Here is a 970597-nt window from a genome sequence, read left to right on the forward strand (position 1 = left end):
CATAACATGTAATTCATGGTCCTCCCCAAAGACCTCCATAACAATCTTGAGCTCCACAATCTCTACCTACCTGAGAACCGCCGTTTAAAGGATTCAGATCCCTGGAGAAAGAGGATCTGGACTCCTTGGCAGCTTTACTCCTGAATTATGAATACTTAAGATAATCTGGGGTAATGGCCATTATCATGGTGGAAAACTACTTTGCACCATTGAGGTCAAGGTCTAAGAAAATAAAAATTTTATGGTAGTATTTTTGGGTATAATTGTCTTAATAAAATATTTTCTGACTAAGTGAATCTACAGAAGAGGTAGTGTTTTCCAACACAGACTCTTTTGCGTGTTACATGGAATTATTTTTGTAAGATATTTGTCATTCTTAAACGGTAACAGTGTGTTTTATTAAGAATGTTCCATTGTGCTTTAATAATTAAAGGAATAAAGTGGTGCCATTTTAGTGCTCTTGCGCTAATGTTCCAGAGACACTCAGAGTGAAGTGGGTGTGAATGTCCAGCCATCAGAGGGCAGAAGAAGGCAATCAGATCAAGTTTTAGAGGCAAAGTACAAAGACAGGAGCTTAATATGAAGAGACTCCTTTGCTGATTTGAAAACTCAAGTCAAGGAACATGTATAAAGGATCCATGAACAAAGACAATGGGCGTGGGGGGAGGATTGAATGTGGGAGAGGGGAGAGGGCAGGGAAGGGAAGAGCAGCAATGGGGGAAAAGGGGGACAAATGTAATTGAACAACAATACATTTTTTTAAGTCAACCTTTACTAAGTAGAAGTCAATCTGAACAGGCTATGCTACACTGCATGGTTCCAACTACATGACATTCTGGGAAAGGTAAAATGATGGAGAAAGTAAAAAGGTCAGTGGTTATTAGGATTGTATAGAAGAGGGAGAAATGAATAGCAGAGCACAGAGGGCTTTTTAGGGCAGTGAAAATACTCTGTATGACACTATAATGGTAGATACATGTCATTCTATATGTGCCGAAACCATAGAATGTACAACATCAATAGTACGCCCCAAGGTAAACTAAGGACTTTGGGTGATTAAGATGTGTCAGTGTAGGTTCACTGTGTAACAAATGTGCCACTGTCATAGGAGACATTGGTAGTAGGAGGGCTGTGCATGTGCATGTGTTGGGGGAAGGTATTAGGCCATGAATGAGAACTCTTTAATTTCTGCTCGATTTTGCTATGAACATAAAACTGATCTAAAATATGAAGTCTATTTTTAAAAAATTTAAACCTATTAAAGAAGAGTAAAACTTCACCTTTTTTTGATTGACTAATGTGTACATATTGTAAGCTCCCCTCTTCACTATTTTTAGCATTCACAGAAATGTGAAGCCTAATTTTGTTCAATATTTCCCAGTTTGCTAAAGAGGAACAACTAAATATTACTACCATGAAATGAAGTTACAAAATGTTACCATGTGTTAAAATAGAAAAACTAGAGGGCATATGTGGTAAATACAGAAATGAAAAGAGGAAAACACTAACTTAAAAGAAGTGAGTAATTTGGCAATTAAAAGAAAACAATTACTCCATAGATACAGTTTCTCTATTTCTGGACTATACTTACTGTAACTTTGAAGTAATCCTGATTCATAATCTTTTTCATACCAAGTCCATTGTGTTAGCAACAGTTAGTCATTTCATTAATCTTGAGAATTTTCTCTACTGAGCATCCTTTATTTCCTAAGCTCCCTTCCTAAGTTTGCCTTCATGTTTTCATCAATAAAGTCAGGAAAAGGTAAAAGGATGCCTAGTTCCTCAGACACACAGTAGGCCTCAGATTTCCCAAAATAGCTCTGCAGGGTTCTTAGAACCAACAGGAGACCCAAACAACTTGGTCAGCTTAAAAAAGTGGCAGAGAACTGGGGTAGTAGGGACTTAGATCCCCGGGGGGTCCAAGAGAAGCTGGACCATTGGCTTCAGAAAGGGTGGCCTCTCTTGCCCTCCAGGAAATGAGGACGCTTTGGATCTCCCTTCTGATCTGACCCGCATGTGATCTAACTGCCCTGTCCTTCAGTTTCCTCATTTGTAGAACTGGGAGAAAACCAATGCATACCTCACAGGGCTGTGTAAAGGCAAAGGCATGCAGGTGCTCGCACCACACACTCAGCCCACTCTCATTGCTCATTACAGCTTCCCCACTAAAATGACTCACTTGCCAATTTCTTCATGATTTAAATTTTCAAGAGATTGAGTCTTATGGGCTCAGTAAAGGCTGTGGATTGTTTTGCCCTGGTGGGGGATGGCAACAGGTATGTGTTCATATGTGTGCCTATGTGTGAGCACATGCCTATGTGCCTGTACACACACACGTGGAGAGATGTGCCAGCATATCTGATGCCCGACATGGACTCTGTGGCAAAGGGCCTACCCAAAGAAGGAGGCCACATGTAAAATCTTCCCGTTAGAGAGAAGATAGCCATGGTGCTTCTGTTGCTGAGCACCACGCCACTCATTTTTCTTCATTCAGGCCTATGGGTGGGAAACAGAGGACAAGAGAGATAGGGGAGTCATTTTTATTCTTTTTGAAAAAAGCTCCATGTATATTGGTGAAGGACAGCTTTCCCGTCAGTATGAACTCAGAGTTAATACAGGAAAGAGGCCTGTGTGAGTGGTAGACATAAGGCCAAGAGGTTTGAGATGAGTTAACTAGGCATTGTCGACTCAAACTCCTACATTGGACCAGAGACCAAACAGAGGTGAAGATGGGTGATGAAGTCACTGAATTTTATTTATTAACATATTGTATCCATACATTTTACTTAATGAAGTCATGCTTTAAGTAATAAAATAAGTTTAAATTTACTTTCTTATCCTAAACTACTTAGGACAAGGTAGAAGTGTTTAGAAATTAAATCTTAAGACACTATAAACTATTGTCTATAGGAGGTCAACATATTGTTCTATAATATTTATGTTTAGGATTTTCAAAGAATGTTTTCTACACCGGTAGTCTCTATAACAAAGGCTTCTTCTTTTATATGTGTAATTTTTTAGAGCCATGCTAGATTCTTGCACTTAGTGATTCTTCCTTGTGAAAGAATCCAGCCATTTGAAAATCTGAGGCACCACTGCTCACTCTTTAGCAATGTGTTTAAAATGTGAGCAGAAAAACCCAAAAGAAAATAAACACATTTGGAATCTGGCTAGCCTTGCAGACCCAAACCCACAAGGTGACTGCAGACCTCACTGAACATTTCAAATCTTGCTGTGAGTCACATGTTGTTTTTTTTAATGTGCCATGACTATGATTCTCTATTGATTAAAAAAATTAAACGTGCCTCTTTTCAGAAAATGAGCAGTCGTTGGGCCCCGTGGGGGTGGGAGGAGTAGTTAGTTGATAAGCTGAAGCAAAAGAAGAGCAAGGTGCTAGGAAGGAGAACAGAGGCTGGGAGAGTTGGCCTTGCACAGGATGTCCAGGCCCACAGACTATCATCATCTTGAGTCCAAGCCAAGGAAGTTAATCAGCAATGAAGAAAGAAGCCTAAGATGAAGCAAAGTGATACCAGAAAATGTAGACAGAGCTAGACAGTAAGAAATTAGGGTGGGCACGTTTCCTAGGAAGGTAGTAGGCAAGGGGTGTCTGATAGGGCTCCCAACTAGGCCCCAGCCTCAGGACCAGAGTCCTGGAAAAGGGACCTGGCCATAGTCCTACAAGGAGAAGATTACAGACAGAAAACAAGGGTAAGAACTTAGGAAGGAAGGAAGGACCAGATCAGAAGCCCAGGAACAGAGCAGGGAATGGAGGGCAAAGGGTGGGATGCCTGATGTAGTAAGAGGGGGCTTGTTATTAAGTCTCTGAACTTGTTTCTTTCCTATAGACTTCTACCTGATGGAGCCAAGGAACAGCCGAACTGATATGTATTAGCAATCCATGAAGAAAAGAAAAGATTTATCTGTAGTAACCTACAAAAATTTAGCCAACACGAATATAGTCCATGAAAGGCAGGCTGAAATGTGACCATTCTGCATCTGTTGGTCCTGACATCATCCTAGCTGAAGGTTATCCAAGAAGCTACACAACTCAATAAGCCCTTGACTTGTTCAACCTAAATTCGGGATAATCATTTTGAGAGAAGACTGTGGGGAACAATCTGCCTGTCTGCTAGCAGCAATAATGTGAGGTGGGCATTAGAGCCTTAAGAATCTGGAGCTATGGCTACAGACAACTATTTTTATGGAACAGGACAGAGCATTAAAACCTTCCATCATTTTTGCATAGCTCTGAGCATTTTTAGGAAAAGTTTTCTTTTCCTTCTAGTTCGTAGAGTATACAGCATATTCAGAATGGTTTTTAAAAAGGGTTAATGATGGAGACAGTTCAGTCTTCAGTATTTTCTCCTTTAACAAGCTTGGGATACCAATCTGCACTTGCCTGATGTCATTCTTCAGAGATGAAGGTTTGCAAAATCGTCTTGAGCAGCTGGACTTCAAATATAAAATCTCTGTAGTAGAAGATCCTCCAAGGATCCCTTGAAGCACATCCATAATGCCATTGGAAAACTGCCACTGGAGGGCATTAGCATCATTCAATGTTCTAAGTGATGACTTCTGAACCCTGCATTCATTTCGCATAGGTCACCCATTATCATTACCAGATATTTATTCATCTGTTTCTAGGTGTAGGAAACAGTGAGACGTCTGCAGATTCAAGATAATCCTCAAAGGGACTCACACATATATAAACAGATAAATAACCACTACAGTAGGTTCAAATCAGAGTTGCACATTCTAGAAAGATCCACGGCAAGAAGGCTCTCAGTAAGTATTTTGCAAAAGCAACAAAGACCGTCCTAAGAAGTAAAACTCACAGTACCTTAGGGGTTTGCACGCTTTGCTGCCACGAGTCTCACCTCATCTTTTTCTTTTTAATTCTCACCTGAAGATATGTTTGTTGATTTGAGAGAGAGGGGAAGGGAGGGGAAAGAAAGAGAAACATCTGTGTGAAAGAGAAACATTGATCTGTTGCCTGCCACACGTGCCCTGACCAGGGATTGAACCTGTACTATGGGGTGACACTCCATCAACTAGGCTACCCAGACAGAGCAAGTCTCATCTTGGCAAACCACAGCAGCGAGCCAAGTTTTTCATTATTAAAAAATATTTGTTGGGCAATTAGTATGAACCCAATTTATACCTCTTAGCGCCTATGTCTCCTCTTTCTTCTCAAATTTATTTTTATAGACCACAAGCTATAATCTATTTTGTATAAAATAACATGTAAACAAAAATAGAATACATTCGATCATTCATTCATTCAAGACCATTAAGCAGACTTGGCTCTTACCCTTGGCTCCACTCAACTCAGTTTAGTAGATGAGCTTAAAGACTGAAGTAACTGGGAGTAAAGTAATTAGGGGATGATTTTCACATTAGAAATAGTCCCAAAGCTTTCTTTTCAGCATTTCCCTAGAGGACTTAAATATTTGAGTGTCGTTTTACAGACCACTAACTCCTGCAGCTGGAGGAGAAGAAAGGGGTGGATGTAGTTGGTCAAGAAAATGCAGATTACAACTTGAAGTGTTAGAAGCCAGTGCCAACAGTAGATCAATAATTCCAATCATTCTTATTTATATCCTACTCATAGAGGCTAGAAAGTCCTCAAAGCATTTTCTCAACATTTTCTATTTTGATCTTAACATAAATTAGGCATAATGATAAGCTCAAAAATTGAGGGTTTAGATGGATGAATCGATTGAAACACAGAAGATTTTTAGGGCTCCTACTCTGTATGAGACTATAATGGTGGATGTGTCAGTGGCAGCAAAAATGACACCAGATGTTAGACCAGTGGAGGTAGGCTGGTAGAGTCACACTGGACTTCCATTTGGCAACCTCCATACTTGAGTTCTGGCTAAGAAAGAATTAAGTGCCAAGACTCAGAATATAAGAGAAAATTTGTTTAGAAAGTCACAGAGGAAAGTGAAGTAAGCTGTAGAAGAAATAGACGCAGGAAAAAAGTTACAGAGGCAAAAGAAGGGTCCTTGGAGGTTAGAAGAAAGAGGGAGGCAGGAAAATGTGCCTGGGGGAGTGAGTAGGGGTAGCTGTGGGTGTGCTCCAGACAGAGAGTGGCACTAGGTCTTCTGTCTTGAGGATATTTATCTGAAGCTCTCAGAGGAAGATTCCAATACAATATTCATTAACTTTCCAGGTGTGTCGTTTCAGGGTCATGGTTTTCACTGATTGATCATCACTGGGGCAGGAGTCCATTAGTCAAAGCAGTTGGTCCTGATGTCAGCCATAGCATCGTTTGTCTGGTTTTGCTGCTTTTCTGTGCCTGGAGCTGAAACACAACTGAAGCAGAGATGAATTTGGTGTGAGTCAGAACCTCCTTGTTCTGGGGCCTTAATGTTCAGGGCTATTGTCCAGCCCCAGGTTGCTAAGGGGATCTAACCTGATGACCAGCCACAAGTCAGGAGAGGAAAGGTGAGGGGAAGGTCCGAACTGTATGATCAGGGATTTGAAAAGTCAGGGATTCTAGATTCCATGACCAGCAATATGTTAGGGGAGCAAAGGTTGCCTTACGGGTGAGGACATTTTTTTTCAGTTTTGCCTGTTGCTGGCACCTGGGGCTCTCTGCCCTTGTGTACCTAGCCTCCTTCTGTACCTAGCCTATCATCCTTGCTCTGCTCATACTTATCTAACTGCCTACCACATTGCCCTCTCAAAAATCCTTTTTTCTGAATTCTTTAAGGGAAAATGAGCTCAAGGTCTTTTCTGTAGCTGCTTCCTGCTAAAGAGGGATGTTTTCCTTCAGAGCCAAGAGATCCTTGCTCTATGTCAGAGCGATGATGAGGGTTGGCATGGAAGGAGATTTTGATGGTGTCTAGGGTGGTACTCCCTGAGTTTGAGTAGGGCTTATAAACTGATGGAGGCAAACTGTATTATACATTTCAATATTACAAGGGCAAAAGCTAGAACAATAAGTATGACAAATGGTCCAATGGAAGGAAAAAAGTTTTAGTTCTCAATAATTCCAAGTGAAAGGATGGGAGAAAAGTGAAACATTAATTTAGAGGGTTGTAGCCAAATGTTTGAGAAAACTAGAAAAATTCAGCATCCAGTTCAGTTTATAGGCAAAAAACAAAACTTAAGACAATTGAACCAGAGTTGAAATCCACAACTGTGTATTATAGAGTCTATTGAAATACCCATCTTCCCTAACAATCACCCTCATTTTTATCAAAGAGCAAAATTAAGACCAACCTACTTACTGCATTAAGTCCAGTTTCAATTTGGCCTGATTATTCATATAAACACAACAAGAATAGCAATTGGTCATATAGACTTTCTTAAACCTGATTTGCTGAAATCTCATCGAGAATCTCCAGACTGAGCTTCAATTAGCTTCTTAGGACAAAGAAGCCAAGCTACACAGTTACCACCTGGCTTTGCCTGCAATAACTATAGGTTTGGGTGAATTGCTCAAGTTCTCAAGGTCCCCAAAATGTCTTGAGGTTCTTCTTGCTGTCTCCCAGGAAAGCAACCTTTGTTTCTTACCTAGAAAAACTTCCATGAACTATGTGAATAAGCAAAGCACCAGGCCATTTCTCCAAGGGGCTTTTATCATCTTTCAAAGTCAATCTTTATTCCTTAAAGCTTTCTCGTGACATCCAGACTCCACACATGTCTCTCTCAAGCATGACATTGCAGTCAAAGTCATGATTTATTCTGATTAATAAAACTACAATTGGAAATTGGTTTTATGTATTCTATTATAAAGAAAGCAGATTCTTATTGGATTCATATATGCAAACATATTGCCATGAAAATAATACTGATTTAAATTTTCCAAATTCTGGAGGGATCAGATAGTGAGAAAAATATATATAACTTACCAAATTGCTCTAAAAATAAGTTTCCTTATATCTGGAAAGAGAAAAATCCTTGGTTTTCTTTTTAAAAGAGTGGAAAAGAAGCCCTGGCTGGTGTAGCTCAGTGAATTGAGTGTTGGCCTGCGAACCAGAGTATCATGGTTCGATTCCCAGTCAGGGCACATGCCTGTGTTGCAGGCCAGTTCCCAGCGGGGACACGCAAGGGGCAACCATACATTGATATTTCTCTCCTTCCCTTCCCCTCTAAAGATAAGTAAATAAAATCTTTTTTAAAAAGAGTGGAAAAGAACAAAACTCCAACTCTGTATTAACTTATGTTTGATCTTTAAATTCATTTACTTAATTAAATTTATTATTCAGTTTAGTCATGTAATTTTCTCTCAAGATTTCTTTTCACAAGCCTTCTGCAACTTTCCTAGTCCCTTTTAGTTTACTTCTTCCTAACTCATTCAGAAACAATCAACTTTAGAACAACTTACTTTCTTCCCGTTCCTTCAGTATTTCCACACCATATACCTTCTGTTGCCAAAACCATATAGTTTATTTAAAAGTTAGTTAGAATTCTTTATCTGGTTTTAAAAGTATATATTATCTTTGTAGAAAGTTTGGAAAATAAAGTACATACAATTTTAAATCACCTATATACCCACCCCAATAAATAGTTATTATTATTTTGATGTAATTTCTTCCAGTCTATTTCTTATACACACAGTAAAAATTACTATACATAAAGTTTTGTGTCCTTTTTTCACTTAATATTGTATCATAAGTCACTAGTTATTACAGACACTTTGTAAATATAATTTTAAATGTCTTGTTTTTTAAAACTTTTTATTGTTTATGCTATTACAGTTATCCCAATTTTTCTCCCTTTACCTCTCTCCACCCAGCCCACTCTTATTCCCACAGTCAGCCCCTATACCATTGTCCATGTCCATGGGTCATCCATATGCGTTCTTTGACTAATCCCTTCACCTTCTTTCAACCAGTCCCCACCTTCTTCCTCCCCTAGGTGTGGTACTTTGGTATAGACTGAAAGTGTCCCCCAAATTTATTTGTTGAAATCATAACCCCTAATGTGATTGAAAATGGAGGAGGGGTGTTTGGGAGGTGATTAGGCCACAATAGTGTTGCCCTTATGAATGGGATTAGTGCCCTGTATAAAAGCAATCGCAGAGCTCCCTCGACTGCTTATACCATATGAAAATATAAGGAGAACTCTGTAAGTTGGAAGAGAGCCTGTGCTTGACCATACTTGGCACCCTGATCTTGGGCTTTCAGCCTCTAGTACTGTAAGAAATAAATTTCAATAGTTTATTAAAAAGTCTTAACTTTTAGAAATCTCATTTTTAGTGATAATTAAAAAGTAAGCAATTAGAATTCTTTAGATTGGCAAATACATATTATAAATTCTAGAAACATAGACTCTCCAATGGCAAACATACACTTCTAGGAGGCATACTTCTAATAAAATATAAGACACTCATTAATAGCTTCAAATGTGTTTTTTAGCCTTTCTGTACTAAAAAACAAAAGTAGGTGAACTTAACACTTGTCTAGCAATCAATGTTTCAGTATTTTGTGTTATGTTAAAAAACTAGATGCTTAATACTGTCTGTCAAAACATTAATTTAGAAAAGAATAGCTGAAATAAGTTAAAGCGATCTGCTCAGATAGCTAAAGTTTCTTTTTCTTTCAATGAGAATACCTTCCAGAAACTTGCATTTTAAAAGATGGTCTAGATGAGAGTTCTCGAAGAAGACCAGGTATTTCCATCTCAAAGGTATTCGAAGGGAGAGAAATATATGCTACTCTTAAAAGGATTTTGGTTTCATTAAGTCAGTTATTTATAAGACTTTTGAGATGAATAGTGAAGATTTGGGAAAGCTAGAAGGAATTGGTGGGCTTTGAATTGTTTCTGAAGCCACACCTCTGGCTCTGTAAAGATCTCATTGGTAAAACAAGGGCAGTTGTTTTTACTACCTCAAGGACTGGGTGGCCACTCAAAAATGTTGGGAAAGGACTGACAAATTCATTCACCATTTGGAATTTTTTTCCATTTGGGTATATTTTTTCTTCCAGGTTCTGTAGCAATTACAGAGATATTTAGTTTATAAGTAGTACATAGCTTAAAGTCATCCTTGAGAGCCATAGAGGCTTGGATTATATGGAACCTCCATCATTTTCTTGGGACTGAAAAAAAAAAAAGGTCAATCTGCAGGATAGTATTGAAATTAATGGTGTTATTAAGTATTAAGTGGCCAAACCTCTCCATTGCCCACTTTATATTAGGGCCAGACCATGCTGCATACAAAGATTAGCCTTTTTTTTTTAGGGATTCAGAGTCAAATCTCTCCTAGTTGGCAAGTATGTACCTGCAAAGGAATATCTTAAGGCACTGTGGACTGGTTCTGCATCTATAGAGAGACGGAAAAGTACTGAGCTGAGAGTTGGAGGCGTCCCTTTTAGCCTAGTCTCTGGGCTGTTTTGGGCTGTCCTGTGGTCTAAGAGCTACAGTTGAGCAGGTACCCTATCACCTGGAAACCTCTGGGGGTGTAGAATGCATACCCCGTGCCTGGAAGGTAGACTTACCACCAGTCACTGTGATAGCCAGCACAGGGAGAAATGGATTCATTCCACTCAGGTAGGTGGACTTCATTCTGCAGGGATTCCTTGTCATTTGGGTGCCACCTGGAATGTAGAATGCTACCCTATACTCCGAGGGCAGATTTAAACAATGGTCACAGTGATGGCTGGGCACAGCTTAGCTGGATTTGCTTCACTCATACAGGCAGACTCTACTTTACATGAAGCCCATCCCAAGCAAGGCTTCCCTGCTTGCTGGCCTCCAGCCTTAGATAGACTTAGTGGGTCATCGGGTCTGTTTGTAAAAGGTTTGCTTAATATCTCTGTCACCTCAGATGGAAAACTCTTGTCTCTGGTCCTTGAGTTAGTGACCTGTTGCCCTGCCTTTCATGTCCCAAGATCCCTGGTCCTCTAGGAGGCCTGGGAGAGAGAGAGAGAGCAGCCACCACTTGGAGGGAAGGGAGAGTCCCTATTAAGCCACTCCTGAGGCTGTCGTGAAAATTAATAATGAAGAAAAGATTGTTCGCAAATGTTTAGCCAGTCTCAAGAGTAGTTTCCTCTAGTTTATTTATTTTATTTTATTTTTTTAAAGATTTTATTTATTTATCTTTAGAGAGGAAGGGAAGGAGAGAAATATCAGTGTATGGTTGCTTTTTGTGAGTCCCCTGCTGGGAACTGGCCTGCAACCCAGGCATGTGCCCTGACTGGGAATCGAACCATGATCCTTTGATTCGCAGGCCCACACTCAATCCACCGAGCTATACCAGCCAAGAACCTCTAGTTTATTTAGTTTAAACACATTCTACCCTTCTGGAAAAAGGATAAGTGGGCATCATTAATTTCAAGAAAACCTTACCCTATCAGGTGGACTTGAGCAGATTAATTAGCAAAAATATGTATATTGTCCCACAATATTCCCTAGTTGGAAGGGAACAGGTTCTGATTTCAAAACAAATATTGGACAACAATAAAACAAAGAAAAGAAATAAAAACAAACGTTGGTTGATTATATATCCCTATCATTGGTGCAGAAGCTTTACTCTGAGGGAGAAGGTGACCGAGTTGGGTGTGCTTAAGAACAGATAAAGTAGCCCCAGTATCTGTAAGAGCCTTAGTGGCTTCTCCAGTCATGATGATCTCAACAGCCCCTAAACTATTAGTAAGAAGAAAAGGAAACACCCTCTCACAGTCCTTGGAGCAACTCTATGCTTGTTTCTGTTCCTTTTCTCTTTCTAAATTCCATTTTGGTTTTCTACAACCCTACTTAAGATGACCTGGCTTCCTACAATAAAAGCAGACTCCACTACAGGAGTTTCCCAGCAGACCCTACTTAGTTATTCTGTTTCAAGAAACCAGTAGGTATATTAATTAGAATAGGTCAGAATAACCAGGATCAGGTGTTCTAACAGTTTAATTCATTTTTTTTTGTTGAAACCACCAAGGTTCTGGAGAAATTCAGGGAAATCTTTATGTAGATTCTTTAATTCTGTTCTAGTCCAAGGAATGTATACAATCGCTGTTTCCCCTCTGCCTGAGACCAGCTTTTCTGGTTTTTCTATTTTGAGTGTAATTTACCTGTGCTCCTCCTAGAAGCTTCTAATTTCCAATCAAGATAAGTTTCCCATTCATGCAGTTTAAGAGCTCGATTTTTCTAATTTTACATGCAAAAATTGAATTAGGCATCAAAATAGCTACATTTTGGCCATGTTAGGTTGATATCACTTCTAGTTAATTCTTCCCTTTTCTGTAAATACTTGCAAGTAAAGTCTTCCTATTAACTGTGTATCTGCAGGAACATTAATGGAGGTTGGGGTTTGGGAGTTTTCAGTCTTGGAAGCATGATTTCCCACATTAACCTTAGTTTCATCTTGAGATCTGTAGCCTGAACAGGTTTCTAGGGATATTGTGTAGTGGGTTGGAGTGTGTGGCTTGCTTGTGAGTTGAGCTCCAAGGGGCTGTCACCTCTCAAGTTGTCTCAAACCCTCTTATGTGTCTTGATTTCTCTCCCTGGCTGTCTAATACAGCAATGAGGACTCTAAGTAGTAGGTAACCACCCTTTATGTGTGCTTCCCAAGATGAATCAATTATTTAATTACAGTTGGAATTCCCTATGGGACTTCTGCATGTCATGGGGGATACTTCTGACACCTCAACAGAGACTTTTAGTCACTTATGAATACCTGAGATTCAAGCTGGAGAAAGGAAGTGCCCCTTATCTTCAGAACTGAATGAGTTCAGGCTCTCATGTATCCAGCAAAAGGTTTTGTTCAGCTCCTCAGAAAGCAATTCCAATCTAACAGCCAAAGTGAAAAACCAGCCACCCATTTTTTTCCCTCCTCTTGTCCTGAATTATCTCAAGCCTTAATCTTTAGCTCCACCTCAAGGATTAAAAAGAAAAAAAAGTAGTTCTAAGAAAGTCAAGGCCCCTTGCCTTAAAGTAGGGAGGTGCAGAATTCTGAAGAAAACTTATCCAAGTCCACCCAAAGCAAAGAGAGGAACTGGTGGGGCACAAATGGACCCCTGTTGGTACCTAGCATGTGGTCCAAGTCTTCGAAGTGGCCATAGGTGGTCTTCTCCAGATATCTGCCATACTGTGCCATGATAAGACCATCCAAATCACAGTACCGTACGTTGACAGTGGCAAAAATGGCACCAGGTATTTGACTGGTACAGTCAGACTACATCTCAATTCAGTAGCCTTGATACTGGAGTTCTGGCTAAGAAAAAATTCAGAGCCAAGACTCAAAGTACAAGAAAAAGTTTGTTTAGAAAGTAACAGAGGTAGAAGAAGTGAGTTGTAGAAGAAATGAGCTGAGAAAACAAGTTACAGGAGCAAAAGAGGGGCCCTTGGAGCCTAGAAGGGAGACAAGGAAAACACGCCTTGGGGAGGGTATGAGAGTAGGCCTAAGTGAGCTCCACAGAGAGAGCCACGCTGGTCCTCTGTCTTGAAGGCACTTATCTAGACATCTCAGTGGAAGATCCCAATGAATATTCATCAGCTTTGCAGGTGTGTCCTTTCAGGGCCGTGGTCTCAACTGATTGGCTAGCACCAGGGCAGGGGATCATTAGTCCTGATGTCAGCCATGGCATCACTTGTCTGCTTTTGCTGCTTTCTGGGGCCTGGAGCTGCAACACAACTGAGGCCCAGATATGTTATCCCTAAAGGTTATTTTTTAAGGGAGTAGTCACACAACGGGTAGCATGGGAGTCACATTAAGCCACTCTTTGCCCCCTTGTCCCCTTGTTCCTCATCCAAGGGTGCCTATCACAGTCAGCACTAGTGATTTGGGAGAGGAGGAAAGGTCAGGAGAGTGTCCAAACTGCATGAGCATTGACATGAAAGGTCAGAAGGTCTAAACCACATGACCTGTGACATCCTAGGGGAGGAATGAGGTCTTGGGGGTGAGGTCCTTATTTTCCAAGTTTTTCCCATTGCTAGGCACCTGGAGCTTTCCACCCTGGTGACCTTCTGCACCCGGCCCATCGTCCTTGTTCTGCTCATGTCTGTCCAATTGCCTACCACAAATGCACATCATATGTGTTTATCCCACCCATAGAATGTACAATACCACCATTGAGCCCTAATGTAAACTACGGACTTTGGGTAATTAAGATGTATCAATGTAGATTAATCGATTATACTAAAATGTACCACTCTGGTGAGGGATTTTGATAAATGGGAGAGGTTATGCATGTATGGGGTCTGGGGGTATATGAGAAGTCTCCGTGCCTTCCACTCATTCTGGCTGTGAACCTCATACTGCTCTAAAAAGTAAAGTCTACAGAAAACTGAGGCTTTAAAATTCGACAGGAAACAGCATTTTCAAAAGTTAATTTATATAAAATATTTGAATAGCAGCTTTCAAAAGAAAGTTAATGAGGAGAGGTACTCCTGCAATAGAATCAAAATGGAGTTTCTACTTTTTTCTCTCCAGCTGACCATGAAGGGCAGGGAAAGAGAGTGGGATAGTAATGGTATCGCAGCTACTGAACACAGTGTAGAAATGTTGTGTGTGAGTGTGTGCACAAATGTGTGATGTATAGAAAAGAGTATGTCTATTATATACACATAAATCCTATGTGTATGTAACGGTCAACAGTGAGCTGTTCATCCTAGCCCACAAATGGAACAATAAGAGATGGTGGTAGAGGCAGCTAGGAGAGGCTCACATATCTATGTAATTAATGAACATTTGTAGTGGTAAATGCAAAGAAGATCCTTCTCTGACTCCAGGGTTTTGCAATCCAGGGTTATTTCAAAAGACTGGCAACACTCTATAATTCAGGGCAAAGTAAGATGAGTACCCCAAAAGAAGTACTGAGTGGAAAAGGATAATGTGAACTAGTTATTTGTGATCTTAACAATGTTCCAAGTTCTTGGACTACCTAAGCAACTGTCCCATTGCCCAAGCTAGGTCCCTTGGAGCAGACCTTTGGTACTTCCAGAAGCGGGGGTCCTTTGGCAGTGGGGAGCTCCCTTCTGCCAAGTTCCCCTTCCAAGTAGAGGGGCCGCTCGAGGGCTCTGAGGCTTGGCACCGGCGGCGTGACGGCCCCAGTGGGAGGGTCACTGCCGAGACACCAGGCCATCTCATTGTTTAGCGCGGCGAGTTTCCTCCTTTGGCAGGAGGGAGCCGGAGCCGAGCGGGAAGGGGACGGCCGGGGCAGGACCCTGCGATGTCTATTGCGGCCGCTCCTTCCCCTCTCCGGGAGCTCGGGTTTCCCGGGGTGTGTGCGGATTCTTAATAAAAAGGGAAAAGCACGATCCAAGTTAATTTTCCAGCACCGAGAGGAAATGCTGTTTCCTGCATCGTACAAAACTGGTGCCAACGAGACTGACACAGGAGCCCATTGTCCCACTAACAATGTGGTGATGGGGAACGGGCGGACGCCTGAGAAAACAGACCTCGGGCCGCCGTGAGCGTTTGATCTTCCCCGTAAGTGTGAGTGTGCGCGCGCGTGTGTGCTCGGGGTGTACGAGTCAGGCTGGCAGAGACTGGGCGCCGCCCCCTTCCGTCCTGCTCCGGGCGCGCCCCTGAGGCTGACTAGAGAGACCTCACCCTCTGAAACTTCCAAAGGCAAAAAGGAAGAGGAAGGACAAGGAAGAAGGAGCAACAGAAGGGCCCTTGGGGAAATGTAAAGAAAGGAAAGGAGAGGAAAAGCGAAAAGAACTCACCCCGAAGTTGTCCAGTGGGCTAATTCCCAGTCCCCCACTGCCAGGGTCCTGCTCAGTGTGGAAAGCCTCCCGCTGGTGCGCCGTGCCAGCCCCGCTCCCCTGTGACCCCGGGCGAGGGTGGCTTCCCGCGGTGCCGGTGCGTGGGGCTCCGGCTGGACTCGTGGGAGCGCACCCCGCGCGTCGGGGCCGAGGCCAGGGGCCAGCCTCTTCGGTAGGATCTCCCGCGGGTGACTCAGTGCGGCGAGCGTCGTGTGCCCGGTCCGCGCCTGACCTTGGTGGCGCTGGGTCAAGGTGGGACAGGTTGGGGGGCACTGCTACTCGGGGTCACCCCCTCCCACCCGCCAGGAAGACCGTGGGAGCTGGTGGCTCTCGAAGGTGACTTCCCAGAGCAGGCTAATGTCACCTGGACCCTCGGGGTCAGAGCTTCGCCTGAGAACACGCCGCTCAGGCTCCAGGGGACTCGGGTTCACCCCTGAGCCCAGAGTGACCTCCCGCCCTTCGCTTGCTCACGTAGTCGGTTTTGGGAACGTGAAGTGCCGGCGAGGAGGCTGCTCGGGCCACCACAGGGTCTGGGCGATAAACAATCTCACAGGATACACAACACCCTGAGCTGTCACAAGTCCCTCGCGGGAAATGATAAATAACAGGCCAGGAGCCCCGGTGCAGCCTGCTGGGCTGAACAAAAACTCGGGGACAAGTAAGTAAACAACAGAACCCCAAAGCGCTTCCAGAGCCCCTGCTTCAGGGAAAGTCAAAGGCAGTGCTTTCTTTTGCTGGTGAGGGATCGGGGAGAGTGAGGCTGGGGACATTCTACCAGGGAAAATGAGAAAATGAAAAAAAAAAAAGCCTGACACGCAATTCAAACTTTGTCCTTTACACCGATTGGCAACTGTCACATTCTGGGTAAGAAGTCTGCTTCCGGGGCAATGCAGGAAACCTTTCTGGAGCAGGGGTTGAGATGAGGGGTTTTCTGGAAGGGGAGGCTGAGAAAGAATTTCCTGAGGAAACAACTCCTTCCCAAAGGTTTGCTCCTTGGGATCCTAGCTGTCAGCAACCGAACCCTCCTTCCCATTGGTGATTGCATATTGATTTCCTAACATAAAAGAGTAAAAAATCTCACCATCACCTACGTGAACACTTTGCCAGATCAGAGGGGAGCAACATTCCAAGTGGAGAACTTCAATACACAATAAAGTGCCTGTTGAGAATGTACACCTAAGGGTTGTGGGTTTCTCTCACCTGGACTTAGAGAACCAGAGCCTCGAAGCCTCGAAGTCTTTGGCCTTCTGTGAGGGAGACTGGCCCCAGCATCTGGGAGTCAGTGCTGAGGACCTTTCTAGGCCTCTACTCTTCTCTCCTCCCCCTGCAAAACTCAGCTAGAAACTAGACTGCCAGTCTCCATGGCTTAAAAGTACCTCTTAAGGTTCAGCCACAAGCCTGTATTTCCAGCAGCCTCTTAGACACTGCCCAAAGTGCCCTGCATGAGATTTATTACTTTTGAACAAGGCTTAGACCCTAAAATACAATTTTCTGCTAAAGGTGTTCATCCATTACTTAGGCACTTATTATTTACCTGTTCATATAAGCTAGGCCACTCCAGGAACTCACTGTCTACTTCATTCTATTTGACCTTTTCAGTTATCTTTACGTGCATGTGAATAAGTTCAAGTAATGTTTTGAGATTAGAGAACGTAGGACAAGGACAGTGGGGATGTGGTCAGAGTGTGGGCTGGCCACTTACTAAATACAGTTCAGAGCAGACTGATGTCCTCATTCCTCTCAATACTCTGACACCTAGCTCTGCAGTGGTGCATAGACATAGCATATATATATTTCTAGATGGTCTTCAAGCTTTCTCATGACAGCCACATGGGGAAAATGGAGACATCCTGGTCCGATGCTGGTGCAGGTAGATGGGTTCATGACTGGTTAGATGATAGAATCCACAGGGTTCTGATGTCTACACTAATTAAATCCTATGGGAAGCTTTCATTGAAGTAAACTGAACAGTCCTCTATGTGAATGGTGAGCTGCTCTAGAGTCTGTCCTCATCTGAGTCATCTTTATGTTATTCCCAGCTCCTGGTCAAGTGCATAGAACATAGAACATTGCCGAACAAAGATATTGTAGACCTGTTTATCAACTTCACTGGTGACACAAAGTTGAGATAGTGAACATAATTGATTATAAAACCGGGGTCAGCCAAAGTCTAGCAAGTTGGAACGGCAGTTAAATCTGTAACGAGAACATTTAAGGTCTTCCTCTTGAGTCACCCAACATTTGTGCAAATACAGATTGGGGAAGATATGGGTAGCCAGCCTCACAGGTCATAGCTGATGGTAAATTCAATGTGAGGCACCAGAGACCTCTATCCAAAACGTGAATGTGACCTTAGGAAAGATTAAAAGTAGAGGCCCTGGATGAGAACCCGCTCCATGTTTGCTAGACATAACTAGGTCTGGGTTCAGTCTGAGCTCCCCATTTTGGCAAATATTCGATATAGCCATATCCTTTGAGAGGAGAGGGATGGGATGGAGAAACCTGTTGATCATGTTTAAGGGTGGTCAAAGGAACTAGAGATGTTTGATCTGGAAGAGAGAAGAAACTTTACAGGATATGAGAACTGTTTTCAAGTGTCTGCAGAGATGTCAGAGAAAAAATAGGATTTGGAGTTATGCTAGCTTCCATAACCCAAATGAAGACCAGTGAGCCAAAGCAGCCTGAGGCAAGTGACTGTCCACAGCTGACACAATTCCTGGTGACTGTATCATTTAGTAACAGACAGACTCCTGATTAACACAGTGCCCCAGCAGGAAGTGAGATCCCCAACAGAGGCCTGATTGCAGCAGAATCTGGGTGACCCCTTGCCAGAAACAGAGTAAAACAGGATTCAAGCATCCCTTGGTGAAGAAACCCTTTGTACATCCCTTCTGACACTGAGCATGTACTATTCTGTTAGTGTCTACTTCCATCTGGCTAAGGGCTAACTCTGCCTTGTCATAATTTCTTAAACCCAATAAGATCACGAAGGCACTTTTATATGATTGTTTTATAAGGAAAATTATGCACTGTGGAGGGAACCAGGCAGTGTACATTTCTGATCCTAGCTTATTGCATGGGAAGTTTAGAGATATGGCCACACATTGCTGAAAATATAGCAATCATGATTATTGCAAGTTTGAAATAATTAAGATGCTGATGTTTGCAAAATGCTTTGTCTGGTTGGCAAGGATGCAGAACACCAGGGACTGGCATATACGGCTGGGAGGAATGCACAGGGTACAGCCATTTGAGAAGACAGTTGGGTAGTTTCTTATTAATGTAAACATACACTTTCCATGTGACTCAGCAGTCCTCCTCTTAGGTATTAACTCAGGAGAAATGAAAACATACCACACAAAGATCCATATGCAGATGTTTGTAACAGCTTTATTCATAATGCTGAAAATTGGGAACAAAGCAAATGTTGATCAGCTAGTGACTAGATAAATAAATAGTGGTCTGTCTATACCACTATTTAGTAATATGGAATGGAATACTACTTAGTAATATAAAGAAATCAATTACTGATACATGCAACAATGTGGATGAATCTCCAAAGCCAGACAAAATGCTACATTCTGTGTGACTTCATTTATTTGACATTTGGCAAAGGCAGAATGATAGGGACAGTAATCAGGTTAGTGGTTGCCAGGGGAGAGATGAGGGGAAGACCTGAGTACAGAGAGGCATAAGAGAACTTTTGGGGGTGATAGAAATAGTCTATTTCTTGATTGTGATTGTGGTCATTGGCTACACATTCGCAACGTCATAGAACTGCATGCTTGGAAGGGTGAATTTTACTGTATGAGAGTTATACCTTAATATGAGGGACTTAGAAAAAGCTCTGTCCTCAGTTTTAATGGTTGTCTTCTGGTGACTTGCATAATGCTAGTTTTTAATAAATATTTTTTGAGTGCATGAAGGCACCTGCATGGAAGTTTTGCTTTTCAATGATATCAAGTTGGATGGACATGAAACTGGGAAAGAGTAAGTACTCTGGTTGTCTGGAAGGTGCTCTGCTCTTCATCTGAGGAACCAGCCCTTCCATGATCTTGCATCCCAGAGGCAGTGTGAAAGGGTGTGCTCATTGGCAGAAGGAAGCCATGCTCCTGGGACCCCTAGAGTTGGATTTCTGAGGAAGTCTTATTCATCTGGAAGTGAGCACTTTATTCAAGAAACACCCTCATTAAGCAACTCCCATTCTCCCCTGCCACAAGTTCCAGATAACCATGAATCTACCTTCTGTTTCTATGAATTTGACTATTCTATTATAGATACTGTATATAAGTGTGATCATACAATATTTGTCCCTTTGTGCCTGGCTTGTATCACTGAGCATAATGTCCTCAAGATTCATCCACATGAGCTATCTAGAATAGTCAGATTCGTAGAGACAGAAAGTAAAAATGTCCTCAAGATATATCCATGTTCTCTACATCTGAAACTAATAAAATATTGAGTGTCAACAGTAATTGAAAAATAAAAATTAAAAATAAATAGGTAAAGAAATCTCAAAGAGATCCACTTATGTTATAATGTGTCAAAATTCCTTTCTCTTCTAAGGCTTAATAATAATTAATTTTGTGTATATATCACATTTTCCTCATCCACTCATCCACTGATGGGCACTTGAGTTTTTTCCACCTTTAGATTATTGTGAATAATGCTGCTATGAACATGGATGTATAAATATCACTCTGAGAGCCTGCTACCAATTCTATTGGAAATCTCTATCTATGTCATATCATCTTATCTTATCTTATCTATTCATCCATTCATACTTATAAATGGAATTACTAGGTCATACGGTCATACTATCACTAATTTTCTGAGGAAACTCCATCTGGTTTTCCACAATGACTGCAACATTTTACAATGTCACCAACAATACATAAGGGACTCCAATTTCTACATCCTCAACATGTTATTTATTTATTTATTCATTCATTTATAGTAGCCATCCTAATGGGTGTGAATTGGTATCTTATTGTGCTTTTGATTTGCATTTTCCTAATGATTAGTGATGTTGACCATATTTTCATGTGCTTATTGGCCATTTGTATATTTCTTTTGGAAAATGTCTACTTAAGTCCTTTGTTCGTTTAAAAAACAGGTTCTTTTTCATTATGATTTGTCTTGGTTTGAGTCTTTTGGGGTTCATCTTGTTTGGGATTCTCTGCACTTCCTGGACTTGTATGTTTATTTCCTTTACCAAGTTAGGGACATTTTCTGTCATTGTTTTTTCAAAAAGGTTTCTAATTTCTTGCTCTCTCTCTTCTCCTTCTGGCACCCCCATGATGCAAATGTTGGTATGCTTAAAGTTGTCCCAGAGGTTTCTTACACTATCCTCATTTTTTTAGATTCTTTTTTCCTTGCTGTTGTGATTTGTTGTTTTTTGCTTCCTTATATTCCAAATCACAGATTTGATTCTCAGCTTTATCAACTCTGCAGTTGATTCCCTGTAAATTGTTCTTTATTTCAATTAGTGTATCCTTCATTTCTGACTGGATTTTTTTTTTATGCTATTGACTTCCTTACAAAATTCCTTGAGCATCTTTATAACTAGTGATTTGAACTCTGCATCTAGTAGATTGCTTGTGTCCATTTTGTTTATTTCCTTTTCTGGAGTTTTGTTCTGTTCTTTCATTTTTAACTGGAAGTTAAGTAATTTTCAATTATTTAATAATTAAAGTTAAATTAAGAGCCATCATAATTAAAATGCAAAAGGTTAAAGACAAAGTATCTTAATCAACAAGAGAAAAGTAGTTAGTTACGTACAAGGGAACTCCCATAAGACTGTGAGCTGATTTCTGAACAGAACCTCTGTAGACCTGAGGGATTGGCAAGAAATATTCAAAGTGATAAAAAGCAAGGATCTACAACCCAGGAAAATTGTAATTTAGAATTGAAGGACAAATAAAGACCTTCTCAGACAATAAAAAGCTAAAGAAGTTCATCACCACCAAACCAGTATTATATAAAATGCTAAAAGGTCTTCTTTAAGAAGAAGAAGATAAAAATATAAACAATAAAATGGCAACAAATACATATTTATGAACAATTGTATCTAAAAACAAAATAAACAAACAAGCAGAACAGAAACAGAATCATAGATACAAAGAACATTTTGATGATTGCCAGATGAGAGAGGGGTCAGGGGGATGGGTGAAAAAGGTGAAGGGTTTAAGTACTGATTGGCAGTTACAGAACAGTCATGGGGATGTAAAGTGCAGCCTAGGGAGTAGAGTAACCAAAAAACATATATAACCCATGGACATGGACAATAGTGTGGGGTTTGCCTGAGGGAATGAGGCGATGGATAGAGGAGGGCAAAGGAGGAAAAACTGGGACAATTATAATAGCATAGACAATAAAATATAATTTAAAAATAAAATAAAAAATTAGGTTCTTTGGGGGCTTTTGGTGTTGTGGTTGAGCCATAGAAGTTATTTATATATTCTGGATATTAAATACTTATCAGACTATGACTTGTAAATATTTTCTTTTATTCTGTGGATTGCATTGTGGGATTTTTCTAAGCAACAGCATCCTCTGTGTGCAAGCAGCCTCAGCACATCAAATTCAACATGGCCAAATTTTACCTGGCCCTTCTTCCTCCAAACTTGCTCTCCTTGTCCTATCCTTGTTGCCAAAGCCAGAAACCTGGCAGTCAGCCTCTCCTTTAACTCTAATGTTTACTCAGTCACATAACTCTATTAATGTTCTTTGTTTAATAGCTATCAAATTAATTGACCTTTTTTTTCATTATGGTTTGACCCAGTCTTAGTTTAGCAAGTCATATTCAGAGAAGTTTAAGGTCCTCGCTACACACATGTGCACACTCATACACACACTCAAACATAATGAAATGTGTGTGTAGGGTGCTACACAACCTTGTGAATAAGCTGGAAGCTCCCTCTCTGGATTGGCTGAAGACACCACAGAATGGTTGGATGGCTGGGGAGAGGAGGACAATTTTGCCTCCCAGGGTATGTTTGGGAATGTAGAGATGGAGGTGTGGGTGCACTCCTGGCATCTAATGGGTGAGACCAGGGATTCTGGTAAGCATTCTACAGTGCATAGGATGGCCCCCACAACAAAGAATTACCCAGCCCTGAATGTGAATGGTACCAAGGCTGAGAAATCCTGCCCTAAGATGATCCTGAGTTTTTGGTTCCACACCCAGATCCATTTTGCCTAGAGGATGCATCAGATTGTGCAGACAAGAGCCACCTAATGTCTATGAGGTTACCTGTACCCCCACTGCTGAGGTGCCCTCAGCCAAGGACCAATGGATAGAGGGAGACAAAAGTCCAGAGTCTCTGCTTTAAAGAGAGACCGATGTGTTGTGCCATTCATGCTGCAGATGTCACTTTCAGGCTGAGGTTAGACTGCAGCAGAAAACTCATCTTTTCTTGGCTGCTCTCCTCCCCTTCCCTGCTCCCCTCACCTCCCTCCAGATTCCTTCTCTCAGCCCTCTCCCAATATCCCATTTGTACAAGAGTCCCATCTCAGCTCTGCCTCTGGAAATCCTAACCTAAGACACAGGGAATGACTGACATGTGTCAGTGGGAGAAGGGAGAACATGAGCAGACCAACCAAACACCTCCAAGGGCCTGGCAGCTGAAGGCCCCGGGTGGACTATATAGAGTTTCTCTGCCAACTACCACTGGCCCCAGGGTGCTCAGCCCAACACTGGCCAATGAAAGTCATCTCTCAAACAGTTGATAAATACATAACAAATACCAACCAGACAGTAAATTTAAGACATTTATTTACTTAGACATTAAGTAAATTTGAGATATTTTATTTAAAGAAAGATGATTTGCTGACTGTTTGTCTAACCTGACTGTGTTCCTCCTCTGGACCCTCTGCCTGTGGGGATGGAATCTCAGATAAGCCGTGGAAGGCAAGGTGAGGTAAGCAGAAGGTGGGAAGGAAGGTGCCCCTGGACAGGGGGTAGAGATTGTGCAAAGGCTCAGAGGCAAAAACCAAAAAAACTCCCTTAGCACCCTGCCAAACAGAAAAGTAGAGAGTTTCTCAGGGGCCAAGAGGAAGCCAGTGTAGCTGGTGCTGTGGAGCCAGAGAAACAAGAGGGCTGGATAAAGCTGAGAGAAAGGTAAAGTCAAGCCACATAGGATCTCGTAGAAAAGGCAAGCGGATCTTATCTGAGATGTGCTGGCAAGGAAGGCTTTAGGCAGTGTGATAAAACAAAACGTTGTCTGTTTTTTAAAAGAGTACCTGACTCTGGAGTCTTTTAAGTCAATAGGGAAACTCCCTTAAGTCCAAAAGAAAAATTATTGACAGTTACAAGGGTAAGAGAATTACTATTCTATGTATCCTTGAAATTGTTAAAAGTCATCTTAATTTCTAGGATAGTACAGGAAGGGTTAAGGATTAAGAATTTGTTTTAAAAAGTAAATTGACGAAGACCATAGGTATATGAAAGCTTCATAAGATTTTAATTTTCTTCTTATACCAGAACAAAGGATGCACATGAGTTGAGTGCTTTCTATGTGATTAGATGATTCCAGGCAACTCTTACATTCAGTTTTATTTTGATAGCATATATACAAAAAGCTTTGGTAACCACTTGCAAAGATATTGTTAAACCTTGACTTTTAAAATTCTGCTTGCATGTATCACTGCTTTTATAATGAGAGGTACTACTTCAAAACCTAAATTAAGAGAACGGAAATAATTTCTTTAAACTAAATGGAAAAAATGATGCCTATGCAAATTCTATCAATTTAAAAGATGAATAATTTCTATTGAACTGATTCATCAAAAGATGAATAATTTCCATCAAACTAATTTCCATCATATTTTTCTGTTACACTTTCTTACTTGAAATCACATGTAAAAGCATTCATTTCTATGCAATTAAAATATCATTTTATTGGTAGTTTATTTTATACACATTCTTGCAATTGGCCATCCTAATAATGTATAATTATTTTTCTGTGTATCCTTAAAGTTAAAAGGCATTTTAATGTCCAAGTTTTTTTTTTCTTAAATGTTGAGTCTGGCTGTTTGGTAGAGAATATGCTAAGCAGGGACAGTGGTGGAAATGAGACAGTCCATAGGAGGTCACTGGGCAAAAACAGGTGTGAGGTGAGGGTGGCTTTGAAGATAGTGAGGTACTGGCCCTAGAGAGAGGCAGGGGCATCGAGAGGTATGCGTATCCAGGAGGTAGAAAAGATAGGCCTTGGAAGTAGGGGGTGAAGATGAGGAGGAATCCTGGATGGTGGCTAGGTTTCCATCTTAAGCAAATGGCTGAACCAGTTACTGAGATGGGGAAACTGGGAAGAGGAACTGGTTTTCTGGGTGGTGAAGGAATCAAGAGTTCCACATAGGACATGTTACTGTGAAAGCAAAGAATGCCTCCAAGTGGGGTTTTCAGGTAGGCAGTTAGATGGAGAATCAGGAGGCTGGAAAGGTTGGAGGTGGCTTTGAGGATTCCTTTGCATGTAAAGTCCTGAGACAGGATGAGATCACCTGGAGAGAAAATATAGAGAAGCCTACAACTGCACCCCAGGAAGCCAACATTTAGAAGTTGTGTGTGTGTGTGTGTGTGTGTGTGTGTGTGCATGGGAGGGAGGCAGAGAGAAGCCTGCAATGGATTCTTAAAAATAATAGAAAGAGAAGCAGGAGAAACAGCAGGAAAAGTGTAGTATCTAGGGAATTGGGGCAAGAATGTTTTAAGAATGAGAAGTGGGTGAGTTGAATACAAAGGTCAAGTAAGATAAAAACAGAAATGGTGTTATTGGGATTTGCAGTATGGACATGCTAAGTGGTTTTGACAAGGACAGAAGCTAGATTGGAGTGGATCTAGGGAATGAAAGCACCTGAGGAAGCCCACACTGTGGACAACTCTTGAGAAGTTTTGCTTAAACAGGGGCAAACAGGAATGATAGGGAAACACATTTTAGCCACAGGAGGATGTGGGATAAAGCAGTGATATGCTAGTAAATGTGTCACAGTAGCCTCTCTTTGGAAAACCAAAACCCTCCTTTCTAGTGGTATACATTCTCCAAGCATGGCCAATTTCAAGTTACCAATGTCATATCACATTGCTTGCAAAATACCTGAAAAATTTACAAGCTCTTAGGAGCCAGTGTGACCAGCTCCAGCATGTCAGTGCATCAGGGGAAAAGTTCTTTCCCAGAAGGGTAGATACTAGAACATGTTGGCAAGCTGTTGGAAACAGTCCCAAAGAGAAAGAGAGAGCACGGTTTCAGGTATAAACACAGGAGATGACACCAGGGGAAACTAGGTGAAAGGTGCAAGGCGCTATAGGTTTGTCAGTATGGGGGTGGGAAGAGGAGGAAGACCCTTCCCAGACTCCTATTCTCTCAGCGAAATAGGAGACAAGGCCATCAGCAGAGAATGAGTAGTCAGGGGGCTATGGTGCCGGTGGAGTTGAAGGACTGTGTGGAGGAAGTATTTGAACAGCAGCAGAAAGATAGGAAGGGTGGTGGGTGAAAGAAATGTCAGGATTAGAGACTGGGGAAAATGATGACCTAAGCCAGGGTGTGACCTGTCTGTGGTTGGTTGTTCTAGAGACTACGGAACAGCCAAGGGCCCCAGAGGTCAGCGTGGTGGATGTGTCATCTCCATGTACATTGAAGTGGCCAAAAAATGTGGCAGGAATTGGAGTGGAAAGTAAATCAGGCAGCTGAGAGCTAAAGCTTCCAGTGTGTGAAGGGTGTGTGTGTGTGTGGTCGGGGAAGGTTCTGGAATACAGTGCATGACAGCTATCAAGAGTGGATGACATGTGAGTGGAGTGAGTCTCAAAAAGCAGGGGTTTGTGCAACAGAGAGGGAGAGGGAAAACCACAGTCTGCCTGTGGCAATGGTGACCCAGGATAACACAGCTTTGCCTCCGGTCCTGAGGTCTAAGGCAAGAACGAGAGAGAAACAGCTCCGACTTCTCCCACCTCAGTGCAACTTTCTCAGGGTGAGCCAGGTGCTCCTGAAGAAATGGAGGGGGAGATGGAGGGGTTTGCTGATTGCAAAGTGCAGGTTCTTCAGATGGTAGTAGAGGGTTGGAGAGGAGGTTGGACTGGGGGTTGTGTCTGATTGAAGATGAATGAAGCAGTATGGGAAGAGCAGAGAAGGCTGGATTTCTGACAGTGACTGTGATCAGAATGGGTTTGAGCATGTAACCTGGTTTGGGTACAACACATTCTATACTGCTATGCCTCCAAAATTATCAATAAGATGCCAGACTTAAGATCCTATGAGACATTACTTGAAATTTTACCAAATATCATTTGCCATCCTGTTATCCCTGAGCCCTTTATGCCTCCAGTTAGGACCTCCTGGGTTCTTACTCAGATTTCTGGCCTACAATTTAGATTGCAGGCCTAAGACATTCTTGCCTTAGAGAGTTTCTCTCTCTGAAATGTAATTTCAATATCTTTTGTGTCCTGTTTTGTTTTCTTCTCCTAAAACTGGTCATTTGTGATCTGTAAAACTTTTTCTTTAATAGGATTCAGTTTCTCTTAGGTGCTAGGTAAACTCAAAGCAAATACCTTCAAGGGCATTTTCTTTGATTATTCAAGCTTCTCTCCTGACCAAAAGGGAGGTCAGAAAACATTGAGTGTAGACTAACTAGTCTCCATGACTCATGTACTGACAGTAGTATTAGCAGTAGTAGTGCTTCCTTCTGTCGTCTTTTGTTCCAGTGGGAATACAGTGATCACAAATATTTTTCTGCAGAACTCAGAAGATTCTTAATAGTCAGCCAAATACAATAATGCAGTCTGTTTGATGCATTAATATTGGCAATATAAAAGCTGCCCAACCCCATTTCAGAGAGAAAAAACCACCAATTATGCAGATGACAGAATTTCAAATGCTTAATTTTATACCTTGGAATTTTTCATCTTTAGAACTTAGCCTCTGTGAACAAGAGAAATGCTATCTTGATTTCTGTTTTTCAGGATGGTGGCTTTCAGTGTAGTAATAGTAGAAATGAGAAATTTAGTAAGGTTACAGGAAATGCTGATAGAAAATATGAGTCACAGTCAATTTGGTTAGTTCTATGTTCCTTAGAGCCAGTCACTGATGAAATTCTTCATGTGCTTATAATCGGAAAAAATCAGTCCCCCAGTTATTCTGTAAAAGGCGTCAAATAGTTGGAGCTTAATAATCATTTAAATAAAGTGTCCATTGACATGGCTGCTGCCTGAGCCCACTTACTATATTCAGAGAAGTGGACAAAGATTCCCTCACTTTGATACTGTTTGAGATCCTCAATCTAAGCTTGTTTTGACACTCCATCTTTCTTTCCATTTATGTGGAGTATCTCCTATAAGCAAGGCACCATCAAGCTTTTAGGGGAAGCATTAATTCTCATAAATAAATAGTTATAATGCAAAGCACATGTGATAAGAGACATAAGAAGCCCAAAATCCTCTGGGTATTTAAAGAAAGGAGAATTATTTCTTGGCCAGGAATCTCTGAGGGAGTGGGATGTGAGTGGTGTGTCCAAAGAATAGTGAGTTTGGGACAGAAAGAAGAGGTAATGGGAACAGCAGCCAAGGCAGGAGAGTTAGTGAGAGCAAAGTTGGATTGTATGCCTGAGAAATGCCAGGTAGACTGATCTGGGGAGAACACAGGATGCAAAAAGAATAGAAAATCAGTTTTCTGACAGACTTGTATAGATCCTAAGAACTAAGCTAAGAAATATGGCCTCTATGGAAAAGGCTGTGGGAGCTATTGAAAGTTGAGGGCACATGTAGGATGGTTTGGAGAAGGGGACACTACACCTGTCCCATGTTCAAGGCATTTTAATGTTGTTATTCCATTATCATCATCATTATTATTACCTTTCATAACTACTTATTAGATGGCTACCATGTGCCAGGCACTTGTTGAGCCTTGAGTATACACAGTGGTTGAGATGGAATGTAATGGAGGGTATGTTCTCACAGTGGTCAAATAACAAGCAAGAGTAATGAGGAAGTTTTCATATTTTACTAACTTGTATTAAGAAAATAAGAGTATATTTCCCATTCCAGGATTAGGGGTGGTTCAATTATTCAGAACAGTGCTGCCACTGAAAACAACTATAAATGCTGGGTACAATACATACATGTTTAGAGAACTTTCTTAAAAGCTTAGATATGATAGTAAAGAATTTAACTAGGTTGATATTTGCAGGAAAGTGAAGCCCAGAATTGTGTGCTCAGAAGCTGCTTTTTCCCAGAGGACAACTCCAATCCAGGAAAACTTGAATTTGGGATTTGGTGTATTAGAAGGGTAAGAGGGAAAACCCTAGCTCCTTCCCTCAAGTTGGGGACATCAATTTCATCACATCGAGTTGAAATTAAAAAGGGGTTGTGCTGTCAGTGTAAGGCTCAACCAGAGCAAACTTTTCCAGCCCTGAGATTTGAGATCTTATCTCTGCCAAAACCCTGGAGAATTTAGTCACTTTTCAAACACAGTTAACTTTTTCTAGAAAGTTCTTTCGAATCGTGAAGATCTCTAGGACTATCTGAAATGAATGACCACGGTTTTAGTTATTCAAATTCTTGTGTCTATTCAGAGTGCTTTGTGGATAGGCAAAAAAAAAAAAAACATTGGAAATTTTTGGTTTCTGGTCCAGCATGTAAGCTTAGAAGCCTATATGTCATCCCAACAAGTTAAAACAAAACAAAACAAAACAAAACAAAACACTGAAAAATCAACAACTCATCTTGAATCTGTAAGAGATATGAGGTCACAGAGCAAACAGCTGACCCCTAAACTGGAGAAACACACAGGCAGACAAGGAGAATGACAATTCATGAAGCAGAACCCCTGCCCCACCAGCAGACACTTGCTCAGGAACTGGTGTTGGAGGAGGACAATCTGACCTGTGGTTTCTGAAGGTTCAATGGGCACAAGTCTGAGAGACAGAAACTACAGGCTACCCCACCATTGGGGGCACTTCCATACTTTGGGGAGTTTTAGCTTCTGTAGCTCTACCGGATTCTCAAGGTAAATAGCAGTGACCATTCCCTGGTGCTTCTGGCAGAGAGAGGGGGGAGGTGGATGGTTTGGCAATGCATCAGAGCACTCCATTCCTAACAAGGCTGCACTCAGGGGAAATGAGTTACCCAGAGCCTAATCTGCTGGGGTTTTATGAAAGCCTAACTGATCTGGGAGAATACAAATGCCCAACTCCAGCCCGCTTATAGCCATCCTCTCCCATCTAAAGGGGCAGGGAAATGGAGAAGCATGGGTGAAGTTCACAGTCTAGAACCCAGGCTCACTAAAAGTGTTACAAAACAGAAAGAGTTCATCCACATGGTGCTGGCACAGCCAAACACTAAACATTGAGGACTGCAGTGGAGAAAGATTGGCTATTTTATTGATGAATGGCACCATCCAGGAAAACAGGAAGCTAGTGCTCAACAGCTCAAACTCTGATGGCCTGTAGGTTTCAGATTATACAGGGCGAATTCACAAGACAGTCTATGGGTTAGGGGCTAACTGTTGTGCTCGGAGCTGATTAGATGGATGTGAGATAAGGGTAAGGAATCATTTCCTTAGGTCTTTAGGACAGCACTGAGATCTGTTCTACTGTCCCTCTGTCTGGTGTCATGAGAAAGTAGGCCATGAGGCCTTCCACCTAGGGTTCAGGAACTGAAACATAACTGAGATCAAGATGTTCTCTGTAGCTTGCCAGAGGCCCAGGCCATGTGACCATTAGTCAGGTCTAGACTACTGTCTTCTGTTGCCTGAGGGTTGCTGATTCTCTGGGAGAAAATCTAGGTCTCTGATTTCTAGAGCCAGGATTGAAAACTAAATCTCATCAAAGTCATAAGGACCCTCGATTTCAAAAGCAATTTGAAAACTATATATTTCTTCAGTATTAAGAGAACAAAGGACACTACATCTCCTGTGCCCTCATTAAAGTTTGCACCAGTTATGGGATTAGGAAGTGGAGAGATGAACACTTGGTATTTATATGCTATGATAGCCAAAGCCAGAAAGGGAAACCTGCGGTCACACCCCACTGTATGGAATAAATGTCTTTGTCTTTGGTGTTAAATAATACAGTTCTCTAAGACAAAGGGCATGGTTCTGACCTGGAGGTAGCTCCTTCCTTCTCAGCATGATTACCTACCAGGTAATGGGCCAGCACAGTGTGGTGGCACCAAAAAATCACTGTTCTCCCACCTCCTAAGTTTTCTAGCTGGGCCAATAATCAAATTAACATGAGACAGGTTAACAAGAGAAAATGCCCAAAATTTATTACAGAGGTACATTTTGGGGGTGCCATAAGCTATAGGACCTGAGCAACTGAGGCTTGTATACCATTTTGGACAAAGGTGAAGGAGGGCAGTGATCTGGAATTTCAAAGAGAAAATAAGCAATTTCCAGGTAGAAGAGAAAGAGCAAAATGTGATAAACAAATTCTTACTGGGCCACTCAGAAACAGTGGGACACAGGGATGTCCTACAAACAGGCTCTGCTAGATTTCTCCCACCTGTCACACTTAGTTTATGCTGTGATGTTGAGCTCCTGCTTCCTTCCTTTAAGGAAGTTTTTCTATCTGAATTCCTTTAGTCAGGTAAGGAGGGGAGGGTCAAAGTTTCTTTCTGAGTCTTTTGTGTCTTAATAACCAGCTTAATGTCAATATCCCAAAAGGCATATTTTGGGGTGGCAAAGCATTGGTCCCTCTCAAGCACATCATGAGAAGTGGCTATCCTGGAGAAGTGGCCTTCATTCTGATTACTGAGGATGAATGTCATCACACATTCACTCATGGATGACCATTATCACAGCTTCAGAACACCATAGCCAAGGGTCCCATCACATATGTTCCCATTAGGAAGCTGTTAATCACTTAAAGCAGAAGATAAAACAAAGTTTGTAGGCCTGTTTTAGGAGGATCTATTTTGTGCTTTTACTTACTGGCATCTGATAGAACTACACATCACAAATATTTACACTATTTTCTTAAGTTAGCATTTCCAATTTGTGAATAAATAAAAGGATTTAAAAAATAAAAACCAAACCCTGGCTAAAGTACCTGTTGACATACAGTGAAGATATGGTGAATGAGGAATAAATTTTTGTTTCTGCAAAAAATAAAAATAAAAATACATAAGTTGAAAAAACCTGGCTCTTAAATAATAGGTCAAATCCTTGACACTTGTCAGATATTTTACATTTACTAAGCCTTACAAAAAAAATCAAACCCTGCAAGGTAAATATTATCATGCCTACAGATACTGAGCCTCAGTGAGAAGCTGGGCTCCGTGTGATCCTAGCAGAAGACTCTGCCCTCCTCACAGTACCCTCAGCATCCTGTGCCAAAACTGGGTTAAGGTCCGTGTGATCCTGGACTGTGAGCTCCATGAGTTCAGGAGCCGTATCAGACTCGTTCACATCTGTGTATGGAGAACCAAGCAAGAAGGTATTTATCAGGTGTTCAGTAAACACTGGTTGAGTAAAATAAATAATGAAAGAATAAGTGAAAAAAAGGAAACTGGCACAACATTCACAAGTCAATGTATGTGATTCACCACATAAACAAGATGAAAGGTAAAAACCACATGATCGAATCAATACATGCAGAAAAAGCATTTGATAAAATGCAGTACCTAGTTATGATAAAAACTCTCAGCAAAGTGGGAATAGAGGGAACATACCTAAACACAATAAAGGCCATATACAACAAACCCACCGCAGCATCATACTCAATGGTCAAAAACTATAGGCATTCTTCTTAAGATGGGGAACAAGACAGGGATGCCCACTTTCACCTCTCTTATTCAACATAGTACTGGAAGTCCTAGTCACAGCAATCAGATAAGAAGAAGAAAAAAGCCATTCAAATTGGAAAAGAAGAAGTAAAACTATTTTTATTTGCAGATGACATGATACTATATGTAGAGAACCCTAAAGCTCTTCCAAGAAACTACTGGAACTGATAAATGAATTAAGCAAAGTAGCAGAATACAAAATTAATATCCAGAAATCAGTTGTTTTTATATGCCAATACTGAATTATTAGAAAGAGAAATTAAGAAAACAATTCCACTCACAATTGCTTCAAAAAGAATAAAATTTCTGGGAATAAATCTAACGAAGGATGTAAAAGACCTATACTGGGAAAATTATAAGAAACTGAAGAAAGAAACTAAAGAAATTACAAATAAGTGGAAACACATACCAAACACATACACATTCCTTCCAGGAATGTTCATGGACAGGATGAATTAACATCATTAAAATGTCCATGCTACCCAAAGCAATCTATGGATTCAATGCAACTCTTATCAGGATACCAATGACGTATTTGATAGAACTAGCACAAATATTACAAAAATTTATATGGAACCACTAAAGGTCCTGCATAGCAACAGCATTCCTGAGAAAGAAGATCAAAGTTGGAAGAATCATGCTACCTAATATCAAACTATATTATAAGGCCATAGTAATAAAACAGCATGATACTAGCATAAAAACAGACACATAGATCAATGAAAGAATAGAGAGCCCAGACTTAAACTCACACCTTTATAGCCAATTACTATTTGACAGAGGAAGCTGGAACAAGATAAAGATAGTTTATTTAATAAGCGGTGTAGGGAAAATTGAACAGATACATAGAGAAAAATAAAACTAGACCACCTTTTTACACTGCACACAAGAATAAATTAAAAATGGATTAAAGACTTAAATGTTAGACCTGAAACCATAAAAATCCTAGAAGAAAACATGGGCAGTAAAATCTCAGACATTGCTTGTAGCAATATTTTTCATGATATATTCCCACAAGCAAGCAAAGTGAAAGAAAAATTAAGCAAATGGGATTACATCAAACTAAAAAGGTTTTGCACAGCAAAGAAAACCATCAACAAAATAAAAATACAACCCATGGGATGGGAGAACATATTCGCCAATGTATCTAGTAAGGGTAAATGTCCAGAATTTATAAGAACTTATAAAACTAAAGACCAAAGAACCAAATAATCCAATTGAAAAATGGGCAAAGGACCTGAATAGGTGCTTCTCCAAAGAAGACATACAGATGGCCAATACATATGAAAAGATGTTAATCATCCAAGAAATGCAAATAAAAACCACAATGAAATATTATCCCACACTGGTCAGAATGGCTGTCATCAATAAATCAACAAACAACAAGTGCTGGCAAGGATGGGGAGAAAGTAGAACCCTTTCATACTGTTGGAGGGAATGTAGGTTCAAGCAGCCAATGTAGAAGGCAGTATGGAGACACCTCAAAAAATTAAAAATGGATCTGCCTTTTGACCCAGGGATCTTGCTTCTAGGAATTATTCCAAAGAAATTCAAAACACTAATTTGAAAGAACATAAGCACACCTATGTTCATTGCATCACTATTTATAATTGCCAAAATATGGAAGCAACCCAAGTGTCCATCAGTACACCAGTGGATAAAACAACTATGGGATAGTTACACAGTGGAATACTACTTGGCCATAAAAAATTAGAAAATCTTACCATTGGCAATAGCATGGATGGACCTGGAGAATATTATGCTAAGTGAAATCAGCCAGTCAGAGAAAGACAAATACCATACGATTTCACTCATCTGGAATCTAATGAACAAATCGAACTAACAAGCAAAATAGAGACAGATGCATAGACAGAGAGCAGAGTGACAGCTATGGGGGAAGGTTAGGGGTTGGAGAAATGGAGCAAAAAGGAAAAAGAACTCATGGACATGGACAACGAGTGGGTGGGTGGGGGGAATGGTAATGGAAAAAGTACAATAAAAAGGAGTTAAAGGAAACAAATTTGTTTGCGGCATAAATAAAGGACTTTTGGTAAAGTCCTTATTTTGTGGAAAATGTCCTGGTATGATCCCTACTATTCTTAAACTAGCATCTATAGGAAGTTGTAAATAGTTGATAAAGGAGGCAAATCTAAAATTCAGAAGAGCAGCAGGTTACACCAACTCACAACTTCATAGAACAAAATTTGCTTTGCTATTGAAACCCTCCTGGAGGCCATCCTCTTTGTCTTTTAGTTCCAGGCACTTTAAGTGTAGACATGGCTAAAACCAAGAACCACATCATACCCTAAATGGCACAGAAGCAGCATCAAGAAACCTGATCACAAAGATAGGAACTTCTTTAGGAGATGGACCCTGCATTCCTAAGGAACATGTGTTTGCCAAGAAGCAGAGCAAGGACCAGAAGAAGACACAGGCCAGCAATGACAAGGCTGTGAGTACATGTGTGAGATGATCAAGGCCTTGTGAAAACCCAAGGAGGTCAAGCCCGAGATCCCACAGGCCAACAGCTGCAAGGTCAATTGACTTGTGTGCCTTGTCTACCTCAAGCTTTGGAACAGGATCATGCCCACATCCTCACAGGTCTCAAATTCTGATGCCAAATTCCATGGCCATAGCTCAAAACAAGGCTCAGGTTGAAGTCTGGTTCCAGCTCCAGCTTCAGCTCAGTGTCCCAGAGGTGCCTAAGTCCCAACAAAGGCTCTATAGTGAGACCTCTGTCTGCCAAGGAGAAGATGAAAGTATCCACCTGATGCCTGGGTTGCCTGGGCCTGGTATCCTCTTGTGCTACATGTACAAAATAACCTAAGGCAGGATCTGTCCAAAAAAAAAAGGTTGAAGACCTCCTGCTGGGAGGTAGTGAGGGTATGTTCTGTTTTAATCAGTGTCACACCCTTTCACATCTGGTAAAGTTCCATGCTTTAAATAAACCTTGTTCATGTGTTTAGATTGTTGTTACTGAAGTTGTTTTCATCCAAGAGAAAGAGAATGCCAAACTTTCCTGGTCTGTGCCCTCCCTCCTACCTTCTACCACCTTATCCCATCTGACAAGGGAAAGAGGCTTTCATTCAATTCCTATTTCTAGGGAGAATGAGTTTCCAAACTCATATGTGATGTAAACTACATTAGAAAATCTTTGAAGTGGCCCATAACTGATGTTAGTCTATTTTCCCTTAGCCTAACAGCCAATTTTGCATCTGGCTTGGGAAGGGATCACCATGTCTTCAGTTGACACCAGAAGTAGTCGCTTTGTGTTTGGGTTCATAATGAAGAGTCACACTCAAGAAAGGGGCTCTCATCTGTAGAGGGTCACAACAAATGAGAACCAACAGTGCCTCGTCTCTCACTTCTCATTCATCCCAGAGGGTCACTCTTGAGAGGCAGAAGCACCAGGACTCCATGTGTTCTCCCTTCTTCCCTCCCTCTCTGCCAGGGGCCAGTCACTGTCCTGGGTCCAGGGTTCACAAAGAAAAGGCACTGTCCTTATCCTTGAAGACGCCACAACCTAGTGAGGTTCACAGTCATGAACCAAAAATTATGACACAAGATGAAATGTAAAGAGAGATGTCAAAATGGTATGGGAACCTGGAGGTGGCCCCCACTAGCTGAGTGGGGTAGAGAAGGCTGTCCTGAGGAGCTGACCACTGACCTTTCTCAGGGCTTGAATGTGGGTTCACTAAAGGAGGAGGAAAGCTTAGCCTAAGAGGGAGGCCTAAAGGGCACAGCATGTCCCAGGCATAGCAAGAGGTTGAGTGGGATAGGCAAGGGAAGGAGCAAGGCAGAAGATGAAGTGGAAAGTAAGTTGGGGCCAAACTTTACTTTGTTCTTTTCTGTGAGAAAAATAGCGCAAGACTTAAACAGTTTACTCCACTTTTGTATACCAGATAAGTGAATAATTTAGTCTCCTGTACCTTCCTTTACACAAGAGATTCTCATGAGGAAAGGAAAAAGACCTAATGAAAGGTTATTTTCCCAAACCTGTGTCCTCTTGAAGTCACCTCTGGGTAGTGTGACTGGACAACCGAAGTAGGTCCTATGGTATTGCCATCTTTTTGCCTGATCAGTCCTCCTTTTCGGTGACTTTGTTTGGGAATAAGAAACACAGCAGTGGTCTTGATCTTCGAAAATACAGGAAGCCTCTCTTTCTATTCCTTCTACCTTGGTTAGATGCCCTTAACACTCAGACCCCAGCAGTTGCCCCTGTGAAAAGTGAGAATCTCATGATCAATACAGTTCAAGATGTGGAAACTTGGTCTGTGCTAATATGTGAGCTCCAACCAGTAGTGACTTGGCCAGATACCAGGAGGAAAGAAATTTGTATTCTAAGTTAAGGCTAACTGTTCCCATATTATTTCACACTTCCTACTACATGAGCAGTTAGCCTGCTGGAGGCAAGATATACCATGAGTTAAAGTTAGTGTTAAAACACAGCAGGCTTGTTCCACTTACCAGAAGGTGAAAGTCAATGTTTGACAGAGAGAAGGAAGCAATCAACCAGCAAGCTACTCTCTACTCTTAAGAATGATACCCACACTCTTAAGAAGACCGTTACCTGCAAAATTAACTCTTTTCTCTTCTTAATACTCACAGTGCAGCCTTGTGAAAGGTCAGTTGACCCAAATAACTTTCTTTTAGAAGCTAATTGGTAAATTCCCAGGAAAAATCTTTGAGAATGTTAAATCTTTGAGAAATGTACAGAAAGAGTAAGGGAAGATTGAGCCAAACCACCACTCCCTCCTAATAGTTTTTAAACAAGATTCAGAAAGCAATGAAAGTTAAGTGTTCAAAACATCTGGTTCTTATTTAAAATATAATTAGAAATGTATCTTAAAATATAAGGAATTTTAAAAGCCAAGAGGAAGTACATTTCTGGGTGACCACATGTTTCGGAATGATGACATAATCATGGCATGGAGAGTAATACCAAAGAGTCTTCAGCAATATTTTGAGAAATTTTCTCCTTCTGTTGTTTTATTATTTTTTGAAAAGTTATTTACATATAAAATAAGAGGGGAGAGAATGAGACTTTGTCAAATGTAAATAGGAATCAATGGGTTCTTTTTAAAAAAAGATTTTTTATTTATTTTTAGAGAAAGGGAAAGGGAGGGAGAAAGAGAGGTAGAGAAACATCAGTGTGTGGTTGCCTCTCATGTGGCCTCCACTAGAGCCTTGCCCACAACACAGGCATGAGCCCTGACTAGAAATTGAACCAGCTCCCCTTTGGTGCATAGCCTGCACTCAACCCATTGAGCTACACCAGCCAGAGTGGGAATCAATGGGTTCTTAAACCCAAATGACATAAAGAGAAAAGGTGGTTGATGAAATAAGGTTTCAGAAGCTAATCAATGATAAAACGAAGGTTTTGCTACTTTTTATTTCAATGTTCTGCCCTTCCAAACTCCTGTTTATTTTTATTTCCTTCATTTTACACTCTGGAAATAATAATAACAAAAAAGAAACATGTATTTCATTGTTGTTACATGCTGTTGACTCCTGGTGACTATGAGTAAGTGACATTCGTGAGGTCCCATTCACAGCCCTACTCAGCGACTGTAAATTCTTGCCTGTGGCTTCTTCTTTTATGAAGTCAATCCATGTCCTATTTAGTCTTCCTATTGTCATGCTGCATTGTTTTTCCCAGAATTGTTATCTTTTCCAAAGAACCGGGCCTTCTCATGATGTGCCAAAAGTAGGATAACTTTGATTTTGTCATTTTTGCCTCCAGTGACTTTTCAGGCTTAATTTGCTCTAGGCATCACTGGTCCCTCTTTCTGGTGGCCCAGGGTATCCATAGAGTTCTTCTCCAACATGTATTTCCAATATATTTGATTAGATAACCCAAAAAGAAAATAAATGACCATGTCGGGCTCCTTGTTCCAGCTCGCTCTTGTGTGTCTCCTTGGCCACCTTTTAAAGTTCTGACATCCAAAACTACTGTGTTAGAATCCCCAGGAGTCAGACATCAGGCATCAATTTGTTTTGTCTTGTCTTTTATAAACTCCCAAGGTAACACAAATGTGCAGCCGAGGCTGAGAACTACAGCATCATCAGTGAGAACCTCCCTGGAGACATTCATGCCAACAACCAAGTGCTTCCCAGGCTCTTGTGTTCACAGACCACGGACATTTCAAAAAGCACTTGTGGGAGCAATGTATACATTAGTTTGTCAAGGTGGTAAAGGAAATGACCATTTATGATTGTGATCATTTTCAGAAATAAAGGACATTTTAATATCAAAACAACAGAAGAGATGTTGCAAAACATTTAAAAATCTGATTACAGATGTATATATGTATACCTGTGAATATGTATGTATATGTGTGCATTTTTATGTTTGTACACATATACACATATATTTAATCATATTTACTTTTCCTTTTTACTAAGAAAAGTTCTTGAACTGCCTAGTTTTGCGAACAACTTAGATTGTATCTGCAATGATCCTTCCAAGAATCTGCTACTAATTGAGACTTTACTATATGCCAAGTGCTTATCTAACTGGTCTACATATATTAAATCATTTAATTCTCATAAATCTAAAAAATAGGTACTGCTATTATATTTACTTTTAGGTAAAGAATCAAATCATAGGAAAGCTAAACAATTTGTTCCAGAGCACACAGTAATTAATGGAGCTTGACTTTGAATGCAGGCTCTCTGATTTCAGAACCTTACATTCTTTCTACTTTACTGTACTCATAGCTGTGTATTCATGCATTATGTTAGTCAGCAAACCCTTATTAAGCTACTTCTGTGTGCTGGGCATTGTGATGAAACCAAGGAAAACAGAGCCTAAAGGAAGGAAAAACGTAGGCCCTTGGTACACATTTATTTCTCACTCTTCATGTTTCCACAGAAAGGAAGACTTTTCACTCCACTTCCCAGGAAGGAAATACAGGAGGAGCCTGTCTAGCTTCTCTCTGTCCTCTACTCACTCCTGAGAGTGCCTTGAAAATTTATCAAGTGATCAATGATTTGGAAGGAGAAACCTGGTAGGCAAGCAGGGAGCTTCCAGGGACAGGGTCTTTTCTTGGGGAAGGGGTGGTTGGCAAGAGTCAAAGATTGCCAGTGACCATGGGAAAAGTCTGCCTAATTCGCTGCTATCCCAGAAACCCTATTGGTCACTCAGCTACCAAGAAGGCTAGCCGAAAGTCTAGTACCTGCCACAGCAGAGCTTGTCACTGGCAGCATCACCTGGGACTGAAAAAGGATTTGTCTGCCTGTGAAAAATGGTCATTAAGTAACAGTTAGTTCATGCTGGGGGGACCTGCACTAAAAACACAGGACTTGACGAAAGTTGGGCATCTGTGCTAACAATACAACACCCTGTACAAGGGCTGCCAAATGCCAAGTGTCTTGTGTACAATATGCAAGCACCCAAGAGGCTCAGGAGCTCAGAGCAGGGGTTCCCAACCCAGATCCGGGGCTGGGGTTATAGGAAAGAAGTTCTGGATGATCATAAACATTTTAGACTCTAGAGAGTGCGGTGGGAGCAGTAAGACATGCCAGGCAGGGGCAAAAGCGAATGTAGAGGCAGGAGAGGCTGTGGCGTGCCATTCAGAATGACTGTAGACAGAGTCTGCAGCAGAGGGGTCAGAAGTGAGGCTGGAGGGACAGGTAGGGATGGAGTCATGAAGGACTTGAATGCCGTGCTGAGGCTTTATATTTTGCCCTGAAGGACACAAGGAGCTCTTGAAGGGGTTTAAACAAGGAATGACATGATCGCTTTTACATTTCAGCAAGCTTTATTCAGCAATCTTGTGAAAAACGGGGTTGGGTAGGGTGTAAAGGATGAGGCCGCCTGCTGGGAGGAGGCTGGGATAGCGGTCTTAAAGGAAGAGGAGGTCTTAAAATGAGAGAAATTAAAGAGACATCAGTGGATTGATCAGCTTTCAAAGCCAGGGGAAAACACGTGTGATTTCTGACGTAGGCCTGAGTACATGTTGGTGATATTCCCAAAATGGGGAATATAAGGAGACCAGGGGGACAATGACAGTTCAACTGCCATCAGGGGTATTTTGAAGTGCCTACGATGGGAGCTCTTGTCATGCTTTGTTGAACTGGACACTGATTCTGCCAGCTTGCTAGGAGCCTCTCCTAGAGTTGACAATGACACCCGTGAGAATGAGTGACCATCCTACATTAGGCTCCCAAATCCATTTTGCTTCTCCTGCCCGGAGCACTGACAGAGTATAAGCTGAGGATCTAAGGCCTGGTTCTGGTTCCCTTCCCCTGGGGATCAAAAGGCCCCTCCTGCACACTCATTTTCCTTCTCAAGTGGCACTCCCTAGTAACTGGTTCCACTAATTTACTGAGCATTCTTTCCTCTCCTCCACCTGAAAAAGTTCATGATCAAATCACATAGCCTCCAGGCAAACATGGTCTTCCCCCTTCCTCAAGCAAAGCACCTCGTTCTAGCCAAGAAGCTGCCAGCCTGCTGTCTTAAATCATGCTCCCAGCTAGTTTATCTTCTGTGAGTCAGTTCTGTCTGAGGCTGACAGATTTAGATTAAATGTCTCAGTGGATCTAGTCTATCCTGAGGTCTTCCCTGGCAGAAGGCACACTCTGGTTTTTTTTGTTGTTGTTGTTTTAAGAAATCTAAGGCTATTAAGGCTACCCTGAGGCAAGCAGAGAGCTTGGGGTCACGTGAGTGCCAGCTCAGAGCTAGACCAACTCTAAGCCTCTCCCCACTAGCCCTGGCTCAGACCCAAGTTTGACCAAGAGAGGCTCTTCTGTACTGTCCATCTCCCCTCTCGATCCTCCAAGACTGGACCAGGCTTGTGAGAAAATGGTGGGATTCTCGGCCAGTCTGAGGCTCACAGAAGCAGCTCCTTTTAATTGACAATCAAAGAAGCTAAGTTTTGGACTGAATTAGATCTCAAATTTTCTTCTGGACCCTGCACGTAGGAGGACTTACCAACAATGTGGTTGATTGAGGTCATCTGGGGCCAGTAGGGAGGAGGTTGGCAGCCCCAGGACTGTCTCCTAAGAGTCTGGCTGGCCAGCTGCTTCAGCTTTAACATCAAACATCTCTATTCCATTCCTATCCAAGAGGCTTCATTGTTTTAATCCTCACTTAAGGTTATATTTCATTGATTTCAGAGAGAGAGAAAGGGAGAGAGAGAAACATTGATGTGAGAAACATTGATCAGCTGCCTTCTGTACACTCCCTTCCTGGGGATCAAACCTGCAACCTAGGTATGTGCCCTGAACGGAATCAAACTGCCAACCTTTTAATGTACAAGATGATGCTCCAACCAACTGAGATACCTGGCCAGGGCCAAAAGGCTTCATTTTGATGTGAGCTGCCATTCAAACATGGCTCAGTTGGAGACCTAGCTCGGTTCATGAGACCGTCTTGCTACACGAAGGCTGTCATCACAAAGGACCCAAGCAAATGCAAGTGGTGCTACTGCCAAAATGCAAAATATCACCCTCTCAAACTGCTTCTCTGCTGCAGCAAGACGGCTCAGCCAAGCAAACAGCCCTAGTGTAACAACTTTGGACCGCAACCCATCTTTTCTTCTTCCCCTCTCCAGTTCCACGATGTTGTGCAAAGAGTTCTGGATCCAGAGGCAGTGAATCTGGAGCCTAGTTGTTTGTCTGCCCCTGTAGCAGGACAACTTCTTTGGCTTCATTTTTTTTCCTCTAAAAATATCACATTAAAAAGGGATTAAAGGAGACTAAAGGAGAAAACACACGTGGAAACTCTTACATTCAATATAAAGCAGTAACATTTGAAGTTTGTAAGGGTTTCTTCAAAACTCTGCCGATCATTCATATACTAATTTAAATGTTTTTTGTTTGTCTGTCATTGTTTCTTTTGTTTTTGATTAGCATTCACTATATGTTTATTCAGCAAGCAATTATCAACTCCATCATGGTGTGAAGATGTCATTTTCTTAAATGGGCTTGTCTGTGTTTTCCTCTCTCTAGTATTTTCTGTGGCTCCTAATCCTATCAGACAACAGTAAGCGGCTCTCTTTTCAGTGCCATCAGGGTCAAGAGGTTAGAGCAGACGTGCACGCTTCAGTGTTTGGATTTCAAAATGGACTGGGAGTCTCATAGCAAAGATAAGATAGAAAAAGTGAGAGTTTCAGAAAACAAAATCTTGAAAGACTTAGGGCATCGAATTTGTGCTATAAATGACATCGTTTATAAAGGATAAATGAGCAGATGAGAATGGGGATTTGCACTCCAAAGGAGTCATCCAGGCAACATGGGGTAGGCAGGAAGAAGACATCAGGGGTGGCAGGGAATGAAAGAGCCCCTAGGTAGGTCAGGGGATTAGAGAGGCAAGCAGTGATTCTCTCTCAGGGGAGCCTGATTTGGCAGGAAGGCTGTCTCATCCTGGTGGAGTAGAGTATCAGTAAGGTAAAAACAGCAGACAGGCCAGTCTTCATTGAGAAGGTCTAAAAAAACCCAACCCTACCGTGTTACCTCTGTTCCCAGTGTAGAGCATTCAGATATTAGCATTCTGTCCTCCGTGGAAAGAGACAAGGGTATAACCAAGAAAGAATCAGTACTGTGGCAGAAGAGGCTAGTTTGATTGATATGGACACACTAACAGAGACTGGAAGAAATGTGGTATCTCAGCCAATGCCCAAGCTGGGAGAAGACAACAAACAGGGAACTGGTGGAAGAGGAAGCATCTTCCTCTTGGCAGACACCACCATGGGTAGATGGTGACAACCAGTGATCTGATCTCTTGAAGGTGTCATGCTATGTTTGCCCCTGGAACTTAGACCTGTCACTAGGTACATACATGGACAGGGCAGGAAAACTCTGAGTCAATCTAAAGAGTCTTTCCTGACTGCATTTACTCCGAACGGACTGTTTTTACTACCAGTAGAATGGCTCAAGAAATTAAATTAATGGAGTTTATTTTTTTAAAGTTGTATAGCTTTTTTTGTCTCTGGGTTTTGTGGATTGAGATTTTGCAACCACAGAAACATTGTTTTATCACGGATTGATGGTTGAAAGCTCTTTCACACATCATTTAGTTCAGGGTTGATGCCCCCTGGCACATACAGGGAGAGCAACACCAGGGTCGGTTCTGGTTGGTTGATGATTTTACCAAACTGATTATTAAACATTTTGAAGTCCCCCTGAAATTGAAAGCCTCCTAATGTGCATGGCTATTGTGTGCCTCACTTATGCTATAAATATCTTCATTTATTTATTCATTCAATAAATATTTAAATTCCTTCCACATACCAGGAGCTATGTTAGCAATTAATGGTGAAAGGAAAGGGAAAAAAACCCCACAGTTTCTTCTATCATGGGCTTTACAACCTAGTGGGAAAAACAGACAGAATTTAATAATCACAGAAACAAATGTTAAATTACAACTGTGATGTCTGGTACCTGGGAGATGTACCTGGTGCTATAACCCCAGCCTAGGAGGTCACTTAAGGAGGTTAAGCCTGGGCTAAGACTGAAGAAAGACAAGGTGTTACCCAGGTAAGATAGAGGAAGCAGGGCATTTCAGGTGAAAAAAACCCACATTCAAAGGTCCTAGGGTCTGAAGCAGCCTGGTACATTTGAAGGACTGGAAGGGGCCAGAATTGCTGTCCTGTTGAGAATAACGGGGAGTGTGGCCGATGATGAGGCTAAAGCTGGTAGGCCATGGTAAGGGTTGGAATCGTATCCTCTGAGCAAAAAGGATTTTAAGCAGAACAGTAGGTTATGAGGGGACTGTGCTACCCCTGGAGTTGATTTTTAGTATATGCTCACAGATCATTTTGGGAGGGTTTACGGCTTTGAAATAGAATAGACTTAAAGGAAATTTCTGTCTCTGATTACTTTCATTACCTACTCCTCACTTGGGAATGCCCACCTTTCCTTCCTTTTGCTTCACATGGAAAGTTGTGGGTTCATAATGAGTCATCTATACAATGTGGATTGAGCTAGTGACTACATCAAGTTCTTTTCTTTGGCAGGAATTTCCAGGTGTTTGCTACATGCAAGTAAGTCTAGTTTGGGTACATACTGGCTCAGTGGAAATGTCAGTGGACATTTCTTGCTTCTGCCTGCCCATCATCCAGTTTCCTCTTCGGATAACAATTACTTGGCTGCCCTTTATCAAACCACACTTTAACCTTCTCATCCCATGTAGGAATGGGTGGGGTCCATTCTACTGCTCCTGCCCAAAACCCCAGGGTGGAGTGTGATCACTCAGCCCAATGAACATATTCCATGCCATCATGACTGGTTCAGGGGTAGCACCAGAGTCAACCTGGTCCACTAAGCCTCATTCCTAGCTATCTCCTGAAACAACAGGGAGGAGGAGAAGTCCTTTTCCCTGGGATTGACCTGCTGATGAATGTGGTCCTGAGGCTGCCCCAGGCCACTGTGCAGAGAGGGACTGGGTGAGAGTGAAGCCAAGGCATAAGGAACTTGTGCTGAGAGAAACCATGAGAGAGAGAGAGAGAGAGACAGCAAAAGGCCAAGGCTCAATAGCATTGCTTTGAGGCTGAACTTTGTTCCCAGGAGCCAGCTACTTAGCAGTGCTGCAGTGAATGCGAGCTGGCCCAGAGCCTGGATGACAGCCTGACTCAGGCCTTGCTCACAGAGCGTCATCCTTGACCTTCACGACTGCGTCTTCTCTATCCAGCAGCTGAGTCTTTGTTGACACTCTCTCCAGGATGTACCTTGCTTTGATGCCAAATCCAAACTAGGGCCTATCTCATATCTGCTAACACTAAGGAAGCAAAGTCCTCTCTGCTTTGTTTCTCACCTTGGTTTGACCTGCACTCCTTTGTGCCCTCAACTTGCGTTCTCTCTTTTTCCATCAAGCTATAGGGCACGTCAGGAGCCCTCAGCCCTGGTCTCCCTCTTAAGTTCTTAAGCCACAATCTTTATTGCTTGTGGTTCTTTCCCCTTCTCATGAAAGGTTTCTGGCCAACTCCCACAGGCTGATGTTTCCCCCTCTTTGCCCTCTCTCTTCTCCATCTGCTTCTCCTCTTCACTGATGAATTATCTTAAATTCCTCCATATTCTGAGTTCCATCTTTATCCACATTTTAGGCCTTGAGTCTCTCTTGCTGTCATTAATAAATCTCTCAAGTATTGTCATTGTCTTCAAAAGCATGGCTCCGAAAATGTGCATGCCCTCACCTCTGGCTGACAACAGAACAAACCGTCTGTGCCACCGGAGAGGAAGTTAGGCATTTTGGGAGCTGGGAGAGAAGACAGACACAATATATTTTATGCTCTCACATGGTAGGCAACAAAATTGGAGACCAGAGACATTGTTATTTGTTCAAAATACACAACGGTTACTTAGTGACTGATTAATTGTCTAGAAAGAGATGAGAAAGATTAGCTAGTTGCTCATGTTGTTTGGCATTCTTGAAATATTGAAACCCACTGTCCTGTTTATGAAACAATAACCAAAAAGAGAAGGGCTTGCCTCCATCAATTAACTATGCTGTTTCAAGCTAGCTTAAGGAAACACAGTGACTCATTTAAATTTGGAAAAGAGGAGCCTTAGAGTGGTGGAAACCTTTCATACTTGACACTGAGTAGAGAGAGTGATACGGAGGAACAGAAACCCTTCTTTATTGCTGAATGCATCTTAGAGATGCATGTCTGCTACAAGCACACTTATAACTTCCTTGATCTCACCGAAACCCCATTCAATGACCACTTGATGTCCCCAAGATGACCGATGACTATAAGAGGACAAAACCTTAAACATGCCCTACAGCAGACGGTGACACAACCACTGGTATGACTGATTCAGCAGGTCCCGTTGCCACATCACAAAGCCAGAATTTGGGTCCAGCTTTCCAAAGCATCCCTGTTCCCCCAGATCCTCACCCAACCCACACACATAGTCTCAAACTCCTTGTTCTGAATCCAGATAAAAGATCTAGACAGGAAAAAAGAGATTCAGCTGTGATGGGGGAAAAGTACAGAATATGAGAAGAGAGGATGGAGGAACACAAATAGAAATAGGAAGAAAAAGAAAACAAGGGTTGCCATTTGAGCTCTACATAGATACTGCTGCCAATGATTTTAATTCAGCTTCTACCTTTTACTATGGGGAGGTCATTCCCCTCTTTGTGAAAAAGGATGACACTAAAAACTAATAATAAAAATGATTGTTTTGATGAATAACTGCTCTGCACTGTGTGGGTATATGACTATGGAGAGAATTTAAAGAATGTAGATAATGTTTGGACTGTAAATTTCAATAATTATGAAGTAAAGATTCTTAGTGTCTTAAGAGACAGTATCAGCAAAAAAGAAATTCTCCCTGGGGTAAAGAGGTATTTCAATTCCTCATAGGCGTGTGTGTGCACAGCACACACAAAATACACATTATATTATATAGTGTATTAAAGTGATTTACCCGTTCAGATAATTTGAAAGCAGATGGCGGTAACACAAAAAATCTGAGCTGAGGATGAGGAGAAATATGGAACCATTTTTTCTTTAGCTATTTAGCACAGCCTCTGGCACAGTGAAATTCCTTGCTTTCTAAAAATAGTAATGGTGATGTGATCTTTTCCTCCATGGGGGTTGCTCCTCTTCTTACCTACCTGCACGTTCCCATTTTCATCCTCCAGCTAGGTTGCATTCTCCTTTTGCTTACCTTGGCACACCTTGCAGTCCTTGCTGCAGGATCTTGAGTAAAGGAAAGGCCCAATAAATACTGCTCAGCTCATCGGCTGCCATCTGGGCCAAGCAATTTCCTTCAGAACCAAGAGGGTGACTTGACTCAGCAGCTTCTACCTTGAAAATAAAAGGCAAGCCAAGGTCATTGAGATGTTTGGCTCATAGCCTTCAAGCCAGATGCAACCCAACACAAAATCTTAAATTTACTTAAACCCTTTTTTTGGCTTATCAGTTTTTGTTAGTGTTTGTGTATTTAATGTGTGGCCCCAGGCAACTCTTCTTCTAGTGTGGCCCAGAGATGCCAAAAGCTTGGACACCCCTGAATGGATCTGACAGGGCAGACTAAGGTGGGGAAAATGTGCTGAGCCAGGCCTGAGACAGTTCGACCCTGTGATGGTCAGACAGCCACAGGGGCCTGCCCTGCTTCCATCTCGAAGGCCTGGTTTCCTCCTCCTTTGAAAACAGAGGGGATCCTGCATGGGGGGTTTGAGATTCTGACATGATTTTTCAATTGGATTAGTCACCTCAGATTTCTGTATTTCTTGCTTTTCTCTCTGTCTCACTTTCTGTGTCTCTGTCTTCATCTCAGTCTTTCTCTTTCAAAGACACAAAAACATTGAGCTTGTTGTGTATTGAGCTTGAGCTTGGGCATATAAAAAGATGGAAAAATGTGAGTGTTCCTATCCAATATCCCCCACATAAGCAGTTATTCTATTCCAAAGAGGAACGATTCTTGTTTTTTAAGCAGAGTCATTCCCACTTGAAATGTTTCTTCTCCCCATTCCTGGCTTATATCTCTATGGCATTTCTTAATTCTGGGACCCCAGAGATTATAACCCATCCCTTTATCCTCTATTAAAATATGAATATAATTCATTCAGAGAGCTCATTAAGAAAATGGAAGCAGCCATTTAGACTTTAGTGTGATGAGTTTATCAGTTATTCTGCCATTCCTAGATTTCACTGAAAAGAGGCAGATGAAAAGAATGAGACCTGAGAAAAGGGAGGATAGAAAGAGATGTGTCGTTTGGGGAGAGAAGTTGGGGGGGTAATGAAGGAAAAATGTGAAGCCAAAGATACCAAAAAGAAAATTTTCTTTTTTGTTGTTTTCCCAATGTCCTCCCTGCTCATCTCTCTCTCTCTCTCTCTCTCTCTCTTTCTCATAATACTTCTTTTCTTTGTGTGAACATGTATGGTATTCCTATGTATACCCCTAGGCATTTTGAAATTACTTTGACATTTGACATTGAAAGAATAGAAAGCCTACTGCACTTTCAGTCAAACATCTTTCATTCATTAACTCAATGAATATGGTTTAACACTGCATTTGGCATTGGGGATATAAACATGAACAAGATAGGTAAATTGTTTTTATCTGTATAGTGAGAATATTTGTGCCCATTGTCTAATTAGACTATGTTTGGGGGGAAAAAAGAAACGTACCTGTTTGGCTTAAGTTAGTGGGAAGCGGCTTGTGTGTGTGTGTGTTTTTGCAGGTGTGAGACATTGAAGGTACAAGGAAATCAGTAAGTCTTTAGGAATTTTGCTATATTTATTTCCAATTATATTGAAAATGTGACTTACCTTGAATGAATACCTTAATTGCTTATGCTGTAATTCAAGCCATTATATTCTTATTTTCTATGGTGATAAAGTTATAAATAGAGAATAGGTTCCTAGAAAGACATTTTATACCATCAAATCACCCAAATTTAGTAACAAAAGGCAAGGAAAATAGAGTACAAATACGTGATTTTATATTTATTTACTGAGTATATAAAACCAAACACTTAAAAGCAACCTTGTTAATGTTTCTTTGGAGGTTTTTCTGCAAAGGATGTACTTACTAAGAATTCTTTAAGATGAGCCTGTTAAAATCTAGGCTAAAGATGGCTTCTACCATCAGCAGAGACTTCTGCCAAGATGGAGGCGTAGGTAGAAACATTGTGCCTTCTCCCACAACCAAGTTTGAATATAACAAAGGTTTGGAGAACAAAGACGCAGCCAAAGAACAGAAAATCAAACTATACGGAAGTCCGACGACAACCAACTGTTCAACAAGGACCGGTAAGAGGGGCGGAGCCAGCAGCAGAGCAGGGAACAGGCAAGAAAGATCCCCTGACCCCAGGTGCCCGGGCAGCCCCGCGTCGGGCGGACCCAGTGAGGGCATGGGGCGGCAGGCTGGCTGCAGTCACACATTCGAGCGCAGTGGGACTGACCACGCAGGGCCCCGGCAGTGGTGGCGGGAGGCAGCAGAGGGGGCCACCATTGCTTTCCTTTGACCCCGCCCCCACATACAGCATCACAAGCTAGCAACTGAGTGGCTTGGCCCTGGTGAACACCTAGGGCTCTGCTCCTCATACGTAACAGGCACAAACAATACAAAACATGGCTCAAGAAGAACTCAAAGCCCAGAGCCAATAACTCTAAGTGACCAGGAAATAGCGAATCTCTCAGATGCACAATTCAAAGCACTGGTGATCAGGATGCTCACAGAACTGGTTGATTATAGCCACAAATTAGAGAAACATATGAAGGCTAAACTAATTGAAATGAAGGGAAATGCACAGGAAACCAACAGTGATGGAAAGGAAACTGGGACTCAAATCAAGGGAGTGGACCAGAAGGAAGAAAGAAACAACCAAAGAGAAAAAAGTGAAGTTACAAGAATTCAAAAAAATGAGGAGAAGGTTAGGAACCTCCAGGACATCTTCAATTAGCAATAATCGCACCTCGGATAAACCTCATTGGCTACGATACTGCCACTGTGCAAAGCTCCTCCAGGACAACTTTAAACGTTCAAACAACTGAATTATAGGGGTAGCAGAAGGGGAAAAGAAACAGCTATGAGTGGAAAACTTATTTGAACAAATAATAAAGGAGAACTTCCCCAATCTGGCAAAGGAAATAGACTTCCAGGAAATCCAGGAAGCTCAGAGAGTCCCAAACAAGTTGGATTCAAGAAGGAACACACCAAGGCACAGCAGAATTACATTACCCAAGATTAAAATGAAGGAGAGAATCCTAGAAGCAGCAAGAGATAAGGGGACAGTCACCTACAAGGAGTTCCCATCAGACTGTCAGCTGATTTCTCAAAAGAGACCTCATAGGCAAGAAGGAGCTGGAAAGAAGTATTTCAAGTCATGAAATACAAAGACCTACAACCAAGATTGCTCTATCCAGCAAAGCTCTCATTTAGAATGGAAGGGCAGATAAAGTGCTTCTCAGATAAGGTCAAATTCAAGGAGTTCATCATCACCAAGCCCTTATTATATGAAATGTTAAAGGGACTTATCTAAGAAAAAGAAGATGAAAAATATGAACAGTGAAAGGACAGCAAACTCACAGTTACTAACCACACCTAAAACAAAAGCAAATCAAGAGGACAGCTAGATCAGGAGCGGAACCATAGAAACGAAGAACACATGGAGGGTTAGCAACAGGGGAGTGGGAGGAGGAGAAGGGGGGAGAAGGTACAGAAAATAAGTAGCATAGATAGTAGGTAAAAATAGACAGGGGGAGGGCAAGAATAGTAGGGGAAATATAGAATCTAAAGAACTTGAGACACGTGGTCATAAACTAAAGGGGGGGAATGGTGGGAGAGGGGGTGTGCAGGGTGGAGGGGAATAGAACAATTGTAATGGTATAATCAATAAAATATATTTTCTAAAAAAGGCTTCTTTCATCAGCATAGTCATTCTCAACTGCTGGATGGCCCTCGACATTGTATAAAACTTCGCAGGCATCCCTCTCAAGCATCTTGTTCCTGATTGAAGGCGGATGGGTGCCTTTGATATTGCTTGAACAGTGACAGCTGAGGAATGGTTCTTTCCTTGTGCAGTAGACAGTTGGAAGGTTATTCTACCATGAGTTGAGGAATGTTTGTTCCAGCATGTGCAGAAAGAATCTTCAATGCCCCACCAGGACGGGTGCATGATTTGTGGGACCTGGTACAAAATGAAAACAAGAAGCCCCTTCCTAAAAATTATGAAGAATTTCAGGAAGGTGACAGCAGAGCATTAAACCAAGTGTAGGCTCCTCTGAGTGCAGGGCTCTGGGTGAATGTCATTTGCCAGCCGATGAAGCCATCCCTCCCTGTACACCCCTGGATAGAATAACAGCTTTGAGAGGTTTCGTCTCCATTCTCTTCCTCATCTTGCCCCGAGCCCTCCAGAATTTCTGCCGTTTTTCTGGGCTCTGCTTCAGTTATCTTTAGTTCCCTTTCTCCCTTTTAGCATTTTGACATTTAATCTCTGGATGCAAATACAAAGTCTATTCTAAGATTAGTTCTAGTCCCAGATATATATGGGTCTTTCAACATTGCCCTGTTATCTCCAGGTCCTACTATTCTTGGTGCCAAAAATGAATTTAATTGCATGTCTTAATTGTCCTGCAAGTGAGTACAAGGGAGATGGGATGCAATAGGATAGTCTGGGCCTACTCAGAGGGCCAAGAAAAAGTCAAAGAATGAAATGATGCTCCCAACCATCACCTCTGCTTCACCTCTTTGCTATTGTCCTTTTGATATTTGTTGTTGCATTGCTCAATTCTCTATATTTCTAATCTCAGGTCATTTCTCCTCAACTTGTTCTTCTAATATGCTTGGAGCAGAATCCAATTCTGCCTGGACCCCTTGCTGAGGTGACCTTGGGCCCACAATGAGATAGGAAACCCCAAAACAAAGATGCAGCAATGGGGCCAGGAGCATATGTTTAACCACAGCATCATGTGTACCAGGATCATGAACTTCCTCTAATACAAGTTCCAAAGAAAGAGGAAGTGTTTGACAGGTTTGTCAGATTGCCTTTGGGGAAGCTGCTTTTTAGACAATACTTGTCCAGAGCATAAAGAGGTGACTCATAAAAGAGTCTTTATTCATTGACCCTTTCTTCAGAGGCCTCAATGAAATGACTCACATCTAGTTACTAGATTTTATTGGCAATGTTTGATGAAATCCTTTCCTCTGGGAACAGGAAACACTTGGTGTTACTTAGATGAACTGCCACCGAGGGTACGGTGGCACACGTGCCATTGATGGGCCGACTTTATCAGGATGCTCAGCAAGGGCTGGCACAGTGATGTATGTGGAGGCAGGCACATCAGTTTTTGAAACATATTGCTTATCGATAATGTTTTAATAATTCAGATTCACAAAATGTAAGGCTGGACAAAATATTTTCTGCAAGACTGACTTGAGTAAGAGGTATTATGGGGAGCCTTAATAGAACTCAGTTTTGGGAACTGTACTCATTGAGTTTTCCTAGGGAGGTTACTAAGATACCTGCAGTCAGTGAGTTGTAAGAGAGGAAGAGTTACCTGGGGACACTGCCCACAGCAGAAGTGACTGTGAATTTGCTGGTGTCACTTCAGACACAGGGGTAAACAGGACAGGCAACAACCAAGCCAATGAGGCTTTATACCAAAGACCAGTAGATGTCACAGAGTGTATGCCCTAGTACCTGCCAAAGTTCAGGGGACCTCTCTCTCCCTGCTGCCATAGGACAAATAAGCCAACATATCCCTCCCCCAAGCATCAAGTGCTAACTTGGAGAAAGGAGGAAGACTAGCTAAGAGGCTGAGTAATTACATAGGAGAAATAAAATATCACCTGAAGAAAGAATTTAAACTATCAGACTTCTGGCCAAGATGGAGGTGTAGGTGGAAACACTGTGCCTCCTCGCACAACCAAGTATAAAGACAACAAACTTTTAGTAACAAAAACGCAACAAAAACACAGAAAATTCCTGGCTGGTGTAGCTCAGTGGATTGAGCGCGGGCCTGTGAACCAGATGATCATGGTTTGATTCCCAGTCAGGACACATGCCTGGGTTGCAGGCCAGTTCCCAGCAGGGGCCAGTTCCCAGCAGGGGATGCACGAGAAGCAACCATACATTGATGTTTCTCTTCCTCTCTCCTTCCCTTCCCCTCTAAAGATAAATAAATAAAATATTAAAAAAAAACATGACTTGCAGTAAAAGAAAAAAATTTAAAAAAAAACACAGAAAATTGAACTGTACAGAAGTCCAACAACAACAAACCAGTCAGACAGACCAATAAGAGGGATGGAGTCAGCGGCTGGGGGAGGGGGGTTGTGCAGGAAAAAGCGGCCAGACTGACAGGTCCACAGGCAGCAGTTGGCAGATTCCCAGGTGTGGGGTGGCAACAGGCGGACCTGGTGAGGGTGCAAGGCAGCTGGCTGACTGCGGTCACACATTCAGCTGGCTGACCATGGTCACACATTTGCACACAGATAAAGCAGGCAAAAAGACAAGGAGTGAGACAAACCGCATGAACCAGGGCCCCAGCGCCGGGAATTAAAGCTAAAAGCACCAGTTGGAAAAACTTTCAGCGGTTGAGGTGCCGGGAGAGACTCCCAGGCTCACAGAGAGTTTGCTGGAGAGACCCACAGAGTCCTGGAGGGTGCACAGGCCCACACGCCCGGGAGCTGGCACCAGAAGTGCCCAATTTGCTTTTGGGAAGCAGCAGAGGGAACCAAAATCTGAGAGAGAGAGCATAGAACAAGTGCCATTGCCCCTCACTGATCCCGCTCCCACATACAGTGTCACAACCCAGTGACTGGGTCACCCCGCCATGGTGAACACCTAGGGCTCTCCCCCTCATATATAACAGGTGCAAACAGACCAAGACATTACAGCTCAAGAGGAACAGCTCAAAGCCCCAGAACCAATACTTCTGAGTGACCAGGAGATAGCCAACCTATCAGATGCACAATTCAAAAAACTGGTGATCAGGATGCTCACAGAACTGGTTGATTATAGCCACAAATTAAAGGAAAAAATGAAGGCTAAACTAATTGAAATGAAGGGAAATGCACAGGAAACCAACAGTGATGGAAAGGAAATTGGGACTCAAATCAATGGAGTGGACCAGAGGAAGAAAAAAATGACCAAACAGAAAAGAATGAAGAAACGAGAATTCAAAAAAAAAAATGAGGAGAGCCTTAGGAACCTCCAGGACATCTTTAAATGTTCAAACAACTGAATTATAGGGGTAGCAGAAGGGGAAAAGAAACAGCTATGAGTGGAAAACTTATTTGAACAAATAATAAAGGAGAACTTCCCCAATCTGGCAAAGGAAATAGACTTCCAGGAAATCCAGGAAGCTCAGAGAGTCCCAAACAAGTTGGATTCAAGAAGGAACACACCAAGGCACAGCAGAATTACATTACCCAAGATTAAAATGAAGGAGAGAATCCTAGAAGCAGCAAGAGATAAGGGGACAGTCACCTACAAGGAGTTCCCATCAGACTGTCAGCTGATTTCTCAAAAGAGACCTCATAGGCAAGAAGGAGCTGGAAAGAAGTATTTCAAGTCATGAAATACAAAGACCTACAACCAAGATTGCTCTATCCAGCAAAGCTCTCATTTAGAATGGAAGGGCAGATAAAGTGCTTCTCAGATAAGGTCAAATTCAAGGAGTTCATCATCACCAAGCCCTTATTATATGAAATGTTAAAGGAACTTATCTAAGAAAAAGAAGATAAAAATATGAACAGTGAAAGGACAGCAAACTCACAGTTACTAACCACACCTAAAACAAAAGCAAATCAAGAGGACAGCTAGATCAGGAGCAGAACCATAGAAACGAAGAACACATGGAGGGTTAGCAACAGGGGAGTGGGAGGAGGAGAAGGGGGGAGAAGGTACAGAAAATAAGTAGCATAGATAGTACGTAAAAATAGATAGGGGGACGGCAAGAATAGTAGGGGAAATATAGAATCTAAAGAACTTGAGACACATGGACATAAACTAAAGCAGGGGGAGTGGTGGGGGAGGGGGTGTGCAAGGTGGAAGGGAATGAGGGGGGGAAGTGGGACAATTGTAATGGCATAATCAATAAAATATATTTTTAAAAAAGAATTTAAACTATCAGTTGGGCTAAGGTTTAACTCAGATCAGTCATTTAATTAAAATTTTCCCAATAGCCATCCAATGGGAGCATGATAAATAATAACGTTACTTATAAACCAAAGTCATTACATTTTTTTTACACATTACATTGTGCCTGCATAAAATGAGCTAGCAACTGTGCTACCCAGTTGATTATTTAACACCTATTATATGCCAGACACTATCCTTGGCGTGGGTGGACAAAACAAGTTCAACTGGTCTACAGCACTTTTGGTTAAGCACTTTGATGGGGACACCTCGGTGATATAGGAGCCCAGGAGAGAGGCATTTCATTCAGCATTAGGACTCAGAGAAGGCTGTGGGGGTGTTGAGACTTTAGTTGAATTTAAAAAAAAAACAAGCAGTTCTTAACTAGAATTTAGGTCTAGGAAGGAAAACTCATTACCAGTTTCTAAAATCCCTCACTCCGTAATCCTGCAGGGGCTGGAGGGCCTCAGTTCCATGAGGCCATGGGCTGGTCCACTGTTTTAAGCCAGCAAGAAGGGGAGCAGGGGGAGCCAGCGTGCTTCCCCCAACGTGCTGCCCACAGGATGGGGCAATCTGGCCTCCCTCATGGGTTCCCTGCGCGTGGCGCAGCACAATGTGGTTTTTGGTTTGGATGCGTGGGTATGATTATCATCTGTGGTCCCCAGGCCAGCCGGTGTGTCAGCACTTACCATGTCATAAAATTAATCCCCCTTTTTGTGTATGATTACTCAGCAAAGGTATTTTGTTTACTCTGGTAGGTTTTTATGTGGCCTCAAACCAGTGTCTTTTTCTTTTTTATAGTTTCAGTTTCAAGAAGCAAGAAAATTGGAGAGAGGTCAAGAGGCCACCTGTTAAAGAGCAGAGATAAACAGCAGGATATGCAGAGAGAGAGGTCCCTGGAGCTGGGAAGCTGAGCAAAAGTGGGGAAGGAGCTTGCTCTGTGGGGAGGGAGGGACGAGCAGGAGCTGACAAACAGCCTTCAAGCAGAGAGACTGCCTTGAAAATGAAAAGACATTGTTAGACCTGAGAGCAGAGCCAGTGACATATCTCCAAGAGAGTTGAAAGTCCTGTCTCTTTCCTGAGCTGATGTGAGCTGGGTTTCTCCAGCAGCCCGCAGGGACCGGCCCATGAGGAAGATGGGACGCTGCAGGCAGGGCTGCACTTAGAGCTTAAAACAAAGAGGTTGATCCAGTCTTTGAAGTCCCGCCTAGCAGATTTCATGTCCAAGTGACCCTGTGTCATGGTTTCATTTCTATAAGAACAAATATCCTTGTCTTTAAGATGAGAATAATCGAAAACCTCGCCCACCGTTCGCACAGGGCCATGAAGCGGCACAGAAGGGTGTGTGATGGAGTAAGGACTTGTGAGTACCAGCTTCTTGGTCTTTCCTCTTCTCCATAGTATCGAGTAACATGGATTCAAGTCTGTTCTCTATTCCTAGGTCTCCAGCAAACATACTGACTGCAGCTCTAACTGCCAAGTACCTGGAACACACAGCCTCTCCTTGCCTGGCAGCTGTCACGACAGCTACCTGACAGCCTCTAAATCTAAACATTCAGAAATGTTTACATGTATCCTTTCCCCCCTTATGTCCTGACTCTCGCTTAACCATGGGCTTTCCCTCAATGGTTCAGATATTCTGTTAGTATTTGTTTGCGAATTTCTATCCCTAGGCTTGAATCGTCTCCAAAGTTCTAGTGGCTCAGATCCATACAACCTGCAAGCTGTCCCCTTGGAGGGCTCCTCATTGAACATGTTTGCTTATTCACTCAACAAACATTTGTGGAACATCCAACATGCCAAATCCTGTGCCCAGACCCCGGGCTTTTAGCTAAATTAGAAACAGTTCAATCCTCAAGGAGCTCCCCATCCAGGGGGAGAGACAGATTATGCAGTGATATGATATGGAATGTGCTAAATTATAGCTGCCAGGAGATAAGCAGGCCAATCTCTGCCTGAGAACAAGGGGAAAAGCCATCCAGGAAATGAGGGAAGTCGCTGAGTGTCCAGCCTCATTGGAGGCTCTGCCTGCCTGAGCTGTGAGTCCACCAGGGACAGACAGACATGAAGCCACTGCAGCCTGTCACAGCCTGGGAGGCCACCTGAGGGAGGCGATGTTCACTGGGCAGAGCTGGCAAGAGCTGTGGTCTCCTCCGAGATCTAGTCTTCGTGAAACTGTAAAACTCTCTGAGTAATCCAGAGCACCTCCAGGCCTCATACACTCACCTGGGAACAGAAGGCAGATTTGAGGAAGGGTTTATAAACTGACATGTCCCAGGAGTGGTTGGCGTGCCCGCACGAGGACACAGTGGGACCCAGCACTTCTGGTTGAGCAAACAGAGTCTCAGGATTCAGTGGTGGGGGAGCTGTCCTGTCCTGCCACTGGGCCACATGCAGGGACTCTGGGCCCCAGACAGACTGAAGAAACTAAATTACTGAGAAGAATTAGCAAAAGAATGAAGAGACTAGACATGTAAAAAAGTAGATATAATACCATGACAGTTCTCTAAAAACAATGCCTTTTTCTGAGTCTTCTCAGGAATCACCATAGTCACTGGGTAACACAGGTTAGTGAGGAAACATGCTTCAGGGTTGGACATACGAAGTCCCAGCTCTGACTTGCAATGATGGGTAACTTAGACCTCAATGTCCTCATCTGTAAACAGTGGGGGACACGGGAGGGAGGAGGTGGGGAGGAAGATTTACTTAGAATTCATGTGTGAAAAGTGAAGCAGCTGGTAACTACTAAATGTCCGATACACAGTCCTTGTCATGATTATTATGACTGAGTGCTGAGCCTCCTCTTCTCACTATGCATCGTGTCACCAGGCAAGTCCTTCCTCCCCCTGTCCTTCCCTGTCAGGCCTTTCTCAGTGGCCTCACAACTGAAGTCTGGCTGTGGAAGTTGTGGGCCTCCGCCTCTCTCCAGTAGCTCTCTGCATGGATGACCTGTCCCCTTGTCTGCAGAGCTGGCCTTCCTCACACCATCTGATGGCACCTGTCTCCCCTGACCCAGGCGCCTACCCCTTGTCCTATACACGTTTCTTGTGACACTTACCACATTCTGCCTGCCATGGTGGTGTCTGAACACCTGTCCTAGACTCATTGAGCCAGGAGCCCTGAGTGCAGATGCCAGGCCATTTTCACTGGGTCACGTTCAGCCACTGGCAGGTCACCCTGTGTGTAAGTGTTCATTATGGATGTAACTACAACAAATACTCAAACACCTACTGACTATGTTAACAATGAATAAAAGTCCATTTCCCTACACAGTTCCTTCTGTTTAACTTACTGAGAGGTAGGTGAAAAGGTTATCTAAGCTAGCTTCCCATGAACCGTACCCTCAAACCCCCAAAATAACATGTACTTGACACCTAAGTGCATGTGTTACTCAAAGCTGGCTACCAAAGCCATGTATTGTGGTCTTTAGTGTTCTGGAATTCACAATATAAAATGGGAGCTGATGCCACATCCCAGGGACATCAAAAGCCAAATCCCAATACTACAAACTCTAAAAGACTATCAAACAGACCATGACAAAAATCACTCCCAATAAGGAAGTCTGCCGGGCTTTGTCAGGGTTTGTCGAGTTGTGATCACATCTGTTATGGTCTGATTTTGCTTGTGTCATTACTAGCAAACTTCATACATATTAAGGATGTTGTTGGCAGGGAAGATAGATAGGATCTTTGGAAATTCTGTAAGATGAAAAATATAGTAGAGATTAAGAAAAAATGTACAAAGAAAATGAGGAGAGGACAGGCCCCGAACGGGGACTTAGAGGAGGGTTTGGTGGGATGGTGCTTTACTCTGCACATGAGGTCCTTCTTCCTCAATGTCTTTCTTCACCCAGTCTGTGACAGGTCCCAAAGATGACAGGGTAACCTGAGAAATCTGGGAAGCATGCAGACAGCTCCGGGATGCAGTGGCGGCCGGCCCTCTTATGAGGTCATTCCTATTCTAATGAACTTGAAAAAGGCAGGACCTGCTTACCCAAAGGAGTAACATCAGATAAGGGTTTTCCTTTCCTGCCAGTTTCTAAGAATCTCAGTCTCTACTAAATGAGATTCCTCTGAATTTCAAGGAATGACTGGAACATAGTAGTTTCTCAACAAAATATTTTTGAGCCGATGAGAATCATGTATGATTGCTTACAGCTTCAGTTCCAATTATTGCCACATTAAGTTGTGTTTTATAAAATGAAGAGTAAGTTATGCGCTGTGACGGGAGGGTTGGCTCTGTGGGCCTCAGTGGCTTCGTGATGGAGGACTTCCAGCTGGTCACCGTGTGCCTCTTCTGGACACCCTGCTAGATGACCGCTGACGTGAAATGGGAGCACACAGAACATCGCTCATTCCACCTGGCAGGAAAATGCAGACAACTGTCCTCGAACAACAATAAAAAATTTAAATAAATTTTAAAAAAGGCAACCATGCCACAGGGCACAAATGACTGACAATAAAATAGCAAATGCCAGCGAGCTGTTAGGATTGGGGTTTTGCTGGGGCACTGATGGAAACATGTTTATACCTAGTAACCAGGGGCTGATGGACTGCATTCTGTAGGCAGTGCAAGGAAAAGGAGGGAATGGAATGGGACCAGTGAGTAGTGTCTGCTTCTTGAACAGATAGTGGGTGATTAAAGTGGATGATTACAGTGACAAGGTCTAGCTTTTCTGAAGCTCTGTATAAGCTTTGTGGATACCCACACATGTGAACCCTACCACAAGCCTAAAGAGTTGGATGCACGACGTATATTAACCAAGTAGTGAGGGAGGGGGATTGATGTAAGAATATCGGGCACATATTAAACTTCAGCATTTGTCTAAATACACACTCTTATTAAAAGGTCTGTATGAAGCATTTATGTTACTCCACGTCAGTAGACCTCCTTGACTATTCTTGTTACCCAATTTATGACAGGACACAAATTTAGGCTGCCTCTGAGGTTTCTTCATGTAGGTGGAAATGTCACAGTCCCTCACTGCACTGGGTTCCATGTGGCTGATGTCACCAGGTTTTCTGACCATAGAAAAGCCTCTGCCAAGCAGGTGGGGACTCCTGGGGACTCTTGGGGAGCAAGAGCCAATTCAAATCTGGCCCAGGAGAGTAGCCACTGCTGGGCCCATAGCTGTTTATTTTTGTACATTCCTCCTGTCCACCACCTCATAACTCATCTTTCTCCCCCTTCTCTGATGCTTTTGACACAAAGCAGAACCGGCAGAGAAGCATAGAAGGTGACAAATGAAACAGGCTCAGGAGAGGAGGGAAGCACTGGTACAGCAGGAAGGTCACAGCCACAGCGGCTCTATTTTGTCCGGAGGTGGGGTCGGGAGAGAGGCCGAGTAACAGTCCCCCAAACAGGCAGAGAGAGTGTTGTCCACATGCGAGCAACTGAGAGAGGTAGGTTTACCTTCCAAGAGGAGTTATATTAGAGAGGAAAAGGCCAACCAAGCTTCCCAAAGTCTCTGACAAAAAGTGGGCAAAGGGTGGGCCAGAGACCATGATGCTGCACTCACTGAGAGGCAGCCTCACCTGTGAGAGCACACTGCTTGTGTCTTCCTTTGAAAACCGCTTCATCAAAAATGGTCATTTCAAGGCGAGAGGTAATACGACATATTCCCTTTCCTCCTTACACACATTCACACTCTCATACACACACACTCTCTCTCTCTCTCTCTCTCACACACACACACACACACTGAATATTCCTCCCTGGGAACCTCTCTTCACAGGAAGTTAAATGAAATAGTTTAACATTTAAAAAATTTTAATGCTTGTTATTTCACCATTGTAGCTTCATTCCTTAGGATTTTTAAAGTTCCTGCCTGAAATTTAAACACTCTTAGGTCAGAGATAGAGGGCACTCCATAAGCCCATCAGTCAGTACACAGTGATCGGTTATTCTCGAGGTTGTCCTGGGAATCTTTAGTTGCGAATTATCTTGACATCTGGCCACTCTGGCCAGGACTCGTGTTGTCCAGGGCCCAGGCCTGCTGTGCCGGGGCTTAGATTTCACTGAGGTGAACCTTCTCTGCTGGGTTGCTTAGGTGCCAGGACATGAAGTCCAAAAACAAAGCTAAAAGGCAAACAGCATATTGGGGAAATATGTGCAATTAACTCTGTCACAAAGGTTAATTGCCTTGTGACAGGGTTAATTGCCTTAATATAAAGAGACTGCAAGTCAATAAAAGCCGAATACTACAGTAGAAAATCAGCAACAATGATGGGACGACAAACAAAAAGGTGCAACAAAAAAAATAGATAATTCATAAGGGAAGAAATACAACATGACTCAAAAGCAAAGAAAAACCGTTTAAACTCACAAGTAATTAAAGAAATGTAAAATAAAACAATGATGAGATACTATCTCACTTACTAAATCAGCAAACATTTTGTTTCATTTCCCTAATGATAAAATTCAATACTGGCGGAAGTTACAGAAAAGGGACCTCTTTTATACTGTTGTGGGGAGTGTCAATTGGCACAGCCTTCCTGGAGGGAAATTTGGGGTATTTGTCAGTGGCCCTTTAACACAGCATTTTTTCAGTCTGTGCATCACAGGGAACTGGTTAAATACATGATGGCACATCCACATGTCTCTATTAGAAATTATGTTGTAGAAGAAACATTCTGTGTTATTGATGAAAAAGTAGATTACAAAATAACATGTTTAATACAAATATAAGTTTTGATTAAAAAACATACAAAGGCCTGAAGAACCAAATTCATTGTACTATAAAGTTACTAAGTTTAAAATTTATTTTGTGTCCATAACTGTGGCTACTTAAAAAAACTAACATAAAGAATTCTCTGCCCCGGCTGGTGTGGCTCAGTGGATTGAGTGCTGATCTGCGAACCACAAGGTCACTGGTTCACTTCCCAGTCAGGGCACATGCCTGGGTTGTGGGCCAGGTTCTCAGTCCAGGGCATGTGAAAGGCAACTAACTGATGTTTCCCTACCTCTCTTTCTCCCTCCCTTCCCCTCTCTCTAAAAATAGATAAATAAAATCTTTTTAAAAAATAATTTTTCTAGCAGTAATTTAGTTTGTTCTATGTATATGTATTAGGTTGGCCGAACATCCAAGATTTTTTTTTCTGTAAAATAAAAGACATCTTTTTCATTTTTACCAATAACTTTATTGATTTGGATATTTGACTGTGTCAGCTATCTCCTGCATGTTATAACATTGACTGTTCTCAATGAATGTCTCATTTGACCTCTATCAACTTCATCTGGTCCACCCAACAGTGGAGCATTATCCAGTGAGAGATCTCCAGCACAAAACTTCTCAAACCACTTTTGTCATGTTCAGTCAGTCACAGCACCTTCTCCACACACTGCTTACATCTTTCCTTTCTTCTCTTCAGTTGTGTTTTTACCTTTCTTGAAAAAATAAAGCATAACATGCCAAAAATGTCACATATTTTCTTCTAACTTCAATATTAAAATGGCTACACAAAAACTCACCAATTTCGATGAGTTTTTAAAAAAATGTCCACTGACATAGCAGCTGACACAATACAATCTAACAAAATTATTTCAAATGAAGTTAAAGGCAATGCTAGTAGAGCCATCTTACAGAAAAATCTAAACCAACTTTTTGGCCGATATAATATTAAACTCCTCTTATGAACCAGGCACTGTTCTAGGTCAGAATACATAGGTGACCAAGACAAATTGTATTCTTTATATACCTTTTGATAAGGAACCTAGACAGAAATGAGTAAAACATACATAAGTAAGAGAGTGATGATCTCATTAAGAGCAGAAAATAGATTCCAGTGATAGAGACTGTCAACAAGTCAGGGGACAACAAGATGTGGTGACTGATCTGATGAAATTATATTTCAGTTGAGACCAGAATGGGTGGGAGGATTGAGCCTTCACCCCATGTAAGAGGGAGAGTAAATGCAAAGGGCCTGAGGTGGGAACAATATTGGAAAGCATAAGAAACAGAAATAAGTCCACTGTGGTGATAATCTGTCTGTGAAAGTAAGTAAAAGGGAGAAAAGAAACAAGGTCAGAGAACTAGGCTTGGCCAAATTACAGAGACTCTTGGGCCAGGTAAGAAGGTTGAATTTTATTATAGGGCAATGGGCAGCTATTGGAGGACTTCACTGATGATTTGATAAAATGGATTTTTAAGGATAAAAAATCAAATCTAAATTTTTAGCAATATGCCACTAATAATTTAACCTCACATGTGTGATTCTATTTAATAAAACAGTTCTTTGGAGTAGGTGTTATTTATTCTCATCATAGATCTGCTACAGAGGCTCAGAGAAGCCCAGTAGCTTGGCCACTGTCATCCAGCTGGTGGGCGGCATGGCTGAAACAAGAACCTGAGGCTCCAGGTAAATTACTGGGAATGAAAAAAAAAATAGTCTACAATGCTCAGTGCTAGTGGGTATAGTGTCTAAAACTGGTATATTGCCTTACCATGTGAGTCAACCAGATGAAGACATGGACTCTCCCATCATCACTTCCTCCTAACACAGGCTTTTAAGGAAGTAACTAAGGATCCAGGCCTGTGTTGCCCCATGAGATTGCATCAGGACTGGAGAATCTGAGACCTTGGTTGCAATTCTTGGCACCTTTACTTCAGATGTCCTTTTGAAAGATTGGCCTAAGTGTGCTGCAGATGCAGCTTCTCTTTTGAAGGGCCACCCAGCCCTTCTCCCTGGGTACACTGCTGTAGGAGGACTGCACACTCATTCCCAAACACAGCGACAGCCTGGAGCTCAGTCATCAGCCCCAGCAACATCCTCCTTCACGTCACCATGGGCAGAGGCACTTGTTTCCGATTACACCTGCTCTTTCACCATCCAGTCTTTGCTTCATTGAGCTCAGCCCTCTCTGCTGAGCTTTTTCCAGCTGCTGCTGAAGCCTCCCTGTGTCTCTCTGCTCCTTAACAGTGTCACAAGCCGGTGCTTGTCTCAGTGTGGGGCACTGGAATCTTAGTCCTCTCCAGGTCCACCCTTGGCTTTCCGTGGCTCGTCCCTTGGACAGCAGGCTGGGGAAGCAGCCCGTTCACTCAGCGGTCTCCATTTTATCTTTGGGCTCCCCAAATGCAGCTCTTGGTTGGCTGGACCTTCCCTTACCAGTCTGCACTCACATTTCCTTCACACAGTTGGATATTCTTCTGTAGTGTCCGCCATACACATCGCTCTCAGGGATCTGACCTCAGCCTTCTTAAATACGCCCGGGAGTGATATGAGGTCCCTAGAGGAGTCAAATTCATAGAGATAGTAGGTAGAATGCTGATTCCAGGGGCTGGCTATAGGCAAAAGGAGCGTTGTTATTTAATGGGGACAGAGTTTCAGTTTTGCAAGATAAAAATTCTGGAGATCTGTGGCACAACAATGTGACTATACTTAGCACTGCGGAACCCCATGTTTAAAAATATCTAAGATAGTAACTTTTATACTGTGTACTTTTTTTTACTAAAATAAAAAAAAATAAGCAGATAAGTGGTGAGCCTGATCTGCCTATGGTCTGCCACCCGCTTCTCCACCAGACTACCCACTCAAAGACAGAGCTCTGCTTCTGGTGTAGGGACCAGACCTTTGGTGATGAGACTCCTTGGCCTCTCCTTTGGTGGCCTGGGCAAACTGAGAACCCACTGCTCTGCAGTGTCCACAAAGACGCAGTCCATCTCCCCAACTCACTCAATGGGTGCCCCACCCCCATCAACCCTCAGCAATCCTTCTTGTCAAAGTCCCAAGACTTCCACTTTGCCAAATCTAAGGGTCACCTTTTTTTGTCTTTTTTTCAACCTCTGTCTTTGACACAATTGACCTTTTACTTAAAATACACTTTTACTTGACTTGGGGTGGTGAACACGCAGTACAGTGTTCAGATAATATGTTGTGGAACTGTGTCCCTGAAACCAATATAATTTTTTTAACCAGTGTCACCCCAATAAATTCAATAAAAAATACACTCTTCATTTGGTTTTAAGACCACTTAATATCCTGTTTTCCTCCTAATTCACCAAACAGTTAGATCCTTCTGCTTGGCTCTGACTCTTCTCAATGGTTAAATGTCAGTGTACCCTTGGGCTCTGTCCTTGGCTCTCTCTTTTCTCAGCATTTTCTCCCTAGATCATCTTATCTACCCCTTCGATTTACACACGAGTCTATTGGGACAACTCTCCAATTTGTACCTTTAGCCTGGACCTTTCACCACGCTCTAATTTACGCCTCTGGCTGCCCCCTGAACCTCTCCAATGGGGTGTCTACTACAAGTTTTCAATTCATTAGGGGTATATGAACATGAATTCATTTCATGGTTTCCCATGGCTGCCCAATTATGCTGTCTGGATAGTCAAGAATCTTGGGTTCAGTCCAACTGCACAATGTTCGGAAAATTAAAACAGTCTCATTCTAGATTTCGAAATCTCAATACTGTTTGCATTTAAATATGATCTCAATGGCCAATTCTCTGTCAGGGGCAGGAAATGGTTAAGATAGGCCTAAAACATCTTAAAATTCCAGAAGCAAGGAATCAAAGAACCTGAGAGCCGTGCCAAAAGAATTCAGGAGCCACCGGAAAGAGTGTCTATCTAAGCATAGAAACATTTGAAGAGCAATAGAAAAATAATAACTTCAGTGGATTAAACATTAAAATCACCAAATATATAAGTTCAAATGAGACAAAATAATTGTCAGCTAACTTTCTGAAAATGCTAGAGAAATGACACATTATTTTAAAAGCTTGTAAATAAATAATAAATTTTCCATATTTAAAATAAGCCTCAGAATAACTAGTAGTTGATGAAGAGGAATTTCTCTTTATAGAAGTATTCTAGCTATAAATGAAGGACTAAACTGAAATATTGGAACCTCTGGTGAAATAATTGTTCTTGGCAATGATCACCGATGGTAAAAGGTGAAAGATTTCTGCATTGTGAAGAGAAACCGGAGTGTGATCACCAATGGTGACCAAAAGACAGACGCCTACAGAAGAAAATGGGAGAAAAGTTTTATGACATTGGATTTGGCAGGGATTTCTTGGATAAGACAAACGTAAAATTAGCAAAGGTAAAAATACACAAATTAGATTACATCAAAGTAAAAGACTTCTGTGCTTCAAAGGACAATAAACTGACTGAAAAGCCAACCTATGGAATGGGAGAAAATATTTGCAAATTATATATCTGACAAGGTTTGAAATCATATATCTGATAAGATATTGAAAGGTAATACACAAATGGCCTATAAGCACATGAAAATGTGCTCAACATTACTCATCATCAGAGAAATGCAAATCAAAACCACAATAAGTTGTCACCAAACACCTATGGCGATGGCTGTTATAAACATGCCCTGGCTGCTGTGGCTCAGTGAATTGAATGCTGGCCTGTGAACCGAAAGGTCACCTGTTTGATTCTCCGTCAGGGCACATGTTTGGGTTGCTGGTCAGGTCTCCAATTGAGTTCATGTCCAGGTGTCTTAAGTTCATTAGCTTTTACATTTCCCATACTATTCTTGCCCTCTTCCTATTTTCTACCTACCATCTACGCTACTTATTCTCTGTACCTCTTCCTCTTCTCTCCTCCTCCTACTCCCCTGTTGCTAACCCTCCATGTGATCTCCATTTCTGTGGTTCTGTTCCTCTTCTAGTTGTTTGCTTTTGCTTTTGTTTTAGGTGTGGTTGTTAGCATTATTTAAATGCTGGAAGTGACAATTCGTGAACATGTAATGTAATATTATTTAGCCTAGAAAAGGAAGACAATTCTGGCACGCATTACAACATGAATGAACCTGGAAGACCTTATGCTACATGAAATAAGGCGATCACAAAAAGACAAATAGTGTATAATTTCACTTACATGAGGGACCTAGAGGAGTCAGATTCAGAGACAGAAAGTAGAGTGGAGGCTCCTGGGCACTGAGGGAAGGGGCAACGGGGGGTCGTTGTTCAGTGGTCTTAGAATTTCAAGATGAAAACATTTGGGAGATTGTCTACACAATGCTGTGAATGCATTTAACATTGCTAAGCTGTACACTTAAAAATAGTTAAAAATGGTCAATTTTCATGTATATATGTATACATATACCTCCATATATGGGTGTATATGTGTCTGCATGTGTGTATCTTCACAATTAAAGACAGAAAGAGAGAGAAAGAGGAGAGAGAATTCCTTCTGAGGAGGAAAGTACCATCACCAATAAAATAGTTTTGCCAAAAATTAAACCAGTTTAAATCTGATCAAGCCTCCGGATCTCACTACCAACTTAGAGAAAATGCAGGGATGGAGGAACATGTTAAACAATGTCACATGGAAGCAATCAGCAAAACCCAGACTGTGGGAAACTCTACAGGAAAAACAACCCAGTTTCTTCAACAAATAAACTACAAGAAAAAAAAGGTAGTTGTAAGAGAAAATCATATTAAAAGTCTTAATTGCCATAAAACCCAATAAAAATGTATGCAGTTATTTGGATCCTGATTCCAATAAACCACAAAAGCCCCCACAAAGCATGAGACAATCAGGGGATATTTGATACCATGCAGAAAACTAATGGTTATTTTTTTAAGTCTTTATCTTCTGGAGATACATACTAAAATATTTATGGGTAAAATAGTACAGCATCTGACACTGGCTTGAAAACAATTTGGGATGGGAAAGTTGGACAGTGCAGGTGTGAAGTGAGCGAGATTGGTTGTGAGCCCATAATATTGAAGCTGGTTGGTGGGAGTCACTGCACTCCTCTTCCTGCTTTTGGCTAGATACTTTCCACAATGAAAAGTTTTCTTTTAAAAATATGATCCTTATATCTCACTCAAAACCATCCTCTTCTTTCCCTGGCAATTTAATATACAGTATGGTGCATGGTCTGCAAACACTTCTCCCTCTTCTGCACCTGGCCTCCTGAGTTGGGGAAGAAGGAGAAGCAGAGTGGGCAGCATGTCCTTGCTGGGATACCCAGGGTTAGAGGCAATTTCTTCTCTCTGGATTACTGTAACCTTTTCATATAGTCTGACCATTTCTGTGCAGAACTCACATGCCAAACACATCTGTGGGGTTTCCTGATGAGATTTCAGATGTACTTCCCAGTCCCCATCACAGCTCCTAGGGTTGCTCGTGCCTGGAAGACAACAACTTGGGTAGGGGACCTGAAGATAGCTTGAGTACATCCATCTACTGTGCTGCCTATAAAACCCTCAGGAAATTCATGTGTCTTTTCTGTATCAAATGGAGGAATCGGAAGCTATCCCAGTGTCACACCCTTTCTTGGCTGCCTCTCTCACCACCGCTTGTCCACATCAGGGCAGTTCTAGACAATGTCTGGGCAACTTAGAGATAAAAGGCAGAACTGGGGCTAAGGTTGAGGTTGGGTTGAGCACATCTACCATTCACAGTTGGATTATTTTGGAATCTCTCACTTTGTTTATTGAATAAATGAGTAAATAATAAAAAACTCCATATAAAATATTCAGAACTTATAAAATAAGAGATAATAAAATAAAATATTGAGAACCATATGAAATAATAGAACTTAATGGGAGGACATACTGATCCTGCCATTAAGTTCTACTAGCCCAAGAACTCCAAATAGGAAGTCTGGATTTCATGTGATATATATAAGTGGCAACTGGAGTAAGCTTGTTTGTTTTCTTGAAATGACTGTGTTTCATGAAAGACTCTGTAACCATTAGGTAAATATGTCAACCTCTTTTGGGTTTATTTTACAGACAGAGCTGTAATCATGCCTAGGGGCATAAAGTTAATGTTAAACCATCAGTGCAATACCTGAATAAATTTCCCATGCTGTAAGTGTTTTCCTAGCACAACATAAATACACTGCATGGAAGAGTCAAGAAACACACATAGCATAGCCCAACTAAGAAGATAATAGTAGAAGCCCTGGCTGGTGTAGCTCAGTGGATTGAGCGCGGGCCTGCGAACCAGAGGATCGGGGTTCGATTCCCAGTCAGGGCACATGCCTGGGTTGCAGGCTGGTTCCCTGCAGGCCAACTCCCAGCAGGGGACGCAGGAAAAGGCAACCATACATTGATGTTTCTCTCCCTCTCTCCTTCCCATCTAAAGATAAATAAATAAATAAAATCTTAAAAAAAAAAGAAGATAATAGTAGATACCACTGATTAGTGCAAGTACAATGCTAAATACTTAGTATTTGGCACATCATATAATCCCCCCAGGAATCCCATATGGTATGCATTCTTATCACCATTGAGAGATGAGGCAACCAAAACTCAGAGATATTACTTTAGTAAATGATGGGGCCAGGATTCAACTGTAGTTTCATTTGACTCCAAAAGTTGAGTTATTAATCTCCATGTGCTATTTGTAATATAACACAAAAAATTTACCTGGTTAGGATATATATAAATTATGAGAACACAACACAAGCTATTGAGTAAACTCAGATTAAAAGAAAGAGAGAAAGAAGAGAAAAGGAAGGAAGGAAGTTAGTTAGTTTAACAAGTGTTATAAATAGCAGCAAACTTTTTGGCATCCATTTTAGTTTCTTAACATCCACCAGAAGCACCAGGAAAACCTGGTATATTCCCTAAGAGAGTAAAAATAAATCCACTCTTGCCCTAAGAGTAGCTGGTGGGTTATTTAATATTTAAGCAGGTGTAGCTGAAATAAAATGAAACTCATGATAGCACCTAAGAAGAAAGGAAAAAGAAAAGTAAGAAATGAAGAAAGAAGAGTATGCCGGGGCCAAAGAGGAATACAGACACATATACCAAGAGCACCCGTAAAACAAAAAGGTCCATGGCCACACCTGAGGACTCTGAAGTAGAAATTGCTGAACTCTCACAGAAAAATAAAACAGAAATAGGAAAGGGTAATCTAGCTTACATGAAATATCTAGTTTACATGAAGTTAGAATGGGGAAAGAGGAAGAGAATTAACTCAAAAGATGAAGCACACCTAGTTTCCAGACCAAAAGTAGAAAAAAAAAGGCTCAGAAAAACATTCGAAAGGAGCTTCAGAAGTTTCCAAAGTAAACAAAGATGTGACTACTTTAAGGTTAGAATTAGATAAGTAAGATAATGTTTCATTTATTACATAGCTACAAATGCTTAACTGGATTTTAAAATATTTTTAACATTCATTTTATAAAAAAGAGAGGAAGGGGGAGAGAGAGAGAGAGAGAGAGAGAGATTCATTTTTCCACTTATTCATGCATTTATTCATTGACTCCTGCATGTGCCTTGACTGGGATGGAACCCACAACCCTAGTGTACTCTGATGATGCTCTAACCAACTGAGCTACCCAACCAGGGCCTTAAGTGGATTTTTAATTTTTTCAGATTTCCAAGTCTCTATTGAAGAGGAAATAAGGTAATAGAGCTATAAAAGGTTGATCTGTTTTAAAAGCAAAAGTTAGTGTAGGGCCCTGGCTGGTGTAGCTCAGTGGATTGAGCAGGGAACTGCGAACCAGAGTATCGTGGTTCGATTCCCAGTCAGGGCACATGCCTGGGTTGCAGGCCAGTTCCCAGCAGGGGACGCATGAGAGGCAACCATACATTGATATTTCTCTCCCTCTCTCCTTTCCTTCCCCTCTAAAAATAAATAAATAAAATCTTAAAAAAAAAAAAAAAAGCCCTGGCTGGTGTGGCTCGGTGGATTGAGCCCAGGCCTGCAGACCAGGGGGTCGCTGGTTCGATTCCCGGTCGGGGCGCATGCCTGGGTTGCAGGCCAGGTCCCCAGTTGGGGGGCACGTGAGAGGCAACCACGCAGTGATGTTTCTCTCCCTTTCTTTCTCCTTTCCTCCCAATCTCTCTAAATAAATAAAATCTTAAAAAAAAAAGTTAGCGTAGGAAAAACCAAAAAAAAAAAGAGAATGGGAGAAGAGGTTATAAAATCAGAAGGACTATCAAAGTAAGCGTATGGTACAAATGTTATTGTTAAATGACGTACCCTGTGTCTGAGACTGTGTTTTTAACACAATAGCTATGATAGCATTTGAAAGGAAGAGTTAAGGTGGATTACAACTTGTAGGTAAAGAAAATGAAACTATATGGTTTCGGATATTTGCAAACCTGACATTATAAAAGAAGGTAGAGAATGTAGATTGAAGTAAAGCAACACAAGCCCATATTGCCTAAATCTTGAATGACTCAATACTCTTTACTGAGAATACATCATGTACCAATCAGGAAAACAAAATTTAGGGGAATCCCCAAGGGAATCTCCACAAGCAACTTTTTTAAAAATTATTTTTTCTTTTAAATATATTTTATTGATTTTTGCTATTACAATTGTCATGTTCCATACTCCTCTTTATTCCCCTCCACCCTACACACTCCCTCCCACCCACATTCCCTCACCTTAGTTCATGTCCATGGGTCATACATATAAGTTCTTTGGCTTCTCCATTTCCTATACTATTCTTAGCTTCCCCTTGTTTATTTTCTACTTACTATTTATGCTACTTATTCTCTGTACCTTTCCCCCAATCTCCCCCTTCCCTCTCACCACAATAAACCTCTAGGTGATCTCCATTTCCATGATTCTGTTTCTGTTCTAGTTGTTTACTTAGTTTGTTTTTGTTTCTGTTTTTTTTTAGGTTCAGTTGTTGATAGTTGTGAGTTTATTGTCATTTTACTGTTCGTAGTTTGACATCTTCTTTTTCTTAGATAAGTCCCTTTAACATTTCATGTAATAAGGGTTTGGTGAAGATTAACTCCTTTAACTTGACCTTATCTGGGAAGCACTTTATCTGCCCTTCCATTCAAAATGATAGCTTTGCTGGATAGAGGAATCTTGGATGTAAGTCCTTGACTTTCATGATTTCGAATACTTCTTTCCAGACCCTCCTTGCTTGTAAGGCTTCTTTTGAGAAATCAGCTGATAGTCTTATGGGAACTTCTGTGTAGGTAACTCTTTCCTTTTCTTTTGCTGCTTTGAAGATTCTTTCCTTCTCTTTAAACTTGGGTAATGTAATTACGATGTGCCTTGGTGTGTTCCTCCTTGGGTCCAACTTCTTTGGGACACTCTGAGCTTCCTGGACTTCCTGGAAGTCTATTTCCTTTGCCAGATTGGGGAAGCTCTCCTTCATTATTTTTTCAGATAAGTTTTCTATTTCTTGCTCTTTCTCTCCTCCTGGCACCCCTATGATTTGGAAGTTGGAATGTTTAAAGATGTCTTGGAGGTTCCTAAGGCTCTCCTCATTTTTTTAAACTCTTGTTTCCTAATTCTGTTCTGGTTGAATGTTTATTTCTTCCTTCCACTCCAATTTGTTGATTTGAGTCCCAGTTTTCTTCCTGTCACTTTTGGTTCCCTGTGCATTTTTCTTAATTTCACCTTTCATAGCCTTCACTTTTCCCTCTATTGTTCGACCATAGTGTACCAATTCTGTGAGCAACTTGATTACCAGTGTTTTGAACTGTGTGTCTGATAGGTTGGCTATCTCTTCATCACTTAGTTGTATTTTTTATGGAGCTTTGATCTGTTCTTTCATATGGGCCATGTTTTTTGTCTTGGTGCATCTGTTACATATAAGGGGTGGAGCCTTAGGTGTTCACCGGGGCAGGGCAACCCACATCCCTGGGTTTGGGCGCTGTATGTGGAGGAGGGGTCTGAGAGGGAACAGTGCAACTTGCTCTGCCCTCTACCAGCTTTCAGTCACTTCCTCTGCTACCCACAAGCAGATTGGGTCCTTCTGGTGCTGATACCCAGGTGGTTGGTTTTGTGTACTTTCTAAGACCCTGTGGGTCTCTCCAACAAACTCTCCTGTGAGGCTGGGAGTTTCTCCTGCTACCTCAACCCTCACAAGTTTTTCCAGTCAGAGGTTTTGAGCCTTTATTTCCCCACACTGGAACCCTGGGTTGCATGGTCTGTCTTGCTTCTCCCTTGTTTCTCCAGTTTATCCACACACAAATGTGGGACTGCTGGCTCTGCCACTGCCTTGCCTGGAGTCTGTCTGCCCCGCTGCCCATCTCCACCCCTCCCACCAGTCTGAATGAATGTTTCTGCTTTAACTCCTTGGTTGTCAAACTTGCATGCAGTTTGATTTTCTGTCAGTTCAGTTGTTTTTTCATTTTAACTTTGTTGTTGTTCTTCTTTTGGTTGTGCAAGGAGACACAGTATGTCTACCTATGCCTCCATCTTGGCTGAAATTCCCACAAGCAACTTTTATATCTATTATTTGTTTGAAGAAAAATTAGAAGTCTCCATAAACATTCAGTTCAGCCAAATTCCTTAGCTCCCTATATTTTAAAGTGTTTAAAACTATATCTCTTTTGCATAAAAATAGAGTAAAGAATTATTACTTTCATTTGCTAGAGGAAACTTACATTTCATAATGCTATATATTTTTGGCACAAGATGTAACATTTGGTGACACTTATTTTTTTATTTTAAATATCTTTATATAAAAGGCAAATTATATTTCACCACTAGGGAAAACGTTTAGATTCAGTATCTAAGACAAATAAATTTCATTTTTCTCTAGAAACAAAATTTTACAGAGATTAATGCAGACCCTTTATCTCTTTCCTAAATAAAGCTAATTGTATGAGGTAATTGTATTAGTTACCTATTGCTGCATTACAAATTATCCTAAAGCTTAGTGGCTTAAAGCAACAGTAGCATTTATTATCTCAAACTTACTGTGGGCCAGGAATTTAGGAATGGCTCAGGATCTCTCATAAAGTCATAGTCAAGGTGTTGGTTGGTGCTGAAGTGTCACCTGAAGGCTTGAGGTGGGCTGGATGGTCTGCCTCGAGGATGACTCACACATGTGCCTGGAAGTCAGTACTGGCTTTTGATAGGAGGCCTCAATTCCTCATCACATGGACCTTTTTACATGGCTTATTGAGTGTCCTCACAACACAGTAGTTGACATTTCCAGAGTGAGTGATCAAATAAGCAAGGCAGATGCTCTCATACAAGACCTTGCTTCCAAAGTCACACTGTCATTTTCAGTGTCTATTGGTTACATAGGTCACCATTTTCAATGTGGAAAAGGAGCTTACAGGGATATAAAAACTGTATAACAGAATCATTGAGCCCTGACCAGTGTGGCTTAGTTGGTTGGGTGTCATCCCACAAAGTAAAAAGTCACCAGTTTGATTCCCAGTCAGGGCACATGCTTGGGGTGCCGATCTTGTTCTGGTGGGGATGCATGGGAGAGGCAGCCAGCAATGTTTCTCTCTCGAACCCATGTTTCTTTCCTCCTCATTCTTCCTTCCCCTCTCTCTGAAAGTAGATAAATAAAATCTTTAGGAAAAATCATTGAGGACCATTTTCAAAACTGGCTACAATATAAACAAAGCATGGTAAGAAGCTGCACTTCCCAATAAAAGGTTGTTCATATGGTTGAACTATGAAGCACAATGTAGCATATATTCTATAAAGCGTGGTATGGCCCTGGCTGGTGTGGCTCAGTGGTTGAATGCTGGCTGGCAAACCAAAGGGTTGGTTTGATTCCCCGTCTAGGGCACATGACTGGGCTGCAGGCCAGGTCTCCAGTAGAGGGCATGTGAGAGGCAACCACACATTGGTGTTTCTCTCCCTCTCTTTCTCTCTCCCTTCCCCTCTCTAAAAAAATAAATAAATAAAATCTTTTTAAAAAAGCATGGTATGGTACGTTGACAACAGAAGTAGCCCCCGATGAATCACATCTCCTTGAACACATGTCCTTATGTAGTTCAGTCTCACACTGACTCTGGGTTTGGACACACAACTTGTTTTGGCCCATGGGATATTGGCCATGTGATGCATGCAATGGTTTGAAAAGCAGATGAACATTGGGACTTATCATTTCATGTTGCTGTAGATTTTTCTTTCACTATGTGAATAAGTCCCTGGAGAGTAAAGGAACACGAAGAGAGACCCAGTCAGACTAGCCATCATAGTCAAGGGCCAGTGACACAAATGAACACTGCTAACAGCACTTGGAACATAGACTAGATGTCCCAGCTGAGCACAGCCCACATTACTGACCCATAAATTAGTGAGCAAATAAATAGTTGCTGTTTTAAGCCACTAAGTTTTGACATAGTTTATTAGGCAGTGATATATATCTGATATATTTGAATACAATGGCGTTTCAATTTTGGCTTGGTAGAAATCACAGAAGAAGTCACGGAGGCACAGAAGAAATATTGCTTCAGATATGTGCTAACAGTAAGTCACATGTGGGCATTGAGCACTTGGAATGAGGTTAATCCAAACTGAGATTTGCTGTAAATGTAAAACACACAATGGATTTTAAAGGCTTCATATTTTTAAAAAGATGAATGTAAAGTATTATACTATTTTAAAAAATTAACTACACGTTGAAATGATAATATTTTGGGTGTAGACAGTTAAATGAAGTATATTATTAAATTCAGTTTTAACCTGTTTACTTTTTTAAAGAAATGTGGTTTCTAGAAAACTTAAAATTATATGTATGGCTCATGTTTATGGCTGACATTATATTTCTATTGGATTGTGTCCTTCCTGGTTACTGGGAAAACTCTCAACCACTGCCATTGTTCTGTGCCAAGTTCTGTCCCCAAGAATCAAGGGAAACTGGAGCTCCTGCCCTCAAGGCTCCTTTCTACCTCCCACCTCCACCACTACCCTCCCCCACCCTCACACACACACTGCACAGCCCTATCCCTGGCCAACATCCTTCTGCTTTCCTATCAAAACATGCTATCAAGAAAAGGTCTAAAAATATTTCACACTGCATGTAAAATTTAATGAACATCATTTTCATGTTACACTAAAAACCAGTTTTTTAAACATTTAAAAACACAAAGGTGAAATCATCAGAAGTAGGTCAAATGACTCGTTAACTGTTTTCCCTCACCTTTGACCTCTCTACCCCCAAACCGCCCAGATAGAGATTGAGAGGGAAGTGGGACTGGGAGAAACCTTGGAGATGATGGAAGTAGCTTCATCTGGCATGAACTACATTCCACCTGCATGAACTATGGCTCTCTTGTCACTGGATTGGTTTCATGCTGGGGGCTGACCCTGCCCAAGCGTGGTCTGAATCCTCCAGGCTCTAGATTCTCACAGGAAGGAATTCAAGAACCAGTCCAAGTGAGAGCAAAAGCACGTTTTATTCAGGTAGAAGAAAAGACTAGGGTGTGGGTTCCTGGAAACAGTCAGGGATTGAGTTGCCAGCTGCCCTCCTGGTTGAAAGTCTCACAGGGCACCACCAAGAAAGAAGCGAAAGCACAAATGGGCAAACTCGCAAGTGAGTTGCAGCTGGTTCAGTCAGTTTTTGAGATTTTTATGTTTCCAAGGCTGGGTTGTTTTTGAACTTCGTGGTGCCAAATTCTGACTCTGTCCTCTGGCTCCTGATATGGTCCATTCTGGAAGTGTCATGACATTCGTCCCCCTCCGGTCCCCCTTCTACTGGTGGTGTCAGTTTTCATTTTAATGATGGTCTAATGAGCGTTGGGGTGTTCTCTGGTAAATTTTTCCTCCATCTTGGATTGATCTGGTGTTAGCCAGTCCTTATTGTTTACTTTTGTGATCACTCCAGGAGTTTCCTACCATAAACTGTTTTCTTTTGATCATGTGTGGAGGTGGGGGCTCTGGTGAGAGGACCCAGCTGCTTATGGGCCAGAGATGTCCACTGTTCCTACTTTCTCATTCTGCTTGTTGGGAGCTTTCCCTTACTTCTTTCTGTCCCGCCTCACTCTCAGTTGACAATAAAAAGACCTATCACTGTGGCCACAGTAGAATCTTCACTATAACCCTTTCCACACACCTGCACACCGGCTTAGTCCACTGCTTTGGGCTGCATAAGAACTTTACAAGCCCTGCAATGTGCACAGAAAGGGATCCTTTCAAGGTCTTTTAGTCCACACATAATAGCTGGTCATCTTTCCCAAAAGCAATCCATTCTTACCATCATGTAGGAAAGAATCGGTACCCAAATTTGTTCCTATTATCCATGTGGTTTTTCTCCACAAAAATACTACATAGAACCATCTTGGCAGGGTAGGGAGAAGGGGATGTCTACACACATTAGACATTTAATAGACATTAGACATTTAATTGCCTATAAACTGAAATGTGTATAGACACTGCAGTGCACCTTCTTTCTTACCTAAATGATGCTGCTCACCCATCATCAGCAGGGTATATATATTAAATAAATTTTCTAACATGAGTATTGGATTTTCATTGCCATTCTTTCTCCTTTGTGATCCACACATACATTTTTAAATTAAATTTTATTTTTTAATATTACATTTGTTGGGGTGACATTGGTTAATAAGATTTCTATAAGTGCACATTTTTATAATGCATGATCTGTATATTGCATTGTTTGCTCACCACCCAAAGTCAAATCACCTCCCATCACCATTTTTCTCCTCTTTACCCTTTACTACCCCCCAGCCCCCTTCCCTCTGGTAACCACCATATTTTTGTTTGTGTCTGTGAGTCTCAGTTTTACATCTCACATATGGGTGAAATCATATGGTCCTTAGCTTTTTCTGTCTGACTTATTTTGTCTGACTTATTTCTGTCTGACATATTTTCAATGTCCATCCATGTTGTTACTAATGGCAATATTTCATCTTTTCTTGTGGCTGAGTAATATTCCATTGTATGTATGTACCACATCTTCCTTATCCGAGGATAAAGGACACTTAGGATGTTTTCAACATAGGCATTTAAATAGAGCTCCAAAGTTCTTCTACTCTAAACAAGTACAATGGATAATCACAATACTTGCCATACATGCTGAGGGAGGCCACGAAGAACACAGACATGCAGACAGTCATGGGTTTGCTATCGGTTCCAGAACCAGTGGTTTGAGTTTAGGTGAACTACTTAGCTTCTCTGAACCTCCAGAAAATGAGGACGGTGCTACTTTCTTTATTGGATTCAGGTGAGAATTTCTAAGATGCTATGTATACAGCACCAAAAACAGCTCAGAGTACATGATAAAGGGTCTTCATAAATTCTGCTTCACTCAGCTTGCCTTCCCTTTCTTTTACTTCATATGTGTATTATGGGAGCTAAAGGTATTACTTCAGTTCTGCTATTTTGTGGACCCAAAGGCCCTGAACCAAATATCTTTGCTCTGAAAGCAGAACACTGTTTTTTGTAGCAGTAATCAAGGATGAAAAGGTCTCTTCATCTCAATGTTTGCAGCGGAAGAGGGAACTCACTGACTCAGACTAACAGCCTTAACTGGGCAAACCAGCCCGAGACAAATAACTAATGTGCTCATCAGTGAAATGAATAAAAGAATGGTGCAAGAATTTTTGGTGTGGTATGAATGGCAAGCCCAGACAATATGGGTTTTGAGGGGGTCTGATTTAAAAATTATTTGAATATTTGTAGGAGAGGGTTTTGAACTAGCCATGAAAGGGTGTTTTAGGTACAGGGTGTGGCTCAAGAGAGAGTCCAAAGGACAGACAGAGAGGATGTTGCTGGAGAGGAGAGGAGACAACCAACCACAGCCAACATTTTTGAAAGAAAGTAAATCTCTGACCTACAAATATAGATGGGACCAGTGGGTGATGCTTCTAGAAAGTTGGTGGCAAAGTGAATCTATCAGATATGCACACATACCCTGGCCAGTGTGGCTCAGTTGGTGGGAGGGTCATCCCACGGACCGAAAAGTTGAAGGTTTTATTGCCAGTCAGGGCACATATCCAGGATGTGGATTCAATCCCTGGTTGGGGTGCGTGTGAGAAGACAGCAAATCCATGTTTCTCTTTCACATTGATGTTTCTCTCTCTCTCTCTCTCTTTCTCCCTTCCTTCCTCTCTCTCCAGAAAGTGATGAAAAAGAAATATCCTCAGGGGAGGATTTAAAAAAAAGAAAAAGAAAAGAAATACCCACAAATGTTCTTCTAATATGAGTATTGGTTTAGTTTAGGGCCCAAAGTTAGAAAGAGGTACAGGGTACTTGAAGCCATTCTGAAGAGAACTATCGCCACCCTCTTGGAGAAAACCCAGAGGCATTACGATGAGTCAACTTGGAGCCTCTCTGGCATTCCCACTCAGTGGTGAAGTAGAAGAAAGCTTTTTAGTCCACCGAATGTAGTAAGAAAAATGAGGATTCACATAATTATGAGACAAAAGAACAATTTGAACAGAGGGCTAAAAAATTTAATTCCAAGGAGTTCTTTCTGAAGAGGCAAAACCTCCTTTGTCTTCATGCTACATTTGTTCATGATGCCTCACTTTATGACATTACTAGATCCAAATCCATAACATAGAATAGAATCTTAGCATAAGCAATACCCAAGGGTTTAGCATTTAGTAAATTTCAGATTCCCTTTCCTCAGGATTCAGAAAATCCATTCACTGCCCCCCCCCTCGACTGGTGTGTCCTCCAGCATTTTCCATAGACTTTGTAGCACTTCTGTTTCTCTCTTGCACTCAGACACAACTCCATCTTTTTTCAAACTAACAGCGTCCTTCCATGTAGGCTCATGAACAGAGATCGAGTTGCTGGAGAGGAGCCGTGTCCCCTAATGTAGAATGTAGAGCAAGATGGTTAGAAGTGGAGGGTTCTGTGCAGGAGTTAAGAGTACACTTGCACACACATTGCTTAAAACAGATGATCTGGTAGAAACTGCTGTGTGTTCACCACATTCTGTATCCTTTTCCTCCCAGCAAATAGTATGCCTAATTTCTCAGTTTCTCTTGCAGGCATTTAGGCTGTGACTGAGTTTAGGGGAATGAACAGTGAACAGGAGAGATATGCGCCACTTTCAGGCCTGGCTCTTAAAATTTCCCACAAGCTCATCCCTCTTTTCTGTCTTCCAGAAGATCTGGGGAAGAGTTAGGAGGCTCTGGTGGGCACAGAGCCACTAGGTAGGAAAAGCCTGGATCCTGAGTAACAGCCTGGAGTACCTCCTCCCCCCATTAACTCACATTGGGCTGTATGAGAGAGAGAGGAAGTAACCCTTACTTTGTTGGGCCACTGAGATTTGGAGTTTATTTATTACAGCATGTGGTCTGTCTTGACTAATACACCTGGACATCAGAGAATGGCTCCTGTCTGGGTTGCAGACACGCTGGTGTGTATGTCAAGATTGGTGACCTATGGCAGAGCTTGGTCATGGAGCCTAAGCTGTTGGGCCAGAAATAATGTTTATTTAAAAAAATAAATAAATGTTTCAAGAAATTGGGGTAGAATTAAGTAAAACTTTGTAAGGTAATATCTAAAAATTTATTCTACACCAAGACAATTTGATATAGCAAGAATACTCTTCAACAAATAGCGCTGAGGCATCTGGAAATCCACATGCAGAAGAATGAAGCTTGACTTCTTCCTTATATCATATGCAGAATTAACTAAATACATCAAAGTTCTGAACATAAGAGCAAAAACTACAAAACTCAGAAGAAAACGTACAAGTAAGCCTTCATGAACTTGGGTTAGGCAAAGCTTTCTTAGATATAACACCAAAATGAAACAAAAGAAAAAATAGATAACTAAATTTCATCAAATTTACAAAACTTTTGTGATTCAAAGTATACCATCAAGAAAGTGAAAAGACAGCTGGCACAATGGGAGACAATGTTTGCAAATCTTGTATTCCATATGGGACTTGTATCTAGAAATCTCACAACTCAATAATAAAAAGATAAATCACTCCATTTAAACAAGCAAAGAACCTAAGTAGAAATTTCCCCCCAAAGGATATACAAATGCCCGATAAGCCACAAAAAGATGTTCAAAATCATTAGTCATTCAGGTAATGCAAACCAAAACCAAAACAAGATACCATTTTACATGGACTAGAATCACTAAAATAAAATATGGACAATAATATGTTAGTAAGTATGTGGAGAGATTGGCATCTCAGACACTGCTGGTGGGAATGTAAAATGGTGCAACCATGTTGGAAGACACTTTGGCAGTTCCTCAAATTGTTAAGGACACAGTTATCATATGACCCAGCAATTTCAGGCATGCATACACCCAAGAGAAATAAAAAACTAACGTCCACACAAATTATTGTATATGAGTGCTCATAGCAGTATTATTTATGATAGCCAAAATGTGTAAACAACCCAAATATCCATCAATTGAAGAAAGAGTAAATGCATGTCATATAGCCACACAATGGAAACTTACTCAGCAGTGAAGAAGAATGAAGTGCTGAGAGCACGGAGGTGTCCAGCACAGAGAAGCCTTGAAAACATGTTACGTGGAAGCAGCCAGTTACAAAAGGCCACCTATTGGATGGTGCCATTTATATGGAATGTCCAGTTAGACAAATCCATAGAGACAGAAAGTAAATTAGAGGTTGCCTGGGGCTTAAAGGAGAAAGTGAAGATTGGGGGAAATGGGGGCTGACTTCTAATGGGTACAGGGTTTCTTTTGGGGGGTGATGACAATGTTTTAAAGTTGATTTTTGTGATGGTGACCCTACACTGTGGATATACTGTCATTGGACAGTACACTTTAAACGGATGAATTGTATGGTTTACAAATGATATCTTCATAATCCCACTAAAAATCTATTCTGAATTATATTCTATTTGATGATATAATTGTATATCTCCAACTACAGAGTGATATTATGCCCAGCACAGAACAGTTGGGCTGCAGGTGATAGACCCAGTGTTGTGGTACACAAACATTACTCAAGACACCTGTCTCATCCTCAGAGACCACTAAGCTAGGCAATCCACAGTACTCCAAGGCCTATAGCGACTGAAGCCAGTCTATTCCTAAGAAACTTCAGAGGGTCCCTTGCAGTCATGTGCCTAGTAAATGTTTAAGAATCAACTCTCTGGTGGGGAAAAAAGCCCTGCTTTGCAGCACTTGCTACTTTCCCTGGCATGAACATTTCTGCATTGGACAATTTCAAGCTATCATGACATCACTGAATGTAGAGATGAAGAAGAGACATGTAATATTATATCACGATACAGCATTTCCACCATACACATATAACAGGTGTAAATAACTACAAAAACATAGGTAGCAAAATGTAGTTAAATGAGGCAGTTACGAGTTTTGAGCATTTAACACCTTTGGGTTTTTATTTAAAGATTTTATTTATTTATTTTCGACAGAGGGGAAGGGAAGGAGAAAGAGAGGGAAAGAAACATCAGTGTGTGGTTGCCTCTTACTCTCCTGCCCACTGGGGACCTGACCTGGCCCACAACCCAGGCATGTGCCCTGACTGGGAATTGAACTAGCAACTCTTGAGTTTGCAGGCTGGCACTCAATCCACTGAGCCACACCAGCTAGGGCACACCTTTGCTTTTAATATAACCTACTGAACTGTAAGTTTGTATAGTTAATTTTTAATAATGAATTTATTTATCAGCTGATTTACAAAATTCCTGAAAATTTAACAATTGGCCCTGGCGAGCTGATATAAACTGACTCCAGCAACGACTAGTCCCTTAGTTTATGTCCGTCTGTGGCTGGTCAGAGGAAGGGAAGAGACAAATGAACAAAGCTTCTCTCTCCTCTTATCACTGCCATTCCTACCCTTCCCCCACACTAACCAAACAGAGCACCCTGCCTCCACAATACAAAATCAGGCATTACTAGAAGACTATAAAGTTTAGGAATTTTCTTTTTCTCCCTATTTCCATAAGATGTCTGGCTTTCTGATACTAGTCATCATATTCTCCTGCATCCCTTAATATCTGCCCAATCCCCAGCGCATACCCAAGGGGAAGTATCAAAGGAAGAAGAATGGGTTGGGCAGGGACGGCAGCTGGATTAATTCCTTCTCTACATACACTCTTCAGGGAGGTGATGTTCAGGTCCCTTCAGCTCACAATGAGTGAACTGGGAAGAAATTTGGCTTGAGTTTACAAGCCACTGTGGAGTCAAGGGAAACGTATGAAAGAGTGGAAGTCACATGCAACAAGTCTACAGACATTTTCAGGCTCTTAGCCCTGACAGCTTGAGGTAATATAATTAGAACAGAATTCAGGCTTGTTTGGTTTGTCTCTTTTGTGTGTTTGTTAAAACAAATAACCCCTTTAAAAATAGAGTGTGTGCTGTTCTCAGGCCCTCCAGGAAGGCAGGGGTGAGGGTGCTCTGTTCCCTTCTTTTCCTAGCGAGGGTTCATCCTGGACCCTAGCAGGATTAATCAGCCCCTCCCCTGAGCTTCCACAGTTCTTTATGTATTTATCTACTTCTCTACCCCAAATCAGCAAACATTTATTGGGCACCCAGTGTATGCTAGGCGACTGGAGACAGAGTCATGAGATGACCAACTCAGCCCCTGCCCTTGGGCCTCAGAAGTCTGCTGGGAGAACTCATCTCCTGTACCACAGCTCCACACACTCATGTCTGTAAGTGTGTGCAGCTGTCACACAAGCCAGATTTCCAGACACTGATGCTCAATGGAGTTTGTCAAATGAAGGAAACCAGTCTGTAGAGGCAGAGTAATCCATGGGCTCAGGTCTCCTCAGCTCTCTAAAAGCTACACTAAAGAAACTTGAAATCCCCACCTCTCAGAACTGGGACACTTGTCTCCCAGCTTCAGTCTTCACCAAGACTTCCTAACATATCCTTCCACCACAACTTGACTTCCCAGCCACACGTGGGTGCACAAGTGCCTAACTCAGTAGCTTAAGAGCAAATTAAATTTCTGGGTCAGAGATGCCCTGAAGAGAAAGCAAAATGGTTGCTCAAAAGATACTTCAGATTCCTGGAAGTTGCGGTAGTATGACTGCTGTGAGGAAGTCTATTTTTAACCAGCCATTACCTAACAATTTAAGATTTCTTTAAATTGAAAATAAAAGAGGAACCGAGAAGCAGACAGGAACTTTCCAAACTCTGCTACCACATCTGCATATCGTCTATATCACCATAAATACACGGGACACACAAACACTGCAGAGAAATGCATGAATGTTTTGTGCACATGCATGTGCTCACATGTGTGCACTGCCACCACCTGGGAGGATAACCAGTATCTTTTGATTTTAATGAGTGAGCTCTTGAAAAGAGAAAAGGACTGCCTCAGTTACACAGAGCAGTACTTCTATAGGCATTATTAGTGTAAACCCACTGGGCTTTTCTCAATTACGTGTACTCTCCTGTAATATTTGAAATGATCTCCCGGATGTCTAATTTTACACAAATCAAAGGGGCCTCCCTATTTAGGGATATAGTTTATTTAATGTAGTGAAGGCTTCCTTTCATCTATAGAGAAATAATGTGGAAAAGTCAACTGTTTATGTCCTTTCCCATTTGGGAAACAGGAAAAACAATTAGAAAACATACATAAAATTCCTTTTGCATAACTCATAGCACAATGCAGTGTACTGCATCTACCACTGTCCAGTGTATGGTAGAAACTTCTTCACCTAAGAACTGTAACCTCCATGGTCACTCAAAGGCCATGGCTTTACATGCTGTAGCCTGGGGTCCATAGGATCACAGAATGAGCTGGAAGGGCTCTGAAAGATCTCTCTCATTTCATAGGCAGGGAAACTAAGGCCTGCAAAGGTTGTGACACTCATATGAGGTCCAGCAACATCTTTTATTAGATTAAACAGCTGGTTTACCTTTCCTGATCTACAGTCCATCTGTTCTCTCTTTGTTCTAAGGGGCTGGCCAGTATGAGCTACATCTCAAAATGTGGTCTCCAGATCAGCAGCATCAGCAGCCCCTGGGAACTTGTTAAAAATGGAAATTCTCCTGGGTTCTCCTTCCCAGGAGATCCACCTGGGCCTACTGAACAGAAAGGTGAGACTAGTGTCCAGCTCTCTGTGTTTTACCCAGCCTCCACGTAATGCTTGTGTTGTTCAAAGTAGTGAGACGCTGGGTAATGTCAGATGCATTCCTTAGCCATTGAAGTATGCTGCAGGAAATCCCACGCAGTGGCTTGAGGGTATTTTTTTTCTCAGATTCACATGACATTATCTCAGACCAGCTGCATCCATGCGCCAAAGGTCACCGTGCCTCTTAAGGCAGTCTCTGGGTCACATAATTCATGCCTTTCTGAGCCAGCAATCACTCCCACCCCTCACCCTACAGGTCTAGGGATAGTAACAGTCCCTTCTACTGGCTCCAAAATACTTTTCTGTCTCTTGTGGTTCTCCTGTACCACATTCACTTCTTTGTGAATGGTCCCTTTACTCAGCCCTCCTCTAACTAGCCTAATTTAGGTGTGCCTCCTGGGATACTCACCTGATACACAACCAGATGGAGACCTGCTTGTCTAGGTGATGGGTAAGGAGCATAACATGGCTCTCTGGGACTTTCTAACATGGGATTAGAATCGTCCTGCCCTCCAATCCCATTAACAGGAATGACTTTGAGATAGTTCCAAATACCATATTTCTAGCAAATGAGCATAAACTTTATTTATGCCAAACACAATCGTGAAGTTTATTGTGTAATTTTCAAAACAAAATTTGCTTTTCCCCATTGATCTCCTATTTTGAATTTCTTCTTTTAATTATCTCCCTTCTCATTGTCATATAGCAAAAGATTTGGCTTAGGCTGGCTAGGAACTGGTCTGCGGTTATTGGCAGAGGCATCTCCCAAGCCCTTTGCTCAGACTCCTCTTTTCAAGCCACCTGCCTCTTCTTGTTTTTGTGGTAAAACACTCCTTATATAAAACTGACCATCTGACAAGCTTTTAAGGGTATACTTCCATAGCATTGAGTATATTCACACTGTTGTGCAACATCATCACCATCCATCCACAGAACTCTTTTTATCTTGCAAAACTGGAATTCTTTCCCTGTTAAACATGAACTCTCCACCCCGGTTCCCTAGTCCCTGGCAATTACCATTATATTTTATGTGTCCATGCATCCCCTAGTCTAATTATCTCATATAACACAGTATTTGTGGTTTTGTGACTGGCTAATTTCACTTAGCATAGTGTACTCAAGGTTCATTCATTTTGTAGCATGTGTCAGGATTTACTTCCCTTTTTAGGCTGAATAAAATTTCATTGTATGGATAGACTACATTCTGTTTATCTATTCATTCACCAGTGCACACATGGGTTGCTTCTACCTTTTAACTACGGTGATAATGTTACTGTAAACAAGAACGTACAAATATCTGTTTAAGTCCTTGGTTTCAATTCTTTGGGGTATATATCCAGAAGTGAAATTGCTGGATCACATGATAGTTATATATTTTTATTTTTTGTGAGAAATCTCCATACTATTTTCCAAAATGACTGCACCAACTTACATTCCCACCAACAGTGCACTCATGTTCCAGTTTCTCCACATCCTTACCAATACTTTTTGTTTTTGTTTTTAAATAATAGTAGCCAGCCTAATGGGGTGAGGTAGTATCTTATTGCGGTCTTTGTGCTATTTTATCCCCTAGAATGCCCTCCCTATATGCCTATGAAATATCTTGCCCAGTTGAAATTATTCTCTTCCTCAGTATTATGTGAACACTCTGTACTTTTATTTTAGCATCTATCATCCCTCCCCAACCCTGTTATACTCTTGGATGTTTTACCTGCCTGTCTCCTCCATTTAGATGAAAGTTGCTTAAGAGCCAATGCCTTGGATTGTTCATTATGGTGTCTCTCATTGTTTTTAGCTTAAGACATTGCACTGTAGGCTCTAAAATCTTGAATGACTTGAAATGCTAGAGGTCATCTAGTTATTGGCAAAACCAAAACCAGACCCAGGTTTCCTAACTCTTTCTGCCACTAAGGGACACTGGAACTACGTAAAACACATGCCTACATAACAACAAAAACAGTGTGCTGTGTATAGATGTGAGATTTGGCTTCTTGACATTAACTACTGCCTCTCGATTTATTACTTAACATGGTCACAATAAAAACCCAGCATTGTGCTCACAGAGTTCACGCTTTGGTTCATGAGGACCAGTGAGTGGATTTTGGGCAATGAGCTTGTTGTGAACAAGGCAGCATCCCCAAAAGGAGTCACACACACAACTTTGTGTCTTTTCAGGGTGCCTCCCAATAAGTCAATAGAGACACATACAAGATACAAATGGAGAGGGGGAGCTTACACAATAGCAGTGAGCAGAGTTGGGTGTCTAGTGCAAAGTCCCAGTCACTGGTGGTGTTCACAGGTGGAGGGGCAGGTGTTGGTCTTAAGGCAGGTGGCTGCAGTGTCACATGTGTCCCATGGAGTGGAATTCCATCAGGGCTCCAAGTGAGACCTGGGGTACAGCCAGGCTTGAACGCTGGGTGGTCAGAGTTCTGAGTTCTTACAGCCCACAAGGAGTGGTCTTCCTATGCATGTCAGTGTCCACATGGAGTACTTCCACATGCCCAGACTTGTGGTTTTGGATATTCTGGGCCCCATCCCAAGGGTGTTCCCATTATACACCATCCCCTCAATCTTGATAGAGCATTTGATATACTATTATGGTTGACAGTGACTCCACATTGGATTGTCAAAGGTGTCCAAAAAGCCCCCTCCGATTTTCTCTATACAGAGCTCTACTGTGGCACTATGTGTGGCACTAACCATTCTGCCTCTAGACCCGTTGGGAGCAGTCTTGTCATTCCCCCATTCTGGCTTGTCCTGATGTGTCTGTTCTCAGGAGAAAGCAGATTTGTTTCGATCGACTCTCTCTCCTCGAAAGGGTTGATGCTCATGAATCCCTCTTTCCTGAGAAAGATGCCCGTTTTCTCACAGAAAATCCAGAAAGTGAGTTAAAGGGCGGGAAGGATATCTAATCTGGTGTGGAACTCTTTGATGATGCTTTAAGACACTGGCTTGAGCGTCTGTCATGCCTTTGCTCATCGTCCTCTAATCTGGAGGATGGATTCATCCAGCATTTTGCCTTCCTGTCAGGTTTTTACACTTCACCACAGGAGTCTCGTAGGGATTATGACTCAGGCTCCTGATCAAGCAGCCAAAGTCCTGCTGACAAGACTGCCCTAAGTCTCAGTGACCACTGAGATCTTTTAGAAAGTAGCCCTTTTTATTACTTCAGGAAAGAGGCTTCCCTTTGGGTACCATAGCACCAAGTGAGATGTAGTGAGATCACAGGATAAAGTCCACATCCTGCCTTGTTTCTTTTATTTCTTCCTTAGAAAACCTCACGGGGGAAGTAGCTAGAGATAGGAAAGCCCACATCAGTCCTTTAAAGGTCTTCTTGTTACCAGGCAGGGGCCTGGCCCTGAGCAGGTCTGCCTAGGGCCAGCTGTAGTGTGTGGGTTCTTGACTTTGTATAGGAAAGATCTCACAGTCTAGTCCAGGTGATTTTGAGGGTACGTTTATTAAAGCTGGGGACAGTGAAACAAGGAAGGACTTAGCATAGAAGAAACAACAGGAGAGCCTAGGCTGGGCTGCCTCAGCTCACTGGGAAATCAGAGAAAAGGGGCTTTGGGACAGGTCAGGGGATCAGCCTGGGACAAGCTGTCAGCTGCGCATTGCCTTTGAGTGCAGGAGATGCTTGCCTGAGAAGAAAGAAGTGGGAGGGGAGAGAGAATGAGGAGGGCTGCTTCCCTGAGGGAGAGCGCATGTTTCCTGGGTCCTTTGTCTTTTGGCTCTTCTCTCTTGCAGGCAGGAATCTTAACAGAGGCCTCAGGGGTGGGGGGATTTCAGCAGAATATTCATAAGTTCTCTGGGTGTGCCCTTTCAGGATCCTGGTCTTCACTGACTGGTCATTAGAAGGGCAGAGGGTCTTTAGTCATTGCAATTGGTTCAGGCCGTTGCTGCTTTTCTGGGCCTGGAGCTGAAATACAACTGAGGCCTAGATGTTATCTCCAGGGAGGAAAGGCCAGAGGTGGAGAGGTTACCCTGGGGATGAGGTCCTTGTTTTCTCAATTTTGCCCCTAGCCAGGCACTCAGGGCCTTCCCCCACTGGCGACCCTCTGCACTTAGCTGTAAGTTGCTCAGCATTGTGTTCAGCTCCCTGTCTCAGTTTCCCTATTCCACCTGCCAAGGAATTTTTCTAGCTTCTCACTATCCTGTCTCATTCTCAGGGAACTTGCCACTCTGAGCAGGGCTTGAAGTAGTCACTGTAAGAAGTTCCATTAAAACTTTGAACAGGATTATGCTTGTGTTAGGGGTCACATGGAGAAACCTAATGAACTTCCACTCAACCATTTCCTTCCTAATTAACACTGTAGGACCTGGACTGTGAGCCATATGTTAGCAACCAAAACATCTCCACTGTGTCCTTTACATCGTAAGTGAATGAATCATAAGCTGTTGTTTTCGGAGGCATACCTTGATACCTAAGGTGAGTGCTGCTGTCTTCCCTGTCACCAGAATGCCTGTCTGTACTTGTCGCAGTGGGAGCACCACACATCTCGTCTATGTCTTGGCAAGATAGAGCATGACAGGGTTTTTCCAGGACTGTCTGCCCTTTTTCATGAAAAACTCTCTATGTTCCCTTGTTACGCACAACTACCTCTCATCCCCAGGCTCCCTCCTAGTGAGTACGCTGCCTCGGTCAATTTCAAGCCTCATAGCTCGTGGATTTCTTGTCAAAGACTTCCTTCTCACTGTCGTTCATTCTAGCACTCATTTCTGTAGGCTTGACATCAAATCCAGGAGCAAAACATGCAATAGTTACGGTCATTTGGTTTGAAAATACACTGATCTGGGGTCAAATATAACTCAAATCCCTTCATTCAGTTATTATACTGTAATAATAAGATCATTCCACCATGACAAGATAGAACCTGGGACAGAAAGGCTTTCATGAGACGAGATTTAAGTGCAAAGGCTTCAGAATCCTACTGCTTGGATCAACCACTTGTCTCTACCACTAATTATGTGATCTTAGGTAAGTTACTTGACCTCTCAGAATGTCAGTTTGCTCATCTGTAAAATAAAGATATCATCAAATTTCGTAACAACTGTGGCAAGCCAAGCCATGCAAAACATTTAGTGCAGTGTCAAACACATAGTACAATAGGTAAAGGATACTGGATTTATCTGGTATGAAGTCACTGGTGACTTAAAGAGTTCACTTTTAATAATGTGATATGGTTAAAAGACATTATTTCCGGAGCCCTGTCCCATAGTCAGCTATGGTTACTGACCATCAAGCAGGACCCTTCAGATTTATTCTCAGTCCCTCAACCCTTTGCTCTTTTGTGGTACTCAGCCAGTTCCCAAAGGCTCAGTGTCTTCCTTCCTGTCTATCCCATTCAGGACCTGATGGGTAAAACCAGATAAATGGGGAAGTTGTTCCAAGATGTGAGTTCATTCAGTACGTTTAGGGCATGTGCCAGCCCCAGTGCTAAAAACTGGGTGGCACGCCCTTGAGCCAGGCAGACTTGATCTCTAACCTCATGGAGCTTCTAGCTTGGACTAGAGGGTGGCAGAGTCAACTCTGCGCCAGCCATGGTGACTTCTGATTCTTCAATGTCCTGAATATGTTGAGCACATTCTTGCCTCAGGGCCTTTGTACTGACAGTTCCTGCCACTTGGAATATGATGTCCCCAAACTTCTTTATGCCTTATTCCCCCAATTCCTTTGAGCAGGTGACAAATTTTTCTTCCTACTGTCAGAATGCTTTTCTAGACCACTTTATAAATCTAACGTAGCCTCCATTCTCTTATTCCTCTCTTCTGCCTTCCCTGACTCATTTTTCTTTATAGCACTTATGAATGTACATTATATAGCTGTGTCTCTGTTTATTAATTGCTCATCTCTTTCCTTGAAATGTAAGCTCCAGAGGGCAAGGGATTTTGCCTAATTTATTCACTTCTGTGTCACCAGTACCTAAGGCAGTGTCAAAGACCTCATGAATGCTCAACATTGATGAGTAAATGAAAACAGATATTTAAACATTTAATTACTGGCTAATGAGGTAAGCGAGAAATTAAATATTATTAAAAACTCTGTGAAGGGTGCTTAATTCAGATGTGGGATCAAAGCAGGGCCAGGAAGGAAGACAGAAGAAACCTATGTGCTAAGACCTGGGACAAAAGAGTGTGATGCACCCAAGAGTCTGAAAGTGCCTCAGGTTGGTTGGGACATGTTACAAAGGAACAGGAGGTGAAGCTAGAGGGACCAGCTCATGAAGGGCTAGTCCGGCAAGCCTCCCAGACCTGGTGTCCTCCCTACTCTCTGGAGCAAGTCAAGCAGTGACTTGGAGTGCTAGGATTAGAGTAGAAGCCACAGGTTGAGGCCGGAGTGGAGTGAAACAGGAAAAATCAGCAGAATAATTAGTAGTTTAATCTTGTATTAAACTCAGTTAAGAAAGTCCATTTATTTATTTCTTCTTTAATATTTTTAATTTGTTATTTGAATCTAGCAGATATGTTCCAATGACCTACTGTGTGCTAGGCACTATGTAGTCACAGGGCGATTCGCCCTGGAACTAAGTAAGAATCAAGATGGAGGGCACCTACTTGCAGCAAAATAACATGAGTCCTATGAGAAGCTGACTTAATCAAAGATGACAAGTTGACCCCCCACCCCCCCAGAAAAACAGAACTGTCCTCTGGAGGGTGGGTCCCTTGTAGTACAGCTTCCCCTGCTAGGTAACTGTTCTAGGAACCCATCTGCATCAGTGTACCAGCTGGTGGTGTTGTGAGAGGCCACGTTCACCTTTAGTGAACTTGTGAAGACTCCTCCAGTATGTTTGCCCATTTCATGATGGGTGACTTATTAGCATACCGGCCTGCACTGCATTGAGTGTTCAGCAGTTTCTTGACCAAAAATGCCATGACCCCTGTGTCCCACCCTCCTTATTCACTGGATCTTGCCCAGAGTGACTTTCTGTTGTTTCCCCAGATTTAAAAAGTCTTCAAAGGAAAATATTTTGCTGATGTGGAAGAGGTGAAACAAAAATAGGCAGAAGTACTAAGAGGCACCAAAACTGATGAGTTAAAAAACTGCTTTGAGCAGAGGAAAAAGCATGTGTATAGGTGTATTGCATCAAATGGAGAGTACTTTGAGGGTACGTCAAAGTTTAAACATGTAAAATTTATTTACAATTTTTGTAAATAAATTCTGGAATTTTGGGGGTTCCCCCTGTTATAGTGAGAGTTCTTAAAGGGCCACGAAGATGGTCAAAGTTGTGCTTTCTGAGTTTGTTTCTGCTGCTGATGGCACTTACCTAGAAATGGTTCAGCGATGACCTACCAGAGACCCCTGCCTAGTGTATTACTTTGGGGACATCTACTTCATTCTAAAACCTCACCTCCTTTCTCACTAATCACTGCCCATTTCTGTTTCCTGGTGCCTTCCCTCTGTCTTCACCTGCACCTGGCAGCTCTGGGTGGCCTTGCCTGTCCCAGACTACTTTTCAACATCACCTCTCTGTTCCTTCTTCAGTTCACTTAGACAGTAGGTATAAATGTACCGTCTCTATAGCTTGTGCCATGTAGAATAGAACATTCTTCAAAATGAGGGGGGTCCCCTCCTGCTGGAGTCAGATTCATACAGTCAGCACATATCTACTGAGGGCCTACCATCTCTGACACGGCTCAAAACTCATCCTACAGTTCCCATAGGCCTCATGTCATTCATTCTGGAGTTGTCAGTCAGGGTCCCCTCGTAAATGGTCTCCTCGTTGGCCTGGCGCTGCTCTGGGGAAGGCACCTCTCAGGCTGCACCTGTGTCTGAACATGCTTCCTCCCTCACGTGGCACAAATGTCCCTCCTGCCACAGAAACAACCTTTGAAATCTTCCTTCCTTCCTAGGAATCTCTGTTGTAAGAAAGATTCTTTACCTCCTGTTCCACCCTGTCTAAGTATGTTCCTCCCACAACCTGTTTCCACCCATTCACTGACCTGGTGGCTGACACGGAGCGAGTTGTTCGCTGTTTGCCCCGGGGTTCCTCCGCATACCTGTGGTGAGATTTATCACAAGCTTCCAGAGGTCAAAAACTATCTGTTTATTTGCATGGTTATTGTTACAAGATTAATCTGTTACTAAAGCATATGAGAAGAGACATACCAACACAGCCAGCACAGCACCTGTCCCAGAGAAGAGGCAATAGAAAGTTGTGATCAGTATCAAAGAATAGGTGTTTTAAACTCTGTATTTACTATTTTGGGGAAGTACTACTTGTCCAGAGGGCATAGGGCAAATCCTACCCCACAGCCACAGGCAGCCACGGTGGCCTGGGGTGCATTCATCTTCCACAGGATTGGTGAAGAGCTCATTAAGTGAGGTTTTCACTCTGGAGAACAAATTACTATAATCTAGCATCACAGTTACATGTGGACAGGACTATCTTTCTTTCCCTCTGGAGTCCAGCCAATCCATGTCATCCACCTACATCCCCATTGACTAATTCCAGTCTGAAGTTTATTCCAAGTAACAAAAGAGGTTGAAAAGGGGCAATGTTATAAGGAACTGTGCCTGGCCCACAGGAGGCAGGGCCCTTGGCTGCCGTGCTCTGAGCCTGAAACCAGTTTCTCGATAATGCAGTTGTTCACTATGATTGCTCACTAATGGAAAAGCCTACAGAATGATAATGTTTGATATGATTATATTTTAGAGCATTTTTACAAGAAAATAAATACATCAATACTAGTACATCAGCAGAAATGTATACATATAAAGGTGTTAAAAATAATTACCAAATTATTTTCCTTCCATTTTCTATTTTCTAAATATTCTTTAATGTACTTTCATAATAAAAATATATATGTAACAATTTCTTAAATATGCTTTACAATATACAATATTTTATTTGATTTAAACTTACTTACCTAGCCTTCACTCCACATGTATATTTAAATATTCATTATACTGCATTAAAAGAGGAAAGGTAATAAACTCTTCCATGAACACAAACACACTGAGCACATGAAATTCATTCCATTGGCTCTATGTTTATTTCTTGAGAGCACATGAAGTGTCATATAAAGTGATGCCTCTCTGCCTTGCCTGAATATTGGATCACATGGGAATCTTTAGAAACATATCGATACTTAGGTATGCGCACCAAGATTCTGATATAGTAGTTGGGCCTGCTTTGTGATTTTTACAAGACTTCCAAGTAATTCTAATGTGCATCCAAGGTTGAAAACCATCAATTTTCAACAAGAATGAACACCGTTGAGCATTTATCAAAAGAAAGCATCTAAGACAGTGTCTTTATAAACTGATTAATCTTGTTCAAATCAAGAGGAAAATATAGTATTTTGGCAGTTCAATAATGAAAACTATGCTAGAGTTCAAGTTGTGTATTAGAAATAATGATCCCCAAAACTTGGGCACAGCTGGCATTTTACATATGCCACTGGTAATCTTCATAAAACCTCTGAAAGGCAAATATCGTGATGCCCATTTTAAAGGTGAAAAACTTCTTTCAGAAGTTATTTGCCCCAAACCACACAGCAGCAGTGGAGGGGGCTGGAGCCTTAAACACAGCTCTGCTGCTGAGGCCCTTCATTGTCTACTGCGTTACTTCCAGTTAGGAATAAGATCAACACATGGAGTGTGGTCCAGCTTTTGTCAAACAGTCCTCCAAGTGCATGCCTAGAAAAAGGTCTGAGGGGATGTTCGTCAAACTTGAATTATATTTGTAAGTTATGATTCATACAAGTCGACATGAGGGTGGTGGCCTGGCCAAGGGAACAGTGTTCCCACGCTGCCTCTGACTTCACTTCCCCAAACCTTTGTTTCCTTTCCTGCCAACCAGGGGCAGTAATAGTACTGGCCTCAAGGGTTTTGTGAGGATTCCCACTAAAGGCATATTACCTATAATCATTATCATCATAATAATCTCTCGCTGTTCTTTGCACTGAAATATCTTTTTATAATGATTTTACTAATTTATTTTAAGAAAGAGAGGAAGGGAGGGAAAAGGAGGAGAGAAATATGCCTCTTGTACGTGCCCCAACCAGGGCCCCGAACCCACAACCCAGGCATGTGCCCTGAACCCAGGGGAATCGAACTGGCAACCTTTTGCTTTGTGGTATGATGCCCAGTTAATTGAGCTGTGGTGGTCAGGTCTGAAATATCTTTAAATTTATTCCCTATTTAAGCCTGGCAACCAACATATGGTAACTCCCATTTTTGCAGATGGGGAACCAGGTTCAAATGATAGATACTTGAATGGCTGTTCAACACCACTTGGAAGGTTCCAGATTCCAAATCTCTCCTTGCACCAGCCCTGCTCCGACTCTGTGCTCCCCGGGGGCTCGTGATGTCCCATGAAGTAACAGCAGACAAAAATTAGGTCATTTTTAAAGCTTGTTTTTTTTAAAGCATTACAGCACTTAAAAAAATCAAAATTAGTCAAAACAAAAACAATGACCATATGTGTCCAGAGATATCTGTGGAGAAACTGAAGGTAAACAAGCAGCCTTTCCTGTGTATCCAACAGCAGTTTGCCTCAGTTCACTCTTTAAAAGCTGCAGGGTGCCCAGCCCCAGGTTTTATCAAATCTGGTTTCTAAAAGCCTCCTCTGTCCATCCTCTTGGTTCCACCACAGCTCATTGCAGGGGACCCACAGCCCGTCTTGTGGTTTCTCAATGTCAGGGCAGGCCACGGTCAAAAACAGCTACATGTTTTTGTTTTTAGCATGAAAAAGAGAACAAATAAGCTTTGCAGACTGCTTTGTCCTCGATGGAGTGGATGAGGGGAAAAGTCGCAAACTGCAGGGACATGTTTTAAGTCAACAGGGGCTGACATAATTATATGGGCACAATTATAAAGGGGAAAGGACCTGCTTTTAACGCGTGTTGAAACCCTTCAGCTTCTCAAATAAAGGATGCAACATTGAACCGAACTGGTGCCTCTGACATGTCAGCAAATAAAGAACGCCCACTTCCCTGGAGGAAGTCGGCGGCACGTTACAGGGAAAGGACAGGCTGACCTCTCCGCAGGAAGCAGGGGATCCTCGGGCTCCGGGCAGCCCTTTCATTTGGACACGTAGCTGGGGACGTGGGGCTGAGTCGGAGTCAATTAGCAGTCCCGTCTGGGAGAAAGTTCCCGAGCAGGATACCCGAGTGGAAGGAGAGGCTCCCCAGAGCGCACGTACAGGCTGACCTCTCCTGCTGGGCCTCTGTCGACAGATGGGATGTGACTCCAGATTAAAAATGGTGCTGGTATTTAAGAGGGAAAAACAGGCCCGTTTCAGAAAACACACCTGCTTTCCCTCTCACACATACACAGGGGAAGGGGACATTCAGTGAAAAAGATCTCTGTCCCAACAGGAGCAAGATTAGAAAATGCTAGAACATTAGCAACCAGCTACATTTGGGTACTTTAGTCATTTGGGGACAACCATGAAATGGTTGAATGGCAGTCTTCCTTTAAAGGGAGGAAATAGATGAAAACTTCATGCACACAAGAGGTTTTTTTTTTTTTTTTTTTTTTTTACCAGAGAGCCTGTGAGTATGTGTGTGAGAACGGGAGTGACCACAGCGAAAGTACTCATCACAGAAAGAGGTCAAGACCTATCGAGGTCCAGGGATTAGAAAGAATGAAGCCAGAATAGAATCAGGGGAAATGAAAGGGTGGCCTAGGGAGGGAGAAGAGCACCAACTAACATTTGGGGAGCAGCTCCTGCGGACCAGGCTGCTTATCGGACCCTCCAACGATGTTATCTCTCTTTTCTCCACACACTTGAGGTCACTTCTAGGATTTCCTCTATGGACGAGGAATTCCGAGGCTCAGAAAGATGAAGTAACGTGATCAGCTTGCACAGCCCTAAAGGAGGTTGAGATGAGATTTCAACTCAGTTCTGCCTGATGCCAAAGCCCCTTGTACTGTCCCCTCTACCGAATTGTCACTCAGATCATGGGACACCTTTTAAAAAATAGTTGAAGAAAGTTGAGAGCAATATGAACACATTGAATCAGTCTGATTGACCCTCTCAAGGGTCCTCACATCCTCAGAGGGACTGATTTGTCCTGGGCCATTCGTGTTCTACGTGACATAGTGCCTGAATAGGATATTTTAATATTTTGGCATATTGTCTTTCTGGGTGTGGTACACTATTGTTATAGGCAGAATACCAAGACAACATTGTATGGGGTTGCTGCTTACCTGGAAACTCTGGGAACCAGGATTTTAACTGCAAGAGTCAGAAAGGGTCCACCCTATGCAGGTATCTTGCTACAATAATAGCCGGTGGCTGTCAGTAACTTCGGGCTCCATGAAGGTAACAAAGGAAAGTACTGAGGGTGACCGAAGCCATGCTCTGGAATCAGACTGATCCGGTTACTTCCAGCTGACTTATAATTTTATGCAACAACCCGTACATGATACAGAAAGGCATTTTGGCCTAAACTCCCAAATATTTCTTCTTTCTTTTTTTTTTAATGTCTTATTTATTTATCTTTAGAGGGGAAGGGAAGGAGAGAGGAAGAGAAACATCAATGTATGGTTGCTTCTCGTGCATCCCCTGCTGGGAACTCGCCCTTGCCAGGAACTGGCCTGCAACCCAGGCATGTGCCCTGACTGGGAATCGAACCGCGATCGTCTGGTTTGCAGGCCCGTGCTCAATCCACTGAGCTACACCAGCCAGGGCTAAACTCCCGAATACTTCTGACTAAGGAGTAAGAAAAGCTCTTAGCCAGGGGTGGCTAAGAGAATGTTTTATTCTGATTTGAATTCCTCTGAATCTTAGATTTCCAAGTTCCGGTGGTTCTCCTAAGCATAGTCCATGTTGACCTTGTCATATATCTGCAGTAAGGTCGATGCCTCTACATTGGTACTTGTTCAAATTTCACTTTACACACCACATATCTAGTAATAATATTTCTCAGATGGCTTGCTTTCTCCCATGGGCTTCCCCAAGGACTGCTGCTCGTAGCTTCTACTTTGCAAAGGGCTCCTCTCTGGTTTTGAGGCTATGCAAATCTGAAAGCCCAGCCTTCTGTCCAGTGTCTTTTGAATTCTGTCTGGTTTGTGTGACCAGAGGGATTAGATTCAGCTTCCTTTGACAGGAAGAGGGACCTCTTTATTTGGGACCCTCCTCCAATTAAAACCAGGGATGCTGTGATACTTCCTGTACAGTCCAATTACAGATCATTTAGGGGCAGGAGCTCAGGAGTGACTGTTAACCACTTCAGCCTCCGTTCTGTACAGGCTGCACTGTGACACGTTGTCAAGGGCCCAAATAAGCCTACACCCTCGAAAGAAAACCATTCAGGTTTTGATGGTGGAAGAACTAAATTTAGTGCGCTGAATGAAAATGTGAACTTTTTAAATGCAAGACGATATGTCAGGAGCTTCAGTGTGCCTTCATTTAGTCCTCAGAGTATCTCGATAAGGTGGGTGCTTTGTGCCCGTATTAAAGAGGAGGAAACTGAGACTCCAAGAAACTAGTTGCTTTGTACTAGTTGGGGTTACACAGCCACTAGAACCAGATGTAGGATTTTATTTTTGGTGGTCATGGTAAAAACACACGATATAACATTTACCGTCTTAACCATTTTGGGGTGTACAGTTTAGGACTATCAACCATATTCACATATTGCGAAACAGACCTCTAGAATTTTTTTATCTTTCAAAACTGAAACTCTATGCCTGTTGAACAACAACTTCCTATTCCCTCCGCCCAGGCTCGGACAAGCACCCTTTTCTCTCTTTACCAACCTGACTACTCTAGGTAGCTCACAGAAGTGGAATCATACAGTATTAGTCCTTCTGTGACTGGCTTATTTCACTGAGCATATTGCCCTCAAGTTTCATCCACGTCATAGCACGTGTCACAATGTCCTTCCTTTTTAAGGCTCAGTAACACTCCACTGTACACATTTTTCTTACAGATCTAGGATTTCAAATCAAGTTTGTGACGCTCCAAATCCCATGCTCTTTTCCTGTGAGTAAACCATCTTACTTCGTCAGTGCTTTCAATGAAAGAGAATGACAAACTTCACATTACACATAAATGGACGTTAAATGCCATAGTTGTGTCCTGGGATGGAGTGACAGAGGCCTGACAGACACTTTGCTGACTTACCGTCTCTGAGTGGAGTGCTCTGTCTTTCTCCTCAGACGGAGCCTAGTTCCCCACTCCTCCACTCACCTACATACCCGTCACTGCCTCCCACCACTCCCCCAGTATACACCCTGGCTTTTCCTCTTCTGTAAGTCACGTACCAAGGGCTTCAGGACATCTCCAGCTGAATATAAATAGCCCTGAGACTTCAAACTCCACACCCTTCCTCAACCAGCCTCCCCTGTTGCCCAACTTCTCTGTCCCTGTGGGCTGGGCCAGTGTCCTACAGAGTCTCAGGTCTGAAGCCTCAGTAATCTTTGCTGCCTCTCTGGCTTTCATCACTCACCATCAGCTGCCAAGGACAGCAGCTTCCTCCTCTACAGCCTGTCTCACATCTGCCCATATCCTCCCCTTAACGAGATTCCAATCCAAGGCCCCTGGCCAGTCCTGATGGCGCAAATGCAGTGTTGCTCTTCATCCCACCCCTGCCTCACTCCCCACCTCCGCCCCCTCCCCCAACCACCCCCTGCCTCAAAACTCCCCTGAAGAGTGGTCTTGAACCATCTGTAACAACTGCTCCTTCTGGACCAGTCACTCAGCCTCACTGGGCTCCCTTAGAATCATCAAAACCAGACTCAGCGCTGTCCTGCTAAAATCCTTCCCTAGCTGTGAACCCAGGTCCTGCATCTTCACCCACAAGATCCTTGGGCAGCTTTGTTCTATCCAGAGTACTTTATGTCCCCACCCCCACTCCTAATCCACGTATGTCACAGTCCCTTTGAACCTTAGGACATCACCTAAACCACCTCCGGACCTGGGGCTCCCTTGGCTTCACTACTGAAGCCAACCCCATTATCTTCTCTCTTCCCCGCTTTGGACGGCAGTTTGCAGTCACTCCCAATGACTTCGAGCCCATTTTTTCTGTCATTTCCAAATTTCTCAGATTGTAATATAATTAATCTGTTTATAAATATTTTGTAATATATTGATTCATTTTCTCTTCTATATACGTTTCCTTGAGAATAAATGAGCCCTGCCCTGGCTGGTGTGGCTTAGTTGGTTGGGTATCACCCTTTAAACCGAAAGTTCACAGGGTCAATTCCCAATCAGGGCACATACCAAAGTTTTGTGTTTGATCCCCAGTTCGGGTGTGTGCAGGAGGCAACTGATCGTTCTCTCTCACAGTGATATTTCTCTCCCTGTCTTTCCCCCTCCCTTCTCCTCTCTCCAGAATCAGTAAAAGGTATTTAAAATTTTTTTAAAGAGACAATGAACTAGGCCTGTTCTTTCTATTCCCAAATGGTTCCCGCACCCTCACAGCATATACTATGCCATAAATAAATCATGCTTTATAGAAATCATGGGAGAGAGGATTCGAGATAACACGAGAGCTATTTTCCGGCTAAGATGAGTTTAATGAGGTCAGTGATACCCAAGGAGAATTGGAGGGAATGGGGCTAGGGTCCCAGTGCTGATGAGCTCCTCAGAAGAGTGCAGTGTCTTTTAGCAAAACAAACCCCGAAAAAGATCACTGTGTTTGGAGGATGCTATGTTTGATAGCTACATTTAGGTTTGGAACTCAAGCCAAAAAGTTCCTGCATAAAGCCCCGAGACCGTCTGGTAGAGCCGCACACTTCAGCATGATGTCAAGAGAACACCCCCAAAGCTCCCCAGCGCCAGCTCCCCCAGCTCAGGGTGCACAGAAGGCCCACAGGAAAGGGTTGCCATGTGCAGGACACAACCAGAGGAAGGTGCCCCTATCAGCAGGACCAAGAGCAATACTCTGAACTGAGGGTCCCGTCCCAGCTCATTGGAGGCCAAAGAAAACCAGAGAACAGACACAACTTGCCCTTGCCCCCTCCCCTGTAACAGACATAACAAAACATAAATAAGCCTCCCGTAATCCAGATCCTATCCTGAGAGAAGGAGAGGAGAGGAGAGGAAAGGGAGGATCCTGAATAGACTGAGGGGGGTCACCCCAAAGCATCAGAGTTTAAACTGGAAATGACTGAGTTACTTTAATTGGCAAGATTCGTGCTCCTACCACTGACAGGAAATGGGCTCTGAGCTGAGCTGGCTCCACTGCCAAGTCTGTGGACTTCCTCTCCTCTGTACAAATTATGCACCTAGCAAACAGCCTGCAGAATGGCTTGGGAATTGGGCCATCTGAGGCTGGCAGCAGCTTCAGAGGTACTTAGGTGGAGCCTGTCCCTTTAGTGACAAGGACCCAGGACCCAAGGAGGAGCTGGGATGTGGTCAGCTGCTGGGGACCCAGCACCAGCACCTGCTTCCCCACTGCTGAGCCAGTGCTTTCCACCACCCTCACTACCCACTTAGCCCTGTCGTCCTAACACCCCAGACACCAGCTGAGAGTAACGAGGAAAGGTGGGTCAGGTTTAATATGATAGCACAGGTTTCAATGAAAGGGTTCAGTAATTCCAAATATATTGCTGTGTATAGAGCAGGAATGTGAGATGATATGGGGATGTGAAGGGTGGAAAGAAACTTTTGTTTTACATCAAAATGAAGTGGCAGAGTGGGGTTTGAGGAGGGGGACAGCAGGGGCAGCTGCCTGTCCTTGCCAGATCCTGGCCTGGGCAACAGGGTGGAGTTGGGGCACCTGGAGGTGGGGTGAGGTGGCAGGGCTCTCACTGGACAGGCCTGCTCTGCAGCTGGAGGGTGAAACTTTAATCATTCCTCATTCAAAGAACACTTGCTGTACCTTTTATAGGAGGGGCGCTTTAAAAAAACATATAGCCATTTTCGCAGTTATCGGACGCCGTTTCGTGGTTACAGAGGAGCAGCAAACTCTCCTTGCCCTTGACCTGTGTGGGGAAAGTGCTGTTACACCTCCCTCTCAGCTTCAAAGCCAAGAATCAGACGTCTGAGTGTTGAACTAAGGAGTCACAGATCATCATTCTGCAATGATTAAGAATTCATCTTCCATATGTTAATGCCTCATTTCCCCCACAGAATTAAGTGGTTAGAGAAAGCAAATACCTCTTTATACCATGTCTAGATAAGCATAAACAGTGTCTCAGAGGGAAAAGTATCTCAGTGATTATAGCCAAGTGTCTCTATCAGTCTCATTGGATGGACCAAGTTAAAACTTATTATGTTAACCATACCTGTCAGTTACATCTCATGTATTACTTTTCTCATATTATAAGGCAACAAGTTTCGAGTTTGGGAACACAGTCACATTGGTCCTTGTTGGCATTTTAGGGGTGGCAATGGGGGAGGAGAGAGAAAAGGAAGGGTGGTGAAGACCCCTGAGGTCTTAGGCTATGGGGTGAGCCTCTGCTTGTTCTTATGTTCACAATAAACAAGACACCCAGAAATGAATCCTGAATCATCAGGCTCTGGGAGCTAAGTTTGTACTCAGTCTATGCACTCATGCATGAGGCTGAGGACGAGAGAGTCAAGGGGGAGGTTTACTATATTTTCTGCATACGATTCCCCCAGGTGATGTGAGCTTTATGCGCATAAGGATACCTGGCATCATTTCCTGGCGTTCCATCATCTATGAACTAGGGAGCCGGCTCTCACCAGACACTGAATCACTTAATGCTATGATCCTGAACTTCCCAGACTCCAGAACTATGAGAAATAAATTTCTGTTGTTTATAAGTCATCCAGTCCAAAGGGACAAAAGGTCTTCGTGCATGGTAGATAAAAATGAAAGTGAGTGGCTAAATCCTCAAGTATATACACTTGCTTTGTTTTATTTATAATCCTAACATAACACTTACCATGTGAGGGGTGCTCTTTGAAATGCCTGACTCAGGCTAATTTGCTCCTTCCTCGTAAGAGCCCTAGGCTGGTCAGTTGCTCAGGGAGATGGCGATGGGCGGGAGACCCTCTGACGTTGGTGTCGGTCTGCACTTGGCCATGCTGCTTCTCTGCGGACCAGCAATGCAAGGCCACATCTGGCCTGTGCTCCTCTCTCCTGACAGCCGTGTCATTATTTGTTTCCTCTCGACCATCCTGTACCCTTTGTAATGGCAAAGTCTAGATCTGCTGTCCTCACCATGGCCTCCAAGACCCGACACGATACCTGGCACAGTGCAGGCCCTCGAAGGCAGATGGTTGAACTCAAGGGTCTGCCCTACTCACCTATTGTCAGAACCGAGCTGACAATAGGAATAGTTTTATAATCGGTCTTCTTTGACTGACATTGATACATTCTATGTCTGAGGCACTTCTAAAGTCTCAAATGATCTAAAAACTGGTTTTGTAAAATCACATGTTGAGAGATCAGCTGTTAAAAATGCACAATGTCCTAAGCAGTATATTAAACCTTTGATACACTTTTTTTTCATGTACTTGTAAGAAGTCTGTGACGTGGGTACTGGTTTGGATTCTTTCTTGCTTTATTTTCCCCATTAAGATTAACACTGGGTTAATCTTAATCCTTGGTTCAAGGCACACTGTCATTGTTCTAGGCACAGCTCTCGTTCGTTTTTTATTCATTTATTCATATTTTAAATAACAAATAAACTTGCCAATGAACTTACTGCTCAGCCAAAAACTAGAACATTAACAATGACTTACATCCGGTCTCTGTGCTCTTTCCATCCCACGCACTTGCTCCCCTCACATACAATCTCTATGCAGAATTTTGCATTTCCTGTTTCTTTCTTATTGTATGCCCCAATACTTTATGGCTTAGTTTTAGTCATTTTTGAACTTTATAAGAAGGGTGGCACTTTTGTTAGATTCATCCATATGTTTGTACAAGTGGCCACAGTCTCTTCATTTTCTCTGCTTTGAAATTTTCCATAGATTCTTCTGTGGATTGGCATTTTGATTGCTTTCCATTTTTTATTATTATGGAGGGCCATTTCTCTTGGGTATGATCCTGAATTTACAGAGGAAAAAACTGAGGCACAGAGAAGTTACCGGTAAGTAACCCGCCCAAGGTCTCCCACCCAAAAGGTCGCTGAACGGGACTTGAACTTACATCTCTCTAGCTATGAAGCATGCTCTCATTCATCAGTACACTGTGCAGGCTCTATCAATCTTCCCCTGAGGGAAAAAGCACATTGTCCTTTCTCATTTTACTGGTACAAAGTTACTCCACCCTCTCTTTGTTATAGGAGAAGAAAAACTTGTAAGTTGAGTTAATTTGCCTTTCAAATAAAATCACTTATCCTTTTGGATGCAGTAGCTATCCATTCCCCTCGACTCCAAAAAGTGACATCGCTGAGTACGATATCTGTCTTTGAGACTACATGCCCAGACAAAATTTGACTTTATACCTATAATCTGTTTAGCTCTTGGTTTGGGGCCTAACAAACCAAGTAGAATTAAGCGTATATGTGTGTGTGTTGTTAAATCAAAAGTTCTAAAGAAGAAAATGATGGAAAAATAAAGTAATATGTTAGTTTCTACAGCTTGCTATAAAGTTCAAGAAGGTAGATATCTAAATTTACCTATTTATGTTAAAAATAGTTTTTATATGTCAAATAGCTCAGTAAACTAAAGTAAGCTCTGATCATATAAACTGTTAAAATAGAAATGATTTCACTTGCCCTGGCTGGTGTAGCTCAGTGGATTGAGCACGGGCCTGTGAAGCAAACAGAAATGATTTCACTTATCTGTGAAGGAGTTGCCCCCACAAATGCTAGTTATTTGGAATTTAGGAAAAAAATAGAACACAATGTTTACATGTATAAAGTTTGATCTTTGAAAAACAGAAATTGCTGTTTGGGGGCCCACTAAATAAGTAAACTTTGAATTTTTGTAGATTCTAGATTGGGACCAGATTGCAGTTGGATTCTGCAAGCTCATGTCCTTTCGGCCCCGATGGGCTTCAGAAACCTGCCCTCCCCGCACCCCCGCCATGCTCTCATCCCTGTTTTCCTTAGAACAGGCCATTCTGGGGGCAACCCACTTCTTCAACAGCTATTTTGGGGGCATGTGTACTTGGGGGCATTAACATTCAGATGTTTTTATGGTCATTTAAAATATAAAACAAAATATTAAAACTTATATAACAACTTTTCAGAAAGTTTAGGAAATAGAGGGGAAAATGTCCAACACATTCTCTCTCACCCACATTCAATTCTTCCCTTTGCTGTGTATTTCCTTCTCATGCTGACCTACATGTAGACACATCATTCATTGTGGCAAACAGGGATGTGTCTACATTTCCCTGTTAATACACATCTTAGCATGGATTTTCCCAGAAGCAGACACTGAGACAAGGACTTATGCAAAGCTATCAATTTGGGAAGTGCAGGCAGCCTTTAGAGTCATGGGGAAGCACTACAAGGAAGGGAAAGCAGTAAATTAAAAACATGCTTATTAAATGATAGAAGCTTAATCCCCATGGTGTAAAACACACACCTCAAAACAATGATCCTACTGTAGGGGAGCTGCCATGGCCATGGTTCGACCACTACCAAGGGGAAGGAGATCTAATTCCTCAGCTGTGTGCATATCCACAGGTGCAGGTGGTCAGGAAAGAGCCTCAGATTCAGAGATGCAGCTGGAATTCGTCTGGAACAGCTCGGAGACCTGAGTTGCATGGGCGGACCTGGAGTGCCTTCTACACTGCTTTGTTCACCTTACATTTATTACAACACCAACACTTCCTTGTTGCTAAACAGTATTTATCCTTATGAGAGCAATTTCCACAGAATATTTCATAATGGAACCATAATTTAACTAACCCTCAGATATTGGATATCTATGTTGCTTTAAAATGGAATGAGTAAAGTGGCAATGAATAGCTAAATCATTTCTGTCTGAATGTTAAAAGCAGGAGCAGGACACCAGGGAATGGAAACATATATTCTTAAAGATACTGGAAGTTCTCCACTTACACTATCCAAGCAGAGCACCTCAGGTGAGGACAATCCTGAGGATCACGACCAAGCAGCACATGCGGCAAGGGCTCCGAGTCGGTTGTCATTTAGGGCCACTTTAATTGCTGCCACGTGGTCATGAGGTAGCTGTCATTTTGTTCTCCTGAATTTCTAAGGTCCAGAGATTCTGTACATCAAAACCAGGGCTGTGGTAGTGAGGAAGCACCAAACTATCAAATCCTTTTGTACCAAAAAGGAGTATTGAGACCAGAGACCTAGTATTTGCTGTGGTCAGCCACCTCACACACCTCATGCATCTCTGTGCTTCACCTGTAAATCAAGGTGTGTGGCAGACGCAGCCTGCCGCTCCCCCACCAGTCACAACTGCCCTCCCCAGGCTTCTTTGCTAACACAAATCCGACATTATGAAGACACCGGGTGAAGAATCCCTGTTCTCAGGAAGATCAGTCCTGAGAGAACCCCAGGGGAGCATCATAATTGATTTGAGTCACTTGCAGTCTTTCCTGTCTCCTCAGCTACACATGCACTTCCTCTGCTTCCTTCGAAGTTAGGGAAGGCCAAGGGAAAATAATACACTACGCAGTACAATGCTTTCCATGGCTGCTCTTTAAGAACTTATGAACGTTTCAACACATTTAATTCTCAGAAAAACCTTAGGAACTAAGTGTTCTGTTATCATACCACTTTGTTGAGGAAGAAACCCTACCATAGAAAAGTTAGGTGAATCTTCTAAGGTCACGTGGCTGGTGAGTGTTGGAGCAAGGACTCTCACCCACGCCTGTGTGTCACCGAGGTCTATGCCCCTTTGTCATGCAGAATATCCAGGCCTGGTTTTATGTAACCAGAAGTATATCCAAGCATTATGCCCAAAGGTTGTTGGCCTTGGGAGACACTGTCTTTCCTTGTATGGCCTTACTCATCAGCACTGGCTCCCATAGGAGCTGCCGCCTTGCTTTGACTAATCAAAACTTGCAGCTTCTCGTCAGGGCCTCATAATTAACTATCAACATGAATCAAAATTATATTATGGAAAGGCAATGGGTAAGAATGCTTAATTTACTTTTTTCTACCCTTGTAAGGTTATGTTGTGTAGGTTAAACAGCTTGCAAGATTGCCTGCCCTCTACTTCCACTCTGGCGTGCACACACACACACACACACACACACACCCATCCACACACACACTCTCTGGGCAACCATTTAAATGGTGCTACCAGACTGGCTCTCCTTCCCGATGCTCACTTCTCAACTTCTGATTTGAAGAACCTTTTCCTCAAACCTCATCCCAACCTCCTCGCAACACTTTAAGTCACTGGCTTGTATTTTGCCTTTAGTTTTTCTGTTAACTCACTTTTTGGCCTAAGACACTGTGATCTCTTAAGCTAGAAGAATAGGCTCTTTTCATAAAGAGTCCTTCTTTTCTGTTTTAGCAACTGACTATCACCCCTCTCAATTCCTCAGGGCCTTTAGGTTGCTATCCTTAACCCCCAAAGTAGGAACTTGACGTGGAACTTCAAAGCTTCTAGGCAGTAACTTCCAACTCTTCGTTTTCAACCCGATAATACTCTTCCACCAGTATGGCTCACCTCCATTCTGGGACCGGGTAACTGGAACTATAGAACTGGGAAAAATAACTCGAGGTTTTGGCTGGAGAACAGCTCTCAGTTCTCACAGAGAAATCATACAGAATGATAGACTTTTCAGAACACTGGTTGTAGGAAAAGTCTTGTTCTGGTTTTCAAACAGGACAAGGCTATAGTATTACAGAAACGGCAACCCTTTAGCTGAGTCCACGCTAAACCTGACCTTGAACATTCAGAGAAGAAACCTAAGAAGAACCCCTAACAGTCATCACGAATTCACTCAGAACAAATCAGGCCAGGCTGACCTTGTTTTTATTTGCTGAGAGCTGGTAAATTAGGGCAGCAAGTCTTAGCTCCACTCTCAATCCCCTGGTTTGTCACAACCGTAGAGGGGGTGAGTAGAGTTATAACTTGCCCTCCAGGAATTATACATACATCAAGACTATGTTAATCCATTTCAATCTCTTAAAATATAAAAGAGAAAGCTTCCAACTGAGTGACAGTTGCATGAAAAAACTGAGAGGGCTGTTGTGTAGAAGAAGGATTAGATTTCCCAGGGCAGAGCCAGGACGAGTGTGTACCTCACAGGGAGACACTCCGGCGCTCCACGTGGAGAGGTACATACCACCTCTCACTTAGAACAGAGCTGCTTAACCCTGAGGCAGGCACAGACCTCTGATAGAGAAAAAATACTCCTGCAACTCCCCAGAATTTACAAACAATTTTCTATAACATTTCCTAGTTATAAGCTTACAGCTAGGTATAAAGTCCTTATGCTTAAAGTTATACAAATTTATAAACTACACTTATAAATATACAAATTAAATGCAAGCGAAGTTACAATGTAAATAATATTTAAATGACCTCATTTTAATAAAGATGATGTTGTTTTCCTAAAACAAACCACCATTCAGAGCATAACAAGGTATTGATGTGTTTTGTCTCGGTCAGGCATAGGCCACTGCATAAGCTATGACAACTCGAACCAAACTCTTTCCTTTTTCTGAACCACACAGAAACCTTCCTGTGTGAGGGAGACCATGAAGTCATGTTCCTTTACTGAAACTGACATTCACTAAGATGTTCTTGCCTATTTAGTCCAACTCTGCTCTCTCAGCATTATCCCACACAATTAAAGAACTAACATAAACAAAAGCAAGCACTGAAAAATATCTTCTGGTAGTCTTCACATAAAAAGTGGTCACTACATTTGTCAAAATTCAGAGACATTATATGACATAAAGAGTGAATGCCAATATAAAGTATGGACTTTAATGAATAATATTATATTGATATTGGCCCATCAATTATAGCAAATGCAATGCACTAAGGTAAAATGTCAGTAATAGGGAAAATTGGAGGTAGAGGGGTCATGGGATATAAGGACACTCTGTACTTTTCAACTCAATTTCTTGGTAAGCCTAAAACTGCTCAAAAATAAGTCTACTAATGTTCAAAAAGTGGTCACTATTACATGCTTACATTATTAGTTCTTTTTAGATTGTCATCCAAATGAAAATAAAAATTTATCAATCTTGTACAGAAGTCTTAGACCTCCAAGAAGATGTCTGTGTATTTCAGGTTCCCCACCATAGTTTAAGAAATGCTCACCCTGGCTGGTGTGGCTTAGTGCATTGAGTGCTGGCCTGTGAACCAGAGAGTCTCCAACTTGATTCTCCAACTTGATTCAGTCAGGGCACATGCCTGGGTTACAGGCCAGGTCCCCAGTTAGGGGGTGAGCGCGAGAGGCAACACTGATGTTTGTCTTTCTCTCTTCTGGCCTCCCCCTTTCCCTAAAAATAAATACATAAAATCTCTTTAAAATGAGCAAGAAATGCTGAAATCAGGGGCTCAGGAATGCAATGGGGTATTCTGAAAAGCTCTAAGAGCTTCTTTCCTCAAAGTGTTCCAGAAAATGTCTGGTAAGTCATCTTTCAAAGATGTTTTACTTGGGATTTTTGCTTTTGGAGAGAGGTCAGTACACATAATCTCTAATTCCAAGATTATATAATTCCAGTTTTTATGAAGATTTAACCCTAACTTACTTTGTTTTTAGCTCTATTTTTCACAGACAGTGCAGTGGTCTGATGCCAGAACCATAACGTGCTTAAACTTGTAGCTTTCTAAAGTCTTTTTCTTATTCCCACAACCCTGTCCAAATAGCGACAGTTTCATTTAGGCCGACCAATTGTCAATTTTTTGGTCCTGGGAAAGAATAACGAATAAACCCCGCTTTATTCCAGAGGACCCTTGTGGCATTTCTTGGTGATGGCCAGTCACACTCCACTCCAAGCTGGGTGCCATAGTTACTGCTCCCTTTTACATCTTTGGGTAATCCACTTTCTAACTGTTCTCTTAGCAACACCCTAGAAAACATTTCTTTTTCATTACTCCCGGTGGAAAATATTTTCTTCTAGGAATCTGGGGCTAGGACAGATCTGTAAAAGACCCTTTGTAATTGTAAAATTAAAAAAAAACTTTTTGTATTTTATTGACTTCATATGCATACACCATTGCTTATTTTTAGCAAACGACGCTGGCAAATTAGGAGTTGTAACATTATTGGCATTGAGTACCTAAAATTCTTCTGCAAAGTGTCAGTTGGGTCTTAATATTTAACACTTTTATTGGGGTAGAATTCCTAAATCAAGATAGAATAGTTTGCCATTTAAATGTAAGGAAGCTGAGTCCTAGTCATAAACACGGGTGTCTGGCGGGGGTGAGAGGGGCGCAGTCTTGTAGATACCCACGTTCTCCAGTTCCAGCCTCTCACCCAGGCAGTGTTCTCTCCCCTACCTATCTTGCAACTTCCAGAAAAGAGGATTGGCTAAGAGGCATAGCTTTTCGACTCCACCTACCGTCTGCTTCAAGAACTGCATTAACATTTCGGACATCGTAGCCCCAAATCAATGACTCCTTCCAAGAGGAAATGTATTGAAATAGAAAGAAAGACTATCCTTTCTTTTTATAATGGAAGAATTAACATTCCAAGATTCTGGGGAATAGCCTGAAAAACGAGTCACCAAGGGAAACCTGTTTCTATTTCTATTTTGATTATTTCCAAAAGGGAGGCCCAGTTTTTAAAAGATCACAACCAAAGTCAAAAGGCTCAAGTGAGATGATGTTTTTCATGCGATAAGATCTACTAATCATTCTCAAGTTGAATTAAAGCAGTACTTTGATAACATGTCTCTCTTTTTTTAAAGATTTTATTTATTTATCTTTAGAGGGGAAGGGAAGGAGAGAAGGAGAGAAATATCAGTGTATGGTTGCTTCTCATGAGTCCCCTGCTGGGAACTGGCCTGCAACCCAGGCATGTGCCCTGACTGGGAATCGAACCGCGATCCTGTGGTTTGCAGGCCCAAGCTCAATCCACTGAGCTACACCAGCCAGGGTGATAACATGTCTCTTGGGAGATGTAAAATATTTGTTTTTATAATTGCTATCCCGGTGTGTTCCCTGTTTCAAAGCTGTTATGAGGTTTACACGTATGGTTTGTTTGTTTGCTTGTTTGTTTGTTTGGAACACAGTCTGAAAAAATACAGAACACACCCCCTGATGTGCTGAAATTCTTCTTTCTTTATTTCAGTAGTAATTTATTTTTTCCCATACTTTCCCCAGTTTCAGGAAAGGGTGGGTTAGAGTCAGGGGCTTCCTGAAAGTTTCAGAACAAGAATTCAAATGAAGCTATGTGTTTAGAGGGGCCCCCTGAGAATTGTGTTTGGGAACATACCGACCCCATGTGGTATTATCTTTGTCACATATTACAGTTTTCTGTGAAATTTATTTTTAATCTTTAACAAAGCAAGCCCATGTTTATCTTAAGTTATGAAAAAGTATAATCGTTTAAAACAAAACTTTCAAAAATAATTAAATATACAATGAATGCTGAAACATAAAAGTCAGACAGAATGTTACTTAACAAGAAAGAGCTTCCTAAAGATCAAGGGGTTGTTGTTTGTTTGATTTGCCGAAGACAAATAAGAAGTACTTTCACTCTGAGGGATCCTGATGGTGATTTAAGGGGGCCCCACCCCCACCCCTGCCTACCCTTCTTATTCACAGAGCTGGGAAATTGACCAGCTGACACTAAAAAGATACACAGTGTGTTCAGAAGAATGAAATGCTGAGATTTGTTTGAAGACAGCATGAGTCAAGCAAAGGGCACTTTGGAGCATGCCTTTCAATCTTACTTAAAATTATGGAGGAAAGACAATACCTTGGGTTTTGCTCTATTTGGTGTTTAGGCAGAAAGCACACAGTGCAGCACCGAGGAGTGAATTGTGTGGGCTGCTGTATTTCTCAGCGAATGCGTATGCTTCCGCATTCCAACCACCTCTGACTGCTTTTAGGGAATGAAAGCCCTAAAGTCCTGTGACTGCCTACAGATTCTGTGTTCTCTTTAAGTCAGTGACAGACAGAGGGCAGAATAAAACCAGATGGAAGTAGAGTCTCAGTTCAGTTTGTGGTGGCCTGTAAGAGATGGGTTTGTATAATGGTGGTCTCTCTCGTTGTTATCAGCTGGAACAACTCTGGATGGGGGAATATCTGGTTATTTCCAACCAGCAGCTGTCAGATGGGCTAGATCGAGTCCTTCAGGAGTACTGTTCAAAGAGAAACAACAGTTCTTTCTATTTAGCTTGTACAGGTCCCCCCAAGCAGCTTCAAAATGTGTGTGTGTGTTTTATGAAAGCTTCTGACAGCTCGTGCTGTGAGGGGTGAGAGGAGGAGGAAGGCCATGAAGCAAAGCCTGTCCCTGTAAACACAGGCACAGTGTTGGGGCTGAAGAGGGTTTTGTGGGGCCAGTTGTTTAACATTCTACATGGGACTGACCTTAGCTGCAGTGTGTGTAAATGATGTCCATAACTTCAGGAAATCTTACAGAAAACAAACAACAACAACAACAAGAAAACCTTTCATGGTTGGGAGAGCAGGAACGCAAATATTCCAAACACCAGATACTCCCCAAATTATGGCTTTGGAACAAATTGAGTCAGAAAATTACTTTGTTTTGCTTTAATGGGAGGAAGTATGGCAGAGTAGTGAAATGAGGCAACTCAATTGCTGTTATTGTTTTAAAAGTCATTTCATAGTATTGGTATCAATAACTGCTTGTGATTGTTGACATTATATAAATACATATCCATCAGCACAGAAGGAAAGGTAATTCACAGATAGGATTGGAGGTGATAAAAGTAGTTTTTAAAGTATTGAAGACTGGGTAGGGGACTACGTTTACAAGGGAGGACTCAGGAAATAGGACTACTTATTTTGGTTAGGCTAATTCTTTTATATCAGACTTCTAAGAGAATTGTTTTGGTTTGCAGAAAGACTTGAATTTGGATTATATCGATTCAATATGTTTTATACCTAGATTTTTATACCTTTTCTCATGGGCTGCATAGGTGACCTTTTCAAAATCCTTCTTTCCACCCACCGCATGATTAATATTAATATTTGGACTGAGTCTACAACGGTTTCCCCAATGTTACTTTTATTGTTCCCTGTTGGTGCAGTGCATGGGGAACCTTTGACCCGAGTGCGGCCGATCCTAATGAGCATTAGGCCATGACGAGGTGGTCCTGCCGTATCTCTGCTGGAAAATCACATCCTGATCTGTCCAATTTCTAGTGAGTGGAAATCCCATAATTCTACCACCAAAATAGAATTTTAGATACTTTTAATAAAAACATTATTTAGAGAAAATTATATCTAGATCTTCCCTGACAAGTTTTATGATTCAGTGCTTTGCTTCTATAAACTAAAGTTAGAAACCCAGAGTGACTCATTTTTCTTTTGTGTGCGCATCTAAGTGTACAAGGAAGTCAGCTTCTGGTGTTGCTTTCTTTAAAGGAAAAAAAAAAAGGACATGCTCCTTCTCAAGTATCCTTTTTAGGTCAGCAGTTGTGAAGAGCAAGACTGACTGGTACCCCAGCGGAAAGGGCCGATGCTCTGATTTGTCACGACTCCCTGTGAGTGGAGCTCTTCACGGCTGGAGAAAGGAAAACACTGGTTGCACTAATACGGAATGTGCTTCCTGTGTAAAGTAACCTTTAACTCTGTGGAGATCCCCCATGTCAATGACCAGGAACATAGTGGAAACAGAAGGAAATCCAACCGCCTCGCTGGCAGCCACTCTCCTTGCCAGCTGGTCAAGCTGCAGCCCCCATTGATGACAGAAATGGCTGTTAAAGGCGTGCTCAGCTGGGCTCCCGTTCCTCTTGTTTCTAAGGTATGACAATTTTAATTGTTTAAAATGTGATGCCATTTGGACCCAGGAAGAAGGCTGAGCTCCATCAATCAGAGATCGTGCGGTAGATGGACCGGGGAGTCCTCTTACTCACGCATCTGTCACAGGGACTGGGAAGTGTGGTCAACTGCAGGACCAGCTCTCAGCCCCCAGGTCAGACTATAGGCTTCTGTGTTTCCGCGTCTTCATTATAGAAACACTGTTGAGTCTACAGTGACCGTCCTGGCCATGAGAATCTCTCTTCCTATGCAAAGCTTAAAATGGGATTCCCTACACTGAATGAGGGGGGAAAACCCTGCAGTGTTCAGAGAGAGAAACACTTCTCAAGCATTTCTGGTCTTTTCCAAGCCCCTGCAATAGCCTCGCTTTTTAAGTTCTGTGGAAAGTGTGTCTGTTGTGATGGAGAGAGAAAGAGGTTGCGACATGCTTTCAGGGCTTCCCTGGCAAGCGGACACCCTTGTTCTCCTGCAGGACACCATCCCATCCTGTCTCAGCAATTACACCTTAGAAATGCACTTGCTGTCCCCGGAATACAGCTCTCCACAGGCGGGTGAATGGCATACCTGCCTCCACGCCGGTCTGGGACCTGCTCCTTCTTAAAAGACATGTCTACTTCTTAAGACCACTGAGTTGGTTGGGGGAAGAGCAACAACTTTAATCTCTTTCTCATTCTGGATTCTCTCTCCCTCCCTCCTATTTCTTCTTCTCCCTCCTCCTCACTTACATCTGCCACTCCCGCAAGCTGGATCATCCACTTTATCTTGACTCACCCCTGAGAAGCCTCCTTCTAAGAATGAATGATCTGTTTCAGTGAATGCAGACCGAACCTAATGACACAGGGCCCTGTGTTCACATCTGAGAGTACATTCTGGGTCCCCACACCCCAGCTAAGTCTGACACACATGGCATAGTGGGACGGACACTACCTGGTACCCTAGTAGGTATTTGATAGCTATTTATCAACTTTTGTTTGATATTTGATGTTTGCTGGTGAATTGAACACGGGTTAGGAACCACGGGAGCCAGGCTTTGTCAGCATGCTACTACTTTGTCAGCAACCTTTGACAGTCTCTTGGCCTCTCTGGGTTTACGATTTCCTGGCTTTCTAAAAAGGAATTTCACTTTCATGATCCTTGAAAGAGGGTATCCATGCCCCTAGACAGAAAGCATTCAGGATCATATCAGAGGATGTACAAAGCCAGAAGAGAAATCTCTTCCTGGAATCTCAGTTTCACTTGAAGTTAAGTAACCTGAGAGTTTTGTTTTCTGTGGTTACATAAAATCATACAAAGATGGAGTTGGTACTGCTGATATGTAGGGTGCATGAGTTTTATATCTGCAGTCCAGTTTTGAATTGTGACCACAGATTGCCCCTCTACCCTCACTTCCTGTTCATGTTCACTTTCCTCTGCTTTTCGGTTTCGGAGAACTCTAAGAAGTATTGTTAGGTGGGAGGTACTCTCCCTTTCGGCTTCTGTTTCTTTCCTATTCTTAAAGTGCTACTTATGAGAGAGCTCCCCCATGCCCGGGCTCCAATTACCTCCTGTATGCTGATGTCTCACTCATTTATATACCTGCTCTGAGCAGCAAAATCCTGCTTATCCAGCTGCTCATTTGGGATTCCCTTTTGGATATCTCTGAGTTGCAAACCCTACATGTCTAAAGCAGGACTCACACTTTCCTTCCCAAACCTAGTATCTTTCCAACACTCCATATCTGGGTAAATGCTGCTATATCCATTAAGTTGCACAAGTGATAACCTTGAGTCATCCTGGACATTTCCTTCACCATATTTCCTATACCAAATCCATCTCTAGAACTTGGGAGTTTTGACTTCTAAGTACCTCTCAAATCCACCTTCTAACAGCAGAAATACAGAATGTATAAAACAGCAGAAATACAGAATGTATAAGATAAGGCAGTAGCAATGGAATCCAAATATATTACGTTTTTGGTATTTTACATTATTTTGTTTTTTGAATCTCAAAGTTTGTGATGTACATTATAGAAAAACCAGAACATATAGAAGAAATATATTTAAAATGAGAATCTTCTCACTGATGGAACAAAGCTAAATAGCTTCAATGTTTTGTGACTGTGTGTTCAGCAAATCCCTGACACAATGATCCAAGTACTGTAAGACAGAAGTGACCTACAATTCTTTATGAAAAAGAATAAACTCTTAAACACATTAGATACCATTCAAAATAGGTGAATGCTATTTATTTTGAAACTCACAAAACCTTACCAAGATAATTTTGTTGCTGACATACACCATTCATTTTTATTTCTATACATTACTCCTTGTATAAATATACCACAATTTATTTATCCATTCAAATATTTAATGTCCAATTAGGTTGCTTCCAATTTTTGGCTATTAAGAACAGTAATAGCCCTGGCTGGTGTAGCTCAGTGGATTGATTGAGCACGGGCCTGCAAACCACACGATCACGGTTTGATTCCCAGTCGGGGCACATGCCTGGGTTGCAGGCCAGTTCCCAGCAGGGGACTTATGAGAGGCAACCATACATTGATATTTCTCTCCCTCTCTCCTTCCCTATCTCTCTAAAGATAAATAAATAAAATCTTTAAAAAAACAGTAATAACTTGAGCATGATTTTATGTATCTTTGAACACAAATATATATATTTTATGTATCTTTGAACTCAACATTTCTGTTGAGTATTTGGAGTGAAATAGATGATCAATCAACTTAAAGCAGAAGTTGCTAAAGAATTTTCCAAAGTAGTTGAACCAATTTACTCTCCCACCAGCAAGATACAAGAACTCTACTTGTTCTTTACATTTTTTTTTACTGTTGTTCAATTACAGTTGTCCCCACTCCGCCCTACCCACTGCCACCTCCCACATTCAATCCTAGCTCCTCTCTGCTGTCTTTGTCCATAGGTCCTTTATACATGTTCCTTGGAAATCCAAATACATTAAAATAACAATAAGGGTAAAAAGACTATATTCTTTATCAGATTATACAAAGAGCAAAGTCTTGCCACATGTTGTTTATAAGAGACACATGTAAAACAAGTAAGTTCACAGAAGAGTTGAAAAAAGGTAAAACCATTTAATAAATATTAACCAAAAGAAAGTATGTATAAATATATTATCAGAGAAATGAAAATAGTGGGTTGGCCAAAATGTCCATCTAGTTTTTTCCATAAAATAAAAGACGCATTTTTCATTTTCACCAATAACTTTATTGATTTGGATATTTTGAGTATGTCAGCTACCTCCTGCTACTGGCTTCTAGTGGGCAGAGGCCAGGGTGCTGCGACACATCTTCCAGTGCATCACAGCCCCAGAGCAAAGAGTTACATGGCCAGAATGTTAGCAGTACCAAGAAACTTCACAAACCACTTTTGATACATTTGATCAGTCACAGCACCTTCTCCACACACTGCACAACTCTTGCATTTCAGTTGTGTTTTTACCTTTCTTGAAATAATAAAGCAAAATATGCTACACATGTTGCCTATTTTCTTCCATCTATAATATTAAAATGGCTGTAAAGAAATTTACCAAATTTGATAGTTTTTTTAATGCACACTGATATAATAGCTATTACAATACAATCTAACAAAATTGTTTCAAATGAAGTTAAAGACAACTAAGTGGTACTAGAGCCATCTTATGGGGAAAACAAAATGAACTTTTTGAATAGCCCAATACTTTAAGGCAAAAGCATTACTAGAGATGGCTCATTACCTATGGAGGAAAGTCCAATTCATTAGAATATATAAACAATTCTAAACTTGCATACTTCTAATAAGAGCTTCAAAAATACCAAGCAAAAATTATATAAGAAACAAGAAAAAGAAACTGACAAATACACCACTACTGGAATAGACTTTAACAAATCTTTGTCAGAAATTGACAAGATAAAAGAGATGCAAAGATGGTGGCCAGATAGGTGAGAGAAGAGTCCACTTCCCCCTGATCAGAGGTGGCACACCTAGCCAATCTTCTGAGGAACAGGGTGAACAGCCAACAGTAATCACAGCATATATGAAGATTAGAAGGACATTAAAAATTGTCCTTAAAAATTGTAGAGGACATAGAAAAATCAGACAGTAAGGAAAGTGCTTCAGGACAATAAGGTCCCTGGGACCAGTGTGGGGACAGTGCGGGGACCAGGGCGGCTGCAGCGCCAGGCCAGGTGCCCGCCAGGTCTGCTGCAGGATTCTTGGGAGAGAGCCAGGTCAACAACTCCCTCCTGTGCCAAACAAGCTTTGAGCAGCACCAGGAGGGACCTTGATGCTTGAAGTCACAGAGGGGAGTAAGGACGAAGTGGCAAACACACAGGGACGGTGTACACCCCTGAGACTGCAGATGCTGGCTGGGAAGAGTTGGGCAGTGCCAGACCTCCACCCGGATAGTCCCTGGTCTGGTTGGAGAGTGGGGCTGTGTGAGAAGCCAGGAGCTTGTTTGAAGCGGCAGGCTTGAATAGGAGGAATTTTTCAAAAAGAAAAGGCCAAAAAGAGGCACTCAGTGGTTGTTTGGGGAATTCTCCGCAGCCCCATCAGCAGCCCCCACCTCCTGTGCCCCTACCCCTGCCTGGCTCTGACCTCAGGCCCACAACCCTGGGATAGCACACACCCCATCCCATGGCCTGGTGGCTGCCTGTCCAGCCCCCCAAGCAGAGGCCAAATGCTCAAGCCCACAGCTCCCTGATGGAGCGCACCTGACCCCAGCATCCAGAGGCACCTCCCACCGGACACCTATGCCCAGGGCCCTGCAGGACCAACTTGCTCTCTAAGAGGAAGGTGGAGATGCACCTGTAGACAAGAGCTACAGGCCTCAGGGAGTCAGCAATCCCCAGAAAGACTTAACTCAGTGGGGTTAATTAGTGGGGTGGCGGGGAGAGTAGAGGGCTGAACTAGCCTGAAGGGGCACTGAAAGTCCCTAGCATCTAAGACAGCAAAGAGCGAAATAGTGTGTGTTGCCCCTAATCAGTGCACCTGAAGGACAGTGCAGCTGGTGGACTGAAGGTGTAGGCTGGGTGCAGAAGGGCACTGGGGGCCTGGTAGTGGACGGAGGAACTGGGCTGGAGGCTGCGCAACCGTGAAGAGTGCAAGTGCTGCTCAGGAAGGGAGAAAAGCGAAACCAATGCCTCTCAGCCTGCGGCACCCAGGAAGACCAGCAGAACTGGCTTGGCTGTTTTTTAAAGACAGCAGGTGGCGTTTCTTAAACCTCCTTCTTCATTTCTTTCCTTCTTTTCTTTATTCCTTCTTCCTTCCTTCCTTTTTTTTTTTTTTTAAATTCCCACAAGTGAGACAATAAAACCTGGAGCTGTGAAAAGACCAGAGTTAGACCCTAAGAGGGATCATCCCAACAACTGAGACAGTGAGAGAAATTTCATTTTGCTACTCCAGAGAACTTGGAAGTTATTGTATATTTGTATTATTAATATTTTCATTATTCATCTTTTATTTTATTAGTATTTTTGTATTTCTCTTCTGTTTAGTCTTCTTCACTTGGCTTGTTAAATTGCATGGTTTGACTGGTTTCCCTTGTTTTCTCTTTCAATAGTGTATTTTTAATTTTCCATCTTTGTTTTCATTTGTGTTCCAATAGCACACTACTCTAGGTCATGTGCTTCCTGTTCTTGTTATTCAGATCACATAGATTCTGTCATATGATTGTTGCTTCATTACTGTTGTAAATAATTGCTATTACACACAGTTGTAAATACTATATAGCACCCTTCCCAAATCTTAGCTCACTTCACTGTTTCCTAAACTTTATTACTGTGGTGGTTAACTCTATTCTCTTACACACTACACCTATTTTCTAACCTTTACTCCCACTTTACCTTGTAATCTGAACTCCCACAAACTCACTGTTTTCTAAATCCAACTTACCACTCACAACCTGCCCCTAAAGGAGTCTTATCTTTTTTCCACCCTTTTCTAAAAAGTGGCTAGTTGGGTGAAATATCAGTTAACACTATACATACCCAAAGGATCTTCTATCTCTTCTCTGTGGGTTGGTACTTTAAATACCATAGAATACACTACTGCTGTCTTAAGCCATTTTTCCTTCCCCCTCCAACTGATCATAAAAAAGAGAAGATGGGAGCTGTGAACGGCAGTATACCTGGTGAAAGAGGAAACCCACCAACAAAGGAACCACCAACAGATAACAATGGAAGAAGGTGAAGGAGGGAGTGGAAGACACACTAATCTCAACCCAGGACAAACCTGAAAATACAACTAAATAGGCGAGAAATTACCTAGAACAAACAACTGAACAGGAGTGAGAGAGAAGCCTCAAAACCTCATATACAGATAATCAGGTTCAACACTACCTGTCCACACCTGCACAATAGAATACAAGATGTGGTGGACAGAATGACCCTCAGTTAACAAGCTGGAGGGAAGGACTCACCAAAGAAAGACCCAACAACAATCAAAACCCAAAGACAAACAGAGAGCCAACATAAATGACAGTCCAAGACCAGCGAGCTCAGGAGATCAAGGAGACTGTACCACTGAATCTCACAGATCTTCTACCATAGAAGTTCACAGCAGAAGCCCAGGGAGTTGGAACAGATCAATTTAAGCAGAGCCTAACAAGAAGAGTCTCATAAACAATGGGAAGACAAAGAAACAATCCCCAAATGAAAGGAAAAGAGGAAGCTAAATGAAATAGAGGCAAGTCAACTATCAGATACTGAGTTCAAAGCAGTAGTTATCAGGAAGCTCAATGAGCTCACAGAGAATTACCAAAACTACAGGGAAACTACAATGAACTCACTGCGAGTTATATCAACATGAAAAAGAAAATAGAAACTATCGACAAGGGCCAAGAGGAAGTGAAAAATACAATCTCTGAACTGAAGAACACAGTAGAAGGGATCAAAAACAGGATCAATGAAGTAGAAGATCAGATCAGCGAGTTGGAGGACAAGGTGGAAAAAAAACCACCCATAAAGAGCCAGAAAAAGAAAAGAGGCTCAGAAAGAATGAAGAGGGGTTAAGGGAAATGCAGGACAACACGAAACGTAATAATATCCATATAATAGGGATACCAGAAGAAAAAGAAAAAAAGCAAGGGACAGAAAACCTGTTTGAAAAAGTAATGAGGAAAACTTCCATAATTTGATGACAGAAAAAGTCACATAAGTACAGGAAACACAGAGAGTCCCAATCAAGAAAACCCCAAAGAGGTCCACTTCAAGACACATCATAATTAAAATGGCAAAATTCCAAGATGAAGAGAGACTCTTAAAGACAGCAAGGGAGAAAAAGGAAGTAACATACAAGGGAGCCCCAATAGGACTAGCAGCTGACTTCTCAATGGAAATGCTCCAAGCCAGAAGAGAATGGCAAGAAATATTCCAAGTAATGAGAACCAGAGGTCTGCAACCAAAGCTAGTCTACCCTGCAAGGCTCTCAATTAAGATGGAAGGCCAAATAAGGAGCTTCCCAGACAAAAGAAGTCTAAAATACACCTCCACCAAATCAGCTCTGCAAGAGATGCTAAACACACTCACTGATCTAAGGAAAAAAAGAAGAGTGAGAGAGAGAGGAACACAGGTATGAAAAAATGGCAATGAATAAGTACCTATCAATAATAACCTTAAACATAAATGGATTAAATGCTCCCATCAACAGGGATAAAAATAGCTGAACTGATAAAAATGAACCACACCTATGCTGCCTACAAGAGAACCACCTCAGGACAAAAGACCTACACAGACTGAAAGTGAAGGGCTGGAAACAAATTTTTCAAGCAAAGGGACAGGAAAAAAAAAAAAAGCCAGGGTAGCAATACTCACAATTGGAAAAAATAGACTTCAAAAAAAAAGAAAGGTCATAAAGAGAGACCCAGAAGGTCACTTCATAATACTCAAGGGAAGAATCCACCAAGAAGACATAAACATTGTAGATATATATGCACCCGACATAGAAGCACCCAAATACATAAGGAAATTCTTGCAGGACTTCAAGAAAGATATTGACAGCAACACAATTATAGTAGGGGATTTCAACACCCCATTGTCAAAAATATATATTTAAGATCTTATAAAATTCTATAAGAATTAGTATAATAAAAGCTTATTACAACCAAGTAGATTTATTCCAGGAATACAGGGCTGGTTCATTACTGAAAATCTGTCAATATATATCCATTACACCAGCAAATTAATAGAGAAAATCATAGTTATAGAAATAGATGATGAAAAGGCATTTGAAAATTCTGAATAAAATCAAGAAAAATACAAGGATATCCACTATCACCACTGTTTATCTAACATTAATTTGGAGGATGTAGGAAGTGCAGTAAAAAATATGTAAACTTGGGAAAGAAGAGATTATCTTTTTGCTGATAATATAATTACATATTTAAAAACTCAAAGATAAGCTTTTAAAAAGAACCTAGTAGAATTAGTGTGGCTGAACACATTACAGTACATGCACACATACATGTATATGTATGTGCACACTTTTCTCTGTGTAGAGCTCTCTTAATTCACTTCTATCTAAGTGACTCGGGATTTATACATGCTCTCAATTATACCTGTAAAATCTACAGTCTATTACTGATACGGGAAGATAAATGCTTACTTTCCTGATAACCACGTATTCCACTTTCACTAGTTGAGTTGTCCGCTCACTAGGATCAAGTGCTTGCTCCTACACATTTTTATGAGTTACATTGTTATTATAACCAAGTGATTCAAATAAATATTACCAAACCAATAAACAATAATATAAAAAGAACAGTTTTTTATGAAAACTAAGCATTCTTCTTTATGTTCAATAAAGGCAAGTTACACAGAATCCTGTTGGTTTGGGTGTGGCAATTATGAAAGATGAGGTGGGAGCTGTAGAATCTGTATTTCTATTTTTCTACAAGTATTTTTCAGTTCTTGACGCACGAAGAAATCCAAGCGAGAAATTGTAAAGGATGCATTACGAAAGTGATCTATGCAAGGAAGAGCCAGGACACTCAGTGGCACAAAGTCGTGGCACTCTGAGCCAGGACTTTGTCCTACATACCAGTATGGATGTGTAAACAGGGTCTGGCACAAATAACGCCCCCATTTAATTACAAAATCATAAGTATGTAATTCTGTAACAGAACAGTATCACATTCAAGCATACCATATGTCATTTTAGGTGAAGTATTCAAATAAAAACTATAAATTATTACACTCATATTACCCTACCAACCACAATCAAGCAGGCATTACTTTAGCCAGACCCTGTACCTACACATATATTTTTTTATTTTTTAAAAGGATTTTATTTATTTATTCTAGAGAGGGCAAGGGAGGGAGAAAGAGAGGGAAACACTGACCAGTTGCCTCTGGTACGTGTCCTGATGGGGGATCACTATCAACCCAGATACATGCCTTGATTGGGAACTGAACTGGTAACCTTTCATTTTGCAGGACAACACCCAACTGAGCCATGTTGCATCCACCCACCGTGAAACAAATGTCGGAGACTTTCAGGGTTTCGAAGATGTTTCTTTATTGGCCAAGTTTAACCTGTGCAGGGGTGAGCTCTCCAAGTGTCTGGAGACACAGTGCCCGCAGGGGCTGCAAATGAGAGTCGCGCCTAGCGCTTACAGCTAAGTCCTTCTATAGAGGCAAGCAAGCAAGCGTTGCACAGAAGCAGATGTGGCGGTTAGCTATTGGCTTACAGAGCCCACACGTGGGAACAGGGCGGGGTCTGTCTCAACTGAAAGGAAAATTCTGAAACTAAACAGATGGTAATCAACTTACAGGATGTTTGCTAGGGACGCAGGCTCCTTGGGGCTGAGACTATTTTTCTTGGTCCCAACAAGCCACACTGGTCATTTTAAAATATGTGTGCTGTATTCATTAGGATAGGCAAGGTTATGTTACAGTAATAAAACAACAACCTTAAATCTCAGTGACTTAAAACCACAAAGACTCTTCACCTGGGTGGCAACCAGGACAAATGTCTTCCACACAACGGCTAGTCATTCTAGCAACTCTGGCCTTTGGGTACTTCCATAATCACCACTGCAGGGAATATACAGTGGAGAATCATGTTCTAGCTCTTCCATGCATGAATGAAATACATCATTTCCACTGGCCAGGATTATTCACGTCTAATTTCAAGAAACAAGAAAGTATAATCTTCTTGCATCCTTGGAAGTAGAGAGGAACTGGATATTATTAAAGTGATAAATGTGTATCACACATGCATCATTTTCCAGGGTTTCTCAATCTTGGCAGCTTAAAAATAAAACACTGCAAGACTATATTACTGATCAAAATATTTGCTGCCCTTCTTGTTAGAATATTACTCATCTCTACCTCATAGACGCCAGGCTTGGCATGTTGACACAAAGCACTGTTCCTGTGGGAAGAAACACATCCCTGACACTCCAGGACCAGATATGGACACGCATCTTGCTTTGACTAACAAAATGTGAGGGGGAGGGTAATATGGAACACTTCTTTGTAAAAGCTTTATGAACCAAAAGATGCTGTACCATGTTTCCTTTCCTCTACTGCAGGGCTGCAATGAGCCTGATAGCAGTGACTCTGTTAGCCAGGGTCCCAGAGTGAAGATGTGAAGCAAAGCTGCTGCCAGCTGGTGATGTGTATGTAGTATGAACAGGAAATGAGAGAATACTGAGAATTTTAGGTTGTCGCCTCAGCATTACTTACTCTAGGATGATTAATATGCATGTACCACCTTTAATGCATCAGTAAGAATGCTTATAAGAATAGCCAGATGAAAATGGAAACATATATAACCCACTTGGATTAGTGATAAAAGTATACTAAAAATGTAGCATACAAAATACTTAAGTTTTAAGGCATCTGAAGAAAATTATAAAATGTTATTGAAGGATACAAAAAATATTTATTCTCCCAAAATCAATGTATAAATTTAATGTAATTCAAATAATAATCCCAATAGTTTCTTTTTAACTTGATAAAAGCATTTTAATGTTTATGTGGAATGACAGAATTGACCTACAATGTTGCCGCCAAGGTTAAATGAGCTAAAATACGTTAAGTGCTTAGGACGGTATTTGGCGCATACATGCAAGTTTGATAAGTTTGTTATTCAGAAAAATAATTAGATCATTATAATGGAGAATCTCAAAATGTTTCTTAGTATAAATGGGATTTTAATAAAGCCATCTAAAGGAAAATACAATTAGATTATCTTAATCCTTATTAAATATAAATTCCATATGAATTAAAAATAAGTGTGTAGAAAACAATAAAAATATTTTAGAACAAAATTTAAGATGAAAATTCATATGCCAGGGCCAGAAAAACATTTTCAACAAAACAGTAACCTGAGGAGTTATAAAAGAAAAGAGATATTTATTAAAAATACATGGGTCAAAAAAAGATACCACAAACAAAAATATTATAACAGATTATGGGCAATATTTGCAATGAGCAAGACAAAGGTTAACATCTATAGTTTATGATGTTTGCTATCAAATTTATAGGAAGATGAAAAACTACATAGGAAAAGAATAGCAAAAACTGCATGAGCAAAAAATGTGTGAACAGACATTTACAGAAAAGCAAATCTAAATGGTACATCAATATGAAAAAAGCTTAATCTTAGCCATCAGGAAGATGCAAACTAAAGTAACAGTGGGCTAACGCTTCTCACCTATCAGATCAACATTTCTGTCAACAATTACACATTGTGAATCACTTTTTACATTTGTTTTAAAAAAGAATATCTCAAAACAATTCTTTCATATGTACATTGGTAAAGAAAGAACTTATTTTGTATCACAATTGCAATTAATGATAAACATACTATGCTACTTTGAAATTTCAGATTCTCACGGAACATATTTTGACACAACTGACTTCTGTTGCTCTTTTTATCTCCTACACTGTATGTCCGTCTCAGCTCCAAAGTTTTCTGGAACTACTTATGGTCACTGGGCAGTGTTTTTTTTTTGTTTGTTTGTTTGACTTCATTACCACTCTGACCACGGACCACAAGGAAGCCCTGGTGCCTTACCCATCCCTGAGCACTTACCCACGCACGCTGTGGCAGCCGTGGCCGAACTATGGCTCCATGTATGTAACCTTACACTTACATACCTGTATGGCTGTCCACACCTGACTGTACCTAGTTTTTCCTACTTAACTCCACCCCCACTCCTACCCTTTTCTGGAATCTCTCAGCAGGGGACTAGGGTAGAGGCCATGTTGATATTTACTATAGGGAATAAATGATACCCAGTGCTAATCAGGCCCTGGGGCCAATTTTACCCAGCCACCACCACCAGACCTTTGAACATGTAGCCATTGCCTGTTGAGTCTACTCGACCTGGAGATGTGCAGAATGCATCAGGGAGCTGCCTGAGAATGGAGGCAGCCGGGCAGGCTGGCTGAAAGGCTGTGGCAACGTTCCTAATGTAAGAGCTACAAAAACATACAATTGTCTCCAAAAAGATGGTGAATGGGATTTACACATGAAAACAAGATCTGCAGCAGTGTGTTACGGGTGCTGATACGGTTATGTACATGTACGCACTGGGGCATAAAGGTCTGTTCTCCTTGGAAGGAGGGCGGGGGGCAAACAGGCTGTGCAACCAGTCAGGAAAGGCTTCAGAGAGGAAGTGACGCTTCACCTGAGTCGGTACAATTAATATTCCAAAAGAGGGGGAAACAGGAATACAAGTACAAGGACATGAAGCCAGTGACATTATCAAGTAATTCCAAGAAATATAATATGACTAGAGTAGAGGAATAAAGAATGAGGTTGGCAGTCAGATCACAGAAGACCTGCTTGCTATTCTAAAGAGACTGCAGTTAATAATCCTATGGGGCAAGCAACAAGAAGTATTAAAGGGCTTTAATAGGTTTCAATTTTAAGGGACAAAACATCCTTGGCAGCAGTAAGGAAGATGGTTTGGAATAAGGCAAGGAGCCGTTCTTGTGGTTCAAGAATCAGGTGATTAATTCCAGCAACTGCCACACAGATTTTTCAGTCAGGTGATTACTTCACTGAGGTGTATTGAAAATAACACTTTTCTTTCCCAATCATGTAAGATACTTTACTAGAATGATAATCAACCTAGGCATTCTCCCCCTTTAAACTCTGTTGTGAAATTTAGTCGTACACTCTGATTGAATAAATGGAATGGGGTTGAATAATTGTCTTTGGCATCAATCCCAGATACTAACAGTGAGAACACAAAACATGGAACACAGTATCTATCTATAAATCTAATTGTATGGTTAAGATTATGGACCATTTAAAAAGTTATGACTTCCCTGGAGAATTATTTTAAAAATTGAAAATTATTCAAAACCACCATTTGGCATCCAACCACACTGACAGAATGAGAAATGATGAGTAAATGGCCTACATGAAATTCGCCATTCTTGAAGAAGTGAAGGATGTTTTCTAAGGCTTCAGAATGCCATCTTCTGTTAAATATTATGGTCATGAAAAAAACCAGTAGACAACTTCCCAGCTTGTTTAGAAAATACAGTCAATCTTCTTTTTTAAAAGATAAATAGAGCCCTGGCTGGTGTAGCTCAGTGGATTGAGCGCGGGCCTGCGAACTACACAATCGCGGTTCGATTCCCAGTCAGGGCACATGCCTGGGTTGCAGGCCAGTTCCCAGCAGGGAACACACCAGAGGCAACCGTACATTGATGTTTCTCTCCCTCTCTCCTCCCCTTCCCCTCTGAGATAAATAAATAAAATCTTTTTAAAAAAGATAAATAGATATATTGTTACATAAAATAATGTCTGTGAGCTAACAGATTCAGTGCTGATCTCTGCTTTCTATTCCCTTCTTTCTGCCTTTTGGTGTTTACTAATTTTCTACAAGAGTGTACATGGCTTCTAGGAGAAACAAAAAGGCCAACAGAGCAACTGCACAACCAGATGATTTAAGCTGTCTTTTTCAGTTTTTAGATTCTGAAGCAGCCTTCCAATGGTCTATAGAAATTAATGGAGCCTGGTTTTGAGTGTGCTTGGAATAATGGCAATTTTCTCTCCTCAAGCCTTCTGGGAATAAACTTTTCAACTTTCCAAAATAAAAAAACCTTCCCCTCTCCTCTATTCAAGCTAGTAGAAGGGAATACTGATACTAGCACCCGAAAACAGAAGGGGACTGAAGACATCAGGCATACATGTGTATTGTATAGGGCACTCTACAATATTTTTGGCAGCTACACCATCTGAATAAAATTTTTCTTTAGCTAACATCAAAATGACTCAATGCTCCTACAGGTGGGTTGACAAATGAAGGTTATGGTAAAAGAATCAGGACTGTAATTTAAAATTCATTGCATGTAAGCTACAAATTGTGTCTTCTACAGGCAAATGCACAAAGACTGTCTATGCTGAAAAGATATACCACTTTTTAAAAACAGACAGACATGAAGTGGAGCAATGGAGCATGGACACTGAACGCTAATCTTCGCTGTGTCTGATGTCATGAGGACGCACAACAGGAAAACGAAACACCTGGATCAAGCGTCCACTCGTGACTCTGAAAACCCAGACCTGCTCAATCAGAGGACACTCTTTTAAATGCAGCTTCATCTGAAATCATCGTCAGCAAAGAATTTCAAGAGAAATACGAAACATTCATCTCTTAGGGTTGCAGAAAGGGGTCTGTCAAATAAACCTGATGTAAAGTATTTCTCCATCCCTTAACACTTATAATGGGACTTGCAAAGAAAGGTGAATAAGTGTAATCTGTCTTAAATTAATCACACTGAACCTTTTCCAGCATTACAAGAATTTAGACTGTTTAAAGAACAGTTGGATGTATTATTTTAAAATTTTAGACTCTTGAGATTGTCTGAAACAGTTACTTTCTTGCTAGGAAAGACTTGTACCACCCCCTCACGAACTCCTTTCCCCAACCTTGCAGGTGAGCACAATTTCTGAAACTTATACTGCCATACAATATTCTGATTACTAGGCACCTTGAGAATACATTTTACAAATTTTCACACTAATTACATCATTTTCCCCTTTCACGTCTCTCAGACAATGGGGCTGTCATGCTTCTCTTGCCCTAAACTCTGGAGGAAAACCATTGCTATCAACCCTCTCCATATCCTCCCGTCCTGCTTTCAGAGCTCAAAAGAATCCACCTGGCCAAGAACTGTCCTCAAACTGGGAGGAAAACCGACCATGCAGGCCTGGCCAGAATTTGTAGCTGGCAGGGGGAAGGGAGGGCTGAGCAGATCTCATACACTCACATACCCCTGATGTTAGTGGGTGTCAGAATTGTAGGTACTGGAGTGGGATGCCAGTTGTTGTCTAGGCATGGAGGAAAGGGTCACTGGAACCAGACAAGGAATTAGGACCTTGGCTTACAGTGTTGAGCTTCAAGGGTACTTCTGAAACTCCAGACACAAGAGGGTACTTCTGAAACTTCTCCAATACTTTTACCTTGGATTGCCCAGATTACCTCCAGCCTACTTTTCAACCATATTAGTTGGACTTGCCTCTTGGGCACAACTATCCACTCATCCATTCTTTCCCACACTTCTCTACTCACACATTCCTCTGCTACTGTTACCCGCTCTATCTGCTCAGCCCCTGAACCTGACACTCAGTTGTCCTCCCTTCACAAACCCCTGCCACTGTGGCCCTAGGACACGCAAGTAAACTTCCCTAGTCTAATTCAATGAGCCTTCTCAGGATTTCTTACTTTGCCACAAGTTCTTTACACATCTCAGCTGTAACAAACCTAGCTCTCATAAATATCACTTTTCTTGAAAGCTTGAGCAGTGGTGTTGATTTTTTTCCCACTTTCCCTGACTCACAGGGCAAGACAATGTCAGCACAGCCTCTTGCTACTCACTATTACTGCTTGATTATCACTCAACCACTGCCTCTTGGAAATGCATGCATCTGCTTTATACCATCCTTTCTTCACTTTTGGAGGGATGAGGCCTCAACTAAAGCCGTGAGAATTTTTCAGCTCAGCAAGCTTTTACATCTCCTATTGATCAACCTCGGTCACTGCCTGGCTGTGCTCATTCACCTGTTCTCACCCGTTTCACCACCAGCCTGCACCTAGATGGGCGTTTCTTCTGTGTTCAGCTGCATGCATCCAAGAGATAACTGTGTCAGAGGCTTAAGAGTAAAGTGAAGGAAGACAACAAAAAGGTTTTTTTTTTAAGTGTACTTTTCCCCTACAATACACACAACAGGCCTGTTTTTAAAAACAAAAGCCCTGGCTGGTGTGGCTCAGTGGATTGAGAGCCAGCCTACAAACCTAAAGGTTGCTGGTTCAATTCTTGGTCAGAGCACATGCCTGGGTTGCAGGCCAGGTGCCAGGTTGGAGGCCTGTGAGAAGCAACCAATGGTTGTTTCTCAAGTTGATGTTTCTCTCTCCCTCCCTCTTTCTCCAATAAAAAAAATCTTCTAAAAATATAAAATGTGGATAATAGTAATACCTACCTCATGAGTAACTGTAATTAAAGAGTAACTGCAACAATGTATCAGTGTATGTGAAGAACTAAGAACAGGGCTTGACACATAGAAAATATTAACTGTTCTTAATAATATTCTATTCTCCAAACTATATAACAGATACAGCTTATGCAAACTAACCATTCTAACACCAAATTTAATTTAATATTTTAGCATACTAAACACTGTCTTGTAATAGTTAGTACAAGTAACCCCTAATTAGTTAATTAGTAACCCCTTAAAAAATATGGGTGTTTGTACTGCTCATAAGGTGAATTTTCTCCTTGCTGCACTAAAACTGCCTTCACGTTGGTCACCAAAGGCCCACTTTCAAGCCTTCACGATCTTTTTAAACTACTTTTTAACCTCTCTTTTGAACTACTTGTCAACCTCTCAGCACTTTGTTCCCCTTTGGATTCTAACAGAGCACTTGGATTTGCTTTTCAGTCTCTCTGACCACTTCTTCTTCATTTCCATGGCAGGCTACCCTTCTTCTGGCTGCCTCTTGATTTCCAGTATTTCTCAGGTTCATGCCTGAGTTTCACTGCTTCTCAAAGTCTTTCCAATATGCTGTGCTACCTTAATTTACACCTTCATCATCTCTGGCTTTTACTATCGCAACACTCTGAATGGTATCCTGGCTCCTAGTTTCTCCTGATTCCAGTGTATCCCTCCTGCTGTCACCAGAATAATTTTTTTCTGAAGTCAAGTGTTTTTGGAAATACTTCCATTATCTCCTGTTTTCTACAAGAAAAAGCCCCAAACCTCAGTACACCACACAAGGGCCCTTCATTGTTCAGATTACAACATGCCTTTTTGCACATCTCTGCCTTTCCACATTTCCTTTTCCTCAAATGCCATTTTTCCTGTTCCTAACCACTTCCTGGCCCAGCTCCTTTCTCCATTAAGTATGTACTACACTGCATTTTAAATATCTGTTTCCATGTCTATTCTCCTGGGGGAAAAAAACACAGCACCTCAAGGAGAGGGAAATGCCTCTTTCTTATCCATAATTCCAGATTCTAGCACCAAGCAAATGCTCACCAAATATTTAATGACTGAATTGTAAGCAATCAACAAACATTTAAATAATTTCTTAGAAAGCTGCAGTTTTAAAATTTCTCCTTAGATGGAACTGATTGAAAGGAAAAAGATGCAACTGGAATACTCAAACTCAAACCTCAAGGTAAACATGACTATTCTGAAGAGCCACAAGACAGCAGTGCACAATACTTAAAATCAGTGTTAACCCCAGAACTTCAAGGCAGCAGGACCATGGCAATGGATATACATAAATATGAAACTCTTACCACCTCCCTCCTTAAAATCCTTCAATGACTTTTTAAAGATAAAGCGTCATCTTTGATCTGCTGCACAAGGTCCCCCACAATAAACTTGCCTCCATCTCCTCACAGCGTCATCTCACTCTACTCTCTCCCTTACTTCAGCCACGCATACCTTCTTTCCCATTTCGGTTTTTGCACAAGCAAATCTGCATGTAATATTCCTTCATATATTCTGATACTTCAAACCAGTTCACTCTTAACCTTTGGTTATCAGCCCAAGGATTCCTTCCTTAAGTTTGCTCCATTATATGGCTGCTGGGCATGATTCCACCTTATCACATTGTATTTGCTAGGCAATTCCGTACAGTAGTATGACAACGGATTACGGGTCCTCGGGCACTTTTTTTAAAACCTCTTTAAGGTCCTGCTTTCCTTACCTGTAAAACTGAAGTTACAGTACTAACTACTTCATAAGATTATTGAAAGGATTAAAGGGAATAGTTCTTGTAAAGCACTTACTACTGTGTTACAGTGGGAGTCCAATGTGTGTGCCAATTATTATACTTAATATCACCTTTCCCACCCCCAACAGACCTCTGCTTCTCTAGCCCAGGAACCATTATCAGCCTGGTTCGTTTGTTTCCTTAGCCTCAGCACTGGGTGAAACATAGCACGCATTCAATGTATGATTTTGAAAAAATAAACCACTTAAAAAGCCTTGTGTTCTAATTTTGCCTCATTGGGTGAACAATTGCAGGCCAATCACGCACCCCATCTGGGCCTCGTTTACCTTCATAAAATATATACTAACTACCCAAAAGAGCTCTTGCATTAAACAAAGGCGATGCATTCAGCGGAGCATATCGCACATCTTCATGCATTTACTACCAGAGCCGAGGTCCGCGTCTTCCCTCTCCGGGACACAGGTCGTTCCGACTCACCCTCCTCCCAGCCCCACATCCTTGCGGCGCCCTTGCCACCCCCCCACCCCGCCCCCCCAGGACTACAGGCGTGGGAGCTCCTGCCCCGCGCCGCTCCCTACCGAGGCCCCGCGCCCTCTTTCCTTCCTCGCCGGACGGACGCACTTCCGGCGGATGTGGGGGGGGGACCTCGGAAACGGAAATGAGTGGCGGGCTGACCGTGAGGGTGCTAAGAGGCAGTTTACAGAGCAAGCTGAAAATGGTGAGTGATCCCTTGGCGACCCGAGTTCTCAGCGTGCTGGGGACCGTGGCCGGGCGGGACTGGGCCGCCACCTCCCAGCCGGTCTCCGGTGGCGGCGGCGATAGCGGGAGGATGAAGCCGGCCTCAGGCGCCAGGATGTGTCGAGTCATGAGGTTGGGAGCTCGCCGCTGTCTCCCGGGCGGGGCTGTGGTGCAGGTCCCGAAGGCAGCGCTTGGGATTCCTCCTTTTCCATGTAGTTCTGTTATTTCGGTTTGTGCCCTCCAGTCCCCACAACAGACCCCGACCTCTCCCTTATAGTTGGCGCGGAACTGGGAAGGACGTAGCGAAAGTGCGGCCTTCTGTGGTGAGGCGTTGTTGATTGTCCTTCCCCTGAAGGGAGAACGTTTGGGAGCCGGTCCCCCAATTCGCCCACCCCTGACCCTCGAAACTCACTTCATAACAAACCCTCCACAGGTCTCATAGTTATAATTTAGTTTTACTCTACGAACGTTTCTAGAAGCTTGTGTTATGCCAGGTGTTGGAGGGGAAAACACCAGACTTCTGCTTCTTCCCGTTTGTCGGCGTCGTTAGTGCATCATCTTCGCCCTTCCCCCCTCTCTCGTTATATCTTTTTAACTTAAAAGTTGTGACTTTTGGGAAAGACTCCTAAATCACTAGCCTCTGATGCCAGTACTGCTGCTAGGCCGTTTGGAAGTTCATTTCGGTCATTGTAAAGAGGGTGTATGAAGAGGGTGTTACACTCTCAAGTGTAACTCGTCATAATTTTAATAGATTTGTTTACCTTTGGTACTTTATTAGAAATATCAAGTACGAATCCTGGTATTTTACAGAAGGTAATTGGGAACGTGATTACAGTAAAACATATCAGAATTCCCTGTTCCTTTGTGCATAGAAGAGACTTTCCTTCTGTACTTTACAATGAAGCAATCTAGGAGGAGGAGGTTAACGCAGAAAAGTAACAGGGAAGATACCTGGAAGAGGAGTAAACAGAGCCAGAGAGGCTGTATATATTGATTACAGCCACATAGTGGGTTAGTGACGGTCCACACTGGATTCCTTTTCCTGATTGGACATGATTTGTGTGCGGGGGTGAGGGGGAGGTTGAAACCTGTTGCGAAGGTTCTTGAGTTCCAGGCCAAAGACCTTGGACTTCATTCTATAGCCAAAGCACTGATGAATCAGTGAAAGGTTTTTTGTGGTGGATATTTAAGTGTTTGTTGGGGAGATTGTATATTTTTAGGAAAACTTGGATATGCAGAATTGGAAAATGGAAGGGTGTATAGGCAGTAGGACCCAGTAGAGTACTGTGGAAATTATCCAGGTGGGTGAGGCTGGACTAGGGTGGTAGGTTGAAGAAATCCTGGACAAGATAAAGTACCTGATGGAATAAAATACCCAAATGATTTTAGAAATCAGTAAAAAGGCTGGTTTCTCAGACTAGTTTCTCCTAGAACAGTAAAACATACCAAACTACCTGTACTGTTTTACATCTTTCTGCAGAATTGCAGGGATATTGAACTTGAGCAGCTAGTGATTTCAAGTAAGCATCTTGTCTTTTATCTGTTGTAACATTTATTACATTTTATTTGCTTGTCTACTGTACCTTCATCAGACTAAGCTCTGGAAGGTAGACAAGTATCTTTTGCATCTACCAGAGTATCTGCCACATAGTAGATGAGTAATAAATATTCGATGGTTAAATGTTTTACTGTGTAATGCATGGGGTGACAATATACTCGTACCAAATGCACTGTTTGATTTTGTTTGACACTATCCTGATTAGACACAATTATTTTTTATAAGTAGTACCCTCTTACAAAAACCACTTTATGAAATTCTGTTCTCCCTCCCTTTTTTCAGCTTTTATGACCACTCTCTTCTAGCTATTCTGTCAACTCTTAATCCCATTTCCTTGTGCCTCAGCATTGTCCTGAAGGAATGATATTCTCCAAGATTCTTCTCTTAGTTTTTTTTCATTCGGTGCTAATTGTTCCAACCTATGGGAGGGATCTTTCCAATGAAAGTAAATCTGAACATACAATAGTCCTTTAGAGGTTCTTTGTCAATTTCAGAATAAAAGTGAGTTTCTTTGCATGTTTAAGCCTTTTCATTTTGCTAGCCTTTACTTAGCTTGATCATGCCTTACTCGGTTGATCATTTATATTTTTATACCGTTACTTCTGTTACGTTTTTTTCCTGGAATGCCTTTTAATCTAACAATATTCAGAAATGACTCAGAAATCCTTCCTACCTCAAATTTGATGTTATTAACTGTACCATTTGTGTCCCTCTAGCATAATGCTAAGTAAGGCTTACTGTGATGTTCTAGACTGGGCTCTTTGAGAGCAGAGATGTTAAATTTTCTTCTCTTGCGATTAAACCATGATTTCTACATAGATGTTTAACATGGTTGCTTAAAAAATTTTTTTGTATTTAATAGTGTTCTTTATTTGTGTTGTAGAATACCAGAGGACTTGGATCTCAGCTAAAGGACAGTATTCCAGTTACAGAACTTTCAGCAAGCGGACCTTTTGAAAGTCATGATCTTCTTCGAAAAGGGTATATGGGGGAGTTGTGACTTTGACGTTGTTATAATAAACTGTTTCTGGGAATTGTTTTTCACAACATTCTTTAAATATTTTGCTGGGTCCTAAATATATATGTATTTAATTTGGGAGTTAGCAAGTGATATACCTTGGCTTGGGAGAGGAGATGAGCAGAGGCTTAGATGTTTTCTATAGCCCAGACAGTGCTTTATCAGAGTAGGAGGTTCCCATGATAGAGCATCTTCCTAGGAGATGTTACACAGTACCATGATTTGGCTGGATTCTTCACTTTGCTATTGTTAACTTGGAGAGCCATTTTATTAACTCAGTAACAACTGGACTGATTCACTTTGTGGGAGGAGATGCCGGAACATAGCAACTAAGAGCATGGACTCTGGACTCATGCTGCCTGGATTTTGACCCTGACTGTGCTGTTTGCTAGATAGATGCCTTTGGGCAAGTTACTGAATTGCTCTACTTTTTTATTATCCTCATTTGTAAAAGAAGGCTATTAATTGTGTGTGTGTGTGTGTGTGTTATTTTGAGAAATAAATGAGTAATACATGAGAAATACTTAGAACAGTACCTGACATTAGTAAGCAAGCACTCGCATAATAGTATCCTAGCTGCTATTATCTTTCTTTTCTAGCTTTAGCACACAGTTACAGTCCTTCCCTCAATATCCTGCATGTTTCTGTGTGTTTCGGTTTCAATTTCTGGTGCTAGTTCTTTTTCTTGGCAGGTTGCTTTTCTGCTTAATCAAATAAGAATAATGCCGCCCCCACCATGTTCTGAATTCTGTATTTTGAATTTTATATCTAATTTTAAGGTATTCAGGTTGTACTATAATAGAATGGCATTCTATTACAGACATAATGCCTCATTATTGTCTTTCCATTTAAAGATGCACACATATAGCTTTGGAATTGGAGATACAATTTGATCTATTGTATAATTGAATTCATAAGATAGCCAGTCACCAAGTCCTAATGATTTGTTATTTATTTATTTTCTCATGAAATGTACCCTTCTCGCTGGTTAGTTTAAGATTGCCATGAACAGGACCATTTTAAAGTCCCATTTTTAGGGTAATGTTTTATACAAAGAAATTACTCAGTAAATTATTATTGTGTGATTTCTAAGGTTTCTGTCAGCTCTCAAATCCTGTTTTGGACAATAAGATACTCATCTTTATAAATCTAGTGTAATAAAGGTGAGTGGCCTGGTTCTAGTTGTGTGTCACCTGACATAGCACTTTGTATGTAGTACTTGTGTTCAGTGAATGTCAAACATTGTTCAACATTTGTCTATTAGAGATGCATTAACTATTGAATACACATTAGACCTGAGCAGAAGAGGCTTAGATATTTTATATAATACAAAAGCGTGTCACCAGAATAATAGTAATAAACATATTTTATTAAATTTCTTCTAGATATCAGGCATTACTTAACACCATTTTTTAGAGATCTCTCTAGTGAATTGAAGTCTTGACCACCAGTATCTGTAATAGATGAATTTTAAAACAGCATATAGTAAATTTATCTTTTTAAAATGTGGCTTCTTTTTCCTTTTGGTGGGTAGTTACATGAATTTTAGTACATGTATCATTTCCCATCAGGATATAGAAGTTTCATCATCCCCAAAAAACTCCCTCGTGCTATTCCATTATAGTTATACTTTTGATAGATGTAATTTTGAGCTTTAAGTATTGTGATATGTAATCTCTGTTTTAAATGTTTATTTTCAGTTTTACTTGTGTGAAAAATGAACTTTTGCCCAGTCATCCTCTTGAATTATCAGAAAAAAATGTAAGTGTCTTAACATTGTATCTTAACAGTATATTTTTGTCCTTTAGTAGAAAAATACTATTGATAAGACATTTGTGGTTTCATTTATTAAGATAATTCTGGCCCTGACTCGTGTGACTCAGTGGGTCCAGTGTTATTCTGCACACCAAAGGACCAAAGGGTCACTGATTCGATTCCTCATGGGGGCGTGTGCCAGGGTTGTAGGCCAGGTCCTCAGCTAGGGTGGGGGAGGGGGTGTGAGAGGCAGCTGATCGATGTTCCTTTTATGCATGGATGTTTCTCTCCCTCTCCTTCTCCTTCCCTTCCCCTCTCTCTAAACAATAAATAAATAATCTTTAAAAAGTAACAAAAAAGATATTTTTGGTGTAGAATATTTAACCATAAAGAATATAAGGTTTTATTTTCAATATCCTTGTAGAGTAGGCTTTGAATTATATTGCTTCACTAAAGTTCCCTCTCTACACATTCTCCTTGTCTTTTTAAGGGATATTTCTAAAGGTCAGTCCACCTCTCCATTCCTCTCATAATATTTTTTCATTTTATGATCCCTTTTTCTTTTATATTTTTCTCCTGCCATTTTTTTGTTGAATTCTTTTAATCCCTATTTCTAGCTTTGGCCTCCTTCTCAAGCCTTGCTTCTCCAAGTTACAGAGGGGCACACTTCTAGGCACAGTGGGTACACAAATGAATAGGACATAATCCCCAACCTTAAGGGGCTGAAAATTTCATGAGAGGACAAGCAGTGGATAGGGGCTTCATAATATGCTTAGAGGGCCGAAGATGGACCAACTACCTGTGCTTCAGGACTACAGAAAGCTTTATAGAGGAGGGGCATTTGAATAGTTTTAGACCAATGTTCTCCAGATAAGTAGATGGGGAAAGGTCATTACCAAATAGTGTATAGCCTGTGCATATATTCTTTAGACAATATAGATTTTTAAATACACTTCTCAGAGCTAGAAGAAAGATTTATTACTTGGGGAAGATGAGGTACTGTTACCCAGAGATTTAACCTATTCCATTTTTTTTTCTTCCTTCTTTAGCAAGGGGAAAGATCTTTGTATAAGAAAAAATAGAACAAATAATGGGATGGTGAAATTAAAGTTCAGATGAAATAAGAAAATATAAGGGCTCCTAGTTATTTGAGTGCATTCTGGTTTCATGCTCAGAAGTTGACTTAGGGAGGTTAAATATTTTTCAAATATAAGGTTAACCATAGAAGGCATGTACATTAGGTTTATGGAAGATAAAACTGATAAGGATAGCTCATTTTAATGAATAAGTGAACTGCATCACAAATGATAAAATAGATCAAAGGATTAGGCCAGAAATTAAAAAAACAAAACAAAACAGGAAAATGTGAATCTTGGACCTTGTTAACAATAAGGTGGTGTTCACATCAAGGATGATTATACTCTTGATCTTCCTAAGTATTAATTTAGTCATTTGATGTGGAATTTTGGTTTAGTTCTGAGCGATACATGTTAAGAGAAAATGTGACAAATCTGAGTAAGACTGGCCAAAATGGTGAAGAGTCTAAAAATTTCGTAGATCTTTTGACACTCAGCTTACATCTACTGCCTCTGTGTTGTCTTAATCACTTACCCAGCTCATGGTAGTCTCTCCCCTGCAATTCTGTGGTACTCGTTATCTATTATAAGTCCTTTAGCATCGGCTGTGTAATTAAGCTACAGTATTTGGAGGTTTAAATTCTTAGGGCTATCTACTTAATAGATAAGGAAACTTGGGCAAGTGGCTTAATCTCTCTATAAACCTTGGTTTCCTCATCAGTAAAGCGGAGTTAGAAATAGCTTGTCCCTCAGCACATGCAGGCTTACAGTAGCTTTCCAGGATTGGAACTGCAGTGACGATAGTGAAGAAGATGACTGTCATTTATTCCAGTGGTTCTCAAATTGTAGATGATTCCCCTCCTTACCCCTGGGGACATTTGGTAATGTCTGGTTGTCAGAAGTGGTTTCTGGGGGAAGGGAAGGTTCTTTGGTACTGGCATCTGTTTGGTAGAGGCCCAGCACGCTGCTAAACGTCTTGCAATGCACAGGACATTTTACACCCACTGCAATGAAGAATTATCTGGACCAAGATGCCAATAGTGTCAAGGGTTGAGAAGCCCTGACCTGTGTGTGATGTCTTCCCAACTACATATATAACGTATATACAGTCTGTCTCCAGGATAGACTCTTCTGTTTTGTTGCCACAGGCAACAAAATTCTAATTTTGCATATGTTGCTAATAATTAGGCATATGTTGATTGGTAATTGCAGTTTGATATCACATTACAAGGTGGGTGTATTTATCAAAGTCTATAAATTGAAATCTACATGAAATTCTCTTTAGTTATCATGAGGATAACTCAATATTAAAGGAAACCCTTCAATTAGAACTTCAGGTCATTTACTCATGATAAAATATTGCAGATTTTCTCTGCAATATTTTGCACCAAATTTGGACCATTTGTCAGAATTTTGCTGTTAAGCTAAAGTAATTAGAAACCATATTGCTAGATATCTTACTTTCATGCTTCTTATGTATGTATGGCCCCCAGATCATGCCCCAAGTGGGTACTAATCTCTCAGTAGATTTTTGATCAGTTACCCTTTGTTATTGATGACTTAAAAAAACTTACGGAGAGTGTAGTATAATAAAAAATCACAGAAGTCACTTTACCTCATGAGCTCAGATAGATAATATGTAGCAGTCTGTTTGCTACACTATTCTTAGGAGCCACTTTGGGAAACTGTATGTTTTAGAATCCATGAGTCAAGTTGATTCATTTTGCCTGAAATATATTACATTGTGATAAAGGTTTTTTAGAAAAGTAGTAAAAATATGATTTCAGAAAAAATACAGCTTGTTCAGAGTTTCGGGGCTTAAACATTGTAGTTTAATTAAGAAGGAGGTAAAATGCATCTGATTATTTCTGAAATCTTGAGATACACACTGTTGTACTTAGAAAATTCACTGTTTTTATTGCTGTATGTAACTGTTTTGGGATCTCATTTGTCCCTTTTCTTTGCTCTACCAGTTTTGCTATGATTATAATCGGAAGTGCTGAAATGTGACTGTGCTTTGTGAATGTACATTTGCAATGTGGAAATGTCCCCTAATTTATTAGTTCCATAAATCCAAACTTTAGGTGATGATTTTACACTGGTGAAGTGTATCTACACGCTGGATAAAATATACATATACACATCCAAAAATTTGTTGAAGAAATTTGTTCAAGTACTTTGTTTTTATTTCAGTTATGGATGTTAAAATTCTTCATCTAAGTATTATGTAACGTGCATCAGTGCTAACTGTTTTGAATACAGAATGTTGAGTAAAGCACTTAAAATTACATTATTGTCTTGTAGTTCCGGCTCAACCAAGATAAAATGAATTTTTCCACACTGAGAAACATCCAGGGATTGTGTGCTCCACTAAAATTGCAGATGGAATTCAAGGCAGTGCAACAGGTGAGTGTGGTAGGCAGTCATATGTGCATCCCACATGTGTGTTGCTACCAATTGGAATGATTGTTCTATTTAATAATAGCTGTGCAAACCTGACCTTCTCCCCTACAACCTATTTTACTTCCCCCTTTTTAGGATATGACCTCGATTCCTATTTTACTGGGTTGGCCAAAAAGTCTGTTTAGTTTTTTCTGTAAAATAAAAGACACATTTTTTTTCAATTTTGCCAATAACTTTATTGATTAGGACATTTTGAGTGTGTTGACTGTCTCCCACTATTGACTTCTAATGCGTTGAGGCCGGGGGTGCTGCTAAACATCTCCCAATGTATAAGACATTCCCAGAGCGAAGAATTATTTGCCCAAACTGTCGGTGATACCAAGAAACTTTGTTTAACCACTTGTGACACATTCAGTCAGTCACAGAGCCTTCTCCACATACTGCACAAATCTTTTTTTTTTGTGCATTTCAGTTGTACTTTTATCTTTCTTGAAGTAATAAAGCATAATATGCAAAAAATGTTTTGTATTTTCTTCCATCTTCAATATTAAATAGCTGCACAAAAAATCGTGAATTTTTATAATTTTTTCAAATGCATGCTTACATGACTGTCACAATACAATCTAACAAAATTATTTCAGATGAAGTTAAAGATGACTAAGCACTACTACAGCCATAGTGTAGAAAAAACCAAACTTTTTGGCCAACTCATTATAAAGGGAAAAAAGAAGCCATTGAATGGAATATTTCTTCAAGTTATGGGCTCGGTGTCTGAAAACTTACCAATATCCACTTTTATGTTTCTTCTTTTGGAGGATTTCATTGAATTTCAGATGCTTGTGGGTCTGTCCAAGTGTAACTGTGAGGTAGGCAGTTTGTAGATACTGCTTGGGAATAAGATCTTCAGAGATGTCCTTCCAAGAATGGAAGAACTGTCCCCCACCCCTGTATTGGATTTGGCACATTGCAATACTTCAGAGACCCCTTTTTATGGATGCTTTCTGTAGCCGGTGTCTTTCCCCCTCTCTCCCTACTCACTGAGACTCAGCAGCACTTGTTTATATTGGAACCTCTGCAAAGCAAAAATTAACTTAACCTCAAATCCCTTTATAGCAACTTCTTTCTCACTAAGTGTGCTTTTACATGTCTCAACTGGAAAAAGTCGCCGTCATTTGCTACATATGCTTCTTTACCTCCTATTCATTCAACCCATGGTTTTCTGGCTACTGTCATGCCACCAAAACTGCTCCTGAGCAGTGGACATCATAGTGCCCTCATTTTGCTCATTTCCCTGTGGTACGTAACACTCAGGATGCCTGCTTTCTTCCCTTGGCTTTAGGGCACTGCACTTTCTGATGGTCCTCTCCTGTCTGAAGCCTCATTCTCAGCTGTGTAGGTTTCTTTCCTTTCTTCTTTTTTCTTTTTTGTTTTGGTTCTCTGAAATATCAGATACCAGTTTTGATAGTAAATACCCATTTCTGATCTCCATCCTCTTTCTATTTCTATGACTTTAGTTATCATTGACCTATAAACCCATAGGCTTCTCCAGTGTGGAGTCCTGCAGGCACTTCATGTTTCACCCAAGTACAGAGTAACTCATTGTCTCACACATACTCCAGTCATGTATGAACAGAGTTTTTCCTAAGACAGAAATTGGAACGTTAGCTTTGGTATCTCATCTAGCAGCTCACCCCCACCCACACCCTCCAGCATCCAGTCAGTAACCTCTTTTTACCGTTGTGACTACTTGGGTTCTGACCCCAACTCTGCATCATCCGCAGTACTGCAGCACCCACCCCTGCTGCCCGCCACTCCACAGTACACACTCTAGCCAGAGTAATCTTTGTAAAGCAGATTGGATCATGTCATTCCCCTCACTTTGCCCCCAAAGTAAATCCCACGTCCTTAACAGGGCCCTGGTCATGAATTGCCCTCTTGATCTTCACCGTGCTCCACTGCTTCCTCAGCCACTTGTCGTGTCCTAATTTTCTTCTCACTCCTTTTGACTTTGGCACGTGTTCTTCCCACTGCCGTGAATTCTTTCTCTCACCTGGCTAAAATTGAGTCTTTTTAAATAAATTCTATTAATGCCATCACTCGGTCATTCTGGAAGCTGTTTTAGAACTTCTTTCCAAGGATAAAGCCCAAAAAGGGCATGCGTGGCTTTATGTCAGAATGACCTGAATGTGAATCTCCGCCTCACTACTGGTCTTAATTTAAATATGTTAGAGATCTTTCTGAGCTGTAGAGTGTTTGATTTTAATGTGCAGTGGAGGTAGCAGAATGGTGTGGGGCTATTAGGATTATTCTGTAGTTAAATGAAATACATACTTTTGTACAAAATTGTTAGCTTCCCTTTTTATGCTCCTGTTACTCAGATTCCAGTTACACATTGTTTATGTTTTGGACCTAAGCTTTTAATCCCATGTAGTTCAAAAATCTTCGTGTAGAATTCTGGCCCTTTTTTCCTGATTTCTGTATTATTGTAGTTCTTGCTCATCAGGATGTGTAACCACTGCCTGCTCATCCCTGCTTTTGAGGTTTTCTCGGGGCTGTATCTCTGGTAAAACTGTATCTGCCATACCCCTTACTATCTAGTTTAATTTTCAGGCTCCTTTCTGTTTCTGTATACCAGCCCCCACCCTGGCCCACTTTTGTTTTTCTGGTTTTGATAACCTAGAGAAATTTTTTTCATGCTACAAAGATTTAAGTAACTCTGTAGGCCATTAGTAATTAAAAATACTTTTAGTCTACATACATTTCCTTGTTGGGGGTGGTGGTCTTAACTGCTTCCTTAGATTCTAAAGTTATGATAACTTTAAAATACTAGGATCATTTACTCACTGACCACCTATTACTCTTGGTAGTTTTTGGCAATATCCGAAATCGTCTGCATTGATTCATATTATAACTGCCATACAAATAACCAAGGACAGAAAAATTACATTAACGTTTGTTGAGAACCAAGCATGTGCCAGTAACTATACTGTATACGTACTTTATACCACACTATACTACAAGGTTGAGAGGGAGGTTGTGTAATCCTGTTTCCCAGCTGAGGAAACTGAGGGTCAGACAGATGAGGTAACTTAATGCAAAGCCCTAGGATTGTTGAGTAGTAGAATCAAAACTGGAGTTCAGGTCTCTCTGACCCCATCCTGTGCTTTCTCCACTATATGTAGCTACCAGTCTGTGGTATGCTTACTTAATACTTGAAAAAAAGTAGGTAACACTTGTGCAAAATGGTATTATGTTTTTTAAAGACCCTGCAGATGAGTTTGATCTTTATTTCTAGTTATCACTACTGTTTGAAAATGTCGTAACTTACCTTGGTACTATGAGCAGTATAAAACAACATACAAAATGAAGTATTCAGTTTACTAAGTAGAATAATGGTCTCACTGAGTTGGAATTTCTTCAGGGATTTGATCGTCTCACATTTATTAGAAATTAGACATAGTGTCTGGGATTTTGCGTTTTATCAGATGGCATATGCTTGGTTTTTCTGGGTGGGGAAGCAAAGCCCCCCAAAATGTATATACCCAATAGGATTATTAAGTGTTAATAAAAGCACAATTTCAGTGTCTTTACATATTTTAAGTAAAGTTTTGAGGAATTTTTACAAACTTGGTTTGGGTCTAAAATATAAAGGTCTTTTTTCTCCCCACTGGTTAAATTGACACTTAGTTTTGTGAATTTTACAAATAAAGAATGAAGAATACGCTACTAGATTGTACATCTTTTTCCCTTTTTTTCCCCCTAATCTTGCCCTTTCATACTTTTTCCAAAGGTTCAGCGTCTTCCATTTCTTCCAAGCTCAAACCTTTCACTGGATATTTTGAGGGGTAATGATGAAACTATTGGGTTTGAAGATATTCTTAATGGTGAGTATCATTCAGCCCCCTTCTCTGGAACCCCAGTAGCGTAACAGGCAACAGCAGCAAACAAAACCGGCAGCATCCTCATCCTCATGAGGCTGATTGCTGATCGGTCTCACTTGTTGTAAGATAAAATTTAATGGTAATAACTGTTTTTAACTGGTTTTTAAAGTTTAAAATTTTTTTGTGATGTTCTGAGGTTGTAGTCATATCATTCATTTCATGTCCTGAGGATAAAGTCTGATATGTGAGTCTAATACAGTATACTTACGGTAATTTAAACAATGATTGTTGTTTCAGTGTTCACAACATTTGTGGGATATGACTAGTTTTTAAAACAACTAAAAAAATAAGATAAAAGTTTTCTTTAAAAAATATCTGCCCCCCCCAAATAATTTTCATGCTTCTATAGATGGTGAGTAGGAAGAGCCTGTCATTCTTAACAATATTCCCTGAATAATTGTATTACGTACAAGATAACATGACTTTTAAGTAAGAACAATACATGCATCCTCTATTAATAGTAATAGCATCCTCTATTTTTTATGGTCCTGAGGAAGATAAACAAATATAATTTTGTTCACTATTGCCTCTGCCCATTATGCCTCAGCAATTCAGGAGAAACACAGAACCCAACAGGACTAAATTATATTAGTCTTGCTTGGCTGCTGATGTCCGGTAAGGAAATGCTGTGGCCACAACAGAAGTCTAGTGAGCCTCCTCTTTGAGAATCTTCCTGGGGGAGCTTTTGAATGCAGGAAAACCTGGAATTCCTTAGCTTTGACATTGAACTTTGACATTGAACTTACTCAATTAAAATTAGTAAGGTGGTAGTGCCAGCCTATGTATTCTTATCTTTTAATTAGTTTTAAAAATGCATTCATTTAAAAGTCAGCTGTGGTTTTGTGTAAAAAAAGGGAGTGGAACTTAGCATTTATTCAGTCAGATACTGTGTGTCAGGCTCTTGGCTAGCTCTGAATACACAGTGGTGAGAAAATAAGCATCTGCTTTCTGATGGTGTTGATAAACATTAGATAAAATACGAAAATTTTATCTTCTATTCCTAGATTACCTTCTAGGAATAAAAAAGGTTAGCGATAGAGTTTGTTGCTGGGTAGAAGAGGCAGGACCTCTGGGACTTTGACACATAAGTTGATTCTTAAAAGATACTTGAGTTAGTTGACCTAAGGTAGAGAGAAGAATCTGTCAGGCAGAAGAACCTGTGTATTCAGGGTCACCTACCTGAGAACAGCGGAAGTACTCTGAAGGGTTTCAGATGCTTATCCTACTTACAAGCTAATGAGTTAGCCTGTCATGGTTTCGTGCATACTGACAAAAGACAAGACTCCTAGAGATGAAGGACAGTTTATTACAGCAATAGCAGTAGCCAGTTTCTCAGCTTTTCTGTTGGTTTCCAGAGCCCCAGGTCCCACAGGCAGCAAGAAGAGGGTCAGTTGATGCCTGCATATATCCCGTATTTTGTTACAGGAAGAACCCCATCCCTGGTCAAGGAACCTGAATCTCTATAATAGGCAATCAGCCTGCCTGGTCTGTGCTGTAGGGGAGACACAAGCTTTGTCTTCTGATGCTGGCCTTGAAAAAGAGTCTAGAACAAAGGCAGTTAGTGCAGTTGTGTTCAGGACTTACGAATTGTGAGAGACCCATAGAGAATTGTCTCCCAACACAGGAATGTGTTAAGAAGGTCCATGTGGCTGGAGTGTTTTGAGAAAAGTGGAGAGTGGACTAAGGTGAGGTTGGAAAGTGAGGAGGAGCCAGGGCTTTGTAGAAGTTTATTCAGAATGCAATGGAAAGTCATTGATCGGTTTTAGCGATGTAATATAATTTCACTTTTGAAAAGTTTACTATCTTGTGGACATCTTTTTCTATTCATTCCTCTGTAGAAGCTTTGTACAGCTTTGTAGAAGTTTATTCAGAATGCAATGGAAAGCCATTGAACAATTTTAGTGATGTAATATAATTTCACTTTTGAAAAGTTCACTATCTTGTGGACATCTTTTTCTATTCATTCCTTGCATTACTGTAAGGTAGATATGAGCTGGAAAGATCCACTGATTTACGTAGCTGATTTTTGTCAGGACGGACCACTGTGTGGCACTTGGGGTTATCTCCCCTTTGTGGGAACTGTGACTGCATAACATATTGGCAGTTCGTGCCTTCACCCAAGGGCCTTGCCTTTGCTGTTCACCCTGCTCAGAATATTCCCCCCTCGTTTTCAGATCCCAGTTTAAATGGCACTGTTTGGGAGAGGCCTTCCTTTACTCCCCAGTCTATAGTAGTCCTCATTTACTTTGTCAGCTCACTTTAATTCTTTGCATAATGATTATCTGGTACTTTTGTTCTTTCTTATTTCTTGTTTCAACTTAAATGCAAACATTATGAGATCTTGAGACTTTGTCTTCTCAGCTCTTGTGTCCCTGTTGCCTCGTGTAGTGCCTTCCATCTCTAGTAAGTGTCGAAAGCTCTCGCATTCTCTCTCATCATCTTTGACCAATGAGGAATTTTTAAGTCTGTAATGAACGAGTTGTTTGTGCATCTGAACTCTGAAGACTTTTAAACTGTGATGGAAACCTGTATATTTCTCCAGTTTATGTTTTTAATGTGTTGGAGGGGATGGGGGGTTCTGCTCACTTGTCTGTAAAGTGCTTGGGCAAGAACAGTCTGAACATTTTACAAGGAAGGGAAGGGTGTGTGAGGAGGGCACTAGTAAAATAAAAAATAAACTCTCATTGCTGAAAGGGGCCTTCTATTCAGTGCAGTCCCTCACTTTAAGAAGAGTACCTGAGACTGAGCCAGAGGCTCAGGACTTCCCCGGAGTCTCACAGTGGCTTCTTGACAGAGCAGGTGCTGGAACCTTGGGCCAGTGCCTTGCTTACATGGTTTGCTGTTTTCTGGGGCAAGTGATTTATTTAGCAAGTACATAGTTTATTAAAGTCCAAAGCTTAAAACAGAGTTTGAAAGAAATTGTTATCTGAATGAATATACTCTTTGTTTAAAAATTTAAAAGACAGCCCAAACTCAGGTCCTCCATGATTACCCCCAGTCCCATTTTTTCCCTCATTACCTGCTGCCGTTACTGTGTGTTCTCCTGTGTGCCTTCCTACAAACGTGTACAGTCAGAAAATGTCATTGTTTAGCGTTTATTTCTTTAACACATTGGTATCATACTGTGTATCTTAACAGTGTGCATGATATATCAGTATATTTATTGATAGATGCTTGCATTTTTCTTACTTATTAGCACAAAACAGGGCTGTGGCAAACATCTTTGCCTGTTCTGACTACTCGTGTGTAGACGTTTCAGTGTAGATTTTGAATGTCTGTTATATACATAGCAGTTTATTAGTAACTGGCAGTGTGGGTTGTTGCTGAGACTACTTTACTGTGTGGAAGTGGGCAGAGTCCAGACTGCTGAACTGATACAGTAGCCTCCAGTCTCTTAGGAGACTCAGTGAGGAACATCCAAATTGATCAGTTACTCTTGGTAATTGTTATTTTAATGTGAATAGATGTATATTTTTACAAACTGATTTCACAGCTTAGTTCTTGTTTTATTTTTTTATTCTGTTTCTATTCCTATGTTCTGTAGGAGGCAAAAGAAAAGAAAATACGCTTTATTTGTTTCTAGGAAGCTCACCCTTGGTATTAATTTTAAAAGCTCTTTTAGGTATGTTATCACAGTTAAAGTTTTTGTCTGATTCATCGATAAAAACAAGAGAGTGAAGATTGTTAAGTGCGGGGGCAACTTCTCTTGCCAGTCCCCCTGGCTGGGTGCCACAGCTGAAAGTGAATGTGGCCGAGACATGATGTGAACTGCTTGGGGAAGAGAAGTGAGGTGTGGCCAGTTTCTCAGGGAAGACAAGGGCCAGCAGCAGCCAGTTTCTCTGAGAAGAAAAAGGCCCTGAGCCCCCTGCTCCATAGCCTTTTATTGGGTTCTAATACATAGGAATACAGGGCGGCAAGGATTAAACAGTAGATAACATTTCAAAGAAATCTGAGGGCTTCAGAGTCTGTCAGTAACAGAGTTTTAGGGTTTCTTTCTTGAACCCTTAACATATGAATGAAAGCACTCTTAGCAGAGCAGATTTCACAGGTTTATCAGGAAGTCTTTGTGATGCCAGATTTTTCCCCAGGACACGCTCTAGCAAGGCAAAGAGCTGCACCCCTCCCTATCAGGTATTCAGGTTTAAGGGGATTAGAGCCAGGACGTGCTTCTCCCAGAGAACATGGGGACTCGGGCTATGTCAAAGCCAGGGGGCGAGAGTTCATTGCTCTTTGTTGTAGCCCCCTGAGTCCTTCCATGGTGGCCTCCCAAGTGATTGAGTCTGGCTTAGGTTGCCCCCCGCTGTGAGGGGTCTTACCGTCATTGACTTCCTACCAAGCTTTAGGGGCAGGGAGAGGAAACTGAGGCAGCATTTGCTGCCAGAGACAAGCTTTGTCTCCTGCGCCTGGCATTCCAGAGGTTGTCGCTTGCCCTTAGCCACAAAGGGTACAGATACAATTCCTAAAACCAGGCAGAGTGGTCTGCAACAGTTAAGGTTTTCTTGTTCTAGAATTCTAATTTAAGCCTGTGTGTATGTTTGTGTATTCAACAGAACACAAAACAAGAGAGATGAAACGTTTTTGTTGTTTAGATTAAGATAGCGCCTCATCTCTTAATTAGAGCTTGTTCCTAGAGTCATATGAGGAGCCAGAAAGATTTTTGGCCACTTTGCAGTCAGTCCCCCCACCCTTGGCCCTGGCAACCACTGGTCTGTTTTCTGTCACTTGAGATTAGTTTTGCTTATTTGAGATTTTCTTGTGAGTGGAATCATTGATTTCATCTTTTTGTTTTTGAGAATCTTTAATGTGTTTCTCTGTTTGTTTTCAGACCCATCACAAAGTGAACTAATGGGAGAACCACACTTGATGGTGGAATATAAACTTGGTTTGCTGTAATGCAGTGTGCTGATCATGGAAATGGAGGGGCTACATCGTGTTTATATCGTCTTTTTACTACAGTTGTATGTGTACAATATTAAAAGTGCTGATGCATGAGAATTGTTGCCTAAAATGTGTCTGATCATTTGAAATTATTTGGGTCATTGGTTCATGGCCATGTGACAGTTGAAAGCACTAGAGATGATTTTAAAACTCCTGATTTATATTAAAACAATAGCATTCTGAGTCTTTAAAAAATTGTTGCCAATGAATATTATACTGACAACAAGTTCCAGTTCAACCTATATTCTAGGTACTCCGTGAGTTGAATTTTAAATAACCATTATTAGTATTTGAGTCTGCAGTCTTCACAGTGGCCTCTTTCAGAGTAAATATCTGTAATTGATTTCAGGGGTAACACTTCAAATTAAGTACAAAATCATATATTTATATTTTACCTTGTTTCAATATAGTCCCTTAGTACTCATAAGAATAACATTTGCTTTATTGAGGCTACTTTAGAATTATAGCTATTTTTGATTCTTTCAGGTTGCAGAGTATAAATTCAGTGGTTTTGATTTTAGTCTTTCCAGTAAAAAATTAAGCAATCAACAGATATCAATTAAAGTATTATACTGCATAGATTTATATATCACAAATGCGTAAATTAAAAGTAGAACACTTATGTACACACACACACATTGTTTCCATGAAAAGATTACATTGTAATTTCCTCGAAAATCTCCACTATGGTTCTTTCTTATAAGGTGTGTGTGCAAAAATTAAAGATTTTTAGATTTAATTTGTGAATGAGTTATCTTTCATTAATCCAAAAACATTCTGGCTCTGACCAGTGTGGCTTGGTTGGAGTGTCATTCTTATCCCAAAAGGTGATGGAGTCCATTCCCAGTTGGGGCACATATGTGAGGGAACCAGTTGATCTTTCTCTTTCTCTCACTCCCTGCCTCCTTCCTCTGTCTAAAAAATATCAGTAAAACATTAAACATTTTTTGAATTTAATTATTAATTTTTAATATATTTTTGATAAGTGTTAATATCCAAAGTATATAAATAACTAGTACAACCCAACACAAAAACAAATGACCCAATTGAAAAATGGGCAGAGGATCTGAATAGCCATTTCTCCACAGAAGACATACAAATGGCCAGTAGGCACATGAAACGATGTTCAACATCACTAGTTATTAGGGAAATGTAAATCAAAACCACAGTGAGGTATTGCCTACCTCAGATTCTTGTGCATTCTTATGTCCCCAGAAACATCTTCATCGAATAAGTCATTGATTTTGCAACTGAGACAGTACTGCCCCTCCCCTCTAGGGATGGGGGACATTTGACAATGTTTTGAAGATATTTTTGGTTGTTGCTGTGGGGAGGGAAGACTGCAACTGGCATGTATGGTAGGTGGGAGCGTATAGGTCAAGCAGGAGTGTTCAATCCTTTGGCGACTCTGGGCCACTCTGGAAGAAGAGTTGTCTTGGGCCACATTTTAAATACATTGTGACATAATCACAGGAAAAAATCTCATGTTTTAAGTAAATTTACAGTTTCGTGTTGGGCTGCATTCACCGCCATCCTGAGCTGCGTGTGGCCTGCAGGCTGCAAGTCAGACACCCCTGATTGTGAAGAATTGGAAGTACTAAAGGAAGATGATGTAAGATGTTCCAAATTGATATTGAAACAGTAGCTTTCTATGTCTTAAAAAATGCCTTAAAAAGTGTTTCTATGTCTTGCACCCAAGAATCATTTGGTTCAAAAGTCAGTAGTGTCAAGGTTGAGATAAACCGCTGACACATTTGAACTGTTCATGACTGTTGAGATCAAGTTTAAAACCACATTTGCCAACACAATATTTGTTAACCCATTTTACACTTAAATTATGAGAAAATATTGGAGTGATGAAGGTACTGATTGTTTCTAGACACTTGCTTTTAACGTTGGAAATGTCCCTTAGTTCTAGGAATAGTAGATACCCTTCCTGACCAGTAGAGAGTGCTATGAAATTAATGACAGTTTAAATGGGAAAGCTGGTACTTTTAAATAAATTAGTAACCATGATTAGCTTTTACTTGCTGAAGGTCTTTTTGCTTCCTGTCACTCTACCTTTTCACCTTCCTACTCTTAACCAGTGATCCTCATTCTGGAAGCACATAAAGCACCTGGGAGTCTTGTGAAGAAATTTTGGTGTCATGGCCCAAGAGGATAAATGGTAATGGAAAAAAATAAAGTAAAAAAATTTGAGCCCTGACTGGTGTAGCTCAGTGGATTGAGCACGAGCCTGTGAATCAAAGGATCATGGTTCAATTCCCAGTCAGGGCACATGCCTGGGTTGTGGGCCAGTTCCCAGCAGGGAATGCACAAGAGGCAACCATACATTGATCTTTCTCTCCCTGTCTTCCCTTCCCCTCTAAAGATAGAGAAATAAAATCTGAAAAAAAAAATTGAAACAATTAAAAAATTCCAACAGGACCACTCTTATGTAGGTCCCAGGAAGTGTACTTTTGAAAAGCTCTCCAGGGTTGAGAACCTTTGATTTTTATACACTTGCTTTCTTTTCACCTTTATTTTAGTGTCATTCTTTAGCATCAGTTAATTCTTCTGGTTTACCCTAGTACCGAAAAGTTACTGATGGTTCTTAATGTTGGCAGTCTACAGCGTTTGTTTTGGGTTATTGGGAACCAGGTGAATTTCTGCTTTGACTTTGGCAAAGCTTACTTTTGGAGAGATGATTGATTTTAAATCAAGACTTAATTACCCTTTTAACTTTTTTTGTATTACATAGAAATCTTGCAAAATATAAACCATATTTTCATCTACTTTTTATTTTGAAAATTTTTAAATCTACAGGAGTTGGGGAATTATTCAGTCTCCTTTGAAAGAGTCAGGTACAAGACTCGCAGTTACTTGCCTGGGCGCCAGATCTTCAGTTAGGCATATTTCCCCTTTGGATTCAGTGCTTTTATTGAAGAATTGGTTTAGTATTTTCCTTGTCTCTGTTTTGCTTGTAAAATACTAATCGTTAGATTCAAGAGGAACTATGTGGGTGGCTGAGATGATAAAATTTACAACAAAAGTAATATAACTAATGAGGGCGCAACCTAATTCTATATTAGTTAAGCCTTTTAATGTATATGAGAATAAAAACTTGTGGGGTTTATTGTCTGGAGATGTTTGGGGTGTGGCAAAATTTGGCATACCATGTGGCTCTTCCACTAAATATATTACGCGTGCCCTCTATGCAAAATGTAGGCTTATCATTTTTCATTAGTTTTGCCCTTTGCAGTAGGTGCTGTCCTCTTTCAGGAGTGCACCTAGGTATGATGCAGTGTTCCTGCATTTGTTACTCCTTTGCAGACATCCGGGAATGTGAAAGGTGATCTGAACAAGTAGATTACTTTGAAAAGTGGAAAGACCTTGTAGTGTATAATCTTACACTGAAATCTACAATTGATTAAAGTTTTTTCAAACGTGAAATTAAGTATAAATTTTCACTTGCTCTTTCATTAAAGCAAAATGTCATGACCCTTCCTTGCATGTATTTAGTTTATGATTTCAAAGTTGAAATTCAGGTTCCTTCTCATACAACAAACTCTTAATTAAGAATCTGTACTTTTAATTTGTCCTACAGATCCTTAAATCATATTAAAGAGTGAGAATAGCCCTGACCAGTGTGGCCCTGTTGTTGGGGTTTTGCCCCCAAACTGAAAGGTTGCTGGTTCAATTCCCAGTCAACGCACGTGCCTGGGTTTCAAGTTTGATCCCCATTTGGGGCACATGTGAGAGGCAACCGATGAATGTTTCTCTTACTCTCTTTATCCCTTCCTTTTCTCTAAAAATAAAATATTTTTTAGAAAAGAATGACAACATGCTGTTAACTTTTTTTCCTATTAAAATTTCAGCAGGGTTTTTTTTTTCCAGTTGAAAAAAATAGAAAGGTCTTTAAAAATGTTTTTTTCTTTTGAAGATAAAAAATAAAGTTTTGAAAATTTAGAAGTTGCTTCCAGATCTTGCATTCATGTCTGGAGTGAGTAGATGTGTCTTTTCAGTTGTACTGTGTTTAGTGTCCTGACCTCGTGGAGGCAGGAAAAGCTATGTTTTTCATCTCCGTGAGGACACAGAGGTCACGCAGAGGGTATGTATGGCTTCGGGTCATTGAAGGACTAGGTGAAATTCTGCTTTATCTTCAGCTAGGCTTCCTTTTGGACAGATAGATTGATTTTCACTGAAGACTTCACCCACCCTTTTTGGTTTTTGTATTATGTAGAAATCTCATAAAACATAAACTAGACTATGTTTTCACCAACTTTTATTTTGAAAAATTTCAAAACCTGAAAGAACAATACAAAGAACACCCAAAATAACCTTCATGTAGGCTCACCAATTACCAACACCTTGTCTAATTTCCTCCTGAGTTGATTCAGATTCATATTTTTTTGCGAGAAGTCTACAGAGGCGCTGCCATGAACTTCTTACTGCAGCACAGCAGGAGCCACAGGTGCGTCCCATTTGGTGTTGCTGAGTGTGGTCACTTGGTTAATGGGTGGTGGATGCAGGAGCTCTCCATTGTCAAGTACAATTTCCCTCTTGTGATTAGTATGTGATCTGAAGTAACTTGAGACCTTGTGTACGTCCTATTCCCCCAAAACCTTTCACCCAGAGGTTTTCACATCCGTAAAAAAATTGTCACCTTAATCATTTATAACATGGTCTTTGGGAGCAGGAGAGGGCTGAAAAAATGTGATATTTTATTATTTCTTCTACATTTATTGGCTGATGAGTTTTTATAAAGCTAGGTTTCCCCCCATTTCTTTTTTTAAGGTATCCTATGGATTCATAAATTCTTAATGTTTTATAATGCATTTCTGCCATTGCTCTTTTTGATACCCTAAACCTAGTTGTTTGAATAAATACATAGACCTTCAATTTGGAAATAAAATTATGCCCTAGATGGTGTGGCTCAGTGGACTGAGTGCTGGCCTGTAAACCAAAGGGTTGCAGGTTCAATTCCCAGTCAGGGCACATGCTGAGGTTGCAGGCCAGGTCACCAGTAGGGGGCATGCAAGAGGCAACCACACATTGATGTTTCCCTCTTTTTCTTCCTTCCCCTCTCTCTAAAAATAAATAAATAATATATTTCATAAAAAGACAAAATTACATTGGAGTTAAAGTGCTGAATTTAACTTTTGGCACTAATGGTATTAATAATAAAAATTAATGCTATTTCACAGAATATTGAATATACTTATGACACTTTAGTTATCACAGATACCATAGTCATAGTTACCAGAGATGTTATCATCAAAGCAATCCTAGGTTAGCTGTAGGGGAAGCAGCACTGGCCTAATACTACCCATGTTTTGCCCAATGGTGAGAGAAAGTTAGAGATCAGGACAAGGAAGGGCAAGGGCAGCCATAGCCTTGCTCCATTTCTCCACGTGGGCAATAAGCAGGCACTCTATCATGAAAATTCAACAGAAAACAAAGGGAACTGGCACAAAGAAGAAGAAGAAGAAGAAGAAGAAGAAGAAGAAGAAGAACTGGCACAAACAAAGAAGAAGTGGCACATTGTTGTGTTTAAACTTTTAACTATGGAAAATCTCAAACATCTAAAAGTAGAGAAAATCAGTATAATCTCATGTTCCCACCATCTAGCTCCCAGAATTTACTCATGGCCAATCTTATTTCATCTACACTTTTTACCCATTTTCTCTTCAATATTATTTTGAAAGGAATTCCAGACATTATTTCTATGTGTAAATATTTCAGTGTACAAATCTAACATAACCACAGTAATATTATCATAACTATCTTAATAATTCCTCATAATTAAATGTCCAGTCAGTATTCAGATTTCTGATGGTCCAATAAGTGTCATGTTTTTCAGCTTTTTTGTTTGAATCAATGCTTGCAGTCAGGATCTCTCAATGATAACAGTGGTTGGCGTGGACAATTGGTGTTATAGGCACCATGTACCCGGAGAATTGGGGGAATCCAAGGTCAGTGAGATCTGACTGAGGCAGACTAGGCAGTGAAACCAGGAGGGAAAGCTGGTTGTGTTTGGAGGCAGCCCTACAACGGCTCACCCACCTGGTCATGTGAAGTCACATGCCCGATTCATAGCAAAGATCTGAGCAACCAGAATACGAAGGAGTTGGAGTGGTGGGGTGGCTGCTTCTGCCTTAAGGCAAGTAAATAACAAGTTCAAATCCTCAAACTTGCCAACAGAAGCCTAAAGAATGTCATTTCTTACAAATAATAGTACTCTGTAAAAACGAATCTGAGTCTCCAGAACTAGTGCTGCTGTTGAAGTCCCTGCCCTACCAGATCCAATGTGTGAAAATTGGGCCCTGGCTGGTGTGGCTCAGTGGGCTGAGTGCCGGCCTGTGCACCAAAAGGTTGCCAGTTCCATTCTCAGTCGGAGCACATGCCTTGGTTGCAGGTCAGGTCCCCAGTTGGGGGTGTACGAGAGGCGGCTAATTGATGTATTTCACACACATCAATGTTTCTCTCCCTCTTTCATTCTCTTCCCCTCTCTCACAAAAAATAAGTAAAATCCTTAAAAAATTAAAAATGTTAGACACCGGCTCTATTGTTTAAAAAAAGAAAAAGAAAATTGGAATGCTTATTAGGACCCTGAGAATTGAGTTAAGTGGGAATATGATTGCAAAAGGATGCAATTTCTTCACTCAGAGGAGGCTGTTTTTCCTAAAGACTTTTTCACCAGAGGCGGTCAAGTTTACCAGAGAAAGCCAGTTCCCCTCTGGCCAATGCTCTCTTTATTTCCAAACCTAACTAGTGTGAAGAGCCCAGCATTCCTTCCTTGAAGACCAAACCCAAAGAAACCTAACATGTAGAAAGAATTTGGGGACTTTGCCAATTTCTATCTCCAAGAACTTCTGGAACATGTAAAGGAACAGATTTTGAGTGCTCTTTTAGGATATTAATATGATGCCCTTACACAAGCTAATTCTAGATTCATTGAACTCAAGAAGCTGAATGTGGCTTTAATAGTTTGCAAAAGTGGATTCAAAAAAGGCCTACAGTAAGTGAAGTCAAGATGCCACAAGTCTTTAGTACAGTATAAAGCAGTGGTTCTCAGACTTTCTTGTGAATCAGAATCACGGGAGGGATTTAAAAGACAGATTGCAGGCCCCATCCCCAGCATTAGTGATGCAGGAGGTTAGAGTCAAACCTGAAAATCTGCATTGCTAACAAGTCCTCACTGATGGTGATTCTGCTAATCCAGGGGTCACACGCAGAACCGCTGGTGTAAACAGAGGAAACAAAGTACCTTCAAACACAGGAGTTTTGGATGGGAAGCTTTGCCTTTGTAAATTCCTATTAACTGACCACCTATGTCTTTCCCAAGACAAGCTCGATAACTATACCTTTATTAAGGGTCTTAAACATGGATTAGTGCTGGCTTCAAAGCATCAGTATAGTCTTAAATTTAAGGCTATTTAGGTATAATTTACATATAATCAGTTGATATCCTGCCATATTTTCAGTTTTAGAGAAAAAATATCTAGTGTTTTTACCATGAAGTTAGCTGTATGGGTTTTTTGTTGTTGTTGTTTTCATGTTTTTATAGATGCCTTTTATCAAGTTGATCCTACTTTCTGGATAATTTTTATCATGAGTTAATGGTGAATTTTGTTAGATATATATTTTTCACTTGCTGATATAATCATGTGGGCTTTTCCCCTTGGTCTGTGGTTGCTTTGTGCTATGATGGCTGTTAAGTAGTTGTGCCAGACTGTGCAACCTGACTCACAAAGCCTGAAATAGTTACTCTCTGGCCCCTCATTTAAGTACTGAGTCTCAACCCCGGCCACCTTCTGGAATCACCTGGAGAACATGTGGGAAAAAAATGTCTGCATCCCCCTCCCAGAAATTCTTACCCAGCTGGCCTAGACTGGGACCTTAGCAGCCAAGGCTGAAGACCAGTGGCTTTGTTTGTTTGTTTTACTTTCCACCCCACTGCAATTATTCTTGTGTGCACTTAGGGCTGACAAGCACTCATCTAGGGCAATAGTTTTCATATCTGGATATGTATTTGTCATCTGGGGAGGTTTTTAAACTATCTTCCAAGACCTCACTCCAGACTGACTGAATTAGAACCTCTAGGGACTTTTTTAAGTTCCTCAGGTGGTTCTGGTATGCAGGCATTTTTAAAGAGGACTGAGCCTAGAGCACCCTATTCTTATTAGCAAGAGTTTTGGATATGGATTGAGTAACCAGATGATTATTTAGTGAGTATAACAGATGAGAAAAGGGATTTCTTGAGGCAGTGCAATGCAGGTTCTAGTGATCCTTTGAATAGTGGGAGCTGTATACAAATATATCCTCTCTAGCAGTGACAAGATTAATTTCTATTAGATATGCTATATCTAACCCTCCATGTACAATGTTGCATAAAAAGAAACATGTTTTTCCTTTTTGTTTACCTTTTTATGGACTTAAGAACAAGTCATTCCATTAATATTCTTTCTTCTGATAATCACATAAACACATTAAATTATAGATTAGGTGATAACACCCCCCATTCCCATTCTGTCTTGACTGTATACCCCCATCAACTGGTGTATTTTTCTGGTCTCTTCAGTACCACCTTGACTAATCATCTCTCTGGATAGCCTCAGCCTCTTTGAAGATGGGTAAGCTCACACAGGCTCTAGTTCTACCCTGGGGCCACCTAAGTCCAGTCCCCTGATAAACTCTTTTACATCTCAGATAGTTGTCCTTCACCTGAGAGTCATCTGTCAATCCTTCAATGTATTCACAGTATTGGCTGTGCTCTCTTCAGTTCAGAAATGTGCAAAATCACGCAAGGCTGAGGTGGAAGGGAGTTCATTGCAGACCATCTTGCCTAACCTCAAAAGGGCAATATTGTAGGCAGTTTCATTGGGTACAGATCATGCTGGTGGGGTTTTCTTAGGGGAGCACCTCATACTCTGCCTGACACAATCCTTGATGTTTGATTTATAACCTGTCAGGTGTCTGCCTCGCTATGAAAACCCTCAGCAGGGCCAGGTCCCCCCCTGTGCAGTGCTACTGTTTAGTGGTCAAGTCACATCTCTCAGACTTCTCTACTTGTCTGTAAAGTGAGGGAAATGCAGATCTGTGCTACAGGGTTATTAAGAGGATAAAATTAGTTGATACAGAATGCATTTTGTTAACAGGAAAGTACTTGTCCTTTTGTTTTGGGAAGCGCATTGCATAGGAAGGAAAACCAAAATAGATAAATCTGAATATCACTCAGTTCCCACATGGGCTCCCAAACCTAAAAGGAATGGTCTTGGAAATAAGAACTCCTAGTATTTTAAATGAGTGCTGTTTGCTAGTTTAGCAATCACTGATTTCCCTATAGGAAAAAAGCCATAAGCCATGCTATCTAACAGAAGACTCTATCTGCTTTTAAGAGATTGCTAAGAAGTTAATTGGCTATTGAAGGACCTGTGAAAATACTATCAACCAATTTAAAAAGCACATGGGTTACCATATTTTTCAATTTATTTGCAAAGCTGGCTTAACAAATATAGCATATCAATGGTTACTCTCCTGATGCATTAAATACATAGCTTTAAATTCTTTTTGCAAGTAAAAACAAAATTTTTTATTTGGCTCAACAAGCATTTATTGAGGATGTAATGAGGGGTCAGATTGTCTCTCTCCTTGAGGTGTCCTTTGTCCAGTAGGGGAAACAAACATTACAAAGCCATAGAAAATGCGAGGATAGAAGGAGACGCAGAGCTGCGGGGACAGTGATGTGGGCAGGGTAGGAGTAGAGACAAATGTCAATGCTACACAGAGGAAGCAATAGTATGGTTGAGACTTAGAAGTTTCAGTGTTGCCAGGGAGGAAGGGAAAATGGATAGTGTGAAAGAGATGAAAGAATGTGGTGTTTGTAGGGACCAGGGTACATCCCAGGACGGGTGTAAGGCAGCGAGAAATGGACCCCCTTTGACAGAATACAGAATGAATACTGGTGCTGTAATCTTACTTACTTCCCCATTGGCTGTTTACTCAGTTTTCACATATCTCTAGAAACAGTTTTATTTATAATCTGATTTTTTTTCTTGTTTACCCCTTTGTTACATGTAGAAATATCATCATGCTGGTCACTGATGAAACACATCAGGAAAAGTGAAAATACCTACTCTTTAATGTGCTTCTGTTTTAAGGCTTTTGCATCTATTAAAATCTTTCAGTGTCCATAGCATTGAAAAGATACCGTGGGTTCTATAAAACAAAGCATTACCTAAGAGGTAAAATGATAAATATTTGAAACTTTTGTTATTTTCTGTTGGTGAGTGATTTATTATAATTTTTTATAGTTGCCCTTCAAAATCCTGGAGGGAGGTGAGAACCCCATTTTGCAGGAGAAACTGAGGTAAGGCACTTTCCTTAGTCTCTGTGTGAGAGACTGGAGTATGCCAGGCAGGTTATTGTATTTCACTGTATCAGGTGTCTTAACCCCTCCTGACACTATTAAGTTTCAGGTTTTTTTAATAAATCTGAAAGGGTGAAGCATTTCGAGGCTTGTTCTCTGTAATAGAAACACATTACACGGTATTCACAGTGCTTGAACTGTATGGTCCTGCAGGAGCTGGGGCCGGACTCCTTCTACCACTGTTCAGTCTAGAAGGAGGACATGCAACATTGATTGTTCCTGAAGTATTGATTGTGGAGCTAAGCTGTATGTCTCAGAAGTCGGAGCACACGGTGTATGCATTGTTTTATAAGCACAATCATGTGCCTGAAGTGTCTTCACTGGATTCTTCTTGGATAAGAAGTATGCTGCTTCTCTTGTCCCAGCTGCTGCACTTGACAACACTGTATGAGCAAATAAGACATGTTAAAATTGTGACTAAGACAACACATAAATAATCAGTCTGTATTCCACCTTTTTGTAAACATGGCTTGTGATAAAGTGAAGTGTATTCATAGGATGGAGCCGTACTACAAAAGCCATACTTACAGAGTAGGTGGGAGCTGTGAACACCAGTACACCTGCTGGAAGAGAAAACTCACCAACAAAGGAACCGCAACCAAGATAACAATGGAAGAGGGTAAAGGAGGGAGTAGAAGACACACTGACCTCAATCCAGTACCAATCTGGAAATACAACTAAATGGTGGAGAAACTACCCAGAACAAACAACTGAACAAGAGCAAGAGAGAAGTTTCAAAATCTTGTACACATGGAAGAACCAGCTTCAACACAACCTGCCCACACCTGCACAACAGAATACAAGAGGTGGTGGACAGAATGACCCTCAGTTAACAAGCTGGAAGGAAATACCCACCAGAGAAAGACCCAACGACAATCAAAACCCAAAGACATAGAGAGCCAACATAAATGACAGCCCAAGACCAGTGAGCTCAGGAGATCAAGGACCTGCACCACTGAATCTCACAGGTCTTTTACCATAGAAGTTCACAGCAGAAATCCAGGGAGTCAGAACACATCAATTTAAGAAGCAAAGGCTAACAAGAAGAGTCTCACAAACAATAGGAAGACAAAGAAACAATGCCCAAATGAAAGGAAAGGGGGAAGCCTCAGAAAGAATGCTAAATGAAATGAAGAGGCAACTCAACTATCAGATATTGAGTTCAAAATAATGGTTATCAGGAAGCTCAATGAGCTCACAATGAACTACCAGAAACTACAGGGAACTCACTACAATGAACTCACTGAAAATAATATCAACATGAAAAAGAAAATAGAAACTATCAGCAAGGGCCAAGAGAAAATGAAGAATACACCTCTGAACTGAAGAACACAGTAGAAGGGATCAAAAGCAGGATCAATGAGGCAGAAGATCGGGTCAGTGAATTGGAGAACAAAATAGAAAAAAACTCCCAGAAAGAGCAAGAAAAGGAAAAGAGGCTCAGAAAGAACAAAGAGGGATTAAGAGAAATGCAAGACAATATGAAACGTGATAATATCCAAATAATAGGAATACCAGAAGGAGAAGAAAAGCAAGGGATAAAAAACCTGTTTGAAAAGTAATGATGGAAAACTTTCCTAAACTGATGAGAGAAAAAGTCACACAAATTCAGGAAACACAGAGAGTCCCAATCAAGAAGAACCCAAAGAGGCCCACTTTGAGACACATTATAATTAAAATAGCAAAATTCCAAGACAAAGAGAGAATCTAAAAGGCAGCAAGGGAGAAAAAGGAAGTAACATACAAGGAAGCCCCAGTAAGGCTAGCAATATTCCAAGTAATGAGAACCAGAGGCCTGCAACCAAGGCTACTTTACCCAGCAAGGCTCTCTATTGAGATGGAAGGCCAAATAAGGAGCTTCCCAGGCAAAAGAAGTCTAAAAGAATGCACCTCCACCAAATCAGCTCTGCAAGAGATGCTAAAGGGACTACTTTAAGAAAAGGAAGCAAGGGTGAGAGAAGAATACAGGTATGAAAAATGGCAATAAATAAGTACCTATCAATAATAACCTTAAACATAAATGGATTAAATGCTCTAATCAAAAGGCATAGAAGAGCTGAATGGATAAGAAAGCATGACTTACACATACAAGATACAAGAGTCTCTTGCTGTCTACAAGACACCCACCTTAGGACAAAAGACCTACACAGACTGAAAAGTGAAGGGCTAGAAACAAATTTTCCAAGCAAACAAAGAGAAAATAAGGCCAGGATAACAATACTCATATCAGACAAAATAGACTTCAAAAAAGGGGCCATAAAGAGAGACCCAGAAGGTCACGGCATAATACTTAAGAGAAGAATCCATCAGAAAGACATAAACATTGTAAATGTATATGCATGCAACATAGGAGTACCCAAATACATAAAGAAAATCTTAGAGGACTTCAAGAAAGATATTGACAATAACGCAATTGTAGTAGGGGATTTCTTACTCCACTGTCAAAAATGAATAGATCTTCCAAACAAAATATCAACAAAGATATTGAGATATTGAACAATGTCCAGGATCAAATGAACTTAACTCATATATATATAGAGAGAGCCATTCATCCCAAAGAAGAAAAATACATATTCTTTTTAAATGCACATGGAACACTTTAAAAAATAGACCACATGATGGGACACGAAAAAAGCCTCAGCAAATTAAAAAAAAATTGAAATCATACCAAGCATTTTCCCTGATCACAGGAACTGAAACTACAAACCAACCTCAAGGAAAAAACTCAAAACACTCAAACTCATGGACATTGAATAGCATGCTACTAAACAATGAATGGGTCAAGAATGAGATCAAGGAAGAAATCAAAAAGTTTCTGGAAACAAATGAAAATGAACTCACAACAACTCAAAACTTATGGGACATAGAAAAGGCAGTCCTGAGAGGGAAGTTCATAGTGATACAGGCCTACCAAAAAAAAAAAAAATAGAAACATTTCAAATAAACAACCTACACCTACAAGAACTCAAAGAACAAAAACAAAGACAGCAAAGATACAATTGACAAGCCTTTAAACAGGCTCATCAAAGAGAGAGAGAGAGAGAGAGGACTCAAATAAACACAATCAGAAATGAAAGAGGAGAGATTACAACTGATACCACAGAAATACAAAGGATTGTAAGAAATTGCTACAAAGAACTATGTCAAGAAATTTGAAAACCTAGGTGAAATGGACAAATTTCTAGAAAAATATAATCTTCCAAAACTCAATGAAGAAGCAGAAAGCCTGAACAGACCAATAACAGCAGATGAAATTGAAGCCATAATCAAAAAACTCCCAGCACACAAAGGGCCTGGACCAGATGGTTTCACAAGAGAATTCTACAAAGCATTGAAGGAAGAGCTAACCCCTATCCTTCACAGATTATTCCAAAAAAGCCAAGAAGATGGAAGACTCCCAAACTCTTTTTATGAAGCCAGTATCATCCTAATCCCCAAACCAGATAAAGATACAACAAAGAACAAAAACTTCAGGCCAATATTGCTGATGAACACATATGCTAAAATCCTCAACAAAGTATTGGCAAACTGCATCCAACAATACATTAAAAAGATCATACACCATGACCAAGTGGGATTCAGCCCAGGGATGCGAGGATGGTACAATATTCACAAATCAATAAATGTAATACCCCACATAAACAAAAGCAAAGACAAACAATCACATGACAATATCAATAGATGTGGAAAAAGCATTTGGTAAGGTAAAGCACCCATTTATGATAAAAACACTCAGCAAAGTGGGAACAGAGGGAGCATTCCTCAACATAATAAAGGCCATATATGAGAGACCTACAGCCAACACCATACTCAATGGGAAAAAAACTAAACTCTTTCCCACTAAGATCAGGAACAAGACAAGGTTGTCCACTTCTATTCAACATAGTATTGGAAGTCCTAGCCATAGCAATTAGACAAGAAAAGGAAATAAAAGGCATCCTTTTGGAAAAGCATCTTTTTGGAAAATATTGGAAAGGAGGAAACAAAACTGTCATTGTATACAGATGACATGATAGTGTACATGGAATATCCTATAGACTCCACCTAAAAGCTGCTCAACCTACTAAATGAATTTGGCAAAACAGTGGGATACAAAGTCAATATGCAGAAATCAAAGGCATTCTTGTATACCAACAATGAAACAGCAGAGGTAGAAATCAAGAAAAAAATCCCATTCAATATAGCAAAAAGAAAAATAAAATACCTAGGAATAAACCTAACCAAGGAGGTAAAAGATCTGTATGTAGAAAACTACACATCACTGAAGAAAAAAATTAAAGAAGACACAAATAAATGGAAACATATGCCATGTTCATGGATCAAAAGAATTAACATCACCAAAATGTCCATACTACCCAAAGCAATTTACAGATTCAATGCAATACCTATTGAAGTACCAATGGCATGTTTCATAGGTATAGAACAAACACTTCAAAAATTTATATGGAACCATAAACAACCCGAATAGCTGCTGCAATGTTGAGAAAGAAGAACAAAGTGGGAGGGATCACAATACCTGATCAAACTGTATTACAAGGCCACTGTAATCAAAACAGCCTGGTACTGGTATAAGAAGAGACACATAGACCAATGGAACAGAATGGAGATCCCAGAAATAAACCCAAGTCTATATGGTCAATTAATATTTGACAAAGCGGGCAGCAGCATAAAATGGAGTAAAAATAACCTCTTCAACAAATGGTGTTGGGAGAACTGGACAGCTACATGCAAAAAAATGAAACCTGAGCACCAATTTATACCATACAGAAAAATAAATTCAAGGTGGATAAAAGATTTAAATATAAGTTGTGAAACCATTAAAGCCCTAGAGGAGAAAATAGGCAGGAATATTCCATGCAGCAATATTTTCACTGAGATGTCTCCTAGAACAAGGAAAGAATAAACAAATGGGATCTCATCAAAATAAAATGCTTCTGCACAGCTAAAGAAAACAGCATTAAAATAAAAAGAGAACCAATCGTATGGAAAAACATATCTGCCAATAATACCTCAGACAAAGGTATGATCTCCCAAATATATAAAGAACTCACATGACTCCACTCTAAGAAGACAAGAAACTGAATTAAAAAATGGGCAAAGGACTTGAACAGACACTTCTCCAAGGAGGACATACAGAGGGTCCAGAGACATATGAAAAGATGCTCACTATCACTAGCTACCAGAGAGATGCAAATTAAAACCACAGTGAGATACCACCTCACACCGATCAGAATGACCATCATCATAAACAAAGCAACAAACCACAAATGTTGGAGAGGTTGTGGAGAAAAGGGAACCCTAGTGCACTCTTGATGGGAACGCAGACTGGTGCAACCACTATGAAAAACAGTATGGAATTTCCTCAAAAAACTAAAAAATGGTACTGCCTTTTGACCCAGCAATTCCACTGCTAGGATTATATCCTAAGAACTCTGAAACACCAGTCCAAAAGAACCTACGCACCCCAATGTTCATAGCAGTACAATTTGCAATAGCAAAGTGCTGGAAGCAACCTAGGTGCCCATCAGTAAATGAATGATCAAAAAACTATGGTACATTTAGCCCTGGCTGGCATAGCTCAGTGGATTGAGTGCGGACCTGCGAACCAGACGATTGTGGTTCGATTCCCAGTCAGGGCACATGCCTGGGTTGCAGGCCAGTTCCCAGCAGGGGACGCACAAGAGGCAACTGTACATTAATATTTCTCTCCCTCTCTCCTTCCCTTTCCCTCTAAAGATAAATAAAATCTTAAAACAAACAAACAAACAAAACTATGGTACATTTACACAATGGAATTCTAAGCAGCAGAAAGAAGGAAGGAGCTCCTACTTACTACAACAGCATGGATGGAAGGAACTGGACAGCATTATGCTCAGTGAAATAAGCCAGGTGGTGAGGGGCAAATACCATATGGTCTCACCTTTAACAGGAACTTAATCAATAAAACAAACAAGCAAGCAAAATACAACCAAAGACACTGAAATTGAGAACAGGCTGACAGTGACCAGAGGGGAGGGGATTATAGCGGGAAAGGGTGAAGGGTTTGCAGGAACAATTATAAAGGATACATGGACAATAACAAAGGCATGTGGAAACAGGGGAGGGAGGTGGAAGTGGCTGTGGTGGTAGGGTGGGGTCAGGGGAAAAGGCAGAAATCTGTACTTGAACAACAATAACAAATAGATTATTCATAGTAGGAACATACTGCTATTTTAGTCCAAAGGGCTCATTAACCATAGCATTCTGGAAAGAATGTAAAAACTGCATGAGTCCTTTTTCTCCCAGATCCCTAGAATATCCACTTGGCCCACTGTCTACTATGTATGGCCCACAAAGAATATTTGTGACTAAAGCTGTGGCTGAAGTTCACGCTTACCAGCTGTAATGGAAACTAGGACAAGAAGCCATCTGGAAATAATTAACATAGCATGTAATTTCAATTTTGAAAATATTGAACATGTCAGAGTTAAAAGATCTCAGAAGACCAACAACATTTACAATAGTAGAAAATTAGAAAGACAACTACCTTTTATCCAGTAGCACTAATTTTTCCAGTTATTAAAGTAATGTGTTCATAACAGAATATTTTTAAATATCTGAAGACTAAAATTAAAAGTATTCATTATTCTATTCCCCATGTAGGCAATTCTTATTAAAGTCATTTTTCATGATACGGACACACCATTTTATTTAACCATTATTGGACATTTTTGTCATTTAAAACATTTTTTATCATAAGAAACTTCTTTATATATAAATATTGATATTACTGATCATTTCCTTAGGGTAGGTTTCTAAAAGGAATCACTGGGTCAAATACTATGAACATTTTAAAAGCCTTTCATACATATTTATGAACTGCTTTCTGAAAATGAGAGTGCTGAATAACGTCACCACCAGCTGTGTACAAAGTTGATTGTCTGATTGTGTACTCACTAGCAGAGCACGTACCAATTCGATAGGTGAATACTCTCGTTTTAAAAAAATGATGCCTAGTAAAAATTATTTTCCATAAAAATTACAGAGGAACTATAAATAGTATTGCACTCTGTCTTATACAGACTGAAGTATCAGAGCTCTATTGGGATAATATGTACAGAGAACCCACTATAAATGAGACATGAGCTGACCCTCTAAGGCAGGGGTGTCAAACTCATTCTCACCAGGGCCACATCAGCCTTGTGGTTGCCTTCAAAGGGCTGAAATAATTTTAGGATGGTATAAATGTAACTACTCCTTAACTGTTAAGGAGTTGAAATTACATTTGGCCCTTTGAAGGCAACCGTGAGGCTGATGTGGCTCCCAGTGAAAATGGGTTTGACATCCATGCTCTAAGGAGTTCACAGTCCTGGGAGAGTGCCTACAGCCTGTATAGGTAGGTCCTGTCCTCCTGACTCACAGCCACCTCTCACAGTGCTGAGGAGAAGGCAGCCTGAAGACCATGCCCACCTTCTTCTCCTGAGGCATCAGGGCTGTGCTATCACATGGGGAATGGGCCACAGCCAGTGGAGACAGGGAATGAGCTCTCAGCTCAAGGCACTGGCCCCAAGAATGTGTCAAATATACTGCTTGGGCACTTCAGCAACCACTTACCTAATAACTTATGCTTTTTGTTAATTGAAAGGCAAAGGGTGAAATAACCATTTCTCTTATGTTTATGCTTCTGCTCTATCTTTTCATTCTATATACTGTTCATCAAAAGCATTTTGTACTTTGTATTTATTTGGATACTGACAATTAAAAAGGGAGTCACTAAACAAGACAACTCTAGAAAGAGAATTCCTAATGGTCATTGCCTGCTATTTGCTCTTTTCATTCATCTAAGAATCCATATTAAAGTATATCGTCTTACAGTAGTCTTTGGGCCAGCAAAGGATATTATACTCTAGGAAACCATAGTTTGGATATATATGTGTATATATATATATTTTAAGATGCTAATTTCTTAAAAGATTTTATTTATTTATCTTTAGAGAGGAAGGGAAGGAGAGAAGGAGAGAAATATCAATGTATGGTTGCCTGTCGTGAGTCCCCTGCTGGGAACTGGCCTGCAACCCAGGCATGTGCCCTGACTGGGACTCGAACCGTGATCATGTGGTTCGCAGGCCCGAGCTCAATCCACTGAGCTACACCAGCCAGGGCTTAAGATGCTAATTTTATTTTATTTTTTTAAAAGTCCTCACCTGAGGATATTTATTGATTTTAGAGAGAGAGGAAGTAGGGAAGTGAGAGACAGAGAAAGGGAAAGATGTGAGGGAGAAACATTGGGAGGAGGGATCAAGATGGAAGCAGAGGCAGAAAGGCATCCCTCCCTCGCACAACCAAAAGGGGAAAACAACTAATTTAAAAACAAAGAACAATGAGAACTGCCAGAGAAATATTTGCATAGAAATCCAACAACCAAGGAATTGAAGAAACATTCAACCAGAGGTAGGAAGGGCAGAGATGGGCAGCAAGGTGGAGAGGACGAGGTGAGGAGGCAGGTGGAGGACCATGTTGGCAATCCCACATTCGCTCAAAGATGGTCTGGGGGAAAGCAGGGAAGCTAGATGGACCCTGGAACCCTGAGTTTCAGTGCGAGCAACTAAGGACTCTAAACCACATTTTGAGGAAAACATCTGTGGGGATTTTGGAGACAGGAGAAACTCCCAGCCTCACAGGAGAGTACGTTGGAAACACCCACAGGGTCCTAAAACGAGCACAAATTCACCTGCCCAAAAATTAGCACCTAAAGGGCACAAACCTCTTGTGGGAAGCAAGGGAAGTGACAGAAAGTGGGATGAGAAAAGAGCAAGCAAGATTGTTCCCTCTCTGACCCCTCCCCCACATACAGCACCACAAAGCAGCAATGAGGGTTGCTCTGCCCTGGCAAACACCTAAGACTCTACCTATTACATGTAACAGGTGCGCTGACACAAAGAAATACAGCCCAAATGAAAGAAGAGATCAAAGCTCCAGAAAAAGAGCTAAGTGACAAGGAGCTAGCCAACCTATCAGATGCAAAGTTCAAAACACTGGTAATCAGGATGCTCACAGAATTGGTTGAGCTCAGTTGCAAAATGAAGAAAGAAACAAAGGCTACACAAAGTGAATTAAAGAAAAACATACAGGGAACCCACAACTATCAACAACTAAACCTAAAAAATAAAAACTAAGGAAAGAACTAGAACAGGAACAGAATCGTGGAAATGGAGATCACATGGAGGGTTATCATTGGGGAGGAGGAGGGGGAAGATGGGAGGAAAGGTACAGAGAATAAGAAGCAGAATAGGTAGGCCACAAAATAGTCAGGGGGAGGTTAAGAACAGTATAGGAAATGGAGAAGCCAGAGAACTTATGTGTACAACCCATGGACATGAACTGGTAAGGGTGGGGAGTATAGGGAGGAAGAGAGTAAAGGGTAGGAAAAAAATTGGGACAACTGTAATAGCATAATCAATAAAATATACTTAAAAATGAAACATCAATTGGTTGCCTCCTGTATAAACCCCAACTGGGAATTGAACCCACAACCCTTTGCTGTACCAGGTGATGCTCCAACCAGGGGAGCTTTTGGTGCTAATCTAATCAATTGTTCATATTTTAAAAGACTGGAGCAACTTCTCAGAATCTCTCTCTGACCCACTCTTTCTCCTCGTTCTCATCAGCCATGTCACTGCCTCTTTTTTCCTAAGTCTCCAAAATTATTGAAAGATGTCTTCATGTCCAAATTTCTTGAGAAAAGTACATTCTGAAGCCACACTTCAACAAATCTATGCAATTTTATTGGTGAGATTAGGAAATTCATTTAATTAATTGTCCTTTCACAAAATGATTAAAACTAAGTACATACCATAGACTGATCACTGGAATTAGTAACAGACCAGCAGACAGCAGAAAGGCAAAGCCTGGGTACCACGCAACAGTTGCTGAATAAATTCCATTAAAGGTAGAAACTGCAGTGACTCCACCAAGTGTTTCTAAGAAAGCAATACTCGCAAACAGGGTCCCTATTTGGGGTTGGGGTACAGGGGGAAAAAAAGAAAAGGCTGAGTTACACAGCAACAAACAAGAATGAACTGTTATTCATCAAAAAGAACAAACATGGGGGCGCAGCTTGGTGAGTGAAAACTATTCCTTCAAAATTTCTGAGAAGTCAGTTATCCATTTTGTGGGTGAAGAAACTGACGTGAAGAGTTGTCCTTCGACTTGACATGAGAGATGCTGAAAACACAATACTGTTGGCCTTAAACAGCATGGGGAGGGATTAAGGGCACTGACCTCCTTTCCCCCTACGGTCGAAAATTACACTTGTTCTTCGGTGCCCTTGGACCACTGGGTCCAGGGCCCCTGGAGATACCCGCATCTGCAGATGCTCAAGTCCCTTACACACAGTGCCCTAGGATAATGCGTAGTGGTTCCAATGACAATAGGATAAAGCTAAAAATGGTCACAATTCACAATAGGGAATTCCAAAATGTAAATTAAACATTTTAAAATGTCAGTACATTAAACAATATGAAGTGACTTTTTAAAAGCCTTTATAAATTAAATAAAAATATGAGCAAGAATAAACTATGCATCCTGACAAGTCTATTTTAACTCTAAGTCAGATAGATTTTTTTCTTTTTCCCATGAACAGCATGAAATACAAATCACAAACCATAAAATTCACCCTTTCAAACTGTACAGTTCCATGGCTCTTAGTATGTTCACAGAGCCAGGCAACCATCACTACTAATTTTAGGACATTTTTATCACCCCAAAAAGAAACTCTGTACCCATCACTCCCTTTCTCCCCAGCCTCCGGAAAACACTAATCTAATTTCTGCCTCTATTGATTTGCCTTGTTTGAACATTTCATATAAATGGAATCATATTTGTATGATAATATGTGGCTTTTGTGACTGGCTTCTTTCATTTAGTGTAATGACTTCAAGGTTCATGTTGTAGCATGTGTCAGTACTTTACCTTTTATTGACAAATAATATTCCATTGCAAAGGCATACCACATTTTGTTTATTCATTCATCAGTTCAGAAACATTTGCATTGGTTTCACTTTTTGGCTATTATAAATAATGCTGCCGTGAACATCTATGCACACAATTTTGTGTTGGACATGTGTTTTCATTTCTCATGGTACATACCTAGGAATGGAACTGCTGAGTCATAAGGTAACTATTTAACTTTCTGAGGAGCTACCAAACTGTCTTGGAAAATGGCTATATCACTTTACACTCCCATCAGCTGTGTATGAGGGTTCCAATTTCTCCACATCCTCACCAATGCTATCCTTTTCATTTTAGCCATCCAGTGGTTTTGATTCACATTTTCTTGATGCCTAATGATGCTGAGCATTTTTTTCATGTGTTTATTGGCCATTTGTATATCTTCTTTGGAGAAGTATCTATTCAAATACTTTGCCCACTTTTCAGTTGTCTTTTTGCTGTTGAATTTTATGAATTCTTATATATACTGGATATAAGTTCCTTATCAAAACATGATTTGCAAATACATTCTCCCATTCTGTGGGTTGTCTTTTCACTTTCTTGATGGTGAATAAAAGTTTTTGATTAAAGTCTAATTTAACTATTTTTTTCTTTTATTGTTGTGCTTTTAGTGTCATAACCACTGCATGATTCAAGAAAGCAAGTAGATTTTTATTTTATTTTATTTTATTTTTTAATTTCTTTTTCTAGATTTTATTTATTTATCTTTAGAGGGGAAAGGAAGGAGAGAGAGAGAGAGAAATATCAATGTATGGTTGCCTCTGGTGTGTCCCCTGCCGGGAACTGACCTGCAGCCCAGGCATGTGCCCTGACTGGGAATCGAACCACGATCGTGTGGTTTGCAGGCCCAGGCTCAATCCACTGAGCTACGACAGCCAGGGCGCAAGTAGATTTTTACAAACTATACTTACAAATTTTTAAATTCCTAAGTGGTTTTCCATTTACCATCATATAATCTGTAAATAGCTGTGTAAATATATGACTCTATCTTATGAGTGGAAAAGAATTGAGAAATATATTTTTTAATTTATTGAATTACACAGTGTTGCCCAGTGTTGACTAAACTGCCATAAATAGAAAAGCCTGACTGTGAATTATTCATAAACAATTAATGTGAACATTTGCACCAGCCTAAGACATGAAACAAAGGAAAACTCCAAAGTTCAATAGTATTCAGGTGTTACAAAGGACAACTCCATATACCTGATACTTAACTAGTCACTAGTTCTACTAGAAATTTAACTTTCATTTTCCTTTTGTACTGATTATTTGCTGTCCTCCCCCTTCAACTGTGTTCTCTCCCTGCCCTGCTTAAAAGTTATAATTCTGACTAACAAACTGTTAACTAAGATACGTTCTGTTTTTTTTACTCTGGAAAACACACCTTTGTAATGCTTTGGAAGGTCAGACATGAATTTAGAATTCTCGGACTTGTGAGAACCCCCTGTAGGAACCTGACCGTGCTGGCCTTCCGTCTCCAGGCTGCAGCGCACCACGTGTCCCACCTCTCACTCCATCCTGCTCAGAAAGGGCCCTTCACACATGGTTGGGGATACCCTGCTCTGCAATTCCAAGGCTAGGCCAGGTCTCCTATAAAAAGTCACTGCTTGGCTACCCCTTTGGCCTCGAGGTGAGCACACTGGGCTCATAGTCCTCCTTCAGAAGAAAGGAAGAAGGAAGGAAGAAGGAAGAAGGGAGTCCAGGTACGCTCTGGGTACCTGGACTCCCATAATTCCCACCCAAACCAAAGGAAGAAGATCATGCAGGCATCACTGGACATGATCCCAGAGCTGTTTGGGTGGGAATTATGGGAGTCCAGGTACCCAGAGCGTAGTCTAAAAGGGGAGAAGTATTGTGGGCTCCCAGAGGGCATATCTGCCTGGCCTTGAGGTCTCCTCTCCTGTTGGGGCAGGGCCTGGCCAGAGCAGGCCTCCTAAAACATGTGGCCCTGGGCAGGGGCTCCCTTGTCTGAAGAGAAGCCTCTTCCTAACACAGAACTGACCACTTAATTCAAAAGGAGTCTGTGCAGATAAAGCGCTGTGGATTCTCTGAAGAAGCAAACACTGATTTGAGCAGTATAGGTTGCAGATTCATTATAGTCCTTATGCAAATTCAACTTACCTTGTTCAGAAGAACGAACCACTTTTGACATCATGGACCGCAGAACAGAGAGCGGCACAATGGTGAAGAGGAAGGGCAGCCTGACTGTAGGAGACAGTTGGGAATCAGAAAACTAACAGACAACTTTAAATGTAAAAGACTTTCTCTCTAAATATTTTTTTTCTATAAGCATCCTAAGTGATGGTGTCTAAAATTGAATGAAAGGTAGGATTCTATAGAATGAGTTAAGATAGACTCAAGACAGGTCAGTTTAAGGCCAGCTTACTCTTATATTCTTAATTCCAGCACTAAGAACACGCGTTAGTGGAAGTTTTTGGTCCAGATGTGCCAACTGGGATTGATGGGCTATTTCCCTAATTATTGTAGTAACCTCTCGTGTAGTTTTTTTCTGTGTGTTTTTTATTTTTGACTTTTCAGACTTTTTAACACTTTCAGATTTTTAACACTTTTAGTGTTAGCATTCTTTCAGTGACCAATTTGCCATAAAGAAGGTTTCTCTTAAATGTATTCAATGAGTATGAATTTTTTCCAAATTTGTACTATATACTTTATATAACTGTTTTCAATTTTTTACAGGAGTTAGGCTTAGAAGCATTTTAAGAAACACTCAGTCTGGTGAAAGCTATTGTGAAGAACTGATTCACAAGAAGGATGTTCCTCAAAACAATTTTTTGGAAAATATGTACATTCGGAAAACTGTGGTTATTCCAAATGTGGTTATTATGTAAAATATTTTTTTAAAGCAGATTGGTTCTCAGCTTCTGGCAAACTAGCTGTTAACAAATTACCTTTAATTGAATTAGAATGCATTCAACAGAAAATTTTATATTAACGTTTCTCACCCAAAAGACTAAATTCATTTTACATAAACCTCATGCACAGTTACTTTTAAGACTACATGTGTCACTCACCTAAAAGCATCATCAGCGTTGTTCTGGCAAAAGCAGTCAAAGCCATTCCCACCATGGTGGTTAAAATTCCAATGAGGGCCATATAGACGTCTTCCATACAGTAAGAAAAAAACCATATTCCCAGGAAACTACTCAAAAAGGAGACACTACTCAAAGCTGACCCATAACCTATAAGAACTTCATCCCAGCAGAGCGGTGAATCCAATTCATAGAGGATAAAAATGGGGGAAGCTCCAATTATCACAAAAAAATAAGTGAACATTGTGAAAAGTAACAAACAGAGCAAAGACCGTCGCTCACCGGAAGCACTTTTAAAAAGCATGTAAGTTTGGTAAAATAGGTTTTTAAAGCCTTCACGACATGATATGGAAACAATCTGAGATGAAGACTCCTCCACTGAATCACCAAGAAAAAATAAAATATAAATCAAGTTAACAGTGAGAACTATAGTAACAATGAAAAAGGACCACTGAAAACCTAATTCTCTAATAAAATAGCCAGAAGACAGTCCTGTTAATCCAGTAACAATCCCGAGTAGGAAGTCAACGATAGCTATTCGAATTGTTTTTTGCTTCTCTTCTTTACATTGATCAACTATGTAAGCACAACAGGCACCAAAAAATGTGGTAGAATTGCCAAAAAGGGCCCCAATGAAGGTGGATGCAATCAAAAGCTGGAAGGGAAAGGCAAAATAGGAAAGCAAACAGAGCCAGATGCTGGTGGCAAGAGCACCGGCTGAAGTCAAAATCAAAGGGAACTTTCGTCCGTGGTGGTCACTGAGGGACAGAAGCATGAACGTGGACACTAAGCCAGGAATTAATCCACTTAAGTCCATTTGCAGATTAAAAAAAGACACTTTTTTCTGAACTTCCTGCAAAGAAATAAAAAGAAGACCATGTGTTTACAGAGGTGTGTACAAAGCACATAGAGACAGCATGATGTGTACTACATGTCGCCGGAAGGTCAGGGATGGGAAATCTGGTGTATGGGTTCACACAGCTTAAACTTTCATCCAGTTCACAAAGCAAATGTCAAATGGCGATACCATCATCAATGCTCAGTCATAGAATTCAAGTTCCGAGGTGGGCACTTTAACCCGTAAAAGTAAAAATCTGTGTATCAATGTGTGTCTGTTTCACACAGGAGACCCACAGACTTCAAGGCCTTGGGGACTGGCCAGGCACTGACTTCTCTTTCTTGTACGGACAGTTAGCACTGCGAGACCAGATCGCTCTTCCAACACCAGAGCAACATCCTTTCCCATGGCATGTCTTTCTCTCTAGGCTGAAGGGGAGTGAATATCATGTGTGTCGCATTTGATAGATGTTCTTTAGGAAGCACTCTGATGTCCTTTTTGCACGTATTTCCACAAATAGATTAGGGAGAAACATTCCTTTATTTACAAAAAATGAAGATAAACCCAAATAGGAGATTTGCACTGACTAAAAATGGGAAAGTGAGGTAAACTGAGGAATGAGATAAACTCAGCTCCCCTTAGGACCTAACCAGCTATGCACACACACAGACTGGTAGCGTAACCACTGTTACACTAGTGATTTGACAGAAAAAAATGGGGTGATATTAGAAGCATTTCCTGCTTGCCACTTCTCTGTATTTTCCAAATTTTTAAAAAATATTTTATTTATTTATCTTTAGAGGGGAAGGGAAGGAAAGAAGGAGAGAAATATCAATGTATGTTTGCCTCTGCCAAGGACACACAATATATTGTGTGTCCCCTGCCGGGAACTGGCCTGCAACCCAGGCATGTGCCCTGACTGGGAATCGAACCACGATCCTCTGGTTTGCAGGCCCGTGCTCAATCCACTGAGCCACACCAGCCAGGGCTGTATTTTCCAAATTTTATATAAGGAGTATGTGCCATTTTTATAATGGGGGTTACTAAGCTCATTAAAAAAAGATCCATTCATGTAATATTTAGAAAGCATCCTAAACAACTGATGAGCCACAAAATTATCAATTACTGAATTAATGCTTTCTTTTTTTTTAATAGTGAGCCCATTTCTATTTTTATACGATCATGCAATTCAAACAATTCCATGTGGCCAGAAAATGTTCTCATTACTCAGCCTGAAAACTTAGCCATCTTGGTTCTGGCCTTTCCCTTTGCCTCACCTGTGCCCCACCCACACAGTGCATTCTGCCACCCCATGTTCCTCAGGCCCCTTTCTTTCTTTACAGTCCCACGGAGTGACAGCGGAGTGACAACTCTCATTCATCTTCCCCTGGACCACCCTGGCATCTGATGGTCTCTTTATCCAATTCCATAAGCAGGGCCAGTCCTCTCACCTCGCAGACCATAGACACGCTATCCTCACACCTCTCACCTGCCTAGAAGCTTCAGTATCTCCCCACTGCCTGCTAGAGAGTGTTGACACTCCTTAGTCTGGTGAGAAGGCCACCAAGAAGTGGTCCAACCTCACTTTCCAGCATTGTCCCTGCTTGCTCCCAAATACTAAGTTCCAGGCACAGTCCAACCCGGATTTTCCTGAACAGTCCAGATGGATGTAGTCTCCCTTTCTTCTGGACCTTTCCACACAACGACTGCCCTTCCCCAGCTGTACTTCTTGGCACAATGATTAAGATTGGTGGCAGAGGAATGTGATTCAAATCCAGCCGGTCAGAATGATCTTCACAGCAATTCTCACGATCTTTACAAACGCACTTCAGTTCCTGTTGTTACTCCTTTGCTCAGAATCCCCTAGTGGCTGTCCTCACAGTGGAATACATCCCATTCCTTGTGGTGGTGGCGGTGGCGGGAGCACGGGCAGCCCCAAACGGTGACTTCTTTGATTTCATCTTCACTTCCTCCTTCCTCTCGCCCCCTCAAACATGCCATGCGTATTTGCTTTTGCATTGGCTGTCCCCTCCCCCTGACTGTCTCACAGCTCATTTCCTCAATTCAAATGTCACCTCCTTAGAGGGCCTACTAGGACACATCTCTTAATTCAAAGCAATTCCACTAACCCCATCCAGTGCTCTATTCCCTCTGGGGCCAGGACATGTTTTAACCGATCTGCTCATTGTGTGCCTCCTCCACTATAACCCACGCTCCAGGAGGGCTGGAACCTTAATTTCCTTACCACAGTACTGCTGCCTTCTAGAACAGTGCTTGTCACAGAGTAGACACTCAATATTGACTGAATGAATAATCAAGAAAAATATGACTGGAACTTGCTGGCACAGCTAGCAGACACAAGTGACCCTGACCAAATTATTTCTATAAAAGCTTCTGTCTCGGACAAGGGAGGATCACAACAATCCCTACCTTGCAGGCTGTTTGTTTGTAAGAGTTAAATTAAAGTACATATAATGTGCTGGCACAAGGTCCTAGTACGTGGTCAGTGCTCACTCAGTTTTAGCCATTTTATATCTGTAAGATCAGACTTCTTGAGCACGTCTTTGTATCTGCCACAGATATAGTAGCCATCAGATACATATTTGTTGAATAAATCAATGAAACAGTTATATTTTAATCAACTTGTCAAAAGACATTCTGTTTGGGGTTCCCCCTTCCATTTCCCCACTCCACCTGAGTCCTGACTTCTCCTTTCTCTTTGCTGTCATCCCTACCCAAGCTTTCACAGGCGACACTCCTCGTCTCTAGCCTATGTTTTAAAATACAGTTTTTAATAAATTTAAAGCATGCTTCAAACATGAGTCAGAGTTAAGACATAAGTTGTGTGTGTACCTTTTAAACCTTGGAGAAGTACAATAATATAATATATAAGGCTAAATGGGAGAAATCAGAGTTTTAAAAAGTGCTATTTTCTCCCTGACACTGGACAGAATGACAATGTACTGAGATAGGGAAAAAGTAAGGAAAGTAATGGCAATTTTAAAGGAGTCACAATTTCATAGGCCAAAATGTTTGCACTAATTCCAACTAAATGGAAGATATGCCTTTTCTGCTGATAACAAGGGATTATATTAGTTATTAAAAGTTTATATACAAATTGTTGAGTAAGAACAACTTTGTGATCTGTTGGGAACCCTAGGTTGTCCCCTCCAATAGCAAAATCCATGTCTTGAAAGTTGTCTGAATGGACCCCCATGATGAATTGAACTTCAAAATGAACCATTTAGCAAGCAAAGGAGGGAGTGGAAAGGGGATTAGAAATTCCTTCCTCCACAAAAGTCAACAAACAGGCCTAGAATTTTCTACCTCTTTACCCTTAGCCCAGGGTTTCCTTCCCACAGCCTCCCAATTTCGTTCAGAGGTCCTTTAGAGATTGATCTCTTTGCCAGGGGGAAGTGTTGGTGGACCTCATTGTCACAGGGCTCAGAAAAGTTGAAGATTTGAAAAATAGGTTAGATCAATATTTATTTACGGGAATATATATGTATATGTGTGTCTTTATATATTAGATCTCATCCCTAAATGGGTGGAAAATAGGACTTCCATCCAGATTTTTAAATGTTAAATATAAATGAAAGAGCTCAGTTTACTCTTACAGCTCTTTCTTGAAGTTCACGATGTTTTCATTCCAGTACATGTACATGTATATATACTTGTTATATAGGAATGATAAAGAAATAAGCTATAACAGCAAGAAGCTCAACACATTATTGGATTATGCACCCTTTTTACACACTGTTGACCTTTTAGGGGAATGGCAAGAAAAATTTGAGCTGGAGCAATCATTCATTCATCTGTTCATTCAGCCAGGAACCGACCCTGTCTGTAACAGGAACAGGCCACACGCTGCTACACTTCTTTCAGTGAGCAAGTGGCCAGAATCCACCCAGCAGAGCCGGGTGTTGAGACAGAAGCTCAGGAAAGAGGGACATTTGTGTTTTGGATTTGAAAAGAAGAGAGTATTGTCTGAGAAGCTGCACAGGCACAGTATCCAGAAAAGGGGCCAACAAGAAGGGCTGATGGTGGCTGCCGAGAAGCAAAACTGTCCCTCCATCCTAAGGAGCAAAAGGGAAGAGGCTGCCATGGCCTGCCCTCACTGACAGTGGGGGTGGGGCTGGTCTCCAGTTCCCAAGTCTGAGAAGATGCACCTGTGGCCTCAGAGCACCAACGTTAAGGGGAGGGATTTAGGGCAGTACGTTCTCTTGGATATTAATCCAAGTGAGAAACAATAAATGAAATGATAGTCAATTAACTTTAAAATCTGGCAAAAATGCGCAAAATGAGACCACTGCTCCAGGCAGCAGGGGCTTTCAGCAGCTGGGTCAGGACACAGGTGAAGCCAACACTCAACTCATCACCTGCACAAGTCACAGAGGCCACCAAGGGGGCTGGACCCAGGCTTGTCTTCCCTCACTCTGACAAGGGAAGGGCAGCCAACTTTTCCAATGTTCCAGTTCTCTCCTCCTCCTTCCCTCCACTGCTCCCAGGGGTGTGGTGAGCCTAATAAACCTTCTCACTCCCAGGAAATGACATACAGATCATAGGAGAATAACCATGAGGTAATACCTTGGCCTTTCTATTTTTATGACCTCACTCTAGGCTAGAGCCTTGGTGTCTACATGACTGTCCAGAAATGATCAGTGCCACAAAAATCTCTCCCATGGAAATGAGAAAGTGAGAAATGAGTTAACAGTGGGGGCTGTGCCAAACAGCCAGGACTCACCCCCAAAAGGTGTGCCTGACATCTGGGGGAACCCCTCAGGAAGGGCTAGAGCAGGGATGTCAAACTCATTTTCACCAAGGGCCACATCAGCCTGGTGGCTGCCTTCAAAGGTTCAAATGTAATTTTAGGACTGTACAAATGTAACTACTCCTTAACTAGGGGCGAGGAGCTTGGCACTGCCGCCAGGTAGAAACAAGGTGTTGGGCTGGATAAAACCAGGCAGAGGGCTGCATTCCAGCCCATAGGCCTTGTGTTTGCCACCTGTGGGCTGGGGCCTCCCTGCCAGGGCACTTTGCTGTTTCTCCAGTGCTCAGACCCCTCCCCCAGTCACACCTGGGCTCCCTTCCTCTGAGAAGACAACCTCAGTGCCGGCAGGCAGGATGGATTCATGTAAACTCTTCTCATCAGTTGACTGGGGAGGCAGCACCGCCCTTGGCCATCACAAAATATCTTCAAGAGGAAGAGTTTAAAGTTTGTAAATGTGGCCTTTTTTTTTCTGAGGCATTGTTGGGGGTGGGAAGCCAAATCTGGATGCCATGTCCTTTGCATGTGGACACTGGTAGACTTGGTTAAAAATTGCCTGAAGGGGCAGGACAGTGGTGATGGACCTCTGGTTTTAAATTAATAAAAATTGGCGGAGGAGAGGAAGAAGAAAAGACTTTGTAATATCTGGCTAAATATTTTCAGTGTCCTCAGAGCAAAATGACTGCTTTCCACTCCAGATGTCCCCCTACACAGGAGTCAAAGCTGACTTGATAAAACCAAGCAATGAATGGCCAGGGCTGTCCCACCTCCCACCCCATGACAGAGGCTGGCCCCACAGTCTTTGGTGATGACACCAGGCGGGAGCTGGGAGGAAGGGAACAAAAGAAAGGCAGAAGCACCACGCTTTGCCCCAGCACTGTCCACAGAACATTCATTGGTCCTGGCCTTGGTACACAATCAGCCTTTTGGGGGGTTGGGAGGGGGATGGAGGAAGGAGAGAGTCACAGAAGAGATGAGACTGCTCTGAAAGTTTCTGAGAGAAAGAGGAAGAGTCAGAAAAGGGATGTTTTTAAGGGGCAGAGGCAGATGAAAGGTGTCCGGAAACTTCAAACAGGAGGAGAACCAAAGACAGGCACTTTGGTTTAGGGTTTAGGAGTTTCACCAAGACCCTTGAAGGGTCAATGTAAGGTGCGTGTCATGTTCTCTTTCATTTAAAACCCTGTTACACTTTCCTTTTTCTTATGTTTTCTGTGTATTTTAATTTCTTACCTCCTGGAATTCAAAAATAGGGCTGCTTTTGTTTTTCTCACACTCAGAAATATTGCTCTCAGGCGCAATACTGTAGTTGCCTGTTTCTTCCCATATCCTCCTGTACACGTACTGTGTCGTCAGGGGGGAGATCAAGGTCATGGCAAACGTGCTCAGGCAAATGGCAGGTTCCACGAGGAAAATCTTCATAGTGCCTGGGTAGGTAGCTGAGTTCCACAAAAAAAAGAAAAAAGAAACAATGACTTGCATTCTTCTTCTGGAGGCTTGAATTTCAGTGACGGGAAAGTTAGAGGAATTTTGTGGCGTAAACAAGCGAACTAGGGGACAGAAAGCAGTAAGCACTAAAAATGAGTTAGCGTCTGCGCTGGAATAGGGCGCTCGGTAAACCTGAGGCTGTCAGACTTCAACTTAAAGAGCAGGACTTGGGAGGGCTTACACCGCCTTTAAGACAACGCCATAAAATACTAAGTTGTTACCCATTTTGGTGACTCAGTGATCACACCATTGTTCCTGTGTGGGTCGCCGCCAGCGGGATTTCCTAAGCAGAACAGCGAGGTTGCCCGGGGACGCGGAGGCTGCGCCACTGTTTGTTACTGTCTTCTGGCTGCTCATTAACATCGGACGGAAGGGGGCCTTTTAGAAAGCAGCTCCCAACGTTCAAGGGGCCGGTTTGGTTTTGTTTTGACTCACCCCACTGTTAGTCTTCCTGCACCTGGGGTCCCTCGGGTGTGCTCTGCGCTCCTCCCCGCCTCCCGAGCAGCCGGCGTCCCGAGGCGCGGGCCGCCAGAACCGGAGAGCAACCTCCGTGGAACTGGATCCGAGGCACCTGCCGGCCCTTATCTGACGACAAAGCGAGGAAAGGGCGCTTCCTCGTCCACAGCGACCAGGGCGACGGTTCCCTGGTCCGCTCCCCGGCAGACCTTCGGCGGCACAGCCCCGGGAACTCCAGGAGGCGAGAGTGTAGCAGACCCTGCGCAGGGAGCCCACGGTGCGGCCAGGTAGGGCCTCGCGCTGATTCAGCCCCGCCGCCCGCCGAGGGGCGGGGCCGCCGGGGTGCGGGTGGGGCCGCCGCAGCTGTCACCGTAGCCCCGGTTCCTCTGCGATTGGCCCCCGTGATTGGTCCACCCAGACGTCGCTCTGCGCAGCGCCAGAGCCCAGAGGCCTAGGCCTGGGGCTGGCAGCGCTGCGGGCGCTAGCCCCGGCGCCGCGGTCTTCGAACGAGTGCGGGTCCGTGATGTGTTTCACAGAAGCACACGGTCGATCTGTTGCAAAAGTAGCGTATTCGCCCTGCTGGTCCTGGTTGCATTCCGGGGGGCCGGGCAAAGGCCCTAAGAAGAAAGGCGGAGGAGGGGGATGGGGTAGGGTACACCGGGGGCAGGAGATACAGTGCTCCTGGCAGAGTTAGCCTTCGCCTGGAATGTGCTCACTGGCTCTTCCTGGTGTGTAAACCTGGGCGAATTATTTCATCTCTGTGAATCTCCATTTTTCTCTCCATCCAGGGGTGGTCATATACCCTTTCCAGCCCTGGAGCACTAGAGGGACTGCACGTGGGTTCCGGTAAGCCCACCTGAACATACCCCGACTGTGACCAAGCCGGGTTTATTATGTCTTGCAGCTCGTAGTGAGGAGGAATGCATTCATGGGAAACCATGGAGTATCGCGGTAGAGTTTACAATTTACTATGGAATTGGGGTTTATGTTCTGTGGTTTTGAGAAGGGCTAAAAAAAAGCAAAGCCTGCACTGGATCGGATGGTATTAGGAGGTGGGGAAAGTTCATGTCTGGGTGTCTTAAAAAGTCGTATTTAGAAGGAGTGAAGACTAGATGGAGGCAAAGCCACTATTGTTCAGAAGCAGCCTTCATAGTCATTTTTGGTCATTTTTGTGGTTTAGGTAATGTTCATAATCTGTCTCTGTTAGAACAAGATTATGGAGTGGTCTTGTTTTTGATAAGATACAGAATGAGTGAAATGCCTTAGATTTGAATCCTAATTACTACTCATCAACTTGTAACATTGGAATTGCAGCTGAACTTACTTCTCAACTTCTTCAGACCAGCATTGTAAAGCCTTTACTATGAGTCTGAAACCATGGAGTGTGGATGTTGGAAAGAAGATATGAAATTATGAAGAAGATGCAGCTTCCTAGGAAAACAGGTAATATTTTTAAATTGCAGCACATATTCAGAGTAGGCTGGGACAACGAGACCATCTGACTCTGCCCAGGAAGAGCTTGCCTGGAAGGGAGAGGTAGAGGTCTGACTACCCCTGAGAACACAGGAAGAACTAAAATAATCAATGCAAAAATGCCTCTGAGGATTGTAAGGCACTGTGTAATGGAGACTACTATCATGAGAACAAACCAGGTTTGTGCTAGCCAAAGCCACTTCCCAAGTGTCTCCCCTGGTTTAGACCCTCCTGTTCACTCTCTTCACTGTTGGGAGTGCAGTGACCACTTGAGGTGTTTGGCCACTGAAAAATTAAGAATGTCAGCATCAGACCCTGAATCTCAATACCTTAAAATAGTAAGTCTTTTTTATCTCTTGAGCTGCCTGTCCATCTCCGGATACTGGAAGGCTTTACTCCCAACCACTTTCACTCGTGGACACAGATTAATGGAACCATCATCTGAATAGTACGCTGGCATGGGGGTAGAGAGAGAAGAATGTGATGGATCTGACACCAGCTTTTCAAGGCTTCCCCTAGAAATGATAGGTCCACTCCTGCTCACATTCAATTTACCACAGCAAGTCACAGGACCTTGTGGAGAAGCTCACTCCTATCAGGTGCTCAGAAGGAGAAGGAAGTATCAGTAAATAGCTTTAAGGACCTCTTTGTCCCCAACCAGGACTTCTCATGAAAGTCCATAGAAAGAAAAGGGCTCTGGAAGATGTTCTTTCTTATGGGCAGTAAGAATTAGTATCTGATAGTAGGGTAAGTGGAGGCAGTCCGGCTTTTAACCCAGGTAGCTAAGGGGAACACCCAGTGTTCCCACAGCCTTGGAGGGGCCTGATAACTAGGGTTCTCACAGCCTTAAGACTGGGTCCAATAAATTGTTTCCATAACATGAAGTGGGCTCACATGCACAGAATTATGTTATGTTATATTATGTTCTGGCAGTTTTCCAGCTTTGTTCCCCTCTCGTACTTAAACAGGTAGGGACTCCCTGCTGGGGGCGATGATGACGAGAGACATGCTGGGGAGCAGGAGACACAACATGAGACGTGCAGACACAGCTTGCAGCATGTGTGGCTTGCCCACCCATGAATAAAGGCATGCCAGACATCCCAACGACTCCATGAATATTTTTCCATCTGCACAAACAGCATGGACCTACCTCGCCTTGAAGGGTGGCAACACACTGATATACTTCCAGGCTTCTCAGTTCCTGCTCTTCCACAAATGCAAAAAGCCAGGCCTTCTTAATTTATTTCAATGCATAGCTCCACGTGATAATCATCTTTCCTTCCCACCCCAAATCATACGAGTCGGTCTGGAAACAGTTCAGCCATTGTTAATATAACAAGAATGGTTTGTGCAACATCAATGTAACCTGGCAGCCAGGAAGAGTGGACTGGAATACACATGTGTGAACCATAAAGACTTTGCTGTACTAGTAGGTGGGGGAGGTAGACAATGGTGAGTGAGCATGTGTACTGTGTGGCCATTGCATTCAAAATGACTGAGCAAGTGGAGCAACAAATCTGCATCCAGTTTTGCACTAAGCTGGAACATTCCTCCACGGAAACTATTCAGATGATTCAGAAGGCTGAAGCAATGGGTAACTGGTGACTGGCCATTTCATCATGATAATGTTCCCACTCATGCCTCACATCTTGTGCAGAGCTTTTGGTGAAACATTGGATCACCAAGGGTGTGTTAGCCCTCTACACCTGTGATTTCTGGCTTTTCCCAAAATTAAAATCACCTTTGAAAGGGAAGAGCTTTCAGACCATTGATGAGATTCAGGAAAAAAATGACAGGACAGCTGATGGTGAGTGGGAGAACTGTGTGAGGTCCCAGTAGGCACCCAGGGTGCCTACTTTGAAGGGGATTGAGGCGTCATTGTCCTATGCACAATGTTTCTTGTAGCTTGTGTCTTCTTTAATAAATGTCTCTATTTTTCATATACATGGCTGGATACTTTCTGAAGAAGCCTTAACCAACTGTCAGTTGTAATCCATCACTTACTAGGCACTGTAGATGAAGTAAAAATTAACACCCTATACGAACCAGAGGATCGCGGTTCGATTCCCAGTCAGGGCACATGCCTGGGTTGCAGGCCAGTTCCCGGCAGGGGACACACGATACATTGTGTGTCCTTCACAGAGGCAACCATACACTGATATTTCTCTCCCTCTCTCCTTCCCTTCCCCTCTAAAGATAAACAAAATATTTTAAAAAATAAAATAAAATAAAATAAAATAAAATTAGCACCCTATAGTTAATTATCAAAGAAGTGTCTATTTATATGGTAAGAAAAGATGGGACTAAATGAAGAGTAAAGATGATTCTAAAACCATCTATGGAAGTCACCACAGACCAGTAACTACAACTGTCTATTGTTGCTCCTTGAAGGCTACCACACCAGCCTTCTTCCCTCGAAGACTCTGAAGTCAAAAATAAAATCTAGGCATGAGAGTTGGAGTGGCCATTCACTGGGCACAGTCTTCCCAGCAGTTTTTCTGAAACATAGGTCCACAGGGTGTTTTCTGCAGGGCAAATCCTCCAAGAGGATTGTGACATTTTATGTTTTCAGTTCAGTGACCTAGAAGTATTAATGTAAGCATATTCTGAACTGTTTTTTAATCAAGCATTGACACTTGATTTCGGTGCCTGTTTTATAACACTGTTCATGATCCCATTGACTCCAAGTAGAAATACTTTAATGTCAGAAAGAGAAAACAAGTGGACTAACTAAGTAAACAGTATGCCCCAGCCAAGTGAGACCAAGTGATGTGTAACATTGTTCAAAGTAAGTTTTCCTGCCTGGCTGGTATGACTCAATGGATTGAGCATGGGCTGTGAACCAAAGGGTCACTGGCTCAATTCTCAGTCAGGGCACGTGCTGGGGTTGCAGACCAGGTCCCCAGTGGGGGACACGTAAGAGGCAACCACACATTGATGTTTCTCTTCCTCTCTTCTCTTCCACTCTCTCTAAAAATAAGTAAATGAATTCTTTAAAAATAAGTTTTTTCTGGTATTCCCATAAAAAGAGTGGGAGAATCGAGCCATTACCTGGCATGTGGGTGGACATGCTGAACTCAGAAGAACCCCAGCTCCACTGGACAATGTCACAGGCAAATGGCAAAGCCAACACAGAGTATGGTAGCGACTAGATTTTGATTGTATCAAAAAGAAAGTGACTTTTTTGGCTTTTGATGAAATCAACAAAGTAAGATGCGATGAAAAGACCTCAGGTGCACCAATTGTAGTTGTCAATACTGTGCTGATGAGAGTGTAATGATACAACTCCAAGTACAAATTGTTGAAAGGAAATGTCATCTGCTCTCATGACCTTGGTCAATAATATGTGAAACAGACCTGAAGAGCTCTTATCTTGCTGAGAAATTCATAACTGGATTTCACCCTTGTGTTTCTTGTCCTCTGTTGCCTTGGACACTGTTGAACAACCTCCAGGTTCTTGAAATGTTCTCTCTCTCTGGGTCCTACAACATGACTCTGTCTTTCTATCACCCCTAGAGCTCCTTCTCGGTTTCCTTGGAGGGCTTCTCAAATGGTCCTGTTCCTCGGGTCCTTCCTCAGCTCCCTTCTGCCCAATCACATCGTACTTGTAATTCAACCACCACAAATAGCCCAGTTGTTTCCAAATCTCAAGCTCACCTGCTCCTCTTGAGTTTGATGCTCATAACTTCCACCTGACTATTTTTAAAAACCACTGCATGCTTTCAAATGTCCAAAACAGATATCTTCCTTATAAATCTGTTTTCCCCCAGACATCCCTGTTTCAGTCAATGATATCACCCTTCCAAGTGGCAAAGCCAGAGATGGGAATCATACTTGACTTTTTGATCACCAGATGCTGTAGCTTTTACGTCATACATATAACCGACATTATGCCTCCTTGAGATGTGTGGCCTTAAGGCAGGTGGGTCCCTGGATCTGGAGCAGCTGGTCTTAGCAGCTGGTCTGAACAGCCTGTTTTGGGCTTGGCTAAGGCAAAGGGCTCCGTGTCTCTACAGCAAACTGGGCAATGGAATGTGAAAGTTGCTGTAGAGGAGGTGGCCAACTCTGCAAAAGGACCAAAGATTTCCCTGGTAAGTCAGAAATCCTGACTCCTCCTCTTTGGGGTTCAAGTTAGAATAAGCCTTATGATGTGCTGGGATGGTCCTAACTAAGCTGAGTGGTCAGAAGTGGACACTGGTGGACCTCAGGAAGAAATTCACCAGGATAGTGGTGATGGTGATGGAGTGAAAGCTTGGGGCTCGTAAGCCAGGCCCAAGACCAGGGTGGATCGTTGTTGGGACCTCTCTGCCTGGTTTCAGGAGTTGTAACTGCCTCCCATGGCTAAGGCTGAGTGAGCGACCTCTGGAATGCGAGCCACTAAGGAGACAAAGCTTGTCTCTGGCAGCAATGCTGCTTCTGTTTCATCCCCTGTTCCCAGTGCTATCATGTCTTGGTAGTTTCACTTTCATCCATGGGACGGGGGTACTTGCGAGCACAGTTGCCCCTGCAGATCGTGTCTTAGGGAAGGCCAGTTAGGAACAAAGCCATGATGTTGCACTTTGCCCTGACCAACCACCTTGAGGTTCCTTAATAGAAATAGTGAATTAAGTGTAAATGGAAATATCTGTTAGTAGATTTGTAATTGGGAACCCATTCTCCTGTGGTGTGGAGTGACCCGTGCTAACCAGGATTCACTGACCTCCCTCCAGTCTGCGCAGCTGTCAATAGCGGGCGGGCCCTCACCCCTTTGACCCGAGATCAGAACTTCCTCTTTTCCATACCATTCTCTCCAGAGTATATTTTGGACCTCCACGCAGTCAAATCAGACTTCTCAACCACCTTTCTGCACAACAGAAGTACACAGTACTGATGCTCGGACGAGGTGAGCACCTAAGGGATCTACTTTTCAAGGAAAGGAGAGCCCAGAGGGTGATGAATGGGCATCTCACCATCAGAATGAAAGCTCAGATTTGATTTATTTGTGTAATGCCTTCCATATGACTTTATTTGCTATCACAGCAAGAGAAGCAGGCTGTATGTGAACAGGATCTGACACTTGGTGTCTGGATCTGACACTTGGTGGGGCTTCAGTAATGGCGGGGTTTGGACCTAAGTCTTGCTGGACCAGTCACATCCCGCAGTGTTAGAGAAATTACAAAGAGCCTGGCCACTGCTTCAAATTGATACTTCTTTTTGAGACCATAGAGAGCAACTTTCTTCTCTTAAAAGGAGCCAGTCCCACTTTTAATGGGGCTGAATGTGGGAGCAGGGAGAGGCATAAAGTCAGACGAGTTAGTTAAATTCACGTGCATGTGGCTCCACAAACACGGGCCGGGTTTAGAGGGCCTGCCCTCTTTCCAGCTTTAGCTTCTTACCCCACCCTCCATTGTCTCTCTGTTCTGTGGATTTGCCCCTGAGCAACAAAGCATGACTGTCTTTCCATAGACAAAGGGTCGCATTATTCTATTCCCTGAAACACTCCAATGGCTTCCCCACTGAATTCTGAACAAAATGCGGTTTTCTTGCCATAGCCTCATGGGCCCCAATGATCTGGCTACCACCATCTCTGCACCCCTGAATTTCCTCCCACTATCACGCTCACCACACTTCGTTATTTTTTATTTCTTTTTAATTAAAAAAATTTTATTTTAGGGAGAGAGAGAAGCAACAATTGGTTTTTCCACCCATTCATGTATTCATTGGTTGATTCTTGTATGTGCCCTGACTGGGGATCAAACCTGCAACTTTGGTATATCAGGTCAATGCTTTAACTAACTGAGCTACCTGGCCAGGGCACACCACACTTCTTTAGGTGATGGCTTCCTTTAGGTGTAAACTTAAATGTCACCTTAGAGAAGCACCCTTTGAGTATCCTACCAAACTTGGAAAGTGGGTTCTCTTCTACTACTCTCCAGCTCAACTGCTTCTCATTTGACTTCTGTTCACACTTCACATTCTATATAGAGATTTTACATGTTTGTTTAGTTTTTTTAGTCACCTGTTCCCTGGGCTAGAATCGTAAGCCCCATGCACACAGGACCATGGCTAACTCGTTCGAGATTATGTCCACATCCACGACAGTGGCTGGAACACTGTTAACCTTTGTTGAAGGAATAAAATGAGATGCTTTTGTTCAGTGCTCCCAAAATATGGAATTGTAGACTAAATTTGTCCTTGGGAACCACAGGGAATAAATATCTGACATATTTATTTTTCTAAGAGACTGAGTTTATGAGACCTGCATTGTCATGCTGAATCACTTAAAATGTTCAGCAAATTATAGTTACAAAATATTCAAATATAATATGTAATAATAAGCAAAATTAAAAGTTGTTTTTATTAAAATAGAGTTAATTAGGTTTTCTTTTAATAGAAACATGAAGAAAAACTATATAAGTTGTAGCATTTCTTTCAAAATGAAACTGCAATCAATACTTGAATTTCCAAGCTCTGGACTCCATAAACAGTTTTTTAGGTGGTAGATTATAATATTTTATACACCATCATTTATTGTTTATGTTTCTATTCTTTAAAAATGGTGAGACCTGTGGCACTTAATAAAATGGGAAACCTTGCTGTATTGACAGAAAGCATCCTCGGCCCTGAGAAGCTTCATTTATAAACAAACTTTCTAGGAATACATTTGAGAAGGTAGGGGAAATATTTCACATAGTTGAGAACGTGAATTTTTTTAAGCATTTCAAGTTTAGGTGACATTTTACCAATTTCCTAAAAGATGAATTACTTAACTTCCTGCCCATTAAAGTTTGAGGTCAGGGTTCCTGAGATTTATGTTTCCTCTTAAATAGCAAGAGAGAAATGGGACGCTTAGAGCCAGGCAAACACATAGGTCAGAGAAGGTGGTTCATTCACCTACTTTCATCATCTACTATCAGAGTCCAATTCCTTTTAATTTTTTCCAGGTGTATTACCACTGCTCTTTACTGAACCTAGAAAAAAGAAAGTTCGGTGATCAAAGCAGGTGTACAGCACAGCCCTGCAAATATATATATTTCTAAAAGAAGAGGGCATTTCTATGAAGATACAGGGTATCCCCCTCAAGTCTTAGTGCAATTTTAGCTTATGCATTTGTAAAAGTACAAATGCCATAAACCCATGAAACATCATTTGAAGTCCAAACTTCTCTTAAGCTTATCCAGTCCTTCACATTTCAAATATTAAGCTTTCAATTTTAATTTCTTTATTCTTTTAAACAATGCCCATGTATTTTTAAAAAGATTTTATTTATTTATCTTTAGAGGGGAAGGGAAGGAGAGAGGGAGAGAAATATCAATGTATGGTTGCCCCTTGTGCGTCCCCTGCTGGGAACCGGGAACTGGCCAGCAACCCAGGCATGTGCCCTGACTGGGAATCGAACCGCGATCGTGTGGTTCATAGGCCCGCACTCAATCCACTGAGCGACACCAGCCAGGGCTCAATTTTAATTTCTTGCCTCAGCACCCACTCGAAGATGGTGGAGAATGACTGAAACAAAAAGTTAAAATTTAAAATTTAATTTTTTGTTTCAGACCATGTCTGCCATCTTTAAAGTGCTGAACAAAAACCCAAGATCAACAGCCCAGCATCCAAAGTCTACAAAGCTAAAGAAGTTCAAGAGACATTTCACTAAACTTTCGCACAACATTCTGCAAGTCCACAGCATCTGCAGTGGCATCCCAGGGGCCCAAACACAGGGCGTTGAAGCTTACAGCTGCCCCAAGACTCACAGAACACCCTCGATTCCATTACCTGCTTGTTATCCCAGACCACCATGCTGGCTGGAATTATGAAAATAACTTTCGATACATTTATTTAACAAAAAATTATCAGAAAATGAGAAGCATCATTATAGTTCTTAAGATATGCAGCGTAGACCCCGTAGAAGTAGATAATCAATGGCTGACACTTTCTCTTATCTTCCCAAACATGCTAATATGCCAAGTAGTGCTTGCAAAGAAGTTGAAGGCAAGTGTTTTTAGCAGCTTTTTGGTTTAAACAACTGCCAGTGACAACTAGCAGAGTCAATGGTGCAGCAGGAAGAATCCTTCAATGCCTAGCCATGCCGCAGTCCGCTCCTAAGTGACTTTCTGAGTTGTTCAGGGCCCCACATTTTGATGGTCGTACTGCAGTGAGTCTAAAGGAATATGCAGTGATGTTGGGAAGGGGGCTTCAGAAAAACAGGAAAGACATAAAAGTCATATAGTGTTTCCAAAGTCTTAAACTTTAAACTTCAATGAAAAAACCTCACATAGTTGACAGCTATCAGCCTGTATCTGTGTGTGAGTTGGGAGTTTTGTTGTGGCACCGTGTTTTGCAATTCTAATGTTAAAAAGGACAAGGAGTGGGTTGCATGGACAAGGTCCCATTCTTTCCTATAAGCATAGTCCTTGCCATCTGTGAGTCTGCTGAATTCAGTGTCTGTCTTTTAGATGAAAGTATTAACTTTGCTGGCTTTGATAACTTTGCAGGAGGGGTGATGTTTCTCCAGTTCTTGTGGATGAGGGGCTCATGATGTTATAAGCTCTCATGTGTCCCTCAAGACAGGATGGCAGTAGAGTGCTGAGAGACCCCTCACAGCAGCTCTGCAAAGGTCTTTGTATGTCTTCATGTAGTCTAGAAATGGCCACTAGATTCTGTGCTTTGTCTTTGCTAGGAGGAGCAAATAGAAAACTCAGGTTGTTGTCCAACCAAGTTTCAAAGGTTGAAGTACTCTTTGACATAAACACTGGCAGGAATGTTAATATTAAGCTGAAAAAGTTGTAACAGTGGAAAATTGTAATAGTGACAAATTGTAACCTACCCCACCATTCTCTTGATGTTGTTTCTGCAAGTGCTGACTTTAACTAGTATGTAGCTTGTAGATGAACAGCATATTTGTATAAGAATCCTAGGAACTGACTTCAAAAGGTATGGACCCAGACCTTTAAGCATCCCAGTTCCAGGAGATTTGCTGATCTTCATCCATGGAGCCAGGGTGATATGAAACTGGGATGTTGTGAAGCTGAGGTAACCTGAAGCCAGAATGACTAAACCAGGATGAGGCACACAGGACCAACACTTGCCTTGTCGGAATGGACTGTGCTCATTTCCACTTAGAGAACTTCGCAAACTGCCCCCACCCGTGATCTTTGCTCCTCTCTCCCTCCTTATAAAAACCTCTGCCTCTGCTAGGAGGTGGAGAAGGCCTTTGAGACACGAGTCCTCCATCTTCCAGATGGCCGGCATCTGCAAATAAACCGCATTCCTTTACATCAGCACCTGCCTCTTGAGTATTGGCTTTCATGGCAGCAGGCAGCCAGACCTGTGTTGGGTTACAGTCGGCCCCCAAAATGCCTTTCCATCCCATTCCATCCGCTGGTAGCCCACTTTCCACACTGCCTGGCTGCCCCGAAGCCTGGAAGCAAAAGAATGGCTTCCACAGCTATTCTTTCCTAGTTAGAGGGACAAATGTCCATCTGAGTGTAAGTTAAAAGCATTTTTAAGTAAACCAAAGTCACTATCACATAGTCAGCTCTGAGCTGAGGGCACTAAAAACAGTGCAAGTAAATCTGTGAATGAATTTGTCGTCAGGATCATGCTTAATGTATTCCTCTGGAAGCTTTACCGCTGTGAGTGGCTGTTATCTCTCATCAACAACACCCAAGGGTCTCTTTGCTTCTCTGTTGTGTATGTGGTGATGTGTTGCTGAGGGCACACCTTTCCCTGTGGTGCTAAGATCAGGCTGGCTGGCTGTGAAGTGTCACTGAGTGTGAGCCGTGCTCCTCAGTGAGTGGCCCTTGGGATACATGGTCTACACGGGAGTGCTTCCTCTTTTCTCACACATTCATCTGAGATTTCTCTGGGAAAAATGTGCTTTTCTAGGATGGTCAGCAGGTCTGATTTCAAAGCTAAGTCTTAGGACATCTCCCAGTCACTTGGGGGTTGCCCATGGCGACCCTCACCAGCTCTGAACTCAAACTGGGCAGTTCCAGGGAGGTGGGTGCTGGCACAGCTGCCACCATGTTCCCGGCCGTCACCTCCTAGACCTCGGACTCGGGGCTGACTGAGAAAGGAAAAGTTTTAATTCATAATGCCAGTCTAAAATGTGTAACCCTCACACTAATTCTACTTCTATCTGAAATTTTATTCTGTATCAGAAAAAAAGAGGGAAAAATGCCCAATCCACTAATAATCAAATGAACTCACATTAGGTTACTAGTAAAGTATCAGTTTCCACATTCAAAATGAGCCAAGATTTTGTTTTTAAGATAAAATTCATTTGGCCAGCCTAGGTGAAATGAACAAACTGCCATAGACTGATAGTAAAAAGTCGATTGGTAACAAAGTGTTCAGAATCCTAATTCAACATGCATAAAGTCATTAACAGTTTGAGGATAATTCATCTACTCAGCAAGTCACACTGATAAATAATAATAAATTGATATGGAAATTTAGCTACTTGGATTTGCATAAGGTTGTTTATAATTTGAATATATAACACTAAATATGTAGCACTCTGTAGCTATGTAATCGTATGTATAAAGCAACAGAGGATGTCTAGGAAGGCAGTTGTACTTTATTTTTGCAGGATATTTAATTACATGAGAAAGTTTTCATGCTATAACATAAGTGGAAAAAACAGAAATACAAAGTATATAGTATATCCCAACTATGTTAAACATATGTATACATATTAATGCATAGAAGAAGGCCACAAAGTAACATACAACTGTTAATAGCAATTCTGTCTGAGTGGTGGCATTTCTAACAATTTTTTTTAAAGATTTTATTTATTTTATCTTTAGAGGGGAAGGAGAGAGGGAGAGAAACATCAATGTATGGTTGCCTTTCATGTGTCCCCTGCTGGGAGTTGGCCTGCAGGGAACTGGCCTGCAACCCAGGCATGTGCCCTGACTGGGAATCGAACCGTGATGGTGTGGTTCGCAGGCCTGCGCTCAATCCACTGAGCTACGCCAGCCAGGGCTCTAACAATTTTTATTCATGTATTAAATACCATAAAGGCATTTTCTGTATTCTCCACACTTTCAAAAGTAAACATGCATTTATTTATAATCACAAAAAAGTATTTAGAAAGAAATGAGAGAGGAAAGTGATAGAACAATCATACACAAAATTATTCACATTTTTACAAAGTATTGGGGGAAAAACCCTCAGAACGCTCAAGGGTTGATTTTTTCCCCAGTGGTTCCATAAGCCTTAAATTTGAGCCAGCAACCACATGACAAATCAGCATTCTTGAATGTCTCAGGTAGCGCAAGGTAACTAGGAAGGAAACAGGCAATCGAGAGCCCTTTTTCTAGAAATATTTCTTGAGAATGGAGAAATGGCTGTTCTGAAATGAAAGAAGAACCTGGGTGAAATTTGGGGCTGCTGGAACCAACCTACTTAAAACCAGACTCATAAAACAGTGGAGACTCACAGACCATAGAGATCCTCTAGTCCAATCCCTGTACTTTAACCACGAGAAAACTGAAACCAAATGAAATGAGTGTTTCTTCTCGGAATGTGTTTGTCATGTAATAGTCCTGTGGTCATGGACACGTGGAAGGACCTTCCTCGGAATCCAGGCCCTGCCATGGCCCAGCTTTACTTCTCCATTTTCCTAAGGGGGAGTTTAAGAAGGCACTTGAGAAGCTTAAAGGATTTTTAAGGAGGAGCTCCGTCCAATCCATGCATATGTCCCAGGAGAGTAAAATGTACCCTCCTACACTCTCCCACCATTACTCAGCTTTTACTACTGCGTCCTCCAGACCACTGTGCTCCCAGGGTCACAAACACGGTGGGGTTGTGCCACCTCATGTCTGACACTGAAGGGGACCCATGCCTCTGGGTATCTTTTGTCAGCATTCACAAGGACCTTGACCGACTAGGCTGTGGTTTACTGTATATTCATCCCCCCGTCTCTCTCATAATACATAGATTTGTAATATGTACAAAACCTGCAGGTAATCTGAACACAATTCGAAAGTACTAGAACATTATTAAGCAGAACTCTCTATTAATGAGATTAAATTTTTTTTTCCTTCCCACTGTCTTCCCTATCTAGCGTTCTACTTCTTGCCCAGCCAGACTGGCCCCATCCATGCCTCCTCCCTCTGGCACACCCCCTCCACAGGTGTCCACTTACTCTGGTTTCTTGTGAATAATTAAGTCAACAGAATGTACTGAGGGACTTCCTGTTTCAGCTCCAATGAGTAAAGAGCTTGGAAGTCATAACTCCCATCCTCAGAGCCAAATAAGCTGACCAAGCTGAAAATTAGCACCTTACCTCGCACCCATCAGAGACCACAGACACAGGGCACAGCCATACCCACTGATCTGGACACAGGCAAATCCAAGATCTCCTGATCTGCAAAGAAGGAACTGAGCCACGTGCTGGCAGGAACAGTGAGATGGTACTTTGGATCAATTGCTGTAGGCCAGGTGTGGACTGGCAAGAGCGTGAGAAACTCCTGGGTTCCACTGCCTTGGGAGAGCTCTACAATTTTTGGTTTTGTCTGCAGAAACCTCGCAAGGTTCTCAAGATGAAGAGCCAAGAAGGATCCTCCTTTGGCTCAGGCAGAGGGAGGGAGATGTTTACTATTTTCAAATCCTCATAGAGCCTTCTCATAACAAAGGTCTCCTCTCTGAGGAAAATGACTTATCCCACCTGCTCCAGCTCTGCCCAGCCTTCCTGTCTCACTGAGGGAGGGGAAAAAAGCTAATAAATACTTGTGGAGGTCACAGCTCACAGACACAGGTGCACCAAAAAATTATATATATTTTAAGATTGTATTTATTGATTTTTAGTCAGAGGAGAAGAAAGGAGAGAGGGAGAGAAACCTCAGTGTGTGGTTGCCTCTTGCATGCCCCCTACTGGGGACTTGGCTCACAACCCAGGCGTGTGCCCTGATTGGGAATCAATCCAAAGACCCTTTGGTTTGCAGGTGGGTGCTCAATCTACTAAGCCACACCAGCCAGGGCTAAAAGACTGATACTTAATTTTAAGTTTGTGTAAGAATGCTTCCAGTCCTCTATACCTGACCACTGCCTACAGAGCTGTGAGGCACAGGCTTTGCAGCCTCTGGTAGCTGCAGCTACCACAAAGATAAATACAGCCTAAAATCCTCACCAGATTAACATAAATGTTACACTAAATACCTGTTGTCCTCAGCTCCTATTACCTGATATGTCATGTCCAGCTCTCAAAAAAAAACCCCCCAAAACCCCAAAAAACCCAAAACTGCAAAGCACACTAAACGGCTGGCAAAAACACAATCAGAAGGACATCAGGACCAGATGCAGATATGACAGAGATTTTGAAATTATTGGGCAGGCAATTTAAAATTGCTATCGTTACTATTTTAAGAGCTCTTTTGGTAAAGCAGATCATTTGCAAGAATAGATGGGTAATGTAAGTGGTGAGATGAAAATGCTAAGAAGGCATCAAAAGAAAATGCTAGACATCAGAAATACTGTAACAGAGATGAAGAATTCCTGTAACAGGCCCCACAGCAGACTGGACAAAGCTAAGGAGAGAACCAGTGCCACTGAAGACAGATCAAAATGCACTGAGTGCTGCTGTGTGACAGACATGGTGTGGGGCGCTAGTGAATGAGACAGGCTGGCCTCTGAGCTCCCAGAACGGCCTCACTCCATCCATTCAGCTTAAGTCTGCCTTTGTCCTTTCCCTCACATGGTTTCTGTCCACAGCCATCCCAGTCCCGGCCTCGATCTTTTTGAAATCTCTCAATTACTATAACACATTTACATTGGATCTTCTTACATTTCAATCATGCCCTATGCCCATGGATTCTTTGCATTGCTGTAAAAAACAAACAAACACATAGAAAAAAAAGCCTCTCAAATATAAAAGTGGCTGCTTTTTTTCTGCTTCAGTGGATGCATGTTCACATGTTGCCATTGAGATAAGTTTCAAATTCCTAAGCAAGACATGCAGCATTGACGTCTACCTACTTGCATACCTGCAACTTTTGCAACTTCTTACCTGGAATTTTATGTGCAGACATGCTGAATCCTGGTTCAGAAACTTAATGTTCTGCTTTAAGTCCCCTCCTCTTAATGAAATGTCCCTCCTCTTCCCTTCCCAGCCTTGCCCAGACCTCCAATTCATCCTCCAAGACACACTTAGAGATCAGTGACCATGATAAACTTTCTCTTCTCTCCCAACATGTCTCTGTTTATTAGAGCAATTGCCATTTTGTATCATAATCACCTGTGTTCTTGACCATTCTGCCATGGACCAGGCTGTGTGTTCTCTGAGTGTAGGGGCCGTGTCTTCACACACAATGCTATGACTTTAACATACCTTTCTGGAGGACAACGCTTAATTCATAACTCTCTACATCTCTCCATATGTGTTTTACTTCTATCTTGTGGTACACCTCACCTGCAGATAACATGGGGCATATTGTCTGTGAAGCATGAAAAGACATAATGAAAATCTCTTAAAGATAATTGTTTTTACCATCAACTTGTTTAGAACCAACATTTCTAGACACCATGTATGATAAAATCCTTCTCCCCTCAGGAATCTCTGTGCTGGTTCTATAGACCTTGAGAAGGAATATACCTGCCAAGAAGCTCCCTTGGTTAATTGGGCCCAAGTTTCTAGCCAAAATCTAGCAGCCATTGCTGACGTAGGCCCCTTGTGCACACTGCGTTTCAAGGAAAAGCCACTGACTGATCTGCCAAGCCTTCCACACTATGCTTCTTATAAAGAAGCTCCTGGTATTGTTTTAACCCACGAGTTGAGACCTGCATTGTCCAATTGAAACTGCACAGGTAGCTTTATCCTCATTTGCATCTTACTGACCACTCAGAAGGGATCCTTAATGACTAATTAGAACACAAAATTCTGACCAATCAGAACAGTTATATTTGGACCAATCAGACCATGCAAATTTGTATTCCTCATTTGCATAAAGATGGATCCATCAGGGACCAGGATGGGCAGTTTTCTGTATATAAGCAGGCCTCCCCTTTACTTGGTTTTCTCTGAAGCTGGTGTTTCCCTGGTTTGCAAGCTGTTTCTCGGAATAAAGTTTCTCCTTTTTCTGCACCCTGAATAGGGGATATTTGTTGGCATTAGATTGGTGGCAGTAAACTTCTGTTGACAGTTCTAAATAATTGCTGTGTGGTAAAAAATACATCCACAAGTTCTCTGATGTTCCTTCTTCAACAGGTGGATCCCCATCCCTCTCTCCTGAATGTGGGCTGGACTTACTTGTTTCGTTTGGTAAGGGTGAATATTAGTTCATACATGATATATTTACACAGTTGCATTCTATCTTTAAGTGGGAAATTCTTCTTTTTGTTAGTTGTTTTAGAGCTAAAGGAACCAAACAAACAAGGTAAGAGTAAAAATAAAAATAAAATTATTTTTAGTCATTACTGAAAATAATGTTTTTATAGTTAAGGAGCATGAAAACTATAATGCCACTGCTTTTATGGCATTTAAACTTGGGATTCAGAATTCTGTGAGGCAATATAAGATTTCCACTGTGTAAAGAAGACTAAATTTTCTTCACTATGGCTCTTTGTGATCTCGTCACTGGATGGGGACTGGCCCACAGCTCGTCTGCCTCAGACCAGCCTGCAGAATGTGGGTTCTTGACTTGGTGCAGGAGAGTTTTCACAACACCCGTCCAGGTGACTTGAGGGTGTGTTTATGAAAGCTGGGGACAATGAAACAAAGGAAGGGCTTAGAGTAGAAGAAGCAACAGGAGAGAGCCTACCCGGTGCTCTGCTTTGGCTCTCTAGAAACATTATAGGAAGGAAGTGAACCAGGGTGGGGCTGCTGGTAGCTCACCGGGAAGTCAGAGAAAAGGGGGCCTTGGAGACAGGGTCACAGGTAAGTCCAGGAGGACCTGCTGAGGCTTGCTCCTCACCTGGTTGTAAGACTCATGGGGACCCTGAGAGTTTCAGAGGGAGTTTTATAAAAAGTTCATGTCTAAGAAGGGGCTTGGGTATGTTACAGAGGTGTCCAAACTCCTGGTGTCTCCAGGACACATTGGAAGAAGGAGAGTTGTCTTGGGCCACACATTAAATACACTGCAACATGTAATCACACACAAAAAAATCTCTTAATGTTTTAAGTAAATTTACAATTTGTGTTGGGCTGGATTCAAGCCATCTTGGGCCTCGGGTTGGGCACCCCTGCAAGTCAGTGTTTGTCTATCTCTCTTCTGTGGGTGAGAATCTTAAGGGAGGGTTTTAGCAGAATATCCATTAGCTTTGTGGGTGTGTTTTTAATATGGTGATGTATCAGAATGAGTGAATTGGGGACTTTTGGATTTTTTTTTAGTTCATTTGTTTGCTTTATTCTTTTATCTTGGGTCTGTCTGGCTTTAACGGGGCTTTTGTTATTTGTTCCCCTGACATCATCTGTCCTTGGGTTTGGCTGGCACAAATGGCATTAATTGGGTCTCTGTCCTTTAGCTCCCGGACCAGGGTGATTGAAGCTACATACTCTCTGGTTGGGGAGGAGAGGTGTAAACCGTTTGCTCTGAACTGTCCTTGGTTAGGGGAGATAAGGTCTTGCAATTCACTAGCTGGCTAAGTTGTTTACATTGTTTGGGCTTGTTTGATTTTCTTGTCTCAGTTTCCCCATTCCTCTGGCCCAGGACTTTTCCTGGGTTTTTACTATCCATTCACATACTAGCACATAGGAGAAGAAGCAAGAAGGCCCGGTGAGTGGAGGGGAGAGAGGAGGAGAAACTTCCACTGGAGAGAGGGGTGAGCTGGCTGAGGAGGAAGCCGGAGGACAAGTCAGCTAAGGCCCTGCAGCGGCCACCACTGCCAGCAGCTGGGTAAGGAGGGCTTCAGCCCTGAAGGGGGTCTGGGCAGGACCCCAAACAGCCCCCACAGAGCTGGATTTGCAGGGCTTGAGTCATTTCATTTGGATAAGAAATTAAAAGGGAATCCTAGAAGGTTAACATATTGAGGTTGTTCAAGTAATCCCCAAGGCTTTTAGCTGACTAACTGCTACAGAATGCAAGACATAAATCTTACATGCATAATCTTACATAAATCTTACATACAAATCTTACATAAATCTTACATCTTCTTCTCATTGTGCTCTCAGCTGGTCTTTTCTCTGAATGGCAACATCCTTGGTGTCTCTTCCTCTTGTTTTCGGGGCCCTAATCATATTGGATTAGGATTCCACCCTTATGACCGCATTCAACCTTAATCCCTCCCTAAAAAGCCCTATTCCCAAATTCATTCACATTGGGAGTTAGGGCTTTAACACATGGTTTGGGGGGGGGATACAGTTCAGTTTATAATTGTATCTTATTACCTTGTATCATTTCAGCCATAAAATTTTAGAGTTGGATGGGTTATTAGAAATGTTTAAATTAAATTTTCCCTCAAAGTCAGAATCCCCAGCAAGTAGCTATTAGTTCACTGGAGAACTGAACTTTCCTAGTTGGCAAATCTGGTATACAGGATTAGTAATATATACCAGGTACAAGTAAAGGGAGTGGTGCGGGGGAGGTGGTGTATTTAGACAAGTATATTGGATTCCAAAGGAAAGTCTACCTCTAATAAAAGAAGTCTATAGGATGAAGCAATGGTAATAAAAGTAGAGACAACACAACATTAAATGCAGGGCCAAGAATGGTGAGCGTAGCCCTGAACAAAGATCCCAGGGACTGTCAAGTCCATATGCAACACTCTGGCTTCCCTAGGGATGCACCTACTATGAGATAGGCTGTGAGATAATTCAGTAGCTGAGATGTGGATAAGGAACAGAGTGTGCCGGCAGAGTTGCAGGGTGTGGAAAAGATTATATTCTGAGGAGGATGCCCGTAGACTTTCTCTTCCTAGGGTGAAAGGGCTGCTATTACTGATTACACCAAGACGGCAGGAGCACACCAAGACACTCGGATGTATGGTCACTCTAATATTGCAGGGCTATTGCCAGGGAAAGCTCGGTGGATAAGCAGGGGTGGGAGTGGGCGTTGAGAATGTATAATCATCCCTGACCTGTGGGAAGCGGTGTTACACATGAAATTCCACAACCTCTTTCTGGTCAAGCTGGGCCAATGTCAGTCTGTAGTATTCTGGCCACCAGGGAAAGACCACCACTACCCGTTCCTCTCCTTTACCTTTCACCCATTAATTTTGATTCTCTTCTCCCAGCTTTTAGGTTTTAACCTGCAATAGTCAAAGTTGGTACTTGACAATACGCTCTTGTGCGGAACTGAAATGCATCATCAAGTTCAGTGTATTGGCAGCAGATCATGCAAAGTGGCATTTCCTTGTCAGACGTAACATGGAATATGAAAAACATAGCTGGTAGAGAATGACGTTAAAGAGGAATAATCAGCTCAAGGACGACAAGAGGCAGGCAATTGTTCTCCATGTGCCTAACTATCCTCCTTAGTGGGAGCGAATGTCAAATGACTGGAAGCCAAAAGTCATAGGTAGAAAATGCTATCAGTAAAGGACACATTTTGAAAACTTGGGAGAAGAAGGCTGCTGCAGATGCACTGTAATCCTGGCCCAGGACGTGTGCGGAGAAGCTTGCTTGGAGGATTCACTTTTACAAGGGACTATGTGGAAACACACTTCCCATTTTTGCCTCTGGAAGTTGTGTGGTTGTGAAACCTGGAGCTGCTGCAGCCATCTTGTGACCATGAAGAGAGCTAGTGGAGGACGGATAAACTGCTGAAGGTCGGGGAAGAGTTCAGATCTCTGAATGCATTGTTGAGTTGCTGAACTGTTCAAAGTGGGGCAACCTTGCCTCTGGACATTTTGATTATTTCTTGAAATACAGCAGCATAGTTGGTTTACAGTTTACATCTGATAGGTTTTTAAAAGTTTGTGAAGTCTAGTTCTGCTGTTTCTTGTTTGCATTAGCTTTTTCTCATGGAGCCTCATTTCCTGACTTGCCATTTATCTTTGTACAGAGACCATTGTCCCAGAAAAATGGTGGGGCTTGACAGAGACCTGGGTTAGAGGAGCTTCCTCTGCAGAGGATTTGCCAGGTGCTTGGGGACTCTAATGATCAGGGGGCCACTAAAACCCAATACCTGGCTGGTGATTCCAGAAGGGAACCTGGCCTGTAAATCTGCTCAAGATAATGAGGGTGGGGCTGCAGTCAAGACACCTTCAGGACAGTTTCTTCTTTCTGCTTTTTCCCCAGCTGTACTCAGTCAAGCACCCAGCAACCTCCCCTGAGGACCCCTAATGTCATGGGGGAGGGCAGGTTTATTTCTGGTTCACTCTTACCTTGACAAGGGGACCCTTTGGAGTATAAGCCTACAGGAGGGACTCGAATAAGCCCCTGCCTGGGCACTGACTTCTCCCTTTTTCTCAGGAGGCTGATGACCCAAGCCCAAGAACCCTGAGCTGGTTGCAGCAGAGGCCTTGGAGTGAAGAGGCTGGATGTTGGCTGATCCCCAACATCTCAGGATTCAGACTCTCCCTCAGCTTTGGGCAGTTGCTACCAGCTTATCAGTTCTTTGATTTTTAAGGTGGTACTCTTGGTGTTTCACATAGAAAATGCTCTTTTAATGGGGAGGGTTGCTCTCCCTCTGGAGTCATTGTCATGTGAAAAAAGACATTCCTTTCTATTTCACTGGAGTCAGGGTTTTCTGCTTCCCTCAGCCACTGGGTCTGCTCTTGCTGATAGCAGTAGTCTGCCTGGCCAGGCTCTGGGTGGAGCCACAGGGTGGGGACACGGGAGACAGTGTGGGTGAGGCTGCTTTCTGGGGTGATCAAACTAGTGCCTGGTGCATGCGTCCCCACACCCAGGCGAAAATCTGCAGGAGAAAGTCTTGCACTGAACTCATGCAAGGCTAGCAAAGCGAAAAACTTTTACCCCATTCTGGTCCATGGTAGGGGGTGGGGACAGGGGAAGGCCACCACATGTGACCTTAAAGGTGAAAATGGAGGGAGAGGAAGGTGCTGTGGTGGAAAAGTCCTGTCCGTCTAGCCAGGGAAAAAGATGGGATTGGGTGGAAGCCTGGGCCTTCTGAGAGCACTGAGAAGTTTTAACACCTGGGCCAGTCCACACAGGTAACATACATGAGGTCTGTCCAGAAAGTATTCAGCCATGTAAAATGAAAAATAGAGACATTTATTGAAGAGAATGCAAGCTACAAGAAACATTGTACACAGGACAATGACACCTCAGTCCCCTTCAAAGCAGGCACCTTGGGACATCACACAGTTCTCCCAATTGCCATCAGCTGCCCCATCATATTTTCTTGAATCTCATTGACTATCTGAAATCTCTTCCCTTTCCATGGTAATTTTACTTTTGGGAAAAGCCAGAAGTCACAGGGCACCAAATCTGGGTGGTAGAGGGCCCGAGTCACCTGGATGATTTGATGGTTCACAAAAAAACTTCACAAGATGTGATCCATGAGTGGGTGTGCTATTGTGATGAGGCTGCTGGTCATCACTTGTCCATGGCTGCAGCCTCTGGAACGTCTGAATAGTGTCCATGGAGGAATGTTCAAGCTCAGTGCAAAACTGGATGCAGATTCATTGCTCTCCTCGCTCAGTCATTTTGGATAGGGTGGCCACACAGTACACATGCTCACTCAGTGGTGTCTACCGCCCCCACTGACTAGTGCAGTGAAGTCTTCATTGTTCACACACGCACATTCCAGCCTACCCTCTTTGGCTGCCTGATGACATACATGTCAAGCAAACTGTTCTTGTTATATTAACAAGGGTTGGACTTTTTCCAGACAGACTTCATAAACCAAGGGGAAGGAGGAGATGCACTCTTTTGCCCATCTCACAAACATGTTGGCCGGTGCATCTGCAGGACTTTATAGCCTTGAAAGTCCCTTGACCAGTGGCGGTGCCCAGCCCCACAGGTGGGTCCCCAGGAAGAAGCCTAAAGCCCACTGCAACCAGGAACAAGCCAAGCTGTCTGAGTTATCATGTGGCAGCCGCCTGGGGTTCCCAAAGGATGGTATTTTAAATGGGAGGAGGAAGTCTAGACACAGCTTTGGACTGGCCTGGCAGAGCGTGGAAGGGTTTTCCTCTGGGTTTTTGGAGGCAATGGGCTTTGAGGCAGGAGTCTGCCACCCACCCAGATTGCATAGCTTTTGAATAAAGACCTCTTTCCCTTCTCACTAACCTTTGCTTCTGCAATTTTCCTATGGGTGGCTGCAGGCAGCCAGACCCCCACTTTTGTTCAGTAACATTGCCATCCTATAACACTCTGGAGCGTTTCTGTCAGCATACCTGCACGTTGGCCAAAGTGTCTGATATAAGGACTTGGGAAGTGTGGGAAACACTACCAAGACATGATCTGCTTGGGGAGGAGAGGTGGCCAGTTTCTCTGAAGAGAAAAAGGCCTTGAGCTCCCTCCTCCAGGGCCTTTTATTAGGTTGTAATACACAGGAATACAGGGTGGTAAGGATTAAACAGCAGATAACATTTCAGGACTTCCACCAAGATGGAGGCATAGGTGGAAACACTGTGCCTTCTCCCACAACCAAGTCTGAATACAACAAAGGTTTGGAGAACAAAGACACAGCCAAAGACCAGAAAATTGAATTATATGGAAGTCCAACAACAACGAACCATTCAACGGGGGCGGTAAGAGGGGCGGAGCCAGCAGCGGAGCCGGGTCGAGCAGGATAGATCCCCCGACCTAGGCGCACAAGTGGCCAGGACCCAGTCAGGGTAAGGGGCAGACTGACCGCGGTTGCACATTCGCGCACAGTGAGACAGACCATGCAGGCCCCAGAGGGCGAGGGCTGACAGCAGTGGCATACCTTTTGACTACATTACTAGGCATTTTCATGTCTCATGGAAGATAAGCATGGCCAAGGGGAACTCATGACCTTTGTTGGAGCCATCGATTAAAACCAAGTTTCAGACTTCCGCCAAGATGGAGGCATAGGTGGAAACACTGTGCCTTCTCCCACAACCAAGTTTGAATACAACAAAGGCTTGGAGAACAAAGACACAGCTAAAGAACAGAAAATTGAATTATACGGAAGTCCGACAACGACGAACCCGTTCAACCAGGACGGTAAGAGGGGCGGAGCAGGGTCGGGCAGGAAAGATCTCCTGACCTAGGCGTGCAGGTAGCCCGGACCCAGTCGGGGTGCAGGGCAGACTGACTGCGGTCGCACATTCGTGCACAGTGAGACGGAGCACGCAGGCCCCAGGGGGTGAACCCAGTGGTGGAGGGCTGACAGCGGTGGCACATTCATGTGCAGTGGGATGAAACTCGCGGGCCCCAGTGATGGTGGCAGCTGCCGCACCTGTGGTGGTGGCAGCGGGAGGTGGCAGAAGGGATGCCATTGCTCCTCTTTGACCCCACCCCCACATACAGCGTCACAACCCAGGACTGAGTTGCCCTGCTCTGGTGAACACCTAGAGATCCGATCCTGATACATAACAGGCATGAACAACCCAAAAGATGGCACAAGAAGAACTCAAAGTCCCAGAGCCTATAACTCTAAGCAACCAAGAAATTGCCAGCCTCTCAGAAGCACAATTCAAGACACTGTTTATCAGGATGCTCACAGAACTGGTTGATTATAATCACAAATTAGAGGAACATATGAAGGCTAAACTAATTGAAATGAAGGGAGATGTCCAGGAAACCAATAGTGATGGAAAGGAAACTGGGACTCAAATCAATGGAATGGACCAGAAGGAAGAACAAAACATCCAACCAGAAAGGAATGAAGAAATGAGAATTCAAAAAAATGAGGAGAGGCTTAGGAATCTCCAGGACATCTTTAAACATTCCAACTTCTGGATTATAGGGGTACCAGAAGGGGAAGAGAAAGAGCAACAAGTGGAAAACTTATTTGAACAAATAATAAAGGAGAACTTCCCCAGTGTGGCAAAGGATATAGACTTCCAGGAAATCCAGGAAGCTCAGAGAGTCCCAAAGAACTTGGACCCAAGAAGGAACACACCAAGGCACATCAGAATTACATTAGCCAAGATTAAAATGAAGGAGAGAATCCTAGAAGCAGCAAGAGATAAGGGGACAGTTGCCTACAAAGGAGTACCCATCAGAATGTCAGCGGATTTCTCAAAAGAGACCTTACAGGCAAGAAGGGGCTGGAAAGAAGTATTCCAAGTCATAAAATCCAAAGACCTACAGCCAAGATTGCTTTATCCAGCAAAACTTTCATTTAGAATGGAAGGACAGATAAAGTGCTTCTCAGATAAGGTCAAGCTCAAGGAGTTCATCATCACCAAGCCCTTATGATATGAAATGCTAAATGGACTTATCTAAGAAAAAGAAGACGAAAAATATGAACAGTGAAAGGACAGCAAACTCACAGTTATTAACAACCACACCTAAAACAAAAGCAAACCAAGAGGACAGCTATATCAGGAGTGGAACCATAGAAATGAAGAACACATGGAGGGTTAGCAACAGGGGGGGTGGGAGGAGGAGAATGGGGGGAGAAAGCACAGAAAATAGCATAGACGGTAGGTAGAAAACTGATGGGGGGAGTGCAAGAATAGTGGGAGAAATATAGAATCTAAAGAACTTGAGACATGTGGTTATGAACTAAGGGGGGAGAATGGTGGTGGAGGGAGTGTGCGGGTGGAGGGGAATGAAGGGGGGGAATAGAACAACTGTAATGGTATAATCAATAAAATATATTTAAAAAAAGAAAAATAAAAAAAAACAGCAGATAACATTTCAAAGAGATCTGAGGGCTTCAGAGTCTGTCAGGAACAGAGTTTTAGGGTTTCCTGCTTGAACCCTTAACACATGAGTGAAAACACTCTTAGCAGAGCAGATTTCACAGGTTTATCAGGAAGTCTTTGTGGTACCAGATTGTTCCCCAGGACATGCTCTAGCAAGGCAAGGAGCTGCACCTCTCCCCAACAGGTATTCAGGCTTCAGGGGATTAGAGCCAGGAAACACTTCTCCCAGAGAACATGGGGACTCCAGCTATGTCAAAGCCGGTGTGGGGGTGGGGGCGAGAGTCCATTGCTCTTTCTTTTCTTTGTTGCAGCTCCGCACCCTGAGTCCTTCCATGATGGCCTCCCAAGTGACTGAGTCTGGCTTAGGTTGCCCCTCGCTGTGAGGAGTCTTACCTGTCTCTAATTTCCGACTGTGCTTTAGGGGCAGGGGGAGGAAACTGAGGCAGCATTTGCTACCAGAGACAAGCTTTTGTCTCCTGTGGCTCATATTCTGGAGGTCGCTCACTCATCCTTAGCCATGGGGGGGGGGGGGTAGTTACAATTCCTGAAACCAGGCAGAGCCGTCCCAACAGTGAAGTGCTGATTCAGTCAGGATTTCTAGGTTATTCCGGGCAAATATCTCCAAAAGGCAATGAAAAATGTTTATAAATGAGCTGTGCAAATTACAACAAGAAAGAAAATTAACATGCACTTAGGTGAGGTAGCTTCTTGGAACATCACCTTTATTATCTCAGGACTGAAATGCTGGCTGGTCCCTTCCACTAAACAATGAGATCTATGACTGAAGAAGACACGTAATGAGATAGAAGAGAGAGAAGAAGGGGAAAGAGGAGGAAATAAGGAGAGGGGAAGGGAGAAGATTTGTTCTATCCTGTTTCCCCTGGAGCACATTCACAGAAGTAGTCCCCCCTGTTTTCTGCTGTGCTGGGTGAGTGGGAGCACGATGCACAGGGATTGCCGGGTCTCATTGGTGTCCCTCACCGGGGCAGTGTCACAGCTTTTGAATAACACTGCCAAGTTTATTGACAGCGCAGTTTACATATGGCTTTCTTTCAGGTTGGGACCTTCAACTAAAAATTGTGTTTAGAGCCACTGTAGTTGTGGTGACAACGTAATCATTTTTAGTTAGCCAGGATATCCTGGAGAAGCACTGGGAGGCCAGGAGTCTGGGGTCCAGCTTGGTTTTCAAGTTGTCTCTGGACAATGGGAGACTCATAACATCTTGGAGCCTCTTTGACCCCAGCTTTGGAATCAAGTCAAGCATCTGGCAGATCATCTTTCAGATTCTTCACATTCTGAAATGCTGCTCTCTGTATGCAAATTTATTCAAGATTTTACAGTCTGATTGGATGGCAAATTATTGAGGTGATTCCTGTAATTGTGTCCTCATGCCTGCACTGTTCTCCTCAGAAGCTTCCCAGTTCTTCATCTGGCTCAGGGCACTGTCATGGGCCTTGCTGTAGAGGTGCCACACTGCATGGCCAATGGCCCGCAGCACCTGGCCCTGGCTGCTGGGCTGTGGACTCAAACTCTGCCTGAGAAAGAAATGTGTCAGGCAAAAGGATCCCTTGCCCAGCAGGTCGCCCCCCCCCCCACCGGTGACTACTCCCATTCAAACACTGGCCAAGGGGGTGTGTGTTATTGGTCTGCTGGGGCTGACATAACAAAGTACCACAGGCTGGGTGGCAGACAGTTACTGTCTCAGAGTCTGGGGGCTGGAAGTCCAAGATTAAGATGCTGGAAGGGTTCATTTCTCCTGAAATTAACCCACCTCTGGCTCGTAGATGGAATGCCTTCTCACTGTGTCCTCAGATGGCCTTTTCTCTAAGCACCCATCCTTGGTGTCTCTTCCTCTTTTTATAAGGATGCCAATCACATTGGATTGGAGCCTACCCGTTGGACCTCATTTAACATTAATGACCTCTTAGAGGTCCTATCTCCAGATACAGTCCCATATATATTCTGAGGTACTGAAGGTTAGGGCTTCAACACAGGAATTTGAGGAGAGCTCACCTCAACCCTCCTGCCTCAAGTCAGACCAACTCTAAAGGGCTACACTGGCTCCAGAGCTCCCTGGAGACCAGCCAAGGCCTTTGTTGCTATCGATTCTCCCTCTGCCTAGTCCTGCTGCCTTCACTGCCCACCCCCCACTCAGATGTCCACCCCAGAGCACTCCTCAGTAGGGAAGGAACTTCCCTTCCCTGGAAGGGAAGTCTGGAACTTCCCTTCCAGACTCTGCCTCAGTCACAGGCAGAGCCTGCTTCCAGGGGAGCCAGACTTAAGACACATGCCCTCCACCTGTCCTTTATTTCTCTTTTGGGGAAGACAACTTGGGCAGCATATCAAGAAGGCTATCCTTACAAATACAGCTTCCTTGAAATGCATGGTTCCTCATGATAAAGGAGGCTCATAGAGGTGAATAGACTCTGATGCCCCTTACATAGGGCTTTCCTTTTCTGACTCATTGTCACCTGATAGCTCTCCTTAAGTAGTGAAAGGGCACAGAGGCCCAAATAAAAGTGAAAGTTACATACTCTGTTGTTTTTAGGCCACATGTAGCTCCCTGTCCAAGCTCCCAGTGGCCCCAAACAGTTTCACATTTTCTCTGCCTACCCTTCTTATCCAAACTAAGAGATTGCAGGTCATAGAACTCACAGAAATGACAATTACAATGTAGGAGATTTAATTGAGACTTACTCTTTATTGAGCATCTGTTTCGTGCAGGGCGCACCACCATAAGAAACAGAAAAAAACGTTGTTCTAAAAGCATTACAAAACAGGTGGAGAGGTGAGGGATATTCAGCCTGAAACTTGTCATTGTTCATGGGAGATGTGCCCAGAAAGGCAGCCACTTGACTTCAGGGAGGATCTGGTGACAGAGGCCCTGCCTGCTTCTCGAAATCAAAGTGAAACCTAGAGTCTGTGACTGAGAATGACCCTCTCACAGGGATCTCTCTATGTCTCTTGAACTGGCTAAAGACCTATGGTAATCTGTCCTGGTGTGCAAGATGTCACACTGGGGAAGGTGTGGAAGACTGGATCTCCCTCCAGCTACCTTGGACCTAGCTTCCCACACTGATCTTGGTGCAGCCAGTGGGTTGGGAACCTCTTACGAATTATCTGAAAAGCCTTTGAGCTCTTTATAAACAGATTTGGAGTAAACAATAAAGAGTATTTGCAACATTATTACAAAAAAGGCAACATACCTCTCAGTTGTTCTGTTCATCCCGACAAGTGCCATTGTTCACAGAATCCACAGCCTCAACAAAATGTTAGTATATATTTATGTCTGTCCTGCTTCCTCTAGGAGTCCTATATATTTCCCTAGGAAAAAACCACATTGAGCCAAATATGTAAGCTACATAATGAGCACAGGAAACTCAAAAGCATAGAAGAAAGCCTTCGCAGAATCAGCGAGGGGGAAAGTGGGAGGATTTCGCTGCTGAGTCCATTCCGTGCCTCTGCCGCCTCTCAGTGGAGCCGCTGCAGAGCAGCGTGGGCCTGTCTCCACTCTTCTCTGAGCGCCCCCTGCCATGAAAAATCACGGAGAATTAACTGTCCTGCAGAACTTGGCACTAGGTCTAACAAAGGACCACAGGGACCACAGGGAGCCTTCCGGGACAGCTGTGAATCCAGAACTCTGGAGTTCTCACTGGGCAAGACCAGCCTGCGTGCATCATATCACTTTCTCTGGGATTGGTCAAGGTTCAAGACTTTGGGGAATGGGGAGCTTCTAGAAGTCCACTGGGGGTTTCATATGAGGGCCAGGAGAGATTTGGGCTGAGCTGGGCTCCTATGCTCTCAAGTCAGTTTAAAACTTACAGAGATTCCACAGAGACTGTAAAGTGACCTCTCTCCAGGGTTTCCTAAGGCAACTCCAATCCTGGCCTGGGACTCAAGGTCTGATCTAGATTTGTCCTGCAAACCCCAGACCTGCTGATTGGTCAAGTTCTGGCAGGTTCAGGACACTCCTCGGGCACACGAAACTGATCAAGATCCTTTCAATTTAATGCACTTGTCTAGAACATGCCCTAGGGAGTGTCTGGTTGGATCTTTGCTTAGGGTGCACTTGCTGCAGACCTTGATCTATTTGATTCTCATCTGGAGATAAAGTCAAAATGCATTCGGTTCTGTTTTATGACCGCATTTGCCCGTATGTCCTCTGATATTAGGACTTTTATTTATTTCCTTTTATTTTTGGAAAGTGGGACCCTCTTAACCTCTAGGAGACAGTGGACTCTATTTTGCACTTTGCAGTAAATTCTATGAGGACTGAGTGCAGTCCATGCACCCAATGATGCGTAATGAAAACACATTCACTCATATGTCAGAATTTTCTTCCAAAGATCACTGCCAGCCATCATCTGTTTTATTTCATAGATATGAATGGATAAATGTATAGTTACATAAATGAAGCCATATTAACATGCATGTGAAAAGAAATAGTTATTAAATATGGGTGTTTAGATATGGGAAAACTGTAGCATTAATATTGTGTATGTGGGTATATATGAACATTGGTGGGTAAATATCACTGATCATTAATAACCACTGTTTTTCTATTAAAAAGGATACATTTTCATTTTAAAGATATTATTGAAGTACAGTAAATTATTTTAGGTGTGAAGTAAAACTTGCACTTATCAGACAAAAAATATTACATGTCTCTGTTGGCAGTCTTTCACCCTCTTATATTTTAAACACAAAGAAAAATTCCAAGTGGTCATATAGAATGACAAAATTGAAGTAACACAAGTTCTGTTTCTTCATCTTGAGCATCACTGTGCTATTTGTGGTTTATTTTGAATCTGCTCTGGAAACACACTAGCATGCTGTGTCATAGGGTTGGAGACAAGAAATGGGCCCAAAGTGAACTTGAGAACAGTTGCTATCAACTTATTCCCCAAATGTCTGTTGTATGTGAGTTCATGTAGGTCAGGATAATTGTGGATTGTTCTAATTAACTTCCACATGGAATACAATGATTGTGGAAGGAGAGTAATTCCAGTGTGTGCATTTGACACTTATGTACATATTAGTAAAGCTCACTGATAACTACTGCAACTGTTGAGAACCTAGACCCCTAGAAGATTTTTTAGGAAAGTGCACTTTATTTAGACTGGCTGGTGCATGCTGATATAAAAAGCAGATTGACTTTTAGTTGGTTTTATTAACAGTTTTGTCCTACCAATGATGCAGCCTTTATTGCTTATACCTGGCTGTCACTCCCTCATCCCCTTCATAGGAAAGAAAATGGGCCCTGGCTGGTGTAGCTCAGTGGATTGAGTGCAGGCCTGCAAACTAAAGGATCGTGGTTCAATTCCCAGTCAGGGCACACACTTGGGTTGCAGACCAGTTCCCAGCAGGGGATATGTGAGAGGCAACCACACATTGATATTTCTCTCCCTCTCTCCTTCCCTTCCCCTCTAAAGATAAATAAATAAAAATCTTTTTAAAAAAGAAAGAAAAGGGAATCTGAACTAAGAAAATTGGACTTAATGTTGGTCCATGACCTTGAGAAATTGACCAAAATTGTTGTGGCTCACTTTGCTTATCTATAAAAGGAAAAGAACAGCTCCTCTCTACTGACCTCAAATCATTGTTATAAATGGCCCACAAATGTGGGACCAGTGGTGTCCACACAAGTATTAATTTGCACAACTGGCCCCTGAGCTTGTGCTTTGCCTGGCTCTGCCTCGGGCTGCCCCTGTGCCCACCCTTCTCGTCCTCTCACTGTCTCTGGCCCTGCTCCCTTGTTTGCGTTTTAAACACAGTGCAGGCATATTTCCAGGTTCTGGCTTTGACTCTTGGCTTCTCTCATTCTCCCTATCTCTGCCTTTTGGCCTTCTCTCTCTTTCCCCTGAGCTCATCTACTTTCTGCTTTCACTAATTAGCTCAACAACAGTTGCCAAAAATCCACCCTCTCCAATGCCAGGCTAGCATTTCCCACAGCCTGCTGCCTTCCATTCGCTCAGAAGTGACTAATTCTAAACTGAACCCTTTATCTTTCTCCTTCCCCTCTCCAATAGCATCCTCCTCTGTATTTCCCATTTTTGTAACCTCTCCTACATTCTTCAGTAACCTGTACTTGAAGCTCAGAGGCATCTTGACTCTTTCCTTCTCCTTCCTCATATCCAACAGAAATGGTCTGGAGGGGCATGGGGGCTTCAGAGTCAGCTGACTTTTGGATGCTGGCTCTAGCTTGCACTAGCTCCCTGGCCTCGAGCCAGTTTCTTCACCATCTGTGGATCCTAGATTCCTTAGGTGGGTTTTGACCTGTGTTCTTCTATCCCCTACCTGAAACACAAACTCACAGAACTAATAATAACAAACTCACATAACTAAGAATGTTGAATTTTTAAATTATAATTTTTATTTGCGGTAAAATACACATAACAAAGTTTTTACCTTCTTAACCATTTTTAAGTGTACAGTTCTGTCTTAATAAATACATTCAAATTATTATGCAAGAATCACCACCATCAATCTCAAGAACTTTCTCATCTTCAAAACTAGAACTCTGTGCCCATGAAATGAAACTCCCCATTGCCCACCCCTTAATTACTGGCAACCATTATTTTCTACTTTCTGTCTCTGCGAATGTGACAACTCTAAGTACCTCATATAGGTGGAAACTTGTATTTGTCCTTTTGTGACTGGCTTATTTCACTGAGCATAATGTCCTCAAGGTTTATCCATATTGTAGCCTGTGTTACAATTTCCTTCCTTTCCAAGGTGGAATAATATTCCATCATGCGTATAGACCACACTTCATCCATTCATTCATCAGTAGACAGGTGGGCTGCTTCCACCCTTAGCTATCATGAACAATGATGCTGTGAACAGGGGTACACAAATATCCCTTTGAAACCCATCTTTCAGTTCTTTGGGGATATACCTAGAAGTGGGGTTCCTGGATCACACAGTAATTTTACGTTGCACTTTTTGAAGAACAACCACAGTTTTCCACAGCCGCTGTACCATTTTGCAGTCCCCCCAACAGTGCACAAGGTTCTGATTTTCCACATCCTCGCTGACACTTGTTATTTTCTGGGTTTTGTTGTTGTTGTTGTTATGAGTTTCTTTAAAGATGAGGACTTAACTAGGTTTTAGTCAGTGTTTCTCTAAACTTATTCTGAAGATCACCTCCACAGGGTCATTTGGATTTCTTGTGAAATTGCAGACACCTAACCCCACTGCAGACCAAAGGGACTTCTGAGTGTGAGCTTTTAAGGAAGCTCCTGTGCAAACTGTCACCTACCACAGGACTGTCTGTTGCAATGGAGATTTCAGGCTTGCTGATGAGCCAAGGGGAGGGAGATATGAGAGGGGAGAGGACCTTCCCTGCCCCTTTTAAGGTACAGCACGGAGGAGAACCCAAGCCACACCCATCACAATCATCTTGTTCTGTGGATCCAAGTGACGACATGAATTAAAGACCTAAACTTGTTCACATTGTTTTTTCAAGTTTCAGTCTTTCAATTAGAGTCTAATAAAAATCAATTCAAGGTCTGGAAACATGATATTTTTAGCTAAGGAAATGCTCTTGATCAAAAACCAGATATTCACTGGTGATCCTCCAGAATGAAATACCCTATTATCAGCTTCCTACAGATCCCCTCAGAGCCGTTCTCAGGCACTAGGGAAGCAATCTTCACAAGGGCTACTTCCCTGCCTATAACGCCTGCTGCGCTATGAGTCATGCCTTTTGTTTTATGCCTGGAATTTGGGGATGTTTACGAAAAGTTGCTGTAAATACTAGTCATAATTCCTCTTTTCACAAGGTTCTTTATTTCAGAAAAAAATGAGTATCCATCACGTACAAATGTCATATCACTTCCAGCTCCATTGTCACCTGGAAATATTTCCCCTACCGTTTTACTAGAGACTATTTAAAGGCCTTGGAGAACAGTGTGTCACAGGAACCATCCAGTTAACAGTTTCTGGGTTGCCACCAATAATGTTAAATTACACATTTTCATCAACTGCACTAACTTCATGTTTTGTTGGCAGAAAGTGGAGCTTTTCAGTAAGAAGTAAATGCTCACAAAAAGCCAAATATCTTTTTCAGTGCAGGCAGGCTCCTTGAGTTTGAGCATAGTATTGATTTACTTGCTTCATTTAAATCTCCAAAGCAGGTACTTACATCTTGATGGCGATTTCCTGAGCACAATAAAGCCTCACTGTCAAATTAAGCTGCTCAGATGTTGAGCATTGATATTTTAAGGTCAAGTGTGACAGTTGATAACTTTTTAAAAAAAGAATAGGTCACCTGAGCTTTCTCTCCAGTGCCATCTGTTGGAATTCTACTTAAGCCTCCAGACACAGATAATAGATGAGACGACCACCAACATATAGAAAGCAGGACACAGGACACAGTCCAGACTGCCCCGCTGGCCTTAAGCAAAACAAACATAGCAAAACAAAAAAAGTCAACATTCCATGGACCCCCTACACCTAGAAATGCTTGTTATGTAAGTTCACATATCTCTTCCTCTGTGCTGGGCCACTGTGGAAGGGGGTTGGGAAGAAAGAAATAAAACACCCAGATGTGTGTGACTGAGCACTAGTCTGGGAGAAATGAGTTTACTGTTTATAGAAGCAAGTATTTAAACTGTCTTTTAAATTTTTAAATTGAATTTGTTGCGGTGACATTGGTTAATAAAATTACATACGTTTCAAAACTTATCTTTTTAAGAAAAAATAAATTCTACTTTTATTTTCTACAGGGGCATACCGAAATTCAGTTGTCTGTAGTAGGCGCGGTTCTGTTCCTGCAAACGCCGGCTATGTTTTAAAGACTCTGAGGCAGGGAGGGAAATTTGGCCTCTCCTTCCTTCGGTTCAGTAGAGAACAGTAGGGAAGGCTTCCTTTACTGGTTGGTGGCCAAGAGAACAGAGTTTCTCAGACTCTGATGTGCACACACGTCACCTGAAGACTTCACTGAAATGTAGGTTGTGGTTTAACAGCTCTGGGATGGCCCTGAGATTCCGAGATTCCAGCACTTGGCTGTGCTCTCTCTGGTTCTTCTCTCCTGGCAGCTGGGGAGCAGGTTGCATTTGCACCCCGTTTACAGTTCCACCTGAGGGGCTTTGCATTCTTTCACTGATGCAGAGCAGCAGGTCTGGAACAGTAGGAAGAAGCCCAAGCTAGTGACAACGGCCCTGTCCACTGTCAACCTCTTTGGCTCTATTATTTTTTTAATAGAATTTACTGGGCTGACATTGGCTTGTAAAACCATACGGGTTTCACGTGTACAACTCAATGAAACATTATCTGCACTCTGCATGGCACACCCATCATGTCAAGCAAAGTCTCTTTCTGTCTCCATTGTCCCCCATCTTTTTCTCCCTCTACCTACCCCCACCCCTTTGCCCTCTGGCTGTCACCACACTGATCTTAGTGTCTATGTGTTATGTGTGTGTGTGTATATATATATATATATATATATATATATATATATATATATATTGGCAAATCTATTCAAAACATATATATATATATTGGCAAATCTATTCATCTTCTTTCATCCAGTCTCCTCACCCTCCCTCTCCTTTGAGATTTGTCAGTCTGTTCCATGTATCCATGCCTCTGTTTCTATTTTATCAATTTATTTTTTTCATTAGATTCCATATATAAGTGAGATCATAAGGTATTTGTCTTTTTCTGGCTGGCTTATTTCACTTAACACAATAATCTCCTGGTCCATCTATGCTGTTGCAAAGGGTTAGATTTTCTTTCTCTCTTTCTTTCTTTCTTTCTTTCTTTCTTTCTTTCTTTCTTTCTTTCTTTCTTTCCTTCCTTCCTTCCTTCCTTCCTCTCTCTCTTTCTCTCTTCCCCTCTCTCTCCCCTCTCTTTCTCTTTCTTTTTTTGCAGCCAAGTATGTATTCCACTGTGTAAATGCAGCATAGCTTTTTATCTATTCATCTACTCATGGGCACTTGGGCTGTTACCAGATCTTGGCTACTGTAAATAATGTTCCTATGAATATATGGGTACATGTATTCTTTTGAATTAGTATCTTGTGATTCTTAGTGTAACAGGGTACAGCCAAGAGGGGGGGCCCAAATAGGGATTTGGAATGGGGTCCATAACTCAAGGTGTCCAGGAAATATAAGAAAAATATATACGATGTCCTCACCACTCCCCACCACAGGTTTGAATTGGAGGAAGGGACACATGGAGCAGGACCATGCAGGGCCATTTTGTATAGCAACAGCTTTGCCCCTCACCTCTGGCATGGTCATTTAACATATCTATAACCTTTAACTGGCTGCAGAGATATGTTAAATAGCTGTGGGCATGCTCTGAGCCAGGGGGATGGAAGTGACTTCCACCCAAGATGTAACTGGGAGGCATCTCCGCCTGGTTACAGCACCTGTGTGAAAGCTTAGAGAAGATTGGCTCCATGCCATGGGGCCACACCTGCCCAGACTTGTGATGGCAGCCCAATAAACCTGAAAGAGAACAGGAATGCTGGCAGGTGTAACCGACTGTAGGAGTAGTGGGAAAGGAGGGTGCAGAGGAAGGTTGGCTCAGGGGCTTAAGCCAGATGTGGCAGCCATGTGGCAGGGGAGAACCATGCAGCTTTGGCAGAGTGGGGACCCTGCGGCTTTGGCGAGAGTGAGCACCACGTGGCTTTGGGGTTCTCCCTTTTGCCACCTGGCTTAGGAAGCAGGAGAGACTTTGCCTGGAAGAAAAGGGGTGAAAGGACTCTTGCTGGTGGGCCGTGAGAAGGTGCCACATGGCTCTGGATTAAGTGGAGATCGTGGCAGCCACACAGCTGATGGTGCTGGGAGCCCGAATCACGGATTCTACTTCTTTTCCTGAGATACAGTACCCAGACTAGGGCAGAGGGAGAAGGAAGGACTGTGTGCGTTTGTGGGTATCCTAAAGGACTTGAATATTTTAATGAAGACATTAAGTCACTTCTCTAAGTCTGTACAGCTTAAAACATTTTCTTTTTCTTTTCACAAACCTCTGGCATTGAGAGAAGTCTTTCCTCTGGCAGCGGGCATAGTGAACCTAGTGGGGGGTCCTTTCGGTGGTAGTGTATCATACACCCCCCTTGGGTCTGTTCTGTAACATAAAGATACTTATCAAAATGGGTCCTTGTTTTGAGATTTAAGTCTACTTATACTTTAATGGGGTTATAGGGTACAAATGAGATTGGTATAAATGGTGGATGATTTAATAGTTTCACCAGAGAAAAGAGACAGCCAAGCCTTGTAGACACCTTCCTTTTGGGAGAAGTCCTGGGAGAAGGTGCCTTGAACATTTCCTTTCCATGATGAACTCTCAAATTTCTTCCCATATTTCTGATCTTGCCTGTAGTTTTATTTCACACAAAGCATTAGTTAACTTTTATCAGAAATGAAAGGTCATTTTACCCCAGTGACCCAGTGAGAATACCAAGAATTTTTAGAAATTCAGTGAGTCAAAGATCAAGGCCAAAGTCATCAAGTCCTGGGTGGAGAGGGTGCAGCCACATCCTGAAGTTGGCCAGGGCTGTTTGTACCTTTTATGTGAGTGCTGTCATTAAGAATCAGGTTTTTATTAAGGGTTACAAGGCTGCGAGCAAAAGAGTTTCAAATTCTTCCTCTTCCTAAAATCTATACATGCTACTCAGGGCCACATGCCCCTGTCAACCTCAGGACTCAGTTGCTAGTTCTTAAACTAATAACTGAACAGTTGGTTTCGGTTGTTCTTGTCTCTACTGTGCATTCCCTGGCTACCACCAGCTTCACCCAACCTGCCCGCTGTGTACCCAGCCATCTACTGAAACATGACTTATCATCACTCTTGAATAAGAATTCACACAGGTCTTTAACTTCAGATCCACAGAGTTACAGGGGAACTTTTTGTTTATCACAACGTTCTGATTTTGACATCAAATTTCCCTTATTCAACATCATAGTCATTAGAGCTATACCTAAATAAACAGTCCCGTTGTCCTTCTTTCTAGGATCATGCTAAGTTTGTGTTTTGTTGACTCTTTTAAAGTATATCATGTGACTTGTGGTAGTCAATGAAATGTGAGTGGAAGTCCTATGTTATATTCAGAAGGCACAATTAACAGCTGTGCACAGTCTTTTCCCATTTTTCCAGGATCAGAAATGTTCCCAGCAGCCTGGACCCCTAAATGTTTGCAATGAGATGAGTACCCCCATCGGCACTGTAATCCATAGTGCACATGCAGTATGAGCTACAAACAAACCTTTGTTATGCTAAGTTCTTGAGATATGTGTGTGTGCCTGCGTGTGTGTTGAGGAGGTGTATATTGCAGCAGCCTAACCTATTCTGTCCTGACTGGTGCACTGACATTCAGCTGGTGGTGTCATTCATCATTGGTAAGTACCGAGCTGTTAGGAGACAACCATTTGGTATAGTCTTCATTTTGTATCATAAGATGAGGAAGGAGGGGAGAGTTTTTTCAAGTTTAGAGAAACAGTTATAACCACGAAGAAGAATCACTTCCTCATCTTCTCAAACAGTTGTCTCATAGTTCAGTCAAGAGCTGAAATTAGCCCTGTGTGGCTCAGTGGGTTGGGCATTGTTCTGCAAACCAATAGGTCTCTGGTTTGATTTCCAATCAGGGCATATGAATGAGTTGTGGGCCAGGTCCTAGGTCGGGAGCATGTGACAGACAACTGACTGATGTTTCTATCCCTGTCTTTCTCTCTCCTTTCCCCTCTCTCTGAAAATGAATACATAAAATCTTTTAAAATAAGAGCTGAAATTATTTATTTATTTTGTAATGGCTCCATATATATTTATTCATTAAAAACATGAAAGTTTAAACATCTACAATACATTTCTGTTCATTTTTCCAACACATCTCTGAAGGACACAGCCATGCTGGATATACATATATCCAATCTTCAGTGGAAGCTGGTAAAGGGAGGCACATTTAGCAAAACCAGGGAGGATCAACTCAGGTACATCAAGTTCATTTTGTGTGTGTGGGGGAGGAATTAGGTATTCCAGCATCTTGGTTAGTTTATCATCTCTGTTCTAGTTAGTAATTAACTCTGGAGCCCTGCGGGCCCTGAAGCTCCGATTCCGCTTTGCTTTTTTCTTTCCACGGCCTTTTGTTTTTTTGTCTTCATGACCAAAACCCTCCCAGAATCTTCCACTCACCATGTCTAACTACTGCTGACATGAATTAGTGTTTGATAATGAAAAACCGAGTCATCTTGTGGGCATTCCTTGCCATGTTTTTCTTCAATCTTTCCTGGGTTTAAAATTAATGTGAATAAAGAAAATATTCATCTTCCCTGTTGTTTTAAATTGTTAACTTATTTGTGTAGGGGACAGTTCAGAAAACAAAGATGTAAGATTGAACCTTTTTTTGGAGGTGGGGCTACATGAGCTTTAATTTGCGAAAGCATTAAGGTTTTGGATTCTGAGCTCAGACTGCCGGGCTCTGAGTTCCACAGCGGCGCTGCCTAGCTAGGTGGTGTTGGACAGCTTCCTCGGCCTCTCTGGGACCTCCTTTCCTCATCTGTAAGTGGGGTTGTGACAGTGCATCTTTCACCGGCGACTGTTGTGGACATTAAATGAGTTAACACATGTAAAACACTTAGGAGAGTGCTTGGGGACAGCAGGCTCTTAGAAAGTGTTAGCAGCCTAAAAAGGCCAGAAAGCAGGTGACCAGCCCAGCTGCGAGTACAGGCCAGTGGTGGCTGACTGCCTCTGTGGCCTTAGGCAAGTTAATGACCCCTCTTTGCTTCAGTTTCCTTGACTGCCAAATGGGGACAATAATAGTACCTACCTCACAGGAGTTTTGTGAGGCCAAAATGAAAAATGATGGGACATGTAAGAGGCTCAATAAATGTTCTTTTACTTCTACTCTCATTATTTTAGAAATTCTTAGTGTTTAAAAAAATCTACCACCCCCTCGCCAAACATCTAGGCATTGCTCTTCTTTTGGTGACATTTGTCTAACAGCTTGAAATACAGAATTTCTGGTGTTTTGTTTTTCTTTGATGGGGTAGTGTGTTAGCTCCAGCGGGTGCTGTGTTTGTATGGGCTGTCAGCAGGGAAATGCCCGGGAAGGATTTTTTTCAACCATCTAATGTTGTTTCCCAGAAATTCTAGAAAAAAACAATGTTTTGGGGGGACAAAATAAATCTGGGGCTTCACCAGGCCTGAACATCCTTGGAATCTACCTGTCAGATGCCAGCATTTTCTTGTGCACCTGACCCTATGCCAGAGATGGCATGGCGCTGCCAGCTGAGATGAGAATTGTTAGGTCAGTACCTTAATTTTGGTGTAAGGTATATTTTATACAGGAAGTTTAAAAGAATTGCCTTATCTTATATATTTAGACCACAGTGACTTGTTTTTCTATCTTATGAATATGTTTAGGCCTGCTTCTTTATGTTACAGTTCTCAAAAGAGCATTACAAGTCTGTTTTTGTGAAATCTCCACACACTTCAGAATTAGGCAGACATTATTAGCTGTTACATCGCCCTTCCAAGAAACACATTGGTCTCAGTTCCCGCATGGAAAAGATCTCTCGAAATATCTGTAGGCATGGAAATAGATTCATTGTGAAAACAGCAGCTCCTTTGATCTTTTAAATATTACAAATATAGAATCAAACTTCTTGGTTCAAGGCAAGTACTAATGTTACTCCTCTCCAAATTCGGGCACTAAGTGTTCTCAGGAAGAATGTTGGCACACAGACATTAAGCAGCCGGTGCTCTTGGTGGGACCCTGGGCTGCGCTGTTGTCTGCAGCATTTCCACGTTCCAGAAGTGCTAATCCACCGCCTGTTTGCATGGACACGGGGGCGGCACAGCCATGGGCTGGCCAGAGATCGGCACGGAGACCGGGCAGGGCCCCTTTGAACCAACAATGTCTTTTTCGGTTCAAAGAGGGTTTTGAAACTTTTGTCAAATACAAGAATCACTGAGATTTTGCTGGGTTCTCCATATTGCATCGCCTCTGTCATGAGCCTGGCAGGCTTCCTCGGAGAGAAGGAAGTTCTAGGGAAGCTGAGTTCATTCGGATCAGAATAGAACAGGTGTGCTGGAGATTCCAGGGGAAAGAAGCAGCTGGGGAAGGGGTATCTAACTAAGGAGCATACAGGTGAAATATGAAAAAAAGAAGGACGTTTGAGCCATCTGGATCCAGGCAGGCTCCACGTGATGAGAAGTCTGCTTTGGCTGGACCTGGTAGGTAGTGACCTTAAAATGGAAGCATAGTGCTTCACAGCTGCAGCCAGCATTTAACTAAACAGTTTATTATTTGGGAAGATGAAAAAATTCGAAGAGTAAAGGAAGCCACAACTCTGCCATGGCATGGGAGGTGTATTCCCCTTTGCTGAGCCCTACACCCACTGAATGCTTGAGATTTGACCACAAGTCCACCCAGAGGACATCTGTGGCCCACACGGAATCAGACCATTTTGGCCATGCTGCTTTGATAGAGCTGTGAACAAAATAGAACGAAACGTGAGAAGGGCTTAATGGCAAGGTCTCAGTTCCACAGTCTCAGGACTAATAACTGGTTGTCCTGGCCCATGCCCACATCTCCTGCAAGGTGTGCAGTGCCCAGGTAGGCTTTTCCCAGGACAGCCAGGTGGCCTCGCAGCACACGTACTGCAGTAATGCACTCAGCCACCTGCCTCCTACCCTGCCCACTGCCTCTGGGGCCCACCCACACTCCCGCCCTCCCCATGTGCCTCTTCTTTCCCCAGGCTCTGTCTTCAAAGTCGCCCCCCTTCCTTTATGCTGGTACCATCAAGGGGGCAAGCTCAATCTCTCCAGCTCTGACTAAGTGATCCTCTACACTGTGGCAGGGAGAGGTTATTTATTTTCCTCAGGAAATATCAGCATCTAGGTGGGAACCGGCTGGCTTCCTGGAAGAATACTTCTAGAAGGACAGCCTCCTCTCGGAAATGAAACAAACTTTTTTATCTAGGTACTTCCCGTTTCCTCAGTTTAAAGGGCCCTGTCCCCTGGTTAAAGGACTTCAAAGGCCCCAGCCTGCCAAGTTTTGGTTTATGAGCTTTTTTTAAAAAGTCTTTATGAGTTTACTGTAATTGGGCATTGAATTATCCTACAGAATGTTCTTGGGTATGTAAAGAAACATGAGTACTTATTTCTATTCAGTTAGTTTCTGTTAATGCTCTTGTGTGTTTCCAATCAGAACATGTCTTCGATTACGCCTGTCATCTGGGGCTTCAGAGGAGGACATGTGCCTTGTGGAAATGTCACTGTGAGATGAAAGGCACACAGTGGGTACACGGTCATTTCTAAATGTAAATATTCAGATTTATTTATCACAACTGGCGAAGATGTAGACCCATTATATCTTTGCTTGCAAAAAATTATGACAATTTATCTTTCTTCATGGCAAAGATTCCATTCTGCATGTAGTTATTCTCCTGGAGAGGCACAAATGATCATGATATGAGAGTGTCAGGATTAGGGAGTCATTTCTTAGGTATGTTGCTTTTTAAAAAAATACTCCTTTTTAGGAAGGTAACGGTTCTCGGAAGGAGGATGTAAAAGTGCTCATTGGCAACCATTTAAACCTCCTAATTAATTAGTCTATTAGAGATTGAAAAGATCTTAAGGAAAGGAGACACAGGAAGGTCCACTACATGAAGCTGGGAGAATTGCCACCTCTCAGAGCCTCATTTTCCCTGTGGAAAGTGGGAATGAAAACTGTTCCCCAAAGTGTTCGAAGATCAAAATCCAAAGGAGATGATAAGTGGAAAAGTGTCTTATGAACTATTATTACTATGGGGTTAAGGGAAGGAGGTTGCAGGAGAGGACAAGGAAGATGGGCAGACACAGCGACGCCCTGGAGGGCAGAGCAGCCGGGGTGTCGAGAGGGGTGGAGAAAAAAGTGAGGGGCCCTGCAAAAGGGGGCATACTTCACATCTTGCAAGGGGTGGCTCTGAGAGTCACGTCACTCAGAGGTGGTGGGGGGTGCCTCCTGGTGAGAACGGTATGGGGGGTTATGTCAGAAGAGCTGGCACTGCCAGCTATGACCTTGCAGCTTCTTGGGATGTTTCTCAAGCTCTCTGTCCCCTGGTTTCTGGCCAGTAAGTGGGAGATGATGATAAAGTTGCTGTCGGTATTGATGGGAATAGTGGAAGGAATGAGGTGTAAACTGTAAAGGGCTATGTGCACACGATCGCAGAACAGCAAGGCTTCACCAGCTCACTCTCTGAAGTGAGGCAGCAGCACCAGCTGCTGTGGTTGCTGCCACGTTCCTCATCACCACGTACACCCAGGACAGAAAATGCCTGCATCACACGAGAATGCCCTTGATGAAGCAGTAAAAATTAAGTTGACTAAGTATCAGCCCTTGAGCAAGTTACCTAACCTCTCTGCACCTCACCTTCCTCATCTGTAAAATGGGAGACTATGGTAGTATCTACCTCAGAAGACTGTGACATCACATCAGAAATGCATGCAAGTCACGTGGCACAGTCAGTGTCTGCTATGCAACAGTCACATCCCCTTAGCTGTTATCCATGAGCATCTCTGGCGAGGCCTCTGTGAGGTGTAAGGGCCAATGGACACGTCTGTAATGTAGAGCTTCCTCCCTGTATCCCCTCTCTATGTGTTTAAAGGCCTCCAAAACACCACTAGTTCAAGTTTTGTGTATGTCTACCTGGGGGTGGGATGTCGTGAGTTTCTTCTTATTGTGCCTGTGTCTTCAGTATTCATCCAGCTCTCTTTGTCACCAACAGTGGCTATGAAAATCCTATCAGCCTAACTCTTCCTTCCTTACTGTCACTCGTCATTCTTTTTAAACCAAGACGGGTTTTAGGCCCATGTTACATTCACCATGCGTTACACAGCATGGACAGATATGCAAAGCCACTTCCATAAGGATCACTTCCAGTCACCTGCCATTCTCCCTGCTGCTGGGGTGCAGAGGGGACAGGAATGACTGTGGCCACCACAGCTGCAAATCCTCCCTAGGGCTCAGTATCTCTGGGGCAGAGTGAGCTGGACCATCCACTGTGTCCCAAGGTCCTCTCTACCCTGGGCCCAGCTGCTCCATTTTGAGGCAAATTTGGCAGAAAATGGGGTTTAGCTGTGAGTGAGGATCAGGTCTTAAACATTGTCTTACAGACCCTTTTCCTTCTTTTTTCTGAGTTCATGTTTACAAAGGACTAGACTAACTAAAACACCTGTTTCCTCAGTTTGTCATCACAAGGTAACTGGATTTGACGAGTGGATTAGTTAGGGAACTGTGTATCACTCGCTCATCCAACACAGATTTCTTGAGAAAAATCGGTATTACAGACAGTTCCTGCTTCTGGAGATCCTGCTGGGAACAGGGCGGACAAGGCCCCTTCTCTGATGGAAGAAAACACACAAGGAAACAAATAAACCAGAAAATAGACCGGAGGCCAGGTGTGCCAGGCAGAGATTTTGGTTAACAGCAACAGACACTGGCTTTGTTTTAATGAAAGGCAAGAGAAGGGTTTTCCCTGGGGAGACACAGGGGCATCACAGCACTAAAGGAAAGGCTGAGGAGCCCAGGTTTGGAAGCTCTCAAACCAGAATACCTTTGAGGGTCTCGGAAAATAGAAGTGACAGACAGACAGTGTCCCTGAGAAGCCCTCCCACTCAAATCAATCAGCTGCTGCAGGTGGGACCTCCATCTGGGTCAGGATGAATGAGAGAGGGCCGCTGGTTCATCAAGCTTCCGTCACATGCATGGTCCCCTCTTGGCCGGGGGGAAAGCAGGCTGTCTGGATTGACAGGGCCTTTAAGCTTCTCTCCAATAGACAGAGTGGGAACTCCCCTGAGCAGAATTGGGGTGCTGTTGGAAAAATAGAAAAAACAGACACTGAGCAGACAAAAAGAACGAATGTCCCTGGTTTTAAAGCAATTGACATAGGAGAGGCCTAGGGGTTTGGGCTCATGCAGGTGGTGTGGGCTGGGGAGACCCGCCCAGATTCTAAGGCAGCCACAGCCCCACACTTCCCTACAGTGGTGGGGACTGGTCTGACGGTTGACATTTACTGTGTTTTGCTGTATACAGTGCGTACTTTCCCCCAAAGTTTTGAGGGAAAATTAAGGATGTGCATTATACATGGGTAGTGCTAATTCTGTATCTGTATAAATGTTTTTAATTCTTTTATTGATGCTTATGCATTAAAAGCATAACTCTAGAAAGCAATAACAATATTCATAGGCAAGATAGCACCCTGGAATATGATAATAGATTTTGTTTCTAAATATAAATGCATAAGAAATTGAAATAAAAGATTTTTTTCCTAAAAGTTTGGGCCAAAAGTGTGGGCATGCATTACACATGAAAGCGCATTATACACAGCAAAATATAGTAGTTATCTTGAGAAGGACACTGACGATTTCAAATTTAGCAAGAGCAACCAGGATGGTGAAGGGTCTAGAAAGCCTAACCTGTGAAGAATAGTTACAGAAGCTGCTGTGAACAGTCTAGAGCCCCTAAAAGAGGAGAGACTTGTCTCACTGTTATGCTGTCTTCAAAATGAGCTGAAGAGCCTATTCTATTCCCATTTTAAACATAATGTATAGTACTCTTAGTCTACCAAAGGAAAACTTTAGAATAGATATCTCAAACTTTGATAATTTGCTATTTTTGCATTTTTATTTATCTCCCTGTAAAACGAATTTGAGCCAAATAACTTTTGAGGTCTCTTCCTCTTTTTTTAAAGATTTCATTTATTTATTTTCAGAGAAAGGGGAAGGGAGGGAAAAATAGAGCGAGAGAAACCTTGATGTGTGAGAGATACATGGATTGGTTGGCTCTCACATGCCCCAACTGGGGACCTGGCCTGCAACCCAGGCATCTGCCCTGACTGGGAATTGAACCCATGACCTTTTGGTTCGCACCAGCACTCAATCTACTGAGCTACATCAGCTAGGGCTGAAGTCTCTTAATTTTTAAAATTCTATGTTCTGTAAATCTCATCATATTTACCAATCTCTTATGAGATAGTTTGTTGTGTTAAAACAAACAAACAAAAAAACACCAGACTGCAAATGGAGACACTTGCCTCAAATCCCACCAAGACTTACTACCTGATCTAATTTTCATAGGAGTGGAATTTTAAGGCAATCAGTCTGGAGTTTCCAGGTCGGCACTAGAGAGGAAACCTGCCTGATAAAGCCCCTTTCCCTCACCTAAGGGAGGGTGACCTTGCTGGAATAATCTACACATTCACCTTGCTGGTTTTGCCCTATTTCTTTCTGCCCAGAAAAGCTTTCCATTTTGTTTTTTCTTAATATATTTTTTACATATTCATTTTAGAGAGAGCAAGGAAAGGAGAGAGAGCATGAAAGAGAGAGAGACATCAATTTGTTTTCCCACTTATTGTGCCTATGTCTTCAGTCAGTAGTCACCTAATTTGTCCATTGACTGATTCTTGTATGTGCCCTGACAGGGAATCCAACCCAGAACCTTGGCATGTTGAGACAATGCTCTAACCAATTGAGCTGCCTGGCCAGGCCAAACAAAGTCTTTCATCTTGTACAGATCTTCAGAACACCTTTCGATTGACTAGATGGGATACTGCTTGATTCAGGAATCCTTCACCTAGATCTTTAAATTTACTTGGCTGAATTTTTGATGCTTTGATAGTTGTAAATAATATTATTACTAACATGGTAACTTTTTGCCAAAATCTATTATATCTTTCCCAAGAGTGTTAATTGCATAATCTTCCTTTATTTTTTATTTTTGTTTTTTAAATTAGTTCATTGTTCAATTACAGTGATCTGCATTTTCTCCCTCCCCCTCCCCCAACCCCTTCCAAACCCACCTCCCTCCCTTGCCTCCACCCTCCTCCTTGGTTTTGTCCATGTGTCCTTTATAGTAGCTCTTGAAAAACCTTCTCCCCACTGTCCCCTCCCTCATCCCCTCTGGCTATTGTTAGATTGTTCTTAATTTCATAATCTTCCTTTAAGTAGAGAAGAGTCAGATAAAAATTCTTCCATTTTAAAGATTAGGAAATGAGCCCTGGCTGGTGTAGCTCAGTGAATTGAGCGCAGGTCTGTGAACCACACGATTGCAGTTCGATTCCCAGTCAGGGCACTTTCCTGGGTTGCAGGCCAGTTTCCAGCAGGGGACTCACGAGAGGTGACCATACATTGGTATTTCTCTCCTCCTCTCCTTCTCTTCCCATATAAAGATAAATAAATAAAATCTTAAAAAAAAAAGATTAGGAAATGAGAAACATAATCGTTCACAGAGAGAGGGAAAATACGTCCCATTTCATCTAGTCACACTGAAGTGTACTATTCTTGTCTGTTTTGTAATAAGTATATATCAGACACTATTAGATATCAAGCTTGATAGGACTATTGTCAAACAGATAATTTTATATTTATCCAAATGTTATCTATGGCATAAGGTCTATTTGGTTACTTACTTGTGCCAAGTTTTTAAAAATAGTTATGATAAAAGGTGAGCATAAGAACTCAACAATGAAAACTAAGATTTTCCTTTCCAGAGTAAGAGGCAATCGGTCTCTTTTGCAATTTGCAATTTAATTAGGAAAACACAATTAAAGGAATCAAGAGTGTCTATTCTCCTGCTGAATATTAAAATTCACCACAAAGGAGACCCTCATGTGAAATGCAGTTGTGGCTAATTCACTACAGTCTGTGGGCTGGAATAAGCGCCTTGCTCAGGGCCAGACAATGTTCTCCTCGGGGGCCAGAGATCAAAGATCTTTCACAAAGCAAAGGCTAAGAACCACATAACTTGGAATATGCCCATCTACTGCCATATTTCACAGCATGTAATGTATTTCCCTATATTTTTTCTTGACATTTGATATATAATGGCTTAGATGTATCACATGCTTGGGCTTACCAATAAATGATTGGTATATGGACACTGAGCTGAATCCAAGGCAAAGCTGCCTGATCTCTGCAAACAAGCTGAGTAAGTTCCCAAGGCGCTAGGCCACTGCGTGGAGGTAGAGGCAGAGCAGTAGGTCTAACCCCTGACCAAGGGATAAGAAGAAAGGCCCAGCTTCCCAGCCACGTGTTCAGAACAGCTTGACCAAGGAAAAGGATGCAAGGAGAAAGGTCAAATGTTGGGTGCCGGTCTTCTAGATCTGGCTCTGTCAATGAAAGCTTTGTGACTTTAAGTAAGATTTCTACTTCTCTGAGCCTTCCTTATTTCTCCTGTAAGAGAAACAAAGTAGTCACATGTGAAAGAAAGAAAGAAAGAAAGAAAGAAAGAAAGAAAGAAAGAAAGAAAGAAAGAAAGAAAGAGTATTAGGCAATGGGAAGATATATAAAGGCACAGCACAAAGTCAGCTTTCTTCTTTTAGAGCAAACCGCAGGCAGGTAAAGGGAACTTCTTTCCCACCCCATCGGCTGACCAAACCGGCGTGCCATGCGGACCTTGCCCTGGTTGTTTCTCGGTCTTCATTTCTGTCTCCCCAGCAGGCACTACACCAGTGACAGTGGGCTGTCAAGGCATTTACGTTCATCCCAACTCTCCAGTGTGTGCCCCTGCCAGGCGCTGGTCTAGGGGCTGCAGATACTGTCATGGACCAGAAAACCCACACAAATCCTGCTCCCATGGACCTTCTAGTCAGGGCACACCCACCAAGGCAGGCAAATCAATATATAATACTTACATCAGCTGTTGGTGAGAAGCTCTTTGAAGAAAACAGCTGGTTGAATGCTCAGGTCCCACTGGAGATGGCTGCCGTTTTAGCTGGGTAGGGCTTCCCTGGTAAGGTGGCATGCAGCAGAGTCTGAATGAAAGAAAGGCAGGTGCCCCCACAGTCCCCTGGTAAGAGCAGAGAGCGGACAGTCAGGGCAAAGGTCATGAGGGTAGGGTAAGCTTCAGGTGTTCAAAGAACATCAAGACTGATGTGGCTGGGGTGAGGAGGGAGAGGGGACTGGGCAGCGCTGGTGATTTCTGTTCTGACAGAAGGAGAACCATGGGGAGTGGTTACCTCTTAGCCTCCAGAGCCTGGAAAGCATACAGACGACAGCACAGTCTGGATTTAGAGGTACCTAGGTTGTTAGCGCTGGCTGGACTCGGAGAGACAAGCCGTGCTCTGGGCATGTGTGTGACCTGTGCAGGCTCACAGTTCCCATGCTCAGAAGTGGGGCCCCATTTGGCTGTAAGGCTCTGTGGCAGCCACCTTGAAATTCTGAGCAATTTTATTTTTGCATTTGTGGTAAGTAAAATTCAATGGGCCCGTGGAGCCTGTGCCAGGGGCTTGGAACCTGGGTTCAGACCCAGCCCTTACACTGGATTTTGGGTCACCAGCTCCTGCTCCTGCTCAGAACTGCTGCTACCCTCACCTGGGTGGCCTGGACATGGGGGGCAGGAGGGCCAGTGGAGGCTTGGCTATGCCCCCCACACACCCAAGAACAGGGTGGGTCCCCGATGGTCTGTACCTACCCTGTCAGTATCCCTGTGCCTGAGGGAACTGACATTAAATAGCAAATAAAACATCATAGGTCAAGGGAGATGGCAGAAGAAAGAGAAGATTTTTCTTGCTTCTTGATCAATGGACCCGTATTTTGATTTTGCAGTGGCTCCTGGCGCTTCTTGTGGCCCCGGATGGAGTGTCAACCCCTAGGCTGCAGCTGCTTCTGTGGAGCCTCACTTTAAACCTCTGGGCACTTCTCGTGGATGCTGCTGCCCTCTGCTGGGAAGCGTGGGCTCCAGCTCTACATTAAGGCTTGCAGGAAAATGCTCCCAAATAGAGTATCAATACCCAGCATCAGTCAATGGTTTCATCCTTGATGTTGGTGCAGGTCTGAATAGCAAATTCCACCGTGAACTGCATTGTACACAGGTGAGTTTTGTTTCAAAACAAAACCTTAGTATCCAAATGTAAGGCATACATTTTGAACAGCTGCTGATACTGGTTGATTTGTCATCATAAATATTGCTTACTATGTATGAAATATGCTTTATAATGAAAAAATATTTGAGTTAATGGTAACTTTGTCAAGGATTTAAAGAATGTAATTAGTTTTCAAGTTCCATGTACCTGGTGATTTTTCCTTTCATTGAACATAAGGAGAACGNGGGAAGCATGGGCTCCAGCTCTACATTAAGGCTTGCAGGAAAATGCTCCCAAATAGAGTATCAATACCCAGCATCAGTCAATGGTTTCATCCTTGATGTTGGTGCAGGTCTGAATAGCAAATTCCACCGTGAACTGCATTGTACACAGGTGAGTTTTGTTTCAAAACAAAACCTTAGTATCCAAATGTAAGGCATACATTTTGAACAGCTGCTGATACTGGTTGATTTGTCATCATAAATATTGCTATGTATGAAATATGCTTTATAATGAAAAAATATTTGAGTTAATGGTAACTTTGTCCAGGATTTAAAGAATGTAATTAGTTTTCAAATTCCATGTACCTGGTGATTTTTCCTTTCATTGAACATAAGGAGAATGGCCTAGGCAATATTTCTTTAGTGACTGTAAGATACTGAGAGTTTAATATTTAACCATTTAACCACTGTCTCTGAGAGAGCCTCTTTTTGGCAAGGATGGTACCAAAACCATAGGGAAAAAAGCTATTAAAATTGGTGGACCTTGCCCTGGCTAGTGTGGCTCAGTGGATTGTGAACCAAAGGGTCACCAGTTTGATTCCCAGTCAGGGCCCATGCCTGGGCTGCAGGCCAGTTCCCCAGTAGGGGGTGGGCAAGAGGCAACCAAACATTGACATTTTTTTCCCTCTCTTTCTCCTCCTTCCCCTCTCTCTAAAAATAAATTAATAAAATCTTTAAAAATAAAAATAATACAAATTTAAAAAAGAATCGGCGGACTTGTTTGTCTTTACCTATTCCACCTATGTAAGCTGAGCTCCCTCTGTGTGTGAAGACGGTGGTGTGCCTAACCCAATGGAAGTTCCTGTCTAGACTTGGCTGTGTGCTAAGCACAGGGGCAGGTACTTCATCTTCCTTCACAGCTTTGCAAGAGAGATAATATTTGCCCCAGGAAACTGGGCAGCAATGAAGTTAAGTAGCTTTCCTAAGGTTGGTCTAGTTAACGGATAGTTTGCGCTCCATGCCAGATCTGCCTCAGCTCCAAAGCCCTATGTCCTGGCACTATGCTGTGTGGCCGGTTGCCTGAGTACTGAACTGGCTGTAATCCTGGTTAGTGCTGTAGAGAACTAAAGTTGTAAAGGCTCAACAGGTTTTGTAATGCAGTGACATGTTACAATTTACAGATGGCAAAATTGCAGCCCTGAGGACGGAAGTGACCTGCCCTAAGCTGAGTATTAAAGGGAAGAACTGCACACAGACCCCAAGTCTCCTTACCCCTAGCTCAGGGCTTTTTCCCATAGGTCACACTCACAGAATAAATCCATTTTAGACACTGGGGATAAATTTTTTTTGTTCCCTCTTTCTTATCTCCTATATGGTGATTGGGCCCTTTAATAACTGCCTAGGGAACGTGATGTAAAAAATAAATGACCTGGTACAATAGTTTAAATGAATTACATACTGAGAAAGGAAAGAGAAAGGAAGCTGACCATATAGGCTGCTCACTGTCACTTTCATATCACCCAGGGCAAACTTCCAATCAGTTGTTCAATCAGCCAACAGTCATTGAGCCTCTTCTGTGAGCCAGGTACCAAGAGAGGGGCCAGACAATCAGAAATAAGTAACTGCCAATAGGGGACTCACAGGCACGCAAAACGAACAAAGAGGTAAACAAAAGTACATTGCAGTGCAAGCCCTATGAGCACACGGTTGTGGGTCTGCAGAAAGAAGAATGGCAAATTCCACGTGGGACAGCCGGGGAGGGCCCACTGAGGGACCGCTGGGGCCTGCAGCATGGAGTGCCGTTCACACCGTTTTCCGGTCCTTCTTACGATGAAATACGCATCCTTATGTACCAACCTGTGCACACAAGAGAGTCCCAAGGTAATCTAGAAACCGGAAATAGTAAAATTCTTTGGAAGCACTTAAGTCATTTTGGATAATAAAGAACTGAGATGTGGATTACTAGAAGATTGCAGTGAATTTAAATTATCTAGAGGTATGAAGCAACAAATAAAAGCCTTATTTTAGCTCAGTTAAACACAAAGTAATTGGAATAGTTAAATGAGTATGCTAATTTAATCAAAAATTTAAAGCAAAAACAAACGTTAGCTAAAAGAGGGATAATAATGTATGACCTTAAACAAATTCCAACTGAAACATTTTTCCACTTACAAACAGAATTGACTTTAGGGTCCCAGACATATTACACTGAATTCGGGGAAAAAATTAATACCTGGGCTGATTAACGTTCCTCTGTGATTCCAGGCAGATTATAGAATTACATATTTTTAAAGTTTTAGAAAAACAGAAAATGGAATTGATTGTTTATTTAACCTCAGAACTAGGAAAGACTGTTTAAGTTTAAAAGTAGTACAAGATTAAAAGTAAAAATATTACAAATTTAACTAAAGATGAGAGTTTCCTTACGTAAAATTAAGACACACCATCAACATTACAAGACAAACTCTAGTACAGGGGGGAATAGTTATAGCAAATAAGCTAGTAATTATATAAAAGTAATTATACTTATGTATAAAATTACATAACTTAATAATCAGAAAAACTGATAAAAATTCTCTAACACTCTGATAAAGAGATGCGTTGGCCAGATATCAGTACAACAATATCGCATAACTAATCGCCTAAAACTCAGTGGTTTCCAACAGCAGCATTTATTCTCACACATCAACAGTATTTATGGTCAACTTGGATTTGACTGACTTAGGTAGAACTGGGCTGGGTGATTGCCTCAGGTTGCCAGTTCACTGGGCTTGGCTCCAGGACTTGGTTTGGGTACAGGTCTATTCCGGGTGTACCTTGGCCCTCTAAGATCAGGGATCACCCGGGGCTGGTTCTCAGCGTGATGGAAAAGTTGAAGAGCTAAGCCAATCTGAGCAAACACAGTTGAAGCCTTTTACTGATGTTGTGTCTGTTAACATTCTGTTGGCCAAAGCACGTCCCATGGTCAAGCCAACATCACTGGGGCAAGGGATGATCTTCCACTCACAGTGGAAGATAAAGTGGAATTAACCTCAGTGATCACAATGGGAAAAGGAAATTAACTGGCAACCCACAAAATTGGAAAACCCCAAGTAACAGACGTATAGAAAGATGACCAACCTCTTTAGTAATGCAATAAATGGAAATTAAAAATGAATTGAGGTAGCACTTATTACTAATAACAAGGAAAGTATTAAAGAAATCAGATTACTCAATAGTAAAAAGCATCCCAAGCAGAACAGCATGAGATGCAGATGGCTTTACATATATATGAGTTCAACTACATTTTCTAGAAACAGATCATTTCATCTTCTGTAAATTCTTCCAGAAGGCTGAAAGAGTGGAATATTTCTCATGCACTTTGGGACATCAAAACAAGAAAACAGCCCTGGTATAAATTACAGTTCAATCTCACTCTTAAGCATACCTGTAAAAATCCAAAATAAATATTACTAAATAGAATCTAACAGTGTATAAAAAAGATAGTGTAATAGATACCCCAGACAGCATGGCTTCAATAAGAGAGACATTGTTAGTTTGGCTTGTCCCAGCAGAATGGACAGCTCCACCTTAACAAATTATGTAGAGACCTAGGTTCCTTCTCCCTTGTCCTGAGCTCATTCCCTAGAGCACTGTACTCACGGAGTGCTCAAGCTGGCAACTCCCACGTCAGTGTTGTGATCAATGTGAGGAAAAGTCCAGGGAGAGCACGTTTAAGTAGGAGCTGCCTAGACAAGGCACCATCACTCCTGGGAGCTGTGTGCCCAGGAAGAGAAGGATGGCATTTTTACAGATAAACAGGAACCTGCCACACGGAATAACTCTGACGAAAGAAGTGCGAGATCTACATACAGAATATCATAAGGTTATTGGAAGACATTAAAAAACACCCAAGAAAATGGAATGATACTCATGTTTTCTGAGAGGACTACTCAATGTCGACTCAATCAAGTTGTTTATTCTCCGCAAATTCCAAATAAAAACCAAATAGAACTTTTATTGAAATTGGCAGGTTGTTTTTAAAATGTACATGGAAGAGAAAAAGGTAAAAATTTGTCAAAAAAATAAGGCAGATGGACTTGCTCTGCCTGATGTAATGACCTACCATGAATGTGTTTTGATGTATGGTATATTGGCATAGGGTAAGACAAATTTACTAGTAGAACAAAAACATTCAGAAAGAAGTCCATATCCTTAGGAAATTTTGATATATAACAGAAGTGGCATTGCAGATAATTGGGGGAAGAAGGAACTATTTAATATATAGTTCTGGAACAGCTGAATACTCACATGGATAAAATTGAAATAGGATTCCCATCTCCTACAAAACACAAAAATCAATTCCAGTTGATCAAGTATGTAAAATGTAAATGGCAGAACTTTAATAGTTTTAGAGCCAAATATAAGAGAATATCTTTCTAACCTTGGGATTTCTTTTTTCTAAAAAGACTTTATTTATTTTTACAGATACTGGAAGGGAGGCAGAAAGAGAGGGAAAGAAGCATTTATGTGAGAGACAAACATTGATCAGTTGCCTCTTGCACGCGCACCAACAGCGGACCAAATCCACAAATCAGGCATGAGCATCGACCGGGAATCAAACCGGCAACCTTTCCCTTTGCAGGATGATGCCCAACCAACTGAGCCGCACCAGTCAGGGCTAACCTTGGAATTTCTTGAACAAGACTCAGAAATTCATGAAAGAAAAAATTGATCGCTTTGACTACTTTAAACTTAAGACTTCTTCAAAAATTACCATAAAGCAAGAAAATCGAGTCCTTCATTGGGAGAGTATGTTTGTAATATGCATAATCAACAAATGCTTAGTACTCAGAGTATAGAACAAACTTCTACAAATCTATCAGAGATGACTAAGTGCAATTGAAAATGGGCAAAATATGTGAAATGGTATTTTGCAGATGGTGGAAGAGATGCTTTGTTTCACTAGTAATCAGGGAAATACTAAGTGGGGCAAGGGAATTATATATTATATTATAGCCACAATTATATATTATTTTATAGCCACCGGCTTTCCAACAATGAAAAGTCTGACCCTATCAAGCACCGGAGAGAACGAGGCTAAATGGGACACCTTGTATGCTGCTGGTGGAGATGTGCATTGATATAGCTAATGTTTCCATTGGTGCACTGGAAATGTGTTTGTCGCTTATCTTGAATGTTTTTTGATACACAAGGTGATTTTTACGAGATGTCCACATAGATTCATAATAACAAAAGCTGAAAACAATCCAATAGGAAAATGATGGAATATTGTAGAGCAATAAAAACGGATGCACTTCAGTTATGTGCCTAGTGCAGGCGAATCTTAGAAACGTAAGGTTGAGTGAACAGCAAGTTGTGGAACTCTGTTACATATTATTGTTATAAAGCTAAAACCCAACACACTAACACAGTTTTGTTACATATACACATATGTGATAGTATCATTTTACAAGAAAGACAAGAGAATGACTGACGTACAACTCAGGACCCAGGTTGCAGTGAGAGCAGCGTGGGCGGGGGGAGGCAGGGCAGAGGAGCAGCTCGTCATCGGACTCATGTTACCAGCTGGGTTATGGGTTTAGGCATTTTATTTTATTTAATAACATACGGGTTACAAATATACTTTCATGTTTTCAGTGTTACATGTAAAAATATGATAAAGAAAAATGAGAGAAATTGGATATTGTTTCTGTGCATCAAATATGCAAACCATTTAAAAACTGAGAGAAAGAAGAAACAGCTTTTCTTGTGTGTCAATGATAGGAGCGTACACTGGTGCAGTCTTTTTAGCTGCAGATCCTAGGGGATTCTCATTCTCCAAAAAAAACTCCTTACAAAATCTTTTGTGATTAGGTTTTTAGACACTATAGCATAAAGTAACAATTAGGGAATTTGAGACGTTAGGAAAACTGGTCTGAATAAAACAGATTTCCTGAGAAAGGTTGTTTATATGCTATAGATTATGTTAAAATTGATGTTTACAATTTTCAATTGGCTTTGCCATAATAACTGAAGTTTATTTCACCATAAGCATATAAAGCAAGCAAAGGGAAGCAAAGAACCTACCTTTCGAAATATACTATTTTAATTATAGCCCTAAATTAATGTCACATTCTCAAAAGACTCATTCTGCATTAGAAACTCAAACAGCAGTAACCGGACTGCAGCCGTGCCAAACAGAACTACCTGGGGAAGTTGTCTCAGGTTTAGGGACAGAAATTATGATTTTTGCACTATTTGTACCATTTGAGCAGCCTCAGACTGGAGGGGAAAAATGGACTTTCAGGGAAAATACAAAAGTTGAGGCAAAACTCAGTCTATCCAGTTTGCACCAGGATCTTTTAGGACATTAACTACAGTATTCTAAGCTGTAATCAAATTTCAGAGGGGGGAAAAGGCCTTTAAACTCTCAGACACTAAATCCCAGGGTAAATCCCAGGCAGGTTCCAAAAACACAGCCCACAGAGCAATTTACACAGGCTGCAGTGGGTGGAGCTAGTGTCCATAGTACCCATTAACAGCAGCCATGGTCAGCGGCCCCGTGCTACCCTAGAGAAAGATGGACAGTGAAGGTCCAGCCCCAGGCCACAGGGCCCCAGGACTGAGAAGTCTGCCTCTAGGTCTCTTCCAGCTCCACTTTCCCTGCTCTGCTGAAAGGTGCTCCATCCCCTCTCCCTGCTGCCCGCAGGGCGGCAGTGGAAGTAGCACTTGGGAGGCCCAGGGCCTCTAGAGTGGGACGGGTACTTACAGAAAGCATGTCCGTAGGCCTCGTGTGGTCCACAGCCTGGGAACCGGGGGTGTGTTCTGAATGGGGAGGTGTGGCTCTCTGTTGCTGGGTGGGGAAATGTTCGCACACTCCACTCAAGCCTTGCTCAGGACAAGGACAAAAAGCCTAGCCAGACTGTTTTGTTTTCTGAGGAGCTGCTTGCTACGCTGTCTTCTATGGCAGCTCCCCTGTTTTACATTCCCACCAATGGTGTGGGAGGGTTCCAGTTTTTCCCCAACCTTGCCCCTGGTTATATTTTATGTAACAAAGCATACCACTGAGACATATTTGCTTCCATTTAAAGAATACCATCACAGCTGGTTTATTCTTTTCTCTCTCCTTCTCTCAAGCGTTTCTTTTATGTTAATTTTTTCTTACGGAAACCCCAGGACTCAGTATAACTTTGGTTTTGGGGGTGGGGTGCAGAGAGCAGCCAGGCCTTCCAGCATAAGCCTTAATGTTCACAATCATCACGAATTATACCAGCACGGCATTTCGTAGCTTATAAAGTCATTTTATATCCATTACCTTTTTGATTTCTGTCCTATAAGGTAGGAATGCACGAAATGGGGCTCATAGCAGGTAAGTTACCTGCTTAGGCTATACAGTGAATGTGAGGCTGGAAACACCTGATTTGGGACACATCCCAAGCTTTTCCCATCACATCGGAGACTTCTTCTGTTCACTTCCTCTACCGGCACACGCCAGTGCAATTCTTCTTTCAGATATATGGGGGGGACTGGGTATTCTAGGATAGAAATAACTCTCGGTTCAAATGCTCGAAACTTCTGTAAAATATACAGTTACAAGTATACTTTAAAGTACAAGTACTGGACACAGCTGTGGACCTCTGCAATTACCTCCTGGTCTCACTCTGTGCTCCAGCTGCTGCTGAGGCACATCTCACACCAGCTTCCCTTCAGGATCAGCAGACAGCACCTCTCCTGGACCCTGCCCTGTGTATCCAGTTTTCCTCCCCGAGGAAACATCTGACACCATGGCACGTGGTACCATTAGGAACCTCTCATGCACAGTCTGGACAACTGGGTGAGTTAACATCATGGGACTATCTGTGACCAATAGGAAGGGGAAGCTGGTGGATAAAGAAACTTTCCCTTTCGCCTCCCAAGAGGCTGTTTCTGAGCTGCGTTGCATAGAGGAACTAATGGCATTCACTCTTCGCAGTACCAACTCAGCATTGCATCAATTCTTAATTTTCCCTCCTCTCACGTCCTACAACTCCCCTCCGTATAACTGCTTCGGCGGTCACTCACCCAATAATCTACTTGAACACAAGGTTTTTAAAATTTGTTTGTTTTTGTTTTTCCTCCCAGGCTTTGCTTTCAGGGGCTCCGTGCTGAGACAGTTCTAGAAGTGAGTACATCCTCAGGGTAGGATGTTGGCCCATCACTTTTCAGCCAGACCAATGAGGACTTCATTGCTGGCAGAAGCAGAGAATGATACTCCTGAACTGCAGCAGCATCCAAATCCCTAGGCTTCTCACATGCATTGAGATAGCTGGTAGGTTTAGTTAGCACTTAATAGTTTGGGACAAACAAAATCATATGGACTGTGGAAGAGCTACATGGGAGACTGAAGGCACAGCCTCGATTTATTTCCCATGTCAAAGTCAGGGCCCTGATACAAACCAAATAGGTTCTTGAGAGCCAGGACAGAAATGATTGGATTAACGAGATTAAGCATTTTGAGCCCCAGGCTTCCTTGAACCATCTGGGCTGGTAGAGGCGGCCTCCTCCCTCTTGCTAGAGGACCGAGACTTTGCTGGCTTGATTGTAAAAATTTTACCTTAGGCAAGTAACTACCTCATAATATTATGCTCTACTCCTCAAAGTCTGTCCACATCATCCCTCCAATGCCAGCAGGCTGGTATTCAAAGTCTGCTCTCAGCTCAGCCTGAGTAGAAAGTTGGCATGCATGTGTGCGCACACACACATTTATTTGGTAGTTTCTCAGTGGTGCCAGTGTGATCAATGGCTAGAGCACACTGGTCCAGGAATCATATGGCAGAAAGTGGAGCAGACTCTCTTCCCAACACTCCCAGTGACCCACTCAACATTTGTGCTTCCTGGAAACGCTTGAACTCTGCTGGATTGGAGGCGCTGGTTTACTGTAATCGTTCCATTCAACTTGAAGCTACCACTATAGTCTGGTCACGTTGAGCTTCCCCATGGTGCTAGACCAACAGGGAAGGGAAGGAGTCGTTATTGTAATAGGAGGTATTGATCCTGGTTATCACGAGGATCTAGACTTATTGTTGCACCATGGGGAGACAAAGCATCTGCCTGGAATGCAGGGGGTTCACTGGGCACCTTGGGGAGCTTCGAAGCCCAGCAATAACAACAAATGGGCAGTTGTAGCCATTATGGTGCAACAAAGACAAGGCAACTCAGGGTCAGGCCGCTTGGGGAGAAAGATCAGGGTTACCTCGTGCTGCAAGCAATCTGGCTTGGTCAAAGTCCCAGCAGAGGTAAAGACCATCTGGAATGGTAAGTAGAGGAATAAGATATTGCTGTTCAATGACTTTCTAGGAAATAGGTGCAACAGGAGAGACCACAGCTTGTTCCATTAACCCACCTGTAGCAAACTTCATGGAGATCTCTGCTGGCCACAGCCACAAAGGGAACTCAGTGATGGATTGGAACTAATGAAAAGAATACGAGAGATGAGTGATGCAAACAGACATATTCAGATGCAGTTTATAAAATGTAGAAAGACTGAGCCTAAGTCCTCTGGAACAGCAGCTAACTCTATGAGTTATTTAAAAAATCAAGTATTCATATATATTGCAAATGATGGCCACAAAATGTCTAGTTAGGTGCCTTGAGACCTCACTCTGTTCTCCCAATTGCTGTCAGCTGCCTCGTTGTATTTTTTGGAGTCTCGTCAATTGTCTGAAAATTTTTCCCTTTCAAAAGTGATTTTAGTTTTGGGAAAAGCTAGAAGTCACAGAGCACCAAATCTGGGCTGTAGGGGGGCTAAGTCACTTGAGTGATTTGATGTTTCACCAAAAAACTCGGTATAAGACGTGTGTGTGAGCAGTTGCATTGTGATGAACCTGCCAATCACCAGTTGGCCATAGCTGCAGCCTTCTGAATCATCCGGATAGTTTCCATGGAGGAATGTTCAAACTTAACACAAAATTTGATGCCGAGTCGTTGCTCTGCTCAGTCATTTTAATGCAATGGCCACACAGTACACATGCTCACTCACTGGCGTCGACTGCTCCCACTGACTGGTACAGCGAAGTTGTCATTGTTCATGCATGTGCATTCCAGTCCACTCTCTTTGGCTGTCAGGTTACATTCCTGTCTCACAAACCATTCTTGTTATTTAACAATGGCTGGGCTTTTTCTGGACAGAACTTGTATAAGCAGCAGCTGACTGGATGCATAGAGAAATAAACAAATCCAACATCGCTCTGGGTGATTTAAAAAAAAATTATTGTTCAAGTACAGTTTTCTGTCTTAGATTCCCAGCCCTGCCCACCCCGCCCCCCCACTCTGGGGGATTTTAATATTCCTTTCTCAGTAATTGATAGCTCATGGAGACACATATTAGAAAATACATATAATATTTGGACCAGAAAATTAAAACTCTTGACCTAATAAACACATATAGAACCCAACCCTTACAAATGAGAAGCCATACCAGTACAGTCCTCTCAGGAACATTGGGGCATCTGTGAAGAAAGAGGCCACAGAGCCAGTCTGTACCAACTTTAAAGTCTGAGTTAAATAGGCCACATTTTCTTGCCACACTGTCAATAAATTAGAAATGAATAGTAAAAACATATCTCCAAAAGCTCATGCATTTAGAAATTAAAAACACACTTGTAAATAACTCATGGGTCAAAAAGTAATTATAATGGAAATGTATAACTCAATGATATTGAAAGCACCACATAAAAATGTATGGAAAATTTATTTAAAAAAAGAAAGATGAAAAATTAATGAGCTAAGCTTTCAACTTGAGAATCACTTGGGTGATTCTTGAGAAGTTTGAACCAGTACAATAGAATAAACCCAAGCAACACAGAAGAGAGGAAATAATAATAATTAGAGCAGAAATTAGTAAAACTGTAAATAAAATACAGTAGGCTCAACAACATCAAAAGATTTTTAAAAAGACAAAATAGAGGCAAACCTTAGGAAGGATGACTTAAGAAAAAACATTAATTTAAAAATGGCACACCTAAACATCATTAGGAACAATATGAATGTAACTAAAGAAGTAGGAAATATTTAGAATTAATAAGAAAATGATATAGTCCTGGCCAGGTAGTTCAGTTGCTTACAGTGCCATCCTGATATGCCAAGGTTTGATCCCCAGTCAGGGCCCATGCAATAATCAACCCATGAATGCACAAATAAGTAGAACAACAAATTCATGTTTCTCTTTCCCTCTCCCCCTCTTCTTACCCCCCCCCTTTCCTCCTCTCCCTTCCTCTCTCTTTCTTCAATCAATGAATCAGCCAGTAAATGGATAAGGAAGATACTGTAACTGCCTTTATGCCAGTTGTGGAGGATCCAGAGACAGGTGACCCAGACTCCCCTCCAAGGAGGGACTTGTTGCTTCAGCCGGGGGAGTACTGTGAACCTTACCTACAGAAAGCCCCTCCCCCGAGAGTCTACCTTCCCCAGTTCACATCCAGTGCCTGGTGTGGGTGGGGACGTAATGCTCTAGCCATTTCGTCCACCTTGGAGCAGCTCTGAGCATGTCATATATGCAGTGGTGTGCTTGTAAATGTTTAATGCCTGGTTCCTTGGTGGGGGAAACCTACTGATTTGCAGTGTTTGCCAATTTCTGTGGTGTAAATACACTCCCAGTGGATGACTTCAAAAGCTTCAAAGTGATACCATGAGTGTGGAGTTGGAGAGAGATGCCCAACTGGGCACTATTATACAGGGCGGGGCAAAAGTAGGTTTACAGTTGCGAGTATGCAAAAAACAGTTTATTCTTTTTTTAAATAATTTTTTAATTTAGTTCTTGTTCAAGTACAGCTTTCTGTCTTATATTCCCAACCCAGCCCGCCCCCTGCCCCATGCTCCCCACCTCCCTCCCATTTCCGCCCCCACCCTTAGTTATTGTCCATGTGTCCTTTATACTTAAAACAGTTTCTTCTTATATGGTTATTTCTTAATTATTGTTTTATCTTCCATATAAACCACTGTAATCCTGCTCTTGCCCCATCCTATAGTATTGCCACCACACAGATATGCTAGTTATAAATAAAACTCAAGAGCAGATATTAATGTAGCAAAGTAATGGACATGATTTGTTAACTTTGTTTTCATTATAATATATATAAAAGTATAAGTTTATATAATCTTCACTTGTGACTGTACTTAAAACTGGCTCACAAGATGCCTAAAAACTGAACAACTGGCACTTCCAAGCTGGCCCTGCAGGCCCCAGCACACCACTCTGCACGTGCTCCTGAGCCACCCGGGCTGGCTGGAGCTTTGTTGGGCTTGAATCACAGCCCTCCTTCCCTCCAATCCTGCTCTCCTTCTCTTCCCATAGGCATTGACCCCTCGTAACTTCCTGCTATGTGGTAAACCAGATGGTCTAATTGTGTGTGTTCCCCCAAATTCAGGTGTTGAAACCTAACCCCCAGCGCGGTGGTAGGTATCAGGAGCTTGGGCCTTTGGGAGATGGTTAGGTCCTGAGGGTAGAGCCCTCACGAATGGGATTATGCCCAAGAGAGCCCTTACCCTTCCTGTCCTGTGGGTTACAATGAGAGGACAGTTGTGTAAGAAGCTGGTATGTAGGGTAGTACAGGAGGAAGGAGGTTGGCATGTGGGTGAGGGGAGCCTTCTGGCTGCCGTGCTGTGCTGACACCTGTGAGAGGAGAGGGAAGGGAGGAAGCTGGGGTAGGAAGAGCCTCAGACTGCAGGCCAGTGCTAAGAGAGCCTCGGCAGGGTGATGGGGAGTTCTGGAACAAATGCTGCCCATTAGAGGAGTCAGGCAGAGATGGCCCAACTCTGGTACTCCCATCATGCTTAGCCACAGGCTGGGAACAGCTGAGGGGGGCATGTGACCTTGGTGTGAGCACCACGGTAGATCCAAAGGTATGACAGCTGGAGACCATCAGTTCTGTTTTCAGGAGCTGAGTGGCATGCCTCAGGGGCTGCCACAGAGACATGTGTCTCTACATGTTAAACAGAAGCATTGGACCATCTTTGCACCATTTGCTGTGGAAATGTCCTACTGCTTCCAGATTTAAGGAACAGGTAGAGGGATCAAGGAGAAGGTTGGTAGTGAGAATTAAAAGGTGCTGTGAGGAATAGGAGGGAGTGCCCAGAAACATCATGCAAAGAAATGGGTGCTTCTGGAGAACTCCTTGGGGAGCTTAGTGTATATTGCCTGGGGTTGGGGACATACATGAGAACCTTCACGGAGAGAGGCTGGACAGAGCTGCTATGACCAGAAAACGAAGAGGGTGGACTGCTGTGACAGTGACCTGCATGGATAGGGTGGAAGGTAGCAGGGTCTGCCTGCCAGGGCATAGTGACTCTGCAGAGGGTCTCTGTGAGGTGGGCCACCAGAAGAGAAGCTGACCTCCAAGTGAAGACCAGTGCCTGGTACAGGGACATTTCCCACACTGCCACCCTGACTTCACAGAGCTAGCTGGGAGAATAGAGCAAGTAAGAAAAAGCAGACATTTTTACTCCCTGTGCAGGCTGAGCTTGGGTCAGGCTGGGTGGGAGCTGACCAGTGTGGGAGCTGGGTAGGGGAGACTTAACTGGAATGGGACTGACATTTTGATTGGGACTGGACTGGACTTTTTAATACCAGAGAATCAGACTGTTGATTAACACCGGAAAGTGACAGGAAAAGCTATGAAATCTGCCCTAGATTTTTCCAGTGGAGAAGGGAGATCTGATAGAATAATTTTAAAAGACAGTGGTTGCGGAAAAAAAGGTGCTGTTTCATGATTTCCCTTGACCAAGTAGTTCAGCTTGTTAAAAAAATAAACTAGTATAAAATATTGCTTAACATGGTAGTTTGGAAAAAGACATCCTCCACTTAACAGCAACAGCACCCAGCAGTGTAAAGGACCAGCTTCCCCGGACCCCAGCCCTCTGCTCCCTTTCATTTTTATAATGACATATGTGTTTCACTGTCTAGGAACCAGAGGCAGCAGAAGCTTTCTGAACTCGCTGGCTTTGTCGTACCTCCCAGGAGCACTGCTTAGAGGAGCTGGAAGGGTCCTTGAGGAGTCATTAATATATTTATTAATCAGAGCAGTCAAGGTTCTCCAGAACCCCTCGAACAGTGTCAGGCACACTTGGTGCTTTAATGAACACAGACACAAACCTGATTCTAGGAAGAAATGCCTGCCTTTTCCACAAGCATTTCCAGATATCCATTCAGGGCTCCATGTGAATCCGGAATCTTCCTGCCCTCCAAATTTCTTCCCTCGGATGAACCCCAATTCTTCCTGCTGCTCCTAATTCACAGTTGCTCCCTCTTCTGCCTTAAGAGGGAAACAGCAGATACACTAGCTTCTGCCTTCTCTGTCTTCCTCCTTCCTTTCCCTGGGGTTGTGGGGACGGTGGGGAACTGCCGTGGCGCAGCCGGGCCAGCCCCGCGTGGTGCCCAGGGCCCCACCCTGAGCTGGAGTGGACAGCGCGGACCGCTGCCCGGTGGACCACAGAGGGCGCCGCGGATCCCCACGGCGGCCGCGGGGCCGGGAGGAGGCGCCAGGGCCCAGGGGTGTGGGTCTCCCGGCGGCCGCGAGGGGCGCGCACCACTGCCACCCGTGCCGCCGTCCTGCGGGCTCGCTGCCCGGGGCTGTCACCGTGGGCCGCACCTCACGGGTTGCTCCGGCTGTGCAGCGCGCTCCTCGATCCGGCGTCGGGCGTCGGCGCAGCCCCGCGTCTTTGCTTTGTCCCGGAAAGGCCTCGGGAAGGCGGTGCAGCAGCGGCGGGCAGCGCCCAGGCGTCCCAGCCCGCACCCCCTCCCCACCCCCACCCCACGCACATCCCGCCTCGGCACTGGAGCGGGGTGGCGGCCTGGGCGGGGCCTGAGCCAGGAGTGGGGGCGTGGAGAGCGGGCGCGGGGCAGGCGTGAGCTGGGCAAGGCTGTGGCGAGGCAGCCCTACGTGCGGGGGCGTCCCTTGTGCTTCCACCTGCGCCACCTCTGCTCACTTCTCTTGGCAACTTTATCGCTCCCCTTTGCGGACATCTCGTCTGGTCAGTGGAGTCCAGACCTGTCGTTAAACAGAAGACTGGAGCTGGACGAGGAGGCGGAGGAGGGAGCGCGTCCGAGCCCGGTGCGCGGTGAGAAATCTCATTGAGGCACTGGTGGCTTCTTGGACATTTTTCGTGGCTCTTCTCCACCCAGGTGAGTGCATCCTTCCTCTGCACAGTCCTTCAGGGCCAGGCTGGGCTCTGGTCCAGCCTCCTAGAATCTGAGGGAAGACAGGTGCCGGAGTTGGGGAGTGACGGCAGCCGAGTCTGGCAGCTCGGCGTTTATTTGGCTTTGTGGTCACCGTGGTACTTATTCTGGCCTGCCACTTCTCCTGCCCGGCTGGGGTTTGGAGCTCATTTGGCACCTTGCGTGCTGTCAGGTTAAACATCCTCCGTCTTGGAAAGGATGGGTAGGTTCGTTAAACCCAGTCACTGCCTGCCCCCAGCTTTGGATAAATTGTTCGGTATCTTTGGTTTAATTTAGTCCAAATGTGTTACATCCTTTGAGCTTTATAACGGTAAAGGAGCGAAGTGTGTTGCTTCATCCATTTTTTTTTTCCATTCGGAGGCTATGCACAGAAGGAATTTCAGGGACACAAGTGATGTTACTACCAGTCTATTTTAAATACAAACACGGAAAGAAGTGCTCTTGGCAGAATACCAGAGGCGCCTTGTACTCTCTGTTATGCAAGGGCTTAAAAAATTATTCACTCGTTGGTAAAGTTATAGATATGATCATCAGACATTTGAGAGGTTGCGGATAAGTGAGAACCCTCATTTCTGTTCTAAACCAAAACTTTATTTGAGGATAAGCAGGGTCTTAAGCCTGAGATATCCTTTAAGACAACATAGGGCCTTGCTTTGAACTAATGAGGTGGCATTATGTAACATTCAACAATAAAATAGGTTTTGTAGAGGTTATTAAGAAAGTTGGTGAAAATTCTTTGATTCTAATAGTAATAAAAAGGACCCCACAGATATCCTTTATGCCTTTCAAATTGTGGAGTGATTTTATTTTTATATCTGACGGAAACTTACTAATCGTGAGCTGCCAGGAAGATCTGCAAAAGACCCCTTCTCTCATAATTACGGTTATTATTGTTTTCCAGGTAAGAAGGAAGAGTAGAAAGCATCAGATATACTCATATCTAGGCACCCCCTTTTGTGTCCCACCCCACTATTTTGTTCTAATTGCTTTTGGGTGATGCTGTGGTGTTTGTAATGTTAAAAGCTCTGTTGGTGATTCTAATGTGCAGCCAGGGGTGAGACCCATTGGATAGCACTGTGTTTTAAAATTTGTCACATTGTAGCCCCAGATGTGGTTATGGTGGTTTTAGATAAGTAAAAAATAAGTGGTTAGAAATACAGGGAGAGAAAACTGGTATTGGCAAGGAGATATGCTGAAGAATTATAGCATGTTCACTTTTGTATTTTGTCCAAGTATCTTTCTTGATTCCTTTAAGCTTGGAAAGGATAGTAGATGTTTATCAGGGACCTGTAATTTCATGTAGAACACAGAGGGGCATCCTAAGTGGGACATTTCATTGTGCAGAGGTGACAGGAAAGTTGAGTGGCAGTGTCCAGAGATTCCTTTATGCTTACAGGAAAAGATAAGCAAGTCTTATTAAGAGCAAAACATTTGGATTGTTTTTGAGGTGGGAAATAAACCTGGCTGTTGCATCAGTGTTTTCCACGTACCCCAGTCTGGGAGTTGGTCTTGTGGATGGTTTATGAAGGCTTATGTAAGAACTCACGACAATGCTTTTTGTACTCCATTAAGCTCTCTGCTTTGGCTATTACATAATTGACACAGTATTAGACCATGAAAGCTCAGATAGGGGAGGGGGGCACAACCGCAGCCCAGCCTACGCACTTTATAATGAATTGCTGTGGTCCAATTAGAGGAAACAGCAGGGATGGAGGTTTGTGAAAGAGAGATAAGAATAGTCTCTGGAGGATTGATGTAACACAAGACTGTTATGCTTAGCGGGTTTCTACAGATTTTAGTGCTGCTGTATAAACCTCTCTAGTCTTTTCTGTCTCCCAGCAGAGGTGAATTGACTGGAAAGCTAATGAATCTTAAGCTTCAAGGCTCCTCACCCAGACGACTTCCAAGCCCCACAGAGGGCACTAGCTGTGTGTTCATGTGGTCACGCCTAAGTTTGTATTTGTAGTTTTGGATTCTTTTAACATGAGGACACTCTCCCGACCCTGCCCACGTCTCATTATATAAATATAAGCCTCCTAGAACCTTCCGTCAGGACTGTTGTCACACTACATTCAAATGTTAACTAATAAAACTGCTTTTTTAAAGATTTTAATGTCTGTAGTCTTCTGGAAAGACAAAAATAAATCAGGCCCATATTGTATCTGGCCTGCTGAGAAAATGCAGACTGCTATCGCCTAGGGCTGTGTGGAGCTACTGAGAACAGGTAGTTATCTGGAGAACCAACTCTGCAGACACAGGACTTTTTTGATCTGAGTGGAAACCGGACGCAGAGAGCTGAGCCAGGAATGGGGAAGGGAGGAAAAAGTTGTTCCATATGTCAGAGGAGGGCCTCCACAGGGAGAGGAGAAGAAAAGTACCCAAAGATGCTTCATTAATAAAAAGTTAACAGGAACAGTTAGCATCAGCTCCATAGGAGGTCTTTTTGTAAGCTCCTTAGTATCTGTCTCTAACATGAATTTTAAACAGTGAACACACTTGGGTCTGGAAAATGTCCCGCAGGAAACCAGTGCAGGTTGGGAATGTCTAGGATGAGCAATGGACTTCTTCTCATTAGCAGCTTTTATTGAGTAAACAGGAGCTGAATGATGTTTGCCACGGGAACGTCTGAGGGAGCTGTTGAAGAATGGAGGATTTTCCTTTTTTCTCTCAGATGATTTCTACTTACATTTGAATTGGGATGTCTTCCGATCATATCATTTTGGCCCCTTTCCCACCAACCCTTATACCCCGTCCATCCATCTATCCATCCATCCTGATCAAAGTTTAGTCAGGTTCCTCTGAGCCTTCTTCTTGGCTGGACCTCAACCTTAGCCTATAACAGCCCCCTCTGCCCTGACACTAAGAGACTTGAAAAAACTCCAGCATGGCTTCTAGTAGCCTATGGCCTTGTTCCTAAAATGACCAATCCCTCTTGAGTTCCTGTTTGGAAAATCTCAAAGTTGCCGAGATTTACCCTTTGTTATAGCCAACTCCTGATGATAGGACCCCCCTTCTTTTATTAAGCACTTATTAGAAAAACTTTGAATTGCAATCCTTTCTCTGCCCTTTGAAATGTGCATGTCTCCTACAACCCGGGAATGTCTTTCTGAAGGACCTGACAGTCATTTCTTTAAAATGCAGTTGTTAGGAAGGAAAGGTCCTGTCTCCTAGTCTTTGTGGGAGACTAGGAGCCTAACTTGGACAAGTTCCAGTCAGCAGACACAAATGGCCTAATCACACTGGCACTGACTAGCCACCCTACCTGTCTTTTGTAATTTTCCGTGTCCTTGACTCTGCTTGATCATTGCTTGTTCCCTCCTTATTCCATCATCCTTCCTTTAGGATGCCTGTTTGCTTCTACATGGATTGATGTTGAGCTCAGTTCTATACTTTAGTTTCTTTCCCCTATTGCAGTAAATACGGAATACCATCTGTCTTACTGCCTTTAGGTAGTATCCAGTTTTGTTTTTATTGTTATTATTTTAATTCTCACTCAAGGATCTGAGAGGAAGGAGAGAGAGAGAGAAAAAAGAAAGAGTCATAAATGTCAGCATGAGAGAGAAACATCTATCAGTTGCCTTCTGTGTGTGCCCTGAACAGGGATGAAGCTCACAACCTAGGTACGTGCCTTGACCAGGAATCCAACCTGAAACATTTTGGTGCACAGGATAATGCTCCAGCCAACCGACCAAGATGCCCAGCTAAGACCAGCTTTATTTTTAACAGCCAACAAATACTTTTGAGTGTGTGTGCCAGGTGTTATTCTAGGCATTGGATATTATAGAATAGTGAATAAAACAGACAAAAACTGTGCCTGAGGAACTTACAGTGTAATGGATAAACTGAAGTATTTAATATACCAGGTAGAGAGACAGGTAAATCACAGGGGACAGGGTGAAGGAGTGTAGGGTGGGGACCTGCAGTGTCAAATGCTCAGGGAAGGCCTCCCTGAGAGGGAATGCTGAGCAGAGCCTTGGAGCAGACGATGAGGGAGCCTATGGATTCCTGGGGAAGAGTTTTTCGCTCGCTGGGAAACAGCCTGTGCAGGGCATTTCAGACCAGATGAGAATTTGCTGGCACTTAAGAGGAGAGCAGGGAGGCCTGGTGCTTCAGGCAGTTGTGGGGGATTCGAATGCTAATGGCCGGTGCTCCCCACAACAATCCACCCCTGTAATTCTGTTGGGTGTTTTCCTGGGTCTGCCCTTGGATCCTGCTTTCCAGTGCATTGAATGGTGGTGGTGTTACCCTTGGGGACTTAGGAGGCCTTATGTTGCTATTTAGGACTAGGTACAACCTAGGGCCTCTTTGGGCATCTGGAATTCAGTCTAGACCATTACATAAACTAGGAGTAGGGAGGTCGTTGTGTGTCTTCAGTGATGATTCCTCTTGGCTTGCAGGAAAGGGGCCACCAGGAAAGTTCCATTTCAGCTTGGACTCCCTGATGTCCCCTAGGAACAAAGAGAAACTGGCGAATAAAGGATGTTGACAGCAGAACCATACTACTCTTTCTGGGGGAAAGTCAAAATGTTGAGAACTTAGAGCAACTACTTGGGTGAAACTGAGGCAGAGTGAACCCCATGGCCTGAAAGCATCTGGAGTTAGTTAGGGTTTGGGGAGGGGAAATTGCTCATTGGCTCCTGAAGGTCCAGATAACTGCCCTACATCTAACAAGCAGACATCACACGTGTGGACCTGGCAGCAGACTGTCATGGATCTCTCAGGGGAAAGGTGAGAAGCCGGTGGGAGCCGCAGCCAGGACCTGTCTGTTGGTAGAAAGGCCCAGCTTTCTGGGCTGTTTGGGGCTGGGAGTGCTGGATAGGATGGATAGCTGTTTATTTTTCAAGCCATCAGCTTATAACCATGTTTATCTCTCACACAGTTGATGAAGAAATCTCCCATAACGACAAAGGTTCTTTGCTTGTTTGCTGGCAGGCAGGGGCAGAATAGCAGCCGAGTGAGTGCACACGGAGGTGGAGTTAGGAAGGGGGCGTATTAGTAGATTGGCATTCTGGCCTCTTCTCTGTGCCTGTCATTGCTTTGTGTGGTCTGTCACTTTGCAGGCTTCTCTCACATGCCCTACCATGTGTAGGAAGTGGGGGAAGTAAGGTTATTCTTGAGTATGTTATACTCTTTAGCTTTTGTGAATGGGCCCTCTTCTAATTGGTTATACACACACACCCATATGTATGTATGTATATGTATAACCTATATATATGTAAAATACATATTAGTTATTTTATATTGTCTTAGTCCTTGGTTATTGTTATATAATCAATTAGTTATCTATATTATATATGTTGGTTATGTTGTATAGTCTTGGTTTGTTCAAGCTGCTATAAGAAAATATGACAAACTTGGTGGTTTACAAGCAACAGAAATTTATCCCTACAGTTCTGGAGTCCGGGAAGTCCAGGGTCACAGCACCAGCAGATTTGGTGTTTGGTGAGGGCCTGCTTTCTGGTTCATAGATGATGTCTTTTTGCTGTATCTTCATTGGTAGAAGAGGCAAGCAAGTTGTTTGGGGCCTCATATAAAAGTAGTCATTCCGCTCCTGAGAGGTCTGACCTCCCAAAGGCCCCACCTCCTAATACCATCACCTTGGGCATTAGGTTTTCAATATATGAATTCAGGTGGGGTGCAAGCAGTCAGACTGCAGCACAATCCATACACAATCCATAAGTAATATGTAGAAAGCTATTGATTTTAAGATATGTTAATAATTGTGTAACCAGGTACTTTTCAAGCTCTTATCAATTCTCTCTTTTTTTTTTTTGGTTATTTCCCTTCTATTTTCTAGCTATACAATCATATCATCTGAAGAAAATAATTATTTAGGTTTCTTTTCTTATTTCCATTTTGTTTTATTACCAGTATGTAGACTATGTAGAAGGCGGCGTCGTTAACTTAGTCAGTTGAGGGACTTTTAAAAATATGCTTGATTATTGTCTTTCGAGCAGATGTACTTCCCTTGTGAGAGACTGGAGAAGGTAAACCATACGACCCCTTGAGACTTCTCCTTGTTAGTTTTTCCACCCTTTGTTCACCTACAGACCCAATTGAACCAGTAGGTTTGGTTCCCTTAGAAAAACAAAACTGTGTACACAGTCATTAAAGGTAAGTTAGGATTGTATGTGATTAGGGTTAAGTTAGAATTAATGACAGGTGGATGTTGACTTTGGGAACTTTGACTCACCTGCAGAAATGAAAAGCTAACATAGTGCTTTAGCTTGTACATAGTCTATGACAAGGCAAGTAATTTGCCTGGAAATAGGCTAACATTGATATAGTGGTTTTTAAATGCTTTTCAAAGTGTAGTGGAAAAGAGTGTGGGATAGAGAGCCTTGGATTACCAGAAGAGGCAATAGAACAGCAGAAGCAAATAAGGAACACTCAATAGGGAAGTTAAATTTCCACACTTCACCAGACTATTATTGCAAACCACTAATCTAAAAACTTAATATGAACACTATCTCTCTTAAATGACAGTATAGGTGAAGTAATCTCAAATCATCTAGAATTGTTTTTCTACTAAGCTGTTTGAAATGACTCAAAATAACTTTCAAGACAGGCAGGTTTTTCTCTACACACAATTGCCTTCTTGGGTTGGAACTTTGGCCACACATTATGCCAAGCATTTTTGTCTCTAATTCTTTTATTTCTGTCGGTTTATTTTCAAGGGAAGCCAATTAGATCATGCAAGAAAATAATTTTGGTCAAAACTGTTATCTCTAAGCGTTTTCTATTAGTGTTGCATAGTATCTTAGAAAGATACTATGTATGGCATACATGCCAAATATTACACTTAATTTTCTAAAAACTCTAGTATATATTTCTTTAAAAAAACATGTTATGTTAGTTTATCTGGCAACTAGTAATGAGTTTTATATTGAATGAGCTAGTTTGCTCCAACCAGCAGTTTTAAGAGATTAGTTTAACATGACTACTTAGTCCTGTATTCCCAATCTTCACACTGATTTCTTTTCCTCACCTGAGGACATTTTTTTTCTCATTGCTTTCAGAAAGAGGTGGGGAGAGAAAGAAACATCAATATGAGAGAGAAACATCAGTTGGTTCCCTCCTGTATATGCCCAGACCGGGGATCGTATGTGCGCAAATCTGTAACCCAGGTTGTGCCATGACTGAGAATCAATCCTGCCACCCTTCAGTTATGGGATGATGCTCCAACCAACTGAGTCACACTGGCCAGGGCCACACTGATATTTTTCTGCTAGATTTTAAGATGATCATTTTGATAACAACCCAAAATACTGTAGTGGAGTATAAACAGGAATTAGAACTAAAATGTCAATTCGGAGAGTTAAAAAAATCAGGGATGTGATCTGAAATCACCCTTCTCCAGGGGTAAGACTAGAGAGAGACTTGTCAGGCACTTTTCTCAGGCACAAAATTGAAGGGGATACCAAAAAATTGAACAAAAAATAATAAATATTATAATGAGGTTTAATAAAATAAAAATTAGTGCAAACATCTATGATGAAGAAACTATCAAATTTTTAACAGACAGCATCAGTATTGGATTTTCCCTCTTGTGTCAGACCTCTGTATGGAATGGTATGACACATATTGCCTGTGTCTTAATTTGAAATTTTGATGTTTTGTTCATCATAGATTTTTTAATTTATTTTTATTTTTAAAATACCATTTATCTTGGAACCACATCTGGAATGCTGAGTGAGGACATTCTGTAAATCCTATTCACCAAAACAGTTTTATTCACTGAATAAAACAAAAATTGTCCAACAATTTTAGTAATCTAGGAATTAACTACTTATTAATAATCCAAGGAGTGCTTGGAATGAAGAAAAAATATCAAACCTTGGTAAGAACAGTGAACTTGGTGGCTTTCAAACTTATTCCCATTGCCCTTTCCTAGCACCACAGGAGCTCTGTAAACTCCAAACTACTGGAGGGGACAGGCAGGTTCAGAGCTCTTTACATACCCTATTCTCAGGAAACTGTTACTGTATGACCTGTCTGAGAGCTCTCTGTAAAGCTCCATTCTCAGAGCTTGTTTTTATTTTCCCTCATGAATTCTAGTCATTTAGAATTCATTTGAGTAAATAGCCTTAAGGCATTTGCTAAAAACAATCAGTGGCAATTATTTAACATCACAGTTGCCCCGAGGTACACGTGAGTTGGGATTAACAAGGGGTTGACCAAAAAAACTTGAATAATTGGGCCCTGGCTGGTGTGGTTCAGTGGATTGAGCCAAGGCACATGCCTGGCTTGTGGGCCAAGTTGCGTGTGAGAGGCAGCCATGCATTGATGTTTCTCATCCTTAAAAAAAACTTGAATAATTGGGAAAGGACACATTCATAGGGGTCTTTGAAAAGCTTTGACATATTCCCTAGCACCTAGGAGGGCCATGACCAGGAAAGACTTGAGAAGGCCCTACTCTGTCACCTCTGGCTGACACTGAAACTTTACACAAGCAGGGAGGAAAGGCTAAGGCAGTGTTGTAAGCTGTCTACAGAACATAGAAAACTTGTGTCAATATACGCAGAGAGCCCCTTAGCAAAAGCTATGGGTCAAATTGTTTCAAGGCATTTAAGGAAATTTCTGTCCCATCATTAGCTGACAACCAAAGCAAATTGAGCAAAGACTTAAGAGGCTGTACTTGATAAAGAAATGAACTTGACAGAATTAGTTTAGGAGATGAACAAACAGCCTTAGGAATAGCAAAAAGAAAGAGCAACAACAATAAACCTTTGGTGGCCAGTGGTGAAATCTGATTTCTCGAGTTGTCATATTGTTTAACATCCAGTTTTCAACACAATTAGAACACACATAAAAAGTACAACCCATTAATAGAGAAAAAACCAATAAACCATGTTCTTGAGAAAGTCCAGATATTGGACTTATTAGACAAATATTTTAGTCAGCAATTATGAGTATGTTCAGAATAAAAGAAAATTGTGTCTAAAGAATTAAAGGAAAGTATGAGAATGGTGTCTCACTAAATAGAGAATATCAATAAGGAGATAGAAATTATTAAAAAAAGAGCAAAATAGAAATTCTGGAGTAGAAAATACAATAACTTAAATGAAAAAATAACTAGAGGGGCTCAATGGCAGATTTGAATTGGCAAAAGAAAGAATCAGAGACCTTTAAAATAGGTTAATTGAAATGATACAATTTAGGAACAGAAAGCCAAAAGAATAAAGAAAAGTGAACAGAACCTCATAATACTCATCATAAGTACCAAAATATGCATAATGGAATTCCCAAAAGGAGAAGAGAAGAAAACAGACAGAAAGAGTACTTGAAGAACTAAGGCAAAAACTCTGTGAAATTTTTTTAAAAATGTTGATCTGAACATCAAAGAAGCTTCATGCATTCCAAGAAGGATAAACACAGAAATGTATACCTGGCCACATGTACACACAGCAGTCAGTTTGTTGAAAGCCAAAACAAAGATAGTAGTAAGGGAGAAATGAATCATTATGTTCAGGAGATTTCTAATAAGATTAACATCTGACTTCTCTTCAGTGATCATGAAGGCCAGAAGGTAGTAGGATGACACACTCACAGTGCTGCAGGGATGACCATTCAATCAAGAGTTCTACATCAAAAGCAGTACTTCAAAAAGCAAAAGCTGTACTTCAAAAGCAGAAGAAAAAATTAAAATGTATTAACTAATGAAACAAGAGCAATTGTTGAAAATTCTTAAAAACCAGAGAATTTGTCACTATCAGACCTACCCTGCAAAAAATATTAAAGGGAATCTTTAAGTTTGTAAAAAAGGACACTGGACAATAACTCAAGTCCACAGAAGAAATAAAGAGCACCTATGAAGGTAACTACATTGGTAAACATAAAATCCATTGTAAACAACTAAGAAAATAACTAAAAAATATATTAAAAGAAACAACAAGGGAAATAAAATGGTATTCAAAATTATCTGCTTGCTATAGCTGGGTGGCTTAGTTGGTTAGAGTGTCATCCCATGCACTTAAAAGGTTGCTGGTTTGATTCCCAGGTTAGTGCACATATGGGAGGCAACTGATTAATATTTCTTTCTCACATTGATGTTTCTCTCTCTCTCTTCCTCTCCCCTTTGCCCTACCTATTCCTCTTTAAACATATCCTTGGGTGAGGGTTAAACAAAATATCTATTTAAGGCCCTGGCTGGGTAGCTTAGTTGGTTAGAGAATCATTATGATATGTCAGGTTGCAGTATTGATCCCCAGTCAGGGCACATACAAGAATCAACCAATGGATGCATAAATAAGTGGAACAGCAAATCAATATTTCTCTTTCCTTCTTTCTCTCTAAAATCAATAAATTTAAAAAAAGTAACACAAAAGAAGGTGGTAATGGATGAATAAGGGAACAAAAAAAAAACATGACATATAGAAAACATAGTCAAATGGCAGATATAAATCCTACCAGTAATTAAACTAAATATAAATAGACTAAACGCTCCAATAAAAAGTCAGAGATTGGTAGAATGAATTCATAAACTGATCTGGTTATATGCTCTCTGCAACCAACTCACTTTATATTCAATATCTTATAGAATAAGTTATATTATACAAACAATAACCAAAAGAGAGTTGGAAATGGCAATGGTAATATTGGACAAAACAGATTTTATGGAAACAATTATTATAAGAAATAAAGGAAGTCATTATATATTGATAAAAGGGTCAATCCCCACAAAAACAGAACAGTTACAAACATGTATCTATCAACAGATCTTCAAAACATGAAATAAAGTGACAAAATTTGAAGGGAGCAATAAACAAGTTAACAATAATAGTTGGAGAGTTCAATATCCTGTTTTCAGTAATGGATTGAAACTAGTCAGAAGTTCAAGTAGGCCAGTAGGCAGAAGATCAGTAAGGAGATAAAGTACCTGAACAACACTATAAACCAACCATATACAACTAACAGACATTTACAGAACACTCCACCCAATATAGCAGAATATGCATGGTTCCCAAGTGCACATAGAAAATTGTTCAGAATAAAATATATCTAGCCATTGAACCAATATTAGGCCACAGAAAAAGTCTCAGTGAATTTAAAAGCATTGAACTCATATAAACTATGTTTTGTGACCACAATGGACTGCTTTAGAAATGAATAGCAGTGGAAATTTCAGAAATTCACAAAATGTGGAAATTAAACAATATACTCGTAGTAACTGGTGGGTCAAAGAAAAAATCACAAGGATACTTAGAAAATACTTTGAAGTGAATGAAAACAAAAACATACTAAAACTTATGGAGTGCCAGTAAATCAGTGCTTAAAGGGAAATTTATAGCTGTGAATGCCTATATTGACAAAAAAAGAAAGATCACAAATCAGTAACCAAACTTTTTACTATAAGAAAGCAGAAAAGGAAGAAGGCAACCAACTTCCAGCCAAGATGGATGCATAGGTGAAACTGTGCCTCCTCACACAACCAAGTTTAAAGACAACAAAGTTTTAGTAACAAAAACACAACCAAAATACAGAAAATTGAACTGTACAGAAGTCCGACAACAATGAACCATTCAGCCAGACCAGTAAGAGGGGCAGAGTCAGCGGCTGGCGGAGCAGGGTCGGCAAGCAAAAGCAGCTGGACTGACCCAGGCTAGCAGGTGGTGGTTGGCAGATCCCAGGTTGGGGTGGCAACGGGCAGACCAAGAGAGGATGCAAGGTGGCTGGCTGACTGCGGTCACACATTCACACTCAGATAAACCAGGTGAAGGATCGAGCAGTGAGACAGACTGTGCAGGCTAGGGCCCCAGTGACAGGAATTAAAGCCTAAAAGCACCAACTGGAAAAATTTTGGGGTTCAGGTGCTAGGAGAGCCTCCCAGGCTCACAGAGAGTTTGTTGGAGAGACCCACAGGGTACTGGAGGGTGCACAGGCCCACACGCCTGGAAGCCAGCACCAGGGAGCCCGGTTTGCTTGCAGGAAAGCAGCAGAGGGGACCGAATCCTAGAGAAAGCATGGAACATGTGCCATTGCCCCTCTCTGACCCCGACCCCACATACAGTGTCACAACCCAGTGACTGAGTTGCCCCACCCTGGTGAACACCTAGGGCTCTGCTCCCCCTATGTAACAGACACGAACAGACCAAAACATTATGGCACAAAAAGAACAGCTCAAAGCCCCAGAGCCAGTACTTCTAAGTGACCAAGAGATAGCCAACCCATCAGATGCACAGTTCAAAACACTGGTGATCAGGATGCTCACAGAACTGGTTGATTTTAGTCACAAATTAGAGGAACAAATGAAGGCTAAACTAATTGAAATGAAGGGAAATGCACAGGAAACCAATAGTGATGGAAAGGAAACTGGGACTCAAATCAAGGGAGTGGACCAGAAGGAAGAAAAAAATGACCAAACAGAAAAATACAAAGTAACAAGAATTCAAAAAAATGAGGAGAGGCTTAGGAACCTCCAGGACATCTTTAAATGTTCCGACATCCGAATTATAGGGGTCCCAGAAGGGGAAAAGAAACAGCCGTGAGTGGAAAACATATTTGAACAAATAATAAAGGAGAACTTCCCCAGTCTGGCAAAGGAAATAGACTTCCAGGAAATCCAGGAAGCTCAGAGAGTCCCAAAGAAGTTGGACCCAAGAAGGAACACACCAAGGCACATCATAATTACATTAGCCAAGACCAAAATGAAGGAGAGAATCCTAGAAGCAGCAAGGGATAAGGGGACAGTCACCTACAAAGGAGTACCCATCAGACTGTCAGCGGATTTCTCAAAAGAGACCTTACAGGCAAGAAGGGGCTGGAAAGAAGTATTCCAAGTCATGAAATCCAAAGACCTACATCCAAGATTGCTCTATCCAGCAAAGCTTTCATTTAGAATGGAAGGGCAGATAAAGTGCTTCTCAGATAAGGTCAAATTCAAGGAGTTCTTCATAACCAACCCCTTATTATATGAAATGTTAAAGGGACTTATCTAAGAAAAAGAAGACAAAAAATATGAACAGTGAAAGGACAGCAAACTCACAATTATTAACAACCACACCTAAAACAAAAGCAAACCAAGAGGACAGCTAGATCAGGAGTGGAATCATAGAAATGAAGATCACAAGGAGGGTTAGCAACAGGGGAGTGGGAGGAGGAGAAGGGGAGAGAAGGTACAGAAAACAAGTGGCATAGAAGGTAGGTAGAAAATAGATGGGGGAGGGCAAGAATAGTAGGGGAAATATAGAATCTAAAGAACTTGAGACACGTGGTCATAAACTGAAGGGGGAAATGGTGGGGGAGGGGGTGTGCAGGGTGGAGGGGAATGAAGGGGGGAAATGGGACAACTGTAATGTTATAATCAATAAAATATATTAAAAAGAAAAAGAAAAACAGAAAAGAGCAAACCAAATCCAAAAGAATAGAAGAAGAATAAAGGAAGTAAAAGAAGCTAGGGCAGAAGTAAATGAAATAGAGAATAGAAATATAGTAGAGAAAAACCAATGACACAAGAAATTAGTCCTTTGAAAAGATCAACAAAATTGGCAACCCTTTAGCTTACTGACCAATAGAAAAAGAGAGAGGGCTCAACCACCGGTAATCAGGAATGAAAGAGGGAGTATCACTACCCACCTTAGATAAATAAAAAGGATCATAAGAAAGTATTATGAATAAGCTTTTGTCAACAAATTAGATAACCTAGATGAGATGGACAAATTTCTAGGAAGACAAAGACTGTGTGGATGACTGGTGATGAAACAGGAAATCTGAAGTGACCTATTACAAGTAGAGAGACTGAATTAGTAATCAAAAAGAGTTTCCTGCAAAGACAAGTCCAGGCACAGGAGTCTTCACTGGTAAATTCTACCAAACATTTAGAGAAAAATTAATTGCAATTTAGCACAATCTCTTCCAGAAAATGGAAAAGGAGGGAACATTTCCCAGCTCATTCTTTGAGGCTAGTATTAGTTTTATACCAACCAGACAAAGACATCACAAAAAAGTACAGACCAATATTTCTTATGAATATAGATTCAAAAATCTTCAACAAAATACTGACAAACCCAAACTAGCAAGATATAGAAAATATACCATGACAAATATACCATGACAAAGTGGTATTTACCTGAGGAATGCAAAGCGGGCTTAATATGTGAAAATCAATGTAATATACCATATTAATAGACTAAAGTATAAAAACCATGCACTCATCTCAATAGACACAGGAGAAGCACTTGAGAGGTTCCAAAAGAACTTCATGATAAAACACTCACAAAACTAGAAATAGAAGGAAACTTTCTCTACAAAAACCCTGCAACTAACACCATACTTAATGGGAAAAGACTAACTGCTTTCCCTCTAAGGCAAGGAACAAGATGAGAATGCCTGATCTTGTCACATTTATTCAATGTTTTATTGGAGGTTTTAGCCAAGGCAAATTAGTCAATTAAAAGAAATAACAGGCATCCAGATAGGAAAGGAAGAGGTAAAACTATCTTTATTTGCAGAAGACATCATCTTATATAGAAAGTCCTATAGACGACACACACAGACATGCATGTGGGTGGAACTAATAAACAAGTTCAGCAAAGTTACAGTGTACAAGGTCAATAAACAAAAATCAGTTCTATGTACTTGTAGTGAAAAATTCGAAAATGAAATAAAGAAAATTCCATTTACAATAGCATCAAGAAGAAAAAATACTTGGGAATAAATTTAACAAAAGACATGCAAGACTGGTACGTCAAAAACTACAAAGCATTGAAAGAAATTAAAGATAGCCTAAATCAATGGAAAGACATCGCCTATTCATGGGTTGAGGGCTTAATATTGTTGAGATTGCAATGCTTCCCAGATTGGTCTACAGATTCAATGCAATCCCTGTCAACATTCCAGCCACATTTTTGCAGAAACTAATAAGCTGATCCTCAAGTTTGTGTGGAAATACCAGGGACTGAGAATAGTCAAAGCAATCCTGAACAAACAACAAAATTGGACTTGCACCTCCTGATTTTAAATTACAAAGCTACAGTGGTAAAGATAGTGTGGTACTGGCATAAATATAGCCTATAAGTCTGCAGCATAAAATTGGGACTCCAGAAATTAACACTTATTTTTGTGATCATTGATTTTCAACAAGACAATTTAATAGAGAAAGAATAGTTTTTTTAAAACAAATGGTACTGGAATAACTGGATATCCACATGCAAAAGAATAAAATTGGACTCCACCTCACACTATATATGAAACTGAACTCCAAATGGGAGTTGGCTTAAATGTAAACATTGGCTTAAATGTAAAAGCTAAAACAAGAAGGCTTTTAGAAGAAAACACAAGTAAATATAGCTGGGATTAGGCAATAGTTTCTTCAAGATGGTATCAAAAGCATAAGTGATATATAGTTACATAAAAATGTACATATATATTTATAAATGTATATATGTAGTTTCATGAAAATTTAAAACTTTTTTTAGAGAAAAGCCAATCCATAGAAGGGGAGAAATTTTTCACAAATCATATATCTAATCAGGAACTTGCATCCAAAATATCTTCAGAATGGTTACAACTCAATCATATAAAGACAGATAACCCAAGTTAAAAATTGGGCAAAGCACAAAAAAATTTTAAAAATAAAAATAAAAATTGGGCAAAGCATTTGAGTTGACATTTCTCCAAAGAAGATATACTAATGACCAATATAAGCATTCAAAAAGGTGGTCAACATCCTTAGCTATTAGGGAGACGGAAGTCAAAACCACAATGAGGTGTCCCTACACAGCTGCTGGATGGCTGGCATAAAAAATACAATAACAAGTGTTGGTGAAGACAGGGAGACATTGGAACACTGACACTTTGTCGGTGGGACTGGGAAATGGTACAGCCACTTCACAACAACAATTGTTTGTTCTTCAAATTACAAACAGTGGCTCCTCCGGGTAGCAACCTTCAAAGTCCCTGGAGTTAAATTCCAACAGTCTGAACACGTTTATCTTGACTTCAGGGGTGTATCCAAGTATAAACATATCAATGTGCACAAGTCCACAGGTGTTGCCTACAGAATTTACATGATTCATCATGAAGCATAAAGGGATCAAATGATGTTTCCTGGGAAAATGAGTGCAAAAAGACTGGGAATGACCTTTTCATCTTCATTTGTTCATAAACTTTGGTGACTTGATACAGCATGATGAACTTTATTTTTTAAAATATATTTCATTGATTATGCCATTACAGTTGTTCTATTCCCCCTTCATTCCCCTCCACCCTGCACACCCCTCCCCCACCATTCCCCCTTCAGTTTATGACCATGTGTCTCTATATTTCCCCTACTATTCTTGCCCTCCCCCTATCTATTTTCTACCTACCATCTATGCCACTTGTTTTCTGTACCTTCTTCTCCCTCTCCTCCTCCCACTCCCCTGTTGCTAACCCTCCTTGTGATCTTCATTTCTATGATTCCACTCCTGATCTAGCTGTCCTCTTGGTTTGCTTTTGTTTTAGGTGTGGTTGTTAATAATTGTGAGTTTGCTGTCCTTTCACTGTTCATATTTTTTGTCTTCTTTTTCTTAGATAAGTCCCTTTAACATTTCATATAATAAGGGGTTGGTTATGAAGAACTCCTTGAATTTGACCTTATCTGAGAAGCACTTTATCTGCCCTTCCATTCTAAATGAAAGCTTTGCTGGATAGAGCAATCTTGGATGTAGGTCTTTGGATTTCATACTTGGAGTACTTCTTTCCAGCCCCTTCTTGCCTGTAAGGTCTCTTTGAGAAATCAGCTGACAGTCTGATGGGAACTCCTTTGTAGGCGACTGTCCCCTTGTATCTTGCTGCTTCTAGAATTCTCTCCTTCATTTTAATCTTGGCTAATGTAATTCTGATGTGCCTTGGTGTGTTCCTTCTTGGGTCCAACTTCTTTGGGACTCTCTGAGCTTCCTGGATTTCCTGGAAGTCTATTTCCTTTGCCAGACTGGGGAAGTTCTCCTTTATTATTTGTTCAAATAAGTTTTCCACTTGTTGCTCTTTCTCTTCCCCTTCTGGTACCCCTATAATTCAGACGTTGGAACGTTTAAAGATGTCCTGGAGGTTCCTAAGCCTCTCCTCATTTTTTTGAATTCTTGTTACTTCGTATTTTTCTGTTTGGTCATTTTGTTCTTCCTTCTGGTCCACTCCCTTGATTTGAGTCCCAGTTTCCTTTCCATCACTATTAGTTTCCTGTGCATTTCCCTTCATTTCAATTAGTTTAGCCTTCATTTGTTCCTCTAATTTGTGACTAAAATCAACCAGTTCTGTGAGCATCCTGATCACCAGTGTTTTGAACTGTGCATCTGATGGGTTGGCTATCTCTTGGTCACTTAGAAGTACTGGCTCTGGGGCTTTGAGCTGTTCTTTTTGTGCCATAATGTTTTGGTCTGTTCGTGTCTGTTACATAGGGGGATCAGAGCCCTAGGTGTTCACCAGGATGGGGCAACTCAGTCACTGGGTTGTGACACTGTATGTGGGGGTGGGGTCAAAGAGGAACAATGGTGGCCCCCTCTGCTGCTTCCTGCTTCTGGGGCCTGGGCAGTGTGTCTCATTGCTCACTCCTTCACTGGTTTATCTTCGAGGGAATGTGTGACTGTGGTTTAGCCTGCTGCCTTGCGCCCTCACTGGGTCCGCCCATTGCTACCCCACACCTAGGATCTGTCCACAGCTGCCTGAGCGCCTGGGTTGGGGGACCTTTCCTGCAGGACCCTGCTCCACTGTTGGTTCCGCCCCTCTTACTGGTCTGGCTGAATGGTTCGTTGTTGTTGGACTTCCGTATAGTTCAATTTTCTGTATTTTGGCTGTGTTTTTGTTTACTAAACCTTTGTTGTCTTTAAACTTGGTTGTGGGAGAAGGCACAGTGTTTCCACGTACGCCTCCATCTTAGCATGATGAACTTTAAAGCTTCGTAGAGTTTGTATTCCAGAATGGCATCAGGAAAATGAACATTGTGTACAAGCTCCTCCCTTGTGATAATCGCTAATCCCACTGAATTTGGTCCACTGTATTTTTTCAATAATTCCACGCATTTACATAATTTTCCGAACACATTTGAACTTGTATACTTCTCTGGACCAAAGCTGTATTGCTGGATCCAATTACAGCCTTGTGAAAAGAGCAGTTTTTCAGGAAGCTTGACAATGTCTTTTTCTTTCCTCCAGCTTGGAAAAGAGAGCTGCTCTCAGCACATCATGGTCACCTCTCTTTTCTTGTGCAACACGTTTGCTCTGATGCCACCAAAGCAAGCCTGAGGCAGCCTTCCTCTTAGGGGTTCAAGCAGGTGTCACCCCACTCCATTCTCTTGCACAATAACCGAGGAAATCAACTACGGCTTCCATGCCAAGTTTCTTTTTGAATTTTCTCTGTAGATATCAAATCTACCATTTCAGCTGGTGCCCTAAATAGAAATGCAGCCTTCTGAGGTAGCAGGTGTGGCCACCAGAAAGGGAACTGCCAACATCACAGAGGGCTGGCCTGTGATTAGCCTGTGACTAGTGAGCAGGAGTGAACTGAGTCATTTCTGCACACCACCTGGAGCCTCAGCCATGGGTGTTGCAGCCACATGTGCCCAGGGAGGGTCCCTTTTGGGCAGTTGCGTCCTCAGGTACATACCCAACAGAATTACAAACATATCCACATAAAAACTTGGGCTCCAATGTGTACATAAGAACTCCAAAGTGTAAAAAATTAAAATATCTGTCAATTTTGGCAAATAAATCCAATTGAACATTATTCACTCACAAAAAGGAATGAAGTACTGAATGAATGAACATGGCTGCCAGAGAAGTATCTGCTAATGGGGCCAAGTTTCTTTGCGGGGGCGGGGGGCGGTAATGAACATATTTTAGAATTTGATAATGGGGCAATGGTTGCACAACCTTGTGAATACATTAAAACTACTGAATTGTACCCTTAAAATGGTGACTTTTATGGTGTGTGAATTATGTATCAGTTGTTATTTTAAAATGTGTCATCTTGATTACTAAGTTTTTTAGTTCTGCCTCACCGTAGAAAAGGCAGGAAGGTTGGTACTTAGGTGTGAAGTACCAGCAGCTGACAGTAGGGAAGAACTCCAGTGAGTTGCCAGGACTCGGAAAGCAATAGTCTGAGTGTTGAATGGAGCGCAGATTCTGTACATTCAGAAGGGCCATGCTGCATAACATTGCCTGCAGGCTTTGATATCTGCGATTCTGTAATCATCAGGAAAAGTTAACATCCTCTTAGCAGGTTTGTTAATAAAGGCTATACCTTATGAAGCCACCTCATCCAATAGAAATATAATGTAAGCCCCATTGTAATTTAAAATTTTTAATATCCACATTAAAAGGCAAAAAGAAACAGAGGGAATTAATGTTAATATATTTTATTTAAGTTAGTAGGGCCAAAGTATCATTTAATGTGTTGAATTATTTTACCTTCTTTTTTCATACTGAATCTTCAAAATCAGGTGTGTCTTTCACACACAGTGCATTTCAGTTCGGATGAACCACATCTAGTGTTCAGTCACCACCTGAGGCTATGTGGCTACTGTAGAGATAGTTATGGAGTAATTTTTATAAAGTCGGGTTCAAGGCTGCTAGAGACACAGCACAGTGTACCGGTTTTGATTTGAATACAGATTCAGATTTTAACATTAACTCTAGCACTGCATTTATTCTTGAAAACCTTGCTGATATCTAATCTCAAAAATTGTGTCATCTGTTTTTATGATCAGACATGTGAATATTAGAGAAAAGTATAGTGTCATTTTATTGTTCTAATTACTTCAGGACCCATCGAAGGAAGTGGTTAGTTCTACTTGGATAAGGGTCAGTGGTGGGCAGTGGCCTCATGAAGGGGCAGGCGGTTTGAGCTCCGTCTTGGAACATGAGGTTGTTGAAGGGCAGAGGCAACATCAAAGAGGCTTGAAATAGTGCTGCCCAGGGACAGGGCGTCCAACTGTTTGGCATCTCTGGGCCACACTGGAAGATAAAGAGTTGTCATGCGCCACACATTAAGTACACTGTGACACGTAATCACAAAAAAATTCCCATAATGTTTGAAGTAAATTTACAGTTTTGTGTTGGGCTGCATTCACAGGCATCCTGGGCCGTAAGTGGCCTGTGGGCTGCGGGCTGTGAATTGGACACCTTGGCTTATAAGTTTGGTTTGCCTGGAGCATGGATGAGGGTGGCTGAAGGAGTAGTGTGGTTGAATTAGAGTTGGGGGCCATGTTTTTGCAGGGTACCTACAAAGGTTATATTCCATTTTAGGCAGTGAGCACCCACCAAAGAACTTTAAGGAGGAAGTCATGTTGGGGCAACTTCTATCTCGAGTCCCCCTGGGTGCCACGGATGAAAGTGAATCATGCTGAGACATGATGTGGTCTGCTTAGGGAGGAGGGGAGGCCATTTTTCCTGCTGGGAAAAGGCCATGGACTGGTGGCCAGTTTCTCAGGGGAAAAAGGCCAGCAGTAGCCAGGTTCTCTGAGGAGAAAAAGGCCTCGAGCTCCCTCCTCCAGGGCCTTTTATTGGGTTGTAATACACAGGAGTACAGGGTGGCAAGAATCAAACAATACATAACATTTCAAAGAAATCTGAGGGCTTAGTATGAGTCCAAGTCTCTCAGGAACAGAGTTTTAGGGTTTCCTGCTCAAACCCTTAATACATGGATGAATGCACTCTTAGAGCAGATTTCACAGGTTTATCAGGAAGTCTTTGTGATGCCAGATTTTTTCCCCAGGACACGCTCTAGCAAGGCAAGGAGCTGCACCTCTCCCCAACAGGTATTCAGGCTTAAGGGGATTAGAAAGGAAGCACTTCTCCCAGAGAACATGGGGACTCAGGCTATGTCAAAGCTGGGGGGTGGGGTGGGGGGGTGAGAGTCCATTGCTCCCTCTTTGTTGCAGCCCCTGAGTCCTTCCATGAAGCCCTCCCAAGTGAGTCTGGCTTAGGTTGCCCTCTGCTGTGAGGGATCTTACTCTTCGTTGACTTCCGACCAAGCTTTGGGGGCAGGGAGAGGAAACTGAGGCAGCATTTGCTACCAGAGACGAGCTTTGTCTCCTGCGGCTGGCATTCCAGAGGTCGTCCCTTGCCCTTAGCCACAAAGGGTTGAGATACAATTCCTAAAACCAGGCAGAGCGGTCTACAACTGAATCACAAGGTAGGATTTGTTCTTTTTTACTTTAACAGGTTGGGAAAGCCACTTGACCTCTCAGACATACCCTTAGACATACCCTTCAGTCTCTTCCTCTGCAAAACCAGTGTGTTGAAATCTACTCTGTGAGTTGCTCTGAAGATTAAGTGAACTCGCCTAGTGACCCAGCTCAAACTCCCCGTGAACAGAGAGATTGCTTCTCCAGTAGTTTTCTTGTTTTGCCCTAGCACTGGCTCTTCAGTGTGGCTATGTTCCAGTAGTACCCAGGGAAAGCTTTCAAAAATATAATTGTTTTAGATTCAAGAGTTAGGGCGGTGCCCCAAATCTCTGTGTTTAACAAGCTCCCTCAGTGGTTACTGTGGAGGCACCTGTTTTAGGTTTGCCCACATAGGATAGTGCGGAGTTCACTTTCTCAGCTCTTCCATTATGGGACTCTGGGACATTAGGTGACACCTCTTCTTCCTGCCTCTATGTTAGCTTCTGTGTCCTTTTGCCTGGCTGATGTTTTTTAGGCCCTGCTTCAATCACAGTGACAACTGTCAGTGGCCTAGGGCTCCTCTGTGTGAGATTAACCAGGTGGTTCTACCATAGCCTATAGCTCTTCACAGGGTGTCTCTTTTCATTGGTACCTGGCAGCTTCCACACATGTGCGTATAATCTTCACATACCTTAGCTAGCACTCCTTAACTTTGCTTACTTACTGTAGTTTAGTTGATTTATTAACAGGAAGTCACTTTTTAACTCTTTCACAAAGAACGATGCAATCCCAACTGGTCAGTTAATTTCACGGTGGTTATTTTGCAGTAGCTCTTTCTTGTGGTGATACTTATAATAGTAATAACAATAATTTCCTTTTTCTGTTATTACTGTTACTATTAATGCTGTCAACTGAAAATTAATATTAATGATGGGTTTTGCCATCAAAAAGGATTTATTGGGGAAAGAGAAAGGGTTACAACCCAGTGCATGCAGACATGGCAAGCCATGCCCCACTGGCCCAAATTGGGCGGTATTTTACCAAGAGAAGAGAAAGTTAAGGGAAACGGAAGTTAGAACCACAGAGCTTTATTATGAGCATAGCGTTCTTCCTATGCTCCCATAGAGTTCTCAAGTCTCTCATGATGTATACAACTTCCTTAAGCCCTAGCCCCTCCCATAGACCTTCCAGACTGACTCTGTTTTTCTTAAATTTCCAGTTAGTCTTTATTAGTGCTGTCATTCAGCTATTGCAATCATAAATGCATTTACCTTCAATCTTAGAGTGGTCCACAATAGCTCTTTTAAGGGGAAAGTCACTATAGGAACAATGAAGAGTGCCTCTGCATGTCCAATTTCCCTCTTTGATTTTTCTTCTCGTGGTCTTATGTTGTTTTAGAATTCTGATTTGGTGCAGACAAAACTATATGTTTCACCTAGCATATCAGCTTGGACTTTGCCACCACCCACCATGGTCAAAAATCTGATTTTGACCTGATGTCTATCTTAAGGTAGTTAGGGTTTTCAGGAACGACTATAAAGGACATGTGGACAAAACCAAGAGGGAGAGTGGAAGCAAGGGAGGGAGCTGGGTTTGGCTGGGGTGGGGGAAGTGGAAGGGAGAAAATGCACACAGCTGTAATTGAACAACAATAAAGTAATTTTAGAAAAGGCAGTTAATTTTAAAAATAGGGAATGAGAAATAGAAGCATGGCACTTAAGAGAGATCAAAAAGTTTGTTTTGTGCCCTGGCCAGGTGACTTAGTCTCAGTTGTCATCTGGTACAGCAAAGGATTGTAAGTTCAATTCCCGGTTAGGGCACACAACCAGGTTTTGGGTTCCATCCCCAGTTGGGGTGTGTGTGGGGTCAGTTGATGCTTCTCTCTCACATCAATGTCTCTCTTTCTCTCTCTCTTCCCACTTTCACTTTCTCTCTAAAACATCAATTAATATTGATTGGGTGAAGATTAAAAATTATTTTAAAAAGTTTATTTTATGACTGGCTGCTCATTCATGTCAGAACCCAGCAAAACAATTTCTGGTAGGCTTCCCACTTAATGGGCCTCCTGGTAGCAGGGGAAATTATTTAAGTCCTTCCTAGTCCATCTCAGAAGAAGGCTTACTTTGTAAACATGTGCATTTTTATACCTAGGGTACTTACATGGCCTCTGTTCTGTTGGTTTTTAGTTCCAGTGGTGTTGCCCATGCACATGGATTGTGTTCACAGCAGTGGTGGGATGGTGTGGGAGGGGTGGCTGTGGTAGGTCCTATGGTAGGTGGGTTACTATTAGGCAGAAGTAACTGTTCCCTTTATTCTCCCTGGACTGGGACCTGTTCAGTTTTCCCTAGATGGTGTGTTGCTCCCCACCACATGAGTCCTGGCAGCCCTTCTGCTTTTCCCCCTAGCATCTTTTTCCTTCCTCTGCACCCTGCCCCTGCATTGTGCTCCTCACTTGCTTTGATGTGCATTCCCTTTTGCTTTCTTTTCTTGAAGATCTGCATTCTTACTCTCACTGGTATGCCTTCCAGCCCTCAGCTTTTCTCTGCCACATTGAGCTCTTGGAAGAGACTCTTAATGTTGCAAGGAGGAAGCTGAGCGGGAGTTGACAGTAAATAGAGTCTGGGGAGCAAGACAGAATTGGAAAGAGACTCTCAACCCCTTCCAAAGGCTGGAGGCAATTCATTTAATATCTTTTCAGGTGCTACGAAGGTATGTTGGGTTGAAATGGAAACAGTTAAGTTACCCAAATAAGCGGTGCTGCTCAGAAAAATGATTTCTGCCGAGTAATTGGTAGTTTTGAAGATTTGTTTTGTGATCACTGGGTTTTAAAATCATGCCTGTTTTCTTGTTTGGAAAAAATGATGAAATTGTCATTTTTGTAGCTAAAAAATGGTTGTATATCAGCAATTTTATATGATACAACTTAATAATAGTCATTCTGTGGTGTCTGTTGCAGCATCATTTGGGAGGAAGATTCATATCTTTTCTACCATCTGACAACTAATTTTCTTGGTGGATAATTTAGAAAGGGAAGAAATTTTTGCTGATTTATTTTGAAATGCAATTATTAAGGATTTAATTAATATTAATATTGTCAATATTGTAGCATTTATGGGTCATCTGGCTTTTAATTTCTTCTGAATTAGAAGAAAGTAAGAAGCTCAACAGTATAAATTTGGTGCAATTTAGGGAAATTAAGTTCTGCAAAATGGACGTGATTAATCATGTATCAAAGGTATTCTTCCCTTGGCAAAAGCAAAGTCTGAAGTCGGTAAGGTACTTCATTTAGCTCTGGCTGCTGTGGCTCAGTGGATTGAGCACCAGTTTGCGAACCAAAAGGTCACTGGTTCAATTTCCCAATCAGGGCACATGCCTGGGTTGTGGGCCAGGTCTTCAGTAGGGGGTGTGCAAACCATACATTGATGTTTCTCTCCCTGTCTTTCTCTAAAAATAAAATAAAATAAAATCTTTTTTAAAAAGGTACTTCATTTATATGGTGTATTTAAGAATCAGTTTTCACTTCATTAATGGCTTTAGGGATTAAGATAAAGTCATGTAATCCATTGAGAATTAATCTGAAAATAAGATTGAAGTATCTCTAAAATTCTAGACACAGCCAGGTGGTGAATTTATGACACAACCCCAATTTTGAAGGATTTATTTGTGGTACAATTACTGCTTAGATTTAAGAACTCTGAGCTAACTTTATTTTTCAGTGAGAAGTAGTATCATAACAAAGTTACTGTTTATGCTTTCCTGAATCTTCCTCCTTTCTTCTAAATTTTCCTGTATCTTTTTGTTTTCTTTAAGGTTTTCATATTTGGATTGTCAATGAGGGTGCATCTTCCCCAATGGCAGTGAAATTTGTTTTCTGGGGGTCAAGGTGAGTGTATGTGCCTTTCTATTTATTATTCCATTTGATATGGGTCCATGACTGCCTCTTAAATGTTGTATAAAACTTTCTGGTACTCCAAGTAAGTAACTTTTGGTAATTTTTTGTAAATATTAAAAACAAAACAAGCAAACTGAAATCAATTCTCATTAGAAAGCCTAATTTAATTTTGCTTTTTTGAAATGTGAGAAATATAATCAGACATTGACTGGAGTTCAAGTTCAAACATTTTTTGTTAAGAATTTTGAATTGGTGGACTGTGTCTCTAATGGATGTTTCTTTCCTAGTGCTAATTAATTTCCTATCGTAACAAAAGGTTATTGTGTTCCCGTTGACATGTGTGCAGTAACACCAATAGACAGAAGCAGGACAAGGGGATCAGCAGCATTTAGGGGCTTGCTTGGAGTGGAGGATGTGCTTGATAACTGAACTTACTGAATAGAAGACCAAATTTTTTTGTGGGGGAGGAGTTAATACAATACAAACAGAGTTTATCAAACTAAAAGTAGAAGCTTTAGTGAACAGCCAAGACCCAGAAAATTGAAAGCATTTTCGAGAAGCATTTTCGAGAAGCTTTTCCGAGGGTTGCCTTGAGCCTCTTGGGCATTTTGTGCAAATTAGACAAAGTCACCCCTTCCACGGACATTCTCCTTCCATTGGACGGAAAATTGTTGGACTACACTGACTTTTAGAATAAGACACTTTATTGCTACATGCAGGGAAATTGCAATTTAAATAAATTACCCATCTTTAAATCATCAAAGTTGTAATAAAAATACAATTTTAAAGATAGCAGAGATGCTAATGGTGTGATTGGTGCCCTTGTGTGTTCACACCCTGAGCAACAGCTGGGCTGGCTTTGTTTTGTTGGGAGTCAACTCAGGACAGACTCTAAGGAAGGGAGTCTTTTTCTTAAGTTCTGGTCATTGAGGTCAGAGGGTAGAAATGCTAGTTTGGGGTCTGGCTTTGATTGGATGAAAGGAACTGAACATCGTAGGTTGGAGGCTAGAAGGGATAGACCGAGCTTTTTAGGTTTGTAAAGCAAGGAAAGGAGAATGGAAAATTTGTTTTAAGTGAAATCTGTGACCACGCTCCTGCAAGTTAATGGCACAGAGTGTGTGCTTTCAGATTCCCAAGACTACTGAAGTGGCTCTATTCTGTACATTACCACTTCTGTGATGTTCTTTTCTCAAAGACTATTTAAACTTGAGGGTTTTTTTTAAATTCCAGTAAGTTGTTTTCAAAATATTAGTGTATTTGTAATGGATGGCTCTTCCCTTCTTGGGAGTTGTTATAATTAATTTTCTGATGAGACAACAACTATTATGTTGCTGTTAATGGGTGGATATTGATTGACAAATACAGGGCAAGAGAGGTGCAGCATTATTAGGGGGCCCCAGGTAGGGCTGCAGTGGAGGATGTGACCTGACTGATGTGTAACTGATGTGTAGTCACACAAAGGAACAGATATGGGGAGAAATGCTGTGCTGGGGTTAGGGGCGGTGGCGGGCATGGTAGTTGTAGCATTGGTGGAGGTGCTGATTATTTTCGGGGTGGGCTGGATGGTGGGGGCAACTGGGGTGGCCATGGTGAAGGGGTGGCAGCCGCTGCCATGAAGCCAAGGACTCATGTTAAGGGACACGGGAGATGGAAAGATGCCAGGCCATAGACACAAAATGTATGGCCTGGGAAAAAGCATTGCTGCTTTAGTGCTGATGACAGAACTGATTAGAGGGAAATGAAAGGGGCGTGTCTTTGTGGCGCACTAAGGTTTTCTTATTGTTTCATATATCTGCCTCTGCATCCCAGGAGGACCTCACCCAGCCTTAGCAGTAACAATAACAAGATCACAGAGAGGCACTGCATATAATTCCACTGAATGCTAATGTTTATATCCCATATTCCTGCTCGAGGCTCCATATTTCCCTTACCTGCGTGTGTGTGTGCATGCATGTGACATGGGTGGGGGGAGTGATAATCTAAGTACAGAAGTCGAGGAACATGTGATCAGTTAAGAGAACAATTTACATGGTTGTGGGGAACAGGCCCTGGTGTTATTACATCTGAAATCTCTCTCCCCAACCACATCACACATATATGATCTATGTTTTGAAGAAAGAAATGAAGTGGACCTTTTTTTAAATAAATGAGTTAAAGGGGCAGAAGAAAAAAGGAAAAGAGGGTTAGGGAGGCTTATATGACTGTCTCTCCCCTGGATAACTGCTTAACTGTGTGTTTCACTTTGTGTATTATTTCTGACTTTTTTGTTTGCCTTTGGAATACCAAGGAGTGAGTGAGAATATGAACACATCTGGGTCTAATATTTGGCACCTGTGACACTGAGCTAATGATTTTGTGTTCCATTTTTCCTTACTTTTCAGTAGAGTCAGGTATTTGCTACTAGAAAATATTTGGGAAACCACAGCTTAATAAACATCAAAATGAAACAGTGATACTTCACAACAGTCAGGCATTTTCATCAATTGTCATAATTTTGGGATTGAAATATTTTTCACTATATGGCTCAAATAATTGTTCTCATTATTTTTAATGAGATCCTTTATGCTGATTATGTAAATATGTGCCTACTTTGCAGCAAGAGAGAATTAGATATACAGAGTAGCTTTTAAAAGGGGGAGTGAGTGGGCAATCATCTGGTGGAAGTTCTTAGGTACACCGTGCCATGTGCTCAATGCCTACCCAATGGATGGAATGGCTTGCAGCATGTCAGTGTGAATAATGCCTACCAAGTAGTGAGTGCTCCCTTCAGTGCTGTGCTGAGCCCACCACACTCACTCACTGTCTCATTGCTCCCTAAACACCCTGAGAGGTGGGTGCTGCCACTACCTTCATCTTCCGTCTTGCGAGTGGGGAAGGGCAGGGCAGGAGCTTGCAGCCAGCTGTGCCCTTGACTGCTCGGCTTTACGGCCCCTTTGGACAGGGGACTTGACCCATCCACCCCTTAACAATCTTTTTTCGATTCTCAAATTCCCTAAATTTCAGACTAGCCTATCTCATCCTCAATGATAGGAAGCCTGATGGCTTCACTGACAAAACTGCTTTAAAATTGAGCAGGTAATTCTATCATTAGAGGGCACCAACTGAACAAGGCTGGAGGAATCCTAGAAATAAATTTGTATCCCATGATGAGATGTGTGGGAATCGTTGGTTACCACTGGTTTTTCAGAGACCTTTGATATTTTTTTAAAGAGTGTGTGTTTTTTTTCCACCAGAGAAGGATCTATGATTCCAAAATATCAAGATGTCGAACAGGACTGAAATATCCTCAGATTTTGAGTCCATGAAGAGTTCAGCAGTGCATATGTCTTATTTTCTGCTTTAAAAATTATCCTTAGTGGTAGATTGGAAGCACAGTGTCTTAGAGTACATTTTTTTGGGGAGGGTGAGGCTGATCTTCTCCCTGATCCATCTTGGGCAAAAAACACAGGAGAAAGGGAAGCCAAATGTATTTTATTTTTTTAACTCTGTAGATCCAGAGCTCAGAATTTTAGGAAATTGGTTGCTGGGGGTGGAGGGAGGCAGAGTCAGGAAATGTCACAGGGACAGTCCAGTCAAGATGATAGAAATCACAGAGGCTTCTTTGTTATCTGTTTTTAAATGGTGCACAAGGCGGCACAATTTTCCGCGCTTTGCTCCCTCATCCGGTCAGCTGCACACTGTGACCTTGCCTTTCTAGCTAGGAATTAAACCTGGGTTCTGTTTGATGTGAGGCCAGATTTTATTAAACTAGGTCATCAGGGCACACACACAGGGGCCTGGATCACACTGGCACTGTGTCATCTTTGCTGATTAAATGGGCAAACATGCCAGTAGGCAGACAGAATGGCTTCACTCCTGCCTTTAGAAGCAGATAGCAGGGAGTGGTGCAGTGTTTGAACATGCTTGCAGTGAATGCTGATTTACAGTGGGGATCCTGGAAAAGTTCCTGTCATCCTCTTCTGTCAGATGAGTTCATTGTCTTTAAAATTATCACAGAAATTATAGCAGAATAAAAAATGAATGGGTTATTCAAATGTTTTATGAGTTATTGCTTTGACTTGCATATTCTTAGTACAATGTGGATTTCCCCCCCTCTCCTTTTAGAAGCACTGAGGACCTGAGCTGACATCAGCCATTTGGCAGTGATTTCCTGGGGCAGAAGCTTGGGACTTTGTGTGGGGAGATTGGTTGGAGATTCATTTCCAATGCTTCTTTTGAAGGTTTATTTTGGCTCTGTCCCATGATAGGAGAATGAATTAAATGGCTTTTTAAAAATGGCTTTTTAAAAGATTTGCCTTGGCCTAAGAGGATTTCATCATATTTTTATGGTTATTATTCATTGTATGTAGCATCCTGTTTTGTAAAAAATGTGCTGTGTGCATATTTCATGCTCAGCTGCTGAAATGGGGGTAGTCCCCTGAGATGCCTGGGCAGGCAGAATAGCCTTTTCAGCAGTGGCTGCTGCTTGTGTGGGTTGGAGAGCTGCCTGGCAGGTGGCAGAGAGAAGTGAAGAGTCTGCACCAGGTTCTCATCTTGGTTCTGTTGATACAGCTCATGGCCAGAACATGAGCTTTACAAGGACTGGTGTTCTGTCTGTTTATTCTCTGCTATCTTCCTGGAGTCTCAACCAGCAAGTGTGTGACATGTGTTGAGTGATTGGTGGATGCTTTTAGAACAATCGAGGCAAGATTCAGGTCACCCTTTTTCCCCACACAGACACATATTGAGAGATCAAGACAAAACTGACTTTCGTGGAGAAACTGGAAAGAAAATACCCTTAATTCAAGGACAGAACTTACCAATGGAAGCGCTGGCTCTGCAGTAGTATCCTTGTTATGTTGGGGGCTTCTTTATGCTTTGTTACACCGACAGCTGTTATCCTTGTCATTCAGGATGAGACAGGCCATTGTCATGCCATGACGAGGGGGGATATGGAATTTGGTGGCACTCTGGGTCGTGTCTCAGCTCTGCAGAGGCAGAGCTGCAAAAAGGCAGAGCTGAGACACGACCCAGAGTGCCACCATTTTGCATTGTGTGGCCTGACTGGCATTGCAGTTCCCTTACCTCCAATGGGGTGGCCCTGTCCAGTGTTCTGTAAGGACCCAATGAGATAACCAGGGAGGGCACCCAATGACGTGTCACAGCACCTGCATGAGGAGCGCTTCCTTTCCCTTCAAATAAGGTGCATTTACAAGTGTCCTTTCAGAAGCTGATATTTCTAGACTTGTTAATGTATTACTTTTTTGTGACATAGATGCAAGTTACATAACTGAACTGATCACAACTAGTTAGTTAATGAACCAACATTCTTAAATATAGAGGCACATGAGAAGCCATGGGGAATCAGCCTTTGTGGTCTGCCAGTCTAGGACAGCTTTCCCTTCAGAGCTTAATTTAAAGCAATAGTAGTCCTCTAATAGCTAAAGTGCATGAAAAAATCAGATTGGAAACACTTGGCTAATTATGAATTCTAAGATGCATTTTAGTTCACTCGAGTGTTTTAACCTCAACCAACATGGACGATACACTGCCGAGTCCATCAAGCCTGTGTGTGTCCATTAAATATTTGAGTTGTTTGTTGTCTTAGAAGAAGAAGTTAAATTGTCTGGGTAGGTTAATCTCCACAGACTATTATAAGTGTGCAAATAATATGCCACTTTCAGTGAATTTTTAATAGACTGCTCGTCAGAACTCAGGTTTTCTTCGCTTCTTGCAGAATCAGTTCTTGTTATGGATTCTGAGAACAAAGAGTCTCTGATTTGTGAAGGATATGCACACTTAACAAAAGAGGACCGGGACTCATTGTCCTCTTGAAGAGCTGACATAACAAAAATAGTCTCTGAAGCTCCTAGCTCTGTAGCACTTTATCAGTACCCTGTGTGGAATACCTTCTCCTATGTTACACTGTAGTTTTTTTTTTTAACAGGTGTAATTTTCTTACTGGACACTATCCTTCTTCAGATGTATGATCCATGCCTCATTCCTTTCCAATGTTATTTGACAAAATGCCTTACATATAATGGGGCTCAATCAATATTTGGTGAATGAAAACACTGAGGAAGCACAGAGGGCTGAATTCATTGAGGTTCTCATCATTTAAGATGTGGATGGTATGGAGGGGTTCATGTCCTTCTCAGGTCCTGGTCGAGCACTGCACTATGCTGTGTTTGGGATGGCAAGAGAAGGCTGCCAGGAAATCATCTAGGGTAACTTTCTTTGAAAAGTGGGAATTATTGAAATAGGCATGAAGAGTTTGGAGTTTCTGTAAATGAAGTCAATGTAACCTGAATTTTTTGGTGGCACCTTGGTTCCCCTTGTCAGATCTAGTGCAAAGGAAGAGGTGAGGATGAGGGTGGACTCCACAGTTTTGCCCCCCAGAGGGAAATGCCAGGGGCACAGGAGCTCTGACAGAGAAGGATGGTAATGGCCCAAAAGAGAAGGAAGGAGGATCTGCAGCCATGGAGCAGTAGAGATGTGTGCAGTGGGATATCAGACCTAGAGTAGATTCTAGAAGACATTGAGGATAGCTTTGGAGACTCTTGAGACTTCTTTTGATTCTGTTGCTCTCTTCCTTCTTTATTGTCGGCACTGTCTCATCTTATCGTTGCTTTGGCAAACCACAAGGAGCTGATAAGGAGTCGGTAGGGTGGTTTTGCAGGGCAGGCCTCCTTTCCTTCCCTACATGGTCTAATTCCTCCATCCCCACTGTCCGAGGAAACCAGGCAGCAGCCCTGGAGATGTATGCCATTTTGGCATTCTGCTTCTAATGCCAGCTGGGACTCATCTGGCTCCAGCATCCGGGCATCCATCATATGAAAGCTCGGCATCCCAGGGGGAGCAGGAGGATGTCTGGTAGCTAGGCCTGCTCACATGACAGAGCCTGACAGTCACTTGGGCCTCTGCCGCACTTACCCCTTGCGGTTTCTGACCACTCTATACATTTACCTACAGGATGCTGCCCAGGTTCCTTAGCACACACACAGGGCCCTTCACACACTCCATGTTTTACCTGCATTTCTGGTGCCATACTCCTTTTTTTTAGTGCAGGTATGTAAGTATTTATGGAACGCCTGCTTTGTGATACTTACTATGTTAGGTGCTTAGAACACAAAAGTAATAACATTTGGGTTTTTTAAAAAAGAATTTACAGTCTAATGGGGTAGCAGAATATGTGAACAGCGGTTTATAGGAATGTGACAGGGAAGCGTGGAGGGGGTACTCACAGGCCCTTCTTCTCTGTCCTTCCCAGGCCACTCACCTTCAGTATACTTGGGGGTCAATCAGTATTGGGGGTTTGATGTTGCTGTTTTATATCTGTGGTGTTGTATGATAACAATTTCTGTATTGGAAAAATAACTTCAGCTACTCTAAGAACTATAATAGTAAAAAAAAATAAATTATACTTTGTTAATGTCCTGTAGTATGACAGGACAAGAGACTAATATTTTGGAAATTTTTTTCAACAACAGGGGGCTGTGATTCTTGAGTTTAAAGGGAAATTAAATTACAAGAGTCTTCTAATAAGCTTTCCTATTACCATTTTACAATATTCTTGCCCTTCCTTCCCCATCAATACCTCTATTGAGGAAAGAATATTTTTGGCCTGAATGGTCTAGATCTCAATGTGGGTGAGTCTTCTATTTCTCCCAGAGGCCGTCTGTCAATGTCTGGAGACATTTCTGATGGTCACAACTGGGAAGATGCTGTTAACACCACTTAATAGATGCAGAGAATACTGTCTATTATTGTACAGACATGTACAGGATAGCCCCCCACAAACAGTTTTCTGACCTAAAATGTCAGGTGTGCCAAGGTTGAGAAATCCTGGTCTGTATGAATAGCCTACATTGCTCATATTCACTAGAGCATTTTATAAGATCCAAAATCACTTGTGGCCATAAATATTTTAAAAGATTATTTTGAACAGAAGGGGGTTGGAGGGTTAGGTGGGAGGTGAGGTGATTAGTAGAGGTTTTTCACTGTTGACCTCTTTTATTTTATTTTGGCTTTGCAGCATGCTTTTTAAAAATAACAAGATTGTTTAAAATTAATGAATCCATTGATAAATGGTTTTATTTGATTATTGCTCAGGATATTTGAGAGAACATGACCAATGTATCTTTGGTGTCTTGCACAGACCCATAACAGAGCACATGATTAGTGTACATTTGTTGGATAAATGCAGAATTACATATGATCCTGGAGATGGTAGAATTTATTTGTTTCCAAATAGTCCTTTTGTATTTTCACGGTTAGCTAAGTGGAAAGTATGCTGCCAGAATGTATGAAAGTCACTTCAAAGATTCAAAGAGAGTGTTAGGTCAGGATAAGAAAGACACCTGGCTCTCCAAAAGGGAGAAAGCAGAAGGTCATGGACTTGAACGCCAGCTTGTTGGGAAAGCTGAACAGGCAAAAACACAGCAGAAGTTCACAAAAGCCCACATGGTCGAGAGCCACAGAAGAATATGGTACAAGCGAACAGCTGTACCAAAAAGCAAACTCAACACTAACCCATTGTAGGAACCAAGCAGGCTAACACAGAGTCCTTGGAGGAGAGAAACAGCATAACTTGGAGTGCAGGCTGATAGAATGAGAGCAAGCTCGGCTTGCCCTGTCTCCTGGATGCCATCTGGGTTGTTTCTGCCGGAAAAGCTCTGCCCAGGCCCTTCACTGTTTGCCCCTGTGAACCCTTTGCTGCAGCCAGATGTCCTGTTTACTCTCCCAACGTCCTCACACTGCCTCTGCCCCTTCACTCTCCATGTTCTCTCCAGAAGTCCCTTTCTCTCTCCTCTACACTTGAGTATTCTTTCACAAGATTCAGCTGAAGTTCTATGCCCTTGGTGAAACCCTTCCTAAGTTTTTCAGCATCAGAAATATTTAGCTCTCTGAGTCCTCCCTCCCCATGTTCCTCCAAACTTAGGGAACAACTTGCAGTCGTGGTTTATCACTGGGGCTTCAAGGGGACAGCCATCAGCACATGGCATCTGCAATGTGAATCCCAGAGTGAGGAGGGGAGAGGTGAGGACAGCACCAGCAGGACTCGACTCCATACAAATCTGTGGAGTTTAAAAAAAAATTCACTGGGAAAAAATCATCTTTTTATGGTTGAAGCAGATAGTAAGGACAGGAAAGCATCTCCCTACTGTCCAGCCAGTGCTTGTTGGACAAATGCCCACCAGGCCAGCAGGCTTTGGCCTGAGTCTGCACACAGCATCCTGCATGCTGGCCTCAGATCTGCTGGCTTAAGATCTGAGTGACACCCCCTACCTGGATGAAGAAGGGATGTGAAGAAGTGCTTTTAACTTTTCTGAAAACTAAAGGCAGACAGAAATGTGAACACTGTTCTATCACTAGTCAGAGGTAAGGTCCCCTCTCTGTACAGTTTGGGACATAGCCAGTCCTTGTTTCCGCAGGGTCCAGGTGCAACATGGAAGGTGTGTGTGTTTCTTGCTATGCCTGGTCCTGGCTGCAAGCTCAGGAGAGAGGACATACTTTGCTCATGGGCCAGAGCCAGCCTCAGGGGCTGAGCATCCCTGTCATTGTCAACAGAAACACTCTCCTCAGATTCATCTTGGAACTTTATAATATTGTGTGAGATTCCTAGCAGCAGTGGATTTGATCAGCTGTGTTTAGAAGAGCAATATTAAAAACATAAATTACCCAGAAGCTATGCTTAATAGAAAGTGTCAAGCAATAGAAAGGAGAAATGAAATTTAATTTTGGTTAGAGAACTTTCATTCTCTGTGTAGCATTTCTTAAAAATGTTTTTAAGCCACCTAGGAGGTCAGTCTTTCAACAATTGATTCATTTTACAGCAAAAACTCAGATACAGTAAAATTAAAACCTCATGCTGGGTGTTAAAATTTTACTATCATACCCATCCTTATCACAAGTACAGCGGTACCTCAGTACTTATCGTTAATTTGTTCCAGAACTTGTGACGAGTGCCAGAACCGATGGGTGCTGAATGATGAAACATTTTCTCTTGTGGGGTGTGTCATGACTCATGCAAATTCTAGCAAGTGGGATCAGTCCCGAGCAAGTGCCGAGTGCTGAAACATTTTCTTCTGGTCAAAATGCACTGAATACAGGTTTTGACAACTGCTAAAGCAGACGAGTACCGAGGTATGACTGAACTTGTTTTCTATGCATATGAAACCATTGGGTAGGGAAATTTTCCTCGATTTTTGTATTCAGAATATTCAATTGCCTGTTTACTATGATTCTGTTTATTTCCAGATAAAAATTTCCCTTTTCTGTGTACGTGTGCAGCTGAGTGTAGCTCATAGTTGCCAAAGAGGAGAGGGATGTCGCTGTTAAATGAGAATGATCCCTTATTTGCAAGTTAAAATATATTCTGAAAAGGGTGAATGCCTATTCTTTTCTGAAGCCTGTTTATTTTGTGAGGGCTGTGTGGTGTCTCTGAGGGTTGTTTCTGTGTTGTCTTTTTTTCTGGGTCTTAGCAGTGAGGTTTATTTCTGTTTCAGCCAAAGCCTTGACTTATGTTGGTACAGGAAGTAGAAAAAGATGAGGCAGTTTATCTATGAGATATAGGAAACCTGTAACATTTGCACAATTTAAATGTAGAGCTTGTGGATTCTGAAAGATTCTAAATTGTGTTTTTAAACACTACGTGTAAGCACGTGCATTTGGACAATGACATTGATGGAATTCATCTTAAGTGAACATGTGTACTTGAAGCCTTGGGGCTGCTGATCTACAGAGATAGGAAATCAGTATACTTGTTTCAAAAATGTGGTTTTTATATGTATATGTTTATACATATTCAGAAAATATTTATTGAGCAACTGTTATGTATTGGGTACTATGCAGATGTCATAGATACAAAGGTGAATATGATATGATCCTTGGCCTCCAGAAGCTTAGAGTTGAGGAGGAGGTCTAGACAAGTGAACAAGCAGTTATGGTGCAGGCGTCAGGGGCCTGAAGCATATATGATTCTGAAGGCCCTTCTTTTTTAAAAAATAAAATTTTGTTTTATTTTTTAAAAAGATTTTATTAATTTATTTTAATACAGATGGGAAGGAAGGTAGAGAAGGAAAGAAACATCAATGTGTGGTTGCCTCTCTGATGCCCCCTACTGGTGAACTGGTCCATAACTGAGGCATGTGCCCTGACTGGGAATCAAACCAGCAACCCTTTGGCTCACAAGCCAGTGCTCATTCCACTGAGCCATGCCAGTCAGGGACTTTTTCAATTAAATTTTATTGATTATGCTATTACAGTTCTCCCATTTTTCCCCCTTTGCCACCCTTCACCCAGGACCTCCCACTTCCTCAGGCATCCCCCCACCATTGTTCATGTCCATGGGTCATGCATATAAGTTCTTTGGTTATGCCATTTCCTATACTGTACTTTACATCCCCATGGCTATTCTGTAACTATTTGTACTTCTTAATCCCCTCACCTCTTCTTCCATTCCTTTACAACCCCCTCCCATCTGGCAACCATCAAAACACGCTCTGTATCCACGATTCTTTCTCTGTTCATTTTGTTTGCTTAGTTTTTTAGATTCAGTTGTTGATAGATGTGTATTTGAGCCATTTTATTGTTCATGGTTTTGATCGTATTCTTTTTCTTAAGTAAATCTCTTTAACATTTCATATAATAATGGTTTGGTGATGATGAACTCCTTTAGTTTTTTATTATCTGGGAAGCTCTTTATGTGCCCTTTGATTCTAGATGACAGCTTTGTTGGATAGAGCAATCTTGGATATAGGTCCCTGCTTTTCGTGACTTTGAGTATTTCTTGCCAATTCTTTGTAGCCTGCAAAATTTCTTTTGAGAAATCAGCTGACAGTCTTATGGGAACTCCTTTGTAGTAACTAACTTCTTTTCTCTTGCTGCTTTTAAGATTCTTTCTTTCTTTAACCATTGGCATTTTAATTATGACATGTTTTAGAGTAGGACTCTTTGCATCCATCTTGTTTGGGACTCTCTGTACTTCCTGGATTGCATGTCCATTTCCTTCACCAAATTAGGGAAATTTTCTTTCATTATTTTTTTCAAATAGATTTTCAATTTTTGCTCTTTCTCTTCTCCTTCTGGAACCCCTATGATGCAAGTGCTGGTATGCTTGAAGTTGTCCCACAGGCTGTTTACACTGTCCTCATTTTGGGGGGTTCTTTTTCCTTCTTGTTCTGTGTGGTTGCTTTTTGCTTCCTTATGTCCCTAATCATATGATTCTTAGCTTCAACCACTCTACTGTTTCCCTGTGAATTGTTTTTTATTTCAACTAATGAATCCTTCATTTCTGACTGGATCTTTTTTATGCTATTGAGGTTCTAAGTTCCATGAGAATCTTTATAACCAGTGTTTTGAACTCTGCATTGGTGGATTGTTTATCTCCATTTTGTTTACTTCCTTTTCTGGAGATTTGATCTGTGCTTTCATTTGGGCCCTGTTTATTTGTCTCCTCATTTCGGCAGCCTCCCTGTGTTTGTTTCTATGTATTAGGTAGAGCTACTATGGCTCCCTGTCTTGGTAGTGTGGCCTAATGTAGCAGAGGTCATGTAGGGTCCAGTGGCACAGCCTCCCCCGTCACCCAAGCTGGGTACCCGAGGTGTGCCCTCCATGTGGTTGAGTACACCTCCCCTTGTAGTTGAGCCTTGATTGCTGGTGGCAGGTCAATGGGAGGGATTTACCCAGGCCAGTCTGTGGCAAAGACTGGGTGTGGCCACTGATCACCAATCTGCACCCTTCGTGGAGAAGCACCTTTTCAGGGGCAGGGTGGTGGTGCTCCGATATGGTCTGCAGCTGTTCACTGGGTGCGCTGGCCCTGGGGTTTCCTGGGTGGTGCAGGCCAACGTCAGCCCCCACCTGCGTTCTACTTGGGGCCACTCTTCCTGAGCTACAATGCAGTGTGCAGATGGCTGCTGCTTGTGCTGGGCTTGGAGATTGCCCTCAAAGCCAAGCTGTCCATCTAGGCTGACTGCTGCTTGTGCTGGGCTTGGAGATTGCCCTGAAAGCCAAGCTGTCCATCTAGGCTGACTGCTGCAAGTGCTTGGCCGAGGGCCAATTAACAAAAGGTATGGGGGTTGGAGGCTTACTGAGGCTGGCTGTCACTTGTTTTATAAAATTAAGGAAGTTGTGAAACATGATCCAAGACCAGCCATTCATATGAAAAAGTCATAGTTAACAGCCTGGATGGGCCTGTAAGTTGGGTAGGATGGAGTCTCAGGGGATCTCCAGGGTGGAGCAAACAGTGTTAGCCAGGTCGGTGGAGTCTAAGATATGGCACTGGCCTACTGGCTCAGTAGCTATGTTGGGGGAGGGTTCAGAAAAGGGATGTTGGGGGAGGGCTCAGAAAAGGGACATTGACCTCTGCCTACCTTTCTGTCTGGGAGAAAGCTGTCTCCTAGCGCTTGCTTTAATGCCAGACCCTTCAGTTTCTCCCTGTATGCCACTGGTGCCTTTCAAATTGCTACCCTGGTGCTGAAGCTCAGAGGGAGTGAGTCTCAGCAAGTCCATGTGTGGGATCTTTAAGGTGAACTGCTTGAGACTCAAGACGTTTTTTCCACTGACTCCATCCTCACTGGTTTTTGCAGCCAGAAGTTATAGGGATTTATCATCCCAGCACTGGAACCCTGGGCTGGGGGCCCTGATGTGGGACTGGGACTCCTTGCTCCCGAGATATCCCTCCCAAATTTTTATCCACCACACATGGATGTGGAACTAGCCTGTCTGAGTTTCTGCCCCTCTTACCAGTCTGGAATGATGTGGTTTCTTTAATTCTGTAGTTGTTGGATTTCCATTCAACTTGATTTCTGATGGTTCTGAGTGATGGTTGTTTTAATTTTAATTGTAAATTTGATGTGGCTGTGCGAGGAGGTGAACTGTGTTTACCTATGCCTCCATCTTGACTGGAAGTTCTCCCGAAGACCTATTTTAAAATTGTACAAAATTACACTAAGACTTAGGTGGAGAAATAGATGTTTATTTAGAAGGGGTTTGTGTAGGTGAGGAACCCTGAATTTTTAGCTCTCACACCAGGCTATGGGGCAGTATCCAGAGTTGTGGAAAGCCACTGAGAGGAACCAGTGCCCATCTTTGAGCCTCGAGAACCCGTTCCCAGAAGAGGCCACCCTATGGGTGTATGTCATTTCTGCTCCTGCTCCCCTAAGTGTGTTCTCCACACAGCATCCAGAATGAGCATTTGAAACCTGATTCAGATAACTTTAGTCCCCCTCCACAGTTTTCTGCTTGCTTTCTATCACATTCAGAATAAAACCCATGCCTCTTTTCTCATGCCTTCTTGCTCCTGGTGCAGTGCACCGGCCACTGGCATTGCTGTTGTTGAAGTGCACCAGTCATTTCCCATCTCAGGTTCACTTGCCCCATCCCCTCTGCTGGCAGGATGCCTTCCTCACAGATAATATAGCACATGGCTTGCTCCTCTGCTGCCTTCCCATGTCCTCCAAAGGCCTCACAAGGGCTTTGCTTGACTATGCCAGGCAAAGAGAGCATTCTCTGCTCTCTTTATTTCAACTTCTTTTCTTCAGAGCATCATAACTACATTGCATATTCGTTTGTTTGTCTCCCAAACTGGAATGTCAGCTCTGGGAGGATGCCTTGTTCTCTGCATGCAGGAGACCCTCATTTAATATTTGTTAGATGAAAGCGTGACTGGAGGTAATGGAGAGACGTGGTGTGGGGACAGCATCAGTTGGGAGGTTTGTTTTCCATGGCTCAGACAAAGGAAATTTAATGGTCTTCTAGGGCTGGCCCTAAATATTTTGAAAGGCTACAAATATATCTGTTTCTGAGCAACATAAATGTATAGAATATCCAAATTCTCTGAAAAAAATTTCCCTGCCATATAACTGTGGACAGACAGTTATAATCTGCAGTTCGAGGTCTGTCCAGAAAGTATCCAGCCAAACAATGTGAAAAATAGAGACATTTCATTGAAGAAGATAGAAGATACAAGAATCAGTGTCCACAGGACAATGATGCCTCAGTCCCGTTCAACATAGACACCTTGGGACCTCACACAGTTCTCCCAATCTTCATGACTTGCCCCATCATATTTTCTTGAGTCTCATTGGTGGTCCGAAATTTCTTCCCTTTCAAAGGTGATTTTAGTTTTGGGAAAAGCTAGAAGTCACAGAGCACCAAATCTGGGCTGTAGCGGGGCTGAGTCACTTGGGTGATTTGGTGTTTCACCAAAAAACTCTGCAGAAAACATGATGCCCGAGTGGGTACGTTGCCATGATGAAGCTGCCAATCTCTATTTGCCCATAGCTGAGGCCGTTTTTGTCATATTGAATATCTCAACCAATGAAGAACATTGAGGTAGTACTCCTTATTAATTGTTTGGCCTGGAGGGGTGTATTTGTAATAGACACACCTTCCCAATCTTGGTCTTGCTGAGACTTTGTCGCACCTTCTTCAGGCATGGAGAACCAGGACACTTTCAGAGGGATGGCTGGGCCTTTGTTTCTGAATCATAGCCATAGACTCATGATTCATCTCTGGTTATGACCTTCTTGAGGAAATCTGGCACATTGGGTTTGAGTCAAGTCATTAGCAACTACAGCACAATGTTCCTTATGCTCTGGTAGCAGAAGCTGTGGAATGAATATTGCCATGATACATTTTATGCCAAGATCCTGTGTCAAAATGTTGGACACAGTAGTTTTTGTAATCCCTGGATCAGCTTCTAGGTTTTGCACTGTCAGTTGCCAGTCTTTGTTGATTGCAGCCCGTACATGTTCAACATTCTCAGGTGTTCTGCTTGTTGCAGGCCTTCCAGAACATAGATCACTTTCAACCGATTCTCAACCATCTTTAAAGCTTTGTGCCACACTTTAATTTGTGCTGCATTCATTGCATCATACCTGAAAGCCTCCTACATCAGCTGGATAGTTTCTGCAGATGAATGCTCAAGCTTAACACAAAATTTGATGCAGATTCATTGCTCTATTTGCTCAGTCATTTTGAATGCAATGGCCACACGATACACATTCTCACCCAATGGCATCTACTGCCCCCTCTGACTAATACAGTGAAGTCGTCAGTGTTCATGCATGTGCATTCCAGTCCACTCTCCTTGGCTGCCAGATTACATCGATGTCGCACAATCTGTTCTTGTTATATTAACAGCAGCTGGACTTTTTCCAGACAAACCTTGTATGTCTAATATTGTGCTGTCATTAACACCCATATTAAGTGTTTTATTGTTTCAAATTCTTCATTTGGACTTGGCTGGAAAACATCTTAAGTTTGAGAAACAGGAATAGGGAAAAGTTCAAAGTGTGTGGTAAGGGAGTATATATTTAGAGGTTAGAAATCTCATCTATAATTTTTTTCTTCTGTTAATTGTACATTTGTTAAACTATTTGAAAATGTATTTGATCATGGAAGCAGCATATTGACTGTTAAAGTGACTTCTGAAGAATTTTCTTTGTTCTTGCAGCCTTATCTCTAGGATGTGTTTTCCAAGGTTGGTGCCATGGGGAGGAAGGCTCATTTAATTCCTCTAGGGATGCAGGATGAGACAGAAAATAAAACTTTATTTTATTTTGTTATAAGGACACAAGCAGCTTCACTTGTTCACTTGACATTCTGATCTGATGTGTCCTGAGAAAGCAGCGAGAGGTCCCATCTGGATGGGAAAGGGTGATACCTGCACATCTCTCTCCCTTTTGCAGGATGTGTGGGTAGGGTTAAGACAAAGTACAAATTACATGATCTAGTTTTAACTAAATTAACATCCACAGAATAGATTTATGGCTTAAAAACCAGAAAGTGATCATCATACTGATGAGTGAAAGTACAAATAAGCATCATGAAAATGGGAGATTTGATATTATTCCTGTTACTCATTATACAAGAACTTTAGCTACATAAAAGCAATGATGACCCATACCTGTTGGACAAGAAGGTGGCCAAAAATTCAAAATCATCAAGAAGATTATTTGAAATGAGGATTTGTAGCTGTTATTGCAACAATGTACCTTGTCCTAACTGGATAGTGTGTTTTCTGTTTGTTACTGGTCAGAATACAGCTGTATACAATTTATAAATAAGCAAGTGTACATGTGTCAGGGGATGCATACTCAAAGTGTCTTACTGTTAAGGAGTGTCCGCTGAGGAAAGTTTAGTACCCACCGCTTGAAGGTCTTGCTATTAAAAATGTGGCCCCCAAATGTGATAACCTGTTAGAAATGCAGAATTTCAGGCTTCCACATTATACCCCCAGAATCAGAATCTGCCTCCCAACAAAATTCCTAGTGATTTGTAGGCATATTACAGTTTGGAAATGCTGCTTTAGGGCATATTTGATAACATACCACTTCTGTGCTTTTGAAATAAGGAAGTGATTCCCCACACAAGCAATTACAGAATTAAATGAGCTTTTATTATTACTTATTGTTGTTCAGGTACAGTTGTCTCCATTTTTCTTCCACCATTCTCTTCACCTTAGCTATCCCTGCCTCCGCCCNAAGTTTAGTACTCACCGCTTGAAGGTCTTGCTATTAAAAATGTGGTCCCCAAATGTGATAACCTGTTAGAAATGCAGAATTTCAGGCTACCACATTATACCCCAGAATCAGAATCTGCCTCCCAACAAAATTCCTAGTGATTTGTAGGCATATTACAGTTTGGAAATGCTGCTTTAGGGCATATTTGATAACATACCACTTCTGTGCTTTTGAAATAAGGAAGTGATTCCCCACACAGCAATTGCAGAATTAAATGAGCTTTTATTATTACTTATTATTGTTCAAGTACAGTTGTCTCCATTTTTCTTCCACCATTCTCTTCACCCTAGCTATCCCTGCCTCCACCCTTGATCCTACCCACCTTTGGTTTTGTCCATCTGTTCTTTATGGATGTTCCTGAAAACCCATCCCCATTCCACCTTCCCTCATTATCCCCTCCCAACCCCCCCTCTGGTTGCTGTCAGTTTGTTCTTAATTTCTATGTATCTGGTTATATTTTGCTTACTAGTTTGTTTTGTTCATTAGGTTCCACTTATAGGTGAGATCATATGGTATTTGTCTTTCACTGCCTAGCTTATTTCACTCAGCATAGTGCTCTCCAGTTCCATCCATGCTATTGCAAAGGGTAAGAGCTCCTTCTTTCTTTCTGTTGCATAGTATCCCATCGTATAAATGTACCATAGTTTTTTGATCAATTCATTTGCCTGTGGCCACTTAGATTGCTTCCAGCACTTAGCTATTGTGAATTGTGCTGCTTTGAACATTGGGGTACATAGGTTCTTTTGAATTGGTTTCAGGGTTCTTAGGGTCTAATCCCAGCTGTGGATTGAGGTATAATAGACATACAGCATCATCTTAGTTTTGGGTACACAACATAATGATTGGATAGTAGTGTGTATTGTGAAATGGTCACCACAGTACATTTACAGTGCATCGATCAGCACACATTTACAGATTTTTTTTCTTGTGATGAGAACTTTTAAGATCTAGTTTCTTAGCAACTTTCAAATATACAATATGGTATCACTAACTGTAGTCACCACATGGTACCTTTCATCACCAGGACTCATGTATTTTATAACTGGAAGTTTGTACTTTTGACCCCCTTCACCAAATTTGCCCATCTCTCCACCCCAAGTCTGGCAACTGTTCCCTTTATCTATGAGTTTGGTATTTTTTTGTTCTACATATAAGCAAGATCAAAATGGTATTTTTTATTTCTTTATCTGACTTATTTCAATTAGCATAATGCACTCAAGATTCATCCATGTTATAGCAAGTGGCAAGATTTCCTTCTTTTTTATGGCTGAATAGCATTCCTTTATGTGTATGTATCATATCTTTATCCATTCATCCATCAAAGGACAGTTAGGTTGCTTTCATTTGGGTACAGATACAGAAGTCCCACTTATCTGTGGTTTCCCTTTCTATGGTTTCAGTTCTCTATGGTCAACCATGGTCCAAAAATATTAAATGGAAAATTTCAGAAGTAAACAATTCATAACTTTAAATTTCAAGCTGTTCTGAGTAACATGATGAAATTTTGCTTAGTCCTGCTCTGTCCCACCCAGGACACAAATCATCTCTCCTTCTGGGTCTCCCCACTATAGATGTTCCCACCTGTTAGTTACTTAATAGTTGTCTGGATTATCAGATCAACTGTTGGGTTATCACAGTGTTTGTGTTCAATTTTACCCTTATTTTACTTAATAATTACCCCAAAGGGCAATAGTAGTGGTGTTGGCAATTCAGATATACCGCAGAGAAGTTGTCAAGTGCTTCCTTTAAGTGAAAAAGTATGTATGTATAGGAAGAACATAACATACAGAGGGTTCAGTACTATTTCCATTTTGGGGCATCTATTGGGGGTCTTGGAACATCTCCCATGTGAGGAAGGAGGAGATACTCTATTTTTATGAGAGAAGGATTTTATTTCCTTTGGATAAATGCCCAGAATTGGAATTGCTGGATCATATGGTAGTTATATTTTTTAATTTTTGAGGAACCTGCACACTGTTTTCCACAGTGGCCACACCTCTTTACAATCCTACCAAAAATGCATGAGGGTTTCCTTTTCTCCACATCCTTGCTAACACTTGTTATTTGTTGTTTTTATGATAATAGCTATGTTAACAGGTGTGAGTTGATATCTCATTGTGATTTGACTTGAATTTCTCTGATAATTAGTGATATTGAGCCCCACAAGTCTTGTTTTGAATCTTGTTCTGTCACTTACCAACTTGACCTAGGCAGCCCACTGAACCTCCAAGACCTTGTTTCCACATCAGTGAAACAGATGACATCTGTCTCCTAGGTGTTTTTAGAGTGCCAAGTATGTAAAGTACAAAGAGGGAGAGCCCAGTAATAGTTGGTTCAGTTCCTCCACCCTCCCCCTCCCATGTCAGTCTGTAAACCCATGGTGGGGGTAACTTATCTATATCTCCCTGCACAGAGGTCTTAAACTTTTTGCTTATGTAACTCCTAAAAGAATTTTGAAAAATCATATACACCCTCACATTTTCTTAAAATTTAGCATTGAAGTTTCATCATAGTTTAAAAGGTTGCAAAGTGATCCCTAGGTTATTTTAAATATTGATATTTTAAAATAAAACTGGTTACATCACTCTTCATTTGGCCAATGGAATAAAAATCTCAGGTGATTTGATAGCCTCTCAGTGGGGGTTGGTGAGTGGGAGGAGACAGAGTTCACCCCCATTCCCCTTGGACTTTGTTGGCATCTCAGGCAACAGCTGAACCCTCTGGTGGGTGCAGCTCTCACTGGATGGGCTCATGGCTGTCTTCTGGGGATGCTGGTCCTGTGATCTGGGCACACCACCTCTCCTTTTGTTCCTTCAGTGAATCTGGTGGAGGGGTGTGGGCATGGCTTCCAGTAGTTTGCTCTTGTCTGTCCTGTTTCATGGTTCTCAGCCAGTTTTTTTGGCTTTTCTTTCATGTGTGTGTTAGTTTCCTTCACTGCTTCCCCCTGTGGCAAATATTTAACATGGATTGTGTTTTCCAGGTGAGATTCTGACTGAAATTCAGTTTTTATTGAAATGCCAATATTTGGAATTGTCTCATTTTCACTGGAAGCTTTTAAAGCTCAAACCAGTGCACCATAGAAAGACTCAGGACATGTGAGGGCTGTGCTTTCCTTTAAAATATGGAAGAAGTGCACATACGAGGAAGAAAGACATTGCTAGGCAGAACAGTTTGGGGAAAAGTGCAAATGAGAGATAAGGGTGTATAAACTGATTCCTTTAAAGTGAGTACCTTACACAGAAGTCTTTGTGTACCCAAGTTTGGAGACTGCTGCCTTGAAAAGTCAGGCAGGCACATTGCATGAAGCTGGCTCATGAAACATATAAGTGTGTGACTGTCTTTGTACCCTAATCCCCGATGTCTAGGAAATCTGCTACAGCTGCTAGAAGGGGCTCAAACTCGGGCCAGGTAAGGGAATGCATGCTGGGTCTGCGCCTTCTGAGGCTGTGGCTCATGGCTGGCTGGACAGGGCCTCTCCAAGGCAGGCACCTAGCTGAGCCCCAGGAGGAGCAGGCAGCGTGTAGGAGGTGCAGGAGTATTGGCCGCCAGCTGGGCATGGGCTGCAGTTCTCACTCTGCCAGCAGCCGCAGTAGTGGCAGTGGTGCTGATGTTTGCACTTGTGTGCATCTGCTGGTTTGGAATTCTGCCACTCATCTGGGGAAATCTCTTTGACAAATTTGTTTACAGAATATCAACTTGTGCATTTATTGGCTAGCCAACTAAGCTGAAAATAGTCTGAGGATTTATAAGAGGCCGACTTTCATTGGTCATAGAACAGAATTCTTCCTCAAAAGAGGACTATATAGCATCTTTGTTTGCTTTTTGCTGGGATTTTAAGTTGCAAATATATCCTCAACTTTAATTCATGTTCAAGTGGAATGACAATAGAGTTTTAAATACCATCCCTCCAAACCCCAAACCAAAATGGGCACTTATGTAGAGATCCTGTCATTTACAGAATGCCCACTGGGCTGGGATGAGTATTGTGCCCAGTGCTCATGTTTGCCAGTATATGAACTTCTCAGGTGTTCATTTTGTTCATGGGTTGAATGGAACCAGGCATTCTGACTCCAGAACACAACTGCTTAGCCACTAAATCAAAAACAGCAAGCAGTGGAGTGCATTCACCACTAACTCTCTAAGGTGCTGATGTTTCTTGAGAAGTCTGGCTTACTTGTGAGGGGAGAACTTTGGTGTTGACTGTGTTGAGGCAAGGTTAAATGTAATTTATAGCAATGAATGCTGTTTCACAGAGCATCCCCTGGGTATAGAACTGGAGGTTTCTTTTAGGGGATGTTGTGCCAACTGAGCATATTTGGGGAGATAATAACTCTGAAAGATAGAGGCAAGCCTTCTTAAACTTAGAAATTTGAACTTTCAGCTAATAGTTCTTTTAAAAAATATTTTATTTATTTTTAGAGAGATGGGAAGGGAGGAAGAGAGAGAGAGAGAGAGAAACATCAATGTGAGGGAGAAACATCGATCGGTTGCCTCTCACACGTGTCCTGACTGGGGACCAAACCCACAACCCAAACAGGTGCCCTGACTGGGAATTGAACTGGTGACCTTTAACTCTGTGGGACAATTCCCAACAAACTGAACCATATCAGCCAGGGCCCAACTAATAATTCTTTATAAAAAATTTAAAGATTAAAATAATAAAGGCTGTGAGACTTCTGAGAGGACTAAAGATCAGAGATCAGGTTTTAGGAAGATGTCACATGGAAAATGCAGGAGCCACCCAGACAAGAACAAAATTGGCTCCTGAAAGAGAAGGTAAAGATATCAAACTCATGGAGTGGGGTAACCAGGATGAAAGTGGGCTTTAAATTAATACCAGGGAATAGCCTGCCTTTGGGGGAAAAGGGGACATAGTAATTGTTTGGGAAGCCAAACTACAGAACTTCTCTTTTCAAATTTTTAAATAAATAAAGAATGGATGAAAATACATTAGATGTACCACATTTCCTTTATCGAAGCAGCTGTTGATGGACACTTAAATTGTTTCCATATCTTGGCTGTTGTAAAGAGGGTACTATGGTAAGTGAAATAAGTTAGACAGAGAAAGACAATTACCATCGACAGAGGGGAGAGGATTGAGGGGGTTGGTAAAAAAGTGAGGAGATTAAAAAGTACAAATTGGTAGTTACTAAATAACCATGGGGATGTAAAGTACAGAATAGGGAATACAGTCAGTGATATTGTGATAACTATGTATGGTACTGGTGGGTACTGGGCTTATCTGGGGGACCACTTCGTAAATTATGCACATGTCTAATCATGTGTGTGTGTGTGTATGTATGTCTTTCCACCTGAGGACATGTTTATTGATTTTTAGAGAGAGGGGACGGAAGGGAGAGAAGCATCAATATGAGAGAAACATAGACCAGTTACTTGTCATATGTGCTCTGGCCAGGGACTGAACCCACAACCTAAGCATGCGCCCTGACCAAGAACAGAACCCACAACCTTTTGGTTTATGGGATGATACTCCAACGAATTGAGCCCCCCTAGCCAGGACTAAGCATATGTATAATATATGAAATTAATATAATATTGAATGCCAACTATGATTGAACATGAAAAAAAATGCAAAAGCTATCCCTGGCTGGGATAGCTCAGTGGATTGAACATGGGCCTGTGAACCAAAGGGTCACCAGTTTGATTCCCAGTCAGGGCATATGCCTGGGTTGCAGGCCAGGTCCCCAGTTGGGCGAGCACAAGAGGCAACCACACATTGATGTTCCTCTCCCTTTTTTTCTCCCTCCCTTCCCCTCTCTCTAAAAATAAATACATAAAATCTTTTAAAAAGTTAAATAAAATGCATTAGATATGCTACCTGAAAGCAATGAGCAAGGAACTTGTTAACAGTTTTGATGAAGAATGTGTGAGTGAGTATTTAGGAAATGAGAATATAAAGAAATCAAGGTTACAGGAGATGCCTACTCCATTTCAGGTTTGCCCCAGAGCTGTGCACCTTGTAGTTCCACTCTAGTATTTTCAGTGTTGGTAATTACCACCCATGCTTTCCATAACTACCTTTGAGGGCAGGGTGGGTGTGGCAAGTCCACACAGAGGGTGTGCATTGCTGGATGAGGAGGTGGCAAAGGTAGAGTTGAAGCTAGATCTTCAGATTCCATCTCTAATGCTCATTCCCCTAACTGAGCTCCATTCAGGTGAGGGAGGTGGTGGGAAGTAATCAGGAAGAAAAGGGCTCTAAACTTATAGCAAGAGATAGCAAGTACAAGGGACCAGGTTGCCTTTTAGAGAAGAGGCGAAGATAATGACAGGTGATTTTTTAACAGATGTCTTTCATAGAGCCTTTGTCAGGCCCAGGTGCCTCCACCTTATAGAAGGAGAAGCTAAGACCCAGGGGTGCTGGCCCCCTGGATGGACTTGACCCTGCATTGCCCTGATTTGGTTGTTATGTTGCGAGAGTTGGGCTTGGCCTGTGAGGACTGAGCCCTGGTCGTGGCATTGACCCCAGTTAGGTGTCTGCAGACAGTCCCCGTGATTGTCTGTTATGACTGGATTCTTCAGAGTCATAATGCACAGAAGGACTTCAGGGACTGCTTGGGGACTCCTCCCTCCAGTATAGTCATTCCTGTGGAAAAAACATGTCTATAGTACAGCTGTAAGCCAGACGTATCAGAGTGATGCTTTGCTTTCTAGGACTGGAAATTCTTTGTAACATGCTGCCTTTCTCTGGCCCCATGAGTGTGGAAGATTGCCAGGTTTCTAAACTATCGAAATCGAAGGGTTTTTTTTTGTGAGTCAGTGGCTCTCAAAGTAACGTCAGTACAAGTAGCTATTATTAAACCTAACTACTGAGGTAAACCTTTATTTTCATAAAATGTAAGGAATTTTTATTTTATTTAGATTTTATTTTTATTTATTTATTTTTAGAGAGACAGGAAGGGAGAGAGAAAGAATTGTCAATTGTCTCTCCCACGGCCTGTACTGGGGACCTGGCCCACAACCCAGGCGTGTGCCCTGACTGGGAATTGAGTGGGCGATCTTTTAGTTCGCAGGTTGGCAGCAAGTGCACTGAGCCATACCAGCAGGGCTAACAGGTAGTGAATTTTTGAAGGCATGGGGTAAATCATTCTGAAATTCAGCGGTCTCCAGGCTTTTTGGTACCATGGACCTGTGGAAGATGAAGGGTGAGGGTGAGATGGGGGTAGGGGAGGTTCAGGAGGCAGAGCCCAGGTGAACTTTGTTTGTGGCCTGATTCCTAACAGGCCTGGGGATCTGTACCTGTACCTGGGTCCCAAGCCCAGGGTTGGGTCGCCTTCTGTAATTGATGTTGAGAAACACTATTTATTTAAGGAGGTTCATGGCAAAACAGAGAAAAGATGTAGCACAGGAAATATGTATGTTGCTTCTAGAAAAATGCTGTGGGAAGATCAGGATCCACGGAACCTACCCTCTGACACAGTGGGTGTAGGGGCGCAAGCCTTTCTGGGAACATGTTTCCCCTGGGGCTCCAGAAGAATTGGGTTTTATTTCAGAATTAATCTTGCTGATCAGTAAACTTCTGTCTACTTTTGTTGCCAAACCCTGAGCCTGGGAGGCGGAGTTAGTGGAGGGATTTAAATTGCATTCAGTAGTGATCACTTGGGCCAAGCGGCAGAGATCTTTGACAAGGGCATTTTGAGCCTGCCTCACTGCTCTTTGCTGTACTGTTTTGCCACCTGTAAGGAAAGCTTCTGTTCAGGCAGGGCTGACCCTTGCACAACACAGGTGTGAACTGCTAGGCCCACTTATACAAGGGCTTCTTTTCAATAAATGCTCTAAATGTATTTTTTCTTTCTTATGATTTCCTTAGTAATGTTTTCTCTGTCCCACTTTGTTGTAAGAATACAGTGTATAATACAAGTGGCATACAAAATTATTTGTGAATCAACTATTCAAGTTTTGGTAAGGCTTCCAGTCAACAGTAGGCTATTAGTTAAGTGTTTGGGGAGTCAGAAGTTATATGCAGATTTTCTACTGTTTGAGAGAGGGGGACGGGAGTAAGCGTCAGCACCCCTAACCCCCATGTTGTTCAAGGGTCAACTGTATAATCGAAATATTTCTGGATTTCATTAAAGGTCTTTCCACCTGGTACAAACATACTTTTGTTCTTCTTTCCAGGTAACTCTTCATTTTCTGTGAAAACAAGCAAACACCTCGTTTGTTAGAGGAGAAGTGAGGCAGCATTCTTCTTAGTTACTCCTTTGCTGGCTCTTTGAAGGAAACAGGAAATTTGGATTTCCTTCTGCTGAAAGGATAGAGTCTGAAGAGATGTGAGCAGAGAACACCTGGTGATTCCTGTCCCCTCGTTTGTGTGAGAGGCTAGAGCAAGAGATTTGGAACCAGGATCTAGGCCTTGACATTTTCAGACACCCCAAGTGGAACCAGTGGAGAAATGCGGTGTCGTTATAAGAGCGGGAGAATCTGACTGGGGAAGGCTGTCTTGCTTTAGGCGGAGGAGAGGCGAGTGGTAGACTGCATCTCGGTAAAACACTGCCACGTGCTGCCTACTTCAGCTTAAACTGGCGTGGGTGCTGTGCTTGCCCCTCTGGCTCCGTGTCGATGAGTGGAGTCTCACTGCTCCCTCCTTGCCCATTCTGCCCTGTGTGCTAGATTCTGGAGAAATCAGGATGAGCCATTCTTTTATTGCTTTATGAGAATCACTGAACATACATGTGCAGTCTCATTCTGTGCACACTCAGTCTTTGCAGATGGTGTGGTCATATGTGGGGAGGGGTGTGACAGTGATCTGGTGTGTGCACCTCACATTTTGTGTTGTGCCGTTTGTAGCTTGGCCTGATAACAGGAGTCCTCCTGCCTGCGGCAGGTGGATGGCTTCATGCTTGTTCTGTCAGTAACAAATGATGTTCTTATCGGGTAATCAGCCTCTTAGGAAATCTTCCCAGTCTCACAGAACCAGCTGACAGAGCTGGTCCAGCCTTTGTCACTCAGGGTCAGAGCCAGTTAGGGGTGGTGCCTTGCTGAGTGTTGGCCTCTGCAGGGGGTAGTTTCCCCGGTTCCATGGCACAAACAGAGAAAGTGGTTTCGTGGGCTTAGAATGGTATATGAAACCATCCTAAGTGGAGTGCATCTATGCTTTTAAAATGTGCGTGTAAGATTATGTAGATGAATTGCCTGTTTTGTAAGTGTTTGCCAGACTTGTGTTAGAGAATTAATTGCAGGTAGCCTTCACATTCACAGAAGGCTGTACAAAATATCGTTCTATGTGTTGTTGGGAGGCTATGAGACCCGACAGTCCTAATGTGGACATAGTCACTTACTATCTTTGCGCAGGCATCTGGCTTTTCTGAGCCTGTTTATGCTACTCTAAAATGGTGACAACAGCCAGCCCGAGGGTTGNCCCAGTCTCACAGAACCAGCTGACAGAGCTGGTCCAGCCTTTGTCACTCAGGGTCAGAGCCAGTTAGGGGTGGTGCCTTGCTGAGTGTTGGCCTCTGCAGGGGGTAGTTTCCCCGGTTCCATGGCACAAACAGAGAAAGTGGTTTCGTGGGCTTAGAATGGTATATGAAACCATCCTAAGTGGAGTGCATCTATGCTTTTAAAATGTGCGTGTAAGATTATGTAGATGAATTGCCTGTTTTGTAAGTGTTTGCCAGACTTGTGTTAGAGAATTAATTGCAAGTAGCCTTCACATTCACAGAAGGCTGTACAAAATATCGTTCTATGTGTTGTTGGGAGGCTATGAGACCCGACAGTCCTAATGTGGACATTGTCACTTACTATCTTTGCGCAGGCATCTGGCTTTTCTGAGCCTGTTTATGCTACTCTAAAATGGTGACAACAGCCAGCCCGAGGGTTGCTTTGAAATTAAATAGGATGAGTGTGTGTGTGTGTTAATACATTTTAAAATGCCTGGCACATAGTGAGCAATCAGTAGGCAATAGTTGCTAGTCTATTAAAATAAAATCTTTGCGAATAGTCTTCACAACTCAGGAGTCTTGGACCTTTCTTCGGTGCTGTGTTCGCTGAGCCTGGAACAGTGCCTGGTGCCTCTAGGGAGCTCAGTGAGTGCAGGAAAAGTCAGGAAGTCAGTGCTCTCTGTGGTCAGTGACCTGAGCAAGGCATGTGTGCAAGGGAGTGGCTGAAGAGGTCTGAACAGCCGTGTGACCCCTGGAAACACTGTGGTGGAAAGAAGTGCCTGATTCCATGACCGTGTTCCCAGAGATTACCAGACAACTCCCCACAGGGAGAGTATGTTCTCCCCTTAGGTTTCTGCTGCCCACCTCTTTCCCATACACAGCTGGCTCCCAAAAGTATGTGGAAAAGAAAAACGCTTTTCATTTTCACTCTTAACCTAGAACACAGAAGCTAACATTTTGCAGATAACTTCATCAGAAATAGACCCTGGGTCACTGAGCTGGGAACAGACAGAGCTGAGGTTGCAATGCAGGCAGTTGGAAGCCAGACTCCAGTCTACCCCTCCATGTGACTGCCTCTCCACAAGGTCTCCTTACCAGGAGGCACTTGAGTCAGTCTGAAGATGACTCCCACTGATAGACAAGGCTGAAGAAGACAGAGTTGAGAAGTTTAGAATGTTCACTCTTACAAAAATTAGCATGTCAAAAATCCTTCTTGCCTGTGATAACTCTGGTCTCCAGGGAAACAGGGCTATAATGCAATGCCAGAGGCAGCAGACAAAACCCACATGCAGACTTGTTGCTAAATTTAATGGGCTACTAACTGAGAAATAGGAATAAAAATGTTATATAGAAACTGACTTCAGCTAAACGTGTTACAAGTAATGAAGAAATATGTACTAATAGTTACTTCCTATGAGAGTTGTGGTGCTAACCTGTTGTTTCATAATTTCAGACTAGTATATACTTAAGGAATTATCATCACTAAGGGTGATTAAACAGAAGAAAGTAGAGAAGTTGCAAACATATACAAGTCATTCACATGCAGTCTTGTCTTCTGTTCCCAAACATTCCAGAACTGCATAGGAGAGAGCTTTGACAATAAACCCTCCTCTCTATCTGCAAGAGTTAAATCAGAGCCCCAAGCTCATCAAATTCAACATCTTTCCTGCTTTTCCCCTTCCCCCAGCTCTGCTGTCATCTGTGAAGCAACTGACGTCCTCGACTTGGAAGAGCTGGTCTCCGGGCTGTGTTGTCCCACAAACTCATAGATGATTCCTTATCCAAATTCACTCCTTTTTGGATTCACAAGATTCAGGCCCTACAACCCTCCCACTCAGTTGCAGCCTGTTGGTCTGGGCGATTCACCTTGCCACTGGAAAACTGGGGAGATTGACACAAATCATGATGTAGCCCAGCGGTCCCCTCCCCGAGTTATGCAGAAACACACACTGTCATTTAGGCAGTTTTGTGCCAAGCCTGGCAAGCATCTAACATAGCCCAAGGTTCAGGGACTTGAACCTCAGGCAGGAGAGGTTAGATTAACTGGAGGCCGCTTCCGCTACTGAGCTGTGGGCACTTTGTAAGCCTCGCACGTCTGTGTCTGCATGTCCGTGGAGTAGGCCTTCCAGGGAGGAAGAGAGAACTCATTACAGCAGGTGCCACAGACAGTTTTCGGTTCTGCTGAGAACAAATGTGTTTTGATATGAAGTGGGCTTCCAGCCTCTCACCCCGAGACAGTTTCCTCTGCGGTGTTCAGAAGTTACAAGTTGGAAATCATTGATAACACCCCAACGGCTCAGGTTTTTGTCTCCTGCCACAGTGCCCACTTCTGAGAAGCTATGAAGGTGAATCTATTTAGGTGAAATTCGAACTCTCCTCACTTTGCCCTAGTGTACATTCACAGATGTGGGAAGCTCTCCTATAAACAGATGCCAATTATGGGTTCACAGCTGTTAACCACTTAGTAACCATAACAAGTATAAGGGTCCACACAGCTTAAAAGGCAAGTGGGGTTGTCTTCTAGACTTTTGTGGGGAAGGCGAGGCTGAGTGGATTTTAGGTTCTCACATTAGTCCATGTAGATGAAAGTGAGAGAGTGCTCTGCCTCAAGAGTGTGTCGTGACAAGTGCTTGGCACCTGTAGTGAACAAACTTCCCAGGTTTCCTGGCTCCCTACAGGCCGTTCAGGTTGGTGAGGGGAGGAGCATTTGCTGTAACTTAGCAGGTTCTGCTGCTGCCCTTGTCATTGCTATGGGTACCACTCAGCATCTGGGTGGTTCAGGTGTCTGAGACACTTCCTTCACTTATTCAGTATATATTTATTGAGTTCCTATTATTTGTCACTGATGACCTTGTGTTTCTTTCCCAAGATCCTAGACCAGGCTGTGAGCAGGCCAACCTAATTAGTTAGAGAGGGGTTTGATTAACCTTTGGAACTGTATTCAGTTCTCATGTGGCCCATTTTAAAGCCACTGTGCTGTGTTTCCATCTCTACCCTTGACTCCAGCTGGCTGTCTTGTTAATGAATACTGTTGGTTACCAAGAAGCCCAGGTTGGAGTGTGGGTGGCTTCATTCAGTTAATCGTCATCTCTGGAAAGCACATTTGAAGTTTCTGCTGCTTTTTAGTTTTTTGCAGAAGGGTAACCATCTGATTTGGTATTCTACTTCAGAATAATATAATGGAATAAAGGCTTAATGTTCTGTTCGGTTCATTTCTATCAGAATGAGTAAAAGCCTCTGAATGAGTAAAAGCCAAACTGCCGGATGGAGTGTTCTGTGAAAACATTGGAAGAAGTAAGCGAGCCTTTTTTTGTGTCCTCAGAACTTAACAGAGTGGCGGGAGTGCCAACCATCAACACAGCAGAGGCTTCAGTACAGAAAAAGACCCTGGGGAGGGGTGGGTGGAGAGGAGGTATTCATTTCTCTTTAAAACAGCTTCTAAAAATAAAACCCTGTTTCCTGCGATGCTGTGTGTAGGAGGATAGGAATTGGAGGGAAGAGAACATTCTAGGGGCTCAGTGAAATATTTTGAGTCAAGAAAACCTGAGAGCTCTGGGCATCATTTTAGCTTATTGTCTGTTTGAGGTGGCAGTGTTGATAATGACCGATGTGAGCTGCCTCTGTCCACTTCTTGGGGTGAGATGGATAAAGGCGGTACAGGTCGAAGAGGACAGTTCCAGGATGGAGACATGTCAGGATGAGCATGCCATGTCCTGTGAATTCTTCGAAGGAGTTTGTGGTGATGGGAGAGGGCAGTGAGCAGGTATTGTGGGGCATTCAACTCATGTTTTGGGATCTGCAGGATGAAATTCTGAATCCAGTTTCTTAGAAGAAAGCTTGGACTCTTCTATGATTCATAATCCAGCTTTTGGTTTACCTACGAAGAGTTAGAGAATTATGTTCTCAGTTTTATGTGAAAAGCATAATAAAAAGCTGTGGAGCAAAAACCAAACAAACAACAAAAACAAAAAATCCCTAGTTCTCTCTGGCCCCAACCAACATTTGAAAAGGCTTTTCTGGTGGGTTTTTTTTTTCATCATTTAATTTTAAGTGGCTTGAAGTTTCAAACAAGTCATAATTGGTAAAACATAAGTTAATACTCATTAAATTAATAAAGATCATGTATTTTAAAACCCTACAATGGTATCTCAACAATGATCAAGCTAAAAGTTTTAAAAGGTGTGGGGTGGAAATTGTGCTTGATCAAGCAGTTGTAGGGTTCTAAACTCACTCAACAAAAATACCCCACTCAGATTCTTCACTTTTAAGGTGCCAGCCACTCACTTCGGGGCACCTCACTGTGGGGTCATTTTCCCTTCAGTCTTCTCCTGGTGAAATTGGGAGACTCCCAGGGAGGGAGAAGCATCAATTACTGATGAGCAAGTATGAACTGTCACTGTAAGTCTGTGATTATCAGTTTATTTTCATTGTATTGTTCTTTTATTTCTATAGTTTTGTTTTTTTTGGCAGTTCTGATTGTTTTTGCTTTTAAATTGGTTGTTGTCCTCTTTAAAAAATATTTTATTGATTATGCCATTACAGTTGTCCCATTCCCCTGCTTCACTCCCCTCCACCCTGCATACCCCTCCCCCACGATTCCCCCCTTTTTTCATGTCCATGTGTCACAAGTTCTTTAGATTCTGTATTTCCCATAGTATTCTTGTCCTTCCCCCCCTGTCTATTTTCTACCTACTGTCTATGCTACTTATTCTCTGTACCTTCTCCCTCCTTCTCCTCCCACTCCCCTGTTGCTAACCCTCCATGTGATCTCCATTTCTATGGTGCTGCTCCTGATCTAGCTGTTCTCTTAGTTTGCTTTTGTTTTAGGTGTGGTTGTTAATAACTGTGAGTTGGTTGTCCTTTCACTGTTCATATTCTTTGTCTTCTTTTTCTTAGATAAGTCCCTTTAACATTTCATATAATAAGGGCTTGGCGATGATGAACTTCTTGAATTTGACCTTATCTGAGAAGCACTTTATCTGCCCTTCCATTCTAAATGAAAGCTTTGCTGGATAGAGCAATCTTGGCTGTAGGTCTTTGGATTTCATGACTTGGAATACTTCTTTCCAACCCCTTCTTGCCTGTAAGGTCTCTTTTGAGAAATCAGCTGACAGTTTGATGGGCACTCCTTTGTAGGTGACTATCTCCTTATCTCTTGCTGCTTCTAGGATTCTTTCCTTCATTTTAATCTTGGCTAATGTAATTCTGATGTGCCTTGTGTTCCTTCTTGGGTCCAACTTCTTTGGGACTCTCTGAGCTTCCTGGACTTCCTGGAAGTCTATTTCCTTTGCCAGACTGGGGAAGTTCTCCTTTATTATTTGTTCAAAGTTTTCCACTTGTTGCTCTTTCTCTTCCCCTTCTGGTACCCCTATAATTTGGATGTTGGAACATTTAAAGATGTCCTGGAGGTTCCTAAGCCTCTCCTTATTTTTTTGAATTCTTGTTTCTTCCTTTTCTTCTGTTTGGTTGTTTCTTTCTTTTTTCTGATCCACTCCCTTGATTTGAGTCCCAGTTTCCTTTCCATCACTATTGGTTTCCTGTGCATTTTCCTTCATTTCAATCAGTTTAGCCTCCATATGTTCCTCTAATTTGTGACTAAAATCAACCAATTCTGTGAACTATGCATCTGATAGGTTGGCTGTCTCTTGGTCGCTTAGAGTTATTGGCTCTGGGGCTTTGAGTTCTTGAGCCATATTTTGGTCTGTTCATGCCTGTTACATATGAGGGGTGGAGCCTTAAGTGTTCACCAGGGCGGGGCGACCCAGTCGCTGGGTTGTGAAGCTGTATGTGGGGCGGGGTTGGAGAGGGGAAAAAATGGCGCTTTGGTCCTCTCTGCCCTCTCTCAGATTTCTGTCCTCTCTGCAGCATCCCACAAGCAAATTGGACCCCTCTGGTGCTGGTTCCTGGGTGTGTGGGCCCGTGTACTCTCCAGGACCGTGTGCGTCTCTCCAATGAACTCTCTGTGAACCTGGGAGCCTTTCCCGGCCCCTCGACTCTGAAAGTCTTTCCAGTTGGCACTTTCAGGCTCTAATACCCATCACTGGGGCCCTAGCCTGAGCGGTCTGTCTCACTGTTTGCTCCTTCGCTTGGTTTATCTGCGCCTGAATGTGTGACTGCAGTCAGACAGTCGCCTGTCACCACCCTGCACCTGGGATCCACCAACCGCCTCCGCCTCCACTCCTGGGTCGGTGGGACAGAAGGATCTTTCCAGCCTGACCCCACTCCGCTGCTGCCTCTGCCCCCCTTACCAGTCTGGCTGAGTGGTTCGTTGTTGTTGGACTTCCGTACAGTTCAGTTTTCACTGTTTTGGCTGCGTTTTTGTTTCTAAAACTTCGCTGTCTTTAAATTTAGTTGTGGGAGGGGGCACAGTGTTTCCACCTATGCCTCCATCTTGGCTGGAAGTCCCTCTATAGTTTGTTTTTGCCTCCATGTATTTAGTTGACAGCTGCCAGTAATTGAATGTTTGGTTAGTATAGACACAGCAACTCTTGACGATTATGAAACCATACTTGTCCTCTTGACTCAAAGTTTGAAATAAAATGCAAAATTCTTTCAGGTGAATACAGATGTTCAGAGCCTCGAGGCTTTGTTGCTTGGGGTGTTGTATTTAGGAAGGAGATGTAGTGCTTAGGTAGTTTTATCTACTTGCAGCAAGTAAAGGAGGCAAGATCCATAAACTCTGTCTCAGGAAGGGAGGCTTAGCCACTGCTTATATACACTGTTTGGTTAACTACATGTTGATTTCTTGTTTGCAGTTGGCTACATTTACTCTCTTGAGTTCCTGTCAAGTTCATCCTGTTTGCAGCTGAGTCTGCAAAATACTGTGCTGCATTTTAACATTTAGCAAGGATAACATTTAGTAAGATGGCAGAGACCTTGAGTCCCTTACCCTATATAACACAACTGCAAAAGTACATGTGTGTGTGTGTGTGTGCCCATGCTACATGTGTCTGTTTAGAAGCTCCACCTCTCTGTGAAGCAGTTGTTAACTCATGGAGCGTATTTTCATGTGCATGAGAATTACAGGTACAGATTCCAGGGTTCGTCCCCTGAGACTGGTTGAGTAACTCTGGGTTAGGGTTCAGGAATCTGTTTCTAATCAGTACTATTAAAGACTGGGCTGCAGGTGAAACATAGGCCCATGAGTTAAAAAGAAAACAAAACAAAACATTGCTTTAGAGGTGTGAACATGAAGCTAATGGAGCCCTGTTTGTTTTCATTCTGGTTTTAGTTCTTCCCCCAGCCCTCTCGGTTAGACCTTCAGTCATGTGTCATAGTCACAGTGATGAAACACCCACGAAGTATGAAATCTTCATTGTTAAGTTGGCAAACTGCAGTTCTCAGCCACTTGCTCTTCCAAGTGACTTTATGATTCCCATTCAGGAATGAGAGGCTGAGTTTAGTTATGCAAACTATTTTAGCACCAAGTATCCACCATGGCTGCACATTTTAAATGGAGAGAAAATACGACTTGTGTAACATGCAGGGTTTTGGTTGATGGTGATGTGTGGGATGGATTATGCTATTTCTAGGATATTCCACTCAAATTAGCCCATTGATCGGGCTGGCACAGAAAGAGCAGTGTCGTTGGGAACAGCAGGTTCTCCCCTCAGTGATATTAGGGAGGATGTTTGCACCGGCGTGACTGTCTCCTGGATGCTCAGCTGCGGCTACATTTCAGTTGCTTTCTCTCTGATTTCCTTGATGAAATAACTAAACTGGTTTCTTGGGAAAAACAAACAAACAAACTGTAAACAAACTGAGGCTATTGGAAAACTCTCCTTAGAGTTTGAATTCCTACTTATCTTCATCTCAAAAAGTGAATGTAATATGTTTAGGGTTTCTTACTTGTCTTTAAAAGGCCAAGTGTAAACATGCAAGGAGGGGCGTCCATGGATGGTGTGTTTAATTTTTCATGAGGAGTGCATTTCAGTGCTTCCCGGGCAAGGTGGTTCTTCTGCTAATTAGTGAGATGTTTGCTGTCTGCACTGCGTTTGTGTCTGCCCCCAAGACAGTGGCTTTGCTGTACTGTTTACTGCACCATCTCCTTGTTTTGACCCTGTTTGTGCTCAAACGTTAATTTAATCAGAGCTCACCTGAAGCCATATCTGTTTCTTCTGATGAAATTCAGGTGGTTGGGGCATCTCTTCCTGAGCCTCCAGTACTTGGTGAGCACGGATGGTTGTAGCTGTGTGCGGGGAAGGGCGTGGCAGGAGCAAAGAGCTGCCTGTGCCTGTGTGTGTGCTGCCTTCTGCGTTCCGGCCCGTGGTGTTTCATGGGTTTTATTCTTGATCCTTGTGGCATCTGTACTTCTTGATGCTGAAAAGTATGGGTAGAAATAGTCTGTGTTAAAGTCCCCAAATGACTGATTCTTGGTTCGTTAGGTTTCAAAATTTAATTTTAAATAGTTTGAAGTGAATACGTGCTCAGCTTTATTATAAACTCATAATTATCTTATGTAAAGATGATTTTAGATAAGATTCAGTGAATGCTCACAAGGAATGAGTTTTAGAGGAAGCATAAATATTTTCTCTTTCACTTGTCATAGTTTTAATTTAGCTTTTATTTTTGGTTGACAACTAGACAGTTTTCTCTGTTAGGTAGGAGCTGATACTAGGATCGATCAAAGGGTTATTGGTTATCCCTCTGTATAACCAGTACACCTGCATGTTAACATTGCTCCATCCTCCTAAAACACATTAATGATTGAAGATTTATTGAAGTTGTGAGATTAATTTTATGATGCAGGTAAAGATTTTAAGGATAGTAATAGATCATGAAGGAATCAAAATGCATCTTACACCTGCTGCTGAAGCTAAAGTCAAAGTCACACAAATAATCTCTAAGTCCCTGCAATCTCACACAAACACAGAGTTAGGCCTGTTGTACTTCACTGGACAGCAGAGGAGGGTGGAACAATGGTGGAAGAATGTGGTCTGTGTGCTCCTCCTGGGCAAGACAAGCTGCCAAGGCATTGCTTCTTATATTAAGCAACTATAATTGGCTTATGGCTCTAACTCTCTTTGGTTTGTAACCAAAGCCCTCTTTCTTTTCTTCCTACTTCCCCCCTCATATTTGATTTAATATGAATTTTAAAATTTAAGAAAAAATAAGAGAAAACTGGAGAAAGACTCTGTTGACCAACACTGTAGACCGAAAGCTCTGGACTTGCTAACAGTTCTGGGGGATGCTGGACAAGGAGAAATTGATTCCAGATCTCACTGCTGACTTTGTCTTTTCTGACAAACATCAGTTTGTATTGCTTACAAAATACCCAGTGGGAAGAAGAATTAAAGCTTTTCACCCCAAAAGTGCACATTGTATTTAAATGCTGTTGTCACTCCTCATCAGTGTGTATGGGTTTCCTTCAACAATAAGATGAATACTGGGCCTCCCTGTGTCAGGCAGAGAGTGTGTCACCTTTTGTGAACCTACTGGGACCCCAGCAGTATGACTCTGCTCAGCTGTTGTGACGATGTAGGCAGCTTTTGCACCTGCGCCCTGTGCTTACTGTTTTGTCATAGGGATGGTTGCAGCTTCTTTCTTTTTTCCCTGAAGGACTGGTCCAAGGACCCAGGGGAGTGACTGCAAGTGCTGGGCCTTTTGTGCACATCTGTCACTGCCAAGACACGGATTGTTTGCTCAGACTCCTGGGCCCCTGTGGTTTGAAGTCCTTGGGCAGCTAGTTATGATCCTTAAAAGACCAATGCAAATAATTAGACAACTGCATGATTTTTGCACCTGATTCTAGGAAATTCAAAACACATTCTGTTCATATTACTAATTTTTATTTGCCTAAGAAGGGATGAAGGGATCACAAGAGTGCTTTAAGAGAAAAATACCAGGCAACGGATGTTAGAACAGAAGTTTCTCCCACACTGACAACTAGTGTGTTTGGGGTGGGCTATAATGATGTGTGGTTTACTACCTTACAATAGCGCTGTCCTGTGGGACAAGTCGTCTGTGTCTAGTCTTGGAACCTACAACTCTGGTAGATTAACTCTCACCCAGAGTCATCAGAGGTACAGCACCGGTGGTGTTCTGTTCATTTAGGTTTCTCTCTCTTCTTTCAGTTTGGACCTGTGGGGGGGGCGGCGAGTGTGTGACTCATCACAGGTTACACTGCTGGTTCTGGGGTCCATCTCCCCAGGTGTTCCTTCAGTTCAGTTTGCTACTGCTCGCATTTCTCCCACTGGACTTTCATCCATCAGCGGGACTCAGGTCTTATAAAGAGAAAGTTTGGTGTAGATCAGTCCATTCTTAGCAGTTTGCATTTCAGGGATTGGCTAGTTCTGAGGAAAAAAAAATAGTCCAAATTTTAATTTTGCCAACCAAGTAAGTTAAAAAGAAATCCTCAGTCATCACTCACCACTATACTGTCATTCTCTTCTTGCTTTTGTTACATATAGAGAGTTAATAAAAGAAGGACATTTTAACTTCAGAGAAGTAGGAAAGCTGTATGACTCTCTCAGACTATCAGTCCTTTGGAGATGGAATAAATTCAGCTATATATAAATGAGTTCATTATATGCTATTAAACATTCCACTATGAGCTGATGGATCACTTTATTTCAGACCGGAGTTGGGGGGCATCAGGCCGGGTGATCTCCAGGATGTTTCCCAGCACCCCCTCTCCATGATGTGTGTGGGGGGTGATTTGGTTTCCCATTAGCTCTTGTGTGCAAGCAGAAAGGGGAAGGCTGGTGAACAGAGTGGTATCCAGGAAAATTGGCAGAAACTTCTCTTTCAAAGCCGCCCAGCTGTAATGTTTATACAAGGTTGACTTGATTACCTGCAAATCACCTGCAGATTCTTCTCAAAAGGAAGGAACATTTAGAGCTATTGAGCGCTTTAGAATCTTGACTCTGGCTTCAGCTTTTGCCCTAGTTGGACCCAACTGTCTTAATTTCCTCTGGGTTTCTAAGTTCTCAAGGCTAAGTAACTAAAGCCAACTTCCAGTGAGTTTAACTGGATAGCTCATTGTTCAAATGACTTCACATTGGCACTGACCATAGAGCCCTTTCAAAGCTATTAAATTCTATTTCATATTAACTGGTTATCAAACTAATTTCACAGTGGCTAGACATTCACTGGTCCACTTATAATTTATTTTCATTGTGAAGACTTTTTCGTTTCAATCGCATTCATAGAGTTTTGTTAAAAGTAAGTAGTACAACCAAAAAACCAAGGATACAGATCCCTGTATTTTGTGTCTTGTTTTCTGTGCAATATGAAGTGATTTTGGTTATTATCAAATATTTGAATTACTTTAAAATGTTCACTCCTGGACTAATGCAGACTCTGATTTCTTTATACACAGTAGTAATAAGATATGCAGAATATTATTATATTGAATTTCTACTTCCTTAAAAAACTTAGATCTTAAGGAGGAATCCAAATGAAATATCTCTTATTGTTTGAATAACAAAACAATAACAATCTTGATATTATTCCCATTATCTGAATGGCTGGACAAATGGCCTCTACTGGAGAAGCAGACAGAGGGCAGAATGTGGTAAGGAGGACCCTCTAGAGCAGAAATCCACATCACAGCCTATCTCATCTCTTCTGAAGTGAAATTCTTTGCTGGGCCATTCACCATCTCCTCACATTGATTCCCGTGGTTATCAGTGTCCATGCCTCTCGTAACTATGAAGCTTGATACTTAGTTTGTATTTAGCAAATTTGTTTAGATTTGCAATTGGTCAAGAATGGTGGGTAGCAAGACATAGGAGTTTGTAGGAGCAGCTCACAAGACATATAGTAAGGTGATAAGACATTGGAGATTATTAAGAAGGGAAAGCAGCATGTGACCTGATTCCTGCTTTAAAAAGATGACTGTGGTTCTGCGTGGAGAGTAGACAGCAGAGAGTCCAGTTAGGAGACTTCTGCACAAGGAGTCTCTGTAGGAGGTGAGTGGTGGGGAGGTTGGTGATAGTGGGTAGCTGAGGGAGAGAGTGGGTGAATTTAGAATACATTTCCAAAGATGTGTTGAATATTTAGGGGGAGGTGTGAAGGAAAGAGAGGAATTGAGGAGCTCTCTTAGGCTTTTGTCCTCAGCAATTGGGTGGATGTGATGTGTTTTACTTAGTTGGGGAGACACAGAGAACAGTAGATTTGGGGGAGAAAAACAAAAGTTTTGTTTTGGATATAGTAAGTTTAAGATCCATCAAGGGGAGTTATGCAGGGCATAAACAATATTAGAAGGGATAGTGGGTGTGAATTTTCCCAATCTGATGAAAGGCATAGATTCAGAAAATTCCACAAACCCCAAATGCACTATAACTTCAATAGGGTAGCACTAAAACTGACAGCTGACTTTAAAATTAAAAGACAAAGAGGTGATATGTTTAAAAAACTAAAGGAAAATAACTGTCAACCTAAAATTCTGTATCTAATGAAAATAACCTTCAAAGACAAAGGCAAAACAAAGACATTTTTAGATAAATGAAAACTGAAAAAATATATTGCCAGCATACCAAAATGGAAGTCTGGTGGTACAGTGAGGAATAATATATTTAAATAACACATCTTTGAGGTTCTTGAACATGCTATGAGGAAACATTTGTTCCCTCCAAACAATCTTTTTTAAAAAATTAAAAATTTTACTTATTTCTTACATTTTTTAATTGTTCAAATACAGTTGTCTCCATTTCCCCCCACCGCTCCTCCCCACCTTAACTATCCCCACCTCTCACCCTTGATCTTAAATCCCTTTGGTGTTGTCCGTGTGTCCTTTATACATATTCCTGAAAAACCCTCCCGCTTTCCCCCTTTACCCTATTCCATCTCCCCTCCAATTTCTGTCAATTTGTTCTTAATTCCACTGTCTCCTCCAAAGAATCTTTAGGCACATCCTGTTTTCTCTGTCTTGTGTTATTCTCATCTCTCTTTGTTGGGTTGACCCACTTTGGTCATCTAGATAGAAGCACAAAAGTGCCACTTCTATGGAAGCCTTTGTGATACAGAATCCAGTTTGGAATAAGGCCAAGTCCTCCTGTGAAGGCTGTTATATGTATCTAAATATTATTAGAGTCCTTTACAACATTGAATAGGAAATTTGTTATCATCATAATGTAAAAATATTTGTGAACTGATGATATATAAAATTAGTTCTCACTTAAAAAAAACCTCTTGCTTTGACATTAGCTTCTAAATCCACTCACCCTTTCAGTGTTTTGTATTATTTAATCTCTAGTTGATTGTTGGATGTTTACAACGATGTATTGCTAATTGGTTTCAAAGAAAAATCACTCATATTGCCAGCTATGCAGAATTTCATGACTTTGGTGACAGCAATGCTGACCTACTAGAACTGTGTACAGTAGTGACTGATAAGGAGCCAGTGGAATTATACGTGTTCATAGTTGGAAGACAATATAATGGACAATGAGGAACCTTCAACAAACAATAATTTGGAAATTGAAGAGTTACTCTAACAAAATTCATTATTTTTTATAAAAAACACCCTATTTATTTCTGTCCTGTAAAAGTTCAGAGTAAAAATAAGGTTTTGTGTTTTGCTGTTGTGTGATATTTTGTGGGGATTGTTATCCATCTCTCTAATCAACACCTGATTCACACTTTTAAGAATGATTTTTAAAAATATTCTTAAATATTAGATTAAATAAATTTATTTTTAAAACCATTTTCAAGATAAGGCATCCAGTTTATTGTATGTTAGAAATCACACAAAACTTAAAAGCAGGGACATTTATTATCTCTCATGGTTTCTGTTAGGAATTCATGGTTTCTATTAAAAATGTAGGAGGCTTGGCTGGCCAGTTCTGTTTTGGGGTATCTCTGCTGGTGTTGGTCATATAGTAGCGGAGGCTGCAGTCATTAATAGGTGTGACTAGGCTGGAATGGCTCATTGATGTGGCTGGCTCTTGGCCTGGAGTCCCGTTTTCTCCTCGTGTGGGGTCTTCCTTGAGCATTCTCATGACATGGTTGCGAGCTTCCTCAAGAGCAAGTGATTGAAGAGGCCAAAATAGAGGCTTCAGAGCCTGGTATCACTTACCACCAGCAGTCACATACCATCACTTTTACCAACTACTAGTTGCACAGGACGCACTAAGGTTCACTGAGGGGTGAATGTGAGGACAAAAATCCCAGGAGTCATGGATCATTGAAGGCAATCTTGGGGTTTGGTTGCCACATAAATTATTATTTTTCTTTCATAATTTATTATGAAAATTTTATTTCATTATAAGTGGATTCATTCTAAGGGGTCTTGGATTGGTATCAGTTGTCCTAAGATGAGTAAAACCTCCCAAAATATTGTTTTGTTCTAACCATGAAGTTATTTGTTGTCTCTGCTCAACAATGTTATTTATTTATTTATTATTTTAAAAAAATTTTAATTGTTCAAGTGCAGTTTTCTGGCCTTTACTCCCATCCCAGCCCACTCAGCCAGCTCTCTCTGCTCCCTCCCATTTCCACCCCGCTAATTTTTGCCTATGTGTCTTTTATACTTGTTCCTGTAAACCCTTCCCCCTTTCTCCTGAAATTCCCTCCCCTCTCCCCTCTGGACATTGTCAGCCTGTTCTCTATTTCAGTGTCTTTGTTATATTTTGCTTGTTTGATTGTTTTGTTGTTTAGGTTCCTGTTAAAGGTGAGATCATGTGGTATTTGTCTTTCACCACCTGGCTTATTTCGCTTAGCATAATGCTTTCCAGTTCCATCCATGCTGTTGCAAAGGGTAGGAGCTCCTGCTTTCTTTCTGCTGCATAGAATTCCATTGAGTAAATGTACCCTAGTTTTTTGATCCATTCATTCACTGATGGGCACCTAGGTTGCTTCCAGTACTTGGCTGTTATAAATTGTGCTGCTATGCACATTTGGGTGCATTGGTTCTTTTGGATTGGTGTTTCAGAGTTCTTAGGCTACAATCCTAGCAGTGGAATTGCTGGATCAAAAGGCAAATCCATTTCTAGTTTTCTGAGGAAATTCCATACTATTTTCCTTAGTGGTTGTACCAGTCTGCAATCCCACCAACAGTGCACTAGGGTTCCCTTTTCTCCACAACCTCTCCAACACTTGTTGTTTGTGGCTTTGTTTATGATGGCTATCTGACCAGTGTGAAGTGGTATGTCATTGTGGTTTTAATTTGCATCTCTCTGATAGCTAGTGATATTGAGCATCTTTTCATGTGTCTCTGGATCCTGTGTATATCATCCTTGGAGAAGTGTCTGTTCAAGTCCTTTGACCATTTTTCAGTTGGGTTGCTTGTCGTCTTACAGTGGAGTCTTGTAAGTTCTTTGTATATTTTGGAGATTAAAACCTTGTCTGAGGTATCATTGGCAACTATATTTTCCCATACAGTTAGTTATCTTTTTATCTTAATACTGTTTTCTTTAGCTGTGCAGCTTTTTATTTTGATTAAATACCATTTGTTTATTCTTTCCTTTATGTCCCTTGCTCTAGGGGACATATCAGTAAAAATGTTGCTGTGTGAAATATCTGAGATTTTCCTGCCAATATTTTCCTCGAGGACTTTAATGGTGTCATGACTTATATTTAAGTCTTTTATCCACCTTGAATTTATTTTGATATATGGTGTAAGTTGGTGCTCAAGTTTCATTTTTTTTTCACATAGCTGTCCAGTTCTCCCAACACCATTTGTTAAAGAGGCTATTTTTACTCCATTTTATTCTGCTGCCCCCTCTGTAGAATATTAATTGACTGTAGAGACTTGGGTTCACTTCTGGGCTCTCTGTTCTGGTCCATTGGTCCATGTGCCTGTTTTTATGCCAGCACCAGGGTGTTTTGATTACAGTGGCTTGTAATACAGTTTGATATCAGGTATTGTGATCCCTCCTACTTTGCTCTTCTTTCTCAAAATTGCAGCAGCTATTCAGGATTGTTTATGGTTCCATATAGAATTTTGAAGTGTTTGTTCTATGTCTGTGAAATATGCCATTGGTACTTTAATAGGTATTGCATTGAATCTGTACATTGCTTTGGGTAGTATGGACATTTGATGGTGTTAATATGTTCCATGAATGTATTATATGTTTCCATGAATGTGGTATATGTTTCCATTTGTTTGTGTCTTCCTTGATTTCTTTCTTTGGTGTTCTGTAGTTTTCTGCATACAGGTCTTTTACCTCTTTGGTTAAATTTATTCCTAGATATTTTATTTTTGTTTTTGCTATATTGAATGGGATTTTTTTCTTGATTTTTGCTTCTGCTGTTTCATTGTTGTTTCACAAAAATGCCTTTGATTTCTGGATATTGACTTTGTATCTTGCTGTTTTGCCAAATTCATTTATTAGGTTGAGCAGTTTTTGGGTAGAGTCTATAGGATTTTCCATGTATACTATCATGTCATCTGCAAACAGTGACAGTTTGGTTTCCTCCTTTCCAATTTGGATGCCTTTTATTTCCTTTTCTTGTCTGATTGCTGTGGCTAGGATTTCCCATTCTATATTCAATAGAAGTGGTAAAAGTGGACAGCCTTGTCTTGTTCCTGATTTTAGTGGTAAAGTTTTTAGCTTTTTGCCCATTGAGTATGATGTTGGCTGTAGGTCTCTCCTTTATGGCCTGTATTATGTTGAGGAATGCTTTCTCTATTCTCACTTTGCTGAGTGTTTTTAACATAAATGGGTGCTGTACCTTGTCAAATGCTTTTTCTGCATCTGTTGATATAGTCATGTGACTTTTGTCTTTGCTTTTGTTTATGTGGTATATTACATTTATTGATTTTTGAATATTGAACCATCCTTGCATCCCTGGGGTGAATCCCACTTGGTCAGGGTGTATGATCTTTTTGATGTATTTTTGGATGCAGTTTGCCAACATTTCGTTGAGGATGTTAGCATCTATGTTCATCAGCAATACTGGCTTGACGTTTTCTTTCTTTGTTGTGTCTTTATCTGATTTTGGGATTAGGATGATGTTGCCTTCATAAAAAGAGTTTAGGAGTCTTCCATCATTTTGAGTTTTTTTTAATATTCTGTGAAAGATAGGGGTTAGTTTTTCCTTAAATGTTTTTTAGAATTCTCCTGTGAAACCATCTGGTCCAGGCCCTTTGTGTGTAGGGAGTTTTTTTGATTATGGCTTCAATTTCATCTGCTGTTATTGGTCTATTCAGGCTTTCTGCTGCTTCTTCATTGAGTTTTGGAAGATTTTTCTAGAAATGTGTCCATTTCACCTAGGTTTTCAAATTTCTTGGCATACAGTTCTTCATAGTAATTTCTTACAATCCCTTCTATTTCTGTGGTATCAGTTGTAATCTCTCCTCTTTCATTTCTGATTGTGTTTATTTGTGTCCTCTCTCTTCTTTTCTTGATGAGCCTACTTAAAGGCTTGTTGATTTTGTTTATCTTTTGAAAAAACCAACTCCTGGATTCATTGATCCTTAGAATGGTGTTTTTAGTCTCTGTGTCATTTAAGTCTGCTCTGATCTTGGTTATTTCCTTCCTTCTACTAGCTCTGGACTGTCTTTTTTGTTGTTCCTCAAGTTCTTGTAGGCATAGGGTTAGGTTGTTTGTTTGAAATGTTTCTATCTTTTTTAGGCAGGCCTGTATTGCTATGAACTTCCCTCTCAGGACTGCTTTTGCTGTGTCCCATAAATTTTGAGTTGTTGTGAGTTCATTTTCATTTACTTCCAGAAACTTTTTGATTTTGTCTCTAATTTTGTATTTGACCTATTCATTGTGCAATAGCATGCTATTTTGTCTCCATGATTTTGAGTGTTTGGGGTTTTATCCCTTGGGGTTGGTTTCTAGTTTCTGTCCCTTGTGGTCAGAGAAAGTGCTTGGTATGATTTCAATTTTCTTGAATTTATTGAGGCTCATTTTGTGTGTTATCATGTGGTCTATCTTTGAAAATCCTCCATGTACATTTGAAAAGAATGTGTATTTAGCTTCTTTGGGATGAAGGGCTCTTTATATATCAGTTAAGTCCATTTCATCTAGGGCGTTGTTCAATGCCACAATATCTTTGTTGATATTTTGTTTGGAAGATCTATCCATTTTTGACAGTGGGTTGTTAAAATAACCTACTATAATTGTGATGCTGTCAATATCTTTCTTGAAGTCCTCTAAGATATTCTTTATGTATTTGGGTGCTCCTATTGGGTGCATATATATTTATAATGTTTATGTCTTCTTGGTGGATTCTTCCCTTCAGTATTATGAAGTGACCTTCTGACTCTCTCTTTATGGCCCTTTTTTAAAGTCTATTTTGTCTGACATGAGTATTGCTACCCTGGCTTTTTTTTCCCTATCTTTTTGCTTGGAAAATTTGTTTCCAACCCTTCACTTTCAGTCTGTGTAGGTCTTTTGTCCTGAGGTGGGTCTCTTGTAGGCAGCATGTGTGTGGGTCATGCTTTCTTATCAACTCAGCTATTCTATGTCTTTTGATTGGAGCATTTAATCCATTTACATTTAAGGTTATTATTGATAGGTTGTTATTCATTGTCATTTTCATATCTGTGTTCCTCTCTCTCTCTGTCTCTTTTCCTCCTTTTCCTTAAAGCAGTTTCTTTGGCATGTCTTGCAGAGCTGGTTTGGTGGAGGTGTATTCTTTTAGACTTCTTTTTTCTTGGAAGCTCCTTATTTGGCCTTCTATGTTGATTGAGTGCCTTGCTGGGTAAAGTAGCCTTGGTTACAGGCCTCTTGGAATATTTCTTTCCATTCTCTTCTTGCTTGGAGTGTTTCCACTGAGAAATCAGTTGCTAACCTTATTAGGGCTCTCTTGTATGTTACTTTCTGTTTCTCCCTTGCTGCCTTTAAGATTCTCGCTTTGTCTTGGACTTTTGCCATTTTAATGATGATGTTTCTTGAAGTGGGCCTCTTTGGGTTCCTCTTGATTGGGAATCTCTCTGTTTCCTGGGTTTGTGTGACTTTTTCTATCATCAAATTAGGGAAAATTTCCATCATTACTTTTTCAAATAGGGTTTCTCTCCCTTGCTCTTCTTCTTCTCCTTCTGGTATCCTTATCATTCAGATATTATTACATTTCATTTTGTTTTTTATTTCTCTTAATCCTTCTTCATTCTTTCTGAGTCTCTTTTCAGTTTTTTTCTCTTTCTCAGTGTTTTTTTTTCTATTTTGTCCTCCAACTCTCTGATCTCATTTTCTGCTTCATCAATCCTGCTTTTGATTTCTTTCACTGTGTTCTTCAGTTCACATATTGTATTCTTCATTTCCTCTTGGCCCATGTTGATAGTTTCTATTTCCTTTTTCATGTTGATATGGTTTCCAGTGAGTTCATTGTAGTTTCTCTGTAGTTTCTGGTAAGCTCATGGAGCTTCCTAATAACCATTGCTTTGAACTCAATATCTGGTAGTTGATTTCCCTGTATTTCATTTATCATTCTCTTTTAGGTTTCCTCCTTTCCTTTCATTTTGGGGTTGTTTCTTTGTCTTCTCATTGTTTGTGAGACTCTTCTTGTTAGCCTCAGTTTCTTAAATTGATTTCTTCTGACTCCCTGGGTTTATGGTGAGCTTCTGTGGTAGAATACCTGTGAGATTCAGTGGTGTATTCTTCTTCAGGTATCCTGGTGTTCACCTGTTCCACCTCCTTTTTTTGTGATTAGTTGGAGGAGTAAGGCAAAATGGTTTAGGACAGCAAAAGAATATTCTATACTATGTACAGTAGCAGCCAGTAAAGAAGAGGTAGGAGACCCTTTGGCTATGTATAGTGTTAACTGTGGTATACCAGCCAACTAGCCACTTTTTAGAAAGGAAGGAAAGAAGATAAGACTCTTGTCCGGGAGGGAAGAATTGTGAGTTGGATCTAGAAAGCAATGAGGATGTGGGAGGTCAGATTCTGAGGTAAGGTGAGAGTAAAGGATAGTGAATAGGTGTAGTGTATGAGCAAATAGAGTTAACCACTATAGTAATAGAGTTTAGGAAACAATGAAGTAGGCTAAGATCTGGGAGGGGTGTTGTGTAGTATTTACCATAGTATTGAACAGCTATTATTTACAATAATATTAGAGCAACAATCATATGACAGAATCTATGAGATGTAGATACCAAGAATAGGGAGTATCGGGTCTTCAGTAGTGTGCTCATGCAACACAGGTGAAGTGAAGGACAGTAAATTAGCAGTACACTATGAATGAGAGAATAGGGGAAACCTGTCAAATGATACAATATAAAGTAATTATATTGTAATATAATTCAAATAAAAAGTGTAAGAGTAATATAAAAATAATAATACAAATATGCAGTATCTTGCAGGTTCTCTGTAATAGCAAAGTGAAATTTGTCTCTTTGTCTCAGTTCTTGGGATGCTCCCTCTTTGGGTCCAACTCTGGTCTTGTCACAGTTTCAGGGTTTTTTGTCTAATTTTTGAGTATTTAAAAAAAAGCAGAGTAAGGAAGGTAGAAGAGATAAAATTTGAAAGAAAGGAAGAAAGAATAAAATGAGAAAGAAGAGAAGCAAAAGGAATTGAGAGATGAAAATTATAAAAATTAAAAAATTGAAAATTACTTAAAAAAATTAAGCAAACAAAAACCAAAAACACAAACAAACAAACAAAAACCCCTCTTGCTGGTTTCAAACTGGCCAAACTGTTTTCCTGTTCTTGCTGGCTGCGGCGGGCTGAGGGGCAGGTCCACAGGTGCTGTCTCCTGGTCTCCAGAGGCACACGTGCTGACTCTGGTTCCCCGGTGTGGTTCCTGGGTGTTCCACATAGCTTTCTCTCCCAGGGTTGCGGGTGTGCATGCCCTACCAGGCTGCCTATGGTAGCACGGGCTCAGGCGCACACTCCATCTAGGGCCTAGCATGGGTGCTCACAGCCCCCTGTGTGCTACTCAGACCTTACTGCTCTCTCTGCAACTCCAAGCAACCAGGTCACTCCTGGTGCTGCTCAAACCCCGCTTGGCCTGGGAAGGAGCACCCACCCAACTCTCTCCCAAGAGCCCTGTGGCCAGCCCAGTGGGCCCCGGGCCTGGGGCTGCAGCCTCCCTTGTCCCTGCGATGATCCCTGGGCCCTTATTGTCCTGTAGCAGTTTCCTTATCATTCCTTATCATTTAGTTTTTCAATGTCCGCTACAATTCTTGATCCCCTATTTTCATATATGCTGTGGTACTGTTGGCTGTCTGCTCTGTTCCTCTGTAGAGCAACCAGGTTTCTCTCCCGTGTGCAGGGGGAAGTGGAATATGCTCCCTCTTACCTATCCTCCATCTTCTCTCTCTCAACAATGTTTTGAAGGAAAGATCCAATGGAACTACACACAATAGTATAGTACCTGGCACATTAATAGGTGCTCAGTAAAAATTTATTACATGGATGAATAAATGAATCCAGGAGAGGTTATTTGCTCTTGGTTAGAAAAACTCCAAGCTAAGATTAAATTGGTTTATTTTTTGTTTTCTTTTCCTGGGTGTGCCTTTATGTTGCTGCTGCAATAAACCTATGTGTTGTGTTCTGTATTCATGTTAATGTTTAATTTTTTAAGGATTTACTTAGTTTGTGCTATTGTGGAAGACAAAAAGCCATAAGTAAAAATAGCCATCTCTCAGTATCATTGGGGAATTGGTTCCAGGGCCTCCCCCTGCCCCATGGATAACAAAATCTGTAGATGCTCAAATCTCTTCTATAACACGGCGTAGTATTGGTGTAGAATGTACCCAATCCTCTCATATACTTTTAATTCTCTCTAGCTTAATTATAATACCTAATACAATGTAAATGCTGTGTAAATAGTAATATTGTATCATTTACGGAATAATGACAAGGGAAAAAAGTGTGTACACATTTAGTACATACGCAACCATTGTGGGCCTAACTACATAGTGCATGTCAGCGAGAACTTAACTTTTTTTTTTTAATACTATTAATCAGTGGATGCAGAACCTGAAGATGCTGAAGGCTGACTATGCTACTGGGTGGGTCTGGACTTAGCTTTTTCCCAGGGAGAAAATTATTCAGCTAAATTCTATAATCGATCACTTGGTGTCATTCATGAATATTGATGACTATCTCAACAACTTGGGATTAGTAAGAATGATAAAACTGTACTTTTAAGAGAAAAAATGGGTTTTCTTCATTGATGTTAAGAATGTATCAGTTAGAATTATTCTTATTAGAGGATTTATAGCAATTAAGTGATTATTTTGAAGGTTTGTGATTTTTAATGTTCTAGTATTTGTTTTATTCATTGCTTGTTTCGCCTACTACAACCTCTTTAAAATGTTTTTTAATTTAAAAATTGATGAGATTTGGATGGTTGGCAGAATGATGGGAAGGACTAAATACCTACAGCTGCCTACACGTCATTATTCTGAGATGTTGTTATTAAAATGGTTTAGCTAGCAGCTGGAATGTGACTCTCAGAGGAGGGTTTGGCCCTTCTAATCTATCCAATCTCTGCCTTCCTTTAAAATTAAGAAGCCTAATTTTCGACAATGAATTATGTCTGTGATGCACCCCCCACCCCCGAATTACAAATGCTGAGCAAAGAGACTATGTTTGTTTGTCCTTGAAGAGTTGCCTTTGGACGCTGGCACAGAACATCCAGCTCCTGAGATTTACTAGCGCACATAGATGCCGAAGCTGAGAGGTGGGCTAGGATTCAGCATGACATCACCTAGGGGTTCCAGCTCCATTTCCATGTGGGCCTCTTGGCTCTACACTCCCCCATGCCCTCAAGACATTCTAAAGATGGGCATGGCACTTCTAAGCATCTCATCTCAGCATATGGTCTAGAGAAAGAGAGCTACTTTTTGGAGGTCACAGAAGATGGAGGAAGATCTGCTCCAAAGGTCCCAAGGAAAAGCAGTGTGTGTGAGTCTTTGGCCCAGGATGATTCCCAGCCCCATTCCTGAACCCATCTGTGGTGATGAGAGTAGGATTTCCTTTGAAGCAGTCGGGCCCACCCATGGGGCTAGGGGTAGGGCCAGCTTCTGAGGGAATGCACTGGAGGAGAGGTGAACACATGAAAAAATCAGGATTTTATTAGGAAGGATGAAATATATGCTGGCTGGACAATCAAAGGAGTATCCTCTACACTCCCTGTTGTGCCCCCAGTAGCTAGAACAATGCCTGGCATGTAATAGGCTGTAAATAAATATTTATTAAATTAATTTGCTCTTTTATTTCTGGTTTTATTTCCCAAATTCTGATTGTTTTTGTTTGCTGGGAGGTATATGTTTATACATTGCTTATTATTATTTTAATTTTAAGTGCTATTTTATTTTTTAATTTATTTCTATTTCTATTAGAGAGAGAGAAGGAGAAAGGGATGGGGAGAGGGAGAGAAACATTGATGCGAGAGAGAAACATCAATCAGTTGCCTCTTGTACACATCCTGACCAGGGACCAAACCTGCAACCCAGGCATGTGCCCTGACCAGGAGTTGAACTGGCAACCTTTTGCTTTGTGAGATGATACCCAACCAACTGAGCCACACCAACCAGGGCTTAAGTGCTGTTTTAAAAAATACTTATTTAAATAGCCTGTGGCTATTTCACAATTAATATAATTATTAAAAACAATTTATAATTAAAACAATGTGGTAGATATGTGTATAGTCAACTTTGCTAGTGTATCTCTTTCTGAAAGATCATTTTTAGTGAAACTAGGAAAGCAAATTCAATCCATTATTTATAACTTGTAAGCCAGTAGAAGTATAAAAGGGCTTGTCATGTTGTAATAATGACATATTGTAGAAAACCATAAAATCTTCCATTACTCACTGACACTCGTTCAGTTAAGAGAAGCAAATTTAGTGTGAGATTACTATAAATCCTATAACTAATGTAGTGGTGGTGATGCTTTGATAAATGAAGCCTCTCAGAAGATATTCAGAAGTTTCCCACTGATCTGTAGTAATATGGGTGTAGCATAATTTATCTCTTGATGTTATAAACTGCAATTAAATTCTTGTATTGCTGGGGCCATTGTTGGCTTATTTAGCATGAATATAGCATCCAGATATGGATTCTGATTCTGTGCCACGGTGCTTGTTGTCCTGTAGGCAGCCCAGGTCTCAGAGCTGCTGATTTCTCTGTTTCATCACATCCCGAAATGTGCAATGTGGCACTTGATTACTTGAGTAATGGCTGGTGGACTAGGGTGCACACTTTGTGGCTCTAAAAGATTTTAATTGATGTATTTGAGGATAAAAACCTGTTTTCTGGTTGGCCTTTAGGCTAATAGCCCAGAACACTTTCCAACATTGAGCTTTGTGGCTTAAAAAATATTGGTTTTTAGAACCAGTGGAGAATAAAGTGTAATGACTGTTTAAGGCCTTCTTTTCTTTCCCCCACTGTCATGTTCCTCTGTGTTGTTAATCCCAACTAGGAATTCCAACTTTTAGACCCTGAGTTTAGTACTCCTGGCCCATTATTTTATGCACTAGTGATCAGAAAACGTTGATGTTCAAAACTTGACCTGGGGCTTCCCTTGTTTGAAAACATTCCTGAAACATCATGGCTGCAAATTTGAGAAAGTGAGCATCTCCTCAACAGGGTATATTTGGTGTGCATTGAGAGACAGTGTTAAATGGTCTTCATTGAATCATAGAGCCCTTGATGATCTAGTGAGGTTGAAAATTGATGGAAGTAAGAAGAGTGAGGCGAGAGACTCCTTTTAGTATTGAGTGTCCAGTTGACATTGACACTAGGCTTGTATGCCAGCGCCATTGGCCTGATTATGTGGTTTTCAGGGTCAGTGCTCAGCAATGCCTGAGAGGGGTACAGAGAAGCTAGAGGTGGATGAGTTGATTCAGGTCAGAGAGACAAGGGGCAAGAGGTTGAAGGTATTTGTACTAATAATATTTGAAGTGATGGATCGTGGGGTTGAGGCAAAGAACTGAAGTCAGGAAGCATTCGATATATTGAAAGAAGACAGCTACTGAAAGACTTCATTCACTGCTTCATTAAACATTTAGACATGTTTTCTGAAACTTTATTTCACCACTATTTGATCTTTTTTTTGTGCAACACTTTTTGGTTAATAATATGATTTAAGGAAGAAATTTAAGTTTATTGTGCTGAACTCACACCAACTCTGAAAAATAAGAAAAAAGAATTTACTGTAAAATTGAAATGTCATTTTCCTCCTGTCTGCTCATTATTGCTTCCTATTTGCATATTACTTAGGCTAATGAGAGACAATAGAATATATTTTAAGATGAGAATAAATCTAGCAAGGTTGATTACTGAATTTTTGTAAAACGTGGCAGTAAATGAATAAAGTAAAGCTTTAATAAACTTGATTGTTCTATTTTGAACTTTGTGAAATGGAAGAGCAAAATCCAGAAATCAGGTAAAAGCTCTGATGTATTCATGCTAAAAATTTAGATGATAACACTGTATTTATTCAAAAGGGAAAGGCTAGGAGAAAAGGAAAGTTAAGTATCCAAAATCTATTTTGTAATAGGAAAAATAATTTTAATGTAACATATGCATATTTTGGAAAATAAAATGAAAAGTAAAACTAGTTTCCATTATACTACTCAACAATAATCCAGATATTGTTTTTTTCTGTGTAGAGATTCTTTTGTTACAGTTGGGGTTATTTTTAGTATGTTTCAAACATTTATGTTACTTGAAAAGATTAAGTGGGTAGTTGAAGGAGAGAAAGTGACAGTTTCACTCATGGTTAATAGTACAGTGTGGTCAATTGTTGAGAGAAATCTTACAAAAGGTGCAACTCTGCAATAGACTATAGTTTCATACTTGTTTTTGTAATTAAATATTTTTAATAGAGCTATGGCTGTAAAATTTAGTTCTTATGGAAATGGAGACCTAGAATAACCAAGATAATTTTGAAAAATAATATAGTTGAAGGATTTACACTACCAAATTGGCATCAGCCTAAGGATAGACATAAAGATCAATGAGAGAATAAAAAGGCCAGTGATAAAACCACATATTTATGATAATTTATTTGATAAAGGTACCAAAGTATTCCAATGGGGAAAGGAAGATCTTTTCAACAAATGTTACTGGCACAACTGCCCATGCAAGTGTAAAATGGGGAACTTGTTTGCACTTCTAGGAAACCAAATAGGAAAATGACCTCAAGTGAGTCATGGACCTAAATGGAAGAGTTAAAGCTAAAACTCTTAGTAGTTTTTTGTTTTATATGTGTGACTTTGAGTTAGGAAAGATTTCTTAGATATTACATCCAAAGCATGACCCTAAAAGAAAACATTAATAAATTAGACTTTACTAAAATTAAAAGCTTCTGCTTTTCACTTATGAAAATGAAAATACAAGCTACAAATAAAAAACTTTTGTTCTACAGAAGATCCTTTTAAAAGGATGAAAAGATAAGCTACAGATTGGGAGAAAATATTTCCAAACCATGTATCTTAGAATGGGCAATATCCAGAATACATAAAGAGCCTTCAAATGCAACAGTAAAAAAAAATAATTCACATTGAAAATAGGCAAAGGACAAAGTCATGGACAGACTTCACAGATATTCCCATGCAGAGGAGATGCAGATAACAGATTAACACATGAAAAGGTGTTTAAGTCATTAACCATCGGGAAAATACACACTAAAACCATTATGAGTCATCACTACCCACCTAGTGGAATGGCTAAAATAAAAATAGTGACAATAGCAAATGCTGCTGAAAATGCAGAAAAACTGGACCACTGACATATTGCCAGTGGGAATGTCAAGTGGTAAAGCCACTCCAGAATTCACTTCAGCAGTTTCCTTGCCTAAACTAAACCTGTCTTTACCATGTGCTCCGGCTACTGCACCATTGTGCATTTATCTCAGAGAGATGAAAACTTATGTTCATACATAAACCTGTACACAAATGCTCATAGCAGTTTTATTCAGAATTGCAAAAAATTGAAAACTACTCAGATGTCTTTTACTGGGTGAATGGTCAAACAGCTGTGGAATAGCCATACCATGGAATACTATGCAGTAATATAAAGGAACAAATGATGCCTGCAGCAACTTAGATGGATCTCCAGGGAGTTATGTTAAGTGAAAAAAGTCAGTATCAGAAGATGGAATAAGGTTCTTAAAATAACCAAAGTATGGAGATGGAGAACAGATTAATGATTGGCAGGGGTCAAACTGGGGAAGGTGTGGCTATGCAGGATAGCATGAAAGAGTCCTCTGGTGATGGAGCACTTTTGTATCTTGAGTGTGGTGAATGTTACATGAACTGAAAATGTTATAAAATTGTGTCAAACTGATGTTCATAATACTAATCATTTGGAAAAGCAAATCAAAACCACCCATTAGGACTTCATACCCACTAGGATGGCTATTATTTTAAAAAAATAGAAAATCACAAGTATTGGTGAGCATGTGTAAGAATTGGAACCTTGTACATTACTGGTGGGAATGCAAATTGGTAAAGCATTTATGAAAAATAGCATAAAGATTTCTCAAAAAATTAAAAATAGAATTACCATAGGATCAAGCCATCTTGCTCACTTCTGGGTATATAGCCAAAAGAATTGACATCAGAGACTCACATATTTGTACACCCACATTTCTGAAAGCATTATTCACAGTAGGCCAAGGTGGAAACAATCCAGATTTTCATTGATGAGTGGACAGATAAACAAAATGTGTGTATACATACAATAGAATATTATTTAGCCTTAAAAAGGCAGGAAATTCTGACACATGCTACAACATGGAGGAGCCTTGAGAACATTGTGCTAACTGAAATACACTAGATGCAAAAGGACAAATATTGTATGATTCTACCTACATGAGATACCTAGAAGAGTGAAATTCATAGAGAAGAGTGGAAAGGGAGTAACAACAGAATGGGGTGTTAAGGTTTCATGAGGACAGAGTTTCAGTTTTGCAAGATGAGAAGACTTCTATGGCTGGATGGTGATGACGGTTGTACAACAGTGTGAAGGTACTTAATGCCAAGGAAACGTACACTTAAAATTGGTTAAGATGGTGAAAAGTATGTTGTGTGTAGTATTTTACCACAATAAAAATGCATAGAGCTATACACACATACACCTATGCAGAAATTAGTGTATTTAAAACTAGTTAAATCTGGATAAAATTTGCAGATTTCACAAGTGTCAATTTTCGGGTTTGATATTTTACTGTAGTTAAGTTAAGCAGGATGTTATATGGGGGCAAACTAGATGAAGAATCCATGGGACTTCCCTCTATTTTTTATTGTTACTTCCTGTGAATCTATAATTATTGCAAGATAAAAAATTGTATTTTAAAGACAAGCCACAGATATTCTTGGTGTATGGGAAATAGACAAAACTATTTGTAATTATTGGAAGTGTTTGCCATTTTGCTGGATTTTTCATATATATATAGGAATTAAAATTCTAAGGTTTAGTAGATTTTTCCATTTGCACCCTTTTTTTGCCTACTCCAAATAACTACACTGAAATTTATTATCCATGATAGAGTTCGACTTCAGGAAATTATATTTTTCAAATGAATGAATGAATGAATGAACAAACCTGTATAGTAGGCTTTATCCTAACAGATTTGATTTGGGTGTTTAAGAAAAGAATCATTCCTATTTTGCTTTGCAGAAATCTTATTTTTTAAATATATCATCTGGTAAACATTAGTGAGAAAATTTGGCAAGAATACAGACTTTTGTGTTCAACTAGATTGAAAAATGTTGAACACATTTCAGTTGTTCTTGGCAACTGCATTATGCTAGGAGGCCAACAGAAAGGCATTAGTAGTGTTTACTCTGTGGATAAAGGGGGAGAAAAGGAGATGACATTGATTATTAGCCTTTTTTGAAGGCTGGACTCCAATTACTGTGCTAGTTACATTTATCCTGACTTTTGTTGCCTTATTTTATGCCTTATGTAGAGGGCGTTAAGTGTTCTCCAGAAGAGGAAATTGAAGCCCAGAAACATTTGGGCCTTTTCCCAAGGCTAGAGTGCTGAAGAGTCCCTGAAGGAGGATCCAGGCTTGTTTGGGGAAGGGAGTGAAGTGTGCAACTGGGGGCAGGTTTTGGGTCAAATTTAGGAGTGCACAGGTCTTTATCCCCTTTATTCATCTTTGGCTTTGGATGACCTTGGTTTATAAGCAGAAGTGTGTATAGCATACACATGTGGATTGATCTTAAAGAATATTAAATACTGTGTTTCAGAGAGTAGATAGATATCTGATGATTAATCTACATTCAGTAAGTATTTACTGAGCCCTTAATTGGCCCCAGGCAATATTTTGGACACTGGGGATATGGCAGGGAACAAACCAGACCAAATCAAAGAAAATAAGTAAAATATATGTATGTTAGATAGTGGCAAGGATTTGAAGGGAAGATAGAATGTGGTGAGACAGGCTGATATTTTGAATAAGGTCATTAGGGACAGCTTTCCAGGCCCACCTGAACGTGGTGAGGAGTCAGACATGCAGATCTGTTGGGGAAGGACTTTACAGCCACAGGGAATGGCAATTCTAACAGCCCTGGGATGAAAATGGAACACAGAGAGGCTGATGTGTCCACAGCATAGTGACTGGGTCGGGTGTGGCGTGGTTGGGAAGAGCCTTGGAGGCCATTGTTAGGACTTCGGCTTCACTGTAGGAGATGGGAGGAGGCTGGAGGGTTTTAAGCAGAGGTGTTACCATCCAACTTAATGTTGAAAGGATCACTGCTGGGATTTCGTAGAGAAGAGAGGCTGTAGGAATCCCAAGAAGCAAGCAGGGATACCAGTTAGAAGGTGGTTGTAGTAAAGCAGGCAGATCACAGAAGCTTGGGTTGGATTGGTGGTGGTGGATGTGGTGAGAAGTTGGATTTTGATGATGTTTTTCGGATTGGGCCCATAGGACTTGCTGATGGATTAGGTATGCAGTATGAGAGATGAAGGGACTGAGAAGAGCTTGAAGTTCTTTGGCTAAAGGAGATTGTGGATGCCATTCGGCTGAGATGGGGCAGAGGATTGGAAGGGCAGATCAGGAGCTCAGATTTGGATATGTATGAGAGTTCCGAAGGCAGGTGAGTGTTGCCCATGTGTAAATCATTACTGCAGCAACTTTGAGTAGAAGTAAGTATATGATATGGTTTTACTGCTCTCAAGGAACTTGCTGATAAATTAAAGGGGTTAAAGTGCACACAAATTTAAAAAGTATGTGAAGGTTTATAAGTGATATGGACCAAAGCTGCTTGAAAACTTCAGATGAGTGGTCACCATGGTGAGGAATTAGCATTTTCCCTGGCTTTGACGTGTGTGTAGGTTTGGTAGGTTAGAAGGCTGGGGAGGTACAGAAGTCAGAACTCCACTGTCAGGGGCTAAACTGTGATGGCCAACATATGGGTTTGATAGGGAGACTGGATGGGTGTAAGGTTGAGAACAGCCCTGGGGTCCTGCTGGGGAGTTTGGCTTTAATTCTCTAGGCAATAAGCCACTGAAGGGGGTTGATTTATGTAGTTGATCTGATTAAAATACTGTGTTAGGAAGTTTAATCACCCCCATAAAGATTCCTGGAAGTAGGCCTCTTTGGTATTTTAACTGTGCTTCTTCTCTGGGCGGCTTCCTCATTATTGACTACAGTTTTCCTGATACACTCATTCCTTTTGGCCCCCCTGGATGCTACGAATTTCTTATTTGCCTCCGGCCTCTCTGACAACAGCTCCCTTCCCGACATGCTGAGGCAGTATTTATTGAGAGTGCATTGTGGCAGACCTTGTGCTGGAGCTGGAGGACAAAGCAGGTGGCCCAGTGGGGAGCAGGCATTAAATAAATTACCCACATCACTGCATAATTTCAATTTTCCTAAAGTAGAACTACAAAACACAGAGGAAGGGAGTTCAGGGTGGACCCCCTGAAGAACAGGCTTTTAAGCAGAGGTCTGAAGCCTGAATAATGCTGGGAGAAAGGAAGGGGGAGGAGCATTCTTGCCCTAAGACCATATGTTAAGCCTTGCTATGGGACTCCGCTCAGGAAGGAAAACAAAGGTGGTGCACCTGCTGAGTCTGTGCTGGGTGGGGCCTCTCATCTCACACCACTCCCCTGTGTGGAATCTCATGTTTTTGGCCTCAGCTATCATCAGGCAGTAATTTCAACCTCTCCCCTCACTTCTGACATCTAAACTTCCTCCTCCTCAGGCTTCCCCACCTGCATGTCCTAAAGGCACCATGGACTTAGCATATCCTAAACTTGATGAGGTATGATGTATATTCTCCCTTTGCCATTTCTCAAGGGAAGGTGTTTAACTTGGGCTTCCACTTTCTTCATGCCTTTCTCCTTGTTCCAGACACTGTTTCTACTTTTCTTGCCTGTCAAAACGCAGCTCAAATGTTGCTCTTTTGCAAAACCTTTTCTTACCCACTTATCACTCCTACCTGGCTTTCTGGCAGAAGGAATTAATCCTGTGACCCTGTCAAACACCGTCCATTGTGCTATTGACATTATTGATTTGTACTGCTGACCACTGTATGTCTGTGTTATTAATGGATTGAGTCCTTCTAGACCTTTCTTCCCTGGTACCTTGCATGGCACTTGAGGCTGGAAGTTTTAGTAGACAACTGTTTTATGAGTAGATTAAAAACGACTGTCGAAACATTGATGAAACTGCTTTAAATAAGACAGTAAAAGTAGAGAGAAAGGAAAAGTCATGTGTAATACAGAATGAGAATATATCAAATGAAGAGAAGTCATCTATCTGATTTTCCCCTTGGAGTCTTAACCAGGGCTGCTGGCCATTCAAGAGAAAATTGGTGCCTTGAGATATTACAATCAACCTTTGTGTTTCATCATTTACATTTAAAATTGCATTGTTGATGTCTAGGGCAAAGGGTAAGGGACAAAACACATCGTTTGGGAAGACTAATTAAGGAAAAAGAAATAAAATTGTATGCTAACTCACTCACTCCCCAAGCAAAAATGTAACTGATAGTGCAGACTGATAACCAAGAATCTGTCGGAAGTAACTGGTGTTTACCAAGGGTGATTCATAGAATCCATGTCTCTTCATTTCTCTTTAATTCTTTGTGATGATGGCGGTGACAAGGTCATTGTTCCCTTGTTCTCGACTCCTCCCAGGGGGGATGGCTCTTCAGAAACTTCCTGTTCTGTGTGGCAGGCTTCAGAACACAAAGAACAGAAAGAATGTCTCATGTTGGTGACATTTCATTCAAGGTTTTTTTAAAAAACTCCTTATTTTTTAAGGCAGCCAGCAGTTAGGGGTTCACTTGACTTGCAAGGATGATTGAATTAAGACACACATTGCCTACCCAGAGTGCTTCAGCTCCTCCGCACAGTAGCATTTTCTCCTGTTGCACCAGGCGTGCAGGTACATGCTCATTATTTCTGACTTTCTAATTATAGCAAAGTCATCATAGATTTGGGTGAGTTGTCTAGTTATTAGATAATTACTCTGTTGCAGGGCATCTGAAGTTGCAATGAATTTGACGTGTGCCCCGAGCAGGGGCATCTTCTGTGTTTGAGGCTTCTGAGTTTTCCCTCAGTGTATGTGTTTATTACAAACGATTTGATTAAACACAGAGCAGTGATTTACGTGGCATGCTGAGGTTTGCATTTCAAAAGAAAGGGTAAGCGATTTTTTCTCTTGGAGAGAGGGTAGCTGTTGCTGAGGAGATGTGGGGAAAACATTACACTCTAAGGTGCTCTAGCTTGTGGTTCTAAGTATTCCCATAATGAACAACCAGCAGCAGTAAAGTTGAGCCCCAAGCAGTAGGACTTGGCTTGGCCTCACTAAAGCCCTTCCTTTTGTGTATGTTTGTGTTTTCTGCTCTTACATGGGGTTTGAGTGAGAGAAGGCATGTACAGTCCATTGGGTGGGAATGGGAGAGGGTGGGGGAGGGGATGCAGGATGCCCCACTGTTCTCCAATGATACTCAGGGTCTTGGCTATATTTGTCCATAGCTGCACTCCAGTGCCTGTTTTGGAGAACTTAGCAGGAAAGTTTCTATTCATTGTAGCAGCTTTCTATGGCGCTATAAAGCATAGTATTGTCCCTGAAACATCCGCTATTTGGGTCATGTAGCTTCATTTGTAATGATTTGTACTCTATAAGCACAGAATGGCCTCAATTATAGGAGCTCTTGGTGGTTATAGCATAATCCTAGAAGATGGCTTGGAAGGAACCTTATTAAAACATCTAGACAGGCATATTTCAAACATAGTGATTTGCGTGCTGTATTCAGGATTTTTGGCATATCTGCGAACTACTTGCACTCTTAATTATTTAATACTTTTTCTCTAGATTAGATCCAGTGTTAGGCTTAGATTCATCCTAAACATAGTATCTGGATTTTGTAATGTTGTAGCTTGGACTCTGGAGCCAGACCATCTGGGTTCAAATCCTAGCTCCACCTCGAACCAGTGTCGTCATAACCTGGAGTGAGTTTCTCCTTCGCTCTGTGTCTCTTTTCTCCCAAGTCAAAATGAGAATAATTGTAGTGCCTGTCTCATAGGTTTTCATGAGGATTAAGTGAAAAGAAAGAATGTAAAATGGTTATAGTGGTAAGTGCTTACAAAATGCTAGCTATTGTTATTAGTTATATATTTTTCTAATAAACGTGAAACCATTTAACCATTTAAAAGCTCACTTCTGTGCCAGCTAACATTAGATGACATTCTCTTTATGGGTCTCTATCTTGCTTTCAGGAGCCTTGATCTAGTCATTTAGTCTATACCTTCTTTGTGTTTAGTCCTTTCCTAAATTACCATGGACTCAGGTTGCCATGGATCCCATTCCTGAGGCCGCTCTGACAGTTAAAACAGCCTGCCTTCATGGGGGCCCCATTGCTTCCTCCCATCCGCTCAAGTTTCCCCTTGGACAGCATGGGGACCAACTCTAATTCCTCTTCTCCATTGAAGTCCCTTACGTAATTGGAGAAAGCTGCCATGTCTTACGGTTCAGCTTTTCCTCTGAACCAGCCCCAGCCTGTTTGATGGTAGCTCTTTTCATGGAAAGAAGCCGTGGGAGAAGAGGTTTGTCCTAAGGCCCCTGAGATACACTTTGCTGTTACTAATTAGTGGTTAGAAACCCTGTGAGCACCTGGAACCTGGAAGCATCCAACGTCTTTTCAGATGTAAAAGTTGCAGGTGGAAGGTGAATACAGCTAACATTTTTATTAAGAACCAGAAGTTTTTTATTTGAAGAAGTCTTGGAAAACTAGGACCTGTGGTTCCTTCCATGAGAGGGAACTGGATGGCAAGTGAACTTGCTTTTTGCTGTATCCTCTTTTATCTTTCCATTTTTATGCTGTACAATGTTACCTATTAAAAAGACTTTACATGTACATACTAGAAAAGTGGAATCAGTCTACTGGAACTGGGACATATCTTTAAAAATAATATGAAGGAGTTTCACCAATGGTCAATTCCTAAATGAATGAAAAGATAGCAAAATGGGTGTAGTGCTCTGAAAGAATACAAAATAAATAAAAACTACAACAAAACCTCATCTCTATCCTGTACCCTCCATCCTCTCTTTTCCTTACCAGTCCATTTGGTAAGGCTAATTCCTACTTCCCCTTTAAGATCAGCTCTGCTGTTATTTCGCCCTGGGAAGCCTTCCTTCTGTGCCCTAACCATTTTCACCAGGCTGTGGCCAGGGTGTCCTTCCTGTTTCCTGAATATTCTATGCAGGCTTCCAGAACCATATGATTCTATTTACCATAGCCATGGTTTTTGTGCTGAGATATACTATTGTATTAGTTTTAGGTGTACAACATGATCTGATATTTGTATCGGTTGGGAAATCATCACTACAGTAATTCAAGTTAATAGTCATCATGATACATAGTTACAAATTTGTGTCTATAATGAGAACTTTTAAAATCTATTCTTTTAACAACTTTTAAATATACAATTCAGTATTATTAACTGTACTCACTGTGCTGTACATTACACCCCCAGGACTTACTTATAGTTGGAAGTTTGTACCTTTTAACTCCCTTCACCCATTTCACCCACTTCACCCACCTCCAACCCCAACCTCTGGCAACCACCAATCTGTTTTCTGTAGCTATGAACCCCTTTGTTGCTTTAGGTTCTACATATAAGTGAAATCATATAGTATTTGTCTATCTCTGACTTATTTCACTTAGCATAATGCCTTCTGGGTCCATTCATGTTGTCATAAACAGCAAGATTGCCTTCTTTTTTTAAAAGATTTTATTTATTTATCTTTAGAGGGTAAGGAGAGAGGGAGAGAAACATCAATGTATGGTTGCCTTTCATGCGTCCCCTGCTGGAGGCTCACCTGCAGGGAACCAGCCTGCAACCCAGGCATGTGCCCTGACTGGGAATCGAACTGCGATCCTCTGGTTCGCAGGCCTGTGCTCAATCCACTGAGCTACACCAGCCAGGGCGATTGCCTTCTTTTTTTAATGGATGGATAATAATTCATTGTATAATTTCATTATGAGTGTATATGTATGTACATACAAACATATGCACATTTATACATATTACACATCTTATTTTCTTTATCCATTAATTCATTGATGGCCACTGAGGTTACTTCCATACCTTGTCTATTGTAACTACAGTTGCAGTGAATTTGGGGGTGCATATATCTTTTTGAGTTAGTGTTTTCTTTTTGAGGGGATAAATACCCAGAAGTGGAACTGCTGGACAATATTGTAATTTTATTTTTAATTTTTGAAGGACCTCCATACTGTTTTCTATAGAGTCTTCACCAGTTTACATCCCCACAACAATGCAGGAGGGTTTCCTTTTCTCCACATCCTCGCCAGCACTTGTTTTTTGTCTTTTTCATGATAGCCATTCTTAGTGGTGTGAGGTGATATCCCATTGTGGACTTGATTGGCATTTCCCTGATAATTAGTGATATTGAGCACCTTTTCATTATCAGTTGACCATCTTTACATGTTTGGAAAAATGTCTGAACATTTTAACTAGTCAGTTTATCTGACCATTTTTAAATTGGATAGGTGGTTTTATTGTTACTGAGTTGTATGAGTTCTTTATACACTTTGACTATTAACCCCTTAACAGATATATGATTTGCAAGTATATTCTCTTATTCTGTAGGTTGCTTTTTCACTTCATTGGTGATTTTTAAAATTTTTTTAAGTTTTGTTGTGCAGCTTTTTAGTGTGATGTAGTGGATTTTAGTGTGATGTGATGACCTAGCACTTGTTTATTTTTGCTGTTGGTGTCAAATCCAGAAAAAAGAAAATTATCACCAATGCTGACATCAAGGAGATTACTCTCTATGTTTTCTCCCAGGAATTTTATGGTTTCAGGTCTTACATTCAAGTCTTTAATCCACTTTGAATTAATCTGTTTGCAAGGTGTAGCTATGGTCCAGGTTCATTCTTTTTCCTGTGGCTGCCCAGTTTAATCTATGGAGGAAACACCCTATTTTATAATCTTGGCTCCTTTGTTGGTAGTTAATTGACCATATACATGTGGTTTTATTTGAGGGCTCTCTATTCTGTTCTGTTGATCTTTGTGTCTGTCTTTATAGCCAACCATACTGTTTTGATTACTATAGCTTTGTAATATAGTTTGAAACAGGGAGTGAGATGTTTCTAGCTTTGTTATTTTATAGTAGAGATTTATTTTTATTTTTTAATATATTTTATTGATTATGCCATTACACTTGTTTTATTTCCCCCTTCAATCCCCTCCACCCTGCACACCCCCTCCCCCACCATTCCTTCCGTTTAGTTTGTGACCACATGTCTCAAGTTCTTTTTTTTTCCCATTTTTTATTTAATTATTTTTCAAGTACAGTTTTCTGTCTATTACTCCCATCCCATCCCACCCTCATGCTCCCCCCTCCCTCCCATTTCCACCATCTCAGTTGTTGTCCATGTATCCTTTATATAGGTTCCTCTAAATCCCTCCCCTATTTCCCCTGAAATTCCCTCCCCTCTCCTCTCTGGTCACTGTCAGCCTGTTCTCTATTTCAGTGTCTTTGGTTAAATTATGCTTGTTTGTTTGTTTTGTTCTTTAGCTTCCTGATAAAGGTGAGATTATATGGTATTTGTCCTTCAACACCTGGCTTATTTCACTCAGCATAATGCTTTCCAGTTCCATCCATGATATTGCAAAAGGTAGGAGCTCCTTCTTTCTTTCTGCATCATAAAACTCTATTTTGTATATGTACCATAGTTTTTTGATCCATTCATTTACTGACGGGCACCTAGGTTGCTTCCAACACTTGGCTATTGTAAATTGTGCTGCTATGAACATTGGGGTGCATAGGTTCTTTGGGATTGGTGTTTTAGGGTTCTTAGGATACAATCCTAGCAGTGGAATTGCTGGGTCAAAAGGCAAGTCCAATTTTAATTTTCTGAGAAAATTCCATACTGTTCTCGATAATGGTTGTACCAGTCTGCAATCCCACCAACAGTGGACCAGAGTCCCCTTTTCCCCACACCCTCTCCAAGATTTGTTGTTTATTGCTTTGTTTATGATAGCCATTCTCACCGGTGTAAAGTGGTATCTCATTGTGGTTTTAATTTGCATCTCTCTGATAGCAAGCGATATTGAGCATCTCTTCATATGTCTCTGGATCCTCTGTATGTCCTCCTTGCAGAAGTGTCTGTTCAAGTCCTTTCCCCATTTTTTAATTGGGTTAGTTGTCTTCTTAGAGTGAAGTCGTGTGAGTTCTTTGTATATTTTGGAGATTAAACCTTTGTCTGAGGTATCATTGGCAAATATGTTTTCCCATACAGTTGGTTGTCTTTTTATTTTAATGCTGTTTTCTTTAGCTGCGCAGAAGCTTTTTATTTTGATGAGATCCCATTTGTTTATTCTTTCCTTTATAGTCCTTGCTCTAGGGGACATATCAGTAAAAATGTTGCTGCGTGAAATATCTGAGATTTTCCTGCCAATGTTCTCCTCTAGGACTTTAATGGTGTCATGGCTTATATTTAAGTCTTTTATCCACCTTGAATTTATTTTGGTGTATGATGTAAGTTGGTGCTCGAGTTTCATTTTTTTGCATGTAGCTGTCCAGTTCTCCCAACACCATTTGTTGAAGAGGCTATCTTTACCCCATTTTATGATACTGCCCCCTTTGTCGAATATTAATTGACTGTAGAGAGTTGGGTTTATTTCTGGGTTCTCTATTCTGTTCCATTGGTCTATGTGCCTGTTTTTATGCCAGTACCAGGCTGTTTTGATTACAGTAGCTTTGTAATACAGTTTGATATCGGGTATTGTGATCCCTCCTACTTTGTTCTTCTTTCTCAGAATCGTAGCTGCTATTTGGAGTCTTTTATGGTTCCATATAAATTTTTGAAGTGTTTGTTCTGTGTCTGTGAAATATGCCATTGGTACTTTGATAGGTATTGCATTGAATCTGTAAATTGCTTTGGGTAGTATGGACATTTTGATGATGTTAATTCTTCCAGTCCATGAACACTGTATATGTTTCCATTTGCTTATGTCTTCCTTGATTTCTTTCTTCAGTGTTGTGTAGTTTTCTGCATACAGGTCTTTTACCTCCTTGGTTAGGTTTATTTCCAGATATTTTATTTTTGTTTTTGCTATATCAAATGGGATTTTTTTCTTGATTTCTGCTTCTGCTGATTCATTGTTAGTATACAAAAACGCCTTTGATTTCTGGATATTGACTTTGTATCCCACTATTTTGCCAAATTCACTTATTAGTCCGAGCAGTTTTTTTGGTAGAGGCTATAGGATTTTCCATGTACACTATCATGTCATCTGCAAACAATGACAGTTTTGTTTCCTCCTTTCCGATTTGGATGCCTTTTATTTCCTTTTCTTGTCTGATTGCTGAGGCTAAAACTTCTAATACTATATTAAATAGAAGTGGTGAAAGTGGGCAACCTTGTCTTGTTCCTAATCTTAGTGAAAAAGCTTTTAGTTTTTGCCCATTGAGTATGATGTTGGCTGTAGGTCTTTCACATATGGCCTTTATTATATTGAGGAGTGCTCCCTCTATTCCCACTTTGCTGAGTACCTTTATAATAAATGTGTGTTGTACCTTATCAAAAGCTTTTTCCGCATCTATGGATATGACCATATGATTTTTGTCTTTGCTTTTGTTTATATGGTGTATTACATTTACTGATTTGCGGATATTGAACCATCCTTGCATCTCTGGGCTGAATCCCACTTGGTCGTGGTGTATGATCTTTTTGATGTATTGTTGGATGCAATTTGCCAATATTTTGTTGAGGATTTTAGCATCTGTGTTCATCAGTGATATTGGCCTAAAGTTTTCTTTCTTTGTTGTGTCTCTATCTGGCTTTGGAATTAGGGTGATGCTGGCTTCATAAAAAGAGTTGGGGAGTTTTCCCTCCTTTTGGATTTTTTGGAATAGTCTGTGAAGAATAGGGGTTAACTCTTCCTTAAATGCTTTGTAGAATTCTCCTGTGAAACCATCTGGTCCAGGGCTTTTGTGTGATGGGGGTTCTTTGGTCACTGCTTCAATTTCATCTGCTGTTATTGGTCTGTTCAGGTTTTCTGCTTCTTTTTCATTCAGTTTTGGAAGATTGCATTTTTTCTAGAAATGTGTCCATTTCACCTAGGTTTTCAAATTTCTTGGCACACAGTTCTTCATAGTAATTTCTTACAATCCCTTCTATTTCTGTGGTGTCAGTTGTAACCTCTCCTTTTTATTTTCTGATTGTGTTTATTTGGGTCCTCTTCTTGATGAGCCTACTTAAAGGCTTGTCTATTTTGTTCATCTTTTGAAAAAATCAACTCCTGGTTTCATTGATCCTTAGAATTGTGCTTTTAGTCTTAAGTCATTTAATTCTGCTGTGATCTTGGTTATTTCCTTCCTTCTACTTACTCTGGGCTGTCTTTGTTGTTGTTCCTGGAGTTCTTGCAGGTGTCGAGTTAGGTTGTTTGTTTGAAATGTTTCTATTTTCTTTAGGTAAGCTTGTATTGCTATGAACTTCCCTCTCAAGAATGCCTTCACCATGTCCCATAAGTTTTGGGTTGTTGTGAGTTCATTTTCATTTGTTTCCAGAAACTTTTTGATTCCTTCCCTAATTTCAGTCTTGACTCATTCGTGGTTTAATAGCATACCATTCAGTCTCCATGCTCTTGGGTGTTTTAGGGTTTTTCCTTTGGGCTTGGTTTCCAATTTCAGTCCCTTGTGGTCAGAGAAAATGCTTGGTATGATTTCAATTTTGTTGAATTTGTTGAGGCTCGTTTTGTGTCCTATCATGTGGTCTATCTTTTAAAATGTTCCATGTGCATTTGGAAAGAATGTGTATTTAGCTTCTTTGGGATGATGGGCTCTCTATATATATCAATTAGGTCCATTCCATCTAGAGTGTCATTTAATGCTGCTATATCTTTGTTGATATTTTGTTTGGAAGATCTGTCCATTTTTGATAGTGGGGTGATAAAATCCCCTACTATAATTGTGTTGCTGTCAATATCTTTCTTGAAGTCTTCTAGGATTTTTCTTATATATTTCTTATATATTTATGTTGGGTGCATATATATTTATGATGTTAATGTGTTCTTGGTGGATTCTTCCCTTGAGTATTATGAAGTGACCTTCTGGGTCTCTCTTTATGGCCCTTTTTTTGAAGTCTATTTTTTCTGATATGAGAATTGCTACCTTGGCAATTTTTTTGTTGTCTGTTTGCTTGGAAAATTTGTTTCTAGCCTTTCATTTTTATTCTGTGATGGTCTTTTGTCCTGTGGTGGGTCTCCTGTAGGCAGCATATGTGTGGGTCTTGCTTTCTTATCCATTCAGCTATTCTATGTCTTTTTGACTGGAGCATTTAATCCATTTACATTTAAAGTCATTATTGATAGGTACTTATTCATTGCCATTTTTGTACCACAGTTCCTCTCTGTCTCTCTCTTTTCCTTCCTTTCCTTAAAGCAGTCCTTTTAGTATTTCTTGTAGAGCTGGTTTGGTGAAGGCATATTCTTTTAAACTTCTTTTGTCTTGGAAGCTCTTTATTTGGCCTTCTATCTTGATTGAGAGCCTTGCTGGGTACAGTAGCCTTGGTTGTAGGCCTCTGGTTCTCATTACTTGAAATATTTCTTGCCATTGTCTTCTTGCTTGGAGTGTTTTCTTTGAGAATTCAATAGCTAACCTTATTGGGGCTCCCTTGTATGTTACTTCCTTTTTCTCCCTTGCTGCCTTTAGGATTCTCTCTTTGTCTTGGAATTTTGCCATTTTAATGATGATGTGTCTTTAAGTGGGCCTCTTTGGGTTCCTCTTGAATGGGACTCTCTGTGATTCCTGGATTCGTGTAACTTTTTCTCTCATCAAATTAGGAAAATTTTCTATCATTACTCTTTCAAATAGGTTTTCTATCCCTTGTTCGTCGTCTTCTCCTTCTGGTATTCCTATTATTCGGATATTATTACGTTTCATATTATCTTGCATTTCTCTTAGTCCCTCCTCATTCTTTTTGAGCCTCTTTTCCCTTTCTTGCTCTTTCTGGGAGATTCTTTCTACTGTGTCCTCCAACTCACTGATCCGATCTTCTGCCTCATCGATCCTGCTTTTCATTCCTTCTACTGTGTTCTGCAGTTCCGAAATTGTATTCTTCATTTCCTCTTGGCCTTTGCTGAAAGTTTCTATTTCCTTTTTCATGTTGATATAGTTTGCAGAGAGCCCATTGTAGCTCCCCTCTAGTTTCTCATAGCTCATTGTGAGCTCTTTGAATTTCCTGATAACTAGTGCTTTGAATTCAGTATCTGATAGCTGACTTGCATCTCTTTCATCTAACATTATTTCTGAGACTTCCACCTTTTCTTTCATTTGGGCATTGTTTCTTTGTCTTCCCATTGCTTATGAGACTCTTCTTGTTAGCTTCAGTTTCTTAAATTGATCTGTTCTGACTCCCTAGGTTTATGGTGTGAACTTCTGTGGTAGAATACCTGTGAAATTCAGTGGTGCAGTCTCCTTCAGGTATCTTGATGTTCTCCACTTCCACCTACTCCTTTCTCTGTGTGTGTGTGTGATCAGCTGGAGGGGGAGGCAAAATGGTTTATGACAGCAGGAGAGTACTTTACGATATTTACAGTCACAGCCAGTAGAGAACAGATAGAAGATCTTTAGGCTCTATATAGTGTTAACTGTAATCTTCAACCCAATTTGCCACTTTTAAGAAAGGATAGACCAAAGATAAGTCCCTTTTTGGGGAGGGAAGGCTTGTGAGTTGTATCTAGAAAGCAGTGAGGTTACGGGTGGTCAGATTTTGAGGTAAGGTGAGAGTAAAGAATAGTAAATAGATGTAGCGTGTTAGCAAGTAGAGTTGATCACTACAGTTATAGAATTCAGGAACCTGTAAAGTGGGCTAAGACCCGAGAGATGTGTTGTGAAGTATTTACAGTGATATAGAAAGCAACAAACAAACAAAGAAACACACAAAAAAGTGCAAGAGAAGTGAGGAAAAAGCAATAAGTTTGGGGTGAAAGGAAGAAGGACTAAAACAGGAAAAAAGAAAGGGGAGGAACAGAGTACTGAAAGATACAGCAGCAATAAAATTAAAAAAATATACGATTAGTGAAAAAAGTTTTTTAAAAAAGTTAAAAAAAAAACAAAAACAAAAAACCTCCTTCCTTGTTGGTTTCAAACTGTCCAATCCGGTTTTTCTGTTTTCGGCAGGACCCCTCTGTGGGCTGGGTTGTAGGCCCAGGCGCATACCCGCCCACCAGCCAGGCTACCAGACTGGGGTAGGGGCGCCCGCCCACCCAACAGACTGCCTGGGTCCCATGGGATCTGGTACTGGCCCTTCCCAGTCCTGTGGCTGGGTGACAAGCAAGTCAAGCTGCCTTCACAGGAGAACACCTCAGTCCACTTTCCTGTAAAAACTTCTCCAGAAAGCGTGCCTCTCAGCCCAGCCCAATCCCCAACCTGACTGGTTAGGACAATGCTCCTCTCAAATTTCCTGGGCTGGTGGGCTGGTGACCACAGAGATCGCAACTGAACATGGACTCCTGTCCTTGCCACCCTCCCTGCACACCTAGGCAGACAGGTCTCTGCCACCCAGCCCCGCCTAGATGGTGAGGGAGGGAGCCAGCTCTTCCAAGGACCATGCAGCCGGTCCAATGCTCCCAGCACTCCACTGGGTGCTGGGCTCCCTATGAGTCCTCTGTAGCACTGGCCACAGACTGAAGCCCCTACACCCCTAACGCAGCGGCAGCGGTGGCTCTGAGGCGTTTCAGGCTGGCCGAGGGCAGCCAGCCCTGCCACTGCCGCTTTTGTCTTTACTCACAGGTGCTGGGGTCCCAATGAGTCCTCTGTGGCAGACGCCCCTGTTGCTGGGCGCAGGCGGAAGCCTCTGGGCCCTGACCGCTGCAGCAGCCGTGGCTCCGAGATCTTTAGGCGCCGGCCAATGGCTGCCACCGGCCAATGGCTGCCACCGGCCAATGGCTGCCGCTGGCCTGGCTGCCTCCGTCCTTACTGGAGTCCCTGAGACCCCAGTGACCTGTAGCTGTCTGGTTTGTCACTATCTCTGGTCTCTTATTTTCTTAAATGCTGGGGAATTGTTGGTTGGAGAATTGATTGCTCTGTTCTTCAGTAAATCTGCCAGGATTTTCTCCCAGGGGTACGAGAACTGGAGTCACTCCATACTACTCCACCGCCATTTTCCTCCTATTTCAAGTTCTTTAGATTCTATATTTCCCCTACTATTCTTGCCCTCCCCCCTATCTATTTTCTACCTACCATTTTTGCTACTTATTTTCTACTTACCTTCTTCCCCGTTTTCCTCCTCCCACTCCCTTGTTGCTAACCCTCCATGTGTTCTTCATTTCCGTGGTCCCGCTCCCGATCTAGCTGTCCTCTTAGTTTGCTTTTGTTTTAGGTGTGGTTGTTAATAACTGTGAGTTTGCTGTCCTTTCACTGTTCATATTTTTTATCTTCTTTTTCTTAGATAAGTCCCTTTAACATTTCATATAATAAGGGCTTGGTGATGATGAACTCCTTGAATTTGACCTTATCTGAGAAGCACTTTATCTGTCCTTCCATTCTAAATGAAAGCTTTGCTGGATAGAGCAATCTTGGATGTAGGTCTTTGGGTTTCATGACTTGGAATACTTCTTTCCAGCCCCTTCTTGCCTGTAAGGTCTCTTTGAGAAATCTGCTGACAGTCTGATGGGAACTCCTTTGTAGGTGACTGTCCCCTTATCTCTTGCTGCTTCTAGAATTCTCTCCACTTTAATCTTTGCTAATGTAATTATGATGTGCCTTCGTGTATTCTTTCTTGGGTCCAACTTCTTTGAGACTCTGAGCTTCCTGGGCTTCCTGGACGTCTATTGCCTTTGCCAGACTGGGGAAGTTCTCCTTTATTATTTGTTCAAATAAGTTTTCCACTCATAGCTATTCCTTTTCTCCTTCTGGTACCGCTATAATTTGGATGTTGGAACGTTTGAAGATGTCCTGGGCGTTCCTAAGCCTCTCCTCATTGTTTTTTGAATTCTTGTTTCTTCATTCTTGTTTCTATTTGGTCATTTTTTCTTTCTGCTGGTCCACTCCTTTGATTTGAGTCCCTGTATCCTTTCCATCACTATTGGTTTCCTGTGCATTTCCCTTCATTTCAATCAGTTTAGTCTTCATTTGTTCCTCTAGTTTTTGACTAAAATAAACCAGTTCTGTGAGCATCCTGATCATCAGTATTTTGAACTGTGCATCTGAAAGGTTGGCTATTTCTTGGTCAGTTAGAGTTATCAGCTCTGGGGCTTTGAGTTCTTTAGCCATGTTTTGGTCTCTTGGTGCCTGTTATGTATGAGGAACAGAGCCCTAGGTGTTCACCGGGGTGGGGCAACTCAGTCGCTGACTTGTGATGCTGTATGTGAGAGCAGAGTTCAAGAGGGGCAATGGCAGTCCCCTCTGCTGCTTCCTGCTGCCGGGGCCTGTGCGGTCTGTCTCACTGCTTGCTCCTTCGCTGGTTTATCTGCGTGCCAATGTGTGACTGTGGTCAGCCTGCTGCCTTGCGCTCTCACTGGGTCTGCCCATTGCTGTTGCTTCACCACACCTGGGATCTGGCCACAGCTGCCTACGTGCCTGGGTCGGGAGATTTTTCCTGCCCGACCCTACTCTGCTGCTGGCTCTTCCCCTCTTACCGGTGTGGCTGAATGGTTTGTTGTTATCAGACTTCCGTATAGTTCAATTTTCTGTGTTTTGGCTGTGTTTTTGTTTACTAAAATTTTGTTGTCTTTAAACTTGGTTGTGGGAGAAGGCACAGTGTTTCCACCTACACCTCCATCTTGGCGGAAGTCCATCACTGTGTTTTTATTTTTCAAGGTTTTTTTGGCTATTTGGATCTTTTGTGGTTCCATATAAATTTTATGTTTTTGAAAAAAAAACTTTTGTGGAAAATGCCATTGGAATTTTGATAGGGATTTGCATTGGATCTGTACATTGCTTTGGATAGTATGGGCATTTAACAATATGATTTATTTCAATTCTTGAGCAAAGAATATCTTTCTAGTTATTTGTGTCTTCTTCAATTTCTTTTATCAGTATCTCATAGTTTTTGGTGTACAGATCTTGCCTCCTTGGTTAGATTTATTCCTAGTTATTTCATTCTTTTGATGCAGTTGTAAATGAGAATATTTCGTAATTTCTCTTTTTGCTAGTGTGTTATTTCTGTATAGAAATAGAACAGATTTTTGTACATTGATTTTGTATTGTGCAACATTACTGAGTTGGTTTATTAGTTCTAACAGTTTTTTGATAAAGTCTTTAGGATCTTCCACATATAATATATCATTTGCCCAAAGTGGTAGTTTTACTTTTTCTTTTCGAATTTTAGTTATTTTTCTTCCCTAATTGCTATGGATAAGATTTCCAATACTATCTTGAATCAAAGTGGTGAGAGTGGGCATCCTTGTCTTGTTGACCTTACAGGAAAAACTTTCAGCTTTTTAACATGACTATAATGTTTAACTCTGGGTTTATCATATATGGTCTTTATTATGTTGAGATATGTTTCCTCTATACCCAGTTTGGTAGGAAATGTTATCATTAATCAATGTCGAATTTTGTCAAATGTTATTGAAATTGTCATATGATTTTTATTCTTTTGTTAATATACTATTTGACATTGGTTTATGGGTTTAGAACCATCCTTACATCTCTTGAGTAGATCCCACTTGACTGTGATGTGTGATCCTTTTAATGTACTGTTGAGTTTGGTTTGGTAATATTTTGTTGAGGATTTTTGCATCTATGTTAATCGGGGATAATGTCCTGTAATTTTCTTTTCTTGTGGCATCTTTGTCTTGTTTTGGTATCAAGGTAATCCTAGCTGCATAAGATGAATTTGGAAGTCCAGTCACTTTTGGTGTTTTTTTTTTTTTTTAAATAGTTCTGGAAGAGTTTGAGGACTGATACTAATTCTCTTTAAATGTCTGGTATATTAATCAGTGAAGCCATATGGTCCTGGATTTTCTTTGTTGTGAGGTTTTGGATTCATAAATTCACCTTCCTTTCTAGTACTCAGTCTGCTCAGAATTTTTATTTCTTTATGGTTCAGCCTTGGTAGTTGTATATTTCTTGGGATTTATCTGTTTCTTTCAAGTTGTCCAATTTATTGGTATATAATTGTTCATAGCAGTTTTATATGATTCTTTGTATTTATGTAGTATTAGTTGTAACATTTCTTTTTTTCATTTTACAAGTGTATTTTATTGATTGTGTTATTACAATTGTCTCATTTTTTCTCCTCTTAATCTCCCTCTGCCAAGTATACCGATTCCTTCCAGCGTCCCCTCCTTAGTTCATGTCCATGGGTTGTACATGTAAGTTTTTCACTTCTCAATTCTCTATACTTTTCTTAACCTCCCCCTGTCTATTTTGAACCTACCAATATGCTTCTTCTTATTCCTCGCACCTTTTCCTCCCTCTCCCTCACCTTGTAACCCTCCATGTGATCTCCATTTTTGTGATTCTGTTCTTGTTCTAGTTGTTTGCTTAGTTTGTTTTTGTAGATAATTGTGAGTTTGTTGTAATTTTACTGTTCATAGTTTTGATCTTTTTTCTTAGATGAGTTACTTTAACATTCCATATAAAAAGAGCTTGGTAATGATGAACCCCTTTAACTTTACCTTGTCTGGGAAGCACTTTATCTGTCCTTCCATTCTAAATGACAGCTTTGCTGAATAGAGTCATCTTGGATGTAGGCCCTTGCTTTCATGACTGAATATTTCTTTCTAGCCCCATCTTGACTGCAAGGTTTCTTTTGAGAAATCAACTGAGAGTCTCATGTGATCTCTGTGGTAGGTAACTCTCTGCTTTTTTCTTGCTGCTTTTAAGATTCTCTCATTATCTTTTATCTTGGGTAATTTAATTGTAATGTGTCTTCATGTGTTCCTCTTTGGGTCCAACTTCTTTGGGACTCTGAGCTTCCTGTACTTGTTTATTTTCCTTCTCCAGATCGGGGAAGTTCTTCATTTTCTCTTTTATTTTTGAAGTTTCTCCTTCACTTTTGAAAACTAATTTTTTCAAATAAGTTTTTAATTCCTTGCTCTTCCTCTTCTCCTTCTAGCACCCCTATGATTTGGATGTTGACATGTTTAAAGCTGTTCCAGAGGTTCCTAAGCCTTTCCTCATTTTTTTTTGAATTCTTGTTTCTTCATTCTGTTCTGGTTGAATGTTTATTTCTTCTTTCTGGTCCAAACACTGATTCAAGTCCCAGTTTCCTTCCCTTCACTGGTTGGTTCCTGTATATGTTTCTGTATTTCACTTTGCATAGCTTCCACTTCCTCCTGTATTTTGCAGCCATACTCAATCATTTCTGTGAGCATCCTGGGTACCAGTGTTTTGAACTCTGCATCTGATAGGTTGACTATTTCCTCATTGCTTAGTTCTTTTGATCTGTTCTTTCATTTGGGCCACATTTCTTTGTCGTGGTGCCCCAGTCTGGATTAATGTTTTTTCTTTAAAACCTTGGTTGGTGGTCTTCCATACAGTTCAATTTTTCTGGCAGCTCTGGTTGTTTGTTGTTTTTAAATTGGTTGTTGTGCTTTTCTTGGTCATGTGAGAAAGTGAAGTGTATCTACCTATGCCTCCATCTTGGCCAGAAGCTCCTGATCAATTCACCTTTCTTTCATTCCTGATTTAGTATATTTTAGTTCTCTCTTTTCTTGGTGAGTGTAGCTAAAGGTTTTTCAGGTTTTTTATCTTTTCAAAAAACAGCTTGTGGTGTCCTTTATGTTTTCTGTTGGTTTTAGTATGTATCTTACTTATTTTGTTTCTGATCTTTGTTAATTCCTTCTTTCTACTAACTTTGGGTTTTGTTTGTTCTTTTTATAATTTCTTGTGGGGTAAAGTTAGGTTGTTTATTTGAGCTAAGGAAACAATAAGAATGGTAATCTCTTCCTGAGACCCAAAGTCAAAACCATTGTTCAGTTAATCTGTTTGTGTTTAGAAGAGTCCTGGAACTGCTAGGTGTGGACTGAATTATGAGTTGATTATGTACATTTCTATGAACTTCAGTAGGGTAGTATTTTTTGTGTTTTGATAATAAGCAATTTTGAAAGTCCTTCTGAAATATAGAAGTAGGTGTGCCACACGAAGCACAGGGCTTCCTGAGATGCTGTGCTTTGCTGGTTCCCTGGAGGAGCTCATGCTTCAGAAATGTCATAGAGACTGTATGAGTTTTGAGATATCCTCTCAATGGGTGTTTAATTTTTTTAAATGAGTTTTAAAGCTACAGCTGCCTAAACAAAAAGACAGAGTTTCGATTTGAATAGAACATGATTATAATAATTTATATCCTTGAGTTGTAAGGCTTAGCTTCTGCCATGTGCAAATTTTTATGAGTCAAAGAAATATATTATAAAGCTAGGATCTAGAAAGACATCATTTTGCTTTAACTAACAACTTGAGATTTTGCATTTATAGCAAATAAGTCACTTTGTTTTGTAGTGTTGGGCAAAGACACATAGATAAGATGTTTTTGAGAGCTTTGAGGGTTGGATTTTTTTGGCTCTTTAGGGCCTGCCAGGCCACCCCTGCCTCTTTAATGCCTCTCTTCATCATGCTCCCCTGAAGGACTGACTGATATCCCCCAAAATTTATATATTAAAGCTATACCCCCAATATGATGATATTCAGAAAGGGACATTTGGGAGGTGATCTGGATTGGATGCTTTCATGAAGGTGGGGCCTTCTTGGTTGTATTCATGCCCTTGTAAGAAGAGGCATCAGAGAACTTGCTTGTGCTTTCTTTCTGCAATGTGAAGACACAGTGACAGGGAGGCTGTCTGAGAGTCAGGATGAGAAATCAGAAACCAAATCAGTAGCACCCCATCTTGGACTTCCCATTCTCCAGAACCATGAGAAAATACACTTCTGTTGTCTAAGCCACCTGCTCTATGGTATTTTTTTGTGGCAGCCTGAGCCAATTAATACAGCCCCACCACAAGCAAAACCTGTGAAAATACCACTGAGGGCTCCAGAACATGTGTTTACTGCATAGAAATGCTGCACCATCCCTTTTCGAGGTTGGGTTACACAGTGGGTTTTTGACATGTAAATGTCTGATAGAGACAGGTGGAGGTGAAAACTGAAGTCCATTTGTGGGACAACTTCAGTAAAAACAGAGGGTATACTTGGCATCAGAATCAATAAAATCCCTGGAGCCTGGGACATTTTATGCTGTGAGTGGGGAAACTTGTAGCCATTTGGGTATTTGAATAGCTTAATGTTTAAATATAAATGGTCTTGGATGTACAGTAAAAATAACAAATTGGTTAATTTATGATTGATATCAATTTTGGATGCCACAGTCCTATAGCAATAAAAGAAGGACTTAACATAGAAGAGTTGAAAAGAGAGAAAAAGCCAAGAACAAAGTGAAAGCATTTGAAAGAGCTCAAAGTCTGTCAGGTTTTGCTCTCCTAAAAATTGTTCATTCACGGTGGTTAAAGGCCAGGCTCTTGCACACCTAGTTATGTTTAGAAAATTAGAGGTTGAAGGGTAAGATCATGTCTATATGTGGGAATGGTCCCATCTGTGCTGTGTACCTCTCAGATCTGAAATATAGTGGGACTGTCCCAGCATGTGGTTTCATGGGTCTCTGCTGTTGCAGCCTTGTCAGAAGAGACCTGCATATTATATCAGCCTTTTACTGGGCTAACCAGTGGTTTTCAACTGGTGTGCTGTGGCAAGAATTTTTAAAATAAGTAAATACCTGACTCTTTTCCTTTACATGTCAAATGAAAAAATGACAACAGCCAACACAATAGCCATCTGGTGTGAATAAATCAAAGTTATACCTATTTTTTGTCAGATTGGCAACAAATATACAATAGTTTTTGGTGTGCTGCAGAAGTGTAGTAATTAGTTTATGTGTGCCATGAGATGAAAAAGGTTGAAAATCGCTGCACTAGGCTGATCCAGTAGTAGGCAGTTTTGGGAGGTTTACCTTGAGTTATTTTTTTCTTTTTTCTTTAGTTTGTGCAATAATGAATTGTGCTTCTGTTGGAGTTTTAGGACTTAGATTTTGAGGAATTTTGTAATTAAAATAAATTTATAACTAGATATCTTAATTTTGGAGCCACATAAGTCCCAATATTAACTCAGGCAGTTAGAGAGTTACATTCCTTCTTTTCAATTAAGCAATATGGATAGTGTCTATCTACCTAAATAGTTAAACAGTACGGAAATTTAGTATTTAATTCAGCAAAAGCTCATGCCCTTATAAATTCTGGTTCACCTTCTCTGGGACCATGAAGTTGAGTGTGTTAAATTCTTAAAAAATCAAAACAACTGTGCACACATCTGTGCACCAAGACTTATGGAGACATTAGATCTGTACTGTCCAAGACACTAGCCAGCAGCTCATGTGGAAATTTACATTTTAATTAATTAAAGTTAAATACAATAAAAAAATTCAGTGACTTAATTGCATCACCATGGCCAGGGGCTACTCCATGAGACTCCACAGATACAGAATATGTCTAACCATTGCAGTAAGTTCTAGCAGACAGTGCCATGTGAGACCATGTTCTCTGCCCTCATTGGATTTTAATCCATTTGAGATCCAGTACCAAAATATGTGGAACAGGAGATGACAAAATAAAATGTTGTTAGTATTTTATCAGCAGTCTCTGTATAACATGTGATTAATTATTGGAGTATTTTTATAGATCATAAATGATCCAAGATATTAGGCTGAGGACGTTAGGGAAGAATTGTGAATTTTACTGGCTGTTAAACTAACTGTTGAGATTCTGATAGGCAGTGATGAAGTGGGAGGCAATTGATAGGAATGGACTAAGAATTTTGCTGGGGAGGGAGAGGATAGTAAAGATCCATTTGAGGCAGGCATGGCGTTATACTTTTCAGGACCCAGGGAAAATGGAAAATGTGGAGTCTTTTGTTGAAAATGATCAAGAATATGCAGACCCTGACAGCAGAGGATGAAGTCAATCATGGGGCCCTTGCATTGGTTGTGTGCCCATGAAGCTGGCCTGCTTTGAGGGATGGTGAATAAGTCAAACTGATGGAACTCTTATGAGCTCTAAAGGTCAAGAGTGATGTGTATTGCTAGAAACACTGTCAAAGTTAAAAGCATTTATTTGTCTCAACTTTGTCACCTCAGGGCACGGCACATTCATCATAGGTTGTTGTCTGGAGCTGGAGCTCCTCATCTTCCCATCTGGAGCAGACACTGAAGACAGTCTTATTTTTCTGGACACAAAGAAAATCATAGCGTGTATCCATCTTCTTCATCCCCAGTGATTGCAAACATCTTCTCAAGGAAAATGAATGATGGGGTTTAGAAAGTATCAACTGAGAGCCATTGGTGTGTTAGTTGACAGATGTACTAAAACTTCCCCTTTTGGTTTAATTTAAAGCCTAAAATGGTTTTATCATGCCAAATAAAAAAAACCCAAAATATAAATTACCATGGAGGTATTATATTTTTATTTTAGATGTACTACAAAATGTCCTATATAAAAGACTTGAAATTCTGGGCACTTGAGTTCTGCTTTCACGCAGCTACAATGTGTGGCATCTTCTTTGGTTAAATGCCAACAATCTGCACAGGCTTTTCTTCTGTGAGGTAATGATTAGTTAGAATATTTGCCTGCTACATCGGTAATTAAGGAGAATAATAATGAAATAAAAAACTTGATGAAGGTACATATCTTTTATTCAGGAAATCAAATTCCCTTTATTTCTACCTTTTCTTTATTCCCTCCCTCAATCACCCTGACCCAGCAAGGATGATATCTGTTTTATAGTGTTGGCCAAAAAGTCCTTTTAGTTGTTTCCATAAAATAAGAGACACGTTTTTTTGTTTTCACAAATAACTTTAGTGATCTGGATATTTTGAGTATGTTAGCTCTCTCATGCATGGTTTAATGTTGATTGTTTTTGATTAATGTCTTGATTCGATTGCTGTCAACTTCAGCTGGTCTGCCTGACTGTGGAGCGTTGTCTAGGGAGAAATTGCTAGCATGAAACTTCACAAACTACTTTTGACACATTTGATCAGCCACAGCACCTTCTCCATACACTGCAAAAATCTTTTTTTGTGTGTTTCAGTTGCATTTTTACCTTTCCTGAAACAATAAAACATAATATGCCAAAATGTTGAGTATTTTCTTCCATCTTCAATACTAAAATGGCTGCACAAAAAGTCACCAATTTTGGTAAGTTTTTTAAAATGCATGCTTATATGACAGCTTGTATGTCACAATGCAATCTAACAAAATTATTTTCAATGAAGTTAAAGACATCTAAGTGTTACTAGAGCCATCTTACAGAAAAAAAAAGAACTTTATGACCAAGTCAGTATGTCTCTAGGAAATAAATACTTCCCTCCCTTGTCATTATTTAGTTTTTTATTTTGAGGTAATTACAGATTCACATTCACTTGTAAGAAATAATGAAGTTCTTGCGTACCCTTTATCCAGTCTTCCTCAATAATAACATCTTGCAAAGCTATAGCACAGTATTTCAACCAGGATATTGGTATCAATATAATCCACTAGTCTGTGTTGCCTGTATTTCTTTGTGTATGTTTAGTTCTGTGTAGTTTTATCAAATGCCTAGGTTCATGTATCACCACCACAGTCAAAATTCTGAAGTTTCATCACCACAAGGATCCCTCAATTATCCTCTTGTTTACCACCCCATTGCCCACCGCACCAGCTGCTGGCAACCACTGACTTCTTCTCCATTTCCATAATTTTGTTATTTCAAGACAGAAATAAATGTAATCATATATAGTATGTAACCATACATTTAGGATTAGTTTTTTTCATTTACAATAATTTCTTGAATAGTCCAAATTATTGGGTGTATCAGCATATATGTATTTTACTGCCGACTAGCAGTCCATGGTACAGATGTACCACAGTTTGTTTAAAAGATGTCTAGGAAGCTTCTGTTTTGGAGCATTACAAATCAGGCTGCTATGAACATTCATTGTTTTAGTTTGTTCATCTCCCAAAGCAAAGTACCGCAGACTTGGTGGTTTAAATGAAAGATTATTTTTTGACAATTCTGGAGGCTAGAAGTCTGAGATCAAGGTGTTATCGCAGTTGTGTTTTTCCAAGGTCTCTGCATGGTTTGTAGATGGCCTTTTCCCTATACTATCACATTGGCATGTTATCAGTGTCCAAATTTCTCTTATAAAGTCATCAGTCATATTGGAATTGGGCTCAACTCAATGACCACATTTAACCTTAATTTAAAGAAACTATTACTAAAGACTGTCAAATACTGAAAAGTTTGGGGCTAGGACTTCAACATATAAATTTAGAGGTAGGGAGATTTCAATTCATCTCATTTTAAGGGTGAGTATCCATTTTCATTTCATCGAGATAAATACCCAAGAATATAATTGTTGGGTTGTATGGTAATTGCATGCTTAGTTTCTTTTTCAAACTGCCAAGTTGTTCTAGAGGGGCTGTACCAGTTTACATTACCACCAGCACTGTGTGAGTGATCCAATTGCTCCAAATTCTTGGCAGCATTTGGTATTGTCACTAGTTTTTATTTTAACCACTCTGATAAGTGTGTGGTGATACTTCCTTGTGGTTTTAATTTGTATTTCCCAGCTGATGAATGATGTTGAACATATTTTTATGTGCTTATTTGTTGTCATCTGTATACCCACTCTTGAGAAAAGTCCATTCATGTCTTTTTCTCACTTAAAACCTAGAGTTTGTTTTTTTTCTTAGTTTTGACTTCTGAGTTTCTTTACATATTCTTTTTTTAAAGATTTTATTTATTTATCTTTAAAGGGGAAGGGAAGGAGAGAGGGAGAGAAACATCAATGGTTGGTTGCCTCTCATATGTCCCCCACTGAGAACTGCCCTACAGCCCAGGAATATACCCTGACTGGGAATCGAACCACGATCTTTTTTCAAGCCTGGGCTCAATCCACTGAGCTATGCCAGTCAGGCTCTTTACATATTCTAAATATTAATTAATTTTCAAATATGTGGTTTGCAAATCATGGAAGTGTAGCTTGTCTTTTCATCCTTTTAACAGAGCCTTTCACAAAACAAATGTTTTTAATTTTGATGAAGTTGAATTTATTAATTTTTTCTTATATATAATTATGCATTTGGTGTAGGTCTAAGAAATTTTTGCTTAGCCCCAGATCCCAAAGATTTTATCTTATATATTTTAAAAATACAACTTTTATATTTTTATGTTTTACATTTGAATACATGATCTATTTTGAGTCCATTTTTGTTGTAAGATGTGAAGTTTAGGTTGATGTTCATTTTTCTGTGTGTGGATGTCCAGTAGGTCTACCAATACTTGTTCAAAGGGCTGGCCTTCCTCCATCAAATTGCTTTTACATCTTTGTCAAGTATCTGTTGGGCATATTTTTGTAAGTCTGCTTCTGGATTCTCTACTTTGTTTCATTGACCAGTGTGTCTATTTGTGTACCAATATCATATCTTCTAGTAATAGTAGGAGTCTTTCGCAAAGCAAATGTTTTCAATTTTGGTGAAGTGTTTACAAAGGCTACAGTAATACCTCCTGTACATATACACATACACACACACACGCGCGCGTGCACACACACATATAAAATGTTTATGTGTATATAAATCAGGAAGTTTATAATAATCAGGTATTGATACTATAATACCTCCTATTAAATATATATGTGTGTGTATGTGTGTATATGTGTATATATATATATATATATATATATATATATATATATATATATATTTCAAGGTTATTTTAGCTATGGTGGAGCCTGTGTCTTTTCATATACATTTTAAAATAAGATATTTTTATGTGTGCAAGGAAAAACTCAGCTGGGATTTTGGTGGTAATTGCATTAGATAAGTTTCAGGAAATTGACATCTTTACTGTGGTGAGTCTTCCAATCTTTGAAAATGATATCTATTTACTAAGATCTTCTTTGATTTTTTCATCAGCATTTTATAATTTTCGGGGTGAAGATCATATACATTTTGTTAAGTGCATACCTAAATATTTAATTTTCTCTGGAGAGATTATAAATGGTTTTTAAACTTGGTTACTCTGTGTTCTTTGTTAGGATATAGAAATGCACTTGATATTTGTATATTGATCTTGTGTTTGCAATTTTGTTGGATTCATTTTTTTAAAAAGATTTTATTTATTTACTTTTAATGAGAGGGTAAGAAAGAGAGAAAGAGAGGGAGAGAAATGGCAGTGTGCAAGAGATTGATCAGTTGCCTCTTGCACACCTCCAACAGGGAACCTGGCCTACAACCCAGGCATATGCCCTGACTGAAAATAGAACCAGTGACCCTTGGGCTCACAGGCTGGCACTCAATCCACTGAGCCTCACCAGGCAGAGCAATTATTATTTCTAATAAATTTATTTTTGTAGTTTTCTTGTGAATTTCTATGTAGTAAATCATGTCATATGCAAATCAGGAAAGTATTAGTTTTTCCTTTCTATCTAAATTTATTTATTTTTCTTCCCATCTTACACTATCCAGAACTTTCAGTACTGTGTTGAATAAAAGTGGTGAGACTACTTGTTTTTGATCTTAGGGGGAAAGCATCCAGACTTTCATTATTAAGCATGATGTTTGCTGTAGATTTTTTTTTCTTTCAATTTTTTTATTTAATTATTTTTCAAGTACAGTTTTCAGTCTATTACTCCCATCCCATCCCACCCCCCATCCTCCCCCCTCCCTCCCATTTCCACCCTTCTCAGTTGTTGTCCATGTATCCTTTATATAGGTTCCTCTAAATCCCTCCCTTATTTCCCCTGAAATTCCCTCCCCTCTCCCCTCTGGTCACTGTCAGCCTGTTCTCTATTTCAGTGTCTTTGGTTATATTTTGCTTGCTTGTTTGCTTTGTTGTTTAGCTTCCTGTTAGAGGTGAGATCATATGGTATTTGTCCTTCAACACCTGGCTTATTTCACTCAGCATAATGCTTTCCAGTTCCATCCATGTTGTTGCAAAAGGTAGGAGCTCCTTCTTTCTTTCTGCAGCATAAAATTCCATTGTGTATATGTACCATAGTTTTTTGATCCATTCATTTACTGACGGGCACCTAGGTTGCTTCCAACTCTTGGCTATTGTAAATTGTGCTGCTATGAACATTGGGGTGCATAGGTTCTTTGGGATTGGTGTTTTAGGGTTCTTAGGATACAATCCCAGCAGTGGAATTGCTGGGTCAAAAGGCAAGTCCAATTTTAGTTTTCTGAGAAAATTCCATACTGTTTTCCATAATGGTTGTACCAGTCTACAATCCCACCAACAGTGGACCAGAGTCCCCTTTCCTCCACACCCTCTCCAACATTTGTTGTTTATTGCTTTGTTTATGATAGCCATTCTCACCGGTGTAAAGTGGTATCTCATTGTAGTTTTAATTTGCATCTCTCTGATAGCTAGTGATATTGAGCATCTTTTCATGTGTCTCTGGATCCTCTGTATGTCCTCCTTGCAGAAGTGTCTGTTCAAGTCCTTTCCCCATTTTTTAATTGGGTTAGTTGTCTTCTTAGAGTGAAGTCGTGTGAGTTCTTTGTATATTTTGGAGATTAAACCTTTGTCTGAGGTATCATTGGCAAATATGTTTTCCCATACAGTTGGTTGTCTTTTTATTTTAATGCTGTTTTCTTTAGCTGCGCAGAAGCTTTTTATTTTGATGAGATCCCATTTGTTTATTCTTTCCTTTATAGTCCTTGCTCTAGGGGACATATCAGTAAAAATGTTGCTGCGTGAAATATCTGAGATTTTCCTGCCAATGTTCTCCTCTAGGACTTTAATGGTGTCATGGCTTATATTTAAGTCTTTTATCCACCTTGAATTTATTTTGGTGTATGATGTAAGTTGGTGCTCGAGTTTCATTTTTTTGCATGTAGCTGTCCAGTTCTCCCAACACCATTTGTTGAAGAGGCTATCTTTACCCCATTTTATGATACTGCCCCCTTTGTCGAATATTAATTGACTGTAGAGATTTGGGTTTATTTCTGGGTTCTCTATTCTGTTCCATTGGTCTATGTGCCTGTTTTTATGCCAGTACCAGGCTGTTTTGATTACAGTGGCCTTGTAATACAGTTTGATATCAGGTATTGTGATCCCTCCTACTTTGTTCTTCTTTCTTAACATTGCAGCTGCTATTCGGGGTCTTTTATGGTTCCATATAAATTTTTGAAGTGTTTGTTCTATGTCTGTGAAATATGCCATTGGTACTTTAATAGGTATTGCATTGAATCTGTAAATTGCTTTGGGTAGTATGGACATTTTGATGATGTTAATTCTTCCAATCCATGAACACGGTATACGTCTCCATTTGTTTGTGTCTTCCTTGATTTCTGTCTTCAGTGTTGTGTAATTTTCTGCATACAGGTCTTTAACCTCCTTGGTTAGATTTATTCCCAGATATTTTATTTTTCTTTTTGCTATATCGAATGGGATTTTTTTCTTGATTTCTGCTTCTGCTGATTCATTGTTAGTATACAGAAATGCCTTTGATTTCTGGATATTGACTTTGTATCCCGCTGTTTTGCCAAATTCATTTATTAGTTCCAGCAGTTTTTTGGTAGAGTCTATAGGATTTTCCATGTACACTATCATGTCATCTGCAAACAGTGACAGTTTTGTTTCCTCCTTTCCGATTTGGATGCCTTTTATTTCCTTTTCTTGTCTGATTGCTGTGGCTAGAACTTCCAATACTATATTAAATAGAAGTGGTGAAAGTGGACAACCTTGTCTTGTTCCTGATCTTAGTGGAAAAGCTTTCAGTTTTTGCCCATTCAGTATGATGTTGGCTGTAGGTCTTTCATATATGGCCTTTATTATATTGAGGAATGCTCCCTCTATTCCCACTTTGCTGAGTACCTTTATCATAAATGGGTGTTGTACCTTATCAAAAGCTTTTTCCGCGTCTATTGATATGACCATGTGGTTTTTGTCCTTGCTTTTGTTTATGTGGTGTATTACATTTACTGATTTGCGGATATTGAACCATCCTTGCATCCCTGGGATGAATCCCACTTGGTCATGGTGTATGATCTTTTTGATGTATTGTTGGATGCGATTTGCCAATATTTTGTTGAGGATTTTAGCATCTATGTTCATCAGTGATATTGGCCTAAAGTTTTCTTTCTTTGTTGTGTCTCTATCTGGTTTTGGAATTAGGATAATGCTCGCTTCATAAAAAGAGTTTGGGAGTTTCCCATCATTTTGGATTTTTTGGAATAGTCTGTGAAGAATAGGGGTTAGCTCTTCCTTAAACGCTTTGTAGAATTCTCCTGTGAAACCATCTGGTCCGGGGCTTTTGTGTGATGGGAGTTTTTTGATTACTGCTTCAATTTCATTTGCTGTTATTGGTCTGTTCAGGCTTTCTACTTCTTCTTCATTGAGTTTTGGAAGATTATATTTTTCTAGAAATTTGTCCATTTCACCTAGGTTTTCAAATTTCTTGGCATACAGTTCTTCATAGTAATTCCTTACAATCCCTTCTATTTCTGTGGTATCAGTTGTAATCTCTCCTCTTTCATTTCTGATTGTGTTTATTTGTGTCCTCTCTCTTCTTTTCTTAATGAGCCTACTTAAAGGCTTGTCTATTTTGTTTATCTTTTCAAAAAACCAACTCTTGGATTCATTGATCCTTATAATTGTGCTTTTGGTCTCTATGTCATTTAATTCTGCTCTGATCTTGGTTATTTCCTTCCTTGTACTTGCTCTGGGCTGTCTTTGTTGTTGTTCTTCGAGTTCTTGCAGGCGTCGGGTTAGGTTGTTTGTTTGAAATGTTTCTATTTTCTTTAGGTAAGCCTGTATTGCTATGAACTTCCCTCTCAGGACTGCCTTGGCCGTGTCCCATAAGTTTTGGGTTGTTGTGAGTTCATTTTCATTTGTTTCCAGAAACTTTTTGATTTCTTCCCTAATTTCAATCTTGACCCATTCGTTGTTTAATAGCATACCATTCAGTCTCCATGATTTTGGATGTTTGGGGTTTTTTCCTGTGGGGTTGGTTTCTAATTTCAGTCCCTTGTGGTCAGAGAAAATGCTTGGTATGATTTCAATTTTCTTGAATTTGTTGAGGTTCATTTTGTGTCCTACCATGTGGTCTATCTTTGAAAATGTTCCATGTGCATTTGAAAAGAATGTGTATTTAGCTTCTTTGGGATGAAGCGCTCTATATATATCAGTCAAGTCCATTTCTTCTAGAGTTTCATTTAATGCTGCTATATCTTTGTTGATATTTTGTTTGGAAGATCTGTCCATTTTTGACAGTGGGGTGTTAAAATCCCCTACTATAATTGTGTTGCTGTCAATATCTTTCTTGAAGTCTTCTAGGATTTTTCTTATATATTTGGGTGCTCCTATGTTGGGTGCATATATATTTATGATGTTAATGTCTTCGTGCTGGATTCTTCCCTTGAGCAATATGAAGTGACCTTCTGGGTCTCTCTTTATGGCCCTTTTTTTGAAGTCTATTTTGTCTGATATTAGAATTGCTACCCCGGCTTTTTTTTCTTGTCCATTTGCTTGGAAAATTTGTTTCCAGCCTTTCACTTTTAGTCTGTGATGGTCTTTTGTCCTGAGGTGGGTCTCCTGTAGGCAGCATATGTGTGGGTCATGCTTTCTTATCCATTCAGCTATTCTATGTCTTTTGATTGGAGCATTTAATCCATTTACATTCAAGGTTATTATTGATAGGGACTTATTCATTGCCATTTTTGTACCACAGTTCCTCTCTGTCTCTCTCTTTTCCTTCCTTTCCTTAAAGCAGCCCTTTTAGTATTTCTTGTAGAGCTGGTTTGGTGGAGGCATATTCTTTTAGACTTCTTTTGTCTTGGAAGCTCTTTATTTGGCCTTCTATCTTGATTGAGAGCCTTGCTGGGTAAAGTAGCCTTGGTTGTAGGCCTCTGGTTCTCATTACTTGAAATATTTCTTGCCATTCTCTTCTTGCTTGGAGTGTTTCCATTGAGAAGTCAGTAGCTAACCTTATTGGGGCTCCCTTGTATGTTACTTCCTTTTTCTCCCTTGCTGCCTTTAGGATTCTCTCTTTGTCTTGAAATTTTGCCATTTTAATGATGATGTGTCTTGAAGTGGGCCTCTTTGGGTTCCTCTTGAATGGGACTCTCTGTGATTCCTGGATTCGTGTAACTTTTTCTCTCATCAAATTAGGAAAATTTTCCATCATTACTCTTTCAAATAGGTTTTCTATCCCTTGTTCTTCTTCTTCTCCTTCTGGTATTCCTATTATTCGGATATTATTACGTTTCATATTATCTTGCATTTCTCTTAGTCCATCTTCATTCTTTTTGAGCCTCTTTTCCCTTTCTTGCTCTTTCTGGGAGATTCTTTCTACTGTGTCCTCCAACTCACTGATCCGATCTTCTGCCTCATCGATCCTGCTTTTCATTCCTTCTACTGTGTTCTTCAGTTCCGAAATTGTATTCTTCATTTCCTCTTGTCCTTTGGTGATAGTTTCTATTTCCTTTTTCATGTTGATATAGTTTGCGGAGAGCTCATGGTAGCTCCCCTCTAGTTTCTGGTAGCTCATTGTGAGCTCTTTGAATTTCCTGATAACTAGTGCTTTGAATTCAATATCTGATAGCTGACTTGCCTCTCTTTCATCTAACATTATTTCTGAGACTTCCACCTTTTCTTTCATTTGGGCATTGTTTCTTTGTCTTCCCATTGCTTATGAGACTCTTCTTGTTAGCTTCAGCTTCTTAAATTGATCTGTTCTGACTCCCTAGGTTTATGGTGTGAACTTCTGTGGTAGAATTCCTGTGAAATTCAGTGGTACAGTCTCCTGCAGGTATCTTGATGTTCTCTGCTTCCACCTACTCCTTTCTTTGTGTGTGTGTGATCAGCTGGAGGGGGAGGCAAAATGGTTTATGACAGCAGGAGAGTACTTTATGATATTTACAGTCACAGCTGGCAGAGAAGAGATAAAAGATCTTTAGGCTCTATATAGTGTTAACTGTAATCTTCAACCCAATTTGCCACCTCTAGGAAAGGATAGACCAAAGATAAGTCTCTTGTTGGGGAGGGAAGGCTTGTGAGTTGTATCTAGAAAGCAGTGAGGTTGCGGGTGGTCAGATTTTGAGGTAAGGTGAGAGTAAAGAATAGTAAATAGACGTAGCGTGTGAGCAAGTAGAATTAATCACTACAGTAATAGAATTCAGGAACCTGTAAAGTGGGCTAAGACTGGAGAGATGCGTTGTGAAGTATTTACAGTGCTATAGAAAGCAACAAACAAACAAACAAACACACAAAAAGGCAAGAGAAGTGAGGAAAAAGCAATAAGTTTGGGGTGAAATGAAGAGGGACTAAAACAGGAAAAAAGAAAGGAGAGGAACAGAGTACTGAAAAATACAGCAACAATAAAATGAAAAAATATATACGATTACTGAAAAAAGTTTAAAAATACAAGTAAAAAAACAAAAACAAAAAAACAAAAAAAAAAACCCAACAACAAAAACTCTTCCTTGTTGGTTTCAAACTGTCCAATCCAGTTTTTCTGGTTTCGGTGGGACCCTTCTGTGGACTGGATTGTAGGCCCAGGCGCATACCTGCCCACCAGCCAGGCTACCAGACTGGGGTGCAGGCACCCGCCCACCTGACAGGCTGCCTTGGTCCCACGGGATCTGGTACTGTCCTGTGGCTGGATGAGAAGCGAGTCATGCTGCCTTCACATAACACCTCAGTCCACTTTTCTGTAAAAACTTCTCCAGAAAGCGTGCCTCTCAGCCCAGCCCAATCCCCAACCTGACTGGTTAGGACAATGCTCCTCTCAAATTTCCTGGGCTGGCAGGCTGGTGGGCTGGCGACCACAGAGATTGCAACTGAACACGGCCCCCTGTCCTTGCCACCCTCCCTGCACACCTAGACAGACAGGTCTCTGCCACCAGCCCCTCCTAGATGGTGAGGGAGGGAGCCAGCTCTTCCAGGGACCCGGCAGCCGGCCCAATGCTCCACTGGGTGCTGGGCTCCCTATGAGTCCTCCGTGGCACTGGCCACAGACGGAAGCCTCTACACCCCTAACACAGTGGCAGCGGTGGCTCTGAGGCGTTTTGGGCTGGCCCAGGGCAGCCGGTCCTGCCACTGCCGCTTTTGTCTTTACTCACAGTTGCTGGGGTCCCGATGAATCCTCTGTGGCAGACGCCCCGACGCTGGCCGTAGACAGAAGCCTCTGGGCCCTGGAAGCTGAGGCGGCAGCAGCTCCGAGGTCTTTACGCTCAGGCCAATGGCTGCTGGTCCCGCCACTGCTGCTTTTGACTTTACTCTGGGGTGCCTGGCTCCCGAGGGCAGCCGGCCCTGCCGCTGCCGCTTTTGTCTTTACTCACAGGTGCCGGGGTCCCGATGAGTCCTCTCTGTCAGACGCCCCTGTCGCTGGGCGCAGGGGGAAGCCTCTGGGCCCCGACCGCTGAGGCAGCCAAGGCCCCAAGGTCTTTATGCGCTGGCCAATGGCTGCCGTCCTGCTGCCGCCGCCACCGCTGCTGCTGCCCTTGACTTTTCTCAGGGTTGCCAGGCTCCCGATGAGTTCTCCGTGGTAGACGCCCTTGTCGCTGGGCACAGACAGAAGGAAGCCTCTGGGCTTCAACCGCTGCGGCAGCCGCGGCTCCGAGGTCTTTATGCGCCGGCTAATGGCTGCCGCCGGTCTGGCCGCCTCCGTCCTTACTTGCGTCCCTGAGACCCCAAGGACCTCTAGCTGTCTGGTTCGTCACTATCTCTGGTCTCTTATTTTCATAAATGCTGGGGAATTGTTGGTTGGGGAATTGATTGCGCTGTTCTTCTGTAAATCTGCCAGGATTTTCCCCCAAGTGTAGGAGAACTGCAGTCGCTCCGTCCTACTCCGCTGCCATTTTCTCCGATCTCTTGCTGTAGATTTTTTGTAGGTACACTTTATTAAATTGAGGAAGTTCCTCTGTTCTCCTAACTTGCTGAGAGTTTTTCATGAATGGGTGTTGGATTTTGTCAAATGCTTTTTTTTTTGTTTGCATCAACTGATACAGTTTTTCTTCTTTTGCTGTATATATGGTGGATTGCATTAATTGATTATTAAGATATTAAACCAACTTTGTATACCTGGAATACCATACTTCTTCAGGGTATGTAATTCTTTTTATATGTTGTTGGATTCAATTTGCTGGGATATTGTTGAAGATTTTTTTGACTAAATTCATGAGAGTTGTTTGCCTATAATATTTGTTCCTACTGTCTTTGTTTGGTTTTGATATCAGAGGGATACAGGCCATTTAAAATGAGTTGGGAAGTGGCCCCTCATTTCTGCTTTCTGGAAGAGATTGTGTAAAATTCCTGCTAAGTTTTCTTTAAATATTTGGTAAAATTCTTCAGTGAAACCATCTGGGCCAGGCAATTCCTTCTTGGGAGGTTTTTATAGTATGAAATTAACTTTTAATTAATTTTCAGTAGTTATAAGGGGATGCAAATGATCTCTTTTATATTGGGTGAATTGTGGTCATTTTTGAGGAGCAGGTCCACTTATTCAAAGATTCTTTCTCTTATGACTTTATGCCTTCTTTTCTATTTGAAGAACATTCTTTAGTCACTTTTTAAGGGTAGGTTGTTTTAAAAAATAAATTGTTTTAGTTTTTCTCTCATTTGAGAATTTATTTATACTCATTCCTGAAGAGTAGTTTTCCTGGATAAAGAATTTGCAATTGACAGTTGTTTTCTCTTGGATCTTGGCCCTTGAAAACACTTCCTTCTGGCCTCCATGGTTTCAGATGAGTAATTTGAAATGGTCTTTCCCTGTAGGTAATCTGTTGTTTCTCTCTGTAAATTTTTAAGAGTTTTCTTTTTTTTTTTTTTTTTTTACTTTTCTTTGTATTTAATTTTGAGAAGTTTATGACATGTTTTGATGTGAATTTCTTTAAACTTGCCCTGTTTGGATTCATTCATCTTCTCAGTTGTGTAGATTTATGACATTCACCAAATTTGGAGTGTTTTCCGTTGTTATTTCTTGACATATTTTTCAGACCGTTCTCTTTCTCCTTTTTTTTTTTTCCTTTTTCCAGCTGAGGCACGTGCCCTGAGTGGGAATCAAACTGCGATCCTTTGGTTCTCAGGCCGCGCTCAATTCACTGAGCTACACCAACCAGGGCTCAATTGGTTACTTTTGCATGCCCCCTACTGGGGACCTGGCCTGACACCCAAGTATGTGTTCTGTCAGAATAGAACCAGCAAACTTTTAGTTCACAGGCTGACACTCAATCTACTAAGCCAAACAAGCCAGGGCTCCACCAATTATTTTTTTAAAATATATTTTATTGATTATGCTATTACAGTTGTCCCATTTCCCCCCCTTCATTCCCCTCCACCCTGCATACCCCTCCACACCATCCCCCCTTTAGTTTATGTCCATGTGTCATAAGTTCTTTAGATTCTATATTTCCCATACTATTCTTGCCCTGCCCCCTATTTTCTACCTACCATTTTTGCTACTTATTCTCTGTACCTTCTCCTCCCTTCTCCTCCTCCTCCCACTCCCTTGTTGCTAACCCTCCATGTGATCTCCATTTCTATGGTTCCACTCCTGATCTAGCTGTCCTCTTAGTTTGCTTTTGTTTTAGGTGTGGTTGTTAATAACTGTGAGTTTTCTGTCCTTTCACTGTTCATATTTTTTATCTTCTTTTTCTTAGAGAAGTCCCTTTAACATTTCATGTAATAAGGGCTTGGCAATGATGAACTTCTTGAATTTGACCTTATCTGAGAAGCACTTTATCTGTTCTTCCATTCTAAATGAAAGCTTTGCTGGGTAGAGCAATCTTGAATGTAGGTCTTTGGATTTCATGACTTGGAATACTTCTTTCCAGCCCCTTCTTGCCTGTAAGGTCTCTTTTGAGAAATCCACTGACAGTCTGATGGGAACTCCTTTGTAGGTGACTGTCCCCTTATCTCTTTTTTTAAAAAAATTATTTATTTATTTATTTTTAGAAGGGAAGGGAAGGAGAAAGAGTGGGAGATAAACATCAATATGTGGTTGCCTCCCATCTGTCCCCCACTGGGGACATGGCCTGCAACCCAGGCATGTGCCCTGACTGGGAATCGAACCAAGACCCTTTGGTTAACAGCCCGCTCTCAATCCACTGAGCTACACCAGCCAGGGCTTGTCCCCTTATCTGTTGCTGCTTCTAGAATTCTCTCCTTCATTTTAATCTTGGCTAATGTAATTATGATGTGTCTCAGTGTGTTCCTTCTTGGGTCCAACTTCTTTGGCACTCTCTGAGCTTCCTGGATTTCCTGGAAGTCTATTTCCTTTGCAAGATTGGGGAAGTTCTTCTTTATTATTTGTTCAAATAAGTTTTCCACTTGCTCTTCCTCTTCCCCTTCTGGTACCCCTATAATTCGGATGTTGGAACATTTAAAGATGTCCTGAAGGTTCCTAAGCCTCTCCTCGTTTTTTTGAATTCTTGTTTCTTCATTCGTTTCTGTGTGCTCATTTTTTTCTTCCTTCTGGTCCGCTCCCTTGATTTGAGTCCCAGTTTCCTTTCCATCACTGTTGGTTTCCTGTGCATTTGCCTTCGTTTCACTTAGTTTAGCCTTCATTTGTTCATATAATTTGTGACTAAAATCAACCAGTTCAGTGAGCTTCCTGATCACCAGTGTTTTGAACTGTGCATCTTGTACCAGTCTGCAATCCCACCAACAATGGATTAGGGTCCCTTTTTCTCCACGAACTCTCTAGCACTTGTTGTTTGTTATTTTGTTTATGGTGGCCATTCTGACTGGTGTGAAGTGATATCTCATTGTGGTTTTAATTTGCATCTCTCTGATAGGTAGTGATATTGAGCATCTTTTAATGTGTCTATGGATCCTGTGTATGTCCTTCTTGGAGAAGTGTCTGTTCAAGTCCTTTGCCCATTTTTTAATTTGGTTGCTTGTCTTCTTAGAGTGGAGTCTTATAAGTTCTTTATATATTTTGGAGATTAAAACCTTGTCTGAGGTATCATTGGCAACTATATTTTCCCATAGAGTTGGTTCTCTTTTTATTTTAATACTGTTTTCTTCAGCCATGTGCAAGCTGTATATTTTGATGAGATCTGATTTGTTTATTCTTTCCTTTATGACCCTTGCACTAGGGGATATATCAGTAGAAATGTTGCTGCATGAAATATCTGAGATTTTCCTGCCTATGTTCTCCTCGAGGACTTTAATGGTGTCATGGCTTATATTTAAGTCTTTTATGCACCTAGAATTTATTTTTGTGCATGGTGCAAGTTGGTGCTCAAGTTTCATTTTTTTTTTCACATAGCTGTCCAGTTCTCCCAACACCATAAGGTGAAGAGGCTATTTTTACTCCATTTTATGTTGCTGCTCCCTTTGTTAAATATTAATTGACCATAGAGACTTGGGTTTATTTCTGGGCTCTCTGTTTTGTTCCATTGGCCTATGTGTCTGTTTTTATGCCAGTAGCAGGCTGTTTTGATTACAGCGGTCTTGTAATACTGGTTGGTGTCACGTATTGTGATCCCTCCTACTTTGTTCTTCTTTCTCAATATTGCAGCAGCTACTTGAGGTCATTTACGGTTCAATATAAATCTTTGAAGTGTTTTTCTATGTCTGTGATATATGCCATTGGAATTGCATTGAATCTGTAAGTTGCTTTGGGTAGTATGGACATTTGATGATGTTAATTCTTCTGATCCATGAATGTGGTATATGTTTCCATTTGTTTGTGTCTTCCTTGATTTCTTTCTTTGGTGTTGTGTAGTTTTCTGCACACAGGTCTTTTACCTCCTTGGTTAGGTTTATTCCTAGGTATTTTATTTTATTTTTTGCTATATTGAATGGGATTTTTTTCTTGATTTCTGCCTGTGCTGTTTCATTGTTGTTATACAAAAATGCCTTTAATTTCTGGATATTGACTTTGTATCTTGCTATTTTGCCAAATTCATTTATTAAGTTGAGCAGTTTTTTGGTGGCATCTATAGGATTTTCTATGTATACTATCATGTCATCTGCAAACAATGACAGTTTCGTTTCCTCCTTTCCAATTTGGATGCCTTTTATTTTATTCTCTTCTCTGATTGCTGTGGCTAAAACTTCCAATATTATATCGAATATAAGTGGTGAAAGTGGACAACCTTGTCTTGTTCCTGATCTTAGTGGAAAAGCTTGTAGCTTTTTGCCCACTGAGTATGATGTTGGCTGTAGGTCTCTCATGTATGGCCTTTATTATATTGAGGAATTCTTCCTCTATTCCCACTTTGCTGAGTGTTTTTATTATGAATGGTTGCTTTACCTTGTCAAATGCTTTTTCCGCATCTATTGATATGATCATGTGATTTTTGTCTTTGCTTTTGTTTATGTGGTGTATTGCATTTATTGATTTGTGGATATTGAACCATCCTTGAATCCCTGGTATGAATCCCACTTGGTCGTGGTGTATGATCTTTTTAATGTATTGTTGGATGCGATTTGCCAATATTTTGTTGAGGATTTTAGCATCTATATTCATCAGCAATACTGGCCTGAAATTTTCTTTGTTCTGTCTTTATCTGATTTTGGGATTAGGATGATGTTGGCTTCATAAAAAGAGTTTAGGAGTCTTCCATCATTTTGGACTTTTGGAATATTCTGTGAAGGACAGGGGTTAGCTTTTCCTTAAATGCTTTGTAGAATTCTCCTGTGAAACCATCTGGTCCAGGGCTTTTGTGTGCTGGGAGTTTTTTTTATTACTGCTTCGATTTCATCTGTTTTTATTGGTCTGTTCAGGCTTTCTGCTTCTTCTTCTTTGAGTTTTGGAAGATTATATTTTTCTAGAAATGTGTCAGTTTCACCTAGGTTTTCAAATTTCTTGGCACACAGTACTTCATAGTAATTTCTTACAATCCCTTCAATTTCTGTGGTTTCAATTGTAATCTCTCCTCTTTCATTTCTGATTGTATTTATTCGGGTCCTCTCTCTCTCTCTCTCTTTTGATGATCCTGTTTAAAAGCTTGTTGATTTTGTTTATCTTTTTGAAGAACCTGTTCCTGGATTCATTGATCCTTAAAATTGTGCTTTTAGTCTTTATGTCATTTAGTTCTGCTCTGATCTTGTTTATTTACTTCCTTCTACTTGCTCTGGGCTGTCTTCATTGTTGTTCCTTAAGTTCTTGTAGGTGTATGGTTAGGTTGTTTGTTTGAAATGCTTCTACCTTTTTTAGGGAGGCCTGTATTGCTATGAACTTCCCTCTCAGGAGTGCCTTCACTGTGTCCCATAAGTTTGGGGTTGTGAGTTCATTTTCATTTGTTTCCAGAAATTTTTAAATTTCTTCTATAATTTCATTCTCGATCCATTCATTGTTTAATAACATCCTACTCAATCTCCATGATTTTGAGTGTTTGGGCTTTTTTTTTCTTGGGGTTGGTTTCTAGTTTCAGTCCATTGTGGCCAGAAAAAGTGGTTGGTATGATTTCAGTGTTCTTGAATTTGTTTTTTTTTTAAAGATTTTATTCATTTATCTTTAGAGGGGAACGGAAGGTGAGAGGAAGAGAAATATCAATGTATGGTTGCCTTTCATGAGTCCCCTGCTGGGAACTGTCCTGCAACCCAGGCATGTGCCTTGACTGTGAATTGAACCATGATCATGTGGTTCGCAGGCCCACGCTCAATCCACTGAGCTACACCAGTCAGGAATTTTCTTAAATTTGTTGAGGCTTGTTTTGTCTCCTATCATGTGATATATGTTTGAAAATGTTCCATGTACATTTGAAAAGAATGTGTATTTAGCTTCTTTGAGATGGAGGGCTCTCTATATATCAATTAAGTCCATTTCATCTAGGGCATTGTTGAATGCCACAATATCTTTGTTGATATTTTGTTTGGAAGATCTGTCTATTTTTGACAGTGGGGTATTAAAAATCCCCTACTATAATTGTGTTTCTGTCAGTATCTTTCTTGAAGTCCTCTAACATTTTCTTTATGTATTCGGATGCTCCTACATTGAGTGTGTATATATTTATAATATTTATGTCTTCTTGGTGGATTCTTCCCTTGAGTATTATGAAGTGACCTTCTGACTCTCTCTTTATGGCCCTTTTTTGAAGTCTTTTTTTAAAAAATGTGAGCTAATTCTTTTTTTTTTAAGATTATTTATTTATTTATTTACCTTTAGAGGGGAAGGAGGGAGGGAGAGAAACATCAATGTATGGTTGCCTTTTGTGCGTCCCCTGCTGGAAGTTGGCCTGCAGGGAACTGGCATGCAACCCAGGCATGTGCCCTGACTGGGAATCGGACCGTGGTGCTCTGGTTCACAGGCCTGTGCTCAATCCACTGAGGTACACCAGCCAGGGCCTTTTTTGAAGTCTATTTTGTCTGATATAAGTATTGATACCCTGGCATTTTTTCCTGTCCCTTTGCTTGGAAAATTTGTTTCCAGCCCTTCACTTTCAGTCTGTGTGGGTCTTTTGTCCTGAGGTGGGTCTTTTGTAGGCAGCATATGTGTGGGTCATACTTTCTTATCCATTCAGCTATTCTATGTCTTTTGATTGGAGCATTTAATTCATTTACATTTAAGGTTACTGTTGATAGGTACTTGTTCGTTGCCATTTTTGTACCTGTGTTCCTATCTTTCTCTCTCTTTTCATTCCTTTCCATAGAGCAGTCCCTTTAGCACCTTTTGCAGAGCTTGTTTGGTGGGGGTGTATTCTTTTAGACTTCATTTTTCTTGGAAAGTCTTTATTTGTCATTCTGTCTTTATTGAGAGCCTTGCTGGATAAAATAGCCTTGGTTGCAGGCCTCTGGTTTTCATTAGTTGGAATATTACTTGCCATTCTCTTCTTGCTTGGAGTGTTTCCATTGAGAAGTCAGCAACCAACCTTGTTGGGGCTCCCTTGTATGTTACTTTCTGTTTCTTTCTTGCTGCTTTTAACATTCTTTGTCTTGGAATTTTGCCATTTTTATTATGATGTTTCTTGAATTGGGACTGTTTGGATTCCTCTTTATTGGGACTGTCTGTGTTTCCTGGATTTGTGTGACTTTTTCTGTCATCAAATTAGGGAAGTTTTCCTCATTACTTTTTCAGCCAGGTTTTTTATCCCTTGCTCTTTTTCTTCTCCTTCTGGTATCCTTATTATAAGGATATTATTACAATGTTTCCTTGTAATAATAGTGAAAATAATATTTAATTTTTCATTGAAACATTATTACAATGTTTTATATTGTCTTGCATTTCTCTTAATCCCTCTCCATTCTTTCTGAGTTTCTTTTCCTTTTCTTGCTCTCTCTGGGTGCTTTTTTCTACTTCGTCCTTCAACTCACTGATCTGATCTTCTGCTTCATTGATCCTGCTTTTGATTTTTTCCACTGTGTTCTTCAATTCAGAAATTGTATTCTTTATTTCTTCTTGGCCCTTGTTGATAGTTTCTATTTTCTTTTTCATAATGATATTATTTTCAATGAGTTCATTGTAGTTTCCCTGTAGTTTCTGGTAGCTCATTGTGAGCTCATTGAAATTCCTGGTAACTACTGCTTTGAACTCAATATCTGATACCTGACTTGCCTCTATTTCATCTAACATTCTTTGTGAGGCTTCCTCCTTTCTTTTCATTTGGGGATTGTTTCTTTGTCTTCCTATTGTTCGTGAAACTCTTCTTGTTAGCCTCAGCTTCTTAAATTAATCTGCTCTGGTTCTCTGGGTTTATGGTGTGAACATCTGTGGTAGAATACCTGTGGGATCAGTGGTGTAGTCTCTTTCATCTCTCAAGCTCATTAGTCTTGGGATTTCGTTTAAGTTAGCTCTGTGTTTGTCTTTGGGTTTTGAGTGTTTTGGGGTGAGGGTCACTCTGTTCACCACCTCTTGTATTTTGTTGTGCTGGTGAGGGCAAGTTGTGTTGAAGTTGGTTCTTCCATGTGTACAAGGTTTTGAGAATTCTCTTATGCTCTTCTTCAGTTGTTTGAACTGGGTAGTTTCTCCACTATTTAGTTGTGTTTTTAGATGGGTCCTGGATTGAGGTTTGTGTGGTTTCCACTTCCTCCTTCACCTTCTTCTGTTGTTATATGTTGGTGGTTCCTTTGTTGTTGGGTTTCCTCTTCCAGTGGGTATCCTGGTGTTCACTGCTTCCACCTACTCCTTTTTGTGATCAGTTGGAGGGGAAGGCAAAATGGTTTAAGACAGCAGGAGAGTATTCTATGATATTTACAGTAGCAGCCGGTAGAGAAGAGATAAAAGATCCTTTGGCTATGTATAGTGTTAATTGTGATCTTCTACCCAAGTTGCCACTTTTAAGAAAGGATAGAAAGAAGATAAGACTCTTGTTTGGGAGGGAAAGATTGTGGGTTGGATCTTGAAAGCAGTGAGGTTATGGGAGGTCAGGTTCTGAGGTAAAGTCAGAGTAAAGGATAGTAAATAGGTGTAGGGTGTGAGAGAATAGAGTTAGCCACTACAGTAATAAAATTCAGGAAACCATGAAGTGGGCTAAGATCTGGGAGGAGTGTTGTGAAGTATTTACAATAGTATGGAACAGCTATTTTTTACAATAATATTAGAGCAAAAATCATATGACAATGTATGTGATCTGGATAAGAAGAATAGGGGGTATAGGACTTTGAGTAGTATGCTATAGGAACACAATTGATGTGAAGGACAGTAAATTAGCAATACACTGTGAAAGAGAGAACAGGGGAAATCTGTCAAATGATACAATATAACCACCCAAGCAAAGAACACTAAACAGGAAGAAGAGGAATACAAAAGTAATATTAAAATAAAAGATGCAAAAATAGTGAAAAAATATTACAAATAGGCAGTAACTTGCAGTTTCTCTGTAATAGCAAAGTGAAATTTGTCTCACTGTTTCAACTGTTGGGATGCCCCCTCTTTGGATCCAACTCTGGTCCTTTCACAGTTCCAGATTTTTTTGTCTCATTTGTGGGTATTTTTTAAAAAAGCAGGAGAAGGGAGGAAGAAAATATAAAATTGGAAAGAAAGGAAGAAAGAAGGAAAGAAAGGAAAAAGCTATTGAATGATAAAACAGTGATAGAAATTAAAAAAACCCAAAAGATTACTTAAACAAACAAACAAAAAACACCTCTTTTTGGTGTCAAACTGGCCAAATTGGTTCTTCTGGTTTTGCTGGCTGCAGCCAGCCAATCTTGCACGCACTGTGCCTAGAGCTAGTCTGGCGCCTCTTTCCTCAGGGTTACCACAGTGGGCTGGAGTGGGGGCGCATGCGTGTGTGCTCGGCAAGGCTGTCTTGGTCCCTTCCCAGTGCTATGGGGGTACACAGGCCTTTCCTGAGGCCTTTCACATAACCTCTCACGTAACCTAAGGATCTCTGCCCAGCTGGGAGGGGAGTAGGTCGAGCAGCTGTTGCTGGAGAATTCACCAAACAGCTTTTTTATTTTTGAGAAATTCCTTGTACTCAAGCCTGCCCCTCTGTACAGCCCAATTCTTCAGCCAGACCGGTGGCTATCAGGGTCAGTGCGTGTCACTATTTGAGTCTCAACTCTCCCAAGCTGGTGAACACAGACTCCTATGGGTGATCACAGCCCCTGTGTGTTTGCCTCTTTGTCCTTATTCCTCTCTCTGTGACTTCAAGCAACCAGGTCTCTCCCGGTGCTGCTTAAACCTTGTTTGGCTGGGGAGGGAGGGAGCAGTTGACCACTCTCTCCCAAGGACTCTGTGGCAGGCCCGCTGCTCCCAAGGAGTCTGTGCTAGACCAGCTCCTGGCCCCCTGACCAGGGGCCAGGCCTGGGGCTACAGCTGCCCAGGTCTTCACGCTGGTCCCTGGGACCTTATTGTCCTGAAGCACTCTCCTTACTGTCTGGTTTTTCAGTGTCCCCTACAATTTTTGGTCTCTTATTTTCATATGTACTGGGGTACTGTTGGCTGTTGGCTCTGTTCCTCTGTAGATTGGCCAGGTTTTTCTCCCATGTGTAGGGGGAAGTGGAATCTGCTCCCTCCTACTCCATCACCATCTTTTTTCCCTCCCCCTTTTTGAAGCTCTTGTTTGCAAATGTCTTCTCCCATTTAGTTGGTTGTCTTTTTATTTTGTTGGCAGTTTTGTTTAGTTTTGTTTTGTTTTTCTGTGTAGAAGCTTTTTAGTTTGATATAATCTCATTCATTTATTTTTGCCTTTACTCCCCCTGTCTTTGGGGTCAAATTCGTAAAATCTCTAAGCCAAAAAAGGTCCAACAGTTTAGTACCTATGCATTTTCTATGTAATTTGTTGTTTCAAGTCTTATATTTAGATCTTTGATCCATTTTGAGTTAACTTTTGTATATGGGGACAAATAGTTTAGTTTTATTCTTTTGTATATGGCTTTACAATTTTTAGATTGGGTGAATTTTGTTGTTTTGTTCTCAAGTTCACTGATTCTCTCTTCTGTTACTCCTGCTTTACTACTGAGCTCATCTATTGAGTTTTATATTTTTGTTGTATTTTTTAGTTCTCTTTTTATTCATTTTATGAAAAGGTATAAGTGGTGGTTAAAACATTATTATGGATGCTTTAAAATCCTTGTCAGATATTTCCAACATCTTAGTTAGTTCAGTGTTGGTGCCACTTGATTACTGTATTTTGCAGTGTGTAATGCAGAAATTTTTGCCCAAAGTTTTGAGGGAAAAATAAGGATGCACACTATACATGGGTAGTACTAATTCTTTATCTATGTAAATATTTTTAATTCTCTTATTTAAGTTTATGCATTGAAAGTATAACTCTAGAAAGCAATAATGATATCTACATGCAAAATGATACCCTGGAATGAGATCATTGGTTTTGTTAAACTTATGACAAAGTTGCAATGAGAGCAGTTTCAGCCAGTGATTCAGCGGAATGAAAAGAAGAGCGACATATTGTTATCCATAGAGTAAGTTAGGTGATACTAATTTTTATCAACTTGATAAATTACCATAGGGTGAACAGTGTAACATTTCTCTTCACATACTTTAAATGAGAGAAATTATTGGAAAATCCCTTGGAAAATGTCAAAACAGTTTTCTTGCATGGCAAACACTGAGCTAAAAGTTATTAAATACACTAAAAAGCATGGCAACAGAGCTTCCAAGAGACCCTTTGGACCTCCTCCCACAGAGAATGTAATCAGATTGTGAGGCAGCAGGAAGAAAGGCTTCTTCAATGCCAAGACAAAAGAAGGCAACGTGAGGGAAACCTCCAGAGTGGCTGGAGGGGGAGCAGGAGGCAAAGACTGGGATTCTGGAGCAGCATCAACCTGAGAGTTCTGTTTTGAACAAGATGATACAGGAAGAAGGTAAAAGGATCACATGAGAAAAAACATTAATGATTTCTCGGGGACACCTAAATGATATTTTAGCTTTATGAAAAGAGAAAGTTTAAGCATGAGGCCAACAAAACTTGCCCCCAAACTTCCAGCAACCTATGACAATCAAGTTTTGGAATGTTATTCTTATGTTATCGATCTTTGAAAGACTTACAACTTGGAGCCGTCCCACATTGCCAATTTGGAAGAGGCCCCGCCCACATTTGATGTGCCATGCAGCAGACCTGTGGATGTCAAGGGAGCAAAGAATGAGCCTGTTAAAACTAGTGGCATGAAGAAACATTTCACTGTTGTTCTAGCCTGTTGTGAAGATGGGACAAACCTGTTACCTATGATCATATTTAAAAGAAAAATGTTTCTGAAAGAAAAGATTCCAAGTGGAGTTATTGTGCACATGCATGAAAAAGAATGGATGAATGAAAAAGGCATGAAAAACTGGCTTAACAAAGTGTGGTCACAAAGTCCTAGAGGATTACTTCAAAAAATAGCTTTGTTTGTTTTTGATCACTTCAAAGCTCATGTTACACAAAGTGCAAAAGCAATCACAGCAGACTTGAAAACCCAACTTGCTGTGATACCTGGTGGGCTAACCAGCCAACTGCAACCTCTTGATCTGTTGGTAAACAGGTCCTTTTAGCCCCTAATGAAGAAAGAGTGGACATTGTGTTTGTAGTCAGCTGGTAAGGATTTAACACCTACAGGCAGAATTAAGAAAGCATCCATCACCTAGGTTTGTGATTGGATCCTGAGATTGTGGAACCATGTCAAGAAAAAGAGGGGGCATCAGCAATGCTATGGATGGAGCAGAGGACAATGAAATTTACTGGAATGTGGAAAGTGACTCTTTAGAAGACATCAGTAAAGTAGACATTGAAGAAGACGATACTTCGGATATTGACAGTGATGAAGAGTTCTTGGCCTTCTATGATGCGTAAATATCATTAATTTGTTACCAGTACATAAAATTTCTTATGCCTTGTATCTGTTCTTGTGTTTTGTAATTATTTGTTACATAATTTTTGTACCATAATATGTTAAAAAATAAATGCTAAAATTCCTTTATAATACAAAAAACAAATATCTAAATTGAAATAAAAATTAAAACAAAATATTTATTCCATTGAAGTTTGGGCCAAAAATCTGAATGTGTATTCTACATGGCAAAATATGGTATATGTTTGTTTTTTTCTCATTCAAGTTGTGCTTTTCCTGGTTCTTGGTTTGATTAATGATTTTTATTGTATTCTAAACATTTTGGCTATGTTAGGTGTTTCTGAATCCTATATAAATGTTTTATTTTGGAAGGCAGTTACATTATTTAGGATAGTACACAGATGCTAGCCTACTTTTGTGGTCTGTGGTTGCAAAAAGTAATTTAATTTTCAAGCCTGCTTAATGGATGTGGTGCCGTTGGGTCTCCCACTGGTCCCTCCTGGAGCTGTCCAAGGGGGTAGCTTACCCAGATCAGACCTTGCACTTGTACATGGGGAAAGAGCATCTGTGGTTCCTGGGGACAGTGAAGTTTTCTGTGCATGGCTATTTGTGTTGAGATCCACCTTACTGGGGCTGCCCAGGTGCTCAGTGCCTCTTGATCATGGAGGGGAGTCCTCCACCCATGAGAGCAAAGTGACTTCCCATACCAAGTCAATTGTTGTAGTGGGATCCCAGGTCTGTGGGAATGTAGAACACTTCCTAGGCTTCCCAGTCACTTTTTGTGTCATAATGCTTCTTGGTGAAGCCCCTTTCCCCCTCCCCCTTTTTTCTCAGTAAAAGTTATTATTTTTGCTTAGTGGAGGGAGGAGCAGTCCCCCCCGCCCCATGACAGCAGGGCCATGGCCAGCGTGACCACCTTGGTGGCCCAAGCAGCCAACACGCACCTCACTCTCAGCACATGTTGAAAAGTGTCTGTTATGGAGTGAATACCCTGCTTTTGACTCATTTCCTCCTACACACAGCTCTCCCTCCCTCACCCTCTTAGTACCATAGTTCTGTGATCGCTCTGTGAAGGTACCATGGACACTGCTCCACACATTTGCTCACCTGGACTTGGGACATTTCCACCCATTTTTATGCATTGAAATCCTTATTTCAGGCCAAGCTCAAATGTCAAGTTTCAGGACTTCTCAGATATTTCCCACTGAAATTCATTTCCTCTCTGTCTAGAACTAATTAATTAGTGCTTTGTTTATCTGTCTGTCTCTTCCAGTTTAAAGAACTTAAATGCAAGGTCTTTAAAAAAATACCTCTTTGTATCTTTCTGGTGCTGAGCATGGTATTTTGCAGATAGTAATACATAAACAATATTTATTAAATCCAATCTCACAGGCTGCTGCAAAATTCACAAATTATACTTCTATTTATGTCAACCAAAAACTAATGTTATGTTATACGTGCTGTACATTTAAGTAGAAGAAAATGTCATAACACTCTAACACCTAGTTATATCTCACAAGGATCATAAAACTTTGACTATCTGGTACCTACCTGCCCCTAATATCCTAGTAAAACAAAAATCCAATAAACTAACACAGATCAGAGTCCCATTTGCACCCAACTGAAAAAACACGTGAATGAACAATAAACAGCACACACAAAACTGAAAGGGCTTTAGTGGTCTTCAGAAATCATATTCTGGAACGCATTATTACTTCAGCAGCTAAACACTTTCACTGATCTACATCAGATTCCTTACACTGAATTCCAAATTTATTGCAGATCATACCGTATAGACTAAATTTCAAATGCTGAAAAGATGGCTGGCAATTTTAATTAAAGAGGTTAAGTCTGAATGCATAATCAAGTACAGAAGTTGAATCTACAACTAAGAGTATGTGTAAAAAATAACTTAGAAAAAGAGACCAGAGTTAGACAATAAGATGGCTGGCCATTTGCTTCTACACCATCCATGACTAAGTTTATGTGATTAAAGCGTGAAGGGGAATTTACCTAATTAAAATTAAGTACAAGTTATCTTATTTGATTAGCTCTGTCTCCTTCACACTCATGAGCCCCGTAACTGAATGCCTAGTGATGGCTCTTATACCCAGCTGTCATTTTAATGGAAATATACATCAGTAAGTTCAGCAAATTTCTGTATACCACCAATTATTAACCCATGTCAATCTCATTTACCAACCAGAAAAGCCATTATGAACTTGTCAGCACTTTAATTTCCTTAAATGAATGTAATTGATTTTTAATTTCTCACTTGGTATTAACATCATCTTCTGTTAATAACAAAGTACAACAAAATGAACTGTCATAAATGCCAACTATTTTTAAAACCATACCTTTTAGAAAGAGATTAGATGGGGATTTTGGGTGTTCAATAGCTGGTCTCCAGTGTGACTGTTATGAAGAACATAATAGTGAGAAGCTGTGGAGACTTAACACCCTAGGGAGGGAGGGCGGAGAGGAGCATCAGATGTGGTGGAAGACAGCAAAGTGGCATCAAATTAAATATGAGTCTGCAGTATTTTTATATTCATCTAGAGTAACAATGCCAAGGTGGTTTTTATCTTTAAGTGTTTAATTCCCACAGTCCTGCCTACTTTCTTTTGGGTTTATGAAAATAGTAACAGCTCATCACAAGAAAAGGTAGCACCTATTATGCATTTGCTTTAATCAAGATAGCAAAGTGCTTTGCATATGTTGTTCCAATTAGTTCTCTATATAGTAGCACCATATTTCCCAGGGGTATCTATAAGGAAACTGAGGAACTGAGATGAAGCAACTTGCCCAAGGTCTGAGGTTCTTAAACAGGTGGAACAAGGGTTCAAAGCAGAGCCATGGACTCAGCCCCAGGGCCTCACAGTCTGAGAGATTATTCTTCTGCTATGAATAACCTCAGTGTGTGGAGAACAAGAGCACAAGCCCCACCCAAGAAGGGATGTGAGCTTCAGGGAGTCACTTCCAATGGCTAGAATTTTGGAAACAGTACAAGACACTTAGTAAAAGTTTAAATAACTTAAAAGTAGTTAATGATTAGTATTTTTTATAAGAGACAAGCAAATATTACTTTGAACATATTGATTGTGTTCTCATACATGTGTGTATTAGTAGCAAACTCATATTCAATAAAACTGTTAGTCTTACATGAAACATTGAAATATTTTATTTATGTATTTTTAGAGAGAGAGGAAGGAAAGGAGAGAGGGAAAGAAACATCAATGTGTGGTTGCCTCTTGTGTGTCCCCTACTGGGAGTGTGGGGAACACTGGCCTGCAACCTAGGCATGTGCCCTGACTGGAAATCAAATCGGCAATTATTTGGTTCACAGGCCTGTGCTCAATCCACTGAGCTACACCATCCAGATTACATGAAACATTAAATACAGGAACTTAACCAGTAATTCATTAATTATTTGATCATCAGATAAGAGTCCAGAATCAATATATTTCAACGTTTCTTTCAAGAACTTTCAATCCCATTGACTCTTGCAAAGCTAGGTATGGTCAACAGCCCCTGGTAAGAAAAATTAAGCATAATATTCAATTTTTGAGTAAAATACAAAAAGGACTCAAAATTGCCATGGTTGTCCCAGACCATTCTGTGAACCAAAATCAATCATGGCATCTCTCATCTCACTGTCCTCTCAGCATTAGAAAACATATTTAAGGCAAGAAGCGGAAACGATGTTTCCATCGCCATGCAGTGTATAACAGAATCAGTCTTACTGATGGAACACATCATGACTGAAATGACAAACTCGATGCCGATGTATCTTTCCAACAGGAGTCAATGCATTATCCCTTTTTACAGGAAAAACAGCCGTCAGGTAAAGATCCATCTGCTTGTCTGCTAAATCCCACTAATTTTTAAGTAATTTCCACAATTTTCCTATTCCTTTTCAGGGCAAAAGTACAAGAATTATCTTGAGATAAACCAAAGAAAGTCCCCTGACTGAGGGGTACCATGCCCTACTTCAAATAACTGAGCTGGAGACCAGAGAGCCACCCCCTCCCCTGCCACCAGGACAAGCGCCAACTGCCAACATGGGGCTGGAGGAGAAGGGGCAGGGCCATTGTAGCCTGTTATCTCCAGAGGGGCAGCAGCAGCTCCTTCTTCTTAATACCCTATGCATGTGGACTTAAACTTTGGTCTTTATATTAATAGAATGGCATGACTCCCCGCCAGCCAAACAAATTCAGCCAGCCTACTGAGGTTTTCGCCTTGGTCAGATACAGCACAGCTCCCTGGTTCTGTGCCCAAGAGTGAGAGGGTACTGCTTGGTTACAGGAGCATTCTCAAAGCTTTGCAAGCAAAGGGCGGGAAAAACAAATCCAGAGGGGAAATGAAAGCTGAACAAAAAATGTGAGTCTGAACAAGTTGGCATAGATTCATTTCTCCCCGACTCTCCCCACCAAATACAATTACAAACCCTGGAAATGGAGCAAGTGTCAACCAAAAATAATTCCTGAAGGTGTACGCAGAAGAAAGTAGAGTGCTAGGGAGACTTGGGCTGAAAGAATAGCAGAGCAGCAGGGTGTTTTAGTAGAAGACACCCACCTTAGGCCTGGCGTCTCCTTACTCTCAACCTAGCACCAGAAGGCAGTCCAGGCATTTTTGTTACTCCCGAATCAAAAGGAAGTCCTGTTGACAGCACTAGGTAAGCCAAGCAAGGGGAACTGATCAGGAGCCTTGCCGACAATAAGTGGCCACAGACATCTGGCCACTAAGGGAGGTGTCACCAAGGGCCTTCCCCAGAAGCTGGGTGATCCCCTGGATTGGCGTGGGGACATTGAGTATTGTGAGGTGGGTGGAGCCCTGCTTGCCTTGCTCTTCACTTGGGGCTGGGAATGAGAGCTGGCCATGATCTTCCCTAGCACTTCTGTTTCATTGCTGGGCAGATTTAGAATTTGGGGTCCCTCTGTTTTGGTTTGAGCTGAAGGTAGAGTGGAAGTGTGTAGAAGAACTCACTATTGTACAGGGAAATGTTTGGCAATTTTACTAAGAGGAACATGTCACATATCTAAGATTTTTTTTTATCCTCACCTGGAGATTTTTTTCATTGCTTTGAGAGAGAGAGAGAGAGAGAGAGAGAGAGAGAGAGAGAAAGAAACCTCAGTGTGAGAGGGAAATGTCGATTTGTTACCTTCTTGCATCCACCCTGACTGGGGATCAAAGCTGCAACCTGGGTATGTGCCCTGACCAGGAACCAAACCTGTGACCTTTCAGTCTATAGGATCACACTCCAACAAACCTAGCCACACTGTCCAGGGCTCTAAGACTTTTAAAGAGCCCTCTGGCACTAATAGATTTTAATGAGACTAGTGATTCTGGCTTAGTTCTATTACTGGATTTTGAAGACCTGCCTTGTTCCCCTAGTAGAATTTCACCTGGAACATCGACTATAGTAGTAAAGTAGAATGTGGAACATTTTAAATTGGTTGGACACAGGTGATGGTGGTTAGTACCAGCTCTAATACACCTGAGGGGTGGTCCTCCTGTTAGTAACCATAAGAAGTAACCATATGATTATTAACCATAACCAAGTCTATGGATTGGAGGGTGGGGTGTGGCTGATGGACCTTATCTGTGTAAAACTACACAGATAATTGCAGTAACTGCTGCTCGTGGAGTTGACAGTCATTGCCTTTTTATAGTTGTTTGTTTTAGAATTCAGGCAGTCAAGTATGCAGACCTGGAATCGGTTCCCCTGGGTCCTGGCTTTCACTGTCTGCTCTGCGACTTCAGACTGGGTACTCGGGGTAGACTGAATCACTGAACCCACCTGTTCACCCTCTGTTATAGTATTGTCCTTCCACACCTGCCATGGCCACATGCTTGTGGGGGTGTATTCCTCAGGGTCTTGACTTTCAGCGTGGCCCCGTGGCTTGCCTGGGCTAGGGAAATACTGGTGAGTGGGATGAAGGAGGAGGCACGACTGTGCTTGTGTGCTCAGGCGATTCATGCTGAGAACTGGCCCTAGAGCAAGAAACAGAACAGATCTAAACCCACCTCATCCTGGAGCCTGTGGTATATCACTGGGGTCTCAACTGACATGCACAGGCAGATGGGAAAACATAAACATTTGTGGTCAGAATCCCCTGACATTGGGGGTTTTGTTCTGTAGCATCACCGTGGCCGTAGAGAATGAACATGCTGTGCTTCTGAAAATGGGAATATTATCTTCCCTTTCACACTGTTCTTTTGCACTTCAACTAAAACAGTGCTCCACTCATAGTAAGCAGGCAATAAAAATGGCAACATGTTTAATAATTAAAATATGGAACATACACACAGAATAGGACATAGTTCTGCGGAGTGGGGAATTAACCCAGTGAAGAAGAAGGGGAGGCTCTAACATCATGTCATGTATTACTGTAAACTTGTTAAGGCTGTGGGTGCTTTATGTTTATTCACTCAATGTGTGTATTAGGGCTCTCCAGAGAGACAGAGCCAACATCACACACACACACATACATACACACACACACACAGAGGGTGGGCGGAAGGTAAGTTTACAGATATGAGTGTGTGAAACACAGGGTTTATTCTTGTATTATGAGTTATTGTATTATTTTCCATGCAAACAACCATAAACCTGCTCTTGCCCAACCCTGTGTGTGCATGTGTGTGCATGTGTGTGCATGCATACACACACAATATATATGGCCTCTCTCTCCAAAGAGAGATTGATTGATTGAATTATTTTATAGAATTGCCTGAGGATAGTGCAGACTGGCAAGTCCCAAATCTGTACAGTAGGCTGGCGGGCTGGAAACTCAGGTAAGGTCTTGAGGCAGAATATTTTCCTTGTCCAGGAACCTCAGTCTTTGCCCTTAAGGCCTTCACCTGATTGAATGAGGCCCACTCACATTAGGGGAGGTATTTTCTTTACTTAAGGTCAGCTGATTATAAATGTTAATGCCATCTAAGAAATTCCTTTACAGCAGTGTCCAGACTGACATTTGAGCAAACATTGCAGGGTGTCGAAGCCTCACCAAGGCAGTGTGTGAAGTCAGCCATCACAGCGTGTATGAATGGAGTTTCTGCTTGCATGAGGCTGACAGTGCAGTGACTGTCTCCCTGTTTGGTCTTTGCAGTAATTCTGTGAAGACGTGCCTGGTTTATCACCATTTAGCAAGCCTGAGGAAACTGAGGTTCTGGGAAATAGGCCTTTCCATTAAGGCTACACATTTGTCTTATCCAGGGACCCTACTCTTTTCCTTCCCTGTGCTGCTTCTCTAGGGGGACATTTCCTGGGTGACAGTGACCGCCATTCTATGAGCTGCAGCTTATGTGGACTCTTGGGCAGAAACCGACTCACGATTCCTTGACTTCAAGCCTGGATGGCTGTTAAGCAATTGGACTTACGAAATGGGAATTTACTGATATAAAATTTAAATGCAACAAATGATTAAGGCTTTTATATGTGCACGTTTTATATTGGCAGATGATATGACCCAGGAGTAGAGTTAGGGCTAGACATCTGTCTTCTTCTAAATCTGTGATTAGGAAAATGAAGTGACTCTATGCCACATGCCTGTGAACCACAGATTCACCGTGTGCTGTGGCATGAGTCCACCCAGTGCTGTACCTGATAGACACATCGATTGTTGAAGTTCATTTCATGTGTTCCCACCATCTCATCCTGTTTTCTTATGTTCCCTCCCTCTCGTGTACTCATTAATTGGTTTTACATATCAGTGTTCTTGTTTCTTTCCCCACTTTACCCTTCTGGAGAGAAGGGCCCTTTTTGATTCATGCACCATTATGCAGTGTATAAGGATAGACAGATACTGTCTAATGCTTACCATAGCTGGCCTTCTTTGTGGTGAATGGTTTGTGTTTTGCTCTTTTTAAAATGTTCTTTTGTATCTGGTTATAACTGACATATAATAAAGGCACAGACCTTAAATGTATGGCATGATGAATTTTTATGCGTCTATAAATCTGTGTGACTGCCATCCACATTAAGATACAGAATATTCCAGCACTCCAGCCAGCTCCTCCATGTCCTGTCCATCCTTTCTGTACTCCAGGGTGACCACTATTCTGTCACCATAGATGGTCTTGCCTGGGCCAGAACTTCGTGTGAATGGAATCATAGACTATGTTCTCTTGTGCATCTGGCTTTTTTTGCTGCATCGTATGTTGGCAGCATATGGCACTGGTAGTTTTTTTCTTTATTGCTCTAAAGAGTAGTCCACACCTTTTCCCTCCAACTCTTCAAGGACATTTGGATTGTTTCCAATTTTCTGGCAATTATACATAATACTGTTATGAATGTTTTTGTGCATATATTCTTGGTGAACATAAGAACTAATTTCTCTTTGGATATACTCAGGAATACAATTGCCGAGTCCTGGGTGTACATACATTTAGTTTTAGGAGATGCTGCCCAACAGGTTTTTTGAGTGGTTGTTCTAATTCATGCTCCTGTCAGCAGTTCCAGTGGCTCTACACCCTCACAAACACTTGTTTTTCATTTGGTCTTAAGTGATTGCAGACAAATTCTTTGGAAGATATTTACGGAGTTGTATAAGTGACTCTACTGACAGCAATAATTATCACATGCTGTTCCCTTGTGATCAGCTTCTCCCTGGCATGCCCTTTCCTTTAATTTTCACAGATTATTCTCTGATGACCTTCCCTTGGAACGTTGCAAATGTTTGGATACTGAGTCTGAGTTAATGGCTTTATAATTGTATTTGCTTTCCTTCTGGGCCATGCCTCAAGACCAGACATGATTTTTGAGGCCAGATTTTGTATTAGGGAAATAAAAAGAACTTCTCAGACTTGGCATGACTTCTCACTGTGTCCTTTACAGTCCCTCTGGGAGACCTGGTTGGATGCTGCGAGAGTCGCACGATTCTGTGACATTAGCGGGAAAGTGGGTGCAGTGCATGGGTGCTCTGACACTTTGATCAGCTCCAGCCCTTCCGTCAAGCCTGGAACTCGACTTGATTTGTAAATTTCTCCCTTACAATTATTATGTGGGTTTCTCTTGGCTGTATGTTTTACTTGGAGATAAAAATGATTTCTCTGACTTATGTCCTGACCTTGTTTTTGCCTACGATTTTATTTCTTATCTCCAGGGGCCTTTGGGGATGGCTGTGGCTCACAGCCAACACAATGCTAGTGTGGCCTTTACCCTTCTTCATGTGCCTGTGCCTTGTGCTGAGCTCATTTGCAGGAGGTCTGGTGTACCGAGCATGGCCTGTAGGGAGAGTGTGAGCACCATCCTCAGGACCTAAAGGACCTACTCAGTCCTGGCCTCTCCTTCCACTCTCAGCACAGAAAACCTGTTCTGTCCTGCAGTGTTGATGTGGGGGTATGTGGGTGGTAAACTAGCCTCTTCCTCAGGGAGCATTCTCCTGTGGCTTTGGAAACCCCAAGGCCAAGAATTGACTCACCTGTCTCTGCTTTATTCTGAGATATTGATCCTGAGGAGATGTCATGGAATGCTTGGCCCTCTGAATGGGGACTCTGTGCCAATGAAAGTGTGGAGGGGAAAGAAGAGGGCCTGGGGACTAATATTTCCAAATGTTATGTCATGTCACCTTCTTGGTTATTCCAGTTTGTTCCTTTGTGCTATTTGAATATGATGTACTTTCTATATGGGAGGCACTTTATCTCTGAAGGGAAACTGTTAGGGTAGGTCAGGGAATTGGCATAAACTTCTAGTTGAAAGAGAATTGAGGGAAGCAGATTCTTGTGGCTTTGGAAAGTGGGGCCCAGGAGGAGGAAGGCGATCTAAGACACCCGGATGGACTCCTTAGCTCTTCTCTCTGACATCATCATGGCACCCAGCCAGCTTTCCCATCTGTGTTGGGGTCAGTGAAGGTGGACTGCTTTGTGTTTTGGGGGCACAGCCCAGAGTGAGACTGGGCATGAGGGGCACTTGCCTTCTTCATGGCTGCAGGGCTGTGATTTCTGATTGAAGGGCAGTGGAAATGCCTGTGGCCTGGGATGCCAGTACTTGGGTCTGCTGACCTCTGGAACTGAAGTCAGGGACTTGGAATATGTTTTGTGGAGAAGGTGACACCACGTCCTGATATGCCTGGGGTCTTAGTCACCTGACTCCTTTTAAAGGAGAGCAACTTCTGTAGAGTCTAACTGCTGATCCCCACCTTCGTGTTTATCTAGCTGTCCTGTATGCCCAGGAATAAGTACATCTCCCAAATCTGACTGCTTATGCATACAGACAACTGAGAATATAAACATTAAAATTTAATTTACTGTTAAATATGACTGACTTCATTAAAATGTATTTGTGTTTTTTAAAAAAATTAATAAAAGAAAGATAACTGTATCCTTCTGATTTGTGATGTTAGTACAATATGAGTGTTTCCTTGCCCTCTTTAAAATCAGTAGTTGGTATATCACAAAGTAGGTTAGAATCTTTAGTGCACATAGTCTGAAAAAAACAAAAAAATTAAATTTTATATGAAAAATAACTTGACCTTATTTCTCTTTTTTTGTAGCATATACACAATGCAAGAAGAAAAATTGGGACAACTGTAGCAGCATAAACAATGAAACAAAAAGTAATTTCTGCCCTGGCTGGCACAGCTCAGTGGATTGAGCACGGGCTGCGAACCAAAGGGTCACAGGTTCGATTCCTAGTCAGGGCACATGCCTGGGTTGCGGCCCAGGTCCCCAGTGGGGGCCATGTGAGAGGCAACCACACATTGATGTTTCTCTCTCTCTCTTTCTCCCTCCCTTCCCCTCTCTAAAAATAAATAAATAAAATCTTAAAGAAAAAAATATATAAAATCTTAAAGAAATAAAAATCTTAATAAATAAAATCTTAAAAAATATATATTTAAGATTTTATTTATTAAGACATATATATGTATGATATATAAATATCTTATATATATATATCATATATATATATGATATATATATATAAGATTTTATTTATTTATTTTTAAAGGGGAAAGGAAGGAGAGAGAGAGAAATATCAATGTATGGTTGCCTCTGGTGTTTCCCCTGCCGGGAACTGGCCTGCAACCCAGGCATGTGCCCTGACTGGGAATCAAACCATGATCGTGTGGTTCGCAGGCCCGTGCTCAATCCACTGAGCTACACCAGCCAGGGCATATTTTTTAAAAAAGTAATTTCTTTCCTCCTTTCCAATTTGAATGCCTTTTATTTACTTTTCTCACCTAATCGCTGAGGCTAAAACTTCCAATACTATATTAAATAGAAGTGGTGAAAGTGGACAACCTTGTCTTGTTCCTGATCATAGTGGGGAAGCTGGGGCCCAGAAGGCCTCAAGAAGGGCAAGTGTTTTGCAGTATCTTTCTCATTAGATACTGAACAAGCATTGGGTTAAATGCTTTGAGCAAATAAAACTTTCAATTTAAGACATGGAAAAGCATCTGAAATAATTTTATTTACTTTAAAATTGGAATCCATGAAAATGATCCTTGTTTAAAAAATTGTGCTTTTTTAAGTGAACTCTGCCCTTATTTCAGTAGTGCAGGTATATAGTAATAAGGGACAAACTGTAAGATCAGTTTTTCTGCACTTGTAATTATTTCGGTCTGTTTCACATTTCTAGACATTTCAGGAATTAACCAGAGTAATCTGGAAGAGCCCCATAGTCTCTTTCAAGGCTATGGCAAAGGACTTCTGTGCCTATTTGAACCAGTTCCAGTAAAAGAACATGTGATTCCATGCTGCTCACTTTCCAGCTCTTGTTCAGAAAATTTCAGTCTGCTGTCATTTATATTACCACTTCTTTTTTTAAGTGTGTTTTATTGACTATGCTATTAGAGTTGTCTGAATTTTTTCTCCCCTATATCCCCCTCTGCCCTGCACCCCCCAACACTCCAGCATCACCCCCCTTAGTTCCTGTCCATGGGTTGTGCATATAAGTTCTTCTTTATAAGTTCTGGTTCCTGTACCATTTTTATCTCTCACCATCTATTTCGTGCCCACTAGTTATGCTTCTTTTTTCCTGTACCTTTTTCTCCATATTCCTTCCTCCTCCTTTTCACTGAAATCCTTCCATGTGATGTCCATTTCTCTGATTCTGTTCCTGCTCTAGTTGCTTGCTTAGTTTTGGTTTCATTGTTTTTCTTTTCTTGTAGGTTCATTTGTTGATAGTTGTGAATTTGTTGTCATTTTACTGTTCATATTTTTTATCTTCTTTTTTTAGGTAAGTCCCTGTAACATTTTATATAATAATAGCTTGGTGATGATGAACTCCTTTAACTTGACTTTATCTGGGAAGCACTTTATCTGCCTTTCCATTCTAAATGAAAGCTTTGCTGGATAGAGTAATCTTGAATGTAGGCCCTTGCCTTTCATGACTTGGAACACTTTTTCCCAGCCCCTTCTTGTCTGCAAGGTTTCTTTTGAGAAAGCATCTGATAGTCTTATGGGAACTCCTTTGTAGGTAACTGTCTCCATTTCTCTTGCTGCTTTTAAGATTCTCTCTTTATCTTTAAGCTCTGGCACTTTAATTATGATGTGTCTTTTTGTGGCCCTCTTTTGGTTCATTTCTTGGGGACTCTCTGAGCTTCCTGGACTTCCTGAAAGTCTATTTCCTTCACCACATTGGGGACATTTTTCTTCATAATTTGTTCAAATAAGTTTTCAATTTCTTGCTCTTCCTCTTCTCCTTCTGGCACCCCAAATAATTAAGATATCGGAACATTTAAAGTTGTCCCAGAGGTTCCTCAGCCTCTCTTCATTTTTTTTGAATTCTTGTTTCTTCACTCTGTTCTGGTTGGCTATTTATTTCTTCCTTTCATTCCAAATTGTTGCTTTGAGTCCTGGTTTCCTTCCTGTCACTGTTGGTTCCCTGAATATTTTGCTTTATTTCACTTTGGGTATCCTTCATTTGTTCTTTCATTTTGCGACCAATCTCAATCAGTTCTGTGAGCATTTTAATTACCAGGGCTTTAAACTGCCCATCAGATAGGTTGACTATCTCCTCATCACTTAGTTCTTTTTTTGGAGTTTTGATCTGTTCTTTCATTTGGGAAATATTTCTTTGTTTCAGTGCATCTGTTATGTTGTAAAGGGTTAGCCTTAGGTATTCATCAGGGCAGGGCAACCCACTTTACTATGTTGTGGTGCTGTATGTAGGGGAGAAGTCAGAGAGGGAACAGTGCTGCTTGCTCACTTGTTTGGCTGTTGCCCCACTTTCTGTCACTTCCCTCACTTCCAAGAAGTGGATTGTGCCCTTTCAGGTGCTGATTCCCAGGTGGGTGGGCTTGTGTATGTTCTAGGATCCTATGGGCATCTCTAAAGGATCTCCTGGGAGACTGGGAGTTTCTCCTGCCACCACTGTCCTTACAGATTTTTACAGCCAGTGGCTTTGAGGCTTTGTCTTTGAGTTGGAACCCTGGGTTGTGCAGTTTTTCTGACTCCTCAGTTGTTTCTCCTGGCTTATCTGCAACACGAATGTGGGATATCTTGTCTGCCAGCCGCCGCCTTGACTGCCTTCGTTTGCCAGCCCCTGCCTTGCCACAAGTTCTCTCCGCCTGCCTTCCCATCTCTGCCTGCCTTCCCATCTCCTCCCCTCCTACTGGTCTAGATGAATGTTTCTTTTGTAACTCATTGGTTGTTGGACTTCCATAAAGTTCAATTCTCTGGCAGTTCTGATTGTTTTTTGTTTTTAAATTGGTTGTTATCCTTCTTTTGATTGTGCAAGGAAGTGAAGCATTTCTACCTACACCTCCATCTTGGCTCAAACTTTACATACCGCTTCTTACCAAATTTCTCCTTCTCAGAGGGGCTGCATTGCTGTGTGCTTCTCATGACTGACTGCTCCTCATTGTGCTGAAGTGTTCACTTTGATACTCTTGTACTGAGTAATTATGGAATGTACTTATGGACATGAAGTGGGTCTCAAGATAAATGAACATATCCCAGAGCCCAGGAATATGGAACTGTTCCTTTCACATTTTTAAAAAGATTTTATTTTGATTTATTTTTAGAGAGAGGAGAAGGGAGGGAGAAAGACAGGGAGAGAAACATCAATGAGTGGTTGCCTCTCACTTAGCCCCCACTGGGGACCTGGCCTGCAACCCAGGCATGTGCCCTGACTGGGAATCGAACTGGTGACTTTTTAGTTCGCAGCCCATGTTCAATCCACTGAGCTACACCAGCCAGCACTCCTTTCACATCTTGTATAAATATTGACTTTCGTGGTTTAGATAACATTTAAAGTCGATGTAACAACACTGATGGAACTGTGTAGCAGGTGAGGAGTAAATAAAAAACAAGGTAAAATTTCTCATAGAAGGAAATCCTTATTTTCTTACCAGGAGCTTCTGGTCTGAGTAAGATGATTTAGTCTTGTGACAAATGATAAATGAAATAGGCCTAATGAATGCACACCATGTGTGCCCCTCAGTGTGGCAAAACTGCTGTGCATGTGACTGTGATAGTCAGTATACCCCAGTTATGACATTTCTTGGGTGAGAATCTCTCTGACACTGCAGCCTATTATTTGACCCTTAGCCCAAGTTAAAGCTTTCTCTTTCTTTTGAAATAGACAAAAGAAACAGTTCTACCCTACCAAATAATGCACCAGCAGGAATAACTGATCTAACTACTATGATTTCTGTCTTTTTAATTTTTGCTTTTTGTACCTCACTGACATTTCATTTCATCACTGCATTCTGACATAATGATGAGTCTTTAAAAAGTCCATGCTCACTTGGACTATTTACCTGACGGAAGTAGCTGGGTGTCTGTCCTGTGCCCCTCATCTACTATGCCACAACATTGGGTTGAGCTGGAATGATGGGTAAGGATTCAGTTAACTCAAATTTTCCAGAAGAATTTGTGGAGTAAGATAATATCTAAAAGTCACTACATCAAGGAATTACTTACCTACATTTTTCACTTAATAGCTGTGGCAAGTTCTTACCAAGATTTAGCATTCTTTCCTGAGCCAAAATAAGAAAAAAAAAAACCAGACAAAACAAACCAGAACACATGGGTGAGTTGTGAGCCTGGGAAGTTATATCCCCCACAAGTGCCCAGCTGAGGCTGATGCTGCTCATCTGGGAACCTACTGCATCTTGAGAACCTGCAAACTGCACAGCAGTGTCACTCCGCCAGCCAGGCTGAGGAATTCCTCCCAGAAAGGAAGTTTTGTAATGAGGTTGGAGGGAACTTAAAATGTCTGGTGCTCGAGAAGCAATAGTGGTAGCTGCTGCTGCTGTTGTTTCTGCAATGATTTTGACATTATTTTTACTAAATATAAATCACTTCAGAAAATTTGCAAGTAACTGCTCTGTCCCTCGGATAGGGGACTAAGTGTGCTCAATAAAATATAAAGTAAGATATTTCTACCCTCTAGGCGCTTATAATTTAGTGAAAGATAGAAAAACATTGGCAGAGCACAGAACCTGTAATCAGGATGATAGGAACACAGGAAATATCCTGATCCATTAGGTTAGGTGGAGCCCACGACTGCGGTTCTAACAGGCTCTGGGTAACGCTGTGCATCAAGGATCCTTTTGGATCCTTGGTACTGATACTTTTGGGCAGGTGTGACTAATCTGGTCCTTTTTACCTGAGATATTGATACAGCCAAAGGAGTGGACTTCTTTCAAGACGGAGAAAAATTTATATGTGTAGGTTGTGAGCAATTATTTGGGGAAAGACAATTAATGGGAGGTTATAGGATGGTAAGGGAAAGAAATACACTGTGGCTCTTCACAGTTAATTTTCAGTTTATGAGGATATTGAATTACCCCTGCCACTTATATATATATCTCTGAATAGCAATAATGACAATCTTTTTTACTTAACTAAATATCTTTCTTTATTGTGATTGAGTTCAGTCTCATTACCATAGCTTATATAAGGTTTTATATTACTTTATGAACATCCTAATTGGAGCCTTGAGTTTGTTAATTAACATTCCCTTGGAGTTTTATGTTTGGGTTTGAAGGAATGTGTCTGAAAGCAGGGGTGTTTTCAAGTGCCTGGCACTCATGGGTGCTTAGTGATTCTTACACTGCCTGGGACTGCAGTGAAGACCAAGGCTGCACCATCACTTTGGAATGCATGAGCCAGTGTTGATTTTATAGAAGGAAGCTGCTTGAGAAAAAATTGTAAATGAAATTTTATCATTTTATTATTCTAAAAAGATTTTATTTATCTTTAGAGGGGAAGGGAAGGAGAGAGGGAGATAAATATCAATGTATGGTTGCCTCTCCTGTGTCCCCTGCTGGGAACTGGCCTGCAACCCAGGCATGTGCCCGGACTGGGAATCGAACCGTGATCGTGTGGTTCACAGGCCTGTGCTCAATCCACTGAGCTACACCAGCCANTTGGAATGCATGAGCCAGTGTTGATTTTATAGAAGGAAGCTGCTTGAGAAAAAATTGTAAATGAAATTTTATCATTTTATTATTTTAAAAAGATTTTATTTATCTTTAGAGGGGAAGGGAAGGAGAGAGGGAGAGAAATATCAATGTATGGTTGCCTCTCCTGTGTCCCCTGCCCGGAACTGGCCTGCAACCCAGGCATGTGCCCGGACTGGGAATCGAACCGTGATCGTGTGGTTCACAGGCCTGTGCTCAATCCACTGAGCTACACCAGCCAGGGCTATTTTATGATTTTTTTTGATGAAGTACTAAAAAAGTTAACTTTACACAACATGTTTGTAAGAAAAAGAGTCTTCAAAGCAGCTACCAAAGTTACATGGGATCTTTTGGGTTTTACAAAAAAATTGTGTGTGACTGTTACTGAAAACAAATTATGAGTGAACTCTCTCTCTCTCTCTCTTTTTTTTTATTGTGGACCCAATGCAGCCTCCTGGTGAAAGGTCCTTTTTAGTAAATGCTTCATGTGTAAGGAAACCAGCATCATAACTCCCCTTGGACTTTGCTAGAGCTGCTTATTAATTCACATTTAAAACATTATATTTAAAGGGCACATGAAGTCAATTTTTTGCTTAATTGTACTTTTTATATCTTTCATCAGAGAAAGGAAACTAATCAATAATTGTATATGTACCACTCTTTCTTCCAGAAAGTAATAGAGGAGACTTTTAGAAACAGAACCGTTAACAGTACTGGCCATGTGGTCAAATTTTTACCCAGGACTTAAAGATGGCTTTGTGATATTAATTTGTTCAGGATAATGGGAGAAAGGAATAAATTATCATTCTCGGCAATTGGAAATTCCAGTGGGTTGGCTGAGAATATAATTAATTATGCCTTAAGGGAAATTTTCTTTAGACATTCAAACATAATTCATCAGCCATCTATTTCTTCTTCAGAGATGACAGTTCATTTTCACAACTAGCATATTTATACAGGCAACTTATTGGCAATGATGTTAACTGTTCTTCACTATGAAAATAATTTTACCATTACTCTGACCTCCAGAATCAAGCTACTTCAGTGCAGGAACTTGGCACCCAAGTGCCCACTGAAAGAGGTGTTTACTGACTTATGCGGCATCTGTATTCCTCCAAGCAAACAATATATTACGTCATGGTCGAGAGGAGTGTTTTCAAATAATCCTGAAACACCTAAATAACTTGAAATAATCTCTCTGTTTTAGGAAGATAAAAGTCAGGCCAAGAAACAGAAGTTGCAGGGAGGCAGCTTTTGGTTCTGTGTAGGAAGGAACGTGATAACTCCTTAAGGTGCAGTGAATTGGCATTGCCTACAGTTAGAAGTGTCCATGCACACAGCAGAGATTCTGTGTGTGGGATTCCTCTATTAGGAAGGATGTTAGTCTGATGGCTTCTGAGATTTTTTCCCTCATTTTAATATTGCTTACTTCCTATAATCTCATAAAATTGTTGCTTCTAATCTGTTGGACTGTCAGAGAAGGCATTATAACTTTGCTGGCAATTTACTTTGGAGCACCATGGTGGACCATGTGACATATAGCTCTCATTGTGCTAGTGTCAGCCATTGCTGGTTTCACAGATGTGGGGGGAAGGAAGGGAACCTGCTTTTCCTGGGCCCACATGTGGCTCTCTGTACTATAACAGATGTCTACTCTCCACTGCCCAAGCAGGAACTTTTGTGTCATAAGCTCAGTACATGTTGGGGGCCTCCTCCCCACAATCCTGCTGGTTTCCCAACTTATAAATCATAGGAGTTGCTTCATTTTCTTTTACCTTATAGAGTATAGCCTATTTTATAGGGTATGAAAGTGAACAATAATAGGTAGTAGGATATATATGTTCAAACTTAAAAAAATGAGAATACGCCTTATTTTTCAATCTCGGCTGCATAGGAGGGACTCTTGCTCATTTCATGGGAAGGCTGACCTTCCCCAGGATGGAATATTGACATCTCTTCCCCAGCTGAGTGCAGCCAGGCTTTGACTTTAGCAGCTGGAATCAGTTTTCCTGTCGCTTATGATCTGGATCTATTTTACTGGGCAAATAGGTTGTTCTGAATGGGAACTACTCTCCTGCACTGGGGCGCCAGATTTTATTATGCTTTTGAGTTTTGTCACTTTTCCCAGCCTTTCTGTTTTCAGCCTGACTTACCACTACCTCATTCACCTTGTTACATTTTTGTGTTTTGGAAATTTTTTACTGTTATAAAATGCACCCAACATAAAGTTTACCATCATAATCATTTTTGTGTCAGTTCAGTACTGTGTAAAGTACATTCACATTGTTGCATAACCAGTCCTAAAACTCTTCATCTTGCAAAACTGAAACTCTGTCTCCATTAAACACCAGCTCTCCATTTCCTCCCGCCTGACCCCTGGCAATCACCATTTGACGTCCCATCTCTATAAACTTGACTCCTCTTGATATCTCATACAAGTGAAATCATATGGCATTTATCTTTGGGTAACTAGCTTATTTCAAGGTTCATCCATGTTGTAGCATAGTGGGCAAATAGGTTGTTCTGAATGGGAACTACTCTCTGTCAAACTTTCTTCTTCTTTTTTTTTTTGAGATTGAGGAAATTTCCTTGTATGTGAACACCATGTTTTCTTTATCCACTCATCCATTGATGGACACTTGAGCTTCCCCTTTTGGCTATCGTGAATAATGCTGCTATGATCGTGGGTGGGCAAATAATTCCTCATGACCTTGCTTCCAGTTTTTGTAGATACACACCCAGCAGTGGAATAGATGGGTCATATGGTAACTGTATTTTTAATTTCTCAAGGAACAACTGTACTATTTTCTGCACAGCTGCACCATTTTTGATCTCCACCAACAGTACATAAGGATTCCAGTCTCTCTGCATCATCGGGTATGAATTGATATCTTACTGTGGTTTTGATTTGCATTTCTCTAATGATTAGTGGTATGCAGCATCTTTTATATGCTTCTTGACCATTTATATATTTTTTGAGAAATGCCTCCAAAGTCCTTTGTCCACGTTCAATTGGATTATTTATTTGTGTTTTTTTTTTTTTTGTTATTTACTTCTAGGAGTTTATATATATATATATTCTGGATATTAACCCCTTAATGGATATATCATTTGCAAATATTTACTCCCATTTCTTAGGTTGCCTTTTCACTCTGTTACTTGTGTCCTTTGAATCACAGAGGTTTTTAATTTTAACGTGATCTAATTTATTTGTTTTACTTTTTGTTGTCTCCCTTTTGGTGTTATATCCAAGAAATGTTTACTAAAGTCCAAAGTCATGAAATTTTTCCCCTGTTCTTTTCCCTGAGTTTTATAGTTTTAGTTCTTATGGTTATGGCTTTACTTCATTTCAAATTAATATTTGTATATCTTTTAAGATAAGGGTCCAACTTCATTTTTTTTGTATATGGATATGCAATTTTCCCAGCACTCTTTGTTGAAGAGACAGATCTTCCCCCCATTGAGTGGTCTTTGTACCCTTGTCAAAAGTCATTTAAACATTTATGTGAGGGTTTATTGGTGGTTTTCTATTCTTTTCCATCTGTTCATATGGTCTTTACACTGTTTTGATTACTGTAGCTTTGTAAAAAGTTTTGAAATCAGGGCATTTGAGACCTACAGCTTTGTTAATTTTTTTAAAGATTGTTTTAGCTGTGTGGCATCCCTTGATATTTAATATAAATTTTAGAATGGATTTTTATGTTTCTGTAAAAAGTGCCACTGGAGTTAATAAAAAAGATTTCATTTATTTATTTTCAGGGAAGGGGAAGGGAGAGAGAAAGGGAGAGAAACATCAAAGTGAGAGAGAAACATCAATTGGTTGCCTCTTGTATGTGCCCCAAGACAACCAAACCTGCCACTCAGGCATGTGCCCTGACCAGGAATTGAACTGGGGATGTTTTACTTTGTGGGCTGACACTCAACCAACTGAGCCGCACAGGTCAGGGCAGAATTTTTTTGAATCCACACCCAATAATATGTTCATTGATTTGGGAGAGATAGAGATATAGAGATTTGAAAGAGAAACATTCATTGGTTGTCCCCATCCCCTGCATGGGCCCTGACTAGGGATGGAAACTGCAACCCAGGTAGGTACCCCGATCAGGGATTGAACCCATGACTCTTTGGTGTACGCAATAATGCTCCAACTAACTGAGCTACCTGGCCAAGGCAGAAATGCCATTGGAATTTTGATAGGGATTGACTAAATCTGTAGTTTTTTTTAGTAGTATTGGCTAAGAAGCCAATATTGTTAAGAAACAATATTAAGTCTTCCAATCCATGGACATGGGATGTCTTTCCATTTATTTGTGTCTTCTTTAATTTCTTTTAATAACATTTGGTAGTTTTCACTGTACAAGTCTTTCACCTGCTTTATTATTTTATCCTTGTTGATGCTATTATGAATGGATATAATATTTTTATGATTGTTTATTGTTAGTGTATAGAAATAAAACAGATTTTTGTGTGTTGATTTTGTATTCTGCAACTTTACAACTTTGTTTAACAGTGTGTGTGTAATCTTTAAGGTTTTCTACAAATAAGGTTTTCTACACATAAGGTTTTCTACATATTACCTGAAAACAGTGATAATTTTACTACCTCCCTTGTGATTTGGATGCCCTTTATATCCTTCTCTGCCTAAGTGTTTTATCCAGTAATTCTAGTACTATGTTGAATACACTTGGCGAAAATAAGCATCCTGTATCATTCCTGATCTTAGAGGATAGCTTTCCGTCTTAAACCACTGAGTGTGATGCTAGCTGTTGAGTTTTTCATATATGGTCTTCATTATGTTGGGGTAGTTTCCTTTTATTCCTAGTTTTGCGCTGTTGAGTGCATGTTCTTAATTTTTATAAAATTAAAGCCTTTGTGTTTTCCCAAGCACCATGATTAGGAAACCAAGATGGAGATAATATCTTCAGGCTCATGAGAGTTGATAGAACACCCCCCTACTGGCCAGGGTGGAGTGGTGTTTATTTTATTTATTTATTTATTTTTGTGTGTTTATTTTTTGTATACATTTAAAAAATTTATTTAATTATTTTTCAAGTACAGTTTTCTGTCTATTACTCCCATCCCATCCCCCGCCCCGTGCTCCCCTCTCCCTCCCATTTCCACCCTTCTTAGTTGTTGTCCATGTATCCTTTGTATTTGTTCCTCTAAATCCCTTCTCTATTTCCCCTGAAATTCCCTCCCCTCTCCTCTCTGGACATTGTCAGCCTATTCTGTATTTCAGTGTCTTTGGTTATATTTTGCTTGCTTGTTTGTTTTGTTGTTTGGCTTCCTGTTAAAGGTGAGATCATATGGTATTTGTCTTTCAATACCTGGCTTATTTCACTCAGCATAATGTTTTCCATTTCCATCCATGCTGTTGCAAAGGGTAGGAGCTCCTTCTTTCTTTCTGCTGCATAAAATTCTATTGTGTATATGTACCATAATTTTTTGATCCATCCATTTACTGACTAGCACCTAGGTTGCTTCTAACTCTTGGCTATTATAAATTGTGCTGCTATGAACATTGGGGTGCATAGGTTCTTTTGGATTGGTGTTTCAGGGTTCTTAGGATATAATCCTAGCAGTGGAACTGCTGGGCAAAAGGCAGGTCCATTTTTAGTTTTCTTAGAAAATTCCATACTGGTTTTCATAGTGTTGTAGCAGTCTGCAATCCCACCAATAATGGATTAGGGTCCCCTTTTCTCCACACCCTCTCCAACACTTGTTTGTTGCTTTGTTTATGATGGCCATTCTGACTGGTGTGAAGTGGTACCTGGTTGTGGTTTTAATTTGCATGTCTCTGATAGCTAGTGATATTGAGCATCTTTTCATGTGTCTCTGGATCCTGTGTATGCCGTCGTCCTTGGAGAAGTGTCTGTTCAAGTCCCTTGCCCATTTTTCAGTTGGGTTGCTTGTCTTCTTAGAGTGGAGTTTTGTAAGTTCTTTGTATATTTTGGAGATTAAACCCTTGTCTGAGGTATCATTGGCAAATGTGTTTTCCCATACAGTTAGTTATCTTTTTATTTTAATACTGTTTTCTTTAGCTGCGCAGAAGCTTTTTATTTTGATGAGATCCCATTTGTTTATTCTTTCCTTTATATCCCTTGCTCTAGGGGACATATCAGTAAAAATGTTGCTGAGTGAAATATCTGACATTTTCCTGCTAATGTTCTCCTCTAGGCCTTAAATCATGTCACAGCTTATATTTAAGTGTTTTATCCACCTTGAATTTATTTTGGTGTATGATGTAAGTTGGTGCTCGAGTTTCATTTTTTTGCATGTAGCTGGCCAGTTGTCCCAACAGCATTTGTTGAAGAGGCTATTTTTACTCTATTTTATTTTGCTGCCCCCTTTGTTGAATATTAATTGACTGTAGAGAGTTGGGTTTATTTCTGGGTTCTCTGTTCTGTTCCATTGGTCTATGTACCTGTTTTTATGCCAGCACCAGGCTGTTTTGATTATGGTGGCCTTGCTATACAGTTTGGTATCAGGTATTGTGATCCCTCCTACTTTGTTCTTCTTTCTCAACATTGCAGCTGCTATTTGGGGTTGTTTATGGTTCCATATAAATTTTTAAAGTGTTTGTTCTATATCTGTGAAATATGCCATTGGTACTTTAATAGGTATTTCATTGAATCTGTAAATTGCTTTGGGTAGTATGGATATTTTGATGATGTTAATTCTTCTGATCTATGAACATGGTATATGTTTCCATTTGTTTGTGTCTTTCTTCATTTCTTTCTTTGGTGTTGTGTAGTTTTCTGCACACAGGTCTTTTACCTCCTTGGTTAGGTTTATTCCTAGGTATTTTATTTTTGTTTTTGCTATATATCAAATGGGATTTTTTTTTATTTCTGCTTCTGCTATTTCATTGTTGGTGTACAAAAATGCCTTTGATTTCTGGATATTGATTTTGTATCCCGCTGTTTTGCCAAATTCATTTATTAGGTTGAGCAGTTTTGGGGTAGAGTCAATAGGAGTCAATAGAGCCAAATCCATTTATTAGTTTGAGCAGTTTGGGGGTAGAGTCTATAGGCTTTTCCATTTACACAATCATGTCATCTGCAAACAGTGACAGTTTTGTTTCCTCCTTTTTAATTTGGATGCCATTTATTTTCTTTTCTTGTCTGATCACTGTGACTAAAACCTCCAACATTATATTGAATAGAATTATGAAAGTGAACTTGTCTTGTTGCTGATCTTAGTGGAAAAGCTTTTAACTTTTTGCCCATTGAGAATGATGTTGGCTGTAGGTCTCTCACATATGGCCTTTATTATGTTGATGAATGCTCCCTCTATTCCCATGTTGCTGAGTGTTTTTTATCATGAATGGGTGTTGTACCTTATGAAAAGCTTTTTCCATATCTATAGATAGATCATGTGATTTTCATCTTTGCTTTTGTTTATATGATGTATTACATTTACTGATGCGAATATTGAACCATCCTTGCATCCCTGGGATGAATCCCACTTGGCCATGGTGTATGATCTTTTTGGAGNTCATTTTTTTGCATGTAGCTGGCCAGTTGTCCCAACAGCATTTGTTGAAGAGGCTATTTTTACTCTATTTTATTTTGTTGCCCCCTTTGTTGAATATTAATTGGCCGTAGAGACTTGGATTTATTTCTGGGCTCTCTGTTCTGTTCCATTGGTCTATGTGCCTGTTTTTATGCCAGCACCAGGCTGTTTTGATTATGGTGGCCTTGTTATACAGTTTGGTATCAGGTATTGTGATCCCTCCTACTTTGTTCTTCTTTCTCAACATTGCAGCTGCTATTTGGGGTTGTTTATGGTTCCATATAAATTTTTAAAGTGTTTGTTCTATATCTGTGAAATATGCCATTGGTACTTTAATAGGTATTGCATTGAATCTGTAAATTGCTTCGGGTAGTATGGATATTTTGATGATGTTAATTATTCTGATCTATGAACATGGTATATGTTTCCATTTGTTTGTGTCTTTCTTAATTTCTTTCTTAAGTGTTGTGTAGTTTTCTGCATACAGATCTTTTACCTCCTTGGTTAGGTTTATTCCTAGGTATTTTATTTTTGTTTTTGCTATATCAAATGGGATTTTTTTTGATTTCTGCTTCTGCTATTTCATTGTTGGTGTACAAAAATGCCTTTGATTTCTGGATATTGACTTTGTATCCCGCTGTTTTGCCAAATTCATTTATTAGGTTGAGCAGTTTTGGGGTAGAGTCAATAGGAGTCAGTAGAGCCAAATCCATTTATTAGTTTGAGCAGTTTGGGGGTAGAGTCTATAGGCTTTTCAATTTACACAATCATGTCATCTGCAAACAGTGACAGTTTTGTTTCCTCCTTTTTAATTTGGATGCCGTTTATTTTATTTTCTTGTCTGATCACTGTGACTAAAACCTCCAACATTATATTGAATAGAATTATGAAAGTGAACAACCTTGTCTTGTTGCTGATCTTAGTGGAAAAGCTTTTAACTTTTTGCCCATTGAGAATGATGTTGGCTGTAGGTCTCTCACATATGGCCTTTATTATGTTGATGAATGCTCCCTCTATTCCCACGTTGCTGAGTGTTTTTTATCATGAATGGGTTTTGTACCTTATCAAAAGCTTTTTCCTTATCTATAGGTAGATCATGTGATTTTCGTCTTTGCTTTTGTTTATATGATGTATTACATTTACTGATGCGAATATTGAACCATCCTTGCATCCCTGGGATGAATCCCACTTGGCCATGGTGTATGATCTTTTTGGAGTGGTGTTTATTGAGAACCAGGGCCTAACCACAGTGTGTGTATGTGCAGCATCCCCATGTGGGGTCTACCAGTTGTTAATGCTAGGATGAAAATTTGAAAAAAAAAACCTCATGAAACATTTCATATTCCTTGATACTGTTATATGCTTATTTTTTGTTTTGTAAAAAAGAAAATTTCTGTATCTGATATTTTTAGTTATAGAAGTAATATGTATTTGCTTTAATAACTGAAGAAACTGTGTAGAAAGGTAATATATGGGCAAAGGTATTTATCTAATGCTCTTTCCCAACCAACTCATCCTTCCTGGGATAATCAGTTGTAGTGGCTTCGTGTTTAGCTTTCCAAATCTTTCTCCTTTCTTCAACAAATATATAAGATTGTTTATAAATATAGGGAGACTTTGTCTTTATCTAAACAGAATAATTTTACACATTATTATGCAATTTGCTTTTTTCAGTTTAGCAATAGTTTATGTATATCCCTGCAAATTACTAGTATATATCTAACCCCTGCTTCTCCTAATTTTTTAATATATGTCCTTTGTTGTTGTTGTTTTTTTCCCCCTCACTGTTTTCATTTACTCTTCTTCCTCAGTCTAGGTAACTCACGTTAGTTACCTGGCGACTGTCCCTTGTACTTTCTTCTATGCCCAGGAGAATGTATAAGCATATAAATATATAAGGATTTGGGGATAATTGTTTATTAACTGGTACTGTAGTATAAACACTTTTCTGTTCCATGATTTTCTTGTTTAACAAAACCTCACAAAGGAAGCACTTCAACTAGGATAGCTCTAATTCATTCCTTCATGGCTCCATAATAGTCCATAGTATGGGCCCATCATTGCTTACTCAACTGTTATCTTATTAATACACATTCTTTTTGTTTCCTTTTTGGCATTAAAAATAATGGTGCAATAAACATATTTGTACATCTGTTCTTTTGAACTTTTTTATTTTAAGAAAATGTTATAGTAGTTGGTATCTCATCAAAGTATATTTTTGAAGTATATGTTAAAAGTAGATGTTAAAAGACTGCTTCCCAAATTTCTGTAATAGTTTATACTACCATCAGCAATTTATTAAAGTTTTCTTCTTTGCCGCAGCCCGCTGCAGCAAGGGTGGTCGCGAGGTGAGGCGAGGGACTTAAAAGAATGAAAAGAATGGAGAGGACCAAATGCTCTGCTGGCAAATGGCAACTTTATTCAAGGAACAGCTGTCTTAAATACAAACTGTTAACGCCTGAAGCAAGACTGCAAGGAACTAGAAACAATGTTGTTTTTCAGAGTTTGTGCACTCCCTTAAGTTATCAAAAGGGCAAGAAGTTCTCATAACCGTCTTGGAACATGACACTCATGCCAAAATCTTGTTATATCCTTCAAGGCTGGGAACTAGAAGGTTAGGAAAGTGTCAAGGTACCCGCCGGCTCCAGGGACCAGAAACCAAGTTCATCCACCATTTTCACAGTGGAGAACTCTGTCCTTGATCCCCTTGTGGCCTGGCGGGCCCCCACACTTCTTGACATTTCTGTTGGCAATAAGTGTTAATCTTCTAGATCATTTTTGCTAGTCTGGAAGAAAAGAGTGAGTTTGAATAGTTTTTTATATATTTGGTTTCTTGGATCTTGACTTTTTTTGCAAACTGCATATTCATATCTTTTTGCACATTTTCCTATTGGATTATTTTTATTTTTATATAAATTTATAAGAGGTATCTCTATATATTGATATTAACATTTTATTTAACATTTTTATTGCAAATATTTTCCAAGTATATTGTTTTTATCAAGAGCTTGCTTGTGATAGCTTTTGCTCTACAGAAGTTTTAAATTATGACACAGCAAAATATATCTTTTGTTTTAGGTTTCTTTTTTTTTTTTATAAGAAGGTCTCCACACATCTTTAGGTAGTGTGCATAGTGCCCTAGGTTTTCTCTCAAAAGTCTATTATTTTATTTTAGGGATCTAGCGTTTACTTTACCTGTAATTTTATTCCAAACAGACTGCTGAAAGTGCCAGTGCCATTTATTAAAGGCAAAAAAAAAAATACTGAAGAGAGAATTGAGACATCCCTCATCAGATATTAAAGCATGATATGAAGGCTACTATAATAAAATCAGTATCACAAACAAATATACAGTGGAACAGAATGGAGACTCCAGACATATCCCAGTATCAGTAACATTTTAATATATGAGAAAATAATATTTAAATTCTATTGATAGACAGTGATATTTTTAAGTTTACCAATTTTCTTAAGATTTTGGCAGTGGGGGGAAGTTAGAATTTCAGAGTGTATTCATTTTTACTAACAATGTGGATAAATTTTTATGTCATTTGCCATTATGTTCCAGTGAAATATAGAATTTTTACTCAAGAAACTCTCAGTGGCTTGTCTTAAGTGTACTCAGTGAATGTGACAGAGAAAGTAAGCTGGTTTTCTGGCTTCACACCATGAGAATTGACATGTCTGAGTGGAGGTCCCAGTGTGTCATCTTTTTTTTTGTGGGGGCATAATCCTTACCAGAGGATACATTTATTGATTGTTAGAAAGAGAGGAAGGGTGCGCAGGAGAGAAACATCGATGTGAGAGAGAAACATCAATTGGTTGCCTCCTGTATGCACTGCAACTGGGGACCAAACCTGCATCGTGGTTATGTGCCCTGACCAGAGGTGGAACCTGCAACCTTCTGGTATACAGGACAATGCTCAAACCAACTGAACCACCCAGCCAAGGTCCTAGTGTGTCACTTCTTAATTTCAAAACACTTTCAGATGACACAGATGGCTCAAGTTTTCTGTCCTAAAAGCAAAACAACACTGTTGCTCTCTGTCAGTTTCTCCATCTGTTATCCCATGCCCTCAGAACCTTGGGAGGACATTCTAAATGAACACACCTGGACTGTGTTAGGAGGGAGGATAAATTCATTTATTCATTAACATTCTCATAATGTGGGGATGTGGCCAGTGCTGAGATGAGAAATTCTGGAGGGTATGGTAGTGGGACTGTCCTTGAAGACCGCAGGTCTCATCTGAGTGGGGCCCTGAAATCTGCCTATGATTTGGAGCAGGTTGATACTTGCAGCATACATAGCGAGGCCAGCCTTCCAAGAGTGTGAGCAGCATAAGCAGATGTGTGTGGTGATCACTTGGTGGAGCGGATGTGTGAGGAGCAGATGTATGAGGAGAGGGACGGAGTGATCAGAGTTTGGGGTTCTAGCTTGGGCACTTGCATATGGGCTGAGTTTGTTTCTGAAAGGTCACTCAAGAGTGGTTATTGGAGTTCATTGGTGTATCTAGAAGACTCTTCATTACCTTGACTTCATTGTCCAGTGCTCTGCGGACTGGCATAAGGCACTTAGTATACAAAAGCATTTTTGAGTCAGCCGATGGGTCCTGGTTTTACAGGTAAGAAAGCAGACTTGAGGGACTGACTTTTCCAGTGTGCTATTTACTTGTGGAGCCATGATTCAGGTTCTGGGGTGCTTGGTCCAAATGCTGTGCCCTCTGTTCCCTGCTACGCCATCTGTTACTACACATACTCTACCCACATGCCAGCCACCTGCTGGCATTGAATAATTTTTGTGAAGTTACCTGTAATGTAGGTCACATCATGGATAAGGCACCCCATGAATAATTAAATTGACTTAAAAAAGTAAAATATAGATACAAATTCAAGGCAGGTTTATAAGTTTCTAGAGAAGGCTTTTGTGTCACATGGCATTTAACGAAAGCCTTTATCTTGTTACTAGCATTGCACTACCCCAGCCAGAGCCACCAGATAGGAATGCACTGGCCCACTTAGGCTATCTTTAATTGCTCACTATAAATAGCTTAGTGATGCTGCCATAAAAAGCCTGATATAAGTGAGGAGCTCAGAGTGACCCATATAGATGATGTTTTCCTAGGTGACTGTGTCCAGGGAAATTGATGCTCATGTGTTGAGGTGGTTTTCACTGCTGAGGTGATGGTGTAATTTCCAAGCCAATTACTTCTTACCCCCACCTCTCTTCACATCCCATTGTCTCCATTGTTCTTTTCTGCCCTCCTCTGTCGGGGAGGTCATAGCTGACACTGTCACCCTCACCTCCCAGCCATTGTTCCACTGCCCACTTAACCTGGCCCCAAAAGAGAATGGCTTTAAGAGGACACATGTGGGTCTTGATGGCATGCTTCCTTTCTATGCTGGCTCTCATGGGAAGCTGGATACCTTGTTTCTCTACACATCAATGAATTTTCTTAATTCAATCATTAGATCTCACCAGCCTTGGCCCACTGCCCCCTACCTCAGCCTGGGCAGAAATTTCCTATGGGTCATTCCACATCAGTTTGGTGTGGCTGCAGCAGCCCAGCTGCTCTGGTTCTCTCTCTCTCCTCCCCTGACCCTCATGCTGTGTGCTGGTTTCCCTCTGGGGTGTGGAGCATCACACCGAGACTTGTAGGTTTTGCATCCAGTCTCTCTCTAAAGGAAAGGAAATCCAGTATAATGGGAGATTTGAAAGGTTGGGAGGATTGCATTTAACGAGGTGGTACTGGTGGGTAGGAAACATACAGAACAGAGACTCAAACTCTAGGGGAGTGTGTATGGCTAGGAAACCTAACCATCCCCCATCAACAAACCAGACACCACAACTCAGAATATGAAAGGGAGAGGGCAGAGGGAGCAAGGGAGTGTGGGAAGCAGTCGTGTGGAGACTGCGTGGATGAGCTGGTGGGAAGAAAGTGTGTTAGGGCAGAGGGGAAGAAGGCCACCCTCTAGAAGATGTGATATCTTATAATCTGGGGCTTTGAGTCTGCCCTGCATCTGTGCCGAGAGACGTATCACACCACATAGAGAGCTCTGAATTTGGAGAAGTGAGTGGATTCTAACCAGATCCAAAGTGAACTCAGTATTTGGGTCCACAGTTAGGGGTAGTATCTGGTATCCTTTCTCTTCATAGAGAGATGGACTTTTCCTTCCACATAAAAATCAATAACAGTAATGATATTTGCCATTCATTGAGTATTCTTACTTCTTTTGCACTATGTTCTTCTCTCTCCAAAATTTACCAAAACTCAATAACCAGGGGTTCTTCCTTATATGAGATGAGGATATATTCAGGTAACTTGCGGAATCCCCAAAGATAAATTTAGAACTCTCTGACTTTAAACTCACACTCTTGCTTAGGGACCAAGAATTCTCTCTTGAGACCAGAGATGAGCACGAGGCCTGCAGTTCGATGTCAGGACCTGATTCCGAATGTCATGAAATTCAGGAACACAGTGTTCTTTATTTTGTGATGTGCACATGGTATAAGGCATGAGACTAAGCCCTAATAGCTGCCTTTAACCAATGGTTAACCTGGGCATCTTGAAAAAATATGCTTGGAGGCCAGCACATTTCCCAAAACTAGCAGGTGCTACAGACTTTTGTGTGAGATTTGTCAGGTTTGGTTATGCTCTGACAGTGATAACATGAGAAAAAATTTCCTAAGGGCTTATGAGGGATCCACATTTGACATGGTTCTCTTAATTAGCCTGGTAGCCCAAGTGTCCTGGTTGTCTGTGATCTCAGGCCTGCTCCCCAGACACTGGGTGTGAAGAAATACCAGGCGGACATTTTCCCGGTGGTCTGTGGTTGGCATGGGTCTCCTGTTGCCCACAGACTGAATGTCATGGAATTGCAGAACACAGTGTTCTATTGTATATTTTATGACATGTGTGTGGTAGAAGGCATGAGACTAAGCCTAGGCCTGCCTTTAACCAATTATTATTAGCCTAGGCATCTTGGAAAAAATATGCCTCTGGGACATCCTTCTTGATTTGATCTCCACGAAGGTGAAATGAATCTACAAATGCAGTGGCACATCATGGGGTTGGAGATCACTTATATCCAACTTAACTAACTGGAATATGGTGAGGAAAGTGTAAGTAAGCCAAATGGATATTGGAGTAGCCCACACAGATGTTGGAAAATTTGTGTATGAAGTGGAGAGTCTTTGTTTACAACTGTTTAAAAATATCTCTAAAAGATTTGGCTGTCTGGTTTCTCAGCCTGCTCTCTGTTAGAAGTAGCAGATTAAAAGGTGTGGGGACTCTCTGGAGGCAATCACATTGACAAGTGCGAGGAATAGAAAAAGGAACAGGCGGTCATGGGAGCATGCAGAATTGGGTCGGCAGGTGCCATTTAATGTGAGGGCGGAATTCTAACCACATAGAAACTTGAAGCTTATAGAATAAATAAATACATAGCCTTGGATGTTCATGTTATTGAACTTTGCCAAAAAGCTGAAATTAATTTTAGTGGCCTATGTTTCATAAGGATAAGGAAATGAATAGTTTACCTGAAAGCTATTTCTATGTTTCAGATTTAACCAAAAACATTTTTTAAACCTGTGTTTTAAAAGACAAGTTGCAATTTTAAAAAGACTTCTGCCTCTCGGAAGATGACACAGGCACTTCTCCCCCTATTCATTCTTCCAAACAACTAAAATCTCTGTACTTTATATATAAAACCCTCATGAGAAGGGTCTCAGAGGTGGAGGGAAGGCAGGCCAGCTAGGGAACTTGAGGATGACACAGAGATGAATTCCTCAGGTTTTCCTCTGGTGTCGTATGTCTTGGAGCAGAAAAAGCCAGCAACCCAGAATAGCCAACAAGTGAATTAAAAAGCCTCAAGAAAAATCCACTTTCTTCAGCTAAAGAGCCAAGAAGGAGCAGGTCAGCAAGACAGAAAACTAGGCAGTACCCACTGCACTCCAGTCAAACACCATGGACAAATCCATAGCTCTACTCTTATCCATGCCAACAAAGATCAAGTGGGGAGCCTGGACTTCACCCAGACACCTCTGCCTGCTGGTGACAGAGAAGACTGAGTGAGGATCCCAGACTTCTACCCCACCTGGCCATAACATGTCCCTGTCTCCTCCCCACTGGGCCGGGGTCACAGAATGCCTAGGGGGAGGGTCAGGACTTTCACCACCCCTGTGGTAATGAGGCCATACACCACCCTCCCATAGTTCATTGGAGGCCACGTAGGGAACCTGGGCTATAGACCAGCCTATCAGTAAATTAAATGAAGCCATGTTCCCACCCTCATCCTTCTCCGTCAAGAAGTGTCAGAGGTTTAAATAAGAGTCAGGTGCTTAGAACATCATAGCATAATACCCAAAATGTCCAGGTTTCAATAAAAAGCATTGGTCTTACCAAGGAACAAGAAGATCTCAGATAAAAAGTAAAAAAAAAAAAAAAAGATCCTCAATAGATGCCAGATTTTAAATTTAGAGATACAGCAAATTTAAAAATTGAGGCGGCAGAGACATTAGAATGATCCAAAGATTTTAGAGCAGCCTTCATAAATATTCTCCAACAACAAATGAAAAGATGTTCATTGTCATTGGGGAAATACAGCAGGACCACACTTCACACCCACTAGGATGGCTGGCCTTAAAATGGCAGGCAATAGCATGTTGGCAGGGATGTGCAGAAATTGAGTCCTCAGACGCTATTTGTGAGAATGTGAAGTGGTGCAGCCACTTTGGAAAACAGTTTGGCAGTTCCTCAAAAAGTTAAACATAGACCTCATGACCTAATACTACTCCTAAGCATGTACCCCAGGGGATTGATAATGGATGTAAGTCTGCACAGAAAGTTGTACATGGATGTTTATAGAATTACTCATAATAGTAAAAAAGTAGCAACAGTATGAATGAATAAACAAAATATATGTCTGTATAATGAAATATTATTCAGCTAAAAAAGGAATGAAGCACTGAGTCATGCTACAACATGAATGAACTTTGAAAACACATTAAGTGAAATAAATCAGTCATGAAAGACCGTATAGTTTTTTATTCCATATACATTGAAATCTATAGAATAGGCAGGCAGCTCTATAGAGAGAGGAAGTAGATTACTAGCTGACAGGAATTGTTGAGAGAGAGAAATGAATGATTGCTAATGGATGTGCAGTTTTATTTTGGAGTGATACAGATGTTCTGAATTAGGCAGTGACAATGGTTGCAGAACTTTGTGACTATATTAAAATCACTGATTTATACACTTTTACAGGTGTGAATTTTATGGCACATAAATTATATCTCAATGAACACATGATGTTCCAAAGAGCAGTTACAAACACACTTAAATCAAATTAAAGAAAGAAACTGTCTCAAAGAAGTGGAAGATAAGAACTAAATGGAGATTTTTATTTTATTTTTTATTTTTTAAAAGATTTTATTTATTTATCTTTAGAGGGGAAGGGAAGGAGAGAGGGAGAGAAATATCAATGTATGGTTGCCTCTCATGTGTCCCCTGCTGGGAACTGGCCTGCAACCCAGGTATGTGCCCTGACTGGGAATTGAACCACGATCCTTTGGTTCGCAGGCCTGCACTCAATCCACTGAGCTACACCAGCCAGGGCGAGATTTTTATTTTTATTTTTTTCAGCATGATTTGATATTTTTTAAAAAATGTTATTGTATTTTCCCATTACCATTTAGTCCCTTTATACACCCATCCCTGCCCTGAAATCACCACACCATTGTCCCTATGCATGAATTTTTTTTTAGAAATGAAAAACGTAACTGAAGCAAAAAACTGAATGGGTAGGCTCAACAAAAGAATGGAAGAGACAAAAGAAAAAAATAACTGAATTAGTGAACAGGAATTATTAAGATAGAATAATAGAATTTATTTAATCTGAACAACAGAGAGAAAACAAAGAAATTAGTAGATTGTTCTTGGTGTACATTTCTCTGATGATAAGTAATCTTGAGGATCTTTTCATGTACCTCTTGCCCTTTTGTATGTCTTCTTTGGAGAAATATTTCTCGAGCCTGCCAGTCTTGTCTTGGTCCCTCCTGTTGCCACAATGCCTAGGTAGTGCCTGGCACCTAGGGAATACCTAAAGAGTTTGTGATAGACGTCAAGGGACAGTAATAGCAGGCATGCCTACAGAGTTACAATTGTTGTTGGAGACAAACAGTTCTGATGGCACTTTCCTCTCACTGCTGTGGGGGCCTCAAGTGAACAGGGCCTGTATGCCAGTCTATCTGAGCCTCAGTCATATGCTGGAAGCTTTTCTGTGTTTTCACTACCTGGTTTGGGGTTAAAAGAATTGAAATTTCTAAGGTCCCCAACCACTTATTAATGGCTGGCCGATCTTGATTATACATTTCTGAACAGAATGACTACATCCTGAGCTTAAGCCCACTTCACATTGGCAGGGCCCCATGCTGTACGTGTGTAGCTGATAGTTCTATATGTTCTCTCAGTTTTGATGTGGCACCCATTTTAGAAACATAAAGGTTGTGTGTGATGGCCCCTTTTAGCTGATGAGCAGCACAGTGATTGCTGTCACCCTATGGCACATGTGTGTCACTTTTCAGTTTAGTCACAAAGTGGGAAGAGTCTCTTGCGATGACCCCATCATCATGATGAAGATCAGCAAATGGTTGTGATTTACTGTCTGCACTCCTCTAGCCCTTCTTGTCAGTGTTTCATTTTATTAGAGTTTACAGAGTTTTCTCTGTAAACCCAGTATTCTTTAGAGCCTCCAGAGTTAGCAGGGGCCCCTTCAGTGCGCAGGCCAACTTCAGTGTGGCAGTTCAGTCATTGGTTCAAGTTCTATCATTTGTACTCAGTGGGTTTTCTGGCACATTTTTTTCACTCCTGTCCATCTGTTGATAGACTGAAAACCCAGAAAAGAGTTGATGTTGCAGCTTGAGTCTGAAAGCTGACTGGAGGCAGAATTCCCTCGGAATTCCTTCAGTCTTTTCTCTTAAGGCCATCAACTGATTGGATGAGGCTCACCCACACTGTGGAGTGTAATCTGCTTTACTCAGGATGTACTGATTTAAATATTAATCACATCTACAAAGTACTTTCATAGCAACATAAGGTAGGCAGCATAGCCCAGCCACACTGACACATATAATTAACTAACTAGACAGTGCTTGAAATTGCAATTGTTGCCAAGAGAATTCTAGTATGTTTGCTAAAAGCAAAATGTTTATATTTACTCTAGCATTGTTAACCAAATAGTAATAAGAAAGAACTACATTAATAATCATAAGCAAGAGTCTTTAATGAAATAGTTATTTTAATGATGCCCTAAAACTATTACTTAGTAAATTGAAGAGATGACCTCATTCTTTTTTGTGTCAGCACCAAAAATAGCAATATATATATATATATATATTCTATTATTATATATATTTATATCTAGGAATTATATACATAATTCCTAGAAAACCCTATAGCTGCTTAAAAGAATGAATTTAACGATGACAACATTTTATTTTATTTATTTATTTTGCCAGTATGGTTTATTTAAAAATTATTTAATTATTTTTCAAGTACAGTTTTCTGTCTATTACTCCCATCCCATCCCACCCCGCCATGCTCCCCCTCTCATTTCCACCCTTCTTAGTTGTTGTCCATGTATCCTTTATATTTGTTCCTCTAAATCCCTCCCCTATTTCCCCTGAAATTCCCTCCCCTCTTCCCTCTGGTCACTGTCCTCCTGTTCTCTATTTCAGTGTCTTTGGTTATATTTTGCTTGCTTGTTTGTTTTGTTCTTTAGCTTCCTGTTAAAGGTGAGATCATATGGTATTTGTTCTTCAACACCTGGCTTATTTCACTCAGCATAATGCTTTCCAGTTCCATCCATGCTGTTGCAAAAGGTAGGAGCACCTTCTTTCTTTCTGCTGCATAAAATTCCATTGTGTATATGTACCATAGTTTTTTGATCCATTCATTTACTGATGGGCACCTAGGTTGCTTCCAACTCTTGGCTATTGTAAATTGTGCTGCTATGAACATTGGGGTGCATAGGTTCTTTGGGATTGGTGTTTTAGGGTTCTTAGGATACAATCCCAGCAGTGGAATTGCTGGGTCAAAAGGCAAGTCCAATTTTAGTTTTCTGAGAAAATTCCATACTGTTTTCCATAATGGTTGTACCAGTCTGCAATCCCACCAACAGTGGACCAGAGTCCCCTTTTCCCCACACCCTCTCCAACATTTGTTGTTTATTGCTTTGTTTATGATAGCCATTCTCACCGGTGTAAAGTGGTATCTCATTGTAGTTTTAATTTGCATCTCTCTGATAGCTAGTGATATTGAGCATCTTTTCATGTGTCTCTGGATCCTCTGTATGTCCTCCTTGCAGAAGTGTCTGTTCAAGTCCTTTCCCCATTTTTTAATTGGGTTAGTTGTCTTCTTAGAGTGAAGTCGTGTGAGTTCTTTGTATATTTTGGAGATTAAACCTTTGTCTGAGGTATCATTGGCAAATATGTTTTCCCATACAGTTGGTTGTCTTTTTATTTTAATGCTGTTTTCTTTAGCTGCGCAGAAGCTTTTTATTTTGATGAGATCCCATTTGTTTATTCTTTCCTTTATAGTCCTTGCTCTAGGGGACATATCAGTAAAAATGTTGCTGCATGGAATATCTGAGATTTTCCTGCCAATGTTCTCCTCTAGGACTTTAATGGTGTCATGGCTTATATTTAAGTCTTTTATCCACCTTGAATTTATTTTGGTGTATGGTGTAAGTTGGTGCTCGAGTTTCATTTTTTTGCATGTTGCTGTCTAGTTCTCCCAACACCATTTGTTGAGGAGGCTATCTTTACTCCATTTTATGTTACTGCCCCCTTTGTCGAATATTAATTGACTGTAGAGAGTTGGGTTTATTTCTGGGTTCTCTGTTCTGTTCCATTGGTTATGTGCCTGTTTTTATGCCAGCACCAGTCTGTTGTGATTACAGTGGCCTTGTAACACAGTTTGATCAGGTATTGTGATCCCTCATACTTTGTTCTTCTTTCTCAACATTGCAGCTGCTATTCAGGGTTGTTTATGGTTCCATATAAATGTTTGAAGTGTTTGTTCTATGTCTGTGAAATATGCCATTGGTACTTTAATAGGTATTGCATTGAATCTGTAAATTGCTTTGGGTAGTATGGACATTTTGATGGTGTTAATTCTTCCAATCCATGAACACAGTATATGTTTCCATTTGTTTGTGTCTTCCTTGATTTCTTTCTTCAGTGTTGTGTAGTTTTCTGCACACAGGTCTTTTGCCTCCTTGGTTAGATTTATTTCCAGATATTTTATTTTTGTTTTTGCTATATTGAATGGGATTTTTTTTCTTGATTTCTGCTTCTGCTGATTCATTGTTAGTATACAAAAATGCCTTTGATTTCCAGATATTGACTTTGTAACCTGCTGTTTTGCCAAATTCATTTATTAGTTCGAGCAGTTTTTGGATAGAGTCTATAGGATTGTCCATGTACACTATCATGTCATCTGTAAACAATGACAGTTTTGTTTCCTCCTTTCTGATTTGAATGCCCTTTATTTCCTTTTCTTGCCTGATGACTGAGGCTAAAACTTCCAATACTATATTAAATAGAAGTGGTGAAAGTGGGCAACCTTTTCTTGTTCCTAATCTTAGTGGAAAAGATTTTAGTTTTTGCCCATTGAGTATGATGTTGGCTGTAGGTCTCTCATAGATGGCCTTTATTATATTGAGGGATGCTCCCTCTATTCCCACTTTGCTGAGTGCCTTTATTATAAATGGGTGTTGTACTTTATCAAAAGCTTTTTCCACATCTATTGATATGATCATGTGGTTTTTGGTTTGCTTTTGTTTATGTGATGTATTACATCTACTGACTTGCGGATATTGAACCATCCTTGCATCCCTGGGATGAATCCCACTTGGTCATGGTGTAAGATCTTTTTGATGTATTGATGGATGCGATTTGCCAATATTTTGTTGAGGATTTTAGCGTCTATGTTCATCAGCACTACTGGCCTGAAATTTTCTTTCTTTGTTGTGTCTCTATCTGGTTTTGGAATTAGGATGATGCTGGCTTCATAAAAAGTGTTTGGGAGTTTCCCATCATTTTGGATCTTTTGGAATAGTCTGTGAAGAATAGGGGTTAGCTCTTCCTTAAATGCTTTGTAGAATTCTCCTGTGAAACAGTCTGGTCCAGGGCTTTTGTGATGATCACAACATTTTATTTTAAGGATTTGCTCAAAGACAGTCACTTTATATGCCCATCTTTGATTTGGAAATTATAAGGTTTTTAAAAAGTTCCTAGTAATTGGATTTTGGTGTCTTAATGAACTCTTTTCAAAATACTTATATTTAATTTCAAAACTTTGAAAGTTAATATTGTACACATTTAAATATTAGTTACTTGCACATTTTTAAAAAATATAATTAGAGTTACAGTATTTTTTAAAATTAAACTAAAAATAATGTGTTAGCGAGGATGGGGAGCAAAGGAAACCCTTGTACCCTGTTGGTGGGGATATAAAGTGGTACAGGCACTGTGGAAAACAGTATGGAGGTTCTTCAAAAAGTTAACAGTGGAACTATCACATAATCTTGCCATCTACTCCTGGGTATTTATCTGAAGACAATTTTAAAAAACTAATTGGTATTGTCTTCTTTTCAGTAAGGAACTTTCCAGGAAGGTTTAATGTGACAAAATATAATTATGGTTTATTGAGTAAACCACAATGTATATTCTACTTCCCTTTTATATTCACAGTCTGTAAGAAGGAAAGGAAAAACTCTAGTATATTAAGAAACTGTTGATTCACCCAATGAAGACATGCTGGGAGGAGTAGAGCATCACTATCTATGTCATTCTTATCATCATCATCATCATCATCATTATGAAAAAGTCTCTCTTGTGTCTTGAGTGACAGTCTGTATGTTCTTCATGAAAAGCACTGCTATGCATTGGCTCATGACATTAGACATTGGTGTGAATAAAGGTAGGATCTTGAGTTGGAGCCCAGTGGCTATTCCCATTTCCCTTTTCCAAGCTACCCACTTTACTCACATTTGCTCTTGCCACCTGATGACAGGATCTGTGAAAAACCTTCATCATCACTAGAAAAGTAGCCCAGCAGAGGTTCCAAGAATTATGATATATGGACATGTGGAGAGAACAGTTTGTTCCAAAAGAAGCATAGTTCTGTGCATTATACACATCATATTAAAAAACACACATGAGCATGAAAACTTTGAAGATGAGAGAACTGTACTTCACTGTTTTTAATAACATTTATTGTCTTTTTATTATCTAAAGAATGGCTTATCATCTGCACAAATGGAAAATGCTGTAAATAAAAATGATCTGTGACGACCATTCAATTACTTCCCAGCTATGTTTTAATACCTTCAAGTCTCCTCAGAGCTCTTTGCTGCATAGTTATATACCAAGTATTACAGCCCTGGCTGGTGTAGCTCAACTGGTTGGTGCTGAAAGGTTGTGGGTTTGATCCCTAGTCAGGGCACATACCTAGGTTGTAGGTTCTGTCCCCAGTCCAGGTGCGTACGGGAGGCAACCATTCAAATCAACACTTGTTTCTCAAATCCATGTTTCTCTTTCTCCTGTCCTCTCTCTCTAAAAAGCAATGAAAAATGTTCTTGGGTGACAATTTATAAAAGAGTATTTGCAGCAGCAATTCTTATTTTTTTAAAGCTAATATTGCATCTTGAATGTCTCTCTACAAGAATGGTATTTAAAAATTAATGCTTAGTGTTTGCATATTTTTTATCATTTAGATGAACCAAAGGGTATTTTATATCATGAGGTTGGGGCAGAATACAAATGGGAGCCTCATAGCATATGCTTATATGTTTAAAAGTTAGAAAATGAGGCACAACCAACTAAATAAAATATTATCTATTCTCTCACCTTGACCAATACATTGTTGCACTGGTAAAATAAAAATGTGTAGTATGACTTTTATGTGACTGAATATCAGAAAAATATCAAATTTGAAATTATTTATTTTATATCATTATTATTACATACAGAATAATGGATCAGTGATATAATTAAATCTCAATTTACTAAAGAATATGAAATTCTTGGAATTTCAACTTACCAGTTCAGAACTTGGACTTGATGTGGATGCTTTTCTTGAATGTTTTGACCAGTAACTGGATCCTCATTAAATAAAGAACTTATAATGTTCTGTTCTTGAATTTTATGTCAGTTATGCTCTCCAGAAGATTACTCTCAGTTTTAACATTTAAAAATTTTAAGTAGATTGCTTCTTTGAAGATTTTCAATTTTTTCTTTTTTGGGTTTTACTTTTACTGTATATGAGATTTTTAGCCTCTTTAAATTTATACTCCTCCACACAGTTTGAACTTTTCTTTGTTCCTACTTCTCAAACTTAAGATGTCTTCCAACCAAAACAACATGGAGGATTTGAAACAACAAAACATGTAGTATGGATGTTGATGGCAGTACAATACATACATACGTTAATTAGACATACGAGATCTGTCCAGAAAAGTCCGGCAACTGTTAATTTAACTAGGATGGTTTGTATGACGTTGATGTAACCTGGCAGCCAAGGAGAGTGGACTGGAATACACATGTGTGAACAATGATGACTTCACTGTACTAGTCTGTGGGGGCGGTAGACATCAGTGAGTGAGCATGTGTACTATGTGGCCATCACATTCGAAATGACTGAGCAAGTGGAGCAACAAATCTGCATTCAGTTTTGCATTAAGCTTGAACATTCCTCTGCAGAAACTATTCAGGTGATTCATAAGGCTTTCAGGGATGATGCAATGAGTGCAGTGCAAATAAAAGCACAGCACAAACATTTCAAAAATGGTCGAGAATCTGTTGCAAGTGATCCATGTTCTGGAAGGCCTGGCACAAGCAGAACACCTGAGAGTGTTGAACGGGTATGGGCTGCAATCAACAAAGATTGGTAACTGATGGTCTGAGAACTAGAAGCTGTTGGGGATTCCAAAAACTACTGTGTATGAGATTTTGATGCAGAATCTTGGCATGAAATGTGTCATGGCAAAATTCATTCTGTGGCTTCTGCTACCAGAACAGAAGGAACATCATGCTACAGTTGCTAATGACTTGACTCAAACTGCTAGCAGTCTTGAGCCAGATTTCTCAAGAAGGGCATAACCAGAGATGAATCATGAGCCTCTGGCTATGATCCCTGAAACAAAGACCCAGTCATCCCTCTGGAAGTTGTCTGGTTGTCCACTCCTGAAGAAGGCACAACAAAGTCACAGCAAGTCAAAAAACTGTGTTTTTTGATTGGGAAGGTGTAATCTATCACAAATATGCCCTCCAGAACAAACAATTAATAAAGAGCACTACCCTGATATTCTTCATTGGTTGGGAGACGCAATGTGACAAAAATGGCTGCAGCTATGGGCAATTTGTGATTGGCAGCTTCATCACAACAACATGATGCCCCAGTTTGTGCATCATATCTCATGAAGAGGTTTTTTTGTGAAACATCAAATCACCCAAGTGACTCAGCCCCACTATAGCCCAGATTTGATGTCCAATGACTTCTGATTTTTCTGAAAACTTAAATCACCTTTGAAAGGGAAGAGATTTTGGGCTGTCAGTGAGATTCAGGAAAGTACAATGGGAGAGCTGATGGAGATTGGGAGAACTGTGTGAGGTCCCAAGGTACCTAAGTTGAAGGGAACTGAGGTGTTATTGTCATATGTAAAATGTTTCTTGTATCTTGTATCTTCTTCAATAAATGTCTCTATTTTTCATATTACATGGCTGGATACCTACTGTACAGTCCTTGTATATATGAAAGAAATTAAATTAGTATCTCGAAGAGGTATCTGCCCCCGTGTGTTTGTTAAAGTATTATTCACTGTAGTCAAGACGTGGAACAGTGTAAGTTTCATCAGTGGATGAATGGGTCAAGAAAGTGTGATATCTCTACATCTCTGTTTCTGTTTCTTTCTCTAATAACAGAATGTTATTCAGCCATGAGGAAGAAGGGAATCCTGTCATTTGTAACAACATGGATGGGTCTTGATGACATTGTGCTAAGTGAAATAAGTCAGGCACAGAAACACAAATACCATTTGATCCCACTGATATGTGGAGTCTCAAAAAGGTAAACTCAGCCTTGATTGGTGTGGCTCTGTTCATTGGGCATTATCTCGCAAAGAGAAAGTTCACCAGTTTGATTCCTAGTTGGGGCACATGCCTAGGTTGTGGGTTTGGTCCCTGGTTGAGATGCGTACAAGAGGCAACCCATCAATATTTCCCTCTCACACTGATGTTTCTTTCCCTCTTTTTCTCCCTCCCTTCCATTCTTTCTAAAAATAAATAAATAAAATCTTTTAAAAAGCTAAACTCATAGAAATGGAGAGTAGAGTGGTAGTGACCAGGAGCTAGGGTGTAAGAGCAGTACTTGGTATTTATTTAGTTGTTAAATCCTGTGTTCTAACCCAGACTTGTGCATAAACACACACACACACACACACAGAAACAATGCCAGAAAGTAGAAATTCGTGTTGAGTATAGAATTTTTTAAATGCTATGGGAAACATTACTTCAACCATTTAAAATATTTTAAAGATATTTGTATTTAGAGTATAACTTTAAAAATAGGAACATTATACTGATTCATTATCAGTAGTATTTTACCTTTAATAATGGTGAATTGAGGTAAGACACTTGGTCAAGGGCCACTGAAAAACACCAAAATGATCTAATTCTTGAGGAATTTAAATCCTGTGATTTTGGCCTGGAACTCCATGCACCGTCTCTGGTTTACCAGGGACTTAGGAAAGTTCCAAAAGAGTCCCCAGGTTTTCCTTTTAAGAAATAAAATGAGTGACTATCCTCTCAAGCTGAAAAAGAAATTATAATAAAAAGTTCAAATTAATGGTAGAAAGAAGTGTTGAATCCATTAGGACTTTAGCCAAAAGATATATAAAAAACTGAGTCAGCCACAATGCACAAATGTGGAAATAACAATCTCCTTTGTTTATTTGTGTATGAAAGGGGGTACAATATTACAGTTATTGCTGTTACCAGTAGTAATAGCATCCCCTTCTGTTTTCATAAAGCCTTCTATTTACATAGAATTTCCTGCATGGTTGGGCTTACTTAGTTCTCATTTAAACATGCAAGAAAGATGGACAAAGTGACTGAGGTCCTAAACAGTGAGGGGGTTTGGCCAAAGTTAGGATGCTTTCATGTGGCTGAAACGGAACTCACATTTTGGTGTTTTTATTCCATTTGTCATGTTCCTTCTTTGATGCCAAAGCTTTCTCTGTAAGTAGTAATTGATGAAATTTATGTCTTGCATATAAATAGCTGTGCTGGACAGTTCATGGATGCCATGTGTTAATAGCCAAGAGTAAAGTTCAACATATGCATCATGACATTAATATTAATGAGGACTTCCACATTTCACAAGATACAGACAGGATTGAGGCTGTGGATGTTAAAAGTAGACATACATACTGACTATTAAAAGGAAAAAATATTTGCTTAAGTCAAACCCATTTTGAATAGTGCTCAGCAACTTAGATCTGTGCAAACAAAGCTGTCTCCAGAGGGGGTGAGAGTGTTGTGTGCAGGCAGAGGTGTGCAGGGACAGTCGCTGAACCTGGGGCTACCGCAGCCCCAGGTACGGTAATGAATGGCTTCTCTGATCTACTGACTCTTCTATGCTCCCAGAACCCCTCACCACAGAAAATAGTCAGCAATATTAATCTACAAAGTAATTATTTTTGCCAAGTCCTTCTATATTATTTTAGCAGGTGGCCTTGTGAGGAGTCAGCTAAAATCATGCCTATTCAGCACCAGGCAGCATTTCAACCACCAAAGCTTCAGAATAAGCAGTAGGCATTTGGGAGTAGAACATTTTAATGTTCAAAAATCCCAAATAAGCTTGTTTTTTTCCAAAGAGTTCAGTTGGTAAATAATTTAAAAAGCACAAGCACTTAGGTTAGTTTGCCTTCTGGGCCACAGTGCAGTAAGACCTCCGCCCTCAAGTCCAAGCCACCTGCTGACACCCACATCCTGAGAGCGAGCAGCAGGGTGTTAGAGAATGAGGACCTTTGCTGCCTGTCTCATGGGAGAAATGTGTACTCTGAGAAGGTAATTCTTTAAAAATTATTTAAAATTTAATTTTGTAAATTAAAAAAATATAAAATAATTAATCTTGCATGCAAATCCACATTTGAGATGCTGCCTTCTTCCTGCATTTGCTGAAGGTTTTTTTTTTTAAGAAAACATTTCAGATATAGTTATAGATTCAAACTCCTATCTTAATTCCTTCCTTGTGTCCCTCTCCCAAGAAAACTGCCCTTCAGAAGTGGGTGTGAATCTTTCCTGCATGGTTTCATCCTTTCTCTGCACATGTATGCATGCAAGAAATATCTAGTTCTGGTTCTTGTGTTTAAAGTTGAGATACACTCTGCACATGCAACTTGCTTTTTTAAAAGAAGAAAACCTAATTTTAAGCTTTAGAAAATACATGAATTTACTTTAATCATTTTAACCATTTTATGATGTGAACATGATATAAATAGGAAATTTTATTTTTCCTGTCCTCTTTGATGGACATGAGACTACTTAAAATTTTTCACTCTTAGTAAAAGTGATGCTACAAGATTCCTGATGGATAACTCCATGGACCCATGGGGAGACATCCTGGAGGCCACAATTTTTACATCTCTGTTGTACATTAGCGGGTCATGATACTGATTTGCTGTATTGCAACCACATTAAAAATAATAGTAATGGTTAATTATAAATTATATTATATAAATATTATAAAAATGTATTGCACATTATAAGGGTAGGTTTTGTTAATGTTTTCTTTTAGATAGACGTGTACGGATGTGGGTGCACTGGGTTATAATGTGAAATGTGTTTATTGCTGAGGGATGTACTAAAATAAGGTTGAAAGCCACCACTCTAAGACATGTCCCGTTGCTGGGTCACTGGGTGTTTGCTCTTGAAAGTTACTATATCTTGTCTGCAGTGTTCTTTCCTATTTTACCACATTCTAGCCCTGGGCCTTTACGACCAGAGTTTCTCATTGTAATCTTAGTTTGCTTTTCCTGATTCCTAGAGAGACAAAGGACAAGTCATTTTGAAGTGTTGGAAATGAATGGGAAGGTTTATATTTTTTAAACATTTTTTAATTTTTAAATATTTTATTGTTCTATTACAGTTGTCCCATTTGTTCTGCCTTTGCCCTTCTCCTAGTCCAGGCAAATGAAAAGTAAAACTAGGGTCTTTACTAGTTTCATAGGGAAGAAGGAAGGTGAGAAGTATCTAGTATTTACATATCTTGTAGTAAGGACTTTAGCCTCAGGAGGGACTGGAATTTTGCTCTGTTGTCTCTCCTGTGATGGGAGTAATATTGGTAAGTGGAACCAGTGGTCACACTCTGGCAGAGGGGGAAGATAGCAGCCTGCAGTTTTATATAAGTGAGAACGATATGCTGAGCGTAATGTATTTGTACATTTAACACCTAGGGCATTTTTGTGTGTGTGTGCAGAGATTCATTTTCCCAGTTTTCTGGAGTTAACTGCCCCCTTTGTCTTTTATTTCCTCCTTTAACACCTGTGAAGATGCAGAGAACTGATGGGACTGGTTAAGTGCTGCAGACAATGGGGGTCAAAATTGAGAGGTGAGGGGCAATGCTGAATCCTGGAGAGTGTGTGGCTGACTTAAAGGGACAGTTGTGACTCTGCTCTGGGCTCCGGGGATTTTTGTTTTGTGGAAATGTGAATCCCAAGTTGGTAGATACTTTCATGTGTTTTCCAAAAGAAAGTGGAAATACTTTTTTCTTTTTTTAAAATTGTTGTTCAAGTACTGTTGTCTTCATTTTTCCCTCACCACTTCCCCTAACTGCAGCCATCCCCACCTCCCACCCTTGATCCTACCTGCCTTTGGCTTTATCCATGTGTCCTTTATATATGTTCCTTGATAAACCTTCCTCCTAAAACCTCCAATGCCCCTTCCTGCCTTCCCTCTGGTTACTGTTAGTTTGTTCTTAAATTTAATATCTCTGGTTATATTTTGCATACTAGTTTGTTTTGTTGATTAGGTTCCACTTATAGGTGAGATCATATAGTACATCTTTAAAAAATTAGTTTGATTTTGTGAAATCTCTTGATCTTATTTTTAAAACACAGGCCCACATTTTAGAAAACACAGTTTTGCTGAAACAAAACATATCCTAATTTAGTCTGTGGGACATTTGTAATTTTTGCATTAGGAGAATAGAATTGTTGTGATGGCTTAAATTTTAAAATCACAAGGCTAAGGCTGATTCCTTGTGACCTAATTTGCCATTTTACTTGTTTCTTCCTAAGCATATAAATGGGTGTTGGAGAGGCTGTGAAACAGTGAATTACATTCATTTTCTCTGTTTCTTAGCAGCTAACATAGTGCTTGTATAATATAGTGGGTTCATAGTAAATGTTTGTTGAATAAATGGATACATGCACGATGAAAACAAACAGCTCCTATATTCCTTTAGAACTGACAGCATTAAAGTTAGAAATGTAGTTCCTATTTGTTCAGTTTGTGTTTTCCTAGTACTAATAGTAGAAGGAAAATTCTGCTGCACAAGACTCCCCACATCCAGACAGTTTTACTATTCACCAAAAGCTATAGCTAATTCATGATTTATAAAGACCACTCAGTGCATTAATAGTTTAGATAGTCAGGAGAATGAATAATAAATGGAGCACATTAATAGATTAGGTAGTCAGGAGAATGAATAATAAATGGCAGAGCTGTGCATACAAAGAAAGTATGTATAGCTCTTTGAAAATCATATAACAGGGACTGGCCCATCTGGAACTCTTGCTCTCCTAGGGCGAATGAGAGGACTGACTGATAATTTTCCAGTCATAAAAGAAGAAATTGCAGTTCCGTGTATGGCATATGCTCAAGCCCAGGAAATTGCAGTGCTGAGGAAATTCTGCACTTGACTCAGTATTGGGTTGGGGGCAGCAGAATGTTACTGAGGTTGTCGGTGTTGAAGGGATTAGAATTTTAGCCCCAGCCCTTCCCAACCCTCATGGTCAGTGATCAGAGCTGTCATAATGTTTGTGTGAAGTGTTTTGATTCTAAGAAATAACTCAAAGCCCTCCTTGGTTCTCATTCCTCCCTGGTCCCTAGCCCCTGGCCTGAGGCCCTGACCCTGCTCAGATGAGCAGTCTCTGGCCACTCCCTGTTGACCGGCCTCCCTCCTGGACTGAGCCACAAGAGCTCACGCATGGCCAGGAGGGCCCTTGCTGTGGCCCACAGTCCTTTGTGTCCTCTCCTGGTTTCTCCTCCAACACAGCACAATGGCTTCTCCAGGCAGTTTTCTTGGTGGGGGTTCCCAGCCCTGTGTCCAGGGTCATGGCCTCCATCTCTTCCAGCTGCCTTTACACTGTAGGGAAACTTCAGAAGACCATAGTGACAGCTCGATCAATCCATCTAGTGATCTTTCCCTAATTCTCTTTTTAATGCATAATTTTTAAAATTTATTTATTTATCTTTAGAGGGGAAGGGAAGGAGAGAAGGAGAAAAACATCAATGTGTGGTTGCCTCTCATGCGTTCCTTGCTGGGAACTGGCCTGCAACCTAGGCATGTGCCCTGACTGGAAATCGAAGCGCGATTGTGTGGTTCGCAGGCCTGAGCTCAGTCCACTGAGCCACACCAGCCAGGGTTTAATACATAATTTTAAAAATTTAATTAGGGGGAGCCTTTTTTGTTGTTGACACTATCACAGATGTCTCCTATTTCCCTGCCCTGTACCCACATCCATCCAGCCTCCACCCACCCTTCCCCTGGCCTTCACCACACTATTGTCTGTGTCCATGGCCTATGTGTGTATATTCTTTGGCTAATCTCTCCACCTTATTTTATACAGTTCCCCCCACCCCCAACCCTCTGAGATCTGTCAGTCCTCAATTCTTATGTTGCTTCCTGACACCATAACAACATCTGCTGAATACTTTCCATTTGCTGGGTACTGTTCCATGTATTTGATACATATTATCTCATTTAATCTTTACCACAACCATATGGAGAAAATACTGTTTTCTTCCATTTTTGTGATGAGAAAACTAAAGCACATCTCGATCACCTTCTTCATTTTGAAACTCACCTTTTCTCTTCTTTCCATATCAGTACATTTCAATGAACATTTCAGTGCCTACTGGATGTTATCATGAAGGTGCAGGATCCTTCCCTCCTGTGGCATACAGTAGGCGGGAAGAGAGCCGGGTAATGGTTTCACTGTGTTGCTACATAAGGGAAGACTGAAGCAGGCACAGGTGGCTGCGGAAGCTCACTATTTCTTCTGAGGGTTCAGAGCCATCTTCCTGGGGAGGTGGTGGTAAATCTGCCTTAAAGGCTTATGAGATAAGATGGGAGGGTATTCCACCACAAGGGCACAGTGTGGACAAAGAGAGGTACCAAGCATCCTGTTGTTCTCAGAGTACCACAGCAGTCTGATAGTACTAAGATAACATGACTGCAATCTGTAGGATATTGGAGAAGGCCTTTGTAATATACTGATGAGCTTGGCCTTCATTGACTACATTTGCAGTTATTGAAGAATTTTGGCTTCCGTTAGGTCTGGACAGAATTCTAATTCAGTAGATTGTCATGGATTTTGAAGGATGAACAATTGGGGGAGAGTAAGAATCAATGGGGATCAATTATATGGCTGTTATGATAGTCCAGGTTAGGGACAATAAGGCATAAATAAAGTCAGTGGAAGTGTTTACAGGGTAGGATCATACACAAGAGAGTGGATAGGATAAATATTCAGAAGTTAAAATCAGCCAGGCATTTTAATAATGGCAAAAGATTGGAAGTAACCTGAATGACTATAGATGAAGGAATGATTAAATTGTGTTACATATATACAGAGGCATGTGATCAGCTGTTACAAAGAAAAAGCAGCTTTATGTGGACTGGCATGACTACATTTCAAGGCTGGAAGGAGAAAGGTGTAGAAAGTATTTGCATGCTGTACTAATCCTGATTGTAAAAAAAGTGTGTACATAGACTATTCTAGAAGGAGATGTGGTTGCTTCTGTGAGGGCAGTTAGTTGGGGGTCTGAGTGCCAGATGGGTCTTTCCACCTTTTGAACATTGTGCCATGGGTAAAGATTACCCATTCTTGACAAAGTTCTGGTTATGAATTGAATCTGAGGGGTGAGGGAGAAAAGGTTCATGACTGCAGGTGAAGAAGCAGTTTTATCAGATGGTGTTGTGGGTGGGAGAGAGGAGAGGGGATAATGAGTAAGTTGTATATATTTTTCTCATAGTAGGTTTAAAAAGTTTATGATAGAGACCTGGCCAACATGGCTCAGATAGTTGGCACATCACCCTGAAACCAAAAGGTCACGGGTTTGACTCCTGGCCAGGGCTAGTGCCTGGATTGTGGGTTTGGTCCCCAGGTCCAGGCACCAGTGACCCCTAGACTGGCTGTGTACGGGAGGTAACCCATTGATGCTTTCCTCTTACTTCAATGTTTCTCTTTCCCTTCCTCTCTCTGTAAAAAACAATGGAAAAATGTTCTTGGGTGAGGATAGAAAAAAAGAAAAGAAAGAAATTTATGATTGAGAAATCTCATTAATGTCTCTTTTTTATTTAAAATTGCCCAAAGTGTTTCTTTAAGATTTTATTTATTTATTTTTAGAGGGGAAAGGAAGAAGAGAGGGTGAGAAATATCAGTGTGTGGTTGCCTCTTGTGCATCCCCTGCTGGGAACTGGCCTGCAACCCAGGCATGTGCCCTGACTGGGAATTGAACCACGATCATGTGGTTCGCAGGCCTGTGCCCAATCCACTGAGCTACACCAGCCAAGACCCAAAGTGTTTTGAAATATTTCAGTCCAGTTGGCCTTTATTTATCCAATTTTGAAGAGAGTAGGGATTTTAGGTTAATGAGATTCCTTTCTCTGCAGGACGGAAGACAGCTACTAGACCTGCTCTTTTAGCTGCAGTAACAGAACCAGCACACCCCACCCTGGGCTCCTCTTAAACTCCAGAATGCAGGAGGCTGCTTTGCCCTCCTCCTCTCTGCTCTGCTTATCCTTCCATAGGGTCTGGGAAGGCTGTTGTGAAGCCTCTGAAAACTCATAGCTGCTCTGTAAGTTCACAAGTGGAGGAGGGTAGAAGCTGTGGAAAGCTGTTCTAGCTTAGAAGGGTTGGTCCCAGGGGCAGAACTAAGAGACGTCATGGAGGTCCTGGGTTCAAAATATTTCCTTGTTGATGGCTTAGAATTTTTCGTTTGTGTCACTTACACTTCTGGAATTCTACCAGTAATATGGTCCTTTGTATTGGTCAACTTTAACCAATACAGATACCTCTGGATGGATTATGAATTGATTAGGCATTGATAATTGGTATTAAACACTTTCAGTGGAGTAGGATTAAGGTGGATTGGGTCAGAGGATCTCTAAGTACTGGTTCTGTGACTCAGGTTCCTGACATTGGGATTAAGAAGTTCCAGAGGTGGGTCATTGGGAGCACGGAGCACCTTGGAAAAAGTGAACAGACCTGGTCAGTGGGCTGTGGTGGCCGGTGCAGAGTAGCTGCGGGAGTTCAGACCTGGGAGACAGGCTTAAAGTGTCTGTCTTTTTCCTTAAAGAGGAAAGCAAAGAAACCACGCATTTCTAAAAACTTGTCCAAGGCTAACAATCTTCTTAGGAGAAAAAAGGAACTTTTTCTTAATGACCAAAACTCAAGCAGTTATTATAATCAGCCATTAATGCGTTATATTGACTCCGGGACATTAAACTGTAAACGGGAACAGTATTATATTTTTAAATTAAAATTTAAAGCCATACACTATTATCATTTAAACACTATTTTATTTTAAAATTTGTTAAATATTGTTATACTTTTTATGCAAGAATGTTTTCTTAGTTCCTAACAACTCACTTATGCCTAAATATTTAGAAAATAACCCATTTGGTTAGAAGGAAACTATCTTTACTTATTCTCTCTTAAGTATTTACTTGGTAGAACCGAATTTTTTGAGTAACAGACATTTATACACTGTTAGCTTCACATTAGTCATCATAATGTTATTTTGCTGTATTATCAGGTGGAAATGAAAGCCTTTATTATATCAAAATGATAAATAAATGCTCATTTCCCTTCCCTGGAATGCAGGCAGAGAAAAAGATAATTAAGCAAAATAGTACTATATGAATTTATTTTTTGAGCTTGTGGAGGTCAGGATTTATTTATTGTATAATGGGAAATTCAAACATTCTACATTTAGAAAGTTATCATTTTTGTTTGTGTACTATATTCAGTTTGAAAATACTAATTTACAAACCAGCCCTCTCTCAGTATCTCACTTAGGTGCTGGTTATAGTACATTTACTCTCTCTTTTTACTCCACCACAGCCCCCTTCTTGAAAGAGAGTCAGAGCCAGGCAGTGGTCAAGAAGGGGCCCTCTGTGTCATAGCCTTGCAGAGTGTGGTGACATTGTCCATGAGAAAGAATCTCTCTACCAAATCCAAGAGCTGTATTTTCTCTCCCATATCTCTTGTCACGTGTGCTCTTCCTTTCTTTAAGCCTTCTTATTGTACCTGGCATTCACTAAGGTTTTTTAAGAACATAGAAAGTTTAGTGAAATAACCAAATGTCTTAGCTAGTTACTGGTGAAAACTTTAAAGATCCTATATCAACTGGATCAAAAAACTATGGTACATTTACACAATGGAATTCTATGCTGCAGAAAGGAAGAAGGAGCTCCTACCCTTTGCAACATCATGGATGGAACTGGAAAGCATTATGCTGAGCGAAATAAGCCAGGCAGTGAAAGACAAATACCATATGATATCACCTTTAACAGGAATCTAAACAACAAAACAAACAAGCAAGCAAAATGTAACCAAAGACACTGAAATACAGAACATGCTGACAGGGTCCAGAGGGTAGAGGGNGCGAGGGACTTAAAAAATGGAGAGGACCATAAGCTCTGCTGGCAAAATGGCGAATTTATTCAAGGAACAGCTGTCTTAAATACAAACTGTTAATGCCTAAAGCAAGACTGCAGGGAACTAGAAACAATGTTGTTTTTCAAAGTTCGAGCACTCCCTTAAGCTATCAAAAGGGCAAGAAGTTCTCATAACCATCTGGGAACATGACACCTGCGCCAGGGTCTTGTTGTGTCTTTCAAGGCTGGGAACTAGAAGGTTAGGAAAGTGTCAAGGTACCCGCCGGCTCCAGGGACCAGAAACCAAGTTCATCCACCATTCTCACAGTGGAGAACTCTGTCCTTGGTCCCCTTATGACCTGGCGGGCCCCCACACTCTTCTTTTCTTTAAGCCTTCTTATTGTACCTGGCATTCACTAAGGTTTTTTAAGAACATAGAAAGTTTAGTGAAATAATCAAATGTCTTAGCTAGCTACTGGTGAAAACTTTAAAGATCTTACATCAACTGGATCAAAAAACTATGGTACATTTACACAATGGAATTCTATGCTGCAGAAAGGAAGAAGGAGCTCCTACCCTTTGCAACATCATGGATGGAACTGGAAAGCTTTATGCCGAGCAAAATAAGCCAGGCAGTGAAAGACAAATACCATATGATATCACCTTTAACAGGAATCTAAACAACAAAACAAACAAGGAAGCAAAATGTAACCAAAGACACTGAAATACAGAGCATGCTGACAGGGTCCAGAGGGTAGAGAGGAGAGAAGCACAGAGTAAAAGGGGATGGACTCACATGAATAAGTATGAAGGACACATAGACAATAACTAAGATGGGGGGTGAAGATGGGAGGGGGGTGGGGAGCACTGGGTGGGGCAGGGCTGGGAATACAAGAAAGAAAACTGTACTTGAACAAAAGTTAAATAAAAAAAAATTTAAAGCATAAAAAAATAAATAAAAAAATAAAGATCTTACATCAGAAGGACTTTCCTGGTTCTACAAGACAGTTCAGGTGAGAGTGAACTGGATCAAGCCCTCACCCCTCTTGCAGACACAGTTTTGATTAATAACAAAATAGAATATCTGAGGAAGTAGACTCAGCAATATAAATTATAACTATTAGATTTAGCAACAAAATGAAGAATTTAAATAACATTATTTGCAAGAAGATGGGGTGGGGGACAGACATAAATTTACACTGCTGTTTCCTCCTTAAGATGCTTGTGTGAATTCTTTTGGCATTCTTGTTCACATAGTAGGCATGTTTCTCTATTTTGAAACTCATTTGAGAGTTATCTTCTTATCTTTTAGAAATGATTGTGATATAAAAGTCATGTTTATAGCCTGTTTTAACACTGGGACTCAGATTGTATGACAGGAATGTGTGTCCTGTGGAGTGTAATTGCTCATGATCATATTCTTCTGTTGTAAGACAGCAGCACTCCCTTTGACCCCAGTGACTTTATGGGCTCTGTTCCTGGCTCTCTAGCCTGTTACTGCCCCTCTCATGATGGGCCATGTGAACCCCACACCATCTGCCCAGACATTTTCCAGGGACACTAGCAATGGCCCTTAGGCTCTGACAGCTAAGATCACTGGAGGACAGCCATCCAGAGTGGCACTGTTCCTGGGGTCTATGACTTCATTTTACTCTGCTTAATATGACCTTTCCAAAATGACCACTTTTCCTCAGACTGTGGAAAGCAACTCCCTCATCCATCCATGAGTCATTGACATGGTGGCAAATCCCTTCTTCCCCTACTCCCCAGACCTTCTGTAGACCCTGGACTCAGACATTGACAGGAGGTCCTGTGGGCATTTAGATGACTCCAGATCCCAAGAATGGAAGGCTAGAAGAAATCCTAATTGAGAGAGACTTTTTTTGAGGTAGGTAACACAACTATAGTTGAGGACTTAAATAAAATCTTTCGTTAAGTACTCTGAATTGAGAAGTGAGACTTCCATGGCCAAGTTGGCATATATATAGACAAATGATATAGATATATAGACACACACATATATATATATATATAGCTTATTTATTTATGTGTATATTTATAAATTCAATTTCTGCCTAATTAGAGCTGCTCTTTCCCTTTAAAAATCATTGTTATGAATAAGACTTATAGAAAATTAACATTATCTTTTCATCCTGAAAACCATTATGTGGGCCCTTTCTATTTTAAAGAGTAAATTATGAAAATCAAAGAATACACTGGATTTCTTAAAGGTATATATTTTTTTCTAAGCTGAAAACAGTCCTTTCTATTTTTTAATGAGATTTAGTTCTCTTGAGGACAAGGTTCTAGTAAAAAGTTGGAAGTTAATAGAAAAGTTAATGGTAAAACCTGGAGTCACCATCAATTTAAGGGTTTTTTTTTAATGTCTTTCTTAGGGTTCATCCTTTTATGTCCAATGTGGCTTCAAGATTCATAATGGAAAAGGAATCTGGAGAGTAGGAGGCTTGGACAAGGCTCTGAATTTAGTCCCTCAAAAAACATTCAGTTTCCCAAGATATCCTGTACCTAAGTTTGTGGACCTTAAATTAGGGAGCTTATTCAGGTGGGTCCAAGGTAATCACATAAATCCTTAAATGCCAAGAACTTTCTCTGGTGGAGTCAGAAGTGTGGCAGCAGGAGAAGTCAGAGAGGTTTAAAGCACAAGAAGTACTGAGGGGCCACAGAATGGAGAGGAGTCTGGCAGCCTCTGGGAGCAGAGGTCACTCCTGCTGATAGCCAATGAGAAAAGGAGACCACAGTCCTGCAATTGCAAGGAATTGAATTTGGCCAGTAATCAAGCCTGTGAACTTGGAAGCTGATTCTTCTTCAGGGCTTGCAGCAAGGAACTTGGCCCTTCAAAGTCCATGGGATTGTCCAGACAGAGGACTAAGCAGGGCTGCACTGCACTGGAACTGCAGCCAGTACACAACACAGTGCTGCAGAACTGTGGGATAATAAATGTGTGCGTTCTTAAGTTACTGTTTGTGGGTTTTTGTACTGTAGCCATAGAAAATTAATACACTTATCTTTTGCATGCAAACATACTTAAAAATTTGTTTAGATCTTATCAAATATTAGGGAGTCTTATTTATCACTTCATAGAACATTCATGATTATTGATTATTTTCAATAATACACACATTAAATTAAGAACATGTTTTAAATTTGGAGCAACATTTTTGGGGAGCTTTAAAATACATCTACTTTTCAAGAGACATTGTTTCCTCAAAAGAACTGAACATGATGTCTAGAAGAGAATTAGAGAGGAAGGCATGCCTTCTTTTGTGCTGACACGTTCCAATTTAAAGCACGTTATCAGGAGGAACTTTCTCATACCTAGTCAAACCACTTGATGGATTCCCAAAAGGAAGTCACTTGCTAGATATTTGAGGGCTTTTGGGTATATTCAGTGTTTGAAAGGTAAATTTATTGATTTTTTTTGTGAATACTGGAAATAAGGTGGTTGTAATGAAGAGTCCATGCCATGAAGCTTAGCAGTTCTTTTCCCAAGAAATGTTTCTCCTGATTTCTTTTTAAAAATTTAATTCTTTTTAAACCAGTCATACATTTACACTGTTGAAAAACTTAAAATGTCATTAGAAGCCTTCTTGTCCCTCCCATAACCGTCCCACCCACTCACCCCATAGATAGACACCTTAGTTTCCTTGTACCCCCAGCATCCATGGGAGGGTTTCTTTATGCAAATACAAAAATGCAAATTTATATTTCTCCCTACCCCTTCTTACACTAAAGGTAGTACATTCATGCATTCTTCCTTGTTTTCCTCCCTTAAGTTGAGGACATCCTTAAGGGAGGTAAACATACTCTAGGACGTGCTTTAGGACACCCTTATTGCTGCTGGTTGTTTATTATGGAAACAGAACCACATGTTAGGTTAGGGCATCTTACCCTGGGGTCCCCAACCCCCAGGCCATGGGCTTTTTTACAAAAAGGGGCCATTTTTTTACAAAAATTAATTTTTGTAAAAAATTTTTACAAAAGCTAATTTTTTCTTTTACAATCATTGCTGTAACATTATACTGTCACATGCAGATATCTTATATATATGTAAGATAAAAATCTCAGAAATGGGATTGTCGGGTCTAAGGTAAAAGTGTTTGTAATTTTGACATTTGAAATTTGATAGACCATAGGAATTTTTAAAAAAATTGGTCTCCCGCTAGGAATGTCTGAGAAACTATTTGCCTTTGGCTAAGTAGTTTCTAGTTCAAACCAGGACACTTTTGAGAAACAAAAGTGACTCTATTAATAATCATACTGGGGCAACAGACATGAGCCAGGACTTTGCTGGCATTCTGGGACATATCTTGACTTACTCACATTTGCCAACAGAATGTGCTGTCAAACTTTTACATTTTTCTCAAGGGACCTTCAGTGGAATTAAGATTCAAAAATAATCATTTAATGAGGCTGGCCTTTAAAAGCAAAGTTACCAATGATGGTTGCACAACAATGTGAACATTATTAATACCACTGAACTTTGTAAACCTGGGTAAAATGGTAAATTTGATTTTATGTGTATTTTACCATAGTCAAAAAAAGAAAAAAAAACAAACTATTGATACATGGAACCACATAGATGAGTCTCAAATTATGCAGAATGAAAGAAGACAGTCTGAAACAGCCACATAGGATGGGGTTCTATCCATAAGATATTCTGGAAAAGGTGAAAACATAGAGACAGAAACTAGATGACTGGTTTCCAGGGGCCGGGGCCGAACACAGGGCTGACTGGGAAGGAGCAGGGGGATCTTGGAGGGTGAGAGGCTGTTCTCTATCCCAACTGTGGTAGTAGTTACATGTGTGCTAGATGTGCTTGTCAAAACTGATAGAACTGTACACTCAAGGGGTGCATTTTCCTGTACGTAAATGAACCTTAATTAAAAATAAAGGAAATACAGGAAAAAGTAAATCCATGCAGCGTTGTTTCCTCTGAGCTTTGGCAATGACCATACCTGATCTGACACTTCTTCCTGGGCACGTGCGTGTGACCTGTGTGGCCCTTGCCAGTGGGCCTCCTGCCCATGACTGCTTGTGTTACTTGCAGTTTCCTAGGCTGCCTCAAGAAACTGGTACTGTGAGGTTTGTCTGGCCTGCTTTAGGCTCTCGCAGATGCCAGCATCAGTATGTGAGGCTAGTCTGACTCACCGGTGTATCACCGCAAGGCTTGAGTAAGGACTCATAGCTCTGGTTCTTTGTCCTGTCTGGAGAACTGAGAAAGCCATCTACTTCCTGGGCCTCCAGCATAGTTAGGCAGTCTCCCTCCATGGCTGTGAAGGGGGCACCACTGCTTCCTAGTGCTTGGCCCTTCTCTGCACATCCTGAGGACTCGATCTCCTTTCTTCTTGGCATAGGGAAAGAAGGCTTAGGCAGTGAATCTATCTTGGCTGTGATGGAGGGTGCCAGTTGATGGCCAAGGTGAATATCTACTGCATCTGGACTAAGTAATTGGAACATTTAGATGGGCAAGAACAAAGGTCCCACAGGTAAGTCAAGTCCAGGGTCATGAAGGCAGGGAAGACAGATGGAGAAAGGTAGATCTCATGGGCCCAGGCTAGAGAGCAGATGCTAAAGTCAGAAGCAGCCAGGAGTAAACATTAGGAATCCTCAACATGCTAACCATTAGGGAAACATGAGTCACATCACAATGAGGTATCACTCCATGCCCATTAGAATGCTGATTATAAAACAAGCAAAGAAACAAAGTAAGTGTTGACAAGGATACAGAGAAATTGGAACCTTATGCATTGTTGGTGGGAATATCGAATGGTTCAATTGCTATGGAAAACAGAATAAAAATTTTCCCCAAAATTAAAAATAGAACTACCATATAATCCAGTAATCCCACTTCTGGGTATATACCTCAAAGAGCTGGAAATAGGGACTCATATAGATATTTTCACATCCATGTTCATAGCATCATTATTCAGAATAGTTAAAGATGGGAGTAATCCAAGTGTACACTGGCGCATGAATGAATAAGCAAAATGTAGTCTATACATACACTGAAACATTTTTCAGCCTTGAAAAGGAAGGAAATCCTGTCACATACTGCAATATGGATAAACCTCGAGAATATTACATTTAAGTAAAATAAGCCAGCCACAAAAAAAACAGCAGTGTATGATTCCACTTACATGAGGTACCTAGAAAAGTCATTCATAGACACTGAAAATGGGTACCAGGGGCAAGAGTTCAGGGGAGGGGAATGGACAGTTTCAGTCTGGGGAGATGAGAAGTTCTGGAGATGGATGGTGGTGATGGCTGCCCAACAGTGTGAGCGTACTTGATGCTGCAGAGCTATCCACTTAAAATTGTTAAAAGGATTTTATGTCATGCACATTTTATCATTTAAAAGTAGCAATCTTAAAAACAACCCTCTAAGGGCAGTAAGCTGAAGCAAGCAGGCTTCGCCAGCAAAGCCTGGACAGGGTAACCCACCATCTCCCTCAGGTGGTGTGAGGAGGGCACCACTGAAGCAGCCAGGGTAGGGCCCACTGGTGTGCACATCATCTTTCCCTTCTTGTTTGTGCAGTCATGGTAACCAAAGGTGAATGTGCTGTAGCTTTGTGTGCTTTCCTGGGAGTGGCAGTCATGCAGGTTTGCTTCCTTCCATTGATTAGACTGTGTGTGGGAGATGTGGGGCCTGGGAATGGACCCAGCAAACTGTGTCTGCTGGTAGACTGTTCTCCATTCTCTGGAGTGCCGCAGCTGGCACCTGGTCCTCCTCAAACCCTCTCCATCCTGCCTCCCTCACAGGGAGGGTCTCAGGCACTACAGTTAGCTCTGGGGCATTTCCTGCTCCTGCATGGGTCCTGGTGCTGGGGGCTGCAGTGATGAGTCCTGACACCGAGGCACTGAGTCTGGTCTGAGAGTAGGACTGCTGGTGAGGAGTCCAGGGCACAGCCCACAAACATCCAGCGCAGGGTGTCCCTCTCAATTTTCTCTGCATTGAGACAGAGAAAATGCCTTCCTCCTCCTGCTGGGGAGGAGGTGGCAAGTGGGTTGGGCCTCTCTTGGCTACACGGGTCATCTAGTGGATCTTCCTTGAACTCCTCGTGCTGTGTTTAACAAAGTCCCTGTTTTAGAGTTCACTTCCTTGATAGCATGATATTCCTTTACCAAGAACCTAGGCAGAGGCCGTGGGCTAGACAGCACTTTGAGTTTTAGACTTCACAAAGACCCAGGGGCCCCTCCTGTCTCACACGGAATGAGTGAGAGTCTCCACTCTCTTGTCCTTTGGGATGTGTTTTCTGAAGAGATCCTGTGATCTCTCACACATAGGCTCCTGGCAGGTCCACCACTCCAGCCCTCCCCAGATGCCCAACTTTCCTCATTATTGTGTGGCTGTCACTGGGCTTCAAATAACTCCTCTGCCACATATATTGTTACTCCCATCCAGTGGCCATCTTCTGTGACTATATTGTCCTATACAGTAGCCAAAAATCATATGTGACTATTAAGAACTTTAAGCGTGGCTCATACACATTGAGGTTTGCTATAAATGTAAAAAGCATGCCACATTTTGAAGACTAAGTATGAAAAATTTGTAGAAAATCTCATTTGTTATTTTAAATTGATATGGTGTAATAACATTTTAGATATATTGTGTGAAATAAAATACATTATTAAAATTATTTTTACTTGTCGGATTTTACCTTTTGAAAATGTAGCTACTAGAAAATCTCCAGGTACAGGTATAACTCATGTAATTCTGTCGGTCAGCATTTTTCTAGAGCAGGTTGTTAGAAATGCAGACACTAGCCCAAGCCCAAGAACCACGAATCTTAAACCCAAGGGTGGGCCCAGTAACCTGTGTTTTAACAAGCCTGCAGGTGATTCTGGTGCCTGCTGAAGTTTGACCACTGAAGGTTCTGAAACCTCCGACTCAGTCAGTTCCTGTCACAAGTTATCTTATGCTAAGCATTTACAATGAGAGGAAGCAAGTAAGTAGGGAAGAGCCTCCTGGGACCCGTGAGTGATGCTACGGTAGCAGTGTAACAACTACCACGACTAAAAGACTGCTTTCTCGGTGCTGCTTGACATGTTGGTTTGGAATCACTGCTCATTGCATGGTGGGCTCCCTAAAATGTCAGCAGGTGTTGGACTCTGGATTTGCTCTGGGTTCTTACCCTCTCTCTCCACTCTATTGCCTGCCCACCCTCTGACTCACTTCTCCATGTCAAGTCCCCTGTTCAGTGGACCTGAAGGCAGGGTTGGGCTTTCCTTTTCACCAACCCATGGAACAAAGTCTTGCACTCACCTGGGCTCTTTCTGCTCCTGGACATGCTTGAGTTAATGACAACTACCAAGTAATCATGTGCACTTTGCTGCATTCTGAATGGCATCTTCCTTCTGGTCAGATGGACAAGAGGGAAAGACCTTCCAAAGAGTATGTCAGGGAAGGGTGCCAGATTGGCAGTGGTGTTTGAAATGTCTTGTATTTAGAAGCTCTTGGGAGAAAATGAGACTCCAAATGTGTTCCTCCCTCCCTCCCTTCATTTTTTTGAGGGAAATTTTGTTTTTTTTTTCTAACATCAATAGATGAGTCTTTATCAAAGTTCTGCATCTGTTTTTGGTGAGACCACATGTATTTGAGCAAATCATTTGCCTTCACAGTGCAAAGTGGTGCTCACTTCACAGAGCTGCCAACTCCCGGTCCATGAAGCAGATGCAGCGGTTTCCGGTGCGGTGTGGGGTTTGCAGCTTACTTTCTGTGACTGCATGTGGCGCCCTATCTGACTGCTTGATGGACAGGGTGCCATGGTAGGAACCCCTGTTCTGGCTTTGACATCTTATGAGCTTTATTTGGGTTCTTTTTGAATCTTGATGACCTTATTTGTATAGTAGGGATAACGTTGGTCCTTAATACTTTCTATAAAACCCTTGGGGCCACAAATGCGCAGGAATTTACATTTTTCACATTTCTGGATCATGTCTATACCTTATAGCATTCCTGAAAGGTCTGGGGCAGCATCCTGCAATCAAATACATTAATATTTCTGAGATAAAAAAATGTGGACTTTCTCACTAAGTGGGGTTAAAAAAAGACTATATTTAACTTTATATCAGTTTAGGTAACTTTTTGTGTTACATGAATTATAAAAACAACCTTTCAGCTTTAAGACTTCTTGGTATCAGAATTGTGGATAAGGGTTTGTGGACTTTGGTAGTGACCATGTTGTCTAAAATAATGGAATAAACTCAGATTAGAAAATATGCAGCTTTGGTTTATTTTGGAATGGCTGAGGAGTGCCCTGCAGTGGGAGAAGATTCCAGAGAGCTGATGCCTGTGTGCACCTTTCATAGTTGATATTGATGCCAATAACCTCAGAGTACCATGCTTTAGTGTCAGAATGACATATGGACATTCCTGGGTGTTGGCGCCTACTGTCGTTGTTTTGATTTTTTAAGCAGAAAACAAAAACCCAATCCAGTACATCCTTGAGTCTGGTTATATGTGTATGATATGCAAAGTTTTATTTCTATGAAAGTATAACCAAAATTAGTTGCAATACTACACAGTGATGTCACAGGCTTTCTGTGGGAATTGAATGCAAAGCAGAGAGCACAGAGTATGATCCTTAATAACTCAGTAAATGTTAACTTCGTATTATATTGTTATAATTACAGATGCTAATAATAGGAAGCACTGCCAATTCTTATGCCAGATAAAAGGCTTTTATCAAAATGTGCCTCTTATGTTTTAAAATACTTTTAGCAGTGGAAAAAATATTCTGTTTTTTAAAGCTTATCATTGATTTTTCCACCCTCAGTTCATCTCAGTGGCCATGGTAAAGTCACTTACCCTCTGTGATAATTAATTTTTTGTGTCAACTTGACTGGGCCGTGGTGCCCAAATACTTGGCCAAGCATTATTTTGGATGTTTCTGTGAGGGCATTTTTGGTTGACATTAACAATGAAATGGGTGGACTTTGAGTGAAGCAAATTGCCCTCTCTTATGTGGGTAGGCCTCATCCAATCAGTTGAAGCCTGGATAGAGTAAAAGATTACCCCCCCATTTATTTAATATTAAATAAAATTTATAATTTAATTCTTTAGTCACACTGACCAAATTTCAACTGCGTAGCAGCCACATGCAGCTAGGGGCTTCCATATTGGGCAGTGCAGATACAAAACGTTCCATCATCACACAAAGTCCTGCTGGACAACAATGCTCTAGTCTAGAGCTTTGCCCACACTCTCTCAGGTAGTGTAGTGTTTTGGAGTGGGGAATACTGTCCCTATCTTCTAGATGAAAATATTGGAGCTTAGGCTAAATAACTGGCCTCAGATCACAGCTCACTAAGTGCCAGAGATGGGAACTCAAGACCAGTCTCTCGGCCTCTCCTAGAGACCCTGAGTCACCCTCTCTGTTTGGTCTTGTTTGCCTGCAGGTGTTGGTGACATGACATCCAGGGAGCCTTGCCTCATTGTGGGCCAAGGGTGGAACCCTGGGCAATGATGAAGAGAAGAGGACAGAGTGAGGAGGGGGACACAGGGAGTCCCAGCAGTATCTGAGACTAATCCATGCAGCCCAAGGAGTTCGGGCCGGTTGCATGGCGTCCCCGGGATTTGGTGGGCTGAGGTTGTTGGTCTTCGTCAGGAACACTCATTGCAGTGGGAGGGAAAACAGATGGATATCAGGGCTTTGGTGAGTGAATGGGAGACGAGGAAGGGAAGGGAGAGAGGTAGAGGGGGTGGCCTGTCTGTGGGAGCCAGGCTGGGAGGAACTTGCAGGGAGCAGTAGGGGTGCTGGCAGCCCTGACACATGTGCCTGAAGGGGCAGAGGCCATGCTATCTGGCTGCCTGTTGCTGGCACGCTATGTTAACTACCTGTTGCCAGATTCCAGACATCTGGATTTTTATGTGACATGTCCCCAATTATAAATGCTTTTAGTGTAGTGTAAGTACTCTTTCCAGGTATTCCATTGCAGAAAAATTATGTCACTTAAAAATGGTAAATGTTATGCTCTACATATTTAAACCTCCATCCACCAACACACACATATATGTGCACACACATATGCCTAGGCCACTTTGGCACACAGGCTGTGAGTTTGTGATTTTGTGACAGGCTGTGGGGTTAGATCTCTGTCTTGGACATGAGAGTCCTAAAGGCCAGGCCTTGTCCCAAAACATGAAGTTAGAATGTCCCAGGGGGACCCAGCCATCAATATTGTTTGGAATGCACAGTTGATTCCAACACATGACCAATGTTGAGAGACTCTGACCTAAAGGATGAAACACTTGGAGGATAAAGACCCTGCAGACACCGGAAGGGAGAACATAGGGACCAGGTGCAGGGGAGCCTCTACCTCCGGGGGACAAAGGGAGGAGATGTGCAGGTCATGTTTCAGATCAGGGGCAACTGCAGCTCACTTTCTCTTGGGGTGACAGTGTGAGGGTGAGAATGGGGCAAACTGGGGAGCTAGTACTAGTCTAAAAAAGGGCTACTGGGCCATTGATGCCAGGTTGCCTCATTTCCCAAGTTAAGTCAGGAGTCTGCATAATGGAAGAAGAATGTCCTGACTTGCACTCATTGATAATGAGATACATCATTATATCGTGAGGCTCAAATAAAACACCTAGTCAGGACAGAACTGGCCCGTGCATCTGTGTCCTCTGCCCCCACCCTTTGTCTTAGGATCGTGTGGGCGGAGAACACCAGACCCTTCTGCCTGGGAGGTATTATGAACTCACTGGGAGGTGTCTGGTGGTTTGAGGCTTCACTGAAGGATTCATTCACTTGGCATGTGTTGACTAACCACTGTGTGCCAGGTGTCAGAGGCACTCTGGGCATGGGGAATTCCTGGCAGGGTGGACGTCAGAAGCCTAGGACTTTGAAAGGAGCTGGCACATGTGTGGAATGTGATAGAGAGGGTCCATCTTGGAGAATGAGGGGTGGCGTGATCCTGACCAGTGAAACCTGGCTGGCGAAGGGCTTTAAGGTTACTCCTGAGTGCTGTGTGGGCAAAGAGGAGCCCTTAGCAGAGAAGTGACATGATCACATTTGTATGTTTTAAAAGGCAATTCTGGCTGCTGGTGGGCAGAGGAGCAGGTGGGCTGGTGCCTGTTTAATTTAAGGGGCTTGATTTTGAAAAATTAGTTTTTGGTTGATTTAAGACCTGAACTGTGCTAACTTGTGCAGTGAGGTTCTGTGCTGTTGTTGGTCACATGAGAGAAGATGCACATAATACTGTGGAGCCACATGTGTGAGTTACAGTTGCCTGTGCTCTCTGGCGAGAGCTGGACACATGCTTCACTTTATTAACAAGCTTTTTTGTCTCTGTTTTTGTTGAGGTGGTGTAGCAGTTATGAAACCCAGGTATGCCTCTTCATTTTCTGTAGTTTCGTTTGATTGTAACTCAGCCCTTTTCCTGTTGTGGGTTGGCAGGAGATTCAACCTTAGCTATTTTTTTTACAGCTCTTCCTTCTTTCTCCTTTGTGCAAAGGTTCTGGGGTTGGAGGCAGCATCTGGACAGGAGGGACATCCCCCCAAGACGCCACAGGGTCTCTTTAGGTTAGCCATCCACACTCTCTTCTGTACCAAGAACCTGTTCAACCAGGAGTCCTGCCCAACCCCTAGCCCCAGGCTCTGCTTGACCTCCTAAATGGCCATGAATCTGCCCACTCCTCATTTTATCTGCCACCACTGCCCTCTCCCCACTATGCTCTTTCAATAGCTTCCCTCCTCTCTGCCCTGTTCCATTGTGTCATTGCAGGCTGCAGACAGACTACCTTCCCAAAGGGCAGATCTGTATGCATGGCTCTGCAGAATACCCACCAACAGCTTCCCATGGCCCGTAGGATGGTCAGGCTGCTCACCATGGAGACCAGGTCTTTGCCCTCACTTCCTTTCATAGTCTTCACTTGGGGTACATGGAATGGCTTCCAATTCTAGAAAACTGCACTTTCTCACTTCTGAGCTTTGCCTGTGCTTTTTCTTCCTTCTTGGGATACCAGTCCTAAAGACCTTGGCTTTTATGCTGAGTGACATGGAGAGCCACTGGAGGGGTTTAAAGACAGGGGTGATGTGAGCTAACTTGCATTTTAAGTCTCCCCCTGGCTGTAGGGTTGAGAATAGATGGTAGGGTGGGATCTGGGGGATCATGCAAGCCATCCACGGATCCCACTGAGAGAGAGGGTGGCTTGGTCTGGTGGCAGCTGTGGTGGTAGGGAGAGGTTGTCAGGTGCTGGATTTGTATTTGAAAGGATACCTGACAGAGCTTGAAGACAGAGATGACTGTATGTTACTTGCCCTGAGTAACTGGAAAGATGGACTTGCTGTTGGCTGGAATGCAGGTGGACTGTGGGCGGAACTATTTTGGACAGAGGTGGAGGGACTGGGTGGGGAGACCAAGTGGCTCAGTTTTGTGCCTGTTAAATTTGAGATCTGCCCAATATCTCTATGGGTAGGGTAGGCAGAATAATGTTCCCAAAGATGTCCATTTCCTAATCCCAAGAACCTGTAAATAGGTTACCTCACATGGCAAAAGGGACTTTGCAGATGTGATGAAGTTAAGGCTCTGGGCATGGGGAGATTGTTCCGCATTATCTATGTGGGGCCAATGCACTCACTCACGAGGGTCCCTGCAAGAGGGAGGTGGCACATCAAAGTCAAAGGAGGCTGTGATGGCTGCAGTGGTGGTCAGCGTGATGTGCTTTGGAGATGAAGGACAGGTGCCTTGGTACATTTTCTGAAATCTATTTTCCACCTTCTCACTGGAAAAGGCAGGTTAATATACTCTCCTGTAGTGTCCCCAGAAGGAAAGCAGTTTTGCTGACACTTTGATTTCAGCCCATAAAGACCAGTTTGGACTTCTGACCTCCAGAATTGCAAGACAATAAACTTGTGTTGTTTTAGGACATTAAGTTGTGGTATTGATACTTTGTTCCACAAGCAAAATGAAACGAATACAGTAGAGACGTGGAGTTGCTCTGAAGACTTGTACTGCCCTTACTGTCACAAGCCCCTCCTCAAACTGACAGTGCTCTTGGCGTCCTCGACTGTCCCTAACAGTGCAAACCCCAGACCAGTTTCTAGAGGGTAGGGTCTGTAGATAGACTCTTTAACAGGCACTGTCTAAGTTTCCTGCCCTTTGTTGGAGTCCCATGTCCACACCACAGCTGATAGGCTGTGCACCCATTTACTTGCACACTTGGTTTCAGATAACAAAGCTAGAAAAGTTGTATTTTGAAGCAGAAACAGTGATAGCAGTAAAGTTTAATGTTTAACTAAGATCAGGGAAAGATATAGGAAAATGAAAGTAAAAGGGAGATACCAGGACTCCAGTACAGTCATGTTTGAACAAATAGTTTAGCAAAGAGATCTGTAAATGCTACTAATTAATCCTTAAGACCACGACTATAGTATAGTACTATACTATACTATATAGTATAGTATAGTAATGCAATGACTAATGTTTATTTCAAATGATCTACAACTCAACAGGGAAATACTGTATTAAATTATTTTTGATGAACTGCTTAAGAAAATTGGAATTTATTATATGATATATTTTGCAAGCTATCTGTTAACATAATTCAGACTTTTATTACAGAGGCTCTCAAGCATGCTTCATGGGCTAGAAAATTAATTTATGTGGAACACTTAGTTCCCCAGGGAGACCAGGCGATATGTGCCACTGAATTTTAGCTGTGGATAAATCCGTAAACTATATGTGAGTCAATGAGCTATTTAAAGATCAGGCTTTAATGTGCGTAGACCCTGTTGTGAGCCTTTCCCTATAAAATTGTAAATAATTAAAAATAGCTGAGGAACAGGAATGCAGTAGAAGTTTACTCCCCAAACTCAAAGCAACAGCTATGCTATGACAATTGAGAGTTTTTATCCTTTAAATTTCTTTAATTTAGCAAACAGCTACACTTTGCTTACTGGGTGTGTGGTACTTTTCTAAACCCTTCATATATATCAACAAGCTTAAGTCTCATAGCCATGATTCTGTGAGTTAGGTACTATCATTGTTCCCATTTTACAAAGGACAGAACTGAGGTGCATAGAGGTCAAGTAACTAACTCAAGTTCACCCAGCTGATCAGACCCAAATTCAGGGAGTCTGGCTCTGCAGTCTACACTTCTATCAGGTCTCTGCTCTGACCTCACAATCTTTCCAACTCCGCTTTTGGATGGCTTCTCATTCACTCTGCCCTCTCCAATGGAGTTCATGTGGAAGGTGCTAATGGCATTCTCTTTAACAGTTTTTGTCCTATTATACTATATTTTGCCTGATCTGGGTCAACTGTTATTCTTCCCTATTGTTTCTGATGTCCAGTTCATTTTTTTACTGTTGTTCTGTTTCAGTTGTCCCGATTTTCCCCCATTGCCCTTCCCTGTCATGCCCACCCTCAGCTCCCACAGCCAATCCCCACCCTGTTATCCATGTCTATGGGTCATTTATACCTGTTCATTGACTAGTCCCTTACCCTTCTTCCCCCCTTATTCCTATCCCCTCTAGCCGCTATCAGGCTGTTCCTCATTTCCATACCTCTAGTTCTATTTTGGTAATTTGTTTTGTTCATTAGGTTCCTGTTAAAGGTGAGATCATATGGTATTTGTCTTTTGTCACCTGGCTTATTTCACTTAGCATAGTATTCTCCAGTTACATCCATGCTGTCACAAAAGGCAGGAGCTCTTTTTTTCTTTCTGCTGTGTAGTATTCCATTATGTAAATGTATCTCAGTTTTTTTTATCCACTCTCTTACTGATGGGCCCTGATGCTGTTTCTAGCCCTTGGCTATTGTAAATTGAGCTGCTATGAACATTGGGGTGCATAGGTTCTTTTGAATTGCCATTTCAGGATTAGGGTATAATCCTAGCGGTGCAGTTGGTGGGTCAAAAGCCAGCTCTGTTTTTAGTTTTTTGAGGAAATTCCATGCTGTTTTCCACAGTTGCTGTACCAGTCTGCATTCCCACCAACATGTAGTAGGATTCACTTTCCTCCGCAACCTCTCCAACACTTGTTTGTTGCTTTGTTTATGATGGCCATTCTGACCACTGTGGTTTTAAATTGCATCTTTCCAATGGCTAGTGATATTGAACACCCTCTCCTATGCCTAGAGATCCTCTGTATGTCCTCCTTGAAGAAGTGTCTGTTCAGGTCCTTTGCCCATTTTTTTAATTGGATTGCTTGTCTTCCTGGTGTGGAGTCTTGTGAGTGTTTTATATATTTTGGAGATTAAACCCTCATCTGAGGTATCATTGGCAAATATGTTTTCCCATACAGTTGGTTCCCCTTCCATTTTGTTGATGTTTTCTTTAGCTTTGCAGAAGCTTTTTAGTTTGATATAGTCTCATTTGTTTATTCTTTCCTTTATATCCCTTGCCCTAGAGGATGTATCAGTGAAAATATTGCTTCATGGAATATCTGAGATTTTCCTGCCTATATTTTCCTATAGGACTTTTATGGTGTCATGACTTATATTTAAATCTTTTATCCATTTTAAGTTTATTTTGGTGTATGGTGTAAGTTGGTGGTCTAGTTTCATTTTTTGCATGTACTTGTTCATATCTCCCAACACCATTTATTGAAGAGGCTGTTTTTACTCCATTTTATGTCCCTGCCCTCGTTGTCAAATATTAACTGAACATATTGACATGGGTTCATTTCTGGGCTCTCTATTCTATTCCATTGGTCTATGTGTCTGTTTTTATGCCAGTACCAGTTTGCTTTGATTACAGTGGCCTTGTAATATAGTTTGATACAAGGTATTGTGATCCCTCCTACTCTGTACTTCTTTCTCAAACTTGCTGTGGCCATTTGGGATCATTTATGTTTCCATATAAATTTTTGAAATATTTGTTCCATATCTGTGAAATATGTCATTGGTATTTTAATAGGAATTGCTTTGAATCGAATCTATAGATTGCTTTGGGTAGTATGGACATTCTAATGATGTTAATTTTTCCAGTCTATGAACATGGTATACACTTTCATTTATTTGTGTCTTCCTTAATTTCTTTCTTCAGTGTTGTGTAGTTTTCTGAGTACAAATCTTTTACGTCCTTGTTTAAGTTTATTCCTAAGTATTTTATTTTTCTTGTTGCTATGGTAAATGGGTAATAAATTTTTCCTAATTTTTGATTCTAATATTTCATTGTTGGTTTATAAAAGTGCCTTTGATTTTTAAATATTGACTTTGTATCCTGCTGTTTTGCTAAATTTACTTATTAGTTCAAGTAGTTTTTTTGGGGAGTCTATAGGATTTTCCATGTACACTATCATGTCATCTGCAAAAAATGAGTTTTCCTTCCTCCTTTCCACTTTGGATGCCTTTTATTTCTTTTTCTTGTCTAAGTGGCTAGAACTTCCAATACTATGTTGAATGAAAGTGGTGAAAGCAGACACCTTTGTCTTGTTCCTGATCTTAGGAAAAAAGTTTTTAGTTTTTGCCTGTCGTGCATGATGTTGCTTGTAAATTTCTCATATATGGTCTTTATTATATTAACGTATGCTGCCTGTATGACCACTTTGCTGGGAATTTTAATAACATATGGGTGCTGTACTTTATAAAATGCTTTTTCAGCATCTATTGATATGATCATGCAATTTTTATCTTTCTTTTTATTTATGTGTTGTATTATGTTTATTGATTTGTGAAATTTATACCATCTTTGCATGCCTGAGATGAATCCCACTTGATTGTGGTGTATGATATTTTTAATGTATTGCTGGATCTGGTTTAGCAACATTTTGTTGAGGATTTCAGCTTCTATATTCATCAGTGATATTGGCCTATAGTTTTCTCTCTTTGTTGTATCATTATCTGCTTTTGGGATTAGGGTGATGCTGGCTTCATAAAAAGAGTTTGGAAGTATTACTTGTTCTTGATTTTTTTTTTTTGGAATAGTTTGAGAAGGTAAGGGTTAGCTCTTTCCTAAATGTTTAGTAAAATCCTTCTGAAAAGCCATCCTGTCCAGGGCTTTTGTGTGCCAGGAGATTTTTGATTACTGCCTCAATTTCACTAGTTGTTTTTAGTCTATTCAGGCTTTCTGCCACTTCTTGATTCAGTTTTGGAAGATGATATGTTTCTAGAAATTTGTCCATTTTTCCCAGGTTGTCAAATTTCTTGGCATATGGGTTGTTCATAGTAATTTCTTATTTATTATTTTTATTTCTGTGGTATCAGCTGTAAGTTTTCCTCTTTCATTTATGATTTTATTTGCCTGGGTTCTTTCTGATTTTTTCTTTTAAAAAATATGTTTTATTGATTATGCTATTACAGTTGTCCCATTTCCCTCGCTTTATTCCTCTGCACCCTGCCCATATCCTCTCATCCACCCCTCCTTTAGTTTATGTCCATGGGACATACATATAAGTTCTTTGGCTTCTACTTTTTTTATACTATTCTTAACCTCACCCTGTCTATTTTCTACCTACCATTTATGCTATTTATTCTCTGTACCTTTTCCCTTTCCTTCCCCCTCCCACTCCCCTGTTGATAACCCTCCATGTGATCTCCATTTCTGTAGTTCTGTTCCTGTTCTAGTTGTTTGCTTAGCTTGCTTTTGTTTTTGTTGTAGATGTGGTTGTTAATAATTGTGAGTTTGCTGTCATTTTGTTGTTCATATTTTTTATCTTCTTTTTCTTAGGTAAATCACTTTAACATTTCATATAATAAGGGCTGGCTGATGATGAACTCCTTTAACTTGACCTTATTTGGGAAGCACTTTATCTGCCCTTCCATTCTAAATGAAAGCTTTGCTGGATAGAGTAATCTTGGAGGTCCCTGCCTTTCATTATTTGGAATACTTCTTTCCAGCCCCTTCTTGCCTGTGAGGTCTCTTTTGAGAAATCAGCTGACAGTCTGATGGGAACTCCTTTGTAGGTAATTATCTCTTTTTCTCTGGCTGCTTCTAAGATTCTCTACTTATTTTTAATCTTGGGTAATATAATTATGATGTGCCTTGGTGTGTGCTTCCTTGGGTCCAACTTCTTTGGGACTTTCTGAGCTTCCTGGACTTCCTGAAAGTATATTTCCTTTGCCACATTGGGAAAGTGCTCCTTCATTATTTGTTCAAATAAGTTTTCAATTTGTTGCTCTTCCTCTTCTCCTTCTGGTACCCTTATAATCTCGATGTTGGAACACTTAAAGTTGTCTTGGAGGTTTCTAAGCCTCTCCTCATTTTTTTGAATTCTTGCTTCTTCATTCTTGTCTGGCTAAATGTTTTTTTCTTTCTTCTGGTCTACCCCATTGATTTGAGCCCCAGTTTCCTTCCCATAACTATTAGTTCCCTGTAAATTTTCCTTTATTTCACGTAGCATATCTTTCATTTTTTCATGTATTTGTGACCAAATTCAACCAATTCTGTGAGCATCCTGATTACCAGTATTTTTAACTGTGTATCTGATAGGTTGGCTCTCTCTTCCTTGCTTAGTTCTATTTTTTCTGGAGCTTTGATCTCTTCTTTCATTTGCGCCATTTTTTTTTTTCTCATCATGCCTGCTACATAGTTGAGAGTGGAGCCTTACATATTCACCAGGGTGGAGTATCCCTCAATGCTGCCTTGTGATGCTGTATGTGGAGGTGGGGTCGGGGTCTGAGAGGAAACAATGGCACTTGCTCCACTCTCTGCTGGCCCTCAGTCGCCTCCCCTGCTACCCACAAGAAAAGTGGGCCCTTCTGGTGCTGATTTGCAGTGGGTGGGTTTGTGTATATTCTATTTTTTAAATATATTTTATTGATTATGCCATTACAGTTGTCCTATTCCCCCCTTCATTCCCCTCCACCCTGCACACCCCTCCCCCACCATCCCCCCTTTAGTTTATAACCACATGTCTCAAGTTCTTTGGATTCTATATTTCGCATACTATTCTTGCCCTCCCCTGTCTATTTTTTACCTGCCATGTATGCTACTTATTCTCTGTAGTTTCTCCCCCTTTTCCTCCTCCCACTGCCCCATTGCTAACCCTCCATGTGATCTCCATTTCTATGGTTCCACTCCTGATCTAGCTATCCTCTTAGTTTGCTTTTGTTTTGGGTGTGGTTGTTAATAACTGTGAGTTTGCTGTCCTTTCACTGCTCATATTTTTTATCTTCTTTTTCTTAGATAAGTCCCTTTAACATTTCATATAATAAGGGCTTGGTGATGATGAACTCCTTGAGCTTGACCTTATCTGAGAAGCACTTTATCTGTCTTTCCATTCTAAATGAAAGCTTTGCTGTATAGAGCAACCTTGGATGGAGGTCTTTGGATTTCATAACTTGGAATACTTCTTTCCAGCCCCTTCTTGCCTGTAAGGTCTCTTTTGAGAAATCAGCTGACAATTTGATGGTAACTCCTTTGTAGGTGACTGTCCCCTTATCTCTTGCTGCTTCTAAGATTCTCTCCTTCATTTTAAACTTGGCTAGTGTAATTATGATGTGCCTTGGTGTGTTCCTTCTTGGGTCCAACTTCTTTGGGACTCTCTGAGCTTCCTGGATTTCCTGGAAGTCTATTTCCTTTGCCAGACTGAGGAAGTTCTCCTTTATTATTTGTTCAACTATGTTTTCCACTTGTTCCTCTTCCTCTTCCCCTTCTGGTACCCCTATAATTTGTATGTTGGAACATTTAAAGATGTCCTGGGCGTTCCTAAGCTTCTCCTCATTTTTTTGAATTCTTGTTTCTTCATTCTTTTTTGTTTGCTCATTTTTTTCTTCCTTCTGGTCCACTCCATTGATTTGAGTCCCAGTTTCCTTTCCATCACTATTGTTTTCCTATGCATTTCCCTTCATATCAATTAGTTTAGCCTTCATTTGTTTCTCTAATTTGTGACTGAAATCAACCAGCTCTGTGAGCATCCTGATCACCAGTATTTTGAACTGTGCATCTGAAAGGTTGGCTATCTCTTGGTAGCTTAGATTTATTGGCTCTGGGGCTTTGAGCTGTTCTTGAGCCATAATGTTTNTTTGTTCAACTATGTTTTCCACTTGTTCCTCTTCCTCTTCCCCTTCTGGTACCCCTATAATTTGTATGTTGGAACATTTAAAGATGTCCTGGGCATTCCTAAGCTTCTCCTCATTTTTTTGAATTCTTGTTTCTTCATTCTTTTTTGTTTGCTTATTTTTTTCTTCCTTCTGGTCCACTCCATTGATTTGAGTCCCAGTTTCCTTTCCATCACTATTGTTTTCCTGTGCATTTCCCTTCATATCAATTAGTTTAGCCTTCATTTGTTTCTCTAATTTGTGACTGAAATCAACCAGCTCCGTGAGCATCCTGATCACCAGTATTTTGAACTGTGCATCTGAAAGGTTGGCTATCTCTTGGTAGCTTAGATTTATTGGCTCTGGGGCTTTGAGCTGTTCTTGAGCCATAATGTTTTGGTCTGTTCATACCTGTTATGTATGAGGGGCAGAGCCTTAGGTGTTCACCAGGGTGGGGCAACTCAGTCACTGAGTTGTGACACTGTCTGTGGGGGCAGGGTCAGAGAGGGGCAATGGCATTTGTTCTGCTGTCTCTCAGATTTCTGTTCCCTCTGCCACTTCCCACAAGCAAATTGGGCCCTTCTGGTGCTGGTTCCCAAGTGTGGGGGCTTGTGCACCCTCCAGGACCTGTGGGTCTCTCCAACAAACTCTCTGTGAGCCTGGGAGCTTCTTGTGGCACCTCACCCCAAAAGTCTTTTCAATTGGTGCTTTCAGGCTCTAATTCCTGTCGCTGGGGTCCTGGTGTGAGCAGTCTGTCTCACTGCTTGCTCCTTCACTTGTTTATCTGCACAGAAATGTGACCGCGGTCAGCCAGCCACCTTGCGACCTCACTGGGTCTGCCTGTTGCCACCCCATGCCTGGGAACCGCCAACCACTGCCTGTGCTCCTGAGCTCCTGGGTCGGTCTGGCAGATCTTTTCTGCCTGACCCCCCTCCACCGCCAACTCTGCCGCACTTACTGGTCTAGATGAACAGTTTGTTGTTGTCGGACTTCCGTACAGTTCAATTTTCTGCACTTTGGCTGTGTTTTTGTTACTAAAATTTTGTTGTCTTTAAACTTGGTTGTGTGAGGAGGCACAGTATTTCCACCTATGCCTCCATATTGGCCGGAAGTCAGGTTTGTGTATATTCTAGGACCCTGTGGGTCTCTCCAACAAATTCCCCTGTGAGGCTGGGAGTTTCTCCTGCTGCCACCTTGATGCCCACGAGTATTTTCAGTGAGTGGTTTGAGGCCTTATTTCCCCATGCTGAAGCTTTGGGCCAGTGGTCTGTCTTGCTCCTCAGCAGTTTCTCTTGGTGTATCTCAGAGTGAATGTGGGACTGCTGGCTCTACTAGCTGCTGTCTTGCTGGTTGGCCAGCTGCAGCCTTTTGCATCCCGGTCCTACAGCTACCAGCCACCACCTTGCCTTGAGTCCTCTCTGCCCACATCTCTGCCCTTCCTACCAGTCTGGATGAATGTTTCTTCTTTAACTCCTTTGTTGTCAGACTTCCATACGGTTCGATATTCTGTTAGTTATGGTTGTTTTTAAATTGTTGTTGTTCTTCTTTTGGTTGTGTGAGGAGGCACAGTGTGTCTACCTACACTTCCATCTTGGCTAGAAGTTTTTTTTGTTTGTTAATGAGTCTAGTTAAAGGTTTAGCAATTTTGTCTATCTTTTCAAAGAACTTGCTCCTGCATTTTTTGATTCTTTGAGTTGTTCTTTTAGTCTGTATCTCATTTAATTATGCTTTGCTCTTGATTATTTCCTTCTACTTGCTATGGGCTTTCTTTGATGTTGTCTGGTCCTCTAGGTCTTTTAGATGAAGGGTTTGGTTGTTTATTTGAAATGCTTCTATATTTTTTAGGTAGGCCTGTATTGCTATGAACTTCTCTCTTAGGACTTTCTTTTCTGTGTCCTGTAGGTTTGGGGCTGTTATTTGTTCATTTTCATTTGTGCCCAGAAGCTTTTGGATTTCTCCCTTGATCTCATTGTTAATCCATTCATTTATTAATTGCATGTTATTCAGTCTTCATGAATTTGAATGTTTTTGAGTTTTTCCCTTGAGGTTGGTTCTCGTTTTAAGCCATTGTGATCTGAGAAGATGCTTGATATGATTTCATATTTCTTGAGTTTGTTGAGGTTTGTTTTGTGTCCTACTGTGTCATCTATCTTTGAAAATGCTCTGTGTGCATTTGAAAATAATGTATATTTTGCTTCTTTGGGTGAAAGTTTCTGTATACATCAATTAATTAAGTCCATTTGATCTAGAGTGTTGTTCAATGCCACAATATTCTTGTTGAATCTTTGCTTGGAAGATCTATCCATTGTTGACAATGGGGTGTTAAAATCCCCTACTATGAGTATGTTGCTGTCAATATCCTTCTTAAAGTCCTCCAAGATTTTCCTTATATATTTGGGTGCTCCTATGTGAGGTGCATATATGTTTACAAGTGTTATATCTTTTTAATGGATAAGTCCCTTAAGTATTATGTAGTGTCTTTTTTGTCTCTTTTTATGACTTTTGTTTTGAAATCGATTTTGTCTGATAATAAATATTGATACCCACCTTTTATTTTATGCACCTTTGCCTGGAATACTGTTTTCCATCCCTTCACTTTCAGTCTGTATAGATCTTTTGTTTTCATGTGGGTCTCTTGTACGAATATGTGCAGGTCATGTTTTTTTGTCCATTCACGTACCCTATGTCTTTTGATTGGTGCATTTAATCCATCTATGTTTAATGTTATTATTGATAGGTACTTATTTTTTCCCTTTGTACTTGTGTTCCTTTTGCTCTCTCTCTCTTTTACTTCATCTTCTTAAAGCAGTCCTTTTAGTATCTCTTTCAATGTCAGTTTGGTGAAGATGTACTCTTTTAGTCTTTTTTTTTTGTCTGAGAAACTTCTTATTTTGCCTTCCATTTTAAATGAGAGCCTGGTTGGTTAGAATAGTTTTGGTTACAGCCCTTTGCTTTTCATTACTTGGAATCTTTCTTGCCATTCCCTCTGGCTTGTAGTGATTCTGTTGAGTAATTGGCTGATAGTCTTATTGGAGCTCCCTTGTATGTTACTAGCTGTTTCTCTCTTGCTGTCTTTAGAATTCTCTCTTTGTCTTTAAATTTTGCTATTTTAATTATGACGTTTCTTGCAGTGGGCTTCTTTAGGCTCTCTTTGATTGAGATCCTCTATGTGTCCTGAACTTGCATGTTTTTTTCCTCTCATCACATTAAGGAAGTGTTCTGTCATGACTTTTTCAGGTTTGTCTGTCCCTTGCTCCTCCTCTTCTGCTTCTGGCATCCCTATGATATGGATATTATTATGTTTCATGTTGTCCTGCAGTTCCCTTAAACATTCTTCATTTTTTTAGTCTTTTTTCCTTTTCTTGCTCTTTCTTGGAGTTTATTTCTACTTTGTCCTCCAGCTTGGTGATTCGACCCTCTGCTTCATCTAGCCTGCTTTTAATTTCTTCTATGTTCTTCATTCAGATACTGTATTCTTCATTTCCTTCTGGTTCTTATTGATAGTTCCTAAGTCTTTTTTCATGCTGGTGTAGTTCTCAGTAAGTTCCTTCTAGCTCCCCTGGAGTTCTTTGTAGTTCTCACTGAGCTCTTTGTGTATCCTTATAAACATTATTTTAAATTCAATTGTCTAATAGTTTGCTTGCCTCTGTTTCATTTAGTGCTCCTTCTGGGGATTCCTCCTTTCCTTTGTGTTTTTTTCTTTGTCTTTCCATTTTAAGGGAGACTTTTCTTGTTAGTTTTTGCTTCTTAGATTGCTCTGCTGTGACTCTCTGTCTTTGTGTTGTAAGCTTCTGTTGTAGAAGATTCAGTTGTGCAGTCTTCTTGACCTTTTGATCTTGATGCTCTTGAGATGCCCTTTATGCCACTTACATGGACTCTCTGGTTGTAATTGGGTTTTGGTTGTTGGATAATTCTTTGGTGGGTCCTTCCTTCCATATGACTGACTGAGTGTCACTCCACTCACCACATCTTGTATGCTGTTTTACAGGTGCTGCCAGAAAAAGCCGAACAGCCCAGGAAACAAATCCACACCCACAAAAATAACCCCCAATCCGCTATTAACAGCCAATGATCCAATATTAATAAAGGTATAAGAAGATTAAGACTATTATAAGAAACGAAAAATGAATATGAGATGATTAATTGAAAAAAAAGACATTTTCAGAGGATAGAGGGATGACCAATAGTAACAGTAGGTAATAGAGACAAAGCAAACAGGGAAAGAAAGTAAAATTTATATCATAAATAGGGGAGAGAAGAAGGCAGAATGCAGTAAGAGAAGGGAAGCATATAATATTAGGTTTAAACAGAAAATTTAAAATATATAGGGAGAGAGAGAAAAATATAGGTACCAAGTTGGAGAAAAAAATCCACCACAATACTATCAACAACAAATGAATGAAATTAATATAGGTGGGATGGGAATCAAAGAGCGAAAAAGAAAGAAAGAAATGCTTATGGGATGTCTAGAGGGAAGAGAAGTGATTTTTGAGAGGACAGAGGGAGAAGGACTGCTAAGAGTGAGGAATGAATACCAGGCTAAGACTGGGAAAAAAATTAAAATTTAAAACAACAACAACAGAAAGGTCAGGAAGAAGGCAAAATGGAGTATTGGGGGGAACAATAACATTTGAGATTTGAAATAGCAAAATAGTGAAGATCTAGAGATAAATTTGAAGAAATAGAACAACCACCATATCCAAAACTAATGAGCAAAGATTGATAAAGGTGGAGAGAGAATTGGGTACTTTAAGAAAGGGAAAGTGAATGTGAAATGACCAATGACAAGAAAAATGGTTTTGAGAGGCTAGAAGGGGAGGAGAGATAGTAAGAATGCAGAAAGGAAACAAATCATAACAGGAGAAAATAAAGTTTAAAATGAAAATGAGAAGAGGAAAGTAGGTAAAATGGAGTAAGAGAAGGGAGGAGCAAAATATGAGATTGAAATAAACTATAATATAAAAACTAGTGACTTAATAGTCACAAATTTGAAGGATAAGAAATGTATGTTAAAAAGCTATGGAGGAGAGAAAATAATGCAAACCATGAAGACCGCAGTGGAATTCATCTTGGTAGAATCTTGTGTTCAGTTCTGTCTTCTCGTTCTGGATCTTCCCCTGATGATATCAGGTGGTATCCCAGTCTGCCACTAGGCAGCCTGTTCAAGGCTACCAGTGATCCACAGTTTGTGGCTGCCTCTTTCAGTTGTTAATATAGTCACTCTGTAATCATCAGTATGGCTTAAGCACCACAGGGTGGGGCAGAATAATACTTGTGGGTGGAGCTATTGCTTCTCCTCAGGCTGATGACTCTTGGAAAGGAGTGCTCTGCCTGAGCAAGATGGCTCCTGCAGTATTGGGGATGACTCAGCACTGGGATCCTGGCACAGCTGTTCCCTCAGTTCTCTCCCTAAAGCCACCATCCCCAATCTCTCCTCGAGCATCTCTAGTCCATTCTGCCCTCCCTCTGCCAGAGCCCTGGGTAAGTGGTTGCAAGTGATACTGTGTACACTGGCCCTTTAAGAAGCCTCTGTGTCTACAGCTATCTTTTACTGGTAAGCAGAAACTCTGTTGCTTTTCACAGTTGGATATTTTCTAGGTTCCTTTCCACCTCTGGTACTATAGGTTGGGGATCCCACTTGGAGTTTAGACCCCATACTTCTCAGGGGGAGCCCCCCAGCCACTGAAATTTCCCTCTGGCATTTCAGCTGGTGCCCATTGGAACCCAGACAGTCCTCTTGCTTTTCTTCTGCATCCTTTACCAGTCACGTTGTGGTGAAGTGGTTTCTTTTGTCTGTCCAGGTTATAAGGTTTTTCTCCAGCTATTGTTCATTTGATTATTCCAGATAATTTCTCTACTATTTAGTTGTAATTCCTGATTGGTCCTGGGAGGATGTTAGTGTAGTTTCCACTTTTTCCTTCACCATCTTCTAAAGCATCCCAATCCATTTTTTGCATAGGACTGCCTAACCTGATGTCATTCTCCTTGTTTAACATTGTGCAAGGCTTCCCATTTCTCACAGAGCAGAGACCAAACTCCTTCCTTATTATGACATTTGTATCATTTATTATTCTTAATTATGAGCAAGAAAAACTTACTCTGATGACTTTGTGCAGATGCCTAAGCAATGGACAAGAGCTGAGAGCACTGGCAGCAGGAACAGGGAGGGAGGGGGCTCCCATTGGCCCCTAGTGGCCCTAGGCACAGCCTTTTGTACTGGCTACAGCTGATTCTCACAGGGGCTGTGCCGAATCTCATGTCACCATTATCTCATCTCCCCATCATCTCACTCTGTATCAGGTGCTAGAGATTTAAAGTTGCAACTGAGACTATCCACTTGACCAAGCCCAGCTCACTCCCCTAGGTGAAGGGAAGACAGGAGTTTCCTGCTTTTTGCTTCTTTACCAGAATGGAGAATACCTACCTTTCCCTAAGACAGCATTGAAAATTACCCAAGTTAGGAAGTAGGTTTGTTTCCTGGTAGCCAAAATCAGTGACAGGCATCCCTGAAACAGTGGTACCCTAGTACCAAACTGTGGTATCAGTGGTACCAAATTTTTTGTCTTCATACCAGGTAGGATATGCATGCATTCACAAACATGTGTGCATGTGTACGCACACATACCCTCCTTTAACTAAAAAAGATTTCAGGAAACACTACTCTTCCATGGAAATGTGGTAAGCTGATCTTTTCTAGTCTCATTTTAAAAACCACAGGTCATGAATTACTCAATTGATTTCTGTTTGGAAGCCTCACCCTGAGTAGTCTCTATGCAGCACATCCCCAGCACTTCCAGTGGGTGGTTTTTATGCATGAAATGCTTATTTATAGATATTTTTGTATTAGGCAATTTTTTTCAATTCTGGTCTTTCTATCAATGTTTGCAAAGTAGGTCCTTGAGGAATAGCACTTATTATCTTGACAATAAAGTAGGCAAAGGAGGAAGAAGGAGGAGAAGGAGGAAGAGGAGGAAGAGGAGGAAGAGGAGGAAATATGAAACTGTTATGTAATGAAAAACAACTTTGTAATTTCCAAATAGTATATCCAATTGTATCACTAGAAAGTACCTAATATAATAGTTCAATGTGTTTGTTTATATAGCTTTCCAGGAAAATTTAAATCAATAATAGTTACAAGAAAGCAACAGGTATCTTTTTTAACAGGCACATTTCTTCCAACAACAATGAACTTGCCCTGGGTGTGCTGAAGGACACAGAGGTGAGCTGGGATGGGATCCTAGTCTCAAGTAGATGAAAGTCTAGTAGAGAAGAAAAGATAGGAAGTAGAAAATAGTTGAACCAGGTACAAGTTGACAAAGGATCCTGAGAAAGGAATACAGAAGTGCACAATAATTCAGAGCATGTGGTTGGTGCCCAGTTCTTGATGAGCAGGTTCTGTGGAATGAGGAAAACCTCAAAGAGTGAAGAGGGATTTTTCATCACCTGGGGTCCACCCTGGTGCAGCTGGCAAGGCCATGGGCATGGGCACAGACTTGCAGGCTAAAGGGCACTGCTGCAGGGAGGATTTCCATCTCAATTCCTCTGTCCCCAGCATTGTGCCACCTCTGGCAAAAAATAGGTGCCCCATACATATGTGGTGAATGATATACCCTAGCTTTGACAGTGGTGCTCCTGAGGGCTGTGCTGAACCAATATACTGGGAGAAGGACCCCTCACAGCCCTCCAGGGGGCATGAAAGGGTGTCAGAGATCTGAGGGCAGTGGTGCCAGGCCCAGTAGCCAGAATGGGTTCAAGTTCACAAACATGGCTCGTGGCAGTGCTTTCTCAGAACCCAGTCCAGTCACAGGTTTTGTCTATGGTCCCTTAAAATGTTATTGAGTGCTTATTATGCAAAGGTCTGGCTGCCCTAAAGAGCATACAAATAACTATAACCAGTAGGCCAGAATGGATAAGTGAGGGAGTGAGGCATAGGCAGAGAAAGTGGAAGCCAGTGGCCTCTGGCCACATTCAAATAGAAAACTTGACTTTGGTAGCAGTGAACCAGGTATGTTATGGTCTATGTTACAGATCTCTAGTGTATTCTAACCCTGCTTCTTCCTAAGCAAAATTCGCCTAGTACTGTTAATCAGTACCCAGTACACATTGGAGTACTTTTGTGTACTCTTGAGGCTCTGTGAAGACCAGAATCTGCTCTCTAGGAATAATCACCATGGAAATAATGTTCAAAAGGAATAGCATTATGTCATGTGCTCTTTCAAAATGAAACTATTTTTGTGTTCTGGCAGATGGCCCATAGTAACTATTCTAATCTGATTATAGGCGGTTGAAGATGAAGTTCTGCCTGAAGGATGCTTTCACCAGTCTCTTTCTACACAAGGAGTCAGACTTTGGAGAAAAGGCTTATATTTATTCTGTGTTGGTGGGCTGTGCAAATTCTAGAATGGAGAGAAGGGTGACAACATAGCCGACAGGTAGTTTGGACTGGAAGCAGCTCCGGAGCTGAGGTTGCCTACAGAGTGAAGAGCAAGGTAAAAGTGGAGGATGCTCAAGGCTCCTTCAAAGAGTCGCTGTCCAGGGTGCTGAAGGGAACAGGGAACAGCCAACAACAACTCATTCTCACAGCTGTGGCCATCACCCAGACATGGCCCAGTTGCCCATGTCTCAATGAGTCTGTGCCTATTTTTTAATTTAGTACGGTAATATTATCATTTATTTAATGCCCACCCTTGATACGTATCACATACATCTAGTCCTCGCAACCACTCTACAAGCTGCTGCTTTCAGCTGTATTAAAATGCAGAGAGCGAACAGGATGTGATCAGGCACTAACTAGATAGCCAGGGCTGACTGAACCGGGATTCAGAGCAGAGGATGCCACACTCCCTTCACTTATGTCAGGGGATCTGCTTTATATTTATGTTGGTCACATAACATTCTGAGGGACCTCACAGTGGGCAGACACTTCTCACTCCAAGCAGTGACTCAGGGGACTGTGTCTTCTAGGTGCATGCTTCTGAAAGAACCCACTGGATAATTCAGAAACATCTCAGGAAACTGGAAAAACCTTAAAATTTGCTCTATGTGTATTAAAATCGATGACACCTTTCTCAAATTTTGACTTGGTTTTCATTAAACAAGCTCAGCATTACTTCAGAATGCCCTTCCTGTTCAGCTCAGGGCAGGAGTGTCTTCTTGAGTCACCTGTTCAGGCCACCAGTGAATCTTGTATCTGCTCTTTTCTGAAGGAGCCAGAAACAGCAGTGTGTTCTTTCTGTGGACTCGGCTTAAGAGGCTCCATCATTTCAGTAAGAACAGCCAGTTTGTCAAGTCTCCAGGCCTGCAGTCCAGTGATCACCTCAGGTCTCTTAAGTTTTAAATTTAAACTGACAAGTCACTTTCTAGACCTTTTTAATGAGTGTGTACCTTTAGATTTTCATTAAAATGATCTAAATCTTCACAATTTGCTTCAGCTTTTAAAAAGTGTTCTAGAAGAAAACAGTGGCTTTAACATGTTGACTTTTTAAATTGAATTTATTGGGGGTGACATTGGTTAGCAAAAACCTTACAGGTTACAAGTGTACAAATCAATAAAACATCATCTGCACACTGCATCATGCCCCCCTTGCCCCAAGTAAAGCCCCTTTCCATTCCTATTTTTCTTCCCTTTGCCCCACTCCACCTGCCCCTCTCTTCCTGCTATCTGGCCATCACCACACTATTGTCTGCATCTGTGTGTTATGATTACATAGTTTTTGGTGAATCCCTTCAACTCCTTTCATTCAGTGCCCCTCCCCCTCCCCTCTGACAGCTGACAGTCTGTTCCATATATCTATGCTTCTGTTTCTATTTTGTTCATCAGTGTATTTTGGTCATTAGAGTTGACTTAATATAGTGATGAAAGTTGTGATAAGACACTGCAGTCCTCTGCCCACCTTTCTTGTCCCCAGTCCCACTCCTCAGAGGAAGTATATTTCAGATCATTCTACCATTCCTTTTGTTGTCTAGCTCCCGCATTCTAATAACGTGCTCTGCTCCTGATTCTTTTTGGAACATCCTCACAGCAGTGGGGAGCTCAATTCTCTCAGCACGTGCTCCTGCATTTCCCTTTCCCAGACACCCCAAAATGTTGGTAAATCAGGAGTGACTAGTTACATTATTATATTGCATGTCATTTACTGATGATCCCATAGTGGACAATGATCATTTCTTTTTGAATGCAACATCTTTCCCCAGTTTTTCCCGAGTCAGTGATTGCCACATGGGACATTGCCAGTTTTGCTGTGATGTCCATCCCTTTGCCACTTGGCTCACCCTGTTCCCCTCCCCTGAGGGGCAGCCTGTAGGAACTGCTTCTGGGGAAGGGCTCTTTGTTCTTAGACAAACAAGGAAGGAACCACCTCCCCTATCACTTGGAGAAAAGAGTTCCAAGAACCTTTGGAGCACTCATTAAACAAATATCCAAACACAACAGGGCCATTCATTGCATTTTCTCACTGGATCTGCCTTGCACCACTTTCGGTTCTTTTACTCAGTCTGAGGTGATGCATCTCTGGGCCCGAGCACTCTTGTTTCCTTGGGGGTTTTCTTTTGATACCCCTGTCCAGGATCCCCTATTTTATTACTTCACATGTCATTTGCAGAAGCATATTCTTTCAAGATTTGGGAAATATATACATTTGAAATATATGTATATATATATGTTTGAGTGCTTGAAATGAATTCATTCTGTAATCACACTTGATTTTATAGTTTAGTAAAATGTAGAATTCTAGATGAAATCATGTTTTGGAATTTATCATTGCTTTCCTGACTTTGAATATTTGTTACTACTGTTGAGAAATTTGTTGTAAGTGATTCCTTTCATTTGTTGTAAGTGATCTCTTTTTCCTCTCTGGAGCTTCTCTTTATTCCTGGGGCACTGCAATTATATGATGCTGTGGCAAGTTGTATTTTCTGGGCCCTTGGTGGTCCTTCTATTCTGGACATTGATGTTTGTCAGTGCTAAGAATTTTCTTGTTTTGTTTCTTTGGTAATTTTCTCCTCTTGTTCTCTTTGCTCTTCCACTCCTGCATTTCTATTAGAATTTAGAACTCCTGCATTGACACACTGATTATCCTATCTTTGTTAATTTTTCTTTTTTGGGGGATTCTAGTTTGGGGTTCTGATGAGAGGTTTCTTAGATTTTTATCCTTAAAGCTTTCTTTGCTTTTTGTATTTTGTCATTATTTTTTTGTTTCTTCAAACTCTATTTATTCCCTGACTGTTCTTTCTATAGTACCATATTCTTGCTTCATAGACATTCTTCTATTTATGAGGGAATTAATTAGAATTTTTAAAGTGTTTTCTATTCTTCAGCTGGTTAATGGATAAACAAACTGGCGCAGAAATAAATGGGATGTTACTCAGCAATAAAAAAGGATTGACTTATTAATATCTGCAATAGTATGGATGAATCCGGGATGCAATATGCATTCTATGTTAATATTAATAATTTATTTGGCATTAATAAAATAATAATATCACAATGGTATTGTCTAGTTTCATCCAGTGAAAGAAGTCAAAGAAGCCAGATTTGAAAGGCCATATTCATATGATTGTATTTATATACCATTTTGGAAAAGGCCAGCCACAGGAATGGAGAGTAGATCAGTATCTGTTGGTGGTTGGAGGAGGGGCTAATTACAAAGGGCTGATGTGAGAGTAGTTTTTTGGGTGGAACAACTGTTTTGTGTATTGAGTGTGTTGGTGATTATTCTATGCATTTGTCAAAACTCATAGACCTCTACCCCCAATAGAGTGAATTTTATTGTATGTAAAAGAGAATATATATAGAACTTCCAGCCAAGATGGAGGTGTAGGTAGATACACTTTGCCTCCTCACACAACCAAAAAGACAACAGCAAATTTAAAAACAAAAAATAAATGAAGCTGCTAGAAAATTGAACTGTATGGAAGTCCAACAATCAAGGAGTTAAAGAAGAAACATTCATTCAGACTGATAGGAAGGGCAGAGTCAGGCAGCTGGGTCAGAGAGGACATGTGGTAAAACAGCAGCTGGCAGACCAGGCAGTCCCACATTTGCATGTGGGTAAACTGGGAGGAACAACTGGGGAGGGGGACAGACCTCCCAACCCAGGGTTCCAGTATGGGAAAAGAAAGCCTCAAAACCTTTGGCTGTAAACACCTGTGGGGGTTGTAGTGGTGGGAGAAACTTCCAGCCTTAGAGGAAAATTTGTTGGAGAGACTCACAGGGTTTTAGAATGTACACAAACCCATCCACCTGTAAGTCATCACCAGAAGGGCCCAATTTGTTTGTGAGTAATAGGGGAAGTGACTGACAGCCCGAGAGAGCCAAGTAAGGGGTATTGTTTCCTCTCAGACCCCTCCCCCACATACAGCACCACAAAACAGCGATGTGGGATGCCTTGCCCTGGTGAATACCTAGGGCTCTGTCCCTTACAAGGTAACAGCTGCATGGAGACAAATAAACATGGTGCTAATGAAAGAACACATCAAAACTCCAAAAATAGAACTAAGCAATGAAGAGATAGCCAGTCTATCTGATACAGAGTTCAAAACACTGGTAATCAAGATGCCGACAGAAATGGTTGAGTATGGTCACAAAATAGAGGAAGCTGTGAAAGATTGCAAAGTGAAATAAAGAAAAAATATACAGGGAGCCAACAGTGAAAGGAAGAAAACCAGGACTCAAGTCAGTGATTTGGAAAGGAGGAAGAAATAAACATTCAAATGGACAGAATGAAGAAAAAAGAATTCAAAAAAAAATAAGGAGAGGCTTTAGGAACCTCCAGGACAACTTTAACATTCCAACATCTGAATCATCGGGGTGCCAGAAGGAGAAGAGGAAGAGCAATAATATGAAAACTTATTTGAACAAATAATGAAGGAGAACTTTCCTAATCTGGCAAAGGAAATAGACTTCCAGAAAGTCCAGGAAGCTCAGAGAGTCCCAAACAAGTTGGACCCAAGGAAGCACACACCAAGGCACATCATAATTACATTAGCCGAGCTTAAAGGTAAAGAGAGACTCTTAAAAGCAGCAGGACGAAAAGAGACAGTTACTTACCAAGGAGTTCCCACAAGACTATTAGCTGATTTCTCAAAATAGACCTTGCAGGCAAGAAGGGACTGGAAAGAAGTATTCCAAGTCATGAAAGGCAAGGACCTACATCCAAGATTACTCTATCCAGCAAAACTGTCATTTAGGATGGAAGGTCCAATAAAGTGCTTCCCCGATAAGGTAAAGTTAAAGGAGTTCATCATCACCAAACCCCTATTATATGAAATATTAGAGGGACTTATTTAAGAAAAAGAAGATGATCAAAACTGTGAACAGTAAAATGTTAACAAACTCACAACTATCAACAACCAAACCTAAAAAACAAAAACATATGAAGCAAACAACTAGAAGAGGAATGGAATCACAGAAATGGAGATCACATGGAGGGTTATTAGTGGGGAGAAGGTGAGGGGAGAATGAGGAAAAGGTACAGGGAATAAGAAGCATAATTGGTGGGTACATAGTAGACAGGAGGAGGTTAAGAATAGTATAGGAAATGGAGAAGCCAAAGAACTTGTATGTATGACCCATGGACATGAACTAAGGAGGGAGATGCTGATGGGAGCAGGGGTGCAGGGCAGAGGGGAATAAAGGAAAGAAAAAATGGGTCAACTGTAATAACATAATCAATAACATGTACTTAAAGAAAATATATTAAACAAGCTATCTCCCATTTTCTTTATTTTTCAATGCCTTATTTTCATTTGAAGGTCTGTTTACACTTTTGGTAATTTTTAGCTATTCATATTTAAGAGTAAGATCGGAATCTGGAACTGTGAGGTATGTGTTATACGCCTTTGCTATTTTGAGGTGTTAAGAGTATGGGTGATGAAAAGCTATTAAATGTTTACAAACATGCACTCACACACACACACTTATACACTCGCATGAACACACATGTCCAGGCTCACATATGCACATGCACACCCATGCATACCCACCACACGTGTACGTGCATTCATACATATTCACACATGCACACTCATGCACTCACACTTGCACATGCACATTCACATATGCACATGCACTTACATACATGGACATAGACACATCCTCATACACTTAAACACACTCATGTGCTCATGCACACACATCTGCACTTATGTAGACAAACCCACATGCACACACTCTGTACATACACTCACATATGGAAGGACAAGCAAACAAGTAGTAAATCCCTGCTGACCGTTTTTCTCTTTCCAAAATACATGATCTTTTCCTGCTTCAGTACCCTTGAGTTTTCCTATTTTCCCCTTCCCTTTCTCCTCTAGCTTTCTAGCTTTTGGTGAGAGAATTTGCATAACTTCTCAGTATTCTTTTATTCTTTTCACACCAATTAGGGGACATGTGGTAGAGGGCATGGGCTACCACTTTCCTCCCCTTTTGCATGACAGGGTCTCAGGCTGTTCTTGGGCCTCTTTGGGCCACCACCATGGTCACCACTGTCAGGACCCTATGCTCAGCCTGTCTGCCTGGTGAGGAAGCTCTGCCCACTGCTGGGGAGAGTATTTTCTCTGGTTTACTCCTGTTGACACCAGAAAGTACTCCCACCAAGAACTGTGTCACCTGGACTTTTTGTTTGTTCCTCTCCTGAGAGCTGTTCTCACACAGTGGTTAGAAAGAACACCTAACAGTACACCTGGAAGAAATTTCTTTGGTTGGAGGAGGGTAGTCAGTGTGTGAAAGTGCTGGTTCCAGAAATCAGGTGGAGGACAGTCTGGGCTGCAGACTTGGACAGCTACTGCTTCAGGTACTGCACCCAGGAACAATGGAACAGAACCCTCCAGGAGACTGTCAGGATAACACATTATGGAGGACATTTGAGTCATTGGTCCCATGCCCATACCTAAAACATGGACACATAACACATAGAAGGATGTGATTGTGAGTCACTAAATAAAATCCACTAACTAGCTTTTTGGCTATTTGTTTAAAAGATAAGAACAACAATTTAAATAAGTAAATTAAAAAAAAAGCATAAGATGGTATTTTTTGAGAGTCTGATTAAAATGGATGTTTGAGTATCTTATGTTATTTTCAGTGAATTTTTAAACTGATTTTAGATATTTAAAACATACTCATTAAAATATTTACATATTCAGGTTTGTGCTTTCTTGGAATGTTTAATTTTTGTTGCTTACAGAAGTTGTATATTTTAGTATTTAGGATGTGTGAATCCTATCACCTATCTCAGAAGTGCTGGCAAGCCAGTTTTTCACTCTGGGATTATAGGTTGAGTTTTATTCAAATACACATCAATGGGATTATAGGTTGAGTTTTATAATAGGTTGAATTTTATAATTTGTATAATCCCAGATTATACAAATATGGGATTATAAATTGAGTTTTATTCAAATACACATCAATGCATTGCTTTTTAAGAAAGCATTCTTGAATTTTGTTGGGAATGTATTTTTTTTTCAGGTTTTGGTGAAATGTTGGAGGATTCCTACAAGTTAACTATAGCAAGTTTATCTGAGGTGATTTGAAAAACCAATAATCATCCCCAGTGTATATCATTTACTTTTATTGCATATTTCTAGGCCAAGTAGTTTCCTAACTAAGTAATGTATTTTTCCCTTCTCTAGTTATCATTATTTCTTTATTTCTTCCTTAAAGACAAAAACATTCCAAGCATGGTTATCCAAAATACCCTTTTCACTACACTATGTTAACAACTAATGAAAATATAGAGACTCTTCACAAAAGGCCTGGGACCATGAAAACATATGCCTTTCTACTTAGTTGGAGGTTTTGTCAGTCACCTGTACACTTTATGCACCTGCTTTCTGGTTGTTACAGACTTCTGTGCTTGGACTGTTATGTTAAATATTTAGCGTCATCTTTCTAGGTACCTAGTTCATTTGACAGAATAAAGGTTTTGTGCTTCTGATGGAAGAAAAAATTCATCTTCCAAAAATGTTTTTGAAAGAGCCAATTTAGAGTTACTTGGGCAGGCTTTTGAGCTGGAGGTGATTCTGACTTTATCCCTGATGGTATTCGAAGGATTTCTTTATTACTTTCAGAGAGCAGACAGTCCTGCAGATAAACAGGAGTCCAGTGCCACCTCATCCCCTTTCCTTGGTCTCATGCACACAGAAAATGGTGCATGAGAAGGTACGGTTCAAAGTAAACCCACTTTGGGAAGCAAGGGTGAGCTACCCCTCAGCTTTCACTAAGCCAGGAGGAACTCATCTTCCCCAGGAACCAAACTCTTTCCCCAACCTGTTCTAGCAGATTTGCAGATCCTCTTCCCCATCCACATTATAGAAGCTGACTAGACCATGGGACTAGTGGTAGGAATGGCAGGCAGGGGTGGGTTTGTTGGGAATATTTACATAAGGCATTTGTACTTAGAAATGAGGAAGGCAATATATTAATGAAATGTTACAATATTATATTAACACTTGGGCAGGTGAATGAGTAAGAGGAGAGGCTCTTAATCTAAGAGTGGGCCTTCCATTGCCTTCAGGAGCCAGGCAGGTGGCACAGACTGTGAACAGCCAGGTGTGAGTTAAGAGGCCAGATAGCCACTGGAGGAGAAAGGTCATGTTTTGCAAACATGCATGTGAATTCAGCGTTTTAAAAGTGCTGCTCTCTCTTCCAATGAGACTATAACAAAACCTTGTCTGATTCAGTCCTCAGGATGTCAGTTGAAATGCCTATCCTGAAATATGTTTCCTTTTCTGTAAGTAAAAAAAGTGCTCTTATCTAGATTTGAAGTCCTTATCTTTTTCGTCTCCTGTTAATAAATACCAGTGCATAAAATGTTATTGGGAGAGCAAGGATCTTATCTGGTATTCTGTAGAGAGAATATTAGTCTTCAATATATCAGCTTTTCCCACCTGTCTCATGAATTTATTCAGAGAATTTGTTACCAACTCTGGAGGATCAAAGTTAGTGTCCTTGCTTTTTTTCGAACCTGCCATTTTTTAAAAATCATTATCATTATTATGCTGTGGATATGCTTTTTTATTTAGTTATTTTTAAAGTACAGTTTTCTGTCTATTACTCCCATCCAAGCCCACTCCTCTGTGCTCCCCACCTCCCTCCCATTTCTACCCCCCTTAGTTGTTGACCATGTGTGCATTATACTATGTACCATAATTTTTTGATCCATTCATTTACTGATAGGCACCTAGGTTGCTTCCAACTCTTGGCTATTGTAAATTGTGCTGCTATGAACATTGGGGTGCATAGGTTCTTTTGGATTGGTGTTTTAGGGTTCTTAGGATATAATCCCAGCAGTGGAATTGCTGGGTCAAAATGAACCTGCCAGTTTTTTAAACTACATGCTGACATTTTCTTTGTTGTCCAGAACAGATAACTCTCAGTTTTTCTAGGAAGCTCATAGGGTTTGTAAAGATAAATGAAATCCATGGATAATCCCCATGCCTCATTTTAGCTATTATTGTGCCCTATTTCCTCAGGAAATGCTTCTTAGAGCAAGCAGTGCTAGACAGACTTGAGTTTCATACTGGCTTCTTTTCATTAGCATTTCCCCACTAAAGGGATCGTAAGGACGTGGGTAGCTAGCTGGGAAAGCATCACCTAAAAATTCAATCCCTGCTGGCTTTGAATGATGCCAACAAGGGTGTATCTGAGTATTAGGGAGCCAGCTGGAGTCTGTGTAAAAGTCTCTACATAAGCACACACACACACACACACACACACATGTGCACATCCATAAATTACCAGAAGGAGTAAAGATCTCATTTTCCCCAGCCCTTCAGATGGAATTACTGTCTCCTTCTTCATGTGGTACTTAATACTTCTATTAACAGCATATTTTATACCACCCTGCCTTGTTCTTGTTATCAGGGTTACTAGCTTTATGTATAGCATATCCCTTTACCCTTGGGAGATTTTAATTTCTCCAAGGGGTAGGATCTTTTATTTCCTATTATTCTTTTTACTGTGCTTTTAAAATCAGTTGATGCTCAGTAAGTTGAATCCATTTCAGAGTCCTGTTGAGTTCTGTCACCACATCACCTTGTTTCTCTTACCTTCCCAATTCAGGAGGCTTGTTCTGGGGAGGCTGCAGTGTGTGAAGGGTGATGAGCACCAGACAAGGCCAGGAGGAGTCTAGCCCTGCCCTGCTTTGACAGGTCTTAGGAGTGGGACTTTGAGTCACAAAGCCTCTCTAAGTTGTGGTTTCACATATAAAAGAAGAGGTTGAACTGATTAATATCTCACCTCCTTTTTACCTATAACATCAGTGATTCTGTGATTAACATATGTTCAACAAGACATCATCCAGAGAGCTAAATAAATGAGGAAAGTTCAATTATGCCACCATATTAATTAACTTAAACAATATCTATTGAGTGCCTGCAATGTATTGAACTCTCTTGTCACTGGGGATCTGTGGTAGCCAGGGCTGATATGGTCCATATCTTCCTGGAGCTGATATTTCAAGGGAGACAAACTGGGAAAGGTTTTTCAGGAGACAGGTGGCTGTGACTGGGGAGAGAGGATGGCCATCAGGGCAGCCTGCTGGACGAGGGCACATTGAAGCTGAAGCCTGAAGTGTAAGAAGGGTCCAGCCCTATGAGGAGCCAGGTCAGAGTGTGCAGGGCAGTGGTGACATAGGTGTGGAACCAGCACATAGCTCCGGGAGAGGCTGCTGGGTGAGAGCAGAGGGGGAGGGAGAGAGGTTTCACAGCCATGCAGGTCAAAGCAAGGAAGCCTTGGGAGGGTTCATGGTAGGGAAATGACCCTATCTGATTAATGTGTCCAGATATTACTCTGGCTACCATGTAAAGGGAGAATGGCCATCTACAGAAGTGAGAGTGGGAGCCAGTAGAGCTGGTAGGTGATTTGTATGTGGCTTACATGGGAGATGGTGGTGGCTATAGAGATGGACAAAAGTGGATGGGCTAGGAACGGACTTCAGAAGTTCATCTATTCAGCTTCAGAAGTTCACCCTTAATGGATTGGGTGTGAGTTAAAGGAAAAAGGATCTAGGAAGCTTCCAAGGTTTCTGGCTTTGGTGATAAGGTAGATGATGGCACCCACACACCAGGTAGAGGAAACTTGGGAGAGCTGGGGCCTGATGGTATAACGTGAACAGTATGCAAGAGATCTTTTATCCTGCCGTGACTCTCTGGAACAAGCCTTTCAAATTCTAACATCTTGTTTTCTCTTGACAAAACCTGAATTCTGGAAGTAGCTTGTTTTTGATGTTTGCCATTAAAAATAATCATTAAAAAAATCTCAGGTCTGGGATATGCAGTATAAAAGAAGAATCACTAATAACCACACATTGTATAAAATGACATATAACCTCACTAGAAGTAAAATAAAAAACATCATAAAATAAAAAATGTTAACCCCATCAACTAAAAATGATTTGGGGGAAGCTCAAATGGTGGCTCCAGAGCATGGACTGTGGGTTCAAATCCTAGCTCTTCCACCTACTATTAGAGGTTATTGAACTTTTTTCTGCCTTAGTTTCCTCATTGTTAAGATGGAACAGTAATAGTACTTAGCCATCAGAATGTTCTATGGATTAATGCAATAAAACACTGGAAAACTCCCAGTAATGGTAAGTACTATTCAGGTGTTGAAAAAAAAACTTCCTAGTATTGATTGAACTTCATCCAATAAAAAAATACTATGTGCCAGCTACTATTTAGGCTTGAGAACAGAGTGATGAACAGAGGGAGAGGTTCTTGCATTCCTGGAGGAGATAGGAGTGAGGGAGGTGGATAATAAATAGGTCAGTAAGCACAAACATCAGCTAACCTTAGGTGGTGAGAAGTGTGCACTCAGCAGGGTGACCATATGTCTATTTGATACCTGGTGACATGGCATTCTGTCTAGTTTAGCATTTTTGAACTCTCAGAAGTTTTCCAGTTTCATAAAAAAACTTGTTATAGTAGCTTTATTTATATTTGCTCAAACCTGGAAAGAACCCAAGTGTCCCTCACCTGGAGCCTGGATACAGAATCTGTGGTATGTAGCATGGAGTCCTGTTTAGCCATAGACAGGAGCTGACTACTGATAGATGGATTTCATATGCACTCTGCATGGAGTCCTGTTTAGCCATAGACAGGAGCTGACTACTGATAGATGGATTTCATATGCACTCTGCTAGGGCAGCAACTTTCAACCCCTCCCTCCCTCCCTCTCTCCCTCCCTCCCTCCCTCCCTCCCTCCCTCCCTCCCTCCCTCCCTTCCTTCCTTCCTTCCTTCCTTCCTTCCTTTTTGGCTGGGTACAGTGAACTTTATTGATGGTACATGACAAGGCAGGGCTCCCTAAGCCCTTCCCCTCCTCAGGAGGTCTACGATGGAAACTGGAGGTCAGGAGACTCTCAGTGTGTTGGGGGATCAATTTGGGGCAAGGACTACCCAGCAGCTGAGGGTCCCTCTTCCTGTCACTGGGGCTGGTGATCCAGGGGGTTCTTACTCCTTGGTGGCCATGTGAACCACAAGGTCCACCACCCTGTTGCTATAGCCAAATGTCATACCAGGAAATGATCTTGATAAAGCGGTCACTGAGGAAAATGCCAGCTGCCCCATCAAAGGTGGAGGAGTGGGTGTTGCTGTTCAAGTTGCAGGAGACAACCTGGTCCACAGGATAGCCCAGGATGCCCTTCAGGGGCCTCTCTGATGCCTGCTTCACTACATTCTTGATGTCATTACATTTGACAGCTTTCTCCAGGTGGCAGGTCAGATCCACAACCAAAACATTGGGGGTGGGGACGTGGAAGGTCATGCCAGTTACCTCTCTATTCAGCTCAGGGATGACCTGGCCCTCAGCTTTGGCAGCACCAGAAGCAGGGATGATGTTCTGAGCTGCTCCTCAGCCATCTACCACAGCTTTCCAGAGAGCCCATCCATGATCTTCAGGGTAGCAGTGATGATGGCCTGGACTGTTGTCCTGAGTCCCTCCATGATGCCAAAGTTGTCATGGATAACCTTGGTGTGGGGGGCAAGGAGTTAATGGTGCAGGAGGCATTGCTGACAGTCTTCATGGAACAGTCATACCTGTCATGTTTCACACCCATCACAAACATGGGGGCATTTGTAGAAGGGGCAGAGATGATGACCCTCTTGGCTTCACTCTTCAAGTGAGACCCAGCCTTCTCCATGGTGGTGAGGACACCAGTGGACTCCACAGCATATTCAGCACCAGCATCGTCCCATTTGATGATGGTGAGATCTTGCTCCTGGAAGATGGAGATGGACTTTCCATTGATGACAAACTTCCCATTCTCAGCCTTGACTGTGCCTTTGAACTCGCCATAAGTAGTATCATGAAAGGATCATGAAAGGATCATGAAAGGATCATTAATGGTGACAATGCCAGAGTAAAAAGCAACCCTGGTGACCAGGCATCCAATATGGCCAAATCCATTCACTCTAACCTTTACTATCATGTCTCAGAGTTGAGGCTGGCACCGCACAGGAAGACGCAGCTGTCTGTTGAACAGGAGGAGCAGAGAGCCAATTTTTAACCTTTTTCATCTCATTGAACACATAAAGTAATTACTCAAATTCTGTGGCACACCGAGAAATATATTTTTGCCAATCTGACAAAAAATAGGTGTAATTTTGATCATTCATACCAATGACTCTTGTTGTGTTGGCTTTTTATTATTCTTATTTGACAACCTGAGGGAAAAGAGGTCAGTGCCCCTGACTAAATGGTCAAGTGTTGCATGTTGTAAAAGTTTCCTCAGCACACTGGTTGAAAATCACTATGCTAGGGGAAAGAAGCTGGACACCAAAGCTGTAAGATGTACACTTACACTTAAATGACATTCTGGAAAAGGCCAAATTGTAGACACAGCAATCAGATCTTTGGTTGTCAGGGGTTGGGAATTGGGGAAGGGCTGAGTACAGAAGGACCTGGGGAATTTCTGGAGCTCATGGAACTGCTGTGTCTTGTTCGTGATGGTAGTGGTCAGAAGACTGTATGTGTTTGCCTAAACTCATAAAACTGTACAGCAAAAAAATCGTGAATTTTGCCACATATAAATTATACCTTAATAAAAAGTTGGAGAAAATTCAATTCAAGAAAAATATGTCCCCATTTGAATGGTGAATGACCTGGTCCTTCTAGTTTGCAAGAGTTTTGGGAGGAAGGAGGTGGAGCAGGAAATAGGGGAGCAGAAAGATAAAATGAAGAGCAACACTTTTGTTCTTGAATGCAATACATTTTTATTCAACAGATGATTATGCAACATCCATCAGATGCCAGGCCCTGACAGATTGTCCAGGCAGAGGAGATGCACCTGTAAACAACAACAAAATACCCCTCAGGGAGCTTAGCGTTCTGTGTAAAACTGCAGATGTGCATACCTGTTTCAACAGTGAGTCTAGCTTTAGGAACATAGCTTAAGGAAATATGGAGTGCAATAAAGATATGCACTCAGCAGTTCTCTGGAAGTAAGGGGACTGATGGGTAAATTATGGTAAAAGTGACCACTAAAATTATAAATTATTTATTACATGTATTTATGGGGGGAGGTATCAATGACATGCAAACTGAGAACTTGGTGTTATTGAAAAGCCACCCCCTGATTGTAAAAAAAATGTGAGAGGTTATACATCAAAGTCTATTTCTTGGGGTGGGAATAGGAGACTTTGATATTTTTACTTTTTTTAAACAGTGAGGATCTATTTCTTTTATATTGTCAAGTTGAAAAAAATCGAAGAAGGAAACAAAACAAAATCAATATTAGGTACAAAAGGCAAGGAATTAATAACCTGTATTTTCGGTGTGGAATTTCATCCTGGAAGGAAGGATTTGTTCTCTAGAGGAGAAAACAAATGTTTTCTGTTGACAAATGTGAATGAGGCTTCTTTTGGAGAAACATACAACACTTTTTTTATTGGTGATCTTTTAAATATTAAGTAATGTAGTATTTTGCTTAAATGTCAGATTGATCTATCCTGTGAAAAATTAAATTACCCTTTTTTCTCTGGCGCTCTATAATGGGGAAATAGCAGTATATCATTTATGTCCATATTCTTCTTCACTCTTCAAAGTAAAATAGCCTCTGCTATGCCCCCCAGACTTCTTTCTGAACCCAGCCCTGGTTTATATAATAGAATAAAATGGGACATACTCATGTCTGTGCATGGATGAGGAAGGTAAAGCAAGACCCAGAGAGCTGTTACGTTTTTACATGATCTGGTGTGCTTTCACAGAATTCAGCACCATAGATAGCTACAGTTCCCCCCAGACATGTATACACCATGCCCCAACTACAAGTCAGTTTTTACTCATATTCTGGTGAAGCTGAACTCATGAAGTTCATTTAGTCTGAAGTGCACTACATTTTAGGTTACCTATAATTGCACTTTCTGAGATTAAACATATACAACATTATGAAATAGGACTAATAATCTGGCTATTCCTTAGTAATTACAATGGTAGAAAACAGGAATGATTGCCATGAAACTTTAAAGTATGTGAATGCATTGATTTGTATGTAAATATTTGCAAGTAATTTAATATAAAATTATCCTATTAAATGTAGTGGAACATTACAGACCCAAAATATATGCCCAGAAAAAAAAGCATCGACTAAAATTTGAAAGTTGAGATTTTGACCTTTTTTGCAATATACGTATTATTAAATGTTGGGTTCATATTCTATGCATTTTTGTACCCAAAGTTCTTCTAAAGGATAATTTGTTGCATGGTAGGAACTGCCATTGGAGCTTCTTTGATAAATAAATTTTATTAAGTTGGATGGGATTGCATTTTTATTAAAGGGCACAGAGCTGGAATATTTATATGGAAACCCCCAAATACTAAAGCATTACATAGTGGTCCCGGCAGAAGACTGTATGAAAGTATTTTTTCAATTTTTAAAACCTGTGCCCCCTTTCAATAACATAAAAATTTATCCCCTAAACTGTCTTTAGTTTGTTTGTTTTTTAAATAAATTAAATAAATGTCATGACAAATGCAAATGAAACAAAGATGATCAGACTGTATTTTTCCATGTCATTTTCCCTGGACATTCTGGGGCAGCTGTCCTGGGATAAGGGGAGAGGGTACCTCACCAGTTATGCATTTGGGAAGGGTGGCTTAATAATCTGCATTTGAGAAGACTGAAAAAGAAATGCAGCTTGTGCTGTATTGAAATGGCATCTACATTTTCCATTTTGAACTCTGGTTGGAAGGAGATGTCTTCATCCTGAGTGTCCACTATGTGCAGATTGCTGTCCCAGATGCCATGTGGGAAACAGAAATATCTGATCTATTACCCTCCAGTCAAGTGAGCACATGGTTTAATAAGGAAATAAGACACATGTAGCTAAAATAAAAGTAGGACACATGTATCTGTAATAAAAAGAAACTCTTAACCATAATAAAATATGTGCATCACTATAATTAAAAACAATATGACAGTGCCAAAGGAAAGATTTGGGTATTCTGGATATGAAGAGATAATATACAGCTCCTTCTACACCAGGGCAGGTAGGGTGGAGAATATTTAGGAAAGTCTTCATGGAGGAGCTGGCCTTTGAGCTCAGAAGGTAGAGCTCCCTATTGGATAGCAAGACGTGTTTTAAGTAGAAGAGTCAAGAGGATTAAGTCTGGAAACATATATGGGCCCAGTGTTCACTGGACCTTGAATGTCAAGCTGAGAAGTTGGGTTTTCAGCTGTCACTCAGCCTGGGTCACTCACAGGCTCAGTCTGGGTCACTCACAGGCATGTTAGTGGATGGCGTGAGGGTGGTGGACCTGTTGAGTTCCTCTTTATCCAAGAATGCCTTTCTTGCTGTACTGGACAGAACAGACATGGTAACAGGAAAGTGAAGTGCAAGATAGATGGAGAGATTGTGTCTGAGCCTATAGATGCGATCAGTCTGTGTAATGGTTCAGAAATGTTTATGCATTCAACCAAAAAGTTCTAGATGAGGTGGTGAAACCATCACCAGAGATTGTGAGCTGGGGAGAGCTAAAGACATGCATGATGGTTAAAGGTGGGCAAAGACAATTTTGTTTATTAGTAAGGAAAGGGGACAGCACTCCAACTACATGCCAGTGAGCCTGATGTGGAGTGCACACTGGATTTTAAAAAGCATTTGTGATTGGTGAGTTATGAGTCCTGAAAAAAAATAAACATTCTATTCAGAGAAGGGTGGGTAGTATGTAGCACATGTCATAGTAGATCAGCCTTGTTTTCTTTTCCTTCTTCATTTTTCTTTTCTCTTGGATGAGAGGTGATATAATTTTTTCAGTGACATGTTTGACAAAGTTTTTTCCCAATTTATCAATTATTTTTATATTTAAAAATTTTATTCTTAACCCCCCAACACCTTCCCCTTTGATAATTATCAGCTTGTTCTCTAAATCTAAGGGTCTTTCTGTTTTGTTTGTTTGTTTATTTATTTTCAGATTCCACATATGAAAAGATCATATGGTATTTGTCTTTCTTTGTCTGACTTATTTCACTTCACATAGTACCCTCTAGGTCCATCCATGTTGTTGCAAATGGCAAGATTTCATTCTTTTTTATTGTTGAAGAATATTCCATTGTTATCTATCTATATTATAAGAGAAACCTTGAATAGTAGCCAAGATATGGAAGCAACCTAGATGTCATCAATAGATGAATGAATAATATATATGTACATAATATTCTACATCTTCAGTATTCATTCATCTATGAATGGACATCTAGGTTGCTTCCATATCTCAGCTGTTACTCAAAGTTACTTTTTTTTATGACATTCCTGTGGACAAGATGGGACATGTGCAGTGGTTGCAGGGCCCAGTGCATGGAGGAGTGCCTGTGTGAACTTGCCCAAAGGATGCTAAGCAAATGAGGAGCATGATGGAGTTAATTCTCCCTGTCACCAGATTCGGCCACTTTTTCCCCTGTCCTTTGCTGCTAACTTTTGTATCCATAACATGAGTGATAATATGGAGGGTGAACTTACCTCTGTGAGGATAGTTTGAAAACAGAATGGACTGCATATATTTCAAATGCAAAGTGAATAAGATAGAAAAATGGGCCTGGACCAGCAAAAGGAAGTTCAAGGAGTATATTTGTTATAGTCCTACCCATGGGTGCTAAAATCCCATTATGAATTTCTATGGTTGAGTTAGTGTACTTTAGGAATAACTCATGTAGTACTTGGCATTTTATTTGATGACAGGGAATTAACAGGGTGATTTTTATGCCCATGTAGAGGTCACTGTCTTAGGTCATGTGGTGTATGTAGTTTTGCTCATGACTTCTGAGAAGAATTCATTTGTTTCTTTCTCCCAGCCTTGGTAATTCCAACCAAAGAGGGCTTTTAGTCTCACACTTCTAATTCTGCCCCCAGAGAGTTAGAGATGCCCCTTCCTGTAAATGGCCCATGTCTGTGGAATTGCTTACTATCCCTGACTTTCTGGGACACCTGTTTTCCAACCCAGGTTGCACAGTGATTTTTAAACTGCTGCTTATTGATTTGCCTTTTTGTGTTTGTGCCTAAAGGATATGTGTATCTTCAAGAAGAACATTTTTAAATTGAATAAAGAAAGAATCTGAATACAGAAAGGGGGTTCCTTGAGAATCTGCTCTGTGGTTGAGGAACCAAGGCTGGAATCAGAATAACAGCACCTTGGTTAGGTTTGATATTGGGGTCAGGCCTGGGCCTGGGGTACCACTGGCTTGCTGAAGTCAAGCCTGGAAGGAGACATAGAAGGAGAAGAAAATAGGGCAGCAGGGATGAAGGGCCTCCGGAGGATGAGGGTCGTGAGTGCAACATGGGAGGAACAGAAGAGCAGTGTGGCAGCAAAACACGTGCACACGTGTGCAGCTGTGTGTATGCGGACAGGGTTATGTGAACTTGGGAATAACCTAGATCAGGATGTTAACATGTCTTGGGAAGAGGGGAAGAAGGGTCAAATAAAAAGAAATTGAAGGGTCAAATAAAAAGAAATTGAATTTAAATTTACATTTCCTGTTGTGTGTGAGCTTTCTCCCCTTCTTTGATTTCTGACAAGAAACTGGCTTATAGGAAATGATCTCATTTATGTGAAAAGTACATTCTTATGTTTATATGCAAAAGAAAAGAAATGAAAAGAGAGCAGCTATCAGCTGAGCACTTAGGGATGCCTGTGGCAAGTTGTCAAGTAAAAAGTTAAGTTGGGTAGGAGGAGGAGGGATGGAGAGGAGCATGGAGGTAGCTACAAGGTATTGGTGACTTTTCTGTCCTTTGTATTTTTGTTCATTTTATTGTTTTACAGCATATATATGTATACATATTATAACATATGTAGTATCCATACATATTATTACATATGAATATATGAAACAACATATTAAACAGTGATGAAGAGAAGACAGGGGGTGACTTATTTTAGTAGAAACATCAGAAGAGCCTCTCAGGTGAAGTGTGTGTGTGTTTGCAGAAATGAGGAGGAATGTGTGGAAGGCTATTGACTTTCAATCCCCATTTGGGCAGTTAGGGGTGAGGCAGAACGTCGTTACTGTTAACTTTCTCATCCAGGGCTGAGTAGAATGTGTTGATAGTGTGATTAAACAACGTTAGTGTTGAATCAAATGGTTTACAGATGATCTGTGAATCCACTTTGATGGAAATTTAAGTACTGTGTTTGATATTAAACTCTATAAGCACAGCCCTGGTTGGTGTAGCTCAGTGGATTGAACGCAGGCCTGTGAACCAAAGGATTAAAAAAAAAAAAAAAAGGATTGTGGTTCGATTCCCAGTCAGGGCACATGCTTGGGTTGCAGGCCAGTTCCCAGCAGGGGATGCATGAGAGGCAACACACACTGATGTATCTCTCCTTCCCTTCCCCTCTAAAGTTAAATAAATAAAATTTTTAAAAAAACAACAAAAACAAACTACTCTAAAAATTAAAAAATAAGCTTTATAAGCACATAACTAACATTGATCTTCATAACTTATTCAATCATTTGTTCATTCATATTAAGGGCCTGATGCATATGCTAAGTATTAACAATATTTTATTCAGTGTCTTGCACATCTGAAGTTTCTGTTCAAAGTAAAACTATAGGATATTATGAAAGTTTATTATAGAACACCCGAATCTATTCTAATGGATATGGAAGGCTTTCTGGAGAAAGTGGTATTTTTTTTTTTTTTACTACAAACTGAAGAATACAGAGGATTTACTTGGGTGAGGCTGGGGAAGAGTCCACATTTCATTTGGATGGGAGAGTCTGTTCAAAGGTTCTGCAGTATGGAGGAAGGAAGATGGTACTGTAAAAAGTGACAACACTGTGGCTGTACCCTAGAGTGAGAAGGTGACTAGTGAAGAGGAGACCAGAAATGGGTGTAGGACTGGATCATGCAGACCTTGCAGGTTCGAATAGAATCCTCCAACTTTTTATTTCAAAACATGCCAAACCAATCAAAAGCTGCGGGCACAGTAGGGTGAATCACCTACATCTTCAAGTTAATTTTGCTATAGCTGTGCACTCTCTCTTTCGCACAAATATGTGCGCACACACATATTTTTCTCTTTCCTGAACCATTTGAGAGTAAGTTACAGATACCATGTCATGTTAAGAAGCATATCATGTTCAAAAACATGTCTCTTCCAAAACTAAAAATTATCTCTGAGATGATCCTAATGCCATTATACATCCAAGAATGTTAACACTGATAAAACCCCTTTACCTAATATACAGTCCATATTTTAATCTCTAATTGTCCCAATAATATCAACTTAAAAAAAAACGCAAGGTCCAGTCGAGGATCATACACTACATTTAGATAGCTGTTGGCATTTTGGGCCAAGGTTGGGCCAGGTATATTATAAAACATACATATGTTTTGAATTTGTCTCGTTATTTCCTCATGATGAAGTCCAGGCTGAATATTTATACCAAGAATACCACTGGGTGCTATGAGGCACAGAGAACTACCTAACAGTGGAACACTGATGTCAGTTTTCATTATTGATGATGTTAAATTTGATCATTTAATGAAGGAGGTGGTCACCAGTTTTCTCCATTGTAAAAGGAACATTTTTTTTGTAAAAAATAATCTGAGGTTGTATAAGTATTCTGCTTCTCAATATCCAGTGTTTTTAGTGGCTGTTGGTGTCCCCCACCCAAGATAATTAATTATGCCTCTGGTCAAAATGGCGATTTTTCTAACTATATGATTTTTCCTGTATGAATTGGCAGTCTTCTGTGAAGAAGAGCCTCTTGACTCCTCTGCTCTTTTTAGTCAGTATCAGTTTGGACTCATGAGTTTTTTAAATTTGAATTTAGGATTTTATATGTTAACCATTAATTTTTAACATTAATCATTTTGAAGTTTCAAATTCCCCATACTTGGCCAGCAGGAGCCCTTATCTGAAAGGTTTTATATCCTTAATCCAAAAGAAACTTATGGATTAAGTCACTGAAATAATAGTATGAAAGTGATGAATAAATTTGTGTTGACCATGCCCTTTTCTTCTGAGAATCTCTATTTGTTGATCTAACATGATTTTATTTCTATTTCTCTCTAGGTCTGGTGGATTGATTGGCTCTTTTTCAGCAGGCTCTTATCAGAGAAATCATCCTGATATATAACAAGGTTTGGTTTTAAAACTGCCCTGGAAATGATTACAAGCAGGATCCCAGTGTGACATAATCAGGGAGCTACACGCTGCGTAAGAATTTTCTGTTTATCCCCTAGCAGCTTGGAGGAAACCCCTTTCCGTCCAGGAGGATTGCGCGGCAAGAAGCCCCCACTGACAGTGGGAGATGAGTGCCCCATTGGCTCCTAAGAAATCCTGTTACACTCAACTGCAGGACAACAGAAAGGGGGCAAAAAATAATAATGAGAGTCTCCTACCTCTGGGCGATACAAATGCCAATCAAATCATGGTGGAAGTCAGTCCTTCTCGTGATGAGTCTCAGACATGTGACCTGACAGATGGGACTGGAAATGCAAATTCACATGCGCCAGAAAATAGTACCCATCTCCATAAGGAATTCCACCAACTTCAGGGCATTGGGAAGGTTTTGCACACTGGCCCCAGCAGCCTGAGAGATTTTAAATTCTCTTCGACTGTTCGTGGGGAATTAAGTGAAGAGCACACTGTGCAGAGAGGCACAGCTCTCCTGCAGACCTCATGGAGTATCCAGGGACCAGGTCTGGCAGGCTGGAGGAATGCTATGGGTGAGGCCAGTCCATATATTTTGACTCCAAGGGACACTGAAATTCTCCGGCACTCTCCCAAGGATAAATTGGCAAAGACCCTTGACAATGAGGAACTGAGAAGACATGCTTTGGAAAGGGCGAGCAGCTCTGCTGTTGCAGTGGACACACTCACGAAGGAGCGTGCTGGGAGCCTGACTCCACAGCCTCCACAGACTGCCCCACTGGACCCCCCTGAAGCCCTGGGTCATGTGCCCAAGGGTGGTGAGGGGCCACAGAAGACAGTGACAGCCCACCTCCCAGAGACAGCTTTTCCTCCAGAGGACATCATCTCAGAGGGAAAGATTGTGTGTCATCCTGAACCATCTACCTCAGAAACCAAGGAGACCACCTGCTTAGCGCTGCCGCTGGAGTGGGGACATGCACCAGAAGTTAGCGATGAGGGTATCCCGTGTTCTGCCCATCTACAGTGTGCTCTGACTTCAACATCCAAGGAAGTCCCAAGTAAGCCAGAAGCACATTTAGGTCAGGAAAAGCGAGAGCCCAGGCTGGAGCTGGAATTTGTCCCACCCTGGGCCACACAGGAATTAAGGTCAGCCCAGAATGAGTGTCTGAGATGTCCCACAGAAGACAGTATATTACTCCAAGAGATAAGGGAACCAGTTGGGGAGGCACAGCAAGAAGCCACCACCAGGACAGTGAGCAGTCTGCCCCAGAGTAGTGTCCACCCACTCGGCGGGGCAGGAGACAGGAGTGTACAGGACACAAGTGCCGTCCACATGGGTGAGCAGGGTTCTCTTCAGAGCACCCCCAGACCTGGTCCTGCTTCCTTGAGAGCGGCTGCTAGTCAGCTCCCTGGCAGAATTTCACCAAGCACAACTAGGAAACTGGGTGAAACTTCATCCAGCAGCATTTCACCAGGTGATGATCATGTAGTTTTCATTCCTAATGCCCCACCTGACAGCAGGCCCCCAGATGTTAGTGAGGAGAAAGGGGTGCTGAGCAGTGGGGGCAGGGACATGGCTATAGTTTTCACTTTAGATTCTTCTGTTAGAGAGAGCAAAACTGAGGTCCCTGAGCACCTTAACCCTCAAAGCAGCAGCTCAGAAGCAGGGGAAAGCAAAAAAGTCACTACATGTGTTGCTGAAAATAGGAACCTTCTAGAAAATTCAGTTAAGACTGAAAGTTCCCCAGCAAGAACAGATTGTCTTCTCAGTATCCCAACCCCTGTACAACCAGAGACAACTCTGAATGTGACCCACAAGCCAGCACCACCCAGTACCAGTTTTCAAGACCTGAATATGTTGGGTGCAGATGTGGGGTCACCCTCGGCTGCCCCACCTCCCACTGACAGCTTGTGGTTGTTGAACAGCTCCCCAAAAGTGCCTGATAAGAACACTTGCCCCAGTGTGATCTCCAAGTCTGTCTCCACACATTCTGAGGATTCATCTTCTGCACAGAAGGGACTGGAAAACCACCAGGTTGAAAAAACAGAAGAAAGGACAGAACCTAAGCCCATCATTTTGCCCAAACCCAAGCATGTGAGGCCCAAGATCATCACCTACATCAGGAGGAGTCCACAGGCCCTCAGCCAGGTGGACACTTCACTGGTCCCAGTGGGGCTTCCTTACACTCCGCCTACATGTAACACGCCTCTTCCCAAAGAGGAGAAGGTGGCAGGAGGTGACCTGAAGCCAGCTGCCAGCCTCTATGAGAAGTTCAGGCCAGACTTGCAGAAGCCACGGGTCTTCAGTCCTGGGCTGATGGTATCTGGAATCAAACCCCCAGGACACCACTTCAGTCAAATCAGTGAAAAGTTTTTGCATGAGGTAAGAGAATGTCAATCTGATGCTATCTATGTTGAACACCCTAAACTTTTCAATTAATTTATTTTCAATTAATTGTGATGTCATGTATTTTCAATTAATTGTGAAAACAGAATATTCTCCCTTGCTGATTTTGATGGATATACTTGTACAAAAATGAATGTTTTTTAATGGAGGAGAATGTAGGCAAATGGACATTTTCACGGGAAAAGTTTGATGATCATAATGAGTTGGATCTACCATCTGAGGACACTCATTTAAATTCCATGTGATATAATACACATGAAGTTGAATAAGCATGCAATTACATTGGTTTTCATGTTTAAGTAAGTGAGCATAATTCTTCTATCAGCCAGGTCAGTGGAAAAAGAAATCAGAAATAAATACACTGTTCAATTTAGTCAAACTTCATCCTCTGTATATTTTCTTTATGGCAGGATCTCATATTTACACATCTGAAGAACATAGTGAGTAGCACTAATGTGTCAAGCTTGGGCTCTTCAAGTCGAAATAATAATTACAACTAGCATTAGTTAAGCACCTATTATGCCTTGGGCCCATGTAATATATTTAGTCTTTGTCAGTCTTCAACAATCTTTACTGTAATTCCCTGGAAGTTAGGACTGCAATTTTTATTGTCGTATAGATGAAGAAGCAGATGTGGAGAGACCTCAGTAACTCACCTATGGCCACAGAACAAAGATGGCCCTGAAGTGCTCTCCTAGTCCTCGCTGTTTCCTCATGATTCTCCCCTTTCAGTACCTGGGTGCTATGGCGAGCTATCATCCCAGAGCTCGTGAAGAAGACTGGTCTCCTGAGCAGTCTCCTGGCAGGCAGAGCAATGAATTAAAAGAAAAGCTGGCTCAGGTGTCTCCTATCCCTCACACTTCTCAGGTCTGCCCAGGCCGCTCAGACACAGGCTGGAGTGCTGCGGTCCAGCCGCAGCCCATCTAAGGGTCCTCAGGTGAGAGTAGGCATCGGTGCTGGGTAACAGGCAACTACACAGCTCAAAGGCAGGTGAAGCACTGTTCCGTTTATTGCAAGTACAAGCTGATTTTTTATATTTTCATTTTTGGCATAGATTAACATTTACAGGTGTACAGCATGATCAGTTAAGCAGAAAAAATCAATACAAAGGTAACCAGGAAAATACGAAAGTTCCCATAGTTTCAGTTATGTTAAACAAAAGTTATTTTGACCAGGAAAACCATTAATCAGACAATTTGAAATAGTTCTATGTATACAGTTTAAATGTCTTATTGTTTATTAAAGTTCTCAGAAATTGTCATTGGCAACAGGTACGCTTAGACCGAGCAGAGGTTAGGAAATACACTATAAGCCTTTGTAATATCTAACTTAGCTATCTATCTTGCTGTCTAAAATGTTTTTTGTATACTGAGGACTCTGACTCCTTGGTAGTTGTTTCTAAGTGCTTAGTTTGTAATAGCTAACCAGCTTCTTCTGTTTTTATGCCTGTCTAATTCTAATTGATATATATTTCTATTCAAGGTAAAGGAAGGGCTGTTATTCTAACAACTCTCTGACAACCAGGGGCTATTTTCTTAAAGGGGTTTTTGCTACTCTATGAGGCAGTTCTGTGGGAATACATATTTTTCCCTGAACTGTTCTTTCTTGGGTGGCTTTCTCAGGAACAAATAAGTAAAGTACGATGCCTTAATTCAGCCAGGGTGATATTGCTTAGGACTTGAGCCAACTGTTGTTTTTTCTCTGAGAGTGGTCATTAATTCTAGGAGATTCCAAATTATCAGAAGTATAAAGGTTAGAATACTAAGAAACAGTAAGAATAAAAGCAACACCATATATCCATTAATGCCACGTCCATCCTGCTGGAAAACGCTTCTGTGAAGCCGTTATCTCCAAGTCGTGACTGTGTCAACCGACATGGCTAGAAAATGCTTCTGTGAAGCCTTTGTCCCCAAGCCGTGACTGTGTCAGCCGACCTGGTTAGCACTGGACGCGACATCCCCAAGCCGTGACTGTGTCAGCCGACCTGGTTAGCATTGGACATGGCATCCCCAGGCCGTGACTGTGTCAGCCGACCTGGTTAGCATTGGACATGGCATCCCCAGGCCGTGACTGTGTCAGCCGACCTGGTTAGCACTGGACGCGACATCCCCAGGCCGTGACTGTGTCAGCCGACCTGGTTAGCATCGGACGTGGCACTGGAGCCTGCAGGATGGCTCATGACCTCTGGGCTGCCGCTGCTTCCTCCGCTCTTCCTCTCCCCCACTGCTGTTTCAGCCCTTTGCATCTCCCTCTACTTGGAGTGCTCTCCTCCAAGATATCTGAATGACTGTCTCCCTCACTTTCTTTAGGTCTCTTTTCAAATGTCGCTTCGTTGGAAAAGCCATCTTTTCTGTGAGACCTCTTTCTCTAGTTCCTTTCTTCTTAGTACTTATCTCCCATGACATATGCAGTTTTTTTCCCCTCTGCATTAACTAGAATGTGAAATCCATGAAAGTAGTGACTTTTTCTGTCTTTTGTTCTCCACTGTGACCCCAGAGTTCATAACAGTGCTTGGTGTAAACGTGTGCTCAAAAAATGTTGAATGGTAACTGGATTATAAACTCAAAGAAGCTGAATCAAGAGAGGTCAACCAATGCTTCCTAGAGATAGAATGATTGAGTCCAAAGTTGGACTCTGGCTTGATTGACCGCATCGACATTTTTACAGACTGTATTGATCACAGCAGAAGGTGTCATCTCTGGCACAGAGCAAGCAGTCAATCCATTCTCAGCAGCAAATCTTGACTGAGGCCAGCACTGACCAGTTTACTCCACCAATTGACCACTTGGCCTTCCGTGGTGCTAGCTGTCGGCATGGAATCACCCTGCTGGCTCCTGTCTTCTGACTACACTTGCTGGAGAAGCTTCCCCCTCATACCTCTAGAGAGAGGGTACTGACCCAAGAGGGGTCTGGTATCTTTGTAGGGACTCACCTCCCCATGCTGGGCTGTGTGGTGTCCTGTCCTAAGTGCAGCAAGAGCGTGCCCTGGCCAGAGGAATTTAGAGTTTGTCCAAAGGCAGTGCCATCTGACTAACATGGACAATTTGCCACTCTGGTTTATAGGTCAGTCTCTTAGCTTTGTTAATGTGAGTCTTTCTCAGATTTCCAAAAATGCATCTCCCTGGGCCTCTGAGGCTCAGGGTCAGGTGGTCAGGCTCTGACCCTGGGCTCTTGTCTAAGGTCCCTGGGAGGCAGCCACATGACCCCCCCTGTGCTGCGGGTACCAGAGCTGGTTAAATGAATGAATGTTTTTCTTCTCAAAGTATCACTGCTGAAGTAACCAAGTCATGCAAGATAGAGCCTCCAAATCTGGCACAGCAGAGTATCTCAGGTTGTACAAGCACACCCTGGAAGGTAGCGATACTGAGAGCTCAGCATTAGGTGGGCTTCTTTGTAGCCCCTGGGGACTTCTCTGGTCGCCAAGGTGGTGTGCACATGTTGGGGTGACCTTGCCCTTTTCTATATGTTGTTAACAAACTAACTTGATAGCTCTTTCTCCCACCAATGAAAAGATAATACTAGATTATTCTCTGCCAAAAAAAAAAACACATGAAAAAAACTTTATTTGAAGATGCTGGCAAAACCTTATTGACTGCAATTCTTTGTCTCCAAACCTTGCTATTTTTTTTCCTTTGTGTATTTGTTTTCTGTATTGCTTTAGCTTTTTCCATAAAATATAGAGTATTTTCTATATTATACATACACTTTCTTCCCCCAAAATATTTTCTATACTTAATCCTGTAGAAACCACCCCATATGTCAAGGAGATGGGGTAGTAGGGACATTTATGTGGGCTTAACAGTTCAGAAGGGTTTCAAGAGACCCTGTTGGCATGGGGACAGCAGCACTGCACTGTACCAGCCACTCTATCTAAGGACCATTTTCTGCCATGACCAGAGCCTATGAGGCCCAGGCCCTACTCTCAGGCTGCAAGATAGAGCAGAGGTGTTATGCTGTGTTGTGCTGGGCTGATTTCTGTGAGAATCTGAAGTGGGGAGTAGGCTGGCCCGTGGCCCCTGCTCCTGTCTCTGTGACCTGCTGCAGCTCAGCAAGTCCCGTCCTGAGGTCAGGCTTGGTGTGGACCATAGGAGTGCTGCCTCCCTGCCGTTGTGCCCAGCTTCTCACAGGTTGGCTTCCTCTTGTCTCCAGGAAAGGAACATATTTCTGACCAGTTGCCACAGAAATAGTTTTCAATTGTAAAAGGTATATATCATTTTAATAAAAAAGGAATATCTTACAATAAAAACCCAAAGCAGCCCCAGACTCTACCATTGGTACTGTCAGCTCTCTGCCTGTTCAACAGCATGAGTAGAGATGGGGGGGTCAAGGATGGGTGCTCCTTGGAGGGAGGACCAGAGCACAGAGGTTAGAGCTTCCAGAAGTGGCCTGGCAGATAATCTTGGGCCCAGTCATGCCAGGACGAAAAAATCTGCCAACTTGTTTTGCTACTTCCCACTTTCAGCTCTCCTGAGGTCTCAGGGACACTGCTCCCTTATGAGAAGTCTTTACATTTGGTGTAAAGAAGTGAGCAGCAGTGAGAGGAGAGAGGTTAGGTAGCGTGCCTGCCACATGCAGATGTGTGATTTGGACTGTTCATCCTTCTTGTTCCTTAGTACCACCACACCTCTGAAGAATTCTGTTCACAGGGTTCTCCAGAGAAACACAGCATGCACAAAAGTGTGCGTATGTATGCAGGCATACAGGTATCTGTCTGTTTGTCTTTCTACCAGAACTTTTTAAAAAATATATTTTATTGATTATACCATTACAGTTGTTCTATTCCCCCCCTTCAATCCCCTCCACCTGCACCCTCCCTCCCCCACCATTCTCCCCCCCCCCCTTAGTTTATAACCACGTGTCTCAAGTTCTTTGGATTCTATATTTCCCCCACTATTCTCGCCTTCCCCCCTATCTATTTTCTGCCTACCATCTATGCTATTTTCTGTGCCTTCTCCCCGCTTCTCCCCCTCCCACCCCCCTGTTTCTAACCCTCCATGTGTTCTTCATTTCTATGGTTCCACTCCTGATCTAGCTGTCCTCTTGGTTTGCTTTTGTTTTAGGTGTGGTTGTTAATAACTGTGTGTTTGCTGTCCTTTCACTGTTAATATTTTTCATCTTCTTTTTCTTATATAAGTCCCTTTAGCATTTCATATAATAAGGGCTTGGTGATGATGAACTCCTTGAACTTGACCTTATCTGAGAAGCACTTTATCTGTCCTTCCATTCTAAATGAAAGCTTTGCTGGATAAAGCAATCTTGGCTGTAGGTCTTTGGATTTCATGACTTGGAATACTTCTTTCCAGCCCCTTCTTGCCTGTAAGGTCTCTTTTGAGAAATCCACTGACAGTCTGATGGGTACTCCTTTGTAGGTGACTGTCCCCTTATCCCTTGCTGCTTCTAGGATTCTCTCCTTCATTTTGGTCTTGGCTAATGTAATTATGATGTGCCTTGGTGTGTTCCTTCTTGGGTCCAACTTCTTTGGGACTCTCTGAGCTTCCTGGATTTCCTGGAAGTCTATTTCCTTTGCCAGACTGGGGAAGTTCTCCTTTATTATTTGTTCAAATACGTTTTCCACTCGTGGCTGTTTCTTTCCCCCTTCTGGTACCCCTATAATTCGGATGTTGGAACGTTTAAAGATGTCCTGGAGGTTCCTAAGCCTCTCCTCATTTTTTTGAATTCTCATTTCTTCATTCCTTTCTGGTGGGATGTTTTGTTCTTCCTTCTGGTCCATTCCATTGATTTGAGTCCCAGTTTCCTTTCCATCACTATTGGTTTCCTGTGCATCTCCCTTCATTTCAATTAGTTTACCCTTCATATGTTCCTCTAATTTGTAACTTTGTTCCTCTAATTTGTGACTATAATCTACTAGTTCTGTGAGCATCCTGATAAATAGTGTCCTGAATTGTGTTTCTGAGAGGCTGGCAATTTCTCGGTCGCTTACAGTTATTGGCTCTGGGACTTTGAGTTCTTCTTGCGCCATCTTTCGTGTTGTTTGTGCTTGTTCCATAGCAGGATCAGAGCTCTAAAGTGTTCACTAGAACAGGGCAACTCAGTCGCTGGGTTGTGACGTTGTATGTGGGGGCGGGGTCAAAGAGGAACAATGGCTCTCACTGGTATTGCACGGCAACTAAGTCGCTGGGTTGTGATGCTGTATGTGGGGGCGGGGTCAAAGAGGGACTATGGCGTCCTGTCTGCCGCCTGCCGCCAGGGCCCTCACTGGTGCCGCAGTTGCTGCCGTCACCGGGCCCACGCGTTTCGTCCCACTGCACGCAAGTGTGCCACCGCCGTCAGCCCTCACCCCCTGGGGCCTGCGTGGTGTGTCTCACTGTGCGCGAATATACGCCCGCGGTCTGCCCCGCACCCCAACTAGTTCCCGTCTGCCTGCGCGCCTGGGTCGGGGGCCCTGTCCTGCCTGACCCTGCTCGCTGCTGGCTCCGCCCCTCTTACCGTCCCCGTTGAGCGGTTAGATGTAGTCGGATTTCCGTATAATTCAATTTTCTGTCCTTTGGTTGTGTCTTTGTTTCTCCAAACCTTTGTTGTATTCAAACTTGGTTGTGGGAGAAGGCACAGTGTTTCCACTTATGCCTCCATCTTGGCGGAAGTCCTCAATTGTACCTCTACCAGAACTTTAAGGGACTGGCTCAGACAACTGTAGAGATGGGCAAATTTACAATCTGTAGGTTGGAGCACCAGGCTGGAGATGTAGGGAAGAGATGGTGCCGCTGTTCAAGTCCAAGAGCTGTCTGCTGGCAGAGTCTCTAAGGGAGGTTCAACATTTTTTGAAGGCCTGCAGCTGCTTGTATGAGGCCCACACACATTATGGAAGAGTATCTTTATTCAAGAAAGACCTCTTGATTTAAATATTGATCTCGTCTAAAAAAATACCTTCACAATATTGTCTAGAATAATCTCTGACCAAGTATCTGGGTCTGGTGGCCCAGCCAAGGTGACACAATTAGCCACCACAACCCCCTTCCCCGTAGCCATGCCTATGGCTTCTAACTGAAGCCTCCACATTCACCACACCTCTTCCCAGCCCAGGATCCCACAAAAACAGGACAAGGCACATAGAAAGAGGGACAGTCCAGTAAGAACTGATCTGCCTGTGTGTTCTGGTTGATGTTAAGGGTTTGTTTGAAATGATGAGTGCCCTTTAATTTGCTTTCAAAATTATTTCTCTAAAAATGCTCCATTAAAGAAGGAGGAAACCCACCATGTGTGGCAGATCTCTGTGTGTCCGCAGCTGTGCAGAGTCCTGCTGTGTTCTGTCAATAAAGATGCGAGAAAAGAGTGTAAATCTGTTTGTGGGTTCCCCTGTTGTATTAAAAATGCACAGATTAGGCCTCGGAGTAGTACTTTTCACCTTTGTAAAGAATTTGTTATTTTACCAGAGGCAAATTACCCAGAAAAATGACAGGCATTGAAATTACTGAAATTGTGATGATTGTTTTCCAGTGATGACTTGGTGGGTTTGGACCACTGAAAAGTATCCAGTTTTGAAGAATGAGTAATTACCGAGCTTGGCATATTGCAAGCCTAAAATCTTGACAGATGTAGGTTAGAAAAGATTACAATTTCCTCATGTGAACACCTGCTAAAAACGATGTTCAATGGCACCAAAAACTTACAAACAGAAGTAAAAATAGTGGAAATATGAGTACAATATAAAAGACAAAGATTGATAGTTAGAAACTAAGTAGAGAATGGTAAAATTGTTTATTAGAGAACAAATGTGGAATGTTCTTTTATGGGAATGTGATTCGTTGTGGCCTGAATTGAGTCTGTGTACAACAGCAGTCATGCCTAATTTATAATGTGATTATGATAAAGCTTTAGAGGCCTAATCTTTTGTTTTAATAACCTCAGTTTAAGGACTTTGTATCTATTTAAAGATTAAAAAGGTATCAAATTTAAGGGTTTTTCTCTCCCAACATCTTGGATCAAAGTGTCATAGCCTTTATAAGAAATATTGTCAAATGCTGTGATTCCTAAATATGTATGACACATAAAATATATGGTGATTTAGAGCAGAATTAATTAATAGATGTGTTTTTAATGCATAGCCTCTGGTACTATTTTTTTAAACTGAGAGGAAATACCTTATTGAATTGTCTTATTTATTCATTTTTAATATGAAGACGGTCTAATAAATTTAAAAGGGCTTTGGCAATCCAGAACTTCATGTATGAAAGGTAGCCAGTTGTATTCTCATCTAAATTGTTAGCTATGGGGAAAAGTAGCAGGAACATTACATTACTAAACATAGAACAGAATGGAAACATGGTTTTTCTGATATATTATATACACTTGGACTTCAGCCATGTGTAGGTACTCTTCTAGGTACTGTGAATTCAGAAGCCAGTGAGGCTCTGCACAGCGCTCCCATTCTGGTGACACTTTCTCAGATGTTCCTGGCAGCACCATCCTACTGGGGAAGACAGGTAGAGGAGGTGTGTCAGTCTCTCATTTTTAATAATGTAAATAGATTACAGGGGCCTGAAAACATATTTTTTCCATTAACTTCTCTGTTCTTTCAGGTAGCCTCTTCTCCCTCATTAACAGTGTGTCTTTTATTTCCTAAGTGGTCTAGAAGAAAAGACTTAACATAAATTGATAAAGTTCATTTACTTATTTTATTTTTTTTAATTTAGTTATTTTTCAAGTACAGTTTTCTGTCTTTTACTCCCATCGCAGCCTGTGCTCCCCACCTCCCTCCCATTTCCAACCCTCCTAGTTGTTGTCCATGTGTCCTTCATACTAGTTCCTCTAAATCCCTCCCCTTTTCCCCTAAAATTCCCTCCCCTCTCCCCTCTGGTCACTGTACCCCTGTTCTCTATTTCAGTGTCTTTCTTTTTATTTTGCTTGCTTATTTGTTTTCTTGTTTAGCTTTCTGTTAAAGGTGAGATCATGTGATATTTGTCTTTCAACACCTGGCTTATTTCACTCAACATAATGCTTTCCAGTTTCATCCATTCTATTGCAAAGGGTAGGAGCTCCTTCTTTCTTTCTGATACATAGAATTCCATTGTGCATATGTACCATAATTGTTTTATCCATTCATTTACTGACAGGCACCTAGGTTGCTTCCAACTCTTGGCTATTGTAAATTGTGCTGCTATGAACATTGGGGTGCATAGATTATTTGGGATTGGTGTTTTAGGGTTCTTAGGATATAATCCCAGCAGTGGAATTGTGGGGTCAAAAGGCAGGTTCATTTTTAGTTTTCTGAGAAAATTCCATACTGTTTTCCATAATGGTTGTAGCAGTCTGCAATCCCACCAACAGTGGACTAGGGCCCCCTTTTCCCCACAGCCTCTCCAACATTTGTTGTTTGTTGCTTTGTTTATGATAGCCATTCTGACTGGTGTAAAGTAGTATCTCATTGTGGTTTTAATTTGCATCTCTCTGATAGTGATACTGAGCATCTTTTCATGTGTCTCTGGATCCTCTATATGTCCTCCTTGGAGAAGTGTCTGTGCAAGTCCTTTGCCCATTTTTTAATTGGGTTAGTTGTCTTCTTAGAGTGAAGTCATGTGAGTTCTTTGTATATTTTGGAGATTAAACATTTGTCTGAGGGATCATTGGCAAATATGTTTTCCCATATACAGTTGGTGGTCTTTTTATTCTAATACTGTTTTCTTTTGCTGCATAGAAGCTTTTTATTTTTATAAGATCCCATTTGTTTATTCTTTCCTTTATGTCCCTTGCTCTAGGGGACATATCAGTAAAAATGTTGCTGTGCGAAATATCTGATATTTTCCTGCCAATGTTCTCCTCTAGGACTTTAATGGTGTCACGGCTTATATTTAAGTCTTTTATTCACCTTGAATTTATTTTGATGTATGGTGTAAGTTGGTGCTCAAGTTTCAATTTTTTGCAGGTAGCTGTCCAGTTCTCCCAACACCATTTGTTGAAAGGATATCTTTACTCCATTTTATGATACTGCCCCCTTTCTCAAATATTAATTGACTATAGAGAGTTGGGTTTATTTCTGGGTTCTCTGTTGTGTTCCATTGGTCTATGTGCCTGTTTTTATGCCAGTACCAGGCTGTTTTGATTACAGTGGTCTTGTAATACAGTTTGATATCAAGTATTGTGATCCCTCCTACTTTGTTCTTCTTTCTCAAAATTGCGGCTGCTATTTGGGGTCATTTATGGTTCCATATAAATGTTTGAAGTGTTTGTTCTATGTCTGTGAAATATGCCATTGGTTCTTTAATAGGTATTGAATTGAATCTGTAAATTGCTTTGGGTAGTATGGACATTTTGATGATGTTAATTTTTCCAGTCCATGAACACGGTATATGTTTCCATTTGTTTGTGTCTTCCTTGATTTCTTTCTTCAGCGTTTTGTAGTTTTCTGCATACAAGTATTTTACCTCCTTGGTTAGGCTTATTCCCAGATATTTTATTTTTGGTTTCGCTACATCAAATGGGATTTTTTCTTGATTTCTGCTCCTGCTGATTCATTATTAGTATACAAAAATGCCTTTGATTTGTGGATATTGACTTTGTATTTTGCTGTTTTGGCAAATCCATTTATTAGTTTGAGCAGTTTTTTGGTGGAGTCTATAGGATTTTCTATGTACACTATCATGTCATCTGCAAACAATGACAGTTTTGTTTTTTCCTTTCCAATTTGTATGCCTTTTATTTCCTTTTCTTGTCTGATTGCTGTAGCTAAAACTTCCAATACTATATTGAATAGAAGTGGTAAAGTGGACAACCTTCTCTTGTTCCTGACCTTAGTGGAGGAGATTTTAGTTTTTGCCCATTGAGTATGATGTTGGCTGTGGTTTCTCATTTATGGCCTTTATTATATTGGGGAATGCTCCCTCTATTCCCACTTTGCTGAGTGTTTTTATCAAAAATGGGCGTTGTACCTATCAAAAGCTTTTTCCATGTCTATTGATATGGTCATCATGTGGTTTTTGTGTTTGCTTTTGTTTATGTGACGTATTACATTTACTGATTTGTGAATATTGAACCATCCTTGCATCCCTGGGATGAATCCCACTTGGTCATAGTGTATGATATTTTTTATGTATTGTTGGATGCGATTTGCCAATATTTTGTTGAGGGTTTTAGCATCTATGTTCCTCAGCAATATTGGCCTGAAATTTTCTTTCTTTGTTGTGTATCTATCTGGTTTTGGAGTTAGGATAATACTGGCTTCATAAAAAGAATTTGGGAGTTTTTCATCATTTTGGATTTTTTAGAATGGTCTGTGAAGAATAGGGGTTAGCTCTTCCTTAAATGCTTTGTATAATTCTTCTGTGAAACCATCTGGTCCAGGGATTTTGTGTCTTTGGTCACTGCTTCAATTTCATCTGCTGTTATTGGTTTGTTCAGATTTTCTGCTTCTTTTTCATTGAGTTTTGGAAGATTATATTTTTCTAGAAATTTGTCCATTTCACCTATGTTTTCAAATTTCTTGGCACACAGTTCTTTATAGTAATTTCTTACAATCCCTTCTATTTCTGTGTGACAGTTGTAATCTCTCCTTTTTCTTTTCTGATTGTGTTTATTTGTGTCCTCTCTCTTCTTTTCTTGATGAGCCTACTTAAAGGCTTGCTGATTTTGTTTATCTTTTGAAAAAACCAACTCCTGGATTCATTGATCCTTAGAATTGTGCTTTTAGTCTTTATGCCATTTAATTCTCCTCTGATCTTGGTTATTTCCTTCCTTCTACTTGCTCTGGGCTGTCTTTGTTGTTGTTCCTGGAGTTCTTGGAGGCGTAGGGTTAGTTTGTTTGTTTGAAATGTTTCTATCTTCTTTAGGTAAGCCTGTATTGCTATGAACTTCCCTCTCAGGAATGCCTTCACCGTGTCCCATAAGTTTTGGGTTGTTGTGAGGTCATCTTCATTTGTTTCCAGAAACTTTTTTATTTCTTCCCTAATTTCAGTCTTGACCCATTCGTTGTTTAATAGCATACCATTCAGTCTCCATTATTATGGGTGTTTTGGGTTTTTTCCTTTGGGCTTGGTTTCCTATTTCAGTCCCTTGTGGTCAGAGAAAATGCTTCGTATGATTTCAATTTTGTTGAATTTGTTGAGGCTCGTTTTGTGTCTTCTCATGTGGTCTATCTTTGAAAATGTTCCATGTGCATTTGAAAAGAATGTGTATTTATCTTCTTTGGGATGAAGGGCTCTATATATATCAGTGAAGTTCATTTCATCTAGGGTGTAACAACACCCTAATGCTGCAGTATCTTCGTTGATATTTTGTTTGGAAGATCTCTCTGTTTTTGACAGTATTGTATTAATTGTGTAATTGTGGTGCTGTCAATATCTTTCTTGAGGTCCTCTAGGATTTTCTTTATATATTTGGGTGCTCTTATGTTGGGTGCATATATATTTATGATGTTAATGTCTTCGTGCTGGATTCTTCCCTTGAGCAATATGAAGTGACCTTCTGGGTCTCTATTTATGGACCATTTTTTGAAGTCTATTTTGTGTGATATGAGAATTGCTACCCTGGCTTTTTTTCCTTTTCTGTTTGCTTGGAAAATTTGTTTCTAGCCTTTCACTTTTAGTCTGTGATGGTCTTTTGTCCTGAGGTGGGCCTCTTGTAGGCAGCATATGTGTGGGTCATGCTTCCTTGTCCATTCAGCTATTCTATATCTTTTGATTGGAGCATTTAATCTATTTGCATTTAAGGTTATTATTGATAGGTACTTATTCATTGCCCTTTTTGTACTTGTGTTCCTCTCCCTCTCTCTCTTTTTTTCCTTTGCTTAAAGCAGTCCTTTTAGTATTTCTTGTAGAGCTGGTTTGGTGGAGGCATATTCTTTTGCACTTCTTTTGTCTTGGAAGCTCTTTATTTTGTCTTCTATTTTGATGGAGAGCCTTGGTGGGTAAAGTAGCCTTGGTTGTAGGCCTCTGGTTCTCATTACTTGGAATATTTCTTGCTATTCTCTTCTTGCTTGGAGTGTTTCCATTGGAAAGTCAATAGCTAACCTTATTGGGAGTCCCTTGTATGTTACTTCCTTTTTCTCCCTTGCTGCCTTTAAGATTCTCTCTTTGTCTTGGAATTTTGCCATTTTAATGATGATGTGTCTTTAAGTGGGCCTCTTTGGGTTCCTCTTGATTGGGACTCTCTGTGATTCCTGGATTTGTGTGACTTTTTCTCTCATCAAATTAGGGAAATTTTCCATCATTACTCTTTCAAATAGGTATTCCATCCCTTGTTCTTTTTCTTCTCCTTCTTGTATTCCTATTATTCAGATATTATTAAGTTTCATATTGTCTTGCATTTCTCTTAATCCCTCTTCATTATTTCTGAGCCTCTTTTCCTTTTCTTGCTCTTTCTGGGAGATTCTTTCTACTGTGTCCTCCAACTCACTGATCCGATCTTCTGCTTCATTGATCCTGCTTTTCATTTCTTCTACTGTCTTCTTCAGTTCAGAAATTGTATTCCTCTCTTCCTCTTGACCTTTGCTGATAGTTTCTATTTCCTTTTTCATGTTGATATAGTTTTCAGTGAGTTCATTGTAGCTCCCCTGTAGTTTCTGGTAGCTTATTGTGAGCTCTTTGAATTTCCTGATATCCAGTGCTTTGAATTCAATATCTGATAGTTGGCTTGCTTCTATTTCATCTAACATTATTTCTGAGGCTTCCTCCTTTTCTTTCATTTGGGGATTGTTTCTCTGTCTTCACATTGTTTGTGAGACTCTTCTTGTTAGCTTCGGCTTCTTAAATTGATCTGTTCTGACTCCCTGGGTTAATGGTGTAAACTTCTGTGGTGGAATACCTGTGAAATTCAGTGGTGCAGTCTCCTGCAGGTATCTTGATGTTCTCTGCTTCCAGCTACTCCTTTTTTGTGTGTATATGTAATCAGTTGCATGGGGAGGCAAAAATGGTTTATGAAACAAGATGAATATTTTATGATATTTCCAGTCACAGCCAGAAGAGAAGAGATAGAAGATCTTTAGGCTATATATAGTGCTAACGATAATATTCAACCCAACTTGCCACTTTTAAGAAATGATAGACAGAAGATAAGTGTCTTGTTGGGGAGGGAAGGCTTGTGATTTGGATCTAGAAAGCAGTGAGGTTGCAGTTGGTCAGATTTTGAGGTAAGGTGAGAGTAAAGAATAGTAAATAGGTGTGGTGTGTGAGCAAATTGAGTTAATCACTGCAGTAATAGAATTCAGGAACCTGTAAAGTGGGCTAAGATCCGGGAGATGTGTTGTGAAGTATTTACAGTTGTATAGAACAGCTATTATTTATAATAGTATTAGAGCAACAATCATAGGACAGACTCTATATGATTTCTCTGAATAGGGGTTATAGGGTTTTGGTTAGTTTGCTAAAGGAAAACAAGTGGCGTGAAGTATAGAAAATTAGTAATACACTGTGGAGGAAAGAACAGGGGAAACCTGTTCAAATAATACAGTATAACCAGCCAAGACTAAGAAGCCTATACAGAAAGAGGAGGAATACAAAGATACTATTAAAATATAAGGAAGTGAGAGTAATGAAAAAAATAATACAAATATGCAGCAACGGGGCCACCTGGCTGCGGGCGCTGGCTCCCACCACTGCTCTTGTCTTTACTCAGGTCCCTGAGACCCCACTGACCTGCTGCTGTCTGGTCCTTCAGCGTCTGTCACAATCTCTGGTCTCCTAATTTCATAAATGCTGGGGAACTGTTGGTTTATTGTGCCATTCCTCAATAGATCTGCCAGGATTTTCTCCCATGTGTATGGGAGCTGGAATTTGCTCCATCCTACTCCGTCACTGACTTCCCGGCCTCTCTCATTTACTTATTATATAACTATGTTACATAAAAATGTGCCCTTTCTCCTTAGGAATAGTGAAACTTTCGTAATTCTATGAACAGTTGCAAATTCTTTCCTTGCTTCATTGACATTATTTATTTATAGGTTGGCTATTTACACAAATCCCAGTGATTTTATAGCAATAAATTAAACAATTTTACTGAGTGAGTCTATTTTACTCCTGGTGAAATTTAGATTTGTGTAGTAGTAGAACTGGAGAGCACCTGGGGGTCACCTGGGTGCAGTCAACTCAGAAATGAAGACACAAGGGCCCCAAGAAGGTAAGTGATCAGGGATGGAGCAACTCTGAGTGGCCAGAGGGGTCCTTGATGGGCCCTCATCCTGGGATGTGAGTTTCACTGACTGAGCTTCTGCTCATTTATCATAGGTTACTGAATGCCCTGGAAAAGAAGAATTTTGTCCTCCTCCCTATGCGCATTACGAAGTTCCTCCCACTTTCTACCGCTCGGCCATGCTCCTCAAGCCCCAGTTGGGATTGGGTGCAATGTCGCGTTTACCATCTGCAAAGAGCAGGATCCTGATCACAAGTCAGAGGTCCTCAGCAAGTGCCATCCACACGCCAGGACCCATAGCAACAGCTGCCGGTCTCTACAGTTCTGATCCTGCAGGTAATCTGTCCAACAATGGCTGCTTTTTCCTGCTGCACGTTTAACTCTTAACCATATAAAATGTGGTAACTGTCTGAAATATGAATGCTTCTCACCCCTTCAGAACCTTTTTCTTTTATTCCATGTGACATTTACCAAGACTCATCTATCTGCAATGGTCACTATTCATGTCACTTTTAAAACTTGCTGGTGGAAGTGGGGTTCTTGAAATGGTATGAGGAAAACCATTTTCAGGGGCTCACAAGGGAGGGTATGGTATGGTGGTAAAATTTATTTGGGAAGCAAAGTCAAAAGGATGCCCCTTCCATGCCCCATCTCTGTTGATCCTGCTGTGGAAAATCAGGGCCAGAAATGGGGTCAATATCCAGAGATCCTGTGCCATGCCAAGGCTAGTTCAGTCCAGTCTTTCTCATCATTGGCTAGCTTAGCCTGCATTCCTGGCTGCAGTTCATTGCTATGCTGAGGTATTCAGGCTTCTTCCTGGACCTCCCGTATAGAGTCCATGAGGCCACTGGCCATGCAGCTGCTAAGGCCACATAGCTTGGATTCATTGGTGCATGGGGTAAGTGCTGGTCACAAGCAAGAGAGAAAGAGAGAGAGAGAGAAAGAGAGAGCGCTCTTTCTTCCCCTGGGATTGTATTAGGTTGGGTTTGGAATGAATCAGGTGCATTTTCAAAATAGCCAATTTTCTGAGTTTTTGTGGGCTTTATAGTAGTTTCACCTCCCTAGTTAGACTGACAGGCCTCTATGATCCAGCACCTCCCCCGTATCCCCCCCAATAATATGGTATTGGATGGGGGAAGGGAGGGGTATTAATCCCCTTGGTGGAGAAATGATGGAATCCCATGGAGTGTGATGCTGTAGCTTCCTGGTGAAGCAAACAGGCTTATGCGTCCCAGTTTGTTAAGCTCAATGTCTAATTCCCTTTGCTCTCTTTATTAATATCTAGTTAATTACCTCTAGTAACAAAGCAATGGCACATGTAACCATCTCCTTACTTCTTGTGTTCTCCCCTTTGTCTAGTAGATACTCAAAATCAGGATTCAGAGACATTTATCTTAAAGGTCCAGATAGTCACTATTTCAGGCTTTCTGGGCCATGATGGCCTATGTTGTAACCATTTAGTGTGGAAGGAGCCACAGGCAAGATGTGAGTGGATGGTGCAGCTGTGTGGCAATGTTGCTGCATGTACAGAGACAGTGGGCTGGATGTGTCCTGCAGGCTGCAGTTATCAGAGAGCTACTCCTACAGTGATGTAGGAGTAGCCAATTTTCTGAGTAGCCAATTTTCACTGGCTACAGTGATGGAGCACTGACCAAATTACTCTTTTTTTTCATCTGTTCACAAATCCTAGACACAAAATGACCTTGCCACCTCTCCTAGCCCTAGCACTGTGCTATGCAGTGGCTGGCCAGCCTCACCTCCTGATGTTTTCTGCACCTCTTCATTTGTTTTGCTGTGTGTTTCCTCTAAGTTTGGAGCATTTATTTGTAGAAATAGTACTTACCTATTAAAATTTTGAATATAGAAAAGCAGTAAGAAGAGGTAATAGTACTTATATTTTAGGACCCAGCCAGAGTTAATATTATAGATTTTTCCTTACAATGTGTTTTTTAATGCATTTTTCAGTAGCTGAAATAACACTAATGTGAATTTTATTTTTTATGAATATCATATTGTAGGCATTTTTATGTCAGTAATGTTTTATAAATATTTAATGGCAACATAATATTATTTGTTCATTTATTCAACAAATTTTGGTATTTATTTTGTGCCAGGAGTTGTAAATTGAGGACTGCAGCAGTGAACAAAACAGAGACTCCTGCCTTCATGGAGCTTATAGTCTAATGCAGGAGTCCCCCACCTTTGGGCATGGACCAATACTGGTCCAGGCCTGTTAGGAATTGGGCCGCACAGCAGGAGGTGAGCTTGAATGTAATGCACTTGAAGCATCCTGAAACCATCCCCTCAACCCTGGTTCCTGGTGCCAAAAAAGTTAAGGACTGCTGGTCTCATAGATGAAATTGAAAATTAAAATAAGCACAGAAATATCACTGCTGTGTATACCTGGAACTAATGTAATAATGTATGTCAACTGTAACTGAAAAATAAAAACAGTGATTTAATGGAAAAATTAAAAAACCTATGGAAAGTGGGAAACACCAATATTTAAGGAGTGGGCAAAGGAAGAGAGCAAGCAAAAAAGTCTGGAAAGAAATAATCAAGGGAGTAGGAAGAACACTAGAAAAGGAGAAAACAAGAATTTCAAGATGTTGAATAGTATCAGATGTAATAGAAGCTGAAGTAAAGGAAGAGAAGGACCCATAGAATTTCATAATTAGGTCATTGTTGACTTTAGACAATACAGTTTTAGAGGAGCACAAAATAATCACAAAAATAAGCACCACTTATTCAGCACCCACTTACATTCCATGCAAGGTGTTTGGTAATTAAAATATACTATGCCTTTAAACCTCTCAACCACACTGCCAAGTAAGTATTCTATTATCTAAATGTTATGAAAGAAACATAGACTCAGAGAGGCTGAATGGCTTATAGCTGCATGGGTGAATAAAAGTGAAGAAGTGAAGGTTTGAGTCATAATAAAATCTACTTAAAAAGGACAAAAATAAGTACACGATTATAAATTGTGATAAATGTTACCAAAGCAAGGGGCATGGTGCTTGAGGAATTGTAACCTGAAGAGTTATGTGGATGGGACAGGTGCTTCAGGGGCAGTGTCTCTGAAGTGGGAAAGAGGGGTGATTGTGAGAATAATAGCAGAATTGATGTAACCAATGTCCAACTATTGGTGGTTGGGTTCCACTTCCTCTGTACTACTTTTCAAAGATTTATTATTTTTAGGGAAAGGAGAAGGTAGGAAGAGAGGGAGAGAAACATTGACGTGAGAGAGAAAGATCAATCAGTTGCCTCTCAAGCGTGTTCCAACTGGGGACTGAACCCACAACCCACGCATGTGCTCTGATGGGGAATCAAACTGGCTACTTGTCACTTTGCAGGACAGTGCCCACACCAGTCAGGGCCCTCTGTACTATTGTTAATAATATTGAAATTTGAATCTTCATGTATGCTTATTTGCCTTTTTTTCATATTGTTTTCTTAGGATAGATAATTTCAAATGTAATTATTGTATAAAGCATATCCAAATTTTTACAGGCTAATTTTTTCTTATTTAAAAATCTTTATTGCATTTTTGTCATTACCATTTAGTCCCCTTATACCCACCTCCCCTGAGGGAGGTCCACACTGTTGTTCATGTCTATGAGTTCTTTTTCCTTTTTGCTCAATCTCTCCACCCCCTCCCCCTCCCCACCCCTTTAGCTGTCATCCTGTTCTTCATCTGTGAGTCTGTCCCCATTATCCTTGTTAGTTCAGTTTGTTTATTAGATTCCATATATGAATAAAATCATATATTATTTGTTTTTCTGTGACTGGCTAATTTCACTGAGCCTAATGTTCTCCAGGTCTACCCATACTGTCACAAAAGGTAAAATTTTCTCCTTTTTTTTTTTTGGCTGAGTGGTATTCCATTGGTTAAATATCCCATAGTTGTTTTATCCATTTACTTATGGGCACTTGGGCAGCTTCCATATCTTGGTGGTTATAAATAATGCTTCAATGAATACAGGGGTGCTTACATTCTTTTACATTATTATTTTGTGTTCTTTTGGATATATTCCCAAAAGTGGGATTGCAGGCTCAAAAAACTGGTTGATTTTTAATTTATTGAGGTAATACCATACTGCTTTCCACAGTGGTTTTACAAGTCTATATTCCTACCAACAGTATGAAAGTGTTCTTTCCCTTTCTCCTCATCCTTGCCAGCACTTATTCTTTGTTTTTTTTTTAACATTTTTATTGTTGTTCAAGTATAGCTGTCTCCATTTCCACCCCAACACTCCCCTGCACCCCATCCATCCCTATTTCCCACCCTTGATCCTACCCCACTTTGGTTTTATCCATGTGTCCTTTATAGATGTTCCTAAAATCCCTTCCCTTTTTCTCTCATCATCCCCTCCCACCTCCCTTGTGGTTACTGTCAGTTTGTTCTTAATTTCAATGTCTCTGGTTATATTTACACGACGAAATACTATGCAGCAGAGAGAAAGAAGGAGCTCCTACCCTTTGCAACAGTTTGGATGGATCTGGAGAGCATCATGCTAAGTGAAGTAAGTAAGCCAGGTGGTGAAAGATACCATGTGATCTCACCTATAAGTGGAGCCTAATCAACAAAACAAACAAGCAAGCAAAATCTTTGCACTTTTTCTTGTATTTATTTATTTACTTACTTATTTTTTAGATAGGCCTGTATTGCTCTGAATTTCCCTCTTAGGATTGCTTTCCCAGCATCATGCATATTTTGGATTATTGTGTTCTCATTTTCATTTGTTTCAACATATCTTTTGATTTCTTCCTTGATCTCATTGTTGACCCATTCATTGTTTGATAACATGTAATTTAGTTTCCATGTCATTGTGTGTTTTTCAGTGTTCATCATATGATTGATTTCTCATTTTATAGCATTATGGTCAGAGAAGATGCTTGAATATGGTTTCAATTCTGTGAAATTTAATGAGGCTTGTTTTGTGTCCTGCTTAGATTGTAGTCTATGTTAGACAACTTGCCATGTGCACTCAAAAAGTATGTATCTTTTGCTGCTTTGAGGTGAAAATCTCTTAAGGTATCAATTACATAAATTTGATCCAGTGTGTTGTTTACAGCCACTGTCTTCTTGTTGATTTTCTGTCTGAAAGATATATCCATTGAAGTCAATAGAGGTGTTAAAATTCATAACTATGACTGTATTTCTGTCAATCTCTCCCTTTATGTCCATCAAGATTTACTTCACATATTTAGGTTCTACTACGTTGGGTGTGTAAAAGATTACTAGGGTTATATCTTCTTGTTGGATTGGTCCCTTTATCATTGTGCAGAGCCCTTCCTTGTCTCTTACTGTAGCCTTGGATTTAAAGTCTATTTTGTGGGATATAAGTACTGCAGCCCCAACTTTTTTCCCCTTTCCATTTGCATGAAATATCTCTTTTCATCTCTTTACTTTTAGCCTCTGTGTATCTTCCAATCTGAGATGGGTCTCTTGGAGGCAGCATATATATAGGTCTTGTTTTCTTTTTTTAATTTTTATATAATTTTTGTTTAAGTACAGTTTTCTTATGCATTCAGCTACCCTGTGCCTTTCGGTCAAAGCATTTAAGCCATTTACATTTAAGGCAACTATTGATACATATGTATTTAGTGCCATTTTACTGTTAGACTGTTTTGTTCTGTTTGTTTTCTTTCCCTTCCTCCCCTTCCTCCTCCATCCTCCTCCTCCTCCTCTTCCTCCTCCTCCTTCTTCTTCCCCCTTTAACATTTGTTGCAGTATTGGTTTGGTGTTAGCAAACTCCTTTAGCTTTTTCTTGTCTGGGAAGCTCCTTATTTCTCCTTTGATTCTGGGTGCTAGCCTTGCTGAGTAAAGTAGTCTTGGCTGTAAGCCCTTGCTATTCATCACCTTGAATATTTCATGCCACTCGCTTCTGGCCTTGAAATGTTTCTGTTGATTAATCAGATGCCAGTGTAATTGGTACTCCCTGGTATGTATATACCTGTTTTTGTTTCTTGTGGCTTTTAGGATTCTCTCCTTGTCTTTAAGCTTTGTCGTTTTAATTAGATGTCTCTTCATGTAGGCCTCTTTGTTTGGGACTATCTGAGCTTCTTGGTCTTATGTGTCTGCCTTTTTCCTTCAGCAGATTAGTGAAGTTTTCAATCATTATTTCTTCAGATAGGTTCTAGATCACTTGCTTGCTCTCTTCCCCTTCTGCTATGCCCATGATGCAGATGTTGTTATGCTTCATGTTTTCTAAAATGTTTCTTAAGTCCTGTTCATTTTTTTTCTTTTTGCTCCTCTGCCTGGGTGTTTTTTCCTACCGTGGCTTCCAAATCACTGATTTGATCTTCTGCTTCATCTAACCCACTGTTTACCACTCCCAGTGTATTTTTTATTTCAGATACTGCATTTTTAATTTCTGAATGGTTCTTTTTTATGGCCTCTCTCTTTTTTTCTTGCTGTTGAGTATCCTTATAATCATTACTCTATCTGATAAGTTGCTTGCCTCTATTCCATCTATTTCTTCTTTGAAGAATTCTCTCGTTCTATCATTTGAGGTCTATCTTTTTTTCTTCTCATTTTGGCTGTTGCTTTGTATTTTACACCTTAGCTGTTAAACTAATCAAGCTGTGATCTGCTGCCCGGCCTAAATTCTACAGGGTGCAGCAGAATAATTCCTGCAGGTGGGGCTATTGTGTCCCCTCAGGCTGATGCCACTTGGAAGGAGTACTCTGCCTGAGAAGGATGGGTCCTGCAATACGAGGAATGACTCAACACAGGGATCCTGATGGCTGCCTCCTCAGTTCTCTCCCCAGAGCCACCAACCTCAGGCTCTCTTCAAGTATCTCTAGTCCACTCTGCCCTCCCTCTGCCAGAGTCCAGGGTAAGCACTTCAAATGAAATTTTGTGCATTGGCCCTTTAAGAGGCTCTCGGCATCTCCAGCCATCTTTCCCTGGCAGACAGAAACCCGCATGTTTTTCATAGCTGGATGTTATCTGAGTTCCTTTCTGGCCTTGGAGCTGTAGGCTGGGAGCCCAGCTTGTCGTTTAGACCTCACATTTCTCAGTGAGTAACCCCTGGCTGCTGAAATATCCCTCTGGAACTTCAGCTGCCACCCATGAGAGCCCAGCAGCTCTCTTGCCTCTCCTCTGCACTCCATACCTATCATGTTGTGGTGAAGTGGTTTCTTTTGTCTGTCTGTGATTACAAGGCTTCTCTCCAGGTAGTGTTCAATTGGTTTTCAAGGATGATATTTCTACAATTTAGTGTAATTCCTGTTTGGTCCTGGAAGGGGGTTACTGTAACTTCCACTTAACTCCTCCACCATCTTGGATCCCTCTGTTTTCTTCATCAGGCTGACTAATTATTTTAGAAAACTTGTAACACTTATTTTCATACTAGTGATTCTTCAACGTGCTTCTTCTTGCTGTACTCTTGCCAGTGTTAAATATTAGTTTTATTACTACTACTGTCATTAGCATTTCTTTTATTATTAGTGGAAGAGAAATTTGTTCATCTGTTTGCCATTATAGTACTGTGTGAATTGTCATTTACCACGGTAATTATTGATGGTCTTAATGATTAGGGTTTTTTTTTTGACAAGCACTTCTATAACAAAAGACAATTTTTTCATGAACCCCACAATAAATGTATATCGTGATGGACCAACCTGTCATCATCAGAGCTGCTACAAGTCAGTTATGTGTTCAGTCACTCATTTAACAATTTTGATGAGAGACTTTGACATGTCAGCAGTGTTCTATATGGGAGGGACACAAAGCAGTGACAACAGACAAAAATTCTTGCTCCCAAGGAGCTTAGATTGTAGAATGGGGTGGGTGACCTTTTTAAAAGTAAATTAACAAATTACATTGCCTATTGGGATAAATAAATAATATTGAAGAAAATGGAACATTAGAGAAGGGGGAAACAAGGTTTGGGGACATGAAGGAGGAGGATTATAATTTTAAATAGGGTAGTTGGAAAAGGCCTCCCTGACAAAATGACTCTAAAGGAGTGAAGGAGGGAACCATGTGGATATTCTGGTGGAGAGTTCCAGGCAGAGGGAGGAGCCAGTGTAAAGGCCCTGAGGCCCTAGGAAGGCTAGGGAGGCTAGAGCAGAGTGAGTTTCAGGAGAACGATAAGGCATGTGAACAGAGAGGCGACTGGCACTGGGGGAGTTGCATAAGGCCTAAGAGCCATTGTAAAGATTTGACTCTGAGTACAGAGTTTGGAACCAGGTGATGTGATCTGACTTTTGTGTAAACAGGATCTCTCTGAGTCCATGGGGACAGCACACTTTAAGGAGATGAAGACTGAAGCAGGGAGAAGAGATGTTTCAGTGACTCTGGCAGTGATGAGAGATAGTGAGAAGGTCAAGGACACAGGGGGTCCTGACCCACTGGACATGGGCTGGGAAAGAAAAAGAACAGTGGACAGTGAGTAGTGCTTTGGGCCTGAGCAACTAGGAGAATGGAGCTGCCATCCAGACAGGGGAGAAGTTGGTGTACAAGGAAAGGTAGGAGCTAATTTAGGGCAAGTTAATGTTGAAAGTGTCCACTCGTCCTGTGGAATAAAGCCCTGGACCTAGGTGACTAGAGTTGAGAGCACAGGATCCAGGTGGAGATAGGAAAGTGTTGGTCATCAGCAGATTGGCTGTATTCAAAGTGATAATGTCCCTCCACTGGGTGGCCATTGCTATCCAGCACCATTTCACTCTCACCTTCAGCAGTAAGTTACAAATTTGATGTAAAACTGAATTATGCACCTTTAAAATAGCACGATATAACAAATGTTAATAGTTTTATTTATATACAAAATTTGGAAAATCTTAAAATTACTAAAAATAAACTTAGTTGAGATTCATCTTGCAAAAGTCAAGCTTCAAATAAAGCAAGGTCTTTTAGACTATACCCCTTGCATACACCCAGGGAGGTGGCAGCTTCTTCTGAAGTTGGCTTATTCATGCTCTCACATTTGTGATGAGGCTGACACTTCATCAAAGTTAAATTCCACTATCACTAGTACACAGTAGGGACTCCCCCAGCCCTAACCTTCAGGACCCCATCCCTTTTTCTTGGGCTTCTGGGTGTCTTCATTTAGAGAAAGGTGTATGTTTACATGGGTAGTTAATGGGGACCCAGGAAAGCCTTGTGACGATGATGGGTGTCACTCATTCAGGACACAAGATGTTCTTGATGGTGCTGGGCAGGATTGCCTGGCATAGACTCTGGGGTGGACAATGAAAAGTTCTCACTCCAGACATTGGGAAACTCTCGAAGGTGACAATGACTTAGTTCTGAGTGGCTCCTGGACGCTGGCACCATGCCAGTGCCTTTTGACTTGGCTTATTCCCTCAACTTATCCCAGGAATCAGGCCTCTTTCAGAAAGAGTGTCCAGTCATCCTGTGGAATCACAGGGTTGTGATGCTAGAGGCCCCCAAGCTTCCAGGACCTGCTCTGGCAATATTCCTCACTCATTCACTTATTTTCTTTCTGCAGAGAACCTTTCATTTTTTCTTGGGGTTTTCCTCAGAGATATTCTATTTCTCCTCAAAAACCATCAGCTTATTATTTTACAAAGGTCCATTAAATGACACCTAAAGAGGATGCCTCTAGCCGCAGGTGGGGACAGGTCAGTGGAGCCTGAAGGACAGGAGCCTCACGCTGGGGAATTTGCTTGGAGCTTTGGAATAGAGTCAAGGGCAGGAGTCTGGAGTATCCATGGCCCTGTTTTTCACCAAACAGTAGATGGAGGCAGGGCTGAATGGCAAACAGACATCTTTATAGTAATCGTTCTGTAAGATTGAGTGTCAACAGACTCTTAAGATACAAGCAGCCCTATAGCTGCCAATTTTATTTGTCTGGAGATAAACAGGTTAAAGCAAGAGCCTATGTTCAACACATAACCTCAGGCCTTGAGGCACCTCACTGTGGAGCAGAGAATGCCTGCTTGCTTTGAACCTAGCTCTGGCCCTTTTCTCCTATGACCTCCTGCAAATAGCTAGACAGGGAGAACTCACCTTATGAGAATATGAGTGAGAATCAAAATCCGAACCTCCCACGCTCCTTCTTCTCCTAACCAACATACACTAGGCCCTGGCTGTAGGAGCTGGGTCCCTAGGAAACAAATTTATTTTCTTCTGTGTTTATCTCCCTTCATTATCATTATTACAGTTATACTTTTTATTTTTCATATTATCATAAAATTTTATGGTACTATTTCTACCTGTTCTGGTCTAGGATCATGTGCAGAGACCGGGTCTCTCCCTTAAGCAGCCCTGGGCTCCAAAGGGACTAGTTTCAGCACAGTCATTTTCAAAAGCTCATTTCAGCTACTGAGAGCATATTAAGGATTCCAGTCTATACCTGCTTCTTATAAAGCAAGTGATCCAGTCTAAAAATAGAGTAGTCTAACTACTCTAAAAATCTCACTCCCTCTTCTCTCCTAGACTCTCATATCCTACAGCTTTTTTAGAGCCCCCTGACTTTCCCCCCAATTCTCCAATACCTTCCAGTAATGCTCCCCATCTCCCCTGATGCCCACCCAGTCACCACCATTAGACTCTTCTCAATGCTCACTGCCTCCCAACAGTCTCATCAACAGGCTAATCAAGATAGCTTGACTAGCCATGGTGGTGGGTAGGAGAATAGGCCTGGGAGGAAGTACAGAGAATTCTGTTTTGGAAGTTCTGGTGGCGCCATCACAGAGTCAATTAGATATATGAGCCAGGGACTCTAGGAGAGGTCAGAGCTGGAGATTGAAATTGGGGGTTCATCAGATGCTACTAAAGCTAAGGGAGTCAAGTGCATATTTGAAAGTAGCTAGGAGAGTGGATCTTGAAAGTTTTTATCCCAAGAAAAAAACACTTTGTAAATATGTGTGATGATAGATATTAAACTTAGTGTGGCAGTCATTTTGCAATATGCACAAACATTGAACCATTACATTGTATACATAAAACTAATGTGTTATATCAATTATACCTCAATTAAAAAAGAAAAACAAGTCCAGGGAGTTCATGTAAGGAGCAGAAGGCCTCCCAGGTTGGGTGCCTGTGTTCCAGTATTCATGCTCTAGCAGAGAAAATGGGAAGCAGCAGCTAGTGTAGAGAGTAGGGGCAGGGAATCTGGAGTCTAAAAAAAGCAGAGAGAGAGAAGAAAGGACCTCAGAGAAGCAAGGAGTGGTCAGTTATTTTGAATGATTCTGAGGAGCTAGGTAGGTTGAGGACAGACAGGATCAGTGAATGTGACAGCAGGGAAGTCATTGGTAATTTCAATCGAGTGATGGGAACAGAAGCCTGATTAGCCAGATAGACAAAAGGAAGCTGACATTCAAGTGTCACCAGCTCAAGCTTACAGGATGTCAAAGGCAAACAGCAGGGAAGCTAGAGGAGATTTGCAGTTATTTCATGATCTGGGCAATAAGAGTGATTTTGTTATGTTAAGGGTTTCTAGAAAATACTTGTGATAATTTGGAATGAGTGCACCAATATGCAGAATTTTCCTGACAACTGCATATGTAACAAATATGACCCAAATAGACACATCACTGTTAGCTCCCCTCAAATATGTTATGGATCTCAAAAACTGATTGGCTTTTCAGGTAGTAATTGGTAGTTTTACCTTATTGCTATCAATATGTAGAATATTATCTGGGGTTATTGTTCCAGGTATGGAACAATATTGCTCAGCTTTTAGGAAATCAAAACAGCTGAAAAGGGAAGGCATGGATAAGGATGGAATGGCTTCCTGCCACAGAATTTCATAAAGTAAATAGTAGTTCAGGGAGCTGTTGTCCCCCATACAAAAGATGTTCTTTGCAAGGCTGTGGGAAGAAAAGTGATTGTCATTCTTAGTGAGAGTGATGACTTGTTTTAAGGCCGAGTTTGTTTACAAAATCATTTTGACAACCACAGAATAGTGGTGCTAGAGATGATAACTGTAACTGCAGAGAGATTATTACAAAAATATCTTCTTTAACCTGCAAACAAAAGTATTAGGTAGGTTTTATTTTCTCCTCTTTTTCTGTTTCACAGGTAGGAAAATGTTTTACAGATAAGGCTCAGGGTGATTAACATTCACAGGGTCACAAATCTGGTAATTCTGCATAATAGTGCCCATGGCGAGTCCATATGGTTAAGGATTCACATTATTCCTCAGGGTGACAGCATCAGCCTTCAGCTGCAAATGGAGGCCCAATTCACTCCTTCTCAGGGCAAATGAGCAGGATCCAGTTTGGGGACATTTGCACATCAAGGTTAATACAACTGTATCTACCTTCATAAACACAGTGATGACATAGAACCTTTCCATTATCCCCCAAATTTTCCTTGTTCCCTTGCCCAGGCAATTTTTACCGCAAGCAAACATTGATCTGCTTTCTGTCATTGCAGGTTATATTTCCTAGATTTTCATATAAATGGAATCACATAGTATGTGCTCCTTTTGTATCTGGCTCTGTTACTCAGCATAATGTTTTTGAGATCCACCATGGTGATGGTGTACCATATTTCCCTCATTGCTGTGTATTATATGATGGATGTACTACAATTTGATTATCCATTCACCTATTGATGGATATTTGGGTAGCTTTCAGTTTTCTTCTATAATAAGGGAATTTACTATGCACATTCATATGTCCACAGGTCTTCTTGTGGACATATAGTTTCATTTGTTTTAGGCAGACACCTAGAAGTGGAATTTCTGGGTGTTGAGGTTAATTTAGATTAAATTTTAAATGAAACTGCCAAACTATTTTCCAAATTGTTTTTGCTGTCTTCCAGTCTATGAAACTTCCTGTTGTTTCATATTCTCACCAATACCGGGTATTTTTAGTCTTTTAAATATCAATCATCCAGGATATTAAAAGTGGGATGCAGTTATATGAAACTATAACTAGTTTTAATTTGCATTTCACTGATGACTAACAATGTTGGACATTCTTTATGTATTTACTTCCAACCATGTGTCTTTTTTGGTGAAGCACCTTTTCAAATCCTTTGACCATTTAAAAAAAATATTATGCTGAATGAAATGAGCCAGGCGGTAAAAGACAAATACCGTATGATCTCACTTGTGAGAGGAACCTAATAAACAAAAATAAACTTATTGGAAAAATAGAACCCGAGGCATGGAAACAAGGAACAGACTGACAGTGACCTGAGGGGAGAGGGGAGAGGGATAAGGGGGCAAAAGAAAGGGAAAGGACTAGTGAAAGAACACGTATGAGTGACCCATGAGTGATCCATAAGAACATGGACAACTGTGTGGGGATTGACTGTAGGAGTGGGGGGGGGGCAGGCTGGGCAGAGGAAGGCAAAGGGGAAAAAATCGGGACACCTGTAATAGAATAATAATAAAAAACTTTGAAAAAATCTGGTTTCTTATTTGGTTATAAATGATCTTTATATATTCTGAGTACAAGTTTTCTTTTAGGTATGTCTTTTGAAATTATTTTCTTCAGGTGTTTGTCTTATTTTTTACTTTCTTAACAGTGTTTTTTTTTTAATGTAGGCTTTTAATTTTGAAAAATTTCAGTTTATGAGATTTTCTTTTATGGTTTATAATTTTTGTTTCTTATTTAAGAATACAGAAAACTGTACTTGAACAACAATTAAAATAAAATTTTAAAAAGAAATGTTTCCTGAGGTGTCAAAGATTTCTTTCTATATTTTATGGAAGTTACATATTTCTATATTTTATAGAAGTTCTTACGTTTAGACCTGCATGTAATCCATTTTGAGTTACTTTTGTATGTGGTATGAGGTCTAAATTAAGGTTCATTTTCTGCATATTAAGTCCTATTGTTCCAATTCCCACTCTTGAAAGTACTACTCTATTTTCATTGAAAATGAACTGACCATACAAATGTGAATCTGTTTCTGGATTCTACATTCTGTTCCATTGGTCTACCTGTCTCTCCTCATGTCAATACCACTTTCTCTGTAATACAGTAGATTTGTATTAAGTCTTCAGATCAGGTATAAATCTCACAGCTTATTCTTCTCAAAATTGTTTGATTATTCTAGGTTGTCTGAATTTCCACACGTATTTTAGAATCAGCTTGTCAATTTCATATATGTGTGTGTATGTACACACACATATTTCATTGCTGTAGTTTTGAGATTATGTTGGACCTACAGATAAATTTGGAAAGAACTGAGATTTTAACAATGTTAAGATAGTGGTGTGGGGACAGTCAGAATGGCTATCATAAACAAAGAAACAAACAACAAGTGCTGGAGAGGTTGTGGGGAAAAGGGAACCCTAGTTCACTGTTGGTGGGATTGCAGACTGGTACAACCACTATGGAAAACAGTATGGAATTTTCTAAGAAAACTAAAAATGAGCGTGCCTTTTGACCCAGCAATCCCACTCTTAGGAGTATATCCTAAGAATCCTGAAACACCAATCCAAAAGAGCCTATGCACCCCAATGTTCATAGCAGCACAATTCACAATAGCCAAGAGTTGGAAGCAACCTAGATGCCCATTGGTCAATGACTGGATCAAAAAACTATGGTGCATTTACACAATGGAATTCTATGCCACAGAAAGGAAGAAGGAACTACTACCCTTTGCAACATCATGGATGGAACTGGAAAGCATTATGCTGAGCGAAATAAGCCAGGCAGTGAAAGACAAATATCATATGATCTCACCGTTAACAGGAATCAAAACAAACCAAACAAGCAAGCAAAATACGACCAATGACATTCAAATATGGAACAGGCTGACAGGGTCCAGAGGGGAGAGGGGAGATTATAGATTATTCCCCTATGATTATAGGGGAAAAGGGGATGGACTCACATGAACAAGTATAAAGGACACATGGACAATAACTAAGGGTGGGGGGTGGAAAGGGGAGGGAGGCGGGGAGCATGGGGCGGGGGGCGGGCAGGGTTGGGAATATAAGACAGAAACCTGTACTTGAACGAGAATTAAATTAAAAAAAAAGATAGTGGTGTGGGGAAAATGGAGACAACTGTACTTGAACAATAATAAAAAATATTACAAAAATAAAATTATATATTTCCTTGTTTAAAAAATATTTCCAATATATATACATAGCCTATCTCTCAATTTATTTGGATCTTCTTTCATTTTTAGCTGGATTTTCTAGTTTAATGTAGAGATTTTTACATTAAAATTTGTATGTATTCATAGCAGCATTATTCACAATAACCAAGGAGTAGAAGCAGCCCAAGTGTCCACTGATGTATGAATGGATAAACAAACATGGAACACACACACACACACACAATGGAGGAAGTTTTGGCACATGCTGCAACATGGATGAAACTTGAAACCATTATGCTAAGTAAAATAAACCAATGACAAAAATACTATGGTTCCACTTATATGAGGTATGTAGAGCAGTCAAATTCATAGAAACAAGAAGTAAAATGGAGGTTGCCAGGGGCGAAGAGGAGGGGGATAGGGGGAGTTGTTTAGTGAGTATAGAGCTTTAGTTTTGCAAGATGAAAAAGTTCTGGAGCTTGGTTGGACAATGTGAATATACTTAACACTATGAATTGTACACTTAAAATCTCTCAAAGGGTAAATTTTATGCCATGTATATTTTATTAAAGTCAAAAATTCCCTACATATTTTATGTCATTTTATGATAGTGCTAATTTTTTAAAATTTAATTTGTAGCTATATCATAGTGATTTGCATTATTTATTTTTATCATTCAGTTAAGAAGATTTTCTAATTTCTCTTGTGGCTTTTTTGTTTTATAGGTTATTTAGTTTGTGTTGCTAATAACCCCAAATTTGGGGGGTTTTCAGGATACCCTTGTGTGGACTTTATTTTAATTCCTTTGTGGTCAAGAAACATCTTTCATTAGTCTTGAGTCCTTATAAGCTTTTTGAGGCTAATTTGACCAAAATAACTGACCAAAAATTTGCATATATTTGGTGTATCGCTCTGTAAATGTTTATTGGCTCTAATTGGTTCATAGTGTCACTGAAGTCCTCTATATATTTACTATATTTTTAAATTTGTTCTATCAGTTAGAAAGAAATGCTGAAATCAATAAGTACAATTGATTTAAAATATTTTTTCAGTTATACCATTTTTTGCTTCATATTTAAAAACTCTTATGAGGTGTATAACTCATTTAGGATTTTGATTCATTGAATTCACCCCTTTGCATTATGAAGTATACATCTTTACCCCTGATAATGTTCTTTGTTCCAAAGTCCATTTTGTTTGATATTAATATGGACACTCTACTTTTCTTTTGATTATATTTACCTGGTAAATCTTTTCTCACTATTTCACTTTCAATATACTTATATTTTAATATTCAGAGTCAGCTTTTAGAAACCCAACATATCATTTTTTCAGCTTGCATTCAATTTTGTTATGAATTCCGCTTTTTGAAATCAGTTTTATTTCTATGACCTGGGAAGTGCCTGCAGGCAGTGAGACTGGGTGGCTAGAGGGCTCACCTCATTCATTTTCCTTCTCTGAGGGATCACATTCCTGTGCTGGTTGTTGTACAATTTCTGAAAACATCGGTTGCCTATATTTTGTTTTCTTTTCTAGTGGTTTATGGCAGTTTTCATATCAATTAAATCTTCATGGGTGACATTTCTTTTACATATCCATCAAAGATTATTAACATCAGATGGTGTTTGTTGTATCTAATAAAAACTTTCTTTCCTCTTGTGTTTATTCTTCTAGTTCTAGACTATTTATGTAGTGCCTGTTTTTGGGGGGGTTGTTATTTTCTAAGAATACTGTAAAAATTTGCTTGTATAGGGTTGCAATTTGTGTTTAACTGGCATCACATACTCAGAGGTCAGGATTCTCTGTCACTCTTACTTTGATTGTTTTCCTGTCTTCATGTTTCATAGTCACTCAGGGCTCTTCACACCATCGCACCAGCACATGGAACTGGAGACAGGAACAACCCTTAATGCTCTACTCTGTACTTCAGTGTTTATGCATTTTCAGCCTCCAGTGGTTTCCCTTATTCTGAATTCTAAGACCTGATTTGATGTGTAAATTGTGCGTGTTGAGGTTTTTTTTTCAATTCTAAGGTAGGAAAACTATTAGTTCTCTAACAGGTGAGTAAGACTGTAACTTAGACCTTGGGGAGTATTCCTGATGATTTCACACCTATGTTAGCTTTATGAATACCATTAAATGCATTATGGCTTTGGAGCAGCCTACAAGAACTGGATATGCAGTAAATGCATGCTACCCCACCAATTAGACTCTCCCAGGGTTTCTGTGTCATAAATTAATGCTGTCACTAAGACTCTTAAAGTCTTACAGATCTTGATGTGACTATGTCTGCTGAAGAATAAATGAACCTAAGCACTTCCTTACCTCTTATATAATTTCTGTGTTTTTGTATACAGTATTTTCTGACTCCACAGTCATGCCTAAAACTGTGAAGTTTTACTATCATTAGGCCTGAGTATTATACTCAGGGGCTGATTAAATGCTCAGAGCAGAGTAGGACTATTACCTTGCTTTGGGTGAACATAAAATCTGTATTAGTGAAACATAAGATCATGTATAGAAACAATTTGCTGTTAGATCCCTCAGTTTTGAGAAGTAAAAAGGCAGTACCTTTTTGTACTGCATTTTTAGCAGATCTATATATTTTTACGTTATTTCTTCAGGAAAACATCTCTCATCACCTAAAACATCGCATAAAAAGTGCTAATTTCTACATGTTAGAATGCAATTTGTACTCATGGAGATAAATGCACCCAGTTGCTGAAGGCATGGCATTTTTCTGTCAGCCAATGCTATCTGAAAGAAATGTAATATTTTTTGAGAGGAGTAGTTAAAGTGTTAGAAGAGAAACTTTTTAAAGACTAGATAAAAATATTCCAGTGTATAAACAACCAAGAATTTTAATCAGATAAGAGAAGTTTGGACAATTTTTCTCAACTTACATCCAGTTTTGTTTTGAATTCTGCTTATTAAAATAAATTTTATTTTAGAGTTCAACATACCATGGGAACTTTCCTCTTTGGTAATTTTTTCAAATATATTTTATTGATTATGCCATTACAGTTGTCCCATTTCCCCCTCTTCATTCCCCTCCACCCTGCACACCCCCCCTGACTATTCATGTCCATGTGTCATAGTTCTTTAGCTTCTACATTTCCCAGACTACTCTTGCCCTCCCCCTGTCTATTTTCTTCCCACCATCTATGCTACTTATTCTCCTCCACCCCTCCTCTTCCCACTCCCCTGGTGCTAACCCTCCATGTGATCTCCATTTCTGTGGCTCCACTCCTGATATAGCTGTCCTCTTAGTTTGCTTTTGTTTTAGGTGTGGTTGTTAATAACTGTGAGTTTGCTATCCTTTCACTGTTCATATTTTTTATCTTCTTTTTCTTAGAGAAGTCCCTTTAACATTTCATATAATAAGGGCTTAATAATGATTAACTCCTTGAATTTGATCTTATCTGAGAAGCACTTTATCTGCCCTTCCATTCTAAATGAAAGCTTTGCTGCATAGAGCAATCTTAGATGTAGGTCCTTACCTTTCATGACTTGGAATACTTCTTTCCAGCCCCTTCTTGCCTGTAAGTTCTCTTGAGAAATCAGCAGATAGTCGGATGGGAACTTCTTTGTAGGTGACTGTCCCCTTATCTCTTGCTGCTTCTAGAATTCTCTCCTTCATTTTAAAATCTTAGCTAATGTAATTATGATGTGCCTTGGTGTGTTCCTCTTTAGGTCCACTTTCTTTGGGACTCTGAGCTTCCTGGACTTCCTAGAAGTCTATTTTCTTTGCCATATTGGGGAAGTTCTTCTTTATTATTTGTTCAAATAAGTTTTCCACTCGTGGCTATTCCTGTTCCCCTTCTGGTACCCCTATAATTCGGATGTTGCAACGTCCTGGAAGTTCCTAAGCCTCTCCTCATTGTTTTGAATTCTTGTTTCTTCATTAGTTTCTGTTTGGTCATTTTTTTCTTCCTTCTGGTCCACTCCATTGATTTGAGTCCCAGTTTCCTTTCCATCACTATTGTTTCCTTGTGCATTTTGCTTTATTTCACTCAATGAAGCCTTCATTTGTTCATCTAATTTGTGACTAAAATCAACCAGTTCTGTGAGCATCTGATAACCAGTATTTTGAACTGTGCATCTGACAGGTTGGCTGTCTCTTGGTTGCTTAGTAGTATTGGCTCTGGGGCTTTGATATGTTCTTCTGTTTGAGCCATTTTTGGTCAGGTCACAACTGTTACATATGAGTGGCGGAGCCTTAGGTGTTCACCAGGGCAGGGCAACCCAGTCACTGAGTTGTGATGCTGTATGTGGGTGTGGGGTCAGAGAGGGAACAGTGGCACTTGTTCTGTTCTCTCTCATATTTCAGTACCCTCTGCCACTCCCCACAAGCAAATTGGGCCCTTCTGGTGCTGGTTCCCAGCTTGGTGGGCTTGTGTATGTTCTAGGGTGGTGTGGGTCTCTCCAACAAACTCTCTTGTGAGTTTGGGAGTCTCTCCCGGCACGTTTTCAATTGGTGCTTTTAGGCTTTATTTCTCATTGCTGGGGTCCTGGGTTGTGGGGTCTGTCTCACTGCCCATTTTTGCCTAGTCTCTCTTTGTGTGAATGTGTAACCATGGTCAGCCAACCACCTTGTGAGCTCTGCTTGTTTCCTCCTTGCACCCAGGGTCTGCTAGCCACGTGACGCCTGCACTCCTGGGTTTGACAGCCACCGCCTTTTCCTGCCACGACCCTTCTCTGCTGGCCACCAACTCTGCCCCTCTCACTGGTCTGGTTGAATGGTTGTTGGACTTCCATACAGTTTAGTTTTCTGTCTGTTCTGGTTGTGTTTTTGTTTCTATATCTTGTTGTCCTCAATTTTGGTTGTGTGAGGAGGCATGATATTTCCACCTACACCTCCATCTTGGCCAGAAGTTCCCTGGTAATTTTTTTTTAGACAAAAGAATGAATCCTGCAAGATTTTAAAATGTAGACAATTAAATTAATGAAATATGTCTTGAAGAGCAAGTAAAGTCTATTGGAATAATTTAAAACACAAGCGCAGTTAGTATTTGTTGAAAGTCTGACTGATCATGATAATGTCAGAAATTTAGCAAAATGTCAGCATGTGCTCAATATTTCTAAAGTTAGGATTCTAAGGTGGCAGCGTTATTTTTCCCTCAAGGATTTTGCCTTTTTAGTGCCAAGGCATGTAATAATTCTTAATCCTCTGATCTGTATTTGAAGGCTTGTGTATGTGGGAAAATTTTTGGATAATTTCAGATAGCACTAAGACCTTCACCTCTTCCAATTCTAGCCAAGCTCATGATAGAAAGAATGAGGCCTGGTGCAGCATTCATTCATTCAGCAAACACATTCCAGCACTGGCTCTGTGAAAAGCACTTTGAAGCGTTGCAGGAAGGTATTAACACAGGGAGAAGAAGGTTAGGCATCAAGTGACTGGGTAACATGACAGCTGTGCCTGGAAGAATTCATGGGATTGACAGAGTGACACAGTTGAGTGAGGTCCATGCAGGAAGAATGTGGCAGAAATGTGGAAGTATGGGACTTCTTTAGCAAAGAGGGACCCGGTCAAAGAGAGTCATTGGAAGCAACGTCAGATGAGTAGGTTAAGGCCAGATTTGTGAGCCTGATAATATTTAAGTTGAGAGACTATGTTGTCCACTTCAGGAGAAGCAGGTGGGAGGCTATGTAGTTTGCTGGGAAGTCCCTGTGCTCTGAATCAGGCGGACCAAGTTCTCATCCCATATTCCTGAGTTTTTAGTTACTCAGTCCACACCTCTCTGAGCCTCAGTTTCTTCTCTAAAATGAGAATAATAACAGAGCCTAAAGCAATAGATTGTTAAAATGATTGAATGGAGATTCTTAGAATAGCACCTGACATTCCAAATGTGGTCAACCTATCAGAACACTTCCCCTGGCCTCCAAGGCCAGGTCTCCTCCTGCCTCATCCCTCAAGCCTCTTTGTGTCCTTTCCTTTCTTCTCACTTCATGTCACCCACAGTGGCCCCCATTCAGTTCCTCAGGCATGCCTACCTCTTCCTGACCTAAGGGCCTCTGTACGCACCATGCCTTCTAAAACATACTTTCCCCAGCACTCCTCAAGACTGACTCTGTCTCCTTTAGGTTTTAACATAAATGCCACTGCCCCAAACAGAAAGGCTACCCTGACTCTTCCCTCTACAGTTCCAACAAGATACTTCCTAGCACATTATCCTGTTTGTTTCCTTCACTATCTTTATCAGAGTCTATAGTTATCTTATTTTACTTTTATATATTTATTATAATATGTCAAATTATGTTATAATATATAGTATATAAGAACATAAGGATTTATTATGCCAATATATATCAAATAAATGTTAGTAATAGTAGTTGTTTTTTCATACATATGGAAAGTTGATAAGGTCCTGAGATGTTTTGGACTAGGGTGGGCAAATTAAATGCCAGAGTGCAAATATTTTAGCTTTGTAGGCCAAACAGTCTGTGTTGCAACTACTCAGCTCTACTGTTATAATGCAGAAGCAACCACAGAGAATAGTCAGCAAATGAAGCCATTGTTCCAACAAAACTCTTTTTAGAAAAGCAAGTGGCAAGCTTCTGGGCCATAGTTGCTGACTGACCTACTGCTGCTTTAGAGAATCACCAGTCTTTGAGATGGTCAGATCCATTTCTTTATTTCTTTATTCAGTATTCATTAAGCTATTCATCAAAGACTTTCTGAGGACCATTATGGGCCAGGTGTTGGTCTGTGTGTCTTTGTGGGGACACAGAGATAAATCAGTACTTATAGCAGGCAGAGAGAAGTATGTGATAGATGCATGAGGAGGGGTATTCAACTCAGCTGAGGCAGACAGGGGCTCTAAAAAGTTTCTCTAAATGATTTTTATTGAATTTATTGGGGTGATATTGGTTAATAAAATCACATAGGTTTCAGGTATACAATTTTAATACATCATCTGTATATTGTATTGTGTGTTCACCATCCAAAGTCAGGTCTCTTTCCATCACCATGTATCCCCTCTTTACCCTCTTCTACCCTCCCCCAACCTCCTTCCCTCTAATAATCCTCATACTGTTATCTGTATCAGTGAGATTTTTTTTGCTTAATCCCTTTAAGCTTTTGACCCAGCCACTCAACCCCTTGATCTCTGACAGCTCTCAGTCTGTTTTCTGTATCTATGAGTTTATTTCTATTTTGTTTGTTCATTTTGTTCATTAGATTCCACATTTAGGTGAAATTATATATCTTTCTTTCTCTGACTGTCTTCTTTCACTTAACATAGCTCTTTAGGTCCATCCTTGCTGTTGCAGAAGGTAAGATTTTCTTCTTTTTTATGGTGAGTAGTATTCACTGTGTAAATGTGCCACTGTTTTTTTATCCAGTCATCTACTGATGGGCGCTGGGGCTGCTTCCAAATTTTGGCTTTTGTAAACAACACTGCTACAAACATAGGGATGCATATATTCTTTTGAATTAGTATTTCAGGTACATTTTGCATGTGTTCCTAGAAGAGGGATCGCTGGGTCATAAAACAGGTCCACTTTTAATTTTTTGAAGAAACTTCATACTGTTTACAGTGGCTGCGCCAGTCTGCATTCCTCCTAGCAGTGCATGAGGATTCCCTTTATTCCACATCCTTGCCAACACTTGTTGTTTGTTGCTTTGTTGATGATAACAGTTCTGAAAAGTGTGAGATGATATCTCATTGTGGTTTTAATTTGCATTTCTCTGATCATTAGTGATGTTGAGCATCTTTTCATATGTCTATGGAACATCTGTATGTCCTCTTTGGAGAAATGTCAATCAGGTCCTTTGCCCATTTTTTAAATTGGATTGTTTGTCCTTTTGGTGTTGAGGTTTATAAATTCTTTATACATTTTGGATATTAACTCCTTAACAGATATATCATCAGCAAATATATTCTCCTGCTCAGTGGATTGTGTTTTCATTTGGTTGGTGGTTTCCTTTGCTGAGCAAAAACTTTTTTGTTTGATGTAGTCACATTTTTTATTTTTTATTTTGTTTCCCTTGCCCAGGGCTAAATATCAGAAATAATATTCTTATGGGAAATGTCCAAGATTTTATTGCCTATGTTTTCTTCTAAGATTTTTATGGTTTTTAGTCTAACATTTAAGTCTTTAATCCATTTTAAGTTTATTTCTGTGTGTGATATAAGAAGGTGATCTAGTTTTATCTATTTCTTCTTGCATGTATCTGTCCAATTTTCCCAACACCACTTATTGAATAGACTATCTTTTCCCCCATTGTATGTTCTTGCCTCTTTTGTCAAATATTAATTGATCGTAAGACATGTATTTATTTCTGGGCTCTCTATTCTGTTCCATTGATTTATATGTCTACTTTTATGGCAGCAGCACGCTCTTTTGATTACTAAGGCCTTGTAGTATAGTTTGACATAGGCAGTGTGATTCCTCCAACTTTGTTCTTCTTTCTCAAGATCACTGTGGCTATTTGGGGTCTTTTGTGGTTCTATATAAAATTTTGGGATATTTGTTCTAGTTCTGTGACCTATGCCATTGGCAAATTGATAGGAATTGCATTGAATCTATAGATTGCTGGGGGTAGTATGGATATTTTAAAGATGTTATTTATTTCTATTGGTGATCACAGTATATGCTTCTACTTATTTGTATTTTTTTGAATATCTTTCTTTAGAATCATAATTTTCTGAGTACAGGTCTTTGACATTCTTGATTAAATTTATTCCAAGGTATTTTACTTTTTTAAAGCAATTGTAAATGAGATAGTTTTCTTAGTTTCCCTTTCTGATAGTTCATTATTGGTATATAAAAGTGTAGCTGATTTCTGCATTTTTATTTTGTATCCTACTTTACTGAATTCATTTACTAGTTCTAGTAGTTTTTCTGGTGGAATCTTTAGGGTTTTTTGCATACAGTGTCATGTCATCTGTAAATAATGACTGTTTTTACTTCCTTCTTTCTGATTTGGAAGGATTTTATTTCTTCTTGTCTGAGTGCAGTGGTTAGAATTTCCAGTACTATGTTGAATAAGAGAAGTGAAAGTGGACATTCCTGTCTTGTTCCTATTCTGAGGGAAACTATTGTAGTTTTTGCCCATTGAATATGATGTTGGCTGTGGGTTTCTCATGTATGGCCCTCATTACACTGAGGTATGTTCCTTTTATTCTCAGTTTGCTGAGTATTTATCATAAATGGGTGTTGAATATTATCAAATGTTTTTTCTGTGTCTATTGATATCATCATATATTTTAATCTTCATTTCATTTATGTGATACATCACATTTATCAATTTGTGGGTGTTGTACCAGCCTTGCATTCCTAGAATAAATCCCACATGAGCATGGTATATGATCTTTTTAATCTATTGCTGGATCTGGTTTACTAATATTTTGTTGAGGTTTCTAGCATCTATGTTTATTAGGAGTATTGGCCTATAATTTTCTTTTTTAATTTTTTATTGTTCAAGTACAGTTGTCTGAGTATAATTTTCTTTCCTTTTAGTGCCTTCATTTGGTTTTGAAATTAAGGTAATGCTAACTTCATAAAATAAGATAGGTAGACTTCCTTCCTCATGAATTTTTTGGAATAGCTTGAGAAGGATAGGTGTTATTTCTTAGAATGTTTGGTAAAACTCACTTGTGAAGACATCCAGTACAAGACTTTTTTTTTTAAGATTTTATTTATTTATATATTTTTTAGAAAGGGGAAGGGAAGGAGAAAGAGAGGGAGAGAAATATCAATGTGTGGTTGCCTCTCGCATGGCCCAAACTGGGGACCTGGCCTGCAACTCAGGCATGTCCCCTGACTGGGAATCAAACTGGTAACCCTTTGGTTCACAGGCTCATGCTCAATCCACAGAGCTATAACAGCTAGAGCGGACTTTTGTTGATTGGGAGTTTTTAGTTACTGCTTCAATTTCATTACTTGTAACTTGTCTATTCAGTTTTTCTGATTCTTCCTAATTCAGGTTTAGAAGATTGTATGTTTCTAAGAATTTATCTATTCATTTAAATTGTCCAGTTTATTGGCATATAGTTGTTCATAGTGTTTCTTATAATCCTTTGTGTTTCTGTGGTGTCATTTGTTACTTCTTTTTCATTTCTGATTTTATTTATTTGTGTCCTCTCTTTTTTTCTTGATAAGTCGGGTTAAAGGTTTGTCAATCTTAGTTATCTTTTTAAAGATACAGTTCTTGGTTTCATTGATGCATTTTCAACACTCTATTTCATTTATTTCTGGTCTTTATTTTTTCCTTCTACTCAATTTGGGCTTTGTTTGTTGTTCTTTTTTAATTTTCTTTAAGTCTAAAGTTAGATTGCTTATTTGACATTTTTCTTATTTCTTGAGATAGGCCTGTAATGTTATGAACTGCCCTTTTAGGATTGCTCTTACTGCATCCCCTAGATTTGTGGTTGTTATGTTCTTATTTTTTTAATATTTTATTTATTTATCTTTAGAGGGGAAGGGAAGGGGAGAGGGAGAGAAATATCAATGTATGGTTGCCTCTGGTGTGTCCCCTGCTGGGAACTGGCCTGCAACCCAGGCATGTGCCCTGACTGGGAATGGAACCGTGATACTCTGGTTCGCAGGCCCACGCTCAATCCACTGAGCTACACCAGCCAGGGTATGTTCTTATTTTTAATTGTTTCAAGGTATCTTTTGATTTTTTCCTTGAGTTCATTGTTAACCCATTCATTGTTTAGTAATGTGTTACTATGTAGCTTCCAGGTCTTTTTGTGTTTTTCAGTTTTTCTTGTGTAATTGATTTCTAGTTTCATAACATTGTGGTCAGAGAAGATGCTTGGTATTATTTCAGTCTTCTTAAATTTACTGGGACTTCTTTTGTGGCCTAGCATGTGGTCTATCCTAGATAATCTTTCATGTGTAATTGAAAAGTTTGTATATTCTACTGATTTATGGTGAAATGTTCAGAAGATATCAAATAAATACATCTTGTCTAATTTTTTTAAGGGTGATGTTTTCTTATTGATATTCAGTTGGGAAGATCTATCTATTGATGTCAGTGGGGTGTTAAAATCCCTGAATGTGCCTGTATTTTTGTCATTCTCTCCCTTTATGTCCGTCAAGATTTAATTCGCATAAGGTTTAATTCACATTTAGGTTCTACTGTATTGGGTGTGTAAAAGATTACTATGGTTATATCCTCTTGTTGGGTTGTTCCCTTTATCACGATGTCGTGTCCTTCTTTGTCTCTTACTATAGCCTTAGATTTAAAGTCTATTTTGTGGGATATAAGTACTGTCACTTCAACTTTTTTCCTTTTCCATTAGCATGAAATATCTCTTTTTATCCCTTTACTTTTAGTTTGCTCGTTTCTTTCGATCTGAGATGTGTCTCTTGGAGGCAGCATATATATGGGTCTTGTTTTCTTATCAATTCAGCTACTTTCTGTTTTTTGGTCAAAGTACTTAAGCCAGTTACATTATTGATACATACGTTTTTGGTTTATTTTATTGTTAGACTGTTTTCTTCTTCTTTCTCTTTCTCTTCTTCTTTTTGAAGCAAGCCCTTTAACTTTTGTTACATAACTTGTTTGGTGTTAACAAACTCCTTTAGCTTTTTCTTATCTGGGAAGCTCCTTCTTTCTCCTTCAAATAAAAATGATAGCCTTGCTGGGTAAAGTAGCCTTGGTTGTAGATCCTTGCTTTCCATCACCTTGAATATTTCACGTCACTTCCATTTGGCCTTGAAATGTTTCTGTTGAGTAATCAGGTGCCAGTGTAATTGGTGCTCCCTGGGATGTATATACCTGTTTTTTTCTTGTGACTTTAGAATTCTCCTTGTCTTTAAGCTTTGTCATTTTAATTAGGATGTCTCTTCATGTAGGCCTCTTTAGGTCCAACTTGTTTGGGACTATGCAGGCTTCCTTGACTTGTGCGTCTTTTTTCTTCAGCAGATTAGTGAAATTTTCAGTCATTATTTCTTCAAATAGATTCTCAATCCCTTGCTCCTCTCTTCTCCTTCTGATAGTCCCACGATGCAGATGTTGTTATGCTTCATGATGTCCAAAATGTTTCTTAAGCCCTGTTCATTTTTTAATTCTTTTTTTTTTTTTGCTTCTCTGCCTGAGTGTTTTTTTCCTACTGTGGCTTCCAAATCACTGATTTGATCCTCTGTTTCATCTAACCTACTGTTTATTCCTTCCAGTGTATTATTTATTTCAGTTATTGCATTCTTTATTTCTGACTGGCCCTTTTTATGGTTTCTATGCCTTTTTTTCATGCCAATGAGTATCCTTATAATCATAACTCTGAACTCTCTAAGTGATAAATTTGTTGCCCCCATTTCATCTAGTTCTTCTGGAGAATTCTCTAGTTCTTTCATTTAGGGTCTGTTTCTTTGCCTTCTCATTTTGGCTGCTGCTTTGTATTTTCACCTGAGCTGTTAAACTAATTAGCTGTTAAGCAGATCAGCTGTTAAACTAATAAGGCTGTAATCAGCAGCCTGGCTTAAGCTCCATAGGTTGGGGCAGAGTAATTCCTGCAGGTGGGCTATTGTTTCCCCTCCTGCTGATGCCACTTGGAAGGAGTGTTCTGCCTGAGACAATGGCTCCTGCAGTATGGGGAATGACTCAGCACGGGGATCCTGGTGGCTGTTCCTTGAGTTCCCTCCCTAGAACCAACAACCCTAGGCTCTCCTCAAGTATCTCTAATCCACTCTGCCCTCCCTCTGCCAGAGCCCAAGGTAAGTTGCTGTGTACAAAATTTGGTGTGTTGGCTTTAATGGGGCTCTTCTTGTCTCCAGCTGTCTCTCCCTGACAGACAGAAACCCACATGTTTTTCATAGCTGGATGTTATCTGGGCTCCTTCTGACTCCGTTGATCTAGGCTGGGGATCCCAGCTTGGGGTTTAGACCTCACATTTTTCAGGGGGAGCCCCTGGCTGCTAAATTTTTTTCCAGTACTTCAGCTGCCACCCATAAAAGACCAGCCAGCCCTCTCACACCTCCTCCACACTAACTACCAGTCTTGTTGTGGTGAAGTGGTTCCTTCTGTCTGTCCTTGGTATAGGCTTCTCTCCACCTAGTGGTCAGTTGATTATTCTGGATGATTTCTCTACAATTTAATTGTGATTCCAGATTGGTCCTGGGAGGAGGTTGGTGTGTGGCTTCCACTTACTTCTCTGTCATCTTGGATCCCTCCTCAAAATGTCTGTCTGTATGTATTTTTTAAAAAACCCTCAAAACTAGTGAATTTTTGTAGCCATTTTAATACTGAAGCTGGAAGAAAATATGCAACATTTTCAGTATATTATGCTTTATTTCAAGAAAGGTAGAAAAACAACAGAAACACCAAAAAAGATTTTTTCAGTGTATGAGAATGTGCTGTGAGTGATCAAACATGTCAAAAGTAGTTTGCAAGGTTGCATTCTGGAGATTTTTTGCTGAACGATGCTCCATGGTCACATAGACCACTTGAAGTTGATAGTGTTCAAATCAAGAACACTCAATATTGTGCTACATGGGAGATAGTCAACATACTCAAAATATTGAAGTCAATAAAGTTATTGATGAAAACAAAAAATATGTCTTATTTTATGGGAAAAAACCATACAGACTTTTTGGCCAATCCAATATTTAGCCGTTGTTCTAGAGGTTTAACCTGTTCTTTCATTTGAGACATGTTTCTTTGTCTCTCCATTTGACTACCTCTTTTTGTTTGTTTGTTTCTATGTATTAGATAGATCTGCTGTGTCTCCCAGTCTTGGTAGGGCAGTCTTATCTTGTAGGTGTTCTATAAGGATCCAGTGGCACAGTCTCCTTGATTACCTGAGCTGGGTGGTCCAGGAATGTCTCTTCTGTGGGTTTTGTGCACCCTCCTGTCATAACTGAGTCTTGGTTTATATTGGCCTGTTCGTGTGTGGGCTCAGCCCTCAGGTTGGATGACTGTAAGGATCAACCCATACTTCAGTGTACAAGCTGCTCTGCAGGTGCTGACCACCTGAAAAGGAATTTGCCTCAGCAGGGCATGGTGCCTGCTGAGATCTCTTTTTGGTTATGCTACCTGTGAACCTAATTTGATCCTGCTCTGATGTCATCTAAAGCTGGCCACTGGGTTTGTCAGTTTGGGGGCATCTTGGGAAGGACACAAGTACAGTGGTTCAGGTCAGTGTCAGATGCTTCCCATCGCTGTCCCTGGGAAACCTGTTTGGAGCTACAAAGTGATCCACAGTTTGTGTCCACCTCTGCTGGGCCTGAGTGTGTGTGTGGGAAGGACCAAGCTGTGCACCAAGGCCAGCTTTCACCAGCATCAAGTCCAGGGGCAGATCAGCAAAAAAACCCAAGATACCTCTAGATTTGCTTCCACCTGTTTCTGCCTACTGACTGCCTGTTAGTCTCAGTTACTGAAAGAACCTCTGCTGGTTATCAAGTTGCATGTAGAAGGTTCTCAGTAAGTCACTAGGGTAGGGTGAGTGGTTTTCACTAGATTAATACAGGTTCCATGTTGGTCCCAGGGTTTGGTCTGAGGCCATTCAGCAAAAGTTCTAGTGTATACCAAGTCAAGTGCCTCCTGCTGGGTGCCCTCAGCACTTTATGGTGAGTCAAAGTCTCAGGAACTCATCAGGGTGAGGCCAGTGAGTTTATTAGGCCCAAACAGACAAAGATTTGGCCATGTAAATAGAGGGCTCTGCACGGGTCTGGCATGCAAGGGCCAATGGTTCCCATCGTGGAGCCATATGACTTAGTCTGTCCCGGATTCTACCTGGAGTCCCAGCTAAGCAGGGTGGGGCCTCCTAGAGTCACATTGGTGGGACTAGTGGATATCTGGTGAGAAGGAGAGGCAGTCAGTTTGGGGGGAAGGAGGGAGGAGTGGCCCTCACCCTACAGCCACAAAACTTTGTCACCAACACCCTCCAAGTTGCCTTGCACCTCTAAACCTCTGCCTCTTTACACCCTTTCCTGAGCAGCTGACTCCTCAGCAGGGTGTGAGCTCCACAGGGTTAGGTGACAGGGAATCTAGAAGGTGGGGCTGTTGCTTTCCCACAGACTGATACTGTAGGGAAGGTAGTACTTCATCCAAGAAAGATGGTATCTGCAATGTGGGAGAGGGACTCTGCACAGGGATTCTCCTAACTGTCGCTTTAGCAATCTCCCTACAAACACCAGTCTCTCCTCATGCTACTTGAGTCCACTCCACCCTCCCTCCACTGGAGTCCAGGGTGAGTGTCTGTAAATAAGATTTTTTTGTTGGATCTTTAAGAGGATGCCTATGCCTCTACCAGACTCCTGTCTTTCACTGGCAGACAGAAACCCTGTTGCTTTTCACAGCCAGATATTATATGGGTACCTTTTCTTAACCCTGATTCTCTAGGCTAGGGAATGTGGGGGCAATGTGGGGCCAGACCCTGTGTTCCTCAGGGGATATCTTTACAGCAGAGGTATTTGTCCAGATTCTTAGCTGCTGCCCAGGGAGTGGGGCCAGCCCTTTTCACATCTCTGGCTTACCTACCAGTCTGGCTGTGGCTTCTATAAATTATTGGTTTTAACACTTCTGTTCAGCTAGTCTTTAGTTGGTTATTCAGGTTAATTCTTCTATATTTTAGTTTTAATTCTAGTTTGGTCCTGGGAGGAGGTGAGTGTAGCTTCCACCTATTCCACTGCCATCTTGGATCTTGGAAAGATTAGAGAGTGGACTGGCAAGTGCATGCATGAACAATGATGACTTCACTGTACTAGTCAGTGGGGGCAGTAGATGCATGTTGAATGAGCATGTGTACTGTGTGGCTGTCACATTTAAAATGACTGAGTGAGCAGAACAACAAATCTGCATCTAATTTTGCATTAAGCTTGAACATTCCTCCACAGAAACTATTTGGATGATTCAGAAGTCCACAAGTACGGGCAACTGGTGATTGACAGCTTCATTATGACAATGTGCCCACTCATACATCATGTCACATGCAGTTTTTTTTATGAAACAACAAATCACCCAAGTGACTCAGTTCCCTATAGCTCAGATTTGGTGCCCTAAAACTCCTGGCTTTTCCCAAAACTAAAATCACCTTTAAAATGGATGAGACTATCAATGAGATTTAGGAAACTATGGAAGGGCAGCCAATGGGGATTAGGAGAACTGTATGAGGTCCTAAGGTGCCTACTTCGAAGGGAAATGAGGTGTCATTGTTTTATGTACAATGTTTCTTGTATCTTCCTCAATAATGTGTCTCTATTTTTCATATTACATGGCTGGATACCTTCTGAACAGACCTCATCTACCTGCCAGAGAGAGAGGTCATCAGTTCAGGTTATTTGGATCTCTTATAGGGACCAATGACTCAGTAGGAAGCACTGGGGGTTATTTTGTGGTGATCACTGGGAGGGTGTTTTATAGGATTGGATGGTGGTGGACAGTTTTTGACACATAGTGAGTTTGGGATTGCTAGGGGACATTTAGGTACAAATTTTCAAAAGGCAGGATTTGAGGCTGCAGAGAATTCTGAGCCAAAGATTAAATGTCATTACCCCCTCGATGGGAGGTGAACCCATCTAGGATGGATGAGCAGTTTCAGGAATAGAAGGGGATGGAGGAAGGAAAAGGTCAGTGGGGGAACTTTATACCCACATTTAAGGAGTAACTGAAGAAAGGGCCGTGTAAGAGGCAGCACTGTAAAGTGGCAAGAGGGGGGGGGCAGGAAAATGTAGTGTTCTGAGTATAATAGGGAGTTTCCAAATTAGAATATGGTCAAAACTGCCTCACAGAGGAAAGGACAAGTAAAAAATGCAGAGACCATTAAGATTGGAAATTAGGAAGCAGTTGGTGACCTAGTTTTGAAAGAACAATTTTAGTAAAGTGTGGGGGTGGAAGTCACATATTAGTAGATTGAGAAGTGAATGAAAAGTATGGAAGTGGAAGCAATGAGAATAGATTGCTGTTTCTAAAAATGTACAGATGGAGAAAGCAGCCATTGGTGCCAGCTGGAGGGGAGGCAGGGTTGAGTTCTGCTTTGTTTTTGGGAATGTGGTGGGAGAGATTGGAACTAGTTGGAAATGTGAGAGGCAGAGTATCCTGTGAAGAGAAGTTGGGTGGTGGTAACTGTTAGAACAAGATCCCCAGGAGGGTGGTAAAGAATGACATTGAGATCACACGTGGAAGAGTGAATCTGGAATAGAATTTGAATACTGATTCTTCTAAGACCCAAGAGGAGAGGATTAGATGGGAAACAGGGTGGTAAAAGTGTTGATTCCTAGGTAAAAAATGAGAACAGTTTATTGACAGTACTTAAATGTCATTTCACTATTTCCATTACTATTGTGCTCAGTTTTATGAGATCCATAGCATCTACCAAGAAAGATTTAAAGCAGATGAAAAACATCCCTGTAAGACAAACAATAAGGTGAATTATTGAAATGGTAACTGCAGTTCCTAGATGACACTGTATGACCTTTGGACCTATCTTGGAGGCTGCAGAAGCACTGTTTAATTTGTTCTACATACTGTTGAAATGGACATTGACAATGCCTGTATTTTCACTGTACATTTAGCAAACAAAGCTGTTCTATCTTTGACTTCCTTTCATTGCAACTGAGCATGCCTAGTAATGCCCTGGAGAAATTTATTAAAAATTTCAAGCTTCCTCAACTCAGACCAAGAGAGCCATCTTCAGTGGCTCTGGAGTGGAGCACAGGCAGAACAGCTATTCTTTTCTTTATTTGAACAAAGACTGTGTATCAATAAATGTTTATTGAGTACCTACAATGGATAAAATTGTTTTAGGGACCAAGGACACAACCATGAACAAGATAGAGGAGACCCCAAAGGCAATTATTTTTTTTTTTGAAAAATTTTATTTATTTATTTATCTTTAGAGGGGAAGGAGAGAAACATCAATGCATGGTTGCCTTTCATGCGTCCCCTGCTGGGAGTTGGCCAGCAGGGAACCGGCCTGCAACCCAGGCATGTGCCCTGACTGGGAATCGAACTGCGATCCTCTGGTTCTCAGGCCTGCGCTCAATCCACTGAGCTACACCAGCCAGGGCTGCAATTATGATACATTGTGATTGGATGCCGTAATGGCAAAAGCTTCTGAGCTCAGGAGAACATAGGAAGGGAACCTCACTCCAAGTTGGGGTCCAGGAAAGTTTCTCAGATGTAGTATGGTATGAAGGGCTAAAACTTTAAGCTGTGGGGTGAGGGATGAGGAAATGATGGGAGTGGAAGAAAGAATATTCCAGGCAGAGGCAAAGGTACAGTTGAAGATTTGCGTGACTGGAATGCAGAGTATCAGGAAAGGATGAGAAAAAAGACAGCAGATTGTGATGATATGGTGAGGTGTGTTAAAGAATCAGAAGATCGTGCCATTAAAGGGTATTAAGCAAGGGATTGATATGATCATATTTCATTTTAAAAAATATCAGTTGGATTAAAGTTCAGAGAATGGACTGAGGGACAAGAGTGAGGTGGGGGTGGTTAGAAGGATTGGAGATAGAGACCTTTTAGGAGGCTGTTGCCATAAACCAGAAATGATAGCCCATCTGAAGTGGTGGTAGTTCTGTGAGTGTGTGTTGTGGCAGGTAGATTGGGGAGAAGTAGATGGGTTTTAAAAGGTGGATTTGACCAGCTCCAGAATAGATCCGAAGGGAAAATGATTAAAGAATAAAAAGCAAGAAACAGTAATGTCAGCCCTAGCTCAACCCTACAGGAAAAAATCCACTGCTAATTCCAATGAGATTCAGCTGAAGAGTATGACCCTTGTAATTTTCTGATTCACTTGTTTGCTTTTAAATGATAGTAAAGATGAGAATGAGTAATCTAGATATTTTTGTCCTGTTAACTGTTCACTTTGGTTGTTGTGGAATTTCAAGACATCCGTCTGATTTACCGTCGTGTGTGAGTAGCCAGGACAAAGCTTGTCTTCCTGGATTTCTATAGTAGGGAAAGGGGCTGCATCCTTATCTTTATGCATTCTTCTCCTTCCTTAATCCAAAACCGTATAAAAACATAACTTCAAAGCATAGGTTCAGAAATCAGAGTGGTTTGGGCAGTAGAGTCTGAAACTGGAGTGAGGAAAGAAATCATGCAATAAATATTTTGTTTACCTGTGTGTTGGACTTTCTATTTCAAGATGCCTTCTGTGAGCCTTCTCAACTACACGTTGTTTTTTTCCAAACTCCCTTCATTTTCCTCCTGGAGTGGATCCATACGTTCTGGTACTTTGGTTTCCTTGTTCATTTTGCTGGTATAGCCCCAGTAATTTCCCAAAAGAGAGTTTGAGTAATGCAAACTAGCAGCTTTGGCATTTTTGAAACTGTCTTTAGTCTGCATTTACTAGATTAAATATAATCTATTTTCTAGGTTGAAAGTGAGTTTCTGTCAAAACATAAAGATTTCCAGTGTTGCTCAAAAAAAACCCAATGCCAGTTTGATATATACATATTTTTTATGACACCAGATTTCTTTCCTCTCTGAAAGATTTAGAATCTTCTCTTGTCCTTGGTGTTTTAGAAAGTCCCAGGTGTGGGTTTGGCCAGTTATTTCAGTTGGTTGTGAGTTCGATCCCAGGTCAAGACACATAGGAGAAGCAATCAATGAATGCATAAGTGGAACAACAAATCAGTCTCTCTCTCTCTCTCTCTCTCTCTCTCTCTCTATATATATATATATATATATATATATATATATGTGTGTGTGTGTGTGTGTGTGTGTATAATGCATGCACATGCCCCTCTCTCTCCCCTCCTCCCTCCCTCCTTTTCTCAAAAAAAATCAATAAATAACAATTCCCAGGTGTGTGTGTATGTGTGTTTTTTGCATGCATGTGTGTGTCAGGAAAGAAAGAAAAAGGAAGAGAGATGACAGAGCAAGAAAGTGGGTCGGAGACAGAAATAGACACTCAGGGAGAAGGGAAGGGGTTGATTGATTTTGCTAAGCACTTGTGAAACTCGACTTAAAGACTTGTGTCTCCTTCCAGTTTTGGGCAATAACTCATCTTATCTTCTTTTTTAAAAAGATTTTATTTATTTATCTTTAGAGAGGAAGGGAAGGAGAGAGGGAGAGAAACATCAATATATGGTTGCCTCTCGTGTGTCCCCTGCTGGAAACTGGCCTGCAACCCAGGCATGTGCCCTGACTGGGATTTGAACTGCAATACTCTGGTTCCCAGGCCCACACTCAATCCACTGAGCTACACCAGCCAGGGCTCATCTTACTTCTTACTTGTCAATTTCTACTTCTCTGTTTTCTCCTTCTTCCTGGAATTTCTGCTGTTTGGTTGTAGGACTTCCCAAAGTGAGTTATTTTCTAACAATTCTGTTGAATTGCTGTTTTGCTATTCTTAATTTCAAGAATGCTTTTATGGTTTCTGACTGCTTTTTTAATAGCATATTGTTCTTTATTTTATTGTTGCAATTTCTCCCTAAATTTCTCTGAGGATACTAAGAAGTAGATTTTTTAAATATCTATTTTGATACTTGAATTCTGTCTATATCCTCAGGGGCAGTTTTTTTCTTTGTGCTTTAAAATTTTTTGTTGTTTATTTTATGCTGGAATATTTTCTCAAATTCTTTGTGATCATTCACTTTTATTATTGAGCTGGATGAACTTGGAGTGCATATGCTGAAATTCTCTATTAAATTAAATTTATTGGGGTGACATTGATTTCAAGTGTACAATTCTGTGATACATAGTCTGTATATTACATTGTGTACCCACCACCCAAAGTCAAATCTTCTGTCACCATATATTTGGCCCCCTTTACCTTTACTATCTCCCCACCCCCTTCCCTCGGATGACCAGCATACTGTTATCAATATCTATGAGTTTATGCTTTTCTTTTTTGTTCATTTTGTTGCTTTCAGTTTTGTAGCCCACATATGAGTAAAATCATATGGTTCTTAACTTTTTTGTCTGACTTATTTCACTTAGCATGATATTCTCAAGGTCCCTCTCTGTTGTTGCAATGGCAGAGTATTTCATTCAAAGTCTTTTTTTTATTTATAAAAAATTAAGATTTTATTTATTTTTAGAGAGGGGAAGGGAGGGAGAAAGAGAAACATCAATGTGTGGTTGCCTCTTGCATGCCCCCTACTGGGGAACTGGCCTGCAATCCAGGCATGTGCCCTGACTAGGAATCGAACCAGTCAGGGCACATGCCTGAGCCCACACTCAATCCACTGAGCCACACCAGCCAGGGCTCAGTCAAAGTCTTTAAAAGTCTATTTCCTCTCCCCTAGTGCTTGGCAGGAGGTGGGAGGTAAATATCTTGGTACTGGACATTTCATTTCTCAGCCCACTTTCCCTTCTCCTTCCCTCAGGTCTGCACCCTGGCTGTCCAGGCCAAGAGGTCAGCAGGCTCCTTGCTGTCCCGCACTATTGCTCTCACACCTGCTGTGGGCCGTACTCCTTCTCTGGCCATCACTGGGGGGCCGCCATCTGTGTTCTGTGTTCCAGAAACTGCTGGAATAGCTGGCTCAGTGTGTACCTGTCTCTGTTCTCTCTGTTGTTCCAGGTTCAAATATGCAAAATGTTTAACAGAGAGAATTCAGAAAATGTTTAATAATAATAATAATAATAATTATTATTAATTGTATCTCTTAACATTGAATTATTTTCATTTTAAGGCCTCTTTGATTAGAAATGTGTTTTGTCTTCTGCCTGGAGCTGCAGTCTCCTTACATAGAGTTAGTGTTGCTTGTCAGCACTTCTCGCAGTTGTTTGGTATTGTAAAAGCATCAGAAAAGACACATTATATTATCATATAATTTTCTTGTTGCTTCCTTAGTAAATAGAGCAAGTCTGTTACTATTCCTTCTATTTTGACATGCTAAAACCATTCATCAGAAAACAGATGATTTAACTGCACTGGCTTATAAAAATATTCCTTTTGATTATTTTTGAGCCTCTGATGATTTCCCTGAGAGTTGCTAATGTGAATAGGATCTTGGTCTTTATTAATCCATGTTGATAACACAGCCGATTAGCAGCATTAGTAGATATGATCAGTTTAAAATAACTGACCACTCTTAATACTGTCAGATGTGCTAGGTCAAGGTCACCTAGACTTGACATATTTTTTAAACAACTTTTATTTATAAGTAGATCTGTCAAGCAAAAAATGTATGAAACAGGCGGTGCTTACATTATTGTACTTTCTGTTCATTTCTTTCTGTTTGTAGTGTTCCTCCCTCCCTTCCCCTCTCCCATTCACCTCCCTTCCACAGGCTTTGATTCACTGATACACTGACCTACCGAATATTTACACTAGGTCAAATCTCCCTAGTGGTTGTTTTATTCTGATACTGTGGAAAACACGTCACTGCTTGCTTATTAGTGAATCTCTGGATTAAATGCAGTCACTTTAGGTGATAAAGAAGATCTAAACAGAAATGCAATGAAGATCCTCAGATCTGGGTTATTCTAATAATCTGGTTCTGATCTCACTTCTTTAGTTTCTTATAAGAAAGTAAAACTCAAGATTTGGGCCTCAGTTAAAGACACTGTATAAATAGGTTTATTTGGTTTTGCATATTATGTGTTGCTCTTTTAGCACAGGGTTCTGTATTTGCCTTGAACCAATCTCTTTATAACTCAAAACAAAACAAAACAAAGTGACCTTCACTAGTGTCCCTTTCTAGAACGGATATTAAATAATGCCAGTGAGTTGCCACTCTTGGTAAGTTTTTCTTCTGCTCGTCATTCCTAGGTTATGACATCTGTAGTGAGGTTAGCAATCACTTTGTTTGGTATCCTTTTGCCCTCTGCCTCTGGCTAGTGAGTTTTTATCAAAAGCATGGGGTCTAAGCCTCCCCTCCATCCGTTCACACTGTGTTCTGTTCAGGCATCGTGGGTCCACTCTGTTCTTTTTCCTTTGGCACCTTTCTGGGGTTTGCTTTGCTGATAGTGGGATAGCAGGTCGTGACCCACACAGGCTGTTCAGCTGCTGTGTGGGACAGTCTTTCATGGGCTCTCTGACCAAAGCTTCTGGTTATTCTCTGTGGAGTGAGAAGGGTTTTCTCATAGTTCCTACAAGTGGATGTATTTTCAGGTGTGCGTGATTTTAGTGGGCATGGTTTAACTGCACTGGTTTCCTCTGAGATTTTTCAGGTGTGTAGGCCTTTTCTTGTTCTAGTAACAAAGAGGATTACTCTTTACTTCAGCCCCACCCCACCCCAGTCAGTCAGCAAGACCTGCTGACTTTGTGACTTGAATCCATTGGCTCCACTCCATCTCTGCTCTCAGTCATGGACTTCTCTCCTTCCCTGCTGGAGCTCAGCTGATTTACCTGCCTCCAGTTTCACCCTTGTTAGACTTGTCCTTCACGCAGCAATCCACATGTAGTCTCCTGCCCTTAACATTTGTTGGTGGCTCTACATGGCTGTCAGGAGAGAAGACCAAGCACCTTAATGTTGGTAAAGTTCTTTCAGCTCACCTGCCTACCTTTAGACCTGGTTCCTCCTGCCTTCCTCCAGCAGCTCCTTCCCTGAAACACGCTCCTCCCTTCTCTATTCCCAACTCTTCTTTTTTTGTTTCTTCTCTGTGACTCAGATCTGTGTACTCCTTCCAACAGCCCGTTCCTTGGTCAGCCTGGCCACTTGAGCTTCCACAGCTCTGGTTCTTGCCTCTGTCATGTCACTGAGTACACTTAATTGTGATTTTATGCATGTGCATCTGATACTGGTGTTAGCAGGAACTGGGTCCCATTTATTTTTATTTGGCAAGAGGTAGAAAGACATCCAGCATATGTTCGTTTGGTGTTTCTTGAACTTAGCTGAACTGAGTCAAACAGAGGATCTGTTGTTCACATCTCCTCTTCCTCCTTCTCCTTCATTTTTACTGTCCTGGTGGTACTTTTCACTCTCTGACCCTCATGCTAGTCTCAAGTGGCTGTGCTACTTGCTGACACTACAGTGGTCTCTGTTTTAATCATATCTTTTTTTGTCCAGAAGGGCCGATCTAGTCACCCATCTTCTGTCTAATTTTTTGTATCTTCTGTCTTGTCTTTGTATTCTTTCTTTCTGTGAGCTAGTTAACTAGCTAGATAACTACTGTGCTTTCTCTCTATGTCTCTCAAATGATAGCTTTACTGTGATACAATTCATATACCTTACAACTCATCCATTTGAAGTTCATTGGGTTTTAAGCCTGTTCACAGAGTTGTGCAACCATCACCACAGTTGATTTTAGAACATTTTCATGACTTTCAAAAGAAAGAAACCCTGTACTCATTATCAGGTACTCCTCATTTTTCCCAAAGCTCAGCTTCTGCCAACCACTAATCTGCTATTTGTCTTTATAGATTTGCCTAGTCTGGACATTTCATATAATGGAGTCATGTAATATGTGGTCTTTTGCATCTAGCTCTTCTCACTTGCCTTAATGTTTTTAAAGGCCATCCAATTTGTAGCACGTGTCTGTACTTCACTCCTGTATTAGTCAGCTTAGGCCATCATAGTAGAATACCATGTACTGGAGGCTTGAACAACAGAAATTTATTTTCTCCAAGTTTTGCAGGCTGGAAGTCCAAGGACAAGATGCCAGTAGGATTGGTGTCTGGTGAGGCTTTTCTCCTTGGTTTGCAGACAGTCACCTTCTCACTGCCTCCTCACATGGTCTTTTCTTTGCGTGTGGGGAGAGAGAGAGATCTCTGGTTTCTCTTCTTCTTCTTACAAGGACACCAGTCCTATTAGATTAATGTCTTCCCCTTATGACCTCATTTAGCCTTAATTATTTCCTTAAAGTTCTATCTCCAAATGCAGTCATATTGAGGGTGAGGAATTCAACATATGCATTTTGGGGAGCACAGTTTATTCCATAACAATTCCTTTTTTATTTCTGAATAATATATGATTGTATGGGTATATCATTATTTATACTTTCATTAGTTCATGGATATTTGTGTTACTTAGTCACTTTTTTGGATATTATTAATTAGGTCACTATGAACATTTGTGTATGAGTATTTTTGTGTAGATACTTGTTTTTTTTTCTTTTGAATATATCCCTAAGAGTTGGATTGCTGGGTCACATGGTAGATAATTCTATATTTACTTTATTTTAAAAAATATGTTATTTATCTTTAGAGAGAGGGGAAGAGAGGGAGAGAGACATCAATCAGTTGTCTCTTGAATGTGCCCTGAATGGGACTCAAATCAGTGACCCTTTGCTCTGTAGGATGATGCCCAACCAACTGAGCCACACTGCTCAGGGTGATAATTCTATATTTAATCTTTTAAAGAACTGCCTGGCTCTTTTCCAAAGTAGTCATACCATTTCATATCCCCACCATTAGTACTTGAGTATTCTAATTTCTTTATAACCTCTCCAACATTTATTATCTGCTTTTTGATTCTAGCCATCCTCTTGATGTGAAAATGGTGTTTCATTGTGGCTTTGATTTACTTTTCTTAATGAATAATAATGTTGGACATGTGTTCATGTAGTTACTGGAAAATTCATGTGCTTGTTGGATATTTCCATGTGTTCTTTGGAGAAGTATATATTTATATCCTTTTCGCATGTTTAAACTGAGTTGCCTTTTTATTGCTGAGTTTCAACAGTTTATTGTATATTTTTAATACAAATTTTTAATCATATATATGATTTACAATTTTTTCTCTTACCATTTTGTGGCTGCCTTTTTACTTTCTTCATTGAGACCTTTGAAATAAGGTTTTCATTTTGATAGTGTTTAATTTATTGAATTTTTTCCTTCTGTAGTCTATGCCTTTGCTATCATATCTAAGAACCTTACCCTAACTCAAGCTCATGAACATTAGCATCTGTGTTTCCTCAAGGGTTTTATAATTTTATTTCTTAAATGTAGGTTTGTCATCCATTTTGAGTTAAGTATCACATATGATGTGAGGTAGGGGTCCAAATACATTTTTTTGTATGTGGCTATTCATTTATCCCAGAACTGGAGCTTCACTTTTAAATGTTAATAATTTGGTTTTGCTGACATGTTGAAATCATCACCAGTGTTTAGAGAACTTACCCTATCCTTTTGTTGGCAGCTCATTTCACATTATTACTCTAGGCATATCTCATTTTCATCACTCTTCGTGCTGAGGGACTTTTCCACTCACATCCAGATTTACAGTAATTTTATTATATATTGCTGAAGTGGCTGGTTAAGCCTGGGAGCTATAACTCTTTCTGGTTTGGTCCAGAGGGGTTTCCCAAGATATGGGACTTTTACAGCTTAAGCTAGGATAGTCACTGTGTAAAGCGGAGACATCACTGTCCTGATGGACAGAAAGCCCACTGAATTGAGCCTTGTCCCCAGTCACATGAAAGCTGGTGGCCAGAGAACCCATTCTCCAGGTAGCTCACTCTCACCACTAATGAGTTGCTACTAGCTGTTGGCTGGAAGCTTCAGTTTCCTCAATGTGGGTCTGTCTCTCTTTACACAAAACTGTTATAACATGGTGGTTGGCTTTCCCCAAAATGAACAATCCAAGAGACCATGGAGGAAGCTGCAATGTCTTTTATAATATAACCTAAAAAGTTTCACAACCTCAGTGTTCTACTAGTTACAGAAGTCATCCCTGTCTCACGGTGGGAGGGAACTATGCAAGGGTATGAATACTAGGAGCTGAAGATCATTGCCAGGGGAGGGTGTCCTGGAGGCTGGTTACCACGGTCTGCTCTCTGGCTTGCAGTGATCTGTGCCCCTCCCACATGCAGTAAACACCTGACTGATGACCCCCAAAGTCTAATCCTTTACAACATCAGCTCAACATCCAGAATGCTATAAGCTGAATCACAGCCAGAAATGAATGAAAATACTTAGGTATGGTTGAGTACAGCTTTTGAGGACCGTTCTTCTTGAACTAAAAACCTGTGATCTAAAGAGAAAAATTTCCCCCTGTAGCCACCCAATGACAGTGGTGGGACAAACATAGGATAACTTCAATAGACTCTTCCAAGTAAAAAGGGGGTGTAATGCGGGGCACACAGTGACAGGAGTCACTGGACCATAGCAGTTCTAAAGTGCAGCACAGCACATGCTGGTGGCTCTTGGACTAGGACTAAATTGTTGTGCTGTCTGGTAATGGTTTTTTGTGTGGCTATTGGCCTCATCCTCTGGGTCTTGGCTCTCTCTTTGCCTTCCTTTTCAATAAAAGGTTTGCATTTTAGAGGTTTTCTCAGCGTGCTTCCTGCATGTGGAAGTTTGGATGTCTAAAGACATCCTTTCATTTAGTATTCTCTTGACTATTTCAGTGTAAGCTGGCAGTGTTTCTGTTAATATTATTCTCTTAAATTTTTAATAAGTCTTTTGTGAATATTACTGTGTTTACTTCATTTGACAAAAGGCACACTCAAAATTCACTCGAAAACAAGCCTTTTTCTATACTGTGCTTCTTTTAAGACCAGTGAGGGACAATAATCTTAAGCTTCTTTGAGGCCTTATTATTTAACAGTTACTTAAGGTACTTCCTTGGATCTTTCTGAAGTATCATCAAAATATTTCACAGTTACATCTTTGGCTTCTTCATAGATCATGGTTTTGTGACAGTAGCCTAGAGACGATCTTTGCCCAGAAGCCATTTCTCAGTTTGGCCTTGTTTACCACCTAAAGAGGCTGGGAATTCTCAGTAAGTCCTGGCTCCTTTATGTTTAACAGCTCTTTTGTGTTGACATCTTCAATTTATCCCTCCACTCCTCTGTTTTACAAAGAGTAAGAAGCTGGTTAGCACGTTTAGCGCTCTACCTGGAAATCTCATTAGCTAGATTACTAAATTCATTGGATATGATGTCTACATTTCTTAATACAATGAATTACTTGCTAAACTTTCTGCAGCTGATTAACAGGGATTCAATTTTGTTTTTCTCACTTTCCTTAAGGCTCACTGACAGCTTCTTTAGGCTTAATGCTGAGAGTTTCTTGGAAGCTCTTTAGGCTTTCCCTAAATGTGCTCTTCGAATTCCTTACCGCTTCCACTCTCTGCCTGGTTCCAAGGCCACTCCTGAGTAATTATATTCTTGTTATGGTAGCACGCCTTTTCCAGGTACCAATATCTGTATCAGTTATAGCCGTTGAATAACAAATCAGCCCAAAACTTATTGGCTTAATATTACAATAATCATTTATCACCTAATGTTTTCTGTGGGTGATAAAGAATTTGGGAACAGCTTGGCTGGAGGTTCCTGGCTTAAAGCCTCTTATGAGGTTGCAGTCATATTTGGTCAGGTCTGCAGTCATCTGAGGACTTGAGTGAGGCTGGAGGACCCACTGCCAAGGTGAAGTCATCACTCACATGAGTTGATGAGTTGGTGATGAGTTGGCTGATGAGTTGGTGCTGGCTGTTGGCGTGAGTCCCTAATTTCTCACCAGGCTTCCTAAATGTCCTGATAGCAAGCCTGGCTTCTTCCTGAGAGAGCAATCCAAGAGCCCACAGAAGCGTCTGCAATATATCTTTTTTTGACCTAAACTCAGGAATCACAGTCAATCACTTTCACATTATTTTATGATCATACAAGTTAGCTCTAATTCACAGGGAAGGATCACAGGAGAGCCATCCTGGTAGTCGGCTAGCATGTATTTTGACTTACATCCTTTTTTTCTCTTGGTGGGAAGATGTTTTTGCGTTTGTAACCACAGCAGCATTAATGACAGCAACAATACAATGCCCATCATTTACTGGGTGTTTACTAAGCACTTTAGATACAATTTCCCTTCTGCCACTAAAATGTGTACATGGTTTTATGCTAATTTTTCAGGTGAGAATTTAGGTTCAGAGGGAATGAGTCTGGCATGAGATTACACTTTTGATGGTTAATGCATCGAATCCAGATCTTTGGTTCAATCCTGAAAGGTGCCACTCTCCTTGCTTTGTTTCACTGTGTCCTTATTTTCTCACATGGGAGAGTCATTGCCTTTTAACTAAGGAATTGCAGTTAACTGTTTCCCAGCATGAAGGAAACCCAGTAAAAACAGCTTCTGTGTGTTCATATTCCTGAGCAGGGTGAGAGGGGAATGGTTCGAACAAAGCACACCCCCTCCCTGCAAAATATCACTGAAAAAAGAAACTATGTTTAAAAGCAACTAGGAAGAGCTATAATAACATTTAAAAATGTGGTTTAAATAATGTATGTGTAAATACACCAGAAAAAAAACCCATTTTAAATATAAAGTTGTTAGAATAGAAACTCAGACTTAGTCTACTTGATAATTTTGTGTTCATTTCATTGTTTTCTTAGATAACAGCAGGTCTCATCCCTGTCCTGGCCTTGCTCTCCCCTTTTTCTTTGGCAGGTGCCTTTACTCCAGCAGTTTGGAAACCCCATTTGGGGACCACTCCATCCTTGTTTCTGAATTTCCCACAACACATGGTGAAGGGCCTTACCAATGGCAGGTTCTGTGAATGTATGTTGAATTGGATTAATATACACTTACTTTCTTAAAGTCTTTATTTTTACTGCTTGGGATGTCAATAATGTTGGGCAATGATGGATGGATCTTTTGTCATATAATATTGAACCTTAAAAGTGCTATAATCTAATTCTAATTGACTGAGACATTTCTAGCATTATAGAGTTATATTTAAAGGGCAGTCCTACAAAAAGGAAAAACAAGGACAGATAAAATTCTTCAGGTTTTATTGAAATGTGAAGATCTGTATTCTTCAAAAGATTTATCTTTCAAAAGAAAAATAGTATTTCTTAGAGCAACATTCAATAGCAGCAAAAATCTCTTTTGTTGTTCAAATAGGAAATTTTATCTTTTTTGTGTGTATGTGAAATCTTGCCGGAATATAAAGCCTTGATAAAAATGAAAGAAGCAAGTTTACTTCAGCTCCTTTGTGTGGGATTTGAATATTTGATCCTATAGGGTTTCTGAAATGTTTATTAACCTTTGAAGTTATTTTAATTACTTTCACCATCATAGTTGCATATGCGTGGAAGTGTCTTTGATGTGCTGTATAAACCATTTTCTTCACCTGCCCGTTAGAAGGGAGTTTTGTGGAGGGCTCACAGTGACAGACCAGCTCTCTCTCTGACACGGGCACCTTGAAAGTAAAGATACTGATGCAGACTGGGAGATCAGCCATTGCTCTAGCTTCGTGTAAGCCTGTGACTGAACTGGAGACAAGAATTGTCTATTTTGTTAAACTTTTGTTTTCATATAACAGCTTCATTGAAACATAATTCATATGCTACGTGTCTTTCACCTTTTCGGAGGAGATAGTTCAGTGGGTTTTATAGCATATTCACAGAATTGTGCAACCATCACTACAGTCAGTTTTAGAATGTTTTCATGACTCCATGAAGAAAGAAACCCTGGACTCATTGTTGGGCACTCCTTATTTCCCCCAAACCCCAGCCCCTGGCAACCACTAAACTGCATTCTCTCTATAAGTTTGCCTATTTAGTACATTTCATATAATGGAATCATACAATATGTGGCCTTTTGTATCTCTCTTCTTTCACATGCCTTAATGTTTTCAAGGTTCAGTCACATTGTACCATGTGCCTGTACTTCATTCCTGGTTGCTGCTGGAAAATATCCCAGTGGCATAGCATTCCACATTGTGTTTCTCCACTCACCAGTTGATATGCATTCATGCTGTTTCCACCTTTTCTCTTGTTACGAATAATGCCACTGGGAGTAGAGAAATGTTTTCACTTCGTATCTAGAAGTAAAATTGTTCTGTCATATGGCACCTCTACATTGAGTCTTTTGAGGAAATGCTAGACTGTTTTCTACAGTGGCTGCATTCCCACCAGCAGTATGTGAAGGCCCCAGTCCCTCCATATCCTCTCTCCCACTTGTTAATGTCTACCTTTTTAGTTATAGCTACTCTAGCTAGTGTTAAGTAGCATCTCGTTGTGATTTTTTCCTTATTTATTCATTTATTTTAAAAATTATTTTATTGTTCAAGTACAGTTGTGACTTTGAGTTGATTTTTTTTGACTGAAGATGTTATGCATCTTGTCATATGTTTATTGGCAATCTGCATATTTTCTTTGGAGAAATGTCTTTTCAAATCTGTTGCCCATTTAAAAATTCAGTTATTTTCTTTCCATTACTAGGTTATACAGTTATTTATATATTTTGGGTACTAAAAGTCATTAAACATATAATTTGAAAATATTTTCCCATTCTCAGGTTATTTTTTCCCACTTTCTTGTTGGTGTCATTTGAAGCATTAAAGCTTTCAATTTTGATGAAATTCAATTTATCTCATTATTTTTTGCTGCTTATTCTTTTTGTGTCACATATAAGAATTCATTGCCTAATCTGAGGTTGTGAACATTTATACTATGTTTTATTCAAAGGGCTTTATAGTTTTAGCACCTACACTGAGGCCTTGAATCCATTTTGAGTTGCTTTTACGTGATGTGAGAGAGTAGTCTAAGGTCCTCTTTGCTCATATGCCCAGCACCATTTGTGGGAGAGACTGCTCTGTCCCCCACTGAATGGTCTGGGCAGCCTTGCTGAATTTCAATTGACTGTAAATGTTGGGTTTATTTCTGGAGTATCAGTTCTATCAATTTAAGCTACATATCTATCCTTATGTCAGTACTACATTGTTTTGATTACTGTAGCTTTAAACTAAGTTTTAAAATTGGGAAGTTTGAACCCTCCAACTGAGTTCTTGTTTTTCAACATTATTTTGACTATTCTGTGTCCTGGGAAATTAATATCAGCTTGTCAATTTCTGCAAAGAAGCCAGCTAGGATTTCGATAAGGATTGCATTGCATCTGTCAGCCAATTTGGAGAGCATTGCCGTCTTATCAATATCAAGTGATTACCTAGCTACCTTCAGTGACAGTATAGAAACCCCTGACTTGCCTCACCTTCCTACTGGAGGTTGATGATGTAACACATCTCAAAGAGTATGAAAAGCCTCATTACTTACATAATTGAGGTCCTCAGGGAGCGAGCAGGGCCGGCCTTTCAAGCAGGTGCAAAAATGGCTAGAGAGAGTACAAGGAGAGGAGAGTCATCTGGAGTGGTACTGGATTAGGGTGTGGGGCAGGGTGAGCGTTCCAGACTCCACTAGGTGCTTGCATGTTAACTTTCCCATGGGCTCAGAAGCGGGGAGCACCAGACTTTCTCAAGAGCTTTCCTAGAACTGGGAAGAGGGAGGTCCCTGAGATTTGACTAGTGACTAAAATGTACTGTATTTCATTTAATTGAATCTGAATTTGTTTAGTAAGCCATTATGGTGCTCTATGAGGCCTGCAGCCTGAGGCTAGTAAAAGGAAGGTGAAAGTTCCACCGAATACCTTCTTTGAGAGCCCAGGACTGTGTGTTCTGAGAGGCCAAATGATCGTCTTGTTCATTGTCAGGAACAGTAATAACTGAAAAAGTAGATACGAACTGGCTAGGTGAGACTGTGTGTTGTGGCTGTAGTCAGGGAGGAAACATGGGTGACTTTGATTTATATTTTGGGTATCTGTGACACAAAAGATTCCCAGAATTTTGTTTCGTTTTAATTTGTTTTTGTTTTGTTCTGTTTTGTTTTAGCTCAAAAGGGGCAACCTTGACCAGGGACTGGACCAGACAGCCAGGCAATGGCTCAGAGAGAAAAAATGTGCACATCATATTTTGACCAGAGCATCAATGTTCAATGAGTTTCTGAAGTTTGCCTAATTGTGCTGACCCTTGGGTTCCATTTTTTATCAGGGCCATCTTGGCTAAGGGATGAAAAGCAACAGCTCTCCAACAGGCTCTGCCCATGTGATGGTGATGGTTAGATCTGTAAACCTTCCACTGCTGTTCATCAGTAGATCCCAACAGGCTTCCCAGATAGCCAAGGGGTCTGGAGAGAGGTGATCTTCAGCACTATGACATCAGATGAAGGACCAGAGACATAAAGGCCACCCACTCCTGCACATAGGATATGCCAGGAGGCCCTGACTTTGCTTCCTCCTAGAGCAAGAAGACCTCACTAGCTGCTCTGGAGGGTCACAGGTTCAGGGCAGATGAGAGTTTCTCCTTTCAGGAGAGAGCAGCATGTGGTCAGTGATTTCCACTCTGAGGTTGTATGTGCAGGGCCAAGGAGGGCAGTTCTTGCATCAGAAGCCCATGGACAGCAGACAGCCATTGTGGGAAGGTCTAGAAACTCCAGGAGGCACACAAGAAGGTTGCTCAGGCCTCTATAGTAAAGAAGTCTGTGAGGGCTCTAATGGAAGTATATGTTTGTTGTAACTTGAACAGATTTTAGATACTTTTAAAAATAATTTTATTATTTATTTTTAGAGAAGGGGAAGGCAGGGAGAAAGAGAGGTGAGAGACGTGAGATAGAAACGTATATTGGTTGCCTCTCATACGCCCCCAACTGGGTACCTGGCCTGAAATCCCGGCATGTACCCCTGACTGGGAATTCAACCAGCGACCTTTTGCTGTGTGGGATAACATCCACCCCATGCTCCACACCAGTCAAGACCAGATTTTATTTTATTTTATTTTTTAAAGATTTTATTTATTTATCTTTAGAGGGGAAGGGAAGGAGAGAAGTATCAATGTATGGTTGCCACTTGTGAGTCCCCTGCTGGGAACTGGCCTGCAACCCAGGCATGTGCTCTGACTGGGAATTGAACCACGATCGTGTGGTTCGCAGGCCCACACTCAATCCACTGAGCTACACCAGCCAGGGCAAGGCCAGATTTTAGAGCCTTTTTTTTTTTTTTTTGGAGAGGCCCAAAAGAAGGTGGGCTGAATTGCAAGTAATGACATAAATGGACTTCGGTAACATTTGCAAATGGAGAATACTTTTGCCTCCAGAACTCACAAAGAACCTAAAGATCCTGGGATTCTTTTAATATTATGAGTGCTGATAGGATCATTAGCTGTTTCTTGACAGTGTCAGGTGGAGTCCCCACAGTTTACCAAATCATTTTTAGGAATTTAACTAAGGTGGCAGACTCTTGTACTTTGTATTTTTATGTCCTGGATGAGTGTGTCAAATGAATGTTCTCAGGTGAGGCTGTCATCAATGTCCTGGTAAACCTGAGCTCCTGGAGAAAGTTGGGTCCAGCTAAGATCCAGCCTGCAAAGACTGTGTGTGATGGCAAGGCTGTGCGGTGCCCACAGCCACCACCATGTAAAGGTGGATTGTGTCCCTTTGGAAGTGAAAGAACTGTGGTTGAGAGGCTGTTAAAATAAGAACTGAATGGGACATGCTCTCCAGATCTATAAGAGTAAATGTATTTTCAGTTTTTGATTGGATAGGATCAGTAATTGCAATATTTTGTCTGGAGGCCTTCATGAGTAGCATCATAGCCTTAAGGCTATGTAATCCACTGTGGTGTATCGTTCACTTCAAGTTTAAGAACAGGTCAAATGAATTGTTAAGTGGAGATGCAGTCATCTTGTATGTGTTTCAATACTTCCAGGCTGTTTTAATTTACATTGGGCCATATTAACTATTTTAACTGGAGGTATGAACCATAGGGTCTCATTTTGTCATGCCAATTTGTATGTGTTACAAAATTTTTCAAAAATATTTTATTTGTTTTCAGAGAGAGGGGAAGGGAAGGAGAGAGGGAGAGAAATATCAATGTGTGGTTGCCTTTCATGTGTCCCCCACTGGGAACTGGCCTGCAACCCAGGCATGTTCCCTGACAGGGAATCGAACTGCGATCGTGTGGTTCGCAGGCCCGCGCTCAATCCACTGAGCTACACCAACTAGGGCTGTATGTGTTACAAACTTTTATTTACATTTTTTTCATCATTGCATGTCCATGTTCACTGTGGGAAAATTTTAGGGCCATGGAGGCCATGTGCTATGACTGGGGGGATTTAAGCAAGATGATAATTCTTGTGGTTAAAGTGAAGCATACCTGTGTCCTCTCTTTATTGTTTAGCATTCCCCTAAGTTTGTAAAATATTATAGGGGATTCCTTGTTTAATTTAATGAGATCCCCAGGTATAACTGAACCCCAGTATTGATTAAGGCCATGAAGGTTTGCCAATTGATGCATTTAAGCAGATGTTAACATTAATTCCAAAGCTGTGTTGTAGAGATACAAAAGTCGGTGATCTTTTCTCTTTTGTTATACAAATTCTTCTAGTAAGTTTTGGATTTCTAGCCCCACAATTGGGTCCAACTATGGATATCTGTTTTAGTTTTTCTTTATTCTGCTTCATCCAGGTTTCTTTCTCCTTCTCCTCTCCCCCTCCTTGCCACTCCCCTTTCTTTTTTAGCCTTTGTTTGTATTTGTTGGGGTTACTCTCTACTCTGCTTATATTTACACATTTTCTCCAGAGAGCCACACATCAGTATCCATCAAGGTTGGAGGTCTCCCCCAGGGCACTGGTTGCTGTATGGGATTTAAGCACCCTGAGCTTAAGTAGGGTTTGATTAGCCCCTTTGCTGTGCACAGAGATGCTATGGGAGATTTTTCTTTATAACCCTGAGGATCAACATTTTTGTGGACAGAAATGCAGACAGCAGCAGCAGAGGAACCTAAGGAGCCCACTGAGCCATTTGTCTTTAGGAGTGCAGGCCTCGGCACTTCACATGATGGCTGCTTCTTTTCCCCTAATGAATGCTTTTTCAGTAGTGACCACTCAGAGAGCCTCTGTATAACACAAGGTCTTTTTTCCCTTGAGCTGAGCGTTAGTCACAACTCCTTTATAAGACACATGGCTAGGTCTAGGGTACAAAATACATGACCTGAGGCCACTTCTATAAAGGGTCCCACTTGAATCCCATATTCCTGTTCTTAAAATCTAGTTAATGATCAAAACTTCCAACTTAGGTCAGGTAAATCCATAACAGACTGTAGAACTCACTAATGCAGCAGAGAGCAACATGGCTCAGAGCTTGCCAGCGAGCAGCAGCTCTGAGGGCATGCTTGCTCTGAGACAGCAGAGCCCTTTAAAAAGGAAAGCAAGAAGAAGGACTCCCCACTCTGGCCAGTGTGGCTCAGTTGGTTGGAGCATTTTCTGTAAACCAAAAGGACACAAGTTCGATTCCCAATCAGGGTGTGTGCTTAGGTTGCAAGTTCAGTCCCCAGATGTGCTGTATATAAGAGACAACAGATCAGTGTTTCTCTTTCTCACTCCTTCTCTTTCTCTACCTCCATTGCCCTCTCTCTAAATCAATAAGCACATCTTCAGGCGAGAATTTTTTAAAAAAGAAGAAAACTTCCCTGTGATGGCAGTCACACTCTCAGTATCCTGATCACAACATCTATTGTTTGGACCCCACCCAAAATTTGGTTTGTAGAGACTGATGAAGCCATACACAAAACAAAAGGACATTTGTTACTTACAGAATTGAGGTTTGTCTAACGTGTCTGAAATAGTCTGAGAGAACAAGGAAAGGACACTGGCTCAGAATTTTTTTTTTTGTCAGTAAGGGGTGGGGCCAAGGGAGGGCTCCCCAGGAAGTGGGTAGTGGCTTGTATAGTTTGAACCTCCTGGAGGGCCAAAGGAGGAGCACAAGGCTTTCTCAACAACTTTCCCTGGTGTGGGGCAGGAAGGGGGTGAGGGGTGTAGAAGGCGGCATGAGACTTGATAGCTGTTAGCAGTCAAATATAAAAAGTGGAATCTGANTTTTTTTTTTTGTCAGTAAGGGGTGGGGCCAAGGGAGGGCTCCCCAGGAAGTGGGTAGTGGCTTGTATAGTTTGAACCTCCTGGAGGGCCAAAGGAGGAGCACTGGGCTTTCTCAACAACTTTCCCTGGTGTGGGGCAGGAAGGGGGTGAGGGGTGTAGAAGGCGGCATGAGACTTGATAGCTGTTAGCAGTCAAATATAAAAAGTGGAATCTGACCCTCTACTATAGTTCCTAATTATTTTATTCTTTTTGATGCTATTGGGTCCATTTATTGAATTATTCATTGTAAGTGGGTCCAAGCACAATTGATTTTTGTATGTTGAACTTTCTCCTGTAACCTTGCTGAACTCATTTATTAGTTATTTTTTAGATTTCATATGATTTTCTGTATATGAACAATGGCAGTGACAAATAGAGTTTTGCTTTTGTTTCCAATATGAATGCCTTTTATTTTGTTTTCTTGTCTCATCACCCAGGCTGGGACCTTCCATATAAATTGAATAGAAGTGGTGAGAGCAGACACCCTTGTCTTGTTGCCAGTCTTTGGGCAAGTAGTCAGTGTTTTTCCATTGAACACGATGTTAGCTATGGCTTTTTTCTAGATGCCCTTATTAGGTTGATGGCATTTTCTATTATTGTTGACCTGCTAAGCATTTATTATGAAGTGCCATTGGAATTTGTCAAGTGATTTTTCTGCATCTATTGAGATGATCATGTGATTTTTTTTATTCTGTTATGATATAGCACATCAACTGTTTCCTTGTTAAACCAGTCAGTCATTCCTGGGATAAATTTTACTTGGTTATGGTACATAATCCTTTTTATGTGTGACTGGTTTCAGTTTGGGTGAGAAATTTGCATCTGTACAAGATATTGTTCTGCCATTTTACTCTCTCATGGTATTTTTGTCTGGCTCTGGTATGAAGGTAATATTGACCTCATAGAATGAGTTTGGAAGTGTTCTCTTGTTTTTGATAATTTGTGAGAAATTGCTATATATTCTTCTTTAAATGTTTGGTAGAATTCTCCAGTGACACTTGAGACTGAACTTTTCTTTGTGGAAAGTTTTTAGATTACTAATTCAATCTCTCTATTATAAGTATATTCAGATTTTCTATTTCTTTATGAGTCAATTTGCATAGTTTATGTCTTCCTGGAATTTGCCCATTTTACTAGATTATCTAACTTTTTGAGATATAGTTGTCCATAATATTCTCTTACAATTATTTTTATTTGTACAAAATCAGCAGGGATTTCCCCTCCTTCATTTCTAACTTAACAATTTTAGTCTTCTCTCTCTTTTTCTGGTCACTAGCTAAAGTTTTATCAATTTTGTTGATCCTTCGAAGAACCAACTTTTGATTTCATTGATTTTCTTTCTTGTTATTCCATTCTGTTTCATTTATTTCTACTCTGATCTTTGTCATCTCCTTCCTTCTGCTTGATTTAGGTTTAGTTTGCTCTTCTTCAGTGTCTTTATGTGGAAGATTACTTTATTGAGTTGACATCCTTCTTTTTTAAAAAAAAATCAACAAACTGCTACCATTAACAGCACCAACAAAATGCTACCAGATTTCTAAATACCTTTTCCTTTAACCCATCTTCTTTTTTTTTTTTAATGGAAGCATTTATATACTTTCAGGGATCATTTCTATAGTTTGTTAATGGAAGCATTTATAGACCTAACTTTCCTTTTAAGTACCGGTTTAGTTCCTTCCCATAAGTTTTGGTGTGGCATGTATTCATTTTCATTCATCTTAAAGTATTTTCTAATTGCCCTGTGTTTTCTTCTTTGACCTTTGGTTATTTAGTAGGGTGCTTCTTAATTTTCACATATTTGTGAGCTCCCCAAACTTCCTCTTGTTATGGATTTTTAGTTTCATTCCATTATATCACAAAATATATTTCTATCATTTCAATTTCTTAAAATTTATTAGTGCTTGTTTTATAGCCTCCTGGAGCATGTCATGTGTGCACTTGAAAAACATCTACAGGATGGAGCAAAAGTAGTTTTACAGTTGTGAGTACACAAAACAGTTTCTTCTTGTATTATTATTTATTCATTATGTTATAGTCTATACAAACAACTGTCCTACTTTTGCCCTACTCTGTAAATTCTGCTTCTATTGGATGGACTGTTTTATAGATATTTGTCAGGTCTAGTTATTTTTTGGTATTCAAGTCTTCTACTTTCTAGCCAATTTCCTGCCTAGTTCTATTTTTGAAACTGGTGATTGAAGTCTCCAGCTATTATTTTGAATGTATTTATTTCACCTGTCAATTCTATAAGCTTTTGCTTTATGTCTTTTGGGGCTCTGTTGTTAGGAGTTTATACATTTATAATTGCTCTATCTGCCTGATGGATTGACTTTTATATCATGATAAAATATCTCTTCCTTGTTTTAAAATGTGTTTTGTCTGATATTAACATAGCCATTCCAGCTTTCTGATGGCTGTCCTTTCAATGATATTTTTTCCATCCTTTCAATTTTAAATTAATTGTAAATTTGAATTTAAAGTCTCCCCTGGAAACAGTATATATTTTGATCTTGTTTTTCATCTAGTCTGACAGTCTCTGCCTGATGATTGGATTGTTTAATACATTCACATTTAATAATATTATTGATAAGAATTAGATTTAGATTTACATGTGCCATTTTACTTTTTGTTTTCTGTCTGCTCATGTCTTTTTTTGTTTCTATACTCCTCATTATTGCTTTCTTTTGCAATGAGTGGATATTTTCTCTCTTTAAAAAAAAGATTTATTTTTAGAGAAAGGGGAAGGGAGGGAGAAAGAGAGGGAGAGAAACATCAACATGTGGTTGCCTTTCATGTACCCCCTACTGGGGACCTGGCTCACAGCCCAGGCATGTGCCCTGACTGGGAATCGATCCAGTGACCCTTCGTTCACAGGCTGGCACTCAATCCACTGAGCCACACCAGCCAGGGCTGAGTGAACATTTCCTAGTGTAACATTTAAATTCCTTTAGTGATTTTTAAGCTATATTTTTTAGTTATTTTCTTTATTTCTTTTTTTAAAGTATATTTTATTGACTATGCTATTACAGTTTTCCCAATTTCTCCCCCTTTATACCCCCTCCACCCTGCAATATTCCCCCACTCTCCAATATTCCCCCGTTTAGTTCATGTCCATGGGTTGTACATATAAGTTCTTTGAGTTCTCTATTTCCTATAGCATTCTTGACCTCTCCCTGTCTATTTTATGCCTACTGATTATGCTTATTTCCTGTACTTCTCCCTCATTCCTTCCTTCCCCCTCCCCACTGAAATCTCTCCGTGTGATGTCCATTTCTCTGACTCTGTTCCTGTTCTGGTTGTTTGTTTAGTTTTTGTTGTTTGATATTTTCTTGTAGGTTCATTTGTTGATAGTTATGAGTTTGTTGTCATTTTACTGTTCATATTTTTTATCTTCTTTTTCTAAGTCCCTTTAACATTTATATAATGAGGGCTTGGTGATGATGAACTCCTTTAACTTGACCTTATCTGGAAAGCACTTTATCTGCCCTTCCATTCTAAATGAAAGCTTTTCTGGATAGAGTAATCTTGAAGGTAGATCCTTGACTTTCATGACTTCAAATACTTCTTTCCAGCCCCTTCTTGCCTGCAAGTTTTCTTTTGAGAAATCAGCTGATAGCCTTATGGGCACTCCTTTGTAGGTAACTCTCTTCTTTTCTCTTGCTGCTTTTAGGATTCTCTCTTTATCTTTAATCTTGGGTAACTTAATGATGATGTGCCTTGGAGTGTTCCTCTTTGGGTCCAGTTTCTTTGGGACTCTCTGTGCTTCCTGGACTTCCTGGAAGTCTACTTCCTTTGCCAGATTGGGGAAGTTTTCCTTCATTATTTGTTCAAATAAGTTTTCATTTTCTTGTTGTTTTTCTCCTTCAGGCACCCCTATAATTCAGGTATTGGAACATTTCAGGTTGTTCCAGAGATTCCTCAGCCTTTCTTCATATTTTTTTAATTCTTGTTTCTTCATTCTCTTCTGGTTCAATGTTTACTTCTTCCTTTTGTTCTAAATCATTGCTTCGAGTCCTGGTTTCCTTTCTGTTACTATTGATTCCCTGAATATCTTGCTTTATTTCATTTTGGGTATCTTTCTTTTTTTTTCATTTTTCAACCAAGCTCAGTAAGTTCTATGAGCTTTGCATTCTCCATCAGATAGGTTGGCTATCTCTTCATTGCTTAGCTCTCTTTCTCAAGCATTTCTCTGTTCTTTTTATTTGGTCCTTAGTTCTTTGTCTCAACATACCAGTCTGGTAGTTCTGGTTGACTACTTCTTTAATTCCTTGGTTGTTGGAGCTCCATGAAGTATGATTTTCTGGTGCTTCTGTTTTTTTATTGTTTTTAGATTGGTTGTTATCCTCCTTTTGGTTGTGCGAGGAAGCAAAAGGTACTGCCTACACCTCCACCTTGGCCAGAACTCTGGAGTTATTTCTTTTTGATTGCTCTAGGGTCTACCAGAAACATCTTAACTTACCAGAATCTGCTTAATATTTATATTACTTTAAATGAGCTATAGAAATTTTACTCCTACATAACTCTATCTCCTCTTTCTTCTTTTTTTGCTGTTGTCCCTATATGTTACACATATGTCTGTTACAAACTAAGTAATATGTATTTTTATTTATTACTTCATATAATTTCAGGTCTTTTAAATAAACAGAGAATGAGCAAGTATATATTTTTTAGTTTCTTGTACTAACTTTTTATTTACTATTTTTGGTTTTCTTCATTTCTTATGTATTGAAGTTACCATCTATTGTCATTTCCTTATTCTCATACAACTTTGCTTCTGCCTACCTCCTTTGTGCTGATATTGTGAAATACACTACATTTCTATGTTATAAGCTCATTTATACAGTTATATACCTATTGGTTATACTACTGCAATTTAAGTTATGAGACAAGAAGAAGTATGTATTTATAAAGCCTTTTATAATTATATAATTGCCTTTACTAATGTTCTTTGTCGTGTGTGTCTATGTACTTGAATTATCATTTGAGATCACTTGCTTTCAATCTGAAGGACTTTCTTTAATATTTCTCATAAATTTAGTCTGTGAGCAATATATTTGTCATATTTTGTTAATTTGGGAATGTCTTTATTTTTGGCTAAATTTTTAAAAGATATTTTTTCTCAATATAAAATTCTGGGTTGAAAATTTTATTCTTTCAATATATAGAATATGCCCTCCTAGTGTCCTTTGCCCTTCATGGTTTCTGATGGAAATTCAGTTGTTAATCTATTGGTATTCACACATACATAGTCATTTTCCAATTCTTGCTTTCAAGATTTTCTGTTTTTAGCTCTCAAGATTTTTAGCATAATGGGTCTGGGTATGGAGCTCTTTGCATGTATCTTATTTGAGTTTTGTTGGGTATCTTGGATGTGTAGATTGATGTTTTTTTAAAATAAATTTTGGAAATTTTAAGCTATTCTTCAAATATATTTTCAGTTCCTTTCACTTCTCTGCATCTGACACACCCATTATTTGTATGTCATTGCGCATTTTAATGGTGTCCTGCATTTTTCTGAGGCTTTATTAATGTTTCTTTCTTTCTTTTTATAAAGAGAGAAAAAGGAAAGAAGAGAGAGATAATTATCAATTTGTTGTTCCACCTATCCATGCATTCTTTGGCTGATTCTTGTATGTGCCCTAACCAGGAATTGAACCTACAACCTCAGCATTTTAGGACAATGCTCTAACCAACTAAAGTACCTGGTTAGGGCTTTTTGTTGTTTGTTTCTAGAATTACATGATATTTATTGATCTATTATAAGTTTACAGATTCTTTCACCAGTTTAAACCTGTTGTAGAACCCCTGCAGTTAATTTTTCTTTTTAGTTAATTTTTCAATGCCAGAATTTTTTAAAAAAAATAATTATTTTATCGTTGTTCAATTACAGCTGTCTGCATTTTCACCCAACCAGTCACCAAACCCCAGCCAAACCCACCTCCCTCCCTTGCTTCCATCCTCCCCCATGGTTTTGTACATGCGTTCTTCATAGTAGCACCTGAAAACCCTTCCCCTCATTATCCCTTCCCACCTCCCCTCTGATAACTGTCAAATTGTTCTTAATTTCTGTGTCTCTGGTTACGTTTTGCTTGCTTTTTTCTTTTATTGACTATGTTCCAATTAAAGGTGAGATCATATGGTATTTGTTCCTCACCTTCTGGCTTATTTCACTTAGCATAGTGCTGTCCAGCTCCCTCCATGCTGTTGCAATAGGTAGGAGCTCCTTATTTCTCTCTGCTGCATAGTATTCCATTGTGTAAATGTACCATAGTCTTTTGATTCACTCATTTACTGATGGGCATTTAGGTTTTTTTCCAGAATTTGGCTATTGTAAATAGTGCTGCTATTAATATTGGGGTGCATAGATTTTTTGGATTGGTGTTTCAGGGTTCTTGGGATATAATCCCAGCAGTAGAATTGCTGGGTCAAATGGCAGGTCCATTTTTAGTTTTCTGAGAGATTCCACACTGTTTTCTACAGTGGCTGTACCAGTCCACATTCCCACCAACAGTGTAGTAGGGTTCCTTTTTCTTCACATCCTCTCCAACACTTGCTTGTTGATTTGGTTATGATAGCCATTCTGCCTCGTATGAAGTGGTATCTCATTGTGGTTTTAATTTGCATCTCTCTGATGGCTAGTGGTCCTGAGCATCTTTTCATATGTCTCTGGGCTCTCTGTATGTCCTTCTTGGAGAAGTGTCTGTTCAAGTCTTTTGCCCATTTTTTAATTGGGTTAGTTGTCTTCTTAGAGTGGAGTCATGTGAGTTCTTTGTATATTTTGGAGATTAAACCTTTGTCTGAGGTATCATTGGCAAATATGTTTTCCTAAACAGTTGCTTCTCTTTTTATTTTAATACTGTTGTCTTTAGCCATGCAGAAGCGTTTAATTTTGATGAGATTCCATTTGTTTATTCTTTCCTTTATATTTCTTGCTCTAGGGGACATATGTTGCTGTGTGAAATATCTGAGATTTTCCTGCCTATGTTCTCCTCGAGGACTTTAATGGTGTCACGGATTATATTTAAGTCTCTTATCCACCTTAAATTTATTTTGGTGTATGGTGTAAGTTGGTGCTCAAGTTTCAATTTTTTGCACATAGCTGACCAGTTCTCCTAACACCATTTGTTGAAGAGGCCATCTTTACTCCATTTTATGTTACTGCCCCCTTTGTCAAATATTAATTGACTGTAGAGACTTGGGTTTATTTCTGGGCTCTCTGTTCTGTTCCATTGGTCTATGTGCCTGTTTTTATGCCAGTACCAGGCTGTTTTGTTTACAGTGGCCTTTTGTTTACAGTAATACAGTTTGATATCAGGTATTGTGATCCCTCCTACTATGTTCTTCTTTCTCAAAATTGTAGCTGCTATTCAAGGTGGTTTATGATTCCATATAAATTTTTGAAGTGTTTGTTCTATGTCTGCGAAATATGCCATTGGTACCTTAATGGGTATTGCTTTGAATCTCTAAATTGCTCTGGGTAGTATGGACATTTTGATGATGTTAATTCTTGTAATTCATGAGCACAGTATATGTTTCCATTTGTTTGTGTCTTCCTTGATTTCTTTCTTCAGTGTTGTGTAGTTTTCTGCATACAGGTCTTTAACCTCCTTGGTTAGGTTTATTCCCTGATATTTTATTTCTGTTTTTGCTATATCGAATGGGATTTTTTTCTTGATTTCTGCTTCTGCTGTTTCATTGCTGGTATACAAAAATGCCTTTGATTTCTGGATATTGACTTTGTAACCCGCTGTTTTGCCAAATTCATTTATTAGTTCGAGCAGGTTTCTTGCTAGAGTCTATAGGATTTTCCATCTACACTATCATGTCATCTGCAAACACTGAGAGTATTGTTTCCTCCTTTCCGATTTGGATGCCTTTTATTTCCTTTTCTTGTCTGATCGCTATGGCTAAAACTTCCAATACTATATCGAATAGAAGTCATGAAAGTGGACAACCTTGTCTTGTCCCTGGTCTTAGTGGAAAAGATTTTAGCTTTTTGCCCACTGAGTATGATGTTGGCTGTAGATCTCTCATATATGGCCTTTATTATATTGAGGAATGCTCCCTCTATTCCCACTTTGCTGACTGTTTTTATCATAAATGGATGTTGTACCTTATCAAAAGCTTTCTCCATGTGTATTGATATGATCATGTGGTTTTTGTCTTTGCTTTTGTTTGTGATGTATCCCATTTACTGATTTGGGAATATTGAACCATCCTTGCATCCCTGGAATTAATCCCACTTGGTCATAGTGTATGATCTTCTTGATGTATTGTTGGGTGCAATTTGCCAATATTTTATTGAGGATTTTAGCGTCTATGTTCATCACTGATATTGGCTTGAAGTTTTCTTTCTTTGTTGTGTCTTTATCTGATTTTGGGATTAGGATGATGCTGGCTTCATAAAAAGAGTTGGGGAGTTTTCTATCATTTTGGACTTTTTGCAATAGTCTGTGAAGAATAGGGGTTAGGTCTTCCTTAAATGCTTTGTAGAATTCTGCTGTGAAACCATCTGGTCCAGGGCTTTTTTTGTGATGGGAGTTTTTTGATTACTTCTTCAATTTCATCTGCTGTTATTAGTCTGTTCAGGTTTTCTGCTTCTTTTTCATTGAGTTTTGGAAGATTATATTTTTCTAGAAATGTGTCCATTTCACCTAGGTTTTCAAATTTCTTGGCATACAATTCTTCATAGTAATTTCTTACAATTCCTTCTATTTCTGTGGTGTCACTTGTAATCTCTCCTCTTTCATTTCTTATTGTGTTTATTTGGGTCCTCTCTCTTCTTTTCTTGATGAGCCTACTTAAAGGTTTGTCTATTTTGTTTATCTTTTCGAAAAACCAACTCCCGGATTCATTGATCCTTAGAATCATGGTTTTAGTCTCTATGTCATTTAATTCTGCTCTGATTTTGGTTATTTCCTTCCTTCTACTTCCTCTATTCTGTAGATGTAGGCTGTTGTTGTTGTTCCTTGAGTTCTTGCAGGCATAGGGTTAGGTTGTTTGTTTGAAATGTTTCTACCTTCTTTAGGTAAGTCTATTGTTATGAACTTCCCTCTCAAGGCTGCCTTTGCTGTGTCCCATAAGTTTTGTATTGTTGTGAATTCATTGTCATTTGTTTCCAGAAACTTTTTGATTTCTTCCCTAGTTTCATTCTTGATCCATTTGTTTTTTAATAGCATACCATTCAGTGTCCATGATTTTGGGTGTTTAGGGTTTTTTCTTTTGAGGTTGGTTTCCAATTTCAGTCTCTTGTGGTCAGAGAAAATGCTTGGTGTGATTTCAATTTTCTTGAATTTGTTGAGGCTCATTTTATGTCCTATCATGTGGTCTATCTTTAAAATGTTCCATGTGCATTTGAAAAGAATGTGTATTTAGCTTCTTTGGGATGAAGGGCTCTATATCTATCAGTTAAGTCCATTTCATCTAGGGTGTTGTTTAATGCCACAATATCTTTGTTGATATTTTGTTTGGAAGATCTGTCTGTTTTTGACAGTGGGGTGTTAAAATTCCCTACTATAATTGTGTTGCTGTCAATATCTTTCTTCAAGCCCTCTAAGATTTTCCTTATATATTTGGGTGCTCCTATGTTTGGTGCACATATATTTGTGATGTTAGTATCTTCTTGGTGGATTCTTCCCTTGAGTATTTTGAAGTCACCTTCTGGCTCTCTGTTTATGGCCCTTTTTTGAAGTCTATTTTGTCTGATATCAGAATTGCTACCCCGGCTTTTTTTTTCTTGTCTCTTTGGAAAATTTGTTTCCAGCCTTTCACTTGTAATCTGTGATGGTTCTTTGTCCTAAGGGGGCGTCTCTTGTAGGCAGCATAGGTGTGGGTCATGCTTTCTTGTCCATTCAGCTATTCTATGTGTTTTGATTGGAGCATTTAATCTATTTACATTTAAGGTTATTATTGATAGGTACTTATTCATTGCCCTTTTTGTACCTGTGTTCCTCTCTGTTTCTCTCTTTTCTCCCTTTCCTAAAGCAGTCCTTTTAGTATTTCTTGTAGAGCTGGTTTGTTGGAGGTGTATTCTTTTAGACTTCTTTTGTCTTGGAAGCTCTTTATTTGGGCTTTTATCTTGATGGAGAGCCCTGGTGGGTAAAGTAGCATTGATGCAGGCCTCTGGTTCTCATTACTTAGAATATTTCTTGCCATTCTCTTCTTGCTTGGAGTGTTTCCATTGAGAAGTCAGTAGCTATCCTTATTGGGGCTCCCTTGTATGTTACTTCCTTTTTGTCCCTTGCTGCCTTTAAGATTCTCTCTTTGTCTTAGAATTTTGCCATTTTAATGATGATGTGTCTTGAAGTGGGCCTCTTTGGGTTCCTCTTGATTGGGATTCTTTGTGATTCCTGGATTTGTGTGACTTTTACTCTCATCAAACTAGGGAAACTTTTTATCATTACTCTTTCAAATAGGTTTTCTATGCCTTCTTCTTCTTCTTCTTTCTTCTTTCTTCTTTCTTCTTTCTCTTCTACTACCCCTATTTTTCGGGAAGTATTATGTTTCATATTGTCTTGCATTTCTCTTAATCCCTCTTCATTCTTCCTGAGCCTCTTTTCCTTTTCTTGCTCTTTCTGGAAGTTTTTTTCTACTTTGTCCTTCAACTCGCTGATCCAATCTTCTTAATCGATCTGGCTTTTGATTCCTTCTACTGTGTTCTTCAGTTCAGAAATTCTATCTTCATTTTTTCTTGTCCTTTGCTGATAGTTTCTATTTACTTTTTCATGTTGATATAGTTTTCAGTGAGTTCATTGTAGCTCCCCTGTAGTTTCTGGTCGCTCATTCTGAGCTCTTTGAATTTCCTGATAACCAGTGCTTTGAATTTCAATATCTGATAGTTGACTTGCCTCTATTTCCTGTAACATTATTTCTGAGGCTTCCTCCTTTTCTTTCATTTGGGTGTTGTTTCTTTGTCTTCCTATTGTTTGTGAGACTCTTCTTGTTATCCTCAGCTTTTTAAATTGATCTGTTCTGACTCCCTGGGTTAATGGTGTGAACTTCTGTGGTAGAATACCTGTGAAATTTAGTGGTGCAGTCTCCTTCAGGTATCTTGATGTTCTCCACTTCTACCTACTTCTTTTTTGTGTGTATGTATGAAGTATAGGAAATTAGCAATACACTGTGGAGGAAAGAAATGGGGAAACTTGTCAAATAATACAATATAACCAGCCAAGACTAAGAAGCGTATAGAGAAAAAGGAGGAATACAAAGATACTATTAAAATATCAAGTAAGTGAGAATAATGAGAAAAATACAAATGTGCAGCAATTTGTGGCTTCTCTGCTATAGCAAAGTAAAATTTGTCTTTCTGTTTGTATTGTTGAGATTCCCCCTGTTTTGGACCCACTCTCATCTTTTTGCAGTTCCCAGTTGTTTATGTCACTTATGGGCAAAAGAAAACAAAGCAACATAGGGGAAAAGGGAATGGACTCACATGAACAAGTATAAAAGACACATGGACAATAACTAAGGGTGGGGGGTGGAAAGGGGAGGGAGGCGGGGAGCATGGGGTGGGGGGCGGGCAGGGTTGGGATTATAAGACAGAAACCTGTACTTGAACAAGAATTAAATAAAAATTATATTAAAAAAAAAGGAAAAAAAAGAAAACAAAGCAACAAACAAACAAACAAACAAGGCAGGAGAAGGGAGGAAAAAGTGATAAGTTTGGGAAGAAAGGAAGAAGGACTAAAACAGGAAAAAAGAAAGGAGAGGAAGAAAGTATTGATAGATAAAGGAATAATAAAATAAAAAAATATATGAGATTACTAAAACAACAACAACAAAAACAACAACAACAAAAAGAACAACAACAAAAACCCATCTTCCCTTGTTGGTTTCAAACTGTCCAAACTGATTTTTCGGTTTGAAGCAGGACGTCTCTGTGGTCCTGGGTGCAGGCACCAGCCAGGCTATCAGACTGGGGTGTGGGTGCCTGCGCACCTCTGTGTACACCTGTCAGGCTTGCAGGATCTGGCACGGTCCTTCCCAGTCCTGTGGCGGGACTCAAATGCTCCTGCCCCTCCTCTGGATCACTGCCAGGCTGGGTGGGAAGCAAGCCAAGCTGCCTTCACAGGAGAACACCTCAGTCCACTTTCCAAAAAACTTCTCCAGAAAGCCTGCCTCTCAGCTCAGCCCAATCCCCAGACAGAGCCGTGACTACATTGTGTCTCTCAATTATCCGGGGCTGGTAACCACAGTCTGCAGTTGAACATGACCCTTTGTCCTTTGTCCTTGTTACCCTCTCTGTAAACTCAAGGAGACAGGTCTCTGCCCAGTGTTGCCCAGCCTTGCTTAGACAGGGAGGGAGGGAGCTAATGACCGGTGCTGGTCGCCTACCGATGCTGCTGTGTGCCCAGGCTTCTGTGGCAGATGTCTCCAGAACTGGGCACTGGTCCAAGTGCCAGCCCACCGCCTCTGCTCCTGTCTCCACTCAAGTTCCTGGGACCCCACTGACCTGCCACTGTCCAGTCTCTCAGCATCTGTCACAATCTCTGGTCTCCCAATTTCATAAATGCTGGGGAACTGTTGGTTGATTGCGCTGTTCCTCAGTACATCTGCCAGGATTTTCTCTCATGTGTACGGGGGCTGGAGTCCGCTCCATCCTACTCCATCGCCATCTTCCCGGCCCCACTCAAGGGTAGTTTTTGAAGGTTCTTCTTAGCTTTTGTCCTATTTCTCTTCAGTAAACTGGCCTACCTATAGTTTATCTTCTTTCTCACATAGAGCCACTAGCCTTTACCTCATTGCTTACCATAAAAATCTGCGTTGTTTTTAAGAGTGCCTTTAGGCTTGAAATTCTCCCACACTCTTCCAAATAAAGTTAATTTCTTTGCACATTGCTTCAGCCATCTTACGGCCCATCTCTGTGCTTGGGAAAGATCTCTTAGTCATGATTATGCTAAGGGATGGCAATGGTGATGTGTTTCTCTTGGATGTGGATGTGGATGTGAAATGGTGGTGGCCTACCTCTCCTACTGTATACCATACTCTAACAGGGTGAGGAAACTTGTCATTTTGGCCATACCCACCCAGAGTAGATTTTTTTATCATGCTGAGACAGACAGAGTACAGGGGAGGAAGGAGTGGGTCCTGGCTCAAGTGCCATCACTATCACTGTTCTTACTGAGATTTGATAGGTTTTCTTATAAAGTGTTTCTTTATTTCCTCTATGTTCTTAGAACAATTTCCAGAGACTTTAAATTTTTGTTATTTTTTTTTAGAAATAATTTTCACCAATTTTACTTGTCTCGAAACCAGAGAAACTGGCATTCATGCTGCCTGTCACCTACCAGGTCCAATAAGCAGAGACAGGGATTGAATCTTTATGGGTGCTTTATTCAGATGGTTGGTGATCTGAGAAGACAGCGGATTTGTACCCTAATGGACCATCTTACATTTCATTTCAAGCCAGCCTTGTTAATAAGGGGCAAAAGTGTGAGTAAGGGATCTGGAATTTCAAGGGGAAAAGGTGTGGGTAAGGGATTTGGAATTCAGGAGAGAGGTTAATCAGATCAAAGCTGCACTCCAGCAATTTCCCTAGCATCTTCTCATCTGCTGGCCAGTGATTTTCTTTATCTGTTTCCTGGGCCTCACATGATGGGTCAGATACCACCTTGGAACACAAAGGTCAATTGTTTGTGGTCTCCTGGAGTCAGGGTGGGCTGTACCTGCAAGTGCTGAAACAATAGCTTTTTACATGCATTAACTACTAGGCTTATTAACTACTACCTTAAACTAAAATTTTCTAACTCTTGAGTCCCTCATCAGTTTCACTGGAGAGAGTATCTGTGGGGCTTCTCATGCCACCATTGTGGAAGTTGTTTCTCTTACTGTGCTCCTCAGCTTTATTATATTAATCACTATCATTAGTTTATTGAAGGTTTACAGTGAACCTTGATACACTATTTCTGTCAAAGTCTATATTTTTGAACAATTCAAGGATAAAAATACTTGAAAAAATATGTTTCTCTGACATGCTAGACTGATTTGAAAAAAGAGTAAGGACTGCATATTTTTTAATAATTAAGTCCATTTTTATGATAAATTAAGATTAAATCAAGGTATTCAACTAGAATATTTGAATGTGATTATTTCTCAGAATGAGCTGGCACCTTCTGTTGAAGTTTTCCAAGTGTGGTCTTGGGAACTACCTGAGTGAGAATCACTGAGGTGCTTGTTTAAAAAGCAGGCTTTTGAACTTCACTTCAGACTAGTTCACATGCAGAGAGACTAGTGGAGGTATTCCACTCATGCTGTGTGCTAAGTTAATGTAGTACAAGCATGGCTAATGAAAACTTCAGGTAAACTTTATATTGAATACTCAACACTCATCAAAACCAAGTGGTATAGGTCTTACTTTCTCCTCTAGTCCATGAATTTGTAAGGAGAGGCCATTGTACAGTAACCTGATGTATACTATTAAGTATACTTGATGTATACATTAATTTGATGTATACTTAATAAGTTATATTAAATTTAGAGAAGACTATATATATACAGAGAGTTGGGACAAGGTATATATCCACAAATAGCTCCTACCACTCCATATGTGCATTTATTAAGAGGAAGAGCTGAACTAGGGGAATGTGAAAAGTAGAAAGTCATTTAGAAACCTCCATTCTGTGTACTTGGAATCCTGTGTTGTCAAGTTCTCCCCCTCTCTCAACATGTATCACTGCTGCCTTTGTACTGATGAAATGAATAATGATTGAATATAGTAAGGGTAGCTAAGGTAGATTTGTTTTTGAAAATTTTCAATGGCTTAATTGCTTTTTGTTATGACTTAATACTTGGTTTTTATTCTGAAATAAATATTAAACAAGTATTACTACATGCCAAAGTGCTCTGTTAGGAATTCTGACTCCTCTCATTTCCAAAGATGGATTTGTTTTTCCTCCAAAAATATTTTACTTGTATTTTTTCTCACTTAATCTTGTATAATCTCAAGCTAATTATTGTTTAACTGGGTTAGGAAGAAAGTTATATATAACTGAAAATAGTATCAAAATATGGGTTTAGTGTATACTTATTGTTAAAATTATATCTGATTTTTAGCAACTCTCACTGTTTTACAAACATCACCCAAAATTGATTTGGTATCAACTTAATACAAAAATGGTATCTGATACATGGGGACACTTTCACTGTTCTGGGGATGTCATCTAAAATTAAGCAAAATGATGTGAAAACAATTTACAGACATTGGAAATGGCATTAATTGCTGATGCAAAGGGCCACTACTACTTTGTAAAGTGTTTATTTCTTCATCATCATATTTCAGCATTTTTCCAAGTGTCAGGACAGACCTGAGTTAGGAATATTTGTAGCTCTAGCTCCCAGGTCCTGCACTCACTTGATTTCTCCTTATCCTAGTCCTGACCCAGGATCAGGAAACTACAGATGTGCAGATTGTGCCTTCACTGGATGTGAAACTGTCCTTGCCTCACTCTTATGGGGAGCTGCTTGCAGAGGAAGAGGCACCATAAACCCTGCCATCTCAAGAGGCATCCTGGCATCGCATCTGTTAGTTATTTCCATATTTCCACCCATAGAAACTTTCTAATATATAGACTCTTCATTGATTTTTTAGACATTCTTTTTTTTCTTTTACAAATAGGCCAGTTAAAAAATTATGTTTAATCTGCATGTTGAGTGATCTTCCACTGGATAACAACAAGTGGACCAAGGGATAGGGACATAAGTACTCAGGATAAAGGTAGCTTCAGGAGAAAGTTGTTAAATGGCGTGGCTAGGACAGTTATACAAAATACTAGGGAAATCAGCCTTTTAAAATTTTTTTTGCATTGTAGAACATATGCCTTAAAAACATTCTGCTTCTATCTGGTATTGAGAGATTTCTTGTAGTGGTTGTGATGATTGATCATGGGCTCAGACATAGTGGTGCTAAGATGATGGATTTATAGAATAATGTTTTGTTATTTTGATAGATGGATTTGCATATATCTGGAAACTAATTTTTAAGTATGCATTAACATAAAAATAAGTATTAGAAAAAAGAGAAAAGAAACCTAGCATCAATTAGAGCACCTATTAAGTTCTGTATTATAAGTGGGAATACTTACACTAAACCTATAAGGCCACTTTTATGATCCCCGGTTGGTTCCTTCTCGGGGAGGAAACTGTGATTCTAAGTTAGGTCAGGGGCCCCAAATTACACTGCTAGTAACTGTTATAGTGCAGATTCCAACCTGAACAGCTCTGCAGTCTGTGCCCTTTCCCCTCATTTCTGTCAACCAGCAAATGTTTACTAAAATGATTCTCTGTACCTGTTTCTTACTATATACTGGTTATAATTGTTAATGAATAGTTTCCAGGAAGGTTCTCTGCTCATTATATGCCAGATTTTAAGATGCATCTCAATTTCAAAATTCTTGTGTAACTTGCAACAGTATTATCACTCTATTCAGCTTCCTAAGCTCTTTGTATCTTTCTTTATGACCCTACAATAGGTAAGTGTTTCTGATCTTATCCACCTCTGCCTCTCCCGCTCTTTGAGTTCCCTGAAACACCTGGCATCAGAGTGAGGGGGCTTCCTGGGAAAAATGTGTTTGTGAATGTGCTGAATCGGACCCTCAAGATTCTCATGGTCTGTTTATGCTAGAACTGGATTAGTATCCACATTCTGTGTGTTCTCTATCTCACTGTGAACTAAAGTTTGCTTTGCTTTGTTTTGGGTTCATTTAAACAGATTTAAAGAAAGCCCCCAGTTCAAATGCTGCCAAATCCGGTCTACAGAAATCTGGACTTCGGCCTCCTGGGTACTCACGTCTTCCTGCCGCCAAACTGGCGGCGTTTGGCTTTATGCGGAGCTCCAGCGTGTCTTCAGTCTCCAGCACCCAGCCTGTGGACAGAGCACAACCTGAGCAGAACCGCCTGGCCAACCGTAAGTGGGGCAGATAGGGCGTAGTGGGCGGGGCCGGGTGGGGGGGTCGGTGTTGGCCTGCGCGCTCTGCACAAACGCAAGCATCCTCCAGTTAGGAGTAGGTGAACCAGCAAGTGGGTGTAACAGCGTTTCACTTTCTTTATGTAATAAGCTGAAAATTTGGGTTGACAACTTGAATCTACTATTACTGGGATTTAAAAAAATAATCTAATGAAGAAAAGTAGCCTACTTCACACTATCATTTTCTATTATGAGAGATTAATGTCCTGGAAAAAAGACTTTAAAGTTACTCATAAATCTAGAAGATAATTGACAAGGGACTGATTCCAGGAACCTCAGGAACCCTTTGCTTTGTGGATTCTAGGCAAGAAGTTCAAGATTCATAAAAGGTGTTACCATGCTGTGCCATTATGATACATATTAGATATTAAGTATTAGTGGAAAATTGTTTTAGTCGCCTGTGATTCCCTATAGTGGCTTTGCATTAAGCTGAACTTCTTCAAGTCTGCACCTGAGAAGGTCCCCATTAGCTGACAAGATTTCCTGGCTGCTGAGACTTCTGTTGTAAGCTGTATTTTATAGTGTGAATTAATACCCTCTGAAAAAGTCACAATAACCATTGTCCCTAAAGAAGATCCAGAGGCTGCCCTATTTGGTTAAGCCTTTGATGCCCAAACCCCACCTCAGCCTCATCAACTTCAAAGTTATTGTTATTACAGCTTAGATGTTGGTTAACAAGAATCTGCCCCAGGGCTAGAAAAGTTTTAAAGTTTTTTATGTGGAGAGCTGTTTTGAAGGGATTATAGTAGTTGAGTCAAGCTGGAGGAGAGAAAAGGAGGGAGAGGGATATCAAGCCGGGGAGGGAGTGATTGAGAATGAGATTGATTTTATAAGGTTTTTTTTTCAATTTCCTTTCCCCAAACTTGTTCCTTCTCTTTCTCGGGTTTACAGAGGTAATGCATTGAACATTTGTACATGTCCAGTTCTAAATTTTGGTCTACCTAGTTATTCCTAGGAGTAATGCATTACTTTTCCTTTATCTTGATGTGTTTGTAAGCAGTTTCTAGGAGGTTCTTTACTCACCATGTTTCCTGAAGGTGCTGTGCCTCAGACCAGTTTTCCCATCAGATTTACATTAGAAAGGCCATTGTAATTAGGGATTACATCATGGCACTGTAGGAGTCTCAAAATCTGAAACATGATATAATAAGGAACTAAATTAAAATGTGTAACTCATACTTTTAGATATGAATGCCCATATGGTCTGAAGATTATAAAATACAGAAGCAGCTCTTTGTATTCATTTTTAGTAGTAAAATTTCCAGTGGTATATTACTCTTTTAGAAGGAGCATGAAGGAAAAATATCTCATATCATCTATATCTTTCTAAGGGAAAAGTGAAGGTTTTGATTCCTTAAAAAAATTAACTTCAAGGTGAGTGGAGCTGTGTCCCTATGGTAGAGCTTTTGCTAAAGGAAAACTGACAGGTGTGGACAGAATAATTCCAGATGTGCTTAGAGCATTTCTAATCACCTCTGCTTCGAGGGATACTAGATAGGCACCCCTCAGCACCCAGGGGTTATGTGCCAGAGAAAATAGCTCCCAGTGTAAAGGCTTCATATTAAGAGTAATACCTCATATTGCTATTCAGCATTTTTAAAAATAGCATGTTAGAATTTATTTTTAATTATTTGCCACCTAACTATACCAAATTTGTACTTTATCAGCAAATCACAGAAAACTTCACATGTGTTTTAATTGATATCTTAGTACCATTCACCATTATTCTTATAGTTGTTATTAGATTTAATGTTAAGAAAAATTTTGCTTCTCTTCTTGAGTGGAGAGATGATGGTTTGATGACAAGGATTAAGTGAAATATGAAGCTCTTGAAAGACCAGAAATGCTTCCATCATATACTAGGAGCAGTGCTTCATTGTTTAGCTCATAGAAATAGTGAACATGCTGTCAGAGTCGGTTCCTTTTTTCTTTGTGGAATATTAGTCTTTCTTGAAACACTACTTTCCCATCAGATTTATTTTAGGAATACCACTGTACTGAGAGATTACATCATGGCACAGTAGAACTCCCAAAGTCTGAAACATGACTATAAAAAGGAACTATTTGTAAATGTGCAACTCACATTTGTAGATACTCCTGTGCCTATAAACAGTTGGAACAGTGTCCACAGTGACTGTGCGATGATATAACTGGGGAACTGTTAAGTGGCATATTGTGAAGGCCTTAGTGTTTCCTGGGCTACCTTGGCTTAGCTACACCTCTTCTGTGCTGTATTCCTGGGTTTTGGGGCAAGTGATGATAGTGTGGAGAGGGAGGCACATGAGCCCTGATGTAGGTCTCAGCTGTTCTGTGGGGAATCTACCCTCCACCAGAGGTCAGGCACCGGGCAGGCCTTCCTCTGTCACATGTTCTTCCATCTCTTTTTACAAGGTTTTGACAAATGGAGCAGACACAAGGAGGGAGATTATGTCTGTAGGTCCTTTGAACCCCAGTATATCTTAGCACTCATTTATAGCTGAGCAAATTGAAATTAGGATGGCTTGCTTGGGTCCTAGGCCAGTGTTGTTCCTGTATTTAGTTCTTAAAGCTGCCATACAGGGTGAAGACGCACCCGTGATTTGAAGCCTTCCTTTTCTACTACTGAAGCAACTCTTAGAGTTGGAGCTACCTCAAGAAGCGCTTCAGGCCAAACCCTTACTTACCCCTTCCAATGTTATCAACCAGGGAGCCCTAAGTGCATGAGCTCTGCAAGTGATGGGGAGCAGTCCATCTTGGGAAGGGGCTATTCACTGTGTGCATTCAGGCTGCCTCTCTGTAGCTGCAACTAGCAGCCCGGTTCCTCTGATGATTAAATAAAAATATATAAATATTTAAAAAAGAATTTGAAAAAGTACATTTGTACCCTCCCCCACCCCAATAATTTTTTTCTCTTTCCTTTTTTTTGATGAAGGAAGTAGTAGAATGTTTGGGAAAGTAGGGCTATAGCTGAGGAGTTGGACAGGGAGACTGATATTTGTATGAGTAACCTTGACACAAGGATATATGTGCTCATAGCCTAAAAATGATGCCAAGTTGGACAGAAGTTCATGAGCTGGGTGTGGGGGTGGTTTCTGATTAGAATGATTAGGAAGTTTCTCAGAGAGCTTGTAAGCTGGGCAGTATTTTGGGAGATGGAGATGGGCTGTAGGAGATATTTGTGGGGAGAGTGCTGTGTCCAGAAAACCTCCTGAATCTAAGGGGTTCACATCTCTGGTTCATCAAAGCCTTGTCTGTCCCCTGGCACCTGTGACATGTGTTTGAGCTCCCCAGGTTTGTTCTTAGAATGCATCTATTTCAATACTTTGGTCTCCCCTTTGGTCATCTCATCTACAGCATCAGTTCTTAGGATTTAGGATGTGATGTTGAATCCATATTTCTAGTCTCAGCTTCCTACTCATCGATCTTTCAAATGACCTTCTAAATATCTGGGTGACTCAATGTACCTCAAACCGAACATTTTCCCCCTAAGTCACAGGTGGCAAATGCAAGGCCCACAGGCTGAATCCAGCCTCTACTGTGTTTTATCCGGCCCAGCACCTTGTTTCTAGAGGAGCTCTCGCTGAACTGTTAAGGAGTAGTCACATTTACACAGTCCTAAAATCATATTCAGCCCTTTGAAGGCAACTGCAAGGCTGATGTAGCTCCTGGTGAAAATGAGTTGGACCCCCTTGTCCTAAATGAATCTTTTACAAACCAGTGCCTGCCCTCCAAATTGTTTGATCTTTTAGTGATATCTGAGATCTCCTGGCTTCTGAGGTGAATATTTTATCATCAGTATTATCTGTTATCTTCCTTTGCTTTCTTTTGTGTTCAGTGATTGAATCTGATGAATTCCTTCTCTCTCTTCTCAGCATCCTAGTACCTCTCACCTAAACTATTCCCAGTACATCTTCATTCTGTAATCCACAGGGCTCTTGATCCTAGACAGTTTTCTCTTTGACCCTGTTTGACTCCTCCAAGCTGTCTTTGTCATTGCTTCTGCTCCTTGCTAGGTGTTCCATGTTCTCCATGACCTACTCAGCCCTCTTTTCACCTTCCTTACACACCAGCCCCTGACATACACCCTTAATCAGCCAACCAGAATTATTTACATCTTTCTCTGAGGAATTTATGCTTTCCTACCTTTGGGTCTTGGTGTTAATCACTCATCTCTGCAATGTTCTACCCGACCCCAAGATCTCTCTGTAGATCATATCATTTTCAAGTGCAATTTTAATACCACTTCCTCCAAAAAGCCTTCCTTTATTTGTGAACCTGAAATGATTTTTTCTCCTAAGAACTTTACAGCCCCTTGCTTTTAGCACTTTTGTGAATTCTCACATAGCATCTCATTGTAGTTATTTTTTCCTATGTCCTGTCTCCCTTATGGATTGTAAGCTCTTGAAGATAGGGGTTATGTCTCGATTTTACTGTCTATCATGCTACCTTGCATTGCCTTTATGGTAGCAGAATTTCAAGAGACATTCTCTCCCAATAGCAACATTTTATTTTAAATGAGTATGGAACAAGAGAGACCCTTGAGAGTAACTTGGGCAGCTTTTGGAAGTATTTTGTAGTAGGAACACAGTTTCACTTTATCAAGATTTTTTCGTCTTGAAATTTGGTGGAGTTTATCACTGTGCTTTTCACAGTTTTCTAGAACCTCTAAAATGTTGCTTCCAATGACTGTGGTGTACTTATAGATAATTTATACAACTTAAAGAGCAGAAAAAAATAGGTCACTTAAAGGGTAATTATGTTCAGAGATCAGTTATCATGTAGCCTGACTTCATAGTCTCACAAATGGCTAATGACCTATATATTTCCTTGCAGTGCTTATAATTAGCCATTTTAAAAGATTGGGTTAAAACCCTACTGTTGAGGATTTTCATAAGAGTATTTCTGTTTTTAAAAACATATATCTCAACTTGGTGAGATTAGATATTCTCATTAAATCCTAGAGCTTTTATTTTTTGTTTTAATAATAAACAAGTAAATATTTAAAGAATTTTTGAATAGATTTAGGTTCTGGGAATATAATCTGAACTGAAAAATCACTAGTTTTTATTGAAGGTTAGTCAGTGAAGATTAGGGTTAACATGAAAGACTTTTGCAATGTTAACTTTGCATTTATGCTCATGAGTATTATAAAATATATTTACACACATACCACATTTGGTTTTCTGTATTGGACATACATTCTAAATAAGATCAGAGTTGACAAGAGGCATTATCAATAACTCCTACTGAAACAGTCATTAGCCTACCTCATATTCCATTGGCAACAGGGGAGTCATTTTTTATTCACGGAAAAAAGGAGCTGGAAAGGACCTGTGAGGTTAGAATCCAGGGAACCTATTGCCTACTTGAGATAAAGCCTTATTGACATCCTTGTACATGCTCATTTTGCCTTTCCCTGCCCTAGACACTTCATCTATTGTTGGGTAAGAACAGACCTCAGTGTTGACAGCTGTTGTGACTAGGACATGGTAATCCTTGCCCTTGTGAAGTTACGATTCAGTGGGGAGGTGGGAGTATGCCAGTGTGCAGGAAGCTGTTAGTGTGACTATGGCTAAAGTATGCACAGCATTTGGTGGGTGGGTGGGAGAGGAGGTATGTGAAGGAGAAAGTGACTAATCTTCCTGAGTGCAGGTGAGGAAAGACCACGTGACCCTCTGGTCCTCTTCTGGCTGTGTCAGTGCAACTGCATTACTGAGTTTTCAGACTGTAGGATGCACCAGACCATAAGACTCACCTAGATTTTAGAGGAAGAAAATAGAAAACAAATTGAAGAAAAAAATGTAGCAAAATATTTAATAACATAAATAACATAGGTCACTGCTCCCCCACAGCAGTGAGCCAGGTAAGCTCCATTTGGACTATAAGACACACTCCCCTTTTCTCCCAAATTTGTGGGGGGAGTGTGTCTCATAGTAAAAAAAATATAGTATATCTTTGGGTCTAATTATTTTCCATTGGTTTTAGGTAATGACAGTGTTCTGGATTTGCTGTAAAATAATCCCGCCAAGAAATAAAACAAAACAAAATAAAAAGCCAATAACAAAACAAAAACAACAATGAAAAAAACATGATTAAAGATGGAAGTTTTAGATAATTCTTGAAACTGGTTGATGGAACTGTAAGAGTTTATTACACTTTTTACTTCACTTTTTTGTATATTTACAAATTTATGAAAAAGGTAGTTAAAAATCCCATCTTCTCTTTGTATTGGTTTTCATTTCTTAAGATACAACATAGTGTAGTGATGAAGGGCATGGTCTCTGGCAATAGACTGCTTGGGTTTGTATCCTGCCTCTGCTGTTTCCTAGCTCTGTGACTCTGGGCTGGTTATCAATTCTGTGTGCCTCTGCTTTTTTATTATGAAATAATAATATACATAATAATAAAGTGCAAAAACCACCATAGGATTGATGAGAAAATTAAGTGTAATTAATAAATGCAAAGTGCTTAGAACAGAGTAATAGCACAATAGTAATTATGATGTTTTCATGGCCGTTTCCACCCATGGGCCATGGGAATGAAGTTCTGTGTTGAGAAAGACTTAAAAGCTCAGTTGGAAAAATGGCTGTGGGGGATTAACTGTCTGGCATAGGGTAAGGAAAGTGATATTGATAACACACATCTAAGTCAAGGAGATGACAGTCATTCCATTCCTAAATTTTTATAATCACCTCTGTCATGTATGGTAAAGACCTTTCTGAGGGTTAGAGGAAAACACGAATCATTTATGAAATTTTAAGGTAGGAGTTCTGGAAGTTGATCTGTTGATTTTCATGGGAGTCTCTTGCTTTTGAGCTGTAAGCTTATAGTTGTTTAGATATTTATAAAATATAGGTGAGGAAAGTTGTGTTTTGACTTGATCTAAAGGGCTCTGCCATGTCATTAGAATGTTATCATTTGAGAAAATATATTCAGTTGGGTTCCCTTTAAATAAAAGATATTTATACAAGGTGACTAATACATGCCACATTAATCTAAGCTGATGGCATTTCAAACCTCTACTCAGAATAGAAACTGAGAGTCAAATCTGACTTTATTTCTGTGCCTTTCTAAGGCCTATAGAAAAAAACGAGAATATTGATTTTGTAGTATATAAAGGGCTTCACATAGCTTCCTGTCTTGTTAGTCTAATACCATTGTACTAGGATTTTACTTTGTCAACTATCTCAATCCTACTTGGGTGGGTAGGGCAAAGAGTATAATGAGAACAAAAACCAAAATAAGCTCTGATTCCTTCTGGAAATGAGGAAGTCAAACACACATCATTGATGGATTTAAATATCTATTTCCCTGGAATCTGTAATTATGTAATTTAAATTATTCTTTATAAGGAAAAAATAGAACCATTTTCACTGAATCATGCTGTGAATTTTTTCAGTTATTTCCACACATTTAATTCTTGCTTTTACTCCTCTCTTTTACTTCCTTCACACACAGTTACAAAAGAGAACATGGTACTTCTGAGTACTAGTCATTGCCTGTAAGTGGAAATGTTGTCTTTATTGCTTAAGTAACACCTAGTTTATCCACCTTGACTCAAATATGTGGGTAAAACTGTTAAAAATTAGTGTCCCTCACCCTGACCAGATGGCTCAGTTGGTTGAAGCATTGATTCTAAAAGGTTTCAGTTTGATTCCTTGTCAGGGCACACACCTAGATTGTGGCTTCAATTCCCAGTTGGGGTGCTTATAGGAGGCAACTGATCAATGTTTCTCTCTCATACCATTCTCTCTCTTTTGCTCTTTTCTCTCTCTCTTCTTCCTCTCTCCGTCTCCCCTTTCTTTTCTCTCTAAAATCAATAAAAACATATTCTTAGATGAAGATTTTAAAAAACTACAATATCCCCCTAAAAGTTGTGTCAGTTTTTAGCATGTTCTAACTCACATAAGGTAGTTAATGAAGAAAGAATGCTTCAAACTATGGGAAAGTGATTAAGATAAGAAATATGCTATACATGTATGCAAACTATGTATCAAAACCAGCATTTATGGTAATAGAATAATTTAGGGGACATCAGTTAACCTCATTGGATTCAGATTTTTGTTATAAAGTTGGGAGGGTTGAACTAAATGACAACCTTGGGTTCTCAAGAGCTGAGATCCTATAACTTTATTCTATAAAAAAATGGAACCATTCATGGTTCTTAACTGCATAATTATATTCGAAAAAAATGTGGTAGTGGTGAGCAAAGTCATTTGGAGAAGAGAGACTGATGGTGAGAGATCCTAGTTCTGCCAAATTTAGGAAATGATTCCCTTCTAGCCAGACCTTACTTTTGTTATTAATTCCCTGTCATGGGAGATGGAAATTTCAGAATACTAACAGACAGAAAGCAGCTCCAAGATTTTATTGCTCTGCTTTCTCTCACAAAATTCAGAGCTAGGAGATTCTTAGAAATCACCTTCTTTCCCTACACCTGCCTAATGCTGAGCATCTTGGTTTACTGGTCCAGGACCAGAGCAGAGATTGGAGGTGCAAATAGGAAATGAGGAGGGAAAAATGTTTTTATACATTTTGTTACTTTTGGCTTAGGAGAAAACATCCTAGAACAACTCTCACATCACTTGGGACAACAGAGAAAAAATGTAAAAAGGAAACAAGCATAACTTCTAGACTCACATTGACTTTTTAACAACAGGACATGCTTGCTTGTCTCTGTGACACACACAAGCTGTCTTGTGGGAAGTTTGGTAGTTCCTTGCAGTGCCTTCCTTAAGGTGGAAGACAGGGGTAACACATTGACAATCCCTTTTGCTTCTGGTGAGAAAGAGAATACATTTCATGGTGATGTCAAAGGGTTCTTTTTCTCCTATAACAGACAGCCATTGGGAAAAGAAGATTCATGGGAGCCTGAAATAGGAGGTGGCAGTGAGGGTGGGAAGAAAGGACAAATGTGAGTGTGTCAGAAATGACAGGTCAAGAGCACGTAAGAAGGTGGGTGACTAGAAGGGTAAGGGTGTCACTTTCAAAACTGGGTTCAGGAGGAAGAGTGCATTTGAAAGCCTCTGGTCATGTTGTTTGCAGAAAAGAATCCATAGAAATACATCCAGTAGATTTATAGAAACACTGGACTGAAATTAACTAGAGCAGCCATGGAAAAATAAATGATGTCTGGAACCATGACTGAAAACTAGGAGAGTGTAGATAGGATAAGATTGGAAGAGTGATGCCCACAGATTCTGCAGGGCATGTCTAACTAGGTCTGGAGTGGAGACCATGCAAACAGAAGGTGTGGCCAGCGAGAAGGGCAGCACATCTGGAACACCCAGGAAGTGGTGTAATTATAGGAAAGAAGATGGTTAGTCCATGCTCCCTGTCCTGCAGAGGCTGAGAGAGTGCAATATTGAGAAGAACAAGTCTGCAAATTTAGTGATTAGGAGGTCACTGGTAACTCTGAAGTTAGCTTCAAAAAATGTCTGAAGGCATGAATCAAGCTATTGGGGCAGAAGGGAGGTGAAGGTGGAGAATACTAAGGAATGTTCAGAACTTTGGTGGAAGAAAGACAAGGACTGTAGCTCAGTAGAGGAGAGGGGTAAGTAGTAAAGGAGAGATTGAAGAGGAGTTGAAAGCAGTGAGGATAGCAGATGAGGCTGTTCCTAGAGTATGCAGAGGGAATGATATCAAATGCACAGGTGGGGTGGGTAGCCATGAAGATGGAAAGAAGGGGGTAAATGATGAGTCTAGAGAAATGTTGAACAAAAGGAAAAGAACTACAAGGAGATCACCTTAGTTAACAGCTGACTTCATTTGTCCCAGGTAATTGAAAAGTAGGGTTTGGACACAGGCAACATAATGGAGTTGGTATTTTGTTAAGTAAAAAGCATTGCATGTTTATCTGGAGTGATACAATGAGCCAATGAAAGGTGAAGGGAGAACTAAAGAGTTGTGTACTCCTGGAAGTTGGAGAGCATGATTTCATACTGGACACACTCTACCAAACTTTAGGAGCATGATTTCATACTGGACACACTCTACCAAACTTTGTCTCTAGTGATTGTGGTAATTCACCTTCTCTCACTTATAGTCCCTATTGTACTGTAAATTAGAACATTTCAAATCCCAGAGTGAATATACAAGGTTTCTTAGGAGCTTTGAATCAACAAACATTTAAAGACACCCCCATGCAAGCAGAGGTGCTGGGTGGCAGGGATGTGGGAATGTGATCCCTCTTTGCCTTTCCCCTTCCCTGGCCTGCTGTACCCATCTATGTGGAATTCCAGTGAGCACGTTAGGAAATCACTTGTTTTATAGCAAGTATATCTAGTTGGCTCAAGACTTGAGGACAGAATTCACTACTATGGTCAAAAGAATAAAATTCTATTCTAAAATTTCAATTCCTACTTGTCATTGCTGAAAAAGGGCATTTTCTTGATTGCTTGTTGAATACGGAGGACCCTTGCATATCTATAAATTTCTCTGTCCAATAGAACTTTCTGTAATGGTGAAACACTCCACATTTGTGCTCTTGGTAGCTACTGGGGTCATTTAACCATTTCAGTATGGCCAGTCCAAACTGAGAAACTGAATTCTAACTGATTAGTTTTAATGACTAAATTTAAGTAGCTACAATAGCCACAATAGCTAATGGCTACCCCATTGGATAACACAATTCTAGATCGTATTATTAGTTTAGATTTGTAAAAGGATGTAATGCTTCTGACCATAACTCTTTAAGATTTATATGGCAGGCATTTATTTCTTCATTGAGGTGAGGCATCCCCCATGAATCTCTGAAGACTGGAGATTTAGGCTCCTTAGTTTAGACTCAGGACTAATAAAGATCTCATGTTTGATCCATTTAAAGTCTTTATAAGGGTTATTTAGTGTGGGGGAGACTTTCTTGAGCCATAGATGCTGCTTCTGATCCTGACTGGTTGTTTACTAACTTCATACCTTTGGCCATCAAAATAGGTCAGAGGAGATAGAGTAATTCCTTCACATAGAATGTTTTCCCCATGTACAAGAACAGCAGAGTGTGTATCATTTAACTTTTTGTTTAAGATATCTTTCTGGAGTATAAATATAATAACTTAGTTTCATTCTATCTAGACAAAGTTGGACAATATCAGAACTAGAAGGAAAAGGTGGCAATGAGAGAAATATATGAAGTCCAAGGAAAGATGGAGGGGAGGCTAAGGAAGGAGAGCAAGGGGAGTGAGGTGCAAGTAGTAATAGGTCTGTTGTGGGAAATAACCGAGAAGGGGTTAAGGAGCCACAGTGCCCCATGGACTTCCTTCTGATTCAGCAGCTCTCCTGCCCTGAGCAACCCCCACTCCCACTCCACCCCAGGTGGGGACACAGTGAGAGCTAGAGTGAAAACCCAAGGTCAAGGTCAAGGTCCTTCATAGGATCTTTGAGATGCAGACATTTGTATTGTCAAGTAAGAGAAATGCCAGACTATGGATAACATATTTAGCCAGTCAGATAAAACTTTTAAATGGGTGCTTATAGGTAAAAAGAAAACTTCATTACTGTGAATTGCAAATCTTACCCTGTAAACTTACTCTGCAGACAATAGACTTGTTAAATCACTTTGGGCACTTTGTATTGTGCAGTTTAGAACAAGAGCAGACTGGACTGAAAACAAGACAAGGTGGGAGAGAAACATTATCAATGAAGTAAAATGTAGAATTTTATCGCTAGTGAGTACCACAAGCTGAGATGAAATATTACAGATTTTGTGATTAAGTAAATGTTGCATTAATGCTCTAACTGCTGTTAATATGGGTCTATTCAACCAACAGATGTAAAAACTTCTGTCTGGTGAGCATGGTAACTTTTGGATGCTAAATTGACATTTCATTGAATATTCTTACACAGTTGAATGCATGCAGGTTGTATATGAGACATTTTGGGTGGCTTGGTGATTTTAGTAAAATAGATTCACCACTGGGGTTTGAATACCATTGAGCACTGGAGTATGCATTTACGAAATTGGCACCGGGGTCTGGAAGTTCCTCTGTGGCTATGTTATTGTGTAAGGATGATTTTGACCATGCTGCATGTTCATCAGTTATATTCTTTGGGGTAACCAATAACCAGAGTCACTAAAAACTAGGTTTTGTCCATTGATTTCCTTTTACTGTAGCTGGGCTTGTCAAAAATTACAAATTCAAATGCTGGAATAATTATTTGTATATGCTGAAGATAATATATCTTTTGTATCTCTGTATTAAGTGTATTTTATTTTTTTAATATTTTTAAATTTTTTATTTATTTATATTTAGAGAGGAAGGAAAGGAGAGAAGGAGAGAAATATCAATGTATGGGTGCCTCTCGTGAGTCCCCTGCTGGGAACTGGCCTGCCACCCAGGCATGTGCCCTGACTGGGAATCGAACTGCAATCGTGTGGTTCACAGGCCATGCTCAATCCACTGAGCTACACCAGCCAGGGCTCAAGTGTATTTTATAATAATATATGAAAATTCATTTTATTGGATCCCTTTAAATTAGCAAGGTAAAATGTAAGGAAGTTGGACTAGTGGCCAGAAATAAGGCCTCTAACCTCAGCTCTCTGACTGACTAGTCTGTGGCCTCAGGCAATTTCTGCTTCACTTGTTTGGGCCTCAGGTTCTTCATCTGTGAAATGGGGCTTTTGGATTTGGTGATATTCAACACTGCCTCCAAGTGATTCTTTAAAAACTGTCTTGTAATTTCAAGCCAAATAATAGAATGTATGTGTTTATTCTAGTTAATGGTTGTGGGGTCCTAACAAAGTATATCGACTGGACCAACCAGGCATTAGAGAGTTGTTACTTTTGACTGTCAATGTGTAGATGTGTGTGAATAATGTTCTGTTTTAACTTGGAGGACACCCAGACAGAAATGAAGCCCTAAGCTTGCCTTCACACCTGACCCCAGCCAGTACCTCTGCAGTGTCAGGGCTATGTGGGATTCAGTTCAGATTCACTTGCCGCACAATTTAAACTATGAAGACAACAGGGATACACTGAGAATAATTAAATCCATAACATAGAATTAGATACATTTACTAATACATTTACTAATTATGTATTAGTTTTACCTTAAACGTATATAATAAATATATATTACATGTGATAGGTTTTGCAATAAATGTCTAGTTATTCCTTCCTGAGGTTCCATAGATGAACTTCCACCAGTTCATTTATGACATTGGGACTTAGATTCCTTATATCAAGACCCTTAGTCTATGGCTCCATTTATGTCAAGTCAAAGCTGGCCCTAAGTGAAGTCCGTTATCACAGTGTTGTTGCTAAAGATGGTTACTTCTTCCAATAAATTCCTAAAAGTTTCTTTGCTTTCTTTTTTCCTACATGAGAGCATTCTTAACTGTCCATGGTGTTTTTTCTAATTTAGCATTTTCTTCTCTCTCTGTGCTCTGAGATTTCTGTGGACAAAGAATGGCATGTTTTAACATCCCTTTCTATGTAACTTCTTAATAAGAGTTAGAGGTAAAGATGGACGGATTTTGTTGGCAGAACTGTGGGTGTTGTGGCCTTAGCATTTTTTATCTCCTGCTGCCACTCTGGGGAACTTCAGTTTAAGTGCGCTCTCCCTGGCCTGAGCAGACACAGAACTGTGTCACTCTTAACATCAGCGTGTGGCAATGGAAGGTGACCAGCTACTCCGCCTGCTGCCATGGCCAAGGGTTGCCTTCTTCCTCCACATCTTCCCCCACATCCTGGGCCTGTACTAAGGACCCATGGGGCTAAGTATTCACAGATGCTAGGAACTCTCCACCCTCACTCTCCTTGGTTGGCTACTAAAAATGTGATAATTATGCAGGGATGTTCTTCACATTCTTTTATGTGAGTGTTTGTGTTTATATGCAGACATAGGTGTGTAGGTGTACACAACTTACCACAAGTTTGCCAAAAGCCACCATGAAGTCTTCCCATCCCACCTCTTGCCCTTGCCACAAATAAGTGTGACAGAATTGCAGTCACCTAGAATCTTCCACCAAGGCCACTGTGGCAGAAATCTGAGGCTCGAATCTGTTTCCTCCTGCTCTTTAATAGAAACTGTGTGGCACGAAGTTGACACAGCAGACAGCTTCAGCTGTCAACTGTTAACATGCATTTACTCTGATCCCTTTGATTAGAAAATGAAAAATGCCAGCACATTGCGGTCACTGTCAGCCCTGAGGTGTGTCTTGAAAGTTGGTGCTGACAGAGGGGCCTTCTGTTGACACCAGTCAGGTTTTTAAATGAAGGCAAATGAGCCTGGACAGACCCTGTTAAAATGGTTTCACTGACTAAACCTGCTAATTAAGCTGGGGGTCAACAAGCAGGTGTTGTTTCACACAGGTGCTCTTGGTCTGTCCAACAACCGCTCTGAAAGTGCATAAGAAACAGTCCATGTCTTCCTAGTGTTTATTACAGTTGAGGAAAGGTGTGTTCACAGACTAGAGACTGGAAAGAAATGTAAGTCCCCTTTGGACACTTCTTCATGTTCCTTGGGCATCTTTGTACACTGCACCAGCTTCCTTCACATGCCCTTAGCTCTCTGTTCTTTCTGGAGCCTTGTTCACCATCACAAAGACAAAACCATTCATGCTGGCACCTTAGATGTGATTGTGATCATCCCCTAAAGGATGAGCTAGCTGTCAGAAGAGGGGAGAAGACTTTTATCACCATGCCAGGGTAAGCTAGTGATGAACTCAGGACGGGGCAAAGGTCTGCTCCCCTCATCCTGTGACACACACCAGGGTGAATGACACTAAAGGTCCCTCTGGAATTTAGGGAGGAAAGGTATACTTGTTCCATGTGGAGCTCGGGTCTTAGGATGAGGAGGTCCCCCCATTGATGGGCTTCTGCAGCAGAAGCTATTGGACTTTCAACAGTTCCCTGCAGTGTCTCCTTTGCTGAGTACAAGGGGCAACCCAAAATATAGAATTTAGTTATAAAAATTGTGTATGTATTCTCACATGTTTAAACCTCAGTCACCTTCAAAGTGCTCTGTATTTGATGCAATACACCTATCAATACATTTTATTCCACTTCTCAGAACAATTTTTGAACTTGTCAATTTTGATGCCTTTTAGTGCTTCTGCTGTTTTTTTGTTGTTGTTGTTTGTTTGTTTCACCTCTTCCACATTCACAAAATGTTTCCCTTTGAGGACTCTTTTCATCTGGGGAAACAAACAAAAAAGTCTCTTGGGATGAAGGTGGATACAGAAGGTGGGGCATGGGGGTCATGCTGGTTTTGGTCAAAAACTGCTGAACACTCAGAGTGGTGTGGGTAGGTGTGCTGATAAATCACCCATCATGAAATGGGCAAATGTGTTGAGTCTTCAAAAAAAATTCACTGAAGTGGAATGCAGCCTCTTACAACAATGCCAGCTGCTACACTGATACAGATGGGTTACTAGAACACTCACTGAGTGGGAGGAACCTGTATTACAAGGAGCCCGCCCTCCAGAAGATAATTTCTATTTTTCGGTGATTTTTTTGTATGCAAAAAAATTTTGTATACAAAATTTTTGTCTACAACCATTCAATTTTTGTATACAACCCCCATATGTATACAAAGCTGAGTTCAGCTGCCTCAAATATGCAGGAGGCCTTTAGCCGTGTGCAGATACTGCATGAGGGGGGTTGTGTATTGTGTGCTGAGCACAGAAATTGGCAGGACCCTGTGATCCTCAAAGAGCAGCAAAGAGGTAGAATGGAGGTGACTAGGAGTTAATGAGAACACAGATCTAGATACTGACCTAGGCTATCCTTTTGGACAATTCACATAATCCCTGTGGGCATGCAGTGTCCTCCCTGTCAAGTAAGGGGTGGGATCATGGTTTCTGAAGTGTGTTCTGTGGATCTTGTGTCCCTGGTCCCAAGGCTTCAGAGCAGAAGGTTCTCAGGAGGTTCCAGGGCCCTTGGACACAAGTTTGATACTTCTCACATTTTAATTCAAAAACAGTAAGGAAAGATCCCTTTTACTTCCTATGTATTTTTCTTCTCACAATTGCAGAGTGTACAAGTTATGCTGTCTGGATATGATATTGGCAATAAAAATTAATAGCTACAACTATACAAGGTCTATTCAGAAAGTATCCAGCCATGTACTATGAAAAATAGAGACATTATTGAAGAAGATACAAGAAACATTGTACAAAGGACAATGACACTTCAGTCCCCTCCAAAATAGATACATTGGGACCTCATACAGTTCTTCCAATTGCCATCAGCGTCCTCATCATATTTTCCTGAATCTCACAGATGGTCTGAAATATCTTCCATTTCAAAGCCAATTTCAGTTTTGGGAAAAGCCAGAAGTTGAAGGACACCAAATCTGGGCTGTAGTGGGGCTGAGTCACCTGAGTGATTTGATGTTTCACCAAAAAACTGCACAGGACATGATGCATGAGCAGGGGCATTCTAGTGATGAAGATGCCAATCACCAGTTGCCTATAGCCAAGTAGCTTCCATGGAGGAATATTCAAGCTTAATGCAAACTTTGATGCAGATTCATTGCTATACTTACTCAGTCATTTTGAATGTGACAGCCACACAGTACACATGCTCACTCAACAGCATCTACCTCCCCCACTGACTAACACAGTGAAGTTTTCATTGTTCCCACATGCACATTCCAGTCCACTCTCCTTGGCTGCCAGCTCCTATCGGTGTCACACAAACCATCCTCATTATATTAATAATGGCTGGACTTTTCCAGACAGATCTTGTATTCCTAAACTAATGTTACATTTGACCATTTAAGAGAATCTAAGCTCTTTTGGTAATATTGCTATAAAGACAAAAATCTTGAGTCTCAATAGGTGAATATACATCAAGCCATTTTAATTGAGGAAAAAAGTTGGTCAAAGTTAATTTTAAAAAATTTAAATAATGGTAAGGTTTTCATGATCTCATATAGTTTTCTTTGGTAGTCTATCTCTATATACTTCATTTTAAAAAGTGTTCAGTGGCTGAGTATGTACAGGAAAGTAATTACCACTCTGTTATAAATTTTAAATTTGAGAAGCATATATGACAAAAAGTGTTCATATATTCTTTGATATGATATTTTGGAAAATATCCATTTTATCATATTTTGTATCTAAAACTTTATTAAGGTTTATAACTTACAAGTTTGCTACATAGAAATTATATAACTATGTTACTAAAGTAAAAAGTTAACTAAAATCTATAGAAAAATAAGGAAATTTTCTTATTTCCAATTCAGTGTCCTGAATTAGAAATAATTCATCAGAACCCTTGCTTGCCTGTGTGACCAATGATGGAACAGTGTCTGACACCAAGTGCCCTCAAACTCTCCTTGGTGGTTTCTTGTCTAGTTTTTGAGCATGTGGCATGTAAACTTTTATCCAAAAATTTATTTATAGTTATAGCCTCAGGATATGAAATGAACTAATAAAAACACACAATTAGCAAATGTCAGAAGGTGGCCAGATCATTACTATGAAAGTTAGGAATGAGGCAAGAAAGTCCAATATTAATTTCCATTGTTTTTAAAAGTTGGCCAAAGCCAATTCATCAGGGAAAAGGCACATGATGCAATCATTGCAAAGGTAGAGACAAAATAATTATTGTGATGATAAGATACTATTCACGGAAAAGTCAAAGAAACTGAAAATTTTTCAGAACCAATTATAAGGAGGCCAGTTGCAATAACAGGATAAAAAAGTAAGAGTGTTTCTCTTTAACTACCAAATGGGTAAGGTGGAAAACAGAGCTGCAGGCAACAAAGAGACAGAAATCCAAAAAATCAAACTAAGCCATGTGAGGTTATGTGAAGAAATTTTACATATTTGGTGCAGAAATTTTCCCAGGGATAGAAAGGAAAATATGAATAAATGAAGATGTTATCCTGTTCCTAGATGAGAAGACTCAATACGAAGGTGTGGAAACACACTCCCCCTGAACCTAAAGATGTAGTTACAAAAGTGACAGTCAGAAGCCCAGTAGGATTTAACAAGAGATGCTAACATTCATCTTTAGGATTAAATGTACCAGAAAAAAATTGAAAATGAAAAGTCATAAGAAGGCACTTACCCTTTACTTTAAAATGTTTTGAAAGATTTGAAATCATTAAAATATAGAGATGGTGAATAGATAAACAGAGCTTGCCTCCCTGCACAACCACATCAAAATGAAAACTAAATTATAAAACATCCATCATTCAAAACTGCCAGTAATTGAGCTGAATGGAAATTTTACAACTACAAAATTAAAGAAAAAAATCGCATTGCAAGTGGTAGGAGAGGCAGAGATGTGGAAAGTGCTGGTCCCATAGCCATGTGCATGGATAAAAATCAGGAGGGATATTTCAGGACCAAAAGGTCCCAGCCCTACCCCAGGCCATGCAGCCCACAGTTCCAGTGCCAGGAAGATAACTCCATAACTTCTGGCTATAAAACCAGTGAAGACTGAGGCTGTGGAAGACAGAAAACTGCTGGAATCCCAGACAATTCCTCTTAAAGGGCTACACACAGACTTACTTGGATTCACTCCCTCTGAACTCTAGTGCTGGTACAGCAGATTGAAAGGTATCAGAGACATAGGGGGAGGAACTGAATTGTATGGCATCAGGGAGAGAGCTGGGGGCAGATTTCTCCCAGACAAACATTCTGACAGAGGCCATTGTTCATTTTCTGAGCCTCCTCCAATGAAGCCCCCAGGCAGGCACCATATTTGAGATTCTATGAAGCTGGCTTACACTATTTGTCCACCTTGGTGATTCTCTGAAGCCCTGCCCCAATGCAAATTCTGGGCCCACCCAAGCTGTTTCCAATGGCTTTTCCATGTAAATGGTTTGTCTTGGCCCATGCTTCACACGTTCCTAAATTCTCTCAAATAAGCAGCATCTGGCTTCAGTGAGCCTCTGTACCACTCACCAATGTACCACTCACTAAGTTGCCTCAAGCTGAGCACTAGCTACAGCCAGTTTGGTTCACAAGTTGGCCTTTTGTGGGCACCTCCAAACCCAGCACAAGTAGCAGCCATCTGCAGATTATTTTGTAGCTCATGATGTGTGACCCTGGACAGAACACAGTCAGTGGCTGATCTTGGACTTGCCAGCAGCAATCAAGGTTCAACTAGAAGAGGAGAGTGGGCACAGTCCACACAGTAGGTGCACCTTCAGTACCCAGCTTGGGTAATAAGGGAGGCTGTGCCACTGGGTCCCACAGGACCACCCATGATATTAAGCTACTCTGTTAAGCCTGGGACATGTAGTAGCTCTACCTAATATATAAAATCAAACACAGGGAGGATGCCAAAATGAGGGGATGAAGGATAATGTCCCAAACAAAAAAATAGAATGAAACTTCAGAAAAAGAACTAAACAAAATAAAGACAAGCAGTCTATTAGATGTAGAGTCCAAAACACTGGTTATGAGGATGCTCAAGGAACTCAGTAAGGATCTCAATAGCATAAAAAGATCCAATCAGGAAAGAAGGATACACTAATTGAAATAAGGAACAAATAGCCTGGAATCAACAGTAGATGGATAAAGCTAAGAATCAAATCAGCAATTTGGAACATAAAGAAGCAAAAAACAACCAATAAGAACAGCAGGAAGAAAAAAGAATTAAAAAAATGAGGGTAGTTTAAGGAATTTCTGGGAGAACTTCAAATGTACCAACATTTGCATCATAAGGGTGCCAGAAGGAAAAGAGAAACAGCAAGAAATTGGAAATCTATTTTAAAAAGTAATGAAATAGTGCTGGCTGGTGTGGTTCAATAGATTGAGCACTGGCCTGAGAATGCAAGGGTCCCTGATTCAATTCTCAGTCAGGGCACGTGCCTGGGTTGCAGGCCAAGTCCACAGTAGCAGCACACAAGAGGCAGCCACACATTGATGTCTCCTTTTCTTTTTCCCTCCCTTCCCATCTCTAAAAATAAATAAATGAAATCTTTTAAAAATAATGAAACAAAACTTCTCTAATTTGGTGAAGGAAATAGACATATAAGTCCAGGAAGTACAGAGACACACAAACAAGATAGACCCAAAGAGGGCCACACCAAGACACATCAAATTAAAATGCCAAAGGCTAAAGATACAGATAGAATCTTAAAAGCAACAAGGAAAAAAACAGTTAGTTACCTATAATGGAGATCCCATGAGGCAGTCAGCTGATTTCTCAAAAGAAACTTTGCAGGCTAGAAGGGATTGGCAAGAAATATTCAAAGTGATGAAAAGCAAGGACCTCCAGTCAAGATTACTCTATTCAGCAAAGTCATCATTTAGAATGCAAGAACAGATAAAGGGCTTCTCAGACAAGAAAAAAACTAAAGGTGTTCATCACTACCAAACCAGGATTGTATGAAATGGTAATGGGTCTTCTTGAAGAAGAAGAAGGAGCAGGAAGAGGAGATCAAAATTGTGAGGAACAAAATGGCAATAAATACATATCTATCAACAACTGAATATATAAAACAAAATAAACAAGCAGAACAGAAACAGAATCATACATACAGAGAATGTTTTGATGGCTGCCAGATGGGAGAAAGCTCAGAGGGATGGATGAAAAAGCGTGAAGTGATTAAGAAGTACAAATTTGTAGTTACAGAATAGTCATAGGGATGTGAAGTACCGCATAGGGAATATAGTAACCAAACAACATACATGCATGACCCATGGACATAGACATGGTTTGGAGATTGCCTGAAGGAGTTGGAGGGTGAGTGAGGGGGACAAAGTGAGGAAATTTGAGACAACTGTAATAGCACAATCAATAAAATATAATTAAAAAATAAATAGCAAAAAACATATAAACAGTCATGTTAGTGGAATGGAAGATCCAGAAATAATGCCAATCCAATCAATCAGTAAATCTGTTCATTTAAATATAATACATATACTATATTTATATAGAATGTATTTTATATACATTTTTGAATATGTTATATAATATATGTAATACACATATTTAGAATGGAAAGGCAGATTTTAAAATAAGTAGAATTGAGAAAAAAGAAGTTAGAGTTCTATCCATCATATAACTTCAAGATTAACTACAAATGTAAATGTAAAACCAAAAATAAAAGCATAATACATTGGAAGAAGGTAGAAGTGAATGTTTATGTCATATTAAGATAGACAGGGTCTTTTCAATCATAACACCAAAAGCAGAAGCTGTAAACAAAAAGATTAAAAGAGCATTTTAATCACTTCAATCTGTATAAAATAAAATTGGAGAGTTTATTTCAATTTTCTCAGTTAAAATTCAATTGAATACTTCTATAGGTCATAAAAATTATAAGACAAACAATGAAGTGGACATCTTATAGTCATTATGAACAATGATTATTTTCCCTAATATGTATAGAACATTTATAAATCTGTAAAAATAAAACAAATAATTCTTAATAGCAAATATGGGCATAGGACATAAATGGACTTTTATAAGAAATATAAGCCCTGGTTGGTGTAACTCAGTGGTTTGAGTCCCGGCCTTAAATTTATCAGGTCCAGTGTGATTACATTTCCCTTTGCTACTGAAGTCAAGTACTTCTGGCAGTGGAGATTAAAGTGGGGCAGAAATGATCTCTACAACATTCTAACAAAAATTAAAAGATGAAAAAAAAATTAAAAGATGAAAGAAGGCCCTGGCTGGTGTAGCTCAGTGTATTGAGCGTGGGCCTGAGAACCACATGATCGTGGTTCGATTCCCAGTCAGGGCACATGCCTGGGTTGCAGGCCAGTTCTCAGCGGGGGACTCAGGAGAGGCAACCATACATTGATACTTCTCTTCTTCTCTCCTTCCCTTGCCCTCTAAAGATAAATAAATAAAATCTTTAAAAAAAGATGAAAGAAGGCTGTATAAAATAACTAATGCAGCAAGGAAAAAAAACAGATTACGCTTGTGTTCAAAAATGACCTTGATAAAAGCCTCTGTTATAAGCAATGTCATGTTATTGAACAGACAATGCATGGAACAAAACAGCAGACCACTTTTCTAACAGTGTAAGAGCACTTGAGGTTTTCCCACCTCTCTCTGTTTCTCGAGGGAGTTTTATTTCAATGATCATAAAATTCCCCATCATCCCTTATTGCTTTTCAAAAGGTAACAACATAAATGTTTTATGAGACTTATATAAGAAATGACTCTCACTTATCCTTGGGAAAGCTGTCTCAGCACAAGTTCGACAAATGTTGTTGGGCATGGATGCCCCAAAATATTTTTGATCGCTCTGGCAGCAGAGATATTTAAAAAAAAACTTCAGAAACACTGAAAAGAACCCATTACTTTTTGCCCCTCATACTGCATATTTGAGTATCAAGGCAGAAATNGAGAGGCAACCATACATTGATACTTCTCTTCTTCTCTCCTTCCCTTGCCCTCTAAAGATAAATAAATAAAATCTTTAAAAAAAGATGAAAGAAGGCTGTATAAAATAACTAATGCAGCAAGGAAAAAAAACAGATTACGCTTGTGTTCAAAAATGACCTTGATAAAAGCCTCTGTTATAAGCAATGTCATGTTATTGAACAGACAATGCATGGAACAAAACAGCAGATCACTTTTCTAACAGTGTAAGAGCACTTGAGGTTTTCCCACCTCTCTCTGTTTCTCGAGGGAGTTTTATTTCAATGATCATAAAATTCCCCATCATTCCTTATTGCTTTTCAAAAGGTAACAACATAAATGTTTTATGAGACTTATATAAGAAATGACTCTCACTTATCCTTGAGAAAGCTGTCTCAGTACAAGTTCGACAAATGTTGTTGGGCACGGATGCCCCAAAATATTTTTGATTGCTCTGGCAGCAGAGATATTTAAAAAAAAAAAAAACTTCAGAAACACTGAAAAGAACCCGTTACTTTTTGCCCTTCATACTGCATATTTGAGTATCAAGGCAGAAATATATGTGGATGATGAGGGTCTGGGCATTAAAGAGCTTCTATTTATGTTGATTTTTAGAAAAGACCTCTATATAATATTAACTTTATACAAGGAATACTATATATTAATTTTGTACAGGCAGTGTCATACAGGAAGGTAAGTCCCCATTACTTCTGGAATTTCTAAAGAACTATATTTATAAAGTTAAGTTCCTCCAGGGTGTATTTGGGCTATTGCAGGTACATGGAAGAGCACAGAACTTCGGCTAGGAAGACTGTATTTCAAGTTACTACTCTGCAACTTTCTCACTCACTGTTTAATTTCTCCAAACCTCATTCTCCATTGTACCAAGAGAATGAGAACATGTAACTGAGGCTCCTTGAGGCTAAATGATATGATATGTAGTATAAATAGGAATACCTATTATTTAACTGAACCCAAGCACAAAGTTGCCCTCTGTTGATGCCAAAACAACCCCTGCATTGAGCCCTTAATACCTGAATGTGTGTGGGGCAGTCATCCCAGGTTAGCAGTTAAGGCTTTTTGGTGGGAGAAGCGTCTGAGTTGCATTAGGTCTCTAAGGACCATAGGCTTTGGGTTGATGGAAGTGATGGTGGGCACATTTCCTTAGGAATGTGTAATTAAATGAGGAGGGCTGTCTAGAACAGTGCTCACCCTTGTGGGATCTGTCAATAGCTATAGCTGCATTTCCTTTTCACTAGCCACACTGACTTTTCCTGATGACTAAACTGAGAATATGTTTCCTACTATTTAATGCAAGATATTTTCCTACCCATATTCACAGCTACTTTGGGAAGATACAGGTTGCTTTTACTTCCCTCCTCAGTGGCATCCATTAATAGACACAACATGTTTTTGCAATGTATCTAGAATCAGCTTCATGTATTTTTACTCCTGTTAAGTCTAACTAAGGAAGGGAGATGGACAGGTTAGTAAAGAATCAGGCCACAAAAGAGACTGTGATTAGCTCTTGCAGCAATTGAAATTTCCACCTGCCTAACCATCAGAAACAGAGAAAATAAACTAAAGGATGTGTTTATCTAAACAAATTCACACCTCAACACATCACTGTTTCTTCCTTTCAATCCCTTTAAACTCTGTCCAAGAGAGTTATCATATGGAGAAGGAATAAATCATGTGTTGGGGGAAACATCTGGCTGGCGGCCAGCTTTCCAAGCTCTGGGCCTACAATGACCCCTGCCTCGTTCTGTGCCTGCTCTGCTCTAGGCACGAAGTAAATAGTTAAACATTGGAAATGATTTAAAAACTTTGGCAAAGATATAAATAACTATAATTTCTAAATTATTTCCTTTCTTTTTTATTTCTAAATTTGCCTTTTATTATAGTAATACTTGCATATAATACATAAAAAAAATAATAAAGTGCCAAAGTTTTACACAAAACCACCAGTGCCCTGATGGCATCCCCTACCCCCACCCACCCCACCCCAAAGAAAACCATTTTTAATTCTTTTACTTTCTCAGTAATGAAAGCATGCTTCGTTTTTTAACTGAATTTAGATGCTATTATTTTCTATATGACAAAGGAGAATTTTAGCTTTTATATTTCTTCCTTCCAATTCTTTCAGTCTTTCTAGTATCTGACTGAGGGGAAAAGGTTCCTTTTTGTACAAGTTCACATATAGTTCTCCACACACAACACAGTTGCAGGCGGCAGTGAATGGTTGAAAGGAGTCGCATGTCAGGTATTTTAAAAACAAATCTATAAGTTCATTAGATATTTGGCCAAGTATTTTGTGATAGTATGTGTGTGCTCCTAATTTCTGTCTCCTTGTTTAGAAAATGGAAGTGGGTAGAATCTAGAAGAACTCTGTAGAAATTGCAGCAATCATACTTGAGAAACTGAGGAAAATGAAGGTTTCCACATCTTTAATGTTAAGAAACTCTCCTTTTTTTATTTTTGCCAACTAATCTACCCCGTTGTATTTCTCTTTGTCCTACTTCCTCATTCATGTTTTTCCTGCTGTTACATTGTATACATTTTTATGGTTGACCTAAATCTTTTTAAAATGAGGTATTGTGTATACATAAATAGAGGAGACTCAGCTATATCTTGATGAATGAGTGAATAAAAAATACCTGTTCTCAGTCTTCCTTCCTTCCTTCCTTCCTTCCTTCTCTTACTTTTTTACTTCCTTCCTCTCTTTCTTTTGTACTAGGGATAGTGAGGATATCTGAAGGATACTCATTATTTAATGTAAGAGAACCATAAATAATGGAAGCATATAAAAGTCACAACAGTAAGCAAGCGTTAATATCTTCCCTTTTAAATTATTTATTATTGTATGGTTTGCTTTTTTAAAGCCTCCTATTTTATATTAATATTCTCTTATCAATACTTGAAGTACTTTATTCAAGTTTACAGTCAGTATCATTGATTTAGCCTCTTTAATAGGTATCTCTTTAGGTTCCTTTCACTGTACTTATATTTAATGATTATTATTTCCTGTTTATGTGATTTACTAATTTCATTTCATGTTCATTTTACTCAAATCATTTCATGTTCTTACTTTTCATGAATGGTTTTACTACTCTGTGATACATTGTATTCTTAGTTTTTATTTCCATATTCATTTTCCTCCCTCTTTGAGGTTTTGTTGTCATTTTTAACATAACACATTGATATTTCTGCTATTAATACTCAGAACATACAAATTTGAAAAGCACACTTTCCTAAACCATGCATTGAGACCCTCTGTGTGAAGCTGGGAGTTTCCCCAAAGCATAATATTGTAGTGTTCTTGGAGCACAGCCATAATTCTCCCCTGGACCCTTCTGCTTCATTCCCTAGGCTACCATCCTCATTCAGACGTATATTGCCCCCACCCCAGATGTGCCTCTGGAGCCAGGTAATTGGACTCCATAACTCCAGGTGCTTTGGTTACCACACCATCACCAATCGATGATGATTATAGCATTCTCTTGCAGAAATATCAAGTAGTTGCTCTCCCTTGTTGATAGAATCAACATCTCAGCCTAGTATTCCAGGTTTTCCTCCATCTACTGTGGACTTATTACTCAAAGACATGTTATCCATTATATGAGGATAGCTCAGTGGGCAAATACTCAGGAAACATATTCAGGATCAGCCATGTTGCTGGCTTTCTGTTTTGGCTGAGGAGTATTTAGGATGAAGAAAATTTGGTTCCTGCCATTAAGGTAGTTGGTCATAGATGAGTGGAAAGAGAGACAGATATTCTCCCTAATGTAAATGATCACAATACAGTATATCTGCAACAGTAGAGGTATGATAAAAATAAGGCATATGTACAATCTGGTGGTTATCGTACACCCATTTGGATGAGAATTCTTTTTTAAAAAAGAAAATGACAACTGAAGTCAACTGAAAATGTGGAAAACTTGGAACCCTCATGTATTGCTGGTAGAAGTGTAAATTAGTACAGCCACTGTGGAAAACAGTATGGCTATTTCTCAAAAAAAAATTGAAAATACAACTACCAAATGATCCAGCAAGTCTGCTTCTGGGTATGTGCCCCAAAGAATTGAAATCATAGTCTTAAAGAGATATTTTTATACCCATATTCATAGCAGCATTATTCACAATAGCCAAAAGGTGGAAGCAACCAAAATGGATAAGCAAAATGTGACATACACATATAATGGAAAATTATTCAGCCTTAACAAGGAGGGGAATTCTGCAATATCCTGTAGCACAGATGAACCTTGAAGATATTACACTAAATGAAATAAGTCAGACAAAAAAGGACAAATGCTGTGATTCCACACATACGAAATACCTCCAGTAGATAGTGTCATAGACACAGAAAGTAGAATGGTGGTTGCCAGGAGGTGGGGGAGGGGAATGGGGAGTTAGTGTTTAATGGGGACAGAGTTTTTCAGAATGAGAAGAATTCTGTGGATGGATGGTGGTGATGGTTGTGCAACAGTGTGAGTGAGTGCACTTAATGCCATGGAACTGTACAGTTAAAATGGCTAAGATGGTACATTTTATGTTATGCATATTTTACTATGATCAAAAAATAAGTTTAAGCAAATCTGGTGATAGCCAGTGATGTAGTAACTATTAAGGAAATAGAAAACTAGATCCAGTGGCCCAGGGTGTCATTTTGATGACTTGGGACAGCTTGTATGGCCAATGGGGCATCCGGTGTAACACCCAGTAGTAGGTGAGCCTTATACATAAATATCCTATTTAAATGTGAGATCTGGGAGTGTGATAGGCATCACATTCAGCTTCTTGAGCAACTTCACTGGCTTAAAAATGAGTAGCTGCTCCAGTAATTTGCAATTCAACTCAAGAAACACTTGGCGTTGCCAAGCGACACAGACTGCTGTCAGCAGGAGCAAATCTAATGTTAATTTTGTATCTCCTAAAGTGATAGGAGAACTGCTGAATCTAAATGTTTTCATTTCTACCTACTCTCCTGAAAAAGTATAAACACTTAGATGTCAAGTGCTGTGCTGTTTCTACAAGAATAATGCTTCCTGAGGCAGCTCTTTCCCATCTGCTGTTTTCTCTGCGAGAGAACCCACAGTCCTTCAGGAGGCCAGAGACAATGTACAATTTACAGGGTGAGCACAAATACATTTACGTGAGACCATCTAAGTGAGGTCACTCGGCAAAATAAAGCAATAAATTTTTTTTAATTTAATGATGATATTTTTTTAATCCAGAAGACTTCTTTTGGGTTCAATTTAGGGGGAAAAAGTTAGGTAACTTATTGCACTTCTGCATAGATCAACAGAACAGATTAAAGGAGGGGATAGCTTTGTGTTTGAGGCATCCCCTTGCTGATGCCTGTGCTCCACAAATACGGAGGTGGTAGGAAATACACAAAATTGAAGTGATTCAGCTAAATTAGCCAAAGTATGCCCACAGAAGAAAGGGGATACTTTTCCTTCTAAAACAAGATCTGTATGCTCTACTCCAACCACAACCTTCTTGATATTTGACTACATCTGGAGCAGGCCAATGGAATAAATATAGTTAAGCACATTATTTTGACATTCACTTTCTCCAAATGCCAGGCTGGTGGGAAGTCCTACTACTTGGACTTCTTCACTTTAACTCACCCTTTCTTAAGACCCACATGGCTGACCCAACTGGCACCCGGTCTTGCTTCCTTGCCTCTTCAGTTTCATGCTAACAGCTCCCGCCTGAGGTCGCAAGAGGACAGAGTCAACCTCCAAAATCTTTGCTGTCTATGCTAGTCTGTGCTGTACTTTCCATCCTCTCCTCTGACCCTGTTTTCCTCAGGGGGGACTCCAAACCCCTGGCACTCTCTGGAATTCCTGTTTAACTACTGTCACTCTATCTGTACATTCACTTTTAGCACTTTCTTTCCTGTTTCTTTCCAAAGCTAAAGTAATTTCTTCTTATGTGTTCTTGATTCTAGTTCCTTTCACAACCCATGGGCCCTTTCTGTAGTTAGAAGGGCTGGGTTAGGGTTCTGCCTGTATGCTTAGGAGTCCTGTGACCTTAAGGAGTTAGTTGCTCTCTCTTTATGCCAGCTTCTCATCAGCAAAATGTGGTCAGTGGTACCTATGACACAGGATAATTGTGAGGATTAAAGGAGGTGATGTATGTAAAACACCTTGAATGTGCCTTGCATGTAGTCACTAAGGTCGGGATTCAGTGCTGTGATCCCAGCATCTTCACTTCTCTGCCTCTGATGCTGGCCCCTCTGCCTGCATACCTGGGATCCCATTCAGGTACACACATGCTTCCTGCCCACCCTGCCCAAGACCCTAGATGACCCTTATCCTCCTTCAAGTCCCAGCATTCCCCTCTGTGACGGGCAGTTTTATGAGTCAATGTGGCTAGGCTATAGCACCCAGTTATTTACTTGGACATTATTGCTGGTGTTACAGTGGAGGCATTTTGTATATGTGGTTAACATTCATGATCAGTAGATTTTTAAGTAAGGAAGGTTGTCCTGTATTATCTGGGTGGGCCTCATCTAATCATTTCAAAGGTATTAGAGCAAAACCAAAGCTTCTTTTCTCAAGACAATAACATTGGCTCATACCTGAGAGTCTTCACCCTGTAGGCTTGCACTGTGGGTGGGATTTGCCAGCCCCCATCGCTGCATAAGTCTTTGTGTGTCTTTGAATGCATATATATGGCCACATACTTGGGTCCAAATCCATTGATATTCTACTGGTTCTTTTTCCCAGGAGAAACTGGCGGATGCAGATTCTCAGAGCATGCACACACTGCCTCATTCCCCATTCACTTTCTGAACCTCCTCTGTTCTGACAGGTCTGTACCGGTGTGAGCCACCTTGTTCCTGTTGCACAACTCCATTTATAGTGAATGAATGAATACTGGAGAAAGTCAGAATATATTATAATGCCACACCCTTGAGTATAACAAATGCTCTCTAGAGCATTTAGAGATGATTCTCTAAAGAATAATCCCCCTCCTTGGTGGGTGACTCCTCATTACCCCTGTAGATAGGAGTCCACACTATGGTATCTCTTTCATTCCTGTCTGCTTACTAGGCAATGAAGGGCTGCCAGTATTACCATCATCTTCCAGTTTGTCCTCTGGCTTCAGAGAGAGACTCAGCCATTGATTTGAGGTCACGATTAATCCTTTTTACTTATCTGACCCATTTCTGAGCCTTAGCTCTTTAATTTTTGTACGCATGCATCATTTCAATGAGAACTATTTATAAACAGCTGTTCAGAGCTGAGTGACTTTTTCTCTCTACTTCATCCTTCACTAGAACTTTTCTTTTCCTGCAGTAAGATTCCTTAACAGTCCTGGCAACAGGTATGTTTTGACACCCAGGCTGAGGCCTGAAAATGCTGGTGTAGATTTGTGATGGGTACTTACTCTGGAGTCCAGGTTTCTCTTTATTGTTATTGTATGAGATTTTTCTTTTCAGTGTGGACATATGTTGCACTGGTAATTGTTTCTACTCTCTCCTAGTTGGTGGATCTGGTCTAGCATAAATGTAAGCCATACTTTTTCCCTGATATTTACTGCTGAGGGGGTCACCAGTACTCAGAAATCATCTCTAGACACTGCCAGTGTTGATAAAGATCCTATTTCTGAGCTGGTGTTGTGGGTCCACAAAGCAATTAGGACTGGTTGGATCTCTCCCCACATGACATAATGTATTTTTTCAAAGTTGGAACACATTGAAACTGTGACCTCGGGCAGTTCCTTGAATTGTTTGGATTCAGAGACACTTGAAGGAACTAAAAATAGCTTCTCAGGGAGGGAAATGTGTCGGCATTTTTCCTTTTGGAAGGAGCTCTTTTCATTCTGTCTCCTGATTCTTGGGAAACAGTGTCTCTGCTTCTGGTCCCAGGGGAGCCACAGTGTGCTCAGACAGTGGAGGTCAGTGTCCTGTGTCCTCTGAGCATCCTGTCCAGTTCTTGTGCCTCCCTGGCCCTAACTGAGAAGGGGTCAGTGCCAAAAAGGAGTGCAGGGCTGAAATTCAGGGATCATTACAGCTTTGGAGGGCCATCAGTCCAGGACGAAAGAGCAGCAGGTAAGATTGTAGCAACAAGGACAAGGGCAAAAAGAGGCTCAATATGAGGAGGTGGCCTAGGTTTTGAACTTCAGTAATCAAATAGGACATTAAACGATATTATCCCCACTAGAATGTGAGCTTTGGGTACTAATCACCCCATGTAAGTTGATAAGAGACAGATACTGTGATTTCCATCATTTTAGTTATCAACTGTTAGTAGAATAACTTATTCTAAAGCCACACAGAGCCTGTGAGAGAGCCAGTTTTAATTAACTGTGTTCACCTATCTGGGCAGCAACTTAGGCTGGCTTTGCTCTCATAGAAATAATGTCGACTTGGAGTTAGACGGTGCGGATGTGAATACCAACTACGTCACTCAAGAGTTTTGGAATTACCTCTGTGTGTAAAATGGAAATAAGAGCAATTTCATCCCTCCTGTTACATAGTGTAATTTTAAAGATGGGCACTACAAGAAAATACAGGCTGATATTCCTGATGAACTTAGATGCCAAAATCCTTAACAAAATGCCAGCAAACTGAATTTAAGGGCACATCAAAAGGATCATACACTATGGTCAAGTGGAATTTGTCTCTGATCATAGTGTATGCAAGGATGGTTTAACATATGCAAATCAATACATGTGCAAAGATGGAACATATGCAAATGCAAGGGTGGTTTAACATATGCAAATCAATACATGTGATATATCACATTAACAGAATGAAGGAAAAACGTCCTGCAGTCATTTATTAAAATGTAAAATGTAAAATGTATCTATTAAATGTAAAATGTAAAATGTAAAATGTAAAATGTATCTATTAAGATACAGAAAAAGCATTTAACCAAATTCAGCATCCTCTCATGATAAAAAAATAACTCTCAACAAATTATTATGTTGTAACTCAATATAATGAAGGCCATATATAATAAGCCCACAGTTAACACTGTACTTGATGATAAAAACTTAAAAGCCTTTTCTGTAAGAACAAGACAAGGATTCCCACTCTTGTCATTTCTATTTAGCATAGCCCTAGAGTCCAAGCCATAGTAATTATGCAATTAAAAAAAAAGTAGAAGGCATCCAAATCAGAAAGGAAGACATAGATAATCAGTGTTTACAGATGACATGATATTATGCAATATATAGAAAATGATAAAGATACCTCCAAAATATTGTTAGAACTAATAAATAATTCAGTTAAGTTGAAGGACACAAAATCAACATAGAAAAATTAGTTGCTTTTCTATACACTAACAAATTACCTGAAAGAGAAGTTAAGAAATCAGTTCCACTTGCAATACGATCAAAAACAATAAAACATAACTACTCTTCAGGGAAATGCAAATCTAAACCATGAGCTAGCATCTCTCATCTCTTAGGGTGCCTATTATCAAAAAGCCAAGAAATAGTGATTGTGGGGGAGCGGAGTGGATGGAGGTAGAAGAGGGTATGAAGGGCTAAAAGATAATGGAAAAAGTAAAAATAAATAAAAATAAAACATTTCTTAAAAATAAAGAAATAGTGAATGTTGCTGAGGATGTGGAGAAATGGGAACCCTCATGGACTGTTGGTGGGAATGTAAACTGGTATATCCACTATAGAAAACAGTATGGATGCTTCTCAATAGATTAAAGGTAGTATTTCCATGCGATCCAGCAATGCCACTCCTGGGTGTATAGGCAAAGGAAATGAAAACAGATACCTGTATGCCCCTGTTCCTTTCAGTATTATTCACAATAGCCAAGATATGGAAGCAACCTAAATGTTCACCAGTGTATTAGTGGATAAAGCAGTTGTGGTAGATGGTTGCATATTCCATATGCAATGGAATATTATTCAGCCATAATAAGAATGAAATCCTGCCATTCATGACAACATGGATGAACCTGGAGGGCATTATGCTAACTGAAATAAGCTAAACAGAGAAATACCAGTAATGTACGCTATTACTTACACACACACACACACACACACACACACATGCTCATAGAAACAGAGAGTAGAATAGTAGTTACCAAGGGCTAGGGGAAGAGCAAATGGGGAGATGTAGGTCGAGTGGTACAAACCTTCCGTTATAAGAAGATTAAGTTCTGAGGATTTAATGTATAGAGTGGTGACTGTAGTTATGGACATGGTATTACATACTTGGAAGTTTCTGGTAGATTCTAAGCATGATTAGCACACACACAAAAGAGAGTAACTGTGTGAGATGAGGAGTGTTTTAATTATATTAATCTTAGTAACTATTCCACAGTGTATATGTACATCACATTATCATGTTGTGCACTTTAAATATATACAATTATATTATTTAATTATTCCTCAGTCAAGTTTTGGGGGAAGTTAATGTTTTTAACAGTTGCCTTTATTGACTATTTGCTCTATGCCACACCCTGGAGAGACCCCATGCCCCCTCTCTAGGAGCTGTAGTCTGGTGGGGAGGCCAACATTGAAACAAGCATTTGTAAGACTGTCTACTGGGACTGGGCACTGAGACAGTGATCCTGTTGCCAAAGTGTCTAGTTTTCCTGGGACATCGGAGACTGTGGGGGAGGAAGAGGAGACGAATGTGAAGGAACAGCAGAATTTAGCAGGTGGGACAGATGGGGAGAACAGCAGTGTGGAGTCACAGAGGGTGTGGGCAAGGCATGGAAGCCATGGAGATTTGGAAGGAGGATCAGCAAGGAGTGACTCCGACCTGTGAGTTACAAAGACCACACGGGGTCAGTGTGGACAAGGGGCTGGGCGGGGGTGGATTTGTGGGGAGGAGACCAGCTAGAGGCACTACAGTCACAGGTGACAGAGGCTCATGGTCGGGCAGTGGCAAGATGGAGAGGAGGGGCTGTGTGTGTGAGGTTTTAGCATTATCTCACTTTCTACATTGTAGAGTACCACAAAATACATGAATAAAAACAAGTATCATTACATGGAAATTAAATCTCAATACTGTTGATTTAAAAAAAGGGGGTGAGAGTGAAATAAGCCAGGTGGTTAAAGACAAATACCATATGATCTCACCTTTAACAGGAACCTAAACAACAAAACAAACAAGCAAGCAAAATATAACCAAAGACACTGAAATACAGAACAGGCTGAAAGGGACCAGAGGGGAGAGGGGAGGGAATTTCAGGGGAAAGGGGGAAGGATTTACGGGAACTAGTATAAAGGACACATGGACAACAACTAAGGGGGGTGAAAATTGGAGGGAGGTGGAGAGCACTGTGGGGGGTGGGCTAGGATGGGAGTAAAAGACAGAAAAACTATACTTGAACAATAATTAAGTTAAAAAATTTAATTGCTGGGTAAGTCTTTGCTGGGTAAGCAAAGACTCCCCAAATCAAAGTGACCATCTCTGAGTGGTGGCATTTGGGGCAATTTTAGTTTTTCTTCTAGCCATTATTTAAAAATTGTGATGCCAGCCAGGCAATACTTGTGCTGTCAGAACATATGTAAAAGAATACCAGGTTGCCTTTTTTTGTGTTTATCAAAAAAGACCCTCTTACAGCCTTGATGTTTTGCTCATATATAAAAATAAACAGGTACTAAATGTATTCAATGATTAAATGGAAAATAAGAGAAAGAGGAAAACTTTCATCTTCAGTGCTTTTGTATTTGAAATCGAAAGATGATCCCAGTTTGAAAGGAAAGTGTAAATAATAAACCAAAAGTGTTATTCAAACCACTGCCCTAAACATGGGCCCTGAAGAGTAGTTTCTAGACCACTTTAAACTTGTGACACAATTTTACAGAATGATGGACACACAGTATCCTTTCCCTGGTTCATAAATATTTAGTGCCATGATTACTCATGAATCCAGGGATTGCCATGGAACTATTTTCCCCTGGCAGTCTGGTTTTCATCTGGAATGACATTAAAATTGGGAAAGGACTAGCTGTCATTTTTCTCTGTTACTTGGGAGGACTGTAGTTCTATTTTTCTGTCATTGGGTGAGGGCCCAGATTTAGTGGAATCATATTCTAATATTTTTTTCACAATTGGAGTTATGAAGCAGAAGAGTTTTAGTTGTGATAGTAACCTTTTTTGAAGGCCAGTTCAGGTTCCCTATACAACAGACTACAGGTTATCTTTCTATTTGGATACATGTCCCTTGTTTTCCCCAAATTGTCATTGTATTTAAACAAGGAGGTTTGGCCTGTTTGGGAAAGGGCTGTTCTTTCAGTAGCTGGTGGAATGTGACTGTGAGGAAAAGCAGGATGGAATGAGCACAGCTGGCAGGGGAAGGTGTGCCATGCTGGGAATGCTGGTTCTGGCAGCCTCCACCCCGTGTGGGCTGGGGTTCTGACTCAGTGAAGCAGAACATGCTCTCTTCAGAACATAACAGGGTTCTAAGTGGTCAATTAATTTGAAACAAAGGAGGCAAGAATATAAAATGAAATGGACAGTTTCCTCAGTGACTAGTGTTGGGAGAACTAGATAGCTACCCGCAGAAGAATGAAACTGGACCCCTATCTTATGCCACGCACAAAAGTCAACTCAAAATGGATTAAAGACTGGAATGTAAGAACTGAAGCCATAAAACTCCTGAAGCCATTATCTCCTTAATATGGGGTAAGCTTCTTGACATAAGTGTTGGCAATGATTTTGGGGGGAGGGGGGTTTAAAACCAAAAGCAAAGACACCATGAGCAAAACAAACAAACAAGTAGAACTATGTCAACCTAAAAAGTTTCTGTACAGCAAAGGAAACCATCAACAAAATAAAAAGGCAACTTATGAAATGGTAGAAAATATTGCAAATCATGTATCTGACAAGGGGTTAATTTCTAAGAAATTAAGCAACAAGCAATCTGATTTAAAAGTACACAGAGGAACTGAGTGGACATTTTTCCAAAGAGGACGTACAGGTGACCAATAGTTACATGAAAATACGTCCAATATCACTAATCATCAAGGAAATGCAAATCTACACAATGAGATGTCAAAAAGATTATTAGAATGATCATTATAAAAAAACACAAGAGGTAATAAGTATTGGTGAGGTTGTGGAGAAAAGGGAGCCCAGTTCACTGTTGGTGGGAATGTAAATTAGTGCAGCCACTGTGGAAAAACAGTTTGGAGTTACTTCAAAAAAGTAAAAATAAAACAATTACATGATTCAGTAATCTACTCCTGGGTATACATCCAAAAAAAAGGAAATCACTTCCTCAAAGAGACTTCTGTGTTCTGTGTTCATTTCAGCATTTTTTGCAGTAGCCAGGACATGGAAACAAACTAAGGGCCAATTCATGGATGAATGAATAAAGAAAATGTGGGATATATATACAATGGAATATTATTTGACCACAAAAAGAAGGAAATTCTGCCATTTGTTACAGCATTGATAACCTGGAGAGCCTTGTGCTAAGTGAAATCACTTAGAGAAAGGCAAATACTATATGAATGTCACTTGTATGTTGAATCTAAAAAAAAACAAATTTAGAGAGCACATTGGTAGTTATCAGAAATGGGAGATAGAGAATGGAGAAATAAGTGAAGGTGGCCAAAAGGTACAAATTTCCAGTTTAGGGTAAGTTTTTTGGATGTATTTAAAAATAATAAAAATGCACCTGCCTTTTGACCCAGCAATTCCACTCCTGGGGTTATATCCCAAGAACCCTAAAACACGAATCCAAGAGAACCTATGCACCCCAATGTTCATAGCAGCACAATTTACAATAGTCAAGAGCTGGAAGCAACCTAGGTGCCCATCAGTAAATGAATGGATCAAAAAATTATGGTACATATACACAATGGAATCCTATGCAGCAGAAAGAAAGAAGGAGCTCCTACCCTTTGCAGAAGGATGGATGGGACTGGAAAGCATTATGCTGAGTGAAATAAGCCAGGTGTTGAAAGACAAATACCATATAATCTCACCTTTAACAGGAAGCTAACAAGGAAGCAAACAAGGAAGCAAAATAAAAACAAAGACTCTGAAACAGAGAACAGAGGGACAGTGACCAGAGGGGAGAGGGGAGAGAATTTCAGGGGAAAAGGGGAAGGATTTACAGAAACTAGTATAAAGGACACATGGACAACAACTAAGGGAGGTGGAAATGGGAGGGAGGTGGAGAGCACTGGGGGGGGGTGTCAACTGGGATGGGAGTAAAAGACAGGAAACTGTACTTGAACAATAATTAAATAAAATTATTATTTAAAAAAGGAAAGAAAAGCTCTGTTTTTTTGGCTATCAGCAGAGGCATTGTGTTGGCAGGCTAGCTAGCTGTGGTCATTCTTATCTAAGGGAGAGGTGTTGGTAAAATGGTAGCATGGCTTTTTTGCTGTTTTTTTATTATTTTTCCAGTTTACTAATAAATAATCAACAGATCACTAAAAAAAAAAGAAAGAAAATGGGGACGGGGTAGGGGTTGGGGAAGTCTCGCATGGTCATTATGCTAAGAAAAAGGCAGGGTTTTATTTTTTTGTCCTCAACTGAAGACATTTTTTTATTTGCTTTTTTAGAGAGCAAGAGGAAGGGAGAGAGAGAAACATCAGTACAAGAGAAGCATCAATTGGTTGCCTCTGTACACACCCAGACCAGGGAGCTCCACCAGGACTGGGGATTGTATTCATTTAAACTGGGTTGCAACCCATTTTAGGCATGTACCCTGACTGGGAACTGAACCTGCAACCTTTCAGTTATGGGACAACTCTCCAACCACCGAGTCACTCTGGCCAGGGCAGCAGGTTTTATTTTTGCTCTTAGATGAAGCCCTTGACCCTTCTCCATATGGATGGCCCTTTCGACTGGCTGGGGCTGTCATGGAGCCTTCGCCCTTCCTGGTTTTACAGTACTCTGTTACCAGGAGCTTTGCTTAGCCATCTGTTAGAGAATCAGGCGAGAGTCTCACCCCCATCACAAGGAGTGCAAAAATGGGGTCCAAGGAGAGGGGAGGATTTGGCCATTTCTCAGAAGCCCTATTCAGGGCGCAGGAACACAACTAGGTTTTGAGCATGTAGTTAACTCCTCCAGGACCTGTCATCATACTATAGCTATGGTTGACAGACAGATTATAGACCACTGCTGGGAGGACAGTACAGTTTGTTTTTCAATAGGAAGGCAGACGTGAAGCTCTTGGATGAGGAACACAGCAGCCAAAGTAATCAGTTTAACTCAATGAAGTCAGATCGAATTCTCCTCCACTCCAAAATTTCCAATTTTTTTTTCATTCAGAGTAAAGCCAAACACCTTTCTAAATGGCCAACATGGCCCATGTTATCTGGCCCTCGGTCTTCTCTGGCTGTCTCCCCTGTCATCACCGGGCTCAAGCCCTGCCACCTCCTGCTGCCCGCATGCTGGGCTCACTCCTGCTTGAAGCCTCCAGGGCTCTTCCCCAGACCTTTGGTTCCTCTTTGCAGTCTTTGCCGATGTTCCCCTTCCCAGTGAGGCTTGCTCTGATCACCCCACATCAGTGATGGCCTTGACTTATTCAGCACTCCCAAACCTTGTGTGTTTGTTTAGCTGTAACATTTTCATCTAACACACTTATCCATTATATGTACTTAATGTAGATATACTTTCCTGATGGTTGTATATGTTCATTTATTATCCATTACCCCTGTTCCTAGAAGGGAATGATCCTTGTTCTTTTTATTCACTGATGTACCTCAAGTGCCTGAAACAGCATACCTTCAAATAGATGTGGACTGGAATTGATTGGACCTGGTCTATCAGTTATCCCATCTGCCTGAAATGGTGTTCCTTGTATGTGTCATGGGACTGCATGAACCAAAAACTGTGATGTTTCAAAGTCCTTGAGGCCACAGGTTATAATTCTCTAGATTAAGTAATAGTAACACACCCAGCATCATTAGTGGTAATGTTGGCTTCTTATGACGTGCCAGGCTAATCACTGGCATGATTGAGCTAATCACTTTATAGCTGTGGAAGAACTGCTGTCATCCTCATTTTAGAGTTAAAGGAGCTGAGGCCTGTAGGGTTTGGAAAGTGACGGAGCACAGGTTTGAGCCAAGTCCTACTGACATAAAAGCCCATGATCTTGATGGCGGTGACATATGCTGTCTGGACCGGAGGGATGGCATGCCTGAGACAGGGGTAGGGTTGCTGGCAGAGCTCAAACAGCAGGCTTGGAGGAGGGATGGCATGCCTGAGACAGGGGTAGGGTTGCTGGCAGAGCTCAAACAGCAGGCTTGGAGCTTAGATGCACAGGTCAGTCTGACCTGATGTCACAGCCACCCCCCCCACCATGGCAGAGGCATGGCACAGCATGGGGGCATCTCCTCTATTAAAGGGACACAGGGCACCTGGAGATATCTGTGGCACAGCATCAGGGCTGGGGCCACACTCACTGGGAGCTTCTGGGGGTAATCGTCCTGGGAGGTCCCAGACTGCACCTTTAGTGGGGGAAGCTGGGCCTCCGTGCTCACTTCCAGTTTGCTTGACCATCCTCTGGATGGCTTGAAATGATGTAAATTTTTCTTATTTCTTCACCAAAACAATCTGGTGTATACCTAGTACTAAGTAAAAGCCATGCACGATTCTACGACCCAGAGATGTTGATGATGACAAAATGCTGACAGCTAACAGTTATTGAGTGTCGACTGTGTTCTGGGTGCTGCACAGAGCACTTCATGTGAACTGTCTCGTTGAAGAAATTCTCACAAGCCTGAGAGGTAAGCACCACTTCCTCCATTTTACTGGTGAGGAAGTGAAACATGGGACAGTAAACGACTTCTTAAAACTACATTGCCAGTAAGTGCACCCAGGTTTCATCCCAAATGTTACAATTGCTCCAGAATATGTAGTTTATATGAATGAGTTTTAAAATACACATTTATAAATATAAATTCTATAACTCAAGCCCAAGCCTAGAAGGACAGCACCCAAAATGAATTGGTATAGAATTGTGGGCAGTGACTAATGACTATGAGGTTTCTTTTAGGAATGATGAATATGTTCTAAAATTAAATTATGATGATGGTAGCACAACTCTAAGTAAACTAAAAATAATTGAATTATACTCTGTAAATGGGTGAAGTTCAGAGTATATAAATTATATCTCAATTAAGCTGTTAAAAAAACTCAGCTAAAGTCAACACAAATTCCTTAAAATGCAAATGCATAGGCTGTTTTGCTGGAAATGAGTCAAAAGTATACAAATAATACTTCGGAATACATAGAATGAAAAATTATTAAAAAAACCAAAATTGTATTATAATAAGTCTCTGAGTCATTTTAATTTTTTGGAGAAGGATTTCCCAATTGCTTTGGAAAACTGTGATAAGGAGTAAATACCTAGCTATGTTAATAAATATATATGCTCTACACCATTTATAACAGATACACAATATTTACCAAGTTGATGAACTCAAATTGCAGTTGTGTACCCTTAGGCCATGGGTAACTTCGTCTGTCTCTCCCTTTTTTGCTAATATTTGAGTCCTCCCCATGCTGGTCTTTTGCTAGGTACCTTGCATGTACACAGTACAGACTGTATACGTACATGCACTCATGCGGAGACAACCCTAAGGAGAGAGGTGCTCTCACTACATCCCAGCTTGCAGATGGGAACACTCAAGCACAGAGGTGAGCTCCACCCCTGACCAAACATTAATATCCTCTTCTCTCTGGATGATGCTCAGGAAGCTCTTCTCTGCATTCCGCTCCTGTTTCCTGCTAGCACATCACATTCTCTGTATTCTGATCTTTGAGGTATCTGGAATTAATTTAGGGGCACAATTAGACAGAACTTTAATTCTAATTTATAATAAATGATTGGCTAGTGGTTCTAAAACAGTTTGTAAAGGGATCCATTCCCCACTCCACTGATTTAAGGTGTTAGATGTCATACCAAATTCTTATGTACATTCACATATCTTTATTGAATCTACTCTTTTTAGTTAGTTTTAGTTTAGACAAAGTTTTTGCACTCTTTTATTATCTTGTTCTTTTCACTCCACTTTTTTGGTCTTTTTGGTTTCAGATTTAGGCGATCATTACATTTTCTTACACCAGGTAGGAAAAAGTGCTCCATTTTGCAAACATGTGCAACAGTTATTTAGACTCGTGTCTTTCTGTTGGTTCCAACAGTTAGCTCTAGTCCCTTTGTGTTATGACTTCCTCGTTGCCGGGCTCTTAAGTGTCAGGCCTGGGGTCTCCTGGACAGTGGGTGGGTGGGGGCAGAGGAAGGCTCCCCTCCCCTTCCTCTGCCCTCACTCTGCCAGCAGCATTTCTCAGGTTGGATTTTTTATCAAGCATCACCTACCCTCTAATTAGAAACCTTTTCCAAACATTTGGTTGAAGTGTTAGGTTATCTTGTAGGCAGATTGTCAGTGTAGAGGGTTTTTTTTTTGTCCTCTGAGTTTTCACAGATGAGAAACTACTGAGGCTGCTGACCAGATGCCATTTTAAATACTCTTTTAACTCTTCTCCATCAGAACTGAGCGATTTAATTTATTTATGCATACATGCATAAAATCATACCTGATTTCATCAAAATAAGCAATTTCTTAAAGAAGGAGTATATCCACACTCAGGAATAAAAGAGGAAAGTTGGTTTTAAATTTAGAATCTTTAGACTTCTAGGAATCAGCTCGGAAGAGACTGATGCCCAGGGAATGGAGAGACAATCTTCTTGTGGGGATGGCAGCTCTTAAAGAGCCCTGGGCTGTCCTAGGCACCACTGTGATTTCTGGCACTGCTCAAAAACACATGGCCAGCGCACACATGGCTTGCCTCTGACATTGGCCTCTGCAGGGCCATGTCCTGTCAGACAGCATGCCAGAGATAGTGAAGGAGAAAAGGAATTAGCCCTAAATACTGTAAACTAATTTTGCAATGGCATCCTTATTGTAGGAAACCATGTAGCTAGTGCTTGGTGCTGTTCAGAACAAATTTTTCTCTGTCTTGTGTAACTGGCTTGGAGGGAGAGCACCCAAGAATATTTGTTTATGTTTTCTTTCACCTCTGCCTGCCCCAGTGACTTGTTAGGTGACTAGGCAGCACCAATCACTAGGACATGAACTTATCCTCTGCTGAGGACGATGACATATCACTGGCACCCCGTTCATGGAGTGCACATGGGACACAGTAAAGGAGGCATTCCTCATTGGATACAGCATGTGCATATTTCCCTGTGGGAAGTCTGTGTTCATGCTTATCCCACATCTGGCATTGTGCTTCTGGACTGCTGGCATACCTGCTGAAGAAAGCAGTGTCAGTGTGTACTAGGCATCAGAAGGGGAACAGAAAGAGCCTTGCATGCCCCCGAGCCTCTTCAAGAACCAGCAGAGATGAATTTTACTTTATTTTTTAAAAATATTTTTTAATTTCTTTTTAGAGAAAGGGGAAGGGAGGGAGAGAAACATCAGTGTGTGGTTGCCTCTCATGTGGCCCCCATTGGGGACCTGGCCTACAACCCAGGCATGTGCCCTGACTGGGAATTGAACCAGAGATCCTTTGGTTTGCAGCCCACATTCACTCCACTGAACTACACCAGCCAGGGCAAGATGAATTTTACTTTTAATTCTGAACTAAATTTGTTGTTTTTAATTCTGAACTAAATTTGTTGTTAGCATAAATTTGTTGTCATTTTTGGTTGTTGAGGAAGTTAAAGCATAGAAATCATAATTACATATAGTATTAAACCTTACCCAATTATTTTTTCCCAGTCAACAAATGTCAAGCACCAGGTTTATGCAAGCCTGGAATATGACTATGAGAAACCAGCTGTCAGGTGCTTGCAGTGCAGTGTAGTGGGGGAGACAGACAGGTGAAAGTGCTTTTTGTAAGGTGTGGGCAGTGCCAGAATAGAGGTAAATAGAGGGAACTCAAGAGCAAAGGGAAGGGTGTCTTGCCCTGATGGAATGGGGATCAGAGAAGCTTCCTGCAAGTGGGCCTTGGAGGACACAGAGGAGTTACCCAGGCAGGCAAGAAACGAGGACATTTGAGGTAGGAGTTACCACCTGGGGATGCTATCAGGGAGGTGCACATAGCTGTGTAGGACTGGAGGCTTGGGAGGAAGACACAGTTATAGAAGTATTAATACATAGGAGCACCATGGTGAAGAGCTTTATATGTAGAGTGAATTTTGATCTTTTCAGTCTTAATTGGAGCTGCAAATACATACTTAATCAAAATAATATGCTTCATTTATTTTCTTTCTTTTGTATCCTTTAGGTCAAAGGTGCTTGCACATTATTGAACCGAGATGGTGTCAAGAAGCAAGTGGTATTTAGACAAACATGTGTTTCAAATATCGTTCTAGGTGCTATGGGTCTTAGAAAAATAATCATAGTTAATATTTTATCATATGCATCCTACCATCTGAAACAGCTTAAAATCTAAATCGGGATCTAACTATTTTTTTTATCTTCACCTGAGGATGTTTTTCCTTTCATTGCTTTTGGAGAGAGGGGAGGGGAAAGAGAAAGGGAGAGAGAGAAACACTGATGAGAGAGAGAAACATTGATTAGTTGCCTCTTGTATACACCCAGACCAGGGATCAAACACATGCCTGAACTGGGGATCAAACTCACAACCTAGGAATGTGCTGTGACTGGGAATCGAACCCACAACCCTTTCGTTGCGGGATGGTGCCCCAACCAACTAAGCCACAGCAGCCAAGGCCTAATTTTTTATAATGATATACTATTTAGCAAACTGTATACATATGTGTATGTGCATAGGTTTACTTACATATTTATGCATATCAATCAGTGGTTCTCAAACTTCAAAAGGCATGAGAATCATGTGGAAGTCTTGTCAAAACAATTTTCTGGGACCCACCCTTAGTGTTCCTTATTCAGTGTATTTGAAGTGGAGCCCAGGAATTTGTGTTTCTTATAGGTTCCTCGATGCTGCTGCTGCTGCTGCTGCTGCTGCTGCTGCTGCTGCTGGTGGTGTAGGATGCTGACCTGTACTGATACAAATGTAGGTTAACTAATGAAGTCCAGGTGTTTGAGAGGCAAAGTGTTAAGACATAATCAGAGTAGGGTGAGGTGAATCATAAGGTCAATATCGTTACCTGCCTTTAAAGGAGGGAAGAAAAGGTGGGTTGTCAAAAATGAGCCAGAAGGGTATGTTGTCTTGAAGGCCTGGTTTATAAAAAAGTGAGTAGAGAAGGAATTTTGCTTAAAGGGGCAATAGCTAGTTATCCTAGCTGCTATAGAAAAGTTCTGGTTATTAAACAATGAAATCATTAGCAGAGAATATTAGATTAGGAAATGAGGTTGAGTGACGTGTCTGAAAGGGTGTTTAACAAAGCTGAAAGGTTTGTATCTGAAACAACAGGCAGAAGAAAGCCACTGTGGGATCTCAGAAGCAGTAAGACAGTTGAGCAAGATGTTCTCTGTGTCCTGAGTTGGACCAAGACAAAGGCTATTGTACTTTTCTAGGCTTAAGGTAATATAGGGTTATACCCAGCTTCTGTGTGTGGAAATGGTAGCAAAACATTGAAAAACAACAGATAAAACTATGGCAAACATAACTTAAAAGTTAGACAAGAAAGATGTCTGCCTTTGTTCCTTTCATTTTTTTCTAAATGCAGTGTTCCTTATATTTTGAATACTTAAAAAATTGTTCACTGAGAAGGTAAGTTACAGATTAACTCCAAAATTTTTTTATTATGTAAGAAATGGGGATTTTACATAGCAAAGGTACCTCTGGGTGTTGCATGGATAAATATAATAATTTGTATAAAGCACTTTCATCATCAAATTCTGAATATGATTAATGTTGCTAATGACAGAGTGAGAAATCAAGTGCTCATGTGGATTTAAATTGGTTCAGAGAAAGGAAATTTTTGCTAATTCTTTTCATAGAAAGGAGTTAATGGGGTGCCTCAGGAATTGGTGCCTAGCATGTGAAATGATCAGCTGGAGAAAAGTAACTGGCTCATTGAAGTGCATGATGTCACAAAATTATGTAAGCTAGTAAGAACCACAGAGAATTCTACAAAATATTCCAGGAGGATCCAATAAAACAGTATGGCCAAAAAGTAGGGCAGCAGCTCCATTTTAATGAAGATAAATGACTCACTTACAAAGGAAATAGTTTCAGTTTTTTTAGCAGGTTGATTAACCAAGAGATCTTAGAGGGAAAAGCAATGAATCACAGGAGTTAATATATACCCTGGAATGCCAAAGTGCCATAACCATTCATTCATTCACCAGATTATTAATTCAGTACACACAATCTTCTGTGTGTCAGGCAAGGCTGCTAAACACCAGGGGAATACGGAACAAAAGTCAATCAAGACAGTCTCTATCTTTAAATTACCTTGGGGTCCGGTAAGAGCCATAGAAAGTCAAACAGATTGGGCTACAAAAAAAGTAAATGTATCAGTTCTTTTTTATACTGCTGTGTAACACATTACACGTCTTACTGATTTACAACACACTTTATCTCTCAGTTTCTGTGGGTTGAGAGTTGGGCACAGCTTATCTCTTCCTCCACTCAGCATCTCAGAGGCTATGTAATCCAGGTGTCCGCTGGCCTCATCCTCGCTGGAGGCTCAACTGGCGAAGGACCCACCTCCAGGCTCACTTAGGTTGTGGGCAGAATTTGCTTCCTTGTGCAATATGACTGAGGGTCCCAGCTTTTTGCTTGCCATTGTCTAGAGGCCACCTTCAGCTCCTAGAGACCCCTGCAGTGCCTACTGATCACCTGCAGTTCCTTGCCATGTGGGCTTGCTCAGCATGACCCTTTGCTCCCTCAAATTAGCAAGGAAAAGGCCTTGCTCCAGTCTAAGGTAGAGACTCACATGACATGACCTAATCTAGAGAGTGACATGCCATCTCCTGAGCCATATTCTGTTGGTTATGAGCCAGTCACAGGTTCCAGCTGCACTCAGAGTGGAGGGATTACACAGGGCACAAAAGATAGGAGGTGGAAAATATGGGGGTGGGGTTACACGTTAGGGTCTGTCTGATTCAGTAATATGCTAGAGGCTTCCTAGAAAAGAACACATTTGAGACAAATTTGGAAGGTTATGAGACACATTACTCATCTACTTCTCTTCATCCTTTTGGTTACAGCCTTGGGGTATTTAAGGCTAATGGACAACCTTATTATTGAGCCTGGTAGGACTTTCTTCATTAAGTTGTACTTTGCTATGCAAATAAGTTCTGCCAAAGTTCACCTATAATAGCAATAAGAATAGTTACTAGTGTTATTATTGGTCAGGAAGGACATAATTTACATATTTTTAAATTATTGTTTAAAAAACTATGAGACAAAAGGACAAAATATTTTTGTCTAAAATTCAAAAATATGGGTTTGTTAAGCTTAGAAGACCAGGGCCATTTCCAATTTTCAGCTTAGTGCTTTCAGCTGAGCAGTCTCTTAAAGGTGTGTTTGAAGTAGACCAAGTGAAGACTAGTTCTACAGCGTCACACCTCCCACTGTCCCCACTCTGCCATCGTAGTCTCAGGACATTTTTTATGCAACTTGCCACTATCACTTTTGTTAAAGCTTCCAACTTCTTCATAGAAACACCTCTCTTTGTGCATTTGTATTTCAGTTTATAGTGTATTTTAGTTACATAATTACAATAGCAAGTATGATTAGCATAAATAGTGTCAGAAGCACAAATAACCAGTTCATGGCAGCACACACATGCCACACACACACATGACATGCCTTCAGCTGGTTCAGACACCCAGTCAGGAGTTATGTCCCTCAGTGGTAACCTGGAACCTCCTGACTCAAGGGGGTGAGGCCCTTACCTCTGTACCTGCCTCCCACTGTCATGTGAAATGTGGCTTATGTGTGTGTTGTAAAACTTTGTTGGTGGTGCTGTTTTTTTGCCTCCCAGTTTCTTACATAAAGCTTTTAATAAAATTTCATGTCAAAATAATAGGGGAGGGATTTAGAGGAACAAATATAAAGGATACATGGACAACAACTAAGAAGGGTGGAAATGGGAGGGAGGGGGGAACACGGGGGGTGGAATGGGATGGGAGTAATAGACAGAAAACTGTACTTGAAAAATAATTAAATAAATTTAAAAAAAGAAAAAAGTATCCAATAAATCTTTATCCTCCTCAAAGAATACCAACCCCTTTGTAATAAATGGAGAGTCTCTCCTTTGCCCAGAGTATTGTACAGTCACAGCATGAGATGCAAATATTCTGGACATCTAAGAACTTTAGAAATGGGGAGGCGGGGCATTAATTTTTGATACTGATACCTATACATGGCCTGGGTTTCGATTTAACATGAGAGAATTTTAAGAAAAAAATTGAGAATGAAATCTTTGAGAAGCAGTTACCATAATGTAAAATAGATTTATACCCCCATTTCTTAATCTAAAAATTTCAGCTTTTTACATCAAAGTTTTAAAACAAAAATGGCCAAGCAGTTCCTCATACACTCAACATTAGCAGCTGTCATCACTGCCTTAGAGTTATGCAGTGGTGGCCATTTCTGATCCTCAGGTAAGACCTCCAATTAATGTGTGGTAGCCATACCAGGNCCTATACATGGCCTGGGTTTCGATTTAACATGAGAGAATTTTAAGAAAAAAATTGAGAATGAAATCTTTGAGAAGCAGTTACCATAATGTAAAATAGATTTATACCCCCATTTCTTAATCTAAAAATTTCAGCTTTTTACACCAAAGTTTTAAAACAAAAATGACCAAGCAGTTCCTCATACACTCAACATTAGCAGCTGTCATCACTGCCTTAGAGTTATGCAGTGGTGGCCATTTCTGATCCTCAGGTAAGACTTCCAATTAATGTGTGGTAGCCATACCAGGAAAAAACTGTTTAGCTGTCAAGTGAGATAAATCAATTATGCAGTGAGAAAGGGTACTTGCTACCTATGCAGATGTGACTGAAGACCAGTATGAAGACTAATGCTACTTGACTTGTACCGTTCACATTTCTCAGGCAGGCAGACTGAGTGCACTGGTGCTCTGTTGCCTGAGTTCATTGCTTTCCTGTCTGGAACATGGAAAGCACAATAGTTCCCTGTTGCAGGATGGTTTTAAGGATGAAAGATAATTTATGCAGAGTGCCTAGTGCATTATAGGACATATTAAAGTATGTAATAAAGTTAGTTGAATGAATGAACAGTTAAACTGATAAGTACTTATTGTGTGGCAATTTTCAATCAGGATAGAAAAACCAATGAGCTAGCCAACTGAGGACTGCTTAGCAGGTAACAACAGTGGTTACAAACCACTAGATACTGCATTAACTAGATACTGCATTAACTTGAGCAAGGTGTCTATAATACCCATTGCATGCAGAAGAAATTCAGGCAAAGCTCATATGTTACAAGGTCAAAGCTGAATCTATTACCCGGTTGACTCTAAGTCACACTGATTAACTGCCAATGAAGTTCATTTAAGAGGAAGTAATGTTCATCTAAGTAGTTTACTACATAATTCAAATTGAGTCTATAATTGGTACCTTATAATATTCATATATCAACCGTTCTCCTGGGAAAACCCCTATAGCTGATACAGTGGAGACCACCAGCTAATCGATTGTCTATGATTTCTGCAGTCACAAGTATCTATTGGACCCAGAGTCTGAAATCAGACACTTCCTGTATTCCTGATCATATTGCATGTGAAAGGAGAATTTTATAGTGCTAATGTTAACTAGGCCCCAATTAATTGTTTCCAGTAAGTTTTCCTTAAAGAACAGTGCTAAATCAGCATAATAAATCTCTTCTGAGGCATTAGGATAAGGAGGATTTTCCTAAAAGTGTGACCAAGATGCTTTCATGTTCCTCAACATGTGAAGAAGAGAAAGTACTTGATAGACTTAAAAGGTGCTGACCATTTGTGTGACCTTGAGAAAATCCCCTAACTCTGATTTTCAAGTTTCTGTACGCAGACTGTGAGTCATACAAGATGAACTCCATAATGCCTTCCATTTAATAGTCTGGAAGTCTCTGTGAGTTGTGTGATTTGGTCAAATCAGCAGTTCTGCTGGATCTGGACCCTCCAGGGTCCTGGGTGGTGCTGTCCCGTATGAAGCCTAGCTGTCTGCTCAGACAGGACAGGACAATTGCCACGTCACTATCATAACCTACTAACAACCCCAAGACAGCTCGGTAGTTTAGAAACTCCCATTTCCAGTTTTTCATGAGAAAATTTAACTGAGCATTTTAAGCCAACTGTGCTCAAATGCACAATGATTTATTTCCACTCCCTTCTTCTCTCCTCCCCTTCTTCTTTTTTGGTTTTATTTAAGTGTTTCACTTGTGTTGGAAAGAATCAGGTGATACTTTACCACTTGCATCTTTACTACTTTCAAGTCCCTGGGTTTTATTTGGTGGGGGAAAAATGGAAGGATGCAGCTATAATACCCTCCTGTATTCTCTGTTGCTCAGTCAAGAAGTTTTAAGAGTACAGAGAATATCAAGGTGACTGGAAGAAAAAACAGCTATGGGCACCTCAAAGAAGCTAACTTGCCCAAAAGGAGTTGAAGAGGGGCAAATAGGCATTGGAGGTCAGTCATTGTTTCCCTGATGCTCCAGCTCTGCCTTTGCTGTCACACTGCTCAGTGGTGCTGACAAGCAAAATTCAGGAAGAAAAAACGGTTCTGTATTTTGTAGACCAAGTTAAAAGCACATAAATTCTTAGCTCAGAACACTTAATACTTATAGGAAAACTCAGTTTTAAACTATGACTTCCCACCATGAACTACACCATTGTTAAATATCTGAACTCATTTGTTTGGTTACTCTTCAGGTTGCGAATGCTTTTCAGATGTTTAAAAGCAGCAAGAGTTGCTTTTTAACTCATTAAAAGGCCATCATTTCATTCATTATTGATCATAAGTCCTACCACTGGCTAAATCAGTAACCATTAACCCTCTCACAACACAATGTGTCAGGAATCAATTTCATAACTAATACATTTTTGCAATGATAGTGTAAAGTGGAGTTGATTTTTGCACGGCTAATACTAGAATATCAAATAAAAAGCCGAGTGCTAGGGATGTTACTAGATACTTCTGCAGGAAAAGCAATGCATGAAAAGAATTCAAATTACCTGTCATTATGCCATATGCACAGCTCTTGCTCATGTAATATATGTAATTGACAGATCCATGTACTGGAGGTTATTTAATATGGCTGAGCTGGATTGGATTTTATGTGTTAAATATAGTGAATATTCCATTGTTTTGGTGCTGCTTCTCAATTCATAACCTCATTGCTTTCCCCTATCTTTTGAGTCTGTAATTTAAAAAAAAACTGACCACTTCAAAAGAAAAAGTAGCTATAGGTACAAACTTGTAAGTCACCTTAAAAGAGCTGTTTCAACCAGGTCAATAGAAAAGAAGGGAAGTTAACCGTCGCCGGTGTCTGTCGATGGGATAAAATGCTGGGAGTGTGTGTCCTGAACACTCATGGGTCTGTAATGGGAAACCCTGGCCAGTTCTTAAAGTTCCAATTCCATTCCCCTCAACTGGAAGGAAGAATTCTCATGATGAGAAAGGTTGATAAAAATAAAATATAGCATCATGGGGCTTTAAGATTTGAAAGGTTTGCCTGTATTCGGTGAACCTGTGCTTCAGCTGGTAGCACTAAGCATTGAAGAGCATGTGGGTTTCTGTCCCAGCTCAATCGGGAGAACAGGATATGACTGAACTGGGGGTTTAAGAGGATCAGAATTTCATTAAAAGGGGCAGATAACATATGGTCTTTCCCTACCTCTATATAATTTGCAGTACCCTTAGCAAAATCGAAATACATGAAATTAGTCCACTGCATTTGATCCTATTGCTGAAAATACAGTGGAGCTATTATCTGTCCTCTTCCAGCAATCATGGCACTTCCCTGCCCTGGCAGGCAGTCAGGGCCCTGGGGGAGAGCAGAAGGAAGGGGGGAGCTGTAGGAGAGAGCCTTACGGCAGCAGACTCAGTATGCATGCACTGGAAAATATCCCAATACTGAATTCTCAAATTTTAAAATTGGTTTAAGACTGTGGAAAATGTGTGATGTAGAGGGAAAATAAGCAGTAATTCTAAATCCCTAACTATACTTGTGTATGTGAGTATGTACATTTTTATATGTGTACATGTTTCTATGTTTTAATCATGGTGTAATATAATTTGATTTCTGACTTTTTACTTAATGTTACATCTTAAGAAAGGTCATTTTAACACATTTAACAACTGGTATAGCACCAATATTGACACATGAGGCATGGGTAGTAGCTATTCAGAATGGACACTGGCCATAAAGTGCCATTGACCCAGACCCACACTTGCTGGCTAAATACTGTTTTTACCCACTGCTACAGTCTCCCTGACTAAAACATCACTGAATTAACCACAATTGCCTAGCATTTGCTCTGCTGGTAATAATTTAGGGTGCTATCATTTTAAGTTATCATGTGGCAAAATATTACATTAATATATTTATAAGAGTTGGATGATAGGCAGTTATAAACTTGATTTTCAGCTGTAAAAAGGTTGGAAGGTTGATAGTAGCTAAAAAGAATGAATCACAAATGCATCAAGAGTCCCTGGGTGGCATCTAGGTTTCAACACTTCTTCACTGTGGTATGTCAAACAAGTCATTCAACTATATCAGTATATCATAAAATAGCTCTATTTAAAAAGCCTATATTGGCTTTTCAATGTGCCAAAAGGAAAGTGCACCCATCATTGACAAAAGGCTCTCAGAGTTATGCAATAAAAGGCACAGAAATGCTCATTACAAATAAAAATGACTGCAAGTTTGGACAGCGGGGAGAAAGAATATCAGATTTGGAACCTGGGCCTGATCCTGGCTTTACTTCTTACTGGTTGTGTGATCTTGAGTGAACACTGGCCTCTCTGAGCTTGCTTTCCTCAAGTGGAGGCAGCATTTCTCATAGCTGCCTCAGGGTTACTCTGAGGTTACATGTGGATAGTCCCATCAACTCCAAAACACTTTGAAATGGGAAGAATTGTTGCTTAGTTCATACAAAATATCTGTATTGATATCTTCTAAAACTCCATGTAATGAGCACTCATAGTAAGTAAATGTAAATTTTTGCCCAGTTTTTTCCATCTCTTTTGAAATAAAGAAAACAGTATGGATGAGAGGAATCCACTTTGTCTCCCCAGAGGCACCTTTGGGTCTGACGCTGATTAATGGATGCCCTGTACACACTGTAAACCTTTTACTGTGGAATAAGGTGTATCCACGAATAAATAGAGTATTGTTTTAAGTGTCTTTAAGTGCTAGGGAAAGATAACAATACTCTCTGCATTCTGTAACATGTTCACCGTTTGTGGGATTTGTTCATGTTCCTACACACAGCTTTCATTCATTCATTTTCATTACTCTGAACACTGTTGTGTGCATTCCTTCCCACCACCCGTAGCACTGAAGTTTGCTCCCAGTGTGGAGTTGCTATAAACTGTCTGTGATGAGTGTGCCTGCATATGTCTCCTTGTGCTTGGCTGTGAACATTTCTCTAGTCCGAGAAGTGGAATTGGTGGGTCATGTCCATATCTGCACATCTCCACCCTTCCTAGGTATAGCAAAATGCCCTTCAAGTGGTTCTAACAACTTGCACTAGTCCCTCCATCAGTTTATGTCTCCTCATAGTCACCAGCATTTGGTGTTTTGACCAGTGTTGGACACTATGTCAATCACATTTATTCAAAAAGTTTATTAAAGGGGGTTGAGGAGACAAAATAAAAACAGAAAGAAGCCTAATCACTATGTCATACAACTGAAACTAATATTTTATGTCAACAGTAATTGAAAAATAAAATTAAAAAATAAATAAATTAGCCAAGATATGGAAGCAACATAGGTGTCCATTGAAAGATGAATGAATAAATGAATAAAGAAGCTGTGAGATATATATGTATGTATATGTATGTATGTATGTGTGTGTGTGTATATATATACACACATATATATATATGATATTATTCAACAACAAAAATAATGAACTATTGCTCTTTACAACAACATGGATGGACCTAGAGGATAATTTGATAAGTGAAATAAGTCAGATAGTGGAATACAAATACTGTATGATTTCACTTATATGTGGATTATAACAAAATAAATGAATTAACAAACCAAAACAGAAACAGACACNTTAAAAAATAAATAAATTAGCCAAGATATGGAAGCAACATAGGTGTCCATTGAAAGATGAATGAATAAATGAATAAAGAAGCTGTGAGATATATATGTATGTATATGTATGTATATATATATACACACACACACATATATGATATTATTCAACAACAAAAATAATGAACTATTGCTCTTTACAACAACATGGCTGGACCTGGAGGATAATTTGATAAATGAAATAAGTCAGATAGTGGAATACAAATACTGTATGATTTCACTTATATGTGGAATATAACAAAATAAATGAATTAACAAACCAAAACAGAAACAGACACATAGATACCACAAACAAGATGATGATTGCCAAAGGCCAGGGGGTGGGGAGATGCAGATAATAAAAATTTTTTTAAGTAAAATAACAAGAAAGGAAAGAAGGAAGGAAGGGAAAGAAGAGCTTGGTGATAGGTTTATGAAAATTTTGGTATTATCTGTACATTTTTCTATATGCTTGAAATATTTTATTAAAATAGAAATGAGGAAAAGGTTACAAACTTTTAGTTATAAGCGAATAAATAATATAGATTTTAAAAAAACAACCACCTGAACATGAACTCAGGGTGTGAGTGCCTCCTAGTGGGAGATTTTAATATCACAGCCTTACAGACCAGCAAGTACCCTCACATAGGCACAGTGGAAATGCTCCCTTTAGGGCCTCTGGCCCTCGAGGACTCCTCACTTGTCCTGCTCCCGGGAAGCTGAACACTTTAATCCCTGGGAGGAATCCCCCTGCAGAATGGATCAAAAGATGATCCATCCTGAAGGACCTACAAAATGCCAAAGCACTGAGTGCTTTCCAGATATTTTCTCATGTAATTGTCAGGATGATTCCATGAGTTAGGTTCTGTTTTTGCCAGTTGGAAAACAGAAACACAAAGGAGCAAGAGCTGAGCCCAAGTTAGGCTGGGAAGCTTGAACCAACTGCTGTCTCTTCAACCCCACAGCATCAGGCCTGGAGAGGGGTCTGGGCTAGGAAAGAAAAGTCTGTAGCAATTCAAGCAAAAAAAGAAGGCCCAGAAGAAACAAAAATACCTCCTTGGCTCTATCACACTCAGGGAGCCTGAAAGAAATAAGGGCATATATGCTTCCCTCTTCTGACTCTGCCCAGCGGCTCACCCCCACACTGTGCTTGACTCTCAGGAATGATGATCCATGGAGGGAGAGAAAAGTAGCTCATTCCAGGTGGGTGGCTCTGAAATCTGCCACCAGGATGAGACCCCCAGTCCTCCATATTTTCTCCCTAGCTATTTACCAAAGGGGTTTTGAATTCTTTAAATTTCAAGTAGCTTCAAGAACCCTTAGTCCAAGGATGGCAATGTGACAAGGGAGGATGGGGACCAGGGTCTGTTCTTCAGCACATTCAGCCATCTTGCAAGATGCCACCTCTAGAAAAAGCTCGTGAGCTGGAGGACACTGGCAGAAATCGGCAGAGCCCTAAGCTGTGGAGGCCTCGCTATGACAGGGCAGCAACTTAGAAACAACCTATGACTGATAATAGGTGATCTTTAAACAGAGTGGTTGATGATGGCATACTGGTAACTTTGAAGATGTTGTTACAGGGTGTTACCATGAAGAATGTTTATGACTGTGATTGAAAATTTCAGGTGAGATAATCCTAATTTTGTGTTTAAAAAATTGACATATATCTGTATTTCATATGTATGTGTATGTAAACTTTTAAAATCTATGAATGTAAACTTTAGAACACAATACAAGACTGAAAGGACATATACCAAAAATTAATGGGTGGTTTTATAATAATTTTTGGAGCCATTTTACTATTATATATATACATATGTGTACATATATATACATACAGATACACATACATACATACTCCAGACTCAAATGTAAAAGACAAAACTATAAAACTTTTAGAAAAAAAACTTTTAGGCCCTGGCTGTTATAGCTCAGTGGATTGAGCATGGGCCTGTGAACCAGAGAATCACAGTTCGATTCCCAGTCAGGGCACATGCCTGGGTTGCAGGCTGGTTCCCAGCAGGGGACCCACAAGAGGCAACCATAATTGATATTTCTTTCCCTCTCTCCTTCCCACCCCCTCTAAAGATAAATAAATATTTTTTTAAAAAATAGAAAAAAAAACCTTTTAGGACCTAGGACTTAGCAAAGAATTCTTAGATTGGCTATCAAAAACATGATCCATAAAAGATTAATAAATTGTAGCTCATCAAAATGAAAAATGTTTTGTAGAAGTCCCTGTTAAAAGGATGAAAAGACAAGCTAATGACTGGTAGAAGATATTTGCAAACCAAATAGTCAGTAAAAGACTAGTGTATAAAAAACACTCTTAAAACTCAGTAAAAAAGTAAAAAAACACAAACAGTGAGAACATAGGTAAGAGTCAGGTACAGCCACCTCACTGAAGAATATAGCAAATGCATATGACATATAAGCATATGAAAAAACAGTTCAACAGCATTAGGCACTAGGCACACCTAGTGTGCTTAAGGAGATGTTATTTTACACACCTACCATAATGACTGAGACAAAGAATAATATCACCAACCAAATGCTGATGAATGCAGAAAAATGGGGTAAGTCATACATTGCTGGAGGGAATGTAAAATAGTACAGTCATTTTGGAAAACAGTTTGGGAGTTTCATGTAAAATTGAACATTCAATTATCATGCAACTCAGCAATGTACTCCTGGGCATTTGCCCCACAGCAATTAGAATTATGTCCACACAAAAACCTGACATGGATGTTCATGACAAGTTTATTTATAATAACCAAAAACTGGAAACAACCCAGAAGTGCTTTGATAGATAAATGACTAAACAATTGTAGTATATTCATACCACAAAGTACTACTCAGCTGTTAAAAGAATATACTACACACATAACCTTCATGGACCTTCAGGGATTATGTTGAGTGAGGGAAGCCAATCCATAACCTTCTTGAAATGACAAAATTACAGACACATAGACTAGATTAGTAAACAGCTCACAGAGTTACGGATGGGAGATCGGGTAATGGAAAACAGGTGAGTGTGGTTGTAGAAAGCCCCCATGAGGGATTCTTGTGGTGATGGAATTGTTTTGTATGTTGATTGTGTTGGTGATTAAATTGTATAGAAATACACACACACACACACACACACACACACGAGTATGAATACAATGAGGGAAATCTGAACAAGATTACTAGATTTTATAAAAGTCCACATCCTGGTTGTGATATTGTACTACAGTTTTCCAAGGTATTATATACAGTAATCAGAATCTCTCTGTATTATTTCTACTAATATCTCAAAAGTTTTATTTTTTTTATTTTCAAAAGTTATATAATTTAAAATTTTATTTTAATATTTTATTAACTATGCTATTACAATTGTCCCATTTTTTTCTTCCCTTCATTCCCCTCTGCCCTTTACTGCCCCTCCCACCATCATTCTTCCACCTTAGTTCATGTCCATGGGTCATACATATAAGTTCTTTGGCTTCTCCATTTCCCATATTGTTCTTAACATCCCTCTGTCTATTTTGTACCTACCAATTATACTTCTTATTCCTTGTACCTCTCCCCTCTCCCTCTATTCTGCCACCTCCCCATCTCTGCTGATAACCTTCCATGTGATCTGTTTCTGTGAATCTTTTCCAGTTCTGGTTGATTACTAAGTCTGTTTTTGTTTTCTAGGTTCAGTTGTTGATAGTTGTGAGTTTGTTGTCATTTTACTATTTGTATTTTTTTAAAGATTTTATTTATTTATCTTTAGAGGAGAATGGAAGGAGAGAGGGAGAGAAATATCAATGTATGGTTGCCTTTCATTTGTCCCCTGCTGGGACTGGCCTGCAACCCAGGCATGTGCCCCAACTGCGAATCGAACTGTGATCGTCTGGCTCTCAGGCCCCCACTCAATCCACTGAGCTACACCAGCCAAGCCTTACTATTTGTATTTTTGATCTTTTTCTTAGATAAGTCCCTTTAATATTTCATATAATAAGGGCTTGGTGATGCTGAACTCCTTTAACTTGATCTTTTTCTGGCAAGCACTTTCTCTGCCCTTCCATTCTAAATAATATCTAAATGACAGCTTTGCTGGGTAGACTAGTTTTGGATGTGGGTCCTTGCCTTTCATGACTTGGAATACTTCTTTCCAGCTCCTTTTTTAAAAAAAATATTTTACTGATTATGCCATTACAGTTGTCCTATTCCCCCCCTTCACTCCCCTCCACCCTGCACACCCCTCCCTCACCATTCCCCCCCTTTCGTTCATGTCCATGTGTCACAAGTTCTTTAGATTCTGTATTTCCCATAGTATTCCTGCCCTGCCCCCTGTCTATTGTCTACCTACCGTCTATGCTACTTATTCTCTGTACCTTCTCCCCCCTTCTCCTCCTCCCACTCCCCTGTTGCTAACCCTCCACGTGATCTCCATTTCTGTTTCCACTCCTGATCTAGCTGTCCTCTTAGTTTGCTTTTGTTTCAGGTGTGGTTGTTAATAACTGTGAGTTTGCTATCCTTTCACTGTTCATATTTTTATCTTATTTTTCTTAGATAACTCCCTTTAATATTTCATAGAATAAGGGCTTGGTGATGATGAACTCCTTGAACTTGACCTTATCTGAGAAGCACTTTATCTGCCCTTCCATTCTAAATGAAAACTTTGCTGGATAAAGCAATCTTGGATGTAGGTCTTTGGATTTCATGACTTGGAATACTTCTTTCCAGTCCCTTCTTGCCTGTAAGGTCTCTTTTGAGAAATCAGCTGACAGTCTGATGGGTACTCCTTTGTAAGTGACTGTCCCCTTATCTCTTGCTGCTTCTAGGACTCTCTCCTTCATTTGAACCTTGGCTAATGTAATTATGATGTTCCTTGGTGTGTTCCTTCTTGGGTCCAACTTCTTTGGGACTCTCTGAGCTTCCTGGATTTCCTGGAAGTCTATTCTTTTGCCAGACTGGGGAAGTTCTCCTTTATTATTTGTTCAAATAAGTTTTCCAGTCTTGGCTGTTTCTTTTCCCCTTCTGGTACCCCTATAAATTGGATGTTGGAATGTTTAAAGATGTCCTGGAGGTTCCTAAGCCTCTCCTCAATTTTTCGAATTCTTGTTTCTTCCTTCCTTTCTGTTTGGTTGTTTCTTTCTTCCTTCTGGTCCACTTGATTGATTTGAGTCCCAGTTTCCTTTCCATCACTATTGGTTTCATGTGCATTTCCCTTCATTTCAATCAGTCTAGCCTTCATATGTTCCTCTAATTTGTGGCTAAAATCAACCAATTCTGTGAGCATCCTGATCACCAGTATTTTGAACTGTGCATCTGAAAGGTTGGCTATTTCTTGATCACTTAGAATTATAGGCTCTGGGGCTTTGAGCTGTTCTTGAGTCATAATGTTTGGTCTGTTCGCACCTGTTATGTATGAGGGGTGGAGCCTTAGGTGTTCACCAGGGCTGGGTGACTCAGTTGCTGGGTTATGATGCTGTATGTGGGGGCGGGGTCAGAGAGGGGAAAAAATGGCACTTTTCTCCGGTCTCTCTCAGATTTCTGTCTCCTCTGCGGCTTCCCACAAGCAAATTGGGCCCCTCTGGTGCAGGTTCCCGGGTATGTGGGCCCATGTACTCTCCAGGACCCTGTGGGTCTCTCCAACAAACTCTCTGTGAGCCTGGGAGCCTCTCTTGGCCCCTCGACCCCGAGAAAAATCTTTCCAGTTGGTGCTTTCAGGCTCTAATTCCTGTCGCTTGGGACCTAGCCTGATTGGTCTGTCTTACTGTTTGCTCCTTTGCTTGGTTTATCTGCATGCAAATGTGTGACCGCACTCAGTCAGCCAGCCGCCCTGCACCCTCACTGGGTCCGCCCGTTGCCACCCCACGCCTGGGATCCACCAACTGCCATCCACTGAGGGGTCTTGGAAGATAGCCTCTGTGCCTATATTACCCTATAGGTTGGTATTTAAAAGAAATATATTAATTATTAATACAATAATTTGACCAATTTGAAATTTTCAAGAATTTTGTTGCAAGATACAATGAATAATTTACTTTTTAAAAGCAAAACTCTATGAAAGCATCTGTTCTCATTGTACCCAGTTCTTTTTCTGTTCTCTCTCAAGTCCACTTTAATTAGGGTTTCGCCTGCATGGTTTTACCAAAAGACACTGAAAGCACCAGTGAGCAATGCATTGGTAACTTCAAGCCCCTTTTCAGGGCCAACCCCTCTGACAAGCAGCACCAGGTGTCAGGCTGGATGGCATCCTTCTCAGCCTACTTCCTGTGTGGGGCTTTCTTGTTCTGTCTCCTTTGGGGAGAATGCTCCTGATCAGGGGCTGGCTGTCTTCCTTTCTCTGTCTGCACGCTCTGTCTCATCCCACCCGATTTATGGCTTTAACTTACATTCATGTGCCAACGACTCAATTTTCAGGTTCTAATTCACTCCTTCCTCTTGAACTACAGACTCACATATCCAGCTGCCCACCTGAAACCTCCACTTGGACATCTATTAGATGTCTGAAAATTTAGGAGGTTCCAAACCAAAACTCTGACTTCCAACATAATTTCCCCCCCCAAAAAAAACCAGCTTTCTCCATCCACAGCCTCCCCCTCTCAGTTGCTGGCATTTTCATATTTCCAATTGCTCAGGCCAAAATCCTTAATCCCAATGAGGTCTTCTCTAATTACTTTCTTTCTCACATGCCAACATCTAGTCTGTCAGCAAATCCTGGTAATTCTACCTCTGAAATATTTTCAGGATTACACTACTTTTTCCACTTAGATCTCTCCCTGTCTGGTCCAACCCATCATTGTCTCTGAATGGGTTACTGTAGTAGCCACTACACTTGTCCCCAAAGTCAGCAAAGCTTCCGGACCCATCCTTTAGAACCCAGACTGGACATCACTCCTCTGCTCAAAATCATACAGTTAGCATCTGCAAGGTGCAGTCAGCCAACCTGACATCCCCAGTCACCTCTGCACCACCTGTCTCCCCCTACCCTGCCTGGGCTCATTCACTACTGTGGCACCAGCCTCCTTGCTCTTCCTGAGGGATGCTGGGCTCTCTCCCACTTCTGTCTGGAAGGCTTCTCATCGGATAGCTACATTACTCATTCTCCCAACTCCTTCAAATCTTTGCTCATCTCATCTTCCCAATGAAGCCTACCTTGGTGACCTCACTTAACAGTGAAAACTCTCTCCCATTTAGCACTCCCAGTTTCTTACCAAAGGATTTCCCATAGTATTGTACTTAATCTCCTTTTAACACACTGCACTGATTTCAATGGGCGGCTATAACAAGTACCACAAATGAGGGCTTACACAACAGAAATGTATTCTCTCACAGTTTTGGAGACTAGAAGTCCAAAGTCAAGTTATCAGTAGGGCAGTGCTCATTCTGGAGGTTTTAGGGAAGAATACTTCCATGATCTCCTAGCTTCTGGAGGTTACCAGCAGTCCTGGGTGTTCTTTGCCTTGTTGCTGTGTCCCTCCAATATCTGTCTACACATGGCCATCTCCCCTCTGTGTATCTCTGTGTAAAAATTTCCCTCTTTGTATAAGGATGGTGATCATATTGGACTTAGGGCCCAACTAATATGACCTCACTCTAACTCAATGGCATTTGCAAAGATTCTGTATTCAAATAAGGTCACATTCACATACATTTTGGGAGGACACTATTTAACCAGTAGTTAAATAGTGTTATATAATTATTATATACCACATAATTATACTAATGATTTTTTGTTATTATGTGGTCCTCTGCTATCAAATGTAAGTTTTTAGATGCAGGATATTTTGTTTATTTGGTCCCAAGTCTGACCCAAGTTCCTAGCACATTGCCTAGAAAAGGGTATAATCTCAATAAATTAAGCAGAACACTTTTATGTCATACAATGAATTTGAGGGTTTGTTGACACCTTTCAGTGGCATACTACATATGGACAGAGTCAGTTATCTCCTTAGGCAATGTTTACTGACCAAATGGACAAATATAAACCACGAAGTATTCAAGTTAAAGCAGAGACCTTATTTGGCCATTTAAAACAACTCATGTTTTCTAAATCAAATTATTCTGGTTCTTTTTAATAAAAATTTCACCCTACTTGAAAAGATTCTTGGAGATAACAGACTGTGTTAGTCTCACTCCAAGCATATGTGTACTTGTTAACAAAGCATTGCATGTGATAGCTGCTTTATTTTTTCCTTCCTGATGGACTGTGAAGTTACTGGAGCCAGATCAAACCCCCAGGGGTCTGAATAAACCTTGGTGTGCCTGAGGCTTGTTGCTAATCTTGGGTGCACCTGGACATTTGATCCATGCCTTCTGGGGGCTACAAAATGAGCAGGATGGCTCATTTTTGAGGATACTGAGGGACATAAAGAAAGCACTCTGTGTCTAGTCTCTTCTACTCCCTAAAAGTTAGGACTTATCCAGCCCAACCTTGTGTATGCAGTGTGTATGTTTGTGCATGTGGATATGTGTGCTGTGTATGTCACAAGGCCAGAGTGAACCACCAAAAACCCTAGTAATCAAATAAATAATAATCTAATGCAATGTTTTAAAAAGTAAAAACTAATGTAAAAATATCCATAATAAACAAAATACCAAAACTTTAAATTAAAACAGGCTGTTTTGTGTTTATTTACAACCCTGCATTGTCATTGTACATGGGAACATCCAGCTGTTCCTGGTCCATGTAGCCTGCCATCCCATCACCTTTGGGGGCAGAGGGTGGGCATGGTTCATGAGGGCTGACAATTGTGTAGGACAGACTGAGCAAAGTGGGTATTGTATGTAGTCACTTTTTATTGTATAGTTTTTATTAACTTTTGCACTTGGTTTAAAATACAGAAGCATTTCTTGATAAGTGTCTGTAGAAACACATTTTTCCTTTTACCTTTCACTCCAATATGGGTCAGCACTCCAGTGTGTATGTGTTTTCATGTATGTGTGTATGTTTGTGCATTCATTTCCCATTCTAAGGTTTGGCTCTGGAACACCTCTGGATGGTCATGTGGTCCTTGGTTAGAATCATTTAAGAGGGTCCCCTAGGCTTTGACTTCATTTCAGCACCACCAGAAGGTCAGATGCATCCTGGCTGACTTCAGGATGGCCCTGGATGTTACTGAGCATGCCCATATTGGGACATGTACCCCAGTTCTTTCTAGGCTAGCATAATCAACATTGCAATGCATACATGGGACACTTTGGGACTTCGCAAGAAAGGCATTCATCAGTAAATCAACAAACAACAAGTGCTGATGAGGTTGTGGAGAAACGGGAACACTTGTGCACTGTTGGTGGGATTGTAAATTGGTGTAACCACTATGAAAAATAGTATGAACAGTCCTAAAAAATTAAAAATAGACCCAGCAATTTCACTTTGGTTATTTATCCAAAGAAATTCAAAATACTAATTCGAAAAGACATTTGCACCTCTATATTTGCTGCAGCATTATTTACAATAGCCAAGATATGGAAGCAACCTAAGTGCTAAAGAAGAAGTGGTGATGTGTGTGTATATTCAGCAATGTAATATGAAAAATAGAGACATTTATTGAAGAAGATACAAGAAGCATTGTACATAGGATGGTGATGCCTCAGTCCCCTTCACAGAAGGCACCTTGGGACCTCACACGGTTCTCTCAATCACCATCAGCTGCCACATTGTATTTCCCTGAATTTTATTGACAGTCTGAAATCTCTTCGCTTTCAAAGGTGACTTTAGTTTGGGGAAAAGCCAGAAGTCACAGGGCACCAAATCTGGGCTGTAGGGGACTGAGTCACCTGGATGATTTGATGTTTTTTTTCAAAAAACCGCACAAGACATGATGAATGAGCAGGAGCGTTGTGGTAATGAAGCTGCCAATCACCTGTTGCCCATAGTTAAAATAGTTTCCATGGAAGAATGTTCAAGTTTAATGCAAAATTCGATGCAGATTTGCTCTACTAGCTCAGTCATTTTGAATGTGACAGCCACACAGTACAAATGGTCACTTAATGGTGTCTACCATCCCAATTGACTATTATAGTGAAGTCATCATTGTTCACACATGTACATTCCAGTCCACTGTCCTTGGCTGCCAGGTTACATGGATGTTGTGTAAACCATTCTCATTATATTAATAATGATTGGACTTTTTCCAGATGGACTTCATGTATATGTATTTCATACACAATGAAATAAAACTCAATCATAAAAAGGATGAAATTTTGCTATTTTCTACAATGTGGGTGGACCTAGAAGGTATTATGCTAAGTGAGATAAGTCAGACAGAGAAAGACAAATACCATACGATCTCAATTTTGTGTGGAATCTAAAACACAAGCAAACGAATGAAACAGAAACAAATATGTGGATACAGAGAACAAGCTGATGGTTGTCAGATGGAAGGGGACTACAGGGTGGTGGGTGTGAAAGGTGAAGGGATTAGGAGGTACAAATAGGCAGTTATAAAAAACAGTTGCAGGGGTATAAAGTATTAAATTCAGCATAGGAGAAATAGTCAATAATATTGTAATAGCTGTGTGCTTCCAGATGGGTACTAGACTTATTGGGGTCATCACCTCCTAAAATATGGTATATAGATGTCTAACCACTATGCTGTAAACCTGAAACTAAAATAATACTGTATGTCAATTACAAATGAAAAAATTAAAAAATTGAGAAATATGGTCATATATATTAGGGAAAAATTATGTCTGATCTTTTTCTTCATACCAGGCATCATGCATCCTGAATCCTTAAATGGATGAAGACACCTTTGTCTTGACCATGTGTGCCTACAGCTCAAATACCCTTTAACTGAATACTGCTGAAAACTCCAGTTTCACCCTTTCTTAATGACCCCGAAAGTGGCTCAGAGAAGCCAGGGCAAGTCCATAGGGCCAGTCCAGTCCCCAAGTGTCCCTGGGAGGATAGAGAATCCAGGAACAAGGATTGTTGTGCAGCATTTCCCCTTCTCAATACCATAAAATCTACTCTATCTGCTTCTGAGTGGTTGGGCTAGCCGAGTGGACGAGAAGGTGGAGAGCAGGTTTTAACAGCACGCAGACATTCTGCCCTGTGAATCCACACCAGACATGACTCTGTGCCTGCAGTGAAGTGCAACATCCCTCTTCCTTTGCCTTCCAGGCTCTATTCAGCACTGTTTTATCTGGTGGCATTTTTCTGTCTGCTCATTTTTGCATGGTTATTTCTGTCCTAAATTCAGCAGCGCTGTGCAGTGAGCTCACATTTGACAGTTTGGCTAATATGTACTGCGGTGGGAAGGCAGGTGCCTTACACAAATCTTAATGATTTCAATGATCATAATGATTTTCAATGATCATGGCACTCAAAGGTGATCTCTTTAAAATTATTTATTGGCAGTGTTCTTGAAGATAAGCCTTTCTAGCATCAGTCTGCCATGTAATATAGTTTGAGGTTTTCCCATCCTTTGTCTAAGGATAACATACATGTGAATTTAATTCACAGAATTTTTGCACTGAAGTGAGAACCCACAAAGAGAAAAGATAAGATCCTTTTACAGCATATTTAAAATAAAATGTACTTTTATGAAAAAGATTTTTTCTGGGAAATTCTGGTACTACAAATAATTATGTATTGGTTTTATGAAATAATTTCAAGTGGGAAAATTTTTTCACCTCACTTAAAAATAATTTAAAAGAAGGTACTCTACTAAGTAATAAATAAAAAATTTAAAGTAATTATATAGATATTTTCTACTTAAACATTGAAATTATGGAAAAGGAATTTCATTTAAGGTAGAAATGGATCATAAAATATTGAAAAAAATTAGGGTTTACTTTAAGACTAGGGATGAAGCCCTGGCTGATGTGGCTTGCTTGGTTGGAGCATGACCCCATAACTAAAAGGTTTTGGGTTTGATTTCCTATCAGGGCACATGTCTTAGTTGCTGGTTTGATCCCTGGTTGGGGTGCATACCATCCCCAATCTGGGTATGTACAGCAAGCAACCAATTGATGTTTCTCCCTTCCTCTTCCCCTTCCTTCCTCCCTCTCTGAAACAATAAAAATATGTCCTCAGGTGAGGATTTAAAAAAAGAATAGGAATCAGTATTTCTCTGTAATCAGGAAAATATTGAAAGGTGTAAATGTAGATGGTTTGCCATGGTTCTTAGAATAAAAACTACACCTGGTGGACAGGAGCTATTATTCATGGTGAACTCTACTTCACCTCTGCTCTCTGTTGTCATTAACATACCAGGCTACCCCCACTCCCTCTGCTGGCATAGCCCTCACCATCCTTCAGGTGCTTACATGCTTCCTGGTGCTCCAGAGCCTTTGCATATTCTGATTCTACCCCAGGCCTGTCCTTCCCTTCATTCTTCACACTTGTAAAGAGCTCAGCGGAAGCTTCTCTTCTCCACGAAAACCTGTCCTGACTTTCTTGACTAGATCAGCCCTCACTCTCCCGTCCCTACCACATCAGCCACACATGATAACCCCTTCACATTCCTCTCCTTCACAGCTCTTAACAGAGTTGCACTTTTATAGTCACACTTAAGAATGTTCAATAGTTCTTCTCAACCTCTGTATACCCCATGAGTTGGTTCAGAACTGGGACTTCAGCATGGCTTTGCTTATCATGACATTCCTTGTGTTTGTCCAGATACCTTAATAAAAATATTGGAGGGAAGTGGAAACAAATCATTATGAGGCCAGTCCTTGTTTTTAATGGCTAAAATATTTGATATAAATAAATTTGTTTTTTAAAAAGTAATTTAAAAAAATTTAAAGAGCAGAAAAGGGAAGGGATAAAAGAGAGAGAGGAACATTGTTATGGGAGAGAAACATCAACTGGTTGCCTTTCATACATGCCTGGACTGGGGACCGAAGGCACAACCCAGGCAGGGACCGAAGGCACAACCCAGGCATGTGCCCTGATAGAAATTGAACTGGCAACCTATCACTTTGCAGGATGACATTCAACCAACTGAGCCACATCCGTCAAGACTAAAGATATTTCTTTTAAAACCCTTGCTGTATTTCAGATAGAGTATTTTTGTTTTGCTGAGTAGACAACAGTGCAGAGAAATTTTTTGAGACATAATTGATATATAACTGTGTATGTTTAAGGTGTTAATTTGATACAGCTAACAACTCCATCATGTCACATAATTATCTCTTTTTTGTAGTGAGAACATTTAAGGTGTAATCAGTCTCTTAGCAATTCCAAGTATATAATATAGTGTTGTTGACTGTAATCAGCATGCTATGAATTAGATCTCCAGAACTTACTCATCTTTTCATTGCAAATTCTTTTCTTCTTTTTGTCTCTCACTATATGTTGGTTATCAATGCAGCACTAACAACATTTCCACTGTGTTCTAGATGGAAGCAAAATGTTTGAAATTTAATACCTGCTGCTCTGAAGCTTTTTTCTCCCACTTAGTACAAGGGAGGAGTAGTTAAATAGCCTGAGAAATTGAATTTCCACAAAACTGATGCAGAGATAAAGCATGGTTTCTCTCCAAACATTCATGGGTACAACTACTGGAGAAAACAGATCTCTGCTCTAATCCTAATTAGAATGAAGACACAGGATTTTAAGTTTCACACAATGTCTCTTGCCCTAGGACTAGGATTATATGTAGATACCAATTCTTCTGGAATGGAAAAGAAGGTTATAGGAGTTTTGAAACACAATTTTGTTGCTCCATAGAATTAAAGAGGAAAAATACTCTGACTTGGAAGACCAACAGAAGGTTGGAGTAGAATTCCATATAAGAATTTTCCAACAAATGAACCCTTCAACGTTCCTGAGAGATCATTTATTACTGAAAATAATGCGGGCTTCCTTGCTCCTCCAGTTCTGGACGTGGAATGACCCTCGAGTCTTGCTGTTGATGGGTGTCTGCTCCAGGCCCTTTGTCCACTCTACCTTTCTGAAACTTCCTTTTCCTCCAGTAATTCTCAGCAATAAATGCCCAGGTTTAAATGTACAGTTTATATTTTCTATAACATACCTAAATAGATAGGTTTTTACTTAGGAAGTTAGATGAGTAGCTGTTTGTAGTGATGGTTTTTATAAGAATTTACATATAGGTGTCTAAAAATATATATTTTATACAAACATATTTTTAGACTTTAACTTTTATAAAGAGATGTTTGAGGATTTGGCATTAAAATACTTACCAGATCAGTAGCCTACAATTTGATCATAAAAATTACTTTAGTTTTAAAATAACCCCGCTGAACTGATGATAAAATAGTCAATAAATTTAATTTCCTTCCAGTATGTTCTATGTGGTTAGTTCAGTTTTTCCAAGAATGTAATATGTGTGGCTTTGCAGAAGAACAGGAGCATCTATCAAGTCATGTATTTTACATTTAATATCACAGATGGTTCTTACATTCTTAAGATTTAATTTTCTAAACTGATTAATAGGCTCTTAAAAATAATGTACATCTAATTACCTAATCACACTTTTTTAAAGAAACTACTTTCTAAATCAAACCAGCTTAGTGTAACTTGAATTGTAATGCAGTCTCTCCCAGTACTGATAACTAAGAATATTTGTGTGGCTTCTAAATTTTATCATTTGAAAAGAAAAAATAGTTTTTAAAATTGTCTTATTTAATCATAAAAGTTAAAATCAGAATATATATTCAGGAATAAACCACAATAAAGGACCTAATTAAGTAATATATTTGCCCCCTCAAGTTCATGTATGTGAAATACTGAAGGTAATAGAAGGGGTATGGGAGCAGAGGGAATAGAGAGGTATGTGAGAGAGGGGAGCAAAACCAGGGCTTTGTGTCCTGTGCACCGAAGTAGAAAGGGACACAGTGATATGCATGGTTTTATTGAGCTAAGGTCTTTTAAAGTTACACCAGCTGCATTTAGTGTATCTATTATAACACATTTATTTCATGTTTATGTTAGTGAGCAAACTTTGAAACAAGCCAATGCAACAGGTGAAATCCCAGAAAATGTAGAGAAGGGTTTATTTTGAACATTACCTGAATGTTTTTATCTTACCCAAATGACTGCCCTTGACTTTAGGTCATTAAATACAACACTGTAGACTTTCCAAATCCACCATAGCACTTGGGGATGACTTATTTCTGCTTCTTATGGATGTTGATGGTGTTTCTGATTTTAGTTGAACTCCACATGTGTGGGCACTCAGAAAAGCACCTTGTTCCTCAGTAAATTAATATTAGACGATCACTTCGTTCTTGTAAAAAGCTCTGGATCTGACAGTCTAGCTGCAGTTGGTGTTCTTTTGTGAACTCTCTCTCCGCACTCTTGCAAGGCAGGTAATTGCTCTTCATCTCATCTTAAAGTCGAACAGATTAAATAACCTACCAATGCATAGAGCAAAGGTCAGAATTCACCTTTCAGAAACCTGTGTCTGTGCCTTTGCTCACGTCATTTTTCTGCGAATTTCCAGAACACACAAGGAAGCCTCCTCTTCAGGCAGGGAGATGGGCTAGACATTCAAATGTGTTACTACTGACAGCCAAATATTTTATTTCCAGCCTTGTGAGCAACTTGCCCCTTCTTTATTCTTCCTTAAATCTTCATTACCATTACTCCAGATCACTATTACAGTTCAAGGCAGGAGGAGGAATTCAAACTGGGAAATTTGATTCTGCAATTTAACCCTTGCCTCAGGGGGAGAATGCTAATGTTTGGCAGATGCCCCCACACACTTTTGACTCCTTTCATTCTGTTAATCCAAGTGTACATGTGAAAAGAAGACCCTGTATCATCAGTATCATTTCCAGGTCCTGTTCACGTTAATCTTGCCCTAATACCAGCAACTAAAGCTGGTACACGGAGTACTGGCCAATGAGGTGACTTTCCTTTTAGGTTTGTGACCTGCCTGAAACTTTCAAGGGGGTGACCACCTCCGTTTTCTGCACGCCAGGCTTGTTGGAATAAAAAAGCACATGAACTCCAAACTAGACCTCACTAATTCTCATGAAACCACTTAGATACTGAAGACAATGAAGGATAATGCTTGGCCATTTATAGAGGTGGGATTTAATAGTAAAGTAGGATTTAGCCCAAGGACTGGGTGTTCTAAAGATCCTTTGCTGAAATGTCCTCTTCTACAGAAAAAAAAATGAAGGGAAGTACATAGTATGAATATGACTAGGTAACACAGTATCTTAGCATTTGAAGTGAAACACAAATACTTGTTTGTAAAAATAAATGGATTTGAGCATAATTTAAGAGGTGGCACTTGCAGCAGTGAGCTTCTATTAGAATAAGGTGGCTCTCAATTTATAGGTGTGCAGAACATTGATCAAGTATGTGCACTGTGTGCAGAACATTGGTCAAGTATGTGCACTGTATGTGGGAGGCTACACTGGGACTGGGGCACCACAGATATGTAGGCAGGTAGATAATTATATGTGCATGGACATGTATTTTATACCTATAGATATAGTTACATATTCCATTCTTGATTTTGAGATGGCCTCATTTTCTCTACCTCTTTGCTCTATATGTATTTAATTTTCAGTTGTCCCACTGAGTTTGGGTGATAAGGCGAGGACATTTTTAGCCAGCTTTCATGTAGGCATGCGTTATAAGGGCAGTCTCATCAAACCCACAGGAAGTGAAGGAGATGTTGAGAACGTTGAAGACAGGCCAGGAACCAGGATTCTACACTTGACATCAGCCTTTCCTAGTACCTTACTTTCAGCCAAATCCCCCAGCCCTGTCATCGTGAACATCTCCCTGTGGAGAGACCCTTGGACCCTTCTCTGTGAGGAGCAAATTGGTATATTAGAAATGGTTCAAGTTAGAGCCACAGAGCAGTGACTAGTCAGAGTGTGGAGAAATCAGCAAAGGCTTCCTAGGAGATGCCTGTAGAAATGAGAACTGAGAAGCAGGGACTGAGAACCTGGGGAAGGGAGACAGTCAAGTGTAAGGGGACCAACAAATTTAGGAAAGGGAGAGGAAAATGTACATGAATTCTATGAATCTGAGAAAAGAAGCACTTAGGCTAAGTGCAGAAAGAGTTTTCTGAATGAGAATTAAAATGCAAGGAAGCTTGCCTAATTGCCATATTACTATTGATCTATTGCTATTGCTCTATTAACTCCACTGACAGTCCGCTTCAGCAAAATTGGGCAGTGACGAATTATGGCTCAATTCCTACTTGAGGTTCATCAAGTCCATGCTTCTAGTAACACGCCACTTTTTATCAGTATCTGCTGCTAAGAGACCTGTGGAGTGAAGAGTACTCTGGGGCTGATTTTAAAAGTCAGATGATACGTTGTGTATAAAAATGCCTCATGCACCGTAACATGGAATATAAATGTTAGTAAATGTAAGTGCATTTCTTATGGAACCTGCCTATCTGTTTTCCTTAGCACCCCTCCACCTCAAGTCTCCCCGCTGGAGTCCAGGTTTGCTCCCAGGCCTGAGCAAAGCTCTACCTCCTGTTAGAACTGACTGGCACTTTGGAGAAACACTGCAGACCCCAGTTTGTCTTCCCAGGATGGCAATGGATGATCTCCCTCTCCTAAGTGTGTGTCTTTTGTTGTTGTTATTCTGTAATGGTATTCTTTGAAACAGCTTTCTGTATTTAGAGACCATTGATTTAAAAAAATTCTCTAAAATGTGGCCATCATCACAGGCTAGAACATTGGGAAAGCAGGGCTCGCTCTTTTACCATCTTCACATCAGAGAAATAAGATGTTCACCAACTGCTGGTTTGACTTCTAGAAATCTGCTGTATCTTCTCCAATGTCCTCTTCTCCATCTGTAAACTGTGGATTTCTGTGTATATTCGTACAGGGGAATTTAGAAACAGCATCTTCATTTAGCTGGAGAGGGAGGGTTCTAGTGAATGAAATTATCTGGTTTGTGTAGAGCTAACAAGAATCTTTTTTGTTCAGGTTTTAGTCAATGGTCTTTCTTAATGTTTCATTGGACTCCTTTGCCTTATAAATATACAATGTTGAGTACAATCAAATCCTGATTCACTGAATAGGAATTTTGCAGGATCTGAGGGTGTTCATTCTCCATATCAGTGGACTTTGCATACTGTTGACACAGAAAGCAGGGGAATCGGGCTGAAGTATGATCTGTAAGTGAGCTTCCTCTTCTAAGTGAGAGACAATAAGACCTGTGGGGTGGGATGGGGTGGGTAGGGAGTTGCTCTGAGTCCTGAGGAAGATAAAATAGTGTTAGTATTGGTAGAGCAGAGGTGAGTTCTACCAGTAAAAGAAGACAAATGGAGGGAAAAATAAGGCATATGTGTTATACCCATCAAGATTAGATTTGATCACCACAGATAATCCAAAATAATTATGTCTTACACAAAATAGGGTTAAGTTTTCTTCCATGTAAAAGGAATCTGGAGAAATCCGAAGGGCTTGTATGACTTGATGTTAGGGACATAAACTCCTTTTATTATGTTTCTTTGCCAACTTTAGTTCACAGCTTCTCCCTTATGGTCCAAAGGCTCTTTGGAATACAGCCACTAGGCCAGCATTCCTGTCAGCAGGAACAAAGAGCAGCCAAATATGGGCTACTTCCTTTCCCTTCAAAGCAATTTCCAAAAGATACACATTATAATTCTGATTATATTTCAGGGACCAGAGCTTAAGACACTGGTCCTGCATAGCTGCAAGGAGGCCAGGCCATCTCTTCTTTCTTCCAGGTGACCACATAATCCACTGAAATTGTGGGGTAACAGAACCAAGATGGTAGGAGAGAGTGCACATGGGGAAACAGCCAGCAGCCTGCGCCATGCAGTTTGGCCACCAAGGATGACTGTCGTGTCGTGGAAACAATATCCATTAGTAGGAATCCATGTCTGGAGACTCATATCACTTCACGGGGCCTTAGTCCTGTCATCTGTAAAGTGTAGGTGTAGAACTTGCTCATCTCTGATGCTCCTCAAACATACTGTGCTTTCTGTGCTCCTGAATGTGGTTGGCCAAAACAAAAGCAGCCTGATCATGATTTTGGTATTTAGCATTTAATACCTCAAGGATTTACTCTGTGAATGCTCTTTGGCCTGTGAAAAGAAAAGTCACTCAGCAAATTGAAGCATTTAATAAACGGAATAAAATGGTATAATGAATTAAATATTAATCAGACCCGATATTTCACAGAGAATTAAATGTTGTCAGTGTCTAGTTCAAGTGTGTATTTCAATTTAGCATTCTTGATTCCATCAGAAATTAGCATGATAATTTATTATAATAAGATTCAAATGCCCACTCAAGCTTGAAATCAGTCGAGATAAAATTACAAGAAGTACCCTAGGCAAGGAGATTGTTTATCTGAACAAAAATTTGAGTATTTACTAATTGCTAGATACTGTATTAGGGACAAAGAGACATTTCCGAGTTAGTGTGGGTCACAGACAAGCACATGGAATCACGTTAAGGTTGACCCATATGGTGATTGAATTGTAGGATGTAGAGAAGGAGAATGGAGGAAAAAACAAAGTGTGCTTGGCCCTTCAACAGCACAGATTTAAACTGTCCAAGTCTGTTTAGTTGTGGATATTTTTTCAATAACTACTTGCAAACTACTTGATCCCTCTTGGGACCCTGTGGATGTAGAGGTCTGGCTGTATGCATTAATCTACACCACTTCATAAAGCAGCCTTGACCATCTGGGGATTTGGGGCTTTGGGGTCCTGGAGCCAGTCCCCCACAGATACGGAGAGACAACTGCAGCTAAGTTTTAGAGGAGTCAAAATTATAGTCTTTAAAAAAACTGGATTTTTGTCTTCCTGGTGTTATCTAAGTTTTTTATGTATTTAAAAAATTAACCCCTTACCAGGTGTATTATTAACAAATTTTCACTCGGGTTTCTTTTTCATTTTGTTTGGTTTCTTTTACTGTGAAGAACCTTTTTAGTTTAATGTAGTCTCATTTATTTATCTATTTTTGCCTTTGTTGCCCTTGCCCTAGGAGATATTGGCAAAAATGTTGCTACAGAAGATGTCTGAAGTGTTGCTGCCTATGTTTTCTTCTAGGGTTTTTATGGTTTTGTGACTTACATTTAAATGTTTTATCCATTTTCAGTTTATTCTTGTGTGTGGTGAAAGTTGGTGGTCTAGTTTCATTGTTTTGCATGTACCTGACCTATTTTCCCAATACCATTTACTGTCTTTATTCCATTGTATGTTTTTGCATCCCTTGTCAAATATTAATTGACTGTATAAGCAAGGGTGTATTTCTGGCTCTCTGTTCTGTTCCATCAATCTATATGCCTGTTCTTATGTCAGTACCAGATTGTTTTGATTACAGTGGCATTGTAGCATAGTTTGATAAGGACCTGACTAGACACTTCTCCAAAGAGAACACACGGATGGCCAGTAGACATATGAAAAAATGCTCACCAAATCATCAGAGAGATACAAATTAAAACCACAATGAGATATCATCTCACACCTGTCAGAATGGCCATCATCAATAAATGAACAAATAGCAAGTGTTGGAGAGGATGTGGAGAAAAGGGAACCCTAGTGCACTGTCGGTGGGATTGTAGACTGGTGTAGCTACTGTGGAAATTAGTATGGAATTTCCTCAAAAAATTAAAAATGGAGCTGCCTTTTGACTCAGCAATCTCACTTCTGGGAATGTATCATAAGAATCCTGAAACACTAATTGGACACAATGCCTGCACCCTATGCTCACAGCAGTGTTATTTACAACAGCCAAGATCTGGAAATAGCCCAAGTACCCATCAGTAGATGAGGGGATTAAAGAAACTGTGGTACATTTACATAATGCAATACTGCATGGCCATAAAATAGAAGGAAATTGTACATTTTAAAAAATATTTATTTATCTTTAGAGGGGAAGGGAAGGAGAGAGGAAGACAAACATCAATGTATGGTTGCTTCTTGTGCATCCCCTGCCGGGAACTGGCCTGCAACCCAGGCATGTGCCCTGACTGGGAATCAAACCGTGATCGTGTGATTCACAGACCTATGCTCAATCCACTGAGCTACACCAGCCAGGGCTGGAAATTGTACATTTTTGACAACCAGAATGAACCTGTAGATTATTATGCAAAGTGAAATAAGCCAGTTAGAGAAAGACAAGTTCCATAGGATCTCATATGTGCAATCCAATGAACAGAATAAACGGACAAAAAGTAGGAACGGAGACCTGGATACATGGAACAGACTGACAGCTGTCAGAAGGGAGGGGGAGCAGGACTGGATGAAAGCAAGTGAAGGGATTGGCAGAAAACACATATATGTAACACACAGACACAGACAACAGTGTGTCAATGCCAGAGGGAAGGGGCGTGGGGAGGTGGACAGGCAGGTAGAAATGGCCAGGAAAAGTGACTGCCTGTGGCAGTGGGTACACGATGCAGTGTGCAGATGATGTTCGATTGAGTTGTATGCTTGAAACTGGTATGATTTTGCAAGCCAATATCACCCCAATACATTCAATTAAAAATAAAATAAAATAATTAACAACCTTGTCCTTACCACATGAACCAGAAAAAAAGCTATAGTCTTTGTTGGGGGTCATAGCCCCTAACCTCCCTGCAGTGTTCAAGAGTCAACTGTAATGAGTTCAGATTGGGGACAGGTTATGTCTGGGATGCATGAGGGTCGCCTAGTTACAATATGCAGCAGGCAGGTCAGTGTACAGGGTAAATGTGTAACTTCAGAAATCACCACCTTATGAGTGCTGAGCAGAATCATGGCACTGTCAGGGCCCACCTAGGAAGCAGGCCTAGATTGAGAACTCAGGACAGCAGCAACATTTAGGGTAGAGAAAAATCAGTGGAGAAAGTCAGGGAGGAGCTGGGAGCTGACAAGGAAGGAGGAAACTGAGATCAGTGCTTCACAGAAGTCACTCCGAGAGAAGCAGGCCGTGTGTGTGTGTGTGTGTGTGTGTGTGTGTGTGTGTGTGTGTGTGTGTGTTAGTGATGTTGTTGACCATGGTAAACACTGCCAGGTAGGTAACTAACAATATCTGGTTTAGAGCAGCCCTTGTTAAGTATGCATTAAATAGAGGAATGAATGTGTGGTGAACAAATGAACATGTATAAATATAAATTAGTAATAGAACATACCCAGTGGATTTAGAAAGTGAAGGGTACAAAGTGGGGGGACAGCACACAGGAGAATGTGAAAACTGAGCAGAGTGTGGGGGTGGAGATAACATGATAACACTCTTCTGGGACAAGAAGGGAGGGTGAGAAATTTCAGGGCCCACCAGAAAGGAGCACAGGAGGCAGTGAAGCCCTGGTGTGTGTGCAGAGCCTGAGGGAAGGGGGTGCTGTGGGCACAAGCCAGGCCAGCCTGGTGGGCACACAGCCCATGAAGCTCGCAGAGCTCTGTACATGCTTTATTGTTCTGTTGTCAGCATTTTGAAGATTTTAATAAATTTTAAACAGGGTCCTTGCATTTTCATTTTTCAGTGGGCCTGCAGGCTATGTCACAGTTCTCAGAAAGAGCATATAAGTCGCTGAACCACATTTTTGGTAGGTTTTCATCCTCATTCTTTCATTCATATTCCACCATATATATATATATGATAATGTGGCAGGCATCCTTCTCTGGGACTTGCTTATAAAAATAATTACCCCTGTTTTCTTTTATGGTTATTGTTATACAATTTTTAATAGCTTGTTTTTCTTTCCTGTATTGACATTTAGCATAATGCATTAAAATCAATAACTGTATCCTCAGTCTTAACTTGCTGGAGTCAGCCATTCTACTCTTAAGGATTTGTCTGTTTGTTTTCAAGTAGGAATTGGGCAAGGATGCTGTTACCTATGGTTTCAAGCCCCAGGATATGTAACTAAGGCAAAAGTGCAAGTCAGCTTGAATTCTCCAGTCACTTGCTTAATTATAAAGTTTATGGTGTTTTCTGTAGGCCTGAGTGTTAATGATCTTAGGGAAATAAACTAAAATTCAAAAGTCTCTGTGATACTAAATATTTAAGTATTAGTTTTACCCTCACATTGTCATTTATGTTTTTGCTTATAAAACCTAGCTTTTGATCTCTTGCCCAGCTATCTGTGATTTTCACAGGTCAGTGGGAGAGTTTAGTGATCTGAGACATCAGGGCCTTTAGTACTGTGTTAAATGATTTTTATTTCTTAGGAGAAAATTATAGTTCAGAGTGAAAGATTAGGATGGAAATAGCATATTGATTATCTCACAGAGAAGGTCAAGATGATGAATTATCTGAATCATTCTGAGAATATTATGACTGGGTTGGTAACACATTCAAAGAAATTATGTTGTTCTTCTACTTTTACTTTGTGTTATAATAGACTTGTATTTTTTAAAACTCTCATTTGTCTATTTCTTGAAATTAAAATCATAAAAATGTATCTTTTGTATATGTTACCTTATGTTAGCCTGTTAGACCTACACTCAGATTTTAATTGAGATCTTTTTATCTCTCCTCCCTACATGAATATTTTGAGGCTATTTTCTTGTTCTGTTCTGGGAGTATAGACTTCTATACCTCCTTCCCCTCTAAGGCATACTGCAAACTGTGACATCACACTTGCAAAGGCAGTCTGGTTTCATTGGATTTTATATTAATTTGAGACAACATAACTACACGTTAATAATTGTTTCACTCTTATTTTCTCTTTAAATCAGCTTTTTAAAAAATTTGTTGGAAAATGTGCTCCATTGATCCCAGATGGAGTTTTTATGCTACCTGGGAACATGGTGACATGCCTACTCCATCTATTTTGCATATGTGACATGCTGCATGTTTGAGTGCACTCCTAATGTATTCTGTTTACCTCTGAGATAATCAGGAAACCAATTTCCTGACAACAAAAGAAGGAAGGTCCCATGGTAGTTTGCACATTTGTATTTACGGTTTTACCCTTGAGAAATCCTTCACACTGGTTAAGCCTCGACATTTGAAAACCCCAGTGAGCTGTCAGAACCCGAACAGGAGCTGTTCTGGTTCATTAGTGTTTGCCATGGTTGTCCATATTGAATTATGGAATTTGAAAGTATTGCATTCCATGGAAACAGGGTTGGATTTATACTGTAGAAATGAGTGATATATGAATAAAAGATTACCCAAATATCATTCTATTTTGCATTCTTAAATTACCCTCAATTTGTCTAACAAATATATTGCCCCCCCACCCCCATTGATTAGGGACTTGTGTTTAATTTGTTTTACAGCAAATTATAGTTTTTTGCTAATACCCTCATGGTCATGTGGACCTATTTCCCTTCTTCATAGCATTGCAGAACTTGTGTGGAGTAAACTGAAGGACCTGTTCCTTTGTTCCAATAGGGTAAATGGTGATTACCTATGGTTAGTATTTCATGAAAATTAAATTTTGTGAGATTTATGTTTCATAAACTATTTGCAGAGTAAATTTAAAATGCTGACCAACTTCTTTCCAGCCCTAAATTGAAGCAACCCAATATTCCTTTTGCTGACAATCATTCAGCCTTTGTCCCTCAAATATATTTTCAGCCAATAACATGTTCATAAATCAAATGGATAATTTGAATCTGAGTGGGATGTTTATGTTTTGCATATATCCAGGACCTGAGAATCTTATTTTGAGGCTCTTAACATATCAGTTAATTCTGTTTTTAGAAAATTTACATTCTTTTATTACAAGCTGAAAATAATTTAAAACAGAAAAATTGATGCTTATGTCCAATGATATTTATACATTATAAACACAAAGTCTAAATTATTTCTTTGAATAATGAAAGACATTATGAGAATATATACATTATTTTTAGAATGCAAAGACTGAAGAACAGTAAAGCATAAATATTTATGTGTGATTATAAAGGAAAGGGCTTTGATTACACGTACCCTCAGGGAGGTGGATTTGCTGTCCCTCCCTTCATAATATAGTCATTTTCATTCCAAACACCTAAAGGTGGAGCTGTGGAGAAAATGACAATACTCCATTACAATAGCCATTAAGCAATATCCGTTCTTCACTTGATATGTGTGCTGGGAAAAATCACTCTGGGATGGTAACAAAAGAAAGCAGCTTGTGTGGGTATCTGTCATTATTGCTTGTGCAGACTGTCGATGATTTGAAAAGCATTATGGCATTAAAGGTTATAGTATTTCTAGTGTTTTGTTAGATTATAGTAGATATTGAATTCACTAATGATGGCCTTTGAGCAAGACAGTAAGGTGTTGCTAACAGAAATAAACCTACGGCTCTATGTCCAGAGGCCAGCAAACACGTCTGGCTGTGCAGAGAGAGCTCAGTCATGTAGGTCTCAGTAATGCGCTTTATTATTTTTTCTTGAAACACCCATCAGAGACTTGCTTGCACCCTGCTGTGGCTGCTGAGCATTTTTAAAGTATCACATATATTTTAATTTATAATGTATGTAAAAACATTAAAGGACAACTGCAACAGAAATAAGTTGGCTTTTTCACCCAACAGTAATGTGTATTTATATGTTCCTTTTTTATATTTAGTGGATTTGAATTTTTCAGTCCCAAATTAGTCAGAGAGTCATATTTTTCTTCATTTTTTTCAGCTTAGTTATGAGCCACCATTTCTGCTGACGACAGAAACAGAAACTGATAGCTCAGTTTCTACAGGGTTGAAAATGTTTTTTTTGGATAATATATGATTAGTTCAAAAAATGTCCCCCATTTGATTGTAGTGAAGATTTAAAACTCTCTAACAGTACTTAGCTTTCCCCTGAAATGCTTCCCTCTGGCTGCAGGTGACTTTGTTTATAGAGAGTGGGTATCCTGGCAAGAGTGTCTGGTTCAACTTCAGTCCTCCAAGCCTTCTGTCCTCTGAGCTGTGTTGTCCTGCTTAGTGCTTAATACCAGCATTTATTGCCATGGTGCCTGTGGTGGCATCATGGTGTGTTCTCTTGGGGCAGCAGGTACTAGTCCTGCCCCATGTCTTGTCTCTCACTAACACTGCTGCCTCCCAGCCTGTCTTCTCTGTGCTTCTCTGCTGCCAGCAGGCATTCTGGCTCTTCCTCTCTGCTGCCTTCTGTTTGCCTTCAAGACATTGTGAGAAGGTTTTCAATCTCGTCCACACCCAAATTTGTAGACAGGGAGCAGTGAGTCATTTCACCCCACGATTTGCCCAGATATCGTCCTCACTGTCCTGTGGCCACTGTGCTAGGGCAGGAAGCAGCTTCTTGGGGAAAATCAGAAGTTCACTTCTTAAAATCTTGCATCTGGGGCACCTAAGAGACATACAAAGGGAGTGAGCAGTTGAATATACAAGTCTGAATTTTAGGGGAGAGTTCTGGGTTGGAGATGAGAATTTGGAAGTCATTATTAACCTTTAGGTCATACTTAAAGCTATGAGACTGGATATGGTCACAAAGAGAGCAAATATAGGTGGAAGAGTTAAGAGAGAAAATGGTTTTATTTAAAGGAGGAAAAAAATGAAAAAAAGCTACTGTAAATAATAATTACAATTTAAAGAAAACCATTATAGATTCTAAGGCTGGGTGGTATGTTAACTTCTTATTCATGGAAGTTGTGGAGAATAGATCTATCAGCCATTAATCTTATTCTAACACCTCATTAACTGACCTCAGAACTCTTTCCCACAGGGCGTGGAACCCGCCACTACTCGACACAATGCTTTGTCAATAGATCGAAAGGGGTACATATGATGAAACTTGCTCGCCAACTCTGAAACAGATTTCAGCCTGGGAGGGGCAGCGATTGATTTAAGTAAAAATAAATCAATTTCCTCCTGGATTTTTGGCCCTAAAATACCTTAAATATCTAACTGTGACACACAGGCTGGACTGGGTCCCTGTTAGTCCAGGACCAGACTGATGTAACTGCTGTCACAAGAGTGTCTACAGCATAGTGGAAAACCACCAGCATATGCTCAAAGAAGACCCTTAGCTGCATCTGCTGTGGAGAAATCTAGAGACAAGGAAACCTTCAAGCAGTATCTCCCAGAATCTCTTGAATCCCTTATACAATGTTTTCCCACTCCTTTCCTTCTAGGAATAAAAAAGATCCCAAGCCTTGAATATGTGATAGTGGATCCTCTAGGATCCATGAGTGATAGCAATACATAAAAGGTCATAGTCCTGGAGTTGTACCCTCATCTGGAGAGCCCAGATGCTGGGCTGTGGTCCTACGTGAGAGCTCACTCTAACCACCGGTTTGTTCATTTATAGAACTTACAATGAACTATTGGATATTTAGCTTATAGATCAAGTCACATTGAATGCTGACTGACATACATCCTATAAAATTATAAGTTGTTTAACTAGATAAAGCATTAATATCCATGAAACTCAAACTTGTTAAATGTTATTGCCTTGACAACTTTGGTTTGATTACCCTTCCTGAAAAATGGCCATAATGCTTATATTTTTTCCTGAATTTAAACAAATTATAATTAATTTTTAAACAATTAAAAAAGTTTTGAAAACTCAAGATGTTCCAAGAATTTCCAAACTGGAATTAGGAACAAATGTGTGCAGCAAGGTTCTGAACTTTGGCACTACTGACATTTGTTGTGAGGTGCGATCCTACATTCCATTGTAGGGTGGTTAGCAGCCTCCCTGGCTATACTCCCAAGATGCCAGTAGCACCCTTAACCTAAATGTGACAATAAAAATTTTCTCCAGACATTGCCCTATGGGACAAAAATCATTCCTAGTTGAGAACCATTGGTTGAATGGAATAAAAGGGCTTCATATTGCTATAGGATAGAGATTCTTAACCAGTGTGCAACAAGAATTTTTAAAACATGCATGATCTGACTGTTTAGTTGGGGCACTGACCTCTTTTCCTTTACCTTGTCAAATAGAAAAATGACAACAACCAACACAACAATAGCCATCTGATGTGAATGAATCGAAATTACGCCTATTTTTTTTGGTCAGATTGTCAAAAATATAATAGATTTTAGGTGTGCTGCAAAATTTTAGTAATTGGTTTACATGTGTCATGAGATAAAAAAGGTTGAAAATTGCTGCTATAGGAGATATATTTAAGACATTCTAATTTTTATGTGTCCCAACACCATGCCTCTTCCCTGCTGAGAGCAAAGCACCATGGACTGGAGGGTTTAATTGCCAAATCACACTTGGCCTTCTAGGACTGTGTGGCAGTGGGTGGTCCTCCAAGAATAAGATTCATTTGGGTTAGGTAATTTGGAGAGGAACACTAAAATCTAAAGAAATTAGGTCTCAGCCCACAGAAGTGGATTCTGAGACAGATGTCATAATTCCAGCAGATATGTCAACTCTCCAAGTCTAACTGATCTCCACATCTACGTAGATCACTGTTTCATTATAAAAAAATGTGCTGTTGATTGAGAGTCTTTACCCAAATATTTTGAAATTTCTGTAGTACACTTTGTGTTCAATAGTTTAATGTAATAGAGGCCAAAACTCAAAATATAAAATAACAGATGGGTAATGATCATTGATTCATGAAGAGGGAGTCAAGTCAGTTCTACCCCACCTGAAGGAAAAAGTTAAGACCCAAGATGAAGAAATATATGCCTTTGACTGCAGTGCAAAAATTATCCCTACATTAACCACATGCAAGAGATTGCTTAACAGGGATTACTGTAGTAAGACACAAAGTTGTTATATGAAACTGGAAAGAAATGAGCAAATTTAAATGTCAAGGGAGTTAAGATTTTAGAAGATCAATTACTGGCCTACATTTTGTTAAAAGATGTTATTTAAAGCAATGCTATTGGAAATACTTAGCAGTAGCTGCAGTAAGAATCATGGAAAGGTTCCTCCTTAGAGGACAGAAAGGGAGGTATCCATCCAGATGACTGAGGAGGGTTTTTAATTGAGTCTTCTAAAGTTCTTGTACCTACTGTCATCAAAGTAAATACAGTGCAAGGATATTTGTCCTCAACCCATGGAATATTCTAGAACAAAAAGTATAAGAAGTAAAGATTTTTTATTTGATTTTTAAGCTTTATTGAGATATAATTGGCAAATAAAATCCACATGGTTATTTTATTTTAATTTTTTATTGTTATTATATTACTTGTCCCGATTTTTCCCCCTTTGCCCTCTTTTGCCCAGCCCACCTCCCACACCTACAGTCAATCCCCACACCATTGTCTATGTCCATGGGTCATTCATACATGTTCTTTGACTAGTCACTTCCCCTTCTTTCCACCATAATTCTCCTCACTCCTCCCTTCTGGTCACTGTCATTCTGTTTCATGTTTCCATGCCTCTGATTCTACTTTGATTATTAGTTTATTTTGTTCATTTGATTCCTATTAAAGGTGAGATCATATGGTATTTGTCTTTCACTGACTGGCTTATAGCATTTCACTTAGCATAATATTCCTCATTTCTATCCGTGCTGTCACAAAATGTAGGAGTCCCTTCTGCCTTTCTGCTGCATAGTATTCCATTGTGTAAATGTACCACAGTTTTTGATCAATTCATTTACTGATGGGCACTCAGGCTGTTTCCAGCACTTGGCTATTGTAAATAGCATGGCTATGAACACAGGGGGGCTTAAGTTCTTTTAAATCTGTGATTTGAGATTACTAGAGTAAATTCCCAGCAGTGGAATCACTGGGTCAAAAGGCAGTTTTATTTTTAGTTTTTTTAGGAAATCCCATACTATTTTCCACAGTGGCTGCACCCTTCTGCATTCCCACCAACAGTGCACTAGGGTTCCCTTTTCTCCACGACCTCACCAACACTTGTTGTGTGTCAATTTATCCATGATAGCCATTCTGACAGGTGTGAGGTGATATTTCATTGTGGTATTAATTTGCATCTCTCTGATGATTAGTGATGTTGAACATTTTTTCATATGTCTATGGGCCATCTGTATGTCCTCCTTGGAGAAATGTCTATTTGGGTCCTTTGCCCATTTTTTAATTGGGTTGTTTGTCTTTCTGGTGTTCAGTCATATGAGTTTTTTATATATTTTGAGAGGTTAAACCATTTTCTGATGTATCATTGGCAAATATGTTCTCCCATATGGTTGGTTTCCTTTTCATTTTTGTGATGGTATCTTTAGCCATGCAGAAACCTTTTAATTTGATGTCCCATTTGTTTAGTTTTCCTTTATTTTCCTTGCCCTAGGAGATATATCAGCAAAAATATTGCTGTGTGAGATATCTGGAATTTTACTGCCTATGTTTTCTGCTGAGACTTTTGTGGTATCATGACTTATATTTAAGTCCTTTATCTATTTTGAGTTTATTCTGGTGTATGGTGTAAATTGGTAGTCTAGTTTCACTTTTTTGCATGTACCAGTCCAGTTCTCCAACTATTCGACTGTTTTTATTCCATTGTATGATTCTGCCCCCTTTGTCAAATATTAATCAATCATTGAAACATGGGTTTATTTCTGGGCTCTCTATTCTGTTCCATTGATCTATGTGACTGTTCTTATGCCGGTACCAGTCTGTCTTGATTGTAGTGGCCTTGTAGTATAGTTTGATATCCAGTATTGAGATCTCTCCAATTTTGTTCTTCTTTCTCAGGATTGCTATGGCTATTTGGGATCCTTTTTTGATTCCATATACATTTTTGAAATATTTGTTCCTGTTTAAGCTGTTACTTAAAATTGTACCCATGATCTTTGACTGGGTCATTTAGGTTTTCATATTTTCTGGTTTATCTCACTTAATATAAAAATAATTAGGTCCTTTCATTTTAAAATATCTGCAGAAATTTTTCTTTATGCTGAGGAAAAATTTTACAGATGAAATATAAATAAACTCTTTAAAAACTAGTAGCAGTTGCTGTGTTCTTAGGCATCCATATCATGCAGTCATTTAAGATAGCCAACTTTATCCAAAAATGAGAGCATAATATGTGTTAAGTGACAAGATAGCTTTTGGGTCCTAAACTTGATTGATTAACTACTTTGCCTTCAGTTGGTTTCTAAAGGAAGTTGTTCTTCAAAAAAGAAAAATGATTTGTAATGACTTTGAATACTTCTCTGTAAAACTCTCTTCTAAGGGGGTTGAATAATTTATGCATCATTAATATTGGAGAGGGAAATTATTTCTCAAAAGCTAGCTTTTCATAACCACTTTGCTATGGCTGATTGATCTCTCCACTCACAGGGACATGCATCCATGGAGTGTGTGACCCAATGTATCACTTAACCCCAGTACTTCTAAGCATATAAGAAGTGGGTCACATAAAAACAGACATATCTACAATCTCATTTTAATTGCCAAATACATGTATTGGAAAGAAACATACATCCCTAAGGTAAAGAAAGAAAGTGGGATATAGGGCAAAGACAGAAGTTGTGTTTCAGTAAAAGCAAATTCAGCTGCAGCCCTACATTGGCAAGTCTTAAGGTGTTAAGGTTGGCAAGGACACTTTGGCAAGGACATGCCTGAACTTTTTCCTGAGAGATTGGGCTTTTATGAGCATCCATGGACATATGTCTGTATCTTCATATAGATCTGCAGCATTTGACACAGTGTTTCATCATCTATTTTCTCTATTCTTCAGATTCTGATTTTCCCCACTTATGGTTTTGCTCTAGGTCACAGGTCACTGGCCAGCCTATATAAAGGCTTACCTTGAGTTCAGTGCCCACCTTAGGTCCAGTTTGTTACAAACAGGGAGGCAGGGTTGGTCATATGATATCAGAGTTGGGATGTCTCAAGGAGGGCTTTCTCACCTCATTAGTGCACCCATGCCCCTGTCTTCTGATGAGAGTATAATTTTCTGGAAATCATGTTCTCCTCCCTATATAGATATCCATAACAGGACTTAAGAGCCTAACTGAAAAGCAACTTTATTTATATCCATTTAAGCCTATCCAGTTTAAATCTATGTGAAAAAATTCTGACTTCTATGATTGAACTCTCTCCTCTGTTTTTTTATTTAATTATTGTTCAAGTGCAGTTTTCTGTATTATATTCGCAGCCCTGCCCACCCCCCAGTGCTCCCCACCTCCCTCCCATTTCCATCCCCCACCTTAGTTATTGTCCATTTCCACCCCCCACCTTAGTTATTGTCCATCCTGTGAATCCTTCCCCTTTTCCCCTGTGATTCTCTCCACTCTCCTCTCTGGGCCCTGTCAGCCTGTTCTGTATTTCAGTGTCTTTGGTCATATTTTGCTTGGTTGTTTGTTTTGTTGTTTAGGTTCCTGTTAAAGGTGAGACCATATGTTGTTTGTCTTTCACCACCTGATTTATTTCACTCAGCATAATGCTTTCCAGTTCTATCCATGCTGTTGCAAAGGGTAGGAGCTCCTTCTTTCTTTCTGCAGCATTGAATTCCATTGTGTAAATGTACCATAGCTTTTTGATGCAGTCATTTACTGATGAGCATCTAGGTTGCTTCCAACTCTTGGCTATTGTAAATTGTGCTGCAATGAACATTGGTGTGCATAGGTTCTTTTGGATTGCGGTTTCAGGGGTCTTAGGATATATCCTAGCAGTGGAATTGCTGGGTCAAAAGGCAGATTTATTTTTAATTTTCTGAGGAAATTCCTTACTGTTTTCCATAGTGGTTGTATCAGCCTGCAATCTCACCAACAGTGCACTGGGGTTCCCTTTTCCCTTACAAACTCTCCAACACTTGTTGTTTGTTGCTTTGTTTGTGATGGCCATTCTGACCGGTGTAAAGTAGTATCTCATTGTGGTTTTAATCTGCATTTTCCTGATAGCTAGTGATATTGAACATCTTTTCATATGTCTCTGGATCCTCTTCATGTCCTCCTTGGAGAAGTGTTTGTTCAAGTCCTTTGCCTATTTTTTAATGGCCTAAGCCATTTTTTAAAGATTTTATTTATTTATCTTTAGAGGGGAAGGGAAGGAGAGAGGGAGAGAAACATCAATGTATGGTTGCCTCTCGTGTGTCTCCAGCTGGGAACTGGCCTGCAACCCAGGCATGTGCCCTGACTGGGAATCGAACCACAATCGTGTGGTTCACAGGCCCGTGCTCAATCCACTGAGCCACACCAGCCAGGACCTTTGCCTAATTTTTAATTGGGTTGCTTGTCTTCTTAGAGTGGAGTTGTGTGAGTTCTTTGTATATTTTGGAGATTAAACCTTTGTCTGAGGTGTCATTGGCAAATATGTTTTCCCAAATAGTTGCTTTTCTTTATCTTAATACTGTTTTCCTTAGCCATGCAAAAGCTTTTAATTTTGATGAGATCTCATTTGTTTATTCTTTGCTTTATGTCCCTTGCTCTAGGGGACATGTCACTAAAAATGTTGCTGCATGAAATATCTGAGATTTTCCTGCCTATGTTCTGCTCTAGGACTTTAATGGTGTCATGGCTTATATTTAAGTCTTTTATCCAATTGAATTTATTTTGGTGTATGGTGTAAGTCGGTGTTCAAGTTTCATTTTTTTGCACATAGCTGTCCAGTTCTCCCAACACCATTTGTTGAAGAGGCTATCTTTACCCCGTTTTATGTTACTGCCCCTTTTCTCAAATATTAATTGACTGTAGAGATTTGGGTTTATTTCTCAGCTCTTTGTTCTATTCCATTGGTCTATGTGCCTGTTTTTATGCCAGTACCAGGCTGTTTTGATTACAGTGGCCTTGTAATACAGTTTGATATCAGGTATTGTGATACCTCCTACTTTTTTCTTCTTTCTCAACACTGCAGCTGCTATTCGGGCTCTTTTATGGTTCCATACAAATTTTTGAAGTGTTTGTTCTATATCTGTGAAATATGCCATCGGTACTTTAATAGGTATAGCATTGAATCTGTAAATTGCTTTGGGTAGTATGGACATTTTGATGATGTTAATTCTTCCAATCCATGAACACGGTATATGTTTCCATTTGTTTGTGTCTTCCTTGATTTCTGTCTTCAGTGTTGGGTAGTTTTCTGCATAGAGGTCTTTTACCTCCTTGGTTAGGTTTATTCCCAGATATTTTATTTTTGTTTTTGCTATATCAAATGGGATATTTTCTTGATTTCTGCTTCTGCTGTTTCATTGCTGGTATACAAAAATGCCTTTGATTTCTGGATATTGACTTTGTAACCCGCTGTTTTGCCAAATTTATTTCTTAGGTTGAGCAGTTTTGGGGTAGAGTCTATAGGATTTTCCAGGTACACTATCATGTCATCTGCAAACAATGCCAGTTTTGTTTCCTCCTTTCCAATTTGGATGCCTTTTATTTCCTTTTCTTGCCTGATCTCTGTAGCTAAAACTTCCAATACTATATTGAATAGAAGTGGTGAAAGTGGGCAACCTTGTCTTGTTCCTAATCTTAGTGGAAAAGATTTTAGTTTTTGCCCATTGAGTATGATGTTGGCTATAGGCCTCTCATATATTATGCTGAGGAAGTTTGTGTGATGGGAGTTTTTTTATTACAGCTTCAATTTCATCTGCTGTTATTGGTCTATTCAGGCTTTCTGCTTCTTTTTCATTGAGTTTTGGAAGATTATATTTTTCTAGAAATGTGTCCATTTCACCTAGGTTTCCAAATTTCATGGCATACAATTCTTCATAGTAATTTCTTACAATCCCTTCTATTTCTGTGGTGTCAGTTGTAATCTCTCCTCTTTCATTTCTGATTTTCGTTATTTGGGTCCTTTTCTTTTTTTTCTTGATGAGTCTGCTTAAAGACTTGTGTATTTTGTTTATCTTTTCAAAGAACCAGCTCCTGGATTCATTGATCCTTAAAATTGTGCTTTTAGTCTCTATGTCATTTAATTCTGCTCTGATCTTGGTTATTTCCTTCCTTCTACTTGCTCTGGGCTGTCTTAGTTGTTGTTCCTCGAGTTCTTGCAGGCATAGGGTTAGGTTGTTTGAAATGTTTCTATCTTCTTTAGGTAAGCCTGTATTGCTATGAACTTCCCTTTCAGGACTGCCTTCACTGTTTCCCATAGGTTTTGGGTTGTTGTGTGTTCATTTTCATTTGTTTCCAGAAACTTTTTAATTTCTTTCCTAATTTCATTCCTGACCCATTAATTGTTTAATAGCATACCATTAAGTCTCCATGATTTGGGGTGTTTGGGGTTTTTTCCTTTGGGGTTAGTTTCCAATTTCAGTCCCTTGTGGTCAGAGAAAATGCTTGCTATGATTTCAATTTTGTTGAATTTGTTGAGGCTCGTTTTGTGTCCTATCATGTGGTCTATCTTTGAAAATGTTCCATGTGTATTTGAAAAGAATGTGTATTTAGCTTCTTTGGGATGAAGGGTTCTATATCTATCAGTTAAGTCCATTTCATCTAGGGTGTTGTTTAATGCCACAATATCTTTGTTGATATTTTGTTTGGAAGGTCTGTCCATTTTTGACAGCGGGGTGTTAAAATTCCTACTATAATTGTGTTCCTTTCAATATCTTTCTTGAGGTCCTCTAGGATTTTCTTTATATATTTGGGTGCTCCTATGTTGAGTGCATATATATTTATGATGTGAATGTCTTCTTGGTGGATTCTTCCCTTGAGTATTATGAAGTGACCTTCTGGGTCTCTCATTATGGCCCTTTTTTTCAAGTCTATTTTGTCTGATATAAGTATTGCTACCCCAGCTTTTTTCCCCCTGTCTATTTGCTTGGAAAATTTGTTTCCAGCCCTTCACTTTCAGTCTGTGTAGGTCTTTTGTCCTGGCATGGGTCTCTTGTAGGCAGCATATGTGTGTGTCATGGTTTCTTATTCATTCAGCTATTCTATATCTTTTGATTGTAACATTTAATCCATTTCCATTTAATGTTATTATTGATATTTATTAATTGACATTTTTGTACCTGTGTTCCTCTCTCTCTCTCTTTTCCTTCCTTTCCTTAAAGCAGTCCCTTTAGCATCTTTTGCACAGCTGGTTTGGTGGAGCCATATTCTTTTAGACTTCTTTTGTCTTGGAAGCTCTTCATTTTGGCTTTTATCTTGATGGAGAGCCTTGCTGGGTAAAGTAGCCTTGGTTGTAGGCCTCTGGTTCTCATTACTTGAAATATTTCTTGCTATTCTCTTCTAGCTTGGAGTGTTTCAATTGAGAAGTCAGTAGGTAACCTTATTGGGGCTCCCTTGTATGTTACTTCCTTTTTCTCCCTTGCTGCCTTTTGTATTCTTTTTCTTGGAGATTTGCCATTTTAATGATGATGTGTCTTGAAGTCGTCCTCTCTGGATTCCTCTTCATTGAGACTCTGTGTTTCCTGGATTTGTGTGACTTTTTCTCTCATCAAATTAGGGAAGTTTTTCATCATTCCTTTTTCAAATAGTTTTTTCTATCTCTTGTTCTTTTTCTCCTGGTATCCCTATTATTCTGATATTATTATGTTTCATATTGTCTTGCATTTCTCTTAATCTCTCTTTATTCTTTCTGAGCCTTTTTTTCTTTTCTTGCTCTTTTTGGGAGATTCTTTCTACTTTGTCCTCAAACTCACTGATCTGATCTTCTGCTTCATTATCCTGCTTTTGATTTTTTTCTACTGTGTTCTTTGGCTCAGAAATTGTATTCTTCATTTCCTTTTGGCCTTTGCTGATATTTTTTATTTTTGTTTTCATGTTGATATAGTTTTCAGTGAGTTAATTGTAGCTCCCCTGTAGTTTCTGGTAGCTCATTGTGAGCTCTTTGAAATTCCTGATAACCATGCTTTGAATTCAATATCTGATAGTTGACTTGCCTCTATTTCATCTAACATTCTATCTGAGGCTTCCTCCTTTCCTTTTATTTGAGGATTGTTTCTTTGTCTTCCCATTGTTTGTGAGACTCTTCTTGTTATCCTCAGCTTCTTAAATTGACCTGTTCTGACTCCCTGGGTTAATGGTGTGAACTTCTGTGGTAGAATACCTGTGAAATTTAGTGGTGCAGTCTCTTTTGTGTATCCTAGTGTTCTCTGCTTTTACTTACTCTTGTTTCTTGTGATCAGTTGAAGAGGGAAGCAAAATAGTTTATGACAGTGGGAGAGTATTTTATGATATTTACAGTCACAGCCAGTAGAGAAGAGATAGAATATCTTTAGGCTGTATATAATGTTAACCATAACCTTCAACCCAACTTACCACTTTTAAGAAAGGATGGACACAAGATCAGTCTCTTGTTGGAGAGGGAAGGCTAGTGACTTGGATCTAGAAAGCAGCGAGGTTGTGGGCAGTCAGATTCTGAGGTAAGGTGAGAGTAAAGGATGGTAAATAGGTGTAGTGTGTGAGGAAATAGAGTTAATCACTACAGTAATAGAATTCAGGAAACCGTAAAATAGTCTATGTTTAATCTGGGAGATATGTTGTGAAATATTTACAGTTGTATAGAACAGCTATTATTTACAATAATATTAGAGCAACAATCATATAACAGACTCTATGTGATCTGGATAACATGAATGGGGGTATAGAATTTTGGGTAGTGTGCTAAATGAAAACAAGTGGCATGAAGTATAGAAAATTAGCAATACACTGTGGAGAATAGAACATGGGAAACCTTTCAAATGATACAATATAACCAGTCAAGGCAAAGAAGCCTATACAGAAAGAGGAGGAACACAAAGATACTATTAAAATATAAAAGAAGTGAGAATAATGAAAAAATTAATACAAATATTTAGCAACTTGTGGCTTCTTTGCTATAGCAAAGTAAAATTTTCTTCTCTGACTCAACTGTTGGGATGTCCCCTCTTTGGGTCCAACTCTGGTCTTTTTGCAGTTCCAAGTTGTTTGTGTCATTTGTGGGTAAAAGAAAAAAAAGGCAGGCAAAAGGAGGAAAAAGCAATAAGTTTGGGAAGAAAGGAAGAAGGAATAAAACAAGAAAGAAGAAAAGAGAGGAAAAAAGTATTGAAAGATAAAACAATGGTAAAATTCTAAGATAAAGTATTACTTAAAACAAAACAAAAACAAACAAACAAAAAAACATTTCTTGTTGGTTTCTAACTGGCCAAACCGGTTTTTCTGCCTGCAGCAGGCTGAGGGGGGATTCCTGTGGTCTTTCTGTGAGTGCTGTCCCAAGAGCTATCCTGGCACCTCTCTCCAGCTCCCCATGAAGGGGATCTAGGTTCTTTTCAGAGCACTTTCCCCGGGAGTCCTGGCTGTGGGCTGGGGTGGGGCACTTGCAGGGTGTCTGAGTCCTGCAGGATCTGGCATTTTCCTTCCCAGTTTTGTGGGGGAACTCAAAAGCTTTGGCCCAACCTCTGGATTGCTGCCAGGCTGGGTGGGGAGCAAGCCAAGTGGGTGGCACGGAGAATCCTTCAGTTTACTTTCCAAAAAATTTCTCCTTAAGAAAGCTTGCCTCTCAGCACAGCCTAATCTCCCAGCCAGACCCATGACTATTGTTACTATCTGAGTCAGAGCCTGACAATGTGCCTCTCAATTCTCCCGAGCTGGCGACCACAGAATTTGTGGTTGATCAAGGCCCTTTGTTCTTGTCACCCTCTCTGTAAACTCAAGCAAACAGGTCTCTCCCCAGTGTTGCCCAGCCTTGCTTGGCTGGGGAAGGAGAGAGCTGACGACCCTGCTCTCTTCCAAGTACCCTTAGGCAGGCCCTGGGCTCTCAAAGAGTCCGTGGTAGACTCACCAGGTGCTGGGTGCTGGGTGCTGGGCATTGGCCAAGGCCGCTGCTATTCCTGTCTTTGCTCTGGTCCCTGAGACTCTACTACTGTCTTGCAGCTGTCTCCTTCCTGTCTAGTTTTTTAGTGTCCGTTACAATTTCTGGTCTGTTATTTTCATATATGCTGGGGAACTGTTGGCTGATTGTGCTGTTCCTCTGTAGATCAGCCAGGATTTTCTCCCATGTGTACAGGGAAATGGAATCCACTCCGTCCTACTCCATCACTATCTTCTGCTCCTTATACACATTTTTATTGTAATGAAATGCGTCAATAAGAAGTATTATATCATTTATTTCATTTTTTCTCGGCCTTTACTTGCCCCTGCTTAAGTTGGTTAATTAATGTGTCTACTGCTTTCTCCTTGGAGCTCTTCTCCCTGGTGTCTAACAACAAGGATGCTTGTCATCATTCTAATCTTGCTGAAGAAGAAGGTTTGAGTGTCTGCAATTTGGAATCAACTGAGCCTGAAGCTAAATTCTGCTAAAACAGAAACCTTAAAGTTGTCCTTGAAGCTCTTTGGAGGTGTGATGCTCACATCTCACATCCAATCCATGGAGATGTGATCATTAATGTCAAAACAGAGACAGAATGTGGCTGTTTGGCACTAATTCTTCTGAAGCTTTAACATCTTCAACTACACAATCCCACCGATGACTGGTTCTGGTTTTTGAGAAAATAGCTGGTACCGTTCTTTCTATCAGGAAGAGAGAGTAATAAATGCAATTGGTACATGTTAGTAGGTGATAATTATGAAAGGAAAACAGTAAGAACAACATCTCAGTAATACTAGAAGGTAGAATTATAAATTAGGTGATAAGGCTGAATTAAGCAAAGGAGTAGAAAATGAGAAGGGATTTGGTCAGGCAGATATCTGGGAACAACCAGGTAAAGATCCTAAGGGAGGAGGAGCTCAGTGAGCTCTGGGAGTAGCAATATGGCCAGTGTGGCTGCAGGACAGTGGGCTAAGGGAGGAGTGGCAACAGATGGAGTAGAAAATGAAGGGAGGGATGTTCTAGGACCTAAGCACCTTAAAAATAGCGTTAACCCCATTTATGGTCACAATTGCAACATAGGTAAACATGGCTCACCTCCTTGCACATCACATCAAAATTACAACTAAATTATAGAACATCCATCATTCAGAAGTGTCAGAAATTGAGCTGAATGGATGCCCCACAATGTTGGAATTAAAGAACATACTACTGTGACTAGTAGAAGGGGCAGAGAGGCAGAACAGACTAGTCCCACACCCACATGTAGCAGATAAAAATCAGGAGGGATATTTCAGGAGCAAGGGATCCCAGCCCCACATCAAGCCCCCCAGCTCAGGTTTCCAGTGCCGGGAACAAATGTTGCCATAACTTCTGGCTGTAAAAACCAGCAGGGATTGAGGCCTTGGAAGACAGAAACTGCAAGACTCTCTGGGAGTTCCTCTAAAAAGGCCCATATGCAGACTTACTAGGACTCACTCTCTCTGAGCTCCAGCACAGGGACAGCAGATTGAAAGGCACCAGAGACATATGGGAGGAACTGAAATGTGTAGCATGAGGGCAAGAGCTGGAGGGGGCAGCTTTCTCTCAGAGATATGCAGGCAGAGGCCATTGCTATTTGTCTGAGCCAGCAGTGGATGCCATATGGGAGACTCCATCAACCTGGTTCACACTGTTGGCCCCACCTTTGTGATTTCTTGAGGCCCTGTCCCACCCAACATTTGGGCCCACCCGAGCTGTTTCCAGTGGCTTTTCCATATGAATGGCTTGTCTTGATCAATACTTTAGATTTTCCTAAACACTCTCAAACAAGCACCATCTGCCTTCAGTGAATCCTGTACCTCTCACTAAGTTGCCCCAGGCCTGGCACTAGAAACACCTGGCCTTGGTTCATAGTTTGGCCTCACCTGGGCACCTCCAAGCCCAGTACAACTAGCAGCCATCTTCAGATGGCCGCACCACCTTACAGCTGCCGCATGGTGGAGGAGGGGAAGCCTGGGGGCTTCTGGTCATGGGCATTCTCAGAGACCCCCTTCCAGAACCTCCAAGAGCTGTGCTCACCCAGCTGTGTTCACTAACAGTCAAACTGTGTGTGTGTGTGTGTGGGGGGGATCAGAAACCCAGTCCGAGTGTGAGCATATCTCTTTAGACCACTATACGCAGGAGGAAATAGGACAATGTCAGGAAGAATATCAGTCTGTTGGTGGCTTCAACATTCCATAGCTGGTCCAATACATAAACATGTTTTTTAATTTTTGTCTTCTGCATATAATTAGCTCACAGGGACTCTGATTTAGGAGAAGTACAGGTGCAGAAAGGAGGCCATTAGCCCTCATCTCCCTGGGTACCGGCACAGTTGAGGTTCTGACATCCTGGCAGCTAGGCTATGTGTCTGTGTTCTCTCTGCTTCTGGAATTTCTTCTGCAGTGTTTGTGAGGGTCACCTAAAGTGCAAATGATGGATGGGGACAATGAAGTGACTGGGCTGCTATGCCCAAAAGATCACAGCCAGACTGAGACAGTGCTGGACCTCCAGGCTCCTCAGCCCATGATCCCAGGTAGTTCTTGGGGTGGAACTAATTGTCAACCCACCATTCCCTGCTCATGGAAGCCTTCATAATCAAGACTGGGAAGAAAGACAAATAGCCTAAAGTACATTTCTCTGAGTGTCTCTCTGATCCTTTTGAATATATGTGGTTGTATGGTAGCTGGTAGTAATTGTGAAAGTATGTAATCATCCATTTTCATACCTTCCCCTTTACTCCAGCAAAGTACCATGTAGAATGGGGCTTTGTGTGGCATCTACTACAAATATTTGTCAGTGGCGTGGTAAATGCAGTGAATTATTTCCCCACGGATAAATAAAGCTGGGAAGCAGTGCTAACAGCAGAGGAGTCCATAGGCTGTCATAAACCTCCAAATTTGCTTTGTGCCAAAATATCTTACTACAGCATTGATTGTACTTGGAAAGAATTTACTGAGTAGTAAATCAGTCAGGTTAAGTAATTAGAGTTTGTTATCATTTATTTTTAAACCCAAACTGGTACATTGTCTCTGAGGTCCTAGGCAAGCAGCCTACACTGTGTCTAGGACACCATTGCACAGTTTAAATCTACTAGTTCATGCCCGCGGTGGAAGAAAAGCACGCTGAACTAGCACATAAGGGTGACAGGAGGACACCCTGGGCCTGAGGGGAAGGGCTGGGGGGAGGAAGCCATGGGAGGTGCTGGAAGAGAGAACATAATAAAAAGATGTTTACTGTATTTTCATCTTTTCCTTATACTTGATGTATAAGGAAGTAAAACATAGTTAAGGTGAATTTTCCTGTGAACCTCCCCTCAACCCAATCTGCTTTCTCAGTATAAATTTGCAGCTTAGCCATCCCTCACATGTGCTTTATATTTTTGTGCACATATTTGTACCTACACTTAAAATATAGTATTTTTATACATCTTAAACTTTTACACCCATAATATCAGACAATGTAATATTCCACACCTTTTTTCATTCCCCAGTATTTTTTTTAGATATAGCAATACTGAACTATATTGCATAGCCAGTTTTTCCCGATAACATTATACAGTGTTCTGGCATATACTGCACCATAGTTATCCATTCTCCTGTTGATGAACACATAGCTTCACCTCAGTTTAGACTCTTTCTAGCAATGGGACTGTGGCCGGCCCTGTCAGCCTCCTGCACTCAGGCTCCCCCTGGAGAATGAAGTCAAAGCACCCCGTGTTGCCCATTGTGTGTATGAATTAGCTTCTCCCCTGTGCATCCAGAATAGTGCTGGTTATGCACCATCCTTGGGATAGTTGAGAGCATAATCCTACAAATTGCTTTCTGTTTTATGGTTCTGATGGGAAGCACTTACTGAGTAAGTCTCTGAGTCAAATTGCGGGGTCATAGGGTTTGTAAATAGTTCTTTCTTTACCAGGTCTGGCCAGAAGCCATACCAAGTGATGTTCTAGTCCACATTCCCTAGCACTGTGTGGGCAGTTTGCTCCTGTTCTTGTACTGGTTGGTACCATCAGATTTTTTTGGTTTTGCCAATTAATAGCTGTAAATAGTATCTTATTGTTTTAATTTCCATTTTTCTGATTATGAGTCTGTGTGAGAACCTTTTTCATATGTGTGTATATATACATATATATTTTTGTGTGTGATTGGATTTCTGTTATAAATTCCAAGTTTACATACTTTCATTTTTCTATTCATTTTTTTTGTTTTTTCTTATTTATGTATTCTGGTTACTAATTCCTTGTTAGTTACGTGGAAATCAAAAATATATTTTATTTATGTTAGGATTCTTTTGATAGACAGTTTTCATCCTAACTTAGTTTTAATCAAATTTATTGATCATTTCTGTTATAGTTTGTGCTCTTTGCATTTCTTTAGAAATTCTTCCTGGCCCATGTTTTATTCCCAGTATATTTTTGTAAGGTTTAAAGTTTCACTTTTCTTATACAGTTTTTATTCCTCCTGCAAATTATCAATTGATGAGGTACAGGTGTTACTTCTTTTCCTTTAGTGATAACTGTCTATTCAATTGTCTTTACGTGCCAAAGCTGACAACCTCTCCTCCTTTCCACATGGGCTTAGGGTTTTTCTGCACTCTCCACTCTGCCACATTCTGCTCTCCCTGTGCCAGCACTGCATTAATGACCACAGCTTCATACTAACTTTGAGATTTGGCAGAGAAACTTCTCTTACTCTTTTTCCTCTTATTACCATCTCACCTATTTTTGGACCTTTGTTCTTACATAGGAATTTTAGGATCATATTAGGACTTTTGTTACAATTATTTTTAGGTTAACAGAATGATTTGGGGGAGATCTAATATTAATGATATTAAGTTTTTTTCATAAATATGCTATATCTTTGCATTTACTCAAGTGGGTTTTTTTGTTTGTTTCTTGGTAGTATTTTGTAGTTTACTTCAAAAAGTTCCTTCACATCCTTTGTATGATTTAGTCCTAGGTACCTTATAATCCTTCAGCTGTTGTCTTTTCAAATATTTCACCTACTCTCTAACTTCCAGGTCCCTTAACCATTCTACTTACCTCTGTATTTCTGTGCTGCATTGTGGTAAATTCCTCAGAACTCTTCCAGTTCACTAAATCTTGCTTCCACTGTGCAGTCTGGAGTTAATTCCATCTGTACCCTTTTTTAATATTTTATTTATTTATCTTTAGAGGGGAAGGGAAGGAGAGAAGGAGAGAAATATCAATGTATGGTTGCTTCTTGTGAGTCCCCTGCTGGGAACTGGCCTGCAACCCAGGCATATGCCCTGACTGGGAATTGAACCATGATCGTGTGGCTCGCAGGCCCATGCTCAATCCACTGAGCTACACCAGACAGGGCTCTACTCTTTTTATTTAGGTGGCCAAATTTTCATTTCCAAAGTTTTATTTCAGTTAGTTCTCTTCTGTATCCATACGTTTCATTTTTGCCTGTTTTCATTCCATAATGTCCTGTTTTTTTTTAAATAGGTATGTTTTAATTTATTTCCCTGAGTATCTTAAACATATTTACTGTAAAATCTTTATCAGACTAGTCCATGAGAGGAATTAATTCACATGAGATTCATGTTGATTTTGTTATCTGTCAATCTTTCTTAGCATTGTATATTTTGCAGGTGTTGTGCACAGGCTCATACTGTTATTCTTCTTTTTCCTGCCACATTCCCTTTCCCTCATTAGTGGTCATGTCTCTGAGCCCTGGATCCTGTAACCTAGAATGAGCTCTTCACAGGGGATTTGAGCTCTTCGGCCATGATGGCATTAACTTGGATCCAGTCACGACCTGGATGTAGTGTGTCACCACGCAGAGGTGGCCACCCTTTCTTTCAGTTTTCATTTTCCAGATTATTAGTGGGAGGCTGGCTGTGTCTGCTTCCTCCCACCTCTCATGGCCTGGAGTGAGCAGGGGTTTTACCCAGTGTCCCTGACAAGGCCCCTCCTTCTCTGGTGGCCATTGTGGGCCATGGAAGGCGGTATGTCCTTGTCCCCACAGGAGCCTGGGAGCTGGTGGGCCCTTCACACGGCTTTGGGTTCCATTCCATTTCTGACTCATGGTTCTGTCTTCCTTTGGAAGGGGGCCATGGTTACTTCTATGTATATTTTAAGTCTGTCTTTGCATATGTTCCAGCAGAGGTTATACATCAAAGGGTGATCATGTTTTGCCACCTTGACTAGTCCCCAAACCTGATTTAAAAAATAATAGTTTTCAGAGTCATGTGGTGTTATCCTAATATTTGCCTATCACAACAGTGCAGTTCGGTGCCCTTTCAATCTCTGCTCCCATCTGCCTTTACGATGAGAGAATCAGAGACAATCTTCTTTCAGTGAATCATATCATGATCCACCAGCTGAAAGATTAATTCGGGGAATGTGATTAGAAAGAGACATCTGAGTAGTTTTTCCAAGCCATAAGGCATGAACATCAGTGACAAGATTTAAATAACTGAAATGGATTCTTTTTAGTTTTCTCGTTTTGCCAAATTAGCATCAAAATGTTTTTACCAGTATTGGTTACATGATGTCAAAAAGTCTAACTGCTTTGCTGGTTACAAATTATTGCTGTGTTCATGTGCTGACTGAAAGAATACTTTCAGTTGCTAAAATACCATTTTTTGCCCTTTGAAACAGGAATGATAATATGGTGCAAATTGAGAATAATTAATATCTGTGATATACCATATTCTGTGTAATTTTTTCAACAATTTGTCTACAGTCTAAATAAGGAATTGTACCATCTCTTTAATAAATTCTGTGTTCATCACTGCTCCTATAACAGTAGAATCAACCTGGAATTGATATATCCTTTAGAATTAGGGCTGTATCTCCCCAAATGACACATTAGATTGAGGTTAGCGCTGGCTGCACTTTCCAGGGTCCCACCTAGTTAATGTTAGCCCATGTTTCATCATTACTGTGCTGTCTGATTTTGGAACATGCTAGTGAAACATCCCCTCTTGGATTAAAAAAATAACGTGGCAGAGTCTTTATAGACCTTTCAGATTTATGTTCACTTTTAGCTTAATTAAAAAGATATGCATTTAAAAATAAAAAAGGCCCTGGCCAGTGTGGCTCAGTAGTTTGAGTGCCAGCCTGTGAACCAAAGGGTCGCTGGATGGATTCCCAGTCAGGGCACATGCCTGGGTTGCAGGCCAGGTCCCCAGCTGAGGGTGTGAGAGAGGCAACCACTTCTTGATAGTTCTCTCCCTCTCTTTTTCTTTCCCTTCCCGTCTTTCTAAAAATAAATAAATAAATAAAATATTTTAAAAAATCAATTTTTTAAAAAATGAAAAGGGTATACAATACTTGGGGATAGTTCATTTTGGGTTCTGCCCAATAATATTTGACATTGTTGCCAAACTTAGGTGCTAAACCTTTAAGTGGCTTTTCATGTTCACATTTGTACTGTTAAGAGAAGAAGAAGAAGACAGCATTGAATTTTAAATATTAAAATATCAAAGCATTTTATATGAAGGCTTCGAAGTTAGCTACACTCTGTCTGAAGCCACTATCACTCGATACTTCAAGAGAACTCCATTTGAATTCCCAAAACAGGACCTAGATTCATTTTTTTATGTTTTAAAATTTTAAACATGAGATAAACATTTTTCTCTTTTTTCCGTCCTAAGTTTCAAGACTATAGAATTCAGTGTGGGTTATCAGAATTTATAGAAAGTGAAAGTTCTTAAAAACTTGAATCATTTTTGTTTATACTTGAGGCGTCTTAAATATTAAAATCTTTGCCGAGGAAAAGGGATTTCTCTGGCCTTTGAATAGCCAAATAAAGTAATGTAAATACATAGTGATAACCACAGAAATAAGCTTTATTAAAGTGTCAATTAAATGCCAAAGTTGAGCCCTTGTGAAGGTGTTGTTTGATCTTAGAATCTTTTAAGAAGAGCAATTGCAGGTTTTAGAATGATAGTGGAGTGCCTGAGCGCCTGGAACCCTAACCTGGAGGTCGTAGAGGTGGTTCCACTCCAAACAGAAAAACCCCCTTTGTATCATGAAAGACTGAGAGAGCTACCTCTGGGTCCCATGCCAGCCTTGGGTCAACTGTCTCCTTGCCACAGGGATGCATCTGTAACCTGAGGGCTTGTGACCTGAGGCCCTTGCTTTCCGGAGCTGCAGCAAAAGACCTGAGCCTTCCAAGCCTTCTCTTCCAGACAAGGAGCAAAGAATTCCATCCAATCAACCTCTTGAAGTTATCCCTAGACAGCTTCCTCTCCAGAATGCTGAGGACAGTCTGAGCACTCTCCAGTGCCACTTGGTCTGAGGCTTTTTTTCCTCTGTGAAAAGCAAGGTATAATTATAGACAGGGCTAAATCACTCCAGCCTCCGGGAACAAGGTTCCTTTCTCCGTGGAATGGACTGCGGTCAGGCCATTCCACCAAAGAAGTTATGTACTGTTCCTGCAGCTTCTGTACAATGTCTTCATGTAATCTAGGACTTCCCAAACTTGGCAGAGAAGAGAAAACCCCTTCGCTGGAGAATGTTAGGGTATTGGTGGCTGAAAGTCCACATCTTGTTGAAGGCTTTTATGTTTTCCAAATATTCTTGCAAATTTTGCATTATATTCCAAAAAAATCTGGTTTTATATTAATAGAATTATAGTGTTCCATTTGTAAATTATTACAGCATTTTTGGAAAGTACTTTGGCAGTATCTGTTAATGTTAAAAATACAATATATGTAGCCTTTCACTCAGCCATCTTGTTCTGGGGAATTTGTCTCACAGAAATAAGTGCATCAGTATATAAAGATGTACATATATTTATGACCACATGTCATGGCCAAATTGAAATAAAATGAATGACATTCAACAAAGAAGTGCTTGAATACATCACATACAAATCATGGAGCCAACACGCCCTGGAATCATGCAGCCCTTAAAGCCACTGCATTGGAACCTGGCCAGACCTGAAGGGTTTTCTATGAGTAAAGCAAAATGCAAGAAAGCACATATAGGAGCCCTTTTATAAGACAGACAAACAATGACAGAATAACCCTGTATGTGTCTAGCTATATGTCTTGTAAGTAATGATATTAATATGAGGTATGAGGTAGCTCACTAGGTTACCTGCAGGAAAAAGGGATACAGGGAGAAGGAAGATGAGGTAAGCAAAAAGGAGAGAGAGAGAAAGAACAAGAGAGAGACACAGAGAGAGATTGCATTTATATAATCATGTGATATTAGATATGTATATGTGATCTGTTAATGCAAATTTTAAATGAAACAAATTGCCTTCCTTCTTATAAATTTGGAAAGTGCGCTGGCTTGTGCTGACCAGCTTTGCATTCTGCTGTCCCACAGCAGCACAACCCTGGGAGCAGGTGCACATTGGCATGAGAAGCATAGGCATGACGACATCCTTACTACAAAGCTCTGATGGGGTATAAGCAACCATGCCACCTCCAGCTGCTAGAGTGCCAGCAGCTAGGAGGTTCTGTTGGTTCTGCCATGGTGTAAACGTAGAAGGCTAAAATTCCCTAGACTTTGGTACCTTGATTCTGAGGCTTGGTTTCTGCTGACTCTAACTTTTGATGCATCACCTGATTTGACCTCTAGCTCCTATCAGTGATTTCTGGTTCTTTCTGTGGTTCCACTGGTAGTTAATAGGCTGTAATCTCATCTCAACCTCTAGTTTTCATGCAGTTTCTACATCTGAACCACTCTTTTTGTTGTAAGGTACTTTTTTCTTCATTCCCTTCTTGGCCTTTACTTAGAACAGCCTGGCTTTTGATCCACTTGAATAGGATCGAGAATACTTTTCATATGAACTCTGTTAAATGTATTTTTTTTTTCCCATTGACTTTTCATGGAACATTCTGAAACTGCCATGTTATTGATAACAGAGATTCAGATGGATCTGTAATCTGTTTCATGTTTCTTTAGAAGCTTGAATTCTATTTTGGGTGAATTTGGATGTTTGGTTTGGACTGTCCCCTTTAGCACAGTAGTTTCTTTGCCTTAAAAATCACCCACAAAATCTGTTTTAGAAGGGAATCTCAAAGGTCATCTACTCCAACCAACTTCACATGTAGTAATCCTTTCTGAAACACTTCCACAAAGTGCTTGGCCAAATTTCTGAACATTTTCCTGTCACTGTAGGAAACTTGCTGTTTCCAGAAATGAATTGTTTTCATCTGTGCACATTTCTTCTCACTGACATTAGTTTAAATCTGACTAGTGAAGTGTTCATACTCTTAATGGCAGTCAAGTAGAAATTATATTCTTTCTTGATAGAGATAACATCATCAAGACCTTTTAAATTGTGTCAGATGCAACAAGTAGCATCACATTAACATACCAGGCATTCTAGAAGAAAGGACCAAATAACTGACAACCAAGAAAAAAAAAACCCTGATGATATCACTTTGTGAGACTTCTGCAAGCTTAAGTTGTTGATTTCTACTCTGCCTCAGTGCCCTGTGTTGCAAATCAGCAAAGGCTCCCAAGGGAAACTGTAGCAGGAAGGTCTGGCTCACATCTCAATATCTCTTGTTCCTTGTGGGTAAGTTGACTACTCAGGTTGCTCTCCAATGCTTTCAAGCAGTTAACTTTTGTATTTTGTATGTGTGCGTATGTGTTGCTTGTAGTTGTTGCTATTTTCAGTGGGAATTCTGGTCTGACACAGAGTACTCCTGCATAGTCAGAAGCAGTCTGAATACACGTGATAATGAGAAATGTTAATGAACTATGATATCGATGTTCATAAATTGAAATCAGGTAACATTTGGGAGGAATTCAGAATTCAGAGGAACTAAGGCTTTACGATTTGGGGACTAGAGTTCATGCCCTCATTTTCATTTTCAACTTTTATTTTTTTTAATTTTATTTATTTATTTTTAGAGAGGAAGGGAAAGAGAGAAATATCAATGTATGGTTGCCTCTTGTGAGTCCCCTGCTGGGAACTGGCCTGCAACCCAGGCATGTGCCCTGACTGGGAATCGAACCGCGATCATTTGGTTCGATGATCAATCCACTGAGCTACACCAGCCAGGGCTCATTTTCATTTTCAAAAACTGATTTTAGTGCAGAAAAGTGAGCTGATATATTCATGCCAGATGACTTAACCAACCAGTTCCTGTATTTGTGTACCCTTGGAAGTATCATGACAGAAGAGAATTCAAAGTATTTAGATGGATTGCAGCTTCATCCAAGAATTCCAAGTCTCTGAAACACTTTTTCAGCATCAAGATTTTGCTTGCTTTATGAGAAAAAAAATTTTAACACTTAAAAAAATATCTCTAGCACTACCACCTGACATGAAATAGTATAGCTAAATACCATATTGTACATCCAGTTTATCCAACCAAGTACTAAATTGTTATGGTTTAAGCCATAGGATTGTATGTAATTCCTAATGTTATTATGTTCTGTTTTTGAATTTTTAGCGCAAAGCTTTTCTCGGTGAATGAACTGACTTAAATTATCCTTATAAATGTTATTCAGTGTTACATAACATGTGTGAAATTACCCCCAAAGGAGAACTACCTTTATACATTAGAGGTTCTAAAAAAAGACCTTCACGTGATATTTCCCAATCTACCAAAACAAATAATTTCCTGCTGCTGTCCATTTAATTGGCACAATGTCCAACAGTTTTCCAATTCACAACAGAGTTCTCTTCTCCTCACTGATAAATATGGCTTACATTCTCTCATCAGCTCTAATAGAAAATACCAAAGTTTATCTTGACCATGCAGCTCACATCCTATAAGTTTCCTACCAGTTCTTCAATACCTTGAACAACCATTTTTCAGATGACACTTATATTTTCAAAAGGCTATTTCTGTCTGTTCAGGATACATAATTGTAACTATATATTCAATAAACAGTTTTATAAACTCGCCACTTCTGAAAGGCCAAATGCTGAGCAATTTTTCACTTATTCATTATTCACAGTTACAGCATTTATTTCATTCACATTCAGAAACAAATCTGATGGTTTCTAAGAGAAATGAAATAGTTTAACTCTTAAGTTTTCATCCCCAATCTTTCCTTTTGCCAGTGTTTATTGTGGTTTATTTGAAAATGGCATTCTATGTTGTATGCTTTCAGGGCAGACATGCTCATTTGCATATTAAATACTTAGCATATTTTCATGCAGAAGTGAAAAATACTATTCTCTCATATTTTTTATGGCACATTTAGCTTTTTGGGTCTCCTGTTCTTTTTTTTTCCCTTGTACTATGGATATGAGGAATATTTCACTTTCCTTTCAATCAAGTGTAAGAGAACCAGTGACATAGCTTGATGACTGATGGAAACTGACATTTGACCTTAAAATTGTGCAGACATTAGAGAACACCGGAGACTGTGGCAAACGGAAGAGTCAGTGCCCTGTCTAAAGATGGGAACCACTACCCAACCAAGTGTCACTTACTATTTCCAGACCTTCTGATTAAAAAAAATACCAGTAATTTAGATTCTTTTTGTAATTTCTCCATTTTGAATATTGTTAATTAATTCCATGAGTTCTGAAAATGCTTTAGCCAAACAGAATATGTCTGTTGGGCTGTTTTGTCTTACAGGTGTCTGTTTAGAACTTAGTTTTATGTGATTGTAGACTCCAAGAATGTTAGTGCTGGACAGAACCTTAGGGTTTATTGTAAATACATAGCTGTTGAGACTTCAGACTGGAACCTGGACTCCCAAATTTCATTTGAGGATGCTACAGGTTTCAAATCTGTTTCATAGAAAAAAACTTTTGAGCAGCACTATTAATACAAAATGTAGCTGTACTTCGATAGTCAGAGTAGGAAGAATTCAAGGAATGGTTGTCGGTCTTTCACCTGAATTAACTGAGCAGTTCTATCCACATTTTTATTATTTCTACCTCAGTAGATAGGACTGTGGGGGGTCAGAGGGTGGGTGTTCACACTGTCTGGGTTTCCCCATTACCTATGATTCAGAATTAATCACTGTTCACTTTCTCCTTTCTTTCAAATATGTAGAAAATTGTCTTCTCAGGTGATAGAACATTCACTATCCAAGGAGAAATGTCCATATTAAATATTAGGAGAAGAATTCCTTATGAGAATTTACGTGTTTGAATTTGGAATTGCTTTCTTAAAAAACACTGAATTAGAAGGGATTTGGCAGTGAATGTTCCCCAAAGTTCTGAGTCTCCTGGCCAGAGGAACAGGGAGGCATCATACCTGTACACAAAGAAAAAGAATATCAGTGTGGCTGAGGTCATGTCACAGTGGAGCTGATTAGTGTCATGAGATGGTGCTCAGTCCCTCAGCCTTGCTGTTGCCTTCATAGAAATTAGGTTAACGAGGTAACCTTTCTTTCTACTGTTTCTTGCAATTGTGATATGGTTCAACTATTGCTTAGGGCCATTTGTCCAGGGGTTTGGTGTTTGCATGTTTTAAAAAAAGAGTTTAGTGACCCAGAAGCGCCCTGTGCCTGGCATGGTAGCAGGTAGGTGACAAAGACACGGGCTTGGCTCCGACACCTGGGAGGAGGACAGATGAGCGATGCCACTGATGGAGATAGTGACACTTGACCCCACTGGCTTCTGCGAGTATGACCAACGTTAATTTACCCAGAAGTAAAATGGGAGTCAACTTCACTTTTTAGATTTCCTTTTGTATACATTTGATAATCTGAAGCAGAAAACTAAACAATTTTATTAGCGCAGATGGTTAGCAGCACTCTGCTGGAGAGGCTGTGGCAAGCTGTAATTCAGAGCATGTGCTGGGAGAAGTGCTGCCCTGTGTTTCCACTCAGCCACAGGCATCCTCTATTAGTGGTGGTCCAGTCTCAGCTTTTTAATTCTGTTTAAGGAGTTGCTGTTGCCAAGGAAGCATTTCTGCCATCACTCAGGCAGATGTAAACCTACCATACAGCCTCAGGGTGACAGGAAAAGAAAGAAAACCACCTCTCTGAATGCTTTTTGGAAGAAAAAATATGAGCCATATAAGCTATTCCCATTTCAAAGGTTGCTCTCATCTGAAAAAGACATTTGGAGGTTGAAGTGGGATATTGCTGCCGCTGTCCCTCACATGGTGGAGAGAAATAACAGGCAACTATTTCTGTAGGTGCAGCTCAGAAGAAAAGCTATGCAGGACTGGGCCACTGCTGTCAGATAAAATGGGGAGCCAAGCAGTTATTCAGTGCATTTCAAACAGTGCCAAGAACCAGTCATGGTTTTTGCCCTGAGGTATGTAGACTGACCATTCTAGAGTGAAAATAGCTTCCAGTCCCTGCCCCATTATAAGGATAATCTGGCTTCATGGTTGTTGTTTTTTTACGTCAAGCAAGAGAGAAAACCACACAAAAAATTGACTTCAATTTTTCACTTCAGAAGTATTTGTTGAGAACCTCCTGTGTGCAGGTGTTATGCTGGGACTCAGCAGGGAACAGACAAGTATGGCTCTTGCCTGCTCTCACCACTGTCCGTGGGTTCCACTGCAGGTCCTAGCAGCCATTCTCTGTGTCAATGAGCCACGGTTGCTGCATAGCTCTGTGAGAGGTCAGCTCTTATTACATGAGCAGTTCTGCCTTATATAATCTATTCAGTAGGTGATTCTTCACTGATGAATATAACCACACATCCCTCTTTAATGCCTGTAGAGTGTTCAGTTGTGTGATCCCACCATTATTTAGGTAAATCTGTCCCTACTGAAAACATTTAGGCTGTGTCCAGAGTTATCTGTCTTAATTTATGTAACTTGTTTTGCTCTTTAAAAACTTAGCAGACTTTATTGTTTTTAATAGATTGAAGTGCTCAGAAGAATGAGCAGAAAGTAAAGAGTTTCCACGTACCCCTTTATCCTTGCCCTCACCCACTTTAATCACAGGGTAGAGTGCCTTGCATTAGTGTGGTGCATTTGTTACAAATGATGAGCAAATATTGACAGGGTATTAACTAAATTTAATAGTTTACATCATGGTTCCCTTTGTATTGTACATTCTATGGACATGACAAATATATAACGATAGGTATCCATTATAGTTTCATACAGAATAGTTTCATTGCCCTAAAAAAGCTTTGTACCCCACTTGTTCATTCCTTTCTCCTCCTAAACACCCAAACAACTGACAAACTCTGATGTTTTTACTGTCTCCATAGTTGTGCCTTTTTTCAGTATGCCATATACTTGGAATCATAAAGTATGTAGCCTTTTCAGAATGGCTTTTTTTTTTCACTCAGAAATGCATTGAAGATTCCCTCCATGTCTTTGGTGGCTTAATAGCTCATTTATTTTTATTGCTCAATAGTATTCCATTGTACCTATATACCACAGCTAATTTGTCTATTCGCCCACTGAAGGACATCTTGGTTGCTTCTAAGTTTTGGCAACTATGAATAAAGCTGCTATACATATTTTATGAATGTTTTTATGTAAACATAAGTTTTCAACTCATTTGGGTAGATGCATAGGACCACGATTGCTGGATCTATGGTAAAAATATGTTTAATTTTGTAGGAAACTGTCCAACTCTCTCCAAAGTGGCTGTAGCATTTGCATTCTCACTAGCAATGAGTGAGAGTTTCTGTTGCTCCACATCCTCACAGAATTGGGTGTTGCAAGTGCTTTGGATTCTTTCCATTCCACTTGCATTTGGTGTTGCAAGTGCTTTGGATGTGTAGCAGTATTTCATTGTTCTTTTAGCTTGCAGTTTTCTAATGGCATACAATGCTGAACATTTTTTCACATACTTATTTGACATTTGTATATCTTCTTTACTGAGGTGTTCAGATTTTTTTTGCCCATTTTAAAAGTGGGTTGTTCTCTTACTGTTAAGTTTTAAGAGTTCTTGCTATATTTTGGATGCCAGTACATTATGAAATAGGTATTTTTAAATATATTCTCCTAAAACTTAACCAATTTTTTCTTCTTTCTTTCTTTCTTTCTTTCTTTCTTTCTTTCTTTCTTTCTTTCTTTTCTTTCTTTATCTTTAGAGGGGAAGGAAAGGAGAGAGAAACATCAATGTATGGTTGCCTCTCATGGTTGCGTCCCCTGCTGGGAACTGGCCTGCAACCCAGGCATGTGCCCTGACTGGGAATCGAACCGCAATCATGTGGTTCACAGGCCCGCACTCAATCCACTGAACTACAGCAGCCAGGGCTTTTTCTTCTTTCTTGATTTTGGTTTTGTATCTAAAATATCATTGCCAAATCCAAGGTCACCTACTTATCTTTATCCTATGTTATCTTTTGGAATTTTATGTTTTATGCTTTGCATTAGGTTTATGCTCCATTGTAGATTAATTTTTGTGAAAGATAGAAGGTCTGTGCCTAGATTCATTTTTTTGCATGTGGATGTCCTGTTGTTCCAGTGCCATTTGCTGAAAAGATTATCCTTTCTCGGTAAATTGTCCTACTCTTTTGTCAAAGATTAGTTGACTATATCTATGGGTCTATTTCTGGACTCTCTATCCTATTCCATTGATCTATTTACCTGTTCTTCCTCAGATACCATGTTTCCTGTTTGCTGTAGCTGTATAGTGAGTTTCAGAATAGGGTGATGTCAGTACTCCATTTTTCTCCTTTAATACTGCTGACTATTCTGACATTTCTTATCAACTTTAGAATTGGTTTGTAAATATCCACAAATTACTTGCTGGGATTTTGATTGGTATTACATTGAATCTATGGATCAAGTTGAGAACAACTGACATTTTGGCAATATTGAATCTTCCCATTCAAGAGTGGACTGTCTCTCCACTCTTTAAAGATCTTTGATTTCTCCCATCAGTGTTTTATAGTTTTACTCATATAGACCTTGTACATAATTTTTAGATTTCTACCTAATATAAATGGTATTGCATTTTAAATTTCATATTCCAGTTGTTCATTGGTGGTATTGAAAGCAATTGCTTTTTGTATATTAACATTGTATCCTGCAATTTTGCTATAATCACTTATTAGTTTCAGAGGTTTTATTGATACTTTGAGATTTTCTATATCATCTGTGAACAAAAGCAGTTTTACTTCTTCCTTCCCTGTCTGTATATCTTTTATTCCTTTTCCTTTCTAATTGCATTATGTAGGACTTCCACTACAGTGCTGAGTAGTAGCAGTGAGAGTGGACAACCTTACCATGTTCCTGATCTTAGCAGGAGAATACCCACTTTCTCTCCATTAAGTATAATGTTAGCTGTTGGTCTTTTGTAGATGTTCTTTATCAGATTAAGGAAGCTCCCCTTTATTTTTAGTATGCTGATGGTTTTTATCATGAATGGTTGTTGAATTTTATCTCATGTATCACTTCATGTATTGATATGACTTTTCTTCTTAAGACTGTTGATGTGCTAAATTATGTTCATTAATTGATTTTTTCTAATGTTGGGCCATCCTTGTATCTCTTGAATCAATCCCACTTGATCATTATATTCATTTTCTAGAGTCACCATAGTAAAGTAACACAAACTGAGAGTCTTAATTCTAATTTATTGTTTCGCAGGTCTGGAGGTTGGCAGTCTGAGATCCAGGAAGTAAGCAGGGCTTGGTTCTTTGGAGAGTTCTGAAGAGACTCTGTCTTAGCTTCTGGGGGTTGCCAACAATCTTTGCTGTTCTTCATTTTGTAGATGCATCTCTGTTAGCTCTGTCTTCATCTTCACTCAGTATTCTTCCCGTGTGCATGTATGTGTCCAAATGTCCCTCTTTTTTATAAAGCTTTTATTTATTTATCTTTAGAGGGGAAGGGAAGGAGAGAAGTATCAATGTACGGTTGTCTCTTGTGAGTCCCCTGCTGGGAACTGGCCTGCAACCCAGGCATGTGCCCTGACTGGGAATTGAACCACAATCGTGTGGTTCACAGGCCCGCGCTCAATCCACTGAGCTACAACAGCAAGGTCCAAATGGCCCCTTTTTATAACAACACCAGGCATAGTGGTTAGGGGCACACCATACTCTAGTTAATCATCTCATTCATCCTAGTTAATTATATCTACAATGACCCTATTTCCAAATAAAGTCACACTCTGAGGTACTTCAAGCATGAATTTTGAGAGGATACAACTTAAATCATAACAACCCATCCTCTGGCCACAAAATCCTAATGTAAAATATACTCACCCCCCATCCTAAAATTTCCAAAAGTTTTAACCCATTCAAGCATCAACTTTAAGTCCAAACTCTCATTTAAATATCATCTAAACCCTATGCAGGTGAGACTCTAAGATTCATGCTGAGGCAAAAAATCACCTACATCTGTGAATACATGAAACTAGATAATATATTATGTTCTTCCAAAATACAATCATGGGGCAAGTGTAATACAGACATTTCTGATTTCCAAAGGAAAAATCAGAAGGGAAAAAGAAGTCACATGTACCAAGCAAGACTGAAACCAGAATTGTAAAAAGTCTGGGGGGACCCAGTTTGAGGGGGAACTCACATTTTGTGAGTTTTACCTCCAGGAGCCCTGCTATGAATGAGTTTGCCTCTTTCCATATACCCTCACCAACACTGTTAGAAAAATCCTCCTCTGTTCGTGCTCTGGGCCCACTTGGGTGGCAGCCTCACTCTCCATGCCCCTTTGGGTGGCAGCCCTACTCACTGAAACCAAAGAGTTGTCTCTACCCTCTGGAATCAAGGAGGAGACAGCTCCTGAACTGCCTTTGGGGTCCTTCTTCCTTGACAGTACAAGCTCTCTCTGCCCATTTCCTGCCTAGAGAATCCCAGAAATCCAGTCATCTTCCTTCTTTTTTGTCCCTTCTCTGCCCTTCCATCCAAGCTGGCTGTGTTTCTGATGAGATGGTTAATTGGACCTACAAGCTGCATGTTTAATCTCTTTAGTCAGTGGTTGTTTAGCCATCTCCTTAGCGTTCTCTCCAAGTCACACATTCTCTTTTTTTTTGCAATACGGATAGGCCAGGAATTGTCTGAATTCTCAAGTCTGTTTTCTTTTTGTTTTCTCCTTCCTTCAATTTATTTCTCTCCTTTTGCATTTTTCTATAAGCTGCAAAGAGCAACAAAGTCCCACCTACATGTTTTGCTTAGAAATCACCTCGGCTAAATATCCAAGTTCATCACTTACAAGGTCTACCTCCCAGAAGACAGCAGAACACAAACAAACTAAGCTCTCTGCCATTTTTTTTTAACAAGGATCACTTTTCCACCAGTTTCCAATAGCATGGTCCTCATTTCCATCTGAGACCTACCAGAGCAACTGTGGCATTTATGTGTCTAGCAACCCATTGGTTAGTTCCTGGTGAAACACTTTCTTCTGAGGACAGGCCCTATGAAGAAGAATGCTCTTGGCTTACTTCAAAATGCCTGTTTTTCCCCTCCTTCTGCCAGACACATAAGTGGATTTTCCTCAGATCTTCACCCTAAGGACCTGGTAAGGCTGCTGGAGGTAAAACTCATAGAAGTGTGGGGTCCCCCTAAGACTGGACCTCCCTGGAACTTTTTAATTCTCAAGCATGTCCCCACAGAGCCTCCAGCAGTTGCAGTGCAGGTTTTCCTCCCCCAGTGCTGGTTTCTACAGTGGATTCTGCCTGGAGCTTCTGCTCCAGCACACTGTGGTTCTGTGTCTGCTGGGCTGTCTCTCCAGTTTGGGAGGCAGCAGTTTGCCGTATGACTTCAGTTTTCTAAAGGACTTAAGAAGAGTTGCTTATCTTAAGTTTGTTTAGCTTTTTTCGTGTTGTGTTGGAGGGAGTAATGACTTCCAAGTTCCTTACATTCTGGACTGGAAAGTGAAGTCTGTTCAAGTTTTGTTTTTTGATTCTGTGTGTGTGCGCATGTACATCAGGAGGGGAGTTACCACTATTATTAGCAATACTGTGACTTTGCATATATGACCAATTGCCTTTTGCAGATTGATTCCTCAAAGTGGATCAAAGCTCATACAGAATTCTGATTGACATGTTGGGCTGATTTTCTTATTATGAGGTCTCTATACTCCCACCAGCATGGCTGAGCTTGCCTCTTTCACACGCCCTCACCAACACTGACTGTGGTCAGACTTTTGTGTCTTTGCCAGCAGAGAGTGATATCTCAGTTTCACCTACATTTCTTTGATTAATCATCAGTCTCTCTTTTTCACATTTATTATTGCTTATATTTATTCTATTAATTACCTGTGTATACTTTGTCTGTTTCTCTATTTGGATGTTTATCTCTTCCTATTAATTTATTAAAAGTGTACTTTAGGGCCAATAAACCTTTGTGTATCTTATATTTTGCCATTTTTTCCCACATGCATGTTGTTTATATTGGCTTTATAGTAGGATTTTTGTTAAGCTTTTCATTTATAGAGTAAAAAATATATATCTTTACCATTAATGCTTGGTTTTTGTTTTGTTTTGTTATTTAAAGGTTGCTAAAGAAGATTTTTCTCCTCCCTGGTATATTTAGTTTTTTATTTTGGTTTTGGTCTTGGGTTTCGCTCGGCCATATTTTATTTTTCTCTAGTCTTTAAAATATAAATCTCTGGTTCACCTTGGATTTATTTTGGTGGAAAGCCTGAGGATGAGGTCAAGCTTGTTTTGTAGCCAGACAGCTAGCCAATTGTATGTAAACAGTTAGGAAATAGCTCTTTATTTCACTGATTTGTAACACGACCTTTGTCACCCGCTGGGCTCTCCTCCTGGACTGTCTACTCTGTGGATTTGTCTACTTCATGCTGTGTAATACATACCACTTACCACTGCTATTTATATAGCGTTTATCACTGGTGGTGGTCCACCCCCTTAACACCCCCTGCTAATCTTACAAAGGTTTTTCCAAGATCATTTTACAAAATCATTTTTTCAAGGTCACCTCCCCACAATATAGGAGTTAGTACTTCTTTTTATTATTAGTCTCACACAATTTCATTTACATTTATATATATATGTTTTTTATTTACTTATAAATAATTTTAATGAGATTTTTATTCTTAAACTAATAGAGCTATTATTACTTATGTTTTTTATTTGAGCATTTAATTGAATACTTGTTGAATATAATACTGTCAGTTGATTTTTTTAAAATTTACTAGGTGCGTTAGTAATGATATACTAACAAATAATGGAAATAATTATTGTTTATTTTTAATATTTAAAACTGCATTTATTCTCTTATTTTGCCTGCAATTTTTAAATAATATTAAATAATCATAGTGTTAATGAATACTTTTATCTCATCTTGGGCTTTTTTGGGAATGCTTCCTAGTGATTACTAATCTTAATATAGTTTGGCTGGTGGTATAAAATAGATGCTTTTTTCATTTTAAGAAATTATCTGCATTCCATTTTTATTCAGTCTTTATTTTCAATCAGGAATAAAGGTTGTCTTTTGTCAAATGTTTGTTTAAACCAATAATTGACAGACTAGCATGGCTCTTCTGCCTGATTTGCAGGTATAGTAAATTAAATAGATCTTTCTAATATCGAGTTATTTTTTCTCTGTACTCTGGAAATAATTCCCTGACTACCAACACTGTGAGGAATGGAAACAGAGACAGTCATTATTGTAAGGCGAGGCACACTGGCATGAATGTACGGTGCCTGGCTGCTTTGGGCGGCAGCAGCCTCTGCAGTGGAGGAGGAGGGAAGAGAGAGAAAGCTGGATGTTCCTGTGTTCATCCAGGCAGGAATTGCACCTCAACTTTCTGAAAGAGAGGTGCAGGGCCATGTGACCTGTGGATCTGTTCTGATGTTGGTCAGTCACAGATGCCTCCTAGAGTCTTGGAGTGTGACCAACTGCCGATGCTCATTCTCTTGTTGGGCAAAGCAGGAGACAGATGAAACAAAAAATAAACTTATTTCTGGAGGCCAACTGTTCTCATTTGTAGCCTTTAAATTTTTACTTTCTTTGGTTGTGGTTTTGATAGTTTATTTGATCCAACCATTGTTTAGAAAACCATTTTTTACATTTGCAATGGATCTGGTTTGCTTTAATTCTAGGTATTTGTGTCTAGTTGCATAGAACTGTGAGCACCAGAGGTGATTTAAACAGCTTTTAACATTTGGGAATTGATTGACTGTGCGCTTCTGTTCCAGGATGGCCCTGTGTGCTCAGGTAAGGAAGAATCTTTCCCTATAGATAATGTCTTATTTCTAAGAGAGCCCCAGGGGCTTTCTCTTGTTCTGGGTCCATTTTATGGTCATTTCTCAGTCTTGGTTTCCTGTGCCCCAATATCCACCCCATTGCAGCCCAAGGGGGCTCCTGTTCTTCAGATGACCTTGCTGCCCAGGCACCAGGCATATGGCAAGCATCTGTGCTGCTTCTCCAGGCCAAGGGAGGGATTCTCCAATTTCTTCAGGTCTTAATTTTAGGCAAGTAGATCAGCGTCCAGCTCCCTGTGGTCTCTAGCCTGCACTTGGCACCCACAAGGCTGTCAGACCCCAGACATTAGGGCATGACCTGTGCATTGGTTGGCTTTCATGCCTCACTTCTGTGACTTTGTTTCTTTCTTGACTTCTTATAGCTAGAGATGTTCATTTCTTGATTTCTGCTTAGCTATGTAATAGAAAAATTATTTTGCTGCATTTCATCCAGAATTTTCATATGTGAAAAACATAGGGACAGAGGCAAGATAGGGTCCCTGAATGCCAGTCTGTCCACATCTTTCTTTGCCTTTGAGTCTGGGCTGATGATTAATTACACTCATCCCATATCAATGGTTCAGTTCAGGGCCTCAATTTCTATCTAGTTATGTAGTCTCTACATAACAGATTAATAATTCACTTCAATAGATTCAGCAAATACTGACTGAGAATCTAATACAGGGAAGTTACTAACTTGGAAGCTATATGAGAAATGGTCTTATGGCCAGTGAGAGGGCATCACCATCTAACTGGGGGACAGCTAGCCAGAGCACAGGTTGGCTGGTGCCACGGGTAACTCAGGGGCCGGGCCACTTGTTGGATTCTGGGGCAGAACTAACCAGAATAGATACACATCGGTGCAGCCAAAAAGGTTCTCAAATTCTGGGGAGTCCCAAAACTCCTTTGAAAATCTGAAATACCTATGGGCCTTGGTCTCAGAAACATAGTCATTTTGTACATGGTTTCTGAATTCTTGAAGCCCAAAGAGGGAATTTGTAATGGAGTGTATGCTAAGAGGCCCCAGAGTCCCTCCACACAAGCCTAGCTGGGGGATGGGAGACATGGAGAAGGGCCATTGAGGGTTATTTTGTGTAGCAACAGCAGGCTAGCTAGGGAGATGGGCGTGACTTTGACCCATGATGTGACTGGGAGGCAGCTCCCCTGGCTACAGTGCCTGCAGAAGAGCTAGACCTGGTCCACTCCACACCATGGGGCCACACCTGCCTGGACTAACTATTGCAGCCAAGAAAGGCAGAAAATGTGGGAGTGCTGGCAGGTGTAGCCGATTGTGGAAGAAGTTGGAAATGGGGTAATGGCAGAGGTTCCAGGCTGGTATTTAAACTAAAAGCAACCTGCTACCAGGAAGGAGAGACAATGCAGGACTATGGGGGACAATGCGATACCATGCGCATAGTAAAGGGGCCAAAGAACTCTTGGCAGACCACGAGGAGATGACCCATGGTTTTGGATGAAGAAATGGGGATAGAAGCAGCGACACAGCTGATGGTGCTGGGTGCTGCAGGAGGCCTGCCCAGCTGAATATGGATGACTGGAAGGAACCAGGAGTCTAGCTGAGCTACAGACTTCTATTTCTTCTCCTAAGATGCGGTACCCCTGGCTGGTCTGGTTTAGCAAGGGGAGGCAGAACTGTGTGTGTGTTTGTGGGTGTTTTAAAGGGACTTTGAGATTTAATGGTGACATTCCACCATTACTGTAAACCTGTATAACTTTGGAATAAATAGTTCTTTTCCTTTTTACCAAACTCTGATATTGAGAACCACAATGCCTAACACCTGGCTGTGGGCAAGAAGAACCACAGTACAGAGAGGCCCCGGGGGGAGGGGGCTTGTTTTGGTAACAGTATCTGGGCTCCCCAACGGGTCTGATTCTATAGCATGGAGACCTCCTGGAATTTGAAACCGCTGCAGTTGATGTAAGCTAACACTATTCAAGTTTTAACTGTAAGTCTTTCTGGAAAAAGAAGTAACTTTGTTGCAGCCATACAATCAGTAAACAGACACCGTAGGTGCCACTGTTATTGGTCAGGTGCCTGGCCCTAAGCAGGTCTGCCTAGGTCCAACTGTAGTGTGTGGGCTTTTGACTTTGGGTAGGAAAGATTTCATAACATGAGTCCAGGTGACTATGAGGACACATTTGTTGAAGCTGGGAATGGTGGAACAAGGAAGGGATTAGCATAGAAGAAGCAACAGGAGAGCCTATATTGGGCTGCATTATCTCACTGGGAAGTCAGAGATAAGGGGGCCTTGGGACAGGTCAGGGGATCAGACTGGGACAAGCTGCCAACTTCCCATTGCCTTAGAGTGTAGGAGATGCTTGCCTGAGAAGAAAGAAATGGGGGTGGGAGCAGAGGAAAAGGAAAATAGCACCCACTGTTCCCCTGAGGGTAGAGCACAGGCACCATGAACCCTTTGTCTTGAGACTCCTCTTGCTTGTGGGAATCATCTGGGAAGTCTCAGGGAAGGGGTTCAGTAGAATATTTATCAGTTCTCCAGGTGTGCCCTTTTAGGATCATGGTCTTCACTGATTGGTCAGTGGCAGGGCAGGGGGTCTTTAGTTATTGCAGTTGGTCCTGGTTGCCCACCTGGTTTTGCTGCTTTTCTGGGCCAGGATGTTATCCCCAAGGAGGAAAGGCCTAGGAAGGTAAGGTTATCCTGGGGGTGAGGTCCTTGTTTTCCAATTTTGTGCCTGCCAGGCCTTTCCCCTCAGTGACCCTCTGCACCTGGCTGTACATTGCTTGGACATTGTGTTCAAGCAATGTACAAGTCTCAGTTTCCCTATTCCACCTGCCAAGGTATTTTCCTAGCTCCTTACTGTCCTGTCTCACCGTGAGAATTGCAGTTAACATGATAGTGTTTCATCAGGACATATGTTATTATTCCTAGTACTGTGTAAATACGGTGGCCATCAATATTACTGACAAATCAAAGAGATGTCTGTACGTTCAGTCCACCGGAAGGTAGAGGATGCCGACAACACAATTAGTGATCTTTTGCAATGGTAAGAATTTTAGCACAGAGAGTCCTAACTGCCTGATGTGACCCTGTGGACAGCTTCTGCAAATTTAATGCTGTTGTAATGATGATGGAAAGACTTAGTGTGGCATTGAAGATCTGAGCTTTGTTGACCAAGTCTAGAACATTTGGTCCCACTTCTGCTATTTTTCAGTAGTCTTTGCAGTACATGAATCACAGCTGTAATGCTTTAAAAAAGAAGCTTAAGTATAAGTATATGGTCAAAATAAGTAAAATGTTAATTTAAATTGGATTCTCAACTGAATATAAAAATTCTGGTTCATTACCATCACTAGGTGATTTGGTTCTAAGTGATCATGTATGATTATAATTACAAGTTGTGAGGTTCTGGCTGTGGGACCAGCATTCTCAGCAACAAATGGACTTTTTAAAATTGTTAGTATTTTACTTTATGAAGAGGATTTGACATTTACAAGTTTTTCTTTTTTAGGAAAGTTCTCTCCTTTTAATTTGCTTTATTTTGTTGTTGTTGTTGTTGAGCCAATAGGTATGGTAGTGTTGTGAAAACTTGAAAACTGTGTACATAAAATCCAACCTTACAGAAAAGAAAGATCATAATTATTTTAAATGACAGCAGATACCTTATTCATCCTTTTTACCACCTTCTTGAAACACATTACATATTTGTTTTGATATTACAATTATTGACCAAGAAGAGAAGAAAAAAGTTAAAATATATTTCAAATTAAACATAAATCAAAGGCAGGCTGCCTGAATCAAATTATGAAAAGGAAAAGACTTTTGAACATAGTTGAGAGAGACCCAGAGCTGGGCTGACAAGGGGTGGTTCTGGGCTCTGGGCCTTACCACTATCTCTCTGTGTGACCTTGAGCTAACTCCCTTCCTTCACTTTCTCTTTCCTTGTCTAGAAAATTAACATTTCTATAGTGACTTTAAATGAAGATCAAATGCCTAACAGTGTAAGATCCCCCAACCCTGAACTCTTTTCCTTTCTCAGCAGCTTTCTCATTGTAAAGATGTATTAGTGTGTTGTTTACCTGTATATCAATCACTGGTTAACTTGATGGGGATGGAATTACATGCACCTGCTAGCCCACCCTCTCATTCTTCTAGGCTTATAACCCCTTCAAAGCTTTTCCTGACCTGCCTGTCTCCTGCTAGATAGAAGTCTCCTGCTAAATCTCAGTCTCTCTTCAAACCCATCTACCTGGTACAGACTTGTAAAAAAGCACATGACACATTTAACTGCTTTGGTTTTAAGTCTCTTTCTTCCTGTACTTCCTGTACGTCATTAAGCCTCTCTAGGGCAAGGACCCTCTCTTACTCAGGTTCATATCCCTAGAGTCTAGGGTGGTGTCTCATGTACAACAGATACTGATTTTTTAAGTGAATGAAAAACGTTAAAATTGTGGGAGTGGAGGGCTACCCAGTAAGTGAATTGACTTATCCTCTGGAACTCTGCCCTGGTCTGAAAGGTGTTCTGTGTTTGGGGCATTGTCCCTGCTGCCTGGCCTGGAACAGTCCCATTTCATGTCTCCTTATGTCCATGTCCCATTTGGTTTAGTAGTCAATCCAGACATACGTGATTTTGATATTTAAGATGTAGTTTGGGTTTTGCAGGTAGTTTTTCATAAAACTGTATTATTTATTTTTTATAAATAAAATTTTTCATACTTGTATAATTTTAACAGCTTTATTATGTTATATTTTACGTATCATAATTCTCCCATTTAAAGTGTGAGATTCAGTATTTTAGTAAATTTACTGAGGTGTCCAACCACTGCCGTATCTAGTTTTAGGCCATTTTCATTGCCTCAATAAGATTTCTCATGCCCATTGTACCCCCGGCGAGTAATTTACTTCCTGTTTCTATAAATTTTTCTTTCTTGTCCCAGTTGGTGTGGCTCAGCTGATGGGGCATCATCCCACAAACTAAAAGGTTGCCTGGATTGTGAGTTCAATCACCAGTTGGGGAAAGTACAGAAGGCAGCCCATTGATGTTTCCCTCTCACATCAATGTTTTTTTCCCTCCCTCCCTTTTTCTCTTCCTCTCTCTCTAAAATCAAAAATAAAAATTACATTGAAAGAGTTTTCTTTCTCAAAATTTCACATAAATGAAACCATACAACTCATGGTCCCTTGTGAATGGATCCTTTCAGTAAGAATCATGTTTTTGAGGTTCATCTATATCATCTAATGTATTTGCAGTTCATTCCTTTTTTGCTGACTAGTTTTTAAATTTATGGATATAATACATTTATCCAGTTAAGTGAGCTATGTTATCATTTAAAACCAATTATTAGTTGATAAATATTTCAAAAACACTTTATGTTTTGTTTTAGTGCCCCCTTTCTCTCTCTGAATTATGTGTGGATGATGTTATTACCCTGGCTTTAGTTGGCCTTGTCTATGGGTGGTTTGCAGTGCAGAGAATCCTTAGGAAGATCCCAGACCCTGAAGATGCAAAAATTAATAAGACACCATTCCTACTTTTGAAGAACTTATAGTCTAACATTAACAGCTACCATTTACTGAGTACCTGATGTTGCCAGGGATTGTTCTAAGTACATTGCATGTGTTGTCTCATTAAGTCCCTGCCATCACATGTGAGGAAGATAGTATCATTATCACCCCCCTCTTATAGATGAAACTAACTACTGATGGACTAGTTCAGGTTTTCAAACATGGATTTCAGGATAAGGGTAGAAGCATATGAAAGCAGGAGGAGGCTGATTAGGAGAAAATGGAGGTTATGGACACCGAATAGGCCCCTGATATCCAGACAAAATGCTGGTGAGATTAGGGACATGAGGAACTGGGAAGGGCACTGATGATATGGGAATATCATCATATTCCCATATCATATGGGAATATATGATATGGGAATTTATGGTGTCTAATATGGATCAGCTCCAGGGTGCAGTGCTTGCCTGTGGTTAAGGTGGCATGAGGTAGATTAAAAGCAAAAGTTGGTTGAACTGAACAGGTAAAAAAGTAATTAAGCTAGAGTATTGGATGTATCATCCATTTGGATATTGAAAATACTCTGTTCAAGGATTAATTTTGCATGCTCAAAGATGAATCAGATGCGACTGAATAAGAAGGAACGATCATGGAAGTGGGACAGGATTCCTATGACAGGAAAGGTAGAGCGTTAGTTATGTGCCTCACGTGTCAGAAAGGTTTCACAGGAAGGTGGTGGCTAATTAATAGTTTGGATTGGAATGAGCAGAGATGGCCAAACTTCCTTCTAACTGAACTCCATAGTATTTGAGCCATGAGCGCAAACACATTTAGACAGGAGAAGGCTGCAGAAAACCAAGGAATCCTTGAAGGAGATCAGTTTGGGGAAGCCAGGAAGCCCAGTTCCAAGCAGAGGCTGGTGGGGAAGGGCAGTGTTTCTCAAAGCTTGGTACTGATTACCAACATCAGACAACTACATTAGATCACAGGGACTCTCAGTGCAGCGACTTGATTCCTGCTTCCGAGTGCCTTCTATCCTTATTAAGAATCAAGGAGAAAGTCTTCATTTCTGCTGCCATTCTCTAAAACTCCCACTAACACTTGCTAATTTTTCTTTGTGCTTCCAGATTATTTTTAATTAATAGACTAGTATTTAGAAGAGCTTTAAATTGGCATAAAAATCAAGCAGATAACAAAGTTCCCATATATCACCTTCCCTTTCTCAGTTTTCCCTATTACTACCATCTTACATTGTTAGTGTGATACTATTAGTGAACTATTATTGATCCATACTTAACATTAAGTGTCATTGTCTGAGTTGTACATTTTTATTGTATGTATTGAGGTAACACTAGTTTGCAGAACCATACAGGTTTCAAGTGTACAACCCAATAGAACATCATCTGTGTACTGCATCATGTACTGTATCTGTATACTGCGTACTGCATCACCCCAAACTCAGGATTAGAGGCAGAATTTATTATGGTTTTATTAGCATTTCATTTAATAGTTACCCTGAATTTATGGAAAATGATACTCATGTGTTTATGTTATGATATAATATTCATTCTAAAATGTGTTTAAGTTTTTTTTTAAACTGAGTTTATTTTTTAAATATTGAGTGAATAAGAGCAGAGTGGCAAGCCAATGTGATAAAAATAGCAAAGGTGGAATGGGAGTGACTGAGGTTTCCAAAGGGCTCATGAAGGATGCAGGGGGAAATAGTGGTAGGCAGGAGACTGAGAATGTTACTGCCTTAGCCCTAGACCATTTGGATCCTCCCTCCCAACTTCTCCAAAAAAGAGTTTCCAGAACCAGAGACAGGACCCTGGAGCTGCTCCAGCCTGATCTCACACTGCTGCAGGTTTCAGAACTCAGAAACTGGGCAGTGGGCTGTTTAATCCAGACTTCTTTCTCCAGCCTGCATTCACAAATGCAGAGGGACACAGCCACAGACCCCACCAAGCTGCAGATAACACCTGGCTGTGGCTTCCTTCTCTCTCAACTGTCAATTCCTTAGGAACAAGTTTCTGACTAAGTGTAGTTGAAGGGCCCTTGGGTTTTAAGCAATGAAATCCCCCAAGTCAATATCAAGAGGTTTGTATAGAACTGAGAAAGGTACATTGGTGGTAAAGTAGCACCCCAAACATGACAAAGGAGGAAAAAAGTCTTTAAGTTGAAATATTTGGATTATACTGGAGTGACCTTTGTTCTTGCTGTTCTTTTCTGACCAAGAGATTGTTCCATTCTGTTACCCAAATCCCTAAGTTTGGTTGTATAATTTTGAACAGGAAAATTAATGAGCATCAATATCAGATACCTTTTTAATGGCCTCAGAACAAGGCTATTAATGACAACTATTCAGGACAATAGGCTTCTCATTTAGTTGAAAAATGAAGAGTTGCTTCATCCAAGAGTTGTCTTAATCCATTTTTGGAAATTACTCAGTCACTTAATTTCTCCTGCATGGCTGAATTTTCCCTCCAGTATCATCTCTGAGCATCTAACATGAGTTCATTCCCCAAGGAAGCACTGAACACAGAGCAAGAGAAGGAAGGTGTTTATGTCACTAACAAGAAGGTCTTCTTACCCTTTCTCTCCTTCTCATTGTTTTCACAGAGGGAAGGTGATGCTTTTTCTTTTCTTTTCTTTTCTTTTCTTTTCTTTTTTTTACAACATACCTATTTTTCTTTTCTTTTTTAAAAAAATATATTTTATTGATTATGCCATTACAGTTGTCCTATTCTCCCCCCTTCATTCCCCTCCACCCTGCACACCCCTCCCCCACCATTCACCCCTTTAGTTTATGTCCATGTGTCACATGTTCTTTAGATTCTATTTTCTACCTACTGTCTATGCTACTTATTCTCTGTACCTTCTCCCCCCTTCTCCTCCTCCCACTCCCCTGTTGCTAACCCTCCATGTGATCTCCATTTCTATGGTTCTGCTCCTGATCTAGCTGTTCTCTTAGTTTGCTTTTGTTTTAGGTGTGGTTAATAACTGTGAGTTTGCTGTCCTTTCACTGTTCATATTTTTATCTTCTTTTTCTTAGATAAGTCTTTTTAACATTTCATATAATAAGGGCTTGGTGATGATGAACTCCTTGAATTTGACCTTATCTGAGAAGCACTTTATCTGCCCTTCCATTCTAAATGAAAACTTTGCTGGATAGAGAAATCTTGGATGTAGGCCTTTGGATTTCATAAGTTGGAATATTTCTTTCCAGCCCCTTCTTGCCTGTAAGGTCTCATTTGAGAAATCCGCTGGCAATCTGATGGGGACTCCTTTGTAGGTGACTGTCCCCTTATCTCTTGCTGCTTCTAGGATTCTCTCCTTCATTTTCATCTTGGCTAATGTAATTCTGATGTGCCTTGGTGTGTTCCTTCTTGGGTCCAGCTTCTTTGGGACTCTCTGAGCTTCCTGGATTTCCTGAAAGTCTATTTCCTTTGCCAGATTGGGGAAGTTTTTCTTTATTATTTGTTCAAATAAGCCTTCCACTTGTTGCTCTTCCTCTTCCCCTTCTGGAACCCCTATAATTTGGATGTTGGAATGTTTAAAGATGTCCTGGAGGTTCCTAAGCCTCTCCTCATTTTTTTTGAATTCTTGTTTCTTCATCCTTTTCTGTTTGGAAAGGTGAGTGGCCAGAAGGGACACATTGGTTTGAGATGGAAGAGAGGTTTTAGGCATTGCAAGAAAATTTCTTGATGAGTTAAGTGGGGAGAATTAGTCTGCCAAAAGGATAATCTGGAGAGAGAATTGGATATTTATACAAGATATGCCTCTTTGGATCTTTCTTATCATTAACACCCCATGTTACATTTTGGAGGGGTTTTTTTCTCCTTTCTTTTAAGGGTTTTATCCTGTGCCCTTTTCTGTTCTCCCTCCAACAATGCTATCAACTAAATTACTCCACAGACTAGGCCTGTCCCCTGCCCACTCCCAGTGTTCTTTCTACCTCCCACCCAGTGTCTTTCCTGAGCTCTCTTATTTATTCAACAATTTTTATCAAGGTCTCACTGAGTGCCAGGCAACTGTGCCAATGCTGGGGATATGAGAGTGAACAGGCAAGAGTGGTTCTTGTCCTCAGGGGCTGACATGGTGCTGGATGGAGGCTGCACACTGGAAGGGTCGGGGGAGCGTCAGCAGGATGGTCCAGAGAGCTTCCTTGAGAGTGGGAAATCCCAGCAGGCATCTAACCTTTCTCTCAAAATCTCTTCCTGTGACAACATGCCTCTGAAATTCAGTCTGCCCAAAGTTAAATTCATGATCTGCCATCTTTCCCTGCAATCTGTTCCTGCTCTAAGCTGTTCTGTCCAAGTAAGTGTTGCTACCATCCTCCAAGTTGTTGAAAGCAAACACTTGGGAGCCACCTGCAAGAGCTTCCTCCACCACAAATTCCTGTCAATTTTACCCACTGTGTACTTCCTGAATCTGTCCTATTGTCTGTCTCTACCTCCATCACCATCGTTTTGGGCCTGAACCATCACAAAACTGAGCCCTTCTGTCCATAATCACTCTTGCTGTCTCCTCACTGAAGCTGGAGTGATCTTTGAAAAATGCACATTGGATCATGCCACTCCCCTGTGAGAACCTTTCCATGCCTTCCCATAGCTCTTAGCTTAAAGCCAGCTGTGTTACCAAGATCTATAGGCTCGTGTGATCCAGACCCTGTCTCCTTACCAGGTTCAGATTCACTCATCAGCACCCCCTCTCCTTTTGCCCCTGTTTCCTGACTTTGCCATCCTTCAGACCTTTAGGCCATCATCCTTTCCACCTCAGGACCTCTGCACGTATTGCTCCATCCCCTGCGCACTCCACCCTATTCATATAGATGACCTCATCCTCCAGGTTGCAGTGTAAAATGTGACTGTTTTGTGCTGGTCTCAGACTATCAATAACCAGTGTTGTGGCTGGCTCATACCTTGTGGTTCTTATTATGATTACTAGATGCCCTCAGCTATAACCATTTAGAAAAGATACAGATTTATTACCTACAAGATTCAGGTTTATTTCCCATATAGCACACCTGGGGCCAAAGAATGAGGTGGAGGGTAAAGAGAGGAAGTGCCCATGGGCCTGGGGCTCTGCTTTTATTGGAGTCTAGGGTGGGGGCCTAGAGTTTTTGTGGGATCACTTTTTATTGGTGAATTTAAAACATAAAAGAGGGAAATTGAAGCTTGGGAATATAAAACAGATAACTAGTCCAAAGGCCAGTTATTGAAATTGAGATCTCTAAAACAAAGGTGCCTCTTGAGGGGCTCTTTATCTAGTCTCTGGGCTGGACTCAGGTTATTACAGTTAGCTGTCTTTGAAGTGGTTGCCTCTGAAGTGTATGCCCCAGCAGTCAAAGCTTAACACAAGGCACTAGCATTATAAAAAGAAAAAGCAAATGTCAGGGCTAACTACAGTGACTTTTTAAAAAATTATTTTATTGTTGTTTAATTACAGTTGTCTGCATTTACCCCCATCCCTCCCCCCACACCAGCCAAACCCACCTCCCTCCCCTGCTTCCAACCCCACTCCTTGCCTTAGTTTTGTATCCTTAGTTTTGAGAGAACATGTATCCTTTATAATTGTTCCTGAAAACCCTTTCCCCATCACCCCCTCTTACCTCCATTCTGGTTACTGTCAGACTGTTCTTAATTTCAATGACTCTGGTTATATTTTGTTTGCTTTTTTCTTTCATTGATTAAGCTCCAGTTAAAGGTGCCTGGCTTATGTCACTTAGCATAATGCTCTCCAGTTCTCTCCATTCTGTTGCAAAGGGTAGGAGCTCCTTCCCTCTCTCTGCTGCATAGTAACCCTGAAACACCAATCCAAAAGAACCTATGCACCCCAATATTCATAGCAGCACAATTTACAATGGCCAAATGCTGGAAGTAACCTAAGTGTCCATCAGTAATGAGTGGATCAAAAAACTATGGTACATTTACACAATGGAATACAGCAACTTTTTAAAACTCTTTCCAGACCTTCCCCACCACAGATTAGGTTAGAATTTATAGTTATTCTTTACCAGAGTTTCTTGTGCTTTTCCTGCATAGATTTGTCCCATTCATTCATCCATTCAAGGGCTACTTAGCAAATATCTTCTATGACAGGCACAGTTCTAGGTGCTTGGGATACCAGTGAACAAAACAGACAAAATTCCTGTACACTTACATTCTGATAGGGCGGGACCAAATAAACAAATAAACACAAGAAGCTCAGGAATTCTGTAGTATGTTAGAAGGTGAACTTGGCTCTGGAATAGAAATAGAGCACGTGGGGGGGTTGAGAAATGATGAGGTTGGTGGGGTGAGTTTCAACTAGAGTTGTTGCCCCCGGTTTCTGCTGTTTCACTTTCTGCGGTTTCAGTTACCGGATATCAGCCAAGGTCAAAAAATGTAAAATGGAAAATTCCAGAAACAATTCATAAGTTTTAAATTGTTTGCCATTCTGAGTAGTGTGATGAAATCTCAGGCTATGAATCATGAGTTTGTCTAGCGTCTCCACTGTGCACAAGCTCCCACCTATCAGTCACTCAGTCACTGTACAGGTTATCAGGTTGACTATTGTGGTCTGGCACTTGTGTTCAAGTCACCCTTACTTTTCTTAGTAATGGCCCCAAAGTGCAAGAGAAGTAATGCTGGAAACTCAGATACACCACAGAGAAGGCTTGAAGGGCTTCCTTTAAGTGAAAAAGTATATATGTGTAGGACCAAGCATAGATTATACAGGGTTCAGTTGTATCTGCAGTTTCAGACATCCACTGGGGCCTTGGAATGTATCCCCTGCAGATAAGGGGGGGGGGGACTTCTGTAGTTCTAATTGGGAATAATTGTAAATGTTGTCTTTTCATGCCTTCCTTGTTAAGTGTTTAGTCCCACTAGGGCTTCCATAGGGTGGTCTTCTCCATGCACAGAGGAGGGTCTGTTGAATGAGATGAATGTGTGAGTGAGTATGTAAATGAGTGAATAAGCAAACATAAAGATAGAGCTAGGAAGGCTTGGACCTGGAATCAGGCTGTGGGGCAGAATAAAAGAGTGGATGTAGGAAATACTTTATGCAGAAATAGGCAGCCGTGATTGGCCATAGGGTTGGCATGATATAATGAGGTACAGTGAAGAAGTGTGCCTTTATTTCCCAATTATAGGCAACATACAATATGACATTAGTTTCAGGTGTATGGTGCAGTGATTACACAATTACATGTCTTAATGGCACTGAGGTTTCCTTTTGTGAAGATTGATGCCGCTGACCACTGAGTGATGCTTTGAGGGAGCTAGATGTGTTGAAAGCACTCAGCCTTCTCCGTGTTTCATCTGCACAGGCAGTGGGATTTCCACCTGAGAAACATACCATTAGGTTACTCAAGGAAGAACTTTCCATTCCCACCCCAGTTTAAAAGTAAGCACGTCTTCCATCTCCTCAACCGCAATCCATTTAGCTTTCTGTTTGCACCAGCGATTCCCTCCTTGTGACAAAAAACTAGAGTGGCACTTAACAGGAATATAAAAACACTGCCAGCTCAGATTACCTCCACCTCACCTCATTCTGCATGTTTTCAACTTGTCATGCTGTTGATCCAGAAATATAAAACTGCCAGCTTAGCTCGTAATCAAACTATACAACCATGTATTACTTGCTTCCTTGCTTTCTGTCTCTCTCTTCCATTCAGTAGTTTTAAAGTTATAATACCCAGGCCACCACTTAAAATTTTTTTTTCACAAAATTGCTTACTTAAACTAAATGTGCCCTGATTTTTTCCTGAAAGATGCCAAGTTCTGAGTTTCCCCTAGCTTACAAACAAAATGGCTCTTGTCCCCAATGCCCACTTGCATCAGGATTAAGTAGCTCCCTGGTGAACATTTCCCAAGTGCAGCCTCTGTAATTGTGCCCCACCTAGCTAGAGGCAGAAGTAAGCAGACCTGGCCAAGGAGGCCACATCTCTAGTGTTCTGAGCAGATGAGCAGAGTAGAGATGGGTCAGTTGGGGGAAAGTGAGAAAAGCCTCAGCCTTTGTTTTCAAAATTAATCCTGGGTCTTTCCCATTTCAGAAGAGATTAAAGGAGGATTTCATTCTCTGTTAGATAGTTTCCATTGGAATTGCACTCATCCCCGTCTAGTCCATCTGTCTAAGTGTCATCCCAGAATGGAAATTCCAACTATTTACACACAAAAGGTAAAGAGTCCTGTACTGGCTCTAAACTTCCGTAGGGTCATTTGGTGGCATTGTTCTATGATAGTTTTACATTTGTCTAGAAAATAAAATCGAAGACTAAGTAACAGTGTGAGAAATACACCGGAGTAAAGGCATCTCTAAGGACCAAACTTTGGAAATCCTAGGATTTACCCTTGGGGTTTAAAGAAGACAGGAGAGCACAGTTCTGTGGTTTCTGGACTCAAAACTCCTGTCGAGTGGCAGAGCTCTCCGTAAGTTGCCAGCCAGAGGCTGGGGGAGGGCTAGAAGGCTGTGAGAGCTGCAGGTGAGGGGAGAATGATTTTAGAAGGTAAATCCACAGCTACTGGCCCTAGCTACACTGACCACTGAGGGTCAGGAGCAGCCTCCCATTTCTGAGCAGTCTGTTGAATCATTGAAAAAAATTGAAATTTGGAGTCAGGCAGGCTTGAATTTGAATGCTGACTCTGCAGTTACTGCCTTTGTCATATGGCCTGATTCAAATTAGCCTTAGTTTCTGCTTTTGCAAAATGAGAAGAAGATTGCACAGATTATAAAAGTTAATCTATGTAGGTACTTCATAAAAGTATTTGACAGGCATTAGCTCTTCAGTCAGTGTTAGTTCCTGTTTCTTCCAGGCCTGGGCAACAGAGCATAGCTGTTGGGGACTGGTGTGTCAGCATAAAATCAAGCAATAAATCAGAAACAGGAGGTACTTGGATACTCCAGCTGTGCAGTTCTGGTCCAGAATTTTTAAAAAGTGTCAGTGAATGAACCACGGGGAGCCCAGTGACTGGCAGGGGTGTGTCTCTGTGCCTGCGAGACAGCAGCTTCTCAGAGAGGCACTGGTCAGTTCTGAGGCACTGAAGAGGGCCTCGGCACAAGTTCCTGCAAGGGGAGGTGGGGGAGCCTGGGCCCAGTGCTGACTGCCTGTGGCAGGGGGACCTGAACAAGAGTGAGGAGGGCTGAGCACCCGCAGAGGAAGAGAGCAGTGCCTTTTATTGGCATCCTTTTATGCTCACATTCTAGATCTCCTCACAACTGTATCTGGCTCTGGAAATAATTGTGAACAGAATAGACTGGTATTTCATTTGCTAAAAACAAAGAGGGAAAGTATTAGAAGATTTAAGTCCAGTGTCTCAGAAAAACAACCAGCATTTCCACTACTAAGGGACAGTTAAGTTGAAATTCCATGATTGGTTCCACTCCTAACTGATCCTAAACCTGCTTTCTCTACCTTGAAGGGAGTTCTTCTCACACCTCAGTCAGAACCCTACCATGACTTAGAGTTAGTCCAGATCCAAGCTCATCAGCTCATCTTAGCCCATGGAAGACTTATCCAGCAGGTATTCTCAAACCTGTGATGAGCCCTCAACAATAATGTGAACATCTGTCACCTCCTTCTGAACATTTTCTCTTTGAAGTAGACTTCTTTTGGTCAGGCCTTCATTGCGGCAAAACAGTTGATGTATCTGGTGCTGATGACAGTGGGCCCCTTCCTTTTTCCTATTGTTAGACTGACTCAGCCTCAGTGTATTTCCTTACCTCCAGCCTTGACCCATTCTAATCCATCTTCCCACTCATGGCCCTGGTGATCACCCACACATCCACATCACTCCTTTATTGAAACCCTGCAGTGGCTTTCTGGTGCCTTCATGATTGATTCCAAAGCCTTTATCACTACCATATGGCCAAGCAAATGTAAATATATGTGCAGGATGCCAGTACATCAGAGTGAGATGGTATTACCATTGTCTGCATGCTTCCCAGAATAGTTGACTAAGGCTGCCACATCTGAGCAGTGTTTTAAAGAATTAAGCAGACTCATACTGCAGAATGGCATTCCAGGAAGAGAGAACCATGGGTTTAAAGGCAGCAGAGCCAAAACCTAGGTAGGTATAATCACAGCATGATCAATAGTCAAATGTTGCTGTACCTTTACATGCAAGGAGGGGGTGGCATCCTTGACCTCTAAGGAGTTTTACTTTGTAAGATGTGAGGCATCACTGAATGGTTGTCAACTGGGCAGAGAATCATTTTGTATTTTTGAAAGAAGAGGATGATGAAGAGACTGGAAGGAAGAGGAAAACAACATTTATTGAGTATTTCCTATGTGTTGTGAGCTCTGCTGGATGCTTTATCTGAGCTATTTCTTTAAATTTACACAAGGGCCCAATTTACAGATGAGGGAACTTAGATTCAGGAAGACTGAGACATTTCTCTGAGATGGTCTAACATATGAGGTCTGTCCCCAAAAAGTCCAGCCATTGTTAATATAATGAGAATGGTTTCAGCAACATTGATGTAAACTGGCAGGCAGGGAGAGTGGACCGGAATGTGTTTGTGTGAACAATGACTACTTCACTGTGCTAGTCAGTGGGGACGGTAGATGCCATTGAGTGAGCATGTGTACTGGGTGGCCACTACATTCAAAATGACTGATTAAGTAGAGCTATGTATGAATCTGCATCCAATTTTGCACTAAACTTGAACATTCCTCCATGGAAACTATTCAGATGATTCAAAGGACACAGCTATGGGAAACTGGTGACTGGCAGCTTCATCACATCAGCATGTCCACTCATGCATAACTTCTCATGTAGAGCTTTTTGGTGAAACATCAAATCATCCAGGTGACTCAGCCCCTACACAGCCTGGATTTGGTGCCCTGTAACTTCTGGATTTCCCCAAAACTAAAATCACCTTTGAAAGGGAAAAGATTTCAGACTGGCAATGATATTCAGGAAATTAGGACAGGGCAGCTGATGGTGATTGGGAGAACTATGTAAGGCCCCAAGGTGCCTACTTTGAAGGAGACTGAGGCATCATTGTCCTGTGTATAGTGTTTCTTGTATCTTGTGTGTTCTTCAATAAATGTCTCTATTTTTCATATTATATGGCTGGATACCTTCTGGACAGGCCTCATATGTGTGGTGGAACCACATGCTTTCCACTGAGGGAGCCAGTCTCGGGGGATCAGTGAAGCCTCTGTGAGCCCATGGGGCACTGTAGCTGGGTGTCCTGGTTTATCCTCACCCTGATGCATCCTCCCTTTCCCTGAGGCCCACCTCCCTTCACCACTACTATGTTGGACCAGCTGTGCTCATATTTGCTGGGCTGAAGGCCCACCATAACTCTGTAGGCGTTCCCTACTGCTGCCTAACAAATTACCACTAATTTAGTGATTTAAAACACCTGCTTATTAGCTCGCATATAGCAGAGGTGAATTTTCTGCTCAGGGTCTCAGAGGCTGAATTCAAGGTATTGGTTGGATTGACTTCCATTTTTAGGCTCTGTGGAAGAATCTACTTCCCAGCTCAGTTGCTGGCAGAATTCACTTCCTTGAAGTTGTAGGACTAAGGTTCCCTTTCCTTACCAGCTGTCAGTCAGGAACAGTCCTTAGCAGCAAGGGGTTGCTGGCTTCCTTGCTGCTAGACTCTTCACCTTCAGGCAGAGATAATGAATTGAATCTCTGACTTTCTCCTCTGCCTCTAGCCAGCGTGATTAGGTCAGGCACACACAGGTAATCTCCCTTTCCCAAAGTTACGTGCCTTAACTTGACCTAATCATGGGAGGCAGGTCCTTCACATTCATCCTCCCGGGGACTTTGCAGGGGATATGCCCCAGAGACCCAGGCCCTTGGGAGACATCTTAGAACCCTGCTTCCCACATACACCTTGATTACATTTGTGTTCAGAATATGCCATTATTTAGGATAGAATTTTTCCTCCTGGGGTACCCTAGAGTTTTGTTCCTATCTGCTGCCAAACCATTTACCCGGAGTGTCCTTAGGGAATGAAACCTTAGCAGATATTGCATTTCATAAATATTTTAGGAAACAATTTATTCCACTTGTGCTCAAGCCCCAGGGCAGCAGCCTGGCCCATTCTTTCCTTTCTGTACACACAGCCTTTGGCATCTTATTATTCAGGATAGAGAAAACAAAGGTTCAGTTGTCATTAGTTGTATCCGCCTGGCCCAGAGCTGCCACTGACACCTAGTTAGGGAGAAGCTCTAGAAGTCTGTGCCCTTAAGCCACAGGTTCCAACCATTGAAGAATCCAGATTTTGCTACTTGATTAAGATGCTCTGCTTATAAACATTATCTTATTAATCTTAAGCTCTATGAATAATAGATATGTATAGTTACTGTCTACTTATACAAACACTCTTCAACTTTATGGATTTTTAAAAACATTACAACAATAGCAACAAACTGAAAAAGCACTCATTGGCTGGCCTTGCTCAGGCTGTGGGCTGAGGGTGGAGAGAAGGTGTGGGGGGCACAGCAGGGGTGCCCTGCTCCATCTGGCCATGCAGGGAGCCCATGCAGTGGCCTGTGCCTGCTTTGTGTCCTCCCTGTTGTCCCACATAAGACCTTGCCTTTGTTGGAGGGCCTCCAGAGGAAAGCACCGAAGTACAAGAGGGGCACGCAGATGAGCTGAAGCTCAGGAGGGCTGGAGCTGGTGTCAGATAGAGTTGGTGTCAGATTAATAAAACCCAAAGTCAAGACACAGGCCTGGCTTCCCTGCTTTCTTTAGTCTGAGTGTAGAGGCTACTGGCATCTTCCCTGAGGAATTTCCCTGAGGGAGTGATCAACTTAAGCCTTTGCTTCTCTCTCACAAAAAATTGAAGTCTTTAAAGGGGTTGTAAACTTCATTTATTAGGCTGTTTATGATTGTTCACAAAAAGTAGTTTGAAATACTTCTTTCAATCTTGAATATAGGTCTTTGGATTTCATGAGTTGGAATACTTCTTTCATAGAAGAAGTATTCCAAGTCATGAAATTCAAAGACCTACAACCAAGATTGCTCTATCCAGCAAAGCTTTAATTTAGAATGGAAGGACAGATAAAGTGCTTCTCAGATAAGATCAAATTCAAGGAGTTCATCATCACTAAGCCCTTATTATATGAAATGTTAAAGGGACTTATCTAAGAAAAAGAAGATAAAAATATGAACAGTGAAAGGACAGCAAACTCACAGTTATTAACAACCACACCTAAAACGAAAGCAAACTAAGAGGACAGCTAGATCAGGAGAGGAACCATAGAAATGAAGATCACATGGAGGGTTAGCAACAGGGGAGTGAGAGGAGGAGAAGGGGGAGAAGGTACAGAGAATAAGTAGCATAGATGGTAGGTAGAAAATAGACAGGGGGGAGGGCAAGAATAGTATGGGAAATATAGACTCTAAAGAACCTGAGACACATGGACATAAACTAAAGGGGGGATGGTAGGGGAAGGGGTGTGCATGGTGGAGGGGAATGAAGGGGGGAATAGGACAACTGTAGTGGCATAATCAATAAAATATATTAAAAACAGTTTGAATAATACTCCTTTGAGTGATTTTATGGTATATTTTTAAACTGCTGAGATTTTATTTTGCATGGATGGTGGTTGGCACATCAGGTACAAGTCATAGAGATAAAAATAGATGAAAGTGGGGCTTTCTTTTTTTTAAATTTTTTAATATTTTTTATTTAATTCTTGTTCAAGTACAGCTTTCTGTCTTATATTCCCAACCCTGCCTGCCCCGCACCCCGTGCTCCCCACCTCCCTCCCATTTCCACCCCCCACCCTTAGTTATTGTCCATGTGTCCTTTATACTTGTTCATGTGAGTCCATCCCCTTTTCCCCTATGATTCTCTCCCCTCTCCTCCCTGGACCCTGTCAGCCTGTTCCATATTTGAGTGTCATTGGTCATATTTTGCTTGCTTGTTTGTTTTGTTTAGATTCCTGTTAATGGTGATATCATATGGTATTTGTCTTTCACCACCTGGCTTATTTCGCTCAGCATAATGCTTTACAGTTCCATCCATGATGTTGCAAAGGGTAGTAGTTCCTTCTTCCTTTCTGTAGCATTGGATTCCATTGTGTAAATGTACCATAGTTTTTTGATCCAGTCATTTACCGATGGGCATCTAGGTTGCTTCCAACTCTTGGCTATCGTGAATTGTGCTGCTATGAACATCCGGGTGCATAGGTTCTTTTGGATTGGTGTTTCAGGGTTCTTAGGATATACTCCTAATAGTGGAATTGCTGGGTCAAAAGGCACGTTCATTTTTAGTTTTCTTAGAAAATTCCATACTGTTTTCCATAGTGGTTGTACCAGTCTGCAATCGAAAGTGGGGCTTTCAATCTTGACACTTTGTATTAGCAGGGACTTGAAAAATATTACATTTATAAATTAAGGAATGAACAAATGAGGCCAGGGAATGAATGGTTTTCAGGGAATAACCTAGCATTTATTTGATGCTTAGCACATATCACATACTGTGTGCTGGTTTTTCAATACTAGTGGCTGTTGCTCTTCTGATGTTATGAATGGAAACACAGGTAAAGGAGAGTTCATGACTATCCCCAGGTGGCCATGATTTCAGTGCTATAACACCTGCCACAGGCTTCAGCAACCATGGCTCCCTTTCGTGGGTGCTAATAGTTAGAAGAGCATGTTACCAGATGGAGGACCAGGCCCTGAGCGTGTTTGCCTAGGGCCAGCTGTAGTGTGTGGGTTCTTGACTTTGTGTAGGAAAGATTTCACAACATGAGTCCAGATGACTGTTAGGGTACTTTTATTAAAGTGGGGGCAATGAAACAAGGAAAGGCTTAGCATAGAGGAAGCAACAGGAGAGCCTAGGGTGGGCTGCCTTGGCTCCCTGGGAAGGGGGAAGAAAGGGTCTTTGGGAACAGGTTCAGGTAATTAGCCTGGGACAAGCTGCCACTGCTTATTGCTCCCATAACTGCAAGGCTCGGGGGTCCCTTAGAGCACAGGTGGCAAACAAAAGGCCTGTGGACCGAATCCAGCCCTTCACTTTGTTTTATGTGGCCCAGCACCTTGTTAACTGTTAAGGAGTGTTTACATTTATACAGTCCTAAAATTACATTCAGCCCTTTGAAGGCAACAGCAAGACTGATGTGGACCCTGGGGAAAAGGAGTTTGACACCCCTGCCTTAGAGTTTAGGAGATATGTACCTGTGGGGGAAGCAGAGGGGAAAGGGAAAAGTATGTGGGCCTGCTTCCCCGAGGGAAAGAGACAGAGTGCATATGCTCTGGGACCTTCCTTTTTTTCCTCCCATAATAGATCTTCTGTTTTTTTTTTCTTTTTTCTTTTTAAATTTTAATTGTTGTTCAAGTACAGTTTTCTGTCTTTTACTCTTATCCCAGCCCAAACACCCAGCCCTCCCCCTCCCTCCCATTTCCATCCCCTCTAGTTTTTCTCCATGTGTCTTGTATACTTGTTCCTGTAAACCCTTCCCCTTTTCCCCTGAAATTCCCTCCCCTCTGCCCTCTGGTCCCTGTCAGCCTGTTCTCTATTTCAGTGCCTTTGGTTATATTTTGCTTGTTTGATTGTTTTGTTGTTTAGGTTCCTATTAAAGGTGAGATCATGTGATATTTGTCTTCCACCACCTGGCTTATTTCGCTTACCATAATGCTTTCTAGTTCTATCCATGCTGTCCCAAGGGGTAGGAGCTCCTTCTTTCTTTCTGCTGCATAGAATTTCATTGTGTAAATGTACCATAGTTTTTTGACCCATTCATTTACTGATAAGCACCTAAGTTGCTTCTAGCATTTGGCTATTGTAAATTGTGCTGCTATGAACATCGGGGTGCATAGGTTCATTTGGATTGGTGCTTCAGGGTTCTTAGGATATAATCCCAGCAGTAGAATTGCCAGGTAAAACGGCAAATCTATTTTTAATTTTCTTAGAAAATTCCATACTGTTTTCCATAGTGGTTGTACCAGTCTGCAATCCCACTAACAGTGTGCTGGGGTTCCCTTTTCTCCACAATCTCTCCAACACTTGTTGTTTGTGGCTTTATGATGGTCATTCTGACTGGTGTGAAGTGGTATCTCATAGTGGTTTTAATTTTCATCTCTCTGATAGCTAGCGATATTGAGCATCTTTTCATGTGTCTCTGCATCCTCTGTATGTCCTCCTTGGAGAAGTGTCTGTTCAAATCCTTTGCCCATTTTTTAATTGGGTTGCTTATCTTCTTAGAGTGGAGTCTTATAAGCTCTTTATATATTTTGGAGATTAAACTCTTGTCTGAGGTACCATTGGCAAGTATGTTTTCCCATACATTTGGTTGTCTTTTTATTTTAATACTGTTTTCTTTAGCCGTGCAGAAGCTTTTTATTCTGATGAGACCCCATTTGTTTATTCTTTCCTTTATGTCCCTTGCTCTAGAGGACATGTCACTAAAAATGTTGCTGCATGAAATATCTGAGATTTTTCATGCCAATGTTCTCCTCTAGAACTTTAATCGTGCCATGGCTTATATTTAAGTCATTTAGCCACCTTGAATTTATTTTTGTGTATGGTGCTCCAGTTTCATTTCTTTGCACATAGCTGTCCAGTTCTCCCAACACCATTTGTTGGAGAGGCTATTTTTACTCTATTTTATGTTGCTGCCCCCTTCATTGAATATTAATTGGCCATAGACAATTGGGTTTATTCCTGGGCTCTCTGTTCCATTCTGTTGGTCCAGGTGTCTGTTTTTATGCCAGTACCAGAATGTCTTGGTTACAGTGGCCTTGTAATACACTTTGGTATCAGGTATTGTGATCCTTCCTACTTTGATCTTCTTTCTCAAAATTGCAGCTGCTATTCAGGGTCATTTATGGTTCCATATAAATTTTGTTCTATGTCTGTGAAATATGCCATTGGTACTTTAATACGTATTGCACTGAATCTGTAAATTGCTTTGGGTAGTATGGACACTTTTATGATGTTAATTCTTCTAATCCATGAACATGGTATATGTTTCCATTTGTTTGTGTCTTCTTTGATTTATTTCTTCAGTGTTGTGTAGTTTTCTGCATATGGGTCTTTTACCTCTTTGGTTAGGTTTATTCCTAAGTATTTCATTTTTCTTTCTGCTATATCAAATGGGATTTTTTTCTGGATTTCTGCTTCTGCTGCTTCATTGTTGGTATACAAAAATGCCTTTGATTTCTGGATATTGACTTTCTATTCTGCTGTTTTGCCAAATTCATTTATTAGGTTGAGCAGTTTTTTTGGTGGCATCTATAGGATTTTCTATGTACATTATCATGTCATCTGCAAAGGTGACAGTTTTGTTTCCTCCTTTCCAATTTGGATGCCTTTTATTTCCTTTTCTTTTCTGATCGCTGTGGCTAGAACTTCTAATACTATATTGAATAGAAGTGTGGTGGACAACCTTTTCTTGTTCCTGATCTTAGTGGAAAATATTTTAGTTTTTGCCCACTGAGTATGATGTTGGCTGTAGGCCTCTCATATATGGCCTTTATTATATTGAGGAATGCTCCCTCTATTCCCACTTTGCTGAGTATTTTTATCAGCCCACACACCCAACCCTCCCCCCCTCCCATTTCCATCCCCTCTAGTTTTTCTCCATGTGTCTTGTATACTTGTTCCTGTAAACCCCTTTTTTATGTTGCTGCCCCCTTCATTTATGGGTTCCTGTGCCTTATCAGATGCTTTTTCTGCATTGATTGATATGACTATGTGTCTTTTGTCTTTGCTTTTGTTTATGTGGTGTATAATATTTACTGATTTGCGAATGTTTAATCATCCTTGCATCCCTGGGATGAACCCCACTTGGTCATGGTGTATGATTTTTTAATGTATTGCTGGATGCAGTTTTCCAATATTTTATTGAGTATTTTAGCATCTATGTTCATCAGCGATATTGGCCAGAAGTTTTTTTTTTTGTTGTTGTTGTTGTGTCTTTATCTGGTTTTGAGATTAGGATGATGTTGGCTTCATAGAAAGAGTTTGGGATTCTTCTATCATTTTGAATTTTTTGGATAGTCTGTGAAAAGCAGAGGTTAGCTCTTCCTTAAATGCTTTGTAGAATTCTCCTGTGAAACCATCTGGGGCCAGGGCTTTTGTGTGTCGGGAGAGTTTTGATTGCTGCTTCAATTTTTTCTGCTGTTATTGGTCTGTTCAATCTTTCCACTTCTTCTTCATTCAGTTTTGGAAGATTGTATTTTTCTAGAAATGTGTCCATTTTACCTAGGTTTTCAAATGTCTTGGCATACAATTCTTCATAGTAATTTCTTACAATCCCTTCTATTGCTGTGGTGTCAGTTGTAATCTCTCCTCTTTCATTTGTGATTGTCTTTATTTGGGTCTGCTCTCTTTTTTTCTTGATCAGCCTGCTTAAAGATTTGTCTATTTTGTTTATCTTTTCAAAGAACCAGCTCCTGGATTTATTGATCCTTAAAATTGTGCTTTTTGTCTCTATGTCATTTAATCCTGCTCTGATCATGGTTATCTCCTTCCTTCTCCTTTCTCTTGTCTGTCTTTGTTGTTGTTCCTCAAGTTCTTGTAGGCATAGGGTTAGGTTGTTTGTTTGAAATGTCTATCTTATTTAGGTAGGCCTGTATTGCTATGAACGTTCCTCTCAGAACTGCCTATGCTATGTCCCATAAATTTAGAGTTTTTGTAAGTTCATTTTCATTTCTTTCCAGAAACTTTATGATTTCTTCCCTAATTTCACTTTTGACCCATTCATTGTTTAATAGTATGCTATTCAATCTCCATGATTTTGAGTGTTTTGGTTTTTTCCCCTTGGGGTGGTTTCTAGTTTCAGTCCCTTGTGGTCAGAGAAAATGCTTGGTATGATTTCAATTTTCTTGAATTTATTGAGGGTTTTTTTTGTGTCCTATCATGTGGTCTATCTTTGAAAATGTTCCATGTGCATTTGAAAAGAATGTGTATTTAGCTTCTTTGGGATGAAGGGCTCTATATGTATCAGTTAAGTCCATTTTATCTGGGGTTTTGTTCAATGGCACAATATCTATGTTGGCATTTTGTTTGGAAGATCAATCCATTTTTGACAGTGGGGTGTTAAAATCCCCTACTATAATTGTGTTGCTGTCAATCTTTCTTGAAATTCTCTAAGTTTTCTTTTTGTTTTTGGGTGCTCCTACATTGGGTGCATATATATTTATGATGTTAATGTTTTCTTGGTGGATTCTTCCCTTGAGTATTATGAAATGACCTTCTGGGTCTCTCTTTATGGCCCTTTTTTGAAGTCTATTTTGTTTGATATGAGTATTGTGACCCTGGCTTTTTTTCCTTGTCCATTTGCTTGGAAAATTTGTTTCCAGCCCTTAACTTTTAGTCTGTGTAGGTCTTTTGTCCTGCTGTGGGTCTCTTGTAGGCAGCATATGTGTGGGTCATGGTTTCTTATTCATTCAGCTATTCTATGTTTTTTGACTGTAGCATTTAATCCATTTACATTTAAGGTGATTATTGATAAGTACTTATTCATTGTCACTTTTTTAGCTGTGTTCCTGTCTCTCTCTCTCTCTTCCTTTCTTTCTTTAAAGCATGTCTTACAGAGTTGGTTTGACGGAGGTATATCTTTTTAGACTTCTTCCCTCTGGAAATCTTTTTATTTTGCTGGGTCCTTCCTTCTATCTCTTTTGGGTGACAGTCTTAAGGGAGGTCTCAGGGGAGGATTTCAGCAGAATATTCATTAGTTTTCCAGGTGTGCTCCTTTGGGGTAGTGGTTTTTACTGATTGGTCAGCCCCAGGTCAGGGGGTTGTTAGTCATTGCATCTGGTCCTGGCACCACCCTCCTGTTTTTGCTGCTTTTCTGGGCCTGGAGCTGAAATACAGCTGAAGCCTACATGTTACCACTAGGGAAGTGACCTTCTGCATCTGGCTGTAATTTTCTCAGCCAGTTTGTTCAGGTCTTTGTCTCAGCTTCCCTATTCCATTTGCCCTGGCTGGCTGGTCTCAGGCACAAACAACTGAAGCAAAGAACTTGTTTTTTGGTTTCTACTTATAAGTTTAGTAACTTCAGTGCTTTAAAAACTCTATTTTTCTACATAATCCTAGGTTCTTCCAACAAAATGACATATTGTGCACAAAACCATAAACTACTTGCAAGCATCACCACCTATATTTTTGTTGGTGTTTCCTCTGTACAATTTTAATTGAAATTAGTTGCTATTTAGGGTAACAAGATATTTTCATTTGAACTTTAGTGCAGCTTCTGGAGGTTAGGAGTTTGGGGCCAACAGTGTAAGAATCAGGAATATTTTAGTGCTGCTTCGCATTTTCTGACTGACACTCATCAGAGCGATAAATGTGAAAAGCAGGGGGTAGTCCATTACTGAACAGTCATTAACCACTGTTCAATATGGCAGACCGCATATTTGTACAATCTTAGTTTATCTAAAGGGCTGGTTCAAAATTAGCTAGGAGGTATTGTTAAAGAATTAGCTATCAAGCTAAACCAGGAGGATTTTGGATGTTAGCGGTCTCACTTTTCACAAAGATGGGTACTGTATTTTGATTAACGCCTTTTATTCAACTAGAGCAGTGGTTCTCACATGGGGGTGGTTTTGCCCCTAGAGGACATGCGGTAATGTCTTGGAATATTTTTTGATTGTCAAAACTTGAGAGTGGGCTGAGAGGGAGAGTGCTGATGGCTAGAGGCCAGGGGTGCCACCAGCTGTCCTACAATGCACAGGACAGCCCTCCCCCGCAAGGCCTATTTGATTCACCACGTGAAAACTTCCCAGTTAAAAAACTCTGGGGTAAAGGAAAAGAATCCTAAAGTTGCTCTTTAGAAACAAAGCCCATGTATTTAAAAAGGCAAAAAGAAAGATGACTATTCTTTTGGACTTTGAAGGAAGAGAGGGAGTTTTCTGGCTCCCAGGAAGAAAGAGAAAATTCATAGAGTTCAAATGACAAATATTATTTTGATTTACAAGTTGATACACCTCCTTAAAGTCAATACGCTGTTCATTTCCTAAAAAGCTGTTTGACTTTCTCCTTAAAGGTTCCCTGTTCCTCAGAAGCAATGGAGTAGAGAAGGTTCTTTTTAAGAGTGCAAGAAATGGCAGCTGGACGGGACCATCAGATTCCTCCTGGCAGGCCTACGGTGGTGATCCTTGGATGGAAAGGAGTTCAGGGCTCTGTGGCAATGATTCACTTTTCAACATTTAACTTAGTTTCTTATGATCTAAACTGGGATTTCTGCTAAATTGTGGCTCACTAAAGCCATGTTTGACTCAATAATTCATGAATCCTTCAGGTGCCTCAACACAATTAATTAAATGGATCTGTGACACAAAAAGGAGATTGTATTAGGACGCTAAATCTAAGCTGTAAAATGGAACACCTAAAGTTTCTTATTGCTCGATTATTAGGTGATAAGTAAGCCCTTGGTCACTTCCCTTACTTCCTATACCATATTAATAACTCCAGCAGAATTTAAATCGAGTTCAGATCAGGTGTTCTTACCCTTCAACTCCCCTGTTAAGCATGCTCTGGCTTAAATATTCCCCCCAGGGTAGCAACCGCTGAAAGATTCACGCATTGGTGAACCAGAGTTTTCTGGGTAGCTAGAAGGGAATTATTATAGCTGGTCTCATTGATAAACAAGAGGAATGGTAAAAAGTTGCTTCAATTACTCACACTTCTCTTGTTATATCATATTGCCCTTGGTCTTTTAAGTAACTAACCTCCATCAGTATTTGATTATGTTCTCTCCTTTGGAAGTGTGACTTGGTACATGTCAAAGAAAATTTCTCAAGTCAAAAGGAAGCTTTGAGTTACTTATGTGGTGAGGGTTCAGAAATCTGGGGCTGGGTGAACTGGCTTTCATGTCTGGTGGTTACTTCTGTGACTTTGAGATGGTATTATTGCCCCTGACCTTCACTTTCCTTGTTAACCAATGGTCTTTCTTTAGGTAACTCTGTTACCTAGAGGGGAATTGAGAGAAAGCATTGTACAGAAGATGGCTTTTGATCAGACTATGAGGGACTGGGAGAGTTGTCACAGAATGTCATACTCTCTCAGATAAGCGAGGGCACCATTCACATGGGCTTAATTTCCCATTCACATTTGTGTTTCTGGACTATGACTCTCATGTTGTCAATTCACCTGCACCCTTGTTTCCTGAGCATAAATAAGAATGAGGACCCTCTTTTTACTATATTAGATTGGACTCCAAGAAGAGAGTACCTGGTGTGGGGGGCAGAACAGAAAGTGGGGGACAAGATTTCCTTCTCTTCTGTGATAATTTAGCAATCATTGTCCAAAGAGGGACATGAGTGTTGTGGAGTGTTGACCACCCTTGGGGTGCTGGGAAGGCTACCACTGAGGTAGTAGGATTTTGGAAAGGCAGACCATCTGCCTCCCATCACTGACCTGGTGGCCTTGGGGTTATCTTGAGGGTGTTTCTATGGAAGAGGATCTCAAAGTGTTGTGCCATTGGGCTTGTGTGGGACAGAACAGGAGATTGCAGAGGATACAGCTGCTCCTGCTCATGCCAGCACCCATACTGGTGATGACTGCTAATTTTTATTGAGCATTGGGCCTTTGCAAAGTGCTTTATGTGCATTTCTTATTTAATCATCAGATTAACCTAATGACAGAGGGTAAATACGTAAATAAGAAGGCACTTCACTGGAGGCTTAATTAACTCTTTAAAGAAAATAGTGCTAATAGCTTTCAAATCTAGTGTTAAATTTGGGCAGGACCTGTGATATCCATAACTCCCCTGTATGCACTTGTATTATTACTGTTAAGATCTTGCTGTCTTGCCCAGCTGGAAGAGCTCAGGGGCTGAGGCCTCACAGCAGGAATCCAGTAAGTTCCTGTGGACCTAGAGGAACCATATTCTACCTGTAGAAGTGTGTCCTGTCACCTGATAAGGGCACTGAATACAGAGGACATGTCTCCTTGTCTAGGACTGGAGTCATTTACTGAACCCCTTTAGTCCTGTATTCAGAAGTATTTGTAGGTCACCCTAACTTTGTGAGAAGTTAGCATTTGCTCTAGATGAAGTGGGAGTAGTGAAACTCATGCCACATGTTTCTCCTTCATTAATACCCAGGTTACCCCGGGGAAAATAGATAAAGACCCACAGTTTTCTCCAGTGGCCTCTTTTGAAGTCTGTTAGGAAAATGGAGACTGACTTGCATTGAGTGATACAAGGGAAGGAGAGATGCAGGGATGATTCTGACACTTCAATTTTCTAGAACAACACTGCCAATGGTAATAAAGGATAAAGGAGGTTGAGGGCCAAGGTACAGCTGAGAAAATGTTTACTTCAATGTCCCCTCCTCTAAGAGGTCTTCCTAGCTGCTCCACCTAATGTATGTTTTCCCTCCTTCACCCTTGAGTATTTCCTTTAGCTGTGCCCCTTGTGTTTCTTTCTTAACTAATCACAGTTTGTGATGATTGTTTAAAACGCTGTGGTCTGTGTGTAGTCTGTGTGTCACTCCCATTGGAATGTAAGCCATGTGACCACAGGCCATATCTGTCCTGGGCCCCTGCCTAGTGTAGGCACTGGCTTACAGAAATCTTAGTCTCTTTCACTGTGACAAAGAAAGAGCTTTGCTGAAATGTAAGATAGCATTGCTGTTTACTTCAGCTTTTTAATGTAAGAAATAAAACATACACCTGAGTCAAAATATGCAGAAGGTGGGAAATAAAACATTCCCTATACATTAATAATTAAACTAAATTTTTCCACCAAGTAATAAATGCTGCCGAATTCATGAAATATGCATCAATTAGGCAATCATGTAGCCAGAACATTATACAACTTGATTGCCTGGAATTGTTTTTAAAAAAATCAGTAGAGCAGTAATCATTGTAACATGGATACATACCAAAAATCAATGACACACAATTTTTAAAAGTTGGCTGTAATGCCTCATATTAATAATAATTGCTTTGCTTCTCCAGCCATCCCCTTCAAAACTTTACTGTGGCCTGGTTAGTATTTGTCCTCATTGCCATTCTTTCTACTTTTTAAAATCCAGGATCAGCGATTGGCATTCTCAATAAGTGAAGTCATGGAAAGAGCATTGGAGTTTGGATCAGAAAGCCTAACTTTTCATCCTGACTTCAGTTATAGTTACAATTATCCTATTGAGAAGGTTGAATAGGCACCACTCACAACTTTGTACAGGGGGATTGGATGTAAACTTCCTCTGCCTGGTGCCTAACTTTAGTGCAGCCTTTTCTGGGCTGAACTTACATGTGTCTTTCTCTCTCTGTAGAGTGCAAGCAGAACAGCTCAGATTCACACTTAATTTGGTGGGAGTAGATGAGAAGGGTGAAGGAGTCTGGGGATGAATTGACTGTCATTCTGCTCACATAGGAGCTTGGTCATTCTGCTGTAATGAATGGGATGCAATAGTGGGTTTGAGGATTATTTCTTCTTGTATTATACAAGAGTATGCCATTAGGAGACAGAACAACCCTGAGACATACTGGTTGGGACAGGCTGGCTGGGGTCAAATGTAGCTCCAATGCAGGGATGTGGGACAGAAAACAGGATCAATAACCACTTGAGAAAAGAATATCAGGAATCCCTCAAGGGAGAGGAGAGAGCTGAATCATAGTTCAAGGAACTTGTTCTGGCCAGGGGATCTAGGAAAGAAAATTTATAGAGGGGATTTTATTGTACTGAGATATAATTCAAATACCATAAAGTTCACCCTTTTAAAGTGCAAACTCCCGTAGTTTTGTACATTCATCAGGTCATGCAACATCAGTTGTACTGAGTTCCAGAACGTTTTTATGACCCCAGAAAGAAACCCTTGCCCATAAGCAGTCACTCCCCATTCCTCTTCCCCCAGCCCCTGACAGCCACTAATCTACTTCCTGTCTCAATGGATTTATCTATTTTGGGTATTTCATAATTGAATCATATAAGATGTGCCCTTTTGTACCTGTCTTTTTTTGTTCAGCAAAAATGTTTTCAAGGTTTGTCCATATTGCAGCCTGCAGATCCCATTTGGTTGTCCATTCATCAGCTGGTTGACATTTGGGTTGTTCCTACCTTTTGACAGTTACAAATGATGCTGTTATGAACATTCATGTATAAGTTTCCATGTGGACATACGTATTTAGTTCTCTTGGGCACATACCTAAGAGTGGAACTACTGGGTCCTGTGATAACTGTGTTTAACATTTGAGGAACTTCCAAACTATTTTCAAAGCAGCTGAACCATATTACAATCCTACCAATTTTTCCACATCCTTGCCAATATTATAACCACCCTAGTGGGTTTACAGTTTTCTATGATCACTTTTAATTGGGTTATTTGTCTTTTTACTATTGAGTTATAAAAGCTCTTTATATATTCTGGAGATTAGACTCTTTTTTAAAGATTTTATTTATTTATTTATTTTTAGAGAGAAAGAGAAACATCAATGTGAGAGAAAAACATCAATCACTTGCCTCCCTTACTTGCCCTGACTGGGGACCAGGTCCACAACCTAGGTGTATGCCCTGATCAGGAATCAAACAAGTGATCTTTTGCTCTGTGGAATGATGTCCAGCTAACTGAGCCACACCAGTCAGGGTCAAACCTCTATATATTTTTAATATATTTTATTGATTATGCTATTACAGGTGTCCCACGTTTTCTCCCCTTTATCCCCCTCACCCTGCACCTCCCTCCCACCAGCATTCCCCATCCCCTTACTTCATGTCTATGAGTCATACATATAAGTCCTTTGGCTTCTCCATTTCCTATACTCTTCTTAACATCCCCCTGTCTATTTTGTACCAACCACTTATGCTTCTTATTCCCTGTACCTTTTCCCCCATTCACTGCCCCTCCCCACTGGTAACCCTCCATGTGATCTCCATTTCTGTGATTCTGTTCCTGTTCTGGTTGTTTGCTTAGTTTGTTTTTGTTTTTGTTTTTCTTAGGTTCAGTTGTTGATAGTTGTGAGTTTGTCATCATTTTACTATTCATAGTATTGATCATCATTTTCTTAGATAAGTCCCTTTAGCATTTCATAAAATAAGGGCTTGGTGATGATGAACTCCTTTAACTTGACCTTATCTGGGAAGGGCTTTATCTGCCTTTGCATTCTAAATGATATTTTTGCTGGATAGAGTACTTGGATATAGGTCCTTGACTTTCATGACTTTGAATACTTCTTTCTAGCCCCTCCTTGCCTGTGAGGTTACTTTGAGAAATCAGCTGATAGTATTATAGGCAATCCTTTGTAGGTAACTGTTTCCTTTTCTCTCGCTGCTTTTGAGATTCTTTCCTTATGTTTAATCTTGGGTAATGTAATTCTGATGTGCTTTGGTGTGTGCTTTCTCAGGTCCAACTTGTTTGGGACTCTCTGAGCTTCCTGGACTTCCTGGAAGTCTATTTCCTTTGTCAGATTGGGGGAGTTCTCCATCATTATTTTTTCAAATAAGTTTTCAATTTCTTGCTCTTCCTCTTCTCCTTTTGGCACCCCTACGATTTGGGTGTTGGAACGTTTAAAATTGTCCTGGAGGTTCCTAAACCTCTCCTCATTTTTTAAAACTCTTCTTTCTTCATTCTGTTCTGGTTGTATGTTTATTTCTTCCTTCTGTTCCAAATCTTTGATTTGAGTCCCAGTTTCCTTCCCTTCATGGTTGATTCCCTGTATATATATTTTTTTACTTCACTTTTAATAGCTTTCACATCTTCCTCTATTTTGCGACCATACTCAACCATTTCTGTGAGCATCCTGATTACCAGTGTTTTGAACTCCGCACCTAATAGGTTAGCTATCTCTTCATTGCTTAGTTCTATTTTTTTATAGATTTGATCTGTTCTTTCATTTGGGCCACATTTCTTTGTTTTGATGCATCTATTATGTTGTAAGGGGCAGAGCCTTAGGTATTTGCCAGGGCAGGGCAACCCATGTCACTGAGCTGTGATGCTGTATGTGGGAGAGGGGTTTGAGAGGGAATAATGCCACTTGCTTGGCTCTCAGCTGGCTTTCTGTCACTTCTCTCACTTCCCACAAACAAATTTGGCTCTTCTGTTCCTGATTCCCAGGTAGGTGGGTTTGTGTATGTTCTAGGATACTCTGGGTCTCTCCAACTAAATCTCCTGTGATGCTGGGGGTTTCTTCTGCCACTACAACCCCCACTGGTTCTAATAGCCAGAGGTTTTGAGGCCTTATTTCCCCATTCTGGAACCCTGGGTTGCTCTTTCTGGGTTGTTTGGACACAAATGGGGGACTGCTGGTCTGCCAGCTGCTGCCTTGCTGTGCATCTTCTCTGCTCCAGCTGCCTGTCTCTATCCCTCCTAACAGTCTGAATGAATGTTTCTTCTTTAACTCCTTGGTGGTCTGACTTCCATACAGTTTGATTTTCTGGAAGTTCTGGTTATTTTTTTGTTTTTAAATTTGTTGTTGTCCTTATTTTGGTTGTGTGAGGAGGCAAAGTGTATCTACTTCATCCTCCATCTTGGCCAGAAGTCCCTAGGATCTTATCAGATAGGTGATTTACGGCCATTTTCTGCAGTTCTCTGGATTGTCATTTTACTTTATTAATAGTACCATCCGAAGCACAAACATTTCTATTTTGATGAAGTTTAACTTACATATTTTTTTCTTCAGTAACTTATGTTCTAGGTGTCACATATAAGAAGCCATTTCCTGGGTCCCCACATTCCTGCAGTAGAGCTCCCCAGAATAGCAGACCATCGAGAACACCTGGTTTAGATGATTTGTAGTGAACAAATAAACTCTTGCTATAAGTTGCTGAAATCTGGGGGCAGTTAGTTTACCTTAATAATCATACCTGTATGTGAACCTGACATACAACAGCTGACAGTGCAGATGTGGCAGAGAAAATGGACTATCCAGTATACAGGACTGGTGCAATTGGCTATCTGTGTTGAAAACAGCAATAATAAATTTGATCCCTCCCCCAGGGCCCCATTCCAGGTGAACTAGTGATCTAAATGTGAAAAATAAACTTTAAAACTTTTAGAAGAATACATAGGGGAACATGTTTATAATATCAGATAAGGAATGAAAGGCTAAGACACACAAAGTACAAATCAAGTGAGAAAAAGACTGAGAAAACCAACTGCATTAAAATGGAAGACTTACAAATAAAAGCACCATAGGTGTCAAAACAAGCCAAAGGCCAGGAGAACATCTGAAATATATGCCAGTAAAGCATCACTATGCAGAATATTCAAAGAGCTCCTTATATATCATTTTAAAAGGCAAAACACTTCATTGGAAAAATGGGCAAAAGTTATGAAGGGGCATCTCATGGAAGGAAAACTTGAATGGTCCATGTGAAAAAAATGCTTAACCTCACTGCCTATTAGAAACTTCTAAGTTAAAACCAATTTAATTACTACTTAAGTAAAGTCTGACAGTCACTACCTGTGTGGTTGGTATGAAATGCAACTAGCAATTTGGAAAACAACTGTGAATCTGCAGGGAAGTTGACCCACTTGGCCCTCTGTCCTGGAGAGGGCCAGTTTCCCTGGTCATGGTGCTGGCTATATGTTGTACTTCTGAAGCTTGGTGTTCCATTCTGTTGCCATTTGCACCTTGACCTTTGTCTGAAAGAGTTCATCATTTCTTCAAAAGACAGTCATAGCATTCTTCTCTATAGTCTTTCATACTGTAGTTATCATCAGGTCTACTTCAGCCTTCTTCTCACTGAGAGCAACTCTTCTGATATTAATCCCCGAACTCTTTCCAAGTTCCTATGAAAACTGATTTGCTGTGGTGATGAGCCACTGAATTTAAAAAGAACCAACAACTTAATAACTAACACTTCTGAGTGCTCTCTGCACCAAACACTACTCTAAGCATTTTCTCATACTAACTCCTACATCAGCTTTTTGAAAATTCACTTGCATTGGCTCTTGTAATTCTCACAATGGCTCTGTGAGCTTGATTGCCATTATTCCCATGTACAAAGGAAGGAACAGATGAACAGAGAGGTGGGAGGCAGAGACTGTGGTTTCCACAGCCTGATTGGCCCTCTCTTGAGTCTACACCATTTACCACTCAGCTCCTGAAGCAGAGGTAGGTTCAGCTTGGCTGGGGATGAGATGACTGAGTTATATATATGAACCACTTCCACTGGCTGAATTCTCCAGAAAAAAAACATTTTCTTGGCTCACACAAGCACAGTTTTATTTCCAGTTCTTTTCTTCCTCTTATCAAACAATGATTTCCTATTGTCTGCATTGTTGAATATTTATAGAATTCAGTACCACTTCCAAATATAATTTCCTTTTTAAATTAAAAAAAAAGCTTCAATTACAGTTGACATTTTTAGGTGCTCCATTCTATTCTCTTTTTAAAATATATATATTCTGTTGATTATGCTATTACAGTTATCCCATTTTTCCCCTTTGCCCCCTTCTACTTTGTACCCCCATTGCCCCCAGCAATCCCCCACTTAGTTCATATCCCTGGTTCATGCATATAAGTTCTTTGGCTACTCCATTATCTCTACTGTTTTTATGACTCCTCTGTCTATTTTGTACTTACCAATTTGTGCTTCTTAATCCCTATAACTTTCCCCCCATTTTCACCCTTTCCCTCCCAACTGAAAACCCTCCAAATGATCTCCATATCTCTGATTCTGTCCTTGTTTTCCTTGTTTGCTTAGTTTGTTATTTACATTCAATTATTGATAGTTGTGAATTTATTGCCATTTTAATGTTCAGCATTTGACTTTCTTTTTTACATAATTCCCTTTAGCATTTCATATAATAATGGACTGATGATGATGACCTCCTTTAGTTTGACCTTGCCTAGTAAGCACTTTATCTGCTCATTCGTTCTAAATGATAGCTTTGCTGGATGGAGTAATCTAGGTTTTAGGTCCTTGCTTTCATCACTTGAAGTATTTCTTGCCAGTTCCTTCTAGCCTGCAAAGTTTCTTTTGAGAAATCAGCTGATGGTATTATAGGAGCTCCTTGGTAGGTAACTCTCTGCTTTTCTCTTGCTGCTTCTAAGCATCTTTATCTTTAACCTTTGGCATTTTAATTATGATGTGTCTTATTATGGTCTTCTCTGGGTCCATCTTGTTTGGCACTCTCTGTGCTTCCTGAACTTGCATGTTTATTTTTTCCACCAAATTAAAGAAGTTTTCTTTCAGTATTTTTTCAAATACGTTTTCTATGTCTTGCTCTTCCTCTTCTCCTTCTGGCACCCATATGAGTTGGGTATTGGTATGTTTAAAAATGCCCCAGAGGTTCCTAAGCCTTCCTCATTTTTTAAAATTATTTTTTCTTCCTGCTGTTCTGATTGTATGCTTTTTCCTTCTTTGTGTTCCAAATAATTAATTTGATTCTTAGGTTCATCCCTTTCACTGTTGGTTCCTTGTAGATTTTTCTTTATTTCACTTAATGCAAACCTTCATTTCTACCTGAGTCTTTTTATGCCATTGAAGTACTCAATGAGTTCCTGGAGCATCCTGATAACCAGTGTTTTGGACTGTGCATCTGATAGGTTGTTTATCTCTATTTCATTTAGTTCTTTTTCTGAAGTCTAGTTCTATTTTTTCATTTGGGCCATATTTCTTTGTCTCCTCATTTTGGCAGCCTCCCTGTGTTTGTTTCTGTGTATTGGGTAGAGCTGCTTTGACTCTGTATCTTAGCTCACCTGCTAAGTCATATGAGGCACAGCCCTAGGTAATCACCAGGGTAAGGCGACCTGTGTCACCATTCTGATGCTCTGTGTCGGGGAGGGCTGGAAGAAGAGACAATGCCACTGTCTGGCCTCTAGAGTTTTGCCTGGAAGAAAGCTGCCCCCCTACTTGCACTTCACTTCTCCCCGTATGCCACTAGTGCCCTTCCAGCTGTTGTGCTGATGCTGAATCCCAGAAGGGAAGTGGGTCTGTGTGAGTCCTAAGTCTGTTGCAGTCCCTTTAAGAGAGTGCAGTTTCTTCTGTTGCCCCAACCCCCACTGGTTTTTATAGCCAGAAATTATGGAGTATTATCTTCCTGGACCTGGGACCTTGGGCTGGGTGATTTTGACTGGGACTGGGATCTCTTGTTCCCAAGGTATCTCTCCCATTTTTATCCATCACATGTGGATGTGGGACCCCCTGTTCCTATCTCCACACTTCTTGGCACCTCTCTGCACCTCTCTGAGTCTCTGCCCCTCCTACCCATCTGGATGAATGTGGCTTCTTTAAATCTTTGGTTGTTGGACTACCCCACACCTTGATTTTCTGACAACCCTAGGTGAAGTTTGGTTTGTAGTCTAACTGTATTTTTTGCTGTAGTTGTGCATGGAAGCAAGGTGTGTTTACCTGTGCTTCCATCTTGACCAGAAGTCTCAATTTTTACAGTTCACATTTAATATTCAGTTTTAACGTGGCTTCTTTATTATATCCATATTTATAGTTCTATTCATCTCATCTTCAGGTAGTTCTCATGAGTGGTGGTTCTATAAACTAGTTGTAATTTTGATGTGGTCATGGGAGGAAGTGAGCACAGTATTCACCTACGCCATCATCTTGACTGAAAGTCTGTAGAGTACTTTTCATTTGCTCAGTGATCTTGTTTTCACTACTGGGCTTCTTCAGCTGATTTTCAAAGAATGGTATTGTTTATCACCATCTGTATCTGACAATGAATATGAATAGAGTTTTATTTTATGATGTTGTTTTATTTTACTTTTGGTAATTCAAAACCTCTCTCAGAAGGAAGTACATAGCTTGCTTGACACTTCATACTTCAAACAGACAGGTTACTTCCCAGCCTGATAGCCAAGTCTCTAAATTGGCATGTTCATTGAATGAATAATAAATTTTGTGTAAGAGAATGATGCAGGATTCAAGAGCATTTGACAAAAGGGCATTTGAACTCTTTAGATAATATACAATATCTTCCTTCTTAAGAAATTTTTAAATATATTTTATTGATTATACCATTACAGTTGTTCTATTCCCCCCTTCATTCCCCTCCGCCCTGCACACCCCTCCCCCACCCCCACCCCTTTAGTTTATGACCACGTGTCTCAAGTTCTTTATGAGACTGACGCGCTACCTACTGCGCTAATGAGGCACCTTCAAGTTCTTTAGATTTTATATTTCCCCTACTATTCTTGCCCTCCCCCTATCTGTTTTTTACCTACCGTCTATGCTACTTATTTTCTGTATCTTCTCCCCCCTCTCCTCCCCTGTTGCTAACCCTCCATGTGTACTTCATTTTTATGGTTCTGCTTCTGATCTAGCTGTCCTCTTGGTTTGCTTTTGCTTTAGGTATGGTTGTTAATAACTGTGAGTTTGCTCTCCTTTCACTGTTCATATTCTTATCTTCTTTTTCTTAGGTAAGTCCCTTTAGCATTTCATATAATAAGGGCTTGGTGATGATGAACTCCTTGAATTTGACCTTATCTGAGAAGCACTTTATCTGTCCTTCCATTCTAAATGAAAGCTTTGCTGGATAGAACAGTCTTGGCTGTAGGTCTTTGGATTTCATGACTTGGAATACTTCTTTCTAGCCCCTTCTTGCCTGTAAGGTCTCATGAGAAATCCACTGACAGTCTGATGGGAACTCCTTTATAGGTGACTGTCCCCTTTTCTCTTGCTACTCCTAGGATTCTCTCCTTCATTTTAATCTTGGCTAATGTAATTATGATGTGCCTTGGTGTTCCTTCTTGGGTCCAGCTTCTTTGGGACTCTCTGAGCTTCCTGAATTTCCTGGAAATCTATTTCCTTTGCCAGATTGGGGAAGTCCTCCTTTATTATTTGTTCAAATAAGTTTTCCACTCATGGCTGTTTCTTTTCCCCTTCTGGTACCCCTATAATGTGGATGTTGGAACATTTAAAGATGTCCTGGAGGTTCCTAAGCCTCTCCTCATTTTTTTGAATTCTTGTAACTTTACTTTTTTCTGTTTGGTCATTTCTTCCTTCCTTCTGGTCCACTTGATTGATTTGAGTCCCAGTTTCCTTTCCATCACTATTGGTTTCCTCTGCATTTTCCTTCATTTCACTTAGTTTAGCCTTCATTTGTTCCTCTAATTTGTGACTAAAATCAACCAGTTCTGTGAGCATCCTGATCACCAGTGTTTTCAACTGTATATCTGAGAGGTTCGCTATTTCTTGGTCACAGAGTTATCAGCTCTGGGGCTCTGAGTTCTTCTTGCACCATATTTTGGTCTGTTCATGCCTGTTACATATGAGGAGCAGAGCCCTAGGTGTTCACCAGGGCCGGGCCACTCATTCACTGGGTTGTGATGCTGTATGTGGGGGCGGGGTCAAAGAAAAGCAATGGATGCTCCCTCTGCTGCCTGCTGCTCCCACTGCCACCACCACCACTGGGGCCTATGCGGTTCGTCTCACTGCTTACTCCTCTGCTGGTTTATCTGTGTGCCAATGTGTGACCGCAGCCAGCCTGCTGCCCTACGCCCTCACTAGGTCCACTGAACATGGGGCTGCCTGGGTGCCTGGGGTCGGAGGATCTTTCTTGCCCATCCCTGCTCTGCTGCTGGCTCTGCCTATCTTACTGGTCTGGTTGAATGGTTGGTTGTTTGATGGACCTCTGTATAATTCAATTTTCTGTTCTTTGGCTGCGTCTTTGTTCACCCAACCTTTGTTGTATTCAAACTTGGTTGTGGGAGAAGGTACAGTGTTTTCACCTACGCCTGCATCTTGGTGGAAGTCCTCCTTCTTAAGAGATTTTAATGAATTAATAGATAAAAGACTGTGTGAATGCTTTTGTGCTCAATTCAGCTTCTACTACACATTTTGGTGAATAGATTATTTTGGCAGTATTATCTGCAGTAGGCTAAACATGAGATAATTCCATGTGAAGTATTTCAAGTGGCTGAGTTCCCCAGCCCTGTCTGAAATATTCCACAAACCTCCAGAGATTCTGAGTTCTGGATTGGACTGGTGAGTGTGCTCTGTGAGTCGAAAGCTAAGATTCATTGTTGTTCAGATGTGTGGTGACCCCTTTCCTGATGAGGCTTGGCTCAAACATGCATGCTTTTATATATGACATCTAGCACAGAATGTGAATCCTTTAGGTGGAGTTTCAGTGCATTTGTTCTGTTTGCATAGATCAAATGCACTCTCCTAGCACTCTTCAGAGCCATTTAAATTGTGCTCAATGCCTTAAAAGAGTTATAGGGCATAGATTTTGTGTTAAGAAATGATACCTTATTATTTTTCCTCTCCAAAGACACTTTTCTTTGGAATAAAATCAAATTTTACACATTTTAAACAGACTTTCAGGTCTTCAGAAGGAGGAAAGTGGTTGAAACTCTTACTCTAAGTGTTTGAATAAAACCCCTGGGTGGTTTGAATACTAAAGCCATTTTAATAATGTTATCATTTTCATGCAGTCTCTAAAAAGAAAGTTATGACTATCCTTTTCGAATGATGAAGACAAAAATATTTGATCTCTCACTAAAATTCTGTATACTTCTTCCAGCTGCTGTTGCTCATGTTCCACAGTAGGTGGTCCCATTCCTATGACTAGGTGGTTTTGTCCCAAACAAGTAGCAGTCTTACTACTTTAAGGCTCTCTATTTAATGTAGTAGATTGGGCCTTGCAGCTGTACTCAAAGGAGATTAGAAGATTTATCCTTTAACAGGAAATAGATGATGGTGTCACTGCCTGTAGGTTTGGAAAGATCTAGAAGAAAAGTTTGGGCCACATTGTGTATTTAAACCTGACACATGTCTCAATTTGCCATACTGTCAGAGCATCAGAGCAGTTGATTATAAAAACACTGTTTTCTAAACAAAGAGTCAGTTTCTGTGTTAAATAGTAAACTAAAATTATCCATAAATGTCTTCTGCCTTTGAAATAAATAAGGCTCTAATTTAGAATCCTCTAAATTTGGTGAGGCCTCAACTTTTTGAACAAAAGCTTCATGAGTTTCAAAGGGATTCTCCGTGTTCCTGTTTCCTATCATCTCCCTTCTACCCAGGCTTCTTATTCTGAAGGTAGGATCGGCTGGGTCCCAGGGAGCTTGGAATAAATTGCCTGGATTGGTGGTGTGTCAGCTCCTATTCTCGCCCCTCCCGTGTCACTCACACTGGTTTTTAAAAGAGGGTTGCTTATCCTCTGTGAGTTATCAAGTAAATGTGGGCAGGGGGGAGTGGCATGGCTAGTGTATGCACATGTTACATAAGAAAATTGGGTATCTGGATGATGGAGTGGCTTATGTATTCATGGGTGTAAAATCTTTTATAAGAAAATTAGGTGTGTGGGGATGGGGTGCATGTGTGTGCTTGTGTGTGTGTGTGTGTGTGTGTGTGTATGAAGCATGTATACAAAATCTCTGGACTGAGGTTACTCTTGACTTTTGTGCGGCCTCCTGCACAGGAGAGTTTAATGACAATGACTTTTATGGGGTATCTGAAGAGAGCTGTTTTCCACTTCTGGTCCCAGAGGAAATGCTTTTCAAGGCTACTCACTGAGAGTCAGGGTGAGTTCTAAGGCAGGATTGATTGGCAACTGCAAATGGCAAGGGCATCCATTCATTTTTCATGAAGTTATAATTAACCTACTGTCTGCCTCCCACAGGTTCAACCTTTGGGAATGAAGACCAGCCGCCCCTGAAGGCAACTCTGCCTTCCAAAGATGCACCCAAGGGAGCTGGCCGGGTGGCCCCACCAGTGTCCTCCAGTGTAACAACACCCCGCAGGAGTTTGCTCCCGCCACCAAAATCTGTGTCTACACCCGCTGGTAAGACTTTTGCCTTGGAGTGCTCTTCCTGCATTAAAATGTTTTTTGAAAGTCCCTGTGTATATTATTTATTTAGATGGGATCATAGATGAGTTTCAAATGGCAAAGTTAATAATAATAATAGCATTGTTTTTAAGGCACATTCATTTTTCATATGTTTAAATTATCCCAACTGCCTCTCACTCTTCACCTGAATGGTAGGTAACCTGTTGAATCACATAGTTTTGAGTGGAAAGAAACAGGAATCAAGCTGTTTTTGACCAGGCTGGCATTAGTCTAGGGGAAGGAGGTGCTGATGAAATCACTGGAAGAACTGTAGGAACAAGCTCTAAGGTGAGCTTCCGGGAGAGAGACTTGGAACCCTAAGTGGACCTGCTGCCTCTCCAGGGGCCTGGGGACACTTCCCACTGCTGGCTCTAGGGGGCCACCAAAGCTGGGATCTTGGGATCAATGGCTACTGCAGAAGGGCTGGCCCAGAGCTATGCTTTGCTGGCTGGATCCAGACCAGCAAAACAGATGACCCTGTCATAGACATCCACAAAGCTGGTGACTTGACACAGGAAACAGCTGATGCAGGCATGGGACAGTAAGGGTGCTTCTCAGCGGAAACCACTGAAGCAACCCAAGTGTGGACCTGCCCCATTGGCTCCTCCTGATCTGATCTCACACACAGAGTCTGCAGAGGTGTCCAAGCACATAGTTTTTAGCTTCCATCCTCCTCACTGTGTGGAGGCACACTAATAGGAAGGGAGACCAGATGTTGAGCCCTAATCCAATGCAGAACAAGATCAGTGAGAGCAGGCAATCATTTATTCAGTTCCCTGCCTAGGATAAGGAGACCACACACACTGCATGAAAACCCAGGGAGTGTAGAATTCAGTTATCAGGTATGAACTGTGAGAACAAGCAGAAAGTTCATTTTAAAGATTTCAAAACTTTCTCTTTTATCTAACTCCAACACCCAAGGCTTCCTTGTATTTCAAATCTAGTGCCATTAAAAATAAATTCCATTGCTGAAAGTTAGCTTTTCATTTATTCCAGTGGCTTGAATTTCTAATTTAAATGAAATCTAATTTCTAAATTAAAGAGTCATTTTCCACATTGCCTCATTTGTTCATCATCAAGCTAATTAGAAAGTAGAAGGTAGGCATGCAGTATACAGGTAAATCTAAAGTAATTGGATTCTTTGGGGCTGTGAGGTGTTTGGGTTGTTTTAATTATGTAGGTCATGCCAACGTTGTTTTAACCCCAGTCACTGGAAACATTTCTGAACTATGATGCTTTGCTTTCTTCCCTTGGTGATTCCAGCCTAGTGGTGATGAACTCTTGCACCTCTGGGTCACCTGCTCAGTACTGTCATCCAGGATTGTAGGTGCCACATGCACCCACAAACACATACTGGGAGTTTTGGGGCTGCCTTCTTAAACTAGATTCCTGATGTGAGTTTTCTGTGAGTGACTTTTTTCTGGTCATTTATTCAGCAAACACCTCCATGCTCATTTTAAGCCACAAGTGACTTGGATTGAGGATAATTAGAACCAAACTTACCCCGGAGGGTCTCGCAATGAAGTGAACAAATTTGTAAATGAATAGTTAGAGCAAGAGCAAGAGCAAGATTATTTGTAATCTTAGCTGCTGGGTTCCAGTTCATTCTAGCAAACCAAGAATTCATAGTAAGATGGATTAAGAAACGAGTGACCTGAAAGGCTTAAGTTAAATGTAAATAGGTTTTTTTTATTATTTATTTAATCAATCCCTTTCTGGTTTGACTTTTTTTTAATATTTTATTTAATGACTTTCTAGTTTCAGGAAAAATCCGAGGTAGCATGCAGTAAAGGACCCAGAATAACACAGGTACAAGGATTCAAAATCCAAATAACACAAAAGAGGAAATCCTGACAGAACTGGGCTCTGGGCTTCCTGGCTACAAGGGCAAAGCAAGCAGCACAATCAGGGGGAGAAGAGCACGTCACTCCATCAGAAGAGAGAAGTTTATTTTCTAGCAGAAATATTTCAGATTGTAAATCTGTGACTGTAAAAACATTCTGTTGAACAGCATAATAGACAATAACATTAATTGTATGTTTTTAAAACATATTTTCTGATACTAAAATAATTAGAAATTAGTTTAAAATTTTGGAATATGAAAAGCCTTTCTCAACATAACATAAAACCTGGAAACGTTTTTTAAAATGATAGATTCAACTACACAAAAATTTAAAATCTTTGTGAAAGACATGAAAAGATAATAAAAGATATCATGGAAGTAACAAGGATGATAAACTGATAGAAAATGCTGCAACAAAGTATTAATATGCAAGCAATTGAAAGAATTCTTGAAGATCAATAAGGAAAAATACAACTTAATTTGAAAAATGAGTCAAAGATATGAATGGGTAATTCACACAGTAGAAGGAAAGTGGTCAGTGACCATAAACACCTGAGGATTCTCTGCACACCACTCAGTGTGCTTAGGGGTCTGTGTGCTCTGCCTCATTTAATGCTGGAGGAGACCAGGGTTTAGAGAAGCTCATTGAAGCCTGCCACCCAGGGTCATATAGGTTCTGTGTGGTGGAGCCGCCATCCCTCTAGGTCTGTCTGACTTGAAACCTGTGCACCGAACCTCTGCTAGCACTATGCTGCCTGAAAGTTTACTCAGATGGAGGCCAACTAATTACATTTTATTGAAATAACTACCATTGGAAATACTTCTTAGAGATGGAGTTCTTCTTTCTAGGACAATGCATATGATTTCCCAGGTCCCCTGCGATAATCCCACAGTCTCTCCATGTCCCTTCTTCCCTGGGTTTTCAGACACAGGTAGAGACCGTGTTGAAACATGTTTGGAGGAGGTGTAAAATATGACCCAGTCCTGTAATATCATCTTCCTGTAAGATTATTGCCTCACAAACACCAGTGTGCTGACAATGGAAAGTGCTGTGGGTTTAATGCTAATGGTAAAAATAAATATTAAACATCCTACTCATGACCGTGTAAAGGAAAGTGTCCTTTACATAGAATTTTACGAGAATTCTTTACAAGAATTTTAGGAACTTAGCCTTGGTTTCTCAATGGTTCTTTCTTTTTAAATTTTCAGGAAAAGCTCTTCTGCTGTTCACATGTCAAACACAAACTCTCGCCAGAGCATCGATCTATATACTTTTACATGAATAGTTAGGCTTTACCTCAAACTGGTTTGTAGTTGTTGTAGCGAATAGGAAAATATTTTCAGAAGAAAATATTGATCTGAAGATAGATTATTTCTTGGTCAATATGTCCTCTGGTTCTGTCATGTTTTCATGATGGATTATAGAAAGTAAAATTCCTTCATTCAGCCTAAGGCATAGAAGGATTTCCTGTGGTTATCCACAGGAAAATGAACAGCTGGTGTCTTATTGTTTGGGATCCTCTCTACTTAGGGAAAAAAATCCCTGGGAATAGTGAGGCTGTTACGCTACAAACTACTAAGCTCCACTGTATCATAAAAATTAATTTTACCATTTTTAAAGCACGTTTTTCTTTCTGTGTTAAATTCCATAAGTTTTGGTACTTGGGGGCATATCATAATTTAAAAATACAAGTAACTCATCCACGTCATTGACGTGCATTTACTGAGTGCTTCAATGTGCATGGGGCCCAGAAAGAGCTGCTCCCACAGTTGCCCTGCCCTCCCTCCAGTCTGGCCAGGCATCATCTCCCCTGTCTGGGCATATCTTACGTGAAGAAATTCAGCTAGAGCTTGCGGAGCTAAAATAGTCTGCTTTAGGAATAGACAAAACAGGTAAAAGGATCACTTTAACTGCCACTCGAATCTAGGGTCTAGATGAATCGAGGCAATTCTTACTGTAGCATGTGCTGTATGCACCTTGAATGTTAAGAGCTCTAAGAGCATGCTATTTTCCTCTTAATAAAAGAGTCATAGTGTGGAAGTCCGTGTTGATTCAGGAGTGTGTAGAAACCTCCCTGGAGTGGGACCTACAGGAGGTGAGTTCAAAGCAGTTGGGCTGCCCTGGGTTCTTGATGTTACTATGTGGTGTCGACTGTGTCCTCCCTGAGGCAGAGTCTCCATTGCATTCACAGCCATTGTGAAGCCAACAGAGGAAACAGGAATAGGCTGGGGTAAAGGAAGTTATAGGAGAGTAGATGTGTTAGAAAAAATCTGTGGGGGAGAAAAATTAAAGCAACTGATTTGAGACCCATTCCTTTGCATGAGGTCACAGAGACAGAAGGATATAGTGGGGTTGATGTATGGGATGTCTGGTGAGAGGAGGCTTGCATTTCACTATTCTGGAAGCCATTCCTGTTTGCTGTTCTATCTGGCCAGCAGTGGGTAGGGTCCTAGATCCTCGAAGCTGGCCAGGAAGCACTGTGAATCATAAGCTGTGACACCAAAGTCAGCTCTCAGTCATCCGAGAGAGTGAGGACCGATGAAATTTGGATGGACATCCACTCATTCAACAGATGCTTGCTGAGCACCTTCTTTAACTTGAGCTCTGTGCTGGACACCTGGGCAAATCATGATGAATGAAGCTGATGGTAAAAGAGAGAAACATGGAAGTCATATATTCAATGATTTGATTAGTTATGCTAAGAGCTGTGAAAGGGAAATGAGTGTACAATGGAGTGTAGACCCAACACAGTGTGCAGAAAACGCACAGGCAGAGACCTGCAAGGTCAGTAGAAGTTGCCAGACAGCAGTGGTGAGGACAGCGTTCCATGCGGGTGAGCAACAGGAATTCCCTCTTGGTAAACAGTACAGGTCCTGAGGCTCACTCCCCTTGCAGTCTTCGACTAGGCTGCTAACAATCAGATACCTTGTCAGTTTGAAAATATACCTCTCTCCTCCTTCTGACCCTTTTATGGATGAACTTGCAAGCTGTAAAGTGGTCAAGATGAACAACCAGAAAAAGATCACACAGAATCATAGCTTGTTGTCAGTCTCTAGTTTTACTGGTAAGTCCACTCGACTGGACCACACACATCTTACCCCTTAAGCAGTCCATTAAGACATTTTGATTTTATGTGGAGGGGTAGCACTTGAGTTTAAAACTAATCAGTTCTTGTTACCCGTCTTGTGACCTAGTGTGCTATTTAGCAGTTATAATTGAAATGCTGCAGAATGATCCTAATAAGGGGGAAGAAACATTATCTTTCTCTGCTCTGCCTTCCAAATTATTTCACTGAAACAACAGCAAGGATAATGATATTTCAGGTAATTTGGGAAGCAGTATAAGACACACATTGAATTCCTGAACTACTGTGACTCACCTTGCCGTTACGCCACCTGCAGGCCATGTGAAACCTTTCCTTTGGTGGGGGCTCCTAACTGTCCCCTAGGGGTGTGTACACAGAGTGTATTTGAAAGGTCACACCCCTGGTATTTTGCTCACTCAGCCTGTCAGCCTGGAAGAGCTGTGGGAACTAGTACAGAGGTAATAAATGCAATGGTCTCTGAGAGCTGTTTTCCATTGTAATCTCTGACATTTCAGTGTTTTTGAATTCTGACTACTGTACTAAATGTGTTGTTATGTAAATTTCTACCATAATGTGGCCCAATTTCTTATGATGAGTCTGGAACTTTTAATTGCATGTCACCATTCAAAGCTTTTCTTTCCAGACTGCTTATTTATTCTACTTGTTTATATTACCTTGATGAAATATCAATGTATTTCATCAGGTGAGAAGGGTGGGGTTGGGGAGGGCAGAAGAAGAGATTAATATCAGTCATCTATTTTCTAAGATAACAGGAAATGAAGGACACATTTCATGATCATTGCAAAGTCTTCATATCTTTCATCTTTAATCCATCCATCAGCATATTTGTATTGATAAGTACTTTGGGCCCCACACTTTACTATTCAATAATTACCCAACCAGCCTACCTGAGATGAGTCTGAACCCTTCCAGCCTCCCCTCCCCCAGGGCTGGCAGTGGCCTTTCTCCACTTTTGTGCATGCAAATTCAGTCCCATTCTACTCCTGCATAGGAACTTTCAGCAGGCTCCCCATTGCCTGTGGGCACAGATGCAGACTCCCTGCCTGCCCAAAGGCTCTGTCTGAGCTGTGCCTTTCTGCCATTTCAGGCTTTTCTGGCCCTGGCACCACCTGCACCTGCAGTTCTCTGAAAAAGCCACAGTTCTTTTTGTCCCTGCATCTTTCCTCACTCATCATTGCCCGTGTCACACCCTTTTCCCTGCCCTGATGCTTCCAACCACTTGCCAAACACCTGATTCTCATGCAGGAGCTCTGTTCACAGCTGTGAAGAGTCAGGCATTGATCGTAGTGAAGGTTGCCACCAGCACTGGGAGCATGGTCTCAACCACTCATCGACAGTGTTATGTGCCAGGCTCTGCCCTAAGTGCTTTAGACTCACCACATCCTTTCCTGCCCCAGAGCCCCTCTGCGGAGTGCCTTTTCTCCTGCTTTCAAACATGAGTTAACCATGACCATTCCAGCATCATAGTTACTATGCAGCCAATGCAGGACTTGGATTAAGGTCTGTCTTTCTCCAAAGCCTCTTCTTTTTCTGATATCCTGCATTCATTTATCAATTGGAAGATTGGCTGAATAAATATGAATTGATTATGACTTAAGAAAAAATGCTGAATGCAGTGTTCACTTAAGATTCCATAATATATCATATTATGAGAAAATCAAGCAGGATTCCTCTTATGAGAGAAGCAATGTGTATTTTGTGAATTGTATATGGTAGAAGATGAGACCCCAGGGTGGGGGGCATGAATGTGATTGGAATTCTTCTATGTCAGGTAAAGAAAAACAATTTGCTTGCAGCCACGTGTTGTCTTGTTTTCCTGTGACTCCATCATGGTCACCTGGACCACATACTGAATAATCAGAAGCCAGCATGGGACCCCAGAGACAGGACCCTGAAATACTGAGTTCTCTGGTCTACAAGTAGCTCTGATATTGAACAGTTTACAGGGCAGGGGAGAGATGGGGGTGGTGAATAATAGTAGAATGCTTAATTATTTAGTATGTGCAACTTAAAGTAATGTGACAACATCATGTTGTGTATCTGTGAGGGGACAATGGGATAAATATTAAACAGCCTAAACTGAGGGGCTGGCTCATTGATGAGCAACTATAATAATCATAGACAGCATTTATTGAATACTTACTATATGCTTAGCCTTACCCACCATCTCATTTCATCCTCACTTTTAAACCTGTGCTGTTCTTAACCCTATTTTATAAATTAGGAATCTATGGGTTAGAGAGATCAGATCATTTGCCCAAGGTAACAAAACCAGGAGCTTTAAGGGTTAGATGCTGAAGCCTAGGCAACTGCCTGCGGAGCTCATACTTGCACCCAGGGCCCTTCTTGTAGCCCTGGAAACAGGTGATTCTGACAGCAATGGCCCTCTTTACACAGCTGCTGTGACTGACATCCCCCCACAGAGGACTGGCCTGCTCCAGCTCCTAGTGCACAGTGCTTTTGTGCCCACCATGTGGCAGAAATAACAAGTTATAGGAGCCCCCTTTTTTTAATTGGCTATATCTTTTTAGGTCTAAAAAATGGTACCATGGATATATTTCTAAACACATGATGGTTTTTGTTCTACTGAGTAGAACAGCTGTATTAATAAGCCACAGGGAATTTTTGGTTTCTGTCACACAGAATTCATACGCCAGAGGAAATAGGAAAGAGCTTGGAAGTTAGACCTAGATTCCAGTTATTGTCACGTCACTAGTAGCTGTGTGACCTTGATTCAGTTACTTTACTCTTGACCCCAGATTCCTTATTGGAAAAAGAAAAATAACACCCACCTCATCCAGAAATGATTTAATACATTGGCACAGTGTTTATAATCCATAGGTTATAAATAAAGATGAATAATTGAGTTAATTTTGCTAATGAGGACATTTTTGCATGCTTAGGAAGTGTCTGCCTGACACAGACACTGGTGCCCGCAACATCATGGATGAGATAAGAGACAAATTCACACAGACTACCAAGTCCTGTGGAGGAAAAGGGACCACACAGCTACTCCCTCAAGGGAGGAGTGCCTCAGAGCGGTTTGGCCACCCTCTCAAGGGGAGAGCGCAATGACCCTTGCCTAGACAGGCTTTTATTGGGTTTAATTTGCACAGGAATACAGGTACAGCTCATTAGTCATTGTCAGTCAGTAAGGATCAAATAATAGATAGCATACAAAGAACTATTAGTGCTTCTTCGGTAGAGGAGGCAGATAGCCAAGGAACTTTCAGAGACTTCTCCAGGACTCAGGGGAGTCAGGTTTTGTCAAAGCCAAGGGGAGAGGGTCCATCATCCACTTTTCCATAGCCCCCCAAGTCTTTCCCTGGGGCCTCCATGTGATCATGCCTATCTTAGGTGGTTCTCTCCTTGGGGAATCTTACCCATCATTGGCTAACTGATCAAGCACTGGGGGCCAGTTATGGAAAAGGAACAGATGTGGTACTCCTGCCAGGGAGATAAGCTTTGTCTCCTTAGTGGCTTATGGTCCAAAGGGTGCTCACTCAGCCTTAGCCATGGGTGGGGCGGGGGGCATTGCAGCTTCTGAAACCAGGCAGGGCAGTTTCTAACATCTGGCATTACACTAAGCAATCTATTTCCTACATGACACCATTTTATCCTCACCACTGCCCCTGGGATAGCTACTGCTGTTACCACTCATTGCACATGGGTGGGAAACAAAGGCTCAGAGTTTAACCTCCCAGAGGTCACACAGCTAAGGACACAGTAGGGCTCAGTGTCTGACCCCTAACAGATATGCAGGTATAATCTAAACTACCTCCTGTTCTGTCTTTTACCTACTTCCATCTCCAACTCAAAAATCATTGATATTTATAACCACAGCTTTTATTTTATCACTGCTGCTGTCTCAACCATGAATTATCATTTGAACTACCAAGCAAGTAATTAGTTTATATTTGAAAAAATATTGTAAATGAATATCATCGTGAAAGATGATCATAACTTACTGACTTTTTTAAAAGGTTACAGAATTATAATATTTACAAGTCAGAGCAAAAAAAGAAGGCAAAGAAGGAACAAAAAGACTCGGCCTACACTCTACCAAAGGAAATCCAATTAAAGGCCCAGTGCACATTTGAGAGGTGTGCTAAGCTTCATCATCAGTATGCAGAAGAGTACAGTTCCGATCACAGTGAGGTGTGTGCCCATCGGAACAGTGACGCTTGAAACCTGACCTTCCTGAGTGGCGGCAAAGGTGTGGTGCAGGAGGTGCTCACTCGCTGTCCTGGCAGGGGACAGGGCAGTGGTGGGGCCACCTCAGCAGTGTGGCCTTTTTTTGTCAAGTACACCTGTGCTTTACCATAACAATTCTGCTTGTAGGTATGTGAGGAACACACACACACACGAGGAGATTTGTACAAGTATGTGCAAAGCAGCATTGCTTATAATGGCTAAGAACTGGAAGTGGAAGCAGTTCACGATTCCATGGCAGTAGAATGAATGGATACATGGTTATCGGTGCACAGGGTGGGGCCTATTTGGTAGTGAGAGTGACCTTGGGCCACAAGCAGCCCCAATACAAGTAAACATTACAGATGTGATGCTTCCTCAAAGCTGCAAGACAAAACTATGCTCTCAGTATGATCTCACTAACATAAAGTTTACACAGACTTCAGGATATTGTTTAAGGGTGACTGCTGAGTAGCAAAACTGTGAATAAAAGCAAGAAATGACCAAATCTTAGTGACAGTGGTTTTCTCCAATGGGAATGGGAAAGAAGAGCCTCAAGATGTGAGAAACTTCTGGGTGCTAGCAGTCCTCCACTTCTTATTTAATTTCAATGTCTAATTCTTGGCCTGGGTAGCAACTTCATTGGGTATTTGCTAAACTGTACAAATAAGTTTGAAGCATGATAATTTCATGATAAAATGTTTAAAATTATATTATAGTAGTTTATTAAGAAAAACCTAAATATACATAATATAACCTGAAATAATGCATTTCAGTGGGTTCATGTGGTTATTGCCAGGTAAGGATATGGTGGAATGAAGAAAAAGTATATTCTCATTTTATGTAGTACATGTCCTTTATTAAAAAAGGAAATAACTTCTCTAAATATTTGCTTTGATTTTATGACTGTGTCTTGATCTGTCATCTTAGCCAGATACCTTATTTTGAACTATAAGCAACAGCAACTAAAAACAGGTCAAATTCCTGGCTTTTTTCTGTTTTTTTCAATAATCATAATTTTAATTCATTGGCAACCTTAATTGCAGTTTCCAATTTATAAAAAAGAAAGCAAAAAAACTAGGTAAAGAGTGTAATAAGTGTTTAATTGAACAGTAGTCTTGCTAGTCTTGAGTTGGATTTTCAGGGGAATTCAGATATATTGGAGGGAGGCTGAGCAAGAGCTCTGCCTTGATCTGATGAAGCTGAAGATCATGCCGGGTGGAGGCCGATGGGAAGTTGGGTTTAAGAGAAAACCCTCCTGCCGTCTCACAAATCGCCCCCTCCTGTTCCTGAACACACTGTCCCTTTAAACTTGTTTCTTTGCACATGACCCCCTCCATGTTATGCCCTTTTATTCTTGATGGTTCTTCTGCATATTTCATATCTGAGCTCACATATAACCTTTAAGGAGGCCCTACCTAGCCCTTCTTCCATGCAGTTTCCAGAGAGAAATCCTTCTCCAAACCCCTGGGCTGGCCCTTCCTACGTTGTCTCTCATTTCTTCTTTACACATCCCACTAATTGGTGAATTTCTGTAGATAAAGCTTTTTTCTTTCTATCTTGGACTCTCCAATAGCTCATACCTTAACAAGTACCTTGGAGATACCCAATAACTAGAAAATAAACGAATGCATGAATGATAAAAGGATGGTTCAGAGACTTCAATGAGGGGATAGTTCAGAAAATGAAAGGGAGGACATAGCCATTGGAGTGAAACTGCAAGATACTAACATGATGGCATGTATTTAATACTAAATAGACTATTTTAGGAATATTTTTATTTATTTGGGGAAAGTGTTTGCTGTGAAAAAGCACAGTTGTATTGTGCCCTTGATTTAACATGAAAGTAAATTGTTGGGTAGAACGAGACAAATCACCCAGACCATTTCTTTCATTGTGGCTTACCAAATGAAAACTCCCATGATGAGTGATACCCCAGTATCTATTTGTGCAGTTTCAAATATGCAAAGGGCTTTTCCCACCGTGACTGACTGACTTACATTTTCTCAGGGTGTCATAGATCATGCAGTGTCTTGACTCCCTGGGAGAACTGGATTATTTTCTTTCTACAAACCCATCATATTCGGGGCTTTACTCATTTTGTTGCTAACAGTATGTAAAATGGTTTCTCATCACTCACTTAGGACCTGCCTGTTTATTATGTGGGGGAGGGAGATACTGGAGGAGAAATAATAGGGAGGAAATAATGGGTTTCAAACTGTCAGGAATTTACCTCATTTGAAAGTTCACTTCATTTTCCATCAAGGAAGAATATGATTAGTTAGTAATAATAACTAACTTGTGTATTTACTGAGGGGGCAATTCTCACATAATGCATTGTCTAACAAGGAGCATGGACAGGTAAAAGGCATTCAGCTGATAGTATAATAAAGTCATAGCCACAGAGCTTCTTAGCAGCATCCAGAGACCTCTGGGTTGAGGTCTGAAGGATGAGATAGGTCAGAGTTAACTGGAGAAAAGAAGAAGCAGGAGCCACTGCAAAGTTCTGTGAGAAAAGTGACACTGTTCTGCATCAATGAGTTGCAATGACTATCGAGGAAGAAGCGGACTAAAGAACACACATGCATGACCCATGGCTATGAACAAGGGTGTGGGGATTGCTGGAGGGAGGCATGGGGTGGGTTGAGGTGGGCCATGGTGGAAAAGGTGGGGATAATTGTAATAGCATAAACAATAAAATATAACTTTAAAAAAGAAGTGGATTAAATTTAGGAGAGATACAAGATGCATATCTCACAACACTTGACATTTCATCACATGTAAGAAGTGATGAAGAGGGAAGGATGTGGATGAGGTCAACATTTCTGGCTTAGGCAAAAGACATACTTTACTGAGATAGAAAAGATGGAACTGAGAAGGAATTTCATTAGGCAACAAGGAGTTCATTCTTGGGTATATTGAATGTCATCTGCGTGGGAGATATCAAAAAGGAGACATGAGATATAGGATACATACACACATATCCTATACACACATGTATGTATACACACACACATATATATATGTAATATATAATCTCCAATATATATATGTGGCACAGATAATAGGAGCTGATAAAAAGAAAATAGAGAAATCAGGGTGAGGAAATTATCAAAGCAGCATTTCAAGAAAATTTCCAGAATGGTAGGATGTGGGTTTTCAGACTAAAAGAGTTTACCAAGTGACCAGATTAATAAATGAAACAAGGCCCACACAAGGCACATCAGCATGACATCTCACAATGTTAGGGAAAAACTGCCAAGAGCTTCCCAAGAGAGCCAACAGATCACATGCCAATGGTTAAAATTGAGGATGATATCAAGCTTCTCAATAGCAACCCTGGAAGCTAAAAGAAAAGCTAAATGTCTTCACAGTTCTGGGGGAAATGATTGTCACTTTTGAATTCTGGGTTAAGCCAAACAATTGTATGAAGATACCAGCCATGGAAGATGTCAGATAATTTACCTTCTATATACCTTTTTCTCTAGCACACAAAAATAATAAATTTTAAAAGGTGCTCTATGAAACTAAGGAAGCACATCAAGAAAGAGGAAAACATGAAGGGTCCAGCAAAAAGGAACCCAACATAAGAGAGAGGCAAAGAAGTGTCTCAGAATAATGATGAAGGGACATTCCAGGATAATAACCCTCAACAGTCCTAGAAATTACAAGTCCAGAATACAATGCAGAATGAGGGCTCCGGGAAAACAAACCTTTTACATAGTTGTGAGAAGAGAGTTATGCCCTGATAGAGAGTTTTGAGGAAAATTAGCAAAGTTTATAAGAAACCTAAGCAAACAAAAGCCAAGGAAGCTAGTAAGTCCAGGGAAAACAAAAAGTCATACAAGTAAGGAAGCTGCTCAGATGTGAATAGTATTTATGTAGTTGTAACAAGATGAACAATGAACTTTGACTTAACCAAAAATTATGGTACAACTATAGTGATGAGAGAGCCTACAGAGAGCAAATTTGTCATTTTCTATAGTAGGAAGCTATTAAGATAGGTCCAAAATGTAATATCAAGAAATAGCAGTATAGACAAATTACTTAGATATATAAAGATAAATACTAGGAAAAACAATATTTGAAATGATGAGTGAGAATTGGGCATATGGAAGGTGGGGCAAGATACTGTTTTTGTTTAAAGCCTATTACAAAATGATGTGGATGGCTGGATGGTGCTGTGACTGCAGTTACAGCTGGCAACTGACTGTAGATTTGGTGACTCACTCTGTGTCATGTGCTCAGCTGGATTAGAGGAGGGCACAACTGGGTTAAACTGGGGTTGGCTTGGGCAGACAGGGTAACCACAGTGCTTTCTGCTGCCTCTGTCATATGAGAGCAAGAGTGTGGGCAAGAGAACAGCAGAGGTAGAGGACCTTGGAATCAACTTTAGATTGGATAAGAAAGGAGGTGAAGACAGAAGCCCAGCACTTTGGGTGTAAAGGGTTCCATAGCCTCCATTAGAAAAATGAACCAATGGAGTAGCAGTAACACAGTGAGACAGTGTTCTGAAAGTGGGGTATGTGGATTTCAGAGGTGAACTTCAGGTGATGACAAGGTCTAGAGTGGTGCCTATGCGTTCTGATTTAAAAGCCCTGGCAAGAGTAGTAGATATCAGAAGGATGAGAGGCTGGAATATCAGGTGAATTGTGAATGGAATCATTGACATTTACCAGGATGATGGCAGGACCTGGGGTAAGGGGAAGACCGCCTGCTTGGTGGTGGCAGGCAGCAGTGTTAGAGTATGCTACCATAAATTTGGAACCTCAGTGGAAAAGCAGGCTTTTAAAATTTTTTAATTGATTTTTTTAGAGAGAGAGAAAGGGGAAGAGAGAGAAAAAGAGATATCAATTTGTTGTTCTGCTTAATTATGCATTCATTGGTTGATTCTTGTTTGTGCCCTGACAAGAGATTAAACTCCCAACTTTGGTGTACAGGGATGACGCTCTAACCAACTGAGCTGCCTGGCCAGGTGGAAAAGCAGTTTTACTGGAGCATGGGGGCTTCAGGTTCTGGTGGGGCATTAGATAGCTTGCAGGGGACTGCCTAACTGGAAGGTAATTGGAAGAGAAGGGTACTTGGCAGCCATGCTCTGAGGGGTTGAGGGCAAAAGTGGGAGAGGGCAGTTTACAAAGGAGTAAGGAATCTGGTGTAGACCACGAGTTGGAGAGACGAAGGCTGAGATCAGGGATGGGAAGAATTTAGGGATTCACTGGCCTCAAACTTCAGAAAAACAAATGGCTTGAGCCATATCTTGTTCTCTTGGTCACATCACAGAATGAAAGCATCTGTGTTCTCCTGTCCTCTCCCCCAACTCTGCTGTGAGCATTCTCACCCCCCACCCCATCCCACTCACCTGAATTCATCATGCTTCTGAATGTACTGCACAGGTAGCCAGTAGGACTCACTATTCCTCAAGACTCACAGAGGCCATTTCCGTGGCAGGCAAGCATAGTTTCAGATCTCAACTCAGCCACATGCTGGTAAACGTGACTGTTGCTGCAACCTCCACATCTTCAGTTTCTTCATTTGCAAAGAAACAATACTAGTAATAACACCAACAGTGTTTACAGTGGGGTGAAGTCAGATAATATACAAGTACACAGAAGCAACGACAAAGTGGCACCTGGCATTTATAAAAGCTTATAATAAATACACTCCACAAAATACAACCTTCATGACAGCTCACACATCTCTCTGGAATAGCACCTGATGCATACTTGGAGCTTAAAAATGAATAAATACAAAGATATTTGTAAAGGTTTTGCACATATATATGTCAAAAACACTCCTTTATTCTTCTTTCCTTACTTTTTCATAACAATTTTCAGAGTTAAATAATTCCTTAGTCTTATCCCAGAGGACAGTTAGGTCTGTGTTGTAAGTATAATTTTTGTAGGCCTCTTTGAAAACAACCTTTCTTGCCATTTTTAATTTTAATTATTGTTCAAGTACAGTTTTCTGCCTTTTACTTCCACCCCAGCCCACTCCCCAGCTCTCCCCACCTCCCTCCCGTTTCCACCCCCTTCCTTGTTTTTGTCCATGTGTCCTTTATACTTGTTCCTGTAAACCCTTCCTTTTTCCCCCTAAAATTTCCTCCCCTCTCCCCTCTGGTCACTGTCAGCCTGTTCCCTATTTCCGTGTCTTTGTTTATATTTTGCTTTTTTTTATCTTTAGAGGGGAAGGGAAGGAGAGAAGGATAGAAATATCAATGTATGTTTGCCTCTCGTGAGTCCCCTGCTGGGAACTGGCCTGCAACCCAGGCATGTGCCCTGACTGGGTATCGAACCGCAATCGTGTGGTTCACAGGCCCGCTTTCAATCCACTGAGCTACAACAGCCAGGGCTATATTTTGCTTTTTTGTTTTGTTGATTAGGTTCCTATAAAAGTGAGATCATGTGGTATTTGTCTTTTACCACCTGGCTTATTTCACTCAGCATAATACTTTCCAGCTCCATCCATGCTGTTGCAAAGGGTAGGAGCTCCTTCTTTCTTTCTGCTGCATAGAATTCCATTGTGTAAATGTACCATAGTTTGTTTTTTTTTTGATCCACTCATTCACTGATGGGCATCTAGGTTGCTTCTAGCATTTTGCTATCGCAAATTGTGCTGCTATGAACATTGGGGTTCATAGGTTCTTTTGGATTGGTGTTTCAGGGTTCTTAGGGTATAATCCTAGTAGTGGAATTGCTGGGTCAAAAGGCAGATCCATTTTTAGTTTTCTGAGAAAATTCCATACTGTTTTCCATAGTGGTTGTACCAGTCTGCAATCCCACCAACAGTGCACTAGGGTTCCCTTTTCTCCACAACCTCTCTAACACTTGTTGTTTGTTGCTTTGTTTATGATGGCCATTTTTATTCTCCTTTATATTCCCAGCTACAGTGTCTACCCTCAAGCATGCAATAAATGGTTGTTGAAATAGAGTGAACCTTTTTTTAAATATAATTTTTATTTAATTCTTGTTCAAGTACAGGTTTCTATCTTATATTCCCAACCCTGCCCACCCCCCGCCCCATGCTCCCCGCCTCCCTCCCCTTTCTACCCCCCACCCTTAGTTATTGTCCATGTGTCCTTTATACTCGTTCATGTGAGTCCATTCACTTTTCCCCTATGATTCTCTCCCCTCTCCCCTCTGGACCCTGTCAGCCTGTTCCATATTTGAGTGTCATTGGTCGTATTTTGCTTGCTTGTTTGGTTTGTTTAGAATCCTGTTAACGGTGAGATCATATGGTATTTGTCTTTCACTGCCTGGCTTATTTCTAGAGTGAACCTTAAATAGGTTAAAATGCAGCCTCTCCTCAAACATTCTCCACCAATGTCAGACATTCCTTCTGATTTTTAAAAATTACTATTGGCAGCTAAAAACTTTCCTTCTCCTCTTGTCCCTCAACTCCTTTGGAGTATTCTCCCTCTCTCTCTCTTTTTCTTTCTTCTTCCTTCCCCCATCAGTGCATCCCAGTTCCTCTTTTATTTGAGATATTTGTATCTAGATAACATTCCCTATCTTTATTCTATTTAATCCCCACAAACCTTTCCTTGAAATGTTCCCCATTCTATTTGTTTTGTCCGTGACATCAGAATTTCTATTTCTTGATTACAGCATTTGTTTTTTCCTATTCATCTCCTTTCAGCTACATTAGCACAGTAACAATCACTGCATTGTTGCCACATTTGCATTTCACTTTTCTCCTTGCTCCTCTTCATCTTCGTCCCCTTGTTTTGTTTTTCATATTCCTACCCAGAAGCAGGCCTGTGGGGTTCAGTTGCCCTTCACTGAGTCCATTCTCCACCACTGTCAGATATTCCTTCTGATTTTTAAAAATTACTAAAAATGGGGGAGAGTCCTGATCCCTGTGCTTTCACAGCTGTGTGGAGTGAGGATGTGAGATGGGTGAGGGGTAAAGTCTGTTGCTGTGTATTTTCCTTCATCATTTTTTGTTTCTTATTTTTCCTTACTTATACTAGATTTACTTGCAGGAGTGTGTGGCCTATTGTATGTGGAGTTAAGAACCTGTAAACATTTCCTTTTTTCTTTTTTGATGTGCCTCTTTCTTTGTATGAAACAAGTATATTGCATTCTTCCAACTATTCTCTTAAATCTAACTTCCCTCTGCATTTGATAGGCTCAGTGAGGATTTGGCATTAACTGTTGTCATTTGTCACTGCATTTTTTTCTTAGATGACAGCCTCCTCCTCAGAGCAAGCCCATGGTCCTTGACGGCTTCCGTCATTCTCGCGGCTCTTTGTGCAGCTGGTCTTTGCTTTAAGTATCCACAGTGAACAGGTTCTTAGTCACTTTTATGATGTCCAGTTTAGGAATAAAACACAAAATCAGGTCTTCTCCCAGTGGTTGTTAAAGTAACTCATGTCACTGTGGAAGACCTTTGACCATGTGAGAAAGCTAAGCTTGCACATTTTCTTTCCTTTTCCTTCCTTTCCCTCCCTTCCCATCCCTTCTCCTCTCCTCCCCTTCCTTCCCCTTGCCCGAGGAACTGTGGAGATTGCCAGGCAATACCTTTCAACTTTTAGGCCTTTGGGGTGCCTCTTGCTGCTCTACTATGATGAAACATTTTAGGAACACTTGGATTTGTAGTATCTGGAATTAGGTGAATGTTATCAGTGGTGGAGTTTCAAATGAAACTCGATAAATGTCTCCTCTGAGACCAGAGTGAGGATGGCATTTCTTTCCACTTCTACTGCCTTCTTCCACCCACCTCAGAGCCACAGTGGTGGGGCTCTGGGTTTTGTATGTATACATTCTCTTACATAGCTCTGAACCTATGTGTGCATAAGGGGCACTGGCTAGTGTTGACCTTTTACAGCCCCGTGAGAGAGGAGCATGGACATATATTTATCAAGAGTTATTTTCTCTGCCATTATAAAATTCAGGTCTTGTTTTGATGCAATTTAGAGAAACATAATTCAGACTGCTTTAGGTGAAAAAGGAATTGAAAGGTGAGAAGAACTGTGGCTTATGCTCACATAACTGAAAATTTGAGGTGATAATGCTGACCTGAAGGATGGTTGAACCCAAGTACTTGAACAGTGTTACCGTGAGTACTTTTCCATCTCCTGGCCCTTCTTTTCCCTCTGTTAGCTTCTTCTTCACAAGGATTCTCTCCAACTGGGGACAAAGATGGCCAGTGGCACTTCAGACTTCACATTCCACCAGATTAGTCATCTATCATTATAAGAATCCTCTTTCAATACTTTCAATAAAATTCCCAAGGCAGGTCTCTTATTATCCCAATAGGGATCTTGCTTTCATTCTCAAACCAGAACCACTGTGAGGCAGAGCTCTGATTAGGAAGGCCTGAGTCACATGCCCACCAGCAGATCCCATTGGGTCAGCAACCACATGGACCAGCATAGGTACCATTAAAAGAAGTTGGTCAGGTGAACCACGAGATGTCCACTGGAGGCATATGGTCTGCACTGGAGGAAGAAGACTGGATAACTGAGCAGTGTCTAAGGAAAGACTGGTATTCACGAGGAGTTGGGAAATTTAGGAAAAGCTACATAAATAAGTGATGGGGGCTCAGAGGACTAATGTAGGCCAAGCACTTGCTGCCTTTCTGGTGAGTGAAAAGGTTTTCTTCATTTATTAATTCAGTTAGAGAAGGTGTGAAAGGCAAATAATAGCCGCCAGATATGTCTATGCTTTAACCACCAGAACCCATGAATTCCACCTTACATTGCCAAGGGACTTTGCAGAGGTGTTTAAGAGTCTTGAGATGGGGAGATTATCCTGAATTGCCTGGATAGACACAGTATAATTACAAGGGTCCTTATAAGAGGAAGTGGGAAGAGTATGAGATGAAGGAGATGTGACATAGAAACTAGAATGATGGGCTTCAAAGATGGAGGAAGGCGTTAGCAGCCAGGGAACACTGGAAGCTGGAAAGGCAAGGACATGGTTCTCACCTGGAACTTCCAGAAGTACTAGCCCTGCCAAAACATTCAGTTAACCCGTGAGACTGAGTTCATGCTTCTTACCTCCGGGACTGTAAGAAAATAAAGTTGTGTCATTTTAATCCACTAAATTAGTGGTAATTTGTTCCAGTGGCAACAGAAAACTAATCCAGATGCTTCAGAGGTAAGAAATGAGCTGAATTTCAGGATGGCCAGGAGTGGGCCAAGCAGATAAGGGAGAGCTGAGCTGTCCAGCCTAAGGGAACAGCATAAGTGAAGACACAGAGCATCAACCAGAAACTGTGGTGTCACAGCAGGAGTGAATAGGAGAGGAGATGAAATCCGGGAGATGGCTTATCCCATGTCCCAGAATTGGGCCTTCCTTCTGAAGATCACAGGAGGCTTTGGAATGGCTCTTCAAAGGACAGTCATGTGATCTGGTTAATATTAAGAAAGATAATTCTGGAAGTGGTAAGGGAGATGGATTAGGTAAAAATGAAGAAGATAAGACACAAGACAAAGAAATCACTCAGGACATGTTTCTAGTTGCCCCCTACCCCGAGAAATGATAGAGACTGAACTAAGGGGAAAAGTGAGAATGGATGAAGGGCCAGATTTAGGGGCTACAGATGAGGCAGAATCAGGAAGAGTTAGTGACCAATTAAGCATGGGAGGGTAAGGAGGAGGACTCACTGGCTTCTGGTTTCAGTGACTAGGGGAACAATTGACTAGGAAAGAAAATATAGGAAGGGGAGTGGATTTAAAAGGCAGGTAATTAGTCCTTTTTGGACCATGATTGATTACTTACATCCAGTAGATACGTGGTAATGTCTCGTCAACAACCATGAACAGGGTAGCTCTCAGGACAGATGTCTGGGCCCGGCTGAACTGGAAATATCAGATCTCACAGTCGTCAGTGTGTACAGCTCATTGCTGCAAGCCTGTTGAGTAGACAAGCTCATCCAGGAAAGTGGACAGGACAAGACCAAAGCAGAACCCTGGGACAGCTTCACTCAGGTAAAAAGAGGGAGGGAACAGGAGCCAAGGAGACTGAGGGACAGTGACCAGAGTGCTGCACGAGAATCATGAGACCAAAACTGCACTGGCATTGCTGGCAACTCTGAGGCCGTAGTGTTAAGTGAAAGCTGATGGTTACTTAAAAACATTTGGGCTGAGTCTAAATCACAAGAAAACTACTAAAAAAGAACTGAAAGTCTAGACCGAGTGCTAGAATTCCATCAAGAACTCCCAGAACCACAGAGGAATCTTCCAGGCAGGGCTGTATTCCTGGGGGCAGGAGGCTGGTGAAACTTTTGATCATAGTAATTTCTGCAGAATTGGTTGTACTATGCTGGTCTCTCTCCTTCTCTTTTTGTAGATCAGACAAACTATTTTCATTTTGCTTTGGTTTCTCTCCCTTTATTGTTTATGTCTTAATATAGAACTAATGTGTGATTCATTATACAATATGGAAATAATGCAGAAGCCTATTAAAATAAAAAGTAAAAGCCCTTCAATGCTAGTGCTCAGAAGTCATCCCTACTGAAAATTTGGTGCCTGGCTTTCAGATCTTTTCACATATTAACAACCATGGTATATATTTGCTTTGCTGTTTGTCATGGGCAGCTCTCATGCCAGCACAGTGTAGAGCTACCTCATTCTTTTTAAGAGCTGCATGGTACTTTGTAGTATGGACATTCTGTGGTTTATTTACCCATTCCCCAATGTGTATTTTGGTTATGTACACTTCTTTATTATTGCACATAGTGTATATTTTTAAACCGACATTTTCACATTGTAAGTGTCCCAAAGAGAGATTTATAGAAATGGAATTACCAAGTCAAGTCTATCAATATTTATTTATTTATTTTATTTATTTTTTTATGTTCTTTTTTTAAATAATTTTTTTATTTAACTCTTGTTCAAGTACAGCTTTCTGTCTTATATTCCCAACCCTGTCGGCCCCCTGCCCCATGCTCCCCGCCTCCCTCCCATTTCCGCCCCCCACCCTTAGTTATTGTCCATGTGTCCTTTATACTTGTTCATGTGAGTCCATCTCCTTTTCCCCTATGATTCTCTCCCCTCTCCCCTCTGGACCCTGTCAGCCTGTTCCGTATTTGAGTGTCATTGGTCATATTTTGCTTGCTTATTTGTTTTGTTTAGATTCCTGTTAACGGTGATATCATATGGTATTTGTCTTTCACCGCCTGGCTTATTTCACTCAGCATAATGCTTTCCAGTTCCATCCATGATGTTGCAAAGGGTAGTAGTTCCTTCTTCCTTTCTGCAGCATAGAATTCCATTGTGTAAATATACCATAGTTTTTTGATCCAGTCATTGACCGATGGGCATCTAGGTTGCTTCCAACTCTTGGCTATCGTGAATTGTGCTGCTATGAACATCCGGGTGCATAGGTTCTTTTGGATTGGTGTTTCAGGGTTCTTAGGATATACTCCTAATAGTGGAATTGCTGGGTCAAAAGGCACGTTCATTTTTAGTTTTCTTAGAAAATTTCATACTATTTTCCATAGTGGTTGGACCAGTCTGCAATCCCACCAACAGTGAACTAGGGTCTCCTTTTCAAATATTTGCTAGAAGTTGCAGAATTGCATTCAATGAGGGCTGTATAGAAAATACCAGAACTTTGAATAAATACACATATTTAGTTTTCTTTTGAAGTACTGTGTTGAGCGCAGACTTTCATCCTTTTACATTTCCCTTCTTAGCTCCCAGAGGCCTTGGTGCTTTTTCATATTTGTTGATACCTAAAGTCAAAGCAGAGGGAAGGAATGGGAGAGACAGACTAGCCATTGGTACAGATTGATATTCTGAAGGGTGGGTGTGCCATCAGAGGTGTGGAGTGCTGGCTGGGCTTTCAGGATCCTGAGATGCAGCCTCTGTGAGCCCTAGAACTCTTACACAGGACCTGTCTTGAAAGGAGCCCAGATGGAGGGGGAGAGGCCCAAAGGGCATTGACAGAACCACCACTTTGTGCAAGGAAGGGTATGTATGGCCCACCAGTGACATTTGTGTTCTAGTGGAAGAGGTAGACGATAAATAAGCAGATGAGTATGAAATATATTTGGGGGCAATGAGAAATGGTGTGGAGAATGAAGCAAGTGAAAGAGTAGCAGTGGGCAGGAGGACTTTCACCTAGAGGGTCAATCATAGCTTCTCTGAAGATGATCATTTGTGCAGAGAGCTGAATGCGTGGATGAAGAAACCATGTGCAGAAGGAACTCAAGCTAAAGTTCCCAGAATATGAGGAACTGCACCATGTTTAAGCACCAGTAAGGCTGGCATTATGGCTACCGTATGCAAGCAGGGGGCAGAGTGATATCAGCATTGGGGAGACACCCCAAAACATGGAATTTACTTATAAAAATGGTGTATTTATTCTTACATATTTAAATTTCAGTGGCCTTCGAAGTACTCTCCATTTGATGTAATACATCTATGGAGACATTTTTTCTACTGCTCAAAACAGTTTTTGAAATCATCAATTTTGATGCCTTGTAGTGCTTCTGGTGGTTTTTGTTTCACCTCTTCCACATTAGCAAAACATTTCCCTTTGAGAATTTTTTTTTCATATGGGCAAACAAAATAAAGTCAGTACTTGGGGCAAGATTGGGTAAATAGGAAGGGCAGAGCATGAAAGTCATGCTGTTTTTTGGTCCAAAACTGTTGAACACTCAGTGTGGTGCTCTGAAATGGGCAAACACATTGAAAGAACCTTCCAAAAAAATCCACTGAAGCCAAACACAGCCTCTCACAACAATGCCAGCTTGTGCACTAATACAGATGGGTTCCTAGAACACTTACCTAGTAGGAGAAGCCTGTACTATAAGGGGCCTGTCCTCTAGAAGCTAATTCTGTTTTTTTGGAGGGAGCCCCTCCTCATATATGAAGAACATGTATTCCTTATATACTTTATATGTTACATTACATATATATGATTTGACATATACATAAATAAAATTATGGAGGCTGAGAAATCCCAAGGTCTCCAGTCAACAAGCTGGGGACCCAGGACAGCCAATGATGTAAGTTCAGGTATGAGAGCAGAAGGGGACTGGTGTTCCAGCCTGAACATCCGTCAGGTAAAGTTCCTTCCTTCCCAGCCTTTTGTTCTTCTCAGGCCTTCAAGAGATTGGTGAGGCCCACTCACATTAAGTAGGGCCATCTGCTTTATTCAGTCTACCAATTAAGGTATTAGTCTCATCTAGAAATACCTAAGATACAGGTATACTCAGAATAATGCTTGACCGAGGGTCTGGGCACCTTGTCACCCAGTCAGATCAACCTACAAGAGGGGCCCTCGCAGTGTGTCTGTGAAGTAGCCAGGGGACCAGGTCGTCTGGGGTGTGCTGTCCACTGTGGTGGCCACTGGCCCATGAATAGCTATTGAGCACTTGAATGGTGACCTGTGCCATGTTGAAGAGCTATGGAATATGTTGGAATAATAATATGGAATATGTCAAATAAAGTACATTATTACAATTAATTTCAATGTACTTTTTACTTTTGGAATGTGATTTCTGTTGGAGACTGCTGGCCTGCGAGGCTTTGTGGTGTGGTAAGGAGCTGGCAGTTTACTCTGAGTGTCCTAGGAGGTGGTTGGGGGATTTGAAATTGGGAATGACTTGCTCTACCTTGTATTTTAAGCAGTTCAGCCCCCTGTTGTGGAAGGATGTGCTGCAGGGGGCAGGAGTGGAGCAGCAGAGCAGGCAGGGGGCTGCAGAGGAGGCAGAGGGGTGTCAGTGACATGCAGGCCAGTGCAGGGTGGGAATGTGGCCAGACCTGGGCTTTTTTTCCAGAGGAAAGTCAGCAGATAGGCCAAATGGGGGCATGGAACAAAGAAACAAATCAAGGTAACTCCTGGTGTTTCTGAGCTGAGCACAACGCGCGAACACACCAGGTAGTGAGATGTGAAAGATGGGTATGTTAACTGAGTGCCACGAAGCATATTGAGGGTGGGAGGAAAAATGGGGGGGATACAAAAGAGAGTTTGGGCATTAGTAGGTTCAAACAATATGACTAAAACAGATAATCCAAAGGTAGTAAAGCAGAAGAGATAAAAACAGGTCTGTGATGCAAAAGCCGAAGATAGGCGGCCTAGGATGAATAGGGGCTGACGCAGAGGCAATGGCCTGAGGGGGTCAGTGGATCCAAACACCTGCCTCCCTCCCCAAACTCAGGAAGCAGTCCCTCCCCCCATCACATAGGTGCACACACACTCGCATGTACACGCATGTATACATAACCTATAATAGTGCTCTTAGAGCTGAAGAGGGAAAGTTAACATACTTGATCACATTAAAACTTCATAAAACCACAGTACAATGAAAGAGACTATAAGTAAGTTTAAAAAAGTGAAAGGCTGGAAAAAGTAACCTGTGCTGTAGGCAAAGGATTAATGTCCAGAATAAATGAAGAGTCTTTACACATCAGTAAGAAAAATGGGCAATGGGTTTAGTTAGGTAATTTTCCAATGAAAAACTGCATATGACCAGCATGAAAAGATTCTAGGTACCCAGCAAAATTCAAAATGATTGAGACTGCAAGGTCAGTAAGACATGAGGTATGAGGAAAGAGTTGCTCTCACACGCTCCTGGTTGGGACTGCAAATTAGTACCTCCTTTGGCTGACAGTTGACTGTGTCTAGCAATATTGCAAATCAGCAAAAGTACTTCCATCCATTTGTCCTGTAAAGATACTGGTACATGTACACAAAGAAACAAGTAGGAGAATGGTTATTGTAGGACACTGAGCCATTTTGTTAGCCAAGACTTGCCAACAATCTAAATATTCATCAATAAGAGATGGGTAAATGAATTATGGTACACCTTTGCCCATTAATACAATGTGGCATTTAAAAAAGGTCTATAAATACATAAGAAAAGATCTTTTAAAAATGTGAATGGGTACAAAAAATTGCAGTGTGTGACTCATTCAGTTAATAGCTGCATTTGTAAATGTGTAGATTTTTACACAATACCTATAAAAAGGTCTGGGAGAATGATTGCCACGTTGCCAGCAGCAGGTTACTTCTGGAGGAGGAGTAAGGTTGCAGAGTTTGTGGGGAAGGTGGAGGTTCATGGTCTGCATCTAAGAAACCATCACCATGGTTTGTTTTTGAAATGACATGAACTGTGCTGAAGTGGAGGCAGGTGTAGGTTCATCCAAGTCTGTTTTTTGCCCAATCTTCCATCCATTGTTCCTTGACTTTCTGATGAAGGTGATGTGAAGGTGAGTGTCCATTCCCAGCACACAGGGAGAAACCGCTCCATATACCCCTATGGCCCACACTCAGTTTACCCTGCTTTGCCAGGGCCAGCCCCGGGTCCTCAATGGCCCAGCAGAGACAGCACAACGACTTCGCAGGCCACTGTGTGAGCCAGGTGCATGGACAGTAATTAGGCTCCAACTGACTCACCTCAGGGCTCAGACCTCGATGCAGCAGTCATTAGAAGTTACATTCAGTGACAACTTCCTTCCATGTCTTCTGAAAATTAGTTTCTGCAGAAAGAGGTGGGCAGGTCATGCTGATGGCTAAGGACAGGACAATTTTAATTCCCAAGTAGTTCATCAGGGTCATGGGGGTGCTGTGACCTCTAGAGACAGTTTCATCAAATCAGAGTCAATAGTGTGTTTATTCCCCTGTGTTGCTCACTGCGAGGCAGTTCTCTTCGCTATAAACAAGTATGTCATTCCTCAAGTGCTGGGGGTGGTGAGCATAGCAACAAATCATCCACCCATGGCTTTGTTCTGTTTGCCTTTTGTTAAACCTCCCTTTCCACAAACAGCCTGTGTTACTGTTCCAATTGTAACTGGTTTGCTTTCTTTCTGTTTCTCTTTTTAAACTATATATAGGAACAAAGAAAGAATTACAAAAAGATCAAGATGCTAATAAGCCTGCTGTTTCATCCCCGAAGAGAGTGGCAGCTTCAACCACCAAGCTTCACTCCCCAGGTATTTTGGAAATGTGACCTGTGTTATTTGGGTAGAAGACTTGAACGTGGAATTTATTTGTTCTGGTGTTATTAGTGGAGCAATGCCAGCACATGGGATATGCAGGATTGTCCACGCCTGCCATGCATACACTGATGTGTTCTGACTCTCCATGAAATGAACCAGCTGTTGGCATCATCTTCTCCCAAAATGTTATTATTATGCTACATTTAAGTGGTAGAATCCTCTCTGTGTAGGGGTACCTGCTAGTCCAACAGCACATAGGAATAATCTGTAATTGAAAAACAGACTTTGAAGCTCTAACTTCAAGAGATAATATATTCCAAAAGGAAGAAAAACAGCCTAACAATGCATATCAAATACTTCTTATTCTGTCGGTGGAGAAGCCATTTCTTTACATTCAGACATAAGTTAAGCTACCTAATGTCACTTGAAACTTGAAAATTATTTATTATCAAAATTCATAAGGTATAGCATTAGCCCCTTTGTAGAATAGAATGTAATATAACCTTAGAACATTTTCTTAAGCACAAAAATAGCAAATCAACAGCTCATGTCTGAGTTCTTACTGTATACCAGACACTGTCCTATTTATTTCATGCCCATATTAACCTGTGAGGCAGTGCCCTTCCTTTTACCTGTGGTGAAATTAGGGTACACAGATGTTTGTTAATTTGCCCCCAACCACAGCAGATAAGTAGCGGAGTCTTGGTTTGAACTCCAAACACTCATAATCCCAAAACTACATTCTTAGTTGCTCTGCTATTAATCAGAAAGCTTGCAGAATAGAAAATATTAATATTTCTAGTTAATTAAAGATGTATAAGAAATAAGCCAGAACCATGACAAAGCTGGCTGCCTCACAGGGTAAGAGACCAGATGGAGAAGCCTGTGTAAATCTGGAATTTGTGAAGGGCAGCACATCCTGGATTGATTAGGAAGCAAAAGAAAGCTTCCCCCTGTGGGAGGAGCCTGACTGGTGCGGCTTTGGCTCTTGAGAAGGTGGGGAGGGGACCAGCCCTCTCTTAGGAGTTCCTGACCCCTATCTCCCCTGGCAAAATCTGAGAACTGGATTCCATGCTGCCCTTGTGGTCTGAAAATTCAATTCAAAATGCTATAGGACTTGTGTCCACTTAGGAAAATAAAAGCAAAATTATTACAGACACAGGAAATAAACCACCACCTGTGAGGTCCTTATGTTCTAGGAGAAGTAAAGGTATTGTGTACTTTTAGACTTTAAGTTAAAGTGCATCTGTTAAAATTTATACAATAACCAATAAAATAGAGTATATAGTTCTAAAACAAAAAGAATGGAAAAAGTTGGAATGAGGAATAAAAGCATTTTCTGTCAATGCAAATGAAGACAAAAAGGGGAAGAAAGAAAAAGCAGAGGGAAGAAAAGGGGGAATTAGAAAGGGAAGTAGAGAGGGAGATGGGAGTAATGGAAAGAATAAAATATTGAAAATGAAATAAAAATATCCTAATGAATGCACATGAACAAAACTCTACACTAAGTCATTCCTGCCCTTACCCAGGCTCAGGACTGGCTTGAAGGACATTTTCCACCCCCTGTCATTTTCTCTGTACCTTCACCACCACTAGCCAACCCCAGGCAAACAGTGCTAATACTAGGTAGGAGAAGAGTGTGCTACCAGACACAATTTTCTGAAACAAATTTAGGTCAGTTTAAGAACCATGGACCCTGTCCAAGACCACACAGGACTCAGCACCCGTGCCCCAAGCTGTCCTGCCAGTCTGCAAGAAGTAGGTTGGCTTTCTGTCAGGATGTTGATCTAATGAAACACTTTTTTAAGGCTATCAGAGTTGTGTCTTGTGAGACTTTTCTTCCTTGTTTACAAGTGTTAAGGTCATGAGCCTTCTCTTATGAGCATGCGTATGATGTGTATATGTAGGTTTCAATGCTGTATTTTGTTTGTTACCATGTCAGTTAAGCTTTCAGCTTTAAGATTAATCAAATCAAGCTTTTATGTCCATTAGACTCCTCTGGATAGTGCCAGATGGCTGCAGATGAATATTTAATATTCTCTTTCCACTCTCTAGGGTTGTTCTTCTCCCCAGTGATCAGCCTTTGCATGCACAGGGCTTGTATTCATCCTTGTGAGACTATAATATTACTGGCTTTTTCCTCTGAGTTGCCAGTCATTGCTGGGGTCATCATAAAGTCTACTGCCCCGGATCAGCATTATGGAGCCAGCAGGATGGCTATACAGAAATTGTGACTGAAGCAAGATTGAGATAATAGGAGAATGTTCTAGATCTAGCATGTGTCCCCAAACCTGTGAGGTCTGTTGGAGATGTTGTAGAGGGGATCAGCCATGGGGGTGGGTATGCAGACTTCAGTGCTGAGAGCCCTGGGAGTAGAGGATGTGCACAGTGAAAGCTGTCAAGAAATTTGGCCCCCTCCAAAGCACACAACATAAAGCATACATATTAAATCAGCTGTCTGTGGGTCATGGAGAGACAGTGGTCTGGGTATTTCTGTTCCTACATTTCATATCAAAGAGATACACTGGGGATAATCTTCTTCAACAACTGGGAGGTTTACAAGGGGCAAACAGTTTTGAAAAGCTGGTATTTCTACCCTTTTTTCACTTCAATGAAAGAACCATTGATAGCCCTATTTTGAAGGTCTTTATTCATTAGTGTCAATGTCCTAGTTCAACTGGGTGGAAATCAAGATAGTGGAGGAGGCCAGAGTTCTGACTCTTTGAAAAGACCGAACACACATGGTGGCTCTGCTTGACTGCAGGGAGAGCTCACTGGCTTGCTCACCTGCTCGGAGCCCTCAGCCACCCTGGGAGCAATGTAAATACCGCAAGGGACAGGGACGGGAGTGATAACAAAACCTTCCAGCAGCTGGGAGTGTCTTTGGGATATGGTGTGCCATCATTAAAATGTTCAAGGTGGCTCTTCCAGAGAAATCTGAAGCGAGGCACTGTCCCCACCCCCATCCAGTGCCCACCACATGCTCCCATGTTCCCTGTGGTCACTGCTGTGCAGAGGTCTTCATCTCATGGTTCCGTTAGCCCCTTACCTCCTAAGCAGATTGTCATTTGGCTTCATTATAGCTGGCTCTGAAGAGAAGATAGCAGAAGCATACAAAATCCTCCTTAAATTTTAATGAAACAGGTGAAGGTGACTGTGTGTCATCTGTGTGACTGTGTGTCATCTCTCAACATAAGCTCTCCATCCCCAAGACATTAGGTGAGCCTGGGCCACTGTCCTTGTGCACCATCCTGGAAATGGTGTCACATTGGGTAGACAGGAGAGTAAGTGACAGAATAACACTTCATGGAGTTAACTAAAAAAGTACTTAACAAAATTGACAGCATAAGAAAGAATACTGTTCTTAGTAAGGATCAAAGCTATGCCAGTGTTGAGTTTGGGACTTCAAAGAGCAGGGAGACCACTCATGTGGAGATGGAAAGCAGATGTTTGGAAAACAAGTGTTTGCTGGGCCATCTTTACAATGGGACAGAGAGGACTTGATCAAAGGAACCTTGCTAGGTCCCTCCCTGTCCAGCCCACCTGGTTCGGATTAAGATGCCATTATCTATGAGGATGGCTTCCTGCCTGGAGCAGGTCCTCTATCTAAATTCCTTTAGGCAGGTAAATGGGGAGGGACAAAGGTTCTTTCAGAGACTTTTGTTCCTTAATAACCAGCTTAAGATGATCAATATTCCAAAGGCATGTTTGGGGGTGGCAGACTCCGCTTCCCTTCAGCACCAAGAACAGGATTTCACCAAACCCTCTTATATTGTTTACTTACCATCTACTGTAATTGCTAGCCTGATGATGATGATGACGATGACATTGACAGTAATACTAATGAGAATGGGGCATAAATCTGACAGCCAAAATATGCAACAACATGAATGCTCACTAATACCTACAAGCTCAGACGTGACTGTCTGTTCCTAGATTGCAAATAGCTTCGATTCACTGAGCTGGAAGTATGTTTATTATTTCCTTCAGATTTCTAAAAGAAGTGTCTTCTGTTGTATGAGTTTCAGGCACCTGGTACCTCAATACATTAATTAAAACATTGGAGGGCTTCATAAAACCACCAGCTGCAGCAATAAAATGGCAAACAGTAATCATGAAAAAAATCCACCGTAGGTCTTAGACTGTGCCTTAGGGTTCAATGCATGCAGTTACTCTCACATATTTTGTTGGTAGTTATTTTTCTTTTGTGTTCAGTATTGGGAATGTTGGGGTTAAGTACATATTAAGATTGATTTGCCTACAACATGCAAGTGACTTTTCTGGAATATTATGTACTACCACAAAGACAGTTTTAAAGAAGCAGTAAGTTCACATTGTACTGTTCGGTCATGCATTTTGAGATATGTCCTATGTGAGGTTCCCGCTGCAATCTCTGATGATATCTTAACAGATAGTTAAAGGGAGATTTAGTTAAAATTGTCATGGTTACCATTGAATTAACAACCAGAAGTAGTTAGAGCAAGTAACCATCCTTTCCCCTTAGAAGATGAGGCTACTTGTGTGTTCTAAGCCCATTGCTCTGCTCTGCTTGTGTATCAGGTACTAAAGAGGCTACCTTTTCTCATTTGTTTATATGTTACTCCCTGGAATTTTGGAGGTGGGTGGGTTAAGACATAAGAGTGTTTGAAATATTAAAGTTCATGACTGTGTGGTCAGTGTCTATGCCATGTTCTCCAGGATCTTCTTGGGCAAAGAACGAGTGTGCTTCTGGAATATAAGTTCATTGTGCCCCAGAGAGGTTCTCTGGGTATCAGGTCACCTGAGCGCCCATGAGGACAGCAGCTCTGGGGAAGAGCCTTGCTTACCCTTGGGTCTTGGACCATGACACAGTGCTTGTCTTTGTGCTCTTTCCTGGGGCCTTGCCTTTATACCTTCGCTTCTCCTTAAAGCCTCGCCCACCCTGTCCCCAACCCCAGGATGAGTTTCTGATTCCTCCCACTTTGCCCCCGCATCTGGATGGCACACACCTACACCTAACATTCGCCTGGTAGGAACCAGACCTCAGAGGCTTCAAGGCCCTCAAAAGGAATGAGCTCAATCTTCTCACTGCAGTGGAGCATACTGAAGAGGGGCAGTCCACACAGGTCACAAGCTGTATTATATTTATAAAGATTGTTCTGGCTGCTGTGCAGTGAAAGATGGGAAGAAGCAGGGTTTCCCATGAGAAGGTGAGAGGTCACAGTGGCTTGAACTGGACCTTGAGCTGTGGAGGTGGTGCGAGTGATCACATGGGGAAAGATTTTGGAGGACATTGACGCTGTAGAAATTTAAAGCCAGTAAACCCTGGAGCAGAGGTCATCAGAGGTGGAGCTTGAACCTGACTTTGAAGAAAGGTTAACTAGAAGGATGGCAGAAAGGGAGGGAAGGGCATGTGGGCAGTACTCCCTGATGCTCAATTAAAAGGTTGCTAGGCTACAACTGTGGCTTTGACCTGAACAGATTGATTTATTTCCCATTAGATGTTTTCAAGGAGTAATTCCATGAATATAAAGCATCTGCTCTATCTCTCTAAGCAGACCTGGAAGAAATGGAGGAAGCTGGAAAAAATGTGGCAATTTGGCTTGTTATTCCTTTTCCAAGCTTGAAACCTTGCACTTAGAACCACATAAGCAGAGCAAGTATTTTAAGTCCCTGCCATGTTTTTCTTTCTAATACCTACAATGACAAACAATGGCAATTCCTTTTTGGCCACTTGCTTTTGATAAAATCCTGTAATAAGGAGCTGTTGTCCCATTTGGGCTGAATGTTTTTTCACATGTGATTGTTTTCATTTTAAATAGGATACCCCAAGCAGAGGAGCACGGCTCTCCGGAATGGGTTTTCCCCCAAGCCAGACCTGCAGGCCCGTGAGGCTGAACGGCAGCTGGTTCAGCGGCTCAAGGAGAGGAGTGAGCAGCAGGCCAGGCAGCTGGGCCTCATGCAAGCGGAGCTGAGACGGGCAGTCCGTAGCTTCCAGGCGCTCGCGGTGTCCACTCAGCACTTCTTTGGGAAGGTGAGGCCTATTTTGGAATGTTGAAGGGCTCTTTGTTTGGATGAAGGGTAGTCATGGTGATGGCTATTTGTGTGTGTGTATCAGGTGTGTGCATGTGTGTGTGTCTTAATTTGGGTTAGGGATTTGATTTTCAGGAGATTCTAAAATATTTGGCCACATATTTTGGAGACAGGTATATAGCTACGTGTGAAAGAAATTAGTTTGGAAAGAATGATTTACTAACCGAATTCCAAAAAAGAAATTTGGGTCATAAAGAAAGGAAAGGACATAAATAAATGTTTTGAAGGCAACATCTTTGGAGGACATCTTTGAAAGGATGTGGCTCCATCAAATGGAGCATGTGATTGTTCATACTGCAGATAAGAGATGGTCAGATTCGGAAATTTCTGCCCATTTTAGGTCATGGGGAGACAGAGCTGGCTGCTTGTGGGAGGGGCTGGGCCCAGAGCATCTCCTCAGCACCTCCCAGGGCCTCATGGGAGTTGGGGAGGCCTTTCACCCAGGGTTGTTTCTGGAAATGCAGACAGGGCTGGTTTCTTCTCAGCAACTAAGTGTCCAGAGGCTTTGGGGTCATGCGGACGCAGAGTTTGTTGTTAGCCATGGTGTGGTTAAGCTTCCTACCCTCAAACCAGGAATGAAGGCTAGGGAAAGCCTGGGGCCTGAGTGAGGATATTGGTGATCCACCATGAGGCAGCCAAGGTGTGTTCAGGGGAGAAAATGAACATTTACCTGGTAGGTTTAAATATTATGAATTAGCATATTAAAAACCAATCGGGCATTTTCAGGTTCACGTGTGGGCTTTCTGGTATGTATAAATGGGAGGAAGTAAAATGCAATAAAAATGCTCTCCAAATAAGAAAGTAGACTTACAAAATTCCTGGCTAATTTAAAGGGGAAAATCAGAAATGATAAGTAGCACCATGTCCTCTGGTTTTACTTATCATCTGAAGTTCAAAGTGTAGGGGACTCTGGCCTTTTATGATGCCCTCTGCCTTCCCCCATCACCAGTGCAGAAGCCCAAGCTGAACTCTGCTGCCGCTGTGTGCTTTTTGTTTAAAGCTTTTAGCAGAAACAGCCAATTACCAATTTGTTGTAACTAAGGGAGAGATAGACAGGTTTCAGGTTACCAATGATTCTAGCCTCTTCTTTAGCCAAAATGTTACCACCAGCAGTAATGTACCAAGATGAATTTCCTATCTTCCTTTCTGGCCTAGTACTGTTGATGTCAACCTTGAACACCTGAAGTGGCTGTATTCCCATGAAAAGGGAACCCTAGTGCATTGTTGGTGGGATTGCAGACTAGTGCTGCCACTGTGGAAAAGAGTATGGAATTTCTTCAGAAAACTGAAAATGGATCTGCCTTTTGACCCAGCAATTCCACTGCTGGATTATATCCTAAGAACCCTGAAACAGCAATCCAGAAGAACCAGTGCACCCCAATGTTCACAGCAGCACAATTTACAATAGCCAAGTGCTAGAACCAACCTAAGTGCCCATCAGTAAATGAATGGATCAAAAAACGATGGTACATATACACAATGGAATCCTATGCAGCAAAGAGAAAGAAGGAGCTCCTACCCTTTGCAACAGCATGGATGGAGCTGGAAAGCATTATGCTAAGTGAAATAAGCCAGGCACTGAGGGACAAATAACATATGATCTCACCTTTAACTGGAACATAATCAACAAAAGAGAAAAGCAAGCAAAATATAACCAGAGTCATTAAAATTAAGAACAATCTGACAGTAACCAGAGAGGAAGTGGGAGGGGATAATGGGGGGAAAGGTTTTCAGGAACAATTATAAAGTACACACGGACAAAACCCAGGGGTAGGGTGGAAGTAAGGGGTAGGGTTTGGCTGGGATGGAGGGAGTGGTGGGGGGGGGAAATGCAAACTGTAACTGAAAAACAATAAAATAATTTAAAAAATTCTCAAAAAGCAAAAACAAACAAAATTACAAATACATTTTTGAGGTGCCAAAGAGGCCTGCTCTGCCATGGTAAATAGCAAGCATTTTTCTGATGAGAGAAAGAGCAGCATGTTTTTGTTCTTCAGCGGGATGTATATTTTCCACTGACTGTCAAGTCTTTAGTGAAGAGAGGAAAACACGGTTTTCCTTCAGGTTCACTGAAGATCAGTGATCATGTTTCCATTGTTACTCCTTTCACACATCTTTCACAAAGTCACAGCAAATCCTCAGTCGAGTTTTCATGTGGGCAGACATTGATAGAACATATTGGTAATATGAGCTGTGTTTTCCAATGGGAACTTTTGGACCCCATTTATGGCATCATGGCAGAGAAGAGTTTCTGTGCAAAAATTAAGAGTCAGTTCTCTGTAGTTGTGGATTTCTATGTCCCAGGAAAATTCCTTGTTGGCTCATGGGCCACAAATTTTATTTCTGTGCAGCATACACATGGCTTTTAAATCAGGGACCAAAAGGGCTGGCAGGTGCTTTGCAAGGATCTCCATTGGCCCTCCTACTACTAGAGCTGTGCATGGCCTGACATTTCAGCAAGATGGATGGCAGACATGAGTTTAAATTTTTTTTAAATTTAAAATTTTAAATCACAACCAGCAACTCCAGACAGGCCTCCAAATGACCGTGATGTTTCACCTCCCACATGGTGTGTTCTTTTCAACTCTCCAGATAAACGCTGGAAGAAAATACGGACAAGTTTAAAAAAAGGTTGTAATTGAACATAAGTGGCTTCCACCAAGGCTGTGATATATCCTATGTGGTTTAAGATGATTGATTTGAGTCTTTACCAGTAATACCAAATGAAACCAAGATGTATGATGGGGAGGGGGTGAAGCACCTGGAAAACAGAGGTGAAGGTAGCTGGAAGCCTCCAATGATGGAGCATCTGTGACAAGAGCCAGTGATCCTGAGATGCTCAGTGTCACTCCTGAGGGAAATCAATGCATTATTATTATGTATGAGAAGTGGTCATAGCCACGCATGCCCACTGTGAAAAGCATGGCCTTTCTACCCAGCCTCAAAAAGGTAACAACATTGTTTTTTACACTTCTGATCTTCTGATAGAAGACCCCGCTGGAACTCAACAGATCTGTCTTTTCTGCACTGTAGCATATTCATCTGCAAAGCATGGCACAGTGGAGAGAGGGTGCAGTGCCAGCCAGGAGTCAGTCCTGCCTCCAGCAGGACTAACTAGCTATGGATCTCCAGCAAGTTGCTGGCCTTCTTTAAGCCTCATCATCACCAAAAGGGATAATATCCTTGCATTTGTTGGGGTCCCTGCTAACTCAGTTACCTCTGTGTGAGTCTCAGTCTCCTCAGTTTCAAATAGGACCAATAACTCTTCCCAAGGCAAGTGTGATAATGTTGTGAATTAATGGGTAAAGGAACTCTGAACAAATATTCAATAAAACATTCTTTTTGAGTACAAGGAAATCTGACAAAGCCCTGTCTTCAAATATTTCACTCCCAAGCAGGATGAATAAGACATAGATGAGATGTAATACATAAAGTTAAAACAGTACAAACCACTCTGATTTCATTCTGTGTGTACATAAAGGTTTTGGTCTGGGTGTACTTTAAGAATAGAAGTAATTTTTCTAGTTGAGCTATTTAGCTGCTGCTTTATATTTTCTCCACAATGTGCTGATGCCATTAAGTGCATATTGGAAGTCAGTCTCAGTGTATGCGAAATCACTAGAAAAAAGGACTCAGAAGCAGGATAAGAATCTTCCATTCCTGACCCATGCTTTACTGCTTCTGGCAGAGTGGCAGTGAACATTGCCAGCTGTGACACAGCCTGAGCTTCTGTCCAGAAATTCTAAGGTGCCACATTTAGGTGCCAACACCAACCTCTCACTTGTGCTGCTTTGAGACAGATCTGTCTCTGCAGCAAAGCACAGTCCTTAGCACCCACCAGATCAATCTGTTGTGCTCCAAAGCCCAGACCTCCAGGTAGTGTAGTAATGAGCATGACTCTCAGGGATTCGCACTTCTGAGGGTCAAGTGGAATGATGTTATTTTTCTATTGCTGCCCAGTTCATGAAAAGTCTACTCCTTTTTTAAGTTTTTTTTTTTATTTAAACTATTGAGGTGACATTGGTTAATAAAATTAGATAGGCTTCAGGTATACAACTCTATAATACATCATATATAGGTGTATTGTGTGTTCACCCCTCAAAGTCAAGTCTCCTTCCAACACCATTCATCCCTGCTTTACCCTCTTCTACCATTCCCCTTCCCCTTTCCTTCTGGTTATCATGGTACTGTTGACTGTGTCTATGAGGTTTTTTTTTCTTGCTGAATTCCTTCACCTTTTTCACCGAGACCCCCAGCCTCCCTCTCCTCTTGACAGTTATGAGTGTTATCCCTGTATCTATGACTCTGTTTCTATTTTGTTTGTTAGTTTATTTTGTTCACTAGATTACAAACATAAATGAAATCATGTGGTGCTTGTCTTTCTCTGATTGGCTTATTTCACTTAGCACAGCAGTCCCTGGTTCCATCCATGCTGTTTCAAAGGTAAGATTTCCTTCCTTTTTATGGCTGAGTAGTATTCCATCGTGTAAGTGTACCATGGCTTTTTTTATCTACTCATCTACTGATGGGCACTTGGTCTGCTTCCATAGCTTGACTGTTGTAAATAAACTGCAGTGAACATAGGGGTGCATATGTTCTTTCAGGGTTTCAGGTGTCTTCAGATGTATTCCCATAAGTTGGACTGCTGGGTCAAAAGGCAGTTTCATTTTTAATTTTTGAGGAAACTCTGTGCTGTTTCCCACAGTGGCTGCACCAGTCTGCATTCCCACCAACCGTGCAGTAGGGTTCCTTTTTCTCTACATCCCCATCAACACTTGTTGTTTGTTGATATATTGATGATAGCCATTCTGGAAGGTGTGTGGTGGTATCTCACTGTGGCTTAAATTTACATTCCTGTGATGATTAGTGATGCTGAGCATCTTTTTATGTGTCTGTTGGCCGTCTGCCTGTCCTCTTTGGAGAAGAGTCTATTATGTTCTTTGTCCATTTTTAATTAGATTGTTTGTTTTCTCAGTGCTCAGTTCTGTAAGTTCTTAATAAATTTTGAACATTAACCCCTTATCAGGTGTTTTCCCATTCAGTGGGTTGTCTTTTCATTTTGTTATTGGTTTCCTTTGGTGTGCAAAAACTTTTTAGTTTGATTTAGTCTCACACATTTTTTTCTCTTGTTTCCCTTGCCTGAGGCAATAGATCAGAAAAAAAGATATTACTATGGGAAATGTCCAAGATTTTACTGCCTTTGTTTTGGAGGAGATTTTTATGGTTTCGAGCCTAACATTTAAGTCTTCCATCAGTTGTTAGTTTATTCTTGTCTATGATGAAAGAAAGTGGTCAAGATTTTTTTTTAGCATGTATCTGTCCAAACTTTCCAACACCATTTATTGAGTAGACTATCTTTATCCTGTTGTATGTTTTTTGCCTCCTTTGTCAAATATTAATTGACCATAAAAGCACGAGTTTATTTCTAAGCTCTCTATTCTGTTCTATTGATCAACATGTCTGTTTTTATGCCAGTTCCATAATGTTTTGATGACTATGGCCAATAGTATAGTTTGATATCAGGTAGTGTGGTTCCTTCTACTTTGTTGTTCTTTCTCAAGATTGCTGTGGCTATTTGGGGTATTCTGTGATTCCACATAAATTTTTGGAATATTTGTCCTCACTCTGAGAAATATACCATTGGTATCTTGATAGGAATTGCACTGGAACCATAGATTGTTTTACATAGTATGGACATTTTAATGATGTTAATTCTTCTAGTCCACGAATACAGTACATGCTTCCACTTACTCATTTTTTAATTTCTTTCTTCAGTGTCTTATAATTTTCTAAATATAAGTCTTCTACATCCTTGGTTAAATTTATTCCTAGGTTTTTTATATTTTTTGATGCAATTGTAAATGGGATTGTTTTCTTAGTTCCCCTGTCTGGTAGTTCATTATTGGTGTTTAAAAATACAACTGCTTTCTGAATATTTATTTTATATCTTGCCACTTTACCAAATGTATTTATCAGTTCTAGTACTTTTGTAGTGGGATCTTTAAGGTTCTCTATGTACAGTATCACATCATCTGCAAAAATGAGAGTTGTACTTTTTCCTTTCAAATTTGGGTGCTTTTTATTTCTCCTTATTGTCTGATTGCTGTGGCTAGACCTTCCAGTACTATGTTAAATAAGAGTGTCAAAAGTGGACATCCCTGTCTTTTTCCTGATCTTAAGAGAAATGCTTTTAGTTTTTGCCCGTTGAGTGTGTTTGCTGTGGGTTTGTCTCATATGGCCTTTATTATGTTGAGGCATGTGTCTCTAATCCCACTTTCCTGATAATCTTTATTATAACTGGGTGCTAGATTTTATTAAATGCTTTTCCTGCATCTATTGATAAGATCATGTAATTTTTATCCTTTATTTTGTTTATGTGGTGTATCATGTTTATTGATTTGCAAATATTGTACCAATTTCCATTTTCAGAATAAATTCCACTTGATCATGGTGTATGATCTCTTTAATGTATTGCCAAATTCAGTTTGCTGATATTTTTTGAGGATTTTAGCATCTATGTTCATCAGGGATATTGGGCTATAATTTTCATTTTTTTGTAGTGTCTTTATCTGGTTTTGGACTTAGGATAGTGCCAGCCTCATAAAATTGGTTTGGAAGTCTTACCTCTTCTTGATTTGAGGGGAAATAATTTGAGAAGAATAGGTGTTATTTCTTCTTTGGATATTCAATAAAATGTACCTGTGAAGCCATCTGTTGCAGGATTTTTAATTTTTGTGAGTTTTGTTTTGACTGATTCAATTTCATTAGTTATTATTGGTCTATTCAGATTTTCTGATTCTTCATGATTTTGTTATGGAAGATTGTATATTTCTAGGAATTCATCCATTTCATCCAGTTTGTCCAATTTGTTGGCATGTAGTTGTTTGTAATATTTTCTTACAGTCCTTTGTGTTTCTTTGGTACCAGTTGTTACTTTTCCTTTTTCATTTCTGATTTTATTTATTTGTGTCCTATCTCTTTTTTCTTGATGAGTCTGGTTAAAGGTTTGTCAATCTTGTCTTTCTTTCAAATACCAGCTCTTGGTTTCACTGATCTTTTACATTGTATTTTTAGATTCTATTTTATTCATTTCTGCTCTGATCCTTATTGTTTCCTTCCTCCTACTCACTTTGTTGCTTTTTTGCAGGTTCCTTTAAGTATAAAAATACATTGTCTATTTGAGATTCTTCTTGTTTCTTGAGGGAGGCCTGTAATGCTATGAATTTCCCTTTTAGGACTATTTTTGCTCATAGATTTTGTTTTGTTGTGCTCTCACTTACATTTTTAAGGTATTTTTTTAATTTCTTTCTTGATCTCATTATTAACCCCTTCATTATTTTGCAACATGTTATTTAGCATCCATGTCTTTGTGTGGTTTTTGTATAATTGATTTCTAGTGTTATACTATTATGGTCAGAGAAGATGCTTGATCTGATTTCAATCTTCTTACATTTATTGAGACTTGTTTTGTGGCCTAACATGAGGTTTATCCTAGAAAATGTTTTATGTGAACTCAAAAAGATTGCATATTCTGCTGCTTTAAGGCAAAATGCTTTGAAGATGCCAATTAAACTCCAACTGATCTTCTGTGTTATTTAAGGCTTCCATTTTGAATTGTTGGTTTTCTGTCTGGAAGATTTATCCATTGATGTCAATGGACTGTTAGAAACCCCTGCTATAACTATTACTTTAAATCTCTCTCTTTTTGTCCATCAAGATATGCTTTATGCATTTAGGTGCTTTTTCGTTTGGTACATACATGTTTACAAAGGTTATATCCTACTGTTGAATTGCTCTCTTTATCATTATGTAGTGTTCTTCTTTTTCTTTTATTATAGCCTTTAAAGTCTGTTTTGTTAGATGTAAGTAGTGCTACCCCAGATTTTTTTCACTTCCATTTGCATGAAATATCTCTTGTCATCCCCTTTCATCTCTGGGTATATTTGTTTCCAGGTGAGTATCTTGTAGACAGCATATATATGGGTCTTGTTTTCTTATCAACTTAGCTACCCTATGTCTTTTGATTGGAGCATTTAATCCATTTACATTTAAAGTGATTATTGATCCATGTCCAGTGTGGCTCAGTTGGTTGGAGCATTGTCTCATAACTAAAAGATTGCAGGTTTGATTTCTGATCTGGGTACATACCTAGGTTGCCGGTTCAGTCCCCAGTCTGAGCATGTGTTATCCTCAGTCTGGGCATGTGCAAGCTCTAGTCTGCATGTATATGATTCTTGGTCTGAGTGTGTATGATCCTCAGTCCACAGGCATATGGAAGGCAACCAATTGATGTTTCTCTCTCATATAAATTTTTCTATTTCCCCCTTCCTCTCTAAAAAGCAATAAAAAATGTTCTCAGGTGAGGATAAAAAATAAAAACAAATAATTATTTACAGGCATATATTTTATTGTTATTTTATTCTTTATAATTATGTTCCTCTGTTGTTTTCTTCTTCTTCCTCTCCTCCTCCTCTTTTCCTCTCCTCCTTTTTCTTCCCCCTTTCCTCCTCTTCTGAAAGAAGACCCTTCTTTTGACACTTCTTGTAATACTAATTTGGCAGTAATGAACTCCTTTAGCTTTTTCTTCTCTGGGAAGCTCTTAATTTCTCTGTTGATTCTAAATCATAGCTTTCTTAAATAAAGCTGTCTTGGTTGTAGGACCTTGCTTTTCATCACTTTGAATATTTCATGTCAATTCCTTCTGGCCTGAATTTTTTTCTGTTGAGAAATCAGTTGACAATCTTCTGGGAACTCCCTTCTAGAGAACTAATTGCTTCTCTCTTGCTGCTTTTAAGATTCTGTTTTTGCCTTTAACCTTTGCCATTTTAATATGTGTCCTGGTGTGGTTCTCTTTGGGTTCATCTTGTTTGGAATTCTCTGTACTTGCTGAAACTGTGTGTCTTTCCTTCAACATATTAGGAAAATTTTTAGTCATTTCTTCAAATAGGTCCTTGTTCCTTTGTTTCTCTGTTTCCTTCTGGTACCCCTGTGATGCAGATGTTGTAATGCTTCATATTGTCCCAAGAGTCTTTTAAACCATCCTCATTTAAATTTTTTTTTATCTTTTTGCTGCTCTGATAGGGCATTTTCTGCTACCTTGTTTTCCAAATTGCTGATTTGGAAGTCCTCTGCTTCATTCATCCTACTGTTTATTTCTTCTAGTGTAGTCTTCATTTTAGATATTGTATTATTAACTTCTGGCTGTTTATTTTTTATGATTTCTCTGGCCTTTTTATGCTTGCTCTCTCTGTTGAAGTTCCCACTTAGTTCCTTGAGCAACCTTATAACAATTTTTTTTTAAACTGTGTATCTGGTAAATTGCTTGTCTCCATGTCATCCAGCTCTTTTTGTGGAGAGTTCTCCTGTTCTTTCACTTGGTGCCTTTTTCTTTGTCTTCCCATTTTGGCTACATCTTTGTGTTTGTCTCTATGTATTAGATAGATCTGCTACGACTCCCAATCTTTGTGGGGTGGACTTATATAATAGGTGTCCTATGTGACCCAGTAACAGAGTCTCCTTGATTACCTGAGGTGTGTGCTCTAGGACTGTCCCTATGTAGGTTATGTTGGCCCTTCTGTGGTAATTGAGTCTTGTTTCCTATTGGCCTGTTGTGCATGGGGTTGACTCTCAGGTGGGCTGACTATGAGGATCAACCTGTACCTCAGTGTACAAGCTGCTGTGCAGATGCTGACCATATCAAGCAGAATTCACCTCACCAGGGTCTGGTGCCTGCCAAGATCTCCCTTTGGATATGCTGCTTGTGAAGCTATCTGGACCTTGCTCTGATGTCATCCAAAATTGGCCACTGGGTGTGTAGATTCTGAGAAACGTTGGGAGGAACTCTGGTGCACACCACTGTCAGGCACTGTCTGTGACTGGCCCAGGGCATCCTCTTTCAAGCTACAAAGTGACCTACAGTTTGTGGCTGCCTGTGCTGGGCCTGGGTGTATTTAGGAAGGACCAAGCTGTGCACCAAGTCTAGCCTTTACCTGTACCAGTCCCAGAGGCAGTTCAGCAAAAATCCCAAGTCACCCCCAAATCTTCTTCTTTCTGCCTCCACCTGCTGGCTGCCTAGTAAGCTCATTCACTAAAAGATCCTCTGGCAGTATTTGAGTTGTATGAGGTAGGTTCTCAGTGAGTCTCCAGGTAGGGCAAGTGTGTTCACCAGATCTATACAGGTTCAAACTTGGTGCCAATGCTGGGTCTGAGGCCACTCAGCAAATGTCCCAGGGTATACCAAGTCTAGCACCCATTTTGGGGTGCTTGCTCACCTTTGTGGTAGGATGGGGTCTTAGGGAGTCATCAAGGTGAGGCCAACAGAGTTTATCAGGCCCAAACAGATCATGATTGGCCATGTGAAGGGAGAGTTCTGTACTGTTTGAGCAAGGGGAAAATGGCCTCTGTCCTAGAGACAGACAACTCAGTCTGTCTCAGATTCTGCCAGGAGCCTGATCTCAGCAGGATGGGGGAGCCAGGAGTTGATAGGATGTGGCTAGTGTGTCTCCCTTGAGGGCTGGTACCGTTTAGGCTTGGGGAAAAGTGGGGAAAGTGTGCCCTGCCTCAGAGCCATGTATCTCAATCTGTCCTGGATTCCAACCAGACCTTGTCAGGGAAGAGCCACCAGGAGTTGGGAGAGTGAAGTTGCTGGGAGCCAAGAGAGTGGGGTTAGCAAATCTCTCATGAGGAGGAAGTGCCAGTCAAGTTCGTTAGGAAGTTGGAGGAATGGCCCCCACTCCAAAGCCACACAACTCATCACTGACACCCCCTGAGTCTGCCCACATTTCTGCACCCCGGCCCAGGCAACTGACTCCTAAGCAGGACACAAGATCTGTTGTGTGGGGCTCCAGGGAGTCCCATGGTTATGGCTATTGCTTTCCCCAGGCTGATGTCATATGGAGGGGTGTGATCCACCCAAGAAAGAAGGCATCTGCGGCGTGGGAGAGGGACTCAGCACAGGCATCCTGGCAGCCTTTCCTTCAGCTTTCTCCCCAAAGCCACAAATACCAGTCTCTCCTCATCTGACTCTAGTCTACTCCGCCCTCCCTCCACCAGAGCCCAGAGTGATTGGCTGTGAATGAGATTTTATGTTGGACTTTTAAGGGGGTGCCTGTGTCTGTAACAGATCACTGTCTCTCCCTGGTGAGCAGAATCCCTGCTAATTTTCATAGCCAGATGTTATGTGGGTGCCTCTCCCCACTTCTGGTGCTCTGAGCCTGGAGCCTGGCTTTGGTTCTCACAGTTGTCAGGGGGAAGCTTTGCAACTGAGATATCTCTTTGGAATTTCAGTCACTGCCTATGGGAGTGGAGCCAGCCCTTTTCACACTCCACCCTTCCTACCAGTTTCATTGTGGCTTCTTCTGTAAAGTCTTTGTTTTAAGACTTCTCTTCAGCTAGTCTTCAGTTGGTTATTCAGGTTGATCACTCTATATTTTAGTTGTAATTCCAGTTTGGTCATGGGAGGAAGTTGAGTGTTGCATCCACTTATTCCACAGACTTCTTAGATCCCTCTCCTGAGAATACTGCTCTTGAGCATCCCCTGCTGGCTAATCCAGGGAACAATCTAGCCAGTGGTCAGTGGTCCTGTGTTAAGTGGTGTGCCTTGCCCTGTAGCATCAACTTTTATCTAAGTCACATTTAAGGGTGTATTTATTTTAATCTATTTTCAATAAGGTGTATTATATTTATTAACTATTTTTATTATAATGTGTCGGTTTTATCAGTAATTTTACAAATGTGATAGTAAAATTACTGAAATTACATATCTGTAATTTTATGAATGTGATGGGTTTTGTTTTTATTTATTATTAAATAGTTTAAGCATAAAGGGCATGAAAATTAATGTCACTAATTTATGTATTTTCTAAGTTTAATAAAAATGAATTCATCAGTTCCCTTTTCCCCAAAGTGTGTGTGTGTATGCCTTTACTATTTGATACCCATCGTCTGTACTTAATACTTATGAACATTTTGCCATATATTCACTTTATCTATGTTTTTATTGTTAGTTGGAGGTGTATATTTTTAAATATAGTTCCTATATTTCAACTTTAACTATTCTGTTCACTTGTGTTAATAGAAGCTTTTTATCAGCCCTGTATCTAGCATACGAAAGGCTTTATTGCCCTGTCTCTGGTTTGGCTCAGTTGGTTGGAGCATTGTCCCACAGACCAAAAGGTTGTGGGTTTGCTTGCCAGTCAGGGGACATATGTAGGTTGTGGGTTTTATCTGCAGATGGGGTGCATATGGGAGGTAGCCAACTGATGTTTCTTTCTCTCTTTCTGTCTCCCTTCCTTTCTCTCTAAAATAAATAAACATATTTTTTTAAAAAAGAAACGTTCTATAAATGGTTCAGAAAAGTGAATGGCAGAGCTCCTTGATATCACTTCTGTTTATTGGCCATCTCCTGTGTCTTAGGTACTTGACATATATTATTTTAACCCTCCCAACAGCCCTACTTAGTTTAGATATTATTCTCATGTGACAACTGAGGAAAGTGATGCTCAGGAGATTGTGTAGCCTCTCAAAGACAGCATAATTAAAAACTGATGGAGCCAAAACATAGATGCAGGTTTTTTCCCATATATAAGGATACTACTCCTGCCTCTACCCCAACCTTCTAGGTGCTCTTGATGTAGTTAAGGGGAAGAAACATAATTGGATAAACAAGAAGTGAAACAATGATCCAGAATTTAAACACACAGGATGTGAAAAGAAAATGACCTAAGGTGAAATTTCACCTGTTGCCACAAAACATTGGTATGTGCTCAGGTGAATGCCCAGTTTGTGTGAGTGGGGAGGGGTTGGCCTGGAAAGGAGAGCTGAGAGAGCCAGGGTGGAGAGATGGACAGGATATGGGATGAGTAATGAGGGAGAAAGAGCATGTGTGGAAAGAGGATGCCTAGAGCTGGTTATCTGCAGAGTGGTGTCCCTCCCTGTCTTGGAGCTCTTTGATGAATGAAATGAGTCAGTGCTTGATGAGTAGAGACTTAGGGACGTGAGAACTGTTTCTAAAAGTGCAGTGATTTCTCTATACAGGCCACAAGCTCATGGTTGTGAAGGTAGCCCTGCTTCATTGTCCTTGCTCAGCAGCCCTGGGACTGGTTCTTTGGTCAGAGCAGTCTGTATGTGTAAAAAGAGAGGAAAGAAGAGACTGGGATAGAATCTGGTTGTAAAATAAACGCTTGCTTGCTTGAGTCATTGAATACATTCAGATTTGAAACTCAGATTCACCAGCATGACTGTCTGCCCTGAACCCCAAAAGCAGCAGAGAAGCTGTTAGGTCCATCAGCCAAAGGACTCAGTACTTCAGAGATTTTCCCTGCTAAGTGCAACTCTGGGATCAGTAATTAGACCTGATCAAAATGGAAAACAGGAAGCTCTTTGCTGTTCCATAAATCCTAAAAATGACTATTTAAATACAGTGTTGTGTCCCTCCCCCTTATAAGCAGTGTCCTGTGATAATCTTCTCTTGCTCTAATTTTACTTTGAATAACTAAAGGCTTAGAGAAAATGCCAGACTTAGGTCGGCATTTCTGAGTTTTTCAGCATACCTGGTGGGAAATGTTAGTGAAGTCAATTTCTTCAACGGTTGCTGTCTTTAAAGAATATTATATTCACAGAAGTAAATGTCATCCATTACTTGGCCAGGAGAACCATGAGTATTTGCTTTTACCCTTAGGAATCTAACTTAAGGAATTTCTTAGCATAATCCCCCCAATACCACAATATTCCTAGTATCAATGAATAGAAATCACCCAGCTATGACAAGCAGGGCTTTCAATTAATACAAATCCCTGACCTGGATGTCAAAAATGGAAAACATTATAGTAGGTGGAAAATAAAACTCAAAACTGTAATGTCTTCTCAACTTTTTTGGAAGAGAAGATACCTAATACTGGGACCTGATAAGACCCAACTTCATTCATGACAATATAAATTTCATCGTGAGATAATAAGCTAAAAATAGATACTTGACTAAGGCAAAATCAAGTTGCCCCCATTCAGTTCATCTCTCTTACACTTTGTCATAAGTTTTTTAATTAAATAACACACCTTTTGAATACATCCATGTACAGAATAATAGCATTTTGGTAAAAAATGGACTACATATATGATGGTGGTCCCATAAAATTATAATGGAGCTGCTAAAAACATTCCTATCAGCTAGTGACTTCACAGCCATTGTAAATCACAATGCCACCCATTAGAATATTGTGCCTCTCTTTCTAGCAATAGCAATGTTAGAATCTAGAAATGCCAGGGGGCACTCACCTGGGCCATGAGCTTCTCACAGCCATCTCTCCTTTCTACATTAATGTTACAACTAGACCAACTTGTTTCATATCATTGTAAGAGGCCCTTCAGTGATAACCATTAGGAAACTTTGTAGAAAAAAAAGTTTATTATTTGCAGGTCCTGGGGTTTATGAGGTTTAAGTCACTGGTAGAAAGAGAAGAAATGGAGAGGGAGGTGCCCAGAGTTCTGTTTATATTGGCATGGAGGGTGGGCCTATGGTTTCCTCTGACTCACTCTTTATTGGTGAATTTAAACATAAGAGTGAGATTTAAAGTTTGGGAAGAGAAAAAAACAAATAGTCCAAACGGTCAGTTATTGAAATCAAGGAAGATCTAAAACAAAGAGCCTCTCAGTAGTGGGAGGCTCCCTGGCCCTTTATCTAGTTGTGTGGACTGCAGGCCATCAGCAATCTAAGCTTCAGTTAGGTAGTTTTGTTTAAAAAAAAAAAAGCAGCCAGACATCAGGGCTAACACTACAATTACACAAGTGTGTGTGGTGATGCTGGTGCAACTGCACTGCCTGCAGTATCAAGTATAGCACGTACAATTATAGTATTAGGCTATACCACCCAGCTGTATGTAGGTGTGCTCTGTGATGTTCGAACAAGCACAAAATCACCTAACAGCACACTTCCCAGAACCTATCCCCTTCTTTAAGTGGTGTGTGACTGTACAGAGAGATGACATTGGAAGAGAAAGACAACCTTCATCTATTCCTTTCTAAAGGAATTTCCACAGACCCTGGTTGGCAGTCAGGTAAAAGTGGTCTGTGGTAAAAGGACCTGTCTTCAAAATACTCTAAGATGTGGAAGCCAGTGTGGTTTCACTGCAGCCCTGGGGAGCAGCAGCGCATGGTCGGGAGGGTACCTCACGAGGCCATGCTATTCAACCCATCTAGACCCCTGCCCTCTGATGAGTACCAATATCTCCGCTTACGTGTCACTGGAAATGTATTTTAAATAAATTAAATGCTGTAAACTTCTCTTAAAGTAAAAACAAGTTGAAGAAATGATAACTCTAATATAATTACTGCCTGAGGAGATAGGTAATATGGTTGCCTCAGCCTCAAACCCTTTATTTCTGTGAGAGATGAGTTTTTTGACTTTCCTAGACCTCAGTTTTTCTATTGCCAAAGGAACTCAAAGAGTCTGGAAGCTTTCTTAGGAATAGATGATAGAGATTTATTTAAGGGCCTTAGAATTTGCAAACTGGAAACACAGCTAGGCAAAAACCCAGAAGTATTCCAAAGAAGAAAGAAAAGTTCAATGTTCTTATACTAAAAAGTGCACCCTTGAGAATTATCGATCCTGCATTTTTAGCCCTAGGATGGTCCAGAATGGTTATCATTTGGGTGTCAGGCAGTCAGGATGATGGATGCTAGGTGATCTGGTTATGTCCAGTGATTGGATAATGGATGTCAGGTGGATGTAAGCATGAGTTCTTCAGGGGATTATCAGGTGGCCAGGATACATAAGTCCTTCAGGGGTAATTAGAGGGTTGTTTGTAGGTCCAGAGGTAGATCCAGGCATTGATACAGGACTGGAAAATTCAAAAAGGTTTAAGTTCCCATGTTAGTTAGAACAAGAATGGAGACTTTCTTCATGCCCCAACCTTCATAATGCTAACAATAATCATAGCAGCTTGGTCACAGTAACTCCATCTTATATACTTCCTCTCTTCACCCTTCAGCACAAAGTGGGGTGACGGAAAGTCCAACTTCAAGGACAAGACTACAGTGAAGGGGCTCTCATGCCTTGACATCTCTGATTTAATTCCTTCCTCCAACTGTGGCAATGCTGTCACTTAAATATCCAAGTGTCTAGCGCCTCCTTGGGTGATGGAGGATGCCTGTGAATTGGTGTAGCCCACCTTCAATGTGTTTGCTATGACCATCACAGTTTAGAAAATAATTTAGATTTTTCTCTTTGGGAAAATGATTTTTAAGCAGCCAACTTCTGTGGAGCATTTAAAACGTGCATGAATTTCTAAGGATATCGTCATCTCCTGCAGCTTCTAAGGGACACTGCCAGCACAGGAGGAGTTGGAGGAGAGCAGTGGAGTAGTGTCCTGATGAGGTTGAACCCTCTCCTCACCCACTTTTGCCATCTGCTTTCTAAGAGGTGCAGGTTCGGGGTTTTTCTATACTTTTTTATTCAGGTTAGAACTGGGAACATGGGTCCCTTTGTGTAAGGCACCTGGTCACTCTAAGTGAACTGTGCCAAGAACCTCCCTCCACACCTCCCACCCCTCTTCCCCCTTGGTATCGTACACTCAGAATTATCTCCGACCCACAGATACATCACAGTCCACCATAGCCATCCTGTGTAACACCCATTTGTTACATGGAAGATCTGAAAACCAGGTCTCAGACCCTGACTTCCAAGTCTGGAGGAAAGATAATGTTTAATCAGTTAATTAGTTAATTAATTAATTGATATATTATTGATTATGCTGTTATAGTTGTGCCTTTTCCCCCCTTTATTCCCCTCCACCCTGCACCCCATCTCCTACTTACATCCATCCCCCTTAGTTCATGTCCATGGGTCGTACATATAAGTTCTTTGCCTTCTCCATTTCCTATACTATTCTTAACCTCTCCCTGTCTATTTTGTACCTACCATTTATGCTTCTTAGTTCCTGTACCTTTTCCCCCATTCTTCCCCCCATAGTTGCTTTACATTTCTGTGGTTTTATTCCCATTCTAATTGTTTCCTTAGTATGTTTTTGTTTTTCCTTCCTTTTTAGGTTCAGTTGTTGATAGTTGTGAGTTTGCCATCATTTTACTATTCATATTTTTTATCTTCTTTTTCTTAGATAAGTCCTTTTATTTATTTTTTAAAAATATTTTATTTATTTATCTTTAGAGGGGAAGGGAAGGAGAGAAGGGGAGAAATATCAATGTATGATTACCTCTCGTGAGTCCCCTGCTGGGAACTGGCCTGCAACCCAGGCATGTGCCCTGACTGGGAATCGAAGAGCGATTGTGTGGTTCGCAGGCTCACGCTCAATCCACTGAGCTACACCAGCCAGGGCAGTTGAGTCCTTTTAACATTTCATATAATAGGGGCTTGGTGATTATCAACTTCTTTAACTTGACCTTATTTGGGAAGCACTTTATCTGCCCTTCCATTCTAAATGATAGTTTTGCTGGATAGAGTACTTGGATATAGGTCCTTGACTTTTATGACTTTTAACACTTCTTTCAGGCCCTCCTTGTCTGTGAGGTTTCTTTTGAGAAATCAGCTGATAGTCTTATAGAAACTCCTTGATAGATAACTGTCTCCTTTCTTCTTGCTGCTTTTAAGATTCTTTCCTTATCTTTAATCTTTGGTGATGTAAGTGTGATGTGCCTTGGTGTGTGCTTCCTTGGGTTCAACTTGTTTGGGACTCTCTGAGCTTCCTGGACTTCCTGGAAGTCTATTTCCTTTGCCAGATTGGGGAAGTTATCCTTCATTGTTTTTTTTTTTTCAAATAAGTTTTCAATTTTTTTGTCTTCCTCTTCTCCTTCTGGCACCTCTATGATTCAGATATTGGAACATTTAAATTTGTCCCACAGGTTCCTAAGTCTTTCTTCATTTTTTTAAACTCTTCTTTCTTCATCCTTTTCTGGTTGAATGTTTATTTCTTTCTTCTGGTCCAAATCATTGATTTGCATCCCAGTTTCCTTCCTGTCACTGTTGGTTCTCCATATATTTTGCTTTATTTTACATAGCCGTCACCTTTTCCTCTTTTTTTTTTTACCATACTCAACCATTTCTGTGAATATCCTGCTTACCAGTGTTTTAACTATGCATCTGATAGATTGACTGTGTCTTCATTGCTTAATTCTATTTTTGGAGCTTTGATCTATTCTTTCATTTGGGCCATATTTTTTTTTGTCTCAGCACACCTGTTATGTTGTGAGGGGCGGAGCTTTAGGTATTCACCTGGGTGAGGCAACCCATGTTGCTGTGTTGAGGTGCTGTATATGGGGAAGACATCCAAGAGGGAACAATGCCACTTGCTCTGCTCTTGGCCAGCTTTCAGTTCCTTCCCCCCACTACCCATAAGCAAACTGAGCCCTTCTAGTGCTGATTCCAGGTGGGTGAGCTTGTGTACATTCTAGGACCCTGTAGGTCTCTCAAGTGAACTCTTCTGTTAGGTGGGAGTTTCTCCTGCTATTGCAATCCCCACAGATTTCTATAGCCAGAGGTTTTGCAGCTTTATTTCCCCATGCTGGTACCCTGGGTTGCATGGTGTGTCTAGCTCCCCAGTTGTTCCTCCTGGTTTATCCATGCAAATGTGAGACTGCCTGGTCCTCAAGCTGCCGCCTTGCCCTGTAGCCTCTCACTCCAGCTGTCTGTCTTTGCCCCTCCTGCCAGTCTGGATGAATGTTTCTTCTTTAACTTCTTGGTTGTCTGGCTTACATACAGTTCAATTTTCTGGCGTTTCTGGTTATTTTTAGTTTTTAAATTTCTTGTTGTCCTTCTTTTGTTTGTGAGAAGAGACAAAGTGGGTCCTCCTGTGCCTCCATATTGGCCAGGAGTCCCAGACATTTGTTTAGATCACTGCAAAAAGGAGGAATTCCTCTAACCAGGGTCCTTGGGGGCCCTTCAGAGAGGACAGATGCTGATGACCCAGCCCCCCAGAGTAAGTCCATTTCAGTCATCACAGGGGGAGGGATCCAGCACTTCATGGGGCACAGTCCTGGTAAAGGACAGAATGGCTCTGGGAAGAATTTAATTTGCCTAAATGTTGGAGTGTGAGACTGGCAATAACCAGAAACTAGGCAGAAGGGTTTTGAGACTTGCATAGCTCAGTAAAGAGAAGGAACTCTGAGGCAGTCAGGAGGTGCAGAGAGTTTTGGACAGAGCACAAAAGTGTTTGAAGCTGCATTTGAGGAAGACAAATATGTTAGCAGGTGAGATGTATGGTAGGAAAACTCCAGGTAGAGGAACAATTAGGAGGCTTTGCTAGAGTAACTAACAATCCAGGTGATAGGTAAGAGGACTGGAAGGAGGTCCAAGGGTAGGAAAGAAAGAGCAGAGACGGGACATGAGGCTCCATGGTGGTTAACCGATTACGGGCCTCAGTGGGGTTTTAATGGTTACAAATTGTTCCAGATGGTAAGTGACAAACTCTCACCTCAGCAACTCCCTAGCAAAACCGTAGAACTATGGAATAATGTGTTAAGAACTTAGGACTTGTGTGTGTTTATAACTTGGAAATATTTAGAGGTGTTATGGGTTCTCTTTTTAAATATTTTCTGTGGAACTGCACACTCTGTGCATCAGCAAACTCAAGGTCTAGGGCCAGTAGACCCATAGGGACAGACAGATTTAAATACACACACACAGACTCTACATATGTATTTATATACTTTATATAATATATATTATATATTTATACTATATATATATATAGGATAAAAGTACTATAGTATAAAAGTGTGTGTGTGTGTATATATATATATATGTATATATATGTATAAAAGTGTGTGTGTGTATATATATATATATATATACATATATACACACACACACACATATATACATATACACACACACACACACACACACACACACACTTTTAACTCAAATATTGCCTGTCCCTTGGAAATTCAGAAGAAATTGCCTAGAATCTCATCCCACATTTAAGGGGTATCCTATGTCCCATTCTCCCAGGAATTTCAGGTCAGAGAAGCTTCTATTTTTTAGAGTTACCTGTGGCCCTGAAGTTCTGCTTCATTTGAATTAATTTAGTTTATGGTTGCTACCATTCTGCATGTGCTAGTGNAGAATCTCATCCCACATTTAAGGGGTATCCTATGTCCCATTCTCCCAGGAATTTCAGGTCAGAGAAGCTTCTATTTTTTAGAGTTACCTGTGGCCCTGAAGTTCTGCTTCATTTGAATTAATTTAGTTTATGGTTGCCACCATTCTGCGTGTGCTAGTGTGTTCCAGTAGCATCCCTCCACACCTACTATAGCCTCCCACCCACCCTCTGCCCCCACATCTATGTTGATTTCCAAGACGCTTTCTTCTTTATGATGCTGGGGAGTTGTAATTATGGAGTTAAGTATGGGGTTCAAGGTCAGGGGAGAAAAAGAAAACTTTAGAAAAATCAGTATGGGGGCCATTTATACAGAATTAACATAAAAGAGGATGAGACTGACAGGAGGATAGTGTATACAGAGGAGCAAAGAAGACACAGGGCACACCCCTGTTGTAGGGGCCAGAGGAGGAGGAAAGGAGAGGGAACAGGAGCAGTGAGAACAGATGCTGTTGGAAACAGGAGAATCCCACCTCAAAGAAGCTAGGGAGACAGGGAGAGAGCGATTTCTAAGAGGCGTGGGCACTTTGCAACACCAGGTACCAGACAGTGGATGAACATGAGAAAGAATGAATAATACCCTAGAATTTGGCAATTTCAGATGTGAACAGGTAAGGAAAACCAGATTTTCCTGATTCCTTGACAATCAAGTGTTTTAACAAAGTCTGGCCTCCATTCTGCCCACTGTGAAGCAGGCACTTTATCCTGTGAGAAGTGGCAATGGTGACATCTACAGGACATTGTCTGGAAGTGACAATGTGTGCCCAGTGAGAAGAGCACATGCCAAGCATTACCTTCAGTTCCAGGGAGTATTCACAGAGCAGGGGCTGTTCCCTTCCCCCATTCATTAAAGTGTGAGCTCCAGGCTTGCCCATGCCACAGACATAATTCAAACTAGTTTTGAAATTGAAAACACACAACTGCTTTCATTTTTCATTTTATTCCTGACAATCAAATTACTAAGACAGCAAGAATAAGATTGATGTATACTTCGAGTGGTTGACCTATGAGATAATTCACAAAAGCAATTATGTGTTGCGGAGACCTAAGGGTCAAATGATTTTATATCTGTAATTCGGCCCTTGGAGAGTGTGAAAGCCCATTACTTTGGCCCTACCAGGAACAGAAAGAGAAACATTTAAAATCCGAAAAGCACTGAGGCTGTGTTACATGACAGTGTTCTCTTGAAAACAACTATCCTAAGTGCTGACAAAACAGGCAGGAGGTGGTAGCATTTCTGAAATTCTCTTTAGTAGTATTTCTCCACTTTTGTGTCAGTTTGAAAGAAACACAAAGCAAGGCAACTATGTTTATTTTACAAGTATAGAGGAGGAAGAAGAAAAGGGGAGAAAATGAAACAAAGAAGAAATGCAGTGTATAGAAAAGTTACAAAGATGACAGAAATTAACACAACTATATTGATAATCATATTGAATGTGAGTGGTTCAAACACACTTGTTAAAAGATAGAGATGTTCGTAAATGACCTTTTAAAAACCCAACGATATGTTGTTCACCAGAAACCCAATTTAAATGTAAAGACTCAAAGATAAAGGGATGGAGAAAGACACAGCATGCTCACACTTTTCAGAAGAAAGGTGGAATAGCTAACTATGTTAACTTGACAAGCAGACTTCAGGACAAGGAAGATGCTCAGTCAGAGAGGGGTATCATTACATAATGATAAAGGGGCCAGTTCTCCAAAAGACCTGGAGAACTCGAAGGTCATTGATATCTTAGGCTGACTCTGTAAAAAGTCGAATAATATTCAGTTGGTGCAGTTCTGAGAATTCTGTTGTTTTAATCTCAAAAATCTGCTGAAAAGCCTACATAATTTATGGGGAAACTAATCTTGAACCCCATATATGTCCTGGGCACTTCTTTGCCTGTCATATTTTTATATACATTGTCTCATTTAGTCTTCTCATTAACCTTTTAAGGCAGGTGTTTTGTTGCCCATTTTATAGATAACTCAGTTTGCTTTGATTAAATAATATTTCATTGATTATTTCATTCATCAAATACAAGGTGGGGCAAAATTAGCTTTAGAGTTGTGAGTTTATGCAAAACAGTCTATTCTTATATTATTATATATTAATCAATGTATTACTTTCCATATGAACAACTGTAAACCTACTTTTACTCCTGTACTTGGCAAGCACCTGCTAAATCTCAGAATAATAAAAGGATATGATGCAGTGTCTTCCTTTAAGAAGATCCCAGTCAAATGTCCCACCCAATAGTTGTAAAGCCATTTGCTCCTCTTACTGTTGCCAAAGACAGGCAGGAGACCTCTTAGTATTCCCATTTTTTCAGATATAGAAAGGGGGCAAGAGGGATAGTTCCTAGCCTAAAATGGCTAGTTAAGCAGTAGAATCACAACTTCACAGAGGTCTCCTGCCTCCAATCTAGTGCTCCTGCCTCTATTCCAACCACGCTGTTTCATTGACAAAGACATGGAACTGATTTATCGTGATCAAAATGATGCAGAGGTAGGTTTAGCCTACCAGCGTGGTAGCTGGATGAAGTTATGTGTGACATTTATTGCAGGCCCTGCTTCTGAGCAGGGATGCATGGAAAGTGACAGTTCTCCAAGATGTCACACAGGATCCTTTCTCAGGCAGTAGTGAGGGTATTTCTGCTTTGATTTTCCTTATTCCTGTATCAATCCAGCAACATCAACAGACCAAAATCTCAATGCAAAATAGCATCTTGAGTGCATGTGGAAAGGTCACACTTCTGGCGTTGGGTGGAGAACAGCAGGGAAAAGCCATGCTGCACTCAACAACTTGGCCCCATGAGCCAAGGAACCCTGGAACCGTGTTGGTTTCATACTGCCCCAAATTGCGAAACCCTAAGTAACCACTGTTGCTCTGTTAAGATTAACTATGAGGTTGGCCAAAAGCTCAGTATTTTGCCCCACTCCTGGGACAAATACCCATCCATAGAAGACCATCCTCCATGCTCAGGGCAAGCTATGAAACAGATTCAAGCAGCTGTTGAGCAAGATACACAAGATGCTGTTTCTTCCCAAAAGTAAAGGCCTGGGCAAGTTTTTAGACCTGAGATATTCAGACGTTTTTCTTCTTTATATGGTGAGGAAACTTTTCTTCTTCGGATCTTAATGTATACTATTGCCAATGAGCAGCTCCTCACAACACCATTTCTTAGATGAAAATCCAACACACAACCAAGGTGATCCAAAAGATCCCAGTTGAATTCTGGTCCTGGGTGCGATGGAGGGAGCATGCTCCACCCTGTCTCCACCACTAAGCACAGCCATACACCAGGACACAATGCATGGAGCAGCAATTTGAGAATTCTGGAAAGTAACAGGTAGCAGGAAGACTGGAAGGAAGACCAGAATTTGAAGTATCACAGAACTTGTATTAAATTTACACGCTTTTCTCTCCCATATTTTCTGGCCTGAACCCAGTGCGGTTTGAAACCTGAAAATGGACAGCTGGACGTGGCGGAGGGACTTTCATGAGAAGCAGCTCTGTTTCTGGATACAGAAGTAGGAGTGGGAACTCCTAGTACTCAGAGAGAGCCACGTAAACCTCCCCATTTTTCTCCATTTTCTCATACCCCCAACCAACAAGTGGCCTGATGGTCATGGCCACAGCAGTGGTGGCCACCAGAGAATACCAAAGCCAAACCTCAGAGGAGGGGAAACTTCCTCTCTGCTTCCTTGTGGAGCTGTGTTCCACGAGGGTGGGGCACTTTCATTGCTTTTATTTTCTCCCTCCTCTTCTAGTATTTAGCCGCAGATGTGAGTAGTTGTGAGAACTGCACAACAGGTAGGGTGCTAAAATCCCAGCCTTATGACTAGAGTACTTAAAAGGGGAGCCCCAGGAAAGTAGAAAGGACTACAGAGATTAGGAAGAGGGAGGAGCTTGGACATGTAAACCTTTAAATGTGTTTAGGAGCCCCTTGTCCTACCCTTGAGCTCTACATGCGTGTCTCACCCTACCAGCATACACAGACTCTGAAAACTGAACTGCAGGATAGGCCAACATCCAATGCCTGAATGGCCATTGTTTGGTGCACACGTGGCCAGATGCCAAGAGCACTTCAAAGCCTTTTAAAACAGAACTAACCAGAAGCACAGCCCACCAAATGTTGGATGGAACTAGTAGCCTGCATTTCATCTAATCAATTACCTACTATCAGTTTTCCATAGCATTTGAATAAGACCCAGGCTTGCATAACATAATCTTCAAGATGCCCAGGACACAATCTAAAATTACTCAGCATACAAAGAACCAGGAAAATCTCAACTTGTATGGGAAAAGTCAGGCAACTGACAATAAAGTCAGGGTGACTCAGATGTTGAATTAATTTGACAGAGACACTAAATGCAGGTATCTTTAAAATGTTCCAAGAACTAAGGTAAGGTACTCTTAAAATGAATAGTATTAAAGTCAAGTACTATTATCAGAGAAGTAGAAGATACTGAGAAGAATCAAATGGAAAATATAGAACTAAATAGTATAATACGTTAAACAATTCACTGGATGGAGATGACAGTGAGTCGGTAAAACTGAGGCTCCATCAATAGAAATTAGAAATTGCCCAAAGGAACAACCAAAAGAAAATAGATTTTAAAAGAAGACCAACAACAACAGAGAAGACCCAGAGACATGAGAGACAATATAAAAAGAAAATAAGGAGAGACTGTGTTTTGAAAAATTCTTGAAGAAGTAAAGATCCAAATGTTTCCAAATTTGGTGAAAGGCATAAATCTACAGATCAAAAAGCTCAGTGGACCTCAAACAGAATAAGCTCAATGAAATCCACGCCCAGACATACCATAATCAAACTGCTGAAAACTAAAAACAAAGAAAGAAAATGTTGAAAGCAGTCACAGCAAAATGACATGTTACTTATAAGGGAACAACTGTTCTTCAGACAGAACTTTGTTTGGCAGTTTCCAGAAATGGTACCAGGAGGAAACTTGGAACTACAGAAATGAAGGGCAACAGCATTAGTAAATGCCTGGGAGTATAATGAAACTATTTTTTTCTATTTGGTTCTTTAAAATACAATTAAAAGCTGGAGGCCAACATGATAGCACTGTCTGGTGGGGTTTTCAGTGCCCCCAAGGGAGAGAGTGCAGAGGTGCTTACTGCCGTCAGGTATCTGCATCCACTTGGGTGGTAAAGCCTGTGAAAAGTTAAATTTGCATATTGTAATTCCCAGACCAACAACTAAAAAATTGTACAAAAAGATGCGATCCAAATGCAATAAACAAATTAAAATGGAATACTGGAAAATGTTCAAACAATCCCAAAAAAGGGTAAGAAAGGGAAAACAGGGAATAAAGAGAAAACAATAAAATGGCATGTGTGACTTCAAATATTTACATGTGTTAATTACATACATTTTTAGTTCAATAATTACATTAAACATAATGTAATGATTTTACCAAACCATGGCTCATGGGCCAAATCTATTTTTGTAAGTAAGGCTTTATTAGAAAACAGTTGTACTTATTCCCATGTGCCAACCTGTGGCTGCTTTCATGCTGTAGTAGCAGAGCTGAGCAGTGCAGCAGACTATCAGGGCCACAAAGTCCAACATATTTATTCAGTATTATTAAAAAGCCTGCCAACCTGTGCTCTGAACCCACCAGTCAAAAGTCCAAGATTGTTACAACATGTATGGAAAGCACATTAAAAAAATGAACCAACTCTACATTGTCAACAAGTTTCTTGTTGATAATAAAAGATTAGGAAATGATGAAGTGTGGAACTGCAAGTCAGAAGCTGGAGTGGCTGTATTGATATCAAACAATGTACATGTCAGAGCAGAGAAAATGCTCTGCATTTGAGCAGAGGTTGTTATTTAATGATAAAGCATCAGTCACCACAAAGATATAACAATTCTAACGATGTCTACATCTAACAATAAACCTTTAACATACATCAAGCAAAAACTGAGACCTAAGAAGTGAAAAAGACAGATTCAAAATTATACTTGGAAAATTCAACCACCTCTCCCTCCCATCTGCCCCCACCCCCGGCGGCGTAAGCAGAAGCAGCAGACAGAATCAGCAGGGATACAGAAGAACCGAAGGACACATCCACCAGCAGGATCTTCTCCGTGCTTGTCAAACGGTCCATCCAACAACAGCAGATCATATATTCTTTTCAAGTGCACGTGGAACACTGGCCAATGAAGACCATGTTCTGGATCATAAAACAAACAAATTGACAATAATTGGATTCATTTAAAGTATGTTGTCTGACCTTGATAAAATTGAACAAAATTCAGTAAGAAAAAGATAATGGGAAACTCTTTAAACATTTGGAAATTAAATAGCACATTTTTCAATAATCCATAGGTCAAAAAGAAGTCTCAAGGGAAACTAGAAAATATTTTAACCTGAAGAAAAATTAAAATAAAACATTAAAATTTTGTAAAATGTAGCTAACAGTGCCTAGAATGATGTTTATATCATTAAATACTCAGAAAAGGAGAAAGGTCTCAAATCAATTATCTGAGCTTCTACCTGAAGACACTAGAAAAATAATGCAGTCAGTCTTCTATAGCCATGGGTTCTATACCTGGGAATTCAACTGACTGCAGATTGAGAATAATCAGAAAAAAAAGTACTTTATTGCTAATGTAGTGAGGCCTATGATAATTGTGTCAGTACAAAACATGTACAGACTTTTTTCTTGTCATTCTTCCCCAAACAACATAGTATAGTAATGCAATATTTACATAGCATTTCCACTGTTATTAGGTAGTAAAAATAATGCAGAGATGATTTAAAGTATACAGGAAAATGTGTATAGGTTATATGCAAACACTACATGCAATATGCAAATACTATACCATTTATATAAGGGACTTGAGCATCCATGGACTTTGGTATCTGCAGAAGTCCCAGAACTAGCACCCCTGTGGATACAGAGGGATGACAGTATGTGCTTACAGTATATAGGAGAGTCACAGGATAGCACAAAAAATAACCCCAAAACAGGCAAAGAGAAGGAAATCATAAAGATAGAAGGAGACATCAATGATGTTGAAAACACAGAAATAATAGAGCAAATCAATGAAACCAAAAGATGGTTCTTTAAAATGGTCAATAAAATGGATAAACCTATGGTAACAACAAAGAGAGAGAAGAGACAAACTTGACAGAAATGAAAGAGGGGATAGCTCCACAGATCCCATGAATATTAAAAAGGAATGAAATATTGACATGTGTAACAGCTTGGATGATTCTCAAAGGCATTGTGCTGAGTGAAAGGAGCTAGTTAAAAGCTAACACACTCCTTGCTTCCATTTATATGACACTGTCCAAAAGACACAATGTGGTGATGGAGGACAGATTAGCAGTTGCCAGGGGTCAGGGATGGGAGGGGGATGTGAGGAGGAGTTTTGGGTAGTGATGCAACTATTGTATATCCTGGTTGTGATGATACATAAATCTGTACCTGTTTTAAAGTTTATAGAACTATGCACAAAAATTCACACACAACACAGTGTCACTGTGTGTTAATTTTTAGAATAAGTTTTGCAAAAAGGCCACAATTCATGTGGTCATTTCCATATTGTCTTTTGGGTCTTATTCATTGCAAATTTACAAGAAATGCAAATATATTGCATTTCTTAGGGTTGGGTGGGGTGGGTTCTCAGTTCTTCATGGAAGCAGCTTGCCTCTGTGCAGTGTTAGTGGTGAGGAATATTCAGAGCAGCCCTGGGTGTGCTCTTGCCCAGCCTCTGTCATGGACCCCAAGGCACAAGGCACCTGAGCCATCCGGCCACAGGGCTCAACAAGGTGAAGTTTTCACCCTCGCTCTGAGAAGCCTGAAAGACAGGAAAAGATTTGAGAAGTACAGTTAATCTAGGTAAAAATTCATCTCTAGCTTCTTGTTACCCCTCATTAGAGGAAAATTATCCAAACTGGGAAGGGGAAAACATATTCCAGAAGATTTTCAAGATTTGAGCTTTAGTCTGTACCCACTTCAGGCTGGGTTCTAGAGGAGGGATTCAAACCCTGTGGAACTCCCATAATTTGGGGGATACCCAGAGTGGTGGGCACCCCTGCCTCATCTCTCCCACTGACCTCCTTTGAACTTCAGTGGATTGAAAGTGACAGAGCAGAGAATGCTAGAAAGGAGTGAGGGCAGAACAAGTGTCCCAAAAGCCTCAGAGGGTAAGAACAACAGCGATAGGGGATGAGACAGAAGCCCATGTGGACCTGGCAAGCAGAGGCCACAGTTTTTGCAGGACCCTGGTGAGGACACAGCCACTGCCGGCAGCCCTGGAGACGTACCTGGACACAGCTGCTGGAGCAGAGCTGTGAGGACCACACCACACCCCAGGACCCTTCCAGATGACCCACAGCTCACAGGCTGCCAGCCAGGAGCAGGATGGAAGAACAGCCAGAAAACAACAAATCCCTGCTGTCACTATGACTGTGTGACATGAGTCCCCTAGAGCTTGGAATCCACCCAGGATGGAGTCAGAATTAAACCCAGCAGGGAGTTTTCAAATGAGAAAGTAGCTGATATATGTAAACCTAAACTGAGAAATTACACAATTTTACCCTTTACCTAAGAGCAACTGGGTTACATTTCCCACTATTGAGAAAAATAGAGGCTCAAGGTTAGATAGAGGTAAGGGCACTCAGGGAATGAGGAAATTCCACTTTTGAAATTTTGTAGTCCATCTCTGTATATTACTTTTAAAAAGGCCTGTTATAACTGCACATGGGAAGGAATGGGAGGATATTTGTTTTCCTGAGCTGGTAACATGTTCTAGCCTCCAGAGGAGGCCCTGCCCTGGGCTTGGAGATAGTCCCTTTCTGCAAGTAGAAAATGAGCTCCAAGAGCTCCAAGAGTAGACAAGGCCACACAGCAGAGCTGGAGTTTGAAGGCATCTGACTCTCAGCTATGCTGTTCCTCACTCGATTCCACACACCTCTCAGAATAGGAGAAACACAAGCTCACAGAGTGCCCCTGTCCCCATGGCAGGACAGGTAAAGAGCCTGAGGGGAACATGGTGATCCTGCATCAGAGTGGCCAACAATAGCCCTGATGATGGGCAGCTGTGGACCTTGGTTGACACTAGAGAATAATCTCAAACTGAACGCACTTGTTCCAGTGCGTTTGTATGGTTACACTGTTTGTATATGGGAAGACAACAAGGAGTTTAAAGTGGGGAGTTCCCAGGAGGAAGGGGCTCCCCCAACCCCACTTTTTTCTATATGGATTGTATTTGGCCTCTCCAGTGATGTGCCATGCTGGTGGCCTCGTCAACCTCTATTTGCCATAAAAAAGTGTTCTGCTAGAAGGAGGAATGCACTTGAGATGGGCTCATGGAAGCTCTGCCTTTTTCAGCAAAGAAGAAACAGAGGCCAGCACAGGTCAGCTCCCAGGCTGGGGACAGCAGTGACTGTCTGTCTTTGCAATCCCTTCTGAGAAACTCTACATTGATTTTAGGAGGATTGTGCATAGGAGGGGAAAAAGAAATAGAACAATACAAATTGCAGTCTGCAGCTGGCTAGAATCCTTTCTGCCACTGGAAATCTACCTGAGTACCCAAGAGGCAGGTTTCTGGGCTCCTGCCCAAGTACAAACAGGGTTGGGATTGAGGAAGAAAGAGGAAGCTCTGTGCCAGGAGCAAAGTCAGGTCCATGAAAAGTAGACTACACAGAGTTTGCAACTGTACTAAGCAGGGGGGAATGGCTAGAATTCTTAACACAGTGAAACAAAGGGTTTTATACTGTATAGTCAGAAGCTTCAGTGCTATAGCACAGCACATAGTTACAGCATACACCATCTGTCCATCATTAACATTAGCTAACATTTACATGTGCTTACCACATGCCAAGCACTCAGAGAGGGGCTCACTGCACCTGTCCTGTTCAGTTTTCACCACAGCCCCGTGGGTGGGCACTGTCCTTAGAGAGATGAACTGTTTTGCCTGAAGTCACACAAGTAGCTCAAAGCAGGACTGGAATCCAAGGCGATCTCTCTCTACTGTTCAAGCCTATGTTCATTACTATGCTACTTAGTATAATCATGTGAGAAAACACAGTGTAGAAAAAGCACAGAGTTGGGGTTCAGAAAACCTGCTTCAACTCTGATCCTTATCAGCTCTGTGGCCTGGAAAGGGCACTGGGTCTGTGTTTCCATGTCCTCATCTGTATAATGAGACCGTGTAAGCGTGGTGTGACTCCAGCCACTCTGCAATAATGGCTGTTTGGGCGCCTGCTCTGAGCTGGAAACTGTGCTCAGGACTAGGAATATAGCAGAGACACGGTCTGAGTGCTCATGAAGCTCAGACCACAGGAAGAATTGATCAAGTCACCACAAAAATAAATACAAAAAGCAGTACTACAGGCTGCAGCCTAGTCGAGGAGATCAGAAACTTGTGCTCTGAGCTAGATGAAAGAGGTCACAGAACAATATTGCTAGCATATTGGATGTTGGGAAGGGTGGCTGCATGTAAAAATTAGTGTGGAGGGGGTGGAGCATGCAAGCCCCTGGAGCTGAAGGAGGCCAAGGGAGGCCTATAGAACCCTAGGCTGGGGAGGGGCCATGATTGATAGGCCAGATGTTGCTGGGCTCCCTGAGCAGTGATGGGGATCATAGTCCTTACCTAAGAGCAAAAAGAAAATTTTGTGTGGAGGGTGATCTGTATAGACTTGTGTTTCAAAAACAGATGGTCAGGGAGACCAAAGAGGAGGCTGTGGCCACAGGCCGCAGATGTTGGTGGCTTAGACCATAACAGGTGTGGTGGTGGAGAGAAGACCATGGGTGGTCAGAGAGGTGTTTAGGAGGTGACTTAGGTAGGCAATGGTGGTGTGTTGGAATGAGGGGTAAAGAAAAAGTAGCTGCCAAGGACAAGTTCTAGATGTTTGGCTGAGGAACCAGATGAACAGCAGTACCACTCATTGAGATCAAGGTAGCAGGACAAGTGGGCTCCTAGGAGCTCCACAAACTGGGATCTCAGACATGTAGAGTTTGAGGTACTTTGGAGACATCAAGGTAAGAGGTCAAGTAGGCTAAACAGACCTGGCTCTCTTAAAACCATAACTAGTACATTCTGTGTGACATTTAAGAGGAAATGACAGAGCACCTGCTGTGAATACAAAGAGATTTTTCTTTTGTATTAGACATAGTGCCTTCCTTTAACAAGTAAGCCTCATTTGTGTGAGTAGATGAACACATGACACCAAGAGAAGACATCAGTTAGTGTGTGACAGATTATCAAAGATTGGGGTATGCTGGAGATGAGTGGAGAAGGGGAGGAGAAAGGGAGGCTCACCTGGGAGACACCTGGCCAGCTGAGGGACAAGTGGTAAGGAAAAGAGCCATACAACCATGAGCAAGAGAAGAGAGGAGAAGCACAGTGCTGCATTGGAGGTGGTGAGGTTGGAGACTGACTGCAGAGTACAGTGCTCATGTTAGATGACATTGGGTCACAGAGTTCAGCTCCATAGCACAGAGATGTATTTGAAGATGAGACATGTGTTCTTTGAATTGTCAGCTTTCTGTTTCATTGGCTTCTGGTCTTGTTAAAAGAGTCAATCATGGCAAATAGCAAACACAAGTTCAAATAAGATGAAAACTGAGGTTTGTGTGTGAGTATTTGTTTTCCTTGTGCAAGGCTTTAGGCAGTGTAGTACTTAATAGCCATTTTAGTAAAAATGATATTTTTAAAAAGATGTGAGACTCCTAAGAGGAAATAATGCTTATTTCCACTCCTTCACAGTCTTGGCTGTTGAGAGCAGCTGGGGTGACCCTGTCATCCAACCTGGAGGCCCTGCAATGAGAGGGAGTGGGTAACTAACAAGAGCCAGAGGACATTGCAGAAATGACCTTCAAATTTTGGTTCACATGAAAAAATTACTCAGATTTGAATAAAATGTGTCCATATAAGGAAGATGACTTATCCTAGTCTTTCTGCTCTGTGTTCCTGCCATGTCCAGCCTGCCCTCTTTCCTCACCTCCTTCAGGATCAGAACCAGCGCTTGTCCTTGCAGAGCCCGTCAGGTCAGGTGTGCACATGGGAGCTCAGGGAGAGGGCGGCTGCTGGGCTGAGGGAGGGCTTGCCTTCCAAATCTGCTGGAAAGAAGACCCAGTGCCCAGAGAATCAGCATCTTCCAGTTATATCTACTTATTATGTCCAGGAAGATCATCCACAGGCAACTTGTGCAAAGGCAGCATTTGTTTATTTTATTTATTTATTTACTTATTTTTAGAAACATGGAAAAATAAATTTATTAAAAAACAACAAAGCAAAGTTGGATAAACACTAAATATCATTATATTAAATAGGATTTTATTTTATTATATTGAATATCATGTATATGATTATGGCTGATATTTTATTTCATTTTAGTTCTTATTTTATTTATTTTAATTTTTAAATTTAATTATTGTTGAAGTACAGCTTTCTGTCTTTTACTCCCATCCCAACCCACCTCCACCCCCAGTGCTCTGCACCTCCCTCCCATTTCCACCTCCCTTAGTTTTTCTCCATGTGTCCTTTATACTTGTTCCTGTGAATCCTTCCCCTTTTCCCCTGAAATTCTCTCCCCTCTGGTACCTGTCAGCCTATTCTGTATTTCAGTGTCTTTGGTTATATTTTGCTTGCTTGTTTGTTTTGTTATTTAGCTTCCTGTTAAAGGTGAAATCATATGTTATTTGTCTTTCACCACCTGGCTTATTTCACTCAGCATAGTGCTTTCCAGTTCTATCCATGCTGTTGCAAAGGGTAGGAGCTCCTTCTTTCTTTCTGCTGCATAGAATTCCATTGTGTAAATGTACCATAGTTTTTGGATTCATTCATTTACTGATGGGCACCTAGGTTGCTTCCAGCTCTTGGCTATTGTAAATTGTGTTCTATGAACATTGGTGTGCATATGTTCTTTTGGATTGGTGTTTTAGGGCTCCTAGGATATAATGCCAGCAGTGGAATTACTGGGTCAAAAGGCAGGTCCATTTTTAGTTTTCTGAGAAAATTCCATACTGTTTTCCATAATGGTTTACCAGTCTGCAATCCCAACAAGAGTGAGCTAGGGTCCCCTTTTCCCCACAACCTCTCCAACATTTGTTGTTTGTTGCTCTGTTTATGATAGCCATTCTGACCAGTGTAAAGTAGTATCTCATTGTAGTTTTAATTTGCATCTCTCTGATAGCTAGCGATATTGAGCATCTTTTCATGTGTCTCTGCATCCTCTGTATGTCTTCCTTGGAGAAGTGTTTGTTCAAGTCCTTTTCCTATTTTTTAATTGTGTTAGTTGTCTTCTTAGAGTGGAGTTGTGTGAGTTCTTTGTGTATTTTGGAGATTAAAACTTTGTCTGAGGTATCATTGGCAACTACGTTTTTCCATACAGTGGTTCTCTTTTTATCTTAATACTGTTTGCTTTAGGCATGCAAAAGCTTTTTATTTTGATGAGATCCCATTTGCTTATTCTTTCCTGTATGTCCCTTGCTCTAGAGGACATATCAGTAAAAATGTTGCTGTGTGAAATATCTGAGATTTTCCTGCCTATGTTCTCTTCTAGGATTTTAATGGTGTCAGAACTTATATTTAAATCTTTTATCCACCTTAAATTTATTTTGGTGTATGGTGTAAGTTGGTGCTCAAGTTTCATTTTTTTTTTTTTGCATGTAGCTATCCAGTTCTCCCAATACCATTTGTTGAAGAGGCTATTTTTACTCCATTTTATATTACTGCCCCCTTTGTCAAATATTAATTGCCCATAGAGACTTGGGTTTATTTCTGGGCTCTCTGTTCTATTCCATTGGTCTATGTGCCTGTTTTTATGCCAGTACCAGGCTGTTTTGATTACAGTGGCCTTGTAATACAGTTTGATATCAGGTATTGTGATCCCTCCTACTTTGTTCTTCTTTCTCAAAATTGCAGCTGCTATTCGGGGTCTTTTCTGGTTCCATATAAATTTTTGAAGTGTTTGTTCTATGTCTGTGAAATATGCCATTGGTACTTTAATAGGTATTGCATTGAATCTGTAAATTGCTTTGGGTAGTATGGACATTTTGATGATGTTAATTCTTCCAATCTATGAACACGGTATATGTTTCCATTTGTTTGTGTCTTCCTTGATTTCTTTCTTCAGTATTGTGTAGTTTTCTGCATACAGATCTTTTACCTCCTTGGTTAGGTTTATTCCCAGATATTTTATTTTATTGAATGGGATTTTTTTCTTGATTTCTGCTCCTGCTGTTTCATTGTTAGTATACAAAAATGCCTTTGATTTCTGGATATTGACTTTGTATCCCACTGTTTTTCCAAATTAATTTATTAGGTTGAACAGTTTTGGGGTAAAGTCTATAGGATTTTCCATGTACACTATCATGTCATCTGCAAACAATGCCAGTTTTGTTTCCTCCTTTCCAATTTGGATGCCTTTTATTTCCTTTTCTTGTCTGATCACTGTGGCTAAAACTTCCAATACTATATTAAATACAAGTGGTGAAAGTGGACAACCTTGTTTTGTTCCTGATCTTAGTGGAAAAGATTTTAGTTTTTGTCCATTGAGTATGATGTTGGCTATAGGCCTCTCATATATTATGTTGAGGAATGCCCCCTCTATTCCCACTTTGCTGAGTGTTTTTATCATAAATGGGTGCTTTGCCTTATCAAATGTTTTTTCCATATCTGTTGATATGATCATGTGTTTTTTGTCTTTGCTTTTGTTTATGTGGTGTATTACATTTATTGATTTGTGAATATTGTACCATCCTTGCATCCCTGGGATGAATCCCACTTGGTCGTGGTGTATGATCTTTTTGATGTCTTGTTGGATGCAGTTTGCCAATATTTTGTTGAGGATTTTAGCATCTATGTTCATCAGAGATATTGGCCTGAAGTTTTCTTTCTTTGTTTTGTTTTTATCTGGTTTTGGGATTAAAATGATGTTGGCTTCATAAAAAGAGTTTAGGAGTCTTCCATCATTTTGAATTTTTTGGAATAGTCTGTGAAAAATAGTGTTCAGCTCTTCCTTAAATGCTTTGTAGAATTCTCCTGTGAAACCATCCAGTCCAGGGCTTTTGTGTGATGGGAGTTTTTTTTTTTATTACTGCTTCAATTTCATCTGCTGTTATTGGTCTGTTCAGGCTTTCTGCTTCTTCTTCATTATATTTTTCTAGAAATGTGTCCATTTCATCTAGGTTTTCAAATTTCTTGGCATACAGTTTTTTGTAGTAATTTCTTACAATCCCTTCTATTTCTGTGGTGTCAGTTGTAATCTCTCCTCTTTCATTTCTGATTTTCGTTATTTGGGTCCTTTTCTTTTTTTTCTTGATGAGTCTGCTTAAAGACTTGTGTATTTTGTTTATCTTTTCAAATAACCAGCTCTTAGATTCATTGATCCTTAGAATTGTGCTTTTCATCTTTATGTCATTTAATTCTGCTCTGATCTTGGTTATTTCCTTCCTTCTACTTGCTCCTGGCTGTCTTTGTTGTTGCCCCTAGACTTCTTGGAGGAGTAGGGTTAGATTGTTTGTTTCAAAATGTTTCTTTTTTATATAGGCTTGTATTGCTATGAACTTCCCTCTCAGGACTGCCTTTGCTATGTCCCATAAATTTTGAGTTGTTGTGAGTTCATTTTCATTTGTTTCCAGAATTTTTTTGATTTCTTCTCTAATTTCATTCTTGACCCATTCATTGTTTAATAGCATGTTATTCAATTTCCATGATTTTGAGTATTTTGGGTTTTTTCCCTTGGGGTTGGTTTCTAGTTTCAGTTCCTTGTGGTCAGAGATAATGTTTGATATGATTTCAGTTTTCTTGAACTTGTTGAGGTTTGTTTTGTGTCTTGTCATGTGGTTTATCTTTGAAAATGTTCCACGTGCTAAAGAATGTGTATTTAGCTTCTTTGAGATGAAGGGCTCTATATATGTCACTTAAGTCCATTTTGTATAGGGCTTTGTTCAATGCTACAATGTTGAGATTTTGTTTGGAAGATTTGTCCATTTTTGACAGTTGGTTGTTAAAATCCCCTACTATAATTGTGTTGCTGCCAATATCTTTCTTAAAGTCCTCTAAGATTTTCTTTATGTATTTGTGTACTCCTACATTGGGTGCATATATATTTATAATGTTTATGTCTTCTTTGTGGATTCTTCCCTTGAGTATTATGAAGTGACCTACTGGTGGTGCGGGCACCAGCTTGCACTGCCCGTGGCATCATGGATGAGACATGAGACAAATTCACATGGACTACCAAGTCCTGTGGAGGAAAAGGGGTGGTATGGCTACTTCCTCAACGGGGGAGCACTCCAGAACAGCCTGGCCACCCTCTCCAGGGGAGAGTGCACTGACCCTTTTCTTGACAGGATTTTATTGGGTTTCAATTTGCACAGGAATACAGGTAAAGTTCATTAACCATTGTCAGGCAGTAAGGATCAAACAATAGAGAGCATACAAATGAGGGTCTATATTCTGAGTCAGGGTCTATTAGTTAGAGGGCTACAAGACTTTGGGAAAGAAACTCATTTCCTGCTCGGACCTTTATCATTTAACTAAGAGCATTTTTAGCAAAACAGGCTTCACAGGATTTTACATATCCTTTCTCAGGCCTGATCACCTGGGGAGCCTGCCCTGACCTTTCCAGCACAGGGCTGCACCACCCTCTGTTATTGTTTCAGGCTTATGTCAGGCAGAAAAGGGAGATAGCCATGGAATTCTTGGAGACTTCTTGAGGACCCAGGGGACTGGAGCTTTGTCAAAGCTGAGGGGTGAGGGTCTATCACCTCCTTTTTCAATAGCCCGCCAAGTCCTTCCCTAGGGCCTCCATGTGATCATGCCTGTCTTAGGTCGTTCCCCCCTTGGGGAGTCTTACCTGTCATTGGCTAACTGATCAAGCACTGGGGACCAGTTATGAAAAAGTTGCAGAAGTGGCACTCCTGCCAGAGAGAGAAGCTTTGTCTCCTTAGTGGCTTATAGTCCAAAGGTTGCTCACTCAGGCTGTAAACTCCCCATAGGGGGTTTACAGCCCCTGAAACCAGGCAGGGCAGTTCCCAACATTCTGGGTTTTTCTTTATGGCCCTTTTATTAAAAATCTGTTTTGTCCGATATGAGTATTGCTACCCCGGCTTTTTTTCCCCAGTCTGTTTGCTTGGAAAATTTGCTTCCAGCCCTTTACTTTCAATTTGTGTAGGTCTTTTGTCCTGAGGTGTGTCTCTTGTAGGCAGCATATGTGTGGGCATGCTCTCTTATCCATTCAGCTATTCTATGTCTTTTAATTGGAGCATTTAATCCATTTGCATTTAAGGTGATTATTAATAGGTACTTATTTATTATCATTTTTGTACCTGTGTTCTTCTCTCTCTCTCTTTTCCTTCCTTTCCTTAAAGCAGTCCCTTTAGCATCTTTTGCACAGCTGGTTTGGTGGAGGCATATTCTTTTAGACTTCTTTTGTCTGGAAAGCTCCTTATTTGGTTTTCTATCTTGATTGAGAGCCTTGCTGGATAAAGTAGCCTTGGTTGTAGTCCTCTGATTCTCATTACTTGGAATATTTCTTGCCATTCTCTTCTTGCTTGGAGCATTTCCATTGAGAAGTCAGTTACTAGCCTTATCAGGGCTCCCTTGTATGTTATTTCCTTTTTCTCCTTTGCTGCCTTTGAGATTCTCTCTTTGTCTTTTAATTTTGCCATTTTTATTATGATGTGTCTTGAAGTGGAGCTCTTTGGGTTCCTCTTGATTAGGACTCTCTCTGTTTCACAGATTTGTATGATTTTTTCTGTCATCAAATTAGGGAAGTTTTCCCTTATTACTTTTTCAAATAAGTTTTCTATCCCTTTCTCTTCTTCTTCTCCTTCTGGTATCCCTATTATACAAATATTATTACATTTCATATTTTATTGTATTTACCTTAACCCCTCTTCATTCTTTCTGAGCCTCTTTGTTTTTTCCTTGCTCTTTCTGGGTGTTTTTTTCTACTTTGTCCTCCAGCTCGTTGATCTGATCTTCTGTTTCATTGATCCTGCTTTTGAGCCCTTCCACTGTGTTCTTCAGTTCAGAAATTGTGTTCTTCATTTCCTCTTGGCCCTTGTTGATAGTTTCTATTTTCTTTTTTCATGTTGATATAGTTTGCAGTGAGTTCATTGTAGTTTTCCTGTAGTTTCTGGTAATTCACTGTGAGTACATTGAGCTTCCTGATAACCATCGCTTTGAACTCAATATCTGATACTCAAGTTTCATTTACCATTCCTCTATTTCATTTACCATACCTCTATTTCATTTACTATTCTTTCTGAGGTTTCCTCCTTTCCTTTCATTTGGGGATTGTTTCTTTGTCTTCCCATTGTTTGTGGAACTTTTCTTGTTAGCCTCAGCTTTTTAAATTGATCTGTTCTGACTCCATGGGTTTATGGTGTGAGCTTCTGTGGTAGAATACCTGTGAGATTCAGTGGTGCCGTCTCCTTCAGTATCCTGGTGTTCTCTGCTTTCACCTACTCTTTTTTGTCATCAGTTGGAGGGGTAAGACAAAATGGTTTAAGACAGCAAGAGTGTATTTTATGCTATTTACAGTAGCAGCCAGTAAAGAAGAGATAGGAGGTCCTTTGGCTATGTATAGTGTTAACTGTGATATTCCACCCAACTAACCACTTTTTAGAAAGGATAAAAAGAAGACAAGACTCTTGTTTGGGAAGGAAGGATTATGAGTTGGTTCTAGAAAGCAGTGAGGTTGTGGGAGGTCAGATTCTGAAGTAAGGTGAGAATAAAGGATATTAAATAGGTGTAGTGTGTGAAAGGATAGAATTAACCACAACAGTAATATAGTTCAGGAAACCATGAAGTGGACTAAGATCTGGGAGGGGTGTAGTGTAGTATTTACAATAGTATGGAACAGCTATTATTTACAATAATGTTAGAGCAACACTCATAGGACAGAATCTATGAGATCTAGATACCAAGAATAGGGAGTATCGGACCTTCAGTAGTGTGCTAATGGAACACAGCAGAAGTGAAGGACAGTAAATTAGCAATACACTATGAATGAGAGGACAGGGGAAACCTATCAAAGGATACAATATGGCCGGCCAAGCAAAGAAGACTAAACAGAAAGAAGAGGAATACAAAAATATTCAAATAAAATATGTAAAAATAATGAAAAAATAATAATACAAATGTGCAATGTCTTGCAGATTCTCTGTAAGAGCAAAATCTGAAAATTTGTCTCTCTGTCTCAGCTGTTGGGATGCCCCCTCTTTGGGTCCAACTCTGGTCTTTTCACAGTTCCAGGGTTTTTTGTCTCATTTGTGGGTATTTTAAAAAAAGCAAACAAAGAAAAAAAAGCAGACTAAGTAGAAGAGATAAAATTGGAAAGAAAGGAAGGAATAAAACAAGAAAGAAGAAAAATAAAGCAAAAGGAATTGAAAGAAAAAATAATAAAAAATAAAAATTACTTTAAAGAAATCAAACAAATAAATAAAAACAAAAACAAAACAAAACAAAACAAAACAAAAAAACCTCTTATTGGCTTCAAGTGACCAAACTGGTTTTTCTGTTCTTGCTGGCTACAGCAGGCTGAGGGGTGAGTTTACCAGTGTGGTCTCTGGGTCTCAGGTGTTGGGAGGCACGCGCTGGCTCACTTTGGGTTTACAGACACAGGCTCTGGGTCTCCTGATGCACACACGTGCTCGCTCTGGATTTACAGGTGTGGACCCCAGATGTTCCACAAAGCTCTCTCTCCCTGGATTGTGGGCATGCACATACAACCAAGCCACCTCTGGTCCCATGGGCTCACTCTTTCCAGGGCCATGCATGGGTGTTCACAGTCCCCATGTGTTTGCCACTCAATCCTTACTCCCCTCTCTGTGACTTCAAGCCACCAGGTCTCTCTGGGTGCTGCTAAAACCCTGCTTGGCTGGGGAGGGAGCATGACCCAGCTCTCTCCCATCAGCCCTATGGCTGGCCCAGTGGTCCCAGGCCTGGGGCTGCAGCCTCCCTGGTCCCCGGGCTGATCCCCGGGACCTTATTGTCCTGCAGCCATCTCCTTACCATCTGGTTTTTTAATGTCTGCTACAATTTTTTATCTCCTATTTTCATATATGCTGTGGTACTGTTGGCTGTTTGCTCTGTTCCTCCATAGATCAGCCAGGTTTCTCTCCTGTGTGTAAAGGGAAGTAGAATCTATTCCCTCTTACCTAGCCTCCATCTTCTCTCAGCATTTATTTTTAATTTGTAAATGTGTGCTTCTCTCAGTCTTAAGGAAAAGTACTCTTGCAGAACCTGCAGAGTATTGTAGTTCAGGGACAGCCACTTTGGGACCCATTTAAAATAAGTTGACATATATTTTGGAGATCAGGCCCTTGGCCAAAGTATCATTTGAAAATATATTTTCCCATACAGTTGGTTCCCCTTTTATTCTGCTGCTCTTTTCTTTAGCCATGAAGAAGCTTTTATTTTTGATGAGGTCCCATCTGTTTTTTCTTTCCTTTATGTCCCTTGCTCCAGGGGACATATCAGTGAAAATATTGCTGAGTGGAATATCTGAGATTTTCTTGCATGTGTTCTCCTCTAGGACTCTTATGGTGTCACAACTTATATTTAAGACTTATATGATATTTAAGTTTTTTATCCACCTTGACTTTATTTTTGTGTATGATGTAAGTTGGTGGTCAAGTTTCATTTTTTTGCATGTAGCTGTCTGGATCTCCCAACACCATTTGTTGAAGAGGCTATTTTTACTCCATTTTACACTTCTACCCACTTTGTTCAATGTTAATTGACCATAGAGACTGTGGAAAATAGTATGGAATTTCTTCAGAAAACTGAAAATGGTACTGCTTTTTCAGCCAGCAACACCACTGCTGGAATTATACCCTAAGAACCCTGAAACACCAATTCAAAAGAATCTGTGTATCCCAATGTTCATAGCAGCATTATTTTCAATAGCCAAGTGCTGGAAGCAACCTAAGTACCTATCAGTAAATGAGTGGATAAAAAACAATGGTACATTTACACAATGGAGTACTACACAGCAGAGAGAAAGAAGCAGCTCCTACCCTTTGCAACAGCATAGATGGAAATGAACAGCATTATGGCTGAGTCAAAAAAGCCAGGTGGTGAAAGACAAATACCATATGATCTCACCCGTAAGTGGAACCTAATCAACAAAACAAACAGGCAAGCAAAATATAACCAGAGACATTGAAATAAAGAACAAATTGACAGTAACCAGAGGGGAGGGGAGAGGGATAACTGCGGAAAAGAGGGCAAGTGTCATCAAGGGACCTGAATAAAGGACACATGGACAAAGCCAAAGGGGGTAGGTTTGAGGGTGGGAGGCAGGGATGAGTGGAGTGGGGGGGGGTGTGATGAGGTGAAAATGGAGGCAACTATATTTGAACAATAAAAAATAAATTAAAAAAATAAAATAAAATAAGTTGACCTATATTTATTTTATATATAGGAGTGGGGTTGCATTTTGATGAATGTTTTTTTGCTAACAAATACTTTTTTAATGTGTCATAGCAAAATTCCCAAAGAAAAGCAGGGAAAAAAATTGTGTGTAGCCATAAAAGTCCTCTTTGCATGATTATCTTTATGAGAGGTAGACAACAAGGGGAAATTTTAGAGCCAAAACAATAATTTTCCTTTCTACCAGAAGAGACTTTCCCGGGCCCTAAAGACCCTGTGCTCATCAGACTCCTGATTTTTATCTGCACTTTCTATGTAATCATAATTTATGCCCTCATTTAATAAAATAATCAGCTTTGTTTTTTTAATTTTTATTGATTTTTAGAAAGAAAGAAACATCGATTTGTTGCTCCACTTAGCTATGCACTCATTGGTTGATTCCTGTATATGCCCTGGCTGGGGATCAAACCCACAACCTTGGTGTATTGGAGCAATACGCCAATCAGCTGAGTAAGTATCAGCTCTTGGTAATCCAGGGGATAACCTATTGCATTCTGTCCAAAAGAAGATAGCTTCAGATGCAGAACTTTGCGTGCACATTCCCGTTCTGGGTACTGCTTCAGCCTATAGAGAGGGACCCAGAGAGGGGATGACAGGAGTTTAATCCAAACTGAGTTCTGCATTCCTATGTCCACTAACAGACAGGATGAAATAAAGGTGTGTGATGTCCAAGAATGGTGTTCGGTCCTGAGGACAGCTTCAGTACACAAAACCTATCCAGCCACAGCTGCTGACATCACTCCAGGTCCCTTACTACAGGTGGCCAAGAGCCTGTATAAGACACAGTCTCATCTGCTCAACCCTAAAATCATTCAAACATGGTAGCTGTGAGCCTTGGACCCCTGCCATCAATAGCCCTGACCTTGCTCCTGTGTCCAGCCTGTCTTAATTCAAACCACTTAACCGTAGACCATCATTTCCACCAGAAAACATCACAATTTCTGTGCAAGTACTTCTGGTGGCCTAATAACATCTAGCTTTAGTTTTAAAAATATGAGTGGGGTGGGGACTACCATATATATCAGTGTATAACACTAGTGTTGGGACTGGATTTTAATCTCAGTCTCAGATTTATCCATTCATTACTTCTTCTTCTGTACCCATGGTATGCCAGAAATGATGCTGGGCACCAGCGCCCAGGAGTGCACAGGCTCCCTGGCTGCACTTTGTCAGTAAGATACTTTAATGTACAGCCCGCACCTTAAAATCCTGCTAGTAATATTTTCAGCTGTTCCTACAAAAACTATGAACTCCCTTAGCCTGTCACAACAAGAAATAGACACTCACCATTTGTGATGGGGTCACTGCTCACTCTGGACACCTATGGACTGGAGTAGAGCATGTGGTCAGGCTGCCTTGCAAAGGGCCCATGCAGTCCCTATTCCCAGAGCCCAAGGTGAATTGTCCCTCAACATCACCAACCTGTGTGGAATTGACCCAGTACTGGGGAGACAACCGGATGGCAAGATTGTAACTCATTTCAGGTCTGTCCTCACCCAGTGTAGTTCTCTTAGTTGCCATTCAGTTTAGCACCGTGACAGGCTAGCAACCATGAGGTGCTAGCATCACCAGTGAAAAAAATGAAGATCAGATCAGGAAGGTTGGCTTTTTTTCTCATTATATTTTATAGTTTACTTTATTAATAATGTGGGTAAAATGAAATGCCACTTAATAAAATGCAGCATGTCTACATGCTCTCTAAACAGAGGAGTCCAGCAAAGTAGCATCTGGGTCCTTCCTTTTTAATTGTCTCAGGAAGATTACTGGAATGAAATTTTGTTCTTTAGGATCCAGAGTCTGTCTACACACCTAGAGCTTAGATCCAATACTTATTTATTTTGACTACCTGATTATTAAAACTGTTAAAAGGTAACTTCATTTTTTTATAGTCATCAAAGTCCATTTTTATTTTAAAACTGAAAAAATAATTAAGCCATCTTTGCAGGCATTGCAAATGGGGATAAAAACTAGGGAAATGTCTTATGACACATTGTTTGTGAATTACTTATGTTGAATTATCACCTCTGAGTAAAATGTGAGTGTGGTTTCATTGGCACATGATTTTTCATGGGCACATTTTCAGCTTTTGTATCCATTTGAAATGAAAAACACAGGTTCATATTTTGTCTCACTCTTTGTAGTTTGCCCAAAGCCATTGTCTTGCCCCTGGCAGTATTTCCTCATGGAACTGACATTAAAAGGGTCACTTGCATCCATACACGCCCTTGCTTTTTTTCATAGTAGCAATGATAATCTATAAATTAAGCTCAATGACTTATCAGAGACGCTGTTACATTCTTGTTGCCTTTGTTTCCATTGAAGCTAATCTGGGTTGTTTTCTTCCTTTTAATGTAAACTTTTTAAATTAAATCTATCACGGTAATATTAGTTAACAACATTATATAAATTTCAGGTGTACAATTTTATAATATGATATCTATATACTGCATTGTGTACCCACCACCCTAAGTCTAGTCTACTTTTGTCACCTTGTATTTGACTCCCTTTACCCTTGTCATCCTCTCCCATCCCTTATCCCCTCGGTAACCACCATTTTGTTGTCTATATCTATGAGTTCATCTTTTTGTTTTGTTTATTTGTTGCTTGTTTTATATCCCACATATGAGTGAAATCACAGCCTTGTCCTTTTCCCTCTGACTTATTTTACTTAGCACATTAGATCCAAACATGCTGTCACAAATGGCAATATTTCATCTTTTTTATGGCTGAGTAGTATTCTGCTGTATACATGTACCACATCTTTATCTAGTTATCCATTGAAGGACACTTGGGTTGTTTTCCTGTCTTGGCTATTGTGAATAATGCTGCAATGAGATCTGAGTTATTTTAATCACAGTGTCCTCTTACTGACAGAAAGGGGAAACCAAAGGTTGTTTTGACAGTTCTCTTCTTTAGAAAAAGCATAATGATAAACCACTGGAAGGAAAGAAAAGGAAAGAATCAAGAGACCCAAAACATTTGTATGGTCTAGAGTATATAATAGGGTCAATTGTAGCTCATGGGCAAATCATGAGTGTGTGAGGCATTTGCATTGAGCCTGAAAAGGTGTTTTGAGGTCCCTGTTGAGTTGAAGTAGGTGTTGGCTAGGAACAGAGCCACTGCACATTGCTCCACCATATTACTCTTGAACTTTCTTTTTTTCCCCCCAAATTTATTTATTTACCTTTAGAGGGGAAAGGGAGAGGGAGAGAAACATCAATGTATGGTTGCCTTTTGTGTGTCCCCTGCTGGGAGTTGGCCTGCAGGGAACCGGCCTGCAACCCAGGCATGTTCCCTGACTGGGAATCGAACCGCGATCCTCTGGTTCGCAGGCCTGTGCTCAATCCACTGAGCTACACCAGCCAGGGCTTACTCTTGAACTTTCTGACAAGCTGTCTATATTTAAAGTTGACCTTAGGTTCCTGGAAACTCAAAGGCTCTGTTATACCTGAGTAAGTGTTAACAATACAGGTGCTGCCACTTTCCCCAGCCCTTTGCTGTGATGATGGTGATAGGAATTCTGGTGTAGGAATTCTGGTGATAGGAATTCTGATGATGGTGTAGGGAGGCACCATGTGTAGTACAAAGAGTGGAGTTACACTGGTCTACTTCCTTGTGTCAGATGACATCAGGGGAAACATCTCAGAATGAGGGTGCCCTTGAGAGGTTTAGGGACTTTTCTTCACATTCTTTGTCATCATGCATGTGTGTGTTTACATTTAATTCTTTCCAATTTTTACTGTGGTAAAATATAAATATAATAAATAACAAAATAAAAATATATATAAAACAAGATTACCATTTTAGGTGTACCAATCAACTGCATTGGAAACATCCATATTGTTGTACAACCATCACCACCGTCTGTCTCCAGAACTTTTTCACCTTCCCAAACTGAAATCTTATCCCTGTTAAACAACAACTTCCTATTTCCCTCTCCCCCAGCCCTGGCTGCCATCATTCTGCTTCCTGCCCCTGTGAATTTGACAATACCGGGTAACGGCTATGTGTGGAATCATACTGTATGTCCTTTTGTATCTGGTTGGTTTCACTCAGCATGATGCCCCATGTTCATCTATGCTGCGTCAGTCTGAGATCTATGCAGAGTGCTGGGAAAACTGAGCTGAAGCCAGCACTGCAGGGACACACAGCCAATGTGAGTTCCCAACTTCCCCACATCCTTTCTGGACTACCCTGGCCCTCCTCAGGAAATGAAGCAGTAATTTTTATTGGGTGTATTTAAGAATCCTTTACATCCAGTAAAATTCACCCTTTTTGGTATATATTTATTAACATATGAGTTTTCAGGCACTGATGTTTTGAAGAAGTCCTAGCTGATCAACTGATAAAACTGATAAATAGATGTATGAGGTTCCTAGACTAGTCACACTCATAAAGACAGAAAGTAGAATGGTGGCTGCTGGGGGCAAAGGGACAGAATTAATGTTTAATGGGGACAGAGTTTCAGCTTTGGGAGTTAAAAACTTCCTGGAGATGGGGATGGTTGTACAACAGTGTGAATGTGCTTAATGTCACTAAACTGTACACTTGCAAATGGTTTTAAGTGTAATAACTGTGCAATTGTATGTGATACTTGGGAATCTGGATAGTTTTAATTACAAGGAGAAAAGGAAATCTGTTCCTTTTCCTGAGCTGAACTAGAGAATTCCACATGCAAGACAAGGTCACAGAAGCCCTCAAGGAAGCCTGAACGCAGCGAGCATCCCTGCACCACACCTCTTCCTTCCAGGGCCAGCTGAGCAAAGTGGTGAAGGAGGCAGGCTAACACACTCAGACTCAAACCAAACCTACCAATGCCTTTTACTATCATTTTGATATGTTTCAGGTTCTACTGATTCCTAGGATTTCCCAGAATGCTCTTAGCAAACTTCTGTCTGGAAAATATCAGACTCCAAAGAGCACATACCCTTTGATTTTTCCTTCTCTGACAGTAATCCCAGGTGTGACCTCCAGAAACATATAAGAATGTGATATATACTATCATATTCTTATATATATCATATCTATATGTATAAGAATATTATTTAGCCATAGAAAGAATGAAGCCTTGATACTTGGGACAGACCTGGGGCAGACCTTGCAAGTGTTATGCTAAGTTAAATAAATCAGAGAAAGACAAATACAGTATAATCTTAATTATATATGGAACCTAAAAAACCACTTAACAAAAAGAAAACATATAAAAAACCAAGCTAGTAGTTACAGAGAACAGATTGGTGGTTGCCAGACAGAGGCAGGGAATGGAGGGTGGGGATGAAATAGGTGAAATGGATCAAAAGGAAGAAACTTTCAGTTATAAAAAGTTAAGTCATGGAGATGTAATATAATGTATAGCATGGTAAGTATAGTTAATAATTCTGTATTCATATTTAAAGTTGCTGAGAAAGTAGATCTTAAAATTCCTCCTCACAAGAAAAAAAATTGTAACTATGAACAGTGACAGATGTTAACTAGATTTACTGTGGTGGTCCTTTCACAGTATGTACAGATATCGAATCATGATTTTGTACACCAGAAACTAAGATGATGTTATACATCAATTATATCTCAGTAAAAAAAAAAACAAGAAAAGAAGAAGAAAGAATGTTTGCAGCATTTACCCATGGCAGGGCCAGGCTCATTAATCAGTGTGGAGATCCATCCTTACCTTCAGTCTACTAGGCTGGGCTGGACTGCAGCTTAGCAAAACCTTCTGGGATCCTGCTGGTTTTTCTTAAATGGCTATTTTAAAAAGACAAAAATATAAATTTTTGTGAGAATTCATTAATAGATTTATTATACAGGGGAAACATTGTCATGCTTTCAAAATATGATGTCTTTCAGATCTCTTAAAATTGGTGCCCTACAAAATATATCAACAGTACCCTGAGAAAAAAAAAAGAAAAAAAGCCCTTGTCTGTCTCTCATGTGGTCAAATTTGAAAGGAAATAACACCCAGCTGCGACTCCTACACTGAAACAGTTTTGTGTCTGGCTTCACAAACTTCATGAAAATAAAGCTTAGTTCACAAGTTCCTTGTGAACTAAGGAACTTGTATGTTTGTGTGCTTGTGTTCAGTGGTGACTCGGATGTCACCAGTCACCCACTAGGAGCAGGACACTGCTAGACATGATAAAAATACTTTTTNAAAAAAAAAAAAGAAAAAAAGTCCTTGTCTGTCTCTCATGTGGTCAAATTTGAAAGGAAATAACACCCAGCTGCAACTCCTACACTGAAACAGTTTTGTGTCTGGCTTCACAAACTTCATGAAAATAAAGCTTAGTTCACAAGTTCCTTGTGAACTAAGGAACTTGTATGTTTGTGTGCTTGTGTTCAGTGGTGACTCGGATGTCACCAGTCACCCACTAGGAGCAGGACACCGCTAGACATGATAAAAATACTTTTTTAAAAAGAATAGTCATATGGTTCACATAATATAGAAGCCCATATTCCAAAGAAATAAGTAGGACCATCTCCAAGGACATTCAAAAGCATACTCAATATCTACTAACTCCTGTATGTATGTACTTACTAGAGAGCTCTTCCCCATCACCTGATAAATGGGCTATAGTCTCATTCTCAAATGAGGAATATACTGTTTCCAAAATGCAAAGCTGCCCACCAAGGATTGTTGCTCTTTCTTAGTGTTAGGACCTGCAAGGTACAACAATTCATTCTTTACCTTGGAGGAAGTGTTCTGCCTTGCCTTAGACCACTGGACCCCTGAAAACTTGACTGATGCATGGGGCTCCTCTTTTAAGAAGGGTTTATCACTCACCTCTGGAGCACATGTCTTACCAAGGCCTTCAAGTCACTTTCCAGCCTTTTGCTCATCCAGTTGTATTAACATGATTTCATCAATGTGGCGTATCATTATGATACTCTGCAAATGTTCAGGTGGCCTATATTCCTTCAGACTTGACTATGACAGAAAGCAGAAAAGTTAGTGTGGCCCTGGGACAAAGTTCAATGAGTAACATTCATCCCATGTGGGACTGACTGTTCTAGCCTCCACTGTGGTTGGTATGGAGAAAAATCCATTCGCCAGCTTACTGGCCACGTGGTGCACACCAGAGTCTGTGTTCAGCTGCTCTAGCACAGAGTACCACATTGAGCCTGCCATCCGTTCACATCTGTGGGAGACTAAGGTCTTTCACTATGACCCATTTGGTTTCTTTGGAGGCCAAATGGAAAATTAATGGGGATGGATGAGGACCATCAGTCTTGCATCCTATAGGTCCTTGAGAGTGGTACTAACCTCTGCCATTCCCTCTAGGATACCACAGTGTTTGTTGTTTACTATCTTACCTGGGGTAGAAGGGGCAGTTTCATGGACTGCTACTTGACTTTCCTATTATTGGTACAATAGTTGTTATTCCACAGGTGAACGGACCAATGTGAGGGTTCTTCTAATGGCCAAGGACATCCATCCTGATAAGACTTTAGTGAATTAAGGGAGTGATCACTGAGGTCCATGGACTCTGTAGACCCACTTTACTTTGAATCTGGGCCAGGACTCCATTTATTACCAATGCCCATGTCCTCTTGCTCTAACAGGGCATGTGTGATAATACTTAGTACCAGATACTGCAGCCCAGTGTCTGCTGCAGCCCTGTGTCCTGCATCCCTCAGAAGCTTGCTCATACTTTATTTTGATTAATGTTTGATTGCCTTGATCTGTCATTGTCTCTTCAAAGCATCACTGCTGCTCTACAACACAGAATAATTCTGTGGGGTGATTTATGTTCTAATCACCCCACAGAGTTGTCCTGTCTCAAGGGAAAGAGCTTTGGTGCCCCCAACAGCCATCAGTGACTGGCCCTTGCAGGGGCTAGGGAGTGCCAGTCTCATGCCTCACTAGCTTTTCTGAATCACCTCTAGAGTTTAAACCTAGATTTTAAACAGAATGAGGCAGGAATAAGGGCTGGGTAGTAAAAAAGATGTGCTTTATCCTCTTCTCCTTAGAACTGCGCTCATGACAAAACAGAACAGGCAAGGCAAAAGGGATGGTGAGTCACTGAGTAGCACAAAATATGCTCAAAGTAGCATTTTAAGCTAAATATCTAATAAACAGAAAAGCTAGGTCTCCTTCTGCCTTCCTGAAAGCCCCTTCTGGAGTCCCTACTCAACCCCAATTGAGAGGTCACTGCAGACATGCTCAGTAATGACAATTTCTTTTAAAAAAATTAAATATAGTTATTAAGCTTCAAGAAACTTTTCTTATTGTTTGTGAAATTGCAGGGTTCCTGACCTTCTTTAGACACTGACCAATAAATCTTTAATTGCTTTCCATGTTTCCAGGAAAATAAATTAATGTAGCATATGTTCAATGAAAGAGCAAAACCACCCATTTTTCCAGCACTGGGGAGTAATTTAATGTTCCTGGGGAATTATTCATTTCATTTGAATAATCAGCACTTATAATCATGTTAAGTATGTATGCTTTAAGTATTTTTATTTGCTCCTTAATGAAATAATTTTATCAGAACCTATACAAAATTTTCAGCTTTAAATCATACTGACAACCTGTTCTTGACATCTTTATTGTTCCAATATGAGGGTTTTTAGATCCTTTATAAGCATCACAAGTTTTAAAATGAAAATACTAGCTTCAACACTGTTTCTCATTTATCATAACAGAAACCCAAATTACACAGCAGAGCCCACCCAAAAGAGTTAGCTTCTAGCCTGGCTGGTGTAGCTCAGTGGGTTGAGCGTGGGCCTGTGAACCAAATGATCGAGGTTCGATTCCCAGTCAGGGCACATGCCTGGGTTGTAGGCCAGTTCCCAGCAGGGGGCACATGAGAGGCAACCCTACATTGATATTTCTCTCCCTCTCTCCTTCTCTTTCCCTCTAAAGATAAATAAATAAAATCTTTTAAAAAAATAGCAAGATGACAGAAAAAAAAAGAGCTAGCTTCTGAAGTTCAGTATTTTAATCCTGCAGAGTGTAAATACCTGATTGACACTTTCAGAAAAGGCCCTTTTAGTAGCAGGAGAGCAGAAGTATTGCCCACTCAGGTTGGCCCTGGTGGTGGACAGTGGCCTGATACAGTTGGGTACAACACTGACCGTGCTGTCCTTCTGACCGTGAGATACTTCAAACATACTCAAAAGTACAAAAAATTATACCATGGCAACTATACACTCAATATCCAAGTTTAATAAACTTAGTATTTTGCCACATTTGCTTTAGATATTTTATTGTAAAAACAAAATATTTCAGGTAAGGTGAAGCTCCCTGCATCCTTCTCCATGGTCTTAGGGCCACACCTCCCAAGAGGAGACCTACTCTGCCTTAACAATCTCTTATTGTGTGACAAGTTGCCACAAAACATAGCAGCTAAAAAGTACAGACTGTTATTATCTCACACAGCCTCTGATGGTCAGTAGCCAGGAGAGACCCAGCTGGTAGTAGTTGGTGGCTCTGGCTCTGCCACAAGGCTGCTGTCAAGCTGTTGTCTGAACTGCCATCATCTCAAGATTGAACTGGGGCTGAGGAGCCTCCTCTTAACCCATTTGTGCTAGTGACTCAGCTCCTGTTGCCTGTGGCTGCAGTCCTCATCTCCGGGGCCTTTGCCTAGGGCTTCTCACAACCTGGCAACATGCTTCCCTCCATGGCACCAGGTCAGAGACTGAAGATGGATGCTGGAGGTAGAAGCCACAGTTATTGCAACCTAATGTGTGACTGACATATTATCACTTCTGTCCAACTGGGTTGTTGGCAAAAGACCAACCCTGGTACAGCGTGGGGCAGGGCTACACAATAGTGTGAATAACAAGAGGCAGGAACCATTGGCCACCATCTTGAAGGCTCATTACTGCTACTCCAGAGTTTTTTTTTTATTTTGACCACATAAATACATACTTATGACATAAACTACATAACACTGATTTTTGCACTTTTATTTATATAAATGATGTATATCATCCTAGATACAAACTTCTGTTTTGAGATATTTCCATGTTGATTCATATAAATCTCACTCATCCATTTTCTCCACTGTTGGAACCCCACTGTAGAACTATGTCCTAATTCAGATATCCAGATTAAATTAAAAGAGAGATTGTTTTTACTTTTCACTATTAACAATGAGCTAAACATTCTTAAACAGGTCATCTTGTGTACATGTACACACAGTATTGTCTAAGGTATTCAGAAGTGGAGTTACTGAGTCCAAGCACACCTATGTCTTTGACTTTGCTGTGCTGCCATGTTGTTCTCCAGAGTGGGTGCACTGACTGATACTTGTACCTGCTATGCAGATTGCACCCTTTGCTCCACATCCTGACCAACAGAGAAGCAGACTAATTTTTGACAACCTGTTTGTATATCTCATTGTATCTTTTATTCACAGTTTACTAATTAATATTTAAGAATTGACTGTATTTTTGTATGTTTCTGGACTCTTTGGATATCCTCTTCTGAGAATTACTTCTTAATCTCTTTTGTTATTTTGTTTATCCTGTTATTTCTCTTTTTCTTAACAATTAGAATAATTTTTACCTATTTGGGATACAAATCACCTATGACTTAAAAGTATTACAATCCTTTTCTTCTAGTTTGCGACTGGGTTTTTACTTTATTTTTAGTGTCTTTTGCTAAACCAAATTTCTAATTTCAATGGGAGTCAAATTTATCATTACTTCTTCTTTATGGTACATTAATTTTTTTGTCTTGATAAAAAGAGAAACAACTCCATAATAGCATAAAACAGTTGTTAAATTTTTCCTAGTGTTTTAACCTTTTTAATTTCATATTTTAGTTGTTAGCACAATTGGAATTAGTTTTGTTTGGCCATCACTTTTGTTTTTCATATGGATAACCATTTGTCCCAGTTCCTTTTATTGAATAGTCCATTTTTTCTCACTATGTACAATGAAGTCTGTGTCATTTATCAAGTTTCTACACATCTGTGGCTGTCTACTTGTGTATACATTAAACACCCGAGACCTTTACATTCAACCAGCACCATAGGATTTACTCCAGGCTGCCCCTTAGCTTATGTATAACTCCTTTCTCCCACAGTGAAAAACATGACTCTTATGATCATAATATATTTACTTTTTTGCTCTATCCTAAAGTAAACACAACGCAGTTTCAATTGTTCACCCATTTGTATACAGTTCTTTTTGTCTTTAGCTTTATAATATAGAGGCAAAGTAATGTTTTTTGAAGCTCCTTAATCTTTTTCTTTCCCATTTGTTTCAGTGTGGGTATGTTATTCACTTGTTCTTGTTTTCTTTCTTTTTTTTTTTAAGTTGGGTTAATTGTTTGTATTCTATTTTGGATTCCCCACACATCTGGTTGATTTTAATTATTTCTTATTTTAATGAGTATGTGATTGTTGATATGGCTTTGTCGCACAAGCATTCACAAGACGGTAAACTTACGAGAAGCTGCACTCTCCCCTCATCCCTTGTACCATGTTCCTTCCTGTTTTTCACTCTTTCTACTTCACTCCCACTAGCCCTCTTGTAGGTGGGATTGTCACTGTTCTATTCTTTTTACAAAGGAACAGAATGTATGTTTATTTCCTTGTGTTCTTTCTTACCTACAATATAGATGTTTTTTTGTACCTTGTTTTTTTTTTTTTCACTTAGCAGTGTATTCTGGAACTCATTCTAAATAAGTTCACATAAATCTTCTTCATTCCTTTTTTAAAAGAAAATGCATAGTACTCCATTGTGTAAACATACCATAATTTATTGAACAACTCTTCTGTGTATGGACATTTAGATTTTTAAAATTATTTTTCAACTACAAATAATGCTATAATGAACAACATGCACATTGTTACAGATGTTTTTTTCAAGGTGAAAACTAGATGTGCAACTTCTAGTAAAAAATAATAAGAACATATATAGTTTTGTTATATTTTTGCCAAATTCTCCTACAAAAATTGTACCAGGTTCCATTCCCACTAGCAGTGCATGAGTGTTCCCCAAAACCATTCCAGTCAAAATGCTGTCATGCTTTTTCACTTTAGCCAACCTGACAGATGAGAAGTGGTATGTATCTCTATTTTGTTTTAGTGCATTTCTCAAATTAGGAGAAACTTGGAACAGTTTTTGTACATGTAAGGGCTGTGTTTATACTTTTGTGAATTGTTGGTTTCCCATTTTTCTGTTGGGTTTTGGTCCTTGGGTCTGCAATTTTGAAGAGTTTTGTGTATGTTAGGGATATTAGCTCTTTATCTGTGATATGATGCATGCTGCAAATGCTTTGTCCTATCTGGTCAGTGATCTTTTGACTACACCTATGGTAGATTTTACCATGCAAAATTAGAAAAATTTTTATATACTCAAACTTAGTAGTTTTTTATTGCTTCAGTATTTTTAATGTTAGAAAGTCTTTCTCACATTACTGTTAAAGAGAAACATACTCTTTGATTGTCTTCAGTACTTGTGTGGTTTTACTTTTCAATTTAGATCTCTGGTCCATTTGGTGTTTATTTTGGGGTATGGTATGAGATGTAGATCTAGATATATCTTTATCTGATGGCTACCCAGCACCACTTACTAATAAGTCCATCTTTATTCCAATTATTTGAGATGCCAGCTCCATCACATACTAACTTTTCATGTGACCTGAGGTTTATTGCTGGGTTATTGATTCTGTTCCACAGGTCTATAGTCATAGGCCAGTGCCACAATATTGGTATGTTTTAATGTCTGATCAGTCTTGGGCCCCTACATAATTTTTTTTTAGCATTTTCCTGGTTATTTTTGCATATTTATCTTGTCTAATAAACTCTAGTATCAGTGTGTCTTAACTCCATAGAACAAAAGCTTATTGGTATTTTAATAGGATTACATTAAATTTACCAATTAACTAAGTGAGAACTGACACCTTTATGATGCAACATGAAATGCTTCCCATTCGCTTAAGTCTAGTTTTGTGTCTTTGCCGAGTAATTTCAAGTTTTCCTTGTATAAGTTTTGTATATTTTTACAAGTTTATTTCTATGTATTTAATTTTCTCTGTTGCTGATCTTTGCAAGCAGGACTTCTCTTCTATCATTTCTGCAGTTGTTTGTTTGAATATATGAAGGCTATTGACTTGCCTATTAATTTTAGATCTTGCTACTTATTGGATTCTTGCACTGTTTGAGTCAGTTTTATCATTGACTATTGATTTTCTAGAGCTTTCTTGTTAAATTATCTTATTGTGTAAAAATAGAGTTTTACTTTTTCTTTACCAAATATTTTGCTGCTAATTAATTTCTCTTTTCTAATTACATTGGCCAATATTACTACTACAGTGTTGAGCAGTAATGAGATAAGAGGTATCCTTGTCTTGTTCCTGATTTGACTGGTAATTCTTCAGTGTTTACACATTAAGTAAAATAATGGCTTAAGTACTAATTATTTTATCATGTTAAGGGGTTTCATCACGTTCAAAGAGTGTCCTTCAATTTCTTTTCTCTTGAGTGCTATTAACAGGAATGGGTATTGAATTTTTGTCAAAGGCTTTTTCAGCATCTGTGGAGGTGATCATATTTTTTATCCAATTTATTAGTATTGATTTCTAATATTGAAATAACCTTCAATTGCTAGGATAAATACTGACTGGTCGTGTGTGTTATTTCCTTCATGTGGTGTTTGTTGGACCCTGTTTGCTAATATTTTACTTAGTCCTTTTGCATCCGTATTCACAAGTATCAATGGTCTATAGTTTTCTTTTTTTCTACTTTCCTGGAGAGTCTTTATCAGGTTTAGGAATCAAAATCAGGTTATACCCAATTTATTTAAATAACTCAAACATTTTCCTTTAATTTTGTATCAGCATTTTGTACTAGTTTTCTATTTGCTGCTGTAACAAAGCACTACAAACTTAGTGGCTTAATACAAACAATCTTATCTAATATTTGTGGAAGTCAGAAGTCCACAGTGGGCCTTACTGAGCTAAAATCAAGATATTGGCAGGCCATCTTCATTTCTAAAGACTCTAAGGGAAAAACTTTTTTGGCCTTTTCCAGCTTCTAGACACCACCTTTATTCCTTGGTTTATGGCTTCTTTTCATTTTTAAAGCCAGCAATGGTCCAGTTTTTCTTTTATCACATCTTTCTGACACTGACTCTCCTGACTTCCTCTTGCACATTTAAATACACTGGGTCCTCCCAGATAATCTAGGATCATCTCCCCATCTTAAACAGCCTAAATTCTACCTGAAACCTTCATTAATCTTTGCCATGTAACCTAACATATCCATAGGTTCTGGGGATTCAAACATAGACAACTTTCAGGGAAAGGGAGGCATTATTCTGCCTGCCACAATCTCCAATGTCCCAGAGCAATTTGTAGGACACTGGAACTATCTCATCTTCAAAGGTTTAGTGGAAGAGACCATGGCAAACATATCTGAGCTTGATACTTTTTTGGGGTGGCTATTCTTTAATAATTGTCTCAATATCTTCTGTGGAAATTTTGTCTGTTTAAACTTTCTCTCTCTGATGGAATCAATTTAGGTAATTTTTAAAGAAAATTATCCATTTAATATAAGACTTTAAATTTATTTGTATAGAGCTCTGCAATGTAGCCTCTTATGATTTTTAATTCTTTTTTAATTTTCTCCCTTGTCATTTCCTGTTTTGTTTGTTTTGCTTTCTCTCTTTTTTTCTTATTCAAATTAGCTAGTGGTTTGCTATTTTTTGGTTAAGTTTTTCTCAATTAAGCTATATTTGGAGATATGGACATAGGTAGATCCTGTTGTCTTCCTTATCTCTCTTTTTTAAAATCTTTTTTAAAATTTTATTTAATTCTTGTTCAAGTACAGTTTTCTGTCCTGTATTCCCAGCCCTGCCCCTCCCCAGTGCTCCCCACCTTCCTCCCATTTCCACCCCCCACCTTAGTTATTTTCCATGTATCTTTTATACTTGTTCATGTGAGTCCTTCCCCTTTTCCCCTGTGATTCTCTCCCCTCTCCCCTCTGGTCCCTGTCAGTCCATTCTGTATTTCAGTGTCTTTGGTCATGTTTTGCTTGCTTATTTGTTTTGTTGTTTAGATTCCTGTTAAAGGTGAGATCATATGGTATTTGTCTTTCACCATCTGGGTTATTTCGCTCAGCATAAAGCTTTCCAGTTCCACCCATGATGTTCCAAAGGGTAGGAGCTCCTTCTTCCTTTCTGCAGCATAGAATTCAATTGTGTAAATGTACCATAGTTTTTTGATCCAGTCATTTACTGATGGGCATCTAGGTTGCTTCCAACTCTTGCCTGTTGTAAATTGTGCTGCAATGAACATTGGTGTGCATAGGTTCTTTTGAATTGGTGTTTCAGGGTTCTTAGGATATACTCCTAACAGTGGAATTGCTGGGTCAAAAGGCACGTTCATTTTTAGTTTTCTTAGAAAATTCCATACTGTTTTCCATAGTGGTTGTACCAGTCTGCAATCCCACCAACAGTGAACTAGAGTACCCTCCCCCTCCCCGCCCCCCGCAACCTTTCCAACACTTGTTGTTTGTTTCTTGGTTTATGATAGCCATTCTGACTGGTGTTAAGTGGTATCTCATTGTGGTTTTAATTTGCATCTCTCTGATAGCTAGTGATATTGAGCATCTTTTCATGTGTCTCTGGATCCTCTGTATGTCCTCCTTGGTGAAATGTCTGTTCAAGTCCTTTGCCCATTTTTTAATTGGGTTGCTCGTCTTCTTAGAGTGGATTTGTGTGAGTTCTTTCTATATTTTGGAGATTAAACCTTTGTCTGAGGTATCATTGGCAAATATGTTTTCCCAAACAGTCACTTCTCTTTTTATCTTGATACTATTTTCCTTAGCCATGCAGAAGCTTTTTAAAAATCTTTACAGTATCTGTAGAATAGTCTTCTTTTTTCTTTAAGACATTTGTTGCCCTTCAGTCATTTATCCATTAACCTGATAAATATTTATCCAGTTCTGCTGTGTGCTGGGTACTGTACAAAGTAGAGAATGCTGCAGGGAGAGAACCATTGAAATCCCAGCCTACTGTGAATATATTATAGTAGAAGGAGATGAACAATAAACAGGCAAGTTATGGTAGGTACCTTAGAAAGGAAAAAAATCAGGAAAAATGATATAGGGAATATTGAGGTAGGTGAGGCTGTGTTGTAAATTTACATAGAGTAGTTACACAGTGCTTCCTGATGGCATGACAGTAGTTAGGAAGCAAGGCATGGCTATCTGGGGAAAGGTTATTTCAGGCACAAGGATCAAAATGCCTCAGGTGGGAAAGCACAGGTGGTGGTGGAAGTACAGCAAGGAGGCATGGCTGGGTGTGGTCAGTGATGGGGAGAACACTGGAAAATGAGATTGGAAAGGTCATGGAAGATCAGTTTAAGAAGGGCCATTGAAAGGGCTTTGGCTTTCATTCTGAGTAAGAAGAGAAGTCACTTGAGGATAAAGGATAGGGAAAAGGCATATTCTGGCTTTTTTAAAATAAAATTTCTCCCACTCTAATTGATTGAAATTAGACTACAGGGAGGGGCAAGGGTAGATAATGGGACATCAATTGGAAGGCTGTTACCCAAATCCAAGTGAAATAGAATGGCAGCTTAGACCAGGATACTTAAGGCAGATGTGTAAGAAGTGGTTGGATTATATTTTTAAGGTGGAGTTGACTGGATTAGTTGCTGGGCTGCATGTGGGATTATAGTTCAAAATATTATTTTCCAAGAACTATGGTCACCTTTACTGTAAAGTGAAGTTTTTTGCAAATATCAGATGTATTCACTAGTTGTGGGACACCTACCATTTCCTTCCCTGAAGTGGTAACATAGTTGGGAATTTGGGCATGTGGTGAAGCATGAAAGCTGTGTGGAATTGTTGGTTTGAGTCCATATGGCAACACAGAGTGAGTATCACTAGCTATTGATGCAGTTGGGAAGGAGGATGTCCAGACTCTTCCCATAGGTAGCAAAAATAAAAAGGGAGAAATGGTAAAGTGGTGGTGAGAATTGGCTTTCTGTCACTCTTATAAAGATAATGATGGAAAGTGCCCCCCACCTAAATTCATATGCTTTTTCAGGTCTCTCAATTGAAAGAAAAGTCCAGGTGGGCATCTGATGCAGATTCCAACCAGTGGAGTCTGTGTGTTGTGGATGTGACAAAGAAAGTCACACGGACTGCTGAAGTCCTGTGGAGAAAAGGGATGGCATGGCCACTCTCTGAGTGAGAGAGGGCCCCAACCCCTGCCTGGACAGGCTTTTATTGCTTTTCTGGGATTGTTACCTCAAGGAAGTTCTTCATTCATCATTGTCAGGCAGTAATGGTAAAACAGTAGATGACATTCAGAAAACTATGAAGACTTATTCTGAGTCAGGGTCAGTTAGCTAAAGGACCATAAAACTTTGGGAAATAGACTCATTTCATGCTTGGACCCTTATCAGAAAATTGAGAACATTCTTAGCAAAGCAGACTTCACAGTATTTTATGCATTCTTTCTTAGGCCTGATCACCCTGGGGAACCACCCATTCCTGCCCAGGGCTGCACTACCCTCTGACATTGTATCAGGCTCAAGTCAGGAAGGGGAAGTAAGGCAGCCAACAGATTAGGAGACTTCTCGAAGACAGAATGAGGTCTCAGGCTATGTCAAAGCCGAGGGGTGAGGGTCCATCACCCCCTTTTTCTATAGCCTTCCAAGTCCTCTAAATGCCCTTTCATGACCATGTCTGTGTTAGGTTGTCCCTCCTTTGAGGAATCTTACTCATCATTGGCTAACCAGTCATCCACCAAGTACCAAGCAGGGTGAAGTAAAAGGGGGCAAAGGATGCACCCCTACCAGGAAGATAAGTTTTGTCTCCTTAGTCACTTATGGTCCCAAGGTCTCTTTACTCAACCTTAGCCATGGAGGTTAGAGCTTATGATACCAGTGTTGTTCCCAACAGGTATCAGAGCAGTTTCTCCACCTTGCTGGGCAACATATATGCATTCAGGCCCAAGAATGTCTGTCCCTCGGGGTTTTTAAATGCTCTCTAAATGTTAGAACAACCACTGTGTTGTTGCATATTATCAGGGTTTCTATTTCCTGAAGTTATTCAACTTTAATTAGGGTAAGTCCACTAACCATGAATGTTATTTATTTAACATTTGCTGGTACTATATGCCTAGCACTGTGCTAAGTGATAAGGATTTAGGCAGATGTGGTTACTGCTCTCATGAAAGACAGACATTAGACAAACAAATCAGACAATGACCCTGATCAGTGTGGCTCAGTTGGTTGGGCACTGCCCCACAAAGCCAATGATCACTGATTCAATTCCCACTCAGGGCACTTGCCCAGGTTGTGGTTTGGTCCCTGATCAAGGCATGTACAAAAGGTAACTGATCGATGTTTCTCTCTTACATCAGAGTTTCAATCTCTTTCTCCACTTCCTTTCTCTATAAAAGTAAATAAAATCTTTAAAAAATCACACAGCTACTTAATTACCATGGTAAGAAACACTACAGAAAAGGAGTAGAGGTTTCTGGAAGAACCTTGACCTGTTTGAGGGGTTGGGACTGGTCTTACCAAAGTTAAGCCATATGCAGAGATCAGGAGATCAGTGATGTATTACTCCCATTTCTGCTATGACTCCAGTCTGTTCTTGGGGAGACTGCTGCTTCACCATGGGATAGTAAGGAGGATTGGGGCACTGGAAGGGATACCTAGTTGGTTGTGGACACCATGCCAGTGTCCTTATCCTATCTTCCTTTCTTTATAATGATAGTCACATTGTCAATTGGTTTGGCTATGGCCCATGTGATCACCCTTCTCATCTAACATATGTCAAATAGACAGATGCACCTTGGAGCTTCTCCAAGTGCTGTCCATCCTGTGTCTGAGTCTCCCTGCCAGTTACCCAATCTTGTCCAAGCTCTTTACCCATCTGGTAAATGTTATTGTGAATTTCACTTCTCTTGTGAGAGCACTCAATTCTTCTGAATATGGTGCAGAGACTAAAAGATGATACCTGCCCACAATCATCCTACTCATTGACCTTAACTGAAAAAAAAGATAAAAGTACTGTTAAAGATTAACAAACTACAAACAAGGTAGTCCTACTTAAGTAGCAACCTTTTACTTGGATATTACAGAAAAGTGGTATTTTTAGGTTTCTCTGATGTTGCCATCAGATACATACTTGCTATCTAAGAACAGAACAGTACATATGTCATTTGTTTTATTTCCTGAATATTTTAACTCTTGGTGGTCACATCAAAGATGTTTTAGAACACCTATTGTATGTATGCAGGGGGCTGTAATCACCAATCACTTCCAGTTTGAAGATTTCTGCTTTGTATTTTCCCTTGCCAGCCCATTCCCACCTCATTACAATCTCTAGGTGGATCCTATTTGGTAAGAGATACACATATTTTCCAGGCAATCCCCTTGGCTTAACTCAAGTGTAAGACCTCCTGCTCCTACTTCAGGTGCACAAGAAAACAAGGTGCTTGGAGGACACACCCACAAGAAACACATGGTTACCCTGAGAGTCTGCAAGTGGCTCTCTCACTCTCTCATGGTCACTTTACCTGGCTTTGTCTTGAAATAAATGGTGAAACAACAATACAATTTTTATCTTTTTGACCTTCTTCAAGTAGCCCCTTGGCTCACAAAATACACAAAATACAAAGTTCCCCTGCCAAGAGGCCACGGTTGCCTGTTTAGACTCCTCTGATAGCCCATCCCTCATCACCTCAGGGAATGGTCACTGAGGCCAGTTTGCAAGGCAGCCACTCATGTTGTGCATGTGACAGTGAGTGAGGCATTGCCAGTGGACTGTGAGCACTGGGGGAAAACAGATGTAAACCATTGTTATTAGGTAGAGCAGAATGTCATTAGCAAGAACAATTATACATATAACAGAAAAGCACAAAAAAGAAAAAGAAAATTCACTTTGAGTGGGAGGGTCAGAGAAAGAGAGGAAGTAATGCTGACAGAAACCGAGGGGTCCAATTTGAACAGGAGGAGACCTGAGTCTGACGAGGGTGATTAGGGGTAGGGATGGGTGAGGAATTCCAAATTGGAGGAAGACAAAGAAACAGAAATAATAACATCGAACAATTGAATATTGGCTTATGCACATGGCTTCTACCATGTTGGTTTAAGGTGTTTGTGCATTGGTTTGTGAAGGTACAGTAAAAACAAACAGTCAGGGCTCTTATTCCAGGATCTGAAAATGTGGAACAATTTCATCTATGTTTAAATTTCTTTTTACATTTTCATATGTTGAAATTCATCATCCAGATTATAAACTGACAAATTTACAATTATGTAGGACTGACAGATAAAAACACTCAATGATTATAATGTAAATAGTGAGCACAGTGACCAAGGACACCAGCATCTGAGTCAAATCTGAGTACCAGACCCCACTCAATCATTTCCTAGCTCTGTGCATACAGGTTATGTAACCATCAAGCCTCAATTTTCTCACCTGCAAAATGGGATGGTAATAGGGCTTATTTCACACTGTTTTGTGAGAGTTACAAGAGATACTGCATGCAAGACCTAAGTACAGTGCCTGGCATCTGTTAATGATCAATTAATGTCCCTTACTAGTCATGGCTCCAAAACATACAATGTTTGTAATGATTTCTCTGAAGAGGTACACCAATAGACCTTCACATAACTTCTAAATGCTCATTCCTCATCCAGTGCAATAAAATATGCCAGGAATAAAAACCATCTCAACCTTTTAAAAACACTAGGAACCAGAATGTTCCAGATTTAACCAGCCTATTAGGTCACAGCTTCCTTCTTTGCCAAATCACAATAGTCTAAACCCTATCTTATATGCCATCAAGAAGTTCAGTTCAGTTCTGTTTTGTTTTTTTCAAATATCCAAGCACTTTAGGGACTCCTTAGAAAATGATTATTTCAGAAGGTACCTTTCCACCTAAGCCTTGGCTTGCTACCATGTTAGAGAATCCAGTTTATGTCCCTCAAAGTGAGCTTCACTGAGCATTTTTTAATTTCTAAAGGCCCCAGAAAAGGAGCTACTATTTTCTCACTCCATCCTAAGGCTCCATCCTGAGTTTTCCAGTGTTCTCTTCCAAAGATATTCTATCGGTGGGAAGTCTCACTTCCTTCAAGGGACCTCTCACCCTTACCAGGTGGCCCTCAAAAGACAGCAAACCACCCTGGATTGTGGTATCTAATTTCTATTCTAAACCAGAATGAACCAAATCTCCTGGAGGGGAAGGCTAATCCTAGACCTGTAGCAAGAAATATTCAAGATGAGCCCAGGATACTGTGTTTTGTCAGAAGGCACAGGAGGTAGGCTAATGAGATGCATAGAAAGGACACAGAGATCAACAAGAAGGCATTTTCACTGGCCAAAGCTGAGATAAACTGAGCATATAAAAAGAATAATAAAGCGATTGATTTAACACATTTTGCATATTAACAAAAACATGAGATCATCTCTTACTTTTTGAAAAAATAAGAGACAGCAAACAACCTCATTTGATACCATTGCTACACCAAGTCTTTTGTTCAGAAAACTGGCACTTAAAAGGAAAGCACTAAACATTTATCCCATCTTTCCTGTATAAACTGTATTGCAAGGAAATGACATCACTATAATTGCTAATGAAAAATTCCTTCTTATATAACAATTCCAGCTCATAAACGCAAAAGGATGGTGGAATCAGAACATCATGTTGCAACTCCCAATGAAGTCATAGACTCCAGTAATAAGCATTAACAAATGAAGTCATTAGAAGACAGGGTGATGGGGAAACTTATGCTGCAGGAGATGAGGCTATCACACCCAACCCACTGCAGAATCACTAACAGCGGAACACCCAGACAACCATGCTTCCTGCTGTGATGCATTGGGGTGCCCACATATTACATCTGAGGTGTTGTCCCTGAAACACATTGAGCCTGAGTCTCATCTGGCCTCAAGGATTAAATTTCATTTTTAGGGGTGTAGGAAAAAGTGAAATTATACTACAAGGAAGCAACAAGGCAAAGCCAGGTGAGTACAAGATATTCACCAAGCCAGCTCACTCACTTTCTGAATAAGTCAGTGGCTGGCAGTGCAGGGGAAGGCTGTGGGGAAGGGGCAAGCAGTGCTATTGATGAAAGAAGCTCAAGAGATTTAACATCTAATGTGATATGTGGACCAAGTTTGAGCCCTGATCCAAGAAAACTAACAGTATGATAGGAATGCAGACTGGTGAATCCACTGTGCAAAACAATATGGAAGTTCCTAAAAAAATTTAAAATGGACTGACCTTCTGACTCAGCAATTCCACCTCTGTGTATAAAGCCAAAGAAACCCAGAACACTAATTTGAAAGATTATGTGCACCCCTATGTTCATTGCAGCTATGGGAAGCAACCCAAGTGCCCATAAATAGAGAAGTGGCTATAACAGTTGTGGTACATTTATACAAATGGTATACCACTCAGACATTAAAAAGAATGAAATCTTAATATTTGTGACAGCATGGATGGATCTAGAGGGTATTATTCTAAGTAAAGTAAGTTAGAGAAAGACAAATACCATATGATTTCACTTATATGTGGAATATAAAGAACAAAATAAATGAACAAACAAAACTGAAACAGACTCATGGGTACAGAGACCAGAGTAATGGTTACCAGAGGGGAGGGAGGTCAGGGGGCTAGGCCAAAAAGCTGAAGAAATTAAGAAGTACAACCTGGTAGTTACCTAATAGTCATGGGGATGTAAAGTGCAGCATAGAGAATATAGTCAATAATATTGCAGTAATTATGTATGGTGTCAGGTGAGTATTGGAAATATCAGGGGAACACTTTATAAAGTATATGATTATCAAACCATTATACTCTATACCAGAAACTAATACAAAACTATTTTGAATTCCAAGCTATAACTGGAAAAAATATATGTGCCTGCTAAAAAAAAAAGCAAGAAGTTTTTTTTTAAGTGGATGCTTTCAAACCTTGAAATATAATACATTTTTTTACATTATTTGCTGTATAGGCAAAGAAATGTACTATTTCCTACCAGTCTTATTTCTGATCATTATTTATGCTTTCATACTTTAAAATTAATCTTGGTACTTACCAACTAAAAATATGTTACATTAATAAGATTATATAGAGAAACATGAAAAATAATTTTCATAATTTAAATAATTTTCTTTCAGAAACCAGGAAAATTTTGGCTTGGACTAGGTATTATGTGCCAAGAAAATATTGTTATTTTGTTCAATGCTTAAATGGCATTGTGGTTATATAAAAATGTTCATGCCCTGACTGGGCAACTCAGTTGGTTGGAGCATTGTACTGCACACCAAAAGGTTGCAGGTTCAATTTCTGATCAGGGCACATACCTAGGTTTTGGGTTCTCTCTCTCCAGTCAGGGTGTGTATAGGGTCAACCAACTGATGTTTCTCTCCCACATCAATGTCTCTCTCTCCTTCCCTCTCTCTCACTCTCTCTCTTGCTCTCTCTTTCTCCTTTCCTCTCTTTCTAAAATCAATTAACTCACAAGGTCTTTCCAGAAAGTATCCAGCCATGCAATGTGAAAAATAGAGACATTTATTGAAGAAGATACAAGATACAAGAAACATTGTGCATAGGACAATGACACCTCAGTCCCCTTCAAAGTAGGCACCTTGGGACCTCACACAGTTCTCCCAATTGCTATCAGCTGCCCCATCGTATTTTCCTGAATCTCATCTAAGTTTGAAATCCTTTTCCTTTCAAAAGTGATTTTAGTTTTGGGAAAAGCCAGAAGTCACAGGGCACCAAATCTGGGCTGTAAGGTGGCAGAGTCACCTGGGTGGTTTGATGTTTCACCAAAACACTGAATACAATGTGATGCATTGGCAGCTGTCATGATGTAGCTGCCAATCACCAGTCATTCATAGCTGAACCATCTGACTAGTTTCCATGGAGTGATGTTCAAGCTTAACACAAAATTTAATGCAGATTCATTGCTCTACTCAGTCATTTTGAATGCAGTGACCACACAGTACACATGCTCACTCAACAGTATCTACAGCCCCCACTGACCAGTACAGTGAAGTCATCATTGTTCACACATGCACATTCCAGTCCACTCTCATTGGCCACCAGGTTATATTGAGGCCATGCAAACCATTCTCATTATATTAACAATGTCTGGACTTTTTCTGGACAGATCTCATATTCTCAGCTGAGGATTTTAAAAAATGTTCATGATTTTCAGCAATGCATACTAAAGTGTGTAGGGCTTTGCTTTTAAATACTTTAACAAATTAAAAAAGAAAAGTAACAAGCAAAAATAAAGTGACAAAACCTTGATAATCACTGGATCTGGGTAATGGGTGCACAAAAATAAAAAGTAAAAAAGGGACAGGAGAAGCCCGTGCCAAAATCTTGATAACTGTTGAAACTGGAAATTTGTATACAAAAATCCTTTGTATTTATTCCTCTATTTTTAAGTATGTTTAAAGTTGTTTTAAAATATAAAGGAAACAAACGTGCCACAACTCAAATGTACCACAATTGGTACATTTCTCAAAATCTGAGTTATTTGCACTGAGGTCATTGCACCAAATATGCCAAGATTTCCGCAATGCTGTCTGGGTGGACTGAGCCAACGCTGGCCCCACACCCCACAGTTGGTTCTGTCTGTGCATGGTCAGAAAGGCTGAATGTTATCTTTCTCTGGGCAGCCTCCTCTACCTCAGCCTAATCAGTGGGGAACTGCACGAGCAAGCACTCTCATACATCATCCAAGAATAAACAGTAGTTTTCCAGTACAGTGCAATCTAAGTCCTAATTTAGAAACAGTTGTGTATAACATTACCCTGGGGCCTCACCACTCCACTGGCTCCTTCCACTGTGGGGGCTTGACTTTATCGGGATATAGTCTATTGTCCAGGGACTGTGTGCCTTCAGGGGAATGCAAGCCACACCATTTTCATTTTTAATTGTGGTGAAATACAGATGACCAAAAAATGTACCAATTTAATCATTCATTCAAGTGTATAGTTCAGTAGCATTTAGTACATTCACATTATTGTGTAATTAATCTCTCGACTTCTTTTATCTTGCAAAACAGAAACTGATCCATTAAACAATGGTTCTCCATCCCCACTCTTCTCCCCAGCCCCTGACAATCACCATACTACTTTCTGTCTCTATAAATTTGACTATAAATCACACAGTATCATTTTGTGACTGATTTATTTTACTCAGCAGAATGTCCTCAAGGACATTCATCCATGTTGTAGCATGTGCCAGAGTGTTTTTTGTTTTTAGAATGAATGCTATTCCACTGTATGGAAAGACCACATTTTGTCTATCCATTCTCCACTGATGGACACTTTGGTTGCTTCTACTTTTTGCCTGTTGTAATGCTGTTGTAAACATGGGTGAACAGGGCACTGTTCAAGCAATTTGTATTGCTTCTTGCAATACAAATTTTTGTATCCCACTGCTTCAAAAGTGTTCAGAACAGTTCTCAGGCCAGGTTCAAGCTCCAGTTACTGTAGCCTCCCGCCCTCAGGGAGGTCTGCCCAAGCTCATGGCTGAAGAGGGCAAACCTATGTGAACAGGCACTAGTTTTTGCCTTCTCCGTGGTACACTTTGTTTTAAAACAATAAAAATAATAAGTGCTGGCAAAAGGATAAAAATTGGAAATTCACTCCCTCATTCCCTAGGCTGTGATTTCTGTTATGTGGAAGGTGTGTATCTTTCCAAAAGCTTTATCTTAGACACATACAAATGCATATATGAGTATAGTTTTGCTCTGTGCTTTATCACAGTTTGTCTCTCAACAGTGTGTCACCTTTCCATGCAGTGGGAAGGTGTTACGTATCTAGAGTATTTCCCATTCCTATGCTGTTACAAACGATGGTAAATTGAGTGTCCTCACAAATACACCCTTGCACATTTTTTGTGAGTGTTGCAGGACAGAAGTGGAAATGAGGTCTCAAAGTGAGGGTACAGTTAAAATGGTGACAGCCATGTAGCACCCCTAATGGACTATGATATTTTGCCTGTTAGTTTAAAAGAGAGATTTGAGTTTTTTATTTCAAGTTTAGGGCAAACATTCCTGTCTGGTGTCATCAGATCACCAAGTACTCTTGCCCTCTTTACAAGCAAGTCTAAACAGCTTGTGCTACTTAATTAAAATGTGCTTGGAAAATCTCAGGCTAGTAAAATTAGATAATTTTAACAACTGTTGTCTGTTTATAATTTTAGGCAAGTTTAATGGGTGACCATAGAGTTGTATGTTTTTGCAAATGATACATTTCAGGATTTCTCCTTTAAAGTATCAGGAAATACAAAGTTAATCTTGTAAATATTCACATCTTTTGCTTTCAGGATAACACAAATGTATATTTGAAATGCCACATGTCTTTTGAAAAAAAAAATAAACCTTTGCTCCCTACCCCTTCCCTTTTTTCCTGTCAATTGTTTGCAAAATTATAAATTGCCCAGAAAAATCAAGTACTCTAAGGCTTTTATGTTGATATGCCCACGGGAGTACTGCCCCCAACCCCAAGTGTAGTTACTTAAGCCACTAGAAAGGTTAGTGAATGTCTGCCTAGGCAAGCAATTTCACAACTGTATTTCAAATATAAAGATTTCATCAAAATAAGGCAAAAATTGCACACAAATTTGAAAACGAGAGATTGGTGGTCTCCAGAGACAACCAATACCCTGAGAGGAGGAGTTACAGGAGAGGAAAAGCCTGTAACTCACGTTTGTACGTTTGTACGTTTGTACGTTTACTTCTCAGGAAAATAGAGCTCCTGGGTCTCAACAGAACCAAGCCTGTTAATCCTCCCTGCAGTCCTAGGTGCACAGCATCCGTGGTGGCTGGGCTCTTCTTTTGTGTCTCTTCGCTCTCCCGGCGAATCTGCCTAGTGCAGGAGTACCTCTGCACAGGGGCTGGGCTGGAGGCTGCAGTCCGAATCCCCGCCCCACGCCCCACCCCCCACGCCCCACCCCGTAACCCCTCGATTTCCCGGCAGGCGGGCTGAGCCCTCCAAGGATGAAGACGCCAATTGGTATATGCGCGATTGTTATGCGACTATTGTTTTAATTTAATTTTTTATTTTATTTAATTCTCGTTCAAGTACAGTTTTCTGTCTTATATTTCCAGCCCTGCCCCACCCCAGTGCTCCCCACCTCCCTCCCATTTCCACCCCCCACCTTAGTTATTGTCCATGTGTCCTTTATACTTATTCATGTGAGTCCCTCCCCTTTTCCCCTATGATTCTCTCCCCTCTCCCCTCTGGACCCTGTCAGCCTATTGATTCACCTGGCTCTGAGGATTCCAGTGGCAAAGTGATCCCCGCCACCCCACGTCCCCTCCCTTTCTGGCTCCCGCTCTCCCTCCCGTTGCAGCAGGATCCCAGCGCTGGAGCTCCCACCCCTCCTCCTCCTCCCATTGCTCTGGCTCCTGGATTCCTTAAGTTATTAGGAGAAATAAGGTAGCCAAGGGGAGGGGACCACATGGAAGTTGTGACAGCTCCCAGCGGCGCGCCCCTTTCTTCTGAGCCAGTACCTCGCCTTAGGAATTGCCGCTGACACGTTGAATGAAGGAAGTCCCTGTGTCAGCCAGCCTGCCGGGATGGGCCACTGCTGCTGCAAGCCTTATATCTGCCTTCAGTGCCTGGACAAGACGGTACTTTGCCTTCCCTCTCTCTTCTTTCCTCTTCTTTTAAAGGGCATTGAGAAAGCCAGAGCCCAAACCTCTGTCCCTCTCCCTAGCCTCTGTGTGTGTGTGTGTGCGTGCTTTGTTGATAGGCGGGAGGCTGCCTCTGGTTCCAATGTGCTGGTCTTAGCCACTCTGCAGAGCCTTACGTAATTCTTGTTCCTGCAGTCTCAAATGTAACTGTTGCATTTCCCTGAAACAGTTGGGCTCTGCTCGAACAGCTTGAAATCCAAGCTGCCAAGAAATCCCTGGAATGTTCTCAATGCATTTTAATGTACCTGTGAAACCTAAAATGTTCTAGTGTGAAACTTAGATTAGCTAGACATGTTTTTCTCTGCCAACTGCTAACTTTGAAAGTTTACCACTTTTTTTTTTTTTGCAAACAGCTTCCATCCTTGTGACTTGTATTCTTAAGGGCGGTGAAGGAAGCATCAACCAGTACAGTTATTCTCTCTGTGCTTCCCTGCATCACATGGGGTGAATAGCACGGAGGTAAAAACTAAGAGCTGGAGTCTATGGGTGTTTTCAGGTCTTCAGGGGCAGGAGATTCCCAGCCAGGGAACTGGAAATACACTACAAGGGTGAACTGTATGACAGTTCCAACACAAAGCTGTTCTTTGCTTTTGGCATTTGCCTGTCAGCTTGCAGATGGATTAGGATACGCCTTTAATTTTACTACTAAAAATATGTTGGCCAGAAACCTTGTCTCTGTGATATATTTTATTCTCATGCTCATTGGGATTTCTCAAAGATACATGAAATGGGATTTACAATGTGGTTGAAATCACCTCCTTCCTACCCATGTGGACATCAGCTGCAGTGTTAGCTTCAGGTATAGTATACAATACGACCAGGTGAAGGAACAATATGGATTAATATGAAACTCATTACAAGTACATCACTTGGGAACATTAGTTATTAGTCTGTTTATAAACTGTGAGTCAGATTACATACCACCTAGGAAAATTAAACTGTTATTGTAAAATTCACCTAGTACTTTTGTTCCAGTATTTCAGTGAAATAACTTTCAGTGGGTTTGGCTTTTGCTACCATGAGTATGAACTAAAATATTTATGTATACATTTAAGTACTTTTAACAACAAATAGAAATATGAGACATTTATACTGAGTTGTTTGTAAATCAAACCTTGAAGTAATTAAGCCCTTTCCCCAAAAAAGTGGTCACAAAAAGGCATTGAAGAAAGCTCTATAACAATAATTATAATAAAAGGGAAGAATATGCTACACATACAACATTATGTTCATATTCCTAACCCTGATACAAAACTTTTAGAAATAGAAGTTATAATATGCAGACATTTTTTGAGAAAAATTTACTTTAAAGTGAAACCACCCTTTTATGTTTCAAATCAAGTTCTTGAAAATAATTATCTCTGTGTCATTCTTAGTTTGGGCATATTGGAAGATAATTAAAAGTTATTTCATCTCTTTAGCAATGTGATATTTAAGTAACTTTCAAACCTTTGAGCTTTGGTACCTCCAATTTAATCAAATTACTTTTTACTGATGAAAACTTAAGTGCTTCCACTGTGTCTGTCAGCTTTCTCACTATGTTGACACCCACATTTCTTGACTTCTCTTTGTTATGTTTTAGAATAGTATTCCTATTCTAAATAGGATGGTGGTTTTGTAGACGTGTGTTCATGGGTTCTCATTGTAGACATGGAGAGCTTTCTTTCATTAAGTATTAAAAATATTATTGTTTTATTTAGTCTCCCACTTTTCAGGGTAACTCCACAGGCAGTATGCCAAAATTACCTGTTTATTCAGTGGTCACCTGTTGGGCCAGGCATTGTATGCTAGAAGTGTTATGGGGTTCCACTCCAACCTCCAACTCTGGGAACCAGGACTCCTTAAAATCCCTGCCAATTGGTGATTGCCAATCCCTCCTCAAGGTGATTTCTCTGCCAATCACCTTGAGGAGTGCCCCGCATTACTGTTGAAAGAGGCTTGATTACGCGGTTGGCAACCTTGTTTCTGGTTACTTTATTTCAGTTTAATAACCCTTGGAGAAAAAAGAAACATTTCCTCAGAACTTTATATGGATGCAAAATTGAAAAAAAACCTTAATTTTGAAAAATAAAAATCATTTTTTAACAGTTTGATCATATAGCAGCTAAGGATGTTCTGAAAAGAGTGGTGGGGCAATTAAAGACACTTTTAAGTAATTGGTTTCAGAGATGGGGCCAAGAAGTAAAAATCTGCTTCTTTAGCATTAACTTATTGGGAGAAACTATAGAATCTTGCTAGAGTATAAAATAAACAAAAATGTGTTAAATTAGCAAAAGGTTTGTAAAAACTGATCATGTTTATGTTTTTAACTTTTTAAAAGCTTTTCACTAGCAATATTTATTTCTGGTTTATTCTGTGCCTACCCATTGTGGGAACTATCACAGAATTATTAAAAGACACATTTTGCCCAATGGTGTTTACTTGTTACTTGTTTGGTTGTACTTCTTCTTTTCCAGAGAAATTATAAGTGGGGTATATAACAATAACATATATAGAGCAACTGAAACATCAGTACAGTAGTGGAGTATTCTGTGCTCCTTAGCTTATGCATTCCTGGAATCTAGTGAAAAGAGAAGTTCATGCTAGAATCATAGGCAATGTTTCTTGGAAAAAGCAGAATGTGAATTTCACCCTGAAGAATGGGGGGGGGGGCGGGGTTGGTGAACTGGTGAAGAGAAGGAGTGGAATTCTGAGCAAGCAGTGCCTGAGTGAAGGAGTGTTAGCTCAGAGTGATGAAGGCTGAGTGGAAACACAGAGGGATATGAGCACATCAGGAGTGTAGAGAACTACTTTCCAGGCAAAAAGCCAGACCCAGGTTCTTGAACTTGAGTTAGTAAGAAGTAGGTGTCCATCTTGAGAGTCTGAGCTGTTAAGAAACATTCAAACTTGTAGAGAGTTTTTATAACAGTTTATTTGAGCCAAACCAAGGACATTGCCAAGAAACAAGATTTCAAATTCTCCAGAGAAGGATGGTTTTGTAGTTTTTCTTATGCATTTGGAATTAAGGAGGGAATGTAAGGAAGATTATAAAAAGGTAAGAGAAAGCAAGGTACGGGATAGAGCTAAGAGTAGGTGCTCCCTTGCGGGTAGTTATGTTTCTGAGGGATCTAGAAAAGTGGATTACTCTGGCATCTCAAAGGCGTATTAGTATAGATGCACAAGAGGCACAGATAAACCTGTTACAGGCCTGGAGGTGGACCACCCGCCATGACCTGCACAGTCAGAAATTTGTGACCAGCTCACCCTGTAAAGCTATTTTCAGTCAGATTTATTACAGAGCCCTTTTCTCATCCATAGAGCAGAGCAGTGATCTGTAGAAAGGCTTATTCTGCAGGTATTTTGAAAGGAAGGGTGTGATCCAGGAAGAACTGTGAGGCGTCCAGATGGATCCCAAAGAGCCCACTAAGCTGTGGACTCAGCCTGGTCCTGGATCAAGCCAGCGCTCTGCATGTTCAGAAGCTCTCACCTTTAACCTGCCAAAGCAGATCCTTCTTGGGACTTTGAGTTATTAAGATAAATAAACTAGATGTATAAACCAGAATGCCACCTTGTTTTTTAACAATAAAAAAACAAGCAAATGGGTGATAACCAAATGACAAGCAAGCAAAGGATAATCTGCTTGAGAAACATGTTATTTCTTTTTAGAGTCAAGGCCTAGTTTCATAAGAAGCTTCAGTAAGAGTGGAATCAGCCACATGATTTAGGCCTGAAGTGGCCTCAGAACCTGGTGTGTCTGTGTCCTGTCACCCCTCAAGCCTGAAATTAATGCAGGTGAGAGGCTGTGTGATTGTTATTACCTGGGTGACTGCTTTCTCTAAGCCCCTTTGCTCTACTCCCTTTCACTATGACTCACATAGCAGATTTAGTTACTGCCCTGATCCTTTGGAGTTAATTTGCATATCTCCACCCTAACCTTTCTGTGTTGATTGTAATGGTAGAAGGTAACCTTGTAGACCTTTTTTCTAAATCCTTAAAAGTGGTGGGAGTTGGAAGAAGTCACCTCAATCTTCCCCACAGATATGTGGGGGTGACCTGACAGCAATGAATTTGAGAAGGTGATTAGAGGAAGCTTGAATCCAGAACGGGCAAGAAACTTCTTAAGTGATACATAAATGGGTTAAAAATCAGAGTACTGGCTAATTGTCCCTTGTTTTGCTCCCTCTGCGATCCCAAGTTCCCTAGCATTACTTCTTAGTATTCACATTTCTTCTCCTTGAGTCTGGTAAGTCTCTGTCCTCTCTGATTGTTCACTAGCAAAGCAATCCAAGTGTGGCATGGCACCCCTGATTAACTGTAGCCTCTTAGGGAAGAAAGTCACTTTAAACCACTGACAACCCCCATCATGCACAATGGCAAAGGCTGTAATGAAGCCCCTTTAAGTTTAGTCATTCTGATTTTTATTTTATTTTTATTTTTAAGCATTTTTAAATTTAATTATTGTTCAAGTACAGTTTTCTGTCTTTTACTATCATCCCAGCCTACCCCCCCAGTGATCCCCACCTCCCTCCCATTTCCATCCCCCTTAGTTGTTGTCCATGTGTGCTTTATACTAGTTCCTCTAAATCCCTCCCCCCTTTCCCCTGAAATTCCCTTCCCTCTCTCCTCTGGTCACTGTCCCCATTCTCTATTTCAATGTCTTTGTTTTTATTTTGCTTGCTTGTTTGTTTTGTTGTTTAGGTTCCTGTTAAAGGTGAGATCATATGGTATTTGTCTTTCACCACCTGGCTCATTTCACTCAGCATAATGCTTTCCAGTTCTATCCATGCTGTTGCAAAGGGTAGGAGCTCCTTCTTTCTTTCTGCTGCATAGAATTCCATTGTGTATATGTACCATAATTTTTTGATCCATTCATTTACTGACAGGCACCTAGGTTGCTTCCAACTGTTGGCTATTGTAAAATGTGCTGCTATGAACACTGGGGTGCATAGGTTCTTTTGGATTGGTGTTTCAGGGGTCTTAGGATATACTCCTAACAGTGGAATTGCTGGCTCAAAAGGCATATTCATTTTTAGTTTTCCTAGAAAATTCCATACTGTTTTCCATAATGGTTGTACTGTCTGCAATCACACCAACAGTGAACTGGGGCCCCCTTTTCCCCACAATCTCTCCAACATTTGTTGTTTGTTGCTTTGTTTATGATGGCCATTCTGACCAATGTAAAGTGGTGTCTCATTGTGGTTTTGATTTGCATCTCTCTGATAGCTAGTGATATTGAGCATCTTTTCATGTGTCTCTGCATCCTCTGTATGTCTTCCTTGGAGAAGTATCTGTTCAAGTCCTTTGCCCATTTTTTAAATTGGATTGTTTGTCTTCTTAGAGTGGAGTTGTGTGAGTTCTTTGTATATTTTGGAGAGTAAAACTTTGTCTGAGATATCATTGGCAACTATGTTTTCCCATACAGTTGGTTTTCTTGTTATCTTAATACTATTTTCTTTGGGCATGCAAAAGCTTTTTATTTTGATGAGATCTCATTTGTTTATTTTTTTTCTTTATGTCCCTTGGTCTAGGGGACATATCAGTAAAAATATTGCTGCATGAAATATCTGAGATTTCCCTGCCTATGTTCTCCTCTAGGATTTTAATGATGTCACAGCTTATATTTAAGTCTTTTATCCACCTTGAATTTCTTTTGGTGTATGGTGTAAGTTGGTGCTCAAGTTTCATTTTTTTTTTTGCATGTAGCTGTCCAGTTCTCCCAACACCATTTGTTGAAGAGGCTATCTTTGCTCCATTTTATATTACTGCCCCTTTTGTCAGATATTAATTGCCTGTAGAGACTTGGGTTTATTTCTGGGCTTTCTGTTCTGTTCCATTGGTCTATGTGGCTGTTTTTATGCCAGTACCAGACTGTTTTGATTACAGTGGCCTTGTAATACCGTTTGGTATCAGATATCGTGATCCCTCCTACTTTGTTCTTCTTTCTTAAAGTTGTAGCTGCTATTCAGGGTCATTTATAGTTCCATATAAATGTTTGAAGTGTTTGTTCTATGTCTGTGAAATATGCCATTGGTACTTTAATAGGTATTGTATTGAATCTGTACATTGCTTTGGGTAGTATGGACATTTTGATGATGTTAATTCTTCCAATCCATGAACATGGTATATATTTCCATTTATTTATGTCTTCCTTGATTTCTTTCTTCAGTGTTGTGTAGTTTTCTGCATAGAGGTCTTTTACTTCCTTGGTTAGGTTTATTACCAGATATTTTGTTTTTCTTTTTGCTATATCAAATGGGATTTTTTTAGATTTTATTTATTTACCTTTAGAGGGGAAAGGAAGGAGAGAAGGAGAGAAATATCAATGTATGGTTGCCTCTCATGAGTCCCCTCCTGGGAACTGGCTTGCAACCCAGGCATGTGTCCTGACTGGGAATCTAACTGTGATTGTGTGGTTCACAGGCCTGAGCTCAATCCACTGAGCTACATCAGCCAGGGCCGGGATTTTTTTTCTTGATTCCTGCTTCTGCTGTTTCATTGTTAGTATACAAAAATGCCTTTGATTTCTGGATATTGACTTTGTGTCTCACTGTTTTGCCCAATTTATTTATCAGGTTGAGCAGTTTGTGGGCAGAGCCTATAGGATTTTCCATGTACACTATCATGTCATCTGCAAACAATGCCAGTTTTGTTTCCTCCTTTCCTATTTGGATGCTTTTTATTTCCTTTTCTTGTATGATCACTGTGACTAAAACTTCCAATACTATATTAAATCCAAGTGCTGAAAGTGGATAACCTTGTCTTGTTCCTGATCTTACTGGAAAGGATTTTAGTTTTTGTCCATTGAGTATGTTGGCTGTAGGTCTCTTATATATGACCTTTATTATATTGAGGAATACTCCCTCTGTTCCCACTTTGCTGAATATTTTTATCATGAATAGGTGTTGTATCTTATCAAAAGCTTTTTCTGCATCTGTTGATATGATCATATAATTTTTGTATTTGCTTTTATTTACGTGATGCATTACATTTACTGATTTGTGAATATTGAACCATCCTTGCATCCCTGGGATGAATTCCACTTGGTCATGATGTCTGATCTTTTTAATGTATTGTTGAATGTGATTTGCCAATATTTTGTTGAGGATTTTAGTGTCTATGTTCATCAGTGATATTCGCCAGAACTTTCTTTCTTTGTGTTGTCTTTATCTGATTTTGGAATTAGGATGATGCTGGCTTCATAAAAAGAGTTTGAGACTCTTTTATCATTTTGAATTTTATGGAATAGTCTATGAAGAATAGGGGTTAGCTCTCCCTTAAATGCTTTGTAGAATTCTCCTGTCAAACCATCTGGTCCAGGGCTTTTGTGTGACGGGAGTTTTTTGATTACTACTTCAATTTCATCTGCTGTTATTGGTTTGTTCAGGCTTTCTGCTTCTTCTTCATTGAGTTTTGGAAGATTATATTTTTCTAGGAATTTGTCCATTTCACCTAGGTTTTCAAATTTCTTGGCATACAGTTCTTCATAGTAATTTCTTACAATCCCTTCTATTTCTGTGATGTCAGTTGTAATCTCTCCTCTTTCATTTCTGATTGTGTTTATTTGGGTCCTCTCTCTTCTTTTCTTCATGAGCCTACTTAAAAGCTTGTCAATTTTGTTTATCTTTTCAAAAAAACCCAGCTCCTGGATTCATTAATCCTTAGAATTGTGCTTTTAGTCTCTATGTCATTTAATTCTGCTCTGATCTTGGTTATTTCTTTCCTTCTACTTGCTCTGGGCTGTCTTTGTTGTTGTTCCTCAAGTTCTTGTAGGCATAGGGTTAGGTTGTTTGTTTGAAATGTTCCTATCTTTTTTAGGTAGGCCTGTATTGCTATGAACTTCCCTCTCAGGACTGCCTTCGCTATGTCCTGTAAGTTTTGGGTTGTTATGATTTCATTTTTATTTGTCTCCAAAAACTTTAAGATTTCTTCCCTAATTTCATTCTTGACCCATTCATTGTTTAATAGTATGCCATTCAGTCTCCATGATTTTGGGTGTTTGGGTTTTTTTCCTTTGTTGTGGGTTTCCAGTTTCAGTGTCTTGTGGTCCGAGAAAATGCTTGGTATGATTTCAGTTTTCTTGAATTAACTGAGGCTCATTTTGTGTCCTATCATGTGGTCTATCTTTGAAAATGTACCATGTGCATTTGAAAAGAATGTGTATTTAGCTTCTTTGGGATGAAGGCCTCTATATATATTAGTTAAGTCCATTTCATCAAGGGCATTGTTCAACGCCACAATTTCTTCATTGATATTTTGTTTGGAAGATCTTAACATCCCCTACTATAATTGTGTTGCTGTCAATATCTTTCTTGAAGAGGTGACAATTTGACAATCTAAGAGGCTTTTCTTAGAGAAAATCCTGTAAGATTTTCTTTATATATTTGGGTGCTCCTATGTTGGGTGCATATATATTTATCACGTCAATGTCGTCCTGGTGGATTCTTCCCTTGAGTATTATGAAGTGACCTTCTGGGTCTCTCTTTATGACCCTTTTTTTGAAGTTTATTTTGTCTGATATGGGTATTGCTACCTCGGCTTTTTTTTTTCTTGTCTGTTTACTTGGAAAATTTGTTTCCAGCCCTTCACTTTTAGTCTGTGTAGGTCTTTTGTCCTGAGCTGGGTCTCTTGGAGGCAGCATATGTGGGTCATGCTTTCTTATTTATTCAGCTATTCTGTGTCTTTTGATTGAAGTATTTAATCCATTTACATTTAATGTTATTATTGATAGGTACTTATTCATTGCCATTTTTGTACCTGTGTTCCTTGCTATCTCTCTCTTATTTTTCCTTTCCTTAAAGCAGTCCTTTTAGCATCTCTTGCAGAGGTGGTTTGGTGGAGGCATATTCTTTTAGACTTCTTTTGCCTTGGAAGGTCTTTATTTGGTCTCTATCTTGATTGAACGCCTTGCTGGGTAAAGTAGCCTTGGTTGCAAGCCTCTTGTTATCATTACTTGGAATATTTCTTGCCATTCTCTTCTTGCTTGGAGTGTTTCCATTGAGAAGTCAGTAGCTAACCTTATTGGAGCTCCCTTGTATGTTACTTCCTTTTTCTCCCTTGCTGTCTTTAAGATTCTCTCTTTATCTTAGAATTTTGCTATTTTAATGATGATGTGTCTTTAAGTGGGCTTCTTTGAGTTCCTCTTGATTGGGACTCTCTGTGATTCCTGAGTTTGTGTGACTTTATCAGTCATCAAATTAGAGAATTTTTCCCTCATTACTTTTTCAAATAGGTTTTATATCTGTTGCTCTTCTTCTTCTGTTATCCCTATTATTCAGATATTATTATGTTTCATATTGTCTTGCATTTCTCCTAATCCCTGTACATTCTTTCTGAGCCTCTTTTCCTTTTCTTTCTCTTTCTGAGAGATTCTTTCTACTTTGTCCTCCAACTTGCTGATCCAATCTTCTGCTTCATCGATCCTGCTTATGATTCCTACTACTGTGTTCTTCAGTTCAGAAATTCTATCTTCATTTCCTCTTGGCCTTTGCTGATAGTTTCTGTTTCCTTTTTTATGTTGATATAGTTTGCAGTGAGTTCATTGTAGCTCCCCTGTAGTTTCTGGTAGGTCATCCTGAGCTCTTTGAAGTTCCTAATAACCAGTGCTTTGAATTCAATATCTGATAGTTGACTTGCCTCTATTTCATCTAACATTCTTTCTGAGGCTTTCTCCTTTTCTTTCATTTGGGAATTGTTTCTTTGTCTTCCCATTGTTTATGGGACTCTTCTTGTTAGCCTCAGCTTCTTTAATTTATCTGTTTTGACTCCCTGGGTTTATGGTGTGAATTCCTGTGGTAAAAAAAAACTGTGAAATTCAGTGGTGCAGTCTCCTCTGGTTATCTTGGTGTTCTCTGCTTCCACCTACTTCTTTTTGTGTGTGTGTGTGTGATCCGTTGGAGGGGGAGGCAAAATGGTTTATGACAGTGGCAGAGTATTTTATGATATTTACAGTCACAGCCAGTAGAGAAGAGACAGAAGATCTTTAGGGTATATATAGTGTTAATCGTAATCTTCAACCCAACTTGCCACTTTTAAGAAAGGATGGACCAAAGATAAGTCTCTTTTTGGAGAGGGAAGGCTTGTGAGTTGGATCTAAAAAGCAGTGAGGTTGCAGGCAGTCAGATTTTGAGGTAAGGTGAGAATAAAGGATAGTAAATAAGTGTAGTGTGTCAGCAAATAGAGTTAATCATTACAGTAATAGAATCCAGGAAACTGTAAAGTGGGCTAATATCCGGGAGATGTGTTGTGAAGTATTTACAGTTATACAGAATAACTAGTATTTACAATAATATTAGAGCAACAATCATATGACAGACTCTACATGATCTGGATAACATAAATGGGGGTATAGAGCTTTGGGTAGTGTGCTAAATGAAAACAAGTGGCATGAAGTATAGAAATTTAGCAATACACTGTGGAGGAGAGAACAGGGTAAACCTGCCAAATGATACAATATAACCAGCCAAGGTAAAGAAGCCTATACAGAAAGAGGAGGAATACAAAGATACTATTAATATATAAAAGAAGCGAGAATAATGAAAAAATAATAATACAAAGTTGCAGCAGCTTGTGGCTTCTCTGCTATAGCAAAGTGAATTTGTCTCTCTGTCTCTACTGATGGGATTCCCCCTCTTTGGGTCCAACTCTGGTCTTTTCGCAGTTCCAAGTTGTTTGTGTCACTTGTGGGTAAAAGAAAAAAAAAAACAAAAAACAAAGAAAAGGCAGGAGAAGGGAGGAAAAAGCCATAAGTTTGAAAAGAAAGGAAGAAGGAATAAAACAGGAAAGAAGAAAGAAGAGGAAAAAAGTTTTGAAAGATAAAACAATAATAAAATTAAAAAGATACAAGATTACATTAAAAAGACACATACACACACATCTCTTGTTGGCTTCAAACTGGCCAAAACAGTTTTTCTGACTGCAGCAGGCTGAGGGGCAATTCCTGTGGTATTTCTGTGAGCACTCACCCAAGAGCTCTCCTGGGGGAGGAATAATGGTTGTTAATGCTGCTGTTCTGTTTACATTTACATTGGTGAAATATTATGTTATTTATGTTGTTAAATATCTTACCACATTTTTGCTTCAAAATTTTTTTTCTATTTTCCTCATCTGAAACCTAGATGCGTTTTATGGTCCTAAAAATACGGTAATGCTTGCTGATTAATTAAGTCAAAGCACTGCGTCAGTGCTGCCTGCCTTCAGTGAGCCTCCCAACGGGATTTTCCACAGAGCTGTGTGTGTATCTGGCCAATCTGCTCACCACTGATATTGAAAATTAATGCGGCATTCACAAGGGTGGCATGAAAACAGTACTGAAGACACAGAAGTTCTGCTGACAGCACCATGTGGCTGCTTCATTCTGAAATACAAAGAGTATGTTTCCCTGTGTGACCCAGTTTTACCCTGTAGAGTCAAAGCCCAGCCTGAACTCTTGGAGCCCACAGTGAAAAAGCAATATTGTTTCTGGGAAGAATGAAAAACTTAACCTCTTTGTAGTTTCATGTGTATGTGTGTACTCTTGAATTTCACAAATTCACAACAAAAAGGATCAGGATATTTCTGTAAAAACCAGAATTTTGTAGATGTTCTCATTCAGCTTTCTATTGTGGGACTTTTGTTTAACCTGGAAAACGTGGCCCAGCATAGTGGTTGAGTTTTCCTGATCCACACTGATTTGGGGGCCGGCTTAAAAGATAGGAGAAATTAGCTAGGAGTCTTTGGGCTTACATATATATTTTTTAAATTTACAAATATTTGCCCACCCTTCAAAAAATATCATATGGGGAAGAAGGAGCTGATAAAAACACCGAGAATGACAGTGAATTTTATGAAATTGTCACCAGTGTGCCTCATAAGTCAAGAATTCTTGCAGGGTGCCCTCACTGGTGTAGCTCAGTTGGCTGGGTGTCGTCCCACAAAGGAAAAGTTCACTGGTTTTGATTCCTTGTCTGGGCACATGCCAGGGTTGCAGGCCTGGTCGCCATTTGGGTAAGCAATGGATGTTTCTCTCTCACACTGATGTTTTTATCTCTTTCTCCATCACTTTCCCTCTCTCTAAAAATAAATAAATAAAACATTTTTCACAAGAAGAAGAAGAAGAATTCTTTCAGGGAGAAACAGACCAAAGGGGAAGACTTGGTGGGGAAGGAGAAGGGCCCCTCTGATGTCAGTGGCAGGTTCCCAGAAATGGCCCCAAGTGCTTTGTTGGCCACCAGTTCCCCTGGCCTTGTCCAGAAGGAGGGGGGCTGCCTTCCCCTCCTTCTGCGTATTCATCCAGTGGCCCCAGGAGATCTTCACACCAGCCCTGCCCCATCAGTCATCACTTTTTTTTTTATAATTGCTCGTTCATGCACTGACTCTGGGAGACTCAAAGACTCCTTGAAGGCAGAAATACCCTGCTTGGCATGTCTGCCTGGCACATAGTGGGCACTCAGGAAATATGCGTTGTTTCATATACGTTTTCCATTTCTGTATTAGTTGGGGTGAAAGTACTTCATATTCACCCAACATTTAATTTTAATGATAAACAGCCTGCTCTGTTGGTTTCTAATTCAAGGAGGGGTTCAGATGCCCAATGGCTACTAAGAATCATGTGGATGACACGGACAAGAAGAGGCTTTTTCACATCCTGTTACCACCAAGTTTACATGGGTGGCATCAGCCAGTTATCAACAGATAACTCCCACTGAGCAGCATGTTAAAATTTTAACAGTGTGTGGCAGGCTTGCCTAGGGCTCAGCCACATAGCCAGTGGCTTGGAGTTAATGGAATGATTGCAGGTGGTTGGAGTTAATGGAATGCTTTGCCAGACTCTCTAGCTAGAGAAGAATGAAAGCAGCATTCCCAGCACCTGTGAGTGGCCCCAGCATGGCAGCCATATCTCAGAATCATGAGCTTCACTGTAGCAGACATGCAGGGGCCTCCTGAGGGCTAGAGGAGGGGAGAGCTAGAGGTTTCACGGGCACACCTCATTGTCGACTCCTCTGTGACTGCAATGCACCACACTGGGGAGAACAGAGAAGTCAGAGGGCAAAGCACAGGTACGTGACCAAATAAAAGGGGCACCTAAGAAGACACAGCTGCTGGTCTTGGGCTTAGATGAGTGTTCTCCAAGGATCCATTTCCAGCTAAGCCTGTCACATAGTAAAGAGTAATATTAGAGGGGTGGCCTTCTTAGACTAGTGATTTCTGGATTGTATCACTAGGATGGTTTGGATAGTTGATTCTAAATTTTATTTTTGGCCCTTTGGAGTGAAAGCAGGAGCTCATGTGCTTGGCAACAGTTAGGAATTTTCCACTCACTCCTTGTGTAGGGAGGCACTTACCTAATGCAGGGCCAGCGGAGGAGGCCTGGCTCACAGTTCTGTCATCTCACCATGTCCTCAGCCTGGAACTGGCTTAGGTAAGGGGACAGAGGGGAACAGTGGCACAAGGTCCTTTCCAAGGGAGTCCTCAGGATAGCCTCACCCTGGGTGTTGAACAGAACCTAAGGGCCTAGCCAGGCAGCTGCTGGGATATGTTGACAACAGTGGATGGAGGACAGCTTTTCAAGGCAAGAAGAGGAGAGCCAAGGTCTCTTAAGCTCACTTCTTGCCTGAGGACCAGCATCCCTGCAGTCACTGCAGTTGATTCATTCCACGGCAGGGCTGCACTCGTCACTCTCATTTGGCCAACATTAAACATATTGCTGAAGAGAATTCTTAAATGAGAAAAGTTGATATTTCAAGAGCAAGCGCTTAAGGAAGGCCTGTGGCCAAACTGTACAGGCTGGCCTTCACGAGCAGAGCTCAGCTGTGCCAGACCCAAGCAGCAGCAAATTCACACGGAGGCCACTGGAGAGGGCTGGGGGGAGTGGATAGGGAGACAGCCACCCTACCAGAAGTTACAGCCCCAGGCAGGCTACCCTGGAAATCCTGACACACAACAGGCACATCAACACCATACACATCGTTCAGGTGGTGGGTGGGGTGTGAACAACCAGGGGAGTGCCAATTCATCAGGCCTTGATGATATTCATGCTAGATATTTGGTACACATTTTGGCCAATATTCCCTCTCAGAAATGTTTGCTTTGGGAGTACATTCTTCAGAATGACACAGACTTTATATTTTGGGGATCTGTAACTTGAAGAGAATTTGTATGGCACATGTTTCTTATTATTATAGTAGTAATAAAATCATAAGAAGGTAAATACTCAATAACAAAGATTATAGGTTCAGCATCACTTCAACTACTTTTATGCCATAGGAAGTATTGATTTGAACTCAACTTAGTTATTTAGCTACAAATAACATTCTTTGTACTAAATGATGCTTCAAGTGTGAGATTTCCTCTCATTTCTTCTATCAATACAGAATTCAACACAAAAAACTCTGAAGCCTTTCATTTTGTTGTTGGTCTTACTACTGAAATGTTTTATGTTACCTTGTGCTCACTATTCGTTAGGGAACTGGTCATGCATGTGTGGACAAAGGGTAAGTTTAAGAGGACAGTGGGCAAAATTTGTCCCTTGGAGCAGTGTGGCATGGACATTTTCATGGTCAAAAATCTTATAAAAGGGATAATAATTAACAAGGTATAATAATCCATAACAGGGCCTGCGAACCAGAGGATCGCGGTTCGATTCCCAGTCAGGGCACATGCCTGGGTTGCAGGCCAGTTCCCGGCAGGGGACACACGATACATTGTGTGTCCTTGGCAGAGGCAACCATACATTGATATTTCTCTCCCTCTCTCCTTCCCTTCCCCTCTAAAGATAAATAAATAAAATATTTAAAAAAAAAGGAAAAATAATCCAAAACAGTAATTAGTGCAAAGAATATAAACATGCAAGAAAAGTATTGAAGGATGATCTATACAAGAGCAATATGAATAATAGCACAGCCATGGGTATTATTACTATTATATTGCAAGGTTTGTGCTTTGAATGTAATTCAAATGAATGAGTCAGACTTGGCTTTGTAAGATTTTATATGCTTATATAATTAGAAAATTATCTCCTTAAGAGTTAGGCTTGCAAATATTTGCTTAATATGATTCATTAATTAAACATGTGCAAGTGCTTATGGAGCATACAACTGGGGGACTCTCGGTGTTTGTTTTGTTTTTTCAGAGTGAAAGTGCCCTTGTGAAAGGAAAGGAGCTGTCAATCGAACTTGCAAACATCAGGGATGAAGTTGGTAAGTAGGGCCTTGAAAATGAGGAACGGACAGAATGTCTTCTCCTGATACCTGTGAATGTGTAACAAAAGCAATTAAGTCTCATGTAATAAGCCAGAGCAAACCTGCCCAGACAAATGAAATGTCTTACCCAGCACAGCAGGGGGCTATTGCAGCCTTGCAGGGAGCCATACTTTTTGTGTCCCTGTGGTCATAAAGACAGCTTCATAACAGTTCACAGTGGAGCTAATCAAGCCCTGACTCTGCTACTCACAGATGGCAGCCCATCCATCATCTGTGTTTGTGCTGTGACAAGCAGCGGATTGTTTAGGCTTCCCCTGGGCAGGCAAAGCTCCAAGAGAAGCAGCTCAGCTTTGGTGGACTACAGGAGGTGCTCTCTGAAGCATGCAAATGTTCCATGTTGGAACATTAGGCTGCCTGCTACTTCTGTGTTGTACCGTGCCACGATATACTCTATGACATAGCATAAGGTCAACAGCACAAGCTGGGTGATTAAAATGCAGAGATCCATGTTGAAACTCCCAGTCTTCTGCTGATTGGATGGTGCTGTTCAGTCTGAACCCGAAGAGATTGCACAGATGACAGGATGGTTCCCAGACCCTGGGGCTTTCACTTAAAGTCAGAGATCAGACCAAGTATTTGCTATCTTCCCTTTCTTCATCCTATTTCTCTCTTGAAGACCTGTTTGTTATTCTCTCTCCCCAAGAAGCAGTTAGCAAAGGTGAAATGCCCATAGTCTATTCCTCTTGGCCTGCTCACTCTTCTCTTTCCAGTGAGCATTGGTTCTGCATCCAATGTGGTCCTGGTCACGGCCTCCTCTGTGCAGGTGTTGTTCCCTCCAGGAGCAGAGGAACTGGGACAGTCCCAGCGACCCTAGCACCTTTGCCTCCAGGCTAGCCATGCATGTGGGATTGAGTGTGAAGGCCAGACATTTCTGGGGAACCTGCCCCTGAGGATGTGCAGTGGACAGGGTAGTGATGACCAAACATAGCGTCCCCACCCCTTTTTTCTTAACCTTAAACATTTTTTCTTCATTGTTATTTTTGTGACTTCTTTTGTCATTGAGAGGGGTCAGCAGTGGCTGCTTCTTCCCTCTAAGGAGAGCAGAGCCCCTGTGGGAAAGCAGGAAATAACAGCTCTCCTTCCCAGCTTCTGCTGCAGGGCAACTCCACCTGGGCTGCACCAGTTGGGGAGCCCCAGGGATGAGCCCTCACAGGTTTTCTGAGCAAGGTCTGCCAGCAACAGCCAAGGCAGAGCTTGTGCAGGAAGCTCCTAGGAGCCAAGGTCCACAGGTGTGTGCTTTTCCCTGAAGTGGAGGAATGCTTAGGTGGTTCTGAGAATGGACTTTGCAGGTATGTGACCCACCTACCTGGTCAAGCAGGGGAGGTTGGCTAACCTCTCTGTTCCTTGTTCCCCTTTGTAAAGAGCAAAGTCAGAAAGAAGAGACTGGTGATGAAGCAGTCTGTGAAGGTGACTCTCATAACTATTAGGTTCGTAGCACTTTCCATCTGGAAACAGAAAGGAAATTTTCCACCTTAGGATGAATCCTTCCCCACAGAGATGTCTGCACCCCTGTGGCCAAGCTATGGATTTGGGAGTGTTACCCTGACCTATCTGGGCAAGGTAGGCTGAATCCAGGACAGCTTCCTCTGTCCTTTCCAGAAGGTTCTAAATGTATCAGGAGCCTCACAAAGATTACATTGAGGTTGGGGTTGTTTTTTTTTTGTATTTAAGTCTTATTTCATTTCTGCATTAGTGCTAAGAATAGAAGCAGAAATTGCCTGCTAAATGAAAAAGCCACAGGGTGGTGGGGGGAAGGTGAATGGCCTTGGCAGTCCCACAGCCCTGGCCACTCAGCCCTACATCAAGCACTAGCAGACACTGCAGCAGTGAGCACCTGAGCCTCTGTAGAGACTGCATTTGTGATGGAAGAAAGACAGGGGAGTGTGGACTCAATATTAACTGAAAATCTGTAAATTCCAGTGTCTTTACCTGCATAGCATTGCCCTGACAGGAAACAGAATTAAGCTTACAAATCTGACTTACAAATGATTGTAGATAAAGAGAGATGGTCAAGCGAAATAGAAACTAGGAACTTACAAAGATTGTGAATTCAGACATGGGAGAAGGGAAGAAACTGCAAAATGTAGGTTGTAGCCTGCAAAAGGGCAGACCTCTGGATGGGGGCTAAACTGCAGCCCCATGGTGCCCCATTCTGCACTGGCTGGCATGGGGCTGCTACTGCCCAGACACAGGACTTTTTTTCTGTTTGCCTAAAGGTACCAGGTGGGCCAGCTGTTACCCAGTGCTATGTACCATTCATTGATGGTGTCTAAGACTCAACTCATGTCCTCAAGCATACAACCAAAGGCTCCACAGAGGAGCAGCTGTCTGAGATGGGCCTTGTAGGATGACTGAGATCTGGGTAGACACATGTAGGAAGGGAAAGAATGAAATTATTGAGCACCTACTGAGGCCTGCCACCCCAGTGAATAGGCCCTGGACCAATGGGTGCCATGATCATTCTTCAGACATTACTCATTCTGCACATTTACAGAAAGAAAAATGATTTAGTTCCCCATTCCTCTTTCTGTGTATCAAAAAAGCTTTCCATGCCTGGCATTTAATAGTTACAAAACATTCGATCATGCTAATTAACTAGAATAAGCCACTCTTCCCCTTTGAGTATTTGGGTTTTTACCATTTTTTTGCTATTATGCAACAACAAATGTACTATTTGCAAATTACTTTTTTCTCTTGTATTATTTTCCTGGAATATATTCCCATATATTGATACGGAACAATACTTTTGACAGCATTTGACATTTGTTCTGAACTCTTCTGTATGAGAAATGTTGTTAGTATTGAATATTTATTCTGTAAATTGAGGTAAAAGATTATAGTGGATCTAATCTCATTGTATCTAGTGTTGCCATATAAAGAAGAAATTAAATCAATCTCTCTCACTCTCAAGCCTCCCCCCTCCCCCACCACCCCCCACACACATCTGAGAAGAGACAGGTAATATCCAAACATGTACCAGGGAGCAGTTCAGATGGAGCTTTTTGTGGTCCAAGAGTAGGATCCTTGTGGAGTGGCTGAAAGTCGCTGTCAGTTGTGTTATGTTGTATTACCTATATCTCTGGTCATCCTCTTGAAAGTGTCTCATCCTCAAGTCACCCTCCCAGGGCGATGGCTTTTGCCTTGTCTTTGGAGTTGGCGTTCACTGAGTTCTCACTTGGAAAAGCCTTCCCAGCAACAGTGTATGAGGTGGTAAAAGGGCACATGGATCTCCAGGAAACCAGGATCCAGTACCACATCCAGGAAGGGGGGGGGGGCAAAATTGCTAGTAATAGGTTTATATTTGATTTTTTTCACATTTTAGAATTTCTTAGAGACTATAATTCTTAAAATGCAAGCCTTGGTCTTTGGATAAACTGTCATTCTCCAAATTTGTAAGTCAGATGTTGAATAAGTTGAAGAGTCACTCTCACATGTGTAAATGCTGAAATAAATTGATAAGAGTTTGTCCTAGGAGCAGAGTTCCTTTTGAGACCTTAGGCTTCAAGTTGTTACTGTATTTTTCAGACTATAAGATGAGCCCCCACAAATTTTGGAGGAATAATGGTTGTTAACATTGCTGTTGAGTTCTGTTTACATTTACATTGGTGAAATATTATGTTATTTATGTTTTAAATATTTTACCACACTCTTTGCTTCCAATTTTTTTCCCCTTTTATCCTCCTCTAAAACCTAGGTGCATCTTATGGTCTGAAAAATACAGTACCTGACATCAGGTGGATGTTTATGATCCTCTCTCGAGCAAAGCTACCGTCTTAGAAAACCCAAGCCATTAAAAAATGCACATTAGATGGAGTCCACCAAACAGAAAAATACATGCAGTACATAGCTAGGTTCAGAGGGAGCCTCTGGCTTCTATTCCTGGTGGGCCCTGCTGCTCTCCTGGCCAGATGGCAGTCCCACTGAGATGTACGTGCACACGGGAGTTGAAACCACACTAACCCTACTGCCAGCCTCTGGGCTGCCCACAGCCGTGACTTCCTGAGTGTGGTGTGAAACGGCCACTCATGTTAGAGGTTCTCAGTCACCCCAGCTGTACGCCTCTGGTCTTATTTACCTGCCACTGCTCCCCAGGCCCCAATGATGATGGGTAAACAGGAGGCTTCCATTATCTTCTCTTAGCCCCCTTCCTCTCTCAAACTTGTTACAACATGTGCTCTGCCTATTCCCACCCCAAGCCACATCCATTGAGTTTTTATTTTTCTTCCAGCTTCAGACTTAAGATGGCCTTGAATTTTCATCTTTACTAAATACTTTAAAGATGCTTAGTATAAATATAGTTTTAAAACATAAAGCAATATTAAACAAAGCAACCATTCTGGCAGAGTGTCTCGGGTATTATACAGAAAACTAAAAGGTTAAATCCACATTTTGATTAAAGTCGGCCTATTGAAACAGAGCAAAACAAACAAACAAACAAACAAAAACCTGAATGTTCTATAATATAGCAAAGAGATATTAAAGAATTCGGATAGCTTTGACATGAAGGCATGATAGGAATCTATGTTGGTGTCAATATACCACAAATTGTTGTATATTTGTTTTTAAGTTACTAACTAGAATGAATTTTTCAGTTTATTCTCATCTGTAACTAGCAACCCACATATACATACAAGAGCCACTGTGAGGGCATTTGTGAGATGATTTTATCTGTCAGGGTTATACATGACATTTGTCTTCCAACTTTATCATCATAACCCTGTATATTTACATCACACTTAGTAGTTACCAAGCTCTGTCCTAAACATTTTATTTATTCATTCCAACAACTCACTGAAGTAGGTGTTGGTGTCCTTGTTTTATTGGAAATTGAGGCTCAGACAGATTAAATGCCTTCCCCAAGCTCACAGCTGGTATGGGACAGAGGCAGATTTCAACCAAGGTCTCCATCTTCCACACAGAGTGTGGAAGATTTCCATGGCACGTCAGCCCCACCACCAAATTATTTTTTTCATTTTTAATTAAGTAAATTGGAAAACCTGGTAAACAAAATAAAATAGCCCTTTCCCCAAATTCTATATGATTTTGACGCAGAACCATAAAAGGTGCTGGTATGAATCTGGCCAAACATGTGGTAGAGAGTGATTCTGTAACACAGTATGATGTTCATTGAGCCTAGACTAACCCATTAGGGTTGGGTTCAGGGACGAAATACAAATTCCCCAAAGAGTAGTAGCTAATCAGGGTAGCTTTTTACTTCTCTCTTATATGCAAGTCAGGAGGAACACCCTGGGGGGTGGGGCATGGTTCTGCTCTGCAGAGCCCACAGGGGCCCAAGCTTCTTATAGCTCGCTGTCCTATGCTCAAGACTGAGGTCCGTTTTTGCCCCTCATGGTCCAGGGTGGCGGTGGTGCCACAGACATCATCTCCACATTCTGGGAAGTGGGGTGTAGGAGGGAATGAGCAAAGAAACAGCAGGTCAGCTCTCTTTGGAGGAAGGTTTCTAGGAACTATACTTCAGCTTAGATCTCATTGGCCAGAACTAAGTCACAAGGCAAATTTCATCAAAAGGGAGACTAGGAAATGTGCTTTAATACCTTGCCCAGATATTATTTTACTACTATGGAAGAAAGGGAGAGTGAAAATGAGGGGCTACTAGCAACCTGCACTGTGGGGCTGGAACTGCCCTGTCAGTAGGTTGGGGAGAAAAGTTCTGTAACACTAAGTGACCGAGAGCAAAGGGTCTACAGAGTACTTGGCAGAATAGAGGGGGCGCAGTCCGTGCGGATTCCCTTAAATTTCAAATTAGATTCTTCTATCTTCCTTTATCTCTTAGCTTTAAAAAAGCTGAGTCAAAATGCAAAAACTAAGACAATAACACAGAAAAAATAACTAAGCTTGGGATCATAAAAATAATGAGCATTTTCTGATTTATAAAAATATCTTTTCTAAGCACACCAGTTAAAGCCACTTCAAATATAAAGACAGACAACTTTACAGTTAAGGGATAGAAAAAAGATATACTGTGCTAACACCAATCAAAAGAATAGTTGGAGGATCTCTGTTAACATCCACAAAGTAAACTTCACACCTGTAATATTACTAAGGATGAGGATGGCCATTACATAATCATAAAGGAATCAGTTTACTGAAAAGACATAACAATACTAAATGTGCATAATAATAGAGTTTCAAATCACATGAAGCAAAAAGCTGATAGAACTAAAATGAGAAACAGACAAACCCACAATTACCACTGGAGACGTTAGCATTCCTCTCTCAGTATTGATAGAACATGCAGTCAGAAAGTCAAGAGGGAGATAAAAGACCTAAATGGTACCCTGGCTACTGTGGCTCAATTGGTTGGAGCTTCGTCTGGTAACTGAAAGGTGGTGGGTTTGATTACTGGTCAGGGAACATACTTAGGTTGGAGGTTTGATTCCTGGTGTGGGTATGTACCATTCCTGATCTGGGCCCATGTTGGAGGCAACTGATCGATATTTTTCTCTCTCCCTTCCTCTTTCTCCTAAAAGCAATGAGTGACAATTAAACAAAAATACCTGAACAGCCCTGGCTGTAGCTAAGTGGGTTGAGTGCAGGCATGCAAGCCAAAGGGTCACTGGTTCAATTCCCAGTCAGGGCACATGCCTCAGGTGCAGGACAGGTCCCTGGTGGAGGGCTGCATGAGACATAACCACACACTGATGTTTCTCTCCCTCTCTTTCTCCTTCCCTTCCCCTCACTGTAAAAATAAATAAATAAAATATTTCAAAATAAATAAAAAACACCTGAACAGTTTTATCAATCAACTTGACCTAGTTGACATTAGGAACACTCCATCCAAAAGCTAATCCCTTTCAAAAGTACACAGAACATTAGGCAACATAGACCACAGTTTAAGCCATGCAACAAACCTCAGATAATGTAAAAGAATTAAAATCATACAAAATGTTTTGGACTGTAATTATATTATAAATCAATAATATGAGAATACCTGGAAGACTCCAAACATTTGGAAATTAAACATATTTTTAAATAACATGTGGGTCAAAGAGGAAGCACCAAGGAAAGCAGAAAATATGTTGACTTGAGTGAAAATAAAACCATAACATATCAAAATCTGTGGAATACAAAATTCTCTCTGATCAGCAGAGTTGAATCTTCCCATTCAGTTGTGCAACAACTTGCTGGTGGGGGCAGCAACCCGATAGGCACTGTCCTGCCCTAGCCTCTTGTGTGGGGCAGCAGGAAGTGTTGATTAGAGAAGATACAATCTTGTAGATTTAGTGTGCTATCAGAATTTGAGTGTGGCAATATAGCTTCAAACATAATGCTTTTTTTGCAGGACTGACCACTCAGCACAGCTAGGTCTGGGAATTGCCTGCCCCTCCTTTGGGGAAATATTTGCTCTGAGCTGGGAAAAATTCACAACAGGGGTATCACCAGCCATGATTAGATTTATTTCAATGAATGTGATGTTCTGAAGTCCTTTTAGTCTCTGCCTCAAACAGGTGCTTAACGACAAAACAATAACATGCACAATAACAACAAAACTGCTAACATTCTTAAGCATACCAGAGACTGAGTTGGTTGCCATGGAAAATACATTACCAGCTACAAGTCTCCAAAACTGCTACTCTCTTTGAGACAATGATGTATTCCACTTGGTGGCAACACATTTTTTTTTTGATATTTATAAAATTCTTTGATGTCTATACACATAGCACATTTTAGTTATTTTATGTGGAAATATCTGTTTTGTAATCCTCTAAAATATTCCTTCTTTCCTTTGTGAATAAGATGATTCTGCTTTCAGATAGATCTTAATGTTGGTGTTTTAAGTCTGTGGGTTTAATTCTTAACTAGCATGAATTGACTGATTAGAATAACTCAGGATACCAAGGGCTGCTCCTAACTTACCCTGAGAACAAGCAGCTTATTGAAATTTTGAGTCAGCTGTCTCCATTAGATTTATGGTAACTTCATAAACCTAATGTTTACAGTGGCATACAGTTTAGAAGGCCCTTTCACATATTATTTCACTTGATCTTGACAATAACCCTAGGAGAAAGGTAAGCTAGATAATACCACCACCATTTGAATGCTGAATAAATCATGTTTTTAGAGAGTGAGAGCAAAACAGACGTCATATAACTGTGAGGAATAACAGAGCTGGGTCCTTATCTCATTCTACTGTTACCACATGCTGCCTTTGTGCTGTAAGATCTCAACTGGTATCTCGGGGAGATAATAAAAAGCAAGAGGAAGACATGACATGCTATATACATCTAGCTTGAAATTTGCTGAAGAGCATCTTGCAAAATATGTACTTTCGGGTGAAAATCAGAGACAAATTATGCAGATGCAGATATAGTCACCTCCCCTTGTGAGTTTCTCATGTACACAGATCTCCTTTTTATTTTTCTTTGCATCTTGAGCCCAGCCCAGGGCTGAGCCCATGGAATGTGAAGCATTTACTGCTCCATTTTATAAACTTGATTGAACCCAGGAGACATTCCCGTTAGTGTGCCCGGAGTAATAGAGGGGTGCGACACATTCTCTGACCTCAGGGAACGCCTGTGTGTTGGAGAGATGGACACATAACCAGGTAGTTTCAATCCAGCATACTTAGTAAGGTGCTAGAGGGTTCAGAGTACAGAGGTGGGTTCACAACCCAGTCAGGGCTAACATTTGTTTTTTCTTCTCTAGTGCCATTGTGCATTCCTCATTCAGATAGCCAGAGATAGCACCAGGGTCACACGTAGGTATTCACCGGTACTAAGAGTCTGTTTGCTTGATTTGGCAGTTTATTTAAACAGTATAGTATATAAATGGCAATATATGCTTTTGGAATATGCAGGCCATTTTTGGACCAAAATTACAGCTTTTCAGCCAAATGTCAAGTCTTTAGGAAGTTAATTCTGACAAAGATGATAATTAGACCCATTGAACACTGCAAGTAACGTTGCGAACACTTCCTAGGTTTCAACAATCTGGTCCTTAGTGCACTGTTTTCTTTTATAAAGTATCTGATGATGAAGAATGTGATCAGAGTTCAGCTGATCAGATAATGGTTCCAGAGGGAGAGAGGAGGCTGGCAGCCAAGTGTGGGCGTGGACCTTGGTGGCCTCACTGGGGCCCAGCCTCTTCTGTCTTCCTCATTAGTACACTGAGAACAGTTCTGTCTGGGAAACGTCTTTTAACCGCGTCTGCTGGAGCCTGATCTAGAAAAGGAAAGACCGATGATTAATTTAGAATGAGAAATGTATCTCCTTATAGGCAGATCTACCGAGAAAGCTAAAATTGTAATCAGAAGACTACTAGTGGCCCTCAATGAATCACGGGCTGTAGATATTAATGGCATTTTCCAGAGACGGCGCTGGGCAGCCACCTGCATAGTTCTTGTTCCCTGAGGACCTTTGTTCTTCATCAGGGGTTCCCGTGGAAGGGGTGGAAGCCTGCTGGAGTCACCTGCGAGCTTTTACCAACTACCCCTGCCCAGACTCTGCTTCCGGTCATGACAGAGTAACTAATACTGGACTTAACATTACATTCTACACGACTATAAAACAGACAAAGTAGACGGGGCAGCTGTTTTCAATCACTGGGCAATGAACAATGCAAGCCTGTCGTTCTTAACAAAAAGGAAACACACTGAGTCCCACATTAGCCCCAGCTCTCTGCCTGGGGCCACTCCTCAGGCCATAGCCCAGAGAAGTGCTCTAGAAAATGACCACCATCTCATTGATCTGAAGAAGCAGATACCAGAGTTCAAGGTGATTAAAGTACCTGGGAGCTGTGAGGCCAGCCACTGAAGAGGAAGGAGTAAGCTGAGCAGAGCAGGGCCCCAGTAGCAGGTTCCCCCATGTTCTTAGATGAAGGGCAGGCTGTGGGTGCACAGAGAGACCTGGCAGAGGGTGGCCGCTGCAGGACTGTGAGCTGATTGGAACTGTCAGAGGTTGTGCAGTGATAGGGGATGAAATTCCAGCCCAGCCGACATGAAGAGATCTCCCCGAGCACCTTGCACAATCAGTCATGGCCTGATAAAGGCCAGGGATAACAAGAAATAATAAGGGTCCCTCCAGGACTAGAGAAAAACTAGAGTTCACAGACCCTAGTGAAGAATAAAACCACATCTGACAGAATCAAAGCAGCTGAGTAATTTGCTTGCCTGCCAACAAATCCAACACCTGTTAAAGAAAACCATTGCAATACAAGCTCCCTGTAATATATCACCCACAATGTTAAATGTGATTTAAAAATTAAAAAATTAGACATACAGAGAAGCAGGACCTATTATCAAGGAAAAAAAGAAGTCAATTGAAATGGGTATTGAGATAACCCAGATGTTGCAACTAGCGGATGAGATATTTAAAAAACTGTTACAAACATGTTCAGCCACTTCTAGAAAAAGAGGAGCATAATGAGTAAACAAGTAGAGAAGTGCAACATGGAAATTAAAACTTTAAAAAAGAACCAAATGGAAATGTTAGAACCTAAAAGCAGAACCTCTGAAACGAAAAATCACTGCATGGGCTTTGCAGCAGATTGGAGACAGCAGAGGAGAAAGTTGGTGAACTGAAGACATCAACAGACATCTAATCAAAAGAACAGAGAGGGCAAAAGATTATTTTAAAAATGAGCAGAGCATCAGTGACCCATAAGACACTATATTAGGCAGTCTAATGGAGGCATAATTGGATTGACAAAAGAAGTGAGATTGGGGAGAAAAAATATTGGAAAAAAATGATGACCAAAACATTGTAGATTTGGCTTTAACAGAGCAACCTGCAGACCCAGGAAACTCAGTGAACTCCAAACAGGATGAATACAAATAGACAAATCACTCCTGAGCACATCACAGTCAAACTGCTGGGAAGTGAAAAAAAGATGAAATATTAAAAACAAATAGATAAAGACACACATCACACAGAGGGGATGAGGATGTGAATGATAGCTGATACCATCAGGAACAGACCAGAGGCAGTGGGATGGTGTTTTTAGGGTGTTATAAAAGGGGGAAACTGTCAGCCCAGAACTCTATATCCAAGGAAAATATCCTTTAAAAATGTGAAATTTAGATCTATAGGAAAGAATTAAGATGATCAAAATGGCAAATATGTAGGAAAATAATATAAAAGACTATTCTGTTTAAAAAAATTATTTTTAAACCTTCAGCTTGCTGATCTTTGGCTATCAATACATCCATACATCCAAACAAAATATTGAATATTTACATCACTTCAGAAAGTTCCCTCAGACCTCTTTCCAGAGCCTACCTCTAAAGTGACCACTTTCTTATTTCCTGTACCGTAGGCTAGTTGTGCCTATTTTTTTGAGTTCATATAAATGGGATTAGACAGTGTGGAATGTTCTGTCTCTAGATGCTTTTGTTCTACATGAGAGATTCATCCTCGTTGCTGAGTATATCAGTAATTTGTTCCTTTATTTGTTTTTGAGTAGTGTTATATTTGCATAAATATGCCAAAATGAATTTGTCTGCTGATGGACATTTGAGCTGTCTCCATTATTTTGGTGTTACAAAAATTATTATTCTTGCACAAGTATTTTTTTTTGGACAGAGGTGTTTTCATTTCTCCCAGATAAACTCCTACATGAGAAATTACTGAGTCACAGAACAGATGTGAATTAACATGAGGAGACACTGCCAAACAGTTGTTGAAATGATTGTACCATTTGACATTGTCCCCAACAATGTTGAGAGTTTCAATTCCTCCATATTCTTGCCAACATTTGGTATTGTTGTAGTATTTTGTTGTTGTTTTAGCCATCCTTGTAGGTGTGAGGAGTATCTCATTATGGCTTTAATTTGCATTTCTGTGATTACTGGTGATGCCAAGCACTTTTTATGTGCTAACCATCTCTTTGGACGTCTTCTTTTGTGAAGTGTCTTTTTGTCCATTTTTTATTATGATGTTTTTCTTTTGACTGAATGGCAACTGCCTCTTCACCTGAGCACACTGGGGGCAAACTCTCTCAAGTTTGCCACAGTCCCCTGGCCTACCACCCACGTGTGCTTGTGATCTTCCCTTCAAATCCCAGCACCTAAAGGCAGACTTGGGATGGCCTGAGTCTACGGTTATGAGCAGGAAAATTGAAAGCACATCTATTGCTAAAATATACAAATTTTCAAGAGTGTTATTCTTAAGAGAATTTTGAACATTCTTTTCTGCATAAATAAAATGTTCCAGGGATGTTGTTATTCAGGTCTAAGAAAGCTATAATCCATGAATTCAAAGATTATAATCAGTTCAGAAAACAGGTATGTTAGTAAATAATTGTAACATAAAAATGAAGCATCTCTCTCCTTCAAGTATTTATCCTAGATGCTGCTCTAGGCTTTTTTCCTCTTGTTTTTCATGATCTCTATTGCCTACCACTCATCTGTAACCACTGCCTATGCCACTCCACCCATATCCGTGACCCTTGCCCCAGTCTCTCTTGGGGTAACTTTGTGGTAAACCATAGGCAGTACAACTCTTCATGGTCTAACCATTTTTTCTCCGCCCACCCCACACCCCCCACCTCAGAGCAAAACAAAACAAAACTAAATCTGTTTCTTCTATATACCTAAATTAGCCCAAGTACAAGTTAAGCTGCTATAACAAAGAGGTCCTCGATGTATGGAGTTTATATGGGGGGGCCAAAAAATCAGGAATTATCTTCTGGAGGGCAGGCCCCATGCAGTACAGGCTTCCCCACTAGGTGAGTGTTCTAGGAACCCATCTGTATCAGTGCTATGACTGACGTTGTTGTGAGGGGCTGTGTTCAGCCTCTGTGTTTTTTTTTTGAAGACTCAGTGTATTTGCCCATTTCATGATGGGTCATTTACAAGTGCACCTGCCCACACTGCACTGAACATTCAGCAATTTTTGTTTGTTTGTTTGTTCGTTTGTTTTACCAAAACAGCATGACCCCTGTGTCCTACCATCCCTATTCACTAGGTCTCACTCCAAGTTCCTTTTTTTGTTTTCCTGGATGAAAAAATCATCAAATGGAAACATTTTACTGGTGTGGAAGAGGTGAAAGAAAAAATAGCAGAAGCACTAAAAGGCATCTAAGTTGGCAAGTTCAGAAAGTGTTTTGAGCAGTCAAAAAAATGTCTCAATAGATGTATTGCATCAAATGGAGAGGACTTTGAAGGTGACTCAAGTTTAAACATGTAAAAAATACATGATTGTTTATAAATAAATTCCATTTTGGGGGGCTTTCCTTATATAAATATGGAATAAATTACATAGAGGGACATTTTTCTTTCATGTAATGGTCCAAAAATGAGAGGCCCAGAGTTTGCCATGTGCCTCTGCTCCACTATTCCCAAAGCCTTTGTGGTCAAGGCCGGTGCAGGCAAGAACACATTTCCATCTGAGGGAACGAGAAGGAGAGAAACTAGAGGGCATGCAGCTTCCTTATAGAATATGACCCAGATGTTTCCATGTCACTTCTTCACATCCCTTTGACCCAAGCAGAGTCACAGGCCTTAGGGAGCAACTAGGGAGGCCAGAAGATGGAGTCTCCAGGGGGCAGCCATGTGGGTTAAAACTCAATGAATGGTCAGTAAAAGACAGAAAAGGACACAACGGGCTAAACCACAATCTCCAGCTCAGTTATTGAGACCACAGTCCACAGAGTAAACAGATCCAGAAGGCAGGGGTCCTCATCGACTCGACCTCTCCCTCTTCTTCATATTTGATGTCCAGCGAGTCACCAGGTCCTGTTGACAAATATCATATGATCTCACCTTTAACAGGAACCTAAATAACAAAACAAACAAGCAAGCAAAATATAACCAAAGACACTGAAATAGAGAACAGGTTGACAGTGTCCAGAGGGGAGAGGGAAGGGAATTACAGAGGAAAAGGGGAAGGATTTATAGGAACTAGTATAAAGGACATGTGGACAAAAACTAAGGGGGGTGGAAATGGGAGAGAGGTGGGGAGCACTGGGGGGGTGGGCTGGGATGGGAGTAAGAGACAGAAAACTGTACTTGAACAATAATTAAATAAATTTAAAAATAAGAATTTGGGAGTCCATCCTAATTCTCTTCTCTCCTCCTCATTTATGTAGTGACTTAGCCTCTCGTTTTGCCAAAACCTCTCTCACTAGCCCCCTTACCTCCCTGCTTGCCCATAGGTCCGACCTCTGCCATTTCCATGATTAAAATCCATCAGTTACCAGAAACATGTCTGCCTGTGACAAGAAGAGCAGTTGCCCCTAGCTAGGGGGTCTAGGGTGGGAGGGGAAATCACTGTTTACCACCTTACTTTCCATGTTGCTTGAATTTTTTTGACACATGCAAAAAAAATAAAAATTAAAACACTATGATAAAGATCCTCCAGTGGCTTTATACCATTCACAGGATAAGTAGAATTCAAACATTTTTAGCATGGCATAGTAGGACTACTGTGTGCCCTCCCATACACTCCCCTGCCACGCCCCTTCCACGTCCTCCACAGAAGTTCTGCCCACTTCACTGACTGCTCCTGAACTGGCCTCTCCCTGCCCCCACCCTGCCAACCTCCGCGAGCTTCCTGGAAAACTAAAGTCTGTCCTCACCTCCTTGGCACCCTGGCAGGGTTATTCCTCTTTGGAGGAACTCCTGCTTCAGTGCTTCTCCGCTTCCATACCTGCAGTGCCATAGTAGTTGTCACATTACCGTCACTTTGCATTTATCCATCTGATTCTCCCTTTCTGCCACTAGACCAAGGCCCCTAGGGGGCTGGGCTGTGCTTAGCAATCAGGGTCAGTTTTCTGAATACCTTGTGCAAGAGATTGTATCCAGGGACTTAAGGCCACATGGGAATAATTACTGGGGGAGACAGAGTTTACAAGTAAAACTCTTAAAAATGTTTTTGTACTTATTAAAATATAATAATGCAGCAAACTAAATAAAAATAACATTATGCTATTTTGCATATTTAAATTCATTTTTTTCCCTATCCCTTACCCACTGGAGGCACTCCAGACTGTCCTTCCCGGGCTTTTCACCAGGTACTTGAGGTCTACACATGTATCATTCCAAATCAAGGTGCCATTTACCGCATGCCTGCGAGATGGCATCTAGGAGTGTACGTATGTGTTTATAATTCTCCCAATAACACTACAGGTTAGCTTGTATTGTGCCTATTTCACAGGAATGTGGAGGTTCTGAAAAAGTCATTGACTCACCAGGGTTATGAGCTGTCCAGCAGGGGTTCGAACACAGGTCCCAGAACTCTGGCAACTTTCCCTGTAAGCCCTCTGCCTCCATGCCTGCTCAGAGACAGTGCTTTTGTTTTAATGTCTGCCTCTCCATCCAAAAGGCAATGGTTCCCTGTGTTCTGACTGGACCTGTTGGTGACCCTTTCCTCCCGAGACAGCCCTGCCTCTCAGCCAACTGCTCCTCATTCTGGTTTCTCAGCTCCCTGCACCCAACAGGCTCAGCATTTAGGTTTGAATTTACTTCTCTTCAGTTTATTCTTCCCATCAAAACTGCAGTGCAAATGCCTCTATTCCTGCTCTGCCACCTGCTTTATTTCCCTTTTCTATACCCAAGCCCTGTTTCTTCTTCCTCAGTTAGCCCAGCAGGGGGAGCTCACGAGCGGACTCCTCCTCTCCAGGTAATGATGTGGAGTCACAAAGGACTTGGGCAGGAGAGAACGAACGGCTGTGAGCAGTGCCAGTCTCCTTACTGCCTGGATGCACGATGGCAGGGGGCAGGGGGATATGACTCCAATGAAACGGTGAAGAGGATGGGAAGTCCTGCATAGGAACCCTGAAGGAAATGCAGTGTCCTGGGACTCGACCTCTCCAGAAAGGCACATCCTCAGAGTTAACTCTGCACTCACAGGCTCAGGGTCACACTGGGTGCTCGAGCCGGCTGAGAATGAACAGGCAGGCCTAGAATTCAGAGTGGCAGTAATAGGCAGGTCCTGTAGACAATAGCAGACACTGTCTGCTCTCTGCTTCAATATAGGTGGTGAAGGCTGCACAGCAAGAGAGGCAGGGCTCTGGGACCTGAGCCCTAACCACTGGGGCCTTGCTATTCAGACGGGTCCATGGAGCAGCTGGGGCTTTTTCTAAATGTACACGCTTGGGCCCACACCACCTCTGAGTCAGTGCCTGTGCTGGAACAGAATCCTCAGACAATCTGTCTTTGCTTACAGGGGTGGTTCTCAGTATGTGGTCCCTGGGCCACCAGCAGCAGCAGCAGCACCTGGGAACTTGTTGGAAACACAGATTCTCAGGCTGCGCCACCAATGCCAACCCGCTGAATCAGAAGCTCTGGGGTGGGCCCAGCAGTCTGCGCTTTAACATCCCCACACGTGATTCCAATGCCCGCTTGCGACTGGACCATGTGGCCATTATGAATGTGACCTCGAATAAGCCAGAGATCTGAACTGACTTGGTTCTGCTGCTCAGGCTCTTCTTAGGGAAAACGGGAACATTAGGTAGGAATTGCACCCACTTTGCAGAGTGTTTGTGATGTTCAGGGACCTTCTCCGTGCAGAGAGCATCCAGCACAGAGTCTCAGCGCCTTGCAGTGTAGTTGCTGTCCTTCCTCTCTGCCCAAGGCCCTTTTCCAGAAAACTGTGAAGAGAAAAAAATATTTGCATGTTCTGGAACCCAGAGTCATAGATACTCTCTTGCTTCTCCGTGACTGTGTTTTAGAAAACAAACATGTACTATTCTAACTAGCTAGGGATTCTGATGGAGATCATCGTTACACAGGCCTTTGCAGACAAGGAGTGCCTTTGGCCACCCTTGTGCGGTGACATAAGGTGGACACAGTTATATCTGGCTTTGGGTTGAATACAAGCAGCCATTCCCTAGTTTCTGAGACTCAGGACAATGGTCACAGGTCCTTACCCAGGAACTGTTTCCTCACACAATGTGCTTGCAGGCAGAAGCACAGTAACCACACGGAAGCGATGCTCAGTGGGAGCGGCAGTATCTTCTCCGCAGCATGGAGTACCAGTGCCTGACATCTGTGTTTCTTAAGCTGCATCCCACCTTAGCATTCAGGAAGTTCCATTTGTGAAGCTGCAGTGATTCTGTGGACCCCCTCAAAAACAGTCCACAGCTAATGCTCACTGATTAACCGAGGGCAGCATGAAGCTAGGCACTAACTCCGAATTGTCCTGCTGAAACTTCATAGCCTAGGAGGTGACTCCTGCTACCATCCCCATTTTACAAATGAGGCGACCGAGGCTTAGAGGGGGCAATCCCCTGCACCAGAGCACCAAGCCCATGGCTGTTTCACACCACAGCCAATGCCCTTACCACGGCACTTGGAGGAGCTCTAACTCACCCTGTGCAGAGACCGTGGGAAAGACAGGGCCTGTTCTCCCAAGTGACCAGAGTGTCCTAACTGCAGATACGGTGTAACTTGCCTGAAGAGCTGCAAGGTGGAATTCTGATCATCCTCCAGGTGCCACCTGCTGAGGGCACCCACAGTCATGGTGGGCCAGGCAGACTGCCCCTCTGTCATGGCTGCAACCCTGTGGGACCAGTGCTTGGTCCCCCGCAGCCACCCTAGTGCCCAGGTGTGCACGGGCTCTTTTCCTTACAGGCTCTAGCCAGCACTTTCTGGGTCCAAATTTGCTCAAAGTCACTTTCAAAACCACTTACATCTGGCACATGCCTCCCACAGAAGCCTGCCCTCCACAGACAGGGCTGTGTAACCCCTTGTGTCTGTGTCGCCAGGGAACCTTCTGTCTCCGGCTGAAGGAACTGTGCCCACGCACATAGGTTTCAGTCTCAAAGCAGCCCTGGGAGGTGGAACAATGAACCAAAACAAGATCTATCCCTTCACATCACACCATCCAGCAACATGGTTGCCTTGGTATTTTCTGCGTAGTGCTAAGAAACGCCACAGGTGCAAGTGTCTCTGCTTATATGTTTCACACCAGGAAGGCTACCTATAGAACCTTTTACACTATTGTTCTGGCTTGGTGTGGGGCTGCATGTCTGGCCCGTTTTCCTGCCCTGAAAAGGGGTCAGCGTGATTCCTCATCTGGTCTCAGTTGGATTTCATTTTATTTTCTCTAACTCACCGTTCTTTCTCTTCTCACCTTCTAGTATTCCTCAGTCACTCCTCCTTTCCCTTGACCATCTCGTGAAGCCAGACACACTCCAACACCCTCACACTGGTCCTGAGCCCACCTCACAGCCTTCAGCCCAGTCTGGGTATGTTGGGTCAGGCTGCTCCCACAGCCCATGTTTACTGAATGCTCACTGGGAATGAAGGGCATCCTTATAGGTTTTAAGTACCGAGAACTTTTCCTCTATTCGTAATCTTAAAGGCAGTGCCTCCCCCATCTAGAGGTGCATGCCTGGAGAGAGGGAGCCACTACAGCATGGGGTACCCCCTGCAGGCACCATTAGCATCCCGCCTGTCTCTCAGAACAGTGCTTCTTATACAAGTCTTCTCATAGATGGGTCTTATTAATCTGTGGACTCTGATTCAGGGAGTCCAGGGTGGACCTGAGATTCTGCATTGCTAACAAGCTTTCAGGCTGGTGCTGCCCAGCGCGGGTCTCCTTGACCAGAGAGGCCATAAACACATTCAGTCCTAGCTGCACCCTGTGCAGTAGAGTTGTCATTTTTCAGTTGAAGGTCGTGTCTCTAAATGTTCACTTGGTTTTAGGGACTGTCTACAAATTCTAGTCTGCTTGTTGCAAGAAGCAGGGCTCCACAGAGAACCTGCCACATCGGATGGAGTGATTCTGTTCTAGACACATCCCAGGAGGAAACACTTACCAATTAAATGGGCCTGCCCCACAATGGGGACCAAAACCCATCAGCCAGAAGCTCCAGGCACTCTGGGAGGGGTGTGCTTCTCCACGCTGCAGTCCCAGCAGCCTCTCTCCTCAAAGACTGAAAGTGACAGCCTTGCTTTGTCCCACAGAGTGCATCTTTGTCAAAATCACCCTGGCCTTGTGCTAAGTGACAGGATTCCGTAGATAAAGGCAGCATGGAGTTTGTCAGGGCACTCCACGATAGCCTTGCTAATCATAAACACATTTGGGCTATTGCAGATTGCCTATCAACTTTGCCTCTTCTGAGTCTGTGCCTAAAAGTTAGTGGGTGGAAACAATTCAAGGTTGTCCATTTTGTTCCTTGGAATCAATTTGGAAGTTATAGAGAGAAGCTGGGGTGTGTTCATGGGAAAATGCACACCTTAAAAAAATGAGGTTTTATAGATAGAAAACATTCATCCTTCATTGCCGTGTAAAATGGAAAGCGGTAAACCCTTGTGCTAAAAGAACCCAGTGGTGTCGATTTTATAGTGAAGAAAGGTCCAGAACCTCCACTTATATTTCTGTTTAAACATTTTAGAGGAAGTTATTAAATACTCCTTCAAAAAGGAATGTTCAACCTGGGGATGATGTTCTAGTACAATTTCTGTAACAAATAGAATCACCTTTTTGCTGCCATTTTCATAGGAGACAAACACCCAAGAGCAGTAACTACTCAGTGCACCCACACGGAGCCATCACCCAGCCTTCCGGGCACCCAGGGCAGTGTGTTGAATGAGCTGGTGCCATGGAGGTTGGGCTTTGAAAACTCTGTAAGCCCAAGTCAATGTGGAGGAAAGGAAACCACAAGCTCCTTCCAAACCATTTCCCCGTAAAGCCGTTTTCTATTCATGGGCAGTAGTTATTAGTTCTCCTGTAGACAGTATTTTCTTTTCTTTTCAAAGTGTATCAGGATAACCACCTCTTAAATCCATTTCCTTTTTCCTCTTTTGACCCCATAAATCATCCATATGTTCCTTTCCTCTCAAGCCAAGTAGGGAGTTCCTCAGAAGCATTACAATTATATTCATATATGGCATCGTTTGTTATCCATTTCTCAAAAATACTCATCCTTTGTCTTAAAGAGCACATAGATATGCCACAAAGTGTTTATCATGAAAATGGAACTTAAACTACCTGAGATTTCTGTATCTGTTTCTCCTTATATTTCTTTGCTTTTCTTCTTCCCAAACATGAGGCAGAGTGGAATCACATTACTCCAAAGAACTCTATTGAGTTTCACCTTCTAGCTGTGTCTCCTCACACAAGTGACTAACCCCTCTGAGCCTCTATTGCCTATTTTACAAAGTCACAGAAAAGGCACCTGCTTTACCCAAGTAAGGTAGGTAAAATTTTTCTGGGCAGATTTAACAACGTAATAGTGTTTGTTGAAGAAAATTCTAAACTGAATACATATGAATGCCAAGCACGGATAATACTATTTATGTTTCACATCACTGGGGGATGAGTGATTTTACAAAAAGCACATTTCTCTGTAGGTAAAGCTTATCTCTTTAGGGGTCCATTTGGGGAAGAAAGCATAATAAAAAATGGGATGCCTTTCCCTGCCTACCTCGAGAGAAGACTGTGGACAGGATAGAAACTCTTCTGGATGGCCTGGGTCGCCATTCTGGTGTCCACGGAGCCCTGGTGTGTAGAGCAGAGAGGCGGTGCACACCTAGTGCCTGTGTCAGTCTGCTGCAGCTATAACTCTATGCAGACTGGATCCTTCTATGCCGGAAATGTGTTCCCACACTTCTGGAGATGGGAGGCCCAGGCCAGGGTGCCAGCAGGGGGTTTCTGCTGAGGCCTCTCTCCTTGGCTTGCAAATGCCTGTCTTCTCCGTGTCCTCACATGGCCTCTGAGCACACATATCCCTGCTGTCTCTTCCTTGTCTAATAAGGACACAGCATATTGGATTAGAGCCCCAGCTTAAAGCTCTCACTTTAACTTAATCACCTCATCTCAAAACAGGGTTACGTTCTAAGTTGCAGGGGAGTAGGATGCAGCATATGAATTTAGGGTGAACACAGATCAGCCCATAGCAGTGCCCCCAGCCTCTTCCTTTCATAGGTGAGAAAATGCCCCCAGTGTGCCGGTGAGCCTGGAACAGAGGCCAGGCCCAGGGACTGGGCTGCAATCACCTGCCTGGCCTTCCTGGTTCTGTCCTTGTCTCCCTTCCTTGACTCCTCCTATAATCCATTTTGGGAGCTGTGTTTCCAAAGTTTGACCCACAGATAAGTAAGATATCAGTGCACTTCAAACATGACCGAGGTAGGAAATCTTTCTGTTCTGTGATGCATCATTCAGAATTCCTGGCAGCTAAAAAGGGCTCTTTATCTTCCTTTGGCCACATCTTGTGTCCCTGTACAAGCTGTTTACACACCTGCAGGGAGCAAAATGCACCTGTCAGTCTGTCCCCATGTCATGGCATGAAATTTAATGAATAGTCCCTTCCAAGGTCTCAAGTTTTTAAGACTTCGACACTTTTATAAAATAGACCGTAGCATATGAACCATGGGAAATGGAATCTTGTCATTAATTATTAAAGTTACAAAATGCAGCCATCTTGAACTTCCTATTATTTGTACTAATTGACAACTCCCAGAAAGGCCCTCCCTGGGCACTGTGGACCAAAGGAATATTCCACAGTTATATCTGTGGAGGGCCTGGGCACTCCTCAGCTGTCTTGGATCAGTTAGTTACCCTTTCTCAGCTCCATCTGCTCCTTGCTACCTACTGGACACCTAGGAGAGTGGCAACAGTGGATGACAATACCTGTCTAGGTGGGCAAGGTGAGCCAGGTGGCTGGCACCCAGGAAGCACTATCAAGGCAAGATGTTGCTTTTTCAGTGCAAGTTCGCATTCGGTCACAGGGCCCTGGTGGGGCTGCACAGACCTGCCGAGACAGCCTTTCACTCCCATTTCTGCTCTTGGTCCATGATCCTTTCATCATCCATTTTTAGCCCATCCTTGACATTTTCATAAAAAAAAAAGAGTCTAAGGAAAGAAAAACAAACAATAGGGCTGCAGGGACCAGTGTGGCCTGGATCCCAGGTAGCAAGTTTCAGGAGACTGATCCTGTTCACCTCATGTGTCCCTGAGCTCTGACAAGTCCGGACAAAGACATTGCCACTAGAGGGCACTTTCGGACAACCAATTTGTTATAGGATCCCTGGCATCAAAAAAACAAAAACAAGAAAAAGAAAGAAACCCCACAGCATAAAGATAATAATCTTTAACACCTAGGAACATAGCCTAATTAAAAAAGATATAAGGAGCACAAACTAAGTGTCCAGTACAAGGGCATATAATAAATTATAGTGTATCAACATGAGACTATAAGGTAGGCATCAAAATGTTGGGTAGGAAGACAGGGAAATTCCTAGCAGAGTATAAAGAATTCATGTGACTTCAACAGCTAAGTAGGATTATGGGATTGGAAATTTCATTCTTCTTTGTTCAGTGAGATAATGGGTAATTTTAAACTTATTTTTTTTCCTTGAAGGTATCGTCCTTTTATTTACTTCTGTCTCTCAAAGAAACAATGTAATCTTTTATGTAACTGTGAGATCTGTTGCCATCAGTACGTAACAACAGTGACCAGACCACAGGCTGGGAGCCTGAGAGAACAGAAATCTATTTTCTCACAACACCAGAGACTAAAATGTGAGGTCAAATTGTTGGCTGGGTTGGTTTCCCCTGAGGCCTCTCTCCTTGGCGTATAGATGGCTGTCTTCTCCTAGTGTCCTCACATCCTCTTCCATCTCCAGGTGCTTGTGTCCTCATCCCTTCTTCTTAGGATGCCAGTCATACTGTATTAGGATCTACCCTAACAGTCTCCTTTTAACTTAATCACTTCTGTAGGAGTCCTCTCCAAAGGTCCTGTGGGTTAGTCCTTCAGCATAGGAATTCCAGAGGGAGAAGGCACAATTCAGCTCTTGACAGTGACTATTATAATAGTACCACTTGGTTATGCACAATATCATGTCATCACATTTAAATTATTTGTTTTATAAATGGTATATCTAAAGCACACTCTGGGACATAAAAAGCAACATAATATCATTTCTTATGCTTTTATCAGTGAGCTGTAAGGTCAGACCCTTCTCTCCCATCTAAGTCTAGTGCTATTAACCACCAAATTTGCTACCTCATTGGTGACCCAATAAAAACTTGTAATTATTCACCATACATTTGGAGTGTCTGTTTAAAGAAACTTGATCTTATTCACTGAATTTTTCCTCTCTCACTTGATTTGTGAACTGTTGTTAAAGTTAAGCCTGCTTTCTAAATGGCTCCCTTGCAATCACTGCCTGCCTTTAATTTAAAGTGCCAAGGGCCAGAATCCATCCTTGAGCTTGGCACTGATAGGGTGGTAGATTGGTAGCTTTGTGTTACGTGGAATATGTCTGAAGGTGTTCTAAATACAGCTGTGATAATATTCTAGGTATTTTAACGTCATATGTATACACTGTGAATGTTCATACACATATACACTCAATTATGTAGTGTATACAACAGATTCTAATTTTGTTTTTGTTTTCCAAACTCATGCTCATAAATTGGAAGTGTTAAATTTTCTTGATAAATCACAATCCTGTTACTTTAGATACTATTTTCTCAGCATTTTGTGTGCTAGGGATTTATTACTGTGGTGTTGCTTCTCATGGTAAAGAACCAAATGCCTTCACATGAATAGAAATAAAGAAAAAAAATGAAAGATTCCAGGTATTGTTTACTATTATCACATTAGCCTTCATTCATCTCTGTCTGCCAAATATCTGCATAGATACATTTTTGAAGATTTACCCGAGACAAGAGGATAGACCGAAAACTGAGGTCTACACAGCTCCTGATTTACTGAAGGCAGCAGTGAATTCCGGGGCAGCTGGAGGGTGGGAACCAATGGTCCCTAAGCCCCAGATAGAGTGCTAGCCCCGTGAATTGTCCTGCCACTCACATGAGTGAAAGCACAGGTGAGACAGAGAGGCATGGCATCTCTGACCACTGGACAAAACCCATCTTCTTCTTAATTATGGCAGTAATGTACACATGTTTTATGCATCATGCTTGCAAGCCAGCAGTAGAAGTTTGTTAGGTGCATCTATTTGCAGGTGTGTGCTGGACACTGAGGCATGCAAGCCTCTGAGGGGGGAGAGACAGAGATATAGATACATTTCCATTACAAGTAAAACTATATGAACATACTAGTTCTGCATCTTGCCTTTTTTTGTTTAACAATAGATTATTCCATGATAGCACAAAAACATTTCCTTCTTCTTTTTAACTGGTTGCCTATAGAGTTGTATATAGGATTTGTCCTAAACATACAAGGTAGGCAAAAGCGAGTACATGAAACACATGGTTTATTTTTGTATTATCATTTGTTTGTATTACAACTGTAAACCTACTTTGCCCACTGTTGTACATTGGATTTATTATAATTTATTTAACTAAATCCCCAATAGTTCCCTAAAGCAAATCATACTGTAGTAATCCTTAACCAAAGTTTTGTGTGCACTTGTGAAATTGTTGGGTTAAAACTTCTGTGTCATTTTTTAGCCAGTGTAATTGATTTGCTTTTGTTCATTTTTAAATCTTTTTATCTATTTTGTTACATGTAAGGTTCCATGTGACATGTGTGTGCAAAACAGCATGGTGGTGAGGAATTCATTTTTGTTTTATTTTGCCATTATATACTTTCCCCATTGTTTTAAATCATAATATGACTGTTCCTTCTATAGAAACATCTAGTTTATTTTTAAGGCATTTCCCTATCATGTTATTTTTAAATTTCCTTTTCTTTCTTTGTAAAGACTGTAAAGTACAGTTCACATACCATGTACAGTTTACCCAGTTACAGTGCAGAGCCCAGTGGCCCTCAGTGTTTTCACAGAGCTGTACATCTGTCCTTACAGTTTATTCCAGAGCATTTCTGTTGCCCCCAAAGAGAAACCTCATACTATTTAGCTGTCACCCCCTCATGCCATTACCCCTCTCATTTAAATTTTTAAATTTTTCATTGTATTATTTCCATTACTATTTGGCCCCTTTATACTCCCCTCCCCCCAGCAATCACCACTCTGTTGTCCATGTCCCTGAGCCCTTTTTCCTTTTTGCTGGATTCCTCCACCCCCTCACCTCCCTCCCTGAATAGTGTGAGTTTTTAAAGACACTGTGTCCTTCGAAGCAGCTTGTGGTTCATCGAATGACTCATTGAATGCCAGTTTCTTGATACCCTTCTGAATTACCAGAATATTTCACTTTTATCAGTCTTTTAGATAAAAATATGTCTTGCTCCCGATACATGTATTTGATCATGAATGGAGCTGACCAGAATCTGTTCTCATGTGTCTTGCCTTCCATGTCTCCTCTCTGGGCACTGTGCTGCAGGCCTATTGAGAATACGAGCACACATCCTCCTGCCATTGCTTTGTTTTGATCCCACCTGTGAGTGCATGATATCCGGGGCGAAGGTCACTATGAAGTTAGTTCACTCGAATTACAAAAACAAAAGTGTCCTCTGAAAAGGCCCTGTATACCCAGAAACCTTCCCCGGGGCTTGTCACCCAGGGCTCCCCCATCATTAACTGGTGTTGCCTCTGCCTATTGTCCATGTGACAACAACTCTCTGCCTTCCCACAGTTAACCGCAATTACTACTCCTTTGTTTGCCTCCATTTGACTTTGTCTCTATCACTGTTTTTAATGGACTTTGTTCTAATGTATTACAGTCCAGTCACACCAGGATAAGCCAGTACATACATGAGGGTGAAACCCTAAAAAGAAGAATTTATTTATTAAAAATTGTATATTTATTGTTAACATGTTTAAACTTCAGTCACCGTCAAAGTACTTTCCATTTGATGCAATACCCCTATTGAGATGTTTTTCCTACTGTTCAAAACAGTTTTTGAACTCCTTGATTTTGATGCCTTTTAGTGGTTCTGCCATTTTTTGTTTCACCTCTTCCACATTGGCAAAACACTTTCCATTTATAGACTTTTTTCATCCAGGGTAATTTTAAAAAAGTCATTTGGGGAGACAGATGGTGAATATGGAGGGTGGGTCATGCTGTCTTTCATATGTTGGTACACACACACGTATATGGATCCTGGTAACACTTTTCCCTCACTCAAGTCCCTGCTGAAATCTCTAGGAGCTTTCCCTGGTTGGATAGTCTTTGAGAAAAGCTAGAGCTACAGGCATTCCATACCTCTGCCATCAGTCCTGAGCCACTTTGGCCATTAGTTACTGTTGGGTCTTTTGGTAGGGACTGCAGTCCCCCATGGTCAGAGGTAGGGGAGGATGCTGACCTCCCCCACCACGACCTCACTACCAGGTACAAGAGAGACTTAGCCTGACTTTGCCAGTCATGTTTGTATTTATTAGCAAGCCAGCAAAATGCTGTTAGGCTACCCATGGTGGGAAGCCCAGTACAGTCCAACAGTCTGTCCCTCATCTAAAAGACATGACAATAATGTCTACGTTCAGCCATATACCTAATGCATTTGATAACCAAGCCAGACCATTTGTAACACTATCTCTTCTATACCACAAAATCACTTTTAGTACAATCTTGCAAAAATTATGATTATTTAAGTATGATTTTCCTGACATAAACAGTTAAAAGAAGAAATTTCCATTTTAAAGATTATTCAAACTTATCAGTATTCAAATGAGAAGAGCACGCACAGCATCGCTTCTTTGACATTTCTGCTGAACATGCATGACCTGAATCTAATAATGAGGAAACATCAGACACACCAAATTAAGAGATATTCTATAAAACAGGGGTCCCCAACCTCCAGGCCGCAGACTGGTACCAGTCTGGGCTGTACAGCAGGAGGTGAGCTTGAATGTAATGCATTTGAATTGTCCTGAAATGATCCCATCTACCCCCATCTGTGGAAAAAGTGTCTTCCATGAAACTGGTCCCTGGTACCCAAAAGGTTGGGGACAGCTGCTATAAAACAATTGGCCTGTCATTTTTAAAAGTGTCTAGAACCTGAAATTCAAGGAAGGGCTGAGGAATGGTCCTCAATAAAAGGAGAATAAGGATACAGGACAGCTAAATGCAACTTGTGATTCAGAACTGGGTTATTTTCCTGCAAAGGACATTATTGGGACAATTGGTGAAACTTAACCAGGTCTGAGCATTGGGTGGTGCTGTTGGGTCAAGGCTGACTCCCTGAAATTGATGACTGTATTGTAATTAATTAATGTAGGAAAATGTTCTTGTTGGTAGGGAATATACACTAAGGGATTTAGGGTTGATGGGACAACAGGTCAGCATCTTACTCTCAAATGGTTCAGGGGTAAAAACTCATTTGTACAATAATGTCCTTGTGCCATACTTCTAACTTTTCTCTGTAGTTTTTTTAAATACAAAAATTATTGCTAAAAACCTCAATAGTAATTGTATTAGTTGTTTCAGATTTAGACCAACAAACCACTATTTTAAGAAATATTTTTCACCAACATTCTTTAGAATTGCTGGCATAGGGGGCAATAAAAAGCAGAGGGCTTTTCAAGTTGTTGTGGTTATGGCTTTGAAATTTTCAGCAGGCAATGCCTCTTCTTATTGGCTACCCCTCAGTGGGGTCAGTCCTCGATTTACCCTGATTACAGTGGCAGATCCTGCTAACAACTTTGCCAGACTGTGATACCAGAATCCCTCACACAAGGTTGAGACATGAAACACTGGGGCATTGACCCAAAAGGCCACTGCGGGCAGTGTTAGGCTATTACACTGTCCACACAGGGCAAAGTGTCTGTCCATCCAACCCACAACTCATTTCACCAAGGGAAAAATAATTCAAAACATCCCTCGTGCTCTTTTAGAGCCAAAGCTCTTATAGAGCCAAATGTGGCAAAGATGCCTTTTACTTAGCTCCTCATTAGGGCAGGACTTTTTTTTTTTTTTTGCATATTGATATTCTTTGTTTAATTTAATTTAATTTTTAAAAATTGTTTCATAACATCTGTACCCATTTTCCCCCTTTATTCCCCCCTGCCCTACCCAACCTCACTTCCCACATTCAATCCTCCCTGCATTGTCTTTGTCTTATATATGTTCCTTGACAACCCTTCCCCTTCTTTCCTCCATTATCCCCCTACCCGCTCTCTGGGCACCATCAGTTTATTCTTTATTTCCATGTCTCTGGTTCTATCTTGCTTGCTTGTTTGTTTTGTTGGTTAGGTTCCACTTATTGGTGAGATCATATGGTATTTGTCTTTCAATGGCTGGCTTATTTCACTTAGAATAATATTCTGTAGTTCCATCCACACTCTCACAAAAGGTAGGAGCTCCTTCTTTCTTTCTACTGCATAGTTTTCCATTGTGTAAGTGTCCCACAGTTCTTTGATCCACTCATTTACTGACAGGCATGTAGGCTGATTCCAGAACTTGGCTATTGTAAATAACACTGCTATGAACATTGGGGTTCTTTTGAATTGGTGTTTCAGGGTTCTTAGGGTATAATTCCAGTGGTGGAATTGCCAGAACAAAAGGCAATTTCATTTTTAGTTTCTTTAGGAAATCCCATATTGTTTTCCACAGTGGCTGGGCAAGTCTGCATTCCCACCAACAGTTCAGTAGGATTCTCTTTTCTCCACAACCTCATCAGCACTTGTCATTTCTTGATTTGTTTATGATGGCCATTCTGACCAGTGTGAGGTGGTATCTCATTCCAGTTTTAATTTGTATCTTTTGGATGGCTAGTGATGCTGAGCATCCTTTCATATATCTCTGGACCCTCTGTATGTCCTCCTTGGAGAGGTGTCTGTTCAGGGCCTTTGCCCATTTTTAAATCAGGTTGTTTGTCTTCTTGGTGTGGAGTAGTGTGAGTTCTTCATATATTTTGGAGATCAAACTCTTGTCTGAAGTATCATTTGTAATTTCATTTGTAATAAAGTATTCTTTTGTACAGTTGGTTCCCTTTCACTTTGTTGGTGTTTTCTTTAGCCATGCAGAAGCTTTTTACAAATGAAGTATCATTTGTAATTTCATTTGTAATAAAGTATTCTTTTGTACAGTTGGTTCCCTTTCACTTTGTTGGTGTTTTCTTTAGCCATGCAGAAGTTTTTTAACTTGATGTAGTCCCATTTGTTTATTCTTACCTTTAAGTCCCTAACTCTAGGGGACATATCAGTGAAAATATTGTTGTGTGGAATATCTGAAATTTTCCTGCCTATGTTCTCCTCTAGGGCTTGTATGGTGTCATGACTTATAGTTAAGTCTTTTATCCATTTTGAGTTTATTTTCCTGTATGGTATAATTTGGTTGAGTTTCATTTTTTTGCGTATATCTGTCCAGATCTCTCAACACCATCTGTTGAAGAGGCTATTTTTTACTCCATTTTATACTCCTGCCCCTGCTATCAAATATTAATTGACTATAGAGTCATGGGTTCATTTCTAGACTCTCTGGTCTGTTCCAATGATCTACGTGTCTGTTCTTATACCAGTGCCAAGCTGTTCTGATTACAGTAGACTTGTAATATAGTTTGATGTCAGGTATTATGATCCTTCCTACTTTGTTCTTCTTTCTCAAAATTGCTGTGGCTATTCAGGGTCATTCATGGTTCCATATAAATTTTGAGATGTTTGTTCTATACCTATGAAATATGTCATTGATATTTTAATAGGGACTGCATTGAATCTATAAATTGGTTTGGGTAGTATAAACATTTGATGGTGTCAATTTTTCCAATCCATGAACATGATATATGCTTCCATTTATTTATATCTTCCTTAATTTCTTTCTTCAGTTTTGTGTAGTTTTCTGAGTACAGGTGTTTTACCTCCTTGGTTAGGTTTATTCCTAGGTATTTTATTTCTCTTGTTTCTATAGCAAATTGAATTTTTTTTCCTGATTTCTGTTTCTGATATTTTGTTGTTGGTGTACAAAAATACTTTCAATTTCTGAGTATTGACTTTGTATCCTGCTGTTTTGCCAAACTCACTTATTAGATCAAATAGTTTTTTGGTGGAGTCTATAGGGTATATGTATACTATCATGTCATCTACAAACAATCCCCATTTTACTTCCTCCTTTCCAATTTGGTTACCTTTTAATTCTTTTTCTTGTCTGATCACTGTGGCTAGAACTTCCAATACTATGTTGAACAGAAGTGGTAAAAGTGGACACATTTTTCTTCTTTCTGATCTTAGTGGGAAAACTTTTATTTTTTGCCCATTGAGTATGATATTGGCTGTAGGTCTCTCATATATGGCCTTTATTATGTTGAGGGATGCTCCCTCTATTCCCACTTTGCTGAGTGTTTTTATCATAAATGGGTGCTGAACCTTATCAAATGATTTTTTTCACATCTATTGATATGATCATATGATTTTTGTCTTTCCTTTTGTTTATGTGAGGTATTAGGTTTATTTATTTGCAAATATTGCACCATCCTTGCATCCCTGGAATGAATCCCACTTGATCATGCTGTATGATCTTTTTAATGTATGGCTGGATCTGGTTTACCAATATTTTCTTGAGGATTTTAGCATCTATGGTCTTCAGCGATATTGGCCTATAGTTTTCTTTCTTGCTGTGTCTTTATCTGGTTTTGGGATTAGGATGATGCTGGCCTCATAAAAAGTGTTTGAGAGTCTTCCCTCTTCTTGGATTTTTTGTAATAGTTTGAGAAGGATAACCTTAACTCTTCCTTAAATGTTTTTGTAAAATTCTCCTGTGAAAGCATCTGGTCCAGGGCTTTTGTGTCCTGGGAGCTTTTAGGTCATTGCTTCGATTTCACCAGCTGTTATTGGTCTGTTCAGGCTTTTTGCTTCTTCTTAATTCAGTTTTGGAAGATTATATATTTCTAAAAATTTGTCCATTTCACCCAGGTTTTCAAATTTCTTTGCATATAGTTCTCTGTAGTAATTTCTTATCATTCTTTTCTTATAATTTCTGTGATATCAGATGTAATTTCTCCTCTTTCATTTCTGATTTTATTTATTTGGGTCTGCTCTCTTTTTTGCTTGATGGGTCTGGTTAAAGGCTTGATGATTTTCTTTATCTTTTCAAAGAATCAGCACCTGGATTTATTGACCCTTTAGATTGGTTTCCTAGTTTCTATGTCATTTAATTCTGCTCTGATCTTGATTATTTCCTTTCTTCTACTCACTCTGGGCTTTGTTGTTGTTCCTCCAGTTTTTGTAGATGTGGGTTTAGGTTGTTTATTTGAAATGTTTCTATCTTTTTTAGGTAGGCCTCTATCACTACAAACTTCCTTCTCAGGACTGCCTTTGCTGTGTCCTATAGGTTTTAGACTATTGTGTGTTCATTTTCATTTGTTTCCAGGAACTTTTTCATTTCTTACTTGATCTCATTCTTAACCCATTCATCGTTTAACAGCATGCTATTCAGTGTCTATGAATTTGAATGTTTTTGAGTTTTTCCCTTGAGGTAGGTTTCTAGTTTTAAGCCCTTGTGGTCTGAGAAAATGTTTTATATGATTTCACTTTTCTTGAATTTGCTGAGGCTTGTTTTGTGTCCTATCATGTCATCTATCTTTGAAAATGTTTCATGTGTATTTTAAAAGAATGTGTATTTTGCTTCTTTGGGGCGAAAGCTTCTCTATATATCATTTAAATCCATTTGATCTAGAACATTGTTCAATGCCACAATATTCTAGTTGATAATTTGGAAGATCTAACCATTGTTGAGAGTGGAGTGCTAAATCCCCTACTGTAAGTGAGTTGTCTTTCTTGAAGTCTTCCAAGATTTTCCTTATATATTTGGGTGCTCCTATGTTGGGTGCATGTATATTTACAATGTTTATGTCTTCTTGATGGATTCTTCCCTTGAGTATTATGAAGTGTCCTTCTGGGTCTCTTTTCATGGCCTTTGTCTTGAAACCTGTTTTAGGGTCCTTCTGATCAGGGTGTTTCAAAGGCTGTCCAACTACCTTGAATGTATATTTCTAATCATAACCAAGCACCCCTAGGGTGTGGATTATCATGAACCAGACCACATACCTGCTCACTTCATTTTAAAGTCAGTGATGAGGTCTCCCAGCATGTGCACAGAGCAGACAGAGCGGCAGCATTCATCCTGTGGACCATACATGATGTGTGCTTGCACCTGACATCTGTGCCATGTGCATGTGCAGTCAGCATCACTCAACCCAAACATAGTAGATTGTACTTTTCTCCTTCATGGAAGCACTTTGTAGTTGAGAAAGAGATCTTGCCAACAAAATCAGTCCGCTCTTGCCCAGTTTTGGGAAGGGAGGTGCAGATAGGGAGGTGGATCAGTAAGTTGCTGTCATTGGCTCATCCCCTTCTGGTGGCCTGGGAAACAAACCAGGATAGGAACAGGGTGGCGTGCCCATGCAAGGGGATATTGCATGGTTACTGTGCAGCCTCGGGCCCCTGACAGGAAACCTATACTGTCTCTGTGACTGTCCAGTTAGAACAGCCTTCAACCTGGTGCCTCCCATGTCTCATCTCAGCTCCCAAAAGTGCATAGGTCTCAAGCCCTGACTGGTAGAGGAGTCGCCAAGGACCTTGTGAAAAGTTTACATCCTGGGCTACTGCCCAGGGGCTCTGACCCACCCAGGATGAGAATGGAAAAGTGCCTGCTGAACAAACACCCAATATTTTTGATGCTTGTGGTCCCTGGACTCCTCACAGGAGCCGTGCTCTCGTGGCAGGGCCATGGGGCTGGAGGTCAGAAAGATCAATTTTGCCTTCACGGCTCTTTGCGTACCAGGTGACCTTGGGTTTCCCCTCAGTGCTCATGGTGGTAGAAGGAAAGAACCTTCACAAACTGTGAGGCTCCTCCAACACAAGAGGGTTTTGTCCCCATTATGATGCCCTTCCTGTTGGGTGTTCAGGCCTTTTGGTACCTCCTCCCCAGTTTTTACAAAGATGCTGTTCTATCTCCAGCCTTCAACACAGACAGGTGTGAGAAACTACAGAAGGAGAAGGAGGAGCTGGAGAGGAGGTTTGAGGACGAGGTGAGGAAGTTGGGCTGGCAGCAGCAGGCCGAGCTCCAGGACCTGCAGGGCCGGCTGCAGCTGCAGTTCCAGGAGGAATTGACACGCCTCCAGGAGGAGCACAGTGGCCAGCTGCTGCGGATCCAGCGTCAGCATCAGGAGCAGGTCAGTGTGGGCCCTGCACTCTACCTCTGCTATTGGGGCGTGCAGGGGGAAAGTGGTGGGGAGCAGTGCCAGAAGTCCTGTTTCTAGGTGAGCTTCTTGTAAAATTCCCTCTCCAACCTCATTTCTTTCTTCTGTTGCCCCCTTTCCTCCCCTCCAGCTCCTCTGACTTCCCTCTCCTTGTCCTCCTAGCATGCTCTCATTCCCTGCCTGGAATGCTCTCCCTCTAGACACTTCATGGCTCCCTCTCTCCCTCCCTCCCAGACTTTTCTCAAAAGTCGCTTTGTTGGGGAGGCTTTTCCTCATCTCAAATCACAGCTTCTCCCCCTACCACATACACACTCTTCGTGTTCCCCTTCCTGCAATGGTTTTTCCTCAACATCTGCCACTATCCAACATATTAAAATTTTTACTTTTGTATCCTATTTATCACTGCATATTTCATGAAGGAGGTGACGATAAGGCAAACATATGTTTAGTACTTGATCACCAGGTGCTGCTGTTAACCCTGTACATGTACTAACTCATTTAATCCTCACAATCACCCTGCAAGGTGTGTATCACTGAGGTGTGTATCCCCAATTACATGAGACAAAACTGAAACCCAAAGGTTAAGTAACTTGTGAGAATTCCCAGAGCTGCTCATGGGGAAACCAGAGTTGGACACAATCTCCTGCAGAGCCATGCTCTTAAGCATGGAGTTGGAGTTGTCTCCAGGCTTACACTAGAATTTTGGTACCTGAGTGTAGCTGGTGATAGTAGTCCCTCAGTCTGTATTTGCTGAATGAAAGCATGAATGGCACTAGCTAACCCAGCAGTCTTACTAGAGAGAGAATTCATTTGGAAGAAGTTAAGAATAATCACCAGGGAGCCTGTCAGGTGACAGTGGGTAAGAGCCAAAGGTGACTCTGCTTTCATGAAAATTAGTTCTGTTCTTTTCTCCTTTTTAAAAGTCCCCACGGTCTGTTGCTCTAGCACACAACTTCTAAGCACTGTATTGTTTCTCGTGGTCTGCTTATGATATTTCTAAGGGAAGCTGGCCTTTGCAAAGGGCCCTCTAAATCTCCCACTAGTGCTGGGTGGCCCTTCACTATTGTGAACATTTGGGCTGCCCTCCTCGGAGTGCTTCCAAATAGATGCCCTGGATGGTAATGGTCCCCAGAGTCTTATGAATCTGAGGGGGGGACAAGGGAGAATTTCAGAGTAAATAATAAAAACTGTTGTGGTAATGAAAAATCTCTTATCTGATTCATTTTATTTTATTAAGCATCTTCTTTTCTAGAAACCTATGGAAACCAGATATACTTGCCTGCTTGAGGTTGTTCACACTTAGAGACCAGGAAACAGATGAAGTTACAGCTAAAGTTACCACTGGTGCTAATGTCGGAAACTGAACCTGCAGCATCTTGCCTCCTAAGCTCAAGGAAGAGCAGGAGAATGTGCTTTGAGGGACCCTCTGAGTGAAGGCTCCCGTGTGGGTACCATGTATGGAAACCACAGAGCTGAGGCCACTGCTGGGCAGAGCCTTCCACCAGTGGGGTGCGGCTGGGGCAGGATGCCCCCTCAGCGTTGTCAGTACAGAAGCACAGCTGGGAGATGAGTGTTCACCCACCTTTAAGTTGGGGCACAGCAGCATTGAAGGAAAGAAGGCTCTGAAGTTGAGAATGAGTTACAGGAGCCATTTATGCATAGTTAAAAGAGGGCTATGGCTTATGAGGGTTCTGAGTTCTGATCTTCTTGGTCCTTTGATATCTGAAGTGATTCATCTATTTATCCATTCACCTATGCCAAGGACATTTAGGGAATGCTCGTTGTACAGAAGGCACTGTGTTAGGGTCCTGCAAGGGATACCAAGATTTATAAACCATAGGCTTGCTTGGGCCATGCCTCAGGTGACAGCCAGGGGAGGTTCTGAGAAAGTGCTCAAGAAACTATGGTACTGAGTTAGAAGCACAGATACGTGTTTAGGGATTGAGAGTTTATGTCTCACTGTGAGGATAGGGAACACTCTGTGTTAGAAATAACATCTGAGTGCTTTAGGTCTGAGTAAACCTTGCCTATAGATAGATACCCACTGGTTTGGGGGGTGGGTGATTTAAATCTGTGGATTACTCAGGCCCCTGATTTTGCTCCTGCTGCTGAGCATTGGCTGATGGCCTGAGGCAGAGGGCATAAGGTGATGAGGGAGAAAAGGCAGGGTATAGCAGCTTCAGCTTAATTTCCAGTAGAATCAGTGCTCATCTGCTTAGTGCAGGCGGAGGCTCAAGTGCAGGGCTGCAATGGAGACTGGCATGGTCTTCGGACTCTCCACACTTGGGTTTCCTTCACAGGGACGATTGCACGTGGCAACACTGACTTTATGGATAGTGACATCTCTGTCAGAAGTAATGCTCTGTGAGCTTAAAAGTCAACTTAACCAGCTGGCCTCCCCTCACCTCACATGCCTGTCCCCCACACACCGGCAGGGCAGGCTTTACTCAGGTTGGCAGCTCCCACACTGTGGGTGACCTGACTATGGTTCAGGGTCTCCCTCCTGAAAAATACAGCCATTCGTCCACCCGGAGGGACAAAGACTGTCTCCCTCTGCCCACACATGGAAATCACTTGGGACTCTTGTGGCAAAACACCCCTTCTCATTCTTACCCCACACTAATTGAATCAGAATTGTTAACAGGGCCAAGCATTGGGCCTAGAACTGCAGTGTCCCCTGACTCAGAGCCTTGCTCTTCAGTCCTGGGGAATGAGCAGGAGGCGTGGCCTGGCCCTCTGGCCTTTTGAAGTACTTTTAAAGATAGAATCTGACTTATATTTCAAGAGTATAACTATAAAATGTTTAATCAGAACTGGCACTCATGCCATAAGTGACTTTGCATTCATAGGAGCCAAATTGCCAGAGCCTCCCCATTTCAAAGCACACAAAACAGATTCTCACCATAAACACACAGGCTTTCCCCTTTTTGCTCAAACACAGCGCCTTCCAGTTCTCTCTAGGCTGCCTTTGGCTGTTCCCCAAAGATACTCAGCCCCAGAGCCTGACATTCAGTGATTGGACTTGTGTCCTTAGACCCCATTCCTCCAAGACCCTTTGGCCTTGTCTTCCTAGCCCCGTGGTTTCTGCTCAGTAAAGTCTGAGCAGAGGTACCTCCCCCTCCAAGGGCAGCACTGGTCCTCCTTGGGCACTTACATTTGCTTTGTCTCATATTCAGAGGATCTTTCTTTCCTTCCTGAAGGAAGTCACCCTTTCAGACTAACTGGCAGGCTCTGTGTCCCACCCTTCATCAGAAAGCAGAGGCCACAGTTCATCGCCTCACCTTCCTGTTGCAGCTACTTAGTCCTCCTGCAAAACTGGCCCACAGCCACCGCTGACAGAAACCACACTCTCTCTAACCAAACAGAACAAGTCCTGGGGACACTCAGTCTCCCAGCACCAGAGCACTGCCCCCCCCCCCCACACACACACCACTGCCTATCACGGCCCACAGTCTCAGTCCTCTGGGAGGAGGCACTGTGGGAAGGTGGGGGCCCTGGTGAACACCTGCCTGCTCTGTGTGGTGGGCTGTGGAGGGGGCAGAAGGTACATCCTGGAATGCAACGAAGTGGGACTGGGTGCTCTGGGACACCTGGCTGCTCACTCTGGGCAGACAGATACCCAAGCCATTGTGAGCAGGCATGGAGGGGAGGGAAAGTGCAGTCAGTGAGAGAGCCCTGCAGAGAGTAAACACGGGTGGCTCCATCGATCCCACCTGAGGGGGGCAAGTGGGCATTTAAACTGGTTTGGGTTGAATGAGTAAAGCTGAGAGGATATAAAGCACATGCATCTTCATTCTAAATGTAAGTCATTTCTCAGTGAATTGCCAAAGCCTCAGATAGTTGCATTTTGCAGACAGCTGAGTGAAGGAAGCCCACAGCTGTATCTTACCCATCTGAGAGGGTGGCCTTCCCACCTTTTGCTCTGCTGTTGCTGAGGCCAGCTGAACCAGAAGGCCCAGTGGGAATGGAGCCTGCTGCAGAACAGCTGCTTCTCCATTGATGGGGGCTGTAGGGCACAGTGGCAGACTCCTCCATGGCACGGCCCACACGTCTGTCTTCCTGAGGGAGGAGGTGGGAGGCTAGTCCAGCAGTGGTAGAAAGGGGCCCCAAGAAAAGGATGCTTCACCCAGCCTAAGTTGGCCCTGGCCTGACAACGAATCAAATGATCTGGTTGGTGTTTCCCTTCAGTCAGCTTGTCTGGATCCCCTCAAATGCCTGCAGAAGGTTTCAGGGTCTCCTGGGGCTGAGAGTGCCCCCTGCTGCTCAGAGTGTGAGGTTGTGATCAGGAAAGAGGCCAAGGGAGGAGTAGTCCTGGGGATCGAAACTATGTGTGACAAGAAAGAGGATAAATAGTAGACAGCCCCTTTCCCATAGTAGAAACATTCTTTAAAAACCACAAAGCTGTATAGAGACTTTACCAACTGAAGAGCAAGGCTTCTTGGGCCCCAATCATGGCTCTTTGGCTGGCATTGGTTTCCTTATAGCATACAGCCTTTCAGAGTTAGGGGATCAGTGTTTCACTCATAAGACCACCTCTGAGGGGCTGTCACAGACAGAGCAAATCCTTCCACCATGCTTAATACCTTGGGCACGGTATTGTGCCACCACTAAATCAAAGACCTGCCTCCCAACAAACCAGAAAGCTGTATGTTCAAGCTCCAGACGTGATGTAGTGCTGCCAGCCAGGGCGTCTTCACCACCAGGGACCCGTGAGACTCTCCTGGAACATGGCAATTGGTGTAAGAGCCTAGCAAATTAGAATCACACCAAGGATTGACCAAAGACTTTTCTTTAGCCTGAACTGGGTAACAGGCATCCATGTACTGTGAGAGTGCCCTACAGACAGGGCACTCTCGGCTCAACTGATATCAGTAATGAAGCAGAAAAAAAATATATAGTTTTGTTTTTTAAAATCCGTGATTTATTTTTTAAGAGGCTGAAATGCCTCAAAGATTCTACAAAAACCTCATACAAACAGGAATTGGACAGTTATATACCAAATGGAGCCTTAAGTAAAACATTGTTTAATCCAGAATGGCCAGTAAATAAAAGTGAATCGCTACATTTGAAATTTGTGATGCAGCTTTCCTAACACTGTGGAGTTCATTGTTGGTTTTGCCAGTGATATTTTTGTTTTCATGCATGAAGTTCTCACTTATCTTAGGAGAGAAAAGTTAGGCAAAATTTTCCTTCAATTACAGTATCCAGAATGAAAATCTACCCCATTTTAAAATAAAAATACTCTATGCATTAACTCCACGAGTGAGCTTCCTTGCCTTCAGAGAGCTCTTCCTCTTCAAATGAAAGGTCAGTCCCAAGAAACAAAAGACCCCTAAGCAGTGGCTGAATATTACCACCTGGAAGCAATATGTTTTAACTGGTCCACCAAGCAGCTTAGTGACCTGGACACATTTCCTGTTACTGTGCTTTTCCAAATGACAGGTTTGGAAACATGAGTAAGCCTACCCACAATTTGAAATAGACACAATAAAATTAACCAGAATATTGCAAATAGGAAGGAAAAGTATTATTTTGCAACACTTTGGTTTTGTGTGGGGGCTGCATTACAATGTACAAGAGCATTTTTTTTTTTGCGATGGTCACTGACAAAGAGTTTGGAAAACATTGTTCTGGTTTGCTGGTGTAGAAGGAGGTCTTTGTATATAATTATTCCTTTAAGTCATACATTTGAAGTTAAAGCAATAACTATAACAACAAAACAACAAGAAGAGTACACATGGTGAGGGCTGGGGTGGAGACCAGGAAGGATGAAAATAAAAAATCCTGGATTGACTGTGCTACTTGTGATTAAACTACTGGAAATGGCCTACAGCCGGACACACAGTAGCTCTGGCCATGGGGAACACACAACAGCCCCAACCAGGGTCACATTGCTGGGCAGGTAGCCCATGTTGCAAGCAGATGGCTAGGAAGCAGGTGCAATGAGCACACAGGTCTGCCACTTCCTTGACCTTGGTGAGAAGCTCCTAAGCACTAGGCATGGCCTTGCTGGGAAGACAGCAGGGGTGTGTTTGAAGGGGCTTTGCCTTTGGAGTAAGAAAGACCTGGGCCAACTGCTGGCTCTGCCCCTTACTAGGCCTTGGGTGAAATGTTTCAGACCTCTCTAAACCTCAGTTTCCTGTAAGATGGGCATGGATATTTATTTTAGAGTGTTGCTGTGAGGGTTAAATGGTGTAGCTGACAGCAGGTAGCTCGGTAACTGTTCCTTCCCATTTATCTTGTGCACTGGGCTTCCACCTGCCACTGGGAAACAGACAGGCAATCTAGAAGGGAGGTCCTTCTTCTTTTCCTTATCACCCTACAGAGCAATTGGTATGAGGGGAAGGAATGGGAGTGGGGAGTGGATGGTCCAAAGTCAGGCCCAGGATGGTAAAGAGGGAGCTCAGGCAGCCACCCCACACTGGGATAACCTGACGCCAGGGGCTGCCACATCACCACCAAATCCTGGCTCTCCTGCCTTGGCACATGGATGAGGGCAGTTGTCATCTCTAGAATGACTTGTCCTTGACATTTTGTACCACTGAGCTTTCTACTGGTTGGATTTCATCTCTGTTCTCCAAGCAGTGAGGATACCACTGCCACTCATCCCAGCTCTGCATAGCCATAACTGTGGCTCTTCCACAGGTAGAAGATATCACCAACAGCCACGAGGCTGCCCTCCTAGAGATGGAAAATAACCACACAGTGGCCATCACAATCCTGCAGGATGACCATGACCACAAAGTTCAAGGTAGCTACCATCTTAGATGTGTGCGGCCAGCAGGGGTGGGCCCTAGGAGCACCTTCTGCTCTCTGTTCCACTTTCCTGTCGCCCTTCCTGTCCCTCCCGGTGCGTCCTCTGTGTTGCTTGCTGTGAACAGGAAGGATGGAGAGCCAGGATCCCGGTGGCGCTTCTTTCCTCTGAGGCAGTTACTCTCGGCCTAGCCTGCATGTCGGAACCTGTGACGCTGCAACAGGAGGCCAGTGACAGCCTACGGCCCACTCCAGGGCTCCCATGCAGCTGCACAGGAAGATTTTATAAAGCTCCGAAGTCTAATGGGTAGCCATGCTTGAGAACCACTATTCTAAAGTCAGCATGGAAGCTGGGCTTTGTCTTGGCCTTATTAAAGTGAATGTCGGTCCCCAGGGGGTATACCCTCCACCCTTCCCACACTCAGAGTGCTGCCCAGATCAGAGCAGCACCACACTGAACCTGGGTGCCCACCTTAAGTTCACAGGCCACATTCACCAAGGGCTGAAGTGGTCTCTGGATCTTTCTTTTTATATTTTTGACAACTTTAATTATGCTTGGGTACTTAGGGTTCTATGCAGGTTATAGCAACAATAGCAACATTTACTAAATACTACTAAGATTTTGGATTTGTGAAGGAAGTTTTTACAGTTTTAACATGCATTTATTCTACATACACAACTTATTTTTCAGTTTTTTTCTCCTCTCATTTTTCCCTCAGCCAGAAATTTAACAATAGGTTAGTAACTTAAAATTAATAAATTTAAAGATTTTAAGAATTAACATCAGTGTTTTATTATTTTTAAATGCTCTCTGTGGACGCAGAGTGCACTGTGCAGTAACCAGTCCTTGGACGGAGCCTCCCGGGAGCCCCAGCCCTGCCCCCTGGGAGCATTAGCGTGGGGAAAACATCCTGTGGAGCATTTCCCGCGAGGGTTCGAGTTCCCCAGTGTAGGTGTTTTCACATCTTTGCCGCGAGCATTCTTGCCACACACATTTTCACACATAATTAATTGGCTGTAAGGTAATTTTGCTGTTAAAAGAAAAAGATGAAATCACAACAAATAGAGGGAAATTTAAAAAGACAATGAAACATGAAGAAAATGAATAACAAAATTAAGACTTTATTTAGAATGTGTATAATTCATGATAATATATATGTATATTATATATATACATATATAATAGTAGCAAAAAATTCATTATTATGGTCAGCACATTATCATCCTCAATGGCTATTACAGCTAATCGCTTGGACAGAGACAGGTACACAGAAGACTACATGGTTTTACGCTAACAAAATCAGCACAAACTTTTTTTTCAAATGTAAATTTCAGCTAAAATAACTATTTCTTAGAGAGCTTCACCATCATGAGTTCAAAGTTTTGGATCAATGGAAACCACGGAGATTTTCTGAACCGTGGCCCTGAGCAGCCAGAATGATAATTGTGGGTCTCTAGTGCTCTCCCGTGCAAAGCACCTGTGGCTCAGGCTGATTAATGAGATCTTCCCTCCCTCTGTGGGAGGGGAAGGAGAAAGAGACTTCCCATGGATCACACAGTTGTTTTACCATGAGAACTTGGAGATTTGGTGAGGACTGTGGTTGGAGACTCTGACTCTGCCAGGATGGTGGGAAAGCAGGGTGTAGAAATGAATGTGTGTGTGTGTGTGTGTGTGTGTGTGTGTGTGTGTGTGTGTGTGTGCATGCACTCAACTTGCTTCTCCCTCATTTTTTTCCCTTTCCCTCTTTTTCTCTCTCTTTCTTCTTAGGGCCTTCCTCTTTCTTCCTCTTCCAAATAACACCACATGTGATTCCAAAGTACTGGAGCAGTCCCTGCAGCTTCAAGCCTGCAGCACACCCATGTCCCTTACTCACCCAAGTCTTTCATTTAGTCTGGCAAAACAGTCTTGTTTGATCCCTTTCAGAAGAAATACCAACTTACCAATCTGCTGTCTTCTCTCCAGAGCTGATGTCTACCCACAAGCTTGAAAAGAAAGAATTGAAAGACAATTTTGAAAAGCTGCGGCTGTCCTTACAGGTTAGTATCTCCTTAACTCTGATGCCAACCTAATGGCAGCACCGTTTGTTAGTCCTGTCCACAAACATTTATCCAGCACCTGCTATGTGCTGGACCCCATGCAGAGTACAGAGGGAGTATACTGGAGTATAGAGGGAGATGGGACATTTTCCTTGTCCTAAGGCATTTGCTGTCTACTCAGAAAGTTGTGACACAAAGGGACAGGCACCCACAAAAGGTAACACATGCTTGCACCAAATGAACAATCCAGTCAGTGAGTGCCACAGGATCTCGGAGAGGTTGCCCCACCCTGGCAGTGGCCAGAGGAGTCACTGAGCTGTGTGTGAGAAAGGGGGTGAACATAGGAGAAGAGTATTCTAGGCTAGGGAGTGGTGTAAGGAGGGTTGTGAAGGGCAGAAGCCATAGGGCGTGCCTGGGAATTATAAAAAGGACTGTAATCACCTGGAGTAGGGGGATGGAAAGAACCTTCTCTACCTCCCACTTCCAGTCCAGGGAAAATGTGCGTCTCAGATGCCAGGGAGCAGATTGGCTTCCTTCTGACCTCTAGTGAGAGAGTGAAGGGTCCTCCAGATCACCAGCACCTCCCTCCTGCCTGGGAACCTAGGGTGGGGTTGGAGGCCCTGCTCCCGTTCCCAGCTATGAACATCCTGATGAAACCCAGGTTATTTTTTAAATATTTGGGACACTCACGTATGGATGTTGTGGTGACAATAACAATGGATGCCCACTGATTACCATAAGTAATGCAAAGCCAGAAATTTTGCTTCTCCAATGGCTCACTTCCCCCAGCAACGTTCATTGCACAGAGGTGGCCCTGCTGAGAACAGAACCCAGGATTGTGCGGATACCGCTGTCACAGCCACTGTGGGCACTACCCAAAATTTTCCAATGGGAAACAGCCTGCACTGACCCATCAGTGGGCCTGCAGTACACAGCCCTCCCATGGTTCATCCTTGGCACATTTACCCCAAACTGCCCTCCCCACACCCCTGTTGCCAGGGAGATCCGAGTCAGAGGTGTCCCGGCCTCAGTTCTTGTCTTGCTCGCAAGGGATGAATTCTAGCAAGAGACAACACGTATAGTGGAAATGAGATGTTTATTTATGAAATACATAGAGAAAATAAGGCATGAGTAAGTTGTTAGTAAACTTTCTGGCTTCCTTTATTACCTTTTCCTGCTCAAGATCTGAAAAGGTCTGCCCCAAGACAACCATAGTGTCCTTCCAGGTTAACTCATAGGCTAGGGTAAGGGGTTGGGATGCATCTATGTATGTATCTGGTTGTTGGAGTAGCTTCTCCAGTCTGCTTAATCTGTTTAAGTTCCACAAGAGAGAAGGGCTTATGTACTATACTAGCTGAGGGCCATGCCCTCCTGCAGTTGGTGGAGAAGGCATATCAGTGGAAGAAGGGGTGAAGGTTTCTAATTGAGTTGAAGGTCCTGGATATGGCAGTAGCGATGAAGATGTTGTTGGCACTTCTTCTACTTTTTAAATATATTTTATTGATTATGTTATTACAATTGTCTCATTTCCCCACCTTTATTCCCCTCTGCCCTGCACCCCACTCCCACCTGCATTCCCCACCTTAGTTCATGTCCATGGGTCATAGATATAAGTTCTTTGGCTTCTCCATTTCCCATACCATTCTTAACCTCCTCCTGTCTACTTTGTACCTACAGTTTATGCTTCTTATTCCCTGTACCTTTTCCCCCAATCTCCCCCTTCCACTCCCCACTGATAACCCTCCATGTGATTCTCCATTTCTGTGGTTCTGCCCCTGTTCTGGTTGCTTGCTTAATTTGCTTTTCTTTTTGTTTTTTGTTTTTATTTTAGGTTCAGTTGTTGATAGTTATGAGTTTGTTGTCATTTTACTCTTCATATTTTTGATCATCTTTTTATTACATAAGTCCCTTTAATATTTCATATAATAATGACTTGGTGATGTTGAACTCTTTTAACTTGACCTTATCTGGGAGGCATTTTATCTATCCTTCCAGTATAAATGACAGCTTTGCTGGATAGAGTAATCTTGGACATAGGTTTTTACTTTTCATGACCTGGAATACTTCTTTCCAGCCCCTTCTTGCCTGCAAGGTTTCTTTTAAGAAATCAGCTGACAGTCTTATGGAAACTCCTTTGTAGGTAACTGTCTACTTTTCTTTTGGTGCTTTTAAGATTCTCTCCTTATCTTTAGTCTTGGATAATGTAATTATGACATGCCTTGGTGTGTGCTTCCTTGGGTCCAAATTGTTTGGGACTCTGAGGTTCCTGAACTTTTTGAAAGTCTATTTCCTTTGCCAGATTAGGGAAGTTCTTCTAAATTATTTGTTCAAATAAGTTTTTAATTTCTTGCTCTTCTTCTTCTCCTTCTAGCACCCCTATGATTTGGATTTTGGGACATTTAAAGATGTCCCAGAGATTCCTAAGCATCTCCTCATTTTTTCTGAATTCTTGTTTCTTCATTCTTGTCTGGTTGAATGTTTATTTCTTCCTTCTGGTCCAAACTGTTAATTTGAGTCCCAGTTTCCTCTCCTTCACTGTTGGTTACCTGTACATTTTCCTTTATTTCACATTTCATAGCCTTCACATTTTCCTGTATTTTGTGACCATACTCAACCTTTTTGTGAGCATCCTGATCACCAGTATTTTGAACTGTGCATCTGATAGATTAGCTATCTCTTCATTGCTTAATTACATTTTTTCTGGAGCTTTGATCTGTTTTTTCATTTGGGTCATATTTTTTTTGTCTTGGTGCACCCGTTACATAGAAAGGGATGGAGCCTTAGGTATTAGCCAGGGAGTTGCAACCTACGCCTCTGTGCTATGGCACCATATGTGGGGAAGGGGTCTGAGAGGGAACAATCTGCTTTCTGGGCTCCCAGCTGGCTTTCAGTAACTTCTTCCACTACCCACAAGCAAACTGGGCCCTTCTGGCGCTGATTACTGGGTAGGTGGGTTTGCATATGTTCTAGGACCCTGTGGGTCCTTCCAATGAACTCTCTTGTAAGGCTAGTTTTTCCTGCTGCCTCAACCTTCACAGGTTTTTTCAGTCAGAGGTTTTGAGGCTTTATTTCCATGCACTGGAACCCTGGGTTGCATGGTCTGTCTCTCTCCCCAGTTGTTCCTCCTGGTTTGTGGGAATGTGGGACTGCCCAGTCCGCAAGTCCCTGCCTTGCCTGCCCTGATCCTCCAGCTGCTGCCTTGCCACGAGCCCTCTCTGCCCGGCTGCCTGTCTCCACCCCTCCTACCAGTCTGGATGAATGTTTCTTCTTTAACTCCTTGGTTGTTGGATTTCCATACAGTTTGATTTTCTGGCAGTTCTGATTGTTTTTGTTTCTAAATTCATTGTTGTCCTTCTTTTGGTTGTGTGAGGAGGCACAGTGTGGCTACCTGGGACTCAACCTAGGCCAGAAGTTCTCAAAGGTGCCCCTCCTAAAGGGGCTTTTCGCAAAGGTGGGGGTGTGAACAAAGAGGTGCCCGTGCAATGGCCACTAGATGGCACTATGGAAGCTATTAGCTTATATTTGTAGCACAGCCCCCCTCCCCCCACCCCCCACACACAATAGAGGAATCCCTATATGTAGGTGATTTCTGGCACCTGCCTAGGCAATTACAAAAGAGATCAAGTTGGGGTATGGTATTGTAATTTAAGCTTCCGTGTAGTAGCCAGGACTTCTCATCAGCTAACTGATATTGAGGCCAAACAGTATTGCAAAAGAGTACTAGTCTTCTTTAGAGTTTGAGGGTCAAACTGTGACCGGTTGGAAAAAAGGCAGCCCAGTGGGGTCCCACCTGGAATGGATTGCTGATTTCCCATCTGGACAGAAGAAATACCAGGAGATTAGATAACCCAGTGTCCTAGGGTCATAACCTGAAGGCTCAGCATCCAGGGACCCGAGACCCTGAGAATCCAGAATAGACATTTCTGTTCTGGACCGATCCTTCCAGGGGGTGATGGTGTTTGTCTTTACCTTCCTTCAGCCAGTAAAGCCAGTGAGGAGGAGCTACCAATTGGTGGGATCTTGGAAAAGTGTGAAGGAGCCCTCCACATCTTTTGCAGGGAACAATTATATGAGATTTTAAAGATGTCTCCTCTCAGATACTGTGTTTCTAGAGTAGCTAGCCTTATGATGCTTGGAATTTTATAACAAATCTTCAGATCAAGCTTTAGACTGTCCTTCAGGATACAGGGGCTAAGCCACACAGTTGTCATCTGGCTTTGCCTCTCAAGGGGGTACCAGAGGGAATGGACTCTTTTAAAAAATATATTTTATTGATTATGCTATTGCAGTTGTCCTATCCCCCCTTCATTCCCCTCCACCCTGCACACCCCTCCCCCACCATCCCCCCCTTTAGTTTATCTCCATGTGTCACAAGTTCTTTAGATTCTATATTTCCCATACTATTCTTGCCCTCCCCCTGTCTGTTTTCTACCTACCATCTATGCTACTTATTCTCTGTACCTTCTCCTCCTCCCACTCCCCTGTTGCTAACTCTACATGTGATCTCCATTTCTATGGTTCTGCTTCTGATCTGGCTGTCCTCTTAGGTTGCTTTTGTTTTAGGTGTGGTTGTTAATAACTGTGAGTTTGCTGTCCTTTCACTGTTCATATTTTTTATCTTCTTTTTCTTAGCTAAGTCTCTTTAACCTTTCATATAATAAGGGCTTGGTGATGATGAACTCCTTGAACTTGACCTTATCTGAGAAATGCTTTATCTGCCCTTCCATTCTAAATGAAAGCTTTGCTGGATAGAGCAATCTTGGCTGTAGATTGGCTGAAATCCAATCTTTGGATTTCATGACTTGGAATACTTCTTTCCAGCCCCTTCTTGCCGGTAAGGTCTCTTTTGAGAAATCAGCAGATAGTTGGATGGGAACTCCTTTGTAGGTGACTGTCCCCTTATCTCTTGCTGCTTCTAGGATTCTCTCCTTCATTTTAATCTTGAGTAATGTAATTATGATGTGCCTTGGAGTGTTCCTCTTTGGGTCCACTTTCTTTAGGACTCTGAGCTTCCTGGACTTCCTGGAAATCTATTTCCTTTGCCCAATTAGGGAAGTTCTCCTTTATTAATTGTTCAAATAAGTTTCCCACTTGTCGCTCTTCCTCTTCCCCTTCTGGTACCCCTATAATTCGGACGTTGGAACATTTAAAGATGTCTTGGATGTTCCTAAGCCTCTCCTCATTTTTTTTTTTTGAATTCTTGTTTCTTCATTCTTTTCTGTTTGGTCATTTTTTTCTTTCTTCTGGTCCACTCCCTTGATTTGAGTCCCAGTTTCCTTTCCATCACTATTGGTTTCCTGTGCATTTCCCTTCATTTCAATTAGTTTAGCCTTCATTTGCTCCTCTAATTTGTGACTAAAATCAGTTCTATGAGCATCCTGATCACCAGTGTTTTGAACTGTGCATCTGAAAGGTTGGCTCTCTTGGTCACTTACAGTTTTTGGCTCTGGGGCTTTGAGCTGTTCTTGAGAGCCATAATGTTTTGGTCTGTTCACACCTGTTACATATGAGGGATGGAGCCTTAGGTGTTCATGATGGTGGGGTGACCCAGTCTCTGGGTTGTGATGCTGTATGTGGGGGCAGGGTTAGAGAGGGGCAATGACATTTGTTCTGTGCTCTCTCTCGGATTTCAGTCCCCTCTGCTGCTTCCCGCAAGCAAACCTGGCCCCCCTGGTGCAGGTTCCCGGGTGTGTGGGCCTGTGCACCCTCCAGGACCCTGTGGGTCTCTCCAACAACCTTTCTGTTAGCCTGGGAGCCTCTTCTGGTACCTCAACCCTGAAAGTTTTTCCAATTGGTGCTTTCAGGATCTAATTCCCATCGCTGAGGCCTTAGCCTGAGCGGTCTGTCTCACTGCTCCCTCCTTCGCTTGATTTATCTGCACACGAATGTGTGACCCCAGTCAACCAGCTGCCTTGCACCCTCACTGGGTCCACCTGTAGCCACCCCACGCCTGGGATCTGCCAACCACTGCCTGTGCTCCTGTGTGCCTGGGTCATCCAGCCAATCTTTCCTGCCCCACCCTGCTCTGCTGCTGACTCTGCCCCTCTTACCGGTCTGGCTGAATGGTTTGTTGTTGTCATTGGACTTCCATACAGTTCAATTTTTTGTGTTTTGGCTGCATTTTTGTTACTAAAACTTTGTTGTCTTTAAACTTGGTTGTGTGAGGAGGCACAGTGTTTCCACCTATGCCTCCATCTTGGCCGGAAGTGGGAATGGACTCTTGATTCACTATTCAGAAAAGGGAAAAGCATAAGATATGGACAGTGGCAAGACTGTCTTGCCCTTCTTCTGCATTTCTGGGGGCTGGGAGACTCTGAAATGGCCCAGGGCTTACAGCTATGGCTGGCAAGTGATTGTTTTGTTTCTGTCCGTGGGCAGTGGCTCTCTGCTCTTCCTCTGCCCAGTTTTAATTGTCAAAAACACTGCAAGTTGTTTCTACCAGTTGCTCAGTAGGGCCTCAGGTTCTAAGACTAGCTTTTGTAACTTTCTCCTGATGTCTGGGGTTGTCTGCTGGATAAAATGTATCCCCAGAAGTGCTCAGCCCCCGGCAGACTTAGAGTTGATGTTTGCGGCCTTTTGTAAAAGCTCAGTCAATACAAAGGACTTTGGTTCCTTCTTGTCCTTGTCAGTCCCAGTTTGGCAGATCAGCTGGGGTCCCGACCTGGGATTGCATTTCCCCCTGGCTGCTGTGCACTGCTGAGCCGCTGGCCAGCTGGTTTATCAGCATCAGCCCAGGTGGACCCTCTCTGGGCTGCTTTTCATCGCAGTGCAGCAGCAAGAGAGAACAATCTGTGGTGCACTCCAGGTTAGGCCGTGAGTCGGTGATTACAATTGACAAAGGAATTGCTTTTGGTAACAGTACTTTGAGTTCATTAATTTGTGTTCCACTGTTTAATCGTACCTGGGGTTCCTGTTGGGAAATAACAGTTGGTTATGGAAAATAAAAGGAAGCTTTTGACTTTTTCATTTGTCATTAAAATTATCTTTACTATTTATTTATGTCCCTTCCCTTTTCTTTTTTATTTCTAGTTTTCTTCATTTCTACTTCTCATCTTGAGTTTACTACTCCAATGTCATTTTTTCCTGTATGTCTCGTTCCTTTTTCCCCACTTCTTCAATTCCTTCTCTTTTTTCTCTTTCCCTTTACACAATCCTTTTTCAACTCACATAGACCCTTTTCGACTTACACAGACCTTCTGTTATAGGTGCAATCTTTCTGCAGCTTACACAAACCCTCTGAAACCTTCCTAGTCCCTTTTAACTTATCTAGAAAGTATTAACCCAGTTTTAGTTCTACGTATTACCTTTTATTGCTAAAACTATATATTCTTTCTCAACTTGATTAGAATTTTTTAATTTTTAGGGAGAACCAAGAGTAAGTAAGTAGCATTCTTTAGATTAATACATTTATAACTACATTTTATAACTTTTGGAAGCAGTTTTTATCCCTGTTGGCAGATACACACAGTGCTCAAAAATGAGCTGTTTTATTGTCTAGTGACCTTGGAAACTGCAAAGAGCTAGAGAAGAAGATGGGGGTGACCTTAGCCATTTCCGCTCTAAAGGTGCCAATTTTTCTCTTTTATATTGAGGGAGGGGCAACCATTGCTTCTAGGGGCAGCGAAACAAAGGAAAGACTAAGGGTGGAGGAGGTAACACCAGGGCAGGGGACGGCAGGGGGAGTCTAGGTGGCTGCTTTGGCTCCTTAGAAAAGTTACAGGAGAGGAGAGAGCCAAGATAGGGCTTCCCTGGTTCCCCTGGAGGTCAGAGGAAAAGGGAGCCCTGGAGACAGGACCAGGTAGGAAGGCCAGGTCGAGCTTCCACTGCGCACTGCTCCCCTGGCTGCAAGTCTTCTAGGACCCTTAGAGTTTAGGAGGAGGTAAAAAGTTTATGCCCAGGAAGGGGTACAGCTGTTTTTTGAGAGGGAGAGAGAGCAAGACACTCCCCTGGCAGATACAACACTGTGCCTTGGGGGAGAGATGCAGCAGGCTTACAACAGGTCAATTCAAACTTACTTGTTCCCTGGCCATGGTTTAGAGGCATGAAAGACTAGGGACTTGTGTAGTCAGTACATTATAGTGATGGGGGTTCCCTCTGAGGCCCCTTTACATCTTAGGGATTAACCCCAGACACCTCTGTGGGACCCCCACTCACATAAGGACGCCCGAGACCTTGGAGCTGCAGGAGGATGTGCCTCGTCAGTCTCCAGAGCCCAGGAGAACCCCAGCAGTCATTGTGGGTCTTAGCCTTATTTCTGCCTCCCAACACAAGCCCAGCTTGTCTGAATACCCCTCCTCCACTGTGCTGTTGTGCCTCCTTTAACCCTGAAGGTGAAGCTGGCAGTAAAACATTGTTAGTAAGACTGTCCATATTCACTGCATTCCCAGTGACTGGAGGCAAAGGATGGAATCCAAGTCACAGCACCACAAGTGTTACTAGAGGGCCCTGGGTCACGGGCTCCGGCCTCAGTTCTTGTCTTGCTCGCAAGAGATGAATACAAGTGAGACAACATGTAGAGTGGACATAAGAGAACAAGTTTTATTTATGAAATATACAGGCAAATAAGGTATTAGTAAATTTGTTAGTAACTGTTTGTTTTACACACTGGAGCACCTGGCTGCAAGTGGCTACTCAGCTAATCTGAGTGCCCCAATGGTTGGGGTTCGGGGGTTATATACCTTAGTCAGCTTCTGGGTTCCCCTTCCTTCTTCTTCTAAAACAATGTACAGCCACAAAGGCTTCCTTTCTCAGCTAGTAAAGGCTCTTTTCTCTTAGTTAATAAAATGGCTACAGAAGTTAGTAAAATCTCTACAGAAGCTCCCTTTCCCAGCACACAGAGTTTCAAGGACTCCCTTCTTCCTGTCCTGTCCTTGCTTGTGGCACTCAAAACGCTCAACAATCTTACCAGACCAGGTTCAGGGCTGCTGAATCAATGGGTGAGACAAGCCTTGCTCCTCCCTGCACCTTAGTTTACTACCAGTCCTCCCTTACACACCCACCTCTCATACTGTGGGAGGTGCCATCTTGGAGGAACGCACACCGGGGGAGTGAAGGCCAGACTGTGATGCCACAGAAACCCCATCCAGCCCCAAGCCACAAAGAAGCAAGACTTTTGTCTCATTCGTGAGAGAATCTTCATTCTGCCCCTGTCATCTCATGGTCGTGCACTGCACATATTTTAGCTGTGAAACCCCATGAGCAGGATCCATTGGGGCTGGAGGTTATTTGGTGCAAGGAGGGTGGAGTTGCTCAGCCAGGTTCCTTGGGCAACTAGCAGCTAGAGAAACAGGCTGCCTGGTAAGAGATTTGAGCTCTTGGGTTTGAAGCCCTGGGGCTCCGCCTCTAACTAGCTGTGAAGCCTTGGATAATACATAAGCTCTGCAGCCCTTAGTTTACTTGTCTGTGCAATGGCAGTGACAACAGTACCTTCCTCAATTAAAGGCAGTAACGTGGGTAAAGTGTGCAGCACTAGGTTGATTCATGGAAAATGCTAGTAAGTAGCAGTCACTGCTACTCTAGTAGTTACATATATTATTATTTGTTATATATTTTTTATCATCATCACTGTCATTATCATGCCATTAGTTAGCTCCTAAGTGGCCAGTGCTGGGCCAGGTCACCAGCTGGGTCTTCGTACCTCTCACCTGACACATAGGAGCAAACTCAGGCTGGAGAACTGTCCGCGCTGCCTGGCTGCTGTGCGCTTGTGTGCCTGTGAGTCGGTTTTGAGTCATGGAGAGTAAGGCCACAGTTCAATATTTGAGATCCATCCTAGGTGGTATTTGCCTGACGAGTTAGTTCTCTGCTTTCTGTTTTTTAATGGAAGAGGGGGGCTTGAAAGAAATGCTTCCTTTGACAGTGCCCTCAAAGGTGGCATGGGAGCCCTACGGCAAAGTGGGCATTCTGCCAGTCACGTTCCAGAGGGCCACTGCCTGAGGCCCGGAGGTGCGTGCTGCTCCACCAGGGCCGACCGTGCTCCACCCTGGGTGTGCTGGGGCGTTTGCCAGGCACTGTGGTGCAAACTCTCACTGACAGCTCCACTTGCTGGACACACCAGCTTTGCATTTGATGGTACTGGGTGGGTGGGGAGGTATTTGTTTCTCAAAAAATGAAATGGAAGTAACTGGGAAGCACACAAAAAAAGAGGACAAGCATTGGCTAGTGTTGTTCAGTGGGTTGGGCATCATCCCAGGGACCAAAAGGTCACCTGTTTGATTCCCAGTCGGGGCAGGTGCCTGGGTAGCAGGCCAGGTCTCCAGTATGGGGCACATGAGAGGCAACCAATCAACGTTTCCCTAACACATCAACATTTCTCTCTCTCTCCTTCCCCTCCCCTCTTTCTAACATAAATTTTTAAAAAATTTTTATGAGGATGACAAATCTGCCAAGGATCATCTACTGCAATGAAGAAAGCAGTCCAGCCAAGCACTTCAAACATCATTACAGTGTGGTTATATAGAATTACATAATTTACAGTACCTAGCTCCTCATACTGGGGGATGAGTCCATTTCTCTTGTAAGAAGAGTTCATTGACAGACCCTAGGTTCTAATGTTACAGAAATTGGGCAGAGAACTTCAGTGACTAGTCATTGCTGGAGTGGCCAGGGAGGGGTGAGCCAGGGAAGCGGTGCAGCATCCCCTCAGACATGCCCTCCTTTGGCCTGCACACAGGGACTGCCCTGAGGCTGGTGTGTGCTGGGAACCAGGGGCACAGTCTAAACAGGAAGTCTAAACAGAGGGGCCAGGTGGTCCAAAAGGGGAGAATAGACTCAGCTCACCTCAGGAACATGCACACAGCCCTGAAGCCCAGGGAGGCTAGAGGTGACCCTAGAATGAGAGGGAACTGGCCAGTGAAGCCAGGGAAAGCTGGATGGGAGACGGGAGTGTGGACAGTGAGAACCAAGGCTGGGAGACAGGCACAGGTGAGGTGGGGGGTCTGACGCATGGTGGGGAGTATGTGCCTCATTTTGAAGCTGGTAGCATTTTACACAGGGGATGTCTCATCATGCTCCCCAGGCTGGAGCATCTGCAGTGGACTGAGCTGGAGTTCTTGTGTCCTTACTTGCAGGATCAGGTGGACACACTGACCTTCCAGAGCCAGTCTCTGCGGGACCGAGCCAGACGCTTTGAGGAAGCTTTGAGGAAAAACACTGAAGAGCAGCTGGAGGTAGTCAAGCTCCCAGGCCCCCGGCCCCCACGGGGCCTCACCACAGGTCTCTGGAACCTGGTCCCAAGAAGCCACATGGCTTCCTCAGCAGTCTTCCCAGTGAGCGGGCCTCAGTGCTAACCCACTACCAAGGAGACAGTTGGTGAGGGCCTCTCTGGGATTTCAGACATGTTCTTGTCAGCACTCTTCTGAGACGGCACAGCTGTGGGTTTCTCCACACAAATGTGATTCCTGCCACAGTGCACTCCGCTCCCCAGCCACTGTCCCTGAGCTCCCAGGACAAGTGTGGCCTCTGGTCCTGGCCAGGACCATCTAGCCACCCATCCTCTCCCAGCTTCCATGGGTCTGGCACCCGAGGCTCCTCTGAAGCCTGAGTTAGTAGGTTGAGGGTTTTTTCCCAGAAGTCGGCAAAATTCCTCCCTTCTTCTGTTGGGCTGCATATAAAACACATCACACTAGTTAAATCTGAATTACAGGTAAGTGAGTCTTTTCAGTACAAATATGTCCCTTTTGAAACTTATACCAAAAAAAAAGTTGTTCACCTGAAATTCAAACAATGTAATTTATGTATACATATGCATGTGTGTGTGTGTATACATATATATTTATATCTGGCAACCTCACTCTAACATATCTTTTTCCAAAATGCCTTTTCTGCTTTTTAAACCACTTTTTAATTTCCTATACTGGGGTGGGGACTCTCCATGGGCACAGGTGGGACCTGGAAATCCCTACCTGCCTGCTGAAAAAAGTGGTCTTTGTGACCGTCAAAAGCCAATATTGAATTTACTTCTTTTACCCCACAAATCCCTTCTGGGAAAGGACTGGTGGTATCCACAAGCCTCAGGGGTGATGACTTTCTCTCTTCTTTTCCCCAAGCAGCTAGATTTTTAGTGGCATTCACAGTGGGGAGCTAGTGAGCATCTTACCAGGGGAGATATGCGAGCTAATGTTCTCTCCCCACCCCTCTCCCCCTCTCTCCCTCTCCACACACCCACCCTCCCCCTGTGCTCCAGTGCCTCCTGCGTAGCTTATTAAGGAAAACTAGCTTTAGGGAAACCCATGACCTTGGTGAGCACTGGCCTTTGCCAAGACCCTATGACTAGCTTGCTGCTCTGCGCCCCCGTAGGTCGCGCTGGCTCCCTACCAACACTTGGAAGAAGACATGAAGAGTCTGAAGCAGGTCTTAGAGATGAAAAATCAGCAAATACACCAGCAGGAAAAGAAGATCATTGAGCTGGAAAAGCTGGTGAGTCATCTATTTCCTGAAGAGACCCCAGTAACCTTTCTGTCATCCTTGATGTCAACAGACACCTTTCAGGATGTGGGCCCTTAACCTGAGTCAAAAGCTCCATCCTTGAGTTTCATAGCCTTTTTCTGGAAGCCAGGAGTTCTGATGAGGACTCTCAGAGGTGGCCCCATTCTGTACAACTCTGTGGTCCTGTGGATCGCCTGCCTCCTTCCCTGCCCCATCACTCTCAAGTGACGGCCCCCTCCCCCCTCCCTGGGGGCCATGTGGTGAGCCAGCGCCTCGCTGGCGTGTGCCAGATACCAAGCAGAGCACTTTCCCGCGTCTGTTCTTCAACTCCGACAGCAGTGCGGTGAAGGAGGTACCATCAGGGACCTATATTTTACTATATACAGTGTATTCTGGTAGTCTCTCTTCTGCATTATTTTGTTTTTTAAAAATGCTGGCCACATCCCTGTAACCTGATTTTACAGCCCACCAAATGCGCTGCACACTGTAGTTTGCAGAACTACACTCTTTTCAATAACCCTCCAAAGGCACTGGTCTCCTTCCTGTCAGATAGCCCTGCCAAGGACCTCTTAACACTGCCCCCTTTACAGGCAGAAAAGAACATTCTCCTGGAGGAGAAGATCCAAGTGCTCCAGCAGCAGAATGAAGATCTCAAAGCAAGGATTGACCAGAATACCGTGGTCACGAGGTAGGCAGACCGGGGTGTCTAAACTGACAAATCATGTGTCACCCACAAAGTGGCTTTGCTCTTGAGCTTGAGGACTCTGTATTTGTCCCAATGTCCAGTTCACCTCACCCCTCTGAGCTGCAAGGCCTCCCTGATGATCTGAAAGCAGGTGGCAGGAGCCCCCAGCATAGCTGGCTGCTGAGTGGCTTTGTTCCTGGAGAGTGTGTTGGAAAGGGGTATCAGCTGGGTGCTCCCAGGCCAGAGAGAACGGCCCTGTGAGCCACCCCTGAGCTCCACTAGCTCAGCAGTGTAGACACGTGTCTTCCTGGGGCGCTGAGCTGTTGTCCTGGGCCAGCCAGGCCAGGGCAGTGAAGGACTAGCCCTGACCAGAGGACAGCAGGGACAGAACATGTCAGAGAGGAGCCACGTAGCCAAATGCAGCTCTTCCTGAGTGACATTGTTTCCATCTTGGTCACCTGTTCTGAGGTCCCCCAAATTCCAAGGGAGGATGTGGGGATACCTCCTTCTGCTGTCAGTGGGAAATAAAACAGGGTTTGGGGCTTCAGAAGCCAGCTGGAGGTTATGCATGTCCATGGGGGCCAAGCTGTCTCTGGGACACCCGTGCCAGGTGCCAGGCTGGATGCTGGGATTCAAAGAAGCAATCTCTGGCTCCTGTCTCTCGGAGCTGACAGTCTCCATGCCTGTGCCATTGATACTGTTAACACCACTATCTCTGAGCTTCCTGGTGGCCCTCCTGCACCAGCTGCCTCTCCCCATCTTCCCTGTTCGCCTCTAGCTTTTGCCTCTAGCTTCTGTGTATGCCTCTAGCTTTTGCTCTACCAGACAGCTGGCACCTCCCTGAAGGGGGCAGAGGGCTGTGAACAGATCCGGTGTTGTCAGGGAGGCTCTGGGAATGGATGTGTTGGCAGGATGAGTGGTAGTTATGGTTCACCAAGGTGGTGGGTAGCAGTGGCCCGACTCACCGGGTTGTCCTCGCAGGCATGGGCCACCTTCTCCCTTTACCCAGCATCCTTGGCCTGGCAAATCTGGCATGAAGGCTGCTTGATGGTGTCTTCTCTCCATGCAGACAGCTGTCAGAGGAAAACGCCAATCTCCAGGAGTACGTGGAGAAAGAGACACAGGAAAAGAAGAGGTTGAGCCGGACCAATGAAGAGCTGCTCTGGAAGCTCCAAACTGGGGACCCAACCAGCCCAGTTAAGCTCTCTCCCACATCCCCTGTTTACCGCAGCTCCTCCTCTGGACCCCCCTCACCTGCCAGAGTCAGCACAACACCCAGATGATACCACCACACAGCCCTCCGGAGCTGTGCCTCCTCCTGCACCCTGTGCTTCCACGCGAAAGGAGTCTTGACCAGCGCCTCCCACCGGGAGTCCTGTGCGCATGCTCAGTAGCTGCAGAGTGGCACCCTCAGAGTCCTCCGACCCTGGTATAAGACTGTCCTGGTACTGACACTTAGGAAGGTGTTGACCTTACTTAGAGCCAAAAGAAAGAAATGCCCACTGCTCCTGAATGATGAATTTCACTGCAGAATTCCAGGTTAGTGACAAATAGCTCAGTTTGAAATCTACGCTGAATAATCATTGTGCACTGCACTGGTGTGTGTGGATCTTTAGATGTACACATTTGCACACGCAATGGTTCTGAATTTCATTTTTTATAACATGAAATGCTGACATATTTTGGTGAAGGTCAGCAGTTTTCTAACTTGTGCCTAAGAATAATTGGGAATGAAAATGCATTTCTATCTAGCTTCCCAAGAATATTTCTACCCAAAATAGAAAAAGGAAAAAAAAAGATACAGAGAAGAAGCGCCTTTCAACCTACCACCAAATGGTACTGTATTTAACACGAACACCAGCGACTTGTGAACGGTAGCTGCCTTTGGAACAATCACAATAAGCTCCCGGTCAGCATGCTGTGAAGTCACCATTATTCCATTTGCAGGATTTAATTGCTAATGCTCCTGTCATGAGTGGGTAAGGGAGAGAGCCGTGGGGAACCCTGTGGGGTTTAACAGCTTTTCAGACGTCACTCATGATAGCAAATCATCTACAGTCTCGTAAACACAAGTTTTGATTTTTCCCAAATGGCATCTTGGAATCCGTCATTCAACTGTTGCACCCTTGGGAAAATACGGAAGAGCGTGCCCTTCCAGAGTCAGGGTGAGGATGGCCTTGGAGTTGACCTAGGCCATTTGCCCTCTGGCCTCAAGAAAGACTGATGGGGTGTGTACTTGGACCAAGCACAGAGTAGGGAAGCTCTGGCCTTCTGTGTGATTTGCTCCAATCTGATGCTGCAAAGGGTCCCCCACTGCTGTGACCTTCAGGGCCCCATTTCATGGCAACCTCCCGTCCAGTTCTCCAGTTCAGTTCAACAGCTCAGGCCCATCACTGTACCTGGAGACAGCTCAGGGGTTCTAGCAGGGCCTTCCAGAAAACCAGTTCTTCCATCGTTGGGGACCAGTTCCACACTGTGCTAGACCATCCCGTGACCTCACAGGAACCCAGGGGTATTTTCTGCAGGATCATCGAGCAGTGCCACAGCTGACAGTGCTCCAATCTTAGACCAGGAGGTTCTTCCACACAGACGGGCCCATCAAAGCAGCCAGCCAGCGTGCACTGGCTACTGGACTGGCATCTGTCTCTGAAATGATAGAATTAGAATGCAAAAGGTATCTCTGCAGTGCTGTGGAAGGTTAGGAGCATGACACCCCAAAGAGAAGTAGTTTTAACAGTTGATATGGTGATGGTAATGACACCTTTGTTTCCTGTTTGTGACGGAGACCCTGCGCTTTCCTTCCTAAGGCCCCTGGAAACCATCCTGAGCATAGGGCTATCTCTGAACATGACCAAGGCAAGTAGACCCATGCAGGGACATCCATGGTGGGGAAGAGACGGTCCATGGAAGGAAAGGGTTGGCTTGCCAAGGGCCCTGCATGCTTGGCTGGCATGAAGACAGACCTGGTCTGTGTTCCCTGCTTGAGTCAAGGTTGGCCTTTGTGGCCTCAGGTCCATCTCATTTCTAGGAAACCTCCAAGGGTCTTTTTCCCATCCCAGGGATATGCACAGTAGGTAACCATTGAAGAAACATTTCTCTATACCTTTTATGCTCTGCATGATGCTCTGATATTGAGTTGGATAGTCCATTAGAATAGCTCATGCCACGTGGACAAAGTACACAGTTATGTCTTCTGTTAGTGGCACCACCTGCAAACACAGGTTCCGTGGTAGCTCAGCTTTCCACCTTAGGAACTGCACCCATAAGGGCATCTGCTAAATGCAGTTACACAGCAATACAGTTTTCAGTGTTCTGTTAGGATGTGCTACAGCGTGTTAGCCTAGTGTGGTCACAGGTGTAGTGATGTTGGCACCAGGTGGACTGAAACTCTGCAGTGACTGGCTCTCACCTTGGGCACTTGCACTTACTTCTCCATTGCCATGGATTCATCCCTTCATCGTGGACACCCACCCCATCTGGCTCTTATCCTAGAACGCAAGGGGCAGCTGTTGGGCCCCTCTTGCCACTCCACCCATGCGCCATTAGAACGTGGACCTCTCTCAACGTGGAAGTCCTGTCATCCACCTCCCAGGTTGGAGCTGTTTGCACATATGGATGCTGCAGCCCCCCACCTGCCTCAGACAAACCACCAAACCTCACCAACCTCTTGGCATTTGAGATCTGAGTCGGTGCTCTTCCTGCCCTCAGTCCCCACAGCTGGGGCAGGGTTTTGGCTGGGAGTCAGAGTGGGAGAAGAGCTGGTCAGCTGGCACACTGCGTATGACTGTTTGAACGGGGTGACACATTTCTTACCTGGCCCCAGCACTTCCTGTGTTGCATCTTTGTGTCGAAGCATATTAAAATTAATTTGAAGGAGCTCCCGTGACATGCATTTCATGTAAGATAGACTGGCTGGTTCAGGCTTCAGAAAATTTAGGCTGGGACCCAAAGCAGGGCAGCCAGGGAAGTGTTTGGCAGTCTGGGTTTATTTTCTGTGTTTGCGAGGGTCAGCCACAAGCCTCCAGACCCCACAGGCCACTGCGTTTGCAGCCTGGGGTCCTCAGCAGCCCAGCTCTAACTTTGGGGAGCTCAGTGACTCTGCTCTGCCCGGCTGTCTTCAGTAGGCTGGGTGGGCTGGAGTCCGTGGGGAAAAAGGACATAACATTGAGAACAATCCCTTCATCCTCAAATTCAAATTCAGACCTAGATGGGGGTCTGTTTCCACCCCCAGTGAAAGCTAAGTCCTGTCAGTTCATGCCCTATGGCTGCCAAGCTCTCTCACAAGAGGCAGGGGAGGTGCCCTGGTGCAGTGGCCTTGGTCACAGCAGTTCCTTACCTCATGCACAGACAACCTGGCAGGTTTTCTCACACCAACAGGGCAGCACAGGGCCCTAGACAGCTCTGCAGCTCTTCCTACAACACTCCCTGCAGCCAGCCCACTTGCTCAACCTGAAAGCACGTGCTCCCTGCATCCTGGCCTCTGGTTGGGTTGCAGCCAGTTTGGTCAGCCTGCCCATGCTTAGGGTCACAAGGGAGATCCCCAGCTGTCCAGAGGATCTGGACAAGGGACATCACCCCAGCTGATCCCCCCTGTGGTGGTTTTGCAGGGTGTACTGGAGTGGCAGCGACTTTAGGGAGACTGCAGCAAGTCTGCTCTTCTGAACAATTGTGGAACAAATCACCTCAAGTCATTTCCAGGCCTGCGAGGACCACAGGATCCCTACTGATGGCACCTACCTATTTATTAATGATTCATTTGACAACCTGTCTCAGCCCGTTAGTGTTTTAGGGCTGTCTCGTGACCTCCACTTTTATAGTAATCATCTTCCATTTCCTTTCCCCCACATGGGAGTCCTCACCTTCACTGCACAGAAGAGCAGACAGGAGACTCAGCCACTGGCATGTGCAGGAAGCAACATTAGAACTGCTTCCTCCTCTCTGCAGAGAGCCGTCTGCTCCCACAACTGATCTGCAGCAGGCAGAGGAAACTTCTGAAGCCAGCCAACGCATCACCTCCTCTGTGAACCATCCCCTCCAAGGAGCCTTGCACAGCCTGCTCTCCCTGCATGGGGGACATGGGTCATCTCAGCAGGAAGGAGTAATGCTTCAGCAGGCAGAAGCCCAGAAAGTGGGTAGAGGCATACCTTAGAGATGTTGCGGGTTCAATTCTAGACCACAATTAAGCAGATATTGCAGTAAAACAAGTTCTAATCTTTTAACTGGTGGAGGGTCTTGCCTTCAATTTGTAAAAAAACGCAACATCTGTGAGGCATGATGAATCAAAGCACATGGTGTGCCTGTGCTTCTCACCTGTTTGCACAGCTGCTGCTGCCTCAGAGCACAGGCATCAGGCCAGACCTCTGGGGCTGCACCCAATTAGCGAGAGTCAGGGTTCTGCCCACTAGAGAGTTTGGGTCAAATGCTTAAATACACACAAAAACACCCCCAAAGGCTGGTATGCTGTCTTGGTTGTTAATACAAGGGGAAGTAAATCACTTAAGTTTGCTTATCTTAAATCTCTTTTTAAAAGTTAAATTAATTGGGGCAACACTGGTTTGCAAATACATACGGGTTTCAAGTGTACAACTCACTAAAACATCATCTGCACACTGCATTGGGAGCCCATCACCCCAGGTAAACTCTTTCTGTTCCCATAACCCCCACCTCTGCCCCCCCTGCACCTACCCCCCACCCCTTTTCCCTTTGGCTATCACCACACTGTTGCCTGTGTCTTTTGTGTTATGGAGGTCTGTCCAGGAAGTATCCAGCCACGTGCTATGAAACATAGACCTTTTCTGAAGAAGATATAAGATTCAAGAAACATTGTACATAGGACAGTGATGCCTCAGTTCCTTTCAAACTAGGCATCTTGGGACCTCACAGTTCTCCTTCCCAATCACCATTAGCTACCCTGTTGTATTCTCCTGAATCTCATTGGTGGTGTGAAATCTCTTCCCTTTCAAAGGTGATTTTAGTTTTGAGAAAAGCCTGAAGTCATAGGACATGGGGCTGAGTCACCTGGGTGACTTGATGTTTTGCCAAAAGATTCTGCACGAAACACGATGCATGAGTGGGTGCATTGTTGTGGTGAAGCTGCCAATCACCAGTTGCCCATAGCTGCAACCTTATGAATCATCCAGATAGTTTCTTCAGAGGAATGTTCAGGCTTAACACAAAATTGGATGCAGATTTGTTGCTCTACTCACTCAGTCATTTTGAATGTGATGGCCACACAGTACACATGCTCGCTCAGTGGCATCTATTGCCCCCACTGACTAGTACAGTGAAGTCATCATTGTTCATTGTTCACATACTCACATTCCAGTCCACTCTCCTTGGCTGCCAGGTTACATCGATGTTGCACAAAGTGTTCTTGTTATATTAACAATGGCTGGACTTTTCCCGGACAGACTGTGTACCACATTTGGCCATGTACAATGCATTCCTGTGCATGATGCACACCCATGTTGTTCACCTAAACTTTCAGGAAAAAAAACCTTTCATTTTAATTGTTTAATTCAAATTTTGATTTATTTGTATTTAGAAACAAAACTATTCTATTCCAGGGTATTATTTTGCATACAGATATTGTTACTGCTTTCTAGAGTAACACTTTTAACACATAAGCACAAAGAAAGAATTAAAAACATTTATATAGGTATGAAATTAGCACTACCATGTATAATGCACATCCTTATTTTTCCCTCAAAAATTTGGACAGAAACCTACACATTATTCACGGCAAATTACAGTATACTTTTTGGGAGCTAATCCCTTCCTCTCCTTTCATCCAGCTCCTCTCTCCCTTCCCCCGGCAACTGTCAGTCTGTTTCATCTATGTGTCTGTTTCTATTCTGTTCCTTGGTATGTTCTGAAACAAAAAACAAAACAAAAAAACAAGCCCCCTGGCATTTCTGCTGACCCAGCTCTCTTCACCCCTCTGCACCCATCATCTGCCCCAGGGCTAACTTGCCTAACTTACCAAGTCTGCAAGGCTTTTCCAAGCAAAGGCACCATGGGGGGAATGGGATGCCATGCAACTCTTAGTGGGCGTCACCCTGCAGTGTGTGACTGAGAGCCCTGCCTGGGTGCAGCATGCCAGGGCACCCACTGCATAGACTACCGACAGGCCACTGGGCACAGCTGCTGCTCTCTGTGTGGGGGTTTCCCTCTTCCAGATTCATGTAGCAGGGGGCCTCTCGCATCCCCTGTTTCCCATGACTGCAGACTGATATAGTACCTGAGGAGGCACTCAACGAGTAACTGCATTGTTTGAAGAAGTTAAAAAAAGTTATTTATTTATTTATTTTTAGAGAGAGGGACAGGAGGGAGAAAGAGAGGGAGAGAAACATCTATGAGAAAGAGAAACATCAATCAGTTGCCTCTTGAAGCACCACCACCCCCCCACCAGCTCCCTGCCAAGAACTGAACCTATAACCCAGACATGTGCCCTGACTGGGACTCAACTGGTGACCATTCACTTCTCTAGGCAACGCCCAACCAACTGAGCTACACAGGTCAGGGCAGGAGTAAACTTTAAAGCATCAACAGGAAATTGTAAAACTTTGCAGCTTCTTCCTTCCCCAACTCAGCCAGATTCCCCTGGGATGAGGTGCTGACCAAGCTGAGCAGCTAGCCAATGGGCTCCCCTCATTAGCAAAGGGACTGCCTGTTTTGGTCCCTGAACCTTTTCTCACAGAACATTTTTCAGTGACTGTATTGATATGTTTGTGGACAAGCTTGATTTGCTGAAACAAAACTCTTACCTTTGAGGAGGAGCTGGCAATGAATGGTACCCCCAGTAGGTCTTCCAACCCTGACTGGCTCTTGGGGCTGAGCCAAGCTGCGCTGTAATGGTGGGTTTGTAAGGTGGCTGCAGTTCCCCTCTGTCACCTGGTGAAGAGTCTGCGTGGGGTTCCTCATTACTGCAAATATTGGCACAGCAGTAGATTTACCAGAGGTGTATTGTGACCAAACCGTATGGGCAGAAGGTGCTCCAAATGACTCCTCCTCAGGCCTGCAGACTAGATCTCTCCTGGGGCTCAGGGTGTTTTGCCTAAGAAAGGGCTGAAAAACCCTGCGGAGTGACTCAGCAGGCTGCCTGCTGGCCACCAGGTGGCAGTGTGGCACTGAGGAAACGAGCTCCACCTCCTGCTCCATCCAGGCTGTTGCCTGGCAGACTGGAGCACCCCCTTCCCCATGGTCCTGGACTCTGTGGAACACCCTGACACAACCTGGTTTTGAAGGCCAGGGGCTAGGCTCGCTGGCCACCTCTGAGAAGTTGCCCTGGAGGAGCCGGCGGGGGGACGCAGTGGACCCCTGTCTGCTGTGTCCCCAGACACTGCATACCCAGGGGTCATGTTGAGAGAGTACCTCCATACCTTCAGGATCTGTGGTCTACTTTGCCATTTGGCTGACAACCCCGAGAGATGCTTGGTCATCACTGTCCTATTCCCCATGACAAAGCTGTGGACGCCAGGCCCAGCATCTCTCTGCTCTTCTCTTTAGTGCCCTGGGTGTCCCCTCCAGCACTGTCACCAGCTGAGAGGACACACAGGTTAGGCCTAATCTTTGGGGCAACAGATCTTCCCACTTGATAACTGAATCACTGTGTGTCTGAGAGCTAAGGCCCATTTGAATTTACCTCCCTTGCAAGAAAATGCCCCCTTTTCAAGTGGTAATGGGGACAGAAAGATCAAGTATTAGAACAGCTACCATGTTCTCTGCCCGGCAGGCACCCATCCTCCCTAAGGAACGGTGAGTATAGAAGGATATTCTGGTGTGACGGGTTTTACGGCACTGCACCCAAGTCCTTCAGCAAATGCGACATCTCTGGGGCCCAAACCTGAGCCAAGTCTGGAAAACGAGAAGTGGGAGACAGCAGCAGAGGACGCTAAAGGGGAATTCAAGGGGTTCTGTGGTTGTGGGTTTTCCTGCTAAGTGTTGGAATAAGGATTTCCACCAAATGGCTGAAGAGGCAATACAGCACCTGCATGCGGGGCCTGGGGAGGCAGCCTGTGGTGCCCAAATCACACATCAGTACGTGGGGCCAGGTGGCTGATTGCCTGATAGAGTCAATGGAACAAAACTGAAGGTTGGGGAGACGGAGGAGTTCTGCCTACAGCCTATATTTAGCTGTCCTTCCATAACAGCCTGGAAAAGAAGGCTCCACCACTACTTCTTGGTTTGGAAAAACAAATTCAGCCCAAAGTCCAGCTGAAGGGCTGTGAGCAGGTCGGGTGGGGCGGCACACATGCAGCGGCCGAGGGTCCCTCCTTGGAAGGTCCTGGGGGCCTGGCTGTTTCCTCAGAGACCCTCTTCACGCTTCCTCTGCAGCAGAGGTCCTGGAGTTCCAGTTTGCTGAATTTTTAGGAGTGATGTCACGAAAACATGACAGTGGGATTTCGGAGGCAGGAAGGGGTGTTTACTCATCACAATGGTCTTTCCATCCTGAGCATTTGGGGCTGGGGCGCAAATGAGTAGACACAGTATCCCCAAAGGATGTGTCTCTAGTCATGGGGAATTTCTGACTGTGTAGGAAAATACTGGCCGAGCCACGAAACTGGCAATCCTGTTCTTGTTTGGTGAGAGGTAGTGGCACTTCTGGTTGGTTTTCCTCTTGCCTGCATGTGTATTTCAGGGACAGTAGTGAGGAGCATGATAAGAAATGCATTCACTTCAAATGGGAGTGGTGAACCCCCACATCCTCCCTACACCATGGCCCCCATACACAGAGAACACACCTGCTCTCCACAAGAGCGCTGCACGACAAGGGGGGCATTTGCACTGTGTCTGAATCGCCCTCAGGGCCCTGCTCCGATGGGAGGGTGCAGGGCTTTTCCTTAGACTAAGCCACAGTTTTCGGTAGCAAAGCTGACTCTGGGATGAAAAAAGGGAGATGTGCCTGTTGGGGGGTCTCATGCATGAGACAGTGCGGGGGGCAGTGCACTTTTTTCAGTGTGCAGAACAACAGACCTTGTTAGTGAAAAGGTCAGCTATAATCACAGTCTTTGGGGCACTATTTTGTGTGGAAATTTCAGCCAGAAGGGAAATTAAAGTTAAAAAAAAAAACTTGGACACACTCTCCCTCCAGTTTTCTGCTTATATGGAAAAATATCAGACAAATTGAACAAACAGCTAACAGGCCCTAAGAAGAGAGCAGACAACCCAAACAAAATAATATTTATCAAAATAGTTTACAGCACCAATCTACATAAGTTAAAATGTTTCTTTGGGAAACCAAGCTTTGAACTTTTACGGTCCCCCACCTGTGGTCTGAACCACAGTGGCCCAGCCTTGGGTCGCCTACTGCCTCCCCTCCGCTGGCTTACCAGCCATTGGCTATTTTACAAATTCTTAAATTTTTCTCCAAGAACCTTTTGGGGTAAAGTGTTGTCAATTTACCAGGCTTCTTTCTACTTTCACAGATTTGTGCAAAGGCTGGGATGGGGTGGTGAGGCAGGTGGGGGCAGTGGGCAGGGAAGAAATGGGAAACGAAGCTTTGAAAGCAGCATTTATATCCTGTGGTGTCCAAAATACTAGTCTCCCTCAGTTCCATCAACACAGAACCTTCTGTCTCCTGAATCACACTCCAACTGCAGGACTTGACTAGCATTCCTGTCTCCTCTGGCTTCTTCCATCTGGGAAGGCCACAGGGGTGGAGGTGGGAGTGGGGAAGTGTGCTATGTAGAGAGAAATATGGAGGCGTGAGGTGGAGGCAGGGCTACAAACCCATACACAAACCTGTGCGTTTGGACGATGCATACACCAGAGGGACAGCAATACAACCCCAACTTTTCTGTGGGTCTCACGGTGGGGGGGGGGGTCCCACACTCTCAACAACATGCCGATGGCACGGAGTAATTAATTATTTGGCCATTTTCCAAGTTAACGTTAAGCACCAATGTATTTGCTGAGTGATTCACAGAAACTGACAGGAGGACTCAATTTGATCACACATATGAGAGGGGTCAAATAGATCATGGTAGGGGCCACAAGTGGCCAGAAAGACTGGTCACCATCACCTCAGAACAAGCAGACACCTGTCCTGGGAACCTTATTAGACCCCAGGCACTGACCCGAAAGCATCGGAGGGCAGGACTTAGTGAACGGCAGAGACCCACAGAAAAGGGTGTTTTGAGCTCTGCTCATTTGAGGCCGATGGTGCATGAACACAGTGTCACGTTCCAGTTACTCAGGACACGCAGCCAAGGGGTGAGACGCCAGAGCAGCAGGAACAGGTCAGGCCGNGGCCAGAAAGACTGGTCACCATCACCTCAGAACAAGCAGACACCTGTCCTGGGAACCTTATTAGACCCCAGGCACTGACCCGAAAGCATCGGAGGGCAGGACTTAGTGAACGGCAGAGACCCACAGAAAAGGGTGTTTTGAGCTCTGCTCATTTGAGGCCGATGGTGCATGAACACAGTGTCACATTCCAGTTACTCAGGACACGCAGCCAAGGGGTGAGATGCCAGAGCAGCGGGAACAGGTCAGGCCAGAGGGCAAGTGGCTGATGGAGGCCCCCTGTGCACACGCAGCCTGGAATGGAGACAGCGCCCCCGGCCTCCATCCCACAGTGGCGCTCCTGCGCTGGAGTGGGCGGGGTCTGTCAGGGTGGCAGAGCCCCTGCATGGAGGGGAAGTGGAGAAGGGGTCACAGTCCTAAGGCCCCTTCTGGAAGCTACTTGGAGGGCATGGCAGGAGAAGGAAACTGGTCACGTTTTTCCTTGTTGAGTAAACTGCTGGCTTTTGGCTCTGGGTTGAGCCTGTGGGGATGTGCTATTTTGTGGTACTTGTCTTGGCCAGCTGTTTGGGGCTGAGCAGGGAGATGGCTACTGCAAGTCTGGGGTAGGTGCATGTTCAACTCCAGAATGGTGCCCAGCGACAGAGCCTTGGTGACCTCCTTTCTACATCAGCACAGCAGGAGAGGACCTGCTTTCTTTGTGAAGAGGTAGGTTAAGAGGCGCAGTGGCCAGCCACAGCCAAGTGGCCCTGGCCAGGGAGCTGTCAGAGGTGACCAGGGCCTGATGAGCCTGCTGCAGAGCAAGACTGGGCAGGCCCCACGCCGTGGGGTGAGGCTACAGTCCAGATACTGCACTTTTGCCACTTGGGGGCCTAGTGGTTGCGGGCGGATCCTATTGCATTTGTGGAGACAGCAAGATGCTTCTGAGTTCTCTGTGGGCATCCCTCAGGGCTGCTGTCACCTCCAAGGGACAGAGCTGTGTGTCACTTGCAGTGGTCCAAATTGCCATCAGGAGTCCTTGCTTGGGCAGTGGCCAGGGATGCCTCCTCACTGTGCCACAGTCCATAGCCGAAGTAGATGGCAAAGCCTGCAGGCCAAGGGCAGAGTGCAATGAGCAGAGAAGGGGCCAGAGGGTAGCAAGGGGGAAGGGTTCCAGGCAGGCAGGCAGAGCAGCCCCAGCAGAGCAAACCTGGCCATACTGCCTGCACCTAGCCTTTCTGCACTTGGAGGAACAACATGACTCTTCAAACAGGGCCAGCAGCAGAGACCCACTGGAAAGCCTCACACCAGGAAAGCCCCTGAGCAGAGGGAACAGCTCAGTTGGGGGCCCCTGGGAGGGATATTAGTCCCTCAGCTTTATCCACTGGCCACCTGGCTGGGGGGGGTGTGGCTGCCGGAGGGGCCAGGGCAGACACTGCAGAAGCTGTGCAGTTATGATGTCCCCTGCCAACATGGGGTTTTAGCAGCCACTAGGTGGCCCTGGATTTCTGTGCTGTCTGCATAGTCCCAGCTGCCCTTTTTCTCTGTGCAAGTGACTGTCACACTCCAGGAGGCATTCAGGTCGCCTGGGAATGTATGTGCCATAGGAATTCAGTTTAATCCAGTGCTGGGCACTCCAAAGGTCTATCTATGGTTAGGTCCAGACCTGTCCAGCAACTGTGGTCCCTGGGCCACCCTTATGCTGGTGACATAAGGAGAGCAGGCCTTAAAGGAAAGACTCAGCTACCAAAAGTTCAAAAAGCATCAAATGCCTGGAAGCCAGAAGCTTACACCAGGGATGCTAAGAAGCAGGCACCATGTACCTCTGACAGGAAGAGAGCACCAGGGCCTGAAGTCTCAAGGAGTGGGCGCAGTGGGCTGAGCGCAGACTGAGCCAGGTCTCTCACAAAAAGTCTCTACAGGAGTTGCCTGCCAGCTAGACACCAACTTTGAGGGAAGTGAGGGATCCGCAGAGTGGGGCAGTCAAGTACCCCCTAGAGTTGGTGCAGCAACAGCTGTCTATTCCAAAGTGTGACAACCCAGGACTAAAAGGCCTGGCAGAACCACGGTCCTGAGATTACTGCTCTTATCAGGGATACTGAGGGACATAGGTCAAGGCCAGTCCCCCTGCATCAGCACTCAGCTTAGACATTGAGGGAGAAAACTGAGTTCATCTCCCACAGCCCCTAGAGAGAGACCAGGCCACGGTCAGGCCCACAGAGGACCATCGCCCCCATGGTGACACCCATGCCTCTACAGGCCCGCCAGTGCCCACATCCCACATGGAGATGTGAGGCCCCAACTTTCACACTTGCAGGGAGAAGGACTGATGGGCTGTCGATGGCAGACTCATAGCCTTGGTCTGATTAGCCTCAAGCTCTTGCTCAATGACTAGTTTAGGCAAGAGGCTATTAAAATGAAAAGTACCTGAAAGGAGGAAAGGACCTACCAGGAACTCCTTGTTGTATGAGAGAAAACTGCTGACTACCTGTGTTTCCACTGTGTTTTGAAATCTGAACCAAGGGTGGCTCGATGACATTAACCATCCAGACAAGTAGCAGGGACATGAGTGGGCAGCAGGAATGGGAGGCCTCAGGAGACACTGGAGTATGGAACCTGCTGGTTACAGCAGCACCGATGAACTGACCTACCTATCAACATCCATACTGCAAACCGGACCCACATGCCTTGGTCCAGCTGCATCATGAGATAGACATTCACAAAGATGCTCAGGACAGGAAGAACTGGCAGGAAGGGCACCTTCAAAACACAAGGCAGCAGCGTCAGTTCTGACAGGCTGAAGAGCATGGAGATGGTGCCTGTTTGAATGATTTAGCAAAACTACCTAGAACACATCATGCACCCGACACTCGTGTGGATCTCTGAGAGTTGTGTGGATGGCCATCTTTACGAGAAGAAGAGGAAGTAGCAGCAACCCCACCCCTGTGCCCCTAGCCCCTCCAACGCAAGCACACCCACATGCGGCAAACCCTAACAGGTGGGAGTTTGGGTCTAAGCAACTAACTGCCAAAGTAAGCTCTATTCCTACTTTCCACTACTGCTGTTTTTCCTCTACAGCAGGGGGCTGGGGCAGAATGGCACTTTACCTCCAAAGTTGAACTATTTTATTATTTGTATAATCTGAAAGTGCAGAAGCCTTAGTCACCTCCAAGCCTGGGTGATGATATGTGGTCCACCAGGACAGCATTTGTGAGAAGCCCTGGGGACCAGGTACGCTCCACCACCTGAGAGCCAGGGGCAAAGAGGGGTATCTTCCTCCAGAGTCAGGTCCTCAGCAAGTACTGTCTGTGCCCACAGGCCCATATTCTCCTGAGACTGACCCGCAAGTACCTCCTGCCAGACACCCAGGCTTAGGGGAGCCCATGTAGGGACTGTCCCAATAGGTGGTCCCCTGCAGGCCTGGCAGGCGGAGTCACTCACCTTAAAAGAGAGCTTGGTCTTGCTCTCAGGCTGTCTCCAGATGATGACCGTGACCACTAAGCATAGGATGGCAGAGCCAACGAGTATAAAGACTGCCCACAACTCCCCGTTTGCAAAAGCCTTCTTTCCCAGCACAGCCACGATGCAGAAGATGATGGTAAAAATTGCTGGGAGAGACACAGAGAGAGCAGGAGAGGGAGCTGTGTCTCAGCCATTTCTCAAGTTCCCACAGATACTCTTGGCTCTCTCCAAAGCCTATGGAGAGGGAGGCTGTATGTCTGTAGGTATCACCAGCAATGAGGACAGAATAACTGACAGCACAGTCCAGAAATAAGACCCCCACACCCAGGGACAAGAAACCATGCAGTACCAACAGGCAGGACCCCAGACACATTACAGGGAAGGGGAGGCTCTTACCTATGAGGCTGGTTGAAATTGTTCACAATTAACCCAGAGATTTTGGAGGGCTCCATGTTTTGGGGTTAAAGTATACTTTTCAAAGAAAACCTTTCGGCTTCTGATAAAAAGCCTGTCTGGGAATTGCTGGTGCTCACCAATTCATTCTGGTCTACTTGGTCCAGCTCCTCGGTACTTCTGGCCATCTGGTATACCATGTTAGGTTGCTCTGGCTGATACCTGCACACGAATGTGACCATTGTGACATGCAAAAAGATACATAATTCAAGTTCTTAGTAACCCCTCATGGGTAAGTTGCCCAGGACATAATGCGGCATATGGAAAGATGATGGTCAGAATGACATCTTCTCTGGCAAAGCAGAAATACAGAGAAGAGCTGGGTCCTCTCCTTCTGCTGCTGCTTCTGGCAACACCCTCCTTGGTGTCTCTGTTTTGAGGCCACTTGACCTCCACCATAAACCAGCCAGAGAAATGTCCTGAGATGGTTTCTCTGGCTCTGAGAGTAGCACTGGCCCTCGGAAACTTAAGATATTAGGCCACTTCCAGCAAAACTAGGCTGTAGGAAGCTAAATGCACAGACAGAAATAGAAAGCAATAACATTTAGATCCTATTTGGTGCAGAGAACTGGAGAAATGTGTCTGGAGAAATGTGCAGGCTGATGGCTTTGAGATATTCTGTTCTCAAGACTTAATTGTATCAATTTATTTTAAAGCTCCAAGTGCCTTGGTATAAATGAATCTACAGAGCTGGGTGAAAGACCCAGCCCATGGCATGATTTCCAAGGCACAACCTACCTGCAAATGGAGCTCTCACTCAAAATGAACAGAGCTCAAATCTTTTCCACCAGCCTCGAAAAATAGAATGCCTTATGAATTTTTTTGCATTTAGTCTAAAAGTAAGCATAAAGATATTCACCATATTTTCACTGATTCACTTCTGTAACACCATTTGGTCAATTAGCAAACTAGTTTTCGCTGATTCTACATGGTCACTACCAAGACTCAATCTAGGTGTTACCTACATTATCTGCTGTGCACATTAAAAATGGGATCACTGGCCTTGAAAGTAGAAATACCTAAAAAGAAACAAGAGGCTCTTGCCAGGTGACCAACACTAAGAGTCTCCATGAGTACGTGTCCTCATGCTGAGTGCTACCTAGGGCCATTTCTGGGACTTGGGAAGCAGAACCCTGTCCTTCCAGAGCAAGTGAAACTGGCACCCAGAAGTATGCTGTGGAGGTAGCTGAGACACCAAGCTTAAGCCCAGGGCTGCTCTACTATCTCAACCCAGGGGCTAGCCTGGGCACCCAACCCTAGAACATCCAGAACCTGGAAAGTCTTCCCAAACATCAGCCTCGGCCATCCCACACCATACACTGGGACTCCTTCCTCCAGCAGCAGTGCAGTGAAGCATGAGAGCAACCTGAGTTTCAAAGGTCATCCCAGTGACCTAAGTTTCACTGTATTCTTCCAATTTCTACTAGGGCCAGTACCCAGACCCCTCTGTCCCAAGAACCTGGACCACACTGTAAATATTACCCAAGCCTTCAAAACATCTGATCCCAGGAACTAGACCCAGCAGTTGAGCTGAGAACCTGTCTTGATTCTCCCAACATCCAGACAGAAAAATGAGGACGTGAGACAGAGGGAGGCGAGGCTACCCCTGACTCTTTGCAAGGATGTTCTCTGTAACTAGGCTCTCAACCACCAGATCCCACCCTCTCCTGGGTAGTTCCCAAAGGAGTTATCAATAACCTAAAATTTATACTGTTTAAACCATTAATCTGGACTGCTAAGAGGCTAGCAGGGTTCATGTGCATTTCTGTCACGGGACCCAGAAAAGCCATACATACCATAAGACCAACACACAGGCAGCCACCAAAGAGTAAGCCAGGAGAGTGCTGATGGACATGAGGTCCATCAAGCCCTTCAGGTCAAAGAGAAAGGCCATCACAGCTGGGAAGAAAAGCATCAGGATCCATGGATGGTCCTCTACACGTACTGACATCCAGAACCACCACCAACCACCTGTGATCCAGAGCACATGAGAGGTGCTGCTTTTTCTTGCTCCCCACACACCCAGCCCTTTCCATGGAAAGACTCTTAAAGGAAGAAAAGCTCAGGATTAAATCATATATAGTCCTCAACAGATGGTAACTTTGCAAGCTACTCCAACACTACAGACAGAGAAACTGAAGTTCAGACTGGTTGGAAGAGTTACCTAAGTTCACACAGCTAGTACGTGAAAAAGTCAGAATTTGAACTAGGTTCTTAGGAGTCTGAGTCCAGTGTTTTTTCCTTTCTATCATGCTGGCTCAGAGACAAGTCACGTACGTCCATCCATCCATCCACCCATATGCCTGGCACTCACTGAAAGCATGGTATACACCACTGAAGGTAAGAAAAGTATCTGGCATATCATCCAAAAAATATTAATCAGTCAGCAACAGTGATGAGGAGGAGGATGAGGGCGGATGAGGCTCCTGACCCAGACAGTTGAGCATGGAAAGCATTGTTACTCCCCAACAATCTCAGTACCTTCACCATGACCACACTTTAGAAAAAAAAACCCACATGCATTCTTATTTAAAATCCTTTGTACTTTTTCAGAGTGTGTGTGTGTGTGTATTTGTGTGGGGACACAGGTTGCTTCCCATTCAAACAATAACTTGGCTAGGTCTATTTGGGGGTATTTTCAAATCATTCACAATCAAGACAAGTTAAAACATAAACACAAAACCACTGCTTTTCTGCAAATACTTCTCAAGCCCCTGTAAATCACTGTAGCTAAAAAAATGTAAATTGTGAATAAATAATAGGATTTAAGAGCAGAGAAGACCATCTGAGTAATTAGAGCAGTGTCCAACCATGCATGCCACCGGCGCCTACATCCCCACTCACAGAAAAGCTTGAGACAAATCTTCATGTGAGGTCATTTTAGAAAGCCTAATACTTTTTTACACTCCAACCAAATAAAATGAAGAAAACATCTTTGGTTTGGTAAATGTACTTTATAGTGACTTTAGTGATTATAGTTTCATCTCCCTTCACCAGCACAGAAAAGAAATTAAGGACAGTCTTTAATATGATCAAATCACATGTAACTACTGAAAAAATCTTCAGTTTCCAATGCCTTAATCCCTTAAATATATCAGTCATATTCTGACAAATAGTGTCCCTTAATCTGACCACTGAGATCACTCTCAGGAATGTAGAATTATAGGACAAACTTGGTAAATAATAAAAAAACTAGGTTTCTTTCATTATATAATGTTAATCAACAAAATGAAGCACACTTTGCTAAGGGCATAAGTACTATTAATAACAACTCATCCATTTAAGATAGTCAAAGGCCTTACCAATGGCCATTTGACAAATCCCTGTGGTACAAACTGTGACCAATGTCACGTGTCCTAATTTATGAAAACACCTGCTGCCCTACTACTCACAGCCTGGAAGGAGCCAGACTCTTTGGCATACAAACAAACCAGAAAGAAAGCACAAGCCAGCTCTACACTACGGTGTGCTTCCGGCTTTCACCTCTGTGTCTCCACTTCCACATCTGCACAATGGGATCACATTGCCTCTCGAGTTATGAAATGCAATCATTAAAGGAGGAAACGTAGATAACAAACAGCATGCGGTGCATGTGCAAATAAATTTCTGTTCCTCCTTCTTAATCCAGGGCCCGTGGAATATCACATAGACCAGGAGTCCCCAGTCCCTGGCCTGTTAGGAATGGGGCTGCACAGCAGGAGGTGAGCAGCAGAGGAGCAAAACTTCATCTGCTTTACAGCTGCCCCCCTGTCATTCACATCACCGCCTGAGCTCCGCCTCCTGTCAGATCAGCAGCAGCATTAGGTTCTCATAGGAGCACAAACCCTACTGTGAACTGCACATGCAAGAGATCTAGACTGCGTAGTCCTTGTGAGACTCTAATGACTGATGATCTGAGGTGGAGCTGAGACTGTGATGCTAGTGCTGGGGAGCAGCTACAAATACAGATTATCGGTAGCAGAGAGGTATGAGTGCATGGAGATCATAATAAATCAACTGCTTGCAGACTCATATCAAAACCCTCTCAGTGAGGGGGAAGTGGCAGTTAAGCTGCATCTGGTGACTGGCTATAAAGCCAATCCCACCCCCTGCCCCAGTCTGTGGAAAACCTGTCTTCCACAAAACCAGTCCCTGGGCCCAAAAGGTAGAGGACTGCTGACATAGACTCAAGGTGTTTTTCAGTCCACGATGTCATCTGTCAAAATCAACCTCTTGGTGAGGAACCTCACGTTTGGTAAGATAAATATCCTCTGGGGCTGCCATTATTTATGCACTTAAGGCAAATGGCTTCAGCAGCAGCACTTCCGATATCTCCTGGGGAAGAAGTAATACATCTTATACAACACTAACCACAAGGGTCTCTCGCTTCCCAGAGAATTCACGAGCAAAGATACAAGGACACTAAATTTTCAGTAATAACATACAGTCTCACTTGGCTTCTAAATGCATGGAGATGTCATCTCACCAAAGTCTACTCAGGGACACTCAGACACAGAGAAGACCAAGGGCTTTGAGGGACCATGTGTGTCCTAAGCTCTGGCCAATGAGAGGATAATAACAAAATTCAAACTTTTTGGAAATTCCATCACATCTCTGTAGCCACTGGCCTCTGCTACAGGGCAGTTACCTTGCAACAAACCAGGTTCTAAGGGTAAAAACCAAATTTTAAAGCCCTGGCTGGTGTAGCTCAGTGGATTGAGCTTGGGCCCATGAACCAGACAATCACGGTTTGATTCCCAGTCAGGGCACGTGCCTGGGTTGCAGGCCAGTTCTCGGCAGGGGATACACAAGAGGCAACCATACATTGATATTTCTCTCCCTCTCTCCTTCCCTTCCCCTCTAAAGATAAATAAAATCTTAAAAAAAACAACAAATGTTAAAAAGACCAGTTAAAACTTCTCACGGGCCACAGTATAATTCAGGACATTTCCCTAAGAAGTAATAATAACTCAACTGTTGAAATATTTATGTGTGAAATTATTTCCAGTTCTTACCAGCAATGGCACCTGAGGTTAATGTGGCAATTATCGGTGTTTTGGTTCTATCGTTGATTTTGGCCAAAAATTGAAATAGCAGTCCATCTTCAGCCATGGCATAGATAACTCGAGGCATGGGAAACATGGAACCCAAAAGGCTAGGAAGAAGGAAAAGGCAAAAGCAACGGTAAGATGAGCTTACCAGGAATCAAGGCACCAGCATCCGACCAGGCCTAGTTGACCTCTGGGGAGTGGGGACCCTGAGCTTTCCCCAAGGGCTGGTGCTGGCCAGGCTGGGTGAGGCTCGTGCTAAAGACTCAGAATTCCACACACCAACCCCTCAAAAAGCACTTACTCTGAGTTTGTGTAAGTGTAAGAATGGGAAAGGCCTAGCAAACAGCACAAACCAACTTACTGTTTTTCTGGAAGGGAAATCTCATATTTATTCTTGCAGTTATTTCCAGCTAAATCAAGCAGAAAATAAAAGAATCTCGACATCCATGAGGATGTCTCTGGTAAATCAATATTTACCATATAGTTACTGTTCATAGGTTAGCAGGAAACAGCAGGGGCAAAGTGCCCTTCACTAAAAGGCACTCACTCCCTTTTTCAAGGTCGTCTCTGCTCGACAGCCAGACTGAGGCCAAAATGTAGTGTTCAAAAAGCTGGCCTGATCCAGTAGCCAAAATCGGGAACAGAAAACCAGTCCCTCGCTGAGCAGATGACAGCCTTGGGTTCTTCAAGAAGATCAATAACATAATTGAGTCTTGGCTGATTAATAGCAACAACAAGGGAGAAACCACAGAATCGGAGTTGGGGTTACTGGCTCCATTTCCAGGGAAAAAAAGTAATTTTAACAGCAAATCTGCACATACAGCTTTACTTAGCCCTCCATGCTTGATGCCTGAGAATCCTCACCTGGTAGACAGAGCTCAGAGGGAGCTGACGTCCACTGTGTACTTGGCACCTTCCCATCCTACGTGCTTGAAGGCGTCAGGCAGGGGGCTGTCCTTGTCCAGGCACAAGTACGGCATCATGAGTGTGAGGGCAGCCGACACCCCGAAATAGGCGATGAAGCAAATCAGGAGGGAGGCGATGATGCCCACAGGAATGGCCTCCTGGGGATTCTTGACTTCTTCACCTAGAAGCAGCCAGCAGTCAGCCCAGGAGGTTGAGGTGGTGAGGGGTACCCCACAAAGCACAAGGCCCCAGGCCTTTCAGCATCCAAGGAGTCTATGCCATCACAAATGACCACCACCGAACTCAGGTCTATGGGGGCCAGGGTCTGCTGGGCTCTGGAAACATGGGGTGGCCCCTGCAACACAGACCAGATGACCGCTAGGCCCCCAGATGGTGTTCTTGGCTGTTCTGTCATGATTCTGCCAAGGAAAAGACTTGCTTCCTTTGGCGGGAGATTTGGGAGGCACAATGGAGCCTAGACTATTCAATTTGCCAGAATGACAGTATTTTTAATGGCCTCGTGTCTCCAAATGATGAACAGATGTGAAGTCAGGCTGTGGCCTGGACTGTCATTATCTCACTCATTCTAGCAGGATGGTTAGTCACACTCCTGCTGCAGCTTCCTGTCAGGAACTGCTCCTCAGGGAAGCAATAAGGGTGGGGAAGATTATCAGGAAGCTGCAATCTACATGTTACTCCTGTGTGAAAGCTCAGGAGTACCTGTGGTGGCGATGCAGTCAAAGCCCACAAAGGCATAAAAGCAGGTTGTTGCTCCTGATAGGACACCAGAGAACCCAAAGGGCATGAAGCCCCCGAAACTGAATCTCCCTGCCTTTGTGTCACTAGAAAAAAAGAGCCATGGATGGAACTAGAGAACATTATGTTGAGAGAAATAAGCCAAGCGGTGAAAGACAAATACCATATGATATCACCGTTAGCAGTAATCTAAACAACAAAACAAACAAGCAAGCAAAATATGACCAATGACACTGAAATACGGAGCAGGGTCCAGAGAGGAGAGGGGAGAGAATCATAGGGGAAAAAGAGGAGGGACTCACATGAATAAGTATAAAGGACACGTGGACAATAATTAAGGTGGGGGGAGGAAATGGGAGGGAGGTGAGGAGCACTGGGGGGGGCAGGGCAGGGAATATGAAACAGAAAACTGTACTTGAATAAGAATTAAATTAAAAAATAAAATAAAATATCAATATCTTAATATGGTAATCATTAAGCAGTTCAGGAGTATTGTAAGATGATGGGTTGGAAATAAAACATAGACATTATGCCTGTGATACTGAGTATGCCAGATTAGAGTTGTTGGAATGACTGAGTTGCAAAAAGATGTTCCATGTTATGATTTTGTTTCTTTTTGTTTTGTTGCTAGTCTTAAAATATTATAAAATTTAATCTAAATTTTTTTAAAAAAGAGCCACAACAAAGATCACAGCACCAGTTTCATGGTTTCAGTCACCACCCGACTTACACCCACTGCTCCAGCCCTCAGTATGTGACCCCAGACAGCTGTCACCAACCACCACATCCCAACTCTGTGGGCAATAGGACCCTCAATTTGCATGGCCTAGAGCCATAAGGGTGTGTACTAAGCCCTTTCCAGAGGTGCCTTATAAATATTGACTTGGAGTAGGGGTGGAATGTAGGAACTGTGATGGGCTGTCCAACAGGAAAGAGGGAAAAACCAACAGCAGCCTCTCCTCCAGAACCCTAGAGAAAGACATGAAGCCATGCAGTGCAGGGGCCCCAGACCTAGGAACAAAATGCAAAAAGCCTCCGTATTTACCAGCAATTTAGGTCTCAAAACAAGCATTTCCAAAGACACTGAGATTTGAAGAGTGGTTTGTTTTAGTCAACAAAAATGCTTCCGAAGCACCCACATGCTCAAGGTAAATAATTGGGATGCTTCATGGGTAGGGACTGGTACCCAGCACAGCTGGGCTCATGGGAGGTGCTCAGTCATGTTTGCTGAAGTAATGAACTCAAAGTCAAACATATTTGTTGAACCTCAAAGTCCTTGAAGATCTAGAAAATAGTCCCAATGGATCAAAATCTGTGACTCTAGACACTAAGCTTCAACAAGGGGCGCTTCACTCCATCTGGGTGGCCATCTGTGACATCAGTCTACCTCAGGCCCTGCCTGGCACCAAGTAATCTTGAACCTCCACCACCTGAAGAGAAGCCCCACTCCTTCCAGTCTGAGAAAGGCAGCTCCAACTCCTCAACATGGAGCCCCAGAGGACACTCACAGCTCCCCATCAGCCCTCCCCACTCAGCTGACTGCCCCTCACACAAACCACTTCACCCCTTGACCTGAGAACAGGAATGAGACAGAATATTCCAGTCCTATGAACACCGATGCACTGAGGCTGGGTTAGCAACTCATCTTGGCAAATTTGTTTTTAGTGGGATTTACCGACTGACTAATAAAACTGACGAACAACTTGGACCCAGTTACTTTCTAATGGGAAACAAGATTTTTCCTGATTCCTTAGGAATAGTTACATTTTTCAGTTCCAGAAGATGCCATGGAGCCACTGAGACTTACTGTGGTGTAGTAGCAATGTGAGGGAAACCTCAACAAATACACAAGTGATAGATGTGGGTGAAATTTCACCAGATTCAAATGGAAGCTAGTCATTTTAAAGTGTGACTGAAGTAAACCATCAAAAAAGGTACAAAAAAGGCAGCCCAGGACAGTTAAGTCATCAAGGAGCAGTCCACAATCTACACTGTCTCCCAGGTGCCTGGCGGGCAGCCACTCCTGGGTCCATGAATCACAAAGAACTGCCTCCGAACCCATGCAGGATGGAGCCCCTCCATGCTGTATGGTTTCACTGGGAAATGCTTCAGTACTTCAGAGAGACAAACAGTTTCATGTAAGACTGTGTGGCCATCGTCAGAAACACAAATCTACAGCTGGTAAACTAAAAAAAAAAAAAGGGGGAAATCTTACAGGTTTTAATAAAATGAGTAAGCGAGCTATGTCCCTGTCCCAGTGCACTCTACCTCTTATGGTGGCTGGCTCGCAGCCCCCCATGGCTATGTCTCTAGGGCTGGGCAACACATGCCACTCTGTCTGGGAGGCGGTACAGCCCATCATTGCTAGGACACACAGCATGAAGATGACCAATGAGAGCAAATACCACAGCAGGCACAAACAACCTCTTCATAAAAACAAAAAAATGAAATCTTGACTGACAACCAGGAATCCTTTAATCCCTGACCTGTGAAGCAACCAGTAAGATAGGAATCATCTGCTCAAAGTTTTCAGTTGACTATTTCTTCAAAGCATTGTTTGAGTTGGCTTTACTCCAACCTCAGTGAATGGGCACTGAGAAATGTGGCATAAATTGGTGAGGAATGCTTGGGAAAATATATTAAAAGTCCCCATTTCTCTGTAACAGGATTTAGTTCTCAAAAGAAAGGCCCTTTTTATTTGAAATGTTAACCATATAATATGGGAGTTAGTGAAGTTTCATATGTTTAATTCAATAGCTTCCTGTTTGCACTCCGGTCATGAACTAGACACACATCAGTGCCTGCCCATTAATCAGACCACTCACTGGATGCCTAGCTTGTAACAACCAGCAGCCAGGTTGGCATATGGCCACTAAGACCCCAGTGTCTCAGCCTCCCTTGCAGCTAGCTGTGGCTGCCTACTGAATTCTGTACAGGGGAATGTGGGAAGAAGGGACGTGTGTCTTGAAGATCTGTCCTGAAAAGCACTGGGAACACTCTGCTCCACACTTTCCCCCTCTCTGGAACAGCTGGATCATGCGAGTGCCCACGGCCCAGCTCTGACCCAGTGGATGAGGGCAACATCCTCAGAGATGACAGGACAGCCAGATGCACAATCTGGGCCCCGGAAAGCTGATGTACCACAGCACTGGCCAGCCAACCAAACTACTCATTTCAGGACCTGAGACGTCATTTTAAAGCCACTACATTTTAGAAAAGTCTCTTTATTTGAGCAGTTTAACCTTTAGCCATAATTAAAATAGACTCATAGATAAAACCAAACTCCCTGTTCTCCAGCCTGGGATCCTAAGTTTCACCTGAAAATCTGATGAGAAAATTAAGAAGATACATTATAATTTTTGGCTTTGTGTCCTAGATAATACGAGTTTGTTGTTGAGGGGTCACTGCAAGGCCTGAAATGGCAGAGGGCTGCGAGCAGTCCTGTCACCAGCTTCACCTGGGGTCCTGAGCCAGAGATGCATCAGGAGGACGGGGCCACTGCTTTCCAGAGCTGACGCCACCTGAGTCATGTGTGGGCAACAGAGGCAATCATGATGACACTTTGAAAGTCACTCTGAAAACCTTTGTAAAAGTTCATGATAAAAGTTCCACATATTTCTTTTTCAGTGTTATTGAATGTTTCAAAATAAAGTGGTATCAGCACAGTATTGCAGAGAAAATCTTTTCTGATCACAAAACTCAGAAGAAGGTCATGAAACAGAATATGGGGGAAAAGAGATTACTTGATGAGTCTGACAGTGATCTTCAACTGTGTCCATTTTGGAACTGGAGGAAGATTTTGTTTTGCCCAGTAGCACCCTGCCATACGATGTTCTGTATAGTAGAGGGAAACAAAACCTAACACAAATCCAAACCAATAAAACACCCTCAGCTACTTCACTACAAAAAAAATTAACAAAATATCCAAATTCAAGTCACATCATAAAATACTCATATAGTTCTAGCCAATTCCATCCCCCCAATACACAAATGGCCATGTGCCAAGGTGAAAACAGAAGAAACAACTCACTTGCCGCACAAGTGACCAGTTATGTTCTGGAAATCCTCCTCCATGAGCTGCCAGTTTTTAAGTGATCCTTTCACAAATCCTGACACCATGATGAATCCCAGGACCAGAACGTTGACACAAGTGAATATTTTGTTGACCATGGCTGATTCTTTCACACCATGAGTTAAAAGTCCTGAAAATGTGCATATATAGGAAACATTGAGTGTTAACCTCATACCAGGCAAATCCTTCCTGGGATGGAGACAGGGACGAAGACGACAACTTACGAAGAATCCACGTGGCATCCAATCTCGGAAGACTTCTGTGAGCCTAAGGGGATGGGGCTGAATTCATGACCTTTCTAGTGGCAGTGAGCAAAACAACCGAAGTCCTGGGGTGTTTAATAACGGTTCAAGGATGCCATCCAGGGGCACCAGGGGATATCAGGGCCCCGTAGGGGATGAAGCGAGCTCTTCATCCCTGTACCCTCCCCTCACTAAAGTATGTTACTGAGAATGGCCCTCAGGAGCAGGATTTTATTTTCTCCAAGGTAGAGACATTTTGCTCAGTTTCCTGGCAGAATGAGCTTTTCAGATGAGAAAATTACTCAGGTCAACTTGGGGAGGTTAGCAGTATCAGCAACACTAAGTGTCTGTGGTTGTGGAGCCACTGCCCTGCACGGTCCCTTTGAACTTGGTGCATGGCAAACACGAAGTCAGACCAGCTCGTAAACTCACATAGAAAAAAAAAAACGCCAAGTGATAAAGACACCTGGGAACCACATGACGGCACAGGACCACCTTGGCGTAAATGCACCATCTATGGAGTTCTGTGGCACACTCAGCTGGGCAAGAAAAGCGGCATGATAAGGTACCCAGGACACATGACCACCATTTATGATTAGAGATAGCTGCTCTGCCATGTATGTCTTTTACACATTTTAAAATAAAAATTCTAACTTAATAGATTGAACTCTGAAATGCAAGCATAAGAAGAAAATGAAGCAGGCTTATCAGGACTTCTGCCAAGATGGAGGCATAGGTGGAAACACTGTGCTTTCTCCCACAACCAAATTTGAATACAACAAAGTTTTGGAGAACAAAGACACAGCCAAAGAACAGAAAACTGAATTATATGGAAGTCCAACAACAACTAACCATTCAACCGGGATGGTAAGAGGGGTGGAACCAGCAGCGGAGCAGGGTGGGGGCAGGAAAGATCCCCAGACCTAGGTGCACAAGTGGCCAGGACCCAGTCAGGCTGTGGGGCAGACTGACCACGGTCGCACATTCTCGCACAGTGAGATGGACCACACAGGCCCCAGGGGGCGAGGGTTGACAGCAGTGGCACACTCTCCACTCTCGTGCAGTAGGACAAAATGTGTGGGTCCGGGTGATGGTGGCAGCTGTGGCACCTGTGGGGGCCGTGGCGGGAGGCGGCAGACAGGACGCCATTGACCCCGCCCCCATATACAGCGTCACAATCCAGTGACTGAGTTGCCCTGCTCTGGTGAACACCTAGGGCTCCGATTCTGCTACATAACAGGCATGAACAGCCCAAAAGATGGCGCAAGAAGAACTCAAAGTCCCAGAGCCAGTAACTCTAAGTGACCGAGAGATTGCCAGCCTCTCAGAAGCACGGTTCAAGACACTGTTTATCAGGATGCTCACAGAACTGGTGGATTATACTCGCAAATTAGAAGAACATATGAAGGCGAAACTAATTGAAATGAAGGGAGATGTCCAGGAAACCAATAGTTATGGAAAGGAAACTGGAACTCAAATCAATGGAATGGACCAGAAGGAAGAACAAAACATCTAACCACAAAGGAATGAAGGAATTAGAATTAAAAAAAAAAATGAGGAGAGGCTTAGGAACCTCCAGGACATCTTTAAAGGTTCCAACATCCGGATTATAGGGGTACCAGAAAGGGGAAAGAAACAGCCACGAGTGGAAAACTTATTTGAACAAATAATAAAGGAGAACTTCCCCAGTCTGGCAAAGGAAATAGACTTCCAGGAAATCCAGGAAGCTCAGAGAGTACCAAAGAAGTTGGACCCAAGAAGGAACACACCAAGGCACATCATAATTGCATTAGCCAAGATGAAAATGAAGGAGAGAATCCTAGAAACAGCAAGAGATAAGGGGACAGTCACCTACAAAGGAGTTCCCATCAGACTGTCAGTGGATTTCTCAAAAGAGACCTTACAGGCAAGAAGGGGCTGGAAAGAAGTATTCCAAGTCATGAAATCCAAAGACCTACAGCCAAGATTGCTTTATCCAGCAAAACTTTCATTTAGAATGGAAAGACAGATAAAGTGCTTCTCAGATAAGGTCAAGTTCAAGGAGTTCATCATCACCAAGCCTTTATTATATGAAATTCTAAAGGGACTTATATAAGAAAAAGAAGACAAAAAATATGAGCAGTGAAAGGACAGCAAACTCACAATTATTAACAATCACACCTAAAACAAAAGCAAACCAAGAGGACAGCTAGATCAGGGGTGGAACCATAGAAATGAAGAACACATGGAGGGTTAGCAACAGGGGAGTGGGAGGAGGAGAAGGTGGGAGAAGGTACAGAAAATAGCATAGACAGTAGGTAGAAAATAGATAGGGGGAGGGCAAGAATAGTGCGGGAAATATAGAATCTAAAGAACTTGAGACACATGGTTATAAACTAAGGGGGGAGAATGGTGGGGGAGGGAGTGTGTGGGTGGAGGGGAATGAAGGGGGGGAATAGAACAAATGTAATGGTATAATCAATAAAATATATTTTTTTTTAAAAAAGAAGAGAATGGAGCAATTCATCCCAGAGAACAGGACACCACACTCTGCGGTGTTTGTCCTTCCACATCCCTCTCTCTTGTGTTTATGAAAAATCTGAGTAGTGCAGACTTAACTTCTGACACACACTCCTGCCAACTGGACCAGAAATACTGCTGAGACTGGCATGTGCAAAATGATTTCAATTACACAGAGGGCAAAATTACACAGGTTGTTTTTAAAACCCATGCAAGGTTTCCTAACCTCAAAAGATAAGTTATTGCATTTTAATTTAATGTTTATGTCAACAAAACTCCCACCCACAGATAAATGTCAGTAAGAAGCAGCTGCCAATCAGTTGTGGGCAAATGCCATCTGAAATTTTTCAACTCTGCACACACAACTATGTCACAAAACATTTTTACTTAAAGGGCATCGTGACGCCCAGTAGGTGTGAAAGCACCAGAGGCGTCTCAGACACCAGTCAGCGCTCCCGACAGACCTCGTTCCTCCACACTGACCTAGCGACTGAACCCCAGCTTTCCTTTTCCAGTGGTTATCATGGGGTGAACAGAGTGTGTACCCAGGCCATCTGCACAGAAAGCCTGCAGTACTAACAAATCTTACTCCATAGTCACATAAACACCCAAGGGTTCCCTTTTAGCTAAATGATACACAAACCTATGTGACTCTATTAGAAGCCACTAAGGCAAAAAAGATGTCTGCATTAATCACAAAAGGAGGAGGAGGGGGAAGAGGAGAACATGGGGGAAAGGAGAAAGAAAAAAGGAAGAAAACCTAATGCGAGCCTGCCTTATACCTTGGGCCCCTCCCTCCAACCTGGTGGCTCTCTCACTGTGTAGCTCTACCTGTTAAGATGAGAATTATAATCACAGCAAAGATGTCTGGGTTTTCAGCCAGCACTCCAGAGAGCTTCAGAGCCATGAGTGTCTGAGAGAACTCCCCAATGGGTTTGCCAATCAGCTCATCAAATGTTGCACTCCAGGCTCTTGCCATGCTTGAAGTACTTGTCACAAAACACACCCACCAGAAGAAAGTGAAAGAAAGCAGTTTCCAGAGCATTTTTCATCCAGCTGGACATTCACAGAACCCATGTGTGTGATCACAGACAGCACACAAGACTCTGCAGCAGCATCCAGACCTCAGCATATATGAACTCAGAAGTTCATGGTGCACCACAAAGTCCAAGAAAGCTTCTATGGCCTGGTAAAACACGCATTTCCCACCATGACCCAATACACACATGTATGTGTGTTTCAAATATTTAACCAAGTTATTAACAAAAGTTTTATAAAACATGTTACCTTGGCACCTGAGAGGCACTCAGACAGTGTTTATTCAATTCTACCCATTTGATTTCATCACAAACAGAAACACTGATGGCAAGCCATGAAACGGATGGCACGATGTACTCTCCAGTTGCAGTGAGCTGTGTGCACCTTGCTCAGAAGTTCCTTTTCCAAGACCGTCCTTGAGAACACTGCTCTCCCAGCAGAGACCAGGGACATGGTACATGGCTGACCCTCACCTCTTCCATCTGCCACTCTGTGCCTGATCCTGAGCTCATACCCACAGGTCTCCAAGCACCTGCCAGTAGACAAAGTGCTCTATATTCTTCCCGCACCCCGGCCACGAGGAATGCAAAGGGAGGCAGAGCTCCCAGTGCCAACAATGGCTGACTGGGCACACTGTCCCTCCCTCCCTGCTCCCTTTCTTTCTGTCTCAATCTGAATCAAGTCTGCTTGTCCAGCGCTGTTCCTCAGGAAAGTCACCAAAATTCCCAGAAAGAAAACATTTTCTTCCCACCAAAGAAAACTGCCCTCCCCAATAGCTAAGGCTGAGAGGTCCCTACAGTGACAAGTGACATGCGCATGATCCCACACCAGCAAGTGGTGCTCTGGCAAAGACGCATCATCTGGGGTCTGCAAGTATGAGGCCTCATGCCCTCTTGTGCCCTGAGCCCAGATAAATCCTCTGGAAACACAATAGTCCATTTAAAATAGCCGCATTCCCACCAGGAGAATCCAGCATGTGTGAGTGTCTGCACTTGCTTCAGCGTTGGGCTGAGAAAACCATGGGGTGAATTTTGTTCTGGAGGTTACAAGAGTAAGCAGTGTCAGCCCCGAGCAGATGCCACAGGGCTGAAAGGAAAGGTGGCCCGGGCGTGTGGTGGTGGGCGGCCCTTGGAGGCCCAGACCCACGGGCTGAGAGGCTACACTCAGCTCCACACCTGACGTTCCCAGGACCCGCATAGCTCAACTTACTACATCTTACTATCTTTGATAATATCACAAACGCCTGTTAAATATAAATGGAATGTTTAATGGCTATTTGTATTCCCACTTCTGTGAATTGGCCATTCAAATTCTTTGGTGCTCCTTTTGTTCATGTGTTTGCTTCAATAGAATGACACGCAACTATTAGGAATAATACTATGGAAAAAAGGTGAACACTGTGAAAAAATGTTTACTATGTATCATTATATAAATAGACACACTGTGCCAAAAACACATATCTCATGAAGAGAGATTGTCTTTTTCCTCTATTGTGTCCCCAATATCTACCAAAATGCCTTGCACAGAGCCAGTGCTCAGTAAGTATTTGTCACGAATGAATGAGAGAATTCCTGCCTCTCATTTCTCAGATTTTACTTTCTTCTTTGTACTTTTCAATATTCCACCCATCTTTCAGTGTCCATAATGAATTTACCCTAGTACTAAAAACAAAAAAAACAGAAAACAAAAAACCCAAAGAAACAAAAAAATAACTAAAAGAGACTAAATCCTTTTTAAGTAATTAGAAACATCCCACCGGCTCTACGTCTGTCATGTTAATGGGAACGACCTCCTTGTTGGTCTGGCTTGTCCCCACTAAGCCCTGATACACTTGCCCATGAACCCCCAAGAGCACAGACCAGAGGGGCAGTGGTATCCATAAGGCTGCCTCCACCTTTTGTAAAAGGAAAATGGAAGATGGACAAAAGTCAGGCAAAGAGGGAGCTCTTGGGGAGAAGCTAGATCGGATCTATTTGAGAGCAAAGTGGTGCATCTGCCCGTGATTGGGAGGTGGGAACAACAGAAGAGGGGACTCACCAATGATGTAGCAGAGAATGAGGTTCCACCCTGTAATGAAGGCCCAGAGCTCCCCGACAGTGACATAGCTGTAGAGGTAGGCCGAGCCGGTCTTGGGGACACGCGCACCGAACTCGCCGTAACAAAGGCCAGCCAGCACGGAGGCCAGAGCAGCAATCAGGAAGGAGATGACGATGGCAGGGCCTGCATTCTCACGTGCCACAGCTCCAGCCAGGACGTACACACCAGCGCCCAGCGTGCTGCCCACCCCCAGCGCCACCAGGTCAAAGGTGTTCAGGCAGCGGGACAGCCGGCTCTCTTCATGGCTGCAGTCCACCACCTTCCGCCTCAGCATCTGCTGACCCAGGCTGCACAGCACTTTGCACCCCATCCTGCTGATCAAATCTGCCGAGGAGAGAGAACAGGCATGACACCATGGTCACCCCTTTCACCCTTTCACCCCTTCACCCCTCTGGTCACAGTAATAGTACAACCAGGTCCCTGTTGTCATTAAGTGCTAAAATGTTTTCAGTCTCAGACCCCCCAGTCAGGACCCCACCTAGGAGTTCTCCAGCCTGAGGCTTGCTCGGGCAGAGCACACAGAAACATGTGGGGCCAGGACCTCGCTGACTTTCCCCGGGGCTCTCTGAGCGGCTGCGTTCCTCTCAGTTCTGGCGGAAACTCTGTGGGCAGGAACTCTGGAGTACCGGAAGCACACATCAGGGACACTGTTCCTGCCCTTGACAGTCATACAGTTTACCAGAAAAGACAAGATGCCATCCTAAGTGTACTGTTTGGGATGCAAACCAAGCCATCTTTTAATTTATTATTAAAACCCAGAGGCCAATGACAATGTTTTTTAGACCTTTTTGGAATCATCTGGGGGCAAAGACAAAGCTGTTTCCATTTTTAAGTTAACCCAGAGTTAGGCCCATAAAAGAAAAATGTCAAATGATTAGATGTTTGGACCTTTCATAACTGTTACTACTCCAGGAATTATTATTTTTTAAACCAAATGTTAGCCTTATGTGTACGAGACACTTCTGAGCACATGCGAGCATGTGCTTCCCTGAGCACTCTGAGAGAGAGAGAGCGCATATTCACATAATGGCTCATGCCACCCACTTCTCACAGGGGACACAACCACAAGGGCCCCAGGATGCCAGCTCAGCATTTAAATGGCCCTCCTGTAATGCAGGGGCCAACCCTGTCTGTTTGGTTGGGCCGGCTTCCACCTTTAAGGAGGTGGGACTAAACTCCCCACCCTGAAGAGTGGGCTACCTATAGTAACTCCCTTCCAAAGAGGATGGTCTGAAAAGGGAAGAGAAATGACCCACTTTGCAGTGGAGAAACGAACAGTCAACATCAACGGTCGCAGTCCTGCTGATGGTGTGATGTGATGAGAAGGACACCTCACCTGGGTGACCTTCATGCTCAAACCCAGAGCCCAGTCTCATCAGGAGAGAAACACCAGACAAGTCAGATGAGGAGCACTCTACAAAACACCTGACCAACATTCCTCAAAATGGTCAAAGTCATCAAAACCAAGGAAAGTGGAGGAAATTGTCAAAGGCCTGAGGGGCCTGAGGAGGCATGTGGGATCCTGGATGTGGGACAAGGACACGAGCAAGGGAAAATCTAAGAGAGTCTGAATGAAGTATGGCCTTTGTTTGTACCAATATCAGTTCATAACAGGAAACTGGGTATGGAATGTGTGGAAATTCTCAGTAATACCTTCACATTTTTTCTATAAATCTAAAACTGTTCTAAAATAGTTTACCTAAAAAGAAAACAACAAGTGCAGAGATAAGCTACCATTGTTATTTTTGGCTACAGTGATGCAAAATGGTATTGATTTTTCGTCTTTTTCATCAGTTCATACCTACTGACTTAAGTTTGCTGCAATAAAGCCATTGGAGATCACATGCCAGCCAAGTCCATACCTAACCCTCCACAACACTCGACTGCCTGTCCCAGCACAGGGCCCCTTTGTGGGCCATGACACTGGCCAGGTCCAGATCATGGAAAATGGGAGTGGTGTTTTCTGCATTTCATCTAGCAGCTTTTAGCTAGAATGGGAGAGAAAAGTCATCTGATCTGGTCTCCTTGTTAAACAGATGAGAAAAAATAACTACAAGAGTCAATGTCACACAAGGTCACAGAGCTCTGACGACACAGCAGCCCAAGTTCTCATCTAGGGCTCTGGCTTTACCGGTGGGAAGAAAATGATCTCACTGTGTCTTAAGATGGGGAGGAAGTGAGGAGGGAATGAGGAGAGATGATTCATTTGTGGAGCAGGGAAATCAGACACAAAGGTTTGATAAGAGCAAAAGAGGGCAGGTAACCGGAATGAGAGAGGAACAAGCACAGAGGTCAATGGCTTCCCTCAGCAGCACACCAGCCTGTTCCCGAAAGCTCTCAGGCCAGGAGCAGATTCAGGGGAAGCAGGTTTTGCAGACAAGAGCAGCTTGAGGGGGAGCAGGTATGTGAGGACCTGCATGGGACACCAGGGCAAGTGGAAGGACTCAGCACTGTCCCAGGGAGTCATTCTTCCAGTAACTGCCTTTTCTTTTCTTCCTCAGAGGATTTAACTGGATTTATTCCAAGAAGCTGTAAGTCACAACAATGTCATTAGCAAATGATTGCTTGGGTAACAAGTTAAAAGGGAAGGTGCACCTTTCACCACAAGCCTTGGCTCTGCTAGGGCATGTATAAAAACATGGTAAAATAACTCCTCAACATCGTTTTTGGTGGGGAGAGGAGTATTTTTAAGTACACGGTGAAAATGCCTTACCATTCGCATTGTTTTTAAGTTGGTTGGTAGATATGGTGACAGAGAGCCTGCCTGTTCCCATCCTCTCCTAGACGTGGTTTCTGAGTAACAATAAGCACATTTTCTCCCCCAAACAATAAAAGCCAAGTGCAAGGCATAGATAATGCAATTAAATAGCATTCTCCTCCCTAGGCCTCACAGAGTAAAGCAAACTAAGGGTCCAGAGGGTAGGATGAGCCCTCTGCCTTCCTCTGAAAGACAACACTTCTGTCCCTTCTCAAGAGTGTGCTGTTGTCTGAAGCAGAAGAGTGACCACATTGGGATTCTTCACAAAAGGCCCACTGGAGACCCAATAGGCTGGGAATGGATTTTTGAGCCTTCTTAGGGTGGAAGGCAAATAGGAGCCCATGACTCACTGTCAGCAGAAGTGGCCCACCTGAAGGTGGCAGTGAGTGTGACTGTGTCATCAGTCCAGGGAGGGTTTCCACCAGCAGAAACCCACTCACAGAACACGCTGACTAATCCTGGGATTTCAGTACCATTTTCAAAATAAAGGGGGCAGATTATTGAATACTATAAATTAGAAACAGATGGTTTGAAACATGTCATGAAAAGAAACTTCTTTGAGCTGACAAACTGTGACCAAACAGATGCAGCCCATGGGGACCCAGCCTGGAACAAAATGCCCTGGAAATGGTGGGGCGAAGATAAGCAGGAACCTCATGGGAAATAAACTGCCCATCATTCTCACCTTGGTCCCTCCCCAAGTGCTGCTTGCTATCTATGTGAGGGGCACCAATTCCTATGGAAAACACTGCAACTAAAATGCCACAAAGTACTGCTGAGAGGTACAGATCTGATCGTCGGGAGATGAGAGGTATCTCAGATAGTGCCATATCTATTCAGCCCTTGGTTGAAGAATCTTCCTAACATATCCATTCTGTGGAGTGAGTGAGAAAGAATCAGCTACTGAATTTCTTTATTGATAGCCAGTTGGTGAATGCTAGCATAGGACTATGTGATATTGGAATGACAAGAAGCTTCTAGGGTGAAGTTTTCTCGTGTGTTTTCTTTTTTCCAAGAGTACAGTCCATCAGGTACTTTGGACAAAACAAGTTTGTGAAGCTCAAAATGAATGGAAAATGAATGGTCAACTTTCTGCCACCCAGTTCATTTTCCTTGGAGAAAACAGAAGAGAATGGTTTGAACCCTTTGAGATCACGCTGGAAAGACACTCTTTCGAAACAACTGGTTCTGAGCAAACAACTTTGGCAGTATTTCTAAGTCCAGGACAATAGATTCATTTCAGAATAGCTGAAGGGAATGATGTTTCTGATAGTACAGAGTGCACTTATCACTTCTGCTGAAATATTCCTGGAATGTCACTGTCTTAGTAAGTTGGAGAGTGAAAGAGCAGCTAAAATCATGTTTTCTTTCTGAAATGTGTCAACAGATGCATAAGACGATGTCACCTTTAGAGTAGAAGAGCTTCCACAGTACACTTTCCTCCAGAGCTTTCCTTCTTGTAGAAAATAACAATGAAACTAAGACATGCATGTACTGTGCAGTACCTGACTTGGACAAAACAGTTTGTGACCCTCAAAATAAAAAGGAGATGAATGATTTACCTCCTTTGAGCAAGTGAATATCTCTCAGTTGGAACAAATATGAATTGTTGGAAAACTTGGAAAACACTGGGAAATGAGAAAGTCTCTCACAAAACCTGTTTTAGGCAAGTCTGTCTGAATTGTTTCTACAGGTAAGACATGGAACTCTTTTCAGTAGTACACAAACAATGCTGTCCCCCAAATGCGGACATTCCTAACATCCCTGTTGAAGTGATATTTCTGCAGTGTCACATTTCTGGTGAATATTACAGCCAAAAAACTACCAAATCACTGTATCAAAAATATTAATGCTTGCATAGGACTGTGCTATCTGCAAAATAGAGGAAATTTCTAACCCATAGTTTCCTCCAGTGACTTTTTTTCTAGGAGAAAATCATAGCCTAACTAAGAAAGGTAAGTTTGCTGTACTACATAAATTGGCCTCTACAGGTTTGTGAGTGTTAAACGAATGTAAAAGTACAGGTACACATTGGGGATTCCATGGGCATCCCATCTGAATACACAGTAGTGCTGAGTTTTCGGTCCTCCAAATCACAAGGTGGGAGGGACTATATTTCTTACAAAGTGAGTACTCAACAAATTGCATCTCCACTGCTCATCATCATATTAGTGTTCTCATATGAGTAGAAGATGAAATGAGAGGTGTCTCATATAGTGCCATATCTTTTCAGCACTCAGGTGGAGAATCTTCCTAAAATAACAACTCTGTGGAGTGAGTGAGAAAAAATCAGCTACTGATTGCTTTATTCATAGTCAATTTATGAACACTAGCACAGGACTATGTGATATTGGAATGACAAGAAGCTCCTAGGGTAAAGTTTTCCCATGTGATTTTTTCCTCCCAAGAAAAGAGCATGTCCCAAAAAACACAAGCAAGTAAAGTCCATAAGGTGCTCTGAAAAACACAGTTTGGGACTGTCAAAATGAAAAAAAAAAAGAAGAATGGTTCACTTTCTTTAAGCAAGTGAATTTCTCTCAGGTGGAAACATTATGAATTGTTGGAAACCTTCGAAATCACTTGAGAATGAGGAAGTCCCTCACAAAGCTTGCTTTAGGAAAACACTGTCTGAATTGGTTCTAAAGGTAAGACAAGGAACCAATTTCCATACAAAGCCTGTTTGAGGCAAACTCTGTCTGAAATGTTTCCAACCGTAATGCAACAAACGCATTTTAGAGAAACAAACACAATGCTCTTCCCATAACTTAGACTTCCCCGGCACATCTGTTCAACTGTTTTTCTGCATGGTCATGTCTCTGGTAAATATTATTACACCAAAAAATCCAACAAATCACTTGTGCCCAACATATGAATGCTTGCACAGGAGCATACTATCTGTGAAATAAAGTATACTTCCAAACCATACTTTTCTCCAGTTCATTTTCTTCTAGGAGAAAAATCACAGCCTAACTGAGAAATGTAACTTTGCTGTATTACACAATGTGGCCTCCACAGGTTTGTGAGTGTTAGGTGAATGTAAAAGTAAAAGTACACGTTGTGGGCTCCATGGGCATTCCATCTGATCACACAGTAGTGCTGAGATTTGAGTCCTCCAAATCACAAGAAGGAACAATACTTTGTCTGAAGCACGTTTTCAGCAAATGCCATCTACATTGTTCGTCATCACATTAGTGTTCTCATTTGAGTATGAGATGAAAAGAAAGGTATTATCAGATTGGGCCATCTCTTTTCAGCCCTGGGTAAAGAATCTTCCTAACATTGCGTTGTGGCATTGTGTTTTCAGCAAATGCCATCTACAATGTTCGTCACCATATTAGTGTTCTCATTTGAGTAGAAGATGAGATGAGAGGTGTATCAGATTAGGCCATCTCTTTACAGTCGTCAGTTGAAAAATCTTTCTACCATATCAGTTTAGTGGAGTGAGTGAGACAGAATTAGCTACTGAAGTTCTTTATTGATAGGCAAAAGGTGAAGGCTGCCATAGGAGTATGAGATATTTGAATGACAAGAAGCTTCTACAATAGCGTTTTCTTGTGTGTTCCTTTTCCAAGAGAAAAGCGTATCCCAATAGAGACAGGCAAGTAAGTGTGCTTTGGACAGGACAGTTTTGTGATGGTTGAAATGAGTGTGAAAGGAACACTCGATTTTCTGTCACCTAGTTCATTTTCCTTGGGGAAAAGAGAAAAGAAGTGTTGGAACCCTTTGAAATCACGCTGGAAAGATGCAGTTTTAATGCAACTGCTTCTGAGCAAATAATTTGGGCAGTGTGTATACATCCAGGACAAGTGTCTCATTTCAGACAAGCTAAGGGGAATGATGTTTGTGATCATACACATTGCATTTGTCACTTATGTGCAAGTATTCCCCAATTGTCACTTTCTTACTAAGTTGGAAAGTAGAGAAAAAGCAGTTAAAATCACGTTTTCTTGCTGAAAAAAGAGATGTGTCAACAGATGCGAAAGACCGTGTCATTTTTAAAGTGAAAAAGGGACCCTAGTTCACTGCTGGTGGGATTGCAGACTGGTACAACCACTATGGAAAACAGTATGGAATTTTCTAAGAAAACTAAAAATGAATGTGCCTTTTGACCCAGCAATTCTATTATTAGGAGTATATCCTAAGAACCCTGAAGCATCAATCCAAAAGAACCTATGGATTGAGACAAAGTATTGTCTCAATACTTTGAGACAAAGTATTGTTCAGACAAAGTATTGTTCCTTCTTGTGATTTGGAGGACTGAAATCTCAGCACTACTGTGTGATCAGATGGAATGCCCATGGAGCACCCCAATGTTCATAGCAGCACAATTTACAATAGCCAAGAATTGGAAGCAACCTAGATGCCTATCAGTAAATGACTGGATCAAAAAAATATGGTACATTTACACAATGAATTCTATGCTGCAGAAAGGAAGAAGGAGCTCCTACCTTTTGCAAAATCACAGATGGAACTGGAAAGCATTATGCTGAGTGAAACAAGCCAGGAGGTGAAAGACAAATACCATATGATATCACTGTTAACAGGAATCTAAACAACAAAACAAACAAGCAAGCAAAATATGACCAAAGACACTGAAATACAGAATAGGCTGACAGGGACCAGAGGGGAGAGGGGAAAGAATCACAGGGGAAAAGGGGAAGCACTCACATGAACAAGTATAAAGCATACATAGACAATAACTAAGGTGGGGGGCGGAAATGGGAGGGAGGTGGGGAGCACTGTAGGGGGCAGGGCTGGGAATATAAGACAGAAAACTGTACTTGAACAAGAATTAAATTTACAAAAAAATTAACAAAAATAAAGTAAGAGAGCTTCCACTGAAAGGTTCCCTCAAAGGCATTTATTCCCATAGAAAATAAGGAGGAAGCTAAGACATTCATGTACTGTGCAGTACCTGATTTGAACATAACCGTTTGTGAATGTCAAAACGAAAAGGAGATGAACAGTTTACTTCTTTTAAGCAAGTAAGTTTCTCTCCGTTGGAACCATTATGGATTGTTGGAAACCTTCGAAATCTCTTGGGAATGAGCAAGTACCTTACAAAGCTTGTTAGAGGGAAACTCTGTCTGAGTTGTTTCCACCCATAATGCAGCGAACTCATTTTAGAAGTACACAAACGCAAAGCTCTTCTCATCACTTAGACTTTCCCGGCACTTCTGTTCAAGTGTTTTTGTGCACGGTCACACTTTTGGTAAATATTATTACACCAAAAAATCCAACAAATCACTTGTGCCCAACGTATGAGTGCTTGCACAGGAGCATTCTATCTGTGAAATAGAGGAAACTTCTAGACCAAAGTTTTCTGCAAATCATTTTCTTGTATGAGAAAATTGTAGCCTAACTGAGAAATGTAAGTTTGTTGTACTACATAAATTGGCCGCTACAGATTTGTGAGTGTTACGTGATAGGGAAAGTAAAAGTACACGTTGCGGGATCCATGGGCATTCCATCTGATCACACAGTAGTGCTGAGATTTCAGTCCTCCAAATCACAAGAAGGAACAATACTTTGTCTGAAGCGCGTTTTCAGCAAATGCCATCTACACTGTTTGTCATCATATTAGTGTTCTCATGTGAGTATGAGATGAAAAGAGAGGTATATCAGATTGGGCCATCTCTTTTCAGCCCTGGGTAAAGAATCTTCCTACCATATCAGTTTAGTGGAGTGAGTGAGACAGATTCAGCTACTGAAGTTCTTTATTGATAGCCAATTGGTGAAGGCTGGCACAGGTGTATGAGATATTTGAATGACAAGAAGCTTATAGAATAGCGTTTTCTCGTGTGTTCCTTTTCCAAGAGAAAAGCATATCCCAATAAAGACATGCAAGTAAGTGTGCTTTGGACAGGACAGTTTTGTGATGGTTGAAATGAATGTGGAAAGACCGCTCGATTTTCTGCCATCTAGTTCATTTTCCTTGGAGAAAAGAGAAAAGAAATGTTGGAACGCTTTGAAATGACACGGTTTCAATACAACCATTTCTGGTCTCCACCGGTCAGTTCGTGGGCTGGACTGGTTGATTTCTTACTTTGACCGGGTTCTGCCCCTCCATCTGCAGCTGGCAGCTGGATTCTGACCAAGTTCCTGTAGCCAGAATGCGACTTCTCTGCTCTCAGACTCCTGGTGGGGAGAAGCCCTGGATCAGGGAGTGTTCGGCCCCACTGTCAGGGGGGCGGTCGTCAGTGTGGACCCTTCACATTCACGCTTCAGCCGCGCCATGCTGGCCATCCTGGGCCCGGCTGACCCAGGCCCAGGCACACACGCAGGTTCCTGCGGGTACCTGTGGAAATTTTAGGGAGAAGATGGTGCGGGAGGGAGGTGGAAAGGCCCAAGGGGGGTCTGAAGGTGAGACAGTCCAGGCGGTGCCTCGTAACCCAGCATCCTTGGGGAAGTGGAGGGAGGTCTGCTTCCCCGGGACTGTACTCGATGTGAGTAGAGAAGGAGAAGACTAAGGGGAAGAGGACTGTTGCTCTTTGTGTTAACGGAAAGCTGACTATTCTTACCTAATGTGGTGCATATTATCTTTTTTTCATTAAGTGGAAAACTGCAGTGCAAACAAAATACAAGCTCAGAAGAAAATGAAGGTGAAATGAAGAACATTGGTTGCTGAGAGAAGCTGCTCAACTCCTGTATGCAGTGTTTAGTTTCCTATGAGCACAGACTTTGAAAGTAAGTTTAAATGATAAGATTTTAAAAATTTGACCATTTAAAAAATGTTAAGTTCAAAATTGTAGGATCTACTACTTAAAATATTAATACGATGACCTTTGGAAACCAGATTATAGAACAGTGTGGTTTAATATTTCATGCTCTCATTGCATAATAAAAATAATTTTCAAATCATGTGCTGAAATGGAAGCCTTCAGTGTATTGCGATTGGTACTTTTAAAGTAATACCTAAGGATACAGTCTACATACATCTTTAAAAATAGTTGTTTTAAATCTCACCTTTATTATTTTCAGATGTCAAAGGTGGTAAGAGTTTCAATGCTACTAGTGTTGGGGAAATATTTCAGTACACTTTGGGTCAGAGCACCTAATGAGGCAAGGCTTATTGAACAAGTGACCTTTTCTTCATTCTGGGCCTTTTGGCTGAGATCAAGTTTAGTATGTGTTATTATCAGTTTAATATCTGACACCTCCTCTCTCTGAGGACATTCTCTTAAATGGAATTTTGGAGCTGGCAGGTGGAACAGGAGCTTGCTCCATCCACTCCGAGGATCGACCTGGTATTGTGGTCCTTCTGGAAATGGTGCACCTTCTTCAGGGGGACCAAGAAAAAGTGACCTTTTAGTGCTACAACTTCAATTACTGTGCTTGGTGTTGGAAATCGAGTGTGCTTGTGATGGAGCCATTACCTTTTGAGAATTGTACTTAGTACCTGTAGATTATTGAAAATTAAGTAATAAAATGGTACATTTTAATTTGATTGATGGTTTTCATTTTATGGATTGCATTGTTTATATAAACATGATGTTTTTTCTCAAACATTGAACATGAGAGTATGAAAATAATTTTGAAAGGACCAACTATTACGTGATGTTTATGGCAGGTAGTTTTTGTTAACTACACTTAGTCATTTGTGGAAGTCCAATAGGAATCTATAGTAGTTGCTGCTAGATTATTCGGGTATTTTAACATCGGGAGTCTGCATTTTCCAGTTGATATTTAGTCTTGTTATTGTTGCGGTTTAATTCTGTTTTTGGATTTATGAAATTTGAAATTCAGAGTAATGAAAAGTTCTATTTGGCAGTTAATGAGCTTTCTTAAACAACTGAGATTTTTTTTTTAAACTGTTGCTAAAAATTTGCCCTGGTGTATTTAATATTATTACATTTGTGCATTTTCCATGCTTTCTGCCATTGACAGTGTTATGGAAATGGGAAAGAGATAAGGGCAGAAAAAACTTTGGAACATATTTTGAAACTATTTTTAAATTATACTTTTTATTAGCTATATTTTGTATTGTTTGCTTCTTGGTAGCAAAGGAGGTACACAATACCTGTATATTTGTGAAATAAATGTGGTATAGCTTGAAATGTAGAAATAGGTGAGTTAGATGGCTGTAATATACACTTTTTATTTATGTCAAGATACTCTTGATAAGAATACAGTAGTTGCCTGATAATAGGCCAAAAAGACAGAAAAAAATCCAACAAATACTTTTTGGCCTGTATTGAAATACAAATACTATTTGGCCTAATGTGTGTTATCTAAATCATATATTTTACTTTTAGTAGGCGAAACATTTTGGGAAAAATATTCTAGTTGGACTGTGACCTTTAAGCTGAAACATACTTGGGTGCTCTTATTTGCAGATGAGAAAACAGGCTTAAAGAAATGAAGTGTTTTACATAATTGGTTACTAATTCAGTATTAGAATGCAGGGTTGTTTTTTTTTTATTCTCAGTCTGGTGCTCTTTCTGTTTTGAGGAATTATAAATTGGAATATTCCTCAAATCATGCCCCTTACTGTCCTTTAGACTAGAGAGTGGCTTTCACACTTCCCTTAGTAATAGATTCTGCAGGGTGTAACTTAAGAATCACTACTCTAGAGAATAGAAATCACTACATACAGTACCTGTGGTTCAAAAATTTCATTATATGCCAACACTAATAAAATGTTTGTGTTAGGTAAAGAGTATGCACAATAACTTTTTAAAGAAATCTTTATGCTACCATGGCTGTAGATTTACAGGGAGGTTGTGAATTCCCTTGCACCTCCTACTCAATTTCCTGTTATTTTACATTAGTGTGAGACATTTTTCACAATTAATGAACCAATAGTGACGCATACTGAAGTGTATAGTATACTCACATTACTAACTGAAGTCTCTAGTATACTCACATTTTCTTTTTTCTTTTTTTTAAAGATTTTATTTATTTATTTTTAGAGGGGAAGGGAAGGAGAGAAATATCAATGTACAGTTGACTCTCGTGAGTCCCCTGCTGGGAACTGGCCTGCAACCCAGGCATGTGCCCTGACTGGGAATTGAACTGCAATTGGGTGGTTCACAGGCCCACACTCAATCCACTGAGCTACCTCAGCCAGGGCACTCACATTGTCTTAGTTTTTGCCAAATGTCCATTTGCTGTCCCAGGATCCCGCCCAGGATACATTGAAATGTGAAATGTTTGAATATTTCTTATTAAGTTCTACTGGTGTTACAAGAAAACTCTGAATACAGATGATTTAAAATATCCAAGTAATGAGAGGGTCATAAAATATGGAATATTTTTTCTCTGCTACTTGTTTTGTGCAATCAAACAAAACCCAAGTTAATTAGGTTTCAAACATTTCAAACCTAATTAACTTAGGTTTTGTTTTCCTACTTCTACAGAAGCATCATTGTGCATATTGGAAGCAGAACTGTGTTTTAGTGGCCCTGTTGCTCCTGATTGATTAACTGTGCCATGCTGGGCATGCCAGTCAGTCATTCCCCAGCTCTTTTTTGCAAAGGTTGGATAACATAATTTTGTTTTTCCACCTTTGAGGTGAAGACACTTGAATGTGGGCAGAACTTGGGAGTAGTAACAGAAAAGATTTGCAGGTGTAGATGGTTCATTGAATCTGGGAAGCAAATAATAGAAGAGCTGAAGGACAGCAGGCCAGAGTATTTCTATCTTGAGTTTTGAATAACAGGTGTGGTGAATTTCTGTGAGTTAATTAGGAACCAGGATGCTCTTGATAAATGTTTGCTGTTGATAATATCATTGAATAATACATTCTTACTATACAGGCTGATAGTATGGGGTGGTAATGGTGACCATTCAATCAATAGTACGGAGTGGTAAAAATGACCATTCAAATTGAAACTTCAAATGAGTCCTACTAAGTGAGAAAATTACAATCATTCTGTGACATTTGGAAGTGTTTGCTAAATGGTTAGAAACTCTTCTTGTGGAGATACTTTCATTAGATTACTCCTCTCTGCCCATGGATGCCGCTGAGTAACATCACTGAAGTCCCCTCTCCTGCAGTCATCATTATCTATGGAAGAGTTCCCCAAGAGCTGGAAAAGCTCTGAAAGCTATTGGAGGTTTGAGTTTTGAAGCAGAAAATGAGAGTCTGAGGAGCCATTTTGAGCAATTAGAACACTCACAGACTGTGTGGTGATAAGAGATCCAAGCACCCAAATACTCCAGAGGCTTTGGGTTTGTCACATATGGCACTGTGGAGGACGTGGATGCCGCCATGAATACGAGGCCACACAAGGTGGGTGGAAGAGCTGTGGAACCAAAGACAGCTGTCTAAAGAGAAGATTCTCAAAGACTGGGTGTCCACTTCACTGTGAGAAAGATATTTGTAGGTGGTATTAAAGAAGTCACTGAAGGACATCAGCTTAGAGATGACTTTGAACAGTGTGGGACAGTTGAAGTGATTGAAATCATGACTGACTGAGGCAGCAGCAAAAAGAGAGGTTTCGCTTTTGCAGCCTTTGATGACCATGACTCTGTAGACAACACTGTCACTCAGAAATAACATGCTGGAAGTGGCCACAACTGAGAAGTAAGGGAGGCCCTATTTAAGCAAGAGATGGCTAGTGCTTCATCCAGCCACAGAGGTCTAAGTGGTTCTGGAAACTTTGGAGGTGTTCGTGGAGAAAACGTCACTGGTCGAGGTGGCTTGGGTGGTGGCTGTAGTGGTGGTGGATATGGTGACAGTGGGGATGGCTATAATGGATTTGGTAATGATGGAAGCAATTTTAAAGGCGATGGAAGCTACAGTCATTCTGGCAGTTTCAAGAATCAGTCATCAAATTTTCGACCCATGAAAGGAGGAAACTTTGGAGGCAGAAGCTCTGCCCCCTATGGCAGTGGAGGTCAATACTTTGCCAAAACACAAAGTCAAGGTGGCTGTGGCGGTTGCAGCAGGAGCTGTAGCCATGGCAGAAGGTTTGAATTACTGCTACAAACAAAGCTTAGTAGGAGAGGAGAGCCAGAGAAGTGACAGGTTAGGTAGGCACAGGTCACAAGAGATTTGTGAACTCAGCCAAGCACAGTGGTAGCAGGGCCTAGTTGCTGCAGAGAAGACCTGTTTCAGACAATACTCATGTGAATGGGCAAAAACCACCAGAACTCTACTTGTGACTAATTGTATAACAGGTTATTTTAGTTTCTGTTCTGTGGGAAGTATAAAGCATTTCTTTCTTTCTTCCCTTCCTTTTTCCTTTCCTTTTTCCTTTCCTTTTTTCCTTTCCTTTTTCCTTTCCTTTTTCCTTTCCTTTTTCCTTTCCTTTTTCCTTTCCTTTTTCCTTTCCTTTTTCCTTTCCTTTCCTTTCCTTTCCTTTCCTTTCCTTTCCTTTCCTTTCCTTTCCTTTCCTTTCCTTTCCTTTCCTTTTTTCTTTCCTTTCCACCCATGCTGTTGATTGCTCAATGTACTCTCTTGATGGTGGTGAATAAATATCTTTAAAAAAAACAAAAATCATCTTGTGGTTACAATGTATCAGAAATGATAAAGTAGTAAACTCACATTGGTCTAGTATTCTGTAGTTTAAACTCTAGATACATTAAGAATTAGTGTTTTATATCTTTATAAATTTCACAAGTGCAGTTTGAACAGTGCTGCCTTTTTCTTCAGATTAGACAGCTTGTGATACAGCATAAGCATGTCTTCTATGCTTTGGTGAATTCTCAAATACACCTAAGTTAGGATCAGCTTCCAATGTTTTACCTTTTGTGCTATAATGTTTTTTTTTAATTTAAAATTATTTATTTGTTTATTTATTTATTAACCTTTAGAGGGGGAGGGGAGAGGGAGAGAAACATCAATGTATGGTTGCCTTTTGTGCACCCCCTGCTGGGAGTTGGCCTGTAGGGAACTGGCCTGCAAACCAGGCATGTGCCCCAACTGGGAATTGAACCGCAATCCTCTGGTTCGCAGGGCTGTGCTCAATCCACTGAGCTACACCAGCCAGGGCTGTGCTATAATGTTTATAATATGTATGTCTTCTTAATGGACTCTTTCCTTGAGTATTATGATGTGTCCTTCTGGTTATCTTTTTATGGCCTTTGTTTTGAAGTCTATTTTGTATGATATGAGTATCGCTACTCCACCTTCTTTGTCCTGTCCATTTGTTAGAATATTCATTTCCAGACCTTCTCTTTCAGTCTGTGTAGGTCTTTTGTTCTGAGGTGGGCCTGTTGTAGGCAGCATATGTTTGGGTCATGTTTTCTTACCCATTCAGCTATTCTATGTCTTTTTATTGGAGCATTTAATCCACTTATATTTAAGGTTATTATTTCTTTTTCTGGCAGGTTTTTTAAAATTTTTATTGTTGTTCAAGTACAGTTTTCTATCTTTAATCCAATCCCAGCCCACCCACCCCCAGTGCTCCCCACCTTCTTCCCATTTCCACCACCCTTAGTTGTTGTCTGTGTGTCCTTTACACTAGTTCCTGTAAATCATTCCCCTTTTCCCCTGAAATTCCCTCCCCTCTCCCCTCTGGTCAATGTCTGCCTGTTCTCTATTTCAGTGTCTTTCGTTATACTTTGCTTGCTTGTTTGTTTTGTTGTTTAGCTTCCTGTTAAAGGTGAGATCATATGGTAATTGTCTTTCAACATCTGGATTATTTCACTCAGCATAATGTTTTCCAGTTCCATGCATGCTTTTGTAAAGGGTAGGAGCCCCTTCTTTATTTCTGCTGCATAGAACTCCATTGTGTATATGTGATTTACATTTAAGGTTATTATTGATAGGTAATTATTCACTGCCTTTTTACTCCCTTTGTACTTTTGGGTTTTTTTCTCTCTGTTTTTTTTTTTGTTGTTGTTGTTGTTGTTGTTATCTTAAAGCAGTCCCTATAGCATAGCTTGCAGTGCTGGTTTGGTGGAGTTATATTCTTTTAGCCTTCCTTTGTCCCAGTAGATTTTATTTGGCCTTCCATTTTAATTGAGAGCCTGCTGGATAGTGTAGTGTCCATTGTAGGCCTGTGATCCTGTGACTTTTGTCCTTTGTTTTCTTCATGTGATGTATTACATTTATTGATTTGTGAATATCATGCCATCCTTGCATCCCTGGGATAAATCCCACTTCATCATGGTGTATGGCTTTTTAATGTATTCCTGGATGCAGTTTGCCAGTATTTTGTTGCAGATTTTAGCATGTATGTCCATCAGCGATATTGGCTTATAGTTTTCTTTCTTTGCTGTGTCTTTATCTGGTTTTGGGTTCAGGGTTATGCTCACTTCATAAAAAGAGGTTGGGAGTCTTCGTCTTCTTGGATTTGTTGGAATAGTCTGTGAAGAATGGGGCTAAATCTTCCTTAAATGCTTTGTAAAATTCTCCTCTGAAACCATCTGATTCATGGCTTTTGTGTGTCAGAGCTTTCTAATGACTGTTTTGATTTCACCAGTTGGTATTGGTCTGTTCAGGCTTTCTGCTTCTTCATTCAGTTTTAGAAGATTATATTTTTCTAGAGACTTGTCCATTTTACCTAGGTTGTCATAGTTCTTGGCATATACTCCTCTGTAGTCCTTTCCTATAATCCTGAATATTTCTGTGGTGTCAGTTGCAATCACTCCTCTTTCATTTCTAATTGTGTTTCATTGGGTCCTTTCTTTTATTTTCTTGATGAGTCTGCTGAAAAGTTTGTTGACCCTCTTCAGCAGAACCAGCTCCTGGATTTATTGATTCTCAGAATTGTTCCTTTAGTCTGTATGTCATTTAATTTTGCTGTGATCTTGTTTCTTTCCTTCCTTCTACTTGCTCTGGGCTGTCTTTGTTATTGTTCCTCCAGTTCTTGTAGCTGTAGGGTTAGGTTGTTGATTGGAGATGTTTCTATCTATTTTAGGTAGTCTGGTATCACTATGAACTTCCCTTTCAGGACTCCCTTTTCTGTGTCCCATGAGTTTTGGACTGTAGTGAGTTCATTTTCATTTGTTTCCAGAAACATTATGATTTTGTCCTCGATGTCATTCTTAACTCATTCATTGTTTAATACCATGCTCTTCAACCTCACTGATTTTTAGGGTTTTTGATTTTTTTCCTCAGGGTTGGTTTCTGGTTTCCAGCCCTTGGGATCTAAGAAGATGCTTGATGTGATTTCAATTTTCTTAAATTGTTGAGACTTGATTTGTATCCTGTCATGTGGTCTGTCTTTGAAAATGTTCCATGTCATTTGATTGGAATGTGGATTTTCCTCCTTTAGGTTGAAAGGACACACACACACACACACACACACACACACACACACAGACATATCAGTGAACTCCATCTTATCTGGAGCATTGTTCAATGCTGCAATATCCCTGTTGATATTTTGTTTGGAAGATCTATCCATTTTTGACAGTGGGATGTTAAATCCCCTGGTCTCCGTGTGTTGCTGTCTTCACATATTTTTATTTCCTCCAAAATTACCCTGGTGTAGTTGGGTTCTTCTATGTTGGGTGCATATATGTTTATACTGTTTCTATCTTCTTGATACAGATTCTCCCCTTGAGTATAATGAAATGTCCTTCTAGGTTTCTTTTTATGACCTTTGTTTTGAATTCTAATTTGACAAATGTAAGTATGCTACCCCAACCTTTTTTCCCTGTTCATTTACATGGGATATTTCTTTCCAGCCCTTCACTTTCAGTCTCTGGAGGTCTTTTGTTCTCGGGTGGGTCTCTTGTAGGTAACATGAGTGTGGATCATGTTTTCTTATCCATTCAGCTATCCTATATCTTTTGATTAGAGCATCGAATCCATTTACACTCAAAGTTATTATTGATAGGTTCTCATTCACTGCCTTTTCACTCCCTTTAAACCTGTTTTCCTTTCTCACTCACTGGTTTTCATTCTTGTCTTACAGTGCCCCCTTTAGCATACCTTGTAGTGCTGGTTTTGTAGAAGTGTATTCTTTCAGCCTTCTTTTGCATGGGAATCTCCTTATTCAGCCTCTCAATTTAATTGAGAGCCTTGCTGGATAGAGTAGTGTCAGTTGCAGACTTTTGTTTTTCATACCTCAGAACATTTCTAGCCATTATTTTCTGGCCTGTAATGTTTCTGCTGAGAAGTCACCTGCTAGCCTTATCGGGGTTCCCTTTTGTGTTACTTCCTGTTTCTCTCTTGCTGTCTTTAAGATCCTCTCTTTGTCTTTAAATTTTGCCACTATATTTATGATGTATCTCACAGTGGGCCTGTTTGCCCAATCAGGTTCCTTGTGATTGGAACCCTCTCTGTATCCTTGACTTGTGTGGCTTTTTCTCTCATCAAATTAGGAAGTTTTCATCACTACTTTCAAAACAGGTTTTGCCTCCCTTGTTTCTCTTCTTCTATCTGTTTTACAGATATTGTTCCATTTCAAATTTTCCTGCATTTCTTTAACTCCTGCTCATTCCTTTTTAGTCCTTTTTAGTCTGTTTTCCTTTTCTTGCTGTTTTTGGGAGTGTTTTCCTATTTTGTGCTCCAGCTCACTGATTCAACACTCCATTTCACTGAGCCTAATTTTGATGAGTTCTACTGTGTTCTTTAATTCAGAAATGGTATTCTTCATTTCTTCTTGGCCCTTGTTTATTGCCTCTATGTCCTTTTCTAGGCTGATATAATTTGCAAGAAGTTTCTTCTAATTTCCTTGTAGTTTTTGTCATTTGATCTGATTTCATTGAGTTTCCTTGTAACCATCATTTTGAACTCAATGTTTGATAGTTGACTTGCCTCTGTTTCATCTAGAAGTCTTTCTGAGGATTCCTTGTTTGCTTTTGATTGAAGGTTGTTTCTTTGTCTTCCCATTGTTAGTGGGACTCCTCTCATTTGCTCCTGTTCCTTAAATTAATCAGTTTTGAATTTCTGACTTGGAGGTGTGAACTCCTGTAGTGAGAGGCCTGTGAGGTTCATTCGTGTAGTGTCCTTAACTACCTAAATGGGATGTTCTTGGGATGTCCTTTATGTTGATTTTCTGGATACAATAGGATTTTTATTGTTGTTGGGTCATTCTTTTGTGGTTCCTTCCCTATCATTGGTTGATGGAGGGTCACTTGGCCCAGCACATCATGTGTGCTGTTGTGCAGATGCTGCCTGAACAAAACCACAGAGTTCAAGAGACAAACCCACACCCGCAAATATAACTTCCCCCCACAATCTCACTATGAATAGCAAATGAAACAGTATTTATAAGGATGTAACAAGATTAAGATGATGATAAAAAAGGAATGTGGATATGAGATGACCTGCTGAAAGAGAAATGATTTTTAGAGGGAAGAGGGAAGAGCACTACTAAGAGTTGAGACCTGGAGCAATGGAAGGAGAGAAGGTAAAGTTTACCTTGTGAATCAAATAGGGAGTGAAGAGAGAGGACTGCAGTATGAGAAGTGATGTGTATAATATTAAGTTTAAACAGAAATTAAAATACTATAAAATCAAGTGAGAGAGACAGGAAAGAAGGACAATATTAAATAATTAATAAAACTATATTAGCCAAATTGAAGACAAAGATCCACCGAGTACTATGAACAACACATGAACTAACATAACAATAGATTTTATGGGAATCATAGTGTCAAAGAAACAAAGAAAAGTCCAAGAGATTGTTAGAGGATTGGAATTTGATTTTGGAATGATAGAGAGAGAGGGAATACTGAGAGCGAGGAAGAAAAAACAGACTAAATGAGGGATAAATGAAAATTAGGGGTGTAGAAGAAAGGAAAAAAAGAAATGAGCAAAATAGGGGCAGAATGAAAGAGAAAGAAGACAAAAAAGAAAAAGAAAGAAAAAAGAACAATTAAAATTTGAGTCAAAAACAAAAGAGTAGGAGAGGATTCCAGTAAAATCTGTGATTTGTGAAGCTCCAAAGATTATGTTACAAAAATAATGCAACGACATGTACCCTGCCAAGAACCAAGGATAAACTCTGTTAAAAGTTCAGAGAGAATGCAGACATTTTAGGAGGTGGACATAAGGATGCGAAATGACCCTTGAGAAGAGAATTTGTTCTGAGTGTCTGGACAGGGGAGAAACAGTCAGTGTAGAATGGGAAGAAGCTGTAGCTAGGGAGAGAACCAAATTTGAAATGAAAATATTGCAAGGAAAGAGGGAGGTAAAATGGGTTAAGAGAAGGGATGTACAAAATATGTGAATTGAAATACCCTGTCATATAAAATCCAGTGGCTTCTTATAAACAAACTGGCTGGACAGGAAATGAATGTTATAGAGCTATGCAGGAAAGAAAATATCGCAAATCCTCAAAGACACCCCAATTTCTTTGATGTCAGTTGCCTCTTGTATTTACCACTGCTTTTTCTTTCAGTATTTGCCTCTGGTGATGTCAGATCTTGACCCCATCTGACCAGCCCCATCTGACTTTAGGCAGCCTGCTCCATACTGTCAGTGATCTGCTGTCACTGGCTGTCTCCTCCAATTGTTCATCTGGTTACTCTGATGATGAAGCACTTTAGGGTAGGGTGAAATTTCTCTGACTGTGAACGCTGTTGTTTTTCCTCAGGTTGCTGGTATTCCTGAGCACCATGGTTCTTGCATATGGGTGTTTCCTGAGCACAGGAATCTGGTGGCTACTTTCTCAGTTCTCTCTCCAAAGCTTCCATTCCCAGTCTCTCATCAAGTTTCTCTAGTCCAATCTGCCCTAGCCTTGCCAGTGATCTGCTATCTCTGGTAACCTCTTTGGTTATTCATTTGGTATCTAGGACTCAGCAGTCAAGCTTAATATCAAAGGGCCAGGGCAGAGAGCCTCCTAGGTTTAGGGCTATTGTTTCCCCTCAGGCTACTGTAGCTGGGAGCAGAGCACTCTGCTTGAGCACAAAGGCTGCTGCCTGTGTGGGGGATGAATCAGCACCTGGATCCCAGTGGCTACTCTCTCAGTTCTCTCCCCCAGACTTTCCTGCCCCTCTATCCTCAGGCATTTTCAATGCACTGTGCCCTCAAATTTTCTGGAGCCCTGGTTAAGTGGCTGCAAATGAAAATTTTTTGTTTGCTCTTTAAACAGCCCTTGAGCCTCCAACCATCTGTCTCTGAAAGAGAGCAACCCTGTCACTTTTCACTGCTCATTGTTATTAGTGTGTTTTGGGGGCCCTGGTGTTCTAGGCTGAGAATTCTAGCTTAGGGTTTAGACCCCAATCTTCTCCAGTGGATCCAATCAGCCCCTTAACTATCCATCCAGCCCTGTCACCTGGGAGCACCTAGACAGCCCTTTTTAGTCTGTACCCCACTGCTTACCATAAAAGTTGTGCCAAAACTAGTCCTGTTTGTCCAAAGAGAAATGCTTCTCTCTTGCCTTTGCTCAGTTGTTTGTTCCAGGTGATTTCTCCAGAATTGAGTTGTAATTCCAGACCGGTTCTGGGAGGACCTCAGTGTGATTTCCATTCACTTCTCTACTCTCTTCCTACTCAGTATATGTTGTTTTTAAACTACCAGCCCCAGATATCTGCAGAACAGTGAAGTCAACAGTTTTATAGAACTTCTTCAATAATGGAACTTCTTCAGTGCTGCATTGGTGTCCTCTCAGGACATGGTGTCATTGGCTACATGTTCCAAATCACCAGTCCTGCAAGGATCACTGAAGTGTATATGAGTGCGTGAATATGTTTGCTGGGGCTGCCGTAACATGGGACCCCAGTGGATGGTATGCAGAGCAGTCACTTAATTTTTCACAATTGCAAAGAAGAGGAGTTAGAAGTGAGGGTGTCAGTAGGACTTGATCCTTTTGAGGGTATCTTCTTTCTTGTTTATATGTGCCAGTCTGCTCACACTTTGTCACGTGGAATCCCCACGTGCTTCCATGTGTCCTCTCATCCTATTCTAAAGTCATTGGTCATATTTCCTTAAGGCCCATATCAATGAATTAGTCTTAACCTTAAAGACTTCCTTTAGGACATACTCAATCAGGCACATTTTGAAGTTTTAGTTTTTCTACAATAATGGAATTTCAATGACAAACTTAAGAACACAACATTTACCTGTACTATCCTTACCTGGGAGGACATACACAAGTAAAATTTTATCAAGTACTGACAGATTTTAAAAACCAAATCTGTAGCAGTACAGTTCCAACAGAACTTTAGTGATGATGGCTGCTGCGGTGTACCCAGCCTGGCTCAAGTGTTTCTCATATGTTTATGTTTAGAGCAATGCAGGGAAAATAAGGACAATTTGAATTGAGAAACAGTATATATAAAAAGAAAGAAAAATTTACCAATTTGATTTCAGCATGTCCAACACAATCCCACTGTTCCTTGATTTTTATTTATCCCAGGTTTCTTTGACTCACCTGTCAGCTTTTTCCATCCCCATGGATTGGACATTCCTGAGTCATAGGCTGAGACTCATGCCTAGTCACAAACTATGTCCAGTGAGGTACGACCAGGCATTTGCCCCTATAGAGTTTCTGCATCTCAAAATTACCTTTCATGTAAAAGCAAGAGAAGTAAGTGTCATTTAGAAAGTCAGTGCTTTCCATAGCCTGTGTCTCTCCCTCTTGTACAAACTTCACAAATGGAGAGGAACAGTGTTCCCAAACCATTGCCACCCATGTGCAGAATACCGGCTCAAGTATCAAAGAGGAAATGTCATACATCCCCAGCTTTGGAACTTCTCAGTTCTAACCTGTGTGACCTTCAGCAACCATTTGACATACCCAATCCTGTGTGATTTCATCTCTATAATGAGGGTGCTCTCTGAGGTCTTGTGGACACAAAGCTCTTCATAAATGCCATTAACAGGGAAAATTTCTTATGCCACATCTTAAATAAAATGTCTAAAAATTCAAAATGGTATCAAAAGCCCCATCCAGCAAACTTAGATGGTACTTTTAATGCCTATTGATAAAACCCTGTTCAGCATAGTCACTCTTCACCCTTCTCTTGCACAAGTCCTTGAGGGACTATGAGTTTTGGATGAGGTCCAGACCTCAGTATTCCAGATATTTCATGGTGATGCCACTGACAGGATGTCTATACTGGTCCTGATCATGGTGCATTGAGTTAATGCATAATTACATGAAACCTTCAAATGGCAGGCCCACAAGGGACAAATGCCAAAGAATGTGGAAGGTATCATGGCTCTAGATTTCCTCAGTGGAAACACCTCCCCCCTCACCATGTTCAATTCCATGAAGTGGCTTTCACAGAGCACAAATGTCCTTGGATCATCTGCTTTCTAGGTGAGTATGTGTCCGCTTTCCAAAACAGCTATGATTCTGCCCACTCCTAGCAGAATTGCATGAAAATGTCACCATATCTCCCCGAGCCTCAATTTTTCCTCTGAAATGTGAGGTGACTGAGGACAAATTTCATACTGTTCTCAAAGAGACTACAGTGGGGACAATCCAGGCAGGTCTTACCTGGCTCCGGGCTCCACAGATATGGCTTCTGGATGTGCTAGAGCAGTCCATGGCAATTACTTTATTCTGTCCACCGTGGAAATTCACCTGCCTCACCCAGTGTGGCCTATGGCATTTCTGAGTTTAGATATCAAATGGAAAATGGTCTGTCAAGAATTTGAGAAAAGCACTTCGCAAACTTTGGTGCTGTCTTTGGCATGTCCATAGTTGAACTTTCTGTGGATAGTGGAGTTCCCCAGGATCACTCAGATACGTGGGATGGTTCTGCTTGGACTTCATTTATTCTGTAGTAGGTAGGAAGCTTCTAGTACAAGTAGGTCCTAATAGAGTCACTGAGTGTAAATCAGTGAATGGAGCAGACACTATCCTAAGGCCTCAATTCTATGCAATAAATCAGTCAGTCACAATAGATGTCATTCCCAGGTAATACCCTCTGTCCATTACATTGGAGACAATCAAGGTGTTCTGGACACCTGAAGGCCTACCTGCTTTTAATGAGAATGGAGGGTCACCGAGGGATCAAATAAAAAGCTGGGTGGTATCTGTGTCCTGAAGGAAGACACCCTGTGTCATGTGTACACTGGGTGTGGGAAGAGGGGTGTGACCACAGCGAGATCTTATAGATCTGATATCTGAGGGCAGCCTGATCCCTGGTGGCTTCTAGCCCAACAAGATAGAATAGGAAGAAGTGTGGATAGGGCCCCTAGCCTCATAGAATTGGATAAATGCTGGGCTGAATTTTGCCCTAGGGTCCCTAACCCAACAGAGTCTACTCTGCTCAGCCGACCCCTCTCCAGAGTCAACTCTCCTCATCACAATTTTCAGGCTCCAAGCAGGAGATGTGGTCAGAGCCTGCTCACCAATCTATCTCAATCCTCAGTCTAGATGAGCAGGTGTATGAATGGTTGGGGCAGGCATTGTATAGACCTTGAGAAGAAATGTCACTGGGAAGAAAAGACTCACAGGGCATCAGTGCTAAACCCAGTGCATTGTCATGCCTCCTCCTCCTTGGACAGCCCACAAGGGTCAGGTTTGGCACTGGGGTGTCCCTTGGTTAGACAGGGGCATGCACAGAGACCCAGTCCCAAGAAGTATGGCCCTGAGAGGACAGCATAGAAGGAGAATTCCAAACTCTGTCTCTGCTGCCAAACTGCCTCTCCCCAGGACTATTGATTCTCCAGGGGGAGTCTGACCAGACAAAGTTCAGGAGTTTGTCCAACCTCTACATTTTTTTTGTTGTTCTATCTGAAGCAGGAAGGTCAACTTGCAAGTCAACTTCCCTATTTCATATCAGCTGTGCGAAGCCCAACTTCTTTGGGTCAATCTGGAATATCCAGAGCTCCAGAGTGCAACACCAGAAGGTAAGGGAACTTGCAGTCTGGGAAGGTGACCTGGGAAGGGGAGGGTCATTGGCAGGAGTTTTCTTAAAGCCAATGACACCATTCCTGTCTCTAGAAAAGCCAGGANCTATCTGAAGCAGGAAGGTCAACTTGCAAGTCAACTTCCCTATTTCATATCAGCTGTGCGAAGCCCAACTTCTTTGGGTCAATCTGGAATATCCAGAGCTCCAGAGTGCAACACCAGAAGATAAGGGAACTGCAGTCTGGGAAGGTGACCTGGGAAGGGGAGGGTCATTGGCAGGAGTTTTCTTAAAGCCAATGACACCATTCCTGTCTCTAGAAAAGCCAGGAAAAATTAGGTATGTGTGTGTGCATGTTTATTTTTCTCATGCTGCCGCAGATCCACTTGCAGGGTTCAAGAACAATGCACATCCACGGGAAGTGTATGCTGATGGTCTAGTGCCTGGTCCAGCTAGAAGTCTGATCCTGGCCTGGCCTGGCCTGGCCGGGCCTGATGCAGTGCCTGAAATCAGGACAGAGGCTTCTGTTATACTTTTCTTTCTTACCCTCTTAAGGAGTTCTAAGCTTTATTCTAAGTAAATACAGGGAAGATCCATCAACAATGGATTTATAATACCAAAAATAATAATTTTCAAGAATACCAGTTTGTTTATATAAAATATATTTCGTGAAATAAAATATTGTAAAAGAAATAAAAATGAAGTTCATCGGAAAAGTGTGTGGACAATCTATACTCATATACATAACATTATGTAATTTTGTGTGCATGTACATATCTCATCTATATATATCTCATATATATATGATATATATATATATATATATATCATATATATATATATGGCTGATTGTAAAAAATGTTCACTACAACATGTATCTCTTACAAAGCTCCTCAAACAAATTTAAGGCCTGTACATAAATAATTATAAAGTGATATAATTATGAAATCGAATTAGAAATGTATGCACCAATATGTTACCAGTAGTAACTTTAGAAAAGGAACTAATGGAAATGACTTCTCCGTCCCTTTTTGCCAAGTAATTTTTTGGTTTTTGTACAAGGATCATGTATTATAATAACAGAGTTTAAATACTGTATATTTTTGTATGTTACACTTAAGTATCTTTACATTCAATAATTTGACCATTATGTATAATATTTTTCTAAATTTTCCCAGCACCGTTTCAGAGCTTCAAATGGTCACATTGCATGCAAAATTACTTAATGGACTACACTTTACTTCACTCAACATTTAGTTGAAGTTGCTATTTGAGCAGTAATAACTGCTCTAATTAGCTCTCACTAATATTTAAAATCACTGAGGGTGAAGACTGCATTTCTTTGGTTTTAACTAAACTCATTCAGAAGAACTTGCTTTACCAAACACTCATTCTCCTTCTTTTTTGACCATAGAATTTAACATAACAGTCCAACTGAACTTATGAATAGGCAATGGTTGTTGTATGGAACTGGCCTGGGAATGGAGAGTGTATGCCTCAGGCAGCACTGTAGTGTGCAGGTTAATGTCTTCTTATAGAAAAGATTTCCCAACAAGGTCCGGGTGATTTTGAGAGTGTGTTCATGAAAGCTAGGAAGAGTGAAATGAAGAAAGAGCTTGGGGTAGAGTAAGCAAGAGGAGAGAACATAGGCAGTGCTCTGCTTTGATTCCCTAGAAACATTACAGAAAAGAAGTGAGCCAAGGCAGGGCTGCCTTTATCTCACTGGCAAGTCAGAGACAGGCTGAAGGGGAAATCCAGGACAAGCTACCCCTGTGAGATGCACCCTGGTTGTAAGTCACCTATGGAACCTTGAGTTTAGGAGGAAGCAGAACATTCAGGCCCGGTAAGGAGTAGGTAGTGCTCTAGAGTGAGTCCACACTGGCTTTGTCTCGAGCATTTTTCTCAGTCTTCTGCTGGTGAAAATTTTGTGGGAGGATTTCAGTAGAATGAAACTTTCAGGTGTGGTTTTCTTAAGCTGATGCATTAAAATGAGCTTATATGGGAATTTGAGATTCTTCTTTGGTCTGTTTTATGGTTTTACTCTTATCTTGGGTCTATGAGGCTTTAATCAGTTGTCACTTGGTCCCCCAACTTTCTTGGTCCTTGGGATTAGGGGAGAGGAGAGGGAATTTCAAGGAAAAAGGGTGAAGGGTTTTCAGGAACAAGTAAAAAAAACACATGGAAAACAACAATGATCCTGTGGATCCTTCCCCTTTTCCCCTGAAATTCTTTCTTATTTTCTTATTTAGGTTCCTGTTAAATGTGAGATCACATGATATTTCTCTTTCACCACCTGGCTTATTTCACTTAGCATAATGCTTTCTAGATCCATCCATCCTGCTGCAAACGGTAGGAGCTCCTCCTCTTTTTCTGCTGCATAGAATTTCATTGTGGAAAAGTACCATGGTTTTTTGATCCACTCATTTACTAATGGTCACCTAGGTTGCTTCCAGCACTAGGCTATTGTAAATTGTGCTGATATGATCATTGGGGTGAAAAGATTCTTTTGGATTGGTGTTTCAGGGTTCTTAAAATATAATCCTAGCAGTGGAATTGCAGGGTCAAAAAGTAAATCTATGTTTAGATTTCTAAGAAAATTCCATTATATTTTTCATAGTGGTTGTATCAGTCTGCAATCCCACCAAGAGTGCACAATGGTTCCCTTTTCTCCACAACCTCACCAACACTTGTTGTTTGTTTCCTTGTTTATGATCGCTATTCTGACTGATGTGAATGATATCTCATTGTGGCTTTAATTTGCATCTCTCTGATAGCCAGAGATATTGAGCATGTTTTCATGTGTCTCTGGATCCTGTGTCTGTCCTCCTTGTAGAAGAGTCTGTTGAAGTCTTTTTCCCATGTTTTTTAATTTGGTTGCTTGTCTTCTTAGTGTGGAGTCATGTAAGTTCTTTATATATTTGAGAGATTAAGCCCTTGTCTGAGATATCATAGGGAAACATGTTTTCTGATACGGTTGGTTCTCTTTTTATTTTAATACTGTTTTCTTGAGCCATGCAGAAGCTTTTTATTTTGCTGAGATCCAATTTGTTTATCGTTTCCTTTATGTCCGTTGCTCTAGGGGACATATCAGTAAAAAAGCTGCTGCATGAAATATCTGACATTTTCCTGCCTATGTTCTTCTCTAGGATGTTAATGGTGTTGCAGCTAATATATCAGTCTTTTATCTACTTTGAATTTATTTTTGTGAAACAAAAACAAACAGTAGGGCGGGTGTATATGGCAGAAAGGGGGGAGGGATGTGTGGGTGGGCTGGGATGCGTGTAAAAGACAGAAAACTGTATTTGAACAGCAATTAAAATGAAAAGAATGTAGATACAAAAAAAGAAAATAACAATGGGGTGGAAACAGGGGTAGGAGTTGAGGAGGAATGGGGTGGTGGGGAGTGTTGGGAGGCTAAAGGAAGAAAGCTGTAGTTGAATACCAGTAAAAATGTTAAAAAGTAATAAATAAAATGGGCAAAAATTTGAACAGATATCTCACCAGAAGCCACTGTGAAGGTTACTACCACAAGGAACAACCTGAAAACAGTTTGTTTGCTTGTAAGTTTAACAAAAGACCAGTGGAAGCTTTTAAGCATATGGAAGATAATAACTGATCCTTTTGTAATTTCATCTTCTTAAGGTGCATACCTGAAATCAGGCTAACTTGGACCCTGTCATCCTAAGCTCAAAAGGTTATCCTTGGGCCAGTTCAGATCAGTGCTCCACAATATGCCCCCAAATGTCCTTGTAAATCTTTCATAAAAGACTGTATTCATTTATTTTTGGAGAGATGGGAAGAGAAGGAGAAAGAAGGGAGAGAAACATCAATGTGTGTTGACTCTCAAGTATCTCCTACTCGGGACCTGGACCAAAACTCACGCATGTGCTGTTGACTTGGAATCAATTCAGCAACAATTTGGATTGCAGGCATAAGCTCAATCCACTGACCTACAATGGACAGGTCCTTTCTTGTAACTATTTTACCTCTGATTTTCCAACATCAGATTCATGGGATGTCAGTCCTTGGGCATTGAGAGACATTATTTCATTCATGCCTTAGGATGCCCTTAGAAAATGGTTTTCTCCTCAATGTGCAACCTGGGAGACTGGGGAAGCCCTGAAAGCCCAAAGGCTTCCTCAAGACACACAGTTGGTCAGAAACAGGACTTCTGAACTAAGCTTTGTCCCCCAAACCAAGGACCTAATGTGTTCCCAGGGACCTGTGGAGAAGATGCTGTTCACTATCAGTGTACAGATACAGAGATGAGCTGAGAGTTGAGGGTGAGGACTCAACAGCCGACATGGGACATTGGGAGACTCTGATTGGAGGAATATTTCCCTTCCTGTAAAATGTACCTTGTGGAGCCATCACCTCTGCTCTCCTTGAACATCTTCATGTCTACATATCATCCCACAGAGAGGGTGGTTTTGCTAAAACAACAAAGAAACCAACATGGGAGGGATTTTCGTATTTGATACTATTTGTCTGCAATCTGGCATCTCACAGAACACACAAACCATTTTAAGCCACCCAGCTCAGCAGCTGTGGCCTTATGCCCTATGTATATCCATCTTACCCTCTAAAGAAGATAATTTTTCTCAGTGATTCTCTTGTTAGACCTTGACATGATGCCATTCTGCTGTGATTTCAGCAGTGTGAGCAGAAGCAGCCTCACCATCTCCTCATAGACTGTGTACTAGTTTGGTAGGTCTACATCACACAGGACTGCATTTTGTGTGGATTGTTACTTAGAACTCCTGGGTGAATATATGGCTCTTGTCTTTGCATAGCTCCCAGGATGACATTCTTGAGGAGCTAGTGCATAAGAAGGACTATAACATCTACCAGGTGAAGGTACAAGTACACCAGTCTTACAGCACCATCCAGCAGCAGGCTCAGGTGCGAGCTGGGCCAGGGATTCTGCACACCCAGGAAGCCGAGGTGACATGAGGGGACCTAGCATATAAGCTCAAATATGGGGATGGTTGCCTCATGGCCCTCCCAGTGCTCTTTCGAAAGTGCCCCACTATCCCATGCACAGAATAATCTGCACCTCCCCTTCTCCCACGCGCTGTATGAGTCAGGAAAAAGACATTCCTCACATTTTTGTGGGAATATTCATTAAAAATGTTACACTTCACAGTAGATATCAGGAACAGGAGCATTTTGCTCTTTTCATTGATTTTCCTACTAGCCCCAAGATTCTGGTTGAGTAGTTGACTCTACTGTCCTTGTAGGCCTCCAGATCTTACACATCATCACACTGGATTAGAGGCTTTGCACATAAAATTAACAGCAAGTCAAATATAGGATCATTCCTCTGCACCTTTTAAGTTCACAGAGCAGGGCAAGCCATTGTGAATTGGCCAATTTAAACAATTTGACCTCATTTACATCTGTCCTGTCTCATAAAGGAGGTTGTTTCCACAGTCAGCCATTCACTAACTTTGGACTTTGACATGATTGGGTTCTGTATCTACTTCATCAGGGCTGCCAGGAAAATCCTCACTGTGTCACGGTGGAAGGTACAGGGCGCCCTTGCCAGGGTGGCCTTAAGAGAGATCTACACGTTACTTGGAGATTTCTGATGCTTACTGCCCGGATACGGGGTTTGTCTTTGTAGAGTTTGAACGAAGACATCTTGGAAGAGCTTCTGCATGGTTTTATCTATTCCACTGCACTAGACAAGGGGAAGGTGCTTGGGTCCACTGATGCCAGCATACGTTGCACTGAGATGAGAGCTAGCTCTTGAGAGATTCTACTCCCATGACCAAAAGGTGACATTGAGGTTCCCAGGAGCAGGCTCAATTTGGGGACTCCCGCAGGGATACCCAGTGGCATTCGCAACAATGACCCACAGCCATATACACAGGAATCTGGACCTCATTTTCTCCTGCTACCTACAAAGGAGAGTAGAAGAAAATTCTTGTTTTAATAGGACTTTTCAGAAACATATTTCTGTCATGGTACACCACAAGCATATTTGTATTTATCTTAATCTTTTCTCATTGTTATTTTTTAATTACCTGACCCACTTATTGAGGAGAGCAGTGAATACAACACTCCTTGAAGACAGTCTCCATTAATGGAGGTTGTTTGCCACAGCTCTGCAGCCTGTCAGTGCTGGTAGGTAGACATGGTGTCCTTCATGTCAGATGCCATGTCAGCAGTCGTTCAGATCACTTAAGTGTGTCCCAAGGATCTGTGTACATTGCTGAGGATGCCATAACAGAGGACCTCCTGGATAATGTAAAGAGCAGACACATAATTTGTCACAATTTCAGAGACTAAGAGTTAGAAGTGGGGCTGTGGGCATGGCAAGTTCCTTTAGAAAGGTTTCTCTGAAGCTCGTGCATGGCTGTCCCTAACTCTGTGTCCCATACAATCCATTCTGTACCTCCTTGTCTCCTCCCCTCTTCTTCTAAGGTCACTGGTCATATTGGGTTAAGACTCACATCCCTGAACTCTTTCCACCGTAATATTTCCCCTTTAGTTCATGCTCATAGAGGCATACTTTGAAGCTCCAGGGCCTCCAAAGGCATGGAATTTGGGTGACACTCTTAAGCCCACAATATTTACCTGCACTTGACTCAGCTGAAAGGACATGCACAGGTAAACTTTTAGTGGCTACATCCCAGTTCTGAAATGAAAACTTCCAATACAGTGCCAACAGAAGTTTTGTGATAAAGGCTGCTACCTTGCCCCCACTGAGTATTTCTCATTAATTGTTATTTAGAGCAGTGTGGGGAAAACACGGACAACTGTAAGTGAAAAACATCTTCCAAAAAAGGGAAACATTACCAATCTGCTTATAAAGTGTCCATGGCAATCCCGGTATTCCTTGGTTTTGATTTTCCCCAGCACACTTTGACTTACCTGTCAGCTTGTGTCCATCCACAGAAATGGGACCCACATGAGTCCGACTCAGAGTCCTGCCTGGCGACCAGCTTTCTCCAGTCAGGTGTCACCAGGCATTTGTCCCAATGCTGTTTCTGCATCCCAAAGTGAGTTTTCGTGTGCAAGGGAGGAAAATAAGTGCTGTTTTGGAAATCACTGATTTTCATAGGCTGTGTCTATCCATCATGCACACTTCCCACATAGGGAGATACAGTGCTCCCCAACCATTTCCATCCATGTCAGGAACAGATAAGTTTCGGGTAGCTAAGAGGAAATGCCATGCCATGCGTCAGTAGCTTTGGACAGCTCTCACTTCTAACCTGCATGACATTGACCAGCTCTTTGACATGCAGGAGCCTGTGTGATTTCTTCTTTGTAATAGTGGCGCTGTTTGATGTTTCTTGGGTAGAAAGGTCTTCCTAAGACTCTGACTACGGAAAGTCTGTCACGTCTCATCTTACAAAAGCGTCTAAGCAAATAATAAATCAATATCCATATTCCATTCAAAATTGATAGTACATTTCTTGACATATTTTTTGCAGCTCTATTTCATTTTAGTTGTTCAAATACACTTTCCAGTCTTTTACTCCCATCCCAGCAAAAACACCCAGCCCTGGTTCTTCAAGTACAGTTTTCTGCCTTTACTCCCATCCCCGCCCACCCCCAAACTCTCCCACCTCCGTTCTGTTTCCACCCCATCTTGTTATTGTCCATGTGTCCTTTATATGTGTTCATGCAAACACTTCCCGTCTTCTGCTGAAATTTTCTCCTTTTAAAACATACTGATAAACTCCTATTTAGCATGGGTACTCCTTACCCTTCTCTGGCACAAGTCCCTGATGGTCCTGGCAGTTTGGGATGAACTCCACACCTCATTCATCTCATTGATTTCTAATGATGTCACTGTATAGATGACTGTTCTGGTCCCACACAGGGTCCATCTGAGTTGACGTTGAAATTGAGAGAATCCTGCTGAATGCGGGCCCTCCAGGGAGGCATAACGAAGACATTGGCGGAGTTCCTGTCACAGCCTATGAAGGGTAGAAACTTGTCCTACATGTCCACCTTCAGGACCACGCAGCCGTCGTTTTCCCGAGCCCCAACACTCTTGGATGATCAGCTAACTTGGTGAGCAATGCCGTCTTTTCAGCACAGCTCTTATTCTGCCTGCTGCAATCAGAGTGCCATAGAAATGTCTGCACTTCTCCCTACACCTGATTTAGCTCTTTCGAATGTGGGGTGACAGGACACACCCCATAGTGTTCTCACAGGGACTATTGAGGGAACAATTCACAAAGGTTTCACCTCGAACCCGTCCCTGAAGAAAGGCTTCTGGATGTACTGTGGCAGTTCATGCCAAATTTTTTCTGTCCACCCAGGGAAATCCCCTGCCCAACCCAACATGGCCAGTGTCATTTCTGAGCTTGGAAAAGCAAGTGGAAAACTATTTGTCAAGATGTTGGGGAAAATATTTCATGGATACTTGCACTTATCTTTGATATCGCCACATTAGGAATCTCTGGAGATAGCGGGAGAATCCAGGCCAACTCACATATTTGGGCTGGTTCTAGTTGGACTTCATCTATTCCACCATTTCTGTGAAGCAAGCCCCAAGTTCACGTAGGTCCCATTAGAAGCATTAAGCATAACTCAACAAATCCAGCAGACACAAACCCAGAGCCTCAGTTCTACTCAATCAGTCAATCAGTCATAATCAGTATTGTTTTCAGGTCCTGTCCTTCCACCATTAGTTCTGATACAGTCAACAGTGTAGAGACACCTCTAGGCCTACTGAATAAGACAACAATGTTGATTGTTCAGGGTATTAAATGCAAAGCTGGGTGTTGTTGGGTCCGGAAGAAAGATCTTTTTCAAGAGCACACTGGCTTAGGCAGGAAGGTTCTTCCACCAAGGACATATTCTAGATCGGATTCCAAAGGGAGACCTGTACTCTAGTGGCTTCTATCCCAAGAGGACAGAATTAAGAGAATGTTGGATGGGGTCCCTGCCCTCATACAACCAGAAGGAGGCTGGGCTGCATTTTGCCTTAGGGTCCAGATCCCATCACATTCCACCCCCACTCACCCTGCCTCTCTCCAGAGTCAACTCTCTGCACCACCATCCCCAGGATCTAAACAGGAGATGTGATCGTGGCTTACTCAGCAGTCTGCGAAGTTCAGTGTAGATGAGCATGTGCATGAATGAAGAGTTGGGGTAGGCAGTGTACAGACCTTGAGGAGAAATGCCATTGGAAAGAAAAGCCTCCAGGGTCTCCATCATAAACCTGCTGCATCACCAGGCCTGATGCTCTCAAGCCATCCACACAGGGGTCAGGGTTGGCATCAGGTTGTTCCTTGATTGGACATGGGCCTGAACAAAGGCCCTGTCCCAAACCAGACTGCCCTGGGATGGTGCATTGAAATAGGATTCTAGACTCTAACTCTGCTGCCCAACTGTATCTCCTCAGTGCAAAGTCTTCTGCAATAGGATTCTGGCCAGAGCAGGTGCAGGAGTTTGGACAGCCCCTATGTTTGCCCTTCTTCCATCAGAAGCGGGCCTTGTGTGAGGCCCACCTTCTTTGTGTGGATCTGGAGTATCCAGAGCCCCAGGATGTAAGAGCAGAAGGTGAGAAAACTGCAGGTCGGGATGGTGATGTAGGATAGGTTTCTTCATGGGAATACCTTCCATAAAAGGCCCCAACAACTTTCCCATCTCTACGTAGGCAAGTGAAAATCAGGTATGTGATTAAATCTGTTTCTTTCTGATGCTCCAGATTCACCTGCAGATCTCAGACTCTCTGCACACTTACAGGAAGGACTTGCTCAAGGGCTAGTGCCTATCTCAGCCAGAGGCCTAGCCCTCAGGAGACCTGGCCCCAAGCACTACCAGAAGCCAGGATGCAGACATCTTTCTGACAAGCACGTCCTCACAGAGTTGGTGAGTGAATTTAATTTCTCTACTTCCTCGTACAAGTGGAAGATGCATGAGGCCAATGACACCACAGTGCCTCCTTGAGGTGAGAGTTAGCCCGGATGGTTTTCCATACACATGACACCAAGATTATAATATACCAGTCTCCTCGAACAGACTCAGTATAAGAGTTCCCCCAGGGACCTTCAGTTATTTTCTCCACAGTGTCCCACACGCCAAGTAAAAAGCTCCCTGAACCTCCACTTCTCCCTGCAATTTTAAGTGCTGTAGAAAGAAAATACGGTAGGAATAAATGTATTAGGAAAATACATTGGTTTATTTCATGGTAGACAACAAACATATTCGCTTTTTAAAAAAACTTTCTTGTTGGATGTTTTTGTGTTTTGTTTGAAGCCAGCTGCCCTGGACATACTGCAGAACAGTAAGGTGGACAGTCCTTGCAGACATTCTCCAACAATGCAGGCAGTTCACCACAGTGATGCAGGATCTCATTGCTGGGAGACACACTGTGTCATTCCCTTTGGGTTGCACGTCAGCAGTGCTACAGGGAATTCATGAGAGTGTCCCAAGGATGTAAAAGTTTGCTGGGGTTGCCATAACATAGGACCCCACTGGGTGGTGTATAGAGTAGACCCTTGATTTTTGACAATTCCAGAAACTAATAGGTAGAATTGAGAGTGTCTCAGGGCTCCTCCCTTTTCAGGCTTTCCTCCCTTGCTTATATATACATGGCCATTTTATAATATTGTGACACACAGAATCCCTTCTGTGCTTCTCTATGTGTCCTCCTGTCCCCTCCTTAGGTCGCTGATCATATAGGTGTAAGACCCACACACTGAATTCACTTAATCTTAATTAGTTACTGATGGACTGCCTGATGTGGGGAAAAGGATTTGTGGTAGGAATCACTGATAGTGGTAATGCCCAGACAGTCCACCAATGACACCTAGGTCAGTTTTAGACTGTCTTTGCAGAAGTCCAAGAAGGGCTTCATAGCAAAATTGGCTGATGGGTTGAATGATTCCAGTAAAAAGCAAAAGTATAGCAGGCTGGTGATATCATCCCATACTGGTCTGAGGTGAGAGACAGACACTCCCAGAGCCCTGGAATGACAGCGGTGGAATCATGATCAAGACTCAAATCTAGGGCCTCAAGGTTTTCACATGCCCGATCCCACATTAGTCTGTACCTCCAAATCTACTAAATGAGTTTCTGTATGGTAGAAGTCCAGGCCTCACATGGGTTAAGTCAATAAGAAAGACAATATTCCTTCTTCTGTTTTGATAATTTCAGTTGTTTAACAAAATGTAACACATATTCTGATGAGGAGAAGGTGAACTGGCCTTGATCTTCTTCAAGTGTGCTCAGCATCATACAGAGAGGTGTTTTTTAGTAAGCAAAGAAACATTGGATGCATTAACATATTTGACATAATTATCTGTATATTGACATTTCACAGAGCATGGAAACCATTTTGAAAGTAAAATGTTGCATAATTCCCTTCAAATTTGAACTCCAAAGACCATAGAAAATCATTAGAATCTGAGAAGTTTAGTCACTGTGCCTTATTTTTCTCCATGTTATCAAACAAAGATGGTAATTTCATAAACTGACTCAGTATTTCAGTCTTGATAGATTCAGAGATGATCCCATTTTGCACTGATTTTAGGAATGCTACTAGACGAATTCTCCCTCTGTGCTAATAGTTTGTTGATAGTTTTGTGAGGTATGCCATTAACTGGAAACACAGATATTGGGAAGGCCCCTGATGCCTACCCTGTCAGTACCAAATGATACCTTTTAAGCATATGAGGAGTAATATCCACAAGCTCAATGAGCCCTTCCATGACAATTACTGGAAAAGGGAGAAGTACAGCACTAAAACATTGTCATTTAGAGGTAACTAAGTTGACAGCTACGCTGGGTATTTCTCAAAACCAGGCATGAAAAGACCTGAGAGAACCAAGGACTAGACTTAGCTATGAGAAGAGCTTACCAACAGAACTCTGAGGGCTTTTCATACTGAAAAAAAATCTTAGGCAGATAAAAATCTGAACTTTGACTTCGTCCACTAGCTTAATAGGACAGGAGAATGACACTCCTCACACATTCCAACCAATATTAGAAAAGGATTGATGAACCACTTCACTGTACGACACATGAACTTTTACACTTTGCTTCCTGGTTTGTCCGTTCTACCAAGGCCAACTGTCAGCTGCAGTAGGCTTGTCCAGTGTCCTTGTCCTGCACCACCTGTCCACTTCACTGCTCAAGAAGGAAGAGGGCACAGCACAGCAAAAAGGGAACCAAGTAAAATGATGGGCATTTCCCCGCATACTTTCACCTGACAGACAATAGAAAACCTTGGTACAATGGGCACATTAGTGGCTGTGCCCTCCTGGGATTCCATGTTATGGTATAACGACCATCATATTCCAGAGTGACTCAGCCCCTCTCTTTTCTGGGAGGCGCTCATGCTGACAACTGCTGCGATTTCAGCAGGAAGACGGACAACATTCTCCCCGTGTCATGATAGAGTGCGGACTAGTTGGCTTGGTCTGACTACCTGGCTGACAGAATGCCTTGGAGATTCCTCATGCCTTCCCTCTCAGCGGCCAACTGTTCCTTTTCAGACCCCAAGTGGTGACATCATGCACCAGCTGGTGGAAGAGTGTTTCTCTTACCACTGCCCGGAGAGTGCCCAAGTCCACCAGTACCATCCTTTAGTGCAGTATTGTGTTGCGGTGAGTGTTGTGCTGTGGAATTTTCCACGCACTAAACCCAAGAGACCGGGGAAGTGCGAGCATCTAGGCTGAAATGGGGGGAAGGCTTCTGGAGAGCACTCCCATGCGTTTTCACCCAGTCCAAAAATCAAACGCACCCAGGTCTGTGGTGTTCCACTTCTGTCACCAGCTACATTGGACTGGAGTTTGTGTATTTCTGAAACTCCTCCCTATTTCAAAAAATATTACAGAGAGATATATTACCCTTCACAGTTGAACATGTGGAAATTTACATGTTACCTATTGCAATTGTTTTACCTGTCAGTTCCCTATTTCAGGTGCAGTAGTGATGTCCACTCTCCTGTCACAGCAGAAACCTTACATGTCACTGCTATAGAAAGGGGAGGGCTTGGTACAACACAATGAAGACAAAGTAAAATGTGGGACATTTCCTGCATACTTTCCCTTCCCAGACCATAGTTAAGCATTGTTATGTGCTCAAATTAGGGGCAGAGGCCTCATTCATGTCCACGCTATCGTTTCACTTCGGTAAGTTTCCACAGTCATTCAGCCTTTCGTTGTCATTATGTGTAGACAGCAGCCCCTTCTTCTGCCATGTCAGCAGTTCGACTGGGAACATTATTCCTCTATTCTGAGTGAGTGTGTACTAGTTTCTTAGGTCTGCCATTATATCAGACCACAGAATGGATGAAAACTTCCTCATACCTGCTTCCTCATTAACAAATGTACCTTTTTTGAGTGCAAGGTGTGATATCATCCAACAGCTGGTCGATCAGACCCTCTACTCCTCAGACAGCATTTAAATTCACCACTTTTCCTCTATTGTTCTCTTATAATGTTACATGACTGCTCAGATGGGGCAATCTCCACATTCAGGAAGCCAAGAAGACTAGAGAAGGCCAAGTACCTAGCCTAAAATATGGTGATAGCTTCCTGAGAGCTCAGACCTGTCTTTTGATACAGTGTTTCACAATCCTATGCACTTTGGACTCTGGACTTCCACCCCTTTCTGCAGCTTCTTGGAACAGGAAAGTTTCACTCTTCATATATTTCAAACAATAGTAGAAAAAAATTTATGTTCCACTTTACTGTATAATGTGTACATTTAGACTTTTCTTCCTTTTTTGTTTTTTCTACCAATGCCAACTTTCAGTTGCCTTAGTAATGTCCTTTCTCTCAGCATCACCCTTACACATTACCTCTGTAGAAGTTTGTGAACAATATACAGCAATATGGGGACAAAGAGAATTTGGCGTACTTCCTGAAAATTTTCACTTCACAGTCCAGAGCAACCTTTTTAATCCCAGTGCATTTGGAGTTCTGGCTCTACTCATCTTCATGGTACAGTATAAATACTGTAATTTTCCAGAGTGATTCTTGCTTGCAGTATTCTTAGATGTTGACGTGGTGTTTTTTTCTGTGTTTCGGCGGTTTGACTAGAAGTATTCTCTCTGAGTACTTATAGAATAGGTACTTGTTTACTAGGCCTGCCAGTACAGAAGACCACAGATTGCATGCAGTGTCCCTGATACCTACTCTCTGTGACCCAGCTCTATCTTTCCAGCAATCAAAGGGTGACATCATCCAGGAGCTGGTTCAGGAGTCCAATTACAACATCTAGTTGGACAGTTTGCACGTTACTAAGGCTAACACCACCATCTAGTGTTGTAAGTTGAGAGCTGATCTGGGGCATTTTTCAAACCCGGGAACCCAAAAAGACTTGAGAGGAACAATCATGTAAGCTCATATGTCTATCTCAGAGCTCTCCTGCTTTTCTTTTTTTCTATAAAGTATTCTACAATTGCATTCTCATAGGTAATGAGACCTCCACTTTTCCCACCAGCTCTATTGAATGGGAAAAAGAAACTCAGATATTTGAAAGAATATTAGTGAAAACTATGTTATACTTCACAGTAGTTCAAATGAACATTTACATTTTAGTGTTTTTCTACTAGCTCAAGTTTCTGTTGGGTTATTCAGCTCCAATTTCCTTGCAGAACTCTGAGTCTTATACATCACCACCATAGACTGTGGGTGGGGGGTGTTGTACACAGAAATGAAGAGAAGCTAAAATGTTGGATTATTTCTCTGCAAGTTTTACGTTCACAGGACAGGAGAAACCTTTGTAATATACCCAGGTAGGAGATGCCACCTTATTCTTCTCCATATGATCTCTTAAAATAGGTATTTAACACAGTGTTCAGCCATTCACTGATTTTGGACTTTGAGATTATTCAATTCTGCTTATACTTTAGCAGGGTTGTCAGGAACAACCTCACTATGTCCCATGAAGTATATCAATTTGCCAAGGCTGCCTTAAGGATGAAACAGAAGTCGTTTGGAATATTTCTGATGCCTACTGTCCTGGTAGTGCCTTTGTTTTTGTAGAGTTTCAATGAAGACATCCTGGTGGAGTTTGTCAATGAATTGTACTATTTATTCTACCTGAATAGACAAGTGTTAGGTGCATCAGGCCACTGACACTAGCACATGTTACACTGAGGTGAGAGCTATGATATAAGGATCTCCAAACCCATGACCTGGAGTTTACACTCTGTTGCCCATGACCATATTCAATCTGTGGTCTCCACCAAGGCTTCCAGTGGTTTTTTCTACCCTGTCCCACAGTTCCGTATATAGAGGAATCTGGACCCCAAATTCTTCCTTCAGCTACAAATGAGGATAAAATGAAACTACTTTTTATAATAGTAATATTAGGAAACATGATTTTTCTAATAGTAGGCACAAGGATATTTATATTTTTCTTGGTCTTCACAGTTTTGAACTCTTTAATTTTTATGAAGTTTTTATTGATGTTTGAATACAATTTTCCCCATTTCAAACCACAACTTTCCAACCACTCACCCTCCCCCATATCCCTTCTCAATCCCATCCCCCTTTGGCTTTGTCCATGTGTCTTTTATGTATGTTCATTTACAACCTTTTCCCTTCTTTCCCATGTCGTATCCCTCTCCTCTAACTTCTGGTTACTTTAAGTTTGTTTCTAATGTCTGTCTCTGGTTATATTTTACTTACTTGCTCTGCTAATTAGGATCCACTTATAGGTGAGATCACATGGTATCAGTCTTTCACAGCCTTGTTTCGTTCACTTAGCATAATGCTATGCATTTCCAAACATGTTGTTAAAAGCATAGGAGGTACTTCTTTTTTTCTGCTGTGCAGTACTACATTGTGTAAATGTAGCACAGTTTATTGATCCACTCATTTAATGATGGGCACTGAGACTGTTTCCACCACTTTGACTATTGTAAATTCTGCTGCTGTGAACTTGGGGTGCATTGGTTCTTCTGACTTAGTGGTTCAGGATTCTCAGGGTATAATCCCAGCAATTCCATTTTCAGATTCATGAGGAAATTCCATATTTTTTCCACAGAGGCTGCACCAGTTTTCATTCCCACCAACAGTGCACTAGGGTTCTCTTTTTCTCACAAGCCTGACAGCACTTATTGTTTCTTCATTTGTTTATGATGGCTATCCTGACTGGTGTGAAGTGGTATGTCATTGTGGTTTTAATTTGCATCTCTCTGAGGACTAGTGATGCTGAGCATCTTTCATATGTCTCTGTGCTCTCTGTGTGTTCTCCCTGGGGGACTGTCTGTTCAGGTCCTTTGTCCATCTTTTAATTGCACCATTGGTCTTCCTGATATGGAGTCTTGTGAGTTGTTTATATATTTTGGAGATCAAAGCCTTGTCTAAGACATCACTGGCAAATAAATTTCCCATATTTTGCCTTACACTTGTTTCCCTTTTCATTTTGCTAATGTCTTCTTTAGCCATGAAGAAGCTTTTTATTTGGATGAAGTCCCATTTGTTTATTCTTTCCTTTATATCCCTTGCTCTAGTGGATGTATCAGTGACACAATTGCTGTGTGGGCTGAGATCTTCTTGCCTATCTTCTCTTCTACTACTTTAGTGGAATTATGACTTTTACGTTAGCCTTATCAATCTTGAGTTTATTTTTCTGTATGAAGTAAGATGGTGGTAGCGTTCCATTTTAATGTTGCATGTAACTTTCCAGATCTCTCAAACCATTTGTTGATAAGCGTTTTTATTCTATTTTGTGCCTCTCCCTTTTACATTGGTTATTACTGGACCATAGGAGACATGGGTTTATTTCTGGGATGTCTGTTCTGTTCCTTTGATGTATGTGTCTGTTGTTATTCCAGTCCCACACTGTTTTCATTACCAAGGCATTGCAGTATACTTTAATATCAGGTATGGTGATCCCCGCTCTGTTTTTTTTCTTTTTGATCAAAATTGCTGCAGCTCTTCGGGGTTGTTTATAGCTTCATATAAATTTTGGAAATGTCTGTTGTATCATTGTGAAATAAGTTATTGGTAATTAAATAGGAAATGCATTGAATTTATATATTGTTCTGGGGTAGCGTGGACATTTTGATGTTTTAAATTCTTCTAATCCATGAACATATGTGCTTTCACTTATTTCTGTTTTTATTAATTTCTTTCTTCAGCATTGTGCAGTTTTCTCAGTGCATGTCATTTACCTGTTTGGTGGTTTCTTCCTAGGTACTTTATTTTTCTTGTTGCTATTGCAAATGGGATTATTTTCGTGATTTGTGTTTCTGATATTTCACTGTTGGTGTGTATAGAAATGCCTTTGAGTTCAGAATATTGACTTTGTCTTCACCACATTCATGTATTAGGTTCAACATTTTTCTGATGGTTTCTTTGACACTATGATGTCATGTGTAAACAAGGACAGTTTTCCTTTTTTTCAGTTTGTATGCTTTTTTACTTCTTCTTTTTTGTTTTTTGGTCTGGTTATCGTGGCTAGGACTTCCAATGTTGTGTTGAAAAGAAGGGGTCAATTCAGACATCCTTGTCTTTGCGCTGATCTTAGAGGGAAAGCTTTCAGTTTCCGCCCATTGAGTATGATGTTGGCTGTAGGTCTCTCGTATGTGGCCTTTATTACTTTGAGGAATGCTCCCTCTATTCCCACTGTGCAGAGTGTCTTTTTTAATAAATGATGCTACAGCTCATCAAATGCTTTTTCCACATGTCTAGACATGAGTATGCGATTTTTGCCTTTCCTTTTGCCATGTGATGTATTACCTTTATTGATCTACGAATAATGTACCATCGTTGCATCCCTGGGATGAATCCCACTTCATCGTGGTCATTGGCTTTTTAGTGCCTCGCTGGATGCAGTTTGCCAATATTTTGTTGCAGCTTTTAGCATCTATGTTCATAGCAACATTGACCTGCAGTTTTCTTTCTTTGTTGTGTCTTTATCTAGTTTTGTGTTTAGGATGATGTTCATTTCATTAAAAGAGTTTGGGAATCATTTGTCTTCTTGGATGTTTTGGAAAAGTCTGTGAAGTAGAGGGGTTTGCTCTTTCTTAAATGTTTTGTAAAATTCTCCTGTGAACCATCCAGGCCAGGTTTTTTTGTGCTGGTAGTTTTTGATTACTGCTTTGATTTTGTCAGCTGTTATTGGTCTTTTCAGGCTTTCTGCTTCTTCTTCATTCAGTTTTAGATTATCTTTTTCTAGAAATGTATTCATTTTACCTAGGTTGTCAAATTTCTGGTCATATACTTCTTCATAGTACTTTTCTATCATTCTGTGTATTTTTGTTGGGTCAGTTGCAATCACTCCTCTTTCATTTCTCATTGTGTTTCTTTGGGTCCTCTCTCTTATTTTCTTGATGAGTCGGCTGAAAGGCTTGTTGATTTTGCCTGTCTTTTTAAAGAACCAGCTCAAGGATTTATTGATCCTTAGAATTGGTCCTTTATTTTTTTTTTCAGTTATAAAAATCTGTGTATTTATTCTTTGTGTGTGTGTGTGTTTTAATAATTTTTTATTTAATTCTTGTTCAAGTACAGCTTTCTGTCTTATATTCCAAACCCTGCCTGCCCCCCGCCCACCGCCCCATGCTCCCCACCTCCCTCCCATTTCCACCCCCCACCCCTAGTTATTGTCCATATGTCCTTTATACTTGTTCATGTGAGTCCATCCCCTTTCCCCTATGATTCTCTCCCCTCTCCCTTCTGGACCCTGTCAGCCTGTTCTGTAATTGAGTGTCATTGGTCATATTTGCTTGCTTGTTTGTCATATTTGCTTGCTTGTTACATCTCTGTTAACGGTGATATCATATGGTATTTGTCTTTCACTGCCTGTCTTATTTCACTCAGCATAATGCTTTCCAGTTCCATCCATGATGTTGCAAAGGGTAGTAGTTCCTTCTTCCTTTCTGCAGCATAGAATTCCATTGTGTAAATGTACCATAGTTTTTTGATCCAGTCATTGACCGATGGGCATCTAGGTTGCTTCCAACTCTTGGCTATCGTGAACTGTGCTGCTATGAACATTGGGGTGCATAGGTTTTATGGATTGGTGTTTCAGGATTCTTAGGATATACTCCTAAGTTTTAATCTCCAAAATATACAAAGAACTCACTCGACTCCACTCAAAGAAGACAAGCAACCCGATTAAAAAATGGGCAGAGGACTTGAACAGGCATTTCTCCAAGTAGGACATACAGAGGATCCAGAGACACATGAAAAGATTCTCGATATTGCTAGCTATCAGAGAGATGCAAATTAAAACCACAATGAGATACCACTTAACACCAGTCAGAATGGCTATCATAAACAAAGAAACAAACAAGTGCTGGAGGGGTTGTGGGGGAAAGGGGACCCTAGTTCACTGTTGGTGGGATTGCAGACTGGTACAACAACTATGGAAAACAGTATGGAATTTTCTAAGAAAACTGGAAATGAACGTGCCTTTTGACCCAGAATTGGTCCTTTAGTCTTTATGTCATTTAACCCTGCACTTATCTTGGTTATTTCCTTCCTTCTACTTGTTCTGGGCTTTCTTTGTTATTGTTCCTCCAGTTCTTTTGGCTGTAGGGTTAGGTTGTTTACTTGAAATGTTTCTATATTTTTTATGTAGGCCTGTGTCACTCTGAAGTACCCTGTGAGGACTGCCTATTTTTTGGATCCCATCAGTTTTGGACTGTTGTGAGGTCATTTCGTTTATTTCCAGAAACATTTTATTTTGTCCTGGATCTAATTCTTTTTTTTTTGTTTCTTCTTCAAAGAGATTGTACCATTTTATTTTCCCACCAGCAATTTATGAGGGTTCCAGTGTCTCTACATCCTCTCCAATACATATCGTTATTGTCTCTTCCCCCCCCACACATTTCTATTTAATTCTTGTTCAAGTACAGTTTTCTGTCTTATATTCCCAGCCCTGCCCCCCAGTGCTCCCCACCTCTCTCCCATATCCGCCCCCCACCTTAGATATTGTCCATGTGTCCTTTATATTTGTTCATGTGAGTCCATCCTTTTTTCCCCTGTGATTCTCTCACCTCTCCCCTCTTGTCCCTGTCAGCCTGTTCCATATTTGAGTGTCTTTGGTCATATTTTGCTATGCTGCAGAAAGGAAGAAGGAGCTCCTACCCTTTGCAACATCATGGATATAACTAGAAAGCATTATGCTGAGCGAAATAAGCCAGGCAGTGAAAGACAAATACCATATGATATCACCATTAACAGGATTCTGGATCTAATACTTAAGTCATTCATTGTTTATTAGCATGCTATTCAATGTCCATGAAATTGAGTGTTTTTGAGTTTTTTTCCTTGAGGTTGGTTTCCACTTTGAATCCCTTGTGACCTGAGAAGATGCTTAATGTGATTTCAATTTTCTTGAATTTGTTGAGGCTTGTTTTTTGTCCTGCCATTGGTCTATCTTTGAAAACATTCCATGTCCATTTGGTAAAAATGTGTATTTAGTTTCTTTAGGATGGAAAGATATATACACATAGACATAGATATAGATGTACATACACACATACATATCAATGAAGTCCATTTGATCTGGGACATTGTTCAATGTCTCAATACCCTTGTTGAGACTTTGGAAGAGCTATTCATTGTTGACAGTGGGGTGTTAAAATCCTCTAGTCTAAGTGTGTTGCTGTCTACATCTTTTTGAATTTCTCCAAAATTTCTCTTATGTATTTGGATATTCCTATGTTGGGTGCATATACGTTTATAATATTTCTATATTCTTGATAAACTCTTCCCTTGAGTATTATGAAGTTTCCTTCCAGGTCTCTTTTTATGGACTTTGTTTTGAATTCTATTCTGATAGATGTAAGTATTGCTACTGCAGCTTTTTCTTTCTTCCCATTCACGTGGACTATTTGTTTCCAGCCCTTCATTTTCAGTCTTTGTAGGTCTTTTGTACTCAGGTGGGTCTCTTGTAGGCAGCATATGTGTGGGTCCTGTTTTCTAATTCGTTCAGTTACCCAATATCGTTTAATTGGAACATTAAATCCTTTTACACTGAAGCTTATTATTCATAGGTTCTTATTCATTTCCTTTTACTACCATTGTACCTTTGTTCCTTTCTCTCTCACTGGTTTCCTTTCTTAAAGGGATCCTTCTAGCATATCTTGCAGTGCTGGTTTGGTGGAGGTGTATTCCTTTAGCCTTCTTTTGTCTGGGAAGCTCCTTATTTGGCCTTCTAGTTTAATTGACAGCCTTGCTGGATACAGTAGTCTCAGTGCAGGCTTTTGTTTTAGATTACTCAGAATATTCCTTACCCTTACCTTCTGTCCTATAATATTTCAGCTGAGAAGTCACCTGGTAGCCTTATTGTGCTTCCCTGGTATGTTACTTCCTGTTTCTCCCTTGCTGCCTTTAAGATCCTCTCTTTGTCTTTAAATTTTGCCATTATACTTATGATGTGTCTCACAGTGGGCCTGTTTGCATTCCTCCTGATTGGGACCCTCCCTGCTTTATGGACCTGTGTGGCTTTTTCTCTCATGCAATTAGGTAATTTTCCTCATTATTTTTTAAACAGATTTTCTCTACCTTGCTTCTCTTCTTCTCCTTATGTTATCCCTATTTTACAAATATAATTCTGTTTCCTATTTTCTTGCATTTCCTTAACTCCTCCTTATTCCTTTTTAATCTTTTTTCCTATTCTTGCTGTATTGGGGAGTTTTTTTTCTATTTTGTCCTCCAGCTCACTGATTCAGCCCTCTGCTTCTTTCAGCCTGCTTTTGATGACTTCTACTGTGTTCTTTAATTCAGAAAGTGTCTTCTTTATTTCTTCTCCACCTTTGTTGATTGTCTCTGTCTTTGGCTATGCTGATGTCATTTTCAAAGAAGTTCCTCCAAATTTCCCTCTAGGTTTTGTCATTCACACTGAGTTCATTTACCATCCTTATAACTATTATTTTGAAGTCAATATCTGATAGTTGACTTGCTTCCACTTCATTTAGAATTCTTACTGAGGATTCTATCTTTCAATTTGATTTGGAGCTGTGTCTTCCTTTCCCATTGATAGTGGGACTCCCATTTTTGGCCTCTGTTTCTTAAATTGATATGTTTTGACTTTCTGACTTGGTGGTGTAAAGTTCTGTGTTGGAGGCCTGTGAGATTCAGTGTTGCAGTCTCCTTGATTACCTGAACTTGATGTGGTTGGGATGACTTTTATGCCTTGTATGTTGAATTTCTGCATGCAATTGGATTTTTATGTGAGTGGGTCATTCTTTCATGGGTCCTGCCCTGTCACCGCTTGACTGAGGGCCATTCTGCCAACACATCTTGTGTGCTGTTGTGCAGGTGCTGCCTGAACAAAACCACCGAGTTCAAGAAACAAACCCACACCTGCAAATAGAACTCCCCCCACAATCTCACTATCAGTAGCAAATGAAACTGTTTCATTTGCTATTGATAGTGATGACTATAAGAAAAAAAGTGTGGATATGAGATGACCTACTGAAACAGAAATTATTTTGAGGAGGAGGAGGGAGGAGCACTAATGAGAGTTGAGGGTTGGAGCAATGGAAGGAGAGAAGGTAAAGTTTACCTCAGGAATAATAAAGAGAATGAAGAGTGTGAAATGCAGTATGACAAGTGATGTGTATAATATTAGGTTTAAAAACAAATTAAGAAGCTATAAAATAAAAAAGGTAAAGAGAAAGGAAGGAATATATTAAATAATTAAAAAAATATAGTAGCCAAATTGGAGAGCAAGGTCTACTGGAGTACTATCAACAACACACAGACTAACTTAATATAGGTGGTACATCAATAAGAAGAAAAAAGAATGAAAGAAAAGTCTAAGGGATATTTAGAGGACTGGAAATTGATTTTGTAATGATAGAGAGAGAGGGGATTCTGAGATTGAGGAAGAAAAACCAGACTAAATGAAAGTGAAATTGAAGTTAGGGATGTAAAAGAAAAGAAAAAAGAGGAGAAATGAGAAAAAATAAGGGCAGAATTAAAGAGAAAGAGAAGAAAGACAAAAAAAGGAAAAAAGTAGAATTACAATTTGAGTCAAAAATAAATGAGTAGGGAAGGGAAGGGAGTAATAGACAGAAAACTGTACTTGAAAAATAATTCAATAAATTTTAAAAATGAGTAGAAGAGGGGCCCAGTAAAATGTGTTATTTGAAATACAGAATGAGTGAAGCTCCAAAGAGTACCTTACAAAACTAATTGAACAACATCTACCCTCCCCACAACCAAGGAGAAAATGTGTTAACTGTGTAGAGAGAATGCTGATATTTTAGGAGGTGGGCATAAGGATATGAAATGACCCTTGAGAAGAGAATTCGTTTCGAGTGTCTGGACAGGGGAGAAACAGTAAGTGTAGAATGGGAAGAAGATGTAGCTAGGGAGAAAACCATATTTGAAATGGAAATATTGCAAAGAAAGAGGAAGGTAAAATGGACTAAAAGAAGGGAGGAACAAAATATGTGAATTAACATAGCCTATTGTATAAAGTCTAGTGACTTCTTATAAACAAACTGGCTGGACAAAAAATGAATGCTATAAAGCTATGCAGGAAAGAAAATGCCACAACTCATCAAGGAGACCACAGTCTTTTGTCTCGGTAGCCTTTTGTATTTACCACTGCTTTTTCTTTGTGGATCTGCCTCTGGTGATGTCAGATCTTGGCCCCATCTGATCAAACCCATCAGACTTTAGGCAGCCTGCTCCATACTTCCAGTGATACAATGTCACTGGCTGTCTCCTTCAGTTGTTCATGTGGTTATTCTGAACTCAGCAGTCATGTTGAAGCACCTTAGGGTAGGGTGAAATCCCTCTTGGTGTACAGGCTGTGGTTTCCCCTCAGGCTGCTGGTCTGCCTGAGCACCATGGTTGCTGGTGGTGGGTGTTTGCTGAGCACAGGAACATAATGGCTACTTTCTCAGTTCTCTCTCTAAAGCCTAGGTCCCCAGTCTTTCATCAAGTCTCTCGAGTCCACTCTGCCCAAGCATTGCAAGTGATCCACTGTCTCTGGTAACTCCATTGGCTGTTCATCTGTTGTCCAAAACTCAGCACTCTAGCTTAGTCACCAAATAGCCGCAGCAGAGAGCCTCCAGGGTTAGGGCTATTGTTTCCCTTCAGGCTTTTGCAGCTGGGAGGGGAGTGGTCTGCCTGAAGACAAAGGCTTCTTCCTGTCTGGGAGATGAGTCAGACATGAAATCCCAGTGGTTACTCTCTCAGTTCTCTTATTCCAGGCTTCTGTCCCCCATCTCTCCTCAGGCATCTCCAGCCCACTATGCCTTCACCGTTGCTGTAACCCCAGTTAAGAGGCTACAAATGAAAATGTGTGTGCTGACCTTTAAATGTCCCTTGGGTCTTCAACCATCTGTTTCTGACAGAAACAACCCTACCAATTTTCACTGCTGGTTGCTATTTGTCTACTTTCTGGGCCCTGGTGTTCTAGGGTGAGAATCCTAGCCTAGGATTTAGACCCCAATCTTCTCCAGGGGATCTAACAAGCTGCTCAATTATCCTCCTGAGAATGCTGCCAGGAAGCACCCAGACATCACTCATCACTCTGTACCCAACTCCTCATCAGAAAGCTTTTGCCAAAGCTATTGCTGTATGTCCGACATTATATGCTTCTCTCTTGCTCTTGCTCAGTTTTTGTTTCAGGTGATTTCTCCAGAATTGAGTTGTAATTCCATATTTGTTCTGGGAGGACATCAGTGTGATTCCCATTCATTCCACTGCCATCCTACTTCTCAGTACATGTTTTTAAAGTCCCAGCCCCAGATTATCTGAAGAGCAGTGAGGTCAACAGTCTTGCAGACTTTCTTCAGTGATGGAGGTTGTTTGCCAACTGATGCACCCTCTCAGTGCTGATGGACATGGTGTCACTCACTGCAGGTGCCATATCAGCAGTCCAGCAAGGATCACTTAAGTGTGTACGAGTGCCTGAATACATTTGCTAGGGCTGCCGTAACATAGGACTCAAGTTGGCGATGTACAGAGCAGTCACTTAATTTTTCACAATTGCAGAGGAGAGGCGTTAGAAGTGAGGGTGTGAGCAAGGCTGGTTCCTTTTGAGGTGTTTCTTTTGTGCTCGTATATGGCCATCTTCTCACTCTTTGTCACACAGAATCCCTTCTGAGCTTCCAGGCATCATCCCATCATCTTCTAAGGTCACTGGTCATATTTCATTAAGGCCCATATAACCGAATTAACCTTAACCTTAATAACTTTCTTTAGGACATACTCATACAGGCACGTTTTGAAGTTCTGGGTTTGTGAAGTCATGGAAGTTGGATTACAAATTTAAGACCACAATGTTTACCTGTACTATCCTCAGTTGGGAGGACATGCACAAGTAAAAATTTATCAGCCACTGCCAGATTCCAAAATGCAAATCTGTAGCAGTATAGTATTAGCACAACTTTTGTGTTGATGGCTGCTGCCATGTACCCAGGCTGGCCCAAGTGTTTCTCATGTGTTTAGGTTTAGAGCAATGCAGGAAAAATAAGGACAATTATCACTGAAAAACAACGTATAAAGAAAGAATATATATACACGGAATATATGTTAAAAAGAGTAATTTACCAATTGGATTTCAATGTGTCCAACACAATCCCAGTGTTCCTTGATTTTCATTTCTCCCAGGTTCCTTTGACTCACCTGTCAGCTTTTTCCATCCTGAGTCATAGGCTGATACTTTGCACCTTCCCGAGTCATATGCTGATCCTCATGCCTAGTGGCGAGCTGTGCCCAGTGAGGCATCACCAGGAATTTGCCCCTATGGAGTTTTTGCGTCTCAAAATTACCTTTCATGTAAAAGAAGAGAAAATGAGTGTCATTTTGGAAGTCACTGATTTCCATAGGTTGTGTCTTCCCCTCTTGTACACACTTCCCAAATGGAGAGGGACAGTGTTCCCAAACCATTGCCACGCATGTCGGGAACAGAGGCTCAAGTAACAAAGAGGAAATGCCATACATCCCCAGGTTTGGACACTTCTCAGTTCTAACCTGTGTGACCTTCAACAGTCATTTGACATGCCCAAACCTGTGTGATTTCATCTCTATAATGAGGGAGCTCTTTGAGGTCTTGTGGGCACAAAGTTCTTCATACAGGCTATTTACATGGAAAATCTGTTATTCTTTATCTTAAATAAAATGTCTAGAAAATCAGAATGGTATCAACAGCCCCATCCAACAAACTTACATGGTACTTTTAAAACCTTTTGATAAAATTCTATTCAGCATAGGTTCTCCTCACCCATCTCTTCCACAACTCCTTGAGTGTCTGGAAGGTTTGGTTGAGATCCAAACCTCAGTACTCTTGACATTTCATGGTGATACTACCGATGGCATGTCTACACTGGTCGCACCCATGGTGCAGCTGAGTTCATGCTTAACTTTTATGATTTCTTCAAATGACAGGCTCTCAAGAAAGAAATGCTGAAGAATGTGGCAGATATTGTGGCTGTAGATTTCCTCAGTGGAAATCTCTCTTACCTCACCATGTTCAACACGAGACACCCAGCTTTTTCCAGATCCCAAAGGTTCTGGGATGATCTGCTTTCTTGGTAAGCATGTGTTCCCTTTCCAAAGCAGCTGTGATTCTGCCCACTTCTAGCAGAAATATGTGAAAATGTCAGCACATCACACTGAGCCTCAGTTTCTTCCTTTGAAATGAGGAGTGAGCATGGAAACACCTCATAACATTCTCACAAGGACTACAGTGGGGACAATCGAGGCAAGTCTTAACTGGCTCCTGGCTCTGCAGTTAGGGCTGCTGGACATGCTAGAGAAGTTCATGGCAATTAATGTTTTGTGTGTCCACCATGGAAATTCACCTGCCTCACCCACCATCCCAGTGCTATTTCTGAGTTTGGATATGAAGTGGAAAATGATCTGTCAAGAAGATGAGGAAAGAACTTCAGTAAACTTGGTGCTGTGTTTGGCATGCCCATATTTGAATTTTCTAGGGATAGTCATTTTCCCCAGGATCATTCAGATATATGGGATGGATCTGGTTGGACTTCATTTATTCTACTGTATGTATAAGTAGAATATACATGTTGTACAAGTAGGTCTTGCCTTGTACCCCATACAAGTAGGTCCTCCTAGAAACACTAAGCCTAAGTCAGTGAACAAAGCAGACACAACCCCAGGGCGTGACTTCTACTCAATGAATCAGTCAGTCACAATAGACAGGATTCACAGGTCCTCTCCTCTCCCCATTACATTGGAGCTAATCAAGGTGTTCTGGGCAGCTGTAGGCCAACTTGCTTATAATGAAAATGGACAGTCACCAAGGCATGAAGTAAAAAGCTGGGTGGTATCTGTGTCCAGAAGGAAGACACCTTGTGTTGTGTGTACACTTGGTGTGGGAGGAAGGGTCTGGCAATAGCGACATCTTAGAAATCTGATATTTGAGGGCAGCCTGATCCCTGGAGGCTTCTATCCCAACAAGGTAGAATAGGGAGAAATGTGGATAGGGCCGCTGATGTCATAGAATTAGACAAATGCTGGGCTGAAATTTGCTGTAGGGTCCCTAACCCAACAGAGTCTGCTCTGCTCAGCTCACCCCTGTCCAGAGTCAACTCTCCTCAGCACCATCCTCAGGTTCCCAGCAGGAGATGTGGTCAGAGCCTGCTCACCCATGTATCTCAGATCTCAATCTAGATGAGCAGGTGCATGAACAGTTGGGGTAGGCATTGTATAGACCTTGAGAAGAAATGTCATTGGGAAGAAAAGACTGACAGGGTCTCAGTGCTAAACCCACTTCATTGCCATGCCTCCTCCTCCTCCTCCTCCTCGGACAGCCCACAAAACTCAGGGTTGGCATTGGGGTGTTCCTTGGTTACACATGGGCATGCTCAGAGGCCCAAGCCCAAGAAGGATTGCCCTGAGAGGACAGGGTAGAAGGAGAATTCCAGACTCTGACTCTGTTGCCCAAATCACTGAGGGTGGAGACTGCCTCTCCCTAGGACTATTGGTTCTCCAGGGGGAGCCTGGCCGCACCAGGTTCAGGAGTTTGGCCAGCCCCTACATTACTCCTGGTTCCATCTGAAGCAGGCCTTGGTGCCGTTCCACGTTGCTATTTCACAGCCTCTGTGCGAGGCCCAACTTCTCAGGGTCAATGTGGAACATCCAGAGCCCCAGGTCACAACACCAGAAGGTGAGGGAACTGCAGTCTGGGAAGATGACCTGGGAAGGGGAGGTTCACTGGCAGGAGTTCCCTTAACGCCAGTGACACCATTCCTGTCTTTAGAAAAACCAGGGAAAATCATGTGTGTGGGTGTTAATGTTTATTTTTCTTGTGCTCCTCTAGATCCACTTCCAGAGTCTGAGAGCCATGCCCATCCACAGGAAGTACATGGAGATTTGCTAGTGCCTGGTCCAGCTCTTTGTCTTACCCTGGCCTGGCCTGGCCTGATGCAGTGCCTGAAACCAGGATGGAGGCTCCTGGTGTGCTTTATTTCCCTTGCCC

General features: G+C 41.1%; 4 protein-coding genes, 2 long non-coding RNA genes, 2 other non-coding genes and 3 pseudogenes across 9 annotated transcripts; 5 read left to right on the forward strand and 6 right to left on the reverse strand.

The window, feature by feature from the left end:
• Nucleotides 1-49707: 49707 nt before the first annotated feature.
• On the reverse strand, nucleotides 49708-49844 carry LOC118995890 (U4 spliceosomal RNA). Its single transcript, XR_005068375.1, has one exon. It is a non-coding gene; the product is annotated as a U4 spliceosomal RNA (small nuclear RNA).
• Nucleotides 49845-132166: 82322 nt separating this feature from the next.
• On the forward strand, nucleotides 132167-149651 carry POMP (proteasome maturation protein). The gene is made up of 6 exons (XM_037058898.1): nucleotides 132167-132270; nucleotides 134732-134829; nucleotides 136567-136627; nucleotides 140002-140103; nucleotides 143891-143984; nucleotides 148867-149651. Exons 1-6 carry the CDS (start codon nucleotides 132211-132213, stop codon nucleotides 148932-148934), a joined length of 483 nt encoding a protein of 160 aa, XP_036914793.1. The 5' UTR covers nucleotides 132167-132210; the 3' UTR covers nucleotides 148935-149651.
• Nucleotides 149652-158432: 8781 nt separating this feature from the next.
• SLC46A3 (solute carrier family 46 member 3) lies at nucleotides 158433-181063 on the reverse strand. Its single transcript, XM_037058897.1, has 6 exons — nucleotides 180956-181063; nucleotides 180266-180471; nucleotides 173412-174282; nucleotides 172501-172584; nucleotides 169223-169379; nucleotides 158433-159773 (listed from the first exon to the last, which is right to left on the reverse strand). Exons 2-6 carry the CDS (start codon nucleotides 180452-180454, stop codon nucleotides 159689-159691), a joined length of 1386 nt encoding a protein of 461 aa, XP_036914792.1. The 5' UTR covers nucleotides 180455-180471; nucleotides 180956-181063; the 3' UTR covers nucleotides 158433-159688.
• A 262-nt stretch (nucleotides 181064-181325) lies between these two features.
• On the forward strand, nucleotides 181326-183953 carry LOC118995811 (uncharacterized). The gene is made up of 3 exons (XR_005068364.1): nucleotides 181326-181538; nucleotides 181765-182419; nucleotides 183418-183953. It is a non-coding gene; the product is annotated as an uncharacterized LOC118995811 (long non-coding RNA).
• Nucleotides 183954-191728: 7775 nt separating this feature from the next.
• On the reverse strand, nucleotides 191729-195624 carry LOC118995716 (cyclin-Y-like protein 1; annotated as a pseudogene).
• A 41863-nt stretch (nucleotides 195625-237487) lies between these two features.
• On the reverse strand, nucleotides 237488-239555 carry LOC118995760 (uncharacterized). Its single transcript, XR_005068354.1, has 3 exons — nucleotides 239488-239555; nucleotides 239338-239391; nucleotides 237488-237640 (listed from the first exon to the last, which is right to left on the reverse strand). It is a non-coding gene; the product is annotated as an uncharacterized LOC118995760 (long non-coding RNA).
• Nucleotides 239556-244976: 5421 nt separating this feature from the next.
• Nucleotides 244977-887844, forward strand: MTUS2 (microtubule associated scaffold protein 2). Of its 2 annotated transcripts, XM_037058899.1 has the most exons (16): nucleotides 244977-245262; nucleotides 270206-270278; nucleotides 474909-477372; nucleotides 492567-492807; nucleotides 560640-560834; nucleotides 714560-714721; nucleotides 740697-740795; nucleotides 746603-746814; nucleotides 831132-831198; nucleotides 863924-864138; nucleotides 870811-870916; nucleotides 872882-872955; nucleotides 884025-884123; nucleotides 885253-885372; nucleotides 885972-886069; nucleotides 887136-887844. In XM_037058899.1, exons 3-16 carry the CDS (start codon nucleotides 475147-475149, stop codon nucleotides 887347-887349), a joined length of 4128 nt encoding a protein of 1375 aa, XP_036914794.1. In that variant the 5' UTR covers nucleotides 244977-245262; nucleotides 270206-270278; nucleotides 474909-475146; the 3' UTR covers nucleotides 887350-887844. The 2 variants fall into 2 exon arrangements, with proteins under 2 accessions (XP_036914794.1, XP_036914796.1); XM_037058901.1 differs by lacking the exons at nucleotides 244977-245262; nucleotides 270206-270278; nucleotides 474909-477372; ... (3 more) ...; nucleotides 740697-740795; nucleotides 746603-746814 and adding an exon at nucleotides 815789-815983.
• Nucleotides 465848-466824, reverse strand: LOC118995717 (glyceraldehyde-3-phosphate dehydrogenase-like; annotated as a pseudogene).
• Nucleotides 887845-897307: 9463 nt separating the features above from the next.
• Nucleotides 897308-918165, reverse strand: LOC118995813 (high affinity cationic amino acid transporter 1-like). Its single transcript, XM_037058902.1, is given in 12 exon segments — nucleotides 897308-898397; nucleotides 899941-900049; nucleotides 900731-900897; nucleotides 901148-901166; nucleotides 901168-901366; nucleotides 903001-903103; nucleotides 906199-906338; nucleotides 907099-907321; nucleotides 907861-907982; nucleotides 911927-912098; nucleotides 915541-915698; nucleotides 917781-918165. Coding segments are annotated over 12 exon segments (1890 nt in total). The 5' UTR covers nucleotides 918155-918165; the 3' UTR covers nucleotides 897308-898293.
• An 8672-nt stretch (nucleotides 918166-926837) lies between these two features.
• On the forward strand, nucleotides 926838-931586 carry LOC118995718 (heterogeneous nuclear ribonucleoprotein A1-like; annotated as a pseudogene).
• Nucleotides 927693-927883, forward strand: LOC118995883 (U2 spliceosomal RNA). Its single transcript, XR_005068374.1, has one exon. It is a non-coding gene; the product is annotated as a U2 spliceosomal RNA (small nuclear RNA).
• Nucleotides 931587-970597: the final 39011 nt, after the last annotated feature.

The sequence above is a fragment of the Sturnira hondurensis genome, unplaced genomic scaffold, assembly GCF_014824575.4.
Source record: "Sturnira hondurensis isolate 20B ecotype Veracruz unplaced genomic scaffold, ASM1482457v3 Scaffold0010428, whole genome shotgun sequence".
Classification (NCBI taxonomy): domain Eukaryota; kingdom Metazoa; phylum Chordata; class Mammalia; order Chiroptera; family Phyllostomidae; genus Sturnira; species Sturnira hondurensis.

What these genes read in the sequence shown, in the direction of transcription:
- POMP (XM_037058898.1), top strand. Translation starts at nt 132,211, where the DNA reads ATGAGTGGCGGGCTGACCGTGAGGGTGCTAAGAGGCAGTTTACAGAGC. An exon ending in TACAGAGCAAGCTGAAAATG is followed by an intron (nt 132,271 to 134,731) that starts GTGAGTGATCCC and finishes TTTGTGTTGTAG; the next exon opens with AATACCAGAGGACTTGGATC. An exon ending in CATGATCTTCTTCGAAAAGG is followed by an intron (nt 134,830 to 136,566) that starts GTATATGGGGGA and finishes GTTTATTTTCAG; the next exon opens with TTTTACTTGTGTGAAAAATG.
- MTUS2 (XM_037058899.1), top strand. Translation starts at nt 475,147, where the DNA reads ATGAGTGCCCCATTGGCTCCTAAGAAATCCTGTTACACTCAACTGCAG. An exon ending in CACCAAGCTTCACTCCCCAG is followed by an intron (nt 740,796 to 746,602) that starts GTATTTTGGAAA and finishes CATTTTAAATAG; the next exon opens with GATACCCCAAGCAGAGGAGC. An exon ending in AGCTGCGGCTGTCCTTACAG is followed by an intron (nt 872,956 to 884,024) that starts GTTAGTATCTCC and finishes CCTTACTTGCAG; the next exon opens with GATCAGGTGGACACACTGAC.
- SLC46A3 (XM_037058897.1), bottom strand. Translation starts at nt 180,454, where the DNA reads ATGAAGATTTTCCTCGTGGAACCTGCCATTTGCCTGAGCACGTTTGCC. An exon ending in CTATTTTTGAATTCCAGGAG is followed by an intron (nt 174,283 to 180,265) that starts GTAAGAAATTAA and finishes ATTTCTTTGCAG; the next exon opens with GAAGTTCAGAAAAAAGTGTC. An exon ending in AACGCTGATGATGCTTTTAG is followed by an intron (nt 172,585 to 173,411) that starts GTGAGTGACACA and finishes TGTCTCCTACAG; the next exon opens with TCAGGCTGCCCTTCCTCTTC.